The sequence below is a fragment of the Amblyomma maculatum genome, unplaced genomic scaffold (assembly GCF_055883805.1).
Source record: "Amblyomma maculatum isolate TAMU_Amacu unplaced genomic scaffold, ASM5588380v1 scaffold_15, whole genome shotgun sequence".
In the NCBI taxonomy this organism is placed as follows: domain Eukaryota; kingdom Metazoa; phylum Arthropoda; class Arachnida; order Ixodida; family Ixodidae; genus Amblyomma; species Amblyomma maculatum.
The window spans coordinates 639,160-1,672,215 of NW_028146740.1; the positions used below are offsets into that span (position 1 = coordinate 639,160).

The 1,033,056-nt window shown below is 45.9% G+C and overlaps 12 protein-coding genes, 15 long non-coding RNA genes and 1 pseudogene across 51 annotated transcripts in view; 16 read left to right on the forward strand and 12 right to left on the reverse strand.

Moving 5' to 3' along the window:
• Positions 1-229,290: 229,290 nt before the first annotated feature.
• On the reverse strand, positions 229,291-236,983 carry LOC146171897 (uncharacterized; annotated as a pseudogene).
• A 1,526-nt stretch (positions 236,984-238,509) lies between these two features.
• On the reverse strand, positions 238,510-240,045 carry LOC146171898 (uncharacterized). The gene is made up of 3 exons (XR_014702648.1): positions 239,948-240,045; positions 238,738-238,827; positions 238,510-238,632 (listed from the first exon to the last, which is right to left on the reverse strand). It is a non-coding gene; the product is annotated as an uncharacterized LOC146171898 (long non-coding RNA).
• Positions 240,046-311,854: 71,809 nt separating this feature from the next.
• LOC146171899 (uncharacterized) lies at positions 311,855-312,767 on the forward strand. Its single transcript, XM_084586208.1, has 3 exons — positions 311,855-311,989; positions 312,073-312,271; positions 312,733-312,767. Exons 1-3 carry the CDS (start codon positions 311,873-311,875, stop codon positions 312,765-312,767), a joined length of 351 nt encoding a protein of 116 aa, XP_084442334.1. The 5' UTR covers positions 311,855-311,872.
• A 4,046-nt stretch (positions 312,768-316,813) lies between these two features.
• LOC146171900 (uncharacterized) lies at positions 316,814-318,455 on the reverse strand. Its single transcript, XM_084586255.1, has one exon. It carries the CDS (start codon positions 318,254-318,256, stop codon positions 317,027-317,029), a length of 1,230 nt encoding a protein of 409 aa, XP_084442381.1. The 5' UTR covers positions 318,257-318,455; the 3' UTR covers positions 316,814-317,026.
• A 9,393-nt stretch (positions 318,456-327,848) lies between these two features.
• LOC146171901 (uncharacterized) lies at positions 327,849-329,190 on the forward strand. The gene has a single exon (XM_084586127.1). The coding sequence runs from the start codon at positions 327,868-327,870 to the stop codon at positions 328,981-328,983; it is 1,116 nt and encodes a 371-aa protein (XP_084442253.1). The 5' UTR covers positions 327,849-327,867; the 3' UTR covers positions 328,984-329,190.
• An 18,914-nt stretch (positions 329,191-348,104) lies between these two features.
• LOC146171902 (isoaspartyl peptidase/L-asparaginase) lies at positions 348,105-639,099 on the reverse strand. 7 transcript variants are annotated; one of them, XM_084586141.1, is made up of 7 exons: positions 638,907-639,099; positions 638,021-638,140; positions 488,622-488,810; positions 438,932-439,074; positions 393,063-393,229; positions 369,655-369,884; positions 348,105-348,377 (listed from the first exon to the last, which is right to left on the reverse strand). In XM_084586141.1, exons 2-7 carry the CDS (start codon positions 638,070-638,072, stop codon positions 348,178-348,180), a joined length of 981 nt encoding a protein of 326 aa, XP_084442267.1. In that variant the 5' UTR covers positions 638,073-638,140; positions 638,907-639,099; the 3' UTR covers positions 348,105-348,177. The 7 variants fall into 7 exon arrangements, with proteins under 7 accessions (XP_084442267.1, XP_084442266.1, XP_084442269.1 ...); XM_084586140.1 differs by having other exon boundaries at positions 638,021-638,186; XM_084586143.1 differs by lacking the exons at positions 638,021-638,140; positions 638,907-639,099 and adding exons at positions 510,731-510,828; positions 551,368-551,959.
• LOC146171903 (uncharacterized) lies at positions 399,634-402,333 on the forward strand. Its single transcript, XM_084586148.1, has 2 exons — positions 399,634-399,875; positions 401,796-402,333. The coding sequence occupies exons 1-2, from the start codon at positions 399,634-399,636 to the stop codon at positions 402,331-402,333; spliced, it is 780 nt and encodes a 259-aa protein (XP_084442274.1).
• On the forward strand, positions 495,823-497,772 carry LOC146171904 (uncharacterized). The gene is made up of 4 exons (XM_084586161.1): positions 495,823-496,225; positions 496,368-496,469; positions 496,535-496,714; positions 497,741-497,772. The coding sequence occupies exons 1-4, from the start codon at positions 495,823-495,825 to the stop codon at positions 497,770-497,772; spliced, it is 717 nt and encodes a 238-aa protein (XP_084442287.1).
• Positions 562,531-826,526, forward strand: LOC146171905 (uncharacterized). Of its 8 annotated transcripts, XR_014702656.1 has the most exons (4): positions 562,535-562,854; positions 563,620-563,739; positions 818,140-818,204; positions 819,102-826,526. It is a non-coding gene; the product is annotated as an uncharacterized LOC146171905 (long non-coding RNA). The 8 variants fall into 8 exon arrangements; XR_014702654.1 differs by lacking the exons at positions 818,140-818,204; positions 819,102-826,526 and adding an exon at positions 565,942-568,350 and having other exon boundaries at positions 562,531-562,854; XR_014702653.1 differs by lacking the exons at positions 818,140-818,204; positions 819,102-826,526 and adding an exon at positions 565,942-568,350 and having other exon boundaries at positions 562,537-562,854; positions 563,574-563,739.
• On the forward strand, positions 621,848-625,645 carry LOC146171906 (uncharacterized). Its single transcript, XR_014702675.1, has 2 exons — positions 621,848-622,264; positions 622,843-625,645. It is a non-coding gene; the product is annotated as an uncharacterized LOC146171906 (long non-coding RNA).
• On the forward strand, positions 668,227-673,834 carry LOC146171907 (uncharacterized). The gene is made up of 2 exons (XR_014702698.1): positions 668,227-668,643; positions 669,218-673,834. It is a non-coding gene; the product is annotated as an uncharacterized LOC146171907 (long non-coding RNA).
• Positions 695,543-700,480, forward strand: LOC146171908 (uncharacterized). Its single transcript, XM_084586150.1, has 2 exons — positions 695,543-696,449; positions 697,012-700,480. The coding sequence occupies exons 1-2, from the start codon at positions 696,329-696,331 to the stop codon at positions 697,218-697,220; spliced, it is 330 nt and encodes a 109-aa protein (XP_084442276.1). The 5' UTR covers positions 695,543-696,328; the 3' UTR covers positions 697,221-700,480.
• LOC146171909 (uncharacterized) lies at positions 703,521-714,746 on the forward strand. Its single transcript, XM_084586198.1, has 4 exons — positions 703,521-703,529; positions 710,166-710,482; positions 712,242-712,297; positions 713,252-714,746. The coding sequence occupies exons 1-4, from the start codon at positions 703,521-703,523 to the stop codon at positions 713,296-713,298; spliced, it is 429 nt and encodes a 142-aa protein (XP_084442324.1). The 3' UTR covers positions 713,299-714,746.
• Positions 730,047-741,874, reverse strand: LOC146171910 (uncharacterized). Its single transcript, XM_084586199.1, has 4 exons — positions 741,866-741,874; positions 734,912-735,228; positions 732,486-732,541; positions 730,047-731,541 (listed from the first exon to the last, which is right to left on the reverse strand). The coding sequence occupies exons 1-4, from the start codon at positions 741,872-741,874 to the stop codon at positions 731,495-731,497; spliced, it is 429 nt and encodes a 142-aa protein (XP_084442325.1). The 3' UTR covers positions 730,047-731,494.
• LOC146171911 (uncharacterized) lies at positions 748,175-749,075 on the reverse strand. Its single transcript, XM_084586149.1, has 2 exons — positions 748,946-749,075; positions 748,175-748,383 (listed from the first exon to the last, which is right to left on the reverse strand). The coding sequence occupies exons 1-2, from the start codon at positions 749,064-749,066 to the stop codon at positions 748,175-748,177; spliced, it is 330 nt and encodes a 109-aa protein (XP_084442275.1). The 5' UTR covers positions 749,067-749,075.
• On the forward strand, positions 762,508-771,376 carry LOC146171912 (uncharacterized). Of its 2 annotated transcripts, XR_014702699.1 has the most exons (3): positions 762,508-763,134; positions 763,265-763,338; positions 770,391-771,376. It is a non-coding gene; the product is annotated as an uncharacterized LOC146171912 (long non-coding RNA). The 2 variants fall into 2 exon arrangements; XR_014702700.1 differs by lacking the exon at positions 763,265-763,338.
• Positions 767,826-771,587, reverse strand: LOC146171913 (uncharacterized). Its single transcript, XR_014702701.1, has 2 exons — positions 771,205-771,587; positions 767,826-770,628 (listed from the first exon to the last, which is right to left on the reverse strand). It is a non-coding gene; the product is annotated as an uncharacterized LOC146171913 (long non-coding RNA).
• On the forward strand, positions 771,820-780,165 carry LOC146171914 (uncharacterized). The gene is made up of 3 exons (XR_014702672.1): positions 771,820-771,947; positions 772,278-772,384; positions 773,450-780,165. It is a non-coding gene; the product is annotated as an uncharacterized LOC146171914 (long non-coding RNA).
• Positions 785,210-790,504, reverse strand: LOC146171915 (uncharacterized). Its single transcript, XR_014702673.1, has 3 exons — positions 790,251-790,504; positions 789,409-789,488; positions 785,210-786,779 (listed from the first exon to the last, which is right to left on the reverse strand). It is a non-coding gene; the product is annotated as an uncharacterized LOC146171915 (long non-coding RNA).
• Positions 826,527-843,428: 16,902 nt separating the features above from the next.
• On the forward strand, positions 843,429-899,164 carry LOC146171916 (uncharacterized). 6 transcript variants are annotated; one of them, XR_014702667.1, is made up of 4 exons: positions 843,691-843,766; positions 844,570-844,651; positions 849,555-849,638; positions 899,027-899,164. It is a non-coding gene; the product is annotated as an uncharacterized LOC146171916 (long non-coding RNA). The 6 variants fall into 6 exon arrangements; XR_014702670.1 differs by lacking the exons at positions 843,691-843,766; positions 899,027-899,164 and adding an exon at positions 843,429-843,644 and having other exon boundaries at positions 849,555-852,136; XR_014702669.1 differs by lacking the exons at positions 843,691-843,766; positions 899,027-899,164 and adding an exon at positions 843,429-843,644 and having other exon boundaries at positions 844,573-844,651; positions 849,555-852,136.
• Positions 886,711-891,981, reverse strand: LOC146171917 (uncharacterized). The gene is made up of 3 exons (XR_014702665.1): positions 891,875-891,981; positions 889,562-889,690; positions 886,711-889,454 (listed from the first exon to the last, which is right to left on the reverse strand). It is a non-coding gene; the product is annotated as an uncharacterized LOC146171917 (long non-coding RNA).
• Positions 899,165-899,915: 751 nt separating the features above from the next.
• On the forward strand, positions 899,916-903,122 carry LOC146171918 (uncharacterized). Of its 3 annotated transcripts, XR_014702661.1 has the most exons (3): positions 899,916-900,155; positions 901,308-901,329; positions 902,907-903,122. It is a non-coding gene; the product is annotated as an uncharacterized LOC146171918 (long non-coding RNA). The 3 variants fall into 3 exon arrangements; XR_014702664.1 differs by lacking the exon at positions 901,308-901,329; XR_014702663.1 differs by lacking the exon at positions 901,308-901,329 and having other exon boundaries at positions 899,920-900,159.
• A 13,255-nt stretch (positions 903,123-916,377) lies between these two features.
• On the reverse strand, positions 916,378-923,329 carry LOC146171919 (uncharacterized). The gene is made up of 3 exons (XR_014702678.1): positions 923,179-923,329; positions 921,665-921,790; positions 916,378-916,722 (listed from the first exon to the last, which is right to left on the reverse strand). It is a non-coding gene; the product is annotated as an uncharacterized LOC146171919 (long non-coding RNA).
• Positions 923,330-924,021: 692 nt separating this feature from the next.
• On the forward strand, positions 924,022-928,279 carry LOC146171920 (uncharacterized). Its single transcript, XR_014702684.1, has 2 exons — positions 924,022-924,927; positions 925,486-928,279. It is a non-coding gene; the product is annotated as an uncharacterized LOC146171920 (long non-coding RNA).
• On the reverse strand, positions 925,251-974,888 carry LOC146171921 (uncharacterized). Of its 4 annotated transcripts, none has more exons than XR_014702682.1 (3): positions 974,265-974,538; positions 973,380-973,545; positions 925,251-925,724 (listed from the first exon to the last, which is right to left on the reverse strand). It is a non-coding gene; the product is annotated as an uncharacterized LOC146171921 (long non-coding RNA). The 4 variants fall into 4 exon arrangements; XR_014702679.1 differs by lacking the exon at positions 925,251-925,724 and adding an exon at positions 967,679-971,164 and having other exon boundaries at positions 974,265-974,536; XR_014702683.1 differs by lacking the exon at positions 925,251-925,724 and adding an exon at positions 967,686-967,831.
• A 36,061-nt stretch (positions 974,889-1,010,949) lies between these two features.
• LOC146171922 (uncharacterized) lies at positions 1,010,950-1,012,615 on the forward strand. The gene is made up of 2 exons (XM_084586159.1): positions 1,010,950-1,011,855; positions 1,012,407-1,012,615. The coding sequence occupies exons 1-2, from the start codon at positions 1,011,735-1,011,737 to the stop codon at positions 1,012,613-1,012,615; spliced, it is 330 nt and encodes a 109-aa protein (XP_084442285.1). The 5' UTR covers positions 1,010,950-1,011,734.
• Positions 1,012,519-1,033,056, reverse strand: part of LOC146171923 (uncharacterized) — a 244,196-nt gene continuing 223,658 nt past the window's right edge. The window contains exon 3 of the transcript XR_014702690.1: positions 1,012,519-1,012,645. The gene's annotated coding sequence lies outside the window, so the exon portion shown is untranslated. The remainder of the gene's footprint in view (positions 1,012,646-1,033,056) is intronic.
• On the forward strand, positions 1,030,290-1,031,375 carry LOC146171924 (uncharacterized). The gene is made up of 2 exons (XR_014702676.1): positions 1,030,290-1,030,526; positions 1,031,246-1,031,375. It is a non-coding gene; the product is annotated as an uncharacterized LOC146171924 (long non-coding RNA).

Consider the following 1,033,056-nt stretch of genomic DNA (forward strand, 5'->3'; position numbering starts at 1 on the left):
TGGATGACCGCGTTATGCACACCATGCCTAGAAGTGCCTGTAAGGCTTTGTGTATATTAACTTGTTGCGATTCGATTTAGCCACTATGTGCGAACTTGAATCGCAGTTCTCAGCCTAACCCGCACAAGCTGGATGACCGCGTTATGCACATCATGCCTAGAAGTGCCTGTAAGGCTTTGTGTGTATTAACTTGTTGCGATTCGCTTTAGCCGCTATGTGCGAACTTGAATCGCAGTTCTCAGCCTAACCCGCGCAAGCTGGATGAACACGTTTTGCACATAATGCCTAAAAGTGCCTGTAAGGCGTTGTGTGTAATTACCTGTTGCGATTCGTTTGAGCCGCTACGTGCAAACTTGAATCGCAGTTCTGAGCCTAACCCGCGCAAGCTGGGTGACAGCGTTATGCAAATCATGCCTAGAAGTGCCTGTAAGGCTTTGTGTGTATTAACTTGTTGCGATTCGCTTTAGCCGCTATGTGCGAACTTGAATCGCAGTTCTGTACCTAACCCGCGCAGCTTGAGTGACGCCTATTTGCACATCATGCCTAAAAGTGCCTGTAAGGCGTTGTGTGTATTAACTTGTTGCGGTTCGTTTGAGCCGCTACGTGCAAACTTGAATCGCAGTTCTGAGCCTAACCCGCGCAAGCTGGATGACCACGTTTTGCACACAATGCCTTTAAGGCGTTGTGTGTATTAACTTGTTGCGATTCGTTTGAGCCGCTACGTGCAAACTTGAATCGCAGTTCTGAGGCTAACCCGCGCAAGCTGGATGACCACGTTTTGCACATCATGCCTAAAAGTGCCTTTAAGGCGTTGTGTGTATTAACTTGTTGCGATTCGTTTGAGCCGCTACGTGCAAACTTGAATCGCAGTTCTGAGCCTAACCCGCGCAAGCTGGATGACCGCGTTTTGCACATAATGCCTAAAAGTGCCTGTAAAGCGTTGTGTGTATTAACTTGTTGCGGTTCGTTTGAGCCGCTACGTGCAAACTTGAATCGCAGTTCTGAGCCTAACCCGCGCAAGCTGGATGACCGCGTTATGCACATCATGCCTAGAAGTGCCTGTAAGGCTTTGTGTGTATTAACTTGTTGCGATTCGTTTGAGCCGCTACGTGCAAACTTGAATCGCAGTTCTGAGCCTAACCCGCGCAAGCTGGATGACTGCGTCATGCACATCATGCCTAGAAGTGCCTGTAAGGCTTTGTGTGTATTAACTTGTTGCGATTCGCTTTAGCCGCTATGTGCGAACTTGAATCGCAGTTCTCAGCCTAACCAGCGCAAGCTGGATGACCTCGTTTTTCACATCATGCCTAGAAGTGCCTGTAAGGCTTTGTGTGTATTAACTTGTTGCGATTCGTTTGAGCCGCTACGTGCAAACTTGAATCGCAGTTCTGAGCCTAACCCGCGCAAGCTGGATGACCGCGTCATGCACATCATGCCTAGAAGTGCCTGTAAGGCTTTGTGTGTATTAACTTGTTGCGATTCGCTTTAGCCGCTATGTGCGAACTTGAATCGCTGTTCTCAGCCTAACCCGCGCAAGCTGGATGACCACGTTTTGCACATCATGCCTAAAAGTGCCTTTAAGGCGTTGTGTGTATTAACTTGTTGCGATTCGTTTGAGCCGCTACGTGCAAACTTGAATCGCAGTTCTGAGCCTAACCCGCGCAAGCTGGATGACCGCGTTATGCACATCATGCCTAGAAGTGCCTGTAAGGCTTTGTGTGTATTAACTTGTTGCGATTCGCTTTAGCCGCTATGTGCGAACTTGAATCGCAGTTCTCAGCCTAACCCGCGCAAGCTGGATGACCTCGTTTTTCACATCATGCCTAAAAGTGCCTGTAAGGCTTTGTGTGTATTAACTTGTTGCGATTCGCTTTAGCCGCTATGCGCGAACTTGAATCGCAGTTCTCAGCCTAACCCGCGCAAGCTGGATGACCACGTTTTGCACATCATGCCTAAAAGTGCCTTTAAGGCGTTGTGTGTATTAACTTGTTGCGATTCGTTTGAGCCGCTACGTGCAAACTTGAATCGCAGTTCTGAGCCTAACCCGCGGAAGCTGGATGACCGCGTTATGCACATCATGCCTAAAAGTGCCTTTAAGGCTTTGTGTGTATTAACTTGTTGCGATTCGCTTTAGCCGCTATGTGCGAACTTGAATCGCAGTTCTGTACCTAACCCGCGCAGCTTGAGTGACACCTATTTGCACATCATGCCTAAAAGTGCCTGTAAGGCGTTGTGTGTATTAACTTGTTGCGATTCGCTTTAGCCACTATGTGCGAACTTGAATCGCAGTTCTGAGCCTAACCCGCGCAAGCTGGATGACCACGTTTTGCACATCATGCCTAAAAGTGCCTTTAAGGCGTTGTGTGTATTAACTCGTTGCGATTCGTTTGAGCCGCTACGTGCAAACTTGAATCGCAGTTCTGAGCCTAACCCGCGGAAGCTGGATGACCGCGTTATGCACATCATGCCTAAAAGTGCCTGTAAGGCTTTGAGTGTATTAACTTGTTGCGGTTCGTTTGAGCCGCTACGTACAAACTTGAATCGCAGAGTGAGCCTAACCCGCGCAAGCTGGATGACCACGTTTTGCACATCATGCCTAAAAGTGCCTTTAAGGCGTTGTGTGTATTAACTTGTTGCGGTTCGTTTGAGCCGCTACGTGCAAACGAATCGCAGTTCTGAGCCTAACCCGCGCAAGCTGGATGACCACGTTTTGCACATCATGCGTTTAAGTGGTTGTGTGTATTAACTTGTTGCGATTCGTTTGAGCCGCTACGTGCAAACTTGAATCGCAGTTCTGAGCCTAACCCGCGCAAGCTGGATGACGGCGTTATGCACATCATGCCTAGAAGTGCCTGTAAGGCTTTGTGTGTATTAACTTGTTGCGATTCGTTTGAGCCGCTACGTGCAAAGTTGATTCGCAGTTCTGAGCCTAACCCGCGCAAGCTGGATGACCACGTTTTCACATCATGCCTAAAAGTGCCTTTAAGGCGTTGTGTGTATTAACTTGTTGCGGTTCGTTTGAGCCGCTACGTGCAAACGAATCGCAGTTCTGAGCCTAACCCGCGCAAGCTGGATGACCACGTTTTGCACATCATGCGTTTAAGTGGTTGTGTGTATTAACTTGTTGCGATTCGTTTGAGCCGCTACGTGCAAACTTGAATCGCAGTTCTGAGCCTAACCCGCGCAAGCTGGATGACCGCGTCATGCACATCATGCCTAGAAGTGCCTGTAAGGCTTTGTGTGTATTAACTTGTTGCGATTCGCTTTAGCCGCTATGTGCGAACTTGAATCGCAGTTCTCAGCCTAACCCGCGCAAGCTGGATGACCGCGTTTTGCACATAATGCCTAAAAGTGCCTGTAAGGCGTTGTGTGTATTAACTTGTTGCGATTCGTTAGAGCCGCTACGTGCAAACTTGAATCGCAGTTCTGAGCCTAACCCGCGCAAGCTGGATGACCGCGTTATGCACATCATGCCTAGAAGTGCCTGTAAGGCTTTGTGTGTATTAACTTGTTGCGATTCGTTTGAGCCGCCACGTGCAAACTTGATTCGCAGTTCTGAGCCTAACCCGCGCAAGCTGGATGACCACGTTTTGCACATCATGCCTAAATGTGCCTTTAAGGCGTTGTGTGTATTAACTTGTTGCGATTCGCTTTAGCCGCTATGTGCGAACTTGAATCGCAGTTCTCAGCCTAACCCGCGCAAGCTGGATGACCGCGTTTTGCACATAATGCCTAAAAGTGCCTGTAAGGCGTTGTGTGTATTAACTTGTTGCGATTCGTTAGAGCCGCTACGTGCAAACTTGAATCGCAGTTCTGAGCGTAACCCGCGCAAGCTGGATGACCGCGTCATGCACATCATGCCTAGAAGTGCCTGTAAGGCTTTGTGTATATTAACTTGTTGCGATTCGCTTTAGCCGCTATGTGCGAACTTGAATCGCAGTTCTCAGCCTAACCCGCGCAAGCTGGATGACCGCGTTATGCACATCATGCCTAGAAGTGCCTGTAAGGCTTTGTGTGTATTAACTTGTTGCGATTCTCTTTAGCCGCTATGTGCGAACTTGTATCGCAGTTCTCAGCCTAACCCGCGCAAGCTGGATGACCTCTTTTTCACATCATGCCTAAAAGTGCCTGTAAGGCGTTGTGTGTATTAACTTGTTGCGATTCGTTAGAGCCGCTACGTGCAAACTTGAATCGCAGTTCTGAGCCTACCGCGCAAGCTGGATGACCACGTTTTGCACATCATGCCTAAAAGTGCCTTTAAGGCGTTGTGTGTATTAACTTGTTGCGATTCGTTTGAGCCGCTACGTGCAAACTTGAATCGCAGTGCTGAGCCTAACCCGCGCAAGCTGGATGACCGCGTTATGCACACCATGCCTAGAAGTGCCTGTAAGGCTTTGTGTATATTAACTTGTTGCGATTCGCTTTAGCCACTATGTGCGAACTTGAATCGCAGTTCTCAGCCTAACCCGCGCAAGCTGGATGACCGCGTTATGCACATCATGCCTAGAAGTGCCTGTAAGGCTTTGTGTGTATTAACTTGTTGCGATTCGCTTTAGCCGCTATGTGCGAACTTGAATCGCAGTTCTCAGCCTAACCCGCGCAAGCTAGATGACCTCTTTATCACATCATGCCTAAAAGTGCCTGTAAGGCTTTGTGTGTATTAACTTGTTGCGATTCGCTTTAGCCGCTATGTGCGAACTTGAATCGCAATTCTCAGCCTAACCCGCGCAAGCTGGATGACCACGTTTTGCACATCATGCCTAGAAGTGCCTGTAAGGCTTTGTGTGTATTAACTTGTTGCGATTCGTTTGAGCCGCTACGTGCAAACTTGAATCGCAGTTCTGAGGCTAACCCGCGCAAGCTGGATGACCACGTTTTGCACATCATGCCTAAAAGTGCCTTTAAGGCGTTGTGTCTATTAACTTGTTGCGATTCGTTTGAGCCGCTACGTGCAAACTTGAATCGCAGTTCTGAGCCTAACCCGCGCAAGCTGGATGACCGCGTTATGCACATCATGCCTAGAAGTGCCTGTAAGGCTTTGTGTGTATTAACTTGTTGCGATTCGCTTTAGCCGCTATGTGCGAACTTGAATCGCAGTTCTCAGCCTAACCCGCGCAAGCTGGATGACCTCGTTTTTCACATCATGCCTAAAAGTGCCTGTAAGGCTTTGTGTGTATTAACTTGTTGCGATTCGCTTTAGCCGCTATGTGCGAACTTGAATCGCAGTTCTCAGCCTAACCCGCGCAAGCTGGATGACCACGTTTTGCACATAATGCCTAAAAGTGCCTGTAAGGCGTTGTGTGTATTAACTTGTTGCGATTCGTTTGAGCCGCTACGTGCAAACTTGAATCGCAGTTCTGAGCCTAACCCGCGCAAGCTGGGTGACAGCGTTATGCAAATCATGCCTAGAAGTGCCTGTAAGGCTTTGTGTGTATTAACTTGTTGCGATTCGCTTTAGCCGCTATGTGCGAACTTGAATCGCAGTTCTGTACCTAACCCGCGCAGCTTGAGTGACGCCTATTTGCACATCATGCCTAAAAGTGCCTGTAAGGCGTTGTGTGCATTAACTTGTTGCGATTCGCTTTAGCCACTATGTGCGAACTTGAATCGCAGTTCTCAGCCTAACCCGCGCAAGCTGGATGACCACGTTTTGCACATCATGCCTAGAAGTGCCTGTAAGGCTTTGTGTGTATTAACTTGATGCGATTCGTTTGAGCCGCTACGTGCAAACTTGTTTCGCAGTTCTGCGGCTAACCCGCGCAAGCTGGATGACCACGTTTTGCACATCATGCCTAGAAGTGCCTGTAAGGCTTTGTGTGCAATAACTTGTTGCGATTCGTTTGAGCCGCTACGTGCAAACTTGAATCGCAGTTCTGAGGCTAACCCGCGCAAGCTGGATGACCACGTTTTGCACATCATGCCTAAAAGTGCCTTTAAGGCGTTGTGTGTATTAACTTGTTGCGATTCGTTTGAGCCGCTACGTGCAAACTTGAATCGCAGTTCTGAGCCTAACCCGCGCAAGCTGGATGACCGCGTTTTGCACATAATGCCTAAAAGTGCCTGTAAGGCGTTGTGTGTATTAACTTGTTGCGATTCGTTTGAGCCGCTACGTGCAAACTTGAATCGCAGTTCTGAGCCTAACCCGCGCAAGCTGGATGACCGCGTTATGCACATCATGCCTAGAAGTGCCTGTAAGGCTTTGTGTGTATTAACTTGTTGCGATTCGTTTGAGCCGCTACGTGCAAACTTGATTCGCAGTTCTGAGCCTAACCCGCGCAAGCTGGATGACCACGTTTTGCACATCATGCCTAAAAGTGCCTTTAAGGCGTTGTGTGTATTAACTTGTTGCGATTCGTTTGAGCCGCTACGTGCAAACTTGAATCGCAGTGCTGAGCCTAACCCGCGCAAGCTGGATGACCGCGTTATGCACACCATGCCTAGAAGTGCCTGTAAGGCTTTGTGTATATTAACTTGTTGCGATTCGATTTAGCCAATATGTGCGAACTTGAATCGCAGTTCTCAGCCTAACCCGCGCAAGCTGGATGACCGCGTTATGCACATCATGCCTAGAAGTGCCTGTAAGGCTTTGTGTGTATTAACTTGTTGCGATTCGCTTTAGCCGCTATGTGCGAACTTGAATCGCAGTTCTCAGCCTAACCCGTGCAAGCTGGATGACCACGTTTTGCACATAATGCCTAAAAGTGCCTGTAAGGCGTTGTGTGTAATTACTTGTTGCGATTCGTTTGAGCCGCTACGTGCAAACTTGAATCGCAGTTCTGAGCCTAACCCGCGCAAGCTGGGTGACAGCGTTATGCAAATCATGCCTAGAAGTGCCTGTAAGGCTTTGTGTGTATTAACTTGTTGCGATTCGCTTTAGCCGCTATGTGCGAACTTGAATCGCAAATCTGTACCTAACCCGCGCAGCTTGAGTGACGCCTATTTGCACATCATGCCTAAAAGTGCCTGTAAGGCGTTGTGTGTATTAACTTGTTGCGGTTCGTTTGAGCCGCTACGTGCAAACTTGAATCGCAGTTCTGAGCCTAACCCACGCAAGCTGGATGACCACGTTTTGCACACAATGCCTTTAAGGCATTGTGTGTATTAACTTGTTGCGATTCGTTTGAGCCGCTACGTGCAAACTTGAATCGCAGTTCTGAGCCTAACCCGCGCAAGCTGGATGACCGCGTTATGCACATCGTGCCTAGAAGTGCCTGTAAGGCTTTGTGTGTATTAACTTGTTGCGATTCGTTTGAGCCGCTACGTGCAAACTTGATTCGCAGTTCTGAGCCTAACCCGCGCAAGCTGGATGACCACGTTTTCACATCATGCCTAAAAGTGCCTTTAAGGCGTTGTGTGTATTAACTTGTTGCGATTCGTTTGAGCCGCTACGTTTAAACTTGAGTCGCAGTTCTGAGCCTAACCCGCGCAAGCTGGGTGACAGCGTTATGCAAATCATGCCTAGAAGTGCCTGTAAGGCTTTGTGTGTATTAACTTGTTGCGATTCGCTTTAGCCGCTATGTGCGAACTTGAATCGCAGTTCTGAGCCTAACCCGCGCAAGCTGGATGACCGCGTTATGCACATCGTGCCTAGAAGTGCCTGTAAGGCTTTGTGTGTATTAACTTGTTGCGATTCGCTTTAGCCGCTATGTGCGAACTTGAATCGCAGTTCTGTACCTAACCCGCGCAAGCTGGATGACCTCGTTTTTCACATCATGCCTAAAAGTGCCTGTAAGGCTTTGTGTGTATTACCTTTTTGCGATTCGCTTTAGCCGCTATGTGCGAACTTGAATCGCAGTTCTCAGCCTAACCCGCGCAAGCTGGGTGACAGCGTTATGCAAATCATGCCTAGAAGTGCCTGTAAGGCTTTGTGTGTATTAACTTGTTGCGATTCGCTTTAGCCGCTATGTGCGAACTTGAATCGCAGTTCTGTACCTAACCCGCGCAGCTTGAGTGACGCCTATTTGCACATCATGCCTAAAAGTGCCTGTAAGGCGTTGTGTGTATTAACTTGTTGCGGTTCGTTTGAGCCGCTACGTGCAAACTTGAATCGCAGTTCTGAGCCTAACCCGCGCAAGCTGGATGACCACGTTTTGCACACAATGCCTTTAAGGCGTTGTGTGTATTAACTTGTTGCGATTCGTTTGAGCCGCTACATGCAAACTTGAATCGCAGTTCTGAGCCTAACCCGCGCAAGCTGGATGACCGCGTTATGCACATCGTGCCTAGAAGTGCCTGTAAGGCTTTGTGTGTATTAACTTGTTGCGATTCGCTTTAGCCGCTATGTGCGAACTTGAATCGCAGTTCTGTACCTAACCCGCGCAAGCTGGATGACCTCGTTTTTCACATCATGCCTAAAAGTGCCTGTAAGGCTTTGTGTGTATTAACTTGTTGCGATTCGCTTTAGCCGCTATGTGCGAACTTGAATCGCAGTTCTCAGCCTAACCCGCGCAAGCTGGATGACCACGTTTTGCACATAATGCCTAACAGTGCCTGTAAGGCGTTGTGTGTATTAACTTGTTGCGATTCGTTTGAGCCGCTACGTGCAAACTTGAATCGCAGTTCTGAGCCTAACCCGCGCAAGCTGGGTGACAGCGTTATGCAAATCATGCCTAGAAGTGCCTGTAAGGCTTTGTGTGTATTAACTTGTTGCGATTCGCTTTAGCCGCTATGTGCGAACTTGAATCGCAGTTCTGAGCCTAACCCGCGCAAGCTGGATGACCACGTTTTGCACATCATGCCTAAAAGTGCCTTTAAGGCGTTGTGTGTATTAACTTGTTGCGATTCGTTTGAGCCGCTACGTGCAAACTTGAATCGCAGTTCTGAGCCTAACCCGCGGAAGCTGGATGACCGCGTTATGCACATCATGCCTAGAAGTGCCTGTAAGGCTTTGAGTGTATTAACTTGTTGCGGTTCGTTTGAGCCGCTACGTGCAAACTTGAATCGCAGTTCTGAGCCTAACCCGCGCAAGCTGGATGACCACGTTTTGCACATTATGCCTAAAAGTGCCTTCAAGGCGTTGTGTGTATTAACTTGTTGCGATTCGTTTGAGCCGCTATGTGCGAACTTGAATCGCAGTTCTCAGCCTAACCCGCGCAAGCTGGATGACCTCTTTTTCACATCATGCCTAAAAGTGCCTGTAAGGCGTTGTGTGTATTAACTTGTTGCGATTCGTTAGAGCCGCTACGTGCAAACTTGAATCGCAGTTCTGAGCCTACCGCACAAGCTGGATGACAACGTTTTGCACATCATGCCTAAAAGTGCCTTTAAGGCGTTGTTTGTATTAACTTGTTGCGATTCGTTTGAGCCGCTACGTGCAAACTTGAATCGCAGTGCTGAGCCTAACCCGCGCAAGCTGGATGACCGCGTTATGCACACCATGCCTAGAAGTGCCTGTAAGGCTTTGTGTATATTAACTTGTTGCGATTCGCTTTAGCCACTATGTGCGAACTTGAATCGCAGTTCTCAGCCTAACCCGCGCAAGCTGGATGACCGCGTTATGCACATCATGCCTAGAAGTGCCTGTAAGGCTTTGTGTGTATTAACTTGTTGCGATTCGCTTTAGCCGCTATGTGCGAACTTGAATCGCAGTTCTCAGCCTAACCCGCGCAAGCTAGATGACCTCTTTTTCACATCATGCCTAAAAGTGCCTGTAAGGCTTTGTGTGTATTAACTTGTTGCGATTCGCTTTAGCCGCTATGTGCGAACTTGAATCGCAGTTCTCAGCCTAACCCGCGCAAGCTGGATGACCACGTTTTGCACATCATGCCTAGAAGTGCCTGTAAGGCTTTGTGTGTATTAACTTGTTGCGATTCGTTTGAGCCGCTACGTGCAAACTTGAATCGCAGTTCTGAGGCTAACCCGCGCAAGCTGGATGACCACGTTTTGCACATCATGCCTAAAAGTGCCTTTAAGGCGTTGTGTCTATTAACTTGTTGCGATTCGTTTGAGCCGCTACGTGCAAACTTGAATCGCAGTTCTGAGCCTAACCCGCGCAAGCTGGATGACCGCGTTATGCACATCATGCCTAGAAGTGCCTGTAAGGCTTTGTGTGTATTAACTTGTTGCGATTCGCTTTAGCCGCTATGTGCGAACTTGAATCGCAGTTCTCAGCCTAACCCGCGCAAGCTGGATGACCTCGTTTTTCACATCATGCCTAAAAGTGCCTGTAAGGCTTTGTGTGTATTAACTTGTTGCGATTCGCTTTAGCCGCTATGTGCGAACTTGAATCGCAGTTCTCAGCCTAACCCGCGCAAGCTGGATGACCACGTTTTGCACATAATGCCTAAAAGTGCCTGTAAGGCGTTGTGTGTATTAACTTGTTGCGATTCGTTTGAGCCGCTACGTGCAAACTTGAATCGCAGTTCTGAGCCTAACCCGCGCAAGCTGGGTGACAGCGTTATGCAAATCATGCCTAGAAGTGCCTGTAAGGCTTTGTGTGTATTAACTTGTTGCGCTTCGCTTTAGCAGCTATGTGCGAACTTGAATCGCAGTTCTGTACCTAACCCGCGCAGCTTGAGTGACGCCTATTTGCACATCATGCCTAAAAGTGCCTGTAAGGCGTTGTGTGCATTAACTTGTTGCGATTCGCTTTAGCCACTATGTGCGAACTTGAATCGCAGTTCTCAGCCTAACCCGCGCAAGCTGGATGACCACGTTTTGCACATCATGCCTAGAAGTGCCTGTAAGGCTTTGTGTGTATTAACTTGATGCGATTCGTTTGAGCCGCTACGTGCAAACTTGTTTCGCAGTTCTGCGGCTAACCCGCGCAAGCTGGATGACCACGTTTTGCACATCATGCCTAGAAGTGCCTGTAAGGCTTTGTGTGTATTAACTTGTTGCGATTCGTTTGAGCCGCTACGTGCAAACTTGAATCGCAGTTCTGAGGCTAACCCGCGCAAGCTGGATGACCACGTTTTGCACATCATGCCTAAAAGTGCCTTTAAGGCGTTGTGTGTATTAACTTGTTGCGATTCGTTTGAGCCGCTACGTGCAAACTTGAATCGCAGTGCTGAGCCTAACCCGCGCAAGCTGGATGACCGCGTTATGCACACCATGCCTAGAAGTGCCTGTAAGGCTTTGTGTATATTAACTTGTTGCGATTCGATTTAGCCACTATGTGCGAACTTGAATCGCAGTTCTCAGCCTAACCCGCGCAAGCTGGATGACCGCGTTATGCACATCATGCCTAGAAGTGCCTGTAAGGCTTTGTGTGTATTAACTTGTTGCGATTCGCTTTAGCCGCTATGTGCGAACTTGAATCGCAGTTCTCAGCCTAACCCGCGCAAGCTGGATGACCACGTTTTGCACATAATGCCTAAAAGTGCCTGTAAGGCGTTGTGTGTAATTACTTGTTGCGATTCGTTTGAGCCGCTACGTGCAAACTTGAATCGCAGTTCTGAGCCTAACCCGCGCAAGCTGGGTGACAGCGTTATGCAAATCATGCCTAGAAGTGCCTGTAAGGCTTTGTGTGTATTAACTTGTTGCGATTCGCTTTAGCCGCTATGTGCGAACTTGAATCGCAGTTCTGTACCTAACCCGCGCAGCTTGAGTGACGCCTATTTGCACATCATGCCTAAAAGTGCCTGTAAGGCGTTGTGTGTATTAACTTGTTGCGGTTCGTTTGAGCCGCTACGTGCAAACTTGAATCGCAGTTCTGAGCCTAACCCGCGCAAGCTGGATGACCACGTTTTGCACACAATGCCTTTAAGGCGTTGTGTGTATTAACTTGTTGCGATTCGTTTGAGCCGCTACGTGCAAACTTGAATCGCAGTTCTGAGCCTAACCCGCGCAAGCTGGATGACCGCGTTATGCACATCGTGCCTAGAAGTGCCTGTAAGGCTTTGTGTGTATTAACTTGTTGCGATTCGTTTGAGCCGCTACGTGCAAACTTGATTCGCAGTTCTGAGCCTAACCCGCGCAAGCTGGATGACCACGTTTTCACATCATGCCTAAAAGTGCCTTTAAGGCGTTGTGTGTATTAACTTGTTGCGATTCGTTTGAGCCGCTACGTTTAAACTTGAGTCGCAGTTCTGAGCCTAACCCGCGCAAGCTGGGTGACAGCGTTATGCAAATCATGCCTAGAAGTGCCTGTAAGGCTTTGTGTGTATTAACTTGTTGCGATTCGCTTTAGCCGCTATGTGCGAACTTGAATCGCAGTTCTGAGCCTAACCCGCGCAAGCTGGATGACCGCGTTATGCACATCGTGCCTAGAAGTGCCTGTAAGGCTTTGTGTGTATTAACTTGTTGCGATTCGCTTTAGCCGCTATGTGCGAACTTGAATCGCAGTTCTGTACCTAACCCGCGCAAGCTGGATGACCTCGTTTTTCACATCATGCCTAAAAGTGCCTGTAAGGCTTTGTGTGTATTACCTTTTTGCGATTCGCTTTAGCCGCTATGTGCGAACTTGAATCGCAGTTCTCAGCCTAACCCGCGCAAGCTGGGTGACAGCGTTATGCAAATCATGCCTAGAAGTGCCTGTAAGGCTTTGTGTGTATTAACTTGTTGCGATTCGCTTTAGCCGCTATGTGCGAACTTGAATCGCAGTTCTGTACCTAACCCGCGCAGCTTGAGTGACGCCTATTTGCACATCATGCCTAAAAGTGCCTGTAAGGCGTTGTGTGTATTAACTTGTTGCGGTTCGTTTGAGCCGCTACGTGCAAACTTGAATCGCAGTTCTGAGCCTAACCCGCGCAAGCTGGATGACCACGTTTTGCACACAATGCCTTTAAGGCGTTGTGTGTATTAACTTGTTGCGATTCGTTTGAGCCGCTACGTGCAAACTTGAATCGCAGTTCTGAGCCTAACCCGCGCAAGCTGGATGACCGCGTTATGCACATCGTGCCTAGAAGTGCCTGTAAGGCTTTGTGTGTATTAACTTGTTGCGATTCGCTTTAGCCGCTATGTGCGAACTTGAATCGCAGTTCTGTACCTAACCCGCGCAAGCTGGATGACCTCGTTTTTCACATCATGCCTAAAAGTGCCTGTAAGGCTTTGTGTGTATTAACTTGTTGCGATTCGCTTTAGCCGCTATGTGCGAACTTGAATCGCAGTTCTCAGCCTAACCCGCGCAAGCTGGATGACCACGTTTTGCACATAATGCCTAACAGTGCCTGTAAGGCGTTGTGTGTATTAACTTGTTGCGATTCGTTTGAGCCGCTACGTGCAAACTTGAATCGCAGTTCTGAGCCTAACCCGCGCAAGCTGAGTGACAGCGTTATGCAAATCATGCCTAGAAGTGCCTGTAAGGCTTTGTGTGTATTAACTTGTTGCGATTCGCTTTAGCCGCTATGTGCGAACTTGAATCGCAGTTCTGAGCCTAACCCGCGCAAGCTGGATGACCACGTTTTGCACATCATGCCTAAAAGTGCCTTTAAGGCGTTGTGTGTATTAACTTGTTGCGATTCGTTTGAGCCGCTACGTGCAAACTTGAATCGCAGTTCTGAGCCTAACCCGCGGAAGCTGGATGACCGCGTTATGCACATCATGCCTAGAAGTGCCTGTAAGGCTTTGAGTGTATTAACTTGTTGCGGTTCGTTTGAGCCGCTACGTGCAAACTTGAATCGCAGTTCTGAGCCTAACCCGCGCAAGCTGGATGACCACGTTTTGCACATTATGCCTAAAAGTGCCTTCAAGGCGTTGTGTGTATTAACTTGTTGCGATTCGTTTGAGCCGCTATGTGCGAACTTGAATCGCAGTTCTCAGCCTAACCCGCGCAAGCTGGATGACCTCTTTTTCACATCATGCCTAAAAGTGCCTGTAAGGCGTTGTGTGTATTAACTTGTTGCGATTCGTTAGAGCCGCTACGTGCAAACTTGAATCGCAGTTCTGAGCCTACCGCACAAGCTGGATGACAACGTTTTGCACATCATGCCTAAAAGTGCCTTTAAGGCGTTGTGTGTATTAACTTGTTGCGATTCGTTTGAGCCGCTACGTGCAAACTTGAATCGCAGTGCTGAGCCTAACCCGCGCAAGCTGGATGACCGCCTTATGCACACCATGCCTAGAAGTGCCTGTAAGGCTTTGTGTATATTAACTTGTTGCGATTCGCTTTAGCCACTATGTGCGAACTTGAATCGCAGTTCTCAGCCTAACCCGCGCAAGCTGGATGACCGCGTTATGCACATCATGCCTAGAAGTGCCTGTAAGGCTTTGTGTGTATTAACTTGTTGCGATTCGCTTTAGCCGCTATGTGCGAACTTGAATCGCAGTTCTCAGCCTAACCCGCGCAAGCTAGATGACCTCTTTTTCACATCATGCCTAAAAGTGCCTGTAAGGCTTTGTGTGTATTAACTTGTTGCGATTCGCTTTAGCCGCTATGTGCGAACTTGAATCGCAGTTCTCAGCCTAACCCGCGCAAGCTGGATGACCACGTTTTGCACATCATGCCTAGAAGTGCCTGTAAGGCTTTGTGTGTATTAACTTGTTGCGATTCGTTTGAGCCGCTACGTGCAAACTTGAATCGCAGTTCTGAGGCTAACCCGCGCAAGCTGGATGACCACGTTTTGCACATCATGCCTAAAAGTGCCTTTAAGGCGTTGTGTCTATTAACTTGTTGCGATTCGTTTGAGCCGCTACGTGCAAACTTGAATCGCAGTTCTGAGCCTAACCCGCGCAAGCTGGATGACCGCGTTATGCACATCATGCCTAGAAGTGCCTGTAAGGCTTTGTGTGTATTAACTTGTTGCGATTCGCTTTAGCCGCTATGTGCGAACTTGAATCGCAGTTCTCAGCCTAACCCGCGCAAGCAGGATGACCTCGTTTTTCACATCATGCCTAAAAGTGCCTGTAAGGCTTTGTGTGTATTAACTTGTTGCGATTCGCTTTAGCCGCTATGTGCGAACTTGAATCGCAGTTCTCAGCCTAACCCGCGCAAGCTGGATGACCACGTTTTGCACATAATGCCTAAAAGTGCCTGTAAGGCGTTGTGTGTATTAACTTGTTGCGATTCGTTTGAGCCGCTACGTGCAAACTTGAATCGCAGTTCTGAGCCTAACCCGCGCAAGCTGGGTGACAGCGTTATGCAAATCATGCCTAGAAGTGCCTGTAAGGCTTTGTGTGTATTAACTTGTTGCGATTCGCTTTAGCCGCTATGTGCGAACTTGAATCGCCGTTCTGTACCTAACCCGCGCAGCTTGAGTGACGCCTATTTGCACATCATGCCTAAAAGTGCCTGTAAGGCGTTGTGTGCATTAACTTGTTGCGATTCGCTTTAGCCACTATGTGCGAACTTGAATCGCAGTTCTCAGCCTAACCCGCGCAAGCTGGATGACCACGTTTTGCACATCATGCCTAGAAGTGCCTGTAAGGCTTTGTGTGTATTAACTTGATGCGATTCGTTTGAGCCGCTACGTGCAAACTTGTTTCGCAGTTCTGCGGCTAACCCGCGCAAGCTGGATGACCGCGTTTTGCACATAATGCCTAAAAGTGCCTGTAAGGCGTTGTGTGTATTAACTTGTTGCGATTCGTTTGAGCCGCTACGTGCAAACTTGAATCGCAGTTCTGAGCCTAACCCGCGCAAGCTGGATGACCGCGTTATGCACATCATGCCTAGAAGTGCCTGTAAGGCTTTGTGTGTATTAACTTGTTGCGATTCGTTTGAGCCGCTACGTGCAAACTTGATTCGCAGTTCTGAGCCTAACCCGCGCAAGCTGGATGACCACGTTTTGCACATCATGCCTAAAAGTGCCTTTAAGGCGTTGTGTGTATTAACTTGTTGCGATTCGTTTGAGCCGCTACGTGCAAACTTGAATCGCAGTGCTGAGCCTAACCCGCGCAAGCTGGATGACCGCGTTATGCACACCATGCCTAGAAGTGCCTGTAAGGCTTTGTGTATATTAACTTGTTGCGATTCGATTTAGCCACTATGTGCGAACTTGAATCGCAGTTCTCAGCCTAACCCGCGCAAGCTGGATGACCGCGTTATGCACATCATGCCTAGAAGTGCCTGTAAGGCTTTGTGTGTATTAACTTGTTGCGATTCGCTTTAGCCGCTATGTGCGAACTTGAATCGCAGTTCTCAGCCTAACCCGCGCAAGCTGGATGACCACGTTTTGCACATAATGCCTAGAAGTGCCTGTAAGGCGTTGTGTGTAATTACTTGTTGCGATTCGTTTGAGCCGCTACGTGCAAACTTGAATCGCAGTTCTGAGCCTAACCCGCGCAAGCTGGGTGACAGCGTTATCCAAATCATGCCTAGAAGTGCCTGTAAGGCTTTGTGTGTATTAACTTGTTGCGATTCGCTTTAGCCGCTATGTGCGAACTTGAATCGCAGTTCTGTACCTAACCCGCGCAGCTTGAGTGACGCCTATTTGCACATCATGCCTAAAAGTGCCTGTAAGGCCTTGTGTGTATTAACTTGTTGCGGTTCGTTTGAGCCGCTACGTGCAAACTTGAATCGCAGTTCTGAGCCTAACCCGCGCAAGCTGGATGACCACGTTTTGCACACAATGCGTTTAAGGCGTTGTGTGTATTAACTTGTTGCGATTCGTTTGAGCCGCTACGTGCAAACTTGAATCGCAGTTCTGAGCCTAACCCGCGCAAGCTGGATGACCGCGTTATGCACATCGTGCCTAGAAGTGCCTGTAAGGCTTTGTGTGTATTAACTTGTTGCGATTCGTTTGAGCCGCTACGTGCAAACTGGATTCGCAGTTCTGAGCCTAACCCGCGCAAGCTGGATGACCACGTTTTCACATCATGCCTAAAAGTGCCTTTAAGGCGTTGTGTGTATTAACTTGTTGCGATTCGTTTGAGCCGCTACGTGCAAACTTGAGTCGCAGTTCTGAGCCTAACCCGCGCAAGCTGGGTGACAGCGTTATGCAAATCATGCCTAGAAGTGCCTGTAAGGCTTTGTGTGTATTAACTTGTTGCGATTCGCTTTAGCCGCTATGTGCGAACTTGAATCGCAGTTCTGAGCCTAACCCGCGCAAGCTGGATGACCGCGTTATGCACATCGTGCCTAGAAGTGCCTGTAAGGCTTTGTGTGTATTAACTTGTTGCGATTCGCTTTAGCCGCTATGTGCGAACTTGAATCGCAGTTCTGTACCTAACCCGCGCAAGCTGGATGACCTCGTTTTTCACATCATGCCTAAAAGTGCCTGTAAGGCTTTGTGTGTATTAACTTGTTGCGATTCGCTTTAGCCGCTATGTGCGAACTTGAATCGCAGTTCTCAGCCTAACCCGCGCAAGCTGGGTGACAGCGTTATGCAAATCATGCCTAGAAGTGCCTGTAAGGCTTTGTGTGTATTAACTTGTTGCGATTCGCTTTAGCCGCTATGTGCGAACTTGAATCGCAGTTCTGTACCTAACCCGCGCAGCTTGAGTGACGCCTATTTGCACATCATGCCTAAAAGTGCCTGTAAGGCGTTGTATGTATTAACTTGTTGCGGTTCGTTTGAGCCGCTACGTGCAAACTTGAATCGCAGTTCTGAGCCTAACCCGCGCAAGCTGGATGACCGCGTTATGCACATCGTGCCTAGAAGTGCCTGTAAGGCTTTGTGTGTATTAACTTGTTGCGATTCGCTTTAGCCGCTATGTGCGAACTTGAATCGCAGTTCTGTACCTAACCCGCGCAAGCTGGATGACCTCGTTTTTCACATCATGCCTAAAAGTGCCTGTAAGGCTTTGTGTGTATTAACTTGTTGCGATTCGCTTTAGCCGCTATGTGCGAACTTGAATCGCAGTTCTCAGCCTAACCCGCGCAAGCTGGATGACCACGTTTTGCACATAATGCCTAACAGTGCCTGTAAGGCGTTGTGTGTATTAACTTGTTGCGATTCGTTTGAGCCGCTACGTGCAAACTTGAATCGCAGTTCTGAGCCTAACCCGCGGAAGCTGGATGACCGCGTTATGCACATCATGCCTAGAAGTGCCTGTAAGGCTTTGAGTGTATTAACTTGTTGCGGTTCGTTTGAGCCGCTACGTGCAAACTTGAATCGCAGTTCTGAGCCTAACCCGCGCAAGCTGGATGACCACGTTTTGCACATTATGCCTAAAAGTGCCTTCAAGGCGTTGTGTGTATTAACTTGTTGCGATTCGTTTGAGCCGCTACGTGCAAACTTGATTCGCAGTTCTGAGCCTAACCCGCGCAAGCTGGATGACCACGTTTTCACATCATGCCTAAAAGTGCCTTTAAGGCGTTGTGTGTATTAACTTGTTGCGATTCGTTTGAGCCGCTACGTGCAAACTTGAATCGCAGTTCTGAGCCTAACCCGCGCAAGCTGGATGACCGCGTCATGCACATCACGCCTAGAAGTGCCTGTAAGGCTTTGTGTGTATTAACTTGTTGCGATTCGCTTTAGCCGCTATGTGCGAACTTGAATCGCAGTTCTCAGCCTAACCAGCGCAAGCTGGATGACCTCGTTTTTCACATCATGCCTAGAAGTGCCTGTAAGGCTTTGTGTGTATTAACTTGTTGCGATTCGTTTGAGCCGCTACGTGCAAACTTGAATCGCAGTTCTGAGCCTAACCCGCGCAAGCTGGATGACCGCGTCATGCACATCATGCCTAGAAGTGCCTGTAAGGCTTTTTGTGTATTAACTTGTTGCGATTCGCTTTAGCCGCTATGTGCGAACTTGAATCGCTGTTCTCAGCCTAACCCGCGCAAGCTGGATGACCACGTTTTGCACATCATGCCTAAAAGTGCCTTTAAGGCGTTGTGTCTATTAACTTGTTGCGATTCGTTTGAGCCGCTACGTGCAAACTTGAATCGCAGTTCTGAGCCTAACCCGCGCAAGCTGGATGACCGCGTTATGCACATCATGCCTAGAAGTGCCTGTAAGGCTTTGTGTGTATTAACTTGTTGCGATTCGTTTGAGCCGCTACGTGCAAACTTGAATCGCAGTTCTGAGGCTAACCCGCGCAAGCTGGATGACCACGTTTTGCACATCATGCCTAAAAGTGGCTTTAAGCGTTGTGTGTATTAACTTGTTGCGATTCGTTTGAGCCGCTACGTGCAAACTTGAATCGCAGTTCTGAGCCTAACCCGCGCAAGCTGGATGACCGCGTTATGCACATCATGCCTAGAAGTGCCTGTAAGGCTTTGTGTGTATTAACTTGTTGCGATTCGCTTTAGCCGCTATGTGCGAACTTGAATCGCAGTTCTCAGCCTAACCCGCGCAAGCTGGATGACCTCGTTTTTCACATCATGCCTAAAAGTGCCTGTAAGGCTTTGTGTGTATTAACTTGTTGCGATTCGCTTTAGCCGCTATGTGCGAACTTGAATCGCAGTTCTCAGCCTAACCCGCGCAAGCTGGATGACCACGTTTTGCAGATAATGCCTAAAAGTGCCTGTAAGGCGTTGTGTGTATTAACTTGTTGCGATTCGTTTGAGCCGCTACGTGCAAACTTGAATCGCAGTTCTGAGCCTAACCCGCGGAAGCTGGATGACCGCGTTATGCACATCATGCCTAAAAGTGCCTTTAAGGCTTTGTGTGTATTAACTTGTTGCGATTCGCTTTAGCCGCTATGTGCGAACTTGAATCGCAGTTCTGTACCTAACCCGCGCAGCTTGAGTGACACCTATTTGCACATCATGCCTAAAAGTGCCTGTAAGGCGTTGTGTGTATTAACTTGTTGCGATTCGCTTTAGCCACTATGTGCGAACTTGAATCGCAGTTCTGAGCCTAACCCGCGCAAGCTGGATGACCACGTTTTGCACATCATGCCTAAAAGTGCCTTTAAGGCGTTGTGTGTATTAACTCGTTGCGATTCGTTTGAGCCGCTACGTGCAAACTTGAATCGCAGTTCTGAGCCTAACCCGCGGAAGCTGGATGACCGCGTTATGCACATCATGCCTAGAAGTGCCTGTAAGGCTTTGAGTGTATTAACTTGTTGCGGTTCATTTGAGCCGCTACGTACAAACTTGAATCGCAGAGTGAGCCTAACCCGCGCAAGCTGGATGACCACGTTTTGCACATCATGCCTAAAAGTGCCTTTAAGGCGTTGTGTGTATTAACTTGTTGCGGTTCGTTTGAGCCGCTACGTGCAAACGAATCGCAGTTCTGAGCCTAACCCGCGCAAGCTGGATGACCACGTTTTGCACATCATGCGTTTAAGTGGTTGTGTGTATTAACTTGTTGCGATTCGTTTGAGCCGCTACGTGCAAACTTGAATCGCAGTTCTGAGCCTAACCCGCGCAAGCTGGATGACGGCGTTATGCACATCATGCCTAGAAGTGCCTGTAAGTCTTTGTGTGTATTAACTTGTTGCGATTCGTTTGAGCCGCTACGTGCAAAGTTGATTCGCAGTTCTGAGCCTAACCCGCGCAAGCTGGATGACCACGTTTTCACATCATGCCTAAAAGTGCCTTTAAGGCGTTGTGTGTATTAACTTGTTGCGGTTCGTTTGAGCCGCTACGTGCAAACGAATCGCAGTTCTGAGCCTAACCCGCGCAAGCTGGATGACCACGTTTTGCACATCATGCGTTTAAGTGGTTGTGTGTATTAACTTGTTGCGATTCGTTTGAGCCGCTACGTGCAAACTTGAATCGCAGTTCTGAGCCTAACCCGCGCAAGCTGGATGACCGCGTCATGCACATCATGCCTAGAAGTGCCTGTAAGGCTTTGTGTGTATTAACTTGTTGCGATTCGCTTTAGCCGCTATGTGCGAACTTGAATCGCAGTTCTCAGCCTAACCCGCGCAAGCTGGATGACCGCGTTTTGCACATAATGCCTAAAAGTGCCTGTAAGGCGTTGTGTGTATTAACTTGTTGCGATTCGTTAGAGCCGCTACGTGCAAACTTGAATCGCAGTTCTGAGCCTAACCCGCGCAAGCTGGATGACCGCGTTATGCACATCACGCCTAGAAGTGCCTGTAAGGCTTTGTGTGTATTAACTTGTTGCGATTCGTTTGAGCCGCTACGTGCAAACTTGATTCGCAGTTCTGAGCCTAACCCGCGCAAGCTGGATGACCACGTTTTGCACATTATGCCTAAAAGTGCCTTTAAGGCGTTGTGTGTATTAACTTGTTGCGATTCGTTTGAGCCGCTACGTGCAAACTTGAATCGCAGTTCTGAGCCTAACCCGCGCAAGCTGGATGACCGCGTTATGCACATCATGCCTAGAAGTGCCTGTAAGGCTTTGTGTATATTAACTTGTTGCGATTCGCTTTAGCCGCTATGTGCGAACTTGAATCGCAGTTCTCAGCCTAACCCGCGCAAGCTGGATGACCGCGTTATGCACATCATGCCTAAAAGTGCCTGTAAGGCGTTGTGTGTATTAACTTGTTGCGATTCGTTAGAGCCGCTACGTGCAAACTTGATTCGCAGTTCTGAGCCTAACCCGCGCAAGCTGGATGACCACGTTTTGCACATTATGCCTAAAAGTGCCTTTAAGGCGTTGTGTGTATTAACTTGTTGCGATTCGTTTGAGCCGCTACGTGCAAACTTGAATCGCAGTTCTGAGCCTAACCCGCGCAAGCTGGATGACCGCGTTATGCACATCATGCCTAGAAGTGCCTGTAAGGCTTTGTGTGTATTAACTTGTTGCGATTCTCTTTAGCCGCTATGTGCGAACTTGAATCGCAGTTCTCAGCCTAACCCGCGCAAGCTGGATGACCTCTTTTTCACATCATGCCTAAAAGTGCCTGTAAGGCGTTGTGTGTATTAACTTGTTGCGATTCGTTAGAGCCGCTACGTGCAAACTTGAATCGCAGTTCTGAGCCTAACCCGCGGAAGCTGGATGACCGCGTTATGCACATCATGCCTAGAAGTGCCTGTAAGGCTTTGAGTGTATTAACTTGTTGCGGTTCATTTGAGCCGCTACGTGCAAACTTGAATCGCAGTTCTGAGCCTAACCCGCGCAAGCTGGATGACCACGTTTTGCACATTATGCCTAAAAGTGCCTTCAAGGCGTTGTGTGTATTAACTTGTTGCGATTCGTTTGAGCCGCTACGTGCAAACTTGATTCGCAGTTCTGAGCCTAACCCGCGCAAGCTGGATGACCACGTTTTCACATCATGCCTAAAAGTGCCTTTAAGGCGTTGTGTGTATTAACTTGTTGCGATTCGTTTGAGCCGCTACGAGCAAACTTGAATCGCAGTTCTGAGCCTAACCCGCGCAAGCTGGATGACCGCGTCATGCACATCATGCCTAGAAGTGCCTGTAAGGCTTTGTGTGTATTAACTTGTTGCGATTCGCTTTAGCCGCTATGTGCGAACTTGAATCGCAGTTCTCAGCCTAACCAGCGCAAGCTGGATGACCTCGTTTTTCACATCATGCCTAGAAGTGCCTGTAAGGCTTTGTGTGTATTAACTTGTTGCGATTCGTTTGAGCCGCTACGTGCAAACTTGAATCGCAGTTCTGAGCCTAACCCGCGCAAGCTGGATGACCGCGTCATGCACATCATGCCTAGAAGTGCCTGTAAGGCTTTGTGTGTATTAACTTGTTGCGATTCGTTTGAGCCGCTACGTGCAAACTTGAATCGCAGTTCTGAGCCTAACCCGCGCAAGCTGGATGACCGCGTCATGCACATCATGCCTAGAAGTGCCTGTAAGGCTTTGTGTGTATTAACTTGTTGCGATTCGCTTTAGCCGCTATGTGCGAACTTGAATCGCTGTTCTCAGCCTAACCCGCGCAAGCTGGATGACCACGTTTTGCACATCATGCCTAAAAGTGCCTTTAAGGCGTTGTGTCTATTAACTTGTTGCGATTCGTTTGAGCCGCTACGTGCAAACTTGAATCGCAGTTCTGAGCCTAACCCGCGCAAGCTGGATGACCGCGTTATGCACATCATGCCTAGAAGTGCCTGTAAGGCTTTGTGTGTATTAACTTGTTGCGATTCGTTTGAGCCGCTACGTGCAAACTTGAATCGCAGTTCTTAGGCTAACCCGCGCAAGCTGGATGACCACGTTTTGCACATCATGCCTAAAAGTGCCTTTAAGGCGTTGTGTGTATTAACTTGTTGCGATTCGTTTGAGCCGCTACGTGCAAACTTGAATCGCAGTTCTGAGCCTAACCCGCGCAAGCTGGATGACCGCGTTATGCACATCATGCCTAGAAGTGCCTGTAAGGCTTTGTGTGTATTAACTTGTTGCGATTCGCTTTAGCCGCTATGTGCGAACTTGAATCGCAGTTCTCAGCCTAACCCGCGCAAGCTGGATGACCTCGTTTTTCACATCATGCCTAAAAGTGCCTGTAAGGCTTTGTGTGTATTAACTTGTTGCGATTCGCTTTAGCCGCTATGTGCGAACTTGAATCGCAGTTCTCAGCCTAACCCGCGCAAGCTGGATGACCACGTTTTGCACATAATGCCTAAAAGTGCCTGTAAGGCGTTGTGTGTATTAACTTGTTGCGATTCGTTTGAGCCGCTACGTGCAAACTTGAATCGCAGTTCTGAGCCTAACCCGCGCAAGCTGGGTGACAGCGTTATGCAAATCATGCCTAGAAGTGCCTGTAAGGCTTTGTGTGTATTAACTTGTTGCGATTCGCTTTAGCCGCTATGTGCGAACTTGAATCGCAGTTCTGTACCTAACCCGCGCAGCTTGAGTGACGCCTATTTGCACATCATGCCTAAAAGTGCCTGTAAGGCGTTGTGTGTATTAACTTGTTGCGATTCGCTTTAGCCACTATGTGCGAACTTGAATCGCAGTTCTGAGCCTAACCCGCGCAAGCTGGATGACCACGTTTTGCACATCATGCCTAAAAGTGCCTTTAAGGCGTTGTGTGTATTAACTCGTTGCGATTCGTTTGAGCCGCTACGTGCAAACTTGAATCGCAGTTCTGAGCCTAACCCGCGGAAGCTGGATGACCGCGTTATGAACATCATGCCTAGAAGTGCCTGTAAGGCTTTGAGTGTATTAACTTGTTGCGGTTCGTTTGAGCCGCTACGTACAAACTTGAATCGCAGAGTGAGCCTAACCCGCGCAAGCTGGATGACCACGTTTTGCACATCATGCCTAAAAGTGCCTTTAAGGCGTTGTGTGTATTAACTTGTTGCGGTTCGTTTGAGCCGATACGTGCAAACTTGAATCGCAGTTCTGAGCCTAACCCGCGCAAGCTGGATGACGGCGTTATGCACATCATGCCTAGAAGTGCCTGTAAGGCTTTGTGTGTATTAACTTGTTGCGATTCGCTTTAGCCGCTATGTGCGAACTTGAATCGCAGTTCTCAGCCTAACCCGCGCAAGCTGGATGACCGCGTTTTGCACATAATGCCTAAAAGTGCCTGTAAGGCGTTGTGTGTATTAACTTGTTACGATTCGTTAGAGCCGCTACGTGCAAACTTGAATCGCAGTTCTGAGCCTAACCCGCGCAAGCTGGATGACCGCGTTATGCACATCATGCCTAGAAGTGCCTGTAAGGCTTTGTGTGTATTAACTTGTTGCGATTCGTTTGAGCCGCTACGTGCAAACTTGATTCGCAGTTCTGAGCCTAACCCGCGCAAGCTGGATGACCACGTTTTGCACATCATGCCTAAAAGTGCCTTTAAGGCGTTGTGTGTATTAACTTGTTGCGATTCGTTTGAGCCGCTACGTGCAAACTTGAATCGCAGTTCTGAGCCTAACCCGCGCAAGCTGGATGACCGCGTTATGCACATCATGCCTAGAAGTGCCTGTAAGGCTTTGTGTATATTAACTTGTTGCGATTCGCTTTAGAAGCTATGTGCGAACTTGAATCGCAGTTCTCAGCCTAACCCGCGCAAGCTGGATGACCGCGTTATGCACATCATGCCTAGAAGTGCCTGTAAGGCTTTGTGTGTATTAACTTGTTGCGATTGTCTTTAGCCGCTATGTGCGAACTTGAATCGCAGTTCTCAGCCTAACCCGCGCAAGCTGGATGACCTCTTTTTCACATCATGCCTAAAAGTGCCTGTAAGGCTTTGTGTGTATTAACTTGTTGCGATTCGCTTTAGCCGCTATGTGCGAACTTGAATCGCAGTTCTCAGCCTAACCCGCGCAAGCTGGATGACCACGTTTTGCACATCATGCCTAGAAGTGCCTGTAAGGCTTTGTGTGTATTAACTTGTTGCGATTCGTTTGAGCCGCTACGTGCAAACTTGAATCGCAGTTCTGAGGCTAACCCGCGCAAGCTGGATGACCACGTTTTGCACATCATGCCTAAAAGTGCCTTTAAGGCGTTGTGTCTATTAACTTGTTGCGATTCGTTTGAGCCGCTACGTGCAAACTTGAATCGCAGTTCTGAGCCTAACCCGCGCAAGCTGGATGACCGCGTTATGCACATCATGCCTAGAAGTGCCTGTAAGGCTTTGTGTGTATTAACTTGTTGCGATTCGTTTGAGCCGCTACGTGCAAACTTGAATCGCAGTTCTGAGGCTAACCCGCGCAAGCTGGATGACCACGTTTTGCACATCATGCCTAAAAGTGCCTTTAAGGCGTTGTGTGTATTAACTTGTTGCGATTCGTTTGAGCCGCTACGTGCAAACTTGAATCGCAGTTCTGAGCCTAACCCGCGCAAGCTGGATGACCGCTTTATGCACATCATGCCTAGAAGTGCCTGTAAGGCTTTGTGTGTATTAACTTGTTGCGATTCGCTTTAGCCGCTATGTGCGAACTTGAATCGCAGTTCTCAGCCTAACCCGCGCAAGCTGGATGACCTCGTTTTTCACATCATGCCTAAAAGTGCCTGTAAGGCATTGTGTGTATTAACTTGTTGCGATTCGCTTTAGCCGCTATGTGCGAACTTGAATCGCAGTTCTCAGCCTAACCCGCGCAAGCTGGATGACCACGTTTTGCACATAATGCCTAAAAGTGCCTGTAAGGCGTTGTGTGTATTAACTTGTTGCGATTCGTTTGAGCCGCTACGTGCAAACTTGAATCGCAGTTCTGAGCCTAACCCGCGCAAGCTGGGTGACAGCGTTATGCAAATCATGCCTAGAAGTGCCTGTAAGGCTTTGTGTGTATTAACTTGTTGCGATTCGCTTTAGCCGCTATGTGCGAACTTGAATCGCAGTTCTGTACCTAACCCGCGCAGCTTGAGTGACGCCTATTTGCACATCATGCCTAAAAGTGCCTGTAAGGCGTTGTGTGTATTAACTTGTTGCGATTCGCTTTAGCCACTATGTGCGAACTTGAATCGCAGTTCTGAGCCTAACCCGCGCAAGCTGGATGACCACGTTTTGCACATCATGCCTAAAAGTGCCTTTAAGGCGTTGTGTGTATTAACTCGTTGCGATTCGTTTGAGCCGCTACGTGCAAACTTGAATCGCAGTTCTGAGCCTAACCCGCGGAAGCTGGATGACCGCGTTATGAACATCATGCCTAGAAGTGCCTGTAAGGCTTTGAGTGTATTAACTTGTTGCGGTTCGTTTGAGCCGCTACGTACAAACTTGAATCGCAGAGTGAGCCTAACCCGCGCAAGCTGGATGACCACGTTTTGCACATCATGCCTAAAAGTGCCTTTAAGGCGTTGTGTGTATTAACTTGTTGCGGTTCGTTTGAGCCGATACGTGCAAACTTGAATCGCAGTTCTGAGCCTAACCCGCGCAAGCTGGATGACGGCGTTATGCACATCATGCCTAGAAGTGCCTGTAAGGCTTTGTGTGTATTAACTTGTTGCGATTCGTTTGAGCCGCTACGTGCAAACTTGATTCGCAGTTCTGAGCCTAACCCGCGCAAGCTGGATGACCACGTTTTCACATCATGCCTAAAAGTGCCTTTAAGGCGTTGTGTGTATTAACTTGTTGCGATTCGTTTGAGCCGCTACGTGCAAACTTGAATCGCAGTTCTGAGCCTAACCCGCGCAAGCTGGATGACCGCGTCATGCACATCATGCCTAGAAGTGCCTGTAAGGCTTTGTGTGTATTAACTTGTTGCGATTCGCTTTAGCCGCTATGTGCGAACTTGAATCGCAGTTCTCAGCCTAACCCGCGCAAGCTGGATGACCGCGTTTTGCACATAATGCCTAAAAGTGCCTGTAAGGCGTTGTGTGTATTAACTTGTTACGATTCGTTAGAGCCGCTACGTGCAAACTTGAATCGCAGTTCTGAGCCTAACCCGCGCAAGCTGGATGACCGCGTTATGCACATCATGCCTAGAAGTGCCTGTAAGGCTTTGTGTGTATTAACTTGTTGCGATTCGTTTGAGCCGCTACGTGCAAACTTGATTCGCAGTTCTGAGCCTAACCCGCGCAAGCTGGATGACCACGTTTTGCACATCATGCCTAAAAGTGCCTTTAAGGCGTTGTGTGTATTAACTTGTTGCGATTCGTTTGAGCCGCTACGTGCAAACTTGAATCGCAGTTCTGAGCCTAACCCGCGCAAGCTGGATGACCGCGTTATGCACATCATGCCTAGAAGTGCCTGTAAGGCTTTGTGTATATTAACTTGTTGCGATTCGCTTTAGAAGCTATGTGCGAACTTGAATCGCAGTTCTCAGCCTAACCCGCGCAAGCTGGATGACCGCGTTATGCACATCATGCCTAGAAGTGCCTGTAAGGCTTTGTGTGTATTAACTTGTTGCGATTCTCTTTAGCCGCTATGTGCGAACTTGAATCGCAGTTCTCAGCCTAACCCGCGCAAGCTGGATGACCTCTTTTTCACATCATGCCTAAAAGTGCCTGTAAGGCTTTGTGTGTATTAACTTGTTGCGATTCGCTTTAGCCGCTATGTGCGAACTTGAATCGCAGTTCTCAGCCTAACCCGCGCAAGCTGGATGACCACGTTTTGCACATCATGCCTAGAAGTGCCTGTAAGGCTTTGTGTGTATTAACTTGTTGCGATTCGTTTGAGCCGCTACGTGCAAACTTGAACCGCAGTTCTGAGGCTAACCCGCGCAAGCTGGATGACCACGTTTTGCACATCATGCCTAAAAGTGCCTTTAAGGCGTTGTGTCTATTAACTTGTTGCGATTCGTTTGAGCCGCTACGTGCAAACTTGAATCGCAGTTCTGAGCCTAACCCGCGCAAGCTGGATGACCGCGTTATGCACATCATGCCTAGAAGTGCCTGTAAGGCTTTGTGTGTATTAACTTGTTGCGATTCGCTTTAGCCGCTATGTGCGAACTTGAATCGCAGTTCTCAGCCTAACCCGCGCAAGCTGGATGACCTCGTTTTTCACATCATGCCTAAAAGTGGCTGTAAGGCTTTGTGTGTATTAACTTGTTGCGATTCGCTTTAGCCGCTATGTGCGAACTTGAATCGCAGTTCTCAGCCTAACCCGCGCAAGCTCGATGACCACGTTTTGCACATAATGCCTAAAAGTGCCTGTAAGGCGTTGTGTGTATTAACTTGTTGCGATTCATTTGAGCCGCTACGTGCAAACTTGAATCGCAGTTCTGAGCCTAACCCGCGCAAGCTGGGTGACAGCGTTATGCAAATCATGCCTAGAAGTGCCTGTAAGGCTTTGTGTGTATTAACTTGTTGCGATTCGCTTTAGCCGCTATGTGCGAACTTGAATCGCAGTTCTGTACCTAACCCGCGCAGCTTGAGTGACGCCTATTTGCACATCATGCCTAAAAGTGCCTGTAAGGCGTTGTGTGTATTAACTTGTTGCGATTCGCTTTAGCCACTATGTGCGAACTTGAATCGCAGTTCTGAGCCTAACCCGCGCAAGCTGGATGACCACGTTTTGCACATCATGCCTAAAAGTGCCTTTAAGGCGTTGTGTGTATTAACTTGTTGCGATTCGTTTGAGCCGCTACGTGCAAACTTGAATCGCAGTTCTGAGCCTAACCCGTGGAAGCTGGATGACCGCGTTATGCACATCATGCCTAGAAGTGCCTGTAAGGCTTTGAGTGTATTAACTTGTTGCGGTTCGTTTGAGCCGCTACGTGCAAACTTGAATCGCAGTTCTGAGCCTAACCCGCGGAAGCTGGATGACCGCGTTATGCACATCATGCCTAGAAGTGCCTGTAAGGCTTTGAGTGTATTAACTTGTTGCGGTTCGTTTGAGCCGCTACGTACAAACTTGAATCGCAGAGTGAGCCTAACCCGCGCAAGCTGGATGACCACGTTTTGCACATTATGCCTAAAAGTGCCTTTAAGGCGTTGTGTGTATTAACTTGTTGCGATTCGCTTTAGCCGCTATGTGCGAACTTGAATCGCAGTTCTGTACCTAACCCGCGCAAGCTGGATGACCTCGTTTTTCACATCATGCCTAAAAGTGCCTGTAAGGCTTTGTGTGTATTAACTTGTTGCGATTCGCTTTAGCCGCTATGTGCGAACTTGAATCGCAGTTCTCAGCCTAACCCGCGCAAGCTGGATGACCACGTTTTGCACATAATGCCTAACAGTGCCTGTAAGGCGTTGTGTGTATTAACTTGTTGCGATTCGTTTGAGCCGCTACGTGCAAACTTGAATCGCAGTTCTGAGCCTAACCCGCGGAAGCTGGATGACCGCGTTATGCACATCATGCCTAGAAGTGCCTGTAAGGCTTTGAGTGTATTAACTTGTTGCGGTTCGTTTGAGCCGCTACGTGCAAACTTGAATCGCAGTTCTGAGCCTAACCCGCGCAAGCTGGATGACCACGTTTTGCACATTATGCCTAAAAGTGCCTTCAAGGCGTTGTGTGTATTAACTTGTTGCGATTCGTTTGAGCCGCTACGTGCAAACTTGATTCGCAGTTCTGAGCCTAACCCGCGCAAGCTGGATGACCACGTTTTCACATCATGCCTAAAAGTGCCTTTAAGGCGTTGTGTGTATTAACTTGTTGCGATTCGTTTGAGCCGCTACGTGCAAACTTGAATCGCAGTTCTGAGCCTAACCCGCGCAAGCTGGATGACCGCGTCATGCACATCACGCCTAGAAGTGCCTGTAAGGCTTTGTGTGTATTAACTTGTTGCGATTCGCTTTAGCCGCTATGTGCGAACTTGAATCGCAGTTCTCAGCCTAACCAGCGCAAGCTGGATGACCTCGTTTTTCACATCATGCCTAGAAGTGCCTGTAAGGCTTTGTGTGTATTAACTTGTTGCGATTCGTTTGAGCCGCTACGTGCAAACTTGAATCGCAGTTCTGAGCCTAACCCGCGCAAGCTGGATGACCGCGTCATGCACATCATGCCTAGAAGTGCCTGTAAGGCTTTGTGTGTATTAACTTGTTGCGATTCGCTTTAGCCGCTATGTGCGAACTTGAATCGCTGTTCTCAGCCTAACCCGCGCAAGCTGGATGACCACGTTTTGCACATCATGCCTAAAAGTGCCTTTAAGGCGTTGTGTCTATTAACTTGTTGCGATTCGTTTGAGCCGCTACGTGCAAACTTGAATCGCAGTTCTGAGCCTAACCCGCGCAAGCTGGATGACCGCGTTATGCACATCATGCCTAGAAGTGCCTGTAAGGCTTTGTGTGTATTAACTTGTTGCGATTCGTTTGAGCCGCTACGTGCAAACTTGAATCGCAGTTCTGAGGCTAACCCGCGCAAGCTGGATGACCACGTTTTGCACATCATGCCTAAAAGTGCCTTTAAGCGTTGTGTGTATTAACTTGTTGCGATTCGTTTGAGCCGCTACGTGCAAACTTGAATCGCAGTTCTGAGCCTAACCCGCGCAAGCTGGATGACCGCGTTATGCACATCATGCCTAGAAGTGCCTGTAAGGCTTTGTGTGTATTAACTTGTTGCGATTCGCTTTAGCCGCTATGTGCGAACTTGAATCGCAGTTCTCAGCCTAACCCGCGCAAGCTGGATGACCTCGTTTTTCACATCATGCCTAAAAGTGCTGTAAGGCTTTGTGTGTATTAACTTGTTGCGATTCGCTTTAGCCGCTATGTGCGAACTTGAATCGCAGTTCTCAGCCTAACCCGCGCAAGCTGGATGACCACGTTTTGCACATAATGCCTAAAAGTGCCTGTAAGGCGTTGTGTGTATTAACTTGTTGCGATTCGTTTGAGCCGCTACGTGCAAACTTGAATCGCAGTTCTGAGCCTAACCCGCGGAAGCTGGATGACCGCGTTATGCACATCATGCCTAAAAGTGCCTTTAAGGCTTTGTGTGTATTAACTTGTTGCGATTCGCTTTAGCCGCTATGTGCGAACTTGAATCGCAGTTCTGTACCTAACCCGCGCAGCTTGAGTGACACCTATTTGCACATCATGCCTAAAAGGGCCTGTAAGGCGTTGTGTGTATTAACTTGTTGCGATTCGCTTTAGCCACTATGTGCGAACTTGAATCGCAGTTCTGAGCCTAACCCGCGCAAGCTGGATGACCACGTTTTGCACATCATGCCTAAAAGTGCCTTTAAGGCGTTGTGTGTATTAACTCGTTGCGATTCGTTTGAGCCGCTACGTGCAAACTTGAATCGCAGTTCTGAGCCTAACCCGCGGAAGCTGGATGACCGCGTTATGCACATCATGCCTAGAAGTGCCTGTAAGGCTTTGAGTGTATTAACTTGTTGCGGTTCGTTTGAGCCGCTACGTACAAACTTGAATCGCAGAGTGAGCCTAACCCGCGCAAGCTGGATGACCACGTTTTGCACATCATGCCTAAAAGTGCCTTTAAGGCGTTGTGTGTATTAACTTGTTGCGGTTCGTTTGAGCCGCTACGTGCAAACGAATCGCAGTTCTGAGCCTAACCCGCGCAAGCTGGATGACCACGTTTTGCACATCATGCGTTTAAGTGGTTGTGTGTATTAACTTGTTGCGATTCGTTTGAGCCGCTACGTGCAAACTTGAATCGCAGTTCTGAGCCTAACCCGCGCAAGCTGGATGACGGCGTTATGCACATCATGCCTAGAAGTGCCTGTAAGTCTTTGTGTGTATTAACTTGTTGCGATTCGTTTGAGCCGCTACGTGCAAAGTTGATTCGCAGTTCTGAGCCTAACCCGCGCAAGCTGGATGACCACGTTTTCACATCATGCCTAAAAGTGCCTTTAGGGCGTTGTGTGTATTAACTTGTTGCGGTTCGTTTGAGCCGCTACGTGCAAACGAATCGCAGTTCTGAGCCTAACCCGCGCAAGCTGGATGACCACGTCTTGCACATCATGCGTTTAAGTGGTTGTGTGTATTAACTTGTTGCGATTCGTTTGAGCCGCTACGTGCAAACTTGAATCGCAGTTCTGAGCCTAACCCGCGCAAGCTGGATGACCGCGTCATGCACATCATGCCTAGAAGTGCCTGTAAGGCTTTGTGTGTATTAACTTGTTGCGATTCGCTTTAGCCGCTATGTGCGAACTTGAATCGCAGTTCTGAGCCTAACCCGCGCAAGCTGGATGACCGCGTTATGCACATCACGCCTAGAAGTGCCTGTAAGGCTTTGTGTGTATTAACTTGTTGCGATTCGTTTGAGCCGCTACGTGCAAACTTGATTCGCAGTTCTGAGCCTAACCCGCGCAAGCTGGATGACCACGTTTTGCACATTATGCCTAAAAGTGCCTTTAAGGCGTTGTGTGTATTAACTTGTTGCGATTCGTTTGAGCCGCTACGTGCAAACTTGAATCGCAGTTCTGAGCCTAACCCGCGCAAGCTGGATGACCGCGTTATGCACATCATGCCTAGAAGTGCCTGTAAGGCTTTGTGTATATTAACTTGTTGCGATTCGCTTTAGCCGCTATGTGCGAACTTGAATCGCAGTTCTCAGCCTAACCCGCGCAAGCTGGATGACCGCGTTATGCACATCATGCCTAAAAGTGCCTTCAAGGCGTTGTGTGTATTAACTTGTTGCGATTCGTTTGAGCCGCTACGTGCAAACTTGATTCGCAGTTCTGAGCCTAACCCGCGCAAGCTGGATGACCACGTTTTCACATCATGCCTAAAAGTGCCTTTAAGGCGTTGTGTGTATTAACTTGTTGCGATTCGTTTGAGCCGCTACGAGCAAACTTGAATCGCAGTTCTGAGCCTAACCCGCGCAAGCTGGATGACCGCGTCATGCACATCATGCCTAGAAGTGCCTGTAAGGCTTTGTGTGTATTAACTTGTTGCGATTCGCTTTAGCCGCTATGTGCGAACTTGAATCGCAGTTCTCAGCCTAACCAGCGCAAGCTGGATGACCTCGTTTTTCACATCATGCCTAGAAGTGCCTGTAAGGCTTTGTGTGTATTAACTTGTTGCGATTCGTTTGAGCCGCTACGTGCAAACTTGAATCGCAGTTCTGAGCCTAACCCGCGCAAGCTGGATGACCGCGTCATGCACATCATGTCTAGAAGTGCCTGTAAGGCTTTGTGTGTATTAACTTGTTGCGATTCGCTTTAGCCGCTATGTGCGAACTTGAATCGCTGTTCTCAGCCTAACCCGCGCAAGCTGGATGACCACGTTTTGCACATCATGCCTAAAAGTGCCTTTAAGGCGTTGTGTCTATTAACTTGTTGCGATTCGTTTGAGCCGCTACGTGCAAACTTGAATCGCAGTTCTGAGCCTAACCCGCGCAAGCTGGATGACCGCGTTATGCACATCATGCCTAGAAGTGCCTGTAAGGCTTTGTGTGTATTAACTTGTTGCGATTCGTTTGAGCCGCTACGTGCAAACTTGAATCGCAGTTCTGAGGCTAACCCGCGCAAGCTGGATGACCACGTTTTGCACATCATGCCTAAAAGTGCCTTTAAGGCGTTGTGTGTATTAACTTGTTGCGATTCGTTTGAGCCGCTACGTGCAAACTTGAATCGCAGTTCTGAGCCTAACCCGCGCAAGCTGGATGACCGCGTTATGCACATCATGCCTAGAAGTGTCTGTAAGGCTTTGTGTGTATTAACTTGTTGCGATTCGCTTTAGCCGCTATGTGCGAACTTGAATCGCAGTTCTCAGCCTAACCCGTTTTTCACATCATGCCTAAAAGTGCCTGTAAGGCTTTGTGTGTATTAACTTGTTGCGATTCGCTTTAGCCGCTATGTGCGAACTTGAATCGCAGTTCTCAGCCTAACCCGCGCAAGCTGGATGACCACGTTTTGCACATAATGCCTAAAAGTGCCTGTAAGGCGTTGTGTGTATTAACTTGTTGCGATTCGTTTGAGCCGCTACGTGCAAACTTGAATCGCAGTTCTGAGCCTAACCCGCGCAAGCTGGGTGACAGCGTTATGCAAATCATGCCTAGAAGTGCCTGTAAGGCTTTGTGTGTATTAACTTGTTGCGATTCGCTTTAGCCGCTATGTGCGAACTTGAATCGCAGTTCTGTACCTAACCCGCGCAGCTTGAGTGACGCCTATTTGCACATCATGCCTAAAAGTGCCTGTAAGGCGTTGTGTGTATTAACTTGTTGCGATTCGCTTTAGCCACTATGTGCGAACTTGAATCGCAGTTCTGAGCCTAACCCGCGCAAGCTGGATGACCACGTTTTGCACATCATGCCTAAAAGTGCCTTTAAGGCGTTGTGTGTATTAACTCGTTGCGATTCGTTTGAGCCGCTACGTGCAAACTTGAATCGCAGTTCTGAGCCTAACCCGCGGAAGCTGGATGACCGCGTTATGCACATCATGCCTAGAAGTGCCTGTAAGGCTTTGAGTGTATTAACTTGTTGCGGTTCGTTTGAGCCGCTACGTACAAACTTGAATCGCAGAGTGAGCCTAACCCGCGCAAGCTGGATGACCACGTTTTGCACATCATGCCTAAAAGTGCCTTTAAGGCGTTGTGTGTATTAACTTGTTGCGGTTCGTTTGAGCCGATACGTGCAAACTTGAATCGCAGTTCTGAGCCTAACCCGCGCAAGCTGGATGACGGCGTTATGCACATCATGCCTAGAAGTGCCTGTAAGGCTTTGTGTGTATTAACTTGTTGCGATTCGTTTGAGCCGCTACGTGCAAACTTGATTCGCAGTTCTGAGCCTAACCCGCGCAAGCTGGATGACCACGTTTTCACATCATGCCTAAAAGTGCCTTTAAGGCGTTGTGTGTATTAACTTGTTGCGATTCGTTTGAGCCGCTACGTGCAAACTTGAATCGCAGTTCTGAGCCTAACCCGCGCAAGCTGGATGACCGCGTCATGCACATCATGCCTAGAAGTGCCTGTAAGGCTTTGTGTGTATTAACTTGTTGCGATTCGCTTTAGCCGCTATGTGCGAACTTGAATCGCAGTTCTCAGCCTAACCCGCGCAAGCTGGATGACCGCGTTTTGCACATAATGCCTAAAAGTGCCTGTAAGGCGTTGTGTGTATTAACTTGTTACGATTCGTTAGAGCCGCTACGTGCAAACTTGAATCGCAGTTCTGAGCCTAACCCGCGCAAGCTGGATGACCGCGTTATGCACATCATGCCTAGAAGTGCCTGTAAGGCTTTGTGTGTATTAACTTGTTGCGATTCGTTTGAGCCGCTACGTGCAAACTTGATTCGCAGTTCTGAGCCTAACCCGCGCAAGCTGGATGACCACGTTTTGCACATCATGCCTAAAAGTGCCTTTAAGGCGTTGTGTGTATTAACTTGTTGCGATTCGTTTGAGCCGCTACGTGCAAACTTGAATCGCAGTTCTGAGCCTAACCCGCGCAAGCTGGATGACCGCGTTATGCACATCATGCCTAGAAGTGCCTGTAAGGCTTTGTGTATATTAACTTGTTGCGATTCGCTTTAGAAGCTATGTGCGAACTTGAATCGCAGTTCTCAGCCTAACCCGCGCAAGCTGGATGACCGCGTTATGCACATCATGCCTAGAAGTGCCTGTAAGGCTTTGTGTGTATTAACTTGTTGCGATTCTCTTTAGCCGCTATGTGCGAACTTGAATCGCAGTTCTCAGCCTAACCCGCGCAAGCTGGATGACCTCTTTTTCACATCATGCCTAAAAGTGCCTGTAAGGCTTTGTGTGTATTAACTTGTTGCGATTCGCTTTAGCCGCTATGTGCGAACTTGAATCGCAGTTCTCAGCCTAACCCGCGCAAGCTGGATGACCACGTTTTGCACATCATGCCTAGAAGTGCCTGTAAGGCTTTGTGTGTATTAACTTGTTGCGATTCGTTTGAGCCGCTACGTGCAAACTTGAATCGCAGTTCTGAGGCTAACCCGCGCAAGCTGGATGACCACGTTTTGCACATCATGCCTAAAAGTGCCTTTAAGGCGTTGTGTCTATTAACTTGTTGCGATTCGTTTGAGCCGCTACGTGCAAACTTGAATCGCAGTTCTGAGCCTAACCCGCGCAAGCTGGATGACCGCGTTATGCACATCATGCCTAGAAGTGCCTGTAAGGCTTTGTGTGTATTAACTTGTTGCGATTCGCTTTAGCCGCTATGTGCGAACTTGAATCGCAGTTCTCAGCCTAACCCGCGCAAGCTGGATGACCTCGTTTTTCACATCATGCCTAAAAGTGGCTGTAAGGCTTTGTGTGTATTAACTTGTTGCGATTCGCTTTAGCCGCTATGTGCGAACTTGAATCGCAGTTCTCAGCCTAACCCGCGCAAGCTGGATGACCACGTTTTGCACATAATGCCTAAAAGTGCCTGTAAGGCGTTGTGTGTATTAACTTGTTGCGATTCATTTGAGCCGCTACGTGCAAACTTGAATCGCAGTTCTGAGCCTAACCCGCGCAAGCTGGGTGACAGCGTTATGCAAATCATGCCTAGAAGTGCCTGTAAGGCTTTGTGTGTATTAACTTGTTGCGATTCGCTTTAGCCGCTATGTGCGAACTTGAATCGCATTTCTGTACCTAACCCGCGCAGCTTGAGTGACGCCTATTTGCACATCATGCCTAAAAGTGCCTGTAAGGCGTTGTGTGTATTAACTTGTTGCGATTCGTTTGAGCCGCTACGTGCAAACTTGAATCGCAGTTCTGAGCCTAACCCGTGGAAGCTGGATGACCGCGTTATGCACATCATGCCTAGAAGTGCCTGTAAGGCTTTGAGTGTATTAACTTGTTGCGGTTCGTTTGAGCCGCTACGTGCAAACTTGAATCGCAGTTCTGAGCCTAACCCGCGGAAGCTGGATGACCGCGTTATGCACATCATGCCTAGAAGTGCCTGTAAGGCTTTGAGTGTATTAACTTGTTGCGGTTCGTTTGAGCCGCTACGTACAAACTTGAATCGCAGAGTGAGCCTAACCCGCGCAAGCTGGATGACCACGTTTTGCACATTATGCCTAAAAGTGCCTTTAAGGCGTTGTGTGTATTAACTTGTTGCGGTTCGTTTGAGCCGGTACGTGCAAACTTGAATCGCAGTTCTGAGCCTAACCCGCGCAAGCTGGATGACCACGTTTTGCACATCATGCCTTTAAGGCGTTGTGTGTATTAACTTGTTGCGATTCGTTTGAGCCGCTACGTGCAAACTTGAATCGCAGTTCTGAGCCTAACCCGCGCAAGCTGGATGACCGCGTTATGCACATCGTGCCTAGAAGTGCCTGTAAGGCTTTGTGTGTATTAACTTGTTGCGATTCGTTTGAGCCGCTACGTGCAAACTTGATTCGCAGTTCTGAGCCTAACCCGCGCAAGCTGGATGACCACGTTTTCACATCATGCCTAAAAGTGCCTTTAAGGCGTTGTGTGTATTAACTTGTTGCGATTCGTTTGAGCCGCTACGTGCAAACTTGAATCGCAGTTCTGAGCCTAACCCGCGCAAGCTGGATGACCGCGTCATGCACATCATGCCTAGAAGTGCCTGTAAGGCTTTGTGTGTATTAACTTGTTGCGATTCGCTTTAGCCGCTATGTGCGAACTTGAATCGCAGTTCTCAGCCTAACCCGCGCAAGCTGGATGACCTCGTTTTTCACATCATGCCTAAAAGTGCCTGTAAGGCTTTGTGTGTATTAACTTGTTGCGATTCGCTTTAGCCGCTATGTGCGAACTTGAATCGCAGTTCTCAGCCTAACCCGCGCAAGCTGGATGACGGCGTTATGCACATCATGCCTAGAAGTGCCTGTAAGGCTTTGTGTGTATTAACTTGTTGCGATTCGCTTTAGCCGCTATGTGCGAACTTGAATCGCAGTTCTCAGCCTAACCCGCGCAAGCTGGATGACCTCGTTTTTCACATCATGCCTAAAAGTGGCTGTAAGGCTTTGTGTGTATTAACTTGTTGCGATTCGCTTTAGCCGCTATGTGCGAACTTGAATCGCAGTTCTCAGCCTAACCCGCGCAAGCTGGATGACCACGTTTTGCACATAATGCCTAAAAGTGCCTGTAAGGCGTTGTGTGTATTAACTTGTTGCGATTCATTTGAGCCGCTACGTGCAAACTTGAATCGCAGTTCTGAGCCTAACCCGCGCAAGCTGGGTGACAGCGTTATGCAAATCATGCCTAGAAGTGCCTGTAAGGCTTTGTGTGTATTAACTTGTTGCGATTCGCTTTAGCCGCTATGTGCGAACTTGAATCGCATTTCTGTACCTAACCCGCGCAGCTTGAGTGACGCCTATTTGCACATCATGCCTAAAAGTGCCTGTAAGGCGTTGTGTGTATTAACTTGTTGCGATTCGTTTGAGCCGCTACGTGCAAACTTGAATCGCAGTTCTGAGCCTAACCCGTGGAAGCTGGATGACCGCGTTATGCACATCATGCCTAGAAGTGCCTGTAAGGCTTTGAGTGTATTAACTTGTTGCGGTTCGTTTGAGCCGCTACGTGCAAACTTGAATCGCAGTTCTGAGCCTAACCCGCGGAAGCTGGATGACCGCGTTATGCACATCATGCCTAGAAGTGCCTGTAAGGCTTTGAGTGTATTAACTTGTTGCGGTTCGTTTGAGCCGCTACGTACAAACTTGAATCGCAGAGTGAGCCTAACCCGCGCAAGCTGGATGACCACGTTTTGCACATTATGCCTAAAAGTGCCTTTAAGGCGTTGTGTGTATTAACTTGTTGCGGTTCGTTTGAGCCGGTACGTGCAAACTTGAATCGCAGTTCTGAGCCTAACCCGCGCAAGCTGGATGACCACGTTTTGCACATCATGCCTTTAAGGCGTTGTGTGTATTAACTTGTTGCGATTCGTTTGAGCCGCTACGTGCAAACTTGAATCGCAGTTCTGAGCCTAACCCGCGCAAGCTGGATGACCGCGTTATGCACATCGTGCCTAGAAGTGCCTGTAAGGCTTTGTGTGTATTAACTTGTTGCGATTCGTTTGAGCCGCTACGTGCAAACTTGATTCGCAGTTCTGAGCCTAACCCGCGCAAGCTGGATGACCACGTTTTCACATCATGCCTAAAAGTGCCTTTAAGGCGTTGTGTGTATTAACTTGTTGCGATTCGTTTGAGCCGCTACGTGCAAACTTGAATCGCAGTTCTGAGCCTAACCCGCGCAAGCTGGATGACCGCGTCATGCACATCATGCCTAGAAGTGCCTGTAAGGCTTTGTGTGTATTAACTTGTTGCGATTCGCTTTAGCCGCTATGTGCGAACTTGAATCGCAGTTCTCAGCCTAACCCGCGCAAGCTGGATGACCTCGTTTTTCACATCATGCCTAAAAGTGCCTGTAAGGCTTTGTGTGTATTAACTTGTTGCGATTCGCTTTAGCCGCTATGTGCGAACTTGAATCGCAGTTCTCAGCCTAACCCGCGCAAGCTGGATGACGGCGTTATGCACATCATGCCTAGAAGTGCCTGTAAGGATTTGTGTGTATTAACTTGTTGCGATTCGTTTGAGCCGCTACGTGCAAACTTGATTCGCAGTTCTGAGCCTAACCCGCGCAAGCTGGATGACCACGTTTTCACATCATGCCTAAAAGTGCCTTTAAGGCGTTGTGTGTATTAACTTGTTGCGATTCGTTTGAGCCGCACGTGCAAACTTGAATCGCAGTTCTGAGCCTAACCCGCGCAAGCTGGATGACCGCGTCATGCACATCATGCCTACAAGTGCCTGTAAGGCTTTGTGTGTATTAACTTGTTGCGATTCGCTTTAGCCGCTATGTGTGAACTTGAATCGCAGTTCTCAGCCTAACCCGCGCAAGCTGGATGACCTCGTTTTTCACATCATGCCTAAAAGTGCCTGTAAGGCTTTGTGTGTATTAACTTGTTGCGATTCGCTTTAGCCGCTATGTGCGAACTTGAATCGCAGTTCTCAGCCTAACCCGCGCAAGCTGGATGACCACGTTTTGCACATCATGCCTAGAAGTGCCTGTAAGGCTTTGTGTGTATTAAATTGTTGCGATTCGTTTGAGCCGCTACGTGCAAACTTGAATCGCAGTTCTGAGGCTAACCCGCGCAAGCTGGATGACCACGTTTTGCACATCATGCCTAAAAGTGCCTTTAAGGCGTTGTGTGTATTAACTTGTTGCGATTCGTTTGAGCCGCTACGTGCAAACTTGAATCGCAGTTCTGAGCCTAACCCGCGCAAGCTGGATGACCGCGTTATGCACATCATGCCTAGAAGTGCCTGTAAGGCTTTGTGTGTATTAACTTGTTGCGATTCGCTTTAGCCGCTATGTGCGAACTTGAATCGCAGTTCTCAGCCTAACCCGCGCAAGCTGGATGACCTCGTTTTTCACATCATGCCTAAAAGTGGCTGTAAGGCTTTGTGTGTATTAACTTGTTGCGATTCGCTTTAGCCGCTATGTGCGAACTTGAATCGCAGTTCTCAGCCTAACCCGCGCAAGCTGGATGACCACGTTTTGCACATAATGCCTAAAAGTGCCTGTAAGGCGTTGTGTGTATTAACTTGTTGCGATTCATTTGAGCCGCTACGTGCAAACTTGAATCGCAGTTCTGAGCCTAACCCGCGCAAGCTGGGTGACAGCGTTATGCAAATCATGCCTAGAAGTGCCTGTAAGGCTTTGTGTGTATTAACTTGTTGCGATTCGCTTTAGCCGCTATGTGCGAACTTGAATCGCATTTCTGTACCTAACCCGCGCAGCTTGAGTGACGCCTATTTGCACATCATGCCTAAAAGTGCCTGTAAGGCGTTGTGTGTATTAACTTGTTGCGATTCGTTTGAGCCGCTACGTGCAAACTTGAATCGCAGTTCTGAGCCTAACCCGTGGAAGCTGGATGACCGCGTTATGCACATCATGCCTAGAAGTGCCTGTAAGGCTTTGAGTGTATTAACTTGTTGCGGTTCGTTTGAGCCGCTACGTGCAAACTTGAATCGCAGTTCTGAGCCTAACCCGCGGAAGCTGGATGACCGCGTTATGCACATCATGCCTAGAAGTGCCTGTAAGGCTTTGAGTGTATTAACTTGTTGCGGTTCGTTTGAGCCGCTACGTACAAACTTGAATCGCAGAGTGAGCCTAACCCGCGCAAGCTGGATGACCACGTTTTGCACATTATGCCTAAAAGTGCCTTTAAGGCGTTGTGTGTATTAACTTGTTGCGGTTCGTTTGAGCCGGTACGTGCAAACTTGAATCGCAGTTCTGAGCCTAACCCGCGCAAGCTGGATGACCACGTTTTGCACATCATGCCTTTAAGGCGTTGTGTGTATTAACTTGTTGCGATTCGTTTGAGCCGCTACGTGCAAACTTGAATCGCAGTTCTGAGCCTAACCCGCGCAAGCTGGATGACCGCGTTATGCACATCGTGCCTAGAAGTGCCTGTAAGGCTTTGTGTGTATTAACTTGTTGCGATTCGTTTGAGCCGCTACGTGCAAACTTGATTCGCAGTTCTGAGCCTAACCCGCGCAAGCTGGATGACCACGTTTTCACATCATGCCTAAAAGTGCCTTTAAGGCGTTGTGTGTATTAACTTGTTGCGATTCGTTTGAGCCGCTACGTGCAAACTTGAATCGCAGTTCTGAGCCTAACCCGCGCAAGCTGGATGACCGCGTCATGCACATCATGCCTAGAAGTGCCTGTAAGGCTTTGTGTGTATTAACTTGTTGCGATTCGCTTTAGCCGCTATGTGCGAACTTGAATCGCAGTTAGCCTAACCCGCGCAAGCTGGATGACCTCGTTTTTCACATCATGCCTAAAAGTGCCTGTAAGGCTTTGTGTGTATTAACTTGTTGCGATTCGCTTTAGCCGCTATGTGCGAACTTGAATCGCAGTTCTCAGCCTAACCCGCGCAAGCTGGATGACGGCGTTATGCACATCATGCCTAGAAGTGCCTGTAAGGCTTTGTGTGTATTAACTTGTTGCGATTCGCTTTAGCCGCTATGTGCGAACTTGAATCGCAGTTCTCAGCCTAACCCGCGCAAGCTGGATGACCTCGTTTTTCACATCATGCCTAAAAGTGGCTGTAAGGCTTTGTGTGTATTAACTTGTTGCGATTCGCTTTAGCCGCTATGTGCGAACTTGAATCGCAGTTCTCAGCCTAACCCGCGCAAGCTGGATGACCACGTTTTGCACATAATGCCTAAAAGTGCCTGTAAGGCGTTGTGTGTATTAACTTGTTGCGATTCATTTGAGCCGCTACGTGCAAACTTGAATCGCAGTTCTGAGCCTAACCCGCGCAAGCTGGGTGACAGCGTTATGCAAATCATGCCTAGAAGTGCCTGTAAGGCTTTGTGTGTATTAACTTGTTGCGATTCGCTTTAGCCGCTATGTGCGAACTTGAATCGCATTTCTGTACCTAACCCGCGCAGCTTGAGTGACGCCTATTTGCACATCATGCCTAAAAGTGCCTGTAAGGCGTTGTGTGTATTAACTTGTTGCGATTCGTTTGAGCCGCTACGTGCAAACTTGAATCGCAGTTCTGAGCCTAACCCGTGGAAGCTGGATGACCGCGTTATGCACATCATGCCTAGAAGTGCCTGTAAGGCTTTGAGTGTATTAACTTGTTGCGGTTCGTTTGAGCCGCTACGTGCAAACTTGAATCGCAGTTCTGAGCCTAACCCGCGGAAGCTGGATGACCGCGTTATGCACATCATGCCTAGAAGTGCCTGTAAGGCTTTGAGTGTATTAACTTGTTGCGGTTCGTTTGAGCCGCTACGTACAAACTTGAATCGCAGAGTGAGCCTAACCCGCGCAAGCTGGATGACCACGTTTTGCACATTATGCCTAAAAGTGCCTTTAAGGCGTTGTGTGTATTAACTTGTTGCGGTTCGTTTGAGCCGGTACGTGCAAACTTGAATCGCAGTTCTGAGCCTAACCCGCGCAAGCTGGATGACCACGTTTTGCACATCATGCCTTTAAGGCGTTGTGTGTATTAACTTGTTGCGATTCGTTTGAGCCGCTACGTGCAAACTTGAATCGCAGTTCTGAGCCTAACCCGCGCAAGCTGGATGACCGCGTTATGCACATCGTGCCTAGAAGTGCCTGTAAGGCTTTGTGTGTATTAACTTGTTGCGATTCGTTTGAGCCGCTACGTGCAAACTTGATTCGCAGTTCTGAGCCTAACCCGCGCAAGCTGGATGACCACGTTTTCACATCATGCCTAAAAGTGCCTTTAAGGCGTTGTGTGTATTAACTTGTTGCGATTCGTTTGAGCCGCTACGTGCAAACTTGAATCGCAGTTCTGAGCCTAACCCGCGCAAGCTGGATGACCGCGTCATGCACATCATGCCTAGAAGTGCCTGTAAGGCTTTGTGTGTATTAACTTGTTGCGATTCGCTTTAGCCGCTATGTGCGAACTTGAATCGCAGTTCTCAGCCTAACCCGCGCAAGCTGGATGACCTCGTTTTTCACATCATGCCTAAAAGTGCCTGTAAGGCTTTGTGTGTATTAACTTGTTGCGATTCGCTTTAGCCGCTATGTGCGAACTTGAATCGCAGTTCTCAGCCTAACCCGCGCAAGCTGGATGACGGCGTTATGCACATCATGCCTAGAAGTGCCTGTAAGGATTTGTGTGTATTAACTTGTTGCGATTCGTTTGAGCCGCTACGTGCAAACTTGATTCGCAGTTCTGAGCCTAACCCGCGCAAGCTGGATGACCACGTTTTCACATCATGCCTAAAAGTGCCTTTAAGGCGTTGTGTGTATTAACTTGTTGCGATTCGTTTGAGCCGCACGTGCAAACTTGAATCGCAGTTCTGAGCCTAACCCGCGCAAGCTGGATGACCGCGTCATGCACATCATGCCTACAAGTGCCTGTAAGGCTTTGTGTGTATTAACTTGTTGCGATTCGCTTTAGCCGCTATGTGTGAACTTGAATCGCAGTTCTCAGCCTAACCCGCGCAAGCTGGATGACCTCGTTTTTCACATCATGCCTAAAAGTGCCTGTAAGGCTTTGTGTGTATTAACTTGTTGCGATTCGCTTTAGCCGCTATGTGCGAACTTGAATCGCAGTTCTCAGCCTAACCCGCGCAAGCTGGATGACCACGTTTTGCACATCATGCCTAGAAGTGCCTGTAAGGCTTTGTGTGTATTAAATTGTTGCGATTCGTTTGAGCCGCTACGTGCAAACTTGAATCGCAGTTCTGAGGCTAACCCGCGCAAGCTGGATGACCACGTTTTGCACATCATGCCTAAAAGTGCCTTTAAGGCGTTGTGTGTATTAACTTGTTGCGATTCGTTTGAGCCGCTACGTGCAAACTTGAATCGCAGTTCTGAGCCTAACCCGCGCAAGCTGGATGACCGCGTTTTGCACATAATGCCTAAAAGTGCCTGTAAGGCGTTGTGTGTATTAACTTGTTGCGATTCGTTTGAGCCGCTACGTGCAAACTTGAATCGCAGTGCTGAGCCTAACCCGCGCAAGCTGGATGACCGCGTTATGCACATCATGCCTAGAAGTGCCTGTAAGGCTTTGTGTATATTAACTTGTTGCGATTCGCTTTAGCCACTATGTGCGAACTTGAATCGCAGTTCTCAGCCTAACCCGCGCAAGCTGGATGACCGCGTTATGCACATCATGCCTAGAAGTGCCTGTAAGGCTTTGTGTGTATTAACTTGTTGCGATTCGCTTTAGCCGCTATGTGCGAACTTGAATCGCAGTTCTCAGCCTAACCCGCGCAAGCTGGATGACCTCGTTTTTCACATCATGCCTAAAAGTGCCTGTAAGGCTTTGTGTGTATTAACTTGTTGCGATTCGCTTTAGCCGCTATGTGCGAACTTGAATCGCAGTTCTCAGCCTAACCCGCGCAAGCTGGATGACCACGTTTTGCACATAATGCCTAAAAGTGCCTGTAAGGCGTTGTGTGTATTAACTTGTTGCGATTCGCTTTAGCCGCTATGTGCAAACTTGAATCGCAGTTCTGTACCTAACCCGCGCAAGCTGGATGACCTCGTTTTTCACATCATGCCTAAAAGTGCCTGTAAGGCTTTGTGTGTATTAACTTGTTGCGATTCGCTTTAGCCGCTATGTGCGAACTTGAATCGCAGTTCTGTACCTAACCCGCGCAAGCTGGATGACCTCGTTTTTCACATCATGCCTAAAAGTGCCTGTAAGGCTTTGTGTGTATTAACTTGTTGCGATTCGCTTTAGCCGCTATGTGCGAACTTGAATCGCAGTTCTCAGCCTAACCCGCGCAAGCTGGATGACCACGTTTTGCACATAATGCCTAAAAGTGCCTGTAAGGCGTTGTGTGTATTAACTTGTTGCGATTCGTTTGAGCAGCTACGTGCAAACTTGAATCGCAGTTCTGAGCCTAACCCGCGCAAGCTGGGTGACAGCGTTATGCAAATCATGCCTAGAAGTGCCTGTAAAGCTTTGTGTGTATTAACTTGTTGCGATTCGCTTTAGCCGCTATGTGCGAACTTGAATCGCAGTTCTCAGCCTAACCCGCGCAAGCTGGATGACCGCGTTATGCACATCATGCCTAGAAGTGCCTGTAAGGCTTTGAGTGTATTAACTTGTTGCGGTTCGTTTGAGCCGCTACGTGCAAACTTGAATCGCAGTTCTGAGCCTAACCCGCGCAAGCTGGATGACCACGTTTTGCACATTATGCCTAAAAGTGCCTTCAAGGCGTTGTGTGTATTAACTTGTTGCGATTCGTTTGAGCCGCTACGTGCAAACTTGATTCGCAGTTCTGAGCCTAACCCGCGCAAGCTGGATGACCACGTTTTCACATCATGCCTAAAAGTGCCTTTAAGGCGTTGTGTGTATTAACTTGTTGCGATTCGTTTGAGCCGCTACGTGCAAACTTGAATCGCAGTTCTGAGCCTAACCCGGGCAAGCTGGATGACCGCGTCATGCACATCATGCCTAGAAGTGCCTGTAAGGCTTTGTGTGTATTAACTTGTTGCGATTCGCTTTAGCCGCTATATGCGAACTTGAATCGCAGTTCTCAGCCTAACCAGCGCAAGCTGGATGACCTCGTTTTTCACATCATGTCTAGAAGTGCCTGTAAGGCTTTGTGTGTATTAACTTGTTGCGATTCGTTTGAGCCGCTACGTGCAAACTTGAATCGCAGTTCTGAGGCTAACCCGCGCAAGCTGGATGACCGCGTTTTGCACAGAATGCCTAAAAGTGCCTGTAAGGCGTTGTGTGTATTAACTTGTTGCGATTCGCTTTAGCCGCTATGTGCGAACTTGAATCGCAGTTCTCAGCCTAACCCGCGCAAGCTGGATGACCACGTTTTGCACATCATGCCTAGAAGTGCCTGTAAGGCTTTGTGTATATTAACTTGTTGCGATTCGCTTTAGCCACTATGTGCGAACTTGAATCGCAGTTCTCAGCCTAACCCGCGCAAGCTGGATGACCGCGTTATGCACATCATGCCTAGAAGTGCCTGTAAGGCTTTGTGTGTATTAACTTGTTGCGATTCGCTTTAGCCGCTATGTGCGAACTTGAATCGCAGTTCTCAGCTTAACCCGCGCAAGCTGGATGACCTCTTTTTCACATCATGCCTAAAAGTGCCTGTAAGGCTTTGTGTGTATTAACTTGTTGCGATTCGCTTTAGCCGCTATGTGCGAACTTGAATCGCAGTTCTCAGCCTAACCCGCGCAAGCTGGATGACCTCGTTTTTCACATCATGCCTAAAAGTGCCTGTAAGGCTTTGTGTGTATTAACTTGTTGCGATTCGCTTTAGCCGCTATGTGCGAACTTGAATCGCAGTTCTCAGCCTAACCCGCGCAAGCTGGATGACCACGTTTTGCACATAATGCCTAAAAGTGCCTGTAAGGCGTTGTGTGTATTAATTTGTTGCGATTCGTTTGAGCCGCTACGTGCAAACTTGAATCGCAGTTCTGAGCCTAACCCGCGCAAGCTGGGTGACAGCGTTATGCAAATCATGCCTAGAAGTGCCTGTAAGGCTTTGTGTGTATTAACTTGTTGCGATTCGCTTTAGCCGCTATGTGCAAACTTGAATCGCAGTTCTGTACCTAACCCGCGCAAGCTGGATGACCTCGTTTTTCACATCATGCCTAAAAGTGCCTGTAAGGCTTTGTGTGTATTAACTTGTTGCGATTCGCTTTAGCCGCTATGTGCGAACTTGAATCGCAGTTCTGTACCTAACCCGCGCAAGCTGGATGACCTCGTTTTTCACATCATGCCTAAAAGTGCCTGTAAGGCTTTGTGTGTATTAACTTGTTGCGATTCGCTTTAGCCGCTATGTGCGAACTTGAATCGCAGTTCTCAGCCTAACCCGCGCAAGCTGGATGACCACGTTTTGCACATAATGCCTAAAAGTGCCTGTAAGGCGTTGTGTGTATTAACTTGTTGCGATTCGTTTGAGCAGCTACGTGCAAACTTGAATCGCAGTTCTGAGCCTAACCCGCGCAAGCTGGGTGACAGCGTTATGCAAATCATGCCTAGAAGTGCCTGTAAAGCTTTGTGTGTATTAACTTGTTGCGATTCGCTTTAGCCGCTATGTGCGAACTTGAATCGCAGTTCTCAGCCTAACCCGCGCAAGCTGGATGACCGCGTTATGCACACAATGCCTAGAAGTGCCTGTAAGGCTTTGAGTGTATTAACTTGTTGCGGTTCGTTTGAGCCGCTACGTGCAAACTTGAATCGCAGTTCTGAGCCTAACCCGCGCAAGCTGGATGACCACGTTTTGCACATTATGCCTAAAAGTGCCTTCAAGGCGTTGTGTGTATTAACTTGTTGCGATTCGTTTGAGCCGCTACGTGCAAACTTGATTCGCAGTTCTGAGCCTAACCCGCGCAAGCTGGATGACCACGTTTTCACATCATGCCTAAAAGTGCCTTTAAGGCGTTGTGTGTATTAACTTGTTGCGATTCGTTTGAGCCGCTACGTGCAAACTTGAATCGCAGTTCTGAGCCTAACCCGGGCAAGCTGGATGACCGCGTCATGCACATCATGCCTAGAAGTGCCTGTAAGGCTTTGTGTGTATTAACTTGTTGCGATTCGCTTTAGCCGCTATATGCGAACTTGAATCGCAGTTCTCAGCCTAACCAGCGCAAGCTGGATGACCTCGTTTTTCACATCATGTCTAGAAGTGCCTGTAAGGCTTTGTGTGTATTAACTTGTTGCGATTCGTTTGAGCCGCTACGTGCAAACTTGAATCGCAGTTCTGAGGCTAACCCGCGCAAGCTGGATGACCGCGTTTTGCACAGAATGCCTAAAAGTGCCTGTAAGGCGTTGTGTGTATTAACTTGTTGCGATTCGCTTTAGCCGCTATGTGCGAACTTGAATCGCAGTTCTCAGCCTAACCCGCGCAAGCTGGATGACCACGTTTTGCACATCATGCCTAGAAGTGCCTGTAAGGCTTTGTGTATATTAACTTGTTGCGATTCGCTTTAGCCACTATGTGCGAACTTGAATCGCAGTTCTCAGCCTAACCCGCGCAAGCTGGATGACCGCGTTATGCACATCATGCCTAGAAGTGCCTGTAAGGCTTTGTGTGTATTAACTTGTTGCGATTCGCTTTAGCCGCTATGTGCGAACTTGAATCGCAGTTCTCAGCCTAACCCGCGCAAGCTGGATGACCTCTTTTTCACATCATGCCTAAAAGTGCCTGTAAGGCTTTGTGTGTATTAACTTGTTGCGATTCGCTTTAGCCGCTATGTGCGAACTTGAATCGCAGTTCTCAGCCTAACCCGCGCAAGCTGGATGACCTCGTTTTTCACATCATGCCTAAAAGTGCCTGTAAGGCTTTGTGTGTATTAACTTGTTGCGATTCGCTTTAGCCGCTATGTGCGAACTTGAATCGCAGTTCTCAGCCTAACCCGCGCAAGCTGGATGACCACGTTTTGCACATAATGCCTAAAAGTGCCTGTAAGGCGTTGTGTGTATTAACTTGTTGCGATTCGTTTGAGCCGCTACGTGCAAACTTGAATCGCAGTTCTGAGCCTAACCCGCGCAAGCTGGGTGACAGCGTTATGCAAATCATGCCTAGAAGTGCCTGTAAGGCTTTGTGTGTATTAACTTGTTGCGATTCGCTTTAGCCGCTATGTGCAAACTTGAATCGCAGTTCTGTACCTAACCCGCGCAAGCTGGATGACCTCGTTTTTCACATCATGCCTAAAAGTGCCTGTAAGGCTTTGTGTGTATTAACTTGTTGCGATTCGCTTTAGCCGCTATGTGCGAACTTGAATCGCAGTTCTGTACCTAACCCGCGCAAGCTGGATGACCTCGTTTTTCACATCATGCCTAAAAGTGCCTTTAAGGCTTTGTGTGTATTAACTTGTTGCGATTCGCTTTAGCCGCTATGTGCGAACTTGAATCGCAGTTCTCAGCCTAACCCGCGCAAGCTGGATGACCACGTTTTGCACATAATGCCTAAAAGTGCCTGTAAGGCGTTGTGTGTATTAACTTGTTGCGATTCGTTTGAGCCGCTACGTGCAAACTTGAATCGCAGTTCTGAGCCTAACCCGCGCAAGCTGGGTGACAGCGTTATGCAAATCATGCCTAGAAGTGCCTGTAAGGCTTTGTGTGTATTAACTTGTTGCGATTCGCTTTAGCCGCTATGTGCGAACTTGAATCGCAGTTCTCAGCCTAACCCGCGCAAGCTGGATGACCGCGTTATGCACATCATGCCTAGAAGTGCCTGTAAGGCTTTGAGTGTATTAACTTGTTGCGGTTCGTTTGAGCCGCTACGTGCAAACTTGAATCGCAGTTCTGAGCCTAACCCGCGCAAGCTGGATGACCACGTTTTGCACATTATGCCTAAAAGTGCCTTCAAGGCGTTGTGTGTATTAACTTGTTGCGATTCGTTTGAGCCGCTACGTGCAAACTTGATTCGCAGTTCTGAGCCTAACCCGCGCAAGCTGGATGACCACGTTTTCACATCATGCCTAAAAGTGCCTTTAAGGCGTTGTGTGTATTAACTTGTTGCGATTCGTTTGAGCCGCTACGTGCAAACTTGAATCGCAGTTCTGAGCCTAACCCGCGCAAGCTGGATGACCGCGTCACGCACATCATGCCTAGAAGTGCCTGTAAGGCTTTGTGTGTATTAACTTGTTGCGATTCGCTTTAGCCGCTATATGCGAACTTGAATCGCAGTTCTCAGCCTAACCAGCGCAAGCTGGATGACCTCGTTTTTCACATCATGTCTAGAAGTGCCTGTAAGGCTTTGTGTGTATTAACTTGTTGCGATTCGTTTGAGCCGCTACGTGCAAACTTGAATCGCAGTTCTGAGGCTAACCCGCGCAAGCTGGATGACCGCGTTTTGCACAGAATGCCTAAAAGTGCCTGTAAGGCGCTGTGTGTATTAACTTGTTGCGATTCGCTTTAGCCGCTATGTGCGAACTTGAATCGCAGTTCTCAGCCTAACCCGCGCAAGCTGGATGACCACGTTTTGCACATCATGCCTAGAAGTGCCTGTAAGGCTTTGTGTATATTAACTTGTTGCGATTCGCTTTAGCCACTATGTGCGAACTTGAATCGCAGTTCTCAGCCTAACCCGCGCAAGCTGGATGACCGCGTTATGCACATCATGCCTAGAAGTGCCTGTAAGGCTTTGTGTGTATTAACTTGTTGCGATTCGTTTGAGCAGCTACGTGCAAACTTGATTCGCAGTTCTGAGCCTAACCCGCGCAAGCTGGATGACCACGTTTTGCACATCATGCCTAAAAGTGCCTTTAAGGCGTTGTGTGTATTAACTTGTTGCGATTCGTTTGAGCCGCTACGTGCAAACTTGAATCGCAGTTCTGAGCCTAACACGCGCAAGCTGGATGACCGCGTTATGCACATCATGCCTAGAAGTGCCTGTAAGGCTTTGTGTATATTAACTTGTTGCGATTCGCTTTAGCCGCTACGTGCGAACTTGAATCGCAGTTCTCAGCCTAACCCGCGCAAGCTGGATGACCGCGTTATGCACATCATGCCTAGAAGTGCCTGTAAGGCTTTGTGTGTATTAACTTGTTGCGATTCGCTTTAGCCGCTATGTGCGAACTTGAATCGCAGTTCTCAGCCTAACCCGCGCAAGCTGGATGACCTCTTTTTCACATCATGCCTAAAAGTGCCTGTAAGGCTTTGTGTGTATTAACTTGTTGCGATTCGCTTTAGCCGCTATGTGCGAACTTGAATCGCAGTTCTCAGCCTAACCCGCGCAAGCTGGATGACCACGTTTTGCACATCATGCCTAGAAGTGCCTGTAAGGCTTTGTGTGTATTAACTTGTTGCGATTCGTTTGAGCCGCTACGTGCAAACTTGAATCGCAGTTCTGAGGCTAACCCGCGCAAGCTGGATGACCACGTTTTGCACATCATGCCTAAAAGTGCCTTTAAGGCGTTGTGTCTATTAACTTGTTGCGATTCGTTTGAGCCGCTACGTGCAAACTTGAATCGCAGTTCTGAGCCTAACCCGCGCAAGCTGGATGACCGCGTTATGCACATCATGCCTAGAAGTGCCTGTAAGGCTTTGTGTGTATTAACTTGTTGCGATTCGTTTGAGCCGCTACGTGCAAACTTGAATCGCAGTTCTGAGGCTAACCCGCGCAAGCTGGATGACCACGTTTTGCACATCATGCCTAAAAGTGCCTTTAAGGCGTTGTGTGTATTAACTTGTTGCGATTCGTTTGAGCCGCTACGTGCAAACTTGAATCGCAGTTCTGAGCCTAACCCGCGCAAGCTGGATGACCGCATTATGCACATCATGCCTAGAAGTGCCTGTAAGGCTTTGTGTGTGTTAACTTGTTGCGATTCGCTTTAGCCGCTATGTGCGAACTTGAATCGCAGTTCTCAGCCTAACCCGCGCAAGCTGGATGACCTCGTTTTTCACATCATGCCTAAAAGTGCCTGTAAGGCTTTGTGTGTATTAACTTGTTGCGATTCGCTTCAGCCGCTATGTGCGAACTTGAATCGCAGTTCTCAGCCTAACCCGCGCAAGCTGGATGACCACGTTTTGCACATAATGCCTAAAAGTGCCTGTAAGGCGTTGTGTGTATTAACTTGTTGCGATTCGTTTGAGCCGCTACGTGCAAACTTGAATCGCAGTTCTGAGCCTAACCCGCGCAAGCTGGGTGACAGCGTTATGCAAATCATGCCTAGAAGTGCCTGTAAGGCTTTGTGTGTATTAACTTGTTGCGATTCGCTTTAGCCGCTATGTGCGAACTTGAATCGCAGTTCTCTACCTAACCCGCGCAGCTTGAGTGACGCCTATTTGCACATCATGCCTAAAAGTGCCTGTAAGGCGTTGTGTGTATTAACTTGTTGCGATTCGCTTTAGCCACTATGTGCGAACTTGAATCGCAGTTCTGAGCCTAACCCGCGCAAGCTGGATGACCACGTTTTGCACATCATGCCTAAAAGTGCCTTTAAGGCGTTGTGTGTATTAACTTGTTGCGATTCGTTTGAGCCGCTACGTGCAAACTTGAATCGCAGTTCTGAGCCTAACCCGCGGAAGCTGGATGACCGCGTTATGCACATCATGCCTAGAAGTGCCTGTAAGGCTTTGCTTGTTGCGGTTCGTTTGAGCCGCTACGTGCAAACTTGAATCGCAGTTCTGAGCCTAACCCGCGCAAGCTGGATGACCACGTTTTGCACATTATGCCTAAAAGTGCCTTTAAGGCGTTGTGTGTATTAACTTGTTGCGGTTCGTTTGAGCCGCTACGTGCAAAGTTGAATCGCAGTTCTGAGCCTAACCCGCGCAAGCTGGATGACCACGTTTTGCACATCATGCCTTTAAGGCGTTGTGTGTATTAACTTGTTGCGATTCGTTTGAGCCGCTACGTGCAAACTTGAATCGCAGTTCTGAGGCTAACCCGCGCAAGCTGGATGACCACGTTTTGCACATAATGCCTAAAAGTGCCTGTAAGGCGTTGTGTGTATTAACTTGTTGCGATTCGTTTGAGCCGCTACGTGCAAACTTGAATAGCAGTTCTGAGCCTAACCCGCGCAAGCTGGATGACGGCGTTATGCACATCATGCCTAGAAGTGCCTGTAAGGATTTGTGTGTATTAACTTGTTGCGATTCGTTTGAGCCGCTACGTGCAGACTTGATTCGCAGTTCTGAGCCTAACCCGCGCAAGCTGGATGACCACGTTTTCACATCATGCCTAAAAGTGCCTTTAAGGCGTTGTGTGTATTAACTTGTTGCGATTCGTTTGAGCCGCTACGTGCAAACTTGATTCGCAGTTCTGAGCCTAACCCGCGCAAGCTGGATGACCACGTTTTCACATCATGCCTAAAAGTGCCTTTAAGGCGTTGTGTGTATTAACTTGTTGCGATTCGTTTGAGCCGCTACGTGCAAACTTGAATCGCAGTTCTGAGCCTAACCCGCGCAAGCTGGATGACCGCGTCATGCACATCATGCCTAGAAGTGCCTGTAAGGCTTTGTGTGTATTAACTTGTTGCGATTCGCTTTAGCCGCTATGTGCGAACTTGAATCGCAGTTCTCAGCCTAACCCGCGCAAGCTGGATGACCTCGTTTTTCACATCATGCCTAAAAGTGCCTGTAAGGCTTTGTGTGTATTAACTTGTTGCGATTCGCTTTAGCCGCTATGTGCGAACTTGAATCGCAGTTCTCAGCCTAACCCGCGCAAGCTGGATGACCACGTTTTGCACATCATGCCTAGAAGTGCCTGTAAGGCTTTGTGTGTATTAAATTGTTGCGATTCGTTTGAGCCGCTACGTGCAAACTTGAATCGCAGTTCTGAGGCTAACCCGCGCAAGCTGGATGACCACGTTTTGCACATCATGCCTAAAAGTGCCTTTAAGGCGTTGTGTGTATTAACTTGTTGCGATTCGTTTGAGCCGCTACGTGCAAACTTGAATCGCAGTTCTGAGCCTAACCCGCGCAAGCTGGATGACCGCGTTTTTCACATAATGCCTAAAAGTGCCTGTAAGGCGTTGTGTGTATTAACTTGTTGCGATTCGTTTGAGCCGCTACGTGCAAACTTGAATCGCATTGCTGAGCCTAACCCGCGCAAGCTGGATGACCGCGTTATACACATCATGCCTAGAAGTGCCTGTAAGGCTTTGTGTATATTAACTTTTTGTGATTCGCTTTAGCCACTATGTGCGAACTTGAATCGCAGTTCTCAGCCTAACCCGCGCAAGCTGGATGACCGCGTTATGCACATCATGCCTAGAAGTGCCTGTAAGGCTTTGTGTGTATTAACTTGTTGCGATTCGCTTTAGCCGCTATGTGCGAACTTGAATCGCAGTTCTCAGCCTAACCCGCGCAAGCTGGATGACCTCTTTTTCACATCATGCCTAAAAGTGCCTGTAAGGCTTTGTGTGTATTAACTTGTTGCGATTCGCTTTAGCCGCTATGTGCGAACTTGAATCGCAGTTCTCAGCCTAACCCGCGCAAGCTGGATGACCTCGTTTTTCACATCATGGCTAAAAGTGCCTGTAAGGCTTTGTGTGTATTAACTTGTTGCGATTCGCTTTAGCCGCTATGTGCGAACTTGAATCGCAGTTCTCAGCCTAACCCGCGCAAGCTGGATGACCTCGTTTTTCACATCATGGCTAAAAGTGCCTGTAAGGCTTTGTGTGTATTAACTTGTTGCGATTCGCTTTAGCCGCTATGTGCGAACTTGAATCGCAGTTCTCAGCCTAACCCGCGCAAGCTGGATGACCTCGTTTTTCACATCATGCCTAAAAGTGCCTGTAAGGCTTTGTGTGTATTAACTTGTTGCGATTCGCTTTAGCCACTATGTGCGAACTTGAATCGCAGTTCTGTACCTAACCCGCGCAAGCTGGATGACCTCGTTTTTCACATCATGCCTAAAAGTGCCTGTAAGGCTTTGTGTGTATTAACTTGTTGCGATTCGCTTTAGCCGCTATGTGCGAACTTGAATCGCAGTTCTCAGCCTAACCCGCGCAAGCTGGATGACCACGTTTTGCACATAATGCCTAAAAGTGCCTGTAAGGCGTTGTGTGTATTAACTTGTTGCGATTCGTTTGAGCCGCTACGTGCAAACTTGAATCGCAGTTCTGAGCCTAACCCGCGCAAGCTGGGTGACAGCGTTATGCAAATCATGCCTAGAAGTGCCTGTAAGGCTTTGTGTGTATTAACTTGTTGCGATTCGCTTTAGCCGCTATGTGCGAACTTGAATCGCAGTTGTGTACCTAACCCGCGCAGCTTGAGTGACGCCTATTTGCACATCATGCCTAAAAGTGCCTGTAAGGCGTTGTGTGTATTAACTTGTTGCGATTCGCTTTAGCCACTATGTGCGAACTTGAATCGCAGTTCTGAGCCTAACCCGCGCAAGCTGGATGACCACGTTTTGCACATCATGCCTAAAAGTGCCTTTAAGGCGTTGTGTGTATTAACTTGTTGCGATTCGTTTGAGCCGCTACGTGCAAACTTGAATCGCAGTTCTGAGCCTAACCCGCGGAAGCTGGATGACCGCGTTATGCACATCATGCCTAGAAGTGCCTGTAAGGCTTTGAGTGTATTAACTTGTTGCGGTTCGTTTGAGCCGCTACGTGCAAACTTGAATCGCAGTTCTGAGCCTAACCCGCGCAAGCTGGATGACCACGTTTTCACATCATGCCTAAAAGTGCCTTTAAGGCGTTGTGTGTATTAACTTGTTGCGATTCGTTTGAGCCGCTACGTGCAAACTTGAATCGCAGTTCATAGCCTAACCCGCGCAAGCTGGATGACCGCGTCATGCATATCATGCCTAGAAGTGCCTGTAAGGCTTTGTGTGTATTAACTTGTTGCGATTCGCTTTAGCCGCTATGTGCGAACTTGAATCGCAGTTCTCAGCCTAACCAGCGCAAGCTGGATGACCTCGTTTTTCACATCATGCCTAGAAGTGCCTGTAAGGCTTTGTGTGTATTAACTTGTTGCGATTCGTTTGAGCCGCTACGTGCAAACTTGAATCGCAGTTCTGAGGCTAACCCGCGCAAGCTGGATGACCGCGTTTTGCACATAATGCCTAAAAGTGCCTGTAAGGCGTTGTGTGTATTAACTTGTTGCGATTCGTTTGAGCCGCTACGTGCAAACTTGAATCGCAGTTCTGAGCCTAACCCGCGCAAGCTGGATGACCGCGTTATGCACATCATGCCTAGAAGTGCCTGTAAGGCTTTGTGTGTATTAACTTGTTGCGATTCGTTTGAGCCGCTACGTGCAAACTTGAATCGCAGTTCTCAGCCTAACCCGCGCAAGCTGGATGACCGCGTTATGCACATCATGCCTAGAAGTGCCTGTAAGGCTTTGTGTGTATTAACTTGTTGCGATTCTCTTTAGCCGCTATGTGCGAACTTGAATCGCAGTTCTCAGCCTAACCCGCGCAAGCTGGATGACCTCTTTTTCACATCATGCCTAAAAGTGCCTGTAAGGCTTTGTGTGTATTAACTTGTTGCGATTCGCTTTAGCCGCTATGTGCGAACTTGAATCGCAGTTCTCAGCCTAACCCGCGCAAGCTGGATGACCGCGTTATGCACATCATGCCTAGAAGTGCCTGTAAGGCTTTGAGTGTATTAACTTGTTGCGGTTCGTTTGAGCCGCTACGTGCAAACTTGAATCGCAGTTCTGAGCTTAACCCGCGCAAGCTGGATGACCACGTTTTGCACATTATGCCTAAAAGTGCCTTCAAGGCGTTGTGTGTATTAACTTGTTGCGATTCGTTTGAGCCGCTACGTGCAAACTTGATTCGCAGTTCTGAGCCTAACCCGCGCAAGCTGGATGACCACGTTTTCACATCATGCCTAAAAGTGCCTTTAAGGCGTTGTGTGTATTAACTTGTTGCGATTCGTTTGAGCCGCTACGTGCAAACTTGAATCGCAGTTCTGAGCCTAACCCGCGCAAGCTGGATGACCGCGTCATGCACATCATGTCTAGAAGTGCCTGTAAGGCTTTGTGTGTATTAACTTGTTGCGATTCGCTTTAGCCGCTATGTGCGAACTTGAATCGCAGTTCTCAGCCTAACCAGCGCAAGCTGGATGACCTCGTTTTTCACATCATGCCTAGAAGTGCCTGTAAGGCTTTGTGTGTATTAACTTGTTGCGATTCGTTTGAGCCGCTACGTGCAAACTTGAATCGCAGTTCTGAGGCTAACCCGCGCAAGCTGGATGACCGCGTTTTGCACATAATGCCTAAAGTGCCTGTAAGGCGTTGTGTGTATTAACTTGTTGCGATTCGTTTGAGCCGCTACGTGCAAACTTGAATCGCAGTTCTGAGCCTAACCCGCGCAAGCTGGATGACCGCGTTATGCACATCATGCCTAGAAGTGCCTGTAAGGCTTTGTGTGTATTAACTTGTTGCGATTCGTTTGAGCCGCTACGTGCAAACTTGATTCGCAGTTCTGAGCCTAACCCGCGCAAGCTGGATGACCACGTTTTGCACATCATGCCTAAAAGTGCCTTTAAGGCGTTGTGTGTATTAACTTGTTGCGATTCGTTTGAGCCGCTACGTGCAAACTTGAATCGCAGTTCTGAGCCTAACACGCGCAAGCTGGATGACCGCGTTATGCACATCATGCCTAGAAGTGCCTGTAAGGCTTTGTGTATATTAACTTGTTGCGATTCGCTTTAGCCGCTACGTGCGAACTTGAATCGCAGTTCTCAGCCTAACCCGCGCAAGCTGGATGACCGCGTTATGCACATCATGCCTAGAAGTGCCTGTAAGGCTTTGTGTGTATTAACTTGTTGCGATTCGCTTTAGCCGCTATGTGCGAACTTGAATCGCAGTTCTCAGCCTAACCCGCGCAAGCTGGATGACCACGTTTTGCACATCATGCCTAGAAGTGCCTGTAAGGCTTTGTGTGTATTAACTTGTTGCGATTCGTTTGAGCCGCTACGTGCAAACTTGAATCGCAGTTCTGAGCCTAACCCGCGCAAGCTGGATGACCGCGTTATATGCACATCATGCCTAGAAGTGCCTGTAAGGCTTTGTGTGTATTAACTTGTTGCGATTCGTTTGAGCCGCTACGTGCAAACTTGAATCGCAGTTCTGAGGCTAACCCGCGCAAGCTGGATGACCACGTTTTGCACATTATGCCTAAAAGTGCCGTTAAGGCGTTGTGTGTATTAACTTGTTGCGATTCGTTTGAGCCGCTACGTGCAAACTTGAATCGCAGTTCTAAGCCTAACCCGCGCAAGCTGGATGACCGCGTTATGCACATCATGCCTAGAAGTGCCTGTAAGGCTTTGTGTGTATTAACTTGTTGTGATTCGCTTTAGCCGCTATGTGCGAACTTGAATCGCAGTTCTCAGCCTAACCCGCGCAAGCTGGATGACCTCGTTTTTCACATCATGCCTAAAAGTGCCTGTAAGGCTTTGTGTGTATTAACTTGTTGCGATTCGCTTTAGCCGCTATGTGCGAACTTGAATCGCAGTTCTCAGCCTAACCCGCGCAAGCTGGATGACCACGTTTTGCACATAATGCCTAAAAGTGCCTGTAAGGCGTTGTGTGTATTAACTTGTTGCGATTCGTTTGAGCCGCTACGTGCAAACTTGAATCGCAGTTCTGAGCCTAACCCGCGCAAGCTGGGTGACAGCGTTATGCAAATCATGCCTAGAAGTGCCTGTAAGGCTTTGTGTGTATTAACTTGTTGCGATTCGCTTTAGCCGCTATGTGCGAACTTGATTCGCAGTTCTGTACCTAACCCGCGCAGCTTGAGTGACGCCTATTTGCACATCATGCCTAAAAGTGCCTGTAAGGCGTTGTGTGTATTAACTTGTTGCGATTCGCTTTAGCCACTATGTGCGAACTTGAATCGCAGTTCTGAGCCTAACCCGCGCAAGCTGGATGACCACGTTTTGCACATCATGCCTAAAAGTGCCTTTAAGGCGTTGTGTGTATTAACTTGTTGCGATTCGTTTGAGCCGCTACGTGCAAACTTGAATCGCAGTTCTGAGCCTAACCCGCGGAAGCTGGATGACCGCGTTATGCACATCATGCCTAGAAGTGCCTGTAAGGCTTTGCTTGTTGCGGTTCGTTTGAGCCGCTACGTGCAAACTTGAATCGCAGTTCTGAGCCTAACCCGCGCAAGCTGGATGACCACGTTTTGCACATTATGCCTAAAAGTGCCTTTAAGGCGTTGTGTGTATTAACTTGTTGCGGTTCGTTTGAGCCGCTACGTGCAAACTTGAATCGCAGTTCTGAGCCTAACCCGCGCAAGCTGGATGACCACGTTTTGCACATCATGCCTTTAAGGCGTTGTGTGTATTAAGTTGTTGCGATTCGTTTGAGCCGCTACGTGCAAACTTGAATCGCAGTTCTGAGCCTAACCCGCGCAAGCTGGATGACCGCGTTATGCACATCGTGCCTAGAAGTGCCTGTAAGGCTTTGTGTGTATTAACTTGTTGCGATTCGTTTGAGCCGCTACGTGCAAACTTGAATTGCAGTTCTGAGCCTAACCCGCGCAAGCTGGATGACCGCGTCATGCACATCATGCCTAGAAGTGCCTGTAAGGCTTTGTGTGTATTAACTTGTTGCGATTCGCTTTAGCCGCTATGTGCGAACTTGAATCGCAGTTCTCAGCCTAACCCGCGCAAGCTGGATGACCTCGTTTTTCACATCATGCCTAAAAGTGCCTGTAAGGCTTTGTGTGTATTAACTTGTTGCGATTCGCTTTAGCCGCTATGTGCGAACTTGAATCGCAGTTCTCAGCCTAACCCGCGCAAGCTGGATGACCGCGTTATATGCACATCATGCCTAGAAGTGCCTGTAAGGCTTTGTGTGTATTAACTTGTTGCGATTCGTTTGAGCCGCTACGTGCAAACTTGAATCGCAGTTCTGAGGCTAACCCGCGCAAGCTGGATGACCACGTTTTGCACATCATGCCTAAAAGTGCCGTTAAGGCGTTGTGTGTATTAACTTGTTGCGATTCGTTTGAGCCGCTACGTGCGAACTTGAATCGCAGTTCTAAGCCTAACCCGCGCAAGCTGGATGACCGCGTTATGCACATCATGCCTAGAAGTGCCTGTAAGGCTTTGTGTGTATTAACTTGTTGCGATTCGCTTTAGCCGCTATGTGCGAACTTGAATCGCAGTTCTCAGCCTAACCCGCGCAAGCTGGATGACCTCGTTTTTCACATCATGCCTAAAAGTTCCTGTAAGGCTTTGTGTGTATTAACTTGTTGCGATTCGCTTTAGCCGCTATGTGCGAACATGAATCGCAGTTCTCAGCCTAACCCGCGCAAGCTGGATGACCACGTTTTGCACATAATGCCTAAAAGTGCCTGTAAGGCGTTGTGTGTATTAACTTGTTGCGATTCGTTTGAGCCGCTACGTGCAAACTTGAATCGCAGTTCTGAGCCTAACCCGCGCAAGCTGGATGACCGCGTCATGCACATCATGCCTAGAAGTGCCTGTAAGGCTTTGTGTGTATTAACTTGTTGCGATTCGCTTTAGCCGCTATGTGCGAACTTGAATCGCAGTTCTCAGCCTAACCCGCGCAAGCTGGATGACCACGTTTTGCACATCATGCCTAAAAGTGCCTTTAAGGCGTTGTGTGTATTAACTTGTTGCGATTCGTTTGAGCCGCTACGTGCAAACTTGAATCGCAGTTCTGAGCCTAACCCGCGGAAGCTGGATGACCGCGTTATGCACATCATGCCTAGAAGTGCCTGTAAGGCTTTGAGTGTATTAACTTGTTGCGGTTCGTTTGAGCCGCTACGTGCAAACTTGAATCGCAGTTCTGAGCCTAACCCGCGCAAGCTGGATGACCACGTTTTCACATCATGCCTAAAAGTGCCTTTAAGGCGTTGTGTGTATTAACTTGTTGCGATTCGTTTGAGCCGCTACGTGCAAACTTGAATCGCAGTTCTGAGCCTAACCCGCGCAAGCTGGATGACCGCGTCATGCATATCATGCCTAGAAGTGCCTGTAAGGCTTTGTGTGCATTAACTTGTTGCGATTCGCTTTAGCCGCTATGTGCGAACTTGAATCGCAGTTCTCAGCCTAACCAGCGCAAGCTGGATGACCTCGTTTTTCACATCATGCCTAGAAGTGCCTGTAAGGCTTTGTGTGTATTAACTTGTTGCGATTCGTTTGAGCCGCTACGTGCAAACTTGAATCGCAGTTCTGAGGCTAACCCGCGCAAGCTGGATGACCGCGTTTTGCACATAATGCCTAAAAGTGCCTGTAAGGCGTTGTGTGTATTAACTTGTTGCGATTCGTTTGAGCCGCTACGTGCAAACTTGAATCGCAGTTCTGAGCCTAACCCGCGCAAGCTGGATGACCGCGTTATGCACATCATGCCTAGAAGTGCCTGTAAGGCTTTGTGTGTATTAACTTGTTGCGATTCGTTTGAGCCGCTACGTGCAAACTTGAATCGCAGTTCTCAGCCTAACCCGCGCAAGCTGGATGACCGCGTTATGCACATCATGCCTAGAAGTGCCTGTAAGGCTTTGTGTGTATTAACTTGTTGCGATTCTCTTTAGCCGCTATGTGCGAACTTGAATCGCAGTTCTCAGCCTAACCCGCGCAAGCTGGATGACCTCTTTTTCACATCATGCCTAAAAGTGCCTTCAAGGCGTTGTGTGTATTAACTTGTTGCGATTCGTTTGAGCCGCTACGTGCAAACTTGATTCGCAGTTCTGAGCCTAACCCGCGCAAGCTGGATGACCACGTTTTCACATCATGCCTAAAAGTGCCTTTAAGGCGTTGTGTGTATTAACTTGTTGCGATTCGTTTGAGCCGCTACGTGCAAACTTGAATCGCAGTTCTGAGCCTAACCCGCGCAAGCTGGATGACCGCGTCATGCACATCATGCCTAGAAGTGCCTGTAAGGCTTTGTGTGTATTAACTTGTTGCGATTTGCTTTAGCCGCTATGTGCGAACTTGAATCGCAGTTCTCAGCCTAACCAGCGCAAGCTGGATGACCTCGTTTTTCACATCATGCCTAGAAGTGCCTGTAAGGCTTTGTGTGTATTAACTTGTTGCGATTCGTTTGAGCCGCTACGTGCAAACTTGAATCGCAGTTCTGAGGCTAACCCGCGCAAGCTGGATGACCGCGTTTTGCACATAATGCCTAAAGTGCCTGTAAGGCGTTGTGTGTATTAACTTGTTGCGATTCGTTTGAGCCGCTACGTGCAAACTTGAATCGCAGTTCTGAGCCTAACCCGCGCAAGCTGGATGACCGCGTTATGCACATCATGCCTAGAAGTGCCTGTAAGGCTTTGTGTGTATTAACTTGTTGCGATTCGTTTGAGCCGCTACGTGCAAACTTGATTCGCAGTTCTGAGCCTAACCCGCGCAAGCTGGATGACCACGTTTTGCACATCATGCCTAAAAGTGCCTTTAAGGCGTTGTGTGTATTAACTTGTTGCGATTCGTTTGAGCCGCTACGTGCAAACTTGAATCGCAGTTCTGAGCCTAACACGCGCAAGCTGGATGACCGCGTTATGCACATCATGCCTAGAAGTGCCTGTAAGGCTTTGTGTATATTAACTTGTTGCGATTCGCTTTAGCCGCTACGTGCGAACTTGAATCGCAGTTCTCAGCCTAACCCGCGCAAGCTGGATGACCGCGTTATGCACATCATGCCTAGAAGTGCCTGTAAGGCTTTGTGTGTATTAACTTGTTGCGATTCGCTTTAGCCGCTATGTGCGAACTTGAATCGCAGTTCTCAGCCTAACCCGCGCAAGCTGGATGACCACGTTTTGCACATCATGCCTAGAAGTGCCTGTAAGGCTTTGTGTGTATTAACTTGTTGCGATTCGTTTGAGCCGCTACGTGCAAACTTGAATCGCAGTTCTGAGCCTAACCCGCGCAAGCTGGATGACCGCGTTATATGCACATCATGCCTAGAAGTGCCTGTAAGGCTTTGTGTGTATTAACTTGTTGCGATTCGTTTGAGCCGCTACGTGCAAACTTGAATCGCAGTTCTGAGGCTAACCCGCGCAAGCTGGATGACCACGTTTTGCACATTATGCCTAAAAGTGCCGTTAAGGCGTTGTGTGTATTAACTTGTTGCGATTCGTTTGAGCCGCTACGTGCAAACTTGAATCGCAGTTCTAAGCCTAACCCGCGCAAGCTGGATGACCGCGTTATGCACATCATGCCTAGAAGTGCCTGTAAGGCTTTGTGTGTATTAACTTGTTGCGATTCGCTTTAGCCGCTATGTGCGAACTTGAATCGCAGTTCTCAGCCTAACCCGCGCAAGCTGGATGACCTCGTTTTTCACATCATGCCTAAAAGTGCCTGTAAGGCTTTGTGTGTATTAACTTGTTGCGATTCGCTTTAGCCGCTATGTGCGAACTTGAATCGCAGTTCTCAGCCTAACCCGCGCAAGCTGGATGACCACGTTTTGCACATAATGCCTAAAAGTGCCTGTAAGGCGTTGTGTGTATTAACTTGTTGCGATTCGTTTGAGCCGCTACGTGCAAACTTGAATCGCAGTTCTGAGCCTAACCCGCGCAAGCTGGGTGACAGCGTTATGCAAATCATGCCTAGAAGTGCCTGTAAGGCTTTGTGTGTATTAACTTGTTGCGATTCGCTTTAGCCGCTATGTGCGAACTTGAATCGCAGTTCTGTACCTAACCCGCGCAGCTTGAGTGACGCCTATTTGCACATCATGCCTAAAAGTGCCTGTAAGGCGTTGTGTGTATTAACTTGTTGCGATTCGCTTTAGCCACTATGTGCGAACTTGAATCGCAGTTCTGAGCCTAACCCGCGCAAGCTGGATGACCACGTTTTGCACATCATGCCTAAAAGTGCCTTTAAGGCGTTGTGTGTATTAACTTGTTGCGATTCGTTTGAGCCGCTACGTGCAAACTTGAATCGCAGTTCTGAGCCTAACCCGCGGAAGCTGGATGACCGCGTTATGCACATCATGCCTAGAAGTGCCTGTAAGGCTTTGCTTGTTGCGGTTCGTTTGAGCCGCTACGTGCAAACTTGAATCGCAGTTCTGAGCCTAACCCGCGCAAGCTGGATGACCACGTTTTGCACATTATGCCTAAAAGTGCCTTTAAGGCGTTGTGTGTATTAACTTGTTGCGGTTCGTTTGAGCCGCTACGTGCAAACTTGAATCGCAGTTCTGAGCCTAACCCGCGCAAGCTGGATGACCACGTTTTGCACATCATGCCTTTAAGGCGTTGTGTGTATTAACTTGTTGCGATTCGTTTGAGCCGCTACGTGCAAACTTGAATCGCAGTTCTGAGCCTAACCCGCGCAAGCTGGATGACCGCGTTATGCACATCGTGCCTAGAAGTGCCTGTAAGGCTTTGTGTGTATTAACTTGTTGCGATTCGTTTGAGCCGCTACGTGCAAACTTGAATTGCAGTTCTGAGCCTAACCCGCGCAAGCTGGATGACCGCGTCATGCACATCATGCCTAGAAGTGCCTGTAAGGCTTTGTGTGTATTAACTTGTTGCGATTCGCTTTAGCCGCTATGTGCGAACTTGAATCGCAGTTCTCAGCCTAACCCGCGCAAGCTGGATGACCTCGTTTTTCACATCATGCCTAAAAGTGCCTGTAAGGCTTTGTGTGTATTAACTTGTTGCGATTCGCTTTAGCCGCTATGTGCGAACTTGAATCGCAGTTCTCAGCCTAACCCGCGCAAGCTGGATGACCGCGTTATATGCACATCATGCCTAGAAGTGCCTGTAAGGCTTTGTGTGTATTAACTTGTTGCGATTCGTTTGAGCCGCTACGTGCAAACTTGAATCGCAGTTCTGAGGCTAACCCGCGCAAGCTGGATGACCACGTTTTGCACATCATGCCTAAAAGTGCCGTTAAGGCGTTGTGTGTATTAACTTGTTGCGATTCGTTTGAGCCGCTACGTGCAAACTTGAATCGCAGTTCTAAGCCTAACCCGCGCAAGCTGGATGACCGCGTTATGCACATCATGCCTAGAAGTGCCTGTAAGGCTTTGTGTGTATTAACTTGTTGCGATTCGCTTTAGCCGCTATGTGCGAACTTGAATCGCAGTTCTCAGCCTAACCCGCGCAAGCTGGATGACCTCGTTTTTCACATCATGCCTAAAAGTTCCTGTAAGGCTTTGTGTGTATTAACTTGTTGCGATTCGCTTTAGCCGCTATGTGCGAACATGAATCGCAGTTCTCAGCCTAACCCGCGCAAGCTGGATGACCACGTTTTGCACATAATGCCTAAAAGTGCCTGTAAGGCGTTGTGTGTATTAACTTGTTGCGATTCGTTTGAGCCGCTACGTGCAAACTTGAATCGCAGTTCTGAGCCTAACCCGCGCAAGCTGGATGACCGCGTCATGCACATCATGCCTAGAAGTGCCTGTAAGGCTTTGTGTGTATTAACTTGTTGCGATTCGCTTTAGCCGCTATGTGCGAACTTGAATCGCAGTTCTCAGCCTAACCCGCGCAAGCTGGATGACCACGTTTTGCACATCATGCCTAAAAGTGCCTTTAAGGCGTTGTGTGTATTAACTTGTTGCGATTCGTTTGAGCCGCTACGTGCAAACTTGAATCGCAGTTCTGAGCCTAACCCGCGGAAGCTGGATGACCGCGTTATGCACATCATGCCTAGAAGTGCCTGTAAGGCTTTGAGTGTATTAACTTGTTGCGGTTCGTTTGAGCCGCTACGTGCAAACTTGAATCGCAGTTCTGAGCCTAACCCGCGCAAGCTGGATGACCACGTTTTCACATCATGCCTAAAAGTGCCTTTAAGGCGTTGTGTGTATTAACTTGTTGCGATTCGTTTGAGCCGCTACGTGCAAACTTGAATCGCAGTTCTGAGCCTAACCCGCGCAAGCTGGATGACCGCGTCATGCATATCATGCCTAGAAGTGCCTGTAAGGCTTTGTGTGTATTAACTTGTTGCGATTCGCTTTAGCCGCTATGTGCGAACTTGAATCGCAGTTCTCAGCCTAACCAGCGCAAGCTGGATGACCTCGTTTTTCACATCATGCCTAGAAGTGCCTGTAAGGCTTTGTGTGTATTAACTTGTTGCGATTCGTTTGAGCCGCTACGTGCAAACTTGAATCGCAGTTCTGAGGCTAACCCGCGCAAGCTGGATGACCGCGTTTTGCACATAATGCCTAAAAGTGCCTGTAAGGCGTTGTGTGTATTAACTTGTTGCGATTCGTTTGAGCCGCTACGTGCAAACTTGAATCGCAGTTCTGAGCCTAACCCGCGCAAGCTGGATGACCGCGTTATGCACATCATGCCTAGAAGTGCCTGTAAGGCTTTGTGTGTATTAACTTGTTGCGATTCGTTTGAGCCGCTACGTGCAAACTTGAATCGCAGTTCTCAGCCTAACCCGCGCAAGCTGGATGACCGCGTTATGCACATCATGCCTAGAAGTGCCTGTAAGGCTTTGTGTGTATTAACTTGTTGCGATTCTCTTTAGCCGCTATGTGCGAACTTGAATCGCAGTTCTCAGCCTAACCCGCGCAAGCTGGATGACCTCTTTTTCACATCATGCCTAAAAGTGCCTGTAAGGCTTTGTGTGTATTAACTTGTTGCGATTCGCTTTAGCCGCTATGTGCGAACTTGAATCGCAGTTCTCAGCCTAACCCGCGCAAGCTGGATGACCGCGTTATGCACATCATGCCTAGAAGTGCCTGTAAGGCTTTGAGTGTATTAACTTGTTGCGGTTCGTTTGAGCCGCTACGTGCAAACTTGAATCGCAGTTCTGAGCCTAACCCGCGCAAGCTGGATGACCACGTTTTGCACATTATGCCTAAAAGTGCCTTCAAGGCGTTGTGTGTATTAACTTGTTGCGATTCGTTTGAGCCGCTACGTGCAAACTTGATTCGCAGTTCTGAGCCTAACCCGCGCAAGCTGGATGACCACATTTTCACATCATGCCTAAAAGTGCCTTTAAGGCGTTGTGTGTATTAACTTGTTGCGATTCGTTTGAGCCGCTACGTGCAAACTTGAATCGCAGTTCTGAGCCTAACCCGCGCAAGCTGGATGACCGCGTCATGCACATCATGCCTAGAAGTGCCTGTAAGGCTTTGTGTGTATTAACTTGTTGCGATTCGTTTGAGCCGCTACGTGCAAACTTGAATCGCAGTTCTCAGCCTAACCCGCGCAAGCTGGATGACCGCGTTATGCACATCATGCCTAGAAGTGCCTGTAAGGCTTTGTGTGTATTAACTTGTTGCGATTCTCTTTAGCCGCTATGTGCGAACTTGAATCGCAGTTCTCAGCCTAACCCGCGCAAGCTGGATGACCTCTTTTTCACATCATGCCTAAAAGTGCCTGTAAGGCTTTGTGTGTATTAACTTGTTGCGATTCGCTTTAGCCGCTATGTGCGAACTTGAATCGCAGTTCTCAGCCTAACCCGCGCAAGCTGGATGACCGCGTTATGCACATCATGCCTAGAAGTGCCTGTAAGGCTTTGAGTGTATTAACTTGTTGCGGTTCGTTTGAGCCGCTACGTGCAAACTTGAATCGCAGTTCTGAGCCTAACCCGCGCAAGCTGGATGACCACGTTTTGCACATTATGCCTAAAAGTGCCTTCAAGGCGTTGTGTGTATTAACTTGTTGCGATTCGTTTGAGCCGCTACGTGCAAACTTGATTCGCAGTTCTGAGCCTAACCCGCGCAAGCTGGATGACCACGTTTTCACATCATGCCTAAAAGTGCCTTTAAGGCGTTGTGTGTATTAACTTGTTGCGATTCGTTTGAGCCGCTACGTGCAAACTTGAATCGCAGTTCTGAGCCTAACCCGCGCAAGCTGGATGACCGCGTCATGCACATCATGCCTAGAAGTGCCTGTAAGGCTTTGTGTGTATTAACTTGTTGCGATTCGCTTTAGCCGCTATGTGCGAACTTGAATCGCAGTTCTCAGCCTAACCAGCGCAAGCTGGATGACCTCGTTTTTCACATCATGCCTAGAAGTGCCTGTAAGGCTTTGTGTGTATTAACTTGTTGCGATTCGTTTGAGCCGCTACGTGCAAACTTGAATCGCAGTTCTGAGGCTAACCCGCGCAAGCTGGATGACCGCGTTTTGCACATAATGCCTAAAGTGCCTGTAAGGCGTTGTGTGTATTAACTTGTTGCGATTCGTTTGAGCCGCTACGTGCAAACTTGAATCGCAGTTCTGAGCCTAACCCGCGCAAGCTGGATGACCGCGTTATGCACATCATGCCTAGAAGTGCCTGTAAGGCTTTGTGTGTATTAACTTGTTGCGATTCGTTTGAGCCGCTACGTGCAAACTTGATTCGCAGTTCTGAGCCTAACCCGCGCAAGCTGGATGACCACGTTTTGCACATCATGCCTAAAAGTGCCTTTAAGGCGTTGTGTGTATTAACTTGTTGCGATTCGTTTGAGCCGCTACGTGCAAACTTGAATCGCAGTTCTGAGCCTAACACACGCAAGCTGGATGACCGCGTTATGCACATCATGCCTAGAAGTGCCTGTAAGGCTTTGTGTATATTAACTTGTTGCGATTCGCTTTAGCCGCTACGTGCGAACTTGAATCGCAGTTCTCAGCCTAACCCGCGCAAGCTGGATGACCGCGTTATGCACATCATGCCTAGAAGTGCCTGTAAGGCTTTGTGTGTATTAACTTGTTGCGATTCGCTTTAGCCGCTATGTGCGAACTTGAATCGCAGTTCTCAGCCTAACCCGCGCAAGCTGGATGACCACGTTTTGCACATCATGCCTAGAAGTGCCTGTAAGGCTTTGTGTGTATTAACTTGTTGCGATTCGTTTGAGCCGCTACGTGCAAACTTGAATCGCAGTTCTGAGCCTAACCCGCGCAAGCTGGATGACCGCGTTATATGCACATCATGCCTAGAAGTGCCTGTAAGGCTTTGTGTGTATTAACTTGTTGCGATTCGTTTGAGCCGCTACGTGCAAACTTGAATCGCAGTTCTGAGGCTAACCCGCGCAAGCTGGATGACCACGTTTTGCACATTATGCCTAAAAGTGCCGTTAAGGCGTTGTGTGTATTAACTTGTTGCGATTCGTTTGAGCCGCTACGTGCAAACTTGAATCGCAGTTCTAAGCCTAACCCGCGCAAGCTGGATGACCGCGTTATGCACATCATGCCTAGAAGTGCCTGTAAGGCTTTGTGTGTATTAACTTGTTGCGATTCGCTTTAGCCGCTATGTGCGAACTTGAATCGCAGTTCTCAGCCTAACCCGCGCAAGCTGGATGACCTCGTTTTTCACATCATGCCTAAAAGTGCCTGTAAGGCTTTGTGTGTATTAACTTGTTGCGATTCGCTTTAGCCGCTATGTGCGAACTTGAATCGCAGTTCTCAGCCTAACCCGCGCAAGCTGGATGACCACGTTTTGCACATAATGCCTAAAAGTGCCTGTAAGGCGTTGTGTGTATTAACTTGTTGCGATTCGTTTGAGCCGCTACGTGCAAACTTGAATCGCAGTTCTGAGCCTAACCCGCGCAAGCTGGGTGACAGCGTTATGCAAATCATGCCTAGAAGTGCCTGTAAGGCTTTGTGTGTATTAACTTGTTGCGATTCGCTTTAGCCGCTATGTGCGAACTTGAATCGCAGTTCTGTACCTAACCCGCGCAGCTTGAGTGACGCCTATTTGCACATCATGCCTAAAAGTGCCTGTAAGGCGTTGTGTGTATTAACTTGTTGCGATTCGCTTTAGCCACTATGTGCGAACTTGAATCGCAGTTCTGAGCCTAACCCGCGCAAGCTGGATGACCACGTTTTGCACATCATGCCTAAAAGTGCCTTTAAGGCGTTGTGTGTATTAACTTGTTGCGATTCGTTTGAGCCGCTACGTGCAAACTTGAATCGCAGTTCTGAGCCTAACCCGCGGAAGCTGGATGACCGCGTTATGCACATCATGCCTAGAAGTGCCTGTAAGGCTTTGCTTGTTGCGGTTCGTTTGAGCCGCTACGTGCAAACTTGAATCGCAGTTCTGAGCCTAACCCGCGCAAGCTGGATGACCACGTTTTGCACATTATGCCTAAAAGTGCCTTTAAGGCGTTGTGTGTATTAACTTGTTGCGGTTCGTTTGAGCCGCTACGTGCAAACTTGAATCGCAGTTCTGAGCCTAACCCGCGCAAGCTGGATGACCACGTTTTGCACATCATGCCTTTAAGGCGTTGTGTGTATTAACTTGTTGCGATTCGTTTGAGCCGCTACGTGCAAACTTGAATCGCAGTTCTGAGCCTAACCCGCGCAAGCTGGATGACCGCGTTATGCACATCGTGCCTAGAAGTGCCTGTAAGGCTTTGTGTGTATTAACTTGTTGCGATTCGTTTGAGCCGCTACGTGCAAACTTGAATTGCAGTTCTGAGCCTAACCCGCGCAAGCTGGATGACCGCGTCATGCACATCATGCCTAGAAGTGCCTGTAAGGCTTTGTGTGTATTAACTTGTTGCGATTCGCTTTAGCCGCTATGTGCGAACTTGAATCGCAGTTCTCAGCCTAACCCGCGCAAGCTGGATGACCTCGTTTTTCACATCATGCCTAAAAGTGCCTGTAAGGCTTTGTGTGTATTAACTTGTTGCGATTCGCTTTAGCCGCTATGTGCGAACTTGAATCGCAGTTCTCAGCCTAACCCGCGCAAGCTGGATGACCGCGTTATATGCACATCATGCCTAGAAGTGCCTGTAAGGCTTTGTGTGTATTAACTTGTTGCGATTCGTTTGAGCCGCTACATGCAAACTTGAATCGCAGTTCTGAGGCTAACCCGCGCAAGCTGGATGACCACGTTTTGCACATCATGCCTAAAAGTGCCGTTAAGGCGTTGTGTGTATTAACTTGTTGCGATTCGTTTGAGCCGCTACGTGCAAACTTGAATCGCAGTTCTAAGCCTAACCCGCGCAAGCTGGATGACCGCGTTATGCACATCATGCCTAGAAGTGCCTGTAAGGCTTTGTGTGTATTAACTTGTTGCGATTCGCTTTAGCCGCTATGTGCGAACTTGAATCGCAGTTCTCAGCCTAACCCGCGCAAGCTGGATGACCTCGTTTTTCACATCATGCCTAAAAGTTCCTGTAAGGCTTTGTGTGTATTAACTTGTTGCGATTCGCTTTAGCCGCTATGTGCGAACATGAATCGCAGTTCTCAGCCTAACCCGCGCAAGCTGGATGACCACGTTTTGCACATAATGCCTAAAAGTGCCTGTAAGGCGTTGTGTGTATTAACTTGTTGCGATTCGTTTGAGCCGCTACGTGCAAACTTGAATCGCAGTTCTGAGCCTAACCCGCGCAAGCTGGGTGACAGCGTTATGCAAATCATGCCTAGAAGTGCCTGTAAGGCTTTGTGTGTATTAACTTGTTGCGATTCGCTTTAGCCGCTATGTGCGAACTTGAATCGCAGTTCTGTACCTAACCCGCGCAGCTTGAGTGACGCCTATTTGCACATCATGCCTAAAAGTGCCTGTAAGGCGTTGTGTGTATTAACTTGTTGCGATTCGCTTTAGCCACTATGTGCGAACTTGAATCGCAGTTCTGAGCCTAACCCGCGCAAGCTGGATGACCACGTTTTGCACATCATGCCTAAAAGTGCCTTTAAGGCGTTGTGTGTATTAACTTGTTGCGATTCGTTTGAGCCGCTACGTGCAAACTTGAATCGCAGTTCTGAGCCTAACCCGCGGAAGCTGGATGACCGCGTTATGCACATCATGCCTAGAAGTGCCTGTAAGGCTTTGCTTGTTGCGGTTCGTTTGAGCCGCTACGTGCAAACTTGAATCGCAGTTCTGAGCCTAACCCGCGCAAGCTGGATGACCACGTTTTGCACATTATGCCTAAAAGTGCCTTTAAGGCGTTGTGTGTATTAACTTGTTGCGGTTCGTTTGAGCCGCTACGTGCAAACTTGAATCGCAGTTCTGAGCCTAACCCGCGCAAGCTGGATGACCACGTTTTGCACATCATGCCTTTAAGGCGTTGTGTGTATTAACTTGTTGCGATTCGTTTGAGCCGCTACGTGCAAACTTGAATCGCAGTTCTGAGCCTAACCCGCGCAAGCTGGATGACCGCGTTATGCACATCGTGCCTAGAAGTGCCTGTAAGGCTTTGTGTGTATTAACTTGTTGCGATTCGTTTGAGCCGCTACGTGCAAACTTGAATCGCAGTTCTGAGCCTAACCCGCGCAAGCTGGATGACCGCGTTATATGCACATCATGCCTAGAAGTGCCTGTAAGGCTTTGTGTGTATTAACTTGTTGCGATTCGTTTGAGCCGCTACGTGCAAACTTGAATCGCAGTTCTGAGGCTAACCCGCGCAAGCTGGATGACCACGTTTTGCACATTATGCCTAAAAGTGCCGTTAAGGCGTTGTGTGTATTAACTTGTTGCGATTCGTTTGAGCCGCTACGTGCAAACTTGAATCGCAGTTCTAAGCCTAACCCGCGCAAGCTGGATGACCGCGTTATGCACATCATGCCTAGAAGTGCCTGTAAGGCTTTGTGTGTATTAACTTGTTGCGATTCGCTTTAGCCGCTATGTGCGAACTTGAATCGCAGTTCTCAGCCTAACCCGCGCAAGCTGGATGACCTCGTTTTTCACATCATGCCTAAAAGTGCCTGTAAGGCTTTGTGTGTATTAACTTGTTGCGATTCGCTTTAGCCGCTATGTGCGAACTTGAATCGCAGTTCTCAGCCTAACCCGCGCAAGCTGGATGACCTCGTTTTTCACATCATGCCTAAAAGTGCCTGTAAGGCTTTGTGTGTATTAACTTGTTGCGATTCGTTTGAGCCGCTACGTGCAAACTTGATTCGCAGTTCTGAGCCTAACCCGCGCAAGCTGGATGACCACGTTTTGCACATCATGCCTAAAAGTGCCTTTAAGGCGTTGTGTGTATTAACTTGTTGCGATTCGTTTGAGCCGCTACGTGCAAACTTGAATCGCAGTTCTGAGCCTAACCCGCGCAAGCTGGATGACCACGTTTTGCACATTATGCCTAAAAGTGCCTTCAAGGCGTTGTGTGTATTAACTTGTTGCGATTCGTTTGAGCCGCTACGTGCAAACTTGATTCGCAGTTCTGAGCCTAACCCGCGCAAGCTGGATGACCACGTTTTCACATCATGCCTAAAAGTGCCTTTAAGGCGTTGTGTGTATTAACTTGTTGCGATTCGTTTGAGCCGCTACGTGCAAACTTGAATCGCAGTTCTGAGCCTAACCCGCGCAAGCTGGATGACCGCGTCATGCACATCATGCCTAGAAGTGCCTGTAAGGCTTTGTGTGTATTAACTTGTTGCGATTCGCTTTAGCCGCTATGTGCGAACTTGAATCGCAGTTCTCAGCCTAACCAGCGCAAGCTGGATGACCTCGTTTTTCACATCATGCCTAGAAGTGCCTGTAAGGCTTTGTGTGTATTAACTTGTTGCGATTCGTTTGAGCCGCTACGTGCAAACTTGAATCGCAGTTCTGAGGCTAACCCGCGCAAGCTGGATGACCGCGTTTTGCACATAATGCCTAAAGTGCCTGTAAGGCGTTGTGTGTATTAACTTGTTGCGATTCGTTTGAGCCGCTACGTGCAAACTTGAATCGCAGTTCTGAGCCTAACCCGCGCAAGCTGGATGACCGCGTTATGCACATCATGCCTAGAAGTGCCTGTAAGGCTTTGTGTGTATTAACTTGTTGCGATTCGTTTGAGCCGCTACGTGCAAACTTGATTCGCAGTTCTGAGCCTAACCCGCGCAAGCTGGATGACCACGTTTTGCACATCATGCCTAAAAGTGCCTTTAAGGCGTTGTGTGTATTAACTTGTTGCGATTCGTTTGAGCCGCTACGTGCAAACTTGAATCGCAGTTCTGAGCCTAACACACGCAAGCTGGATGACCGCGTTATGCACATCATGCCTAGAAGTGCCTGTAAGGCTTTGTGTATATTAACTTGTTGCGATTCGCTTTAGCCGCTACGTGCGAACTTGAATCGCAGTTCTCAGCCTAACCCGCGCAAGCTGGATGACCGCGTTATGCACATCATGCCTAGAAGTGCCTGTAAGGCTTTGTGTGTATTAACTTGTTGCGATTCGCTTTAGCCGCTATGTGCGAACTTGAATCGCAGTTCTCAGCCTAACCCGCGCAAGCTGGATGACCACGTTTTGCACATCATGCCTAGAAGTGCCTGTAAGGCTTTGTGTGTATTAACTTGTTGCGATTCGTTTGAGCCGCTACGTGCAAACTTGAATCGCAGTTCTGAGCCTAACCCGCGCAAGCTGGATGACCGCGTTATATGCACATCATGCCTAGAAGTGCCTGTAAGGCTTTGTGTGTATTAACTTGTTGCGATTCGTTTGAGCCGCTACGTGCAAACTTGAATCGCAGTTCTGAGGCTAACCCGCGCAAGCTGGATGACCACGTTTTGCACATTATGCCTAAAAGTGCCGTTAAGGCGTTGTGTGTATTAACTTGTTGCGATTCGTTTGAGCCGCTACGTGCAAACTTGAATCGCAGTTCTAAGCCTAACCCGCGCAAGCTGGATGACCGCGTTATGCACATCATGCCTAGAAGTGCCTGTAAGGCTTTGTGTGTATTAACTTGTTGCGATTCGCTTTAGCCGCTATGTGCGAACTTGAATCGCAGTTCTCAGCCTAACCCGCGCAAGCTGGATGACCTCGTTTTTCACATCATGCCTAAAAGTGCCTGTAAGGCTTTGTGTGTATTAACTTGTTGCGATTCGCTTTAGCCGCTATGTGCGAACTTGAATCGCAGTTCTCAGCCTAACCCGCGCAAGCTGGATGACCACGTTTTGCACATAATGCCTAAAAGTGCCTGTAAGGCGTTGTTTGTATTAACTTGTTGCGATTCGTTTGAGCCGCTACGTGCAAACTTGAATCGCAGTTCTGAGCCTAACCCGCGCAAGCTGGGTGACAGCGTTATGCAAATCATGCCTAGAAGTGCCTGTAAGGCTTTGTGTGTATTAACTTGTTGCGATTCGCTTTAGCCGCTATGTGCGAACTTGAATCGCAGTTCTGTACCTAACCCGCGCAGCTTGAGTGACGCCTATTTGCACATCATGCCTAAAAGTGCCTGTAAGGCGTTGTGTGTATTAACTTGTTGCGATTCGCTTTAGCCACTATGTGCGAACTTGAATCGCAGTTCTGAGCCTAACCCGCGCAAGCTGGATGACCACGTTTTGCACATCATGCCTAAAAGTGCCTTTAAGGCGTTGTGTGTATTAACTTGTTGCGATTCGTTTGAGCCGCTACGTGCAAACTTGAATCGCAGTTCTGAGCCTAACCCGCGGAAGCTGGATGACCGCGTTATGCACATCATGCCTAGAAGTGCCTGTAAGGCTTTGCTTGTTGCGGTTCGTTTGAGCCGCTACGTGCAAACTTGAATCGCAGTTCTGAGCCTAACCCGCGCAAGCTGGATGACCACGTTTTGCACATTATGCCTAAAAGTGCCTTTAAGGCGTTGTGTGTATTAACTTGTTGCGGTTCGTTTGAGCCGCTACGTGCAAACTTGAATCGCAGTTCTGAGCCTAACCCGCGCAAGCTGGATGACCACGTTTTGCACATCATGCCTTTAAGGCGTTGTGTGTATTAACTTGTTGCGATTCGTTTGAGCCGCTACGTGCAAACTTGAATCGCAGTTCTGAGCCTAACCCGCGCAAGCTGGATGACCGCTTTATGCACATCGTGCCTAGAAGTGCCTGTAAGGCTTTGTGTGTATTAACTTGTTGCGATTCGTTTGAGCCGCTACGTGCAAACTTGAATTGCAGTTCTGAGCCTAACCCGCGCAAGCTGGATGACCGCGTCATGCACATCATGCCTAGAAGTGCCTGTAAGGCTTTGTGTGTATTAACTTGTTGCGATTCGCTTTAGCCGCTATGTGCGAACTTGAATCGCAGTTCTCAGCCTAACCCGCGCAAGCTGGATGACCTCGTTTTTCACATCATGCCTAAAAGTGCCTGTAAGGCTTTGTGTGTATTAACTTGTTGCGATTCGCTTTAGCCGCTATGTGCGAACTTGAATCGCAGTTCTCAGCCTAACCCGCGCAAGCTGGATGACCGCGTTATATGCACATCATGCCTAGAAGTGCCTGTAAGGCTTTGTGTGTATTAACTTGTTGCGATTCGTTTGAGCCGCTACATGCAAACTTGAATCGCAGTTCTGAGGCTAACCCGCGCAAGCTGGATGACCACGTTTTGCACATCATGCCTAAAAGTGCCGTTAAGGCGTTGTGTGTATTAACTTGTTGCGATTCGTTTGAGCCGCTACGTGCAAACTTGAATCGCAGTTCTAAGCCTAACCCGCGCAAGCTGGATGACCGCGTTATGCACATCATGCCTAGAAGTGCCTGTAAGGCTTTGTGTGTATTAACTTGTTGCGATTCGCTTTAGCCGCTATGTGCGAACTTGAATCGCAGTTCTCAGCCTAACCCGCGCAAGCTGGATGACCTCGTTTTTCACATCATGCCTAAAAGTTCCTGTAAGGCTTTGTGTGTATTAACTTGTTGCGATTCGCTTTAGCCGCTATGTGCGAACATGAATCGCAGTTCTCAGCCTAACCCGCGCAAGCTGGATGACCACGTTTTGCACATAATGCCTAAAAGTGCCTGTAAGGCGTTGTGTGTATTAACTTGTTGCGATTCGTTTGAGCCGCTACGTGCAAACTTGAATCGCAGTTCTGAGCCTAACCCGCGCAAGCTGGGTGACAGCGTTATGCAAATCATGCCTAGAAGTGCCTGTAAGGCTTTGTGTGTATTAACTTGTTGCGATTCGCTTTAGCCGCTATGTGCGAACTTGAATCGCAGTTCTGTACCTAACCCGCGCAGCTTGAGTGACGCCTATTTGCACATCATGCCTAAAAGTGCCTGTAAGGCGTTGTGTGTATTAACTTGTTGCGATTCGCTTTAGCCACTATGTGCGAACTTGAATCGCAGTTCTGAGCCTAACCCGCGCAAGCTGGATGACCACGTTTTGCACATCATGCCTAAAAGTGCCTTTAAGGCGTTGTGTGTATTAACTTGTTGCGATTCGTTTGAGCCGCTACGTGCAAACTTGAATCGCAGTTCTGAGCCTAACCCGCGGAAGCTGGATGACCGCGTTATGCACATCATGCCTAGAAGTGCCTGTAAGGCTTTGCTTGTTGCGGTTCGTTTGAGCCGCTACGTGCAAACTTGAATCGCAGTTCTGAGCCTAACCCGCGCAAGCTGGATGACCACGTTTTGCACATTATGCCTAAAAGTGCCTTTAAGGCGTTGTGTGTATTAACTTGTTGCGGTTCGTTTGAGCCGCTACGTGCAAACTTGAATCGCAGTTCTGAGCCTAACCCGCGCAAGCTGGATGACCACGTTTTGCACATCATGCCTTTAAGGCGTTGTGTGTATTAACTTGTTGCGATTCGTTTGAGCCGCTACGTGCAAACTTGAATCGCAGTTCTGAGCCTAACCCGCGCAAGCTGGATGACCGCGTTATGCACATCGTGCCTAGAAGTGCCTGTAAGGCTTTGTGTGTATTAACTTGTTGCGATTCGTTTGAGCCGCTACGTGCAAACTTGAATCGCAGTTCTGAGCCTAACCCGCGCAAGCTGGATGACCGCGTTATATGCACATCATGCCTAGAAGTGCCTGTAAGGCTTTGTGTGTATTAACTTGTTGCGATTCGTTTGAGCCGCTACGTGCAAACTTGAATCGCAGTTCTGAGGCTAACCCGCGCAAGCTGGATGACCACGTTTTGCACATTATGCCTAAAAGTGCCGTTAAGGCGTTGTGTGTATTAACTTGTTGCGATTCGTTTGAGCCGCTACGTGCAAACTTGAATCGCAGTTCTAAGCCTAACCCGCGCAAGCTGGATGACCGCGTTATGCACATCATGCCTTGAAGTGCCTGTAAGGCTTTGTGTGTATTAACTTGTTGCGATTCGCTTTAGCCGCTATGTGCGAACTTGAATCGCAGTTCTCAGCCTAACCCGCGCAAGCTGGATGACCTCGTTTTTCACATCATGCCTAAAAGTGCCTGTAAGGCTTTGTGTGTATTAACTTGTTGCGATTCGCTTTAGCCGCTATGTGCGAACTTGAATCGCAGTTCTCAGCCTAACCCGCGCAAGCTGGATGACCACGTTTTGCACATAATGCCTAAAAGTGCCTGTAAGGCGTTGTGTGTATTAACTTGTTGCGATTCGTTTGAGCCGCTACGTGCAAACTTGAATCGCAGTTCTGAGCATAACCCGCGCAAGCTGGGTGACAGCGTTATGCAAATCATGCCTAGAAGTGCCTGTAAGGCTTTGTGTGTATTAACTTGTTGCGATTCGCTTTAGCCGCTATGTGCGAACTTGAATCGCAGTTCTGTACCTAACCCGCGCAGCTTGAGTGACGCCTATTTGCACATCATGCCTAAAAGTGCCTGTAAGGCGTTGTGTGTATTAACTTGTTGCGATTCGCTTTAGCCACTATGTGCGAACTTGAATCGCAGTTCTGAGCCTAACCCGCGCAAGCTGGATGACCACTTTTTGCACATCATGCCTAAAAGTGCCTTTAAGGCGTTGTGTGTATTAACTTGTTGCGATTCGTTTGAGCCGCTACGTGCAAACTTGAATCGCAGTTCTGAGCCTAACCCGCGGAAGCTGGATGACCGCGTTATGCACATCATGCCTAGAAGTGCCTGTAAGGCTTTGCTTGTTGCGGTTCGTTTGAGCCGCTACGTGCAAACTTGAATCGCAGTTCTGAGCCTAACGCGCGCAAGCTGGATGACCACGTTTTGCACATTATGCCTAAAAGTGCCTTTAAGGCGTTGTGTGTATTAACTTGTTGCGGTTCGTTTGAGCCGCTACGTGCAAACTTGAATCGCAGTTCTGAGCCTAACCCGCGCAAGCTGGATGACCACGTTTTGCACATCATGCCTTTAAGGCGTTGTGTGTATTAACTTGTTGCGATTCGTTTGAGCCGCTACGTGCAAACTTGAATCGCAGTTCTGAGCCTAACCCGCGCAAGCTGGATGACCGCGTTATGCACATCGTGCCTAGAAGTGCCTGTAAGGCTTTGTGTGTATTAACTTGTTGCGATTCGTTTGAGCCGCTACGTGCAAACTTGAATTGCAGTTCTGAGCCTAACCCGCGCAAGCTGGATGACCGCGTCATGCACATCATGCCTAGAAGTGCCTGTAAGGCTTTGTGTGTATTAACTTGTTGCGATTCGCTTTAGCCGCTATGTGCGAACTTGAATCGCAGTTCTCAGCCTAACCCGCGCAAGCTGGATGACCTCGTTTTTCACATCATGCCTAAAAGTGCCTGTAAGGCTTTGTGTGTATTAACTTGTTGCGATTCGCTTTAGCCGCTATGTGCGAACTTGAATCGCAGTTCTCAGCCTAACCCGCGCAAGCTGGATGACCGCGTTATATGCACATCATGCCTAGAAGTGCCTGTAAGGCTTTGTGTGTATTAACTTGTTGCGATTCGTTTGAGCCGCTACGTGCAAACTTGAATCGCAGTTCTGAGGCTAACCCGCGCAAGCTGGATGACCACGTTTTGCACATCATGCCTAAAAGTGCCGTTAAGGCGTTGTGTGTATTAACTTGTTGCGATTCGTTTGAGCCGCTACGTGCAAACTTGAATCGCAGTTCTAAGCCTAACCCGCGCAAGCTGGATGACCGCGTTATGCACATCATGCCTAGAAGTGCCTGTAAGGCTTTGTGTGTATTAACTTGTTGCGATTCGCTTTAGCCGCTATGTGCGAACTTGAATCGCAGTTCTCAGCCTAACCCGCGCAAGCTGGATGACCTCGTTTTTCACATCATGCCTAAAAGTTCCTGTAAGGCTTTGTGTGTATTAACTTGTTGCGATTCGCTTTAGCCGCTATGTGCGAACATGAATCGCAGTTCTCAGCCTAACCCGCGCAAGCTGGATGACCACGTTTTGCACATAATGCCTAAAAGTGCCTGTAAGGCGTTGTGTGTATTAACTTGTTGCGATTCGTTTGAGCCGCTACGTGCAAACTTGAATCGCAGTTCTGAGCCTAACCCGCGCAAGCTGGATGACCGCGTCATGCACATCATGCCTAGAAGTGCCTGTAAGGCTTTGTGTGTATTAACTTGTTGCGATTCGCTTTAGCCGCTATGTGCGAACTTGAATCGCAGTTCTCAGCCTAACCCGCGCAAGCTGGATGACCACGTTTTGCACATCATGCCTAAAAGTGCCTTTAAGGCGTTGTGTGTATTAACTTGTTGCGATTCGTTTGAGCCGCTACGTGCAAACTTGAATCGCAGTTCTGAGCCTAACCCGCGGAAGCTGGATGACCGCGTTATGCACATCATGCCTAGAAGTGCCTGTAAGGCTTTGAGTGTATTAACTTGTTGCGGTTCGTTTGAGCCGCTACGTGCAAACTTGAATCGCAGTTCTGAGCCTAACCCGCGCAAGCTGGATGACCACGTTTTCACATCATGCCTAAAAGTGCCTTTAAGGCGTTGTGTGTATTAACTTGTTGCGATTCGTTTGAGCCGCTACGTGCAAACTTGAATCGCAGTTCTGAGCCTAACCCGCGCAAGCTGGATGACCGCGTCATGCATATCATGCCTAGAAGTGCCTGTAAGGCTTTGTGTGTATTAACTTGTTGCGATTCGCTTTAGCCGCTATGTGCGAACTTGAATCGCAGTTCTCAGCCTAACCAGCGCAAGCTGGATGACCTCGTTTTTCACATCATGCCTAGAAGTGCCTGTAAGGCTTTGTGTGTATTAACTTGTTGCGATTCGTTTGAGCCGCTACGTGCAAACTTGAATCGCAGTTCTGAGGCTAACCCGCGCAAGCTGGATGACCGCGTTTTGCACATAATGCCTAAAAGTGCCTGTAAGGCGTTGTGTGTATTAACTTGTTGCGATTCGTTTGAGCCGCTACGTGCAAACTTGAATCGCAGTTCTGAGCCTAACCCGCGCAAGCTGGATGACCGCGTTATGCACATCATGCCTAGAAGTGCCTGTAAGGCTTTGTGTGTATTAACTTGTTGCGATTCGTTTGAGCCGCTACGTGCAAACTTGAATCGCAGTTCTCAGCCTAACCCGCGCAAGCTGGATGACCGCGTTATGCACATCATGCCTAGAAGTGCCTGTAAGGCTTTGTGTGTATTAACTTGTTGCGATTCTCTTTAGCCGCTATGTGCGAACTTGAATCGCAGTTCTCAGCCTAACCCGCGCAAGCTGGATGACCTCTTTTTCACATCATGCCTAAAAGTGCCTGTAAGGCTTTGTGTGTATTAACTTGTTGCGATTCGCTTTAGCCGCTATGTGCGAACTTGAATCGCAGTTCTCAGCCTAACCCGCGCAAGCTGGATGACCGCGTTATGCACATCATGCCTAGAAGTGCCTGTAAGGCTTTGAGTGTATTAACTTGTTGCGGTTCGTTTGAGCCGCTACGTGCAAACTTGAATCGCAGTTCTGAGCCTAACCCGCGCAAGCTGGATGACCACGTTTTGCACATTATGCCTAAAAGTGCCTTCAAGGCGTTGTGTGTATTAACTTGTTGCGATTCGTTTGAGCCGCTACGTGCAAACTTGATTCGCAGTTCTGAGCCTAACCCGCGCAAGCTGGATGACCACGTTTTCACATCATGCCTAAAAGTGCCTTTAAGGCGTTGTGTGTATTAACTTGTTGCGATTCGTTTGAGCCGCTACGTGCAAACTTGAATCGCAGTTCTGAGCCTAACCCGCGCAAGCTGGATGACCGCGTCATGCACATCATGCCTAGAAGTGCCTGTAAGGCTTTGTGTGTATTAACTTGTTGCGATTCGCTTTAGCCGCTATGTGCGAACTTGAATCGCAGTTCTCAGCCTAACCAGCGCAAGCTGGATGACCTCGTTTTTCACATCATGCCTAGAAGTGCCTGTAAGGCTTTGTGTGTATTAACTTGTTGCGATTCGTTTGAGCCGCTACGTGCAAACTTGAATCGCAGTTCTGAGGCTAACCCGCGCAAGCTGGATGACCGCGTTTTGCACATAATGCCTAAAGTGCCTGTAAGGCGTTGTGTGTATTAACTTGTTGCGATTCGTTTGAGCCGCTACGTGCAAACTTGAATCGCAGTTCTGAGCCTAACCCGCGCAAGCTGGATGACCGCGTTATGCACATCATGCCTAGAAGTGCCTGTAAGGCTTTGTGTGTATTAACTTGTTGCGATTCGTTTGAGCCGCTACGTGCAAACTTGATTCGCAGTTCTGAGCCTAACCCGCGCAAGCTGGATGACCACGTTTTGCACATCATGCCTAAAAGTGCCTTTAAGGCGTTGTGTGTATTAACTTGTTGCGATTCGTTTGAGCCGCTACGTGCAAACTTGAATCGCAGTTCTGAGCCTAACACGCGCAAGCTGGATGACCGCGTTATGCACATCATGCCTAGAAGTGCCTGTAAGGCTTTGTGTATATTAACTTGTTGCGATTCGCTTTAGCCGCTACGTGCGAACTTGAATCGCAGTTCTCAGCCTAACCCGCGCAAGCTGGATGACCGCGTTATGCACATCATGCCTAGAAGTGCCTGTAAGGCTTTGTGTGTATTAACTTGTTGCGATTCGCTTTAGCCGCTATGTGCGAACTTGAATCGCAGTTCTCAGCCTAACCCGCGCAAGCTGGATGACCACGTTTTGCACATCATGCCTAGAAGTGCCTGTAAGGCTTTGTGTGTATTAACTTGTTGCGATTCGTTTGAGCCGCTACGTGCAAACTTGAATCGCAGTTCTGAGCCTAACCCGCGCAAGCTGGATGACCGCGTTATATGCACATCATGCCTAGAAGTGCCTGTAAGGCTTTGTGTGTATTAACTTGTTGCGATTCGTTTGAGCCGCTACGTGCAAACTTGAATCGCAGTTCTGAGGCTAACCCGCGCAAGCTGGATGACCACGTTTTGCACATTATGCCTAAAAGTGCCGTTAAGGCGTTGTGTGTATTAACTTGTTGCGATTCGTTTGAGCCGCTACGTGCAAACTTGAATCGCAGTTCTAAGCCTAACCCGCGCAAGCTGGATGACCGCGTTATGCACATCATGCCTAGAAGTGCCTGTAAGGCTTTGTGTGTATTAACTTGTTGCGATTCGCTTTAGCCGCTATGTGCGAACTTGAATCGCAGTTCTCAGCCTAACCCGCGCAAGCTGGATGACCTCGTTTTTCACATCATGCCTAAAAGTGCCTGTAAGGCTTTGTGTGTATTAACTTGTTGCGATTCGCTTTAGCCGCTATGTGCGAACTTGAATCGCAGTTCTCAGCCTAACCCGCGCAAGCTGGATGACCACGTTTTGCACATAATGCCTAAAAGTGCCTGTAAGGCGTTGTGTGTATTAACTTGTTGCGATTCGTTTGAGCCGCTACGTGCAAACTTGAATCGCAGTCCTGAGCCTAACCCGCGCAAGCTGGGTGACAGCGTTATGCAAATCATGCCTAGAAGTGCCTGTAAGGCTTTGTGTGTATTAACTTGTTGCGATTCGCTTTAGCCGCTATGTGCGAACTTGAATCGCAGTTCTGTACCTAACCCGCGCAGCTTGAGTGACGCCTATTTGCACATCATGCCTAAAAGTGCCTGTAAGGCGTTGTGTGTATTAACTTGTTGCGATTCGCTTTAGCCACTATGTGCGAACTTGAATCGCAGTTCTGAGCCTAACCCGCGCAAGCTGGATGACCACGTTTTGCACATCATGCCTAAAAGTGCCTTTAAGGCGTTGTGTGTATTAACTTGTTGCGATTCGTTTGAGCCGCTACGTGCAAACTTGAATCGCAGTTCTGAGCCTAACCCGCGGAAGCTGGATGACCGCGTTATGCACATCGTGCCTAGAAGTGCCTGTAAGGCTTTGCTTGTTGCGGTTCGTTTGAGCCGCTACGTGCAAACTTGAATCGCAGTTCTGAGCCTAACCCGCGCAAGCTGGATGACCACGTTTTGCACATTATGCCTAAAAGTGCCTTTAAGGCGTTGTATATATTAACTTGTTGCGGTTCGTTTGAGCCGCTACGTGCAAACTTGAATCGCAGTTCTGAGCCTAACCCGCGCAAGCTGGATGACCACGTTTTGCACATCATGCCTTTAAGGCGTTGTGTGTATTAACTTGTTGCGATTCGTTTGAGCCGCTACGTGCAAACTTGAATCGCAGTTCTGAGCCTAACCCGCGCAAGCTGGATGGCCGCGTTATGCACATCGTGCCTAGAAGTGCCTGTAAGGCTTTGTGTGTATTAACTTGTTGCGATTCGTTTGAGCCGCTACGTGCAAACTTGAATTGCAGTTCTGAGCCTAACCCGCGCAAGCTGGATGACCGCGTCATGCACATCATGCCTAGAAGTGCCTGTAAGGCTTTGTGTGTATTAACTTGTTGCGATTCGCTTTAGCCGCTATGTGCGAACTTGAATCGCAGTTCTCAGCCTAACCCGCGCAAGCTGGATGACCTCGTTTTTCACATCATGCCTAAAAGTGCCTGTAAGGCTTTGTGTGTATTAACTTGTTGCGATTCGCTTTAGCCGCTATGTGCGAACTTGAACCGCAGTTCTCAGCCTAACCCGCGCAAGCTGGATGACCGCGTTATATGCACATCATGCCTAGAAGTGCCTGTAAGGCTTTGTGTGTATTAACTTGTTGCGATTCGTTTGAGCCGCTACGTGCAAACTTGAATCGCAGTTCTGAGGCTAACCCGCGCAAGCTGGATGACCACGTTTTGCACATCATGCCTAAAAGTGCCGTTAAGGCGTTGTGTGTATTAACTTGTTGCGATTCGTTTGAGCCGCTACGTGCAAACTTGAATCGCAGTTCTAAGCCTAACCCGCGCAAGCTGGATGACCGCGTTATGCACATCATGCCTAGAAGTGCCTGTAAGGCTTTGTGTGTATTAACTTGTTGCGATTCGCTTTAGCCGCTATGTGCGAACTTGAATCGCAGTTCTCAGCCTAACCCGCGCAAGCTGGATGACCTCGTTTTTCACATCATGCCTAAAAGTTCCTGTAAGGCTTTGTGTGTATTAACTTGTTGCGATTCGCTTTAGCCGCTATGTGCGAACATGAATCGCAGTTCTCAGCCTAACCCGCGCAAGCTGGATGACCACGTTTTGCACATAATGCCTAAAAGTGCCTGTAAGGCGTTGTGTGTATTAACTTGTTGCGATTCGTTTGAGCCGCTACGTGCAAACTTGAATCGCAGTTCTGAGCCTAACCCGCGCAAGCTGGGTGACAGCGTTATGCAAATCATGCCTAGAAGTGCCTGTAAGGCTTTGTGTGTATTAACTTGTTGCGATTCGCTTTAGCCGCTATGTGCGAACTTGAATCGCAGTTCTGTACCTAACCCGCGCAGCTTGAGTGACGCCTATTTGCACATCATGCCTAAAAGTGCCTGTAAGGCGTTGTGTGTATTAACTTGTTGCGATTCGCTTTAGCCACTATGTGCGAACTTGAATCGCAGTTCTGAGCCTAACCCGCGCAAGCTGGATGACCACGTTTTGCACATCATGCCTAAAAGTGCCTTTAAGGCGTTGTGTGTATTAACTTGTTGCGATTCGTTTGAGCCGCTACGTGCAAACTTGAATCGCAGTTCTGAGCCTAACCCGCGGAAGCTGGATGACCGCGTTATGCACATCATGCCTAGAAGTGCCTGTAAGGCTTTGCTTGTTGCGGTTCGTTTGAGCCGCTACGTGCAAACTTGAATCGCAGTTCTGAGCCTAACCCGCGCAAGCTGGATGACCACGTTTTGCACATTATGCCTAAAAGTGCCTTTAAGGCGTTGTGTGTATTAACTTGTTGCGGTTCGTTTGAGCCGCTACGTGCAAACTTGAATCGCAGTTCTGAGCCTAACCCGCGCAAGCTGGATGACCACGTTTTGCACATCATGCCTTTAAGGCGTTGTGTGTATTAACTTGTTGCGATTCGTTTGAGCCGCTACGTGCAAACTTGAATCGCAGTTCTGAGCCTAACCCGCGCAAGCTGGATGACCGCGTTATGCACATCGTGCCTAGAAGTGCCTGTAAGGCTTTGTGTGTATTAACTTGTTGCGATTCGTTTGAGCCGCTACGTGCAAACTTGAATCGCAGTTCTGAGCCTAACCCGCGCAAGCTGGATGACCGCGTCATGCACATCATGCCTAGAAGTGCCTGTAAGGCTTTGTGTGTATTAACTTGTTGCGATTCGCTTTAGCCGCTATGTGCGAACTTGAATCGCAGTTCTCAGCCTAACCCGCGCAAGCTGGATGACCTCGTTTTTCACATCATGCCTAAAAGTGCCTGTAAGGCTTTGTGTGTATTAACTTGTTGCGATTCGCTTTAGCCGCTATGTGCGAACTTGAATCGCAGTTCTCAGCCTAACCCGCGCAAGCTGGATGACCACGTTTTGCACATCATGCCTGGAAGTGCCTGTAAGGCTTTGTGTGTATTAACTTGTTGCGATTCGTTTGAGCCGCTACGTGCAAACTTGAAACGCAGTTCTGAGGCTAACCCGCGCAAGCTGGATGACCACGTTTTGCACATCATGCCTAAAAGTGCCTTTAAGGCGTTGTGTGTATTAACTTGTTGCGATTCGTTTGAGCCGCTACGTGCAAACTTGAATCGCAGTTCTGAGCCTAACCCGCGCAAGCCGGATGACGGCGTTATGCACATCATGCCTAGAAGTGCCTGTAAGGATTTGTGTGTATTAACTTGTTGCGATTCGTTTGAGCCGCTACGTGCAAACTTGATTCGCAGTTCTGAGCCTAACCCGCGCAAGCTGGATGACCACGTTTTCACATCATGCCTAAAAGTGCCTTTAAGGCGTTGTGTGTATTAACTTGTTGCGATTCGTTTGAGCCGCTACGTGCAAACTTGAATCGCAGTTCTGAGCCTAACCCGCGCAAGCTGGATGACCGCGTCATGCACATCATGCCTAGAAGTGCCTGTAAGGCTTTGTGTGTATTAACTTGTTGATATTCGCTTTAGCCGCTATGTGCGAACTTGAATCGCAGTTCTCAGCCTAACCCGCGCAAGCTGGATGACCTCGTTTTTCACATCATGCCTAAAAGTGCCTGTAAGGCTTTGTGCGTATTAACTTGTTGCGATTCGCTTTAGCCGCTATGTGCGAACTTGAATCGCAGTTCTCAGCCTAACCCGCGCAAGCTGGATGACCACGTTTTGCACATCATGCCTAGAAGTGCCTGTAAGGCGTTGTGTGTATTAACTTGTTGCGATTCGTTTGAGCCGCTACGTGCAAACTTGATTCGCAGTTCTGAGCCTAACCCGCGCAAGCTGGATGACCACGTTTTGCACATCATGCCTAAAAGTGCCTTTAAGGCGTTGTGTGTATTAACTTGTTGCGATTCGTTTGAGCCGCTACGTGCAAACTTGAATCGCAGTGCTGAGCCTAACCCGCGCAAGCTGGATGACCGCGTTATGCACACCATGCCTAGAAGTGCCTGTAAGGCTTTGTGTATATTAACTTGTTGCGATTCGCTTTAGCCACTATGTGCGAACTTGAATCGCAGTTCTCAGCCTAACCCGCGCAAGCTGGATGACCGCGTTATGCACATCATGCCTAGAAGTGCCTGTAAGGCTTTGTGTGTATTAACTTGTTGCGATTCGCTTTAGCCGCTATGTGCGAACTTGAATCGCAGTTCTCAGCCTAACCCGCGCAAGCTAGATGACCTCTTTTTCACATCATGCCTAAAAGTGCCTGTAAGGCTTTGTGTGTATTAACTTGTTGCGATTCGTTTGAGCCGCTACGTGCAAACTTGAATCGCAGTTCTGAGGCTAACCCGCGCAAGCTGGATGACCACGTTTTGCACATCATGCCTAAAAGTGCCTTTAAGGCGTTGTGTCTATTAACTTGTTGCGATTCGTTTGAGCCGCTACGTGCAAACTTGAATCGCAGTTCTGAGCCTAACCCGCGCAAGCTGGATGACCGCGTTATGCACATCATGCCTTGAAGTGCCTGTAAGGCTTTGTGTGTATTAACTTGTTGCGATTCGCTTTAGCCGCTATGTGCGAACTTGAATCGCAGTTCTCAGCCTAACCCGCGCAAGCTGGATGACCTCGTTTTTCACATCATGCCTAAAAGTGCCTGTAAGGCTTTGTGTGTATTAACTTGTTGCGATTCGCTTTAGCCGCTATGTGCGAACTTGAATCGCAGTTAGCCTAACCCGCGCAAGCTGGATGACCACGTTTTGCACATAATGCCTAAAAGTGCCTGTAAGGCGTTGTGTGTATTAACTTGTTGCGATTCGTTTGAGCCGCTACGTGCAAACTTGAATCGCAGTTCTGAGCCTAACCCGCGCAAGCTGGGTGACAGCGTTATGCAAATCATGCCTAGAAGTGCCTGTAAGGCTTTGTGTGTATTAACTTGTTGCGATTCGCTTTAGCCGCTATGTGCGAACTTGAATCGCAGTTCTGTACCTAACCCGCGCAGCTTGAGTGACGCCTATTCGCACATCATGCCTAAAAGTGCCTGTAAGGCGTTGTGTGTATTAACTTGTTGCGATTCGCTTTAGCCACTATGTGCGAACTTGAATCGCAGTTCTCAGCCTAACCCGCGCAAGCTGGATGACCACGTTTTGCACATCATGCCTAGAAGTGCCTGTAAGGCTTTGTGTGTATTAACTTGTTGCGATTCGTTTGAGCCGCTACGTGCAAACTTGAATCGCAGTTCTGAGGCTAACCCGCGCAAGCTGGATGACCACGTTTTGCACATCATGCCTAAAAGTGCCTTTAAGGCGTTGTGTGTATTAACTTGTTGCGATTCGTTTGAGTCGCTACGTGCAAACTTGAATCGCAGTTCTGAGCCTAACCCGCGCAAGCTGGATGACCGCGTTTAGCACATAATGCCTAAAAGTGCCTGTAAGGCGTTGTGTGTATTAACTTGTTGCGATTCGTTTGAGCCGCTACGTGCAAACTTGAATCGCAGTTCTGAGCCTAACCGGCGCAAGCTGGATGACCGCGTTATGCACATCATGCCTAAAAGTGCCTGTAAGGCTTTGTGTGTATTAACTTGTTGCGATTCGTTTGAGCCGCTACGTGCAAACTTGATTCGCAGTTCTGAGCCTAACCCGCGCAAGCTGGATGACCACGTTTTGCACATCATGCCTAAAAGTGCCTTTAAGGCGTTGTGTGTATTAACTTGTTGCGATTCGTTTGAGCCGCTACGTGCAAACTTGAATCGCAGTGCTGAGCCTAACCCTCGCAAGCTGGATGACCGCGTTATGCACACCATGCCTAGAAGTGCCTGTAAGGCTTTGTGTATATTAACTTGTTGCGATTCGCTTTAGCCACTATGTGCGAACTTGAATCGCAGTTCTCAGCCTAACCCGCGCAAGCTGGATGACCGCGTTATGCACATCATGCCTAGAAGTGCCTGTAAGGCTTTGTGTGTATTAACTTGTTGCGATTCGCTTTAGCCGCTATGTGCGAACTTGAATCGCAGTTCTCAGCCTAACCCGCGCAAGCTGGATGACCTCGTTTTTCACATCATGCCTAAAAGTGCCTGTAAGGCTTTGTGTGTATTAACTTGTTGCGATTCGCTTTAGCCGCTATGTGCGAACTTGAATCGCAGTTCTCAGCCTAACCCGCGCAAGCTGGATGACCACGTTTTGCACATAATGCCTAAAAGTGCCTGTAAGGCGTTGTGTGTATTAACTTGTTGCGATTCGTTTGAGCCGCTACGTGCAAACTTGAATCGCAGTTCTGAGCCTAACCCGCGCAAGCTGGGTGACAGCGTTATGCAAATCATGCCTAGAAGTGCCTGTAAGGCTTTGTGTGTATTAACTTGTTGCGATTCGCTTTAGCCGCTATGTGCGAACTTGAATCGCAGTTCTGTACCTAACCCGCGCAGCTTGAGTGACGCCTATTTGCACATCATGCCTAAAAGTGCCTGTAAGGCGTTGTGTGTATTAACTTGTTGCGATTCGCTTTAGCCACTATGTGCGAACTTGAATCGCAGTTCTGAGCCTAACCCGCGCAAGCTGGATGACCACGTTTTGCACATCATGCCTAAAAGTGCCTTTAAGGCGTTGTGTGTATTAACTTGTTGCGATTCGTTTGAGCCGCTACGTGCAAACTTGAATCGCAGTTCTGAGCCTAACCCGCGGAAGCTGGATGACCGCGTTATGCACATCATGCCTAGAAGTGCCTGTAAGGCTTTGAGTGTATTAACTTGTTGCGGTTCGTTTGAGCCGCTACGTGCAAACTTGAATCGCAGTTCTGAGCCTAACCCGCGCAAGCTGGATGACCACGTTTTGCACATTATGCCTAAAAGTGCCTTCAAGGCGTTGTGTGTATTAACTTGTTGCGGTTCGTTTGAGCCGCTACGTGCAAACTTGAATCGCAGTTCTGAGCCTAACCCGCGCAAGCTGGATGACCACGTTTTGCACATCATGCCTTTAAGGCGTTGTGTGTATTAACTTGTTGCGATTCGTTTGAGCCGCTACGTGCAAACTTGATTCGCAGTTCTGAGCCTAACCCGCGCAAGCTGGATGACCACGTTTTGCACATCATGCCTAAAAGTGCCTTTAAGGCGTTGTGTGTATTAACTTGTTGCGATTCGTTTGAGCCGCTACGTGCAAACTTGAATCGCAGTGCTGAGCCTAACCCGCGCAAGCTGGATGACCGCGTTATGCACACCATGCCTAGAAGTGCCTGTAAGGCTTTGTGTATATTAACTTGTTGCGATTCGCTTTAGCCACTATGTGCGAACTTGAATCGCAGTTCTCAGCCTAACCCGCGCAAGCTGGATGACCGCGTTATGCAAATCATGCCTAGAAGTGCCTGTAAGGCTTTGTGTGTATTAACTTGTTGCGATTCGCTTTAGCCGCTATGTGCGAACTTGAATCGCAGTTCTCAGCCTAACCCGCGCAAGCTAGATGACCTCTTTTTCACATCATGCCTAAAAGTGCCTGTAAGGCTTTGTGTGTATTAACTTGTTGCGATTCGCTTTAGCCGCTATGTGCGAACTTGAATCGCAGTTCTCAGCCTAACCCGCGCAAGCTGGATGACCACGTTTTGCACATCATGCCTAGAAGTGCCTGTAAGGCTTTGTGTGTATTAACTTGTTGCGATTCGTTTGAGCCGCTACGTGCAAACTTGAATCGCAGTTCTGAGGCTAACCCGCGCAAGCTGGATGACCACGTTTTGCACATCATGCCTAAAAGTGCCTTTAAGGCGTTGTGTCTATTAACTTGTTGCGATTCGTTTGAGCCGCTACGTGCAAACTTGAATCGCAGTTCTGAGCCTAACCCGCGCAAGCTGGATGACCGCGTTATGCACATCATGCCTTGAAGTGCCTGTAAGGCTTTGTGTGTATTAACTTGTTGCGATTCGCTTTAGCCGCTATGTGCGAACTTGAATCGCAGTTCTCAGCCTAACCCGCGCAAGCTGGATGACCTCGTTTTTCACATCATGCCTAAAAGTGCCTGTAAGGCTTTGTGTGTATTAACTTGTTGCGATTCGCTTTAGCCGCTATGTGCGAACTTGAATCGCAGTTAGCCTAACCCGCGCAAGCTGGATGACCACGTTTTGCACATAATGCCTAAAAGTGCCTGTAAGGCGTTGTGTGTATTAACTTGTTGCGATTCGTTTGAGCCGCTACGTGCAAACTTGAATCGCAGTTCTGAGCCTAACCCGCGCAAGCTGGGTGACAGCGTTATGCAAATCATGCCTAGAAGTGCCTGTAAGGCTTTGTGTGTATTAACTTGTTGCGATTCGCTTTAGCCGCTATGTGCGAACTTGAATCGCAGTTCTGTACCTAACCCGCGCAGCTTGAGTGACGCCTATTCGCACATCATGCCTAAAAGTGCCTGTAAGGCGTTGTGTGTATTAACTTGTTGCGATTCGCTTTAGCCACTATGTGCGAACTTGAATCGCAGTTCTCAGCCTAACCCGCGCAAGCTGGATGACCACGTTTTGCACATCATGCCTAGAAGTGCCTGTAAGGCTTTGTGTGTATTAACTTGTTGCGATTCGTTTGAGCCGCTACGTGCAAACTTGAATCGCAGTTCTGAGGCTAACCCGCGCAAGCTGGATGACCACGTTTTGCACATCATGCCTAAAAGTGCCTTTAAGGCGTTGTGTGTATTAACTTGTTGCGATTCGTTTGAGTCGCTACGTGCAAACTTGAATCGCAGTTCTGAGCCTAACCCGCGCAAGCTGGATGACCGCGTTTTGCACATAATGCCTAAAAGTGCCTGTAAGGCGTTGTGTGTATTAACTTGTTGCGATTCGTTTGAGCCGCTACGTGCAAACTTGAATCGCAGTTCTGAGCCTAACCGGCGCAAGCTGGATGACCGCGTTATGCACATCATGCCTAAAAGTGCCTGTAAGGCTTTGTGTGTATTAACTTGTTGCGATTCGTTTGAGCCGCTACGTGCAAACTTGATTCGCAGTTCTGAGCCTAACCCGCGCAAGCTGGATGACCACGTTTTGCACATCATGCCTAAAAGTGCCTTTAAGGCGTTGTGTGTATTAACTTGTTGCGATTCGTTTGAGCCGCTACGTGCAAACTTGAATCGCAGTGCTGAGCCTAACCCTCGCAAGCTGGATGACCGCGTTATGCACACCATGCCTAGAAGTGCCTGTAAGGCTTTGTGTATATTAACTTGTTGCGATTCGCTTTAGCCACTATGTGCGAACTTGAATCGCAGTTCTCAGCCTAACCCGCGCAAGCTGGATGACCGCGTTATGCACATCATGCCTAGAAGTGCCTGTAAGGCTTTGTGTGTATTAACTTGTTGCGATTCGCTTTAGCCGCTATGTGCGAACTTGAATCGCAGTTCTGTACCTAACCCGCGCAGCTTGAGTGACGCCTATTCGCACATCATGCCTAAAAGTGCCTGTAAGGCGTTGTGTGTATTAACTTGTTGCGATTCGCTTTAGCCACTATGTGCGAACTTGAATCGCAGTTCTCAGCCTAACCCGCGCAAGCTGGATGACCACGTTTTGCACATCATGCCTAGAAGTGCCTGTAAGGCTTTGTGTGTATTAACTTGTTGCGATTCGTTTGAGCCGCTACGTGCAAACTTGAATCGCAGTTCTGAGGCTAACCCGCGCAAGCTGGATGACCACGTTTTGCACATCATGCCTAAAAGTGCCTTTAAGGCGTTGTGTGTATTAACTTGTTGCGATTCGTTTGAGTCGCTACGTGCAAACTTGAATCGCAGTTCTGAGCCTAACCCGCGCAAGCTGGATGACCGCGTTTTGCACATAATGCCTAAAAGTGCCTGTAAGGCGTTGTGTGTATTAACTTGTTGCGATTCGTTTGAGCCGCTACGTGCAAACTTGAATCGCAGTTCTGAGCCTAACCGGCGCAAGCTGGATGACCGCGTTATGCACATCATGCCTAAAAGTGCCTGTAAGGCTTTGTGTGTATTAACTTGTTGCGATTCGTTTGAGCCGCTACGTGCAAACTTGATTCGCAGTTCTGAGCCTAACCCGCGCAAGCTGGATGACCACGTTTTGCACATCATGCCTAAAAGTGCCTTTAAGGCGTTGTGTGTATTAACTTGTTGCGATTCGTTTGAGCCGCTACGTGCAAACTTGAATCGCAGTGCTGAGCCTAACCCTCGCAAGCTGGATGACCGCGTTATGCACACCATGCCTAGAAGTGCCTGTAAGGCTTTGTGTATATTAACTTGTTGCGATTCGCTTTAGCCACTATGTGCGAACTTGAATCGCAGTTCTCAGCCTAACCCGCGCAAGCTGGATGACCGCGTTATGCACATCATGCCTAGAAGTGCCTGTAAGGCTTTGTGTGTATTAACTTGTTGCGATTCGCTTTAGCCGCTATGTGCGAACTTGAATCGCAGTTCTCAGCCTAACCCGCGCAAGCTGGATGACCTCGTTTTTCACATCATGCCTAAAAGTGCCTGTAAGGCTTTGTGTGTATTAACTTGTTGCGATTCGCTTTAGCCGCTATGTGCGAACTTGAATCGCAGTTCTCAGCCTAACCCGCGCAAGCTGGATGACCACGTTTTGCACATAATGCCTAAAAGTGCCTGTAAGGCGTTGTGTGTATTAACTTGTTGCGATTAGTTTGAGCCGCTACGTGCAAACTTGAATCGCAGTTCTGAGCCTAACCCGCGCAAGCTGGGTGACAGCGTTATGCAAATCATGCCTAGAAGTGCCTGTAAGGCTTTGTGTGTATTAACTTGTTGCGATTCGCTTTAGCCGCTATGTGCGAACTTGAATCGCAGTTCTGTACCTAACCCGCGCAGCTTGAGTGACGCCTATTTGCACATCATGCCTAAAAGTGCCTGTAAGGCGTTGTGTGTATTAACTTGTTGCGATTCGCTTTAGCCACTATGTGCGAACTTGAATCGCAGTTCTGAGCCTAACCCGCGCAAGCTGGATGACCACGTTTTGCACATCATGCCTAAAAGTGCCTTTAAGGCGTTGTGTGTATTAACTTGTTGCGATTCGTTTGAGCCGCTACGTGCAAACTTGAATCGCAGTTCTGAGCCTAACCCGCGGAAGCTGGATGACCGCGTTATGCACATCATGCCTAGAAGTGCCTGTAAGGCTTTGAGTGTATTAACTTGTTGCGGTTCGTTTGAGCCGCTACGTGCAAACTTGAATCGCAGTTCTGAGCCTAACCCGCGCAAGCTGGATGACCACGTTTTGCACATTATGCCTAAAAGTGCCTTCAAGGCGTTGTGTGTATTAACTTGTTGCGGTTCGTTTGAGCCGCTACGTGCAAACTTGAATCGCAGTTCTGAGCCTAACCCGCGCAAGCTGGATGACCACGTTTTGCACATCATGCCTTTAAGGCGTTGTGTGTATTAACTTGTTGCGATTCGTTTGAGCCGCTACGTGCAAACTTGATTCGCAGTTCTGAGCCTAACCCGCGCAAGCTGGATGACCACGTTTTGCACATCATGCCTAAAAGTGCCTTTAAGGCGTTGTGTGTATTAACTTGTTGCGATTCGTTTGAGCCGCTACGTGCAAACTTGAATCGCAGTGCTGAGCCTAACCCGCGCAAGCTGGATGACCGCGTTATGCACACCATGCCTAGAAGTGCCTGTAAGGCTTTGTGTATATTAACTTGTTGCGATTCGCTTTAGCCACTATGTGCGAACTTGAATCGCAGTTCTCAGCCTAACCCGCGCAAGCTGGATGACCGCGTTATGCACATCATGCCTAGAAGTGCCTGTAAGGCTTTGTGTGTATTAACTTGTTGCGATTCGCTTTAGCCGCTATGTGCGAACTTGAATCGCAGTTCTCAGCCTAACCCGCGCAAGCTAGATGACCTCTTTTTCACATCATGCCTAAAAGTGCCTGTAAGGCTTTGTGTGTATTAACTTGTTGCGATTCGCTTTAGCCGCTATGTGTGAACTTGAATCGCAGTTCTCAGCCTAACCCGCGCAAGCTGGATGACCACGTTTTGCACATCATGCCTAGAAGTGCCTGTAAGGCTTTGTGTGTATTAACTTGTTGCGATTCGTTTGAGCCGCTACGTGCAAACTTGAATCGCAGTTCTGAGGCTAACCCGCGCAAGCTGGATGACCACGTTTTGCACATCATGCCTAAAAGTGCCTTTAAGGCGTTATGTCTATTAACTTGTTGCGATTCGTTTGAGCCGCTACGTGCAAACTTGAATCGCAGTTCTGAGCCTAACCCGCGCAAGCTGGATGACCGCGTTATGCACATCATGCCTTGAAGTGCCTGTAAGGCTTTGTGTGTATTAACTTGTTGCGATTCGCTTTAGCCGCTATGTGCGAACTTGAATCGCAGTTCTCAGCCTAACCCGCGCAAGCTGGATGACCTCGTTTTTCACATCATGCCTAAAAGTGCCTGTAAGGCTTTGTGTGTATTAACTTGTTGCGATTCGCTTTAGCCGCTATGTGCGAACTTGAATCGCAGTTAGCCTAACCCGCGCAAGCTGGATGACCACGTTTTGCACATAATGCCTAAAAGTGCCTGTAAGGCGTTGTGTGTATTAACTTGTTGCGATTCGTTTGAGCCGCTACGTGCAAACTTGAATCGCAGTTCTGAGCCTAACCCGCGCAAGCTGGGTGACAGCGTTATGCAAATCATGCCTAGAAGTGCCTGTAAGGCTTTGTGTGTATTAACTTGTTGCGATTCGCTTTAGCCGCTATGTGCGAACTTGAATCGCAGTTCTGTACCTAACCCGCGCAGCTTGAGTGACGCCTATTCGCACATCATGCCTAAAAGTGCCTGTAAGGCGTTGTGTGTATTAACTTGTTGCGATTCGCTTTAGCCACTATGTGCGAACTTGAATCGCAGTTCTCAGCCTAACCCGCGCAAGCTGGATGACCACGTTTTGCACATCATGCCTAGAAGTGCCTGTAAGGCTTTGTGTGTATTAACTTGTTGCGATTCGTTTGAGCCGCTACGTGCAAACTTGAATCGCAGTTCTGAGGCTAACCCGCGCAAGCTGGATGACCACGTTTTGCACATCATGCCTAAAAGTGCCTTTAAGGCGTTGTGTGTATTAACTTGTTGCGATTCGTTTGAGTCGCTACGTGCAAACTTGAATCGCAGTTCTGAGCCTAACCCGCGCAAGCTGGATGACCGCGTTTTGCACATAATGCCTAAAAGTGCCTGTAAGGCGTTGTGTGTATTAACTTGTTGCGATTCGTTTGAGCCGCTACGTGCAAACTTGAATCGCAGTTCTGAGCCTAACCGGCGCAAGCTGGATGACCGCGTTATGCACATCATGCCTAAAAGTGCCTGTAAGGCTTTGTGTGTATTAACTTGTTGCGATTCGTTTGAGCCGCTACGTGCAAACTTGATTCGCAGTTCTGAGCCTAACCCGCGCAAGCTGGATGACCACGTTTTGCACATCATGCCTAAAAGTGCCTTTAAGGCGTTGTGTGTATTAACTTGTTGCGATTCGTTTGAGCCGCTACGTGCAAACTTGAATCGCAGTGCTGAGCCTAACCCTCGCAAGCTGGATGACCGCGTTATGCACACCATGCCTAGAAGTGCCTGTAAGGCTTTGTGTATATTAACTTGTTGCGATTCGCTTTAGCCACTATGTGCGAACTTGAATCGCAGTTCTCAGCCTAACCCGCGCAAGCTGGATGACCGCGTTATGCACATCATGCCTAGAAGTGCCTGTAAGGCTTTGTGTGTATTAACTTGTTGCGATTCGCTTTAGCCGCTATGTGCGAACTTGAATCGCAGTTCTCAGCCTAACCCGCGCAAGCTGGATGACCTCGTTTTTCACATCATGCCTAAAAGTGCCTGTAAGGCTTTGTGTGTATTAACTTGTTGCGATTCGCTTTAGCCGCTATGTGCGAACTTGAATCGCAGTTCTCAGCCTAACCCGCGCAAGCTGGATGACCACGTTTTGCACATAATGCCTAAAAGTGCCTGTAAGGCGTTGTGTGTATTAACTTGTTGCGATTCGTTTGAGCCGCTACGTGCAAACTTGAATCGCAGTTCTGAGCCTAACCCGCGCAAGCTGGGTGACAGCGTTATGCAAATCATGCCTAGAAGTGCCTGTAAGGCTTTGTGTGTATTAACTTGTTGCGATTCGCTTTAGCCGCTATGTGCGAACTTGAATCGCAGTTCTGTACCTAACCCGCGCAGCTTGAGTGACGCCTATTTGCACATCATGCCTAAAAGTGCCTGTAAGGCGTTGTGTGTATTAACTTGTTGCGATTCGCTTTAGCCACTATGTGCGAACTTGAATCGCAGTTCTGAGCCTAACCCGCGCAAGCTGGATGACCACGTTTTGCACATCATGCCTAAAAGTGCCTTTAAGGCGTTGTGTGTATTAACTTGTTGCGATTCGTTTGAGCCGCTACGTGCAAACTTGAATCGCAGTTCTGAGCCTAACCCGCGGAAGCTGGATGACCGCGTTATGCACATCATGCCTAGAAGTGCCTGTAAGGCTTTGAGTGTATTAACTTGTTGCGGTTCGTTTGAGCCGCTACGTGCAAACTTGAATCGCAGTTCTGAGCCTAACCCGCGCAAGCTGGATGACCACGTTTTGCACATTATGCCTAAAAGTGCCTTCAAGGCGTTGTGTGTATTAACTTGTTGCGGTTCGTTTGAGCCGCTACGTGCAAACTTGAATCGCAGTTCTGAGCCTAACCCGCGCAAGCTGGATGACCACGTTTTGCACATCATGCCTTTAAGGCGTTGTGTGTATTAACTTGTTGCGATTCGTTTGAGGCGCTACGTGCAAACTTGAATCGCAGTTCTGAGCCTAACCCGCGCAAGCTGGATGACCGCGTTATGCACATCGTGCCTAGAAGTGCCTGTAAGGCTTTGTGTGTATTAACTTGTTGCGATTCGTTTGAGCCGCTACGTGCAAACTTGATTCGCAGTTCTGAGCCTAACCCGCGCAAGATGGATGACCACGTTTTCACATCATGCCTAAAAGTGCCTTTAAGGCGTTGTGTGTATTAACTTGTTGCGATTCATTTGAGCCGCTAAGTGCAAACTTGAATCGCAGTTCTGAGCCTAACCCGCGCAAGCTGGATGACCGCGTCATGCACATCATGCCTAGAAGTGCCTGTAAGGCTTTGTGTGTATTTTGTTGCGATTCGCTTTAGCCGCTATGTGCGAACTTGAATCGCAGTTCTCAGCCTAACCCGCGCAAGCTGGATGACCACGTTTTGCACATCATGCCTGGAAGTGCCTGTAAGGCTTTGTGTGTATTAACTTGTTGCGATTCGCTTTAGCCGCTATGTGCGAACTTGAATCGCAGTTAGCCTAACCCGCGCAAGCTGGATGACCACGTTTTGCACATAATGCCTAAAAGTGCCTGTAAGGCGTTGTGTGTATTAACTTGTTGCGATTCGTTTGAGCCGCACGTGCAAACTTGAATCGCAGTTCTGAGCCTAACCCGCGCAAGCTGGATGACGGCGTTATGCACATCATGCCTAGAAGTGCCTGTAAGGCTGTGTGTGTATTAACTTGTTGCGATTCGTTTGAGCCGCTACGTGCAAACTTGATTCGCAGTTCTGAGCCTAACCCGCGCAAGCTGGATGACCACGTTTTCACATCATGCCTAAAAGTGCCTTTAAGGCGTTGTGTGTACTAACTTGTTGCGATTCGTTTGAGCCGCTACGTGCAAACTTGAATCGCAGTTCTGAGCCTAACCCGCGCAAGCTGGATGACCGCGTCATGCACATCATGCCTAGAAGTGCCTGTAAGGCTTTGTGTGTATTAACGTGTTGCGATTCGCTTTAGCCGCTATGTGCGAACTTGAATCGCAGTTCTCAGCCTAACCCGCGCAAGCTGGATGACCTCGTTTTTCACATCATGCCTAAAAGTGCCTGTAAGGCTTTGTGTGTATTAACTTGTTGCGATTCGCTTTAGCCGCTATGTGCGAACTTGAATCGCAGTTCTCAGCCTAACCCGCGCAAGCTGGATGACCACGTTTTGCACATCATGCCTAGAAGTGCCTGTAAGGCTTTGTGTGTATTAACTTGTTGCGATTCGTTTGAGCCGCTACGTGCAAACTTGAATCGCAGTTCTGAGGCTAACCCGCGCAAGCTGGATGACCACGTTTTGCACATCATGCCTAAAAGTGCCTTTAAGGCGTTGTGTGTATTAACTTGTTGCAATTCGTTTGAGCCGCTACGTGCAAACTTGAATCGCAGTTCTGAGCCTAACCCGCGCAAGCTGGATGACCACGTTTTGCACATCATGCCTAGAAGTGCCTGTAAGGCTTTGTGTGTATTAACTTGTTGCGATTCGTTTGAGCCGCTACGTGCAAACTTGAATCGCAGTTCTGAGGCTAACCCGCGCAAGCTGGATGACCACGTTTTGCACATCATGCCTAAAAGTGCCTTTAAGGCGTTGTGTGTATTAACTTGTTGCGATTCGTTTGAGTCGCTACGTGCAAACTTGAATCGCAGTTCTGAGCCTAACCCGCGCAAGCTGGATGACCGCGTTTTGCACATAATGCCTAAAAGTGCCTGTAAGGCGTTGTGTGTATTAACTTGTTGCGATTCGTTTGAGCCGCTACGTGCAAACTTGAATCGCAGTTCTGAGCCTAACCGGCGCAAGCTGGATGACCGCGTTATGCACATCATGCCTAAAAGTGCCTGTAAGGCTTTGTGTGTATTAACTTGTTGCGATTCGTTTGAGCCGCTACGTGCAAACTTGATTCGCAGTTCTGAGCCTAACCCGCGCAAGCTGGATGACCACGTTTTGCACATCATGCCTAAAAGTGCCTTTAAGGCGTTGTGTGTATTAACTTGTTGCGATTCGTTTGAGCCGCTACGTGCAAACTTGAATCGCAGTGCTGAGCCTAACCCTCGCAAGCTGGATGACCGCGTTATGCACACCATGCCTAGAAGTGCCTGTAAGGCTTTGTGTATATTAACTTGTTGCGATTCGCTTTAGCCACTATGTGCGAACTTGAATCGCAGTTCTCAGCCTAACCCGCGCAAGCTGGATGACCGCGTTATGCACATCATGCCTAGAAGTGCCTGTAAGGCTTTGTGTGTATTAACTTGTTGCGATTCGCTTTAGCCGCTATGTGCGAACTTGAATCGCAGTTCTCAGCCTAACCCGCGCAAGCTGGATGACCTCGTTTTTCACATCATGCCTAAAAGTGCCTGTAAGGCTTTGTGTGTATTAACTTGTTGCGATTCGCTTTAGCCGCTATGTGCGAACTTGAATCGCAGTTCTCAGCCTAACCCGCGCAAGCTGGATGACCACGTTTTGCACATAATGCCTAAAAGTGCCTGTAAGGCGTTGTGTGTATTAACTTGTTGCGATTAGTTTGAGCCGCTACGTGCAAACTTGAATCGCAGTTCTGAGCCTAACCCGCGCAAGCTGGGTGACAGCGTTATGCAAATCATGCCTAGAAGTGCCTGTAAGGCTTTGTGTGTATTAACTTGTTGCGATTCGCTTTAGCCGCTATGTGCGAACTTGAATCGCAGTTCTGTACCTAACCCGCGCAGCTTGAGTGACGCCTATTTGCACATCATGCCTAAAAGTGCCTGTAAGGCGTTGTGTGTATTAACTTGTTGCGATTCGCTTTAGCCACTATGTGCGAACTTGAATCGCAGTTCTGAGCCTAACCCGCGCAAGCTGGATGACCACGTTTTGCACATCATGCCTAAAAGTGCCTTTAAGGCGTTGTGTGTATTAACTTGTTGCGATTCGTTTGAGCCGCTACGTGCAAACTTGAATCGCAGTTCTGAGCCTAACCCGCGGAAGCTGGATGACCGCGTTATGCACATCATGCCTAGAAGTGCCTGTAAGGCTTTGAGTGTATTAACTTGTTGCGGTTCGTTTGAGCCGCTACGTGCAAACTTGAATCGCAGTTCTGAGCCTAACCCGCGCAAGCTGGATGACCACGTTTTGCACATTATGCCTAAAAGTGCCTTCAAGGCGTTGTGTGTATTAACTTGTTGCGGTTCGTTTGAGCCGCTACGTGCAAACTTGAATCGCAGTTCTGAGCCTAACCCGCGCAAGCTGGATGACCACGTTTTGCACATCATGCCTTTAAGGCGTTGTGTGTATTAACTTGTTGCGATTCGTTTGAGCCGCTACGTGCAAACTTGATTCGCAGTTCTGAGCCTAACCCGCGCAAGCTGGATGACCACGTTTTGCACATCATGCCTAAAAGTGCCTTTAAGGCGTTGTGTGTATTAACTTGTTGCGATTCGTTTGAGCCGCTACGTGCAAACTTGAATCGCAGTGCTGAGCCTAACCCGCGCAAGCTGGATGACCGCGTTATGCACACCATGCCTAGAAGTGCCTGTAAGGCTTTGTGTATATTAACTTGTTGCGATTCGCTTTAGCCACTATGTGCGAACTTGAATCGCAGTTCTCAGCCTAACCCGCGCAAGCTGGATGACCGCGTTATGCACATCATGCCTAGAAGTGCCTGTAAGGCTTTGTGTGTATTAACTTGTTGCGATTCGCTTTAGCCGCTATGTGCGAACTTGAATCGCAGTTCTCAGCCTAACCCGCGCAAGCTAGATGACCTCTTTTTCACATCATGCCTAAAAGTGCCTGTAAGGCTTTGTGTGTATTAACTTGTTGCGATTCGCTTTAGCCGCTATGTGTGAACTTGAATCGCAGTTCTCAGCCTAACCCGCGCAAGCTAGATGACCACGTTTTGCACATCATGCCTAGAAGTGCCTGTAAGGCTTTGTGTGTATTAACTTGTTGCGATTCGTTTGAGCCGCTACGTGCAAACTTGAATCGCAGTTCTGAGGCTAACCCGCGCAAGCTGGATGACCACGTTTTGCACATCATGCCTAAAAGTGCCTTTAAGGCGTTATGTCTATTAACTTGTTGCGATTCGTTTGAGCCGCTACGTGCAAACTTGAATCGCAGTTCTGAGCCTAACCCGCGCAAGCTGGATGACCGCGTTATGCACATCATGCCTTGAAGTGCCTGTAAGGCTTTGTGTGTATTAACTTGTTGCGATTCGCTTTAGCCGCTATGTGCGAACTTGAATCGCAGTTCTCAGCCTAACCCGCGCAAGCTGGATGACCTCGTTTTTCACATCATGCCTAAAAGTGCCTGTAAGGCTTTGTGTGTATTAACTTGTTGCGATTCGCTTTAGCCGCTATGTGCGAACTTGAATCGCAGTTAGCCTAACCCGCGCAAGCTGGATGACCACGTTTTGCACATAATGCCTAAAAGTGCCTGTAAGGCGTTGTGTGTATTAACTTGTTGCGATTCGTTTGAGCCGCTACGTGCAAACTTGAATCGCAGTTCTGAGCCTAACCCGCGCAAGCTGGGTGACAGCGTTATGCAAATCATGCCTAGAAGTGCCTGTAAGGCTTTGTGTGTATTAACTTGTTGCGATTCGCTTTAGCCGCTATGTGCGAACTTGAATCGCAGTTCTGTACCTAACCCGCGCAGCTTGAGTGACGCCTATTCGCACATCATGCCTAAAAGTGCCTGTAAGGCGTTGTGTGTATTAACTTGTTGCGATTCGCTTTAGCCACTATGTGCGAACTTGAATCGCAGTTCTCAGCCTAACCCGCGCAAGCTGGATGACCACGTTTTGCACATCATGCCTAGAAGTGCCTGTAAGGCTTTGTGTGTATTAACTTGTTGCGATTCGTTTGAGCCGCTACGTGCAAACTTGAATCGCAGTTCTGAGGCTAACCCGCGCAAGCTGGATGACCACGTTTTGCACATCATGCCTAAAAGTGCCTTTAAGGCGTTGTGTGTATTAACTTGTTGCGATTCGTTTGAGTCGCTACGTGCAAACTTGAATCGCAGTTCTGAGCCTAACCCGCGCAAGCTGGATGACCGCGTTTTGCACATAATGCCTAAAAGTGCCTGTAAGGCGTTGTGTGTATTAACTTGTTGCGATTCGTTTGAGCCGCTACGTGCAAACTTGAATCGCAGTTCTGAGCCTAACCGGCGCAAGCTGGATGACCGCGTTATGCACATCATGCCTAAAAGTGCCTGTAAGGCTTTGTGTGTATTAACTTGTTGCGATTCGTTTGAGCCGCTACGTGCAAACTTGATTCGCAGTTCTGAGCCTAACCCGCGCAAGCTGGATGACCACGTTTTGCACATCATGCCTAAAAGTGCCTTTAAGGCGTTGTGTGTATTAACTTGTTGCGATTCGTTTGAGCCGCTACGTGCAAACTTGAATCGCAGTGCTGAGCCTAACCCTCGCAAGCTGGATGACCGCGTTATGCACACCATGCCTAGAAGTGCCTGTAAGGCTTTGTGTATATTAACTTGTTGCGATTCGCTTTAGCCACTATGTGCGAACTTGAATCGCAGTTCTCAGCCTAACCCGCGCAAGCTGGATGACCGCGTTATGCACATCATGCCTAGAAGTGCCTGTAAGGCTTTGTGTGTATTAACTTGTTGCGATTCGCTTTAGCCGCTATGTGCGAACTTGAATCGCAGTTCTCAGCCTAACCCGCGCAAGCTGGATGACCTTGTTTTTCACATCATGCCTAAAAGTGCCTGTAAGGCTTTGTGTGTATTAACTTGTTGCGATTCGCTTTAGCCGCTATGTGCGAACTTGAATCGCAGTTCTCAGCCTAACCCGCGCAAGCTGGATGACCACGTTTTGCACATAATGCCTAAAAGTGCCTGTAAGGCGTTGTGTGTATTAACTTGTTGCGATTCGTTTGAGCCGCTACGTGCAAACTTGAATCGCAGTTCTGAGCCTAACCCGCGCAAGCTGGGTGACAGCGTTATGCAAATCATGCCTAGAAGTGCCTGTAAGGCTTTGTGTGTATTAACTTGTTGCGATTCGCTTTAGCCGCTATGTGCGAACTTGAATCGCAGTTCTGTACCTAACCCGCGCAGCTTGAGTGACGCCTATTTGCACATCATGCCTAAAAGTGCCTGTAAGGCGTTGTGTGTATTAACTTGTTGCGATTCGCTTTAGCCACTATGTGCGAACTTGAATCGCAGTTCTGAGCCTAACCCGCGCAAGCTGGATGACCACGTTTTGCACATCATGCCTAAAAGTGCCTTTAAGGCGTTGTGTGTATTAACTTGTTGCGATTCGTTTGAGCCGCTACGTGCAAACTTGAATCGCAGTTCTGAGCCTAACCCGCGGAAGCTGGATGACCGCGTTATGCACATCATGCCTAGAAGTGCCTGTAAGGCTTTGAGTGTATTAACTTGTTGCGGTTCGTTTGAGCCGCTACGTGCAAACTTGAATCGCAGTTCTGAGCCTAACCCGCGCAAGCTGGATGACCACGTTTTGCACATTATGCCTAAAAGTGCCTTCAAGGCGTTGTGTGTATTAACTTGTTGCGGTTCGTTTGAGCCGCTACGTGCAAACTTGAATCGCAGTTCTGAGCCTAACCCGCGCAAGCTGGATGACCACGTTTTGCACATCATGCCTTTAAGGCGTTGTGTGTATTAACTTGTTGCGATTCGTTTGAGGCGCTACGTGCAAACTTGAATCGCAGTTCTGAGCCTAACCCGCGCAAGCTGGATGACCGCGTTATGCACATCGTGCCTAGAAGTGCCTGTAAGGCTTTGTGTGTATTAACTTGTTGCGATTCGTTTGAGCCGCTACGTGCAAACTTGATTCGCAGTTCTGAGCCTAACCCGCGCAAGATGGATGACCACGTTTTCACATCATGCCTAAAAGTGCCTTTAAGGCGTTGTGTGTATTAACTTGTTGCGATTCATTTGAGCCGCTAAGTGCAAACTTGAATCGCAGTTCTGAGCCTAACCCGCGCAAGCTGGATGACCGCGTCATGCACATCATGCCTAGAAGTGCCTGTAAGGCTTTGTGTGTATTTTGTTGCGATTCGCTTTAGCCGCTATGTGCGAACTTGAATCGCAGTTCTCAGCCTAACCCGCGCAAGCTGGATGACCACGTTTTGCACATCATGCCTGGAAGTGCCTGTAAGGCTTTGTGTGTATTAACTTGTTGCGATTCGCTTTAGCCGCTATGTGCGAACTTGAATCGCAGTTAGCCTAACCCGCGCAAGCTGGATGACCACGTTTTGCACATAATGCCTAAAAGTGCCTGTAAGGCGTTGTGTGTATTAACTTGTTGCGATTCGTTTGAGCCGCACGTGCAAACTTGAATCGCAGTTCTGAGCCTAACCCGCGCAAGCTGGATGACGGCGTTATGCACATCATGCCTAGAAGTGCCTGTAAGGCTGTGTGTGTATTAACTTGTTGCGATTCGTTTGAGCCGCTACGTGCAAACTTGATTCGCAGTTCTGAGCCTAACCCGCGCAAGCTGGATGACCACGTTTTCACATCATGCCTAAAAGTGCCTTTAAGGCGTTGTGTGTACTAACTTGTTGCGATTCGTTTGAGCCGCTACGTGCAAACTTGAATCGCAGTTCTGAGCCTAACCCGCGCAAGCTGGATGACCGCGTCATGCACATCATGCCTAGAAGTGCCTGTAAGGCTTTGTGTGTATTAACGTGTTGCGATTCGCTTTAGCCGCTATGTGCGAACTTGAATCGCAGTTCTCAGCCTAACCCGCGCAAGCTGGATGACCTCGTTTTTCACATCATGCCTAAAAGTGCCTGTAAGGCTTTGTGTGTATTAACTTGTTGCGATTCGCTTTAGCCGCTATGTGCGAACTTGAATCGCAGTTCTCAGCCTAACCCGCGCAAGCTGGATGACCACGTTTTGCACATCATGCCTAGAAGTGCCTGTAAGGCTTTGTGTGTATTAACTTGTTGCGATTCGTTTGAGCCGCTACGTGCAAACTTGAATCGCAGTTCTGAGGCTAACCCGCGCAAGCTGGATGACCACGTTTTGCACATCATGCCTAAAAGTGCCTTTAAGGCGTTGTGTGTATTAACTTGTTGCAATTCGTTTGAGCCGCTACGTGCAAACTTGAATCGCAGTTCTGAGCCTAACCCGCGCAAGCTGGATGACCACGTTTTGCACATCATGCCTAGAAGTGCCTGTAAGGCTTTGTGTGTATTAACTTGTTGCGATTCGTTTGAGCCGCTACGTGCAAACTTGAATCGCAGTTCTGAGGCTAACCCGCGCAAGCTGGATGACCACGTTTTGCACATCATGCCTAAAAGTGCCTTTAAGGCGTTGTGTGTATTAACTTGTTGCGATTCGTTTGAGTCGCTACGTGCAAACTTGAATCGCAGTTCTGAGCCTAACCCGCGCAAGCTGGATGACCGCGTTTTGCACATAATGCCTAAAAGTGCCTGTAAGGCGTTGTGTGTATTAACTTGTTGCGATTCGTTTGAGCCGCTACGTGCAAACTTGAATCGCAGTTCTGAGCCTAACCGGCGCAAGCTGGATGACCGCGTTATGCACATCATGCCTAAAAGTGCCTGTAAGGCTTTGTGTGTATTAACTTGTTGCGATTCGTTTGAGCCGCTACGTGCAAACTTGATTCGCAGTTCTGAGCCTAACCCGCGCAAGCTGGATGACCACGTTTTGCACATCATGCCTAAAAGTGCCTTTAAGGCGTTGTGTGTATTAACTTGTTGCGATTCGTTTGAGCCGCTACGTGCAAACTTGAATCGCAGTGCTGAGCCTAACCCTCGCAAGCTGGATGACCGCGTTATGCACACCATGCCTAGAAGTGCCTGTAAGGCTTTGTGTATATTAACTTGTTGCGATTCGCTTTAGCCACTATGTGCGAACTTGAATCGCAGTTCTCAGCCTAACCCGCGCAAGCTGGATGACCGCGTTATGCACATCATGCCTAGAAGTGCCTGTAAGGCTTTGTGTGTATTAACTTGTTGCGATTCGCTTTAGCCGCTATGTGCGAACTTGAATCGCAGTTCTCAGCCTAACCCGCGCAAGCTGGATGACCTCGTTTTTCACATCATGCCTAAAAGTGCCTGTAAGGCTTTGTGTGTATTAACTTGTTGCGATTCGCTTTAGCCGCTATGTGCGAACTTGAATCGCAGTTCTCAGCCTAACCCGCGCAAGCTGGATGACCACGTTTTGCACATAATGCCTAAAAGTGCCTGTAAGGCGTTGTGTGTATTAACTTGTTGCGATTCGTTTGAGCCGCTACGTGCAAACTTGAATCGCAGTTCTGAGCCTAACCCGCGCAAGCTGGGTGACAGCGTTATGCAAATCATGCCAAGAAGTGCCTGTAAGGCTTTGTGTGTATTAACTTGTTGCGATTCGCTTTAGCCGCTATGTGCGAACTTGAATCGCAGTTCTGTACCTAACCCGCGCAGCTTGAGTGACGCCTATTTGCACATCATGCCTAAAAGTGCCTGTAAGGCGTTGTGTGTATTAACTTGTTGCGATTCGCTTTAGCCACTATGTGCGAACTTGAATCGCAGTTCTGAGCCTAACCCGCGCAAGCTGGATGACCACGTTTTGCACATCATGCCTAAAAGTGCCTTTAAGGCGTTGTGTGTATTTTGTTGCGATTCGCTTTAGCCGCTATGTGCGAACTTGAATCGCAGTTCTCAGCCTAACCCGCGCAAGCTGGATGACCACGTTTTGCACATCATGCCTGGAAGTGCCTGTAAGGCTTTGTGTGTATTAACTTGTTGCGATTCGCTTTAGCCGCTATGTGCGAACTTGAATCGCAGTTAGCCTAACCCGCGCAAGCTGGATGACCACGTTTTGCACATAATGCCTAAAAGTGCCTGTAAGGCGTTGTGTGTATTAACTTGTTGCGATTCGTTTGAGCCGCTACGTGCAAACTTGAATCGCAGTTCTGAGCCTAACCCGCGCAAGCTGGATGACGGCGTTATGCACATCATGCCTAGAAGTGCCTGTAAGGCTGTGTGTGTATTAACTTGTTGCGATTCGTTTGAGCCGCTACGTGCAAACTTGATTCGCAGTTCTGAGCCTAACCCGCGCAAGCTGGATGACCACGTTTTCACATCATGCCTAAAAGTGCCTTTAAGGCGTTGTGTGTACTAACTTGTTGCGATTCGTTTGAGCCGCTACGTGCAAACTTGAATCGCAGTTCTGAGCCTAACCCGCGCAAGCTGGATGACCGCGTCATGCACATCATGCCTAGAAGTGCCTGTAAGGCTTTGTGTGTATTAACGTGTTGCGATTCGCTTTAGCCGCTATGTGCGAACTTGAATCGCAGTTCTCAGCCTAACCCGCGCAAGCTGGATGACCTCGTTTTTCACATCATGCCTAAAAGTGCCTGTAAGGCTTTGTGTGTATTAACTTGTTGCGATTCGCTTTAGCCGCTATGTGCGAACTTGAATCGCAGTTCTCAGCCTAACCCGCGCAAGCTGGATGACCACTTTTTGCACATCATGCCTAGAAGTGCCTGTAAGGCTTTGTGTGTATTAACTTGTTGCGATTCGTTTGAGCCGCTACGTGCAAACTTGAATCGCAGTTCTGAGGCTAACCCGCGCAAGCTGGATGACCACGTTTTGCACATCATGCCTAAAAGTGCCTTTAAGGCGTTGTGTGTATTAACTTGTTGCAATTCGTTTGAGCCGCTACGTGCAAACTTGAATCGCAGTTCTGAGCCTAACCCGCGCAAGCTGGATGACCACGTTTTGCACATAATGCCTAAAAGTGCCTGTAAGGCGTTGTGTGTATTAACTTGTTGCGATTCGTTTGAGCCGCTACGTGCAAACTTGAATCGCAGTTCTGAGCCTAACCCGCGCAAGCTGGATGACCGCGTTATGCACATCATGCCTAGAAGTGCCTGTAAGGCTTTGTGTGTATTAACTTGTTGCGATTCGTTTGAGCCGCTACGTGCAAACTTGATTCGCAGTTCTGAGCCTAACCCGCGCAAGCTGGATGACCACGTTTTGCACATCATGCCTAAAAGTGCCTTTAAGGCGTTGTGTGTATTAACTTGTTGCGATTCGTTTGAGCCGCTACGTGCAAACTTGAATCGCAGTGCTGAGCCTAACCCGCGCAAGCTGGATGACCGCGTTATGCACATCATGCCTAGAAGTGCCTGTAAGGCTTTGTGTATATTAACTTGTTGCGATTCGCTTTAGCCGCTATGTGCGAACTTGAATCGCAGTTCTCAGCCTAACCCGCGCAAGCTGGATGACCGCGTTATGCACATCATGCCTAGAAGTGCCTGTAAGGCTTTGTGTGTATTAACTTGTTGCGATTCGCTTTAGCCGCTATGTGCGAACTTGAATCGCAGTTCTCAGCCTAACCCGCGCAAGCTGGATGACCACGTTTTGCACATCATGCCTAGAAGTGCCTGTAAGGCTTTGTGTGTATTAACTTGTTGCGATTCGCTTTAGCCGCTATGTGCGAACTTGAATCGCAGTTCTGTACCTAACCCGCGCAGCTTGAGTGACGCCTATTTGCACATCATGCCTAAAAGTGCCTGTAAGGCGTTGTGTGTATTAACTTGTTGCGATTCGCTTTAGCCACTATGTGCGAACTTGAATCGCAGTTCTGAGCCTAACCCGCGCAAGCTGGATGACCACGTTTTGCACATCATGCCTAAAAGTGCCTTTAAGGCGTTGTGTGTATTAACTTGTTGCGATTCGTTTGAGCCGCTACGTGCAAACTTGAATCGCAGTTCTGAGCCTAACCCGCGGAAGCTGGATGACCGCGTTGTGCACATCATGCCTAGAAGTGCCTGTAAGGCTTTGAGTGTATTAACTTGTTGCTAGTCGTTTGAGCCGCTACGTGCAAACTTGAATCGCAGTTCTTAGCCTAACCCGCGCAAGCTGGATGACCACGTTTTGAACATCATGCCTAAAAGTGCCTTTAAGGCGTTGTGTGTATTAACTTGTTGCGGTTCGTTTGAGCCGCTACGTGCAAACTTGAATCGCAGTTCTGAGCCTAACCCGCGCAAGCTGGATTACCACGTTTTGCACATCATGCCTTTAAGGCGTTGTGTGTATTAACTTGTTGCGATTCGTTTGAGCCGCTACGTGCAAACTTGAATCGCAGTTCTGAGCCTAACCCGCGCAAGCTGGATGACCGCGTTATGCATATCATGCCTAGAAGTGCCTGTAAGGCTTTGTGTGTATTAACTTGTTGCGATTCGTTTGAGCCGCTACGTGCAAACTTGAATCGCAGTTCTGAGGCTAACCCGCGCAAGCCGGATGACCACGTTTTGCACATCATGCCTAAAAGTGCCTTTAAGGCGTTGTGTGTATTAACTTGTTGCGATTCGTTTGAGCCGCTACGTGCAAACTTGAATCGCAGTTCCGAGCCTAACCCGCGCAAGCTGGATGACGGCGTTTTGCACATAATGCCTAAAAGTGCCTGTAAGGCGTTGTGTGTATTAACTTGTTGCGATTCGTTTGAGCCGCTACGTGCAAACTTGAATCGCAGTTCTGAGCCTAACCCGCGCAAGCTGGATGACAGCGTTATGCACATCATGCCTAGAAGTGCCTGTAAGGCTTTGTGTGTATTAACTTGTTGCGATTCGTTTGAGCCGCTACGTGCAAACTTGATTCGCAGTTCTGAGCCTAACCCGCGCAGCTTGAGTGACGCCTATTTGCACATCATGCCTAAAAGTGCCTGTAAGGCGTTGTGTGTATTAACTTGTTGCGTTTCGCTTTAGCCACTATGTGCGAACTTGAATCGCAGTTCTGAGCCTAACCCGCGCAAGCTGGATGACCACGTTTTGCACATCATGCCTAAAAGTGCCTTTAAGGCGTTGTGTGTATCAACTTGTTGCGATTCGTTTGAGCCGCTACGTGCAAACTTGAATCGCAGTTCTGAGCCTAACCCGCGCAAGCTGGATGACCGCGTCATGCACATCATGCCTAGAAGTGCCTGTAAGGCTTTATGTGTATTAACTTGTTGCGATTCGCTTTAGCCGCTATGTGCGAACTTGAATCGCAGTTCTCAGCCTAACCCGCGCAAGCTGGATGACCTCGTTTTTCACATCATGCCTAAAAGTGCCTGTAAGGCTTTGTGTGTATTAACTTGTTGCGATTCGCTTTAGCCGCTATGTGCGAACTTGAATCGCAGTTCTCAGCCTAACCCGCGCAAGCTGGATGACCACGTTTTGCACATCATGCCTAGAAGTGCCTGTAAGGCTTTGTGTGTATTAACTTGTTGCGATTCGTTTGAGCCGCTACGTGCAAACTTGAATCGCAGTTCTGAGTCTAATCCGCGCAAGCTGGATGACCACGTTTTGCACATCATGCCTAGAAGTGCCTGTAAGGCTTTGTGTGTATTAACTTGTTGCGATTCGCTTTAGCCGCTATTTGCGAACTTGAATCGCAGTTCTCAGCCTAACCCGCGCAAGCTGGATGACCACGTTTTGCACATAATGCCTAAAAGTGCCTGTAAGGCGTTGTGTGTATTAACTTGTTGCGATTCGTTTGAGCCGCTACGTGCAAACTTGAATCGCAGTTCTGAGCCTAACCCGCGCAAGCTGGGTGACAGCGTTATGCAAATCATGCCTAGAAGTGCCTGTAAGGCTTTGTGTGTATTAACTTGTTGCGATTCGCTTTAGCCGCTATGTGCGAACTTGAATCGCAGTTCTGTACCTAACCCGCGCAGCTTGAGTGACGCCTATTTGCACATCATGCCTAAAAGTGCCTGTAAGGCGTTGTGTGTATTAACTTGTTGCGATTCGCTTTAGCCACTATGTGCGAACTTGAATCGCAGTTCTGAGCCTAACCCGCGCAAGCTGGATGACCACGTTTTGCACATCATGCCTAAAAGTGCCTTTAAGGCGTTGTGTGTATTAACTTGTTGCGATTCGTTTGAGCCGCTACGTGCAAACTTGAATCGCAGTTCTGAGCCTAACCCGCGGAAGCTGGATGACCGCGTTATGCACATCATGCCTAGAAGTGCCTGTAAGGCTTTGAGTGTATTAACTTGTTGCGGTTCGTTTGAGCCGCTACGTGCAAACTTGAATCGCAGTTCTGAGCCTAACCCGCGCAAGCTGGATGACCACGTTTTGCACATTATGCCTAAAAGTGCCTTCAAGGCGTTGTGTGTATTAACTTGTTGCGGTTCGTTTGAGCCGCTACGTGCAAACTTGAATCGCAGTTCTGAGCCTAACCCGCGCAAGCTGGATGACCACGTTTTGCACATCATGCCTTTAAGGCGTTGTGTGTATTAACTTGTTGCGATTCGTTTGAGCCGCTACGTGCAAACTTGAATCGCAGTTCTGAGCCTAACCCGCGCAAGCTGGATGACCGCGTTATGCACATCGTGCCTAGAAGTGCCTGTAAGGCTTTGTGTGTATTAACTTGTTGCGATTCGTTTGAGCCGCTACGTGCAAACTTGATTCGCAGTTCTGAGCCTAACCCGCGCAAGCTGGATGACCACGTTTTCACATCATGCCTAAAAGTGCCTTTAAGGCGTAGTGTGTATTAACTTGTTGCGATTCATTTGAGCCGCTACGTGCAAACTTGAATCGCAGTTCTGAGCCTAACCCGCGCAAGCTGGATGACCGCGTCATGCACATCATGCCTAGAAGTGCCTGTAAGGCTTTGTGTGTATTTTGTTGCGATTCGCTTTAGCCGCTATGTGCGAACTTGAATCGCAGTTCTCAGCCTAACCCGCGCAAGCTGGATGACCACGTTTTGCACATCATGCCTGGAAGTGCCTGTAAGGCTTTGTGTGTATTAACTTGTTGCGATTCGCTTTAGCCGCTATGTGCGAACTTGAATCGCAGTTAGCCTAACCCGCACAAGCTGGATGACCACGTTTTGCACATAATGCCTAAAAGTGCCTGTAAGGCGTTGTGTGTATTAACTTGTTGCGATTCGTTTGAGCCGCTACGTGCAAACTTGAATCGCAGTTCTGAGCCTAACCCGCGCAAGCTGGATGACGGCGTTATGCACATCATGCCTAGAAGTGCCTGTAAGGCTGTGTGTGTATTAACTTGTTGCGATTCGTTTGAGCCGCTACGTGCAAACTTGATTCGCAGTTCTGAGCCTAACCCGCGCAAGCTGGATGACCACGTTTTCACATCATGCCTAAAAGTGCCTTTAAGGCGTTGTGTGTATTAACTTGTTGCGATTCGTTTGAGCCGCTACGTGCAAACTTGAATCGCAGTTCTGAGCCTAACCCGCGCAAGCTGCATGACCGCGTCATGCACATCATGCCTAGAAGTGCCTGTAAGGCTTTGTGTGTATTAACTTGTTGCGATTCGCTTTAGCCGCTATGTGCGAACTTGAATCGCAGTTCTCAGCCTAACCCGCGCAAGCTGGATGACCTCGTTTTTCACATCATGCCTAAAAGTGCCTGTAAGGCTTTGTGTGTATTAACTTGTTGCGATTCGCTTTAGCCGCTATGTGCGAACTTGAATCGCAGTTCTCAGCCTAACCCGCGCAAGCTGGATGACCACGTTTTGCACATCATGCCTAGAAGTGCCTGTAAGGCTTTGTGTGTATTAACTTGTTGCGATTCGTTTGAGCCGCTACGTGCAAACTTGAATCGCAGTTCTGAGGCTAACCCGCGCAAGCTGGATGACCACGTTTTGCACATCATGCCTAAAAGTGCCTTTAAGGCGTTGTGTGTATTAACTTGTTGCAATTCGTTTGAGCCGCTACGTGCAAACTTGAATCGCAGTTCTGAGCCTAACCCGCGCAAGCTGGATGACCGCGTTTTGCACATAATGCCTAAAAGTGCCTGTAAGGCGTTGTGTGTATTAACTTGTTGCGATTCGTTTGAGCCGCTACGTGCAAACTTGAATCGCAGTTCTGAGCCTAACCGAGCCTAACCCGCGCAAGCTGGATGACCGCGTTATGCACATCATGCCTAGAAGTGCCTGTAAGGCTTTGTGTGTATTAACTTGTTGCGATTCGTTTGAGCCGCTACGTGCAAACTTGATTCGCAGTTCTGAGCCTAACCCGCGCAAGCTGGATGACCACGTTTTGCACATCATGCCTAAAAGTGCCTTTAAGGCGTTGTGTGTATTAACTTGTTGCGATTCGTTTGAGCCGCTACGTGCAAACTTGAATCGCAGTGCTGAGCCTAACCCGCGCAAGCTGGATGACCGCGTTATGCACATCATGCCTAGAAGTGCCTGTAAGGCTTTGTGTATATTAACTTGTTGCGATTCGCTTTAGCCGCTATGTGCGAACTTGAATCGCAGTTCTCAGCCTAACCCGCGCAAGCTGGATGACCGCGTTATGCACATCATGCCTAGAAGTGCCTGTAAGGCTTTGTGTGTATTAACTTGTTGCGATTCGCTTTAGCCGCTATGTGCGAACTTGAATCGCAGTTCTCAGCCTAACCCGCGCAAGCTGGATGACCACGTTTTGCACATCATGCCTAGAAATGCCTGTAAGGCTTTGTGTGTATTAACTTGTTGCGATTCGCTTTAGCCGCTATGTGCGAACTTGAATCGCAGTTCTGTACCTAACCCGCGCAGCTTGAGTGACGCCTATTTGCACATCATGCCTAAAAGTGCCTGTAAGGCGTTGTGTGTATTAACTTGTTGCGATTCGCTTTAGCCACTATGTGCGAACTTGAATCGCAGTTCTGAGCCTAACCCGCGCAAGCTGGATGACCACGTTTTGCACATCATGCCTAAAAGTGCCTTTAAGGCGTTGTGTGTATTAACTTGTTGCGATTCGTTTGAGCCGCTACGTGCAAACTTGAATCGCAGTTCTGAGCCTAACCCGCGGAAGCTGGATGACCGCGTTGGGCACATCATGCCTAGAAGTGCCTGTAAGGCTTTGAGTGTATTAACTTGTTGCGGTTCGTTTGAGCCGCTACGTGCAAACTTGAATCGCAGTTCTTAGCCTAACCCGCGCAAGCTGGATGACCACGTTTTGAACATCATGCCTAAAAGTGCCTTTAAGGCGTTGTGTGTATTAACTTGTTGCGGTTCGTTTGAGCCGCTACGTGCAAACTTGAATCGCAGTTCTGAGCCTAACCCGCGCACGCTGGATTACCACGTTTTGCACATCATGCCTTTAAGGCGTTGTGTGTATTAACTTGTTGCGATTCGTTTGAGCCGCTACGTGCAAACTTGAATCGCAGTTCTGAGCCTAACCCGCGCAAGCTGGATGACCGCGTTATGCATATCATGCCTAGAAGTGCCTGTAAGGCTTTGTGTGTATTAACTTGTTGCGATTCGTTTGAGCCGCTACGTGCAAACTTGAATCGCAGTTCTGAGGCTAACCCGCGCAAGCTGGATGACCACGTTTTGCACATCATGCCTAAAAGTGCCTTTAAGGCGTTGTGTGTATTAACTTGTTGCGATTCGTTTGAGCCGCTACGTGCAAACTTGAATCGCAGTTCCGAGCCTAACCCGCGCAAGCTGGATGACGGCGTTTTGCACATAATGCCTAAAAGTGCCTGTAAGGCGTTGTGTGTATTAACTTGTTGCGATTCGTTTGAGCCGCTACGTGCAAACTTGAATCGCAGTTCTGAGCCTAACCCGCGCAAGCTGGATGACCGCGTTATGCACATCATGCCTAGAAGTGCCTGTAAGGCTTTGTGTGTATTAACTTGTTGCGATTCGTTTGAGCCGCTACGTGCAAACTTGATTCGCAGTTCTGAGCCTAACCCGCGCAAGCTGGGTGACAGCGTTATGCAAATCATGCCTAGAAGTGCCTGTAAGGCTTTGTGTGTATTAACTTGTTGCGATTCGCTTTAGCCGCTATGTGCGAACTTGAATCGCAGTTCTGTACCTAACCCGCGCAGCTTGAGTGACGCCTATTTGCACATCATGCCTAAAAGTGCCTGTAAGGCGTTGTGTGTATTAACTTGTTGCGTTTCGCTTTAGCCACTATGTGCGAACTTGAATCGCAGTTCTGAGCCTAACCCGCGCAAGCTGGATGACCACGTTTTGCACATCATGCCTAAAAGTGCCTTTAAGGCGTTGTGTGTATTAACTTGTTGCGATTCGTTTGAGCCGCTACGTGCAAACTTGAATCGCAGTTCTGAGCCTAACCCGCGCAAGCTGGATGACCGCGTCATGCACATCATGCCTAGAAGTGCCTGTAAGGCTTTGTGTGTATTAACTTGTTGCGATTCGCTTTAGCCGCTATGTGCGAACTTGAATCGCAGTTCTCAGCCTAACCCGCGCAAGCTGGATGACCACGTTTTGCACATCATGCCTAGAAGTGCCTGTAAGGCTTTGTGTGTATTAACTTGTTGCGATTCGCTTTAGCCGCTATGTGCGAACTTGAATCGCAGTTCTCAGCCTAACCCGCGCAAGCTGGATGACCTCGTTTTTCACATCATGCCTAAAAGTGCCTGTAAGGCTTTGTGTGTATTAACTTGTTGCGATTCGCTTTAGCCGCTATGTGCGAACTTGAATCGCAGTTCTCAGCCTAACCCGCGCAAGCTGGATGACCACGTTTTGCACATAATGCCTAAAAGTGCCTGTAAGGCGTTGTGTGTATTAACTTGTTGCGATTCGTTTGAGCCGCTACGTGCAAACTTGAATCGCAGTTCTGAGCCTAACCCGCGCAAGCTGGGTGACAGCGTTATGCAAATCATGCCTAGAAGTGCCTGTAAGGCTTTGTGTGTATTAACTTGTTGCGATTCGCTTTAGCCGCTATGTGCGAACTTGAATCGCAGTTCTGTACCTAACCCGCGCAGCTTGAGTGACGCCTATTTGCACATCATGCCTAAAAGTGCCTGTAAGGCGTTGTGTGTATTAACTTGTTGCGATTCGCTTTAGCCACTATGTGCGAACTTGAATCGCAGTTCTGAGCCTAACCCGCGCAAGCTGGATGACCACGTTTTGCACATCATGCCTAAAAGTGCCTTTAAGGCGTTGTGTGTATTAACTTGTTGCGATTCGTTTGAGCCGCTACGTGCAAACTTGAATCGCAGTTCTGAGCCTAACCCGCGGAAGCTGGATGACCGCGTTATGCACATCATGCCTAGAAGTGCCTGTAAGGCTTTGAGTGTATTAACTTGTTGCGGTTCGTTTGAGCCGCTACGTGCAAACTTGAATCGCAGTTCTGAGCCTAACCCGCGCAAGCTGGATGACCACGTTTTGCACATTATGCCTAAAAGTGCCTTCAAGGCGTTGTGTGTATTAACTTGTTGCGGTTCGTTTGAGCCGCTACGTGCAAACTTGAATCGCAGTTCTGAGCCTAACCCGCGCAAGCTGGATGACCACGTTTTGCACATCATGCCTTTAAGGCGTTGTGTGTATTAACTTGTTGCGATTCGTTTGAGGCGCTACGTGCAAACTTGAATCGCAGTTCTGAGCCTAACCCGCGCAAGCTGGATGACCGCGTTATGCACATCGTGCCTAGAAGTGCCTGTAAGGCTTTGTGTGTATTAACTTGTTGCGATTCGTTTGAGCCGCTACGGGCAAACTTGATTCGCAGTTCTGAGCCTAACCCGCGCAAGATGGATGACCACGTTTTCACATCATGCCTAAAAGTGCCTTTAAGGCGTTGTGTGTATTAACTTGTTGCGATTCATTTGAGCCGCTAAGTGCAAACTTGAATCGCAGTTCTGAGCCTAACCCGCGCAAGCTGGATGACCGCGTCATGCACATCATGCCTAGAAGTGCCTGTAAGGCTTTGTGTGTATTTTGTTGCGATTCGCTTTAGCCGCTATGTGCGAACTTGAATCGCAGTTCTCAGCCTAACCCGCGCAAGCTGGATGACCACGTTTTGCACATCATGCCTGGAAGTGCCTGTAAGGCTTTGTGTGTATTAACTTGTTGCGATTCGCTTTAGCCGCTATGTGCGAACTTGAATCGCAGTTAGCCTAACCCGCGCAAGCTGGATGACCACGTTTTGCACATAATGCCTAAAAGTGCCTGTAAGGCGTTGTGTGTATTAACTTGTTGCGATTCGTTTGAGCCGCTACGTGCAAACTTGAATCGCAGTTCTGAGCCTAACCCGCGCAAGCTGGATGACGGCGTTATGCACATCATGCCTAGAAGTGCCTGTAAGGCTGTGTGTGTATTAACTTGTTGCGATTCGTTTGAGCCGCTACGTGCAAACTTGATTCGCAGTTCTGAGCCTAACCCGCGCAAGCTGGATGACCACGTTTTCACATCATGCCTAAAAGTGCCTTTAAGGCGTTGTGTGTACTAACTTGTTGCGATTCGTTTGAGCCGCTACGTGCAAACTTGAATCGCAGTTCTGAGCCTAACCCGCGCAAGCTGGATGACCGCGTCATGCACATCATGCCTAGAAGTGCCTGTAAGGCTTTGTGTGTATTAACTTGTTGCGATTCGCTTTAGCCGCTATGTGCGAACTTGAATCGCAGTTCTCAGCCTAACCCGCGCAAGCTGGATGACCTCGTTTTTCACATCATGCCTAAAAGTGCCTGTAAGGCTTTGTGTGTATTAACTTGTTGCGATTCGCTTTAGCCGCTATGTGCGAACTTGAATCGCAGTTCTCAGCCTAACCCGCGCAAGCTGGATGACCACGTTTTGCACGTCATGCCTAGAAGTGCCTGTAAGGCTTTGTGTGTATTAACTTGTTGCGATTCGTTTGAGCCGCTACGTGCAAACTTGAATCGCAGTTCTGAGGCTAACCCGCGCAAGCTGGATGACCACGTTTTGCACATCATGCCTAAAAGTGCCTTTAAGGCGTTGTGTGTATTAACTTGTTGCAATTCGTTTGAGCCGCTACGTGCAAACTTGAATCGCAGTTCTGAGCCTAACCCGCGCAAGCTGGATGACCACGTTTTGCACATAATGCCTAAAAGTGCCTGTAAGGCGTTGTGTGTATTAACTTGTTGCGATTCGTTTGAGCCGCTACGTGCAAACTTGAATCGCAGTTCTGAGCCTAACCCGCGCAAGCTGGATGACCGCGTTATGCATATCATGCCTAGAAGTGCCTGTAAGGCTTTGTGTGTATTAACTTGTTGCGATTCGTTTGAGCCGCTACGTGCAAACTTGAATCGCAGTTCTGAGGCTAACCCGCGCAAGCTGGATGACCACGTTTTGCACATCATGCCTAAAAGTGCCTTTAAGGCGTTGTGTGTATTAACTTGTTGCGATTCGTTTGAGCCGCTACGTGCAAACTTGAATCGCAGTTCCGAGCCTAACCCGCGCAAGCTGGATGACGGCGTTTTGCACATAATGCCTAAAAGTGCCTGTAAGGCGTTGTGTGTATTAACTTGTTGCGATTCGTTTGAGCCGCTACGTGCAAACTTGAATCGCAGTTCTGAGCCTAACCCGCGCAAGCTGGATGACCGCGTTATGCACATCATGCCTAGAAGTGCCTGTAAGGCTTTGTGTGTATTAACTTGTTGCGATTCGTTTGAGCCGCTACGTGCAAACTTGATTCGCAGTTCTGAGCCTAACCCGCGCAAGCTGGGTGACAGCGTTATGCAAATCATGCCTAGAAGTGCCTGTAAGGCTTTGTGTGTATTAACTTGTTGCGATTCGCTTTAGCCGCTATGTGCGAACTTGAATCGCAGTTCTGTACCTAACCCGCGCAGCTTGAGTGACGCCTATTTGCACATCATGCCTAAAAGTGCCTGTAAGGCGTTGTGTGTATTAACTTGTTGCGTTTCGCTTTAGCCACTATGTGCGAACTTGAATCGCAGTTCTGAGCCTAACCCGCGCAAGCTGGATGACCACGTTTTGCACATCATGCCTAAAAGTGCCTTTAAGGCGTTGTGTGTATTAACTTGTTGCGATTCGTTTGAGCCGCTACGTGCAAACTTGAATCGCAGTTCTGAGCCTAACCCGCGCAAGCTGGATGACCGCGTCATGCACATCATGCCTAGAAGTGCCTGTAAGGCTTTGTGTGTATTAACTTGTTGCGATTCGCTTTAGCCGCTATGTGCGAACTTGAATCGCAGTTCTCAGCCTAACCCGCGCAAGCTGGATGACCACGTTTTGCACATCATGCCTAGAAGTGCCTGTAAGGCTTTGTGTGTATTAACTTGTTGCGATTCGCTTTAGCCGCTATGTGCGAACTTGAATCGCAGTTCTCAGCCTAACCCGCGCAAGCTGGATGACCTCGTTTTTCACATCATGCCTAAAAGTGCCTGTAAGGCTTTGTGTGTATTAACTTGTTGCGATTCGCTTTAGCCGCTATGTGCGAACTTGAATCGCAGTTCTCAGCCTAACCCGCGCAAGCTGGATGACCACGTTTTGCACATAATGCCTAAAAGTGCCTGTAAGGCGTTGTGTGTATTAACTTGTTGCGATTCGTTTGAGCCGCTACGTGCAAACTTGAATCGCAGTTCTGAGCCTAACCCGCGCAAGCTGGGTGACAGCGTTATGCAAATCATGCCTAGAAGTGCCTGTAAGGCTTTGTGTGTATTAACTTGTTGCGATTCGCTTTAGCCGCTATGTGCGAACTTGAATCGCAGTTCTGTACCTAACCCGCGCAGCTTGAGTGACGCCTATTTGCACATCATGCCTAAAAGTGCCTGTAAGGCGTTGTGTGTATTAACTTGTTGCGATTCGCTTTAGCCACTATGTGCGAACTTGAATCGCAGTTCTGAGCCTAACCCGCGCAAGCTGGATGACCACGTTTTGCACATCATGCCTAAAAGTGCCTTTAAGGCGTTGTGTGTATTAACTTGTTGCGATTCGTTTGAGCCGCTACGTGCAAACTTGAATCGCAGTTCTGAGCCTAACCCGCGGAAGCTGGATGACCGCGTTATGCACATAATGCCTAGAAGTGCCTGTAAGGCTTTGAGTGTATTAACTTGTTGCGGTTCGTTTGAGCCGCTACGTGCAAACTTGAATCGCAGTTCTGAGCCTAACCCGCGCAAGCTGGATGACCACGTTTTGCACATTATGCCTAAAAGTGCCTTCAAGGCGTTGTGTGTATTAACTTGTTGCGGTTCGTTTGAGCCGCTACGTGCAAACTTGAATCGCAGTTCTGAGCCTAACCCGCGCAAGCTGGATGACCACGTTTTGCACATCATGCCTTTAAGGCGTTGTGTGTATTAACTTGTTGCGATTCGTTTGAGGCGCTACGTGCAAACTTGAATCGCAGTTCTGAGCCTAACCCGCGCAAGCTGGATGACCGCGTTATGCACATCGTGCCTAGAAGTGCCTGTAAGGCTTTGTGTGTATTAACTTGTTGCGATTCGTTTGAGCCGCTACGTGCAAACTTGATTCGCAGTTCTGAGCCTAACCCGCGCAAGATGGATGACCACGTTTTCACATCATGCCTAAAAGTGCCTTTAAGGCGTTGTGTGTATTAACTTGTTGCGATTCATTTGAGCCGCTAAGTGCAAACTTGAATCGCAGTTCTGAGCCTAACCCGCGCAAGCTGGATGACCGCGTCATGCACATCATGCCTAGAAGTGCCTGTAAGGCTTTGTGTGTATTTTGTTGCGATTCGCTTTAGCCGCTATGTGCGAACTTGAATCGCAGTTCTCAGCCTAACCCGCGCAAGCTGGATGACCACGTTTTGCACATCATGCCTGGAAGTGCCTGTAAGGCTTTGTGTGTATTAACTTGTTGCGATTCGCTTTAGCCGCTATGTGCGAACTTGAATCGCAGTTAGCCTAACCCGCGCAAGCTGGATGACCACGTTTTGCACATAATGCCTAAAAGTGCCTGTAAGGCGTTGTGTGTATTAACTTGTTGCGATTCGTTTGAGCCGCTACGTGCAAACTTGAATCGCAGTTCTGAGCCTAACCCGCGCAAGCTGGATGACGGCGTTATGCACATCATGCCTAGAAGTGCCTGTAAGGCTGTGTGTGTATTAACTTGTTGCGATTCGTTTGAGCCGCTACGTGCAAACTTGATTCGCAGTTCTGAGCCTAACCCGCGCAAGCTGGATGACCACGTTTTCACATCATGCCTAAAAGTGCCTTTAAGGCGTTGTGTGTACTAACTTGTTGCGATTCGTTTGAGCCGCTACGTGCAAACTTGAATCGCAGTTCTGAGCCTAACCCGCGCAAGCTGGATGACCGCGTCATGCACATCATGCCTAGAAGTGCCTGTAAGGCTTTGTGTGTATTAACTTGTTGCGATTCGCTTTAGCCGCTATGTGCGAACTTGAATCGCAGTTCTCAGCCTAACCCGCGCAAGCTGGATGACCTCGTTTTTCACATCATGCCTAAAAGTGCCTGTAAGGCTTTGTGTGTATTAACTTGTTGCGATTCGCTTTAGCCGCTATGTGCGAACTTGAATCGCAGTTCTCAGCCTAACCCGCGCAAGCTGGATGACCACGTTTTGCACATCATGCCTAGAAGTGCCTGTAAGGCTTTGTGTGTATTAACTTGTTGCGATTCGTTTGAGCCGCTACGTGCAAACTTGAATCGCAGTTCTGAGGCTAACCCGCGCAAGCTGGATGACCACGTTTTGCACATCATGCCTAAAAGTGCCTTTAAGGCGTTGTGTGTATTAACTTGTTGCAATTCGTTTGAGCCGCTACGTGCAAACTTGAATCGCAGTTCTGAGCCTAACCAGCGCAAGCTGGATGACCACGTTTTGCACATAATGCCTAAAAGTGCCTGTAAGGCGTTGTGTGTATTAACTTGTTGCGATTCGTTTGAGCCGCTACGTGCAAACTTGAATCGCAGTTCTGAGCCTAACCCGCGCAAGCTGGATGACCGCGTTATGCACATCATGCCTAGAAGTGCCTGTAAGGCTTTGTGTGTATTAACTTGTTGCGATTCGTTTGAGCCGCTACGTGCAAACTTGATTCGCAGTTCTGAGCCTAACCCGCGCAAGCTGGATGACCACGTTTTGCACATCATGCCTAAAAGTGCCTTTAAGGCGTTGTGTGTATTAACTTGTTGCGATTCGTTTGAGCCGCTACGTGCAAACTTGAATCGCAGTGCTGAGCCTAACCCGCGCAAGCTGGATGACCGCGTTATGCACATCATGCCTAGAAGTGCCTGTAAGGCTTTGTGTATATTAACTTGTTGCGATTCGCTTTAGCCGCTATGTGCGAACTTGAATCGCAGTTCTCAGCCTAACCCGCGCAAGCTGGATGACCGCGTTATGCACATCATGCCTAGAAGTGCCTGTAAGGCTTTGTGTGTATTAACTTGTTGCGATTCGCTTTAGCCGCTATGTGCGAACTTGAATCGCAGTTCTCAGCCTAACCCGCGCAAGCTGGATGACCACGTTTTGCACATCATGCCTAGAAGTGCCTGTAAGGCTTTGTGTGTATTAACTTGTTGCGATTCGCTTTAGCCGCTATGTGCGAACTTGAATCGCAGTTCTGTACCTAACCCGCGCAGCTTGAGTGACGCCTATTTGCACATCATGCCTAAAAGTGCCTGTAAGGCGTTGTGTGTATTAACTTGTTGCGATTCGCTTTAGCCACTATGTGCGAACTTGAATCGCAGTTCTGAGCCTAACCCGCGCAAGCTGGATGACCACGTTTTGCACATCATGCCTAAAAGTGCCTTTAAGGCGTTGTGTGTATTAACTTGTTGCGATTCGTTTGAGCCGCTACGTGCAAACTTGAATCGCAGTTCTGAGCCTAACCCGCGGAAGCTGGATGACCGCGTTGTGCACATCATGCCTAGAAGTGCCTGTAAGGCTTTGAGTGTATTAACTTGTTGCTAGTCGTTTGAGCCGCTACGTGCAAACTTGAATCGCAGTTCTTAGCCTAACCCGCGCAAGCTGGATGACCACGTTTTGAACATCATGCCTAAAAGTGCCTTTAAGGCGTTGTGTGTATTAACTTGTTGCGGTTCGTTTGAGCCGCTACGTGCAAACTTGAATCGCAGTTCTGAGCCTAACCCGCGCAAGCTGGATTACCACGTTTTGCACATCATGCCTTTAAGGCGTTGTGTGTATTAACTTGTTGCGATTCGTTTGAGCCGCTACGTGCAAACTTGAATCGCAGTTCTGAGCCTAACCCGCGCAAGCTGGATGACCGCGTTATGCATATCATGCCTAGAAGTGCCTGTAAGGCTTTGTGTGTATTAACTTGTTGCGATTCGTTTGAGCCGCTACGTGCAAACTTGAATCGCAGTTCTGAGGCTAACCCGCGCAAGCCGGATGACCACGTTTTGCACATCATGCCTAAAAGTGCCTTTAAGGCGTTGTGTGTATTAACTTGTTGCGATTCGTTTGAGCCGCTACGTGCAAACTTGAATCGCAGTTCCGAGCCTAACCCGCGCAAGCTGGATGACGGCGTTTTGCACATAATGCCTAAAAGTGCCTGTAAGGCGTTGTGTGTATTAACTTGTTGCGATTCGTTTGAGCCGCTACGTGCAAACTTGAATCGCAGTTCTGAGCCTAACCCGCGCAAGCTGGATGACAGCGTTATGCACATCATGCCTAGAAGTGCCTGTAAGGCTTTGTGTGTATTAACTTGTTGCGATTCGTTTGAGCCGCTACGTGCAAACTTGATTCGCAGTTCTGAGCCTAACCCGCGCAGCTTGAGTGACGCCTATTTGCACATCATGCCTAAAAGTGCCTGTAAGGCGTTGTGTGTATTAACTTGTTGCGTTTCGCTTTAGCCACTATGTGCGAACTTGAATCGCAGTTCTGAGCCTAACCCGCGCAAGCTGGATGACCACGTTTTGCACATCATGCCTAAAAGTGCCTTTAAGGCGTTGTGTGTATCAACTTGTTGCGATTCGTTTGAGCCGCTACGTGCAAACTTGAATCGCAGTTCTGAGCCTAACCCGCGCAAGCTGGATGACCGCGTCATGCACATCATGCCTAGAAGTGCCTGTAAGGCTTTATGTGTATTAACTTGTTGCGATTCGCTTTAGCCGCTATGTGCGAACTTGAATCGCAGTTCTCAGCCTAACCCGCGCAAGCTGGATGACCTCGTTTTTCACATCATGCCTAAAAGTGCCTGTAAGGCTTTGTGTGTATTAACTTGTTGCGATTCGCTTTAGCCGCTATGTGCGAACTTGAATCGCAGTTCTCAGCCTAACCCGCGCAAGCTGGATGACCACGTTTTGCACATCATGCCTAGAAGTGCCTGTAAGGCTTTGTGTGTATTAACTTGTTGCGATTCGTTTGAGCCGCTACGTGCAAACTTGATTCGCAGTTCTGAGCCTAACCCGCGCAAGCTGGATGACCACGTTTTGCACATCATGCCTAAAAGTGCCTTTCAGGCGTTGTGTGTATTAACTTGTTGCGATTCGTTTGAGCCGCTACGTGCAAACTTGAATCGCAGTGCTGAGCCTAACCCGCGCAAGCTGGATGACCGCGTTATGCACATCATGCCTAGAAGTGCCTGTAAGGCTTTGTGTATATTAACTTGTTGCGATTCGCTTTAGCCGCTATGTGCGAACTTGAATCGCAGTTCTCAGCCTAACCCGCGCAAGCTGGATGACCGCGTTATGCACATCATGCCTAGAAGTGCCTGTAAGGCTTTGTGTGTATTAACTTGTTGCGATTCGCTTTAGCCGCTATGTGCGAACTTGAATCGCAGTTCTCAGCCTAACCCGCGCAAGCTGGATGACCACGTTTTGCACATCATGCCTAGAAGTGCCTGTAAGGCTTTGTGTGTATTAACTTGTTGCGATTCGCTTTAGCCGCTATGTGCGAACTTGAATCGCAGTTCTGTACCTAACCCGCGCAGCTTGAGTGACGCCTATTTGCACATCATGCCTAAAAGTGCCTGTAAGGCGTTGTGTGTATTAACTTGTTGCGATTCGCTTTAGCCACTATGTGCGAACTTGAATCGCAGTTCTGAGCCTAACCCGCGCAAGCTGGATGACCACGTTTTGCACATCATGCCTAAAAGTGCCTTTAAGGCGTTGTGTGTATTAACTTGTTGCGATTCGTTTGAGCCGCTACGTGCAAACTTGAATCGCAGTTCTGAGCCTAACCCGCGGAAGCTGGATGACCGCGTTGTGCACATCATGCCTAGAAGTGCCTGTAAGGCTTTGAGTGTATTAACTTGTTGCTAGTCGTTTGAGCCGCTACGTGCAAACTTGAATCGCAGTTCTTAGCCTAACCCGCGCAAGCTGGATGACCACGTTTTGAACATCATGCCTAAAAGTGCCTTTAAGGCGTTGTGTGTATTAACTTGTTGCGGTTCGTTTGAGCCGCTACGTGCAAACTTGAATCGCAGTTCTGAGCCTAACCCGCGCAAGCTGGATTACCACGTTTTGCACATCATGCCTTTAAGGCGTTGTGTGTATTAACTTGTTGCGATTCGTTTGAGCCGCTACGTGCAAACTTGAATCGCAGTTCTGAGCCTAACCCGCGCAAGCTGGATGACCGCGTTATGCATATCATGCCTAGAAGTGCCTGTAAGGCTTTGTGTGTATTAACTTGTTGCGATTCGTTTGAGCCGCTACGTGCAAACTTGAATCGCAGTTCTGAGGCTAACCCGCGCAAGCCGGATGACCACGTTTTGCACATCATGCCTAAAAGTGCCTTTAAGGCGTTGTGTGTATTAACTTGTTGCGATTCGTTTGAGCCGCTACGTGCAAACTTGAATCGCAGTTCCGAGCCTAACCCGCGCAAGCTGGATGACGGCGTTTTGCACATAATGCCTAAAAGTGCCTGTAAGGCGTTGTGTGTATTAACTTGTTGCGATTCGTTTGAGCCGCTACGTGCAAACTTGAATCGCAGTTCTGAGCCTAACCCGCGCAAGCTGGATGACAGCGTTATGCACATCATGCCTAGAAGTGCCTGTAAGGCTTTGTGTGTATTAACTTGTTGCGATTCGTTTGAGCCGCTACGTGCAAACTTGATTCGCAGTTCTGAGCCTAACCCGCGCAGCTTGAGTGACGCCTATTTGCACATCATGCCTAAAAGTGCCTGTAAGGCGTTGTGTGTATTAACTTGTTGCGTTTCGCTTTAGCCACTATGTGCGAACTTGAATCGCAGTTCTGAGCCTAACCCGCGCAAGCTGGATGACCACGTTTTGCACATCATGCCTAAAAGTGCCTTTAAGGCGTTGTGTGTATCAACTTGTTGCGATTCGTTTGAGCCGCTACGTGCAAACTTGAATCGCAGTTCTGAGCCTAACCCGCGCAAGCTGGATGACCGCGTCATGCACATCATGCCTAGAAGTGCCTGTAAGGCTTTATGTGTATTAACTTGTTGCGATTCGCTTTAGCCGCTATGTGCGAACTTGAATCGCAGTTCTCAGCCTAACCCGCGCAAGCTGGATGACCTCGTTTTTCACATCATGCCTAAAAGTGCCTGTAAGGCTTTGTGTGTATTAACTTGTTGCGATTCGCTTTAGCCGCTATGTGCGAACTTGAATCGCAGTTCTCAGCCTAACCCGCGCAAGCTGGATGACCACGTTTTGCACATCATGCCTAGAAGTGCCTGTAAGGCTTTGTGTGTATTAACTTGTTGCGATTCGTTTGAGCCGCTACGTGCAAACTTGAATCGCAGTTCTGAGTCTAATCCGCGCAAGCTGGATGACCACGTTTTGCACATCATGCCTAGAAGTGCCTGTAAGGCTTTGTGTGTATTAACTTGTTGCGATTCGCTTTAGCCGCTATTTGCGAACTTGAATCGCAGTTCTCAGCCTAACCCGCGCAAGCTGGATGACCACGTTTTGCACATAATGCCTAAAAGTGCCTGTAAGGCGTTGTGTGTATTAACTTGTTGCGATTCGTTTGAGCCGCTACGTGCAAACTTGAATCGCAGTTCTGAGCCTAACCCGCGCAAGCTGGGTGACAGCGTTATGCAAATCATGCCTAGAAGTGCCTGTAAGGCTTTGTGTGTATTAACTTGTTGCGATTCGCTTTAGCCGCTATGTGCGAACTTGAATCGCAGTTCTGTACCTAACCCGCGCAGCTTGAGTGACGCCTATTTGCACATCATGCCTAAAAGTGCCTGTAAGGCGTTGTGTGTATTAACTTGTTGCGATTCGCTTTAGCCACTATGTGCGAACTTGAATCGCAGTTCTGAGCCTAACCCGCGCAAGCTGGATGACCACGTTTTGCACATCATGCCTAAAAGTGCCTTTAAGGCGTTGTGTGTATTAACTTGTTGCGATTCGTTTGAGCCGCTACGTGCAAACTTGAATCGCAGTTCTGAGCCTAACCCGCGGAAGCTGGATGACCGCGTTATGCACATCATGCCTAGAAGTGCCTGTAAGGCTTTGAGTGTATTAACTTGTTGCGGTTCGTTTGAGCCGCTACGTGCAAACTTGAATCGCAGTTCTGAGCCTAACCCGCGCAAGCTGGATGACCACGTTTTGCACATTATGCCTAAAAGTGCCTTCAAGGCGTTGTGTGTATTAACTTGTTGCGGTTCGTTTGAGCCGCTACGTGCAAACTTGAATCGCAGTTCTGAGCCTAACCCGCGCAAGCTGGATGACCACGTTTTGCACATCATGCCTTTAAGGCGTTGTGTGTATTAACTTGTTGCGATTCGTTTGAGCCGCTACGTGCAAACTTGAATCGCAGTTCTGAGCCTAACCCGCGCAAGCTGGATGACCGCGTTATGCACATCGTGCCTAGAAGTGCCTGTAAGGCTTTGTGTGTATTAACTTGTTGCGATTCGTTTGAGCCGCTACGTGCAAACTTGATTCGCAGTTCTGAGCCTAACCCGCGCAAGCTGGATGACCACGTTTTCACATCATGCCTAAAAGTGCCTTTAAGGCGTTGTGTGTATTAACTTGTTGCGATTCATTTGAGCCGCTAAGTGCAAACTTGAATCGCAGTTCTGAGCCTAACCCGCGCAAGCTGGATGACCGCGTCATGCACATCATGCCTAGAAGTGCCTGTAAGGCTTTGTGTGTATTTTGTTGCGATTCGCTTTAGCCGCTATGTGCGAACTTGAATCGCAGTTCTCAGCCTAACCCGCGCAAGCTGGATGACCACGTTTTGCACATCATGCCTGGAAGTGCCTGTAAGGCTTTGTGTGTATTAACTTGTTGCGATTCGCTTTAGCCGCTATGTGCGAACTTGAATCGCAGTTAGCCTAACCCGCGCAAGCTGGATGACCACGTTTTGCACATAATGCCTAAAAGTGCCTGTAAGGCGTTGTGTGTATTAACTTGTTGCGATTCGTTTGAGCCGCTACGTGCAAACTTGAATCGCAGTTCTGAGCCTAACCCGCGCAAGCTGGATGACGGCGTTATGCACATCATGCCTAGAAGTGCCTGTAAGGCTGTGTGTGTATTAACTTGTTGCGATTCGTTTGAGCCGCTACGTGCAAACTTGATTCGCAGTTCTGAGCCTAACCCGCGCAAGCTGGATGACCACGTTTTCACATCATGCCTAAAAGTGCCTTTAAGGCGTTGTGTGTACTAACTTGTTGCGATTCGTTTGAGCCGCTACGTGCAAACTTGAATCGCAGTTCTGAGCCTAACCCGCGCAAGCTGGATGACCGCGTCATGCACATCATGCCTAGAAGTGCCTGTAAGGCTTTGTGTGTATTAACTTGTTGCGATTCGCTTTAGCCGCTATGTGCGAACTTGAATCGCAGTTCTCAGCCTAACCCGCGCAAGCTGGATGACCTCGTTTTTCACATCATGCCTAAAAGTGCCTGTAAGGCTTTGTGTGTATTAACTTGTTGCGATTCGCTTTAGCCGCTATGTGCGAACTTGAATCGCAGTTCTCAGCCTAACCCGCGCAAGCTGGATGACCACGTTTTGCACATCATGCCTAGAAGTGCCTGTAAGGCTTTGTGTGTATTAACTTGTTGCGATTCGTTTGAGCCGCTACGTGCAAACTTGAATCGCAGTTCTGAGGCTAACCCGCGCAAGCTGGATGACCACGTTTTGCACATCATGCCTAAAAGTGCCTTTAAGGCGTTGTGTGTATTAACTTGTTGCAATTCGTTTGAGCCGCTACGTGCAAACTTGAATCGCAGTTCTGAGCCTAACCCGCGCAAGCTGGATGACCACGTTTTGCACATAATGCCTAAAAGTGCCTGTAAGGCGTTGTGTGTATTAACTTGTTGCGATTCGTTTGAGCCGCTACGTGCAAACTTGAATCGCAGTTCTGAGCCTAACCCGCGCAAGCTGGATGACCGCGTTATGCACATCATGCCTAGAAGTGCCTGTAAGGCTTTGTGTGTATTAACTTGTTGCGATTCGTTTGAGCCGCTACGTGCAAACTTGATTCGCAGTTCTGAGCCTAACCCGCGCAAGCTGGATGACCACGTTTTGCACATCATGCCTAAAAGTGCCTTTAAGGCGTTGTGTGTATTAACTTGTTGCGATTCGTTTGAGCCGCTACGTGCAAACTTGAATCGCAGTGCTGAGCCTAACCCGCGCAAGCTGGATGACCGCGTTATGCACATCATGCCTAGAAGTGCCTGTAAGGCTTTGTGTATATTAACTTGTTGCGATTCGCTTTAGCCGCTATGTGCGAACTTGAATCGCAGTTCTCAGCCTAACCCGCGCAAGCTGGATGACCGCGTTATGCACATCATGCCTAGAAGTGCCTGTAAGGCTTTGTGTGTATTAACTTGTTGCGATTCGCTTTAGCCGCTATGTGCGAACTTGAATCGCAGTTCTCAGCCTAACCCGCGCAAGCTGGATGACCACGTTTTGCACATCATGCCTAGAAGTGCCTGTAAGGCTTTGTGTGTATTAACTTGTTGCGATTCGCTTTAGCCGCTATGTGCGAACTTGAATCGCAGTTCTGTACCTAACCCGCGCAGCTTGAGTGACGCCTATTTGCACATCATGCCTAAAAGTGCCTGTAAGGCGTTGTGTGTATTAACTTGTTGCGATTCGCTTTAGCCACTATGTGCGAACTTGAATCGCAGTTCTGAGCCTAACCCGCGCAAGCTGGATGACCACGTTTTGCACATCATGCCTAAAAGTGCCTTTAAGGCGTTGTGTGTATTAACTTGTTGCGATTCGTTTGAGCCGCTACGTGCAAACTTGAATCGCAGTTCTGAGCCTAACCCGCGGAAGCTGGATGACCGCGTTGTGCACATCATGCCTAGAAGTGCCTGTAAGGCTTTGAGTGTATTAACTTGTTGCTAGTCGTTTGAGCCGCTACGTGCAAACTTGAATCGCAGTTCTTAGCCTAACCCGCGCAAGCTGGATGACCACGTTTTGAACATCATGCCTAAAAGTGCCTTTAAGGCGTTGTGTGTATTAACTTGTTGCGGTTCGTTTGAGCCGCTACGTGCAAACTTGAATCGCAGTTCTGAGCCTAACCCGCGCAAGCTGGATTACCACGTTTTGCACATCATGCCTTTAAGGCGTTGTGTGTATTAACTTGTTGCGATTCGTTTGAGCCGCTACGTGCAAACTTGAATCGCAGTTCTGAGCCTAACCCGCGCAAGCTGGATGACCGCGTTATGCATATCATGCCTAGAAGTGCCTGTAAGGCTTTGTGTGTATTAACTTGTTGCGATTCGTTTGAGCCGCTACGTGCAAACTTGAATCGCAGTTCTGAGGCTAACCCGCGCAAGCCGGATGACCACGTTTTGCACATCATGCCTAAAAGTGCCTTTAAGGCGTTGTGTGTATTAACTTGTTGCGATTCGTTTGAGCCGCTACGTGCAAACTTGAATCGCAGTTCCGAGCCTAACCCGCGCAAGCTGGATGACGGCGTTTTGCACATAATGCCTAAAAGTGCCTGTAAGGCGTTGTGTGTATTAACTTGTTGCGATTCGTTTGAGCCGCTACGTGCAAACTTGAATCGCAGTTCTGAGCCTAACCCGCGCAAGCTGGATGACAGCGTTATGCACATCATGCCTAGAAGTGCCTGTAAGGCTTTGTGTGTATTAACTTGTTGCGATTCGTTTGAGCCGCTACGTGCAAACTTGATTCGCAGTTCTGAGCCTAACCCGCGCAGCTTGAGTGACGCCTATTTGCACATCATGCCTAAAAGTGCCTGTAAGGCGTTGTGTGTATTAACTTGTTGCGTTTCGCTTTAGCCACTATGTGCGAACTTGAATCGCAGTTCTGAGCCTAACCCGCGCAAGCTGGATGACCACGTTTTGCACATCATGCCTAAAAGTGCCTTTAAGGCGTTGTGTGTATCAACTTGTTGCGATTCGTTTGAGCCGCTACGTGCAAACTTGAATCGCAGTTCTGAGCCTAACCCGCGCAAGCTGGATGACCGCGTCATGCACATCATGCCTAGAAGTGCCTGTAAGGCTTTATGTGTATTAACTTGTTGCGATTCGCTTTAGCCGCTATGTGCGAACTTGAATCGCAGTTCTCAGCCTAACCCGCGCAAGCTGGATGACCTCGTTTTTCACATCATGCCTAAAAGTGCCTGTAAGGCTTTGTGTGTATTAACTTGTTGCGATTCGCTTTAGCCGCTATGTGCGAACTTGAATCGCAGTTCTCAGCCTAACCCGCGCAAGCTGGATGACCACGTTTTGCACATCATGCCTAGAAGTGCCTGTAAGGCTTTGTGTGTATTAACTTGTTGCGATTCGTTTGAGCCGCTACGTGCAAACTTGAATCGCAGTTCTGAGTCTAATCCGCGCAAGCTGGATGACCACGTTTTGCACATCATGCCTAGAAGTGCCTGTAAGGCTTTGTGTGTATTAACTTGTTGCGATTCGCTTTAGCCGCTATTTGCGAACTTGAATCGCAGTTCTCAGCCTAACCCGCGCAAGCTGGATGACCACGTTTTGCACATAATGCCTAAAAGTGCCTGTAAGGCGTTGTGTGTATTAACTTGTTGCGATTCGTTTGAGCCGCTACGTGCAAACTTGAATCGCAGTTCTGAGCCTAACCCGCGCAAGCTGGGTGACAGCGTTATGCAAATCATGCCTAGAAGTGCCTGTAAGGCTTTGTGTGTATTAACTTGTTGCGATTCGCTTTAGCCGCTATGTGCGAACTTGAATCGCAGTTCTGTACCTAACCCGCGCAGCTTGAGTGACGCCTATTTGCACATCATGCCTAAAAGTGCCTGTAAGGCGTTGTGTGTATTAACTTGTTGCGATTCGCTTTAGCCACTATGTGCGAACTTGAATCGCAGTTCTGAGCCTAACCCGCGCAAGCTGGATGACCACGTTTTGCACATCATGCCTAAAAGTGCCTTTAAGGCGTTGTGTGTATTAACTTGTTGCGATTCGTTTGAGCCGCTACGTGCAAACTTGAATCGCAGTTCTGAGCCTAACCCGCGGAAGCTGGATGACCGCGTTATGCACATCATGCCTAGAAGTGCCTGTAAGGCTTTGAGTGTATTAACTTGTTGCGGTTCGTTTGAGCCGCTACGTGCAAACTTGAATCGCAGTTCTGAGCCTAACCCGCGCAAGCTGGATGACCACGTTTTGCACATTATGCCTAAAAGTGCCTTCAAGGCGTTGTGTGTATTAACTTGTTGCGGTTCGTTTGAGCCGCTACGTGCAAACTTGAATCGCAGTTCTGAGCCTAACCCGCGCAAGCTGGATGACCACGTTTTGCACATCATGCCTTTAAGGCGTTGTGTGTATTAACTTGTTGCGATTCGTTTGAGCCGCTACGTGCAAACTTGAATCGCAGTTCTGAGCCTAACCCGCGCAAGCTGGATGACCGCGTTATGCACATCGTGCCTAGAAGTGCCTGTAAGGCTTTGTGTGTATTAACTTGTTGCGATTCGTTTGAGCCGCTACGTGCAAACTTGATTCGCAGTTCTGAGCCTAACCCGCGCAAGCTGGATGACCACGTTTTCACATCATGCCTAAAAGTGCCTTTAAGGCGTTGTGTGTATTAACTTGTTGCGATTCATTTGAGCCGCTACGTGCAAACTTGAATCGCAGTTCTGAGCCTAACCCGCGCAAGCTGGATGACCGCGTCATGCACATCATGCCTAGAAGTGCCTGTAAGGCTTTGTGTGTATTTTGTTGCGATTCGCTTTAGCCGCTATGTGCGAACTTGAATCGCAGTTCTCAGCCTAACCCGCGCAAGCTGGATGACCACGTTTTGCACATCATGCCTGGAAGTGCCTGTAAGGCTTTGTGTGTATTAACTTGTTGCGATTCGCTTTAGCCGCTATGTGCGAACTTGAATCGCAGTTAGCCTAACCCGCACAAGCTGGATGACCACGTTTTGCACATAATGCCTAAAAGTGCCTGTAAGGCGTTGTGTGTATTAACTTGTTGCGATTCGTTTGAGCCGCTACGTGCAAACTTGAATCGCAGTTCTGAGCCTAACCCGCGCAAGCTGGATGACGGCGTTATGCACATCATGCCTAGAAGTGCCTGTAAGGCTGTGTGTGTATTAACTTGTTGCGATTCGTTTGAGCCGCTACGTGCAAACTTGATTCGCAGTTCTGAGCCTAACCCGCGCAAGCTGGATGACCACGTTTTCACATCATGCCTAAAAGTGCCTTTAAGGCGTTGTGTGTATTAACTTGTTGCGATTCGTTTGAGCCGCTACGTGCAAACTTGAATCGCAGTTCTGAGCCTAACCCGCGCAAGCTGCATGACTGCGTCATGCACATCATGCCTAGAAGTGCCTGTAAGGCTTTGTGTGTATTAACTTGTTGCGATTCGCTTTAGCCGCTATGTGCGAACTTGAATCGCAGTTCTCAGCCTAACCCGCGCAAGCTGGATGACCTCGTTTTTCACATCATGCCTAAAAGTGCCTGTAAGGCTTTGTGTGTATTAACTTGTTGCGATTCGCTTTAGCCGCTATGTGCGAACTTGAATCGCAGTTCTCAGCCTAACCCGCGCAAGCTGGATGACCACGTTTTGCACATCATGCCTAGAAGTGCCTGTAAGGCTTTGTGTGTATTAACTTGTTGCGATTCGTTTGAGCCGCTACGTGCAAACTTGAATCGCAGTTCTGAGGCTAACCCGCGCAAGCTGGATGACCACGTTTTGCACATCATGCCTAAAAGTGCCTTTAAGGCGTTGTGTGTATTAACTTGTTGCAATTCGTTTGAGCCGCTACGTGCAAACTTGAATCGCAGTTCTGAGCCTAACCCGCGCAAGCTGGATGACCGCGTTTTGCACATAATGCCTAAAAGTGCCTGTAAGGCGTTGTGTGTATTAACTTGTTGCGATTCGTTTGAGCCGCTACGTGCAAACTTGAATCGCAGTTCTGAGCCTAACCGAGCCTAACCCGCGCAAGCTGGATGACCGCGTTATGCACATCATGCCTAGAAGTGCCTGTAAGGCTTTGTGTGTATTAACTTGTTGCGATTCGTTTGAGCCGCTACGTGCAAACTTGATTCGCAGTTCTGAGCCTAACCCGCGCAAGCTGGATGACCACGTTTTGCACATCATGCCTAAAAGTGCCTTTAAGGCGTTGTGTGTATTAACTTGTTGCGATTCGTTTGAGCCGCTACGTGCAAACTTGAATCGCAGTGCTGAGCCTAACCCGCGCAAGCTGGATGACCGCGTTATGCACATCATGCCTAGAAGTGCCTGTAAGGCTTTGTGTATATTAACTTGTTGCGATTCGCTTTAGCCGCTATGTGCGAACTTGAATCGCAGTTCTCAGCCTAACCCGCGCAAGCTGGATGACCGCGTTATGCACATCATGCCTAGAAGTGCCTGTAAGGCTTTGTGTGTATTAACTTGTTGCGATTCGCTTTAGCCGCTATGTGCGAACTTGAATCGCAGTTCTCAGCCTAACCCGCGCAAGCTGGATGACCACGTTTTGCACATCATGCCTAGAAATGCCTGTAAGGCTTTGTGTGTATTAACTTGTTGCGATTCGCTTTAGCCGCTATGTGCGAACTTGAATCGCAGTTCTGTACCTAACCCGCGCAGCTTGAGTGACGCCTATTTGCACATCATGCCTAAAAGTGCCTGTAAGGCGTTGTGTGTATTAACTTGTTGCGATTCGCTTTAGCCACTATGTGCGAACTTGAATCGCAGTTCTGAGCCTAACCCGCGCAAGATGGATGACCACGTTTTGCACATCATGCCTAAAAGTGCCTTTAAGGCGTTGTGTGTATTAACTTGTTGCGATTCGTTTGAGCCGCTACGTGCAAACTTGAATCGCAGTTCTGAGCCTAACCCGCGGAAGCTGGATGACCGCGTTGTGCACATCATGCCTAGAAGTGCCTGTAAGGCTTTGAGTGTATTAACTTGTTGCGGTTCGTTTGAGCCGCTACGTGCAAACTTGAATCGCAGTTCTTAGCCTAACCCGCGCAAGCTGGATGACCACGTTTTGAACATCATGCCTAAAAGTGCCTTTAAGGCGTTGTGTGTATTAACTTGTTGCGGTTCGTTTGAGCCGCTACGTGCAAACTTGAATCGCAGTTCTGAGCCTAACCCGCGCACGCTGGATTACCACGTTTTGCACATCATGCCTTTAAGGCGTTGTGTGTATTAACTTGTTGCGTTTCGTTTGAGCCGCTACGTGCAAACTTGAATCGCAGTTCTGAGCCTAACCCGCGCAAGCTGGATGACCGCGTTATGCATATCATGCCTAGAAGTGCCTGTAAGGCTTTGTGTGTATTAACTTGTTGCGATTCGTTTGAGCCGCTACGTGCAAACTTGAATCGCAGTTCTGAGGCTAACCCGCGCAAGCTGGATGACCACGTTTTGCACATCATGCCTAAAAGTGCCTTTAAGGCGTTGTGTGTATTAACTTGTTGCGATTCGTTTGAGCCGCTACGTGCAAACTTGAATCGCAGTTCCGAGCCTAACCCGCGCAAGCTGGATGACGGCGTTTTGCACATAATGCCTAAAAGTGCCTGTAAGGCGTTGTGTGTATTAACTTGTTGCGATTCGTTTGAGCCGCTACGTGCAAACTTGAATCGCAGTTCTGAGCCTAACCCGCGCAAGCTGGATGACCGCGTTATGCACATCATGCCTAGAAGTGCCTGTAAGGCTTTGTGTGTATTAACTTGTTGCGATTCGTTTGAGCCGCTACGTGCAAACTTGATTCGCAGTTCTGAGCCTAACCCGCGCAAGCTGGGTGACAGCGTTATGCAAATCATGCCTAGAAGTGCCTGTAAGGCTTTGTGTGTATTAACTTGTTGCGATTCGCTTTAGCCGCTATGTGCGAACTTGAATCGCAGTTCTGTACCTAACCCGCGCAGCTTGAGTGACGCCTATTTGCACATCATGCCTAAAAGTGCCTGTAAGGCGTTGTGTGTATTAACTTGTTGCGTTTCGCTTTAGCCACTATGTGCGAACTTGAATCGCAGTTCTGAGCCTAACCCGCGCAAGCTGGATGACCACGTTTTGCACATCATGCCTAAAAGTGCCTTTAAGGCGTTGTGTGTATTAACTTGTTGCGATTCGTTTGAGCCGCTACGTGCAAACTTGAATCGCAGTTCTGAGCCTAACCCGCGCAAGCTGGATGACCGCGTCATGCACATCATGCCTAGAAGTGCCTGTAAGGCTTTGTGTGTATTAACTTGTTGCGATTCGCTTTAGCCGCTATGTGCGAACTTGAATCGCAGTTCTCAGCCTAACCCGCGCAAGCTGGATGACCACGTTTTGCACATCATGCCTAGAAGTGCCTGTAAGGCTTTGTGTGTATTAACTTGTTGCGATTCGTTTGAGCCGCTACGTGCAAACTTGAATCGCAGTTCTGAGTCTAACCCGCGCAAGCTGGATGACCACGTTTTGCACATCATGCCTAGAAGTGCCTGTAAGGCTTTGTGTGTATTAACTTGTTGCGATTCGCTTTAGCCGCTATTTGCGAACTTGAATCGCAGTTCTCAGCCTAACCCGCGCAAGCTGGATGACCTCGTTTTTCACATCATGCCTAAAAGTGCCTGTAAGGCTTTGTGTGTATTAACTTGTTGCGATTCGCTTTAGCCGCTATGTGCGAACTTGAATCGCAGTTCTCAGCCTAACCCGCGCAAGCTGGATGACCACGTTTTGCACATCATGCGTAGAAGTGCCTGTAAGGCTTTGTGTGTATTAACTTGTTGCGATTCGTTTGAGCCGCTACGTGCAAACTTGAATCGCAGTTCTGAGGCTAACCCGCGCAAGCTGGATGACCACGTTTTGCACATCATGCCTAAAAGTGCCTTTAAGGCGTTGTGTGTATTAACTTGTTGCGATTCGTTTGAGCCGCTACGTGCAAACTTGAATCGCAGTTCTGAGCCTAACCCGCGCAAGCTGGATGACCGCGTTATGCACATCATGCCTAGAAGTGCCTGTAAGGCTTTGTGTGTATTAACTTGTTGCGATTCGCTTTAGCCGCTATATGCGAACTTGAATCGCAGTTCTCAGCCTAACCCGCGCAAGCTGGATGACCTCGTTTTGCACATCATGCCTAAAAGGGCCTTTAAGGCGTTGTGTGTATTAACTTGTTGCGATTCGTTTGAGCCGCTACGTGCAAACTTGAATCGCAGTTCTGAGGCTAACCCGCGCAAGCTGGATGACCATGTTTTGCACATCATGCCTAAAAGTGCCTTTAAGGCGTTGTGTGTATTAACTTGTTGCGATTCGTTTGAGCCGCTACGTGCAAACTTGAATCGCAGTTCTGAGCCTAACCCGCGCAAGCTGGATGACCACGTTTTGCACATAATGCCTAAAAGTGCCTGTAAGGCGTTGTGTGTATTAACTTGTTGCGATTCGTTTGAGCCGCTACGTGCAAACTTGAATCGCAGTTCTGAGCCTAACCCGCGCAAGCTGGATGACCGCGTTATGCACATCATGCCTAGAAGTGCCTGTAAGGCTTTGTGTGTATTAACTTGTTGCGATTCGCTTTAGCCGCTATGAGCGAACTTGAATCGCAGTTCTGAGCCTAACCCGCGCAAGCTGGATGACCGCGTTTTGCACATAATGCCTAAAAGTGCCTGTAAGGCGTTGTGTGTATTAACTTGTTGCGATTCGTTTGAGCCGCTACGTGCAAACTTGAATCGCAGTTCTGAGCCTAACCCGCGCAAGCTGGATGACCGCGTTATGCACATCATGCCTAGAAGTGCCTGTAAGGCTTTGTGTGTATTAACTTGTTGCGATTCGCTTTAGCCGCTATGTGCGAACTTGAATCGCAGTTCTCAGCCTAACCCGCGCAAGCTGGATGACCTCTTTTTCACATCATGCCTAAAAGTGCCTGTAAGGATTTGTGTGTATTAACTTGTTGCGATTCGCTTTAGCCGCTATGTGCGAACTTGAATCGCAGTTCTCAGCCTAACCCGCGCAAGCTGGATGACCACGTTTTGCACATCATGCCTAGAAGTGCCTGTAAGGCTTTGTGTGTATTAACTTGTTGCGATTCGTTTGAGCCGCTACGTGCAAACTTGATTCGCAGTTCTGAGCCTAACCCGCGCAAGCTGGATTACCACGTTTTGCACATCATGCCTTTAAGGCGTTGTGTGTATTAACTTGTTGCGATTCGTTTGAGCCGCTACGTGCAAACTTGAATCGCAGTTCTGAGCCTAACCCGCGCAAGCTGGATGACCGCGTTATGCATATCATGCCTAGAAGTGCCTGTAAGGCTTTGTGTGTATTAACTTGTTGCGATTCGTTTGAGCCGCTACGTGCAAACTTGAATCGCAGTTCTGAGGCTAACCCGCGCAAGCTGGATGACCACGTTTTGCACATCATGCCTAAAAGTGCCTTTAAGGCGTTGTGTGTATTAACTTGTTGCGATTCGTTTGAGCCGCTACGTGCAAACTTGAATCGCAGTTCCGAGCCTAACCCGCGCAAGCTGGATGACGGCGTTTTGCACATAATGCCTAAAAGTGCCTGTAAGGCGTTGTGTGTATTAACTTGTTGCGATTCGTTTGAGCCGCTACGTGCAAACTTGAATCGCAGTTCTGAGCCTAACCCGCGCAAGCTGGATGACCGCGTTATGCACATCATGCCTAGAAGTGCCTGTAAGGCTTTGTGTGTATTAACTTGTTGCGATTCGTTTGAGCCGCTACGTGCAAACTTGATTCGCAGTTCTGAGCCTAACCCGCGCAAGCTGGGTGACAGCGTTATGCAAATCATGCCTAGAAGTGTTTGTAAGGCTTTGTGTGTATTAACTTGTTGCGATTCGCTTTAGCCGCTATGTGCGAACTTGAATCGCAGTTCTGTACCTAACCCGCGCAGCTTGAGTGACGCCTATTTGCACATCATGCCTAAAAGTGCCTGTAAGGCGTTGTGTGTATTAACTTGTTGCGTTTCGCTTTAGCCACTATGTGCGAACTTGAATCGCAGTTCTGAGCCTAACCCGCGCAAGCTGGATGACCACGTTTTGCACATCATGCCTAAAAGTGCCTTTAAGGCGTTGTGTGTATTAACTTGTTGCGATTCGTTTGAGCCGCTACGTGCAAACTTGAATCGCAGTTCTGAGCCTAACCCGCGCAAGCTGGATGACCGCGTCATGCACATCATGCCTAGAAGTGCCTGTAAGGCTTTGTGTGTATTAACTTGTTGCGATTCGCTTTAGGCGCTATGTGCGAACTTGAATCGCAGTTCTCAGCCTAACCCGCGCAAGCTGGATGACCACGTTTTGCACATCATGCCTAGAAGTGCCTGTAAGGCTTTGTGTGTATTAACTTGTTGCGATTCGTTTGAGCCGCTACGTGCAAACTTGAATCGCAGTTCTGAGTCTAACCCGCGCAAGCTGGATGACCACGTTTTGCACATCATGCCTAGAAGTGCCTGTAAGGCTTTGTGTGTATTAACTTGTTGCGATTCGCTTTAGCCGCTATTTGCGAACTTGAATCGCAGTTCTCAGCCTAACCCGCGCAAGCTGGATGACCTCGTTTTTCACATCATGCCTAAAAGTGCCTGTAAGGCTTTGTGTGTATTAACTTGTTGCGATTCGCTTTAGCCGCTATGTGCGAACTTGAATCGCAGTTCTCAGCCTAACCCGCGCAAGCTGGATGACCACGTTTTGCACATCATGCGTAGAAGTGCCTGTAAGGCTTTGTGTGTATTAACTTGTTGCGATTCGTTTGAGCCGCTACGTGCAAACTTGAATCGCAGTTCTGAGGCTAACCCGCGCAAGCTGGATGACCACGTTTTGCACACCATGCCTAAAAGTGCCTTTAAGGCGTTGTGTGTATTAACTTGTTGCGATTCGTTTGAGCCGCTACGTGCAAACTTGAATCGCAGTTCTGAGCCTAACCCGCGCAAGCTGGATGACCGCGTTATGCACATCATGCCTAGAAGTGCCTGTAAGGCTTTGTGTGTATTAACTTGTTGCGATTCGCTTTAGCCGCTACGTGCAAACTTGAATCGCAGTTCTGAGCCTAACCCGCGCAAGCTGGATGACCGCGTTATGCACATCATGCCTAGAAGTGCCTGTAAGGCTTTGTGTGTATTAACTTGTTGCGATTCGCTTTAGCCGCTATGTGCGAACTTGAATCGCAGTTCTGAGCCTAACCCGCGCAAGCTGGATGACCGCGTTTTGCACATAATGCCTAAAAGTGCCTGTAAGGCGTTGTGTGTATTAACTTGTTGCGATTCGTTTGAGCCGCTACGTGCAAACTTGAATCGCAGTTCTGAGCCTAACCCGCGCAAGCTGGATGACCGCGTTATGCACATCATGCCTAGAAGTGCCTGTAAGGCTTTGTGTGTATTAACTTGTTGCGATTCGCTTTAGCCGCTATGTGCGAACTTGAATCGCAGTTCTCAGCCTAACCCGCGCAAGCTGGATGACCTCTTTTTCACATCATGCCTAAAAGTGCCTGTAAGGATTTGTGTGTATTAACTTGTTGCGATTCGCTTTAGCCGCTATGTGCGAACTTGAATCGCAGTTCTCAGCCTAACCCGCGCAAGCTGGATGACCACGTTTTGCACATCATGCCTAGAAGTGCCTGTAAGGCTTTGTGTGTATTAACTTGTTGCGATTCGTTTGAGCCGCTACGTGCAAACTTGATTCGCAGTTCTGAGCCTAACCCGCGCAAGCTGGATGACCACGTTTTGCACATCATGCCTTAAAGTGCCTTTAAGGCGTTGTGTGTATTAACTTGTTGCGATTCGTTTGAGCCGCTACGTGCAAACTTGAATCGCAGTTCTGAGCCTAACCCGCGCAAGCTGGATGACCGCGTTATGCACATCATGCCTAGAAGTGCCTGTAAGGCTTTGTGTGTATAACTTGTTGCGATTCGCTTTAGCCGCTATGTGCGAACTTGAATCGCAGTTCTCAGCCTAACCCGCGCAAGAGTGATGACCTCTTTTTCACATCATGCCTAAAAGTGCCTGTAAGGCTTTCTGTGTATTAACTTGTTGCGATTCGCTTTAGCCGCTATGTGCGAACTTGAATCGCAGTTCTCAGCCTAACCCGCGCAAGCTGGATGACCACGTTTTGCACATCATGCCTAGAAGTGCCTGTAAGGCTTTGCGTGTATTAACTTGTTGCGATTCGTTTGAGCCGCTACGTGCAAACTTGAATCGCAGTTCTGAGGCTAACCCGCGCAAGCTGGATGACCACGTTTTGCACATCATGCCTAAAAGTGCCTTTAAGGCGTTGTGTGTATTAACTTGTTGCGATTCGTTTGAGCCGCTACGTGCAAACTTGAATCGCAGTTCTGAGCCTAACCCGCGCAAGCTGGATGACCGCGTTATGCACATCATGCCTAGAAGTGCCTGTAAGGCTTTGTGTGTATTAACTTGTTGCGATTCGTTTGAGCCGCTACGTGCAAACTTGAATCGCAGTTCTGAGGCTAACCCGCGCAAGCTGGATGACCACGTTTTGCACATCATGCCTAAAAGTGCCTTTAAGGCGTTCTGTGTATTACCTTTTTCCGATTCGTTTGAGCCGCTACGTGCAAACTTGAATCGCAGTTCTGAGCCTAACCCGCGCAAGCTGGATGACCGCGTTATGCACATCATGCCTAGAAGTGCCTGTAAGGCTTTGTGTGTATTAACTTGTTGCGATTCGCTTTAGCCGCTATGTGCGAACTTGAATCGCAGTTCTCAGCCTAACCCGCGCAAGCTGGATGACCTCGTTTTGCACATCAAGCCTGAAAGGGCCTTTAAGGCGTTGTGTGTATTAACTTGTTGCGATTCGTTTGAGCCGCTACGTGCAAACTTGAATCGCAGTTCTGAGGCTAACCCGCGCAAGCTGGATGACCATGTTTTGCACATCATGCCTAAAAGTGCCTTTAAGGCGTTGTGTGTATTAACTTGTTGCGATTCGTTTGAGCCGCTACGTGCAAACTTGAATCGCAGTTCTGAGCCTAACCCGCGCAAGCTGGATGACCACGTTTTGCACATAATGCCTAAAAGTGCCTGTAAGGCGTTGTGTGTATTAACTTGTTGCGATTCGTTTGAGCCGCTACGTGCAAACTTGAATCGCAGTTCTGAGCCTAACCCGCGCAAGCTGGATGACCGCGTTATGCACATCATGCCTAGAAGTGCCTGTAAGGCTTTGTGTGTATTAACTTGTTGCGATTCGCTTTAGCCGCTATGTGCGAACTTGAATCGCAGTTCTGAGCCTAACCCGCGCAAGCTGGATGACCGCGTTTTGCACATAATGCCTAAAAGTGCCTGTAAGGCGTTGTGTGTATTAACTTGTTGCGATTCGTTTGAGCCGCTACGTGCAAACTTGAATCGCAGTTCTGAGCCTAACCCGCGCAAGCTGGATGACCGCGTTATGCACATCATGCCTAGAAGTGCCTGTAAGGCTTTGTGTGTATTAACTTGTTGCGATTCGTTTGAGCCGCTACGTGCAAACTTGATTCGCAGTTCTGAGCCTAACCCGCGCAAGCTGGGTGACAGCGTTATGCAAATCATGCCTAGAAGTGCCTGTAAGGCTTTGTGTGTATTAACTTGTTGCGATTCGCTTTAGCCGCTATGTGCGAACTTGAATCGCAGTTCTGTACCTAACCCGCGCAGCTTGAGTGACGCCTATTTGCACATCATGCCTAAAAGTGCCTGTAAGGCGTTGTGTGTATTAACTTGTTGCGTTTCGCTTTAGCCACTATGTGCGAACTTGAATCGCAGTTCTGAGCCTAACCCGCGCAAGCTGGATGACCACGTTTTGCACATCATGCCTAAAAGTGTCTTTAAGGCGTTGTGTGTATTAACTTGTTGCGATTCGTTTGAGCCGCTACGTGCAAACTTGAATCGCAGTTCTGAGTCTAACCCGCGCAAGCTGGATGACCGCGTCATGCACATCATGCCTAGAAGTGCCTGTAAGGCTTTGTGTGTATTAACTTGTTGCGATTCGCTTTAGCCGCCATGTGCGAACTTGAATCGCAGTTCTCAGCCTAACCCGCGCAAGCTGGATGACCACGTTTTGCACATCATGCCTAGAAGTGCCTGTAAGGCTTTGTGTGTATTAACTTGTTGCGATTCGTTTGAGCCGCTACGTGCAAACTTGAATCGCAGTTCTGAGTCTAACCCGCGCAAGCTGGATGACCACGTTTTGCACATCATGCCTAGAAGTGCCTGTAAGGCTTTGTGTGTATTAACTTGTTGCGATTCGCTTTAGCCGCTATTTGCGAACTTGAATCGCAGTTCTCAGCCTAACCCGCGCAAGCTGGATGACCTCTTTTTCACATCATGCCTAAAAGTGCCTGTAAGGCTTTGTGTGTATTAACTTGTTGCGATTCGCTTTAGCCGCTATGTGCGAACTTGAATCGCAGTTCTCAGCCTAACCCGCGCAAGCTGGATGACCACGTTTTGCACATCATGCCTAGAAGTGCCTGTAAGGCTTTGTGTGTATTAACTTGTTGCGATTCGTTTGAGCCGCTACGTGCAAACTTGAATCGCAGTTCTGAGGCTAACCCGCGCAAGCTGGATGACCACGTTTTGCACATCATGCCTAAAAGTGCCTTTAAGGCGTTGTGTGTATTAACTTGTTGCGATTCGTTTGAGCCGCTACGTGCAAACTTGAATCGCAGTTCTGAGCCTAACCCGCGCAAGCTGGATGACCGCGTTATGCACATCATGCCTAGAAGTGCCTGTAAGGCTTTGTGTGTATTAACTTGTTGCGATTCGCTTTAGCCGCTATATGCGAACTTGAATCGCAGTTCTCAGCCTAACCCGCGCAAGCTGGATGACCTCGTTTTGCACATCATGCCTAAAAGGGCCTTTAAGGCGTTGTGTGTATTAACTTGTTGCGATTCGTTTGAGCCGCTACGTGCAAACTTGAATCGCAGTTCTGAGGCTAACCCGCGCAAGCGGGATGACCATGTTTTGCACATCATGCCTAAAAGTGCCTTTAAGGCGTTGTGTGTATTAACTTGTTGCGATTCGTTTGAGCCGCTACGTGCAAACTTGAATCGCAGTTCTGAGCCTAACCCGCGCAAGCTGGATGACCACGTTTTGCACATAATGCCTAAAAGTGCCTGTAAGGCGTTGTGTGTATTAACTTGTTGCGATTCGTTTGAGCCGCTACGTGCAAACTTGAATCGCAGTTCTGAGCCTAACCCGCGCAAGCTGGATGACCGCGTTATGCACATCATGCCTAGAAGTGCCTGTAAGGCTTTGTGTGTATTAACTTGTTGCGATTCACTTTAGCCGCTATGTGCGAACTTGAATCGCAGTTCTGAGCCTAACCCGCGCAAGCTGGATGACCGCGTTTTGCACATAATGCCTAAAAGTGCCTGTAAGGCGTTGTGTGTATTAACTTGTTGCGATTCGTTTGAGCCGCTACGTGCAAACTTGAATCGCAGTTCTGAGCCTAACCCGCGCAAGCTGGATGACCGCGTTATGCACATCATGCCTAGAAGTGCCTGTAAGGCTTTGTGTGTATTAACTTGTTGCGATTCGCTTTAGCCGCTATGTGCGAACTTGAATCGCAGTTCTCAGCCTAACCCGCGCAAGCTGGATGACCTCTTTTTCACATCATGCCTAAAAGTGCCTGTAAGGCTTTGTGTGTATTAACTTGTTGCGATTCGCTTTAGCCGCTATGTGCGAACTTGAATCGCAGTTCTCAGCCTAACCCGCGCAAGCTGGATGACCACGTTTTGCACATCATGCCTAGAAGTGCCTGTAAGGCTTTGTGTGTATTAACTTGTTGCGATTCGTTTGAGCCGCTACGTGCAAACTTGATTCGCAGTTCTGAGCCTAACCCGCGCAAGCTGGATGACCACGTTTTGCACATCATGCCTTAAAGTGCCTTTAAGGCGTTGTGTGTATTAACTTGTTGCGATTCGTTTGAGCCGCTACGTGCAAACTTGAATCGCAGTTCTGAGCCTAACCCGCGCAAGCTGGATGACCGCGTTATGCACATCATGCCTAGAAGTGCCTGTAAGGCTTTGTGTGTATTAACTTGTTGCGATTCGCTTTAGCCGCTATGTGCGAACTTGAATCGCAGTTCTCAGCCTAACCCGCGCAAGCTGGATGACCTCTTTTTCATATCATGCCTAAAAGTGCCTGTAAGGCTTTGTGTGTATTAACTTGTTGCGATTCGCTTTAGCCGCTATGTGCGAACTTGAATCGCAGTTCTCAGCCTAACCCGCGCAAGCTGGATGACCACGTTTTGCACATCATGCCTAGAAGTGCCTGTAAGGCTTTGTGTGTATTAACTTGTTGCGATTCGTTTGAGCCGCTACGTGCAAACTTGAATCGCAGTTCTGAGGCTAACCCGCGCAAGCTGGATGACCACGTTTTGCACATCATGCCTAAAAGTGCCTTTAAGGCGTTGTGTGTATTAACTTGTTGCAATTCGTTTGAGCCGCTACGTGCAAACTTGAATCGCAGTTCTGAGCCTAACCCGCGCAAGCTGGATGACCGCGTTTTGCACATAATGCCTAAAAGTGCCTGTAAGGCGTTGTGTGTATTAACTTGTTGCGATTCGTTTGAGCCGCTACGTGCAAACTTGAATCGCAGTTCTGAGCCTAACCGAGCCTAACCCGCGCAAGCTGGATGACCGCGTTATGCACATCATGCCTAGAAGTGCCTGTAAGGCTTTGTGTGTATTAACTTGTTGCGATTCGTTTGAGCCGCTACGTGCAAACTTGATTCGCAGTTCTGAGCCTAACCCGCGCAAGCTGGATGACCACGTTTTGCACATCATGCCTAAAAGTGCCTTTAAGGCGTTGTGTGTATTAACTTGTTGCGATTCGTTTGAGCCGCTACGTGCAAACTTGAATCGCAGTGCTGAGCCTAACCCGCGCAAGCTGGATGACCGCGTTATGCACATCATGCCTAGAAGTGCCTGTAAGGCTTTGTGTATATTAACTTGTTGCGATTCGCTTTAGCCGCTATGTGCGAACTTGAATCGCAGTTCTCAGCCTAACCCGCGCAAGCTGGATGACCGCGTTATGCACATCATGCCTAGAAGTGCCTGTAAGGCTTTGTGTGTATTAACTTGTTGCGATTCGCTTTAGCCGCTATGTGCGAACTTGAATCGCAGTTCTCAGCCTAACCCGCGCAAGCTGGATGACCACGTTTTGCACATCATGCCTAGAAATGCCTGTAAGGCTTTGTGTGTATTAACTTGTTGCGATTCGCTTTAGCCGCTATGTGCGAACTTGAATCGCAGTTCTGTACCTAACCCGCGCAGCTTGAGTGACGCCTATTTGCACATCATGCCTAAAAGTGCCTGTAAGGCGTTGTGTGTATTAACTTGTTGCGATTCGCTTTAGCCACTATGTGCGAACTTGAATCGCAGTTCTGAGCCTAACCCGCGCAAGCTGGATGACCACGTTTTGCACATCATGCCTAAAAGTGCCTTTAAGGCGTTGTGTGTATTAACTTGTTGCGATTCGTTTGAGCCGCTACGTGCAAACTTGAATCGCAGTTCTGAGCCTAACCCGCGGAAGCTGGATGACCGCGTTGTGCACATCATGCCTAGAAGTGCCTGTAAGGCTTTGAGTGTATTAACTTGTTGCGGTTCGTTTGAGCCGCTACGTGCAAACTTGAATCGCAGTTCTTAGCCTAACCCGCGCAAGCTGGATGACCACGTTTTGAACATCATGCCTAAAAGTGCCTTTAAGGCGTTGTGTGTATTAACTTGTTGCGGTTCGTTTGAGCCGCTACGTGCAAACTTGAATCGCAGTTCTGAGCCTAACCCGCGCAAGCTGGATTACCACGTTTTGCACATCATGCCTTTAAGGCGTTGTGTGTATTAACTTGTTGCGATTCGTTTGAGCCGCTACGTGCAAACTTGAATCGCAGTTCTGAGCCTAACCCGCGCAAGCTGGATGACCGCGTTATGCATATCATGCCTAGAAGTGCCTGTAAGGCTTTGTGTGTATTAACTTGTTGCGATTCGTTTGAGCCGCTACGTGCAAACTTGAATCGCAGTTCTGAGGCTAACCCGCGCAAGCTGGATGACCACGTTTTGCACATCATGCCTAAAAGTGCCTTTAAGGCGTTGTGTGTATTAACTTGTTGCGATTCGTTTGAGCCGCTACGTGCAAACTTGAATCGCAGTTCCGAGCCTAACCCGCGCAAGCTGGATGACGGCGTTTTGCACATAATGCCTAAAAGTGCCTGTAAGGCGTTGTGTGTATTAACTTGTTGCGATTCGTTTGAGCCGCTACGTGCAAACTTGAATCGCAGTTCTGAGCCTAACCCGCGCAAGCTGGATGACCGCGTTATGCACATCATGCCTAGAAGTGCCTGTAAGGCTTTGTGTGTATTAACTTGTTGCGATTCGTTTGAGCCGCTACGTGCAAACTTGATTCGCAGTTCTGAGCCTAACCCGCGCAAGCTGGGTGACAGCGTTATGCAAATCATGCCTAGAAGTGCCTGTAAGGCTTTGTGTGTATTAACTTGTTGCGATTCGCTTTAGCCGCTATGTGCGAACTTGAATCGCAGTTCTGTACCTAACCCGCGCAGCTTGAGTGACGCCTATTTGCACATCATGCCTAAAAGTGCCTGTAAGGCGTTGTGTGTATTAACTTGTTGCGTTTCGCTTTAGCCACTATGTGCGAACTTGAATCGCAGTTCTGAGCCTAACCCGCGCAAGCTGGATGACCACGTTTTGCACATCATGCCTAAAAGTGCCTTTAAGGCGTTGTGTGTATTAACTTGTTGCGATTCGTTTGAGCCGCTACGTGCAAACTTGAATCGCAGTTCTGAGCCTAACCCGCGCAAGCTGGATGACCGCGTCATGCACATCATGCCTAGAAGTGCCTGTAAGGCTTTGTGTGTATTAACTTGTTGCGATTCGCTTTAGCCGCTATGTGCGAACTTGAATCGCAGTTCTCAGCCTAACCCGCGCAAGCTGGATGACCACGTTTTGCACATCATGCCTAGAAGTGCCTGTAAGGCTTTGTGTGTATTAACTTGTTGCGATTCGTTTGAGCCGCTACGTGCAAACTTGAATCGCAGTTCTGAGTCTAACCCGCGCAAGCTGGATGACCACGTTTTACACATCATGCCTAGAAGTGCCTGTAAGGCTTTGTGTGTATTAACTTGTTGCGATTCGCTTTAGCCGCTATTTGCGAACTTGAATCGCAGTTCTCAGCCTAACCGCGCAAGCTGGATGACCTCGTTTTTCACATCATGCCTAAAAGTGCCTGTAAGGCTTTGTGTGTATTAACTTGTTGCGATTCGCTTTAGCCGCTATGTGCGAACTTGAATCGCAGTTCTCAGCCTAACCCGCGCAAGCTGGATGACCACGTTTTGCACATCATGCGTAGAAGTGCCTGTAAGGCTTTGTGTGTATTAACTTGTTGCGATTCGTTTGAGCCGCTACGTGCAAACTTGAATCGCAGTTCTGAGGCTAACCCGCGCAAGCTGGATGACCACGTTTTGCACATCATGCCTAAAAGTGCCTTTAAGGCGTTGTGTGTATTAACTTGTTGCGATTCGTTTGAGCCGCTACGTGCAAACTTGAATCGCAGTTCTGAGCCTAACCCGCGCAAGCTGGATGACCGCGTTATGCACATCATGCCTAGAAGTGCCTGTAAGGCTTTGTGTGTATTAACTTGTTGCGATTCGCTTTAGCCGCTATATGCGAACTTGAATCGCAGTTCTCAGCCTAACCCGCGCAAGCTGGATGACCTCGTTTTGCACATCATGCCTAAAAGGGCCTTTAAGGCGTTGTGTGTATTAACTTGTTGCGATTCGTTTGAGCCGCTACGTGCAAACTTGAATCGCAGTTCTGAGGCTAACCCGCGCAAGCTGGATGACCATGTTTTGCACATCATGCCTAAAAGTGCCTTTAAGGCGTTGTGTGTATTAACTTGTTGCGATTCGTTTGAGCCGCTACGTGCAAACTTGAATCGCAGTTCTGAGCCTAACCCGCGCAAGCTGGATGACCACGTTTTGCACATAATGCCTAAAAGTGCCTGTAAGGCGTTGTGTGTATTAACTTGTTGCGATTCGTTTGAGCCGCTACGTGCAAACTTGAATCGCAGTTCTGAGCCTAACCCGCGCAAGCTGGATGACCGCGTTATGCACATCATGCCTAGAAGTGCCTGTAAGGCTTTGTGTGTATTAACTTGTTGCGATTCGCTTTAGCCGCTATGTGCGAACTTGAATCGCAGTTCTGAGCCTAACCCGCGCAAGCTGGATGACCGCGTTTTGCACATAATGCCTAAAAGTGCCTGTAAGGCGTTGTGTGTATTAACTTGTTGCGATTCGTTTGAGCCGCTACGTGCAAACTTGAATCGCAGTTCTGAGCCTAACCCGCGCAAGCTGGATGACCGCGTTATGCACATCATGCCTAGAAGTGCCTGTAAGGCTTTGTGTGTATTAACTTGTTGCGATTCGCTTTAGCCGCTATGTGCGAACTTGAATCGCAGTTCTCAGCCTAACCCGCGCAAGCTGGATGACCTCTTTTTCACATCATGCCTAAAAGTGCCTGTAAGGATTTGTGTGTATTAACTTGTTGCGATTCGCTTTAGCCGCTATGTGCGAACTTGAATCGCAGTTCTCAGCCTAACCCGCGCAAGCTGGATGACCACGTTTTGCACATCATGCCTAGAAGTGCCTGTAAGGCTTTGTGTGTATTAACTTGTTGCGATTCGTTTGAGCCGCTACGTGCAAACTTGATTCGCAGTTCTGAGCCTAACCCGCGCAAGCTGGGTGACAGCGTTATGCAAATCATGCCTAGAAGTGCCTGTAAGGCTTTGTGTGTATTAACTTGTTGCGATTCGCTTTAGCCGCTATTTGCGAACTTGAATCGCAGTTCTGTACCTAACCCGCGCAGCTTGAGTGACGCCTATTTGCACATCATGCCTAAAAGTGCCTGTAAGGCGTTGTGTGTATTAACTTGTTGCGTTTCGCTTTAGCCACTATGTGCGAACTTGAATCGCAGTTCTGAGCCTAACCCGCGCAAGCTGGATGACCACGTTTTGCACATCATGCCTAAAAGTGCCTTTAAGGCGTTGTGTGTATTAACTTGTTGCGATTCGTTTGAGCCGCTACGTGCAAACTTGAATCGCAGTTCTGAGCCTAACCCGCGCAAGCTGGATGACCGCGTCATGCACATCATGCCTAGAAGTGCCTGTAAGGCTTTGTGTGTATTAACTTGTTGCGATTCGCTTTAGCCGCTATGTGCGAACTTGAATCGCAGTTCTCAGCCTAACCCGCGCAAGCTGGATGACCACGTTTTGCACATCATGCCTAGAAGTGCCTGTAAGGCTTTGTGTGTATTAACTTGTTGCGATTCGTTTGAGCCGCTACGTGCAAACTTGAATCGCAGTTCTGAGTCTAACCCGCGCAAGCTGGATGACCACGTTTTGCACATCATGCCTAGAAGTGCCTGTAAGGCTTTGTGTGTATTAACTTGTTGCGATTCGCTTTAGCCGCTATTTGCGAACTTGAATCGCAGTTCTCAGCCTAACCGCGCAAGCTGGATGACCTCGTTTTTCACATCATGCCTAAAAGTGCCTGTAAGGCTTTGTGTGTATTAACTTGTTGCGATTCGCTTTAGCCGCTATGTGCGAACTTGAATCGCAGTTCTCAGCCTAACCCGCGCAAGCTGGATGACCACGTTTTGCACATCATGCGTAGAAGTGCCTGTAAGGCTTTGTGTGTATTAACTTGTTGCGATTCGTTTGAGCCGCTACGTGCAAACTTGAATCGCAGTTCTGAGGCTAACCCGCGCAAGCTGGATGACCACGTTTTGCACATCATGCCTAAAAGTGCCTTTAAGGCGTTGTGTGTATTAACTTGTTGCGATTCGTTTGAGCCGCTACGTGCAAACTTGAATCGCAGTTCTGAGCCTAACCCGCGCAAGCTGGATGACCGCGTTATGCACATCATGCCTAGAAGTGCCTGTAAGGCTTTGTGTGTATTAACTTGTTGCGATTCGCTTTAGCCGCTATATGCGAACTTGAATCGCAGTTCTCAGCCTAACCCGCGCAAGCTGGATGACCTCGTTTTGCACATCATGCCTAAAAGGGCCTTTAAGGCGTTGTGTGTATTAACTTGTTGCGATTCGTTTGAGCCGCTACGTGCAAACTTGAATCGCAGTTCTGAGGCTAACCCGCGCAAGCTGGATGACCATGTTTTGCACATCATGCCTAAAAGTGCCTTTAAGGCGTTGTGTGTATTAACTTGTTGCGATTCGTTTGAGCCGCTACGTGCAAACTTGAATCGCAGTTCTGAGCCTAACCCGCGCAAGCTGGATGACCACGTTTTGCACATAATGCCTAAAAGTGCCTGTAAGGCGTTGTGTGTATTAACTTGTTGCGATTCGTTTGAGCCGCTACGTGCAAACTTGAATCGCAGTTCTGAGCCTAACCCGCGCAAGCTGGATGACCGCGTTATGCACATCATGCCTAGAAGTGCCTGTAAGGCTTTGTGTGTATTAACTTGTTGCGATTCGCTTTAGCCGCTATGTGCGAACTTGAATCGCAGTTCTGAGCCTAACCCGCGCAAGCTGGATGACCGCGTTTTGCACATAATGCCTAAAAGTGCCTGTAAGGCGTTGTGTGTATTAACTTGTTGCGATTCGTTTGAGCCGCTACGTGCAAACTTGAATCGCAGTTCTGAGCCTAACCCGCGCAAGCTGGATGACCGCGTTATGCACATCATGCCTAGAAGTGCCTGTAAGGCTTTGTGTGTATTAACTTGTTGCGATTCGCTTTAGCCGCTATGTGCGAACTTGAATCGCAGTTCTCAGCCTAACCCGCGCAAGCTGGATGACCTCTTTTTCACATCATGCCTAAAAGTGCCTGTAAGGATTTGTGTGTATTAACTTGTTGCGATTCGCTTTAGCCGCTATGTGCGAACTTGAATCGCAGTTCTCAGCCTAACCCGCGCAAGCTGGATGACCACGTTTTGCACATCATGCCTAGAAGTGCCTGTAAGGCTTTGTGTGTATTAACTTGTTGCGATTCGTTTGAGCCGCTACGTGCAAACTTGATTCGCAGTTCTGAGCCTAACCCGCGCAAGCTGGATTACCACGTTTTGCACATCATGCCTTTAAGGCGTTGTGTGTATTAACTTGTTGCGATTCGTTTGAGCCGCTACGTGCAAACTTGAATCGCAGTTCTGAGCCTAACCCGCGCAAGCTGGATGACCGCGTTATGCATATCATGCCTAGAAGTGCCTGTAAGGCTTTGTGTGTATTAACTTGTTGCGATTCGTTTGAGCCGCTACGTGCAAACTTGAATCGCAGTTCTGAGGCTAACCCGCGCAAGCTGGATGACCACGTTTTGCACATCATGCCTAAAAGTGCCTTTAAGGCGTTGTGTGTATTAACTTGTTGCGATTCGTTTGAGCCGCTACGTGCAAACTTGAATCGCAGTTCCGAGCCTAACCCGCGCAAGCTGGATGACGGCGTTTTGCACATAATGCCTAAAAGTGCCTGTAAGGCGTTGTGTGTATTAACTTGTTGCGATTCGTTTGAGCCGCTACGTGCAAACTTGAATCGCAGTTCTGAGCCTAACCCGCGCAAGCTGGATGACCGCGTTATGCACATCATGCCTAGAAGTGCCTGTAAGGCTTTGTGTGTATTAACTTGTTGCGATTCGTTTGAGCCGCTACGTGCAAACTTGATTCGCAGTTCTGAGCCTAACCCGCGCAAGCTGGGTGACAGCGTTATGCAAATCATGCCTAGAAGTGCCTGTAAGGCTTTGTGTGTATTAACTTGTTGCGATTCGCTTTAGCCGCTATGTGCGAACTTGAATCGCAGTTCTGTACCTAACCCGCGCAGCTTGAGTGACGCCTATTTGCACATCATGCCTAAAAGTGCCTGTAAGGCGTTGTGTGTATTAACTTGTTGCGTTTCGCTTTAGCCACTATGTGCGAACTTGAATCGCAGTTCTGAGCCTAACCCGCGCAAGCTGGATGACCACGTTTTGCACATCATGCCTAAAAGTGCCTTTAAGGCGTTGTGTGTATTAACTTGTTGCGATTCGTTTGAGCCGCTACGTGCAAACTTGAATCGCAGTTCTGAGCCTAACCCGCGCAAGCTGGATGACCGCGTCATGCACATCATGCCTAGAAGTGCCTGTAAGGCTTTGTGTGTATTAACTTGTTGCGATTCGCTTTAGCCGCTATGTGCGAACTTGAATCGCAGTTCTCAGCCTAACCCGCGCAAGCTGGATGACCACGTTTTGCACATCATGCCTAGAAGTGCCTGTAAGGCTTTGTGTGTATTAACTTGTTGCGATTCGTTTGAGCCGCTACGTGCAAACTTGAATCGCAGTTCTGAGTCTAACCCGCGCAAGCTGGATGACCACGTTTTGCACATCATGCCTAGAAGTGCCTGTAAGGCTTTGTGTGTATTAACTTGTTGCGATTCGCTTTAGCCGCTATTTGCGAACTTGAATCGCAGTTCTCAGCCTAACCCGCGCAAGCTGGATGACCTCGTTTTTCACATCATGCCTAAAAGTGCCTGTAAGGCTTTGTGTGTATTAACTTGTTGCGATTCGCTTTAGCCGCTATGTGCGAACTTGAATCGCAGTTCTCAGCCTAACCCGCGCAAGCTGGATGACCACGTTTTGCACATCATGCGTAGAAGTGCCTGTAAGGCTTTGTGTGTATTAACTTGTTGCGATTCGTTTGAGCCGCTACGTGCAAACTTGAATCGCAGTTCTGAGCCTAACCCGCGCAAGCTGGATGACCGCGTTATGCACATCATGCCTAGAAGTGCCTGTAAGGCTTTGTGTGTATTAACTTGTTGCGATTCGCTTTAGCCGCTATATGCGAACTTGAATCGCAGTTCTCAGCCTAACCCGCGCAAGCTGGATGACCTCGTTTTGCACATCATGCCTAAAAGGGCCTTTAAGGCGTTGTGTGTATTAACTTGTTGCGATTCGTTTGAGCCGCTACGTGCAAACTTGAATCGCAGTTCTGAGGCTAACCCGCGCAAGCTGGATGACCATGTTTTGCACATCATGCCTAAAAGTGCCTTTAAGGCGTTGTGTGTATTAACTTGTTGCGATTCGTTTGAGCCGCTACGTGCGAACTTGAATCGCAGTTCTGAGCCTAACCCGCGCAAGCTGGATGACCACGTTTTGCACATAATGCCTAAAAGTGCCTGTAAGGCGTTGTGTGTATTAACTTGTTGCGATTCGTTTGAGCCGCTACGTGCAAACTTGAATCGCAGTTGTGAGCCTAACCCGCGCAAGCTGGATGACCGCGTTATGCACATCATGCCTAGAAGTGCCTGTAAGGCTTTGTGTGTATTAACTTGTTGCGATTCGCTTTAGCCGCTATGTGCGAACTTGAATCGCAGTTCTGAGCCTAACCCGCGCAAGCTGGATGACCGCGTTTTGCACATAATGCCTAAAAGTGCCTGTAAGGCGTTGTGTGTATTAACTTGTTGCGATTCGTTTGAGCCGCTACGTGCAAACTTGAATCGCAGTTCTGAGCCTAACCCGCGCAAGCTGGATGACCGCGTTATGCACATCATGCCTAGAAGTGCCTGTAAGGCTTTGTGTGTATTAACTTGTTGCGATTCGCTTTAGCCGCTATGTTAGAACTTGAATCGCAGTTCTCAGCCTAACCCGCGCAAGCTGGATGACCTCTTTTTCACATCATGCCTAAAAGTGCCTGTAAGGATTTGTGTGTATTAACTTGTTGCGATTCGCTTTAGCCGCTATGTGCGAACTTGAATCGCAGTTCTCAGCCTAACCCGCGCAAGCTGGATGACCACGTTTTGCACATCATGCCTAGAAGTGCCTGTAAGGCTTTGTGTGTATTAACTTGTTGCGATTCGTTTGAGCCGCTACGTGCAAACTTGATTCGCAGTTCTGAGCCTAACCCGCGCAAGCTGGATGACCACGTTTTGCACATCATGACTTAAAGTGCCTTTAAGGCGTTGTGTGTATTAACTTGTTGCGATTCGTTTGAGCCGCTACGTGCAAACTTGAATCGCAGTTCTGAGCCTAACCCGCGCAAGCTGGATGACCGCGTTATGCACATCATGCCTAGAAGTGCCTGTAAGGCTTTGTGTGTATAACTTGTTGCGATTCGCTTTAGCCGCTATGTGCGAACTTGAATCGCAGTTCTCAGCCTAACCCGCGCAAGCTGGATGACCTCTTTTTCACATCATGCCTAAAAGTGCCTGTAAGGCTTTGTGTGTATTAACTTGTTGCGATTCGCTTTAGCCGCTATGTGCGAACTTGAATCGCAGTTCTCAGCCTAACCCGCGCAAGCTGGATGACCACGTTTTGCACATCATGCCTAGAAGTGCCTGTAAGGCTTTGTGTGTATTAACTTGTTGCGATTCGTTTGAGCCGCTACGTGCAAACTTGAATCGCAGTTCTGAGGCTAACCCGCGCAAGCTGGATGACCACGTTTTGCACATCATGCCTAAAAGTGCCTTTAAGGCGTTGTGTGTATTAACTTGTTGCGATTCGTTTGAGCCGCTACGTGCAAACTTGAATCGCAGTTCTGAGCCTAACCCGCGCAAGCTGGATGACCGCGTTATGCACATCATGCCTAGAAGTGCCTGTAAGGCTTTGTGTGTATTAACTTGTTGCGATTCGTTTGAGCCGCTACGTGCAAACTTGAATCGCAGTTCTGAGGCTAACCCGCGCAAGCTGGATGACCACGTTTTGCACATCATGCCTAAAAGTGCCTTTAAGGCGTTCTGTGTATTACCTTTTTCCGATTCGTTTGAGCCGCTACGTGCAAACTTGAATCGCAGTTCTGAGCCTAACCCGCGCAAGCTGGATGACCGCGTTATGCACATCATGCCTAGAAGTGCCTGTAAGGCTTTGTGTGTATTAACTTGTTGCGATTCGCTTTAGCCGCTATGTGCGAACTTATAATCGCAGTTCTCAGCCTAACCCGCGCAAGCTGGATGACCTCGTTTTGCACATCAAGCCTAAAAGGGCCTTTAAGGCGTTGTGTGTATTAACTTGTTGCGATTCGTTTGAGCCGCTACGTGCAAACTTGAATCGCAGTTCTGAGGCTAACCCGCGCAAGCTGGATGACAATGTTTTGCACATCATGCCTAAAAGTGCCTTTAAGGCGTTGTGTGTATTAACTTGTTGCGATTCGTTTGAGCCGCTACGTGCAAACTTGAATCGCAGTTCTGAGCCTAACCCGCGCAAGCTGGATGACCACGTTTTGCACATAATGCCTAAAAGTGCCTGTAAGGCGTTGTATGTATTAACTTGTTGCGATTCGTTTGAGCCGCTACGTGCAAACTTGAATCGCAGTTCTGAGCCTAACCCGCGCAAGCTGGATGACCGCGTTATGCACATCATGCCTAGAAGTGCCTGTAAGGCTTTGTGTGTATTAACTTGTTGCGATTCGCTTTAGCCGCTATGTGCGAACTTGAATCGCAGTTCTGAGCCTAACCCGCGCAAGCTGGATGACCGCGTTTTGCACATAATGCCTAAAAGTGCCTGTAAGGCGTTGTGTGTATTAACTTGTTGCGATTCGTTTGAGCCGCTACGTGCAAACTTGAATCGCAGTTCTGAGCCTAACCCGCGCAAGCTGGATGACCGCGTTATGCACATCATGCCTAGAAGTGCCTGTAAGGCTTTGTGTGTATTAACTTGTTGCGATTCGTTTGAGCCGCTACGTGCAAACTTGATTCGCAGTTCTGAGCCTAACCCGCGCAAGCTGGGTGACAGCGTTATGCAAATCATGCCTAGAAGTGCCTGTAAGGCTTTGTGTGTATTAACTTGTTGCGATTCGCTTTAGCCGCTATGTGCGAACTTGAATCGCAGTTCTGTACCTAACCCGCGCAGCTTGAGTGACGCCTATTTGCACATCATGCCTAAAAGTGCCTGTAAGGCGTTGTGTGTATTAACTTGTTGCGTTTCGCTTTAGCCACTATGTGCGAACTTGAATCGCAGTTCTGAGCCTAACCCGCGCAAGCTGGATGACCACGTTTTGCACATCATGCCTAAAAGTGCCTTTAAGGCGTTGTGTGTATTAACTTGTTGCGATTCGTTTGAGCCGCTACGTGCAAACTTGAATCGCAGTTCTGAGCCTAACCCGCGCAAGCTGGATGACCGCGTCATGCACATCATGCCTAGAAGTGCCTGTAAGGCTTTGTGTGTATTAACTTGTTGCGATTCGCTTTAGCCGCTATGTGCGAACTTGAATCGCAGTTCTCAGCCTAACCCGCGCAAGCTGGATGACCACGTTTTGCACATCATGCCTAGAAGTGCCTGTAAGGCTTTGTGTGTATTAACTTGTTGCGATTCGTTTGAGCCGCTACGTGCAAACTTGAATCGCAGTTCTGAGTCTAACCCGCGCAAGCTGGATGACCACGTTTTGCACATCATGCCTAGAAGTGCCTGTAAGGCTTTGTGTGTATTAACTTGTTGCGATTCGCTTTAGCCGCTATTTGCGAACTTGAATCGCAGTTCTCAGCCTAACCCGCGCAAGCTGGATGACCTCGTTTTTCACATCATGCCTAAAAGTGCCTGTAAGGCTTTGTGTGTATTAACTTGTTGCGATTCGCTTTAGCCGCTATGTGCGAACTTGAATCGCAGTTCTCAGCCTAACCCGCGCAAGCTGGATGACCACGTTTTGCACATCATGCGTAGAAGTGCCTGTAAGGCTTTGTGTGTATTAACTTGTTGCGATTCGTTTGAGCCGCTACGTGCAAACTTGAATCGCAGTTCTGAGGCTAACCCGCGCAAGCTGGATGACCACGTTTTGCACATCATGCCTAAAAGTGCCTTTAAGGCATTGTGTGTATTAACTTGTTGCGATTCGTTTGAGCCGCTACGTGCAAACTTGAATCGCAGTTCTGAGCCTAACCCGCGCAAGCTGGATGACCGCGTTATGCACATCATGCCTAGAAGTGCCTGTAAGGCTTTGTGTGTATTAACTTGTTGCGATTCGCTTTAGCCGCTATATGCGAACTTGAATCGCAGTTCTCAGCCTAACCCGCGCAAGCTGGATGACCACGTTTTGCACATCATGCGTAGAAGTGCCTGTAAGGCTTTGTGTGTATTAACTTGTTGCGATTCGTTTGAGCCGCTACGTGCAAACTTGAATCGCAGTTCTGAGGCTAACCCGCGCAAGCTGGATGACCACGTTTTGCACATCATGCCTAAAAGTGCCTTTAAGGCGTTGTGTGTATTAACTTGTTGCGATTCGTTTGAGCCGCTACGTGCAAACTTGAATCGCAGTTCTGAGCCTAACCCGCGCAAGCTGGATGACCGCGTTATGCACATCATGCCTAGAAGTGCCTGTAAGGCTTTGTGTGTATTAACTTGTTGCGATTCGCTTTAGCCGCTATATGCGAACTTGAATCGCAGTTCTCAGCCTAACCCGCGCAAGCTGGATGACCTCGTTTTGCACATCATGCCTAAAAGGGCCTTTAAGGCGTTGTGTGTATTAACCTGTTGCGATTCGTTTGAGCCGCTACGTGCAAACTTGAATCGCAGTTCTGAGGCTAACCCGCGCAAGCTGGATGACCATGTTTTGCACATCATGCCTAAAAGTGCCTTTAAGGCGTTGTGTGTATTAACTTGTTGCGATTCGTTTGAGCCGCTACGTGCAAACTTGAATCGCAGTTCTGAGCCTAACCCGCGCAAGCTGGATGACCACGTTTTGCACATAATGCCTAAAAGTGCCTGTAAGGCGTTGTGTGTATTAACTTGTTGCGATTCGTTTGAGCCGCTACGTGCAAACTTGAATCGCAGTTCTGAGCCTAACCCGCGCAAGCTGGATGACCGCGTTATGCACATCATGCCTAGAAGTGCCTGTAAGGCTTTGTGTGTATTAACTTGTTGCGATTCGCTTTAGCCGCTATGTGCGAACTTGAATCGCAGTTCTGAGCCTAACCCGCGCAAGCTGGATGACCGCGTTTTGCACATAATGCCTAAAAGTGCCTGTAAGGCGTTGTGTGTATTAACTTGTTGCGATTCGTTTGAGCCGCTACGTGCAAACTTGAATCGCAGTTCTGAGCCTAACCCGCGCAAGCTGGATGACCGCGTTATGCACATCATGCCTAGAAGTGCCTGTAAGGCTTTGTGTGTATTAACTTGTTGCGATTCGCTTTAGCCGCTATGTGCGAACTTGAATCGCAGTTCTCAGCCTAACCCGCGCAAGCTGGATGACCTCTTTTTCACATCATGCCTAAAAGTGCCTGTAAGGATTTGTGTGTATTAACTTGTTGCGATTCGCTTTAGCCGCTATGTGCGAACTTGAATCGCAGTTCTCAGCCTAACCCGCGCAAGCTGGATGACCACGTTTTGCACATCATGCCTAGAAGTGCCTGTAAGGCTTTGTGTGTATTAACTTGTTGCGATTCGTTTGAGCCGCTACGTGCAAACTTGATTCGCAGTTCTGAGCCTAACCCGCGCAAGCTGGATTACCACGTTTTGCACATCATGCCTTTAAGGCGTTGTGTGTATTAACTTGTTGCGATTCGTTTGAGCCGCTACGTGCAAACTTGAATCGCAGTTCTGAGCCTAACCCGCGCAAGCTGGATGACCGCGTTATGCATATCATGCCTAGAAGTGCCTGTAAGGCTTTGTGTGTATTAACTTGTTGCGATTCGTTTGAGCCGCTACGTGCAAACTTGAATCGCAGTTCTGAGGCTAACCCGCGCAAGCTGGATGACCACGTTTTGCACATCATGCCTAAAAGTGCCTTTAAGGCGTTGTGTGTATTAACTTGTTGCGATTCGTTTGAGCCGCTACGTGCAAACTTGAATCGCAGTTCCGAGCCTAACCCGCGCAAGCTGGATGACGGCGTTTTGCACATAATGCCTAAAAGTGCCTGTAAGGCGTTGTGTGTATTAACTTGTTGCGATTCGTTTGAGCCGCTACGTGCAAACTTGAATCGCAGTTCTGAGCCTAACCCGCGCAAGCTGGATGACCGCGTTATGCACATCATGCCTAGAAGTGCCTGTAAGGCTTTGTGTGTATTAACTTGTTGCGATTCGTTTGAGCCGCTACGTGCAAACTTGATTCGCAGTTCTGAGCCTAACCCGCGCAAGCTGGGTGACAGCGTTATGCAAATCATGCCTAGAAGTGCCTGTAAGGCTTTGTGTGTATTAACTTGTTGCGATTCGCTTTAGCCGCTATGTGCGAACTTGAATCGCAGTTCTGTACCTAACCCGCGCAGCTTGAGTGACGCCTATTTGCACATCATGCCTAAAAGTGCCTGTAAGGCGTTGTGTGTATTAACTTGTTGCGTTTCGCTTTAGCCACTATGTGCGAACTTGAATCGCAGTTCTGAGCCTAACCCGCGCAAGCTGGATGACCACGTTTTGCACATCATGCCTAAAAGTGCCTTTAAGGCGTTGTGTGTATTAACTTGTTGCGATTCGTTTGAGCCGCTACGTGCAAACTTGAATCGCAGTTCTGAGCCTAACCCGCGCAAGCTGGATGACCGCGTCATGCACATCATGCCTAGAAGTGCCTGTAAGGCTTTGTGTGTATTAACTTGTTGCGATTCGCTTTAGCCGCTATGTGCGAACTTGAATCGCAGTTCTCAGCCTAACCCGCGCAAGCTGGATGACCACGTTTTGCACATCATGCCTAGAAGTGCCTGTAAGGCTTTGTGTGTATTAACTTGTTGCGATTCGTTTGAGCCGCTACGTGCAAACTTGAATCGCAGTTCTGAGTCTAACCCGCGCAAGCTGGATGACCACGTTTTGCACATCATGCCTAGAAGTGCCTGTAAGGCTTTGTGTGTATTAACTTGTTGCGATTCGCTTTAGCCGCTATTTGCGAACTTGAATCGCAGTTCTCAGCCTAACCCGCGCAAGCTGGATGACCTCGTTTTTCACATCATGCCTAAAAGTGCCTGTAAGGCTTTGTGTGTATTCGCTTTAGCCGCTATGTGCGAACTTGAATCGCAGTTCTCAGCCTAACCCGCGCAAGCTGGATGACCACGTTTTGCACATCATGCGTAGAAGTGCCTGTAAGGCTTTGTGTGTATTAACTTGTTGCGATTCGTTTGAGCCGCTACGTGCAAACTTGAATCGCAGTTCTGAGCCTAACCCGCGCAAGCTGGATGACCGCGTTATGCACATCATGCCTAGAAGTGCCTGTAAGGCTTTGTGTGTATTAACTTGTTGCGATTCGCTTTAGCCGCTATATGCGAACTTGAATCGCAGTTCTCAGCCTAACCCGCGCAAGCTGGATGACCTCGTTTTGCACATCATGCCTAAAAGGGCCTTTAAGGCGTTGTGTGTATTAACTTGTTGCGATTCGTTTGAGCCGCTACGTGCAAACTTGAATCGCAGTTCTGAGGCTAACCCGCGCAAGCTGGATGACCATGTTTTGCACATCATGCCTAAAAGTGCCTTTAAGGCGTTGTGTGTATTAACTTGTTGCGATTCGTTTGAGCCGCTACGTGCGAACTTGAATCGCAGTTCTGAGCCTAACCCGCGCAAGCTGGATGACCACGTTTTGCACATAATGCCTAAAAGTGCCTGTAAGGCGTTGTGTGTATTAACTTGTTGCGATTCGTTTGAGCCGCTACGTGCAAACTTGAATCGCAGTTGTGAGCCTAACCCGCGCAAGCTGGATGACCGCGTTATGCACATCATGCCTAGAAGTGCCTGTAAGGCTTTGTGTGTATTAACTTGTTGCGATTCGCTTTAGCCGCTATGTGCGAACTTGAATCGCAGTTCTGAGCCTAACCCGCGCAAGCTGGATGACCGCGTTTTGCACATAATGCCTAAAAGTGCCTGTAAGGCGTTGTGTGTATTAACTTGTTGCGATTCGTTTGAGCCGCTACGTGCAAACTTGAATCGCAGTTCTGAGCCTAACCCGCGCAAGCTGGATGACCGCGTTATGCACATCATGCCTAGAAGTGCCTGTAAGGCTTTGTGTGTATTAACTTGTTGCGATTCGCTTTAGCCGCTATGTTAGAACTTGAATCGCAGTTCTCAGCCTAACCCGCGCAAGCTGGATGACCTCTTTTTCACATCATGCCTAAAAGTGCCTGTAAGGATTTGTGTGTATTAACTTGTTGCGATTCGCTTTAGCCGCTATGTGCGAACTTGAATCGCAGTTCTCAGCCTAACCCGCGCAAGCTGGATGACCACGTTTTGCACATCATGCCTAGAAGTGCCTGTAAGGCTTTGTGTGTATTAACTTGTTGCGATTCGTTTGAGCCGCTACGTGCAAACTTGATTCGCAGTTCTGAGCCTAACCCGCGCAAGCTGGATGACCACGTTTTGCACATCATGACTTAAAGTGCCTTTAAGGCGTTGTGTGTATTAACTTGTTGCGATTCGTTTGAGCCGCTACGTGCAAACTTGAATCGCAGTTCTGAGCCTAACCCGCGCAAGCTGGATGACCGCGTTATGCACATCATGCCTAGAAGTGCCTGTAAGGCTTTGTGTGTATAACTTGTTGCGATTCGCTTTAGCCGCTATGTGCGAACTTGAATCGCAGTTCTCAGCCTAACCCGCGCAAGCTGGATGACCTCTTTTTCACATCATGCCTAAAAGTGCCTGTAAGGCTTTGTGTGTATTAACTTGTTGCGATTCGCTTTAGCCGCTATGTGCGAACTTGAATCGCAGTTCTCAGCCTAACCCGCGCAAGCTGGATGACCACGTTTTGCACATCATGCCTAGAAGTGCCTGTAAGGCTTTGTGTGTATTAACTTGTTGCGATTCGTTTGAGCCGCTACGTGCAAACTTGAATCGCAGTTCTGAGGCTAACCCGCGCAAGCTGGATGACCACGTTTTGCACATCATGCCTAAAAGTGCCTTTAAGGCGTTGTGTGTATTAACTTGTTGCGATTCGTTTGAGCCGCTACGTGCAAACTTGAATCGCAGTTCTGAGCCTAACCCGCGCAAGCTGGATGACCGCGTTATGCACATCATGCCTAGAAGTGCCTGTAAGGCTTTGTGTGTATTAACTTGTTGCGATTCGTTTGAGCCGCTACGTGCAAACTTGAATCGCAGTTCTGAGGCTAACCCGCGCAAGCTGGATGACCACGTTTTGCACATCATGCCTAAAAGTGCCTTTAAGGCGTTCTGTGTATTACCTTTTTCCGATTCGTTTGAGCCGCTACGTGCAAACTTGAATCGCAGTTCTGAGCCTAACCCGCGCAAGCTGGATGACCGCGTTATGCACATCATGCCTAGAAGTGCCTGTAAGGCTTTGTGTGTATTAACTTGTTGCGATTCGCTTTAGCCGCTATGTGCGAACTTATAATCGCAGTTCTCAGCCTAACCCGCGCAAGCTGGATGACCTCGTTTTGCACATCAAGCCTAAAAGGGCCTTTAAGGCGTTGTGTGTATTAACTTGTTGCGATTCGTTTGAGCCGCTACGTGCAAACTTGAATCGCAGTTCTGAGGCTAACCCGCGCAAGCTGGATGACAATGTTTTGCACATCATGCCTAAAAGTGCCTTTAAGGCGTTGTGTGTATTAACTTGTTGCGATTCGTTTGAGCCGCTACGTGCAAACTTGAATCGCAGTTCTGAGCCTAACCCGCGCAAGCTGGATGACCACGTTTTGCACATAATGCCTAAAAGTGCCTGTAAGGCGTTGTATGTATTAACTTGTTGCGATTCGTTTGAGCCGCTACGTGCAAACTTGAATCGCAGTTCTGAGCCTAACCCGCGCAAGCTGGATGACCGCGTTATGCACATCATGCCTAGAAGTGCCTGTAAGGCTTTGTGTGTATTAACTTGTTGCGATTCGCTTTAGCCGCTATGTGCGAACTTGAATCGCAGTTCTGAGCCTAACCCGCGCAAGCTGGATGACCGCGTTTTGCACATAATGCCTAAAAGTGCCTGTAAGGCGTTGTGTGTATTAACTTGTTGCGATTCGTTTGAGCCGCTACGTGCAAACTTGAATCGCAGTTCTGAGCCTAACCCGCGCAAGCTGGATGACCGCGTTATGCACATCATGCCTAGAAGTGCCTGTAAGGCTTTGTGTGTATTAACTTGTTGCGATTCGTTTGAGCCGCTACGTGCAAACTTGATTCGCAGTTCTGAGCCTAACCCGCGCAAGCTGGGTGACAGCGTTATGCAAATCATGCCTAGAAGTGCCTGTAAGGCTTTGTGTGTATTAACTTGTTGCGATTCGCTTTAGCCGCTATGTGCGAACTTGAATCGCAGTTCTGTACCTAACCCGCGCAGCTTGAGTGACGCCTATTTGCACATCATGCCTAAAAGTGCCTGTAAGGCGTTGTGTGTATTAACTTGTTGCGTTTCGCTTTAGCCACTATGTGCGAACTTGAATCGCAGTTCTGAGCCTAACCCGCGCAAGCTGGATGACCACGTTTTGCACATCATGCCTAAAAGTGCCTTTAAGGCGTTGTGTGTATTAACTTGTTGCGATTCGTTTGAGCCGCTACGTGCAAACTTGAATCGCAGTTCTGAGCCTAACCCGCGCAAGCTGGATGACCGCGTCATGCACATCATGCCTAGAAGTGCCTGTAAGGCTTTGTGTGTATTAACTTGTTGCGATTCGCTTTAGCCGCTATGTGCGAACTTGAATCGCAGTTCTCAGCCTAACCCGCGCAAGCTGGATGACCACGTTTTGCACATCATGCCTAGAAGTGCCTGTAAGGCTTTGTGTGTATTAACTTGTTGCGATTCGTTTGAGCCGCTACGTGCAAACTTGAATCGCAGTTCTGAGTCTAACCCGCGCAAGCTGGATGACCACGTTTTGCACATCATGCCTAGAAGTGCCTGTAAGGCTTTGTGTGTATTAACTTGTTGCGATTCGCTTTAGCCGCTATTTGCGAACTTGAATCGCAGTTCTCAGCCTAACCCGCGCAAGCTGGATGACCTCGTTTTTCACATCATGCCTAAAAGTGCCTGTAAGGCTTTGTGTGTATTAACTTGTTGCGATTCGCTTTAGCCGCTATGTGCGAACTTGAATCGCAGTTCTCAGCCTAACCCGCGCAAGCTGGATGACCACGTTTTGCACATCATGCGTAGAAGTGCCTGTAAGGCTTTGTGTGTATTAACTTGTTGCGATTCGTTTGAGCCGCTACGTGCAAACTTGAATCGCAGTTCTGAGGCTAACCCGCGCAAGCTGGATGACCACGTTTTGCACATCATGCCTAAAAGTGCCTTTAAGGCATTGTGTGTATTAACTTGTTGCGATTCGTTTGAGCCGCTACGTGCAAACTTGAATCGCAGTTCTGAGCCTAACCCGCGCAAGCTGGATGACCGCGTTATGCACATCATGCCTAGAAGTGCCTGTAAGGCTTTGTGTGTATTAACTTGTTGCGATTCGCTTTAGCCGCTATATGCGAACTTGAATCGCAGTTCTCAGCCTAACCCGCGCAAGCTGGATGACCTCGTTTTGCACATCATGCCTAAAAGGGCCTTTAAGGCGTTGTGTGTATTAACTTGTTGCGATTCGTTTGAGCCGCTACGTGCAAACTTGAATCGCAGTTCTGAGCCTAACCCGCGCAAGCTGGATGACCGCGTTTTGCACATAATGCCTAAAAGTGCCTGTAAGGCGTTGTGTGTATTAACTTGTTGCGATTCGTTTGAGCCGCTACGTGCAAACTTGAATCGCAGTTCTGAGCCTAACCCGCGCAAGCTGGATGACCGCGTTATGCACATCATGCCTAGAAGTGCCTTTAAGGCTTTGTGTGTATTAACTTGTTGCGATTCGCTTTAGCCGCTATGTGCGAACTTGAATCGCAGTTCTCAGCCTAACCCGCGCAAGCTGGATGACCACGTTTTGCACATCATGCCTAGAAGTGCCTGTAAGGCTTTGTGTGTATTAACTTGTTGCGATTCGTTTGAGCCGCTACGTGCAAACTTGATTCGCAGTTCTGAGCCTAACCCGCGCAAGCTGGATGACCACGTTTTGCACATCATGCCTTAAAGTGCCTTTAAGGCGTTGTGTGTATTAACTTGTTGCGATTCGTTTGAGCCGCTACGTGCAAACTTGAATCGCAGTTCTGAGCCTAACCCGCGCAAGCTGGATGACCGCGTTATGCACATCATGCCTAGAAGTGCCTGTAAGGCTTTGTGTGTATTAACTTGTTGCGATTCGCTTTAGCCGCTATGTGCGAACTTGAATCGCAGTTCTCAGCCTAACCCGCGCAAGCTGGATGACCTCTTTTTCATATCATGCCTAAAAGTGCCTGTAAGGCTTTGTGTGTATTAACTTGTTGCGATTCGCTTTAGCCGCTATGTGCGAACTTGAATCGCAGTTCTCAGCCTAACCCGCGCAAGCTGGATGACCACGTTTTGCACATCATGCCTAGAAGTGCCTGTAAGGCTTTGTGTGTATTAACTTGTTGCGATTCGTTTGAGCCGCTACGTGCAAACTTGAATCGCAGTTCTGAGGCTAACCCGCGCAAGCTGGATGACCACGTTTTGCACATCATGCCTAAAAGTGCCTTTAAGGCGTTGTGTGTATTAACTTGTTGCGATTCGTTTGAGCCGCTACGTGCAAACTTGAATCGCAGTTCTGAGCCTAACCCGCGCAAGCTGGATGACCGCGTTATGCACATCATGCCTAGAAGTGCCTGTAAGGCTTTGTGTGTATTAACTTGTTGCGATTCGTTTGAGCCGCTACGTGCAAACTTGAATCGCAGTTCTGAGGCTAACCCGCGCAAGCTGGATGACCACGTTTTGCACATCATGCCTAAAAGTGCCTTTAAGGCGTTCTGTGTATTAACTTGTTGCGATTCGTTTGAGCCGCTACGTGCAAACTTGAATCGCAGTTCTGAGCCTAACCCGCGCAAGCTGGATGACCGCGTTATGCACATCATGCCTAGAAGTGCCTGTAAGGCTTTGTGTGTATTAACTTGTTGCGATTCGCTTTAGCCGCTATGTGCGAACTTGAATCGCAGTTCTCAGCCTAACCCGCGCAAGCTGGATGACCTCGTTTTGCACATCATGCCTAAAAGGGCCTTTAAGGCGTTGTGTGTATTAACTTGTTGCGATTCGTTTGAGCCGCTACGTGCAAACTTGAATCGCAGTTCTGAGGCTAACCCGCGCAAGCTGGATGACCGCGTTATGCACATCATGCCTAGAAGTGCCTGTAAGGCTTTGTGTGTATTAACTTGTTGCGATTCGCTTTAGCCGCTATGTGCGAACTTGAATCGCAGTTCTCAGCCTAACCCGCGCAAGCTGGATGACCTCTTTTTCACATCATGCCTAAAAGTGCCTGTAAGGCTTTGTGTGTATTAACTTGTTGCGATTCGCTTTAGCCGCTATGTGCGAACTTGAATCGCAGTTCTCAGCCTAACCCGCGCAAGATGGATGACCACGTTTTGCACATCATGCCTAGAAGTGCCTGTAAGGCTCTGTGTGTATTAACTTGTTGCGATTCGTTTGAGCCGCTACGTGCAAACTTGATTCGCAGTTCTGAGCCTAACCCGCGCAAGCTGGATGACCACGTTTTGCACATCATGCCTTAAAGTGCCTTTAAGGCGTTGTGTGTATTAACTTGTTGCGATTCGTTTGAGCCGCTACGTGCAAACTTGAATCGCAGTTCTGAGCCTAACCCGCGCAAGCTGGATGACCACGTTTTGCACATAATGCCTAAAAGTGCCTGTAAGGCGTTGTGTGTATTAACTTGTTGCGATTCGTTTGAGCCGCTACGTGCAAACTTGAATCGCAGTTCTGAGCCTAACCCGCGCAAGCTGGATGACCGCGTTATGCACATCATGCCTAGAAGTGCCTGTAAGGCTTTGTGTGTATTAACTTGTTGCGATTCGCTTTAGCCGCTATGTGCGAACTTGAATCGCAGTTCTGAGCCTAACCCGCGCAAGCTGGATGACCGCGTTTTGCACATAATGCCTAAAAGTGCCTGTAAGACGTTGTGTGTATTAACTTGTTGCGATTCGTTTGAGCCGCTACGTGCAAACTTGAATCGCAGTTCTGAGCCTAACCCGCGCAAGCTGGATGACCGCGTTATGCACATCATGCCTAGAAGTGCCTGTAAGGCTTTGTGTGTATTAACTTGTTGCGATTCGCTTTAGCCGCTATGTGCGAACTTGAATCGCAGTTCTCAGCCTAACCCGCGCAAGCTGGATGACCTCTTTTTCACATAATGCCTAAAAGTGCCTGTAAGGCTTTGTGTGTATTAACTTGTTGCGATTCGCTTTAGCCGCTATGTGCGAACTTGAATCGCAGTTCTCAGCCTAACCCGCGCAAGCTGGATGACCACGTTTTGCACATCATGCCTAGAAGTGCCTGTAAGGCTCTGTGTGTATTAACTTGTTGCGATTCGTTTGAGCCGCTACGTGCAAACTTGATTCGCAGTTCTGAGCCTAACCCGCGCAAGCTGGATGACCACGTTTTGCACATCATGCCTTAAAGTGCCTTTAAGGCGTTGTGTGTATTAACTTGTTGCGATTCGTTTGAGCCGCTACGTGCAAACTTGAATCGCAGTTCTGAGCCTAACCCGCGCAAGCTGGATGACCGCGTTATGCACATCATGCCTAGAAGTGCCTGTAAGGCTTTGTGTGTATTAACTTGTTGCGATTCGCTTTAGCCGCTATGTGCGAACTTGAATCGCAGTTCTCAGCCTAACCCGCGCAAGCTGGATGACCTCTTTTTCACATCATGCCTAAAAGTGCCTGTAAGGCTTTGTGTGTATTAACTTGTTGCGATTCGCTTTAGCCGCTATGTGCGAACTTGAATCGCAGTTCTCAGCCTAACCCGCGCAAGCTGGATGACCACGTTTTGCACATCATGCCTAGAAGTGCCTGTAAGGCTTTGTGTGTATTAACTTGTTGCGATTCGTTTGAGCCGCTACGTGCAAACTTGAATCGCAGTTCTGAGGCTAACCCGCGCAAGCTGGATGACCACGTTTTGCACATCATGCCTAAAAGTGCCTTTAAGGCGTTGTGTGTATTAACTTGTTGCGATTCGTTTGAGCCGCTACGTGCAAACTTGAATCGCAGTTCTGAGCCTAACCCGCGCAAGCTGGATGACCGCGTTATGCACATCATGCCTAGAAGTGCCTGTAAGGCTTTGTGTGTATTAACTTGTTGCGATCCGTTTGAGCCGCTACGTGCAAACTTGAATCGCAGTTCTGAGGCTAACCCGCGCAAGCTGGATGACCACGTTTTGCACATCATGCCTAAAAGTGCCTTTAAGGCGTTCTGTGTATTAACTTGTTGCGATTCGTTTGAGCCGCTACGTGCAAACTTGAATCGCAGTTCTGAGCCTAACCCGCGCAAGCTGGATGACCGCGTTATGCACATCATGCCTAGAAGTGCCTGTAAGGCTTTGTGTGTATTAACTTGTTGCGATTCGCTTTAGCCGCTATGTGCGAACTTGAATCGCAGTTCTCAGCCTAACCCGTGCAAGCTGGATGACCTCGTTTTTCACATCATGCCTAAAAGTGCCTGTAAGGCTTTGTGTGTATTAACTTGTTGCGATTCGCTTTAGCCGCTATGTGCGAACTTGAATCGCAGTTCTCAGCCTAACCCGCGCAAGCTGGATGACCACGTTTTGCACATAATGCCTAAAAGTGCCTGTAAGGCGTTGTGTGTATTAACTTGTTGCGATTCGTTTGAGCCGCTACGTGCAAACTTGAATCGCAGTTCTGAGCCTAACCCGCGCAAGCTGGGTGACAGCGTTATGCAAATCATGCCTAGAAGTGCCTGAAAGGCTTTGTGTGTATTAACTTGTTGCGATTCGCTTTAGTCGCTATGTGCGAACTTGAATCGCAGTTCTGTACCTAACCCGCGCAGCTTGAGTGACGCCTATTTGCACATCATGCCTAAAAGTGCCTGTAAGGCGTTGTGTGTATTAACTTGTTGCGATTCGCTTTAGCCACTATGTGCGAACTTGAATCGCAGTTCTGAGCCTAACCCGCGCAAGCTGGATGACCACGTTTTGCACATCATGCCTAAAAGTGCCTTTAAGGCGTTGTGTGTATTAACTTGTTGCGATTCGTTTGAGCCGCTACGTGCAAACTTGAATCGCAGTTCTGAGCCTAACCCGCGGAAGCTGGATGACCGCGTTATGCACATCATGCCTAGAAGTGCATGTAAGGCTTTGAGTGTATTAACCCTTTGCGGTTCGTTTGAGCCGCTACGTGCAAACTTGAATCGCAGAGTGAGCCTAACCCGCGCAAGCTGGATGACCACGTTTTGCACATCATGCCTAAAAGTGCCTTTAAGGCGTTGTGTGTATTAACTTGTTGCGGTTCGTTTGAGCCGCTACGTGCAAACGAATCGCAGTTCTGAGCCTAACCCGCGCAAGCTGGATGACGACGTTTTGCACATCATGCCTTTAAGGCGTTGTGTGTATTAACTTGTTGCGATTCGTTTGAGCCGCTACGTGCAAACTTGAATCGCAGTTCTGAGCCTAACCCGCGCAAGCTGGATGACGGCGTTATGCACATCATGCCTAGAAGTGCCTGTAAGGCTTTGTGTGTATTAACTTGTTGCGATTCGTTTGAGCCGCTACGTGCAAACTTGATTCGCAGTTCTGAGCCTAACCCGCGCAAGCTGGATGACCACGTTTTCACATCATGCCTAAAAGTGCCTTTAAGGCGTTGTGTGTATTAACTTGTTGCGATTCGTTTGAGCCGCTACGTGCAAACTTGAATCGCAGTTCTGAGCCTAACCCGCGCAAGCTGGATGACCGCGTCATGCACATCATGCCTAGAAGTGCCTGTAAGGCTTTGTGTGTATTAACTTGTTGCGATTCGCTTTAGCCGCTATGTGCGAACTTGAATCGCAGTTCTCAGCCTAACCCGCGCAAGCTGGATGACCGCGTCATGCACATCATGCCTAGAAGTGCCTGTAAGGCTTTGTGTGTATTAACTTGTTGCGATTCGCTTTAGCCGCTACGTGCGAACTTGAATCGCAGTTCTCAGCCTAACCCGCGCAAGCTGGATGACCACGTTTTGCACATCATGCCTAGAAGTGCCTGTAAGGCTTTGTGTGTATTAACTTGTTGCGATTCGTTTTAGCCGCTACGTGCAAACTTGAATCGCAGTTCTGAGTCTAACCCGCGCAAGCTGGATGACCACGTTTTGCACATCATGCCTAGAAGTGCCTGTAAGGGTTTGTGTGTATTAACTTGTTGCGATTCGCTTTAGCCGCTATTTGCGAACTTGAATCGCAGTTCTCAGCCTAACCCGCGCAAGCTGGATGACCTCGTTTTTCACATCATGCCTAAAAGTGCCTGTAAGGCTTTGTGTGTATTAACTTGTTGCGATTCGCTTTAGCCGCTACGTGCGAACTTGAATCGCAGTTCTCAGCCTAACCCGCGCAAGCTGGATGACCACGTTTTGCACATCATGCGTAGAAGTGCCTGTAAGGCTTTGTGTGTATTAACTTGTTGCGATTCGTTTGAGCCGCTACGTGCAAACTTGAATCGCAGTTCTGAGGCTAACCCGCGCAAGCTGGATGACCACGTTTTGCACATCATGCCTAAAAGTGCCTTTAAGGCGTTGTGTGTATTAACTTGTTGCGATTCGTTTGAGCCGCTACGTGCAAACTTGAATCGCAGTTCTCAGCCTAACCCGCGCAAGCTGGATGACCGCGTTATGCACATCATGCCTAGAAGTGCCTGTAAGGCTTTGTGTGTATTAACTTGTTGCGATTCGCTTTAGCCGCTATATGCGAACTTGAATCGCAGTTCTCAGCCTAACCCGCGCAAGCTGGATGACCTCGTTTTGCACATCATGCCTAAAAGGGCCTTTAAGGCGTTGTGTGTATTAACTTGTTGCGATTCGTTTGAGCCGCTACGTGCAAACTTGAATCGCAGTTCTGAGCCTAACCCGCGCAAGCTGGATGACCGCGTTATGCACATCATGCCTAGAAGTGCCTGTAAGGCTTTGTGTGTATTAACTTGTTGCGATTCGCTTTAGCCGCTACGTGCGAACTTGAATCGCAGTTCTCAGCCTAACCCGCGCAAGCTGGATGACCGCGTTATGCACATCATGCCTAGAAGTGCCTGTAAGGCTTTGTGTGTATTAACTTGTTGCGATTCGTTTGAGCCGCTACGTGCAAACTTGAATCGCAGTTCTGAGGCTAACCCGCGCAAGCTGGATGACCACGTTTTGCACATCATGCCTAAAAGTGCCTTTAAGGCGTTCTGTGTATTAACTTGTTGCGATTCGTTTGAGCCGCTACGTGCAAACTTGAATCGCAGTTCTGAGCCTAACCCGCGCAAGCTGGATGACCGCGTTATGCACATCATGCCTAGAAGTGCCTGTAAGGCTTTGTGTGTATTAACTTGTTGCGATTCGCTTTAGCCGCTATGTGCGAACTTGAATCGCAGTTCTCAGCCTAACCCGCGCAAGCTGGATGACCTCGTTTTGCACATCATGCCTAAAAGGGCCTTTAAGGCGTTGTGTGTATTAACTTGTTGCGATTCGTTTGAGCCGCTACGTGCAAACTTGAATCGCAGTTCTGAGGCTAACCCGCGCAAGCTGGATGACCATGTTTTGCACATCATGCCTAAAAGTGCCTTTAAGGCGTTGTGTGTATTAACTTGTTGCGATTCGTTTGAGCCGCTACGTGCAAACTTGAATCGCAGTTCTGAGCCTAACCCGCGCAAGCTGGATGACCACGTTTTGCACATAATGCCTAAAAGTGCCTGTAAGGCGTTGTGTGTATTAACTTGTTGCGATTCGTTTGAGCCGCTACGTGCAAACTTGAATCGCAGTTCTGAGCCTAACCCGCGCAAGCTGGATGACCGCGTTATGCACATCATGCCTAGAAGTGCCTGTAAGGCTTTGTGTGTATTAACTTGTTGCGATTCGCTTTAGCCGCTATGTGCGAACTTGAATCGCAGTTCTGAGCCTAACCCGCGCAAGCTGGATGACCGCGTTATGCACATCATGCCTAGAAGTGCCTGTAAGGCTTTGTGTGTATTAACTTGTTGCGATTCGCTTTAGCCGCTATGTGCGAACTTGAATCGCAGTTCTCAGCCTAACCCGCGCAAGCTGGATGACCTCTTTTTCACATCATGCCTAAAAGTGCCTGTAAGGCTTTGTGTGTATTAACTTGTTGCGATTCGCTTTAGCCGCTATGTGCGAACTTGAATCGCAGTTCTCAGCCTAACCCGCGCAAGCTGGATGACCACGTTTTGCACATCATGCCTAGAAGTGCCTGTAAGGCTTTGTGTGTATTAACTTGTTGCGATTCGTTTGAGCCGCTACGTGCAAACTTGATTCGCAGTTCTGAGCCTAACCCGCGCAAGCTGGATGACCACGTTTTGCACATCATGCCTTAAAGTGCCTTTAAGGCGTTGTGTGTATTAACTTGTTGCGATTCGTTTGAGCCGCTACGTGCAAACTTGAATCGCAGTTCTGAGCCTAACCCGCGCAAGCTGGATGACCGCGTTATGCACATCATGCCTAGAAGTGCCTGTAAGGCTTTGTGTGTATTAACTTGTTGCGATTCGCTTTAGCCGCTATGTGCGAACTTGAATCGCAGTTCTCAGCCTAACCCGCGCAAGCTGGATGACCTCTTTTTCACATCATGCCTAAAAGTGCCTGTAAGGCTTTGTGTGTATTAACTTGTTGCGATTCGCTTTAGCCGCTATGTGCGAACTTGAATCGCAGTTCTCGGCCTAACCCGCGCAAGCTGGATGACCACGTTTTGCACATCATGCCTAGAAGTGCCTGTAAGGCTTTGTGTGTATTAACTTGTTGCGATTCGTTTGAGCCGCTACGTGCAAACTTGAATCGCAGTTCTGAGGCTAACCCGCGCAAGCTGGATGACCACGTTTTGCACATCATGCCTAAAAGTGCCTTTAAGGCGTTGTGTGTATTAACTTGTTGCGATTCGTTTGAGCCGCTACGTGCAAACTTGAATCGCAGTTCTGAGCCTAACCCGCGCAAGCTGGATGACCGCGTTATGCACATCATGCCTAGAAGTGCCTTTAAGGCGTTCTGTGTATTAACTTGTTGCGATTCGTTTGAGCCGCTACGTGCAAACTTGAATCGCAGTTCTGAGCCTAACCCGCGCAAGCTGGATGACCGCGTTATGCACATCATGCCTAGAAGTGCCTGTAAGGCTTTGTGTGTATTAACTTGTTGCGATTCGCTTTAGCCGCTATGTGCGAACTTGAATCGCAGTTCTCAGCCTAACCCGTGCAAGCTGGATGACCTCGTTTTTCACATCATGCCTAAAAGTGCCTGTAAGGCTTTATGTGTATTAACTTGTTGCGATTCGCTTTAGCCGCTATGTGCGAACTTGAATCGCACTTCTCAGCCTAACCCGCGCAAGCTGGATGACCACGTTTTGCACATAATGCCTAAAAGTGCCTGTAAGGCGTTGTGTGTATTAACTTGTTGCGATTCGTTTGAGCCGCTACGTGCAAACTTGAATCGCAGTTCTGAGCCTAACCCGCGCAAGCTGGGTGACAGCGTTATGCAAATCATGCCTAGAAGTGCCTGAAAGGCTTTGTGTGTATTAACTTGTTGCGATTCGCTTTAGTCGCTATGTGCGAACTTCAATCGCAGTTCTGTACCTAACCCGCGCAGCTTGAGTGACGCCTATTTGCACATCATGCCTAAAAGTGCCTGTAAGGCGTTGTGTGTATTAACTTGTTGCGATTCGCTTTAGCCACTATGTGCGAACTTGAATCGCAGTTCTGAGCCTAACCCGCGCAAGCTGGATGACCACGTTTTGCACATCATGCCTAAAAGTGCCTTTAAGGCGTTGTGTGTATTAACTTGTTGCGATTCGTTTGAGCCGCTACGTGCAAACTTGAATCGCAGTTCTGAGCCTAACCCGCGGAAGCTGGATGACCGCGTTATGCACATCATGCCTAGAAGTGCATGTAAGGCTTTGAGTGTATTAACTTGTTGCGGTTCGTTTGAGCCGCTACGTGCAAACTTGAATCGCAGAGTGAGCCTAACCCGCGCAAGCTGGATGACCACGTTTTGCACATCATGCCTAAAAGTGCCTTTAAGGCGTTGTGTGTATTAACTTGTTGCGGTTCGTTTGAGCCGCTACGTGCAAACGAATCGCAGTTCTGAGCCTAACCCGCGCAAGCTGGATGACCACGTATTGCACATCATGCCTTTAAGGCGTTGTGTGTATTAACTTGTTGCGATTCGTTTGAGCCGCTACGTGCAAACTTGAATCGCAGTTCTGAGCCTAACCCGCGCAAGCTGGATGACGGCGTTATGCACATCATGCCTAGAAGTGCCTGTAAGGCTTTGTGTGTATTAACTTGTTGCGATTCGTTTGAGCCGCTACGTGCAAACTTGATTCGCAGTTCTGAGCCTAACCCGCGCAAGCTGGATGACCACGTTTTCACATCATGCCTAAAAGTGCCTTTAAGGCGTTGTGTGTATTAACTTGTTGCGATTCGTTTGAGCCGCTACGTGCAAACTTGAATCGCAGTTCTGAGCCTAACCCGCGCAAGCTGGATGACCGCGTCATGCACATCATGCCTAGAAGTGCCTGTAAGGCTTTGTGTGTATTAACTTGTTGCGATTCGCTTTAGCCGCTATGTGCGAACTTGAATCGCAGTTCTCAGCCTAACCCGCGCAAGCTGGATGACCTCGTTTTTCACATCATGCCTAAAAGTGCCTGTAAGGCTTTGTGTGTATTAACTTGTTGCGATTCGCTTTAGCCGCTATGTGCGAACTTGAATCGCAGTTCTCAGCCTAACCCGCGCAAGCTGGATGACCACGTTTTGCACATCATGCCTAGAAGTGCCTGTAAGGCTTTGTGTGTATTAACTTGTTGCGATTCGTTTGAGCCGCTACGTGCAAACTTGAATCGCAGTTCTGAGGCTAACCCGCGCAAGCTGGATGACCACGTTTTGCACATCATGCCTAAAAGTGCCTTTAAGGCGTTGTGTGTATTAACTTGTTGCGATTCGTTTGAGCCGCTACGTGCAAACTTGAATCGCAGTTCTGAGCCTAACCCGCGCAAGCTGGATGACCGCGTTTTGCACATAATGCCTAAAAGTGCCTGTAAGGCGTTGTGTGTATTAACTTGTTGCGATTCGTTTGAGCCGCTACGTGCAAACTTGAATCGCAGTTCTGAGCCTAACCCGCGCAAGCTGGATGACCGCGTTATGCACATCATGCCTAGAAGTGCCTGTAAGGCTTTGTGTGTATTAACTTGTTGCGATTCGTTTGAGCCGCTACGTGCAAACTTGATTCGCAGTTCTCAGCCTAACCCGCGCAAGCTGGATGACCACGTTTTGCACATCATGCCTAAAAGTGCCTTTAAGGCGTTGTGTGTATTAACTTGTTGCGATTCGTTTGAGCCGCTACGTGCAAACTTGAATCGCAGTTCTGAGCCTAACCCGCGCAAGCTGGATGACCGCGTTATGCACATCATGCCTAAAAGTGCCTTTAAGGCGTTGTGTCTATTAACTTGTTGCGATTCGTTTGAGCCGCTACGTGCAAACTTGAATCGCAGTTCTGAGCCTAACCCGCGCAAGCTGGATGACCGCGTTATGCACATCATGCCTAGAAGTGCCTGTAAGGCTTTGTGTGTATTAACTTGTTGCGATTCGCTTTAGCCGCTCTGTGCGAACTTGAATCGCAGTTCTCAGCCTAACCCGCGCAAGCTGGATGACCTCGTTTTTCACATCATGCCTAAAAGTGCCTGTAAGGCTTTGTGTGTATTAACTTGTTGCGATTCGCTTTAGCCGCTATGTGCGAACTTGAATCGCAGTTCTCAGCCTAACCCGCGCAAGCTGGATGACCACGTTTTGCACATAATGCCTAAAAGTGCCTGTAAGGCGTTGTGTGTATTAACTTGTTGCGATTCGTTTGAGCCGCTACGTGCAAACTTGAATCGCAGTTCTGAGGCTAACCCGCGCAAGCTGGATGACCACGTTTTGCACATCATGCCTAGAAGTGCCTGTAAGGCTTTGTGTGTATTAACTTGTCGCGATTCGCTTTAGCCGCTATTTGCGAACTTGAATCGCAGTTCTCAGCCTAACCCGCGCAAGCTGGATGACCTCGTTTTTCACATCATGACTAAAAGTGCCTGTAAGGCTTTGTGTGTATTAACTTGTTGCGATTCGCTTTAGCCGCTATGTGCGAACTTGAATCGCAGTTCTCAGCCTAACCCGCGCAAGCTGGATGACCACGTTTTGCACATCATGCCTAGAAGTGCCTGTAAGGCTTTGTGTGTATTAACTTGTTGCGATTCGTTTGAGCCGCTACGTGCAAACTTGAATCGCAGTTCTGAGGCTAACCCGCGCAAGCTGGATGACCACGTTTTGCACATCATGCCTAAAAGTGCCTTTAAGGCATTGTGTGTATTAACTTGTTGCGATTCGTTTGAGCCGCTACGTGCAAACTTGAATCGCAGTTCTGAGCCTAACCCGCGCAAACTGGATGACCGCGTTATGCACATCATGCCTAGAAGTGCCTGTAAGGCGTTGTGTGTATTAACTTGTGCGATTCGTTTGAGCCGCTACGTGCAAACTTGAATCGCAGTTCTGAGCCTAACCCGCGCAAGCTGGATGACCGCGTTTTGCACATAATGCCTAAAAGTGCCTGTAAGGCGTTGTGTGTATTAACTTGTTGCGATTCGTTTGAGCCGCTACGTGCAAACTTGATTCGCAGTTCTGAGCCTAACCCGCGCAAGCTGGATGACCACGTTTTGCACATCATGCCTAAAAGTGCCTTTAAGGCGTTGTGTGTATTAACTTGTTGCGATTCGTTTGAGCCGCTACGTGCAAACTTGAATCGCAGTTCTGAGCCTAACCCGCGCAAGCTGGATGACCGCGTTATGCACATCATGCCTAGAAGTGCCTGTAAGGCTTTGTGTATATTAACTTGTTGCGATTCGCTTTAGCCGCTATGTGCGAACTTGAATCGCAGTTCTCAGCCTAACCCGCGCAAGCTGGATGACCGCGTTATGCACATCATGCCTAGAAGTGCCTGTAAGGCTTTGTGTGTATTAACTTGTTGCGATTCGCTTTAGCCGCTATGTGCGAACTTGAATCGCAGTTCTCAGCCTAACCCGCGCAAGCTGGATGACCTCTTTTTCACATCATGCCTAAAAGTGCCTGTAAGGCTTTAAGTGTATTAACTTGTTGCGATTCGCTTTAGCCGCTATGTGCGAACTTGAATCGCAGTTCTCAGCCTAACCCGCGCAAGCTGGATGACCACGTTTTGCACATCATGCCTAGAAGTGCCTGTAAGGCTTTGTGTGTATTAACTTGTTGCGATTCGTTTGAGCCGCTACGTGCAAACTTGAATCGCAGTTCTGAGGCTAACCCGCGCAAGCTGGATGACCACGTTTTGCACAGCATGCCTAAAAGTGCCTTTAAGGCGTTGTGTCTATTAACTTGTTGCGATTCGTTTGAGCCGCTACGTGCAAACTTGAATCGCAGTTCTGAGCCTAACCCGCGCAAGCTGGATGACCGCGTTATGCACATCATGCCTAGAAGTGCCTGTAAGGCTTTGTGTGTATTAACTTGTTGCGATTCGCTTTAGCCGCTATGTGCGAACTTGAATCGCAGTTCTCAGCCTAACCCGCGCAAGCTGGATGACCTCGTTTTTCACATCATGCCTAAAAGTGCCTGTAAGGCTTTGTGTGTATTAACTTGTTGCGATTCGCTTTAGCCGCTATGTGCGAACTTGAATCGCAGTTCTCAGCCTAACCCGCGCAAGCTGGATGACCACGTTTTGCACATAATGCCTAAAAGTGCCTGTAAGGCGTTGTGTGTATTAACTTGTTGCGATTCGTTTGAGCCGCTACGTGCAAACTTGAATCGCAGTTCTGAGCCTAACCCGCGCAAGCTGGATGACCGCGTTATGCACATCATGCCTAGAAGTGCCTGTAAGGCGTTGTGTGTATTAACTTGTTGCGATTCGTTTGAGCCGCTACGTGCAAACTTGAATCGCAGTTCTGAGCCTAACCCGCGCAAGCTGGATGACCGCGTTTTGCACATAATGCCTAAAAGTGCCTGTAAGGCGTTGTGTGTATTAACTTGTTGCGATTCGTTTGAGCCGCTATGTGCGAACTTGAATCGCAGTTCTCAGCCTAACCCGCGCAAGCTGGATGACCTCGTTTTGCACATCATGCCTAAAAGTGCCTTTAAGGCGTTGTGTGTATTAACTTATTGCGATTCGTTTGAGCCGCTACGTGCAAACTTGAATCGCACTTCTGAGGCTAACCCGCGCAAGCTGGATGACCATGTTTTGTACATCATGCCTAAAAGTGCCTTTAAGGCGTTGTGTGTATTAACTTGTTGCGATTCGTTTGAGCCGCTACGTGCAAACTTGAATCGCAGTTCGGAGCCTAACCCGCGCAAGCTGGATGACCACGTTTTGCACATAATGCCTAAAAGTGCCTGTAAGGCGTTGTGTGTATTAACTTGTTGCGATTCGCTTTAGCCGCTATGTGCGAACTTGAATCGCAGTTCTCAGCCTAACCCGCGCAAGCTGGATGACCACGTTTTGCACATAATGCCTAAAAGTGCCTGTAAGGCGTTGTGTGTATTAACTTGTTGCGATTCGTTTGAGCCGCTACGTGCAAACTTGAATCGCAGTTCTGAGGCTAACCCGCGCAAGCTGGATGACCACGTTTTGCACATCATGCCTAGAAGTGCCTGTAAGGCTTTGTGTGTATTAACTTGTCGCGATTCGCTTTAGCCGCTATTTGCGAACTTGAATCGCAGTTCTCAGCCTAACCCGCGCAAGCTGGATGACCTCGTTTTTCACATCATGACTAAAAGTGCCTGTAAGGCTTTGTGTGTATTAACTTGTTGCGATTCGCTTTAGCCGCTATGTGCGAACTTGAATCGCAGTTCTCAGCCTAACCCGCGCAAGCTGGATGACCACGTTTTGCACATCATGCCTAGAAGTGCCTGTAAGGCTTTGTGTGTATTAACTTGTTGCGATTCGTTTGAGCCGCTACGTGCAAACTTGAATCGCAGTTCTGAGGCTAACCCGCGCAAGCTGGATGACCACGTTTTGCACATCATGCCTAAAAGTGCCTTTAAGGCGTTGTGTGTATTAACTTGTTGCGATTCGTTTGAGCCGCTACGTGCAAACTTGAATCGCAGTTCTGAGCCTAACCCGCGCAAGCTGGATGACCGCGTTTTGCACATAATGCCTAAAAGTGCCTGTAAGGCGTTGTGTGTATTAACTTGTTGCGATTCGTTTGAGACGCTACGTGCAAACTTGAATCGCAGTTCTGAGCCTAACCCGCGCAAGCTGGATGACCGCGTTATGCACATCATGCCTAGAAGTGCCTGTAAGGCTTTGTGTGTATTAACTTGTTGCGATTCGTTTGAGCCGCTACGTGCAAACTTGATTCGCAGTTCTGAGCCTAACCCGCGCAAGCTGGATGACCACGTTTTGCACATCATGCCTAAAAGTGCCTTTAAGGCGTTGTGTGTATTAACTTGTTGCGATTCGTTTGAGCCGCTACGTGCAAACTTGAATCGCAGTTCTGAGCCTAACCCGCGCAAGCTGGATGACCGCGTTATGCACATCATGCCTAGAAGTGCCTGTAAGGCTTTGTGTATATTAACTTGTTGCGATTCGCTTTAGCCGCTATGTGCGAACTTGAATCGCAGTTCTCAGCCTAACCCGCGCAAGCTGGATGACCGCGTTATGCACATCATGCCTAGAAGTGCCTGTAAGGCTTTGTGTGTATTAACTTGTTGCGATTCGCTTTAGCCGCTATGTGCGAACTTGAATCGCAGTTCTCAGCCTAACCCGCGCAAGCTGGATGACCTCTTTTTCACATCATGCCTAAAAGTGCCTGTAAGGCTTTGTGTGTATTAACTTGTTGCGATTCGCTTTAGCCGCTATGTGCGAACTTGAATCGCAGTTCTCAGCCTAACCCGCGCAAGCTGGATGACCACGTTTTGCACATCATGCCTAGAAGTGCCTGTAAGGCTTTGTGTGTATTAACTTGTTGCGATTCGTTTGAGCCGCTACGTGCAAACTTGAATCGCAGTTCTGAGGCTAACCCGCGCAAGCTGGATGACCACGTTTTGCACAGCATGCCTAAAAGTGCCTTTAAGGCGTTGTGTCTATTAACTTGTTGCGATTCGTTTGAGCCGCTACGTGCAAACTTGAATCGCAGTTCTGAGCCTAACCCGCGCAAGCTGGATGACCGCGTTATGCACATCATGCCTAGAAGTGCCTGTAAGGCTTTGTGTGTATTAACTTGTTGCGACTCGCTTTAGCCGCTATGTGCGAACTTGAATCGCAGTTCTCAGCCTAACCCGCGCAAGCTGGATGACCTCGTTTTTCACATCATGCCTAAAAGTGCCTGTAAGGCTTTGTGTGTATTAACTTGTTGCGATTCGCTTTAGCCGCTATGTGCGAACTTGAATCGCAGTTCTCAGCCTAACCCGCGCAAGCTGGATGACCACGTTTTGCACATAATGCCTAAAAGTGCCTGTAAGGCGTTGTGTGTATTAACTTGTTGCGATTCGTTTGAGCCGCTACGTGCAAACTTGAATCGCAGTTCTGAGGCTAACCCGCGCAAGCTGGATGACCACGTTTTGCACATCATGCCTAGAAGTGCCTGTAAGGCTTTGTGTGTATTAACTTGTCGCGATTCGCTTTAGCCGCTATTTGCGAACTTGAATCGCAGTTCTCAGCCTAACCCGCGCAAGCTGGATGACCTCGTTTTTCACATCATGACTAAAAGTGCCTGTAAGGCTTTGTGTGTATTAACTTGTTGCGATTCGCTTTAGCCGCTATGTGCGAACTTGAATCGCAGTTCTCAGCCTAACCCGCGCAAGCTGGATGACCACGTTTTGCACATCATGCCTAGAAGTGCCTGTAAGGCCTTGTGTGTATTAACTTGTTGCGATTCGTTTGAGCCGCTACGTGCAAACTTGAATCGCAGTTCTGAGGCTAACCCGCGCAAGCTGGATGACCACGTTTTGCACATCATGCCTAAAAGTGCCTTTAAGGCATTGTGTGTATTAACTTGTTGCGATTCGTTTGAGCCGCTACGTGCAAACTTGAATCGCAGTTCTGAGCCTAACCCGCGCAAGCTGGATGACCGCGTTATGCACATCATGCCTAGAAGTGCCTGTAAGGCGTTGTGTGTATTAACTTGTTGCGATTCGTTTGAGCCGCTACGTGCAAACTTGAATCGCAGTTCTGAGCCTAACCCGCGCAAGCTGGATGACCGCGTTTTGCACATAATGCCTAAAAGTGCCTGTAAGGTGTTGTGTGTATTAACTTGTTGCGATTCGTTTGAGCCGCTATGTGCGAACTTGAATCGCAGTTCTCAGCCTAACCCGCGCAAGCTGGATGACCTCGTTTTGCACATCATGCCTAAAAGTGCCTTTAAGGCGTTGTGTGTATTAACTTGTTGCGATTCGTTTGAGCCGCTACGTGCAAACTTGAATCGCAGTTCTGAGGCTAACCCGCGCAAGCTGGATGACCATGTTTTGCACATCATGCCTAAAAGTGCCTTTAAGGCGTTGTGTGTATTAACTTGTTGCGATTCGTTTGAGCCGCTACGTGCAAACTTGAATCGCAGTTCTGAGCCTAACCCGCGCAAGCTGGATGACCACGTTTTGCACATAATGCCTAAAAGTGCCTGTAAGGCGTTGTGTGTATTAACTTGTTGCGATTCGTTTGAGCCGCTACGTGCAAACTTGAATCACAGTTCTGAGCCTAACCCGCGCAAGCTGGATGACCGCGTTATGCACATCATGCCTAGAAGTGCCTGTAAGGCTTTGTGTGTATTAACTTGTTGCGATTCGCTTTAGCCGCTATGTGCGAACTTGAATCGCAGTTCTGAGCCTAACCCGCGCAAGCTGGATGACCGCGTTTTGCACATAATGCCTAAAAGTGCCTGTAAGGCGTTGTGTGTATTAACTTGTTGCGATTCGTTTGAGCCGCTACGTGCAAACTTGAATCGCAGTTCTGAGCCTAACCCGCGCAAGCTGGATGACCGCGTTATGCACATCATGCCTAGAAGTGCCTGTAAGACTTTGTGTGTATTAACTTGTTGCGATTCGTTTGAGCCGCTACGTGCAAACTTGATTCGTAGTTCTGAGCCTAACCCGCGCAAGCTGGATGACCACGTTTTGCACATCATGCCTTAAAGTGCCTTTAAGGCGTTGTGTGTATTAACTTGTTGCGATTCGTTTGAGCCGCTACGTGCAAACTTGAATCGCAGTTCTGAGCCTAACCCGCGCAAGCTGGATCACCGCGTTATGCACATCATGCCTAGAAGTGCCTGTAAGGCTTTGTGTGTATTAACTTGTTGCGATTCGCTTTAGCCGCTATGTGCGAACTTGAATCGCAGTTCTCAGCCTAACCCGCGCAAGCTGGATGACCTCTTTTTCACATCATGCCTAAAAGTGCCTGTAAGGCTTTGTGTGTATTAACTTGTTGCGATTCGCTTTAGCCGCTATGTGCGAACTTGAATCGCAGTTCTCAGCCTAACCCGCGCAAGCTGGATGACAACGTTTTGCACATCATGCCTAGAAGTGCCTGTAAGGCTTTGTGTGTATTAACTTGTTGCGATTCGTTTGAGCCGCTACGTGCAAACTTGAATCGCAGTTCTGAGGCTAACCCGCGCAAGCTGGATGACCACGTTTTGCACATCATGCCTAAAAGTGCCTTTAAGGCGTTGTGTGTATTAACTTGTTGCGATTCGTTTGAGCCGCTACGTGCAAACTTGAATCGCAGTTCTGAGGCTAACCCGCGCAAGCTGGATGACCGCGTTTTGCACATAATGCCTAAAAGTGCCTGTAAGGCGTTGTGTGTATTAACTTGTTGCGATTCGTTTGAGCCGCTACGTGCAAACTTGAATCGCAGTTCTGAGCCTAACCCGCGCAAGCTGGATGACCGCGTTATGCACATCATGCCTAGAAGTGCCTGTAAGGCTTTGTGTGTATTAACTTGTTGCGATTCGTTTGAGCCGCTACGTGCAAACTTGATTCGCAGTTCTGAGCCTAACCCGCGCAAGCTGGATGACCACGTTTTGCACATCATGCCTAAAAGTGCCTTTAAGGCGTTGTGTGTATTAACTTGTTGCGATTCGTTTGAGCCGCTACGTGCAAACTTGAATCGCAGTTCTGAGCCTAACCCGCGCAAGCTGGATGACCGCGTTATGCACATCATGCCTAGAAGTGCCTGTAAGGCTTTGTGTATATTAACTTGTTGCGATTCGCTTTAGCCGCTATGTGCGAACTTGAATCGCAGTTCTCAGCCTAACCCGCGCAAGCTGGATGACCGCGTTATGCACATCATGCCTAGAAGTGCCTGTAAGGCTTTGTGTGTATTAACTTGTTGCGATTCGCTTTAGCCGCTATGTGCGAACTTGAATCGCAGTTCTCAGCCTAACCCGCGCAAGCTGGATGACCTCTTTTTCACATCATGCCTAAAAGTGCCTGTAAGGCTTTGTGTGTATTAACTTGTTGCGATTCGCTTTAGCCGCTATGTGCGAACTTGAATCGCAGTTCTCAGCCTAACCCGCGCAAGCTGGATGACAACGTTTTGCACATCATGCCTAGAAGTGCCTGTAAGGCTTTGTGTGTATTAACTTGTTGCGATTCGTTTGAGCCGCTACGTGCAAACTTGAATCGCAGTTCTGAGGCTAACCCGCGCAAGCTGGATGACCACGTTTTGCACATCATGCCTAAAAGTGCCTTTAAGGCGTTGTGTGTATTAACTTGTTGCGATTCGTTTGAGCCGCTACGTGCAAACTTGAATCGCAGTTCTGAGGCTAACCCGCGCAAGCTGGATGACCGCGTTTTGCACATAATGCCTAAAAGTGCCTGTAAGGCGTTGTGTGTATTAACTTGTTGCGATTCGTTTGAGCCGCTACGTGCAAACTTGAATCGCAGTTCTGAGCCTAACCCGCGCAAGCTGGATGACCGCGTTATGCACATCATGCCTAGAAGTGCCTGTAAGGCTTTGTGTGTATTAACTTGTTGCGATTCGTTTGAGCCGCTACGTGCAAACTTGATTCGCAGTTCTGAGCCTAACCCGCGCAAGCTGGATGACCACGTTTTGCACATCATGCCTAAAAGTGCCTTTAAGGCGTTGTGTGTATTAACTTGTTGCGATTCGTTTGAGCCGCTACGTGCAAACTTGAATCGCAGTTCTGAGCCTAACCCGCGCAAGCTGGATGACCGCGTTATGCACATCATGCCTAGAAGTGCCTGTAAGGCTTTGTGTATATTAACTTGTTGCGATTCGCTTTAGCCGCTATGTGCGAACTTGAATCGCAGTTCTCAGCCTAACCCGCGCAAGCTGGATGACCGCGTTATGCACATCATGCCTAGAAGTGCCTGTAAGGCTTTGTGTGTATTAACTTGTTGCGATTCGCTTTAGCCGCTATGTGCGAACTTGAATCGCAGTTCTCAGCCTAACCCGCGCAAGCTGGATGACCTCTTTTTCACATCATGCCTAAAAGTGCCTGTAAGGCTTTGTGTGTATTAACTTGTTGCGATTCGCTTTAGCCGCTATGTGCGAACTTGAATCGCAGTCCTCAGCCTAACCCGCGCAAGCTGGATGACCACGTTTTGCACATCATGCCTAGAAGTGCCTGTAAGGCTTTGTGTGTATTAACTTGTTGCGATTCGTTTGAGCCGCTACGTGCAAACTTGAATCGCAGTTCTGAGGCTAACCCGCGCAAGCTGGATGACCACGTTTTGCACATCATGCCTAAAAGTGCCTTTAAGGCGTTGTGTGTATTAACTTGTTGCGATTCGTTTGAGCCGCTACGTGCAAACTTGAATCGCAGTTCTGAGCCTAACCCGCGCAAGCTGGATGACCGCGTTATGCACATCATGCCTAGTAGTGCCTGCAAGGCTTTGTGTGTATTAACTTGTTGCGATTCGCTTTAGCCGCTATGTGCGAACTTGAATCGCAGTTCTCAGCCTAACCCGCGCAAGCTGGATGACCTCGTTTTTCACATCATGCCTAAAAGTGCCTGTAAGGCTTTGTGTGTATTAACTTGTTGCGATTCGCTTTAGCCGCTATGTGCGAACTTGAATCGCAGTTCTCAGCCTAACCCGCGCAAGCTGGATGACCACGTTTTGCACATAATGCCTAAAAGTGCCTGTAAGGCGTTGTGTGTATTAACTTGTTGCGATTCGTTTGAGCCGCTACGTGCAAACTTGAATCGCAGTTCTGAGCCTAACCCGCGCAAGCTGGGTGACAGCGTTATGCAAATCATGCCTAGAAGTGCCTGTAAGGCTTTGTGTGTATTAACTTGTTGCGATTCGCTTTAGCCGCTATGTGCGAACTTGAATCGCAGTTCTGTACCTAACCCGCGCAGCTTGAGTGACGCCTATTTGCACATCATGCCTAGAAGTGCCTGTAAGGCGTTGTGTGTATTAACTTGTTGCGATTCGCTTTAGCCACTACGTGCGAACTTGAATCGCAGTTCTGAGCCTAACCCGCGCACGCTGGATGACCACGTTTTGCACATGCCTAAAAGTGCCTCTAAGGCGTTGTGTGTATTAACTTGTTGCGATTCGTTTGAGCCGCTACGTGTAAACTTGAATCGCAGTTCTGAGCCTAACCCGCGGAAGCTGGATGACCGCGTTATGCACATCATGCCTAGAAGTGCCTGTAAGGCTTTGAGTGTATTAACTTGTTGCGGTTCGTTTGAGCCGCTACGTACAAACTTGAATCGCAGAGTGAGCCTAACCCGCGCAAGCTGGATGACCACGTTTTGCACATCATGCCTAAAAGTGCCTTTAAGGCGTTGTGTGTATTAACTTGTTGCGGTTCGTTTGAGCCGCTACGTGCAAACGAATCGCAGTTCTGAGCCTAACCCGCGCAAGCTGGATGACCGCGTCATGCACATCATGCCTAGAAGTGCCTGTAAGGCTTTGTGTGTATTAACTTGTTGCGATTCGCTTTAGCCGCTATGTGCGAACTTGAATCGCCGTTCTCAGCCTAACCCGCGCAAGCTGGATGACCTCGTTTTTCACATCATGCCTAAAAGTGCCTGTAAGGCTTTGTGTGTATTAACTTGTTGCGATTCGCTTTAGCCGCTATGTGCGAACTTGAATCGCAGTTCTCAGCCTAACCCGCGCAAGCTGGATGACCACGTTTTGCACATCATGCCTAGAAGTGCCTGTAAGGCTTTGTGTGTATTAACTTGTTGCGATTCCTTTGAGCCGCTACGTGCAAACTTGAATCGCAGTTCTGAGGCTAACCCGCGCAAGCTGGATGACCGCGTTATGCACATCATGCCTAGAAGTGCCTGTAAGGCTTTGTGTGTATTAACTTGTTGCGATTCGCTTTAGCCGCTATGTGCGAACTTGAATCGCAGTTCTCAGCCTAACCCGCGCAAGCTGGATGACCTCGTTTTTCACATCATGCCTAAAAGTGCCTGTAAGGCTTTGTGTGTATTAACTTGTTGCGATTCGCTTTAGCCGCTATGTGCGAACTTGAATCGCAGTTCTCAGCCTAACCCGCGCAAGCTGGATGACCACGTTTTGCACATAATGCCTAAAAGTGCCTGTAAGGCGTTGTGTGTATTAACTTGTTGCGATTCGTTTGAGCCGCTACGTGCAAACTTGAATCGCAGTTCTGAGCCTAACCCGCGCAAGCTGGGTGACAGCGTTATGCAAATCATGCCTAGAAGTGCCTGTAAGGCTTTGTGTGTATTAACTTGTTGCGATTCGCTTTAGCCGCTATGTGCGAACTTGAATCGCAGTTCTGTACCTAACCCGCGCAGCTTGAGTGACGCCTATTTGCACATCATGCCTAGAAGTGCCTGTAAGGCTTTGTGTATATTAACTTGTTGCGATTCGCTTTAGCCGCTATGTGCGAACTTGAATCGCAGTTCTCAGCCTAACCCGCGCAAGCTGGATGACCGCGTTATGCACATCATGCCTAGAAGTGCCTGTAAGGCTTTGCGTGTATTAACTTGTTGCGATTCTCTTTAGCCGCTATGTGCGAACTTGAATCGCAGTTCTCAGCCTAACCCGCGCAAGCTGGATGACCTCTTTTTCACATCATGCCTAAAAGTGCCTGTAAGGCTTTGTGTGTATTAACTTGTTGCGATTCGCTTTAGCCGCTATGTGCGAACTTGAATCGCAGTTCTCAGCCTAACCCGCGCAAGCTGGATGACCACGTTTTGCACATCATGCCTAGAAGTGCCTGTAAGGCTTTGTGTGTATTAACTTGTTGCGATTCGTTTGAGCCGCTACGTGCAAACTTGAATCGCAGTTCTGAGGCTAACCCGCGCAAGCTGGATGACCACGTTTTGCACATCATGCCTAAAAGTGCCTTTAAGGCGTTGTGTCTATTAACTTGTTGCGATTCGTTTGAGCCGCTACGTGCAAACTTGAATCGCAGTTCTGAGCCTAACCCGCGCAAGCTGGATGACCGCGTTATGCACATCATGCCTAGAAGTGCCTGTAAGGCTTTGTGTGTATTAACTTGTTGCGATTCGCTTTAGCCGCTATGTGCGAACTTGAATCGCAGTTCTGTACCTAACCCGCGCAGCTTGAGTGACGCCTATTTGCACATCATGCCTAAAAGTGCCTTTAAGGCGTTGTGTGTATTAACTTGTTGCGATTCGCTTTAGCCACTATGTGCGAACTTGAATCGCAGTTCTGAGCCTAACCCGCGCAAGCTGGATGACCACGTTTTGCACATCATGCCTAAAAGTGCCTTTAAGGCGTTGTGTGTATTAACTTGTTGCGGTTCGTTTGAGCCGCTACGTGCAAACTTGAATCGCAGTTCTGAGCCTAACCCGCGCAAGCTGGATGAACACCTTTTTGCACATTATGCCTAAAAGTCCCTTTAAGGCGTTGTGTGTATTAACTTGTTGCGGTTCGTTTGAGCCGCTACGTGCAAACTTGAATCGCAGTTCTGAGCCTAACCCGCGCAAGCTGGATGACCACGTTTTGCACATCATGCCTTTAAGGCGTTGTGTGTATTAACTTGTTGCGATTCGTTTGAGCCGCTACGTGCAAACTTGAATCGCAGTTCTGAGCCTAACCCGCGCAAGCTGGATGAACACCTTTTTGCACATTATGCCTAAAAGTGCCTTTAAGGCGTTGTGTGTATTAACTTGTTGCGGTTCGTTTGAGCCGCTACGTGCAAACTTGAATCGCAGTTCTGAGCCTAACCCGCGCAAGCTGGATGACCACGTTTTGCACATCATGCCTTTAAGGCGTTGTGTGTATTAACTTGTTGCGATTCGTTTGAGCCGCTACGTGCAAACTTGATTCGCAGTTCTGAGCCTAACCCGCGCAAGCTGGATGACCACGTTTTCACATCATGCCTAAAAGTGCCGTTAAGGCGTTGTGTGTATTAACTTGTTGCGATTCGTTTGAGCCGCTACGTGCAAACTTGAATCGCAGTTCTGAGCCTAACCCGCGCAAGCTGGATGACCGCGTCATGCACATCATGCCTAGAAGTGCCTGTAAGGCTTTGTGTGTATTAACTTGTTGCGATTCGCTTTAGCCGCTATGTACGAACTTGAATCGCAGTTCTCAGCCTAACCCGCGCAAGCTGGATGACCTCGTTTTTCACATCATGCCTAAAAGTGCCTGTAAGGCTTTGTGTGTATTAACTTGTTGCGATTCGCTTTAGCCGCTATGTGCGAACTTGAATCGCAGTTCTCAGCCTAACCCGCGCAAGCTGGATGACCACGTTTTGCACATCATGCCTGGAAGTGCCTGTAAGGCTTTGTGTGTATTAACTTGTTGCGATTCGTTTGAGCCGCTACGTGCAAACTTGAATCGCAGTTCTGAGGCTAACCCGCGCAAGCTGGATGACGGCGTTATGCACATCATGCCTAGAAGTGCCTGTAAGGCTTTGTGTGTATTAACTTGTTGCGATTCGTTTGAGCCGCTACGTGCAAACTTGATTCGCAGTTCTGAGCCTAACCCGCGCAAGCTGGATGACCTCGTTTTTCACATCATGCCTAAAAGTGCCTGTAAGGCTTTGTGTGTATTAACTTGTTGCGATTCGCTTTAGCCGCTATGTGCGAACTTGAATCGCAGTTCTCAGCCTAACCCGCGCAAGCTGGATGACCTCGTTTTTCACATCATGCCTAAAAGTGCCTGTAAGGCTTTGTGTGTATTAACTTGTTGCGATTCGCTTTAGCCGCTATGTGCGAACTTGAATCGCAGTTCTCAGCCTAACCCGCGCAAGCTGGATGACCACGTTTTGCACATCATGCCTAGAAGTGCCTGTAAGGCTTTGTGTGTATTAACTTGTTGCGATTCGTTTGAGCCGCTACGTGCAAACTTGAATCGCAGTTCTGAGGCTAACCCGCGCAAGCTGGATGACCACGTTTTGCACATCATGCCTAAAAGTGCCTTTAAGGCGTTGTGTGTATTAACTTGTTGCGATTCGTTTGAGCCGCTACGTGCAAACTTGAATCGCAGTTCTGAGCCTAACCCGCGCAAGCTGGATGACCGCGTTATGCACATCATGCCTAGAAGTGCCTGTAAGGCTTTGTGTGTATTAACTTGTTGCGATTCGTTTGAGCCGCTACGTGCAAACTTGAATCGCAGTTCTGAGGCTAACCCGCGCAAGCTGGATGACCACGTTTTGCACATCATGCCTAAAAGTGCCTTTAAGGCGTTCTGTGTATTAACTTGTTGCGATTCGTTTGAGCCGCTACGTGCAAACTTGAATCGCAGTTCTGAGCCTAACCCGCGCAAGCTGGATGACCGCGTTATGCACATCATGCCTAGAAGTGCCTGTAAGGCTTTGTGTGTATTAACTTGTTGCGATTCGCTTTAGCCGCTATGTGCGAACTTGAATCGCAGTTCTCAGCCTAACCCGCGCAAGCTGGATGACCTCGTTTTTCACATCATGCCTAAAAGTGCCTGTAAGGCGTTGTGTGTATTAACTTGTTGCGATTCGCTTTAGCCACTACGTGCGAACTTGAATCGCAGTTCTGAGCCTAACCCGCGCACGCTGGATGACCACGTTTTGCACATGCCTAAAAGTGCCTCTAAGGCGTTGTGTGTATTAACTTGTTGCGATTCGTTTGAGCCGCTACGTGTAAACTTGAATCGCAGTTCTGAGCCTAACCCGCGGAAGCTGGATGACCGCGTTATGCACATCATGCCTAGAAGTGCCTGTAAGGCTTTGAGTGTATTAACTTGTTGCGGTTCGTTTGAGCCGCTACGTACAAACTTGAATCGCAGAGTGAGCCTAACCCGCGCAAGCTGGATGACCACGTTTTGCACATCATGCCTAAAAGTGCCTTTAAGGCGTTGTGTGTATTAACTTGTTGCGGTTCGTTTGAGCCGCTACGTGCAAACGAATCGCAGTTCTGAGCCTAACCCGCGCAAGCTGGATGACCGCGTCATGCACATCATGCCTAGAAGTGCCTGTAAGGCTTTGTGTGTATTAACTTGTTGCGATTCGCTTTAGCCGCTATGTGCGAACTTGAATCGCCGTTCTCAGCCTAACCCGCGCAAGCTGGATGACCTCGTTTTTCACATCATGCCTAAAAGTGCCTGTAAGGCTTTGTGTGTATTAACTTGTTGCGATTCGCTTTAGCCGCTATGTGCGAACTTGAATCGCAGTTCTCAGCCTAACCCGCGCAAGCTGGATGACCACGTTTTGCACATCATGCCTAGAAGTGCCTGTAAGGCTTTGTGTGTATTAACTTGTTGCGATTCCTTTGAGCCGCTACGTGCAAACTTGAATCGCAGTTCTGAGGCTAACCCGCGCAAGCTGGATGACCGCGTTATGCACATCATGCCTAGAAGTGCCTGTAAGGCTTTGTGTGTATTAACTTGTTGCGATTCGCTTTAGCCGCTATGTGCGAACTTGAATCGCAGTTCTCAGCCTAACCCGCGCAAGCTGGATGACCTCATTTTTCACATCATGCCTAAAAGTGCCTGTAAGGCTTTGTGTGTATTAACTTGTTGCGATTCGCTTTAGCCGCTATGTGCGAACTTGAATCGCAGTTCTCAGCCTAACCCGCGCAAGCTGGATGACCACGTTTTGCACATAATGCCTAAAAGTGCCTGTAAGGCGTTGTGTGTATTAACTTGTTGCGATTCGTTTGAGCCGCTACGTGCAAACTTGAATCGCAGTTCTGAGCCTAACCCGCGCAAGCTGGGTGACAGCGTTATGCAAATCATGCCTAGAAGTGCCTGTAAGGCTTTGTGTGTATTAACTTGTTGCGATTCGCTTTAGCCGCTATGTGCGAACTTGAATCGCAGTTCTGTACCTAACCCGCGCAGCTTGAGTGACGCCTATTTGCACATCATGCCTAGAAGTGCCTGTAAGGCTTTGTGTATATTAACTTGTTGCGATTCGCTTTAGCCGCTATGTGCGAACTTGAATCGCAGTTCTCAGCCTAACCCGCGCAAGCTGGATGACCGCGTTATGCACATCATGCCTAGAAGTGCCTGTAAGGCTTTGTGTGTATTAACTTGTTGCGATTCTCTTTAGCCGCTATGTGCGAACTTGAATCGCAGTTCTCAGCCTAACCCGCGCAAGCTGGATGACCTCTTTTTCACATCATGCCTAAAAGTGCCTGTAAGGCTTTGTGTGTATTAACTTGTTGCGATTCGCTTTAGCCGCTATGTGCGAACTTGAATCGCAGTTCTCAGCCTAACCCGCGCAAGCTGGATGACCACGTTTTGCACATCATGCCTAGAAGTGCCTGTAAGGCTTTGTGTGTATTAACTTGTTGCGATTCGTTTGAGCCGCTACGTGCAAACTTGAATCGCAGTTCTGAGGCTAACCCGCGCAAGCTGGATGACCACGTTTTGCACATCATGCCTAAAAGTGCCTTTAAGGCGTTGTGTCTATTAACTTGTTGCGATTCGTTTGAGCCGCTACGTGCAAACTTGAATCGCAGTTCTGAGCCTAACCCGCGCAAGCTGGATGACCGCGTTATGCACATCATGCCTAGAAGTGCCTGTAAGGCTTTGTGTGTATTAACTTGTTGCGATTCGCTTTAGCCGCTATGTGCGAACTTGAATCGCAGTTCTGTACCTAACCCGCGCAGCTTGAGTGACGCCTATTTGCACATCATGCCTAAAAGTGCCTTTAAGGCGTTGTGTGTATTAACTTGTTGCGATTCGCTTTAGCCACTATGTGCGAACTTGAATCGCAGTTCTGAGCCTAACCCGCGCAAGCTGGATGACCACGTTTTGCACATCATGCCTAAAAGTGCCTTTAAGGCGTTGTGTGTATTAACTTGTTGCGGTTCGTTTGAGCCGCTACGTGCAAACTTGAATCGCAGTTCTGAGCCTAACCCGCGCAAGCTGGATGAACACCTTTTTGCACATTATGCCTAAAAGTCCCTTTAAGGCGTTGTGTGTATTAACTTGTTGCGGTTCGTTTGAGCCGCTACGTGCAAACTTGAATCGCAGTTCTGAGCCTAACCCGCGCAAGCTGGATGACCACGTTTTGCACATCATGCCTTTAAGGCGTTGTGTGTATTAACTTGTTGCGATTCGTTTGAGCCGCTACGTGCAAACTTGAATCGCAGTTCTGAGCCTAACCCGCGCAAGCTGGATGAACACCTTTTTGCACATTATGCCTAAAAGTGCCTTTAAGGCGTTGTGTGTATTAACTTGTTGCGGTTCGTTTGAGCCGCTACGTGCAAACTTGAATCGCAGTTCTGAGCCTAACCCGCGCAAGCTGGATGACCACGTTTTGCACATCATGCCTTTAAGGCGTTGTGTGTATTAACTTGTTGCGATTCGTTTGAGCCGCTACGTGCAAACTTGATTCGCAGTTCTGAGCCTAACCCGCGCAAGCTGGATGACCACGTTTTCACATCATGCCTAAAAGTGCCGTTAAGGCGTTGTGTGTATTAACTTGTTGCGATTCGTTTGAGCCGCTACGTGCAAACTTGAATCGCAGTTCTGAGCCTAACCCGCGCAAGCTGGATGACCGCGTCATGCACATCATGCCTAGAAGTGCCTGTAAGGCTTTGTGTGTATTAACTTGTTGCGATTCGCTTTAGCCGCTATGTACGAACTTGAATCGCAGTTCTCAGCCTAACCCGCGCAAGCTGGATGACCTCGTTTTTCACATCATGCCTAAAAGTGCCTGTAAGGCTTTGTGTGTATTAACTTGTTGCGATTCGCTTTAGCCGCTATGTGCGAACTTGAATCGCAGTTCTCAGCCTAACCCGCGCAAGCTGGATGACCACGTTTTGCACATCATGCCTGGAAGTGCCTGTAAGGCTTTGTGTGTATTAACTTGTTGCGATTCGTTTGAGCCGCTACGTGCAAACTTGAATCGCAGTTCTGAGGCTAACCCGCGCAAGCTGGATGACGGCGTTATGCACATCATGCCTAGAAGTGCCTGTAAGGCTTTGTGTGTATTAACTTGTTGCGATTCGTTTGAGCCGCTACGTGCAAACTTGATTCGCAGTTCTGAGCCTAACCCGCGCAAGCTGGATGACCTCGTTTTTCACATCATGCCTAAAAGTGCCTGTAAGGCTTTGTGTGTATTAACTTGTTGCGATTCGCTTTAGCCGCTATGTGCGAACTTGAATCGCAGTTCTCAGCCTAACCCGCGCAAGCTGGATGACCTCGTTTTTCACATCATGCCTAAAAGTGCCTGTAAGGCTTTGTGTGTATTAACTTGTTGCGATTCGCTTTAGCCGCTATGTGCGAACTTGAATCGCAGTTCTCAGCCTAACCCGCGCAAGCTGGATGACCACGTTTTGCACATCATGCCTAGAAGTGCCTGTAAGGCTTTGTGTGTATTAACTTGTTGCGATTCGTTTGAGCCGCTACGTGCAAACTTGAATCGCAGTTCTGAGGCTAACCCGCGCAAGCTGGATGACCACGTTTTGCACATCATGCCTAAAAGTGCCTTTAAGGCGTTGTGTGTATTAACTTGTTGCGATTCGTTTGAGCCGCTACGTGCAAACTTGAATCGCAGTTCTGAGCCTAACCCGCGCAAGCTGGATGACCGCGTTATGCACATCATGCCTAGAAGTGCCTGTAAGGCTTTGTGTGTATTAACTTGTTGCGATTCGTTTGAGCCGCTACGTGCAAACTTGAATCGCAGTTCTGAGGCTAACCCGCGCAAGCTGGATGACCACGTTTTGCACATCATGCCTAAAAGTGCCTTTAAGGCGTTCTGTGTATTAACTTGTTGCGATTCGTTTGAGCCGCTACGTGCAAACTTGAATCGCAGTTCTGAGCCTAACCCGCGCAAGCTGGATGACCGCGTTATGCACATCATGCCTAGAAGTGCCTGTAAGGCTTTGTGTGTATTAACTTGTTGCGATTCGCTTTAGCCGCTATGTGCGAACTTGAATCGCAGTTCTCAGCCTAACCCGCGCAAGCTGGATGACCTCGTTTTTCACATCATGCCTAAAAGTGCCTGTAAGGCTTTGTGTGTATTAACTTGTTGCGATTCGCTTTAGCCGCTATGTGCGAACTTGAATCGCAGTTCTCAGCCTAACCCGCGCAAGCTGGATGACCACGTTTTGCACATAATGCCTAAAAGTGCCTGTAAGGCGTTGTGTGTATTAACTTGTTGCGATTCGTTTGAGCCGCTACGTGCAAACTTGAATCGCAGTTCTGAGCCTAACCTGCGCAAGCTGGGTGACAGCGTTATGCAAATCATGCCTAGAAGTGCCTGAAAGGCTTTGTGTGTATTAACTTGTTGCGATTCGCTTTAGTCGCTATGTGCGAACTTGAATCGCAGTTCTGTACCTAACCCGCGCAGCTTGAGTGACGCCTATTTGCACATCATGCCTAAAAGTGCCTGTAAGGCGTTGTGTGTATTAACTTGTTGCGATTCGCTTTAGCCACTATGTGCGAACTTGAATCGCAGTTCTGAGCCTAACCCGCGCAAGCTGGATGACCACGTTTTGCACATCATGCCTAAAAGTGCCTTTAAGGCGTTGTGTGTATTAACTTGTTGCGATTCGTTTGAGCCGCTACGTGCAAACTTGAATCGCAGTTCTGAGCCTAACCCGCGGAAGCTGGATGACCGCGTTATGCACATCATGCCTAGAAGTGCCTGTAAGGCTTTGAGTGTATTAACTTGTTGCGGTTCGTTTGAGCCGCTACGTGCAAACTTGAATCGCAGAGCGAGCCTAACCCGCGCAAGCTGGATGACCACGTTTTGCACATCATGCCTAAAAGTGCCTTTAAGGCGTTGTGTGTATTAACTTGTTGCGGTTCGTTTGAGCCGCTACGTGCAAACGAATCGCAGTTCTGAGCCTAACCCGCGCAAGCTGGATGACCACGTTTTGCACATCATGCCTTTAAGGCGTTGTGTGTATTAACTTGTTGCGATTCGTTTGAGCCGCTACGTGCAAACTTGAATCGCAGTTCTGAGCCTAACCCGCGCAAGCAGGATGACAGCGTTATGCACATCATGCCTAGAAGTGCCTGTAAGGCTTTGTGTGTCTTAACTTGTTGCGATTCGTTTGAGCCGCTACGTGCAAACTTGATTCGCAGTTCTGAGCCTAACCCGCGCAAGCTGGATGACCACGTTTTCACATCATGCCTAAAAGTGCCTTTAAGGCGTTGTGTGTATTAACTTGTTGCGATTCATTTGAGCCGCTACGTGCAAACTTGAATCGCAGTTCTGAGCCTAACCCGCGCAAGCTGGATGACCGCGTCATGCACATCATGCCTAGAAGTGCCTGTAAGGCTTTGTGTGTATTACCTTGTTGCGATTCGCTTTAGCCGCTATGTGCGAACTTGAATCGCAGTTCTCAGCCTAACCCGCGCAAGCTGGATGACCTCGTTTTTCACATCATGCCTAAAAGTGCCTGTAAGGCTTTGTGTGTATTAACTTGTTGCGATTCGCTTTAGCCGCTATGTGCGAACTTGAATCGCAGTTCTCAGCCTAACCCGCGCAAGCTGGATGACCACGTTTTGCACATCATGCCTAGAAGTGCCTGTAAGGCTTTGTGTGTATTAACTTGTTGCGATTCGTTTGAGCCGCTACGTGCAAACTTGAATCGCAGTTCTGAGGCTAACCCGCGCAAGCTGGATGACCACGTTTTGCACATCATGCCTAAAAGTGCCTTTAAGGCGTTGTGTGTATTAACTTGTTGCGATTCGTTTGAGCCGCTACGTGCAAACTTGAATCGCAGTTCTGAGCCTAACCCGCGCAAGCTGGATGACCGCGTTTTGCACATAATGCCTAAAAGTGCCTGTAAGGCGTTGTGTGTATTAACTTGTTGCGATTCGTTTGAGCCGCTACGTGCAAACTTGAATCGCAGTTCTGAGCCTAACCCGCGCAAGCTGGATGACCGCGTTATGCACATCATGCCTAGAAGTGCCTGTAAGGCTTTGTGTGTATTAACTTGTTGCGATTCGTTTGAGCCGCTACGTGCAAACTTGATTCGCAGTTCTGAGCCTAACCCGCGCAAGCTGGATGACCACGTTTTGCACATCATGCCTAAAAGTGCCTTTAAGGCGTTGTGTGTATTAACTTGTTGCGATTCGTTTGAGCCGCTACGTGCAAACTTGAATCGCTGTTCTGAGCCTAACCCGCGCAAGCTGGATGACCGCGTTATGCACATCATGCCTAGAAGTGCCTGTAAGGCTTTGTGTATATTAACTTGTTGCGATTCGCTTTAGCCGCTATGTGCGAACTTGAATCGCAGTTCTCAGCCTAACCCGCGCAAGCTGGATGACCGCGTTATGCACATCATGCCTAGAAGTGCCTGTAAGGCTTTGTGCGTATTAACTTGTTGCGATTCGCTTTAGCCGCTATGTGCGAACTTGAATCGCAGTTCTCAGCCTAACCCGCGCAAGCTGGATGACCTCTTTTTCACATCATGCCTAAAAGTGCCTGTAAGGCTTTGTGTGTATTAACTTGTTGCGATTCGCTTTAGCCGCTATGTGCGAACTTGAATCGCAGTTCTCAGCCTAACCCGCGCAAGCTGGATGACCACGTTTTGCACATCATGCCTAGAAGTGCCTGTAAGGCTTTGTGTGTATTAACTTGTTGCGATTCGTTTGAGCCGCTACGTGCAAACTTGAATCGCAGTTCTGAGGCTAACCCGCGCAAGCTGGATGACCACGTTTTGCACAGCATGCCTAAAAGTGCCTTTAAGGCGTTGTGTCTATTAACTTGTTGCGATTCGTTTGAGCCGCTACGTGCAAACTTGAATCGCAGTTCTGAGCCTAACCCGCGCAAGCTGGATGACCGCGTTATGCACATCATGCCTAGAAGTGCCTGTAAGGCTTTGTGTGTATTAACTTGTTGCGATTCGCTTTAGCCGCTATGTGCGAACTTGAATCGCAGTTCTCAGCCTAACCCGCGCAAGCTGGATGACCTCGTTTTTCACATCATGCCTAAAAGTGCCTGTAAGGCTTTGTGTGTATTAACTTGTTGCGATTCGCTTTAGCCGCTATGTGCGAACTTGAATCGCAGTTCTCAGCCTAACCCGCGCAAGCTGGATGACCACGTTTTGCACATAATGCCTAAAAGTGCCTGTAAGGCGTTGTGTGTATTAACTTGTTGCGATTCGTTTGAGCCGCTACGTGCAAACTTGAATCGCAGTTCTGAGGCTAACCCGCGCAAGCTGGATGACCACGTTTTGCACATCATGCCTAGAAGTGCCTGTAAGGCTTTGTGTGTATTAACTTGTCGCGATTCGCTTTAGCCGCTATTTGCGAACTTGAATCGCAGTTCTCAGCCTAACCCGCGCAAGCTGGATGACCTCGTTTTTCACATCATGACTAAAAGTGCCTGTAAGGCTTTGTGTGTATTAACTTGTTGCGATTCGCTTTAGCCGCTATGTGCGAACTTGAATCGCAGTTCTCAGCCTAACCCGCGCAAGCTGGATGACCACGTTTTGCACATCATGCCTAGAAGTGCCTGTAAGGCTTTGTGTGTATTAACTTGTTGCGATTCGTTTGAGCCGCTACGTGCAAACTTGAATCGCAGTTCTGAGGCTAACCCGCGCGAGCTGGATGACCACGTTTTGCACATCATGCCTAAAAGTGCCTTTAAGGCATTGTGTGTATTAACTTGTTGCGATTCGTTTGAGCCGCTACGTGCAAACTTGAATCGCAGTTCTGAGCCTAACCCGCGCAAGCTGGATGACCGCGTTATGCACATCATGCCTAGAAGTGCCTGTAAGGCGTTGTGTGTATTAACTTGTTGCGATTCGTTTGAGCCGCTACGTGCAAACTTGAATCGCAGTTCTGAGCCTAACCCGCGCAAGCTGGATGACCGCGTTATGCACATCATGCCTAGAAGTGCCTGTAAGGCGTTGTGTGTATTAACTTGTTGCGATTCGTTTGAGCCGCTATGTGCGAACTTGAATCGCAGTTCTCAGCCTAACCCGCGCAAGCTGGATGACCTCGTTTTGCACATCATCCCTAAAAGTGCCTTTAAGGCGTTGTGTGTATTAACTTGTTGCGATTCGTTTGAGCCGCTACGTGCAAACTTGAATCGCAGTTCTGAGGCTAACCCGCGCAAGCTGGATGACCATGTTTTGCACATCATGCCTAAAAGTGCCTTTAAGGCGTTGTGTGTATTAACTTGTTGCGATTCGTTTGAGCCGCTATGTGCAAACTTGAATCGCAGTTCTGAGCCTAACCCGCGCAAGCTGGATGACCACGTTTTGCACATAATGCCTAAAAGTGCCTGTAAGGCGTTGTGTGTATTAACTTGTTGCGATTCGTTTGAGCCGCTACGTGCAAACTTGAATCACAGTTCTGAGCCTAACCCGCGCAAGCTGGATGACCGCGTTATGCACATCATGCCTAGAAGTGCCTGTAAGGCTTTGTGTGTATTAACTTGTTGCGATTCGCTTTAGCCGCTATGTGCGAACTTGAATCGCAGTTCTGAGCCTAACCCGCGCAAGCTGGATGACCGCGTTTTGCACATAATGCCTAAAAGTGCCTGTAAGGCGTTGTGTGTATTAACTTGTTGCGATTCGTTTGAGCCGCTACGTGCAAACTTGAATCGCAGTTCTGAGCCTAACCCGCGCAAGCTGGAAGACCGCGTTATGCACATCATGCCTAGAAGTGCCTGTAAGCCTTTGGGTGTATTAACTTGTTACGATTCGTTTTAGCCGCTATGTGCAAACTTGAATCGCAGTTCTGAGACTAACCCGCGCAAGCTTGAGTGACGCCTATTTGCACATCATGCCTAAAAGTGCCTGTAAGGCCTTGTGTGTATTAACTTGTTCCGATTCGTTTTAGCCGCTACGTGCAAACTTGAATCGCATTTCTGAGCCTAACCCGAGCAAGTTGGATGACCGCGTTTTGCACGTCATGCCTAGAAGAGCCTGTAAGGCGTTGTGTGTATTAACTTGTTGCGATTCGTTTGAGCCGCTACGTGCAAACTTAAATCGAAGTTCTGCGCCTAACCCGCGCAAGCTGGATGAAGCCGTTTTGCCCATCATGCCTAAAAGTGCCTGTAAGGCGTTGTGTGTATCAACTTGTTCCGATTCGTTTGAGCTGCTATGTGCAAACTTGAATCGCAGTTCTGAGCCTAACCAGAACAAGCTTGAGTGACGCCTATTTGCATATCATGCCTAAACCTGCCTGTAAGGCGTTGTGTATTCCGATTCGTTTTAGCAGCTATATGCGAAAAGGAATCGCAGTTCTGCGCCTAACCCGCGCAAGCTGGATGAAGCCGTTTTGCCCATCATGCCTAAAAGTGCCTGTAAGGCGTTGTGTGTATCAGCTTGTTCCGATTCGTTTGAGCCGCTATGTGCAAACTTAAATCGAAGTTCTGCGCCTAACCCGCGCAAGCTCGATGAAGCCGTTTTGCCCGTCATGCATAAAAGTGCCTGTAAGGCGTTGTGTGTATTAACTTGTTGCGATTCGTTTTAGCCGCTATGTGCAAACTTGAATCGCAGTTCTGAGCCTAACCAGAACAAGCTTGAGTGACGCCTATTTGCATATCATGCCTAAACCTACCTGTAAGGCGTTGTGTATTCCGATTCGTTTTAGCAGCTATATGCGAACAGGAATCGCAGTTCTGCGCCTAACCCGCGCAAGTTGGAAGACCCCGTTTTGCACATCATGCCTTAAAGTGCCTGTAAGCCTTTGGGTGTATTAACTTGTTACGATTCGTTTTAGCCTCTATGTGCAAACTTGAATCGCAGTTCTGAGCCTAACCCGCGCAAGCTTGAGTGACGCCTATTTGCACATCATGCCTAAAATTGCCTGCAAGGCCTTGTGTGTATTAACTTGTTCCGATTCGTTTTAGCCGCTACGTGCAAACTTGAATCGCATTTCTGAGCCTAACCCGAGCAAGTTGGATGACCGCGTTTTGCACATCATGCCTAGAAGAGTCTGTAAGGCGTTGTGTGTATTAACTTGTTGCGATTCGTTTGAGCCGCTACGTGCAAACTTGAGTCGCATTTCTGAGCCTAACCCGCGCAAGCTGGATGACCGCGTTTTGCACATCATGCCTAGAAGAGCCTGTAAGGCGTTGTGTGTATTAACTTGTTGCGATTCGTTTGAGCTGCTACGTGCAAACTTGAGTCGCATTTCTGAGCCTAACCCGCGCAAGCTGGATGACCGCGTTTTGCACATCATGCCTAAAAGTGCCTGTAAGGCGTTGTGTGTATTAACTTGTTGCGATTAGTTTGAGCCGCTACGTGCAAACTTGAATCGCATTTCTGAGCCTAACCAGCGCAAGCTGGAAGACCGCGTTTTGCACATCATTCCTAAAAGTGCCTGTAAGGCGTTGTGTGTATCAACTTGTTCCGATTCGTTTGAGCCGTTATGTGCAAACTTAAATCGAAGTTCTGCGAATAACCCGCGCAAGCTGGATGAAGCCGTTTTGCCCATCATGCCTAAAAGTGCCTGTAAGGCGTTGTGTGTAGTAACTTGTTGCGATTCGTTTGAGCCGCTACGTGCAAACTTGAATCGCATTTCTGAGCCTAACCCGCGCAAGCTGGATGACCGCGTTTTGCACATCATGCCTAAAAGTGCCTGTAAGGCTTTGTGTGTATTAACTTGTTGCGATTCGTTTTAGCCGCTATGTGCAAACTTGAATCGCAGTTCTGAGCCTAACCAGAACAAGCTTGAGTGACGCCTATTTGCATATCATGCCTAAACCTGCCTGTAAGGCGTTGTGTATTCCGATTCGTTTTAGCAGCTATATGCGAACAGGAATCGCAGTTCTGCGCCTAACCCGCGCAAGCTGGAAGACCCCGTTTTGCACATCATGCCTTAAAGTGCCTGTAAGCCTTTGGGTGTATTAACTTGTTACGATTCGTTTTAGCCTCTATGTGCAAACTTGAATCGCAGTTCTGAGCCTAACCCGAGCAAGCTGGATGAAGCCGTTTTGCCCATCATGCCTAAAAGTGCCTGTAAGGCGTTGTGTGTATCAACTTGTTCCGATTCGTTTGAGTCGCTATGTGCAAACTTAAATCGAAGTTCTGCGCCTAACCCGCGCAAGCTGAATGAAGCCGTTTTGCCCATCATGCATAAAAGTGCCTGTAAGGCGTTGTGTGTATTAACTTGTTGCGATTCGTTTTAGCCGCTACGTGCAAACTTGAATCACAGTTCTGAGCCTAACCCGCGCAAGCTGGATGACCGCGTTATGCACATCATGCCTAGAAGTGCCTGTAAGGCTTTGTGTGTATTAACTTGTTGCGATTCGCTTTAGCCGCTATGTGCGAACTTGAATCGCAGTTCTGAGCCTAACCCGCGCAAGCTGGATGACCGCGTTTTGCACATAATGCCTAAAAGTGCCTGTAAGGCGTTGTGTGTATTAACTTGTTGCGATTCGTTTGAGCCGCTACGTGCAAACTTGAATCGCAGTTCTGAGCCTAACCCGCGCAAGCTGGAAGACCGCGTTATGCACATCATGCCTAGAAGTGCCTGTAAGCCTTTGGGTGTATTAACTTGTTACGATTCGTTTTAGCCGCTATGTGCAAACTTGAATCGCAGTTCTGAGACTAACCCGCGCAAGCTTGAGTGACGCCTATTTGCACATCATGCCTAAAAGTGCCTGTAAGGCCTTGTGTGTATTAACTTGTTCCGATTCGTTTTAGCCGCTACGTGCAAACTTGAATCGCATTTCTGAGCCTAACCCGAGCAAGTTGGATGACCGCGTTTTGCACATCATGCCTAGAAGAGCCTGTAAGGCGTTGTGTGTATTAACTTGTTGCGATTCGTTTGAGCCGCTACGTGCAAACTTAAATCGAAGTTCTGCGCCTAACCCGCGCAAGCTGGATGAAGCCGTTTTGCCCATCATGCCTAAAAGTGCCTGTAAGGCGTTGTGTGTATCAACTTGTTCCGATTCGTTTGAGCTGCTATGTGCAAACTTGAATCGCAGTTCTGAGCCTAACCAGAACAAGCTTGAGTGACGCCTATTTGCATATCATGCCTAAACCTGCCTGTAAGGCGTTGTGTATTCCGATTCGTTTTAGCAGCTATATGCGAAAAGGAATCGCAGTTCTGCGCCTAACCCGCGCAAGCTGGATGAAGCCGTTTTGCCCATCATGCCTAAAAGTGCCTGTAAGGCGTTGTGTGTATCAGCTTGTTCCGATTCGTTTGAGCCGCTATGTGCAAACTTAAATCGAAGTTCTGCGCCTAACCCGCGCAAGCTCGATGAAGCCGTTTTGCCCGTCATGCATAAAAGTGCCTGTAAGGCGTTGTGTGTATTAACTTGTTGCGATTCGTTTTAGCCGCTATGTGCAAACTTGAATCGCAGTTCTGAGCCTAACCAGAACAAGCTTGAGTGACGCCTATTTGCATATCATGCCTAAACCTACCTGTAAGGCGTTGTGTATTCCGATTCGTTTTAGCAGCTATATGCGAACAGGAATCGCAGTTCTGCGCCTAACCCGCGCAAGTTGGAAGACCCCGTTTTGCACATCATGCCTTAAAGTGCCTGTAAGCCTTTGGGTGTATTAACTTGTTACGATTCGTTTTAGCCTCTATGTGCAAACTTGAATCGCAGTTCTGAGCCTAACCCGCGCAAGCTTGAGTGACGCCTATTTGCACATCATGCCTAAAATTGCCTGCAAGGCCTTGTGTGTATTAACTTGTTCCGATTCGTTTTAGCCGCTACGTGCAAACTTGAATCGCATTTCTGAGCCTAACCCGAGCAAGTTGGATGACCGCGTTTTGCACATCATGCCTAGAAGAGTCTGTAAGGCGTTGTGTGTATTAACTTGTTGCGATTCGTTTGAGCCGCTACGTGCAAACTTGAGTCGCATTTCTGAGCCTAACCCGCGCAAGCTGGATGACCGCGTTTTGCACATCATGCCTAGAAGAGCCTGTAAGGCGTTGTGTGTATTAACTTGTTGCGATTCGTTTGAGCTGCTACGTGCAAACTTGAGTCGCATTTCTGAGCCTAACCCGCGCAAGCTGGATGACCGCGTTTTGCACATCATGCCTAAAAGTGCCTGTAAGGCGTTGTGTGTATTAACTTGTTGCGATTAGTTTGAGCCGCTACGTGCAAACTTGAATCGCATTTCTGAGCCTAACCAGCGCAAGCTGGAAGACCGCGTTTTGCACATCATTCCTAAAAGTGCCTGTAAGGCGTTGTGTGTATCAACTTGTTCCGATTCGTTTGAGCCGCTATGTGCAAACTTAAATCGAAGTTCTGCGAATAACCCGCGCAAGCTGGATGAAGCCGTTTTGCCCATCATGCCTAAAAGTGCCTGTAAGGCGTTGTGTGTAGTAACTTGTTGCGATTCGTTTGAGCCGCTACGTGCAAACTTGAATCGCATTTCTGAGCCTAACCCGCGCAAGCTGGATGACCGCGTTTTGCACATCATGCCTAAAAGTGCCTGTAAGGCTTTGTGTGTATTAACTTGTTGCGATTCGTTTTAGCCGCTATGTGCAAACTTGAATCGCAGTTCTGAGCCTAACCAGAACAAGCTTGAGTGACGCCTATTTGCATATCATGCCTAAACCTGCCTGTAAGGCGTTGTGTATTCCGATTCGTTTTAGCAGCTATATGCGAACAGGAATCGCAGTTCTGCGCCTAACCCGCGCAAGCTGGAAGACCCCGTTTTGCACATCATGCCTTAAAGTGCCTGTAAGCCTTTGGGTGTATTAACTTGTTACGATTCGTTTTAGCCTCTATGTGCAAACTTGAGTCGCAGTTCTGAGCCTAACCCGAGCAAGCTGGATGAAGCCGTTTTGCCCATCATGCCTAAAAGTGCCTGTAAGGCGTTGTGTGTATCAACTTGTTCCGATTCGTTTGAGCCGCTATGTGCAAACTTAAATCGAAGTTCTGCGCCTAACCCGCGCAAGCTGAATGAAGCCGTTTTGCCCATCATGCATAAAAGTGCCTGTAAGGCGTTGTGTGTATTAACTTGTTGCGATTCGTTTTAGCCGCTATGTGCAAACTTGAATCGCAGTTCTGAGCCTAACCAGAACAAGCTTGAGTGACGCCTATTTGCATATCATGCCTAAACCTGCCTGTAAGGCGTTGTGTATTCCGATTCGTTTAAGCAGCTATATGCGAACAGGAATCGCAGTTCTGCGCCTAACCCGCGCAAGCTGGAAGACCCCGTTTTGAACATCATGCCTGATAGTGCCTGTAAGGCGTTGTGTTTATTAACTTGTTGCGATTCGTTTGAGCCGCTACGTGCAAACTTGAGTCGCATTTCTGAGCCTAACCCGCGCAAGCTGGATGACCGCGTTTAGCACATCATGCGTTAAAGTGCCTGTAAGCCTTTGGGTGTATTAACTTGTTACGATTCGTTTGAGCCGCTACGTGCAAACTTGAATCGCTTTTCTGAGCCTAACCCGCGCAAGCTTGAAGACCCAGTTTTGCACATCATGCCTAAAGTGCCTGTAAGGCGTTGTGTGTATTAAGTTGTTGCTATTCGTTTGAGCCGCTACGCGCAAACTTTAATCGCATTTCTGAGCCTAACCCGCGCAAGTTGGATGACGGCGTTTTGCACATCATGCCTAAAAGTGCCTGTAAGGCGTTGTGTTTATTAACTTGTTGCGATTTGTTTGAGCCACTACGTGCAAACTTGAGTCGCATTTCTGAGCCTAACCCGCGCAAGCTGGATGACCCCGTTTTGCACATCATGCCTTAAAGTGCCTGTAAGGCGTTGTGTGTATTAACTTCTTGCGATTCGTTTTACCCGCTATGTGCAAACTTGAATCGCCGTTCTGAGCCAAACCCGCGCAAGCTTGAGTGAGGCCTATTTGCACATCATGCCTAAAAGTGCCTGTAAAGCGTTGTGTGTATTAACTTGTTGCGATTCGTTTTAGCCGCTACATGCAAACTTGAATCGCATTTCTGAGCCTAACCCGCGCAAGCTGGATGACCGCGTTTTGCACATCATGCCTAAAAGTGCCTGTAAGGCGTTGTGTGCATCAACTTGTTCCGATTCGTTTGAGCCGCTATGTGCAAACTTAAATCGAAGTTCTGCGCCTAACCCGCGCAAGCTGGATGAAGCCGTTTTGCCCATCATGCCTAAAAGTGCCTGTAAGGCGTTGTGTGTATCAACTTGTTCCGATTCGTTTGAGCCGCTATGTGCAAACTTGAATCGCAGTTCTGAGCCTAACCAGAACAAGCTTGAGTGAGGCCTATTTGCATATCATGCCTAAACCTGCCTGTAAGGCGTTGTGTATTCCGATTCGTTTAAGCAGCTATATGCGAACAGGAATCGCAGTTCTGAGCCTAACCCGCGCAAGCTTGAGTGACGCCTATTTGCACATCATGCCTAAAAGTGCCTGTAAGGCCTTGTGTGTATTAACTTGTTGCGATTCGTTTGAGCCGCTACGTGCAAAATTGAGTCGCATTTCTGAGCCTAACACGCGCAAGCTGGATGACCGCGTTTTGCACATCATGCCTAAAAGTGCCTGTAAGGCGTTGTGTGTATCAACTTGTTCCGATTCGTTTGAGCCGCTATGTGTAAACTTAAATCGAAGTTCTGCGCCTAACCCGCGCAAGCTGGATGAAGCCGTTTTGCCCATCATGCCTAAAAGTGCCTGTAAGGCGTTGTGTGTATCAACTTGTTCCGATTCGTTTGAGCCGCTATGTGCAAACTTGAATCGCAGTTCTGAGCCTAACCAGAACAAGCTTGAGTGAGGCCTATTTGCATATCATGCCTAAACCTGCCTGTAAGGCGTTGTGTATTCCGATTCGTTTTAGCAGCTATATGCGAACAGGAATCGCAGTTCTGCGCCTAACCCGCGCAAGCTGGAAGACCCCGTTTTGCACATCATGCCTTAAAGTGCGTGTAAGCCTTTGGGTGTATTAACTTGTTACGATTCGTTTTAGCCGCTATGTGCAAACTTGAATCGCAGTTCTGAGCCTAACCCGCGCAAGCCTGAGTGACGCCTATTTGCACATCATGCCTAAAAGTGCCTGTAAGGCCTTGTGTGTATTAACTTGTTCCGATTCGTTTTAGCCGCTAAGTGCAAACTTGATTCGCATTTCTGAGCCTAACCCGAGCAAGTTGGATGACCGCGTTTTGCACATCATGCCTAGAAGAGCCTGTAAGGCGTTGTGTGTATTAACTTGTTGCGATTCGTTTGAGCCGCTACGTGCAAACTTGAGTCGCATTTCTGAGCCTAACCCGCGCAAGCCGGATGACCGCGTTTTGCACATCATGCCTAAAAGTGCCTGTAAGGCGTTGTGTGTATCAACTTGTTCCGATTCGTTTGAGCCGCTATGTGCAAACTTAAATCGAAGTTCTGCGCCTAACCCGCGCAAGCTGGATGAAGCCGTTTTGCCCATCATGCCTAAAAGTGCCTGTAAGGCTTTGTGTGTATCAACTTGTTCCGATTCGTTTGAGCCGCTATGTGCAAACTTAAATCGAAGTTCTGCGCCTAACCCGCGCAAGCTGGATGAAGCCGTTTTGCCCGTCATGCATAAAAGTGCCTGTAAGGCGTTGTGTGTATTAACTTGTTGCGATTCCTTTTAGCCGCTATGTGCAAACTTGAATCGCAGTTCTGAGCCTAACCAGAACAAGCTTGAGTGACGCCTATTTGCATATCATGCCTAAACCTACCTGTAAGGCGTTGTGTATTCCGATTCGTTTTAGCAGCTATATGCGAACAGGAATCGCAGTTCTGCGCCTAACCCGCGCAAGCTGGAAGACCCCGTGCCTGTAAGCCTGTAAGCCTGTAAGCCTGTAAGTGCCTGTAAGCCTTTGGGTGTATTAACTTGTTACGATTCGTTTTAGCCTCTATGTGCAAACTTGAATCGCAGTTCTGAGCCTAACCCGCGCAAGCTTGAGTGACGCCTATTTGCACATCATGCCTAAAATTGCCTGTAAGGCCTTGTGTGTATTAACTTGTTCCGATTCGTTTTAGCCGCTACGTGCAAACTTGAATCGCATTTCTGAGCCTAACCCGAGCAAGTTGGATGACCGCGTTTTGCACATCATGCCTAGAAGAGTTTGTAAGGCGTTGTGTGTATTAACTTGTTGCGATTCGTTTGAGCCGCTACGTGCAAACTTGAATCGCAGTTCTGAGCCTAACCAGAACAAGCTTGAGTGACGCCTATTTGCATATCATGCCTAAACCTGCCTGTAAGGCGTTGTGTATTCCGATTCGTTTTAGCAGCTATATGCGAACAGGAATCGCAGTTCTGCGCCTAACCCGCGCAAGCTGGAAGACCCCGTTTTGCACATCATGCCTTAAAGTGCCTGTAAGCCTTTGGGTGTATTAACTTGTTACGATTCGTTTTAGCCTCTATGTGCAAACTTGAATCGCAGTTCTGAGCCTAACCCGAGCAAGCTGGATGAAGCCGTTTTGCCCATCATGCCTAAAAGTGCCTGTAAGGCGTTGTGTGTATCAACTTGTTCCGATTCGTTTGAGTCGCTATGTGCAAACTTAAATCGAAGTTCTGCGCCTAACCCGCGCAAGCTGAATGAAGCCGTTTTGCCCATCATGCATAAAAGTGCCTGTAAGGCGTTGTGTGTATTAACTTGTTGCGATTCGTTTTAGCCGCTACGTGCAAACTTGAATCACAGTTCTGAGCCTAACCCGCGCAAGCTGGATGACCGCGTTATGCACATCATGCCTAGAAGTGCCTGTAAGGCTTTGTGTGTATTAACTTGTTGCGATTCGCTTTAGCCGCTATGTGCGAACTTGAATCGCAGTTCTGAGCCTAACCCGCGCAAGCTGGATGACCGCGTTTTGCACATAATGCCTAAAAGTGCCTGTAAGGCGTTGTGTGTATTAACTTGTTGCGATTCGTTTGAGCCGCTACGTGCAAACTTGAATCGCAGTTCTGAGCCTAACCCGCGCAAGCTGGAAGACCGCGTTATGCACATCATGCCTAGAAGTGCCTGTAAGCCTTTGGGTGTATTAACTTGTTACGATTCGTTTTAGCCGCTATGTGCAAACTTGAATCGCAGTTCTGAGACTAACCCGCGCAAGCTTGAGTGACGCCTATTTGCACATCATGCCTAAAAGTGCCTGTAAGGCCTTGTGTGTATTAACTTGTTCCGATTCGTTTTAGCCGCTACGTGCAAACTTGAATCGCATTTCTGAGCCTAACCCGAGCAAGTTGGATGACCGCGTTTTGCACATCATGCCTAGAAGAGCCTGTAAGGCGTTGTGTGTATTAACTTGTTGCGATTCGTTTGAGCCGCTACGTGCAAACTTAAATCGAAGTTCTGCGCCTAACCCGCGCAAGCTGGATGAAGCCGTTTTGCCCATCATGCCTAAAAGTGCCTGTAAGGCGTTGTGTGTATCAACTTGTTCCGATTCGTTTGAGCTGCTATGTGCAAACTTGAATCGCAGTTCTGAGCCTAACCAGAACAAGCTTGAGTGACGCCTATTTGCATATCATGCCTAAACCTGCCTGTAAGGCGTTGTGTATTCCGATTCGTTTTAGCAGCTATATGCGAAAAGGAATCGCAGTTCTGCGCCTAACCCGCGCAAGCTGGATGAAGCCGTTTTGCCCATCATGCCTAAAAGTGCCTGTAAGGCGTTGTGTGTATCAGCTTGTTCCGATTCGTTTGAGCCGCTATGTGCAAACTTAAATCGAAGTTCTGCGCCTAACCCGCGCAAGCTCGATGAAGCCGTTTTGCCCGTCATGCATAAAAGTGCCTGTAAGGCGTTGTGTGTATTAACTTGTTGCGATTCGTTTTAGCCGCTATGTGCAAACTTGAATCGCAGTTCTGAGCCTAACCAGAACAAGCTTGAGTGACGCCTATTTGCATATCATGCCTAAACCTACCTGTAAGGCGTTGTGTATTCCGATTCGTTTTAGCAGCTATATGCGAACAGGAATCGCAGTTCTGCGCCTAACCCGCGCAAGTTGGAAGACCCCGTTTTGCACATCATGCCTTAAAGTGCCTGTAAGCCTTTGGGTGTATTAACTTGTTACGATTCGTTTTAGCCTCTATGTGCAAACTTGAATCGCAGTTCTGAGCCTAACCCGCGCAAGCTTGAGTGACGCCTATTTGCACATCATGCCTAAAATTGCCTGCAAGGCCTTGTGTGTATTAACTTGTTCCGATTCGTTTTAGCCGCTACGTGCAAACTTGAATCGCATTTCTGAGCCTAACCCGAGCAAGTTGGATGACCGCGTTTTGCACATCATGCCTAGAAGAGTCTGTAAGGCGTTGTGTGTATTAACTTGTTGCGATTCGTTTGAGCCGCTACGTGCAAACTTGAGTCGCATTTCTGAGCCTAACCCGCGCAAGCTGGATGACCGCGTTTTGCACATCATGCCTAGAAGAGCCTGTAAGGCGTTGTGTGTATTAACTTGTTGCGATTCGTTTGAGCTGCTACGTGCAAACTTGAGTCGCATTTCTGAGCCTAACCCGCGCAAGCTGGATGACCGCGTTTTGCACATCATGCCTAAAAGTGCCTGTAAGGCGTTGTGTGTATTAACTTGTTGCGATTAGTTTGAGCCGCTACGTGCAAACTTGAATCGCATTTCTGAGCCTAACCAGCGCAAGCTGGAAGACCGCGTTTTGCACATCATTCCTAAAAGTGCCTGTAAGGCGTTGTGTGTATCAACTTGTTCCGATTCGTTTGAGCCGCTATGTGCAAACTTAAATCGAAGTTCTGCGAATAACCCGCGCAAGCTGGATGAAGCCGTTTTGCCCATCATGCCTAAAAGTGCCTGTAAGGCGTTGTGTGTAGTAACTTGTTGCGATTCGTTTGAGCCGCTACGTGCAAACTTGAATCGCATTTCTGAGCCTAACCCGCGCAAGCTGGATGACCGCGTTTTGCACATCATGCCTAAAAGTGCCTGTAAGGCTTTGTGTGTATTAACTTGTTGCGATTCGTTTTAGCCGCTATGTGCAAACTTGAATCGCAGTTCTGAGCCTAACCAGAACAAGCTTGAGTGACGCCTATTTGCATATCATGCCTAAACCTGCCTGTAAGGCGTTGTGTATTCCGATTCGTTTTAGCAGCTATATGCGAACAGGAATCGCAGTTCTGCGCCTAACCCGCGCAAGCTGGAAGACCCCGTTTTGCACATCATGCCTTAAAGTGCCTGTAAGCCTTTGGGTGTATTAACTTGTTACGATTCGTTTTAGCCTCTATGTGCAAACTTGAGTCGCAGTTCTGAGCCTAACCCGAGCAAGCTGGATGAAGCCGTTTTGCCCATCATGCCTAAAAGTGCCTGTAAGGCGTTGTGTGTATCAACTTGTTCCGATTCGTTTGAGCCGCTATGTGCAAACTTAAATCGAAGTTCTGCGCCTAACCCGCGCAAGCTGAATGAAGCCGTTTTGCCCATCATGCATAAAAGTGCCTGTAAGGCGTTGTGTGTATTAACTTGTTGCGATTCGTTTTAGCCGCTATGTGCAAACTTGAATCGCAGTTCTGAGCCTAACCAGAACAAGCTTGAGTGACGCCTATTTGCATATCATGCCTAAACCTGCCTGTAAGGCGTTGTGTATTCCGATTCGTTTAAGCAGCTATATGCGAACAGGAATCGCAGTTCTGCGCCTAACCCGCGCAAGCTGGAAGACCCCGTTTTGAACATCATGCCTGATAGTGCCTGTAAGGCGTTGTGTTTATTAACTTGTTGCGATTCGTTTGAGCCGCTACGTGCAAACTTGAGTCGCATTTCTGAGCCTAACCCGCGCAAGCTGGATGACCGCGTTTAGCACATCATGCGTTAAAGTGCCTGTAAGCCTTTGGGTGTATTAACTTGTTACGATTCGTTTGAGCCGCTACGTGCAAACTTGAATCGCTTTTCTGAGCCTAACCCGCGCAAGCTTGAAGACCCAGTTTTGCACATCATGCCTAAAGTGCCTGTAAGGCGTTGTGTGTATTAAGTTGTTGCTATTCGTTTGAGCCGCTACGCGCAAACTTTAATCGCATTTCTGAGCCTAACCCGCGCAAGTTGGATGACGGCGTTTTGCACATCATGCCTAAAAGTGCCTGTAAGGCGTTGTGTTTATTAACTTGTTGCGATTTGTTTGAGCCACTACGTGCAAACTTGAGTCGCATTTCTGAGCCTAACCCGCGCAAGCTGGATGACCCCGTTTTGCACATCATGCCTTAAAGTGCCTGTAAGGCGTTGTGTGTATTAACTTCTTGCGATTCGTTTTACCCGCTATGTGCAAACTTGAATCGCCGTTCTGAGCCAAACCCGCGCAAGCTTGAGTGAGGCCTATTTGCACATCATGCCTAAAAGTGCCTGTAAAGCGTTGTGTGTATTAACTTGTTGCGATTCGTTTTAGCCGCTACATGCAAACTTGAATCGCATTTCTGAGCCTAACCCGCGCAAGCTGGATGACCGCGTTTTGCACATCATGCCTAAAAGTGCCTGTAAGGCGTTGTGTGCATCAACTTGTTCCGATTCGTTTGAGCCGCTATGTGCAAACTTAAATCGAAGTTCTGCGCCTAACCCGCGCAAGCTGGATGAAGCCGTTTTGCCCATCATGCCTAAAAGTGCCTGTAAGGCGTTGTGTGTATCAACTTGTTCCGATTCGTTTGAGCCGCTATGTGCAAACTTGAATCGCAGTTCTGAGCCTAACCAGAACAAGCTTGAGTGAGGCCTATTTGCATATCATGCCTAAACCTGCCTGTAAGGCGTTGTGTATTCCGATTCGTTTAAGCAGCTATATGCGAACAGGAATCGCAGTTCTGAGCCTAACCCGCGCAAGCTTGAGTGACGCCTATTTGCACATCATGCCTAAAAGTGCCTGTAAGGCCTTGTGTGTATTAACTTGTTGCGATTCGTTTGAGCCGCTACGTGCAAAATTGAGTCGCATTTCTGAGCCTAACACGCGCAAGCTGGATGACCGCGTTTTGCACATCATGCCTAAAAGTGCCTGTAAGGCGTTGTGTGTATCAACTTGTTCCGATTCGTTTGAGCCGCTATGTGTAAACTTAAATCGAAGTTCTGCGCCTAACCCGCGCAAGCTGGATGAAGCCGTTTTGCCCATCATGCCTAAAAGTGCCTGTAAGGCGTTGTGTGTATCAACTTGTTCCGATTCGTTTGAGCCGCTATGTGCAAACTTGAATCGCAGTTCTGAGCCTAACCAGAACAAGCTTGAGTGAGGCCTATTTGCATATCATGCCTAAACCTGCCTGTAAGGCGTTGTGTATTCCGATTCGTTTTAGCAGCTATATGCGAACAGGAATCGCAGTTCTGCGCCTAACCCGCGCAAGCTGGAAGACCCCGTTTTGCACATCATGCCTTAAAGTGCGTGTAAGCCTTTGGGTGTATTAACTTGTTACGATTCGTTTTAGCCGCTATGTGCAAACTTGAATCGCAGTTCTGAGCCTAACCCGCGCAAGCCTGAGTGACGCCTATTTGCACATCATGCCTAAAAGTGCCTGTAAGGCCTTGTGTGTATTAACTTGTTCCGATTCGTTTTAGCCGCTAAGTGCAAACTTGATTCGCATTTCTGAGCCTAACCCGAGCAAGTTGGATGACCGCGTTTTGCACATCATGCCTAGAAGAGCCTGTAAGGCGTTGTGTGTATTAACTTGTTGCGATTCGTTTGAGCCGCTACGTGCAAACTTGAGTCGCATTTCTGAGCCTAACCCGCGCAAGCCGGATGACCGCGTTTTGCACATCATGCCTAAAAGTGCCTGTAAGGCGTTGTGTGTATCAACTTGTTCCGATTCGTTTGAGCCGCTATGTGCAAACTTAAATCGAAGTTCTGCGCCTAACCCGCGCAAGCTGGATGAAGCCGTTTTGCCCATCATGCCTAAAAGTGCCTGTAAGGCTTTGTGTGTATCAACTTGTTCCGATTCGTTTGAGCCGCTATGTGCAAACTTAAATCGAAGTTCTGCGCCTAACCCGCGCAAGCTGGATGAAGCCGTTTTGCCCGTCATGCATAAAAGTGCCTGTAAGGCGTTGTGTGTATTAACTTGTTGCGATTCCTTTTAGCCGCTATGTGCAAACTTGAATCGCAGTTCTGAGCCTAACCAGAACAAGCTTGAGTGACGCCTATTTGCATATCATGCCTAAACCTACCTGTAAGGCGTTGTGTATTCCGATTCGTTTTAGCAGCTATATGCGAACAGGAATCGCAGTTCTGCGCCTAACCCGCGCAAGCTGGAAGACCCCGTGCCTGTAAGCCTGTAAGCCTGTAAGCCTGTAAGTGCCTGTAAGCCTTTGGGTGTATTAACTTGTTACGATTCGTTTTAGCCTCTATGTGCAAACTTGAATCGCAGTTCTGAGCCTAACCCGCGCAAGCTTGAGTGACGCCTATTTGCACATCATGCCTAAAATTGCCTGTAAGGCCTTGTGTGTATTAACTTGTTCCGATTCGTTTTAGCCGCTACGTGCAAACTTGAATCGCATTTCTGAGCCTAACCCGAGCAAGTTGGATGACCGCGTTTTGCACATCATGCCTAGAAGAGTTTGTAAGGCGTTGTGTGTATTAACTTGTTGCGATTCGTTTGAGCCGCTACGTGCAAACTTGAGTCGCATTTCTGAGCCTAACCCGCGCAAGCTGGATGACCGCGTTTTGCACATCATGCCTAGAAGAGCCTGTAAGGCGTTGTGTGTATTAACTTGTTGCGATTCGCTTGAGCCGCTACGTGCAAACTTGAGTCGCATTTCTGAGCCTAACCCGCGCAAACTGGATGACCGCGTTTTGCACATCATGAATAGAAGTGCCTGTAGGGCGTTGTGTGTATTAACTTGTTGCGATTCGTTTGAGCCGCTACGTGCAAACTTGAATCGCATTTCTGAGCCTAACCAGCGCAAGCTGGATGACCGCGTTTTGCACATCATGCCTAAAAGTGCCTGTAAGGCGTTGTGTGTATCAACTTGTTCCGATTCGTTTGAGCCGCTATGTGCAAACTTAAATCGAAGTTCTGCGCCTAACCCGCGCAAGCTGAATGAAGCCGTTTTGCCTATCATGCATAAAAGTGCCTGCAAGGCGTTGTGTGTATTAACTTGTTGCGATTCGTTTTAGCCGCTATGTGCAAACTTGAATCGCAGTTCTGAGCCTAACCAGAACAAGCTTGAGTGACGCCTATTTGTATATCATGCCTAAACCTGCCTGTAAGGCGTTGTGTATTCCGATTCGTTTTAGCAGCTATATGCGAACAGGAATCGCAGTTCTGCGCCTAACCCGCGCAAGCTGGAAGACCCCGTTTTGCACATCATGCCTTAAAGTGCCTGTAAGCCTTTGGGTGTATTAACTTGTTACGATTCGTTTTAGCCTCTATGTGCAAACTTGAATCGCAGTTCTGAGCCTAACCCGCGCAAGCTTGAGTGACGCCTATTTGCACATCATGCCTAAAAGTGCCTGTAAGGCCTTGTGTGTATTAACTTGTTCCGATTCGTTTTAGCCGCTACGTGCAAACTTGAGTCGCATTTCTGAGCCTAACCCGCGCAAGCTGGATGACCGCGTTTTGCACATCATGCCTAAAAGTGCCTGTAAGGCGTTGTGTGTATCAACTTGTTCCGATTCGTTTGAGCCGCTATGTGCAAACTTAAATCGAAGTTCTGCGCCTAACCCGCGCAAGCTGGATGAAGCCGTTTTGCCCATCATGCCTAAAAGTGCCTGTAAGGCGTTGTGTGTATCAACTTGTTCCGATTCGTTTGAGCCGCTATGTGCAAACTTAAGAGGGCTCACCAGTGCCAACGTCCATAGAAAATACATGGTAACTTTCAGAAGCTCTAGCGTGTCCAAATGCGGTTAAATTTTCATGGGGTTTGTGGCAGCGTTTTCGTCTTTAGAGAATAGAGGAAATGTTGCGGGCAGATTTTATTTTTAAGGCTTCATTTTATTTCAAATCAGAGACAAATATTCCTAAAAATTGCGTTTTTAGATATGTCGGTCTTCCTTGTCATCTCATAAAAAAACTAGGCTAAACATCAAAATTTCCTCCGCAACATTTCCTCCCTTTTTCTTTCCTAATTGTTAATCTGCAATTTTTATCCATATCGAACCTATTGTTAGCGTTTTACAGGTTGTGAAAGTTGTGAATGTATTTTCTGCGGGAATTGAAGTTCGCGCCAAATTTAACTATTTGCGTCGTGGCTCCATCTGGTGTCAAACTGCTTAGACAATACTACACTCTACCACCAACCTCTTGCTTGTCAGTGTTAGTGCGCGCATGTTTTTCTCGAAATTTTGACCAACTTGACTTCTTTCTGTCCTTTTTTCTTGCTTGGGCTGTGAAGTGAGATGCCAGGCGCAGTCAAGAAGAACCCCTCCCCCGCTGCCCGAGGATATAACATTTTTCGCACCAAAGCATAAGTGACTCACAGGGCCATTTATGTGGGAGAACAGCATTGTTCCCACCCCAACAAAGGTGTGCAGTGGTTCAGGCGACCTACAGTAGGATACAAGTGAAGGCAGGAGCAAACATCCTTTGCACCTATCCATTGTGTATGTAGAAGAGGCGCGACAGGAAAGCAAAGGAGATGAGCCTTTGTTGGCTTTTGTGCCCATGATGTGGGAAGTGGGCTCTTGAGCTCTAATCACCTCGCACCCTTTCTCCAACCTCCCCCTTCACACCTCCGCATAAAAAGCGAACATCCACTCTCCACAGCAAGGGGACAGAATCCTGTCTCCTTCCTTTTCCTGCCTAGCCTCTGCTGCATTGCCCACGGATCGGTTGGTAGCGCCAGCTGAAAAATCAATCCAGCGAGCCCTATGGTACCTATGGCTTCAATCAGGTTGGAAAGGTCTATACACGCTGACATCTCCCAAGGCAAGGGGTGAAATAACCATTTCGTTCCCTTTCTTGTCTAACCTCTGCTGTACTGTAGCTCCGACCTCATGAGAACTGGTCGAACCGGTCCGTCGTGTAAATAACATGACCTCAAAGGCGAGTAGCCTGGCAGGCAAAATCATTTAGCTCCACTTCTAAACCGGTTTCGCTAAGTCAAGCGTTCGACCACTGCCTTTATTCTCCCATTTAGAGCCGGCTCGGTATGCGCCGCAGCTAGCAGGACCTCCTGCACCACGCTGCAAAATACACAGCGACAAAAAAAAAATGCAACTCGAAGTAGGGCGCCTACTAAGCCTTCCTTGGAAATCATATGAGGTAAGGAATTTCAGCTTGCAAACCAGTCGGAATTGGTTGGAAGATTTCCTTTTAGGGTTGCTGCCCCGTTTTTGCGTACAAAAGATCATACGCGGGTGGCGTGGCCACCACCCCTCTTTCCTTCTGTTTAGATTGCATTTTTTTATTTGAACAAAATAAACCAGTAGCAAGAAACCTGTTCCAATACATGATCGTGACAGTGACAAAAGGAAAGGGGAAAGATGCTCTGTAGTCAGGAAGGGTGTCCTAGACGATTTCTCGGCTGTCTTCATTTTTAGTTTTTGCATTCAAAGGCCGCTTGAGTGAGCGAGTCATCTGTGCTTCGACAATGTAATGAGGTTCGCGAATTGGAAGGCCACGGCTTCTTCTTGGGTCCACGAGTTCTGGCAGCAAACAGTGCATATAAAATTTTTTGAGACGTGGCAACATCTCGTCCTCCCAAAACGATTCGTGCCTGGAAATCACCTCAATACTCATGCCATTTTTGGTCCAGATTACAAACAAGCACTTTTGACGGCGAGCAATATTGAGCTGGCCTTGTACTTGGTACCAATAATTGCTGTTAGTCTTCATCTGCAATCTTCAGTCCTTGTTTTCGACACAGCAGGTAATTTTTTTGGCGCGAACTCCTTACGGACACTTGACTTCGACGAGGATATCCTCCCCAATGAGTCCGTCAGGGGAAGCGCCAAGAAAGGGGTTTTCCTGGTCAGGAAACAGGCCGCACTCTTTTACCACAACGTTGCATTCCTTCTCGATTTGCTTTAGTGCTAAGCACTCGTGGTCCTTTCCGTACCTTATGGCTTCAGATGTGATTTCTTTGTACAGGATATCGCCAACTGTCCGCCCACATCCCGTCGTTGCTTTCATTTTACACACAATCAAGGATTGAACGAAACACACATGTCTTGTTGGTACGAAGGAGCGGAAGATATATGTGTTCGGCGACGTGAACGCTGGCAGGCAACTAGGCAAAGTAAACGGTCATACACTCGCGGACACCTCTCTGTGGCTATGTAACCGAGGCAATGCTGGAAAGGGAAGCAGACAAGATTTTGTGCACTAGGAGTTCCTTTCTTTCCTTTTATCTGGGGGCTGAATACTAGGGTCCCCAACACAATGGATTGTTTTCCAGTAACCAAAGTCTAATATGGGGGAAGGTTCCCTTCACGTTTTCAACTCTGTCAAAAGATGATTCACACCTTTCTCTCTCCCTGGTCGAAACCAGCCCTGCTTAGTACTGCCTGCAAAGAATCCTCACCCTACCACTGTAAAGAGTAGTAAACCGGTTTCTTTTACCAGTTAACCTCCCTGCCTTTCCTCCTCATCTTCCTTCTCTTCCTTCGCACAAAAGATGGGAGGGGGCATAGGCGACCCAAACTGGAAAACACTACAATGGTGCGCTACTGGAGAAAAGGACCATTCTCTGGCCCCCACTCCGGTCCCCCAGGTTTGGCCGCATATCAACTGAAAGTTCTCGGCTCTACTTTTTGTACGCGGAAGAAGTAACACTTTCGTGTCACGGTGTAATTTACACACCTGGACGGGGAATAGAACTTTCCTCCCTTTTGTGGTGCTTAAGTGCTGCCATCTATCGACAAAAAAAGTTCAAATCTGAGTTGCCTTGCAGCTGGTGAGCCCTCTTAAATCGAAGTTCTGCGCCTAACCCGCGCAAGCTGGATGAAGCCGTTTTGCCCGTCATGCATAAAAGTGCCTGTAAGGCGTTGTGTGTATTAACTTGTTGCGATTCGTTTTAGCCGCTATGTGCAAACTTGAATCGCAGTTCTGAGCCTAACCAGAACAAGCTTGAGTGACGCCTATTTGCATATCATGCCTAAACCTACCTGTAAGGCGTTGTGAATTCCGATTCGTTTTAGCAGCTATATGCGAACAGGAATCGCAGTTCTGCGCCTAACCCGCGCAAGCTGGAAGACCCCGTTTTGCACATCATGCCTTAAAGTGCCTGTAAGCCTTTGGGTGTATTAACTTGTTACGATTCGTTTTAGCCTCTATGTGCAAACTTGAATCGCAGTTCTGAGCCTAACCCGCGCAAGCTTGAGTGACGCCTATTTGCACATCATGCCTAAAATTGCCTGTAAGGCCTTGTGTGTATTAACTTGTTCCGATTCGTTTTAGCCGCTACGTGCAAACTTGAATCGCATTTCTGAGCCTAACCCGAGCAAGTTGGATGACCGCGTTTTGCACATCATGCCTAGAAGAGTCTGTAAGGCGTTGTGTGTATTAACTTGTTGCGATTCGTTTGAGCCGCTACGTGCAAACTTGAGTCGCATTTCTGAGCCTAACCCGCGCAAGCTGGATGACCGCGTTTTGCACATCATGCCTAGAAGAGCCTGTAAGGCGTTGTGTGTATTAACTTGTTGCGATTCGTTTGAGCCGCTACGTGCAAACTTGAGTCGCATTTCTGAGCCTAACCCGCGCAAGCTGGATGACCGCGTTTTGCACATCATGCCTAAAAGTGCCTGTAAGGCGTTGTGTGTATCAACTTGTTCCGATTCGTTTGAGCCGCTATGTGCAAACTTAAATCGAAGTTCTGCGCCTAACCCGCGCAAGCTGGATGAAGCCGTTTTGCCCATCATGCCTAAAAGTGCCTGTAAGGCGTTGTGTGTATTAACTTGTTGCGATTCGTTTGAGCCGCTACGTGCAAACTTGAATCGCATTTCTGAGCCTAACCCGCGCAAGCTGGATGACCGCGTTTTGCACATCATGCCTAAAAGTGCCTGTAAGGCTTTGTGTGTATTAACTTGTTGCGATTCGTTTTAGCCGCTATGTGCAAACTTGAATCGCAGTTCTGAGCCTAACCCGCGCAAGCTTGAGTGACGCCTATTTGCACATCATGCTTAAAAGTTCCTGTAAGGCGTTGTGTGTTCCGATTCGTTTTAGCAGCTATATGCGAACTTGAATCGCAGTTCTGAGCCTAACCCGCGCAAGCTGGATGACAGCGTTTTGCACGTCATGCCTAAAAGTGCCTGTAAGCCTTTGGGTGTATTAACTTGTACAGATTCGTTTTAGCCTCTATGTGCAAACTTGAATCGCAGTTCTGAGCCTAACCCGCGCAAGCTTGAGTGACGCCTATTTGCACATCATGCCTAAAAGTGCCTGTAAGGGCTTGTGTGTATTAACTTGTTCCGATTCGTTTTAGCCGCTACGTGCAAACTTGAATCGCATTTCTGAGCCTAACCCGAGCAAGTTGGATGACCGCGTTTTGCACAACATGCCTAAAAGTGCCTGTAAGGCGTTGTGTGTATTAACTTGTTGCGATTCGTTTGAGCCGCTACGTGCAAACTTGAATCGCATTTCTGAGCCTAACCCGCGCAAGCTGGATGACCGCGTTTTGCACATCATGCCTAAAAGTGCCTGTAAGGCGTTGTGTTTATTAACTTGTTGCGACTTGTTTGAGCCACTACATGCAAACTTGAGTCGCATTTCTGAGCCTAACCCGCGCAAGCTGGAAGACCCCGTTTTGCACATCATGCCTCAAGTTCGTGCATCAAGTTCGCACATAGCGGCTAAAGCGAATCGCAACAAGTTAATACACACAAAGCCTTACAGGCACTTTTAGGCATGATGTGCAAAACGCGGTCATACAGCTTGCGCGGGTTAGGCTCAGAACTTCGATTCAAGTTTGCACATAGCGGCTAAAGCGAATCGCAACAAGTTAATAAACACAAAGCCTTACAGGCACTTTTAGGCATGACGTGCAAAACGGCGTCATCCAGCTAGCGCTTAGGCTCAGAACTGCGAGTCAAGTTCGCACATAGCGGCTAAAATGAATCGCAACATGCTAATACAAACAAAGCCTTACAGGCACTTCTAGGCATGATGTGCAAATAGGCATCACTCAAGCTTGCGATTCAAGTTTGCACATAGCGGCTAAATCGAATCGCAACACGTTAATACACACAAAGCCTTGCAGGCACTTTTAGGCATGATGTGCAAAACGCGGTCATCCAGCTTGCGCGGGTTAGGCTCAGAACTGCGATTCAAGTTTCACATAGCTGCTAGAGCGAATCGCAACAAGTTAATACACACAAAACCTTACAGGCACTTTTAGGCATGATGGGCAAAACGCGGTCATCCAGCTTGCGCGGGTTAGTCTCAGAACTGCGATTCAAGTTTGCACATAGCGGCTAAAACGAATCGCAACAAGTTAATACACACAAAGCCTTACAGGCACTTTTAGGCATGGTGTGTAAAACGCTGTCATGACGCTGACAACACCTGATGTTTTAATACAAGGTACTATTTAAACGTGTTAATTTTAGTAAGACGCTTTCATTTATCACTATGCTTCTTTGTCTGGCATGAAATAAAACTGCCTTTGGTTTTTGTACACTTATTTTTAAAATGTTTTTTTCTGTCCATTTTTCTAGTTAGCAAGAATTTCATTAGCATGGCGAATTACTTGATCGGTTTCTTGTATCATCTGCGTAAATGACAAATTTCACTGCTGGACAATTCTTTATTCTTTATTCAATGATTACCCCGCTTAGCCCGAGGGCGCTACAGCAGGGGGGTTACAGAGTGGAAAAAAACACATCTTCATTTATGGAGCACACTTGATGACTTGAAAGCCGATTCCATTCACTGATGGATCGAACAAAAAAGGAACTGGCATACATGTTAGTTCTGGCACTGTATTCCAAAATTTTAAAACAATGATCTGTGCGAGCAGAAACATAATGTGGCCTATGTAAGTATATTTCCTTTCGAATGCCTGTTTTGTTGTGGTACATTTGGTACAACAGTTTAAGTCTTAATTTCCTTCTTCGAGAGGAGAGGGTTTCCCATCCTAGTTCATTTTTCATGACAGTGCAGCTATCAGTTCTCGAGTACCGACACAGGACAAACCTTGCTGCTCTATTTTGAATGTTTTCAACTTTATTGCTGAGTGTTATTTGCCAAGGGTCCCATACGGCACGAGCGCATTCGAGCAGTGGTCGAACGTAGGTTAAGTAGGCTATTGATTTCAAACAAGGCGGCACGTGTTTCAGATTTCGCTGTATAAAGTTTAAGGTCCTGGCGGCTTTTGCAACTACGGTATCCACATGTGTATTCCATGAACAGTCGGCGGTAAGTGTCACACCTAAGTATTTATGCGCCACTTTTTATGTCACTACAATACCGCTGATGCTATACTGTGAGGCTAACTTATGTTTTTTACGTGAAAACGTAACATGAACACATTTTTTAGTATTTACCTTCATTTTCCATTTAGAACACCATTCAAGAACACATGATAAGTCACTTTGTAACTGGGCAACGTCGTCTTGATTTCTAATTTGTCTATATAAAACACAATCATCGGCAAACAACCGTATACTGGAATTGATTCCGGAACAAATGTCATTTATATATATTAAGAGCAAAAGTGGTCCTAAAACTGAGCCCTGTGGGACACCTGATGTTATATCTACAAAACTAGATTTCATTCCATTTAATACCACGCACTGTCGGCGGGAAGATAAATAACTTTCGATCCATGCAAGTATTGTAGGATTAATATTTAATGCAGCAAGTTTTCTTAAAAGCAATGGGTGCGAAACAGTATCAAATGCCTTATGAAAATCCAGGAAAACGCAATCGATTTGGCCACCCTTGTCAAGATTGAATACAAGGTCATGATAAAATTAAATAAGTTGTGTCGTGCAAGATAAGCCCTTACGGAACCCATGTTGTTCTGAAGCCAGTAAGTTGTTTGCCGATAAGTGTGTTATTATCTCTTTATATAAAATGTGTTCTATTACATTGCACGGTATGGATGTAAGTGAGATAGGCCTATAGTTGGCGATTTTTTTTTGACCCCCCCTTATGAATGGGAACAATGTGTGCAATTTTCCAATCATCTGGAAGGGCACCGCAAGATAGCGACTTGTTGTAGATTACATAGAGATAAAGAGAAATAGGTTCAGCACAATGTTTTAGAATTCGAGGAGAAATGCCATCTGGTCCGCTTGCCTTATTATCGTTAATTTTATTTATTAGTGCTCTGATTCCATTCACAGATAGCTCTACTGGTTTCATAGCCTGAACAGCACTTATTTGATGTAAAGGACTGCAGCTGTGCTTTGGTAAGTATACCGACCGGAAGTAGTTATTCAAGCAAGTAGCCTTTTCAGTATCATCTAATAACGCCTCATTATTGAAAACTATTTCGCTGATTCCCGTTGGATCTGCTCCGTATCCTTTCATGTACTTCCAGAAAGCCTTGGCATTCAGTTTTAGTTCTCTGCCAAGTTTTTCAAAATAGCGTCCCTTTGCATCCTTTATATTCCGTTTGCACTCAGAAGTTGCAGCACGCAAATTTTCAAAGTGACGAATGCTTTTAGTTCTCTGATAATTTTTAAATATCCACCTTCGTTTCCTAACTATTTTTAAGATACGCGTAGTCATCCATGGTTTCATATGCTGTTTAAGTCCGGTATGTTCGACACTGGGAATGTAGGCGTCGCTAAGTTCCTTTAGTTTTTCTTTAAAATTAATCCATAATTCATGAACGTCACAATCATCAGAGAGGCATTCAAAGACCGGTAAATAATCGAAAATCTTCCTTGACAGGCTGGCATAATCCCCTTTATCATATAGGTACACTTTCCTGGTCACGTGTTTTGTTTGTTTGCTACTTTTAGTTTTAATACTTGCGACTACAGCATGGTGGTCACTTATTCCCGGAATGACATTCACTAGCTTTACCATATTTGGCGAGTTACATAAAAATAAGTCCAATATATTAGTTCCTCGAGCAGGTTCAGTCACATACTGCGTTAAACCGAATGAATCTACAATACTTTTCATTTCCAAGTTTAAGCTTCCACCAGCTGCATACTCACAAGCTCCGTCATGCCATTTCAAGTCAGGCAAATTAAAATCACCTGCTAGCAGCAAGGTATGACAAGAGGCTTCGGAAATCATTTCTTGTAAAATCTGCAGCGTGGTGATAGACGAGTTTGGGGGCCGGTAGAACACTCCGGCGGCAAATGATGAATGGTCTGGCATTGTTACTTTACACCACACGGATTCTATATCGTCGTGGCCTATATCTAGTTCAGATGAGTTTAAAGAGCGGCTAACTAGGAGAAAGACGCCACCACCCATACGGGACCTATCTTTCCGATAAGCAACGAAGTCATGCGGAAACACTTCACAGTCTTTGATAGAAGAATCCAGCCACGATTCGGTTCCAAAGATTAAATCGGCTTGTACAGAACTGATAAGAGCAGCAAGGTCGTCAACTTTGTTTACGACACTTCTACAATTGACTGTTATCGCAGTCAAATCAAATTTGTCACGCCCTCTTTTCCTGTGTCTTGGTCATTTATTTTTGATGAATGGAACAACTTCTTTCTTCTCTTTGTCCCACCTAAACATCTTGCCATCTACAACTAATTTATCGGCGCTTAATTTGACGCGACTGTTTTCTCCCGCTTTATTGGCCTTGGCATATTCCCAAAGCAGTTTCCGAATAGCTCTTGTTTCGGATGAGTAGTCTTGGTCAACGCTGTATGAAGTTCCTTTGAACTTATTAGCACTGGAAAGAACATTGGATTTTTCTTTGTAGGAGGCGAAATTGACAATAATCGGCCTTTTCTTCTGCTCGTGATAGCGACCTATACGGTGCGCTCTTTCTACTGAGTGCAGTTCTAAACCTAAATTTTCTTTACAAACACTTTTGAGCAAATCCTCGGACTGTTCCCACGTCTCAGATTCGTCATCGTCGATGCCATAAAAGACTAGGTTATTTCGACGGCTTCTGTTTTCTGAGTCGACGTGTTTTTCATGCAGTTTTCTAACTTCTTTTGTTATGTTTGTGATGGTGCTCTCTTGTTTGCTTACTGTATCGTGCAGCGTTGCAATCTGGCCTTCTGTCACTCGCAGTTTGTTGTTAATTTCTGCCATCATTGCTTCATGCTTTGCTAGCCTAGTGTCAATACTCTCTAGTTTACTCAATATTGCAGTTTGACCTTCTTGCAAACCTTTAAGTAGTTCTAGCTCCCTGGCATCCAGTGGGCCGGGATTTAACTCAACATCGCCTGAAAGCAGTAATAGCAGTGCTAGGTACAGAGCCCTATGCGCAAAAAGACGAAACCGTTTGCTACAAAGCCTTATCGATGTTCGTTTACGACAAACAGACAGCACAAGTGGGACGTGGAGCCGGCAGAGCAATCAATAATCTACAAAGCAGAGTTGGATAATTACGACTAACCTGCAGCAACAGAAGCGATGTAAGCTGCATGTCGGCAAGCGTGCCGGCTCCAAATCCCACGTAGCCAGTGTGTCGCTCGTTTAAGTACGGTTGGTCTGTGTCACGTGGCTTCCGTTGGTTGAAGTTGATTTGATGACGGTCCCTGTAGATAGTCGCGTTCCGTAGCAGTACGTTGCTGATAATGGTCGAAGGAATCGTTCCACCGGCTGTCATTTCCACCCACGGCAACGCCGCAAACGAAGGAAAAATATTGTCACGACTCAAACCCCAGGGAGCCGTAAAGGTATACCTAGGTGAGAACCCCGGCTTCCAATAGCAGAGTCCAGCACCAGCGCGCCTCTCGAGCCAGCAACTGTAGAATAAGTCAAGATCTCACTTGCAGGAAGCATCAAGGTTACGAAACGCGACTTTGACACAGCGCTCAGTCACGTGAAAAGTACAATTTTAAGCGCACCACGTGCACAATTTCAAGCCGCAACTTGATTAAAGATAAAGCGCACAGGAAACACACACAAGAGAAGCAGACGCAGAACACGCGTTAACTTTCATCTGATTTATTTCAGCAACAGCAGCAAATGTATGCTGAAAAAGAGGCCTGCGCAGTACATACCAATAGCATAAAGACAGAATTCAAAACAAGGATCAAGAAAAGTGATCTCTTCCTTCCAGAGCCGCACCGACATATCGCTAAAACACCTATCTCCCGTTTTTCCGATATGACATGCCTCCAAAAGTTCACGCGCTATCTTATCCCGGCCTCAGCCCAGAATCTTAATGTCACTCAGTCGCGGCTAGCCAAATTTGTCCCTCCACCCCTTAAAGCTCGCAAATGATCCCCTGCCCGATCGTTAATACAGCGCCCGGTCTGGCCTATGTAGGCCTTCCCACAGGTCAACGGGATCTCATATCCCAAGCAGACAAAAAAGCTCGTTCCGACGTTCTGCCAACCTACTTTGGCCGACCATATTTTGGTCGGGCCGACGTTCGCTGCCAAGGTTGGCCCGAGTGTGGGGATTGACACTGGCCTTAGACTGGCCGACGTGTCGGCCGCTGACATAAGGCCGACTAAGGTGGCCGACCTTACCGGTCGGTTCTTAGTTGGCATGCCGAGGTTGGCAAGATGTCGGGGATTGACACTGACCGGGAAATGGCCGACCTTAATGGTTGGCAGGCCAAGGTTTTTCCTACATCGGGAATTGACACTGGCCGGAGACTGGCCGACATGCCGGCCACGGACGTATGGCCAACTTTTCCATTCGGATTATGGGTGCATGCCCAGGTTAGCCTAGCATTGGGGATTGGTACTGGCCAACCTGGTCGACTGCAACCCGCTTGCAATAGTTTGAGGCCATACAACTGAGGGTTCCATACCAATGTTTATTATTCACAAGCCCAGAAATATACATCTCACCCTGTAAGATTGTCAGGAGAGTTTCCTCGTACAGAGAATAGCAGCAAAACGTCAAAAAAAGAAAGTTGTGCATGCATTCCCTTTTGGAAGAACTGCCCTTGCATATCGTGGCTGTGTAGTAAAACACCCGCAAGTAAAATGTAAATGAGAAGCTACATAAGAGATGTAGGCTTTGTTCGTCTTAGAATATTTTTCTTACTGCTAGATGAAAGTAGTAAAATAACAGGCTAAAAAAACTGCCTAATTCTTCAGGTATACTGTTGCCAAATTTTGCACTTTGAGACTATAGACATCAGATTTTTTTCTGTGTTAATTTGCTTGTTTTTTTTTTTGAAACGATGCTTTAGACATTAGCATGCGTGGATCAGTTCATGGCATTCCCTTAACGGCACTGAAAAATGTACATTCGAATTTCTTCTCTTACTTTTCCAGTTTCCGCAGCCAAACTATATGGCTGTGACGTCTAAGAAGTGTTTCTAATGTTGCAAGCGCAAAGATGGCACACACAGAAAGAGGGACATAGAACAAGCACTACTTGCAACAATTTATTGAAGCAGACAAACAGCTGCTTATATCGTCATTAGAGGGTGGGGGAAAGAAAAAGGGAACAAAAGGTGATGATCATGTGTGTGATCACAAAGAAGGCACAGGAAGGGACATGGGTGATAAACAGTACCTAAAACATATCTAAAAACTTGCACTCTTTTTTACGCATCATGAACCAAGGAGTGCCTCAATAAATTGTTGCAAGTAGCACTTGTCCTGTGTCTCTCTTCCTGTGTGCCATTGTTGTTGCACTTAAAATATTAGAATCAATGCACAACGCCCTGCTAAGTGTTTTACTGATGTTTAAGGAGTGTCTACGTCATATATGTGACACACGAAAAAACTGCAATATAACCAGTGATACATCGTCTTGTTTCACTAGAACGTGTAAGCTATAGCCTGTTTCAAGAGATGAAATAACAGAAAAAATATGATTACAGTTATGTGAGTTTTTCATCTCTCACAGGACAGGAATGTATTCTGTATCATTGAAAAAAATGCAACTAAAATGATGTCTATAGCTATAAAACAAAGCATAAAATAGTAATGCATTACATATGAAAGACTATGACATTATCATAACAATAACCTTAAACAAAGGTCGACAGAACTTTGTTCAATTTATTGGATCTTAACCGGCCGTTTTCTCGGTGGGAAATAAGCACAGATAAAATTGTTCAGATACAGTATTAATAAACATATATTAGCAGATATAAAATTTTGTGAGATGTTATCACAGAAGTGGAGAAATAAGAAAGCACATTAGTTTCCAGTTAAAATAATGTGCATTATACAAATGTCTAAACAAATGAATAAACTGGATATTGCACCTTTCCCACCACTTTTTCAACTCTACAAAATAACACAGTAAAACACAAGTATAATATGAACTAAATCAAAGAATGAGCACCGTCGTAAACTTGACATTCAATACTTTAAAAAGATTACTGCATGTGACATGCAAGTTGCATGAAAACATCAGCAAATAAAAACTTATGTATGATAAAAAAAAATAAAGGTGTGCATTTGGCCTTTGTGACATGATAAAAAAGCTGCACCTTTCGCCTTTGCAACATGACCAAAAAAGAGAGGAAGCTATGCCTTTAGCCTTGTAACATGACCAAGAAAAAGAAAGCTACACTTTTGGCCTTTGTATTATGACCAAAAAAAAAAGAAAGCTGTGCATTTGGCCATTGTGACATCATCAAAAAATAAAGCTGCACTTTGTAACATGACAAAAATAAAAGCTGCGCATTTGGCCTTCGTGACATGATCCAAAAGAAAGCTGCACCTTTGGCATTTGTAACAAGACCAAAAAAAAGAGAGAGCTGCACTTTTGGCCTTTGTGACAAGACCAAAAAAAATTCTGCGCTTTTGGCCTTTGACATGATAAAAAAAAAGAGTTGCGTCTTTTGCCTTTGCAATTCAGTGTTCATGGTCCCATGTTCACGTTAGGGCACTAGATTCCTTTCGCATCGAGGTGTTGCCCCTCCTTTCAGTGCGGCCTCCTTCTCTGTCGTTAGCCCCTATCAGCCATCGCTTAGCTACGGCACTGACTTCTTGCTGAGACGCTTCTTTGGAATGGTTAGCACTTGCATAGCCTGCACAACAAACAGAAATACTTAATATAATAACATAAAATTCAAGAGTACACATTTCTTTTAGCAAGAATGAAAAACAAGCAGAGAGCCACAAAAATACTTCAGCAAGAAACTTTAACAACAATAAAACTTTGTTCTATCTTATTCTCTTGTACAAGCAGCCCAAGGAATAAGTCATTATTAGAATTACTTTTTCTATAGCCTTTTAATGAACCAATTAAGAAAAACCACATGGCTTCCTTCTATCCGTTTCATATTACACAAACATGCATCAGTATCATTTAATTTTCACTGCTTCCACTGAGGTAGTATGGCAGCAGGCCTTGCATATTAAGACCTTTAAGGCACATCAAGACAATATGAATGACTTGCTCAGGGTAAAGAACACAGCACCTACCCAGTATCATGTCGTTCAAATTCTTGAGGTTGGCAAATGCATTCTTGCTTCCTCCTGTTCCTCTCCAGCTGAACTAGATTGCTGCACCTTTGGAGAGCAGCTGGCGGAGCAGCCTGCGAAAGGTGTCAGCTAAGTCCGTGCCACCATATTTCGAGAAGTAGCTGACCTGGAATATACGAAAACATGTTTAGTCTTGAATGGCGGATGCATTGCTCAAAAATATCGAATTACGTGATTATGACCCTGGCAAAGAATCCCTTTGGTACTGTCAGGGTTATCACCAGAAAATGAGGGGTGGACATTTGAGGACTGCGGGGGGGGGGGGGGAGGGGGGAGAAGCTTCAGTATTCAGGGAATAATAACACAGCAGACGTCTCAAAAGAAGAAACTGCAGCACAAAAAGCTATGCGGGTTTTCTTTTTGGACTGATCTCCATCATATAGCACAACTGTAAATTGTTGGCGTTGTGTACAAGGCCTCACTAGGGCCTTTAAACAAGGTTTACATAGGCCTTGCCCCAATGCGAGATGTTCAATGGCAACTCACCATGGTGAAAAACGAAACATTTTGAAAGCATAAATGTGCCAGGCAAGTAAGCACTGTATTAGGAAAAAGGAGAATGTAGCATCTCAGAAACAATCATGAAATCAAATTAACAAAAGAAGGGGGAGCCACACTCTGAATGCAGTAAAATATTGTTACGGACTTGTTCTAAAACAGAGCACGGAGGAAGAAAGAAGGAAGAGGAAGAAGAAGTGTGCGCGCCCGTTCGACCTTTGTCTGGTGGCACTTGTGCCGTTCCCGCTAGCCGTGTGTACCTAGCGTACTGAACCGACTAGAACGTCTCCGTCGCGACGCTAAGGGCGTAACATTGTGGTGGAGAAGCCGGGTCGTTACCCGGCTTCTCCCTGGCGCTACAGACAGCACCGACACAACTGGAGCCTCGCCGGAGTCGTCGCCTTGCGGGCCTCGAACCGCAAACCAGTGCCATGCAATCGGCCAATGACCCGCAAGCAGCCCGTGGTGACGCGGTGATCCAGGCTGAAGATCGGCCTGCGGGTGCAGCGAACAGTTCTTCGCATCACTATCGGGAGCCCCGGACTTTCGCGGGAGCGGCAGGCGAGGACGTTGACGAGTGGTTGACCCACTACCAACGGGTGAGCCGCTACAATCGATGGGACGCCGCCGCTAAGCTCGCAAACGTGGTTTTCTTCCTAACCCATACCGCTCTTGTTTGGTTCGAAAACCACGAAGACTCTCTTACCACCTGGGACCGTTTTGTTACTGAATTGCGGCAGTGCTTCGGTGACTGTCTTGCACGAAGGAAGCGAGCTGAACACACACTTACGCACAGAGCTCAGCTACCTGGGGAAACATGCACAACTTACATAGAGGAGGTCCTGAAGCTATGTAAAACTGCAAGCGCTAATATGACCGAGGAAGATAAAGTAGGACATCTTCTGAAGGGCATCGCAGATGATGTTTATAATTTTCTAATTGCCAAAGGTGACCTGAACGCCGTCTGTGATGTCATACGGCATGTTCGCACATTCGAGACATTGAAGACTCGTCGCATAACGCCAAAATTTGGGCGGCTCGCCAACGTTCCATCTGTGGCGAGCATTGAAGACAACTTCGTGGACTTGTCGTCGACGATCCGGCAAATAGTTCATGAGGAACTGCAGCGGTTTGAGCCCCCTGTACGGTCTCCATCATCTTTGCCCTCTGACGTTGTCGGCTCTCGAGGGCCTCCCTCCTTGCTCCCGTCGATGCCCGTTGTGAATTCTATCAATACGGCACAGGCGGACGCTTACTCCAACAGCCCGACGCCAAGGTTCGATAGCCCTGGTCACCCGCCTCGCTACGACTCGCGCCCTACTAACTTCTTGTCGCCCTATGATCAGCACTATGAGTACCATCCTCAACCACCACCTGCTCGCTATTTCCGGCGTCCAACCCGAAAACCTGAAGATGAGTTTCGCTACCCAATGCACCCTGTCTCCTCGGAGCCCTCCAGGGAACAAGTTTTTCGTCGCACAGCCCCCGTGTGCCGACGCTGCGGCATTGAGGGGCACATAGCTCGATACTGCCGCAGCCGCCCACTCACCCGTTACGATCGGCCCGTCCAAAATGCTCCGCCACGTAACCGTTTCTACGACTCTAATTGGCAATGGCCCCCATCTTCGTATGAATATCCCCAGACCAATGGACCGCGCAACAACTCTCCTGCTTCCGAACGAAGTGTCTCACCACCACCTGCCTCTTCTGCGCGCCGCTTTCCGTCACCACGACCACGAAGGCGGTCGGCATCGCCTTTGCCGGAAAACTAGTCAGCGCGGCTGCTGGAGGTCAGGCCGCTGGAGACTGTGCGCTGCCTGAAGAAATTCCTCCATCTGTTGTTATGTTAAAGAACACGGTCTATGTGCTTGTGGATGGTGTGGCGACAATGGCTTTAGTGGATACCGGGGCAACCATTTCAATAATGAGTTTATCGTTTAAGAAGCGGTTAGGACGCAAAGTTATGTTTGTTTGGGACAGAAATGTGAATTTTCATGGCGCGGGTGGTGAGGTGTTGTGTCCCCTGGGAATGTGTAGTGCTTCGGTGTCCCTGGGTGGAACGGTATTCGCAGCGGAGTTTGCAGTGCTTTCGCGATGCACACATGACATAATTCTAGGTATTGACTTTTTGAGAATGTGTGGCGCTACGGTCGACTGCCGCTCTGGGGAACTCTGCGTTGATGGTTCCCTTCCTTCTGGACTCTTAGAGAAGCCGCATGTCCGTGAAGATGTGTTCTGTGTAACAGAGGATACCAATGTGCCAGCCTTGTCTATGGTGTGCGTCCCAGTTTTGTGCCCCAGCCGTGCTTCCGACACCTTCGACGCTACAGTGGCACCGCTTCATTCTAACTGTGCAAAGAAATACATTCTGGTTCCTCATTGCCTACTGTCGGTGGTCAAGGGCTGCTCACGGCTGTGGGCCATTAATTGTTCTTCGCAACCAGTAGTGTTGCCTGTGAATATGAAGATTGCGACCTGTAGCCAAGACGACGCCCCGTCGGTGGCTTTGGTTACTGATGCACCCGGCGAAAGTGCTGCCGCTCCAGCCCCTGACTCGCAACTACATCGGATGATCAGCCGCTCTCTAACCAGGGACCAGCGTGACGCTTTGGAGGCCTTACTGGTCAAGTATTCTTCCATATTTGATTTTTCCGAGCCTAGCGGCTCACGGTGCATTCCCGTGACACGTACCCGGCATCGCATTGACACAGGCTACTCACACCCAATTCGACAGAAGCCGTACAGAGTGTCACCAACAGAACGCCAGGTCATCAGTGAGCAGGTTCGGGATATGCTGGAAAAGGGTGTTATTCAAGAGTCATGCAGTCCCTGGGCCGGCCCTGTAATTCTGGTGAAGAAGAAAGATGGCACATTTCGCTTTTGCGTCGACTATCGCCGTTTGAATGCTGCAACAAAGAAGGATGTGTATCCCCTTCCGCGGATCGATGACGCCATAGATTGTCTGTTCTCGGCATCATATTTTTCATCCGTCGATCTGCGATCGGGATATTGGCAGATCCCTATGCACCCTGACGACAAGGAAAAACGGCATTTATCACACCCGACGGCCTGTTTGAATTTAATGTAATGCCTTTCGGGCTCTGCAATGCTCCTGCAACTTTTGAGAGATTTATGGATTCTATCCTACGGGGACTAAAATGGCAAATATGTATGTGCTACCTCGATGATGTCGTCATTTTTGGCCGGACATTCGAAGAGCACAACGAACGCCTCGCTCTCGTGCTTGACTGCTTCAACAACGCCGGTCTAGTACTTAATTCGAAGAAGTGTCGCTTCGGTGAGCGCCAGATTTTGGTACTAGGACACCTCGTCGATCGTGAAGGCGTCAGACCTGACCCTCAAAAGACTGCGGCCGTTGCATCGTTTCCAACGCCTCAGAACGTGAAGGAACTCCGAAGTTTCCTAGGACTGTGCTCATATTTCCGCCGCTTCATTCCCCGTTTTGCTGACATTGCTAACCCGCTTACGTGCCTTCTTCACAAAGACGCTCCCTTCGAGTGGACATCAGAGTGTGACTCTTCTTTTTGCCAGCTCAAGTTTTTACTAACGTCACATCCGATTCTCCGGCATTTCAACCCTTCTGCTCCAACGGAACTGCACACGGACGCCAGTGGTGTTGGCATTGGTGCTGTGCTGATTCAGCGTTACGGCGACAAGGAACACGTTATTGCTTACGCCAGTCGTTCCTTAAGCAAACCTGAACGAAATTACACAATCACTGAGCAAGAATGCCTCGCGGTAGTTTTCGCCGTTCAGCGATTTCGCTGTTATCTATACGGGCGGCCCTTCACAGTGGTCACTGATCATCATTCCCTGTGCTGGCTGATAAACCTCCGTGACCCATCTGGCCGTCTTGCACGGTGGGCAATTCGTTTACAAGAGTTTGATTATACAGTTTCGTACAAGAGTGGACGCCGCCACGCTGACGCGGACTGTCTCTCACGTTTACCGCTTCCCACAACGGAATGTGACGCCGACAATTTTGATCATTACATCGCTGCGGTTTTACCTCCATTCCCCGATACCCGTACATTCCGCACTGAGCAGAGGAAAGATGAGAATCTCCAACCATTCTTTACCGCTGCAAGGGACCCTACAGCTTCCACTCCCTATTGTATACGGAGTGGTCTTTTGTACAAAAAGGACTATTCTCCCACTGGTCTCCGCTACCTTCTGGTGGTGCCCGTCAGCCTACGCTCCTCTGTTTTGCGCGTTATGCACGACGACCCCACTTCGGGACACCTGGGATCTGCGCGGACGCTCTATCGCATCCAAGAACGTTTCTACTGGCCCCGGATGCGTGAAACCACTGAGAAGTATGTAGCTAGCTGTGCTCAATGTGCGAGTCACAAACGCCCCGCCGGCACTCTTCCTGGTCTTCTTCATCCGGTGATGCCTCCAAGATCCCCTTTTGAGAAAGTCGGGGTAGACCTCTTGGGACCTTTTCCCAAGTCTCATTCTTGCAACCGCTGGATCGTCATCTGCACTGATTACCACACTCGTTACTGTGAGACGGCAGCCCTTCCATCGGCTACTGCACACCAAGTCTCCCTCTTCCTGCTGCACTTTGTTATACTGCGCCATGGGCCTCCCCGAGTGTTGATCAGCGACCGAGGGCGTCAGTTCACCGCTGATGTTGTCGAAGAACTCCTTCGTTTGTGCCAAACGCATTTCCGACATTCTACCTCGTATCATCCGCAAACAAATGGGTTGACCGAGCGAACCAACCGGACACTCACCAACATGCTTTCAATGTACGTTGCCGCCGACCACAAGGACTGGGACACTGTGCTACCATTTATAACATACGCATACAACACCGCCCAACAGGAAACAACAAGTTACAGTCCATTCTTTCTCCTCTATGCCCGGTCTCCTCGACACATCCTCGACACCATCCTCCCGTTCTCCACAGATGACGAACCTGAGATTGCTGAGATCCTGTGCCGGGCTGAAGAAGCCCGCCGGATAGCCCGCCTGAGAACTCTCGCCTCACAAAAGCGCTCGAAATCCCGCTACGACGACCACCATCGCCACGTCACCTACCTCCCTGGAGATATGGTCTGGCTTTGGCGTCCACTAAGGAAGCGTGGCTTAAGTCAGAAACTGCTCGCGCATTATATCGGTCCCTATGTTATCCTCGAGGCAATTAGTGAACTCACCTGTCGGATTGCGCGCCTTACAAAAAGTGGCCGACGTTCTTCACGGACTGAGCTTGCCCACGTCGCGCGTCTGAAACCCTGTCATCCTCGTGCTGACGATTGACTCGCCCGGAGGGCTTCGCCTGCGACGGGGGAAGTGTTACGGACTTGTTCTAAAACAGAGCACGGAGGAAGAAAGAAGGAAGAGGAAGAAGAAGTGTGCGCGCCCGTTCGACCTTTGTCTGGTGGCACTTGTGCCGTTCCCGCTAGCCGTGTGTACCTAGCGTACTGAACCGACTAGAACGTCTCCGTCGCGACGCTAGGGCGTAACAATATTTATTTAGGCATTCAGAAATTTGTTCGAATTTTCCAAAAGTTCAAATTGTGTAAAACTCTGAAAACCATTTGCCTAAGCAATTTTATTTATTGAACATCTGAACATTGATTTGAGATGAAGGGTAAGCTAAAACGACCGTATTTCATGGACTCGCCAAGTGCTTTGTTGTACAGTGCACAGACTGTAGGGAGCACCCAAGAATTGCTCCAAAATTGAAAATGCTACCTCGAGCCTTTTTGCAGTGCAGAGTAGTAGCAGTGGTGCTTTGTTACAAATGGCCTCATTATGGTTACAAGATACTACACCATACAGACTGTGACCTGTCCAGTGATGCGTCCTCATAACTCAATGTTTCAGCCAAATTGAAAAGTGGAGGCAGCATGCGGACGCAAGAGAAAAATATGAGTAGCAAGTAGAATAGCGTGATGCCATTCCGAAATAAAACTAAAAGGCCAGTGATGCATGCTGCAGTTTCGAAATGGTATGTTTAGCCACATCACCACAGTGTATGGCAAGCGGCATTTAGGCTTTATGGCTTGAAAAATAAATCTTACCAGTCTGTCCGAGTTTTCTGACGATGAAAGGTATTCATCTAGTGCGAGCACGTCCTCAGCACAGGATGCTGGAAGCACTGGACAGTCCTCTGGCAGCCTGATCATCGCTGCCCCTCCTGATCCAGATGACCGCATTGCTGCCCGCATACTCTTGAGCTCAGACAAGATGATTATCTGGTTTTGGAAAACCTTCTCAAAGGCTGAAATAAAAACAGCAATGTACATTAATTCTACAGGGTGCACCAGCCACGAGCAAAATTTCAAAAAATGCCTGGTGTGTGCTATTATATTTACATATGACTGAGAACAAGAAAAAAAATTTACCCTAGTGCTTCTTTCTGCTCCAGTATAATGAGACCCTGATTCAGTCATTCTTCTGTGCTCAAACCTTCAGTAATTATTCTTTTGGTAAAAGATCCTGATGCCCTAAGTGACTATGCCACCCCAATCTCTCACAATAGTAATAGCTGTGGCATATCTTTTGATATAACAAGCAAGCAAAGCATAATCATTTCACCAACTCGCTCCATGTGTACTCACGTTATGGTGGAACCATAATTAACCAGTTCAGACAATGCGCTACATTTGCATTAACTGCAGCTACATGTGTATATCCAACTTGGAACACCATGAAATCAAAGTATACATAGTATGTCTTAGCAACTAACCTGAAATTGGTGTATTGATGTTTTCTGCAATTTTTACTTGTCCGTAAAAAAAAATATCCAACACAATTGTAGCATTATCCCTTTTTTATATAAATAATTCATGCATGCAAGCATCAACCGTTGAATGGTAAGCAGCAATTCGGGAGAAACATGCAAGATTATAGGATTTTTAGTGGCTGATGCCTCACACAAATGCAAACAATGTCCAGAAGTAAGAGAACTTGATTCAAGGAGTGATGTTAAAAAGTTGACGAGCTTTCATGCACACTCACAGCTGCTAACTGATCTGTTATGACTCCCATCAGCTGTATTGAATTGCAAATCTCTAAAAACACTAAAGGGAAAAAAGGCCATATAAAATACAGTGCTCATGATTCCTGTGCGAGCAAAAGCCCTGCAAATTCAAAGTTTAGTAATGAACCATGAATCCAGAATGCACTCTTACCGACAAGACGTTCAGATAACTCTTTAATAGATTTGTGCACATCCGCTGGAGGAGGCTCTACTGAATCTGTAAACAATAAAAATAAAAGCACGTAAGCAGCACTTCCTACAATTATTAGATGAGGTAGTGTCTTTCTCAGCATTCAGCACATTATAAACATTTGTAATAGGCTCTAATTGAGGAAGCCTAAGAATATACATATCAGAACTCCACAGTGCTGCTAAAAGAAAGAAAAAGATTTTTTACAAGTCAAGCAACCCAATATGTTTCTTGGCATTAGCAGACCATCCAAAAACGACTGGAGCATAGCACAGTCAGGTTTATATACATATCACGTACCAGTCACTTGAGATTGCTCTGCTGAAGCTAGACCTAGTTCTTAAACTTGAAATATCATTTATTGTATTCACCACAAAGAAAAGGTACTGCACATATGAAGGCAGAAGAAATATGTGACAACAGAAAAACTAGTTCTTCTATAAAATATAAAGCTTTTATAAGTTCTCATCGGTTCTTGCAGTGTTTTAGCTCGAAAAATAACAAATAATTTTATACCTGCCACATTAAGGAGGGCTGCATGTTTTCAGCCTTTAAACACATGTAGAAATGTTTTAGCAAATTATTATATCTGAAAAAAAAAACAATCAGGCCATTTTGCAATATACGAAAATGAGTAAGCGCACGTGTACATTAGAGCACACCTCGTGTCACAGCTTCATATTATGACAAATACGCTCAACACGAACCAATCTACTGCTTTGGGCTACTCTTACTACTGTTGTAAGGTACTCCACATTTAAAACCCTGCATCAGTATCAATGCAAATGAAACTATTTTCGAATTAAACAGCAGTAACAGTGCATTTTAATATGAACACAGACTTAAGGGCGAAATGGGCACTACCGGAGGAGTGCCCATTTCGTGGAGGTTTTGCTGAATTGGTGTGAATAAAATCTAGCGCACGAGTCATGCTTTCGAGTGTGGGAGGTATTTAGCCTTTTCTGTGCATCCCTTGGGGCTGAGCCAGATGGTTGTGAGGCTTGCTGCACAGTTTGCTTTTGTGCACCTGTAACACACAAAAATGTCTCCTTAAGTAAGGCAACTTTTCAAATACTGATTAACACCGCTTGCTCTGGGTGAAGCTGCACATTGAAGCAAGCCATTTATTTACCAGGTTTGTGGTGCTGCCGCATCTGCTCTTTCCCATTATTGTACCGAGGTTCATCTCTATCGCTTTCAACTAGTATGAATGGGCTTTCACCTGCAAAATCCATAAAATGTACACAGCTGAGCTACATGTGTGTTACAATGAAATAATTGCATGAACATAATCCATACTGAACATTCAGAGTCAATGATAGGAGAGTAATTACCCACTGCCATTCACGCCAAGCGCAGCTATATGCAATATAAGTTTGTAACTGAAGAAAAATGCATCCTGGCCTGGCATTTCAACCTGGGACCACCACCTCATCGATAAATTATCTAAATTTAGACAGCTATCATTTGGTGGGGCAAGAATGAATTGATCAACAATTCAAAGTGAGCTAGAATGGTCTTTGGTGCACTGTAAGGTGGAGTAGATTTTTCATGGGGCAGCAATTACTCAATAGCATCGTCCCAAGCATATCCATAGCTACAAGCTTTCTTTCGTAGCTATATGCAATTATATGAATGCCAATGATTACTTCCCTATTACAAACCTACTGCGACTTAATTGGGAGCTTTCCTTAAACAATGGACTATTCACAACCAATGGCATTACAAAAGAGAGTGGGTCTAATTTAATATAAAGATACAAAACTCAGTGAATGCTGTTTCCATCCAAAAATCTCCAGAATGAATTCTCGGCAAAATATTTCTAGAGCATTTCTGACAAAACCACTGTGGAGTCGACCACTTGCACCACTTGAATTGATATGCGTTAGAACAATTACACAATCACGTGCAAAACAAAATGTCAGATGATACAGTAAGAGGAAGTTCATTATATGCCAATTTCATATGCATTCGTTGTCAATCGTGTAACATTTTTGCCTCCTTTGAAGTTAGCACGGCAGTTAACTTTGTGCATCAAACAATGTAATCACAATGTGATAATCCCATACATTAGACCTAAGTGCCAGCATTCACTTTCTAGCAGAACAGCAAGAATACAAGTTTTTTTAACCTGTTTCAAGCCATTAATAACACCAAAAAAAGTTCACTACTAAGACTGCTATTTTCCTTGCTTTCCTTGCATCCCCGCCAGTAAGCGACAGGAACTATTTCAAACTTCTGCAGCTTGTGATGTATAAGACGTAGGGCTGAAATAGGTGTCTATGTTAAGGTTAAATGCAAAACATATTGAAGTATACAAGAAGCAAACTGTCAAACCTCACTCTGCATGAAGGAACTATGTAGACTTGAGCTTGACATATCATCCTCACTATCAGTGAAAATCCTTTTTTTTTTCGCCTCCTCCTTGACTCTTTTGCAGCATCAGAGTCTTCGGACTCCAGATGAGATGTAACCAATGCGTTCACTAAACACTCCTTGGCTCGCATGTAGGTGCCTGGTTTCAAAAACGAAGGTCATTTGAAAGTTGAAGACAACACAACAAAAACCTTTAAGGCGACACGTAAGCTCAAGGAACTTTGAAAAATTAAGTCCTACAACCTGACATTTCAAAACTCTGCCTATCTCACCACTAGTTCCAACTTACTTCTATGAGCAGGAACTGCAACAGTAACTGAGCAGGGGCAGAGTACTCTTGCCACATAAACTCCAAAGGATTGCATGCCGCTTTGTTTTCAACTGCAATGATTTCACTTTTAGGCGAGAATACAAACAGGTACAATCAAGCATATAATTGGCTGCTTAATATTAAAATTTTCCAACAGTGACTAGCTGAAACATCAGTTCACAGCAAATATTACTTTAGTTCTGAAAAAAAATTAATTTAATGGACAAAACATCAAGGCAGTTAAACGTCAGACAACAAGCAGCACTGAAAAATAAATGCAGGAGATGACATTTAATCCTTCCACACAGTTCCCCTCTTGTCATGAAATATCTGAAGTTATATGACAAGCTGCTTAGTTTTGGTAGACTGCTGGGTACTGCTTCCAGCCATCCTCCACATCTGCTCCAATCTGTACCATGCGGTCAACTTCATTTTTCTTCGTTGTTGGCGGCCAGAAACAAACTGTTCCAGCCCCAGCTTCCTCGACCCAGTTTGTAGGAACGACATACGAGCTTCCCTCCTCTACAAATTCCACAATGTGAAACCTGCAAAATTTCAAAACCAACAACTGCAGAACTCCTTGAACAAATAGCAACTCAATGTCAAAGTACATACTTGGCAAACTTCAGATTAAAAAATGAAACACTAATTAAAAAAAATGCAGCGGGACATACAGCCTATTGACAGCTCCCAGCTTAAAAGTGATGGAACAAACGGCAGAAAACTTATTTCCTCTTGTATGGCAAAAGCTGCCCTTTGCAAACAATGTCTGCAAATGAAAATGTCTCAAAGCAACCAGCAGAAGATGATAGAACAAATATTGACAGCAACGATGACCTGCAGGGGCGAGTGTAGAGCTGTCCTTCAATTTTGCACAATTTGCTAATGATGACAGTGCTGGATCCAGATGCAAGGAAGTTCGAAACTAGAACCACTCTGTTTTTGGTGAGCAATATGCAATTGTCAGTAGCCTTTGTGCCGATGCAACTATTTTTCCATGCAGCTTTACGGTACTGATTCCAGTCACAATAGGAGAGAACAGGACCAGAAGAATGGATAGAGGATGAAATAACCCCAAACTCTACAGCATCAGCATTTGAAGGAGTGCTAACTCTAGAGTTCTGCTGTTCAACAATTCTGGTGTACAACTGCTGCAAAGGCTTATTACCTGATCTGACAAGACATTTCAAATCCTTTAGATGATTCTCAAATGGAAAGCAGCTAAATGAATCAAGGCAGCCAAATCGAGAGCATCATGGCACAAGTGTACAAGACAGTGAACATTATAGACAAGAGATTCTGGTCCATAGATGATTCTGCACTGCTGAACAAACTTGTGAAGCATTTCATCAGCAAAGTCAAGAAAGCCTTTCATTGAAGGACAGCACATGACCGCTATTCCAACATGCAGTAGCAGAAAGTGATGATACAAAACTGGTGGCAACACCTGTTTCAAAACAACGGGGCCAGAGTACAAGACAAAGTGTCTGAATTCTGTGGCTTTCCACCTCTCAAACATCTGAAGAGGCCTTGGGCACATGGCTGCCAAGCAGTTTCAGGATTTGTGATGTATGCATAACTGAGCTGTATGCAATGCGCACTTTCAGGGGACCTTTCACCCAATAAGCAACCAGTTTTTTCATCACACCAAGGCAAACGAGGTGCATATAGTCTAACGGAAATGCTGTGACCATTGGAATGCCAATTGCAGTGAGGGGTTATGATGCCTGTACGATGTTCATTTTGCTCTTGGTTTACAAATGACTCATCAGACCGCAGTGCACTATATTAGCTTTGATAGGTCATACGACCAATGTAGACTCCTTTTTGGCAACATCTATCACATCCCAAATAGCCTGAGTACAACTTAGTAGCTTTTACAAAGGCCTTTGCCGGTGCGTCACATAGTATTGCTTTCAGGAGAGCAACATACCCTTGTGACAAAATCCATCTGAAAGTAGAAGCTGTAACTCTTCGAGAAATTTGTTGAGGACGTCATTGAGAGAGCGTGGTTTTGACGAACCACAGAATACACCCACTACAAACACAGAATCAAGGTGCTGACTAGTAGGATGGTGCAGTTGGACAAGAATGGGCCAAACCTGCTGGTGACTGCTTTTGAACAAGGGTAAACCATCAATGTTCACAGAAAAGAAAAGGCCTGTAACATCTTTCAAAGGAGGCCAGGTATCCATCGTTTGTGAACGACCCTCAAAAATTCCGAAGTGCACATGCTCCCCATCGCCCATTTTGACAACCGGTACATTGCGGGGAGTGGAAAGCAGGCTTTTATAGCTGCGCGGAAGATTATGAAAATGAGGCCTCAAAATTTTTAGCAAAGAGTCAATAGCTGCTCCTGTGATGTTGTATTTGACTGCCCAGGCTGCCAACTGGCTTTGAAAACTCTCATGCTGTGTAGAATGTTGCAAGAGGCCTTGAATAGGCTCAGTGAGTTCTGCAAAATCTAGTAATGAACCCTCAGAATGATGCTCAGATTGAAGGTCAGGTAGTGAATCCTCAAAATGATCTCGAAAAGTTGATGCCGCATCAGAGTCTTCGCCTTCAATCATTTGTTCTGGGGTACGCTCTGAAAGAGACTCTTGAATTGATGGAATAACAGTTTCTGGAGAATCTGTCAAAGCAGCCGCTTCTGAAACCTCATTCAAGCACTGCAGAACCGCTTTTGATGCTAATCTAAGTTTTCGGCGACGCTTTGCTTTTAAAATCTTCTCCATGATGCCACAAACTTCCCCTGGTCATGCTTGTCCTTCCACAATGAGCGAAATCTGTGACAGCCTGAAACAGACCGGAACACTCCGTCAGAAGCTGAACAAGTCTCACATACAGCACCGTGCATACAGCAAACTCTCCACTCTCTCCATAGACCTATATATGCCCACCGTTACTGCGTGAAATCTGTATTGCTATATGCAGCAGGCACGTAGACAAAGTATTTTTTTAACAATAGAATTGCCTGCAGTGGAGGAGGGGGATATCAGGTGCGGGGTAAGCAAGATGAACAAGAATACGGGGAAGAGAATGGAAGGGTGGGAATGACTTGTGCCTCCATTGGTTAGGCACTCGATATGTAATATCGAGGGAACACTGCATGCACTGAATGAGAGTAAAACTTTTGTCTTGTCAGTGAAAACTCTCTACAATACAGCAGAATCTACCCACGTAAAAGCAGGCCTGCACTAGATTTTGCACTGCTCACTTGCTGCATTTACCATAATTCCATGCATGTTAGCATTGTGCTTTGGTCACTCCATAAAAAAATGAAATCAATAGGAAAATATCTAAACTGAGCTGTTACAACAGCCTGCAATCCTTGCTTGGCAGCATTGGGCAACCCTATAAATGCAGATGAGGAATATGGCCACTAAAAACAGCAAACACTGAAAGTTTCAGGCCTTAATTAAATCAAGAACTAAGGCAGTCCAGCTGCAATGTCTCAAATACTACACAGAAATTGCTTCTAGTGCTCTGTTTCACTAGCACTGCCGGTGCCCACGAAGTTTAAGCGATACCTTATACATCTCGCTCGGCCAAAAGGCTGTCTGCGTCATATTAGTAGTTGTTGGCACCTCGTGTCAGATATAATCAAGGGCTGCATACAAAATTGTATCACGGAAATTTGTGGTTCTAGTGATCGATGATTATTTGGAGTATGTGAGGCTATGACAAGTTAATAAAATCATCGTAAATAATTGATCAATCAAACAAATGAAAAGTTAGAAATCAAATTAGGAATCAAACAAATGCAAATTAGGGGGGGGGGGTTAAAGGTTTTAAAATGCTCAGAACGAAAAGGCAATGCATGATACGAATTAAGACAGATTAGAGTGTAATAGACCAAAGAAGTGCAACAGTTGAAAAAAAAATGAGAAACTAGATATGAGGGGTTCAAATGAGTCAAAATGCTCTGAATAAAAAGCCAATGCTTGCTGATGCTAATTAGGAAATCTACAGTGTATAATTGTTCAATTAACTAATTGCAATAATTTAAAATACAAAATGCGTTCAAAGGTGTCAAATTCATCAGTATGAAAAACTGATATGTCTGCTGATGCGAAGTATTGGTGCACAAAAAAAAAAGAAAGTAAGGGAGTAAAGAATACAAAATTAGAAAAGGGAAAAACGTAATCTTTTTGTGTGAAACGCTATCGCGTCATACCCTTAATGGCGGTGCTTATAAGTGTCCGCTAATTTTGTAATCTCCAATTCACAGCGCAAGGAGCATTTGTGATATGCGCGGCTGCGCGGTACGATAAATAACGCAAATATATAACGCTGACTTGCACAGAGAAGAAAAGTGGGGTCTCACACACAGCTAGTGTACTGTATGCAGCACCACGCAACACGCTTGTGCACACACAGCAGAAAAAAAAAATGCGTTTTCAACGCACTCCCTAACTCTCAGCGCGACATGTATAGAGCACGCTACATCGCGAGTGATATACGACCACGCCGCGGAGAGATCAAGCTCGATGCCTTGGCCACGAGTAAAGATAAACGCTTTTTACAGCAAGTGAGACAACGAGAAGCCTTCGACCGCTCAATACATATAATAGCAGCACGAAACTATACATGTACAAAAATGGTGCTCCATCTGTTTTCAATTCTCATGCGTTTCACCTTTTGCGCCAACAGGCTTCTCAAGCCCCGTCTCGATAACAGATCAGACAAAAAGAAATATACTTGCCTTGACAGAAGTATTCCGCTGAGCAAGACCGGCACGCCGCGAGCCTAGGCGCTTGACGCCTGAAGAAAAGGCGGGAAAGTGGTCACGCGTGGGGAAACCGGCTGCCGGCAGTTGCCCGCAGTTTAGCACTTGCTTTGGCGTCGTAGAGAAGTAATCATTATGCTCGGAAAATATGCATCTTTATTAGTGTCTGCTGCTACAGTAGTTAAGTTTCAGTTTTTGTGCACATGATACTAAGAAAATTAATTTATTCTTTTACGAAACCTCGGCTACATTTTATACACTGATTGCGCTGGTTCAGCTTGGCCAACAACGCCGTAAAGAGGTTGGCTAAACATCGCATTTCGACGTGCATAAAAAGAGGATAGGCTATTGGTATTCGCAAAACGTTGGGCCAACTTACCTTGCCAATTGCAAACCGACATAGTCGGCAGCCAACCACACTTCAAGCTTTTCCCTACCTTCGCTGGCCAACAAAATAGGCCAGCGATCAGTCCCCAACCTGGTGTCAACCATTGGCAAGCAGTTGGCAGTTGGCCATGTCTGCTTGGGATATGACCCCCATGTAGCATTCGACATACCGCTTAGCATGTTTCTTCGTACAACCGCTCGGTTTTCCAACACTCGAAATGCGTGAGCACTGCTCCGCCATCTTCTTCGGAGCTGAGAGCACCACCGGCACGCCATGTCTGTTCGCCACTTTCTTCACGTGGTGGGCAACCTTATGCATGTACGGTACCACAACAGGTTTAGCCGTATTTCTCTCCAGAGCAATCTTCTTCCCATACATGGCTCGCTTAGTTTTCCGAAGCAGAGCTTCCGTCACTGACATATAATGACCGCGCAGGGGTAACCAGCAGACAGCAACCGGTGTATTTGCCTATTAAAATTAGACTACACAGCATGCGGGCAGGGCTTGGTGAGAGCAGGCCCCAAGCATTGGCTTTTCTGTGCCCGCGGAGTGTACAACCAACAAACATGACCATTCCCTAAAGCAATGGTAATATCTAAAAACAGCAATGAGCCCAGCGAAGGATGTTTTGAGTGAACACCAGACCTCGCCCATTCTGCCGAAAGTTGTCCAAAATACCACCCACCGCGTCAGTGTATGTCGAGTTTGGTAGTTTGTTAAGAATAATCAGAAAATCATCCACGTACCGAAATACCTTTAGCACACCTTTCCCATTAAAAATCTGCTCAAGGGCGCGGTCAATAAGAGCTAAAAACACATTACAAAGAACCGGAGCAACACACGAACCAATGCATATCCCTTGTTTCTGGCGATAAAATCTGTTCTCAAAAAAGATAAACGTAACACCAAGATAAAACTCAAGCACACGTATAAAATTATCCACTGTTAGACCACTAGAGTTCTGAAATTCTACAACCCCACTTTATTCAATAGTATCTCTCACAGCAACAAACAGAGTGTCATGAGGCACTGAATAAAATAAATCTTCCACGTCTACAGAAAATACATAGCCAATCAACGCATTACCCTCGAGAAAGCTCACCACCTCATTCGAATGCCTCGTTATAAAGGGGTCTTGAATCTGCAGAGAATTTAAATGCTTCTGAAGGTACTTGCTAAGTACATGCTGCCAAATACCATTTTCACTAACAACTGACCTAAAAGGCACATTCAGTTTATGTGTCTTAGCCGTAAAAAACACTGAAAGGTCATTGCACCTAGTACTAACAATAGCATTTGCTAACATGTCGAGGCCCAAGTCTTTGCACAAAGGAACCGCTTTGCACTTCACTCTAGTGGCGCTGGACTTCCTTGAAATTCTTGGCGATCGCATCTTGCGCTCTCCTGTGGTATTCCTCTTCAGTCAACACCACGAAGCCTCCTTTGTCCGACTGAAGCAGTCGTAACTTATTGTGCTGGAAGAAGGACACAACCTTCCCCCACCCATCCTTGGATCGACCCGTGGTCGTCCCGGCGGTTTTCAGCGGCGCGTCCACACCATCAAGTAGGCATCTTGCTTGGTTTTCTCCTGAAACCCTCGTGGCTATTTGCCGATTTACCCGTTTACCTGTGGGGAGGCCTACATAGGCCAGGCCATACTACCGCCAAACGTTCATTATCAGTGGTGGTATAGTTGGACTCAGCACGGGAAAATGCATGGCTGGCGTAGGCAATTACTTCGTCGACTCCGTCTTGGTGCTTAACTAGAACAGCACAATGGCCGACATTGTTTTCATCTGTGTGTCCGTGTCGGCCTCGTCGTCTAAATGTGCCAGGATCGGGGGTGACTGGAGCTGGCATCATAACTCGTCGAAAGCCATTTGCTGCTCAGCGCCCCAGGAGGAGTGTCAGAGGGCTGGCCATCTGTGCAAAGTTTTTAATGAAGCGGCGATAATAGGAGCACAGCCCCAAAAACCGTCGGACTGCTTTTTGTGGATGGGGACGAGAAAGGCAGCAATGGCAGCAAATTTCTTAGGGTCAGCTCGAATGCCATCAGCACTCACGATGTGTCCAAGAAACTTCAATTCGGTGAACTCGAAGTGGCACTTTTTAGGCTTGAGAGAAAGAGGCTGGCAGACCGAACAGCTTCGAGAACAGTTCTCAGGCGGCGTAGGTGTTCCGTGAATGTTGGCGAAAAGCTTATCACGTCGTCGGGATAAACAAGGCGTGTCTGCCACTTCAGACCTGTGAGCAGTGTTGATCATCCGCTGGAAGGTGGCAGGAGGGCAGCAGAGCTCGAATGCGAGGACGCGGAATTCATAGAGCCCATCTGGCGTCACGAAGGCAGTTTTCTCATGGTCCCTCTCATCAACTTCGATTTGCCAATAACCACTCCTGAGGTCAATCGAGGAGAAGTACTTAGCTCGGCGAAGTCGGTCGAGAGAGTCGTCGATCCTTAGCAGCGGATAGACATCCTTCTTTGTCATACCGTTAAGCTTCCGGTAGTCAGCGCAGAAACGCAGAGTTCAGTCTTTCTGACGACGATGACAGCTATGAGATGACCATGGGCTGCCTGAAGGCTGAATGACGCCATTGGCAAGCATCTCCTTTACTTGCTGTTGGATAGCATCTCTCTCACCCGAGGAGACACACGATAGGGCTGCTGATGGTTGGGCGAGTGTATTTATGCGTGATAATCCGCTGTTTAATGATCCGGACGTTTGCTGCACTTTAGACGATGCGAAGCACGCATGAAACTTCAGCAATAGATCCTGCAGTTGCCTCTTTTCAGCGGAGGAAAGGCTAGAATTGATGTCGACAACGTGTACGGCATCCAGTTCAGAGCTAGGCGTAGCTTCCTCGGAAGCAAAACATTCTGCAACTTCCTGGAGATGGTCGACGTAAGCAATGATAGTGCCATGGAACAGATGTCGATGTTCATTGGAGAAATTGGTGACAATCACATCCGTCTCACCGCCACGAAGGAAACAAAGACCTCTTTTCGCAGAAACCCCCAAGGCAAGTGAGAGGGAGACATTGGGCTCAATAACTCGAAGGCCATGATGTGGCTTGTCGCAGGTAACTCTGAAGAGGATGTTGTGGCTGTAGGAAGAAGGAAAAGAAAATGCACGGGCCTGCTACTGCCTCTGTAGCTAAGCCACCTCAGCTGCCTAGTGCGGACAGAAGAGAGAAAGTAGAGAAGAGAAAGAAGGAGAGAAAGACACGCGCCGGAAACAGCTGTCGTCCACCACCGAAGCGGTGGCGGGTGCAATGACGGCTTACAACTGATAAAAATTTGGTGGCAGGATAGCCCCCGCCATAAACGGTGTTGACTTACCAGTCCCGCAGGGCCAGGAACGGCCACCCTTCGGCTGACTCTGGAGAGGATGCTGGTGCATGGTGGTACTGTGAGGTTATCATCGGCGACCCGCAGCGCGGAGCGGAACCCATCACGAAACACATAACGTCTAATAAACTTCTTTAAACAGCTCTGGAAGGCTACAACCATCTTGATCTAGAACAAAACGTCTCACAGATGTCAATGAAAAAAGTTTCCTGAAAAACTTCTTTACCACGTCTATACTAAGACGCCTTCTCAAACACGTCTCAGATATGTTCCTTCGGAGACGTCAATTAGATATTTTCCAAAGACCTCTCAGCGATGTTTATTCAGAAACGTTTACAAAATACTATTGCAGAAAGGGTTTACTGACTTCTAAAAGTCCACAAAAAATACTCCATGTGACTCGCTCTAAAGTTACAGAGCGTGACGTCAAAATGACGCCGTGACGTCTCGGCGAGACGTCATCGCGTGACGAAAATCGGAATCAACCAATGATCGCCAGGATGCCGCCCCGGGCCGCTTATTTTCACAGCAACAGGTTTCTTCGCACGTCAAGGAACCGTTTGCTAACATTTTTATAGATATAGCGTGTAAATAAATTAACTAAAGCTTTATATTTTCATGAAGCCGCATTTAAAGTTTAATGTCATCAAAAAACAATCAAGAAGCAGCTACAGTTTTGCAAATAAACGCTCTCGTGGGTAGCTTCTTTGCCGCGAGGGCGCGCTGACAGAGGTAAACAAACCGTAAAAATGGCGACTTTCAGTAAAACAGCTGATTCCACGGTTAGTGCCGGCTTTTGCGCATCGTCTGATGTCAAGGTACTGTGTGATGATCCTAAATGCGCGGAGACATCATATCGAAAGCAGTGTAATCGGGGCATTGTTTATTTTTCTTTAGGAAACAGAAACAAAAGCAAGATCGATCGCGGAGCACAGGCAAAATAAACTTTTATGTCCACACGAACGTCTCACACACAAATGCTTCAGTTAGAAAGAGCACGAGGAAAAGCAACGCGGTTGAGCGTACACTACCAACCTCGTTCGTTTTCATTCGTTTTGCACTGTATGTCGCCTTCGCCTCTGCCTTTTGCTTTGGGCTCACTGCGGAGCCCAACCACCCTTCAGCGCCAACTTTGCAGTAGTTGAGTTCAGCCATTTGACGCACGCACTTGCTCACCGTCAGTTATGAGAGGCCGACTACCTGCGAAGACGAAATCCTCCGGAGGCAAAAAAAGAAAAAAAAAGATCGGAGCACGCATGACAGCCGCACCGTCAAGAGCGGTCGCTGCGAGCTTCATCACAGTTCATCGGCGCATTCGTCGCACCGCCATTCCACTTTCGCATTTTCAAGCCGAAATAGGCGTCGGAACAACTCTCCGAACAAGTAGAACGCATTCTCACACACCGCCCTTCGTCGTTGCTCGTGCCGGCGTTGCCGCTTCAGCGTCGCAGCCACCACTCACACCGCCGCCATTTTCGCTCTAAAACGTTTTAGACCATCTTATCGCGCTCTACAAAAATAGTCTAAAACCACGGGCATAATTAGGTACGCGACGTTATCTGTTGTTTCGCCTCCGCGACGCAATCGCAGCATCCCGTGACGCAACTTTTCAAGATAGCGACGGCGACCAATAGGAGCGGGCGTTTTAGAGCGCTCTCAAATATACAGCGCGTTGCAGAATTAGAGGCGCGATGTAGAATGCTTCTCCCAGCTAAACCGCGGAATCCTTGCAGTTCAAGTTTCGCACAGAAATCACATTTTGTCGCTAGTATTTTTTAATACTAAATTTGTTTGGGGTACTTGCCTGATTCGATCAGAAGAAGTAAAATATTCCCATCGCCTGCCTCAAACCTTCTGCCAGAAACGTTCGCCCCCTCTTTTCCTGCTACAAAGTTGTTGTAAGCAGCATGAGGTGGCGCCACCAGTCCCATCGCCGGGGCAGCGGTTTGTCTGGCGTCGCCGCCGCCGCAGGCGATGGGAATATTTTACTTCTTCTGATCGAATCAGGCAAGTACGCCAAACAAATTTAGTATTAAAAAATACTAGCGACAAAATGTGATTTTTGTGCGAAATTTGAACTGCAAGGATTCCGTCGTTTAGCTGGGAGGAGCATTCTACATCGCGCCTCTAATTGTGCAACACCCTATAGAGCGGCCCGTTAGAATCCGCAAAGAATGTTCACGAATTACAGCGAATATTTTCTACGCATGATTTATTGCAACCATGGAATTAAACAATAATTACGGCACATAAATTGCCAGACAGCTTTGCATTATTCAAATGTCTCAACTTGATTATTTGAAAATCAGGAACAGAAGGTAAGAGACCGCTTTAAAATAATCTTGAACTTTGAAACTGCGGTTCGTTCTAGCGGGAACCAAAGCCCCGTCATTTAAGGTCCAGCTAACCTACCGCTCGTAAGGCTGCACTGGGTTCCACACCGGTCCTGAAAGACGAGGGGAGGCACGCGAATGACAGCACTTTTTACATGCTACGAATGCTTGTTCATTCCAGCTTGCCTGGCCAACACCAGAAAACCACCGTATTGCCGCTCGTAAGGCCGCACTGGGGTAGCATACGGGTCCAGAAAGACGGCGGGAGGCCCGCGAATGGCATGCTTTTACTCCGACTTGCCTGGGAGCACGAGAAAATCACCGCACTGCCGGAAAATGCACAGCAAATAATGTATACCAGTTGTTTGTTGCTTGGGCAAGAGAACAGTCAGCAGGAGAGCCGATCGTAAGCTCAAACATCGTTCCGCACGCTGAAGCCTGCTGCGTGGAGAAGCGTTTAGGGGTAGCTCGGCTGGAAACGCTGATTGGTGGACACTCCGCGGCCTGGCGTGACGTTTTTTGCGTCGGGCTCGATGCTTAACCAGACGTGACGTAGTAGTCAAAAACTGGGTTTGCTTGTTTTTTTTTCGTTCCTAGACGCTCTAGGGAATGGCAACGCGCGCGATTCCGGCATTCGGTTCGTGGATCTCGCTGCACCGAGGTGCTCGACGATGGCGGGCCTGCGCGTTTACGTGAATGCGCTTTCAGCACGCCGATCCGTGCTGTACGTTGGGCGGAATGACGTTGATAATGGCGACGTCCTGCGGGAGATCGCAAGCACCGTCAAGGTAAGTATAAGGAGGGGGAGGTAAACTTTATTTAAAGAAGAGGTCGTAGGCGCGGGGTGGGTTGACGTTCCCGTCCCCGCGGTGGGCTCCTCTTCTAGGCCGGACGCCAGGTGGCCAACCGACGATGTCGTTCGGCGACCTCTTCAGCCCGCTCCGTGACTCGAGTTGAACCTCCGGGTCGGAGCTGAGCAGCGCGGCCTCCCACTGAGATTGGGTAGAGAGCTGCAGACTCTGTGATGGCTTGTCTTGATTACATGAGTATAGGATGTGTGGTGTGTCTGCCTTTTGATGTCCACAGAGAGAACAGACAGGGCTGAACTGCTCTGGGAACCATATGGAGTACATGTACGGATTAAAGAAAGTGTCTGTTTGAAGCTGCCGCCAGGTGACTTGTGTTTTACTTAGAGATCGATGTGGTTCTGGGAAGATTTGTCTTTCTTTCTTGAAGTGGGTAGTAATTTCTTTGTAGGTTGTCATCCGCTCCCTGACCGACCTGAGCTCGGGGCAGCGCACCTCCCGGTTAACTACGAATCCTCGGGCAAATTGGTGCGCTGCCTGGTTCCCAGGATGGTCCGAATGGGCAGGGACCCGGATCAATGTGATAAGGCGGGTATGGGAGATATTTTGTAAGATTTTGATGGCTGCGGAGTGGGCCCTTCCTTTTGCAAAATTTCGAATTGCGGTTTTAGAGTCGCTAAGAATGTATTTGGCAGTGGTGGAGGCAATGGTTAAAGCTATGGCAGCCTCTTCGGCCTCCTCCGGAAATTTTGTTTTATTGATTGTCGCCGATGCGAGGGGAGAACCTCGATGATCGACAATTGCCAGGGAAAAGGCATCTCTGTCCGTATGTTCTGCCACGTCCACATGCGCCGTGTCTTTCTGTACTGAAAATCTTTCGTGTAATTTTTGTGCCCTAGCCCTTCTGTCCGTATCGTATTCTGGATGCATGTTTTTAGGCAGAGGACGGACTATTAATTGCTCGCGCACATGTCTTGGAATCGGCAAAGTGTTGGCCCGGGTCCCTTCATATTGTATTCCTGCTTTTTTTAGGATGAAACGTCCCGTTTCAGTGCTTGATAATATTGTGCGGTGAGGTGTGCTTCCATCATTTCTGCTAAGGTATTATGAATTCCTAACTTTAGTAGTGTTTCATTTGGGGTATGACGAGGGAGGTTAAGCGCAATTTTATAGGACTGCCTAATTAGTGAATCCAGGTCGTCTCTTTCTCTAACTGTGAGGGTGACGTATGGTGTAGAGTAGATAATTCTGCTAAGAACGAAGGCTTCTACTAGTTTCCTGGTCTCAGCTTCTTTAACTCCTCCACGCCTATTCGCGATTCGTCTGAGGAGGAGGGAAATTTGGTTGACGGTGTTTTTCAGTTTCTTAATTAGTGTGTCGTTTTTTTGGTTTGACTGTATGAGCATTCCCAAGATTCTTGTTTCCACTTCTTGGATGGCTGCACCTTTCGCGTAGATTTTGATCGCAGGCGCTTTATTCTTTCTTTGACGCTTTCGGTGTAGAATGAGTAATTCAGATTTCTGGAGGGAACACGCGAGTCCCGCGGCTTGCGCCTCCTCTACTACTACGTCTACCGCTTGTTGTAGCGTATCTTGTATCGTGCCAATACTCGCCTTGGTGGTCCAAGGGGTGATATCGTCCGCGTACAAAGAGTGTTCTAGGTCTGGGATTGTTGCGAGTTCGTGTGCCAAATTTTGATTAGGGTTATATTGAATAAAAATGGGGAGAGGACCGATCCTTGCGGAGTTCCTCTATCTCCTAAAGTGAAGGTGTCGGATTTGATAGTGCCAATTTGAATTTTAGCCGTCCTATCGGAGAGGAAGTCCTTGATGTAGTTAAACGTTCTTGCGCCTACATTCAGCAGTGAAAGAGATACTAGGATTGCTTTGTGTTTAACACTATCAAAGGCTTTGGTTAAATCTAGGGCTAGGATTGCCCTGGTACTCCTTTCTTGCTCATGAGATAGGACTTCGTTTGCTAGTCTTAGCATCGTATCTTGTGTTGATAAATGTGGTCTAAAGCCGACCATAGTGTTTGGATATAGATTCTCTTTTTGCATGTGGGACTGGAGTCTGTTGTTACGACCAAGCATCCGCATTTGCGCGCTCTATTGTTCGCCTGTGGGCATGGAAAAGTATTGTGAATATGTGGTGATGGTCCAATGGCTCTAAGTGAGCCTGTTTCCAGGAATCCTGTTTTGTAAGCCTGTTTTGCTTTGTGGACAACCTGCAAATGCCAAATTGACCCTGTCAAGAGAACGTCTGGAAAAACACAAAGAAACGTCCCCCTGCGGGAAATAGCAGGAAGTGCTTTCTTTTGTTCACCCTTCCAGTCGAGAAGGGCTATCGTCCAGTGAGGAATGTCTACTTTTCAAAGGAGACGACAGAGTGACATGTCCGCTGACGTGCAGGACAAGAAAGGAGCATGACGCATACAGCCATTAAGTCAGGAATGCAGGAAAGATTTGCAATTGTCGAAAACGGACAATGCTGGGAGCGGATGCGGCGCCACGTGCACTCGGGTTTCTGAGAAGTAAAACCCCTTGTCAGAACCAGCCTGTGGTTTCTTTGCTGAAGAATAGAAATGTACCTCCTCTCCTCGCCGTTCCCAAGCTTTTCCCGCCAACAAGTGATCACGCCCAACGAATTAATGCCGGACCAGTCAGTGCCTCAGACCATCAGTGCAGTGATGTGTTCGATTGGATGCCGATATCTGAGGGGCGTGCCCTGAATTTGGTTGGTCAGCATCTTCAGAGAGGGGCTGGACATAGGGGTTTTTAAGGACGCTGCAGAGCACGAAATGTCGCTCTGGGCCCTGGGTAAACGGCTCATCCAGTCGCTTCTCGCTATGAACTCTTAACGCTTGCCATTTTGCTGATGTACCCTTCTTTTTCGTGTAAATAATCTTGTAAATAAGTTTCTCAAAGTGCCATTAAACCTTGTACATATTGCACCAACTTCGAAGATTCAATCCTACTTCAACCCCGAGTCTCTGCACGCTACCAAGTGAAGGCCGGGTCGACATAGCCCCAGCGTCACGACACTGTCTAGTATGACGTGCTCTATCAGTTTTCCTATGTAAGAAGTGAGCGAAATATGTCTGAGGTTTTCGAGCGCGAGCTTTTTGCCAGGTTTTGGGATGAATTTAACGATGGCATGTTTCCAAGACGCTGGGAGTTTTCCCTCCCTCCAACACTCGTTCGCAAAATCCGTGAGGGCTGTGATAGAAGCGTCGTCTAGATTTCTGAGTGTCTTATTGTTAATGCCGTCCTCTCCTGGGGCGGATGTTGTACGTACCTTAAAGAGGGCTGCTCTTATTTCCGCCATTGTTATGTCAGCATCCAGGATGGAGTTAGGCTCTCCTTTATAATCGGGCAGGTACTTCGTCTCACGGGTTGTGCAGAAGTATTTCTGCTGTAGCGTGTCTATAATATCTTGATCCGTGCCTGGGTCTGTGTTTAAAATTTTAGTGATTTCCTTTTGAGTGGTAGCTTTGTTGGATTCCGGATCAAGGAGATGCCGCAGAAAATTCCACGTCTCCCTCGTGCCTAGATTGCCATTCACATTTTCACAGATATGGTTCCACTGCTGTCTCGCTAGTGCTGCGGTGTGGTGTTGAATTTCTTTCCTGAGTGTGACGATTCTGTTTCTAAGCTTTCTGTTATATTTTTGCTTAAGCCATCTTTTTTCTAGGCTCTGCCTTGCCTCCCACATCTGCGTAAGTCGGCTGTCAACCGTATTTACGCCAAAGTCATGTGCTAGTTCCTTAGTGACCTTTCCCACATCCGATAGGAGGGTCTGTGTCCAGTGTTCTAAGTCTATGATTGGTTCGTTATTTTGGTCGCGGATAGTCCTAAGTTTGTCCCAGTCGGTGATTTTGCTTTTCTGGGTTGGGGTTTGATACAATGGTGATTTTAGACATTATGATATAATGGTCACTTCCCAGATTTTGTCTGGTGTTGCTCCAGCTTAAGTCTGGGAGATTTTTTCCCATCGTTAGGTCCGGGCACGTGTCCCTGGTCACGCTGTTGCCTATCCTAGTAGGTTGCATCGGGTCTGTGTAATGGGTGAGCCCTCTTTGCTGGATAAAATCCATTAGGGCCGTTCCTTTCCTGGATATGGTTGCGTGTCCCCATTGCACGTGTTGAGCGTTGAAGTCGCCCACAATTAGGGTTGGGTTTTGGCCTGCGATTTGGAGGGTTTTGAGTATAGCGGCTTTCGCTGGTCCAGCCGGTGCCCTGGGGTGGCTGTATGCGTTTAGTACGAACAGAAAAGAGGAGTTTCTTCTGCTAGGCAGAATTTCAATTAATATACAATCGAGCTCTACGTTTTCAATCTCGTGGTTAACCACGCTAAGATTTCTATGCACCAACGTAGTGGTTAAAGGCTGTTATTTGATGTGACATGGGAGAACCGCCCGGTACATTCTGGGTTCTTGAATCGCTATAACGTTGTCTCGCATTTTACTTATTTATAAGTGCTGTCTCCCCACGTGCTTCCAGGACCTCGTTTAGCAGCAGCTCGTGGCATGGACGCTCCTCGTGTTCAAAAAAAAATCGGCCACGGCTATGGAGACCTCCACGAAAACATCCGCCGTCGGCAACTAACCGCTGCCTGACTGCTATGCTGAGGCGCACGTCTGCCGTGCGCATTCTCAACCCTGATTGAGGTACAAGAACGCAGATTTCTTTGTCGAAGGTTTTGTAATATGTTGCGCATTCATCAAATCATAATGCAACTTTTTTCTACTCTTTTACAGCACCGTTTCCTGCATGCTGCGAAGAGGCCAATGATTTTCTTTGTACGCAGCAGCCCATGTCCGAGATCGCGGCATCGATCAGCTCTCCAAGATCATCGCCGCAACCCTCGTAAATGTCTACAGTAGAAGCATCAGCATCGCTACAGCATCCAGGGCAGCATATAACCAGGCACTGTGTACGACGTAGTGCACCACTGTTGACGGTGCACGGCAAAGGGCCACGGACGAGTGCAGGGCGTTGTGTTCGCCACGCCGTCACGTCACTGCGCATCCAAACGGCCCTTTTCAGGGCCGCCCCAATGTTTCCTGGCAGACCGCAGACCTGCACCTCCCGTACTCCTCTTCCCTCTCTACGTTGCACGTGGCTTCGTATCAATCGCCGCGGCCACCAAAATAACTTGCGCGCTAGGCCTCTTTACCAGGCTATACGTAAATACACGCATGCATAATCGTATCAAATTTGATTTAATAAAGTGCTACAGTGCTTATTACCTGCTTCCCTCACGCATTCTTCCGAGTCTTCGTGCAGCAGCTGCAGAACACGTGGCAAGCGCCATTCTGCTGCCGTGACGACCGCTAACTAAGCCCATACAACAGGGTTAACAGCTAGAGTATTCTCAGTGTGGTGCGGCATTGTTCAGCGATGTTAATGGAAGTATCGACATTTTATATAACAACTTCATAATCGTCTTGAATATTGCTTCATAAAGTACTGTACTGCTTAATTCTCACTTACCTCGTGCATTCCACAGCTGCTGCAGCTAGCACGTGGCCAGCGTCGTTCTCTCCAGTGCTGCAGTGACGACAAACTATAGGCCTCGCGATAGGCTACTATATACACCGCGGCTTTGTGCCGCTGTGTATTTTCTTTTATAAATGCATGACATTTCGAAGGTTATAGTCGCCATCCAAGGATCACTTAACTCGAGAGCACGGGAAAAGGCAGAAGTGTACGCACCTGGATTCAATACCATGTACAACACCGTGTTCTTTTTTTTTTTTTTACGAAAGCATCCTACGCGCTAGGCGTCCTAGACAAGGTTCAAGTGCAGTGTGCCTTTGTATAGTAACCATGTGTGGGGTGAGCGGTTGCCATGTTTTCAGTTCACTTTTGGTGGCTGTTTCTTAAATAAAAATTGTCATTGGTCTCTGTGTCTGTCACTGTGTCTAAAGAGCTGCTCTAGCCGAACCACGTACGTAGCGATGGATTGCACCGCGGCAGTATGGCTTTGTCCCAAGTTTAACAAAACAGTTGAGGCCAAATCAAAATCGGAAATGACCATTTCCAACTGGATATTGGCCCCCAGTCAACAATTTGGAGTCCAATTCAATGGCAACAGTTCAGCTCTGTGCCAACATTTCGTAGAATTAAGGGAGTCGAAATTATGGAAATGGCATGCATTTGTGAACATCAAACATGCTTCACATCCAATTAACATGTCATGCAATGCTAATATAAAAGCTCAATATTCTATCGGGGAACTCTATGAAATCTGCTAGAGCATAGAGCACACGTTCGTAGAGATATTTTTTTAATTACCAGCACTCGCAAAGGTATTGGAAATAATTGAATCAAGTCCCATTCAATAAGTTAGATGAACAGTAACAAAGACAAATCATCCTTTATATATTTTGTTTAGTACCTCAATGAAGAGTATTAGGCACACTTTTGCTGAATTTGTACATAAATGACATAATTCATATTGACAACAGTGTTCAGCTCATCATGTATGCTGATAATAGTGTGTTTATTACTGGCTTTGATCTCTGTGAGACTGTTTTACATTGAAATTATTTACTTGAAAAATCGTTTGCCTGGTCCAATTTCATGAAGAAATAAACACAGAAAAACTATTTTGAGTCTGAAATAAGAAAATGATGTAAGAAATGGCTACCAATGTATAATAAAAATATTGACCTTGTAGAAACTCGCATAAGTCTTAGTATGAATTTTTTTCATGTGAGATAGGAAGTTCATATAAACAACACTGCAAATAAAAAAAAACAGATTTCTTCAATGAGTGAGCTTTACCTTGATGTGGTACTGTCCTTGCCTTTAATTATGAAAGTCCCCACAGATGAGGTATTGCAGTTTTATGTGGGCAAGCACCACAAGAGCAAATATCAATAAAATGATAATTCTCAGTAAATTAAATGTGTGTTTCTTACATAACCGATATTGACTGCCGGTTTACGACATGACACCTTCGTGCAGAATTTAGCAATCCTGAAAAGCAATCTCACAATGTCTGGACAGCCCGAAATTCAGCAAATACTCGTTTTACTCATCTTTGCACCTTAGTAATGTATAAGAAAGGTTTTTTTTTGTTGTTGTTGTTGTTAACATATTAGTTGCATAAAAGGTGGCATATGCCCAGAAACTGAAATGGTGGACCACATTACCTTTTTATTCATTGCATTATGCCATCATTGTGCAATTAAAAAAGTGTCCACTTAGATGTATTCACAAGTGCTGTTTGATAAATAATTGTCTTTAAACTCTGAGGTTGTGTGAAAGAGATACTAAATGGAAGGAAAAAGAGTGTAGCACATATATAACTTTATATGTATTTGTAAGTGTAAGGTATAGCCAAATAAGAATGTAAAGAATTTCTGGACTGCAAGCAATCAATGTAACGAATGACAAACATTTACTCAAGGCAATGAAAGTTATTAAGGCATTTCAATGTTTTTATGAGGAAAAATAAATCCAGTGTTTGAATATATAACAAACAAATTTGTGATGGCAGTCAGCAGTCTGTTTCAGGCTACAGGTCCAATTAAAAATCACAATTGACACATATGACGGATGCAAAACTTGTTGCCGTGAAAGAAATGCAGAAGACGTAAGACGCTGTTTATGCGAAGGCATGACAAGCTGAAATGGTCCATGCATTGCATTAGAACAAGCACTAAGTCATTAAAAGATGCATGCATCACATGGATCACAATTTGACAGCAAACATATGCTGACACTTACAAAACAGCAATGCCATTACTCTTCATGTGATATACGCTGCAATATTTTCATGTTTTCTGAAGGCTACGCACAGTTCTGTACTAATTAAAAAGTACACATTTTATAATGCTCCTATATAACATGACCTCCTTAGTAACAATGTACAACATTTCTTCTCATTAGCCTGAAATCCTGAGGCTGAATGTTCTGAAATCCGGTTGTATTAATTGCGACTTTATGATATGCTCCATGAACTTTATTTGAGGTATGAAGGCATTATGCTCCAAGTGCAAGATGAGGATTTGCTTTATTAAACTTATTCTAAAACAAGCCCTGATCAATGTGAAATGACTTACATAGTTTTATAATAATCATAGCCCAAATGAGAATAGGATATTCATTAGGCACCTAATTGTTTTTAACAACAGGGTAACCAAAACAGTGAGAGGTCATCCTTTAATACTACAGCTTATTTAGTTGTTTTTTTTCCTAATCAACATATCACTCCCAGCATCACAATTCTGACCTAAAAAATTTGTAGAGTCGAATGACCTAGTACGTATCTCTATTCCCTTTGTCCTCAAAGCTTATTATTTTTTTTTGCCCCCTACAGTCATCGACTAGCTAGCTATTGCAGCTAGGATGTGCTTATAATAGCGCCGGCGCCGCGGTATTGCCGGCCGGCATCATATGCATTCGCCTGCGCATTAGTTTGGAGTGAGGAAACTAGGCCCTTTTTGCCAATAAGAGCGGTCACCGAGCGCATTTCTGGTTAAAACAATTCATAATGTACTACTTCGCTTAGAAAAAGACCGAATTATATCGGGACGCGTGGCAACGGGACGGACGACCGTTGCCGACAGCCTGCGCGCCTGAAAGACGTCGCACCGAGAAAGCTATTTTGCAAGGAAACGTTTTGCAAATATATGCAATGTGCAGAAGAGTGGAATCACCGCAAACATGGTGTGCAGTTGTTAGTGGAAAATTCGCCCGGCCGGCCTACGAACAGGTCACACTGCGTTGGCGAACCTCGATTGTTTTTGTCGCCGAAAGGTCTCACACAGATCTAGATAAAGGAAAAGCAATTAAACTGTGATTTCCCCCGGCAATTCGTGTGGTGTGACAAGCTGGTTCGGAAACCTCTTCGCGGCGCGAAGCGTGCATATGTTATTTGACGTCGCTGCCGTTTCCACAGTGTCCGCACTGCATGCAAGCTAGGCCTCGTGCCTCTCCGCCGACGGCCATCGGCTGGGCAGCTGCCGTTTGCTTGCGGCGCCATGCCGCCGGGTCGAGCCCGGACCCGTATTAGCAAACCATATCCCGTAGGAGCACTCGAGCAGACGACGCTTTCAGCGATTTAAACGGCGATTGTTGCTGAAAGATCTTCCTGAACGCACCTAAAGGTAACATACACTCACTGTAAACAGGGATTGTTACTGAAAGATGTCTCTGAATGGAACCTAAAGGTAACATACACTCGCCGAGGCAGGAAATGATTAGGTATGGGGAAGTTTTGCTTAGTGTAACTGTTGTCATACCGATTGTTACTTAAAGGTGTCAGTAAACGCAACCTAAAGGTTATAATCTCATTGTAGGCAGGATATAGTTACAGTGAAGGCAATTGCAGAAAAATAAATATATTCAGGAAAAATAATTCAACACAGGAGTCGAACGCATGTTTAAGTGGCATCAGTACATAGATGCTTGGCGTTAATCCATTGCGCCACCAAAACTTTTTTTTCTTTATTGCCTGACTTCAGCACAATACACAAAACCACTTACAGGGCACAATGAGCATTCATTAATACAACAATCAGCCAGGTGGGATGTGGCGTCGTCGTGCTAAAATTATCTTACGGTCACTAATGGCTTCAATCTTCCGAGCCACTCGGGAGCTTCAGGAGCAAGTTTCTGAATTTCGATGTATCTATTCATGCCTTCCCGAAAATATACCCGTGCTGGCCGTGCGTCAGGATCGCAGTGGTATCCTGCCATTCTCGAGCGCCAAATACAGTGGAGGGCCATTAGCATAATAAGGTCAAATGGCACCACATCCTCATTCTCTACTGGCAAGTACCTAATACCATGCGAGTCTAATGGAAATTCCTTTTTTAAAGTCCTTTGTAAAATATCCCAAAAGTATACCCCTTCCCAACAATGTAGGAAAACGTGGTCTATAGTTTCTGGCTGTTTACAAATTAAGCAATGCGAACCCCAAGGTAAAAATAAATTCTTCCTTTCCAAGAACTTCTTTACTGGCAGTGTTTACGTGTGTAACTTAAAGAAAAAAGTTTTTGCATTTGGCGGGACCTGCATTGCCTTCACCCGCTTAAGTACATCGCGTCCTGGTCCTCCACTGTATAAGGCCCTGTACATTGGTATGGGTAGAACTACGTCGCACAAATCCTTGTACAGCTTCTTCCTGCTAACACAAGATAAATATTCATAAGAAAATCGAACAGACAGGAATCGCACACTAGCGACAACTTCTCTAAAATAACCAAAACTGCGTCCCGATACACTTTCGGTCGAGACTACAAAGTCTGGCAGTACATTTCCGAGCCTTAATTGGCACACAGTACGCAAAAATGCATCTTTTACATCGCGAACAAAAAGAAATCTGCTGACAATCTCTCGTAAAAACAAGTGCCCCAAACCCAGCTCACCGTCCTTCACCCGCCTAAACAAACTTGTCCGGCAACATCGTTCCCATTCTGCTGCCCACACAAAAATGGCAAATATCCGGTGCAGTCTATGTACGTTCATCCTTGCACAATGCAACACTTCCATCACGTACCACAGCTTCGACATAAAAAACATATTGCACACTGTGGCCCTGGCGAAAACTGACAATTGTTGCCCTCTCCACCCCTCCACTTTTTCCCGCATGGCTTGAGTCTGTGCCCTCCAGTACGATTCGCTATCGCGATAACTATCTAGTGGGACTCCCAAGTACTTTACTGGTGTTGTCACCCAGGACATGTTTGCGAACTTCTCGGGCGCCGTTGGCCATTCTCCGTGCCAAAGCCCCAGGTACTTTGACCAATTAACTTTACTGCCCGAAACCTTTTTGAATTCTTTTACAGACGACAGGGCCTCGATTACCCCTTCGCGATTCACTGCGAATACAGCCACAACGTCCGCATATGCCAGCAGCTTAACCTCTGCAGCTTGTAATTGGAAGCCACGAATTTTGTCGTTTTCTATGATATTTAAACACAGTGTTTCGATGTACATGCAGAATAGCAGAGGGCTGAGGGGACAACCCTGGCGCACCAATCGCTGCACGTTTATGGGGGCCCCCAAACTCTTATTTACAATCAATCTTGTTGTGCAGCTTCGGTACGCCATGGCCACTCCCTCGCGAATGACGGACCCTACATTCACATGGTCGAGTATGCAGAACAGGATTTCATGTGAGACACAATCAAATGCTTTCTCCAGATCCAACTGAAGAATGGCTACACAACTGTTTGTGTGATCACAGCATTCAAGCACACTCCTCACTTTATGCACATTGGAAACAATGGATCGACCTTTGATCCCACACGTCTGGTGTGGTCCAACTAACTGTTGAATTACTGACTGTAGTCTACGGGCTAGAATTTTCATAAACACTTTGTAGTCTACATTCGTGAGTGCGATAGGGCGATATGCTGTAACCTGTTGTAACTTATCTGCTTCATTGTATTTAGGAATCAACACTGTGTGGGATTTGCCATAAGACGGGGGCAATACATTTACGTTCTAGGACTCGTTGTACACGGCTGTCAGTACCGGCACTATTTCAAGGTTTGTATGTTTTGTAGAACGCCGCGCTTAACCAGTCGGGGCCGGGAGATTTTCCCGGGTTCAATTTTTCTATGGCAATCTCGACCTTCGACGCGGTTATTGACAGCTCCAGCCTGTCTTTCTGCTCACCATCTAATCGCGGTAAAGCGCCCAGAAACTTTCCTTTGAATGCGTTTACTTCCACATCTTGCTTTGTCCTTGTTTGTTCCGCGCTAAGCCTCCCACTTATCATGTATTACCAACTAGCCCAGAACTCTACTTTGCTTTGTAGACAGCGTTCGATAATATTCAAGAAACGCCTGCTGGATATGACCACTTTCTCCAGACAACGTTCCGCCCAATTCGATCAGTTCAATGTGATTTCTCTGAGCACGCGTCTTCTCGATTCCTAGTGCTCGTTTCGACGGTGTCTCCCCAGCAGCTATATCTTGCGCCTTCGCCCGCACAAGCGCACCACGATAGCGCTCTTCTTCGAACAGTTCAATCCTGTCTTTTATTTTCCTAATATCGTCCATCCATTTACAAGGCTCTTCGCTTTCTTTTTCAAGTAGTCTAGCCAGCAAGGATCTTAAATTGTCCTCCTCAATGCGCCAATACTTTTTGTTGTACAGAAAATCAACCCAAACACATCTGCCTGACGGACATGCCATATGTGCCTGAACCTCGAGTCCGGGTAATTTCTTAACAAAAATGACACAGCCCGCAGACGTGCCAATTGCGTGGCTCACTACTGCAAAATACCTAGACGTGAAACGTCGCACCATGTTACCGGTCTCTTCTTCCCCATCTACTTTCGTTTCCTGCACGGCCAGGACGTTGATATCATGCTCGGCTAAAAGGCGGTAGACCTGGCCCTGCTTCTTCTTGCTTGCCAGTCCCCTGATATTAAGTGTACCTACTTTTATCGGAGCCGCAGAAGCCATTTTCATACAGAGGAATGAGGCCTAGACGCGAGAGGTAAGCACCATATGTTACCGGCCTCATTCCTCTGTGCGCCACCAAAACAACGCGAACAGTGACCTTTAAATCTGTTCTTATTATTTCAGACAATATATCCACTATATGTCACCTGGTGGCGCTGCTCAGAGGAATCACGTAAAACCACTTGATACTTTGAAAGTTACGCCAACGATTGAACTTTGCCGCCGCCGCGCTACCTCCTCGCCCCCTTCTCGCCGCCTCCTCGCCGCCTCCTCGCCCCTAGCGCGCCCCTTCGCTGAAGGCCGGCTCTCTGCCCGATTTCCTGAGCGACGATTGGTCTCCCTGCTGTTGCCCTTGGAACCAACGCGCGTCCGGCGTTTTCCTTGTGTTTTCTTTTTCCTTCGCGCCATTTTTCTCCTAGTCTCAGCGAGCGAATATTGTGCGCTGTGTGCAAGCTCTATGCCGTGCTGTTGCGCGTACAACTGCAGCAAGCGGCCTGAAGATGGTTATGCGGTACTCATGATACCTCAAAGCAAGCGTGACAACTTGCGCACGAGTCAATGGATTCACAAGATTAGTCGAAAGAAGTTTATTCCTAGAAAGGACAGAGTTGTTTGCGACGTAAGGTGCCTTTCTCACTCCCCGTAACAACGCGTCACCTGACGCTGCGTTTTTTATTCCTCCTTGCTCCTCAATATTTTTGCGGCGGCAACATGATCATTGCCTAAAAATAAGGTAGTCCTCTGCAGCATGCTGAATATTCTGCGAGGCTGCAAGGCTCCACCCTTTAACACGCTGTCGACTTCTGTACAGTCAGAAATAGGGCACTATAATCTGCTTTTTGCTGTCAAAGATAACTGGAAAATTACAGTCTCTCGATTGCATTTGTCGCGATTATGCTAGGATCCCTAGCAGAGGAGCTAGTCTTTCCAGCTTGTACCTGTAGTGTGCGTCGGTTACTCGTTAGCAATGAATGCTGGCCTTGAAAAACTCTGGCAAGTAAATCCGAGGTATTGCGGGTAATCTGCATTAGTTAGGTCGTACGGCATGTTTTTTTTTTTTTTTCAACTCTTGAATGTGTCTTGCCATGCTTCGACGCACGCGTGGGTTAAAAAGTATGCGTTCGTTTTATCAGGGATACGGCCAATGTGCAGGAGGTGTTCACATGATCACACACGCTTCACTTTAACCATGACTACTAGGCGTTGGCAGGTTGCCTTCGCTTTGAAAGCTGGAGCTCTAAAACCGCAATTCCGCGTATTCATTTACAGCGAGAAACGTTTTCCCATCGATGTCAAATCAGCCGGAATCATTACATCAATTTTCTGTATTTACGAAATTTAAACAATCAATAATGATTATAGTTATGATGTAAAAAATAGGGGAACATTTTGCGAGCTACAATTAGCACTGTAACATATTACTCATTTCAATTGCATGCAAGATTTTTTTTTCACCTTGCCTGAGTGATTAGCTCATCGCTCTCTATGTTCTAGCAACATTTCACTGAAGACCAGTTTGAGCCAACAATATTACACGAACTCGAAAAAAAAAACTGCGGCCCAACGCAGTTCCATCAATTTTTTCTCACCGACCTGTCCTGAAGTAAAGGAAGCCTCGTCGACAGTTATTTCTGTGGCTTGCTCTTTTCCTACCTCCATTTATGAGAAAACAAGAAAGTATAAGAATTAAAAGTCAATGCATAGTTGTCTCGTCAGATAGTATGAGATAATAGAGATATGACTGACAACGTAAGTCAATGAAAGTTGAAGTATATCAATGGGTCATGGGACGGCATCAGATTAAAAGTGATGGTTATGAATAGTGATAGGTAATGAAGGTGGCTGTTACGGATAATAATAGTAAATGGTAGTAATAGGCCCGGAGAGTGAGGTGATAGTGTTCGTTGCGGATAGTAACAGTCACGATAGGTCTCTGGCATTAGTAGATATAGTGATAGATAGGATAGCGATAGCTAATGAATTGGCAGTTATATGCTTTCTCATTTCCGCACGTTGAAGACCTATGTGCACCCTGTAATTCTTTTATTTGATTGTTGCGTTCAATGAAATCAAGCTCTTTTACATAGCGCGTGAGGCCGCAGCATGCTTGCCCCAGAACATCAGTGTGTCGGCAATAGGGCCCACCACTTCTCCCAGTGTACCCTGCTGTCTTTTAACCACACGCGAAGTCAGTGAGTAGCCGCGTACTCATAAAATTATTTAATTCCTCCATCAGTATCATATCAAGACTGCCGTGGTAAACCTGTTCCTTACCTCGAAGCGGCAAGGAACAGCTCAAAATTTGGTTTTATACAGAAGTAACTAATTAACGCAGATTATCGCGGATCGCTAACTAGCACAGTGCCATTACACTTGGCCTAAGCTTGCCAACGGTATACGGTTCGATGTTGCAGCTAAAATTTAGATTTTAATTGCAATTTACTAAATATCAATTATTTTGGCCCAGTAATAGATCAAAATACATGTACAATTAGCAAATAATGAAATCTCATGGTTGATCACGTGACGTATACTATGCTTAGACAGATAGCTTGACAGTAGCGAAATAGACAAAGTCCTGCTTTGACCTCTGATCTTGAAGTTCAAAGCACCAGCCTGGATTGTTTTCCGAAGTTTTACCGCGGTGAAAGATTTCACGCTCTAAAAAAAACAAAGTCAGAGGCAGTACTAGATTAGGTGCACAAAGTAAAACCTTATCATGTGACTTAAAATGTGTCTGCAGCACAGACCTCACCCGAAAGCTTTGTTTATCAGTATTCCCCATTCAAACAGTTCAAAGAAGAAACCAATCAATTCATGAACTTTACTTTCGGCATTCTCAATGCTTTTCTAGCAATTTTTCAAAAATTTTGTGCACTCCTGGAGCGCAGACCTGGCCCAAAAGCTCGCGCTTCACTCACTGCTGCGGCCGGCCGGCGGGCAACAAGGAGAAAAAGCGTGTCGTGCGCAGCGCTCGCTGCCGCCGTGCGAGGAGAATCGAGGAGGAAAGCGCGGCGCGGAGGAGAGTGTCGCTACTTTCAAATTATCAAGGGGTTTTAGAATCACGTGCCAGAGCGTCGTCTGCTAGAGTGCTCCTACGGGTTATGGTTTGCTAATACGCAGCCCGGACGCTCTGAAAAGCATGGGAAACCAGGGACAGTCTAGGGAAAACTCGTGCTCCCTACATCCGGACATGACATCATAAAATATCACGTGACCCATGACGTTGTTTGTGATGTCATATACGACGTCACAAATATTGGGCCAATCAGAGTTTCCAGCCGAGCTACCCCTAAACGCTTGTCTGCGTGGTAGCGCTTTGCTCGATGTCGATGCAATTTACAATTTGTCCACATTGCTTTATTGATTCAGGCTTTTTTTTTTGTTTCTTTACAAATCATAAAGTTTAATTGAGAAAAAAATATAAAATTAAACCCATAATTGTTTTTGTAATAGTTGGGTTTTGTAGGCAGTTATTGCTTTATTAGCATTTTGGCGTTGCAGTCACTAGCGACTGCTTGCTACCCGCGCGCACCGATCGTTCAGCTCATCTTTTATCGTCTTTCGACATGCTCAACGTCAACGGTTGCTCAACGTGCTCTCGATACCTGACGGTCGCCACCGCGCGATCTTAATAAGCTGCGCATGCGCGAGAGGAAAGAAGGTAGGCGAGGGGAATTTGTTTGCATGGAGAAGTTTTTTCTTCTTCCTTGTCTGTCTGCATTCTGGCGGACGTGACGTAATAAATTACCTATTTTTGTTTTTTGCTTGCGTGTACTCTCGGACCCAGACGCTATTTTTGATCGCCGCCTCCGCAGCCGCAGGTGCTTTTTTTTTTCTTTTAAATTTTGGCGCGCCGTGGGCCCCAGTGTTGCCAATTTAGCTACTTTGTAGCTAATTAGCTACGTTTGGACTCAATTAGCTACCAAGAAAGTTAGTTTAGCTACGAGTAGCTGTTTTAGCTCCTTTCTTCAAAATCTAGCTACAAATCTAGCTATTTTGGTGAAATCTAGCTTTAATCTGGCTACATTTCGGAAAATTACTATTCTGGCGTGAAAAATCTTGCCACAGACGCTACACATGATGAAACTGACGTCAGGCACATAGCGCCATCTGGTAGTTTTTAAACAAGACGCCAACCAGACAATCTTGAAAAAGAGGAGGATACAATACAAGCGCCACTTAGGGGGTTTTGGCATGGAGGAATGCCTCGCCGCCTCTGCTATACCTCTGCCTCCACGGAGCTTCATCCATGTCTGTCTCAGCGGGAAAAAGAAAAAAATTGCTCACAAAGTAAAGAGAGGCGAGGCGATGCGGTTGATGCGGTGGCGCAGCATTTGACGAGTGTCGCCTATCGCGCAACGCGGGGGCTCCGATGAGCATCAAAGTCGTGCTCGCGGTACGCTATTGTGGATGAGTGTACGCATTCCTATTACTTAACGTTCCCTGCGCGGCGACCATAAGGCGCCTAGAACCGACTGTCTGATTCGGCTCTCTTTGCGGATCATGCGCGGTCAGAGCCGAGCGGACGAAAGAGGCCAAGAGGCCCACCGGTCCGAGTTACGCCGAGTCGCGGACTGAAGAACAGTGGCAAAGCAAGCGGGAGGCTCGTTCGCGCCGCGTTGTTTCAGAATGACCGGACTGGAGGCACCCACCTTTGGAGGTTTCTCCCGACTTTCGTAAGTACTGCGAAAATGCAGCGCAAAACACTTACAGCGGCATCCCGTACTTTCCTCGGCAACTTAAGAGAGCTCATGGCGCCGCTCTCCTCACGTTACAGCTAGCCTGTCTGGAATGTTTTTCTGCATCGATGCGCTATTGCTAAGTGATCTCAATTCTTTTTGCGGCATCTTGCTGTGAGTCGGAGGCTTCATGTGAAGCGTAGATGATCTACGCAGCTCTTTTCCGTGTGCCAGGAAGCAGTCCCTTCAATACCCGTGCTTCGATCGGTCGCCGGCGGCTCATTTTCAAGTGCGCCTCCGTTTCGCTCCCGAATAGCCCTGTCTTAGCAAAAGCAACTATTTCTATTTTTTGTTTCAGTGTGTGCCGCAATAATCTTGCTGCACAGCGATTTTGGGACCTTGGCTACGTCGCAGCTTCTGCTCATGGGCTCTGCTGCACCATGAATGCCTTGTGCTTCATGAAAGGTGAGTGCAAAATGTGTGCTGGCAAAAACAGGTAGCTCCACAAGAGCGCTACTATATGAAATCGAAGTTACCTTTGTAGTAATCCCGATCTCCATCAGCTCGCGCGCCAACCCGAAGAGGTAGACGAAGTGGAGCCAGAGCCTGTCTAGGCATGCCACCTAGTGTATATACCTATATGTATTATAATAAATGTTTTCACCACCACCACCTTGTTGGCACTGCACTGTTGATTCGAACGCTACCCCGTCGCTTTTGTTTGCGGACGTTGTCTACGGTCTTGGTGCTCCAATAAACACCTTACACTTGGTGGAGGTGTCTCGGTCGTCGCCCCAGTCCTCGCAAATTTCACCCTGGAACTTCGTAACCGCACGCTACCGCCTTCAGTCACAACCATGCAGGACGCTCCCAGCCAACCATCGGCGCCCATCCCTGCCACTTCTGCCACCATCTTCTTAGGGGGTCCCGGGGCACAACGCCCCCGTGACCCAACTTTCTTCAGTGGTACCGTCGACCATGACGTTGACGACTGGTTGGCCTCTTTCGAGCGCGTCAGCGCTTACAACCGCTGGGACGATTCCATAAAACTGAGCAACGTCCTCTTCTACCTCACGGACGTGGCAAATCTGTGGTTTCGAAACCATGAAGACGATCTTTCGACGCTGTCTGCCTTCAAGAAGAACTTCGCGGATGTCTTCGGCCGTCCTGCGGTACGCAAACTCCGCGCCGAACAACGCCTCCATGCACGGCTTCAACTTCGCAGCTACATTGAGGACGTGGTTGACCTCTGCAAGCGGGTCAATCCGTCCATGTCCGAGCCCGAAACAGTCACACATGTTCTAAAAGGCCTCACTGATGATGCGTACTATATGATGTCGGCCAGGAATCCTACTTCCGTATCCGACATTATAACCCTGTGCCAGAGTTTGACGAGCTACAAAAGCGAGCGATGCCGGCAGGTGCGGGCTGCCGCACCTGCCGGCATCGCTGGCTTGGCACTGGCTACGTCGTCTGCGGAACGGTCTCAATTTATGCAGAATATCCAAGACTTCATCCGCGAAGAAATTGCACGCCAGCTGTCCCTCCTCCATCCAGTTCAGCCGACCGTCTGTACTTCGCAATTAGCGCCGGCCAACGCGCCATCCATCTCGCCGGCTATCCGCCAAGTTATCGAGGAGAAAGTTGCCGAAGCGCTGCCTTTTAGTATTCCCATCGCTACTGTGCAAGCCCCACTCACTTACGCTCAAGTAACCGCTGGAACACGCGGTCCGCTTCCTACATCGTCTTACCAGAACGGCCCTACATTTTATGCTCCATCCCGTTTCATGGCCCCTCATTCTCCGATCCCTCGACCGCGACGCCGCATTACGAACCCATGGCGAACCGCCGACAATCGCCCAATTTGCTATGCTTGCGGGCTCCCAGGTCACGTCGCTCGCCTTTGCCGTCAACGCCCGCTTCATCCTGAGAACACAGTCCGTCAGCACCACTACGATCCCGAGCCGCCCTTGAGCAACGTCTCTTCTGGATCGTCTCCACCTCAGGCTCAGTACTCGACACGCCGTTCGTCTTCGCCTCGCCGACGTTCTATTTCGCCGATGCTTCGGCGATAGGGCCCTACGCTAGGGGAAAACTAAATGCCGCAGTTCCGGAAGCAAGAACTGCGCGTTTGACGAACTCGTTAAGTCCTCTGCCTTCTCCCGCCAACGCCATTGAAGTGTTCGTAGAAGGTTTTCCCGTTCTTGCGCTGGTGGATACAGGTGCTGTCGTTTCCGTAATTAGTGATGCCCTTTGCCGCAAAATTCGCAAGGTCACGACGCCGCTTTCTGCCTTTTCGCTTCGTACGGCCAGTTCAGAGAGCATCACCCCTGTGGCAGCATGCACGGTACGAGTTCGCATCAAAGACATTACGTATCTCGTCGAGATGACGGTGCTTTACGCCTGCTCCCACGACATCATCCTCGGCTACGACTTTCTGTCGACTCACAGTGCTGTAATTGATTGTGCCCGTGCTGAAATTGAGCTTTCCCCTGTGTGTAATGTTTCCCTGTGTGACCCGCTTGTGCGCCCTGCTAAACTCCTTGTAGCTGCAGAGACCGACATTCCTCACTTTTCTTCTGTTCTCGTTCCTCTTATTTCGACATCTGCCCTCCCTAGTCCTGTTTTCTTTACGCCCAAACTCGTCTCCGCCCACCATAACCGCCTCCTTCTTCCTTTCGCCGTTCTAACGATTTCTGATGGCAGCTGTGTCACCTATGCTTCCAACCCTTTTCCCTGCCCGACGGTTGTTCTTCGCGGGGAGTGCCTCGGCTACATTGAAGAGCTGGACCCTGATCGCACTTACATGTTCTCCGAACCTGAAGTTCTTCCTCACGTCGCTGCCCTGACGTCTTGTGCTGCTACGAGTGATGAACTTCCTGTCGACGCCCTTCATCGAGCTATCGCCACCGACCTTCCGTCCGCCCAACGGGACCAAGTAGTCGCCCTCCTTCAGCGCTTCAGTGCATCTTTTGACGTGTCCCAGCCTTTCTTGGGCCGCGCCTTGACCGTTTCTCATGAAATCGACACTGGTCCTCATGCTCCCCTACGGCAGCGACCATATCGCGTGTCGCCGTCTGAGCGCCGCGTCATTCGTGACAATATCGCCGATATGCTTCAACGGGGCATCATACGACCATCATAGACCTACGCCGCTTGCATCGGTGTGTATTTCGGTCGAGCAGGCAGGGTCAAAATGGCGGAGTATAGGGGGAGAGACCAGTAGACGGCGTAGTGTACTGAACGCAGCATCACAGGCTGGTGACCAAGAGGAGAGGTTCGGGCCTCCGGCGAGAAGTTGCGTTAAAGGGGCGATGATACTGGCGAAGTGCGGATAAAACGGCGGAAATACGAACATAGACCGACAGAACTGCGAAGTTCTTTCAAGGTTGTGGGCTTGGGGAAGTCTGCGACGGCACGAAGTTTGGTAGGATCCGGTAGAACGCCATCCTTGGATATGACATGACCAAGTATTGTGAGCTTGGTAGCGGCAAAGTAACATTTCTTCAAGTTGAGCCGTAGGCCGGCTTCAGTAAGGCACGTAAGAACACGCTGAAGGCGCAGAAGGTAGGAAGGGAAATCTTTCGAGAACACGACAATATCATCTAGATAACAAAGACACGTTTCCCATTTGAGCCCACTGAGAATGTTATCCATCATTCTCTCGAAGGTGGAGGGGGCGTTGCACAGTTCGAACGGCATCACATTGAATTCATACAAGCCATCGGGAGTGATGGAGGCTGTTTTCGGGCGGTCAACGGAAGCCATCGGTACTTGCCAATGGCCAGAGCGCAAATCTAGCGACGAAAAGAACTCCGCTCCTTGCAAACAATCTAGCGCGTCGTCAATTCGTGGTAGTGGGTAAACATCTTTGCGGGTTATCTTATTCAGACGCCGGTAGTCCACACAGAAGCGGATCGTGCCATCTTTATTCGTCACCAGCACTACGGGGGAGGCCCAAGGGCTATGAGATGGTCGTATGATGCCCCGTTTAAGCATATCGGCGATATTATCACGAATGACGTGGCGCTCAGACGGCGACACGCGATATGGTCGCTGCCGTAGGGGAGCATGAGGACCAGTGTCGATTTCATGAGAAACGGTCAAGGCGCGGCCCAAGGAAGGCTGGGACACGTCAAAAGATGCACTGAAGCGCTGAAGGAGGGCGACTATTTGGTCCCGTTGGGTGGACGGAAGGTCGGTGGCGATAGCTCGATGAAGGGCGTCGACAGGAAGTTCATCACTCGTAGCAGCACAAGACGTCAGGGCAGCGACGTGAGGAAGAACTTCAGGTTCGGAGAACATGTAAGTGCGATCAGGGTCCAGCTCTTCAATGTAGCCGAGGCACTCCCCGCGAAGAACAACCGTCGGGCAGGGAAAAGGGTTGGAAGCATAGGTGACACAGCTGCCATCAGAAATCGTTAGAACGGCGAAAGGAAGAAGGAGGCGGTTATGGTGGGCGGAGACGAGTTTGGGCGTAAAGAAAACAGGACTAGGGAGGGCAGATGTCGAAATAAGAGGAACGAGAACAGAAGAAAAGTGAGGAATATCGGTCTCTGCAGCTACAAGGAGTTTAGCAGGGCGCACAAGCGGGTCACACAGGGAAACATTACACACAGGGGAAAACTCAACTTCAGCACGGCACAATCAATTACAGCACTGTGAGTCGACAAAAAGTCGTAGCCGAGGATGATGTCGTGGGAGCAGGCGTAAAGCACCGTCATCTCGACGAGATACGTAATGTCTTTGATGCGAACTCGTACCGTGCATGCTGCCACAGGGGTGATGCTCTCTGAACTGGCCGTACGAAGCGAAAAGGCAGAAAGCGGCGTCGTGACCTTGCGAATTTTGCGGCAAAGGGCATCACTAATTACGGAAACGACAGCACCTGTATCCACCAGCGCAAGAACGGGAAAACCTTCTACGAACACTTCAATGACGTTGGCGGGAGAAGGCAGAGGACTTAACGAGTTCGTCAAACGCGCAGTTCTTGCTTCCGGAACTGCGGCATTTAGTTTTCCCCTAGCGTAGAGCCCTGTCGCCGAAGCATCGGCGAAATGGAACGTCGGCGAGGCGAAGACGAACGGCGTGTCAAGTACTGAGCCCGAGGTGGAGACGATCCAGAAGAGACGTTGCTCAAGTGCGGCTCGGGATCGTAGTGGTGCTGACGGACTGTGTTCTCAGGATGAAGCGGGCGCTGACGGCAAAGGCGAGCGACGTGACCTGGGAGCCCGCAAGCATAGCAAATTGGGCGATTGTCGGCGGTTTGCCATGGGTTCGTAATGCGGCGTCGCGGTCGAGGGATCGGAGAATGAGGGGCCATGAAACGAGATGGAGCATAAAATGTAGGGCCGTTCTGGAAAGACGATGTAGGAAGCGGACCGCGTGTTCCAGCGGTTACTTGAGCGTAAGTGAGTGGGGCTTGCACAGTAGCGATGGGAATACTAAAAGGCAGCGCTTCGGCGACTTTCTCCTCGATAACTTGGCGGATAGCCGGCGAGATGGATGGCGCGTTGGCCGGCGCTAATTCCGAAGTGCAGACGGTCGGCTGAACTGGATGGAGGAGGGACAGCTGGCGTGCAATTTCTTCGCGGATGAAGTCTCGGATATTCTGCAATAAATTGAGACCGTTCCGCAGACGACGTAGCCAGTGCCAAGCCAGGAATGCCGGCAGGTGCGGCAGCCCGCCGCGTAGAAGCGCGTTGCTTTTGTAGCTCGTCAAACCTCTGGCACAGGGTTATAATGTCGGATACGGAAGTAGGATTCCTGGCCGACATCATATAGTACGCATCATCAGTGAGGCCTTTTAGAACATGTGTGACTGTTTCGGGCTCGGGCATGGACGGATTGACCCGCTTGCAGAGGTCAACCACGTCCTCAATGTAGCTGGTAAACGTTTCCTCGGGAAGTTGAAGCCGTGCATGGAGGCGTTGTTCGGCGCGGAGTTTGCGTACCGCAGGACGGCCGAAGACATCCGCGAAGTTCTTCTTGAAGACAGAGAACGTCGAAAGATCGTCTTCATGGTTTCGAAACCACAGATTTGCCACGTCCGTGAGGTAGAAGAGGACGTTGCTCAGTTTTATCGAATCGTCCCAGCGGTTGTAAGTGCTGACGCGCTCGAAAGAGGCCAACCAGTCGTCAACGTCATGGTCGACGGTACCACTGAAGAAAGTTGGGTCACGGGGGCGTTGTGCCCCGGGACCCCCTAAGAAGATGGTGGCAGGAGTGGCAGGGATGGGCGCCGATGGTTGGCTGGGAGCGTCCTGCATGGTTGTGACTGAAGGCGGTAGCGTGCGGTTACGAAGTTCCAGGGTGAAATTTGCGAGGACTGGGGTGACGACCGAGACACCTCCACCAAATGTAAGGTGTTTATTGGAGCACCAAGACCGTAGACAACGTCCGCAAACAAAAGCGACGGGGTAGCGTTCGAATCAACAGTGCAGTGCCAACAAGGTGGTGGTGGTGAAAACATTTATCATAATACATATAGGTATATACACTAGGTGGGATGCCTAGACAGGCTCCGGCTCCACTTCGTCTACCTCTTCGGGTTGGCGCGCGAGCTGATGGAGATCGGGATTACTACAAAGGTAACTTCGATTTCATATAGTAGCGCTCTTGTGGAGCTACCTGTTTTTGACAGCACACATTTTGCACTCACCTTTCATGAAGCACAAGGCATTCATGGTGCAGCAGAGCCCATGAGCAGAAGCTGCGACGTAGCCAAGGTCCCAAAATCGCTGTGCAGCAAGATTATTGCGGCACACACTGAAACAAAAAATAGAAATAGTTGCTTTTGCTAAGAATGGGCTATTCGGGAGCGAAACGGAGGCGCACTTGAAAATGAGCCGCCGGCGACCGATCGAAGCACGGGTATTGAAGGGACTGCTTCCTGGCACACGGAAAAGAGCTGCGTAGATCATCTACGCTTCACATGAAGCCTCCGACTCACAGCAAGATGCCGCAAAAAGAATTGAGATCACTTAGCAATAGCGCATCGATGCAGAAAAACATTCCAGACAGGCTAGCTGTAACGTGAGGAGAGCGGCGCCATGAGCTCTCTTAAGTTGTCGAGGAAAGTACGTGATGCCGCTGTAAGTGTTTTGCGCTGCATTTTCGCAGTACTTACGAAAGTCGGGAGAAACCTCCAAAGATGGGTGCCGCCCAGTCTATTTTGTAGAACACATTCCAGTCCGGTCAATCTGAAACAACGCGGCGCGAACGAGCCTTTCGCTTGCTTTGCCACCGTTCTTTAGTCCGCGACTCGGCGTAACTCGGACCGGTGGGCCTCTTGGCCTCTTTCGTCCGCTCGGCTCTGACCGCGCATGATCCGCAAAGAGAGCCGAATCAGACAGTCGGTTCTAGGCGCCTTATGGTGGCCGCGCAGGGAACGTTAAGTAATAGGAATGCGTACACTCATCCACAATAATGTACCGCGAGCACGACTTTGATGCTCATCGGAGCCCCCGCGTTGCGCGATAGGCGACACTCGTCAAATGCTGCGCCACCGCATCAACCGCATCGCCTCGTCTCTTTACTTTGTGAGCAATTTTTTTCTTTTTCCCGCTGAGACAGACATGGATGAAGCTCCATGGAGGCAGAGGTATAGCAGAGGCGGCGAGGCATTCCTCCATGCCAAAACCCCCTAAGTGGCGCTTGTATTGTATCCTCCTCTTTTTCAAGATTGTCTGGTTGGCGTCTTGTTTAAAAACAACCAGATGGCGCTATGTGCCTGACGTCAGTTTCATCATGTGTAGCGTCTGTGGCAAGATTTTTCACGCCAGAATAGTAATTTTCCGAAATGTAGCCAGATTAAAGCTCAGTTCAGTTCAGTCGTTCAGTCGTGTCCGACTCTTCGTGACCCTATTGACCATGTCCCGCCACGCTTTCCGGTCTCTCACTATCTTCCTAACATCACATAACTTAGTCTGCAGTGCCTCGAGGATGCCATCTAACCATCGTGTTCGCTGCCTACCCCTTCTCCGGCGACCCTCAACCTTTCCCAACATCAAATCTTTCTCCAGTGACTCCTCTCTTCTCATCAGATGACCAAAGTAGCTGAGCTTTAACTTTAGAATTTGACCCTCCAATGAGCAGTCAGGGTTTATGGTCGACAGTAAAGCTAGATTTCACCAAAATAGCTTGATTTGTAGCTAGATTTTGAAGAAAGGAGCTAAAACAGCTACTCGTAGCTAAACTAACTTTCTTGGTAGCTAATTGAGTCCAAACGTAGCCAATTAGCTACAAAGTAGCTAAATTGGCAACACTGGAGCCCACTGCGCGCCAAAATTTAAAAGAAAAAAGGAAGCACCTGCGGCTGCGGATTCGGCAATCAAAAATAGCCTCTGGGTCCGAGAGTACACGCAAGCAAAAAACAAAAATAGGCAATTTATTACGTCACGTCCGCCAGAATACAGACAGACGAGGAAGAAGAAAAAACTTCTCCATGCAAACAAATTCTCCTCGCCTACCTTCTTTCCTCTCGCGCAAGCGCAGCTTATTAAGATCGCGCGGTGGCGACCGTCAGGTATCGAGAGCACGTTGAGCAACCGTTGACGTTGAGCATGTCGAAAGACGATAAAAGATGAGTTGAACGATCGGTGCGCGCGGGTAGCAAGCAGTCGCTAGTGACTGCAACGCCAAAATGCTAATAAAGCAATAACTGCCTACAAAACCCAACTATTACAAAAACAATTATGGGTTTAATTTTATATTTTTTTTCTCAATTAAACTTTATGATTTGTAAAGAAACAAGAAAAAAAGCCTGAGTCAATAAAGCAATGTTGACAAATTGTAAATTGCATCGACATCGAGCAAAGCGCTACCACGCAGACAAGCGTTTAGGGGTAGCTCGGCTGGAAACGCTGATTGGCCCAATATTTGTGACGTCGTATATGACATCACAAACAACGTCATGGGTCACGTGATATTTTATGATGTCATGTCCGGATGTAGGGAGCACGAGTTTTCCCTAGACTGTCCCCGGATTCCCCATGCTTTTCAGAGCGTCCGGGGTGCGTATTAGCAAACCATAACCCGTAGGAGCACTCTAGCAGACGACGCTCTGGCACGTGATTCTAAAACCCCTTGATAATCTGAAAGTAGCGACACTCTCCTCCGCGCCGCGCATTCCTCCTCGATTTTCCTCGCACGGCGGCGGCGAGCGCTGCGCACGACATGCTTTTTCTCCTTGTCGCCCGCCGCCCGGCCGCAGCAGTGAGTGAAGCGCGAGCTTTTGGGCCAGGTCTGCGCTCCAGGAGTGCACAAAATTTTTGAAAAATTGCTAGAAGAGCATTGAGAATGCTGGAAGTAAAGTTCATGAATTGATTGGTTTCTTCTTTGAACTGTTTGAATGGGGAATACTGATAAACAAAGCTTTCGGGCGAGGTCTGTGCTGCAGACACTTTTTAAGTCACATGATAAGGTTTTACTTTGTGCACCTAATCTAGTACTGCCTCTGACTTTGCTTTTTTTAGAGCGTGAAATCTTTCACCGCGGTAAAACTTCGGAAAACAATCCAGGCTGGTGCTTTGAACTTCAAGATCAGAGGTCAAAGCAGGACTTTGTCTATCTAAGCATAGTATACGTCACGTGATCAACCATGAGATTATTATTTGCTGTATTATTTGCTGCTGTACATGTATTTTGATCAATTACTGGGCCAAAACAATTGATATTTAGTAAATTGCAATTAAAATCTAAATTTTAGCTGCAACATCGAACCGGCAAGCTTAGGCCAAGTGTAATGGCACTGTGCTAGTTAGCGATCCGCGATAATCTGCGTTAATTAGTTACTTCTGTATAAAACCAAATTTTGAGCTGTTCCTTGCCGCTTCGAGGTAAGGAACAGGTTTGCCACGGCAGTCTTGATATGATACTGATGGAGGAATTAAATAATTTTATGAGTACGCGGCTACTCACTGACTTCGCGTGTGGTTAAAAGACAGCAGGGTACACTGAGAGAAGTGGTGGGCCCTATTGCCGACACACTGAAGTTCTGGGGCAAGCATGCTGCGGCCTCACGCGCTATTTAAAAGTGCTTGATTTCATTGAACGCAACAATCAAATAAAAGAATTACAGGGTGCACATAGGTCTTCAACGTGCGGAAATGAGAAAGCATATAACTGCCAATTCATTAGCTATCGCTATCCTATCTATCACTATATCTACTAATGCCAGAGGCCTATCGTAACTGTTACTATCCGCTACGAACACTATCACCTCACTCTCCGGGCCTATTACTATCATTTACTATTATTATCCTTAACAGCCACCTTCATTACCTATCAGTATTCATAACCATCACTTTTAATCTGATGCCGTTCCATGACCCATTGATATACTTCAACTTTCATTGACTTAAGTTGTCAGTCATATCTCTATCATCTCATACTATCTGACGAGACAACTATGCATTGACTTTTAATTCTTATACTTTCTTGTTTTCTCATAAATGGAGGTGGGAAAAGAGCAAGCCACAGAAATAACTGTCGAGGAGGCTTCCTTTACTTCAGGACAGGTCGGTGAGAGAAAATTGATGGAACTGCGTTGGGCCGCAGTTTTTTTTTTTTTTCGAGTTCGTGTAATATTGTTGGCTCAAACCGGTCTTCAGTGAAATGTAGCTAGAACATAGAGAGCGATGAGCTAATCACTCAGGCAAGGTGAAAAAAAAAATCTTGCATGCAATTGAAATGAGTAATATGTTACAGTGCTAATTGTTGCTCGCAAAATGTTCCCCTATTTTTTACATCATAACTATAATCATTATTGATTGTTTAAATTTCGTAAATACAGAAAATTGATGCAATGATTCCGGCTGATTTGACATCGATGGGAAAACGTTTCTCGCTGTAAATGAATACGCGGAATTGCGGTTTTAGAGCTCCAGCTTTCAAAGCGAAGGTAACCTGCCAACGCCTAGTAGTCATGGTTAAAGTGAAGCGTGTGTGATCATGTGAACACCTCCTGCACATTGGCCGTATCCCTGATAAAACGAACGCATACTTTTTAACCCACGCATGCGTCGAAGCATGGCAAGACACATTCAAGAGTTGAAAAAAAAATGCCGTACGACCTAACTAATGCAGATTATCCGCAATACCTCGGGTTTACTTGCCAGAGTTTTTCAGGGCCAGCATTCATTGCTAACGAGTAACCGACGCACACTACAGGTACAAGCTGGAAAGACTAGCTCCTCTGCTAGGGATCCTAGCATAATCGCGACAAATGCAATCGAGAGACTGTAATTTTCCAGCTATCTTTGACAGCAAAAAGCAGATTATAGTGCCCTATTTCTGACTGTACAGAAGTCGACAGCGTGTAAAGGGTGGAGCCTTGCAGCCTCGCAGAATATTCAGCATGCTGCAGAGGACGACCTTATTTTTATGCAATGATCATGTTGCCGCCGCAAAAATATTGAGGAGCAAGCAGGAATAAAAAACGCAGCGTCAGGTGACGCGTTGTTACGGGGAGTGAGAAAGGCACCTTACGTCGCAAACAACTCTGTCCTTTCTAGGAATAAACTTCTTTCGACTAATCTTGTGAATCAATTGACTCGTGCGCAAGTTGTCACGCTTGCCTTGAGGTATCATGAGTACCGCATAACCATCTTCAGGCCGCTTGCTGCAGTTGTACGCGCAACAGCACGGCATAGAGCTTGCACAGAGCGCGGAATATTCGCTCGCTGAGACTAGGAGAAAAATGGTGCGAAGGAAAAAGAAAACACAAGGAAAACGCCGGACGCGCGTTGGTTTCCAAGGGCAACAGCAGGGAGACCAATCGTCGCTCATGAAATCGGGCGGAGAGCCGGCCTTAGCGAAGGGGCGCGCTAGGGGCGAGGAGGCGGCGAGGAGGTAGCGCGGCGGCGGCAAAGTTCAATCGTTGGCGTAACTTTCAAAGTATCAAGGGGTTTTACGTGATTCCTCTGAGCAGCGCCACCAGGTGACATATAGTGGATATATTGTCTGAAAGAATAAGAACAGATTTAAAGGTCACTGTTCGCGTTGTTTTGGTGGCGCACAGAGGAATGAGGCCGGTAACATGGTGCTTACCTCTCGCGTCTAGGCCTCATTCCTCTGTATGAAAATGGCTTCTGCGGCTCCGATAAAAGTAGGTACACTTAATGTCAGGGGACTGGCAAGCAAGAAGAAGCAGGGCCAGGTCTACCGCCTTTTAACCGAGCATGATATCGACGTCCTGGCCGTGCAGGAAACGAAAGTAGATGGGGAAGAAGAGACCGGTAACATGGTGCGACGTTTCACGTCTAGGTATTTTGCAGTAGTGAGCCACGCAATTGGCACGTCTGCGGGCTGTGTCATTTTTGTTAAGAAATTGCCCAGACTCGAGGTTCAGGCACATATGGCATGTCCGTCGGGCAGATGTGTTTGGGTTGATTTTCTGTACAACAAAAAGTATCGGCGCATTATTAGTGTGTACGCTCCAAATGTTGTGGATGAGAGGGTAGCATTTTTTCAAAACGTACAAAAGTACATCAGTTGTGAGAAATCGGCTATTGTCATGGGCGACTTTAATTGCGTCTTGAGAGGCTGTGATAAATCCAGTACAAGAGCGTTTGGACAGAAGTACTGAGGCTCTCTCAGAAATTATAGACACTAACAACCTTGACGACGTGGCGGAATGTTTAGAAGGATCGCGTTGTGTGAAGTTTACACATTTCCAGCGGTCAAGCCACGCGCGGCTGGGTGGCATTTATGTGTCTACAGACATATCAAAATGCAGTAGTTACAATGTAGTACCGATTTCATTTTCTGATCATTGTTTAGTGGAGTGCGGGATAGGGACAAAAAAGCGAGGCAATCAGTTTTTATGGGAGACTTGGAAATTAAATAATAAGCTCATTACAGATGTAGACTACAAAGTGTTTATGAAAATTCTAGCCCGTAGACTACAGTCAGTAATTCAACAGTTAGTTGGACCACACCAGACGTGTGGGATCAAAGGTCGATCCATTGTTTCCAATGTGCATAAAGTGAGGAGTGTGCTTGAATGCTGTGTGCTTTCCTACTAAAGATATCTCTTTAGTAGGAAAGTAAGCGAAGAAATTGACAAAATAGAGTCTAGGGGGGAGATGAAAATATGGCAGCAGTGGGAACTTTGCAAAGAGCAAATAAATATAGCAGCAATCGAACGGTCAAGCTGTATACGACAAGAAGAGAAGCGTGAGGAGGACAATTTAAGATCCTTGCTGGCTAGACTACTTGAAAAAGAAAGCGAAGAGCCTTGTAAATGGATGGACGATATTAGGAAAATAAAAGACAGGATTGAACTGTTCGAAGAAGAGCGCTATCGTGGTACGCTTGTGCGGGCGAAGGCGCAAGATATAGCTGCTGGGGAGACACCGTCGAAACGAGCACTAGGAATCGAGAAGACGCGTGCTCAGAGAAATCACATTGAACTGATAGAATGGGGCGGAACGTTATCTGGAGAAAGTGGTCATATCCAGCAGGCGTTTCTTGAATATTATCGAACGCTGTTTACAAAGCAAAGTAGAGTTCTGGGCTAGTTGGTAATACATGATAAGTGGGAGGCTTAGCGCGGAACAAACAAGGACAAAGCAAGATGTGGAAGTAAACGCATTCAAAGGAAAGTTTCTCGGCGCTTTACCGCGATTAGATGATGAGCAGAAAGATAGGCTGGAGCTGTCAATAACCGCGTCGGAGGTCGAGATTGCCATAGAAAAATTGAACCCGGGAAAATCTCCCGGCCCCGACGGGTTAAGCGCGGCGTTCTACAAAGCATACAAACGCGAAATAGTGCCGGTACTGACAGCCGTGTACAACGAGTCCTACAACGTAAATGTATTGCCCCCGTCTTATGGCAAATCCCACACAGTGTTGATTCCTAAATACAATGAAGCAGATAAGTTACAAAAGGTGACAGCATATCGCCCTATCGCACTCACGAATGTAGACTACAAAGTGTTTATGAAAATACTAGCCCGTAGACTACAGTCAGTAATTCAACAGTTAGTTGGACCACACCAGACGTGTGGGATCAAAGGTCGATCCATTGTTTCCAATGTGCATAAAGTGAGGAGTGTGCTTGAATGCTGTGATCACACAAACAGTTGTGTAGCCATTCTTCAGTTGGATCTGGGGAAAGCATTTGATCGTGTCTCACATGAAATCCTGTTCTGCATACTCGACCATGTGAATGTAGGGTCCGTCATTCGCGAGGGAATGGCCATGGCGTACCGAAGCTGCACAACAAGATTGATTGTAAATAAGAGTTTGGGGGCCCCCATAAACGTGCAGCGATCGGTGCGCCAGGGTTGTCCCCTCAGCCCTCTGCTATTCTGCATGTACATCGAAACACTGTGTTTAAATATCATAGAAAACGACAAAATTCGTGGCTTCCAATTACAAGCTGCAGAGGTTAAGCTGCTGGCATATGCGGACAATGTGGCTGTATTCGCAGTGAATCGCGAAGGGGTAATCAAGGCAGTGTCGTCTGTAAAAGAATTGAAAAAGGCTTCCGGCAGTAAAGTTAATTGGTCAAAGTCCCTGGGGCTTTGGCACGGAGATTGGCCAACGGCGCCCGAGAAGTTCGCAAACATGTCCTGGGTGACAACACCAGTAAAGTACTTGGGAGTCCCACTAGATAGTTATCGCGATAGCGAATCGTACTGGAGGGCACAGACTCAAGCCATGCGGGAAAAAGTGGAGGGGTGGAGAGGGCAACAATTGTCAGTTTTCGCCAGGGCCACAGTGTGCAATATGTTTTTTATGTCGAAGCTGTGGTACGTGATGCAAGTGTTGCATTGTGCAAGGATGAACGTACAGAGACTGCACCGGATATTTGCCATTTTTGTGTGGGCAGCAGAATGGGAACGATGTAGCCGGACAAGTTTGTTTAGGCGGGTGAAGGACGGTGAGCTGGGTTTGGGGCATTTGTTTCTACGACAGATTGTCAGCAGATTTCTTTTTGTTCGCGATGTAAAAATCCATTTTTGCGTACTGTGTGCCAATTAAGGCTCGGAAATGCACTGCCGGACTTTGTAGTCTCGACCGAAAGTGTATCGGGACGCAGTTTTGGTTATTTTAGAGAAGTTGTCGCTAGTGTGCGATTCCTGTCTGTTCGATTTTCTTATGAATATTTATCTTGTGTTAGCAGGAAGAAGCTGTACAAGGATTTGTGCGACGTAGTTCTACCCATACCAATGTACAGGGCCTTATACAGTGGAGGACCAGGACGCGATGTACTTAAGCGGGTGAAGGCGATGCAGGTACCGCCAAATGCAAAAACTTTTTTCTTTAAGTTACACACGGAAACACTGTCAGTAAAGAAGTTCTTGGAACGGAAGAATTTATTTTTACCTTGGGGTTCGCATTGCTTAATTTGTAAACAGCCAGAAACTATAGACCACGTTTTCCTACATTGTTGGGGAGGGGTATACTTTTGGGATATTTTACAAAGGACTTTAAAAAAGGAATTTCCATTAGACTCGCATGGTATTAGGTACTTGCCAGTAGAGAATGAGGATGGGGTGCCATTTGACCTTATTATGCTAATGGCCCTCCACTGTATTTGGCGCTCGAGAATGGCAGGATACCATTGCGATCCTGACGCACGGCCAGCACGGATATATTTTCGGGAAGACATGAATAGATACATTGAAATTCAGAAACTTGCTCCTGAAGCTCCCGAGTGGCTCGGAAGATTGGAGCCATTAGTGACCCTAAGATAATTTTAGCAGGACGACGCCACATCCCACCTGGCTGATTGTTGTATTAATGAATGCTCATTGTGCCCTGTAAGTGGTTTTGTGTATTGTGCTGAAGTCAGGCAATAAAGAAAAAAAATAGTTTTGGTGGCGCAATGGATTAACACCAAGCATCTATGCACTGATGCCACTTAAACATGCGTTCGACTCCTGTGTTGTATTCTTTTTTCTGAATATTTATTTTTTTGCAATTGCCTTCACTGTAACTATATCCTGCCTACAATGAGATTATAACCTTTAGGTTGCGTTTACAGACACCTTTAAGTAACAATCGGTATGACAACAGTTACACTAAGCAAAACTTCCCCATACCTAATCATTTCCTGCCTCGGCGAGTGTATGTTACCTTTAGGTTCCATTCAGAGACATCTTTCAGTAACAATCCCTGTTTACAGTGAGTGTATGTTACCTTTAGGTGCGTTCAGAAAGATCTTTCAGCAACAATCGCCGTTTAAATCGCTGAAAGCGTCGTCTGCTCGAGTGCTCCTACGGGATATGGTTTGCTAATACGCGTCCGGGCTCGACCCGGCGGCATGGCGCCGCAAGCAAACGGCAGCTGCCCAGCCGATGGCCGTCGGCGGAGAGGCACGAGGCCTCGCTTGCATGCAGTGCGGACACTGTGGAAACGGCAGCGGCGTCGAATAACATATGCACGCTTCGCGCCGCGAAGAGGTTTCCGAACCAGCTTGTCACACCACACGAATTGCCGGGGGAAATCACAGTTTAATTGCTTTTCCTTTATCTAGATCTGTGTGAGACCTTTCGGCGACAAAAACAATCGAGGTTCGCCAACGCAGTGTGACCTGTTCGTAGGCCTGCCGGGCGAATTTTTCAGTGACAACTGCACACCATGTTTGCGGTGATTCCACTCTTCTGCACATTGCATATATTTGCAAAACGTTTCCTTGCAAAATAGCTTTCTCGGTGCGACGTCTTTCAGGCGCGCAGGCTGTCGGCAACGGTCGTCCGTCCCGTTGCCACGCGTCCCGATATAATTCGGTCTTTTTCTAAGTTAAGTAGTTCATTATGAATTGTTTTAACCAGAAATGCGCTCGGTGACCGCTCTTATTGGCAAAAAGGGCCTAGTTTCCTCACTCCAAACTAATGCGCCGGCGAATGCATATGATGCCGGCCGGCAATACCGCGGCGCCGGCGCTATTATAAGCACATCCTAGCTGCAATAGCCAGCTAGTCGATGACTGCAGGGGGCAAAAAAAAATAATAATAAGCTTTGAGGACAAAGGGAATAGAGATACGTACTAGGTCATTCGACTCTACAAATTTTTTAGGTCAGAATTGTGATGCTGGGAGTGATATGTTGATTAGAAAAAAAACTAAAAAAAAAACAAAAACTAAATAAGCTGTAGTATTAAAGGATGACCTCTCACTGTTTTGGTTACCCTGTTGTTAAAAACAATTAGGTGCCTAATGAATATCCTATTCTCATTTGGGCTATGATTATTATAAAACTATGTAAGTCATTTCACATTGATCAGGGCTTGTTTTAGATTAAGTTTAATAAAGCAAATCCTCATCTTGCACTTGGAGCATAATGCCTTCATACCTCAAATAAAGTTCACGGAGCATATCATAAAGTCGCAATTAATACAACCGGATTTCAGAACATTCAGCCTCAGGATTTCAGGCTACCAAAAAGAAATGTTGTACATTGTTACTAAGGAGGTCATGTTATATATGGGTAAATATAGGAGCATTATAAAATGTGTACAGTTTAAGTTACCGACATTCTAGTGGAAATTAAGAAGAAGAAATGGACATGGGCAGGACATGTAGTGCGAAGAGAGGATAACCGATGGTCGCTGAGGGTAACAAACTGGATTCCAAGGGAAGGAAAGCGTAGCAGGGGGCGGCAGAAAGTTAGGTGGGCGAATGAGATTAAGAAGTTCGCTGGGGTCAAGTGGATGCAGCTAGCACAGAACCGGGTTAAGTGGAGAAATATGGGAGAGGCCTTCGCCCTGCAGTGGGTATAATCAGGCTGATGATGATAATGATGATGATGATGATGACTTTTTAAGTAGTACCGAACTGTGCGTAGCCTTCAGAAAACATGAAAATATTGCAGCGTATATCACATGAAGAGTAATGGCATTGATGTTTTGTAAGTGTCAGCATATGTTTGCTGTCAAATTGTGATCCATGTGATGCATGCATCTTTTAATCACTTAGTGCTTGTTCTAATGCAATGCATGGACCATTTCAGCTTGTCATGCCTTCGCATGTCTAATATGTAATAAACAGCGTCTTACGTCTTCTGCATTTCTTTCACGGCAACAAGTTTTGCATCCGTCATATGTGTGAATTGTGATTTTTAACTGGACCTGTAGCCTGAAACAAACTGCTGACTGCCATCACAAATTTGTTTGTTATATATTCAAACACTGCATTTATTTTTCCTCATAAAAACATTGAAATGCCTTAATAACTTTCATTGCCTTGAGTAAATGTTCGTCATTCGTTACATTGATTGCTTGCAGTCCAGAAATTCTTTACATTCTTATTTGGCTATACCTTACACTTACAAACACATAAAGTTATATATGTGCTACACTCTTTTTCCTTCCATTTAGTATCTCTTTCACACAACCTCAGAGTTTAAAGACAATTATTTTCAAACAGCACTTGTGAATACATATAAGTGGACACTTTTTTAATTGCACAATGATGGCATAATGCAATGAATAAAAAGGTAATGTGGTCCACCATTTCAGTTTCTGGGCATATGCCACCTTTTATGCAACTAATATGTTAACAACAACAACAACAAAAAAAAACCTTTCTTTTACATTACTAAGGTGCAAAGATGAGTAAAACGAGTATTTGCTGAATTTCGGGCTGTCCAGACATTGTGGGATTGCTTTTCAGGATTGCTAAATTCTGCACGAAGGTGTCATGTCGTAAACCGGCAGTCAATATCGGTTATGTAAGAAACACACATTTAATTTACTGAGAATTATCATTTTATTGATATTTGCTCTTGTGGTGCTTGCCCACATAAAACTGCAATACCTCATCTGTGGGGACTTTCATAATTAAAGGCAAGGACAGTACCACATCAAGGTAAAGCTCACTCATTGAAGAAATCTGTTTTTTTTTATTTGCAGTGTTGTTTATATGAACTTCCTATCTCAAATGAAAAAAATTCATACTAAGACTTATGCGAGTTTCTACAAGGTCAATATTTTTATTATACATCGGTAGCCATTTGTTACATCATTTTCTTATTTCAGACTCAAAATAGTTTTTCTGTGTTTATTTCTTCATGAAATTGGACCAGGCAAACGATTTTTCAAGTAAATAATTTCAATGTAAAACAGTCTCACAGAGATCAAAGCCAGTAATAAACACACTATTATCAGCATACATGATGAGCTGAACACTGTTGTCAATATGAATTATGTCATTTATGTACAAATTCAGCAAAAGTGTGCCTAATACTCTTCATTGAGGTACTAAACAAATATATAAAGGATGATTTGTTTTTGTTACTGTTCATCTAACTTCTTGAATGGGACTTGATTCAATTATTTCCAATACCTTTGCGAGTGCTGGTAATTAAAAAAATATCTCTACGAACGTGTGCTCTATGCTCTAGCAGATTTCATAGAGTTCCCCGATAGAATATTGAGCTTTTATATTAGCATTGCATGACATGTTAATTGGATGTGAAGCATGTTTGATGTTCACAAATGCATGCCATTTCCATAATTTCGACTCCCTTAATTGTACGAAATGTTGGCACAGAGCTGAACTGTTGCCATTGAATTCGACTCCGAACTGTTGACTGGGGGCCAATATCCAGTTCGAAATGGTCATTTCCGATTTTGATTTGGCCTCAACTGTTTTGTTAAACTTGGGACAAAGCCATACTGCCGCGGTGCAATCCATCGCTACGTACGTGGTTCGGCTAGAGCAGCTCTTTAGACACAGTGACAGACACAGAGACCAATGACAATTTTTATTTAAGAAACAGCCAACAAAAGTGAACTAAAAACATGGCAACCGCTCACCCCACACATGGTTACTATACAAAGGCACACTGCACTTGAACCTTGTCTAGGACGCCTAGCGCGTAGGATGCTTTCGTAAAAAAAAAAAAAAAAAAGAAAAAAGAAAAAAAAAAAACACGGTCTTGTACATGGTATTGAATCCAGGTGCGTACACTTCTGCCTTTTCCCGTGCTCTCGAGTTAAGTGATCCTTGGATGGCGACTATAACCTTCGAAATGTCATGCATTTATAAAAGAAAATACACAGCGGCACAAAGCCGCGGTGTCTATAGTAGCCTATCGCGAGGCCTATTGTTTGTCGTCACTGCAGCACTGGAGAGAATGACGCTGGCCACGTGCTAGCTGCAGCAGCTGTGGAATGCACGAGGTAAGTGAGAATTAAGCAGTACAGTACTTTATGAAGCAATATTCAAGACGATTATGAAGTTGTTATACAAAATGTCGATACTTCCATTAACATCGCTGAACAAAGCCGCACCACACTGAGAATACTCTCGCTGTTAACCCTGTCTTATGGGCTTAGTTAGCGGTCGTCACGGCAGCAGAATGGCGCTTGCCACGTGTTCTGCAGCTGCTGCACGAAGACTCGGAAGAATGCGTGAGGGAAGCAGGTAATAAGCACTGTAGCACTTTATTAAATCAAATTTGATACGATTATGCATGCGTGTATTTACGTATAGCCTGGTAAAGAGGCCTAGCGCGCAAGTTATTTTGGTGGCCGCGGCGATTGATACGAAGCCACGTGCAACGTAGAGAGGGAAGAGGAGTACGGGAGGTGCAGGTCTGCGGTCTGCCAGGAAACATTGGGGCGGCCCTGAAAAGGGCCGTTTGGATGCGCAGCGACGTGACGGCGTGGCGAACACAACGCCCTGCACTCGTCCGTGGCCCTTTGCCGTGCACCGTCAACAGTGGTGCACTACGTCGTACACAGTGCCTGGTTATATGCTGCCCAGCTGGATGCTGTAGCGATGCTGATGCTTCTACTGTAGACATTTACGAGGGTTGCGGCGATGATCTTGGAGAGCTGATCGATGCCGCGATCTCTGACATGGGCTGCTGCGTACAAAGAAAATCATTGGCCTCTTCGCAGCATACAGGAAACGGTGCTGTAAAAGAGTAGAAAAAAGTTGCATTATGATTTGATGAATGCGCAACATATTACAAAACCTTCGACAAAGAAATCTGCGTTCTTGTACCTCAATCAGGGTTGAGAATGCGCACGGCAGACGTGCGCCTCAGCATAGCAGTCAGGCAGCGGTTAGTTGCCGACGGCGGATGTTTTCGTGGAGGTCTCCATAGCCGTGGCCGATTTTTTTTTTTTTTTTTGAACACGAGGAGCGTCCATGCCACGAGCTGCTGCTAAACGAGGTCCTGGAAGCACGTGGGGAGAGACAAGCGACACAGCACTTATAAATAAGCAAAATGCGAGACAACGTTATAGCGATTCAAGAACCCAGAATGTACCGGGCGGTTCTCCCATGTCACATCAAATAACAGCCTTTAACCACTACGTTGGTGCATAGAAATCTTACCGTGGTTAACCACGAGATTGAAAACGTAGAGCTCGATTGTATATTAATTGAAATTCTGCCTAGCAGAAAAAACTCCTCTTTTCTGTTCGTACTAAACGCATACAGCCACCCCAGGGCACCGGCTGGACCAGCGAAAGCCGCTATACTCAAAACCCTCCAAATCGCAGGCCAAAACCCAACCCTAATTGTGGGCGACTTCAACGCTCAACACGTGCAATGGGGACACGCAACCATATCCAGGAAAGGAACGGCCCTAATGGATTTTATCCAGCAAAGAGGGCTCACCCAATACACAGACCCCATGCAACCTACTAGGATAGGCAACAGCGTGACCAGGGACACGTGCCCGGACCTAACGATGGGAACAAATCTCCCAGACTTAAGCTGGAGCAACACCAGACAAAATCCGGGAAGTGACCATTATATCATAATGTCTAAAATCACCATTGTATCAAACCCCAACCCAGAAAAGCAAAATCACCGACTGGGACAAACTTAGGACTATCCGCGACCAAAATAACGAACCACTCATAGACTTAGAACACTGGACACAGACCCTCCTATCGGATGTGGAAAAGGCCACTAAGGAACTAGAACATGACTTAGGCGTAAATACGGTTACAAGTTGTTGTAAGCACCATGAGGTGGCGCCACCAGTCCCAACGCTGGGGCAGCGGTTTGTCTGGCGTCGCCGCCGCCGCAGGCGATGGGAATATTTTACTTCTTCTGATCGAATCAGGCAAGTACCCCAAACAAATTTAGTATTAAAAAATACTAGCGACAAAATGTGATTTCTGTGCGAAACTTGAACTGCAAGGATTCCGCGGTTTAGCTGGGAGAAGCATTCTACATCGCGCCTCTAATTCTGCAACGCGCTGTATAATTGACCAAAATAGAAGCCTGGGCGAGTTAGTATGTATACATGCTAAAACAGCGCAAAAGAACAGGGACGAGAGAACAAAACGTACAACACGAGCGCTGACTGATTTATTGAACATAAGTGAGCAATATATAAGAAAAGAAAAACTGGGTGATATCAAAGGACATATCGCAGACCATATCAAAAACTGCAGCGAATGTCTACCAGATTTTCAACAATGCAGAGTCATAGGACATCACGCTGATCAACTGACTAGGGAAGTGATTGAGGCTTTTAACATAAAAACCAATAAATACACCTGTGTCAGTGCTCCGTCTGTGCTTCTGTCCGACAAAGAAATAAGGTTTCTATCTGCAGAACTTTGATCGCCATCGTTTAACTCGCCGTTAAAGTTTAAGCAGTTTTTAGCAGTAACCTGTCAATTTTATGCATTCCACTCCTTTTGTACATTTTATCAATTTTATCATGTTTCGATGCTTCGCTTTTATCGTTTTTATGGCTCTTTACACCTTGTCACATTAACTGCTTCCCATCTTTCGAATGTATCTGTTCACTTCAATCATCTCTTTTTAGATTATATCGTCTTTTACCCTCATCAACCTCATCATCATCATCATCATCAGCCTGATTATACCCACTGCAGGGCGAAGGCCTCTCCCATATTTCTCCACTTAACCCGGTTCTGTGCTAGCTGCATCCACTTGACCCCTGCGAACTTCTTAATCTCATCCGCCCACCTAACTTTCTGCCGCCCCCTGCTACGCTTTCCTTCCCTTGGAATCCAGTTTGTTACCCTCAGCGACCATCGGTTATCCTCTCTACGCACTACATGTCCTGCCCATGTCCATTTCTTCTTCTTAATTTCCACTAGAATGTCGGTAACTTGAGTTATTTCTCTGGCCCACTCTGCACGCTTTCTATCTCTTAATGTTACCCCTACCATTTTTCGTTCCATAGCCCTCTGGGTTGTCCTCAACTTAAGTAGAACTCTCTTGGTTAGCCTCCACGTTTCAGCCCCATAGGTGAGTACAGGCAAGATGCAACTGTTGTATACTTTCCTCTTGAGCGATACCGGTAAGCTGCTAGTCATAATCTGCGAGTGCCTGCCAAATGCGCTCCATCCCAATCTTATTATTCTTGTTATTTCCTTTTCATGGTCCGGATCTGCCGTTACTACCTGTCCTAAGTAGACATATTCGCCTACTACTTCCAGTATTTCGCTACCTAATGTAAACTGCTGTTCCTTCTCGAGGCTGTTGAACATTACCTTAGTCTTCTGCATATTGATTTTCAAGCCTACCTTTCTACTTTTTCTGTCTAGGTCATCAATCATTATTTGCAGTTCATCCCCCGAGTTGCTTAGCAAGGCAATGTCATCAGCAAATCGCAGATTACTGAGGTAATCTCCATCTACCCTTATCCCTAACTGCTCCCATTCCAAGTCTCTGAATACTTCCTCTAAACAAGCTGTGAATAGTACTGGGGAGATTGTGTCTCCTTGCCTAACACCTTTCTTTATGGGAATTTTGTTACTTTCTTTATGCAGAACTATGGTTGCTGTGCAGCCACTATATATATCTTCCAGCACTTTCACGTACGGCTCATCTACCCCCTGATTTCGTAATGCCTGCATCACCGCCGAGGTTTCAACCGAGTCAAATGCTTTTTTGTAATCAATGAATGCTATGTATAAGGGCTGGTTATATTCCGAGCATTTTTCTATCACCTGATTGATGGTATGGATATGATCGATAGTAGAGTACCGTTTCCGAAACCCTGCTTGATCCTTTGCTTGATTGCAGTCTAAGGTTGTCCTGATTCTATTAGTGATTACCTTAGTAAATACCTTATACGTAACAGACAGTAAGCTGATTGGTCTGTAATTTTTAAGGTCCTTAGAGTCCCCTTTCTTGTGAATGAGGATAATGTTTGCATTCTTCCATGGTTCCGGTACCGTCGATGACACCAGGCACTGCGTATACAGGGTGGCCAGTTTTTCTAGCACGATATCCCCCCCGTCCTTCAGCAAATCTGTAGTTATCTGATCCTCTCCAGCTGATTTCCCCCTTTTCATAGTTTCTAGTGCTTTCTTGACCTCGTCCTTCGTCACTGGTGGAACGTCTGACTGTTTTTCCCTACCGGCAATCTCATTACGGTCGTGACTACTTTGGCTACTGTAGAGATCTGTATAGAACTCCTCGGCTACTTTGACTATCTTGTCCATATTAGTGATGACGTTGCCCGCCTTGTCCCTTATCGCATACATCTGGTTTTTGCCTATGCCCAATTTCTTCTTTACCGCTTTAAGGCTTCCCCCGTTTTTTACAGCATGCTCAATTTTGTCCATGTTATACTTCCTTATATCGGCCACCTTGCGCTTATTGATTAGCTTTGATATCTCGGCCAATTCGATCTGGTCTGTTGGATTGGAAGCTTTTATACTCTGGCGTTTCTTAATCAAATCTTTCGTCTCCTTAGACAGCTTACCGGTATCCTCTCTAACTATCCTACCGCCTACTTCTACCGCGCACTCAGTAATGATATTTCTGAAATTATTGTTCCTTGCCTCTAGGGTAATGTCGCCATCCTCAGTTAGAGCTGAATACCTATTCTGTAGCGAGATCCTGAACTCTTCTGCCCTCCCCCTCACCGCTAATTCGTTGATGGGTTTCTTTCTTACTAATCTATTGCGTTCCTTCTTCAGATTTAGGCTAATTCGGGACCTCACCATCCTGTGGTCACTGCATCGCACTTTCCCGATTACCTCTACATCCTGCACAATGGCGGGGGTTGAACACATTATGAAGTCGATTTCATTTTTAGTCTCTCCGTTAGGACTTTTCCATGTCCATTTCCGGTTCTTCCGTTTGCTGAAGAAGGTATTCATGATTCGTAAGTTATTGCGCTCTGCAAACTCAACTAGTAACTCCCCCCTGCTATTCCTAGAACCAATGCCATAGTCACCTACTGCCTTGTCTCCTGCCTGTTTTTTTAAGTACCTACCTACCTGCCTGTTTTTTTAAGTACCTCATCAACCTACCACGCTCTTATCGCTTTTACGGCCCCCTACACCGTGTTTGACGTCGACTACTTCTGGTTTTATCACCCAGTTTTTCTTTTCTTATATATTGCTCACTTATGTTCAATAAATCAGTTGTAAGTCAGCGCTCGTGTTGTACGTTTTGTTCTCTCGTCCCTGTTCTTTTGCGCTGTTTTAGAATGTATACATACCAACTCGCCCAGGCTTCTATTTTGGCAGATTTCATTTCTCGTACAAAGGGCCCTTTTCCATGTTCCTCATTACGTCCATGCAACCTGGTACCTCTCATCGCCACGGCTACCTGCAATTCCAGAGCCCTTGGATTCTACATCCGCCACAAGATTTTACCACCTGAACTCCGCAGCTTGTTTGGTGGCTACTTACCGTCGCAAGGACATGGCATCAGGATCTGCAAAATCATGAGATCTGAATGGCAAGAGCTAGGCCGTCTTCACAGGGAGGCTTTGCTACTTCAACTGCAAGCGACGTGCGGCCCTTTCAGAAGCAAGCAGGCCTACAGAGAACATCTCACCATCGCTGACAGATGCACTGACTTCGTCTGGCATCAGGTTTTACCGTCCCTACGAGCACTACTACCCAAGAAGACTAGTATAGGGTGCCTCGATGTAGCGCGCCGCCGTACAGGGTGGAGACACCGCCTTCGACGGCGCCATGTTGGGGCAAGCTCAGATACGGCGGGCTATGGAGCGTCGGCCCGATTTCTTGTTCAGCACGCGCTTGCGCTAGCAGGCTCAACTGTGTACCGTTTTTACACACATACTCGCAATCCTGGGCGCTTTTTTGCTCGAAAAAAAAAGTGAAAGCAACTACTGCTTGCTAGCATGCGTAGTTCTAAGAGGAAATTATCAAATTGCAGATGGTAAGCATTTACTCTTTCGCCGTCACGGATGTTCAAATGCGGTTATTTTGACGACTGGCTGTTTTATAAAGCAATGCATTTTGCACTGCCGGACATGAATGAGTTTATGAGGTGCATAACATTCAATTGCGTCTATTGCTATAGATCAACAACCATGTGTACGTTTCAGGGAGCCGTATATCGAAAATAATTTGTATCGCAATGGCCCGTCGTAAACCTTAGAAAAGACACAGCAAAAAACGATGCGTAAATCAACCTTTGACACGTGTCGCATGCTGATGCACACGGCATTTTATTCCAAAACAATCCTCATTAAGACTTTGAAGCTGATTTTAGATGCACGCCTAGGAGACATCTTTTAATAAAAGTTGGCGCCAGCTACAGTTTTGCTGCCATACCCATGATTCGATTTTTCTGGCTGACTTAGCCAACTGAAGTAAATGCGCAAGCGCATCGTCCCAAACCGCTCTAACATAAGCTTTGGGTATTCCGCGCAAAAATTTTTACACGCAATCAAACAATGTCAGGACAGCTGTTGACTTGAGGAGCCACCGTTCATACACTGTGTTTGCCCTCGAACTGGCGCTGAAATGAGATAGGCGACGAAACAGTCATTTTGCGTATTTTGTAGTGTGCACGCAAATGAATGAATTAATAAAAACTTAATGGAAGCAATGCGATATTTACATGTACGATCGCAAAATTTTTCCATGGATGCCAAACCAGCAGCACTAATTCGGGTGTCAGGCGGTCAAATTTAGCTTCACCTAAATTTGGCTTAACCTCAAACGAGTACTTGCGGTGACAACATGGTGTGAATATCGCCTCGCGATGAGTAATTATAATACAGGGAAGGAAAAACTGCATTCGGGATGAACTGTTGTACTGCGCAAGAACCTTGCTTCCTCACGACCGCTTTCACAAGATGATGCCGCTACACCTTCCAGCTCACGAGAGCAGTTTCTTTGAGACTTGTCGAGCTGCCAATCATATGCTTACAACGACCTAATTTTCGTGAGAACCCAACTTTTTATATTATTGCGAATCTCAAAAACCTCGCGTAAAACTGCTCGTGTGTATAATTAAAGAAGAGCGGCTTCAGCGGACCTGTTATCTCGGTTTCGCGAAATGTTGTACTAACGATAAGCCCACTTGCCAAATTCCAGCGCGGCCAACTCACGGGGTGTTTTTTTTTTGCGACCAAAATAATTGTTACAAACTGCGTCTCACTTCCTACTCTGTCGCGAGATGACATGCCATCCATCGCTCTCCAATGTATTATTTCCCGAGAAGGACAGAGGAAATGTAATCTGTGTGAATCTGAAGCCTCGGCGGTTGCCACCAGCTTTCAAGATCGAGTGTAAAGGGGAGCGATCGAAAGGACACAATGGTGCATTCCTTTGACAAATACCAGGCTCGACCTTCTCCACATGTTATTGGTGCGGCTATGAACACAGAAAGGCAGATCCTCAACAACAGATATTATTGTGTGACACTACGCGTATGATACTAAGGTCGAGTGTCACTCACTGAAAGTTACACTAAATTTCCCCTAGTGACTACAACATAAGCAGACGCAATTGTCCATATATTTAGTTTATAAGCCCTCACGTAGGCTGAAAATTTAAAATTTACACTTAAAAAAAAACACTGTGCGCTACTCCCGATGCCAGGCAATGCGATGCTTCGACCTGCTTCAACGTTGAAGAAGGCAGACCAAAATCTGTTGAGCACAATGCTAGATGGGGAAGCCAAAAACCGCACAAAGCTCGTGATTACAAGCAGATGGGTGAAGCGGCGTGAGATAATGTCATTCCAAACAGAAGTGCGTAACTGCGTTGGACGAGTACAAAAATATCTTTTAAAACGCTTTCGTATAAACAGATACAGACCGCAAGAAAGACGACACGCGCACATACGCAAGCGCTAGTGTGTCTTTGTGATCTTTGTAGTGGCCTGTGTCTGCGCTAGACCTTTTTACACGATTGAAATGCACCTATTCGCTCAAAAAAAATATTATGAATGCATAAAAGAAGCACAGGTATTGTGGCTTACTTCGCAGTCTTCACGCTTCACTTTCGCGTCCCATACATTTCTCCGTCTCTTATCCCATGAAGAACGAAAACATCTGGCTCCCTTTTTTTTTCTTTTTTTTTTTTTGCTGAGCCAGCACACAATGGAACACAACAGCCTGACATGCTAGTTTTCGCGACTGAACACAGTTCAATCGCCCAGCACCCAGCGCACAGCGCAACCGCTTCGGACACTCCGCAGCAACGGCCCGAAGCGACTTGCCCCAAGATGGCGAGCGCGGCGGCACGAGGCATGCCAAAGGGTGTCACCACCCTGTACGGCGGCGCTGGTATCGAGGCACCCTAGACTAGTACGACAGCGAGCGCCATCTACTGTTCAGGTGGGGTTTCCCTTCCTCACGACGTGCGCCGTGTGCTGGAACTGGGACCTAAGTTTGCCGTTCCTCCTAAGAAAACGCCTCCGGAGCTAGTGGCAATGGTGCACCGTGCGTTCCGACTTGCTGGTGAATCTGATAAGCAAAGATGTATTTCAGAAGGTATAGACACTGTAATTAGTTATAAGCCGTCAAACAGCAACATACCGGCTCGTCGAACTGTCTCGTATCTAAAAGAAAATTCTCTTAGTGTGGTGTTAGCGGACAAGGAAGGGGATTTCGCTGTATTCCCACAGTTCACCTTCGCATCTAAAGCACTCGAAGCCATTAATTCGGTTTTTCTACAGCAAAAGGAGAAGTCTGTGACCGCAGCAAAGAAAAAAATTAAACAGATATGCGTTAGGCAAGACTTAAACTGTCTCCTTAAAAGTATTGATGACAGTGAGAACAATACTTTGAAAATGTTTTTTACTGCAAAAACACACAAGATTGGATGCCCTCTTCGTGTCATAATTTCTGAGAACGGCACCTGGCAAAAGTCAGTTTCTATGTTCATCAATTCACGTTTAAAAGTCCTGCAAATCGATGATCCCTTTATGATCAAAAGTTCCTACGAAGTTATAGAGTTTTTAAAAGGTCACAAAGGGGAGGATACTATTGCCTTCTCCATCGACATCAAAGATCTTTATTATTCAATACCAACAGATAAATTGCTTAAAGCAGTTGAAGAGTGCATTGATCACCATGGTGCCATAGCTTTCCAGAACGTTTCGGGTATGTCCGTTGGAGGCTTTCTCGAATTAATGTCTGTATATCTATTCTCAACTTTTTGTACATGGAATAATCGCGTTTACCTTCAAAAATCAGGAATACCCATTGGGTCATGTATAGCCCCCATATTGAGTGACATATTTCTAGCTTCCATAGACAGGATTTTGGCCTCAGTCCTTCCCAGCCAGTCAGTAGTACGTATATTCAGATACGTTGGCGATTACCTAGTGATCATAAATAGTCACAGCCAGCCTTTCCAGTCAACCGTACAGAATCTTATGAATGTTTTCACTTCAGCTATGTTTCCTCTTGTCTTGACACAGGAGTTGCCTGAAGAACATACTATCAGATTTCTTGACATTAAGCTGGATTTCCAAGACCACCACATATGTTGGACCTATGAGCCACGCAATAAGAAACCAGTTGTCCCTTACCATTCAGCTCATTCAAAATTGGTGAAGCGAGCCATTGCTGGCCTGTGCTTGTCTAATGCGTTAAAAAAATCATGCCCACACAGCATGCTTTCAAGTTATGAAAAACAATGCAGTAGATTATCTCAGGCAGGCTATCCCACGCACCTGATTATATCTGTCTCCCAGAAGCTTCTAAAGCAGATAAATATACAAGGCAGGCAATGTGAAGGAGTTCGTAATAATAAGGATAATCAGAAACAGAAGGTCGCAGTAATTCCGTACTGCCACGCCTTGTCCCATAAGCTCAAAAAGATTATGAATCGGGCTAAAGTAAAAGTAGTGTTTTCCGCACCAGAAAAGATGGCTAACATTTGCCATCGGGTCAACCATCCTACCAAGACCGTAAGAACCTGCAGGACCAACCATAAAAAGCAATTCATCCCATGTGAAAACGAAGTCATCTATTCAATCCCCTTAACATGTGGTGACAAATACATCGGACAGACAGGAAGATGCATCAATGATCGTTTGCGAGAACACAACAAAGATGTGCAAAAAGGTGACAAAGGACATATCGCAGACCATATCAAAAACTGCAGCGAATGTCTACCAGATTTTCAACAATGCAGAGTCATAGGACATCACACTGATCAACTGACTAGGGAAGTGATTGAGGCTTTTAACATAAAAACCAATAAATACACCTGTGTCAGTGCTCCGTCTGTGCTTCTGTCCGACAAAGAAATAAGGTTTCTATCTGCAGAACTTTGATCGCCATCGTTTAACTCGCCGTTAAAGTTTAAGCAGTTTTTAGCAGTAACCTGTCAATTTTATGCATTCCACTCCTTTTGTATATTTTATCAATTTCATCATGTTTCGATGCTTCGCTTTTATCGTTTTTATGGCTCTTTACACCTTGTCACATTAACTGCTTCCTATCTTTCGAATGTATCTGTTCACTTCAATCATCTCTTTTTAGATTATATCGTCTTTTACCCTCATCAACCTACCACGCTCTTATCGCTTTTACGGCCCCCTACACCGTGTTTGACGTCGACTACTTCTGGTTTTATCACCCAGTTTTTCTTTTCTTATGTTCACTTATGTTCAATAAATCAGTTATAAGTCAGCGCTCGTGTTGTACGTTTTGTTCTCTCGTCCCTGTTCTTTTGCGCTGTTTTAGAATGTATAATTGAGAGCGCTCTAAAACGCCCGCTCCTATTGGTCGCCGTCGCCATCTTGAAAAGTTGCGTCACAGGATGCTGCGATTGCGTCGCGGAGGCGAAACAACATAACGTCGCGTACCTAATTATTCCCGTGGTTTTAGACTATTTTTGTAGAGCGCGATAAGATGGTCTAAAACGTTTTAGAGCGAAAATGACGGCGGTGTGAGTGGTGGCTGCGGCGCTGAAGCGGCAACGCCGGCGCGAGCAACGACGAAGGGCGGTGTGTGAGAATGCGTTCTACTTGTTCGGAGAGTTGTTCCGACACCTATTTCGACTTCAAAATGCGAAAGCGGAATAGCGGTGCGACGAATGCGCCGATGAATTGTGATGAAGCTCGCAGCGACCGCTCTTGACGGTGCGGCTGTCATGCGTGCTCCGATCTTTTTTTTTTCTTTTTTGCCTCCGGAGGATTTCGTCTCCGCAGGTAGTCGGCCTCTCATAACTGACGGTGAGCAAGTGCGTGCGTCAAATGGCTGAACTCAATTACTGCAAAGTTGGCGCTGAAGGGTGGTTGGGCTCCGCAGTGAGCCCAAAGCAAAAGGCAGAGGCGAAGGCTACATACAATGCAAAACGAATGAAAACGAACGAGGTTGGTAGTGTACGCTCAACCGCGTTGCTTTTCCTCGTGCTCGTTCTAACTGAAGCATTTGTGTGTGAGACGTTCGTGTGGACATAAAAGTTTATTTTGCCTGTGCTCCGCGATCGATCTTGCTTTTGTTTCTGTTTCCTAAAGAAAAATAAACAATGCCCCGATTACACTGCTTTCGATATGATGTCTCCGCGCATTTAGGATCATCACACAGTACCTTGACATCAGACGATGCGCAAAGGCCGGCACTAACCGTGGAATCAGCTGTTTTATTGAAAGTCGCCATTTTTACGGTTTGTTTCCCTCTGCCAGCGCGCCCTCGCGGCAAAAGAAGCTACCCACGAGAGCGTTTAATTGCAAAACTGTAGCTGCTTCTTGATTTTTTTTTATGACATTAAACTTTAAATGTGGCTTCATGAAAACATAAAGCTTTAGTTAATTTATTCACACGCTATATCTATAAAAATGTTAGCAAACGGTTCCTTGACGTGCGAATAAACCTGTTGCCGTGAAAATAAGCGGCCCGGGGCGGCACCCTGGCGATCATTAGTTGATTCCGATTTTCGTCACGCGATGACGTCTCGCCGAGACGTCACGGCGTCATTTTGACGTCATGCTCTGTAACTTTAGAGCGAGTCACATGGAGTATTTTTTGTGGACTTTTAGAAGTGAGTAAACCCTTTCTGCAATAGTATTTGTGAAACGTTTCTGAATAAACATCGCTGAGAGGTCTTTGGAAAATATCTAATTGACGTCTCCAAAGAAACATATCTGAGACGTCTTTGAGAAGGGCTTAGTATAGACGTGGTAAAGAAGTTTTTCAGGAAACTTCTTTCCTTTGAGAAGGCGTCTTAGTATAGACGTGGTAAAGAAGTTTTTCAGAAAACTTCTTTTCATTGACGTCTGTGAGACGTTTTGTTCTAGAGCAAGATGTTTGTAGCCTGTAGAAGTTTATTAGACGTTATGTGTTTCGTGATGGGTTCCGCTCCGCGCTGCGGGTCGCCGATGATAACCTCACAGTACCACCATGCACCAGCATCCTCTCCAGAGTCAGCCGAAGGGTGGCCGTTCCTGGCCCTACGGGACTGGTATGTCAACGCTGCTTATGGCGGGGGCTATCCTGCCACCAAATTTTTATCAGTTGTAAGCCGTCATTGCACCCGCCACCGCTTCGGTGGTGGACGACAGCTGTTTCCGGCGCGTGTCTTTCTCTCCTTCTTTCTCTTTCTTCTCTACTTTCTCTCTTCTGTCCGCACTAGGCAGCGGAGGTGGCTCAGCTACAGAGGCAGTAGCAGGCCCGTGCATTTTCTTTTCCTTCTTCCTACAGCCACAACATCCTCTTCAGAGTTACCTGCGACAAGCCACATCATGGCCTTCGAGTTATTGAGCCCAATGTCTCCCTCTCACTTGCATTGGGGTTTCTGCGAAAAGAGGTTTTTGTTTCCTTCGTGGCGGTGAGACGGAGGTGATTGTCACCAATTTCTCCAATGAACATAGAAATCTGTTCCATGGCACTATCATTGCTTACGTCGACCATCTCCAGGAAGTTGCAGAATGTTTTGCTTCCGAGGAAGCTACGCCTAGCTCCGAACTGGATGCCGTACACGTTGTCGACATCAATTCTAGCCTTTCCTCTGCTGAAAAGAGGCAACTGCAGGATCTATTGCTGAAGTTTCATGCGTGCTTCGCATCGTCTAAAGTGCAGCAAACGTCCGGATCATTAAACAACGGATTATCACGCATAAATGCACTCGCCCAACCATCAGCAGCCCTATCGTGTGTCTCCTCGGGTGAGAGAGATGCTATCCAACAGCAAGTAAAGGAGATGCTTGCCGATGGCGTCATTCAGCCTTCAAGCAGCCCATGGTCATCTCATAGCTGTCATCCTCGTCAGAAAGACTGAACTCTGCGTTTCTGCGCTGACTACCGGAAGCTTAACGGTATGACAAAGAAGGATGTCTATCCGCTGCTACGGATCGACGACTCTCTCGACCGACTTCGCCGAGCTAAGTACTTCTCCACGATTGACCTCAGGAGTGGTTATTGGCAAATCGAAGTTGATGAGAGGGACCATGGAGAAAACTGCCTTCGTGACGCCAGATGGGCTCTATGAATTCCGCGTCCTCCCATTCGAGCTCTGCTGCCCTCCTGCCACCTTCCAGCGGATGATCAACACTGCTCACAGGTCTGAAGTGGCAGACACGCCTTGTTTATCCCGACGACGTGATAAGCTTTTCGCCAACATTCACGGAACACCTACGCCGCCTGAGAACTGTTCTCGAAGCTGTTCGGTCTGCCAGCCTTTCTCTCAAGCCTAAAAAGTGCCACTTCGAGTTCACCGAATTGAAGTTTCTTGGACACATCGTGAGTGCTGACGGCATTCGAGCTGACCCTAAGAAATTTGCTGCCATTGCTGCCTTTCCCGTCCCCATCCACAAAAACCAGTCCGACGGTTTTGGGGGCTGTGCTCCTATTATCGCCGCTTCGTTAAAAACTTTGCACAGATGGCCAGCCCTCTGACACTCCTCCTGGGGCGCTGAGCAGCAAATGGCTTTCGACGAGTTATGATGCCAGCTCCAGTCACCCCCGATCCTGGCACATTTCGACGACGAGGCCGACACGGACACACAAATGAAAACAATGTCGGCCTTGGTGCTGTTCTTGTTAAGCACCAAGACGGGGTCGACGAAGTAATTGCCTACGCCAGCCATGCATTCTCCCGTGCTGAGTCCAACTATACCACCACTGACAATGAAAGTTTGGCGGTAGTATGGTCTGGCCTATGTAGGCCTCCCCACAGGTAAACGGGTAAATCGGCAAATAGCCACGATGGCTTCAGGAGAAAACCAAGAAAGATGCCTACTTGATGGTGTGGACGCGCCGCTGAAAACCGCCGGGACGACCACGGGTCGATCCAAGGATGGGTGGGGGAAGGTTGTGTCCTTCTTCCAGCACAATAAGTTACGACTGCTTCAGTCGGACAAAGGAAGCTTCGTGGTGTTGACTGAAGAGGAATACCACAGGAGAGCGCAAGATGCGATCGCCAAGAATTTCAAGGAAGGCCAGCGCCACTAGAGTGAAGTGCAAAGCGGTTGCCTTGCGCAAAGACTTGGGTCTCGACATGTTAGCAAATGCTATTGTTAGTACTAGGTGCAATGACCTTTCAGTGTTTTTTACGGCTAAGACACATAAACTGAATGTGCCTTTTAGGTCAGTTGTTAGTGAAAATGGTATTTGGCAGCATGTACTTAGCAAGTACCTTCAGAAGCATTTAAATTCTCTGCAGATTCAAGACCCCTTTATAACGAGGCATTCGAATGAGGTGGTGAGCTTTCTCGAGGGTAATGCGTTGATTGGCTATGTATTTTATGTAGACGTGGAAGATTTATTTTATTCAGTGCCTCATGACGCTCTGTTTGTTGCTGTGAGAGATACTATTGAATAAAGTGGGGTTGTAGAATTTCAGAACTCTAGTGGTCTAACAGTGGATAATTTTATACGTGTGCTTGAGTTTTATCTTGGTGTTACGTTTATCTTTTTTGAGAACAGATTTTATCGCCAGAAACAAGGGATATGCATTGGTTCGTGTGTTGCTCCGGTTCTTTGTAATGTGTTTTTAGCTTTTATTGACCGCGCCCTTGCGCAGATTTTTAATGGGAAAGGTGTGCTAAAGGTGTTTCGGTACGTGGATGATTTTCTGATTATTCTTAACAAACTACCAAACTCGACATACACTGACGCGGTGGGTGGTATTTTGGACAACTTTCGGCAGAATGGGCGAGGTCTAGTGTTCACTCAAAACATCCTTCGCTGGGCTCATTGCAGTTTTTAGATATTACCATTGCTTTAGGGAATGGTCATGTTTGTTGGTTGTACACTCCGCGGGCACAGAAGAGACTTTTGCCCTACTTATCAGCGCATTCTAAAACTGTTAAGAGAGCCATCGCTAGCCAATGCTTGGGGCCTGCTCTCACCAAGTCCTGCCCGCATGCTGTGTAGTCTAATTTTAATAGGCAAATACACCGGTTGCTGTCTGCTGGTTACCCCTGCGCGGTCATTATGTCAGTGACGGAAGCTCTGCTTCGGAAAACTAAGCGAGCCATGTATGGGAAGAAGATTGCTCTGGAGAGAAATACGGCTAAACCTGTTGTGGTACCGTACATGCATAAGGTTGCCCACCACGTGAAGAAAGTGGCGAACAGACATGGCGTGCCGGTGGTGCTCTCCGCTCCGAAGAAGATGGCGGAGCAGTGCTCACGCATTTCGAGTGTTGGAAAACCGAGCGTTTGTACGAAGAAACATGCTAAGCGGTATGTCGAATGCTACATGGGGGTCATATATGAGATCCCGTTGACCTGTGGGAAGGCCTACATAGGCCAGACCGGGCGCTGTATTAATGATCGGGCAGGGGATCATTTGCGAGCTTTAAGGGTGGAGGGACAAATTTGGCTAGCCGCGACTGGGTGACATTAAGATTCTGGGCTGAGGCCGGGATAAGAGAGCGCGTGAACTTTTGGAGGCATGTCATATCGGGAAAACGGGAGATAGGTGTTTTAGCGATACGTCGGTGCGGCTCTGGAAGGAAGCGATCACTTTTCTTGATCCTTGTTTTGAATTCTGTCTTTATGCTATTGGTATGTACTGCGCAGGCCTCTTTTTCAGCATACATTTGCTGCTGTTGCTGAAATAAATCAGATGAAAGTTAACGCGTGTTCTGCGCCTGCTTCTCTTGTGTGTGTTTCCTGTGCGCTTTATCTTTAATCAAGTTGCGGCTTGAAATTGTGCACGTGGTGCGCTTAAAATTGTACTTTTCACGTGACTGAGCGCTGTGTCAACGTCGCGTTTCGTAACCTTGATGCTTCCTGCAAGTGAGATCTTGACTTATTCTACAGTTGCTGGCTCGAGAGGCGCGCTGGGGCTGGACTCTGCTATTGGAAGCCGGGGTTCTCACCTAGGTGTACCTTTACGGCTCCCTGGGGTTTGAGTCGTGACAATATTGTCCAGCAGTGAAATTTGTCATTTACGCAGATGATACAAGAAACCGATCAAGTAATTCGCCATGCTAATGAAATTCTTGCTAACTAGAAAAATGGACAGAAAAAAACATTTTAAAAATAAGTGTACAAAAACCAAAGGCAGTTTTATTTCATGCCAGACAAAGAAGCATAGTGATAAATGAAAGCGTCTTACTAAAATTAACACGTTTAAATAGTACCTTGTATTAAAACATCAGATGTTGTCTTTCATGAGACCGTGTCTTGGGACTAACACAAATTATTTAACAAAAAGGCTCTCGCAAGTAGTTGGGCTGATATACCAAAACAAGGGTATACTGCCCCGCAATGTAATGATGATAATGGCTTATTTTGTTCGACTTAATTTCTGCTATTTAGTTGGGGCCTCTACAATACAAAGCAATAAAATTCATGTTCTGCAGAAAAGGTTTCTACGCGCTGTTGTAAACGTTTCTAAGTGCTATCCCTCTGGACCCTTGTTTGCAGCATATAATGTATTAGCTGTTACAAAGACATATGGTTATCGCCTCAGCAAACAATATAAAAAAATTTCTGTGTTTAGTTATACATTTTTCTGATGACTGCGCGATGTTGCCAGTGTGGGGGCCTGTGGCCTTGTCAAGCTGCCATAATGACAGCTTTTTCTGCAGGTCTCCGGCATCATGTACGCGTATTTCAAATAGTTATTATATTATTATTATATGGTGGCTGCAGATGTTAAGAAGCAGCAACTTTTTTTTCTTTTGCAAGAGTTATTCTTATTTGTGCTGAACGTGCGGCGTTGCGTAAGCTATGGCGGCTGCAGACGTTAAGAAACGGTAAGGGTTTTTTTTCTTTTTTTTCTTGCGAGAGTCGTCCATTCTTATATCTATAAATCAACGAAACCACGCGGTCAGCTACGATCATGACACTGACTTTTAGCATTGTTCGCTTCAAATGGCATTTGCAGCTCCGATGATTTTGTGGCAGTGGACTACACCCGCTCCAAGCGCGGCGTGATAAATCGAACCAGGCTTATGCAAATAAACCATCATGGGCACTCTGCCAAGTTCGCTTCCTCCACCGCAGGATCCATCAAAAGTATACTCAAAAGATAAACACGCCGTGACGTTATCGCTGCATAACATCTTGACGCGTTGCCAATAAATGAGCTATAGATGCGACAGTCGAATTGGAGGGACGCGGCACCAACGCTTTTTTTTTCTCGGGGACAAAAGTGGGGGCTGGGTTCATTATGCGAGTGGGTTGATTACACGGCAAATACAGTATCATTTTTCACGATCGCAGGCGGCGCCTCAAGCCGATTTCTGTATATCGAATTATCAATCTATCGAACTATTTCGCGATCCCCTTCGCGTTCGATATATCCGGGTTTATGGGGTTACCTAGATATAGCCAGCTGTCAGCTCTTGGGGCTTTCTCCGGAGGTGGTCGACCCGCACATCCACCTCAGGTAGGTCACTTCGTAGAAGTGCCATCGCAGTGATTTGAGCTAGGTTCTTGTCATTAAAGACTTGAGCGTGAAGCTCACACGTATATGTGTGAGCCCGAAAGAGTAATCGAATGTCTGGGAACATGTTAGGTGGTCAGAGCGCCAGTGGGAGTCTATTGCAGCTGCATTATTGATATACAATGTGTGACAAGCAACGAAGAAGATAGTAGAAGACTGGAAAATTGTAAGAAAGAAGACAGGAAAGCGAAAAATGGAGGGGAGGATAGAAAAAGACTGCTGATTTATCCCAATCGGGTCAGGCCGGAGGTGCCGTCTAAGGGAGGAGGAGGAGGAAAAAACATTTATTTAAACCCAATAACTAGGCACTGGTGATTAGGTGGTCGTGTCCACTTCAGGCGGCCTCCTCAGTCCAGGATGCCGGCAGCTGCTGCTATCCCGCGCGCCCGCTCGATCAGCCGTTGCTGATCTTCCAGGTGTGAGCTAGACAGAGCAGCTTCCCAAGAGGAGACGGTGGGGTGGGGAATAGGCGGGAAGCCTTGCGGCTTTGGACACGCCCATATGGAGTGGTATAGTGTTGGTTTGGTTATGGCGCATGATTGGCAGATTGAAGGGTACCGCGAGGGGAAGAAAAGGTGTTTGTGGTAGAGGTTCGGGAATGTGTGCGTTTGAAGTTGTCGCCAAGCAGTGGCATCTGCTCTGTAGAGAGATTTGTGCGGTGCGGGGAGTGTTCTTCGTTGTCTGTAATATTCGAGGGTAAGTGTGTAGGTGAGTGGTTCTGTGGTGGTTGATAGCTGAGAGCTTGATGATGGCCTCGGAGCATCTTCCTCTCCGGTTTCCGTATTAGCTGGTAATCGGCCGTCTTCAGTCTTCCCTCCTGGTGCCCGGCAAGTTAGTTCGCAAGCGAGCGCGTTAGCGCGCTCGTTTCCAGAAAGAAATGCGTGACTTGGTGCCCAAAGTATTCGACTAAGCGGCGTTTGCGTCTTTTCTTTGCACTGACGAAGGATTTGGTGGGTTTTGGGAGACAGCATACCGTTTGAGAAGGCTCGGCATGCTGCCTGTGAGTCTGTGACAATAATGCAGGTTTTCAAGTGTTTGTTCAGGGGGTTGGATGAGATGTATCGGATGGCGAGGGCTATGGCTGTCTCTTCCGCTGTTCTGATCGAGGTCGTGAGGATGGAGCCTGTTACTTGTACCTGACCGTCATCGTTCGTGACGGCCAGGCTCGCGGCAGGTTTGCCGGGGTAGCTTGTTGCGTCGGTGTATAATACGAATTCATTATTTCTTAATGTACAGCCGCCCTGATTTTTAACAATATAGCGCGAGCATCGACCAAACTGCTGGTCAGCGCCTTATAACGGCGATAAGCGTGCAACACGGCGAAAGTTCGTGCATGCGCAAGAATGTGGAACGTCGCAAACAGATATTGGGGCAGGGCATGTGTTTTTGTGATGCGAACAGCGTAGCAGAAGACGCTCTCTCTTCGTGCGCGTGCGCGAACTCTCGCCGTGTTGCACGCTTATCGCCGTTATAAGGCGCTAAGCAGCAGTTCGGTCGACGCTCGCGCTATATTGTTAAAAATCAGGACGGCTGTACGTTGAAGTGCCTGTACTCGGGCCTGCCGTCGGCCCGCGTTAAGGTCTCGATGCATGTTTTTCGGGATTGGGGCCACCTGGATCTTTGCTCTCATTAAGGGGTCCATGGGCTCCGGATCTGGTGGTAAGGGGGCGCTGGGTGCTGGATAGCCGAGTCTGGGGGTATGGGTAAACGAAGGATTGGCATACAATGGAAAGCATGAGCAATCAATTAAGGCCAAAGGGCGAAGGAATGCCGGGATAATGAAGCATAAGGCATTGTGGGGATACAGTAGGTATGAGGTTTTGAGGGATATTTGGAAAGGAATTATGGTTCCCGGACTTACTTTCGGAAATGCGGTTTTGTGCCTAAAATCAGAGGTACAGTCGACATTAGAAACAAATCAGAGATCCGTTGGACGATTAGCACTAGGCGCCCACGGCAAAACTACAAATGAGGCGGTACAGGGAAATATGGGCTGGGCATCTTTCGAAGTACGGGAAGCTCAAAGTAAAATATTATATGAGGAACGCCTGAGGAAATTGGACAGTAACAGATGGGCAGCTAAAGTATTTAAATACCTGTACCTAAAAAGCGTTGACTCACAATGGAGGAAAAGAACTAGGAAACTAACTAGTAAGTATGCTAGTAACAAGGACGGAGAAATAAAGAGCATTAAGCAACAGGTGAAAAACACAGAAGGTAAAAATTGGATAAATTCGATGGAAAAGAAACAGAGTGTGGAATTATACCGAAAGTGGAAGGTATAAAAGTGGAAGGAAAAAAGGAAGGAAGATTTCTTTGATAACTCAAGAGGCAGTGCCCTACTTTTTGAAGCTAGATCAGGGAGCCTTAGAACACGCAGCTACAAAAAGAAATTTAACAATGGAGATGACGCATGTGCTGTATGTGGAAACTCCAGTGAAACAATTGACCATATTATACTCGAATGCAATGGTATCCATCCGGAAGTTGGTGCAGGTGCAATCACTGTTCCTGAAGCTCTGGGCTTTAAAGATAACAGTGGCCGGGTGAATAAACCGGCGGTGGAAACTAGCAAAAAACGACTGGAAGATTGGTGGCTTAAAAGCAGAGAAGTGACATAATGTTAGTAATGTAGGAACAAAATTTAATAAATAGAATGGTGGTTTACCCTACTGAAAAACCAAAAGTTCTACGGGGCAATAACCTCATAAAATCTCATTTATACGAATAGAGTCTCATACGGTGCACATCATTATCATAAAATATCGTACATAATTTATGATAATATACAAGAAACTATGAGAACTTATGCAATTATATGCGACTTGTACGTGATTTCTTATGTGAATTGAGTGAGATCGTGTGAGAAAATGTGAGGTTATTGCCCCTTACAGTTTTTTCAGTAGGGTAGTTAACCATTCTAAATCAATAATTAAGATATAGGGAAAAAAATGAGCATGATTGCTACTGCTACCACCCCGTTTCAAAGGGGAAGCTCCTATATTCCATCCATCAATCCATCCGAGTCTCGCGAGTAGGGCACGTCCGGTGCGTGTGCTTCGTAGACTAGTTACTTGTCCTACCCGCTGTGCTTCAATTAATTCTTCCACCGTATTGTGGATGCCCAAGTGAAGAAGGCGTTGAGTGGCCGCGTGGGGAGGGACACCCAGTGCCATCTTTACCGCCGACCGGAGTGCCGCGTTAAGTTTTTTCTAGTTCGGCCCGATTGAGGTGATGGTACAGGAGGTGGTACGTGAGGCGACTGATGATGAGCGCCTGAACTATGCGAAGCGTTTCCCTCTCCTTAAGACCGATTCGTCGGTTGGAGACCCGTCGTATCATGTGGGTGATTTGAGACATTTGTTTGCGGAGAAGATGTACTGTGTGTGTGGCTCTACCATTAGATTGGAGGTGTAGCCCCAGCACCCGAAGCCTCTCCACTTGTGGTATTGGCGCACCTTTAAGGAAAAGGTCGATCTCTGGAGGCTGTTTTCTCCTTCCATGGCTGTTCTTGCTTATAACTAAGAGTTCGGACTTCTCCGCTGCGCAGGTTAGCCCGCCAGCGGCGGCGTACGTCTGGACCACGTCGATGGCTTCCTGAAGCGCGTCTTGCACATCGCCGTCAGAGCCCCCCGTGACCCAGATTGTGACGTCATCCGCGTAGAGAGCATGACGAACCCGGGAGATGTTGTCTAGCAGAGGTGGCAGAGTCGGAGAGAGGACCGAGCCCTGTGGCGTCCCTCGGCCTGTAAGAGCGATATTGTCGGAGCGTAGTTCGCATAGTCCTATGGTGGCCGTGCGGTCCGTCAGAAATGCTCTGATGTAGTTGTACATCCTATTCCCACAGTGGGACGATGCCAGGTTGTCAAGGATGAGGTCATGTGCGACATTATCAAAAGCGCCTTTTAAGTCGAGCGCAAGTATCGCCCTCGTTTGCAGCTTGCTAGGATGGTCCATTACTTCCTCCTTCAGTTGCAGCATGAGATCCTGTGTGGATAAATTTGGTCGGAAACCAAACAGCGTGTCCGGGAAGAATCTTCGTTCTTCGAGGTGGGGGTGGAGCCGGGATAATACGATGTGTTCGAATAGTTTTCCGATACACGAGGTGAGCGAGATTGGCCGAAGAGTTGCGAGTGAGAGTTGTTTGCCAGGTTTGGGAATGAGCGTAATTTCGGCGTGCTTCCACTCCTGAGGGAGGGCTCCCGTCGTCCAGGCTTTGTTGAGAACGACGTCAGCTGGGAGATTGATTGGTCGTCCAGGTTTCTAAGTACAGTGAAAGCTCGTTAATTCACAACTCGTTAATTCGAAATTTTGGATAATTCGAAATAGTCATCGTGGTCCGGTCCGCAGTGCATAGAAGTCTATGCGCGTAACAGCTCGTTAATTCACTCAAAAATTGGCGCCGCCACCCATAATTCGAACTGCGCGCCGCCAAGCGGCGCTGTTAAAAACCATCGTTAGAAGCTTTCACGGCAGAACGATAGATGGCACTACCATCGGGGCACCGCTAGTTCACTATACCGCTAGTGTGCTGGAACAAGTACTAAACAACGGTCTTTCCTGCCGCGACAGAAGCGTTTAGGGGTAGCTCGGCTGGAAACGCTGATTGGTGGACACGCCGCGGCTTGGCGTGACGTTTTTTGCGTCGGGCTCGATGCTTAACCGGACGTGACGTAGTCAAAAACTGGGTTTGCTTGTTTTTTTTCGTCCCTAGACTCTCTAGGGAATCGCTAGGTGCCCCCCGCTCTGGCAACGCGCGCGATTCCGGCATTCGGTTCGTGGATCTCGCTGCAGCATGGCACCGGCGCGTTCGGTCACCGAGGTGCTCGACGATGGCGGGCCTGCGCGTTTACGTCAATGCGCTTTCAGCACGCCGATCCGTGCTGTACGTTGGGCGGAATGACGTTGATAATGGCGACGACCTGCGGGAGATCGCAAGCACCGTCAAGGTAAGTATAAATTGCGCACAATTGTCTCGCATTTTGCTTATTTATAAGTGCTGTGTCGCTTGTCTCTCCCCACGTGCTTCCAGGACCTCATGCAGCAGCAGCTCGTGGCATGGACGCTCCTCGTGTTCAAAAAAAAAAGAAAAAATCGAACATCCGCCGTCGGCACCGCGACGCCAGCGCTCGGTTTCCAGCGGAGAGGAGAGGAACTACAAAACCTACGCGCATTCGCGCCCGCGCTGCGCGCGGCTGTCTACGGAGTCTGCGCAGCCTGCTCGCTCGGGAGCGCGTGCTACGTTCAGCCGCGCGTGCACGCGGAGCGGGAGAAGGAGAGTGAGGACGAGGGGGGTGGTGGCGCGTCTTCGCGCGCAAAGCCGGCGCTCTTTGCCAGTGGGATTTCTTAATTTTGATTTTTTCTGTGCCCCGGCTGACATAGAGGCTGGCTGGAGGCAGCTTTTTATCAGTGCTTTCGAAAGTGAGAAATTATGATTAATTGATCGCCGGACATTGTTTTCAAAGAGCGCTTGTTGGCAGGCTCAGACATAAAAAAAAAATGAACACGAAATCGCTACTTGAAGGCGGGAGGCAAACGACAGGTATTTTGAAGGACTTGAGGCGGCACCTCTTGATGCCTCTATCCATGTTCACAGAATGAAGGGTCCAGCCTTCTGGTTGAGAATAACCGATAGGCTTGTACACAGCGACGAGTGCTCCTTCCTTTCCCTTTGTGACTGGTCACTTGAAAGGGGCCTATTCAGCTCTGTGGGGACAAACGTTGTAGGCAGTGCAGCCGGCGCCGTGGGGCCTGTTTTCGGCGCGTTTAGGATGCGTTCCCTACAAAGGCACAAAGCATGCCGCCTTACCCTTTGGTTCCTGCCGACACCGGCCAGGGGAAGTTCGCTGCTGCGGCGCTGCCGTTCGAAATCAATGACCTATCTACCTTTAACGATGAGGTGTTCCTAACGACTTGGGTCATTCCCCAGAAGCCGAGGCATGCCATTTCTGCGGCAGTTTCCTCTCCTCGAGACGAACAGCGAGGAAATGTCTGACGACTTTCCATGCACACGGGGACATCTCTCCACGGAAACCTTTGTCTTCTTAATTCCACTGTTACGCTGCGCAATTCCTAGTTCAGTTATCTCCTATAGCGAACGCGCAGTTTTGAGCTCCCGAAGCAGGATCGCGTATGAGGATAGGATGATTGACGTAAAGTGATCGCGTTAATGACGAATATCTGTTTCTTGAGGCCGACTCGGTTCCACGATGGCTGCTTCGGCACCGCCAGTTAGAGACGACACACGAACGGTACGAGATATCCCCCCCCCCCCCCCCAAAAAAAAAAGGGCCCACAACCATCCCGTTACCGTTTCCACACAAGCTTCGCGAAAAAAGTGCGCCGTCATTTTTTTTTCATTCTAGTTCTTTTCTTTCTTTCTTCTTCCCCCCTCATTGTTAGAGCGCGACAGTGGCCACAATGCGGTCGGAGGAGGAGAGAAACAACCGAGCGCACGCGCGCAAACACGTGCTAGAAAGCAGCGCGGAGCAGACGACAACATGCTTTTCTATGCGGCGGCTAGCAGACGACGCGGCCGGGCTGCGCGTAGATTTTGACGGGGTTATAACGGGGTCTCCATGGAGGGCGCTGACGATGGATGGATGGATAAGGCTGAACCCTTTGAATCGGGCGGCGGCGCCACAGGCCGCCTAGCCGTGAATAGTAATATATAGTGTGGACCTATTCTTGCCTTCCTTTCAGCCACCAATCAGCTAACCTTCGTTTGGTTATTTCTACCCTTTTAAAGTCTATTTTCCCTTCATTATCCTTAAACCCCAATGCTTTGGCTAAATCTGGCCCATTGCCTTGAACTATAGGGCGGAGCCCTTTACAGGAAATTATTAAGTGTTCAGGCGTTTCCTCATCCTCCCCACACACCCTGCACAGCGTGTCTATCTCTTGGTACTTGACTCGGTACGTCTTAGTCCGCAATACTCCTGTCCTAGCCTCGAACAACAATGGGCTGCCCCTAGAATTATCGTAAATGTTTTCTTTCGCTATTTCCTGCTTGAACGTTCGGTACATTTCTAATGCTGGTTTAGTCTCCATCCATGTTTTCCACAGACCCCTCTCTGTTTCCTTAACCTTTTTCTTAATTGATAATTCCTGGCTGGTCCCCCTACTGCTGTCCAAATATTTGCTTGCCAATTTTCTTGTCCGCCTTCTCCATCTTGTGTCAACATTCCTCATGTAGAGGTAGCTGAAGACTTTCCTAGCCCACCGCTTTTCTCCCATTTTTCTCAATCGTTGCTCAAACGCTATCTTGCTGCCAGCTTCCCTGCTCTCAAAAGAAGACCATCCCAGGTCACCCTGCACACCTTGGTTTGGCGTATTCCCATGAGCTCCCAAACCAAGCCTACCCACCCCGCGCTGTTTAATTTCCAACCGTGCTCGGACCTCTGATCTCATACACAGGACTGCGTTGGCAAAAGTCAGACTAGGAACCATCACCCCTTTCCAAATCCCTCGCACCACCTCATACCTATTGTAATTCCAAAGCGCCCTGTTTTTCATGACGGCTGCGTTTCTACTTCCCTTAGCTGCCACATATTTTTCATGCTCCGTTAGGTATTCAGCTCCAGTATTTATCCACACCCCAAGATACTTGTACTTATCCACTACTTCCAGCATGTCCTCCTGTATCCTGTGTTCGCCGGTCTCATTATCATTAAAAATCATGACTGCCGATTTTTCCTTGCTAAACTGCAGACCTAACTTATCTCCCTCTGTACCGCAGATATCCATCAACTCCTGCAAATCTACCCTGTTGTCAGCCATCAGTACTATATCATCTGCATACATTAGTCCTGGTAATGACTGTGGGATAAATTCTCCTTGCTTGAATAAAGAAAGGTTGAAGCCGAGTCCACTCCCCTCTAGTTTAGCCTCTAATCCTTGCAGGTACAGCATGAACAACAGAGGTGACAGGGGACATCCTTGTCTAAGCCCCTTCTTTACCTCTACAGGCTTCGACACCTTTTTTTCCCATTTTATTAGCACTTGGTTATCCTTATAAATATCTTTTAAAAGATTAGTTACTCCGCTTTCCACACCTAACACATCCAGAATACTCCATAAGGCTTCTTGAAGTACACTGTCATAGGCTCCTTTGATATCTAGAAAAGCTAGCCATAGGGGTCTGTGTTCCTTTTCTGCTACCTCGATACACTGTGTCAATGAGAACAGATTGTCCTCTAACCTCCTTTGTTTCCGGAAGCCATTCTGCAGCTCTCCCAGCACCCCCTTGCTCTCTACCCATGCCTGCAGTCTGTCCTTTATAATCTGCATCACCACCCTGTAGACCACTGATGTTACTGTTATGGGACGGTAGTTGCCTACGTCAGCTTTGTCCCCCTTTCCCTTATATATCATGCTCATTCTACTTAGTCTCCATTCATCAGGAACTTTGCCATCCATTAACATTTTGCTCACCACCTCTCTTAACGTTTCCTTAGACTTTGGGCCCAACATCTTTAATAACCTAACAGGAATACCATCTGGGCCTGCTGATGTGCTACTTGGTACTCTCTTCTCAGCCCTTTCCCACTCTCTTTGTCCAATTGGAACAATTGCACTAACCGGTCTATCGTCCTCTACTAAGGCACCTACTACATTTCTTTGTTCTTTAAACTTTTCTGACATCGTTAGTCGTATATGCTCTATTGCCTTTTCCCCTTCTAGCCGAATACCTTGATCTGTAACAATAGACCTCTGCTCTAGGCTAGTCTTATTATTCAGGGAATTCAAGTGTTGCCAGAATTTCTTAGCTGCATTTTTATCCCTTTTGTTTACTTCTGACAGCCACTGGGAACCTTATCTTCTAATTTTCTCATTGATTAAGTAGGATGCCTCCCTTCTACATTTTATGTATTTATTCCATTTTCTCTCAACGTCTGCTTCTGGGTCTCCCCTATGCTTAGAATATCTGTGTTCCCTGGAGGCTTCCTGGCGTTTATCTATGGCCTTCTTCACCTCCCCATCCCACCAGCTCTTTGGTTTTCGTCTTGTCCTTTTTTTCCTGACTCGCACCTTAGCCAACTCTAGCCCAAACAGTCCCATTAACTTTGTGTATGTCCACTCTGCTTTCTTATCCTTAGAGATTACTGCTTCAATTTGGGTGCTTGCTGTTTCTATTTGCTGCTCCGAGTAAAAGATCCCATCTGGCTGGTCATCATGTTTCATTCCTGAATTAGTTTTTATTCCAAAACTCATCTTGATACGTTTATGATCACTGCCTAGACTCCTGGCACCATGTTCATCTATGTTCATGACCCTTAGCCTATCGTACATCCTGTGTGACATTATCGCATAATCTATTGTCGAATGCCGACTCCCTACCTCCCACGTTATGACCCCGTCACACTTCTCAGTACTGTTACAGACAACTAAGTCGTGTCTTTCACACATATCCAGCAGCATGGTACCTGTCGAGTCTGTGTATCCATCTATATCTTCTATATGAGCATTCATGTCCCCTACTATAATTATTTCGCATCCTTTTCCTAGCTCATTAATGTCACCTGCTATACATTCTACCATTTTTTTGTTTTCCTCTTTGGCAGTTGCTCCTGTCCACAGGTATACAAAGCCAAGGAGTGTTTGCTCCCCTGCCACTTTTCCTTTTAGCCATAAATGTTCCTTACATTCCTGTTTGACTCTTTGCCAATTTGTACTTTTATGGATGAATGCCCCAATTCCCCCTCCCTTTCTGCTGCCCTCTGTTCTGTTGCAGTATTCCCATGCATAATCAGGGTTACAGGGTGATTGCTCCATGTCCCGAAGATGCGTCTCCACAAATCCATAAACCATTAACTTCTCCTGCCTAAGCTGCTCTTCTATTTCCTCCCATTTTAGCCTATTCCTGCCTCCTTGCATGTTAATATACCCTATGTCTGAATTAATTTGGCTCTTGCGCTTATGCCTGTTGCTTCTCCTATGGCTTCTATGTTTCCCTAGTCTATGTTCGTCCTCTTGGTCGCCTTTGTTTAAACTGGTGGCTTCAGGGCCCTGGGCCCTCCTAAAAAAGCTGTTGCCTGGCGGCCTATCCTGCCTCCTACCCTCCTACTGGTGGCCCGGCTGTAGTGGATGCCTTCTCGTGCAAACGGGTGGAGGCCGGCCGCGTACACATCCCTGTTAACCTCCATTGTGGTGTACCCAAGTCGTCGGCTTAGGCTCCTAATGACCCGGTTGGCTTCGACTACTCTCCCCTCTGTTCTGCTGGACTGCCCTTCTACTTCCGGGATTGTGCATACAGTCACGTGTACTTTCTCAGAGGCCTCCTTTATGTTATTTATACCTACCTCTAACTGCCTCCCGAGATTCCGGCTCGTCCCCTTCAAGACATCATTGAGTCCAGCATGGATGATGACCAGGGTTTCTACATCCCTGTTGTTCCCTACCACCTCCTGGGCTTTGGTCATCGCTTCAACCATACCTTTCCCCGATTGGGCCTCCACCTTCAAACGCCTGTCACCCTTCACTGTTGCTAGGACAGCTTCCTCAAACCTTGCTACATTTGAGTCCCCCACCACCAGAACTCTCCTACGATCCAGCCTTTCATCTCCAGCTTGCGCTAACTGCCGCCCGGTTCGCTCTCGTTGGTTCTCCTGTCGTAGCGGCGTTTCACCTTTCTCGCGCGATTCCGGGCTTGTCGCTAGCCCTCCCGCCAACTGTTTTGCTACTTCGCTGTAGCATCGTGTAGCCGCCTCTTGCGACTCCGCCGCCACCGGGTGATCTTCTCTGCCCGCCTCCTTTCCATCTCCGTCATCATGAGGGGTCTTAACACTGGTCTCATCCACCCCCTGACTTTGCTCCGACCCGGGGTCTTTCGCTGTCCGCGCCATAAGCGCCTTCACCTGACCTTCCAGCTCGGCTCGCTTTTGTTGTTCTTCCCTGAGCTGAGACCCTATCTCCTCTAGCTGGTCGGTCTTTGCCCCTTCCATCCTAACCAGCTCTACTGCCTGTGCCTCCAGCGCCATCCTTTTCTCACTCTCAACCTTCAGGTCCCTCCCGAGCTCCTGAATCTTTACGGCCCATTCACCCTCCAGCCTCAGAATGGTCTCCTTAAACCTAACGCACAACTTGCACGAGAAACTAGTCTCCCCCGCGTCATCTAAGCTTTCAAAACCAGTTTCGTCCATGTAGCACCAGCGCCTGCACTCGTCACATTGCACCAGCTCCTCGCCCCCCATGTCTTCCTTAACTTTACGACCCATAGGCAGCCCGCCCACCTACCTAGGGAAAATCGGTTACCTCCGCTTTCCCTGGTCCTATGATTGAAATTAGTGCTTTAACGCATGCAGGAGAATACGCTTTCAAAGCTAAACAATAAATATAAAAGCGCACTTAGCTTCGGACGACGTCGCTGGCAAATTCCCTCGGAGTCCCCAGAAGTCTGCACGTGGTCCGCACGTGGTCCCTGCCTCACCGTGAAAGAACAGAAGAACAGAAAGAACAGAAAGAACAGAACGATGGATGGATAAGGCTGAACCCTTTGAATCGGGCGGCGGCGCCACAGGCCGCCTAGCCGTCAATAGTAATATATAGTGTGGACCTATTCTTGCCTTCCTTTCAGCCACCAATCAGCTAACCTTCGTTTGGTTATTTCTACCCTTTTAAAGTCTATTTTCCCTTCATTATCCTTAAACCCCAATGCTTTGGCTAAATCTGGCCCATTGCCTTGAACTATAGGGCGGAGCCCTTTACAGGAAATTATTAAGTGTTCAGGCGTTTCCTCATCCTCCCCACACACCCTGCACAGCGTGTCTATCTCTTGGTACTTGACTCGGTACGTCTTAGTCCGCAATACTCCTGTCCTAGCCTCGAACAACAATGGGCTGCCCCTAGAATTATCGTAAATGTTTTCTTTGGCTATTTCCTGCTTGAACGTTCGGTACATTTCTAATGCTGATTTAGTCTCCATCCCTGTTTTCCACAGACCCCTCTCTGTTTCCTTAACCTTTTTCTTAATTGATAATTCCTGGCTGGTCCCCCTACTGCTGTCCAAATATTTGCTTGCCAATTTTCTTGTCCGCCTTCTCCATCTTGTGTCAACATTCCTCATGTAGAGGTAGCTGAAGACTTTCCTAGCCCACCGCTTTTCTCCCATTTTTCTCAATCGTTGCTCAAACGCTATCTTGCTGCCAGCTTCCCTGCTCTCAAAAGAAGACCATCCCAGGTCACCCTGCACACCTTGGTTTGGCGTATTCCCATGAGCTCCCAAAGCAAGCCTACCCACCCCGCGCTGTTTAATTTCCAACCGTGCTCGGACCTCTGATCTCATACACAGGACTGCGTTGGCAAAAGTCAGACTAGGAACCATCACCCCTTTCCAAATCCCTCGCACCACTTCATACCTATTGTAATTCCAAAGCGCCCTGTTTTTCATGACGGCTGCGTTTCTACTTCCCTTAGCTGCCACATATTTTTCATGCTCCGTTAGGTATTCAGCTCCAGTATTTATCCACACCCCAAGATACTTGTACTTATCCACTACTTCCAGCATGTCCTCCTGTATCCTATGTTCGCCGGTCTCATTATCATTAAAAATCATGACTGCCGATTTTTCCTTGCTAAACTGCAGACCTAACTTATCTCCCTCTGTACCGCAGATATCCATCAACTCCTGCAAATCTACCCTGTTGTCAGCCATCAGTACTATATCATCTGCATACATTAGTCCTGGTAATGACTGTGGGATAAATTCTCCTTGCTTGAATAAAGAAAGGTTGAAGCCGAGTCCACTCCCCTCTAGTTTAGCCTCTAATCCTTGCAGGTACAGCATGAACAACAAAGGTGACAGGGGACATCCTTGTCTAAGCCCCTTCTTTACCTCTACAGGCTTCGACACCTTTTTTTCCCATTTTATTAGCACTTGGTTATCCTTATAAATATCTTTTAAAAGATTAGTTACTCCGCTTTCCACACCTAACACATCCAGAATACTCCATAAGGCTTCTTGAAGTACACTGTCATAGGCTCCTTTGATATCTAGAAAAGCTAGCCATAGGGGTCTGTGTTCCTTTTCTGCTACCTCGATACACTGTGTCAATGAGAACAGATTGTCCTCTAACCTCCTTTGTTTCCGGAAGCCATTCTGCAGCTCTCCCAGCACCCCCTTGCTCTCTACCCATGCCTGCAGTCTGTCCTTTATAATCTGCATCACCACCCTGTAGACCACTGATGTTACTGTTATGGGACGGTAGTTGCCTATGTCAGCTTTGTCCCCCTTTCCCTTATATATCATGCTCATTCTACTTAGTCTCCATTCATCAGGAACTTTGCTATCCATTAACATTTTGCTCACCACCTCTCTTAACGTTTCCTTAGACTTTGGGCCCAACATCTTTAATAACCTAACAGGAATACCATCTGGGCCTGCTGATGTGCTACTTGGTACTCTCTTCTCAGCCCTCTCCCACTCTCTTTGTCCAATTGGAACAATTGCACTAACCGGTCTATCGTCCTCTACTAAGGCACCTACTACATTTCTTTGTTCTTTAAACTTTTCTGACATCGTTAGTCGTGAAAATGCGCTCCGTACATTCCAATCTTCTGTAGGCCATCAAGCTCGTAAGCTCACAGATTTAGAAGATAGAAGCAGGCGATGTAACCTTATCGTTTACGGCATACCCGAAGAAATAAATGAATCCGAATCTGATCTTAAGCGCAAAGTAATCACGGAAACCTTTGAAGGAAAACTTGGCGTGAAATGCGTATCAATTGGTCGCATTCACAGGCTGGGTAAGAAGGCATCAAAACGACCGGTTATAGTCTTTTTTACGGATTTCAATGAAAAAGCATCACTCTTTAAAAACTGCAGCAAACTAAAAGGGTCAGATATTTCTATCCAGAACGATTACTCACCGGCTACTTTAAAAAGACGAAAGATGCTGTGGCAGAGTACTAAAACTGAGAATTTGCAAGGCAGAAAAGTATTTCTTGTTCATGACAAATTGCACATCGACCGTGACGTGTATGACTGGGACGAGGCGAAACAAGAACGCCAGTTAATTTCTAAAGCCCCCCAAGAACCATGCACATGACGCGTCCAGGATAAGCGTGTTAGGCTCCTAAACATAAATGCCCGGAGTATTGTAAATAAGACTAGCCTACTTGAAGGAGTTCTTTTATCATACGACCCACACATCGCCGTCATTACAGAAACCTGGTTGCACAGTGCGGTCAGCAATGATGATCTAGTTCCGCCAGCATTCAAAATTTATCGCAAAGACAGACCAACTAGGGGCGGAGGTGTAGCTGTAATAACCAAATCTGATATAGAAACCGTTCTGCTTCCAGATGTTAAAGATGTTGAATGTTTATGCTTAAAAGTGAACCTATTTGGGCATGTTTTCTTATTGTATGCAGTATATAGACCACCAGAGTCGATTCCCGACCTTCTAATAAAGCTCAGAGATCATATGAGGGATTACAGTAAACACAAGATGATATTGGTTGGTGATTTCAACCTTCCGTGCATTCATTGGAACCGCTTGTTTTCCAGGCCCGACTCTGAAAATGAAGCCAGTGCTATGATCGATATCATGTTTGAAAATAATCTCGTTCAAATTGTCAATGAGCCCACGCGTGTAGACGGTTCGTCTAGTTCTGTCCTTGATTTGGTTTTTCTTGATCGTTGTTTTGATGATTATGTTGTGTCGGTCGATTCAGGCTTATCCGATCATAAAATAGTATCTGTTTGCTTGGAATTTGTTTCCAAACGTGTAAAAAATAATACAGTGGTTAGAACGGTGAAGGATTTTGAACGTGCCGATGATGATGCCATTTTAGATTACTTAGAATCGCAGATTACTGACTTCTCTGAAGATGATGCTGCTGTTCTTTGGAACAAATTTAAGAAGATATGCCACTTTTGCTTGAGCAATTTTGTGCCTGATAGAACAAAGAAAACAGGCAAATACACACCATGGATGAATAGACATATAATACATTTAAAACGTAAGGCCAAACGCCTACGAAAGAAAAGAACAGCATCTCATGCTTTCAGCGAAGCTCGCGCAGCTCTGTCTGCTGCCATTGTACGTGCAGTCTTTTTATTTTAATACTACTCTCCCGAACTTTATTTCTGAGGATCCTCAAAGGTTCTGGAACTTTATGAAGGAAAACAAAAGGAGTGTACAACAAATATCTCATAACGGTGCAGTTTTAACTAATCCTAAGATTATTGCACAAAACTTTAACCAATACTTCCACAGTGTCTTCTCTACTTCAACTGGACCTTCACTTTCTACTTTCCCCTCGCATTTCCTTAATGTTACCGACTTGATTTCAAACGAAGGGGTATTGAACATGCTGCTTAGACTAAAAGTTAAATCTTCTCCAGGACCTGATGGTATACCAGGCGCATTCCTTCGCCGTTTTGCTGAAACACTGTGCAAGTTTCTCGTTTTGATATTTCGAGCTTCTATTAGAACTGCATCCATACCTGAAGACTGGAAGACTGCACGTGTGGTGCCCGTCCTGAAGAAGGGGGACCCACTTTTATTATCTAACTACCGACCCATATCTATATTATGCTCTTCTTGTAAATTCATGGAGCATATCGTAGCCGACCTCATTTCTAAATTTCTCCAAGATAATAACATTTTGTCGGAACACCAGCATGGCTTCAGGAAAGGGTTTTCTACGGTCACACAGTTAGTCACTTTATTTCACTTTCTTGCTTCCGTCGTGGATAGGACCGGCCAGGTAGACTTAATTTTTTTGGATTACAGCAAGGCGTTCGACCTAGTACCGCATAACAAACTAATAGAGAAACTTCAAATGATAGGATTGCCCGATTTCCTAGTTGCCTGGGTTTCTATGTATTTATTGCAACGCAAACAGTATGTTACAATTAACGGAGAAAGTTCTTGTGCTCTTCCGGTTACATCTGGTATCCCTCAGGGCAGTGTTCTTGGGCCGCTGCTGTTTTTGATATATTGCAATGATATTGTCAATATAGTTAATGAGCCTGTGCAGATCCGCATGTATGCTGATGACTGCATTATTTTTAATGAGATCCGGTCAGTTGACGACCAGGTAGCACTAAACATGACCCTTAACAACATATTCACATGGTGTTGTAAATGGGGAATGAAACTAAACTCGGAAAAGACGGTGTTACTACGTGTTACAAGAAAACATAATCCGTTAAAATACTCTTTTTCTTTGGATTCAGGTCTAATAGCTGAAGTTAACGAATTTAAATATCTTGGTGTGACATTAACAAGCAACTTAAACTGGAACACTCATATCTCTAACACTTGCTCGTCTGCATTTCGAAAACTTTGCTTGTTGCGCCATAAGCTAAAGGATGCCCCTCTCAAAGTTAAAAGATTAGCATACGAAACTTTTATAAGGACTAAATTAGAGTATGCCTGTATTGTATGGGACCCGTATACTGTCACCAACATAAACGCTCTAGAGCGGATCCAAAGGAAAGCCGTCCGTTTCATGTTTTCGCAGTACTGTCGAACAATCTCTGTCTCTACACTGATGCAATCGAATTCAATACCTACCCTTCAATCCCGGCGAAAATTCCTTCGACTGAAATTTTTATACTTATTGTTTAACCATAAACTTGGAATAGATTCTTCACCGTACCTGCTAGTATCGAACACCAGACAAACCCGACACTCTCACCCCCTTTCTCTTACCCCGTACTTTGCTAAGACTAGGTTATTTCAACACTCTTTCTTTCCGCAGACCATCAGTGATTGGAATAACTTGCCAGCTACCTGCCTACAGTCTCTTGACCTGATTTATGACCATGTTTAGCTTTGGTTATGCTGTGCCATTATCTTTTTCATTTACCGCTGTTTGTGCTTTGTTCTTTTCGCATCGTGGTATTATTGCTCACTCGTAATAACTTGTTTGTAATCCACTCCTGCTTGGGCCTCACGGCCTGCAGTATGTACTAAATAAATATGCTCTATTGCCTTTTCCCCTTCTAGCCGAATACCTTGATCTGTAACAATAGACCTCTGCTCTAGGCTAGTCTTATTATTCAGGGAATTCAAGTGTTGCCAGAATTTCTTAGCTGCATATTTTTATCCCTTTTGTTTACTTCTAACAGCCACTGAGAACCTTGTCTTCTAATTTTCTCATTGATTAAGTAGGATTAACGGATTAACGCACAGAGTAGCGCAGCGCCCCCTGGCCCAGGTTTTCTCCCCTATGCTGAGGCGCACGTCTGCCGTGCGCATTCTCAACCCTGATTGAGGTACAATAACGCAGATTTCTTTGTCGAAGTTTTTGTAATATGTTGCGCATTCATCAAATCGCTATGTTCATAATGCAACTTTTTTCTACTCTTTTGCAGCACCGTTTCCTGTATGCTGCGAAGAGGCCGAGGATTTTCTTTGTACGCAGCAGCCCATGTCAGGGATCGCGGCATCGATCAGCTCTCCAAGATCATCGCCGCAACCCTCGTAAATGTCTACAGTAGAAGCATCGCTACAGCATCCAGGGCAGCATATAACCAGGCACTGTGTACGACGTAGTGCACCACTATTGACGGTGCACGGCAAGGGCCACGGACGAGTGCAGGGCATTGTGTTCGCCACGCCGTCACGTCGCTGCGCATCCAAACGGCCCTTTTCAGGGCCGCCCCAATGTTTCCTGGCAGACCGCAGACCTGCACATCCCGTACTCCTCTTCCCACTCTACGTTGCACGTGGCTTCGTATCAATCGCCGCGGCCACCAAAATAACTTGCGCGCTAGGCCTCTTTACCAGGCTATACGTAAATACACGCATGCATAATCGTGTCAAATTTGATTTAATAAAGTGCTACAGTGCTTATTACCTGCTTCCCTCACGCATTCTTCCGAGTCTTCGTGCAGCAGCTGCAGAACACGTGGCAAGCGTCTGCTGCCGCGACGAACGCTAAGCCCATACAACAGGCTTAACAGCTAGAGTATTCTCAGTGTGGTGCGGCTTTGTTCAGCAATGTTAATGGAAGTATCGACATTTTATATAACTGCATAATCGTCTTGAATATTGCTTCATAAAGTACTGTACTGCTTAATTCTCACTTACCTCGTGCATTCCACAGCTGCTGCAGCTAGCACTTGGCCAGCGTCGTTCTCTCCAGTGCTGCAGTGACGACAAACTAGGCCTCGCGATAGGCTACAATATACACCGCGGCTTTGTGCCGCTGTGTATTTTTTTTTTTTATAAATGCATCACATTTCGAAGGTTATAGTCGCCATCCAAGGATCACTTAACTCGAGAGCACGCGGGAAAAGGCAGAAATGTACGCACCTGGATTCGATGCCATGTACAACGCCGTGTTTTTTTTTTTTTTTTTTCACGAAAGCATCCTATGCGCTAGGCGTCCTAGACAAGGTTCAAGTGCAGTGTGCCTTTGTATAGTAACCATGTATGGGGTGAGCAGTTGCCATGTTTTCAGTTCCCCTTTGTTGGCTGTTTCTTAAATAAAAATTGTCATTGGTCTCTGTGTCTGTCACTGTGTCTAAAGAGCTGCTCTAGCCGAACCACGTACGTAGCGATGGATTGCAACGCGGCAGTATGGCTTTGTTCCAAGTTTAACAAAGCAGTTGAGGCCAAATCAAAATCGGAAATGACCATTTCCAACTGGATATTGGCCCCCAGTCAACAATTTGGAGTCCAATTCAATGGCAACAGTTCAGCTCTGTGCCAACATTTCGTACAATTAAAGGAGTCGAAATTATGGAAATGGCATGCATTTGTGAACATCAAACATGCTTCACATCCAATTAACATGTCATGCAATGCTAATATAAAAGCTCAATATTCTATCGGGGAACTCTATGAAATCTGCTAGAGCATGGAGCACACGTTCGTAGAGATATTTTTTTTAATTACCAGCACTCGCAAAGGTATTGGCAATATTTGAATCAAGTCCCATTCAAGGAATCAGATGAACAGTAACAAAAACAAATCATCCTTTATATATTTTGTTTAGTACCTCAATGAAGAGTATTAGGCACACTTTTGCTGAATTTGTACATAAATGAGATAATTCATATTGACAACAGTGCTCAGCTCATCATGTATGCTGATAATAGTGTGTTTATTACTGGCTATGATCTCAATGAGACTGTTTTACATTGAAATTATTTACTTGAAAAATCGTTTGCCTGGTCCAACTTGATGAAGAAATAAACACAGAAAAACTATTTTGTTTTGAGTCTGAAATAAGAAAATGATGTAAGAGATGGCTACCGATCTATAATAAAAATATTGACCTTGTAGAAACTCGCATAAGTCTTAGTGTGAATTTTTTTCATTTGAGATAGGAAATTCATATAAACAGCACTGCAAATTAAAAAAAAAGATTTCTTCAATGAGTGAGCTTTACCTTGATGTGGTACTGTCCTTGCCTTTAATTATGCAAGTCCCCACAGATAAGGTATTGCAGTTTTATGTGGGCAAGCACCACAAGAGCAAATATCAATAAAATGATAATTCTCAGTAAATTAAATGTGTGTTTCTTACATAACAGATATTGACTGCCGGTTTACGACATGACACCTCCGTGCAGAATACAGTATAATTATCTTTAACTATGAATGCCACTTGTTGCATGTTTCCTATTTTTCTTGGCAGGACAATAAAAGCTTTCTTTGATCGATGGCACTGCTGCAATTTAGAGCCACTCCGTTTTTAACTCAAAACTCCAACCTCTGGTTTCTCCCGCACTTTCACACTTGGTGCAACCTGCAACCTGCAATCAATAAAACACAATCTAATGGTCTCACTGAATGAACTTAAACAGGTATTCCTGAAATTGTGAAAACAGCTATGAATACACTTTTTAGGGTTGTAAAATCAGAAATGTTGCAAAGTTAAAGAGCACTGCAGAATCTGCATTGAAGCAATGCAAAAGAACGGATGCTGCTGCAACATTAAATCACCCTCCATCGATTGACACCACTCATTAACCTCCACCACTTCTCAATTACTCACAACTGCTGCGGACATGATTTTGCAGACACGTTCTGCGGATGCGGTGTGCGGACGCGGTCTGCGGACAGAAATCTGTGAAATCTGTGCGTTTGCCAGCGCTGTGTTAATGTATTTTATGTTATCACTTATACTACTTGAGAATTCATTTAGTGTTCTATCAGTGTGTTGTGTTACCTTGCTGATAAGTTTCTTATATCTTCTTTGCATGTGTTATTGTGTGTAGTTGTGTCCCCCTACAATAATGCCTCATGGGCGCTGTAGGTACTTACAATAAATAAATAAATAAACATAGCGAAGTAATACTTTCGCATTAATAGATCTTCTAGACATAGGGTCTCTAATTCTTGCACTTTTTTTTAAATAATGTGTAAATTTTTTTATCCTACTCTGCAGCTAACGTCTGCTGCTCCTTTGTAAATGGGTCCAGGTCCTAAGTGCATGAGTTGCTCTCTGAAACATTTAATTTAGCTCTCGAGACTATCTAATATGCTCGAATTGAAATCATTGACTGCAGATTGGACTTTGCAATTAGTTGCAAAATTTTTAACTGCAAAGCCTATTGAAATCTAATATGTTTGGGTGTATTTTTACTAGGGAGCGAAATGCACCAGCTTCCTTTAACATGTTATCGCGGGACCATGACGAACGCACCGGTGAACCCCTTCCTGTTCTTTACACAGGTCACGCTGTGGACTACCATCCAAACTGCGCCTGCGCCCATCATCCTCACCAATCAAGATAACAGCATATTTCATGGCAATCGTGGCATCGTGACAAGCCCGGATTCCACCCATGCAATTTCAGCGCCACCGCTGACGGCATATATTCAGCATCTCAACGAGCAGAGCTTCAGAGGGCACGGCGGGACCATGACGAACGCACCGGTGAACCCCTTCCTGTTCTTTACACAGGTCACGCTGTGGACTACCATCCAAACTGCGCCTGCGCCCATCATCCTCACCAATCAAGATAACAGCATATTTCATGGCAATCGTGGCATTGTGACAAGCCCGGATTCCACCCATGCAACTTTAGCGCCACCGCTGACGGCATATATTCAGCATCTCAACGAGCAGAGCTTCAGAGGGCACGGCGGGACCATGACGAACGCACCGGTGAACCCCTTCCTGTTCTTTACACAGGTTCGTGTCGATTTCATCGTTTGTTACCGTAGCGATGACAGGTTTGCTATTGTCCTGCCGTGCCCGGCTGTTTGCTTTTCGCTGCTTGACGAAGCCTGGTTTGTTGTTCTCATTTTGCTGTCCGGGGATGTTGAGGCAAATCCTGGACCGGATAAAATTGAGCTTGTCTTGAAGAACATGCAGACTTTGCAGGCTTCCATCGATACTGTCTCCGCGTCTCAAACATCTCTAGAAACAACGGTCACTGCTAAACTTGCTGACCTAAATGAAACGCTCAGGGTTATTTCGCAGCACACGGAAGAAATAGCAGAGCTGCGGTCTGAGGTTTCTTCCCTCAGGAAGGTAATCATCGACCAGCAGAAAAAGATCAATGACTTGGAAGATAGAAGTCGACGTAGAAACCTCGTTATTTTTGGCATTCCCGAAACTGAAAATGAGGACACAACGAGTTTGAGAGAGAAGGTTTTGGATGACATATTCCAAGAAAAACTTGGAGTCTCGGCAAAAACTGTCGAACGAGTACACAGGATAGGAGCAAAAAGGAGTGACAAATCCAGACCAGTAATACTTAACTTTTTTGATTATAATGAGAAAATGGAAGTACTACGTAACTGTCATAAGCTGAAGAATACAGTCTTTTCCGTTAATCAAGACTACTGTAAAGCGACACTAAATAGACGCTCTAACTTGTGGAAATTTGGAAAGCAATTCAAAGATAAGGCCAAAAAGATCACACTGGACTACGATCGTCTACGCGTGGATGATACCATATATACGTGGGACGAGGCTAGCTCGCAACCAGTTCAGCTATCGCGCGCCAAGCCAAGTGGTGAATATTGCTGACGCAGAATGAGAGAGTTGCGCATTATTTCGCTTAATGCACGAAGTCTAGTCAATAAGTCGGGTAACTTAGAAGAGATTATTCTTATTTATGATCCGCACATTATAGCTGTCATGGAAACGTGGCTTTCATCTAATATTACAGATTTTGAAATTATTCCACCATCCCACAAAATGATCAGACGTGACCGCGAAGGACGAGGAGGTGGGGTGGCTGTGATAGTAAAAAAAGATATACCTTTAGTTCAGCTGGAAGGATTCGCGGGTCATGAAAGCTTATGGTGCACAATCAACTTTCCAAATCTTTCCGTTTTGCTCGGCGTGGTTTACCGCCCTCCTAAAAGTGCTGTATCGTTTATGGAATCACTGGCAGGATATTTAGAGCGCACGCTCAAACCTAATCATAGGCTAGTGCTTACTGGAGACTTTAATCTACCTGGCATAGATTGGAAAAGTTTTGCAGTCTCGGGTTCCGAAGATGCAGATAGCGCTCGCCTTCTTCTTGACACCATATTTTTTCATGATCTTAAGCAAATTGTAAATGACCTAACACGCATTACTGAATCGACGCAATCGGTTCTTGACCTTGTATTTCTCAAAAACATGCCCGATGACTACGCAGTTAGTACCACAGATGGAATTTCGGACCACAAGCTCATTCTTGAAATGTGAAATTAGACAGTAAAAAACCCATGCATTGTCGCGAAACTTTTCGTAACTTTTTAGCTGCCGACGATGAGTCCATTCTTGATAATTTACACTTCTCCTTTTCTGAAGTCGACCAGAGAGCCGATGTCTCGCATCTTTGGAATAAGTTTAAAGCTTTAATTCTATCCTGCATTAGAAGTTTTGTTCCACTACGTCATAAGACGGCAAAACGTCGCAATCCGTGGATTAACCGCGATATAATTCATTTAAAACGCCGTATTGCACGAAGACGGAAAACGAAGGGAAACGCTTCCACTGAACTGGTTGCCCTTAAGGACGAACTGCTTAATAAATTAAGGAACGCACGCAGCAAGTTTTATGGCCAAACGCTAACAAATTTCTTAAAAGAGTCGCCCCAAAAGTTTTGGCGCTTCCTCTCTGAAACGAAAAGAAGTGTGGAACAGCTGAAAATAAATGGTAGCATAACTGACAACCTCACTTATACTGCTAATGAATTCAGCAGTAGCTTCCAGCTCGCTCTTGCTGGACCAGGCTCCTCTCATGTGCGAGCCCCGAATGTTGTCCAATTCCCGTCTACTGCTGTAATGCCCGACATAGAGCTTAGTCGTGAGGGGATATTTTCACTCTTGCTAAATATGAAAGTAAAGTCGTCACACGGTACCGACGGCATACCTAACGCATTTCTTAAAAGATATTCTGAAATAATGTCTCATTATCTTTTTGTTATAGTTAGTGCATCTCTTCAGCAATGTTCTTTACCAACCGACTGGCTAACAGTTAGAGTAATTCCGGTATTCAAATCGGGCAATAAATTTAATGCTGCTAATTATAGACCAATCTCTTTACTATGTTCTTGCTGTAAGATACTAGAACACGTAATAGCCCATCACATATCTTACCACCTCGAATCTAAAAGCTTTTTCGTCACCTATCAACATGGCTTTCGAAAAAGGGTGTCAACCATCACGCAACTTTTATTGGTCATTCATGACTTTGCTTCGGCCGTTGACGGTGGCAAGCAGGTTGATGCCATATTTCTTGACCGCGTGTTGCACCCTTTGCTTATTGATAGAGCGAAACAAGCAGGGGTTCCAGACAATTTGACTAGATGGTTGCAGGCATATTTAAGCAATAGGACCCAATTTGTGGAATGTTCAGGATATAGATCTGCTTATACTGATGTATTGACCGGAGTGCCTCAGGGATCTGTGCTAGGTCCTTTGTTATTTTTAATTTATATCAATAGCATTGCCGAAAACGTCGATGAAAGTGTAAGCGTGAAATTGTTTGCCGACGATTGTGTATTGTACAGTGTCATAGACAGTGCTTCACAACAAACTGTGTTGAATGAAAGCCTTTGTAAACTTGCGGACTGGTGTGAGGAGAGCGGTATGAAGATTAATTTTGCAAAAACTGTATCTATGTCAATAACAAGAAAGAAGAAGCCCCTTGGTTACAACTATCACATACAGGATCAGTTTCTTAATTCTGTTTCAGCTGTTAAATATCTAGGGTTAACGATTACAGACAGCCTCAAATGGGACACCCACATTGACAATATTACCACGAAGGCATTCAATAAGCTTTGTTTTCTTCGCCGAAAATTAAGAGGCGCTACTCGTGGCGTCAAACTTGAAGCATACCGCTCTCTAGTCAGACCAGTTCTCGAGTATGCGTCGGTAGTTTGGGACCCGTGCTATAATAAAGACATTATCAAACTAGAGCGCATCCAGCGTCTTTCAGCTAGATTTATTTTTTCTGATTACCGTTCAACATCTTCGGTCTCTAACATGCTGAGTCAGCTTAAGCTTGAACCCCTTAAAGTATGCCGTCAGGTTTCTAGGCTGAAATTCTTTCACATGCTGTATAACAACAAGTCTGGTTTGTCACGTGATGTCTATATTTTTGCTGCACCCCAGAGATCTAGTAGACTGAACCACTCCAAAGTAGTAAGCCCATATTTCGCCAGGACCAAACTTTACCAGAATTCATACTTTCCCCTCACAACACATCAGTGGAACTGTTTGCCTCAATTTATCGTTGAATGCACCAATGAAAATATGTTTGCTGAACTGTTATTGCAGAACGTGTAACCCCTCTCCTGCTTGGGCAGCGCTGCTGTCTGCAGTATTTGGAAATAAATAAATAAATAAAAATAAAAACATCTTAGCCAGCGCGCATACAATGCATCATTGAAATGTAGTTTGAATTCCAGTTTCACCATGCATAACAATTGTCTGTTCAGTTTGGATGTTCATTACGAATATCAATTCTAATCCGTAAGATGACCATAACTTAGCAGCCCATAATAAAAATAAATTGCTTCTTTACAGAGAGTTAAAACTATGCAGTTGGGACTAAGTACTTATTCCAGCTGGGAGGTCATCTGGAAACTGGAAGACATTTGATTATAGAAATTCAATTAGGACTGAAAATTCTAATTAGAAAGAATGAAAAGATGCCTAAATGGAATGAGGGCTTCTAGAGAAAGTGTAAATTCTGGAAACTCAATTGGATAATACAAGACTCTTTAGCAGGATCTAGAACACATCTTTTACAAATGAACACTTGAAGCTTAGAGCAGTGGCTGATGCTCACCGCCGCAGCTCTCAGAATAACTGACAGCATGGGCAAAACTACAGTAGGTGTTAGTACAGTATACACCAGTGTTGTCACTACGAAGTGAAGAGCCACAAAGCAGAGGACTGCCATCCTTACTACTGCCAATATAAAAGTCCTTCTCAGAGCCACCCCATTGTTTCCTGGCAGATCATGGGCCTTCAACTTCATCGTCATGTTTCCTCGTTTTTAGTCTTTTGTAGGATGTATTGGGCCTTCGGTGGTCTGTCATGCAACACTGCATGACTAATCCACTGAGTGCAAAGCCGTTAACCAACAGAGATATCTTTTCACTTCATGAGCGGCACACAAACATCATGCATAAAAGAGGCCACATGTCACTATTCCATCTTTCTTTACACTTTCTTTCTTTAGCACACTCTAAAACCATTCCTGTAAAAAGCTAGAGCTTCTTTTACGCAAAGTGACATGGCAAGTATTGTAGCTTGAAACATTTTCAAAACGAAAAAATAAATGCATGAGGCGGCTCACAACCATTGTCTTTTTGTAAAATTGTGTTGCTTCATAGGCAGTAACTTGAACAACACTGACAACATTTCTACATTACTTTGAAACAACCCAGGCAAAAATCCTAACTGATGTAAATGGTTTAAGGAACAAACTTCCAGTTCATACCAGTTGGATAACAATGGATCCCTAACTGGAATTCAACTGGGATCAACGCATGCGTATGAGGTACCCGTTGCATGCGAGCCTTGCTACCTGTTGATGGTTTACAACTCAGAAAGAACACAAAAACGAGGGCACAAGTGCAGATAAGGCGCATGTTTGCAGTCTCCATGACCGGTTGTATTCGTTCCTCTGTATCCCATGAAAGCACTCCATTTCTAACCCCCAATGGCGTAGGTCTGCGACATCCGGTGCAATAACGCGGGGCAAACCCCCCCCCCCCCCCCCCTTCTTCATGAACACACCTGAGCGCAATACCATCAACTACTTTGTCGTCAAGGCTTTCTTCGATTGGGGAAGTTCGTTTTTCGTATCGCACAACATGGTGCAAGCCGAGGCATTTTTTTTCCTTCATTTCTTAAGACTTCAACGTAACAAGCATACCCAACAACTGATAATAGCTATATTACGAGGGGCATATGTCATATTTTTTCTTTTCTTAAGAAAGGTGCATTTGTGAAGAATTAAGTAGAGGTTTTTGACAGATGAATTTCTAGATTGGGACCACTCAAATAAAAGGGCATATAAAAACCACAAGAATTGCAAACTTTGAGCATGTAGAAATACTTGGTAACACGCACAGTAACTAAAAAGTGGCAAACTGGCAGATGCGACCAGGATTATAACACGGTGCCATTGTGAACAATTTCGTTTACATCAGGCATAGCGCAGTGCCAGCAAAAGCCTTGAGAACTGGCCAATGTGCTGTATTGTAGTTCATATTTTTTATGCTTCCACAAACTCTTCATAAGGACTGTTTGAACATGCACAAGACAACTGCAATTACATCGGCCACAGTGACAAAGAATAAAGTAAATAAGAACCAGCTAGAATGTTAGACTGAGCGTTCACATGCAAATATGGGCATAGAAATGTCATTTGAGAAGTAAGCATGCTAATAGTGAAAGGACAACTCGAACACACAGAAGAGAACTGAAGTTACAAAAACAAACAAGCAGTCATAATTGAGGCCTTCAACAACTACGCTGTAAAAGACAAATTTTGCAGAGGGACAAGTGCATAATTAATACTGCCGCACAAATGAAATAAGCATACCTTTTGATCAATTATAGAAATCGCTTGTGTACAAAAAGTGGGAAACACTGAAGTCATCTTGCTCTGAGCAACTAATTTCAGATATTATAAATCTTGTTTTGAAAGATGGTATTGATCTAAAGAGCATAAAGCAAAAAAAAAAAAAACCGACATGCCAACATTTTCATTTTCCGGTCTTTAAGGCTTCAAAGCTGCTACTCAATTTGTCAAAATCAATGTTTTTTGCCAGCTCACCTACGAGAGATGATAATGCAAGATCTGAAAGCGTCCACTGACCCATCATAGGTCTTCTTTCTCACAGGACACAACCTCCTCCTCTCACAGGATACAACAGACACTCATATATTAGGAATAGTTGCAGGCTGGGGAGAGGCTCTAGAAAATCTCAATCTGGGGAACTCCAATGCTGCCCAACTGTTGCCCCTCTTCGAGTCCAATGCTTGCCACTTTAATATGAGGTGTCTCCTCAACCAAGGCATTTCGATGAAATGTGTTCTATCAGACAGCTTGTTGTAGAAGGATGTAAGCTTCGGAATACATACTTTAAGGCTTGAGAGGTCCCTCAGTAGAATAAAGAAATCTCTTCACTTCAAGAGGACCAGATATGTTCTGCGGCTTCTAAAATCGCTTTTGATTTAATGCAGAGCTCGGCATAAAATCTACCAGTGCAGTCAAGCATCACCCCTTTTATTTTCTTCCTGCAATGAAAACCCTGAACCTCAGACACATTCTCCTACCATACTCTTTTTGAACTTCTGGTGCCTGTCTACTGATATTCTGAGCTCATTTGATTTTATGAATTTCTGCTCAATAGCCTTGCACACTGTGGCCACACATCATCTTTGAGAAAAAGCTTTAAATCATCCATCTTTGCCACCACTTTGTCAAGGTATAGGTGCTTTGTCTGCAAATGAAATTGTGCAGCATTTACTACTTCAGGTACTGCATGCTATAGGTGCAAGCAACATAGAAAAGCAATGGCACAGACTACTGTAGCCTCCTTGCAAATAAAAAAGGTACCAATGAGCAGTGATGCCTTGCTAACAGAATACATTTAGTCTCAAAGTGGTCTTCAGCAGCGGAGTGATAGTGGGGGTCGTCAGGTTTGATTTCATGATGGACTGACTTGTATCTCTCATTTTAACAATAACCTTCTCTTACAGCAACAAAGAGAGAAAGCATTCTCTTGAGGAAAAGAACTTAAGGCCCACAGTATTGCAGCATGTGAATTGCCTTGCATATATTTCTCTAACTGCACTCTTTGCATTACCAACCTCTCCCCCCCCCCCCTCCCATTCCCAGCCACACTTTCCTGAGCACTGCACCCAGTGCAGTCCTCACACCCCTATAGGGACAGCAAGGTTTCTAACCCCTCCTTTATGCTAAAAAAATGCCTTTTTATATCCTGAAAAGCAATCCCACAATGTCTGGACAGCCCGAAATTCAGCAAATACTCGTTTTACTCATCTTTGCACCTTAGTAATGTATAAGAAAGTTTTTTTTTCTTTTTGCTGTTGACATATTAGTTGCATAAAAGGTGGCATATGCCCAGAAAATTTTGTTAAAAATTGGCTATAGTGCATGCTACCTTTCTCTTTCATAAGTTTTTTGCAAACATAAGTGGTGGACAACATTAGCTTATTCTTCATTGCATTATGCCATCATTGTGCAATTAAAAAAGTGTCCATTTAGATATATTCACAAGTGCTCTTTTAAATAATTGTCTTTAAACTCTGTGGTTGTGTGAAAGAGATACTAAATGGAAGGAAAAATAGTGTAGTACATATATAACTTTATATGTATTTGTAAGTGTAAGGTATAGCCAAATAAGAATGTAAAGAATTTCTGGACTGCAAGCAATCAATGTAACGAATGACAAACATTTACTCAAGGCAATGAAAGTTATTAAAGCATTTCAATGTTTTTATGAACAAAAATAAATGCAGTGTTTGAATATATAAAAAACAAATTTGTGATGGCAGTCAGCAGTCTGTTTCAGGCTACAGGTCCAGTTAAAAATCACAATTGACACATGACGGATGCAAAACTTATTGCCGTGAAAGAAATGCAGAAGACGTAAGACGCTGCTTATTACATATTAGACATGCGAAGGCATGACAAGCTGAAATGGTCCATGCGTTGCATTAGAACAAGCACTAAGTCATTAAAAGATGCATGCATCACATGGATCTCAATTTGACAGCAAACATATGCTGACACTTACAAAACATACAATGCCATTACTCTTCATGTGATATACGCTGCAATATTTTCATGTTTACTAAAGGCTACGCACAGTTCTGTACTACTTAAAAAAACACATCTTATAATGCTCCTATAGTTACCCATATATAACATGACCTCCTTAGTAACAATGTACAACATTTCTTTTTGTTAGCCTGAAATCCTGAGGCTGAATGTTCTGAAATCCGGTTGTATTAATTGCGACTTTATAATATGCTCCATCAACTTTATTTGAGGTATGAAGGCATTATGCTCCAAGTGCAAGATGGGGATTTGCTTTATTAAACTTAATCTAAAACAAGCCCTGATCAATGTGAAATGACTTACATAGTTTTATAATAATCATAGACCAAATGAGAATAGGATATTCATTAGGCGCCTAATTGTTTTTAACAACAGTATAACCAAAACAGTGAGAGGTCATCCTTTAATACTACAGCTTATTTAGTTTTTTTTTTTTCCTAATCAACATATCACTCCCAGCATCACAATTCTGACCTAAAAAATTTATAGAGTCGAATGACGTAGTACGTATCTCTATTCCCTTTGTCCTCAAAGCTTTTTTTTTTTTTGCCCCCTACAGTCATCGACTAGCTAGTTATTGCAGCTAGGATGTGCTTATAATAGCGCCGGCGCCGCGGTGTTGCCGGCCGGCATCATATGCATTCGCCGGCGCATTAGTTTGGAGTGAGGAAATTAGGCCCTTTTTAGCCAATAAGAGCGGTCACCGAGCGCATTTCTGGTTAAAACAATTCATAATGAAATATTTCGCTTAGAAAAAGACCGAATTATATCGGGACGCGTGGCAACGGGACGGACGACCGTTGCCGACAGCCTGCGCGCCTGAAAGACGTCGCACCGAGAAAGCTATTTTGCAAGGAAACGGGTAGCAAATATACGAAATGTGCAGAAGAGCGGAATCACCGCAAACATGGTGTGCAGTTGTCACTGAAAAATTCGCCCGGCCGGCCTACGAAAAGGTCACACTGCGTTGGCGAACCTCGATTGTTTTTGTCGCCGAAAGGTCTCACACAGATCTAGATAAAGGAAAAGCAATTAAACTGTGATTTCCCCGGCAATTCGTGTGGTGCGACAAGCTATTTCGGAAACCTCTTCGCGGCTCGAAGCGTGCATATGTTATTTGACGTCGCTGCCGTTTCCACGGTATCCGCACTGCATGCAAGCTAGGGGCCAGATCCCGCGACGGTTCCGTTCGGGAACTGGTTCCTTTCGCCGCTCCTAATTGGTTGCTGCGTCACGTCCGGCGTGACCCCCAAAACTTCCGGAGGCGGCTCCACGTTTTTCGCCTACGTCACGGAGCGGCACGGGGCGGGGCCACCGCTCCGAAAGGAACCGTTTTGCCGGCCCGCGCAGGAACCGCGACGAGTTGGTCTGCTTCGAGATGGAACCGCTCTGCGCTCGCTGTGGCTCCTCATGGCCGTAGTCGAGCGACGGCGCGCGCCGCGCAGCTGCTTGAGTACGGCCGTGGTATCCTTTTTTTTTTTTTTGTGTGTGTGTGTGTGTGTGTGTGTGTGTGTGTGTGTGTGTGTGTGTGTGTGTGTGTGTGTGTGTGTGTGTTTTTGGGCAGCGCTTTGCGGGTTTAGTAAACTGACGCAGTAAAAAAAAAGAAAAACGAGACAACGCCTTCTACATGTCTCAGGAGGTTTTGCGGCAACACTGGCTAAGGCTGCGTGCCGATCGCGAAGCGAAGTGGGGACGAAAGGGTATGCCGGGCTGCCGTCAGAAGCAAAGGTGCTCTACGCGCTTCGATCTCTACTTTGCGATCGGGAGCTCTCGGCCAACAGCAGTGCGACCATTTGAATCCGGCAGTCGTAGAGACAAATAATTCGCGTCCGTAAGTGCGGGCTGAGGTTTCCCTCCTTCTACATCAGCGGAAGGGGAGCAGACGGTGGCTGACTGGGTCGAGTGCAGTCGGATTCCATGTGTCATCGGCTGCGTCCTACATTGACAGCTATTCACGGAAAGGTCGCGCATACTCACGACGCTTGAGCGGCCGATAAGGCTACGGACGCTGCCCCGCTACATAGGCAGGCGCGGACGCGCCGGCGCGGTGCCGGTATCAAGCAGCTCGTTCGTACTCGCAACGGCGGCAGCAACTCCTCCGTCAAAGAGCTAGCGTGATTCGGGCTGCATACTACGGGCGTTGTAGACATCGTTATTAGGATATTTGCCACTCTGTGCGAAAGGCAGAACTTACAAAAACTTCACAGCGAGAGAGAAAGCAGACGACGCCGCCGCGCGCGCAACACCATCTAACGGCGAAGAAAGGTACTCATGAGCCAAGATAATTGCTTGGCAGTTGTTAACAGGATGCTTCTAAGAATATTTCAGTCTATTATTCACTAGTTTGCATTACTATGTAATTATTAGATTTATTCCGTGCTTAACACCACTTTGGTACAAGTATTTGGTACCAGAAAAAGCCACATGCTCGTGATGGACGTTGGATGGACACGCCTACGATGTCGGGCCATCGCTGATTGGTCGCTGTCTTTCCCGTCTTCGCCATGAGGTGGCGCCCGCTGCCTTGCTGACGTCAAATTGACGTCATCTTGAAAGAGAACGGTTCCCGAAAGGAACCTCCGCTGGATACGGCCCTAGGCCTCGTGCCTCTCCGCCGACGGCCATCAGCTGGGCAGCTGCCGTTTGCTTGCGGCGCTCCGCCGACACCGCCGGCCATGCCGCCGGGTCGCGCCCGGCCGCTCTGAAAAGCATGGGGAATCCAGGGACAGTCTAGGGAAAACACGTGCGCCCTACATCCGGACATGACATCATAAAATATCACGTGACCCATGACGTTGTTTGTGACGTCATATATGACGTCACACATTTTGGGCCAATCAGCGTTTCCAGCCGAGCTACCCCTAAACGCTTGTGCCGCGACTCCTTCGAGGAACGACGTTTTAGTGTTATCGACCACGGTTTCGTGTTGCATTTCGTGAGCCCTCGTTTTGCACGCCGCTTGTTGTGAGCTTGTGTCCGCGAGATGTGTTCGCGTGGGAAATACTGTGCCAAGACGGTGAAGGAGAAAGTGGCTATTTTACGCGAGGTGGATGAACGGAAGGCCAGCGAAGTGGAAATCGCGAAAAAGCACGGGATTCCACCAAGCACGTAATACGTCCGAAATAGGAAGGCCATCGAGGATGCCTATGAAGCCGAAGATTTCGCCAGCAACAGAAAAAGGCTTCGGTTAGCCAAGTATCCGGAAATTGAGACCGCTGTGATCACGTGGGTGAAAGAAATGAGAAGCGCTGACATTCCACTGAGCGGCCCAATTATCATGGCGAAGGCGGCCGATTTCGCCCTGCGCTTGAATGTGGAAGATTTTGTCGCCTCCGAAGGATGGTTTCACCGCTTTAGAGACAGACATAATCTTGTCTTCCGGGTGTTGTCTGGAGAAGCCAAAGAAGTGGATGCAGAAACTTGTGCCACGTGGCAAAGCGGTGCTCTGCAGCAGTACTTAGAAAGCTACTCGGCACATGATATATTCAATGCTGATGAGACGGCTTTGTTTTATAAGCTCCAGCCCGACAGAATAGTAACATTTAAAGGGGACAGCTGCGCTGGCGGCAAGTGCAGCAAAAAGCGGATTACTGTTCTGGTCGCCGCTAATATGACCGAGATGGAGAAGGTCCCTCTTTTTATTGTCGGCAAGGCACATAAGCCTAGATGTTTCAAGAACATTAGGACGCTGCCGACGGAATACTCCGCCAACAGCAAGGCATGGATGACGGGCGAATTGTTTAAAAAATGGCTCTTGAAATTCGATCGGAGGATGGAGCTAGGGAAGCGTCAAGTTCTCCTCATTGTGGTTAACTGCTCGGCACACAAAGTCGACGCCGAGCTGAAAGCCACAAGGCTCGTCTTTTTGCCCGCCAACACGACTGCGGCCTTGCAGCCGATGGATCAGGGGGTGATCAGAAACATCAAATGTTTCTATAGGCGCCACATGATCGAGCGCATGACTTTGTGCACTGGAAACCAGAAGACCAGCACCATCACATTGCTCACAGCAATGCACATGTTGGTGCGTGCATGGGAGCAGGTCACGCCGTCCACAATTGCAAACTGCTTCCACCACTGTGGCTTTGCTGCCGGAAGTATGAAAGAAAGTGGCGACGATGGGAGTCCGGAGCCTCTGCCTGCGGCTGTGCGTGCTGTGCTGCAGGACGTCGGTTTTGATGATTACGTTGGAGTAGACAGCGATGCAGCAGTGTGCGGTGCCCTAAGTGATGAGGACATTGTCACTGAAATTGTTGGGGAGCAGTCTGTCCCAGAAGAGTCAGAAGACGAGGACGACGACGAGGAGCAAGAGCCCGTGCGTCCATCCGTGGCAGAAGTTATCGGAGCGCTGAATGTCGCGCGCCTTTTCTTCAGCTTTGAAGAGGGGGAAGAAGACTCCCTGCGTCGCATTCGCATGCTAGAAGACCGAGTGAGTACGGTAGCCCTCAGAGAGAAGAAGCAGAAGATGATAACAGACTTTTTTGCTAAATAAATGTTTTTCGTGCCCTCCGGGCATCAAACGCCTTCATTTTTGCTCACTTTCATTAGTTCGAATTTTGGTTATTTCGAACTGGCCTGGCAGCCCTGTGGAATTTGAATTAACGAGCTTTTACTGTACCTTGTATTGAATGCCATCCATACCCGGCGCCGTATTCTTCGTGACATTTTGTAGAGCTGCTCGGACTTCGGCCTCTGTTCTCGTCGTCGTAGGGGTAGTCCTTGTACTGGGGGCGCGGGCCAGAGCTGATGTAGCGCTGTTCTAGTTTGGCGAGGACAGCGTCGTCGTCACACTGTTCCTTGCGCAGGAGCGTACGTATCACCTTGCTCGTCTCGGATTTGGATTGTTTGGGGTCTAGTAAAGCGCGGAGCAGCGACCACGTGCGAGCCATGCCGAGAGTGCCTTGGAGATGGTTGCAGAAGCGGTGCCAGTTGTTATATGTCAGCTTGGCAGCATAGTTCTCTGCTTCGGCAGTGATTTGGGCTATTCTTAGCTTCAGCTTCCTGTTGTGTTTTTGTCGTTTCCATCTCTTGACGAGCCCCCTGCGAGCCTCCCACAGGTGGAGCAGGTGGTTGTCTACGTCAGGTGAAGTTGTAGTGGCTGAGACCGTAGTAGTGGCTCGTCGTAGGTCTTTTTGTATTTCTTGCACCCATTCCGGAAGGAGCAGAGGTGAGGGCGGATTGGGTGTTCCTTTTACCCCGTTACACCCTCTCTCCGTCGCGGTCCCTCCTGTCTGTCGATCCCGGCGGAAGGAGTCCCAGTTGGTTAATCTTATCTTGCGACCAACCTTGCGGGTGCTGGCTGTTTCAATATCAGCGGTTATTATGTAATGATCGCTACCCAACGTCTCTCCTAAGTTCGACCACGTGCTCGGGGTATTTGCTCTGGCCAGTGTGAGGTAGGGGCACGTGTCCCTGTTTACACTGTTTGGGTTTGTCCGGTTCCATTAGTAGGGTGAGTTGATTTCTGGCGATAGTCAGGGCAAGTTTGCGGCCTTTCGGGGTCTCCGATTCGTAGCCCCACATTGGATGGGCCGCGTTGAAGTCTTCCACAATTATAACTTGATTTCTCTTGCTGGCTAATTTTAGGGTCGCTTCTATTATTTCGTCGAATGCATCCCGTTTCCCTCCTTTAGGTGGACTGTACAAGTTAAGGATAAACAGGGATGCCTGGTTGCGTTTGGCGGGGACCACCTCGAGCAGAACGTGCACGATGTGCGTGTCCTCGATAGTGTGTTCTATAGCAGTGAGGATACCAAGGTAGCTCGTGTCTGCTTCATCGTGCATTCTTGGCTTATTGGCGTGTGCTGTGAAGCCTGTGTTCGCAGTTTACTTCTTGCATTGCTATTATATCTGGATGGGGAGGAAGGGTTAGATAGACTGGCTAGGTACTGTGTGAGGAGTCCATTCTTGCGTCGGTATCCTCGACAGTTCCACTGCCTTAGCCGAATGGGCGGATGGCCTACTTGTATTTTTGTTTTAGTTTTTCGTTCAGGGCTGCTATCCATGCTGTTGTTGTTGGTGATTATGAGGCGGAGGCGTCAGATATGGCTTGACTGATGCCTGTGGTGAAGTTATCGCGGTATCGCCGATGCCAGTGTCGGCTTCTGTCGGTAGGGCTGGTGCAGTGGCAGCGACGATCAGGCGGTCGCGCATATGGGTGCAGGCGTCGTGCTTCACGGTTGTCGCGCTCGCCGTGCGTGTCTACCGGGAGATTTACCTCAGGCGGACACTGTGCCGGAGGGGAGAGTGTAGGGGGTTGTTGATCTGTCATGAGAAACTGGCGCAACAGCACCGTCTGTTGATGCATCTGTTGTTGCATTCGCTGGTCAATATGTTGGAGAAGTCGTTCGAATGTATCTTCCCTTTCCCTCCTGACTTCCTCATGGAGGCTCTCTACCATCGTTTTTGTTTCGGCTCGAAGAGTAACGGTCATGGCCTCCATCGACCGGTCTATCATAGCTTGAATCTTTTCAATAGAGAGATCTGGGGAGGGAGGAGCAAGTGGCGCTGCTTTTTCAACCGTTGGTGGAGTGAGGGGTTTGGTGTTAGGTTGTGATGAGGAGGTGTAAGAATTTTTAGTGGAGTTTGTGGCTTGCGTGATTTGTCTGTGGCGGTTGAATTGGGAGGGGTGGCTTTGGGGAGAGGGAGAGGAGGGAATTGCTCTGTCGAGCTCACCTTCAGATGGCTTCGATTTTCATAGCCCTTGTTTTTGGACGGGGGCTGCCGTGTCGGGCTTTTCCAGCGGGACCCTCGACCGGTGCTAGGTTGTTGGGGTGGTGGCGCAGTAGAGTCCGTCCACGGGCCTTTCTTTTCCTGAAGTGTTTCACGGTTGCCTTCTGGGTGCAAGCCTCCCGTCGTCGCTGTCACTGCAGCTGCCACGTCATGGGCGTTGCTGCGCGACTGGTGCTGATTTTCCCGGTTTGAGTGTTGTGCTGGGGGACCGTTCGAGGCACTCCCTTGTAGTTGGGATTCTTTTTGCTGATTGTGTGCGATTGCCAACTTCTTGTTGAAGGGCTTCCGCTGCCGGCTTGGGCAGCGGGGGTCCGTGGCCGGGTGTTCGCCGCCGCAATTGATGCAGCAGGTTTGGCACTGGTGGCTTTCTCCGGGATCGTTTGCGCCGCATTTGGCACATCTTGTTTTTTCCGGGTTGGGACACACGTCTGCCCTATGGCCCATGCCGAGGCATACACTGCACACTTGGTACCTGGGTTTGTGTGGCCGGCATTGATACTCGGTGCCGCCGTATTTGACGTAATAAGGGACGTGGAATCCCTCGAAGGTGATCAGGGCGGCGGTGGATTTTCCCAACTTTCTGGCGTGTAGAATCTTCGTGTTTTTTACTCGCAGTTCTGCCATGAGGTTGTCAATGCTGGTTCCCTCCTCCACGCCCGTAATCACCCCTTTGCATGAGGCTTCCGGGGTTGCCACGTACGCGACGACTTCATATTGCTTGATGCCGAAGTCTAGCGAGCTGATACCGCGTAGCCGGTGAGTGAGCTCTTCACTCGGGGTGCTGATGACCGCCAGGTTTTGTTCTGGTCTTACTCGGATTATTAGTTCGCGCCGGATTTCTGCCGGAAGCTGTGCTGCAGCCCCGATGGCTAGGGCGATTTGATGCGTTGTCCAATTTCGTAAGTTAAGTCCGTCTCGGGGTCTTATCACAGTTTTGAGGTCGTCAATTGGGAGGGGTGGTGGCATTTGCTACTTTTGTCGGCGTTGCTGTGGCTGTTCTTTCATTTCATTGGCGGCTTGGGACTCTTGCTGTTGCTGCAGCAGTCGTATCTCTGCGCGTCGTTGGCGCACAGTTTTGACAGTAAACCAGTCATCCCCGACGCGTCCGGTGTCTTCGTCATCTGCGTCAGATACCTCGTTGTTGCCCCCGGTGTACATGGCAGCAGAGTGCTGATCCGGGTCACCCATATGTTGAAGCCGCGCGGCTGACGTTTTGGGCGGTGTAGGTGTTGCTGCCTCAATTCCTGGCCACGCCTGGGCTGAAAGGTTTGTCCCTGCCTCGGCCACCGGGACGCAAATCCAGGGTTTCGGTGCGACATCATTGCTGCGCCACGCAGAGGAGTCCACGGGACGCGGGGTCGCGGCCGGCGCTGCCCGCCGGGCGGAGGAAACAGCCGCGGAGGCGCGAGGTTAGCCAGACGTTTTTAGGGGAAAAACTGGGGCCCCGTGCGGGGCGGCGGGGTTCGCACGAGAAACACCGGAGCTGTCGACAAACACGTCTGCTCTCGGTGCCTGCTCAGAGAGAACTCTCCCCGTCTAAGGGAAGTGTGTGCCAAAGTGGTGCATTGCCTCTGTCGAGGGGCGTTAAAAGTCCAAACACTCGGCGTTGGCTCAGCACCGGGATCCCGTTTTTCCCAGACATGACGATGCCACGCATAGCTAAGCGTGGGTGCTCGGTGTCTGTATAGTGCCACCCAGTGCCCACCAACATCTGCTTTAACAGATCCCTCCTGTGGGGGACATAAAGGCCGACTCACCAACATAAAATAGTATGTTTCACATGGTGCAATACAGTCGAACCCGGATATATCGAACTCGAAGGGGATCGCGAAATAGTTCGATATATCGATAATTCGATATACAAAAATCGACTTGTGACGGCACTTACGGCCAAAAAACGATACCGCATGTGTCGCGTAATCAACCCATTCGCATAATGAACCCACCCTCCACTTTTTCACCCGAGAATTTGAAAAAAAAAAAATGCTTTAAGACCAGCTCGCTCACATGCAAGCGATTGAGCGATCTCAGCGACGAGCGGCAGCAACAGAGCGAAAAATTTCAAACTTGTTGGAACTGCGTCCCCCTTGCCGCTCGAGCCACCGCGACAACTCAATACAAGGTTCCTGTGTCGCTGCGGCAGAAATCGCGAGCGTTTTCGCTTGCATGTGGATGGCGCGCATCACTCCGTTTTGGTCGTCGCATCCACAGCTAATTTCTTGGAAGCGTGCCAAGATGCTGCGCAGTGATAACGTCAGGTCACGCCGCGCTTTGGGCGGGCGTCATGATCGCAGCAGCAGACCGCACGCTTCCGTTGATTCATACATGCAAAGATAAACGGCTCCCACAAAAAAAAAAAAAGGTTTGCCGCTTCGTAACGTCCGCAGCCGCCATATCTTACGCTACGTCGCGCGTACAGCACAACGATAAGAAAGGATGACTCTCGCAAAAAAGAGAAAAAAAAAGAAAAACAGAGAGCTGCCGCTTCTTAACGTCCGCAGGCGCCATAGCCATGTCAGCCGCCGCGCGCAGAGGGCTCGCAACACACGCTGGAGAAAGCGTCCGACGTCTGTCTGAAAACGGGCTGAGCTGGCTTGGCGCATGCGTAGTGCGTTCTGAAGGAGAGAGATAGCTCCGCAAAAGAATGGGCACACCCACGCACATGGCTTGCAAACGTCATGTGTTGGCGCGCGGGAAACAATAACTGCAGATGCGCGCGCCTTTGGGGAATGGGCGCGGCGCTGTCCAGAACTGTCCCCTCTCATTCCTTCCGCGCGTGGCTTGAAAACGTCACGCGGCAAACGGCCAAGCGTGATGCGATCGTCTTTGGTGAAGGCACACTTTGCAGTGCGTGGTGCGGAGTTCGATATATCGAACGACCGGTGAAATTGAGTTCGATATATGACGCGGCTTTCCTATACTTTTACATGGGATTTTCAAGGGGATATTCTGTGAGTTCGATATAACCAAAATTCAATATATCCGGGTTCGATATAACCGGGTTCGACTGTATGTGATAGCGACTGACGTTCGCTAACCTCGATAAAACAGCAGCGGGTAGTTTCATCATCATGTGACGTCACGCAAAGCGGTGCGCTCCGGGCCCCGGGCTGGAGTTTTAATTTTGATTGAAGTTTTGCTTATAATAAATTTATTGCTCGTGTCACATAATGGGCTTTTGCCGAACAAGGCGGACTTATTGTTATTCGAGGGCGGAGCTGATCACTGCCACATCGGAGCAACTACAGTAAACCCTCGTTAACACGATCCAGCATATCTCGAAAAATCGGTTAAGTTGAAAATTTTCCACGCCGTGCTTTCACCTCCCATAGGTGCTATTAGCTGCCGTTTATCTCTAAGCATTTTTCGGGCGTAATGCGGATATCTCGAAATTTTGACCCCAAAGATCGAGGGCAAAGGTTGCTAAAGTGGTCAGGGAGGCCCAGATAAGTGCCGAACGCAGTCACGTTCAAAGAGCGAATACGAAATTACCGCGGACACAGCCGTTTTTCACCTTAGGAGCAGTCACGTGAGCACCGATCGCACGCGGGGGCCGATGGGTCTTATTGGGCGTTATTCGGTCAGCTGCCTTAGTTTCTCTATGAGCTGCCCTCCGCCCGTGCATACCGACAAGAGCAGTTTAGTGATTGTCTAATTCTGTTTCGTGTTCACGAAGCGTTGACTGATTTTTGTTGTGTATGTGGTGTCCGCAACAAAGTCCAATGCAGCGGCGGCGACCAACGGCTTATGCGATGCGTTTAGCAGCTCGAGGACGCTTTTGTCGGGCCGAATGCCAACGCAAAGCAGGCAAGCATTACATAGTTCTTCCTTCAAAAATAATAAAAGTTGAGTTTTTCCTGAGAATTCTTTTCCGTTTATTACAAAAGCTCCCTTTGTGCAGTGGAGCGTTGACGGACGTGACGGGGTGAGGGCCACCAAAGCATTTTCGCTCGTCGCTGTCGTGCTCAGGTTCTGGGTTTGTAAAAAATTTCGCGTATCACCCAGAAGCAGCTCGCTAGGCAGCCAATTGCAGAAGGCTTTGGGCTACTCAATTTTCGCCCTGGTTCTTTTCTTTTTTTTTTGGTGAGCGAGAGCGAAGTTGGTTTTCCTAGTGCAGTTTGAGCGAAGAACCTGCAGACGCTCACTTCGTCTGATCCATGCATATATGAGCGCATCGAGACAATTCAGTAAAAGCTTGATAGGGTAGTAAAGGAAAATAAAAAGGCTAGTGTGGCTAGATATTATTTTCTAAAGGAGCAAGAGGAAGTCACTGCTTGCATCGCAGTGTAGTAGCGCACCGCTGAGCTGTGACTTCTTTTTTTTTTTTTACGCGCGATGCGTTACAAAAACATCACTTTTTTACCGTACATTATGCTGTTTAGTGTTAGAAATGGGATATAGCGTAATTGTACTCCCCCTGACCGAACGACGAGGCGACGGTAACAAAGCAATGCTGAAAACGCGCCTCTGTCGCAGAGTTTCGTCGCTCTGTGTGGTGTGCACCAGCGGCAATGACACGCATTGGCGGCGGCGGCACGCGGCTGGTCAGGGATTGTCACCAGAAATTTTTGGCATTTTGCTTAACTCAAAACTCCGCTTATCTCGAAATTTTCCCCGGCTTTTACAACTTTGAGTTAACGAGGGTTCACTTATTTGAGACCCAAGAAGCCGAGCACCAGGCCGGGGGAAAGCTTGTACCCATTGAAAAGCCGGTGGGTACCCGGCGGCACCAGGGATCGAACCTGGTACCTCCCAAACACGAGGCGGATGCTCTGTACTGTGATAAAAATAAAATGAATGGAATTGTGTGCTGTGATGCCCAAGCCTTCAGCAATATTAACTCAGTACAGTTGAAAAATCGCCGGAGTTGCCCTTTAACCCAGTCCTGGCATCCATTTCATACCTGCAAGCTTCCAATCGCATCTGCCCATCTAACTTCTGCCACTCCCTGGCACCAACAGTCTGACAAAAAATTCAACCACTAGCACTTGAACATACCAGAATGAAGCCTAAAAGCATTTCATCCCTCATTTCATTTCAGCAAGAATCCCAGCTGTTTTAACAAAGACAATGCAAACAAAGAACACATCTTAAGGAAGGAAATGTTTTATGCAACCAGGAAACAGAGGCCTTCCCTGCCACAATGCTGCCTCTTGCTACCACTCAATAGCTGGGGTGCTCGTCGGGACGGCTCCCACACTGGTATCCCTGGGGGTTTCGGCAAGCCCAGGGCATCATCTCGGTGCTGGTTCCTGATGCCACAGCACCCGAGTATGTCACCAAGACGACACCAGCGCAGCCACCCTGAGTCTTGAGCCGCATCCGCTGCAGTGAATCTTCTAAAGCCTTGGTGGGCGAAACGCCTGCAACGAGACAGTTCAATTAGTATGTCTGTACAAGGTAGGGCAGGATAACACTGAGAGCACGACTGCAAGAGGAACACCATGCCTTGTTCTATATTGAGCGAATTACAGTAGGTTTCCTATTATTTTTGATTACCTGGACTTGACTGGGGGCAACAGAGTATGCGTGGGAACTACGAATTACCTAACCTTCACAAGGCAAAATTCAATTGACCTCCCATTCGCATGAGTGAGAAAGGCACAAGGAGGAGGATGAATGGGCATGGCAAGGTGACGGGGTACATGTCGCTAATGCAGATTCCTGCTTACTGTCCAGGTTACCCAGTTCCTATTATTTTTGATTACCTCGACTTGACTGGGGACAACAGAGAATGTGTGGGAACTACGAATTACCTAACCTTAACGAGGCAAAGTTCAATCAACCTCCCATTCGAATGAGTGAGAAAAGCACAAGGAGGAGGATGAATGGGCATGGCGAGGTGACGGGGATCATGTCGCTAACGCAGATTCCTGCTTACTGTCCAGGTTGCCCTGTTCCTATTATTTTTGATTACCTGGACTTGACTGGGGGCAACAGAGTATGCGTGGGAACTACGAATTACTTAACCTTCACAAGGCAAAATTCAATTGACCTCCCATTCGCATGAGTGAGAAAGGCACAAGGAGGAGGATGAATGGGCATGGCAAGGTGACAGGGATCATGTCGCTAACGCAGATTCCTGCTTACTGTCCAGGTTACCCAGTTCCTATTATTTTTGATTACCTCGACTTGACTGGGGACAACAGAGAATGTGTGGGAACTACGAATTACCTAACCTTAACGAGGCAAAGTTCAATCAACCTCCCATTCGAATGAGTGAGAAAAGCACAAGGAGGAGGATGAGTGGGCATGGCGAGGTGACGGGGATCATGTCGCTAACGCAGATTCCTGCTTACTGTCCAGGTTGCCCTGTTCCTATTATTTTTGATTACCTGGACTTGACTGGGGGCAACAGAGTATGCGTGTGAACTACCTTCACAAGGCAAAGTTCAATCAACCTCCCATTCGAATGAGTGAGAAAAGCACAAGGAGGAGGATGAATGCGCATGGCGAGGTGACGGGGATCATGTCTCTAACGCAGATTCCTGCTTACTGTCCAGGTTACCCAGTTCCTATTATTTTTGACTACCTCGACTTGACTGAGGACAACAGAGAATGTGTGGGAACTACGAATTACCTAACCTTAACGAGGCAAAGTTCAATCAACCTCCCATTCGAATGAGTGAGAAAAGCACAAGGAGGAGGATGAATGGGCATGGCGAGGTGACGGGGATCATGTCTCTAACGCAGATTCCTGCTTACTGTCCAGGTTACCCAGTTCCTATTATTTTTGACTACCTCGACTTGACTGGGGACAACAGAGAATGTGTGGGAACTACGAATTACCTAACCTTAACGAGGCAAAGTTCAATCAACCTCCCATTCGAATGAGTGAGAAAAGCACAAGGAGGAGGATGAATGGGCATGGCGAGGTGACGGGGATCATGTCTCTAACGCAGATTCCTGCTTACTGTCCAGGTTACCCAGTTCCTATTATTTTTGACTACCTCGACTTGACTGGGGGCAACAGAGTATGCGTGGGAACTACGAATTACGTAACCTTCACAAGGCAAAGTTCAATCAACCTCCCATTCGAATGAGTGAGAAAAGCACAAGGAGGAGGATGAATGGGCATGACGAGGTGACGGGGATCATGTCTCTAACGCAGATTCCTGCTTACTGTCCAGGTTGCCCTGTTCCTATTATTTTTTACTACCTCGACTTGACTGGGGGCAACAGAGTATGCGTGGGAACTACGAATTACCTAACCTTCACAAGGCAAAGTTCAATCAACCTCCCATTCGAATGAGTGAGAAAAGCACAAGGAGGAGGATGAATGGGCATGGCGAGGTGACGGGGATCATGTCTCTAACGCAGATTCCTGCTTACTGTCCAGGTTACCCAGTTCCTATTATTTTTGACTACCTCGACTTGACTGGGGCAACAGAGTATGCGTGGGAACTACGAATTACCTAACCTTCACAAGGCAAAGTTCAATCAACCTCCCATTCGAATGAGTGAGAAAAGCACAAGGAGGAGGATGAATGGGCATGGCGAGGTGACGGGGATCATGTCTCTAACGCAGATTCCTGCTTACTGTCCAGGTTGCCCTGTTCCTATTATTTTTGACTACCTCGACTTGACTGGGGGCAACAGAGTATGCGTGGGAACTACGAATTACCTAACCTTCACAAGGCAAAGTTCAATCAACCTCCCATTCGAATGAGTGAGAAAAGCACAAGGAGGAGGATGAATGGGCATGGCGAGGTGACGGGGATCATGTCTCTAACGCAGATTCCTGCTTACTGTCCAGGTTACCCAGTTCCTATTATTTTTGACTACCTCGACTTGACTGGGGGCAACAGAGTATGCGTGGGAACTACGAATTACCTAACCTCCACAAGGCAAAGTTCAATCAACCTCCCATTCGAATGAGTGAGAAAAGCACAAGGAGGAGGATGAGTGGGCATGGCGAGGTGACGGGGATCATGTCGCTAACGCGGATTCCTGCTTACTGTCCAGGTTCCTATTATTTTTGATTACCTGGACTTGACTGGGGGCAACAGAGTATGCGTGGGAACTACGAATTACCTAACCTTCACAAGGCAAAGTTCAATCAACCTCCCATTCGAATGAGTGAGAAAAGCACAAGGAGGAGGATGAATGGGCATGGCGAGGTGACGGGGATCATGTCGCTAACGCAGATTCCTGCTTACTGTCCAGGTTACCCAGTTCCTATTATTTTTGATTACCTCGACTTGACTGGTGACAACAGAGAATGTGTGGGAACTACGAATTACCTAACCTTAATGAGGCAAAGTTCAATTAACCTCCCATTCGAATGAGTGAGAAAAGCACAAGGAGGAGGATGAGTGGGCATGGCGAGGCGACGGGGATCATGTCGCTAACGCAGATTCCTGCTTACTGTCCAGGTTGCCCTGTTCCTATTATTTTTGACTACCTGGACTTGACTGGGGACAACAGAGAATGTGTGGGAACTACGAATTACCTAACCTTCACGAGGCAAAGTTCAACAGAGGGTTTACAAAAGTACGTCTGGCAACCGTGAGCGGCACGCTGATCCCGCGCTGGCCGCCATATTTTGTTCCCTCCATCCGTTCGCTTCGTGTCCGTCCGTCAGCGCTCGCCGTTCTGTTCGCGCTTTTCACGTTTTAACCTAGTGTGCTGTGCTTAGACCTCTCTTCGGTCCCTGGCGGTTTCTGTTAGCGACGCCTAGAAGCGTATTTTGACAGCCGAGACGTGGCGGGGCCCATCAGCCACGCTGCCGAGAGCAGTTACAAATTGCTCTACGAGTTGTGCATGGGCCCCTCGGCAATCCGCAGCGTCATTCCTATCCAGGTACAGTATCCAGAGTTCTGTAATATGGATTTTTTTTTTGCCTGTGCGCCTTTGCTGTTTACTTAAACGCCTATGAGATATCATCGCGAGTTTGTTTGCTTGATTTGCGCAATCACCGTCGCTCATCCCACTGGAAGATACTTGGTTGGCAAAATGAGCGAGGATGCATTTTATTTTATGATAAAAGGATCGCGTAATTTGACGTAAGTTGGACTGGCGCTTAGCACTTTCCTTCCCATGCCGTCGACGCAGTAGTTGGCATAAGTCTCGGAAATAATCGGGGGCTGCGTAAAAAAAAAGTGCCATGGTAATTTGTGCTTCCAGTGATTGAATATTGATTGGTGTGCGATAGGCGATGACGAGCTAAATATTTGTAATTAATTGATCAATTGATAAAATAAAGAAACGAAAGAAAGAAAAAACTGGAAAGTAAGGGTCTAAAGGTTTCAGAATGAAAAACCAGTGCTTGGGATGCTAAGGAAGAAAATTTAGAATGTGTAATTGATTAATTGAAATAATTGAAGAATGTGTTCAAAAGCCAATTGTTGCTGACGCATGCGTATTGGTATATAAAAATATAAAACGTCAAGAAAGAAATGATAGAGATATAACATAACATACGTAACAGAAATATAACATACATAACAATTAACATATAACATACTACACTTGTGTGTAGTATGTTACTTTTGATGAATTCATATTTCACTGTATTGTATTATTTTCGCCCCTCCTGCTAGGGCCCAGTTAGGGCTTGCAGTAATTGGTTAAATAAAATAAATAAATAAATAAAAGAGCTAAAATATAACACGTGAAGAAAATAAACATCGTGCGTGTATATGAGAGAGAGACACTATAGCGTTATACCTTTAACGGTGGAGCTTAAGTGACCCCTAATTTTTCTATAACGATATGATATAATATAAATCTGATTTTATGAACACAGCCAGTTGCACAAAGCACAAACACTTTGCAGTGATGTGAGTTGACTTTTCAAATTTCTTTTCGTTTCAGCCGAGTTCCTCCTCCTTCGAGTTCCTCGAAGCTTCCAATGTCAGCGCTTTCATATGAGATTACACTTCAAATGTTTACTTTCTGACAAAGGGAATAAACAAGAAATCGACATATTTAAAAATTCCAGTAAATTTCAGGTAGCTGTGAATTAGTGAACCATCGTGTGACTCGAAAAAACACACAAAAGTGAAGCGCACGCTTCGTTATTTTATCGGCCGCGCTGGCAGGTATAAAACCTGAGCTGCGCGCTCTGGACGTGGACCGGTCGAAACGGGCTGCACGTGAGCATGTTACAACACACTAGTGGGATGTCATCTTTTCCTGCTTTTCTAGACGCAGCTGGTTTGGCAGCCGCTTGCTTTTGCAGCGTGAAACACGTACCTCGGGCGCACTAGACAACCGTATTCCTCTCTGCACCAAGCACTACTATTTCGTACGACTGTGAAAAGTAGTTTCGGTAATCATGTCCGTGTCTTAAATCCAATACACAATGGTAAATGCAACCTACGTACAAAATGTTTCAAAGAACGTATTTGCACAATAGCGTTCGTTATACATGCATTGCTCCTTCTCCCGTGTCCTCCATCGCAGCATAAGCTTATCCTTCAAGTTCACAAGGCTCCATAGCGCGCAAAACAACCTTGCTGTTTTAGGTGATAGCACTTTCTGTAAGCTAGCTCCAAGTCAGAGGGACGTGCAGTAATGCTTTACATGATGCAAGTGACCCTTGTAAAGCCGATTAGGACTGCAAACGAACGGTCGCATACACGCGTATACCTTGATTCCATGTGCGTCTACGACGGTGCGCTGGCTGCAGAAGGGCACGCAACAACATGCTGGCATCATTCCGAATAGAGCTTGAAGCTAACAGCGACTGCTGTGATGTTAAAAAATGAAACAATCGCTTGTGAGCATTCCAATGCACCTTTTGGTGCATGCACGGGTTCTACGAAGGCGCACGTTGACAGCGTACTCGATGGGAGGCGCGGGCGGACTGAGCAAAACATGGCCGCCGCGCACAGTTTCTGTTTCTTTAACTAGATGGCGCTAACTTTTGTAAAGCCTCTATTGACCTCCCATTCGCATGAGTGAGAAAAGCACAAGGAGGAGGATCAGTGGGCATGGTGAGGTGACGGGGATCATGTCGCTAACACAAAGATTCCTGCTTACTGTCCAGGTTACCTTGTTCGCCTCAGCCAGTGCATCAATGGTTTCAAGCATGTATTGCCACTTAGGATCGGATGACAGCAAAGATGGCACCGTCGGTGAAAGCTACCCTTTACTGGATTTGGACTTTCTGCCAGACATGCGCAGTGCTCCACTTTATGAATTTCCCGCGTCAGTGACGTTTCTAGCATGGGCTATAAAAGACTGTCCTCAGCGATACTTCACCAATGGGCTCGGCGAGGGGACGGGGATCATGTCGCTAACGCAGATTCCTGCTTACAGTCCAGGTTACCCTGTTTACCACAGCCGGTGCATCAACGGTTTCAAGCACGTATCGCCACTTAGGATCGGATGACAGCAAAGATGGCTCTGTCGGTGAAAGCTACCCTTTACGGGATTTGGATTTTCTGCCAGACATGCGCAGTGTTCTATTTCATGAATTTCCCGCATCAGTGACGTCTCTAGCATGGGCTATAAAAGACTGTCCTCAGCGATACTTCACCAATGGGCTCGGCAAGGCCACAGGGATCACGTCGCTAACGCAGATTCCTGCTTACTGTCCAGGTTAGTAGTGTTTGTTTGTACAGGAGTGACGAAAGGTGTTTTCTCGTTATGCCGAGCCCACATATGGTTTTGACCATTGCCCATGACTGTTTTTGTACACCAATGCTACTGCTCTGCGGAGATGTTGAGAAAAACTCTGGTGCCGATCCCACTGTCACGGAATTGCTTCCCCAACTTGTTGAAGGCCAGCAAGCTATGCGCAGTGAGTTGGCCAATGTTATCAGTAGGCTAGAACAGACAGAAAAAACTCTTGCAAACTTTGACTTGCGCGTGAACGAACTTGAGGAAAACCTGAAAATTATAGCCGCAAAAAAGAAGGAAATTGATGGCCTACATGAAAGCTTAGGAGAAGTGCAAGAATTGCTGAAATCACAGAGTGAAAGGTTAGTTTACCAAGAGAATAAAAGTCGCAGAAACAATTTGATTGTGTTTGACATTAAAAAGTAAGTAAACAAGAGTGAAGAAATATTGCTCGTAAGGTAATCGACGAAGTTGCCGACGATAAACTTGGACTTACATGTAATTCTATTGCCCGCATTCACAGGTTAGGTCACCGAGGTGCGAATTCACCAGTTATATTTCCAGGATTACTTTGAAAAACAACAAGTTTGGAGTAGTGTTGGAAAGCTAAAAGGGTATTCAAAACGACTATTCAGCGGAGACAGTTAAAAGGTGTAAACTACAAAGGCAAAAAATGAAGGTGATAAGAAGGTTTTCCTCTTGCATGACAAAGTGATAACACCTACTACGTGTGGGAGGAGGCGAGATTTCTGAAAGATAGCCAAGCGCATGTTGCCAGAAGTATTAGGAATAAAACTGACGCCCTTGAACTACGCTCATATGACCCACATGTTCTTATTCTTTCAGGAGCATGGTGGCAAGATAAAATAGGAAATGATGCGTTTGTTCCCCCTGGCTATCACATCTTTAGAAGAGATCGTAGTCCAAGGGGCGGGGGTGTTGTAGTGATTGTAAAGTAATTTTTGCAGGTCACTGTCCTCGACAAAATTTCTGATCATGAAAGTCTGTTTTTAAATGTGTCGTGTTGGGGTTTGACCTTTTTATTATGTGCAGCTTACCGCGCTCCTGACACTGAAATCGCATTTCCTGAGAGCTTATATGATCACTTGCTAGCCAAGCGTGAAAATGTGATTATGACAGGAGAATTTAATTTACCAGGATTGGACTGGGAGAGTTTAGCTTACGGGACCTGTGATTCTGGTGATGTAATTGTGGACAATCGCTCTAATAATCAATCTATTATTGATTATTTGGATGATGTGTTCCTGAGTACCAATATAGGTGGCACATACAGCTTATGGGAACGTCTCAAGAAGGGCGTTTTATATTGTACCGCAAATTTTGTACCTCGGCGAAAAGTTAGAAGCAAGCGTCATAACCCCTGGGCGAGTCGCAATATTATTCACATGAAACGGAGGCTTAAATGTCTTAGGCGACATCATTCCTTATCTTCTCAGTATTTGAAGAAATTAAAACATGAAATAGCACAGGCACTTTCTAGATCAAAATCTCGTTATTTAAGGTTACCCTTCCTTCATTCATAAAATCAGACCCCAGCAAATTTTGGCGATATCTTGGTCTATAAAAGGAAGCCCTAAAAGAAATTAGAACTGACGATGGGAGCCTTGTCACTGATGTGAAGGAAATAGCTTAGTTCTTTAACAGGTACTTTTAAAGTGTTTTCGGGAGCCTTTCATGTATGTTTTTGATGCACCCAAGCAATCCATCAATCCTAACAAAGTTCCTGTTATTTCCACAGAAGGGGTTCTTTCTTTGCTGCGTAAAATAAGTATTTGGAAGGGTCAAGGTCCGGACGGCATTCCAAATGCATTTTTAAAGCGTTACGCACTCCAGATTTTGGAACATTATCATCATCATCAGCCTGACTATACCCACTGCAGGGCGAAGGCCTCTCCCATATTTCTCCACTTAACTCGGTTCTGTGCTAGCTGCATCCACTTGACACCTGCGAACTTCTTAACCTCATCCACCCACCTAACTTTCTGCCGCCCCCTGCTAGGGTTTCCTTCCCTTGGAATCCAGTTTGTAACCTTAAGCGACCATCGGTTATCCTCTGTTCGCACTACATGTCCTGCCCACGCCCATTTCTTCTTAATTTCCACTACAATGTCGGTGACCTGAGTTATTTCTCTGACCCACTCTGCACGCTTCCTATCTCTTAATGTTACCCCTACCATTTTTCATTCCATAGCCCTTTGCGTTGTCCTCAACTTAAGTAGAACTCTCTTGGTTAGTCTCCACGTTTCAGCCCCATAGGTGAGTAAAGGTAAGATGCAACTGTTATATACTTTCCTCTTTAGCGATACCGGTAAGCTGCTAGTCATAATCTGCGAGTGCCTGCCAAATGCGCTCCATCCCAATCTTATTCTCCTTGTTATTTCCCTTTCATGATCCGGATCTGCGGTTACCACCTGTCCTAAGTAGACATATTCGCCTACTACTTCCAGTACTTCGCTACCCAATGCTAACTGCTGTTCCTTTCCGAGGCTGTTGAACATTACCTTAGTCTTCTGCATATTGATTTTCAAGCCTACCTTTCTACTTTTCCTGTCTAGGTCACCAATCATTATTTGCAGTTCATCCCCCGAGTTGCTTAGCAAGGCAATGTCATCAGCAAATCGCAGATTACTGAGGTATTCTCCATCTACCCTTATCCCTAACTGCTCCCATTCCAAGTCTCTGAATACTTCCTCTAAGCAAGCTGTGAATAGTACTGAGGAGATTGTGTCTCCTTGCCTAACACCTTTCTTTATGCAGAACTATGGTTGCTGTGCAGCCACTATATATATCTTCCAGCACTTTCAAGTACGGCTCGTCTACCCCCTGATTTCGCAATGCCTGCATCACCGCCGAGGTTTTAACTGAGTCAAATGCTTTTTCGTAATCAATGAATGCTATGTATAAGGGCTGGTTATATTCTGAGCATTTTTCTATCACCTGATTGATGGTGTGGATATGATCGATAGTAGAACACCGTTTCCGAAACCCTGTTTGATCCTTTGCTTGATTGCAGTCTAAGGTTGTCCTGATTCTATTAGCGATTACCTCAGTAAATACCTTATACGTAACAGACAGTAAGCTGATCGGTCCGTAATTTTTGAGGTCCTTAGAGTCCCCTTTCTTATGAATGAGGATAATGTTTGCATTCTTCCATGGTTCCGGTACCGTCGATGACACCAGGCACTGCGTATACAGGGTGGCCAGCTTTTCTAACACGATATCCCCCCCGTCCTTCAGCAAATCTGTAGTTATCTGATCCCCTCCAGCTGATTTCCCCCTTTTCATAGTTTCTAATGCTTTCTTGACCTCGTCCTTCGTAACTGGTGTTCCCTACCTGTTCTTCCTACCGCCACTGTTCTTCCCTACCGCCAATCTCCTTACGATCCTGATTACTTTGGCTACTGTAGAGATCTGTATAGAACTCCTCGGCTACTTTGACTATCTTGTCCCTATTCCTTATGACGTTGCCCTCCTTGTGCCTTATCGCATACATCTGGTTTTTGCCTATGCCCAATTTCTTCTTAACCGCTTTAAGGCTTCCCCCGTTCTTTACAGCACGCTCAATTTTCTCCATGTTATACTTCCTTATATCGGCCACCTTGCGCTTATTGATTAGCTTTGATATCTCGACCAATTCAATCTGGTCTGTTGGATTGGAAGCTTTCATACTCTGGCGTTTCTTAATCAAATCTTTCGTCTCCTTAGACAGCTTACCGGTATCCTCTCTAACTATCCTACCACCTTATTCTACCGCACATTCATTGCTTCTAGGGTAATGTCGCCATCCTCGTTTAGAGCCGAATATCTATTCTGTAGCGAGATCTTGAACTCTTCTGCCCTCCCCCTAAGCGCTAATTCGTTGATGGGTTTCTTTCTTACTAATCTGTTGCGTTCCTTCTTCAGATTTAGGCTAATTCGGGACCTCACCATCCTGTGGTCACTGCATCGCACTTTCCCGATTACCTCTACACCTTGCATAATGGCGGGGGTTGAACACATTGTGAAGTCAATTTCATTTTTAGTCTCCCCATTAGGACTTTTCCATGTCCATTTCCGGTTCTTCCGTTTGCTGAAGAATTTATTCATGATTCTTAAGTTATTGCACTCTGCAAACTCAACTAGTAACCCCCCCTGCTATTCCTAGAACCAATGCCATAGTCACCTACTGCCTGGTTTCCTGCCTGCTTTTTCCCTACCTTGGCATTGAAGTCGCCCATTAGTACAGTATACTGCGTCTTTATTTTTCGCATTGCCGATTCTGCATCTTCGTAGAAGCTTTCAACTGTCTGGTCATCATAAATGGTGGTAAGACTGGTTGGGATGGTTCCCTGTATCCTGTATTTCTCCGGTATCGGCATGAGGTCGGTTCCTTAGACAGCGCACTGTTCGGCGTATCTTATAATTAGTAGAATTAAGCGGTAACCACATGAGGCGACAGCCCGTGGCAATCCGTCGCACGACACCGCCGTCAAAGCCTGTCGTTGCCGTTGGTGCACACCGCACGGACCGAAGGGACTTGATGACAGAGAGGCGCGTCTTCAGCGCTGCTTTGTAACCGCCGCCTCGCTCGGTCAGGGGGAGTGCAGTTACGCCATATCCGGTTCATTTCTAACACTAAAAGCATGAAGTACGGTAAAACACTGATGTAACTTTTTGTAACGCGTAGCGTTAAAAAAAATAAGGTCACAGCGCAGCAGTGCGATAGTACATTGCAATACCGACTGGCATTGCAAGCAGTGATCGTCTCCTGCTCCTTTACAAAATTAACAATATTTTTTTTTTCTTCACTATCTTACTAAGCTTTTACTGAATTGTATCAATGCGCTCATATATGCAAGGACCAGACGAAGTGGGCGTCTGCAGATTCTTCACTCAAATCGGACTAGGAAAACAAACTTCACTTAAAAAAAAAGCCAGGATGGAAGTTCAGTACCCCCAAAGCCTTCTGCGATTGGCTGCCACGCTAGTTGCTTCCGGGCGCACGCAAAATTTTCTAAAAACCCAGAACCTGGGCGACGGCGACGAGCTTCAATGTTTGACGTGCGCCGCCATCGCGCAGCATGCTGCCGCCAATTCTCGCCTCATGTGGATGGCGCTTTAGTGCGAAGCGTGCAATGCGACACAAAATGCGGTGCTTTATTAAAACGCGTGCTGCCAACTCCGTGTGAGCTTTGCCTTCTTAAGCGGCAGTTATGTTGGTTTTGACGCTCTGCTTTAACCGAACTAAAATTATTTTTGTATATAAAGCATTATTTACATCCCAAAGCTAAATACCAGAGGAGAAAGGTTTAAGGCGCATACTGACACAGTGGGGCCAAATGCATGCCAACAGCACCCATAGCGCCGACGTGGACCGGCCGCTCGCAGAGCGGGTCACAGTTGCTCACGCCATCTGTCAGCAGCCCTCAGAAGTAGAATTCTTCGGCAGAGGGCTGGACGCGGCCGTTCTCTCACCTAATCTACTCTTACACTATAATGCCTAGAATATACTACACCGTGGCCACGGTATGTCAACTACGACGGCGCGTCAAAAAACTGCCGCTTCTACAGTCCAGCGCGGCTGGCGTGCACGCCGCCGCGGCGCGCATGCGCACAAGCATTTTCGAGCAGACGACAGGGCACCTGCAGGGAGGAAATGGCTGCCTATCGAGGCACTAATCACTGTTGTGGTCAAGGCAATGATGCGATGTGTTTACTGCGAATGTTCAAATGGCACAAAGCATTTACAGCCAGCCGTGGAGACGTCCAGCCCAGCAATGGCGTGCCCGCGTCGACGACAGTTAGGGACGGAACGATGATTGTGTACGTGCGTGTTTTACTGAAAACTAATCATAAATTAAGTACATGTACGATTACACAAGAGTTAGAGATTAAACAGTAATGAGGATCCCTTTCTCAGTCGGCCGCTGTTCCTGTAGAATTTCATCAATTTCGCGAATTCCCTGGTTGTTGAGCCGCTGACGTTCCGTGTGGCCAAATCGAGTACGGCCTTCGATTCCGGCGTGTACCGGTCACAACTCTACCCGAAGCCACTTCCGCAGTTTCTGGTATTCTTCCACTGAATGTACTGCAGATAAAGGAAACACCACCATCGTTACACCTTCTAGAGCACTGCATTAAAACGGGTATAGCACACGCACTGCGGCAAAGAACTCACAGCTGTGCCCGGCTATATTGCTGACAGATTGCATCCCAGGCATTTTTTTCCCCTCTGAACGTCTCTGCAGTCACTCCGCTTGGTATCATAGACGCAGGGCTGCCCTCGAATGCCTTCTAGCAGCTTTTTCGCAACAGTGTCTGAAACGCGCGCACGGTCGCTGCCTACATAGCAAGACGCCATCTTCACTGCGCGCGAGAAATGCTGGGATGTGTGGCCGGCGCGGCTGACGCGGTCGGCGAGAAATAGGCGAGATTCTATTTACGCGTCGGCGACGTTGGACTGCGTCAGCTCGCGTTCGCTACGTCCATCACGCCGTGACGTCGGACTATAGGCCTTGGTTTTTCGCCGACGTAACGTCGCGGAGGCCGGCATGCGGGCGCGCGTGCATTACGTCGGACTATATTGGGGCCTTAATAATAATTCGATATACAGAAATCGTCTTCAGGTACCGCTTGCGATCATGAAAAATATCGTATTTGTTGTATAATCAACCCACTCGCATAATGAACCCGCCCTCTACTTTTGCTGCCGAGAATTTGAAAAAACAAAAAAGGCGTTAGGTGGTGTCACGTTGCTCCGTTTCAGCCGCTGCATCCACGGCTCATTTATTGGCAGCATGCCAAGATGCTGCGCAGCAATGACGTCACAGCATGCATCCTTTGACTATACTTTTGATATTAACTCCTGCTGTGATGGGGAGCGAACTTGGCAGAGTGATAAAATGCACTGCGCTAAAAAAGACGACGACGAAACACTTTAAGAACTGTCTAATTACTAACCTGCCCAACTTTCTACCTTGGCAGAGTGCCCGTGATGGCTTGACTGCGCAAGCCTGGTTCGATTTATTAAAACCATGATTGGGACGGGCAGAGTCCACTGCCACAAAATCACTGGAAAGCGTGATAGCTGCAAATGCTGTTTGAAGTGAACAATGCTAAAAGTTGGTTTCATGATCGTAGCTGACTGCTTGCTTTCGTTTATTCATAGGGACCGGGCGCCCGTTGTATGGCGCCACTGTTGCCTCGGCGGAACAGTGCCACCCGCGGCGGAGTTCCGAAGCAGTGGAGTGCCGTGGCAGCTGAGCGGCGCAGTCGTTTCCGTTCTGCGAGGCGTTTTTGAACATGTTCCTACCCGTCATTTTGCAGTGTGGTTCTGAGAGCTTTGAGCTGTTTTGAGTAATCACAAGGAGTATTTTTTGACCGGAAAGTCTTGAAAAAGGAAAGGGCCGTCCTCAACAGAGCGTGCGTGTTTTTTGTTTTTTTTTAAACCACCCAGTGCATGATATTTCTGTTATATACTCGAAAATGCTGCGCGCGTGATTTCACCATGCGCTAGGAACACATTTGTTAGGCGCTTGTAAAGACGACTTCGAAGACGGAAATTGCGCGTTCATCTTATATCAGGTCTAGTCGAAACCCGCCTGAAGATCAAATACCGCCGAGCCATGTATCCTTGGCGCCGTAGTAGTGGTAGTTGTAATGGTCAATGTTCATGTAAAATGAGAAAGATGCTGCACCTGTCTTTTTTGGTAATAGCTAGGCTCAAACGATTCAGAGTAGAATAATAGCAAATGACATTCTGGTTTCAACCTTGCAACGAGAGCTGGAAAAGGAGAAAAATAAACAAGCAAGGCAAAAGTAGGATCCTATTTATGGTTGGAAAAGCAAACACATATATACTTCCAGGACTTCCTGCACAATTACGCTACAATAGCTCACTGAACCAGGCCTTGAGACTATCAAGCTTAATCATAATATAAGCCAAATGAGTAATACCACCTCAGCATCATTTTTACATTTACGACAATGCGCTTGTTGAACACGTCGGAGCTGCTACATTAATTGACTTAGAAAATATTATACTATAAATACCTTTCTCTCGACATGCTGCGGAGGTTGTGAAAAGAAAAAAAATAAATTTCCTGCTATCAGCGGCCCTATTTTTTCGGACACAAGCTATGATAAAAATCTTGGTGGTATTTGGCTTTTGCTTATTTAGGCATTCTCTCAGCGCCGGAAGTTCAATGCGATTGACCGCAGCTGCCTTGAACATTTGAAGGCAGTAGTCCAATACAGTAAACTGTTAAATACAATCGAAAAAAAAAACACACACACACAGTGTGATGTGTTGTAAGATAAGCCACCGACAACTAAGAGAGCGTTCTATTGTTAAATGAATCCCTCTGATGGCTGGTTCGCTAAGGCTTTCTCAGCGTACCACGAACTTGCGGGGCCGATACCTGACCTCGATACCTGATGAGTGTGAGAGGACACGACCATGTAGGTAGTTTTCTATTTTCACGTAAAGGAATCCGTTTGACAAATTTGTCACTGCAGCTTGCCGGACTGCCGATAAATCTGTTTACACTGACCATAGAAGCAATTTCTGAGAGAGGTAAAACGGTCTTGTCTTACTACGCCACAGTCGGAAAATCTCACGTTCACTAAAGCACCAATGAGAAACATAGGCAGGCCAGGAAATGGGCGCTGCTGAGAAAATACGTAAACCCGTGTCAGGTGCAACGTGAGTGCGAAAAAAAAAATTGCTACACGGCCTTCGAAATAAAAAAAATGCTACGTTTATGCTTGTTTCCACAAATTGTATTTTTTTGTTGTTCGACTTTTATATGAAGCTGATGGCAGATTTTGTGACCATGAAGTATTGAATGAGCTCTGAAATAAGTTATTTTATAAGGCTAGATGGACATGCCACAAACAAATGTTAGCAAATTGTTAAAGGGCCACTGTCCAGGGAAGGCCCTTTTAAGCAAAGGAGCCCAGTGTTTCGATCAGGTACCGGAGATAGTCTGTGCAAAATGCTACAGTGACACGCGCGCCGCAAAGCATCGAAAATACAATTCAAAGCTCTCTCATGCTCTCCTCCGGGAAGCCAGCTTCCCCGCTTCCTGCGCTGGCCCGACGAGCCACAGTAATGACGTACGTACCGCGAACGACGTCCATTGGTCCGTCTCGCTGACTGACGGGAGAAGGATGGGTGTCTACCGCTCGCTGCGCGCTTTTCCCTCGCCACGGCCAGTCTAAATCCAGCGGCGCGCGCTCCCTCAGCCGTTTTTTTTTTTCGCGCTCGCGGAGAGCCACGCCCCACCTCCCGCCAAACTCGGAGGAGGAAGGGCAATTTGTATTGCGGAGGCTAGACGACCTCGGGCAGGAGAGTGAAAAGCATTTGCGAGGGAACGGAAGGAGAGAGGCATGACAGAATCGGGTGATTGCGGTGGCTGTAACTGCGTTATTAGTTACTCTTTTCAAAAACATTTTGAGGCCTTGCGTTCTAGGGGCGAAGTCTCACAGTCAGCGGGGAAGAAAATATTTTCGACCGGAGGGTGGACAGTGGGCCTTTAACAAATTCTAAGAGTATCAACGCAGAGCTTCAGCCCATTTTCATTGGTTGACAAACGAAGATAGGAAAAATTACAAGATCATGGTAATAAGAATTGTTTTTGTCTCTTATCTTCTCTTTCTGTTAAGAGAAAAAAGTAAATTATCTATGACTATGTCAGAGAAAGTAGCTGCACAAACATGTCTCTGCCTATCACTGAAGATCGTTACACAGCCCGAACGACGATGGTAGAGCTGCCTTTTCTTTTCCGTGCTGGGGTTTTCTTGTACACAGGCGGGGAAATGCTAGCGTTGTAACTTACGCTGTTGGGTTCCTTTGATTTCCAATTGTCAATAAAATGACTACAGATGAAGGAGTGCGGCTTCGACTCCGAGACTCTCGTGCCGTCACTCCTGGGGAACAGAAGGCACAAAACATCCGGCAGCAAGCGGAATTTTAAAAGTTCGGCACTTTCCATGACCACAGAGTGACCAACTACGTAGATTTGTGCCTCTGCCTTTCAAAGAACCATGCTTAAATCATCCGCCACTCATGCTTCTGTGGAAACCCGTTGAAATGAATCGACTTAAAAGCGCCCGACGAGTTTGCGTAGCTGCCAGTGCAGCCAACAACGCACCACGTTTCGTCAGCCTTGTTTGGCCAGACTTCGTTTCACTGGACATATTCACACAACTAGCCCAACTTTCTGCTCTCTTCAGGATATATTCACACACAACCTCATCTAAACCTTAGGATTCCCAATTTGCACACAAACCAACGACAAACAGCATGCTTCAATGCGCTGGCAATGCGCCGGCAGCGATTGAGCGATGCGCCGAGAGGCGGCACCACCCGTTCAGCTGTCCGGTCCCTATAGATGCAAGCATGGACGACTCTCTTACACACAAAAAAAATCTGCCACTTCCTGAGCGGTGCAGCGGTGGCGTAGCGGTAGAACATCCGCCTCGCATGCAAGAGGACCGGGGTTCAAATCCCGGTGCCGCGCAATTCTCCACCGGATGAATAAAAAAAAAAAAAAAAAAAAAAAAAAAAAAAAAAAAAAAAAAAAAAATCCGAGTGTCGATGGAATTGCATAAACAGGTTTGAAGTGCGACCTGATGCCGGTGAACACCTCCGGCAACGCACTCCCTCACCAGAACAGGAGTTGGCCACCCTGGTGCAGTAATTGGCCACAACCTCCTATGATAAGCTCCATAAAACCCCGGCCCTCAGTCACCAGCGGCTGCGGAACAACTGACCACGGCGGCGGTCAGACCTGTGACGCAGCAGGGGGTGCTAAGAAAGCCTGGCTCCGCTGGACAGGCCGCCATTGGAAACTGACCCTGGCAACGTTTAATGCTAGAACCCTAGCTAGTGAAGCTAGTTTAGCAGTGCTGTTAGAGGAACTAGAGGGCATGAAATGGGATGTCATAGGGCTTAGTGAGGTTAGGAGGCCGAATGAGGCATATACTGTACTGAAGGATGGGCATGTACTGTGTTATCGAGGTTTACCAGAGAGGCGACAACTAGGAGTAGGTTTCCTTGTCAATAAGTATATAGCGGGTAATATAGATGAATTCTATAGTATTAATGAGAGGGTTGCAGGCATCGTAATTAGGCTTAATAAGCGGTATAAACTGAAGGTTGTACAGGCCTATGCACCTACAAGTAGTTATGATGACCAGGCAGTTGAAAGCTTCTATGAAGATGTAGAATCGGCAATGCGAAAAGTAAAGACGCAGTATACTGTACTAATGGGCGACTTCAATGCCAAGGTAGGGAAAAAACAGGCAGGAGACAAGGCAGTAGGTGACTATGGCGTTGGTTCTAGGAATAGCAGGGGGGAGTTACTAGTTGAGTTTGCAGAGCGCAGTAACTTACGAATCATGAATACCTTCTTCAGCAAACGGAAGAACCGGAAATGGACATGGAAAAGTCCTAACGGAGAGACTAAAAATGAAATTGACTTCATAATGTGTTCAACCCCCGCCATTGTGCAGGACGTAGAGGTAATCGGGAAAGTGCGATGCAGTGACCACAGGATGGTGAGGTCCCGAATTAGCCTAAATCTGAAGAAGGAACGCAACAGATTAGTAAGAAAGAAACCCATCAACGAATTAGCGGTGAGGGGGAGGGCAGAAGAGTTCAGGATCTCGCTACAGAATAGGTATTCAGCTCTAACTGAGGATGGCGACATTACCCTAGAGGCAAGGAACAATAATTTCAGAGATATCATTACTGAGTGCGCGGTAGAAGTAGGCGGTAGGATAGTTAGAGAGGATACCGGTAAGCTGTCTAAGGAGACGAAAGATTTGATTAAGAAACGCCAGAGTATGAAAGCTTCCAATCCAACAGACCAGATCGAATTGGCCGAGATATCAAAGCTAATCAATAAGCGCAAGGTGGCCGATATAAGGAAGTATAACATGGAGAAAATTGAGCATGCTGTAAAGAACGGGGGAAGCCTTAAAGCGGTAAAGAAGAAATTGGGCATAGGCAAAAACCAGATGTATGCGATAAGGGACAAGGCGGGCAACGTCATCACTAATATGGACAAGATAGTCAAAGTAGCCGAGGAGTTCTATACAGATCTCTACAGCAGCCAAAGTAGTCAGGACCGTAATGAGATTGGCGGTAGGGAAAAACAGTCAGACGTTCCACCAGTGACGAAAGACGAGGTCAAGAAAGCATTAGAAGCTATGAAAAGGGGGAAATCAGCTGGAGAGGATCAGATAACTACAGATTTGCTGAAGGACGGGGGGGATATCGTGCTAGAAAAACTGGCCACCCTGTATACGCAGTGCCTGGTGTCATCGACGGTACCGGAACCATGGAAGAATGCAAACATTATCCTCATTCACAAGAAAGGGGACTCTAAGGACCTTAAAAATTACAGACCAATCAGCTTACTGTCTGTTACGTATAAGGTATTTACTAAGGTAATCGCTAATAGAATCAGGACAACCTTAGACTGCAATCAATCAAAGGATCAAGCAGGGTTTCGGAAACGGTACTCTACTATCGATCATATCCATACCATCAACCAGGTGATAGAAAAATGCTCGGAATATAACCAGCCCTTATACATAGCATTCATTGATTACGAAAAAGCATTTGACTCAGTTGAAACCTCGGCGGTGATGCAGGCATTGCGAAATCAGGGGGTAGACGAGCCGTACGTGAAAGTGCTGGAAGATATATATAGTGGATGCACAGCAACCATAGTTCTGCATAAAGAAGGTAACAAAATTCCCATAAAGAAAGGTGTTAGGCAAGGAGACACAATCTCCCCAGTACTATTCACAGCTTGTTTAGAGGAAGTATTCAGAGACTTGGAATGGGAGCAGTTAGGGATAAGGGTAGATGGAGAATACCTCAGTAATCTGCGATTTGCTGATGACATTGCCTTGCTAAGCAACTCGGGGGATGAACTGCAAATAATGATTGATGACCTAGACAGAAAAAGTAGAAAGGTAGGCTTGAAAATCAATATGCAGAAGACTAAGGTAATGTTCAACAGCCTCGGGAAGGAACAGCAGTTTAGATTAGGTAGCGAAATACTGGAAGTAGTAGGCGAATATGTCTACTTAGGACAGGTAGTAACCGCAGATCCGGACCATGAAAAGGAAATAACAAGAAGAATAAGATTGGGATGGTGCGCATTTGGCAAGCACTCGCAGATTATGACTAGCAGCTTACCGGTATCACTCAAGAGGAAAGTATACAACAGTTGTATCTTGCCTGTACTCACCTATGGGGCTGAAACGTGGAGGCTAACCAAGAGAGTTCTACTTAAGTTGAGGACAACCCAGAGGGCTATGGAACGAAAAATGGTAGGGGTAACATTAAGAGATAGAAAGCGTGCAGAGTGGGTCAGAGAAATAACTCAAGTTACCGACATTCTAGTGGAAATTAAGAAGAAGAAATGGACATGGGCAGGACATGTAGGGCGAAGAGAGGATAACCGATGGTCGCTGAGGGTAACAAACTGGATTCCAAGAGAAGGAAAGCGTAGCAGGGGGCGGCAGAAAGTTAGGTGGGCGGATGAGATTAAGAAGTTCGCAGGGGTCAAGTGGATGCAGCTAGCACAGAACCGGGTTAAGTGGAGAAATATGGGAGAGGCCTTCGCCCTGCAGTGGGTATAATCAGGCTGATGATGATGATGACTTCCTGAGTCCGCAGTGCTACGCCACACGTTCAGCACAACAAGGATAACGACTCTCACAAAAAAAAAAAAAAAAGAAAAACAAATTTACCACGCCTTAACGTCCGCAGCTGTCATAGCTATGCCACACGTTCAGCACGACAAGAATAAATGACTCTAAAAAAAAAACTGCCGCTTAACGTCTGCAGCCACCATAGCTTACGCTACGCCGCTAGTTCAGCATGACACAAGACGCTTGTAGCACGTCACCTGCCGTGCACAAAGGGTTCGCAACACACACTGGAGAAAGCGTCCGACGTTCTGTCTGCCATGGGCTGAGCTGGCTTGTCGGTGCATGCGTAACGTGTGCTGCTGTGAATGAAGACCGGGAAAGAGAGAGGAAGGGAGAGAGAGAAAGCTCGGCAGAAGAGAGGGCGCACCCTTGCACTTTGCTTTATCACAATGTTTCCCTCTCGCAAACACTACAGCTGTATTGGCTGCGTCTTCTCCGTACCGGCCATTGCCGAACCGGTACCCTCTGGTTTCCTTCACGCACATGGCTTGGAAACATCATGTGCTGGTGCATGGGAAACGAACACCGCAGATCCATGCGCCTTTGGGGAAAGGGTGCAGCACTGCTCTAGACCAGCCGTCGCCGCGCCATTCTTTCTCATTTCTTTCACGCGTGGCTTGAAAACATCACGCGGCAAACGGACGAAGGCGATGCGATTGTCTTTGGGGAATGCGCACCTTCCAGTGTGTGGCGCAGAGTTCGATATATCGAATGACCGGTGAAACTGAAGTTGGATACACGACGCAGCGTTCCTATATCTTTACATGAGATATTCAAAGAGATATTCCGTGAGTTCGATAAAACCAAAATTCGAAACATCCGGGTTCGATATATCCAGGTTCGACTGTACTTTGAGTAAAAATTAAGCCAAGCCTGACCTAACATCCCCTTCAGGTACACTGTCCACAATTGCACATTCTCTTCAACCACCAACATAACTGACCAAAATGCTCAGAATACTACTCTTGAACACATGTCCTTGCATGTAAGAGTTTAGCGGCATTCATACTTGCTCAGAATACTCTTGAACACGTGTCCTTGCGTGTGAGGGTTTAGCGGCATTCATACTGTGCTATTAATTTCTCCTATCATCAATGATGCCCAATTTTTTCTTCTAGTAAAGATCAATTCAGAGGATGCCAACAAAATGAAAACTCTGCTGCCAACTGATTCATACTTGTAACACAACAGTAACATCTGCAAACAAATAGCAATGTAAACTGGCCTCCGCAGTTATTGATACCTGTGAAAGCAATAGCTGCATTTCGTTTTTAGGCTCAGTACAATGTGGCAAAACACCCTTCAAAGATGAGATTGTGGTTGTCCAAGTAGGCGCACCTGCCTGCAGCCGCACAGCAATGTCGTATGCGAGGCAGGCTCTGGTGATGGACTCCCCGTGCCCCGTGGTGGAGATGGCACCCACCGCATCGTCAGCCAGTCCACCAGCACCCACAAGGGGGCTGTCACCCACCCGCCCGCACCGCTGGCCTGTCAAGCCACCCGTCGAAGTGGCGCATGCCACGCGGCCAGCCGCGTCCACAGCCACGGCGCCAACAGTGTCATGCTCCCTGCGGGGACCAAATGACTTACTTTACCTTTGGAACTTTCACATTACTCAGACAGTTGGTATCGGCTCATACTTAAATGTTAGCATGTAAAGTATGTTACTAAGTTTACAATTACTAAGATACTTTTCTGCCATCATGACCATTTAACCCAAGAAGTAAAGGAGGCCTAGTTTATCAAAAAAGACATGATAACTATATTGGCCAGCCTTGTGTCGAAAGAGTCTGCAAGGGATTGCAGATTGTGAATTTTCATACCTGGACAACATCTGAAATTTACACTGACTTGCTTACAGTTCACAAGGCACTCCTGTTCGTGTCGTTTGATGGATTTTTCTGCACATATCCATTCTGTTTGTCCCCAAAGATTAATTGTGAGCCTGCGCATGCCCTGTTAGTTACATGGTTGGTTTTAGTGCAGTAACATTCTTTCAATTATGAGCATTACTGGGAGCTGGGGCTCGTGAATTGAACAGCCTACACAACTGTACAATACAAAAGTATGAAGAGAAGCACAATTCATAGAAAGATTTCTAACCAAGTTTTAACACAGCTAGACAGCAAATATAACTGTAAAGCAACCCTAGCAATGGCAATGTTTTAGCGCGCTGGTAATACAAGCCATGCAACATCATTAAGCACCCTAATTATGGTAATCATATGGCAAAACAAAATAAAAATAAATAAAAGAAAATGTGGAAAAAGTGCATGATGCAAACAAGAGCAGGGAGTTGAGTGGGTTTAATTCAGAGAAAGAATGCTAGCAGACGACGGAACCAGGAAGAGGAGGACACACACATATGCGCATATGTGCGTGTCTTCCTCTGCCTGGTCCGTCGTCTGCTAGCGATCTTTCTCTGACAATGAATAACCAACTCGCCCAGCAACATACCCTGTTGGGTTTAAGTGAAGAGTTTGATAGCAACCCATCTGGTTGGGATGGAACACGATGAAAAATGCACAGTACCAACCAAAAAAAATTCCTTTCAGCTCCCACACGAGCCTTATTCACAATGACAAGGCTCGTGTATGAGCCAAAACGTCATCCATCTATTTTTCGGTCGATGTCGTTTGTTTTTTGTCATGATTGGTTTGGTTATACTGCATGGTTGAACAAGCATGCAGGAAAACAAATGGACAAGGAGCTGACAGCGCTGGTTTTTGTCCCTTTGTCCATGTAGTAGCCGTAAACTACAACTGCTAAATGGAGTAGAAAGGAGTTTCTTGGCAATATGATTTATGCTTTAATGCAGCTTGTTAATGAATTTACAAGGGTGTGTGCAACAATGCCTTTGCTACAAGAACTTTGACTGTCTTGTTGAGACTATCTCATCACAATATGGTTATTTTGACTTTGAACATATCACAATACTCTTTGTACCTCAGCTGTACATTATATACCTACACATGGAAGCTGCAGATTTTTTTAATGTTTTTCGATCACTTTGAAATTTCGTTGGTAGCATCGTGTCTATATTTTATTGCATGCTGGCACTGACAATCTGTGGGACTTCTTTCTTATGATGTAATTGATTGCATCATGACATTTATTCTTACGGGTCAAGAAAAACTCTCGGATTACCACGAAAATGATTCATATCCAATGGAGAATTAAAAGAAATGGAAACTGTGATCTCATGCTTCAAGTGCTTAGAACATAACTGTGCTTCATTATGGTAAAACTAGAAACATTACTTTATCAAGGGACAATAATTCGGTATAACGGTAAACTTTGGAGATATAGTTCACCCTCTGTACAATAAAACTGATGAGGCACGTGAAAAAATATTTTTCAGCGAAATTTCACTGACGCAAAATCAGCCCCAAAACAATGTATTGTTATGGCGTAGGCCTGAAGAAGAGAAAGTGCAGTTCGAGAGTGCAGCTAGAGATAAAAGAAGGACGGTTGAGTCGATGCCGTACCTGTGTGGCATCCTACACCATTACAGTATATATTTCTGTCCTGCGGCAAACTCAAAACTACCTTTACTTACTTGGCCGAAAGAAGTGGAAAGGAGTTTCGCTTCAAAGGAGTCGCTATGTCACATGGCCTGCCGCAAGCTTCTCAGAGAAGCCACTGTTATTTTCTAGAAACATAATGTTCAAAACAAGTTTATATATTTTGAACTTCTTTTTTCTTCACGAAATGCAATTATCTTGACATGTCACTGTAAAATAAAACACAGTTGCTAAAGGCAATGAGCATGTTGTAAACAAAGCAATTTTGTCCATTCTGCTCGACAATATGTGCGATGTTTGCAACTCGACGTCCCTGCTGCCACACGTTTTCATCGTTCCATGGCCAGTGGTTATCAGCGTGCTCAAGTTTTGATGCATTTTGGTCATATAACAAGTGATAACCATACCTTGCTACTGCTCCCCCTGACATCTACATGTGTGAGCTGCAAGCATGTGTCAGCATATGCAAGCATGTGCAAGCATGCCTTGCACTCACCGCGCAACGCACAACCTAAAGAGAATAGCGGGATAGTTTGATGTAGACGTTGTTTTCATAGCACCTTGAAAACTGTCTAGTCTTTGCGCTCTGATGAGCCAAAGCCACAAGAAACTAACGCATGCAACTAAGTTCGTTGCCTGTAAAGTAGGAGTTGTGTATGAAGCCCCTCTAAGCTGTGGCCGCGTCTATATAGACCAACACTGTGTTTACAAACAAAGGGGGCACTCGCAGCGCCGCAGCCGACTGGTGGTGAAAAATGGATGGATGAACGGACAGACGGACGGACGGAGTCTGAACCCTTTGAACCGGGCGGCGGCGCCACAGACCGCCTAGCCGTAATGTGGATGGATGGATGGAATATAGAAGCGTCCCCTTTAAAACGGGGCGGTAGCAGTTGCTATCATGCTCATTTTTGTCCCTATAGACCAACACCGTGTTTACAAACAAAGGGGGCGCTCGCCTCACATTTTTAAAACACCGCGAAACATGTTGGGGTGCGAGTTGAGAGGGCGACCCGTAGAAATACATGTAAACACAACTTACCGGAACATTTTTCTCATTTCGCAGAGTATCAGAAGTGGTGGCCAGTCGGTAAACATTGACCATGCGCTTTGAAGAAGTGTGTGATAAAGTATGGTGCGTCATTACGGAGGCAGTCTACTTTTAAAACTTCCCGAATGACCTGTGTTATGAGCGGAACACGTGCGGAACACCTTGGCTGCACACTTGAGCCAACACAAATTGAAAGGGCTCATCGGCTTGGTCGATACCAACCAGAGAAAAGTAGACCGATAATCGTCAAGTTCGCGCACTACAAGGACAAACAGCATATCATAGACAAAGGCTACAAGTTTAAAGACACGCAGTATGTTGTTCGCGAAGATTTTTCTTTCCCAACGCGCCTGGCTAGGAAAAAACTGTTAGATTTCGCAAAATCGGAGGGCGGGTCGTTTAAACTTAGAGTTGATAAACTGCGCATCAGCAATCATGTGTATATGTACGACGTTGCTTCCGACACTGTCAAACAATGCACCCAATAGCAAAAACGAAGAGCGGTTGCACACAAGGCAGACTATCATCCAGAGCCTTCATACGGCGTCATCCCTTCGCTTTCCATATCATTTACTAACATACGTAGCATCCTCCCAAAGCGCACCGAACTCTACTCGTATCTAGAAGATAATAAGCCTGACATCATAACTTTAACAGAAACGTGGCTGCACTCGGATATAACTGACGACGAAGTCTTACCCGATTCACCCGATTTTGTTATTTACCGGAATGACAGAACTAATAAAAGGGGTGGTGGCGTGATGATCGCCATAAAAAATCACATTCCTTCTTTTCGTGTAAACATTTCGTCCCCTCTAGAAATTTTATGGGTTTGCATCACATCCTCATCTCTTAAGTCCCTTCTTGGTATATGCTACCGACCACCAGATAGCTCAGAAACTTTCGTAGCAAATCTGTATGCTAACCTCTCAGATATTAGAAGCAACTTCCCAAAGGCCGACATTTATTTATTCGGTGATTTCAATTACCCGAATATCAACTGGAATACGTTAACTGCATCGGCACAGGACCCGGTTAATTTCATTGAACTAACATTAGACTTTTCTTTAACTCAACTTGTTTCTAAACCCACGCGCGGCCTTAACATTTTAGACCTTGTTTTCACATCGGCTCCAGACAATGTTAGCCCAATCTCCCTCACGGAAGGTTTCAGTGATCACAAACTGCTCCATTTCACTATAAAAATGCCATCCCGCCCACGCAACCAACCTCAGAAATACATCTTCGACTATAACAGAGCGAACTACGATGCCATTAACCTCGGCTTGCAAACCTTCTGCGATTCCTTTCTGCAATTCCTTCCTAATCAATCTGTTAACGAAAACTGGCGTCAGTTCAAAGATAAACTCACGCAGTTAATGAACACCTATATACCCCGCATATGTTTCCGTGCTAACTCATCTAAGCCGTGGTACCACAAGAATCTTCGTACGCTGATGAACAAAAAAAAACGACTTTTCAAAACAGCTCAACGGCTGAGAACACCCGAATCACGGGAAAAACATAAAAATGCCGATAAAGAATACTGCTTGGCCATACGGAAAGCTAAGCATAAGTTCATGGCTCACGATTTGCCATCCCTCCTTAAGAACAACCCCAAAAAATTTTGGAAAACATTATCACCTTCCGAAACTTCTTCAGATTTTACATTGATAAATGAGGCTGGAGATCCCATTGCTCCAGATGAATGCCCTCAGACCTTCAATAACTTTTTTGCCAATATGTTCACGAAAGAAGACTATTCCAATATTCCATCGGCACCTGAATATGACTATGATTACATGAGCCCAATAGACATTACTGTTGATGGTGTTGCGACATTGATTAACAATCTAAAAGTAAGTACTTCATGTGGTGTTGATGGGATTAATTCAAAAATTTTGAAACATACCGTGGCTCATTCCAGCATCATACTCACTCATATATTTCGCCAATCCCTTTCAACAGGAGAGATACCATTTGAGTGGAAAATTGGAAAAGTTATTCCAATTTTCAAATCTGGTGACCGAACTAATGTTGCTAACTATCGCCCAATATCGCTGACATGTATACCTTGCAAACTTCTCGAGCACATCATTGCATCTAACACGGCACTACATTTAGAAGGCAACGGTTTCTTTTATTCACAACAACACGGGTTCAGAAAAGGGTTATCATGTGAGACACAACTACTCGAGTTTACTAATGAGCTGCTTCACGGTATGGACGAAAATCTTCAAATTGACTGCATATTCCTCGACTATGCTAAAGCCTTCGACCGCGTTCCACACTGTCGTTTAATCGCGAAACTCTCATCCTTGCACCTTGATTCATTAACAATTTCTTGGATAAGAAACTTTTTATCATTTCGTAAACAATTCACTTCTGTTGATAACAATTCGTCCCCTTTAATTGATGTAACATCAGGCGTACCGCAAGGTAGTGTAATAGGCCCTTTACTGTTTCTGATTTTCATCAATGACTTACCGTTAAGAATCACCTCAACACTCAGAATGTTTGCTGACGATTGCGTCATTTATCGCAAAATCCGCTCTGCTAATGACCACATCGTCCTTCAAGAAGATCTACACCGCATTAATAACTGGTGCGCATCATGGCAAATGTCCCTTAACACTGATAAATGCCAATTAATGACATTTAGCCGTAAACAGACTATTCACCGTTTCACTTACTTGCTTAATCACAGTCCAGTCACCCTTGCGTCCTCATACAAGTACCTTGGCGTGCACTTTTTACCAAATCTCTCATGGAAGACCCACATAGAAAAAATTACTGCCAAAGCTAACCGTACATTAGGTTATTTAAAACGTAACCTCAGAGGTGCACCTTCTTCCACGCGGCAGTTGGCATATCAAACATTTGTTCGCCCACAACTTGAATACGCATCTTCAATTTGGTCACCCCACCAACATTACTTAATTCATTCCCTAGAGAGCGTACAAAATCGTGCCGCTCGTTTCATTTCTCGCAACTATTGCCGACATTCCAGTATTACTAACATTAAGGCATCGTTATCCCTTCCATCCTTAGAATCTCGCAGAACAATAGCACTTATCTGTCTCTTCCATAAAATTGTTTATAGTCATCATTCCTTCACACTACCTCTCACAAAACCGGCCCGCACATCTCACCGATTGCATAATCACCTCAGTTTTAAACGCCTTTCGGGAAGAACCACTGCATTCAACTCATCAGCCCTGCCCCGTGCCATCATTTATTGGAATAGTCTTCCTGATAACATTGTTCACATTTCAGATTATGTTATTTTCAAAGAAAAAATAAGCAACATTTTGTTCTGAAGTGTGCTGTTACTGAAGTGTGTTCTATAGTGTGCTTTTCAAATTTTGTTCTCTTTTCTTGTGTTTGCCATTGTATAATGTTAACGTTTTGAACATAACGATGTTAAAATAACCATCTCCTACATGCTTCTGTTTCGCACCCCATGTTATGTAACCCCCCCCCCCCCTCACATAATACTCCAATCGGAGCCCGTGAGGTATTTGAATAAATAAATAAATAAATCCAGACACCGCCAAAAGGCAAGTTGGTTGTAGCGAATCGCTTACAGTCTGCAAAGTTTTGCTTACAGTCTGATAGGGTAAATAAGCTTAATAGTACTGTCGCTCCAGTGATACGTCCTAGACAGAATTACATTTAAAAATCAGTTCTCAAACGCCATACGACATTATGGACCGAACGATATTCGCGCATTGCAGCAGACGACAGCGTAGCTGGCGATACCCACCGCGGCCGCCTCCAGCTCCGGAGCTTCTGCTAGCGACAACGGGTGGTGCATGGTCGTCTGCAACTGCGCGCGGTCAGTTTATCGTGCTGTGAGTGGTCCCGCAAGTCGTCAGACTTGCATTACTTGCAAGAGAATGTAGTGTGTCATGCAACATGACGTCGGGGCGTCGTACAAGACGTTCCCCCAAAAAATGAGAAGGGTTCAACGCTGCTGAACCGAGCAAAATGTTGCGGTAAGTTGTGTTTACATGTATTTCTATGGGTCGCCCTCTCAACTCGCACCCCGATACGTTTCGCGGTGTTTTAAAAATACTTCGCCTCGGTAATGAGATTTCACACTTCCACGATCTATTCCAGGGCGTTCATGGTTGCTCTGTACCGAACAACGACATCACAGATCACCCGTGAAATTAGGAAACTGCTTTGGAATATTTCGCTTCCATGTATTCCTATGGATGCTAAGCCTATTTTTCACCCCCAGTCAAACCACACTGGCGTTAGAAGCACCGCCACATCGTGCTTACGTTACAGATCGGTGTTGGTCTATAGGCAAGCGCCATCGACTGGGATGGCGCTTGCCTCGCTGCTCAACAGATGGCGCACCATATCAAAGAAATTTTCAGACTCTCTTATGCGAAAATTGTGCACGCCGCCGAGAGCAGTTTTTCGTCGATTCTGAAAAATCTAGGCAAGTACTGATGTTGAATCACATATTAAATAACGTGGACCATATTTTGCTACTTTGTGAACATTATTTCAGCTCGAATAGTGCAGTAGACTTCGCATAGGATTTTTTTTAAAGCCCAGGCCTCAAACATTCAAGACCCTGTACATGATTTATTTTGATGGATGCTAGCAAAGCAGAACAATCATCAGTAATGCTAGCACGTCTCAAGTGCCAGAAACGGTAGTGACAAGGCTTATGAGGTTTAACGTCCCAAAGCGACTCAGGCTATGAGATATGCCAAGTAGTGACATGTTGTAGTGACAGAAAATTATAACAAAATATTTACTGCAAGACCAGAAAGAAGATACATTAAGAAAACTTCTATACAACCTGCAAATGAGGAAAAAATGCGAACCTTCTGCCAACGTTGGCATGCAGGGCAACCACAACGAAGTGAAGAACAAGTAAGCAAAACAACATGTCACGCATGGCAGAAATCAACATTTTTATGCACGGAACATGTTGCAATGAGCCTAAGATATTTTCCCAGCAAAGCTCAGTTTCAAGTGCTTCAGGGTAGTCAGTCGGTAGCAGCAAGAGGTTCTCGTGTGGTCAAGTGTGCCGCCAAGCTTTTAAGCGGTCTTCACCTTTCAGAGCAGCCAACCTATACCGTCACTTTTTCGTTGTGCAATGATCGGTGACAATAATTCGTTTCTCGTGTAATGAGGACAACAATGATGCCGATTGTCAACCAGAGCATGAGACGCTGGTGGCTTGTGGACCCACGAACTCCAGGAATTGTTTGTACCACGAGTGCACCAGCCGACCCTCCGCACCAAGGGGTGCCAGCTTCGTCCAAGGTGTGGTGCGTGGATACTTTGACATGTTTATGACGGTCGCAAAGAGCAGCTGTCGCCTTCCCCTCTAGCCGCATTGAAACTATGGGGTGGCCTCAGTTCAGACACCCAGGGCACCATGGAACCCGCAGCTGGGTCAATTGAGTGTGGTATTCAAAACGCGGCCAGCAACGGTCAACAGGAGTTGTCATACGGTAGCCAAAGACAATGGAATATGTGCACAATGTGGATACTGTTTAAAAAAGTTGGCAGAAAAGTGTGGCGTAGAACCTGTACCGAACAATCAATCAGAATTTAGATCTACCTGTTCATTGCAAATCGTGCAATTTCAAGACGAAATGTGCACCGAAGTTGAAAGAAATTAAATTTTAGGCAGGAGCAGGGATAATCTTGCCCGTGAGCTGCTAGAAGCCTCGTATATTAAAAAGACTTAATTCAAAATGTATTAGTGAATCATCTCTCTCACTGTATAGTAGTGAAGGTCGACTGTTAAATGTTGTTAGGTAGGATAGGCTTAAAATGCTGTGATGACTTTGTCCGACTTTGTGGGAGCATTTGGATGTTGAAGAAGAAGTTTGCATGTGGTGTTCCGAGAAAGAATTTGGAGTCAGCGCCTGTCCTCTGTGTCTATTTGTGCCTATTTGTGAGTGTCTATTTGTTGCGCTATTCACCTTTCCTTTATGTAACTTGTACTGACTTTCTCAAAGAAACTTGCGTGCCTGTGCCCTCTCGTGAATGGTGCGACAAGACAGCAAATTTGTGCTACAAACCACCAACACAGTTCGTTCTTTGCAATGTCGCCGTCATTTACGAAATACCGCTCACTTGTGGCAAGGTATATATTTTGGACAATAAGGTCGATGCTTAAATGACAGGACGAGAGAGCATTGCTAGGCAGCAGGATCCATATCAGCTGGGGGAATCTCGCTGATCACTGCAAGGGGTTCTTTATCAACCCTGGCGACCCAAATGCTTAACCCTGCCCACCGATTTTCCAGAACGCACGCATACTAGCAACAAAGATTAGACAAAGAAGGACCAAACCGTGTCAGCACTCTATGTGTGTATCTATCTAAAAAAGATACTTCCGCAAGCCATTCAAATCTATATTTCCTTTTTCCAATAGCTACCAGCATGCAACCTTAACACTCTGATTCTGGAATGCAGATCAAGTCTATATTGTTTACTAGCATGCTCGTTGCCATGAGATGCAGCTGTATCAGTTTCTTTCTCACGCAAGATGTGCAGAGATGTGTCTCAAAGATTCCGACCACTCGCGTATGTTTTTCAATGTTCAAGGTTGTGCTAGTCACCCGTTTGTGGCTTTATCTACATCTTTCTTTCTTCGCCTTCTTTAAATTGAGCATTGCCGGATGCAACGGGCATTTGTAGACCGACAAGCACCGAGCACGCTTCCTGCTATCGTCGCCGCCGATTGCTTAGTTCTTTTGCGGGCACAAGGACATTAAAACCTCATTTGCCATACAGCACTGTCACCATCACATGACATCTGGTGGAGGTGCTGTATCCTGACATCGTGACATTCCCCTGAAGATGGCATTCATCGAGCAAAAAGCACCCTTGGTTTTTGTCCAACCCCATGAGCCCCCCTGATTCCAAGGACAACAGGATGAGGGTGCGGAAAACTGCCTCTACCTGCTTGAACGGGTGGCAACTTTCAACGCCTGGAATGACGAAGTGAAGCTAAGGCAAGTTTACTTTGCTCTTGAAGGATATGCCTGAATATGGTTCGAAAATCATGCGCAATTTTGAAGGATTGGGAGATTTTCAAGAAAGATTTTTCAACTGTCTTTGCAAGTGTCGTCCGGAAGGAAAGAACCCAGACCGTCCTTCAACCAAGATTTCAACTCTCTAATGATCCGGTCCTGGACTACGCTGAGATGAAGCCTCATTTGCCGCTCTAGCCTTAGCATGACCGAAGGGGAGAAAGTGAAATTCTTTATGCGAACCATTAGAGTCACTTTTCGCAGGACTTGTCAGAAATCTGTCAAAAACCGTGACTAAATTTGAAAGCGAAGCATCCACCATCGAGAAGACTGACACTCGGATGCACCACTACGATCGACCGACCACTCTAACCCGACTACTCAAGAAACTACGGCAGCGCATCTATGAGAGGAGACAGCCTTCGAGACCTCATCCGAGAGGAACTATGAAGACTGCTGCCATCATCCAAACAACCCCAGGTGGCGACGCTGGCAGATGTCGTCCATGAAGAAGTCCAGCAGGCACTGGGCGTTCATCAAGCGACAGCTATGATGGCACCAGTGCAAGAGCAGCACCCCTATGCTGCTGCATTACGTTGCCCTGCACCCCTACATGACTTTCCAAGCCACCAAGGAAATGTGACGCCTGGAGGATATCTAACAACCAACTGCTATGCTTCCACTGCGGTGAAGCCGGCCACATTCTATGCCACTGCTCTTAGAAACGCATTGCATGCAAGGTTTCGTCATCGGCGCCCTGCGATCCCGTCCTGGTGAAGGATCACAGGAAACTGACGCCTTTCTGGACAGGGAGGAGCATGCATCGTAAACCCATCTGTCCCGCTCATCATCGCCACTTGGGGCACGCTTTTCGTCGCTGGACCGAAGCTATGCACAAGGAAGATCCAATAGAGCCAGTAGGAGAAACTGAATACAGCAACCTTTGGAGATGATGTTGCTCAACGGTGAAAACACGAAGATCCTCCGGCGTCACCGACTAACGATGATGTAGCCATTTAACTGCCGCTCCTCATGACAACATCGACAACCAACCAACTGGAGTTTAATCCAACATCGCCGCCCAACGAACTGACAATGGTGGGCCCTGGCACAACGGTACACAACGGAGCCGAGATTGAAAAGCGAGGCAAACATGTAATGCAAGGATATGAACAAGAGACCTTGAAGTGGCTATCGACGGTCGCATGGTTACTGCCCTAGTGGACTGTAGAGCTGACTATTCTGTCATCAGTGAAACGTTCGCCGCCCAGCTCAAGTGAAGACCACTTGGGATGGCCCGCTAATCAAACCAATGGTGATTACTTGATTACTCCATCTGGGCAACACTTATCCTGCCTCTTCATGGTTTTACAGAACTGCTCATGAGATGCGATTTTAAGCATGAATTTTCTTAGCGAACCTAAAGCAATCATTGACCTCCGATCAAACGATCAAAGCTCATGAAGCTTTCGAAGGACAATGCCATGCCGACTACAACGACTTCGACACAACATGTTGCTGCAACGTCCTTTACGGAGTTTGTTACCCTAAGCGAACATAGGTTATCCTCTCTCCGCCCTACATGTCCTGCCCATGTCTATTTCTTCTTCTTAATTTCTGCTAGAATGTCGGTAACTTGAGTTATTTCTGTGACCCACTTCGCACGCTTCCTATCTTTTAATGTTACCCCTACCATTTTCCCTTCCACAGCCCTCTGGGTTGTCCTCAACTTAAGTAGAACCCTCTTGGTTAGCCTCCACGTTTTTCAGCCCCATAGGTGAGTACAGGTAAGATGCAACTGTTGTATACTTTCCTCTTTAGCGATACCGGTAAGCTGCTAGTCATAATCTGCGAGTGCCTGCCAAATGCGCTCCATCCCAGTCTTATTCTTCTTGTTATTTTCTTTCCATGGTTCGGATCTGCGGTTACTACCTGCGGTAGTTCGGATCTGCGGTTACTACTACCTGTCCTAAGTAGACATATTCGCCTACTACTTCCAGTGCTTCACTACCTAACGTAAACTGCTGTTCCTACCAGAGGCTGTTGAACATTACCTTAGTTTTCTGCATATTGATTTTCAAGCCTACCTTTCTACTTTTCCTGTCTAGGTCATCAATAATTATTTGTAGTTCATCCCTCGAGTTACTTAGCAAGGCAATGCCATCAGCAAATCGCAGATTACTGAGGTATAGGGGACCGCAGCTTCGCAGGGGGGCGCTGCAAGCGCCAGTGAAAAGCGCCCTCTTTGGCGGCGTCCCGATAATTGACCGGGCAGGCCGGTTCCCCCTCCCATTGAACAGCTGCGCGAGTGGCTCTTGAAAGGGGTCAGTTCTGCACGTGCTGGGCTGTTGCAGATCTGTTTATGCAGTCGCGTGCTTGCTCATGGGTGCGTGCGCGCTTACGCATGCGAATTCTTCAGAGAATTAGGAAAATCTTTCAGCGCAAACGCGAAAAAAAAAAAAAAACTTGTGGATAATGTCCTTTCCGTGAGGCAAATTGACGAAAACGCCATTATGTTAACGGCGCTTTTAGTGCCGCAAGTAATTAAGTGGCAAAACAGTTTACAACGTAGAAAGTAAATCTATTTTTTACATAGTCATCTTCACAATGCAAAATTTTATTCGATGGCTCAGTGTGGTGCACGGAACTTCGCTGACTTAATAGATTGGATTTTGATATTTTTTGTGCTAATAGTAATGAAAATTACCGTTATTTTAACGAAAATTAAGAGTCCTGAAGGCGATATGCGAGGCTGAAGAGAAAGACGAGACCATTCACCGAATATGTCTACCAACTGCTCGCTTATGGTTAAAAGGAAAATGTCGTAAGCTTGATTAATAAGTGCCACAAAGAAAAGCGGTTGCTTATTTATTTCAAGCTATCACAGCGCACGCGTACCCTCAAGACAACCTATCTGCCGAGCCATCGATCATAAGCGAATGCTCACTGATATGGATGACAAATGTTTTGACTTCAAAATTTTTTTTTTGAAACTGCATTCGGCCGCATGAACATTCGTAAGTAAATAACAATAATGGAGAAATGCTTAACTAAATGCTACCATTCCGTGCAAAAGTGTGGTAAATGTTTCTGCAATAAATAATGCCATACTTTTTCAATTGGATAGAAGTCTGGTCTAGTTGGAGGCCGTTCATGGCAAAAAATTATGGGCGCGTCTCCTCTTTTTCTGTACTCGTAAACTGTGCGACAAGGAAGTTTCATCGCGAACATTTTTTTAGCATTCATGGCTATGCTCTCCAAAGCAGCAGTTTACAAGCAGTGGCAAATGCTCTTGCACGGCCTGCATTCCGTGGCACTGCAAGTATGGTGCTGTTGTGTGATTTTAATAAAAAGAACCAAGAGGGGCCATTCCGCACCCCTGGACACAATAACCTTTTTTTTCCCTCTCTGAACGCCTTGGAATGCCGGCCAGACTCGCAGCGACCAGCAACATCTCTTTTGTGCACCTGCTAGTGAGACGGCGCGTGCATGCAATGAAGGAGAGGGTGCCAACGGCGCGAGCAGCGCGCGTACCAGTCGGGACGTGGGTGGTTCAATGCGCTCCCCCGGCGACGTCCCCGACCAGTCGTTCAGAAATGACCGCCAGAGGAGGAGGCGGCGCTGGTGTAGTGGGAGCAAACTTCAGGTGCGCTCCCCTATTCTTCATCTACCCTTATCCCTAACTGCTTCCATTCCAAGTCTCTGAATACTTCCTCTAAGCAAGCTGTGAATAGTGCTGGGGAGATCGTGTCTCCTTGCCTAACACCTTTCTTTATGGGAATTTTGTTTCTTTATGAAGAACTACGGTTGCTAAGCAGCCACTATATATATATTCCACCCCTTTCACGTACGGCTCGTCTACCCCTGATTTCGCAATGCCTGCATCACCACCGAGGTTTCTACTGAGCCAAATGCTTTTTCGTAATCAATGAATGCTATGTATAAGGGCTGGTTATTTTCTGAGCATTTTTCTATCACCTGGTTGATGGTATAGATATGATCAATAGTAGAGTACCATTTCCGAAAACATGCTTGATCCTTTGCTTGATTGCAGTCTAAGGTTGTCCTGATTCTATTAGCGATTACCTTAGTAGATACCTTATAAACAGTCGAACCCGGATATATCGAACCTGGATATATCGAATTTTGGTTATATCGAACTCACGGAATATCCCCTTGAAAATCCCATGTAAAAGTACAGGTGGGCCGCGTCATATATCGAACTCAATTTCACCGGTCGTTTGATATATCGAACTCCGCACCACGCACTGGAAAGTGTGCCTTCCCCAAAGACGATCGCATCACCCTCGGCCGTTTGCCGCGTGACGTTTTAAGCCAGGCTTGGAAGGAATGAGAGGGGACAGTTCGACTAGGGCAGTGCCGCGCCCATTCCCCAAAGGCGCGTGCATCTGCGGTTATCGTTTTCCGCGCGCCAGCACGTGACGTTTGCAAGCCATCTGCGTGAATGAACCAGAGAGAGCCGGTGGGAACGAGAGGGGTAAAAAGCGATTGAGCGAAGCGCAAGGGTGTGCCTATTCTTTTGCCGAGCTATCTCTCTCCTTCCTCTTTCCCGGCCTTCGTTCGCAGTAGCACGCGCTACGCATGCGCCAAGCCAGCTCAGCCCGTTTTCAGACAGAACATCGGACGCTTTCTCCATAAAATCCCTCGATAATTTGAAAGTAGCGACATTCTGTGAACTATGCTGCCGCGCCGCGCACCTGCGCCGATCCTCCTCTCTCACCTCTCCCACGGAGGGTGATTGGCTCCGCGGGCGGTCTTCGGGAAAAGCGCGCGTTAAGTTTGCTCTTTTTGTGTTTTCATTTTTCTTCGGCGACATTTTTTGGGCAGCCGCCGCTGCTACGACCGAGCTCACTGACATTGCGCGCTTGCACTTCGCGTTATTTGTGCTCCTTCAGTGCAGCACTATGCCCAGTTGCTGCGCATTTCAGAGCACAAGCCGGCAAGAAAAAGGCTTTGTTCTTTTCGCGATTCCGAGCGGCAAGAAAGACACCGTTAGAAGAAAAAAGTGGCTGCACAACATCGGCCGCAAGAACTTTAACACCGACGAAGACTGCCCATCTCTGCGAGGTACAAGCGACTGTGTATACTGAAACTGCATGCAAGCGCAGCACTAATCTGGCAATCTCACTTAATTCACTGATCATTTTGCGCCGTTATGCGTGTTATTGTTTTCACCTCATGGTTCCACTCAACGTGCTATAATAGCGACGGCTGATGCATACAATGCGCATACATTCGCATACAATACCTGCTTTAATTTCTGAACCTAGGTCTCGCTTTTCAACGATAGCGCGTGCAATGAGGGAGATTATTAAGCATTAATAGGCTTATGTCGCAGGAAAGCATGTAGAGAACTCGTCCACAGAACGTGTCCGCAAAACTATATATCCAAACATCAAAAATTTGTTTTTAAACCCTTAAAATTTGACCTTGTTCGAATCTGGTGAAAATTGGTGTCTAACCTAACTTGAATATGGCGAATTCAGTAGTTACGTCCAAATTTCGGGACCTCCCGCAAAATACAGCCTCAGGAACCCTCTGAATTTGACCTCATCCGAATGTGGGCAAAATCAATGTCTAACCTATAATTTGGGTATGGCGAATTCAGTGAAGTCGAATCCAAATTTCGGTGGTCGAGAGGGCCAAATTTTGGGATGCAGACACTTTCCTTGGATGACAGGAAATCGGTGCGCGGACCTTTGGCTCTCGATTTCAGCTCGACATCACCTCAAGGTCGCCGACAGCGGGACCTAAAGGCGTTTCACGCTTAATAGAAACAAGTTCATATTCGTTTCCAAGCCACCGTGAAAATTCTAAACTACAAAAACGATTGACCCGCTGCATGTGCACTGCGCTGTGCCAAACTCCGACTGAACCTTAATGAAAAATTTTAGGACGGCCATCAAAGCAAACGTCACAGCTTGTTCCCAGCAAACATCCCACTACTAAAACTCCTCTCGTGAGCAACTTCATAAACAGTACTTCCGCGAAAATTAGTTCGAGGTGACTCTAAATTTAACTGACAATTGGAATGCTGAAAATATTCTGGAATGTTCAAATATATTGTAAATATTAAGCTTCATATACTATGCCATGTTGAGACAGACGGTATGAAAAAGTCAAAAGGAATGTGAGATGTATGCAGCAAGTGGTTTTCTTCGTGCCGCAAGCGCTCTTAATTGGCACTTTCATTCAGCGTACGAGACGCTAATTTATGTGGCTCGTGGTAGTCAAGCGTGTCGCATGTCTTACTCGTGATTTTATTCAATAACAAAGTGTGGAAAAAGCGCGCACTTAAGAATGCCCGGACGGCGAGCGAGCGATGCCCAAAAAAGCGTGCCGTGTGCAGCGCGCGCAGCCGGCGGGCGAGGATATTCGAGGAGGAAAACGCCGGAGTGGAGGAGAGTGTCGCTACTTTCAAATTATTGAGGGGCTTTATTTCTCCACCGTGTGTTGCGAACCCTCTGCGCGCGGCAGCTGACGTGGTTATGAAGCCTGCAGAAGTTAAAAAGCGACAGATCTTTTTTCTTTTCTTTTTTTTCTTTTTGCTTTTTTTTCGTTTGTTCTTATCGTTGTGCTGTACACGCGGCGTAGCGTAAGATATGACGTTACGAAGCGGCTTCTTTTTTTTTTTTTACGGGAGTCGTTTATTCTTGCATGTATGAATCAATGAAAGCACGCGGTCAGCTGCGATCATGAAACCGGCTTTTAGCATTTTTCGCTTCAAACAGCATTTGCAGCTACTTTATCACGCTTTCCAATGATTTTGTGGCAGTAGACTACGCCAGCCCCAAACGCGGCGTGATAAATCGAACTAGGCTTGTGCAATCAAGCCATCACGGGCAGTCTGCCAAATTCGCTCCCCGCCGCAGCAGGAGCTATCAAAAGATAAACGCGCCCGGACGTTATCGCTGCGCAGCATCTTGGCCCGCTGCCAAGAAATGAGCTGCGGATGAGACGACCGAAACGGAGAGCGACATGCAAGCGATAACGTTGGCAATTTCCGCCATGGCGCCACAGAAACCTTGTTTAGAGCTGCCGGCGTGGCGGCTGGTACCGCAAAGGGACACAGTTCCAACAAGTTGGACATTTTTTGCTCTGTCGCTGCGGCTCGTCGCTGAGATCGCTTAATCGCTTGCATGTGCGCGAGCTGGCCTTAAAGCTTTTTTTTCTTTTTTGCCAAATTCTCGAGTGCAAAAGTGGAGGGTGGGTTCATTATGGGTGTGAGTTGATTACACAACAAATACAGTATCGTTTTTTCGCATCGTAAGTGCCGTCCCAAGCCGATTTCTGTATATTGAATTATCGATATATCAAACTATTTCGCGATCCCCTACGAGTTCGATATATCCGGGTTCGACTGCACGTAACAGAAAGTAAGCTGATTGGTCTGTAACTTTTCAGGTCCTTAGCGTCCCTTTCTTATGAATGAGGATAAGTTTTGCAATCTTCCATGGTTCCGGTACCGTCGATGACACCAGGCACTGCGTACACAGGGTGGCCAGTTTTTCTAGCACGATATCCCCCTGTCTTTAAACAAATCTGTAGTTATCTGATCCTCTCCAGCTGATTTCCCCCTTTTCATAGTTTCTAATGTTTTCTTGACCTCGTACTTCGTCACTCGTGAAACGTCTGACTGCTTTTCCCTACCACCAATCTCATTACAGTTCTGACTACTTTGGCTGCTGTAGAGATCTGTATAGAACTCCTCAGCTACTTTGACTATCTTGTCCATATCCGTGATGACGTTGGCCGCCTTGTCCCTTAGCGCATACATTTGGTTTCTGCCTATGCCCAATTTCTTCTTTACCGCTTTAAGGCTTCCCCCGTTCTTTACAGCATGCTGATTTTCTCCATGATATTCTTCTTTATATCGGCCACCTTGCGCTTATTCATTAGCTTTGATATCTCGGCCAATTCTATCTGGTCTGTTGGATTGGGAGCTTTCATGCTCTGGCGTTTCTTAATCAAATCTTTCGTTTCCTTAGGACAGCTTACCGGTATCCTCTCTAACTATCCTACCGCCTACTTCTACAGCGCACTCAGTAATGATATCTCTGAAAGTATTGTTCATTGCTTCTAGGGTAATGTCGCCATCCTCGGTTAGAACTGAATATCTGTTCTGTAGCGAGATCCTGAACTTTTCTGCCCTCCACCTCACCGCTAATTCAGTGATGGGTTTCTTTCTTACTAATCTGTCGCATTCCTTCTTCAGATTTAGGCTAACTCGGGATCTCACCATCCTGTGGTCACGGCATTGCACACTTTCCCGATTACCTCTACATCTTGCATAATGGCAGGGGAGACTAAAGTCAATTTCATCTTTAGTCTCCCCGTTATTGCTTTTCCATGTCCATTTCCGGTTCTTCCGTTTGCTGAAGAAGGTATCCATGATTCTTAACTTATTACGCTCTGCAAACTCAACTAGTAATTCTCCCCTGCTATTCCTAGAACCAATGCCATAGTCACCTACTGTCTGGTCTCCTGCCTGCTTTTTCCTTACCTTGGCATTGAAGTCGCCCATTAGTACAGTATACTGGGTCTTTACTTTTCACATTGCCGATTCTACATCTTCGTAGAAGCTTTCAACTGCCTAGTCATCATAACTACATGTAGGTGCATAGGCCTGTACAGCCTTCAGTTTATACTGCTTATTAAGCCTAATTACAATGCCTGCCACCCTCTCATTAGTAATATAGAATTCATCTATATTACCTGCTATATACTTATTGACAAGGAAACCTACTCCTAGTTCTCGCCTCTCCGGTAAACCTCGATAACACTGCACATGCCCATCCTTCAGTACACTATAACCCTCAATCGGCCTCCTAACCTCACTAAGCCCTATGACATCCCATTTCATACCCTCTAGTTACTCTAACAGCACTGCTAAACTAGCTTCACTAGCTAGAGTTCTAGCATTAAACGTTGCCAGGGTCAGTTTCCAATGGCAGCCTGTCCAGCGGAGCCAGGAATTCTTAGCACCCCCTGCTGCGTCACAGGTCTGACCGCCACAGTGGTCAGTTGTTCCGCAGCCGCTGGTGACTGAGGGCTGGGGTTTTATGGAACTAATCATGACAGGTTGCGGCCAATTACTGCACCAGGGTGGCCAACTCCTGTTCTGGTGAGGGAGTGCGTTGCCGGAGGTATTCACCGGCATCAGGCTGCACCACAAACCTGTTTATGCAATTCCATCAACACACGAATTTTTTTTTTTTTTTATCCGGTGGAGAATTGTGCTGCACCGGGATTTGAGCCCCAGTCCTTTAGCATGCGAGGCGGATGTTCTACTGCTACGCCACCGCTGCATCCTTTCTCCAAAACTTCATAGTTATAAAAAATTCGTCATGGTCCAGGGATCGAACCCGGGACCAACGTCTTTCCAGGACAGTCGCTCTACCAACTGAGCTAACCAGGACGGTCAGCAAAACAGATGGTAGGGCGAAAGTGAATTGATCAATAACTTGCAGTGGGAATCATGTTGACTGGATATCCGGTCCACCGTTGCACCGATTTCGATGGCTTCCAAATTAAACCAGTTAAATTTGTTGCGGATCTCTTAGCACCATGCTTAAGCTACATCTTTAACTTGTCGCTCACATCAGGAATATTTCCTGCACGAATGAAATATGCAAACGTAACTGTTATTTTCAAAGGAGGCGATAGAAACAAGATGACAAACTATAGGCCGATTTCTATTCTCCCTGTTTTTTCAAAGGCCCTTGGAAAAGTAATGCTCAAGAGATTTGATGGGTTCGTTTCTAAACATGCCTTAATAAATGCCAGTCAGTTTGGATTTCGAAAGGACAAGTCCACGGAATCTGCTTTACTCTTGCAAAAGGAAATTATTTTAAATAATATCGAAGCTAAAAGTTTGACCCTTGGTATTTTCGACTTTACCAAAGCGTTTGACCTTCTTAATCATGAAATACTACTCTGTAAACTTGAAAGCTATGGTGTCCATGGTCTTTCCCTCCAACTCTTTCGTTCTTATTTAAACATGCGCCAGCAGGTCATTTCGGTCGATAATCACAAGTCTAGCTCCCTTTTCATTGAATGTGGTGTCCCACAAGGTAGCCTTCTTGGACCGTTCCTCTTTAATGTCTATGCTAACGACCTTCCAAGCATAGCCTATCATACAAGTTGCATTCAGTACGCTGACGAAAAAAGTTTTTTTCTTAGGGGATCTTCTGCCGATGAACTAATCAATAGTGCAAATCTGGTTCTTCGTGCTCTCCACAAATGGTTTGGCAGTTAACTCTAACAAGACCAAAGCAGTCTTTTTTTGTCCCTTTAGCCTGGATATTACAGTAAACAATACTCTGCATCTAGAAAATAACATTATTGAAATTGTAGACAAATTCAAATCACTCGGTGTTGCATTCGACTCTCGCATGAGATTGTCTGACCATATAATGTATATTGAAAGCAAGCTCACTAGATCTGTTGGTTTCCTCTCGAGACTGCATAACGAATTTTCCCCAAAGCGTAAGCTACTTATTTATCATCCTATAATTCAATCACACATAAACTACTGCCCCTCGTTTGGGGTACAACATCCAAAACAAATCTAAACATCATACTCGGTCTCCAAAAGAAGGCAATTAGAGTGATCGCTGGTGCATGCTACACTGCCCATACAGAAACATTATTTCCGAAATATAGGATTCATAGTGTGCATGCCATGTTTGAGTATCGTCTACTTCACTGCCTTAAATTGTCACCTCAATGCTTAACTGACTTCTTGAAGAATATATCTGGACTTAAGCCTTACGAAAAACCCTTTCACACCAGAAGTAAACAAATATGGGACGTTTCTCGAACGAGGATGTTATACGGTAACCAGAGCCTTCGTTTTACTTTACCATGCATATTAAATCATTATAGCATACACAACCCAAACATCTTTACCGCGTCAATTAAGGACTTTAAGCTATATTTTATCAATTCCGCACTGTCTCTCTGTACTTTCCGTTCCTTGCCTTAAATATTATTACAAGAATAGTCACTTCATTTTTCATTACGTTTTGCCATATTTCGTGCATACTGTTACATTATTGTGGGCTGTTAATTTACTGTGCTGGTTTTTAACTTGCTGTTTCATTAGTATATATGTGCTCTTTCTGAGCTTCATAATTTTCATGTTATATATGTATATCTTCGCCTTAATGTCACACGTCCTGTTGCTCTGCCATTACTGGGCCTCGGGCATCTCTCAAGCTATCGTTGTAGCTTTTCGCCCGAGGCCCATTTCCTATATATTACTGGAAATAAATTTTTTCGAAATCTTTTTTTTTCAAAATATTTGTCCTTAGGCCTGTTTCCTGTGCCTCACTGCTGTGCACACTCAGCAGCCCTGGTCAGCCTACACATAAGAACGATAATTGCCTTGTCACTCTTTTGTTTTTCGAAGGGGTCATGCACCATTGTGGTGCAAATGCATGCTTGCCTTGCTTTTGTCCGCACAGCATTTGTTCTCCGAGTGAGGCAAAAATCCTTGCCGCTGGCTGTTTGTGAGATGATGAAACCTCTCCGTGTGAGATGCCAAAGGATGAGTTCCAGCACTACCACACAGTTCAAGAGGCTTGAAGAGACCTTTGCTAGTATGGAGTAGTCCCGTTTCCTTCGATAAAGTGCACCAATCAAAGCATTTGACAGTAGAGTACAAAATGACAATGTCAACGACCCTGTACTAGTAGCTGTGTAGCCTAACATGTTGTAAGCACGACTAGTGTGCCAATTGTAGAATAAAGAGATTATGGATGTGGATTTGGCTACACCCTTTAATGGCTCCTCGCTGGCTTGACACGCGTTGATGGTGATGGCAAACTCTACGTGGGAGGCTGCGCACCGCCATGTAGCCAACCCCCCCCCCCCCCCCCCCTAGAGAAACTTTCGTAGAAAACTTTTAGTTTTTATTTAAATCTTTGGTGTGGGTTATACGCAAGAAAATATGATGTAGGAAATAATGGTCTGGATTGCAGTTTGTTCAGTACAAAGGGACCAACCATCCATCCTGCAGATAGTAACGTGCATTTTCTCAGAAGACCACTAATGCCTGGTTTACAATGTGGTGACAGACCACTGTTGAAAGTGGTCACAAATAAGGTTGAGCAATTATGAAAGATTTTGATTGGGCTGTGGCTTTTTGTGCGGCAAATGCACCACCATAACTACAACCATGAGTGTTGTGAGCATGTGGGAAAACCCTCAACAAAACTGTGTGCAGAGATCTGGCAGCGGACAGCCGAGTCATACCAGCTTGATAGTATAGCTCAAGAATTGTGCCGGATTAAAGCATTCACTGTGACAACAGCGCGGGTGAGTATCTGCAGTGCAGCATCGCTTACTTTTTATTAACAGCCATCCCTAAGCTTCAAATCTATGCCAAACAAAATCGGAGGAGCCTCAAGAAGAGTGTTGGCACTGGCAGCAAATAGTGAACAAAGTGGAAGGCACCAGTGGAGAATTTCTTCATGCAAGGAGATAAAAATGAATCATCCCTTCACCTTTGCTTTTCAAGTATGTTTGGCCACTGCATTTCTCAGCTCTGGCATTTTCTTCCCCTGCTTCCTGTGAAGAGCTTAATAGCAATGTTTCACTACACTACCATTTTTTCTATTAAAAAAAAAAACTGAATTCTTCTCACATAGTTCTCTCATTAGTAAGGTGCCTAGATTTCAAGACCAGGCTTAGAGATAAAAGACAATCCTCCCTTTCTCCTCCTTTACCTTCATTGTCCTTCTCCTGTTCTACTCTTTCCAGCCCTTCCTCCCCTCTACAAATGGCCATCTCTAAGAATCTCAAAGGACAACCTCGTTGAACGATCGGAAGGATTTTGTGATGCTGAGACCAGGGTCCGTATTCCAAGTTTGCATTGTTATCGAAATTTTCGCTATTTCCCCCAACGTCTCCCCTACCTCGAGTCATCTGATTGATGGAAACGCCGGAACATGATGTTGCAACCGCTTCCAGTTTCGTAGTAGGTTCCGGCATTTCGACCAATCAGATTACTCGAGCTCACGTGGGATAACGACACATCGATAACGACGCAAACTCGGAATACGGGCCCAGGACATATGCGGTGGTTTGCTCGGCAGCTGCTCCTGGTTATGTGGAAGCAGAAGCACTTACTTCTTGGCAACGTTGATGGACCGGTGCACAGTGTCGTGGAAGGACTTGTATTCCTCCAGCCTCTGTGTGGCCTTGGCCGAGACGAGCGAGCCATTGTCAATGGCCGGGATGCCCACCTCGCGTGCAAAGTCGTCTGCCCAAGGCCCAACCAGCAGCACATGCTCTGTCTGCACACAATTTCACTCCTATTTCAGGGATGAATGCTATAAGAACCCCTATCAGGAAAAATTAGCAGGGGTATTTCCACTTCAGCCAATCTAAATCTGTGAAAGTAATATCTAAAATTGTCTGACATGGCGGTTTACCATTGAGAGAGTTGGCGATAAACTGTTTTTCCTAATTTTTGTGCAAGTTTGATAAAACCTAGCATTCTGGTTCAGTTCCTTGCACTGGTTTCAAATATAAAACTATTTTTTCAATTGGCTAATTAGTTCAAAATAAAAATGAAATTAATTGTTCATAATTTGCAGAAACAATGAAACAATAACCGCATTATAAAAAATTCACATGTACACTTTGCTAGGTACTAGAAAGCATAATGAATACAATGTTAGGAGCACTTTTTTGATATAACAATTATTAGCGAAGTTATAGCAATTCAAAGTTCACTGTTCGAAAACTTTTCCAGTGAATTTACACTACGTTGAACCTGCTTATAACGAACCTCCATTTTACGAATTCCTCGATTTTACGAAGTTTTTCTATTCCCCGTCGCCAGTCCCATAGAAACCCATGTATTTTTGACCTCAATGTAACAAAGTGGCTAGGGGAGAGAACCTTGAAATAACGAATTCGGGCCGTCAACCGCCTAGTCTTTTTGCCGCATATTTTAAGAACATAGAGCAAAGTTCTAGTATAATGGTGTCCCCCAGGGATCTGTATTGAGTCCACTTTTATTTAATTATTAATTAATGACATTTTTATAGGGCTTTCAGTCGGCGTGAAGCTGTAGGCAGATGATTGTATTTTGTACAAAAAGGTGTCTTCAGTTGATGAACAAGTGTATCTAAATAATTATTTCGCAAAAGTGATTGCGTGCTGTAATGAATAGAAGATGTGCGTTAATTTTGAAAAAACGTTCTATGAAAATTATACATGAGAAAAGGCCTCTTTACTTTGTGTATAGCACTAGAAACATGTCATTAATGAAGGTAACAAAGTATAAATATTTGGGCCTACGGATAACTAACAACCTTTCCTGGACAAAACACATAGATACTGTTGTAGTAAATTCACTGCGCAAACTCTTTTTTTGTTTTTTGAGGTATTCACTGAAGTCTGCCCTCTCTAGTATTCATCTGTTAGCATACAATTCCCTCATTCAGCCACTTTCAGAATATGCCGTAATTATCTGGGACTCTTTCACAATAACCGACATTTATAAACAAGAGCGAATACAACACAAGGTAGTTAGGTTTTTGTTTACGTTGTACGGCCATGCATCTGTCAGTGAGCTCGTAAACTGCAGTGAATTACCCCGACTCAGAAAGCACAATTGTGTCTGCTGATTAAAGTTTCCATTTCAGCTCATAAATGGTCATTATAAAATTAATACTTCTAATTATTTTGTTTACTCCTCAGGTTATAACACGAGACAAAGGCACGCACTGACAAAACCTCAATTGAACGCACGAATTAACTGCTTTAAATATTCTTTTTTTCCGAGGACAATTACTGAGTGGAACAAACTTAACAGCGAGACTGTTACCCAGAATAGTGTAATAATGTTTGAAAAGTGCCTGCAAATGTTATGAATTTTATGAATTGGAGTTGTGTTTATATGCTTTAATTTGTTTTTTTTCCCCACCCAGCTATGATCTGTACTTGATTGCAGTATCTATAAATAAATAATCAGGTTGACCTTGACCTTCTCTTATTTTCCATATTTTATTACACATGGATTTCCTTCCGGTGCATCAAAAGCCCTTGATTACGAAAGCCATGGTCCAATCTGAACAACCATCCTGCCACACTGTGGTGCCACAGTGTACAAAATTCATACCAGGCTAGCCAAATTTAGTGCAATACTTCATGAAGTCAAGCCCCACCAAGAATGTTGTGGCCTGCATGTACCATCATCATCATCATCACCATCAGCCTGGCTATACCCACTGCAGGGCGGTGGCCTCTCCCATATTTCTCCACTTAACCCGGTTCTGAGCTAGCTGCATCCACTTGACCCCTGCGAACTTCTTAACCTCATCCGTCCAACTAACTTTCTGCCGCCCCCCGCTACACTTTCCTTTCCTTGGAATCCAGTTTGTTACTCTAAGCGACCATCGGTTATCCTCTCTTCGCACTACATGTCCTGCCCATGCCCATTTCTTCTTAATTTCCACTAGAATATCAATAACTTGAGTTATTTCTCTGACCCAATCTGCATGCTTCCTATCTCTTAATGCTACCCCTACCATTTTTCGATCCATAGCCCTCTGGGTTGCCCTCAACTTAAGTAGAACTCTCTTAGTTAGCCTCCAGGTTTCAGCCCCATAGGTGAGTACAGGCAAGTTGCAACTGTTGTATACTTTCCTCTTTCTAAACTTGCGTCCCACATGTTACTGGAGATGAACAAAGGGCGATTCCTAGAAGCTCCAGGACGAATGAAGCGGCTGGGCTAAAGCCAAAAAGACACTCAGTTGTGGATGTGTCGGGAAGCGACCGGCAAGTCCGATGTTGCAAGGAGATATATCACATAGCAACATGGAATGTAAGATATATGACGCAATGTAAACTGGATGTCGTCAAGCGAGAAATGGACAGATTGAACATCGATATCTGGAGTATCAGAGAGCTCAAGTGGACCGGAATGAGAGAATTGCATTCCGGCGACCATTATGTCTTTTATTGCGGGCACGAATCAGGAGAAGGAATGGGGCTGCTCTCATAGCAAACAGAATGGGCAAAGCAGTGTTAGGGTACAACCCCAAAAACGACCGAATGATTTCACTTCGGATCCAAGGTCACCCTTTCAACATAGCAGTTATCCAAGTCTATGCGCCAACCACTACTGCTGAAGAAGCTGACATTGAGAGATTTTTACGCTGACCAGCAATGCATTTTAGACCGCACTCCATCATCAGACGTCCTTTTTCTCATAGGAGACTGGAATGCTAAGCTGGGAAGTGAAGAAATATCCGGAATTACAGGCAAGTTCGGTCTTGGTGAGCCAAATGAAGCTGGGCAGGGGCTAGCAGAGTTTTGTCAGAAAACAACCTGACCATAGCGAATACTCATTTCCAACAGCACAAGAGGCGCCTGTACACATGGACTTCACCAGACTGCCTGTACAGGAATTAGATTGATTATAATCTTTGCCGGCAGAGATGCAGAATCGCTATACAAGCAGTAAAAACAAGGCCTGGGGCAGATTGTGGCACCGATCATCAGCGTCTTGTTGCCAAATTTAAGCTTCGATTGAGGAAAATGCAGAAAACTAGAAGGCCTTTCAGGTATGATCCGGATCAAATTCTATGAGAATATGCTGTGGAAGTGGGGAATCAATTTCAAGAATTAGATCTAGAAGACAGAGAGCATGAAGAGATGTGGACTGATGTTCGTGATATAATACAAGAAGTTGCTACTAAGGTAGTTCCAAAGCAAAAGAAATGCAAGAAAGCAAACTGGTTATCTGAAGAGGCTTCGCAAATAGCTGAGGAAAGAAGGATGGCAAAAGTTACGGCGGATAGAGAAAGATACAAGGTTCTCAATGCGGATTTTCAGAAAATCACAAGGAGAGATAAGAATGCCTTCCTGAACATACAGTGCCAAGCAGTTGAGGACAACAGCCAATTGAAGAACACAAGAGCTCTGTATAAAACAATCAAAGATATCAAAGGAAGCTTCTGTGCTAAGCTGTGCGTGATATAGGACAAACGAGGCAGGGACCTCACTGAAGCCTCAGAGATAAAAAAGAGGTGAGAGGAATACACAGAAGAACTGTACAAGAAGGACTCAGATGTGCAAACCGAACATAGGACGGTTGTGATTACTGATTTTGAGCCGGGCATCCTGAAGAGTGAAGTTGAATGGGCCTTAGCCAGCCTTGCTAAGAACAAGGCTAGCGGAATTGATGGCATTCCAGCTATGTTGATTCAAAACCTCAACCATGACGCTGTTAACGTTCTGTATACATTATGTCAGCAAATTTGGACAACCCTGCAGTGGCCACAGGATTGGAGGAGGTCAGTTTACATTACCATTCCAAAGAAAGGCAGTGCCAAAGATTGTTCCAACTACCGCATGATCCCGCTTATTTCGCATGCTAGCAAGGTGATGTTGAAAATCCTTCACGGTAGGCTGCAGCAGTATGTGGATCGGGAGCTTCCGGACGGGCAAGCTGGATTTCGCAAGGGCAGAGGAACTAGAGACCAGATTGCCAACCTTCGTTGGATCTTGGAAAAAACAAGAGAGTTCCAGAAGCCCATCTACTTCTGCTTGATTGATTATGCGAAAGCATTTGACTGCATAAATCACAGCAGATTGTGGCAAGCTCTCCAAGAGATGGGAGTTCCAAGTCACCTCATCTGTCTCCTCAGGAACCTGTATGAAGGGCAAGAGGCCACAGTCAGAACTGGGCATGGTCTTACTGATTGGTTTCCAATTGAGAAAGGAGTGAGACAAGGCTGCATACCATCGCCCTGCCTATTTAACCTATATGCAGATTGCATCATGAGGAAGGCCGGTCTGGACAAGTCTTCAGATGGAGTGAAGATTGCTGGAAAACGTATCAACAACCTTAGATATGTACATGATACCACTTTAATGGCAGAAAGTGAAGTGGAACTCAAGAGACTTCTGATGCACGTACAAGAAAAGAGTGAGAAGTTTAACGCTTAAACTGAACATTAAAAAGACAAAGATCATGGCGTCTTGCCCTATCAAGTCCTGGAGCATCAAGGGACAAGAAGTGGAAGCTGTGACAGATTTTCTCTTCTTGGGCTCCAAGATTACCCCGAAAGGAGACTGCAGCCATGAAATTAGGAGACGCCTGCTTCTGGGAAAGAGAGCCATGGCTAGCCTTGACCGCCTAGTAAAGAGCAGAGACATTAGTCTGCCAACCAAGAACCGTATAACTCGTGCTATGGTCTTTCCAGTTGTGATGTATGGATGCGAGAGTTGGACTGTGAAGAAGGCTGACCGCCGAAGAATCGACGCGTTTGAATTGTGGTGCTGGCGGAGACTCTTGAGCGTTCCTTGGACTGCCAGAAGATCAAATCAGTCGATATTGTCGAACATAAACCCTGACTGCTCTTGGAGGGTCAAATTCTAAAGTTAAAGCTCAGCTACTTTGCTCATCTGATGAGAAGAGAGGAGTCGCTGGGGAAAGATTTGATGTTGGGAAAGGTTGAGGGTCACTGAAGAAGGGGTAGGCAGCGAACGCGGTGGTTAGATGGCATCCTCGAGGTGCTACAGACAGAAAGCAAACATCAACTTAAATGGCAAGAGCTAAAAAACCATAGAAGAAATGTTAGATTATTTCATAACATTTATTGCTCTAAAACAGGCATCAACCACGAAAAGTATACCCAGGCACCAAATTATATAGTGAAGCCACTGGACCATGACTTGAATGGCAGGGAATTTTCTTGTAGGGGTGACGTCCTGCGTTACACTTTTTTCATTAGAACTGTCCGAGAATGGAACAGTTTGCCATCAAGCACTGTGTATATACCGATGAACGATGCTTTTTACCATGCACTAAGTCATATGTCAAGTCGTAGTTAACGTTTGTAGCCCCCTGCTCTAATGACCTACGGGCGATGCAGGTATCCAATAAATACAAAAAAAACTCCAATGGGCTCCTGAAGAGAATGTCATATTCAGAGTGACCGACTTGGCAAGTGGTAGTCAGAATAGGCCCACTCCAATCTAAATTTCACGTTGCACAGCTGCCTGCATGGCTCTGAAGTGTGCACAACAGCGAGTGTGAAAAAAAAAAAAATCGAAGAACAACAGCTCTATTTTACTTGGTGTTGAGCTGCTTGCTTATCCATAGCCTCCTCTATTTTTTTGTGCCTGCCGGATGCGCCCTTCGCGGCCGTCGACGCGACTCTGCTGCTACACCACTTAGCACCGAGTGGTGGCGCTAGTCACGTTGGGGTTCATCTGCATTCGCCGCGGCTGCACCACGCAGTCGCTCCGTCATGCGCGCGCATATTTTGATCCTTATACACTCGTGATTCACTCTCTTTGGCTCACACGTGCAAAAACTTGACCTTGCTGGCGTTCGTTATTGTGACAGCACTGCTTAGATGCTAAATTCATACGTCAGGGACCCAAAAATCGGTGACGATCAACGCATGCGGTACCATCTGCTCCCTTCCAACGGTGAGCCAAGAATTGTTTTGTCTGGATAGCAATAATGTTATTTGTAGCCTGCCTAAATCTGCCTGTGACGTACTCTTCTATAATTCGATAATATTAGTGGTCGCATTTTCTCAGACTGCCAGCCCTTAGTTTTGTTGTTGTGCTTGTGCTCGATGAACTTGTGCTTGCACGGAACTTTTTAAGTATACGATTGTAATATCAAAGCGCATCATTAAGCCGCTGATAGTTGCCTTGCAGGTACTTAATGGCATACTGCTGTGTTCTACGTTGCCGCTCACGTGGGAAAAGCAAGATTCCAGGAATCTCGTTCCACGAAATTCCGGCGGACACGGTGCTACGGGAGCAGTGGTTGAAAGCCATACGGAGGGACAACTGGGTGCCGAACACAACCTCGAATTATTCAAGAATGTGTAGCCGGCACTTCAAGGAAACCGACTTTGCGGAGGGCAAACGGTGCCGCCTCAAGAAAGGTGTAGTGCCCTCCTTGTTTCCAGAATACCCTTCGTACATGAAGCCAAGGCAGTTACATCAAAAGAGTACAGAAAGCATGAGGAAAAGGGCGTTTCCGAAAACCAACGAAAAGGAACTTGAGCCGGCTACAAAGCGGCAGAAGTTCCAGGACGGCACAGAAGCAGAAATGTCAGAGGACAATTCTCAAGAGGCCAGCTCGTCTTATCCAGAAAGAGATGAACAGGCCAAACCTGAAAATGAAAAGGAACCGCAGGAGGATCCAAATAGTACACATGCGAATTTTTCACACGAAGGAATTCAAGTGAATGTTGGAGTGTCCAGCTTACTTGCAAATGAAAGAGCAAGATCAAAACGCAGAGAAAGGGATCTCAAAAAACAGGTTGAAAAGCTTCGATGCACTGTAGACCACTACAAAACAGAGCTTGAAAAATTGAAAAATGATTGCAATTTCGGTAATCTGCAGTACATTCATCAGCAGGCAGAAGAGAAGAATATTTCAGCTCTTTTTTATGGGATCAAATTGTTAACTTTCGCCGCAAAAAACCAACTTGGACTGAAGACGTAGTGCGCCATTGCATCGTGCTGCGCCACCTCTTCACAAAAGCTTACGAGCACGCAAGGAGGGAGATGCTACTCAAGCTACCTAGCAGAACTACCCTTTTGAATTACCTTGGGAGCAGCTCGGGTGAGACAGGTGTCCACCACTTAGTGCAAGCCAGGCTGAAGGCTGAATTAGAGAAGCTTGATGCACCCCAATCTAGAACCTGCTCACTGATAGTAGATGAGATGCGGATAAAGCCCAAGCTTCAATACAACAAGCAGCGAGATTGCTTCGTTGGTCAAGTTGACATGGGCATAGCAAATTCACCTGACAGTGAGCTTGTTTTGGCAAACTCCTTGCTATGCTTTGTCATAAATGGGCTCAGCACTACTTATGAGATTCCTGTTGCATACTTTTTTACGAAAGGGTTAAGCGGCTCTCAGCTATCGAAGTTGCTTCTCTATGTGATGAAAAAAGTGGAAGAATTAGGCTTCCAAATAGTGCGCCTGGTGACAAATAATCACAAAATCAACGTAAGTGCTATGAAAGAGCTCTGTGGTAGGTTTTTGACCTATAGAATCCAACACCCATGCAATCCCGACCGAGAACTTTTCCTAAGCCTCGATTACTGTCACATAATGAAAAATGTGCAGTCCCAGTTTTTGTCACGAGACCTCGGCAAAGCTGGTGAGGTGTCTTCTTCCCACCTGAAAAAACTCTATGAAATGCAAAAAACTAGGCTGGTCATGCCAGTGAGGAACTTAAGCAGGAAACACGTCTACCCCAATAACATTGAAAAACTGAATGTTAAGAGGGCAGTGGAGGTATTGTCTTCAGCACTAGAAGTTCTCATGAAGCAAGCGGGCCATAGCTGCCATCCTGCTTTTGCTGCTGCAGGCCCGACAATAACCTTCATGCGAAATGTGTATTGCATGATACAAGCAACACTGTGCAACATGTCCAGCAACGCTTTCCTGATGTGAGGCAGATGATGATCGCCTTGAGTAGCTAGAAATCACGTTTCCCCTGTACATGGAGGAGTTGAAGAGCAATACATCATCTCCTCATGGATTCCTTACGGCTGAAACATACGAAGCGCTCCTGCTTACAATATACTCTACTGTTCATTGCGTCCGCTACCTTCTCACTAGAGAAAAGTTTGGTTTTGTATTAACAAGGAAGTTTAGCAGTGACCCCATCGAATCATTTTTTGGGACACTAAGGCGGTCGGTGGGTTGCAATGACCAGCTGGATGTCCGTTCTGCAATCTCGGGGCTAGAAAAAGTTTTGAAGACGGGCATCGCAGCTGTGTCGCTGGACAGTAAAGTTCTTTGCGCTGAAGAGCCTGGACCATCCAAGGGTGTTTTACTCGAAACTCTACAGGTGTCGAAAAGCTCAGCTGAGCTTCCAAAGCAAGCTGTAAATGTACTGGAACATCTAAAGCAGCCAGATGTGGCAAGGTTTGCAACACTGCAGGTGTCAGCAACAGTTTATGTTGGTGGATATATTTCCCGTGTTGTTAAGGAGCATATGCAATGTGATAGCTGCAGTGCAATCGTCACCAAACCTTCTACAAAGCAGCCTCTTCAAATGCTCACTTTTCACCAGGACAGAGGTGGATTGTTATACCCCTCAGATAGCCTGCTTCATGTCCTAGAGACCCTGCGGATATTTGTCCAGACAGCACTTCAAAAATGCCGAACGCTTCACAAACCACTGCAAACGCTCTTAGATGCAGCTGTACCAGCTGTTTCAAAGTCTGGCCTCCTCCACTGCACCAACAGCCAGCACCATCATGATGTAGCTAAGTTGGTGTGCTCAAGATTCATAAAGCCGCTGCTCGTGAACTATGCCCTTGCAGCCACTGATAAGAGTGACATTTACAAAACTTTCTTTCAGAAACCATTGTCACGGAAGTATGTGAAGTTGTGAATTGATGCTTCAGTGTGTTTCCTTTCTAAGCTGGGAATAATTTTTTTCCTTGTAACATACTTTCAGAAGCCACTGTGAAGAAAGTATGTGAAGTTGCAAATTGATGCTTCACTGTGTTTCCTTTCCAAGCTGGGAATAAATTTTTTCCTTCTTCTGTATGGATGTAAAAAGAAGTTTGGTTTTTCTGTCTGATGTGCATGCAGTGTTTACGTACCTAAAAATTAGAGGGACGCTCAAGCTTTGCCTTAAGAGAAGATGTCGATATAGCGCCTTTAACACCGCCTTAATTGTTATTCGCGGAATGAAAATTTTTATTCCATGAATTGACATCATTAAGTATTCGCTTCTCATTCTGAGCATTTTGACACGTTTGAGCCCCCTTTTTAATATTTTCATTTTATTATATTTCAATTCATCAGTCACATTACTTGACATTGCCTAGCTATACCACACAACAATCAATCACTAGAAACACAAATTACCATGATAGGATTTTTTTTACGCAGCCCCCGATTATTTCCGACATGCGGTGCCAACAACAGCTGCTACCGAACGAGCTGTAAAAGTTCTCGCTTAGAATGATGCTTTTTAGACGTGGTAAGTACAAGTCCCTTGCTTTAGCATGCATGTGCTATTCGCGTGAATATTCATGCATGTACCCTTCAGCATACGTTTCAGAATCAGCCAGCTTGGAAAAATTATTCGTGGACGCTATTACACTGGGCAGGAAATTCACAGAAAAATGCGGAACCTGCTTCACGAGTGGCACGCGACCATCAATGCGCCCTTGAAACTGCATGCGCAGCACCCGTACGTGAGTGGCGCCCCCCCCACGATGAGTGGTTGCGTCGCGCAACTGCAGCGACGGCGCGCTCCCATTGTTCGCTCCGGGATCCGGCAGGCACAGAAAAATTAGAGGAGGCTATGGCTTATCACATGATCTCCAATGCATTACTGAGAACCAACTGCCTTACAAGGTCAAGAGTTATTGTTCAAGGTTAAGTGGTCATGCACCAGCATAGTGAAACCTCGTTATAATGAACAGTTAAAAAATCGGAAAATAGTTCGCTCTATCCATAATTCGTAATATAAAGTTTCGTAGAAAATACACGCAAGAGCAGCGAAATTCAATCAGAGAAGGCACAGCAACTCGGAGGGTGCCTACTTGGGTCCATTTATTTACACGCAAAGAACTGCGTTATCGCGGCCTGATTTTTTGTGTTGATCGCGTTCCGTATCACGCCCTGTTCCACACTTTGCAAACACTCATCAAGGGCAAGCCCACTGCCCTCAATAGCACCGCAGTGGCGGCACAGTAAATCCAATGCAGCAAGCGCTTCTTGTGAAGTCGGAATGTTCTCATCGTCTGCAGCGTCAGCCTGAGCTTCGTCTGCGGGATGTTCAGAAACTTCCACAGCGATTTCGGCGTCCGTCAGTACAGCCGTGGTCGCCGCGATGTCGTCGCCGCCTATCACAACCGGCTTTATTACTTGGCGACCTGCTCATCGCCGCCGCCTCGATAGCCCCCGATTTGTTGTTGCTTGTTTAGTTCACCCGAACGCCGCTGCCCTCCGTGGCGCCACAACTTACCCCCACCTAGGCTGCCTCGAAGTGCGCGCGGGTGAGGCGCTCATTGAGGCACCCCACCCCACGCTATCGTCGGTCGCGTGTTGTGCTGCTGTTTGTTTATCCCTCGTGTATGCATGTGCGCCTTCGCAATGTGTTTTTGGCTATTAAGGCGAAAGCCTTTCTATAGCTCATTGAATGAAATCCAGTGCGCGAGAGTTGTGCGCTGATGTGTCACTTGTCGATCATCCTGAAGATATTGTCACAAAAATAAAATTCCTGTCTCCATCCTTTCCGAGAACACCGTAGAATCTGCACTGGAGAATTGCGTAAGCCTGTGCTGTCCACGAAATGCGTCAGCGCGATTCCCCATACGACAGATACTGCGCCTTTCCCTTCCTATTAAGGTGGCAGTTTGGGCTTGTTGGTAACAAGTCTTTAAAAAAAAAAAAAATAGCGCAGGGATAGAACGGGGACAAGCAATTATAAGGCAATTATAGAACTTCCCTGTAAAGCAACTCCCTTCCTGTAAAGCAATTATAGAACGCCGACGAAATTTGATGCGTTCCCATTTCTCCTCAGTAGATTCTGCAGTGCTCCGATTTTTTTTTTTTGCGTGGTGCCAGAATACGAGTTGGAAATTTTATTACGGCAAACAGCATTTAATTTTCGTGGGGCACCAATGCACCAAGGACACAACTGAGCCTCACAGAATGGCGCTTCAGGCTGCTTATCCAGAAAATCATGAGGCCATTTTTGGGGGGAATTTCACCTCCGACCTTGCAGAACAGCATTCACAATGGAAAGTCATCAATGCTAAGCCAAAATCATGGAAGGTATTTAAAGTGCAGGAACCTTCCCGCGCTGGCATAAAAAAATCACATGTTTAGCACACAAAGCAAGGTCTCACAAAGTCCGGTCTGGCTATCGCTTATTATAATTTTTTTGTAAATTTCGTTAACGACTAAGAATCCAGTGAACCCTCCTGATTACAAAATAGGAGGTGTATGCATGGTGTGCATTTTGTTTTAAATAGGCGGAAAACGGCGTGGCGTCACCGCAGCTGCGATGTTGCATAGCACGAGCAGAATTCAGTTTTGCGGCTGTGCAGGAAAAAAAATGGCTAAGCAAATACCACTGCAGCCACACCTACCAGTACAGCTGCTTTCTCAACTAGTTCAAGAATAAAATAACTGCAGCTCTGGCAAACATCAATATCATAAATGGTTTATGGGAACAGCTAGCTAGGAGCTCACCAACAACGCTAAGAGCGGGAGCCTGCTCCGGTTCCTCACGGAAAATAATTTACATGAGTTTCTGTAATATGCCTTATGGCAAGCTCACGAAAAAAAAAAAAAAAAACTACGAGCGCGAGATGCCGGCTCTCGCAGACGCATGTTCTCGGGTGCCAGCGAGCCCAGAACAGGCCTCTAAGCTGGCGGCACACGCTTGTAGCATTTATGCATGACCACAGAACGCTGATGTATGCCTATAATGCCAAGTGATTTTGCTCAGCAGCAGCTATCAAGCGAAACACTGCCGGTCTGTAGTTATCTATACTATAGCGGCAGCGACGGCGCGCACCGCAATGGACGGACGGACGGACGGACGGACGGACGGACGGACGGACGGACGGACGGATGGATGGATGGATGGATGGATGGATGGATGGATGGATGGATGGATGGATGGATGGATGGATGGATGGATGGATGGATGGATGGATGGATGGATGGATGGATGGATGGATGCCTGCACCAACTTCCGGATGGGTACCATTACATTCAAGTATAATATGGTCAATTGTTTCACTGGAGTTTCCACATACAGCACATGCGTCATCTCCATTGTAAAATTTCTTTTTGTAGCTGCGTGTTCTAAGGCACCCTGATCTACCTTCAAAAAGTAGGGCACTGCCTCTTGAGTTATTAAAGAAATCTTCCTTCCCAATCTGCATTTTCCACTTTCAGTATAATTCCCCACTCTGTTTCTTTTTCATCGAATTTATCCAATTTTTACCTTCTGTGTTTTTCACCTATTGCTTAATGCTCTTTATTTCTCCGTCCTTGTTACTAGCATACTTACTAGTTAGTTTCCCAGTTCTTTTCCTCCATTGTGAGTCAACGCTTTTTGGGTACAGGTATTTAAATACTTTAGCTGCCCATCTGTTACTGTCCAATTTCCTCAGGCGTTCCTCATATAATATTTTACTCTGAGCTTCCCGTACTTCGAAAGATGCCCAGCCCATATCTCCCTGTACCGCCTCCATTGTAGTTTTGCCGTGGATACCTAGTGCTAATCGTCCAACGGATCTCTGATTTGTTTCTAATGTCGACTGTACCTCTGATTTTAGGCACAAAACCGCATTTCCGAAAGTAAGTCCGGGCACCATAATTCCTTTCCAAATACCCCCCAAAACCTCATACCTATTGTATCCCCACAATGCCTTATGCTTCATTATCCCGGCATTCCTTCGCCCTATGGCCTTAAGTGATTGCTCATGCTTTCCAATGTATGCCAATCCTTCGTTTACCCATACCCCCAGATATTTATATTCTGCTACTCTAGGTATTTCAAGGCCTTGTATCTTAAGACCCTGATCAGTTGAACCGTTGAAAATCATCAGACCCGACTTAACTGCGCTGAAACTGAAGCCTAGAGCGTCCCCTTCGTCTCCGCAATACTTAACCAGAGTTTGCAATTCTTCCAGACTCTCAGCTAGCAGCACAATATCGTCTGCATACATCAAACCGGTGAGGAGCTGCTCTACCGCCTTTCCACCTAATCTATATGACAGGTTAAAACCTAGGTTACCGTCTTGTATCCTCCGTTCCAGGTTTATCATATAAAGCATGAACAGCACCGGTGATAGAGCACAGCCTTGTCTTAATCCTTTGCATACTTTGACATCCTCCGTACTTCTTATCCCTTCCCACGTAATTGCTACTTTGTTATTCCGGTATATTTCCTGTAGGAACTCTATTATCTCATAACCGATACCTTCTTCTTTTAATATGTTCCACAGCAGTTCCCTGCTTACGTTGTCGTATGCCGTTTTGAAGTTCTCCGAGTATCTTGTTACTTTCAACCCATGCTTGCACCTTTAATTTCACTGCCTGCATGGCTAACCTGTACATAACCGATGTTATGGTAATCGGCCTGTAGGATTTTATGTGCATCCTGTCTCCTTTCCCTTTATAAATCAAATTCATTTTACTCTGCCGCCAGCTGTCCGGAATTTGCTTATTCGTTATGACTGTTTCCACAGCTTTTAACGTTTCCTTACTTTTTGGACCGAGTTCATTAATCAGCTTGATCGGAATTCCATCTATTCCTGTAGATGTGTTTTCAGGAATATTTTTTTCTGCCTTTTTCCAGTTTAGATTGGTCAGTTCTAAGCTGCTTTGTATTCCGCTACCTTGTGTTGCTTCCTGATTTGCAAAGATTACCCTATCGTCGTTCTTAAATGACTCGGCTATAACTGATTTAATGTAGTTCACTGTGTTGTCTCCCTTTAAACAATTTCCCTCGTTATCTTGAATCCGATCCTGCTTTCTTTGATTCTTCTTCCCTAGCCAGCTTATATGGTTCCAGAATTTTCTTGCTCCGCCTCTAGAGGCATCGTGTATATCAGCCATCCAGCGATCGGTGGACTGTCTTATTTTTCTTTTGTCGATATGATTCCCATTTTTGGTCGATTTCCTCCTGAGAAACCTGTGCTTTCTTTGCCATTCGGTGTTCCCTTGAAGCAGCCCGTCGTTGTTCAATAGCTTCCCTGATTTCCTTTTTCCACCAGCTCCGTGGCTTCCTCTTTCCATTCCAGCGGTTTGCTACTTTAACCTCCTGAATTTTCCTCCTTATGAGTAGTTCTACCTGTTCATAATCCCAGTCTTCCATAGGGCTTTTCTCTATTGCTTCCTCTATGTCTGCTGCTATCTGCGCTATTTGATCGTCGTTTAATTTTGCGTTTACATTTTGTCTAAGTTCCATTTCTCTTTTCATCAAGGGCCCCATCTGCAGACTAATACGTTTATGATCACTTCCCAGACTACACTCCCCTTCTTCGTCTATTTCTATTTTTGTGACCTTGCTATAAATTTCCTGCGACATTAGACAATAGTCAATGGTCGTCTGCCTGTTGCGGAGTTCCCACGTGATTTGGCCTTCACATTTTGTTTCTCTATTTACTATAACTAGATCGTGTCGCTCACAGAAATCTAGCATTAGCTTGCCGTTACAATCCGTGTATCCATCCAGATCGTCGATGTGGCCGTTCATGTCCCCCAGTAGAATAATATTGGCCCCGTTTCCAAACTGGCTTATATCGTCACTGAGACATTCAACAAGATCCCTGTTTTCTTGCCTGCATTGATGTCCTGTTCCTAAATAAACTACCCCTAGCCATGTCCTTATGCCGGCAATTGTTCCTGAAACCCAGATATGCTCTTTACAAGATGATTTAATTCTTTGCCAATTTGTTCCCTGGTGTATCAACATACCTACCCCTCCACCCTTTTTTTCCGTTCTCGTTCTGTTGCACCCTTCCCAGACGTAGCCTTCTATAAACGGCGGATCTTCTAGATCCCTGAGATGAGCCTCGCAAAACGCGTACACACCTATTTTGTCATCCTTCAACTGCTGATCTATCTCTAGCCATTTCGCTCTTTTTCTACCTCCTTGCATGTTTATGTAGCTGATCCTAGTGTTAAATTTCTTTTTTGTACTTTTCTTTCTCGACCTACTCCTTGCCATTTTCGGGGGCTCAGCCTCCATTATTACACTTTCTTCTGCTTCACTTCTAACTACCTCTGTGCACGAAGTCCTCGCGGACCATCTAAAAAAGCTACAGCCCTGCCTGCCAAGCGCCAGCCGATCTCTGCTCCTACCCTTCTGTTAAAATGAATGCCATCTCGCTGAAAAGCCCTACCAAAACCTGCTTTATGCACCTCCCTATTTAACTCAACCACTTCGAAACGCTTCTCCAGGCTTAACTTTCTTATGTCCTGATTAACTGTCACCACGTCCTTTTCCATCTTTCCGTTCAATCCTAGCACCTCTGGTACTGTGCATACAACTATCTGCGTCTGCTGTGCTATCTCCCTGATCTCGTCAACTCCCTTAGCTAAACTTTCCACCACTCCTGCAGCGTCACCATTTAGGACATCGTTTAGCCCTGCGGCTACTATCACCATTCTGCGCTCTGCGGAATTCTTCAACAGCCTATTTTTACTCTCTTTTAGCACTGCCCTCATTGTTCTCCCTGGGAAGGCTCCAACCAACACTCTCTTATCACCCCTTACATGTTCCAAGATATCTCGCTTGCACCTGTTCATGTTAGAATCTCCGGCGATAAGCACCTGGGCCTTCTCTCTCCCTCTCCCAACTGTTGGCTCCTGCTTTCGGTTATCTGTGTCCTTATCTCTGGGATTTTCATTCTTCCTTACTTCTTCCTTACTTTCTGGCGTCTTAGCTGCTTCTAAATAACTCTGACGGTTCGGATCCGCCTGACCTACTTTGCTTATGCCTTCCATGCCAGTGCTGGCCCCAGCCACGTGGCCCGCATTGAAATGTTCGTCCTTGTTGGTTCCAAGGACAAAGTCGGCCCCTTTTTTTTTCAATTTGAGTAAGCTGTCCAAGCAGTTTCTGATTTTCTGCTCTTAACAAACTTACTTCATTTTCTAAATCATCCACACGAGACACTAAACTGCCCCTTTCTTGATCAAATCTATCTAGACGCGCACTCAGTACGCAACACCGACACAAAAAGTTGCTGCCTTCCGCTTCACCTACAGAGTAAAAATGCGTTTCCTTGAGATTAACCTGCGCCTCACACTTAGTACACTTTACCTTCTTTTGATTGCACATCTTAAGCGCTGATCGACTGAACTATATCTATTACGAATTCTCAGAATATACAAATTGCCAAAAGAAGACTCAAGAAACGACTAGCAAACACGCTAGCAAACAAGATAGCTAAATAATGAACGCCAAGAAAACCTAGCTGCCGGCACGAAAAACCAGGCCGCTAAGACCAACAGCTAAAATCTATTCTTTTGGCTGCACCTAACCTAACTAGCTGAAACGAAATAAAGTTAATAAAAGAAAGAACTCATCTATTTGACGCTTCGGAAGCTCCCGCTGTCGCCAGTCCGTCCGTTTCCGGTAGCCACGTGCAATCGGAGGAGCGATGGAACACGCGTCCGCACCACACGGCTGTCAAGTTGACAGCCTGAGGGGAAGTTGTGGCGCCATCTGGCGCGGTGCGCCGTCCCTACTGAGGAATCACGAGATATTTTCGCGGACACGCATTGCCGTAGGAGGCGGCGGGATGAACAGGTCGTCGTGCCGCCTACAAAGTCCTCTACAGTCATTGTTGCGGGCATGTCACCAACAAAACGCGAAAAATCGTTCCAGGCTCATCGAGCTCGCAGAGCTCTGCTTCTGCTTCGTCGGGATCGTCCCCATCGTCACTTAATGCACGGGCACGGCCGCTCGATGGAAGCGCAGGTGCGGCCTGCTGCGTCGCGCCGCCGTCAATTGGCGAGCGTGTCCTTGGGGAGTTTACAGTTGCGCCCGCTGTTTCTGCTGAGGGCGCCACTGTTCAGGGACACGTCACCGTCGGGATTGCGGGCTCGGGGCACGCGGTTTTGTCCGTCTCTGGACGCGTTCGCCTCAGGTCAGCGTAATCAACTCAAGTTTTATTGTGTGCGCGTGTGTGAGCTCGTTTACGTCTAGACGGGACGCGTTTACGTTGTGTGCTGGGCTCGCTTCGTGCTTTTTGCTGTGCGCACGTGCGGTGGTCCGTCTCACGCGTGCTGCGCAATGCCGCGAAACTGCTGTGTGCCGCTCTGCGACACAAACGCGAGAAAAGACCCTACCGTGAGGTATCATGAGTTCCCATGCGACCTCCAGCGTAGGGAAGCGTGGCTCAAGAATATCTCCCTCCATGGACAAGCGGGAAAAAGTAGCAAGTGGGCGCCTAGCGACAGGTCTCTGGTATATGTTCCTTACATTTCACAAAGAATGACTACAAAAAGAATAACAAGGTGAGGCTCCTGCTTCCCACTGCAGTCCCGACAAAGCAATCAAGCTGTCAGCTTACGTGCGTCTTCATTAACCGGATAATGAAGTCTCAAGAGGTCCGGCGAAGCAGCAAGCTGTGTAAACTGTTCATTTCAGTATTGCTTCCGCACTTTACACAGTACCTGCAGCTAATCTGTGAAAAAAACAACTGTGTCCACACTGAGGAGCTTTGCAAGATATTCCTAAGTAAGTTGCTGCGCCCACTGATAGCTAGCGAACTGGGCCGGGAATCTCAACGCAACAGTGGAGCGACTTTTAAGGCTATGCCATAAACCTCTCTCCAGGAAGGTTCTCCGTTTGTGAACGTCTTCTTCCTCTTTTTGTGTAACTGTGCAATAAATGTATCTAGTCTTGCTGAAGCAGTTTGTGGTTTCCTTGGCTTCAGTTGCGCTTAGAAAAATTCACAACTTCACTATACTAAACGTATTTGTTTTTCTAAATTACAACAGTTTACAACCTTGATGTTCCACGGAAATGTGCTGAATATTAGCGAAGCATTAAGCAATTTTTCTGATCGCGGGTAAGTTAGTTTCAAACTGGAAGACTTGATGCGCAATCTTGAGACTAGAAATTGTTGAACGCTAGCTGTAAGTTGCACAGTAGAGTACAGTCGCCCAGTCACAGTAGGATCACATTTTTTTATTGGATTGCGCTGGCAGCATAGAACAGGTTGACATCAATCTTTTGTATACGCGTTTTTGCAAGAATGAGTAAACGGTGTGAAACTGACACGCGAGGAATTCGCGACATTGTGATGTAAAGGATAATGCATTGTGCTACCTTGGCCGCTGAACAGCTTCCAATTGCTGACAGACGAGTGAAATTTTCATCTGACAACCAATTTGACCCGAATGCACATCACAGTAAAGGGCGAACTATCGAGCGGCTTTGAACTACCGTACCAATAAGTTTTTGGTGTACACGCCAGTATATACATCCTTGCGAAGAAAACGCGGTAGTGCTGACATGTTCACACTAGACATGACAGTATATAGGAATTCATGCTTCAAAATTGTGTGAAACGGAGCTCTTAAATCCTTAAAACAGTAAGCTCCGACCGTACCGGCGCCTCGCTCAAAGCGCAGCCAGGCGCAGCTCTCCGCGCGCGGCTGTCCCCGAACGGTGGCGCCGCGGCGGTGGCGACGGGAAGTAGGCGCCTCCCGCGGGTTTCGGGCGATGTAGCAGGCCGCACCTAGTGCGCGCTTCCATCGAGCGGCCGTGGCACGGGCCTCTGCTGGAACAAAACCTGCGTGCCGCAAGCATTGAAGCGATGCCGCTTCAATGCTCTAAGCAAGTCGATCTTCAAGTCCTGCTTCATAAGAAGCTTCACGAGAAGAGTGTCAATCAGTCTCCTCTTGTAAACTGCCTTGAAGGCCCTGATTTTATCTTGAGCTTGGTCTTTAACGTCAGTGCTGTTTTTTTTTTCACGTTCACTGCCACCACAGCACTGCGCACACGCGCGCCACACTCGACGCCGCGACGCCGCTGCTAATCTGCTAACACTAAACCACGACCTACTGTATAATGGGCGACCTGCACATCGCGCCGCTCTCTAGGGGATCGCGCGGCCGAAAAAATACCACGTGACCGCTGAGTAGGGACCGAAACAGCGGGTAGACGCCGCCAAAGCTCACTCCCAGAGCAGCGTTTCACGCGCTCCGGCTGTGCCTGCAAGCGAGCGGCGCAGAGTTCCGCGGGAGGATTTGTGGAACCCTTATTTCTCATGAGCAAGATAAAGGCAGTGAAATGAGAGTGGCAATATTGGGAGTAAGAGCCCCAGAAACATCTTCGATGCAGCCGTCGTCGTAATTTCGACGGACGCGGTTGCGTTTCTTCAGTTGGTGTGCGTAGTTGGAGCAGACTGCCAGTCTCCCTCCCGTGCACGTTCGTTCCTCCGTATTTGATATCTGCGCAGGCAGGCTGTGTCCAGTGCAATTAAATATTTGCCGAATGTGCGTGCTCGGCGTTTCCCCATTCCGTTTCTCGTCATGCACATAATAAGCTTGTGAACACGAACTGTAGTGAAAATGAACGGCGGCGCAACACACAGACAAACAAGGGACACCACATCCGCACACTACCAACAATTTATTGAACGGAAAAGTGGCATATACGTACAGCTCAAACATGAGACTCATTGCCTGATATAATCGCTGCGAACCCAACTCGTGAAAGCCAGGCGGCAACGTCAGGATACCAAACAAGATATCTCTAACCCCGGCAGTTAAACTAACAGAAACGGCAAAAAATTCGAAACGGAAGGCAGGCCAACTCTTAGCAAAAGCAGTGTGGATCACTCGTAGCAACAGCAGAGTAAGACATGAGAAGCAAAGCAGTCCTGACCCTAAAAAACGAAAGAAAAAAAAAAAACGAGAAAACAATCGTAGCAAAAGCAGTCAAAAAGGTGAAGCAAAAGCAGTCAGAAGCCTAAAAAACCCTAAACCGACAACAAAAGACGAACATAGCAAAAGCAGAGTCAAACAAAAGAGGCAAAAGCAGAGTCAAACGAAAAAGAAGCAAAAGCATGCAGACAAAAACTTAAACCAACAACAACGAAAAAAAAAAAAGACGATCGATCGTAGCAAGTCAAACAAAAAAAGCAAAAGCAGTCAGAAACCTAAACCAAAAAGAACACTCGTAGCTAAAGCAGAGTCAAACAAATGAAGCAAAGCAGTCAGAAAACCCCAAAAAAATAATCGTAGCAAAAGCAATATAGTCAAAAAGGGAAGCAAAAGCAGTCAGAAACCTAAACACAACAACAAAAACGATAGCAGCAAAACCAGAGTCAAACAAAAGAAGCAAAATCAATCAAACCTAAAAAATAACAAGACGCTCGCAGCAAAGGCAGCTAGTCAAACGAACGAAGAAATGAATTAACATCACACCTAACCACATAACACCACATTATATACTGACCGACTTTTAAGCCTTGAATTTTTTAGCGACCTTCTGTTGTTTGGTTAGGTGTCGTTTGACTCTGCCTTTGCTACGAGCGTATTTTGCTATTGTTGTTTTAGGCTTGACCGATTTTGCGTCTTTTGTTTGATTCTGCTTTTGTTAAGATCATCTTTTGTTGTTAGTTTTTCATTGTTCGTTTAGATTTCTGACTGCTTTTTCTTTTTTGTTTGACTTTGTTTTTGCTACATTCATCTTTTGTTGTTGGTTTAGGTTTCTGACTGCTTTTGCTTCACCTTTTTTACTCTGCTTTTGCTACAATTGTTTTCTCGGGATTTTGTTTTTCTTCTTTTTTCGTTTTTTAGGGTCTGGACTGGTTTGCTTCTCATGTCTTGCTTTGCTGTTGCTACGAATGGTCCACACTGCTTTTGCTAAGAGATGGCCTGCCTTCCGTTTCGATTTTTTTTTTTTCCATTTCTATTAGTTTATCTGCTTGGGTTAGAAATATCTTGTCTGATATCCTGATGTTGCCGCCTGGCTTCCTCGTGTTGGGTTCGCAGCGGTTATTTGGCGATAAGTGTCATGCTTGAGTTGCACGTATAAATATGCCACTTTTCCGTACGCTAAATTGTTGGTCCTCCTGCTTAAAATGCAGGCTACACACTGTGCTCCTGTCGCTTGGAATCCAGGGCTGTTTCCCTGACACTGAAAAGCAAGTAGTACCATAACAGAAATGTACTTTCCGGACATCACTGAAGGCAACGGAAACTCATCACCTGATGATCGCAACCCTTTCCTTCTAAAATGATCTCGCTATCACAACGGACGCCGTCGCCCGGAATGCTCGAGTAAGGCGATCTTATAAGCATGTTTAAAAGCTGGTGCCGCGAGATGTTCTTGAGCCACTGATTTCGTACCTCTGTAAGGTGTCGATGTTCGCCCGCTCGACTTGCAGAGCGGCACGCAACAGTAGACCATAGTGCGTAATGATGCCGCAAACGAGTAGGCATCCGCCGCCACCCACAGGCACAGGGCACGTCAAAACTGCCTCCGGTCAAGTTATTTAGTGCCTACTTAAAATAAACTCGCCGGCACCGAGCTTTGCGGCCGCTCTAGCCCGTATATCGACGGCCCACGCGGGTTCAATCTTCGCGCTCCGTAGCCGGTCGACGCGTCTCGTCGTGGGGGTACGTGGGGGCACGGCCGGTCTCGAGGGAGAGCGCGTTTCTCTCTTCTCTTACGGCCTCTCCAATGGGGTCTGTTTCCACCGCCCGCCGCGCCTCGGTGGGGTCGCCACCGCCCCACTGCTGCTCCTCGGCTACAGCCGTTCACGCGCAAGGGAAACGCGCGCTCGCTCTCCGCTCCACCGGCATCGGTTGCAACTGGCAGGTCCTGATATTTCACCCCTTATGGCTTATAGGAAGAAGCCGTAATCAGCGTCTGATTTATCGTGTATGAGCAATAAAATAGTCAATAATGCGCGTGCGCGCGAGAGCGCGCGCGCCTTCGTCAGTGCTGTCGCGCACGATCGAATGAAGCTTCGGGTGCACTTACATCAACACTTTTTGCCCCTAAATTTTTCACAAAACTATATGTACCATTTTATGCAGTGTGCCTTTGAAAGCTGTAAGCAGGTATAGCGCGACCTGACGCTAGGGCATGGCAAACTGTTCAGTGGATATTCTGTCAACCGCTGCCGTCTTCGTTTAGAGCAAAAGAGGCACTGACGAAAATTCATAGCACGTCTCAGATTCAGAGTAAGCAACAAAAATTTACACATAAAGTGAAAATTTCAGTTGTCTATTGAAGTGGGCTGGTCTAGCTTCGTTTAAAACAAATCATTAGGTTGAAAGAAAGCAGATGTATATTCGTAGACTTGCGACTGACGCACACGTAGACAGTCGTAGTCAGATTAATACAGTGATAAAAAACAACATTTAATCAAGGAAATGGGCATAAACAGATATGCATAATTGAAAAGAGCAGCAAGCAGTAACAAAAAAATGCCCTTCAAAGTTAACACATTGCACTCAGTCATCAAAACGGTACATGCGGCTAGAAAATTTTTTTTGGACGGTTTGTACACATAAGGAGCTGGCCTTTCGTCCCTGTCTGTCACCTTCTTAGCATAATTGACAAGAAGGATTCTGAGGAATTTCTCACATATTAAAGTAGCGGACCTTATAGCATGGCTATTGTCAATGCCTTCCAAGCAACTCAGCAAAGGTGAGTTGTCAAGTGCTGGCTGGATTAAGATTTGAAGAACTTCAAGGACATTTGTGTGTGGTAGGTGCACGACAGCTTTTTCAAAAAAAAAAAGACAACCTTGTCCAAGAGGGCTACAAAGTCTGGTTTTGGATAATGCAGTCCGCTAGAATCTTGTCCTCGCAGAATAGTGTACATGGGGCTGCTTCTTTCGCTGGTTTCAAGAAGGATAGCACAAGCGTCACACCTGAAGTCACTGATTAACTTCACAATGTATCCAGCGACGTAAGCTAAACCAGAATACGTGACAGTGCGTAATGGGATGACAGGAGATACCATCACTTCTTTCACTTCCTCGGTTACTAATTGCGGCAGAGCTGAAATGATTTCGTCGGTGTCGACACTATAGGTGCCTAGGCGCGCAATACAGCGCGACATCCCACTCCTATAGTTACCTCTGAATAAATAGCACAGAGAAAAGCTTTTATATCCATTATTGAGGAGTGTCCCTTGAGTAACAGTGGCGAATGTGTAATAAGCAAAGCATTCTACCAAAATAATGGAGCAGCGATTGCTCTCTAAGGCAGGCATTACTGCACAGATAGTTACAAGGAACTATTAGTTCAAAAACATACTAGAAAAAGAAAGAAAATATTGCAAGGAATTAGTGCTTGAGATAGATTTCCTGTTTTTTTCATGAAATAATCATGATATCATGTAAACATTTCATTAAACCAACGTTTATTTGCAAAATTAAAATAATGTTTATAATACAACATAAAACATTTGCTGGTCTATAAGTTATAGCAAAATTGAAAACAAAACTTAAAAGCGTTTACTCTGACGTTATACTAATACTTTATGTCAAGTAAGCATTGTGCAACTTACATTACATTTTTATAAAATTATTTTCATCTTCGGTGTTACCTCGATGGTTTCTCATCTAGCGCTGAAAGACGGTTTTGCCATTGTTGCTGTTATGTTTGCATTGAAGAAGCTTCGATGTGACCACTCCTCATTCACCTTTTTTATTCATCTTCTTGTACAGGCTTGGGAAAAAATTCAGATTAAAATGAACAAAAGTAGATACCATGCCGCAATACATGTCATATGCTTGTCGAGCGTTTGCTGAGCGACAGTGTTTTTTAATATAAAGACTCCATTCACGTGTGTAGCACGCTGACAGGATGCCGCTGCAGCATCTACCTTGTGTAATCGTTCGTTTAGGGGCTGCACTCACCACGAAACCCGCGGGCGACAGCGCGAAACCAGGCAAAAGCCACCCGCCGCCACTGAAGCAGATGCGGAGCGAACAGTGAGCAGGTCGCGCCCCTTGCGGCGGCGGAGAGTGTGACTCAAGGAGAAAAGTTCCCGTTGTTCACGCGGCGATTGAGAAGGCCGTAAGAAAGAGCGCGCGCTCTCTCCCTCGAGACCGGCCGCGGTGGGGGTAAAGTCCCTTGATAATTTGAAAGTAGCGACACTCTCCTCCGCGCCGCGCTTTCCTCCTCGATTCTCCTCGCGCGGCGGCGGCGAGCGCTGCGCACGACACGCTTTTTCCCCCTGACGCCCGCCGGCCGGCCGCAGCAGTGAGTGAAGCGCGAGCTTTTGGGCCAGGTCTGTGCTACAGGAGTGCACAAAATTTTTGAAAAATTGCGAGAAAAGCATTGAGAATGCCGATAGTAAAGTTCATGAATTGATTGGTTTCTTCTTAGAACTGTTTGAATGGGGAATACTGATAAACAAAGCTTTCAGGCGAGTTCTGTGCTACAGACACTTTTTAAGTCTCATGATAAGGTTTTACTTTGTGCACTTAATCTAGTACTGCCTCTGACTTTGTGTTTGTTTTTTTTAGAGCGTGAAATCTGTCACTGCGGTAAAACTTCAGAAAACGATCCAGGCTGGTGCTTCGAACTTCAAGATTAGAGAAGGTTAAAGCAGGACTTAGTCTATTTCGCTACTGTCAAGCTATCTCTCTAAGCATAGTATATGTCACGTGATCAACCATGAGATTGGATTATTGGTTAATTGTACATGTATTTCAATCAATTACTGGGCCAAATTAATTTATATTTAGTAAATTGCAATTAAAATCTAAATTTTAGCTGCAACACGAACCGTATACCGTTGGAAAGCTTAGGCCAAGTGTAATGGCACTGTGCTAGTTAGCGATCCGCGATAATCTGCGTTCATTAGTTAATTTTGTATAAAATCAAATTTTGAGCTGTTCCTTGCTGCTTCGAGGCAAGGAACAGGTTAGCCACGGCAGTCTTGATATGATGCTGAAGGAGGAATTAAATATTTTATTAGTACGCGGCCACTCACTGACTTCGCGTGTGGTTAAAAGACAGCAGGGTACACTGGGAGAAGTGGTGGGCCCTATTGCCGACACAGTGAAGTTCTGGGGCAAGCATGCTGTGGTCTCATGCGCTGTGTAAAAGAGCTTGATTTCATTGAACGCAACAATCAAATAAAAAAATTACAAGGTGCACATAAGTCTTCAACGTGTGGAAATGAGAAAGCGTATAACTGCCAATTCATTAACTATCGCTATCCTATCTATCACTATATCTACTAATGCCAGAGACCTATCGTAACTGTCACTATCCGCAACGAACACTATCACCTCACTATCCGGGCCTATTACTATAATTTACTATTATTATCCGTAACAGTCACCATCATTACCTATCACTATTCATAACCATCACTATTTAATCTGATGCCGTCCCATGACCCATTGATATACTTAAATTTTCATTGACTTACGTTGTCAGTCATATCTCTGTTATCTCATAATATCTGACGAGACAACTATACATTGACTTTTAATTCTTATACTTTCTTGTTTTCTCATAAATGGAGGTGGGAAAAGAGCAAGCCACAGAAATAACTGACTACTATCAGCGCGAGGTTCATGTCTCTGTCGAGGAGGCTTCCTTTACTTCAGGACAGGTCGGTGAGAGAAAATTGATGGAACTGCGTTTGGTCTGTTTTTCTTTTTCGAGTTCGTGTAATATTGGCGGCTCAAACTGGTCTTCAGTGAAATGTAGCTAGAACATAGAGCGATGAGATAATTACTCAGGCTAGGTGAAAAAAAAAATCTTGCATACAATTGAAATGAGTAATATGTTACAGTGTTAAGAATTGTTGCTCGCAAAATGTTCCCCTATTTTTACATAATAACTATAATCATCATTGATTGTTTAAGTTTCGTAAATACAGAAAATTGATGCAATGATTCCGGCTGATTTGACATCGATGGGATAACTTTTCTCGCAATAAATGAATACGCGGAATCGCGCTTTTAGAGCTCCAGCTTTCAAAGCGAAGGTAACCTGCCAACGCCTAGTAGTCATGGTCAAAGTGAAGCGTGTGTGATCTTATGAACACCTCCTGCACATTGGCCGTATCCCTGATAAAACGAACGCATATTTTTTAACCCACGCGTTCGTCGAAGCATGGCAAGACACATTCAAAAATTGAAAAAAAAAAAAAATGCCATACGACCTAACTAGTGCAGATTACCCGCAATACCTCGGGTTTACTTGCCAAAGAGTTTTTCAGGGCCAGCATTCATTGCTCCCGAGTAACCGACGCACACTACAAGTAAAAGCTGGAAAGGCTAGCTCCTCTACAAGCCCAAATTTTGATTTTTAGTGAAGGAGGCCAGGGATCCTAGCATAATCGCGACAAATGCAATCGAGAGACTGTAATTTTCCAGTTATTTCTGACAGCAAAAAGCAGATCATAGCGCCCTGTTTCTGACTGTACAGAAGTCGAAGCGTGTTAAATGATGGAGCCTTGGAGCCTCGCAGAATATTCAGCATGCTGCAGAGAACAACCTTATTTTTATACAATGAACATGCTGCCGCTGCAAAAATATTGAGCAGCAAGCAGGAATAAAAAACGCAGCGTCAGGTGACGCGTTATTACGGGGAGTGAGAAAGGCACTCGACGTCGCAAACAACTCTGTTGTTTCTAGGAATAAACGTCTTTCGACTAATCTTGTGAATCCATTGACTCGTGCGCAAGCCGTCACGCTTGCCTTGAGATATCATGAATACCGCATAACCATCTTCAGGTCGCTTGCTGCAGTTGTACGCGCAACAGCACGGCATAGAGCTTGCACGCTGCAATAAAAGCACAGCGCGCAATATTCGCTCGCAGAGACTAGGGGAAAAATGGCGCGAAGGAAAAAGAAAACACAAGAAAAACGCCGGACGCGCGTCGGTTTCCAATGGCAACGGCAGGGAGACCAATCGTCGCTCAGGAAATCGGGCGGAGAGCCGGCCTTCAGCGAAGGGGCGCGCAAGGGGCGAGGAGGAGGCGAGGAGGTAGCGCGGCGGCGGCAAAGTTCAATCGTTGGCGTAACTTTCAAAGTATCAAGGGGCTTTAGGTGGGGGTGAGTTACAGCGCCACTCTCAACAGTGACGTTTTAGAGAACTAAAAAAAACAGCACAAGCAAAAGCAAACCTCCGGCGCTGGGGAGGCAGCGCACGCGCAGGTCGCCCATTATACAGTAGGTCGTGCACTAAACACGGCCAGTCTCGAGGGAGAGCGCGTTTTGGTGCACTCTCTCCCTTGAGACCTGCCGTGCACAAAAAACGCGAAAGACGCAAAAACCAAAAAAGCAAAAGCAACCTTCGATCGCGCCGCTGCCGCCGCTGCTGCCGCTGCTGAAGCGGCGCTGTCAGCGATTGTGAGATGCGAACGATTTCCTATCGCCTCCGAGATCACCGGGGGTAATCTCGGAGGCCATAGATTTCTTTGGCTGTCAACTCCCAATGCCGTCGTGGCATCTGTGGCGCTGTCAGCGCCTGCGAGGTAGTCCTGAACGTTTGCTGCGCCGCACAACAAACATGTAGTGCAACGAAGCCTGCCTCCTGCTATTAAAGTGAGGTAGTGCTTGGCGTCACGAAGTTCGTAATATCAGTTTTATGCCGAACCGCGTTCGCTATGGGAAGTTGAAAATACATGCGTTTGACAAAATAATTTCGGAAGAGTTCGATATATTCAATAATTCGTAATATGCGTGTTCATTATATAGAGGTTTGACGTACCACAGTGTGGGCAAGATGATTGCTAGGCGGGCCAAGTCCCGACCGTGGCTTCAAGGTCACCAGCGTGGAACTAAGCGGTGTACTTGGCAGCGCTATTGCTCTAAAAGGGATGGTCCCATCTCTGCAATGCTTTCCCATGATAGAAACTGCCATTGCACCACATCTCAAAGACCATTGGCCAATCTTTCACTGAATAAACCTGCCAGGATGCAAGCAGTTTTTCCATTTCATCTGAATATAATTGGAATGTTCTACACTATTATCGGTGCAGCGCATTTACAACGAGAACGAGAGGAGACACAGAGAAAACAAGGTAGACGTTTGGGCATGTTGGTTAGACATTATCGGTGCAACGCATTTACGATGAGGACGAGAGGAGGTGTCTCCTCTCGTCCTCATCGTAAATGCGCTGCACAGATAATGTCTAACTAACATGCCCAAACGTCTACCTTGTTTTTCCCTGTTCCTTGAAATTCAAATTACAGATCTTTCACTGACTCTGTCACCGAGGACACTTGTTTTTGAAAGCGGCAGGGGACTCAAGAGTGTTCACTGAACAGGAACGCAGGCAAATTTGCCAACACCTGCATTTCTCATGTACAGTCCCTGTCAAAAGTTTACAGCAAGGGGGGAAGAGGTGGAGACGAGGGGTGGCTTCTCAGCTACCTTTCACAGTGTTCACATTCACATTCACAGTGTTCAAAACCGACTCAAGGCAAGAAGTTGGCCTTCTCGAATGGGTGCGACTTAAGTAAGTCTAAACACTAATCGCTAAAGGAGCTCCGCTCAAAGGGGGTTGGAATTTCAAGGTACAAAGTTCCAAGGGGCTGGAACTACCAGACGCTTGGAACTTTTGACAGAGTGTACACTATATCTCTGAAACGTATGCTAAGCTGTGGAGCAGTGATTCTTTTGATCTCGTAACATGCCAACGCTCTCCTCCCCAATTCCTTGCTTCGCGGTGAAGCAGTGCCACTATCATACAGCTCAAGTGAAACAAGTGAAAGAACTGTTGCAAGAGCAAGATGCCATATCACCCACACTACATCGTAATGTCGCTATACTTTGTTCAATTTCCCTGAACCATTTCAGGCTGGAACATCTTAAAAAAGAACTTTTTAGGTCAGCAGTATTGTATAAATAGAAAGTGTATGGACAGGTGCAGGGGACTCAAGAGTATTCACTGAACCGGAACGCAGGCAATTTTGCCAACACCTGCATTTCTCATGTACAGTCTCTGTCAAAAGTTTACAGCAAGGGGCGAAGAGGTGGAAAGGAGGGGTGGCTTCTCAGCTACCTTTTCACAGTGTTCAAAACCGACTCAAGGCAAGAAGTTGGCCTTCTCGAATGGGTGCGACTTAAGTAAGTCTAAACACTAAACGCTAAAGGAGCTCCGCTCCAAGGGGGTTGGAATTTCAAGTTACAAAGTTCCAAGGGGCTGGAACTACCAGACGCTTGGAACTTTTGACAGAGTGTACACTATATCTCTGAAACGTATGCCAAGCTGTGGAGCAGTGATTCTTTTGATCTCGTAACATGCCAACGCTCTCCTCCCCAATTCCTTGCTTCGCGGTGAAGCAGTGCCACTATCATACAGCTCAAGTGAAACAAGTGAAAGAACTGTTGCAAGAGCAAGATGCCATATCACCCACACTACATCGTAATGTCGCTATACTTTGTTCAATTTCCCTGAACCATTTCAGGCTGGAACATCTTAAAAAAGAACTTTTTAGGTCAGCAATATTGTATAAATAGAAAGTGTATGGACAGGTGCAAAAATTTTGGCAGAGTGAGTCATTAATTATCAGTTCAGTTCAGTCGTTCAGTCGTGTCCGACTCTTCGTGACCCTGTGGACTATATCACGCCACGCTTTCCGGTCTCTCACTATCTTCCTAACATCACATAACTTCATTTGCAGTACCTTGAGGATGCCATCTAACCATCGTGTTTGCTGCCTACCCCTTCTCCTATCACCCTCAACCTTTGCCAACATCAAATCTTTCTCCAGTGACTCCTTAACTTTAGAATTTGACCCTCCAATGAGCAGTCAGGGTTTATGGTCGACAATATCGACTGAATTGATCTTCTGGCAGTCCAAGGAACTCTCAAGAGTCTCCGCCAGCACCACAATTCAAACGCGTCGATTCTTCGGCGGTCAGCCTTCTTCACAGTCCAACTCTCGCATCCATACATCACAACTGGAAAGACCATAGCACGAGTTATACGGTTCTTGGTTGGCAGACTAATGTCTCTGCTCTTTACTAGGCGGTCAAGGCTAGCCATGGCTCTCTTTCCCAGAAGCAGGCGTCTCCTAATTTCATGGCTGCAGTCTCCTTCCGGGGTAATCTTGGAGCCCAAGAAGAGAAAATCTGTCACAGCTTCCACTTCTTGTCCCTTGATGCTCCAGGACTTGATAGGGCAAGACGCCATGATCTTTGTCTTTTTAATGTTCAGTTTAAGCGTTAAACTTCTCACTCTTTTCTTGTACGTGCATCAGAAGTCTCTTGAGTTCCACTTCACTTTCTGCCATTAAAGTGGTATCATGTACATATCTAAGGTTGTTGATACGTTTTCCAGCAATCTTCACTCCATCTGAAGACTTGTCCAGACCGGCCTTCCTCATGATGCACTCTGCATATAGGTTAAATAGGCAGGGTGACAGTATGCAGCCTTGTCTCACTCCTTTCTCAATCGGAAACCAATCAGTAAGACCATGTCCAGTATAACTGTGGCCTCTTGCCCTTCATACAGGTTCCTGAGGAGAGAGATGCGATGAATTGGAACTCCCATCTCTTGGAGAGCTTGCCACAATCTACTGTGATCTACGCAGTCAAACGCTTTTGCATAATCATTAAAGCAGAAGTAGGTGGGTTTCTGGAACTCTCTTGCTTTTTCCATGATCCAGCGAAGGTTGGCAATCTGCTCTCTAGTTCTTCTGCCCTTGCGAAACCCAGCTTGCACATCCGGAAGCTCCCGATCCACATACTGCTGCAGCCTACCTTGGAAGATTTTCAACATCACCTTGCTAGCATGCGAAAAGAGCGCGATCGTGCGGTAGTTGGAACAATCTTTGGCACTGCGTTTCTTTGTAATGGGGATGTAAACTGACCTCCTCCAATCCTGTGGCCACTTCAGGGTTGTCCAAATCTTCTGATATAATGTATGCAGAATGTTAACAGCGTCATGGTTGAGGTTTTGAAGCAACTCAGCTGGAATGCCATCAATTCCGCTAGCTTTGTTTTTAGCAAGGCTGGCTAAGGCCCATTCAACTTCACTCTTCAGGATGCCCGGCTCGAGATCAGTAATCACAACCGTCTTATGTTGGGTTTGCACATCCGGGTCCTTCTTGTACAGTTCTTCTGTGTATTCCTGCCACCTCTTCTTTATCTCTGAGGCTTCAGTGAGGTCCTTGCCTCGTTTCGCCTTTATCACACTCAGCTTAGCACAGAAACTTTCTTTGATATCTTTGATTGTCTTATACAGAGCTCTTGTGTTCCTTAATTGGCAGTTGTCCTCAACTGCTTAGCATTGTATGTTCAGGAAGGCATTCTTATCTCTCCTTGCTATTTTCTGAAAATCCGCATTGAGAACCTTGTATCTTTCTTTTTCCCCCATACCTTTTGCCATTCTCCTTTCGTCAGCTATTTGCAAAGCCTCTTCAGATCACCAGTTTGCTTTCTTGCATTTCTTCTGCTTTGGAACTACCTTAGTAGCAACTTCTTGTATTATATTATGAACATCAGTCCACATCTCTTCAGGCTCTCTGTCTTCTAGATCTAATTCTTGAAATCGATTAATCACTTTCACAGCATATTCTGATGGAATTTGATCCAGATCATACCTGAAAGGTCTTCTAGTTCTCTGCGTTTTCCTCCATCGGAGCTTAAATTTGGCAACAAGAAGCTGATGATCGGTGCCACAATCGGCCCCAGGCCTTGTTTTTACTGCTTGTATAGCGCTTCTCCATCTCTGCCGGCAAAGAATATAATCAATCTGATTCCTGTACAGACCGTTTGGAGAAGTCCATGTGTACAGGCGCCTCTTGTGCTGTTGAAAATGAGTATTCGCTATGGTCAGGTTGTTTTCTTGACAGAACTCTACTAGCCTCTGCCGAGCTTCATTTGGCTCACCAAGACCAAACTTCCCCGTAATTCCGGATATTTTTTCACTCCCCACCTTAGCATTCCAGTCTCCTATGAGAAAAAGGACATCTGATGATGGAGTGCGGTCTAAAAGGCATTGCAGGTCAGCATAAAATCTCTCAACGTCAGCTTCTTCAGCAGTAGTGGTTGGTGCATAGACCTGGATAACTGTTATGTTGAAAGGGTGACCTCTGGAAAGAGAGGGAATTTCACAAGAATGAAGATTCTTATTTTTATTTATTTATTTACAAATACTGCTGGCTCTTCTCGTGCCGTGCAGGAGTGGATACAAAGGAGACAATACAGGTTAACAAGTCGGGTACATATATAATACAAAATAAAAATTCATCATCACAGTGGCATCGTGGTGGTAATGATGCCAATTCAGGGAAAAGAAAATAGCGGGTTCAGCACGGAAACAAGTATAGTTACAAAAGATACAAAATGAAAGTCAGCATCATAGTTTTATCGCGGTGGCATTACTGATAAACCAATGCTATTGACATGATCAATGAATGATTCAACTGAGTTGCAGTTTACAGCAGCTGAGGGCAGTTCATTCCAGTTAGATATAGCCGTTGGAAACAAAGAATATTTATCAGCATTAATATGGCTTATGGGTTGATGAAGTGCTTTCACATGGTTAGTTCTCGAAGAGTGACAAAATGGTTCCAGGAGGTATGTTTCTCTTGATATATTTCAAGTACTGTGATAAAGTAAGTAACGGAAATTTTAGTCTTGATGTTGTTCTACGCTGTGCCAAGCTGTGAAGATCTGCTTTGCGAAGTAGGTTAGATACGCTGGAATGTCTGGAAAAGTTTGAGTATACAAAGCGTACTGCTAAGTTTTGAATGCGTTCTAGTTTGCCTATCAAATATTGCTGGTGTGGACTCCAAATAATGTCAGCATATTCTAAGGTTGGTCTGACGAGCGTTTTATATGCATTAAGTTTTACATTAGGAGGAGCGTTGTGTAACCTTCTTCTGAGGAAATACAGCTTTCCTTGGGCCTTACGACATATGTTTTTAATGTGCTGTTCCCAGCTTAGATTGGTTGATAGTGTCACTCTTAGGTATTTTATATAATTAGTTTTCTCGATTGGGACATTGGCTATAATGTATGAAAAATCCAGTGGCTTTTTCTTGTTGCTAAAAATTATGCTTTTTGTTTTAGTGGCATTGAGTCTCATTCCCCATCTGGTACACCAAGACTGGATAGCTGATGAAGATTCATTTAGTTTAATTCGATCTTCTATAGAATCTATTACCTTATATACTATGCAGTCATCAGCAAAGAGTCTAATTTGTACCCCAGAGTGAATGCATGAATGAATATCATTGATAAAAATTAAAAACAATAAGGAGGCGAGGACTCCTGAGTGGTACTCCCTGTGGTACTCCTGAGTAGACATCCAAGTTAATCAGACTCAGAATTTTTCAGTTTGACACACTGTATATGGTTTTTCAAAAAGCAGTCAATACATGTAATGATGTTGTTTTCGATACCTATAGCCCGCAGTTTCGTGAGTAAGTCTTGGTGAGGAACTAAGTCAAATGCCTTAGAGAGGTCTGAAAAAATAGCGTCTAACTGGCCCCGTGCATGAAGGGCATTTGCAATATTGTGCGTTATCTCTGCTAGCTGTGTGGTTGTTGGCAATCGTGATCTAAAGCCAAGTTGTCGACTGTAGAGAAGGTTATTAACTTCTAGGTGATTAATAAGTGCTTTATAAATAATATTGTTAAGGAAAATGTACACAGCGGTAACCACTAGTTGACTGTCAGAAGCACTCGCCACCATAACGAACCCAGCTTAGCCTGACTGTCGTCTTCTTCACAACACCACACCAGCGCGTCGTCATCATCTCGATACTGTGCTCCGTAACAGTACTCCCCGCGCGGGAGAAGCACCGTCCCGGTGCTGCCTACACAGGAGAACTTGAATGGTATGTTTTCAGATGGGCGACGTGCACGATTTCTGGATAAGTGGTTGTGGAAGTAATCTTGGGCTGTAGAGGGGCGATCTCATAGGTCACATTGGTGACTTGCCGCAGGACGCGGTAAGGACCCACGTAACGAGGCAGAAGTTTCTCACACATCCCCACATGGCGGGCCGGAAGCCAAAGAAGCAAGAGGTAACCAGGAGGGTAGTGGACGTCTCAGTGATGTAGGTCATAACGACGCTTTTGTGAGCACTGAGACGCGCCATGCCGGTCTCGAGCAATGTGGCGGGCGGCATCAGCACGGGCGATGACATCCGAAGCGTAACTACAGGACGAGTCGTCAAGAGGCAGCAAGGTGTCGAAGGGGAGTAAAGGATCGCGGCCGAAAAGTAGATAAAAGGGAGAGTACACGGTGGTATCATGGCGTGAGGAGTTATAGGCGAACGTGACGAAAGGTAAAGAGATGTCCCAGTCACGATGGTGATCGGACACATACATAGATAGCATGTGCGATTCAGGCGCTCAGTAAGACCATTCGTTTGCGGATGGTAGGCCGTGGTGAGATGGTGACGAGTAGCACATGAGCGGAGGTCATAAACTACTTTAGAAAGGAAACAGCGGCCACAATCTGTGAGCAGTTGACGCCATGAATCAAGATTACGTCATGCAAAAGAAAGTCGGCAACATCGAACGCGCAGCTGGTGGGGATGGCCCTGGTTACAGCATATCAGGTAGTATAATCAGTCGCCACAGCAATCCATTTATTTCCAGAAGTCGACGTCGGAAAAGGCCCAAGAAGATCGAGGCCGACATGAGAAAATGGCTCAGTCGGCACTGAGATTGGTTGCAGGGGCCCGCTAGGTTGAAGCGAGGGTGTCTTGCGGCGCTGACATAGCTCACAAGCGGCGACGTAGCGACGGACAGAGCGGTAGAGACCAAGCCAGAAAAATCGGCGTCGCACACGGTCGTACGTGCGTGATACTCCCAAGTGTCCTGCTGTAGGAACGTCGTGAAGTTGGGCAAGGACACTAGAGCGCAGATGAGCCGGAACAACCAGTAAAAGGTCCGTGCCATCTGGATGCATATTGCGTCTGTATAATGTCTCGTTATGGAGCACAAACATGCTGTTGGAAGAACCAGGGTTGTTGTGCAGCTGGTCTATAATTGGTTGCAGGGCAGGATCACGACGCTGTTAAGAGGCGATATTTATAAAGTCCGAGATGGACAAAATGTAGTCGTCAGCAGTATGGTCGGACAAATCGGGAGGATCTACGGGATGGCAGGACAAGCAGTCAGCGTCTTGGTGTAGGTGGCCCGACTTGTATACCACAGTAAATTCGTACTCTTGTATTTGCAAAGCCCAGCAACCTAAATGGCCAGTGGGGTCCTTAAGTGAGGACAGCCAACACAAAGCATAGTGGTCTGTCACTACACAGAAGGACCGCCCAAACAAATAAGGGCGGAATTTGGTTAGCGCCCAAACAAGTGCAAGGCATCCCCGTTCTGTAATTGAATAATTCCACTCAGAGGACGAAAGCAGGCGGCTGGCATAAGAAACGACGCGGGAGGATCCATGCTGGGACTGGGCAAGGATAGCACCAATACCATGGCCACTAGCGTCGGTGCGCAGTTCGGTAGGTGCAGAAGGATCGAAGTGCGCCAGAACAGGTGGTGTAGTGAGGGCGGAAATAAGCGTCGTGAAGGCATAGGCTTGGTCACAACCCCATGTGAATGGTACGTTTTTTTTTTCAGAAGAGAGGTAAGCGGACGAGCGATGTCTGCGAAGTTCCGAATGAAGCGGCGGAAGTAGGGAACTCGCGCACGGCTCGAACTTTGTCAGGGTCGGGCTGCACACCATTTGCATCAACCAAATGACCCAGGACTTTGATTTGGCACCGACCGAAGCTGCATTTTTTGGCATTCAGTTGAAGACCGGCGCGGCGAAAAAAGGCCAGGACTGTAGAAAGTCGATCAAGGTGGGTTGCGAATGTGGAAGAGAAAACGACGACGTCATCTAAGCAGCATAAACATGTTGTCCACTTGAAGCCATGGAGGAGCGAATCCATCATGCGCTCGAATGTCGCAGGAGCATTACAGAGTCCAAATGGCATTACCTTGAATTGATAGAGTCTATCGGGGGTAACAAATGTGGTTTTCTCGCGATCCCGTTTGTCGACAGCAATTTGCCAGTAGCCTGAACGCATGTCGACGGAAGAAAAATAGCTGGCACCATGCAAGCAGTCAAGCGCGTCGTCAATTCGCGGAAGAGGGTAAACATCTTTCTTTGCTATTTGATTAAGGTGGCGATAGTCGACACAAGGCAAGGCTGCATACTGTCGCCCTGCCTATTTAACCTATATGCAGAGTGCACCATGAGGAAGGCCGATCTGGACCAGTCTTCAGCTGGAGTGAAGATTGCTGGAAAACGTATCAACAACCTTAGATATGCGGATGATACCACTTTAATGGCAGAAAGTGAAGTGGAACTCAAGAGACTTCTGATGCGCGTACAAGAAGAGAGTGAGAAGTTTGGGCTTAAACTGAACATTAAAAAGACAAAGATCACGGCGTCTTGCCCTATCAAGTTCTGAAGCATCAATGGACAAGAAGTGGAAGATGTGACAGATTTTCTCTTCTTGGGCTCCAAGATTGACTCGGAAGGAGACTGCAGCCATGGAATTAGGAGACGCCTGCTTCTGGGAAAGAGAGCAATGGTTAGCCTTGACCGCCTAGTAAAGAGCAGAGACATTAGTCTGCCAACCAAGATCCGTATAACTCGTGCTATGGTCTTTCCAGTTGTGATGTATGGATGTGAGAGTTGGACTGTGAAAAAGGCTGATCGCCGAAGAATTGATGCGTTTGAATTGTGGTGCTAGCGAAGACTCTTGAGAGTTCCTTGGACTGCCAGGAGATCAAATCAGTCGATATTGTCGACCATAAACCCTGACTGCTCATTGGAGGGTCAAATTCTAAAGTTAAAGCTCAGCTACTTTGGTCATCTGATGAGAAGAGAGGAGTCGCTGGAGAAAGATTTGATGTTGGGAAAGGTTGAGGGTCGCCGGAGAAGGGGTAGGCAGCGAACGCGATGGTTAGATGGCATCCTCGAGGCACTGCAGATGAAGTTATGTGATGTTAGGAAGATAGTGAGAGACCGGAAAGCGTGGCGTGACATGGTCCATAGGGTCACGAAGAGTCGGACACGACTGAACGACTGAACTTGAACTTGAACTAGTCGGCACAAAATCTCCAACTTTGGTCTTTCTTTTTTGACCAATACGACAGGGGACGCGCAGGGAGTGCAGGAAGGCTCAATAATGTTTTGCGCCAGCATCTTGTCAACTTCTTTCTGTATAGCATGCCGCTCTGTATCGGAGACACGATAAGGCCGTCTGTGGATGGGGCTGGCATCACCCGTATTGATTCGATGGGTCGCAACAGATGTTTGGCCCAATGGTCAGTCCCCGAAATCAAATATATCTGTGTAAAAGGTCGGAGAGAGCTCTGGCTTGGTCATCTGGCAGATCCGCAGATATCATGCTTGAAAAGAGGTTCGAATGGGAAGAAGCTGATATATGCTGCTCCGACAGATGCTGAGGCGTTAGAGCAGCAACTTCGCAGTCCGCCAAAGGAAACAGATCAGCAAGCGCGATGCCATGGACTAAAACTTGGGTTGAGCAGCTGAAGTTAAGGACGGGAAGATAGGTGCGGTTAGCAGTGACAGTCACTACGGTATGAGGGAGTATGATGTTGCGACGGAGAACAACATCGGCAATTGGGCAAGTGGCGTATGTGCCGTCAGGAACTGAGGGGAACGGGGCCAGTGGAACATAAATAGCAGCTTCGGGCGGTAGACGAACAAATTCGGCGGATCGGAGGCGGGGCTTGACATCGGTATTTTCGGAGCAGTAGGGCAGGTCTAAGCGAAGAAGGCCAGTTGAGCAATCAATCAGGGCAGAATGGGCCGTTAAAAAGTCGATGCCGAGGATCACGTTGTGAGGGCAGCGGTCGATAACAGTGAAGAGGACAGGGGTAGTGCGACCGGAAATACTCACGTGCGCAGTGCACAGTCCCACGACGGCAGCGACGCTTCCATCGGCGACACGAACGGCGGATGAAGCGGCGGGAGTGACAACCTTTTTGAGACGGCGGCAAAAAGATGAGCTGACGACTGAAATTTGGGCACCAGTGTCAATGAGGGCAGTAACAGGGGCACGATCTACACAGATGTCTAGAAGGTTGTGGCGATTAGTGAGGGTCCGCAGAGGATTTTCGGGCCGGGTCGTCAATGCAGCATCACCTCCGGGAGCTGCATTGGTTAGTTTTCCGGAAGAGAGCCAGAGAAGTAGGGAGGTTATGCACGGCGAGGTAGGGGCGAGCGGGACCTCCGGATCTGAGGCGACGGTGAGCGGCTGGACATGCGCAGGGCTGGCGAGTTAAAATCACGAGAGCGCGTATCACGGAAATGGTTTGGGTGTGGACCATATTCGGCGCTGCGATCAGGAAAGTAGCAGGGTCGAGGTGGCGGAATCCAACGGCTGCGGCAATGACGAGAAATGTGGCCGACACGTGAACAGTTGAAGCAGATGGGTCGGTCATCCGAGGTTCGCCATTCGTCCGGGTTGCGGTAGCGGTAGAGGTATCACGTCGGTGTGGGCGCAGTCGGAGCCGCAGCTGCTACCACCGGAATGGTGGGCTGGACAGATGGCTGTGCGTTAGGTTGGAATGAGGGCTGTGTGGAAGACTGGCCAGAGTTGAAGCCCACGTTCGCGTTGAGGCCCACATTTGTGAACTCCTGGCGAACGACAAATTGTATTAAGGCTGTAGTAGCATCTGCCGGCTGAGGAGCGAACGCAACGAGTGCTATAGCTTCTATCTCTCGGCGAACAATCCTGGTCAAGTTAGTTGAATGAGATGGCTGCTGCAGTGTTGGACTATCTTCGCACGAAGACGTAGCAGCTGTGTTTGGCAAGCGGTCGAAGCGGGGAGTAATGCGACGGTGTTTTGCTTGCTCAAACTGCCGGCAAACTTGGATGACTGAGTCGACCGTCGGACAGTCTTTGCAAAGCAGCAGATTATAGACATCGTTTGCAATTCCCTTTAATATATGGCCCACATTGTCTGACTCGGACATGGCGCTGTCCACCTTTCAGCATAAGGCTAGAATATCTTGAATATAAGACAAATATAATTCTGTCGAAGACTGGGCATGGGATGCGAGGTCTTTTTGTGCGCCGAGCTTGCGTCCGATCGGCTTGCCGAATAGATCGCGAAGCTTCTCGCACATATCCCAGGATGTGATATCGTCTTCATGAGTCTCAAACTAGATGCGCGCCGTACTTGCCAGATAGAAGATGATGCTGGCGTGCATGAGGGTCGCTTCCCATTGATTGTGCTTGCTGACGCGCTCATACATACCGATCCAGTCTTTTACGTCGACATGGTCGGTGCTGCAGAAGGTGCCCGGGTCGCGAGGCTGCGTCATGATGACGGTGGAAGCTGGTGGTGCCGCTGAAGATGATGTCGCGTCGGATGGCACAGTGATGGTACCAATCTGGTGGCCACTACGGAGATCCAGGTTTGCTAGAATATAGGTTTGCTACGGGCGCACTTCCAGCATTCCTCCACCAAATGTTAAGGAAAATGTACACAGCGGTAACCGCTAGTTGACTGTCAGAAGCACTCGTCACCAGAACGAACCCAGCTTAGCCTGAGCGTCGTCTTCTTCACAAGACCACACCAGCGCGTCGTCGTCATCTCGATACTGTGCTCCGTAACAATATGTTCAAGTATTTTACAAGAAGAGCTGGTTAGTGAAACCGGTCTGTAATTATTTACTTCATGTTTGGGACCACCCTTATGAACTAGAATTATTTTAGCCCTACGCCAATCATCCGGGATTGTTAGTGTTCGCAACGACAGGCTGAATATTCTTGAGTATTTGAAAACCCAGAAAGCATATCTATTAAGGAAATTATTTGAGATGTCATCAGGCCCTGAAGATTTCTTTACGTCTGGTTTTCACAGCAGGCACAAAATGCCATCTTCACTAACGTTCATTTCAGACATGGGATGAGTGATGGGGTATGAGTCAAGGGAAGCACCTGAAACCGAGCGCAAGAAAACAGACTGAAAGAACGAGTTAAATGTTGTAGCAATAGCGTCAGGGTTAGTTATGATTCCACTCGAAGTTTTTATTTCACAAATTGTCGATTGCTCACTTGCTAAATAGCGCCAAAACTTTCGCGGGTCATGTTTCATAAAGGACGGTAGCGTCTCCGAGAAGAAGCGTGTTCTCGCGGCTCGAATTTTACCTTTGAGCGTACTGACAAGGCGTACAAGAACGCCTGATAGGCAGCGCTTGCAACGACGCTTAATCTTTCTTTTCAGATGGATAATGTCTCGTGTTATCCACGGATATTCTCGGTTGACGCGTTTTCTTCTCACAGGAATGTACTGTTTTTCGCAGAAGTGAACACTTTCTTTAAAATAGGACCACATTGCACATACGTCATTCAGTGCCTCAAATGCTGGGTAACAGGATTCCAGATGAGCTAAACCAGAAGTGTCATCAGCCCGCTCGTAATCTTTAATAAAAGTGATAGATGGTTTGACAGTCTTATTCGAAACATGCAATGGACATTCCAGGATTAACATCTTATGGTCTGAAATTCCTTCAGTTACATTTACTGAGCAGTTGTCAAGTGAATTGCTAACAAGCATAAGGTCGAGTAGAGAAGAGCACGACCCGAAGGTTCGGGTATCAGAAGCAACTAACTGGTTTAAAGAAAAACTAAAAGTGCTTAGTAGCAATATTTCAGCACTTTTCACTTCATTGTTATCGTGTGACATGTCTGACCAATTTTGGATCTGGAATTTGTATGTTGCATGTGGTAGTCGTGCATCACTTTGAAATATTCGGGAGGAGCGTTGGGTGGTCGGTACACGCCTCCAAGGAGTACGCGTTTGCCCTCATATTCAATATTACACCATACACTTTCATGACCATCAATGTCATCCATGCGGGAAAGTTTAATATTATCTTTAATTGCTATCGCCACTCCTGCACCTCTTGTGCCTCGGTCTTTGCGGATAAGCTTGTATGATGACGGGATTATTTTCGAGTTTTGCACTTCTGCATGCAACCAAGTTTCAGTAATGACCAGGATATATGGCTGGTTTATGCCTTCAAGTAGACTGAGTTTGTTAACTATACTTCACGCATTTAGTGATACAACTCTAAAAACTTTATGGTCACCGTGTCATTTTTTTCTGTCGCACTTTCGTTTTATCAAGCGCAGAAGCCCTTGAGCGAGATGCCTCCATTCTGCAATTTTGTTGTGAATGCCACACATATACCTTTCCGTCTACTTTCAGTTTGTCGAACGCAAGAGACAATTTTGCTCCACTTGCCTTTTCTTCTGCTGCAGAACGCCAAAGGTTTCATCGTATGTCTCTTACTCTCTTTGAAAAGTCCTCACTTATAGATACATCTGTTCCATACATCTGTTCCATACATCTGTTCCATACATCTGTTCCATACATCTGTTCCATACATCTGTTCCTTTCAATTTAAAACAATTAGACATTATTTTAGATTTTTCAAAAAAATCGAAAAGTCGCAACATGATCGGACAGGAGCATTCACTGTTGGGGTTTCCGATTTGATGTATTCTTTCCATTGAGGCTACTTCTATTTAAAGAACGTCTTTAAAAATGTCTTGCTTGACTTTATCCTCAAGTGCTTTTGCATCTTCCTCCGGCTCTTCCTTTACTCCGTATATCAGGAGGTTATTGCATCGGCTCCTGTTTTCCAGGTCATCCATCTTGGCTGCCAGGTCTAGCAAATGTTTGTTGGTATTCGTTCAAGCTGCATCGCATTCTGCTAGTTTCACTTCACAATGCTTCAATTGGCTCACTTCCGTCTCTATTACCGTAATCCTGTCTTGAATACCACTGACTGTTGATTCTACTTGCTTCAGGTTCGTTGTTAGCTGTTTCAAAACTTTGTTGGTTTTCATCTGCTCTTTAAGAATTTTTTTAGGCATTTCAGTGTTAGAGCTAGACTCCGAGTCTGAGTCAGAACTCGGTCCAGGGTTTAGTTCAATGACCCCAGATGTTAGTAGCAACAATCTAATTACATCAAAGCAATCAACCAATGCAGAAACAAGAAACCGTGGACTTGGTAGCACCATCAAAGCGCCTGAGTCATCACGAACAGAATATACTGTGTAATTATCACCAACCTGCACAACGAAGAAGAAATGGGTGAGCATCCCTGTTCGTCCGGTACCACCAAGACATACTGAAGTGTCAGCCGGTGGAGCTCTTGCTTATATAGCCGCGCTGCCGCTCTTCTGTTGACGTCACCTCCGGGGTCAACTGGTATGGTCACACCACACGTGGAAGGGAATTGAAGAATGGCGGTAGTGTTTCGTCGCTGATACGGCTATCAGTCGAGCGGTCCAGGTGATTCAAAGTGCCTGCATCTCAGCAAGCATGCGCACTGAGTCCATCGTTAAATCCCACCGAATACAGTGCGATCTGCACAACGAAGAAATGGGTGAGCATCCCTGTTCGTCCGGTACCACCAAGTTCACTGAAGTGTCGGCCGGTGGAGCTCTTGCTTATATAGCTGCGTTGCCGCTCTTCTGTTGACGTCACCTCCTGGGTCAGCTGGTATGGTCACACCACACGTGGAAGGGAACTAAAGAATGACGGTAGTGCTCCGTCGCTAATACGGCTATGATCTCCCAGTCGTTACAAAAAGAACCTCAAACAGCACAGTGAGTATACATTGGAGTCACATGCGAGAATGGCGGCATCCGCATCGACGACGTGCGCTTCGAAACGTCGCAAATTTGACGATTCCGCACTGTCTACAACCGATTTTACCGAAGACTCAAGTAGCAGCGACTCTGAAGATGCTGCCTTATCACCAGAATTCCGTTCCGACCCCAATGACAATGAAAATCAGCTTGGAACATCGGTGGCTACACTTTGTTGGCCTTTTTTTGCATGCGTCTGGGACCACTCTGGATGTTTTGTTTGTGCTGTCATTTATCTTATTCCCAGGGTGTCAACATCATTTGGGCACGACATCTTGCCTCTCACAAAACAGGGAGTGCCGTTCTGCCCAAGAAGGGAACTTGGCATCCGTTTCGGCATAGCGCTCTGCAGCGGCTCATTATGCATCAAAAACACTATTCAATACTGAACTTCTATTTTTTCACAAGGAATGGCCAATATAATGCTCTGCATTTTGTATATCTCGGAAAATTTTTAAAATTTTTGTCGTTTTATTTACAAGTGCATTTCGTCAAGTTTTTTTCAATTTTTTTCTAAAGTCTAGTTTTTGAGAAATTATATTGTGTGTGACAACCCACAACTTCATATTCGAAGTTCTATGCCTAAAAAGCGAATCTATTTAGTTTTTTTTTTTTTTCATGTATAAATTTCATGTATAATTTTTTTGTATAAAATTTTAGACATGATAATTTTTACAGAAAAAAAAATCTACTGACACCTACAGAAAACTGCCATTTTGCCCACGGTAGGGAAAGAATTAAGCACACCACCGCCACGATGTGCCTGGAATCTTCCCTCAAAAAATCATGCAGTCAAAGCGCAGGAAAGCTTCGATAGCCAGATTTGCAAGCTTCAAATGGCTGGTTTATCTTCCTCGGCTTTAAGCTCTGTCACCAAGGCATTGCTGAAAAGGTGAAACAAGAAGGAAAAAAGAAACAAAGACGAAGACAAAGCATCAGTGAAGAAAGTTAAGCCAGTGGTAATTCCCTACTCCCGCAAAGTTGCCCACAATCTGAAGCATGTGGCTGTCAAGTACAGAGTTTCTGTAGTCTTTTCTGCCCCCACAATGATCAATTCTGGAAGTAATATCAAGAAAGTGTGTGAAACTAAGCGTGCTAACCCTTTTCTGGAGCGTGCTGTGTGGGTTGTGCCACTGACTTGTGGAAAGGTTTACATCGGGCAAACGGACCGGTGCATGTTGAATGTTTAAAAGAGCATGAACTATCGCTAAAGAACTCAAATTTGACACTCCACTGTAAGGAATACGAGAAAGACGAAAAGAAGAGTTGTGAAGCCAGGCTTCAAGAAACAAGAATTGTCTGCAAAAGTAAAGACGAAATCACAAGCGAATTGATAGAGGCACACAAAATTGCAAAAGTGCGAGTGCCTGCATTAGCACCCCCTCGATCATGATATGTAGAAAAGAGTACAAGTTTTTAGGTATGTTTTAGAAACTTGAACCCACCATGTCCCTTCCTTTGCTTTATTTGTGATCGCACAAGTGTTCACCACCTTTTGTTCCCTTTTTTTTCTCTCTAATGGCTACATGAGCAGCTGTTTGTCCACTTGTCCTGTGCCTCTATTTCAGTGTGCCGTCGTCGTTGCGCTTGAGGTATTAGAAGTAATGCTGTGTAATGCGAGATTTGGTAGCAGCTGTGGAAGGATTTTGAGTTCATGACCTGAGGCAAAAAATTTGAGCCCGACATCCACTTAAGTGCACAATTACAAGAACTCTAGTCACATTCAAATTTTCCCCTGCTACTCCGGCCACAATGAAGCGGGAGTGGGCATTTAATGGCTGTCAGAGTAAAAAAATGAAATGTTATGCTCTGCAAAAGTAAGCTTTGAATGCACGCAGCTGACCACATTAACGGCTGCTTGGCTATTTTTCAAACTAGTACTATAACCAAGTCTTGTTGGCCCATTGACCCTTTAAAGCACCACCAATTCTGATAGGATCATGTCTTAATTTGTTTATTTATTGCAAGTACCTACAGTGCCCATGAGGCATTATTGTAGGGGGGATACAACTACATACAATAACACATGCAAAGAAGATATCGGGAAACTTGTTAGCAAGGTAACACAACACACTAATAGAACACTAAACGAATTCACAAGTAGTATAAGTGATACATAGCATACATCAACACAGTGCTGGCAAATGCACGAGATCTGGAAGAAATATATCACAACATCATTTCAACAGCACTTTGGAAGTCAGGTGCACAAACTACATCATTCGGAAGCTTATTCCAGTCCAGAATTGTGTTAGGGAAAAACGAATACTTAAATACATTAATGCGGCATTGATAACTCTTAATCTTTTTCGTGTTGTCTAGTCTTTCCGAAATGTAATATGGCTGCTTTAGATAAGTGTTTTTATTATTTATTTTTATTTATATGTCAGACAGACAGGTTTCGCTGCACTATTTCTCTATCACCTCCTTATTACTATCTCATAATGTCCTTATTACTATCTCATAATGTCCTTATCACATCTGCATACCCATCCTATCCCTTTCTCTCACCGACTTATAGGCACAAACTAGGTTCATCCCTCTTCTTCAGTAACATGGCAGAGCTATGGCTTAATTTGGTTTACGGGGTTCAATGTCCCAAAGCGATTAAGGCTACGAGGAATGCCACAGTGAAAAGCTCTGGAAATTTCAACCACCTGAGGTTCTTTAACATGCACTGACATTGCACAGCATATGGGCGCACTGAAAAGCAGCCAAGATTCGTTACCGAGTGTCCTTGTTGGCTTTCCATCCGGAGGTAACAGCAAAAACGGGAGACGAGGAGATGACACGCGCTAACAACCGAGCCACAGCAGCTGGTCCAGAGTAGCTATGAGGTTCCCGCATGACATTCCTGGGTGTTCCTAAAAATGAGTGCTCACCTGCTCCATGACCTTGCGTGCCAGGGTGACTGGGTGGCGGACGGTGCGCACGGCCCCCACGGCACCGGCCTTCATGTGGGTGCCCTCCATGATGAGGGCATCCATTTCCACTGTGCTCTGCTCGGTCAGCGAGGAGCCATAGCCTGCACCAACCACGCTGAGACTGCTCCCACTGTAAGTATATGCTATCAGGCGCACACCTGATTTCTGAAAACACCACGCTGCTGATGTGACACCTGTGCTAGGACAGGCTGCTTTTATCTGGAGGTTGGCTGGTTCACACAAGTCCGCCTTCTTACCCCGACAGAAAAATTAGGAGAATGTTTAAGCTGTACCTTAACTTGGTCTTGGGGCACAGCATGTTTCAATTCTCAGTGGACAGAGAGAAAAGCTTCATTTACACGAGGGGACATGCACTCAAGTTTTTATTTCCCTAAGACTCATTTGATTTGCACATGGCAGCGGTGGCAGGCAGCACGCGGTGACCTGCTCCGGTGATCTGCTCTAACTACTACGCAATATTCTTGCAGAAAATGCCTACCTTGCTCTCGTCTCTGCCGATCTGGATCAACGTGATTTTCCCATCATTCCCCTGATAAGGACTACTCAATTGGCTACACGACTGTCGACTTCCGGAACATCGAAGTGCCCTGGCCGTGCTTAAAAGGCGGGATCCACCGGCTGCGCTGACATTTGCACACAGCAGCGGTGGCAGGCAGCACGTGGTGACCTGCTCCGGTGATCTGCTCTAACTACTACGCAATATTCTTGCAGGTTGGTGGTTTAGTATATCTTTTTAAAATGTCGTTTGGGTAACCACTGTTGCTGCCGCTGCCGTTGTTTTGTTTTTTGTTTTTTTTTTATATATATATATTTCCTGCTGTTTCTTCAGAGAACCCTCATTTTGAGAACATGTCGCAGTGTTTGGTCTGCTGCCATGAGGATGTGGCTGATGATGAAATGATTTTAGTATGCTCTGCTTGTAACTATTCTTATCACCTTGGAAAATGCTCCGGTGTGTCTCCATCGAGCTTTCGTAACAGGGTGACTCATTTAGGTCAACCTGGAAATGCGCAACTTGTGAGTCAGAATAAAGAAAAGGGGGGTGCTCCTTCAACAGCTGAGAATGCAAATGTTGAAAGCCTGCTAAAGGACCTGAATGACAAATTTTCTTTGCTTCTTCCCCTCGTTGCAAAGGTTGACGCACTCAGTGAACTCGTTGCGAAAGTTGATGGTATTGAAAGTTCAATTAAACAAGTTTCCAACCAGTATGACACTGTGCTAGAAAGTCTTGAGAAACAAAAGAATGATATGACTGCGGTTAAGAAAAGAGTAGAAAGCATAAAAACTGGAAAATCCCTTGTGACCACACAGAACTGGAGCAATACAATCGCAGACTGAACATAAAAGTGCATGGTGTTGTTCACGACCGGCTTTATTACTTGGCAACCTGTTCATCCCGCCGCCTCCTACGGCAGCGCGTGTCCGCGCAAATATCACGTGATTCCTCAGTAGGGATGGCGCGCCGCGCCAGGTGGCGCCACAACTTCCCCTCATTTCGGCGCGCGCCGTCGCTGCCGCTATTCGCAACTCTAATGAACGACAGGGGGCACTGAGAAGTCTGGCCACACTTCGATTGCACGTGGCTAACGGAAACGGATGGACTGGTGACAGCAGGAGCTTCCGAAGCGTCAAATAGATGAGTTCTTTCTTTTATTAACTTTATTTCGTTTTCAGCTAGTTAGGTTAGGTGCAGCCTAACGAACAGATTTTAGCTCTTGGTCCTAGCGGCCTGGTTTATCGTGCCGGCAGCTAGGTTTTCTTGGCGTTCATTGTTTAGCTATCTTGTTTAGATAAATATTTTTCTTTCTAGGCTATTGGCATTCGCAGAATTGGTTTTTAACGCGTGTTTGCTAGTCGTTTCTTGTGTCTTCTTTTGGCAATTTGTATATTCTGAGAATTCGTAATAATTATAGCTCACTCGAAGAGCGCTTTAGATGTGCAATCAAAAGAAGGTAAAGTGTACTAAGTGTGAGGCGCAGGTTAATCTCAAGGAAACGCGTTTTGACTCTGTAGGTGAAGCGGAAGGCAACAACCTTTTGTGTCGGTGTTGCGTACTGAATGCGCGTCTAGATAGACTTGATCAAGAAAGGGGCAGTGTAGTGTCTCGTGTGGAGGATTTAGAAAATGAAGTATGTTTGCTAAGGACCGAAAATCAGAAACTGCTTGGACAGCTTACTCAAATTGAAAAAAAAGGGGCCGACTTTGTCCTTGGAACCAACAAGGACGAACATTCCAATGCGGGCCACGTGGCTGGGGCCAGCACTGGCATGGAAGGCATAAGCAAAGTAGGTCAGGCGGATCCGAACCGTCAGAGTTATTTAGAAGCAGCTAAGACGCCGGAAAGTAAGGAAGAAGTAAGGAAGAATGAAAATCCCAGAGATAAGGACACAGATAACCGAAAGCAGGAGCCAACAGTTGGGAGAGAGAGAGAGAAGGCCCAGGTGCTTATCGCCGGAGATTCTAACATGAACAGGTGCAAGCGAGATATCCTGGAACGTGTAAGGGGTGATAAGAGAGTGTTGGTTGGAGCCTTCCCAGGGAGAACAATGAGGGCAGTGCTAAAAGAGAGTAAAAATAGGCTGTTGAAGAATTCCGCAGAGCGCAGTATGGTAATAGTAGCCGCGGGGCTAAACGATGTCCTAAATGGTGACGCTGCAGGAGTGGTGGAAAGTTTAGCTAAGGGAGTTGACGAGATCAGTGAGATAGCACAGCAGACGCAGATAGTTGTATGCACAGTACCAGAGGTGCTAAGATTGAACGGAAAGATAGAAAAGGACGTGGTGACAGTTAATCAGGACATAAGAAAGTTAAGCCTGGAGAAGCGTTTCGAAGTGGTTGAGGTAAACAGGGAGGTACATAAATCAGGTTTTGGTAGGGCCTTTCAGCGAGATGGCATTCACTTTAACAGAAGGGTCGGAGCAGAGATCGGCTGGCGCTTGGCAGGCAGGGCTGTAGCTTTTTTAGGGGGTCCGCGAGGACTCCGTGCACAGAGGTAGTTAGAAGTGAAGCAGAAGAAAGTGTAATAATGGAGGCTGAGCCCCCAAAAATGGCAAAGAGTAGGTCGAGAAATAAAAGTACAAAAAAGAAATTTAACACAAGGATCAGCTACATAAACATGCAAGGAGGTAGAAAAAGAGCGAAATGGCTAGAGATAGATCAGCAGTTGAAGGATGACAAAATAGGTGTGTACGCGTTTTGCGAGGCTCATCTCAGGGATCTAGAAGATCCGCCGTTTATAGAAGGCTACGTCTGGGAAGGGTGCAACAGAACGAGAACGGAAAAAAAGGGTGGAGGGGTAGGTATGTTGATACACCAGGGAACAAATTGGCAAAGAATTAAATCATCTTGTAAAGAGCATATCTGGGTTTCAGGAACAATTGCCGGCATAAGGACATGGCTAGGGGTAGTTTATTTAGGAACAGGACATCAATGCAGGCAAGAAAACAGGTATCTTGTTGAATGTCTCAGTGACGATATAAGCCAGTTTGGAAACGGGGCCAATATTATTCTGCTGGGGGACATGAACGGCCACATCGACGATCTGGATGGATACATGGATTGTAACGGGAAGCTAATGCTAAATTTCTGCGAGCGACACGATCTAGCTATAGTAAATAGAGAAACAAAATGTGAACGCCAAATCACGTGGGAACTCCGCAACAGGCAGACGACCATTGACTATTGTCTAATGTCGCAGGAAATTTATAGCAAGGTCACAAAAATGGAAATAGACGAAGAAGGGGAGTGTAGTCTGGGAAGTGATCATAAACGTATTAGTCTGCAGATGGAGCCCTTGATGAAAAGAGAAATGGAACTCAGACAAAACGTAAATGCAAAATTAAACAACGATCAAATAGCGCAGATAGCAGCAGACATAGAGGAAGCAATAGAGAAAAGCCCCATGGAAGACTGGGGTTATGAACAGGTAGAACTACTCATAAGGAGGAAAATTCAGGAGGTTAAAGTAGCAAACCGCTGGAATGGAAAGAGGAAGCCACGGAGCTGGTGGAATAAGGAAATCAGGGAAGCTATTGAACAACGACGGGCTGCTTCAAGGGAACACCGAATGGCAAAGAAAGCACAGGTTTCTCAGGAGGAAATCGACCAAAAATGGGAATCATATCGACAAAAGAAACTTCAAGTGCAGGCCCTCGTCCAAAGTAAAATAAGACAGTCCACCGATCGCTGGATGGCTGATATACACGATGCCTCTAGAGGCGGAGCAAGAAAATTCTGGAACCATATAAGCTGGCTAGGGAAGAAGAATCAAAGAAAGCAAGATCGGATTCAAGATAACAAGGAAAATTGTTCAAAGAAAGACAACGCAGTGAACTACATTACATCAGTTATAGCCGAGTCATTTAAGAGCGACGATAGGGTAATCTCCGCAAATCAGGAAGCAACACAAGGTAGCAGAATACAAAGCAGCTTAGAACTGACCAATCTAAACTGGAAAAAGGCAGAAAAAAATATTCCTAAAAACACATCTACAGGAATAGATGGAATTCCGATCAAGCTGATTAATGAACTCGGTCCAAAAAGTAAGGAAACGTTGTTAAAAGCTCTGGAAACAGTCATAACGAATAAGCAAATTCCGGACAGCTGGCGGCATAGTAAAATGAATTTGATTTATAAAGGGAAAGGAGAAAGGATGCACATAAAATCCTACAGGCCGATTACCATAACATCGGTTATGTACAGGTTAGCCATGCAGGCAGTGAAGTTAAAGGTGCAAGCATGGGTTGAAAGTAACAAGATACTCGGAGAACTTCAAAACGGCTTTAGAAATGGTAGGCGCTTAGATGATAGCCTGTTCGTGCTTACCCAATGCATCGAAATATCTAGAGTGGAAAATAGACCTTTGTATTTGGCCTTCCTGGACATAAACGGGGCGTACGACAATGTAAGCAGGGAACTCCTGTGGAACATATTAAAATAAGAAGGTATCGGTTATGAGATAATAGAGTTCCTACAGGAAATATACCGGGATAACAAAGTAGAAATTACGTGGGAAGGGATAAGAAGTACGGAGGATGTCAAAGTATGCAAAGGATTAAGACAAGGCTGTCCTCTATCACCAGTGCTGTTCATGCTTTATATGATAAACCTGGAACGGAGGATACAAGACAGTAACCTAGGTTTTAACCTGTCATATAGATTAGGTGGAAAGGCGGTAGAGCAGCGCCTCCCCGGTTTGATGTATGCAGACGATATTGTGCTGCTAGCTGAGAGTCCGGAAGAATTGCAAACTCTAGTTAAGTATTGCGGAGACGAAGGGGACTCTCTAGGCTTCAGTTTCAGCGCAGTTAAGTCGGGTCTGATGATTTTCAACGGCTCAACTGATCAGGGTCTTAAAATACAAGGCCTTGAAATACTCAGAGTAGCAGAATATAAATATTTGGGGGTATGGGTAAACGAAGGATTGGCATACATTGGAAAGCATGAGCAATCACTTAAGGCCAAAGGGCGAAGGAATGCCGGGATAATGAAGCATAAGGCATTGTGGGGATACAATAGGTATGAGGTTTTGAGGGGTATTTGGAAAGGAATTATGGTGCCCGGACGTACTTTAGGAAATGCGGTTTTGTGCCTAAAATCAAAGGTACAGCCGACATTAGAAATAAATCAGAGATGCATTGGACGATTAGCACTAGGTGCCCACGGCAAAACTATAAATGAGGCGGTACAGGGAGATATAGGCTGGGCATCTTTCGAAGTACGGGAAGCTCAGAGTAAAATATTATATGAGGAACGCCTGAGGAAATTGGACAGTAACAGATGGGCAGCTAAAGTATTTAAATACCTGTACCTAAAAAGCGTTGACTCATAATGGAGGAAAAGAACTAGGAAACTAACTAGTAAGTATGCTAGTAACAAGGACGGAGAAATAAAGAGCATTAAGCAATAGGTGAAAAACACAGAAGGTAAAAATTGGATAAATTCGATGAAAAAGAAATAGAGTGGGGAATTATACCGAAAGTGGAAAATGCAGATCGGGAAGGAAGATTTCTTTGATAACTCAAGAGGCAGTGCCCTACTTTTTGAAGCTAGATCAGGGTGCCTTAGAACACGCAGCTACAAAAAGAAATTTAACAATGGAGATGACGCATGTGCTGTATGTGGAAACTCCAGTGAAACAAGTGACCATATTATATTTGAATGTAATGGTATCCATCCGGAAGTTGGTGCAGGCACAATCACTGTTCCTGAAGCTCTGGGGTTTAGAGATAACAGTGGCCGGGTGAATAAACCGGCGGTGGAAACTAGCAAAAAACGACTGGAAGATTGGTGGCTTAAAAGCAGGGAAGTGACATAATGTTAGTAATGTAGGAAAAAAATTTAATAAATAGAATGATGGTTTAGTTAACCATTCTAAATCAATAATTAAGATATAGGGAGAAAAATGAGCATGATAGCTACTGCTACCACCCCGTTTCAAAGGGGACGCTCCTATATTCGCTCCATCCATCCATCCACACTGCGCAAGATAGTGGAAATATGTAGGGTACCGCGTAACTCGTCCCTTGAAAATGTATTGCTGTTCCTTGCTTGTGACGAAATTTGTAGTGTTTTGTGAAAAGTGGTCGCATTTATCACGGTTCACGCTGCATTCTGACATAATCCAAGTGTACCAGGGACTATCAGACCGGAGTTGCGCCGGCGTCGCTGAAGATCCTCAAAAAATCGTGATTAGCTGACGAACGTGTTTATGAAATCTACCGTGGAGAAAAGCGACGTTTGTCGCCGATGCTGCTGAGAGACGGAAGCACGTTGGGACTGCAGTGTGTGTACATATTGCTACAGGTAAGGACTTCAACAATTTCGCCACTATTCAGCGTGAATGAAAAGGCGCCGCGCTCATCGTGCGAGCCTCCGGTCGTCGCGCTTGTTGCCGCTGTTTGATAGCGCTCAGCTGTAAAACCTTTTTTTTTTTTTTTTTTTCTTCGGTCTACAGTTTGTATTTTTTTTCGTTTCCGAGGATAATATGAAGCTATTCGTGGCGAGAAGGGTCATCACGATTATTTAAAAAAAAATGTTTTTTGATTAGATTTGCCTTGTGCGCGATAGTGCATTTAAATTAACAGTGCATTTCACAGAACTAGTAAAACAATTCTTTCATGATTGATGGTGCCGCTTGCATTGCTCGGTGTTTATTTCAGTACGCAGATGTCTTGCGTTTATGTGTTATGTCGCTACGCCGACTGTCTGCGTCGTGCAAGTATGCATTTGCTTTCCTCGAGGGTGCGAGCGTGATCAGTGATGCCTTCGAAAAGCCTGCGCTCTGCGTCGCCTCTTTCGCGTGTGTATCTATGTCTACGCTATCGGATACCATAAACTCGTTCTCTAGCGAGGTCCTCGGGAATTTTCGCTCCCGCAGGCAGTCTGTGACCGAGAAGCTTGTTAGTATAAATAACGTATTGTGTCGTATTCACACGCTGCTCGCCCGTCTGGCTTATGTCTACTTTTCGACGAAGTACTTCCAACCCAGTTACAGGGTTAAAAAAGAAAAAGAAAAAAAAGGCGCTAAGAAAATTGATAAAAAGGCAGACAGGAAAGTAAATGGTATCTCACCCATTACTTTTTAACTGGCCAGGTTTCAAGGAAGCATGCCACCGCTGTTGTAGGATGGGTAGCAAGAGAGTTCTTTATTTTTCATTTTTTGGCACCAGCTTGAGTTTGAAACTTTTCTGGTTACATGATATATATCCTGTTCTCTATAGATCGCAAAGTACCACTAGGAAGATATTTCAGGAGATAAAGAAATTCTGTTTAAGGAAGAATATGCTTCTGCATATTTTCGGGGCTAATAACTGGAGCATGGTACAAGAAGAGCCACTTGCCCTTTCTTTAGGGTCATTGACCTTTTTTACTAGACTGTGGAACAGCATATGATTGTTATTCTTTTGTGTTGTTTTAAACACGTTTCTTAAGACGTTACATATCTTTAGTAAAAGAATTGCATCATTTTGTTTCTAAAATTTCAGTTGCTAACTTCCTTGTGAATTATTCTATTTGTGCTCTGTTTACAGAAGCTTTCTTCACCATAATTTTATCTTTATACAATTTCTACAATTTCTACAATTTTACTGCTAGTATTTTTCATTCTTCTGATTGTGTTTTTTAACAATGCAGCTGAAAAGGCCTGCAGTTCACATGGGGGGTGCACGAATAAGAAAGTGTCGAAACCCAGGTCACTATTCCCATGCAGTATTGTAAATGCGTTATCTCCCCCGCCTTCAAGTCCCCGCGCTTTTAGAATCCCTTTCTTCTTCTCCCACTGCGGACAACCCCTCTTGATGACGCACCCCTCCTCACTCCTTGGAACATTGGAGAAGGTTGGGAGAGGATGGGTGGGGGAGAAGGAGGGAGGGTTTGGAGGGCGTGCTACCCTTTTTTTGCCTTTTGTTAGTGTTGGTTAGTTTGTTTTCGGCCATGCGGCCGTAGAGCGCTCGCGGAAGAGAGCCGGGAGCGCCCATTCGTGCGGCTGTATGATGGCCTGGTGTCCATGTCACTCAAGAAAGTGGCAGCTAATTTTCAAAAAGCGCTTTAATCCAATGTTCAAGGAATGTGAATCGTCAAATATGCGATTCGTATATAATTGTCATTTCCTAAGATACACAGTTTTGTTCCCAAGCAAAAGTGTTCGCAAAGCGAGTTGTCTGTAATTTTGAAGTGCGAAGAAAAGCAAGAAAAAAAATAGAAAGACCCTACTAAGAACGCATTTGTTTTTGCCGAAAAGAGCCAAATCTGGGCACCGAATTAGGTGAAGTTCAGCTGCAATTTTTAGTCTGCTCAAAGATCTTCAAAGCTGTCACTTATAGCCTTCCAATGTGTTGCTGTGGATAAAAAAATAAAACTGCATTTTGCTTTCTTTCCGCCAAGGTGCATTTGGCTCTTTTCGAAACAAAAAAGAAACCTCTTAATTGGTTTCAAGATAGCTTCTATTCATTGCAGCGGACAGTGCCGCTAAGATTAGAGAAAAACCTTGAGCTTGGCTATTTTGCTTTTTATCCAGTTGCACTCTCTCTAAAAAAAAAGAAAAGCATGTTGAACTTTGACACGGCGGGAGGCTTATTAGACACCTGTAGTAGCCGTATGACATGTTCACGTGTCTTCTGTTACAGTGTTCACACGCCATGGACCGCCACTAATTATATGCACTTAGTCGGTTAACAACCACCAGCTGCTGTTTTCGACATAGAAAAAAAACGTCAAAATCAAAGGCTTTGCTGTTTCTTAAGCATAGAAATTATTTGTACAACGCTCGAAGAAAGAATGGGGAAGAAAAGGCCCTCCTTTTCGCATAACCCAGTTGCGCCCTTCACAAGAAGAAGAAGGAAACGCGCACAAGCTTGTCGCCAAGGCGTCCGCTAAAAACCATTAACTTCTGTGGGGGGCAGTAGGGCGCTGACCCCTGCTTTCCGGCTTTTTCGACTGTCGACAAGAAGGGTGGGGTGAGAGGGGATTGTGAGCAGGGGGAGCCGATACACGGGGAAACACACGTGTGGCACTTACTTCACGGGATTTCAGTACTGCGGGGAGATGGCCCATTGCCTCCGACACGCGAAAACCGCCACACGGGGAAGCGTGCTACACCCGTCCACATCAACTTACTTCACTGAAGCCTCCATGGCTAAAGAGCTTCTGCGGAAAGCTGCGAGAGGACCGGCGGATGTGTGTGTGTGGAACATGCGGCACAGAGGGTGACAGGAAAACAGTCGAGTCTGACACTGAACATTCTCTTGAGTGCTCAGATATCAAAAGGATTGCTTCACTGCAATTATTGCACATTCCATCTTTGCCAGGCAACAAGGCTTGCTTGTCAGCTTCCTAGTGTATCCAAATAACACCCCTTATAATTTGAGGAAAAGGGTGCTCTTTACCTTGTAAAAGTTTAGAGCTTGGAGGTAGTATGGTGCTGTATTGCATGACTAAGAAATAAACTTTGATGCTTTATCTATTCATTCATTATTACAGCGCAAAGACGGACGGGACAAGAGGAGGACACAACAGCGCTGACTGTCAACTAAATTTTATTCGAGACAAGTAGGTTTTTATACCGCCTGGCGATCAGAAACGAAAAAAAAGCAGGAAAACATGCTAGAATATCAACAGGAATGTGCAAGGGTACAAGGATGAAGATTGGCCGACACGTATCAGATTTCACATTCTAGATATTTGACCTCTTTCTGGGACAATGCCACTGATGGTGCGCTTATGCAATCATCCTGCAATCTTATAATCATACAAGCTTCTATAATCTCTCTAGTTAATGCGTCTCGGTGTTTCCCTATGACACTGCATTGCCTGTACATAGGTTCACATTGATAGTCACTATCATCTTCTGCGCAGCAGTCCCTGCAATGTTTGGCTACGTGGCCTGAGGTAGCAACACGTGCGACATTATCACTGTGCTCTTTTAGCCTTTTGTTGAGACAGCGGCCAGTCTGCCCGACGTACTTTTTCCCACAGGACATGGGCAGAGAATACACCACACCTTCTTGACACGGGACAAAATGATCCCCATGTTTAACTTTGCACCTGCACGGCTCAATAGTCGTGCAATTAACTTTTTAGCACATCCTGGAAAGTTTTTCCGGCGCTGAAAATACTACATCAACCCCCGCCCTACTTCCAATTTTTCGGAGGTTGTGCGACACCTGATGGAGGTAAGGCAAAACAACAACCTTCCTTCTTTCCCTTTGCCTAACCGGTTCGCTAGAGACGCATTAACTAGAGAGATTATAGAAGCTTGTATGATTATAAGATTGCAGGACGATTGCAAAAGCGCACCATCAGTGGCATTGTCCCAGAAAGAGGTCAAATATCTAGAATGTGAAATCTGATACGTGTCGGCCAATCTTCATCCTTGTACCCTTGTACCCTTGCACATTCCTGTTGATATTCTAGCATGTTTTCCTGCTTTTTTTTCGTTTCTGATCGCCAGGTGGTATAAAAACCTACTGGTCTCGAATAAAATTTAGTTGAATGTCAGCGCTGTTGTGTCCTCCTCTTGTCCCGACCGTCTTTGCGCTGTAATAAATAATGAATGTATGTAACCAACTCGCCCAAAATGTTGTATTATGCTTTATCTATTTTACAAACTATGCATCTACAGTCTGTGCAATCACAATTAATGCAAAATTCTCATCAGACATCCATTGCTTACTCGAATCTTAAAAGTAAACCTATCTGTAATCTAGCCAGGATTACTTGCACACCGAAAGTAAATTTTGTGTTATTTTCATGCAAAAATGACTACAGATAAGAACACTGAGTTGAGATACACAAGATAGGAAACTAAATTAAATTCAATTATGGAGCACTTGAATGGTAGGTGGGTGACACAACTCGCATGAACGCCATCTTTGTCTTTTGCAGTGATGATCTTGTGTGAATATATTCTATGTATTCTAGGCACCTAAAGAGGCGTTTGTAGAAGTGTACTAAGCACAAATCATCACAGTTCCTTTACAAAAACTGTCGGGCATTCTTAGTCAGGAGGTAAAAATATTTATTCGGGCATCGGATCTTCAGTAAAGTAGTTCACTAACTGTTAGACTGCCAAACTAGCCTCTCTAAAGCTCAGTATTGTGCTTATCTGTGATTGTAAATACTTAATAATTTTGTACATTAAAGCCCCACTTCACATAAGGTTTAAATCTGTAGGACATACTGTGACAATTTTTCAGTTAAACACTTTCTAGTACCTCATGTACCCCACACATTGTACCTGATAGTTATAAGCTTGGTTTCTTAACTTAAAAATGATTTATGGTGACGAGCAGGTTTCATGCGTCTTTATATAAGCCCATTAGTTTATTGCCAACCTCTTCCACATTTCATATATCGTTCAGATAATTAGCTCAATTCCTTCAATCTTTTTGCTGTTGGTTTTGTAAAGCCCAGCGAAGGTTCGCTTGATCGAAATTTTACACTGTATTTCATTCTCTTGAGATTTCTTTGTGCTTGGATTTTCACGAGTGTTGCATGGCTACTGTTGATGGAGATTGGTGTTCATTTGTAAAATAATACTTCGGTAAGTGCAGTAATATTTTGTCAGTTAATATGTATGTTATTGCTGTGCAGTAGGGATTCTGCAGGCCTGCCACTCACAAACAGCTGCATGCCTCCAGCATCTGCCTAAGCAACTTCCTCTATGACTTCTTCCATTCTTTCCTCTTCCTGTATTCTTCTATAAATGAGGACATGGCCACTGTATGTGTTTGTTATAGCTGTTAAAAGATAAGGACACAAAAGTACAGTGCAAAGCTGTTAGGGAGAAAACTAGTGTATCATTCACTGGTTTGTAATAAAAATAATTCATGTATAATGCCTGACTGTGCATTCTCATGAGAAAACAACACAGTTCCTGCTCACGGCAAGCTGATCCCAGCAATGCTGAAGTAGTAGCAGGAAAACACTGCTCTAAAAATTAAACATTGATAAATGATACTCATGGCTCATTGACTGTAGAAACACTATGTTCCAGGCAAAGGCTGTGCTGATTACCTTGTCTATATGTGGTAAGTAGTTTTGCCTTTCATGTAAGCTGCACTTCAGAGCAGCTAATAATGCATACTTATGCTTTATGTTACATGGCTGCCAGTGCCATATCTTACGTTCTTTCTTTACCTGATACTCATATATAGTTCCACTTAACTTGAACAATGCCACACTTGTTGCTGTTGTCTACTTGGCTTCAGAATGTGTAAACAGGAAAAGTGAGAAAGGTGCAGAAAGCAATACTTTTCAAGAGAACTCTATATGTCGAGCGCAAGCATGTATTCAGGTACAGTATGTCGCTACTATTTAGGCATTGATGCATTAGTGCTTGTTAACACAAGCGTGCAGTTTACTGAAAAAAGTTTGTGACACCTTCCTGAGTAAACTTGTTGCCTAGACTGAGTGGCTTATTTGACATTTAGGAGGATGCAAGAGCATGTGCGGCTGGGTGTAAACGCTCTGCTGCAAAGAAAAATCTAATATCAAGTGCTGCCAGATGATGTGCCTTGTATGCAGCAGTGTGAAAATAGAGCACTGGAAAAGTGGCAAATGGAAGTCTTGGTCATCTAGTATCAAAGAAAAACAAGGGTTGAGGGGCAGCCTAGTTCGGAAGCAAATATTTCAACAAGACTTCTCTTCAGCCAAGGTGAAGACATATCTTCTTGTTCAAGTATTTGCTTGCGAACTGAGGCCGAGTCAACTGCAAACTGAGTCAAGCTTGCCGCAGAGCATCTTTTTGTCCCCGCTCCCTGCATTTTTCTGTAAAAATGCTGAATAAAGATTGAATTGAATGCTCATTGCAACCCTTACCTGGTTTTCTTTGATTCTGTGTGTACATGTTCCCCTTATTCTAACCCGGTTATGTAGTGAGTGCTTATGCACATTGTGCACTGCATATGTAGAAAAACATTCTCAAGAAGCTGTGGAGTTAAATAAATATTAGCTGCTAAGCAGAAAGCCATTACCTTTAATAGTGTGTCACCAAACACGAAAAACTGATTATTATGTTGGCTTTCTCGTACAGTTGATGGGCCTCATCCTATCAAGCTCCACTTGACAGCTGTCTTATAAGTCTCGGCCTTTAGAGCAGCCGCAAATCATTTCTTGCAATTAATCGCCAGATGTCCAAGAAAGCACACTTTACGTATGTGCAAGGAAGGTTGTGTGCATCAGTTCTGTACGGCCAATCTCCATACACTCACTTATTCACGGGGGTCATTTATGCTGCAGTTGACAAGTTGACCCACTCCAGTATTTTCTGCCAAGAAAACCCTATGGCCAGTCACAATGTATGGATGCGAGAGTTGGACTGTGAAGAAGGCTGACCGCCGAAGAATTGACGCGTTTGAATTATGGTTCTGGCGGAGACTCTTGAGAGTTCCTTGGACTGCCAGAAGATCAAATCAGTCGATATTGTTGACCATAAACCCTGAATGCTCATTGGAGGGTCAAATTCTGAAGTTAACGCTCAGCTACTTTGGTCATCTGATGAGAAGAGAGGAATCGCTGGAGAAAGCTTTGATGTTGGGAAAGGTTGAGGGTTACCGGAGAAGGGGTAGGCCACGAACGCGATGGTTAGATGGCATCCTCGAGGCACTGCAGATGAAGTTAAGTGATGTTAGGAAGATAGTGACAGACCGGAAAGCGTGGCGTGGTATGGTCCATAGGGTCACGAAGAGTCTGACACGACTGAATGACTGAACTGACAAGGTGATGTTTAGATATATCTGTAAAATCATTCATTTGTTTTACTGATGTCCTTTTCTTACTGTGAAATATTTACCCCACTTTTACTTCAGCATATATCACATGTTTGAAATATTCTAGAACTAAACTTGACTGGGACAAGATGAATGAAAGGCACGTGTGTATATGTAGGGCCATCAAGAACTTGAGTTCAAAAGACCGTACGAGCTCATCTAAGTTTCATTTTGAGCACTGGCATAGATAAGCTTTGATTTCAGTATATTCTTGAGTTAATATAATGACCCCTAATTCGTTGATTAATATATTAGTAATTAAGCTAATTTTGGATTTGACGTGTTATGTACATGGTCAGAAGTCCTGAAGCCAAATGATTTTTGTCTCAGCCGCAAAATGAAGCCGTACGGTGTTATTAAAGAACGAATTGCCATGAAATGCTATCAGACCGTTTCTGGCTGTGGTAACAAATCATCTCGAGGAATTTTAAATGCCTTTAGTCCTTCATGGCGTGACGGGTTCATTTTGTGGCTGATACTATAATCCTTAGGCTTCAGGACTTTTGATCACTGCATGCTGCTCTGATAATTGGCGAGGTGTGATACGCATTCAAGCCCTTCACCAAATGAGCACCCTGCAAGTGAGCTTGGTCGCCAGGGGATCACAGCTTTATTTGAGAATATATTAAAAAAAAATAAAGGTGCTGGCTTGATCAGTTCACCGCGCAGTTGTCAGAGACCTGTCGCCGACAAAACTATGCCGATTCTGAGATATTATTCAAGGGTGACAACACTAAAAGTGAGCGGCCGCATAGGCGAGCGCAATCACACAACGGACCCAATTTCCGTAACACGTGCGGTACAAGATCGAGGGCAGTCACGCGCTGCGTGGCCTGCAGATCTCGAGACGCCTGCCTGACGTGGCGAAGAATTAAGCCGATCGTCGTAGAGTGCTCCCTTACGCGCACTTGATGATGACGTTCTTAGCAGAACTAGCTTAAAAAGCACCATGATCAAGCTGTCACAAACTAGGAGTTGCTTATACGTGCGCCAATCGAATTTTGTACGTGACGCGAGAAGTCGAGCTGCGTAGTACGTATTGTTGTTCTCTCGTACTTATCCGTAGGTGTTCCGTCCCTTGGGAAGGTTAATAGAAGGCAGTTGATACCAGTAAAGCAATCGTACGACAAAAACTGACGAGACTCTATGTAGACGGCACTTTCAATGCGTTCCGCGGAGATTGAAAATGCATCGATTCTCTGGCGCTGATCGCTGGATCACGAAGTATATACATGAAACAATGTTCCACTGTGCTGCGGAACGGCTGCAGAATCGGTTTGCTGTTGGGTTTATCCTTTTTTGCCGTGCTACGAGCGCTCTGCTAGCGGGTTTCCGTAGCGCGAGCAAGAAGCGTCTGCTACTGAACCTCTTTGGAGCGTTTGCATGGTTTTGCCGCATGGAATGCTGGAATCGCGAATAGTATAGATAACTACAGTCTAGCTGTGTTGCGCTTGATAGCTGCTGCTGAGCAAAATCACTTGGCATTATAGGCATATATTAGCATTCTGTGGTCATGCATAAATGCTACGAACGTGTGCCGCCAGCTTAGAGGCCTGTTCTGGGCTCGCTGGCACCCGAGAACATGCGTTTGCGAGAGCCGGCATCTCGCGCTCGTAAGTGTTTTTCTTTTTCTTTTTTTTTCTTTTTTTTTCGTGAGCTTGCCATAAGGCATATTACAGAAACTCATGTAAATTATTTTCCGTGAGGAACCGGAGCAGGCTCCCGCTCTTAGCGTTGTTGGTGAGCTCATAGCTAGCTGTTCCCATAAACCATTCCAGAGCTGCAGTTATTTTATTCTTGAACTAGCTGAGAAAGCAGCTGTACTGGTAGGTGTGGCTGCAGTGCTATTTGCTTAGCCATTTTTTTCCTGCACAGCCGCAAAACTGAATTCTGCTCGTTCTATGCAACATCGCAGCTGCAGTGACGCCACACCGTTTTCTGCCTATTTAAAACAAAATGCGCACCATGCATACACCTCCTATTTTGTAATCAGGAGGGTTCACTGGATTGTTAGTTGTTAACGAAATTTACAAAAAAATTATAAGCGATAGCCAGACTGGACTTTGTGCGCTAAACATGTGATTTTTTTATGCCAGCGCGGGAAGGTTCCTGCACCTTAAATACCTCCCATGATTTTGGCTTAGCATTGATGACTTTCCGTTGTGAATGCTGTTCTGCAAGGTCGGAGGTGAAATTTCCCTAAAACATGGCCTCATGATTTTCTGGATAAGCAGCCTGAAGCGCCATTCTGTGAGGCTCAGTTGTGTCCTTGGTGCATTGGTGCCCCACGAAAATGAAATGCTGTTTGCTCTAATAAAATTTCCGACTCGTAATCTGGCACCACGCAAAAAAAAAAAAATCGGAGCACTGCAGAATCTACTGAGGAGAAATGCGAACGCATCAAATTTCGCTGGCGTTCTACAAATGCTTTAAAGGAAGGGAGTTGCTTTACAGGGAAGTTCTATAATTGCCTTATAATTGCTTGTCCCCGTTCTATCCCTGCGCTATTTTTTTTTTTTAAAGACTTGTTACCAACAAGCCCAAACTGCCACCTTAATAGAAAGGGAAAGGCGCAGTATCTGTCGAATGGGGAATCGCGCTGACGCATTTCGTGGACAGCACAGGCTTACGCAATTCTCCAGTGCAGATTCTACGGTGTTCTCGGAAAGGATGGAGACAGGAATTTTATTTTTGTGATAATATCTTCAGGATGATCGACAAGTGACACATCAGCGCACAACTCTCGCGCACTGGATTTCATTCAATGAGCTATAGAAAGGCTTGCTTAGCCATGTGGCAGCGGTGGCGTAGCGGTAGAACATCCGCCTCGCATGCAAGCGGACCGGGGCTCAAATCCCGGTGCCACGCAATTCTCCACCGGATAAATAAAAAAAAAAAATCTGTGTGTCGATGGAATTGCATAAACAGGCTTGGGGTGTGACCTGATGCCGATGAACACCTCAGACAACGCACTCCCTCACTAGAACAGGAGTTGGCCACCCTGGCGCACTAATTGGCCACAACCTCTCATGATAAGCTCCATAAAACCCCGGCCCTCAGTCACCAGCGGATACGGAACAACTGACCACGGCGCCGGTCAGACCTGTGACGCAGCAGGGGGTGCTAAGAACTTTTGCTCCGCTGGACAGCCCGCCATTGAAAACTGACCCTGGCAACGTTTAACGTTAGAACCCAAGCTAGTGAAGCTAATTAGCAGTGCTGTTAGAGGAACTAGAAGGTATGCAATGGGATGTCATAGGGCTTAGTGAGGGTAGGAGGCCGAATGAGGCATATACTGTATGGGCATGTACTGTGTTATCGAGGCTTACCAGAAAGGCGACAACTAGGAGTAGGCTTCCTTGTCAATAAGTATATAGCGGGTAATATCGATGAATTCTATAGTATTAATGAGAGGGTGGCAGGCATCATAATTAGGCTTAATAAGCGGTATAAACTGAAAGTTGTACAGGCCTATGCACCTACATGTAGTTATGATGACCAGGCAATTGAAAGCTTCTACGGAGATGTAGAATCGGCAATGCGAAAAGTAAAGACGCAGTATACTGTACTAATGGGCGACTTCAATGCCAAGGTAGGGAAAAAGCAGGCAGGAGACCAGGGAGTAGGTGACTATGGCATTGGCTCTAGGAATAGCAGGAGGGAGTTCCTAGTTGAGTTTGCAGAGCGCAATAACTTACGAATCATGAATACCTTCTTCAGCAAACGCAAGAGCCGGAAATGGACATGGAAAAGTCCTAACGGGGAGACTAAAAATGAAATTGACTTCATAATGTGTTCAACCCCCGCCATTGTGCAAGATGTAGAGGTAACTGGGAAAGTGCGATGCAGTGACCACAGGATGGTGAGGTCCCGAATTAGCCTAGATCAGAAAAAAGAACACAACAGATTAGTAAGAAAGAAACCCATCAACGAATTAGCGGTGAGGGGGAGGGCAGAAGAATTCAGGGTCTTGCTACAGAATAGATATTCGGCTCTAACCGAGGATGGCGGCATTACCCTAGAAGCAATGAACAATAATTTCAGAGATATCATTACGGAGTGTGCAGTAGAAGTAGGCGGTAGGATAATTAGAGAGGATACCGGTAAGCTGTCTAAGGAGACGAAAGATTTGATTAAGAAACGCCAGAATATGAAAGCTTCCAATCCAACAGACCAGATCGAATTGACCGAGATATCAAAGCTAATCAATAAGCGCAAGGTGGCTGATATAAGGAAGTATAACATGGAGAAAATCGAGCATGCTGTAAAGAACGGAGGAAGCCTTAAAGCGGTAAAGAAGAAATTGGACATAGGCAAAAACCAGATGTATGCGATAAGGGACAAGGCGGGCAACATCATCACCAATATGGACAAGATAGTCACAGTAGCCGAGGAGTTCTATACTGATCTCTACAGCAGCCAAAGTAGTCAGGACCGTAACGAGATTGGCGGCAGGGAAAAACAGTCAGATGTTCCACCAGTGACGAAGGACGAGGCCAAGAAAGCATTAGAATCTATGAAAAGGGGGAAATCAGCTGGAGAGGATCAGATGACTACAGATTTGCTAAAGGACGGGGCGGATATCGTGCTAGAAAAACTGGCCACCCTGTATACGCAGTGCCTGGTGTCATCGACGGTACCGGAACTATGGAAGAATGCAAACATTATCCTCATTCATAAAAAAGGGGACTCTAAGGACCTTAAAAATTACAGACCAATCAGCTTACTGTCTGTTACGTATAAGGTATTTACTAAGGTAATCGCTAATAAAATCAGGAAAACCTTAGACTGCCACCAAGCAAAGGATCAAGCAGGTTTTCGGAAACGGTACTCTACTATCGATCATATCCATACCATCAATCAGGTGATAGAAAAATGCTCGGAATATAACCAGCCCTTATACATAGCATTCATTGATTACGAAAAAGCATTTGACTCAGTTAAAACATTGGCGGTGATGCAGGCATTGCGAAATCAGGGGGTAGACGACCCGTACGTGAAAGTGCTGGAAGATATATATAGTGGCTGCACAGCAACCATAGTTCTGCATAAAGAAAGTAACAAAATTTCCATAAAGAAAGGTGTTAGGCAAGGAGACACAATCTCCCCAGTACTATTCACAGCTTGTTTAGAGGAAGTATTCAGAGACTTGGAATGGGAGCAGTTAGGGATAAGGGTAGATGGAGAATACCTCAGTAATCTGCGATTTGCTGATGACATTGCCTTGCTAAGCAACTCGGGGGATGAACTGCAAATAATGATTGATGACCTAGACAGGAAAAGTAGAAAGGTAGGCTTGAAAATCAATATGCAGAAGACTAAGGTAATGTTCAACAGCCTCGGGAAGGAACAGCAGTTTACATTAGGTAGCGAAGTACTGGAAGTAGTAGGCGAATATGTCCACTTAGGACAGGTAGTAACCGCAGATCCGGACCACGAAAAGGAAATAACAAGAATACGATTGGGATGGAGCGCATTTGGCAAGGACTCGCAGATTATGACTAGCAGCTTACCGGTATCGCTCAAGAGGAAAGTATACAACAGTTGCATCTTGCCTGTACTCACCTATGGGGCTGAAACATGGAGGCTAACCAAGAGAGTTCTACTTAAGTTGAGGACAACCCAGGGGGCTATGGAACGAAAAATGGTAGGGGTAACATTAAGAGATAGAAAGCGTGCAGAGTGGGTCAGAGAAATAACTCAAGTTACCGACATTCTAGTAAAAATTAGGAAGAAGAAATGGACATGGGCAGGACATGTAGTGCGAAGAGCGGATAACCGATGGTCGCTTATGGCAACAAACTGGATTCCAAGAGAAGGAAAGCGTAGCAGGGGGCGGCAGAAAGTTAGGTGGGCGGATGAGGTTAAGAAGTTTGCGGGGGTCAAGAGATGCAGCTAGCACAGAACCGGGTGAAGTGGAGAAATATGGGAGAGGCCTTCGCCCTGCAGTGGGTATAGTCAGGATGATGATGATGATGAAGAAGAAGAAGAAGAAGAAGAAGAAGAAGAAGAAGAAGAAGAAGAAGAAGAAGAAGAAGAAGAAGAAGAAGAAGAAGAAGGCTTTCGCCTTAATAGCCAAAAAAACATTGCGAAGGTGCACATGCATACACGAGGGATAAACACAACAGCAGCACAACACGCGACCGACGATAGCGTGGGGTGGGGTGCCTCAATGAGTGCGCTCACCCGCGCGCGCATCGAGGCAGCCTAGGTGGGGGTAAGTTGTGGCGCCACGGAGGGCAGCGGCGCTAGGGTGAACTAAACAAGCAAGCAACAAAAAATCGGGGGCTATGGAGGCGGCGGCGATGAGCAGGTCGCCAAGTAATAAAGCCGGTTGTGGTGTTGTTCAAGAACAGCATGAAAACCTTCTTGAGCAAATGAATAGCTTAGCGGCTTCACTACAACTTCCAACGCTAAAAGACTCAAATCTTGAAGCTCTAAATTGCTTGCCACCAAAGTCTTACTGGTAAGAAACCAGTCATCATTGCTATATTTCGTCAGGTATCCCTAAAACAGAAATGGATGGAATGCCGTACTCTTCTCAGGGAAAATGACTGACGTGAAGCTTCTTGACAGCTTAACTCCAGAATACAAACGGTTACTCTGGCTAGCCCGCTCGAAGGGAACCGAACTTAACTATATACTTTTGTGTGGCAGAAAGAAGAGTGCATCTTTGCTCGAAAGGCAGAAGACGATAATGTTCTTAGGATCTACGACGAGCATGATCTGGAAAAACTGTAATGATAAGGGGGCAAGCATTTTCTGCTGCGGCCCGTTCTTCACAAGAATAGCAGGTCTCGAATCTGGTTGTGTTTATCATAACATATAATCTTTTCGTAGCATTCCTTTATTAAACAATAAGCAGGCGAAGTACTTTTCCTTTTATCACCTGAATGCGCAGAGTTTGCGGAACAAGGATGAAGAAGTTAGCAGATTTTTGTCTTACTTAGAGCACGAGTTTGATTTTTTGAGCTTTTCAGAAACCTGGTTCAGGAATTCTGATGATATAGCACATTTTGAAGGTTATGAATGTGGAGCTTTATGCAGAAAAGATAAAATAGGTGGTGGTGTTGTAGTATACATTAAGCAAAGCCTTTCCTATGAAGTCGTATCTGACTATACTGTTTTGAACCAGAACATTGAATCGCTTTTTGTCAAAACCAGGGCATTCATGTATGGCGTTATTTACAGATCACTGTCAGGCTCTAGCGAAGAATTTTTGAATTTATGTTAGACAAACTCTCTGTATTAGGACTTCCTAATATCATTATGGGTAATTTTAATATCAATCTGCTTCGACGCTCCCATGTATCTAACACCTTCATAGACATTTTGTTTTCTTATGGCTTCTGCAATGTTATCAATACCCCTACCCGCGTCACTGATAATACTGAATCCTTAACAGACCTTTGTTTATTAGGCTGCGTTCCCGATAACACGATGTCTGGTGTCCTTGCTAGCGACGTCAGTGAACATTAGTCCCTTTTCTGCATTATACCAAGAGGGCGGTCTAAAAGTTTTCATTGCACAGACAGAACACGCACTACACGAAGGATAACAAATGTCAACATTGAACAATTCCGATCTCTTGTAGCCGCTGTTGACTGGCACGAACTTCTATCAGTTCTAAACCCCAATGACTTATACGAACGATTCCCCGAAAAATATTTGAATTGAATAATATTGCATTCCCTATCGTCACAATAAAAAATAGCAAAAGGGCTAGCAAACCTTGGGGTACACATGACTTAGTGATAAGAATAAAAGCGCGAAATGCTCTCTTCCATAAGTTCCTATCATGCAGAGAGAAATTATTATTTCAGGAATACAAAAAGATTCGTACCAAATTAGGTAATGATATAAAGAAAGCACGTGTCCACTACTATGCCAACAAATTTGCTGGCATTTATTATGATCCTCATGGCACAATGTAAAAAGCTTACTTGGTAAACACCATACAGTTTTACCTGTTGATTGATAACCAAATGTACAGTGGTGTGGTAATGTGTTCAATAGACATTTTTTAGCTTTTGGATCTTTTACTACTTTTGTTGTTTATGATTTCGATAAGTATATTCAGTGTAACCTAAGTCCATGTTTCTTTATCTAGTCACAGAACCCGAAATTGTTCACCTAGTTAATGACCTTAAAAATAACAGTTCATGTGGTTTTGATGGTATTACGGCGGCACCAATCAAAGCGGATATTTCCAGATAAAATGAAAACTGCTAAAGTCATAGTTCTACACAAAGGGGATGCCGTCGATTGTATCGGTAACTATCGCCCAATATCAGTCCTCCGACTGTTTTCCAAGATAGTAGAAAAAGTAATTATTCTAAGGCTAATTAAGCACTTGACTGAAAATGCCTTGCTCTCTGCAGCCCAGTATGTTTTCCAGAGAGGTAAGTCAACGGAATCTGCTCTATTATTCATTAAAGATAAGATAGCATATAATATAGACATGCAGTTGTGTACTATAGGAATTTTTCTGGATTTCAACAAAGCTTTCGACTCAAGTAATACACTCTGAAGGGCTAGTTGGTTAATATTAATTGAACGAGTAAAACTGCGCTGGCCGCAATTAGTCTGCAGGATTGCGCCGAATAAAAGGCTTCATGCGTGAAACGTGGACAACTTCAGTGCCACGGTAATGACCGTCCGGAGGAGGGTAAACAAAGGAGACGCGATAGTTGACCGGGGAGGTTTTTGCAAGAACTGTGTAAGGACCAATGTAATGGCACTGGAACTTGTCACAAAGGCCAGGAGTGCGTAATGGTGTCCAAAGTAACACCTCGCCGCCGGGACGGAACGAAACTGGACGGTGGGTTGCATCATAGCGGCACTTGTGGTCTTCCTGGCTAGCTTCCGTGCTGACGCGAGCAAGCCGGCAAGATTTGGCCACTCGAGGAAAGGAACTGGTCAGGAAGAGAGGATGAGGAACTAGCATGTGTAAAGAAGAAAGAGGCATCAAGAAGGGTAGCGGGAAAACGGCCATAAATGAAAAAAATCGGGGTGTAACCTGTGGTCCGCTGTACAGCCGTATTGTGGGCGAACGTAACAAAAGGAAGTATTACGTCCCAGTTTCGGTGGTCCTGGTCGACATACATAGACAACATGTCAGAAAGCATGCGGTGGAACTGCTCAGTTAACCCATTGGTCTGCGGGTGATAGCTGGAGGTCAATTTGTGATGTGTGGTTGAGGCCTGAAGAACTTCGGCTACAATCATCGACAGAAATGTCCAACCACAGTCACTAAGAAGCACTTGAGGGGCCCCATGGCGCAGTACGAGCGATTCCAAAAAGAGGGTCGCGACCTCAGGTGCTGAGCCATTAGGCAGGGCAGCGGTCTCAACTTAGCGTGTTAGGTGGTCGACGGCGGTGACGATCCAGCGATTACCTCGTCCGGACAATGAAAGTGGCCCGTATAGGTCTATGCCAACAACGGCAAAAGGAGTCACAGGGCAAGGTAGCGGCTGTAGTAGGCCAGCAGGAGGAGAAGTCAGCCGCTTGCAGTGCTGGTATGGCAGACAAGAGACGACATATTTTACCACGCTTGAGGTGAGGCCTGGCCAGAAGAAATGGGTTTTCACGCGGTGGTAAGTTTTATGAAAGCCTAAGTGACTGGCTGTAGCATCATCGTGGAGAGCCGCCAGGATATGAGTGCGAAGCACTATTGGGATAACGAGGACCCAACGGATGCCTTCAGAGCAATAAATATAACGGGAGAGCACGCCGTTGTCAAGTTTGAACTTTTGGAGCTTCCTGCGCATCCTAGCGGTAGGAGGGTGAGAGGCCCCGGTGAGAAGGTCGATTAGGGAACGGCAGTAGGGATCTGCTCGCTGGCTTGAAATAACGGCGTAGCGATCTGGAGCAGCGGCAGGAGTAGCACAGGTGATGTTTGGAGCTCTGGACAACATTGGGACGTCGAGGGTGCACGCAGGAAGGCGCGAAGAAGCACTAGGTGGCGATTCTGGGAGCGGGCAACGGGAAAGAGCATCGGCATCTCGATGTTTGCGACCTGACTTGTATGCGACATCGAAGGTGTATTCCTGCAAACACAGAATCCAATGGCCTAGGTGTCCAAATTTTTGATGGTTGATAACCAACATAGAACGTGGTGATCGGTAACGATCATGAAATGGCGGCCATAGAGATAGGGGCGGAATTTCTGAACTGCCCAAACGATGGCGAGGCATTCTTGCTCAGTGATGGTGTAGTTGCGCTCCGCTGGTGCTAGAGTTCGACTCGCAAACGCAATTACCTTTTCCCGAGAAGCGGTATCACGTTGCAGAAGTATGGCGCCGATACTGAGGCTGCTGGCATCAGTGTGGAGAATGGAGGCAGCTGTGTCGTCGAAGTGTGCGAGAACAGGGTCCGAAGTGAGGGCATTCTTCAGGGTTTGAAAAGCTTTTTCGCATTCTTCGGACCAACTGTAAGTAGTACGGTCGGTAAGAAGGTGGTAGAGCAGTGCAGCAATGGTAGCGAAATTGCAAACGAAACAGTGAAAGTATGAAGATAGGCCAAGGAAACTGCGTAGATCCTTAGTCTGCTGAGGGCGTGCAAAGTTCAAAACTGCAGCAAGCTTGTCAGGGTCGGGTCGAATGCCATCGCGGCTGACGAGGTGGCCCAGGATCTTGATTTCTTTCTTGGCGAAATTACACTTTTTTGTGTTCAGCTGGAGACCGGCGGATGACAGGCACGTTAATACTTGACCAAGGTGGCACAAATGATCAGAAAAAGTTGCAGAGAAAATGACTATGTCGTCCTAGTAGCACAAGCATGTTTTCTCCTAAGTCCTCTAAGAACATTGTCAATCATGCGCTCAAACATAGCATTACAAAGTCCAAAAGGCATGACATTGAATTCGTAAAGCCCATCGGGAGTAGCGAATGCAGTTTTTTCTTTGTCAGTTTCGTGCATCGGAATCTGCCAGTAACCGGAACGGAAATCCAAAGTGGATAAATATTCAGCGCCCTGAAGACAGTCCAGGGAGTTGTCAATTCGTGGCATAAGATAAGCATCTTTGCGAGTGACTTTGTTAAGTGCGCGGTAATCAACGCAAAAACGCACGGACCCATCCTTTTTTTTGACCAAGACGACAGGAGATGACCAGGGGCTAGCTGAGGGCTGAATCGTCAGAGTATATAATTCACATTATCTTCTGTGATTTTACGTTCTGATAAGGAAACACGGTAAGGGCGGTGGCTAACAACAGAAGTACCTTCTGTAATAATGCGGTGCTGTGCAGAAGAAGTTCGGCCCAAGGTCGGAGAAGTGACATCAAAGGAAGCTTGGTGTTTTCGAAGTAATTCCTGAATAAATGATTTTGCCTCGGATCCTGAATTCATAAAATATGGTGTTCCTCAAGGTTCTATCCCAGGCCCTTTATTATTTCTTATATATATAAATGATATCATTGCTATCCCTGGAACTTCCAATATCTTGCTCTATGCCGATGACATGAGCGCCTTTTTTTCCTCGCCAAGCTGACCCTCTCTAGTGTCTGCAGCTAACAAATGGCTTCAAGGTCTGTCGAGATGGCTTTGTGCAAACCAGCTGATGTTAAATGTTAATAAAATAAATAAATAATTTTTTCAGCTGTTAATAAACCAATAAATAAAAATATCACACTTCCATTCCAATCTATCTCCTTAGAACGTGTTTCAGTGCATAAGTATTTAGGTGTTCTATTTCACGAAAACCTCCACTGGTTTTATCATGTAGACTTTGTATCCAGCAAAACAGCCCGATACATAGGTATACTGAATAAATTTTGCCCGCTTCTGCCAATGCACTTGAGGAAGCAACTATATTTTTCCACTGTCCAGTCTCGTGTTCAGTACTGCCTGTTATGAGGAGTGGGTACAAAGACCAACATGGAAAAGATTTATATTTTGCAAAAGAAAGGCCTTCGGTTTATTTACGATCTGTCCAGATATGATTCTGCGTCTGTATACGTTAAACTAAGTAATATATTAAGTATTACAGCCCTCTATGAACAACGACTATCCGAATTTATATAACGATACAAAACTGACAGTAATGCGTTTTTAAGTACGTTTATTAACATAGATCTACATTACGTCTTTAGAAATGTGAACTTTATAAATCCTCGCATAAGGACCGGGTATGAAATGCAGTTAATTCACTGGCAAATTCCTAACCTCTTGAACTGTTCTCCTGGCATATTTTACTTGAACAATCATCCTCCTTGTTAACATTAAAGAAAAAAATTAAGATGTACTTTTTGGAAAATACGTGGCTATTTGTTTCCTATTTCCGTTGTGTAACACCAATTACTGTCGACACTGTTGCCTCGATGTATGTAAAAAATTGCATTTTATGTGTTTTGCTCCTGGTTTGTGTTTGTATTACAGTCTGACATATGACTGACTATTCTGTGCTGCTCTGTGCCTGCTGCGTTGTGCTGCATATGTCAATTGTGGTGCTAAAGGCTCAGTCAGGTGACGAACATCACCTTTAGCCTTGGTCCCAACGGCAAAAAAACTGTATTTTGCTACAAACTGCAATAGATCAATATATCAAATTGGGTCCAGGCCCCGTGGGGGAAGGACTGAGGGCATGTGTGTAGTCTGTGCCACAGTATTTGTTATCTACGAGCGGTCTGATGGCTTGCGCCAGCTTGCCAAACGAGTTACCATCGTCGTCGTCATCAGCCTGACTATATCCACTGCAGGGTGAATGCCTCTCCCATATTCCTCCAATTTACCGGACCCTGTGCCACTATGCCCCTTCATGGATCCCTGCCTTGTTGTGGCGGAGGGGCTTGACGCGAGAAATGGACAGATTAAACATTGATATCTTGGGTATCAGCGAGCTCAAGTGGACCGGAATGGGAGAATTTAACTCCGGCGACCATTATGTCTTTTATTGTGGGCACGAATCCAAGAGAAGGAATGGGGTCACTCTAATAGTAAACAGAAGAATGGGCAAAGCAGTGCTAGGGTACAACCCCAAAAACGACCGAATGATTTCACTTCGGATCCAAGGTCACCCTTTCAACATAAAAGTTATCCAAGTCTATGCACCGACCACTACTGCTGAAGAAGCTGACGTTGAGAGATTTTACGCGGACCTACAATGCCTTTTAGACCGCACCCCATCATCAGACGTCGTTTTTCTCATAGGAGACTGGAATGCTAAGGTCGGGAGTGAAGAAATATCCGGAATTATAGGCAAGTTCGGTCTTGGCGAGCCAAATGAAGCTGGGCAGAGGCTAGTAGAGTTTTGTCAAGAAAACAACCTGACCATAGTGAATACTCATTTTCAACCGCACAAGAGGCGCCTGTACACATGGACTTCACCGGACGGTCTGTAGAGAAATCAGATCGATTATATTCTTTGCCGGCAGAGATGGAGAAGCGCTATACAAGCAGTAAAAACAAGGCCTGGGGCTGATTGTGGCACCGATCATCAGCTTCTTGTTGCCAAAATTAAGCTTCGATTGAGGAAAACACAGAAAACTAGAAGGCCTTTCAGGTATGATCTGGATCAAATTCCATTAGAATATGCTGTGGAAGTAAGGAATCGATTTCAAGAATTAGATCTAGAAGACAGAGAGCCCGAAGAGATGTGGACTGATGTTCGTAATATAATACTAGAAGTTGCTACTAAGGTAGTTCCAAAGCAAAAGAAATGCAAGAAAGCAAACTGGTTATCTGAAGAGGCTTTGCAAATAGCTGAGGAAAGGAGGATGGCAAAAGTTATGGGGGAAAGAGAAAGATACAAGGTTCTCAATGCGGATTTTCAGAAAATAGCAAGGAGAGATAAGAATGCCTTCCTGAACATGCAGTGCCAAGCAGTTGAGGACAACAGCCAATTAAGGAATACAAGAGCTCTGTATAAGACAATCAAAGATATTAAAGGAAGCTTCTTAGCTAAGCTGGGCGTGATAAAGGACAAACGAGGCAAGGACCTCACTGAAGCCTCGGAGATAAAGAAGAGGTGGCAGGAATACACAGAAGAACTGTACAAGAAGGACTCGAATGTGCAAACCCAACATAAGACGATTGTGATTACTGATCTCGAGCCGGGCATCCTGAAGAGTGAAGTTGAATGGGCCTTAGCCAGCCTTGCTAAGAACAAAGCTAGCGGAATTGATGGCATTCCAGCTGAGTTGCTTCAAAACCTCAACCATGACGCTGTTAACACTCTGCATACATTATGTCAGAAGATTTGGACTACCCTGCAGTGGCCACAGGATTGGAGGAGGTCAGTTTACATCCCCATTACAAAGAAAGGCAGTGCCAAAAATTGTTCCAACTACCGCACGATCGCGCTTATTTCGCATGCTAGCAAGGTGATGTTGAAAATCCTCCAAGGAAGGCTGCAGCAGTATGTGGATCGGGAGCTTCCGGACGTGCAAGCTGGGTTTTGCAAGGGCAGAGGAACTAGAGACCAAATTACCAACCTTCGCTGGATCATGGAAAAAGCAAGAGAGTTCCAGAAACCCACCTACTTCTGCTTTAATGATTATGCAAAAGCGTTTGACTGCGTAGATCACAGTAGATTGTGGCAAGCTCTCCAAGAGATGGGAGTTCCAATTCACCTCATCTGTCTCCTCAGGAACCTGTATGAAGGGCAAGAGGCCACAGTCAGAACTGGGCATGGTCTTACTGATTGGTTTCCGACTGAGAAAGGAGTGAGGCAAGGCTGCATACTGTCACCCTGCCTATTTAACCTATATGCAGAGTGCATCATGAGGAAGGCCGTTCTGGATGAGTCTTCAGCTGGAGTAAAGATTGCTGGAAAACGTATCAACAACCTTAGATATGCGGATGATACCACTTTAATGGCAGAAAATGAAGTGGAACTCAAGAGACTTCTGATGCGCGTACAAGAAGAGAGTGAGAAGTTTGGGCTTAAACTGAACATTAAAAAGACAAAGATCATGACGTCTTGCCCTATCAAGTCCTGGAGCATCAATGGACAAGAAGTGGAAGCTGTGACAGATTTTCTCTTCTTGGGTTCCAAGATTACCTCGGAAAGTGACTGCAGCCATGAAATTAGGAGACGCCTGCTTCTGGGAAAGAGAGCAATGGTTAGCCTTGACCGCCTAGTAAAGAGCAGAGACATTAGTCTGCCAACCAAGATTCGTATAACTCGTGCTATGGTCTTTCCAGTTGTGATGTATGGATGCGAGAGTTGGACTGTGAAAAAGGCTGACCGCCGAAGAATTGACGCGTTTGAATTGTGGTGCTGGCGAAGACTCTTGAGAGTTCCTTGAACTGCCAGAAGATCAAATCAGTCGATATTGTCGACCATAAACCCTGACTGCTCATTGGAGGGTCAAATTCTAAAGTTAAAGTTTTCCAAAGGCTCAGCTACTTTGGTCATCTGATGAGAAGAGAGGAGTCGCTGGAGAAAGACTTGATGTTGGGAAAGGTTGAGGGTCGCCGGCGAAGGGGTAGGCAGCGAACGCGATGGTTAGATAGCATCTTCGAGGCACTGCAGATGAAGTTATGTGATGTTAGGAAGATAGTGAGAGACTGGAAAGCGTGGCGTGACATGGTCCATAGGGTCACGAAGAGTCGGACACGACTGAACGACTGAACTGAACTGAACCGAACTGTGCCACTATAGATATCTTTTAGTACTTTTCCGTATGGCTTGTCTACACCCCGATTTCGCAATGCCTGAATGACCTCACTGGTTTCTACTGAGTCAAATGCTTTTTCGTAATCAATGAATGCTATATATAAGGGCTGGTTATATTCAGAACATTTTTCTATCGCCTGGTTGATATTATGGATATGATCGATAGTAGAGTACCCTTTCCGAAATCTTGCTTGACCTTTTACTCGATTGCAGTCTAAGGTTGTGCTGATTCTATTAGCGATTAGCTTAGTCAATACTTTATACATAACAGACAATAAGCTGATTGGTCTGTAATTTTTCAAGTCTTTAGCGCCCCCCTTTCTCATGAATTAAGATAATGTTTGCGTTCTTCCATGGTTCCGGTACCATCGATGACACCTAGCATTGCGTATATAGAGTGGCCACTTTTCCTACCACGATATCCCCCCCATCCTTCAACAAATCTAGTTACCTGATCCTCTCCAGCTGCTTTCTCCCCTTTTCATAGTTTCTAACGCTTTCTTAACCTCATCCTTCGTTACTGGCAGAACATCTGACTACTTTTCCCTACTGCCAATCTTATTATTGTCCTGAATACTTTGGCTACTTTGACTATCTTTTCATATTCATGATGACGTTCCCCACCTTGCCCCTCAGCGCATCATCATCATCGTCATCAGCCAGGCTATACCCACTGCAGGGCGAAGGTCTCTCCCATATTTCTCCAATTAACCCGGTTCTATGCTAGCTGCATCCACTTGATCAACTTCATCCGCCCACCTAACTTTCTGCCGCCCCCTGCTACACTTTCCTTCCCATGGAATCCAGTTTGTCGCCCTGATTTTTACCTATGCCCAATTTCTTCTTCACCACTTTCAGGTTACAACCGTTCTTTAGAGCATTCTTAATTTTCCCCATGTTATTATACTTCCTTATATATCAGCCACTTTGTGCTTATTGATTAGCTTTGATATTGTTAAGGGAAACGTACATAGCTGTATACGCTAGATAACTGTCACAAACACACACCACTAGAACGAACTCAGCTAGCCCGAGCGTTGTCTTCTTCACAACACCACACCAGCGCGTCGCCGTCGTCATCTCGATATTGCGCACCGTAACAATATCTCTGCCAATTCTACCTGGTCTGCTGGATTGAAACGAGTGTCCTACGTGAATTTCTTGGAATAAATGGTTGGTGGCCTCATTTCATGGACTCCCCAAGTGTGCAAGCACCCATATCAGCTCCAAGTGCCGCGGTGGGGCTGAATCGGGTGGGCCCAGTAAGCCAAAAGCAGGAGAATAGACTCGCGCAAAATTTAAAACTTTCCAATCTGTTAAGATGTACTAGACTTCAGTGCGGGTTATGGCTATTGTAATGACGACTTCATCTGCAGACTCAGGGGAAGTGCGATGAGAGGGGTGAGGTGGAACCCACCACAGCTGCGATTTCTTGATCACCTGTGCATGCAGCATCCACCCATACGGGCCATTTTAGGATGGGAGCACATTTTTTGGGAGCTCTCGGTGGATGTGTTGAGGGATGAAGGGTTGTTTCCTTAGCTGGTATTCCGAGGGGGTCTAGGACATACCGACCAGTAGAGGTTTGTGTGGGTTTGATGTATGGTACCTGTCAGTATATCACATAGCAACATGAAATGTAAGATCTATGACGCAAGGTAAACTGGATGTCGTCAAGCGAGAAATGGACAGATTGAACATTGATATCTTGTGTATCAGCGAGCTCAAGTGGACCGGAATAGGAGAATTTAATTCCGGCGACCATTATGTCTTTTATTGTGGGCACGAATGCAGGAGAAACAATGGGGTCGCTCTCATAGTAAGCAGATGAATGGGCAAAGCAGTGCTAGGGTGCAATCCCAAAAACGACCGAATGATTTCACTTCGGATCCAAGGTCAGCCTTTCAACATAACAGTTATCCAAGTCTATGCACCGACCACTACTGCTGAAGAAGCTGACATTGAGAGATTTTATGCTGATCTGCAATGCCTTTTACACCGCACTCCGTCATCAGACGTCCTTCTTCTCATAGGAGACTGGAAAGCTAAGGTAGGGAATGAAGAAATATCCGGAATTACAGGCAAGTTCGATCTTGGTGAGCCAAATGAAGCTGGGCAGAGGCTAGCAGAGTTTTGTCAAGAAAACAACCTGACCATAGCGAATACTCATTTTCAATAGCACAAGAGGCGCCTGTACACATGGACTTCACCAGACGGCCTGTACAGGAATTAGATTGATTATATGCTTTGCCGGCAGAGATGGAGAAACGCTATACAAGCAGTAAAAACAAGGCCTGGGGCCGATTGTGGCACCGATCATCAGCTTCTTGTTGCCAAATTTAAGCCTCGATTGAGGAAAACGCAGAAAACTAGAAGGCCTTTCAAGTATGATCTGGATCAAATTCTATCAGAATATGCTGTGGAAGTGGGGAATCAATTTCAAGAAATAGATCTAGAAGACAGAGAGCATGAAGAGATGTGGACTGATGTTCGTGATATAATACAAGAAGTTGCTACTAAGGTAGTTCCAAAGCAAAAGAAATGTAAGAAAGCAAACTGGTTATCTGAAGAGGCTTTGCAAATAGCTGAGGAAAGGAGGATGGCAAAAGTTATGGGGGAAAGAGAAAGATACAAGGTTCTCAATGCGGATTTTCAGAAAATAGCAAGGAGAGATAAGAATGCCTTCCTGAACATACAGTGCCAAGCAGTTGAGGACAACAGCCAATTGAGGAACACAAGAGCTCTGTATAAGACAATCAAAAATATCAAAGGAAGCTTCTGTGCTAATGAAATAAAACAGCGCAAGGAACGGGACGAAACACGAAGGAAAGGAAACAAAGGCACAGGTGCTGACTAACAACTGAAATTTTATTCAGAAGCAGGACACATATATAAGGTACAAAGAGGGGGGGTGTGGCCAAATGCGATCCTGCACAATCACCGAAACAGTGTAGTCACGTCCAAGAGTAAAAACGATGATAAGGTGAAAGGCTGAAAAGACTAAAAGCAATAAAAACCACGGTGTAAGATGCCGGGACGGAAAGTAAAACTGGTAAAAACAGATATGTACATAGCCAAAAAGGCAAGTAAAAGCATGCTTTTTTTTTCTCGCGCAGGCGGTGTGCCACGCCCCACCTCCCGCCAAACGCGGAGGAGGGAGGGGAATTTGTCTTGCGGAGGCTAGACGACCTTGGGCAGGAGAGTGAAAAACCTTTGCGAGGGAACGGAAGGAGAGAAGCCTGACAGAATCTGGTGATTGCGGTGGCTGTAACTGCGTTATTAGTTACTCTTTTCAAAAACATTTTGCGGCCTTGCGTTCTAGGCGCGAAGTCTGACAGTCACCAGGGAAGAAAATATTTTCGACCGGAGGGTGGACAGTGGGCCTTTACACTCAACATTAAAAAGAGAAAGATCATGGCATCTTGCCCTATCAAGTCCTATCAAATTAGAGGAGAACAACAACAACAATAGTTATAGCAGCGCGTAGCCCGACAAGGACGAAGACGGAGGAACACGTAAGACGCGCTGCTATAACTATGGAAAACCAACTAGCCCGACAGCTTGTCCTCAACAACAACAAGTCCTGGAGCATCAAGGGACAAGAAGTGGAAGCTGTGACAGATTTTCTCTTCTTGGGCTCCAAGATTACCCCGGAAGGAGACTGCAGCCATGAAATTAGAAGACGCCTGCTTCTAGGAAAGAGAGCCATGGCTAGCGTTGAGCGCCTAGTAAAGAACAGAGACATTAGACTGCCAACAAAGATCCGTATAAATCGTGCTATGGTCTTTCCAGTTGTGATGTATGGATGCGGTGTTGTACTGTGAAGAAGGCTGACCGCCGAAGAATTGACACATTTGAATTGTGGTGCTGGCGGAGACTCTTGAGAGTTCCTTGGACTGCCAGAAAATCAAATCAGTCGATATTGTTGACCATAATCCCTGACTGCTCATTGGAGGGTCAAATTCTAAAGTTCAAGCTCAGCTACTTTGGTCATCTGATGACAAGAGTGGAGTCGCTAGAGAAAGATTGGACTTGGGAAAGGTTGAGGGTCACCGGAGAAGGGGTAGGCAGCCAACGCGATGGTTAGATGGCATCTTCGAGGCGCTGCAGATGAAGTTATGTGATGTTAGGAAGATAGTGAGAGACCAGAAAGCGTGGCGTGATATGGTCCATAGGGTCACGAAGAGTCGGACACAACGGAACGACTGAACTGGACTGAACCTGTCAGTTCCTTTGAACAGTGCCTCGTGACCCTCAATTTGACCCATTACTTAGCCGAGAAAGGGTCGTTACGCTTCCTTGATTAAGGCTATAGAGGGCAGAAAACCACCTATGTTGGTGGCATGAACCAATGTTCTTAAATAAGATACAATTGGAAAGCTGCACATTTCGAGGCATGCCCAAAGAATCACCGGCCTGGCAGCCGCGAATCCCAAAATGGCCACAGCGCTACGGTGGATGGTTAAAGGGAGCCATGGCTCTTGGAATTAGTTTTCCAACGTTTTTACCAAATTTGATAAAACACAGTATTCTGATTCAGTTTCTTGCACTGATTTCAGATATGTAACTATTTTTCCAATTGGCCAATTAGTTCAAGAGATGACATTAGTTGTTCATAATTTGCGGAAACTATGAAAAAATAACCACACTACCAAAAATTCACTTGGACACTTTGCTAGATACTAGAAAGTGTAATGAATACAATGTTAGGAGCACTTTTTTCATATAACAAATATTAGTGATGTTATAATAGTTCGAAATTTTCGATTTTGCTCTAAGTCAGACAGCAGGGCACCTACATTTGGAACAGTGAACTTTAAACAACTATCATCATCATCCTCATCAGCCCGACTCACGGCCGGTCTCGAGGGAGAGCGCGCGCTCTTTCTTACGGCCTTCTCAATCGCCGCGGGAACAATGGGAACGTTTCTCCTTGAGTTGCGCTCTCCGCCGCCGCAAGGGGCGCGACCTGCTCACTGTTCACTGAGCATCTGCTTCAGCGGCGGCAGGTGGCTTTTGCATGGTTTCGCGCTGTCGCTCGCGAGTTTCGTGGTGAGTACAGCCCCGAAATTAAAGAACACAGAAGGTAGATGCTGCAGCGGCGTGTCGTCAACGTACTACACACGTGAACGGATATAAAAAATACCGTCGTTCAGCAAACGTTCCACAAGCATGGCATATATTGCGGCATGGTAGCTACTTTTGTCCATTATAATCCGAATTTTTCCCAAGCCTGTACAAGAATAGGAACAAAAAAAAAACTGAATGAGCAGTGATCACATCGAAACTTGTTCAAGTCTAACATGACAGCAACTCATTTGCAACAACAAAACAGCCTTTCAGCGCTAGATGCGAAACCATTCATGTAGCACTGAAGATGAAAATAATTTCATAAAAATGTAATGTAAATTGCAAAATGCTTGCATGATATAAAGTATTAGTATAACAGTCAAAATAGACGTTGTAGGCAGAGTTTTAATTGTTATTACAATTCATATATTAGCCAATGTGTGGTATTATAAACATTATTTTAATTTTGCAAATAAACATTGTTTTAATGAAATATTTACATATTAGGCATATTATGAAAATAATAAAAAATGGTTTGGTATTCATGGCGCCACTTGTGCTCGAAGTGATAAAAAGAGGCCAATAAATGATGAAGGTGATACTCGATGCAGTGACTTACAAATGAGTTCACCTGCTATATCGAAAGTATGCAAGAAACTTCTAAAGCGTTAAAGAAGGACACTCTCACTGAAGACTCATTAAGACTCATTTCAAGCCTTATATAGCGACCCATTGAGGCTCTCTTCGGGAAAGTAAGTGCGGAAGGGAATGACATATGCTAGATGCGAGGGCCGTAACAGCTAGCGGCACATGACTACATTGGCAAGACGGACGTTTCATCTGAGAGCAAAATCAAGGCACTGAAGGAAGTGATGGCATCTCCTACCATCCCATTTCCCACTGTCACATATTCCGGTTTACCTTACGTCGCTGGATATATCGTTTAGTTAATCAACTTCGGGTGTGACGCTTGCGCTATACTTCTTGAAACTAGCGAAAGAAGCAGCCCCATGTAGTACGCTCTTCTACGAGGACAATATTCTAGTGGACTGCATTATCCGAAACCAGAGTTTGTTGCCCTATTGGACAAGCCTTTTTTTTTTTTTTTTTGAAAAAGCTGCTATGCACCTACTACACACAAATGTTCTCAAAGTACTTATGATCCTGATTCAGTCAGCATTTTAGAATTTAACACCGAGTTGCCAGAAAGAAATTGACAACAGCTATGTTATTAGGTCCGCTTCTTCGATATTCAAAACATTTCTACATTTCTCAGAATTCTTCTTCTCAATTAATTATACCAGGAAAGTGACAGAGAAGACCGAGAGGCCAACTCCTTATGTGCACAAGCCGTGCAGGAAGATTTTGAGACTGAATTTTCTAGACGCAGGTCGCATTTTGATGAATAAATAGTGCAATGTGTAACTTTGAAGGACAATTTTTTTATTGTTTGCCGCTGTTTTCGATTCTGCTTAACTGTTTATGCCCATTTGCTTGATTAAAAGTAGTCGCGAGACTACATATACATCTTCGGTCTTTCAACCGACTGATATGTTTTGAACGAAGCTAGAACAGCCCACTCCACTAGACAAGTGAAATTTTTACTATATGAGTAAATTTTTGTTCTTTACTTTGAATCTGAGACACGCCATGAATTTTTGCCGGTGCCTCTTCTGATCTAAACGAAAACGGCAGCGGTCGACAGAATCTCCACCCAACAGTTCACCACGCGTTCACGTCAGGTCGCGCTACACCTGCTTAAAACATTCAAAGGCACATTGCATAGCCTGATAAATTTGTTTTTCTACAAAACTTAGGGGTAAAAAATGTTGGAGTGTACCCGAAGCTTCATTCGACCGTGCACGGCCGCACTGACGAAGGAGCGCGCGCGTGAGCGGATTATTGACTGTATTTTATTCCTCGTACACAATAAATGTTCGATGTTGATGACGGACTTTGTATAAACCATAAGGGGCGAAATGTCAGGACCTGCCGGTTGCAACTGACGCGGGCGAAGCTAAAAGCGAGCGCGCGTTTCCCTCACAGATTACTGAGGCATTCTCCATCAACCCTTATTCCTAACTGCTCCCATTCCAAGTCTCTCAATACTTCCTCTAAACAAGCTGTGAATAGTACTGGAGAGATTGTGTCTCCTTGCCTAACACCTTTCTTTGTGGGAATTTTGTTACTTTCTTTATGCAGAACTATGGTTGCTATGCAGCCACTATATATATCTTCCAGCACTTTCACGTACGGCTCGTCTAACCCCTGATTTCGCAATGCCTGCATCACCGCCGAGGTTTCAACTGAGCCAAATGCTTTTTCGTAATCAATGAATGCTATGTATAAGGACTAGTTATATTCCGAGCATTTTTGTATGGACCCTATGGACCCTATGGACCCTATGGACCCTATGGACCCTATGGACCCTATGGACCATGTCACGCCACGCTTTCCGGTCTCTCACTATCTTCCTAACATCACATAACTTCATCTGCAGTGCCTCGAGGATGCCATCTAACCATCGCGTTCGCTGCCTACCCCTTCTCCGGCGACCCTCAACTTTTCCCAACATCAAATCTTTCTCCAGCGACTCCTCTCTTCTCATCAGATGACCAAAGCAGCTGAGCTTTAACTTTAGAATTTGACCCTCCAATGAGCAGTCAGGGTTTATGGTTGACAATATCGACTGATTTGATCTTCTGGCAGTCCAAGGAACTCTCAAGAGTCTTCGCCAGCACCACAATTCAAACGCGTCAATTCTTCGGCGGTCAGCCTTTTTCACAGTCCAACTCTCGCATCCATACATCACAACTGGAAAGACCATAGCACGAGTTATACGGATCTTGGTTGGCAGACTAATGTCTCTGCTCTTTACTAGGCGGTCAAGGCTAACCATTTCTCTCTTTCCCAGAAGCAGGCGTCTCCTAATTTCATGGCTGCAGTACCCAAATGAATGGCGTACCCAGGACAATCGCCCCATCTGTTTTACTTGTTCTCGCTGGTACACGCCATCTCGTCAGTACACCTACGTCGACCGCCGCGGAGACTATGCCCCTCGCTATTCCCCACCTTGCCCCGACCAGACCCTTCCTGACCCCGGTTCCACTGTCCGTGCTGTCAACCGTTCACCATCCCCGCAAGCACGACGTTCGCGTTCTCCTCTTCCTCGCCGCAGTTCGCCACCGTCATATTCTGGCCACGTACCGGAAAACTAGCCAAGGCAGCTCCCGGAGGTGACGCTGCATTTATGCCCCGGACCGAAAAATCTCTGCTGACCTCTGCCCTACAAAATAACCGCGTCGATGTCCTTGTGGATGGAGTTCCCGTTTCTGCTCTCATTGATACAGGAGCCAGTTGGGCTCCTGTACGGACAGTTGGTCCGTTCTCAGCTCCTCATTTCGCCGTCGTCTCAACAAACTCCTTACCCTAGTCGTCTCGGCCACAGTTCCCGTCGCAAATGGTAGCCTTGCTGCCGTGGTTGGCATGTGTACGGTGCGAGTTACCGTTGCTGGCCGTCATGCCCCAGTGTTGTTCATTGTCCTACACGAATGCGCCCATGACGTTATCCTTGGCATTGACTTCTTAACAGCCCACTCTGCCCTTATTGACTGCTCTAGTGGCCTACTTCGCTTGGACCTTCCGCTCGGCTCTGAAGACCCCTCCTGCTCACCCCGCCTTCGATCAGCGCAATTTAGCCGCCTTCCTCCTAAACTGCCGTTTACATCCCTATGTCGCCATTTCCACCCGCCCCAGATGGCGATTATCTTGCTTGTCCCATTACTGATGTCATGCTGCAGCGGCACGTCACCCTTCCTCATCTAATTGTGCACATCTCCCAGAACCGCACCACTCTCCCTGTCCTTAACTTCAGCTTTTCAACTCAAGTTCTGCCCGAGGGAATTTCATTAGCTGCGATGTCCCCGATTACCGATTGTGCCATTTCAGCTCTGTCTACAGATCATACAACTGCCGTCCCTGCCAACAACCCCTCGTCGTCCACATAGCGCCCTGATCCGCTTAACAGCATGATTGCAGCTGATCTGCAACCTGAATTCGCCGCTGTGTTACACAAGCTTTTGTTTACCTACAGTGAACTTTTCGACTTCGGTACCCGCTCACTGGCTCAAACGACAGTTGTCACCCACCGCATTGACACCGGTGACGCCAGTCCTATTCACAGGCGGCCCTATCGCGTTTCGCTGGCCGAGCGACGCGTCATTCAAACGGAGGTCGAAAAGATGTTAGCGAACGACATAATCGAGCCTTCCAGTAGCCCCTGGGCATCCCCTGTCGTGTTGGTCAAGAAGAAGGATAACAGTTGGAGATTCTGCGTTGACTACCGTCATTTGAATAAGATAACCAAAAAAGATGTATATCCTTTTCCGCGCATCGACGACGCGCTTGATAGTTTGCACGGAGCCAGCTACTTTTCATCCATCGACCTTCGTTCCGGCTACTGGCAGATTTCTGTCGACAAGAGAGACCGTGAAAAAACAGCGTTCATCACCCCTGACGGCCTTTATCAATTCAAAGTCATGCCTTTTGGCCTATGTAACGCCCCTGCAACTTTCGAACGGATGATGGACTCATTGCTGCGCGGCTTCAAGTGGACGAATTGTCTTTGTTACTTAGACGACGTCATTGTTTTCTCGTCCACTTTTGACAGCCACCTCTCTCGCCTTTTTACCATTCTTGAGCTATTCCGCCGCGCCGGCCTTCAACTCAAAGAAATGCAGTTTCGGCCATCGGGAAATCAAAGTGCTTGGTCACTTGGTTAATGCTTCCGGTGTTCAGCCTGACCCTGACAAGATACGTGCCGTCAGAGATTTTCCCACTCCGCGTTCATCCAGCGATGTCCAAAGCTTTATTGGCCTATGTTCTTATTTCCGGCGATTCGTCCCGAACTTCGCAGTCCTTGCTCGTCCGCTCACCCAACTCCTCAAGAAAGACGTTTCATTCTATTGGGGGCCTGAACAAGTTGCAGCTTTCTCAGAGTTATTGCTGCTCTAGCTATGCCACCAGTCTTGGCTCACTTCAACCCTTCAGCCAATACTGAACTCCGTACCGACGCAAGTGGCCATGGAATAGGAGCTATACTCGCTCAGCGACAACACGGCCGTACAAGGGTGATTGCGTATGCCAGCCGTCTCCTCTCAACACCCGAACAAAATTATTCTATTACAGAGCGAGAGTGCCTGGCGCCTATTACGAAATTCCGCCCTTATTTGTTTGGTCGCCATTTTATTGTGATAACAGACCATCATGCCTTGTGCTGGCTTTCCTCTCTCAAAGATCCTACTGGCCGTTTGGGGCGCTGGGCGCTATGATTACAAGAGTACACCTTTTCCGTCGTCTACAAGTCTGGCCGGCTTCACCAAGATGCAGACTGTTTGTAACGTCATCCCGTCGACTCCCCTAGTCCTACAGACTCTGATGATGATGCATATGTCTTGTCTGTCTCCGCCTTTGCCAACATTGCCAAGAAACAGTATTTAGATCCTTCTCTGCATTCCATTATTCTCCGTCTTACCTCCAACCGACCTGACCCATCTCTCGCCTTATTTGTGCTCCACGAGAACACCCTATACCGACGTAATATGCGACCAGATGGCGTTCCCCAACACCTGCATTCCACCATCCTTGAACAGTTCCATGATGCTCCCACGGCTGGCCACTTGGGTGTCTCTCGCACATACGACAACCTGCGCCGACGTTTCTACTGGCCGGGGCTCTACCGCTCTGTCCAGCAGTACATTGCCGTATGTGAACTGTGTCAGCGTCGGAAGAAGCCCACAATTTCGCCGTCAGGTCATATGCAGCCGATACCCATACCAACTGACCCGTTTTCCCGTATAGGCGTTGACCTCCTTGGCCCCTTTCCAGTTTCCACCTCGGGGAACAAATGGATCGCCGTCGCCACCGATCACGCTACTCGGTACGCTATTACCCGAGCCATCCCGACCAGCTGCGCCACAGACGTCGCTGACTTCCTTCTAGAAAACGTAATTCTTCATCATGGTGCTCCTCGCGAACTACTAACTGACCGTGGCCGCTGATTCCTGTCGCGAGTGGTTGACGAAATTCTCCGTTCGTGCTCCGTCCGCCACAAATTCACCACCGCATATCACCCCCAGACCAACGGCCTCACGGAACGTCTAAATCGTACCCTCACAGACATGCTGGCCATGTATGTGTCTGACGACCATCGAGATTGGGACGTTCATCTCCCCTTTGTCACATTCGCCTACAATTCATCTGTACATTCTACCGCTGGATACTCCCCATTTTATTTATTATTTGGCCGACACCCGTTACTACCCTTCGACACCTCTCTACCCGCGGCAGACGCCACCAGTACTTACACCAGTGATGCCGTCACCCGAGCTCATGATGCCCGCCGGATAGCTCATGCCAGGCTCTCTGCATCCCAAGACTCTCAAAAGATCCGGTACGACAGCCGCCACCGTGATGTCCACTACACTCCTGGATCTCTCGTCTTGCTGTGGCTCCCGTGCCATCGAGTGGGCTTGTGTGAAAAACTTTTGCCCCGTTACACTGGTCCTTACCGTGTTTTGTGCCCCGTGACCGACGTCACATACGAAGTTGAATCTGTGGTTCCGAAGTCCCCGTCCACAGCTCCAACCTCCGAAATAGTGCATGTGTCCCGTCTAAAGCCCTATCATCAACGTTCTATTTCGCTAACATAGACCGCACCGGGACTGTGCTTTTCCCGCGGGGGGGTAGTGTTACTTAGCTGTATTCGCTGTTCGTGATGAGGATGAAGAAGTGCAACAGACTCTGAGAAGACGACGATGCTGAGTGTTGTGAAATCGGTGCCCTGATCAATGTTAGTTGTGCGGATAGCTTTGGGACTGTAAATCTTCCACGTAACAATATTGTTCCAATGTAGAAAGTCAGAATCATGCCTTGCCAAACATCGGCGCCCTTATCCAATGATCAATCCTTAAATATTTTACCCAGGGATACTTTTCACTGTCATGCAAAGGTGTCATGTATAAATAACTCAGCATGCACTAAGCAGTTTAAAACATGCTTGAAAAGAGAAGCTGATGAAAATACGCACTCACTGAATAATCTCATCAGAGCTGTCGTAAAACACCAAGGGCTTATTATGAAAACAATTTTCTGCACTCATTTTGTACAGCTGGCTTGATGTCATAATGAATAAACAGCACTTAAGACGAGCACGAAGAACAAGAAGCAAAGAATGTGTTAGCGACCCGTCAATCACTTTAGCAGATAATGAGGTTGGATTTCTTGACCGTGACATTTGTGCTGGGTCGTCATAACTTAATATTTGGTTGGTGCGTGGTTTAGTGAGGCTTGGATAGGGTTTTTATAGTGTGTTTCACTCAATAAATTTCAGTTGCGAGCCAGCGCCTGTCCTGTCACCGTACCAACTTGCCCAGATGTCTCTTCTATGGCAATATATGGCTTGATGTGCTCTGCAGGTTTCACTACAATTGACTGCAACACATCCCTTGTATAGAATCAATCTTGGATATTCTGAGAATCCAACGCAAATGTATAGTAGAGGTTAGACATACTGAACTACATGCTTTCTCCTTAAAGTGTCGGCTGCACGCCCCTTGGCTTAATACCTAGTGAAGTAGCGCAACAGCACAAGGCCAAGGGACAAACACAGCGCTGAACTGACAACAAATGCTATGCTATCAGCATATAATACGTTAGCACCTCAAAAAAAAACCCAGTCACTATGTGCATGCACCTGTATCACGTGTACATCGATTATATGATATCAGATAGCTGTGCTTGTTCAACGAGATGGCTACAGGAGGAGTGCTGATACATTTCGCACCCAGCAAAACTAGCCGGGTCACTGTGCGCAAGTGAATAACCTTCGGAAGTGAATGACCTGTGCATGATATTTTGTGAAGTGCTTTCGCCGCTGGAATTACACATGAAGTGGCTGTGAACAATCGCATTAAGTTCCTTGATCTGACCTTATATTTTACTGATTGCCATGTATGCTGGGCATTTGAACCTAGAAGTAAAAGCCCTTCCGTATAGCTCAGCCCATTCGAAGCTCGTAAAAAGAGGCATTGTGGCGTCATGCTTCCAAAATGGCATGAAAAAATTCTGTCCACACGAGATTAATTATTGGTTCTCCAATCAGGTTGATAGACTAACAGGTGCTAACAGGTGCAAAATAAAGTAAAAGCTCGTTAATTCGGACTTCTATGGACCGTAAGATATGTCCGAATTAACCGAATGTCCGAATTATCGAGAGAACAAAAAAAAAAACATGCACGATTTTATCCTAACATACCTTTATTACTTAAAGTAACCACGGATGCTTGTCTGCTTTCCCGCAGAAACCCGCGCGGATACTATTTTCCTCAGTCCTTCCAGGTGCTCAGCAGCGCGCATGCCATCTGCAGTGCCCCAACAAAATTCCTCTAACACAATGAGGGCCTCTGCTGCTTCCTTCACAGTGCGAGGGGGCCGAGGCTGCTCCTCTCGTAGCCCCTCATCCTCCTCCGAATCTTCGCCATGCAGTACGTCCCGGACAATTGCTTCCTCAGTTAGAGAGCCGGCTGTAGCAACGCCGTCATCAATGCTGATGTAATCGGCGAGTGTCATCGCATCTGGCAGCACACCTCCGAAATCCGGGCAGTCATCTGCATTGTCGTCTGGCGAAACTTCTGCCACTGTGTCATTGCAGGGCTCAGGCAAAACGAAGCCACTGTGTCGAAAACAGTTAGCGATGACGTGCGCAGGCGTGTTCATCCAAATGTAGGCAAGAATGTTGACCGCTCAGAAGATCCACGTCGTACTGTTTACCGACTTCATTGGACAGTAGCATGAATTCCAGCACGCGCCTGCGGTATTTAGTCTTTACATACTGAATTATACCTTGGTTCATCGGTTGGAGGGCCAATGTAGTGTTGGGCGATGTAGTGTTGGGTTCATACTCAGATTGGTAAAACCAATCTGAGTATGAACCAACTAGCCCCACAATGTATATTACTGGTGCACTACTCCTCTGAGCAGTAAACGAAATCAGTTGTTTGATATTTGACTATACCAAACATGCCAGAAGCATCCAAAATCCTGAGCTTATAATTTGGTATTCAACTATAGAAATATAATGCAGACAGAGCATTTGATAGTATGTTTCTCCAGCTAAAATGCACTGTAGCTGAAGTGCACGGCTCCTGAGGCGCACATGTTTTCGCGTCGATGCACAGGAAGTAGCGTATGTCAAAGGAAGCATTTGCAGAACGGCCCTATACGAGTCAGACCAACGTGAGAAGCACTCATGTACATTGTGGCGGTTCAGCTTTGTAGGGCACCACCCAAACACAAATAATTTGGTACTGCGATTGATATCACATTTAACATTTCTTTCGAATGTGCCCATTAACATGCTTCGTCTCCTTTTTTTTTTCTTGATCTTCGTCGCAGTTTGCTTTCACTCATTACGGGTGAAATACCGCTGCACTGAGAAGTGCATCTGTCAGCATTCGCTACACGGAGGGATTTTACCATGCTCCACCGTGAGGCAGCCACGGTGGCACTTGTGTCGAACACGTCCCAGCCGAATGTACGGCACTGCAAGAGTGGTGGCCAGCCGTACGCGTGGCAGCGCATGAGTGGGCAGAAACTGCACGAGTGCCACTGAGCCAGCTGAGCGCATGGAGCATTCATGATACATATCTAAACCCCACACGTGCATTCTACGAGGACGTTGTTGCTCATTAGTTGGCAAGACACTGGGCTTAGAACCCACATTGCGAGACCTCACTGAAAATCGCCAAAAATTCGCCATGTTGCCAAATAATATTCAGTCACCATGGACCTTCGAAATTCGCCCGTTTGGCGAAAAGTAGACACCAGTGGCAACCCTGATATAAACAAGAAGCATCGATCACCTGACTCCGGAGACCATCTGGACGAGCATGGCCCCCACGGCAAAAAAAATAAAACCAAAAGCAAAACTGAAAGAAGGGTTTTTCTATTTCCCACTGAATGGCGCCACTCATCAAGAAGCGCTTTGAAAGCGGGAAAATTCAACCATCGATAGCGGGGAACTTATTGGAGCATGGCTGTCGACGTTCTGGGTCAGTTTGATGCAGTTTCGCAGTAAGTGCTAAAGTCTGAAGAGCTGAATTCGTCTTGCGAGTCATCACTGCTGCTGTTGGCATCCAAAAATGAGCTTTTCAATGCATCAACTTCCGCAGAAACGCCCATTTCTGCATAGAGAGAGCGCGCGACGTCGATGCCATGATGTAAATAACGAGCGTCAATCACCTGACTCCAGAGATCATCTGGACGGGCGCAGCATGGCGAAAAAATTAAATCAAAAGCAAAACTGAAAGAAAGGTTCTTCTATTTCCCATTGGATGACGTCACTTGTCAAGGAGTGCTGGAAAATTTGAATCGTGAAACCATCGCTATCGATGGGAATAGGCACGGACAGGAAAGTGTTAAATAAAACCCTTTTCATTACGCTCCACGTTTCAGCCCCATAGGTGAGTGCAGGCAAGATGCAACTGATGTATACTTTCCTCTTAAGCGATACCGGTAAGCTGCTAGTCATAGTCTGGGAGTGCTTGCCAAATGCGCTCCACCCCAGTCTTATTCTCCTGGTGGTAACCAGATGACTGCAATTGCAATGTGTGTAAGGACTGCACATATGTATGGGTTGCACCCTCTATTTCCCAATGCAAATATTTAAAGAAAATCTGTGTAAGGGCTGCACCCAAACTTTCCATGACCCATGAAGGAATAGCCTTCAGAACGTCGCGCACAAGAGCTTCCAGGCGTCGCCCACGGATGGCGCCCAAAGTAGCGGGTCATCCTCATTATCACATTTTCCCTCTGCTGCGAGCTTCCACAATCCATATCGGCATCGGTATCGCCAGCCCTGATCACCCCGGTTTGGTTTTGTGGCCTCTGCTGTCGCTTGACGGATAGGGTTAAAGGACACCTGCGCAGTATCTGCACAGACATGACCGTTATTCTGGGCAGCCCCACCGGCATGCTGCAACCTCTGGGCGTCAGCCTCAATTTGCCTCTTAAGGTTGAAATCCGAAGGCAGTACTCAGAATGGATGGCAAACGGCAATCACAAGACACTAACCGGGCGGCTCGAGAGGGCACCACTCGCAGCTGTGCTTGACCAGATTTTCTCCACGTGGAACTCCATGTCTACGTACATTCTATCGCGTAGTTTCAAGGTGACCAGGATTTCAAACAGTTCAGATGGGACTGAAGACAACGGCTGGTGGTGTGAACGTGCCCCAAAGCACAGGACTAGCTCGGAGTCGGATTGGCGAGTGATGATTGAATGGTAAATAAATGCCACAGATTCACTGATTAGTCCGTGTTTACTTGAAAAGAAAATTATTTGTTATATGTCACGTGTATGGGCATTGACACGGTATTTCCCCTTCATGGTCCAGATTTGTGGTTACTACCTGTCCTAAGTATACATACAGTAAAACCTTGTTAATAAGTTTTTGAAAGCATCATAATTTTTGGAAGCGCTGAGGCAGACATACACGAGAGAAGTGTATGTCTGCCTCAGCGCTTCCAAAAGTTATGATGCTATACCAACTAGTCCAGCATAAACCTTTATAGAAATTTTATTCTCTTATGCAGAATTATGGTTGCTGTACAGCCATTATAGATAACCTCCAGTACTTTCACATATGGCTAGTCTACACCCTGACTTCGCAGCATACGTGTATGCGCTAATAAATGTCTCACTGCATGACTATGGCACTTGTAACATTCCATCTGTTGAACATTCCCCCTGCCTTCGTGGTGGTGCAGATACCATTGAAAAAAGTAACAAATATACAGCATTTGTGTTGCATCTACAAATGTAGGGGCATTGCAGGTACAGTTAAACCTTGATATAATAAAGTCATAAAAATCGGCAGTTTACTTTGTTATAGTGAAATTTCATTGTATCGACACTCCGTGCCTAGCATGCGGAAACATTACCAAAGCACTTGCCAGTTGTAGCGACTTTGTTTTTATTTTCTCTGAAAGTAATCCGTGACCTTCTTTTGCGTCTGCTTAGCTATGAAAGATGGCCTAGCAGTTCAAGCACGCAGTTCAAGCACGCAGTCCTCTCCGAAATCTTGCCACCTGACATCCTCTGCCAGCTTGTCTGCCCTGCCTCGAGTTGCCGGCCATACGATGAGCTGCATCCTGCCATCCTGGCGTACTTCAGCGAAAGCTACTGCCCGCTGCCGCTCTACGACTCTCTACGATGCTGGCGGCGGCTTTCGCCGCCGCCAGCATCCGTAACCTCACCAGCATCACTCTCGTCTACAGCTTGAAAAACATCCACCTTGGTGGGTTATGATCATGGAAGACAGTTGGGCTAGTTGGTGTGTATTCGTTAATGACTGCGACATTGCAATTAGCGTGGAAAAAGACAAACGACAGTGACAAAAGGTACCGACGGGACACTAGCGTGCTGTCCCGTCAGTGCCTTTTATCGCTGTCCTTTGTGTTTTTCCATGCTAGTTGCAATGTCGCAGTCATTAACCTTGGTGGGGCATTTCAAGCGGAGATTGAGCAGTAGCTTGTCGTGTAACCGACAATGGTATGTGCACTTCACTGTTTATTATTCCCTGGTCGAGCAGCTGAATCAGCAAAGTACAGTTCGGCAGGAAAAACCACAGCTCAAACTTTTTCAGCTTTTGTCCACCAAGTGGCAAACACTGCGGCCGTCACCCTCCATCTCGTTGTCAAACGCACAGAGCCAGTCACAGAAGATGTCGCAGGACATCCAGGCCTTCTTGTTCGAAGTGTACTCAACTTCCAGCTTCCGAGCGTTCTTAAGACATTGCGGCTTCTTACTTTTGCCAATCACAAGCAACACCCGTTTGTCGGTGGCATCCATGTTTATGCAAAGAGCTGTGATACGCAGCTTGCTCTGCTTCCCGCCGTGACAGCGATCCCCTTTTAGTCCTAGAGTCCGATTTGGTAGCATTTGATAAAAAAATCGTTTCATCTGCACTGTACACCTCTGATGGCTGGTACTTCGTCAGTATTCTTGGCATTTCCTTCTCCAGCCAAGTAGCGGTTTCAGGTGCGTCGGCCGATGTCGACTCCTCGCAGAGCACCCATTCGACAATCTCGTAACGGGACTAAATTGGTGGAGCCAACCACTGCTAGCGTCCTTGTCAAGCAGGCAACCGAAGTCCTTTGGTTTCTGCTGCAAAACTGCCCCACTCACTGGCACATTCTATGCTCTGGCATGCATAAACCAGGAGAACACAGCCTTGTCCCCATCTCCGTAGGTAGCCGTCCTCAATCGCTTACGCCCAGTGCTTGCCACACTTTGCAGAGCTGAGGATGGAGTCCTTGGCCTTCCAGATTGTTGACAGCATACTCTGAGATACGGCAAATCGAGCCGCTACGTCTTTCTTTTTCTCGCCTTTCAAAACGGCTTCCAGAATTGCTGTTTTTTGCTCGAGTGAAAGCGCTTTTCGTTTACAACCATTCATGGCGGCAACGCACGTGGGAAACCAAAGCGAAGGAGAGTCTTAGAGGAGAATCGACGAAACGAGCAGAAAGCAGTGTACAAACAGCGACTGTAGCAATGCATGCTAGAAACCAAAGCGAAGGAGAGTCGGAATCGGCAAACCGAGTGACAAGCAGCGCACAAACTACTGCAGTAGCGGTGGCTGCATGAGAGCCATGCGAGAAAGGGCCAATGACAGACAGACGGGTGTGCACGCTGAAGCATCAGCCTCCGCAGGCACGGGGAAGAGGTTCTTTGGATCACAGCAAAGGGGTGAGCAGAGCAGAAAGGGGGAAGGGGGGGGGGGAGGAGGAACGGAGCTGCCGGTCTCCTCCATTTGTGACGAAGCAAAAAGACAGGAAGAAAAAAAAGGAGCAGGAGGCAGGGGCACGGATACTCTAGCGGCTTATAGCTTATCTCTTGCTTGTAGAGAGCGAATGTCGCACACCCCAGGAGGCCCGTCTACGTGGGTTACCCAAGTCACGCGCGCTGGCAACTCTTTCCCCTTGGCCATTGTCGCCTCTGCAAAATTTTTGTCCTTCCGGGTAAAATTTATTTGTCTGAAGATTTTGCTGTAATGAAATTACAGAAACATTTACTTTGTTATATCGAGATAAAATATACATGGTTTCATTTGGCACTATGTTATGTATTCCTTGTAACTTCATTATATCGAGGATTTCGATATACTGAAGTTCGTTATACCGAGGTTTAACTGTATGCTTAGGCAGTCAGCATACCCAAATGGGATCCAATGACAAACCTAGACAGGAATCCCATGCCACAAAAAAAGTTGTCCATGCACTCTGTTAGGCAAGCTGTTTGCAGCACTCCAAAAAGGTGGCTGTAGAGGACGACGCACACAATTCTTGCACCATGGTCGACAGGAACGCAATCATGAAGTGCGTGTCATCCTGATTGGCCCTTATAAAAAAAGAGTATAGATTTCAAGGCAGCATCTCTACATAAAAGGCAGCTGGTCTGCATTGGTTTAAAGCTTATATCTGGTGACATTGTACAGTACACGGGCATCCTGCTCATCGCCTCATCGAACGATGGCCAGATGAGATTTGACCCTGTGTCCTTGGGTTCACAGTGGTGGGGCCATGCAAGGAAGCCAAGAAGCACGAACAGCTCACCGGCGTTAAAAGCTGGGTGGTCCTCCATCACAAGGACAGCTGCTTCCACACCATCGACAGATGTGCCACCGCACTCCAGCAGGGCATAGCCAGCGTCCACCGCTGCGCGAAGGACCACCATTTTCTCTGCGAGCAGCTGTGGAGAAACTTTTCCTGCTCCACCGTGTACGGCCAACACTGGCAACATGCCTGCAAGTACAAGACTCAACTCTTATGTTGCCGAGGTAAAATGGCCATTTTTTATAGTCTCGGAAAATAATTTTTTGCCAGTACAAATTATATTGCAGCACGCGTTACAGCACACAAAATTGCACATAATGTAAAGCTCTTTGCAAAAACATGTTACAATGCAAAAGCTTATTAGGGAACATGCAAAAAATTGAAAAATTGCCAATATTGTGGGGAGTTGACAAAAATAAGATAGAAAAGGCATGATATCTAGACGCATTCAATGCGTCTAGATATCATGCCTTTTCTATCTTATTTTTGTCAACTATTAACAAAGAAAATTTAGAATGTACATATTGAAGACCAATGGCCCAGGAACACTGTGTAAAAGATTAACTAGCTTTACAGCGCTGTTCTTCAGCTGCATAAAAAAACTACAGGTGGAAACAGCTTCATTTCTTGTGACATGCGGTGAGGCAGTTTTTTGTTTTCGAAGGTACCAAACTAAAACTGCAGCAAATTGGCTGTAATGAGTGGGTATACATGTTGTACAGAGTCTTGAATATTTGAGGCCCGGGTTTTAAAAAAATCCTATGCGAAATCTACTGCACTATTCGAGCTGAAATAGCATTCACAAAGTAGCAAAATATGGCCTACGTTATTTGATAAATGATTCAACATCGGTACTTGCGCAGATTTTCCGGAATCGCCAAAAAACTGCTCTAGGCAGCGTACGCAATTTTCGCAAAACAGAGTGGAAAAGCTGCTTTGACATGGTGCGCCATCTGTCGAGCAGCGCCAGATGGAGCATATTCATTCATTCATAAACCTTTATTCATGAGGATGACCTGAGGCCTAGAGGGGAAGGGGGTGGGTTAGGTGAGGTTGAGGGCGCCAGACTCCGACATGAAGTCTAGCAGGGCACTAAGCTTGCGCTTGGCGTTGGTATTGGGGGCTGTCCAGTCTTCGTAACTCTGAATGTGGTGAGCAGATGTGTAGCGTGCACGGAGGCCAGCCGTGCCAGGACAGGTCCAGACCAAGTGCTGCAGGTCAACAGAGTCAGCAGGGCAGTTGGGGCAGCTGATCTTGGTTCGGCGCCATTGACTCAGGATGTCCAGTGTGTACGCTGCACCGGCTCGCGCCTTGTGAGTTAGAACTTGGGCTGGACGAGAGAGGCCGGAAGGGATCGGAGGAGTAATACCGGGGACAAGGTCCCGCAACAAACCCCTCCGCTCATGTTTAAGCCACGTGATGACAGAGTCCGGTATGATGAAGGAGACGGGAGAACAGTAAGGGTGGTCAGAGTTGGACGGGCCCACATCAAGGCTATGCTGGCGGTCTTCCTCTAGCTGCGCGCCAGCGGCCTCGTGGGCCATTCTGTTCCCAGTTCCTTGTGCGTGATGTACAGGTATCCAATGAATTCGTACCGAGACTTGTGAGGTCTCTCGCAGGTATCGGCAGCGCTCTTTGATGCTGTGTTGTACTGAGGTCTTGTAAGAACGGGCTTGCAGGGTTTTTATAGCCTCTTGACTGTCGGTGTAGATGTGAATGAAACGATCTGTTCCTTTGGTGCAGTGTTGAAGGGCCTCGTCGATGGCTGTTAATTCGAGTTCAGTTGCGGACCAGTACCTGCGACCACTGTGGCTAGTAGCGTACAGCTGTGAACCCTCTTGGTAGTAAGCGGTGGTTGCAAACGTGATGCCGGTGTCATCGTCATGATATAGGGCGGCGTCGGTATAAATGCGGAGACCGATGTGCTGGTCTTGTGTATCAATTATGTGGCGTTGTCGGTGATCTCTTCCTGGCCCTTTGGTGTTGGTTGGAAGGGGTTTTGGATCTGTTACCAATGTTTCTGTCCATGGTGCCGTAAGGTGGTCCAATATGGGCAAGTGTAGGTTAGCTTCGTCAAAGATTCGAGTGAGGAGGCGATGCCCATTGGGTGTGTGATGCAGGCGAGTTTCATGATTGGCTCGGTGCGTAGCAATAAGTGCATCCACTGGTGGGAGCTGAGCGAATCTGTGAAGCTCCGTGATGCGCATGTGTACGGGTAGACCAGTTATAACCCTCAAGGCAGAATTATAAAGTAAGCCAAGTGTCTTGTAATTGGCTGCGGTCAAGTCAAAGTAAGGGGCCCCGTAGCGGAGCTTAGCAAGCAGAATAGCGACGGTGAGGCGACGCGCTACCTCCATCCCTGCGCCCCCACTCTTGCTGCTGAGCCGTTTGATTAAGTGGAGCGTTGGCCTCCATTGAGATTTTAGCTGTTGGATCCAATCCTTAGCAGTACCATGCTGATTGATGGGAACGCCAAGTATCCGGAGATAACCTTCCGGGGGTTGTGCGATGTTTTGACCGCCGAAGTGAAGGTTGACGTCCACGCCGCCAGGCGGTGGATGTATGACCAGAAATTTAGTTTTTTCTGGGGATGGACACATGACTGTAGAATGAAGTTCAATCTCGATTGTATCTAGTGCTAGTTGCAGCGTCTCCGTTTGTTCTCGAGCCGTATTACGGTACGTGGTCCAGAGCGTGATGTCGTCCGCATATATTGTGAACCATAGGCCATCGATTTTGTTTAGTTGCCATGCGATTTTCGCCATGACGATGTTAAATAAGGTGGGGGAAATGACTGAGCCCTGAGGCACACCCATGCGGTTTGTAAAATGTTGTGCCGTGTGGTTGGTATCGATTTGAATTTCATAGGTTCTATTACTCGGGAAGGATTTCACAAAGTTGATGAAGCGGGCTCCAACTCCAGTGTGAATGAGCGTGTCGACAATGGCTTCATGGCTGATGGTATCGAACGCCTTGTGTAAATCGACAGCTACGAGTATGTCAGGACGGCCTTTGCACCATCGGCGTGCTCTGTTCAGGTTGGTGTGTAAAAGATAAAGGCTGTCCTGTGTTCCTAGCTGAGGGCGGAAGCCAGTCTGGAAAGGGTGAAAGTAATTTGAGGTCTCAAGGTAATGTGTAAGTCGATTGGTGACCATGCGTTCCATTAGCTTACAGACGGTTGAGGTTAGAGAGATCGGTCGCAAGTTGGCAAGTTGCGTGGCGCATATCCTGGCCGTTGGCGTGCTTGCCTCACTGCTGAATAGATGGCGCGCCATGTCAAAGCAGCCTTTCCACTCTCTTCTGTGAAAATTGTGTACGCTGCCTAGAGCAGTTTTTTGGCGATTCCGGAAAATCTAGGCATCTGTGGACCCCATTTTGCTACTTTGTGAACATTATTTCAGCTCAAATAGTGCAGTAGATTTCACATAGGATTTTTTTAAAACCCGGGCCTCAAATATTCACGACCTTGTATATGCGACGGACCTTCAGGACTGCATTTTCGCAGAATAAAACCACCCAGAGTCAAAGCTTACTAGTGAACTGCTGGCGTCATTTTTGGGTAATTATTGCCACTCAACACCGTCAGATAAAAAGCCGACAATATGATTCGATATTTGACTTAATGAAAGCCATTTGATCACAAAACTTTGATGTTAATGCTGCATTACCACGAGTTGCAGGTTGTTTTTTTTGTTTAACCGCAGCCACCATGCCCTCTTTCGCAACAACACACCCACATTAGTTCTCAAAGAGACCCATCAAAAATCAGAACGTCACCAGAGCGTGAAAATTTAAACTGGTACTACAAGTGCAGTGCCTAGACTAACCATTGGGTAGAGTTAGGTATACAAGAAACGATTCCAACATGTCTAAATCTGCGATTTAGAGCATCGATCACCAGTGGTCGATTTGAATAGACGTGGTAACGAAAAAGTTAAGTAGAGTACAATCAGCACTTACTATTGAGCATTCAACTTTTATATAATTGAGTATTTTAGTGACACTATGTTTTGCCCCAGGAGGAAAACCTTGGTAGCTCTTAAGGCGCCGGAACAGCAGCACATTTCATTTCAGCTCGTCAAGAGTAATTTGCAGCCCGCCCTACTAGCGTCGTAGAGAGATGGTGCAAACTTTGAAGGAAAATAAACATGCTCTCCTGCTTCTATATCAATGCCTTCTGACAATTAGCCGCTTAATCCTCTCGAGATCCTCAGCAATGCCAGAACTAGTGAGTTGTTGAATCGGCCTTAAACTTCAAGCAGACACTGAAATACGCCTATGGAGCAGAAACGCGGAGGCTAGCGAAAAGGGAAGATTGAGGACGCAGAAAGCTATGCAATGAAAAATGGTGGGTGTAACATTAAGAAACAGGAAAGGGGACAAACTCAAGTTGATGACATTCCAGTCGAAATGAAGGAATAGTGGATAAGCAAAGGGCGGAAAAAGAGATTAGAAAGCCTGCAGGCATTGTGAAATCAGGGGGTAGACGAGCCGTACGTGAAAGTGCTGGAAGATATCTATAGTGGCTGCACAGCAATCATAGCTCTACATAAAGAAAGTAACAAAATTCCCATGAGGAAAGGTCTTAGGCAAGAAGACACGATATCCCCAGTACTGTTCACAGGTTGCATAGAGGAAGTATCCAGAGAGACTTGGAATAGGAGCAGTTAGGGATAAGTGTTGATGGAGGATACCTCTGTAATCTACAATTTGCTGATGACATTGCCTTGCTAAGTAACTCAGGGGATGAACTGCAAAGAATGATAGGTGACTTAGGGAAGGAAAGGAAAATGTAGCAGCGGGAAGCAGAAAGTAGGTGGTTGGATGGGGTTAAGAAATTCACAGGGGTGAAGTGGATGCAACTAGCACAGGACCGGGTTAAATGGACTAATATGAGAGAGGCCTTCGCCCTGCAATGGGTATCGTCAGGCTGATCATGATGATGATTTTATAAAGGGGGTACCAATGGGCCATTTCATTTTTCTTTTTTTCCTTTTGACCCATAGGTAGCGCTTGTGTATCCTTCTTATGAAAGGAATCCTGCTCCAGTGCTGTGTTCTGTTTTGCTGTTCTTCAAAAAGAAACCGAATAGCATCTGAAAGCTGACTGCAAGGCCAGGCAGCAGCAATCTTCATCATAGTTCAACATAGCTTCTGCGAGAAAGTCCAATGGGGAAAAACACTATCTTATGCTGCAAACCACCGCATCATGTGATGCCTAAGGAAAGTGGCACGAGTAAATGTTGTTTTCCCCTTCAACACTGAAGAGGAAACATGGATTCAGTCTCACCTCTGCCGAGATTTGTCTAGGACTGTACAAACACGCCAGCTACACAAAAGAAAGGATGTTTCAAGATTCGATGCAATAAAGGCTGTGCTATCAAGACAAAGGAAAGGCAAGAACGAACAACTTTACTTTAACAGAATAACAAAAATCTTTTTAGCCAAGTTTGAAAACTCACTTCAAGGCTTCCTTGTAGGTAAGCGAGCGTGCAGGGTTTTTCGGTACGTTACCAATTTTTTTTTATATTTTTAGAGCTTTTACCTAATGACTCCATGCCTGCGGCTGCTGATGCTTTCAAAGCTTCCTCACACACTCTTAACTTCACTCATGAACTGCCTGGCAACCATTCCATTAGGTATTCAGACCTTCAACTGAACTTTTTTAGTGATGGCCATTTATGCTGGATGTTTTCACCTAGAAGCAAGAAGTCACTGTAGCCTTTCGAGTCCTCACATTCCAAGATTGTGAATAGGGGAATCGCTACTAACAGTTTCCGTTGTGCACAGGTAAAAATCTGCGTTCATGCTATGAAGACTAGTTTTGAGAACCACTACCAACGTTTGAAAGCCGCAGGATTTACTAGAGAAAAGCGTTTGCTGAATCCCTGCTTCAGAGAATGAAGAAAGAAAACGCAAGGTTGAGTGACGTGGTCGCAGCTGAACAAGGAACTAAATTATACTGGCTAGTGTGCGGAGGTGGCCGCGCCTTCCAACTTTGGCCGCCAGGGGCGCTGCTCATCGTAAAGGTGCCGGCGGCCGCGCTTGATTTGCCGCAGTTGCGCTGGCCGTGCCTTCAGTGGTTCGGTGCACTTTGGTCGCGTCTACGCTGTTCTTTTGTTTTAGTCGTGCGGTCCTTGAGTTCATGTAAGGGAATTATATTTGAAACGACTAATGATGCCAAAAATAAAGCATCAGGGCAGGGAAAAAACATGTTTCGTGTCGCTCTGTCGGAGTGGCTACCGCTCGAATCAGGACTAGGTTTCTATGTTCGGTGTGCCATCGGACCCTGCGCAGCTTGCGTAGTGGAAGCGACTGATTAAAAGACAGGACCGCAAGTTGACTTCAACATGTGTTGTCTGCGAAAAATATTTTGAGGAGAGCTACATCGAGAGAACGTTCAATGTGATGGTGAACGGCATCATCGAGCTCGCTAGAGATAGACCACGCCTAAGCCCGAAACCGTGCCAACGCTATTCAACCATTATCCGAACCATCTTCTGCCTAAGATGAAATCGAAAAGGAAGTTGAGGGACCTCTGCGACCAACCGGCCGCTAAACGACAAAAACGCAGTGCCGGTAATGCCAGTGGTGCAGACGACAGCCACGGACCGTCAAGGATGTTTGACAATGCTTCCGAGGAGCCGGCAGCAGAAGAGCCGAGCGAGAACCCATGCCCGCAGCAGCAGACGTGCAGCTTTGAACCTCGGGATCCGTTTGACTCAATTTCCATTCCTGTGACTTGGACCAAATTAACCGAAGCACCTGCTGGCTCTGTAGCCTACGCGCGTTATCGAGCCGAAAAAAAATAACTTTGCCACTTTGTACATAGAAAAAATGGTAACTTTTGGAAGCTTGTTGCCGGAAAGCCGCTCTGTGGACGCTACAGTGTATTTTCTCGGAAAAGAAAAAAACAAGCACGTACTTACAACAACAGCTGAAGAGCTAATTAGGCTTTGTTCCGGATGTGGCCTGATTCAGGAAAACATATATCATTCATGGGGACGTATTTTGCGGAAAAGTGTCGACCGTCGACACTGAAGGGGATAGCTGCGCCCAATGCAAATACCAACGGAGGCTTACACAAGATGCGCAGGAAGAAGAAGCAATCATGCAAGCAGCCAAAAAAATGCAGCAACATTTCTCGCGCGCTGAGAAGAGCAAAGAGAAAACTGGCTGGTGCGCAGAAGCAAGTGGCTCTAATGAAGGCGCAAAATGAGGCGCTAAGTGAGTCTGCGGTTGAAGCTAAAATTAAGCGCCTCCCCCAAAAACAGCAGCTTGCTGTTAGGACTTGCTTTCAGGCTGCTCGACGGAGCTCCGTCAAAGGCATGGCATATGACGACAACTGGATTGTCGAATGCATCCTAATGAGAATGCGCAGTCCAAAGTTATACGAGCATCTGCGGAAAGACAAAATATTTATTTTGCCGGGACGTACTTGCTTGCAGAAATACCTGCAGCAGTTTAAAGGTGGATTTGGACTAAATCCTAATATCTTCACAGCTTTGAAGGAGAAAACGAAGCATATGGATGCTTTCAGCTGCCGCGGTGGCCTGCTGATTGATGAGATAAAGCTTTCGGAGCACCTGACCGTGAAGTCAGCGGGTAAGTCTTTTTATTATCTTGGACATTAGATTCGTATGTGCTTGCACTTTAGTTGAAAGTTTACACAACCAAATTCTGCTTTGATGCTTATTCTGTATTTGCAGTTAAAGTCAATGCACCTTTTTGATTGTTTTCTCTTTAGGGAACATAGAAGGCTTTGTAGACCTTGGTGAGCACACGACCGATGATCAGAAAGGTGTTCTGGCCGACTATGGCATGGTAGTGCTATTCCAACCTTTCACAGGTAAGATTAATCTTTACCTATAATGTATTCTAAAAGTAGCTCATTTTGAAACACTTTATCCTCAGGAAACTGGACACAAGTTTTGGGTGTATTTGCCTCACGAGGCAATGTCAAGGCGCCCACACTGGCGAAGATTATCATCGAGAGCACTGTTCTTGCAGAACAGGCAGGCCTCTATGTGGACACCATCACCTGCGACGGGGCCACATGGAACAGGAGCATGTGGCGTATTTTCGGAATACAGGGTAAGCAAATCACTCACCACAATAAGCAAAAAGCAGGTCTTCATTTATGCCTACTTATAATTTGAATCTACTTGATTGAATAATGCATAATGCGACTCAGCAGTACAATATGAAGTATTGGGTGTATGTAGAGATTCTTGTAGATATACCGCAAAATTCCGAGCAAACGCATCCCCAGCCCTCCTCCCGCTCCGAAATTACCGGAAAAGTGGCGGGCGCGTGATTCCGAAACTATACCGAAATGGCCTCAATCAAGATTGCGAAGACAAAATTTTCCCGCCAAAAAGAAATTGAGCGCAGTGCACATGTACTTAAATTTTTATTATTCTCTCATCGGGCCAGCCAGCCTTAGAAGTTGGCGGCAGGACGTCGGCGCGCCGCTGCCGAGTGTTCTTGCTGCGCCGCCGCCGCCGCCGATGCAATGTGATCGGCGCCCACAGACACTTTCTGTCGGCACGCTGTTTAAACCTTTCAGCCTTTTCTTTTATATATACTTTTGATTTTATGTCGGCGCCAGCTCCCGTCTAGACGTACAGTGGCCATCTGACCTTTCGGTCGCGCGTATCGGATGTATAATATCGGATGTCTCTTTCGCGGTGGTCATCCGACGTCTGCTGTCGGCCTTTGTGCATGTGCCGTTTGGGTGCAGTTTTTGTTTGTGATATAGTTTTAGAGTGGAGATTGGATAGGCATCTTGGGTTCTTGGGGCTGGAAGTGTTGCCTAGGTGAGGTGCGTTATAGGAGTTTGTTAAGTTAGGGAGCGCGCGTGGAGGTGCAGGGCGGGAGAGGGGAGGACGCTTTCCCGGAACGGCGTGTAAATACGAAATTAGCAGAGGAGTTAGGGGGTGCGTTTTCTCGGTTGTGGATACCTGCTTGAAAGTTTACGGTATTGCCTCATAGAAGTGTATCCTCCACATCGGCTGCTAATCAATAAATGTAAATTTGTGCTTGACTCTTAAAAAGATGGTTCCCCTTGACCTCTCCGTGCATGTGTTTCAAAATCACTGCTCCTTGGTGGCATTGAAGCTGAGTCGAGGTCAGACTGGGAGCCAGTCTAGGTATGTCTCGCCCAGTGTGTTACGCTATGGTAAAGTGGTGCACGACCACATGACAAGCCACTTGACAGTGACAGACAGAGAGAGAACCGTTATGGGGATCAGTCACCTTGACAGGTGATTGATCCTCAGTAACGTTAGAGATCGAGTGATGCATGCGTGATGATGTCTGGACGCGTGATTTTAGCAAAACCAAGCAAAACAGAGCTACCGCTCGCCAATCTTAGTCAAACCGATTTTAACCACTTCCAACTGTTTCATTCAATGATGACAGCAGGCTGTAATGTTTTCGCAACAGAATCTTCTCGTCGGCTGAGGAGCAGCGCGAAGCATCCAGTCGACCATCAAAGGCAACTTTATTTTGTATCCGATTTTCCTCACTTAATCAAGAATGTCCGGAATGGTTTTGTCACCAAGGGTTACATCACACCATCTGGACATGTCCACTGTGGCATAATTGAGGCTGCATGGAAAGCAGATTGCGAGCATGTAACGCTCAAGGCCATGCCAAGCATTACGCTTGCACATGTAAAACCGAATTCGTTTGAAAAGATGAAAGTAGACCTTGCCTTCCAACTTTTCGGGGATGAGGTGATCAAAGGAATTGTCCTCCACAAAGACAAAATGGCGTCCGTGTACCACTCAGTGCACCCTACAGAAGAGTAGGCTAAACAGGCTTATTCGCGTAATGACGTCAAGGACAAACGACAATGCACTGAGGCCAAAGAGTGGCAATGAAAAGTTTCTGGAAGAATTCTTGGAATATTTGGACAAATGGGAAGACTGCGCCAAGCCTGCTGGCGGCGGATTTCTTCCTGAGAGCACAGCTGCCGGATTAAGAGTGACAATTAAAAGTACGCTAGACTTGCTAGCATACCTAAGCTCAACTGAAGGCTTCAAGTACCTTCTAACAAGTCGTTTAAGCCAGGACAAGCTTGAAAACTTCTTTAGAATAATCAGGCAGTCATCGGGCTGTAACGATCACCCGATAGTATCGCAGTTTTTGGTGACCGTAAATTTGATGGCTTTCTACAACCTCGCCAAATCACCAAGGGGAGGAAACTGTGCACCAGACGTTGTGAACTCGTTGCTGAGCCGAAAGTCACTGACAGACACTCCCCCCAAAACTATATGGGCATCTATAGATGAACTGCTAGAAAAAGGAAAGGTTGACGAGGCCGAAGAAATGATTGATTCAGTTGTGTCTCAAAGTGACCACTGCAGCTATACAGAAAAGAAAAGCCACAGCGCTTTGACGTATTACGTAGCTGGCTATGTTGCTAGAAAGACTGTGGCCAAGAATTGTTGCCCTAGTTGTGCTGCTTGTCTCTGTACGACACAAAATGAGGCAACCATGGATGCCAACCACTGGTACACGGCTCATTTCGATAACGGTGGTCTCGTGTACCCTAGCCGCGCCCTCTCAAAAGCAATAATATGCATGGAGGACGCATTTACATCATTTTTCAGTAAGCACGCCCTGCACGAAAAGAGCTTGGCTGACTTTGGCAATGAGCTCCGTTCAATAGCCTTGCCGAAGCTTGGTTGCCCAGAACACGAGAAAGCAACCAGGCTTTCAGTTGTAAAGTTTTATGTATTGTTGAGGATTAGGTTTTATGTTAAAGGGCTCAACAAAGACAGAGAGGCACAAAGGCAAAGGAAAAAACTGCTTAAGTTACGACACTGCAACTAGGTTGCTACTAAAAAAGGCAGTATGTTTTCTCTTTCTGAATATTAAATGTGTCGTGTGTCTTGACTAAAGCGTGACTAGGGCGCAGGTTTAGCAATCTAGCAGCTTGTATGAACCACCCTTTTTACTGTCATAGCGCGTATGAGCATATCCGCAAATTTCTTTTTGCATAAAAGCAGTGTCATATGTTTCCAAATATGTTGTTAATTGGTTTATTGACACGCTTATGTATGAACAGTTTTCAACGTGTACACTCCCTGAATTTTCATTGATGAACAACTTGCATTTTAAGCTTTTTGTCGGAAGGGCTGTAGGGTGCTTTTTGTGTCAAGTTATTTATTTTGTGTGTACATATGCGTTGTTCTATCCTCATTTTGTTTTGTTCGTTAAAAATGTTGCGGAGCAGTCGGATGTCTAGCAACCAAATACATATTTTTTTTAATTAAAGCAGTACAGACACCTAATTTTTAGGTTCGTGTTTTATATAAATTATTTTATATATGATGTTACACGTGTTATATATATGATGCGTAAGACACAAACCACCTCATGATATACGCCTACGACCGCTGTATAATTCATAAACGTTTTCTTTCTCGCCTGTCTCGGTTTCAGTTTTAACAGCCGAGCGATGGCTGTGACGGTCAGTCAAGTCGAGGTGAAGTGAGGAATGAGAAAAATATGAATATATTCGTTCCTCTGTCATCTGAAATCGCTGCAACGGTAAAGCCAGCCTGCCTCAAGAATAGGGATCAGAACAAGTGAAGCGTAAAAGATTATAGAGCTGTTTTTGTTTGTTTTTGTTTTTTTTTTAAATCCTGCGCGTGATCTAGACTTGATTGTGACCGCGCAACAATCGCTCAGCTGCTGAAACCGATACCGGAATTAAGAAAGTAAAATCAATTATGAATTACTTAACGGTCGTAGGCGAAAAATCACGTGGAAATTGTTATACAGGAATGCCTTGCCTATCATTAGCAGGAAAAAAAATGCCACCACAATTTGGTCGCTACACTACTTTAAAACTATTGCGGTGTCATTTGTGGCCTATGTTTAAAACCTTTAGCAGTGCATTTCTACATTTTTACTTGTTTATTGTTGCTGTGCCTTTTTGCTCAAATTTTGCTGTAATGTAGACTTTGTAAAAAAAAAAAAAAACCAATGATACAATCACCACTTTTGTTTCTTGCCTTTCATTATGTTACAAGAGGAAGCATACCCGCATAATAATTATTTATGTATGAAGCAACAAGTGTCTTCCTAATAAAACACATGAATAAAGAGTACGAACAAAAACCGAACAGCCTGATTCAGACTGCTTGTGTTTATTGTCGCATGCGATGTTTGAAAACATATGCACGTGCCATGGTAGAAAAAGCAAGATTGCCCTGCTTTCCTGTAGTATATATGCGACACTATAGTGAAACGTCAGCAACCTGTATATATCACCTTTGCAATAAGCATGGCTGAAGTGTAACTTAACGGCAGAAACGTCGACGTAACCTATCCGAAAGCATAAGGCCCGTATTGACGTCCTTGACTGCGGCATCGATATCAGTCCGTTCAGTCATGTCCGACTCTTCGTGACCCTATGGACCATGTCACGCCACGCTTTCCGGTCTCTCACTATCTTCCTAACATCACATAACTTCATCTGCAGTGCCTCGTGGATGCCATCTAACCATCGCGTTCGCCGCCTACCCCTTCTCCGGCGACCCTCAACCTTTCCCAACATCAAATCTTTCTCCAGCGACTCCTCTCTTCTCATCAGATGACCAAAGTAGCTGAGCTTGAACTTTAGAATTTGACCCTCCAATGAGCAGTCAGGGTTTATGGTCGACAATATCGACTGATTTGATCTCCTGGCAGTCCAAGGAACTCTCAAGAGTCTTCGCCAGCACCACAATTCAAACGCATCAATTCTTCGGCGATCAGCCTTTTTCACAGTCCAACTCTCGCATCCATACATCACAAATGGAAAGACCATAGCACGAGTTATACGGATCTTGGTTGGCAGACTAATGTCTCTGCTCTTTACTAGGCGGTCAAGGCTAACCATGGCTCTCTTTCCCAGAAGCAGGCGTCTCCTAATTTCATGGCTGCAGTCTCCTTCCGAGGTAATCTTGGAGCCCAAGAAGAGAAAATCTGTCACAGCTTCCACTTCTTGTCCATTGATGCTCCAGGACTTGATAGGGCAAGACGTCATGATCTTTGTCTTTTTAATGTTCAGTTTAAGCCCAAATTTCTCACTCTCTTCTTGTACGCGCATCAGAAGTCTCTTGAGTTCCACTTCACTTTCTGCCATTAAAGTGGTATCATCCGCATATCTAAGGTTGTTGATACGGCATCAATATACCATAAACCATAAGAAAAGACCGAAGAGTAAATAAAATTCAAAGCTGAATTAATGAACAGTGCAAAGATATGAAGGGTATTTTCTGATACTTATGTCACACGGGCAATAACAATCATCGTCGGTCCGTTTCGGGCATAGATCGCGATTGAGAATGGAGCGCTCCCTCAGGAGGAAGATGCATATGATAGCCTACATCCGCGATCTCGATGCGTGGATCGCAATCGACTGGATCCAGATCAAATAATATCGCCATCGGAATTTTTTATAGGAGCAATAATAAACCCGGCCCTGACTCGATCGTTTTCAACTTTAGGTGTTTATTGCAAATTTATTGTCTCGCTGGATATCAGGCAGTAAATATGTGTTCTGCTTAACACCTTCTCCCGTTCAGCAGAATGAATAAAACAGTGAAATTAGCAGACTGAACACAACAGAATCTGTTAAACGCTTCCTCGAGCGCTATTTCAGCGTAAGATTTTCTCCTCACAGTGCTAGGACGGTACGATTGTTTTCCAATAAAAATGTTTTTAGACAAAAAGTGTGCTCAAACCGTCAAGACACAGGTTTCGCAGTGAAAAGCGCAGCGCGCTATCCGGACCTATATGCCGCCAATGCTGCCAAGGCCGCGAACGCGGAGCGATAGCACCTTAGCTATTGGTAGCGCCGTCCCGCGGTGGCGGCGGGAAGGCATCACCGCGGCGGCCACGTGAGCGCGCGCCCTCGGCACACTAGCCAGTATATTCTAGGCACTATAAAGGAAGCTTTGCAGTTATTCCATATCAGCACAGGGTAGCTCACAACTTCAAGAAGGTTGCGGTCAAACAGGGTGGCGTGTTGGTGCATAGCTACTACTAATATTTCCAGCGCAACAACGACGGCACACAGATAAAGAAACGACAGGACATATGTCCTGTCGTTTGTTGTGCCGTTGTTGTTGCGCTGGAAATATTAGTAGTAGTTGTCAAAGTTGGTGTTTGCTGCTCCTTGCAAGCTCTCGGGTTTATGCTCAAGTATTTCGCGAGGCAGGTCAAAAAATCCTGTTTGTACGATTCATCACTTTTTCACTGCCTGTTCCACGGGCATCATCTATGAGTTTCCTCTTACTTGCAGAAAGGTTTCATTGGCAATGTATCAATGACCAGCTTAGCGAACAGCACACTTTCCTGGGTTGCCTTGTCATTGCCGTGAGTGTGGGTGCTACCCACTTTTGGGCAATGTTAGCATCCCTGGTACAGGCAGAACCAAAGAAGAACACGAGAAGAATGCCAAATACCACATCAGGTTGTTTGGTGATACAGTTAAACCTTGTTACAAGAGATACTCAAGGGACCCGAAAAAGATGTTTTTTGTAACCAAGGTCTCTAGTAACCAAAAATTCTTACCAACTCGTATGCGCGGCAGTTTATATTCCCTTAACTAAATTCTGTTCCATATCAGTGTCCTTTGTTGCAATATGTCCGGAATTAAGAAGGAATGCCTCCTCTTGACTGGAAATTCAAAATGTTCTTATTGTTTCAGCCACTCATCACATTCCTGTGTGCAACTGAAACAACAGGGACATTTTGACTTTTCAGTCAAGAGGAGGCACTCCTTCTCTGTTCCTGACATATTGCAACAAAAAAGGACACTGATATGAAACAGAATTTAGATAAGAAAATTAAAACTGCCGCACATACGAGTTGGTACGAGTCAGCTGCATTGCATGAGCATACCTGGGTTGTGTCTGTTATAAATGGTGAAGAAATTACTTAAGGGACCTGCAAACTTTGTCCTTAGTAACCGAGTGGATCTTGTAACCATAGTTGAGGATTCGACGGAAACCCTTCCGGCAAGAAAAATTCAGCATGTTGACGAAAACAGCACTCGCCGAAGTCACAGACGAAACAGAAAAAGAAAAAGAAAAAACTAAACATAAACACATTGATGTTTCAGCACCGCTATGGGTGCCTTGTTCACAATGGAAATGAAACGAGATGGGCCGTTGCTTATGAAGTTAAAGTGTTGCGTACAAAGTGCATGTACATCTCGGGTAGATTTCCCCGCGTCCTGTTTATCGCTTGTCATTTGGATGTGTAATGATTCCTTGAGTAGGCGGGTAGATAACAGTTTTTCCCTTTCAAGTATCTGCGCGGAATCCCAGTCAATCAGGTGGCCCGTGTTGTAACCATGTCTCTTGTATGCAATGTTGTTAACATGGCAAACATAGGGAAACCCACCAGACCATTTTCAAGTGTCTCTTATAACCGAGTGTCTCTTGTAACGAGATTTTACATGCGTAAGCACAATTTTCAAGCGCTTGCTTGACAAAGAATTTGCTTTCTTGGCCCGAGGGCGATAGACCTGCTGCCTATCTTTTGCATTAGTCAGTTGTTGTCCGCATGTCAAGTCAGCCTTGCTGGGAAGGTGTTTCCTTAAGGGGGGAGGCGGCTCTTTAGGACGAAAAAATTGCGAAAAAATCGATTTCTCAGAAATAAAATTTTCGAAATCTGCAACTGTTTTACTACCAGTCTGTGAATTTTCTAACCTCTAGAGTCAATATTTACACTGTAAAATGAGTAGAAAAACATATATCCGCGCTCGCTTTGAGGAAATTTTCGCGCAAGGACAGTTCTTTTTCCGCGGCACGCTATCGTCGTCTACTGAAGCGATCGGCGCCATCTTGGTCTCATTTGAAAGAGCTGCTTTTCGTTTTCAATTTCGCGCCATTGCTGTTCTTTTGCGCGTATTGGATGAGGGAGAAAATGCCGGCAAAGACCAGCCGAAACACGCGACACTATTCGCTAGGCAGTGCACGTGACTGAAGCCCGCTATCCTATTGGTTGACGCGCCCCGCGTCGTCTGCTGGGAGCGTCAGCGACGCACAAGCGGTAGCCATCTTGCCAAAGTGCGTTCGTCGGAGTGGAGCGGCCTGCAACGATAACGACGTCGGCTCCGAAATTCCGTGTTTCTCACAAGTACGGAAAGAAGCGAAAAAAATCGCTGATTAGCAACATGAAGAGAGCCGTGGACACCCCGAGAGCTGTGGAAACCTCGACCGCCCTGGATATGCCTCCGCCAGCGGATCGGGAAGTGCCGACCCGGATAGGCCTAACGGCGGCGCCGACTGCGGAAACCTCTTCGGACAGCGGTCGCGTTCGTCGCGATACTCCGATGCTAGAAACTTGTGACATACAAGAAAGGGACAGGAAGGCCCAAGAGAAGATTCAACAGATGGCAGCGGCTGCAGCAACGGAGCGCAAGACTGAGATCATCGACAGAATTGACGCCACGATCGCCCCTCTTAGCGACACAACCTTCACGATTGTAAGCTTGAAGTTAGTGAACGAAATGCTGGCGTCTGTGAAGTGCAAAGTGTGCGACGGCGACGTAAACATCGACAAATCCGAAAGGGAATACGGCCTTGCCGCCAAACTGAATCTGGTGTGCACGAACTGTGGAGACATTTCATCGCGATGGAGCTCGCCGCGCGTGAAGACCGACCGGACAGTGAGTCCGTTCGTGGTTAACATTCTCGCCGCGCGTGCGATGCAGTCGACCGGAAATCAACGTGCGGCGCTGAATGATATATTTTCGACAATGAATATATCGCACCGCGGTCTGCACGCAAGAACTTGGCAAAAGTACGTCAAGACGAAGTTGACGCCAGCAGTGGATCGCGCAGCCCATAAGTTGACTTCCGACTGTGCGCGAGCAGTTCAGGAAGTTTACGCAGAGCTAAATATTGGGCATCCACGCAACATCGCGGTCTCATTCGACGGTTCCTGGATGACACGTGGACACTCCTCGCACGTTGGCATCGGAACTGTCATTGAACTGTTCACGGGACTTGTTCTCGACTTCGTTGTGCTGAGCAACTTCTGCGCCGCGTGTGAACGGGGCCCGAAAGAAGACGACCCCACATACCCAGCCTGGAAGCAGAGCCATATCTGCCAAAAAAATACGAGCAAAAAGGCTGGTGAAATGGAGGTTGAGGCTGCCCTGATCCTATTCCAGCGGTCACTACAGCAGCATAACCTCCGTTATACCACAATGCTCTCGGACGGGGACAGCCGCACGTTCCCTGCTTTGAAAGAAGCGGAAGTGTACGGTTACATTGATATTCAGAAAGAAGATTGCGTAAATCACGTGCAAAAACGCATGGGCACTGCGCTGCGCAATCTGGTCACCAGGCAGAAGGGTCCTGCTGGAGAACCATTTGGTGGAAGAGGCAAACTCACCCAAGATTTGATCACCAGAATGAGCTCCTATTATTCATGGGCGCTCAAATCACACATAGGTGATGTGGAGGCCACTCACAAAGCTGTGATGGCTACCTACCATCATGTGACATCGAACGACTCTACTTACAACCACAGCCTATGTCCAACAGGGCCTGATTCTTGGTGCCGGCAAAATGCGGCAGAGGCTAGAGGTGAAGCTATGCCACATCACCGATACAATTTGCCATCCTATGTCTGCAGTGCCTTACTGCCTATATACGAAAGGCTTTCAGACAGGAGGCTGCTGGAACGCTGCCAACGAGGCAAGACTCAAAACAACAATGAGAGTTTGCATGCAATGATATGGGCACTTGCCCGAAAGGAACGGCATGCTTCTCTCTTCACCGTTCAGGCTACTGTGGCTGAAGCTGTGATGAAATTCAATGCCGGTAGTGAAAGGACTGCTGCTCGTATACTGCAAGAGCTCAGCCTAATGCCTAGCCCCCAGACACGCAAGCGGATGCACGAGAAAGATGATCAACGGAAAACTGCATCTATACAGAAGCGCAAGTCGGCGGAAACTCTGCAGCGCACGCTGAGAAAGCGCCATTTCAATGACTGTAGTCAGACTGACTATATCCCAGGGGGGTATTAAGCACCCGGCAATACCAATATGTGAATAAATTTGATGCATTTTTCCATAAACAGCACTTTCTTTGTTTTTGTTGTTTTTCTCAAAATGAAAATTTTGGACACTCAGCAGATCCCAAACTAGCATATCTCGACATCTATGGCAGATAGAACCATAATTCTTTTTTTAGCACGTAGCTAGTTGTGTAGGCTATGCAATGTTGGAAGCATAATTTTTAATTATGTTTCAGAATTTTTTTTAAATGCTCTAGTTCTTGATTGCATGTTAGGCACGATTTGTACCTTGAGTTTCAGTGTCTTTTAAAATCTCTTATAATGATAAAAGGAAAAAACTGCTTCCAACATTGCATCCCTCTTTCTTTCTAGAATCTAACCATGTGCCATTTGTAACCCTTTATAAGGTCCTTTTTCCCCCATTGTTCATGGTAATTATAAGGAGCTAATTAAGTGTATCCTGAGAACTAGTTAACGTATCTTAAAAGCAATCACATTTTTGAAATCGGCTCGAAAAAATAGTAAAGGGTGTGCATTTTGATTAAGTTTGGTGCAGAAACAAAAAAAATTTCTCTAAGAGTAGCCTCCCCCCTTAAATAAAGCGCAGTTGATAGTGCATTTCTCTCTTCTCATTCCTAGTTTCTTTGACTGGTTTTTCTCGTAACCATGCACAAACTGGCCCAGATTTGCACTCTGCTCCAGAAACTGCGCCTCTTCAAAGTAAGGTATGCAGTCCTGTTTGTTCTCTTCCTGCAAACAAGATGCTCAATAAACTTGCCTGTCCCCGCTAAATAGACGACATGCAAAACTGCTTGGTGGTCTGGCAACACCACGGCCGCAATTTCTGGTTTCCATCTTGGCTCAGTCAAGTGGTCGTGTCGTCAGCATGTTGTCAGTTGTGCGTGCTTTCTTGATACCCAAGAAACTGTCACGAATATTTCAATAAGAATCTTAACAGCCATATTTGAGCCGCAGAACTGTCTGTACTGCTCATCTTTCGCCGACTGCAGGTCCTTTATTGAGTGCCAGCACGCTTATTTTCAATCATGTCTTCGGTTTTGCTAGACGTTTTGCATTGACAATGGCAGGAATGGACACAATTATAGCATAATAAAGTCTACCACTGTCTTTTTAATGAGTGCATTTAGACACTGCTCAAGTGGACCAACATTCTAGTAAAGCAGTGAGCGGTTATTTTATGCTGTGGTCACACATGTTGGATGGAGAAACTTTCATGTGTGGGGCCGTATGTACTGCAGTAAGATTGGCCTTGGTCAGCTGTATGGTGCTAATATCCCTTTAAGTACTATGTGCAATGCACGCAGGCTTTCCAGCGTCACAGTTACAAAGACCAGGGAGTTTTCTGCGTTGGTTTTTGCTGTTTAGCTGAATTCTAGAGTCAGGTGGGCATTATTTACAATATTGCAAGCAATGTCGCAGTTGCTTCTTTAACTCCTAGTTGTGGTATAGTAGCAACCTCTCCTAATACCAAGAAAAGCACGCTGAACAAATAAGCATATTGCAGTTGCTGTTTGGGCTAAGCCAAGTGTGCAGCTAGATGTGAATCTTGCATGATTTGATGGCTGCCTAGATTTAATTTGTTGGCTACCAGGGTTGCACAAAGTGGGTACAGTTTTGTTGCAGAGCAAGTCGTTGCCGCTTGCCGCAACAATTATAAGACTGGACGGCTGGAAGTGTTCTCAGCATACTGTCATACTTTGAAACGAGTTTCTCGAGTCCAACACAATAAAACAACCCATAAACCATTTTGTGAACGAACTTGAACTGAGTGAATAGCGATTTCATAAACCCCTGAAAAAATTAAATGCCGAACATCAGTTTCTTTGCACCAGTCATGTAGCGAACTAAGAAGCAGGCGTGCTGCGTTTATTAGCTAACAACTTGACCAATGAAGATTTGTGGCTGGAGTGCTGAAGTGCATTGAAAGTGTATGGCTGATTTGACAGTAAATTAATGGAAAATTTTCTTTGCGGCCAAACTGCAATCTTGAGCAGCTCTGGCGTAAGCAGGCTGAAAGACGAAAAAAAGATAATGTTTCAGTGTGTTACGCAAAATTCTCTGCCAGAGAATTAACATGCAAGTTGGCTTCTCTTTTGCTTACAAAAAAATGGCATATTTTGTATCATATCTTTAACGCAAAAAGCCTGCAAAGGTTTGTGGAAAATCAGAGCTGGAAGTAAACGCTGTTCATTGGATGGCGTGTTTACACAGGATAGTCCACAATGGGTTTGGTGAACAAGTGCTCAGTAAAAAAAGAAAGTTGGTTGGTCCCCGCACACATTGTAGCATTCTCAGAGTGCTCAGCATAGTGCAACATTGCATCCAGGGCCCGTATTTTGAGTTTGCGTCGTTATCGAAGTGTCGCTATCTCACGTGACCTCGAATCATCTGATTGGTGAAAACGCCGGAACATAATGTTGCCTCGGAGTTTTCACCAATCAGATGACTCGAGGTCATGTGAGATAGCGACACTTCGATAAGGACGCAAACTCTGAATACGGGCCAAGATTTCATTTTTCACACACAGTGTTCACCCAGCGTAGGGTTTCGTTTTGCTGACTGAGCTAAGACATCGTGCTTCGCATCTCGCATGTCATCTATTGTCTCACCACAAGTACAAGCAGCACAGAATGCTGGTCCGATCAGCATCAGAAATTAATTTACATAAATACAACACTGCAAAGCAAATTCACACCAGAGCAAGCAAAGCAGGCAATGTAGACACGGATGAGTGTGGCCAAGGGTACATCTGCTGCTGCCTACCTAATTGTGTTCATTGCAAGTGTACATCAATTATGCCTATGTCAACCGTCAAATACTTTGCTTTGATTCCAACATGTCTTGGAATACTCATTTGTCTTTTGTATGTTTTCAGCTCCGGAAAGTTGCGTGTTTGCTGCACTCTGTCAAGTCCCTTTGCCCTATGAATGTATGCATGCAAATAGTATACGCCTTAGCCTACAGTGTCCAGGTAGAACGAAAGGAAGAAGATGGTTTGCACGGTATGAAAAAGAATTGAACAAGGGTAAATGGGGTACGCCTCAGTTCGCAGATGAGCCAACGTTGCGACAAGTGAACTTCTTTTTCATAGCCTACAGTGTGTTACGCCATGGTATTTGCTGCTTTTATTTCTGCTCTGCCTTTTGGCGAAAGAAAGTGAACAGTTTACTGAAATCCGCCCTTAAATCAGTATTACATGGTAGGTCACGTGACGAACATAGTAACGTTTTTGAACTTTTACATATGCCCGACTTTTTTCATCTATTTTCTGAAGCAATAGTTTTTAGACACACCTGGTCAAATGTTTTTTGCACACCTTATGTTCCTGCGAAAGATCTGCGAAGTCACGATCGTTTTCTCATGCCTAGAGTGCGTACACACTATGGCGAGCGTCTTCGAAAACATTATGTTCCCTCTGTTCTTAACCGGTTACCTAAAGAAATGTTTTCTGCTAATTCCAAAAAGATAGTGAAGGATTGTCTTGTGAAATTAAGATGTTAGTTCCAGTACACAGTTTTGTTACTTATGTTTTTACATGATTTCTCACCTGGCATGTGTATATATATTTTTGCGTTCACTCTTTTGAATCCATTTTCTTCTCTTATTGTTTTTTTTTTGTTGCTTTTTTTTCTTTTACATGTCTGCTCGGTGCATGGCTTATATGCTGTCTACTGCCAGGCACTGCCATTCAAGCCTTCGGAGGCTTTGGCAGGCCTGCATTTGTGCTGGAAAAAAGAAATATTAAATTTTTATTATTTATTATTATACTGTAGCCAATGGTGCAGCACATTTATAATAGAACTGACTCAATGCCACCCTAAAAAGTGGCAAATAATGACAGCTGCATATCAGACTAGCAGTGCTTATCGTAGGAAGCAGCATATAGGTGGAACTCCTTTAACAGGAAACGGGCATTGCCAGTGAAAACACATGCAGGCTGTGCAATGTCAAGATGACAATGGAATTGCACCCAGGTTTGGCTTGGTGCTCAGAGGGGAACACGCAGCCATTAATGCTCCCTTTTTCTGCACTTAGGATGCAGCCACTCACCTCCTGCTGCCATGGTCGTGAATGCCAGGCTGGACTGCAGCGGAAGCCTTATCAGGCAAAGGTGATAGAGGCAGAAAGCAGCAGCTAGCTTCTTGTCACTGCAATCAGGAACAATCAAGCCAGGAGATATCTCCATCAAGTCACGCCAGGGAGACAATGCTATCGGCACTATCTTCAGTCAGCTGAGGCTGCTACTGGCAAGGGTGGAAATTTGAAAAGGAAAAGAAGCAATAAGCACTTTTTTCTGGGCGAGTTGGTTCATATTAGCAAAAGGAATAAACTTACGCAATAGGTAGAAGAGCCTTCTTCTTCTGTCTATTGCGCAAGTTTATTCTTTTTGCAAAAAGAAGCAGGCCTGATTTAATCCAAGACATGCATCTCAATCCTGAAAGCACTTCTATATTCAGGCAGTTAGGTCCACAGTCTAACTCCAAGACAAAGAAACCGCCAGCCTGCCCGACTAACTGAAGCTTTAAAAAACGGTACTGAAAGCAGTTTTTTATATCCTTTATATTTACCCTCTGTTATGTTGTTCCTTTTCCTTTCAAAATACCTTCCTAAGCACTCAAGATACTAGAACTATACTGAAGCTGGTCACCATCTTAAAATATACTAACCTGCACCTATATTGACCAGCATGTGCACTTAATTTACATTTACATAGACCTTTGCTCTTTCAGGGAGCCTAGCAAACTATTTTCAAAATCCCTGCCTTTACCAGCTTTTGCCTGATTATTTTAGTTAAAATTCTCTGACGAGCGAAGAGGCTCAAAAATTTAGCTGCTGATGATAATGAGCATAGACGAATAATTCCCAAGAAAAAGTTAATTATTAATCATATTCTGCAATTTACAATAAAAGGTTGTCATCAGTGTTAACGGCCATTAATAACGTCAAAAGTTTACTGAAAATTGAATGTGCACTGATGCCAGCCTCAGAGCATGCGAGCCGCCCACCCAGCTAATCCAATCGAATTCAGTATGGCTGCATGCGTGCATGCGCGAATCGGAGCCGCGCGTGTCCTGTTTGCTTCTTTCATTCCACTGGAGGGAGTGAGACAGTGGTGGCTGCAAGATGTCTTGAAGTGCAATGCCCGCAAAGGATGAAAAGAGGTGCTTGGCCGTCGGAGTGCGGCTTCGAGCTGGAGGAGGGGAAGGATCTAGCCGTCCTGCGAGCGAAGGACACAGCAGCACGCAAGCTTCTTTTTTTGAAGCGAAAAGCTTCACTAGGCTAGTCAAGTCAAGCCACAGCTGTGCATGCGCAAACCACATGATGTCACAGGAGAAGATTAAGAAGAAGAATGATGCACTGCACTAGGTTTTCAAGCCATCGGCGTAGCACCGTGACACCGTATGCCAAGAAAGAGTAGACGAAGAATGACAGGAGACGAGGCGTCGGGTGCTGCTGCTCAGGCCGAAGCCACTGCTGCACAGCGGAATGAAAACAAGAGGAGGAGGCGGGACGAGGAAAGTGAAGAACAGCGTGCCGAGCGGTTGGAAAAGAGACATATGAGGGACGCAGCAAGACGGGCATGTTTTACTGCTGACAAGAACAGTGGATGTGACGATGAGATTAACCGTTTGCGAAAAGTGGACCTTGACACTCGAGTGAGTGGCTATGCTACTCGTGAGTTCCCAGACAATCCATTTGAAAGTGTATGGCCAACTATGCCAAGGAACCACAAGCTAAGCCATGGCTTCATACTTAACCAGCCAAAAGACGAGACACAGCAAAGAGGAGGACAGGCTGGTTAAGTATGAACCCATACCAACGTGCCCAGTCGTCAACCTTGCTAAGCCATGGCATCACCGAACCTTTTCGCTTCTGATATCCAGGCTTAACCAAGCTAAGCCACCACCAATTTTGTTTTTGTTTTTTTAACAGTGCGGAAAGAATTTGTGGAGATGAACCACAGACACATTCGTTGTCGGGTCTCCACAAATATATTTGGCAGGACCCGCTGAGCCAGGCGGGAACGGGACAGTTAACCGCCGGCATTCAGTCCTGCTGCCAGGAAGAACTGTGCATGCTTGGCAGGCGTGCTGAGGCTGTCGTCTTATTTTGCACCGAGACCACAATGGCATGCCAAAGATGAAAGGAGGGGCGAGCAGACTAGCTGACATAGAAGAACGGCTGATTGGGCGAGTTGGTGAACCATGATGGACAGTAATATACGTGCGCAAAAAGGCGAGACAAAGAGGAAAAGTGGACAAGTGGACAAAAATATATATTTTTATAAATTTTGACTATGCGCATGTGGGTACAACAAGTGTGTGTACATATATATGCTCTTCCGTTCGATTAAATCAGTTGTCAGTTCTGCGCCATCGCTGTCCACTTCTCCTCTTTGTCTCGTCTTTTTGCGCACGTATATTACTGTCCATCATAGCTAACGTAGACAACACGGTTTCAAACTAGTGATAGCTTGGAGCTGCCCTCAGCAAAGCACAGAGCAATATGCATGCTTGCTTCCCTTTTTTTTTCCTAGCAGTGAAGTATGGCCTACTTTGGCCTGAGCGGCAGCGAAGGGAGTGCTGAATATTTCATTTCATTTCATTTTCATTTTTATTTCCTTAAAGACCCCCTTTTTGGGGTTATTACATAAGGGGTGGGGTTAACATAAGTGCTTAAGGCATTTTCATGATGACAAGTGCGATGTGACTTTGCCTAGGAAGGTGGAAGGGCAGGTGATGGCTGCAATTTCGTGGGGAAGGTCGTTCCATTGACTTGCTGTTAAGGAGGAAGAATGACTTTGAAAAAGTAGTTGTACGAGCACATTGGCGTGACTTTTAAACGGATGAACGATGCGATGAGATGTGCGTGATGGAGGCGCGCAGATGTACGACTCTTTTTTCAGATCGGAAAAGTAAAATTTGTGATATAAGCACAGGCTAGAAATGTGACGACGGACGGAGAGGCTTGGTAATTGTGATTGCTGTTTGAAAGATGAGACGCAGATATCGTACGAATAGGAGCGATGAATAAAACGGGCAGCTCTGTTTTGTACAGCTCCTAAAGATTTATTGAGGTATGCTTGCGGGGGATTCCAAATTGCGGATGCGTACTCAAGTTTCGACCGGATTAATGATTTGTAGGAAAGTAACTTTACATCTTGAGGAGCGTGACGTTTAACTCTTTCGGGACCGCGCCATAGGCCATCGTGTAAAAATGCACGATCAAATCGCGCGCGCTCTCAAGCTCAAATATCCGCTCATTGGAACACGTGTCGCCATCTAGTGAGTAGTCTAGTATCTAAACTTTCGGTTTTGGTGTAGTTTGCCTTTTTCACGGCAGGCGGCGACGCGGGAGAGATTTTAATCTTTGGCGCGGCGGCGGCGCAGATTGAGAACCATGGCGTCAACCTCGCGTCAGGCCGCGCAAGTGGTGCAAGAAAGCACACACAAAAAAAATGTTGTACATAAGCCTCCCACTTTTTTTTGTCTTGAAGTTAGAAAAGAGGCATTGTATCACATTTTGTATATTCTGAAATATTTTTATTACTCTTTTTTATTTCCGTACTCAAGAATTTCCTTCTTTTTTATGTTTTTTTAAGAAGAAAAGTTATATTTTGAGATTTTTTTGTGATATCATGTATATTTTTAAGGCATCTCAATTTTTTTCTCGTGAAAGTGCGTTCATTTAGCTGCATAACAATATATGTTACAACAAGCTAGCAGAAAATGTCATTGAATAAAAAAATATTTTCCAAGTTGTATCACAATTGCCTTCTTCGGGCGGTCCCAAAAGAGTTAAGAAAGCCTAGTTTTTTATTCGCAGTTGAGATTAGATTTGTTACATGCTCGTGCCATGACAGATGACTGCTGGTAGTAATGCCTAGATGTGTATACGATGGAACAAGTTGGACAGAAAGACCAGAAATTGTATATGTCGATAAATACGGGCTTCGACGGCGATGAAAAGACATAAGCTTGCATTTAGTCGGGTTAAGGGTCGTCAACCAGCTATTACACCAAGCTTGAGTTCGGTTACTTAAACTTAAAGCTCAGCTACTTTGGTCATCTGATGAGAAAAGAGGAGTCGCTGGAGGAAAGATTTGATGTTGGGAAAGGTTGAGGGTCGCCGGAGAAGGGGTAGGCAGCGAACGCGGTGGTTAAATGGCATCCTCGAGGCACTGCAGATGAAGTTATGTGATGTTAGGAAGATAGTGAGAGACCGGAAAGCGTGGCGTGACATGGTCCATAGGGTCACGAAGAGTCGGACACGACTGAACGACTGAACTAAACTGAATTCGGTTAAGGTTCTCCCGAAGGAATTCTTGGTCATTAGCATTAGTAACTGTGGCATAAATAACGCAATCGTCGGCGAATAGACGGACTCTACAGGATAGATTGTGTGGTAAATCATTAATGTAAACTAGGAATAAGAGGGGGCCAAGAACAGTTCCTTATGCAATGCCTGAAGTGACTGGTATACGGTTAGAGGAGCAGTTATTAACGATAACAGACTGAGCAATGTGTGAGGAATTCACGTACCCATAAAATAACGTCTGGGTGTAAGTGAAGTCAGGAAAGCTTTAATAGTAGGCGTTTATGAGGAACTTTATCGAATGCTTTGGGGAAGTCTAAGAAGATGGCATCAGTCTGTATGTTAGCGTCGAGATTAGAATGAAGATCGTGAATGAATGTAGCAAGTTGCGTCTCGCATGAATGACCCTTTCGAAATCCATGTTGGGATGGAAAGAAAAAATGCATGGAATCAAGGTGCTGCATTATTTGAGAGTATATTAAGTGCTCCATGAGTTTACAAGGGATGCTAGTTAGCGAAATGGGGCGGTAGTTGAGGGGTGAATTCTTGTTACCTGATTTGAATACAAGAACGACGTTCCCTACCTTCCATTCATCCAGGATGATACCTGTGGTAAGAGACTGCGAAAACAACAAGCATAAAAATTTAGAAGAAACATCTTTGGTGTTCTTGAGAAACTTTGAAGTAATTTCGTCGGTTCCAGCTGATGATGAATTTTTTAGTTTATCATATTCGAAATGCCGTTTGGATGAAAAATGATGGCATCTCCAATTCGGTAGTAGAAGGTAGAGAGGGCAATGGTTCATCACGCTCAACCGTAAAGACAGATGAAAATGCTGCGTTGAACAAAAAGGCACACTCTGTATCATTGACAACTTCGCCGTTGTCGTTAGTAAGGGTGATATCGCGTGATTGTTGCGAGTTTACCAGTTGCCAAAATTTCCTTGAATTACTGGTAAGATTACTGGTAAGAGATTTTCGGTAAGATGGTATGGAAGTAGGAACGTTTTGCGCTTTTTATCACTGTCAAATATTTAACTTCAGTTGCGTAATATTTTTCCCAAGCAGCGGCGCTCGGCCTAAGCTTCACTGCACGGAAGAACCGTTGCTTTTTATTTTTTAGTCGTTTCAATGTCTTGTTAAACCAAGGCTTTTGGTTATCAGCTTTGATATTGCACGTGGGGATATATTTGTTGGTTAGATGATTAACTTTATCCTTTAAGATAGACCAATTTTTGTGGACCGTGTGTTGATGGAAGTGTTGTTCGAAATCGGAAAAACGGGTGAGTAGTTCATTATTTATTGCTATGTAGTCAGCTTTGTCGTAAAACCTTGTTGTTTTTTTGGCTACCTTTCTTTTTTCGGGGGAAATATTAAATGTTGCGTGAACTGCTTTGTGATCTTTGTGATCGCTGATTTCTCTCAGATAAGTAATAGAAGTTAAAGATTCGGGGTTATTGGACAAAATCAGATCAAGAATGTTTTCCGATGTGTCAGTGAAGCGTGTTTGTTGAGTTAATAATTGTGAAAGATTAAAGTTAAGACACACGTCGACAAATTCACAAGGTTCCCGAGCTATGGTAGCATGAGCTTCATGACACCAGTTAATAGAAGGTAGTTAAAGTCACCAAAAAGAATAATCGTTGGAATATCTGGTTGTGAGCTCTAACAGAACGTTGTTAAGTTTACGTGGAAAGTCAGGGCTATTATGGAGTGGTCAGTAACAGGCACCAATTAGTATTCTTATCGGTGCATTGCGGTATATTAGCCATAACATTTCTAGATCGGATGTAACATAGACAAGAGTAAATGGTAGTTCTTGATTAATGGCAATCATAACACCTCCCCTTCGAGAACCTTCACGGTCTGTGCGAAAAAGGCGATAGTTCGGCAGGTCTTGTAAAACTTCAGAATCGCTGATGTTAATATTGAGCCATGTCTCAGTTAGAACAAGTATGTTGCTGTCTGACGATGAAATGAAGTTAGACACAAGCCGGCGTTTTGGAATGAAGCTGCGTATATTTGTAAAGATTACCAAGATTACTCTGCAAGTTGGTTCGGGGGTGCGAAGCTGAATGATGGGAACGTGAATACTGGCTATGAAGAGATACCTGCTATTCGATTTCATTCTGATGTCGGACGATATCTTAAACAGATTGCGATATCTCGTCAAAGAAATACCGTTTGGAACCGATGTGAAGCGTCGAGTGGAGAGAAAATTTTGCAGACTTTTCTTTTGCGAATGCAACCAATTGCTTGCGAATATTTTGAACGCGGCGGGAACAATCTTCACCAACGCTAAAGTCCGTTCCCTTAAATCTAAGCCCGTTGTAAAGAATGTTGTCTTTGGTCTTGGATGATATGAATCTCACAATGATAGGGCGTTGATGATTTGAGTCATGACGGCCGAGACGGTGGGCGCGTTCGATGTCTTTGCTATCTAAAGCTATATACAGGTGTTCCAGGCAGTGATCAATGACAAGCTTTTCGGATTCAGCGAATGATTCACGGGGAGATGGATCGGGTAGACCATAATAAATGAGATTATTCCGGCGCAAGCGGTTTCCACAATCATCGAGGCGAAGTTCTAAGTCGTGAGCCAAGCGAGCAGTCTGGTCAGATATTGTTTGCACTGTTTCTAGATCTGAATGAATTGTAGGCAGAGCCTGACAATGTTGTTCAAGTTCAGTGAGGCGATTATTGAAGTCATATATCAAGCTGAGCTGGCTGCTACGCGAGACCCTACTTCGGGGCAGGCACGTACACGACTGAATTATATTACCGCGAAGGCTCGGAGATATGAATGCGATCTCTCGCGACGCCAGTGGCATGCATGGTGTGAACAATTTTCTGATAAATCATCGAATGCCTCACTCTGGCGAACGTTTCGTGCAATGGAACAAGGTCGTCGTTCTACTGACGCAGCAGCAACAGCATGCTTTGCGGCTAATCTGTCACCGGGCGATTTCGCCAAAGAAACTGCTCGAAAATTTTTCCCAAAATACAATATACTGCCTCCTTCAGCTGTAAACCTTAATTTGGCAGGTATCCCTGCAGACGCATGGAAACTACCATCTGCTGCCGACGCTGATGGAATTGCGAGCCCCTTTTCGATGTGCGAGCTGCTGGCTGCAATTGACGATGCGAAACGGAAAACAGCGCCCGGCCTGCACAAAATTCAGTATGAGGTTTATAAGAACCTCAGTACTGCTGCACTTCCTCAACTACTAGACACCATAAACAAAGTGTGGCTTGATGGGGTCGTACCCGAGAGCTGGAAAACCGCTGTCGTGATCCCTATTCCCAAACCTGGGAAGCCTCCAACGGACCTCGCCAACTTACGACCAATCTCCTTAACATCAACGCTTTGCAAGCTCGCAGAGAAAATGCTAGCCACACGACTTTCTTGGTGGCTTGAACAGCACGGTTTTTATCACCCTGCTCAAATTGGATTTCGTCCATACATAGGTACAGAGGACGGGTTGGCTGTCTTGGCATCAGCAGTTCTATCATCTACCCGCAGCCGCAATGTACGTACCATATTAGCAATGGATGTTGAAAAGGCATATGACAACATCAGTCATGCTGCAATCCTGAATGCCATTGACATGCTTCATCTCCCTCCGAGAGTACGCACTTTTGTCGCATCATTTTTGGACGGAAGAAAATTTGCAATACGCCTCAGCGGTGGCACTGTTGGTTCATTCGTTTCACTACGTGGCGTGCCCCAGGGATCAGTATTGTCTCCGACGTTGTTCAATATTACTTTCATCCCATTGGCGTGGCGCTTACATGATATCCCTGAAATCAAGTTTTTGCAGTACGCAGATGATATCACGGTATGGAGCACTCACCATGATCTTCTCACTCAAGAGGCCGCCCTTCAGTCAGCATTAGACGTAACCTCTGATTACGCATCCTCCATTGGCCTTCAACTTTCTGTGTGTAAAACTTCATACACGTCAGTCGCAAACCGCCCCGCCGGGGTGGTGCAGTGGTAAGACGCCCGACTACTGTGCCGGAGTTCCCGGGTTCGAACCCGACCACGGCGGCTGCGTTTCGATGGAGGCGAAACGAAGAGGCGTCGTGTGCTGTGCGATGTCAGCGCACGTTAAAGATCCCCAGGTGGTCGAAATTACTCCGTAGCCCTCCACTACGGCTCCTCTTTCTCTCTTTCCACTTTCATTCCCACCTTCCTCCCTTCCCTTACGGCGCGGTTCGGGTGTCCACAGAGCAAGTGTGACAGTTACTGCGCCTTTCCCTTCCTGTGAACCAATTTAACTTTAACTTTAACTTAAACCGCTGGGGACGCCGTAAACTTGCCTCAAATCCAATTCGTCTCTCTCTATCAGGCACCCCAATACAAGAAAGTTCGAGCCTGAAAATTCTGGGCTTAACAATTCACCAATCAGGATCAGCGACTGCTTGGCTCTCTCAGGCAAAAAAGCAAGCACTTCAAACTATAAGTTTAATAAGAAGAATTGCACCTAAAACGGGTGGCGCTGGCTCGTCTGTTGCACGCCAGTTAGTGAGGGCGGTTCTGCAGCCCCGTATTGTTTATCAGGCCCAGTTCCAGCATCTTACAAGGGCACAATGGGATCGCCTTGAAACCGTAAATCGAGAAGCTATGAGGACCATAACATGCCTCCCACGAATCACACCGGTCGTAGCGTTACAGGAAAATGCGCAGCTCAACACCATCGATGAACTGGTGCAGCAGCGTCGTGATGCTCGCAGACTCAAGGCCACTTTGTCACATTCCATGCAAGCACTGAGGGTGTATGCAACGTCACACATTATTCTTCAGCCACCTGCGCCAGTTCTCCCTCCCTGGAAATTTATACAGTTAGGAGACAACAAGCCAACTGACATCCGCAGACCGACGTCTGCCAACTCTGCATCGTTGCTACGCCAGAGATTTGAAGAGCAAGATACTAACCTGCCTCAAGATTCCATAGTAGTGTACGTAGATGGAAGCCTGCAAGGCTGCGAAGCCAAAACGGCAATCTACTGTCCACGGAGACCTAGCCTGAATCAGACAACTACGTTTCAGCTTTCGGAACCACTTACATCTTTCTGCGCTGAGCTTGTGGCAGTTCAGGAGGCACTCTGCTCCGTGACTTCTATAACCATGCTCCCTACAGCCCACGTTGTCATCCGCACTGACGCACTTCAAGCAGTACGTCTGCTCCGGCATGTCAGCCGCTGCCCTAAAATTTGCCAGGACATCCACCAGCTTGCGGCGCGCATCCCACAATCAATACGCATTGAGTGGGTCCCACGGGATCTGCTGCCTTCCCAAAGTCAAGCTGATTTTGCAACCCGCCTCGTGAACCAAGACGCATCAATCCCACGGCTTCTCGAAGTCGATGACGCTACCCTCCTTTTGTCAAGAAAGGAGCACCTCCGGCGCTGCACACGTGCTCTTATCCCTCCGTGTGCGATATCCCTTCCCCGCGGTCTCACCCGTGCAGAGCAGGTTGCGCTTAGGAGGATCCGGGTCGGTGTTGCCCTTACACCAGCTGTAACTAGGACGTGGTCATACTTCCAACACTTATATCCTCGCCCAAGATGCCCGATCTGTAACAACGAAGATGTCGAGGCCGACATCCACCACTTGCTGTGGGACTGCCCAGCACTCAAGCCAACACGAATCCGGCACCTGAGCATAGCTGGCCTTTCAGCAACCAATCCTGCCTTATACGTCACTTGGACGCAGGGACCTCATTATCGCTCACTTCTGGACTTCATAAAATCAGCCAACCTTTTTCCATTCATTTAATCATTTATTCATCCTTCATCTCATAACCTACTGATGCCCTGAGGCAATAAATATCGACTAAAAAAAAAAAAAAAGTCATATATCGCACTGTCGAGTGAAACCATTTGTGTCCTTATATCTTGGACATCCGTTAGCAGCTTTGACTGGCCGTCAGACAACTTCTTCAATTCGGCCAGAGCGATATCCAAGTTGTCGGGACCGGGGTTCGTTTCAACATCACCAGCAAGTAGTAACAGAGACCGTGAAACATGAAAGCACTCAGCAGCGACAACAATCAAATACTGCGGGCTCGGCAGCTGTATAAGGAAATAATTACTAGATGTCTTTGCAAAAATACTTTCTGATTCACTAACCTGCATGATGAACAGGAAAGGATTCGATAACTGTGCCGTAGCACAGCCGCCGAGCCCACAGATTGTCGAAGGTGATTGCAGTTCTTTTAAAGGTGAGTTGGCAAGTGACGTCATTGTCGATGGCGCTTTCCAATCAGTGTCGAAGGGCACAGGCATTCCGATGTGGCGAACTAGATGAGACGTTGGTGGAAATGTTGACAGGGGGCCAAGAAAGCCCGGTTGAAGGCAGGCAGGTGACCGGAATCCACGGGACCTCAAGAAAGGCAGGCAAGAGAAGGCAGACAAAGGCACGGAATGGCACCTGCATGATGAACAGGAAAGTATTCGATAACTGTGCCGTGGCACAGCCGCCGAGCCCACAGATTGTCGAAGATGATTGCAGTTCTTTTAAAGGTGAGTTGGCGAGTGACGTCATTGTCGATAGTGCTTTCCAATCAGTGTCAAGGGCACAGGCATTCTGATGTGGCGCTGGTGGAAATGTTGACAGGGGGCCAAGAAAGCCCGGTTGAAGACAGGCAGGTGTCCAGAATCCACGGGACTTCAAGAAAGGCAGGCAAAAGAAGGCAGACAAAGGCACGGAATGGCACCTGCATGATGAACAGGAAAGGATTCGATAACTGTGCCGTGGCACAGCCGCCGAGCCCACAGATTGTCGAATGTGATTGCAGTTCTTTTAAAGGTGAGTTGGCGAGTGACGTCGTTGTCGATGACGCTTTTCAATCAGTCTCGAGGGCACAGGCATTACGATGTGGCGAACTGGATGAGGCGTTGGTGGAAATGTTGACAGGGGGCCAAGAAAGCTTGGTTGAAGGCAGGCAGGTGTCCGGAATCCACGGGAACTCAAGAAAGGCAGGCAAGAGAAGGCAGACAAAGGCACGGAATGGCACCTGCATGATGAACAGGAAAGGATTCGATAACTGTGACGTGGCACAGCCGCCGAGCCCACCTGCATTTGTGCACAGCATTTGTGCACCTGATTGCATTTGTGCACAGCATGTTTGTAGGCAGCTTTTGTACCTTAAGTTACGCCCGTTTCTGTCCATAAGATAAGCACCATCTTGTATAATTTCACATAACTTGAACTTGGGCAAGATGGTGCATAGCTGTTGATAAGGGAACAAGCGCTCGAAAGACACACACGGAATGAAGGCGGGACAGGCGCTAACTCTCATCTGCGCTAACTAACATCGGTAAAGCTTTTGCGGGCAGATGTCAAGTAGCAGGTGGGATTGATGTCGCTTCTGTTACTGTTACGCCCTTCATGGATCCCTGCCTTGTCATGGCGGAGGGGCTTGCAAACCTCGATGAAGTCGTGAGCTCTGCTGTGTAGGGCCACCCAAGATAGACAGGTCACGGCAGAGTCTGACAAAATGTGCTTCACTGGCGAATGTAATGGCAACCCACTCCAGTATTTCCTGCCAAGAAAACCCTATGGCCAGTCACAATAGCATTAATGATATCGCGCCGGAAGATGAGCCCCCCAGGTTGGAAGGCGTCCCACGTGTTACTGGGGATGAACAAAGAGCGATTCCTAGTAGCTCCAGGATGAATGAAGCGGCTGGGCTAAAGCCAAAAGGACGCTCAGTTGTGGATGTGTCGGGAAGCGACCGGAAAGTCCGATGTTGCAAGGAGATATATCACATAGCAACATGGAATGTAAGATCTATGACATAAGGTAAACTGGATGTCGTCAAACAAGAAATGGACAAATTGAACAATTAGGCCACAGTCAGAACTGGGCATGGTCTTACTGATTGATTTCCGATTGAGAAAGGAGTGAGACAAGGCTGCATACTGTCACCCTGCCTATTTAACCTATATGCAGAGTGCATCATGAGGAAGGCCGGTCTGGACAAGTCTTCAGCTGGAGTGAAGATAGCTGGAAAACTTATCAACAACCTTAGATATGCAGACGATACCACTTTAATGACAGAAAGGGAAATGGAACTCAAGAGACTTCTGGTGCGCATACAAGAAAAGAGTGATAAGTTTGGGCTTAAACTGAACATTAAAAAGACAAAGATCATGGCGTCTTGCCCTGTCAAGTCCTGGAACGTCAAGGGACAAGAAGTGGAAGCTGTGACAGATTTTCTCTTCTTGGGCTCAAAGATTACCCCGGAAGGAGACTGCAGCCATGAAATTAGGAGACGCCTGCTTCTGGGAAAGAGAGCCATGGTTAGCCTTGACCACCTAGTAAAGAGCAGAGACATTAGTCTGCCAACCAAGATCTGTATAACTCGTGCTATGGTCTTTCCAGTTGTGATGTATGGATGCGAGAGTTGGACTGTGAAGAAGGCTGACCGCCGAAGAACTGACGCGTTTGAATTGTGGTGCTGGCGGAGACTCTTGAGAGTTCCTTGGACTGCCAAAGATCAGATCAGTCAATATTGTCGACCATAAACCCTGACTGCTCATTGGAGGGTCAAATTCTAAAGTTAAAGCTCAGCTACTTTGGTCATCTGATGAGAAAAGCGGGGTCGCTGGAGAAAGATTTGATGTTGGGAAAGGTTGAGGGTCGCTGGAGAAGGGGTAGGCAGCGAACGCGATGGTTAGATGGCATCCTCGAGGCGCTGCAGATGAAGTTATGTGATGTTAGGAAGATAGTGAGAGACCGGAAAGCGTGGCGTGACATGGTTCATAAGGTCACGAAGAGTCGGACACGACTGAATGACTGAACTGTTACTGTACATGTCTTCACCTTCGTATATATTTGCTGGCGTGGCTGCAAATAAAACAGATGATAGTTAGTGCCTGTCCAGTCTTTTTCTTCCTTCAGTGTGTGTCTTTTAAGTGCTTGTGTGTTGTTTGAGCTTATAAACAATTGTATAATTTCACAGCGTAATTCCAAACGTCAGCGTAATAGATGCTCTCATAGTTTTTGCAGCGCGTAGCCGGACAAGGAAAAAGATGGAGGGACAGGTAAGACGCACAGGCATTGAACTGCAACTTTATTTTGGTAATCAGCCAACCATGTCATATATACCACAGAGAAACGCCCACAAGAGACAAAATCTAAACACGTGGTAAAAAACCGGTGCAACAAAATCAAGGCGTCAAAATTGAACAAACCACGAGCTTAAAAATATCGATAAATCTAAATGCGTAACACACGATTACATGAGAAAGCGACATAACATGGTAAAAGTGGCCGTGGCGAGTGCGTGAAAAATCAACAAAAATTCCCAGTAACAATGGCTAAAAAAGTGGATGCGCAGAGAACGCTTTTTATAGGGACCGGACAGCTGTACGGGTGGCGCCGCCTCTCGGCACATCGCTCAAACGCCGGCCGGCGCATTGCCAGCGCGTTGGAGCGTACTGTTTGTCATTGGTTTGTGTGGAAATTGGAAATCCTAAGGTTTAGATGACGCTGTGCGTGAATATACTATCCTCAAGAGAACAGAAAGTTGGGCTAGTTGTGTGAATATGTCCAGTGAAATGAAGTCTGGCCAAACAAGGCTGGCGAAACGTGGTGCGTTGTTGGCTCCACTGGCAGCTACGCAAACTCGTCGGACGTTTTTAAGTCGATTCATTTCTACTGGTTTCCACAGAAGCATGAGTGGCGGGTGACCTAAGCATGGTTCTTTGAAAGGCAAAGGCACAAATCTACGTATTTGGTTACTGTGTGGTCATGGAAAGTGCCGAATTTTTAAAATTCCGCTTGCTACCGGATGCTCTGTGCTTTCTGTTCCCCAGGAGTGACGGCACGAGAGTCTCGGAGTCGAAGCCGCACTCCTTCATCTGTAGTCACTTTATTGACTATTGGAAATCGAAATAACCCTACAACGTAAGTTACAACGCTAGCATTTCCCCGCCTGTGTACAAGACTACCCCAGCACGGAAAGAGAAAAGGCAGCTCCACCATCATCGTTCGGGCTGCGTCACGATCTTCAGTGATGGGCAGAGACAATGTTTGTGCAGATACTTTCGCTGACATAGTCAAAGATAATTTACTTTTTTTTCTTAAAAGAAAGAGCAGATAGGAGACATGAACAATTCATATTACTATGATCTTATCATTTTTCCTCTTTTCGTTTGTCAACCAATGAAAATGCGCTGAGAGCTCTGCGTTGATACTCTTCGAATTTGTTAACATTTGTTTGTGGCATGTCCATTTCGCCTAATAAAATCACTCATTTCACAGCTCAATCAATACAGCATGGTCACAAAATCTGCTATCGGCTTCATATAAAAGTCAAACAAGAAAAAAAATACAATTTAATTTGTGGAAACGAGCATAAACGTAGCATTTTTTTTTTAATTTCGAAGGCCGTATAGCAGTTTTTTTTTTTTTTCGCATTCACGTTGCACCTGACACGGCTTTACGTATTTTCTCAGCAGCGTCCATTTCCTGGCCCGCCTAAATACATGTTTCTCATCGGAAAACGTGCATGAGATTTCCTGATTGTGGCGTAGTATGACAAGACCATTTTACTCTCTCAAAAATTGCTTCTATGGCCAATGTAAACAGATTTAGCAGCAGTCCGGCAAGCTGCAGTGACAAAGTTGTGAAAGGAATGGCTTTCAGTTATCCGGATTCCTTTACGTGCAAATAGAAAACTACATACATGGTCGTGTCCCCTCACACTCATCAGGTATCGAGGTCAGCTAGGTATCGGCCCCGCAAGTTCGTGGTACGCTGAGAAAGTAGACCACCCTAGCGAACGAGCCATCAGAGGGATTCATTTAACAATAGAACGCTCTCTTAGTGCTCGGTGGCTTATCTTACAACACATCACACTGTGTTTTTTTTTTTAGATTGTATTTAACAGTTTGACAGTATTGGACTATTGCCTTCAGATGTTCAAGGCCTGTGCGGTCAATCGCATTGAACTTCCTGCGCTGAGAGAACGCTAGCAGGAAATTTAATTTTTTTTCTTTTCACAACCTCCAAAGCATGTCGGGAGAAAGACATGTATAGTATAATATTTTCTAAGTCAATTATATGTAGCAGCTCCGACGTGTTCAACAAGAGCATTGTCGTATATGTAAAAATGATGCTGAGGTGGTATTACTCATTTGGCTTACATTATGATTAAGTTTGATAGTCTTAAGACCGGGTTCAGTGAGATATTGTAGCGTAATTGAGCAGGAAGTCCTGGAAGTATATGTGTGTTTGCTATTCCAACCATAAATAAGATCCTACTTTTGTCTTGCGTGTTTATTTTTCTCCTTTTACAGCTCTCGTAGCAAGGTTGAAACTGGAATGTCATTTGCTATTATTTTACTCTGAATCGTTTGAGCCTAGCTATTACCAAAAAAGACAGGTGAAGCATCTTTTTCATTTTACATGAACGCTGACCATTACAACTACCCCTACTACGGCGCCACGGCTCGGCGGTATTTGATCTTCAGGCAGGTTTCGACTAGACCTAATATAAGATGGACGCGCAGTGCAGGCGCAATTCCCGTCTTCAAAGTCGCCTTAACAAGTGCCTAACGAAGGTGTTCCTAGCGCATGGTGAAATCAGGCGCCCGGCATTTTCAAGTATATAACAGAAATACCATGCACCGGGCGGTTTCAAAAAAAAAAACAAAAAAAAACATGCACGCCCTGCCGAGAACGGCCCTTTTATTTTTCAAGATTTCCCGGTCAAACAATACTTCTTGCGATTACTCAACGCAGCTCAAAGCTCTCAAAGCCACACCGCAAAACGACGGGTAGGAACAGGCTCAAAAATGCCTCGCAGAACTGAAACGACTGCGCCGCTCAGCTGCCTCATTCCGTTGTTTCGGCACTCCGCCGCGGGCGGCTCTGTTCCACCGAGGCGACGGTGGCGCCATACAACGGGCGCCCGGTCCCGATAAGAACTTGTTTAAAAACCGCAGATAAATATATGAGATAGACAAAAAATGAGTGAAACATGAAAAAATGGAGAGATAAAAATGTTCAAACACAGCAAAACAAAAACAAAACCAAGAATGAATTAAACAATGTGACTGACATGGGTATGTAGAATGAAAGAAAATGAATTAACAAGCAATGAAAGTGAAAGGTTAAAATCTAAAAGAGTGAAAAAACCAGACTGCAATTCAAAATGTATAAAACGTAAGGAGTGCAAATAAAATCAAAGATAAAATCAAGCACAATCTGAGAGAAAAGCAATTTCTTTGCTCGAAAGAAAAACTGAGGATGTGCCGACGCATTCATCCTTGTGCTTCGCAATCAAAGTGGCTTCCACTATTTCACATGTAAGCTTATTATGGGATCTGTTTAGAATGGTTGTTTTCTCAAAGACAGGGAAGCATTTTCTATTGCAGTCACATGTGCGACAATGCACTCATAGGCTTTTGGACGACGACCTTGAAAAATCATTGCTATGCTCCATTAAACGTTTACTGATACATCGGCCGGTTTGGCCGATGTAAGCCTTGGCACAAGATAGGAGGATAGAGTATACCACCTGAAGCCCATCAATTACCACCCCTTCTGCGCATGCTACGGAGGGATTCTTGTCCCTTGTGGTGCAGCCATTGTCTCTCTTTGTCGTTTTGTTCACCATGCGACAAAGTCTTGCAAGGTGGTGTGGGGTCGAAAAGACCACGTGAGCGCTGCAAAAACTATGGAGAACCAACTAACCCGACAGCATGTCCTCCTCAAGATGGTCTCAAACTAGGCTGTTTATTTTCCGTCACTGCATGTGCGTGCAGATAACTCAATTATGCACAGGTACTTAATATATTTGCTGCCCTGCATGCAGTCAGTACACCTGCGAGCTTTGATTACAATGTAGAAAGCAAATGCACAATCCCTGCAGCGCGCTGCGAAGAAGCATGACTTCCCTGCATCATAGCCAAACCACCGCAAGAACAAAAAGCAAAAAATTGCGAAAGAGCAGAATCGGCACTCACTCTACATTCCGCTGCACCGTGCCTTTTGACTAAGCAGTGCGCTTCTTTCAAGGAAAAAAAAAAAAGAACTCGAGATATGTGACGTAGAGGCAACGTCACCCACGTGGCTGCGCACCAAGGATCTGCAAAGGATATGCCACAGCAGACAGCCCACGCCAGGGCTGACACGTGCACTAAAACATTAGGGACAGAAAGGATGGAGGGAACGATGTCCTCAGCACTTGGCTTACGAAGATTGGCCGCGTGAAATCACGCTCTCAGCACAGCTCACTGATCCCTTTCGTGCTGGCCGCTGCCGGCGCGGTTATTTCTGCTTTTTGTAGCGTGCTGCTCTCACGCAGTGCTTCCGTATGTTTTATCCACACACCTCACGTGCGTACTGGCTCTTCTGTTGCTCAGCCATGCGTTGGCGTATATATTGCACGTTGCGTTGCATGGCGGCCGTGCGCTGGCGAAACAGCACAAAAAAGAAACAATCTGTATGAACAACATTCTTGGTGCACGCGAGCTTAAAATGAAAATGTAGTGCAGAATATATCGTGCCGTTTTCCCTGACTTAGCAAAACTTTTGATGGCTTCCCTGTCATTTCCCTGATTTTTCCCAGTGCATAAGTTTTCCCTCACAATTCCTGGACACCCTGTCTTTGCTAGCCCACAAGTTTCAACCACACAGTAGACCTGCTGGAATGGGCAAAATGTTAGTTTGCACAATTTCCATACTGCAGAAAATTTGGTGCCTATATAAGCCTCCCTGAATACTGAGTCACCCTTTCTATCCAGATACTAGGCACAGAGCTAGTCTGAGGTGAGGCAACACATCAACAATCATCGTCATCATCATCAGCCTGACTATACCCCCTGCAGGGCGAAGGTCTCTCCCATATTTCTCCAAATAACCCGGTTCTGTGCTAGCTGCATCCACTTGGCCCCTGCGAACTTCTTAACCTCATCCGCCCACCTAACTTTCTGCCGCCCCCCGCTACGCTTTCCTTCCCTTGGAATCCAGTTTGTTACCCTAACGCATCAGTTATTCTCTCTTCGCACTATATGTCCTGCCCATGGCCATTTCTTCTTCTTGATTTCCACTGGAATGTCAGTGCCTTGAGTTATTTCTCTGACCCACTCAGCACGCTTCCTATCGCTTAATCAACAATCATGCTTGTCCAAGTTGCATGCCTGTCTCCCCAAGTTGTACCAGGTACAAAGAATCTAAATTTTCTCTGTGGGAGGAGGTTTCACGACACACACTGCATGCCTGTTTATATTAATTGCATCATCACAACAGTGCATTTAGAGAAACCTGCTCCAAATCTGTAAACGTCGTCTGAGCAAGCCATATTTTAAGCACCCAATAAAAACTCTCACCAATAAAACGAAATGAAATGCCAACTACATGCCAATCAGAGCAGAAAAATCATGCACAACTCACTAAAAAAGCTATGCAATACATTAATGAAAGAACCAAAATAGGAAGTGAAAACTAAAATGAAATTTCACCACTTAGCAAAATCTGACTTCTTTTCAGGAAGCAACTCCTTTTGTCATCTATGCATACAGTGGTACTGCCTCCCAATAAAATCCTCTCTGGTTGTTTCTGTAAGACAGAAAGACCTAGCACTTTAGAGGTATTTATTTATTTATTACACACTGCTGACCCTTGGGTCCAAGCAGGGAGGCATAGATACATACTAACAAGAGCAAACAACAACAAAAAAAGTGATACAAATTTATATAATTTTAGTCGCACTAACATTGTAAAATATTGTTCCAGTCTGATATTGTCCGAGGGAAAAAGGAAAACTTAAACGTGTCAGTTCGAGCATAATATGTCAGTGAGTCAGGATGATGAATTTTCGTGGCATGTTATTGCAGGAGATAAGGGGACTCGTTTATTGCAAGCTTGTTACTTATCAGGAGAGAAAGGAATTCAAGCCTCAGCTGTTTTCTGCGGGATTCAAGAGAGGGAATAGAATTGTCTACCATTGTTTGAGAGGGCGAGTCACACCTAGCAAATTTATTAAATATAAACCGAACTAGAAAAGGGGAACAAAGGCGCAGGCATGCATGCGGAAAAAAGAGGAGCTCTTGTGCCTGTGGCGGTGGGTGCTGCAGCTGCCCATGGGTGGCTTGTCATTAGTTCCCACCTACGAATCATTTCCGGCATCGACGCTGAGATCTGTCACCGCCAGATACCTGCATCTTTCAGCGCCGCCTCGCTTCAAGGGCAAGAATTGCGCCTCCGGCGACGCCAATAGCCGAGATGCGCCGAAAAAATGCTGCCATGTGGGTTGGCCTTAACAAAACTGGTATCATTCATTCATAATTTTTCATTATTCCTTGACAGTAATGGACAAATAGATGTAATATTTTTAGATTTTAACAAAGCGTTTGATAAAGTTCTGCATGACAAACTAATATTGAAACTAAGAATGATTGGCATACCTGACACTTTTGTAAACTGGATTGTTGCGTACCTTACTAAACGAACACAGTACATTAAAATTGGCGAACACAGCTCGGTCATTCTTTCAGTCCCGTCACGGGTGCCCCAAGGTAGTGTTCTGGGTCCCCTGCTATTCCTTATGTATTGGGCGCGAGTACATACTGTGGCGCCACCTCTCGGAAGCACCCGCATGATGAAGTAAGTGGGATAACGCACAGAATGTCTTTCTAGAAAGTTCAATTGCGCGTTAGCATTACATTCATTTATTTATTTAATGTACACCTTGGTCTGGACCTGTATAAGCTTATTTTCAGGAATGAAACCCACTCATATGGAAAAAAAGCACTTCACCGAATCAGAGTTATCGAAGTTGGCGAGCTTACTTCTACGACAACGCGCACCGGCTGCTGTTATAAAAAAAACAAAAACTGAAGCTAGCACACAAGCAGTCAGATGTAAGCAGTCAGTGCATCGATAATGGGATTCCTGTTCAAGAGCAGAGAACTGTCAGGAGCCTGACAAATGTTGAGCGCCTTCGCATAGCGCCGGCAGAAGCGGCACCGTTCGCCTGCTCCCCTGAACGTAGTAGAGCAAGCAAGTTTGACTGCGGTGATGACATGGATTAATTTTTTAGCAAGTGTTGCACACTGACTACCATCATTAGTACTCTTGGTTAGAGCGGATATTTGTTTTTCCCGTGCACAGTAGTTTTTTTTTTTTTTTTACGCATATCTTATCAGCACATCACAACATGCATGCAAAGCTCTATATTTCGTTTATTCACGGACTTTGTAATTTGAAATTACTACAGTACTGGAGACGTCGCCTGGGACAACTCACCATGCTCACCGCTGCTAGTTCACTCTCCTAGTTCACTACAGTGAAAAATCTGTGTCGACATGTTCATTTAGAATAATTTGAGACCTTCTGGCCTTCGCGCGATCCCTCCTTTCTCTGGGAGGGTACTGCTCCATGCAGAAGTCAGCATCTTTTCCATCCTTCCAGCAACAATATCGTTAGAATTCACAAATGATGAGCGCAAATTAAAACGCGCATGCCGTTTCTTCTGCCGCTCACTGAACTTTTAGCGCCAACTCTATGGACAAAATTGCACTCGCTCAAATGTCTGCAGCGCACACCATGAGAATAATCACTTGCTGATTTGGCCATCCAAATTTTTATTATGAAAGGAGAATTCTGTGAGCTTATGTTTCGGGTAGCAATGGAAGCTTGCGCCGGGTTCCCTCGCTTACGTCCGGTAACAAAGTAGTAACAGCTTAAATAAACTTCAGCAGCCTCAGTGACGATGCAAGACCAAAAGTGCACTCTATATCAACCCAAACTACAGAAATAAACGCGACTATTAGCTTTTAAAACGCGCAAATTCAAACGAGCGTCTGCTTCAGCAGCAATAAGAGGAGTCACGTGATCTCATCTGCTCCCCCAGACCGACACTAGCGCCACTCGCTCCAGTGATGGCGCTCGCACCCAATATCAATGATATCGTAAATGTTGTGAGTCCGGGTGTGCAAATCAGACTGTTTGCTGACGATAGTATTTTGTATAGAGATGTGACAACTCCACATGATCATATTGTCCTTTGAACAGATTTAAACTACATATTGAATTGGTGCAGTGAATTGCGGATGTTGATATATGTTGACAAATCAGTATTCCTCTGTATAAAAAAAGCCCCACTTATTTGTTCTTGCTCCTTAGGTACTTCACCGCTGCACGGTACTAACAGCTACAAATACTTGGGTGTTGCATTAACTTCCACTCTGTCCTGGAACTTCATCGATACAATCTGCTTTCCGCAAATTCTGCTTTCTGAGACACAAACTCAAAAAAGCCCCCTCTTTCGTAAAATGACTCTCTTCTCATTTATTAGACCTAAGCTAGAGTATGCATGCAGAGCATAGTATTCTCACGCTAAGTCAAATATCATCATCATCATCATCCTGACTATACCCACTGCAGGGTGAAGGCCTCTCCCATATTTCTCCAATTACCCCTTTCTGTAATATGCGTTGTGGGGCTAGTTGGTTCAGTTGGCCAGCTGCATCCACTTGACCCCTGCAAACTTCTTAAACTCATCCGCCCACTTAATTTTCTGCCGCCCCTGCTACGCTTCCCTTCCCTTGGAATCCAGTTTGTTACCCTAAGCGACCATCGGTTGGCCTCTCTTTGCACTACATGTCCTGCCCATGCCCATTTCTTCTTCTTGATTTCCACTAGAATGTCAGTAGCTTGAGTTATTTCTCTGATCCACTCTGCCCGCTTCCTATCTTTTAATGTTACCCCTACCAAATATCAGCCACCTTGAAAAATACAAAGACAGGTACAGTCACAATAGCAGGTGATCGGCAGAGTGATGGTGTAACCACACTGCTAATGCTGCACAATTGCCATGCCAACCTGCATTGCCACAGCACCTAAAAGAGCATTAAAGCTTTCATCTGTACACTCTGGAATCACACTGATCCCATCCCTATACCAACATACAACCTTGAATACTGAAAGCCTACTCTTGAATGTGTCCACCTGGACATCTCATGTGAAGACTGGAGCAGAGGAAGCACTCAGACCAAGGCAAACAACGCTTAAAAAGATTCGCAGTACATACCACAATCACTTATGATCACGACCAGATACCAAAGAAGAACCATGGATAACTACATATGAGTACTCTGCATCCCAAGCCATGTAAAACTTTTCTTACTTCTCTGTTTCGGTTTTTGACCTGCTGATTTCACCTCATTTACGATATCCATGCACCTAATTTTAGCTACTCATTGAGTTCTTGCTGTTAATTGTAACCTCATTTTGTTAATTCTCACCTCACTGACGTCATCTTTTCACCTGTTTTTAGCGCTCTCATTGAATTTTTGGCTGTTATTTGTTGCCTCTTTGATGAACTTTGATCTGTTTTTATCTTTCACCTCATTGAAGTTTTTGACATGTTTTTTGTTGGCTTTTTTTCATGCATCTTCACCTTTTCATGATTTTGCCTCGTTTATGGTTGGCTCTTCCATGCCATTTATCACGCTGCATTTTGTTTTTACTTGCCTTGTTTTTATAGCCTCTTCAGTGTTTGTTGCGCCGCGTTCGTTTTTGTGGGGTGGCCTTCTCGTACCGAGATTGTGATTCGGCTACTGAGATTGCGAGAGATTGCTATGCTGCTACTGAGATTGCTATATCTGTCTTGTGAGTGCACTTGCGTGTCCAGTTCCTCCTATCAATTATAAATGAGCAGATCAAAATTGTTAAAATAAAGTTGAAAGTTCAGCGTAGTTGTATGCGTCCCTCATTATTCTGTCCTTGTCTGCCAGTGCTGCGACTCAATAATGCTTGACAACCCCCACCAACTAGCCCAGCAGCATACCCTACATAATAAACTACATCAAAGTTAGAAATAACTTGTATAAATCTTTCACTGCCAAAAGAAGCATTGCCATTTCTAAACAGCTAAAGAATGCAGAAACAAATTAAAATGACATATGGTGTGCAAAGCAGGGCAGCGGTGGCGTAGCGGTAGAACATCCGCCTCGCATGCAAGAGGACCGGGGCTCAAATCCCGGTGCCGTGCAATTCTCCACAGGATGAAAAAAAAATAAAAAATCCGCGTGTCGATGGAATTGCACAAACAGGTTTGGGGTGCGACCTGATGCCGGTGAACACCTCCGGCAACGCACTCCCTCACCAGAACAGGAGTTGGCCACCCTGGTGCAGTAATTGGCCACAACCTCCTATGATAAGCTCCATAAAACCCCGGCCCTCAGTCACCAGCGGCTGCAGAACAATTGATTACGGCGGCGGTCAGACCTATGACGCAGCAGGGGGTGCTAAGAATTCCTGGCTCCGCTGGATAGGCTGCCATTGGAAACTGACCCTGACAATGTTTAATGCTAGAACCCTAGCTAGTGAAGCTAGTTTAGCAGTGCTGTTAAAGGAACTAGAGGGCATGAAATGGGATGTCATAGGGCTTAGTGAGGTTAGGAGGCCGAATGAGGCATATGCTGTACTGAAGGATGGGCATGTACTGTGTTATCGAGGTTTACCAGAGAGGCGACAACTAGGAGTAGGTTTCCTTGTCAATAAGTATATAGCGGGTAATATAGATGAATTCTATAGTATTAATGAGAGGGTTGCAGGCTTCGTAATTAGGTCTAATAAGCGGTATAAACTGAAGGTTGTACAGGCCTATGCACCTACATGTAGTTATGATGACCAGGCAGTTGAAAGCTTCTACGAAGATGTAGAATCGGCAATGCGAAAAGTAAAGACGCAGTATACTGTACTAATGGGCGACTTCAATGCCAAGGTAGGGAAAAAACAGACAGGAGACAAGGCAGTAGGTGACTATGGCATTGGTTCTAGGAATAGCAGGGGGCAGTTACTAGTTGAGTTTGCAGAGCGCAATAACTTACGAATCATGAATACCTTCTTCAGCAAATGGAAGAACCGGAAATGGACATGGAAAAGTCCTAACGGAGAGACTAAAAATGAAATCGACTTCATAATGTGTTCAACTCCCGCCATTGTGCAGGATGTAAAGGTAATCGGGAAAGTGCGATGCAGTGACCACAGGATGGTAAGGTCCCAAATTAGCCTAAATCTGAAGAAAGATCGCAACAGATTAGTAAGAAAGAAACCCATCAACGAATTAGCGGTGAGGGGGAGGGCAGAAGAGTTCAGGATCTCGCTACAGAATAGGTATTCAGCTCTAACTGAGGATGGCGACATTACCCTAGAGACAAGGAACAATAATTTCAGAGATATCATTACTGAGTGCGCGATAGAAGTAGGCGGTAGGATAGTTGGAGAGGATACCGGTAAGCTGTCTAAGGAGACGAAAGATTTGATTCAGAAACGCCAGAGTATGAAAGCTTCCAATCCAACAGACCAGATCGAATTGGCCGAGATATCAAAGCTAATCAATAAGCGCAAGGTGGCCGATATAAGGAAGTATAATAACATGGAGAAAATTGAGCATGCTGTAAAGAACGGGGGAAGCCTTAAAGCAGTAAAGAAGAAATTGGGCATAGGCAAAAACCAGATGTATGCGATAAGGGACAAGGCAGGCAACATCATCACTAATATGGACAAGATAGTCAAAGTAGCCGAGGAGTTCTATACAGATCTCTACAGTAGCCAAAGTATACAGGACCGTAATGAGATTGGCGGTAGGGAAAAACAGTCAGACGTTCCACCAGTGACGAAGGACGAGGTCAAGAAAGCACTAGAAACTATGAACAGGGGGAAATCAGCTGGAGAGGATCAGATAACTACAGATTTGCTGAAGGACGGGGGGGATATGTTTGCTAGAAAAACTGGCCACCCTGTATACGCAGTGCCTGGTGTTATCGACGGTACCGGAAGCACGGAAGAATGCAAACATTATCTTCATTCACAAGAAAGGGGACTCTAAGGACCTTAAAAATTACAGACCAATCAGCTTACTGTCTGTTACGTATAAGGTATTTACTAAGGTAATCGCTAATAGAATCAGGACAACCTTAGACTGCAATCAAGCAAAGGATCAAGCAGGGTTTCGGAAACGGTACTCTACTATCGATCATATCCATACCATCAATCAGGTGAAAGAAAAATGCTCAGAATATAACCAGCCCTACATAGCATTCATTGATTACGAAAAAGCATTTGACTCAGTTGAAACCTCGGCGGTGATGCAGGCATTGCGAAATCAGGGGGTAGACGAGCCGTACGTTAATGTTCTGGAAGATATATATAGTGGCTGCACAGCAACCATAGTTCTGCATAAAGAAAGTAACAAAATTTCCATAAAGAAAGGTGTTAGGCAAGGAGACAATCTCCCCAGTACTATTCACAGCTTGTTTAGAGGAAGTATTCAGAGACTTGGAATGGGAGCAGTTAGGGATAAGGGTAGATGGAGAATACCTCAGTAATCTGCGATTTGCTGATGACATTGCCTTGCTAAGCAACTCGGGGGATGAACTGCAAATAATGATTGATGACCTAGACAGAAAAAGTAGAATGGTAGGCTTGAAAATCAATATGCAGAAGACTAAGGTAATGATCAACAGCCTCGGGAAGGAACAGCAGTTTACATTAGGTAGCGAAATACTGGAAGTAGTAGGCAAATATGTCTACTTAGGACAGATAGTAACTGCAGATCCAGACCATTAAAAGGAAATAACAAGAAGAATAAGATTGGGATGGAGTGCATTTGGCAAGCACTCGCAGATTATGACTAGCAGCTTACCGGTATCGCTAAAGAGGAAAGTTTATAACAGTTGCATCTTACCTGTACTCACCTATGGGTCTGAAACGTGGAGGCTAACCAAGAGAGTTCTACTTAAGTTGAGGACAACGCAGACAGCAATGGAACGAAAAATGGTAGGGGTAACATTAAGAGATAGAAAGCGTGCAGAGTGGGTCAGAGAAATAACTCAAGTTACCGACATTCTAGTGGAAATTAAGAAGAAGAAATGGACATGGGCAGGACATGTAGTGCGAAGAGAGGATAACCGATGGTCGCTGAGGGTAACAAACTGGATTCCAAGGGAAGGAAAGCGTAGCAGGGGGCGGCAGAAAGTTAGGTGAGCGGATGAGATTAAGAAGTTCGCTGGGGTCAAGTGGATGCAGCTAGCACAGAACCGGGTCAAGTGGAGAAATATGGGAGAGGCCTTCGCCCTGCAGTGGGTATAATCAGGCTGATGATGATGATGATGATGATGATGATGATGATGATGATGATGATGATGATGATGATGATGATGATGATGATGATGGCGATGGTGTGCAAGAAAATCCTGTTATGAAATCTACTTTGAATCATGCCACCCTAATTATAGTTGCTGCATGCACATGTAAAACCTTCCCAATGCTCTTATCGACAGACGTCCATCCAAATTGTTTCTTCTGCCTACATGCCCTTGCATTCTCCGAGTCAAGCAAAGGCTCCTTTTGCAATGGTAACAAAATTTAGATTCATCCAGTTAAACATGTAATCAACCCTGTATACATCCAATATATATATATATATATATATATATATATATATATATATATATATATACTGCCTATGTATTCAAAATTATGCAGATATGCAAGCTGCAAGGGCCACTATCTTTTGAAAGAAAGGCAAGACCTACTAGCATCTTGCCAGTAACTTGAAAAGGTTTTGAAAAAACTTTTTAAAGGTATGACGTGTCAACGGATCTCCCCTGGACATTCGCATACTTTGCAATTTGCTTAATTCATAACCACTCAATTTGTCCTTCTCATATATTATCGTTAGGACATTCTGTGAAAGATCACAAAACATAAAGTTCAACATGTGTTTCTGGCTCAACTATAGTCAGTGCCTGGCCATGTCCCCTTACAGCTATGCACATAAACACGTATAACAACTCTGGCACAAATTTTGGCAATGGGACGCTTTGTGTGCAGGAGCCTAAACTAGTTCCCTTGTCACACTAGAAAATTAGATATCATTCGAATCGAATAGCATTAATCAGCTGCTACAGCACATTTTATAACATTTGTTTTGAATGATTCACCTTCTAATGAGTTTGAGAAACTAAGTCGATCTAGAGCTGAATGCATACGCTGACAGAAACAAGTAACAAATCAGAAACAAGTAGCATAAAAAAGCAAAGCATACACTAGCTAAAATTTTTTTTATTTTGGTACAAAAATTCTAGCATGATGCTTTGCATCGCAGGCTGTCATGGAATTATTAATAGCAGCAGCCCTGCTGTCATTCTGGCCTCTTCTTCACTTGCATTTATCTCGGAATGCTTAACCATTTGGGCCCTCCACTACATTGTTACATAGGCTGAGTCGCTTTGGGATGGTAAACCATAAAAACCAAAAAATTAGAGGGTCTCCTTAGATGTGTCCTAAGAGGAGAATGATGGAAAGAATAAGGAGAGGAAAAATGATAATCACGGGGAAAATTACCTTAATAGCACGCTATCTATGTGCGCCGTAAAGAGCTTAAGAACTGAAATTCTTTGTCGTACAAGGTAGCAAGCTCTTTACAGCGCACATAGATAGCATGCTATTATGAATCACTGCCTTGTTGTGGCGGAGGGGCTTGCGAAACTCGATGAAGTCGTCAGCTCTGCTGTGTAGGGCTACCCAAGATAGGTCACGGCAGAGAGTTCAGACAAAATGTGATTCACTGGAGAAGGTAATGGCAACCCACTCCCGTATTTCCTGCCAAGAAAACCCTATGGCAGTCACAATAGCATTAATGATATGGCGCGAGCCCCCCAGGTTGGAAGGTGTCCCACATGTTACTGGGGATGAACAAAGGGCGATTCCTAGTAGCTCCAGGACGAATGAAGCGGCTGGGCTAAAGCCAAAAGGATGCTCAGTTCTGGATGTATCGGGAAGCGACCGGAATGTCCGATGTTGCAAGGAGATATAGCAACATGAAATGTAAGATCTATGACGCAAGGTAAACTGGATGTCATCAAGCGAGAAATGGACAGATTGAACATTGATATCTTGGGTATCAGCGAGCTCAAGTGGACCGGAATGGGAGAATTCAATTCTGGCGACCATTATGTCTTTTATTGTGGGCACGAATCCAAGAGAAGGAATGGGGTCGCTCTCATAGTAAACAGAAGAATGGGCAAAGCAGTGCTAAAGTACAACCCCAAAAACGACCGAATGATTTCATTTCAAATCCAAGGTCACCCTTTCAACGTAACAGTTCTCAAAGTCTATGCACCAACCACTACTGCTGAAGAAGCCGACGTTCAGGGATTTTATGCTGACCTGCAATGCCTATTAGACCGCACTCCATAATCAGACGTGCTTTTCCTCATAGGAGACTGGAATGCTAAGGTAGGCAGTGAAGAAATATCCGGAATTACAGGCAAGTTCGGTCTTGGTGAGCCAAATGAAGCTAGGCAGAGGCTAGTAGAGTTTTGTCAAGAAAACAACCTGACCATAGCGAATACTAATCTTCAAAAGCACCAGAGGCACCTGTACACATGGACTTCGCCGGGCAGTCAGTACAGGAATCATCCTCATCATTATCAGCCTGATTATACCCACTGCAGGGCGAAGGCCTCCCCCATATTTCTCCACTTAACCCGGTTCTGTGCTAGCTGCATCCACTTGACCCCTGCGAACTTCTTAATCTCATCCTCCCACCTAACTTTCTGCCGTCCCCTGCTACGCTTTCCTTCCCTTGGAATCCAGTTTGTTACCCTCAGCGACCATCGGTTATCCTCTCTTCGCACTACATGTCCTGCCCATGTCCATTTCTTCTTCCTAATTTCTACTAGAATGTCGGTAACTTGAGTTATTTCTCTGACCACTCTGCACGCTTTCTATCTCTTAATGTTACCCCTACCATTTTTCGTTCCATAGCCCCCTGGGTTGTCCTCAACTTAAGTAGAACTCTCCTGGTTAGCCTCCACGTTTCAGCCCCATAGGTGAGTACAGGCAAGATGCAATTGTTGTATACTTTCCTCTTGAGCGATACCGGTAAGCTGCTAGTCATAATCTGCGAGTGCTTGCCAAATGCGCTCCATCCCAATCGTATTCTTGTTATTTCCTTTTCGTGGTCCGGATCTGCGGTTACTACCTGTCCTAAGTAGACATATTCGCCTACTACTTCCAGTACTTCGCTACCTAATGTAAACTGCTGGTCCTTCCCGAGGCTGTTGAACATTACCTTAGTCTTCTGCATATTGATTTTCAAACCTACCTTTCTACTTTTCCTGTCTAGGTCATCAATCATTATTTGCAGTTCATCCCCCGAGTTGCTTAGCAAGGCAATGTCATCAGCAAATCGCAGATTACTGAGGTATTCTCCATCTACCCTTATCCCTAACTGCTCCCATTCCAAGTCTCTGAATACTTCCTCTAAACAAGCTGTGAATAGTACTGGGGAGATTGTGTCTCCTTGCCTAACACCTTTCTTTATGGAAATTTTGTTACATGAATCAGATCGATTATATTCTTTGCCGGCAGAGATGGAGAAGCGCTATACAAGCAGTGAAAACAAGGCCTGGGACCAATTGTAGCACCTATCATCAGCTTCTCGTTGGCAAATTTAAGCTTCGATTGAGGAAAACGCAGAAAACTAGAAGGCCTTTCAGGTATGATCTGGATCAAATTCCATCAGAATATGCTGTGGAAGTTAGGAATCGATTTCAAGAATTAGATCTAGAAGACAGAGCCTGAAGAGATGTGGACTGATGTTCGTGATATAATACAAGAAGTTGCTACTAAAATAGTTCCAAAGCAAAAGAAATGCAAAAAAGCAAACTGGTTATCTGAAAAGGCTTTGCAAATAGCTGAGGAAAGGAGGATGGCAAAAGTTACGGCGGATAGAGAAAGATACAAGGTTCTCAATGCGGATTTTCAGAAAATCACAAGGAGAGATAAGAATGCCTTCCTGAACATACAGTGCCAAGCAGTTGAGGACAACAGCCAATTGAGGAACACAAGAGCTCTGTATAAAACAATCAAAGATATCAAAGGAAGCTTCTGTGCTAAGCTGGGCGTGATAAAAGACAAACGAGGCAGGGACCCCACGGAAGCCTCAGAGATGAAGAAGAGGTGGCAGGAATACACAGAAGAACTGTAAAAGAAGGACCCGGATGTGCAAACCCAACATAAGAGGGCTGTGATTACTGATCTCGAGCCGGGCATCCTGATGAGAGAAGTTGAATGGGCCTTAGCCAGCCTTGCTAAGAACAAAGCTAGCGGAATTGATGGCATTCCAGCTGAGTTGCTTCAAAACCTCAACCATGACGACGCTGTCAACGTTCTGTATAGATTATGTCAGCAAATTTGGACAACCCTGCAGTGGCCACAGGATTGGAGGAGGTCAGTTTGCATCCCCATTCCAAAGAAAGGCAGTGCCAAAGATTGTTCCAACTACCGCACGATCGCGCTTATTTCGCATGCTAGCAAGGTGATGTTGAAAATCCTCCTAGGTAGGCTGCAGCAGTATGTGGATCGGGAGCTTCTGGACGTGAAAGCTGGGTTTCGCAAGGGCAGAGGAACTAGAGACCAGATTGCCAACCTTGCTGGATCATGGAAAAAGCAAGAGATTTCCAGAAACCCATCTACTTCTGCTTTATTGATTATGCGAAAGCATTTGACTGCGTAGATTACAGCAGATTGTGGCAAGCTCTCCAAGAGATGGGAGTTCCAATTCACCTCATCTGTCTCCTCAGGAACCTGTATGAAGGGCAAGAGGCCACAGTCAGAACTGGGCATGGTCTTACTGATTGGTTTCCGATTGAGAAAGGAGTGAGACAAGGCTGCATACTGTCGCCCTGCCTATTTAACCTATATGCAGAGTGCATCATGAGGAAGGCTGGTCTAGACGAGTCTTCAGCTGGAGTGAAGATTGCTGGAAAACGTATCAACAACCTTAGATATGCGGATGATACCACTTTAATGGCAGAAAGTGAAGGGGAACTCGAGAGACTTCTGATGCGCGTACAAGAAGAGAGTGAGAAGTTTGGGCTTAAACTGAACATTAAAAAGACAAAGATCATGGCGTCTTGCCCTATCAAGTCCTGGAGCATCAACGGACAAGAAGTGGAAGCTATGACAGATTTTCTCTTCTGGGCTCCAAGATTACCCCGGAAGGAGACTGCAGTCATGAAATTAAAAGACGCCTGCTTGCTTCTGGAAAAGAGAGCCATGGTTAGCTTTGACCGCCTAGTAAAGAGCAGCGACAGTTGCTTGGACTGACAGAAGATTAAATCAGTCGATATTGTCGACCATAAACCCTGACTGCTCATTGGAGGGTCAAATTCTAAAGCTCAGCTACTTTGGTCATCTGATGAGAAGAGAGGAGTCGCTGGAGAAAGATTTGATGTTGGGAAAGGTTGAGGGTCGCCTGAGAAGGGGTAGGCAGCGAACGCGATGGTTAGATGGCATCCTCGAGGCGCTGCAGATGAAGTTATGTGATGTTAGGAAGATAGTGAGAGACCGGAAAGCGTGGCGTGACATGGTCCATAGGGTGACGAAGAGTAGGACACGACTGAACGACTGAACTGAACTGAAGGTAATTTTCCCCGTGATTATGATTTTTATTATTTCTCTTGCCCCGTGCGCATGTCTTGCTTCTGCGCCGAAGGTATATAAGAATGTCAGTTTCTTAGCAATAAACTCAGTTGTCAGTCCAGTGTTGTGTTGTGTGCCCCTCTCTCTGTCTGCGTCTGCCCGCTGGTTTTAATCCTTACCAACTGGCCCAACTCTCCACTCTACTGCTAACATACAGCGCCCTCATTCGTTCTCGTAGGTGGTTCTTTTCAAGTCAAAGCGATTACCTTTTTGTGTGTGGCCTTAGGTAGGCAATTGCGCTCCGTGGCGGCCTTGTTACCTTCTTGAGCGGCCACATAATCGTGGCGTTGTCGATAAATGGGCAGTTTTCTGCCGTGGCGTACAACTTGCAAAGCGATAGCTTTCCGCAAAACGTTTCCTACCTCTTCTTTCATCGGCCTCCATTGCTCGGCTTAAACAACTCTGACGACGGTGGCAGTAAAATGAAGACATTGTGCAGGTGTGTACGCTGCCACAATATGAGACGCTGGCCTGACTAGAATGTAGAAGCAGCAGCCTGTTCCAGGGTGTCTAGCAACTGGGAAAACCAGGAATTGTCAGGGACATTTCGTGCATCGGGAAAAATTGGGGAAATGTCAGTGAAACCATCAAAAATTTCGCCAAGTCAGGGAAAATGGCACAATATATTCTGCGGTGCATTTTCATTCGAAGTTGGCGCACAGCAAGTATGTTACTCATGCAGGCCTTTTTTGTGTGTGTGTGTGTGTGTGTGTGCTGAGTGCGCGGCTTCCACCGCGGCCGCGCTGCAAGGCGAGGCATGGTATAATACTCGCAATTCTATGCAATTCTCTTAAAAAGCCTCGAGAGTAGTCGACCAAAATTGCTGTTTGGGACAGTAAGCTCTTAATTGGCACATAAGAAGTGAGAAAACGTGGACAAAGGAACACAAAACGACAAGGCACGCGCTGACTGCCAACTGTTAATTCTCAGGAAAAAACAAGCATAACATAAGACAAGAACACAAACCATGTGACCATTTGGGGAAGGAGGGCCGGGAAAAAAGTTAGCTGTGGTTTAACTTGAGGTTAAATTTGGAGCTACGCGAGAGCTACCTTCGTCGTTAGGCTTAAGTTCGGCTTGGAAGTAAATACACTAATGTGCGGTGAGGTGAAAGCCTCTATCATGCGGTGGTTGGTCTGAAGCCCTCCACTACAGCACCTCTTTCTCTGTTTTCATTCCTGTAAAGCAGCAGCCGCAGCCGCCGCGCCGCGCCGCTGCTGCTGCTGCTTCTTTTTTTCAATGGCTCAAGGTCAGTGTAATCACAGCCAAGGTGCGACCACGACGAAAGTGTGATCCCGGCCAAGAGGTGAAGTGGCTACCGCGGTGCAGCTTCCACTACAATAAAACATCATATTGTCATGGCATTGATGACAAATAACAGATGAACCGCGGGCACAGCAGGCAGTCAGCGACAGCATCAGTTGACAGCACGTCCTGCCGGGAGCGAACTCCCTTGAACGTCCTCTTTTTTTGTCGCAGCGCCTCCTGGCATTCCCCCTTCTTAAGAGGAAGATGCACACAAACAAAAATGTAAGTAGTGTTCAGTTACCAAAGGGAAAAAAGGAAATAAAGACGTCATGAGTAACACATGGGTTAGCGCGGAAAGAACAGCTTCATGCGTAGCATGCGGATAGTCTCTGGGAGGGGTAGTCGGCGGCATCTCTGCTCGGGGCTGTCTGGAAGCACCTCGTAGGCGGCGCCGCTGAGACGCCACAGTATTTTATACGGACCGAAATAGCGGCAAATGAGCTTTTCGGACAATCCTCGGCGTCAAACAGGAGTCCACATCCAAACCTGATTGCCGGTGTTGTAGGAGGCGCACCTGTGGCGCAGGTTGTACCGCCGTGAATTTTTGTCTTGTTGCTGGGCGATGTGGAAGCGTGATAGCTGACATGCTTGCTTGGCATCTTGGGCCATGGCCGGTCTCGAGGGAGAGCGCGCTTCTCTTACGGCCTCACCAATGAGGTCTGTTTCCACCTCCTGCCGCACCTCGGTGGGGTCGCCACCGCTCCACTGCTGCTCCTCTGCTACCGCCAGTCACACACAAAGGGAACGCGCGCTTGCTCTTCGCTCAGCCCGCCTCAGTTGCAACGGGTAGGTCCTGACATATCACCCCTTATAGTTTATACAAAGACGCCGTAATCAGTGTCTAAGATCTGTCATGTATGAGGAATAAAATATAGTCAACAATCCATTCACGCGCGCGCCTTCGTCAGTGCGGTCGAGCACGGTCGAATGAAGCTGATACACTTCAACATTTTTTGCCCCTAAATTTTGTACAGAAATAAATTTACCAGGCTAGCAGTGTGCCTTTGAAAGCTGTAAGCAAATGTAGCGCGACCTGACGCAAGTTAGAACAAAACGGCGCGAACCCACGAGACGGCAGGATAGAGTTGCTGTCATTTTACCTTCGCTCTACCTTTGTCGAGTTTGAGGGTGAGCTGTATGTCCAGCAAAAAGGAGTGCGTATAGAATCCTGCATTGCGCCTTTGCTAAGTGACCTTATGTTAGCAAAAGTTGACGGAAGGTTGAAGGTAGCACTTCAAGACAGTCAAGTCGTCCAAGTTTATTGCTACATTGACAACTATCTGATAATTTTCAAGGCTTCAAGCGCTGGGTGTTTGCGGGACGTCGAAACCCTGTACTATCTTTTTTCGAACACTTTATGAGAGTTTGCGGTCACCGGGGATGTGCCTGACGGAAAAGAACTTTAGTTCCCTGACACAAGGCTCTTCTTTGAAGAGTCGCACCTGTGCTAGAAATATGCGCCACGTTCACGGAAAGGGTTCTGGCCCTATTCATCAGCGCGCTCCAAAATGGTAAACATGGAGTAGCTGTGAGTGCTTTCAGGAATGCTCTCGACAGGTCGTGCCAGCACCGCATTTTCGAACGTGTCGAGGCGCAAGCTCTAAGGCTACAGTGCTACTGGCTACCCTATGGATGTCATTAACAACTTATGCTTCCAGCTTTTGAATAAAAACATCGGCCAGTTCCCTCAAAACCTCTTGAACGAAGTTCGGTGAAGACAGCTTCGATCCCCTACGTTCATATTGGTCAAAGAAGATTGTGGGTCGGGGCGGTGTACGCCTCCTGTTTTCAGCCCCCAACAAACTATGCGCATTGTGCCAAAAAGTGAATTGTGATGAGCAAAAACAAGTTGAATGCACTACTAAGCACGTGACGCAGTTTGTGGAATGTAAAAGCAAGGTGATTTATGAAATCCCTCTGCCTTGTGGTGCCACATATGTCGGCCAGACCGGGCGATGCGTAAACAACAGATTAAGAGAGCACGCGAATGACGTGACGACTAACACCTGAGGACTATAACTCTTGCAAAACAAGTGGGTGCATTCCTCAGTTTCGGAAGTGCAAAGTGCTGCGCACGTATAATAGACAGTTAAAACAGGAGCTTTACAAAGCCTTTGTTATCCATGACAGGGGGGAAAATTGTTTGAGCGAACCATCTCTTCACTTATCGCAGAAAGAAATAGCCTTTTTAGGTAATGACAAATGATATCAGCAGTAATTTTGTGATATTTTGTAATTCTGTGATTTTTGTGATTTCTTCTGCTTTCCTTCCGTATCTGTATTCTTGCACGAAATACACTCAGTTGTAAGTCAGCACTCGTGTCTGTGCTTCTTTCCGTGGTTTCGCGCTGTTTTGTTCTAAGTCATGAATCAACTAGCCCAATAATATTCCCTTTTGGTGACGTGAGTGCATGGCAACTGTTGTGTGGAGATTCTGTCAACCGCTGCCGTTATCGTTTAGAGCAAAAGAGGCGAAAATTCATGGCGCGTCTCAGATTCACAATAAGGAACAAAATTTACGCGTATAGTTAGAACTTCAATTGTCTAGTGGAGTGGGCTGTTCTAAGTTTCGTTCAAAACAAATCAGTCGGTTTAAAGACAGAAGATGTATATGTAGTCTCGCGCCTAATGCACATGTATAACAGGCGTAGTCTGCTTAATGCATAGATAACTTTTACTCAAGGAAATGGGCATGAAAAGTTATACACAATTGAAAAGAGCAGCAAACAATGAAAAAATTGTTGTTCAAAGTTATACATGGTACTACATATTTACCAATTTATCAAAATGTGACCGGCGGTTAGAAAATTCAGTCTCAATATCTTCCTGGACGGTTTGTGCATATAGGGAGCTGGCATATAATTCCTGTCTGTCACTTTCTTGGCATAATAGACAAGAAGGGTTCTGATAAATTTTTCAGATATCAAAGAAGCGCACCTTATAGTATAGCTATTATCAATTCCTTCTGGACAACTAACTCAGCAATGGTGAAGTGCTGCTTGAATCAGGATTTAAAGTACTTAAGAACATTGATGAGTGATAGGTGCACGAGAGCTTTTTTTTTTTTTTCTTTTTTAAAGAAAACCTTGTCCAATAGGCAACAAGCTCTGGTTTCAGATAATGCAGTCCACTAGAATTCCTGTCCTCGTAAAACAGTGTACATGGGGCTGCTTCTTTCATTAGTTTCAAGAAGGTTAGCGCAAGCGTCAAACCCGAAGTCACTAATCAACTTACCAATGTATCCAGCAACGTAAGCTAAACCGGAATATGTTACAGTGGGTAATGGGATGACAGGAGATGCCACTACGATTCCCACATTTCCTTGGTTACTGATTGCAATAGAGCTGAAATGATATCTTTGGCATCGACGCAAGCTGCCTTGACTTTGCTCTGCGATAATATGTCTGTCTTGAAAACGTGGTCAAGTGCTGCTGTTACGGCCCTCACATCCAGCATGTCGTTCTCCATTAGACTTACTTTCCCGAAGAGAGCCTCAATGGGGTCACTATTGAGTTTCCTGGTGAGCCGACACCTTTCCCCAGGAGGTATTTACCACTCGTGATGAACAGCATGTTTCTTCAGTGAAAGTTTCCTTCTTTAGAAGTTTCTTGGATGCTTGCGATATAGCAAGTGTCAGCCGCTGCAATCGAGTATCACCAGCTGCATCATTTATTAGCCTCTTTTTACCGCTTCCAGCACAAGTGGTGTCGTGAATATCAAACCATTTCTTTATTGTTTTCATAAAAAGTATAATATCATGTAAAATGTCATTAAAACAATGTTTATTTGCAAAATTAAAATAATATTTATGATACAACACATTTGCTAACATATAAATTATAATAACATAGAAAAATGAACCTTGCAGCATTTACTTTGTTATACTAATACTTTATATCATGCAAGCATTATGCAACTTACATTAAATTTTTATGAAATTATTTTCATCTTCGGTTCTACATATGAATGGTTTTGCATCTAGCGCTGAAAGACGATTTTGCTGTTGTAGACGAGTTGCTGTAATGTTCGAGAAAGATAATTATGGTTTAATAACGCACTGCCTTGAGGTTTTCTACGAAGAGTTTCTAGACTATGCTAATACCTCTGGTATTAATGACCTATGGGTGCCGTTTAGAAACAAACTACTTTCCCTAATCGCAAACACATTCCATCCAAATTCTTAATGTGTAGACAAAGGCATAACAAAACGGAGTTCACTCCTGAATCAAAGAGGCCGCCTTTTCAGAAGTACATTAGCACAAAGGATGACCAAACTTTTAGCCAATTAGACTAGTTAGGAAAAACGATCAAATCAAAGATAAAACACGCCAAGGATGCCTTCAATGCCTCTCTAAGTATAAAGCTGAAACGTAATCCAAAAGAAATATGGAAATATGGAAAATCAACTGGCAAAGAAGAAAGCTCCATTCCACCGATATCGACTCATGAAGGTCAAACCTCTGAAGATGCAGAAAAAGCTAATCACTTGAATAAATACTTTAGATCCATGTTTTCTGCACCTACTGATTATATCACAGCCGGGTCAATTCCCTATTGCCCGGATAGAATGCCAGGCGTAATTATTTCTTATGAAGGTGTCCTGAAACTACTGCAGGAATTAAAAGCTAACTCAGCCACTGGTCCCGACAACATTCCATGTCATGTGCTCAAAATGTGTGCCCCCGTTATAGCCAAATTTCTTGTTGTCCTGTTTAGTGTGTCATTATCTTCAAGTGCTCTACCTGATGAATGGAAAATAGCGAGCATTGTGCCAGTACACAAGAATGGTCCTCGATGCCAAGTTGAAAACTACAGGCCAATATCTTTCTTTAGAGCACATTCTTTAATCTTCTATATTTCAGCATTTGCAGGATCACCAATTTTTTGCCAATTTTCAACATGGCTTCAGAACTGGATTGTCATGTGCGACCCAACTTGTGGAGCCTCTGTGACAAGCCTCTATGACCAATGGTGTGTGGAATGCAGCATGAAACTTAGTATCAAGAAAACCGTACTCCTTCGTGTAAAGAAGAAAAAAACATTTTAGACCATTCACTTATTCCCTACAAGGCTCTGATATTAAAGAAGTAGCAAGCCATTAGTATATAGGGTTGACACTCACCAATCAATTGGATTGGTCACCGCATATTGCACAAATTTGTTCTTGAGCATACTCAACACTCTGCTTCCTAAAACGAAAACTTAATCGCACCCCCTACAACATGTTCATCCGGACTAAGTTCGAGTTCACCTCTATCATTTAGGATCCTCACACGAAAAAGAACATTACTGCTCTTAAAATGATACAAAGGAAAGCAGTCAGGTTTATTTTCCACAGCAGATCCGATTCTCCCACACAGCTAATAGATGAAAACAACATCCTTTCAGTCCGCCGCAAAACAAACCGAAATTTGTTCCTTCGTCTTTTACAGGAAGCAAATAATCCTACTTGTCCAACCTTCTACTGCCAGACGAACACGATACACTAGGGAACGCACGCTGCAAACTTGTCTTTGCCCTAACAAATTCATTTAAGTAGTTTTCTCCCTGGACCATCCCTGACTGGAATTTGCTTCCAGAATTTCTATTCCAAAGCAGTAATTTTAACAAGGCACTGGAAGATCATTTGCTTGGTTAGGCTGTTCAACTTTTACTATTATCATTATTTTACATTTGTTTCCTTTGTTCATGCCGAATTGTGCTGTGTGTTGTATTAATTGTCTATTATTTGGTTTTTTAGGCTGTCCAATTTTGTACAGTGGAACCATCTTGGAAAATTTTTGCGCCTCGACCGGTGGGAAAATTTTCCAAGACAGTTCTGATAAAGTTGCAGAACACTGTATAATTACTATTATTATTATGATTCCTGTCTTCTCGCCAAATTGTGGTGTGTATTGTACTTTTGTTTTCTGTGTGTCATTGTCACCTGGTATGCCCCTCCTGCGGGCCGTAAGGCCTGCAGTATTTTGAAATAAAGAAATAAATTATGGAAGCTTACTATATGGAGACGTATGCTGACACTTGCATCAGTAGTTCATCATCATCATTGCATCAATGATGGTGTCAAAGTAGGAACTGGATTTTTTAAGGACAGCCTATGTCAGCTGATGTTTTTGATGTCAACCTACTGCATGTTCTTTGTGCAAGCGTTGGGTGTGAACACGAGTGTAGTTGCTTTGCGACAGCACTTTGGTGCTAGTTTGCAGCACCACTTGTGTTGTGCTTCTTTGGCTCGTTTCCCCGCGCTGTTTTCACTATGAATCAGTACCAACTCGCCAAAATCGCAGCCTTAATTAACCTAATTTCTAGTACCGTGGGCTCTCCTCAAAACAGCACTTGTGTTGTGTGTTTCATCATTTGTCTCGTTATCCCACGCTGTTTTTACTACATAACACCAGAGTTTCTTAGTTTACAATGTTGCATTCTAATTAGTGGAATAGGCAACCCGTTTACTTATGGGTTCGTCAGCAAGACTACGCATCTGAACTAACATTATTTGCATGCCTGGAAAACTGGTTGTGATGCATTTTCAATTCTGGATCTCCTACATCAAGCTAAAACGATTTTAGTTTGAAACATGTGCATGCGCATGCCGCAGTCGGCAAAGGTTTGCTCTCTCGAGGGGTGCGCATAGCAGGTTACTCCATAGAACGCAAGCCCTGGGCGGTATTATTCTTCCGTGCAGTTCTTGCAATCCTGGCACGCAGCATTTTATGGCGCAGTTGAGATACCATTTTTTTTTTGTTCTTTAACAAATGCTATCTTAGTACTTGCATATATTTCATTGTATATTTTGCAGAACTCCTGCTTTTCTTATGTACTTTCTGTTGCGACAGTGACTCTTGCGCAATGCACTCAAATGAAAGACAGCATCATTTAGACTTCTCCATGGCCGCACAAATGTAAACAAGGTTTTTGAATTTTCTAATGAAAGATTTTTAAAATATTTTTTCTCAACTTGTTCATTTCATGCCTTTAATGTTTTCACATCAGCAGCATGCACTGCTCTGACAGGCAAATTTCGCGTGACATTTTATATACTTGGCAAATAACAAAAACATGGTAGCATCGATTTCTGCCTCAACTTTTGGAACATAAGGAAAAAATACTATATTTTACTGGGTGCTCAGTTTTCAATACATTGATCAGCTTTTAAGAATTCCTTTGCAGCATCCAGGGCACAATGGCAATGATTGTTCATGTATTTAATCCCTCCACAAATTCTATTACAGAGAATTCTAGCTACACTGGCGTGCACTCAAAAAAATATGACAAGCGCAGTGTGATGCTACACACGCACTCCTTATTCTAGGTCAACGTCTGCAGTGTACCCAAGTAATGATCAAATGGGCCAAAGTGCGATGGCTCCTTCCATCAATTATAGTGAAGTATAGTATTAATGACATGCAGGAATTTCCAGTTCAACCCAGACGTTGTAAGTACCAAGCGCACGTCGATCTCGTATTTTCTCGCCCTTGCAGGGGTGACGATCACCATCGCGACAGAAACCCGAGCAGGCATCTGCCGCTACACTACGCACCGTGGTCAGTTACTTGCCACCGAGGATCCAAAAAGTCCCGCCAACTGTTCCACTTCGAGCTTCTGCTGCGCCGTGGCCAACCGAGAGGCGAGCCAATCTCGGCGCCGCTTCAGGTACTGGATCCGCAGGCTTTTCAATCTGTAACCCGCGCCGACGCCCAATAGGAAGGAGACGAATAGCATCAACGACAGCTGCCTGCCGCTCAGTGTAACCGACATGCCGACACACGAGGCGAATCTTCGTCCTCGGAACAGCAAAACAAAGCATGCATGCAGGCACGACTCGCGAACTTTTTTCAAACCTTCTGCTCCGTCGCTTCTGCGCATGCGCCAGTTGAAAGAAGAGAGGAGGAATAACTTGCCGGATGTGACGTAAAACTTCACGTTTCGTTTGTAAAATCGTAAAATGTCTGCCGCTTCTCGTCGCCGTTTTTAGCTATAGGCCGATAACTGGTCGCCAGCAGCTCCCTTCTCCCGAGCAGTGGGAAGCCGTGCTGGTCAGCTCGGACCATAGAGTTCCTTACACTAACTAGAGGGAAAGGTGAGGGCGCTGCACTTCAGCCACCATGGGCGCATGATGGACGCGCTAAGGGTACCGTTGTCAGATGGGAGGAGGTTTGGCACCAGAAGGCACCGCACCTCAAGGTCTCACATAACCTATCTGCCCGTCATCATTCATACATCATCCCCGGTACCTCTCCCTCCTCCCGGATGTCCGGGGGGAGGAGGATTTTGATTCGGGATGACGGATGCCCTCGGATGCCCTGAAGGACAACTGTAACTTTAAAGGGCTTCATATCGATACTGTTATGGTACGCCCAGAAACCTCGCAAATAATCGGTGGCCTGCTCCACATGTCTATGAAGTCTTGCTCGCTGAGGTGACGCTGCTCACGGCTTAGGTGAAACCAGACCTCCCTGCGGACTCGTGCGAGTACCTCATGAAGGCCTGGGACACTGCGCGAAAAAGCAGCGGCGCACCTGGCAGACCAGACTTGGTACATGCACTCAACGAGCAAGAGCACAAACTGTTTCACAGCATGCCTGGGTAACGGGTTGAGGTACCGGACAGTTTGATATGGCACTCCTGGAATGCTAAACAAGGTAGCCACTCGTCGAAGGAGGGCTGCTGGGAGAAGACATTGTGTAAAAATATGCACAAGGTCTTCACGACCACCACAGAACGGGCAAACAGCTCGCTCGTGTGAATGCCTTGCTGCGGATGGGAAGCCGTCCATGTGCAAAGCGATACATGAACGTTGCTCTGCTTGCATCCAAAAAGTCTGCCAGTATCAGATTCCAGCTTGGACGCATATTGGACAGATCTGTTTGAATATACCTAGGGGGGAGCTTCGGTGTCAAAAGATTGGCTAGATCTTTTAACGGTACTGCCAGAATATCTATGTCGGCCTGGAGGCCTCTGAGTCGCTCCAAGCAGTTAGCTGCTTGGGCGTAAAAGGGCGAAGGAGAGCCAGAACGGGGAACACAGTGGGAAAACGTGCTTTGCGAAAAAAGACGAAGGCGGGTGCTCAGGAAGAACGAGGTCAAGCTTCGAGTCAGGGACATGTCTGAATTCAGGGCTGTCTGGGTCCATCTGACGTGTAGCACTGCGGTTACTATGCCCAGGTCGGGGCATAGTAACGCGCTAAGGGTGCGTTCCAATTCTTAGGGTGCGTTCCAATACCCCCTTGTAGACGTCTACTTAGACGGCTACGCGAGCAGCCGCCATCTTGGGACGCGTTCCAATTCTCGCGAAGCAGTCTCGCGAAGACGGCTTCGCCGAAGTCAACATCGATGCAGACTACTTTGCTGTCTAAACATGGCGGACAGAGCGCGGTTCGCGCTGAGCGAGTCGTGCGTGCGGTGATTGCAGTAGCTGTACGGTGGTCGTGCTCTTTGCGAACGCCAGACTATGCATATGAACGATCTTTCAAACGTGAGTTGTTACGTCAATGTATGCGCTAGCTAGAGGCTAATTTAGCTGTCTTTATGGTCGTGAGATTCATAGCACTGCAGATTCTTGTACCGCGCTCTGAGAGGAAAGCGTGCGTTGGATGCTGTTTGTCTTCTTTTTTAACTTGACGACGAGTTTCTTCCGTCTTGATGTTATCGACGAACTCGTCGCTTTCTGGGCACCTCGCCGGGAGTCAGGACGGCTGCTGTACGGCGCACGTGTGTGTTTCTATCTTGCTGTAGTAACCGTGTCAAACTCTTCCGCGGATTTTCAGTTAATCTGGGAAGAACGAACTCGCCGATGCCGACTTGTTGCGCATTGTTTTTTTTTTTTTTTTTGTGCCTGTACGTTATTAAAACGAGTTGTCTTTGGTTTCCTCGTCTAGTGACTACGGACAACAGGTGTAACGGCATGAATTTTTTCGTTTGCTGTAGCCGGTTATTACCTTTCGTCTGTAATCCCCTCAAGTTTACAGTATTTAGCATGTTTTCATTATTACAGCTGTGTGAATGAGACATCTGAGAAGCATGTAGACTTCAGCATCAGTAATAAAAAAGGAAAAACGGACTAACGTTCTCTTCCGTCAATTCGTGAGCGGGCTCATTGCGTGAGAAGTCGGTCTGCTACAAGTTAACCTAGTAATAGTCTGTCTATGTTGTGGCGATTACACATGTAATATTGTTGCTGCAAAAAATTGGCAAACCGTTAAAAACGTGATTTTCACCTGTATTGCCGTAAATCTTTAAAGAAAACAGCATTATAATAATTATTCAAACGTTTTAGTTCAACCTTTATGCCGCGAGGTGACGCCAGGCGTAGGCAGGTAGACGCGTTCCAATACGCGACCCTGAAGACGTCTACGTAGACGTCTACAGGTTCGCGTATTGGAACGCGTCTATATAGTGCCTAGAATATACTGGTATATTCTAGGCACTATAGCCAAGGTCAATGTACAACTGGTCGCGCAACTTGGAAGAAAACGCGTGCAGCTGCCTACTGCCAGCGGCATCAACTCGATGATGAGGGCTCCTGCGAACTGTGAGGCAAATTACTAGCGCACAGAAAATAAGATCTGCCAGAACTCCAAAGAACTAGAAAGTAAACATAATATTCTCACTCAGGAATGAATGCAGTTTTTGTTTCTTGCGTAAGAAAAAACGTGTTACATTTTTAATAATATTTTAACTTGTTTCTAACGGCCTCTCTCGGCCACTTATTATCCGCTGCGTAGTTGCCCAAAGCTCAGACATGGCGGCTTTTTTCATCCGTGGGATGGGTGCGTCATCGGCCCCGGTTCAACGTTCATCGTTGCGCGCTGCGTACAGAGTGGGTTATCTGTAACAAACAGTCAGTATTTTATTATGCTGGTTGTGGTAGAGCTTTACAGCAAGGCGAAGACTGTGTGTGCTCGATGAGAAACTGATTGCCGCTGCATGTGCGCATTTCCGGACGATGGGACAATGCTGCGTCACAGCTCGGCGGTTCGGCTCGGCCTCCCAGGCATGTCGCAAAAGTGGTGGCTTAATTGTTTTACGGATACACGTCTGCATGAGCGGCGTATCGCTGCATGTTTTAATTGAACGGTGAAGGTGAGATTTTATTGCCCCCAAGATGCGTGTCGCATTGCTCAAAGCCTTCCGTTCCGCTCCCTTTGCTGCGTGTTTTGCTTACTGCGTCGTATTACCGCACCAACGTTCGCTGAACGTGCTTTAGCTGTTATTACAGTGATGTTCCTATTGTCAATGGAATCTTTCTCATGAACATGTTAAATGCTTAAAGGGCAACTCCGGAGGCTTTTTGACATTCGAATATTCTAATCAAAATTTTACAGTATATTCTCCTCTCCGTCCTGACGCATTCTACAAAATTTGGGCGCCGTACGATAATCCGTTCGCGCGCAACACGACTTTAAAATATGCTGTTTTCATGGCTTAAGTTGAGACTATTTCTGCCGGCAACACTGAGTTTCTGACGTCACAAACAGTATACCGGCGTTACTGTCCACTTCGCGCATGATTATGAAATTGTGAGGCTTATATTGAACTACCTCAGACATTTTATGCAATGCTTCATGATTTCCATACGTTATTTTCACCATCCAATGCACGTACGAGTGTTTTTCTAACACTGAGTGTGACGTCACCATTTCGTCACCTGGGACGTCGTTTCTGGCCGTGAAAGCAGTTTCGGTTTCGATTTGCTGTTTTTCTTTTTTAAAGATACTTCTAATTGGAATTTCGAAAAACGGTTTTTTGTGTTGGAGTCAGGACGTGCCGAGGAATGTAATTCAATGAAAAACAGAAAATGATGAAAAAACCACCGGAGTTGACCTTTAAGTGGTAAATTTGTAACCTCACATTGACTCCTCTCAGTGGCAAATGAAGCGCGAGTAAAATAATGGAATCATGAACAGGGCGAGATTTATTGGAGAAAAGCTATATCGTAGATATTTTGACTTCTCAGCCGCATTAACTTCTAAATACTAGCAATCCCAATTTGAATTGCTTACCTAAGCTCTTACAGGTTGGCGTTCTAGCGCTAGCGTTAGTTATTCCGTTCGTTTGTTTTTGTTGTTCTTTGACACTGATATGTACTTTGTTTGTTAGCAAGATTTTTTACCCTTTTATAATCTCACCGCGTCTCGTTAGGAGACCTACGCTGAGGTCATTTTGTTATCGCGAGGATTTCATGAAGACCGTGACGAATGAGCGGTGGTCGCTTTCCTACACTTAAAGATTTCATTGTCGTGAATCGTCCATGTAAGTAATCGTGAATTAATAAAGCCTGGCTTTCTATGCAGCACAGCTTCACTCATTTATGCCCTTAGTGAAATGCCTCAAGCCATGTGATTCTATCCATGTGCTTGCCGAAGCCCCAGAATGCGTTTACATGACGCGCGACGAAAGACTAGGCTAACGACGACGGAGGCAGAACGATGCTATGATAAGGTGGTTAAAGATGCCGTAACATTTCAGTTAACGATTAACCTTGCTCTTGGCGCATGATAGCCTCAGTTGCTTATGCGCCATAAAACCCCAATACAATACAATACAATACAATCAGTTAACGTAAAACTTGACTGTAGAAATCCATGTCAAGTTGGCTGAACAGTTACGGTGTCCATTTTTCTGCCTTATCTGAGCATCGTTCTGCCTCCGTCGTCGTTGGCCTTGTTTTTCGTTTACAAGTAAAAAGACGATCAAATTCCCCGCCAAAAGTACGTCCCTGTGACGTCACAAGCAACGTCACGTGTTTGTTGTGCCTCACAGTTCGCAGGGGGCGCTGGGAAACTAAAGCCTCGCTCAGAGCCGACACGCAGGCTTCTATGGGAGTTACGCTACCATTTGTTCTTCTACCATGCTATAGCGTCTACCTCTTTACGCCTAGCGTCACCTCGCGGCATAAAGGTTGAACTAAACCGTTTTAACAACTATTATAACGCTGTTTTCTTTAAAGATTTACGACAATACAGGTGAAAATCACGTTTTTAACGGTTCGCCGATTTTTTGCAGCAACAATATTGCATGTGTAATCGCCACAACGTAGATAGACTGTTAATAGGTTAACTTGTAGCAGACAGACTTCTCACGCAGTGAGCCCTATCACGAATTGACGGAAGAGAACATTAGTCCGTTTTTCCTTTTTTATTACTGACGCTGAAGTGTACATGCTTCTCAGATGTCTCATTCACACGGCTGTAAGAATGAAAACATGCAAAATACTGTAAACTTGAGGGGATTACGGACGAAAGGTGATAACCGGCTACAGCAAACGAAAAACTGTGCCGTTACACCTGTTATCTGTAGTCACTAGACGAGGAAACCAAAGACAACTCGTTTTAATAATCTACAGGCACAAAAAAAATCAATGCGCAACAAGTCGGCATCGTCAGGCGAGTTCGTTCTTCCGAGATTAACTGAAAATCCGCGGAAGAGTTTGCCACGGCTACTACAGCAAGATAGAAACACACACGTGCGCCGTACAGCAGCCGTTCTGACTCCCGGCGAGGTGCCCAGAAAGCGACGAGTTCGTCGATAACATCACGACTGAAGAAACTCGTCGTTAAAAAAGAACACCAACAGCATCCAACGCACGCTTTCCTCCTAAGCGCGGTAAAAGAATCTGCAGTGCTATGAATCTCACGATCATAAAGACAGCTAAATTAGCCTCTAGCTAGCGCATACATTGACGTAACAACTCACGTTTGAAAGATCGTTCATATGCATATATTCCGGCGTTCGCAGAGAGCACGACCCTTGGCACGACCACCGTACTACTGCAACAACCGCACGCACGACTCGCTCAGCGCGAAACGCGCTCTGTCCGCCATGTTTAGACAGCAAAGTAGTCTGCATCGATGTTGACTTCGGCGAAGCCGTCTTCGCGAGACGGCTTCGCGAGAATTGGAACGCGTCCCAAGATGGCGGCTGCTCGCGTAGCCGTCTAAGGGTGCGTTCCAATACCCCCTCGTAGACGTCTACTTAGACGGCTACGCGAACAGCCGCCATCTTGGGACGCGTTCCAATTCTCGCGAAGCAGTCTCGCGAAGACGGCTTCGCCGAAGTCAACATCGATGCAGACTACTTTGCTGTCTAAACATGGCGGACAGAGCGCGTTTCGCGCTGAGCGAATCGTGCGTGAGGTTGTTTCAGTAGTTGTACGGTGGTCGTGCTCTTTGCGAACGCCGGAGTATATGCATATGAACGATCTTTCAAACGTGAGTTGTTACGTCAATGTATGCGCTAGCTAGAGGCTAATTTAGCTGTCTTTATGGTCGTGAGATTCATAGCACTGCAGATTCTTTTACCGCGCTTAAGAGGAAAGCGTGCGTTGGATGCTGTTTTCTTCAATCGTGATGTTATCGATGAACTCGTCGCTTTCTGGGCACCTCGCCGGGAGTCAGGACGGCTGCTGTACGGCGCACGTGTGTGTTTCTATCTTGCTGTAGTAGCCGCGGCAAACTCTACCGCGGATTTTCAGTTAATCTCGGAAGAACGAACTCGCCTGACGATGCCGACTTGTTGCGCACTGATTTTTTTTTGTGCCTGCTTATTATTAAAACAAGTTGTTGTATTTGGTTTCCTCGTCTAGTGACTACAGACAAGGTGTAACGGCACAGTTTTTCGTTTGCTGTAGCCGGTTATCACCTTTCGTCCGTAATCCCCTCAAGTTTACAGTATTTTGCATGTTTTCATTCTTACAGCTGTGTGAATGAGACATCTGAGAAGCATGTACACTTCAGCATCAGTAATAAAAAAGGAAAAACGGACTAACGTTCTCTTCCGTCAATTCGTGATAGGGCTCATTGCGTGAGAAGTCAGTCTGCTACAAGTTAACCTATTAATAGTCTATCTACGTTGTGGCGATTAAACATGTAATATTGTTGCTGCAAAAAATCGGCGAACCGTTAAAAACGTGATTTTCACCTATATTGTCTTAAATCTTTAAAGAAAACAGCGTTATAATAGTTCTTAAAACGGTTTAGTTCAACCTTTATGCCGCGAGGTGACGCTAGGCGTAAACAGATGGACGCGTTCCAATACACGAACCTGTAGACGTCTACGTAGACGTCTACGAAGCAGTCTTGCTAGACGTCTAAGAATTGGAACGCACCCTTATAAGTAGCCACCCTAGTCTAAGTAGACGTCTACGAGGGGGTATAGTGCCTAGAATATACTGGCTAGTGTGCCGAGGGCGCGCGCTGGCGTGTCCGCCGCGGTGATGCCTTCCCGCTACCACCGCGGGGCGGCGCTACCAATAGCTAAGGTGCTATCGCTCCGCGTTCGCGGCCTCGGCAGCATAGGCGGCATATAGGTCCGGATAGCGCGCTGCGCTTTTCACTATGAAACCTGTCTCTCGACCGTTTAAGCGCACATTGTGTCTAAAAACAGTCTTGGTGGAAGACATTCATACCGTCCTAGTACTGTGCGGAGAAAATTATACGCTCAAATAGCGCTCGAGGAAGCGTTTAACAAATACTGTCTGGTCCATGTCTGCTATATTTCTGTTTTATTTATTCAGCTGAACCGGATAAGGTCTTAAGCAGAACACATATTGACTTCCTGATATCCAGCGAGAGAAGAAATTTGAGAAAACCACCTAAAGTTGACACGTTGGTTGCAATAGTTTGTTAGTCTTTGATTAAACGATCGAGTCCGGGCCGGATTCAATATATTGCTATGAAATATTCCGATGACGATTTTATTTGATCTAGAGCCACTCGATTGCGATCCACGCATCGCGATCGCGGATGTTGCGTATCGTATCTATCTTCCTTCTGAGTGAGCGCTCAGTCAGCTCATATCCAGGTGGTTGTCCCGAATTATGGCAACTATATTCTCAATCGCGATCTAACCCGGAACGGATCGACGACGACTGTTATTGTCCATGTGACACAGGTATCAGAAAATGCCCTTAATATTTTACACTGTTCATTAATCCAACTTTGAATTTTATTTACTCTTCGGTCTTTTCTTATGGTCCATGGTATATCGCGATGCCGCAGTCAAGTGCTACGAACGTCAATACGGGCCTCATGCTTTCGGATAGTTTACGTCGACGTTTCTGCAATTCAGTCATGCTTATTGCTAAGGTGATATAGGTGATAGGTTAGTGACGTTTTATAGCGTCACATATATGCTACAGAAAAGAAGGGCGCTTTTTATGTTTTCAAAGATCGCATTCGACAATAAACACAAGCAGTCTGAATCTGTTCTTACTCTTTATTCATTTGTTTTATTAGGAAGTCACTTAATTGTTGCTTCATACATAAATGATTATTATGTGGTGCGCTTTTTTTTGTAACAGAAGGAAAGACAAGAAACAAAAGTGGTGATTGTATCACTGATTCTTTTTTTTTTTTTTACAAAGTCTACAATATAGTAAAATTTGAGCAAAAAGTCGCAGCAACAATAAACAAGTAAAAATATAGAAATGAACCGCTAAAGGTTTTGGAGAAAGGCCGCACATATGACACCGCAATAATTTTAAAGTAGTCTGATACCAATTTTTGGTGGTATTTTTTTTTTTTTCACTTGCTAATGATGCGCTAGATATTCCTGTAATTCTCCACGTGGTTTCTCGCTTACCACCGCTAAGTAATTTATAATTAATTTTACTTTCTTCACCAGTTTCGGCTTCGCGGTTTCAGCAGCCGAGCGGTTGTTGTACGGTCACAATTGTCTAGGTCACGCGCGGGATTTAAAAAAAAAAAAAAAGCTTTAACCACAGACTCACTTATTAGCTCCTCATTTTGCGCTTTCAATACAGCCACTTGTTCTGCGCTCCATGCCAGTTTTCTCTTAGCTCTTCTCAGAGCGCGAGAAATGTTGCAGCATTTATTTGGCTAGTTGCATGCTTTTTCCTTCTTTCTGCGCATCTTGTGTAAGCCTCCGCTGGTATCTGCATTAAGCGCAGCTAACCCCTTCAGAGTTGACGGTCAAGCGACACTTTTTCTGCAAAATATATTCCCATGAATGATATGTGCTTCCTGAATCAGCTGGTTGCAGGCCACATTCGGAACAAAGACCCTCCAGTGCACTCTGCCTATATAGCTCTATCTTCAGCTTTAGATATTGTTGTATTGTACGCGCTTGTTTTTTTCTTTTCCGAGAGTATACACTGTAGTGTCCACAGAACTGCGTTCAGGCTTCCAAAAGTTATCACTTTTTCTATGTACAAAGTGACAAAGTTCTTTTTTTTTTTTTTTTTTTTAAGGCTCGATAACGCGCGTAGGCTACAGATCCAGCAGGTGCTTCGGCTAATTTGGTCCAAGTTGCAGGTATGTAAACTGAGTCAAACGGATCCCGATGCTCAAAGCTGCACGTCTGCTGCTGCGGGCATGAGTTCTCGCTCGGCTCTTCTAGCTGCTGCCAGCTCCTTGGAAGCATTGTCAAACATCCTTGACGGTGCGTGCATGGCTGTCGTCTGCACCACTGGCATTACGGCACTGCGTTTTTTGTCGTTTAGCGGCCGGTTGGTCACAGAGGTTCCTCAACTTTCTTTTAGATGTCTTCTTAGGCAGAAGATAGTTCGGATAATGGTCGAATAGCATTGGCACGGTTTCAGGATTAATTCGTGGTCTATCTCTATAGCGAGCTCGTTGACGATGCCGTTTACTGTCACTTTGAACGTTCTCTTGATGTAGCTCTCCTCAAAATATTTTTCGCAGACAACACACGTTGAAGTCAACTTGCGGTCCTGTCTTTTAATCAGCCGCTTCCACTACGCAAGCTGCGCAGGGTCCGATGGCACACCGAACATAGAAACCTAGTCCTGATTCGAGCGGTAGCCACTCCGACAAAGCGACACGAAACATGTCTTTTCCCTGCCCTGATGCTTTATTTTTAGCATCATTAGTCGTTGCAAATTTAATTATCTCATATGAATGCAAGAAACAGAACGACTAAAACAAAAGAACAGCGTAGCCGCGTCCAAAGCGCTCGAACCCACTGATGGCTCGGCCAGCGCAGCTGCGGCAAATCAAGGGCGCGCCGGCGGCCGACGGCGTCGACGGCACCTTTACGATGAGCAGCGCCCCTGGCGGCCAAAGTTGGAAGGCATCGCCGGCGCGGACACCTCCTCCCATTGAGAGAGCCCTCCGCACGGCACACTAGCCAGTATATTCTAGGCACTATAGAGGGGGTATTGGAACGCACCCTAAGAATCATGGGCCGGTGTGCTACTTGTTGCGACCTGGGGCCCGATCCTCGATATTCGGGAGCGGCTAAAACTGACGGTGATGGTGATGATGCCTGTCCCCTTTTTAACGGGTCGCCTCCGCCTGTCGGCGTGGCGGAGCCAAAAAAACAAAAACAAAAAAACAACATAATAATGCAAAACACACACACACACACACACACACACACACACACACACACACACACACACACACACACACACACACACACACACACACACACACAATATCTGTTCCACGTGACCACTTAGTTCACTCTGGCACGTTCACAGCCGGAATGCTCTTCTGTTGCACCGCCCCATTCCGCCACCAGTATTCCAGGCGTCGTTTAGTGGTCTCCACTACACTTCGCTCCGTCTGGCCGAAACCCAGGGCAGCAGGGAGGGCTGAGGCCTCCGAGATCGGTGTTATACCGGGGCACTCTAGGACCACATGCCCTATCGTTTCCTCCGCCCCTCCACAGGTGCCGCAAGCGGTGCCCAGACCGCTTACGAATTTTGCGCGCCATACGCGCGTGCGGAGCACTCCGTCGCCAGGGGAGCGGCTAAAACCCGCCATGAATAATGCCAGTGTTGCCTGGATTTTTGCTGGACAGCCGCCCTGAATCCCTAGCAATCCCTAGGTCGGATTGTCCCTAGTTGGGGGCACGGCGTGCCGGCGGGCCACCGCTCATCGCCCGCCAACCGCCCTGCCTGAGGTTGCCGCCGGTGCCGCGGCGGCGGTTTGGTGCCGTGGCTTTTGTTGTAGTAAACGAGGCACGGACGGGTGCGATCGAACTGACTGGTGTGCGCGCCATGAACAACCCTGGCACATCTGCTGCGGCTTCGGTACAGAAAGGTTAGTGCCCGGTCTGTGAAAAGATTTGTTTAGTTGTAGACAAAGCATGCCAATGAAGGTGCCGCCATGTTCAAATTTTAGCTGCCCCATTTGCGTACAATGTTCGTGATTATATGCTGTCCGCTTACCGCTCTTATTTGTCACATACTGCAGGGATTTGTGCCAAGGTATGCACTTACAGCACGCGCCAATTTAGCACGGTTGAAGGCGAGCACTGCACTGTCTTATGATGCTGCTAACTGGCGCTTGATGCTTTGTCTTCTATCAACCAGATACTCACGGCACTTGTCAGTGATTAGCTGCTTAGGGCGACGAAGCTAATTTTATGCTTTTTTCGTTCTTGGCCCAGCTTCTCCATACGCTGTTCGTTTTGATCACATCCGGGTGAAATACTTGCCTATGATATCGCTCGAGCATCACTAGCTTGAAACTAGTGATACATATTGAGCACCAAAAGCTCGAAACTAGCACTGAACCTTTTACAGCCAAAAGCGGCAGCTATATGTATGATATTCTGCGTACCCTTGATGAAATTTTACCTAGTTTGCGTCGGGTACGACAAAAGGATAAGCTCTGTTGAGACAACAGAAATGATAACGTAAATACCGTTTAGACAACTCCATTGTAGCACGGAGACCACGTAGCGGTGCTGCAAAGTAATGAACTCGCTACTGAACTCCCCTTATGTGTGTGTGATTTTTTTTTTCCTGTACCTTTAGTTTCTTACACTCCTTACTAGAGCCCTGCACGGGTTGGATTTTCCAGCCCCTTCCCTGGCCCACGTTTGAAGACCATCCCGGGCCCATGGTTCCAAGCCCATCGGCAATGATTACATGTCCCGGACCCGGCCTGCGCTTCCACGACGGCCCGTGCCAAAACTGCAAAGTAAGTCTGAGCAGATGCCTTAAAAATTGCTTAACTAGCACATAACAATAAATCAAGATGAGAGACAAACCTTGCAAAATATTCTTGGTAGAGAAGGGCACAGTTAAAGCACCGACAGAAGCAAAGGCTTGGTGAAGAATATTTTGATAAGACATTTGATGTAAAGCTATCTAGCACAATGTACATTTAAAAGGTATGGATTACGGGCATTTTAACTATGACTCCTTATAAGCAATTGGCTCTTGGTGCAAGTTCTTTGCTTAATCACCTACAAAAAGACTGCCCCTGGCAACTTTGCCCCAGGAACATGTGTGGGCAAGGGCAGAAAAAAAACGAAATTTACATATTCATTGAAGAAATCACTGCCACATTACCACATCTCTGTGGAGACGAAAAGCGGTATTGTCTGTTCATTGTGCATGTATATGTTATTGGATACGTAAAGATTCCTAACGCAATAAGCTCTTATCCTACAGCATTTACTGTAGCATAGAGACATTCTTTTGGGGGGGGGGAGCAAAGCAGACAGTCAGAATTTTTATGAACAGATGGCTGCCTGCCAAGCAGTCAATTGAAGGTCCTTGTCCAGGGGCTGTTATGAGGCTTCAAATGTCCAGCCGTTAGCGGTAACACAAAGGTTAGAAGCTACCCTCTTGCTCACTGATTGCTGAGAAATCCTAAGTTGATGGTGTTGAGTACTTCAGTAGGCACGTGCTCAGGGGTGTGAAACTCCCTATACCTCCCAGCGGCCACGAATTACAGACGCTAGCGCCAAACTCCCCATTATAGGATTATAGCGGGAGGGGGCGCGTAAAAAATGGACTTGACGGGGGAGGCCGTATAGCGGACTGGTCCAAAAAAACGGTGCGCTGAAGGGGGTGTGGGTAGGTTGCTTCAAGCAGCGCGGGTCACGTGCGCCCGGGAAAACGCTCTGCCCGTGGATTTTCTACCGCATCATCGTTCTGCCACGGCGCGACCGGCTCGCGGCAGGAACAGTGTGATGGAAAGAAAAACCACAAGCATAGCGCTCTCGAGGGCGCAGGCGCTCGCGAGCAAGCGTACCCGACCGCAGCAAGAAATAGCGCAGAGAACAGCAGGTATCGTTTCTCTTTTTTATTAACTGCACGTGAAACAGAAAATTAAAAGATGCGACAAGGTATCCCTCAGACACACGCACTTTACATAGCTAACAGTTTACAGTAGTGTTCTGTGTTCTACGCTAACATTGTAATCTTGCACGCTTGCTTTATCACTACAAAAGAACCCAGTTTGCCGGCACTGCTTCTGTCAGCATGTGTACAGTTGATATGAAATTAAATAAATGATGCACATATTCATTCTACGCATTCCATACCATCAAAGCAATGTATAAACATGAGCAAATACCTGCGTTCTAGTTACCTAGTTTGGTATTTGATGCAAGTAATCACATGTCACTGTGCTATACATAACCAAAATGCATGATTAAAAATTTACACTACCCTTCCTGGAAGAACAGTCTTCTTCGAAACGCACGTCTCTCCACAGTACATGAAGGTAACAAGTTCAACACGAAACACAGCGGATATCGCCGACTGTAATGGCCAGCACAATCAGCAGACGAGATGGGTCCACGGAACTGGAGGTGCACGCAGACAAGTCTCTCGTCTCACGAAGGGGCGAAGAGCCAGCAGGAATGAGATGCACAGAGTAAAAGAACCGCGACGAAAAATCGCAACTCGCTCGCATTCAAAACGAGCGGAGTCGTAACGGCTGCAGCAGTTCACGCGAGGACGAAGCAAGCCACGCAGCGCAGTCGGCGGCTGCAGTGCGAGGGGAAAATTTAGGCGCGAGGGAGAAGTCCTCCTCCCAGCTTTTTCTTTCCTCCTTTCGCCCCCGCTTGCGAGAATTAGACGGGACGGAAGTGCCGCTGACTTTCCGCGGCCTGACGTGCTTATGCAAACGGGCTGTGTCATGCATGACAGGTCACAGCACTTCATAACACCTCCATTGTAGTACAGTTCGCTATCGAGTTTTGAGCCTTTTCTTTTTAACTTTTTTCACTTGTGTCATTGAATGCAGCTCGGCATGTTCATACTAAATTACTTGGACAAAACACAGATGGGCACTGATTAAACTCTGTTTACAAATTAGCTTTCTCTCATTCTCTGTCAACATATGTACTAGTAGTGGTTTATTCATAAACCACTGGAATGATTTTAGTGCTGGAATTCCATCATCTCCAAAAGAAGCCATACACAGCTTTACCCAGCCTGGCCTGGTTCCGCCACTGCAAGCTGCAAGCCCAGGCCTGCATGTCAAGCCCGAGCCAGGTCCAGGCCCATAAAAACGGCAATTTTCCAGCCCGGCCCAGGTTTTTGGGCTGCCTGAATTCATGCTGTGCTCCATATACTGTTGAAATTATTTGCCGAGAATAAGTTCTCAGCAGGCAGTACTTTGGTAATCTTTGTTAGGAAGAAATTACATGCCATAATTTTTTTGCCCTGGAAACTTGCTTACACGACTACCTCAAAAATATCACCCAGACGTGTCCCTTGCCTGCAGTCGCTTGCTGTACAAACAGCATTGCAATTTATTTGCTGACACTATGGCGCATGTAGTGCGAAACAAAAGGAGGTCATTATTTGCTAAAAGATGATTGTGAAAGTATGAAAAATTTCAGTCACTGCTATTTTCATGGGAAAATGTCGCATGGCCTTGTATAGCCAATTAGGGCCAATTGATGAGAAATTTTTGCTCAAGATTTCTGCCAGCAGAGTAGGCACTGCTGTCATTTCTAATAGCTATTTCGTTGTTCATTCATTTGCAGCGGCACCAACATGTTCTGTTGTCTGTGTTTTGTGCACCCATATTCTGTTCGTTGCTTTAAAACATTTCTGGGTAAGTGCAGTCGAGACCGCGAGCATAGTGTTGGGCAAATTCACCAGGCGGTATGACAAAAGGAGGCAGTGTGGTGTAGAGGAATCCACTTGTGCTTGTGACAGAGACTGCAACCATGCCAGACAGGTTGCCAAGACATCGAACGAGAAGCCAGACTAGCCTATTGCTGAGCTTACCAAATGCGGAATCAAGCCAAGACTGAAGCGGCAGCTACAAATGCGGCACCGGCCGATGGCTAATGCTCTTGACTTGGTTCAAAGAGAGCTGAACCTCCACAATTTTTAATATTTCATAACAAAGGCTTTCAAGGATTTGCCTCAAGTGATTCCAGGTAGCCCTGCATGCACAAACCTTTGTCACGGATACACCTGCAAGAGACAAATAGTGGCGCGTAATTGCTCCAAGCGATGTTCTCTTTGTTTTCCTTTTTAACTTGATACCATGAAAAGCACCCTGTGTAGCAGCACCTGCTGACTTGGTCATATCATGTGGCCTTGTGTTGTCACACAACCTGACGGACAGTCATTGCAGTGCTGCGTCACCTTCCTGCCACTTGCCAGATACATGCCCATAATTTTTCATGGATGCCAGATTTTCTGCAGTATGGGACCCATCAGAATATTTTTTTGTTGCCAGAATCCAATAGTGCAGTGTTTCATGACTTTTTTGTCGCTTGTCCGGCAGCAAGAAACATTTATTGCCCAGATATTTCGATTTGAAGTTGAAGAGGTCTTTTTTCCTTCCAAGGGATTTAGACTTGGGAAAAATACCTTATGTGGTGTACTCTAGTGTCGCTGCCCTGCAGATGGCAAACTGATGTGCCAGTAAGGTCTGTGCATGCACGCTGGGACAGCAGAAAATAGAGAAATAGAAATATTACGAGATAGTTTGGCAGACTCCTATGCTTATCATAGATATGAGACATCGGTGACACTATCAACAGCCAGCAAAAGCATTCAGCACACTTGGGATGCAATTGTTTAGCGGTGAGTGAAAAATATGTGTAAAAAATGCAAGTGCACTACACAAGTAATGTAGTGCGAGAGGTCTCAGCTGTTCGTGTGGTGCAATGGCTAAGACATTCAGTTAAAACTCCAAAGGACTTAGGATTAAATCCCGTACGAGGCTGTTTTTTTTTATTTATTTATTTTTTGTCGCTTTTTTTTTTTTTTTTTTCCTTAGCACCCATGCCATTTTAAATCTTACTTTTTCCAGCCTTTCTTTTCTTTCCCAGCTCCACTCGGGTCTGTGCAGGTTTATTCTGCCCAGTAAGTTGTAACTTAATCCTGTGTGCATTTCATCCCAGATTTTTCAATAGAGAAGCGCTTACTGAGGCATGAACTTCATCAGAGGAAAACTCTGCTGCTCCACACTGCTGTGACTTCAAAGAACCAAAACATACCAAAACGAAACTGACTGCCTGTGGCACTGCCAAGCGCAAATTTTTTTTTTGCTTCCAATATTTAGCCTGTCTTTTTGCCATTTTTGAAACAAAAGTTAACAATTCAAACATGCAACAATAATACATGTTAGGCAGCCTCCGGGATCCCTTGCATGTCATTGTGCATGCATTTGCGATTTCTGTATTTCTGCAATGCCTGCATTTCTGTTCTCTTTTTTCTACCTTATAAGAGTCTTGTTTTCAGCGAAAGTGGTGTTTTTGTGATTAGGAGCCAGTATACCATCGCTGCAGGCTTACTTTTTCTTGCACCTGAAAACTTCAAACACAAATTGAGAACCTGTAATTTCTCTCTTTTTTTTTTTTTTTTTTTTTGCTCACTGCGTGTTCTTTGCGAATGATGAATTTGACCACTTGCTTCACGAGGGAAGGCTCGAGGACGTTGAAGCTACTTTGATTGCCCGTCACTAGGCACAGTTATAGCAGTCTCGTAGCTCACTGGGTGCATGAGGTATTTGAGGTTACTACTCCTTATCGCCATAGACACCAGCAGGCTCAGCATATGTATCTAGGCATGCGGCTTCTTGTTGGTTGACCCCTTATCATTTATACTGCGCAGTTTGTTGAATAATGGAAGCGTACAAGTTGACGCAGGAAATGAAACACCATGCAGTCCTCATCGCGCTGGCCGCGCGCCACAGCGACTTGGAAATTGCCAACTTTCTGAATGTAGCAAAGTCTTTCGTTAACAAGGTGCGAACAGAACTGATGTGCTGTGACGGTGACGTGGCATCTGTGGCGAAAAGGAAAAAGCACACTCAGCGGTCAGACGTCGTCAGAACACCTGATTTTCTTCAGAGGCTGCAAGTCATCGTGAGTGACAACCCAGAGAAGTCAATGCGGGCCATTGCAAAGGAGCTCGATGTCGCAGAGTCAGCTGTCAGGCTTGCTGTGCACAAGGACGTGAGGTACCATTTCTGTTTCATGAGGAGGGCGCAATTCTTTTCTGGTAAAGCTCGGAAGAATAGTCTGCTCTGGTCCAAGCGCTTGCTAGGCAAGCTGAAGAGCCTGGAATGCTTTTTTTTCTTTCAGATAAAAAGAACTTCGATCAAGACCAAAAAGCTAATTGCCATAATGAAAGATGGCTTTACTGAAGCGCTAATGAGGTGCTGACAGCATTGCACACAAAAATTCTGTCTGTGATGGTGTCAGCAGCCGTCAGCAACAAGGGTGATGTCATGCTGCCGCACTGTTTTGCAGAAGGACTCCGCGTTAATGCTGCCGAGTACGCAGAGGTGCTTGCCACCGTTGTGAAGGCCTGGACTGATACTGTTTCGAAAGGAAAATGTGTCTTTCAGCAACATTCGGCTCTCGCCCACACCGCCTGCGTCACCCACGAGTGGCTGGCCAACAACTTCCAATAACCACATCACTTCCAACTTGTGGCCTCCTAGTTGTCCAGATTTGAATCCACTCGGCATCGTTGAGAGAGAAGCGGACAGAAGGCCACATAATACAAAAATCTCTGAAGGTCGCCACTGCGAACTCAATGGGCAGTACCTCTAAGAACCACCTGATCCGTGCATGCAGCCATTTCCGAAGCTGAATTGAATTGGTTATTGCTGCAAGTGGCACATTCATTGAGTAATGTGAAAATAAACAGTTTGGTGAAAATATATATATATCTGCTGGAGATATTCTCTGCCTGAAGCCAACATTGCATCCTCAAATGCCTCGCGCACCCGGTATATTGCAAGATATGTGGCTCGAAAGTTCTGGCACAAATCAAAATGCAGTACTTATTCTGTATCTAATTTTGAGCAAATTATGTGTGTGAAAAAAAAAGAAAACGAATTCATCTCAAATTTTGACCACCGAGGTCTTCTTTATACGTCTGCAGAGCTTGCAAAGCTCGTAAACACGCTGGAAAATTCGATTTTTTAAAATTATTTAATTTCAATAATTGAGATTAAGACAAGCAGCATTCATAATTTTGCTATGTTTTTGAAAAGCCCAGAGGTTCCCGAGCCTGGACATTCTGCCCATGACAAAAAAATTACTCTTCGCATAGAGAAGTTCTACGTCCAGATGAGGCTCTGTTTTTATGTGACGTCACTAAACTAAGAGCAGAGCTCTAAACCAGAGCAGATAATGCACCTGAAGGTGAGGAGATGGAAAAAATTATGTTCTAAAGACAGCCAAAGATGGTATGAAAATCTAATAAACTACATTTGATGACACTCGCCGTATATCCGGCAGCAAAAAATCAAATAATTGCTGAGATATTGCAATAAGAAGTTGAGGTTTTTTCTTGTTCCCGCCGGTGGAATTCAAACTGTGGCCTCCAACTACGTAGTTGGAGTTGAGTGACGCACGCTATGACGTAAGCGGAGACTCCGTGATAGCTAGCGAGCCGGCGCGGCCCGCGGCGTCGCATCCCTCAAGGGCCAACTTGGCAACAGCGTACTCGCAATGACGGCCTCAGCCGAAATAAATAAAACGATAAAGAGAGTAATTTACCGAGCGATGGGCTCATAAAGGAAGAAAAAAAAACAGAGCGCTTGTAATGCACAATACTTTACATGTTTCTCAAGCTTTTGCGCTCCTTCTTGCACTGTGTATAAACAAACCGAGCCCTCGGTCATCGCAACGCTTCCTGACATGTTTACATACAAATAAGATTTAGTTACCAGCAAAATAGTGTCCTCGCTGCTGCGCTTGTCAGTTTTGAAGCTTCGTCGCACTTTTTTCCTTCAAGGTTTGTGCTACAGCTCCGTGTTCAGCGAAAATTACGTCCACGGTAGCAGAACATGACCGAAGTGCCGGCGCCACTACATTTGCCAGCGCTGTGAAATTCCACATGTTAAAATGGATCCAGTGCACAATATAGTGCGCATAGGCATCCAGAACATTAGTTGCAAGACGTGAGAGCAGGCAGCATGCGCCGATGATCAAGAAGTTGTAATTTTTAGACCGGCAGCAGAAACACTTTATTGTAAATGGGGCCATGACATAAAAACTAGAAATATTTCGAAGGTTCTTGTGGCGCGGCGTAGCCGAGCGGTTAGCGCCGAATGTTACGGAGCAAGCAGTGCCGAGTTCGAGTCTTACCGCTTCTGCCGTTTTTTTTTTTTTTTTTAACCTTTTGTAATGTATTTCTGGTGCTTCGTTATTTTTAGTTTTTACATTTTACCCGAGGCCCTTTTTTTCGCCGGGCGATGAGCGCAATATATCGACGCTCTCCTTGGTATGAGCAGCAAGTATGCCCCTTTTGTTTATGACGCCTGCAAATAGCACGTTGAAGGTCTTGTTGACGCAGTATATGTTGGTCAGATGTGCCATGATTTAGTGAACAATTGAATGATAATGCGTTTTTCCTTCGGTACTTAGCATATGTATGCTTTTCGTGGCGTACGTAGCTGCAGTCAAGCGGTCAGGTCGCAGTCGAAGCGGCAACGGCGGCGATTTGTTGGCGCAGAAGTGTGAACGAAGGAGTGTGTCGGCGGTAGCGGATTTCGCTCGCTCGTGCCTCCGAATGCTCAAATGGGAACCATCAAGGCGCATCTGCTGCTCCAAGCTCGTAATTGAGGCGCTGCAGGTTCAAACAAACTATCCGAGTGCGCACGAAATGCCTGAGCCGAAACATAACCAAAACTGAAGTGGGCGCCTGTGGCGCCTCCAAGTATATTTTTGTATTTGCCTTGCAACGTTTACGTTGTCTTTTCGCCGTCGCTTACGTATGATAAAAGCGTGTTATCATGTTTGAGAAAAAACGTACTACCGCATTCAAACATGCAACGTAATTCGCATTTGTCAGCCTCCGGGATCCCTAGCGCGTCACGTGATTTGTTGTTGCGAGCCTCGGCCGTTTGGCTGTGGTGGCGATACCTGTATTTCTGTTATTCTTCTTTACTACCTTATAACAGCTCTGTTTTCAGTAAGAGTGGTCTTTTTGTAATCAGGAACTGGCATTCTATCGATGCAAACCCACTTCCTTTCTCTCTTTAGTGTCCCTTCAATGACTCTGCCCGCATCTTGTGTATTTTCAAATTTGGCAGCTTAATTCATTCACGTGCTCGTAGTTAATTGTATTTCAGTGACATTTTCATATAATTCTGTAGTGTTTCTTATGTTGGTACCATATGCTTGAACTATATTCACTTAAAGGGCATGACAGCTAAAATTTGAGCATAAACTGATTATTGCATTTCACTCCGTTCACGTTAATTATAAATCCTCGAAATTTGAGATTTCAGTGCAGTAGATAGTTTAAAATGAATTTTTATTATTAATAGCGAAAGCAGCTTTATGGTTTGGCAACCTTGGGCGCTGACGTCACACGATATCATCCCCATGTTTTCTGCTATTCATAGTGACTGCGGCACTCTTGCATGCATGCCGTGGATTGTGGTCACTGAGAGCCTTTTTCTTTCTTCAGCAAAAATATTTCATTCGCATATTATTTTTACTTTGGCAAGCCTTCACTATAGTGTGCAACCTTAGCGATCCTTGGACTTGTTTTGGGCTTCGTCTAGAGCATCCGCCTCGCATTCGGGAGGTACGGGGTTCGATCCCCAGTACCGCCGGGTACCCACCGGTTTCCAATGGGTACAAGATTTCCCCCGGCCTGGTGCTCGGCTCTTCTGGGGTGAAATGCTTGGGAAAAGGGGCCATGAACCAAACATGTTGGTTCAAGAAAAAAAAAAAAAAGGGCCACATAATGGGCTGTTGCCGCGCAAGGCGGACTTATTGTTGTCCGATGGCGGAACGAATCACTGCCACATCGGCGCAACTATTTTTGTTTTTTTAATTTGCTGTATTGTTAATCAGGACATTTCCCTTTGTATGCGTCGTAACGTGTTGCCTGTTGCGAGCTGCACATGGGAGACGAGGCCTTGTCAGGTTACACACCTTTTGCCTCGTCTTCCACTTTCACTTGAAAGGAAATAAAGTGAACTGAACTGAACTGAAGATTGTCGAGAAAGCCAAAATAGATGTGCTCATGCTGTATTATTTAAGCATACAATCTGAAGCACATTATTTTTACGTTTTGAGAGTTAGTTTGTTAGCAACAAGCGCTCCCATATATAAAAAGGCACATGTTCAACGTTTCCTTCCTGGTCTTAAATCGGCAACCAATCAGCAACACAGTTGATATGAATCGAAGTTCGGTTTACATCCGGCTTCTGTTTTGGTGAGCAGTCAATGTTACGTCGGGTTCACAACATTTTATTTAACTTCGTCCGGCCCCAGCCGTGACAACACTCAAGAAAAACACACACCGCATTCCACTGCACTGCTGATATGTGTGACGCCAGTCTCCCACGCCTGGTTACTAGTCTGGAGCACACTCGCACCACACCGCGGCAGGAACGCGCAACTGCCCCACCGCTAAACTCCGAACACAACACTCCTCCACCCTTAGTTCGGACTCAACAGTCGGCCAGAGCCAGCACAAAGTCCCGCAGATGGGACGGAGCCTTCCGAGCTCGAAGTGAGCGACGTAGGGTTGGTGGCTCAGCAGGGTCACTTTTCTCCCCTGAAGACAGTGGTAGAGGCATAGCCATTGGTACTGTTTGTGGTGTGACAGTATCGTCAGAGGAAGGTTCAGCTGTTGGCTGCTCCTCCACTGGTTGGTCTTCAGGTGGCTCGCTGCTCACTACTTCGGGTGGTGTTCCCTGCATAGGACAAGCTTCTTCCGGTGGCCCTCCTTGTGAGGGGCAGACTTCTGGCTGCTGTTCTGTGGGTACTGGTCCTTCACCTATGCAAGGGGTAGCGGCCCGTCGACGGAGCTGGTCCACATGCCGGCGCAACACTCGGCCATCTGGCAGCGTAACTTCGTAGGAGATTGGGCCTGTGGCTCGGGCTACCACAGCAGAGACCCATGGAGGCCCCTGGCCATAGTTGCGTGCAAACACCGGGTCTTCAGGTTGGAATGAACGTGGCATCGGCAGCGTTCCTGTATGCTGGGAAGACCTGTCTGGGGCCCTGTCCGGATGCAACCGGTCCAGCATGGTTAACAGCCGGCGGCCCATCAAAAGTTCGGCTGGTGATCGCCCTGTGCCTGTGTGCGGGGTTACATGTTGCTGTAACATGAAATCTGCTAGCCGCCGTGACCAATTCCCCTGAATAATGCGGGACAGTGCTTCTTTAGTGGTTCGCACCATCCTTTCAGCTTGACCATTTGTGGACGGGTGAAAGGGTGCAGAAGTCACCTGACGTATTAGGTTGGCATCGAGAAACCCCCGAAACTCGGCAGACGTAAACTGAGGCCCGTTGTCAGACACGATAGTGGCTGGAAGGCCATGTGTTGCAAACAGCTTCCGCAGAGCGTTGATCACAGTGAGTGATGTCATCGATGAAACTGGAATGACCTCCAGCCACTTTGAATACGAGTCCACCACGATCAAGAACGTCTGTCCTTGGAACGGCCCTGCAAAGTCAATGTGTAGGCGGGACCATGGTGTCCGCGTCGTCTCCCATGGATGGACTGGTGCTCTGGGCATCTCTGGCCGTGTCTCCTGACATGGAGAGCATCGTCGCACCCATTCCTCAATAGCTGCATCGATTCCCGGCCACCATACATAACTGCGGGCAAGTGCCTTCATCCGAACAATTCCTGGGTGCCCGGCATGCAAGGCTTCAAGAATCCTGGAATGTAACTTCTGCGGAATAACTACACGGTCACCCCACAGTAAACAGCCCTTGTGGGCCGATAGTTCATTTTGCCTGACCACGAATGGTGTGAACTCAGAACTAATGCTATGCTTTGGTGGCCACCCCTTCCATGCCCAGTTGAGTACACGGGATATTATACGGTCCTTGGCAGAATACGTGGCAATGTGAGCCGCATGGAGTGGGGGTTCTGGAAGAGTGTCCAAGAGCATAATGATCTCAGCTGGGGACGGATCCTCGGGTTGCTGGTTTGTCAGGGGAATTCTGCTGAGGCCGTCCGCGTGGCCCAGCTGTTTTCCAGGCTGGTGAAGGAGAGAGTATTGGTACCCATTCAGAAAAATGGACCAGCGCAGCATCCGAGGGGACAACATCTGCGGCGTCTGGCGGTCTGGTGCAAACAATCCCAGAAGTGGCTTGTGGTCCGTGTGGATCTGAAACGGCCGGCCATATACATAGTCGTGGAACTTTTTTACGCCTGCAACTACTGCAAGTGCCTCTTTATCAATCTGAGCATAATTCCGCTCAGTAGTAGACAGCGTCCTTGAGTAGAATGCAATTGGTGCTTCTCTGCCATCTGGCATTTTGTGACTTAGCACAGCCCCTATTCCATATGGTGAGGCATCACAAGCCAGAATGAGTGGTTTGTTCTCATCAAAATGCACCAAGACCTGGTTGGATGACAGGAGGTGCTTCACATTATCAAACGCTCTCTGCTGTGTGTGACCCCAGACCCAGGGCGCATTTTTGTTCAAGAGCCGATGCAGTGGTTCTGCGACAGTTGCCTTATGGGGCAGAAATGCATGATAAAAGTTGAGGAGCCCCAGGAATGCCTGTAGCTCTGTCTTGCCTGCAGGACGTGGTGCCTTCACAATCGCTTGAGTCTTCTCCGGCATTGGATGAATTCCCTCGGCGTCGACTCTAAACCCCAAAAAATCTACTTCAGCCACCCCAAGCTGGCATTTCTCTTTCTTGACCTTAAGCCCCACATCTTGGAACCTTCTGAGAACTTCACGAAGACGACTGAGCAGCTCTTCTTCCGAGGTTCCAGCAACAATGACATCATCAAAGTAAGCAACAACCCCAGGCACTCCCCGTAGAAGGTTTTCCATGAGACTCTGGAAAATGCCGGGTGCGGTGCTGACCCCAAATTGAAGTCTGTGGACACTGAAAGCTCCCCGGTGAGTTACGATAGTCTGCACTTCCGCCGCTTCCTTGGTCACTGGCAGTTGCTGGTAAGCCTGAGCCAAATCGAGTTTAGCAAACACAGTTGCACCGGAGAGGGACGACAGCACATGGCTCACCACTGGTACTGGATATGCATGTTGCTGCAATGCTTTGTTTATTGTGCACTTGTAGTCTGCACAGATACGGATGTCCCCATTAGCCTTCAAAGGAGTGACGATAGGTGTTTCCCATCTTGCATGATCAACTGGCTCCAGGACCCCTTGCTGAATGAGCTTGTCCAGCTCTGCATCGATTTTTGGACGAAGTGCAAAAGGTACTCTGCGTGCCCTCAGTCGGATTGGCTCAACCTTGGCATTGAGTGCAAACTGCACAGGTGGCCCTTTGTAACACCCCAGTGCTCCATCAAACACTGAACTGAACTCCTGGAATATGTCAGCACTCAAGTGGAATGGCTGGTTGATATGCTGCACTCCTGTAATGTTGATACCCAATGCTGGGAACCAGTCCAGTCCAAGCAGACTTGGACGCTCACCCTTGACAATGATAAGGCGTAACAGGCCATCGAAATCCTTAAACTTCACTCTGAACGTGCCATACCCATGCACGGCTATGCGATTGGCCTGGTAATCCTTCATCATGATATCCAGTGGTTTCAGCAATGGCAAACGGCCGCTCGGGAAAATCCGCCTGGCTGTGGCTTCAGATACGAGTGAAAAAGTTGACCCCGAATCCACCTCCATTCGGCATGGATTACCTTCAATTTCGACCACCACATGTACCTTCTTCAGGGCGGGTGCAGGCACATCGTGTATAGCGGTCGCAGTTTGGTCGTCGCAGTAGGAAATATTCGCGCGAGGCGTCCTGCTGTCAGTCTCGGAGTTCTGGCGGTAGTTCCTTGGCTTCCGCGAACGGCAGACCCTCAATATGTGACCAATTTTTCCGCAGCCCCTACACTGGGCGTTCCTGAAACAGCACAGACGACGTTCGTGGGGGCCGCCGCAACCAGCACAGGTGACGCCCCCTGTTCCTTCTGGGTCCGTCCGCTGGGCAGGAATGTTCCGTAGACGCAAGACATCTTCGGTGGCGTCTTGCTCATTATCGACGTCCGAGCTCGTTCCCTGATGTACTGGCTCGATGCGCGGCGTGGTTAGACCTGGACGGACGCCGCGGTTAGCTTCCCGGTCGATGGCCTCGGCAGCGGTTGCCTCCTCCACAGCACTCGCGAGGGTCACTTCTTTCTTGGCCAAAAGTTGTCGCTTTACCTTGTCGTTCCGCAACCCGAAAACAAAACGGTCTCGAAGCGCGATGTCCAGGGTGGTGAAATTACAATGCTGCGCCGTGGTTCGAAGGGCAGCAAGGTAGGCGGCCACCGGCTCTCCCTGTGCCTGGTCGCGTCGGTGGAACTCGTATCGCCTTGCGAGCTCCGGCGGCCTCGGGGCCAGGTGCTCCCTGAGCACGGCGAGTATTGTTTCGAACGGGGTATCTCCGAGCTGGGCCGGCGCGACGAGCGCTTTCACCAACTGAAAAGTGGCGGAGCCGCAACGACTAAGGAACGTGGACCGCTTTTTCCCGCCGTCTGTTATACCTTGCGCATCCAGGAAGAACTCGAAACGCTGTGCATAATCTTCCCAGTCCTCGGGGCGGGACAAGTCGAAAACTTCAATGTAGCCCTCGCTGGCGGTGGCGGCCATGCTGCACAGGTGGGCGTCCGCGATGTCAACTTCCCTTAGCCGCAGCAGAAACGACGTCGACCCAGCATCCCATCCTCGTCGCCAATGTTACGTCGGGTTCACAACATTTTATTTAACTTCGTCCGGCCCCAGCCGTGACAACACTCAAGAAAAACACACACCGCATTCCACTGCACTGCTGATATGTGTGACGCCAGTCTCCCACGCCTGGTTACTAGTCTGGAGCACACTCGCACCACATCGCGGCAGGAACGCGCAACTGCCCCACCGCTAAACTCCGAACACAACAGTCAAGGTCGACAAGTCTCGTTCTGAACGAGGCCAATTTGGGAAAGCGACCCACGGGTTGCCTTTGCAAGTGTGAACATCGGTCAATCTGAGCGGTTCCTTAATCGCACACCCTTTGCAATCCTTAATCGTGAATGGGCCTTTAAACTGCACGCTGGTGACATGTTGTTTACAGTCAGTCCGCAGTAAAACATCTTCAGAACGCAGCGGGCCTGTTTGTAAGCAGCACAATTTCTGCTGCCAAGAAGGGTAGAAAGGCCTTTATGACTTATTGGAGATTTAATTCACCACATGCTCTGAAGTTTCTTCAAAAAGTCGATATTTCTGCTATAAAACATTAACATTTCTGCTCCATAGCTGTTTCAGAACGTCTGTCCTGCTTTGTGCTCCATTTAGCTGCTCCAAAAAGCATATTTGCTTGCTCCAAGAGCTGCTCTAAACATCTATTTTGGCCACGCACACGTGGTACTGCTTTTCACGAGCCCCTGTCCAAAAGTGCTGGAAGAAGACAATAATGATGCTATTTTGGGGCCTACTTCATGCAACTTCAGCACTCAGACTTCGACTACCTTGAAGGAAAGTCATCCTTGCCGCTTAGAGTGTTCAAACGTGGACTAGCCTCCCTTGCGCTTTATAATGGCGTTCGCACCCTGACCGCCTACTTACTTGTCCCTGTGGGCCTTCTCGATGAAATCCTACAGGCCCCTCATGATGAGCCCACAGCTGGGCGTCTAAACTTTATTTTACTCTGAGTCGCATTCAGGTTAAATAACATGGGCCCATATTGGTCTCGTCTATCTGCTAATGTCACGCACTATGTCAGGAGTTGCTGCGACTGCTAACGACACCGAACACTGCTAACAAGACTAGGATATACAACCAAACCAATCACTTGCGAGGCCATTCCAACAGATCGGCATGGACTTACTAGGTCATTTCCCGACATTGAAATCTAGCAACAAGTGGATAATAGTAGCAACTGACTACCTGACTCGCACCGCTGAAGCAAAGGGCCAAAGGCTTCTCCAGACTAATTATCGTTGTAGAAAGCGAGAAGCACATCATAATATCCGTCGTGTAAAAAACCCACTTCTCGTTGTCCGTGGCATTGTCCTCCTTGCATGCATTAGCAGTCAGTCGGCCTGAAAGTTAAGCCGATGTAACTAGTTTCTCGCTTTAATGTCAGCACAGTAGCCCGCCGCGCTGTTGCTGCCGCCTAGAAGCGGAGAAGCAGGTCAACTCCATTCCACCTTGTGTATGGCAGGGAGCCCGAAAATTCCGAGAGCACTGTGGAATCTACACTGCAGAAGTGCGAAAGGCTGAGCGTTGCTGGTGCACACGGTGCATCACGTTTGCTCTCATTATCATTATCAACTAAATGCACCGTTATCATTGCCAATGCCGTCATTGTCATTATCACTACTTGCAGCGTCATTCTCAGCGCTACTATCGTCGCATGTGAGACAACCTCTGTAGTGATGTCGGCACCTTGGCAATGGGAGATTCTCCTCCACCGGGCGGGCCCCTATGCGCCCACTTGAAGCCCATATACAACAGCAGTGTTTCTCCGGAGACAGAGCACCGGGACGGTAGGAATGCATCGCTCGCCGGTTTCGCATGTGTCTGCAATGAGCGGAACTTCTCGGAAGAAACCGCCAGACTAAACATTGTTAACGGCGGGCAATGCCCCCGCGGGGAGAGGCGATGATCTCGGCTGTCTGCCGCGTGAAAGTAAAGCGTACGCGAGTGACACTGCTCGTAAAACAGAGAGAGGGAGCGCTGCACGTCGGGGGGCTACGCTCTGGCGGGGAGGCAACTCGAGTTAGAACGGAGCCGCGTCTGTGAGCAGTCGCGTGGTTTGAAGCTCCCGCGGTCGCCCGAGGGCTCCGCATATTTTACGGACAGTCGTGCGCGCCTGGCCCGATTTTTAACGGCTTGCGAGCCGTGAGTGTACCGTGCGCGGTACTACTCGTACGTTGCGGCGTACTGCGTAACAGTTAGTCTTTTGTGTGTGTGTTGTATCATGTCCAAGGCAACCAAATACATGCCTGTTGTGCTATCTTGAACGGCACCGTCTGCTGAGTACCTTCTTGGAAGCCGCTCTCATCCACGAGCGGACACCCAAGCACAGAAGAGAACATTACTACCGCCAAGCTTGCCTTGCAGTGCCGGCTGAGCACTTTGCCATAGATGGTCCAGCGAGGCATACAAGTACATCGTACTCAAGTGCTCCAACACCAGATGGATGCTTTGAACGCGAAGGTTGGCAGAGAAATACGGAATTCCACAAGCCGGCCTGTTGGAGATATTCCAGCTTGCGTGGAGAGAGCAGATCCATAACCAGGTTTGAGAAGCAGGAATGAAGAGATGGCACAGCGAAGCACGGGCAATGTCATCCCTGTCGGTGGACTCCAGCACAAAACACACGATCGATAATGAGAACATCTATGACAACACACGAGACAGCGGACGGCAGCGGGTTACTCTGCGAGGCACGGAGTGGTTTTCTGCGCACAAGTGCTCCAAGTGCGACGCAGCCGATAAAACCATACAGCATGTTGTGATCGAGTGCCCGAAACTGTGGCCCTCCCCCCCTACAACTGCGACATAGCACTGATGGAGACTCCTTCGACAGCACTTGGTCTGCAGTCGATGTCACCACCCAAAGCACACCCTGGGTAGGGCAGTAGAGGTGACAAAGCACCGCCTTGACTGGTGGCGTAAACAAGAAGATTGTTGAAGGACTCCCCCCTTTTCCTTCCTCATTTCTTTTTTCTGGACTTTTGACCAATGCACAGCAGTTGGTATAGTTTTTGTTCTTTCTCTACTCCTTTATTTATTGGCCTAATGAAGAACTCTGTGATCCCTCACTACAAAGGGGAGTGGCCGCATCAGCATCATGCAGACAAGGAGAATTATGATGTGTGTTTTAACTCATCCTCACGATAGACAAGGGCCCGCCGGGGTGGCGCAGTGGTTACGGCGCTCGACTACTGTTCCCAAGAATGCGGGATCGTAACCGGGCTTCGGCGGCCGCTTTTCGATGGAGACGAAAGCAAGGCGCCTGTGTTCTATGCGATGTCAGTGCACGTTAAAGACCCCCGGTGGTCGAAATTTCCAGAGTCCTCCACTATGGCACCTATCATAGCCTGAGTCGGTTTGGGATGTTAAACCCCGCAAACCAAACCAAACCAAATCACTGTAGACAAGATTTATGTGCAGTTCACGATCCCGGGCGTGGCACAGTTGGTTAAAGCTTAGGCTGGCGATGCGAGGGATGCAGGTTCGATTCCCGGTGGATGCAGGATTTTTATCTTTCCGATGACATTAGTTTCGGTTTCAAGTGATGTCATTTGATTGAAAGCTATATTGTGACCGAACGAACGCAGACAGTATGAGCCATTAAAGTGCAGCTGCATCACTTTTTGAGAATTCTGCGACATTAAAGAATTTGACTCTCCATAAGCTGTCGGTAATGCTTGCAAAGTGTTTGTGTGCTATCTTTAAAACTGATGAAGTAATCAACAATTACAATTCGAGCTTCTCCTCACAGCACTGAAGGACTGCGTAGAAGCTTGATGATATCACGGACGGTAATATTTTTTCTTTTCGTTACCTTCGCCCACATCGTGCGGTGCCTTTTTTAATGCCATCAAACAATGTTTCTGGGCCTTCAATTTTGGTAGCCTTGTTTTTACTTCTTCCAACCAAGCCATTCTATGCGGGAAACATACCGGTGCCGTCAATGATGTCATCATGTGCACCCCACGCGTCGCTGTGTGGTGAGGAGAAGCTTGATAGCTGAAGCGGTTTAAATTGCTATTTGCGCAATTGTTTGAAATGCTAGCACGAAGATATCTTGCATGCTTAACCTGGAACCTGTAATCATTTGATTGCTTGAAACTCATCAAAATCTACAACTACAAAATCTAGCAGCTTCCCTTTAAAGGCTTTCGCCTTAATACAGCGCTCGATGTCATGCTGATGCCACATGTAACGGAAAAGGACAGCCTCAGTGTCACTGCCTACCTTCAGCGTGCAGAAGCAGCCTGACGACTTGCCCAGCTGCGCATAAAAAGCCAGCAAGGCACCAATGCCTAATGTAACCTACAATGACAATGAAAATTACAAGCCAGCAGACCGACTCTAGGTTTGGATGCTGAATCACCATCGTGGATTTAATGAAAACCATAAATTTTATGCTGCTGTTTCCGCAAATCAAGTTCACTCATCTAGATGAAATGGGCTATGGAATTGTCCCCAGATGCTGCTGACAGCACCCCAGGGGTGATACATGTCCAGAAATTGTATGTTGTGTGCCTAAAGCCCTATTATAACTGATGGGCACTGTGTTTATATTTTGCTTATTTTTGCCTACCTTTCTATTCAATGTAGAGCATTGGGCCGATGCTTCTTTGAGGGGGAAGTCATACCGCAAAGCTTTGTTTTTTGTTTTTTGTTTTTCACGCTTTATGCCACCTGGACGCAGCTTTTACTCTTTTTTGTTGTACAATGATGATGCACAGAGATTTACCTCGAATAATTGCCACAACACAACACTGCTTCTACATTGTTCTTGATCATTGTACTTGGCAGGTTTACCTCTGTTTCCTTGTTGCCTTTAAACTCAGCACTGGGCATTCTGTTGTTCGATGACCGGCGCCTTTGTCGTGATTGGCACATTGTTGCAACAAAATAAACTCTGAAAGTGAATCCAGTGTGCAGATAATGCTGTCAAGTACTGAGTTCTTTTTGGCTGATAGTAAATGATGGAATAAGAACACATGGTTGCAAAGAGCATATGTAGGCTCTTGAAGAAGTTACCTGTGCTCCTTCTGCCATTAGCTTGTTAATCGGTGTGATGAACCACTAGTTTAAGAAACACTATCACCAACCAAATTATTTATTAAAACCCAACGTTTCGCGACCAACTCGGTCCCTTCCTCAGGGGCGACTAAAGTTTGAGGCCTGCAGTAGTAGGCAGCGGCCTATGCATAGCCGATCTGAAGAAGAATGGCTATACACGCGCCTTTATTCCAATGTGCTTCCCGCCGTCGAGCTAGCAGGACAAGAGGGTCGGTCAGCACGGAAACGACGAAGCGCCCTCGCATTGTGCTCCCATACGTGGCGGGCACCAGTGAGGCGCTTACACGCATCCTGCGCAAACACGTCTGTGTGTCGCACAAACCTACCTCAACAGTCTGCCGTTTTCTGCCGCAACCAAAAGACCATATTCCCAGAGAAAAATAACCAGGCGTTACTTATAAAATCTCGTGCTCTGCCTCGTATATCGGCGAAACAAAAAATCTCTGTCAGCGCATATTGCAGCACAAAAACGACGCCCAGCAATTGAACTCGAAAAGCAACCCCCCTCGCCGAGCACTGCGAATGCGCCAACCACAAAATCGCCTTTGACGAGGTGAACATACTTGATGTGGAGACCAACCCTTTCAAAAGACGTCACGTCTTTTTTCGGTTCATCCGGCTGACAGCTGCAGCAGTGAACAAGAATCCGGGGACGCTACCCTGGCTCTGCTACACAATTGGACATTGCCACGTGTGCCTGCTACTGCGGGCCTCGAACTTTAGTCGCCCCTGAGGAAGGGACTGAGTTGGACCCGAAACGTCGGGTTCTAATAAAAAATTTGGTTGGTGATGGTGTTTCTTAAACTTTTGTTTCAAGTACCCAACCAGGCGGAGTTACACCAAAGATGTTCTCGTTCAAGTCAATGAACCAATAGGAAAAGCTTTAGGCCTTTCCAGTGACAGGCATTGTAAAGAACCAATGAGTGCGTAGGACAAGTCTATTTGCCATGTTTGAGCCCTGTCAGAGCCTCTATGAAGGCACACAAAGGACCACTTGATAAGAAGTTATCTAGCTCATTTTGGATATGTTGACATTCATCCAGCAGTAGTTATGGCTGATGGCTGACAGGGCCATGTTTGAGCCCTGTCAGAGCCTCTATGAAGGCACACAAAGGACCACTTGATAAGAAGTTATCTAGCTCATTTTGGATATGTTGACATTCATCCAGCAGTAGTTATGGCTGATGGCTGAAATCTGCTTCCAAAAATTGATGTCAACATGCGCAGTTTACTTGTGCAATCCGCTGGTGTTGGCAATACCTGTATTTCTTTTTGTATTTTGTATTTTCCAGTCTACAAGAGTTCTGTTTCTTGCTGTCTTTTTTGAGACTCACTTTTGACAACTTGGAAAATCTTTCTTTTTGCAGAGTTCAAAGCCTGGAAGGACCATATGGAAATCTATGAAGTGGCTCATTTTGTTAGTGGCAGGAATGGCTCATCTGCATACCATGCAGGGTTTTGCAAATGCACATCTGTTTGTTAGCAGACTTTGAAAAATATGAGGGCTAAGGAACCTGTTCCACATCATGTTCAAAATAGGCTGTGCTTATATGCCTAAGCTGCTTCTGACATTGCCATGGTGCTTTTGATTTTGTATACAAATGCTATCTGAATAAAAGGTGCCTACGTATTTTGTATGTTTAATGACATTGTTAATGATGGTCCCCAAGATACACAGCATTTAATTGATGCTAATTATATGAAGTTAGCTGCACGTTAACCCTGTAACCACCAAATTAACTCTCGAAAAACATACTAACATCGCCAGGTTTAGTTGTAATGTTTTTCATACCATTCTAATTCTAAAAAGTTTCCTTCATTAGTAAAGCATGCTGTCACTTCGCCATCTTTTCTTTTTTTTTTCTTTTTTTTACCACTTTATGCACATCGCAAACGGGGTCAGAGTAACTGTCAGGTACAAATTCTAGATTGTCAGCGAAGCTGCTGCCTGAACTACTTTACGAAAGAGCTCTTTTTTGTTGAGGCATCACCGCCACCGGCACTCTTTGTGTGTGGCACTATCATGAAATGACTTTTGTCATGCCAAAAATGTGTGCTAAAGACTGAAATGCGCATTTTTTTTCCATGGATAACTATGGCTCTGTAGAGTTGAAAATGCAATCAATGTATTTACCAAATCTATTCCTTTTTCACTGGCAGTGCAAGCAATGTAAGAGCAGGTTGGACAAGTGCCACTTGTCACTGGCAATACTGCCACAATTGCCTATGACAAATGAAGCTCTGAGATAAAGGACTAAGCCAGCATATGGTTTTGTGGATGCGGAAAGTTATGTGTAGTTAGTCAAGTTTGTACACAGTCGTCTGAAAGATTCTCAACATTTTTACAATGATTATTGCAGACCTGCAATGAGACACTAGAATGTTCACTTTTACATAGAAAAGTGATGCTGCTTCAATAGAGGCAATATGCGAAAATGCCCGTATGATATGCAGCAGTATTAGTAGTGCACAATAAAGGTTCTCAAGAGGCTAAAATTGTGGCCCTCCTACAGCCTGGAAATAAAACCCCATATACTTTGCTGATATGCACAGAAATACTGCCTGTTGATAACTAGACATACGCTGCACCTGCAATCCATCTGTGCTTGCCTTGGATTGCAATGCCTTATGTAACGTGCACAAAGGGATTGTACTTTATTTTGCAATTAATTTCGCATATACATTTTGGTGAACTGTCTGCAGCCACAGGGCCTGCTTTTGAGCTGCATAGATTGTTTTCTCCTCATGGAAGTTTACAGTTGACAAGTGTTCTGTTCGGTTTATGGGGTTTAATGTCTATTGGCTATGAGGGATGCTGTAGTGGACAGCTCCAGAAAATTCTGACCACCTGGGGCTTTTATGTGCACTGACATCGCAAAGTACAAAGCCGCCTTGCATTTCGCCTCCATCAGCTGCCACCGCAGCTGAGAGTAAACCTGTATCTTTGGGATCAGCAATCAAGCTCTCTTATCACTGAGCCACCGCAGCAGGGTACAAGTGAACATGGCTGAAAACAGATCCACGGCATGAAAAGTTTTCCCAGCTGGTGTACCTGTAGGCTTAAGTTCAGGTGTAGAAACATTTTCTACAAGATTTTGCCTTGCAAACAAGCAACATTTGTGCACAACCTGCGCTGTGTGCAAGGAGGCTGCAGTGACAAAGCCGGCACCCGTTTCCAAAGCTAAGGTTAAGCTTGCCAACAAAGCTGCACATGCAAAAAATGAAATGATGCATTTTGAAAACCCCAATGCTCAGCTTCATTCAAAGATGTGTACAAAGCCAAAATTCCTTTCGCCAAACATGAAATCCATGTTTCCTGCATAGCTGTTGTGCATAAGATGCCCATCTGAAAACCGATAATCAAAAGTTTCGCACCTTGCTTAACTGTGAAGAATCCATTTTTATTGCATGCTTCAAGCTTACTCAAGCTGTTGGGCTGTTCCTAATTCGTTAGCATTGTGCAAATTATTGCAGTGCAAGTTTGCCAGCTGCCTAATGTGCATCATTTAAAATGATGCACTCTAGCCCACAACCAAGCTTGAACAAAACTAGCCAGGGTTCTTCAATAAATTTGCATTTCGGAAACACCCTGGAGCCTGAAAGTTGCAAGGAATGGCGATTGTTAAATGGCTTTTTTCAGCTGCACAGTGCCTTCAATAAGCTCAAGCTTATGACACTATTTGGCAGTAAAGTCTTCTACTGGCCTGATTGGTGCACTATCCACAAAAAAGCATTGGCACTCGTGCTGAGCAGGTCTAGAATACGAGATGTTAAATGGTTCACAGGGCAAAGCACAAGCTGCTTTATTCTAGGTGTAGGAAATTACCAACATTACAAAATAGTGAGAGGGTACGTACACAGGACAGGAAAGGAAATGGCCGACTAAATATTCTCAGCCTGTGGAGTCATCTGCCTGACTGTTGGGTCAAACGCTATGCAACCACTAGATAATTCCATTCTTAAAAGCTTGGGCTCGCCTCATGACAAAGGCATTAATATTTCTCTATTTTGCTGCATTAAATAGCCGTATTGCTGACACAAACTGCAAGTCTGCGAAGTGTTCACTAGATAAAACTGCTTTCAAGCAATGTAAACCGTGAACGCCACACTACTTCTACCGTTCCATTAGCACAAGCAGCAAGCATCGGTGCCGGAGAGCTTCTAGCAAAGAACACTCAGAAGCAAACATTCAGAAGCCGCACAAAAAAAGTGCCTCGGTAGTAGTTAAACCGCTTGCGTTTTTCATTCCATACGGTAAATAAAAATGCGGTGCCGTTTCGAATGTTATCAACAAAGCGAGGGGTGAAGACAAGAGCAGTAGCCAAAGGAGAAATCTTCCCTACCGTGGTGGCATTCTATGCCATCAAGAGCAGTTCCCTCGAATACCGTGCGATGGGCCCTACGTAGCCGCCGTGCTCATCAATGTGCTGGGCGAGGAAAAAAGGTTAATAAAGTATATTAAAAGCGACGGAATTCAGGCAAAAACAGCGGCAAGCAGATCAGAATAGAGTTTGGACAGCCAGAGAAAAGCCTACATTTTTTGTCCTGATTCAACCTCCTTAATCCCGGCGTCACCCATTCCTTGGCACTTAGGTGCACACTTCTGAACCTAAGCACAAAGATATAATTTTCATAAAGCACAAACAACCGGCGCAACAAAACGCAACATAACAATCGCGCCGTCGCGAGGACGTGCGGCGGCCCTTTGACGTCTTATGTCCTTACCTGCAAGAAAAAGCAGCACCTTGGATGCGGGACGTGTTATTTATTAGCGAGGACCGTGAAACTTTGTTATGGGTAAACATTCAGGACAAGAAATCTTCAAAAAAGACTGTCACTTATGCGTCTCAGCGCAAAACATGGAGGCAGCCATCTTGAATGTTTTTTTTTTTCTTTTTTTTTTTTTGGTGTACATACACAACAGATGGCGCGAGACGCTACAAAAACGATAATGATGATAATGGCCGCGAATTTTGAAAATTTAATTTGGGCAGAAGGGTGGCGTTTTTCGCTTAAATTAGGCGCAAATCGACGAGTTTATAGGCAGACGCCAGGCATGAAAGGGAGATTCAATTTGTCTACGAAAAAAAATTTACGCCATACATAGCATAAAAACAAATCCCACTAATAGTCCTTTTCGACTTCAATTACACTCGGAGACAACTTATGGCAGTGTGGCCAAGGCTAGGCAGAAAAGGTAAGATAGGCTACTGTTCCCTAGCCTTGGAAAAGGAGCCAACTCACCCCTAGTGACCTTACACTTTCTCTTCAATTTATCCCTTTCACCCGTCCCCTCGCCTTCCACAAGGCAAGAGGACCATGGCTGTCCTCTTTCCTTTCCTGTCTGGCCTTGGCCACAGTGAGAAAAAAAAAGGGTATCCCTTAGTATATACATAAAATATACTGACAATGAAACATGAACTGATCGCACAGCGCCTAGCTTGTCCGTGCGACCCTCCATAGCAGTTGCAGATCCTGTATGGCCCGAGAACTTCTAAACTGGTTTATTTTATTTCATACATACTGCTAGCCTCCTTTTGGAGGCTGTTGCAGGTTTGGGGCATAATATAGAAACAGCAAATGACAGGAATACTGACAATCCACAGTTGTCTAATTTTTATATAATTCTATATGGCAGTGTGGAACAAGAAATGGAAAAGAAGGATATGATACAATATAATCACACTGAAGACACATGTTTCACTATATTTGTACAGAGGTCAGGCTACACATATATAGGGTACTCAAGGAACAATTGCCAGCCGTGAACTGAACCCATCTAGTGATGAGCAATTAACCACTTCATCGGCTAAACCATTCCATTCGCGGACCGCCAGGGGAAAGAAGGAGAACGTATCACAGTGTGCTCGATACTCGACTAAATGCTTGGAATGACGCATTCTTTCGTTTCTATGTGGTGACAGTTTAATAAATTTGGAAGCTGTATGCAATCAAGAACATCCACACCGTGCGTGCTGCATAGCAAACAGCCTTCGGATACTTGCCGTTGAATCAAGCTATAATTGGAGTCTCTATAAAAGTCTTGACCATGAACTGCAGTACTTTATGTTGCTTTTCACCTCATCTTGGTTTGCAACTTCAGGTTTAGGTTCATTGCACAGGCAAGTTCTGAGTGCACCTGAGTGTAACTATAGGCAGGGGTGTTGGAAGAGGAGGAAAGGCAGGGAGGTTAACCGAAGAAGAAACCGGTTTGCTACTCTGCACTGGGGGAAGGGGGTAAGTGGATATAAAAGTGATGGGTAAAAGAAAGTTACAGAAATATGAAGTCAGTACTGTCACATCACAGCCATATCACGTCGCATCGCAGCAAAATCACAGTCTACCGATCAGGCCCGTGGTTTTCATGAAGCAGAGCAGTGCCTGGGAGGTCTTCACCGCAGCCAATGGCATATAATCTTGGCATATAATCGCCGCAGCCAATGGCATATAATCTTGATTTCTGTCAGAGGGTGTCCATATAGACACTCTAGTGCAGGGCAAGAGACATTGTATGTGGTCCACTCGCAAAGAATGTGGCCTATAGTCTCGTCAGACCCACAGGTTGCACATGCAGGGCTATTAGCCATACCTATCACAAACGAATTAGAATTTGTGAACGCTACACCAACCCACAGGCAGCACAGCAAAGTTGCTTCACGGGGTAGGCCGTGTAGAATCCGAAGCTTCAGGTCAGGAGCAGGGGTGCCGAGAAGCCTGTTCTGCTTATGATATAATGACAGCACCACATTTAAGCTGCAGTGAATATGTTTTGTTACGAATGTTGCAATAAGTGGGTACCGCACGGTTGCTGATTTATCTATACATAGGAGAGTGTCCCCCTTATATGATACAGGGAAAGAAATAACCACATAGCGATCAAAAGGATGGAGGAAGGAGAGACTGATGACAGCATGCTTTCTTGCCACTGAAAAACTGTGGAATAAAAGAAATCAGGCTAGTGCCAAGAGACGGTTGGTTGGTAACTGGTTTATGGGGTTTAATGCCCCAAGCATCTCGAGTCGCATGACATCAAGAGAAGTGGTTATGGAAAAACCAAGCCCATATAACAGTGCTCTGCACATATAACAGTAGGACAAAAAAAAAAAGACATAACAGAACTTGCCCAGACATAACAGATAAACAAATAAACAGACAAGTGTAGCAGTATAACACCAAAGCATTGTGCCTTACAACATATTTACAAATTGCCTTTTCAAGGTCATGGAATCAAGCATGTTGCATGCAAGGGCAAAAGTGGCTGTAAGCGTGGGAAGAAGGTGACACAAGCCGCTGACAAGGAGAAAGCTTTGAAACAGTTCACAGGAATAGGGAACGTAAGGCACAATGAGCAGGTCAGGCCTGCCATAGTATCAAGGAAGTGACAGTGGCTGCGCACGATTGCGTCGCATGAATGTGAAATGTGTAGCCTCTCAAATGACGTCAATGTATCCATATGCATTTGCATTTTAGCGTGCAGTTGCTGTTTGTTTGCTTTTCTTTTTTTAGCGAAGTGGGGGCTTGACTATGGCAGGCCTGAACTGTTTGAGATCAAGTTAAATATTTATCTAAAGCTTTCCTGAGGCCTAAAACTCCATTCGTGTTGTATCTGCGGAAATACGATTTCCCATCATCATTCTGTTGTTCTGTATACTGATGTCCATTTAAAGCAAGAATAACATCAGGAGAATGTGGCTGCTAATATTTAATTTCGCAACAGATGCTTAAGCTAGGGCAGCGCAAAATGCTGAAGCCAGTCTAGTGCTCAATAATACTGGGTGAGGTTAGAGCATTGAAGGATACTGGTTCATATCTACGGCACTCACACGCCATGCACGACTATCCTATGAGGGTGTGGAGGAGCAAGCAGTCGGAGGTTGCAAGCCCAAGCCACGGATGACAACAAGGACAAGTGAGCGGATGTCTATACCATGAGGTATTGCTAATTTAGGCATCTAGATCATCATCATCATCCTCAGCCTGACTATACCCACTGCAGGGCGAAGGCCTCTCCCATATTCCTCCAATTAACGCGGTCCTGTGCGAGCTGCATCCACTTGACCCCTGCAATCTCGTCCGCCCCCTGCTACGCTTTCCTCCCCTTGGAATCCAGTTTGTTGCCCTAAGCGACCATCACTTATCCTTTCCTCGCGCTACATGTCCTGCCCATGCCCACTTCTTCTTGATTTCCATTAGAATGTCAGTGACTTGAGTTATTTCTCTGACCCACTCTGCACGCTTCCTATCTCTTAACATTACCCCTACCATTTTTCTTTCCATAGCCCTCTGCGTTGTCCTCAACTTTAGTAGAACCCTCTTTGTTAGCTTCCACGTTTCAGTCCCATAGGTAAGTACAGGTAAGATGCAACTGTTGTATGCTTTCCTCTTGAGCGATACCGATAAACTACTAGTCATAATCTGGGAGTACTTGCCAAATGTGCTCAATCCCAGTCTTATTCTCCTTGTTATTTCCCTTTCATGGTCCGGATCTGCTGTTACTACCTGTCCTAAATAGATATATTCGCCTACTACTTCAGTGCTTCGCTACCTAACGTAAACTGTTTTTCCTTCCCAAGGCTATTAAACATTACCTTAGTCTTCTGCATATTGATTTTCAAGCCTACTTTTTTACTTTTCCTGTCTAGGTCATCATTTTTTGCAATTCATCCCCTGAGTTACTTAGCAAGGCAATGTCATCAGCAAATCGCAGATTACTGAGGTATTCTCCATCTACTCTTATCCCTAACTGCTCGCATTCTAGATGTCTTCTTTCTTAGATTCTAGCATCTAGATGTCACTGCATAAATTGTTCATGGTTTTTTGTGCACCTATTTCTGCTTACAGCTTTTTCTTTGCTTGTATTGTAAGTTATTTGTGTTTATTTGATGAATCCCCCTCCCTATGTAATGCCCGCAAAGGCCCTTAGGGTATTTGAAATAAATAAATAAATAAAAAAAGTATATGGGTGTGTAGTGCTAACAGTAAGTGCTGGAGTAGCTCGGTGCAGTAAGCAGCCAACAAGTGTGGCAGTTACGAGACGTAGTGTTGGGTTGAGCGCTGGGGTATTATAGCGTATAAGTGTGTATTGCAACCCAGATTCAATTTCAGTTTGGTGGAATGACTATGCAGGTAATTCATTGGGTATAGGGTGTGGCATGTCCAGACGATACCAACGACAATGGCAACAATGTGGCCTCACAGATTGACACTCATATGTTTTAATTGTTGCTATAAATGTTTTTCAGTCACTTAACAAATTGCTATCCATAGCAGAAACGATACTCATGCACTGAAAAATAAAATGAAAATACTGAATATAATGCACATATATATACCTTGGTACATGTACTGTACATGTAGGGAGCCAAGGATGCGAAAGTTGTCCAGAATAAACGAGCGGCTGCGTCTCCAAGACTGCTGAAAGTAAAAACAAAAAATGGCATAGACACATGTAAACACTGAAATGAAGTGAGTGCTCTACAAAGCAGCGTTGCATATGAGATATCAGCCCAAGTTTAAAGTCTACTAACACGTATACAGTAACAAGGCAGCTGCAAGTGACCTGAAGGAAGTTAAGCAAGCTACCTTCCTGGCCGCATTTTGGCAGCTCGCTGCATTCGTTACTCTGGGCCTCAAGCGAACTACTGTATATTGTGTCATAGTGTATATATATACTTTTTATTTTTACCTACCCTGTCCTTTCTCCCTATCATTCACCTCTCTGATTTCCTCTACCCCTTCCTCGCTATCCCTTTAATTCCACCGCCCCTGTTCAGGTGCTTCAGATATCAGATACCGGGGCTGGCAAACATCTTTTCTTTCCTTTTGTATATGTAATAAAATAACCACTAAAACAACAAATGCTGCTAATGCTAATCATCTTAAATTAGAATCAGATAAGCAGCAAGCTGACACAGTATAGTGCCTACGTTGTCGTGTAGCATTGTCGCAAGTTCCTGACAGAAAAATAAAATGTATTTGCGCAAAGCTTTGTTGGAAACAATTTCATTCCTTCCAAAGTCATTTTTGCTATACTGCTTATATATCGATACATGTTCTGATAAAACACGCGAGTTTTGCACCGTCTCCAGATTGCTTTCCAAAGCTAGAAGGTGGCATCCATGCCACAGAGATATAAGTAATTGACAAATTGCACGCTAATTTCGATCTGTCATATCTACAATTGCTCAAAAACAATTAAGTACCGGGTTGCTGTTTACCTTAATTCACTGCTGAATGACACCTCTCGCATTGATTTCGCGGACAAAAATGGACACGACACCCACCTACCGCTGCACTCAGCGCACTATGTCAAAAAACAACAGCAATGACAATGGCTTACGTGAGAAGCGACGGCCGATGTCAGATCGTTGACGCAGACATCGCAAATTTGCTCGGTACCCATGAATCGAACGTCCGACTTTTGCAGTTGAATGGTTTAATGCACTGCCTGCAATGGTTTAATGAGGGTGCGTTGCACTACCTCCGCTGCAGCAAAACCACGCCAATAAACTGAGAGACTTTACAAACACTATAGTGTTCAATTCTAGAACACTATACAAACACTGCCCGAATGCGCCGACGACGGGCGAAAAAAAAAGAAAAGCCCGCCAGCCCGCCTCAAATCTGGGGACAAATTCAGACTCAACTAGGCACATAATAGTCAACATTTAGGTACTTTGTAAAAACATGGCGTTCAACGCGTTTGGGGAAATCTAGGGACAAACTTTTAGCCGAAAAAACCCTATTCATGGCGGGTTTGCTACACCAGACCTTCTTTATTGGAATGCTCCGTCGCTTCTGCGCATGCGCCAGCTGAAAGAAGTGAGGAGGAATAATTTGCCGAATGTGACGTAGCCTTGTTTTGTTTTCTTTGTAAAATGTCTGCCGCTTCTCGTCGCCGTTTCAAGCGATAGGCCGATAGAACCATGGTAGAAGAACAAATGGTAGCGTAACTCCCATAGAAGCCTGCGTGTAGACCTGAACTTGCAGAGAGCCGGCTCCGTGAACTGCGCATGCGCGCACAGAACCAAAGTGGAAAGGAGGACGCGTTAATTCTCTCGACGGATGTGACGTCAAACAACTTTTAGTATTTGCTTTTTTCTGGAAATAAGCCTCAAACCCAGATGTCAATTACCCCGTTTCGAACCACCGCACCCGAGCAAAAGCTGGCGCGCTTTTCGGGCAACGGGTGTTCGCGCCTTGCGAGCCCTAGGTCGCTTTTCATGCGTCGGCTTGTTGTAGTTTGCGGGGCACCATCCCGATAGATGCAAATTCGGTGAAAATCTGATTCAGTTTGTGGATTGTTGCCCTAAATTCAACAGCGTAGCCTTCGGTCCTGTCCCTGGCCTGTCTGCAGCCTCCGACTACGGTGAGTCGTACGCGAATGATGGTGTTTCGTACATGCCCGCGAGCTCTAGGTAAAGCATTTGTCGGCGTTCTGCTACCGTCTTGCAGCTTTTTTAACGAGTTTTTACACGGCAGTGCAGCTATGCGGTAGTCACAATTACTGACGCGGCGTAATCACGCGACAGTCTCCGGGCGAAGGCATGTGGAGACTGCATAATGGCGTCGATCCCGTTTCTTCGCGCTTGAAACAACCGTTGCTTGCATTACCTGCTGCTGTGCACCGATCAGTCGCCGGTTGCTGTTGTCTTCGGGGTGCACTGGGGTATTGGGACGTACGCGGCGACTTACAGATGATGTGAAACTATTTGCGAGTCAAGAGTCACGGAAGTTTGTAATTTGCTTTTCTTTTTTTTCTTTTTTCTTTTTTTTTTTAAGATTCTTCGTTTGTGGTCTAGTTTGTTTGGGCAGTAGCAGGCATTTTGTTGTGGTGCGCCAGCGTGAACGCGCTGGTTTATGATCAGGAGGTTTTATTGCCTTCCTCGCAGCTTCAGCAGATAGAGTGGCTGGGCCCATAGAAACGGTCGTGCTTCCGTCAAAAAACTGTCGTAAGGTATTTATCTATGCGGCCCATACGTGGTGCTGCAGTGCAAGAGGTCAGCTTCTTTACAGTGTCGACGAAGTGCTAAAGAAGGGGAGTTGCTGGCTAGCTGAGAGATAGTATAAATGTAAACTGGCCCAGTGCGAAATGAGCCCCGGAGTGAAACGAGCCTACTGCTCAGCATAAAATTGCTACAAGATACGGGCGTATACCCGCACGAATTTATTGTGCTTATATGCTCACACGTTCCACTGTCGAGTACTCACATCGGTGCATGCAGCAATGAGGGTGACTCTTCGGCTATCATAGGTTCTTTCCCATGAGAGTATCTGCCCTTTTACTACGAAAATAACTGCATTGGTAGAACTCGCTGAGCTTATTTATATAGATTTAACACTTCAGATGCATGTCGCTACCGCAGAGTTCCCTAATATATATCTTTTGCTTGCTCCAACAGCGTCATCACTTTGAGAAAACTGGGAATGATAGCAGAAACAATGCCTCCATAAATAGTGGGCAGTGCTTGGCTTCAAGCTGCTGTCAAGGCCATTGACAGCTTATTTGAAAACAAAGCAATAATTAACCTGAGGTGGTACGTTTTGTTGAGGGGAGTGAGGCACCGTTGCATGTACAGCCTTTGTCAAAAGTGTAGAGCCCGGGGGGGTCCGCTTCTGAGCCGAATAGTGGCACTGATGTAGAATTAGTTGAGGCCTTTCCCACTGAAGGGGGTAGGACAAAAAATCTTCTTGCCATCAACAAAGTTGGAATACCAGAAATTCATTACAAGCTGCAGGAACTGGCCCAGAAGCAGAACCCCTGGGCTCTACACATTTGACAAAGACTGTACCTCGTAATCCTGTCAAAGAGCTTGGCAGTTGCTGCTATAAGCACTCTTGATTACAATTCCATGCAAGCCGCAGCATATTCCGCACTTACTGCACACATGATTTACCTTAGTCTCTTTGTTTGCTATTTCAGTGTTTTGCAAGTGTGCTAAATAGTATTTGTATTTGTGCTAGCATTGACTGCTAGTCTCGTTACTGCCTTTTTCCTTCTGCGGCAGGCACTCTCACTTGCTTTACTCAAATCAAATTCTACTGTGAGTGAGTTTGCTGAATTTATGCAAACTAAATGTAATTGCTGTATTACTCTCATTTATTTACATTTACAGAGGCAAGGAATACTCTGGGCCGACGTACGAGTTTCCTCCACCAGTTGGATTCCGCCGCTACCTCAGTAGTGCAGTGAGCTGTGACTGGTGTGACCAAATGGACACTCTCACTTCTACTGGTTTAGAGTGTGCTCCTAGTTAAGTTTAAAATATCTTGCTTGCAATGTATTAAATCTTGTTGTGGAATATTGTCACCCTTGCATTTGCTGATATGTTATTATTAGGAAAGCATTCAGAGTGATTTTGGACGCATGATTTGCAGTGGCGGGAGGTCGAGAAGCACAAATGTGTGACTGCAATTTTTTGCCCCTCTAGTTTTCAGCCTTTAGAATTAAAGCAACAGATTGATATGTGAACAGGCCTGGCATGGATTAAAGAGTTTGTCATATACAACAACACTTGACCCTTAAGGGGGTAACACAGCTGTGGTTATCTGAGCAAAAGTTCTCTGTATGTGATGGTGTCCGAAACACGGCATTGTCTTAAGTAACTTGGCATGGAATCGGCCACTTCTTGCATTCTCTTGACAGCATCTATTGTAATGTGTGCTAGGCGACATGCCTTCGGATCTGTCTGCAGCAGTTGCCTTGATGTATCAAGATGGGGTGGTTGTTGCGAGTTGGAAATTCCTATTCTCCAGACTACACCAATAAAATGCAGTGAAGCCAAATACCAGGAACCAATGTGTTATGTGGTTCATTGTGAAGGCTTGCCATTCTCGTAACTTTGCCAAATTGCTAGAAACATTATTTTTAAGCCCGGTCTTCTTTTGCTCATAGCATAACTCATTTCGTGCATTTGTCAACTTTTTGTGGTTTATGGTTGGCACATTTTGCAGAGGGTGACAAAATTTGAGCTGGTGTGCCACGAAGGTTAAATATCTGTTTATTGAACTCTTCTCGGGAAGCTACATGCAAATACTGCCTAATGTGGCTGTGAGGGCTTTGCACTTGATTGATGTACCGGTGCATTACTTGTGGCAGCTGGTCTACATTGTACAGGACTGCCACTTTGAGGAGCACCAGCACTGCTATGAAGCAGATTCACAGCATTGTTCCTGGTGGAGGCAAACCACTGTAGATGTCCTCATTCCAGTGCAGCTTCAGCCAGTGAATTTCACAATGCCCGTGTTGGACAAACAAGAGGCCTATGAACTTGAGCATTTCACTTAGTCATTTCTTCCAAAAATCCGTCAAAACAAGCAACCTGTTGGTTTCCCCAAAATCCCTGTACAATCATATTTATTTTTATTTCTACAAATAGTTTGTATAAGCTGGAGAGCCTTCACTCAAGTATACACTAGGTTCCTATCTACGTAAAAACTACACGCTTGTGTGCCAGTGTCAGCAGATCGTTGCTAACGATTGTGGAAACCCTCCTAAACAGAGATAAAACTGAGGACATGCAGCGATCATGTGTACATACTCAAAAGCAAGTGGGTACGGAAACTATGTGCACCTTTGACCACTAGTTGACATTACAGGTGGTTGTAGTACCTGAATCGCTAAAAGCTGAAATCAGAGCTTCTTCTGACAGACTCTTCTGGCTTCTTTGCTGCTAGTGCGATAAAAAAAATCTGTAGCTGAAGTTGCTGAATCACACAATTTCAGTGTTTTTTGTTGTGCGGCCTGACATGAACATTTCTTCATCTAAGCTGCCACCATTCTTCAGATACAGATCGCTTGTGTGTCACCACTTGGTGCGATGTTACTCTGTGTCACCAGGGGTAGAGACAGACAATTGGAGGAGGAGGATACGCTACAACAGGACATGTACTTGCAGACTAACAGGAAAAATAAGGAGGCCTTAGGAAAGCTAAAGAATACGGTAAACGCCGCCATGAGGCTCACTGAAAGAATCGCCAATCTAAAGAGAGGATTGCAGGAAAAGGAGTCAAGTCATTTGGTACAGGCATTCGTGATCAGTAGAACAGTTTATGCGACGCCTTGTATGAATATGGACGTGACGGAGGAAAACAAGGTGGACGCTATGATTAGGCTGGCGTATAAGGCGGCCCTTGGGTTACCTAACATTGCTTCTACCGAAAGTCTGTGGGATTCATCATCATCAGCCTGACTATACCCATTGCACTGTCCCATATTTCCCCACTTAACCCGGTTCTGTGCTAGTTGCATCCGCTTCACCCCTGCGAACTTCTTAATCCGCCCATCTAACTTTCTGCCGCCCCCTGCTACGCTTTCCTTCCCTTGGAATCCAGTTTGTTACCCTCAGCGACCATCGGTTATCCTCTCTTCGCACTACATGTCCGGCCCATGTCCATTTCTTCTTAATTTCCACTAGAATGTCGGTAACTTGAGTTATTTCTCTGACCCACTGTGCACGCTTCCTCTCTCTTAATGTTACCTCTACCATTTTTCGTTCCATAGCCCTCTGGGTTGTCCTCAACTTAAGTAGAACTCTCTTGGTTAGCCTCCACGTTTCAGCCCCATAGGTGAGTACAGGTAAGATACAACTGTTGTATACTTTCCTCTTGAGCGATAACGATAAGCTGCTAGTCATAATCTGCGAGTGCTTGCGAAGTGCGCTCCATCCCAATCCTGTTCTTCTTGTTATTTCCTTTTCATGGTCCGGATCTGCGGGTACTGCCTGTCCAAAGTAGACATATTCGCCTACTACTTCCAGTACTTCGCTACCTAATGTAGACTGCTGTTCCTTTCTGAGGCTGTTGAACATTACCTTAGTCTTCTGCATATTGATTTTCAAGCCTACCTTTCTACTTTTCCTGTCTGGGTCATCAATCATTATTTGCCGTTCATCCCCCGAGTTGCTTAGCAAGGCAATGTCATCAGCAAATCGCAGATTACTGAGGTATTCTCCATCTACCCTTATCCCTCACTGCTCCCATTCCAAGTCTCTGAATACTTCCTCTAAGCAAGCTGTGAATAGTACTGGGGAGATTGTGTCTCCTTGCCTAACACCTTTCTTTATCGAAATTTTGTTACTTTCTTTATGCAGAACTATGGTTGCTGTGCAGCCACTATATATATCTTCCAGCACTTCAACGTACGGCTCGTCTACCCCCTGATTTCGCAATGCCTGCATCACCGCCGAGGTTTCAACTGAGTCAAATGCTTTTTCGTAATCAATGAATGCTATGTATAAGGGCTGGTTATATTCCGAGCATTTTTCGATCACCTGATTGATGGTATGGATATGATCGATAGTAGAGTACCGTTTCTGAAGCCCTGCTTGATCCTTTGCTTGATTGCAGTCTAAGGTTGCCCTGATTCTATTAGCGATTACCTTAGTAAACACCTTATACGTAACAGACAGTAAGCTGATTGGTCTAATTTTTAAGGTTCTTAGCATCCCCTTTCTTATGAATGAGGATAATGTTTGCGTTCTTCCATAGTTCCGGTACTATTGATGACACCAGGCACTGCGTATACAGGGTAGCCAGTTTTTCTAGCACGATATCTGCCCAGCACAGCCGCCCCGGGAAATACATACTTGCCACTCACATTGCCACTGCTTTCCTCCGTCCCCATTCCAACATGCGAGAGCTGTCATTGGAATCTTGCGAGCAGTTGCATGGTTGTGCTGTTTACCTTTAAATCTGTCAGTGAAGAACTTAGTGATAGATACTGATTGATAATGATAGTGACAGTGATGATAATGACAGAGATTACTATGATGTCATGACGTTACCAGGCGACTCGAGCGCATGTGAAAGTTAACCTTATCCAGTCGTCAGTGCAGCGCCTTTGATTTGGCGTTTGCTCTAACGCCACATGACACAGCATACAAAAGCAGACGCAGTACAGCAAGCATCAGCAGCATTTCAAACTGGTTTACAGGAAAGAAAAGGCGTATCTCACACTTCTCCGCGAACACCTGAATCGAGCCATAAGGAAAACGAGGAAGGAGGTGCCATAGTGGAGGGCATCAGACCACAGTCCAATAAAGGCTTTCACCTCATTGCTCTTTAGTGGTCCAAAGTGCCCCTAGAGTTTTTACTTTTTGCTCGTATGAGCATTCAGTTCAGTGCTGCATAGTGTGATGTTAAAAAAGCACGAGTACCAGGGACCGATGCATTTGTCACCTGCAGTCGCTCATTGCGACCTTGGCTGTTCCTTTTATGTTATTTTGTGTTTGTCATAACACATTCATGTGTTACCCCGCCGGGATGGCGCAGTGGTTAGGGCGCTTCCTAAGGATGCGGGATCAAATCCTGGCCTCGGCGACCGCTTTCCGAATGGAGGCGAAAGGCAAGGCGACCGTGTGCTGTGGAATGTCAGTGTACGTTAGAACCCCAGGTGGTCGAAATTTCCGGAGTCCTCCACTACAGCGTCTCTCATAGCCCGAGTCGCTTTGGGACATTAAACCCCACAAACCATTCCATGTGGTTCTGCCAGATATACAGTAACTTGGCACTAGCTAACAGAAAGTCGCTGTAGAGAGTAGTGATGTGGTACTAGCTGGTATTATATTGCGCACGGCCACTCTAGCATTTTTTTTTTTTCCCGGAAGCTTAAATGGAATTCTTTTTGACTGGGGCAGAATCGCAATTTGAACGCCCGTGCTCTTCTCTAGCGTTGCTCTGTGCCTGCACTTCACTGCAGTGCAGGCTTGAGCCAGCAGCAAACGTATACATAACCAGCGCTGCCAGCTTTGGCGAATTAGTCTGCTCGAGGTTGCGGTTACAAAAAATAAAAAGCATCAAGATACCCCGCATGCTCACTTGAGATGCAGACTAAAGGTCGTTCCTGCAGGAAGCATAATCAAATTCAGATGTGGGTTTCAGTTTGAGCACAAGCAGAGTGGTGAGTGCTTTTCCACATTAACAGTGTTGAGCTGCCCTTCTGCCAGGAAGTGCTCTTTGCGAACTGATAAGTACAGTAGAACCCCATTACAGTAAAGTCACCGGGACCGGCCAAAATCTTACTATATCAGTTAGTGATGACACGGTCCTGAAGATACTATCTCGTAATTAAAGTCTGCTTACTAAGCACATCTTGTTGCTTTATGAAAAGAACGCTCTAAAATGCCTTCCATCTCTCTCTTATCATCTCTGTGCCATTTCCTTTTTCATTTTTTTTTTCTTTTACAGCTTGTAGAAGTACCTGTTTAGCATGAATGCAACATGGATACGAATACAGCCGAGCTTGATTCCAGCTGAGAACCAAAGCATTGCGTGAGCGCAGCATCATCTTCCGCTGTTTCCATCTTTTAAGAGGCAATAGATGAAAAATGCGCGACAGTCCAGCACTGCAAAACCTCACAAGCCACGCCTCCAATTCTTGCCACTACTCCTTCGTGCTGAACAGTGTTGTGTGAATGTTCGGCCGTTTCTTCGCTTCCCTTTTTCTTGCTGCACTTTTACTCTATTTTTAAGTGACCGGCCGTCTTCTTTTTGTGTTTGGTCAGCTTTACATTTTTCCCGCTACGCGCTGCATGCTTTCCCTCACGGCTCCAAGGCCTTAAAGTTGGCTTCTTCTCAGTGCTGATGAGCCTAGCGGTAAAACCATAAAAAAAAAAAGCACTACTTATTTTTTTTTTTAAGAAAAAATTTCCTCGCGATTCCATGTAATGCGTGTGTAGCAATGCCATTTCGTGAGAAGTCGACGCCACGGCCAGACGTTGTTTAGTATAACCTAGTTTTACCAAAAGCACTACTATGATGGGACTTCAGTTTCACTTTACTATAGCAGGGTTCTACTGTACAATGATAACCGGTCATAGAGGCTCCTCCATATTTCACGAGTGGAATGGAGTCCAGTTTTGTGCCCATTGCAGAAACAAGCTGAACAAGCTGGTCATTCTATGTTTCCATTTTCTGGAGAAGGTGCTTTGCAGCAATACCTAGCCTTCAGGGGCCGTGCAAAAATCTTAACAGTGACCTCCTGCGAGATATTCAGAAGAACTTGTCCAAGAAAAAGTATAGACAATGAATACGATCTGTGCAGGGGAGTAAGAGCTAGGAGTTAGCATTGCTGTTCTCAATGCAGCTGATGGGTTACGACCATGCAAGCGGGTTGTGCCACCTAATCTACAAATCACAGTGCGACACATTGTACCCGTTCTCCACCCTCTGCCTCCTACCTTCTCTTCATCATCCTCTTGTCTCTACTTTGCCACCTGCCAATCAAGGTCTCAAAGGGACGAACAACACAAGCTGTCTAAAGCCACCACTTGAAGGAAACCAAATTTTGGTTACATGTTGATATGACAGCGTTAAAGGCTGCCATTCACCATAAAATTTGGTATCAGGGTTGTGAAAGAAAAATTGTGGGTGATAGCCGGGAATTGATTGGTGGCAGGGTTGTGCAAAGTCACTTGATCATATGATATGGCAGATTTGGCAGGAGCTGCCAACTCAAGCTTCTCGAATCAGATGGGTAGGTGAAATGAATCGAACCCTCCAGGACTCTTGCATTTCAAGTCAGACATGCTACCCGTAGACCACAAAGGCACTTCATACGGCTAGGTTAAGGGAGGCTTTATATTTGTGTCAGGCAGTCTTTCACATAATGTGGTAGTTCATGACTCTATGCTAAAGAGTATGTATAAGATAATGGAAGTACCACCATTGCCAAAAATAACCAGGCTGCGTGCTCCGCTTTTCAGCCAAGTAGCAGATAATTCGTACCACTTCTGAAACTGTAAATCTGTGCAAAGTAGTAAAGGCAAGCTGCAGTCCTCACTTCTCAACAAGTTGTGATTCTCTAGGAATTCATGTTGACCTTAGGATACAAGCTAAAATAAGGCCTTGCCTTATTTTTACCTCTCTGCAAGTTCGATCCCTGCCAAGGCACAGGGGTACAGAAAAAAATTAAGGCAGATTGCAGTCATGTACAAGACTGATGACACAATGATGCTGTTTCTGTTCGCCTCAAGTTATCCGTGATTATACTTCGAGACTCATCGTGGCTATCTGTTGTCAGCGGACAAGTGCAACAGATATTATGCCTTTTCTTTCCTGTAAACCAATTTAAAACACCGCCGATTCCTGTGTGGTACGGCGTTTGAGGAAGCGACAAATGAAAGGCGCAGCACGGATGCCTGGATTGGATGCCTGGCAAGGTTAGCTTCATATATGCGTGAATCGCACGGTGAAGTCATCGGTCATGACCGGACATGATGTCATGTGGTGACCTCAGTTCTGGTTATTAGACATGACTGGATGTGACGTCATGATGATGTCACATCCGGTCATGGTGACATTACTGCGAACACATTAAGCTGCGCACAATAGATGAAACAACCTCCAGTTTAAACAGCATCACTGTTGAAAGTGGCCGTTGTGCAGTCTAGTTGAAGGTTTGGGCGGCTGTATGCGAGCAAGGAATTGAGTGCTGTGATTTAACTTCCCAAAATAAATGCCACCGAGTGGTACCTTTTTCTTAATACAGGTCATACGTTTACTAGAACCACCTTACTCTGTATTTTACAGCTGTAAACGCTGCGAAAAGCAAATTTTCTAAATTTAAGAATTTTATTCTGGCATGGCTTATATTCTCTAATCTCCAAAACAATTTTCTTGGGTTCCTTTACTTCTGGAAAACTTGGGATATTGTTGGAACAACTACGATGAGAACAGCAAATTTTACAAATTTGAAATTTAAGTGTATGAGAACATGCAAGATGGCGACCATGGCACAAACTTTTTTTTTTCCGCCTAAAACAAGCTGGAGTAATGTTTGTCGTAGTAGCCCAATACAGTCCTTTTCTGAACTGATGGCGGTCAAGCGTAAAAATTGCATCAAATGGCATGATATGGGCCTGTGTGCAGGCTTCACACAACTCGTACTCTCAGGCAAGTCCAGTAAAAGAATCTGACTGCTGAGCTGCTACCCGGCACAACAGAACCCAGAATGCAACCTAATCCTACGTTAGCCTGAATACTTAATATTTTTGAGACAAAGCATTCATAGAAGGTTGAAAAAACTCGTACATGCAGAATGCAATAAAAAAAACCTGGAACAAGTTTCATGACAAGCATGCCATTTTTCACAGCATATCACACAACTTGGAAGAAAGTCGACAACTTCACTTTGAAAGCAAATTTTTTTGAAAATGTACAACACCACTGGGAAGGAAAACAATTGAAGCAGTTGAAACAAAAAAATTTGGTAGCTTATGTGTCAGTGAACCCTCAGTGTCTATTAAAAAAAGTGAAATCAATGATCTTCAACACTAGTAGAACCTGAATAGCGCTGTGTGATAAGGCTGTCCACAAGTGGCAATAAGCAAAGTTAAAATCAAAACAAAACAAAACTTGACAGAACTTGCACCAATATCACTGCTATGCTAAAATAAAATACACAGACACCATATAACCACTGTTCACAATACAAGTTCTACAAACCTGATGCGAATTTTTATATCATAGCTGTAACGATACTAGCACAGCCTGATACTCTACCTGCCTCTATGCATATATTGTATGCATATAGGCACTATGCACATATTGTACTTGACTACAAAGTTCAGCATGGTAGTTAACAACCATGCACATGAAACAGCTCGGGTATTGAAAAGCCTCTTCCAATCTTGTTCAAAACTAATATATTCTGATCAAATCAACATGCAAAATGTAAATCTTTCGTAAAAAATTTCATTTTGCACACAAAGACAAAGGTAGCTTTACTGCACATACTGTAGCACGAGTTGAATGCTCCGGGCAAATTTTCATAGTGCTGCAGGGTTTTTATGTGTTTATTATATGAACGATGCAAAAAAAAAAAAAATCGGTGAACTCCATAAAAGGTGCCACATTAGAACAAAAATTAGCAGTGCTATGCCTAGATAATTCCACTGCAAGAATGCATCTGTGCTGACTCATGTTCTATTGCCATAAACAAAGTACAGTATGTGAGGAATACAAGGGATGGAGGTTTGATTCCCAGTGGAGACAGTATTTATTTATTTTATTTACCTCACTAATCACACATGTGCTCTGTGCTGTCGTACAGTACAGCAAGTAATGGCATATGGTACTTGTAGTAAGACATAGTTCATGCTGGATACATCGGCTGTAATGCAAAGATGTAATCAATGCAATTAACACTTTTTGTAGTGGCTTGAAATTGTTGACTGCGACCCCGAGCAGTTCGCACGTGAACACTGGCAACCACTGTGATTTCGTAGTATCGATGACAGTCGCCGCAGATGATGAGGGGAATGTCTGGTGCCCTCACAATGCATCAGCCATCTCGCAGATAAGTGCTGCCCTTCAGCGCCACCATTGCAATTCTTGTTTAAATGGCTATGGGTTGTACAAACTGGAAACTCTAGCAGACTAACAATCTTGTGCATTCACAATGCCGTAATAACAACATTGCGTGGGTAGTAATTTAGAAAAAATAAATACATTCACAGTTAAAACTGGTTCACTGGACAATATTTTGTAAGTAATAATTCAACAATACTGCACAAGAATTTTCAAAACTCCTCTGAGCCTCACTAGGGCACCTATGAATGTTGTGCAGCCTTGGTGGATGGAACCGTGACAGATTATTGTAGACGAAAATGTAGTCATTAAATGCTGTCCTTTTTAAAATGCGTGATAGAGCGTTACACTGCAGTGCACAGGTGTAGAACATAAAAACATGGCTGCAGCTGCGAGCTATCAGGTGGCTGTCGCACATACTCCATGATAGTAAATCAGGTATAGGTATCTTCCATGGGGCAGGTAGCTAGTAGCAGGCTAGGCAGGCAAACCGGGTTCGTTCATGGCTCTGGTCCACCAAGAATGTAACAGTGCTGCAAGTCATCTATACTTGGGAAGATTACCTAACATGCAGACAACTACTGTAAAGTCAAACACTGAAATTACAAAAAAAATTAAGTTGATAAATGAAATGTACTGCCTTTGGATCTGAGCAAGAATGAGAACAGAGGCAAGCCATTTGGTAAGCCTGTTTCGATGCATTCCCTAAAGCCACATCTCTATGCTGTTCTGACCAGTTTATTTGTTTTACAAGAATACACTAGGAAAGAACCAAGCGATCGCACATTACATCTACGTTGTGCACTACAGTTATAAAAATAAAAATCATAGCTAACGAGTACGTGACCCCGTTCGGTAATGCAGTACATTTACTTTGCTGTACAGCGTACCACTCGTCTCGGGGCTGACGGACAGCGTGTTAGGCCCTTATCATTTGCCAAAAAAAAAAAAAAAAAAAAAACAAAGCGAAGCTTAATTTCTAGTAAATCAACATTACACACTATTAAGAAGCGGTCAACACACTTGAGACACAGTTCTATATTCAGCTAGTCTGCAAACTATTACCACAGTCATCATACATAAAAGCAACAACAGGCGCATACATGCAGCATGTGCTGAAAAGGCGCGTCCGATGCAAGTGCAAAACTGACGTTGGCCTCGGTGATCTTACGACTGCTAGGGAAAGCTACATGCCTCACAATAACACTAAAAATTAATTCAAAGCACTTCTGACACAAACGTAAGCCTTCGATGTCTCTGTAGTCACAATGCCTAAACACTTTCAGCGGAGCGCTTTATTTAGTTCTGCGCAGGCAAGCTCAGAACTTCTCTCAGACAACCTCAAGTGCAGCAAGAAAGTAACCTTGCTGCAATGTTCACAGTTAAACGTCCCGAAACAAATCGTTCCCAGCTAATTTCACACAGCGATTCGCGGAAGAATCGCGGTTCTAGCGCAGGCACCATGCTTACCAACATGGCACTCGAGTACATTAATGTTCCACAAATCAATATATTAACTCATTTCCTTCCAAAGAGCAATCAGCTGGCTTTCTATTCGACTTACCAAAGTGATGCTCACCGTGCGAAGTGCGTCGCCTGTGCTGTATAAACACAGAACACAGCCATTTTATGGTTCGTTAGCATTAACAACAAATAGATAAAGCGCAACACAGGGTCCGCAAAGCACTGGAAGGAGAATAACTAGAGTCAATAACGCGTCAAACATTTTTTTAAAACGTTTCATGTAACGCGCCGCAACTCAAAATAATTTAGCGGAGGGGGCGATGATGATGATAATGGCGCACGCACCATCGTATCTAAAATTGTTGCAAATGAAACTACAGTTTGTTAAACAAAGGAGATGGTGACGCATAAACTACAAGTGCCAATTTGAATTATCTAAAGGTTTCCTTTTACTGAATTAATTTTTGTTGGTATTGGACGTTTTCGCCACCTGCAGCGCTGTCACTCAACCGTTGCAACGGCGCGTCATTTGAACCGGCTGGTTGTACGGTGCTCGCACAAGTCTCTGCTGTTCTCTCGAGTTCTCTCTTCTCAGTTCAGCTCTCTCTGCAAGCCTCCCAGAGGCTGTATGACTCATTTATCTCGCCACAAGTAACTTTTAAACCACAGTTCAGCAATGCGACACTAGAGCCATTCAATGAAGGACTACACTTATTCCTAGTCCGGCATTTATTTCCTTTGCGCATTTTCACTCTGTCCATTCATAACAAAAACTTGGAAGAAAAATCAAGAGGCTAAGTGGACTTCCCACAGTGCAGTTACATATCTATAGTTATTTCATAAATTGGCAACACAGTTTTGATTCATCATCACTGCCTGCATTAGGTATGTTGAAGGGAATTAATGGTCTGCAATCATCGCTGCTTCATGCGTTAGCTGCAGCCGCTAACCTTGGCTCATTTGCCGACATTATCGCTTCATCCCAGTGTCTGGTATCCCTTACTTGTTTCACTCCCTCGAAACCTAATCGATTAGCTGAAAAGCCCTATTTCCTGGATCACATGTCCCTCTCTAATGCTTCTTTTCAGTTTTCTGCATCTTCATACTCAAAGATGTGCACCATGTGCTGCAATCTCAACTGCAGGTACTCTACTGCAAGATGCCCAGCACTCTGTGTCATATGGTATGGTGTTGCGGCAGCATAGAAGTACCACCCACACAAACCATCAGATGAGGACCTGCTTATGCCCTCACCTTTTTGAACCAAGGACGCCACCTGCCCAGGGCAAATAGGGCCTGCTCATTTGAATAATAGCTGATTACTACTTCCTTGTTAGGATTACCTTGAAACTGTACTTTAATCCACATCTGTGTTTGTGAAGGTTTTCCAAATTATTTTACTTTCTATAACCTGCTGCACTGTCCTTTGCTTAGGTATATTTTAAACTAATGCTTTAATATCCACTTTTCAGCCTTTCAAATGACCACATGATAGCAAGCTGCCTTTTATTACATTATATATACAGCACCTTCCAAATTTACATTCACCTCTTTTTGCTCTTGGGGAAATGTTTCTCATGGTTCAGATTCAACCTGGCTTAAAAACATTACTCCCTTCCTACGTCCGAAACCTTCCTACCTATCTGCAGCAGTGACTTTGTGGCTATGCATTCGACTGCTAATCCTAAGGTTTTAATATTAAATACATGGCTACATTTTGGCAGAGGCAATGTAAAGACACCTGTGGGCTACACAATGTCAGTGCATATAAAAAGGACACCAAGCAGTCAAAATTAATTAGCTCTTTCCCATGCTTGCCGTCTTTCATAGACCGCATTAGGTTTTGGCATTCCCGATCCCTGTGTGCCATGTCAATACCTCTACCTGTTGTAAAGTTGCTCTCATCACAAAGGGTTGAAAAATAAACTTTCATCTTGTAGTTTCTTTAGGTCCTTGAGCATGTGCTGTTATTGAGGCAGTGGGCAATATTTGGCTGGGGCCTTAGACATGCAATAGCCCAAACCAGATTCGAAATCGAGGAAACAGTTTAGCTGAAACAAATGTCGATTTCAGTCTCATCGACATCAACTGCAATGCCCGTTCTCTTTTTCTACAGGAATATAATGTAGACATGATGCAATGCTGTTCACCGAAATGTTTTCCGATTGTCATGGCTACTACAGTTCAAAATAATGAGACCAAAGAGCACGACACACAAGGAATGCTTATTTGCAATGAAAGCATTTTATTGCAAGCTATGAAGTAAATACATTTGTCGTGAAGAACAAGCAAAAGATTGCAAGAAACCATCAAAACAAAATTTAAAACCCCATGTAGAAAAGCAAAAATCTAATGCCATGTTTTCATGGAAAGCAGCCATTTTTTAAAAAAGGCTGCTCTTTGAAGCTACTCACAAAATTATTTCAGCATAATGCTCATTTGCTACGATCCTCTTTTTTTCCAACTAGACACAAAGTCTACAAGACCTTGTGTATAAAATGTCACCAACCAGCACATAGCTGCCATGCCATCAGCAAAACCATGCGCCCAACTGCTCATTGCACACCGGCCAAAACTCTGCACTGCCTTTGGGCAAGTGGAAAACAGCTGCAAAGCATCTTAAAACCCATCCACCTTTTGTTTCTATTTTAATGTGCTATCATTTCTCCTGCTTCAATCATTCCTTTCGTTTTCAGGTGCGATTCCATAAACTGAACTTGTTTATGAACCACCCTAGATTCGAAAATGTGTTCAAACCTGCTGTCTATGAGGCAGCGCCTTCAGAATGCGCGGTGGCCAAAAATACTTTTGCAGCAGACTCGTTAATAACAGAGCTACAACCATCAAAACCGGTATGTTTCTCTCCTTCCCTTCCATCACCAAAGAGTCTCTCCCTCCTCCCTGGTTGACTAGCCTCCACAAGAGACAATACGCGTAGGGCTGGTACATGTAGGCTCCCTAAATACGCGAAATGTGGAGCGCCATCTCTTAGTGCTTCGAGAAACTATGCCCGCCATGTTGGTTCGGTCAACAAAATGAAAACGCTGCCCTGTGCTGGGTAAAAACAGCTACAAGAATGCATCAAATGCAGTCATTATGGCCCCGACTTTTACAGGCATTCTTTTTTTTCTTGCTGATTGGTTTGTGAGGTTTAACGTCCAAAAGAGACTCAGGTATGAGAGACGCCATAGTGAAGGGCCCCGATAATTCCGACCACCTGGAGTTCTTTCTTTAAGGTGCACTGACATTGCACAAACACGGGTGCCTTGCTTTTTGCCTTCCATCAAAATGCTACCGCCGCAGCTTTATTTTTTTTTTCTTGCTTTCTGCTACCCAAGCACCACCAGTGACCTTTGTTTGAAGGTTGAGAAGTGAGCTTTGGCTCATCCAGCTACAATGCCAATAAGGAGGAGGAGGGGGAGAGGCTGAGCTCAATGGGTGGCCGAAGCATAGGTGCGAGGCCTCTGGCCTTTCTTAGGAAACCAAGCCCGTGCATGTATGGATGTTCTGTGTTTTCTGTATTCATGGTTATGCACGGTGTACCATGGCTGGATTTATGACCTATGCATGGAGGGTGCTTCCTGTCTGCTACAGCTGCGAAATCGTGGCACTGTGTGGCATCGACGCGTCTACTCAGTGATGCCGTAATTTGGTGTGCAACAAGCTGGAAAAAAAAAAAAAAAAAAAAGCGGAGGCTGGCCAAGCCTGCACTTTCACCCGGTTGTGATTCTTGCCAACGAGATGTCATGAACTTGAGCGTTCAGAGCGACCTGCAGTGATTTTTGCCGTTGTACTGAGAGTTATAGATGATAGGTGTGCCGGCCATGAGCCATCCTTACAGGCTCTGGCTGTGTATCAGCATCTTGCCGAAGAGCCAAAACCAGGGAAAAACTCGCATAAAATATAGCTAAATTATTGGAACAGGAAACCAAGCCCGTGCATGTATGGATGTTCTGTGTTTTCTGTATTATGGTTCTGCACGGTGTACCATGGCTGGATTCGAGTGGCGACGGTGCGCTCTTTACGACCTATGCATGGAGGGTGCTTCCTGTCTGCTACAGCTGCGAAATCGTGGCACTGTGTGGCATTGACGCGTCTACTCAGTGATGCCGTCATTTGGTGTGCAACAAGCTGGAAAAAAAAAAAAAAAAAAAAAAAAAAAGCGGAGGCTGGCCAAGCCTGCACTTTCACCCGGTTGTGATTCTTGCCAACGAGATGTCATGAACTTGAGCGTTCAGAGTGACCTGCAGCGATTTTTGCTGCTGTACTGAGAGTTATATATGATAGGTGTGCCGGCCGTGAGCCATCCTTACAGGCTCTGGCTGTGTATCAGCATCTTGCCGAAGAGCCAAAACCAGGGAAAAACTCGCATAAAATATAGCTAAATTATTGGAACAGAGTTCTCCATCACTCGGAAATTGATGAAAGGAAACACTGCAAGTTTTTCAAACTTGCAGGCGTGGGCACGTCGTTCAGAGGAAATAAAGTTCAAATGCGTGGCAGAAAGCATACGTATGGGTCCGGACCGAAGGAAATACCAGAAGCACACTGCGGCCGAGAAGCTCAACTATTGTCATGAAGTTAGCTTCGTTACAAACTAGCCGCAGAGTTTAGCAACATAGGTGGCAGGCAAAGACAAGGGTCGGAAGGCTTTCCTACTATCCTATCCTTATATGAGGATGGTGATGAATGTCTCCTGTTATTTCGAGGTGATGCTGCGCACGCCTCGGAACAGGAAAAGCAGTTACAGTGAATGTGCTGTTCAAAGTGCACAAAAAGTGCAATAAGAGCAGGTTACCTTTTTTTTTAATTTGCACTAACAACTTAAAACAGGTCAACGACCAGCCTGACTTGCAGACACGTGAAGGTGCCCGAAATTTTGGTACATGTGCAGAAGCAGACAGAAATGTGCCCAGAAGCGAAAAGATGCCGTCACACTGGCATATCATTTGAAATAATGCATGTAGGCAAAACAGGTACTCCTCCTTGCTCGGCCACTAATTGTAACAGGCCTGGCAGAACAGGCCCGAGAGGCCGAAAATGTTCATGTGATAAATTCTGTGCTTCTGTAGCCATGTCAATGCATTTTTGACAGTTCCCCTCATATCATGAAGGAAACAAAGTTACAGCAGGAAGAAAAAAATCAGCTTTTGTGCAGCATAATGGGACTGACCTTACAATAGTATGCTGCTACTTGCCTTACTGCAGACTGATAACCCAAATCACTGTTGTATTCAGACGGTAATTAGCACATGTTGCGCACTGTAAGAAATAAGACAAAGTAAGTATTACTACGATCAAAATAATACTGTTGCCTGAGCCTACACTGCACCGCTTTTGCGCACACAAAATTGAGACTACATAATTTCTCTAAGTATTTCGCTCACTCCGTAAACTGAACACTTGAACGCTTGAAGGCGCGAACGCAGGTGCGCACCGGGGGCCGCCACAGAAGCGAGTGGCCAGGGTTGGGTAAATCCTGCACTAACTTCACGGGGAAGAGAGCACTGCTTGCTTAGAAGAGCTGCCATTATATCTGCGGCGAATGCGCAGGCTGTATGAAAGTGCGCGCTGCTGCTACTTGAGTCCAGCCGTTGGTGTATGAATAGCACAGTGCACAGAACACGGTGAAGCATGCATAGACAAGGGCAAGAAACTAAAAGCCTTCTTTCTTGTGTGAGTGTATGCATGAGTGAAAACGAAATGCAAGACAAAAAAGTGCGTGACATCAGCAGACCAAGTGACACCCCTCGCCCATCAGTCAGAGAGAAACCAATGGATGCAGTATCTGTGGGTACCTCATCGACAAAGTTCGATGGCCAGCGCAAAGGATGAGAAGGTTTGGCTGTTTTAAAAGGACCATGAGAGCTTTGGTTTGCATTTTGTTGCTTTCCAGTGTGTGCATCGCTGCAGTATTTCGCAGAGACCATGTCCAACGCCTTATCGGGCTTGGTTAAAATGTCAGCCTGGTCAGTAGCCCTTGAATATGTTAGCTCTCTTAAATGAACAATCAGAAATAAGCAAGGACATAAGTTGTGCTGGCCATATTGTGGACTGCTTTCAAGACAATGTGTGTAATGCCAAATAATCTGAGAAGTTGAATAAACCATTTGGGGTGCCCTGTTTTGTTTTCTAAATATGCATTATAAGACCATTTAACACAGCTTGGCCACCCAACTTGTGCACACCAGCTAACACAAAGCTTTAGCAGCGCTACACTAATCCCTCTGTCACACAAACACTTCCGATCCTCATTGAACTCAATCTGCATTCAGGCTTTCAAGAAGGATTGAAGCATCCAGTGCTACACGAGCGTTTTCAGTCAGCATTGAGAAATTTCCTACGTGGTCCGTCGTCTGCTGTCAGTCGCAATGAGTCTCAAAAGGAAATTTAAGATTGGGGTAATGATTGCACGATTTCAGTGTACACAGCAGCATTCCGCTTTTGGCGCCTCAGGTCATCTAACCTATCTTCCCAGCGGTCAAGTGCTACAGTGCAGTTTCTCTTCCACTCCACAGTTTCCACACTGACGCAGTCGAAGAGAACGCCACCTTAGCTTCCACTGGCAGTAGACTACGGTGTCAATATTATAAAATTAGCCGTTCTACGAATGTTCTATCATGCCTTTTAATACATTTATGTGTTATTATGTGCAGTTCTATTGCATTTATTCGTTTTTCAAGTTTTAGAGCTCGTTGATGACGAGGGTGTCAATGACCGCTTTTGAGTGTGCTTGAAATCTCGAGAGCGATTGAGGAAGCAACCTTGAGTCAAGCAGGCTCGAGCTCAACTGCACTTGACAGTTGCCGTGTGACAACCTCGATCTACAATGAGTTGAATGTAGATCCAGTTCAATGAGGATTGAAACTGTTCGTATGAGAGCAGTTTAACTCGCATCTTGCAGGAACAAGCAATCTATATACACCTTTCCAATAAGTTACTCGGTGCCACCATATTGTTCGCTCCTCCTCTCTGGACTGCTGCAAACCGGCTCTGCTTCCACTGTGCTAGCACCAAATGCACAAAGCAGTCCAGCAGGTAATATGGTGACACCCCGTGACCACTTATTGGAAAGGTGCACACTACTATGACTATGCTACAGTATGCTAAGGAAGTGAACACACAAAAAAGCCAGGCAATCATGTTACTCTGGTAACGAATGTTTAATTGTGGCTGGCCTTGCATATGGCGGGCAGTAATGCATGTACCCCTGTCTTCGGACAGGACAGCAGGGTTGTAAGCATCTCCAGCAAACACTGTGCGGATGTTCGTTTTGTTATAAAAATTTAGGAGACAGTTGAGATCTGTCTTTAAGAGTATAGCATGGTAGCGTCAACAGCTCCCATCTGCAGCTTCCCTCAAAGATCCTTGATCGCATACATGCACCTTGCTATTTTATAAATGAAGTCTTTAAAGAACTTTGCTGCAACCTACAAAAAAAAAAAAAAAATGTAGGAAGTGCTTAAGAGCTCTAAGATCGCTAAGGCGAACACAACCCGGCACCAGAATTAGAATATGTGACTAATAAGTACGGTGCAGGGAATGCAGCCTTATAGTTACGCACGTCAAATGACAGATCGAATACCACACGCCCATCCTCCGAGGTCCTGTGAATAAGCGCATAAGTGGCCCGCGTACGCATGGGGTTGCCATTACCCTCTTTGTCACCTCTCTGCAGCGGTTTGCACAGCCAGGATGCCTCATTTCCTCCTCTCTGCAACGCGGCAACAGAGCACGCACCTGCCAGAGCTCTTCACACGCAAGTTCCAGTATGAAGGACGTTTCTTGATGACAATTTCTGATCACACTTTCTGTACATGACGCACATGAGCCAATTAAAATACAGCTATTTAAATGCCCTCTAGACACGTGAATATTATGAATATAAGCATAATACATAAGATAAATTCTCAGCACTGGGTAAAATATTCACAAAGTATTGTCAAACATGAATATAAAATCAAGAAATTGTAATAAAATCTTGAGGATATACAAAAGGCAGAAAAATGGTCATTTCTTAAACTACAGCTTGCAAATGAAGCTTTTTTTTTTGCCTCAACTCCTTCAGCACCATGTAATTTGTTTATTAAATGAAATATTTACACAATCTTGCTATTAGATAATACTAAAATGCAGGTATTTAGATGCTCAATTAAATAAATGCCCATGCTTTTATTTTGGCTTTATACATAGCATAAAAAACCTTTTCTCCGAAATTTGCAGAAAAAATCCAAAAATTGAAAGAAAAGGGGGCATGAATATCAAAATAAGACAGCAAGAAAAATAATTCAGAATACTAAAAATATGCTACACTGCCTCTTTTATTACTAGTTTAGGTTCTGAAGTTCATTTTGAAGGTGTGCTGTTCTCTCAGAAATATAGCTAAGTTGCTGAAAACACCCATTTTTATGCTCGGCCTTGTTCTACTCATTTTACAATTTATAGTATTGGCATTTCCAAACCTTTCAGGATTTATGAATGAATTATTTGGTGACATGTTTTCCAGAAGGTGGGAGATTTTGCCATTAAATTTGAAAATCTGCAATAGAAGCTTGGTGTTCAAACTCCACTGAATTTGCTTGAAGAAGTTCCACACTTGAAGTTCTGGAGAAGCCATATCAAGTAGTACCAAGCTTTCATTACTGCTGAAACCCAGCGAATGGAAACAGAACAGTTGGAACACAAAATGAGCATGTGTAACTGACCAAGTGTGATCAGAGATTGAAACTAAGCTTTTCTTGGCCACTAGCTGAAGTCCGAGGCTGACATTTGACTGATTCATCATCTGAGCTGAACTGAGAGCTAGTAAAATTGTCTTCAAGAGACTTCGCTACTACTCTCATAAACAGAAAACTATAGTAGAAGCAGCAGAATCGTGTGAATGGCGCCAAAGACCTCTTTATTTCAAATAATTTTTTAAATGTCACACTGTGCCAGAAAGAACAAAAAAAAATAAATAAATAAATAAATAAATAAATAAATAAACAAGCTGCACACAAACAGAAACTATGGTTGTCACAATAGCCCCACTGCGGTAGTGCAGTGGTTAAGATGCTAGATTACTGTGCCGGAGTACCCATGTCCAAACCCGATCGCTGGCGGCTGCTTTCGATGCAAACGAAGTGGCACCAGTGTGCTTTGTGATGTCAGCGCGCGTTAAAGATCCCTAGGTGGTCAAAATTACTCCGTAGACCTCCACTACGGCACCCATTTCTGTCTTTCCACTTTGACTCCCTCCTCCCTTCCCTTACGGCACAGTTCAGGTGCCCACAGAAACAAGTGACAGATTCTGTGCCTTTTCCATTCCTGTGAACTAATTACTATAATTACTTTTGTCATACTATCTGCCTAAATGGGGCTACGTGTTCCAAATACATAAATTTACGTCTGCCAGTGTGTGAGAACGATCATTCATATATGAACGATTGGCTTAAAGCAGTCCTGAAAGGTATAAGCCCCAATCCCTTAATTTGTGCCGGTATTATCTCACACACAATCATCAGCATACAACCATAATCTACCACATTGTGCCTAAGACCACCCAACATGGGTATAAAGCTCTGTTTTAACAAAGCTGTATGAACATGGAGTAGCATGGCTAATACTAGATCCAATGGTCTTGGATGGTTCTATTCCACCTCAACCTCTCACCTCAAAGGAGCTGCCTGAGTTAGCAGCTCCAGATAGCGTCGTCCTCTCTTTTCTCGATCCTTTGTCTCTTTTTCGCTTTTCCACAATACGAGCTCCAGCCAGTTCGGCCATATCATGTGGCCTCATGACATCGCAGAACCAGACAACCAATCAGTGCATGGCCATGTCACCTGCCAAAGGCATGGTTGTGATTTTTCTCAAGGGTGACGCCTTTTACGCTACCGCAATAAAGCAACTATTCTAAAATAAGTCACTTCTTGTAGAGCACTTTTCACTACTGCTGCTGCATTGTATGATATGGGCAGTTCAAATTATGTCCCTTCTGTAAAGAGCAGTTTGTTTGCACAGCCTCCTATCCGATGTGGATGTAGGCTACAATCCAGCACACAACAGCGGCAGGGCAGACACATTAAAAAACATGGCAGCCCTTACGAAAGCCAGCTGCTCCTTCAGCTGATAGAAAGTCCAAGATTTTCCCAATTCTATTATCTTGTAGGCAATGGACAATAACCCGATCAGTTTAAGTTTGCAAGTGCTTGACAGCTCCTTTCTTATAGATTATGGTACTGTTAGGATCCTTCCAAGATTTCAATACACTTGAGGTCGTGAGGCACTACACACACAAAGCAAGCAGTTTTTCTAGCACAATCTCCCTACCACTCTTCAAAGATCTGCAGTTGCCTATCCATAAAAGCCGATTTACCCCCTTGCATTGCTTCTAAGGCTTTTTTACTTCCTCCATGACCAGCATGACGTACAACCTGCTCACATTACTGCCCGTCATCCTGACTGCTTCAGCTGCTGCTGTGACTGCTTCAGGGCAATGTCATCAGCAAATTGCAGATTACTGAGGTATTCTCCATCTACCCTCATCCCTCAAGGCATGTCACCTAGCACATAGTACAATAGATGCTGTCAAGAGAGTACAAGTGGCTGATTCCATGCCAAGTTACCTAAGACAATGCCATGTTTTAGACACCACTACACACGGATAACTTTTTCTCGGAGAACCACAGCTGTGTTACCTCCACAAGGGATCAAGTTTTCTTCTATATGACATCTCTCCAATAAATGTCAGGCCTGTTCAGGTATTAATCTGTTACTTTAATTCGCAAGGCTAGAAGCTAGACTGGCAAAAAATTGCAGTCACACATTTGTGCTTCCCACCTCCCCCCACTGCAAATCATGTGTTCCAAACCACCCAGAATGATTTTCAAATAATAGCATATCAGCAAATTCAAGGGTGACAATATTACACAAGATTAAATACATTGCAAGCAAGGTGTTTTAAACTTAACTGGGAGCACGCTCTAAACCTGTGGAAGCAGTGAGAGTATCCATTTGGTCACGCCAGTCGCAGCTCACTGCACTACTGAGGTGGCGGTGTAATCGAACTGGCGGAGGGAACTCGTTCGTCGGCACCAAGAATTCGTTGCCTCTGCAAATGTAAATAAATGAGAGTAATACTGCAATTACATTTAGTTTGCATAAATTCAGTAAACACACTCACAATAGAATTTGGTTCGAGTAAAGCAAGTGAGAGTGCCTGCTGCAGAAGGAAAAAGGTAGTAATGAGACTGGCTGTCAATGCTAGCACAAATACAAATATTTAGAACACTTACAAAACACTGAAATAGCAACAAAGAGAATCTAAGTTAAATCACTTGTGCAGTAAGTGCCCAATATGCTGCGGCTTGCATGGAACTGCAATGGAGAGTGCTTATAGCAGCAACTGCCAAGCTCTTTGACAGGATTACGAGGTACTCACAATGGTGCCTCACTCTCCCACAAAACATGCTAGCTCAGATTAATTATTGCTCTGTTTTCAAATAAGCTGTCAATGGCCTTGGCAGCAGCTTGAAGCCAAGCACTGCCAACTGTTTATGTTGGAGCAGGCAAAAGATATATATATTAGGGAACTCTGCGGTAGCAACATGCATCCAAAGTGTTAAATCTATATAAACAAGCTCAGTGAGTTCCACCAATGCAGTTATTTCGGCAGTAAAAAGAGAGATATTGTCACAGGCATGAACCTATGCTAGCTGAGGAGTATTGAGGTCACCCTCATTGCTGCATACACCGAAATAAGTGAGTACTTGACAGTGGAAGGTCTGAACAAATAAGCACAGGAATTCGGTCATGTATATAACCATACTTTTGTAGCCATTTCATGCTGTGCAGTAGGCTTGTTGCACTTCGAGGCTCATTCCGCACAGGGCCAACTCACGTTTAAACCATCTCTCAGCTGGCCAGCAACCCCCCTTTATCAGTCCGCAGATATACTCATGTACTGCAGCACTACCACGTATGGTCTGTACAGATGAGTGCCACTTACCTTCCAACAGTTTTCCGAAAGAAGCCCGACATTTTCTATGGGCTGAGCCGCTCCATCGGTTGAAGCTGCGAGGAAGGCAATAAAACCTCCTGATTATAAACCAGCGCGTTCACGCGCTGGCGCACGCAAAAATGCCTTATACTGCCCAAACAAATATAAGCGAACTCAGAAACAGTTTTACGTTATCTTTTAGTCGCCTCATATGTCCCAATACTCCAGTGCATCCGGAAGACAACAGCAACCGGCGACTGATCGGTGCACAGCAGCAGGTATGGAAGCTGTTCCAAGCGCAATGAAACGAGATCGTGGACGCCATTACGCAGTCTCCTCACGCCTTCGCCCGGAGACCGTCGCGCGATTACGCCGCGTCAATAATTGAGGCTAACGCATGCTTGCGCTGCCGTGCAAAAACTCGTTAAAGAAGCTGCAAGGAAGGCGATGGCAGAAAGACTACAAATGCTTTACTTAGAGTTCGCGGGCATGTATGTACGACTCACCGCAGTCAGAAGGCTGCAAATAGGACTGCACCGAAGGCTGCGCCCTTGAATTTAAGGCTATAATTCACGAACTGAATTCGCATATCACCGAGTTTGCATTTACCGGGATGATGGCCCGCCAACTGCAGCAGACCGACGCATGAAAGACAACCTAGGGTGCCTAGGGCTCGCAAAGCGCAAATACTCGTTGTCTGAAAAGCGCGCCAGTCTTCCTTCTTTGGGCCATACTTTGGGCGACTCAGTGAGCATCTGGGTTTGAGGCTTACTTCTAGAAAAAAAACAAGCACTAAAAGCTATTTGACGTCACATCCGTCCAGAAGAGCAACATATCCTCCTTTCCACTTTGGTCCTGGGCGCGCATGCGCAGTTCACGGAACCGGCTCTCTGCAAGTTCAGGTCTTCCTTTGGCGGCGCCATATTGTCTTTCTGATTGGCTCTGAAAAGAGTCACGTGCTTCAAACTTGTGGCGCGAAACCATCAGTTGAGGCAAGCACTTTTAGCGGTTACGTCAAAATGACGTAGACGTGAAAATTTATTTCAACCGGAGCTATCCTTGTTGCCTGGATGACAAATACGAATGATTTTGGAGTGGAAGCAAAGTTACTGATGGTGGTTTGGAGAACACTTACGCTCGATTAACCAATGTGATGAAAATAATGGCATACTGGGAAGGAGCCGATGCTCAAATTTGATTGGCTGGAGCTATGTCACGTTAAACACGTGATACGCAAGCATATTCAACGCTAATAGAACTAAGATCAGTTGCCAAACTCTCCGGGTTCTCCATGCTGCTGAAGCGGCGCGTCAATTTTAACGCGAGGTGGCGCTGCCGTCGAAACAGGCTCTATCTAGCCGCTGCTTGGCCGCTGTCGAAGCACAATCAAACGCTGCGGGCCCGGCCGTTCGGCGTACCATGTAGCATTCGGGAATGTTAAATTACTTGGTGTCCTAAATGCCGTACTCACTGTCACCAATCAAGTCTGAACCGTGTGTGGCGAGCATGCTGCAAAACTTTACTGCAGCAACTCGAGCGATACAGGTGAGCGCTGCTCAGGCAACGCTACCGTTGTTTTTTTTGTTTTTTTTTTTGTTTTTTTTTTTTAGGAAAGTTCTTTTGCTAGTTTCTTCCCCGAAGTGGCATATGAGAAACGTGCAATAATGTTAGAGATATGATCATTGCAAGGTTCATCGTCAGTTCAAAGTATGTTTCTGAAGTTTCTGCTCAACCGCATGCATGTGCATATGTTTAACAACAACAACAAAAAAACAAAAATTACCAGCGCTTTTGCAGCAAAGAGCCACATTGTCTGTGGTGCAGTTTAACGGAATAAGCGAATTTTGCGCATTGCATTCATTTCGTCAATAAGCATGCATGTGACTTTTAGCCGAGCGCCGCGCGCAATCTGTGCCGCGAAAAGAGCGAACTTCTGCTTCCTGAGCTGTCGGTTTCTATTTTCCAGCAAGAGAAGAGAGCTTACACAGGAGGTTAGACGCCAACAACTCGAGAAAATAAAATTTAGTCTTTTTGGGATTCCCAACTGTGGGTTTATCGTTACTGGCCTGCGCCCGCGTCGCAAGTACTTTTTTTTTTTTTTCGAGCTTTCACGCAGTGGGCTACAGATAGACACACAAGTAAATGTAATTTTACATTTTATTCACAGCAATTTTTCACATCTTACTGAATGCACAAATTACAGCAGGCGAGACTTCTTCCTTGCATTTTTAACCCGACTACTACTCACATTGCTCCTCTCGAATAGGAATCATAAAACTTCACCACTTGCACAGTGAACTGTGCAGGCTACAACCTATTCGGGGTAGCTTCCTGCTCAAAAGCAGGTACAGAACAGATTTCCAAAAACTTTTTCTGTCTTTGTTTGTCGCTCGGCCACTGACTTGATGCCAGTCACCAGTTCAGTCAGGGAGCTTGAAGGGTGCTTGAGCACTCCAGGGACAAATGAGCGCTTGTCAGTTAGGGAAAACCTTCGGTACACATCCTTCAGCGAGGTTCCATTTGCCCCTGTCGATTTTTACTTCCTTGCCATCAATGATATGACTGTACGTCTTCAGTATGTCTTCATCGTAGAAATGAAGATCGCACACACGTGATTTGTCAGAAAGTTTCCTGTCAACACGCGGAATCGCGCGGTCCCATGCCGCACGGAGAACCGCGTCACGCGGAGCCGAGAAAAAACGCCTCGCTGTGTTGTCAGTGTTGTCGCTCTTGTAACCGCTCGCACAGCCCGGCACGCAGCACGTCGGCATGGTTACTGTAGCCCCTTCAACTTTGCATGCTAGCACAGGTAGCACAAAAAACGTTCACTGCAGCAGCAGAGTCGGGAACGCACTGCCCGCACTGCACGTGTTCAACCCACGTTCGGGCCGACGAGAGCCTGGTAGAACTGCAGCGCCACTCAAAGCAGCCAGCGGTGGCGACGCCGCGAAACAGCTCTCAGTTTGGCAACTGATCTGAGTTCTATTATTGACGCGTCATGACGTAACTGATGTGCCGCCATTACCGAAAATGCTGACGTTTGGCCGATATAATTTCGCCGAGTGGCGAGGTGCCCAAATTATGCTAATGAGACTATGGCGACAGGCAAGCTGATTTATGCAGCCGTTAGCCTACCGTAGTTTCTTAGCTTGTTGTTAAAAGTAAAAGGATAACTTTATATACACCTTGCATGGCTTTTTAAACGCAATAGAAAGGCAAATTATGAGCGCGTATGAAATAAAGGACGTTTGAGACAATCTCTAATGGGGGCAGAAGCGTGCGGCCGCGTGACGGCGCTAACTGCTTTCTTATTTCAAACCCTTTCTTGCCATGGTAAGAAATTATTGGTCTGCGCGGTTATAATAGCCCAGCAATGGCGGCGGCCATGGAGGGAGGTACGCAGGAAGGAAATAACTTGTACGCTTACGAGTGGTCTTCGTGCCGTTCGTCGTCTGCAAGTAGTGATCGAGGATTTGCTGCAGCACAGCAATGCTGTCAAATTGTCTTGAAAGATAGCTCGTCAGTACAGTCAGATCTGAGGAGTGTAGTGTGGCGGCTTTGCAAGCTCCGAGGCGAGAATTGCCCTGCGCTCGGAATGTTGAACTGTAGAGCTACTGGTGTTTCGGGTGTGATCGCCAGTGGCGAACGCCTCTGATGTTGGATGGCACGAAATGTATTCGTTCGGCCGAGCGACAAGCTCCCGGAATGTGTCGGGCTTCTCGATGGGTGTCGACCAGCATGGCAACGCAGTCAATCTGCTGGAAATGGTGCAGCACGTCGAGCATCACAGAGGTAAGTGCAATAGGAAAACCTGTAAAGGTGACTGTTCATATAGCGTCATTCGCATTCAAGTTGTACGCAGGCGGGAAATGACTGAAGATTATAGGAATACTCACAGGACGCATGCGGCAAATCCGATATTTTTAATCAGCATTTTGCGTTGCTTTTAGCTGCATATTTCTACGACGCATTATAATTTTCTTCAACTTCTCTACACTGCAAGAACTTAAAAAAAAAAAAAAAAAAAAAAACTGAGTGTGCTTGTAGTTGTCAAGATTTCTTGGTTAATGGTTTCGACGACCGAGAAAGGAAAAACAAGTGAAATCGCCTGATATAAGTCGTTCCAATTGCAAAAAAAAAAAAAAAAGAAAGAAAAAGTTAGCCGTCACAATACAATTTCCGCCACCAAGCCGTCTTTACCTGTTACGGAAATGGTTCACTTAGGTTTAAGTTTTGCACTGACCATTTCTTGCATTCATAGATTACACTTTACCGCAGCATAGCTTGCAGCTTTGATGATTTTGAATGTTCCTGTGCCATGCGTGTTTGATATTTCATTTGCATATAATTTAGGCACTAAACATTTGCAGGTGATCGTGTGGACCTTGTGCAGCCGTTGCAGCACTTCCAATCTGAGTCATCATGTGGTGAGAAGTCCTGGGGCCATATTCAACATCATTAACCTCTCTGCTAGGCTTGTATAATCTGGGAGGCCACGCCTTGTCCCTGGACGGCCACATCAGATGTGAAGTGCTATGCAGATGGACAGCTCTTTTTGAAGATCGTTACAGCTTGTAGTGTGTGCAGATCACATGACATTGATGCCACCTGCAAATGGTAATCGCAGCAGGAACATCAACAAGTACAAGGAAGAGGACGTGCAACATTTATATTAACTCGGACAGGAACAACTTGATCACCTGCACTTGAGATTTTCACTCGCTGTCATGATTTTGATATATGCCACAAGGGATCAATGTGCACATTCTTACTGCTTCATGTTCGATAGCATACTGCTGAAAAGCCGTCCAAGTCTTAATTTTTTCTGTGGTTTTGAGATATAACCATCTCTTTGGTGTACGTTTTGTTGATAGCATGTGCAAGAACCAAGTTCAGCTTTGGGGTGGCGCAGTGGTTACGGCGCTCGACTATTGTTCCCAAAGACGCGGGATCGAATCCCGGCCTCGGCGGCCGCTTTTCGATAGAGGCGAAAAGCAAGGCGCCCGTGTGCTGTGTGATGTTAGTGCACATTAGTGCGATGTTAGAACCCCAGGTGGTCGAAATTTCCGGAGCCCTCCACTACGGCGTCTCTCATAGCCTGAGTCGCTTTGGGACGTTAAACCCCACAAACCAAACCTTTCCTTGGTGCTATGATTTTTTGTCTACCATCTGTAGACATACTGAGTGTATTCTTCTACAAGTGCTGTGGCCCTTGCTGAGAGCTGTCATTCTTTGTTGTATAGTTTGCTTTTTTGTGTTCTGCTTAAACTCAGTGTGCATTTTATTAAGTGCTTCATGTCAATGAAACACAGGAAGGTACAAAAACGTTCTCCTTCTACCTCCAGAAGTGCCATTCTGAGTAGGACGTGCGGGCACCAATAGTTCACAATTCACTTTGGTGTTTGTGGCAAGCAGGCAGTCTGCGATGTACTACTTCAGTGAGAATATTTGACATACGTGCACCCTGGTGGATGTGTCTGCAGTCGTTTACCATAGCAGAGTCCATTTCGTTACACCTATCTTGTGTGCTACTAGGGTGAAACGTGAGGTGCCCACTGTGTTTTTCCACAAACTGCAGAGTGAAGCGAGCTGTGCTTCTTTGTATTTGGTTGCCTTTATGCTTGTTTTCTATTGCTTCCTTCATATGCTGAATGTAGATGAACAGCAATCAACTAGTTTTCCCGAGGATAATTTGTGCATCTATTTGGTGGTCATTGTCTTTCATTGTTGTATGCACGGAAAATGAGGCCCCCGCCAACTTGTCAACCCATTTTGGCAATTTTAGATTCCACTTTTGCAAAATTTGCCAGTTTCATTTTGCACTGCTATTACTGATGCTTTGTAGTGATGTTAATCAAGATCCCAGATAACCTGTTTAACCTTTGCATCATTTGTGTGGCTCGGCTATCAATGAATATTTTTGTATTCTTCAGTTTTTTCACAAAGGCAACTATTGACTTCTCTGTTTTGTAACTAGGTGATATTGGTGATATTGATGTGCATGTGCACCCACTGGCAAAAGTTCTTGAAGGTGGCTTCACAGGGGCAAGAATGCATTCATTTGTGTACGAGATAAATTGCTTGACATTTCATGTTTCACTATATAACCCATAGTCACAATAATGATGCACAAGCGCAGGAATGAAATGAAAACTTTTTGATAAGATTGTCCTTCATAAATTTTTGACTGCAGCTCTACAAAATGCTTTGCTCCTTTTGTGCATTGCTACATATCTTGTTCCATAAAATATCTCCCTCCATGATAGCGTTGTGTGTAGACCTTCCATACCCCTATTATGAGGCTGCTATCTGGGCCAGTTGCTTCTTGACACATTCTTGCTGCTGCCACATGCCCTCCAGCACTCACATATGTTAAAAGAGGGTTGGTAAAGCTCACATATTTATGCTCTAGGCCACTGGAGCATGGCTTCATCACTCGAGATGTTTATCGAATGATTGCATCTGTGTATAACTGCTTCATTATTTTTTTTTCTGTTAGTTGCTTTTGCAGCCTTATCTTCATTGTTCTTTGTGAGTTTTAAATTGAGAATTTTAAGGAAGGGGCATAAATTTTATGCCAATCACTTTCATTTCATTTATGTAGAAGCACTTTCAAGGAAACTTGTGTTTCATCATCACTTTTCAACATTTTGTACCATTGTGCTAGTACTGAGTTGTACAACTTTTTGCTCTCATAAGTGACAGCTGCACTAGTTTCACTTACACCTATCCTATTGTCACATGTGTTTTCTACGTTATCTAGTATCCCTATGCTTTCCTATTATATCAGCTTCAGCAATCCTCTCTGCATTTAACCCTCAGAATGTGTTCCATATTTTGCACGTCTGCTATGTGTACAGCCTAAATTGAACACCACAATATATTCTTAAGATTGCATTCAAAAGGTAACTTCCTGAAGGTACAATCCTATTGAACACAGTAGACGTCATACTATCCATAAGTGAGCCATTCTTTTTCATGATGTATTGAAGAATTTGTGAACAAAGCGATTTCATTTTATCTTGACCACATTCATCTGTTGTTTCTGTGGTACAGCCTCTGCCACAGCTGCATCTATAACTTGGCTGTTGGCACTGTGGTCAAATGTCTTGCGAGCCAGCAGAGCCTAATGTAGCGTAGATGTTCAGCTATTGGCTTCTTGCTTTTTTTTTTGATGCAGCAACGTTAAAGCCTCTTTTCTGCACAAAACGCGACATTGTGAGTGGAAAATCTTGGGCACATTTCAGACAGGTGACATGGCCGAGTACTCAATGTGATGACTCTGGCTTCACCTTTGAGATGAATGTGTGAGGTGATAAACCTTGTAGGATCTTTGGGTAATAAGACAGGCAACCCTTAGGCCATGGAACCGCATCCGTACAGCTTGGTTAGAGTGGGCTTTATAGGTATCTAGACAAGTGGTCTTTCACATAATTGGATAACTTACAGGTATATGCTACTGATATGTATCATAGAATAAATACTAGGTGTTAGCAGTAGCAAAGTCGATTCACACGAATGAGAGTCTGCAGACAGGAGCCATAAAAGCTGTTGTGTTCGAGGCCCGCAGTAGCAGGCAGCGGCCTATGCTTAGCCGATCTGAAGAAGAATGGCTATACACGCGCCTTTATTCCAATGTGCTTTCCGCCGTCGAGCTTGCAGGACAAGAGGGTCGGTCAACACGGAAACGACGAAGCGCCCTCGCATTGTGCTCCCATACGTGGCGGGCACCAGTGAGGCGCTTGCACGCATCCTGCGCAAACACGTCTGTGTGTCGCACAAACCTACTTCAACAGTCTGCCGTTTTCTGCCGCTACCAAAAGACCGTATTCCTAGAGAAAAATAACCAGGCGTTATTTATAAAATCTCGTGCTCAGAGTGCTCTGCCTCTTATATCGGCGAAACAAAAAATCTGTCTGCGCATATTGCAGCACAAGAATGACGCCCGGCAATTGAACTCGAAAAGCAACCCCCCTCGCCGAGCACTGCGAATGCGCCGACCACAAAATCGCCTTTGGCGAGGTGAACATACTTGATGTGGTGGAGACCAACCCTTTCAAAAGACGTCACGTCTTTTTTCGGTTCATCCGGCTGACAGCTGCAGCAGTGAACAGGAATCTGGGGACGCTACCCTGGCTCTGCTACACAATTGGACTTCGCCACGTGTGCCTGCTACTGCGGGCCTCAAACTTTAGTCACCCCTGAGGAAGGGATCGAGTTGGACCCGAAACGTCGCGTTCTAATAAAAAATTTGGTTGGTGATGGTGTTTCTTAAACTTTTGTTTCAAGTACCCAACCAGGCGGAGTTACACCGAAGATGTTCTCGTTCAAGTCAATGAACCAATAGGAAAAGCTTTAGGCCTTTCCAGTGACAGGCATCGTAAAGAACCAATGAGTGCGGAGGACAAGTCTATTTGCCATGTTTGAGCCTAGTCAGAGCCTCTATGAAGGCACACAAAGGACAACTTGATAACTCATTTTGGATATGTTGACATTCATCCAGCAGTAGTTATGGCTGACTGCATGGCAGTGTAGCCTAGCCTCTGAAATCTGCTTCCAAAAATTGATGTCAACATACGCAGTTTACTTGTGCAATCCGTTGGTGTTGGCAATACCTGTACTTTTTTTTTTTATTTTGTATTTTCCAGTCTACAAGAGTTCTGTTTCTTGCTGTCTTTTTTTGAGACTCATTTTTGACAACTTGGAAAATCTTTCTTTTTGCAGAGTTCAAAGACTGGAAGGACCATATGGAAATCTGTGAAGTGGCTCATTTTGTTAGTGGCAGGAATGGCACATCTGCATACCATGCAGGTTTTTGCAAATGCACATCTGTTTGTTAGCCGACTTTGAAAAATAAGAGGGCTAAGGAACCTGTTCCACATCATGTTCAAAATAGGCTGTGCTTATATGCCTAAGCTGCTTCTGACATTGCCATGGTGCTTTTGATTTTGTATACAAATGCTGTCTGAATAAAAGGTGCCTACGTATCTTGTATGTTTAATGAACTCAAGCATGTGATGGCTCACATGCATCACATTGTTAATGATGGTCCCCAAGATACACAGCATTTAATTGATGCTAATTATATGGAGTTAGCTGCACGTTAACCCGGTAACCGCCAAATTAACTCCCGAAAAACATACTAACATCGGCAGGTTTAGTTGTAATGTTTTTCATACCATTCTAATTCTAAAAAGTTTCCTTCATTAGTAAAGCATGCTGTAACTTCGCCATCTTTTCTTTTTTTTTTCTTTTTTTTACCACTTTATGCACATCGCAAACGGGGTCAGAGTAACTGTCAGGTACAAATTCTAGATTGTCAGCGAAGCTGCTGTCTGAACTACTTTACGAAAGAGCTCTTTTTTGTTGAGGCATCACCACCACCGGCACTCTTTGTGTGTGGCACTATCATAAAATGACTTTTGTCATGCCAAAAATGTGTACTAAAGACTGAAATGCGCATTTTTTTTCCATGGATAACTATTGCTCTGTAGAGTTGAAAATGCAATCAATGTATTTACCAAATCTATTCCTTTTTCATTGGCAGTGCAAGCAATGCAAGAGCAGGTTGGACAAGTGCCACTTGTCACTGGCAATACTGGCACAATTGCCAATGACAAATGAAGCTCTGAGATAAAGGACTAAGCCAGCATATGGTTTTGTGGATGCGGAAAGTTATGTGTAGTTAGTCAAGTTTGTACACAGTCGTCTGAAAGATTCTCAACATTTTTACAATGATTATTGCAGACCTGCAATGAGACACTAGAATGTTCACTTTTACATAGAAAAGTGATGCTGCTTCAATAGAGGCAATATGCGAAAATGCCCGTATGATATGCAGCAGTATTAGTAGTGCACAATAAAGGTTCCCAAGAGGCTAAAATTGTGGCCCTCCTACAGCCTGGAAATAAAACCCCATATACTTTGCTGATATGCACAGAAATACTGCCTTTTGATAACTAGACATACGCTGCACCTACCTCCACCATCTGTGCTTGCCTTGGATTGCAATGCCTTATGTAACGTGCACAAAGGGATTGTACTTTATTTTGCAATTAATTTCGCATATACATTTTGGTGAACTGTCTGCAGCCACAGGGCCTGCTTTTGAGCTGCATAGATTTTCTCCTTATGGAAGTTTACAGTTGACAAGTGTTCTGTTCGGTTTATGGGGTTTAATGTCTATAGGCAATGAGGGATGCTGTAGCGGACAGCTCCAGAAAATTCTGACCACCTGGGGCTTTTATGTGCACTGACATCGCAAAGTACAAAGCCGCCTTGCATTTCGCCTCCATCAGCTGCCACCGCAGCTGAGAGTAAACCTGTATCCTTGGGATCGGCAATCAAGCTCTCTTATCACTGAGCCACCGCAGCAGGGTACAAGTGAACATGGCTGAAAACAGATCTACGGCATGAAAAGTTTTCCCAGCTGGTGTACCTGTAGGCAGGTGCAGAAACATTTTTCAGGTGCAGAAACATTTTCTAGAAGATTTTGCCTGGCAAACAAGCAACATTTGTGCACAACCTGCGCTGTGTGCAAAGCCTCAAGCTTACTCAAGCTGTTGCTTCAAGCTTACTCAAGCTGTTGGGCTGTTCCTAATTCGTTAGCATTGTGCAAATTATTGCAGTGCAAGCTTGCCAGCAGGCTAATGTGCATCATTTTAACCCGCAACCAAGCTTGAACAAAACTAGCCAGGGTTCTTCAATAAATTTGCATTTCGGTGTTTTTTTGCATTTCGGAAACACCCTGGAGCCTGAAAGTTGCAAGGAATGGCGATTGTTAAATGGCTTTTTTCAGCTGCACAGTGCCTTCAATAAGCTCAAGCTTATGACACTATTTGGCAGTAAAGTGACCACAGTGGCAGTGACCACAATCCACGGCATGCATGCAAGAGTGCCGCAGTCACTATGAATAGCAGAAAACATGGGGATGATATCGTGTGACGTCAGCGCCCAAGGTTGCCAAACCATAAAGCTGCTTTCGCTATTAATAATAAAAATTCATTTTAAACTATCTACTGCACTGAAATCTCAAATTTCGAGGATTTATAATTAACGTGAACGGAGTGAAATGCAATAATCAGTTTATGCTCAAATTTTAGCTGTCATGCCCTTTAAGTGAATATAGTTCAAGCATATGGTACCAACATAAGAAACACTACAGAATTATATGAAAATGTCACTGAAATACAATTAACTACGAGCACGTGAATGAATTAAGCTGCCAAATTTGAAAATACACAAGATGCGGGCAGAGTCATTGAAGGGACACTAAAGAGAGAAAGGAAGTGGGTTTGCATCGATAGAATGCCAGTTCCTGATTACAAAAAGACCACTCTTACTGAAAACAGAGCTGTTATAAGGTAGTAAAGAAGAATAACAGAAATACAGGTATCGCCACCACAGCCAAACGGCCGAGGCTCGCAACAACAAATCACGTGACGCGCTAGGGATCCCGGAGGCTGACAAATGCGAATTACGTTGCATGTTTGAATGCGGTAGTACGTTTTTTCTCAAACATGATAACACGCTTTTATCATACGTAAGCGACGGCGAAAAGACAACGTAAACGTTGCAAGGCAAATACAAAAATATACTTGGAGGCGCCACAGGCGCCCACTTCAGTTTTGGTTATGTTTCGGCTCAGGCATTTCGTGCGCACTCGGATAGTTTGTTTGAACCTGCAGCGCCTCAATTACGAGCTTGGAGCAGCAGATGCGCCTTGATGGTTCCCATTTGAGCATTCGGAGGCACGAGCGAGCGAAATCCGCTACCGCCGACACACTCCTTCGTTCACACTTCTGCGCCAACAAATCGCCGCCGTTGCCGCTTCGACTGCGACCTGACCGCTTGACTGCAGCTACGTACGCCACGAAAAGCATACATATGCTAAGTACCGAAGGAAAAACGCATTACCATTCAATTGTTCACTAAATCATGGCACATCTGACCAACATATACTGCGTCAACAAGACCTTCAACGTGCTATTTGCAGGCGTCATAAACAAAAGGGGCATACTTGCTGCTCATACCAAGGAGAGCGTCGATATATTGCGCTCATCGCCCGGCGAAAAAAAGGGCCTCGGGTAAAATGTAAAAACTAAAAATAACGAAGCACCAGAAATACATTACAAAAGGTTAAAAAAAAAAAAAAAAAACCGGCAGAAGCGGTAAGACTCGAACTCGGCACTGCTTGCTCCGTAACATTCGGCGCTAACCGCTCGGCTACGCCGCGCCACAAGAACCTTCGAAATATTTCTAGTTTTTATGTCATGGCCCCATTTACAATAAAGTGTTTCTGCTGCCGGTCTAAAAATTACAACTTCTTGATCATCGGCGCATGCTGCCTGCTCTCACGTCTTGCAACTAATGTTCTGGATGCCTATGCGCACCATATTGTGCACTGGATCCATTTTAACATGTGGAATTTCACAGCGCTGGCAAATGTAGTGGCGCCGGCACTTCGGTCATGTTCTGCTACCGTGGACGTAATTTTCGCTGAACACGGAGCTGTAGCACAAACCTTGAAGGAAAAAAGTGCGACGAAGCTTCAAAACTGACAAGCGCAGCAGCGAGGACACTATTTTGCTGGTAACTAAATCTTATTTGTATGTAAACATGTCAGGAAGCGTTGCGATGACCGAGGGCTCGGTTTGTTTATACACAGTGCAAGAAGGAGCGCAAAAGCTTGAGAAACATGTAAAGTATTGTGCATTACAAGCGCTCTGTTTTTTTTTTTCTTCCTTTATGAGCCCATCGCTCGGTAAATTACTCTCTTTATCGTTTTATTTATTTCGGCTGAGGCCGTCATTGCGAGTACGCTGTTGCCAAGTTGGCCCTTGAGGGATGCGACGCCGCGGGCCGCGCCGGCTCGCTAGCTATCACGGAGTCTCCGCTTACGTCATAGCGTGCGTCACTCAACTCCAACTACGTAGTTGGAGGCCACAGTTTGAATTCCACCGGCGGGAACAAGAAAAAACCTCAACTTCTTATTGCAATATCTCAGCAATTATTTGATTTTTTGCTGCCGGATATACGGCGAGTGTCATCAAATGTAGTTTATTAGATTTTCATACCATCTTTGGCTGTCTTTAGAACATAATTTTTTCCATCTCCTCACCTTCAGGTGCATTATCTGCTCTGGTTTAGAGCTCTGCTCTTAGTTTAGTGACGTCACATAAAAACAGAGCCTCATCTGGACGTAGAACTTCTCTATGCGAAGAGTAATTTTTTTGTCATGGGCAGAATGTCCAGGCTCGGGAACCTCTGGGCTTTTCAAAAACATAGCAAAATTATGAATGCTGCTTGTCTTAATCTCAATTATTGAAATGAAATAATTTAAAAAAATCGAATTTTCCAGCGTGTTTACGAGCTTTGCAAGCTCTGCAGACGTATAAAGAAGACCTCGGTGGTCAAAATTTGAGATGAATTCGTTTTCTTTTTTTTTCACACACATAATTTGCTCAAAATTAGATACAGAATAAGTACTGCATTTTGATTTGTGCCAGAACTTTCGAGCCACATATCTTGCAATATACCGGGTGCGCGAGGCATTTGAGGATGCAATGTTGGCTTCAGGCAGAGAATATCTCCAGCAGATATATATATATTTTCACCAAACTGTTTATTTTCACATTACTCAATGAATGTGCCACTTGCAGCAATAACCAATTCAATTCAGCTTCGGAAATGGCTGCATGCACGGATCAGGTGGTTCTTAGAGGTACTGCCCATTGAGTTCGCAGTGGCGACCTTCAGAGATTTTTGTATTATGTGGCCTTCTGTCCGCTTCTCTCTCAACGATGCCGAGTGGATTCAAATCTGGACAACTAGGAGGCCACAAGTTGGAAGTGATGTGGTTATTGGAAGTTGTTGGCCAGCCACTCGTGGGTGACGCAGGCGGTGTGGGCGAGAGCCGAATGTTGCTGAAAGACACATTTTCCTTTCGAAACAGTATCAGTCCAGGCCTTCACAACGGTGGCAAGCACCTCTGCGTACTCGGCAGCATTAACGCGGAGTCCTTCTGCAAAACAGTGCGGCAGCATGACATCACCCTTGTTGCTGACGGCTGCTGACACCATCACAGACAGAATTTTTGTGTGCAATGCTGTCAGCACCTCATTAGCGCTTCAGTAAAGCCATCTTTCATTATGGCAATTAGCTTTTTGGTCTTGATCGAAGTTCTTTTTATCTGAAAGAAAAAAAAGCATTCCAGGCTCTTCAGCTTGCCTAGCAAGCGCTTGGACCAGAGCAGACTATTCTTCCGAGCTTTACCAGAAAAGAATTGCGCCCTCCTCATGAAACAGAAATGGTACCTCACGTCCTTGTGCACAGCAAGCCTGACAGCTGACTCTGCGACATCGAGCTCCTTTGCAATGGCCCGCATTGACTTCTCTGGGTTGTCACTCACGATGACTTGCAGCCTCTGAAGAAAATCAGGTGTTCTGACGACGTCTGACCGCTGAGTGTGCTTTTTCCTTTTCGCCACAGATGCCACGTCACCGTCACAGCACATCAGTTCTGTTCGCACCTTGTTAACGAAAGACTTTGCTACATTCAGAAAGTTGGCAATTTCCAAGTCGCTGTGGCGCGCGGCCAGCGCGATGAGGACTGCATGGTGTTTCATTTCCTGCGTCAACTTGTACGCTTCCATTATTCAACAAACTGCGCAGTATAAATGATAAGGGGTCAACCAACAAGAAGCCGCATGCCTAGATACATATGCTGAGCCTGCTGGTGTCTATGGCGATAAGGAGTAGTAACCTCAAATACCTCATGCACCCAGTGAGCTACGAGACTGCTATAACTGTGCCTAGTGACGGGCAATCAAAGTAGCTTCAACGTCCTCGAGCCTTCCCTCGTGAAGCAAGTGGTCAAATTCATCATTCGCAAAGAACACGCAGTGAGCAAAAAAAAAAAAAAAAAGAGAGAAATTACAGGTTCTCAATTTGTGTTTGAAGTTTTCAGGTGCAAGAAAAAGTAAGCCTGCAGCGATGGTATACTGGCTCCTAATCACAAAAACACCACTTTCGCTGAAAACAAGACTCTTATAAGGTAGAAAAAAGAGAACAGAAATGCAGGCATTGCAGAAATACAGAAATCGCAAATGCATGCACAATGACATGCAAGGGATCCCGGAGGCTGCCTAACATGTATTATTGTTGCATGTTTGAATTGTTAACTTTTGTTTCAAAAATGGCAAAAAGACAGGCTAAATATTGGAAGCAAAAAAAAAATTTGCGCTTGGCAGTGCCACAGGCAGTCAGTTTCGTTTTGGTATGTTTTGGTTCTTTGAAGTCACAGCAGTGTGGAGCAGCAGAGTTTTCCTCTGATGAAGTTCATGCCTCAGTAAGCGCTTCTCTATTGAAAAATCTGGGATGAAATGCACACAGGATTAAGTTACAACTTACTGGGCAGAATAAACCTGCACAGACCCGAGTGGAGCTGGGAAAGAAAAGAAAGGCTGGAAAAAGTAAGATTTAAAATGGCATGGGTGCTTAAGGAAAAAAAAAAAAAGCGACAAAAAATAAATAAATAAAAAAAAACAGCCTCGTACGGGATTTAATCCTAAGTCCTTTGGAGTTTTAACTGAATGTCTTAGCCATTGCACCACACGAACAGCTGAGACCTCTCGCACTACATTACTTGTGTAGTGCACTTGCATTTTTTACACATATTTTTCACTCACCGCTAAACAATTGCATCCCAAGTGTGCTGAATGCTTTTGCTGGCTGTTGATAGTGTCACCGATGTCTCATATCTATGATAAGCATAGGAGTCTGCCAAACTATCTCGTAATATTTCTATTTCTCTATTTTCTGCTGTCCCAGCGTGCATGCACAGACCTTACTGGCACATCAGTTTGCCATCTGCAGGGCAGCGACACTAGAGTACACCACATAAGGTATTTTTCCCAAGTCTAAATCCCTTGGAAGGAAAAAAGACCTCTTCAACTTCAAATCGAAATATCTGGGCAATAAATGTTTCTTGCTGCCGGACAAGCGACAAAAAAGTCATGAAACACTGCACTATTGGATTCTGGCAACAAAAAAATATTCTGATGGGTCCCATACTGCAGAAAATCTGGCATCCATGAAAAATTATGGGCATGTATCTGGCAAGTGGCAGGAAGGTGACGCAGCACTGCAATGACTGTCCGTCAGGTTGTGTGACAACACAAGGCCACATGATATGACCAAGTCAGCAGGTGCTGCTACACAGGGTGCTTTTCATGGTATCAAGTTAAAAAGGAAAACAAAGAGAACATCGCTTGGAGCAATTACGCGCCACTATTTGTCTCTTGCAGGTGTATCCGTGACAAAGGTTTGTGCATGCAGGGCTACCTGGAATCACTTGAGGCAAATCCTTGAAAGCCTTTGTTATGAAATATTAAAAATTGTGGAGGTTCAGCTCTCTTTGAACCAAGTCAAGAGCATTAGCCATCGGCCGGTGCCGCATTTGTAGCTGCCGCTTCAGTCTTGGCTTGATTCCGCATTTGGTAAGCTCAGCAATAGGCTAGTCTGGCTTCTCGTTCGATGTCTTGGCAACCTGTCTGGCATGGTTGCAGTCTCTGTCACAAGCACAAGTGGATTCCTCTACACCACACTGCCTCCTTTTGTCATACCGCCTGGTGAATTTGCCCAACACGAGACCTGCACTTACCCAGAAATGTTTTAAAGCAACGAACAGAATATGGGTGCACAAAACACAGACAACAGAACATGTTGGTGCCGCTGCAAATGAATGAACAACGAAATAGCTATTAGAAATGACAGCAGTGCCTACTCTGCTGGCAGAAATCTTGAGCAAAAATTTCTCATCAATTGGCCCTAATTGGCTATACAAGGCCATGCGACATTTTCCCATGAAAATAGCAGTGACTGAAATTTTTCATACTTTCACAATCATCTTTTAGCAAATAATGACCTCCTTTTGTTTCGCACTACATGCGCCATAGTGTCAGCAAATAAATTGCAATGCTGTTTGTACAGCAAGCGACTGCAGGCAAGGGACACGTCTGGGTGATATTTTTGAGGTAGTCGTGTAAGCAAGTTTCCAGGGCAAAAAAATTATGGCATGTAATTTCTTCCTAACAAAGATTACCAAAGTACTGCCTGCTGAGAACTTATTCTCGGCAAATAATTTCAACAGTATATGGAGCACAGCATGAATTCAGGCAGCCCGAAAACCTGGGCCGGGCTGGAAAATTGCCGTTTTTATGGGCCTGGACCTGGCTCGGGCTTGACATGCAGGCCTGGGCTTGCAGCTTGCAGTGGCGGAACCAGGCCAGGCTGGGTAAAGCTGTGTATGGCTTCTTTTGGAGATGATGGAATTCCAGCACTAAAATCATTCCAGTGGTTTATGAATAAACCACTACTAGTACATATGTTGACAGAGAATGAGAGAAAGCTAATTTGTAAACAGAGTTTAATCAGTGCCCATCTGTGTTTTGTCCAAGTAATTTAGTACGAACATGCCGAGCTGCATTCAATGACACAAGTGAAAAAAGTTAAAAAGAAAAGGCTCAAAACTCGATAGCGAACTGTACTACAATGGAGGTGTTATGAAGTGCTGTGACCTGTCATGCATGACACAGCCCGTTTGCATAAGCACGTCAGGCCGCGGAAAGTCAGCGGCACTTCCGTCCCGTCTAATTCTCGCAAGCGGGGGCGAAAGGAGGAAAGAAAAAGCTGGGAGGAGGACTTCTCCCTCGCGCCTAAATTTTCCCCTCGCACTGCAGCCGCCGACTGCGCTGCGTGGCTTGCTTCGTCCTCGCGTGAACCGCTGCAGCCGTTACGACTCCGCTCGTTTTGAATGCGAGCGAGTTGCGATTTTTCGTCGCGGTTCTTTTACTCTGTGCATCTCATTCCTGCTGGCTCTTCGCCCCTTCGTGAGACGAGAGACTTGTCTGCGTGCACCTCCAGTTCCGTGGACCCATCTCGTCTGCTGATTGTGCTGGCCATTACAGTCGGCGATATCCGCTGTGTTTCGTGTTGAACTTGTTACCTTCATGTACTGTGGAGAGACGTGCGTTTCGAAGAAGACTGTTCTTCCAGGAAGGGTAGTGTAAATTTTTAATCATGCATTTTGGTTATGTATAGCACAGTGACATGTGATTACTTGCATCAAATACCAAACTAGGTAACTAGAACGCAGGTATTTGCTCATGTTTCTACATTGCTTTGATGGTATGGAATGCGTAGAATGAATATGTGCATCATTTATTTAATTTCATATCAACTGTACACATGCTGACAGAAGCAGTGCCGGCAAACTGGGTTCTTTTGTAGTGATAAAGCAAGCGTGCAAGATTACAATGTTAGCGTAGAACACAGAACACTACTGTAAACTGTTAGCTATGTAAAGTGCGTGTGTCTGAGGGATACCTTGTCGCATCTTTTAATTTTCTGTTTCACGTGCAGTTAATAAAAAAGAGAAACGATACCTGCTGTTCTCTGTGCTATTTCTTGCTGCGGTCGGGTACGCTTGCTCGCGAGCGCCTGCGCCCTCGAGAGCGCTATGCTTGTGGTTTTTCTTTCCATCACACTGTTCCTGCCGCGAGCCGGTCGCGCCGTGGCAGAACGATGATGCGGTAGAAAATCCACGGGCAGAGCGTTTTCCCGGGCGCACGTGACCCGCGCTGCTTGAAGCAACCTACCCACACCCCCTTCAGCGCACCGTTTTTTTGGACCAGTCCGCTATACGGCCTCCCCCGTCAAGTCCATTTTTTACGCGCCCCCTCCCGCTATAATCCTATAATGGGGAGTTTGGCGCTAGCGTCTGTAATTCGTGGCCGCTGGGAGGTATAGGGAGTTTCACACCCCTGAGCACGTGCCTACTGAAGTACTCAACACCATCAACTTAGGATTTCTCAGCAATCAGTGAGCAAGAGGGTAGCTTCTAACCTTTGTGTTACCGCTAACGGCTGGACATTTGAAGCCTCATAACAGCCCCTGGACAAGGACCTTCAATTGACTGCTTGGCAGGCAGCCATCTGTTCATAAAAATTCTGACTGTCTGCTTTGCTCCCCCCCCCCCCCCCCAAAAGAATGTCTCTATGCTACAGTAAATGCTGTAGGATAAGAGCTTATTGCGTTAGGAATCTTTACGTATCCAATAACATATACATGCACAATGAACAGACAATACCGCTTTTCGTCTCCACAGAGATGTGGTAATGTGGCAGTGATTTCTTCAATGAATATGTAAATTTCGTTTTTTTTCTGCCCTTGCCCACACATGTTCCTGGGGCAAAGTTGCCAGGGGCAGTCTTTTTGTAGGTGATTAAGCAAAGAACTTGCACCAAGAGCCAATTGCTTATAAGGAGTCATAGTTAAAATGCCCGTAGTCCATACCTTTTAAATGTACATTGTGCTAGATAGCTTTACATCAAATGTCTTATCAAAATATTCTTCACCAAGCCTTTGCTTCTGTCGGTGCTTTAACTGTGCCCTTCTCTACCAAGAATATTTTGCAAGGTTTGTCTCTCATCTTGATTTATTGTTATGTGCTAGTTAAGCAATTTTTAAGGCATCTGCTCAGACTTACTTTGCAGTTTTGGCACGGGCCGTCGTGGAAGCGCAGGCCGGGTCCGGGACATGTAATCATTGCCGATGGGCTTGGAACCATGGGCCCGGGATGGTCTTCAAACGTGGGCCAGGGAAGGGGCTGGAAAATCCAACCCGTGCAGGGCTCTAGTAAGGAGTGTAAGAAACTAAAGGTACAGGAAAAAAAAAAATCACACACACATAAGGGGAGTTCAGTAGCGAGTTCATTACTTTGCAGCACCGCTACGTGGTCTCCGTGCTACAATGGAGTTGTCTAAACGGTATTTACGTTATCATTTCTGTTGTCTCAACAGAGCTTATCCTTTTGTCGTACCCGACGCAAACTAGGTAAAATTTCATCAAGGGTACGCAGAATATCATACATATAGCTGCCGCTTTTGGCTGTAAAAGGTTCAGTGCTAGTTTCGAGCTTTTGGTGCTCAATATGTATCACTAGTTTCAAGCTAGTGATGCTCGAGCGATATCATAGGCAAGTATTTCACCCGGATGTGATCAAAACGAACAGCGTATGGAGAAGCTGGGCCAAGAACGAAAAAAGCATAAAATTAGCTTCGTCGCCCTAAGCAGCTAATCACTGACAAGTGCCGTGAGTATCTGGTTGATAGAAGACAAAGCATCAAGCGCCAGTTAGCAGCATCATAAGACAGTGCAGTGCTCGCCTTCAACCGTGCTAAATTGGCGCGTGCTGTAAGTGCATACCTTGGCACAAATCCCTGCAGTATGTGACAAATAAGAGCGGTAAGCGGACAGCATATAATCACGAACATTGTACGCAAATGGGGCAGCTAAAATTTGAACATGGCGGCACCTTCATTGGCATGCTTTGTCTACAACTAAACAAATCTTTTCACAGACCGGGCACTAACCTTTCTGTACCGAAGCCGCAGCAGATGTGCCAGGGTTGTTCATGGCGCGCACACCAGTCAGTTCGATCGCACCCGTCCGTGCCTCGTTTACTACAACAAAAGCCACGGCACCAAACCGCCGCCGCGGCACCGGCGGCAACCTCAGGCAGGGCGGTTGGCGGGCGATGAGCGGTGGCCCGCCGGCACGCCGTGCCCCCAACTAGGGACAATCCGACCTAGGGATTGCTAAGGATTCAGGGCGGCTGTCCAGCAAAAATCCAGGCAACACTGGCATTATTCATGGCGGGTTTTAGCCGCTCCCCTGGCGACGGAGTGCTCCGCACGCGCGTATGGCGCGCAAAATTCGTAAGCGGTCTGGGCACCGCTTGCGGCACCTGTGGAGGGGCGGAGGAAACGATAGGGCATGTGGTCCTAGAGTGCCCCGGTATAACACCGATCTCGGAGGCCTCAGCCCTCCCTGCTGCCCTGGGTTTCGGCCAGACGGAGCGAAGTGTAGTGGAGACCACTAAACGACGCCTGGAATACTGGTGGCGGAATGGGGCGGTGCAACAGAAGAGCATTCCGGCTGTGAACGTGCCAGAGTGAACTAAGTGGTCACGTGGAACAGATATTGTGTGTGTGTGTGTGTGTGTGTGTGTGTGTGTGTGTGTGTGTGTGTGTGTGTGTGTGTGTGTGTGTGTGTGTGTGTGTGTGTGTGTGTGTGTGTGTGTGTGTGTGTGTGTGTGTGTGTGTGTGTGTGTGTGTGTGTGTGTGTGTGTTTTGCATTATTATGTTGTTTTTTTGTTTTTGTTTTTTTGGCTCCGCCACGCCGACAGGCGGAGGCGACCCGTTAAAAAGGGGACAGGCATCATCACCATCACCGTCAGTTTTAGCCGCTCCCGAATATCGAGGATCGGGCCCCAGGTCGCAACAAGTAGCACACCGGCCCATGATTCTTAGGGTGCGTTCCAAGGCACTATAACCAGACCTTCTTTATTGGAATGCTCCGTCGCTTCTGCGCATGCGCCAGCTGAAAGAAGTGAGGAGGAATAATTTGCCGAATGTGACGTAGCCTTGTTTTGTTTTCTTTGTAAAATGTCTGCCGCTTCTCGTCGCCGTTTCAAGCGATAACCATGGTAGAAGAACAAATGGTAGCGTAACTCCCATAGAAGCCTGCGTGTAGACCTGAACTTGCAGAGAGCCGGCTCCGTGAACTGCGCATGCGCGCACAGAACCAAAGTGGAAAGGAGGACGCGTTAATTCTCTCGACGGATGTGACGTCAAACAACTTTTAGTATTTGCTTTTTTCTGGAAATAAGCCTCAAACCCAGATGTCAATTACCCCGTTTCGAACCACCGCACCCGAGCAAAAGCTGGCGCGCTTTTCGGGCAACGGGTGTTCGCGCCTTGCGAGCCCTAGGTCGCTTTTCATGCGTCGGCTTGTTGTAGTTTGCGGGGCACCATCCCGATAGATGCAAATTCGGTGAAAATCTGATTCAGTTTGTGGATTGTTGCCCTAAATTCAACAGCGTAGCCTTCGGTCCTGTCCCTGGCCTGTCTGCAGCCTCCGACTACGGTGAGTCGTACGCGAATGATGGTGTTTCGTACATGCCCGCGAGCTCTAGGTAAAGCATTTGTCGGCGTTCTGCTACCGTCTTGCAGCTTTTTTAACGAGTTTTTACACGGCAGTGCAGCTATGCGGTAGTCACAATTACTGACGCGGCGTAATCACGCGACAGTCTCCGGGCGAAGGCATGTGGAGACTGCATAATGGCGTCGATCCCGTTTCTTCGCGCTTGAAACAACCGTTGCTTGCATTACCTGCTGCTGTGCACCGATCAGTCGCCGGTTGCTGTTGTCTTCGGGGTGCACTGGGGTATTGGGACGTACGCGGCGACTTACAGATGATGTGAAACTATTTGCGAGTCAAGAGTCACGGAAGTTTGTAATTTGCTTTTCTTTTTTTTCTTTTTTCTTTTTTTTTTAAGATTCTTCGTTTGTGGTCTAGTTTGTTTGGGCAGTAGCAGGCATTTTGTTGTGGTGCGCCAGCGTGAACGCGCTGGTTTATGATCAGGAGGTTTTATTGCCTTCCTCGCAGCTTCAGCAGATAGAGTGGCTGGGCCCATAGAAACGGTCGTGCTTCCGTCAAAAAACTGTCGTAAGGTATTTATCTATGCGGCCCATACGTGGTGCTGCAGTGCAAGAGGTCAGCTTCTTTACAGTGTCGACGAAGTGCTAAAGAAGGGGAGTTGCTGGCTAGCTGAGAGATAGTATAAATGTAAACTGGCCCAGTGCGAAATGAGCCCCGGAGTGAAACGAGCCTACTGCTCAGCATAAAATTGCTACAAGATACGGGCGTATACCCGCACGAATTTATTGTGCTTATATGCTCACACGTTCCACTGTCGAGTACTCACATCGGTGCATGCAGCAATGAGGGTGACTCTTCGGCTATCATAGGTTCTTTCCCATGAGAGTATCTGCCCTTTTACTACGAAAATAACTGCATTGGTAGAACTCGCTGAGCTTATTTATATAGATTTAACACTTCAGATGCATGTCGCTACCGCAGAGTTCCCTAATATATATCTTTTGCTTGCTCCAACAGCGTCATCACTTTGAGAAAACTGGGAATGATAGCAGAAACAATGCCTCCATAAATAGTGGGCAGTGCTTGGCTTCAAGCTGCTGTCAAGGCCATTGACAGCTTATTTGAAAACAAAGCAATAATTAACCTGAGGTGGTACGTTTTGTTGAGGGGAGTGAGGCACCGTTGCATGTACAGCCTTTGTCAAAAGTGTAGAGCCCGGGGGGGTCCGCTTCTGAGCCGAATAGTGGCACTGATGTAGAATTAGTTGAGGCCTTTCCCACTGAAGGGGGTAGGACAAAAAATCTTCTTGCCATCAACAAAGTTGGAATACCAGAAATTCATTACAAGCCGCAGGAACTGGCCCAGAAGCAGAACCCCTGGGCTCTACACATTTGACAAAGACTGTACCTCGTAATCCTGTCAAAGAGCTTGGCAGTTGCTGCTATAAGCACTCTTGATTACAATTCCATGCAAGCCGCAGCATATTCCGCACTTACTGCACACATGATTTACCTTAGTCTCTTTGTTTGCTATTTCAGTGTTTTGCAAGTGTGCTAAATAGTATTTGTATTTGTGCTAGCATTGACTGCTAGTCTCGTTACTGCCTTTTTCCTTCTGCGGCAGGCACTCTCACTTGCTTTACTCAAATCAAATTCTACTGTGAGTGAGTTTGCTGAATTTATGCAAACTAAATGTAATTGCTGTATTACTCTCATTTATTTACATTTACAGAGGCAAGGAATACTCTGGGCCGACGTACGAGTTTCCTCCACCAGTTGGATTCCGCCGCTACCTCAGTAGTGCAGTGAGCTGTGACTGGTGTGACCAAATGGACACTCTCACTTCTACTGGTTTAGAGTGTGCTCCTAGTTAAGTTTAAAATATCTTGCTTGCAATGTATTAAATCTTGTTGTGGAATATTGTCACCCTTGCATTTGCTGATATGTTATTATTAGGAAAGCATTCAGAGTGATTTTGGACGCATGATTTGCAGTGGCGGGAGGTCGAGAAGCACAAATGTGTGACTGCAATTTTTTGCCCCTCTAGTTTTCAGCCTTTAGAATTAAAGCAACAGATTGATATGTGAACAGGCCTGGCATGGATTAAAGAGTTTGTCATATACAACAACACTTGACCCTTAAGGGGGTAACACAGCTGTGGTTATCTGAGCAAAAGTTCTCTGTATGTGATGGTGTCCGAAACACGGCATTGTCTTAAGTAACTTGGCATGGAATCGGCCACTTCTTGCATTCTCTTGACAGCATCTATTGTAATGTGTGCTAGGCGACATGCCTTCGGATCTGTCTGCAGCAGTTGCCTTGATGTATCAAGATGGGGTGGTTGTTGCGAGTTGGAAATTCCTATTCTCCAGACTACACCAATAAAATGCAGTGAAGCCAAATACCAGGAACCAATGTGTTATGTGGTTCATTGTGAAGGCTTGCCATTCTCGTAACTTTGCCAAATTGCTAGAAACATTATTTTTAAGCCCGGTCTTCTTTTGCTCATAGCATAACTCATTTCGTGCATTTGTCAACTTTTTGTGGTTTATGGTTGGCACATTTTGCAGAGGGTGACAAAATTTGAGCTGGTGTGCCACGAAGGTTAAATATCTGTTTATTGAACTCTTCTCGGGAAGCTACATGCAAATACTGCCTAATGTGGCTGTGAGGGCTTTGCACTTGATTGATGTACCGGTGCATTACTTGTGGCAGCTGGTCTACATTGTACAGGACTGCCACTTTGAGGAGCACCAGCACTGCTATGAAGCAGATTCACAGCATTGTTCCTGGTGGAGGCAAACCACTGTAGATGTCCTCATTCCAGTGCAGCTTCAGCCAGTGAATTTCACAATGCCCGTGTTGGACAAACAAGAGGCCTATGAACTTGAGCATTTCACTTAGTCATTTCTTCCAAAAATCCGTCAAAACAAGCAACCTGTTGGTTTCCCCAAAATCCCTGTACAATCATATTTATTTTTATTTCTACAAATAGTTTGTATAAGCTGGAGAGCCTTCACTCAAGTATACACTAGGTTCCTATCTACGTAAAAACTACACGCTTGTGTGCCAGTGTCAGCAGATCGTTGCTAACGATTGTGGAAACCCTCCTAAACAGAGATAAAACTGAGGACATGCAGCGATCATGTGTACATACTCAAAAGCAAGTGGGTACGGAAACTATGTGCACCTTTGACCACTAGTTGACATTACAGGTGGTTGTAGTACCTGAATCGCTAAAAGCTGAAATCAGAGCTTCTTCTGACAGACTCTTCTGGCTTCTTTGCTGCTAGTGCGATAAAAAAAATCTGTAGCTGAAGTTGCTGAATCACACAATTTCAGTGTTTTTTGTTGTGCGGCCTGACATGAACATTTCTCCATCTAAGCTGCCACCATTCTTCAGATACAGATCGCTTGTGTGTCACCACTTGGTGCGATGTTACTCTGTGTCACCAGGGGTAGAGACAGACAATTGGAGGAGGAGGATACGCTACAACAGGACATGTACTTGCAGACTAACAGGAAAAATAAGGAGGCCTTAGGAAAGCTAAAGAATACGGTAAACGCCGCCATGAGGCTCACTGAAAGAATCGCCAATCTAAAGAGAGGATTGCAGGAAAAGGAGTCAAGTCATTTGGTACAGGCATTCGTGATCAGTAGAACAGTTTATGCGACGCCTTGTATGAATATGGACGTGACGGAGGAAAACAAGGTGGACGCTATGATTAGGCTGGCGTATAAGGCGGCCCTTGGGTTACCTAACATTGCTTCTACCGAAAGTCTGTGGGATTCATCATCATCAGCCTGACTATACCCATTGCACTGTCCCATATTTCCCCACTTAACCCGGTTCTGTGCTAGTTGCATCCGCTTCACCCCTGCGAACTTCTTAATCCGCCCATCTAACTTTCTGCCGCCCCCTGCTACGCTTTCCTTCCCTTGGAATCCAGTTTGTTACCCTCAGCGACCATCGGTTATCCTCTCTTCGCACTACATGTCCGGCCCATGTCCATTTCTTCTTAATTTCCACTAGAATGTCGGTAACTTGAGTTATTTCTCTGACCCACTGTGCACGCTTCCTCTCTCTTAATGTTACCTCTACCATTTTTCGTTCCATAGCCCTCTGGGTTGTCCTCAACTTAAGTAGAACTCTCTTGGTTAGCCTCCACGTTTCAGCCCCATAGGTGAGTACAGGTAAGATACAACTGTTGTATACTTTCCTCTTGAGCGATAACGATAAGCTGCTAGTCATAATCTGCGAGTGCTTGCGAAATGCGCTCCATCCCAATCCTGTTCTTCTTGTTATTTCCTTTTCATGGTCCGGATCTGCGGGTACTGCCTGTCCAAAGTAGACATATTCGCCTACTACTTCCAGTACTTCGCTACCTAATGTAGACTGCTGTTCCTTTCTGAGGCTGTTGAACATTACCTTAGTCTTCTGCATATTGATTTTCAAGCCTACCTTTCTACTTTTCCTGTCTGGGTCATCAATCATTATTTGCCGTTCATCCCCCGAGTTGCTTAGCAAGGCAATGTCATCAGCAAATCGCAGATTACTGAGGTATTCTCCATCTACCCTTATCCCTCACTGCTCCCATTCCAAGTCTCTGAATACTTCCTCTAAGCAAGCTGTGAATAGTACTGGGGAGATTGTGTCTCCTTGCCTAACACCTTTCTTTATCGGAATTTTGTTACTTTCTTTATGCAGAACTATGGTTGCTGTGCAGCCACTATATATATCTTCCAGCACTTCAACGTACGGCTCGTCTACCCCCTGATTTCGCAATGCCTGCATCACCGCCGAGGTTTCAACTGAGTCAAATGCTTTTTCGTAATCAATGAATGCTATGTATAAGGGCTGGTTATATTCCGAGCATTTTTCGATCACCTGATTGATGGTATGGATATGATCGATAGTAGAGTACCGTTTCTGAAGCCCTGCTTGATCCTTTGCTTGATTGCAGTCTAAGGTTGCCCTGATTCTATTAGCGATTACCTTAGTAAACACCTTATACGTAACAGACAGTAAGCTGATTGGTCTAATTTTTAAGGTTCTTAGCATCCCCTTTCTTATGAATGAGGATAATGTTTGCGTTCTTCCATAGTTCCGGTACTATTGATGACACCAGGCACTGCGTATACAGGGTAGCCAGTTTTTCTAGCACGATATCTGCCCAGCACAGCCGCCCCGGGAAATACATACTTGCCACTCACATTGCCACTGCTTTCCTCCGTCCCCATTCCAACATGCGAGAGCTGTCATTGGAATCTTGCGAGCAGTTGCATGGTTGTGCTGTTTACCTTTAAATCTGTCAGTGAAGAACTTAGTGATAGATACTGATTGATAATGATAGTGACAGTGATGATAATGACAGAGATTACTATGATGTCATGACGTTACCAGGCGACTCGAGCGCATGTGAAAGTTAACCTTATCCAGTCGTCAGTGCAGCGCCTTTGATTTGGCGTTTGCTCTAACGCCACATGACACAGCATACAAAAGCAGACGCAGTACAGCAAGCATCAGCAGCATTTCAAATTGGTTTACAGGAAAGAAAAGGCGTATCTCACACTTCTCCGCGAACACCTGAATCGAGCCATAAGGAAAACGAGGAAGGAGGTGCCATAGTGGAGGGCATCAGACCACCGTCCAATAAAGGCTTTCACCTCATTGCTCTTTAGTGGTCCAAAGTGCCCCTAGAGTTTTTACTTTTTGCTCGTATGAGCATTCAGTTCAGTGCTGCATAGTGTGATGTTAAAAAAGCACGAGTACCAGGGACCGATGCATTTGTCACCTGCAGTCGCTCATTGCGACCTTGGCTGTTCCTTTTATGTTATTTTGTGTTTGTCATAACACATTCATGTGTTACCCCGCCGGGATGGCGCAGTGGTTAGGGCGCTTCCTAAGGATGCGGGATCAAATCCTGGCCTCGGCGACCGCTTTCCGAATGGAGGCGAAAGGCAAGGCGACCGTGTGCTGTGGAATGTCAGTGTACGTTAGAACCCCAGGTGGTCGAAATTTCCGGAGTCCTCCACTACAGCGTCTCTCATAGCCCGAGTCGCTTTGGGACATTAAACCCCACAAACCATTCCATGTGGTTCTGCCAGATATACAGTAACTTGGCACTAGCTAACAGAAAGTCGCTGTAGAGAGTAGTGATGTGGTACTAGCTGGTATTATATTGCGCAGGGCCACTCTAGCATTTTTTTTTTTTCCCGGAAGCTTAAATGGAATTCTTTTTGACTGGGGCAGAATCGCAATTTGAACGCCCGTGCTCTTCTCTAGCGTTGCTCTGTGCCTGCACTTCACTGCAGTGCAGGCTTGAGCCAGCAGCAAACGTATACATAACCAGCGCTGCCAGCTTTGGCGAATTAGTCTGCTCGAGGTTGCGGTTACAAAAAATAAAAAGCATCAAGATACCCCGCATGCTCACTTGAGATGCAGACTAAAGGTCGTTCCTGCAGGAAGCATAATCAAATTCAGATGTGGGTTTCAGTTTGAGCACAAGCAGAGTGGTGAATGCTTTTCCACATTAACAGTGTTGAGCTGCCCTTCTGCCAGGAAGTGCTCTTTGCGAACTGATAAGTACAGTAGAACCCCATTACAGTAAAGTCACCGGGACCGGCCAAAATCTTACTATATCAGTTAGTGATGACACGGTCCTGAAGATACTATCTCGTAATTAAAGTCTGCTTACTAAGCACATCTTGTTGCTTTATGAAAAGAACGCTCTAAAATGCCTTCCATCTCTCTCTTATCATCTCTGTGCCACTTCCTTTTTCATTTTTTTTTTCTTTTACAGCTTGTAGAAGTACCTGTTTAGCATGAATGCAACATGGATACGAATACAGCCGAGCTTGATTCCAGCTGAGAACCAAAGCATTGCGTGAGCGCAGCATCATCTTCCGCTGTTTCCATCTTTTAAGAGGCAATAGATGAAAAATGCGCGACAGTCCAGCACTGCAAAACCTCACAAGCCACGCCTCCAATTCTTGCCACTACTCCTTCGTGCTGAACAGTGTTGTGTGAATGTTCGGCCGTTTCTTCGCTTCCCTTTTTCTTGCTGCACTTTTACTCTATTTTTAAGTGACCGGCCGTCTTCTTTTTGTGTTTGGTCAGCTTTACATTTTTCCCGCTACGCGCTGCATGCTTTCCCTCACGGCTCCAAGGCCTTAAAGTTGGCTTCTTCTCAGTGCTGATGAGCCTAGCGGTAAAACCATAAAAAAAAAAAGCACTACTTATTTTTTTTTTAAGAAAAAATTTCCTCGCGATTCCATGTAATGCGTGTGTAGCAATGCCATTTCGTGAGAAGTCGACGCCACGGCCAGACGTTGTTTAGTATAACCTAGTTTTACCAAAAGCACTACTATGATGGGACTTCAGTTTCACTTTACTATAGCAGGGTTCTACTGTACAATGATAACCGGTCATAGAGGCTCCTCCATATTTCACGAGTGGAATGGAGTCCAGTTTTGTGCCCATTGCAGAAACAAGCTGAACAAGCTGGTCATTCTATGTTTCCGTTTTCTGGAGAAGGTGCTTTGCAGCAATACCTAGCCTTCAGGGGCCGTGCAAAAATCTTAACAGTGACCTCCTGCGAGATATTCAGAAGAACTTGTCCAAGAAAAAGTATAGACAATGAATACGATCTGTGCAGGGGAGTAAGAGCTAGGAGTTAGCATTGCTGTTCTCAATGCAGCTGATGGGTTACGACCATGCAAGCGGGTTGTGCCACCTAATCTACAAATCACAGTGCGACACATTGTACCCGTTCTCCACCCTCTGCCTCCTACCTTCTCTTCATCATCCCTCTTGTCTCTACTTTGCCACCTGCCAATCAAGGTCTCAAAGGGACGAACAACACAAGCTGTCTAAAGCCACCACTTGAAGGAAACCAAATTTTGGTTACATGTTGATATGACAGCGTTAAAGGCTGCCATTCACCATAAAATTTGGTATCAGGGTTGTGAAAGAAAAATTGTGGGTGATAGCCGGGAATTGATTGGTGGCAGGGTTGTGCAAAGTCACTTGATCATATGATATGGCAGATTTGGCAGGAGCTGCCAACTCAAGCTTCTCGAATCAGATGGGTAGGTGAAATGAATCGAACCCTCCAGGACTCTTGCATTTCAAGTCAGACATGCTACCCGTAGACCACAAAGGCACTTCATACGGCTAGGTTAAGGGAGGCTTTATATTTGTGTCAGGCAGTCTTTCACATAATGTGGTAGTTCATGACTCTATGCTAAAGAGTATGTATAAGATAATGGAAGTACCACCATTGCCAAAAATAACCAGGCTGCGTGCTCCGCTTTTCAGCCAAGTAGCAGATAATTCGTACCACTTCTGAAACTGTAAATCTGTGCAAAGTAGTAAAGGCAAGCTGCAGTCCTCACTTCTCAACAAGTTGTGATCCTCTAGGAATTCATGTTGACCTTAGGATACAAGCTAAAATAAGGCCTTGCCTTATTTTTACCTCTCTGCAAGTTCGATCCCTGCCAAGGCACAGGGGTACAGAAAAAAATTAAGGCAGATTGCAGTCATGTACAAGACTGATGACACAATGATGCTGTTTCTGTTCGCCTCAAGTTATCCGTGATTATACTTCGAGACTCATCGTGGCTATCTGTTGTCAGCGGACAAGTGCAACAGATATTATGCCTTTTCTTTCCTGTAAACCAATTTAAAACACCGCCGATTCCTGTGTGGTACGGCGTTTGAGGAAGCGACAAATGAAAGGCGCAGCACGGATGCCTGGATTGGATGCCTGGCAAGGTTAGCTTCATATATGCGTGAATCGCACGGTGAAGTCATCGGTCATGACCGGACATGATGTCATGTGGTGACCTCAGTTCTGGTTATTAGACATGACTGGATGTGACGTCATGATGATGTCACATCCGGTCATGGTGACATTACTGCGAACACATTAAGCTGCGCACAATAGATGAAACAACCTCCAGTTTAAACAGCATCACTGTTGAAAGTGGCCGTTGTGCAGTCTAGTTGAAGGTTTGGGCGGCTGTATGCGAGCAAGGAATTGAGTGCTGTGATTTAACTTCCCAAAATAAATGCCACCGAGTGGTACCTTTTTCTTAATACAGGTCATACGTTTACTAGAACCACCTTACTCTGTATTTTACAGCTGTAAACGCTGCGAAAAGCAAATTTTCTAAATTTAAGAATTTTATTCTGGCATGGCTTATATTCTCTAATCTCCAAAACAATTTTCTTGGGTTCCTTTACTTCTGGAAAACTTGGGATATTGTTGGAACAACTACGATGAGAACAGCAAATTTTACAAATTTGAAATTTAAGTGTATGAGAACATGCAAGATGGCGACCATGGCACAAACTTTTTTTTTTCCGCCTAAAACAAGCTGGAGTAATGTTTGTCGTAGTAGCCCAATACAGTCCTTTTCTGAACTGATGGCGGTCAAGCGTAAAAATTGCATCAAATGGCATGATATGGGCCTGTGTGCAGGCTTCACACAACTCGTACTCTCAGGCAAGTCCAGTAAAAGAATCTGACTGCTGAGCTGCTACCCGGCACAACAGAACCCAGAATGCAACCTAATCCTACGTTAGCCTGAATACTTAATATTTTTGAGACAAAGCATTCATAGAAGGTTGAAAAAACTCGTACATGCAGAATGCAATAAAAAAAACCTGGAACAAGTTTCATGACAAGCATGCCATTTTTCACAGCATATCACACAACTTGGAAGAAAGTCGACAACTTCACTTTGAAAGCAAATTTTTTTGAAAATGTACAACACCACTGGGAAGGAAAACAATTGAAGCAGTTGAAACAAAAAAATTTGGTAGCGTATGTGTCAGTGAACCCTCAGTGTCTATTAAAAAAAGTGAAATCAATGATCTTCAACACTAGTAGAACCTGAATAGCGCTGTGTGATAAGGCTGTCCACAAGTGGCAATAAGCAAAGTTAAAATCAAAACAAAACAAAACTTGACAGAACTTGCACCAATATCACTGCTATGCTAAAATAAAATACACAGACACCATATAACCACTGTTCACAATACAAGTTCTACAAACCTGATGCGAATTTTTATATCATAGCTGTAACGATACTAGCACAGCCTGATACTCTACCTGCCTCTATGCATATATTGTATGCATATAGGCACTATGCACATATTGTACTTGACTACAAAGTTCAGCATGGTAGTTAACAACCATGCACATGAAACAGCTCGGGTATTGAAAAGCCTCTTCCAATCTTGTTCAAAACTAATATATTCTGATCAAATCAACATGCAAAATGTAAATCTTTCGTAAAAAATTTCATTTTGCACACAAAGACAAAGGTAGCTTTACTGCACATACTGTAGCACGAGTTGAATGCTCCGGGCAAATTTTCATAGTGCTGCAGGGTTTTTATGTGTTTATTATATGAACGATGCAAAAAAAAAAAAAAATCGGTGAACTCCATAAAAGGTGCCACATTAGAACAAAAATTAGCAGTGCTATGCCTAGATAATTCCACTGCAAGAATGCATCTGTGCTGACTCATGTTCTATTGCCATAAACAAAGTACAGTATGTGAGGAATACAAGGGATGGAGGTTTGATTCCCAGTGGAGACAGTATTTATTTATTTTATTTACCTCACTAATCACACATGTGCTCTGTGCTGTCGTACAGTACAGCAAGTAATGGCATATGGTACTTGTAGTAAGACATAGTTCATGCTGGATACATCGGCTGTAATGCAAAGATGTAATCAATGCAATTAACACTTTTTGTAGTGGCTTGAAATTGTTGACTGCGACCCCGAGCAGTTCGCACGTGAACACTGGCAACCACTGTGATTTCGTAGTATCGATGACAGTCGCCGCAGATGATGAGGGGAATGTCTGGTGCCCTCACAATGCATCAGCCATCTCACAGATAAGTGCTGCCCTTCAGCGCCACCATTGCAATTCTTGTTTAAATGGCTATGGGTTGTACAAACTGGAAACTCTAGCAGACTAACAATCTTGTGCATTCACAATGCCGTAATAACAACATTGCGTGGGTAGTAATTTAGAAAAAATAAATACATTCACAGTTAAAACTGGTTCACTGGACAATATTTTGTAAGTAATAATTCAACAATACTGCACAAGAATTTTCAAAACTCCTCTGAGCCTCACTAGGGCACCTATGAATGTTGTGCAGCCTTGGTGGATGGAACCGTGACAGATTATTGTAGACGAAAATGTAGTCATTAAATACTGTCCTTTTTAAAATGCGTGATAGAGCGTTACACTGCAGTGCACAGGTGTAGAACATAAAAACATGGCTGCAGCTGCGAGCTATCAGGTGGCTGTCGCACATACTCCATGATAGTAAATCAGGTATAGGTATCTTCCATGGGGCAGGTAGCTAGTAGCAGGCTAGGCAGGCAAACCGGGTTCGTTCATGGCTCTGGTCCACCAAGAATGTAACAGTGCTGCAAGTCATCTATACTTGGGAAGATTACCTAACATGCAGACAACTACTGTAAAGTCAAACACTGAAATTACAAAAAAAATTAAGTTGATAAATGAAATGTACTGCCTTTGGATCTGAGCAAGAATGAGAACAGAGGCAAGCCATTTGGTAAGCCTGTTTCGATGCATTCCCTAAAGCCACATCTCTATGCTGTTCTGACCAGTTTATTTGTTTTACAAGAATACACTAGGAAAGAACCAAGCGATCGCACATTACATCTACGTTGTGCACTACAGTTATAAAAATAAAAATCATAGCTAACGAGTACGTGACCCCGTTCGGTAATGCAGTACATTTACTTTGCTGTACAGCGTACCACTCGTCTCGGGGCTGACGGACAGCGTGTTAGGCCCTTATCATTTGCCAAAAAAAAAAAAAAAAAAAAAAAACAAAGCGAAGCTTAATTTCTAGTAAATCAACATTACACACTATTAAGAAGCGGTCAACACACTTGAGACACAGTTCTATATTCAGCTAGTCTGCAAACTATTACCACAGTCATCATACATAAAAGCAACAACAGGCGCATACATGCAGCATGTGCTGAAAAGGCGCGTCCGATGCAAGTGCAAAACTGACGTTGGCCTCGGTGATCTTACGACTGCTAGGGAAAGCTACATGCCTCACAATAACACTAAAAATTAATTCAAAGCACTTCTGACACAAACGTAAGCCTTCGATGTCTCTGTAGTCACAATGCCTAAACACTTTCAGCGGAGCGCTTTATTTAGTTCTGCGCAGGCAAGCTCAGAACTTCTCTCAGACAACCTCAAGTGCAGCAAGAAAGTAACCTTGCTGCAATGTTCACAGTTAAACGTCCCGAAACAAATCGTTCCCAGCTAATTTCACACAGCGATTCGCGGAAGAATCGCGGTTCTAGCGCAGGCACCATGCTTACCAACATGGCACTCGAGTACGTTAATGTTCCACAAATCAATATATTAACTCATTTCCTTCCAAAGAGCAATCAGCTGGCTTTCTATTCGACTTACCAAAGTGATGCTCACCGTGCGAAGTGCGTCGCCTGTGCTGTATAAACACAGAACACAGCCATTTTATGGTTCGTTAGCATTAACAACAAATAGATAAAGCGCAACACAGGGTCCGCAAAGCACTGGAAGGAGAATAACTAGAGTCAATAACGCGTCAAACATTTTTTTAAAACGTTTCATGTAACGCGCCGCAACTCAAAATAATTTAGCGGAGGGGGCGATGATGATGATAATGGCGCACGCACCATCGTATCTAAAATTGTTGCAAATGAAACTACAGTTTGTTAAACAAAGGAGATGGTGACGCATAAACTACAAGTGCCAATTTGAATTATCTAAAGGTTTCCTTTTACTGAATTAATTTTTGTTGGTATTGGACGTTTTCGCCACCTGCAGCGCTGTCACTCAACCGTTGCAACGGCGCGTCATTTGAAGCGGCTGGTTGTACGGTGCTCGCACAAGTCTCTGCTGTTCTCTCGAGTTCTCTCTTCTCAGTTCAGCTCTCTCTGCAAGCCTCCCAGAGGCTGTATGACTCATTTATCTCGCCACAAGTAACTTTTAAACCACAGTTCAGCAATGCGACACTAGAGCCATTCAATGAAGGACTACACTTATTCCTAGTCCGGCATTTATTTCCTTTGCGCATTTTCACTCTGTCCATTCATAACAAAAACTTGGAAGAAAAATCAAGAGGCTAAGTGGACTTCCCACAGTGCAGTTACATATCTATAGTTATTTCATAAATTGGCAACACAGTTTTGATTCATCATCACTGCCTGCATTAGGTATGTTGAAGGGAATTAATGGTCTGCAATCATCGCTGCTTCATGCGTTAGCTGCAGCCGCTAACCTTGGCTCATTTGCCGACATTATCGCTTCATCCCAGTGTCTGGTATCCCTTACTTGTTTCACTCCCTCGAAACCTAATCGATTAGCTGAAAAGCCCTATTTCCTGGATCACATGTCCCTCTCTAATGCTTCTTTTCAGTTTTCTGCATCTTCATACTCAAAGATGTGCACCATGTGCTGCAATCTCAACTGCAGGTACTCTACTGCAAGATGCCCAGCACTCTGTGTCATATGGTATGGTGTTGCGGCAGCATAGAAGTACCACCCACACAAACCATCAGATGAGGACCTGCTTATGCCCTCACCTTTTTGAACCAAGGACGCCACCTGCCCAGGGCAAATAGGGCCTGCTCATTTGAATAATAGCTGATTACTACTTCCTTGTTATGATTACCTTGAAACTGTACTTTAATCCACATCTGTGTTTGTGAAGGTTTTCCAAATTATTTTACTTTCTATAACCTGGTGCACTGTCCTTTGCTTAGGTATATTTTAAACTAATGCTTTAATATCCACTTTTCAGCCTTTCAAATGACCACATGATAGCAAGCTGCCTTTTATTACATTATATATACAGCACCTTCCAAATTTACATTCACCTCTTTTTGCTCTTGGGGAAATGTTTCTCATGGTTCAGATTCAACCTGGCTTAAAAACATTACTCTCTTCCTACGTCCGAAACCTTCCTACCTATCTGCAGCAGTGACTTTGTGGCTATGCATTCGACTGCTAATCCTAAGGTTTTAATATTAAATACATGGCTACATTTTGGCAGAGGCAATGTAAAGACACCTGTGGGCTACACAATGTCAGTGCATATAAAAAGGACACCAAGCAGTCAAAATTAATTAGCTCTTTCCCATGCTTGCCGTCTTTCATAGACCGCATTAGGTTTTGGCATTCCCGATCCCTGTGTGCCATGTCAATACCTCTACCTGTTGTAAAGTTGCTCTCATCACAAAGGGTTGAAAAATAAACTTTCATCTTGTAGTTTCTTTAGGTCCTTGAGCATGTGCTGTTATTGAGGCAGTGGGCAATATTTGGCTGGGGCCTTAGACATGCAATAGCCCAAACCAGATTCGAAATCGAGGAAACAGTTTAGCTGAAACAAATGTCGATTTCAGTCTCATCGACATCAACTGCAATGCCCGTTCTCTTTTTCTACAGGAATATAATGTAGACATGATGCAATGCTGTTCACCGAAATGTTTTCCGATTGTCATGGCTACTACAGTTCAAAATAATGAGACCAAAGAGCACGACACACAAGGAATGCTTATTTGCAATGAAAGCATTTTATTGCAAGCTATGAAGTAAATACATTTGTCGTGAAGAACAAGCAAAAGATTGCAAGAAACCATCAAAACAAAATTTAAAACCCCATGTAGAAAAGCAAAAATCTAATGCCATGTTTTCATGGAAAGCAGCCATTTTTTAAAAAAGGCTGCTCTTTGAAGCTACTCACAAAATTATTTCAGCATAATGCTCATTTGCTACGATCCTCTTTTTTTCCAACTAGACACAAAGTCTACAAGACCTTGTGTATAAAATGTCACCAACCAGCACATAGCTGCCATGCCATCAGCAAAACCATGCGCCCAACTGCTCATTGCACACCGGCCAAAACTCTGCACTGCCTTTGGGCAAGTGGAAAACAGCTGCAAAGCATCTTAAAACCCATCCACCTTTTGTTTCTATTTTAAGGTGCTATCATTTCTCCTGCTTCAATCATTCCTTTCGTTTTCAGGTGCGATTCCATAAACTGAACTTGTTTATGAACCACCCTAGATTCGAAAATGTGTTCAAACCTGCTGTCTATGAGGCAGCGCCTTCAGAATGCGCGGTGGCCAAAAATACTTTTGCAGCAGACTCGTTAATAACAGAGCTACAACCATCAAAACCGGTATGTTTCTCTCCTTCCCTTCCATCACCAAAGAGTCTCTCCCTCCTCCCTGGTTGACTAGCCTCCACAAGAGACAATACGCGTAGGGCTGGTACATGTAGGCTCCCTAAATACGCGAAATGTGGAGCGCCATCTCTTAGTGCTTCGAGAAACTATGCCCGCCATGTTGGTTCGGTCAACAAAATGAAAACGCTGCCCTGTGCTGGGTAAAAACAGCTACAAGAATGCATCAAATGCAGTCATTATGGCCCCGACTTTTACAGGCATTCTTTTTTTTCTTGCTGATTGGTTTGTGAGGTTTAACGTCCAAAAGAGACTCAGGTATGAGAGACGCCATAGTGAAGGGCCCCGATAATTCCGACCACCTGGAGTTCTTTCTTTAAGGTGCACTGACATTGCACAAACACGGGTGCCTTGCTTTTTGCCTTCCATCAAAATGCTACCGCCGCAGCTTTATTTTTTTTTTCTTGCTTTCTGCTACCCAAGCACCACCAGTGACCTTTGTTTGAAGGTTGAGAAGTGAGCTTTGGCTCATCCAGCTACAATGCCAATAAGGAGGAGGAGGGGGAGAGGCTGAGCTCAATGGGTGGCCGAAGCATAGGTGCGAGGCCTCTGGCCTTTCTTAGGAAACCAAGCCCGTGCATGTATGGATGTTCTGTGTTTTCTGTATTCATGGTTATGCACGGTGTACCATGGCTGGATTTATGACCTATGCATGGAGGGTGCTTCCTGTCTGCTACAGCTGCGAAATCGTGGCACTGTGTGGCATCGACGCGTCTACTCAGTGATGCCGTAATTTGGTGTGCAACAAGCTGGAAAAAAAAAAAAAAAAAAAAGCGGAGGCTGGCCAAGCCTGCACTTTCACCCGGTTGTGATTCTTGCCAACGAGATGTCATGAACTTGAGCGTTCAGAGCGACCTGCAGTGATTTTTGCCGTTGTACTGAGAGTTATAGATGATAGGTGTGCCGGCCATGAGCCATCCTTACAGGCTCTGGCTGTGTATCAGCATCTTGCCGAAGAGCCAAAACCAGGGAAAAACTCGCATAAAATATAGCTAAATTATTGGAACAGGAAACCAAGCCCGTGCATGTATGGATGTTCTGTGTTTTCTGTATTATGGTTCTGCACGGTGTACCATGGCTGGATTCGAGTGGCGACGGTGCGCTCTTTACGACCTATGCATGGAGGGTGCTTCCTGTCTGCTACAGCTGCGAAATCGTGGCACTGTGTGGCATTGACGCGTCTACTCAGTGATGCCGTCATTTGGTGTGCAACAAGCTGGAAAAAAAAAAAAAAAAAAAAAAAAAAAAAAGCGGAGGCTGGCCAAGCCTGCACTTTCACCCGGTTGTGATTCTTGCCAACGAGATGTCATGAACTTGAGCGTTCAGAGTGACCTGCAGCGATTTTTGCTGCTGTACTGAGAGTTATATATGATAGGTGTGCCGGCCGTGAGCCATCCTTACAGGCTCTGGCTGTGTATCAGCATCTTGCCGAAGAGCCAAAACCAGGGAAAAACTCGCATAAAATATAGCTAAATTATTGGAACAGAGTTCTCCATCACTCGGAAATTGATGAAAGGAAACACTGCAAGTTTTTCAAACTTGCAGGCGTGGGCACGTCGTTCAGAGGAAATAAAGTTCAAATGCGTGGCAGAAAGCATACGTATGGGTCCGGACCGAAGGAAATACCAGAAGCACACTGCGGCCGAGAAGCTCAACTATTGTCATGAAGTTAGCTTCGTTACAAACTAGCCGCAGAGTTTAGCAACATAGGTGGCAGGCAAAGACAAGGGTCGGAAGGCTTTCCTACTATCCTATCCTTATATGAGGATGGTGATGAATGTCTCCTGTTATTTCGAGGTGATGCTGCGCACGCCTCGGAACAGGAAAAGCAGTTACAGTGAATGTGCTGTTCAAAGTGCACAAAAAGTGCAATAAGAGCAGGTTACCTTTTTTTTTAATTTGCACTAACAACTTAAAACAGGTCAACGACCAGCCTGACTTGCAGACACGTGAAGGTGCCCGAAATTTTGGTACATGTGCAGAAGCAGACAGAAATGTGCCCAGAAGCGAAAAGATGCCGTCACACTGGCATATCATTTGAAATAATGCATGTAGGCAAAACAGGTACTCCTCCTTGCTCGGCCACTAATTGTAACAGGCCTGGCAGAACAGGCCCGAGAGGCCGAAAATGTTCATGTGATAAATTCTGTGCTTCTGTAGCCATGTCAATGCATTTTTGACAGTTCCCCTCATATCATGAAGGAAACAAAGTTACAGCAGGAAGAAAAAAATCAGCTTTTGTGCAGCATAATGGGACTGACCTTACAATAGTATGCTGCTACTTGCCTTACTGCAGACTGATAACCCAAATCACTGTTGTATTCAGACGGTAATTAGCACATGTTGCGCACTGTAAGAAATAAGACAAAGTAAGTATTACTACGATCAAAATAATACTGTTGCCTGAGCCTACACTGCACCGCTTTTGCGCACACAAAATTGAGACTACATAATTTCTCTAAGTATTTCGCTCACTCCGTAAACTGAACACTTGAACGCTTGAAGGCGCGAACGCAGGTGCGCACCGGGGGCCGCCACAGAAGCGAGTGGCCAGGGTTGGGTAAATCCTGCACTAACTTCACGGGGAAGAGAGCACTGCTTGCTTAGAAGAGCTGCCATTATATCTGCGGCGAATGCGCAGGCTGTATGAAAGTGCGCGCTGCTGCTACTTGAGTCCAGCCGTTGGTGTATGAATAGCACAGTGCACAGAACACGGTGAAGCATGCATAGACAAGGGCAAGAAACTAAAAGCCTTCTTTCTTGTGTGAGTGTATGCATGAGTGAAAACGAAATGCAAGACAAAAAAGTGCGTGACATCAGCAGACCAAGTGACACCCCTCGCCCATCAGTCAGAGAGAAACCAATGGATGCAGTATCTGTGGGTACCTCATCGACAAAGTTCGATGGCCAGCGCAAAGGATGAGAAGGTTTGGCTGTTTTAAAAGGACCATGAGAGCTTTGGTTTGCATTTTGTTGCTTTCCAGTGTGTGCATCGCTGCAGTATTTCGCAGAGACCATGTCCAACGCCTTATCGGGCTTGGTTAAAATGTCAGCCTGGTCAGTAGCCCTTGAATATGTTAGCTCTCTTAAATGAACAATCAGAAATAAGCAAGGACATAAGTTGTGCTGGCCATATTGTGGACTGCTTTCAAGACAATGTGTGTAATGCCAAATAATCTGAGAAGTTGAATAAACCATTTGGGGTGCCCTGTTTTGTTTTCTAAATATGCATTATAAGACCATTTAACACAGCTTGGCCACCCAACTTGTGCACACCAGCTAACACAAAGCTTTAGCAGCGCTACACTAATCCCTCTGTCACACAAACACTTCCGATCCTCATTGAACTCAATCTGCATTCAGGCTTTCAAGAAGGATTGAAGCATCCGGTGCTACACGAGCGTTTTCAGTCAGCATTGAGAAATTTCCTACGTGGTCCGTCGTCTGCTGTCAGTCGCAATGAGTCTCAAAAGGAAATTTAAGATTGGGGTAATGATTGCACGATTTCAGTGTACACAGCAGCATTCCGCTTTTGGCGCCTCAGGTCATCTAACCTATCTTCCCAGCGGTCAAGTGCTACAGTGCAGTTTCTCTTCCACTCCACAGTTTCCACACTGACGCAGTCGAAGAGAACGCCACCTTAGCTTCCACTGGCAGTAGACTACGGTGTCAATATTATAAAATTAGCCGTTCTACGAATGTTCTATCATGCCTTTTAATACATTTATGTGTTATTATGTGCAGTTCTATTGCATTTATTCGTTTTTCAAGTTTTAGAGCTCGTTGATGACGAGGGTGTCAATGACCGCTTTTGAGTGTGCTTGAAATCTCGAGAGCGATTGAGGAAGCAACCTTGAGTCAAGCAGGCTCGAGCTCAACTGCACTTGACAGTTGCCGTGTGACAACCTCGATCTACAATGAGTTGAATGTAGATCCAGTTCAATGAGGATTGAAACTGTTCGTATGAGAGCAGTTTAACTCGCATCTTGCAGGAACAAGCAATCTATATACACCTTTCCAATAAGTTACTCGGTGCCACCATATTGTTCGCTCCTCCTCTCTGGACTGCTGCAAACCGGCTCTGCTTCCACTGTGCTAGCACCAAATGCACAAAGCAGTCCAGCAGGTAATATGGTGACACCCCGTGACCACTTATTGGAAAGGTGCACACTACTATGACTATGCTACAGTATGCTAAGGAAGTGAACACACAAAAAAGCCAGGCAATCATGTTACTCTGGTAACGAATGTTTAATTGTGGCTGGCCTTGCATATGGCGGGCAGTAATGCATGTACCCCTGTCTTCGGACAGGACAGCAGGGTTGTAAGCATCTCCAGCAAACACTGTGCGGATGTTCGTTTTGTTATAAAAATTTAGGAGACAGTTGAGATCTGTCTTTAAGAGTATAGCATGGTAGCGTCAACAGCTCCCATCTGCAGCTTCCCTCAAAGATCCTTGATCGCATACATGCACCTTGCTATTTTATAAATGAAGTCTTTAAAGAACTTTGCTGCAACCTACAAAAAAAAAAAAAAAAAAAAATGTAGGAAGTGCTTAAGAGCTCTAAGATCGCTAAGGCGAACACAACCCGGCACCAGAATTAGAATATGTGACTAATAAGTACGGTGCAGGGAATGCAGCCTTATAGTTACGCACGTCAAATGACAGATCGAATACCACACGCCCATCCTCCGAGGTCCTGTGAATAAGCGCATAAGTGGCCCGCGTACGCATGGGGTTGCCATTACCCTCTTTGTCACCTCTCTGCAGCGGTTTGCACAGCCAGGATGCCTCATTTCCTCCTCTCTGCAACGCGGCAACAGAGCACGCACCTGCCAGAGCTCTTCACACGCAAGTTCCAGTATGAAGGACGTTTCTTGATGACAATTTCTGATCACACTTTCTGTACATGACGCACATGAGCCAATTAAAATACAGCTATTTAAATGCCCTCTAGACACGTGAATATTATGAATATAAGCATAATACATAAGATAAATTCTCAGCACTGGGTAAAATATTCACAAAGTATTGTCAAACATGAATATAAAATCAAGAAATTGTAATAAAATCTTGAGGATATACAAAAGGCAGAAAAATGGTCATTTCTTAAACTACAGCTTGCAAATGAAGCTTTTTTTTTTGCCTCAACTCCTTCAGCACCATGTAATTTGTTTATTAAATGAAATATTTACACAATCTTGCTATTAGATAATACTAAAATGCAGGTATTTAGATGCTCAATTAAATAAATGCCCATGCTTTTATTTTGGCTTTATACATAGCATAAAAAACCTTTTCTCCGAAATTTGCAGAAAAAATCCAAAAATTGAAAGAAAAGGGGGCATGAATATCAAAATAAGACAGCAAGAAAAATAATTCAGAATACTAAAAATATGCTACACTGCCTCTTTTATTACTAGTTTAGGTTCTGAAGTTCATTTTGAAGGTGTGCTGTTCTCTCAGAAATATAGCTAAGTTGCTGAAAACACCCATTTTTATGCTCGGCCTTGTTCTACTCATTTTACAATTTATAGTATTGGCATTTCCAAACCTTTCAGGATTTATGAATGAATTATTTGGTGACATGTTTTCCAGAAGGTGGGAGATTTTGCCATTAAATTTGAAAATCTGCAATAGAAGCTTGGTGTTCAAACTCCACTGAATTTGCTTGAAGAAGTTCCACACTTGAAGTTCTGGAGAAGCCATATCAAGTAGTACCAAGCTTTCATTACTGCTGAAACCCAGCGAATGGAAACAGAACAGTTGGAACACAAAATGAGCATGTGTAACTGACCAAGTGTGATCAGAGATTGAAACTAAGCTTTTCTTGGCCACTAGCTGAAGTCCGAGGCTGACATTTGACTGATTCATCATCTGAGCTGAACTGAGAGCTAGTAAAATTGTCTTCAAGAGACTTCGCTACTACTCTCATAAACAGAAAACTATAGTAGAAGCAGCAGAATCGTGTGAATGGCGCCAAAGACCTCTTTATTTCAAATAATTTTTTAAATGTCACACTGTGCCAGAAAGAACAAAAAAAAATAAATAAATAAATAAATAAATAAACAAGCTGCACACAAACAGAAACTATGGTTGTCACAATAGCCCCACTGCGGTAGTGCAGTGGTTAAGATGCTAGATTACTGTGCCGGAGTACCCATGTCCAAACCCGATCGCTGGCGGCTGCTTTCGATGCAAACGAAGTGGCACCAGTGTGCTTTGTGATGTCAGCGCGCGTTAAAGATCCCTAGGTGGTCAAAATTACTCCGTAGACCTCCACTACGGCACCCATTTCTGTCTTTCCACTTTGACTCCCTCCTCCCTTCCCTTACGGCACAGTTCAGGTGCCCACAGAAACAAGTGACAGATTCTGTGCCTTTTCCATTCCTGTGAACTAATTACTATAATTACTTTTGTCATACTATCTGCCTAAATGGGGCTACGTGTTCCAAATACATAAATTTACGTCTGCCAGTGTGTGAGAACGATCATTCATATATGAACGATTGGCTTAAAGCAGTCCTGAAAGGTATAAGCCCCAATCCCTTAATTTGTGCCGGTATTATCTCACACACAATCATCAGCATACAACCATAATCTACCACATTGTGCCTAAGACCACCCAACATGGGTATAAAGCTCTGTTTTAACAAAGCTGTATGAACATGGAGTAGCATGGCTAATACTAGATCCAATGGTCTTGGATGGTTCTATTCCACCTCAACCTCTCACCTCAAAGGAGCTGCCTGAGTTAGCAGCTCCAGATAGCGTCGTCCTCTCTTTTCTCGATCCTTTGTCTCTTTTTCGCTTTTCCACAATACGAGCTCCAGCCAGTTCGGCCATATCATGTGGCCTCATGACATCGCAGAACCAGACAACCAATCAGTGCATGGCCATGTCACCTGCCAAAGGCATGGTTGTGATTTTTCTCAAGGGTGACGCCTTTTACGCTACCGCAATAAAGCAACTATTCTAAAATAAGTCACTTCTTGTAGAGCACTTTTCACTACTGCTGCTGCATTGTATGATATGGGCAGTTCAAATTATGTCCCTTCTGTAAAGAGCAGTTTGTTTGCACAGCCTCCTATCCGATGTGGATGTAGGCTACAATCCAGCACACAACAGCGGCAGGGCAGACACATTAAAAAACATGGCAGCCCTTACGAAAGCCAGCTGCTCCTTCAGCTGATAGAAAGTCCAAGATTTTCCCAATTCTATTATCTTGTAGGCAATGGACAATAACCCGATCAGTTTAAGTTTGCAAGTGCTTGACAGCTCCTTTCTTATAGATTATGGTACTGTTAGGATCCTTCCAAGATTTCAATACACTTGAGGTCGTGAGGCACTACACACACAAAGCAAGCAGTTTTTCTAGCACAATCTCCCTACCACTCTTCAAAGATCTGCAGTTGCCTATCCATAAAAGCCGATTTACCCCCTTGCATTGCTTCTAAGGCTTTTTTACTTCCTCCATGACCAGCATGACGTACAACCTGCTCACATTACTGCCCGTCATCCTGACTGCTTCAGCTGCTGCTGTGACTGCTTCAGGGCAATGTCATCAGCAAATTGCAGATTACTGAGGTATTCTCCATCTACCCTCATCCCTCAAGGCATGTCACCTAGCACATAGTACAATAGATGCTGTCAAGAGAGTACAAGTGGCTGATTCCATGCCAAGTTACCTAAGACAATGCCATGTTTTAGACACCACTACACACGGATAACTTTTTCTCGGAGAACCACAGCTGTGTTACCTCCACAAGGGATCAAGTTTTCTTCTATATGACATCTCTCCAATAAATGTCAGGCCTGTTCAGGTATTAATCTGTTACTTTAATTCGCAAGGCTAGAAGCTAGACTGGCAAAAAATTGCAGTCACACATTTGTGCTTCCCACCTCCCCCCACTGCAAATCATGTGTTCCAAACCACCCAGAATGATTTTCAAATAATAGCATATCAGCAAATTCAAGGGTGACAATATTACACAAGATTAAATACATTGCAAGCAAGGTGTTTTAAACTTAACTGGGAGCACGCTCTAAACCTGTGGAAGCAGTGAGAGTATCCATTTGGTCACGCCAGTCGCAGCTCACTGCACTACTGAGGTGGCGGTGTAATCGAACTGGCGGAGGGAACTCGTTCGTCGGCACCAAGAATTCGTTGCCTCTGCAAATGTAAATAAATGAGAGTAATACTGCAATTACATTTAGTTTGCATAAATTCAGTAAACACACTCACAATAGAATTTGGTTCGAGTAAAGCAAGTGAGAGTGCCTGCTGCAGAAGGAAAAAGGTAGTAATGAGACTGGCTGTCAATGCTAGCACAAATACAAATATTTAGAACACTTACAAAACACTGAAATAGCAACAAAGAGAATCTAAGTTAAATCACTTGTGCAGTAAGTGCCCAATATGCTGCGGCTTGCATGGAACTGCAATGGAGAGTGCTTATAGCAGCAACTGCCAAGCTCTTTGACAGGATTACGAGGTACTCACAATGGTGCCTCACTCTCCCACAAAACATGCTAGCTCAGATTAATTATTGCTCTGTTTTCAAATAAGCTGTCAATGGCCTTGGCAGCAGCTTGAAGCCAAGCACTGCCAACTGTTTATGTTGGAGCAGGCAAAAGATATATATATTAGGGAACTCTGCGGTAGCAACATGCATCCAAAGTGTTAAATCTATATAAACAAGCTCAGTGAGTTCCACCAATGCAGTTATTTCGGCAGTAAAAAGAGAGATATTGTCACAGGCATGAACCTATGCTAGCTGAGGAGTATTGAGGTCACCCTCATTGCTGCATACACCGAAATAAGTGAGTACTTGACAGTGGAAGGTCTGAACAAATAAGCACAGGAATTCGGTCATGTATATAACCATACTTTTGTAGCCATTTCATGCTGTGCAGTAGGCTTGTTGCACTTCGAGGCTCATTCCGCACAGGGCCAACTCACGTTTAAACCATCTCTCAGCTGGCCAGCAACCCCCCTTTATCAGTCCGCAGATATACTCATGTACTGCAGCACTACCACGTATGGTCTGTACAGATGAGTGCCACTTACCTTCCAACAGTTTTCCGAAAGAAGCCCGACATTTTCTATGGGCTGAGCCGCTCCATCGGTTGAAGCTGCGAGGAAGGCAATAAAACCTCCTGATTATAAACCAGCGCGTTCACGCGCTGGCGCACGCAAAAATGCCTTATACTGCCCAAACAAATATAAGCGAACTCAGAAACAGTTTTACGTTATCTTTTAGTCGCCTCATATGTCCCAATACTCCAGTGCATCCGGAAGACAACAGCAACCGGCGACTGATCGGTGCACAGCAGCAGGTATGGAAGCTGTTCCAAGCGCAATGAAACGAGATCGTGGACGCCATTACGCAGTCTCCTCACGCCTTCGCCCGGAGACCGTCGCGCGATTACGCCGCGTCAATAATTGAGGCTAACGCATGCTTGCGCTGCCGTGCAAAAACTCGTTAAAGAAGCTGCAAGGAAGGCGATGGCAGAAAGACTACAAATGCTTTACTTAGAGTTCGCGGGCATGTATGTACGACTCACCGCAGTCAGAAGGCTGCAAATAGGACTGCACCGAAGGCTGCGCCCTTGAATTTAAGGCTATAATTCACGAACTGAATTCGCATATCACCGAGTTTGCATTTACCGGGATGGTGGCCCGCCAACTGCAGCAGACCGACGCATGAAAGACAACCTAGGGTGCCTAGGGCTCGCAAAGCGCAAATACTCGTTGTCTGAAAAGCGCGCCAGTCTTCCTTCTTTGGGCCATACTTTGGGCGACTCAGTGAGCATCTGGGTTTGAGGCTTACTTCTAGAAAAAAAACAAGCACTAAAAGCTATTTGACGTCACATCCGTCCAGAAGAGCAACATATCCTCCTTTCCACTTTGGTCCTGGGCGCGCATGCGCAGTTCACGGAACCGGCTCTCTGCAAGTTCAGGTCTTCCTTTGGCGGCGCCATATTGTCTTTCTGATTGGCTCTGAAAAGAGTCACGTGCTTCAAACTTGTGGCGCGAAACCATCAGTTGAGGCAAGCACTTTTAGCGGTTACGTCAAAATGACGTAGACGTGAAAATTTATTTCAACCGGAGCTATCCTTGTTGCCTGGATGACAAATACGAATGATTTTGGAGTGGAAGCAAAGTTACTGATGGTGGTTTGGAGAACACTTACGCTCGATTAACCAATGTGATGAAAATAATGGCATACTGGGAAGGAGCCGATGCTCAAATTTGATTGGCTGGAGCTATGTCACGTTAAACACGTGATACGCAAGCATATTCAACGCTAATAGAACTAAGATCAGTTGCCAAACTCTCCGGGTTCTCCATGCTGCTGAAGCGGCGCGTCAATTTTAACGCGAGGTGGCGCTGCCGTCGAAACAGGCTCTATCTAGCCGCTGCTTGGCCGCTGTCGAAGCACAATCAAACGCTGCGGGCCCGGCCGTTCGGCGTACCATGTAGCATTCGGGAATGTTAAATTACTTGGTGTCCTAAATGCCGTACTCACTGTCACCAATCAAGTCTGAACCGTGTGTGGCGAGCATGCTGCAAAACTTTACTGCAGCAACTCGAGCGATACAGGTGAGCGCTGCTCAGGCAACGCTACCGTTGTTTTTTTTTGTTTTTTTTTTTTTGTTTTTTTTTTTTTAGGAAAGTTCTTTTGCTAGTTTCTTCCCCGAAGTGGCATATGAGAAACGTGCAATAATGTTAGAGATATGATCATTGCAAGGTTCATCGTCAGTTCAAAGTATGTTTCTGAAGTTTCTGCTCAACCGCATGCATGTGCATATGTTTAACAACAACAACAAAAAAAAAAAAATTACCAGCGCTTTTGCAGCAAAGAGCCACATTGTCTGTGGTGCAGTTTAACGGAATAAGCGAATTTTGCGCATTGCATTCATTTCGTCAATAAGCATGCATGTGACTTTTAGCCGAGCGCCGCGCGCAATCTGTGCCGCGAAAAGAGCGAACTTCTGCTTCCTGAGCTGTCGGTTTCTATTTTCCAGCAAGAGAAGAGAGCTTACACAGGAGGTTAGACGCCAACAACTCGAGACAATAAAATTTAGTCTTTTTGGGATTCCCAACTGTGGGTTTATCGTTACTGGCCTGCGCCCGCGTCGCAAGTACTTTTTTTTTTTTTTTTGCGAGCTTTCACGCAGTGGGCTACAGATAGACACACAAGTAAATGTAATTTTACATTTTATTCACAGCAATTTTTCACATCTTACTGAATGCACAAATTACAGCAGGCGAGACTTCTTCCTTGCATTTTTAACCCGACTACTACTCACATTGCTCCTCTCGAATAGGAATCATAAAACTTCACCACTTGCACAGTGAACTGTGCAGGCTACAACCTATTCGGGGTAGCTTCCTGCTCAAAAGCAGGTACAGAACAGATTTCCAAAAACTTTTTCTGTCTTTGTTTGTCGCTCGGCCACTGACTTGATGCCAGTCACCAGTTCAGTCAGGGAGCTTGAAGGGTGCTTGAGCACTCCAGGGACAAATGAGCGCTTGTCAGTTAGGGAAAACCTTCGGTACACATCCTTCAGCGAGGTTCCATTTGCCCCTGTCGATTTTTACTTCCTTGCCATCAATGATATGACTGTACGTCTTCAGTATGTCTTCATCGTAGAAATGAAGATCGCACACACGTGATTTGTCAGAAAGTTTCCTGTCAACACGCGGAATCGCGCGGTCCCATGCCGCACGGAGAACCGCGTCACGCGGAGCCGAGAAAAAACGCCTCGCTGTGTTGTCAGTGTTGTCGCTCTTGTAACCGCTCGCACAGCCCGGCACGCAGCACGTCGGCATGGTTACTGTAGCCCCTTCAACTTTGCATGCTAGCACAGGTAGCACAAAAAACGTTCACTGCAGCAGCAGAGTCGGGAACGCACTGCCCGCACTGCACGTGTTCAACCCACGTTCGGGCCGACGAGAGCCTGGTAGAACTGCAGCGCCACTCAAAGCAGCCAGCGGTGGCGACGCCGCGAAACAGCTCTCAGTTTGGCAACTGATCTGAGTTCTATTATTGACGCGTCATGACGTAACTGATGTGCCGCCATTACCGAAAATGCTGACGTTTGGCCGATATAATTTCGCCGAGTGGCGAGGTGCCCAAATTATGCTAATGAGACTATGGCGACAGGCAAGCTGATTTATGCAGCCGTTAGCCTACCGTAGTTTCTTAGCTTGTTGTTAAAAGTAAAAGGATAACTTTATATACACCTTGCATGGCTTTTTAAACGCAATAGAAAGGCAAATTATGAGCGCGTATGAAATAAAGGACGTTTGAGACAATCTCTAATGGGGGCAGAAGCGTGCGGCCGCGTGACGGCGCTAACTGCTTTCTTATTTCAAACCCTTTCTTGCCATGGTAAGAAATTATTGGTCTGCGCGGTTATAATAGCCCAGCAATGGCGGCGGCCATGGAGGGAGGTACGCAGGAAGGAAATAACTTGTACGCTTACGAGTGGTCTTCGTGCCGTTCGTCGTCTGCAAGTAGTGATCGAGGATTTGCTGCAGCACAGCAATGCTGTCAAATTGTCTTGAAAGATAGCTCGTCAGTACAGTCAGATCTGAGGAGTGTAGTGTGGCGGCTTTGCAAGCTCCGAGGCGAGAATTGCCCTGCGCTCGGAATGTTGAACTGTTGAGCTACTGGTGTTTCGGGTGTGATCGCCAGTGGCGAACGCCTCTGATGTTGGATGGCACGAAATGTATTCGTTCGGCCGAGCGACAAGCTCCCGGAATGTGTCGGGCTTCTCGATGGGTGTCGACCAGCATGGCAACGCAGTCAATCTGCTGGAAATGGTGCAGCACGTCGAGCATCACAGAGGTAAGTGCAATAGGAAAACCTGTAAAGGTGACTGTTCATATAGCGTCATTCGCATTCAAGTTGTACGCAGGCGGGAAATGACTGAAGATTATAGGAATACTCACAGGACGCATGCGGCAAATCCGATATTTTTAATCAGCATTTTGCGTTGCTTTTAGCTGCATATTTCTACGACGCATTATAATTTTCTTCAACTTCTCTACACTGCAAGAACTTAAAAAAAAAAAAAAAAAAAAAAAAACTGAGTGTGCTTGTAGTTGTCAAGATTTCTTGGTTAATGGTTTCGACGACCGAGAAAGGAAAAACAAGTGAAATCGCCTGATATAAGTCGTTCCAATTGCAAAAAAATAAAAAAGAAAGAAAAAGCCGTCACAATACAATTTCCGCCACCAAGCCGTCTTTACCTGTTACGGAAATGGTTCACTTAGGTTTAAGTTTTGCACTGACCATTTCTTGCATTCATAGATTACACTTTACCGCAGCATAGCTTGCAGCTTTGATGATTTTGAATGTTCCTGTGCCATGCGTGTTTGATATTTCATTTGCATATAATTTAGGCACTAAACATTTGCAGGTGATCGTGTGGACCTTGTGCAGCCGTTGCAGCACTTCCAATCTGAGTCATCATGTGGTGAGAAGTCCTGGGGCCATATTCAACATCATTAACCTCTCTGCTAGGCTTGTATAATCTGGGAGGCCACGCCTTGTCCCTGGACGGCCACATCAGATGTGAAGTGCTATGCAGATGGACAGCTCTTTTTGAAGATCGTTACAGCTTGTAGTGTGTGCAGATCACATGACATTGATGCCACCTGCAAATGGTAATCGCAGCAGGAACATCAACAAGTACAAGGAAGAGGACGTGCAACATTTATATTAACTCGGACAGGAACAACTTGATCACCTGCACTTGAGATTTTCACTCGCTGTCATGATTTTGATATATGCCACAAGGGATCAATGTGCACATTCTTACTGCTTCATGTTCGATAGCATACTGCTGAAAAGCCGTCCAAGTCTTAATTTTTTCTGTGGTTTTGAGATATAACCATCTCTTTGGTGTACGTTTTGTTGATAGCATGTGCAAGAACCAAGTTCAGCTTTGGGGTGGCGCAGTGGTTACGGCGCTCGACTATTGTTCCCAAAGACGCGGGATCGAATCCCGGCCTCGGCGGCCGCTTTTCGATAGAGGCGAAAAGCAAGGCGCCCGTGTGCTGTGTGATGTTAGTGCACATTAGTGCGATGTTAGAACCCCAGGTGGTCGAAATTTCCGGAGCCCTCCACTACGGCGTCTCTCATAGCCTGAGTCGCTTTGGGACGTTAAACCCCACAAACCAAACCTTTCCTTGGTGCTATGATTTTTTGTCTACCATCTGTAGACATACTGAGTGTATTCTTCTACAAGTGCTGTGGCCCTTGCTGAGAGCTGTCATTCTTTGTTGTATAGTTTGCTTTTTTGTGTTCTGCTTAAACTCAGTGTGCATTTTATTAAGTGCTTCATGTCAATGAAACACAGGAAGGTACAAAAACGTTCTCCTTCTACCTCCAGAAGTGCCATTCTGAGTAGGACGTGCGGGCACCAATAGTTCACAATTCACTTTGGTGTTTGTGGCAAGCAGGCAGTCTGCGATGTACTACTTCAGTGAGAATATTTGACATACGTGCACCCTGGTGGATGTGTCTGCAGTCGTTTACCATAGCAGAGTCCATTTCGTTACACCTATCTTGTGTGCTACTAGGGTGAAACGTGAGGTGCCCACTGTGTTTTTCCACAAACTGCAGAGTGAAGCGAGCTGTGCTTCTTTGTATTTGGTTGCCTTTATGCTTGTTTTCTATTGCTTCCTTCATATGCTGAATGTAGATGAACAGCAATCAACTAGTTTTCCCGAGGATAATTTGTGCATCTATTTGGTGGTCATTGTCTTTCATTGTTGTATGCACGGAAAATGAGGCCCCCGCCAACTTGTCAACCCATTTTGGCAATTTTAGATTCCACTTTTGCAAAATTTGCCAGTTTCATTTTGCACTGCTATTACTGATGCTTTGTAGTGATGTTAATCAAGATCCCAGATAACCTGTTTAACCTTTGCATCATTTGTGTGGCTCGGCTATCAATGAATATTTTTGTATTCTTCAGTTTTTTCACAAAGGCAACTATTGACTTCTCTGTTTTGTAACTAGGTGATATTGGTGATATTGATGTGCATGTGCACCCACTGGCAAAAGTTCTTGAAGGTGGCTTCACAGGGGCAAGAATGCATTCATTTGTGTACGAGATAAATTGCTTGACATTTCATGTTTCACTATATAACCCATAGTCACAATAATGATGCACAAGCGCAGGAATGAAATGAAAACTTTTTGATAAGATTGTCCTTCATAAATTTTTGACTGCAGCTCTACAAAATGCTTTGCTCCTTTTGTGCATTGCTACATATCTTGTTCCATAAAATATCTCCCTCCATGATAGCGTTGTGTGTAGACCTTCCATACCCCTATTATGAGGCTGCTATCTGGGCCAGTTGCTTCTTGACACATTCTTGCTGCTGCCACATGCCCTCCAGCACTCACATATGTTAAAAGAGGGTTGGTAAAGCTCACATATTTATGCTCTAAGCCACTGGAGCATGGCTTCATCACTCGAGATGTTTATCGAATGATTGCATCTGTGTATAACTGCTTCATTATTTTTTTTTCTGTTAGTTGCTTTTGCAGCCTTATCTTCATTGTTCTTTGTGAGTTTTAAATTGAGAATTTTAAGGAAGGGGCATAAATTTTATGCCAATCACTTTCATTTCATTTATGTAGAAGCACTTTCAAGGAAACTTGTGTTTCATCATCACTTTTCAACATTTTGTACCATTGTGCTAGTACTGAGTTGTACAACTTTTTGCTCTCATAAGTGACAGCTGCACTAGTTTCACTTACACCTATCCTATTGTCACATGTGTTTTCTACGTTATCTAGTATCCCTATGCTTTCCTATTATATCAGCTTCAGCAATCCTCTCTGCATTTAACCCTCAGAATGTGTTCCATATTTTGCACGTCTGCTATGTGTACAGCCTAAATTGAACACCACAATATATTCTTAAGATTGCATTCAAAAGGTAACTTCCTGAAGGTACAATCCTATTGAACACAGTAGACGTCATACTATCCATAAGTGAGCCATTCTTTTTCATGATGTATTGAAGAATTTGTGAACAAAGCGATTTCATTTTATCTTGACCACATTCATCTGTTGTTTCTGTGGTACAGCCTCTGCCACAGCTGCATCTATAACTTGGCTGTTGGCACTGTGGTCAAATGTCTTGCGAGCCAGCAGAGCCTAATGTAGCGTAGATGTTCAGCTATTGGCTTCTTGCTTTTTTTTTTGATGCAGCAACGTTAAAGCCTCTTTTCTGCACAAAACGCGACGTTGTGAGTGGAAAATCTTGGGCACATTTCAGACAGGTGACATGGCCGAGTACTCAGTGTGATGTCTCTGGCTTCACCTTTGAGATGAATGTGTGAGGTGATAAACCTTGTAGGATCTTTGGGTAATAAGACAGGCAACCCTTAGGCCATGGAAATGCATCCGTACAGCTTGGTTAGAGAGGGCTTTATAGGTATCTAGACAAGTGGTCTTCCACATAATTGGATAACTTACAGGCATATGCTACTGATATGTATCATAGAATAAATACTAGGTGTTAGCAGTAGCAAAGTCGATTCACACGAATGAGAGTCTGCAGACAGGAGCCATAAAAGCTGTTGTGTTCGAGGCCCGCAGTAGCAGGCAGCGGCCTATGCTTAGCCGATCTGAAGAAGAATGGCTATACACGCGCCTTTATTCCAATGTGCTTTCCGCCGTCGAGCTTGCAGGACAAGAGGGTCGGTCAACACGGAAACGACGAAGCGCCCTCGCATTGTGCTCCCATACGTGGCGGGCACCAGTGAGGCGCTTGCACGCATCCTGCGCAAACACGTCTGTGTGTCGCACAAACCTACTTCAACAGTCTGCCGTTTTCTGCCGCTACCAAAAGACCGTATTCCTAGAGAAAAATAACCAGGCGTTATTTATAAAATCTCGTGCTCAGAGTGCTCTGCCTCTTATATCGGCGAAACAAAAAATCTGTCTGCGCATATTGCAGCACAAGAATGACGCCCGGCAATTGAACTCGAAAAGCAACCCCCCTCGCCGAGCACTGCGAATGCGCCGACCACAAAATCGCCTTTGGCGAGGTGAACATACTTGATGTGGTGGAGACCAACCCTTTCAAAAGACGTCACGTCTTTTTTCGGTTCATCCGGCTGACAGCTGCAGCAGTGAACAGGAATCTGGGGACGCTACCCTGGCTCTGCTACACAATTGGACTTCGCCACGTGTGCCTGCTACTGCGGGCCTCAAACTTTAGTCACCCCTGAGGAAGGGATCGAGTTGGACCCGAAACGTCGCGTTCTAATAAAAAATTTGGTTGGTGATGGTGTTTCTTAAACTTTTGTTTCAAGTACCCAACCAGGCGGAGTTACACCGAAGATGTTCTCGTTCAAGTCAATGAACCAATAGGAAAAGCTTTAGGCCTTTCCAGTGACAGGCATCGTAAAGAACCAATGAGTGCGGAGGACAAGTCTATTTGCCATGTTTGAGCCTAGTCAGAGCCTCTATGAAGGCACACAAAGGACAACTTGATAACTCATTTTGGATATGTTGACATTCATCCAGCAGTAGTTATGGCTGACTGCATGGCAGTGTAGCCTAGCCTCTGAAATCTGCTTCCAAAAATTGATGTCAACATACGCAGTTTACTTGTGCAATCCGTTGGTGTTGGCAATACCTGTACTTTTTTTATTTATTTTGTATTTTCCAGTCTACAAGAGTTCTGTTTCTTGCTGTCTTTTTTTGAGACTCACTTTTGACAACTTGGAAAATCTTTCTTTTTGCAGAGTTCAAAGACTGGAAGGACCATATGGAAATCTGTGAAGTGGCTCATTTTGTTAGTGGCAGGAATGGCACATCTGCATACCATGCAGGTTTTTGCAAATGCACATCTGTTTGTTAGCCGACTTTGAAAAATAAGAGGGCTAAGGAACCTGTTCCACATCATGTTCAAAATAGGCTGTGCTTATATGCCTAAGCTGCTTCTGACATTGCCATGGTGCTTTTGATTTTGTATACAAATGCTGTCTGAATAAAAGGTGCCTACGTATCTTGTATGTTTAATGAACTCAAGCATGTGATGGCTCACATGCATCACATTGTTAATGATGGTCCCCAAGATACACAGCATTTAATTGATGCTAATTATATGGAGTTAGCTGCACGTTAACCCGGTAACCGCCAAATTAACTCCCGAAAAACATACTAACATCGGCAGGTTTAGTTGTAATGTTTTTCATACCATTCTAATTCTAAAAAGTTTCCTTCATTAGTAAAGCATGCTGTAACTTCGCCATCTTTTCTTTTTTTTTTCTTTTTTTTACCACTTTATGCACATCGCAAACGGGGTCAGAGTAACTGTCAGGTACAAATTCTAGATTGTCAGCGAAGCTGCTGTCTGAACTACTTTACGAAAGAGCTCTTTTTTGTTGAGGCATCACCACCACCGGCACTCTTTGTGTGTGGCACTATCATAAAATGACTTTTGTCATGCCAAAAATGTGTACTAAAGACTGAAATGCGCATTTTTTTTCCATGGATAACTATTGCTCTGTAGAGTTGAAAATGCAATCAATGTATTTACCAAATCTATTCCTTTTTCATTGGCAGTGCAAGCAATGCAAGAGCAGGTTGGACAAGTGCCACTTGTCACTGGCAATACTGGCACAATTGCCAATGACAAATGAAGCTCTGAGATAAAGGACTAAGCCAGCATATGGTTTTGTGGATGCGGAAAGTTATGTGTAGTTAGTCAAGTTTGTACACAGTCGTCTGAAAGATTCTCAACATTTTTACAATGATTATTGCAGACCTGCAATGAGACACTAGAATGTTCACTTTTACATAGAAAAGTGATGCTGCTTCAATAGAGGCAATATGCGAAAATGCCCGTATGATATGCAGCAGTATTAGTAGTGCACAATAAAGGTTCCCAAGAGGCTAAAATTGTGGCCCTCCTACAGCCTGGAAATAAAACCCCATATACTTTGCTGATATGCACAGAAATACTGCCTTTTGATAACTAGACATACGCTGCACCTACCTCCACCATCTGTGCTTGCCTTGGATTGCAATGCCTTATGTAACGTGCACAAAGGGATTGTACTTTATTTTGCAATTAATTTCGCATATACATTTTGGTGAACTGTCTGCAGCCACAGGGCCTGCTTTTGAGCTGCATAGATTTTCTCCTTATGGAAGTTTACAGTTGACAAGTGTTCTGTTCGGTTTATGGGGTTTAATGTCTATAGGCAATGAGGGATGCTGTAGCGGACAGCTCCAGAAAATTCTGACCACCTGGGGCTTTTATGTGCACTGACATCGCAAAGTACAAAGCCGCCTTGCATTTCGCCTCCATCAGCTGCCACCGCAGCTGAGAGTAAACCTGTATCCTTGGGATCGGCAATCAAGCTCTCTTATCACTGAGCCACCGCAGCAGGGTACAAGTGAACATGGCTGAAAACAGATCTACGGCATGAAAAGTTTTCCCAGCTGGTGTACCTGTAGGCAGGTGCAGAAACATTTTTCAGGTGCAGAAACATTTTCTAGAAGATTTTGCCTGGCAAACAAGCAACATTTGTGCACAACCTGCGCTGTGTGCAAAGCCTCAAGCTTACTCAAGCTGTTGCTTCAAGCTTACTCAAGCTGTTGGGCTGTTCCTAATTCGTTAGCATTGTGCAAATTATTGCAGTGCAAGCTTGCCAGCAGGCTAATGTGCATCATTTTAACCCGCAACCAAGCTTGAACAAAACTAGCCAGGGTTCTTCAATAAATTTGCATTTCGGTGTTTTTTTGCATTTCGGAAACACCCTGGAGCCTGAAAGTTGCAAGGAATGGCGATTGTTAAATGGCTTTTTTCAGCTGCACAGTGCCTTCAATAAGCTCAAGCTTATGACACTATTTGGCAGTAAAGTCTTCTACTGGCCTGATTGGTGCACTACCCACAAAAAAGCATTGGCACTCGTGCTGAGCAGGTCTAGAACAGCAGATGTTAAATGGTTCACAGGGCAGAGCACAAGCTGCTTTATTCTAGGTGTAGGAAATTACCAACATTACAAAATAGAGAGAGGGTACGTACACAGGACAGGAAAGGAAATGGCTGACTAAATATTCTCAGCCTGTGGAGTCATCTGTCTGTTGGGTCAAACGCTATGCAACCACTAGATAATTCCATTCTTAAAAGCTTGGGCTCGCCTCATGACAATGGCATTAATATTTTTCTATTTTGCTGCATTAAATAGCCGTATTGCTGACACAAGCTGCAAGTCTGCGAAGTGTTCACTAGACAAACTGCTTTCAAGCAATGTAAACCGTGAACGCCACTACTTCTACCGTTCCACTAGCACAAGCAGCAAGCATCGGCGCCGGAGAGCTTCTAGCAAAGAACACTCAGAAGCATAAAAGTCGCACAAAAAAGTGCCTCGGTAGTAGTTAAACCGCTTGCGTTTTTCATTCCATAAGGTAAATGAAAATGCGGTGCCGTTTCGAATGTCATCAACAGAGCGAGGGGTGCAGACAAGAGTAGTACAGCCAAAGGAGAAATCTTCCCTACCGTGGTGGCATTCTATGCCATCAAGAGCAGTTCCCTCGAATACCGCGCGATGGGCCCTACGTAGCCGCAGTGCTCATCAATGTGCTGGCCGAGGAAAAAAGGTTAATAAATTATATTAAAAGCGATGGACTTCGGGCAAAAACAGCGGTAAGCAATAGAGTTCGGACAGCCAGAGAAAAGCCTACATTTTTTGTCCTGATTCAACCTCCTTAGTCCCGGCGTCACCCATTCCTTGGCACTTAGGTGCACACTTCTGAACCTAAGCACAAAGATATAACTTTCATAAAGCACAAAACAACCGGCGCAACAAAACGCAACACATCGTATAGCGGGAACAATCGCGCCGTCGCGAGGACGTGCGGCGGCCCTTTGACGTCTTATGTCCTTACCTGCAAGAAAAAGCAGCACCTTGGATGTGGGACGTGTTATTTATTAGCGAGGACCGTGAAACTTTGTTATGGGTATACATTCAGGACGAGAAATCTTCAAAAAAGACGGTCACTTATGCGTCTCAGCGCAAAACATGGAGGCAGCCATCTTGAATGTTTTGGTTTTTTTCTCTTTTTGGTGTACATACACAACAGATGGCGCAAAACGCTACAAAAACGATAATGATGATAATGGCCGCGAATTTTGAAAATTTAATTTGCGCAGAAGGGTGGCGTGTTTCGCTTAAATTAGGCGCAAATTCGACGAGTTTATAGGCAGACGCCAGGCATGAAAGGGAGATTCAGTTTGTCTACGAAAAAAAATTTACGCCGTACATAGCATAAAAACAAATCCCACTAATAGTAATTTTCGACTTCAATTACACTCGGAGACAACTTATGGCAGTGTGGCCAAGGCTAGGCAGAAAAGGCAAGATAGGCCAATGTTCCCTAGCCTTGGAAAAAGAGCCAACTCACCCCTAGTGACCTTACACTTTCTCTTCAATTTATCCCTTTCACCCGTCCCCTCGCCTTCCACAAGGCAAGAGGACCATGGCCTGTCCTCTTTCCTTTCCTGTCTGGCCTTGGCCACAGTGAGAAAAAAAAAAGGGGGGGGGGGGGGTATCCCTTAGTATATACATAAAATATACTGACAATGAAACATGAACTGATCGGGCAGCGCCTAGCTTGTCTGTGCGACCCTCCATAGCAGTTGCAGATCCTATATGGCCCGAGAACTTGTGTTCCGTCCAAAAAGCAAGGAAAGGCACAAGCTTTCTAAACTGGTTTATTTTATTTCATACATACTGCTAGCCTTCTTTTGGAGGCTGTTGCAGGTTTGGGGCATAATATAGAAACAGCAAATGACAGGAATACTGGCAATCCACACTTGTCTAATTTATATATAATTCTATATGGCAGTGTGGAACAAGAAATGGAAAAGAAGGATATGATACAATACAATGCTGAAGACATGTTTCACTATATTTGTACAGAGGTCAGGCTACACATATATAGGGTACTCAAGGAACAATTGCCAGCCGTGAACTGAACCCATCTAGTGATGAGCAATTAACCACTTCATCGGCTAAGCCATTCCATTCACGGACCGCCAGGGGAAAGAAGGAGAACATGAACATATCACCAGTGTGCTCGATACTCGACTAAATGCTTGAAATGACGCATTCTTTCGTTTCTATGTGCTGACAGTTTAATAAATTTGGGAGCTGTATGCAATCAAGAACATCCACACTGTGCGTGCTGCATAGCAAAAAGCCTTCGGATACTTGCCGTTGAATCAAACTATAATTGGAGTCTCTATAAAAGTCTTGAACATGAACTGCAGTACTTTATGTTGCTTTTCACCTCATCTTGGTTTGCAACTTCAGGTTTAGGTTCATTGCACAGGCAAGTTCTGAGTGTAACTATAGGCAGGGGTGTTGGAAGAGGAGGAAAGGCAGGGAGGTTAACCGAAGAAGAAACCGGTTTGCTACTCTGCACTGGGGGAAGGGGGTAAGTGGATATAAAAGTGATGTGTAAAAGAAAGTTACAGAAATATGAGGTCAGCACTGTCACATCACAGCCATATCACGTCACATCACAGCAAAATCACAGTCTACCGATCAGGCCCGTGGTTTTCATGAAGCAGAGCAGTGCCTGGGAGGTCTTCACCGCAGACGATAGCCGTAGCCAATGGCATATATTCTTGATTTCTGTCAGCGGGTGTCCATATAGACACTCTAGTGCAGGGCAGAGAAACTGTCTTTCCGCATTGTATGTGGTCCACTCGCAAAGAATGTGGCCTATAGTCTCGTCAGACCCACAGGTTGCACATGCAGGGCTATTAGCCATACCTATCACAAACGAGAGCAAAGTAGAGTTCTGGGCTAGTTGGTAATACATGATAAGTGGGAGGCTTAGCGCGGAACAGATAAGGACAGGAGAGGCACACAGGACGAGCGCTAACTTACAACTGAAAATTGGAAGGGAAAAAGTACGAACTCGAGGAAACAATATGTGCGCATGCTCTATAAAGCCCTGAATTTGCATGACTGGGAAGATAATTCAAGATAATCTAGGGCCACCCAAAGGCAGATAAAACAGAATAGAGACGAAATACCGGAAGCATACAAAAACTTACACAGCATTTAAAAACGATGCTTCCTTTTTCAACAGAACAACCGACGTTTCACTTACGCACTTATCGGTTCCTAGTCTATGGATGAATGAATTGTTTCCTCGAGTTCGTACTTTTTCCCTTCCAATTTTCAGTTGTAAGTTAGCGATCGTCCTGTGTGCCTCTCCTGTCCTTGTCTGTTCCACGCTAAGCCTCCCACTTATCATTATCACTATCACAAACGAATGAGAATTTGTGAATGCTACACAAACCCACAGGCAGCACAGCAAAGTTGCTTCACGTCGGGGTAGGCCGTGTAGAATCCGGAGCTTCAGGTCAGGAGCAGGGGTGCCGAGAGGCCTGTTCTGCTTATGATATAATGACAGCACCACATTTAAGCTGCAGTGAATATGGTTTGTTAAGAATGTTGCAATAAGCGGGTACCGCACGGTTGCTGATTTATCTATACATGGGAGAGCGTCCCCCTTATATGATACAGGGAAAGAAATAACCACATAGCGATCAAAAGGATGGAGGAAGGAAAGATTGATGACAGCATGCTTTCTTGCCACTGAAAAACTGGAATAAAAGAAATCAGGCTAGTGCCAAGAGACGGTTGGTTGGTAACTGGTTTATGGGGTTTAATGCCCCAAGCATCTCGAGTCGTATGACATCAAGAGAAGTGGTTATGGAAAAACCAAGCACATATAACAGTAGGACAAAAAAAAAAAAAAAGACATAACAGAACTTGCCTAGGCATAACAGATAAACAAATAAACAGACAAGTGTAGCAGTATAACACCAAAGCATTGTGCCTTACAACATATTTACAAATTTGCTTCCATGTGCATGCAGAACTTGTTATAGCCTTTTCAAGATCATGGAATAAAGCATGTTGCATGCAAGGGCAAAAGTGGCTGTAAGCGTGGGAAGAAGGTGACACAAGCCGCTGACAAGGAGAAAGCTTTGAAACAGTTCACAGGAATAGGGAACGTAAGGCACGATGTCAGCGCACGTTAAAGATCCCCAGGTGGTCGAAATTACTCCGTAGCCCTCCACTACGGCTCCTCTTTCTCTCTTTCCACTTTCATTCCCACCTTCCTCCCTTCCCTTACGGCGCGGTTCGGGTGTCCACAGAGCAAGTGTGACAGTTACTGCGCCTTTCCCTTCCTGTGAACCAATTTAACTTAACTTTAACAATGAGCAGGTACAGGTCTGGACAGTATCAAGGAAGTGACAGTGGCTGCGCACGATTGCGTCGCATGAATGTGAAATGTGTAGCCTCTCAAATGACGTCAATGTATCCATATGCATTTGCATTTTAGCGTGCAGTTGCTGTTTGTTTGCTTTTCTTTTTTTAGCGAAGTGGGGGCTTGACTATGGCAGGCCTGAATTGTTTGAGATCAAGTTAAATATTTATTTAAAGCTTTCCCGAGGCCTAAAACTCCATTTGTGTTGTATCTGTGGAAATACGATTTCCCATCATCATTCTGTTGTTCTGTATACTGATGTCCATTTAAAGCAAGAATAACATCAGGAGAATGTGGCTGCTAATATTTAATTTCGCAACAGATGCTTAAGCTAGGGCAGCGCAAAATGCTGAAGCCAGTCTAGTGCTCAATAATACTGGGTGAGGTTAGAGCACTGAAGGATACTGGTTTATATGTACGGCACTCACACGCCATGCACGACTATCCTACGAGGGTGTGAAGGAGCAAGCAGTCGGAGGTTGCAAGCCCAAGCCATGGATGACAACAAGGACCAGTGAGCAGATGTCTATACCATGAGGTAATGCTAATTTAAGCATCTAGATCATCATCATCATCCTCAGCCTGACTATACCCACTGCAGGGCGAAGGCCTCTCCCATATTCCTCCAATTAACCCGGTCCTGTGCGAGCTGCATCCACTTGACCCCTGCAAACTTCTTAGTCTCATCCACCCACCTAATTTTCTGCCGCCCCCTGCTACGCTTTCCTCCCCTTGGAATCCAGTTTGTTGCCCTAAGCGACCATCACTTATCCTTTCCTCGCGCTACATGTCTTGCCCATGCCCATTTCTTCTTCTTGATTTCCATTAGAATGTCAGTGACTTGAGTTACTTCTCTGACCCACTCTGCACGCTTCCTATCTCTTAACGTTATCTCTACCATTTTTCTTTCCATAGCCCTCTGCGTTGTCCTCAACTTTAGTAGAACCCTCTTTGTTAGCTTCCACGTTTCAGTCCCATAGGTAAGTACAGGTAAGATGCAACTGTTGTATGCTTTCCTCTTGAGCAATACCGATAAACTGCTAGTCATAATCTGGGAGTACTTGCCAAATGTGCTCCATCCCAGTCTTATTCTCCTTGTTATTTCCCTTTCATGGTCCGGATCTGCTGTTACTACCTGTCCTAAATAGATATATATTCGCTTACTACTTCCAGTGCTTCGCTACTTAACGTAAACTGTTTTTCCTTCCCTAGGCTATTAAACATTACCTTAGTCTTTTGCATATTGATTTTCAAGCCTACTTTTTTACTTTTCCTGTCTAGGTCATCATTATTTGCAATTCATCCCCTGAGTTACTTAGCAAGGCAATGTCATCAGCAAATCGCAGATTACTGAGGTATTCTCCATCTACTCCCAAGCAACCACCGACATCCATCGGACGGCCAATGGCCATCCGTTTCGGATGTTCCGGATGGCCGATGGACGTCCGCGAACAGCCAGTGGACGTCCGTCGGCCGTCCGATGGGCGTCCAAATGGACATGTTTGTCTGGCCAATGAACGTCCATTTCGGACGTCCGTTCCCGGATCTTTCTCGCATATTCGCATATATGCTGCATGCATGCTTTTTTCGCTCCCACGAGGCAATAAAATAGAAAAGCAGCTTAAAGTACAACAGGCATATTTTATTGTAAAATATCTAATTCATCAATATGACGTAAAACTTGAAGCGCACATCCATCTTCCGTGATGAAGTGCAAGCAACCAGCTTTCTGCAAAAAGAGAGAGAAAAAAAAACAGGTTAGTAAATCGCCTGTAGCTCATGCACAGCATAGTCCTTGACTCGAGGTTTTCTGGAGGCCAATAACAAGAAAATTGGGTATTTCTCATATTGTACCTGCCCTACAACACTTGTTACAAGCAGTCTCAAATAGCGAAGTTCTGCCCTCCTTTCCCTTAGTTCACGCCAGTTATATCGCACCCGCTATCTTTCGAATATCACATAGATTCATCTGCAATGCTTCAAGGATAAAGCTAAATAAGCTAAACAGTTCAGAAGGCAGTATCATACAGGCCATACCTAAATTAAAATAAGCTGATAACGCGCTTCAATAATTTCAAGCACAGAAAAGGCCACTCGCTATCTGAAATGATTTTTTTTTTGTAGTGGTGCACAACTTTCAAGCTCGCGAGCTTCGGCGATTATCGCTTATCGCATTGTACAGGAGCAGTTATGCATTTTATCACTGTAATGCACTGCAGCGCAGACTGTGCCCTCGCAACCTGCAACTTGCATTGAAAAATGCAGAGCATGCCACTTGCGAAGGCAAGCATATTAAAAAAAAAAATCTTTGAAGACCGACTGTACCCAGCGCCTTGGTTGACGAAAACAAGGAGGTTGGTTATAAGCTTCGCAAGATTGTAAGAGTGGAACGCGATAGCACCTCCAGCAATTTCCTAGTTTGCTTAGAGGAGAGGGAGAGCCAACTCAATAGACATACACGGACGCCACCGCGCCGATTACTCCTGGTTTTCGGTGTAACTAGTTCCTTAATGCTATCGCGTTGAAATGTGTCAGTAGGTTCACTGCGCTGTTACATATTCATACAACTTTCGCTGCGCAGATTTTCACAAAGCTCGATCGCAGTACTCACTTTCAAACGCGGTCGCTTTCGCCGGAGTCGTCCGTCCTGATGTGTTGTCGTCGTGAACCACTGTTGCTCCAAGGGGGTAATCCTTTCACACTAGGAACTGGCACAACTGCGCAATCGTTGTCCTTGCAGCGCACACAGATGGGTGAAGGCATTAGAGCATAGTTGCGTGCACCTGCACAGAACTAAAAAACTGCTGCCGCGAGACAGCCGGCAATGGCGGCACAGAAACACGTGGTACGAAACTACGGCAGAAACATTCATGCGCAGAAATAAATTGGCCGTAATAAGTTAACACTATATTTTTACTGAATATTGTTAGTTTATTTAAATAGGTACCTTTCTTGTGAGGATATTCAAGCGAAACCTACCATCCCCCCTCCCCTCCCACACACACGCACACACTGCAATGGAATACGCAACTTTCAATCAAACAGTACGGCCGCCGGCCGGCGGGACTGGCGGGGATTTCAAACAGCAAAAAAACTATTTTTGTAAAGACCCACAGTGCAAGGTAATCCGGCGCTTTTGTTCGCCAAGACGTGGTCGTGGACCATCGTGGATGGCGAAGCCGCGCAGGTGGTACATGTAGTACATACGTTAAGGCTCAACTAGAGTAACAATTGAAGATCACGACCGCCGCTACCAACGGATACAACGAATTGCGGCATGAAAGCTGAGAAATTAATGACATCGCCCCATACTGTATGTGCCAGAGTTTTTTAGGCCAACCAGCTAATCATTTGGTATATAATACAATTCGCTATCTCAGGGGCCGAATGGAAGTTGCAAACCTAATTGGATTTTCTATTGGAATTTTGAGTACCATTTGGAAAATCCGAATGGAATTTTACACGCAATTGCAACTATTTGGAATGCCCAATTGGTATTTGCAGAACCATTTGGTTAATCCAACTGGACTAATCCATTGGAGAGGTGGTGTCCAATATTGGGTCCAGATGTAACCATTTGCAGGTCCCAATTGGCCCCAATGTTTTTCTTTTTTTTTGACCAGGCAGGACACACCTCGAGCATTGAAGACAAGTGTGAATGTTGAAACATAATTTTGTCAGCGAGGAAATATATGTCCTGGAAACATACTCGTCCGTACGTACATCGGACGTACACCTCGTCTCTCATGCGGATATACAAAAACGGACGTAGTCTGTACCTCCCACGGACGTACGAATACGGATGTCCGAAACCGGAGGTTGTACGTATGTCCGACGGACGTACAATTTCGGAAAAGGACGTTCGGCTCTAGCTCGGACGTACAACGGACGTCGGTGGTTGCTTGGGCTCTTATCCCTAACTGCTCTCATTCTAGATGTCTTCTTTCTTAGATTCTAGCATCTAGATGTCGCTACATAAATTGTTCATGTTTTTTTTGTGCACCTATTTCTGCTTACAGCTTTTTCTTTGCTTGTAATGTAAATTATTTGTGTTTATTTGATGAATCCCCCCCCCCCCTATGTAATGCCCGCAAAGGCCCTTAGGGTATTTGAAATAAATAAATAAATAAAAAACAATATATGGGTGTGTAGTGCTAACAGTAAGTGCTGGAGTAGCTCGGTGCAGTAAGCAGCCAACAAGTGTGGCAGTTACGAGACGAGACGTAGTGTTGGGTTGAGTGCTGGGGTATTGTAGCGTATAAGTGTGTATTGCAACCCAGATTCAATTTCAGTTTGGTGGAATGACTATACAGGTAATTCATTGGGTATAGGGTGTGGCATGTCCAGACAATACCAACGACAATGGCAACAATGTGGCCTCACAGATTGACACTCATATGTTTTAATTGTAGCTATAAATGTTTTTCAGTCACTTAACAAATTGCTATCCATAGCAGAAACAATACTCATGCACTGAAAAATAAAATGAAAATACTGAATATAATGCACATATATATACCTTGGTACATGTACTGTACATGTAGGGAGCCAAGGATGCGAAAGTTGTCCAGAATAAACGAGCGGCTGCGTCTCCAAGACTGCTGACAGTGAAAACAAAAAATGGCATATACACATGTAAACACTGAAATGAAGTGAGTGCTTTACCAAGCAGCATTGCATATGAGATATCAGCCAAAGTTTATAGTTTACTAACACGTATACAGTAACAAGGCAGCTGCAAGTGACCTGAAGGAAGTTAAGCAAGCTACCTTCCTGGCCGTATTTTGGCAGCTCGCTGCATTCGTTATTCTGGGCCTCAAGCGAACTACTGTATATTGTGTCATAGTGTATACATATATATTTTTTATTTTTACCTACCCTGCCCTTTCTCCCTCTCGTTCACCTCTTTGATTTCCTCTACCCCTTCCTCACTATCCCTTCAATTCCACCGCCCCTGTTCAGGTGCTTTAGATATCAGATACCGGGGCTGGCAAACATCTTTTCTTTCCTTTTGTATATGTAATAAAATAACCACTAAAACAACAAATGCTGGTAATGCTAATCATCTTAAATTAGAATCAGATAAGCAGATAAGCAGCAAGCTGACACAGTATAGTGCCTACGTTGTCGTGTTGCGCTGTCGCAAGCTCCTGATAGAAAAAAAAATGTATTTGCGCAAAGCTTTGTTGGAAACAATTTAATTCCTTCCAAAGTCATTTTTGCTATACTGTTTATATATCCATACATGTTCTGATAAAACACACGAGTTTTGCACCGTCTTCAGATTGCTTTCCAAAGCTAGAAGGTGGCATCCATGCCACAGAGATATAAGTAATTGACAAATTGCACGCTAATTTCAAAAACAATTAAGTACCAGGTTGCTGTTTAGCTTAATGCACTGCTAAATGACACCTCTCGCATTGATTTCGCGGACAAAAATGGACACGACACCCACCTACCGCTGCACTCAGCGCACTATGTCAAAAAACAACAGCAATGACAATGGCTTACGTGAGAAGCGACGGCCGATGTCAGATCGTTGACGCAGACATCGCAAATTTGCTCGGCACCCATGAATCGAACGTCCGACTTTTGCAGTTGAATGGTTTAATGTTAAGGGTGCGTTGCACTACCTCCCCTGCAGCAAAACCACGGCAATAAACTGAGAGACTTTACAAACACTGCCCGAATGCGCCGACGACGGCGTCGTCCAGAGCTCGTTAATCCAAAAGCTCTGGACGCCGTCGGCGACAACGAGGAAAGAGCCGAAAAGCCCGCCAGCCCGCCACGAATCTGGGGACAAATTCAGACTCAACTAGGCACATAATAGTCAGCATTTAGGTACTTTGTAAAAACATGGCGTTCAATGCGCTTGGAGAAATCTAGGGACAAAATTTTAGTCGAAAAAACCCTATTCATGGCGGGTTTTAGTCTCGCTAGTCTCGCCCCCCGATTCTAGAGCACTATACCCCGATCCTCGATATTCGCCTTCCCCTGGCGGCGCCATATTGTCTTTCTGATTGGCTCTGAAAAGAGTCACGGGCTTCAAACTTGTGGCGCGAAACCATCAGTTGAGGCAAGCACTTTTAGCGGTTACGTCAAAATGACGTAGCCGTGAAAATTGATTTCAACCGGAGCTATGCTTGTTGCCTGGATGACAAATACGAATGATTTTGGAGTGGAAACAAAGTTACTGATGGTGGTTTGGAGAACACTTACGCTCGATTAACCAATGTGATGAAAATAATGGCATACTGGGAAGGAGCGGATGCTCAAATTTGATTGGCTGGAGCTATGTCACGTGAAACACGTGATACGCAAGCATATTTAGATTACGTCAAATTGACGCGTCATGACGTAACTGATGTGCCGCCATTACCGAAAATGCTGACGTTTGGCCGCCATAATTTCGCCGAGTGGCGAAGTATTCTAGTACTATAGTGCCTAGAATATACTGGCTAGTGTGCCGAGGGCGCGCGCTGGCGTGTCCGCCGCGGTGATGCCTTCCCGCCGCCACCGCGGGGCGGCGCTACCAATAGCTAAGGTGCTATCGCTCCGCGTTCGCGGCCTCGGCAGCATAGGCGGCATATAGGTCCGGATAGCGCGCTGCGCTTTTCACTGCGAAACCTGTCTCTTGACGGTTTAAGCGCACTTTGTGTCTAAAAACAGTCTTGGTGGAAGGCATTCATACCGTCCTAGTACTGTGCGGAGAAAATCATACGCTCAAATAGCGCTCGAGGAAGCGTTTAACAAATACTGTCTGGTCCATGTCTGCTATATATCTGTTTTATTTATTCAGCTGAACCGGATAAGGTCTTAAGCAGAACACATATTCCTGATATCCAGCGAGAGAAGAAATTTGAGAAAACCACCTAAAGTTGACACGTTGGTTGCAATAGTTTGTTAATCTTTGATTAAACGATCGAGTCCGGGCCGGATTCAATATATTGCAATGAAATATTCCGATGACGATTTTATTTGATCTAGAGCCACTCGATTGCGATCCACGCATCGCGATTGCGGATGTAAGGTATCGTATGCATCTTCCTTCTGAGTGAGCGCTCAGTCAGCCCAGGTGGTTGTCCCGAATTATGGGAACTATATTCTCAATCGCGATCTAACCTGGAACGGATCGACGACGACTGTTATTGTCCGTGTGACACAGGTATCAGAAAATACCCTTAATATTTTACACTGTTCATTAATCCAACTTTGAATTTTATTTACTCTTCGGTCTTTTCTTATGGTCCATGGTATATCGCGATGCCGCAGTCAAGTGCTACGAACGTCAATACGTATACGGGCCTCATGCTTTCGGATAGGCTACGTCGACGTTTCTGCAATTCAGTCATGCTTATTGCTAAGGTGATATATAATCAGGTTAGTGACGTTTTATAGCGTCACATTTATGCTACAGAAAAGAAGGGCGATCTTGCTTTTTCGTAACATATATTGCACGCGCGCATGTTTTCAAAGATCGCATATGCGACAATAAACACAAGCAGTCTGAATCTGACTTCAGTTTTTGTTCTTACTCTTTATTCATTTGTTTTATTAGGAAGTCACTTAATTGTTGCTTGATACATAAATGATTATTATGCGGTGTGCTTTCTTTTGTAACAGAAGGAAAGGCAAGAAACAAAAGTGGTGATTGTATCACTGATTCTTTTTTTATTAAGTCTACAATATAGTAAAATTTGAGCTAAAAGGCGCAGCAACAATAAACAAGTAAAAATATAGAAATGCACCGCTAAAGGCTTTGGAGAAAGGCCGCACATATGACACCGCAATAATTTTAAAGTAGTCTGATACCAATTTTTGGTGGTATTTTTTTTTTTTTTTCACTTGCTAATGATGCGCTAGATATTCCTGATTAATTCTCCACGTGGTTTCTCGCTTACCACCGCTAAGTAATTTATAATTAATTTTACTTTCTTCACCAGTTTCGGCTTCGCTGTTTCAGCAGCCGAGCGGTTGTTGTACGGTCACAATTGTATAGGTCACGCGCGGGATTAAAAAAAAAAAAAAAAAACTTCAACCGCAGACTCACAATTATTAGCTCCTCATTTTGCGCTTTCAATAGAGCCACTTGTTCTGCGCTCCACACCAGTTTTCTCTTAGCTCTTCTCAGAGCGCGAGAAATGTTGCAGCATTTATTTGGCTAGTTGCATGCTTTTTCCTTCTTTATGCGCACCTTGTGTAAGCCTCCGCTGGTATTTGCATTAAGCGCAGCTAACCCCTTCAGAAGTGACGGTCAAACGACACTTTTTCTGCAAAATATATTCCCATGAATTATATGTGCTTCCTGAATCAGCTGGTTGCAGGCCACATTCGGAACAAAGACCCTCCAGTGCACTCTACCTATATAGCTCTATCTTCAGCTTTATATATTGTTGTATTATACGCGCTTGTTTTTTTCTTTTCCGAGAATATACACTATTGTGTCCACAGAACTGCGTTCAGGCTTCCAAAAGTTATCACTTTTATATGTACAAAGTGACAAAGTTCTTTTTCTTTTTTTTTTTTTTTTAGGCTCGAAAGCGCGTAGGCTACAGATCCAGCAGGTGCTTCGGTTAATTTGGTCCAAGTTGCAGGTATGTAAATTGAGTCAAACGGATCCCGAGGCTCAAAGCTGCACGTCTGCTGCTGCGGGCATGAGTTCTCGCTCGGCTCTTTTGCTGCCAGCTCCTTGGAAGCATTGTCAAACATCCTTGGCGGTGCGTGCGTGGCTGTCGTCTGCACCACTGGCATTACGGCACTGCGTTTTTGTCGTTTAGCGGCCGGTTGGTCACAGAGGTTCCTCAATTTTCTTTTCGATGTCTTCTTAGGCAGAAGATGGTTCGGATAATGGTCGAATAGCGTTGGCACGGTTTCGGGCTTAATTTGTGGTCTATCTCTAGCGAGCTCGTTGACGATGCCGTTTACTGTCACTTTGAACGTTCTCTCGATGTAGCTCTCCTCAAAATATTTTTCGCAGACAACACACGTCGAAGTCAACCTGCGGTCCTGTCTTTTAATCAACCGCTTCCACTACGCAAGCTGCGCAGGGTCCGATGGCACACCGAACAAAGAAACCTAGTCCTGAGCGGTAGCCACTCCGACAGAGCGACACGAAACATGTCTTTTCCCTGCCCTGATGCTTTATATTTAGCATCATTAGTCGTTGCAAATTTAATTATCTCATATGAATGCAAGAAACAGAACGACTAAAACAAAAGAACAGCGTAGACGCGTCCAAAGCGCTCGAACCCACTGATGGCTCGGCCAGCGCAGCTGCGGCAAATCAAGGGCGCGCCGGCGGCCGACGGCGTCAACGGCACCTTTACGATGAGCAGCGCCCCTGGCGGCCAAACTTGGAAGGCATCGCCGGCGCGGACACCACCTCCCATTGAGAGAGCCCTCCGCACGGCACACTAGCCAGTATATTCTAGGCACTATACTAGTACACTGTAGCGAGGTGCCCGAATTATGCTAATGAGACGACAGGCAAGCTGATTTATGCAGCCGTTAGCCTACCGTAGTTTCTTAGCTTGTTATTAAAAGTAAAAGGATAACTTTATATACACCTTGCATGGCTTTTTAAACGCAATACAAAGGCAAATTATGAGCGCGTATGAAATAAAGGACGTTTGAGACAATCTCTAATGGGGGCAGAAGCGTCCGGCCGCGTGACGGCGCTAACTGCTTTCTTATTTCAAACCCTTTCTTCCCATGGTAAGAAATCATTGGTCTGCGCGGTTATGATAAGCCAGCAATGGCGGCGGCCGTGGAGGCACAGAGTTAATACAAAGACTCTAGAGGTATAGTGTTCTAGAATTGAAAAGTGTGCCGTCTGCCGCCGGCGAGCTGGTCGTTTCAGCGATGACAAGATAGAGGGCGCTGTGTGCAGGAGGAGCACAGTGAGCGCGGAGCAGACAGCTGGGTGAACCGCCTTCGTCACCGCTAGTTCAATCGGACTCCGAAGGCGCGTAGCAAGAAATTGTGTCGCTTTAGCTCCCACACGCTTGTCTAAATGTATTAAAACGGTTATGTTCACGAACAAAACAACTAGTTCCCTATAAAATAAGCGGCCGTCGACAAATTGCCGACGAATTGACAAGCAACGGCGAGATATATTTCCTGAACGTATTGGGTGCTTTATTTCTCGAACACTAGCGGGAGGTTCAATGACGAATGTCTAACGTATTTCTATGATCATGTAAATTTTTAATATTGGATGCACCGGTTTATGCGGGCTAGACTGAAGTCTTCCATCGACGCTCGCACGTACTGTAAACGCAGTGAATGGTGTTTTAGGCTAGGCTAGCGTACTTTTTGCGCCACATGCAAATAGAGGTATGCGAAGATTGCTTGAAGACAGAAATTATGCGAGCGCTTACTGATGACTTTATTTAAATGTGGGCAAATACATATGAACTGGCAGTCCTATTCAAAACGAAATGAATGAATGAGAGCAGATAGCAATGAACGAAACCACATAATGGACAACGTGAAAAAAAAATCGCGACTTAGTGCAAGAATATAGTACAAACGTATAAAACTGTACAGAACTATATGAGAATAATCATGAACTGTACTAGGCCGTGAAAAAATTAGGCTGCTAAATTTGAAAACACACAAGTGAAAGGCAGAATGATCAAAGTCCTCAAACACGATGTCTGCTCTTGTTTTAGCGACTTGGCATAAAAACGCAATCGCATGAGGACGTAGAACTTCACTATGTTAAGTGTCATTTCTTTGTCATGAGTAGGGCAAGCAAACTGGGAAACCTCTGCGCTTTGCAAAAACAAAGCAAATTCACGCATGCTATTTGCGTTATTCTTTCTTGAACTAAAAAAAAAAAAAAACCGTGAAAGACTCTTCCAGCGTGTGCACGAGCTTTGCAAGCTCCGAGGACGGCTAAAGAAGACCACCGTGGTCGAAGTTTGAGATAAATTGATTTTCTTCTTTTGTGCCACGCACGACTTACTTGAAATAAGATAAGCGGAGCAAGTACTGCATTTTGACTTCTTCATGAACTTTTTAGCGACATATCCTGCAATATACGCTATGAGACGGCTAGAACTGTGCCTATGTGACGTATCTGTGGTTATCTAAAGGAAGGGAATTCAAAGTAGCTTCGACGTCCTCGAGCCTTCTCTCGTCAACCAAACGGTCAAGCTCACCAATAGCATTTGAAAGAAGCTGAGTAGGTCTCTCGCTTGTACGGCTAATTCCAAGTAAGGCATTTACAATTTCAGCATTACAATTTCCTGTCTTTGGGGGCTTCGCTAAGTTGTAAAATGCCAGGGCATTAACTGTCACTAAAAATTGAGCCGGCGTGGGATGATCGTTGCAGCCATTAAATTGCCTCACGATGCCGAAGAGGTTTTCTTGTTTGTCTTGGCTTAGTCTCGATGTCATAATGTATGTAAAACCGGATTTTGCAGATAAGTAGTCAACGAGGTCGACTGTGGACTGCAAAGTTACCCGAAGGCCTTCCGCAGTGCTGTTGCTTATAGGGAACCATGCTTTGAGTCAACCATGCTTTGAGTGCATTGCGAGAAGGGAAGGGTTCGAATAGGGAAGGCAGCAGAAAGAGCGCGCAATGAGCAAGAAGAAAGAACGAAAGCAAGGAAAAGAGCACTCAGTAAAAGAAGGGGCGGGGGGGGGGGGGGGGGGGCGAAAGTCATACAAGACGGACGGAACTATTACTGTGCTCTCTGCAAACGTGTTTTCCTGCTTGACCAATCATCGCTCTTTGCTCAACAACGCGCCATAGTACAACAGCCAGAGCAGCAACGCGATGCAACAAAATTCACGCAGGAAACGAGCCGCAGGAGCAGACGCCCCAAGCGTTTCCTCAGCGGCGCGCGCGCTTGTGATGCGCTCCTACGGCTGACAGCGCCACCTACGCTTTTCATCGCTCCGGCGACCACGTCGCTCCCATTGCCGCGCGCCGAAGACGGCACACTTCCCAATTCTAGAACACTATACTAGAGGTATAGCAACGCTAATAGAACTAAGATCAGTTGCCAAACTCTCCGGGTTCTCCATGCTGCTGAAGCGGCGCGTCAATTTTAACGCGAGGTGGCGCTGCCGTCGAAACAGGCTCTATCTAGCCGCTGCTTGGCCGCTGTCGAAGTACAATCAAACGTTGCGGGCCCGACCGCTCGGCGTAGCATGAAGCATTCGGGAATGTTAAATTACTTGGTGTCCTAAATGCCGTACTTATCGTTAATTACTCACAGTCACCAATCAAGTCTGAACCGTGTGTGGCGAGCATGCTGCAAAACTTTACTGCAGGTGAGCGCTGCTCAGGCAACGCTACCGTTGTTTTTTTTTTTTTGTTTTTGTTTTTTTAGGAAAGTTGTTTTGCTAGTTTCTTCACCGAAGTGGCATATGAGAAACGTGCAATAATGTTAGAGATATGATCATTGCAAGGTGCATCGTCAGTTCGAAGTATGTTTCTGCAGTTCTGCTCAACCGCATGCATGTGCATATGTTTAACAAAAAAAAAAAAAATACCAGCGTTTTTGCAGCAAAGAGCCGCATTGTCTGTGGTGCAGTTTAACGGAATAAACGAATTTTGCGCATTGCATTCATTTCGTCAATAAGCATGCATGTGACTTTTAGCCGAGCGCCGCGCGCAATCTGTGCCGCGAAAAGAGCGAACTTCTGCTTCTTGAGTTGTCGGTTTCTTTCTTCCAGCAAGAGAAGAGAGCTTACACAGGAGGTTAGACGCCAACAACTCGAGACAATAAAATTTAGTCTTTTTGGGATTCCCAACTGTGGGTTTATCGTTACTGGCCTGCGCCCGCGTCGCAAGTACTTTTTTTTTTTTTTTGCGACCTTTCACGCAGTGGGCTACAGATAGATACACAAGTAAATGTAATTTTACATTTTATTCACAGCACGTTTTCACACTTTACTGAATGCACAAATTACAGCAGGCGAGACTTCTTCCTTGCATTTTTAACCTGACTACTCACATTGCTCCTCTCGGATAGGAATCGTGTGTAAAAATGCATCCGCATTACCAAATAAAACTTCACCACTTGCACAGTGAACTGTGCAGGCTACAACCTATTCGGGGTAGCTTCCTGCTCAAAAGCAGGTCAACAATTAACCAGAACAGATTTCCAAAAACTTTTTCTGTCTTTGTTTGTCGCTCGACCACTGACTTGATGCCAGTCACCAGTTCAGTCAGGGAGCTTGAAGGGTGCTTGAGCACTCCAGGGACAAGTGAGCGCTTTTCAGTTAGGGAAAACCTTCGGTACACATCCTTCAGCGAGGTTCCATTTGCCCCTATCGATTTTTACTTCCTTGCCATTAATGATATGACTGTACGTCTTCAGTATGTCTTCATCGTAGAAATGAAGATCGCACACACGTGATTTGTCAGAAAGTTTCCTGTCAACACGCGGAATCGCGCGGTCCCATGTCGCACAAAGATCCGCGTCACGCGGAGCCGAGAAAAAAACGCCTCGCTGTGTTGTCAGTGTTGTCGCTCTTGTAACCGCTCGCACAGCCCGGCACGCAGCACGTCGGCATGGTTACTGTAGCCCCTTCAACTTTGCATGCTAGCACAGGTAGCACAAAAAACGATCACTGCAGCAGCCGAGTCGGGAACGCACTGTACTCATGCTGCCCGCACTGCACGTGTTCAACCCACGTTCGGGTCGACGAGAGCCTGGTAGAACAGCAGCGCCACTAAAAGCAGCCAGTGGTGGCGGCGCCGCGAAACAGCTCTCAGTTTGGCAACTGATCTTAGTTTTATTAACGTTGAGGGTATATTCTAGGCACTATACTAGAGGGAAAGCTGGGCAGGGAAACGAGCTTCTCACTGGTTCGCCGCCATCATCAAATTTATCATTGTGGCCAGCACAGTTTCTACTCACTGCGTCAAAAAGGAACAAAGGTTTGAACAAAAGTTTTAAAAACCGCTGCCGATAACACAACTGTAGGAAATTTCTATACATTGTTTTCAAGTTTCAAGCATATTATATAATCTTTCAGGCACCTTCTTGGCCATAAAGGAATGATATAGAACAATTGGAAACCATGTTTGCGAGCAGACTTAGCAGATCAACAGTAAACACACACGAGCACCCTTTGACATTTACTGTATGCAGCACTAGCCATCCCGGATAGACCAAGGGCCGTTGCTGTGAAATTCGTCACCTTTTTTTTTTTTTTTTAATATACTGTGGTCGTCGTCTTGCGCCAAAGCAAATTTCTGACATATTTTCAGGTGATCGGGCACAGAGGAGATGCATGTGCGCTCGACGGACGAAATGCGTGCGAAGCGCGAAACAATCGCAGGGATAGCCGGCCTTGCGATAACAACTCAGAAGAATCAGGACAGCTATGTGATGTTACAGTAGGTACGCGACGCAACATATCACAAGAAATGCTCCACACGCGACGATTCTGCCGTTGTTTACAGCACCAGTAGCCGCCCGCCGTCGGTTAGCTGCACGCCGCCATCTTCCCACGATCCAAGTTGCCAGCTTCAAACCATCTTCATGTGCCAGATTTAGCAAGTAAAATTCATCTGGCAGCCAATGAACAGTGTGATAATGGCGGCAATCACGCGGTCACTCCTCGAATGCATTGGGTGAACGGGCAGCTTTCCCTCTAGAGTCTTTGTATTAACTCTATGCGTGGAGGTAGGCATGTTCTTCTACCATGCATGGGGTGCTTTCTGAGACGTCTAGCAAGACTGCTTCGTAGACGTCTACAGGTTCGCGTATTGGAACGCGTCTACCTGTTTACGCCTAGCGTCACCTCGCGGCATAAAGGTTGAACTAAACCGTTTTAACAACTATTATAACGCTGTTTTCTTTAAAGATTTATGATAATACAGGTAAAAATCACGTTTTTAACGGTTCGCCGATTTTTTCCAGCAACAATATTACATGTGTAATCGCCACAACGTAGATAGACTATTAATAGGTTAACTTGTAGCAGACCTACTTCTCACGCAATGAGCCCTATCACGAATTGACGGAAGAGAACGTTAGTCCGTTTTTCCTTTTTTATTACTGATGCTGAAGTGTACATGCTTCTCAGATGTCTCATTCACACAGCTGTAAGAATGAAAACATGCAAAATACTGTAAACTTGAGGGGATTACGGACGAAAGGTGATAACCGGCTACAGCAAACGAAAAACTGTGCCGTTACACCTGTTGTCTGTAGTCACTAGACGAGGAAACCAAAGAAAACAACTCGTTTTAATAATGTACAGGCACAAAAAAATCAATGCGCAACAAGTCGGCATCGTCAGGCGAGTTCGTTCTTCCGAGATTAACTGAAAATCCGCGGAAGTTTGCTGCGGCTACTACAGCAAGATAGAAACACACACGTGCGCCGTACAGCAGCCGTCCTGACTCTCGGCGAGGTGCCCAGAAAGTGACGAGTTCGTCGATAACATCACAACTGAAGAAACTCGTCAAGTTAAAAAAACCAACAGCATCCAACGCAGCTTTCCTCTTAAGCGCGGTAAAAGTATCTGCAGTGCTATGAATCTCACGACCATAAAGACAGCTAAATTAGCCTCTAGCTAGCGCATACATTGACTTAACAACTCACGTTTGAAAGATCGTTCATATGCATATACTCCGGCGTTCGCAAAAAGCACGACCACCGTACAACTACTGCAACAACCGCACGCACGACTCGCTCAGCGCGAAACGCGCTCTGTCCGCCATGTTTAGACAGCAAAGTAGTCTGCATCGATGTTGACTTCGGCGAAGCCGTCTTCGCGAGACTGCTTCGCGAGAATTGGAACGCGTCCCAAGATGGCGGCTGCTCGCGTAGCCGTCTAAGTAGACGTCTACGAGGGGGTATTGGAACGCACCCGCTTACATTATAGTATAGTGCCAATTATAGTGAACTAGAATATATATTATAGTTGTCTATAGCTTACATGGAGGAAAAAAAAAGAACTTGTACGCTTATGAGTGGTCTTCGTGCCGTTCGTCGTCTACAAGTAGTGATCGAGGATTTGCTGCAGCACAGCAATGCTGTCAAATTGTCTTGAAAGATAGCTCGTCAGTATAGTCAGATCTGTCATCTGACGAGGAGTGTAGTGTGGCGGCTTTCCAAGCTCCGAGGCGAGAATTGCCCTGCGCTTGGAGTGTTGAACTGTTGAGCTACAGGTGTTTCGAGTGTGATCGCCAGTGGTGAACGCCTCTGATGTTGAATGGCACGAAATGTATTCGTTCGGCCGAGCGACGAGCTCCCGGAATGTGTCGGGCTTCTCGATGGGTGTCGACCAGCAAGGCAACGCAGTCAATCTGCTGGAAATGGTGCAGCACGTCGAGCATCACAGAGGTAAGCGCAATAGGAAAACCTGTAAAGGTGACTGTTCATACAGTGTCATTCGCATTCAAGTTGTACGCAGGCGGGAAATATACTCACAGGACGCATGCGGCGAATCCGATATTTTTAATCAGCATTTTGCGTTGCTTTTAGCTGCATATTTCTACGACGCATTATAATTTTCTTCAACTACTCTACACTGCACGAACTTAAAAAAAAAAGAATTGAGTGTGCTTGTAGTTGTCAAGATTTCTTGGTTAATGGTTTCGACGACCGAGAAAGGAAAAACAAGTGAAATCGCCTGATACAAGTCGTTCCTTTAATTGCAAAAAAAAAAAAAAAAAAAAAGAAAAAAGAAAAAGTTAGCCGTCACAATACAATTTCCGCCACCAAGCCGTCTTTACCTGTTACGGAAATGGTTCACTTAGGTTTAGGTTTTGCACTGACCATTTCTTGCATTCATAGATTACACTTTACCGCAGCATAGCTTGCAGCTTTGATGATTTTGAATGTTCCTGTGCCATGCGTGTTTGATATTTTATTTGCATATAATTTAGGCACTAAACATTTGCAGGTGATCGTGTGGACCTTGTGCAGCCGTTGCAGCACTTCCGATCCGAGTCATCATGTGGGCGAGAAGTCCTGGGGCCATATTCAACATCATTAACCTCTCTGCTAGGCTTGTATAATCTGGGAGGCCACGCCTTGTCCCTGGACGGCCACATCAGATGTGAAGTGCTATGCAGATGGACAGCTCTTTTTGAAGATCGTTACAGCTTGTAGTGTGTGCAGATCACATGACATTGACGCCACCTGCAAATGGTAATCGCAGCAGGAACATCAACAAGTACAAGGAAGAGGACGTGCAACATTTATATTAACTCGGACAGGAACAACTTGATCACCTGCACTTGAGATTTTCACTCGCTGTCATGATTTTGATATATGCCACAAGGGATCAATGTGCACATTCTTACTGCTTCATGTTCGATAGCATACTGCTGAAAAGCCGTCCAAGTCTTAATTTTTTCTGTGGTTTTGAGATATAACCATCTCTTTGGTGTACATTTTGTTGATAGCATGTGCAAGAACCAAGTTCAGCTTTGGGGTGGCGCAGTGGTTACGGCGCTCGACTATTGCTCCCAAAGACGCGGGATCGAATCCCGGCCTCGGCGGCCGCTTTTGAATGGAGGCGAAAAGCAAGGCGCCCATGTGCTGTGCGACGTTAGTGCGATGTTAGAACCCCAGGTGGTCGAAATTTCCGGAGCCCTCCACTACAGCGTCTCTCATAGCCTGAGTCGCTTTGGGACGTTAAACCCCACAAACCAAACCTTTCCTTGGTGCTATAATTTTTTGTCTACCATCTGTAGACATACTGAGTGTATTCTTCTACAAGTGCTGTGGCCCTTGCTGAGAGCTGTCATTCTTTGTTGTATAGTTTGCTTTTTTGTGTTCTGCTTAAACTCAGTGTGCATTTTATTAAGTGCTTCATGTCAATGAAACACAGGAAGGTACAAAAACGTTCTCCTTCTACCTCCAGAAGTGCCATTCTGAGTAGGACGTGCGGGCACCAATAGTTCACAATTCACTTTGGTGTTTGTGGCAAGCAGGCAGTCTGCGATGTACTACTTCAGTGAGAATATTTGACATACGTGCACCCTGGTGGATGTGTCTGCAGTCGTTTACCATAGCAGAGTCCATTTCGTTACACCTATCTTGTGTGCTACTAGGGTGAAACGTGAGGTGCCCACTGTGTTTTTCCACAAACTGCAGAGTGAAGCGAGCTGTGCTTCTTTGTATTTGGTTGCCTTTATGCTTGTTTTCTATTGCTTCCTTCATATGCTGAATGTAGATGAACAGCAATCAACTAGTTTTCCCGAGGATAATTTGTGCATCTATTTGGTGGTCATTGTCTTTCATTGTTGTATGCACGGAAAATGAGGCCCCCGCCAACTTGTCAACCCATTTTGGCAATTTTAGATTCCACTTTTGCAAAATTTGCCAGTTTCATTTTGCACTGCTATTACTGATGCTTTGTAGTGATGTTAATCAAGATCCCAGATAACCTGTTTAACCTCTGCATCATTTGTGTGGCTCGGCTATCAATGAACATTTTTGTATTCTTCAGTTTTTTCACAAAGGCAACTATTGACTTCTCTGTTTTGTAACTAGGTGATATCGACGTGCATGTGCACCCACTGGCAAAAGTTCTTGAAGGTGGCTTCGCAGGGGAAAGAATGCATTCATTTGTGTACGAGATAAATTGCTTGACATTTCACGTTTCACTATATAACCCATAGTCACAATAATGATGCACAAGCGCAGGAATGAAATAAAAACTTTTTGATAAGATTGTCCTTCATAAATTTTTGACTGCAGCTCTACAAAATGCTTTGCTCCTTTTGTGCATTGCTACATATCTTGTTCCATAAAATATCTCCCTCCATGATAGCGTTGTGTGTAGGCCTTCCGTACCCCTATTATGAGGCTGCTATCTGGGCCAGTTGCTTCTTGACACATTCTTGCTGCTGCCACATGCCCTCCGGCACTCACATATGTTAAAAGAGGGTTGGTAAAGCTCACATATTTATGCTCTAAGCCACTGGAGCATGGCTTCATCACTCGAGATGTTTATCGAATGATTGCAGCTGTGTATAACTGCTTCATTACTTTTTTTCTGTTAGTTGCTTTTGTAGCCTTATCTTCATTGTTCTTTGTGAGCTTTAAATTGAGAATTTTAAGGAAGGGGCATAAATTTTATGCCAATCACTTTCATTTCATTTATGTAGAAGCACTTTCAAGGAAACTTGTGTTTCATCATCACTTTTCAACATTTTGTACCATTGTGCTAGTACTGAGTTGTATAACTTTTTGCTCTCATAAGTGACAGCTGCACTAGTTTCACTTACACCTATCCTATTGTCACATGTGTTTTCTACGTTATCTAGTATCCCTATGCTTTCCTATTATATCAGCTTCAGCAATCCTCTCTGCATTTAACCCTCAGAATGTGTTCCATATTTTGCACGTCTGCTATGTGTACAGCCTAAATTGAACACCACAATATATTCTTAAGATTGCATTCAAAAGATAACTTCCTGAAGGTACAATCCTATTGAACACAGTAGACGTCATACTATCCATAAGTGAGCCATTCTTTTTCATGATGTATTGAACAATTTGTGAACAAAGCGATTTCATTTTATCTTGACCACATTCATCTGTTGTTTCTGTGGTACAGCCTCTGCCACAGCTGCATCTATAACTCGGCTGTTGGCACTGTGGTCAAATGTCTTGCGAGCCAGCAGAGCCTAATGTAGCGTAGATGTTCAGCTATTGGCTTCTTGCTTTTTTTTTTTTGATGCAGCAACATTAATGCCTCTTTTCTGCACAAAACGCGACGTTGTGAGTGGAAAATCTTGGGCACATTTCAGACAGGTGACATGGCCGAGTACTCAGTGTGATGTCTCTGGCTTCACCTTTGAGATGAATGTGTGAGGTGATAAACCTTGTAGGATCTTTGGGTAATAAGACAGGCAACCCTTAGGCCATGGAAATGCATCCGTACAGCTTGGTTAGAGAGGGCTTTATAGGTATCTAGACAAGTGGTCTTCCACATAATTGGATAACTTACAGGCATATGCTACTGATATGTATCATAGAATAAATACTAGGTGTTAGCAGTAGCAAAGTCGATTCACACGAATGAGAGTCTGCAGACAGGAGCCATAAAAGCTGTTGTGTCATAGCGGTAAATGCTGAGCTTGCATGTCCCCACAATTGTTTTTAGAGCATGAAGTTTTCAAGTGCTGTGCTGGTTTGCCTGATAGCCGTCACATTGAGTGACTTGCTGAAATAATGCTTAAGGCTTGTCTTCCTGAGACAAACATTTCTGCTGTTTGGTAGACTGCATAAAGGGAACATTCTAGGTGTGGCAGGCATTTATGCACAGATAAAATCATTCTTACACACACTATAACTACCTTTGCCCTGTCCATAACAGAATCAGGGAATACTTGCTCTGTCCCAGGTGCCGACTACCATTTAAAATACTGGTAATACTGCGGAACGCATAGCATCCCTTGACTGTAGTTGCAGCCTAGTGGTTTGAGCATTTGGGGACCAATCCTCAGTGGTGTTGGGTACTCATTGGTAAAACAGTGGGTGCTTGCTTTGCTGGTGCTGGGGTTTTCTTGGGCCAAACACTTGGAGAATGGGTTTTTGACCCTATCTTGTGTTCCCTTGCTTTGTATAACTAATTTCTCTTCTTTGGTCTCCTAGGCCGTGCCACCTTTCAGATATGGCGATGAGCTGTACAAGTACAACAATACTGTAATTACTTGAATGTGCCCCCGCAGGGGACATCTGTTAAAGCAGATGTTTGCGTGTACTGTGCGACACCACGGACCCCGAGCACCCACGCTTAGCCGTGCGTGGCATCGCCGTGTCTGGGGAAAAGGGGATCCTGGTGGTTGAGCCGATGCCGAGTGTTTGGACCCTTAAGGCCCCTCGGCGGAGGCAACACACCACTTTGGCCCACGCTTCCCACAGACGGCACCTCCGGGCTGACCCACCCGGGGGAAATCGGCAGTCGCCTTTTCCTGTCCTCCCCTCCATCTTTCACTTTCCTATCCCCTCTCTTACAACTGTCCTGTCTTCTCTTACCTTCTTCGTTTCTTCCTACTTCCAGGCGGCGAGGGTTAACCTTGTGTGGCTAACCACCCTGCGTTATGCCATATTTGGTTATAGTCGGGGTGTACGGCTGGCGTGGGCAGGACTGCTTTGCGAGTTCCCGTCCCGTCCCCTCGTTGGGCTCCGTGGTGGGTGGCCGCCACCCCGGCTGAACAAAAACTTACTTTATGGCTTCTTCTTTGCTCTCCAATGATCGTTCCCGAAAAAGGGGACGGACCGATGAAACTGCAAACTTCTTTTTAAAGAATGCAAACAGATTCCCACGCTTCCACGTGGTGCACAGTGAAGACCCTCAAAAAACAGCTAGGCAAATATCTCCTTTTGTCGTGACCAAGACATTGACTGAAGCAATAGGCCAAGGATACAATGTCAAAAAACTCCCAAATGGCGACCTTCTCTTGGAAATTATGTACCATCATCAGAATGAAAAACTCCCAACAGTAACCAGCTTTGGGGATTGCCCAGTTAATGTCACCAAACACCGCTCTCTAAACATGGTGAGGGGAGTCATTTCAGATGACGACCTAAAGTACCTAAGTGAAGAAGAACTCCTTGAAGGACTAAGAGATCAAAATGTCATCAATGTGTTCAGAATTAAAATCAGACGGGATAACAAAGAGATACCGACCAGGCACTTAGTCCTTACCTTCGAATCGAGCACACTGCCCGAGGCTGTGGAGGTAGGGTACACGAAGATACAACTGAAACCGTACATACCTAACCCGCGTCGCTGTTTCAAATGCCAAAGGTATGGCCACGGCTCACAGACTTGCCGAGGCCAACTTACATGTGCGAAGTGTGCCTCCCACGAGCATCCCGCTGAGAACTGTGAATCCGAAACGCATCTTTGCATCAACTGTGAGGGCAGCCACGCTGCTTACTCACGAACCTGTCCAACATGGAAACAAGAGAAAGATATCATCACACTAAAAGTCAAAGAAAACCTCACTTACAGGGAAGCACGCAAGAAACTCACGTCTACTCACACCCCAACTTATTCTGTTGTGACGCAAATGGGGGCAGCGTCACAGCAGTCCTTGGAACCTGCCCAGGTGACACACGGTGCACCTAAGGCAGGGACCGCTACGCCCCCGGTGGAAGTAGCTGGGGCTGCTCCACCACCCCCAAAGCAGGCTGCGCGGGCCTCTAGGTCAGCTGGCCCCAAGGTCTCTCCAGTAACGGCGAGATCTACCACAAATGTGTCTGTGCAGTCTGCACAATCGTCCAGCACGTCCGAGGACGCAATGGACACAACAAACGACGACCGTCCGGGGCCGTCAACATCTGACAGGCGACGGAGCTCCTTAGAGCGAACTAGAAAAGAAAAGGCCCGAATCACTGGGCCAGAAAAAACTTAGTCTTTCTACCTTCCTCATATAAAATGGCGTTCTTAGTCCATTGGAACTGTAGAGGACTTTTAAGAAACTACAGCGATATAAAAGACATTCTTGTTTCATTCTTACCCGCAGCACTGTGCGTTCAGGAAACCAATCTCGGTGCGCAGCATAAAAACATACTAAAAAAATATAAAGTTTTTCGCCGCGACCGAGAGCACGTTAGCAGGCTCTCGGGTGGTGTTGCTATCATTGTAAGGAATGATATTGCAGCTAGTGAATACAAACTTGACACTCAATTTGAAGCAGTGGCAGCCACCTTACTTACATTTAAAAGAATCACAGTGTGCTGCGTGTATGTTGAGCCACATCGAAAAATAGCTCTCAATAACTTAGAAAACCTTATAAATCAACTACCGGAACCTTATGTGGTAGTTGGTGATTTTAATGCACATTCGCCTTTCTGGGGAAGCGAAAAAATTGATGCGCGAGGCCTAATTATTGAAGATTTTATTCTATCTAACAACATTTGCTTACTAAACACGGGTAAACCGACCTACTGCTCTCCGAGCACGGGAAAGATGAGTGTTTTAGACCTGTCATTTTGTTCACCTTCTCTCTTTAATGATTTTAAATGGGAAGTTTTAGAGAATCCATATGGGAGTGATCACCTACCAGTACTAATCCGCATGTCATCATCACCAAAAGTCACCCCAAGCAAACCGCGACGATGGAAGCTCCACTTAGCCGACTGGCCACTTTTCCAGTCCAAAGCCAATCTGGAAGAAGTTTTTTCAGAGGAGCTCACTGTAGATGAATTGAATGAAAGGTTTACTAATTGCATAATACGTGCAGCAAAGCTAGCTATTCCACAGTCTTCGGGAGTTGTGCATCGCAGTAACAAAGCCTGGTACACGCAAGAATGCCGGGATGCAAAAAAGAAACAAAATAAGGCCTGGGGAACATTCCGCAGGTACCCAACCCAAGGAAACCTTATAGCATTTAAAAAGGCAAGAGCAGAAGCACGATTTATTCGTCGAAAGGCTGAAAAAGAATCATGGCAGAGGTATGTGACGTCAATAAATAGTTCGATGAAGTCCAAAAAAATGTGGGAGCAAGTTCACAAACTAGACGGAAGCTACTCCTCATTTACTATTCCCATATTGACAACCCCCGATACTCAATCGACTCTAGAAGAACAGGCAGACATATTAGGAAGACATTTTTCTGCAGTATCTAGCTCCTCACACTACACTGACACTTTCTTAAGGTACAAAAATGTGGCTGAAAGACAAAGGCTACCAACAAGTGGCAAGAGAAATGAAAAATATAATAGTTTAATTACGCTCCAAGAAATACACACAGTACTCTCTGCCGGAAAGCAGACTGCCCCAGGGGCTGATGAGGTGCATTACGAAATGTTAGCACACCTCTCTGAAAATGCTATTAAAGCACTCCTTGATTTTTTTAATAAGATATGGGTGTTAGGGAAGATGCCAGAAGCCTGGAAAAAAGCCATTATTGTCCCATTGCTTAAACCAGGTAAACCGCCAACCTCTGCATGCAGCTATCGGCCCATAGCTTTGACAAGTTGCCTTGCAAAGACCTTTGAAAGTATTTTAAATATTAGATTAAATTTTGTTCTACAATCACGACAACTACTTGACATACATCAGTGTGGCTTTAGAAAAGCACATTCAACAACTGATCATCTGGTCCGCTTCGAGAATACAGTCAGAGAAGCGTTTATACATAAACAGAGCTGTCTCGCGGTATTCTTTGATCTGGAGAAGGCCTACGACACAACTTGGAGGTTCGGAATATTGCGTGACCTTGCAGACTTGGGCATCCGTGGGAGAATGCTAAACATCTTGCGTGATTTCCTCTCTAACCGTTCATTTAATGTTCGTCTAGGCACAACTATGTCAAAAACATTTATCCAAGAGAATGGCGTACCACAGGGATGTATTTTAAGTACTACATTGTTTGTTGTAAAAATGAATAGTATAAGTAAAGCAATCCCAGAGTCTGTTATGTATTCACTTTACGTTGATGACTTGCAAATTGCCTGTACATCATCCAACATATCATCCTGTGAGAGGCAAATACAGATAACATTGAATAAGTTAGCTACATGGGCAGACAGGAATGGGTTTAAATTCTCCCCTCAAAAAACAGTAGCTGTTCTTTTTTCACTGAAGAGAGGCCTACAGACAGATCCAACTTTATACCTAAATGAAGCTGAACTGCCAGTAAAAAATAAACATAAATTTTTAGGTATAACTTTTGATAAAAAATTAACATTCCTGCCTCACATAACTAACCTTAAAAAGAAAGCTTCTAAGTCCCTCAACATACTCAAAGTTCTCTCAAAGAAGAACTGGGGATCCGATCGAACATGCCTTTTACACATTTATCGCTCTGTTGTACGCTCCAGTTTAGATTACGGTTGTATTGTGTATGGCTCCGCGAGGTCATCATATCTAAAGCGATTAGACCCAATACATAATCTCGGCTTACGTCTTTCTAGTGGTGCATACAGAACATCCCCCATTAAAAGCATCTATGTAGAAACAAATGAACCACCCCTTGCCGACAGGAGGAGCATGCTTACATGTGAATACATACTCAGGATAAGATCTTTACCAAAACATCTCTGTTTCCCCTTAGTTACAAAGTGCCCTTCCAGAACACTGTTCATAAACAAACCCCATGCTATCAGGTCTTTACTACTCCGCTTTGAAGAAATATGCCAAGATTTAGGAATACTGGATGCACTTCCAACTGTAGCCCAGAGACAGTATTCATTTCCGCCCTGGTACAGCCTTCCCTCTACATGTGACCTCACACTGACAGCCTTCCGAAAAAATCAAACAGCACACGAATACATATTACAGGAATACCTAGCACTACGAGAGAAGTATATGAACTTCACAGAATTTTTCACAGATGGATCAAAAACAGCAAATTATGTTGGATGTGCTGTCGTGCAAGGCGACAGAGAAAAAGTTGTAAGGCTACCTAACAGTGCCTCAATATTTACTGCAGAATGTTATGCTGTCTATGTAGCTGTAAATAAAATTATGCAACAGAACTGTGAAAAGAGCATAATCTATACCGATTCTTTAAGTGTGCTTACGGCATTACATTCCAAAAATGCAGTTGAGCCTATAGTAGGGAAAATCATTCACGGCATAGAAAAAATCACAACACAAGGCCAAACCATAATCTTTTGCTGGGTTCCTAGCCATGTTGGGATAGATGGTAACGAAGTAGCCGACTCATGTGCTGCACAAGCTCGAACTAAGAAAATAAAGAAAATACCAATTCCCTACAAGGATTGTATTAAGATAGTAAAAAGAAGCCTGATAGATAAATGGCAGAAAAAATGGAATAACGAAGAACAAAATAAACTACACACAGTAAAACCCATAGTAGGAGAATGGAAATCATGTACACAGAACAAACGCTTCAGTGAGGTGATTTTGTGCCGTCTTCGAATCGGACATACACACTTGACACACAATTTCTTACTGAGAAAAGAGCAAAAACCATTATGCAAAGAATGTGGAGGTGAGCTCACCGTGAACCACATTTTGATCTCATGCACAGAACTTGAACAGTTAAAGAAAAAATATTTTACCCCATTCTATAATGAACGCATCCTATTCCACCCCTGTTTACTATTAGGAGACAACCCGCTTGTTGAAATTTCATCTGTTTTTAGTTTTCTTAAAGAGTTAGGGATTCTAAATCAGCTGTAATTTTCTAAACTTTTCATTTTCACTCATAAAGAAGCTCAGCAACCTAGTGTTTGGCGCATGATGGCCATAGTAGCCTATGTGCCAAAAAACCCAACCCAACCCAACCCAACTTGAATGTGTGACAGCCTTTCATTTTAGGCTGTGTATTGTAGAGTGTGCAGTGCTGTAAATAAATTTTGTATTGTTTTGTATATTGTAATTTTCAGTTTTCTTATAAGCAAGGCTTCATTTCAGATGCATGTAAAAAAAAAATGCCAAAAAGTACCGAAAGCAAATGATACACCAATTGTTAATCAACGACGAGCTGTTTAAAGCTACAGGGAATGTGTTACGTGAGTAGCAGGTCTCTTAAAGTGTGCATGTTTTACCAAAATAAAGGACAGAAGCTATACTGCAACTTGTTGGAAAAACCATGCATACAAGACACACTAGCTGCAAATCATACGCTCATTTAAATCACGTTTAGTTTTCCAATGATAAGCAATCAGAATGTCGAAAAAGTAAATTTCATGCTTTATTCCCATATTTATGCCCGTATTCAGGTGAGGTTCATTTGAGCATGTTTTTGAGTCAGAGTGTAGAGAATGGATGTTAGACAGTTGCACGTTGGACATTATGCATTGCTGGAAGAGCACACAGGGGATGGCAAAGCCAATACAAATCATACAGTATTATCACCTGGCATTAATGAACCTTTGCCAAAAAATCCAGAACACCACCCTGATGTGCTGCAGGCCACATCAGCCTTGCAATTCATGCCTCTTTTTGTCTAATATTGTCTCCGTGCATGCTTCTGTTTTTCTTTTTTGTTGCTTATTTGGGAACACAGCGCGGAACAAGACACAACACAAGAAAACGAAGGTAGACAGGACGGAGCGCTGATTTGTTGCTGTTACTTTTTACTTACGGTGTCCTTAAAGTCACGCTTGTTTTCCCCTTTGGCTCCCTTGCTTCACTCAGAGACAGGTTCAGGCTTTGTGTATATAGCATGTGCACTGGTTAATGTGTGCATGAATGCTACATTCAATTGAGAATTGCTTTAAGAAAATGGTTTCCATACTGCATCTAGCTCATTGTAATTAGGCATCATATATCATATTCACTATGTCTGTTCCTTCACTTCCTGATCGTCAAATAGTATATGTGAAGGCATTCCTCTAGCCGACCTCATCACCCTTCTCTCCTCTGAGGAATCTTGCTGCACTGAAAGAAAGTGCCGGATGCTATTGCAAGTGCAAAACTGGTAAACAGTAGCAAAGGAACTAGGCTGTACCTGACAAATTTTGTTTCTCTTGTGACATTGTGGTGTGATGTGCACCTGCATCAGACGAGCAGTGTTGCTACTTTTATAAAATGTTTTTATGCAACATGCTCAGAAACCAAGCAGAATAATACCGACAGTTTTCTTTTTTTTTTCTTTTCTTTTTTTTTTTTTTTTTTTTTAACGAGGCATCTGCCACAACACAGTGACACTCTGCATGTGGTGAAATGTGCATACAGCGTGCTATGTCTAATTCAGGGCACATTAAATGCCATCAGCGTGAAAGCTAACCTGTTGCTGCCAGTGGGCATCTGGATACACTTTTTATTGCATTTTCATTGCTGCCAGAAAATCTTATCTGCTTATTTTTGCGGCTGCGTGAAAACGTCCCCGCCGCGATGGCTCAGTAATGATTATAGACGCTCGGCTCTCTGACCCGCAATATGTGCGTAGCCCAGCTACGACGATCGCATTTCGATGGAATTAACACGCTAAAGGTGGTCCGATGTCAGCGCATGCTAAGATCGCCAGATATATGGCCTAATCGAGCTCTCCACTATGCGTGTTTTCACTACGCCGCTCCAGTCGGGCCGATTTCCGCACGCTACGCCACTGAAGCCGACACGTATACCCGGCCGTAGCAGACTTGCTAACATGATGGAAACGGTGGGCTGCCGCAGGCACTTTCCAACGACAGTGATACCCTGAGAAGGCCAGCGTTGTCGTCGGACAGGTGCGTCTCTTCTCTAGAGGCAACTGCAGCCCGAAAATCTGTTGGGCGCTTCCAATTCTCAGTATTCGTAAACAAATTCTTTAATCCTGATACTCGCCGATTTCTCTGCGCGACTAAGTCCTTAAATGAAACACGCACAGCTAGCAACATGCAGGCATCTCAAGTGAGGCATCGCTCACACTTGACGACCGGCTGTTTGTGGGGTTTGTGTCGAGTACCGCCGTTCGTTCAGCCTAGCTGCTGCTGGACGTCCGACAGCGTATGTACTATGATGCACTGTGGTCGCAACTACCGTTACTATAATAGTACAGTACAGCCGCAACGTATACGTAAGTATCTCACTATCTCCTCAGCCTTGCCCTGCCGCGCGACGCGTATATGCAGCGTAAACACTGTTCGCACCGACCCTTCAGCTTCTTGGCATCGCAGCGTTGGCATTTTTGTAATCGGCGCCAAGTAGCAGACGACGGCGTTATTTTTTGTAACTTTTTTCTTTGTTTTTTAAATTTCGTCATCAATTTCTGTTTATACGCGTTTTAGCGCCGTCTCAATTTTCACGTCACGGGTACGTCACAACATGGCCGAAAAGGCGAATATCGAGGATCACCAGACCATCTTTATTGGAATGCTCCGTCGCTTCTGCGCATGCGCCAGCTGAAAGAAGTGAGGAGGAATAACTTGCCGGACGTGACGTAAAACTTGTTTTATGTTTTGTTTGTAAAATGTCTGCCGCTTCTCGTCGCCGTTTCTAGCGATAGGCCGATCCGGCTCCGTGATCGCTCGCAAGCCGGACTTGACTGTGGCGATGGTGGCGCACGGGTTTCTTGGCATCGTAGTTAGAATATCGTAGCCGAGTGGCCGTGTGTGGCCGTGTTCCCAGGTGTTCCTTTCCACTTGTTATAATACTCCTTGAGCTTCGGCCTCGCGTACTGCTGTTCGTCAAGCGGCATGCTGTGATAGCACCGTCTCCGACCTGTGGACTCTGCGACGCTAGTTCTGCAATGCGTGTCAGCCCGCCCTTGTCGATGATACATGCCTGCAGTATGTTGCAAGTAACTGTTGTATTCAGCATTCCATATACTTACTTGCATTTCCCGAAATTTATACGAGTCACTGCCTTTGGATCATCCGAAAGTACGTATACAATCGGACTGAGGTGTACAGCGCAAGTTACGCAACACATGGGATGCGAAAAAACATGGAATCTCGCTGTCATTTTCATCGTTGTCCTCGACTTCGACACCACTATTTAGTAGCAGTGGTAAACTTTAATCACCTGGAAATACCAGTATAAAAAGGCCGGTTGGAGACAAAATTGCCTCTCTATCCTGGATTTCAAGAGGTCGGTTAGTGTATCCGCAGGGCAATTGTTTTGCCATTTTCGTTGCCTTTATCGGATGTACAAACACGGAATTCGGTGTCCAATTGATGCAGGTAGCTTGGCACAGCTAATCTATTATGAAGCTCCGGTGCGGTAGCCAGCCCGGGACTAACCGGGAAATAGAACCTCAACCGGGAAGGCCAGCGATAACCATGAATATTCAGAGGATGTCCACAAATAGCCCTAATGTCCAATGTCACTTGTCGATATTGTGTGGATATTGAGAGGATTATTCGATGAAAATAATCATTTAGTGGATATTCTAAAGATATTATTTCGTGGATGTTCTTTCAGTGTATAGAAATCTAGGAAAAGTGCTTAAAAGCTTTGAGTGGATGTATATTTAACTTGAAGTTATAGCACAAACATATTGCGCATGTGTCGTCTCATACAGGGGAGAGACAAGGTCGGAGAGATGTTTACTCAATGTTTGGTCCTTTTTTTTTCTGAAGGAATTATTTAGGCTATCGACTGGCGCATTTCTTTTTTTTTTTTTTTTTTCATGGCTGCCAACACGTGCGGAAGGCCAAACTTTGTAGAGACTCCTCACGTTGTGTTCACAGTCCCAAACGCTAGTGTTCCGAAACGAGCGCAGTCACAAACGCCAGAGTTCCGAAACGAGAACCAACAACAGAGCTGGCAGCTTAGTAGCCACGGTCATCGCCACCGGCCGCGCCGCTAGCGCCACCGCCAGCATTGCTGTGGCAGCCGCCTCAGTTTGCTGCGTTGTTGTGGTGGTTCGTTCGCTTGTTTCTTTTTTTTTTCTTTCGCGTGTTTGTGTTGTTCTCGCAACGGCGGCCTTTTTGTTGTGTGCTTCACGTAGTCCCGCGCCCAAATTCGGCCAAGCACCAGACGACTGTGCGGGAGAACAGCTAAAATGGTGAGTGTTGATGTTACTGTTTGGCAAACAAAGTGTTAGGGTTCGTTTCTGGTATTGTGCAATTTTAGTGGCGGTGACTTTACCAGTCGATTATCGTTTCGGTTGAGGGCATACATTGCTAAAAATACACGACGTTTAGTTCGAGCTGGGATGATTGAACCGTCAATGTGGGCAAAATACACAGTGCCGCTTCTTTGCCTCTAGAAAGAAGCATGCGTGTGGGACTTGTTGTTCATTATAGGGATGGCAGCCAAGCTAGAGGCAATCAGATGCGATTTTGGGTGTCTAGAAAAGCCTGAACTTGAATAAAACACTTTGCAGGGCAGTCCTGCCGCCTACCATATACATTACCTCTTATTAGTAAAGTGGACAGCTTCCTAGCGCAGCTCTAGAAGGCAGTTCCGGCCTTGTCTTGTGATGGTGAAAGACTACCAAGAGCCCATCATTCATTGCTACTCTCGAATATATAGCAGGCATTCAAGGGCTTGGGTTTTGATAGCTATTAAAGTTCTTATCTTTAAATTTGCTATGTTTTTGCTCTTGTTTGGGAGTCAGCTGCAGTTTTCTGAATTTAATCATTTTTTAACATTATCTAAAATTTTCCTGTGTTCATTCCTTGAAATTTCCTTTCATTTAAGTTGTCATACTTAGTGACACCCTGGTGGTCTTGTATGTTTTTTCTTACACATGTTGCTTTTTAATTTAAGCTGAATGTTGCCCCGTGAACACTGGAAGATTGCAACAAAATCCTTTCCACTGTTTGCAAGGCCCAGCATATGTTTACGTTGTATGTATGTGTATATTGTTGGTGTAATTACACTAATGAACAGTTTCCTTCCAGCATACCCACCATTTCACTTTTTTTTTTCCTGTTTATATTAAAAGGGCTGTCTTTACCACTTCTTGCAGTGTGCTTACAATATGAGTTTTTGCCATGGATTTTCAAAATATTTTGTGAAGAATAGAGTGCTGTCTCCACAAGTGTGCTTGTTTAGGATATACTGCCAGTGCATTGCGACTGCTGCTGAGTTCATTTTACCAAGCTCAGATTGCATCAATGAACATGCTTCATTTGCATCATACCCACCATTCTACTTTTTTCATGTTTGTGATAAATGTGCTGCCGTTACTATTGTCATGTATTTATATATGTGCATTTGTATATTTGCAGGTCATCAATGTGCACCCCGGACTTGATATCACAGAGGCAAAATAAAACATAAATGACCAAATAAACATGACTGTACAACAACAATTTTTCTTGGTGATTTTCAGCTGTTGCTGCAAAGTATGGAATCAATTACTTAGTGCACTCTAAATGTATTTAGGGCATTTCCCCCGAAGAGAAGTATATTTGCAGGATGGTAGTAGCTGCACAGTAACGCCCACTCACCCTACTTTATAATAAGCCAGTAATTGCTCAATAATATCCACCCAGGTGGAGCCATATGGTGCTTGGGTGGACATTATTGAGCAATTACTCGCTTATTATAAAGTAGGGTACTCCTAATGCACAACTCGCAGCACCAAAAAATATATTGGTTAATATCCACACAATATCATTTAATGTCTAATCAATATTGTGTGTGGACATGCTGTGGGCATTATATGGGCGTCCACAAGTGTCAAAATGGACATTCCATGGATGTTATGTCAACATAATATCAACTTCTGTAAACATCATATGGACATCGGATATCTATTTATGGATGTTCATTGAATATCCATTGAATATAATATGGTTTTCTGGTCATCACAGCTCTCAAGCGACTTGCTGCCGGCCTACTGGACTAGTCATGCAACCGTGGAATCCAGGTATATTTTCAAGTAAACTTCTGTACTTAGGAGTGCCAGGAGGTAGACCGCCCGCGTAATGAAAAAATGCTCTCGACATCTCCCGACGCAGTCCTGCCTCTAGTTTTGCTCCTAAAGTTAAAGGCTCGAAGCGCAAGCTGTGAAAGGCCTGGTATTTTTGCACAGTATTTATCTTCCAGCTGCTCTAGCTCTAGACAGTTCTTGTATCTAATTCCTGTACTTTTTTTTTTTTTGTCTCAGAAAACATCCCACGACGTCCTATTCGATCGATGTTATTTCTACCTGCCCTGTTGTGCTTATCATTGTAGACAAGCATGTAGACTAGTGTTAAAACAATAAATAAACAGTGCTGCGTTCGTGATTCCATCTTTGTCCAGTCATTGCCCTTGCGACTAGTTGCAGCATGCACCAAAAACAAAGTTTGCCAAGTAATTATTTCCTCTGCCTTAGGGAAAAAAGGCCAGCTGTGAAAGCTGCAAAGATATGGACTGATATCCCTTCATATTTTTTCACACAATCATGCTAATGATGTGTTGCATCTTCAAAGATCTAAGCAGTCTGCTTGCCAGCGCAAGACGGAACATTTATTGCGGACTGCATATTAGTTGTGTAGTGTCAAAATGCACACATGCATCTCGATTTCAGGTCATACAATACCCTCGGGTGGTCACAAAATACTCCATATGTCATGATAGCCAACTGCAGCTATGGAATAAAAAAGGTATATGGACATAAATCATTGCAAGAGTAACAAAACTGCGTAAATTTGCACTGTTAAAAATATTAAACACTACACAGCGAAAGTAGTTTTGCTAGAACCATTGCTGTGACTGACATGGCAAACAGTGCTTGTTGCCTTTAGTGATGTGTTGAGCACAAGGCCTGCATGGAGATTTTAATCCTGTCCGTTAGGCAGAGTTATGTCCTGTTTTTGTTGTGTTGTCATGCATGCAGGCCAAGATAATGCCATATGGTCCTTGGTTCCAACGCTGCAATTCTGAAAAAGTGACTGCCAAGACAGGTCCGATGTACACCGTCCTACTGCTGACCGTGTATATTCCTAAGTGATGTCCAAGTCTTGGGCAGACACTAATCGACGCAGCTCACAAAGCAACATTCCTGCCAAGGTGGTTGCTTACCATAAAAACCACATGCCATAGCTGCCATTCATGGCAGCTCGGAAGTAATGAAGTGCTGACGAAACATATTTCGGATGTTCAGTGAGTTTACACAAGAGGGAGTTGTTAATATGGTTAATTAGTCACCAGTGAAATTTACACTGTATTTATTTTGTTAAACAAAGCTCCTCTTGTGGAGTAAAATAAGCTAAAATTAGCCACAGGCACAAAGTAGGCAAATGGCAATACATATTGAAATACTTATTGTGAATTGTGTTTTATTGTCGGATTCCTTTGAAGGGACACTAAGGAGGATGGAAAGCAGTTTTCCTGTATCGCTAAGATACAGTGTTCTAATCTTAAAGAGACCACACGAGTCGCTTTGGGATGTTAAACCCCACAAACCATTAAAGAGACCACTTAAAATGAAAGCAGAGGTTTTAAAAGGATGGAAAGACCAAGAAACAGAACAAAGATGCTGCCATTACCGGCCAATTTTGCAAGTAAAATGCATGCTTCCACACAGAAGTTTTGGTGCAGATTACTGCAAGATATATTGTGTCGTGAGCCACTCTAATGTGGCAGTGACACGTCCTTTTCAGCAAGGTCATCATGAATCGACTCATGGGAAGGCTTCCAATTTAATTTTCTCACCAATAAATACTATATGCCACAATTGCTGCCGGACAACACAGCCATAATGAGAGAAATAATCAAATATTTACTGAGACCAATGACTCAATGGAGTTGTCCTCAGTGTCACTTTAAAAGGGTGAACTGAAGCATTCAAGCAAAGTATGCACTGATGCATGTGAGAAAATATTCTGAGGTAACACAATCTTTGCTCCAACAGAAGACTCGCAACTTCACCACAAAGAGGGAAAACAGCTGCCCAGGTACACTGGTACAGCACATACAGCAATTGCAATAATTAGCAGACATGCATTGCAATTCACAGAATGTCACGAAATGTGGTCGCTAGGTTAAATGTAATAGCATTAAATGTGCAAGCATATTTTGCAGATTGCCGAGATTTATTTGTTGCTTCAATTATTTATTTCATATATACGGCAACACCTTTGGTCAACAAAAAAAAAAGGGCGTGTAGGTGCCAGGAAAGGGGTCAGATTAGATGTGCTAGGTTTTCCTCCTGGAGGAGCAAGGAGAGAATCATTCTCCTGTAACCAGTTGACGGTGGATTCATCCAAATGTGAAGGTCCGATGTTCGACGACCCAAAAGTTACCTAAACGGGCATCTCTGCCAGCCGTCGACCAGAGCATATGCAACAGAGGTGGTCATGTGTAGCCTAAGCACGGACATCTGCACGAAAGAAGGGAAAAAAAAAAAAAAGAGCTCACATTTTGGGTATCACATCAAAAATATGTGTAAGCCCACTCAGCAACCAAAAATGACATACACTGTACATGCATACAACACATGAATATGTCAGCGCAACTTAACAGTGTTGGCCGTTCATGTCATATCGTAATTATGGTGCAGTGAGGCTTACTGATGAATTAAACAGGCTCTGCTCATCACAAACCTCTCAGCAGCACCTTCCCACAATCAGTGTCCTGACCTTTCAATAAGACAGCTTTCTCCTCGTCGCATTGCTAGAATGCATCAGAACGTTCTTGCTCACAGCATATAAATACGATCAATATGATAAAGCTCACCATGAATGTCATTACGGTTTCTTCCCCTCCCCCCTTATCATCTGCCTGTACTGTATGCACAGCTCTCTTGACCTATCCACATCCAAATGAGAACAACTTAAGGGAATAGTGAGGGCAAAATGAACTTGGTCTATACCAATAAATTACTGTGTTCTAATAATGAAACACAGGCTTTTTCTATGGTAGAAGTTTTATAGATTACAAAAGCATGGAAACTAAAATACAGCTAAGCCACCAATGGCCACTTTTGTAAGTAAACCGCGGTGACGTTACTTAATGTTTACTCCGGCAGATCTCCAATGCACGACTACACAGCCGTTCACTACTGATTGATAAGTGTGTTTTGCAGCATGAGCTGCATCTCTTAAGGATTAAGGGGACTCTCCTGGAGAAATTTGTGATGGCTACATGACATTTTCTGAATTGTGACCATGTGGTGTGTGCATGTACAACAGTATGGTGCATGCGCAGAAATAAAAATTGCCTGCAAGCAAATTTCTGGTCTGAAGCCCTGAGGCACTAAAGCCACTCTCTTGTCGTCGGAGTGTGACGCCACGCACCATGTGATGGGTGCATAATAAAAAGCATATAAATGGCACACGGCTACGAATGTGATTTGAACCCATGGCAAGCTATACAGGTCAGATTCTCTGGGCGCTGCATTAAACAACTTCACCTAGCTTCACCTATAGCTTCACAACTTCACCTATAGCTTCACCTTGACATTGCACGCATTATACAGCCACTTTCTCATGCTGCGCATCACTGTCTTCATCAACTTCCACTTGTGCACAGTTTAGTCACAAAGCAAGACCATGCAGACAGAAAACATTTCAACATGTGGTTACTGAAAAAAAAAAAAAAAATCGTCTAATGCTCATTTCATATGCCTTAGGAAAACCCTCCAAGGTTAAGCAGACTTGCAATAAAAAGTGATTACTCACTGCCATCCAACCGATGGCAGCCCTATTGCTACAAGAAAAGATATGCAGCTTTTTCAACCAAAGAGGTTTTGATAAAGCTGCATAGCTTTCGTTTGCAGCCTTATCGCTGTGCTTTGGTGGATGCTTATGAGTAATTACTCCCTTATTCCACTAGTCTTGTAGGTCAGAGGGGAAGGGGGTAGTTTGGTAACGCTGGGGGCTTCCATCGGCCGAGTCCGTAACTCTGTCTTCTTGGGCAGCCATGCTGTGCTACAGGCCACAACAATTTTTCAGACTGTTCTACGCCATTTCTGTGAGAGCAAAGCTTACTGCCTTCTTGTCGTTGTTTTATTCGTGCTGCAAATGGGTTTTACTCTACAAGTAGTTCTTTTGGTCATGACACCACAGGTGCAAATCAAATGTTGCATTTTGATTGTTTTCGGAGTAATAAATGCACCTCTTGCTGCCAAAAAAATATCAACCTACCTGGAAGAATCCACATAACGATTTTTTTTAGATGAGTAGGATGAAGCTGTCTGCAGCGTCCCTTTAGGGGAGCAGCAGTGCAAAACTTAAATGAAGGATGTAAAAGCTGAGAAGCTATGCTATATCTAATCGATAACTTAGACAAAAAAATTGAGTTGCTGCACATTAGTCCCATAGGCATCTGTACTTCGGTGAACCTCCGAAGTTTACTACTTTCTTTCTTTCTTTTTTTTTTTTTTTTTTTTACATACTGCCCATCGAAATTTCTCAGCTGTGTACAGCCCAGCCAAGGAACTGAGTGAATGCATTCCTTTCATTACAATTTCTCAAGAAATGCAACTGTGGGTGTGTTTTCTGTAATTCTGTCTGCTTTCTTACTAAACATATGAAATTTCTAATAGTACTTAGCCATACAACAAGGGGAAGTTTGCTGCTGGAGAAGAGTAAAAATACTGGCATATTTCTGTAGATCTTTCCCTGTGATGACAATAGTAACAGAATATCTGTTTTGCAGGAATTTATATTTTCTCTAAGCTGGGGATGGTGGCGGCATTGCTATGGGCAAAATATTTTTCTTAGCTGTGGTAGATATGACCAGCCTTATTTAACTAATAGCTATTTTTAAATTAGCAATTGAGTGCTTTAAACTATAGCTGTAATGAAACATTATTCGTCTTATTTAAATCACCTTCAGGGGCTCCCCCACGCACTAACATTAGAGGAGAGGAGAGGTGTCAAAACCTGGGAATTCACGAAGTGCTTGCAAGAGTATGGACGGAGGTCTGGTTCCACCTGGAGCGGGCATGTCGCCTCTTTAGCGAGCAGTTCTCAGAGCTGTGGTGTCGGCCGCCTGTTTTTTTTTTATTATTATTATTTTTTTTAATATCTAGGTTTGGGGGTGTGACATGGATGGTATAAGTAGGATAGAACTTAAAGAAAACAGCAGTTGCTAACAATGAACAATGAATGTTTCCCGGCATGTGTTTTACTCCACTGAACGGTAAACAATCAGTTTTTGATGTGTAAGTACACCAAACAAGCAAGAAGCATTGATGGTATTCTTCAGCTGGTAATTTTGTCTGACGGTTAGCTTCTTATTTAGGTAACCAGAAAGACCTTAAACAGACTATTTTCTGTGACGAAGAAATTGTGCATGGCAGTTACTGCAGACTTAAGTTGTATCCGAGACTATAGAGGGGAAGCAGTTGTTATATATTTTTTTGTTGATGTGTTGCATAGGACAAGCAATATTTATGACTCCGACATTGATGAGAAATTGCAAGTGAACACTTTACACAAGGGCAGAGGTCGTACTTATGAAAAAAAAAAAAAAAAGAAACTAAAGAACAAGGACTACATAAAATGTGTTGAGAAACTATATGGCATTTCAGGTTACTAGCAAACCTAAGAATGCTGCAAAACATGTGCACCTTTGCACCATGATATAACAGATCAACATAAAGCTATACACGTGCAGCCTTTTATGAAATGCACACAGAATTTCCCAGTGCTCCTGCTGCTATTGGAATAAACGGTAGAATTTCACCCCTGGTGGGCACTTCACGCAGGTGCATTGAGCATCCAATGATGCAATATTGTATGCGTGACATTGCGAAATCCTTACAACTGCAAACATACTGCCTTATGCCGCCGTGAAACAGCAAGGCATAGGCTTCCACTGGGGATCACATAGCGTCGCTTCCATCTTGTGGCATGATTGTTATACTTGCACCGTGGCTCTGTCGCTTTGAAGTTTTTTTATTTATTTATTTATAGGTACTGCGATCTGGTACAGATCATAGCAGGGTGGGAAAAACAAAAAGAAATACAAGCATATAAACGCACTCAAATTCATAAAATTTGCAGGCACTTTTCAAACATTAGTAAAGAACTTTGAGTTACAGTCTCGCTATTAAGGTTATTCCATTCCGTAATTGTCCTCGGAAAGAAAGAATATTTAAAACAGTTATTTCACGCGTTCACAGGGGTTATTGTTAGTGCATGCCTTTGTCTCGTATTATAACCTGAAGAGTAAGTAATATAATTGGAAGTGTTAATATTATAATGACCTTTTACGAGCTGGAAAAGAAACTTTAATCGGCAGATACGATTGCGCTCAGTCACAGAAGGTAATCCACTACGCTTCACATGCTCGCTGACAGACGCACGGCCATATGAATTAAATACAAACCTAACGACCTCATGCTGTATGCGCTCAAGTTTATGAATGTTAGTTAAGGTGAAAGGGTCCCATATAATTACGGCATATTCTAACAGTGGACGGATGAGGGAGTTGTAAGCTAATAGGCGGACACTGGGCGGAGATGACTTCAGTGAGCGCCTCAAGAAAAAAAGTTTGCGCAGTGAATTAGCTACAACCGCATCTATGTGTTAGGATTGTTATTGTATTCGCCGTACTCTCTTTCATGAGGAAGTCATAGTTTCTTCCACCATAAGCCAGCTAAAGACAATGTGTCCCTTTGCATACATGCTCGTCTCCCAGCGCTATTAATAAAATTCTCAGTAGTGTGCAAAAAAAAAAAAAAATATCTTAGAAACACAAGGGGGCTGTACATACCTCTTAGGTTGTGTGTTGGGCATCACTGCATCACTGACCTTCATTTTAATGGTGGGCTCGTTACTGCCCGCTATCTAGGCAGCGAGCAGTTACATCATCTTTTACTGTCAAGTTTCAAAGATATTCAGAGCAACATTCCTATTTCGAAAATTTACATTTTAAAATGTCCTGCCGTGTTTCTTACCCCTAAAGCTAGGTATACTTTTTTTATCTGGACGCGGAGTGTTCGACTGCCACAAAGAAAATATAGTTGAAAAAAGTCAGCAGACTGTCCTCCAGATGTGAAGCATTTGCTACATTGTACAGAAAATGCTTTGGACTTCTGCACACTATGCCATTTCATACACAACATGCAATGCTGCCAAACGCAGCATGCCTGAGTACCGACTGCATTCGTGCCTGAGAAACAGTTTGTCCTACATCCAAGTCCAAAGTGCAGACATGGCTCGTCCAACTGAGCTATGGAGACATCTATCTTAACACTGAGCGTATTCATCAGTGCCACCCTTGACTACAGCAACGGATGCAGAATTACCAGCATTACCGTATCTGTCATGTGGAATGTGATGAAACAGCGAAGCAGTGTGAGAACCTCCTTATAGCGCCAATGGCATCAAGACTACCAGAACAGAAGCTGTCATTAAGTTACTGGCCAGACAACAGAAAGGAAATCGGCAGCTCTTTATGTAGCCAACAGCCACTGTGACTAAACAATGTTGAGGAGAATGTTTTCTCTTCTTATTTCGTAGTTCTGGTTAGTGGAGAATGAGGTGTGCATTTTTTTTTTACCAGACAGACTATTTGAGAGAATATAAAACAATCCTACTCACTGAAAATGAGGTTCAGTCATTTATTCGTCTTAATAAGCTTTGGCGGGTCGCGATGGTTCGGTACATACATCGCCACTAACGTAGATGCTTTAAACTGAAGGAGGAGTCAAGAAAATGTGCAATAAGGAACTGTGACATTAAAGTTACACAGGCCTACGCGAATGGTATATAACAACACAAGCCCTTTCAAAGCAGTTATTTTCATAGCTGCAGATAAATCAGGTCATAAATGTACGGCGCTGCAGTGTTCTAAAAGGTGAGAGAATTGTTATTTTGAATCTATGGAGCAATGACCTGTAGTAGATGATTTTGGTGCACGAGATGCTGTTTTAAATACAATAAAGGTTATACACATATATTTCATGCAGAACTTTACAACGAACAAAACATTTTAGAAATGTTGCAAACAAGGTCCAGCCATATGTATACATTGAGCATTATCGGCAGGTGGCCAGCTTCCACGATACACATGTCTTAGGATCCGGGATTTAGAACTGACATGAACAGTCGTTCCTTCAGGAAGAACGTTAGTCAAGTAGTGACTAACGTTCTTCCTGAAGGAACGCCAACCGGAACGACGCCCTTTTTTATACTGGCATTTCGAGGTGATTAAAGTTTACCACTGCTACTAAATAGTGGTGTCGAAGTCGAGGACAACGATAAAAATGACAGCGAGATCCCATTCGACTACGCACTCGATCGGAGACGAGTTTGTCGCATCCCATGTGTTGCGCTACTTGCGCTGTACACCTTACTTCCGGATGATCCAAAGGCAGTGACTCGTGTAAATTTCGGGAAATGCAAGTAAGTACTTGCGACATACTGCAGGCATGTTCCATCGACAAGAGCGGGCTGACACGCATTGCAGAACTAGCGTCGCAGAGTCCACAGGTCGGAGATGGTGCTATCTGTAACTAAGAGAACGCATGGGAATATCACAGCTTGCTGCTTGACGAACAGCAGTACGCGAGGCCGAAGCTCAAGGAGTATTATAACATGTGGAAAGGAACACGTACGGCCACACGGCTACGATATTCAAACTACAATGCCAAGAAACCCGTCCGCCACCATCGCCACAGCCATATCCGGCTTGCGAGCTATCACGGAGCCGGCGACACTGGGCCGTATTAGCCCCAGCAATGCATTTGTTATGCATAGCCCCAGCAATGCATTTGTTATGATTGCAGTTATTTTATTGTCACTAAGATTTTTGTCATTCAGCAGTCATTCTGGGCACTGAAGCCAAGTAAAATGCACTATTCTCCTAGCAGCTGCTACAGCAGAGCAGCAGCTACAGCTTTGTTATATCTGATATATAAGCATTTTGTATACTCCACCATGCATACAGTACCTATTTGTATAGGTAGCTTCAATATGCAATGGAATGGCTTCTTTGGGCCTAGTAATTTATTCTCGAATGTACATGTCAATGTTGTATGATCAATGCATATCAAGGTACATGTGCTTCTCTATATGCTGCCAAGAAATAAGTGTTTCTACTGAATATAAGTGGCAGTAAAAAAAAAAAAGATCTTTGTTGGTAGTATTTTCTGATTACAATCAGCATCATGAACATTTACTGCCTTGCTGTAATACTGCACTTTTCAGTTTAAGCATGTTTACACCACAGTGACCACAGCCAACTGTACCAGGCTGCAAGACGGTAGCAGAGAAGAGACAGCGAGCTGGGACTGGGATGGCTTGGCGCTGGTGTAATCAGCCATGACTTCAGTGGGTAGTTGCCGTCTCATGGGTAACCAAAATATGACATCCACTTAGGCCCATCTTTTGCTAATCTCAACAGCTTTTGAGCATGCTTTAGCACTCAATTGAAGATCCATACTAAGTAGCCCACAGCCAGAATCGTAAACATTCGCAGGAATGCTTACAACGTGTGCCAATGCTGTTTAGGCAGGCATCATTGTAAGGACAGCCTTGTAACTTGGTAGTGATGATTACCTGCATAACAGAAGCACCCCGATCTCTTAGGCAGCAAATAAATTTAAACACTATAAATATTTGTCTCCTATTGCTTTTGCCATGCACAAAATTTCACTGCAACATGCATTCTTTGGCATATAGCCCATCTCAGCATATTCAGGAAATGTATCTCTTGCCGAAGCCGAAATCTAAGTCAGTCTCTCCCTGCAAGGCTTGTTTTCGAAAAAAAAAAAAAAAAAGTATTGTCCTCAGAAAAGACTCCCGGTCTTTGCGGAAATGAAAAGAAGCAGGCGTTTTTACGGCGCATTCACTTTCAAGCCGCGAATGTGTCGCAGGCAGGGAGCGTGACAAATGGCCCGAAACCAGTCATCGATGAGCAAGGCGCGCTGGACAATCAATAGTCCCTTCATCCTGTGCTTTACATATAAAGGGCAGGTATACAGAACCCTTTCGACAGCTCTCGCTAGGTCATTTTGAAGACAACTGTTAGAAAACAATGCAACAGTGGGAACGAGACCTTTTGGTTGGAAAAAAAGCCTTGCAGAGAAGCCGACTTACAACAAGTGGTATTGCACACATCAATGCATATAATCAAGATCGTTCGATGACCAACACGGGTTTTTAGATCTTAATCAGGAAAAAGACGCAGGTGTTCAGCAGACCTTCGATCACCTTTCGGTGCACAGGAGTACCGCTATCAAACATTATGGTGTCGCAGCGCTGGCAGACAAGGACAAGGCTAGGGACACACACAACTGCACTGAACTTACAACTTTATTTTGGACGCTTTTGATTCGCGCACATGTAATTGACAGAAGGATGAAATGAAAAGGAGCAGGCGTTTTTACGGCGCATTCACAAACGCTAGACGAACGCGCCGTGGAGGAGGCGTTGGTCCGGCGGGGCAGCCAGGGTCACGAAATGCGCGTGTTCGCTTCGCAGATCTGAGATAAAGCAGGCACAATACAAGTTTACTATGATCTTCAGAACTCTTCGGCAAACACACGCAGTCAATAACAAAATCTACTCACTATTGTGATGTTCACAACGTGCGTAGAACCCCTTGCCTAGCGACTTGTTTCCGTATCCTTGACGGCAATCATCGTTCCGCCCGATGGCTTCCGCTACCGACGCACTGCGTGATGCAAACGACCTTACATTCCCTACGTACAGTACTCACGGATTGAAATAGGACACTCGGAGCGCGTGGCCGTCGCTGCATCCAGCGCCGCCCGTGGGTGCTTATGGAATCAAGGTGCTGCATTGTGGTATAGCGAGAGGGGGAGAACATCTAAAAAGCAGAACTGCTCTTTCCGGTCGCCAATAAGCCGCCCTGTTGTTTACCACACTGCCTTGCATGCAGCGACGGCCACGCGCTCCGAGTGTCCTATTTCAATCCGTGAGTACTGGTTGGAAGCACGGTATAATCGTGGTTGGAAGCCTCCGGTAGCAAAAAAATGCGGTGCGCTTGCCGCCGCGGTGACGACGCACTCGCCCGCAAGCCGCCGTTCATCGATGTTCGTCGGCAATCGTCGCGCAGTCACTACACTTTCTGCTTGTTCCCGAGTTGAACAGAGCCGGAGCAACTTGTCCGGCAAGTCAAACGCGTCCTCGTGCTTCATTCTTCGCTGTGGATCGCCGATACAATGCCTCAAAGCGGCGCATCGCAATTTACGCGGCCGCCATTTTCACTCTCAAACGTTTGAGACTGCTTCTGTCGCTCTCAAAAAAACGCTCTCAATTGGCGGCCATATTTAAGTGCCCAACGTCATCATTTCTTTCGTGTTCATGACGTCTGATGACGTCCACCGGTGACGCAGAACTGACCGGTCAGAACTGACCAATAGGACATAGGCCTTTGAGAGCGATTTTGAGAGCGATCCGTTTGAGAGCGGTGCGTAATACGGCCCCTCGCCAGTGTCGCCGGCTCCGTGATAGCTCGCAAGCCGGATATGGCTGTGGCGATGGTGGCGGACGGGTTTCTTGGCATTGTAGTTTGAATATCGTAGCCGTGTGGCCGTACGTGTTCCTTTCCACATGTTATAATACTCCTTGAGCTTCGGCCTCGCGTACTGCTGTTCGTCAAGCAGCAAGCTGTGATATTCCCATGCGTTCTCTTAGTTACAGATAGCACCATCTCCGACCTGTGGACTCTGCGACGCTAGTTCTGCAATGCGTGTCAGCCCGCTCTTGTCGATGGAACATGCCTGCAGTATGTCGCAAGTACTTACTTGCATTTCCCGAAATTTACACGAGTCACTGCCTTTGGATCATCCGGAAGTAAGGTGTACAGCGCAAGTAGCGCAACACATGGGATGCGACAAACTCGTCTCCGATCGAGTGCGTAGTCGAATGGGATCTCGCTGTCATTTTTATCGTTGTCCTCGACTTCGACACCACTATTTAGTAGCAGTGGTAAACTTTAATCACCTCGAAATGCCAGTATAAAAAAGGGCGTCGTTCCGGTTGGCGTTCCTTCAGGAAGAACGTTAGTCACTACTTGACTAACGTTCTTCCTGAAGGAACGACTGTTCATGTCAGTTCTAAATCCCGGATCCTAAGACATGTGTATCGTGGAAGCTGGCCACCTGCCGATAATGCTCAATGTATACATATGGCTGGACCTTGTTTGCAACATTTCTAAAATGTTTTGTTCGTTGTAAAGTTCTGCATGAAATATATGTGTATAACCTTTATTGTATTTAAAACAGCATCTCGTGCACCAAAATCATCTACTACAGGTCATTGCTCCATAGATTCAAAATAACAATTCTCTCACCTTTTAGAACACTGCAGCGCCGTACATTTATGACCTGATTTATCTGCAGCTATGAAAATAACTGCTTTGAAAGGGCTTGTGTTGTTATATACCATTCGCGTAGGCCTGTGTAACTTTAATGTCACAGTTCCTTATTGCACATTTTCTTGACTCCTCCTTCAGTTTAAAGCATCTACGTTAGTGGCGATGTATGTACCGAACCATCGCGACCCGCCAAAGCTTATTAAGACGAATAAATGACTGAACCTCATTTTCAGTGAGTAGGATTGTTTTATATTCTCTCAAATAGTCTGTCTGGTAAAAAAAAAATGCACACCTCATTCTCCACTAACCAGAACTACGAAATAAGAAGAGAAAACATTCTCCTCAACATTGTTTAGTCACAGTGGCTGTTGGCTACATAAAGAGCTGCTGATTTCCTTTCTGTTGTCTGGCCAGTAACTTAATGACAGCTTCTGTTCTGGTAGTCTTGATGCCATTGGCGCTATAAGGAGGTTCTCACACTGCTTCGCTGTTTCATCACATTCCACATGACAGATACGGTAATGCTGGTAATTCTGCATCCGTTGCTGTAGTCAAGGGTGGCACTGATGAATACGCTCAGTGTTAAGATAGATGTCTCCATAGCTCAGTTGGACGAGCCATGTCTGCACTTTGGACTTGGATGTAGGACAAACTGTTTCTCAGGCACGAATGCAGTCGGTACTCAGGCATGCTGCGTTTGGCAGCATTGCATGTTGTGTATGAAATGGCATAGTGTGCAGAAGTCCAAAGCATTTTCTGTACAATGTAGCAAATGCTTCACATCTGGAGGACAGTCTGCTGACTTTTTTCAACTATATTTTCTTTGTGGCAGTCGAACACTCCGCGTCCAGATAAAAAAAGTATACCTAGCTTTAGGGGTAAGAAACACGGCAGGACATTTTAAAATGTAAATTTTCGAAATAGGAATGTTGCTCTGAATATCTTTGAAACTTGACAGTAAAAGATGATGTAACTGCTCGCTGCCTAGATAGCGGGCAGTAACGAGCCCACCATTAAAATGAAGGTCAGTGATGCAGTGATGCCCAACACACAACCTAAGAGGTATGTACAGCCCCCTTGTGTTTCTAAGATATTTTTTTTTTTTTTTGCACACTACTGAGAATTTTATTAATAGCGCTGGGAGACGAGCATGTATGCAAAGGGACACATTGTCTTTAGCTGGCTTATGGTGGAAGAAACTATGACTTCCTCATGAAAGAGAGTACGGCGAATACAATAACAATCCTAACACATAGATGCGGTTGTAGCTAATTCACTGCGCAAACTTTTTTTCTTGAGGCGCTCACTGAAGTCATCTCCGCCCAGTGTCCGCCTATTAGCTTACAACTCCCTCATCCGTCCACTGTTAGAATATGCCGTAATTATATGGGACCCTTTCACCTTAACTAACATTCATAAACTTGAGCGCATACAGCATGAGGTCGTTAGGTTTGTATTTAATTCATATGGCCGTGCGTCTGTCAGCGAGCATGTGAAGCGTAGTGGATTACCTTCTGTGACTGAGCGCAATCGTATCTGCCGATTAAAGTTTCTTTTCCAGCTCGTAAAAGGTCATTATAATATTAACACTTCCAATTATATTACTTACTCTTCAGGTTATAATACGAGACAAAGGCATGCACTAACAATAACCCCTGTGAACGCGTGAAATAACTGTTTTAAATATTCTTTCTTTCCGAGGACAATTACGGAATGGAATAACCTTAATAGCGAGACTATAACTCAAAGTTCTTTACTAATGTTTGAAAAGTGCCTGCAAATTTTATGAATTTGAGTGCGTTTATATGCTTGTATTTCTTTTTGTTTTTCCCACCCTGCTATGATCTGTACCAGATCGCAGTACCTATAAATAAATAAATAAAAAAACTTCAAAGCGACAGAGCCACGGTGCAAGTATAACAATCATGCCACAAGATGGAAGCGACGCTATGTGATCCCCAGTGGAAGCCTATGCCTTGCTGTTTCACGGCGGCATAAGGCAGTATGTTTGCAGTTGTAAGGATTTCGCAATGTCACGCATACAATATTGCATCATTGGATGCTCAATGCACCTGCGTGAAGTGCCCACCAGGGGTGAAATTCTACCGTTTATTCCAATAGCAGCAGGAGCACTGGGAAATTCTGTGTGCATTTCATAAAAGGCTGCACGTGTATAGCTTTATGTTGATCTGTTATATCATGGTGCAAAGGTGCACATGTTTTGCAGCATTCTTAGGTTTGCTAGTAACCTGAAATGCCATATAGTTTCTCAACACATTTTATGTAGTCCTTGTTCTTTAGTTTCTTTTTTTTTTCATAAGTACGACCTCTGCCCTTGTGTAAAGTGTTCATTTGCAATTTCTCATCAATGTCGGAGTCATAAATATTGCTTGTCCTATGCAACACATCAACAAAAAAATATATAACAACTGCTTCCCCTCTATAGTCTCGGATACAACTTAAGTCTGCAGTAACTGCCATGCACAATTTCTTCGTCACAGAAAATAGTCTGTTTAAGGTCTTTCTGGTTACCTAAATAAGAAGCTAACCGTCAGACAAAATTACCAGCTGAAGAATACCATCAATGCTTCTTGCTTGTTTGGTGTACTTACACATCAAAAACTGATTGTTTGCCGTTCAGTGGAGTCACACACATGCCGGGAAACATTCATTGTTCATTGTTAGCAACTGCTGTTTTCTTTAAGTTCTATCCTACTTATACCATCCATGTCACACCCCCAAACCTAGATATTAAAAAAAATAATAATAATAAAAAAAAAAAAACAGGCGGCCGACACCACAGCTCTGAGAACTGCTCGCTAAAGAGGCGACATGCCCGCTCCAGGTGGAACCAGACCTCCGTCCATACTCTTGCAAGCACTTCGTGAATTCCCAGGTTTTGACACCTCTCCTCTACTCTAATGTTAGTGCGTGGGGGAGCCCCTGAAGGTGATTTAAATAAGACGAATAATGTTTCATTACAGCTATAGTTTAAAGCACTCAATTGCTAATTTAAAAATAGCTATTAGTTAAATAAGGCTGGTCATATCTACCACAGCTAAGAAAAATATTTTGCCCATAGCAATGCCGCCACCGTCCCCAGCTTAGAGAAAATATAAATTCCTGCAAAACAGATATTCTGTTCCTATTGTCATCACAGGGAAAGATCTACAGAAATATGCCAGTATTTTTACTCTTCTCCAGCAGCAAACTTCCCCTTGTTGTATGGCTAAGTACTATTAGAAATTTCATATGTTTAGTAAGAAAGCAGACAGAATTACAGAAAACACACCCACAGTTGCATTTCTTGAGAAATTGTAATGAAAGGAATGCATTCACTCAGTTCCTTGGCTGGGCTGTACACAGCTGAGAAATTTCGATGGGCAGTATGTAAAAAAAAAAAAAAAAAAAAGAAAGAAAGAAAGTAGTAAACTTCGGAGGTTCACCGAAGTACAGATGCCTATGGGACTAATGTGCAGCAACTCAATTTTTTTGTCTAAGTTATCGATTAGATATAGCATAGCTTCTCAGCTTTTACATCCTTCATTTAAGTTTTGCACTGCTGCTTCCCTAAAGGGACGCTGCAGACAGCTTCATCCTACTCATCTAAAAAAAATCGTTATGTGGATTCTTCCAGGTAGGTTGATATTTTTTTGGCAGCAAGAGGTGCATTTATTACTCCGAAAACAATCAAAATGCAACATTTGATTTGCACCTGTGGTGTCATGACCAAAAGAACTACTTGTAGAGTAAAACCCATTTGCAGCACGAATAAAACAACGACAAGAAGGCAGTAAGCTTTGCTCTCACAGAAATGGCGTAGAACAGTCTGAAAAATTGTTGTGGCCTGTAGCACAGCATGGCTGCCCAAGAAGACAGAGTTACGGACTCGGCCGATGGAAGCCCCCAGCGTTACCAAACTACCCCCTTCCCCTCTGACCTACAAGACTAGTGGAATAAGGGAGTAATTACTCATAAGCATCCACCAAAGCACAGCGATAAGGCTGCAAACAAAAGCTATGCAGCTTTATCAAAACCTCTTTGGTTGAAAAAGCTGCATATCTTTTCTTGTAGCAATAGGGCTGCCATCGGTTGGATGGCAGTGAGTAATCACTTTTTATTGCAAGTCTGCTTAACCTTGGAGGGTTTTCCTAAGGCATATGAAATGAGCATTAGACGATTTTTTTTTTTTTTTCAGTAACCACATGTTGAAATGTTTTCTGTCTGCATGGTCTTGCTTTGTGACTAAACTGTGCACAAGTGGAAGTTGATGAAGACAGTGATGCGCAGCATGAGAAAGTGGCTGTATAATGCGTGCAATGTCAAGGTGAAGCTATAGGTGAAGTTGTGAAGCTATAGGTGAAGCTAGGTGAAGTTGTTTAATGCAGCGCCCAGAGAATCTGACCTGTATAGCTTGCCATGGGTTCAAATCACATTCGTAGCCGTGTGCCATTTATATGCTTTTTATTATGCACCCATCACATGGTGCGTGGCGTCACACTCCGACGACAAGAGAGTGGCTTTAGTGCCTCAGGGCTTCAGACCAGAAATTTGCTTGCAGGCAATTTTTATTTCTGCGCATGCACCATACTGTTGTACATGCACACACCACATGGTCACAATTCAGAAAATGTCATGTAGCCATCACAAATTTCTCCAGGAGAGTCCCCTTAATCCTTAAGAGATGCAGCTCATGCTGCAAAACACACTTATCAATCAGTAGTGAACGGCTGTGTAGTCGTGCATTGGAGATCTGCCGGAGTAAACATTAAGTAACGTCACCGCGGTTTACTTACAAAAGTGGCCATTGGTGGCTTAGCTGTATTTTAGTTTCCATGCTTTTGTAATCTATAAAACTTCTACCATAGAAAAAGCCTGTGTTTCATTATTAGAACACAGTAATTTATTGGTATAGACCAAGTTCATTTTGCCCTCACTATTCCCTTAAGTTGTTCTCATTTGGATGTGGATAGGTCAAGAGAGCTGTGCATACAGTACAGGCAGATGATAAGGGGGGAGGGGAAGAAACCGTAATGACATTCATGGTGAGCTTTATCATATTGATCGTATTTATATGCTGTGAGCAAGAACGTTCTGATGCATTCTAGCAATGCGACGAGGAGAAAGCTGTCTTATTGAAAGGTCAGGACACTGATTGTGGGAAGGTGCTGCTGAGAGGTTTGTGATGAGCAGAGCCTGTTTAATTCATCAGTAAGCCTCACTGCACCATAATTACGATATGACATGAACGGCCAACACTGTTAAGTTGCGCTGACATATTCATGTGTTGTATGCATGTACAGTGTATGTCATTTTTGGTTGCTGGGTGGGCTTACACATATTTTTGATGTGATACCCAAAATGTGAGCTCTTTTTTTTTTTTTTTTCCCTTCTTTCGTGCAGATGTCCGTGCTTAGGCTACACATGACCACCTCTGTTGCATATGCTCTGGTCGACGGCTGGCAGAGATGCCCGTTTAGGTAACTTTTGGGTCGTCGAACATCGGACCTTCACATTTGGATGAATCCACCGTCAACTGGTTACAGGAGAATGATTCTCTCCTTGCTCCTCCAGGAGGAAAACCTAGCACATCTAATCTGACCCCTTTCCTGGCACCTACACGCCCTTTTTTTTTTGTTGACCAAAGGTGTTGCCGTATATATGAAATAAATAATTGAAGCAACAAATAAATCTCGGCAATCTGCAAAATATGCTTGCACATTTAATGCTATTACATTTAACCTAGCGACCACATTTCGTGACATTCTGTGAATTGCAATGCATGTCTGCTAATTATTGCAATTGCTGTATGTGCTGTACCAGTGTACCTGGGCAGCTGTTTTCCCTCTTTGTGGTGAAGTTGCGAGTCTTCTGTTGGAGCAAAGATTGTGTTACCTCAGAATATTTTCTCACATGCATCAGTGCATACTTTGCTTGAATGCTTCAGTTCACCCTTTTAAAGTGACACTGAGGACAACTCCATTGAGTCATTGGTCTCAGTAAATATTTGATTATTTCTCTCATTATGGCTGTGTTGTCCGGCAGCAATTGTGGCATATAGTATTTATTGGTGAGAAAATTAAATTGGAAGCCTTCCCATGAGTCGATTCATGATGACCTTGCTGAAAAGGACGTGTCACTGCCACATTAGAGTGGCTCACGACACAATATATCTTGCAGTAATCTGCACCAAAACTTCTGTGTGGAAGCATGCATTTTACTTGCAAAATTGGCCGGTAATGGCAGCATCTTTGTTCTGTTTCTTGGTCTTTCCATCCTTTTAAAACCTCTGCTTTCATTTTAAGTGGTCTCTTTAATGGTTTGTGGGGTTTAACATCCCAAAGCGACTCGTGTGGTCTCTTTAAGATTAGAACACTGTATCTTAGCGATACAGGAAAACTGCTTTCCATCCTCCTTAGTGTCCCTTCAAAGGAATCCGACAATAAAACACAATTCACAATAAGTATTTCAATATGTATTGCCATTTGCCTACTTTGTGCCTGTGGCTAATTTTAGCTTATTTTACTCCACAAGAGGAGCTTTGTTTAACAAAATAAATACAGTGTAAATTTCACTGGTGACTAATTAACCATATTAACAACTCCCTCTTGTGTAAACTCACTGAACATCCGAAATATGTTTCGTCAGCACTTCATTACTTCCGAGCTGCCATGAATGGCAGCTATGGCATGTGGTTTTTATGGTAAGCAACCACCTTGGCAGGAATGTTGCTTTGTGAGCTGCGTCGATTAGTGTCTGCCCAAGACTTGGACATCACTTAGGAATATACACGGTCAGCAGTAGGACGGTGTACATCGGACCTGTCTTGGCAGTCACTTTTTCAGAATTGCAGCGTTGGAACCAAGGACCATATGGCATTATCTTGGCCTGCATGCATGACAACACAACAAAAACAGGACATAACTCTGCCTAACGGACAGGATTAAAATCTCCATGCAGGCCTTGTGCTCAACACATCACTAAAGGCAACAAGCACTGTTTGCCATGTCAGTCACAGCAATGGTTCTAGCAAAACTACTTTCGATGTGTAGTGTTTACAGTGCAAATTTACGCAGTTTTGTTACTCTTGCAATGATTTATGTCCATATACCTTTTTTATTCCATAGCTGCAGTTGGCTATCATGACATATGGAGTATTTTGTGACCACCCGAGGGTATTGTATGACCTGAAATCGAGATGCATGTGTGCATTTTGACACTACACAACTAATATGCAGTCCGCAATAAATGTTCCGTCTTGCGCTGGCAAGCAGACTGCTTAGATCTTTGAAGATGCAACACATCATTAGCATGATTGTGTGAAAAAATATGAAGGGATATCAGTCCATATCTTTGCAGCTTTCACAGCTGGCCTTTTTTCCCTAAGGCAGAGGAAATAATTACTTGGCAAACTTTGTTTTTGGTGCATGCTGCAACTAGTCGCAAGGGCAATGACTGGACAAAGATGGAATCACGAACGCAGCACTGTTTATTTATTGTTTTAACACTAGTCTACATGCTTGTCTACAATGATAAGCACAACAGGGCAGGTAGAAATAACATCGATCGAATAGGACGTCGTGGGATGTTTTCTGAGACAAAAAAAAAAAAAGTACAGGAATTAGATACAAGAACTGTCTAGAGCTAGAGCAGCTGGAAGATAAATACTGTGCAAAAATACCAGGCCTTTCACAGCTTGCGCTTCGAGCCTTTAACTTTAGGAGCAAAACTAGAGGCAGGACTGCGTCGGGAGATGTCGAGAGCATTTTTTCTTTACGCGGGCGGTCTACCTCCTGGCACTCCTAAGTACAGAAGTTTACTTGAAAATATACCTGGATTCCACGGTTGCATGACTAGTCCAGTAGGCCGGCAGCAAGTCGCTTGAGAGCTGTGATGACCAGAAAACCATATTATATTCAATGGATATTCAATGAACATCCATAAATAGATATCCGATGTCCATATGATGTTTACAGAAGTTGATATTATGTTGACATAACATCCATGGAATGTCCATTTTGACACTTGTGGACGCCCATATAATGCCCACAGCATGTCCACACACAATATTGATGAGACATTAAATGATATTGTGTGGATATTAACCAATATATTTTTTGGTGCTGCGAGTTGTGCATTAGGAGTACCCTACTTTATAATAAGCGAGTAATTGCTCAATAATGTCCACCCAAGCACCATATGGCTCCACCTGGGTGGATATTATTGAGCAATTACTGGCTTATTATAAAGTAGGGTGAGTGGGCGTTACTGTGCAGCTACTACCATCCTGCAAATATACTTCTCTTCGGGGGAAATGCCCTAAATACATTTAGAGTGCACTAAGTAATTGATTCCATACTTTGCAGCAACAGCTGAAAATCACCAAGAAAAATTGTTGTTGTACAGTCATGTTTATTTGGTCATTTATGTTTTATTTTGCCTCTGTGATATCAAGTCCGGGGTGCACATTGATGACCTGCAAATATACAAATGCACATATATAAATACATGACAATAGTAACGGCAGCACATTTATCACAAACATGAAAAAAGTAGAATGGTGGGTATGATGCAAATGAAGCATGTTCATTGATGCAATCTGAGCTTGGTAAAATGAACTCAGCAGCAGTCGCAATGCACTGGCAGTATATCCTAAACAAGCACACTTGTGGAGACAGCACTCTATTCTTCACAAAATATTTTGAAAATCCATGGCAAAAACTCATATTGTAAGCACACTGCAAGAAGTGGTAAAGACAGCCCTTTTAATATAAACAGGAAAAAAAAAAGTGAAATGTAGTTTAACAAAACTTGAAGATGGGCTAGATGGTGCATTGTAATTTGATTGAAGATAAAGCGCACGGGAAGACGCACACAAAAGAAGAAGAACACAGGACACGCGCTAACTCACATCTGGTTTATTGCAGCAATAACAGCAAATATATGCTGAAAAAGGGGTCATGCGCATTTGCGGGCTTTAAGGAGTGGAGGGTCAAATTTGGCAGCGCATTGCGCGAACTGCACTGCGTGCGAGCCGCGACTGGCTGACATTAAGATTCTGGGCAGAGGCCGTGACAAGACAGCGCGTGAGCTTTTGGAGGCATTCCATATCGGGAAAAGGGGAGATAGGTGTGTCAGCGATACGTCGGTGCGGCTCTGGAAGGCAGAGATCAGTTTTCTTGATCGGGTTTTGTGACATTCCTTGATAATGTTTTGTAATATTCCTTATATTTTTTTTCCTTTGTCTTTATGGTATTTTTATGTACTGCGCATGACCCCTTTTTCAGCATATATTTGCTGTTATTGCTGCAATAAACCAGATGTGAGTTAGCGCGTGTCCTGTGTTCTTCTTCTTTTGTGTGCGTCTTCCCGTGCGCTTTATCTTCAATCAAATTAAAAAGTGAAATGGTGGGTATGCTGGAAGGAAACTGTTCATTAGTGTAATTACACCAACAATATACACATACATACAACGTAAACATATGCTGGGCCTTGCAAACAGTGGAAAGGATTTTGTTGCAATCTTCCAGTGTTCACGGGGCAACATTCAGCTTAAATTAAAAAGCAACATGTGTAAGAAAAAACATACAAGACCACCAGGGTGTCACTAAGTATGACAACTTAAATGAAAGGAAATTTCAAGGAATGAACACAGGAAAATTTTAGATAATGTTAAAAAATGATTAAATTCAGAAAACTGCAGCTGACTCCCAAACAAGAGCAAAAACATAGCAAATTTAAAGATAAGAACTTTAATAGCTATCAAAACCCAAGCCCTTGAATGCCTGCTATATATTCGAGAGTAGCAATGAATGATGGGCTCTTGGTAGTCTTTCACCATCACAAGACAAGGCCGGAACTGCCTTCTAGAGCTGCGCTAGGAAGCTGTCCACTTTACTAATAAGAGGTAATGTATATGGTAGGCGGCAGGACTGCCCTGCAAAGTGTTTTATTCAAGTTCAGGCTTTTCTAGACACCCAAAATCGCATCTGATTGCCTCTAGCTTGGCTGCCATCCCTATAATGAACAACAAGTCCCACACGCATGCTTCTTTCTAGAGGCAAAGAAGCGGCACTGTGTATTTTGCCCACATTGACGGTTCAATCATCCCAGCTCGAACTAAACGTCGTGTATTTTTAGCAATGTATGCCCTCAACCGAAACGATAATCGACTGGTAAAGTCACCGCCACTAAAATTGCACAATACCAGAAACGAACCCTAACACTTTGTTTGCCAAACAGTAACATCAACACTCACCATTTTAGCTGTTCTCCCGCACAGTCGTCTGGTGCTTGGCCGAATTTGGGCGCGGGACTACGTGAAGCACACAACAAAAAGGCCGCCGTTGCGAGAACAACACAAACACGCGAAAGAAAAAAAAAAGAAACAAGCGAACGAACCACCACAACAACGCAGCAAACTGAGGCGGCTGCCACAGCAATGCTGGCGGTGGCGCTAGCGGCGCGGCCGGTGGCGATGACCGTGGCTACTAAGCTGCCAGCTCTGTTGTTGGTTCTCGTTTCGGAACTCTGGCGTTTGTGACTGCGCTCGTTTCGGAACACTAGCGTTTGGGACTGTGAACACAACGTGAGGAGTCTCTACAAAGTTTGGCCTTCCGCACGTGTTGGCAGCCATGAAAAAAAAAAAAAAAAAAGAAATGCGCCAGTCGATAGCCTAAATAATTCCTTCAGAAAAAAAAAGGACCAAACATTGAGTAAACATCTCTCCGACCTTGTCTCTCCCCTGTATGAGACGACACATGCGCAATATGTTTGTGCTATAACTTCAAGTTAAATATACATCCACTCAAAGCTTTTAAGCACTTTTCCTAGATTTCTATACACTGAAAGAACATCCACGAAATAATATCTTTAGAATATCCACTAAATGATTATTTTCATCGAATAATCCTCTCAATATCCACACAATATCGACAAGTGACATTGGACATTAGGGCTATTTGTGGACATCCTCTGAATATTCATGGTTATCGCTGGCCTTCCCGGTTGAGGTTCTATTTCCCGGTTAGTCCCGGGCTGGCTACCGCACCGGAGCTTCATAATAGATTAGCTGTGCCAAGCTACCTGCATCAATTGGACACCGAATTCCGTGTTTGTACATCCGATAAAGGCAACGAAAATGGCAAAACAATTGCCCTGCGGATACACTAACCGACCTCTTGAAATCCAGGATAGAGAGGCAATTTTGTCTCCAACCGGCCTTTTTATACTGGTATTTCCAGGTGATTAAAGTTTACCACTGCTACTAAATAGTGGTGTCGAAGTCGAGGACAACGATGAAAATGACAGCGAGATTCCATGTTTTTTCGCATCCCATGTGTTGCGTAACTTGCGCTGTACACCTCAGTCCGATTGTATACGTACTTTCGGATGATCCAAAGGCAGTGACTCGTATAAATTTCGGGAAATGCAAGTAAGTATATGGAATGCTGAATACAACAGTTACTTGCAACATACTGCAGGCATGTATCATCGACAAGGGCGGGCTGACACGCATTGCAGAACTAGCGTCGCAGAGTCCACAGGTCGGAGACGGTGCTATCACAGCATGCCGCTTGACGAACAGCAGTACGCGAGGCCGAAGCTCAAGGAGTATTATAACAAGTGGAAAGGAACACCTGGGAACACGGCCACACACGGCCACTCGGCTACGATATTCTAACTACGATGCCAAGAAACCCGTGCGCCACCATCGCCACAGTCAAGTCCGGCTTGCGAGCGATCACGGAGCCGGATCGGCCTATCGCTAGAAACGGCGACGAGAAGCGGCAGACATTTTACAAACAAAACATAAAACAAGTTTTACGTCACGTCCGGCAAGTTATTCCTCCTCACTTCTTTCAGCTGGCGCATGCGCAGAAGCGACGGAGCATTCCAATAAAGATGGTCTGGTGATCCTCGATATTCGCCTTTTCGGCCATGTTGTGACGTACCCGTGACGTGAAAATTGAGACGGCGCTAAAACGCGTATAAACAGAAATTGATGACGAAATTTAAAAAACAAAGAAAAAAGTTACAAAAAATAACGCCGTCGTCTGCTACTTGGCGCCGATTACAAAAATGCCAACGCTGCGATGCCAAGAAGCTGAAGGGTCGGTGCGAACAGTGTTTACGCTGCATATACGCGTCGCGCGGCAGGGCAAGGCTGAGGAGATAGTGAGATACTTACGTATACGTTGCGGCTGTACTGTACTATTATAGTAACGGTAGTTGCGACCACAGTGCATCATAGTACATACGCTGTCGGACGTCCAGCAGCAGCTAGGCTGAACGAACGGCGGTACTCGACACAAACCCCACAAACAGCCGGTCGTCAAGTGTGAGCGATGCCTCACTTGAGATGCCTGCATGTTGCTAGCTGTGCGTGTTTCATTTAAGGACTTAGTCGCGCAGAGAAATCGGCGAGTATCAGGATTAAAGAATTTGTTTACGAATACTGAGAATTGGAAGTGCCCAACAGATTTTCGGGCTGCAGTTGCCTCTAGAGAAGAGACGCACCTGTCCGACGACAACGCTGGCCTTCTCAGGGTATCACTGTCGTTGGAAAGTGCCTGCGGCAGCCCACCGTTTCCATCATGTTAGCAAGTCTGCTACGGCCGGGTATACGTGTCGGCTTCAGTGGCGTAGCGTGCGGAAATCGGCCCGACTGGAGCGGCGTAGTGAAAACACGCATAGTGGAGAGCTCGATTAGGCCATATATCTGGCGATCTTAGCATGCGCTGACATCGGACCACCTTTAGCGTGTTAATTCCATCGAAATGCGATCGTCGTAGCTGGGCTACGCACATATTGCGGGTCAGAGAGCCGAGCGTCTATAATCATTACTGAGCCATCGCGGCGGGGACGTTTTCACGCAGCCGCAAAAATAAGCAGATAAGATTTTCTGGCAGCAATGAAAATGCAATAAAAAGTGTATCCAGATGCCCACTGGCAGCAACAGGTTAGCTTTCACGCTGATGGCATTTAATGTGCCCTGAATTAGACATAGCACGCTGTATGCACATTTCACCACATGCAGAGTGTCACTGTGTTGTGGCAGATGCCTCGTTAAAAAAAAAAAAAAAAAAGAAAGAAAAGAAAAAAAAAAGAAAACTGTCGGTATTATTCTGCTTGGTTTCTGAGCATGTTGCATAAAAACATTTTATAAAAGTAGCAACACTGCTCGTCTGATGCAGGTGCACATCACACCACAATGTCACAAGAGAAACAAAATTTGTCAGGTACAGCCTAGTTCCTTTGCTACTGTTTACCAGTTTTGCACTTGCAATAGCATCCGGCACTTTCTTTCAGTGCAGCAAGATTCCTCAGAGGAGAGAAGGGTGATGAGGTCGGCTAGAGGAATGCCTTCACATATACTATTTGACGATCAGGAAGTGAAGGAACAGACATAGTGAATATGATATATGATGCCTAATTACAATGAGCTAGATGCAGTATGGAAACCATTTTCTTAAAGCAATTCTCAATTGAATGTAGCATTCATGCACACATTAACCAGTGCACATGCTATATACACAAAGCCTGAACCTGTCTCTGAGTGAAGCAAGGGAGCCAAAGGGGAAAACAAGCGTGACTTTAAGGACACCGTAAGTAAAAAGTAACAGCAACAAATCAGCGCTCCGTCCTGTCTACCTTCGTTTTCTTGTGTTGTGTCTTGTTCCGCGCTGTGTTCCCAAATAAGCAACAAAAAAGAAAAACAGAAGCATGCACGGAGACAATATTAGACAAAAAGAGGCATGAATTGCAAGGCTGATGTGGCCTGCAGCACATCAGGGTGGTGTTCTGGATTTTTTGGCAAAGGTTCATTAATGCCAGGTGATAATACTGTATGATTTGTATTGGCTTTGCCATCCCCTGTGTGCTCTTCCAGCAATGCATAATGTCCAACGTGCAACTGTCTAACATCCATTCTCTACACTCTGACTCAAAAACATGCTCAAATGAACCTCACCTGAATACGGGCATAAATATGGGAATAAAGCATGAAATTTACTTTTTCGACATTCTGATTGCTTATCATTGGAAAACTAAATGTGATTTAAATGAGCGTATGATTTGCAGCTAGTGTGTCTTGTATGCATGGTTTTTCCAACAGGTTGCAGTATAGCTTCTGTCCTTTATTTTGGTAAAACATGCACACTTTAAGAGACCTGCTACTCACGTAACACATTCCCTGTAGCTTTAAACAGCTCGTCGTTGATTAACAATTGGTGTATCATTTGCTTTCGGTACTTTTTGTCATTTTTTTTTTACATGCATCTGAAATGAAGCCTTGCTTATAAGAAAACTGAAAATTACAATATACAAAACAATACAAAATTTATTTACAGCACTGCACACTCTACAATACACAGCCTAAAATGAAAGGCTGTCACACATTCAAGTTGGGTTGGGTTGGGTTGGGTTTTTTGGCACATAGGCTACTATGGCCATCATGCGCCAAACACTAGGTTGCTGAGCTTCTTTATGAGTGAAAATGAAAAGTTTAGAAAATTACAGCTGATTTAGAATCCCTAACTCTTTAAGAAAACTAAAAACAGATGAAATTTCAACAAGCGGGTTGTCTCCTAATAGTAAACAGGGGTGGAATGGGATGCGTTCATTATAGAATGGGGTAAAATATTTTTTCTTTAACTGTTCAAGTTCTGTGCATGAGATCAAAATGTGGTTCACGGTGAGCTCACCTCCACATTCTTTGCATAATGGTTTTTGCTCTTTTCTCAGTAAGAAATTGTGTGTCAAGTGTGTATGTCCGATTCGAAGACGGCACAAAATCACCTCACTGAAGCGTTTGTTCTGTGTACATGATTTCCATTCTCCTACTATGGGTTTTACTGTGTGTAGTTTATTTTGTTCTTCGTTATTCCATTTTTTCTGCCATTTATCTATCAGGCTTCTTTTTACTATCTTAATACAATCCTTGTAGGGAATTGGTATTTTCTTTATTTTCTTAGTTCGAGCTTGTGCAGCACATGAGTCGGCTACTTCGTTACCATCTATCCCAACATGGCTAGGAACCCAGCAAAAGATTATGGTTTGGCCTTGTGTTGTGATTTTTTCTATGCCGTGAATGATTTTCCCTACTATAGGCTCAACTGCATTTTTGGAATGTAATGCCGTAAGCACACTTAAAGAATCGGTATAGATTATGCTCTTTTCACAGTTCTGTTGCATAATTTTATTTACAGCTACATAGACAGCATAACATTCTGCAGTAAATATTGAGGCACTGTTAGGTAGCCTTACAACTTTTTCTCTGTCGCCTTGCACGACAGCACATCCAACATAATTTGCTGTTTTTGATCCATCTGTGAAAAATTCTGTGAAGTTCATATACTTCTCTCGTAGTGCTAGGTATTCCTGTAATATGTATTCGTGTGCTGTTTGATTTTTTCGGAAGGCTGTCAGTGTGAGGTCACATGTAGAGGGAAGGCTGTACCAGGGCGGAAATGAATACTGTCTCTGGGCTACAGTTGGAAGTGCATCCAGTATTCCTAAATCTTGGCATATTTCTTCAAAGCGGAGTAGTAAAGACCTGATAGCATGGGGTTTGTTTATGAACAGTATTCTGGAAGGGCACTTTGTAACTAAGGGGAAACAGAGATGTTTTGGTAAAGATCTTATCCTGAGTATGTATTCACATGTAAGCATGCTCCTCCTGTCGGCAAGGGGTGGTTCATTTGTTTCTACATAGATGCTTTTAATGGGGGATGTTCTGTATGCACCACTAGAAAGACGTAAGCCGAGATTATGTATTGGGTCTAATCGCTTTAGATATGATGACCTCGCGGAGCCATACACAATACAACCGTAATCTAAACTGGAGCGTACAACAGAGCGATAAATGTGTAAAAGGCATGTTCGATCGGATCCCCAGTTCTTCTTTGAGAGAACTTTGAGTATGTTGAGGGACTTAGAAGCTTTCTTTTTAAGGTTAGTTATGTGAGGCAGGAATGTTAATTTTTTATCAAAAGTTATACCTAAAAATTTATGTTTATTTTTTACTGGCAGTTCAGCTTCATTTAGGTATAAAGTTGGATCTGTCTGTAGGCCTCTCTTCAGTGAAAAAAGAACAGCTACTGTTTTTTGAGGGGAGAATTTAAACCCATTCCTGTCTGCCCATGTAGCTAACTTATTCAATGTTATCTGTATTTGCCTCTCACAGGATGATATGTTGGATGATGTACAGGCAATTTGCAAGTCATCAACGTAAAGTGAATACATAACAGACTCTGGGATTGCTTTACTTATACTATTCATTTTTACAACAAACAATGTAGTACTTAAAATACATCCCTGTGGTACGCCATTCTCTTGGATAAATGTTTTTGACATAGTTGTGCCTAGACGAACATTAAATGAACGGTTAGAGAGGAAATCACGCAAGATGTTTAGCATTCTCCCACGGATGCCCAAGTCTGCAAGGTCACGCAATATTCCGAACCTCCAAGTTGTGTCGTAGGCCTTCTCCAGATCAAAGAATACCGCGAGACAGCTCTGTTTATGTATAAACGCTTCTCTGACTGTATTCTCGAAGCGGACCAGATGATCAGTTGTTGAATGTGCTTTTCTAAAGCCACACTGATGTATGTCAAGTAGTTGTCGTGATTGTAGAACAAAATTTAATCTAATATTTAAAATACTTTCAAAGGTCTTTGCAAGGCAACTTGTCAAAGCTATGGGCCGATAGCTGCATGCAGAGGTTGGCGGTTTACCTGGTTTAAGCAATGGGACAATAATGGCTTTTTTCCAGGCTTCTGGCATCTTCCCTAACACCCATATCTTATTAAAAAAATCAAGGAGTGCTTTAATAGCATTTTCAGAGAGGTGTGCTAACATTTCGTAATGCACCTCATCAGCCCCTGGGGCAGTCTGCTTTCCGGCAGAGAGTACTGTGTGTATTTCTTGGAGCGTAATTAAACTATTATATTTTTCATTTCTCTTGCCACTTGTTGGTAGCCTTTGTCTTTCAGCCACATTTTTGTACCTTAAGAAAGTGTCAGTGTAGTGTGAGGAGCTAGATACTGCAGAAAAATGTCTTCCTAATATGTCTGCCTGTTCTTCTAGAGTCGATTGAGTATCGGGGGTTGTCAATATGGGAATAGTAAATGAGGAGTAGCTTCCGTCTAGTTTGTGAACTTGCTCCCACATTTTTTTGGACTTCATCGAACTATTTATTGACGTCACATACCTCTGCCATGATTCTTTTTCAGCCTTTCGACGAATAAATCGTGCTTCTGCTCTTGCCTTTTTAAATGCTATAAGGTTTCCTTGGGTTGGGTACCTGCGGAATGTTCCCCAGGCCTTATTTTGTTTCTTTTTTGCATCCCGGCATTCTTGCGTGTACCAGGCTTTGTTACTGCGATGCACAACTCCCGAAGACTGTGGAATAGCTAGCTTTGCTGCACGTATTATGCAATTAGTAAACCTTTCATTCAATTCATCTACAGTGAGCTCCTCTGAAAAAACTTCTTCCAGATTGGCTTTGGACTGGAAAAGTGGCCAGTCGGCTAAGTGGAGCTTCCATCGTCGCGGTTTGCTTGGGGTGACTTTTGGTGATGATGACATGCGGATTAGTACTGGTAGGTGATCACTCCCATATGGATTCTCTAAAACTTCCCATTTAAAATCATTAAAGAGAGAAGGTGAACAAAATGACAGGTCTAAAACACTCATCTTTCCCGTGCTCGGAGAGCAGTAGGTCAGTTTACCCGTGTTTAGTAAGCAAATGTTGTTAGATAGAATAAAATCTTCAATAATTAGGCCTCGCGCATCAATTTTTTCGCTTCCCCAGAAAGGCGAATGTGCATTAAAATCACCAACTACCACATAAGGTTCCGGTAGTTGATTTATAAGGTTTTCTAAGTTATTGAGAGCTATTTTTCGATGTGGCTCAACATACACGCAGCACACTGTGATTCTTTTAAATGTAAGTAAGGTGGCTGCCACTGCTTCAAATTGAGTGTCAAGTTTGTATTCACTAGCTGCAATATCATTCCTTACAATGATAGCAACACCACCCGAGAGCCTGCTAACGTGCTCTCGGTCGCGGCGAAAAACTTTATATTTTTTTAGTATGTTTTTATGCTGCGCACCGAGATTGGTTTCCTGAACGCACAGTGCTGCGGGTAAGAATGAAACAAGAATGTCTTTTATATCGCTGTAGTTTCTTAAAAGTCCTCTACAGTTCCAATGGACTAAGAACGCCATTTTATATGAGGAAGGTAGAAAGACTAAGTTTTTTCTGGCCCAGTGATTCGGGCCTTTTCTTTTCTAGTTCGCTCTAAGGAGCTCCGTCGCCTGTCAGATGTTGACGGCCCCGGACGGTCGTCGTTTGTTGTGTCCATTGCGTCCTCGGACGTGCTGGACGATTGTGCAGACTGCACAGACACATTTGTGGTAGATCTCGCCGTTACTGGAGAGACCTTGGGGCCAGCTGACCTAGAGGCCCGCGCAGCCTGCTTTGGGGGTGGTGGAGCAGCCCCAGCTACTTCCACCGGGGGCGTAGCGGTCCCTGCCTTAGGTGCACCGTGTGTCACCTGGGCAGGTTCCAAGGACTGCTGTGACGCTGCCCCCATTTGCGTCACAACAGAATAAGTTGGGGTGTGAGTAGACGTGAGTTTCTTGCGTGCTTCCCTGTAAGTGAGGTTTTCTTTGACTTTTAGTGTGATGATATCTTTCTCTTGTTTCCATGTTGGACAGGTTCGTGAGTAAGCAGCGTGGCTGCCCTCACAGTTGATGCAAAGATGCGTTTCGGATTCACAGTTCTCAGCGGGATGCTCGTGGGAGGCACACTTCGCACATGTAAGTTGGCCTCGGCAAGTCTGTGAGCCGTGGCCATACCTTTGGCATTTGAAACAGCGACGCGGGTTAGGTATGTACGGTTTCAGTTGTATCTTCGTGTACCCTACCTCCACAGCCTCGGGCAGTGTGCTCGATTCGAAGGTAAGGACTAAGTGCCTGGTCGGTATCTCTTTGTTATCCCGTCTGATTTTAATTCTGAACACATTGATGACATTTTGATCTCTTAGTCCTTCAAGGAGTTCTTCTTCACTTAGGTACTTTAGGTCGTCATCTGAAATGACTCCCCTCACCATGTTTAGAGAGCGGTGTTTGGTGACATTAACTGGGCAATCCCCAAAGCTGGTTACTGTTGGGAGTTTTTCATTCTGATGATGGTACATAATTTCCAAGAGAAGGTCGCCATTTGGGAGTTTTTTGACATTGTATCCTTGGCCTATTGCTTCAGTCAATGTCTTGGTCACGACAAAAGGAGATATTTGCCTAGCTGTTTTTTGAGGGTCTTCACTGTGCACCACGTGGAAGCGTGGGAATCTGTTTGCATTCTTTAAAAAGAAGTTTGCAGTTTCATCGGTCCGTCCCCTTTTTCGGGAACGATCATTGGAGAGCAAAGAAGAAGCCATAAAGTAAGTTTTTGTTCAGCCGGGGTGGCGGCCACCCACCACGGAGCCCAACGAGGGGACGGGACGGGAACTCGCAAAGCAGTCCTGCCCACGCCAGCCGTACACCCCGACTATAACCAAATATGGCATAACGCAGGGTGGTTAGCCACACAAGGTTAACCCTCGCCGCCTGGAAGTAGGAAGAAACGAAGAAGGTAAGAGAAGACAGGACAGTTGTAAGAGAGGGGATAGGAAAGTGAAAGATGGAGGGGAGGACAGGAAAAGGCGACTGCCGATTTCCCCCGGGTGGGTCAGCCCGGAGGTGCCGTCTGTGGGAAGCGTGGGCCAAAGTGGTGTGTTGCCTCCGCCGAGGGGCCTTAAGGGTCCAAACACTCGGCATCGGCTCAACCACCAGGATCCCCTTTTCCCCAGACACGGCGATGCCACGCACGGCTAAGCGTGGGTGCTCGGGGTCCGTGGTGTCGCACAGTACACGCAAACATCTGCTTTAACAGATGTCCCCTGCGGGGGCACATTCAAGTAATTACAGTATTGTTGTACTTGTACAGCTCATCGCCATATCTGAAAGGTGGCACGGCCTAGGAGACCAAAGAAGAGAAATTAGTTATACAAAGCAAGGGAACACAAGATAGGGTCAAAAACCCATTCTCCAAGTGTTTGGCCCAAGAAAACCCCAGCACCAGCAAAGCAAGCACCCACTGTTTTACCAATGAGTACCCAACACCACTGAGGATTGGTCCCCAAATGCTCAAACCACTAGGCTGCAACTACAGTCAAGGGATGCTATGCGTTCCGCAGTATTACCAGTATTTTAAATGGTAGTCGGCACCTGGGACAGAGCAAGTATTCCCTGATTCTGTTATGGACAGGGCAAAGGTAGTTATAGTGTGTGTAAGAATGATTTTATCTGTGCATAAATGCCTGCCACACCTAGAATGTTCCCTTTATGCAGTCTACCAAACAGCAGAAATGTTTGTCTCAGGAAGACAAGCCTTAAGCATTATTTCAGCAAGTCACTCAATGTGACGGCTATCAGGCAAACCAGCACAGCACTTGAAAACTTCATGCTCTAAAAACAATTGTGGGGACATGCAAGCTCAGCATTTACCGCTATGACACAACAGCTTTTATGGCTCCTGTCTGCAGACTCTCATTCGTGTGAATCGACTTTGCTACTGCTAACACCTAGTATTTATTCTATGATACATATCAGTAGCATATGCCTGTAAGTTATCCAATTATGTGGAAGACCACTTGTCTAGATACCTATAAAGCCCTCTCTAACCAAGCTGTACGGATGCATTTCCATGGCCTAAGGGTTGCCTGTCTTATTACCCAAAGATCCTACAAGGTTTATCACCTCACACATTCATCTCAAAGGTGAAGCCAGAGACATCACACTGAGTACTCGGCCATGTCACCTGTCTGAAATGTGCCCAAGATTTTCCACTCACAACGTCGCGTTTTGTGCAGAAAAGAGGCATTAATGTTGCTGCATCAAAAAAAAAAAAGCAAGAAGCCAATAGCTGAACATCTACGCTACATTAGGCTCTGCTGGCTCGCAAGACATTTGACCACAGTGCCAACAGCCGAGTTATAGATGCAGCTGTGGCAGAGGCTGTACCACAGAAACAACAGATGAATGTGGTCAAGATAAAATGAAATCGCTTTGTTCACAAATTGTTCAATACATCATGAAAAAGAATGGCTCACTTATGGATAGTATGACGTCTACTGTGTTCAATAGGATTGTACCTTCAGGAAGTTATCTTTTGAATGCAATCTTAAGAATATATTGTGGTGTTCAATTTAGGCTGTACACATAGCAGACGTGCAAAATATGGAACACATTCTGAGGGTTAAATGCAGAGAGGATTGCTGAAGCTGATATAATAGGAAAGCATAGGGATACTAGATAACGTAGAAAACACATGTGACAATAGGATAGGTGTAAGTGAAACTAGTGCAGCTGTCACTTATGAGAGCAAAAAGTTATACAACTCAGTACTAGCACAATGGTACAAAATGTTGAAAAGTGATGATGAAACACAAGTTTCCTTGAAAGTGCTTCTACATAAATGAAATGAAAGTGATTGGCATAAAATTTATGCCCCTTCCTTAAAATTCTCAATTTAAAGCTCACAAAGAACAATGAAGATAAGGCTACAAAAGCAACTAACAGAAAAAAAGTAATGAAGCAGTTATACACAGCTGCAATCATTCGATAAACATCTCGAGTGATGAAGCCATGCTCCAGTGGCTTAGAGCATAAATATGTGAGCTTTACCAACCCTCTTTTAACATATGTGAGTGCCGGAGGGCATGTGGCAGCAGCAAGAATGTGTCAAGAAGCAACTGGCCCAGATAGCAGCCTCATAATAGGGGTACGGAAGGCCTACACACAACGCTATCATGGAGGGAGATATTTTATGGAACAAGATATGTAGCAATGCACAAAAGGAGCAAAGCATTTTGTAGAGCTGCAGTCAAAAATTTATGAAGGACAATCTTATCAAAAAGTTTTTATTTCATTCCTGCGCTTGTGCATCATTATTGTGACTATGGGTTATATAGTGAAACGTGAAATGTCAAGCAATTTATCTCGTACACAAATGAATGCATTCTTTCCCCTGCGAAGCCACCTTCAAGAACTTTTGCCAGTGGGTGCACATGCACGTCGATATCACCTAGTTACAAAACAGAGAAGTCAATAGTTGCCTTTGTGAAAAAACTGAAGAATACAAAAATGTTCATTGATAGCCGAGCCACACAAATGATGCAGAGGTTAAACAGGTTATCTGGGATCTTGATTAACATCACTACAAAGCATCAGTAATAGCAGTGCAAAATGAAACTGGCAAATTTTGCAAAAGTGGAATCTAAAATTGCCAAAATGGGTTGACAAGTTGGCGGGGGCCTCATTTTCCGTGCATACAACAATGAAAGACAATGACCACCAAATAGATGCACAAATTATCCTCGGGAAAACTAGTTGATTGCTGTTCATCTACATTCAGCATATGAAGGAAGCAATAGAAAACAAGCATAAAGGCAACCAAATACAAAGAAGCACAGCTCGCTTCACTCTGCAGTTTGTGGAAAAACACAGTGGGCACCTCACGTTTCACCCTAGTAGCACACAAGATAGGTGTAACGAAATGGACTCTGCTATGGTAAACGACTGCAGACACATCCACCAGGGTGCACGTATGTCAAATATTCTCACTGAAGTAGTACATCGCAGACTGCCTGCTTGCCACAAACACCAAAGTGAATTGTGAACTATTGGTGCCCGCACGTCCTACTCAGAATGGCACTTCTGGAGGTAGAAGGAGAACGTTTTTGTACCTTCCTGTGTTTCATTGACATGAAGCACTTAATAAAATGCACACTGAGTTTAAGCAGAACACAAAAAAGCAAACTATACAACAAAGAATGACAGCTCTCAGCAAGGGCCACAGCACTTGTAGAAGAATACACTCAGTATGTCTACAGATGGTAGACAAAAAATTATAGCACCAAGGAAAGGTTTGGTTTGTGGGGTTTAACGTCCCAAAGCGACTCAGGCTATGAGAGACGCTGTAGTGGAGGGCTCCGGAAATTTCGACCACCTGGGGTTCTAACATCGCACTAACGTCGCACAGCACATGGGCGCCTTGCTTTTCGCCTCCATTCAAAAGCGGCCGCCGAGGCCGGGATTCGATCCCGCGTCTTTGGGAGCAATAGTCGAGCGCCGTAACCACTGCGCCACCCCAAAGCTGAACTTGGTTCTTGCACATGCTATCAACAAAATGTACACCAAAGAGATGGTTATATCTCAAAACCACAGAAAAAATTAAGACTTGGACGGCTTTTCAGCAGTATGCTATCGAACATGAAGCAGTAAGAATGTGCACATTGATCCCTTGTGGCATATATCAAAATCATGACAGCGAGTGAAAATCTCAAGTGCAGGTGATCAAGTTGTTCCTGTCCGAGTTAATATAAATGTTGCACGTCCTCTTCCTTGTACTTGTTGATGTTCCTGCTGCGATTACCATTTGCAGGTGGCGTCAATGTCATGTGATCTGCACACACTACAAGCTGTAACGATCTTCAAAAAGAGCTGTCCATCTGCATAGCACTTCACATCTGATGTGGCCGTCCAGGGACAAGGCGTGGCCTCCCAGATTATACAAGCCTAGCAGAGAGGTTAATGATGTTGAATATGGCCCCAGGACTTCTCGCCCACATGATGACTCGGATCGGAAGTGCTGCAACGGCTGCACAAGGTCCACACGATCACCTGCAAATGTTTAGTGCCTAAATTATATGCAAATAAAATATCAAACACGCATGGCACAGGAACATTCAAAATCATCAAAGCTGCAAGCTATGCTGCGGTAAAGTGTAATCTATGAATGCAAGAAATGGTCAGTGCAAAACCTAAACCTAAGTGAACCATTTCCGTAACAGGTAAAGACGGCTTGGTGGCGGAAATTGTATTGTGACGGCTAACTTTTTCTTTTTTCTTTTTTTTTTTTTTTTTTTTTGCAATTAAAGGAACGACTTGTATCAGGCGATTTCACTTGTTTTTCCTTTCTCGGTCGTCGAAACCATTAACCAAGAAATCTTGACAACTACAAGCACACTCAATTCTTTTTTTTTTAAGTTCGTGCAGTGTAGAGTAGTTGAAGAAAATTATAATGCGTCGTAGAAATATGCAGCTAAAAGCAACGCAAAATGCTGATTAAAAATATCGGATTCGCCGCATGCGTCCTGTGAGTATATTTCCCGCCTGCGTACAACTTGAATGCGAATGACACTGTATGAACAGTCACCTTTACAGGTTTTCCTATTGCGCTTACCTCTGTGATGCTCGACGTGCTGCACCATTTCCAGCAGATTGACTGCGTTGCCTTGCTGGTCGACACCCATCGAGAAGCCCGACACATTCCGGGAGCTCGTCGCTCGGCCGAACGAATACATTTCGTGCCATTCAACATCAGAAGCGTTCACCACTGGCGATCACACTCGAAACACCTGTAGCTCAACAGTTCAACACTCCAAGCGCAGGGCAATTCTCGCCTCGGAGCTTGGAAAGCCGCCACACTACACTCCTCGTCAGATGACAGATCTGACTATACTGACGAGCTATCTTTCAAGACAATTTGACAGCATTGCTGTGCTGCAGCAAATCCTCGATCACTACTTGTAGACGACGAACGGCACGAAGACCACTCATAAGCGTACAAGTTCTTTTTTTTTCCTCCATGTAAGCTATAGACAACTATAATATATATTCTAGTTCACTATAATTGGCACTATACTATAATGTAAGCGGGTGCGTTCCAATACCCCCTCGTAGACGTCTACTTAGACGGCTACGCGAGCAGCCGCCATCTTGGGACGCGTTCCAATTCTCGCGAAGCAGTCTCGCGAAGACGGCTTCGCCGAAGTCAACATCGATGCAGACTACTTTGCTGTCTAAACATGGCGGACAGAGCGCGTTTCGCGCTGAGCGAGTCGTGCGTGCGGTTGTTGCAGTAGTTGTACGGTGGTCGTGCTTTTTGCGAACGCCGGAGTATATGCATATGAACGATCTTTCAAACGTGAGTTGTTAAGTCAATGTATGCGCTAGCTAGAGGCTAATTTAGCTGTCTTTATGGTCGTGAGATTCATAGCACTGCAGATACTTTTACCGCGCTTAAGAGGAAAGCTGCGTTGGATGCTGTTGGTTTTTTTAACTTGACGAGTTTCTTCAGTTGTGATGTTATCGACGAACTCGTCACTTTCTGGGCACCTCGCCGAGAGTCAGGACGGCTGCTGTACGGCGCACGTGTGTGTTTCTATCTTGCTGTAGTAGCCGCAGCAAACTTCCGCGGATTTTCAGTTAATCTCGGAAGAACGAACTCGCCTGACGATGCCGACTTGTTGCGCATTGATTTTTTTGTGCCTGTACATTATTAAAACGAGTTGTTTTCTTTGGTTTCCTCGTCTAGTGACTACAGACAACAGGTGTAACGGCACAGTTTTTCGTTTGCTGTAGCCGGTTATCACCTTTCGTCCGTAATCCCCTCAAGTTTACAGTATTTTGCATGTTTTCATTCTTACAGCTGTGTGAATGAGACATCTGAGAAGCATGTACACTTCAGCATCAGTAATAAAAAAGGAAAAACGGACTAACGTTCTCTTCCGTCAATTCGTGATAGGGCTCATTGCGTGAGAAGTAGGTCTGCTACAAGTTAACCTATTAATAGTCTATCTACGTTGTGGCGATTACACATGTAATATTGTTGCTGGAAAAAATCGGCGAACCGTTAAAAACGTGATTTTTACCTGTATTATCATAAATCTTTAAAGAAAACAGCGTTATAATAGTTGTTAAAACGGTTTAGTTCAACCTTTATGCCGCGAGGTGACGCTAGGCGTAAACAGGTAGACGCGTTCCAATACGCGAACCTGTAGACGTCTACGAAGCAGTCTTGCTAGACGTCTCAGAATTGGAAAGCACCCCATGCATGGTAGAAGAACATGCCTACCTCCACGCATAGAGTTAATACAAAGACTCTAGAGGGAAAGCTGCCCGTTCACCCAATGCATTCGAGGAGTGACCGCGTGATTGCCGCCATTATCACACTGTTCATTGGCTGCCAGATGAATTTTACTTGCTAAATCTGGCACATGAAGATGGTTTGAAGCTGGCAACTTGGATCGTGGGAAGATGGCGGCGTGCAGCTAACCGACGGCGGGCGGCTACTGGTGCTGTAAACAACGGCAGAATCGTCGCGTGTGGAGCATTTCTTGTGATATGTTGCGTCGCGTACCTACTGTAACATCACATAGCTGTCCTGATTCTTCTGAGTTGTTATCGCAAGGCCGGCTATCCCTGCGATTGTTTCGCGCTTCGCACGCATTTCGTCCGTCGAGCGCACATGCATCTCCTCTGTGCCCGATCACCTGAAAATATGTCAGAAATTTGCTTTGGCGCAAGACGACGACCACAGTATATTAAAAAAAAAAAAAAACGGTGACGAATTTCACAGCAACGGCCCTTGGTCTATCCGGGATGGCTAGTGCTGCATACAGTAAATGTCAAAGGGTGCTCGTGTGTGTTTACTGTTGATCTGCTACGTCTGCTCGCAAACATGGTTTCCAATTGTTCTATATCATTCCTTTATGGCCAAGAAGGTGCCTGAAAGATTATATAATATGCTTGAAACTTGAAAACAATGTATAGAAATTTCCTACAGTTGTGTTATCGGCAGCGGTTTTTAAAACTTTTGTTCAAACCTTTGTTCCTTTTTGACGCAGTGAGTAGAAACTGTGCTGGCCACAATGATAAATTTGATGATGGCGGCGAACCAGTGAGAAGCTCGTTTCCCTGCCCAGCTTTCCCTCTAGTATAGTGCCTAGAATATACCCTCAACGTTAATAAAACTAAGATCAGTTGCCAAACTGAGAGCTGTTTCGCGGCGCCGCCACCGCTGGCTGCTTTTAGTGGCGCTGCTGTTCTACCAGGCTCTCGTCGACCCGAACGTGGGTTGAACACGTGCAGTGCGGGCAGCATGAGTACAGTGCGTTCCCGACTCGGCTGCTGCAGTGATCGTTTTTTGTGCTACCTGTGCTAGCATGCAAAGTTGAAGGGGCTACAGTAACCATGCCGACGTGCTGCGTGCCGGGCTGTGCGAGCGGTTACAAGAGCGACAACACTGACAACACAGCGAGGCGTTTTTTTCTCGGCTCCGCGTGACGCGGATCTTTGTGCGACATGGGACCGCGCGATTCCGCGTGTTGACAGGAAACTTTCTGACAAATCACGTGTGTGCGATCTTCATTTCTACGATGAAGACATACTGAAGACGTACAGTCATATCATTAATGGCAAGGAAGTAAAAATCGATAGGGGCAAATGGAACCTCGCTGAAGGATGTGTACCGAAGGTTTTCCCTAACTGAAAAGCGCTCACTTGTCCCTGGAGTGCTCAAGCACCCTTCAAGCTCCCTGACTGAACTGGTGACTGGCATCAAGTCAGTGGTCGAGCGACAAACAAAGACAGAAAAAGTTTTTGGAAATCTGTTCTGGTTAATTGTTGACCTGCTTTTGAGCAGGAAGCTACCCCGAATAGGTTGTAGCCTGCACAGTTCACTGTGCAAGTGGTGAAGTTTTATTTGGTAATGCGGATGCATTTTTACACACGATTCCTATCCGAGAGGAGCAATGTGAGTAGTCAGGTTAAAAATGCAAGGAAGAAGTCTCGCCTGCTGTAATTTGTGCATTCAGTAAAGTGTGAAAACGTGCTGTGAATAAAATGTAAAATTACATTTACTTGTGTATCTATCTGTAGCCCACTGCGTGAAAGGTCGCAAAAAAAAAAAAAAAAGTACTTGCGACGCGGGCGCAGGCCAGTAACGATAAACCCACAGTTGGGAATCCCAAAAAGACTAAATTTTATTGTCTCGAGTTGTTGGCGTCTAACCTCCTGTGTAAGCTCTCTTCTCTTGCTGGAAGAAAGAAACCGACAACTCAAGAAGCAGAAGTTCGCTCTTTTCGCGGCACAGATTGCGCGCGGCGCTCGGCTAAAAGTCACATGCATGCTTATTGACGAAATGAATGCAATGCGCAAAATTCGTTTATTCCGTTAAACTGCACCACAGACAATGCGGCTCTTTGCTGCAAAAACGCTGGTATTTTTTTTTTTTTGTTAAACATATGCACATGCATGCGGTTGAGCAGAACTGCAGAAACATACTTCGAACTGACGATGCACCTTGCAATGATCATATCTCTAACATTATTGCACGTTTCTCATATGCCACTTCGGTGAAGAAACTAGCAAAACAACTTTCCTAAAAAAACAAAAACAAAAAAAAAAAACAACGGTAGCGTTGCCTGAGCAGCGCTCACCTGCAGTAAAGTTTTGCAGCATGCTCGCCACACACGGTTCAGACTTGATTGGTGACTGTGAGTAATTAACGATAAGTACGGCATTTAGGACACCAAGTAATTTAACATTCCCGAATGCTACATGCTACGCCGAGCGGTCGGGCCCGCAACGTTTGATTGTACTTCGACAGCGGCCAAGCAGCGGCTAGATAGAGCCTGTTTCGACGGCAGCGCCACCTCGCGTTAAAATTGACGCGCCGCTTCAGCAGCATGGAGAACCCGGAGAGTTTGGCAACTGATCTTAGTTCTATTAGCGTTGCTATACCTCTAGTATAGTGTTCTAGAATTGGGAAGTGTGCCGTCTTCGGCGCGCGGCAATGGGAGCGACGTGGTCGCCGGAGCGATGAAAAGCGTAGGTGGCGCTGTCAGCCGTAGGAGCGCATCACAAGCGCGCGCGCCGCTGAGGAAACGCTTGGGGCGTCTGCTCCTGCGGCTCGTTTCCTGCGTGAATTTTGTTGCATCGCGTTGCTGCTCTGGCTGTTGTACTATGGCGCGTTGTTGAGCAAAGAGCGATGATTGGTCAAGCAGGAAAACACGTTTGCAGAGAGCACAGTAATAGTTCCGTCCGTCTTGTATGACTTTCGCCCCCCCCCCCCCCCCCCCGCCCCTTCTTTTACTGAGTGCTCTTTTCCTTGCTTTCGTTCTTTCTTCTTGCTCATTGCGCGCTCTTTCTGCTGCCTTCCCTATTCGAACCCTTCCCTTCTCGCAATGCACTCAAAGCATGGTTGACTCAAAGCATGGTTCCCTATAAGCAACAGCACTGCGGAAGGCCTTCGGGTAACTTTGCAGTCCACAGTCGACCTCGTTGACTACTTATCTGCAAAATCCGGTTTTACATACATTATGACATCGAGACTAAGCCAAGACAAACAAGAAAACCTCTTCGGCATCGTGAGGCAATTTAATGGCTGCAACGATCATCCCACGCCGGCTCAATTTTTAGTGACAGTTAATGCCCTGGCATTTTACAACTTAGCGAAGCCCCCAAAGACAGGAAATTGTAATGCTGAAATTGTAAATGCCTTACTTGGAATTAGCCGTACAAGCGAGAGACCTACTCAGCTTCTTTCAAATGCTATTGGTGAGCTTGACCGTTTGGTTGACGAGAGAAGGCTCGAGGACGTCGAAGCTACTTTGAATTCCCTTCCTTTAGATAACCACAGATACGTCACATAGGCACAGTTCTAGCCGTCTCATAGCGTATATTGCAGGATATGTCGCTAAAAAGTTCATAAAGAAGTCAAAATGCAGTACTTGCTCCGCTTATCTTATTTCAAGTAAGTCGTGCGTGGCACAAAAGAAGAAAATCAATTTATCTCAAACTTCGACCACGGTGGTCTTCTTTAGCCGTCCTCGGAGCTTGCAAAGCTCGTGCACACGCTGGAAGAGTCTTTCACGGTTTTTTTTTTTTTTTAGTTCAAGAAAGAATAACGCAAATAGCATGCGTGAATTTGCTTTGTTTTTGCAAAGCGCAGAGGTTTCCCAGTTTGCTTGCCCTACTCATGACAAAGAAATGACACTTAACATAGTGAAGTTCTACGTCCTCATGCGATTGCGTTTTTATGCCAAGTCGCTAAAACAAGAGCAGACATCGTGTTTGAGGACTTTGATCATTCTGCCTTTCACTTGTGTGTTTTCAAATTTAGCAGCCTAATTTTTTCACGGCCTAGTACAGTTCATGATTATTCTCATATAGTTCTGTACAGTTTTATACGTTTGTACTATATTCTTGCACTAAGTCGCGATTTTTTTTTCACGTTGTCCATTATGTGGTTTCGTTCATTGCTATCTGCTCTCATTCATTCATTTCGTTTTGAATAGGACTGCCAGTTCATATGTATTTGCCCACATTTAAATAAAGTCATCAGTAAGCGCTCGCATAATTTCTGTCTTCAAGCAATCTTCGCATACCTCTATTTGCATGTGGCGCAAAAAGTACGCTAGCCTAGCCTAAAACACCATTCACTGCGTTTACAGTACGTGCGAGCGTCGATGGAAGACTTCAGTCTAGCCCGCATAAACCGGTGCATCCAATATTAAAAATTTACATGATCATAGAAATACGTTAGACATTCGTCATTGAACCTCCCGCTAGTGTTCGAGAAATAAAGCACCCAATACGTTCAAGAAATATATCTCGCCGTTGCTTGTCAATTCGTCGGCAATTTGTCGACGGCCGCTTATTTTATAGGGAACTAGTTGTTTTGTTCGTGAACATAACCGTTTTAATACATTTAGACAAGCGTGTGGGAGCTAAAGCGACACAATTTCTTGCTACGCGCCTTCGGAGTCCGATTGAACTAGCGGTGACGAAGGCGGTTCACCCAGCTGTCTGCTCCGCGCTCACTGTGCTCCTCCTGCACACAGCGCCCTCTATCTTGTCATCGCTGAAACGACCAGCTCGCCGGCGGCAGACGGCACACTTTTCAATTCTAGAACACTATACCTCTAGAGTCTTTGTATTAACTCTGTGCCTCCACGGCCGCCGCCATTGCTGGCTTATCATAACCGCGCAGACCAATGATTTCTTACCATGGGAAGAAAGGGTTTGAAATAAGAAAGCAGTTAGCGCCGTCACGCGGCCGGACGCTTCTGCCCCCATTAGAGATTGCCTCAAACGTCCTTTATTTCATACGCGCTCATAATTTGCCTTTGTATTGCGTTTAAAAAGCCATGCAAGGTGTATATAAAGTTATCCTTTTACTTTTAATAACAAGCTAAGAAACTACGGTAGGCTAACGGCTGCATAAATCAGCTTGCCTGTCGCCATAGTCTCATTAGCATAATTCGGGCACCTCGCTACAGTGTACTAGAATACTTCGCCACTCGGCGAAATTATGGCGGCCAAACGTCAGCATTTTCGGTAATGGCGGCACATCAGTTACGTCATGACGCGTCAATTTGACGTAATCTAAATATGCTTGCGTATCACGTGTTTCACGTGACATAGCTCCAGCCAATCAAATTTGAGCATCCGCTCCTTCCCAGTATGCCATTATTTTCATCACATTGGTTAATCGAGCGTAAGTGTTCTCCAAACCACCATCAGTAACTTTGTTTCCACTCCAAAATCATTCGTATTTGTCATCCAGGCAACAAGCATAGCTCCGGTTGAAATCAATTTTCACGGCTACGTCATTTTGACGTAACCGCTAAAAGTGCTTGCCTCAACTGATGGTTTCGCGCCACAAGTTTGAAGCCCGTGACTCTTTTCAGAGCCAATCAGAAAGACAATATGGCGCCGCCAGGGGAAGGCGAATATCGAGGATCGGGGTATAGTGCTCTAGAATCGGGGGGCGAGACTAGCGAGACTAAAACCCGCCATGAATAGGGTTTTTTCGACTAAAATTTTGTCCCTAGATTTCTCCAAGCGCATTGAACGCCATGTTTTTACAAAGTACCTAAATGCTGACTATTATGTGCCTAGTTGAGTCTGAATTTGTCCCCAGATTCGTGGCGGGCTGGCGGGCTTTTCGGCTCTTTCCTCGTTGTCGCCGACGGCGTCCAGAGCTTTTGGATTAACGAGCTCTGGACGACGCCGTCGTCGGCGCATTCGGGCAGTGTTTGTAAAGTCTCTCAGTTTATTGCCGTGGTTTTGCTGCAGGGGAGGTAGTGCAACGCACCCTTAACATTAAACCATTCAACTGCAAAAGTCGGACGTTCGATTCATGGGTGCCGAGCAAATTTGCGATGTCTGCGTCAACGATCTGACATCGGCCGTCGCTTCTCACGTAAGCCATTGTCATTGCTGTTGTTTTTTGACATAGTGCGCTGAGTGCAGCGGTAGGTGGGTGTCGTGTCCATTTTTGTCCGCGAAATCAATGCGAGAGGTGTCATTTAGCAGTGCATTAAGCTAAACAGCAACCTGGTACTTAATTGTTTTTGAAATTAGCGTGCAATTTGTCAATTACTTATATCTCTGTGGCATGGATGCCACCTTCTAGCTTTGGAAAGCAATCTGAAGACGGTGCAAAACTCGTGTGTTTTATCAGAACATGTATGGATATATAAACAGTATAGCAAAAATGACTTTGGAAGGAATTAAATTGTTTCCAACAAAGCTTTGCGCAAATACATTTTTTTTTTCTATCAGGAGCTTGCGACAGCGCAACACGACAACGTAGGCACTATACTGTGTCAGCTTGCTGCTTATCTGCTTATCTGATTCTAATTTAAGATGATTAGCATTACCAGCATTTGTTGTTTTAGTGGTTATTTTATTACATATACAAAAGGAAAGAAAAGATGTTTGCCAGCCCCGGTATCTGATATCTAAAGCACCTGAACAGGGGCGGTGGAATTGAAGGGATAGTGAGGAAGGGGTAGAGGAAATCAAAGAGGTGAACGAGAGGGAGAAAGGGCAGGGTAGGTAAAAATAAAAAATATATATGTATACACTATGACACAATATACAGTAGTTCGCTTGAGGCCCAGAATAACGAATGCAGCAAGCTGCCAAAATACGGCCAGGAAGGTAGCTTGCTTAACTTCCTTCAGGTCACTTGCAGCTGCCTTGTTACTGTATACGTGTTAGTAAACTATAAACTTTGGCTGATATCTCATATGCAATGCTGCTTGGTAAAGCACTCACTTCATTTCAGTGTTTACATGTGTATATGCCATTTTTTGTTTTTACTGTCAGCAGTCTTGGAGACGCAGCCGCTCGTTTATTCTGGACAACTTTCGCATCCTTGGCTCCCTACATGTACAGTACATGTACCAAGGTATATATATGTGCATTATATTCAGTATTTTCATTTTATTTTTCAGTGCATGAGTATTGTTTCTGCTATGGATAGCAATTTGTTAAGTGACTGAAAAACATTTATAGCTACAATTAAAACATATGAGTGTCAATCTGTGAGGCCACATTGTTGCCATTGTCGTTGGTATTGTCTGGACATGCCACACCCTATACCCAATGAATTACCTGTATAGTCATTCCACCAAACTGAAATTGAATCTGGGTTGCAATACACACTTATACGCTACAATACCCCAGCACTCAACCCAACACTACGTCTCGTCTCGTAACTGCCACACTTGTTGGCTGCTTACTGCACCGAGCTACTCCAGCACTTACTGTTAGCACTACACACCCATATATTGTTTTTTATTTATTTATTTATTTCAAATACCCTAAGGGCCTTTGCGGGCATTACATAGGGGGGGGGGGGGATTCATCAAATAAACACAAATAATTTACATTACAAGCAAAGAAAAAGCTGTAAGCAGAAATAGGTGCACAAAAAAAACATGAACAATTTATGTAGCGACATCTAGATGCTAGAATCTAAGAAAGAAGACATCTAGAATGAGAGCAGTTAGGGATAAGAGTAGATGGAGAATACCTCAGTAATCTGCGATTTGCTGATGACATTGCCTTGCTAAGTAACTCAGGGGATGAATTGCAAATAATGATGACCTAGACAGGAAAAGTAAAAAAGTAGGCTTGAAAATCAATATGCAAAAGACTAAGGTAATGTTTAATAGCCTAGGGAAGGAAAAACAGTTTACGTTAAGTAGCGAAGCACTGGAAGTAGTAAGCGAATATATATCTATTTAGGACAGGTAGTAACAGCAGATCCGGACCATGAAAGGGAAATAACAAGGAGAATAAGACTGGGATGGAGCACATTTGGCAAGTACTCCCAGATTATGACTAGCAGTTTATCGGTATTGCTCAAGAGGAAAGCATACAACAGTTGCATCTTACCTGTACTTACCTATGGGACTGAAACGTGGAAGCTAACAAAGAGGGTTCTACTACAGTTGAGGACAACGCAGAGGGCTATGGAAAGAAAAATGGTAGAGATAACGTTAAGAGATAGGAAGCGTGCAGAGTGGGTCAGAGAAGTAACTCAAGTCACTGACATTCTAATGGAAATCAAGAAGAAGAAATGGGCATGGGCAAGACATGTAGCGCGAGGAAAGGATAAGTGATGGTCGCTTAGGGCAACAAACTGGATTCCAAGGGGAGGAAAGCGTAGCAGGGGGCGGCAGAAAATTAGGTGGGTGGATGAGACTAAGAAGTTTGCAGGGGTCAAGTGGATGCAGCTCGCACAGGACCGGGTTAATTGGAGGAATATGGGAGAGGCCTTCGCCCTGCAGTGGGTATAGTCAGGCTGAGGATGATGATGATGATCTAGATGCTTAAATTAGCATTACCTCATGGTATAGACATCCGCTCACTGGTCCTTGTTGTCATCCATGGCTTGGGCTTGCAACCTCCGACTGCTTGCTCCTTCACACCCTCGTAGGATAGTCGTGCATGGCGTGTGAGTGCCGTACATATAAACCAGTATCCTTCAGTGCTCTAACCTCACCCAGTATTATTGAGCACTAGACTGGCTTCAGCATTTTGCGCTGCCCTAGCTTAAGCATCTGTTGCGAAATTAAATATTAGCAGCCACATTCTCCTGATGTTATTCTTGCTTTAAATGGACTTCAGTATACAGAACAACAGAATGATGATGGGAAATCGTATTTCCACAGATACAACACAAATGGAGTTTTAGGCCTCAGGAAAGCTTTAAATAAATATTTAACTTGATCTCAAACAATTCAGGCCTGCCATAGTCAAGCCCCCACTTCGCTAAAAAAAGAAAAGCAAACAAACAGCAACTGCACGCTAAAATGCAAATGCATATGGATACATTGACGTCATTTGAGAGGCTACACATTTCACATTCATGCGACGCAATCGTGCGCAGCCACTGTCACTTCCTTGATACTGTCCAGACCTGTACCTGCTCATTGTTAAAGTTAAGTTAAATTGGTTCACAGGAAGGGAAAGGCGCAGTAACTGTCACACTTGCTCTGTGGACACCCGAACCGCGCCGTAAGGGAAGGGAGGAAGGTGGGAATGAAAGTGGAAAGAGAGAAAGAGGAGCCGTAGTGGAGGGCTACGGAGTAATTTCGACCACCTGGGGATCTTTAACGTGCGCTGACATCGTGCCTTACGTTCCCTATTCCTGTGAACTGTTTCAAAGCTTTCTCCTTGTCAGCGGCTTGTGTCACCTTCTTCCCACGCTTACAGCCACTTTTGCCCTTGCATGCAACATGCTTTATTCCATGATCTTGAAAAGGCTATAACAAGTTCTGCATGCACATGGAAGCAAATTTGTAAATATGTTGTAAGGCACAATGCTTTGGTGTTATACTGCTACACTTGTCTGTTTATTTGTTTATCTGTTATGTCTAGGCAAGTTCTGTTATGTCTTTTTTTTTTTTTTTGTCCTACTGTTATATGTGCTTGGTTTTTCCATAACCACTTCTCTTGATGTCATACGACTCGAGATGCTTGGGGCATTAAACCCCATAAACCAGTTACCAACCAACCGTCTCTTGGCACTAGCCTGATTTCTTTTATTCCAGTTTTTCAGTGGCAAGAAAGCATGCTGTCATCAATCTTTCCTTCCTCCATCCTTTTGATCGCTATGTGGTTATTTCTTTCCCTGTATCATATAAGGGGGACGCTCTCCCATGTATAGATAAATCAGCAACCGTGCGGTACCCGCTTATTGCAACATTCTTAACAAACCATATTCACTGCAGCTTAAATGTGGTGCTGTCATTATATCATAAGCAGAACAGGCCTCTCGGCACCCCTGCTCCTGACCTGAAGCTCCGGATTCTACACGGCCTACCCCGACGTGAAGCAACTTTGCTGTGCTGCCTGTGGGTTTGTGTAGCATTCACAAATTCTCATTCGTTTGTGATAGTGATAATGATAAGTGGGAGGCTTAGCGTGGAACAGACAAGGACAGGAGAGGCACACAGGACGATCGCTAACTTACAACTGAAAATTGGAAGGGAAAAAGTACGAACTCGAGGAAACAATTCATTCATCCATAGACTAGGAACCGATAAGTGCGTAAGTGAAACGTCGGTTGTTCTGTTGAAAAAGGAAGCATCGTTTTTAAATGCTGTGTAAGTTTTTGTATGCTTCCGGTATTTCGTCTCTATTCTGTTTTATCTGCCTTTGGGTGGCCCTAGATTATCTTGAATTATCTTCCCAGTCATGCAAATTCAGGGCTTTATAGAGCATGCGCACATATTGTTTCCTCGAGTTCGTACTTTTTCCCTTCCAATTTTCAGTTGTAAGTTAGCGCTCGTCCTGTGTGCCTCTCCTGTCCTTGTCTGTTCCGCGCTAAGCCTCCCACTTATCATGAATTACCAACTAGCCCAGAACTCTACTTTGCTCTCGTTTGTGATAGGTATGGCTAATAGCCCTGCATGTGCAACCTGTGGGTCTGACGAGACTATAGGCCACATTCTTTGCGAGTGGACCACATACAATGCGGAAAGACAGTTTCTCTGCCCTGCACTAGAGTGTCTATATGGACACCCGCTGACAGAAATCAAGAATATATGCCATTGGCTACGGCTATCGTCTGCGGTGAAGACCTCCCAGGCACTGCTCTGCTTCATGAAAACCACGGGCCTGATCGGTAGACTGTGATTTTGCTGTGATGTGACGTGATATGGCTGTGATGTGACAGTGCTGACCTCATATTTCTGTAACTTTCTTTTACACATCACTTTTATATCCACTTACCCCCTTCCCCCAGTGCAGAGTAGCAAACCGGTTTCTTCTTCGGTTAACCTCCCTGCCTTTCCTCCTCTTCCAACACCCCTGCCTATAGTTACACTCAGAACTTGCCTGTGCAATGAACCTAAACCTGAAGTTGCAAACCAAGATGAGGTGAAAAGCAACATAAAGTACTGCAGTTCATGTTCAAGACTTTTATAGAGACTCCAATTATAGTTTGATTCAACGGCAAGTATCCGAAGGCTTTTTGCTATGCAGCACGCACAGTGTGGATGTTCTTGATTGCATACAGCTCCCAAATTTATTAAACTGTCAGCACATAGAAACGAAAGAATGCGTCATTTCAAGCATTTAGTCGAGTATCGAGCACACTGGTGATATGTTCATGTTCTCCTTCTTTCCCCTGGCGGTCCGTGAATGGAATGGCTTAGCCGATGAAGTGGTTAATTGCTCATCACTAGATGGGTTCAGTTCACGGCTGGCAATTGTTCCTTGAGTACCCTATATATGTGTAGCCTGACCTCTGTACAAATATAGTGAAACATGTCTTCAGCATTGTATTGTATCATATCCTTCTTTTCCATTTCTTGTTCCACACTGCCATATAGAATTATATATAAATTAGACAAGTGTGGATTGCCAGTATTCCTGTCATTTGCTGTTTCTATATTATGCCCCAAACCTGCAACAGCCTCCAAAAGAAGGCTAGCAGTATGTATGAAATAAAATAAACCAGTTTAGAAAGCTTGTGCCTTTCCTTGCTTTTTGGACGGAACACAAGTTCTCGGGCCATATAGGATCTGCAACTGCTATGGAGGGTCGCACAGACAAGCTAGGCGCTGCCCGATCAGTTCATGTTTCATTGTCAGTATATTTTATGTATATACTAAGGGATACCCCCCCCCCCCCCTTTTTTTTTTCTCACTGTGGCCAAGGCCAGACAGGAAAGGAAAGAGGACAGGCCATGGTCCTCTTGCCTTGTGGAAGGCGAGGGGACGGGTGAAAGGGATAAATTGAAGAGAAAGTGTAAGGTCACTAGGGGTGAGTTGGCTCTTTTTCCAAGGCTAGGGAACATTGGCCTATCTTGCCTTTTCTGCCTAGCCTTGGCCACACTGCCATAAGTTGTCTCCGAGTGTAATTGAAGTCGAAAATGACTATTAGTGGGATTTGTTTTTATGCTATGTACGGCGTAAATTTTTTTTCGTAGACAAACTGAATCTCCCTTTCATGCCTGGCGTCTGCCTATAAACTCGTCGAATTTGCGCCTAATTTAAGCGAAACACGCCACCCTTCTGCGCAAATTAAATTTTCAAAATTCGCGGCCATTATCATCATTATCGTTTTTGTAGCGTCTTGCGCCATCTGTTGTGTATGTACACCAAAAAGAGAAAAAAACCAAAACATTCAAGATGGCTGCCTCCATGTTTTGCGCTGAGACGCATAAGTGACCGTCTTTTTTGAAGATTTCTCGTCCTGAATGTATACCCATAACAAAGTTTCACGGTCCTCGCTAATAAATAACACGTCCCACATCCAAGGTGCTGCTTTTTCTTGCAGGTAAGGACATAAGACGTCAAAGGGCCGCCGCACGTCCTCGCGACGGCGCGATTGTTCCCGCTATACGATGTGTTGCGTTTTGTTGCGCCGGTTGTTTTGTGCTTTATGAAAGTTATATCTTTGTGCTTAGGTTCAGAAGTGTGCACCTAAGTGCCAAGGAATGGGTGACGCCGGGACTAAGGAGGTTGAATCAGGACAAAAAATGTAGGCTTTTCTCTGGCTGTCCGAACTCTATTGCTTACCGCTGTTTTTGCCCGAAGTCCATCGCTTTTAATATAATTTATTAACCTTTTTTCCTCGGCCAGCACATTGATGAGCACTGCGGCTACGTAGGGCCCATCGCGCGGTATTCGAGGGAACTGCTATTGATGGCATAGAATGCCACCACGGTAGGGAAGATTTCTTTGGCTGTACTACTCTTGTCTGCACCCCTCGCTCTGTTGATGACATTCGAAACGGCACCGCATTTTCATTTACCTTATGGAATGAAAAACGCAAGCGGTTTAACTACTACCGAGGCACTTTTTTGTGCGACTTTTATGCTTCTGAGTGTTCTTTGCTAGAAGCTCTCCGGCGCCGATGCTTGCTGCTTGTGCTAGTGGAACGGTAGAAGTAGTGGCGTTCACGGTTTACATTGCTTGAAAGCAGTTTGTCTAGTGAACACTTCGCAGACTTGCAGCTTGTGTCAGCAATACGGCTATTTAATGCAGCAAAATAGAAAAATATTAATGCCATTGTCATGAGGCGAGCCCAAGCTTTTAAGAATGGAATTATCTAGTGGTTGCATAGCGTTTGACCCAACAGACAGATGACTCCACAGGCTGAGAATATTTAGTCAGCCATTTCCTTTCCTGTCCTGTGTACGTACCCTCTCTCTATTTTGTAATGTTGGTAATTTCCTACACCTAGAATAAAGCAGCTTGTGCTCTGCCCTGTGAACCATTTAACATCTGCTGTTCTAGACCTGCTCAGCACGAGTGCCAATGCTTTTTTGTGGGTAGTGCACCAATCAGGCCAGTAGAAGACTTTACTGCCAAATAGTGTCATAAGCTTGAGCTTATTGAAGGCACTGTGCAGCTGAAAAAAGCCATTTAGCAATCGCCATTCCTTGCAACTTTCAGGCTCCAGGGTGTTTCCGAAATGCAAAAAAACACCGAAATGCAAATTTATTGAAGAACCCTGGCTAGTTTTGTTCAAGCTTGGTTGCGGGTTAAAATGATGCACATTAGCCTGCTGGCAAGCTTGCACTGCAATAATTTGCACAATGCTAACGAATTAGGAACAGCCCAACAGCTTGAGTAAGCTTGAAGCAACAGCTTGAGTAAGCTTGAGGCTTTGCACACAGCGCAGGTTGTGCACAAATGTTGCTTGTTTGCCAGGCAAAATCTTCTAGAAAATGTTTCTGCACCTGAAAAATGTTTCTGCACCTGCCTACAGGTACACCAGCTGGGAAAACTTTTCATGCCGTAGATCTGTTTTCAGCCATGTTCACTTGTACCCTGCTGCGGTGGCTCAGTGATAAGAGAACTTGATTGCCGATCCCAAGGATACAGGTTTACTCTCAGCTGCGGTGGCAGCTGATGGAGGCGAAATGCAAGGCGGCTTTGTACTTTGCGATTTCAGTGCACATAAAAGCCCCAGGTGGTCAGAATTTTCTGGAGCTGTCCGCTACAGCATCCCTCATTGCCTATAGACATTAAACCCCATAAACCGAACAGAACACTTGTCAACTGTAAACTTCCATAAGGAGAAAATCTATGCAGCTCAAAAGCAGGCCCTGTGGCTGCAGACAGTTCACCAAAATGTATATGCGAAATTAATTGCAAAATAAAGTACAATCCCTTTGTGCACGTTACATAAGGCATTGCAATCCAAGGCAAGCACAGATGGTGGAGGTAGGTGCAGCGTATGTCTAGTTATCAAAAGGCAGTATTTCTGTGCATATCAGCAAAGTATATGGGGTTTTATTTCCAGGCTGTAGGAGGGCCACAATTTTAGCCTCTTGGGAACCTTTATTGTGCACTACTAATACTGCTGCATATCATACGGGCATTTTCGCATATTGCCTCTATTGAAGCAGCATCACTTTTCTATGTAAAAGTGAACATTCTAGTGTCTCATTGCAGGTCTGCAATAATCATTGTAAAAATGTTGAGAATCTTTCAGACGACTGTGTACAAACTTGACTAACTACACATAACTTTCCGCATCCACAAAACCATATGCTGGCTTAGTCCTTTATCTCAGAGCTTCACTTGTCATTGGCAATTGTGCCAGTATTGCCAGTGACAAGTGGCACTTGTCCAACCTGCTCTTGCATTGCTTGCACTGCCAATGAAAAAGGAATAGATTTGGTAAATACATTGATTGCATTTTCAACTCTACAGAGCAATAGTTATCCATGGAAAAAAAATGCGCATTTCAGTCTTTAGTACACATTTTTGGCATGACAAAAGTCATTTTATGATAGTGCCACACACAAAGAGTGCCGGTGGTGGTGATGCCTCAACAAAAAAGAGCTCTTTCGTAAAGTAGTTCAGACAGCAGCTTCGCTGACAATCTAGAATTTGTACCTGACAGTTACTCTGACCCCGTTTGCGATGTGCGTACACTGGTAAAAAAAACAAAACAAAGATGGCGAAGTTACAGCATGCTTTACTAATGAAGGAAACTTTTTAGAATTAGAATGGTATGAAAAACATTACAACTAAACCTGCCGATGTTAGTATGTTTTTCGGGAGTTAATTTGGCGGTTACCGGGTTAACGTGCAGCTAACTCCATATAATTAGCATCAATTAAATGCTGTGTATCTTGGGGACCATCATTAACAATGTGATGCATGTGAGCCATCACATGCTTGAGTTCATTAAACATACAAGATACGTAGGCACCTTTTATTCAGACAGCATTTGTATACAAAATCAAAAGCACCATGGCAATGTCAGAAGCAGCTTAGGCATATAAGCACAGCCTATTTTGAACATGATGTGGAACAGGTTCCTTAGCCCTCTTATTTTTCAAAGTCGGCTAACAAACAGATGTGCATTTGCAAAAACCTGCATGGTATGCAGATGAGCCATTCCTGCCACTAACAAAATGAGCCACTTCACAGATTTCCATATGGTCCTTCCAGTCTTTGAACTCTGCAAAAAGAAAGATTTTCCAAGTTGTCAAAAGTGAGTCTCAAAAAAAGACAGCAAGAAACAGAACTCTTGTAGACTGGAAAATACAAAAAAAAAAAAGTACAGGTATTGCCAACACCAACGGATTGCACAAGTAAACTGCGTATGTTGACATCAATTTTTGGAAGCAGATTTCAGAGGCTAGGCTACATTGCCATGCAGTCAGCCATAACTACTGCTGGATGAATGTCAACATATCCAAAATGAGTTATCAAGTTGTCCTTTGTGTGCCTTCATAGAGGCTCTGACTAGGCTCAAACATGGCAAATAGACTTGTCCTCCGCACTCATTGGTTCTTTACGATGCCTGTCACTGGAAAGGCCTAAAGCTTTTCCTATTGGTTCATTGACTTGAACGAGAACATCTTCGGTGTAACTCCGCCTGGTTGGGTACTTGAAACAAAAGTTTAAGAAACACCATCACCAACCAAATTTTTTATTAGAACGCGACGTTTCGGGTCCAACTCGATCCCTTCCTCAGGGGTGACTAAAGTTTGAAGCCCGCAGTAGCAGGCACACGTGGCGAAGTCCAATTGTGTAGCAGAGCCAGGGTAGCGTCCCCAGATTCCTGTTCACTGCTGCAGCTGTCAGCCGGATGAACCGAAAAAAGACGTGACGTCTTTTGAAAGGGTTGGTCTCCACCACATCAAGTATGTTCACCACGCCAAAGGCGATTTTGTGGTCGGCGCATTCGCAGTGCTCGGCGAGGGGGGTTGCTTTTCGAGTTCAATTGCCGGGCGTCATTCTTGTGCTGCAATATGCGCAGACAGATTTTTTGTTTCGCCGATATAAGAGGCAGAGCACTCTGAGCACGAGATTTTATAAATAACGCCTGGTTATTTTTCTCTAGGAATACGGTCTTTTGGTAGCGGCAGAAAACGGCAGACTGTTGAAGTAGGTTTGTGCGACACACAGACGTGTTTGCGCAGGATGCGTGCAAGCGCCTCACTGGTGCCCGCCACGTATGGGAGCACAATGCGAGGGCGCTTCGTCGTTTCCGTGTTGACCGACCCTCTTGTCCTGCAAGCTCGACGGCGGAAAGCACATTGGAATAAAGGCGCGTGTATAGCCATTCTTCTTCAGATCGGCTAAGCATAGGCCGCTGCCTGCTACTGCGGGCCTCGAACACAACAGCTTTTATGGCTCCTGTCTGCAGACTCTCATTCGTGTGAATCGACTTTGCTACTGCTAACACCTAGTATTTATTCTATGATACATATCAGTAGCATATACCTGTAAGTTATCCAATTATGTGAAAGACCACTTGTCTAGATACCTATAAAGCCCACTCTAACCAAGCTGTACGGATGCGGTTCCATGGCCTAAGGGTTGCCTGTCTTATTACCCAAAGATCCTACAAGGTTTATCACCTCACACATTCATCTCAAAGGTGAAGCCAGAGTCATCACATTGAGTACTCGGCCATGTCACCTGTCTGAAATGTGCCCAAGATTTTCCACTCACAATGTCGCGTTTTGTGCAGAAAAGAGGCTTTAACGTTGCTGCATCAAAAAAAAAAGCAAGAAGCCAATAGCTGAACATCTACGCTACATTAGGCTCTGCTGGCTCGCAAGACATTTGACCACAGTGCCAACAGCCAAGTTATAGATGCAGCTGTGGCAGAGGCTGTACCACAGAAACAACAGATGAATGTGGTCAAGATAAAATGAAATCGCTTTGTTCACAAATTCTTCAATACATCATGAAAAAGAATGGCTCACTTATGGATAGTATGACGTCTACTGTGTTCAATAGGATTGTACCTTCAGGAAGTTACCTTTTGAATGCAATCTTAAGAATATATTGTGGTGTTCAATTTAGGCTGTACACATAGCAGACGTGCAAAATATGGAACACATTCTGAGGGTTAAATGCAGAGAGGATTGCTGAAGCTGATATAATAGGAAAGCATAGGGATACTAGATAACGTAGAAAACACATGTGACAATAGGATAGGTGTAAGTGAAACTAGTGCAGCTGTCACTTATGAGAGCAAAAAGTTGTACAACTCAGTACTAGCACAATGGTACAAAATGTTGAAAAGTGATGATGAAACACAAGTTTCCTTGAAAGTGCTTCTACATAAATGAAATGAAAGTGATTGGCATAAAATTTATGCCCCTTCCTTAAAATTCTCAATTTAAAACTCACAAAGAACAATGAAGATAAGGCTGCAAAAGCAACTAACAGAAAAAAAAATAATGAAGCAGTTATACACAGATGCAATCATTCGATAAACATCTCGAGTGATGAAGCCATGCTCCAGTGGCTTAGAGCATAAATATGTGAGCTTTACCAACCCTCTTTTAACATATGTGAGTGCTGGAGGGCATGTGGCAGCAGCAAGAATGTGTCAAGAAGCAACTGGCCCAGATAGCAGCCTCATAATAGGGGTATGGAAGGTCTACACACAACGCTATCATGGAGGGAGATATTTTATGGAACAAGATATGTAGCAATGCACAAAAGGAGCAAAGCATTTTGTAGAGCTGCAGTCAAAAATTTATGAAGGACAATCTTATCAAAAAGTTTTCATTTCATTCCTGCGCTTGTGCATCATTATTGTGACTATGGGTTATATAGTGAAACATGAAATGTCAAGCAATTTATCTCGTACACAAATGAATGCATTCTTGCCCCTGTGAAGCCACCTTCAAGAACTTTTGCCAGTGGGTGCACATGCACATCAATATCACCAATATCACCTAGTTACAAAACAGAGAAGTCAATAGTTGCCTTTGTGAAAAAACTGAAGAATACAAAAATATTCATTGATAGCCGAGCCACACAAATGATGCAAAGGTTAAACAGGTTATCTGGGATCTTGATTAACATCACTACAAAGCATCAGTAATAGCAGTGCAAAATGAAACTGGCAAATTTTGCAAAAGTGGAATCTAAAATTGCCAAAATGGGTTGACAAGTTGGCGGGGGCCTCATTTTCCGTGCATACAACAATGAAAGACAATGACCACCAAATAGATGCACAAATTATCCTCGGGAAAACTAGTTGATTGCTGTTCATCTACATTCAGCATATGAAGGAAGCAATAGAAAACAAGCATAAAGGCAACCAAATACAAAGAAGCACAGCTCGCTTCACTCTGCAGTTTGTGGAAAAACACAGTGGGCACCTCACGTTTCACCCTAGTAGCACACAAGATAGGTGTAACGAAATGGACTCTGCTATGGTAAACGACTGCAGACACATCCACCAGGGTGCACGTATGTCAAATATTCTCACTGAAGTAGTACATCGCAGACTGCCTGCTTGCCACAAACACCAAAGTGAATTGTGAACTATTGGTGCCCGCACGTCCTACTCAGAATGGCACTTCTGGAGGTAGAAGGAGAACGTTTTTGTACCTTCCTGTGTTTCATTGACATGAAGCACTTAATAAAATGCACACTGAGTTTAAGCAGAACACAAAAAAGCAAACTATACAACAAAGAATGTCAGCTCTCAGCAAGGGCCACAGCACTTGTAGAAGAATACACTCAGTATGTCTACAGATGGTAGACAAAAAATCATAGCACCAAGGAAAGGTTTGGTTTGTGGGGTTTAACGTCCCAAAGCGACTCAGGCTATGAGAGACGCCGTAGTGGAGGGCTCCGGAAATTTCGACCACCTGGGGTTCTAACATCGCACTAATGTGCACTAACATCACACAGCACACGGGCGCCTTGCTTTTCGCCTCTATCGAAAAGCGGCCGCCGAGGCCGGGATTCGATCCCGCGTCTTTGGGAACAATAGTCGAGCGCCGTAACCACTGCGCCACCCCAAAGCTGAACTTGGTTCTTGCACATGCTATCAACAAAACGTACACCAAAGAGATGGTTATATCTCAAAACCACAGAAAAAATTAAGACTTGGACGGCTTTTCAGCAGTATGCTATCGAACATGAAGCAGTAAGAATGTGCACATTGATCCCTTGTGGCATATATCAAAATCATGACAGCGAGTGAAAATCTCAAGTGCAGGTGATCAAGTTGTTCCTGTCCGAGTTAATATAAATGTTGCACGTCCTCTTCCTTGTACTTGTTGATGTTCCTGCTGCGATTACCATTTGCAGGTGGCATCAATGTCATGTGATCTGCACACACTACAAGCTGTAACGATCTTCAAAAAGAGCTGTCCATCTGCATAGCACTTCACATCTGATGTGGCCGTCCAGGGACAAGGCGTGGCCTCCCAGATTATACAAGCCTAGCAGAGAGGTTAATGATGTTGAATATGGCCCCAGGACTTCTCACCACATGATGACTCAGATTGGAAGTGCTGCAACGGCTGCACAAGGTCCACACGATCACCTGCAAATGTTTAGTGCCTAAATTATATGCAAATGAAATATCAAACACGCATGGCACAGGAACATTCAAAATCATCAAAGCTGCAAGCTATGCTGCGGTAAAGTGTAATCTATGAATGCAAGAAATGGTCAGTGCAAAACTTAAACCTAAGTGAACCATTTCCGTAACAGGTAAAGACGGCTTGGTGGCGGAAATTGTATTGTGACGGCTAACTTTTTCTTTCTTTTTTTTTTATTTTTTTGCAATTGGAACGACTTATATCAGGCGATTTCACTTGTTTTTCCTTTCTCGGTCGTCGAAACCATTAACCAAAAAATCTTGACAACTACAAGCACACTCAGTTTTTTTTTTTTTTTTTTTAAGTTCTTGCAGTGTAGAGAAGTTGAAGAAAATTATAATGCGTCGTAGAAATATGCAGCTAAAAGCAACGCAAAATGCTGATTAAAAATATCGGATTTGCCGCATGCGTCCTGTGAGTATTCCTATAATCTTCAGTCATTTCCCGCCTGCGTACAACTTGAATGCGAATGACGCTATATGAACAGTCACCTTTACAGGTTTTCCTATTGCACTTACCTCTGTGATGCTCGACGTGCTGCACCATTTCCAGCAGATTGACTGCGTTGCCATGCTGGTCGACACCCATCGAGAAGCCCGACACATTCCGGGAGCTTGTCGCTCGGCCGAACGAATACATTTCGTGCCATCCAACATCAGAGGCGTTCGCCACTGGCGATCACACCCGAAACACCAGTAGCTCAACAGTTCAACATTCCGAGCGCAGGGCAATTCTCGCCTCGGAGCTTGCAAAGCCGCCACACTACACTCCTCAGATCTGACTGTACTGACGAGCTATCTTTCAAGACAATTTGACAGCATTGCTGTGCTGCAGCAAATCCTCGATCACTACTTGCAGACGACGAACGGCACGAAGACCACTCGTAAGCGTACAAGTTATTTCCTTCACCTGCCGGTCGCCACCGCGCGATCTTGGTAAGCTGCGCATGCGCGAGAAGAAAGAAGGTAGGCGAGGAGGATTTGTTTATAATCTGGCGGATGTGACGTAATAAATTGCTTATTTTTGTTTTTTGCTTGCGTGTACTCTCGTACCCAGACGTTTTTTTTTCATCGCCGCCTCCGCAGCCGCAGTTGCTCTTTTTTTTTTTTTTTTTTTTTTCCCCGTTTTCAATTTTGGCGCGCAGTGGTACAAGCAAGCGGGAGGCTTGTTCGCGCCGCGTTGTTTCAGATTGACCAGACTGGAATGTATTCTGCAAAATAGACTGGGCGGCACCCATCCTTGCAAGTTTCTTCAGACTTTCGTAAGTACAGCGAAAATGCAGCGCAAACCACTTACGGCGGCATCCCGTACTTTCCTCATGGCGCCGCTCTTCTTACGTTACAGCTTGTCTGGAAAGTTTTGCTGCATCGATGCGTTATTGCTAAGTGATCTCAATTCTTTTTTCGGCATCTTGCTGTGAGTCGGTGGCTTCGTAGAGGATCTACGAAGCTCTTTTGCGTGCGCCAGGAAGCAGTCCCTTCAATATCCGTGCTTCGATCGGTCGCCGGCGGCTCATTTTCGAGTGCGCCTCCGTTTTGCTCCCGAATAGCCCTGTCTTAGCAAGAGCAACCATTTCTATTTTTTGTTTCAGTGTGTGCCGAAATACTCTTGCTGCACAGCGTTTTTGGGATCTTGGCTACGTCGCAGCTTCTGCTCATGGGCTCTCCTGCACCATGAATGCCTTGTGGCTCATGAAAGGTGGGTACAAAGTGTGTGCTGGCAAAAACAGGTTGCTCCACAAGAGCGCTACTATATGACATCGAAGTGACCTTATTTCTGAAGCTGGCACTGGGCATGCATTTCGGTCAGCACCGTCACAGCCAAAGCAGTAGAAAAGGGGGAAGGGGGTGGGGGTGCCAGTACATATCTGCCGGATTGTTCTAACCACTAGATAGGACTAACCCGGTCATACGACTACAATTGTTGTATAACATTTTAGCTAAGCGTGATAATATTAATGCTGACATTTTTGCATCAACTCCAGGTGAATTCAAATTCTGTTTCTAGTTATGACTGTATATTGTCTTGTGTACCATACAAGGTAATTGCTGTTCATGGGCACGGTAAAAAAATACGTTTTTCAATGCTCACCAGCAAATCTACTCAGTGACAGTGCTATTTCTGTGGCTATTATATAGATCCTTTTTGTATTCCTGACTAGAGCTGGTGAAATCGCTTCTTTCAGCTGTAGCGCGTTAACAAAATGAATGCTGGTGCATATTTTCCAGTAGCTGTCAAATACAGTGAGAGGGCATTCAGGTGCACAAGGTGGGACTAGGCTGAACCAGTCTGTCCCATATGGAGATACTAGTGCCCACGTAGGCCTGTCATGGTAGGAAATAGAATTGTATAATTGCTCGAAGAGCTTTCCAGTAGCATGTCTTGATGGGCTAGCTGGCACACCACTGCAGTGTGGTTTGGCTGTGCGAACAGGCCAAGGACGAAAGGAACGCACATGGAAATGCCAAGTTTGTTTTATAATTTCTTCATCTGCGTGTTTCTTTGGTTTACACTGCCAAATCATATTCACGCTTTCCTATATGTTATCTTGCAAACAGCAAATGCACTGCTGACACTAGGGGCAAATGTTATTTGCTCTTTTTAGTTGAGGCCAATTTATTTTACTGATAGAACATTAAATGTTTCCATGTGAGTGCCATGCGACAGCTACTAGCATTATACTTTCCTTCTGTGTTGCAGCGGGATCATTCATGTCTTACCTTTACCAGGAGCCGGCATTTATTGCAATCTTCTGATTTCCAGGCCCTTCCCTGTCTGGCGCGTGTGCTGAAACAGGAATCCCTTGGAGGCGATTTGCAGCTTTTGTTCATCATCTTGATTCCGTCCCCACATAGGTAATAGCCACTGCGGTGGCACAGGATTAGAGTGCTCAATTGTTAAACCCAAGGACACGGGATGAAATCCTGGTTGCGGCAGTCCCTTTACAATGGAGGCGAAAAGCAATGCCGTGAACTGTGCGATGTTGACACACATTTAAAGACAAGGTTGTTGAAATTTCTGGAGGCCTTCACTAAAACATGTATCTATGTCCCAATATGGAAACAGTCTGTCCGGGCAATGGACAGGGAGAAAATCCAATGAGGTCATTGAGAGCATATTTACCACAGTAGCAGGGGTGAATCCAGGTGCCTACCCTGTTGGGGGGCACAGCTAGTATTATTGCGACATATCTGTAGTGCTTCCTGATATCTATTTTTTTACATAGTGTAGACCAGTTGGTGCAAACCTAACTTGCTGGACATGGACATGGGAAGCCAAGGACATGGGAACTCAATACAAAGAAGTACATGGGACAACACTGTTTGGTCTGAGACCCATTTCCAAAGCATTTCACCCCAAAAGAGCCAAGCATCAGGTCGGAGGAAATCCTGTACCAATTGGAAAACTGTTGAGTACCTGGCGGCACCTGAAATCAAACCTGGTACCTTCTGAATGCGCAGCATTTCTTTTTCTTGTGTTCCTGTGTCTTTGGCTGGTCCAATATGTTAGATTTAAGTTTAGTACAATACCCCAAGAAAACAAAAATGACAAAATATTTTTGGTCAGTACGTAATCTAATTGCCCACTGCTCTTTTAGTTTTCATGGCATTGTTTGTCTATAAAATATATATCCATGAAATTCGTTGCCGCCTAACTAAATTTGTGCAGAGCAAAACACAAAATTTCACCAATCCAGTTTTTGTGTGTGTGTGTGAGTGTGTTTAGGTAAAGACTATCAGTGTTAAAGAAACATTGTTCTACATGCTAGTTTAACATATTTGACAATGGCTAAGTTTAAGAAATAAAAAGCACAGTTATGAGGTTCCTGAAAATTTTCAGACAGCTCGTCTCAGTGTATATTATTATTTTTTTTTTAAGAACATTGGTAAGTATGCTGAGCACTGATGTCTTCTTACAATGAAATTTTTTCTAGCTTGGTCAGTTCTTTCAAGAACAAACTTAGTATTATCCTTTAACCATAATCATCACGGAATGACACCTGTAAAAAAAAAAAAAAAGACGAAAATGTACTGCATACACCAGCGCACCTTTGACCAAGGCCTTTCTGAATTCATGAACGATCATTAAGCTTTTTTAAGATCTTCCAAAGCCACGTTGAACACCATTAGAACAAGAACCCGAGCAAGGGCTACTACCCCACCAAGACATGATGGCCTTGTGACAGAATCTGCCTCACATTCAGGAGGTACCGGTTTCAATCCTGGTGCTGGTGGGTACAAGATTTCTCCCTGCCTGATTCTGGGCTCTTCTGGGATAAGATGCTTGGGAAAGGTATTCTAGTTCACTTCAGGAAAAGGGTCATGAACCAAAATTCTCGCTTCGTTTTACCATTAGACAACCCTAAGTCCGCTTCGTGCAGCAGAAGCCCACATGCAGTTCCTTTTTCCTCCTTTCCTAAGCCATGAGCCCTGGTAAGCCAAGCACCAGGCTGGGCCATAGCTGGTACACATTTGAGAAAATTGGAAGTGGAAGTCGAACCCACCACATTGCTGTAATGTGGAATGATGCTGAGATAAGGAAATAGTGAGCCAGCCCAATTACTAACCATTCAAGAAAGACTACTGATTACTCACACTGTGGTTAATTAACAGGATGTACTCAGGGGTGCAAGAGCTCAAATAAGATTTGTAGCGAATTTTGGAGCAGCAAAATCTTCGTTTTAGAGCAATAAAATTCATATTTGGAGCAGCTCACGAGAAAAAAAAATTAATTCAAATTTTGGAGCTGTTAAACAGGGAAGAAACTTTACTTTCGGCACAAAAGAATGAAGAGGTATGAATATCGGACTGTATGAATGTGATCCAAAGGAAGTCTAGCAAAGGCCACCTATCACCGATGCTGCTTGTACTATTTATTTTTGTAAATAAGCTTTTTGTACTGCTAGGCATGCTATCACACACACAAAAATGCGAGTCATAAAATTGAAGAGGCTAAATAAAAAAAGCTAGAGAATATGCTTTTTTTTTTTTTTTTTTTTTTTTTTTTTCATTTAGCACGGTTTGACAACCTTAATCATGGGACTTTATGTTGCTTGCAAGGCTCAAAAAACATTGTTTTACTCTCTGCAAAATCCACAGCTCGTGTCGTGCGAGGGCAGCTACGAAAGAGCTTAATTTGAAGCAGTGACTGCGATCAGCCTGTGTCCAGAAGCGAGCGCAGTGCAAAGACAAAATGTTGATTAAAAAGCAAATACAGAAACAAAGACAAAAAGAAACGCCGACCAAAAGGCGAAATGGCAAATGCCGAAAGCAAGTTTTAAGCAAAGAAAACCGATGAGCGAGCACATCTTCGGCTTGTGAATTATACTTCTTGTGGACTGGCGGTGGCTTTGACACAATATTTTGATTAAGGAGAGGTGGACGATTATTAGGTTATGTATTTCATGCACAATGCATACTTTATAGTACTTCAATGTTGCAGCATGCATAAATGTTAATTTTGGCAGTTTTGGGCTCCACTGCGGCATTATGGAATTCAATAGCTAGGCTGCTGTGCGTTTCTCGACCTTCTGATGTTCGAAATAAATTTCACATGTTCCACCTCCAGTTGTATTAGCACAAACTTCGGCGGTGATGCAGGCATTGCGAAATCAGGGGTTAGACGAGTCGTATGTGAAAGTGCTGCAAGATATATTTAGTGGGTGCACAGCAATCATAGTTCTGCATAAAAAAGTAACAAAATTCCCATACAGAAAGGTGTTAGGCAAGGAGACACGATCTTTCCAGTACTATTCACAGCTTGCTTAGAGGAAGTATTCAGAGACTTGGAATGGGAACAGTTAGAGATAAGGGTAGATGGAGAATACCTCAGTAATCTGCGATTTGCTGATGACATTGCTTTGCTAAGTAGCTCGGAGGATGAACTGCAAATAATGATTGATGACCTAGATAGCAAAAGTAGAAAGGTAGGCTTAAAAATCAATATGCAGAAGACTAAGGTAATGTTCAACTGCCTCGGGAAGGAACAGCAGTTTACGTTAGGTAGCGAAGCACTGGAAGTAGTAGGCGAATATGTATACTTAGGACAGGTAGTAACCGCAGATCCGGACCATGAAAAGGAAATAACAAGAAGAATAAGATTGGGATGGAGCGCGTTTGGGAAGCACTCGCAGATTATGACTAGCAGCTTACCGGTATCGCTCAAGAGGAAAGTATACAACAGTTGCATCTTACCTGTACTCACCTATGGGGCTGAAACGTGGAGGCTAACCAAGAGGGTTCTACTTAAGTTGAGGATAACTCAGAGGGCTATGGAACGAAAAAGGGAGAGGGCAACATTAAGAGATATAGGAAGCGTGCAGAGTGGGTCAGAGAAATAACTCAAGTTACTGACATTCTAGTGGAAATTAGGAAGAAATGGGCATGGGCAGGACATGTAGTTCGAAGAGAGGATAACCGATGGTCGCTTAGGGTAACAAACTGGATTCCAAGGGAAGGAAAGCGTAGCAGGGGGCAGCGGATGAGGTTGAGAAGTTCACAAAGGTCAAGTGGATGGGAGAGGCCTTTGCCCTGCAGTGGGTATAGTCAGGCTGATGATGAAACACAGAAGCCACCTCCTGCACTATCTGATGATGGGAAAGTGAGTCTATCGACAAGACAGTATAAAAATAACCTTGCTGTACATGAATGAACCAACAGGATATCGAAAACTTCCATGAGCTGCATAAAAAACTAAGATACATCATATAAAAACATGCAGCACTTAAAATACAGTGTTGAAGTATTGCTCCAAAATCACAAGTACCACCACGGCCCACCACGGAAGCAATAGCAGTGGTGCCTCGTCACAAACAGCCCATTTGCGTTATAGGGTTCCTTCAGCGCAGAGGCAGTGACTGAACTGGAAAGCGGTGAAAGCACATGGATGCAAAGAAAATATGAGTAGGCATTAGGCATGCCGCCATCTCAAAATAAAACTAAAATGCCAGTGACGCATGCTACAGTGTCTGAAGCATCGTGATTGGTTATATCACCTCCGCAGAAAGTTGTCACTGAGTATGGCAAACTTTTGCGGATAGTCGGGGCATTTTGGCACAGCATGACGCAAATTTCACGCTTAATGCACAGCTTGGTGCAGAAATATGTAGCCGTATCAAAATATGCAATTGGTGCAGCTGTTGCACCCCTGTGTGCTGTCCGCTCATCATTCTTGGATATTCAGGCACCAAGCCGCTTCTGCTCTTTGAGGCCTGGGAGAGGTCTGTTGTCTTTGCCTTTTTAACTGCTTGGGGCACGACAGATTTTATTAACCCTATTCAGTATACCAACTCTTTTCAGCCTTCCGTTAATAGCTTGGTACGCAGATTTAGGGTGTCTTTGGCAGGCGCACCTCCTGCATATCCTTCAAAACCTCTAGCAGTCTCTCCACTGCTTTGAAGCTCTGTTCGATCGATAGCCTTTGTCCTGCGAAGCTCCCTAGAAACCAAATACTGAGATTGTTGCACTGGAAGTCTCGTCACTGACACGAAAGAATAAGTAAGGGGAACAAAGGACTCCTTTGCGGCGCGACGGAGTCCTGTATTTTTTCTTCATTGTGCATGATCATCCTTTATAGATGTGGTATCGCTGTCATACCTGCTTAAGTGCTTCCGCACTAACTGGGAACCAACATGGCGGCCCACCAAGCCTGACTGCCGTTTTTAGCCAAAATAGGGAACCCTAGCATGAGATGTCACCACCCTAAGCCGGGCGCCGCGGCGCAACATGTAGGCTCCCTATCCTCTGAATTCGGCGCCATCTACTATTAGTGTTAGAAAGCGTCTGCTGTCCCATATTGTTTCCAAGATCATCCCCACGCTTGCAGGGGTGATCTCTGAGGCCATGCTTCCCGCCCTTCCTCGCAAACATCTCCTCGCCTTCGACTGTCTTTTGACCGAGCCACTTTTTTAAAAGAGCGAGAATAAGTGGCGACTCACTGAGCGGCCACTCTTTTGGAGAGCCGTCGCTTAGTGAGCAGTGGTTCTTTTGGAGAGCCGCTGGTTCAGTGAGCCATCGGGAACCGTGAGCAGCGTTTCTTTTGGAGTGCTGTTAGGAACCGTTCTGCCAGAGTTAGGTCTTCTGTTTGCTGCTACTTTAGCGCCATCTATTAGCAGTACGAGAAAGAAACTCCAGTGGGCAGGCACAGGTGGATTGGGCCGGCATATAAAGAAAAGAAAAAGGTGTGCTGTCTGCACAATCCTTCGCACATAGTTGGTCGGCTGTTTCGGCGCCGTGTCGAGGCTCCGCGCCGGCGACCTGACAGCCGCAATGTGTGCATGCTTCGGGTGGTCGCCGCTGTTTTTGTGCGTCTTTTGTTTTGCTTTCAATAATTGCTATGCATAGTTTTCTCAAGCTGCATTACAACAGGGCGAATGTGGAATGCATAGCCCCTTCCGCAGCCAGCCCAGCAGAAAAAAAATATCTGGTTCAGTTATGAACAGCACCGACTGCAGTGCGTCGTGTGCTCAAAACGGGAACAGATGCTTTGAGAAAATTAAAACCACACTTCAGAGCATGAATGGCGAGCGATTCGGCTTGAAGTAGATACAAAATGAATGAATGAATTAAATACGGTCGGTGTATGTATGTGGCGGCAGAAACAGGAAGGTTGAACAAGTTTGGGTTAGGGTACTGGGCCAAAAACCTGTTGCCAGGAATAAAGGAAGCAATGGGAGAAGCCGGGGCGCTGAGAGCTGTGGGCATTGAGAAAAACTGTCGCAAAGTTGAACGGGGTTATAAGAATATACGAAAAACGAATCAGCTAGAGAAAGCATGTAGGAGGAGGGGGGGATTTAGAAAGTGAAAAAGGACTAACGCGGACTCGAGCTACAAAGCGCACACTGCATTAAAAAAAATGATGCATTTACATTATACTTCAGGCTCCTGAGTTCACTGTCTCCGGGAATATAAGAGGGACCTCGAATCGGGTAATCTGCTTTCTCTATATTTATAATTCACTATCTATATCTGTCTACATTGTCACTATCAGTATTTATTAACAGTCAGTCCACACGAGATTTTGGGCTAGAGATTGATGGCCCGAAGTATTTATTAAGGATAATTCTCAGTGTGTTTAATGATGGCCAATGTTATTCAGATAATTTTGAAACGATAGGGTACCAAAAGAACGAAGTCCTCTCTTGGGGAATGGGTGCACCTCCAGTAAATATAGTGGACTTAAATAGAAAGAATCACGTCTAATGAAATATGGATTTTGCTGTTTACTGGGATTTTGTAGTCATCATGAGGGGAGTTAGGATGGACACACAAATATTTCCACGCTTTTGTTTAGTTTTGGGAGGTCGAACGGGTGCGGATCAGTGAACGAGAGAGAGGCAGAGTTGTCTTTCTCTCCAATAGACCACTGTTCGCTCCTGAGCGCCCCAGGCTTAAGTGAGCCAATGAACCGTTCAAATGAGCCGGCTCACTTCAGTGAGCTGAGCCGTTCTGAGCTACTCACTAAAGTGTGCCACTTTGCCTATCTCTAGGTCGTCGTCTCTTCAGCTCACTGTTCCCGAGTCTGCGTCGCTTAGATGGTAGCCATTAAAAGGTACTCTTGAGAAGATAAAGGTGGCAAACCTGCCACACGGCGGCTGCGACGAGGTACTGGCGAATCCAGGATGTTTTACCCAGCACCTCCACCAAATGTAGCGGATGAAATAGGTTTAATAGAGGTGAACGTTTGAATAATGAAGGCTGCTTGCAAACGGCCCAAAGCCCAGATCAGTCTGCACGCATCTCTCTCTGCGTCAAACTCCTCATTTGAAAGTAAAAAAGGGGTATTTCACATATAAACCTCTCTGGCACCCATTCCATTGACTTATGCTTCACTTCAGCAGACCGTAATGGTTGCGGAGCACTGCAAGTTTCATTTTCAACCCTGTCAAAATGTAGAGCACATGCAGTCGAACCCCGCAATAAAGAAACTTTCTGCAAAGGAATTTTTGTTTTGTTTTGTCCCCGCGAGAATTTCACTCTTGCAAAAGTTGACAAATAAGTAAATATTAGCAATTGGCAAATAAGCTGTAAGTTGTGATGGCCCAAAAAGTGAGCATGGAAATGGCGAATACGCACTTGTCAGAATTCACAACCAGGCCGTGCCGTTGGAGGCGCTGTAAACTGCACGCAGGTAGTTCTCGTTATCTATAGACATATTGCTGACTGTGTTTGCATACATCAATGATCGATGTATGCGAACACAGCTGGGAGGCCTTTTGTGACCTTAGCAATGAACTGCTGAAAGGTTTGAGCTGGGTTCTGAAGTCCAAAGGGCAGTTGTGATGGCTGTTTTAGGTATGCTGGCAAACACAGTGGGTATCTGGTGATGTGCCTAACCAGGTCCACTTTGTTAAAAATGGTGCAGCCATTCAGATGTGATGTGAAGCAGTGGGTAGCTGTCATGGATAGTCTTGGCATTCAACACTTTATAGTCACCGCACGGACGCCAGTCACTTGGATCTTTTTTAGATATGAGATGGAATGACAGAGCCCATGCGCTGGATGATGGGTGTATAATGTAGAGCTGCATCATGATTGAACTCCCGTTTAGCAGGTGACCACCAAACAAGAGGTGTGATCGTGCTGCTGGTGGTGGTCACACCATATGCTTTGGCGGCTGGTGAGATTGCAACGCTTCGCCAGTTACTGAAATTACACCAGGATGTTCTCAAAGGAGGTGACGGTATCAGCATGCCAATGCCAGTGGGGGACAAGGTTAGACTCGACACCAGATATAGATAGCCGAGTGAAGCTGTCTGTCGGGCTACATGCTGAATGAAGCCCAAGTCAAAGTATGATAGGAAATCTGCGCTGATGATTGGGTCAACGTCAGCGATGACGAACACTCATCAAAAAGTGTGGCAGAGTACCAAGCTAAGGGTAAGGGAGCGAAGTCTGTATGTCAATATGGTCGAAGAGATGGCAGCCCATTGCGATTGCCCCGCCAGCTAGGCACGATGGCTTTTTTTGAAGGATCACGCTGACCTCTGCACCATTGTTGACAAGGAACGGATTATGACAGGTCTTGTCAATTACCACAAAAGATGGCCGCATTGGGGAGCCACGAGTTGCCATTAATGGTCTTGAGGGGTTTTTCCCAATCACGAGACGTGCACTCCATAGCAGGATGTAGGAATTGCCAGTCATACCAGCAGTGTTAAGTTATGGCTCTTTGTGCGCGATGGAAAATGGTGACTGGAATATGGTGAATGGTCTCTTGGGACAGGCTTCTGAGTGTCAACTAAGGTAGTAAGCTCATCAGTACATGCCTCGAGGCAGGAAATTGCAGAGTCTGCCAGTGGTGAGACAGCTGTGCCTAGCTGGAAGGCCACCTCATGAACCTGGTTGGTCAGCTCCATGGTTGTGTCACTGGCCACTGGGAAGGCAAGATGCAGATGCTTGGGCATCAGCAAGAGCTGAAGAAGAGCTCTCGAAGCAGTGGAACATGGGTGGTGAGTCCTCACCGAATAGCTGCCAAATCCGGTGAAGCAGTTGTGAAAGGAGACAGTCGCCAAGGTCCACCAGTAAGGAGCTGCTGTAGGTGAGAGCGTTCTTACGCCATAGTTCTCTCGGGTACTTTGGTCTTGAGAGCTCTCTTGGGTATTTCGGTCTTGAGGTGCTGATGAGGGCATCTCCCATGAGTTCATAAGAATATCCTACAGGTCACTGATCATGTCAGGAGAGAGCGCAGATACGACATGATTGTACTAAATCATCTTGTGAGGTGATGTGGTCAGTAGAGATGTGCACGGGCGGAAATTCTGAGCCCGAACTAGCTTGGAATCTGTGTTACAGACCCGAGTCTGGCATGGCAACGTGTTCGGACTTAAAGGGCCCACGAAGAGCTATTTACGAAAACTAGAAAACGCACTCTAGATAAAGGTATCCTATCAGTCCTCTTTGCAACACGCAAATTTTTATGCTAGTGTCAGTAATACCGAAAATATTGGCGACTGAAAATGACGCTCGTCCTCTGCACGCTTAACCTGACGCACGGCGGCACGGAAGAAAAAAAAAATGAAAACAAGCTGAGACGGCACCCCACCACGTTCCATTCTGCCCGGGTCACCTGGGAGCATCCAGTGAGCAGGCACAACCAGCAAGCACCGATGGAGGTTTGCGCAGGGGAACATGTCGCCCTAATCAGTCGAGAGCTTTAACCAGGAGCACTTTTTAAAAATTAGTTGTCAATTGTCTCCACGCAAAGTGTTTAAATTTGACTCAAATACTCACAAAGACCCTCTCTATTGGATTTCTTTCACTAGAATATTAGAGCAAATATCATTTTAATGGCCCTTTAAGGCCCTGGTCTGCCCCAGAATCTGAAAGAAATAATTTCCAAATAATGAGTTGACCTTGAAAGACCTTGAAATGCTCGGTTGTCACATTTAAGATTGAAATTTGTGGAATATATAGAGGCACAGGACAACATAGAATTATTATTTTTTTATGTTGTTATGCAAGAACAATTCATGCATTGATGAATGCTTAAGACATTTGTGGCACTCCTGGATTGTGAATCCAGCAACGCTGAAGTTCTTTTCATTGCTGTAACTTGTGGCTGCAATGAATAATGTGTTCTTAGCAAGAAAGGAAAGATTTAGGTACATGGTTTCCTCACTTCACCAAAAACACGCGGCCTCTGAGCAAGGGGTTGATTCTGTGGCCAAGTACTGTACTCGGTAAGCTTATCTTGTTCACTGTGCGTCTTTCATGGCACCGACAAGGTCGTGGACCGCAGATGCTTTGACTAGGTGTTACGGCCCATTTCTACTGAGGCTTGTTGAGGCCTGGCACAACAGACGTGGAAGAGCTGACAGCATACCGCGAATCTGGAAACTGATACCTAAACATCTGCCGAAGAGGAAGAGACAAAAGTCAAAATTCGATAGCCCACAAGCAGCCCTTTTGCTTGGTCGTTGACAGCTAGCAAAGATCTGTTCATGCCAGGGGTGTGTGGTGTAAAGGTGCATAAACATCTGTATAGAGAATTCACACACTCTTGTGTGGGAAGGATGCTGCAAAACACTGCTGTATTGTGACACCTAGCACACCACAACCATATTCGTGCCTTTAAAAAAGTTGTGAATACTCTGGATTGGTGTGTCTGGCCTGGCCCCGCCCAAGCTTGAGGCACAGGGCTTCTGAGCGGCCAGAGTACGAGCTTTTGGGCTAAACCGAGCCTTCGCACACCTCTAACGGTAAGGGCCGAATTGTGCCTCAATCTGGAGAAACCACATTTGCGGGTTCTGGGGTCAGAAGGGTGAAAGGCAAAGTTGCAGCAATGAAACGTTCTGCGAGAGTAAGGGCGGCTCTGTAGAGCAGGTGCCGGCTTCAGTCATCCTCTAGTCCTAGATAATCAGTTGTAGATGTGGTGCTCTAGGTCGGAGGGAAATATAAGCTTCCCACACATTTTAAGGCATAACCAAACTACTGAGCTGTGGCAGCACGTGCCTCCGGCCCAGTGCATTCTTTGTTGTCCTCCTCTTGTGCAGCCGCGCTTAAGGCACAGCCAAAGAAGGATGCTGCAAGGGTAGTTTTTCTAACCAATTATTCCAGTTTATTCTCATATTTTATGTTGAGCTTCTGTACTCTGTGAAATTTCTGGAACTCAGCGGAGAGTACTATAACTGTCGCAGCATTCAACAAATTCTTTTATTACAGTTCTTTCTCTGCATGAACAAGACAAATTTATATAAAAAAAGGAAATGAATACATAACTCCTCAGGGCTGTTTCTTGGACAAGTTAGTGGGGTTTACTCATTTTGGTGAGGCCTGAAGTGCAAAACAGAGTGACGTGAAAGAAACACAGGGCAAAGCGCTAACTTGCAAATGAATACTGAGCTCACAAAAATATTGGGGGAAGGGGGGGGACTTAAACTCTTCCTTTAAGGTCATGGCATGCCAGCGTTAATGGCACCAGTTGCCGGTTTTCCTTGTGGACCTTGTAGACACATTTTGCCACTCACTTGTTCAGAAGCTTTTAACTTGCGGCTGCATTGTCCCATACATAGTCGCAAGATACTACATTATAAAACCACCGCGACAAAGATCTAAAGCACCATTTTAACCAAGCCACACAAAGGTATCTTCGTGGCCTAGGGGTCCTGAAGGGCTGGATTCCGATTTCACCCTTCCATGTCACACCTGTGTTGGCAGCGCCTACCAATTCGGCCATGCCATGTCTCATGCCATCACACAACTCAATGACTAGTCATGCATGACCATGTCGTCTGCCAGCTACCACTTGCCAGAGCCATGCCCATGATTTTTTGCTCATAATGCGGACAATGGCTTTTCTGGGGGACGAAGCCTTTAATGGTGCTGAATGGGAGAACTAGGGTTGGAACACTTTCATCCAGCGATAGAACTAGAGCAGTTTCTTAGCACCAAGAACAGTCAAGAGCAGTCCAGGCTGCACTTCAAACACAAGTTTGAAGGACGTTGCCTGACATCAAAAACACTGCATAATTGCTGTTTCACTCCTTTTAGCAGAACATTTTCGAGAACATTGCAGGATCTGCACTGGAGAAATGCGTAAGCATGCTCATTGCTGTGTTGTCCGCAAGATGTGTCAGCGGGATTCCGAGAGTAACAGATACTGCGCCTTTCCTTTCCTGTAAACCAATTATAGAAGGGTGGTGAACTGTGATGCGTTCAATGGAACACTGGTTGTGTTCAACAAGGGGCATGCGATATACTGTGTGCAGCAGCAATGCTCAGGCTTTCGCATTTCTCCACTGCAGATCCTGCAGAGCTCTCGGAATTTTTCAGATTGCAGTTGGCTGATTACCTCTCTTTACACACTTTCTAACCATTCATACCATTTGTGCACGCAAATCACGTCCTTTCCCGCTTGTTCACGTTTCAAACATTTCAAATTTCCCGCCACTGGAAGTTAGTACCACGTGACCCGTTTAGATGTCGCCATTACCCCTCTAATTAATTACCTAGTTAACCCACATGCATCAAATTATTTACCCAGCAAGATTTTTTGGCCCTCTATCTAATGCAACCATTCTTTTTCTTATAACTTGTTTCGTTCAAATGTAATTGTGATGACAATTCTGGTGACATGAAACTGCCGATATACCTACATAATGCTGACGCATTAAAATGGCAGTGACAAAGCATTACTGCCCTGTGCAGTCATACCTATTTGACACATGGTGCCTCTGTTGCCACAGAGGACATGGGCTCAACTTCAATGTCTTAGCCGTGAGAAGCTGAGGAAATGGAGGTTAGCATTTCATTTACAATCATGCCAGTCACAATACTGCGGTCTGGCTAGCGGTGGTGATCGTTCAAGGGGCAGAACATGCACACCCTCTCTTGGCATGCTACTGCACTACTCCTCACTACTTGGCATCTCTGCTCCAATCCGCCTAATGCAATGAGCTATACGAGTACTGATGCGACAGCATTTGCTGACCGTGAAGAATGTCAGGCATTCGGCGTCAGTGTCCATGCGAAGCCTTCGCCTACTAACTGTGGCAGGTGGTGTTAAGAGGTATTTCCCGCCCTCCATTTATGGGAGAGGAGGGAGATATTTGGACACGAAAGATACAGCAAAGTTGAACCAAAAGCCACGACGAATAGAAATAGAATATAATCGTGATTGGAATAATTGGAGAGTGAAAAAACGATGGAATTAAAATTGGATTGGTTGAAACATTCCAAATTGACTCTGGCTATGAGGGACGCTGTAGTGGAGGGATGCAGATAATTATGACTAAGTGAGGTTCTTGAATGTATGTACTCTGAAATCGCACAGCACGTGGGCACCTTGCATTTTGTCTCCATTGTGTAGTCAAACACCCAATGACCAAGCCACCACAGTGCACAATGAGAGTAGTAATACATTGGTGAGTGAATTTCGTCTGCAGTCAGTCGAACTAACCGTCCTTAAATTTGTTTTTCCTACAACAAAACTTCCTATGAAAATGCTCTTCATGAACCGTTCCCAGCACTCGGAGGTGTCAGGCATTGCCCCTAGTATGTGGGCCATTCACTTCTGATCTCTTCAGTAGGCACTCCAATCCTGAGTGACCCTAGTTCATTGCTGCAGAAGTGGTGGCTGCACAGGATATTGGTGGCTGCAGGAGACAGGATAAAATGGAAAAAAGTCCAATTGACTTATTTTCAGTAATGCTACTGCACATGTGCGAAGCCTTCTTCTCTATTTCTACATAGTAGGGCAGCAGTTCACTGCGTGTGTGAAAACCATGCTGTTGCGCAATAATTACATGCATTGCTAGCATGTACTCTGCTCTCAGGACCGCATGCATTGTCACTGCCTGTTATTGCAATAAACGAAAAGACTCTGCCAGGCATGCCATCTAAGAGATCAAGTGCCGCTTGGAAAATAAACCCACCCTGCTATTGTGAAAGAATTTCTGCAGAAAATACGTGAGGGAGACCCGGTCACCCGCCCTGTCAAACATACTTTGCCTGACATCTGCAAGAGGAGGCGCGACTGGAAAAAGGTCTATAGCAGAGCTACATTGTATGTGCTTAACAAAGTTGTTTGCTGGGTTAACTAGTATAGCATCCTAAAATTTGAAAGTGCTTGGAAAGACAAGGACAAGAGAAGTGGACGAGACAAAAGCATTTGTCCTTGTCTTTCTGAGCACTTTCACATTTTAAGACTGCAAGTGCTGTTGTGTATAGCAATAAATTTGGTTATTCATAATTTGTCTGTTTTTTATTCTTTTTTTGGCTATTCATGACAAGCTTACAGAGGGGTATTTACATGACCTCACACGTGCCGCTTTATTGCCCAGAAGATAGCTTTTGCTAAGAAATCCGGAGTAAATTGTGGTGAGCCGATGAGACATGCATAGCAGTTTTTTGCAACACTCCATGAACAGCAAATTGGTGGCCACTGTGCTGTTGGTGAATAGACCAAACGCGCACGCACAGTTTTATGTAATGTAAACCAAGGATTAAAAAAAAAAAGGCGGAGCACTGCAGCTGACTGAAACCGACGACATATTATTAGTCTTCGTGTAGTTCTGTTTGGAGTATTCCTTATACTTTATCTAGTTAGTTAATTAGTTGAGATTAATTCTATTTTTTTTTATATTCAGTTTAGGCCCAAGTACCCTTAAGTTTTAGAGGGGGTTCAAGTACAAATGACCCAGTTTTTTCTACTAACATACTTCCTGCATGATTGTTTTTTTCCAGCATTTAAACAAAGTGTGCAAATATGAAAGGAAAAGAAAATACCACATGACTACGGTCTTGCTTTGCTAAAGTTTGAATTATCCGAATTCAGGTTTTATCTTGCATGAAAGATGACAGAATCCTCTTCATGAGTATGTGGCTTCCGCCCACACTGAAAATCCGGAAAGCCCGTCTTTTTTTTTTTTTTTCTTTTTTTTTCCCCGAATCAATGAAGCATACACGCCCACTGTTTCAAAGTGAGCAGCCACCGCCACTGTCAGCCAACTCTGACAAAGCTTTTATCGAGCTGTCCCACTGACAAAATTTGGCAATGGCAAACACAATGATGATCCCCAAATTTGGTCCAAACCACCCTCAAAATTTGACTTCGTCTGATTTGGACCAAAACCGACGTTCAGGCTAATTCAGCTATGTCAAGCATGATGGTGACTTTCAAATTTAGTCCAGGCCACTCTCTGCTGAAGCTGGATTCAGTTTATTGACAGGCACACTGGACAGCACTCAAAATATTGTTATGTCGCTAGTGAGATCATGTGTGTAACAATGCAATAAAACAAGGTGAGCGCTTGTTAAAGAACAGAGAGCACGTGCAATTAAAAAAATCATAGACTTTTTCCCGAGACGTGGTTACGTGGTTACAGGGATGATGACAGTGTTTCACCGCAAGAGATTCCTTCAGTCGTTTTTATGCAATTTCAGTGCCAAATTAAAATAAATCCTCAATTCTTGGATATTGTAGTGCTCGATCTATACTAAATCAGACATTTTTTTTACACCATAATCTAATTTAATACATATTGTTACATTCTGGTCCATGTTTTGTCCCTTTACAGGTCCAATGGGCACATTCAAGTGCAAGGCCCTTAGTAACAATTGTGCAGCAATAGTACCGTGTAGCTGTGCACTATCAGACATAAAGGGCCAGTTCTGGAAGGCCTTTTTGGTGTCCATGGGATCAAAACATAAGTTATAGTCCTGTGCATTGTTGATAAATTCAGTCTAGCCCCACCATCCACTGGTTGTCCTGGTTAGATGACTTGGTAGACAAACTGCCCCACATGAGTAACAGTCCAGGGTTCACTCCTTGGACCACGTCAAATTTTTCACTACTGAAGCTTCTGGAAAACTTATATAGCTTTTCTTTTTACCTGTATGGCTGCACTTATATGGGTGCTAATGAGTAAGTAGCCTCTATTTGAAGTCTACTTTATCTTGTTTCCACTAAGTATACATTTGACTGATCTAGCAGCCAATGCGTGGTACTGCTTTCTTTGATACACATCGCATAATTCAGCACTCTGCCTGAGATGAGCAGTGCACCTGCTGCTAATCATATTGCTGTAACGCATGTAGCTCAGCCAGAATGTTCTCCTCAGTTGAGCAAACCAACCGTTTTCTGGTCGGAGCATTTCATCAATTAAAATAATTAGTGGACAACACACTTTGAAACAAAATTATCTTTATTATTTCAATCAGTAAGCTACTATCATTTGCTTACCATGCATGAAACATTTTGTAGATTTTGAACTGTATACTCACCACAAGATGAGTTGAAACGGTTCCGACTGATAACAGCTACAAGTGAATGGCATCCATCCTTCCACCAGTGTTCTTGTGATCTGCAAAGAGCAAGGCTCCTGAAGTGGAAGCTGCATGGGCCACAATCTCCACATGAAGTCTTGTATCAAGGCATTTCTAGAACAAAAGAGTTTATTCTAGTAATGTCGATAGGCAGTTCATTGAAAGGTTTTACAGACACAGCTGCTTCTAGCCAAGGAGGAGCTTCAGTTTCTTGGGGTGTATTACCATTTTGTTTTTGTTCATGAACTTGCCGCAGAATACATATCTTTATCTGCCAACAGAACTTTTTTTTTATGTACTTTGTTCTTTTCAAGGCTGAAGCAGTACAAGAAAGATAAGGCTGCAAAATAGATTGATTCTTGTGGTAAAGTCTGTGAAGTAAATGAAATAGGCTTCTGCCACAGCAAGAACCCTCCACCTAGTAAACAATCTATTTCACTCCGGCAATGTAGTGCAAAGAGCGACGTGTCAAAGAACGCGAACTAAAGAAAACTAAGCGCTGTTAAAGCTGATCACACCATCGATCACTTCAAATCTTGCGTGCACGTTTCTGTACGGTCCTGTCGTTTTTCAGAGAATAACTGGCACTTTTTACATCGGAAACAATAAATTACTTTCTTCCTGCCGATACATTCCGAACATGTTTTTAGTGCGCTCGCCCAAGTTCTGTACTTGCCCCCACGCATTGACATTATAAATGGCACTGAACCATTTTAACCTCGCAGAAGCCGCTGAAATCATTGTACTCTCCTAAGCTCGTTTCCGATGCACGGACATTTTTTAAACAGGAGCGAACTTACCAAGATTAGGTGAATTGCGCGTATCGGTCGGTGGTCTCGGTTCGCCGACGTTGCAAGTGTACGACAACAATGTTTTAGCACAGCGTTTAAGGGTCTGGTTGCAGACTTATAAAAACTGGGAAAGCATATGACAACCAAAGAGGAAATGTAACAGCATAATAACAGCGCATATTTCTGCCTCTAACGCCGTACGTTAAATGCTTCAAGCACGGCGCCATGAAGAAAAATGCAAAAGCGAATGCAGCGCCACTACTGGAAATTACAATTGCAACTTCATGCAAAATATTAGTAGCAGAAAAAAGTTCCCTTCTGAATGACATCTAACGACATGACTTCAACATTTAGAACTGTATTCTTGATGAGAAAGCCGAGTATGTTGCATCCTAAAGAGAAGAAAAAAAAAATGATTGGTAAGTGCCGCCATCTGCACCGCTCGCAAATGCAGGTTCGGCGCCCTATTTGAAATAATTATTTTAAACGAGCGCATGTTTGCGCAGATAGACCTCGCAAGGGCCGCTTTGCTCCATCGAAGCATTTGACGCACGACATGTAGCAGTGATCGCAAGGCACATCCGTGCAGACCTGTGAGGAACCAGTGCAAATGTGAAGATGTTCCCTTGCTCCTTTTTCTTCTCGCAAGCAATATTCCAGGCACAAATAGAAGTGACTATGAAAATACTACTTTGCAGAGCCCAAAAGGAAGAATACACTGACGCTGAGCAGTCCCATTACGAATCCAACTGGATTGACATGTTGGAAAACAAGTGGCTGATTTGAGCCTGGCAGTTTTGTTGATGTGCTCAACTGACAGCAACTAGAGCACAACTCACCCTTGACGATTTTTTTTTTTTTTTTACTTTTTACAGTGACTCATGCTATACAGATATTTTATAAATGCACTAAACAAAGCGGCCCAAGCATACAAACAAGCGATAGTTTGTTTTGTCTCGCACTCTTATTTTTTCCTTCATGCATGAGCGCCCACACACTAGGAGGATGAAAATCCTGCAGGTTATGCACCTGTATGGATATGAACGAGGAATGACCAATGATGCAGCATTTGTCCAAACAAAGGCACATAATGCTCTTGAAGAGCCTATAGAAACTCTCAAATTGAAATAATCTTATACTACAATCCTTCTTTTTTTTCTGGATGAACACAACGCTTATAAAATATGTTCTGTAATGCAAGCACCTTTCCTGTCATCAGCAGGACATCCGCAGCTATGCATCTAAAACTTGCCGCCACTGTGGGGAAGCAATATGAAATGCAACAGTAAGATGCACTGCTTTGATCTAGCAATCTTTTTCCGCCTCAAATGAGAATTCAGTGTACTCACCACGTTTACAACTATTACAAGGTCCTTACTACCCATCCGGTTAGCCCCTGAATTTAAATCTCCAAAATGAGAGGGCATGTGCTGCACTTAACATATTTGCTAAATATGCACTCAGGCACAACAAAACACAGTGCCTTTCAGGTCTTGCAGACATGCGTTATGTTCATCTGTCAAGAAATGTCTAAATACTTGCGTGTCTAGTTAGAAACAAGCCCCTATTTCACAAAAACTGGAGGGACTAAAAAATGTTAGGAACTCACACAAGCCGCACAGTTTCATGCTTGCAGAATAGCAGCTATGTTCTTCTACCAAGCACATATATGACCAACTGCTTATTTCTGTTATCTGAAACTGCTTCCCCAACAAAATCTTGGCTCTTCAGTAAAACTTCCCATCATGTCAGAAAAGAAAGAAATGAAGCACCATACAACACTTCCTAGCTGCGCCATAGAACTGAGCAGTGTCCACTTTTATTTTTTTGGTAAAGTTGTTTTTCTTTTTTAGATACGAAATGGCTGTGCTATTCCAAGTTTGACATTGTGTCCACTCCTATCTTCGTCCAAGTTGGATCGATAGTATGTATAAATCGATAAATAAAAAATGAAGCTAGTGTGACTCGATGAAAATAATGCTCGGCACTTTCTGCACATAGGAAAGTACAAAACACTAGCCATGCAACAATGACTAGCATCTCACAAGTAGGTTTCCATGGATATTGTGTACGTTTTTATGTAGGGGTGTCTTGCACTTTTTTTTTTTAGGTGAAGAGGATGCGATAGTGTGCAACAGCAAAGAAAAAAAAATGGCAAGAGCATAGCCGAACAGGTTCCTCATCGTCATCCTAACCAGCCTGACTACACCCACTGCAGGATAAAAGTCTCCTTTAATTCTCTTGTAAGGAGGAAGATGAGCATGCAGGAAGCTCAATGTCGGCAGCCACAGCCAGTTTGCTCAAAGTGGAAGACAAATCATCAAACTGCATGGGAGAAGTTCTAATTAGGCATTAACGCAGATGATGATGATGATGGTGCCATGGTCAGAGAGAAAGTCAAAACCTGAAATGGTGTCACAGCAGCACGACGAGAGAACAAATTCTATGGTACATAATGAGCTGTGAATGGTGGCCCTGGCCGTGCAGGCAGTCAAAGGCGAAAGACACTGCGCATTACGATGTGAGAAGCGAAAGATCAGATAATGTTGTCCACACTTTTATTAGCAAGTGCAGTTTCCTACACATCACAGATACAGTAGCACCAGTATCAACAAGGAACGGCCCTACATTTGTTGACGTATTCGCAGTTCTTGCCTCAGGCAGTAACTAGTTTTCCTGGGGCAGAGATGCAGCAAAGAAACCGAGTGGCATTATGAGGATGGAGGCGAGTAGGCAGGTGGTGAGTGGAGGTGTCAAAGTTGTCTGCAGGACAGACGTGGCCGGGGCTCAGGAGGCGCATAAAGTCAGGCACATCTGCAGGTGGCGACAATGACGCACAATGTGACCAGAAACTCTGCACGCATAACAAATAAGAAGGTTGTCATATATGCGCCAGGAGTCCACACAAAGAGGGGACAGTTACGTAGGAATGAAGGTGGCAGGCTACAGTGGAAGGCGGAACGGGATAAACATGTCTGACCAGATCTGACGTTGCCATACATGAGCGTTATTGCAGCAGGAACCTGCAGATGAATGAATGGCAGCACTTCAGTCACTTGCTCTCAAATCAGCCTGAAGGGTCATGGCCAGGCTAGATGGAGATCCCCAAATGTCCTCAATTAGGAGTAGCTGTTATATTACCTCCCCAATCGCAGTCTTTAAACTGGTCCAGCAGCAAGCTGCTGACGGAACTAAGCTGGAAAGTGATTCAAAGTGCACAGAAGGTGGCTGAACCAGAATGTGCTGCTTTGCTCCTGGCAAAGCATGAATATATTGGCAACAGTGATAGGGTTTAGGACAACTGCGTCAGCCTCAATGTTTTTGAGAATGTGCTTTATCTGATCCATCTCTGGCTGGAGACTTCTAGATGTGTACACAGGTTCACAATGTCTTCAGTATAACTGGTGAAGGATCCTTGCAGCTGGGTTTAGGCTCACAAGTACTGTTTGGAACACAGCTTTTGTATGCAAGGGCAGCCAAAGATCTAAGAAAAGGCGCGTTTAAAAGCAGACTAGGTGGTGAAGTTTGCTTTGCGGTTTCTGCTCTACAAACTGGCAATGCCTTTCACGTAAAACACCATGTCGTTCAGCTTCACAGCGTCGTCTCCCTGGTTGTGGACGCTTAACCGCTTGTAAGAGGTAAGCCAATCCTATGTATCTTGGTCATTGAACCCATTGAAAATGGCCGGGTCCCACTATCGACATCAAGGTCCCTACATACCTATCTTAATGTTTAGCCAGCTGTGGCGACCTAATCCTTGAAAACTTCATCTCATTCGCACACTTAATTTTCTGCTGCCCCTTGCTACACGAAGTCAAGAATGTAGCACAAAAATAAAGAACAATGGACGAAGAAGAACACATAAGGCGATTGACTAGTGCTGGTCAATCATTTTATATGTCCTTCTTCGTCCGCTCTTTATTTTTGCGCTAAATTCTTGACTTCATGAATCATCAACTAGCCCGGCAGCAAGCTACACTTGGGAGGGAACGAATAAGGTTTGCCACATGAGGGACGGCGCACCAATTCAGGATCTCTGAACAGAACAGATACTCAGCTTAAAGGGCCACTGTCCGGGAAGGCCCTTTTAAGAAAAGGAGCCCAGTGTTTCGATCAGGTACCGGAGATAGTCTGTGCAAATATCTACAGCGACACGCGCGCCGCAAAGCATCGAAAATACAATTCAAAGCTCCCTCATGCTCTCCTTTGAGAAGCCAGCTTCACCGCTCCCTGCGCTGGCCCGACGGGCGCCGATAATGACGTACGTATCGGGAACGACGTCCATTGGTCCGTCTAGCTGACTGACGGGAGAAGGATGGGTGTCTACCGCTCGCAGCGCGCTTTTCCCTCGCCACGGCCAGACTGAATCCAGCAGCGCGCGCTCCCTCGACCGTTTTTTTTTTTTTCGCGCTCGCGGAGAGCCACGCCCCACCTCCCGCCAAATGCGGAGGAGGAAGGGGAATTTGTATTGCGGAGGCTAGACGACCTCGGGCAGGAGAGTGAAAAACCTTTGCGAGGGAACGGAAGGAGAGAGGCAGGATAGAATCGGGTGATTGCGGTGGCTGTAACTGCGTTATTAGTTACTCTTTTCAAAAACATTTTGCGGCCTTGCGGTCCAGGGGCGAAGTCTCACAGTCACCGGGGAAGAAAAATATCAACGAGGTGATAGAAGGATGTTCGGGATATAACCAGCCTTTATAAATAGCATTCGTTGATTAGAATAAGCATTTGACTCAGTCGAAACGTCAGCAGTCATTGCCTAAGGGTGTATATGAGCCGTATGTGAAAGTATTGGAAGATATCAATAGTGGCCGCATAGCAACTATAGTCCTCCATAAAGAAAGTAATAAAATTCCCATAAGGAAAGGCACTAGGCAAGCAGACACGATCTCCCCAGTACTATTTGCCACTTGCTTAGAGGAAGTATTCAGAAACCTGGAGCGGGAACAATTATGAATAAGGGCTGATTTAATACATTGCCTTGTTAATTAACTCAGTGGACAAATTACAAAGAATGCTTAATGACCTAGGCAAGCAAAGCAAAAACATAGGCCTAAAAATTAATATGTGGAAGCCTACGGTAATGGTCAATAGCCTCGGATAAGAGCAGCAGTTTACAAAAATTCCGAGAGCACTGTGGAATCTACACTGCAGAAATGCGACAGCCTGAGTGTTGTTGGTGCACAAGGTGCATCACATTTGCTCTCATTATCATTACCAACTAATTGCATCGTCATTGTTAATTCCATCACTGTCATTATCACTAATTGCAGCATTATTGTTATCGCTACTATCATCCTCACTGTAGACAAGAAGAATTATGATGTGTTTCACGATTCCGGGCATGGCGCAGTAGGTTAAAGCGCTCGGCAGGGGATCCGAGGGATGGAGGTTCGATTCCCGGTGGAGATCGGACTTTCATTTTTCTAGATTTAAGGACGAAGTTTTCAGCGCAAAGGCATGCGGCCAAAGGAAAGAAGAAGAAGGAAGACTATAGGGCTGAACACAGCGCAGTGTTTGTCCCTATAGTCTTCCTTTTTTTTTTTTTTTTTTCTTTGGCCACGTGCCTTTGCGCTGAAAACTATGTCCTTAAATATAGAATACCAACTAGCCCAACAACTTACTCTACTGAAGTTCATTTTCCTGATGACGTTACTTTCGGTTTTGGGTGATGACGTCATAGGATTGATAGCTTTGTCTGACCGGACGAACAAACGGCAACAGTATGAGCCGTTGAAGGCTTTCACCTTAATAGGTACACGGGTGGAAGCAGGCACGAGCATTTTGGAACAGCTCAGGGAGCAGTGGTAATGCCACTTTGGAGCAGTAAAACGAGTGTTTTGAAGCACTCGAATTATGCTTTGGAACATGTTTCTAGGGTCAAGCACTTTTAATAACTACAATTTTTTTTCTGATATACAAAAAAATCCAATTTGATTACTTTTTATTCAAGATTCAATGCTGTACTACCTATGCACGCATATCTCAACATGTAAAGATGGTTAAAGTAACACAGCTGACTAAAAGCTTTTGCCCATTCTGACTTGACAGCTTTAGACATGTCCACGCTCAAGCACCACCACTACCTTGGAATTAAAATAAACAAGCTGCACATCGCCACTTTTTGATTCCGCAGCTGTGCTGATAAATTCCTGGGCACTGCTCAGTAGTACCTTCAGGAAGGATAGATGGCACTGAAGGGTAGCCTTTTCTTCCTTAAGTTTCTTTACTTCATGGTTGTCTCCCAGTGACTCATGTTTTCTTTTAAATAACACTGGGGCTACACGTCAGCAACAGGCTTTCTATGCCTTTCCAACACTCTTGAAAGCATTTCTTGCAATTAACACCGTCCTGGCATCACCCCCATAATGCTTCAAGTATGCTTTTGTCTGATGTAGACTGGACAGGTTTGTTGTTAACGATTCTATAGTGAAGTACACACTCATTTTCACAGCAGAACTGTTGGAACAACTCGTGTAGTTCTTTGTAACTAGAAAAGTTTCCTCAACAGCTCGTGGTAGTCTGTGGCAATTGCTTTGCTCCTTGCCCTCACTTCTCTCACCACCGGCGATTCAAAAGGCTGGGAGAAGTTGCTGTCATGTGCACAAAACATTTTTCTCGCAATTAATTCCTCCCAGTCGTTTGTGACTCGTTTTAGAATAACTTGAGATCAAAATATTTCTTATGCTCGCTTTTCTAGTTTATTAAAATTTTATATGTGTTAGCTAGGCCCAGCCAAGGTGCATTGTACCTCCACCACTAGTGTGCTGCCATCGTTTAAACTATGACGACCCTTATAGACCAGAATACGGAGGGTAAATTGATCGCTGCCATATTGAGGGCGCTATAAGGCTACCTAGAGGTGCTGCAGCGAAATGACTGCTCTGCACTACCAAACAAGGTGGCCATGGCTATTCATAGCGCTTACGCCTTTACGTTTCTTTGAAGTTTTCACAACTTGCTGCTCACAAAATCGTCAAAATTGCATTTCTGCCTCATGGAAAGGCTGTTCTACACATCTCGCAATGGCAGAGGCAAGCACAGCGTCCACAAGTGGAGCGAGTGGTTCGGTTAAGTGCATGGTACCTTTCTATGCGAAAAATACTACGGTTGTGACTTTTCTTACCCTCGCGTGGTGTCTGCAAAAATTTGTTGCAGTCCGCACCGCACAAACAGGTGGCATGCCACAAGTGCGAGTAAACCTGATGTCTCCGTTTGCATTTCAGCAAGGAAGTGCCTTTTTTTTTTTTTAACAGCCATGATAAGCAACGCCAACCAGTCACAAAAATAAGACCTTGATATCTCCTGTTTGGTTGATGTGCTGCTGATTCATTCTTCAACCCTGCTGGAAAGGAAAAAAAAACAAAAGAGACACCGGGGAATCATCGCCAATGAGAAGCATTCGCTCGCAGTAGCGGCATGTGGTCTGTTTTGTGAGGTGTGGGCTGCGGCAGATTTTTTGCAGTCACCACGCAAAGGTAAAACATATAGCAGACTGCAAAGGTTTTGCTGGTACATGGGACATTACTTGGGGGTGCAAATCAAATCAGAAAAGTCACAGCCATAGCAAGCCTGCATGCAATGGTACCATGCGCTTATAGGAACCACTCACTTCACTTGTGGACACTGTACTTGCCTCTGCCCTCGCAAGATGTAAAGAATAGTCTTGCTGTGAGGCAGAAATTAACTTTTGACCATTTTATCAGCAACCAGTTGTGAAAACTTCAAAAAGAAACATAAAAGCGCAAGAGCTAGACACCCACGGCTGCCTCGTTTGACAACCCAGAGGCATAGTTTCGCTGCGGCAACTATAGATGGTGCTAGAACGCTTTCAAAATGGCAGTGTTCAATTTACCCTCCTTGTTCTGGTCTATAGACCTTTTCGAAAAGTGGTCGTGGGCGCTGCCATATTGAATACTGGGCTGTGCTGCTAGCATAAGAAAAGTTGAGAATTATCTCTCCCAAAGCCGCCCCACAGCCCAGTCAAACCGGTTTCGCCGAGGCTCGTGAAAAGGTCTATAGCACAACATGCCACTGCCCTGCTGCACTTCTCACAGTCACCTAACCAAATTGCATCGAACCGCATTTCTTGTACCTGGCGCAATTAATGGCCCAATACAATTAATGTTAAGCAAAAATCATGTTTCGCTAAATTTTATGGCAAAATACCAAGGCATCAAAACATCATGGCAAAACATCAAGTTTTGGAGTTTTGGAACAATATTGTGTTTTGGGGCAGGATGGCGCAGGCAAAGCAGTTTGGAGCAGAATAAAGCAAACGGAGTGAATGGAGCAGTACTTCCACCCTGCAGGTAACAAAGCTCTGGATGTTGTTGGCAAATGTGTCTGCTTAGGACAGGTAGCAACCGCAGATCCGGACCATGAAAGAGCGATAACTACAGGTTTTTCCCCCCGTATTTAATCCTAGTGCTAGTGCAAATAATCTGAGCGCTGACTGATATAATCTGCGTGCCATGTAATTTAATTCGAGTGCCAAGCATTTAATTAAAGCGCCAGCATATCTATTTCAAGCGCGAGCTCAAATAATGCCAGCGCCAACTAATTTAATTTGAGTGCCAAAGCAATTAATACAAGTGCCGGCAAATTTAATCCGTGTGCCAACCAATTTAATCCATATGTGGAAAATGAATGCAATAGAGGGCTCCAAAGCACGAAACATGAATTCCAGAAATAAATCAAAATTGAGATCATCTTTCAGACAATGCGCCGAATCAGCAAAGTGTCAACGTATAGGATAGCCTTCATCAGTATTATGACAAACATTGCCTTGATGCAAGTGTTTTAAACCTAATGTCTCCCAGAAAATAAAACTGCATTTTAAAGACGGCCGCTTCTGTGCTTTTACAAGCCTGTAGTTTCCTACGCTGCTACAATTACAGCCCAGGCAAATTAAGCACTGCTGTTTGGGTTAAAAGCTCTGCTGTACATAGTTTCAGCCACTTTGCCATGTCAGAGCCAGACTGAATGCAACGGCACGCGCTCTCTCTTTCCGTGGTAGTGGCCGTGTAAAATTGAGAAAGCGGCAAAATGAGATATGTTTCTCTGGCTCCATGTCTTCTCGCCTGAACCAACTCTGCTTTACACTAATCCTTCTTTTCTGCTAGTGGTGTTGAATCATTATTAGAAACACAAATACATTTCTGCACCGGTTGCCATTTCACAAAAACAGCAGGCTGTTGTGTGAAGGCCGAAATGCCATCAGCATGCAGATTCAGTGCATATGACAACCCATAATAAGCAGTGCTTAACCAGCCAATTAGAAGATGACAGTCATATTTATTCACTTGTCATGCGTCTAAACTAAAAGCTGCAAGAGGCGTGTCATAAACTGCAGTTTTTCAGCTGTGCGTGGTTCTTGGTTTTTGCAAGATACAAGAACAAAGCAAAATAGTGCATGCAGATGTGACGCTTAAGCGTCGCATGGTCTGCGAAGTGATCTCAATTTCGATTTATTTCTGGAATTCATGCTTCGTGCTTTAGAGCCCTCTACCGCATTTATTTTCCACATATGAATTAAATCCACTGGCGCTTGTATTATCTGCGTTGGCAGTCTGATTCAATTGTTTGGCGCTGTCATCATTCGAGTTGGTGTTCGGATTAAATAAACTGCTGCTTTTATTAAATGCTTGGCACTAAAATTAAATTACACGGTGCGCAGATTGTATCAGTTGGCGCTCACATTATTTCCGCTGGCACTAGGATTAAATTCAGAAGGAAAACCTGTAGAACAAGTCTAGGATGGAGCGCATTTGGCAAGTTCTTGCAGGCCATGACTAGCAGCTTACCGGTATACCTCAGGAAAACGGTAAACAACAGTTGCATCTTACGAGTACTTATCTATGGGGCTCAAATGTGAAGGCTAATTAAAGGGGTTATACTTAAGTTGAAGTAGATGCATAGAGCTGAGGAATGGAAAATGGTAAGTGTAGTCTAGAGATAGGAAGTATGCAGAGTGGGTCCAAGAAATCAACTCTAAATAATGGCATTCTAGTCGAAATCAAGAAGAAATGGTCACAAGCAGGACATGTATTGCAAAGAGAGGATAACCGATGGTCGCTAAGAGCAACAAATTGAATTCCAAGTGAAGGCAAGCGTGGCAGGGGGCGGCAGAAAGTCAGGTGGGTGGACGAGGTTAGTAAGTTTTCAGGGGTCAAGTGGGTGCAGCTAGCACAAGACCGGGTTAACTGAAGGATTATGAGAGAAGCCTTCGTTCTGCAGTGGGTATAGTCCAGCTAACGATGATAATGATGATGAGCTATGGACAAAGAAAAACCGTATGGCAACAAAGGGCTCCTTTAGCACATAAAAAAGTGAATTAAAAAAAAATCTTCCCACCAGTTGAACCAGACTTGCAATGACCTCATTAAAATGGCCAGTTTGCCGCCACTTTGAAATTAATGGCCGAGCAGTATAACTTTTGGGATCTGCACTCGCAAAATCAATACTGACATATACATTTCACTTGAGAAATCTGTCACCAACGGTGACACCAGCATTTCATCTCTCCTCTTGAGTATACTCGTAACTCCCTGCCACTAAAAAGAAATATTGCTGACAAGTCGTATTGTCTACGAAGAGGCTTCACAAATTCATAAAACATTTAGCGTAAATATATGTGCGGCTCCAACGCCTCAATTCGTCTTTTAATTAAACTGCATGTGCTCTTTTCTCTCTGTCTGAGCACGTGGAGGGGCAGCTGAACTGTGCATGTGCAAAGGTTATCGCGGCGCGAGACTTGTGCTTGACGCGGCAGAAAGTGTAGATAAAGGGACAGAATGGAAGAATCGGGGGAGTCTGGCGGGAGCCCTGCTTGGGGAGCGATCACGTTGTTAGCTGTTGGCGAGCAGCCCGAAGCATCCTGATGTAATGGACTGTGGAGCAGAGCAATACCAGGATGAAGACGGAAGCGATGCCTCCTGAGCTGGGTTTTTTTCTTGAGTTGCAGCCAGACGAGGAGCAATGTATTTTGTACTGCTCGGAGCCCCTTTTGCCATGTCACATAGGCCATCTTCACACCCCACTATGTTTTGTCTTGCCATGTAAAAGCACTGGCCTCTTACTTTTGTAGCAAAGCATAGTCCTGTCACGAGCCTCGACCACATGCTTCGCATTGCAGTGGCGTGCAGTGTTGTATCTTTGCAAAGTGCTTCTCTGCTGACCCGGAAATAAACTGGCATTTTTATCATCATCATCAGCCAGACTATACCCACTGCAGGGTGAAGGCCTCTCTGATATTTCACCAATTGGTATTTTGGAGCAGAATGGAATTCATGTGAATTTGTGACTAGTAGTCGGGCGAGGCCCTGACTCGCGGACCCATTCTTTAGAAGGCGGGGCCTTCATATTAAACTACAAATAGATTAGGTATTTTTAGACCTGCATCATTATCATCACCACGTCGCTTTGTTGCTTCAGCAGCGAGTCATGGCGAGTCAGTGTGCCAGGTTCATCCATGCTATGATAGATGAAAGAATTCAGAAAATGTTGATGAATTCTGAATCAACAGTTCCTGAATTCCTGACCAAACCAAACCGAATTCTGAATCAGGTGAAAGTAACACAGATGAAAAAAGAACCTGGAAGGAAGTGAGGAGCAGTCACAAAAAAAAAAAACTTGGCAGTGAAAGGGTTAATAATAGTGCGCTCTTTGTGATTAGGGTCATCGGCTCTACCTCGTCCATCCATCCCAGAGGTCTTTCATCCTGCCATTTTCCATTCACTTCACGACATCTGCCATCTCAGCATCAGAGCCACATAGTGCCTCATTACCCAGCGGTACGTCTGGCCAAACATTAGACGTTCGCCAGTGGGCCCGCTTGTGTTTTGCTTGCCAGTCCGTCAAAATGACTCACTATACAAAGACTCCTCCCCAGTCTTTCCTGCCATCTGGTTGTTGCTTTGACCACGTTCACCTTGACTTGGTTGGACCACCACCTCCATCTAATGGCTGCCGGCACATTCTGATGATGACTGACCGCTTCACTCGTTAGCTCGAAGCAGTGCCCACTCTGGACATTACTGCGCAAACAGTTGCCAAAGCCTTCGTTTCAGCATGGATTTCCCACTTTGGCTGTTACCACGGATCGTGGCCGCCAGTTTGAATGCATCCTCTTCACTTCCCTTAGCAGTCTGCTCGGCACTAAACACTGCCGCACCACAGCATACCATCCTTGTGCTAACGGCATGGTTGAGAAGCTCCATCGTCAGCTCAAGACTGCCCTCATTGCTCGCCTAGATCGCAAGCACTGGGCTGGTCACCTTCCTATGGTGTTTCTTGGCCTACGCACCGTTTTTCGTCGCGACCTTGGCTGTTTGGTGGCCGAAGTCATCTCGGAGACTTGTTCGTTCCTTCGGCTTCCTCGTCCCAGCCCCTGCAGTACCTTTAACGCCTTTGGGACTGCATTCAACACCTAAACCCAGTCCCACCTCTATCATCTGACCGTCAGATCTTTGTGCACCTAGATCTTGCGTCCTCGAGGCATGTTTTTCTAAGGCGAGACACTGTAAAGGCGCCTCTTAGCCCCCCCTATGATGGCCCGTACCATGTCCTCAACAAGACTACAAAGTCGGCGACTATCCTGCTGGATGGTCGTGAAAGGTAGTCTCCCTGGATCGCCTTAAACCCAAATATATGGAGACACCTCCCCAGGAGCTCCCCTCGGATGTTGCTGGCTTATCTGTCGACATGCCTGCCGCTGAGGCACCCTCATCCCTGCCCCGTTGGCTAGTACATTTCGCCGCTCCGTTTGGTCGGGGGGCCCTGTAGTGCACAGCGCCGCTGTAAAGCGGAGGCGCTAAGATCGGCGTTCACAGCCAGCAAGCACGGCACAGGCTGCTCGGTTCGAGAAGCCTGCCACGCTGGTCCTCTTGTTCTGGTGCTCCGCTGCAACGCCGTAAATTCCTTACATGCTCTTCACTGCAGGACACTTCCTGCCGGCTGCAAATATACACAGAACCAGCACTCCACTGCTTCAATACAATGCTGCTTTAGGCTTGGGCACTACCAGCTTCGACAATAAAGGAATCTGCTGAAGGCCACGGACACAAAGAAAAATTTAAATGAAGCTGTAGTACAGCAGAAGGATCAGAATTCCCCGCAAAGTAATTTGAGATGCGGATCAAAAAGCTGCAAAGAAGACTGTTCTTTGCCCGCAGCTGCGAGGAGCGCTATCAAATGCTGGTGCCATATTCGGTTTGAAGTCGAGCACAGAGACTGGCATTCAACAAAAACAGTATGGAGCTCCTATCGGGATGGAGTCTGATGCCGATTTACGACCTACGGGAAGTCGGCGCAGCCGTGGGCGAGCAGCGCACCACGGGCGTACTGGCGGCCCGTGACCGGTAAGCGAGCCATGATAATTCGCCCCCTTATGTTTCCTCGTGACTGCGGCGACGGGGATTTCAACAGAACGAGTCGGATGTACGGCCTGCATGCGGGGCCCTTTCGGCATAGAGGGTGGCCTGCCTCACTTTGGCAGCGGCACCAGGAGCAGTCCCGACCCAAGTCCTGACCCCTGCCCTGATTCCTGTATTACATGGGCCTGCTGAAGGACCAGCCGTGCGACTCCCAAGGGGAAAACGGCACCCAGGTGGAGGTCATGATTAAGGGAGGAGGGTGTGGGAATTTAAGATTACCCACGCTTGCACGACACGGCTCTGTCTGCCTCACGGGGATACCTCATCTCTTTCCTTCCCCTGAAGCAGTGGTGGAGAGGGCAGGGGCGAGAGACCTGGCGTAGCGTGCCGGGCGGCCCCTCCTTCCCCCTACCCTCTAATATCGATGCACAGCATCTCATCGGGGGGGGAGACGACGCCGCGACGCCAGAGCCCGCGGATGCTGCTATGACCAAGGATAAAAATTGGGCACACCCAATAAACAGCCCAGCCCGGTGGCTCTGCCTCAGTGTTCCGTTCTTCCCTGCCACGGATGTGGTCAGAGCTAGCGGCGGGGCGTTCCGTTCTGAGCACAGAGCCCGAGTCCCGTGAGAACCCCCACAAGGTGTTGTTACATGTCTCCTTGACGTCAGCTCCAGCATCCATTGCAGTGAAGAGCAAGCACAGAGCAACGCCAGGGTTCAAAGCGATCGCTGAATGGAAATGTTTTTTTTTTTCATCTAAAGCACAAATTAGATTAAGCTCTAAAAAATAAATGCCATTGAATGGTACTGTGTCATGCAATATATATATATATATATATATATTACCCCACACCTCCACCAAGTGTTAAGTGGGGATCCAGGCACTGGTAGCGGGCACTGGTAGCGAGAAGAACCGGAGCGGTGGTGGCTTAACTTTTGAGTCAGCTGGTCCGCAAAAGCACTTCCTCTTCCTCCTTCTCGGCTATCTGTCCGCTTAATCAGAACTTCTTCTTTACAATACACATATATAACTGCAAAAAATTTGCACATTTAAAGCTGACAGTGCCCAGGCCTAAAGCACCATTGCACTCAAGCAGTGGACTGCTAGTTCGCAGCCAGCAGAAAGTGGGCTGCTGCGATGAGCAGGCACAGAGCAACACCGTGGTTGCCTGCAAAGGCTCAACTTGAGAAATTATTTTCTCATTTAAAAGCACCCTGAATTAACTTTCAGTATTAAATGGCAATGAATGGCTCTGTGCAAACTAGTATTTTTCATATCTTTAATAGGGCCACTTCATTACATAACTGACGGAGGAATAAACCTCAAACCTCAATAAGGTAATTTTCTCTGATTTAGAATACTTTTGCAGGTGCACCTTACATTGTTTGATCTCTTTTATAATGTTTCCGCAGGTGCAGCTTAAGTTGTTTGATCTCTTTTATAGGTTTTTTGTCTTCTAAAAAAGTTGGAGAAATAGATTGAGTACTATAATAGTAATAATTGGTTTACAGGAAAGGAAAAGTTTTCCCGTGGACACCTGAATCACGCTACAAGGGACGGAAGATGGGAGCGAAAGCGGAAAGAGAGAGGCCCCATAGTGGAGGGCTACGGAGTAATTTTGACCACCTGGGGATCTTTAACATGCATTGACATCGCACAGCACACAGATGCCTCTCCGCTTTGCATCCATCGAAACGCAGCTGCCGGCAGTCAGATTCGAACCCAGGCACTCTAGTCTAGTGCCTAGACCATAAGAATATAAAATTTGACAAACATTTCAAAATTTCAGCTTTTTGTACCATATTTTATGATTTATATTTGAACAAATATAAGGCAGAGTTTGTTTATTTCCTGCACATCAAAAGAACAATGCATTTTATTAATATGAAAATTTTTGTTTATAGTGATGCATCAAAAAGTTAATTTTTTTTACAAATTTATCTGTGTGACTAGGTTTTGCTATTACTTGCAAGCTTAAAGGAGTATAGACCACCTTCACTCTGGCTACGTCATGAAGATGCGGTGGCGCTGTCGTAATTACAGACTTTCGCGTGGTAGGAAAAACAATGCTTCAGTTGCTTTCGCCTATTGTGATTGTGCGATGGTTTGCTGCAGCCGAAAAAATAAAAAACAAAGCACCATGCTGACTAGTTGCATCACCGTGGCATGTGCTGGAAGGCAAAGAACGCAAAGTTTAGTAAGCTTGCACAGGTTTCTTATGGGCGAAGGTCGCCGTAAACAGTGGGCCATCGCAGTGTGGCGCAAAGGCTGGATACCGACACCTTTACGCCAGAGCGGTTATGGGCTCAAAGGCCATGAATAACTCGAGTTTGGCCTTCTTTATGACGCGTAATGGTATTTTGTGAGTGCACGTAAAATGTTGACGAGGCAGCCAGTATATTAATGCGTAGACCTGTTTATAATGTAAGCAATTCCTGAAGCAAATTTTTTTTTCACTTTCTAGTTGTATGTATTATGTGCATAGTGAGCTGCTGCGCATGCGATCAGTATTGCACTCCTCCGTGGTTATATTGTATGGCTAACATTAGCTTTGTTAACCTCAAATTATTTTAAATTTTGTGATGAAATGTGCGTGTGCTGACAGCCACTGATTTGCTCAATTGGAGATGAATTTTATTATACCGAGAGGTTTGAGTGGTATTCACTGCAGCTAATTTTGAATGCGAGTTGTGGGGTTGAGCGTCCCGAGTGACATATGGGCCCCTGTTTCAGATTTTGAGGATCTTTACATCAACTACGTACTGCATGGCACACTGTCGCATTCAGAGTTTATCCTACATAGAAACGTGGTCACGGCGGCCTGGACTGAACTGGGTAGCCCTAACTACGGAACCTGCATGTGGACGCTGCAGCTTGTAATGCAAGCTAAAAGCTTGAATACCCATGAAGAAATTATAAACGCTGACACCAATAACCTCTCACGAACTCAACGGATAGGCATGCAGCGTGGTGATTTAAAGAAATAATGCAAGGATAAGCAAACCTGTACGGTGCCAAGGCACAATGCCCTTGCTACTGTTGCCATGCTTACCAACAACGCTCATTTGGTGCTCGGTATGAAGAATCATCCGAGAATGCAATGATGTTTTGAGCGGAATACTTTCTACCTGGTTTGTGTGTGCTGTTTACGAGCGAGAAAAATCATCATCATCAGCCTGATTATACCCACTGCAGGGCGAAGGCCTCTCCCATATCTCTCCACTTAACCCGGTTCTGTGCTAGCTGCATCCACTTGACCCCTGCGAACTTCTTAATCTCATCCGCCCACCTAACTTTCTGCCGCCCCCTGCTACGCTTTCCTTCCCTTGGAATCCAGTTTGTTACCCTCAGCGACCATCGGTTATCCTCTCTTCGCACTACATGTCCTGCCCATGTCCATTTCTTCTTCTTAATTTCCACTAGAATGTCGTTAACTTGAGTTATTTCTCTGACCCACTCTGCACGCTTTCTATCTCTTAATGTTACCCCTACCATTTTTCGTTCCATAGCCCTCTGGGTTGTCCTCAACTTAAGTAGAACTCTCTTGGTTAGCCTCCACGTTTCAGCCCCATAGGTGAGTACAGGCAAGATGCAACTGTTGTATACTTTCCTTTTGAGCGATACCGGTAAGCTGCTAGTCATAATCTGCGAGTGCTTGCCAAACGCGCTCCATCCCAATCTTATTCTTCTTGTTATTTCCTTTTCATGATCCGGATCTGCGGTTACTACCTGTCCTAAGTAGATATATTCGCCTACTACTTCCAGTATTTCGCTACCTAATGTAAACTCCTGTTCCTTCCCGAGGCTGTTGAACATTACCTTAGTCTTCTGCATATTGATTTTCAAGCCTACCCTTCTACTTTTCCTGTCTAGGTCATCAATCATTATTTGCAGTTCATCCCCCGAGTTGCTTAGCAAGGCAATGTCATCAGCAATCGCAGAGAAAAATCACATTCCACTTACCCGACTGAAAGTTGTTGTATGCACCCAAAGCTTTACAATTCTCGACGCATTCTGCGGCTAATGTGCTGGGCAAATAGCAAATAGATATCAATCAACGCTACTCATTTTCAAGGCAGCAACAACTTCGCTCGTGCGCTTTGAACCCGCTCTTGGTCTGGTACGGTGTGCAGGACAAGGCGATGCATGCTGTGTACGTGAAGTTTTTCCAAGTATTGCTTTTGTACTCACACAGCGCGTGGGTATTTTATCTGCCAAAAAGGTACCTGCATATCACAATAACACGCTCTTGGCAAGTATGGCCACAGCAGTGGGGTGGCACCACAGTGCCGCTCCCGTGCTTTCCGCCTGCTCTGGGGCCATAGACGACTGCCACGCCACTTTGATTGCTTTGCTTGTTTTAAACATGGCGGAGACCTATAGACACCTAATGTTTGGGTTCGTGTTTAATTAGCTGTAATGATGTGCAAGGTATTACTGTACAGAAAGCACCAGGTGATATCCACCTATGACCGCTACACAATTTATCATTGAATTTCTTTCCTCATCCGTTTCGGTTTCAAAAGCTGTGTGATGGCTGTGACGCCAAAGTTAAGTCTAGGTGACGTGACGGGTGAAAAAAAATTGTGATATCCTGTGATGTTTAAATTCACTGCAACGCTGAAGCCAGCCTGCCTCAAGAACAGGAATCGCAACAATTGAAGAGCTGGAGATTATACTGCGGCTTTTTCATGCTGTGCATGGCTTGGACTTGATTGTGATGTCACAGCCATTTCTCAGCTGTTGAAACCGAAATTGGGGAGAAAAGAAAATTGAACTGAAAATTATTTAGCAGTCGTAGGCAAAAACCACTTGGCGATCCGTATACAGGAATGTCTTACAAAAATGCCACCAAAATTTGGCGTCTATACTCCTTTAAGATGGTGGTCACGGGCAGAAAATATTTTTTCGCCAAAAACAAGCTGGGATAATATTCCTCATAGCAATACAATTTGCTATGATTTTTTAAAAAGAAATTGAGGATGGTCAAGCCCACAACCTGTATCAGTTGGTGCGGAATGAAACCAGCACTTTTACCTTAGCAGATCATGCTAGCCATAACAGCCTAGCATTATCCTTGATGCATTAGCATGACAGGAAAAAAAAAAAAAAAAACAGTGGTAGCATACCATATATACACCATTACAAAATCGAAGAACTTGAAGGTAAGCTGTCTAAAAATTGTAAAAACATTTTTTTTTTGTGTGGAACTGCAGCAGCATCACACTTTGTACCAAAAAAAATTGCCTTGACAAGCACTAGACCATATATATGCTGGTCTGCAAATATGAAACGCCTTTGCCCACACGTACCAGCCACAGCTATCCGATGGAAACTAAGGCACAATCAAAAGCACAGAAGAAAGCCCCAGGTTGCCTCCAAAGGATCCTGTTTCAGCACACGCACCAAAGACAGGGAAGGACCTGGAAATCAGAACAATGCAATAAATGCCCACTCCTGGGAAAGGTAAGATGTGAAGGATTTTGTTACAACACAGAAAGTATAATGAATGAAAGTATGAATTCCGCAATTCATGGCAGTTGGTTGTGTCTACTATCTTTGCAAACATTTGTCGTCACTTCGAGCAAAGGATCCATTTCTCGTTCCTAATTCTGAGGCAGTTGCTGATTTGCACCAAAATGAGAGCTTGGTATACAGTGCTGGTTTTAGCGTAGATGTGGTTGATTTGTGTAATCTCTTCCACACTCATCCAGTATGTTCAGCAATGTATTACGGAGGACAATGATGAATGCTGGTTCCAAAATGAGTGTGGAACCTTAACCGGATCCTTTTTGGAAATGTTATCTTACTACCTGAGTAACACGTTTGTTGAGTGAGATGGTCGACTTTATACGCAAAAATCTGGTGTGTGCATAGGTGCCAAGGTAGCTCCCATCCTCAGCGACATTTATCTAAGCAGGGTTGATATGAAAGTTGAGAATGATTTAGCCAGTTGTTGCATGCACATTTTCCGTTTCGTGGAGGATTTTCTGGTGCTAGCTAGCTCTGTGAATCCTGAATTTGTGTCAAATGTTCTTGATGTTTTTGCACGTAATGGGTCGGGACTAAGGCTCAAGCATGAAGTCCCCCAAGAAACAGCCTTACAATTTCTCGATTTAATGTTGTCTTTCCAACCCCACCATGTCTGTTGGCAGTATTCACCTAGGAGTGAAAAGCCCCTTCTGAATTACAGGTCCTTTCATTCAAAGCTCATAAAAAGTAGTATTGTTACGGGATGCTTAGGCATGGCAGTGAAGAAATCTTGTCATCATAAAATGATGTCCAGTCTCTTAACTCAGGCGGACAAATGCAGGGAAGCTGGTTTCCTGAACTCAGTTCTCGTCTCGAATGCGGACAAAGTCCTCTGCACGCTAAAATTGTTTTAAGCATGTGAGGGCGGGAAAGGTGTTCGGAGGAAGGAAGAAGAAAGGTATGTAGTAGTCATGCCATATGTACACACGCTGTTGCACCGAATTAAAAGAGTAGGAAGCAAGCATAATGTAAACGTTCTGTTTCCTTCTCCTAACAAAGTAGAAAGAGTGGGAGCCGCGGTTCAAAGAATGCACGAGGGGGCAGAAGAAATGTGTGCAACATAAATCATGAAAATAGATATGTTCCTTGTAAGACTGGCATAGTATATCAAATGCCTCTGTCCTGTGGCCTTGCCTACATAGGCCAGACTGTGCAATGCAGTAAAGTGCGGCTCATGGAGCACGCTAATTCGCTGAAAAAGAAAGAAGCTAACCTAGCGAAGCACTGATCCATGTGCGAATGCACGTCATTTTTTGATGACAGTGATGTTTTGTTCGTTCATTCTTACCAGTGCACTAGAGAAGCTTTTCACATCAGAAAAAGTAAAGGGAGCGTGAGTACGCCTTTTGTCACATTATCTCCTCGGGAAATGAATATGCTGCACAGTGGGCCGATGCACTCGTGCTTTTAAATGCTTTTTTTTTTCTTTTTACCAAAACTTGAGGTCGTTGACGTTGCGCATGTGCGCTGTTTCTCTGTGTGCGTATATATGATGTGATTCTTCCCAATAAAAAAAAAATCAGCTGTAAGTTCAGCGCTATTCGTGTGTCTCGTTTCGTTTATTTCTTGGTCTCTGTATTTTTTTCGCTGTTAAGCCACAATTAATTTCGATACTCCCCCGCTTTTTATTGCTTTGGCTGTGGCGGTGCTGATCGAAATTCATGCCCTGGCCACATCAAAGTCATGCTGTGGACTATCTTCATAAATAAGGTGAGTTTGATTACATATATCAGCACCCTTGTGAAGCAACCGGTTTTTGCTAGCACATATTTTTACAAGCGGGTGCACTCAAGTGCTACTCACCTTTTCATGAGGCACAAGGCATACCATCGGGAGAGGCCATGAGCAGAAGCTGCGACGAAGCCAAGATCTCACAATCGCCGTGCATCAAGATTATTTCGGTACATACTGAAAGGAAACAGAAATGGTTGCTCTTGCTGGGACAGGGCTAGCCGGGGCCAAACGGAGGCGTATTCGAAAATGAACTACAAAAGGAAAGCCCTTTCGTGCGAGCCGCCGGGACTACTTTTAAGCGCACGAAAAAGGGCTCCTTAGTTCCTCTACACTTCACTTGAAGTCACTGATAAATAGACTCATAGCAAGATTACAAAAAAATAATTGAGATCGCTAAACAATAGAGCGTCGATGCAGAAAAAAAATTCCAAACAATTTGTAACGAGAGGGCAGCGGTGCAATGGGTTGGCGAGGCAAGTACGGAATGCAACACGTGCTTTGCGCTGTATTTCGCAGTACTCACGAAAGTTTGGAGAAAGCAGCAGGGATGCGTGCCACCCAATCTAATTTGCAGAATCCATTCCAGTCCGGTCATTTTGAAACAACGCGGCGCGAACAAGCCTCCCGCTTGCTTGTACCACTGCGCGCCAAAATTGAAAAAGGAAAAAAAAAAAAAAAAGGGGCACCTGCGGCTGCGGAGGCGGCGATAAAAAAAAAGCGTCTGGGTTCGAGAGTACACGCAAGCAAAAAACAACAATAGGCAATTTGTACGTCACATCCGCCAGATTACAAACAAATCCTCCTCGCCTACCTTCTTTCTTTTCGCGCATGCGCAGCTTATCAAGATCGCGCGGTGGCGACCGGCAGGTATTTCCTTCCTGCGTACCTCCCTCCATGGCCGCCGCCATTGCTGGGCTATTATAACCGCGCAGACCAATAATTTCTTACCATGGCAAGAAAGGGTTTGAAATAAGAAAGCAGTTAGCGCCGTCACGCGGCCGCACGCTTCTGCCCCCATTAGAGATTGTCTCAAACGTCCTTTATTTCATACGCGCTCATAATTTGCCTTTCTATTGCGTTTAAAAAGCCATGCAAGGTGTATATAAAGTTATCCTTTTACTTTTAACAACAAGCTAAGAAACTACGGTAGGCTAACGGCTGCATAAATCAGCTTGCCTGTCGCCATAGTCTCATTAGCATAATTTGGGCACCTCGCCACTCGGCGAAATTATATCGGTATAGTGCCTAGAATATACTGGCTAGTGTGCCGTGCGGAGGGCTCTCTCAATGGGAGGAGGTGTCCGCGCCGGCGATGCCTTCCAATTTTGGCCGCCAGGGGCGCTGCTCATCGTAAAGGTGCCGTCGACGCCGTCGGCCGCCGGCGCGCCCTTGATTTGCCGCAGCTGCGCTGGCCGAGCCATCAGTGGGTTCGAGCGCTTTGGACGCGTCTACGCTGTTCTTTTGTTTTAGTCGTTCTGTTTCTTGCATTCATATGAGATAATTAAATTTGCAACGACTAATGATGCTAAAAATAAAGCATCAGGGCAGGGAAAAGACATGTTTCGTGTCGCTCTGTCGGAGTGGCTACCGCTCGAATCAGGACTAGGTTTCTATGTTCGGTGTGCCATCGGACCCTGCGCAGCTTGCGTAGTGGAAGTGGCTGATTAAAAGACAGGACCGCAAGTTGACTTCAGCGTGTGTTGTCTGCGAAAAATATTTTGAGGAGAGCTGCATCGAGAGAACGTTCAAAGTGACAGTAAGCGGCATCGTCAACGAGCTCGCTAGAGATAGACCACGAATTAAGCCTGAAACCGTGCCAACGCTATTCGACCATTATACGAACCATCTTCTGCCTAAGAAGACATCGAAAAGAAAGTTGAGGAACCTCTGTGACCAACCGGCCGCTAAACGGCAAAAACGCAGTGCCGTAATGCCAGTGGTGCAGACGACAGCCATGCACGCACCGTCAAGGATGTTTGACAATGCTTCCAAGGAGCTGGCAGCAGAAGAGCCGAGCGAGAACTCATGCCCGCAGCAGCAGACGTGCAGCTTTGAGCCTCGGGATCCGTTTGACTCAATTTACATACCTGCAACTTGGACCAAATTAACCGAAGCACCTGCTGGATCTGTAGCCTAAGCGCGTTATCTAGCCTAAAAAAAAAAAAAAAAGGAAAAGAACTTTGTCACTTTGTACATAGAAAAAGTGATAACTTTTGGAAGCCTGAACGCAGTTCTGTAGACACTACAATGTATATTCTCGGAAAGGAAAAAAAACAAGCGCGTACAATACAACAATATCTAAAGCTAAAGATAGAGCTATATAGGTAGAGTGCACTAGCTGGAGGGTCTTTGTTCCGAATGTGGCCTGCAACCAGCTGATTCAGGAAGCACATATCATTCATGGGAATATATTTTGCAGAAAAAGTGCCGCTTGACCGTCAACACTGAAGGGGTTAGCTGCGCCTAATGCAAATACCAGCGGAGGCTTGCACAAGATGCGCAGAAAGAAGGAAAAAGCATGCAACTAGCCAAATAAATGCTGCAACATTTCTCGCGCTCTGAGAAGAGCTAAGAGAAAACTGGCATGGAGCGCAGAACAAGTGGCTCTATTGAAAGCGCAAAACGAGGAGCTAATAAGTGAGTCTGTGGTTAACGGTTTTTTTTTCTTCTTTTTTTTTTTTTTTTTTAAATCCCGCGCGTGACCTAGACAATTGTGACCGTACAACAACCGCTCCGCTGCTGAAACCGCGAAGCCGAAACTGGTGAAGAAAGTAAAATTAATTATAAATTACTTAGCGGTGGTAAGCGAGAAACCACGTGGAGAATTATACAGGAATATCTAGCGCATCATTAGCAAGTGAAAAAAAAAAAATACCACCAAAAATTGGTATCAGACTACTTTAAAATCATTGTGGTGTCATATGTGCGGCCTTTCTTCAAAACCTTTAGCGGTGCATTTCTATATTTTTACTTGTTTATTGCTGCTGCGCCTTTTTTTCTCAAATTTTACTATATTGTAGACTTTGTAAAAAAAAAAAAAAAAAAAAAGAATCAGTGATACAATCACCACTTTTGTTTCTTGCCTTTCCTTCTGTTACAAAAGAAAGCACACCGCATAATAATCATTTATGTATGAAGCAACAATTAAGTGACTTCCTAATAAAACAAATGAATAAAGAGTAAGAACAAAAACTGAAGTCAGATTCAGAGTGCTTGTGTTTATTGTCGCATGCGATCTTTGAAAACATGCGCGCGTGCAATATATATGTTACGAAAAAGCAAGATCGCCCTTCTTTTCTGTAGCATATATGTGACGCTATAAAACGTCACTAACCTGATATATGTCACCTTAGCAATAAGCATGACTGAATTGCAGAAACGTCGACGTAACCTATCCGAAAGCAGGCGCCGTATACGTATTGACGTTCGTAGCACTTGACTGCGGCATCGCGATATACCATGGACCATAAGAAAAGACCGAAGAGTAAATAAAATTCAAAGTTGGATTAATGAACAGTGTAAAATATTAAGGGTATTTTCTGATACCTGTGTCACACGGAAAATAACAGTCGTCGTCGATCCGTTCCGGGTTAGATCGTGATTGAGAATATAGTTCCCATAATTCGGGACAACCACCTGGGCTGACTGAGAGCTCACTAAGAAGAAATATGCATACGATACCTTACATCCGCAATCGCGATGCGTGGATCGCAATCGAGTGGCTCTAGATCAAATAAAATCGTCATCGGAATATTTCATAGCAATATATGAATCCGGCCCGGACTCGATCGTTTAATCAAAGATTAACAAACTATTGCAACCAACGTGTCAACTTTAGGTGGTTTTCTCAAATTTCTTCTCTCGCTGGATATCAGGAAGACAATATGTGTTCTGCTTAAGACCTTATCCGGTTCAGCTGAATAAATAAAACAGATATATAGCAGACATGGACCAGACAGTATTTGTTAAACGCTTCCTCGAGCACTATTTGAGCGTATGATTTTCTCCGCACACTACTAGGACGGTATGAATGTCTTCCACCAAGACTGTTTTTAGACACAAAGTGCGCTTAAACCGTCAAGAGACAGGTTTCGCAGTGAAAAGCGCAGCTATCCGGACCTATATGCCGCCTATGCTGCCGAGGCCGCGATAGCGGAGCGATAGCACCTTAGCTATTGGTAGCGCCGCCCCGCGGTGGCGGCGGGAAGGCATCACCGCGGCGGACACGCCAGCGCGCGCCCTCGGCACACTAGCCAGTATATTCTAGGCACTATAATATCGGCCAAACGTCAGCATTTTCGGTAATGGCGGCACATCAGTTACGTCATGACGCTCAACGTTAATAGAACTCAGATCAGTTGCCAAACTGAGAGCTGTTTCGCGGCGTCGCCACCGCTGGCTGCTTTGAGTGGCGCTGCAGTTCTACCAGGCTCTCGTCGGCCCGAACGTGGGTTGAACACGTGCAGTGCGGGCAGTGCGTTCCCGACTCTGCTGCTGCAGTGAACGTTTTTTGTGCTACCTGTGCTAGCATGCAAAGTTGAAGGGGCTACAGTAACCATGCCGACGTGCTGCGTGCCGGGCTGTGCGAGCGGTTACAAGAGCGACAACACTGACAACACAGCGAGGCGTTTTTTCTCGGCTCCGCGTGACGCGGTTCTCCGTGCGGCATGGGACCGCGCGATTCCGCGTGTTGACAGGAAACTTTCTGACAAATCACGTGTGTGCGATCTTCATTTCTACGATGAAGACATACTGAAGACGTACAGTCATATCATTGATGGCAAGGAAGTAAAAATCGACAGGGGCAAATGGAACCTCGCTGAAGGATGTGTACCGAAGGTTTTCCCTAACTGACAAGCGCTCATTTGTCCCTGGAGTGCTCAAGCACCCTTCAAGCTCCCTGACTGAACTGGTGACTGGCATCAAGTCAGTGGCCGAGCGACAAACAAAGACAGAAAAAGTTTTTGGAAATCTGTTCTGTACCTGCTTTTGAGCAGGAAGCTACCCCGAATAGGTTGTAGCCTGCACAGTTCACTGTGCAAGTGGTGAAGTTTTATGATTCCTATCCGAGAGGAGCAATGTGAGTAGTAGTCGGGTTAAAAATGCAAGGAAGAAGTCTCGCCTGCTGTAATTTGTGCATTCAGTAAGATGTGAAAAATTGCTGTGAATAAAATGTAAAATTACATTTACTTGTGTGTCTATCTGTAGCCCACTGCGTGAAAGCTCGCAAAAAAAAAAAAAGTACTTGCGACGCGGGCGCAGGCCAGTAACGATAAACCCACAGTTGGGAATCCCAAAAAGACTAAATTTTATTGTCTCGAGTTGTTGGCGTCTAACCTCCTGTGTAAGCTCTCTTCTCTTGCTGGAAAATAGAAACCGACAGCTCAGGAAGCAGAAGTTCGCTCTTTTCGCGGCACAGATTGCGCGCGGCGCTCGGCTAAAAGTCACATGCATGCTTATTGACGAAATGAATGCAATGCGCAAAATTCGCTTATTCCGTTAAACTGCACCACAGACAATGTGGCTCTTTGCTGCAAAAGCGCTGGTAATTTTTTTTTTTTTTTGTTGTTGTTGTTAAACATATGCACATGCATGCGGTTGAGCAGAAACTTCAGAAACATACTTTGAACTGACGATGAACCTTGCAATGATCATATCTCTAACATTATTGCACGTTTCTCATATGCCACTTCGGGGAAGAAACTAGCAAAAGAACTTTCCTAAAAAAAAAACAAAAAAAAAAAACAAAAAAAACAACGGTAGCGTTGCCTGAGCAGCGCTCACCTGTATCGCTCGAGTTGCTGCAGTAAAGTTTTGCAGCATGCTCGCCACACACGGTTCAGACTTGATTGGTGACAGTGAGTACGGCATTTAGGACACCAAGTAATTTAACATTCCCGAATGCTACATGGTACGCCGAACGGCCGGGCCCGCAGCGTTTGATTGTGCTTCGACAGCGGCCAAGCAGCGGCTAGATAGAGCCTGTTTCGACGGCAGCGCCACCTCGCGTTAAAATTGACGCGCCGCTTCAGCAGCATGGAGAACCCGGAGAGTTTGGCAACTGATCTTAGTTCTATTAGCGTTGAATATGCTTGCGTATCACGTGTTTAACGTGACATAGCTCCAGCCAATCAAATTTGAGCATCGGCTCCTTCCCAGTATGCCATTATTTTCATCACATTGGTTAATCGAGCGTAAGTGTTCTCCAAACCACCATCAGTAACTTTGCTTCCACTCCAAAATCATTCGTATTTGTCATCCAGGCAACAAGGATAGCTCCGGTTGAAATAAATTTTCACGTCTACGTCATTTTGACGTAACCGCTAAAAGTGCTTGCCTCAACTGATGGTTTCGCGCCACAAGTTTGAAGCACGTGACTCTTTTCAGAGCCAATCAGAAAGACAATATGGCGCCGCCAAAGGAAGACCTGAACTTGCAGAGAGCCGGCTCCGTGAACTGCGCATGCGCGCCCAGGACCAAAGTGGAAAGGAGGATATGTTGCTCTTCTGGACGGATGTGACGTCAAATAACTTTTAGTGCTTGTTTTTTTTCTAGAAGTAAGCCTCAAACCCAGATGCTCACTGAGTCGCCCAAAGTATGGCCCAAAGAAGGAAGACTGGCGCGCTTTTCAGACAACGAGTATTTGCGCTTTGCGAGCCCTAGGCACCCTAGGTTGTCTTTCATGCGTCGGTCTGCTGCAGTTGGCGGGCCATCATCCCGGTAAATGCAAACTCGGTGATATGCGAATTCAGTTCGTGAATTATAGCCTTAAATTCAAGGGCGCAGCCTTCGGTGCAGTCCTATTTGCAGCCTTCTGACTGCGGTGAGTCGTACATACATGCCCGCGAACTCTAAGTAAAGCATTTGTAGTCTTTCTGCCATCGCCTTCCTTGCAGCTTCTTTAACGAGTTTTTGCACGGCAGCGCAAGCATGCGTTAGCCTCAATTATTGACGCGGCGTAATCGCGCGACGGTCTCCGGGCGAAGGCGTGAGGAGACTGCGTAATGGCGTCCACGATCTCGTTTCATTGCGCTTGGAACAGCTTCCATACCTGCTGCTGTGCACCGATCAGTCGCCGGTTGCTGTTGTCTTCCGGATGCACTGGAGTATTGGGACATATGAGGCGACTAAAAGATAACGTAAAACTGTTTCTGAGTTCGCTTATATTTGTTTGGGCAGTATAAGGCATTTTTGCGTGCGCCAGCGTGAACGCGCTGGTTTATAATCAGGAGGTTTTATTGCCTTCCTCGCAGCTTCAACCGATGGAGCGGCTCAGCCCATAGAAAATGTCGGGCTTCTTTCGGAAAACTGTTGGAAGGTAAGTGGCACTCATCTGTACAGACCATACGTGGTAGTGCTGCAGTACATGAGTATATCTGCGGACTGATAAAGGGGGGTTGCTGGCCAGCTGAGAGATGGTTTAAACGTGAGTTGGCCCTGTGCGGAATGAGCCTCGAAGTGCAACAAGCCTACTGCACAGCATGAAATGGCTACAAAAGTATGGTTATATACATGACCGAATTCCTGTGCTTATTTGCTCAGACCTTCCACTGTCAAGTACTCACTTATTTCGGTGTATGCAGCAATGAGGGTGACCTCAATACTCCTCAGCTAGCATAGGTTCATGCCTGTGACAATATCTCTCTTTTTACTGCCGAAATAACTGCATTGGTGGAACTCACTGAGCTTGTTTATATAGATTTAACACTTTGGATGCATGTTGCTACCGCAGAGTTCCCTAATATATATATCTTTTGCCTGCTCCAACATAAACAGTTGGCAGTGCTTGGCTTCAAGCTGCTGCCAAGGCCATTGACAGCTTATTTGAAAACAGAGCAATAATTAATCTGAGCTAGCATGTTTTGTGGGAGAGTGAGGCACCATTGTGAGTACCTCGTAATCCTGTCAAAGAGCTTGGCAGTTGCTGCTATAAGCACTCTCCATTGCAGTTCCATGCAAGCCGCAGCATATTGGGCACTTACTGCACAAGTGATTTAACTTAGATTCTCTTTGTTGCTATTTCAGTGTTTTGTAAGTGTTCTAAATATTTGTATTTGTGCTAGCATTGACAGCCAGTCTCATTACTACCTTTTTCCTTCTGCAGCAGGCACTCTCACTTGCTTTACTCGAACCAAATTCTATTGTGAGTGTGTTTACTGAATTTATGCAAACTAAATGTAATTGCAGTATTACTCTCATTTATTTACATTTGCAGAGGCAACGAATTCTTGGTGCCGACGAACGAGTTCCCTCCGCCAGTTCGATTACACCGCCACCTCAGTAGTGCAGTGAGCTGCGACTGGCGTGACCAAATGGATACTCTCACTGCTTCCACAGGTTTAGAGCGTGCTCCCAGTTAAGTTTAAAACACCTTGCTTGCAATGTATTTAATCTTGTGTAATATTGTCACCCTTGAATTTGCTGATATGCTATTATTTGAAAATCATTCTGGGTGGTTTGGAACACATGATTTGCAGTGGGGGGAGGTGGGAAGCACAAATGTGTGACTGCAATTTTTTGCCAGTCTAGCTTCTAGCCTTGCGAATTAAAGTAACAGATTAATACCTGAACAGGCCTGACATTTATTGGAGAGATGTCATATAGAAGAAAACTTGATCCCTTGTGGAGGTAACACAGCTGTGGTTCTCCGAGAAAAAGTTATCCGTGTGTAGTGGTGTCTAAAACATGGCATTGTCTTAGGTAACTTGGCATGGAATCAGCCACTTGTACTCTCTTGACAGCATCTATTGTACTATGTGCTAGGTGACATGCCTTGAGGGATGAGGGTAGATGGAGAATACCTCAGTAATCTGCAATTTGCTGATGACATTGCCCTGAAGCAGTCACAGCAGCAGCTGAAGCAGTCAGGATGACGGGCAGTAATGTGAGCAGGTTGTACGTCATGCTGGTCATGGAGGAAGTAAAAAAGCCTTAGAAGCAATGCAAGGGGGTAAATCGGCTTTTATGGATAGGCAACTGCAGATCTTTGAAGCGTGGTAGGGAGATTGTGCTAGAAAAACTGCTTGCTTTGTGTGTGTAGTGCCTCACGACCTCAAGTGTATTGAAATCTTGGAAGGATCCTAACAGTACCATAATCTATAAGAAAGGAGCTGTCAAGCACTTGCAAACTTAAACTGATCGGGTTATTGTCCATTGCCTACAAGATAATAGAATTGGGAAAATCTTGGACTTTCTATCAGCTGAAGGAGCAGCTGGCTTTCGTAAGGGCTGCCATGTTTTTTAATGTGTCTGCCCTGCCGCTGTTGTGTGCTGGATTGTAGCCTACATCCACATCGGATAGGAGGCTGTGCAAACAAACTGCTCTTTACAGAAGGGACATAATTTGAACTGCCCATATCATACAATGCAGCAGCAGTAGTGAAAAGTGCTCTACAAGAAGTGACTTATTTTAGAATAGTTGCTTTATTGCGGTAGCGTAAAAGGCGTCACCCTTGAGAAAAATCACAACCATGCCTTTGGCAGGTGACATGGCCATGCACTGATTGGTCGTCTGGTTCTGCGATGTCATGAGGCCACATGATATGGCCGAACTGGCTGGAGCTCGTATTGTGGAAAAGCGAAAAAGAGACAAAGGATCGAGAAAAGAGAGGACGACGCTATCTGGAGCTGCTAACTCAGGCAGCTCCTTTGATGTGAGAGGTTGAGGTGGAATAGAACCATCCAAGACCATTGGATCTAGTATCAGACATGCTACTCCATGTTCATACAGCTTTGTTAAAACAGAGCTTTATACCCATGTTGGGTGGTCTTAGGCACAATGTGGTAGATTATGGTTGTATGCTGATGATTGTGTGTGAGATAATACCGGCACAAATTAAGGGATTGGGGCTTATACCTTTCAGGACTGCTTTAAGCCAATCGTTCATATATGAATGATCGTTCTCACACACTGGCAGACGTAAATTTATGTATTTGGAACACGTAGCCCCATTTAGGCAGATAGTATGACAAAAGTAATTATAGTAATTAGTTCACAGGAATGGAAAAGGCACAGAATCTGTCACTTGTTTCTGTGGGCACCTGAACTGTGCCGTAAGGGAAGGGAGGAGGGAGTCAAAGTGGAAAGACAGAAATGGGTGCCGTAGTGGAGGTCTACGGAGTAATTTTGACCACCTAGGGATCTTTAACGCGCGCTGACATCACAAAGCACACTGGTGCCACTTCGTTTGCATCGAAAGCAGCCGCCAGCGATCGGGTTTGGACATGGGTACTCCGGCACAGTAATCTAGCATCTTAACCACTGCACTACCGCAGTGGGGCTATTGTGACAACCATAGTTTCTGTTTGTGTGCAGCTTGTTTATTTTTTATTTATTTATTTATTTATTTTTTTTTTTGTTCTTTCTGGCACAGTGTGACATTTAAAAAATTATTTGAAATAAAGAGCTCTTTGGCGCCATTCACACGATTCTGCTGCTTCTACTATAGTTTTCTGTTTATGAGAGTAGTAGCGAAGTCTCTTGAAGACAATTTTACTAGCTCTCAGTTCAGCTCAGATGATGAATCAGTCAAATGTCAGCCTCGGACTTCAGCTAGTGGCCAAGAAAAGCTTAGTTTCAATCTCTGATCACACTTGGTCAGTTACACATGCTCATTTTGTGTTCCAACTGTTCTGTTTCCATTCGCTGGGTTTCAGCAGTAATGAAAGCTTGGTACTACTTGATATGGCTTCTCCAGAACTTCAAGTGTGGAACTTCTTCAAGCAAATTCAGTGGAGTTTGAACACCAAGCTTCTATTGCAGATTTTCAAATTTAATGGCAAAATCTCCCACCTTCTGGAAAACATGTCACCAAATAATTCATTCATAAATCCTGAAAGGTTTGGAAATGCCAATACTATAAATTGTAAAATGAGTAGAACAAGGCCGAGCATAAAAATGGGTGTTTTCAGCAACTTAGCTATATTTCTGAGAGAACAGCACACCTTCAAAATGAACTTCAGAACCTAAACTAGTAATAAAAGAGGCAGTGTAGCATATTTTTAGTATTCTGAATTATTTTTCTTGCTGTCTTATTTTGATATTCATGCCCCCTTTTCTTTCAATTTTTGGATTTTTTCTGCAAATTTCGGAGAAAAGGTTTTTTATGCTATGTATAAAGCCAAAATAAAAGCATGGGCATTTATTTAATTGAGCATCTAAATACCTGCATTTTAGTATTATCTAATAGCAAGATTGTGTAAATATTTCATTTAATAAACAAATTACATGGTGCTGAAGGAGTTGAGGCAAAAAAAAAAGCTTCATTTGCAAGCTGTAGTTTAAGAAATGACCATTTTTCTGCCTTTTGTATATCCTCAAGATTTTATTACAATTTCTTGATTTTATATTCATGTTTGACAATACTTTGTGAATATTTTACCCAGTGCTGAGAATTTATCTTATGTATTATGCTTATATTCATAATATTCACGTGTCTAGAGGGCATTTAAATAGCTGTATTTTAATTGGCTCATGTGCGTCATGTACAGAAAGTGTGATCAGAAATTGTCATCAAGAAACGTCCTTCATACTGGAACTTGCGTGTGAAGAGCTCTGGCAGGTGCGTGCTCTGTTGCCGCGTTGCAGAGAGGAGGAAATGAGGCATCCTGGCTGTGCAAACCGCTGCAGAGAGGTGACAAAGAGGGTAATGGCAACCCCATGCGTACGCGGGCCACTTATGCGCTTATTCACAGGACCTCGGAGGATGGGCGTGTGGTATTCGATCTGTCATTTGACGTGCGTAACTATAAGGCTGCATTCCCTGCACCGTACTTATTAGTCACATATTCTAATTCTGGTGCCGGGTTGTGTTCGCCTTAGCGATCTTAGAGCTCTTAAGCACTTCCTACATTTTTTTTTTTTTTTTTTTTGTAGGTTGCAGCAAAGTTCTTTAAAGACTTCATTTATAAAATAGCAAGGTGCATGTATGCGATCAAGGATCTTTGAGGGAAGCTGCAGATGGGAGCTGTTGACGCTACCATGCTATACTCTTAAAGACAGATCTCAACTGTCTCCTAAATTTTTATAACAAAACGAACATCCGCACAGTGTTTGCTGGAGATGCTTACAACCCTGCTGTCCTGTCCGAAGACAGGGGTACATGCATTACTGCCCGCCATATGCAAGGCCAGCCACAATTAAACATTCGTTACCAGAGTAACATGATTGCCTGGCTTTTTTGTGTGTTCACTTCCTTAGCATACTGTAGCATAGTCATAGTAGTGTGCACCTTTCCAATAAGTGGTCACGGGGTGTCACCATATTACCTGCTGGACTGCTTTGTGCATTTGGTGCTAGCACAGTGGAAGCAGAGCCGGTTTGCAGCAGTCCAGAGAGGAGGAGCGAACAATATGGTGGCACCGAGTAACTTATTGGAAAGGTGTATATAGATTGCTTGTTCCTGCAAGATGCGAGTTAAACTGCTCTCATACGAACAGTTTCAATCCTCATTGAACTGGATCTACATTCAACTCATTGTAGATCGAGGTTGTCACACGGCAACTGTCAAGTGCAGTTGAGCTCGAGCCTGCTTGACTCAAGGTTGCTTCCTCAATCGCTCTCGAGATTTCAAGCACACTCAAAAGCGGTCATTGACACCCTCGTCATCAACGAGCTCTAAAACTTGAAAAACGAATAAATGCAATAGAACTGCACATAATAACACATAAATGTATTAAAAGGCATGATAGAACATTCGTAGAACGGCTAATTTTATAATATTGACACCGTAGTCTACTGCCAGTGGAAGCTAAGGTGGCGTTCTCTTCGACTGCGTCAGTGTGGAAACTGTGGAGTGGAAGAGAAACTGCACTGTAGCACTTGACCGCTGGGAAGATAGGTTAGATGACCTGAGGCGCCAAAAGCGGAATGCTGCTGTGTACACTGAAATCGTGCAATCATTACCCCAATCTTAAATTTCCTTTTGAGACTCATTGCGACTGACAGCAGACGACGGACCACGTAGGAAATTTCTCAATGCTGACTGAAAACGCTCGTGTAGCACCGGATGCTTCAATCCTTCTTGAAAGCCTGAATGCAGATTGAGTTCAATGAGGATCGGAAGTGTTTGTGTGACAGAGGGATTAGTGTAGCGCTGCTAAAGCTTTGTGTTAGCTGGTGTGCACAAGTTGGGTGGCCAAGCTGTGTTAAATGGTCTTATAATGCATATTTAGAAAACAAAACAGGGCACCCCAAATGGTTTATTCAACTTCTCAGATTATTTGGCATTACACACATTGTCTTGAAAGCAGTCCACAATATGGCCAGCACAACTTATGTCCTTGCTTATTTCTGATTGTTCATTTAAGAGAGCTAACATATTCAAGGGCTACTGACCAGGCTGACATTTTAACCAAGCCCGATAAGGCGTTGGACATGGTCTCTGCGAAATACTGCAGCGATGCACACACTGGAAAGCAACAAAATGCAAACCAAAGCTCTCATGGTCCTTTTAAAACAGCCAAACCTTCTCATCCTTTGCGCTGGCCATCGAACTTTGTCGATGAGGTACCCACAGATACTGCATCCATTGGTTTCTCTCTGACTGATGGGCGAGGGGTGTCACTTGGTCTGCTGATGTCACGCACTTTTTTGTCTTGCATTTCGTTTTCACTCATGCATACACTCACACAAGAAAGAAGGCTTTTAGTTTCTTGCCCTTGTCTATGCATGCTTCACCGTGTTCTGTGCACTGTGCTATTCATACACCAACGGCTGGACTCAAGTAGCAGCAGCGCGCACTTTCATACAGCCTGCGCATTCGCCGCAGATATAATGGCAGCTCTTCTAAGCAAGCAGTGCTCTCTTCCCCGTGAAGTTAGTGCAGGATTTACCCAACCCTGGCCACTCGCTTCTGTGGCGGCCCCCGGTGCGCACCTGCGTTCGCGCCTTCAAGCGTTCAAGTGTTCAGTTTACGGAGTGAGCGAAATACTTAGAGAAATTATGTAGTCTCAATTTTGTGTGCGCAAAAGCGGTGCAGTGTAGGCTCAGGCAACAGTATTATTTTGATCGTAGTAATACTTACTTTGTCTTATTTCTTACAGTGCGCAACATGTGCTAATTACCGTCTGAATACAACAGTGATTTGGGTTATCAGTCTGCAGTAAGGCAAGTAGCAGCATACTATTGTAAGGTCAGTCCCATTATGCTGCACAAAAGCTGATTTTTTTCTTCCTGCTGTAACTTTGTTTCCTTCATGATATGAGGGGAACTGTCAAAAATGCATTGACATGGCTACAGAAGCACAGAATTTATCACATGAACATTTTCGGCCTCTCGGGCCTGTTCTGCCAGGCCTGTTACAATTAGTGGCCGAGCAAGGAGGAGTACCTGTTTTGCCTACATGCATTATTTCAAATGATATGCCAGTGTGACGGCATCTTTTCGCTTCTGGGCACATTTCTGTCTGCTTCTGCACATGTACCAAAATTTCGGGCACCTTCACGTGTCTGCAAGTCAGGCTGGTCGTTGACCTGTTTTAAGTTGTTAGTGCAAATTAAAAAAAAAGGTAACCTGCTCTTATTGCACTTTTTGTGCACTTTGAACAGCACATTCACTGTAACTGCTTTTCCTGTTCCGAGGCGTGCGCAGCATCACCTCGAAATAACAGGAGACATTCATCACCATCCTCATATAAGGATAGGATAGTAGGAAAGCCTTCCGACCCTTGTCTTTGCCTGCCACCTATGTTGCTAAACTCTGCGGCTAGTTTGTAACGAAGCTAACTTCATGACAATAGTTGAGCTTCTCGGCCGCAGTGTGCTTCTGGTATTTCCTTCGGTCCGGACCCATACGTATGCTTTCTGCCACGCATTTGAACTTTATTTCCTCTGAACGACGTGCCCACGCCTGCAAGTTTGAAAAACTTGCAGTGTTTCCTTTCATCAATTTCCGAGTGATGGAGAACTCTGTTCCAATAATTTAGCTATATTTTATGCGAGTTTTTCCCTGGTTTTGGCTCTTCGGCAAGATGCTGATACACAGCCAGAGCCTGTAAGGATGGCTCACGGCCGGCACACCTATCATATATAACTCTCAGTACAGCAGCAAAAATCGCTGCAGGTCACTCTGAACGCTCAAGTTCATGACATCTCGTTGGCAAGAATCACAACCGGGTGAAAGTGCAGGCTTGGCCAGCCTCCGCTTTTTTTTTTTTTTTTTTTTTTTTTTTTTTCCAGCTTGTTGCACACCAAATGACGGCATCACTGAGTAGACGCGTCAATGCCACACAGTGCCACGATTTCGCAGCTGTAGCAGACAGGAAGCACCCTCCATGCATAGGTCGTAAAGAGCGCACCGTCGCCACTCGAATCCAGCCATGGTACACCGTGCAGAACCATAATACAGAAAACACAGAACATCCATACATGCACGGGCTTGGTTTCCTGTTCCAATAATTTAGCTATATTTTATGCGAGTTTTTCCCTGGTTTTGGCTCTTCGGCAAGATGCTGATACACAGCCAGAGCCTGTAAGGATGGCTCATGGCCGGCACACCTATCATCTATAACTCTCAGTACAACGGCAAAAATCACTGCAGGTCGCTCTGAACGCTCAAGTTCATGACATCTCGTTGGCAAGAATCACAACCGGGTGAAAGTGCAGGCTTGGCCAGCCTCCGCTTTTTTTTTTTTTTTTTTTTTTTTTCCAGCTTGTTGCACACCAAATTACGGCATCACTGAGTAGACGCGTCGATGCCACACAGTGCCACGATTTCGCAGCTGTAGCAGACAGGAAGCACCCTCCATGCATAGGTCATAAATCCAGCCATGGTACACCGTGCATAACCATGAATACAGAAAACACAGAACATCCATACATGCACGGGCTTGGTTTCCTAAGAAAGGCCAGAGGCCTCGCACCTATGCTTCGGCCACCCATTGAGCTCAGCCTCTCCCCCTCCTCCTCCTTATTGGCATTGTAGCTGGATGAGCCAAAGCTCACTTCTCAACCTTCAAACAAAGGTCACTGGTGGTGCTTGGGTAGCAGAAAGCAAGAAAAAAAAAATAAAGCTGCGGCGGTAGCATTTTGATGGAAGGCAAAAAGCAAGGCACCCGTGTTTGTGCAATGTCAGTGCACCTTAAAGAAAGAACTCCAGGTGGTCGGAATTATCGGGGCCCTTCACTATGGCGTCTCTCATACCTGAGTCTCTTTTGGACGTTAAACCTCACAAACCAATCAGCAAGAAAAAAAAGAATGCCTGTAAAAGTCGGGGCCATAATGACTGCATTTGATGCATTCTTGTAGCTGTTTTTACCCAGCACAGGGCAGCGTTTTCATTTTGTTGACCGAACCAACATGGCGGGCATAGTTTCTCGAAGCACTAAGAGATGGCGCTCCACATTTCGCGTATTTAGGGAGCCTACATGTACCAGCCCTACGCGTATTGTCTCTTGTGGAGGCTAGTCAACCAGGGAGGAGGGAGAGACTCTTTGGTGATGGAAGGGAAGGAGAGAAACATACCGGTTTTGATGGTTGTAGCTCTGTTATTAACGAGTCTGCTGCAAAAGTATTTTTGGCCACCGCGCATTCTGAAGGCGCTGCCTCATAGACAGCAGGTTTGAACACATTTTCGAATCTAGGGTGGTTCATAAACAAGTTCAGTTTATGGAATCGCACCTGAAAACGAAAGGAATGATTGAAGCAGGAGAAATGATAGCACCTTAAAATAGAAACAAAAGGTGGATGGGTTTTAAGATGCTTTGCAGCTGTTTTCCACTTGCCCAAAGGCAGTGCAGAGTTTTGGCCGGTGTGCAATGAGCAGTTGGGCGCATGGTTTTGCTGATGGCATGGCAGCTATGTGCTGGTTGGTGACATTTTATACACAAGGTCTTGTAGACTTTGTGTCTAGTTGGAAAAAAAGAGGATCGTAGCAAATGAGCATTATGCTGAAATAATTTTGTGAGTAGCTTCAAAGAGCAGCCTTTTTTAAAAAATGGCTGCTTTCCATGAAAACATGGCATTAGATTTTTGCTTTTCTACATGGGGTTTTAAATTTTGTTTTGATGGTTTCTTGCAATCTTTTGCTTGTTCTTCACGACAAATGTATTTACTTCATAGCTTGCAATAAAATGCTTTCATTGCAAATAAGCATTCCTTGTGTGTCGTGCTCTTTGGTCTCATTATTTTGAACTGTAGTAGCCATGACAATCGGAAAACATTTCGGTGAACAGCATTGCATCATGTCTACATTATATTCCTGTAGAAAAAGAGAACGGGCATTGCAGTTGATGTCGATGAGACTGAAATCGACATTTGTTTCAGCTAAACTGTTTCCTCGATTTCGAATCTGGTTTGGGCTATTGCATGTCTAAGGCCCCAGCCAAATATTGCCCACTGCCTCAATAACAGCACATGCTCAAGGACCTAAAGAAACTACAAGATGAAAGTTTATTTTTCAACCCTTTGTGATGAGAGCAACTTTACAACAGGTAGAGGTATTGACATGGCACACAGGGATCGGGAATGCCAAAACCTAATGCGGTCTATGAAAGACGGCAAGCATGGGAAAGAGCTAATTAATTTTGACTGCTTGGTGTCCTTTTTATATGCACTGACATTGTGTAGCCCACAGGTGTCTTTACATTGCCTCTGCCAAAATGTAGCCATGTATTTAATATTAAAACCTTAGGATTAGCAGTCGAATGCATAGCCACAAAGTCACTGCTGCAGATAGGTAGGAAGGTTTCGGACGTAGGAAGGGAGTAATGTTTTTAAGCCAGGTTGAATCTGAACCATGAGAAACATTTCCCCAAGAGCAAAAAGAGGTGAATGTAAATTTGGAAGGTGCTGTATATATAATGTAATAAAAGGCAGCTTGCTATCATGTGGTCATTTGAAAGGCTGAAAAGTGGATATTAAAGCATTAGTTTAAAATATACCTAAGCAAAGGACAGTGCAGCAGGTTATAGAAAGTAAAATAATTTGGAAAACCTTCACAAACACAGATGTGGATTAAAGTACAGTTTCAAGGTAATCATAACAAGGAAGTAGTAATCAGCTATTATTCAAATGAGCAGGCCCTATTTGCCCTGGGCAGGTGGCGTCCTTGGTTCAAAAAGGTGAGGGCATAAGCAGGTCCTCATCTGATGGTTTGTGTGGGTGGTACTTCTATGCTGCCGCAACACCATACCATATGACACAGAGTGCTGGGCATCTTGCAGTAGAGTACCTGCAGTTGAGATTGCAGCACATGGTGCACATCTTTGAGTATGAAGATGCAGAAAACTGAAAAGAAGCATTAGAGAGGGACATGTGATCCAGGAAATAGGGCTTTTCAGCTAATCGATTAGGTTTCGAGGGAGTGAAACAAGTAAGGGATACCAGACACTGGGATGAAGCGATAATGTCGGCAAATGAGCCAAGGTTAGCGGCTGCAGCTAACGCATGAAGCAGCGATGATTGCAGACCATTAATTCCCTTCAACATACCTAATGCAGGCAGTGATGATGAATCAAAACTGTGTTGCCAATTTATGAAATAACTATAGATATGTAACTGCACTGTGGGAAGTCCACTTAGCCTCTTGATTTTTCTTCCAAGTTTTTGTTATGAATGGACAGAGTGAAAATGCGCAAAGGAAATAAATGCCGGACTAGGAATAAGTGTAGTCCTTCATTGAATGGCTCTAGTGTCGCATTGCTGAACTGTGGTTTAAAAGTTACTTGTGGCGAGATAAATGAGTCATACAGCCTCTGGGAGGCTTGCAGAGAGAGCTGAACTGAGAAGAGAGAACTCGAGAGAACAGCAGAGACTTGTGCGAGCACCGTACAACCAGCCGGTTCAAATGACGCGCCGTTGCAACGGTTGAGTGACAGCGCTGCAGGTGGCGAAAACGTCCAATACCAACAAAAATTAATTCAGTAAAAGGAAACCTTTAGATAATTCAAATTGGCACTTGTAGTTTATGCGTCACCATCTCCTTTGTTTAACAAACTGTAGTTTCATTTGCAACAATTTTAGATACGATGGTGCGTGCGCCATTATCATCATCATCGCCCCCTCCGCTAAATTATTTTGAGTTGCGGCGCGTTACATGAAACGTTTTAAAAAAATGTTTGACGCGTTATTGACTCTAGTTATTCTCCTTTCAGTGCTTTGCGGACCCTGTGTTGCGCTTTATCTATTTGTTGTTAATGCTAACGAACCATAAAATGGCTGTGTTCTGTGTTTATACAGCACAGGCGACGCACTTCGCACGGTGAGCATCACTTTGGTAAGTCGAATAGAAAGCCAGCTGATTGCTCTTTGGAAGGAAATGAGTTAATATATTGATTTGTGGAACATTAACGTACTCGAGTGCCATGTTGGTAAGCATGGTGCCTGCGCTAGAACCGCGATTCTTCCGCGAATCGCTGTGTGAAATTAGCTGGGAACGATTTGTTTCGGGACGTTTAACTGTGAACATTGCAGCAAGGTTACTTTCTTGCTGCACTTGAGGTTGTCTGAGAGAAGTTCTGAGCTTGCCTGCGCAGAACTAAATAAAGCGCTCCGCTGAAAGTGTTTAGGCATTGTGACTACAGAGACATCGAAGGCTTACGTTTGTGTCAGAAGTGCTTTGAATTAATTTTTAGTGTTATTGTGAGGCATGTAGCTTTCCCTAGCAGTCGTAAGATCACCGAGGCCAACGTCAGTTTTGCACTTGCATCGGACGCGCCTTTTCAGCACATGCTGCATGTATGCGCCTGTTGTTGCTTTTATGTATGATGACTGTGGTAATAGTTTGCAGACTAGCTGAATATAGAACTGTGTCTCAAGTGTGTTGACCGCTTCTTAATAGTGTGTAATGTTGATTTACTAGAAATTAAGCTTCGCTTTGTTTTTTTTTTTTTTTTTTTTGGCAAATGATAAGGGCCTAACACGCTGTCCGTCAGCCCCGAGACGAGTGGTACGCTGTACAGCAAAGTAAATGTACTGCATTACCGAACGGGGTCACGTACTCGTTAGCTATGATTTTTATTTTTATAACTGTAGTGCACAACGTAGATGTAATGTGCGATCGCTTGGTTCTTTCCTAGTGTATTCTTGTAAAACAAATAAACTGGTCAGAACAGCATAGAGATGTGGCTTTAGGGAATGCATCGAAACAGGCTTACCAAATGGCTTGCCTCTGTTCTCATTCTTGCTCAGATCCAAAGGCAGTACATTTCATTTATCAACTTAATTTTTTTTGTAATTTCAGTGTTTGACTTTACAGTAGTTGTCTGCATGTTAGGTAATCTTCCCAAGTATAGATGACTTGCAGCACTGTTACATTCTTGGTGGACCAGAGCCATGAACGAACCCGGTTTGCCTGCCTAGCCTGCTACTAGCTACCTGCCCCATGGAAGATACCTATACCTGATTTACTATCATGGAGTATGTGCGACAGCCACCTGATAGCTCGCAGCTGCAGCCATGTTTTTATGTTCTACACCTGTGCACTGCAGTGTAACGCTCTATCACGCATTTTAAAAAGGACAGTATTTAATGACTACATTTTCGTCTACAATAATCTGTCACGGTTCCATCCACCAAGGCTGCACAACATTCATAGGTGCCCTAGTGAGGCTCAGAGGAGTTTTGAAAATTCTTGTGCAGTATTGTTGAATTATTACTTACAAAATATTGTCCAGTGAACCAGTTTTAACTGTGAATGTATTTATTTTTTCTAAATTACTACCCACGCAATGTTGTTATTACGGCATTGTGAATGCACAAGATTGTTAGTCTGCTAGAGTTTCCAGTTTGTACAACCCATAGCCATTTAAACAAGAATTGCAATGGTGGCGCTGAAGGGCAGCACTTATCTGCGAGATGGCTGATGCATTGTGAGGGCACCAGACATTCCCCTCATCATCTGCGGCGACTGTCATCGATACTACGAAATCACAGTGGTTGCCAGTGTTCACGTGCGAACTGCTCGGGGTCGCAGTCAACAATTTCAAGCCACTACAAAAAGTGTTAATTGCATTGATTACATCTTTGCATTACAGCCGATGTATCCAGCATGAACTATGTCTTACTACAAGTACCATATGCCATTACTTGCTGTACTGTACGACAGCACAGAGCACATGTGTGATTAGTGAGGTAAATAAAATAAATAAATACTGTCTCCACTGGGAATCAAACCTCCATCCCTTGTATTCCTCACATACTGTACTTTGTTTATGGCAATAGAACATGAGTCAGCACAGATGCATTCTTGCAGTGGAATTATCTAGGCATAGCACTGCTAATTTTTGTTCTAATGTGGCACCTTTTATGGAGTTCACCGATTTTTTTTTTTTTTTGCATCGTTCATATAATAAACACATAAAAACCCTGCAGCACTATGAAAATTTGCCCGGAGCATTCAACTCGTGCTACAGTATGTGCAGTAAAGCTACCTTTGTCTTTGTGTGCAAAATGAAATTTTTTACGAAAGATTTACATTTTGCATGTTGATTTGATCAGAATATATTAGTTTTGAACAAGATTGGAAGAGGCTTTTCAATACCCGAGCTGTTTCATGTGCATGGTTGTTAACTACCATGCTGAACTTTGTAGTCAAGTACAATATGTGCATAGTGCCTATATGCATACAATATATGCATAGAGGCAGGTAGAGTATCAGGCTGTGCTAGTATCGTTACAGCTATGATATAAAAATTCGCATCAGGTTTGTAGAACTTGTATTGTGAACAGTGGTTATATGGTGTCTGTGTATTTTATTTTAGCATAGCAGTGATATTGGTGCAAGTTCTGTCAAGTTTTGTTTTGTTTTGATTTTAACTTTGCTTATTGCCACTTGTGGACAGCCTTATCACACAGCGCTATTCAGGTTCTACTAGTGTTGAAGATCATTGATTTCACTTTTTTTAATAGACACTGAGGGTTCACTGACACATACGCTACCAAATTTTTTTGTTTCAACTGCTTCAATTGTTTTCCTTCCCAGTGGTGTTGTACATTTTCAAAAAAATTTGCTTTCAAAGTGAAGTTGTCGACTTTCTTCCAAGTTGTGTGATATGCTGTGAAAAATGGCATGCTTGTCATGAAACTTGTTCCAGGTTTTTTTTATTGCATTCTGCATGTACGAGTTTTTTCAACCTTCTATGAATGCTTTGTCTCAAAAATATTAAGTATTCAGGCTAACGTAGGATTAGGTTGCATTCTGGGTTCTGTTGTGCCGGGTAGCAGCTCAGCAGTCAGATTCTTTTACTGGACTTGCCTGAGAGTACGAGTTGTGTGAAGCCTGCACACAGGCCCATATCATGCCATTTGATGCAATTTTTACGCTTGACCGCCATCAGTTCAGAAAAGGACTGTATTGGGCTACTACGACAAACATTACTCCAGCTTGTTTTAGGCGGAAAAAAAAAAGTTTGTGCCATGGTCGCCATCTTGCATGTTCTCATACACTTAAATTTCAAATTTGTAAAATTTGCTGTTCTCATCGTAGTTGTTCCAACAATATCCCAAGTTTTCCAGAAGTAAAGGAACCCAAGAAAATTGTTTTGGAGATTAGAGAATATAAGCCATGCCAGAATAAAATTCTTAAATTTAGAAAATTTGCTTTTCGCAGCGTTTACAGCTGTAAAATACAGAGTAAGGTGGTTCTAGTAAACGTATGACCTGTATTAAGAAAAAGGTACCACTCGGTGGCATTTATTTTGGGAAGTTAAATCACAGCACTCAATTCCTTGCTCGCATACAGCCGCCCAAACCTTCAACTAGACTGCACAACGGCCACTTTCAACAGTGATGCTGTTTAAACTGGAGGTTGTTTCATCTATTGTGCGCAGCTTAATGTGTTCGCAGTAATGTCACCATGACCGGATGTGACATCATCATGACGTCACATCCAGTCATGTCTAATAACCAGAACTGAGGTCACCACATGACATCATGTCCGGTCATGACCGATGACTTCACCGTGCGATTCACGCATATATGAAGCTAACCTTGCCAGGCATCCAATCCAGGCATCCGTGCTGCGCCTTTCATTTGTCGCTTCCTCAAACGCCGTACCACACAGGAATCGGCGGTGTTTTAAATTGGTTTACAGGAAAGAAAAGGCATAATATCTGTTGCACTTGTCCGCTGACAACAGATAGCCACGATGAGTCTCGAAGTATAATCACGGATAACTTGAGGCGAACAGAAACAGCATCATTGTGTCATCAGTCTTGTACATGACTGCAATCTGCCTTAATTTTTTTCTGTACCCCTGTGCCTTGGCAGGGATCGAACTTGCAGAGAGGTAAAAATAAGGCAAGGCCTTATTTTAGCTTGTATCCTAAGGTCAACATGAATTCCTAGAGGATCACAACTTGTTGAGAAGTGAGGACTGCAGCTTGCCTTTACTACTTTGCACAGATTTACAGTTTCAGAAGTGGTACGAATTATCTGCTACTTGGCTGAAAAGCGGAGCACGCAGCCTGGTTATTTTTGGCAATGGTGGTACTTCCATTATCTTATACATACTCTTTAGCATAGAGTCATGAACTACCACATTATGTGAAAGACTGCCTGACACAAATATAAAGCCTCCCTTAACCTAGCCGTATGAAGTGCCTTTGTGGTCTACGGGTAGCATGTCTGACTTGAAATGCAAGAGTCCTGGAGGGTTCGATTCATTTCACCTACCCATCTGATTCGAGAAGCTTGAGTTGGCAGCTCCTGCCAAATCTGCCATATCATATGATCAAGTGACTTTGCACAACCCTGCCACCAATCAATTCCCGGCTATCACCCACAATTTTTCTTTCACAACCCTGATACCAAATTTTATGGTGAATGGCAGCCTTTAACGCTGTCATATCAACATGTAACCAAAATTTGGTTTCCTTCAAGTGGTGGCTTTAGACAGCTTGTGTTGTTCGTCCCTTTGAGACCTTGATTGGCAGGTGGCAAAGTAGAGACAAGAGGGATGATGAAGAGAAGGTAGGAGGCAGAGGGTGGAGAACGGGTACAATGTGTCGCACTGTGATTTGTAGATTAGGTGGCACAACCCGCTTGCATGGTCGTAACCCATCAGCTGCATTGAGAACAGCAATGCTAACTCCTAGCTCTTACTCCCCTGCACAGATCGTATTCATTGTCTATACTTTTTCTTGGACAAGTTCTTCTGAATATCTCGCAGGAGGTCACTGTTAAGATTTTTGCACGGCCCCTGAAGGCTAGGTATTGCTGCAAAGCACCTTCTCCAGAAAACGGAAACATAGAATGACCAGCTTGTTCAGCTTGTTTCTGCAATGGGCACAAAACTGGACTCCATTCCACTCGTGAAATATAGAGGAGCCTCTATGACCGGTTATCATTGTACAGTAGAACCCTGCTATAGTAAAGTGAAACTGAAGTCCCATCATAGTAGTGCTTTTGGTAAAACTAGGTTATACTAAACAACGTCTGGCCGTGGCGTCGACTTCTCACGAAATGGCATTGCTACACACGCATTACATGGAATCGCGAGGAAATTTTTTCTTAAAAAAAAAAATAAGTAGTGCTTTTTTTTTTTATGGTTTTACCGCTAGGCTCATCAGCACTGAGAAGAAGCCAACTTTAAGGCCTTGGAGCCGTGAGGGAAAGCATGCAGCGCGTAGCGGGAAAAATGTAAAGCTGACCAAACACAAAAAGAAGACGGCCGGTCACTTAAAAATAGAGTAAAAGTGCAGCAAGAAAAAGGGAAGCGAAGAAACGGCCGAACATTCACACAACACTGTTCAGCACGAAGGAGTAGTGGCAAGAATTGGAGGCGTGGCTTGTGAGGTTTTGCAGTGCTGGACTGTCGCGCATTTTTCATCTATTGCCTCTTAAAAGATGGAAACAGCGGAAGATGATGCTGCGCTCACGCAATGCTTTGGTTCTCAGCTGGAATCAAGCTCGGCTGTATTCGTATCCATGTTGCATTCATGCTAAACAGGTACTTCTACAAGCTGTAAAAGAAAAAAAAAATGAAAAAGGAAATGGCACAGAGATGATAAGAGAGAGATGGAAGGCATTTTAGAGCGTTCTTTTCATAAAGCTACAAGATGTGCTTAGTAAGCAGACTTTAATTACGAGATAGTATCTTCAGGACCGTGTCATCACTAACTGATATAGTAAGATTTTGGCCGGTCCCGGTGACTTTACTGTAATGGGGTTCTACTGTACTTATCAGTTCGCAAAGAGCACTTCCTGGCAGAAGGGCAGCTCAACACTGTTAATGTGGAAAAGCACTCACCACTCTGCTTGTGCTCAAACTGAAACCCACATCTGAATTTGATTATGCTTCCTGCAGGAACGACCTTTAGTCTGCATCTCAAGTGAGCATGCGGGGTATCTTGATGCTTTTTATTTTTTGTAACCGCAACCTCGAGCAGACTAATTCGCCAAAGCTGGCAGCGCTGGTTATGTATACGTTTGCTGCTGGCTCAAGCCTGCACTGCAGTGAAGTGCAGGCACAGAGCAACGCTAGAGAAGAGCACGGGCGTTCAAATTGCGATTCTGCCCCAGTCAAAAAGAATTCCATTTAAGCTTCCGGGAAAAAAAAAAAATGCTAGAGTGGCCCTGCGCAATATAATACCAGCTAGTACCACATCACTACTCTCTACAGCGACTTTCTGTTAGCTAGTGCCAAGTTACTGTATATCTGGCAGAACCACATGGAATGGTTTGTGGGGTTTAATGTCCCAAAGTGACTCGGGCTATGAGAGACGCTGTAGTGGAGGACTCCGGAAATTTCGACCACCTGGGGTTCTAACGTACACTGACATTCCACAGCACACGGTCGCCTTGCCTTTCGCCTCCATTCGGAAAGCGGTCGCCGAGGCCAGGATTTGATCCCGCATCCTTAGGAAGCGCCCTAACCACTGCGCCATCCCGGCGGGGTAACACATGAATGTGTTATGACAAACACAAAATAACATAAAAGGAACAGCCAAGGTCGCAATGAGCGACTGCAGGTGACAAATGCATCGGTCCCTGGTACTCGTGCTTTTTTAACATCACACTATGCAGCACTGAACTGAATGCTCATACGAGCAAAAAGTAAAAACTCTAGGGGCACTTTGGACCACTAAAGAGCAATGAGGTGAAAGCCTTTATTGGACTGTGGTCTGATGCCCTCCACTATGGCACCTCCTTCCTCGTTTTCCTTATGGCTCGATTCAGGTGTTCGCGGAGAAGTGTGAGATACGCCTTTTCTTTCCTGTAAACCAATTTGAAATGCTGCTGATGCTTGCTGTACTGCGTCTGCTTTTGTATGCTGTGTCATGTGGCGTTAGAGCAAACGCCAAATCAAAGGCGCTGCACTGACGACTGGATAAGGTTAACTTTCACATGCGCTCGAGTCGCCTGGTAACGTCATGACATCATAGTAATCTCTGTCATTATCATCACTGTCACTATCATTATCAATCAGTATCTATCACTAAGTTCTTCACTGACAGATTTAAAGGTAAACAGCACAACCATGCAACTGCTCGCAAGATTCCAATGACAGCTCTCGCATGTTGGAATGGGGACGGAGGAAAGCAGTGGCAATGTGAGTGGCAAGTATGTATTTCCCGGGGCGGCTGTGCTGGGCAGATATCGTGCTAGAAAAACTGGCTACCCTGTATACGCAGTGCCTGGTGTCATCAATAGTACCGGAACTATGGAAGAACGCAAACATTATCCTCATTCATAAGAAAGGGGATGCTAAGAACCTTAAAAATTAGACCAATCAGCTTACTGTCTGTTACGTATAAGGTGTTTACTAAGGTAATCGCTAATAGAATCAGGGCAACCTTAGACTGCAATCAAGCAAAGGATCAAGCAGGGCTTCAGAAACGGTACTCTACTATCGATCATATCCATACCATCAATCAGGTGATCGAAAAATGCTCGGAATATAACCAGCCCTTATACATAGCATTCATTGATTACGAAAAAGCATTTGACTCAGTTGAAACCTCGGCGGTGATGCAGGCATTGCGAAATCAGGGGGTAGACGAGCCGTACGTTGAAGTGCTGGAAGATATATATAGTGGCTGCACAGCAACCATAGTTCTGCATAAAGAAAGTAACAAAATTTCGATAAAGAAAGGTGTTAGGCAAGGAGACACAATCTCCCCAGTACTATTCACAGCTTGCTTAGAGGAAGTATTCAGAGACTTGGAATGGGAGCAGTGAGGGATAAGGGTAGATGGAGAATACCTCAGTAATCTGCGATTTGCTGATGACATTGCCTTGCTAAGCAACTCGGGGGATGAACGGCAAATAATGATTGATGACCCAGACAGGAAAAGTAGAAAGGTAGGCTTGAAAATCAATATGCAGAAGACTAAGGTAATGTTCAACAGCCTCAGAAAGGAACAGCAGTCTACATTAGGTAGCGAAGTACTGGAAGTAGTAGGCGAATATGTCTACTTTGGACAGGCAGTACCCGCAGATCCGGACCATGAAAAGGAAATAACAAGAAGAACAGGATTGGGATGGAGCGCACTTCGCAAGCACTCGCAGATTATGACTAGCAGCTTATCGTTATCGCTCAAGAGGAAAGTATACAACAGTTGTATCTTACCTGTACTCACCTATGGGGCTGAAACGTGGAGGCTAACCAAGAGAGTTCTACTTAAGTTGAGGACAACCCAGAGGGCTATGGAACGAAAAATGGTAGAGGTAACATTAAGAGAGAGGAAGCGTGCACAGTGGGTCAGAGAAATAACTCAAGTTACCGACATTCTAGTGGAAATTAAGAAGAAATGGACATGGGCCGGACATGTAGTGCGAAGAGAGGATAACCGATGGTCGCTGAGGGTAACAAACTGGATTCCAAGGGAAGGAAAGCGTAGCAGGGGGCGGCAGAAAGTTAGATGGGCGGATTAAGAAGTTCGCAGGGGTGAAGCGGATGCAACTAGCACAGAACCGGGTTAAGTGGGGAAATATGGGACAGTGCAATGGGTATAGTCAGGCTGATGATGATGAATCCCACAGACTTTCGGTAGAAGCAATGTTAGGTAACCCAAGGGCCGCCTTATACGCCAGCCTAATCATAGCGTCCACCTTGTTTTCCTCCGTCACGTCCATATTCATACAAGGCGTCGCATAAACTGTTCTACTGATCACGAATGCCTGTACCAAATGACTTGACTCCTTTTCCTGCAATCCTCTCTTTAGATTGGCGATTCTTTCAGTGAGCCTCATGGCGGCGTTTACCGTATTCTTTAGCTTTCCTAAGGCCTCCTTATTTTTCCTGTTAGTCTGCAAGTACATGTCCTGTTGTAGCGTATCCTCCTCCTCCAATTGTCTGTCTCTACCCCTGGTGACACAGAGTAACATCGCACCAAGTGGTGACACACAAGTGATCTGTATCTGAAGAATGGTGGCAGCTTAGATGAAGAAATGTTCATGTCAGGCCGCACAACAAAAAACACTGAAATTGTGTGATTCAGCAACTTCAGCTACAGATTTTTTTTATCGCACTAGCAGCAAAGAAGCCAGAAGAGTCTGTCAGAAGAAGCTCTGATTTCAGCTTTTAGCGATTCAGGTACTACAACCACCTGTAATGTCAACTAGTGGTCAAAGGTGCACATAGTTTCCGTACCCACTTGCTTTTGAGTATGTACACATGATCGCTGCATGTCCTCAGTTTTATCTCTGTTTAGGAGGGTTTCCACAATCGTTAGCAACGATCTGCTGACACTGGCACACAAGCGTGTAGTTTTTACGTAGATAGGAACCTAGTGTATACTTGAGTGAAGGCTCTCCAGCTTATACAAACTATTTGTAGAAATAAAAATAAATATGATTGTACAGGGATTTTGGGGAAACCAACAGGTTGCTTGTTTTGACGGATTTTTGGAAGAAATGACTAAGTGAAATGCTCAAGTTCATAGGCCTCTTGTTTGTCCAACACGGGCATTGTGAAATTCACTGGCTGAAGCTGCACTGGAATGAGGACATCTACAGTGGTTTGCCTCCACCAGGAACAATGCTGTGAATCTGCTTCATAGCAGTGCTGGTGCTCCTCAAAGTGGCAGTCCTGTACAATGTAGACCAGCTGCCACAAGTAATGCACCGGTACATCAATCAAGTGCAAAGCCCCCACAGCCACATTAGGCAGTATTTGCATGTAGCTTCCCGAGAAGAGTTCAATAAACAGATATTTAACCTTCGTGGCACACCAGCTCAAATTTTGTCACCCTCTGCAAAATGTGCCAACCATAAACCACAAAAAGTTGACAAATGCACGAAATGAGTTATGCTATGAGCAAAAGAAGACCGGGCTTAAAAATAATGTTTCTAGCAATTTGGCAAAGTTACGAGAATGGCAAGCCTTCACAATGAACCACATAACACATTGGTTCCTGGTATTTGGCTTCACTGCATTTTATTGGTGTAGTCTGGAGAATAGGAATTTCCAACTCGCAACAACCACCCCATCTTGATACATCAAGGCAACTGCTGCAGACAGATCCGAAGGCATGTCGCCTAGCACACATTACAATAGATGCTGTCAAGAGAATGCAAGAAGTGGCCGATTCCATGCCAAGTTACTTAAGACAATGCCGTGTTTCGGACACCATCACATACAGAGAACTTTTGCTCAGATAACCACAGCTGTGTGGTTATCTGAGCTTGACCCCTTAAGGGTCAAGTGTTGTTGTATATGACAAACTCTTTAATCCATGCCAGGCCTGTTCACATATCAATCTGTTGCTTTAATTCTAAAGGCTGAAAACTAGAGGGGCAAAAAATTGCAGTCACACATTTGTGCTTCTCGACCTCCCGCCACTGCAAATCATGCGTCCAAAATCACTCTGAATGCTTTCCTAATAATAACATATCAGCAAATGCAAGGGTGACAATATTCCACAACAAGATTTAATACATTGCAAGCAAGATATTTTAAACTTAACTAGGAGCACACTCTAAACCAGTAGAAGTGAGAGTGTCCATTTGGTCACACCAGTCACAGCTCACTGCACTACTGAGGTAGCGGCGGAATCCAACTGGTGGAGGAAACTCGTACGTCGGCCCAGAGTATTCCTTGCCTCTGTAAATGTAAATAAATGAGAGTAATACAGCAATTACATTTAGTTTGCATAAATTCAGCAAACTCACTCACAGTAGAATTTGATTTGAGTAAAGCAAGTGAGAGTGCCTGCCGCAGAAGGAAAAAGGCAGTAACGAGACTAGCAGTCAATGCTAGCACAAATACAAATACTATTTAGCACACTTGCAAAACACTGAAATAGCAAACAAAGAGACTAAGGTAAATCATGTGTGCAGTAAGTGCGGAATATGCTGCGGCTTGCATGGAATTGTAATCAAGAGTGCTTATAGCAGCAACTGCCAAGCTCTTTGACAGGATTACGAGGTACAGTCTTTGTCAAATGTGTAGAGCCCAGGGGTTCTGCTTCTGGGCCAGTTCCTGCGGCTTGTAATGAATTTCTGGTATTCCAACTTTGTTGATGGCAAGAAGATTTTTTGTCCTACCCCCTTCAGTGGGAAAGGCCTCAACTAATTCTACATCAGTGCCACTATTCGGCTCAGAAGCGGACCCCCCCGGGCTCTACACTTTTGACAAAGGCTGTACATGCAACGGTGCCTCACTCCCCTCAACAAAACGTACCACCTCAGGTTAATTATTGCTTTGTTTTCAAATAAGCTGTCAATGGCCTTGACAGCAGCTTGAAGCCAAGCACTGCCCACTATTTATGGAGGCATTGTTTCTGCTATCATTCCCAGTTTTCTCAAAGTGATGACGCTGTTGGAGCAAGCAAAAGATATATATTAGGGAACTCTGCGGTAGCGACATGCATCTGAAGTGTTAAATCTATATAAATAAGCTCAGCGAGTTCTACCAATGCAGTTATTTTCGTAGTAAAAGGGCAGATACTCTCATGGGAAAGAACCTATGATAGCCGAAGAGTCACCCTCATTGCTGCATGCACCGATGTGAGTACTCGACAGTGGAACGTGTGAGCATATAAGCACAATAAATTCGTGCGGGTATACGCCCGTATCTTGTAGCAATTTTATGCTGAGCAGTAGGCTCGTTTCACTCCGGGGCTCATTTCGCACTGGGCCAGTTTACATTTATACTATCTCTCAGCTAGCCAGCAACTCCCCTTCTTTAGCACTTCGTCGACACTGTAAAGAAGCTGACCTCTTGCACTGCAGCACCACGTATGGGCCGCATAGATAAATACCTTACGACAGTTTTTTGACGGAAGCACGACCGTTTCTATGGGCCCAGCCACTCTATCTGCTGAAGCTGCGAGGAAGGCAATAAAACCTCCTGATCATAAACCAGCGCGTTCACGCTGGCGCACCACAACAAAATGCCTGCTACTGCCCAAACAAACTAGACCACAAACGAAGAATCTTAAAAAAAAAAAAAGAAAAAAGAAAAAAAAGAAAAGCAAATTACAAACTTCCGTGACTCTTGACTCGCAAATAGTTTCACATCATCTGTAAGTCGCCGCGTACGTCCCAATACCCCAGTGCACCCCGAAGACAACAGCAACCGGCGACTGATCGGTGCACAGCAGCAGGTAATGCAAGCAACGGTTGTTTCAAGCGCGAAGAAACGGGATCGACGCCATTATGCAGTCTCCACATGCCTTCGCCCGGAGACTGTCGCGTGATTACGCCGCGTCAGTAATTGTGACTACCGCATAGCTGCACTGCCGTGTAAAAACTCGTTAAAAAAGCTGCAAGACGGTAGCAGAACGCCGACAAATGCTTTACCTAGAGCTCGCGGGCATGTACGAAACACCATCATTCGCGTACGACTCACCGTAGTCGGAGGCTGCAGACAGGCCAGGGACAGGACCGAAGGCTACGCTGTTGAATTTAGGGCAACAATCCACAAACTGAATCAGATTTTCACCGAATTTGCATCTATCGGGATGGTGCCCCGCAAACTACAACAAGCCGACGCATGAAAAGCGACCTAGGGCTCGCAAGGCGCGAACACCCGTTGCCCGAAAAGCGCGCCAGCTTTTGCTCGGGTGCGGTGGTTCGAAACGGGGTAATTGACATCTGGGTTTGAGGCTTATTTCCAGAAAAAAGCAAATACTAAAAGTTGTTTGACGTCACATCCGTCGAGAGAATTAACGCGTCCTCCTTTCCACTTTGGTTCTGTGCGCGCATGCGCAGTTCACGGAGCCGGCTCTCTGCAAGTTCAGGTCTACACGCAGGCTTCTATGGGAGTTACGCTACCATTTGTTCTACCATGGTTCTATCGGCCTATCGCTTGAAACGGCGACGAGAAGCGGCAGACATTTTACAAAGAAAACAAAACAAGGCTACGTCACATTCGGCAAATTATTCCTCCTCACTTCTTTCAGCTGGCGCATGCGCAGAAGCGACGGAGCATTCCAATAAAGAAGGTCTGGTGTAGCAAACCCGCCATGAATAGGGTTTTTTCGGCTAAAAGTTTGTCCCTAGATTTCCCCAAACGCGTTGAACGCCATGTTTTTACAAAGTACCTAAATGTTGACTATTATGTGCCTAGTTGAGTCTGAATTTGTCCCCAGATTTGAGGCGGGCTGGCGGGCTTTTCTTTTTTTTTCGCCCGTCGTCGGCGCATTCGGGCAGTGTTTGTATAGTGTTCTAGAATTGAACACTATAGTGTTTGTAAAGTCTCTCAGTTTATTGGCGTGGTTTTGCTGCAGCGGAGGTAGTGCAACGCACCCTCATTAAACCATTGCAGGCAGTGCATTAAACCATTCAACTGCAAAAGTCGGACGTTCGATTCATGGGTACCGAGCAAATTTGCGATGTCTGCGTCAACGATCTGACATCGGCCGTCGCTTCTCACGTAAGCCATTGTCATTGCTGTTGTTTTTTGACATAGTGCGCTGAGTGCAGCGGTAGGTGGGTGTCGTGTCCATTTTTGTCCGCGAAATCAATGCGAGAGGTGTCATTCAGCAGTGAATTAAGGTAAACAGCAACCCGGTACTTAATTGTTTTTGAGCAATTGCAGATATGACAGATCGAAATTAGCGTGCAATTTGTCAATTACTTATATCTCTGTGGCATGGATGCCACCTTCTAGCTTTGGAAAGCAATCTGGAGACGGTGCAAAACTCGCGTGTTTTATCAGAACATGTATCGATATATAAGCAGTATAGCAAAAATGACTTTGGAAGGAATGAAATTGTTTCCAACAAAGCTTTGCGCAAATACATTTTATTTTTCTGTCAGGAACTTGCGACAATGCTACACGACAACGTAGGCACTATACTGTGTCAGCTTGCTGCTTATCTGATTCTAATTTAAGATGATTAGCATTAGCAGCATTTGTTGTTTTAGTGGTTATTTTATTACATATACAAAAGGAAAGAAAAGATGTTTGCCAGCCCCGGTATCTGATATCTGAAGCACCTGAACAGGGGCGGTGGAATTAAAGGGATAGCGAGGAAGGGGTAGAGGAAATCAGAGAGGTGAATGATAGGGAGAAAGGACAGGGTAGGTAAAAATAAAAAGTATATATATACACTATGACACAATATACAGTAGTTCGCTTGAGGCCCAGAGTAACGAATGCAGCGAGCTGCCAAAATGCGGCCAGGAAGGTAGCTTGCTTAACTTCCTTCAGGTCACTTGCAGCTGCCTTGTTACTGTATACGTGTTAGTAGACTTTAAACTTGGGCTGATATCTCATATGCAACGCTGCTTTGTAGAGCACTCACTTCATTTCAGTGTTTACATGTGTCTATGCCATTTTTTGTTTTTACTTTCAGCAGTCTTGGAGACGCAGCCGCTCGTTTATTCTGGACAACTTTCGCATCCTTGGCTCCCTACATGTACAGTACATGTACCAAGGTATATATATGTGCATTATATTCAGTATTTTCATTTTATTTTTCAGTGCATGAGTATCGTTTCTGCTATGGATAGCAATTTGTTAAGTGACTGAAAAACATTTATAGCAACAATTAAAACATATGAGTGTCAATCTGTGAGGCCACATTGTTGCCATTGTCGTTGGTATCGTCTGGACATGCCACACCCTATACCCAATGAATTACCTGCATAGTCATTCCACCAAACTGAAATTGAATCTGGGTTGCAATACACACTTATACGCTATAATACCCCAGCGCTCAACCCAACACTACGTCTCGTAACTGCCACACTTGTTGGCTGCTTACTGCACCGAGCTACTCCAGCACTTACTGTTAGCACTACACACCCATATATTTTTTTTATTTATTTATTTATTTCAAATACCCTAAGGGCCTTTGCGGGCATTACATAGGGAGGGGGATTCATCAAATAAACACAAATAACTTACAATACAAGCAAAGAAAAAGCTGTAAGCAGAAATAGGTGCACAAAAAACCATGAACAATTTATGCAGTGACATCTAGATGCTAGAATCTAAGAAAGAAGACATCTAGAATGCGAGCAGTTAGGGATAAGAGTAGATGGAGAATACCTCAGTAATCTGCGATTTGCTGATGACATTGCCTTGCTAAGTAACTCAGGGGATGAATTGCAAAAAATGATGACCTAGACAGGAAAAGTAAAAAAGTAGGCTTGAAAATCAATATGCAGAAGACTAAGGTAATGTTTAATAGCCTTGGGAAGGAAAAACAGTTTACGTTAGGTAGCGAAGCACTGAAGTAGTAGGCGAATATATCTATTTAGGACAGGTAGTAACAGCAGATCCGGACCATGAAAGGGAAATAACAAGGAGAATAAGACTGGGATTGAGCACATTTGGCAAGTACTCCCAGATTATGACTAGTAGTTTATCGGTATCGCTCAAGAGGAAAGCATACAACAGTTGCATCTTACCTGTACTTACCTATGGGACTGAAACGTGGAAGCTAACAAAGAGGGTTCTACTAAAGTTGAGGACAACGCAGAGGGCTATGGAAAGAAAAATGGTAGGGGTAATGTTAAGAGATAGGAAGCGTGCAGAGTGGGTCAGAGAAATAACTCAAGTCACTGACATTCTAATGGAAATCAAGAAGAAGTGGGCATGGGCAGGACATGTAGCGCGAGGAAAGGATAAGTGATGGTCGCTTAGGGCAACAAACTGGATTCCAAGGGGAGGAAAGCGTAGCAGGGGGCGGACGAGATTGCAGGGGTCAAGTGGATGCAGCTCGCACAGGACCGCGTTAATTGGAGGAATATGGGAGAGGCCTTCGCCCTGCAGTGGGTATAGTCAGGCTGAGGATGATGATGATGATCTAGATGCCTAAATTAGCAATACCTCATGGTATAGACATCCGCTCACTTGTCCTTGTTGTCATCCGTGGCTTGGGCTTGCAACCTCCGACTGCTTGCTCCTCCACACCCTCATAGGATAGTCGTGCATGGCGTGTGAGTGCCGTAGATATGAACCAGTATCCTTCAATGCTCTAACCTCACCCAGTATTATTGAGCACTAGACTGGCTTCAGCATTTTGCGCTGCCCTAGCTTAAGCATCTGTTGCGAAATTAAATATTAGCAGCCACATTCTCCTGATGTTATTCTTGCTTTAAATGGACATCAGTATACAGAACAACAGAATGATGATGGGAAATCGTATTTCCGCAGATACAACACGAATGGAGTTTTAGGCCTCAGGAAAGCTTTAGATAAATATTTAACTTGATCTCAAACAGTTCAGGCCTGCCATAGTCAAGCCCCCACTTCGCTAAAAAAAGAAAAGCAAACAAACAGCAACTGCACGCTAAAATGCAAATGCATATGGATACATTGACGTCATTTGAGAGGCTACACATTTCACATTCATGCGACGCAATCGTGCGCAGCCACTGTCACTTCCTTGATACTATGGCAGGCCTGACCTGCTCATTGTGCCTTACGTTCCCTATTCCTGTGAACTGTTTCAAAGCTTTCTCCTTGTCAGCGGCTTGTGTCACCTTCTTCCCACGCTTACAGCCACTTTTGCCCTTGCATGCAACATGCTTGATTCCATGACCTTGAAAAGGCAATTTGTAAATATGTTGTAAGGCACAATGCTTTGGTGTTATACTGCTACACTTGTCTGTTTATTTGTTTATCTGTTATGTCTGGGCAAGTTCTGTTATGTCTTTTTTTTTTTGTCCTACTGTTATATGTGCAGAGCACTGTTATATGGGCTTGGTTTTTCCATAACCACTTCTCTTGATGTCATGCGACTCGAGATGCTTGGGGCATTAAACCCCATAAACCAGTTACCAACCAACCGTCTCTTGGCACTAGCCTGATTTCTTTTATTCCACAGTTTTTCAGTGGCAAGAAAGCATGCTGTCATCAGTCTCTCCTTCCTCCATCCTTTTGATCGCTATGTGGTTATTTCTTTCCCTGTATCATATAAGGGGGACACTCTCCTATGTATAGATAAATCAGCAACCGTGCGGTACCCACTTATTGCAACATTCGTAACAAAACATATTCACTGCAGCTTAAATGTGGTGCTGTCATTATATCATAAGCAGAACAGGCTTCTCGGCACCCCTGCTCCTGACCTGAAGCTTCGGATTCTACACGGCCTACCCCGTGAAGCAACTTTGCTGTGCTGCCTGTGGGTTGGTGTAGCGTTCACAAATTCTAATTCGTTTGTGATAGGTATGGCTAATAGCCCTGCATGTGCAACCTGTGGGTCTGACGAGACTATAGGCCACATTCTTTGCGAGTGGACCACATACAATGTCTCTTGCCCTGCACTAGAGTGTCTATATGGACACCCTCTGACAGAAATCAAGATTATATGCCATTGGCTGCGGCGATTATATGCCAAGATTATATGCCATTGGCTGCGGTGAAGACCTCCCAGGCACTGCTCTGCTTCATGAAAACCACGGGCCTGATCGGTAGACTGTGATTTTGCTGCGATGCGACGTGATATGGCTGTGATGTGACAGTACTGACTTCATATTTCTGTAACTTTCTTTTACCCATCACTTTTATATCCACTTACCCCCTTCCCCCAGTGCAGAGTAGCAAACCGGTTTCTTCTTCGGTTAACCTCCCTGCCTTTCCTCCTCTTCCAACACCCCTGCCTATAGTTACACTCAGGTGCACTCAGAACTTGCCTGTGCAATGAACCTAAACCTGAAGTTGCAAACCAAGATGAGGTGAAAAGCAACATAAAGTACTGCAGTTCATGGTCAAGACTTTTATAGAGACTCCAATTATAGCTTGATTCAACGGCAAGTATCCGAAGGCTGTTTGCTATGCAGCACGCACGGTGTGGATGTTCTTGATTGCATACAGCTTCCAAATTTATTAAACTGTCACCACATAGAAACGAAAGAATGCGTCATTCCAAGCATTTAGTCGAGTATCGAGCACACTGTGATACGTTCTCCTTCTTTCCCCTGGCGGTCCGCGAATGGAATGGTTTAGCCGATGAAGTGGTTAATTGCTCATCACTAGATGGGTTCAGTTCACGGCTGGCAATTGTTCCTTGAGTACCCTATACATGTGTAGCCTGACCTCTGTACAAATATAGTGAAACATGTGTCTTCAGTGTGATTATATTGTATCATATCCTTCTTTTCCATTTCTTGTTCCACACTGCCATATAGAATTATATAAAAATTAGACAACTGTGGATTGTCAGTATTCCTGTCATTTGCTGTTTCTATATTATGCCCCAAACCTGCAACAGCCTCCAAAAGGAGGCTAGCAGTATGTATGAAATAAAATAAACCAGTTTAGAAGTTCTCGGGCCATACAGGATCTGCAACTGCTATGGAGGGTCGCACGGACAAGCTAGGCGCTGTGCGATCAGTTCATGTTTCATTGTCAGTATATTTTATGTATATACTAAGGGATACCCTTTTTTTTTTCTCACTGTGGCCAAGGCCAGACAGGAAAGGAAAGAGGACAGCCATGGTCCTCTTGCCTTGTGGAAGGCGAGGGGACGGGTGAAAGGGATAAATTGAAGAGAAAGTGTAAGGTCACTAGGGGTGAGTTGGCTCCTTTTCCAAGGCTAGGGAACAGTAGCCTATCTTACCTTTTCTGCCTAGCCTTGGCCACACTGCCATAAGTTGTCTCCGAGTGTAATTGAAGTCGAAAAGGACTATTAGTGGGATTTGTTTTTATGCTATGTATGGCGTAAATTTTTTTTCGTAGACAAATTGAATCTCCCTTTCATGCCTGGCGTCTGCCTATAAACTCGTCGATTTGCGCCTAATTTAAGCGAAAAACGCCACCCTTCTGCCCAAATTAAATTTTCAAAATTCGCGGCCATTATCATCATTATCGTTTTTGTAGCGTCTCGCGCCATCTGTTGTGTATGTACACCAAAAAAAAAAAAGAAAAAAAAACATTCAAGATGGCTGCCTCCATGTTTTGCGCTGAGACGCATAAGTGACAGTCTTTTTTGAAGATTTCTTGTCCTGAATGTTTACCCATAACAAAGTTTCACGGTCCTCGCTAATAAATAACACGTCCCGCATCCAAGGTGCTGCTTTTTCTTGCAGGTAAGGACATAAGACGTCAAAGGGCCGCCGCACGTCCTCGCGACGGCGCGATTGTTATGTTGCGTTTTGTTGCGCCGGTTGTTTGTGCTTTATGAAAATTATATCTTTGTGCTTAGGTTCAGAAGTGTGCACCTAAGTGCCAAGGAATGGGTGACGCCGGGATTAAGGAGGTTGAATCAGGACAAAAAATGTAGGCTTTTCTCTGGCTGTCCAAACTCTATTCTGATCTGCTTGCCGCTGTTTTTGCCCGAATTCCGTCGCTTTTAATATACTTTATTAACCTTTTTTCCTCGCCCAGCACATTGATGAGCACGGCGGCTACGTAGGGCCCATCGCACGGTATTCGAGGGAACTGCTCTTGATGGCATAGAATGCCACCACGGTAGGGAAGATTTCTCCTTTGGCTACTGCTCTTGTCTTCACCCCTCGCTTTGTTGATAACATTCGAAACGGCACCGCATTTTTATTTACCGTATGGAATGAAAAACGCAAGCGGTTTAACTACTACCGAGGCACTTTTTTTGTGCGGCTTCTGAATGTTTGCTTCTGAGTGTTCTTTGCTAGAAGCTCTCCGGCACCGATGCTTGCTGCTTGTGCTAATGGAACGGTAGAAGTAGTGTGGCGTTCACGGTTTACATTGCTTGAAAGCAGTTTTATCTAGTGAACACTTCGCAGACTTGCAGTTTGTGTCAGCAATACGGCTATTTAATGCAGCAAAATAGAGAAATATTAATGCCTTTGTCATGAGGCGAGCCCAAGCTTTTAAGAATGGAATTATCTAGTGGTTGCATAGCGTTTGACCCAACAGTCAGGCAGATGACTCCACAGGCTGAGAATATTTAGTCGGCCATTTCCTTTCCTGTCCTGTGTACGTACCCTCTCACTATTTTGTAATGTTGGTAATTTCCTACACCTAGAATAAAGCAGCTTGTGCTTTGCCCTGTGAACCATTTAACATCTCGTATTCTAGACCTGCTCAGCACGAGTGCCAATGCTTTTTTGTGGATAGTGCACCAATCAGGCCAGTAGAAGACTTTACTGCCAAATAGTGTCATAAGCTTGAGCTTATTGAAGGCACTGTGCAGCTGAAAAAAGCCATTTAACAATCGCCATTCCTTGCAACTTTCAGGCTCCAGGGTGTTTCCGAAATGCAAATTTATTGAAGAACCCTGGCTAGTTTTGTTCAAGCTTGGTTGTGGGCTAGAGTGCATCATTTTAAATGATGCACATTAGGCAGCTGGCAAACTTGCACTGCAATAATTTGCACAATGCTAACGAATTAGGAACAGCCCAACAGCTTGAGTAAGCTTGAAGCATGCAATAAAAATGGATTCTTCACAGTTAAGCAAGGTGCGAAACTTTTGATTATCGGTTTTCAGATGGGCATCTTATGCACAACAGCTATGCAGGAAACATGGATTTCATGTTTGGCGAAAGGAATTTTGGCTTTGTACACATCTTTGAATGAAGCTGAGCATTGGGGTTTTCAAAATGCATCATTTCATTTTTTGCATGTGCAGCTTTGTTGGCAAGCTTAACCTTAGCTTTGGAAACGGGTGCCGGCTTTGTCACTGCAGCCTCCTTGCACACAGCGCAGGTTGTGCACAAATGTTGCTTGTTTGCAAGGCAAAATCTTGTAGAAAATGTTTCTACACCTGAACTTAAGCCTACAGGTACACCAGCTGGGAAAACTTTTCATGCCGTGGATCTGTTTTCAGCCATGTTCACTTGTACCCTGCTGCGGTGGCTCAGTGATAAGAGAGCTTGATTGCTGATCCCAAAGATACAGGTTTACTCTCAGCTGCGGTGGCAGCTGATGGAGGCGAAATGCAAGGCGGCTTTGTACTTTGCGATGTCAGTGCACATAAAAGCCCCAGGTGGTCAGAATTTTCTGGAGCTGTCCACTACAGCATCCCTCATAGCCAATAGACATTAAACCCCATAAACCGAACAGAACACTTGTCAACTGTAAACTTCCATGAGGAGAAAACAATCTATGCAGCTCAAAAGCAGGCCCTGTGGCTGCAGACAGTTCACCAAAATGTATATGCGAAATTAATTGCAAAATAAAGTACAATCCCTTTGTGCACGTTACATAAGGCATTGCAATCCAAGGCAAGCACAGATGGTGGAGGTAGGTGCAGCGTATGTCTAGTTATCAACAGGCAGTATTTCTGTGCATATCAGCAAAGTATATGGGGTTTTATTTCCAGGCTGTAGGAGGGCCACAATTTTAGCCTCTTGAGAACCTTTATTGTGCACTACTAATACTGCTGCATATCATACGGGCATTTTCGCATATTGCCTCTATTGAAGCAGCATCACTTTTCTATGTAAAAGTGAACATTCTAGTGTCTCATTGCAGGTCTGCAATAATCATTGTAAAAATGTTGAGAATCTTTCAGACGACTGTGTACAAACTTGACTAACTACACATAACTTTCCGCATCCACAAAACCATATGCTGGCTTAGTCCTTTATCTCAGAGCTTCATTTGTCATAGGCAATTGTGGCAGTATTGCCAGTGACAAGTGGCACTTGTCCAACCTGCTCTTACATTGCTTGCACTGCCAGTGAAAAAGGAATAGATTTGGTAAATACATTGATTGCATTTTCAACTCTACAGAGCCATAGTTATCCATGGAAAAAAAATGCGCATTTCAGTCTTTAGCACACATTTTTGGCATGACAAAAGTCATTTCATGATAGTGCCACACACAAAGAGTGCCGGTGGCGGTGATGCCTCAACAAAAAAGAGCTCTTTCGTAAAGTAGTTCAGGCAGCAGCTTCGCTGACAATCTAGAATTTGTACCTGACAGTTACTCTGACCCCGTTTGCGATGTGCATAAAGTGGTAAAAAAAAGAAAAAAAAAAAGAAAAGATGGCGAAGTGACAGCATGCTTTACTAATGAAGGAAACTTTTTAGAATTAGAATGGTATGAAAAACATTACAACTAAACCTGGCGATGTTAGTATGTTTTTCGAGAGTTAATTTGGTGGTTACAGGGTTAACATGCAGCTAACTTCATATAATTAGCATCAATTAAATGCTGTGTATCTTGGGGACCATCATTAACAATGTCATTAAACATACAAAATACGTAGGCACCTTTTATTCAGATAGCATTTGTATACAAAATCAAAAGCACCATGGCAATGTCAGAAGCAGCTTAGGCATATAAGCACAGCCTATTTTGAACATGATGTGGAACAGGTTCCTTAGCCCTCATATTTTTCAAAGTCTGCTAACAAACAGATGTGCATTTGCAAAACCCTGCATGGTATGCAGATGAGCCATTCCTGCCACTAACAAAATGAGCCACTTCATAGATTTCCATATGGTCCTTCCAGGCTTTGAACTCTGCAAAAAGAAAGATTTTCCAAGTTGTCAAAAGTGAGTCTCAAAAAAAGACAGCAAGAAACAGAACTCTTGTAGACTGGAAAATACAAAATACAAAAAGAAATACAGGTATTGCCAACACCAGCGGATTGCACAAGTAAACTGCGCATGTTGACATCAATTTTTGGAAGCAGATTTCAGCCATCAGCCATAACTACTGCTGGATGAATGTCAACATATCCAAAATGAGCTAGATAACTTCTTATCAAGTGGTCCTTTGTGTGCCTTCATAGAGGCTCTGACAGGGCTCAAACATGGCCCTGTCAGCCATCAGCCATAACTACTGCTGGATGAATGTCAACATATCCAAAATGAGCTAGATAACTTCTTATCAAGTGGTCCTTTGTGTGCCTTCATAGAGGCTCTGACAGGGCTCAAACATGGCAAATAGACTTGTCCTACGCACTCATTGGTTCTTTACAATGCCTGTCACTGGAAAGGCCTAAAGCTTTTCCTATTGGTTCATTGACTTGAACGAGAACATCTTTGGTGTAACTCCGCCTGGTTGGGTACTTGAAACAAAAGTTTAAGAAACACCATCACCAACCAAATTTTTTATTAGAACCCGACGTTTCGGGTCCAACTCAGTCCCTTCCTCAGGGGCGACTAAAGTTCGAGGCCCGCAGTAGCAGGCACACGTGGCGATGTCCAATTGTGTAGCAGAGCCAGGGTAGCGTCCCCGGATTCTTGTTCACTGCTGCAGCTGTCAGCCGGATGAACCGAAAAAAGACGTGACGTCTTTTGAAAGGGTTGGTCTCCACATCAAGTATGTTCACCTCGTCAAAGGCGATTTTGTGGTTGGCGCATTCGCAGTGCTCGGCGAGGGGGGTTGCTTTTCGAGTTCAATTGCTGGGCGTCGTTTTTGTGCTGCAATATGCGCTGACAGAGATTTTTTGTTTCGCCGATATACGAGGCAGAGCACGAGATTTTATAAGTAACGCCTGGTTATTTTTCTCTGGGAATATGGTCTTTTGGTTGCGGCAGAAAACGGCAGACTGTTGAGGTAGGTTTGTGCGACACACAGACGTGTTTGCGCAGGATGCGTGTAAGCGCCTCACTGGTGCCCGCCACGTATGGGAGCACAATGCGAGGGCGCTTCGTCGTTTCCGTGCTGACCGACCCTCTTGTCCTGCTAGCTCGACGGCGGGAAGCACATTGGAATAAAGGCGCGTGTATAGCCATTCTTCTTCAGATCGGCTATGCATAGGCCGCTGCCTACTACTGCAGGCCTCAATCTTTAGTCGCCCCTGAGGAAGGGACCGAGTTGGTCGCGAAACGTTGGGTTTTAATAAATAATTTGGTTGGTGATAGTGTTTCTTAAACTAGTGGTTCATCACACCGATTAACAAGCTAATGGCAGAAGGAGCACAGGTAACTTCTTCAAGAGCCTACATATGCTCTTTGCAACCATGTGTTCTTATTCCATCATTTACTATCAGCCAAAAAGAACTCAGTACTTGACAGCATTATCTGCACACTGGATTCACTTTCAGAGTTTATTTTGTTGCAACAATGTGCCAATCACGACAAAGGCGCCGGTCATCGAACAACAGAATGCCCAGTGCTGAGTTTAAAGGCAACAAGGAAACAGAGGTAAACCTGCCAAGTACAATGATCAAGAACAATGTAGAAGCAGTGTTGTGTTGTGGCAATTATTCGAGGTAAATCTCTGTGCATCATCATTGTACAACAAAAAAGAGTAAAAGCTGCGTCCAGGTGGCATAAAGCGTGAAAAACAAAAAACAAAAAACAAAGCTTTGCGGTATGACTTCCCCCTCAAAGAAGCATCGGCCCAATGCTCTACATTGAATAGAAAGGTAGGCAAAAATAAGCAAAATATAAACACAGTGCCCATCAGTTATAATAGGGCTTTAGGCACACAACATACAATTTCTGGACATGTATCACCCCTGGGGTGCTGTCAGCAGCATCTGGGGACAATTCCATAGCCCATTTCATCTAGATGAGTGAACTTGATTTGCGGAAACAGCAGCATAAAATTTATGGTTTTCATTAAATCCACGATGATGATTCAGCATCCAAACCTAGAGTCGGTCTGCTGGCTTGTAATTTTCATTGTCATTGTAGGTTACGTTAGGCATTGGTGCCTTGCTGGCTTTTTATGCGCAGCTGGGCAAGTCGTCAGGCTGCTTCTGCACGCTGAAGGTAGGCAGTGACACTGAGGCTGTCCTTTTCCGTTACATGTGGCATCAGCATGACATCGAGCGCTGTATTAAGGCGAAAGCCTTTAAAGGGAAGCTGCTAGATTTTGTAGTTGTAGATTTTGATGAGTTTCAAGCAATCAAATGATTACAGGTTCCAGGTTAAGCATGCAAGATATCTTCGTGCTAGCATTTCAAACAATTGCGCAAATAGCAATTTAAACCGCTTCAGCTATCAAGCTTCTCCTCACCACACAGCGACGCGTGGGGTGCACATGATGACATCATTGACGGCACCGGTATGTTTCCCGCATAGAATGGCTTGGTTGGAAGAAGTAAAAACAAGGCTACCAAAATTGAAGGCCCAGAAACATTGTTTGATGGCATTAAAAAAGGCACCGCACGATGTGGGCGAAGGTAACGAAAAGAAAAAATATTACCGTCCGTGATATCATCAAGCTTCTACGCAGTCCTTCAGTGCTGTGAGGAGAAGCTCGAATTGTAATTGTTGATTACTTCATCAGTTTTAAAGATAGCACACAAACACTTTGCAAGCATTACCGACAGCTTATGGAGAGTCAAATTCTTTAATGTCGCAGAATTCTCAAAAAGTGATGCAGCTGCACTTTAATGGCTCATACTGTCTGCGTTCGTTCGGTCACAATATAGCTTTCAATCAAATGACATCACCTGAAACCGAAACTAATGTCATCGGAAAGATAAAAATCCTGCATCCACCGGGAATCGAACCTGCATCCCTCGCATCGCCAGCCTAAGCTTTAACCAACTGTGCCACGCCCGGGATCGTGAACTGCACATAAATCTTGTCTACAGTGATTTGGTTTGGTTTGGTTTGCGGGGTTTAACATCCCAAACCGACTCAGGCTATGATAGGTGCCATAGTGGAGGACTCTGGAAATTTCGACCACCGGGGGTCTTTAACGTGCACTGACATCGCATAGAACACAGGCGCCTTGCTTTCGTCTCCATCGAAAAGCGGCCGCCGAAGCCCGGTTACGATCCCGCATTCTTGGGAACAGTAGTCGAGCGCCGTAACCACTGCGCCACCCCGGCGGGCCCTTGTCTATCGTGAGGATGAGTTAAAACACACATCATAATTCTCCTTGTCTGCATGATGCTGATGCGGCCACTCCCCTTTGTAGTGAGGGATCACAGAGTTCTTCATTAGGCCAATAAATAAAGGAGTAGAGAAAGAACAAAAACTATACCAACTGCTGTGCATTGGTCAAAAGTCCAGAAAAAAGAAATGAGGAAGGAAAAGGGGGGAGTCCTTCAACAATCTTCTTGTTTACGCCACCAGTCAAGGCGGTGCTTTGTCACCTCTACTGCCCTACCCAGGGTGTGCTTTGGGTGGTGACATCGACTGCAGACCAAGTGCTGTCGAAGGAGTCTCCATCAGTGCTATGTCGCAGTTGTAGGGGGGGAGGGCCACAGTTTCGGGCACTCGATCACAACATGCTGTATGGTTTTATCGGCTGCGTCGCACTTGGAGCACTTGTGCGCAGAAAACCACTCCGTGCCTCGCAGAGTAACCCGCTGCCGTCCGCTGTCTCGTGTGTTGTCATAGATGTTCTCATTATCGATCGTGTGTTTTGTGCTGGAGTCCACCGACAGGGATGACATTGCCCGTGCTTCGCTGTGCCATCTCTTCATTCCTGCTTCTCAAACCTGGTTATGGATCTGCTCTCTCCACGCAAGCTGGAATATCTCCAACAGGCCGGCTTGTGGAATTCCGTATTTCTCTGCCAACCTTCGCGTTCAAAGCATCCATCTGGTGTTGGAGCACTTGAGTACGATGTACTTGTATGCCTCGCTGGACCATCTATGGCAAAGTGCTCAGCCGGCACTGCAAGGCAAGCTTGGCGGTAGTAATGTTCTCTTCTGTGCTTGGGTGTCCGCTCGTGGATGAGAGCGGCTTCCAAGAAGGTACTCAGCAGACGGTGCCGTTCAAGATAGCACAACAGGCATGTATTTGGTTGCCTTGGACATGATACAACACACACACAAAAGACTAACTGTTACGCAGTACGCCGCAACGTACGAGTAGTACCGCGCACGGTACACTCACGGCTCGCAAGCCGTTAAAAATCGGGCCAGGCGCGCACGACTGTCCGTAAAATATGCGGAGCCCTCGGGCGACCGCGGGAGCTTCAAACCACGCGACTGCTCACAGACGCGGCTCCGTTCTAACTCGAGTTGCCTCCCCGCCAGAGCGTAGCCCCCCGACGTGCAGCGCTCCCTCTCTCTGTTTTACGAGCAGTGTCACTCGCGTACGCTTTACTTTCACGCGGCAGACAGCCGAGATCATCGCCTCTCCCCGCGGGGGCATTGCCCGCCGTTAACAATGTTTAGTCTGGCGGTTTCTTCCGAGAAGTTCCGCTCATTGCAGACACATGCGAAACCGGCGAGCGATGCATTCCTACCGTCCCGGTGCTCTGTCTCCGGAGAAACACTGCTGTTGTATATGGGCTTCAAGTGGGCGCATAGGGGCCCGCCCGGTGGAGGAGAATCTCCCATTGCCAAGGTGCCGACATCACTACAGAGGTTGTCTCACATGCGACGATAGTAGCGCTGAGAATGACGCTGCAAGTAGTGATAATGACAATGACGGCATTGGCAATGATAACGGTGCATTTAGTTGATAATGATAATGAGAGCAAACGTGATGCACCGTGTGCACCAGCAACGCTCAGCCTTTCGCACTTCTGCAGTGTAGATTCCACAGTGCTCTCGGAATTTTCGGGCTCCCTGCCATACACAAGGTGGAATGGAGTTGACCTGCTTCTCCGCTTCTAGGCGGCAGCAACAGCGCGGCGGGCTACTGTGCTGACATTAAAGCGAGAAACTAGTTACATCGGCTTAACTTTCAGGCCGACTGACTGCTAATGCATGCAAGGAGGACAATGCCACGGACAACGAGAAGTGGGTTTTTTACACGACGGATATTATGATGTGCTTCTCGCTTTCTACAACGATAATTAGTCTGGAGAAGCCTTTGGCCCTTTGCTTCAGCGGTGCGAGTCAGGTAGTCAGTTGCTACTATTATCCACTTGTTGCTAGATTTCAATGTCGGGAAATGACCTAGTAAGTCCATGCCGATCTGTTGGAATGGCCTCGCAAGTGATTGGTTTGGTTGTATATCCTAGTCTTGTTAGCAGTGTTCGGTGTCGTTAGCAGTCGCAGCAACTCCTGACATAGTGCGTGACATTAGCAGATAGACGAGACCAATATGGGCCCATGTTATTTAACCTGAATGCGACTCAGAGTAAAATAAAGTTTAGACGCCCAGCTGTGGGCTCATCATGAGGGGCCTGTAGGATTTCATCGAGAAGGCCCACAGGGACAAGTAAGTAGGCGGTCAGGGTGCGAACGCCATTATAAAGCGCAAGGGAGGCTAGTCCACGTTTGAACACTCTAAGCGGCAAGGATGACTTTCCTTCAAGGTAGTCGAAGTCTGAGTGCTGAAGTTGCATGAAGTAGGCCCCAAAATAGCATCATTATTGTCTTCTTCCAGCACTTTTGGACAGGGGCTCGTGAAAAGCAGTACCATGTGTGCGTGGCCAAAATAGATGTTTAGAGCAGCTCTTGGAGCAAGCAAATATGCTTTTTGGAGCAGCTAAATGGAGCACAAAGCAGGACAGACGTTCTGAAACAGCTATGGAGCAGAAATGTTAATGTTTTATAGCAGAAATATCGACTTTTTGAAGAAACTTCAGAGCATGTGGTGAATTAAATCTCCAATAAGTCATAAAGGCCTTTCTACCCTTCTTGGCAGCAGAAATTGTGCTGCTTACAAACAGGCCCGCTGCGTTCTGAAGATGTTTTACTGCGGACTGACTGTAAACAACATGTCACCAGCGTGCAGTTTAAAGGCCCATTCACGATTAAGGATTGCAAAGGGTGTGCGATTAAGGAACCGCTCAGATTGACCGATGTTCACACTTGCAAAGGCAACCCGTGGGTCGCTTTCCCAAATTGGCCTCGTTCAGAACGAGACTTGTCGACCTTGACTGTTGTGTTCGGAGTTTAGCGGTGGGGCAGTTGCGCGTTCCTGCCGCGATGTGGTGCGAGTGTGCTCCAGACTAGTAACCAGGCGTGGGAGACTGGCGTCACACATATCAGCAGTGCAGTGGAATGCGGTGTGTGTTTTTCTTGAGTGTTGTCACGGCTGGGGCCGGACGAAGTTAAATAAAATGTTGTGAACCCGACGTAACATTGGCGACGAGGATGGGATGCTGGGTCGACGTCGTTTCTGCTGCGGCTAAGGGAAGTTGACATCGCGGACGCCCACCTGTGCAGCATGGCCGCCACCGCCAGCGAGGGCTACATTGAAGTTTTCGACTTGTCCCGCCCCGAGGACTGGGAAGATTATGCACAGCGTTTCGAGTTCTTCCTGGATGCGCAAGGTATAACAGACGGCGGGAAAAAGCGGTCCACGTTCCTTAGTCGTTGCGGCTCCGCCACTTTTCAGTTGGTGAAAGCGCTCGTCGCGCCGGCCCAGCTCGGAGATACCCCGTTCGAAACAATACTCGCCGTGCTCAGGGAGCACCTGGCCCCGAGGCCGCCGGAGCTCGCAAGGCGATACGAGTTCCACCGACGCGACCAGGCACAGGGAGAGCCGGTGGCCGCCTACCTTGCTGCCCTTCGAACCACGGCGCAGCATTGTAATTTCACCACCCTGGACATCGCGCTTCGAGACCGTTTTGTTTTCGGGTTGCGGAACGACAAGGTAAAGCGACAACTTTTGGCCAAGAAAGAAGTGACCCTCGCGAGTGCTGTGGAGGAGGCAACCGCTGCCGAGGCCATCGACCGGGAAGCTAACCGCGGCGTCCGTCCAGGTCTAACCACGCCGCGCATCGAGCCAGTACATCAGGGAACGAGCTCGGACGTCGATAATGAGCAAGACGCCACCGAAGATGTCTTGCGTCTACGGAACATTCCTGCCCAGCGGACGGACCCAGAAGGAACAGGGGGCGTCACCTGTGCTGGTTGCGGCGGCCCCCACGAACGTCGTTTGTGCTGTTTCAGGAACGCCCAGTGTAGGGGCTGCGGAAAAATTGGTCACATATTGAGGGTCTGCCGTTCGCGGAAGCCAAGGAACTACCGCCAGAACTCCGAGACTGACAGCAGGACGCCTCGCGCGAATATTTCCTACTGCGACGACCAAACTGCGACCGCTATACACGATGTGCCTGCACCCGCCCTGAAGAAGGTACATGTGGTGGTCGAAATTGAAGGTAATCCATGCCGAATGGAGGTGGATTCGGGGTCAACTTTTTCACTCGTATCTGAAGCCACAGCCAGGCGGATTTTCCCGAGCGGCCGTTTGCCATTGCTGAAACCACTGGATATCATGATGAAGGATTACCAGGTCAATCGCATAGCCGTGCATGGGTATGGCACGTTCAGAGTGAAGTTTAAGGATTTCGATGGCCTGTTACGCCTTATCATTGTCAAGGGTGAGCGTCCAAGTCTGCTTGGACTGGACTGGTTCCCAGCATTGGGTATCAACATTACAGGAGTGCAGCATATCAACCAGCCATTCCACTTGAGTGCTGACATATTCCAGGAGTTCAGTTCAGTGTTTGATGGAGCACTGGGGTGTTACAAAGGGCCACCTGTGCAGTTTGCACTCAATGCCAAGGTTGAGCCAATCCGACTGAGGGCACGCAGAGTACCTTTTGCACTTCGTCCAAAAATCGATGCAGAGCTGGACAAGCTCATTCAGCAAGGGGTCCTGGAGCCAGTTGATCATGCAAGATGGGAAACACCTATCGTCACTCCTTTGAAGGCTAATGGGGACATCCGTATCTGTGCAGACTACAAGTGCACAATAAACAAAGCATTGCAGCAACATGCATATCCAGTACCAGTGGTGAGCCATGTGCTGTCGTCCCTCTCCGGTGCAACTGTGTTTGCTAAACTCGATTTGGCTCAGGCTTACCAGCAACTGCCAGTGACCAAGGAAGCGGCGGAAGTGCAGACTATCGTAACTCACCGGGGAGCTTTCCGTGTCCACAGACTTCAATTTGGGGTCAGCACCGCACCCGGCATTTTCCAGAGTCTCATGGAAAACCTTCTACGGGGAGTGCCTGGGGTTGTTGCTTACTTTGATGATGTCATTGTTGCTGGAACCTCGGAAGAAGAGCTACTCAGTCGTCTTCGTGAAGTTCTCAGAAGGTTCCAAGATGTGGGGCTTAAGGTCAAGAAAGAGAAATGCCAGCTTGGGGTGGCTGAAGTAGATTTTTTGGGGTTTAGAGTCGACGCCGAGGGAATTCATCCAATGCCGGAGAAGACTCAAGCGATTGTGAAGGCACCACGTCCTGCAGGCAAGACAGAGCTACAGGCATTCCTGGGGCTCCTCAACTTTTATCATGCATTTCTGCCCCATAAGGCAACTGTCGCAGAACCACTGCATCGGCTCTTGAACAAAAATGCGCCCTGGGTCTGGGGTCACACACAGCAGAGAGCGTTTGATAATGTGAAGCACCTCCTGTCATCCAACCAGGTCTTGGTGCATTTTGATGAGAACAAACCACTCATTCTGGCTTGTGATGCCTCACCATATGGAATAGGGGCTGTGCTAAGTCACAAAATGCCAGATGGCAGAGAAGCACCAATTGCATTCTACTCAAGGACGCTGTCTACTACTGAGCGGAATTATGCTCAGATTGATAAAGAGGCACTTGCAGTAGTTGCAGGCGTAAAAAAGTTCCACGACTATGTATATGGCCGGCCGTTTCAGATCCACACGGACCACAAGCCACTTCTGGGATTGTTTGCACCAGACCGCCAGACGCCGCAGATGTTGTCCCCTCGGATGCTGCGCTGGTCCATTTTTCTGAATGGGTACCAATACTCTCTCCTTCACCAGCCTGGAAAACAGCTGGGCCACGCGGACGGCCTCAGCAGAATTCCCCTGACAAACCAGCAACCCGAGGATCCGTCCCCAGCTGAGATCATTATGCTCTTGGACACTCTTCCAGAACCCCCACTCCATGCGGCTCACATTGCCACGTATTCTGCCAAGGACCGTATAATATCCCGTGTACTCAACTGGGCATGGAAGGGGTGGCCACCAAAGCATAGCATTAGTTCTGAGTTCACACCATTCGTGGTCAGGCAAAATGAACTATCGGCCCACAAGGGCTGTTTACTGTGGGGTGACCGTGTAGTTATTCCGCAGAAGTTACATTCCAGGATTCTTGAAGCCTTGCATGCCGGGCACCCAGGAATTGTTCGGATGAAGGCACTTGCCCGCAGTTATGTATGGTGGCCGGGAATCGATGCAGCTATTGAGGAATGGGTGCGACGATGCTCTCCATGTCAGGAGACACGGCCAGAGATGCCCAGAGCACCAGTCCATCCATGGGAGACGACGCGGACACCATGGTCCCGCCTACACATTGACTTTGCAGGGCCGTTCCAAGGACAGACGTTCTTGATCGTGGTGGACTCGTATTCAAAGTGGCTGGAGGTCATTCCAGTTTCATCGATGACATCACTCACTGTGATCAACGCTCTGCGGAAGCTGTTTGCAACACATGGCCTTCCAGCCACTATCGTGTCTGACAACGGGCCTCAGTTTACGTCTGCCGAGTTTCGGGGGTTTCTCGATGCCAACCTAATACGTCAGGTGACTTCTGCACCCTTTCACCCGTCCACAAATGGTCAAGCTGAAAGGATGGTGCGAACCACTAAAGAAGCACTGTCCCGCATTATTCAGGGGAATTGGTCACGGCGGCTAGCAGATTTCATGTTACAGCAACATGTAACCCCGCACACAGGCACAGGGCGATCACCAGCCGAACTTTTGATGGGCCGCCGGCTGTTAACCATGCTGGACCGGTTGCATCCGGACAGGGCCCCAGACAGGTCTTCCCAGCATACAGGAACGCTGCCGATGCCACGTTCATTCCAACCTGAAGACCCGGTGTTTGCACGCAACTATGGCCAGGGGCCTCCATGGGTCTCTGCTGTGGTAGCCCGAGCCACAGGCCCAATCTCCTACGAAGTTACGCTGCCAGATGGCCGAGTGTTGCGCCGGCATGTGGACCAGCTCCGTCGACGGGCCGCTACCCCTTGCATAGGTGAAGGACCAGTACCCACAGAACAGCAGCCAGAAGTCTGCCCCTCACAAGGAGGGCCACCGGAAGAAGCTTGTCCTATGCAGGGAACACCACCCGAAGTAGTGAGCAGAGAGCCACCTGAAGACCAACCAGTGGAGGAGCAGCCAACAGCTGAACCTTCCTCTGACGATACTGTCACACCACAAACAGTACCAATGGCTATGCCTCTACCACTGTCTTCAGGGGAGAAAAGTGACCCTGCTGAGCCACCAACCCTACGTCGCTCACTTCGAGCTCGGAAGGCTCCGTCCCATCTGCGGGACTTTGTGCTGGCTCTGGCCGACTGTTGAGTCCGAACTAAGGGTGGAGGAGTGTTGTGTTCGGAGTTTAGCGGTGGGGCAGTTGCGCGTTCCTGCCGCGGTGTGGTGCGAGTGTGCTCCAGACTAGTAACCAGGCGTGGGAGACTGGCGTCACACATATCAGCAGTGCAGTGGAATGCGGTGTGTGTTTTTCTTGAGTGTTGTCACGGCTGGGGCCGGACGAAGTTAAATAAAATGTTGTGAACCCGACGTAACATTGACTGCTCACCAAAACAGAAGCCGGATGTAAACCGAACTTCGATTCATATCAACTGTGTTGCTGATTGGTTGCCGATTTAAGACCAGGAAGGAAACGTTGGACATGTGCCTTTTTATATATGGGAGCGCTTGTTGCTAACAAACTAACTCTCAAAACGTAAAAATAATGTGCTTCAGATTGTATGCTTAAATAATACAGCATGAGCACATCTATTTTGGCTTTCTCGACAATCTTCAGTTCAGTTCAGTTCACTTTATTTCCTTTCAAGTGAAAGTGGAAGACGAGGCAAAAGGTGTGTAACCTGACAAGGCCTCGTCTCCCATGTGCAGCTCGCAACAGGCAACACGTTACGACGCATACAAAGGGAAATGTCCTGATTAACAATACAGCAAATTAAAAAAACAAAAATAGTTGCGCCGATGTGGCAGTGATTCGTTCCGCCATCGGACAACAATAAGTCCGCCTTGCGCGGCAACAGCCCATTATGTGGCCCTTTTTTTTTTTTTCTTGAACCAACATGTTTGGTTCATGGCCCCTTTTCCCAAGCATTTCACCCCAGAAGAGCCGAGCACCAGGCCGGGGGAAATCTTGTACCCATTGGAAACCGGTGGGTACCCGGCGGTACTGGGGATCGAACCCCGTACCTCCCGAATGCGAGGCGGATGCTCTAGACGAAGCCCAAAACAAGTCCAAGGATCGCTAAGGTTGCACACTATAGTGAAGGCTTGCCAAAGTAAAAATAATATGCGAATGAAATATTTTTGCTGAAGAAAGAAAAAGGCTCTCAGTGACCACAATCCACGGCATGCATGCAAGAGTGCCGCAGTCACTATGAATAGCAGAAAACATGGGGATGATATCGTGTGACGTCAGCGCCCAAGGTTGCCAAACCATAAAGCTGCTTTCGCTATTAATAATAAAAATTCATTTTAAACTATCTACTGCACTGAAATCTCAAATTTCGAGGATTTATAATTAACGTGAACGGAGTGAAATGCAATAATCAGTTTATGCTCAAATTTTAGCTGTCATGCCCTTTAAGTGAATATAGTTCAAGCATATGGTACCAACATAAGAAACACTACAGAATTATATGAAAATGTCACTGAAATACAATTAACTACGAGCACGTGAATGAATTAAGCTGCCAAATTTGAAAATACACAAGATGCGGGCAGAGTCATTGAAGGGACACTAAAGAGAGAAAGGAAGTGGGTTTGCATCGATAGAATGCCAGTTCCTGATTACAAAAAGACCACTCTTACTGAAAACAGAGCTGTTATAAGGTAGTAAAGAAGAATAACAGAAATACAGGTATCGCCACCACAGCCAAACGGCCGAGGCTCGCAACAACAAATCACGTGACGCGCTAGGGATCCCGGAGGCTGACAAATGCGAATTACGTTGCATGTTTGAATGCGGTAGTACGTTTTTTCTCAAACATGATAACACGCTTTTATCATACGTAAGCGACGGCGAAAAGACAACGTAAACGTTGCAAGGCAAATACAAAAATATACTTGGAGGCGCCACAGGCGCCCACTTCAGTTTTGGTTATGTTTCGGCTCAGGCATTTCGTGCGCACTCGGATAGTTTGTTTGAACCTGCAGCGCCTCAATTACGAGCTTGGAGCAGCAGATGCGCCTTGATGGTTCCCATTTGAGCATTCGGAGGCACGAGCGAGCGAAATCCGCTACCGCCGACACACTCCTTCGTTCACACTTCTGCGCCAACAAATCGCCGCCGTTGCCGCTTCGACTGCGACCTGACCGCTTGACTGCAGCTACGTACGCCACGAAAAGCATACATATGCTAAGTACCGAAGGAAAAACGCATTACCATTCAATTGTTCACTAAATCATGGCACATCTGACCAACATATACTGCGTCAACAAGACCTTCAACGTGCTATTTGCAGGCGTCATAAACAAAAGGGGCATACTTGCTGCTCATACCAAGGAGAGCGTCGATATATTGCGCTCATCGCCCGGCGAAAAAAAGGGCCTCGGGTAAAATGTAAAAACTAAAAATAACGAAGCACCAGAAATACATTACAAAAGGTTAAAAAAAAAAAAAAAACCGGCAGAAGCGGTAAGACTCGAACTCGGCACTGCTTGCTCCGTAACATTCGGCGCTAACCGCTCGGCTACGCCGCGCCACAAGAACCTTCGAAATATTTCTAGTTTTTATGTCATGGCCCCATTTACAATAAAGTGTTTCTGCTGCCGGTCTAAAAATTACAACTTCTTGATCATCGGCGCATGCTGCCTGCTCTCACGTCTTGCAACTAATGTTCTGGATGCCTATGCGCACTATATTGTGCACTGGATCCATTTTAACATGTGGAATTTCACAGCGCTGGCAAATGTAGTGGCGCCGGCACTTCGGTCATGTTCTGCTACCGTGGACGTAATTTTCGCTGAACACGGAGCTGTAGCACAAACCTTGAAGGAAAAAAGTGCGACGAAGCTTCAAAACTGACAAGCGCAGCAGCGAGGACACTATTTTGCTGGTAACTAAATCTTATTTGTATGTAAACATGTCAGGAAGCGTTGCGATGACCGAGGGCTCGGTTTGTTTATACACAGTGCAAGAAGGAGCGCAAAAGCTTGAGAAACATGTAAAGTATTGTGCATTACAAGCGCTCTGTTTTTTTTTTCTTCCTTTATGAGCCCATCGCTCGGTAAATTACTCTCTTTATCGTTTTATTTATTTCGGCTGAGGCCGTCATTGCGAGTACGCTGTTGCCAAGTTGGCCCTTGAGGGATGCGACGCCGCGGGCCGCGCCGGCTCGCTAGCTATCACGGAGTCTCCGCTTACGTCATAGCGTGCGTCACTCAACTCCAACTACGTAGTTGGAGGCCACAGTTTGAATTCCACCGGCGGGAACAAGAAAAAACCTCAACTTCTTATTGCAATATCTCAGCAATTATTTGATTTTTTGCTGCCGGATATACGGCGAGTGTCATCAAATGTAGTTTATTAGATTTTCATACCATCTTTGGCTGTCTTTAGAACATAATTTTTTCCATCTCCTCACCTTCAGGTGCATTATCTGCTCTGGTTTAGAGCTCTGCTCTTAGTTTAGTGACGTCACATAAAAACAGAGCCTCATCTGGATGTAGAACTTCTCTATGCGAAGAGTAATTTTTTTGTCATGGGCAGAATGTCCAGGCTCGGGAACCTCTGGGCTTTTCAAAAACATAGCAAAATTATGAATGCTGCTTGTCTTAATCTCAATTATTGAAATGAAATAATTTAAAAAAAGCGAATTTTCCAGCGTGTTTACGAGCTTTGCAAGCTCTGCAGACGTATAAAGAAGACCTCGGTGGTCAAAATTTGAGATGAATTCGTTTTCTTTTTTTTTCACACACATAATTTGCTCAAAATTAGATACAGAATAAGTACTGCATTTTGATTTGTGCCAGAACTTTCGAGCCACATATCTTGCAATATACCGGGTGCGCGAGGCATTTGAGGATGCAATGTTGGCTTCAGGCAGAGAATATCTCCAGCAGATATATATATATTTTCACCAAACTGTTTATTTTCACATTACTCAATGAATGTGCCACTTGCAGCAATAACCAATTCAATTCAGCTTCGGAAATGGCTGCATGCACGGATCAGGTGGTTCTTAGAGGTACTGCCCATTGAGTTCGCAGTGGCGACCTTCAGAGTTTTTTGCATTATGTGGTCTTTTGTCGGCTTCTCTCAACGACGCCGAGTGGATTCAAATCTGGACAACTAGGAGGCCACAAGTTGGGAGTGATGTGGTTATTGGAAGCTGTTGGCCAGCCACTCGTGGGTGACGCAGGCGGTGTGGGCGAGAGCCGAATGTTGCTGAAAGACACATTTTCCTTTCGAAACAGTATCAGTCCAGGCCTTCACAACGGTGGCAAGCACCTCTGCGTACTCGGCAGCATTAACGCGGAGTCCTTCTGCAAAACAGTGCGGCAGCATGACATCACCCTTGTTGCTGACGGCTGCTGACACCATCACAGACAGAATTTTTGTGTGCAATGCTGTCAGCACCTCATTAGCGCTTCAGTAAAGCCATCTTTCATTATGGCAATTAGCTTTTTGGTCTTGATCGAAGTTCTTTTTATCTGAAAGAAAAAAAAGCATTCCAGGCTCTTCAGCTTGCCTAGCAAGCGCTTGGACCAGAGCAGACTATTCTTCCGAGCTTTACCAGAAAAGAATTGCGCCCTCCTCATGAAACAGAAATGGTACCTCACGTCCTTGTGCACAGCAAGCCTGACAGCTGACTCTGCGACATCGAGCTCCTTTGCAATGGCCCGCATTGACTTCTCTGGGTTGTCACTCACGATGACTTGCAGCCTCTGAAGAAAATCAGGTGTTCTGACGACGTCTGACCGCTGAGTGTGCTTTTTCCTTTTCGCCACAGATGCCACGTCACCGTCACAGCACATCAGTTCTGTTCGCACCTTGTTAACGAAAGACTTTGCTACATTCAGAAAGTTGGCAATTTCCAAGTCGCTGTGGCGCGCGGCCAGCGCGATGAGGACTGCATGGTGTTTCATTTCCTGCGTCAACTTGTACGCTTCCATTATTCAACAAACTGCGCAGTATAAATGATAAGGGGTCAACCAACAAGAAGCCGCATGCCTAGATACATATGCTGAGCCTGCTGGTGTCTATGGCGATAAGGAGTAGTAACCTCAAATACCTCATGCACCCAGTGAGCTACGAGACTGCTATAACTGTGCCTAGTGACGGGCAATCAAAGTAGCTTCAACGTCCTCGAGCCTTCCCTCGTGAAGCAAGTGGTCAAATTCATCATTCGCAAAGAACACGCAGTGAGCAAAAAAAAAAAAAAAAAAAGAGAGAAATTACAGGTTCTCAATTTGTGTTTGAAGTTTTCAGGTGCAAGAAAAAGTAAGCCTGCAGCGATGGTATACTGGCTCCTAATCACAAAAACACCACTTTCGCTGAAAACAAGACTCTTATAAGGTAGAAAAAAGAGAACAGAAATGCAGGCATTGCAGAAATACAGAAATCGCAAATGCATGCACAATGACATGCAAGGGATCCCGGAGGCTGCCTAACATGTATTATTGTTGCATGTTTGAATTGTTAACTTTTGTTTCAAAAATGGCAAAAAGACAGGCTAAATATTGGAAGCAAAAAAAAAATTTGCGCTTGGCAGTGCCACAGGCAGTCAGTTTCGTTTTGGTATGTTTTGGTTCTTTGAAGTCACAGCAGTGTGGAGCAGCAGAGTTTTCCTCTGATGAAGTTCATGCCTCAGTAAGCGCTTCTCTATTGAAAAATCTGGGATGAAATGCACACAGGATTAAGTTACAACTTACTGGGCAGAATAAACCTGCACAGACCCGAGTGGAGCTGGGAAAGAAAAGAAAGGCTGGAAAAAGTAAGATTTAAAATGGCATGGGTGCTTAAGGAAAAAAAAAAAAAAGCGACAAAAAATAAATAAATAAAAAAAAACAGCCTCGTACGGGATTTAATCCTAAGTCCTTTGGAGTTTTAACTGAATGTCTTAGCCATTGCACCACACGAACAGCTGAGACCTCTCGCACTACATTACTTGTGTAGTGCACTTGCATTTTTTACAGATATTTTTCACTCACCGCTAAACAATTGCATCCCAAGTGTGCTGAATGCTTTTGCTGGCTGTTGATAGTGTCACCGATGTCTCATATCTATGATAAGCATAGGAGTCTGCCAAACTATCTCGTAATATTTCTATTTCTCTATTTTCTGCTGTCCCAGCGTGCATGCACAGACCTTACTGGCACATCAGTTTGCCATCTGCAGGGCAGCGACACTAGAGTACACCACATAAGGTATTTTTCCCAAGTCTAAATCCCTTGGAAGGAAAAAAGACCTCTTCAACTTCAAATCGAAATATCTGGGCAATAAATGTTTCTTGCTGCCGGACAAGCGACAAAAAAGTCATGAAACACTGCACTATTGGATTCTGGCAACAAAAAAATATTCTGATGGGTCCCATACTGCAGAAAATCTGGCATCCATGAAAAATTATGGGCATGTATCTGGCAAGTGGCAGGAAGGTGACGCAGCACTGCAATGACTGTCCGTCAGGTTGTGTGACAACACAAGGCCACATGATATGACCAAGTCAGCAGGTGCTGCTACACAGGGTGCTTTTCATGGTATCAAGTTAAAAAGGAAAACAAAGAGAACATCGCTTGGAGCAATTACGCGCCACTATTTGTCTCTTGCAGGTGTATCCGTGACAAAGGTTTGTGCATGCAGGGCTACCTGGAATCACTTGAGGCAAATCCTTGAAAGCCTTTGTTATGAAATATTAAAAATTGTGGAGGTTCAGCTCTCTTTGAACCAAGTCAAGAGCATTAGCCATCGGCCGGTGCCGCATTTGTAGCTGCCGCTTCAGTCTTGGCTTGATTCCGCATTTGGTAAGCTCAGCAATAGGCTAGTCTGGCTTCTCGTTCGATGTCTTGGCAACCTGTCTGGCATGGTTGCAGTCTCTGTCACAAGCACAAGTGGATTCCTCTACACCACACTGCCTCCTTTTGTCATACCGCCTGGTGAATTTGCCCAACACTATGCTCGCGGTCTCGACTGCACTTACCCAGAAATGTTTTAAAGCAACGAACAGAATATGGGTGCACAAAACACAGACAACAGAACATGTTGGTGCCGCTGCAAATGAATGAACAACGAAATAGCTATTAGAAATGACAGCAGTGCCTACTCTGCTGGCAGAAATCTTGAGCAAAAATTTCTCATCAATTGGCCCTAATTGGCTATACAAGGCCATGCGACATTTTCCCATGAAAATAGCAGTGACTGAAATTTTTCATACTTTCACAATCATCTTTTAGCAAATAATGACCTCCTTTTGTTTCGCACTACATGCGCCATAGTGTCAGCAAATAAATTGCAATGCTGTTTGTACAGCAAGCGACTGCAGGCAAGGGACACGTCTGGGTGATATTTTTGAGGTAGTCGTGTAAGCAAGTTTCCAGGGCAAAAAAATTATGGCATGTAATTTCTTCCTAACAAAGATTACCAAAGTACTGCCTGCTGAGAACTTATTCTCGGCAAATAATTTCAACAGTATATGGAGCACAGCATGAATTCAGGCAGCCCGAAAACCTGGGCCGGGCTGGAAAATTGCCGTTTTTATGGGCCTGGACCTGGCTCGGGCTTGACATGCAGGCCTGGGCTTGCAGCTTGCAGTGGCGGAACCAGGCCAGGCTGGGTAAAGCTGTGTATGGCTTCTTTTGGAGATGATGGAATTCCAGCACTAAAATCATTCCAGTGGTTTATGAATAAACCACTACTAGTACATATGTTGACAGAGAATGAGAGAAAGCTAATTTGTAAACAGAGTTTAATCAGTGCCCATCTGTGTTTTGTCCAAGTAATTTAGTACGAACATGCCGAGCTGCATTCAATGACACAAGTGAAAAAAGTTAAAAAGAAAAGGCTCAAAACTCGATAGCGAACTGTACTACAATGGAGGTGTTATGAAGTGCTGTGACCTGTCATGCATGACACAGCCCGTTTGCATAAGCACGTCAGGCCGCGGAAAGTCAGCGGCACTTCCGTCCCGTCTAATTCTCGCAAGCGGGGGCGAAAGGAGGAAAGAAAAAGCTGGGAGGAGGACTTCTCCCTCGCGCCTAAATTTTCCCCTCGCACTGCAGCCGCCGACTGCGCTGCGTGGCTTGCTTCGTCCTCGCGTGAACCGCTGCAGCCGTTACGACTCCGCTCGTTTTGAATGCGAGCGAGTTGCGATTTTTCGTCGCGGTTCTTTTACTCTGTGCATCTCATTCCTGCTGGCTCTTCGCCCCTTCGTGAGACGAGAGACTTGTCTGCGTGCACCTCCAGTTCCGTGGACCCATCTCGTCTGCTGATTGTGCTGGCCATTACAGTCGGCGATATCCGCTGTGTTTCGTGTTGAACTTGTTACCTTCATGTACTGTGGAGAGACGTGCGTTTCGAAGAAGACTGTTCTTCCAGGAAGGGTAGTGTAAATTTTTAATCATGCATTTTGGTTATGTATAGCACAGTGACATGTGATTACTTGCATCAAATACCAAACTAGGTAACTAGAACGCAGGTATTTGCTCATGTTTCTACATTGCTTTGATGGTATGGAATGCGTAGAATGAATATGTGCATCATTTATTTAATTTCATATCAACTGTACACATGCTGACAGAAGCAGTGCCGGCAAACTGGGTTCTTTTGTAGTGATAAAGCAAGCGTGCAAGATTACAATGTTAGCGTAGAACACAGAACACTACTGTAAACTGTTAGCTATGTAAAGTGCGTGTGTCTGAGGGATACCTTGTCGCATCTTTTAATTTTCTGTTTCACGTGCAGTTAATAAAAAAGAGAAACGATACCTGCTGTTCTCTGTGCTATTTCTTGCTGCGGTCGGGTACGCTTGCTCGCGAGCGCCTGCGCCCTCGAGAGCGCTATGCTTGTGGTTTTTCTTTCCATCACACTGTTCCTGCCGCGAGCCGGTCGCGCCGTGGCAGAACGATGATGCGGTAGAAAATCCACGGGCAGAGCGTTTTCCCGGGCGCACGTGACCCGCGCTGCTTGAAGCAACCTACCCACACCCCCTTCAGCGCACCGTTTTTTTGGACCAGTCCGCTATACGGCCTCCCCCGTCAAGTCCATTTTTTACGCGCCCCCTCCCGCTATAATCCTATAATGGGGAGTTTGGCGCTAGCGTCTGTAATTCGTGGCCGCTGGGAGGTATAGGGAGTTTCACACCCCTGAGCACGTGCCTACTGAAGTACTCAACACCATCAACTTAGGATTTCTCAGCAATCAATCAGTGAGCAAGAGGGTAGCTTCTAACCTTTGTGTTACCGCTAACGGCTGGACATTTGAAGCCTCATAACAGCCCCTGGACAAGGACCTTCAATTGACTGCTTGGCAGGCAGCCATCTGTTCATAAAAATTCTGACTGTCTGCTTTGCTCCCCCCCCCCCCCCAAAAGAATGTCTCTATGCTACAGTAAATGCTGTAGGATAAGAGCTTATTGCGTTAGGAATCTTTACGTATCCAATAACATATACATGCACAATGAACAGACAATACCGCTTTTCGTCTCCACAGAGATGTGGTAATGTGGCAGTGATTTCTTCAATGAATATGTAAATTTCGTTTTTTTTCTGCCCTTGCCCACACATGTTCCTGGGGCAAAGTTGCCAGGGGCAGTCTTTTTGTAGGTGATTAAGCAAAGAACTTGCACCAAGAGCCAATTGCTTATAAGGAGTCATAGTTAAAATGCCCGTAATCCATACCTTTTAAATGTACATTGTGCTAGATAGCTTTACATCAAATGTCTTATCAAAATATTCTTCACCAAGCCTTTGCTTCTGTCGGTGCTTTAACTGTGCCCTTCTCTACCAAGAATATTTTGCAAGGTTTGTCTCTCATCTTGATTTATTGTTATGTGCTAGTTAAGCAATTTTTAAGGCATCTGCTCAGACTTACTTTGCAGTTTTGGCACGGGCCGTCGTGGAAGCGCAGGCCGGGTCCGGGACATGTAATCATTGCCGATGGGCTTGGAACCATGGGCCCGGGATGGTCTTCAAACGTGGGCCAGGGAAGGGGCTGGAAAATCCAACCCGTGCAGGGCTCTAGTAAGGAGTGTAAGAAACTAAAGGTACAGGAAAAAAAAAATCACACACACATAAGGGGAGTTCAGTAGCGAGTTCATTACTTTGCAGCACCGCTACGTGGTCTCCGTGCTACAATGGAGTTGTCTAAACGGTATTTACGTTATCATTTCTGTTGTCTCAACAGAGCTTATCCTTTTGTCGTACCCGACGCAAACTAGGTAAAATTTCATCAAGGGTACGCAGAATATCATACATATAGCTGCCGCTTTTGGCTGTAAAAGGTTCAGTGCTAGTTTCGAGCTTTTGGTGCTCAATATGTATCACTAGTTTCAAGCTAGTGATGCTCGAGCGATATCATAGGCAAGTATTTCACCCGGATGTGATCAAAACGAACAGCGTATGGAGAAGCTGGGCCAAGAACGAAAAAAGCATAAAATTAGCTTCGTCGCCCTAAGCAGCTAATCACTGACAAGTGCCGTGAGTATCTGGTTGATAGAAGACAAAGCATCAAGCGCCAGTTAGCAGCATCATAAGACAGTGCAGTGCTCGCCTTCAACCGTGCTAAATTGGCGCGTGCTGTAAGTGCATACCTTGGCACAAATCCCTGCAGTATGTGACAAATAAGAGCGGTAAGCGGACAGCATATAATCACGAACATTGTACGCAAATGGGGCAGCTAAAATTTGAACATGGCGGCACCTTCATTGGCATGCTTTGTCTACAACTAAACAAATCTTTTCACAGACCGGGCACTAACCTTTCTGTACTGAAGCCGCAGCAGATGTGCCAGGGTTGTTCATGGCGCGCACACCAGTCAGTTCGATCGCACCCGTCCGTGCCTCGTTTACTACAACAAAAGCCACGGCACCAAACCGCCGCCGCGGCACCGGCGGCAACCTCAGGCAGGGCGGTTGGCGGGCGATGAGCGGTGGCCCGCCGGCACGCCGTGCCCCCAACTAGGGACAATCCGACCTAGGGATTGCTAGGGATTCAGGGCGGCTGTCCAGCAAAAATCCAGGCAACACTGGCATTATTCATGGCGGGTTTTAGCCGCTCCCCTGGCGACGGAGTGCTCCGCACGCGCGTATGGCGCGCAAAATTCGTAAGCGGTCTGGGCACCGCTTGCGGCACCTGTGGAGGGGCGGAGGAAACGATAGGGCATGTGGTCCTAGAGTGCCCCGGTATAACACCGATCTCGGAGGCCTCAGCCCTCCCTGCTGCCCTGGGTTTCGGCCAGACGGAGCGAAGTGTAGTGGAGACCACTAAACGACGCCTGGAATACTGGTGGCGGAATGGGGCGGTGCAACAGAAGAGCATTCCGGCTGTGAACGTGCCAGAGTGAACTAAGTGGTCACGTGGAACAGATATTGTGTGTGTGTGTGTGTGTGTGTGTGTGTGTGTGTGTGTGTGTGTGTGTGTGTGTGTGTGTGTGTGTGTGTGTGTGTGTGTGTGTGTGTGTGTGTGTGTGTGTTTTGCATTATTATGTTGTTTTTTTGTTTTTGTTTTTTTGGCTCCGCCACGCCGACAGGCGGAGGCGACCCGTTAAAAAGGGGACAGGCATCATCACCATCACCGTCAGTTTTAGCCGCTCCCGAATATCGAGGATCGGGCCCCAGGTCGCAACAAGTAGCACACCGGCCCATGATTCTTAGGGTGCGTTCCAATACCCCCTCTATAGTGCCTAGAATATACTGGCTAGTGTGCCGTGCGGAGGGCTCTCTCAATGGGAGGAGGTGTCCGCGCCGGCGATGCCTTCCAACTTTGGCCGCCAGGGGCGCTGCTCATCGTAAAGGTGCCGTCGACGCCGTCGGCCGCCGGCGCGCCCTTGATTTGCCGCAACTGCGCTGGCCGAGCCATCAGTGGGTTCGAGCGCTTTGGACGCGGCTACGCTGTTCTTTTGTTTTAGTCGTTCTGTTTCTTGCATTCATATGAGATAATTAAATTTGCAACGACTAATGATGCTAAAAATAAAGCATCAGGGCAGGGAAAAGACATGTTTCGTGTCGCTTTGTCGGAGTGGCTACCGCTCGAATCAGGACTAGGTTTCTATGTTCGGTGTGCCATCGGACCCTGCGCAGCTTGCGTAGTGGAAGCGGCTGATTAAAAGACAGAACCGCAAGTTGACTTCAACGTGTGTTGTCTGCGAAAAATATTTTGAGGAGAGCTACATCAAGAGAACGTTCAAAGTGACAGTAAACGGCATCGTCAACGAGCTCGCTATAGAGATAGACCACGAATTAATCCTGAAACCGTGCCAATGCTATTCGACCATTATCCGAACTATCTTCTGCCTAAGAAGACATCTAAAAGAAAGTTGAGGAACCTCTGTGACCAACCGGCCGCTAAACGACAAAAAACGCAGTGCCGTAATGCCAGTGGTGCAGACGACAGCCATGCACGCACCGTCAAGGATGTTTGACAATGCTTCCAAGGAGCTGGCAGCAGCTAGAAGAGCCGAGCGAGAACTCATGCCCGCAGCAGCAGACGTGCAGCTTTGAGCATCGGGATCCGTTTGACTCAGTTTACATACCTGCAACTTGGACCAAATTAGCCGAAGCACCTGCTGGATCTGTAGCCTACGCGCGTTATCGAGCCTTAAAAAAAAAAAAAAAAAAAAAAAAAAAAAAGAACTTTGTCACTTTGTACATAGAAAAAGTGATAACTTTTGGAAGCCTGAACGCAGTTCTGTGGACACTACAGTGTATACTCTCGGAAAAGAAAAAAACAAGCGCGTACAATACAACAATATCTAAAGCTGAAGATAGAGCTATATAGGCAGAGTGCACTGGAGGGTCTTTGTTCCGAATGTGGCCTGCAACCAGCTGATTCAGGAAGCACATATCATTCATGGGAATATATTTTGCAGAAAAAGTGTCGCTTGACCGTCAACTCTGAAGGGGTTAGCTGCGCTTAATGCAGATACCAGCGGAGGCTTACACAAGATGCGCAGAAAGAAGGAAAAAGCATGCAACTAGCCAAATAAATGCTGCAACATTTCTCGCGCTCTGAGAAGAGCTAAGAGAAAACTGGCATGGAGCGCAGAACAAGTGGCTGTATTGAAAGCGCAAAATGAGGAGCTAATAAGTGAGTCTGTGGTTAAAGCTTTTTTTTTTTTAAATCCCGCGCGTGACCTAGACAATTGTGACCGTACAACAACCGCTCGGCTGCTGAAACCGCGAAGCGGAAACTGGTGAAGAAAGTAAAATTAATTATAAATTACTTAGCGGTGGTAAGCGAGAAACCACGTGGAGAATTACAGGAATATCTAGCGCATCATTAGCAAGTGAAAAAAAAAAAATACCACCAAAAATTGGTATCAGACTACTTTAAAATTATTGCGGTGTCATATGTGCGGCCTTTCTCCAAAACCTTTAGCGGTTCATTTCTATATTTTTACTTGTTTATTGTTGCTGCGACTTTTTGCTCAAATTTTACTATATTGTAGACTTTGTAAAAAAAAAAAAAAAGAATCAGTGATACAATCACCACTTTTGTTTCTTGTCTTTCCTTCTGTTACAAAAAAAAGCGCACCACATAATAATCATTTATGTATGAAGCAACAATTAAGTGACTTCCTAATAAAACAAATGAATAAAGAGTAAGAACAGATTCAGACTGCTTGTGTTTATTGTCGAATGCGATCTTTGAAAACATAAAAAGCGCCCTTCTTTTCTGTAGCATATATGTGACGCTATAAAACGTCACTAACCTATCACCTATATCACCTTAGCAATAAGCATGACTGAATTGCAGAAACGTCGACGTAAACTATCCGAAAGCATGAGGCCCGTATTGACGTTCGTAGCACTTGACTGCGGCATCGCGATATACCATGGACCATAAGAAAAGACCGAAGAGTAAATAAAATTCAAAGTTGGATTAATGAACAGTGTAAAATATTAAGGGCATTTTCTGATACCCGTGTCACATGGACAATAACAGTCGTCGTCGATCCGTTCCGGGTTAGATCGCGATTGAGAATATAGTTGCCATAATTCGGGACAACCACCTGGATATGAGCTGACTGAGCGCTCACTCAGAAGGAAGATAGATACGATACGCAACATCCGCGATCGCGATGCGTGGATCGCAATCGAGTGGCTCTAGATCAAATAAAATCGTCATCGGAATATTTCATAGCAATATATTGAATCCGGCCCGGACTCGATCGTTTAATCAAAGACTAACAAACTATTGCAACCAACGTGTCAACTTTAGGTGGTTTTCTCAAATTTCTTCTCTCGCTGGATATCAGGAAGTCAATATGTGTTCTGCTTAAGACCTTATCCGGTTCAGCTGAATAAATAAAACAGATATATAGCAGACATGGACCAGACAGTATTTGTTAAACGCTTCCTCGAGCGCTATTTGAGCGTATAATTTTCTCCGCACAGTACTAGGACGGTATGAATGTCTTCCACCAAGACTGTTTTTAGACACAATGTGCGCTTAAACGGTCGAGAGACAGGTTTCATAGTGAAAAGCGCAGCGCGCTATCCGGACCTATATGCCGCCTATGCTGCCGAGGCCGCGAACGCGGAGCGATAGCACCTTAGCTATTGGTAGCGCCGCCCCGCGGTGGTAGCGGGAAGGCATCACCGCGGCGGACACGCCAGCGCGCGCCCTCGGCACACTAGCCAGTATATTCTAGGCACTATACCCCCTCGTAGACGTCTACTTAGACGGCTACGCGAGCAGCCGCCATCTTGGGACGCGTTCCAATTCTCGCGAAGCCGTCTCGCGAAGACGGCTTCGCCGAAGTCAACATCGATGCAGACTACTTTGCTGTCTAAACATGGCGGACAGAGCGCGTTTCGCGCTGAGCGAGTCGTGCGTGCGGTTGTTGCAGTAGTACGGTGGTCGTGCCAAGGGTCGTGCTCTCTGCGAACGCCGGAATATATGCATATGAACGATCTTTCAAACGTGAGTTGTTACGTCAATGTATGCGCTAGCTAGAGGCTAATTTAGCTGTCTTTATGATCGTGAGATTCATAGCACTGCAGATTCTTTTACCGCGCTTAGGAGGAAAGCGTGCGTTGGATGCTGTTGGTGTTCTTTTTTAACGACGAGTTTCTTCAGTCGTGATGTTATCGACGAACTCGTCGCTTTCTGGGCACCTCGCCGGGAGTCAGAACGGCTGCTGTACGGCGCACGTGTGTGTTTCTATCTTGCTGTAGTAGCCGTGGCAAACTCTTCCGCGGATTTTCAGTTAATCTCGGAAGAACGAACTCGCCTGACGATGCCGACTTGTTGCGCATTGATTTTTTTTGTGCCTGTAGATTATTAAAACGAGTTGTCTTTGGTTTCCTCGTCTAGTGACTACAGATAACAGGTGTAACGGCACAGTTTTTCGTTTGCTGTAGCCGGTTATCACCTTTCGTCCGTAATCCCCTCAAGTTTACAGTATTTTGCATGTTTTCATTCTTACAGCCGTGTGAATGAGACATCTGAGAAGCATGTACACTTCAGCGTCAGTAATAAAAAAGGAAAAACGGACTAATGTTCTCTTCCGTCAATTCGTGATAGGGCTCACTGCGTGAGAAGTCTGTCTGCTACAAGTTAACCTATTAACAGTCTATCTACGTTGTGGCGATTACACATGCAATATTGTTGCTGCAAAAAATCGGCGAATCGTTAAAAACGTGATTTTCACCTGTATTGTCGTAAATCTTTAAAGAAAACAGCGTTATAATAGTTGTTAAAACGGTTTAGTTCAACCTTTATGCCGCGAGGTGACGCTAGGCGTAAAGAGGTAGACGCTATAGTGCCTAGAATATACCAGTATATTCTAGGCACTATATAGACGCGTTCCAATACGCGAACCTGTAGACGTCTACGTAGACGTCTTCAGGGTCGCGTATTGGAACGCGTCTACCTGCCTACGCCTGGCGTCACCTCGCGGCATAAAGGTTGAACTAAAACGTTTGAATAATTATTATAATGCTGTTTTCTTTAAAGATTTACGGCAATACAGGTGAAAATCACGTTTTTAACGGTTTGCCAATTTTTTGCAGCAACAATATTACATGTGTAATCGCCACAACATAGACAGACTATTACTAGGTTAACTTGTAGCAGACCGACTTCTCACGCAATGAGCCCGCTCACGAATTGACGGAAGAGAACGTTAGTCCGTTTTTCCTTTTTTATTACTGATGCTGAAGTCTACATGCTTCTCAGATGTCTCATTCACACAGCTGTAATAATGAAAACATGCTAAATACTGTAAACTTGAGGGGATTACAGACGAAAGGTAATAACCGGCTACAGCAAACGAAAAAATTCATGCCGTTACACCTGTTGTCCGTAGTCACTAGACGAGGAAACCAAAGACAACTCGTTTTAATAACGTACAGGCACAAAAAAAAAAAAAAAAACAATGCGCAACAAGTCGGCATCGTCAGGCGAGTTCGTTCTTCCCAGATTAACTGAAAATCCGCGGAAGAGTTTGACACGGTTACTACAGCAAGATAGAAACACACACGTGCGCCGTACAGCAGCCGTCCTGACTCCCGGCGAGGTGCCCAGAAAGCGACGAGTTCGTCGATAACATCAAGACGGAAGAAACTCGTCGTCAAGTTAAAAAAGAAGACAAACAGCATCCAACGCACGCTTTCCTCTCAGAGCGCGGTACAAGAATCTGCAGTGCTATGAATCTCACGACCATAAAGACAGCTAAATTAGCCTCTAGCTAGCGCATACATTGACGTAACAACTCACGTTTGAAAGATCGTTCATATGCATAGTCTGGCGTTCGCAAAGAGCACGACCACCGTACAGCTACTGCAATCACCGCACGCACGACTCGCTCAGCGCGAACCGCGCTCTGTCCGCCATGTTTAGACAGCAAAGTAGTCTGCATCGATGTTGACTTCGGCGAAGCCGTCTTCGCGAGAATTGGAACGCGTCCCAAGATGGCGGCTGCTCGCGTAGCCGTCTAAGTAGACGTCTACAAGGGGGTATTGGAACGCACCCTAAGAATTGGAACGCACCCTTAGCGCGTTACTATGCCCCGACCTGGGCATAGTAACCGCAGTGCTACACGTCAGATGGACCCAGACAGCCCTGAATTCAGACATGTCCCTGACTCGAAGCTTGACCTCGTTCTTCCTGAGCACCCGCCTTCGTCTTTTTTCGCAAAGCACGTTTTCCCACTGTGTTCCCCGTTCTGGCTCTCCTTCGCCCTTTTACGCCCAAGCAGCTAACTGCTTGGAGCGACTCAGAGGCCTCCAGGCCGACATAGATATTCTGGCAGTACCGTTAAAAGATCTAGCCAATCTTTTGACACCGAAGCTCCCCCCTAGGTATATTCAAACAGATCTGTCCAATATGCGTCCAAGCTGGAATCTGATACTGGCAGACTTTTTGGATGCAAGCAGAGCAACGTTCATGTATCGCTTTGCACATGGACGGCTTCCCATCCGCAGCAAGGCATTCACACGAGCGAGCTGTTTGCCCGTTCTGTGGTGGTCGTGAAGACCTTGTGCATATTTTTACACAATGTCTTCTCCCAGCAGCCCTCCTTCGACGAGTGGCTACCTTGTTTAGCATTCCAGGAGTGCCATATCAAACTGTCCGGTACCTCAACCCGTTACCCAGGCATGCTGTGAAACAGTTTGTGCTCTTGCTCGTTGAGTGCATGTACCAAGTCTGGTCTGCCAGGTGCGCCGCTGCTTTTTCGCGCAGTGTCCCAGGCCTTCATGAGGTACTCGCACGAGTCCGCAGGGAGGTCTGGTTTCACCTAAGCCGTGAGCAGCGTCACCTCAGCGAGCAAGACTTCATAGACATGTGGAGCAGGCCACCGATTATTTGCGAGGTTTCTGGGCGTACCATAACAGTATCGATATGAAGCCCTTTAAAGTTACAGTTGTCCTTCAGGGCATCCGAGGGCATCCGTCATCCCGAATCAAAATCCTCCTCCCCCCGGACATCCGGGAGGAGGGGGAGGTACCGGGGATGATGTATGAATGATGACGGGCAGATAGGTTATGTGAGACCTTGAGGTGCGGTGCCTTCTGGTGCCAAACCTCCTCCCATCTGACAACGGTACCCTTAGCGCGTCCATCATGCGCCCATGGTGGCTGAAGTGCAGCGCCCTCACCTTTCCCTCTAGTTAGTGTAAGGAACTCTATGGTCCGAGCTGACCAGCACGGCTTCCCACTGCTCGGGAGAAGGGAGCTGCTGGCGACCAGTTATCGGCCTATAGCTAAAAACGGCGACGAGAAGCGGCAGACATTTTACGATTTTACAAACGAAACGTGAAGTTTTACGTCACATCCGGCAAGTTATTCCTCCTCTCTTCTTTCAACTGGCGCATGCGCAGAAGCGACGGAGCAGAAGGTTTGAAAAAAGTTCGCGAGTCGTGCCTGCATGCATGCTTTGTTTTGCTGTTCCGAGGACGAAGATTCGCCTCGTGTGTCGGCATGTCGGTTACACTGAGCGGCAGGCAGCTGTCGTTGATGCTATTCGTCTCCTTCCTATTGGGCGTCGGCGCGGGTTACAGATTGAAAAGCCTGCGGATCCAGGGGCCGTATTACGCACCGCTCTCAAAATCGCTCTCAAGTTTGAGAGCGTGACGTCAAAATGACGAGGCTCAGACATGTGAAGTGTGACGACATCACGGCTTTGGCCAATTACAAGCAGGCTAGGGTGCTTAATAGCAAAGCCCCACCCCGGAAACTTTTATTTGCACGATAAAGGGGCCGTGTGCAAACATTTTTCGTGAAAACGCAGCGAATAAAAGTATAAATGTTCTATTTACCTAAGAAACATTGTTCGAAGCTACAATACGGCAACTAAAAATAGAAGCATTTTCAGTATTACAATTAAATGTGCGCCTAGGTAACGATTTCCGCCGCGAGGGTCAGCTGACGACAGCGAGGCGTGAACATGGCGGCCTGCAAAGAAACAGCTGATTTTCCAGTCTATTTGCTGCTTTTTACGCGTAGTTTAAAATCGAGGTCCTCTGCGGATGTTGTTAGTTGCCGGAAAAATCTGACTGAAAGCAGTAAAGGCTACGAACCTGCAGTGAACAGCTTGGTGAAAGTGTTTGTCACGAAAATAGCTTGCTGAAGAGTGTTTTTCATCAGTGCTTACCAGCGATGACAAGAGCGACGAGCGGTAGCCATGTGATCTAGTGTTGTTTCTTTGGAAAATACAAGAGGAAAATGAAGGCTACACTATTACTTCTGCCGATAGATGGAAGCTGACAGTATCAGTAAAGTAGGTGTCAGCCGCTATGCAAGAGCTCGCGACTGCAGTGCGGGAAACGAGATCCCACGCACGACCCTTCACCACTGACTTGTCGTGCAAGCCCAGACTCGCTGCTGTGCTTCGCAACCAGTTGACTTCAGGCACATTGGGCTCGGTTCTTTATATTGCGATTGATGCTACTGCTGCTCCATTCCGTTCATGTTCAGTAGCTGATGTTCTGTGTGAGGTACAGAAACCGACGTTTACGCTCCGTTTTGGTTTGTTTAAGAGAAAGAAAGCACTCTTTTTTTTTTTTTTTAATTGTCACCGAGGCGAGAACGAGTTAATTCTACCAGACCTCAGTTTAGAGGCGATAAAGGTAGGCCTGAGCAGGGATGTCTAGTATGTTGCATTTCGCGCAGCGGTAAGAATGATGGTGTTGGTCGCACATTGTTGCAAGGCCTCTCTGACGGTGTCATAGCTTCTGTTCGTGCTAGACGGTGTCCACTCTGTCGGCAGGAAAAGCAAGCGTATCATGCATGTGATGCCGCGAGCGAGCTCGAAATTGGCTCAATTTCTGCGATCGCACTATGACAACTAGCTATCAAGTGCCTTTATATCCATCAAAGAGTCTTTAGTGTTTCAAAATATGTTCATTTTACACACATTACGCATTCTCTTTCAATATTGTGTGAATTATGTACAAGCCTTTTCTATTAAAATATTAGTTTGAACAGAAGATGAATTTTTTTGGTCATTTTTTGAAAAGACTTAGAAAATAAATGCCAATGACAAAAGTAGCTGTGCAAAATGTGTATATCACACATTTATGGCGTAGTCATTTATTGGATGCTTCTAGTTTAGCTTCCTCTACTGTCTTCAAGCTGTTTAGCATTCTTCTTGACAGTGTTGCACGTTTTATTAGTGTAAAATAACCTTTATTTACACATAGCCCCAGCAATGCATTTGTTATGATTGCAGTTATTTTATTGTCACTAAGATTTTTGTCATTCAGCAGTCATTCTGGGCACTGAAGCCAAGTAAAGTGCACTATTCTCCTAGCAGCTGCTACAGCAGAGCAGCAGCTACAGCTTTGTTATATCTGATATATAAGCATTTTGTATACTGCACCATGCATACAGTACCTATTTGTATAGGTAGCTTCAATATGCAATGGAATGGCTTCTTTGGGCCTAGTAATTTATTCTCGAATGTACATGTCAATGTTGTATGGTCAATGTATATCAAGGTACATGTGCTTCTCTATATGCTCCCTCTTTTGCAGTAAAAACACTCAAGTGAAATGCTGCTGCCAAGAAATAAGTGTTTCTACTGAATATAAGTGGCAGTAAAAAAAAAAGATCTTTGTTGGTAGTATTTTCTGATTACAGTCAGCATCATGAACATTTACTGCCTTGCTGTAATACTGCACTTTTCAGTTTAAGCATGTTTACACCACAGTGACCACAGCCAACTGTACCAGGCTGCAAGACGGTAGCAGAGAAGAGACAGCGAGCTGGGACTGGGATGGCTTGGCGCTGGTGTAATCAGCCATGACTTCAGTGGGTAGTTGCCGTCTCATGGGTAACCAAAATATGACATCCACTTAGGCCCATCTTTTGCTAATCTCAACAGCTTTTGAGCATGCTTTAGCACTCAATTGAAGATCCATACTAAGTAGCCCACAGCCAGAATTGTAAACATTCGCAGGAATGCTTACAACGTGTGCCAATGCTGTTTAGGCAGGCATCATTGTAAGGACAGCCTTGTAACTTGGTAGTGATGATTACCTGCATAACAGAAGCACCCCGATCTCTTAGGCAGCAAATAAATTTAAACACTATAAATATTTGTCTCCTATTGCTTTTGCCATGAACAAAATTTCACTGCAACATGCATTCTTTGGCATATAGCCCGTCTCAGCATATTCAGGAAATGTATCTCTTGCCGAAGCCGAAATCTAAGTCAGTTTCTCCCTGCAAGGCTTGTTTTCGAAAAAAAAAAAAAAAAGTATTGTCCTCAGAAAAGACTCCCGGTCTTTGCGGAAATGAAAAGAAGCAGGCGTTTTTACGGCGCATTCACTTTCAAGCCGCGAATGTGTCGCAGGCAGGGAGCGTGACAAATGGCCCGAAACCAGTCATCGAGGAGCAAGGCGCGCTGGACAATCAATAGTCCCTTCATCCTGTGCTTTACATATAAAGGGCAGGTATACAGAACCCTTTCGACAGCTATCGCTAGGTCATTTTGAAGACAACTGTTAAAAAACAATGCACGAGTGGGAACGAGACCTTTTGGTTGGGAAAAAAAGCCTTGCAGAGAAGCCGACTTACAACAAGTGGTATTGCACACATCAATGCATATAATCAAGATCATTCGATCACCAACACGGGTTTTTAGATCTTAATCAGGAAAAAGACGCAGGTGTTCAGCAGACCTTCGATCACCTTTCGGTGCACAGGAGTACCGCTATCAAACATTATGGTGTCACAGTGCTGGCAGACAAGGTACAAGACTAGGGACACACACAACTGCACTGAACTTACAACTTTATTTTGGACGCTTTTGATTCGCGCATATATAATTGACAGCAGGATGAAATGAAAAGAAGCAGGCGTTTTTACGGCGCATTCACAAACGCTAGACGAACGCGCCGTGGAGGAGGCGTTGGTCCGGCGGGGCAGCCAGGGTCACGAAATGCGCATGTTCGCGTCGCAGATCTGAGATAAAGCAGGCACAATACAAGTTAACTCTTTGGAAAACACACGCAGTCAATAACAAAATCTACTCACTATTGTGATGTTCACAACGTGCGTAGAACCCCTTGCCTAGCGACTTGTTTCCGTATCCTTGACGGCAATCATCGTTCCGCCCGATGGCTTCCGCTACCGACGCACTGCGTGATGCAAACGATCTTACATTCCCTACGTACGTTGGAAGCACGGTATAATCGTGGTTGGAAGCCTCCGGTAGCAAAAAAATGCGGTGCGCTTGCCGCCGCGGTGACGACGTACTTGCCCGCAAGCCGCCGTTCATCGATGTTCGTCGGCAATCGTCGCGCAGTCACTACACTTTCTGCTTGTTCCCGAGTTGAACAGAGCCGGAGCAACTTGTCCGGCAAGTCAAACGCGTGCTCGTGCTTCATTCTTCGCTGTGGATCGCCGATACAATGCCTCAAAGCGGCGCATCGCAATTTACGCGGCAGCCATTTTCACTCTCAAACGTTTGAGACTGCTTCTGTCGCTCTCAAAAAAACGCTCTCAATTGGCGGCCATATTTAGGGGCTCAACGTCATCATTTCTTTCGTGTTCATGACGTCTGATGACGTCCACCGGTGACGCAGAACTGACCGGTCAGAACTGACCAATAGGACGTAGGCCTTTGAGAGCGATTTTGAGAGCGATCCGTTTGCAGCTATCGGTCTATCTCTTGAAACGGCGACGAGAAGCGGCAGACATTTTACAAACAAAACAAAACAAGGCTACGTCACATCCTGCAAGTTATTTCTCCTCACTTCTTTCAGCTGCCCAGTAAACACCAACCCATCTATGAGACGGCTATAAACTGTCTTGCCAAGACAAGTAAGATGCCCGATAGATGTCTGAGTAGACCTCTGAGATGGCTACTAAACGTATATAATATGTCTTGACAAGATATGCAAGACATTGCCAGATGTCTTGATATTTCTTGTAGTGATCTTGTAGCTCAGCTAATGCACCCACTTTTTTAGGCTACAAGACGTCTTGCAAGATATCTCCTAGAAATCTGGAAGACAAATAACTTATTAAACGTAAGTCAGTCTAGCAGAAAGCTATAAGGCATCTTGCCCAAGACAAACAAGTCACCTTATAGACATCTGAAGTGGCACCGAAGACAGCTGATAGACATTTAAAAGATGCTTTGACAAGATATGAAAGATGTTTTTATATGTCTTGGTACTTCTTGTAGCTGCCTTCTAGCTCAGCTAATGCACCCACTTTTTTAAACTGCAAGACGTCTTGCAAGTCATCATCTAGAGATCATTAAAATAGATTCTGAATGTCTAAAATGAGCTCTAGAATCTCCTGCAATGCTCTAAATTATTTATTCCCAGCTATTTCTCGCAAAACAGTCTGAAATGCTTATGTATTTGCAGAGGTTTTCAACACCACTGCCAGACAAAAAATATAGTCTCATAAGATGCTACAACTAAAGCTGCATTGCCGTCACACACCCACGGTGCTCTTTCACACATTCAGTTATGATGCAAGCTAAACTGATGTGCAATTGTAAATCATTAATTCTCACGCACTACAACTGTTGTCTAGTAATGAGAACTGCATGTTTTTATTACAAAGCGTGCCACATTTCACTGTTAATGGCCATCAGGTGCTCTTTAGAAAGTTTGGTAGTAACTGCACCTAATGCTAGAAAATGAGATGAGTAAACTACAGAACTCTTTAATTTCCTCAACATTATACATTGCAAATAGGCAACTTAAACAATCTCATGCATGTTAAAAGCAAGGAAAGCCACAAGCAACAGTATGCAAATGAAAAAATGTGGTTCTCTGAAGCCTAATATTGTACCAAGGAAGAAAACACCAGAAAGAGCCAACTCATGAACACATGACATGTAAAGAATGATGCACATTGTCATTCATTCTCACAGACATTAAAACTGCAAACAGTAAGTGAGAACTGTACACATTCTTTGTTACAAAACATGCCACACTGTACGGTGACAGCCATGGTTGGGTGCTCTTTGGGAGATTCGGCAATAACTACAAAAGGTGCTAGGAAACAAAATGTGTAAATCATATATTTGATTTTTTTTTCAACAATGCGCTACAAAGTTACAAGCACAGAAACTAGACACTACAAGTGGTATGAAAATGACAAAATAATAATGCAGTTCTCTCCAAGCTTAAAATGATCTGTTTACAAAAGAATGACAACATCCATACTCCAAACAAGAACAGGAAATGACTAGAAATAAACAGGGATAGGTATGCAAAAGTGTACAAAACTGGTTGAGTGGTTGAACGAACTATCTGCATAATGTTTGCACAAAATAAAACAAACCAACAAATTCGAATGAAAAAGCTTCAGTATACAGAAAAAGGCGCTTTCACAAAGGACCATCATCACGTGTTGCATTTCATACTATATGTACATGCATGTCACCAACTGAATGCTGGTCATACATACATCTTGTAGAAACTGCGCAAACACTTGAGCAATAGGCACGACATCAAATCCATTAAAAAATCTATACTGCAAAAAAAAAAGAAGCCAAGACTGCTTCACTGCTGCTGTTCCTGTTAGCATGACTAGAATGCACTGAAAAAAAAATGCAATGGCTGCATGCCTGTCATAGTTACATTCTACTATCATAACTAAAAAGTACTAAGAAAAAAGGTAGCAGGTAAGGGTCATACATCACTCTACAAGAAACACTAGAAGGCACCATAAGGAAAAAAAAAGGAAGGAGCAAAAGGTTTGCATCCCTGTCATTGTACATACCAACCACTATATTCCATATCAAAAGCTGTTTGCAGCACTACAAAAGATAAGGGAAGCATGAACCAGCCATGATGGCACCAACTGCCCTTACCTTTTGTAGTGCAGCAAACAGCTTGCGAGGAGTACAGAAGGCACAGCAAAAAAAAAAAAAGAGAATAAAATTCAGTGTTGCACACGGTGCTGCTCTTCACATTCTGCTGGTATAAAAAGAAGGAAGCTAACTGCTGAGATAGTTGGTTTTCAGAAATAAAAAAGGTATTTAGCATAACACAGACACACACAAGAAGGAAGACACCACGTGTACTTACTACAACTGTTTATTTAGGGGAAAGCAGTCGATGCATAGCTTTCACTGCTGATGTGCACATGTACAAGGAAACAGGAAAACAGCACCAATCTTATCAAAGCAGGTATGAGAAATATCTGTTCAGCCTCAAAGAAAACCTGGAGTGTCACTGGCACAGCTCAAACCTGTTTAATGTATAGATGATATCCTCTGCTCCCTGAAAGCTTGCTCAGCTATGCCATCACATAAGCTACGAAAGCAAACAGGTCGGCTGTCAGAAGAGACATGGCCAGCATTTCGTAAAGTGCACCACCATCTATAAAATTCTACTGTCATGTAGAAAAATCTTATTTTGCACAAGCAGGATTCTGCATCAATGGCCAACTTAGGGAACATGCAAAAGACATTAACAATGAAGGTGAGCGACTTCTCTTGCACCGTAGGATTTGCACCAATTGTGAAAACTGTAGGTAACGGCTCATGAAACACTAGAAGCCCTTCATATTAAAAAGCAGGTTACAGCTGTGTCAGCAGCAAATTGGTTTTTCTTATGAGACTGAAGAAACATTTCTCACGCATAGTTTGACAAAATGGTGCTGTTTCCATGTTGCCTTGTACCCGTGCGCATCACCTGAGTAGGCTATGTATATCGGCTGCTTTCCGCTGAACAGTTGTAAGTGCTGATGGTGTCCTCTGTCTTGTGTGCGACTGTGTTACGCTAAATAGCCTGTTATTATGCATGGAGAAAAGGCATTGAAAAAAAAACAAGGTCTTAATACCACTGCCAACATTCTGGCATGAAAGCATCGTAAAATGAGGGAGCTGGCATGGGTTGTGCATCTGTTATTGTGTACAACCCTAGAGGGCAGAGAAAATTGAAAAAAAAAGAAAACTTCTGGGGCTATCAGATCCACTGCAGTCAGTTACAAATTAAGAATGAAGGGGCGAATATCCCTAAAAGGAGGCTTTTCTGCCAATCAGATCGTTCTCAACACTGGTACCACTTCAGCCCTTGTCCACAGCTAACTAGGCTGGGCAGCTTTTTCTTTATCGGTACTGAACACCAGCTGCACTGCCTCTTTTTGTCACCTACTGCCATGAAAGGGGGAATTCCTTTGTGGCTGAATTGATTGGGAGGCTCCTCTCTGTCAATTGTTGGAGGCCTACCTTTGCAAAATTACAGCTTCAAACTTGAGTTGTAAATGAGCACAGAAGGTGCCTTGATCCCAGCTGCTTGCTATTGTGGCACTGTTCATGGTGGCTGTGCAGCGCCTTTAGATGTGGACTTGGTCTTTGTCACAAGGCAAACACCAACCACTCTTTTGTGACGTCGGCAAAACTAAGTTTCATTGGTGTTGAAGGCTTTCCATGTCACACCTGCCAGGATTAAAATCAAAAGCACGATTTAGATATATGAGCTCCCAAACAGAAGGAAAAAGTCCTACTGTTGGCAACTCTAAGTTTTTGGCACAGTCAAACCATACCTGTGTATTCAGTCAGTAGCCCGCGACTGCCCAGTGAGATGTCAGTCCTGTGGCCCTCATTGCTAAGTTGTGTTTGCAGCACAGACAGGAAAAGGATAGTTGCTAGGCAGCCGTGGAGGTGGTGGCAACCTGCGAGGTGTTCCAATGCTTTAAAGATTTCTTGTGAAGTTTAATAAAGCAAATCACTGACTACAAAACATAGGATAAGAATTTAACCTCAAAATATGTCACATAAGGTTGAGAGTACTGAGTACACAATAGAAATATGTTTAACAAAGACACGCACTAGCAGCACAAAATAGTGCTGAGTATAATATATGTATATTAATAACTCCTTGATGACCTCGAAGGGTAAAACATTTTTTTGTCTTCACCAACAGACACACCTGAAGAGAACCACCATTTTCCTGATTTATACATTTCTTTTTTTTATTGAGAGTCACTTTCTATGCTGGGTAAGGTTCCTGCCTCTGAGTTTACTAAGTGTTTCATTCGACATATGTAGAGAAGAAATAAATCTATGTATCATGTATCTATGTATGGATGCATTACCTATGTATGTATCTATGCATGTATATATGTAGGTACCTATGTATGTATGCATCACCAGGTTTTCCTAGAACAAATGAAAGCAATATTTTAAACAGCGAGCATGCACCCAGAGCAAAAAAAAAAAAGAATGCATAGCTCACTTGCTTGAGCTGTTGGGTAAGTGTTTTGTTTACATGAAAATTCGCGCAGACACAAAATAACAAGAGCACCAAACACAGACACAACAGCACAATGTGAAAAAGAGCATTAAATTCTAAATTCTGAAGTTATTTCTAAGTTAAATAATTCTAAAGTTAAAGCTCAGCTACTTTGGTCATCTGATGAGAAGAGAGGAGTCGCTGGAGAAAGATTTGATGCTGGAAAAGGTTGAGGGTCGCCGGAGAAGGGGTAGGCAGCGAACGCTATGGTTAGATGGCATCCTCGAGGCACTGCAGAGGAAGTGATGTGATGTTAGGAAGATAATGAGAGACCGGAAAGCGTGGCGTGACATGGTCCATAGGGTCACGAAGAGTCGGACACGACTGAACGACTGAATTGAACTGAACTGAAATTAAATGAAGGTATTTCACCTTTGATGCCAAACACCTTCACTTCGGGAGGAGTCCATATGCTATCAAAAGGTTTGCGTGGAGTCACAGCTTTGTTGTTGAGGACAGCCAGAAGGCATACACTGAACCCATTTATAACATGGCTACATTCTATACGCCTTACAAGTAAGTTATAATTCAGTACTCTCTTTTCTTTTCCCAGTTCTGGATAGGAAGAGTCTGTTGGCCCTGAAGCAAGAAAACAAATGAAATTGATATGTTTTTGTGTATTATAATAGGCTTTTCGTCATATGAGGTCCGTCCGAAAGATTTGCTTTCGATTTCTTTCTGTACCAATTCAACTGAAGCTTAATTTCTTAAAACATTTCCGCCAATAAAAAAAAAAAAACCTGAAGACCAATGCAAATAGAGCACCAGCACATCACACAGCATGCAGTTCAGGAACTTAAAAAGAACTAAATTGTGCTTTCTGACTATATGAAAATGTGAAGTCACTTAATCACGGCAATGTAATGGCTGACTGTAAACATTTTATGAACTATTAAAATTAAATCACTGCAGAATGTTTGTACGCCGTTCCTATCTCGCTATGTGTTTCAACTTGTGCCTGTGAACAGGCCGAGAGTATTTTGCTAGCAGTTGGGAGAGTCGCTGTGGCCAGAATGCACCTTACCCTCCCCTCTAAGGCGGCTTATTGAGATCGTTCTCTTTCTTTTTCGCAACCGCGGCATAACTTAGCGCGTATACAGACCTCTGCAGGCTGAGAAACAATGCACGGCTTCCACTGGACGGTGCGTATTTTCTGTATCTTGCTGCAGAGTGAAGGCCACACTAAGCATGCAGACTTTCGTGCTCAGTTGTGTTTCCTGGGAAAGTGTTAGAACCAGCGGCAATCAACGAAAGACGTCGGATCGCCAAGCTAATTTGAAGAATTACATCGCGAGGTTCCGCCGCCAATGGCAGTTCACGAAACGCGGCGAGTGGAATTACAAGCGAAAAACCTTCCTGCATGCACAAAACTGTAGATGCCCCATAAAACACCGCCTTTCGTACTGACTAAACGGTCCGCGCGCGCTATCTTGCTCGCCCATACAGCCTGCGCCGGCGGATGCAAACAACGGTCTTTGCAGCATTTTTATCGGAAAAAGAAAACACTCAGTCACTTTACTGCTCCATAAAGTGATTCATTTAGAAGAAACAATTTCTTACTCACCGAGCGAAGCTTGCCTTGCAGCCAGAAGTAGCAGCCGCTGTGCGGGATACATTTTCAACACAGTCACAAACCAACGGTCTAACGTGCAGACACGGCTAGACACGACGAAATTTTAATTTAATTTAATTTTGCGCCCGTCCATGTCCTCTCCTCGTCCGTGTCTCTTTTTTTAGCGCAATTCCCTTTTTTAAGTAGACACGACGAAAATTTGAAATGGCCAGCCGCCGAGCAGCGCATTGATACAATAACTTTAAAAACAATAGAAATCTGAAATATATTTCATAAAACAAGCTATACAAGTAAAATGTAACTGTTGCTTATGACGTATTTGTTTCAAAACGGTAAATACAACCTGCGTCTTGCGTAATTATTTTGGCGCACTATTTTCTATCTCGCTGTAAAGAGGAGGGGTGCGAAAAGGCCACGGCGCGCGAAGTTTGGGAATGGCGGATCGTGCATAGCTGGCGTTCCGTATTAACATCGGCGCAGCAAATCTTTCCTCTGTGCGAACTACTGGCTTTTATCACACACGGATACATCGCTAGCTTACTTTGTCGTTGTGAACACTCGGAGTTTGGAGTCTTCCGGCGGACTGGACTGCACCCACAGGTCGAACACAATACGCGTGTGGCTATCGGCTGCAGAAATGAAGGTGTCGGCGGCTTTTGTACATTATGTTCAGATACCCATCGCCTAAACAGCATTTCTTGGTGCCATATTGGTCCTGCATGCTGGAAACAGCCCAAATTGCATGCTTAATTCAAAAGCGCAGGCACTTTGGATACAGTATTTTGCAAGCTGAAAAATTGCTAGAACAAACCTTCGACAATTTATAATTAGAGTATGTAGAACAGTGTCGTCCAGTTAAATTGTGTACATATTGCACTATAGCGCATATGTGACCCTGAAACGTCTTGTTAGGAAGTATGGTAGACTTCTGAAGCAGAACTCTAGAAGACATCTGGCGTTAGCCGGCTAATAACTGTCTTGCGTAGCTGAAGACATAAAAATTCTTCACTAGACAGATTCCAGACATCTTGCCGATGATGTCTTCTAGACTAGCACCAAGCAACGTCTTGTAGATGTCTTTGATAGCTCAAGATATATGTGACCAATGTAGACATATCAAGACAGCTACAAGATATTCTGTGCTCAGTGGGTGGCGCATGCGCAGAAGCGACGGAGCATTTCAATAAAGAAGGTCTGGTTCGAGGATCGGGCCCCAGGGGCCCGATCCTCGATATTCGCCTTTTCGGCCATGTTGTGACGTACCCGTGACGTGAAAATTAAGGCGGCGCTAAAACGCGTAAATACAGAAATTGATGACGAAATTTAAAAACAAGAAAAAAAGTTACAAAAAATAACGCCGTCGTCTGCTACTTGGCGCCGATTACAAAAATGCCAACGCTGCGATGCCAAGAAGCTGAAGGGTCGGTGCGAACAGTGTTTACGCTGCATATACGCGTCGCGCGGCAGGGCAAGGCTGAGGAGAGTGTACTGTACTAGTTACGGTCGTTGCGACCACAGTGCATCATAGTACACACGCTGTCGGATGTCCAGCAGCAGCTAGGCTGAACGAACGGCGGTACTCGACGCAAACCCCACAAACAGCCGGTCGTCAAGTGTGAGCGATGCCTCACTTGAGATGCCTGCATGTGGCTAGCTGTGCGTGTTTCATTTATGGACTTAGTCGCGCAGAGAAATCGGCGAGTATCAGGATTAAAGAATTTGTTTACGAATACTGAGAATTGGAAGCGCCCAACAGATTTTCGGGCTGCAGTTTCCTCTAGAGAAGAGACGCACCTGACCGACGACAACGCTGGCCTTCTCAGGGTATCACTGTCGTTGGAAACTGCCTGCGGCAGCCCACCGTTTCCATCATGTTAGCAAGTCTGCTACGGCCGCGGGTATGTCGGCTTCAGTGGTGTAGCGTGCGGATATCGGCCCGGTGGAGCGGCGTAGTGAAAACACGCATAGTGGAGAGCTCGATTAGGCCATATATCTGGCGATCTTAGCATGCGCTGACATCGGACCACCTTTAGCGTGTTAATTCCATCGAAATGCGATCGTCGTAACTGGGCTACGCACATATATATTGCGGGTCAGAGAGCCAAGCGTCTATAATCATTACTGAGCCATCGCGGCGGGGACGTTTTCACGCAGCCGCAAAAATAAGCAGATAAGATTTTCTGGCAGCAATGAAAATGCAATAAAAAGTGTATCCAGATGCCCACTGGCAGCAACAGGTTAGCTTTCACGCTGATGGCATTTAATGTGCCCTGAATTAGACATAGCACGCTGTATGCACATTTCACCGCATGCAGAGTGTCACTGTGTTGTGGCAGATGTATTAATTACCTCGTTAAAATAAAAAAAAAAATCTGTCGGTATTATTCTGCTTGGTTTCTGAGCATGTTGCATAAAAACATTTTATAAAAGTAGCAACACTGCTCGTCTGATGCAGGTGCACATCACACCACAATGTCACAAGAGAAACAAAATTTGTCAGGTACAGCCTAGTTCCTTGCTACTGTTTACCAGTTTTGCACTTACAATAGCATCCGGCACTTTCTTTCAGTGCAGCAAGATTCCTCAGAGGAGAGAAGGGTGATGAGGTCGGCTAGAGAAATGCCTTCACATATACTATTTAACGATCAGGAAGTGAAGGAACAGACATGAAGAGTGAATATGATATATGATGCCTAATTACAATGAGCTAGATGCAGTATGGAAACCATTTTCTTGAAGCAATTGTCATTGAATGTAGCATTCATGCACGCATTAACCAGTGCACATGCTACACAAAGCCCGAACCTGTCTCTGAGTGAAGCAAGGGAGCCAAAGGGGAAAACAAGCGTGACTTTAAGGACACCGTAAGTAAAAAAGTAACAGCAACAAAAAAGAAAAACAGAAGCATGCACGGGGACAATATTAGACAAAAAGAGGCATGAATTGCAAGGCTGATGTGGCCTGCAGCACATTAGGGTGGTGTTCTGGATTTTTTGGCAAAGGTTCTTTAATGCCAGGTGATAATACTGTATGATTTGTATTGGCTTTGCCATCCCCTGTGTGCTCTTCCAGCAATGCATAATGTCCAATGTGCAACTGTCTAACATCCACTCTCTACACTCTGACTCAAAAACATGCTCAAATGAACCTCACCTGAATACAGGCATAAATATGGGAATAAAGCATGAAATTTACTTTTTCGACATTCTGATTGCATATCATTGGAAAACTAAACGTGATTTAAATGAGCGTATGATTTGCAGCTAGTGTGTCTTGTATGCATGGTTTTTCCAACAGGTTGCAGTATAGCTTCTGTCCTTTATTTTGGCAAAACATGCACACTTTAAGAGACCTGCTACTCACGTAACACATTCCCTGTAGCTTTAAACAGCTCGTCGTTGACTAACAATTGGTGTATCATTTGCTTCCGGTACTTTTTGGCATTTTTTTTTTACATGCACCTGACATGAAGCCTTGCTTATAAGAAAACTGAAAATTACAATATACAAAACAATACAAAATTTATTTACAGCACTGCACACTCTATAATACACAGCCTAAAATTAAAGGCTGTCACACATTCAAGTAATTAGAGTATTGTTGTACTTGTACAGCTCATCGCCATATATGAAAGGTGGCACGGCCTTGGAGACCAAAGAAGAGAAATTAGTTATACAAAGCAAGGGAACACAAGATAGGGTCAAAAACCCATTCTCCAAGTGTTTGGCCCAAGAAAACCCCAGCACCAGCAAAGCAAGCACCCACTGTTTTACCAATGAGTACCCAACACCACTGAGGATTGGTCCCCAAATGCTCAAACCAACTGCAACTACAGTCAAGGGATGCTATGCGTTCCGCAGTATTACCAGTATCAAAGGTTATGGAACTCAACGTCATTTAAATGGTAGTCGGCACCTGGGACAGAGCAAGTATTCCCTGATTCTGTTATGAACAGGGCAAAGGTAGTTATAGTGTGTGTAACAATGATTTTATCTGTGCATAAATGCCTGCCACACCTAGAATGTTCCCTTTATGCAGTCTACCAAAAAGCAGAAATGTTTGTCTCAGGAAGACAAGCCTTAAGCATTATTTCAGCAAGTCACTCAATGTGACGGCTATCAGGCAAACCAGCACAGCACTTGAAAACTTCATGCTCTAAAAACAATTGTGGGGACACGCAAGCTCAGCATTTACCGCTATGACACAACAGCTTTTATGGCTCCTGTCTGCAGACTCTCATTCGTGTGAATCGACTTTGCTACTGCTAACACCTAGTATTTATTCTATGATACATATCAGTAGCATATACCTGTAAGTTATCCAATTATGTGAAAGACCACTTGTCTAGATACCTATAAAGCCCACTCTAACCAAGCTGTACGGATGCGGTTCCATGGCCTAAGGGTTGCCTGTCTTATTACCCAAAGATCCTACAAGGTTTATCACCTCACACATTCATCTCAAAGGTGAAGCCAGAGTCATCACATTGAGTACTCGGCCATGTCACCTGTCTGAAATGTGCCCAAGATTTTCCACTCACAATGTCGCGTTTTGTGCAGAAAAGAGGCTTTAACGTTGCTGCATCAAAAAAAAAAAAAGCAAGAAGCCAATAGCTGAACATCTACGCTACATTAGGCTCTGCTGGCTCGCAAGTCATTTGACCACAGTGCCAACAGCCAAGTTATAGATGCAGCTGTGGCAGAGGCTGTACCACAGAAACAACAGATGAATGTGGTCAAGATAAAATGAAATCGCTTTGTTCACAAATTCTTCAATACATCATGAAAAAGAATGGCTCACTTATGGATAGTATGACGTCTACTGTGTTCAATAGGATTGTACCTTCAGGTAGTTACCTTTTGAATGCAATCTTAAGAATATATTGTGGTGTTCAATTTAGGCTGTACACATAGCAGACGTGCAAAATATGGAACACATTCTGAGGGTTAAATGCAGAGAGGATTGCTGAAGCTGATATAATAGGAAAGCATAAGGATACTAGATAACGTAGAAAACACATGTGACAATAGGATAGGTGTAAGTGAAACTAGTGCAGCTGTCACTTATGAGAGCAAAAAGTTGTACAACTCAGTACTAGCACAATGGTACAAAATGTTGAAAAGTGATGATGAAACACAAGTTTCCTTGAAAGTGCTTCTACATAAATGAAATGAAAGTGATTGGCATAAAATTTATGCCCCTTCCTTAAAATTCTCAATTTAAAACTCACAAAGAACAATGAAGATAAGGCTGCAAAAGCAACTAACAGAAAAAAAAATAATGAAGCAGTTATACACAGATGCAATCATTCGATAAACATCTCGAGTGATGAAGCCATGCTCCAGTGGCTTAGAGCATAAATATGTGAGCTTTACCAACCCTCTTTTAACATATGTGAGTGCTGGAGGGCATGTGGCAGCAGCAAGAATGTGTCAAGAAGCAACTGGCCCAGATAGCAGCCTCATAATAGGGGTATGGAAGGTCTACACACAACGCTATCATGGAGGGAGATATTTTATGGAACAAGATATGTAGCAATGCACAAAAGGAGCAAAGCATTTTGTAGAGCTGCAGTCAAAAATTTATGAAGGACAATCTTATCAAAAAGTTTTCATTTCATTCCTGCGCTTGTGCATCATTATTGTGACTATGGGTTATATAGTGAAACATGAAATGTCAAGCAATTTATCTCGTACACAAATGAATGCATTCTTGCCCCTGTGAAGCCACCTTCAAGAACTTTTGCCAGTGGGTGCACATGCACATCAATATCACCAATATCACCTAGTTACAAAACAGAGAAGTCAATAGTTGCCTTTGTGAAAAAACTGAAGAATACAAAAATATTCATTGATAGCCGAGCCACACAAATGATGCAAAGGTTAAACAGGTTATCTGGGATCTTGATTAACATCACTACAAAGCATCAGTAATAGCAGTGCAAAATGAAACTGGCAAATTTTGCAAAAGTGGAATCTAAAATTGCCAAAATGGGTTGACAAGTTGGCGGGGGCCTCATTTTCCGTGCATACAACAATGAAAGACAATGACCACCAAATAGATGCACAAATTATCCTCGGGAAAACTAGTTGATTGCTGTTCATCTACATTCAGCATATGAAGGAAGCAATAGAAAACAAGCATAAAGGCAACCAAATACAAAGAAGCACAGCTCGCTTCACTCTGCAGTTTGTGGAAAAACACAGTGGGCACCTCACGTTTCACCCTAGTAGCACACAAGATAGGTGTAACGAAATGGACTCTGCTATGGTAAACGACTGCAGACACATCCACCAGGGTGCACGTATGTCAAATATTCTCACTGAAGTAGTACATCGCAGACTGCCTGCTTGCCACAAACACCAAAGTGAATTGTGAACTATTGGTGCCCGCACGTCCTACTCAGAATGGCACTTCTGGAGGTAGAAGGAGAACGTTTTTGTACCTTCCTGTGTTTCATTGACATGAAGCACTTAATAAAATGCACACTGAGTTTAAGCAGAACACAAAAAAGCAAACTATACAACAAAGAATGACAGCTCTCAGCAAGGGCCACAGCACTTGTAGAAGAATACACTCAGTATGTCTACAGATGGTAGATAAAAAATTATAGCACCAAGGAAAGGTTTGGTTTGTGGGGTTTAACGTCCCAAAGCGACTCAGGCTATGAGAGACGCTGTAGTGGAGGGCTCCGGAAATTTCGACCACCTGGGGTTCTAACATCGCACTAACGTCGCACAGCACATGGGCGCCTTGCTTTTCGCCTCCATTCAAAAGCGGCCGCCGAGGCCGGGATTCGATCCCGCGTCTTTGGGAGCAATAGTCGAGCGCCGTAACCACTGCGCCACCCCAAAGCTGAACTTGGTTCTTGCACATGCTATCAACAAAATGTACACCAAAGAGATGGTTATATCTCAAAACCACAGAAAAAATTAAGACTTGGACGGCTTTTCAGCAGTATGCTATCGAACATGAAGCAGTAAGAATGTGCACATTGATCCCTTGTGGCATATATCAAAATCATGACAGCGAGTGAAAATCTCAAGTGCAGGTGATCAAGTTGTTCCTGTCCGAGTTAATATAAATGTTGCACGTCCTCTTCCTTGTACTTGTTGATGTTCCTGCTGCGATTACCATTTGCAGGTGGCGTCAATGTCATGTGATCTGCACACACTACAAGCTGTAACGATCTTCAAAAAGAGCTGTCCATCTGCATAGCACTTCACATCTGATGTGGCCGTCCAGGGACAAGGCGTGGCCTCCCAGATTATACAAGCCTAGCAGAGAGGTTAATGATGTTGAATATGGCCCCAGGACTTCTCGCCCACATGATGACTCGGATCGGAAGTGCTGCAACGGCTGCACAAGGTCCACACGATCACCTGCAAATGTTTAGTGCCTAAATTATATGCAAATAAAATATCAAACACGCATGGCACAGGAACATTCAAAATCATCAAAGCTGCAAGCTATGCTGCGGTAAAGTGTAATCTATGAATGCAAGAAATGGTCAGTGCAAAACCTAAACCTAAGTGAACCATTTCCGTAACAGGTAAAGACGGCTTGGTGGCGGAAATTGTATTGTGACGGCTAACTTTTTCTTTCTTTTTTTTTTTTTTGCAATTAAAGGAACGACTTGTATCAGGCGATTTCACTTGTTTTTCCTTTCTCGGTCGTCGAAACCATTAACCAAGAAATCTTGACAACTACAAGCACACTCAATTCTTTTTTTTTTTAAGTTCGTGCAGTGTAGAGTAGTTGAAGAAAATTATAATGCGTCGTAGAAATATGCAGCTAAAAGCAACGCAAAATGCTGATTAAAAATATCGGATTCGCCGCATGCGTCCTGTGAGTATATTTCCCGCCTGCGTACAACTTGAATGCGAATGACACTGTATGAACAGTCACCTTTACAGGTTTTCCTATTGCGCTTACCTCTGTGATGCTCGACGTGCTGCACCATTTCCAGCAGATTGACTGCGTTGCCTTGCTGGTCGACACCCATCGAGAAGCCCGACACATTCCGGGAGGAGGAGGAGGAAAAACTTTATTTGCAGAAGAATTCGAGGCACGCAGGCCTCCTGGGTCTCCGCACGACCCCACTCACGATCTAAACGTTCATATTATGTTTATCCATGACGTATGCGGCCCGGCTGACGACGATCTTCTGCCTGGCCGGGTCCGCTGATCGCAGTGAGGTCTCCCAGTCCTCCCAGGTTCGGAGAGGCACCGGCCCGGCGGGGGGAGGAGACGCCGGGCAGGATAAAAGAATGTGGGTAAGAGTGGCCTTGGGGTGGGAGCACAAAGTGCATAGGGGGGATACCGGCTGAAATTTCGAAAGTAGAGCTGGTGTCGGTAGAGTTCGTGTCTGTAGACGACGCCAGATTGACTGTTCTCTGATAGTGAGGGATGGGTGGGGTGACGGATAGATGAGGCGCTCAGCGCGGGAGTTTGCGGTGAACTCAGCAAACGAGTGCATACGATCCTTCGAGAAATCCCCCATGAGGTCCGCCTGTGCCCGGTTTCTAGACCCTCGGGCTAAGGAGTCGGCAGCCTCGTTGCCGGGATTTCCCGAGTGCGCAGGCACCCAGATGAGCTCAATCCGTCGGGGGAGGTGGGAGGTGGGCATGTGCAGCAAGCGGTGCGCCGGAGGATGAACCCGGCCCCTGGCATAATTTAGAATGGCAGTTTTTGAATCACTGAGTATGTAACTGGCATCGGTGTATGCCAGAGCAATAGCTATAGCGGTCTCCTCGGCTTCTTCAGGGGTCGTGCCTGAAGGAAGCTCAATAGTTAAGGGGGAAATGTGGGGGTTGTGGACAACTGCAGTGGCTCCGCTCTCATCGCAGGCGGCATCTACCCAAACGGCATCGGGCTCATTCCCGTACCATTTGTGGAGCGCTGCCGCGCGCGCCTTCCTGCGACCTTGGTCATAGTGGGGGTGCATGTTCCGCGGTAATGGTTTGACATAGATTGAAGTGTAAATTTGGCTAGGGAGTGTTAATAGGGATGAATTGTTTGCAGGAATAGTGATGCCTAGCTTAGTGAGTATATGTCGCCCGGTAGTTGTAGCAGCTAATCTGAGGTATTGTGCTTGTAAATGGGCCTCTCGAAGTTCATGTATGGTATTATGGACTCCAAGTTCGAGTAGTCTCTCGTTACTAGTGCTTTTCGGTAATTTAAGTGCTGCCTTTGTTGCTTGCCGAATTAATGAGTCTATTTGGTGGACCTCACTGCATGATAGTTTGAGGTATGGTGTAGCATAAAGAATTCTGCTGAGGGTATAGGCGTGCACTACTCGAAGTGTGTCCGCCTCTCGAAGCCCATGTGCGCGTCCTGTCACCCTTTTTATGATTTGTGTGGTGTTTGCAACGGCCTTTTTGAGCCGCTTAATTGTGTCGATGTTCTTTCCATCCTGTTGCAGGTATAGTCCCAGAATGCGGATGGTATGAACCTGTGGTACTTGTCTTCCCTGAATTCGAATTTCTATGGGACTTTGGTAGGTCCGTCCTTTAGGGGGTATGATTAGTAATTCTGATTTTTCTGGGGAGCACTCTAATCCGATTGTTGCGGTAAGCTTGACTATCTTGTCTGCTGCTGTTTGTAGCGTGTCTTCGATTTCACCGTCTGATCCGTGTGTTGTCCAGAGTGTGATGTCATCGGCGTATATGGTGTGACCGAGGTGAGGGATTTTCTGTAGTTCTGCGGTTAAGGGGATAAGGGTAATGTTGAACAGAAACGGGGAAAGAACGGAGCCTTGCGGCGTCCCCACGTTGGCAAGCGTGTACGGTGAGGTGTGGAGATTGTCGATGTGAAGTGTGGCTGTCCTGTGCTGAAGGAAGGCTCTTATGTAGTTGTAAACCCTAGGACCAGTTTGAATGTTCGTGAGTGCCTGTAGGATTGCTGTGTGTTGTACATTATCAAACGCTTTTTTGAGATCTATTGCTAGTATCGCCTTAGTATGCGTTGGTATATGTGGGTCAAGCACTGCTGACGTTAGCTGCAGCATAGCGTCCTGCGTAGATAGACGGGGCCTGAAACCGAGCATTGAGTGCGGGTATTGGTCCGTGTCATCCATGTATGCAGTTAGCCGAGCTAGTATAACCTGTTCAAAGAGTTTTCCTAAGTTTGAGGTGAGCGATATTGGGCGCATATTCGCTGGGGAAATTGGCTTATTGGGTTTTGGTATGAGAATTACTTTCCCGTGTGTCCATTCTGCTGGGAGTGTCCCTTCTTCCCAGTGTTTGTTATAGAGGTCCGTTAGTTGCTCCAATGATTTATCATCTAGATTTCTTAGCGCCGCATTTGAAACCTGATCTTCGCCTGGCGTTGTGTTCTTGAGCTTGTGAAGTGCTGCCCGTATTTCTGACGTCGTTATTGCAGCATCTAATATATCATTTGGTCCTCCTGCATAGGAGGGAAGGGATTGTGGTTGACCCGGGGTGGTGTGCATATGCTTTAGAGTAGCTAGTAGGGCATCTGTGTCATCTCTGTGTTGATGGGTTAGTCTAGCTATTATGTTTCGTGTATATGTCTTGCTCTGGGTTGGGTCCAGAAGGTGCCGAAGTAGGTGCCATGCACGCTTTGTGGTGAGATTTCCTTTTAGCCCTTCACATATTTGTGTCCAATTCTGCTGAAACAATTGCGCTCCATAGTCTTCAATTTGGGTGGCCAGATCATTAATCTTCTGCTTAAGTTTGCGGTTGTGCTTCTGTGTGGCATACCGTTTATTTAAACTACGGTGGGCCTCAAGTAAATGCGCCATTCTGGCATCTAACGTTGGCACATCTTCGTTTGTATCAATGATCTGCGTATTATTTTCCTGGTCCTGAAGTAGTTGTCGCACCCATTGCCTTAATTCTATGTTGTCTTCAGCAGGGGTGTTTTGTCGTTGTTTTCGAAAATTTTCCCAGTTCACCAAACGATGCTTATATGTATTTGGCGTGCACTGTGGTCCCTCAAGGGTTAGGGCGATGATATAATGATCGCTGCCTAATGTGTGTCCGGTTCGTTCCCATTTCAGGTGCGGGATGTGTCTGCCGAGCGTGAGATCTGGGCTGGTATCCATAATACCAACTGTACCCTGTCTGGTGGGCATTTCAAAATCATTATGTACGGATAGCTGTGACTGCTGTATCTGATTGTACAGAACCTCTCCTCTGCTGTTTGTACGGCTGTATCCCCAATCAGCGTGTGCGCAGTTTAGGTCCCCCGCTATTAATAAAGGTGTTTTCTTGGCTTCCTTTGCTATTGTCCTAATTAGATTCGCGCAACGAGATGCGGGGCTACTAGGAGGGTTGTATATATTGGAGACTATTAATGATTCTTTAGTAACATCATTCGGTATAATTTCTACGGTAATGTGTGCTACCTCGTGTGTATAGTCGTGTATTGTGTGTCTGAGTGTGCGTCTGATGTAGGTTGTAACCACGGGCTTGTCCACGCTAGGTGCATGGTATGCTGTATATCCTGGTATGTTGAGTGCTATACGAGTTTCTTGTAGAAGTATAAGGTCTGGGGGTGACGAGTTGCTAGTAATGAGTTGAACTAGAGGATCCCGCTTTCGCTTAATGCTCCGGCAGTTCCAATGCCAGATTATTAGTGGGTTGTTGTTGCCCTTAAGAATTGGAGGATTAGCTGCCATCATGCTGCACTTGGGGTGCTACGGAGGGGGGTATGGGTGGTTGGATAGAGGGATAGCTTGGTGGGTGGATAGAGGGATGGCTTGGGAAGAGAGAAGTGGGGGATGGTTGGAGAGGGAGTGAGGATGAGCTGCCATCATGCTGCACTTGGGGTGCTACGGAGGGGGGTATTGGTGGTTGGATAGAGGGATGGCTTGGGAAGGAAGAAGTGGGGGATGGTTGGATGGGGAGTGTAGCCAATCTGGCGTCAACTACGTTCATTATGCGGGCAATTGCCCCCTCTACCATCGTTTCTACTTTAACAGTTAGATGGTCACAGAATGTGTTTAGCCGCGCCTCTAGCTGGGCCGTTAGGGTTTGGAATCGTTCTTTCATTTTTTGCTGGAAGAGTTCGAATTTTGCTTGAAATTTCGCCTCTAAGCGGGCTTCTAGTCCAGCTAGAGGATCGGTGTCGCTGTTTGACTCTATGCGTTTCTTTTTAGGCGGGGGAGTAGCAGGAGGGGATGGAGTTTGGGTGGTTAGGGGGGTGGTGGGAGGAGGAACATTTGAGTTGGTATCTGGGTGCAATGAAGGAGATAAGGTCGAGGATGAGTGGGAGAGGTGTTGCTGTAGGCGTCTTACCTCCTCCCTGAGCCGGGCCATCTCCTCCGCCTGACTGTCTGGAGTGCGGGCGACCCTTTCTGCCCACGTGATTCCCATGCGCTTCTCGTCAGCTGTGTCGTCTTGACGCGTCCGTCGTGAAGAGCGTTCTCTGGAAGCGCTTCCACTGAGGCGAGGCTGTCCAACGGAATCTCTGTGCCGGGGCCGTGTCACGCGTTGCTTTGCCTTGCACCATCCTGTTCCCGTTAAGTGTTCACCACCACACAGTATACACTGGGGGATGCAGAGTCCCTCATGGTCCGCTCCATGGTCGACGCCACATCTTGGGCATTTTGATTGCTTCGGATGCGGGCAAACATCGTAGCGATGACCCGGTTGCCGGCAGTTGGTGCAGCCCTCTGGCCTTGAACGGTATGGTGTACACAGGTGTACACCGCCAAAGTAAATTAGTTTCCGGGGAAGTGGGCCTTGTGCGAAAGTCACTAGAATAGACTTAGTGCGTCCCATACGACGAGCGGCTACGATGTCCGCATCTGGGTTTCGTCTTTGGAGATCTTGAACGATTTCTTGGTCTGCTTCGTTCCAAAAGGCATTCGTAATGACGCCTCGGACAGCGTCCGATGCTGGCGCTATGTACGCAGTGACTGCGTACTCCTTGCAGGCGTGCGTTATAATCTTCACCTGCGCCAGTTGAAGTGCGGCCTCTTTGCTTGTTGTGGCCATCGTGCAAGTGTTGTTACTTGGATGGATGCGTAGCTGGACATGATCTCCCAGTGGTGTGTTGGCTGCTGCACAAATACTTCGGAGCAGTTGCTGTGGCTGCACTGTGGGGAGATATAACCCTCCTTGTGAGCGGAAGATGACCTTGTATGCTTGATGAGGTAGTGGCGCTACTTGTCTGTTGCGGCGTTCAACAATCCTTGTGGCGCGCAACTGCGTTCCGTTGGGTTTGTACGTCGGTCTCCACGCGGACGCTGACGACGACGCGGGTCCCGCGTTGTCTGCTTGGTTGCGTGATGTTTCTTTTTTCTGGTAGGTACTGAGCACGTTAGTCCATTCTGAAGGATTAAAGTCTCCCTCTTTGAGGGTCTGACCCTCAACTTGCACTTGCATTGTGCACGGCGGTACGGTGGCAATCCAAAGCGCTAGGCTTAGCGCGGCGGCAGTGCCGCTTGAGTCGCTTTCGGACGGTTCTCGATATTCCGGGAGCTCGTCGCTCGGCCGAACGAATACATTTCGTGCCATTCAACATCAGAGGCGTTCACCACTGGCGATCACACTCGAAACACCTGTAGCTCAACAGTTCAACACTCCAAGCGCAGGGCAATTCTCGCCTCGGAGCTTGGAAAGCCGCCACACTACACTCCTCGTCAGATGACAGATCTGACTATACTGACGAGCTATCTTTCAAGACAATTTGACAGCATTGCTGTGCTGCAGCAAATCCTCGATCACTACTTGTAGACGACGAACGGCACGAAGACCACTCATAAGCGTACAAGTTCTTTTTTTTCCTCCATGTAAGCTATAGACAACTATAATATATATTCTAGTTCACTATAATTGGCACTATACTATAATGTAAGCGGGTGCGTTCCAATACCCCCTCGTAGACGTCTACTTAGACGGCTACGCGAGCAGCCGCCATCTTGGGACGCGTTCCAATTCTCGCGAAGCAGTCTCGCGAAGACGGCTTCGCCGAAGTCAACATCGATGCAGACTACTTTGCTGTCTAAACATGGCGGACAGAGCGCGTTTCGCGCTGAGCGAGTCGTGCGTGCGGTTGTTGCAGTAGTTGTACGGTGGTCGTGCTTTTTGCGAACGCCGGAGTATATGCATATGAACGATCTTTCAAACGTGAGTTGTTAAGTCAATGTATGCGCTAGCTAGAGGCTAATTTAGCTGTCTTTATGGTCGTGAGATTCATAGCACTGCAGATACTTTTACCGCGCTTAAGAGGAAAGCTGCGTTGGATGCTGTTGGTTTTTTTAACTTGACGAGTTTCTTCAGTTGTGATGTTATCGACGAACTCGTCACTTTCTGGGCACCTCGCCGAGAGTCAGGACGGCTGCTGTACGGCGCACGTGTGTGTTTCTATCTTGCTGTAGTAGCCGCAGCAAACTTCCGCGGATTTTCAGTTAATCTCGGAAGAACGAACTCGCCTGACGATGCCGACTTGTTGCGCATTGATTTTTTTATGCCTGTACATTATTAAAACGAGTTGTTTTCTTTGGTTTCCTCGTCTAGTGACTACAGACAACAGGTGTAACGGCACAGTTTTTCGTTTGCTGTAGCCGGTTATCACCTTTCGTCCGTAATCCCCTCAAGTTTACAGTATTTTGCATGTTTTCATTCTTACAGCTGTGTGAATGAGACATCTGAGAAGCATGTACACTTCAGCATCAGTAATAAAAAAGGAAAAACGGACTAACGTTCTCTTCCGTCAATTCGTGATAGGGCTCATTGCGTGAGAAGTAGGTCTGCTACAAGTTAACCTATTAATAGTCTATCTACGTTGTGGCGATTACACATGTAATATTGTTGCTGGAAAAAATCGGCGAACCGTTAAAAACGTGATTTTTACCTGTATTATCATAAATCTTTAAAGAAAACAGCGTTATAATAGTTGTTAAAACGGTTTAGTTCAACCTTTATGCCGCGAGGTGACGCTAGGCGTAAACAGGTAGACGCGTTCCAATACGCGAACCTGTAGACGTCTACGAAGCAGTCTTGCTAGACGTCTCAGAATTGGAAAGCACCCCATGCATGGTAGAAGAACATGCCTACCTCCACGCATAGAGTTAATACAAAGACTCTAGAGGGAAACCTGCCCGTTCACCCAATGCATTCGAGGAGTGACCGCGTGATTGCCGCCATTATCACACTGTTCATTGGTTGCCAGATGAATTTTACTTGCTAAATCTGGCACATGAAGATGGTTTGAAGCTGGCAACTTGGATCGTGGGAAGATGGCGGCGTGCAGCTAACCGACGGCGGGCGGCTACTGGTGCTGTAAACAACGGCAGAATCGTCGCGTGTGGAGCATTTCTTGTGATATGTTGCGTCGCGTACCTACTGTAACATCACATAGCTGTCCTGATTCTTCTGAGTTGTTATCGCAAGGCCGGCTATCCCTGCGATTGTTTCGCGCTTCGCACGCATTTCGTCCGTCGAGCGCACATGCATCTCCTCTGTGCCCGATCACCTGAAAATATGTCAGAAATTTGCTTTGGCGCAAGACGACGACCACAGTATATTAAAAAAAAAAAACGGTGACGAATTTCACAGCAACGGCCCTTGGTCTATCCGGGATGGCTAGTGCTGCATACAGTAAATGTCAAAGGGTGCTCGTGTGTGTTTACTGTTGATCTGCTACGTCTGCTCGCAAACATGGTTTCCAATTGTTCTATATCATTCCTTTATGGCCAAGAAGGTGCCTGAAAGATTATATAATATGCTTGAAACTTGAAAACAATGTATAGAAATTTCCTACAGTTGTGTTATCGGCAGCGGTTTTTAAAACTTTTGTTCAAACCTTTGTTCCTTTTTGACGCAGTGAGTAGAAACTGTGCTGGCCACAATGATAAATTTGATGATGGCGGCGAACCAGTGAGAACCTCGTTTCCCTGCCCAGCTTTCCCTCTAGTATAGTGCCTAGAATATACTGGCTAGTGTGCCGTGCGGAGGGCTCTCTCAATGGGAGGAGGTGTCCGCGCCGGCGATGCCTTCCAACTTTGGCCGCCAGGGGCGCTGCTCATCGTAAAGGTGCCGTAAGATCAAAAAACAGCGCGGCTACTTGGGACAAACAGAGAAGGGAGAATAACGGACAAGCGCTGACTAACAACTGAAGTTTATTCGAAAAAAGCACAGGTAATATACACTTTTTTTCTTCATGCCGTCGACGCCGTCGGCCGCCGGCGCGCCCTTGATTTGCCGCAGCTGCGCTGGCCGAGCCATCAGTGGGTTCGAGCGCTTTGGACGCGTCTACGCTGTTTCATTGTTTTAGTCGTTCTGTTTCTTGCATTCATATGAGATAATTAAATTTGCAACGACTAATGATGCTAAAAATAAAGCATCAGGGCAGGGAAAAGACATGTTTCGTGTCGCTTTGTCGGAGTGGCTACCGCTCGAATCAGGACTAGGTTTCTATGTTCGGTGTGCCATCGGACCCTGCGCAGCTTGCGTAGTGGAAGCGGCTGATTAAAAGACAGGACCGCAAGTTGACTTCAACGTGTGTTGTCTGCGAAAAATATTTTGAGGAGAGCTACATCAAGAGAACGTTCAAAGTGACAGTAAACGGCATCGTCAACGAGCTCGCTATAGAGATAGACCACGAATTAATCCTGAAACCGTGCCAATGCTATTCGACCATTATCCGAACTATCTTCTGCCTAAGAAGACATCTAAAAGAAAGTTGAGGAACCTTTGTGACCAACCGGCCGCTAAACGACAAAAAACGCAGTGCCGTAATGCCAGTGGTGCAGACGACAGCCATGCACGCACCGTCAAGGATGTTTGACAATGCTTCCAAGGAGCTGGCAGCAGCTAGAAGAGCCGAGCGAGAACTCATGCCCGCAGCAGCAGACGTGCAGCTTTGAGCATCGGGATCCGTTTGACTCAGTTTACATACCTGCAACTTAGACCAAATTAACCGAAGCACATGCTGGATCTGTAGCCTACGCGCGTTATCGAGCCTTAAAAAAAAAAAAAAATCTTTGTCACTTTGTACATAGAAAAAGTGATAACTTTTGGAAGCCTGAACGCAGTTCTGTGGACACTACAGTGTATACTCTCGGAAAAGAAAAAAACAAGCGCGTGCAATACAACAATATCTAAAGCTGAAGATAGAGCTATATAGGCAGAGTGCACTGGAGGGTCTTTGTTCCGAATGTGGCCTGCAACCAGCTGATTCAGGAAGCACATATCATTCATGGGAATATATTTTGCAGAAAAAGTGTCGCTTGACCGTCAACTCTGAAGGGGTTAGCTGCGCTTAATGCAAATACCAGCGGAGGCTTACACAAGATGCGCAGAAAGAAGGAAAAAGCATGCAACTAGCCAAATAAATGCTGCAACATTTCTCGCGCTCTGAGAAGAGCTAAGAGAAAACTGGCATGGAGCGCAGAACAAGTGGCTGTATTGAAAGCGCAAAATGAGGAGCTAATAAGTGAGTCTGTGGTTAAAGCTTTTTTTTCTTTTTTTTAAATCCCGCGCGTGACCTAGACAATTGTGACCGTACAACAACCGCTCGGCTGCTGAAACCGCGAAGCCGAAACTGGTGAAGAAAGTAAAATTCATTATAAATTACTTAGCGGTGGTAAGCGAGAAACCACGTGGAGAATTACAGGAATATCTAGCGCATCATTAGCAAGTGAAAAAAAAAATACCACCAAAAATTGGTATCAGACTACTTTAAAATTATTGCGGTGTCATATGTGCGGCCTTTCTCCAAAACCTTTAGCGGTTCATTTCTATATTTTTACTTGTTTATTGTTGCTGCGACTTTTTGCTCAAATTTTACTATATTGTAGACTTTGTAAAAAAAAAAAAAGAATCAGTGATACAATCACCACTTTTGTTTCTTGTCTTTCCTTCTGTTACAAAAAAAAAGCGCACCGCATAATAATCATTTATGTATGAAGCAACAATTAAGTGACTTCCTAATAAAACAAATGAATAAAGAGTAAGAACAGATTCAGACTGCTTGTGTTTATTGTCGAATGCGATCTTTGAAAACATAAAAAGCGCCCTTCTTTTCTGTAGCATATATGTGACGCTATAAAACGTCACTAACCTATCACCTATATCACCTTAGCAATAAGCATGACTGAATTGCAGAAACGTCGACGTAAACTATCCGAAAGCATGAGGCCCGTATTGACGTTCGTAGCACTTGACTGCGGCATCGCGATATACCATGGACCATAAGAAAAGACCGAAGAGTAAATAAAATTCAAAGTTGGATTAATGAACAGTGTAAAATATTAAGGGCATTTTCTGATACCTGTGTCACACGGACAATAACAGTCGTCGTCGATCCGTTCCGGGTTAGATCGCGATTGAGAATATAGTTGCCATAATTCGGGACAACCACCTGGATATGAGCTGACTGAGCGCTCACTCAGAAGGAAGATAGATACGATACGCAACATCCGCGATCGCGATGCGTGGATCGCAATCGAGTGGCTCTAGATCAAATAAAATCGTCATCGGAATATTTCATAGCAATATATATTGAATCCGGCCCGGACTCGATCGTTTAATCAAAGACTAACAAACTATTGCAACCAACGTGTCAACTTTAGGTGGTTTTCTCAAATTTCTTCTCTCGCTGGATATCAGGAAGTCAATATGTGTTCTGCTTAAGACCTTATCCGGTTCAGCTGAATAAATAAAACAGATATATAGCAGACATGGACCAGACAGTATTTGTTAAACGCTTCCTCGAGCGCTATTTGAGCGTATAATTTTCTCCGCACAGTACTAGGACGGTATGAATGTCTTCCACCAAGACTGTTTTTAGACACAAAGTGCGCTTAAACGGTCGAGAGACAGGTTTCATAGTGAAAAGCGCAGCGCGCTATCCGGACCTATATGCCGCCTATGCTGCCGAGGCCGCAAACGCGGAGCGATAGCACCTTAGCTATTGGTAGCGCCGCCCCACGGTGGTAGCGGGAAGGCATCACCGCGGCGGACACGCCAGCGCGCGCCCTTGGCACACTAGCCAGTATATTCTAGGCACTATACCTCAACGTTAATAGAACTAAGATCAGTTGCCAAACTGAGAGCTGTTTCGCGGCGCCGCCACCGCTGGCTGCTTTTAGTGGCGCTGCTGTTCTACCAGGCTCTCGTCGACCCGAACGTGGGTTGAACACGTGCAGTGCGGGCAGCATGAGTACAGTGCGTTCCCGACTCGGCTGCTGCAGTGATCGTTTTTTGTGCTACCTGTGCTAGCATGCAAAGTTGAAGGGGCTACAGTAACCATGCCGACGTGCTGCGTGCCGGGCTGTGCGAGCGGTTACAAGAGCGACAACACTGACAACACAGCGAGGCGTTTTTTTCTCGGCTCCGCGTGACGCGGATCTTTGTGCGACATGGGACCGCGCGATTCCGCGTGTTGACAGGAAACTTTCTGACAAATCACGTGTGTGCGATCTTCATTTCTACGATGAAGACATACTGAAGACGTACAGTCATATCATTAATGGCAAGGAAGTAAAAATCGATAGGGGCAAATGGAACCTCGCTGAAGGATGTGTACCGAAGGTTTTCCCTAACTGAAAAGCGCTCACTTGTCCCTGGAGTGCTCAAGCACCCTTCAAGCTCCCTGACTGAACTGGTGACTGGCATCAAGTCAGTGGTCGAGCGACAAACAAAGACAGAAAAAGTTTTTGGAAATCTGTTCTGGTTAATTGTTGACCTGCTTTTGAGCAGGAAGCTACCCCGAATAGGTTGTAGCCTGCACAGTTCACTGTGCAAGTGGTGAAGTTTTATTTGGTAATGCGGATGCATTTTTACACACGATTCCTATCCGAGAGGAGCAATGTGAGTAGTCAGGTTAAAAATGCAAGGAAGAAGTCTCGCCTGCTGTAATTTGTGCATTCAGTAAAGTGTGAAAACGTGCTGTGAATAAAATGTAAAATTACATTTACTTTGATTAGTCTTTGATTAAACGATCGAGTCCGGGCCGGATTCAATATATATTGCTATGAAATATTCCGATGACGATTTTATTTGATCTAGAGCCACTCGATTGCGATCCACGCATCGCGATCGCGGATGTTGCGTATCGTATCTATCTTCCTTCTGAGTGAGCGCTCAGTCAGCTCATATCCAGGTGGTTGTCCCGAATTATGGCAACTATATTCTCAATCGCGATCTAACCCGGAACGGATCGACGACGACTGTTATTGTCCGTGTGACACAGGTATCAGAAAATGCCCTTAATATTTTACACTGTTCATTAATCCAACTTTGAATTTTATTTACTCTTCGGTCTTTTCTTATGGTCCATGGTATATCGCGATGCCGCAGTCAAGTGCTACGAACGTCAATACGGGCCTCATGCTTTCGGATAGTTTACGTCGACGTTTCTGCAATTCAGTCATGCTTATTGCTAAGGTGATATAGGTGATAGGTTAGTGACGTTTTATAGCGTCACATATATGCTACAGAAAAGAAGGGCGCTTTTTATGTTTTCAAAGATCGCATTCGACAATAAACACAAGCAGTCTGAATCTGTTCTTACTCTTTATTCATTTGTTTTATTAGGAAGTCACTTAATTGTTGCTTCATACATAAATGATTATTATGCGGTGCGCTTTTTTTTGTAACAGAAGGAAAGACAAGAAACAAAAGTGGTGATTGTATCACTGATTCTTTTTTTTTTTTACAAAGTCTACAATATAGTAAAATTTGAGCAAAAAGTCGCAGCAACAATAAACAAGTAAAAATATAGAAATGAACCGCTAAAGGTTTTGGAGAAAGGCCGCACATACGACACCGCAATAATTTTAAAGTAGTCTGATACCAATTTTTGGTGGTATTTTTTTTTTTTTTTCACTTGCTAATGATGCGCTAGATATTCCTGTAATTCTCCACGTGGTTTCTCGCTTACCACCGCTAAGTAATTTATAATGAATTTTACTTTTTTCACCAGTTTCGGCTTCGCGGTTTCAGCAGCCGAGCGGTTGTTGTACGGTCACAATTGTCTAGGTCACGCGCGGGATTTAAAAAAAAAAAAAAAAAGCTTTAACCACAGACTCACTTATTAGCTCCTCATTTTGCGCTTTCAATACAGCCACTTGTTCTGCGCTCCATGCCAGTTTTCTCTTAGCTCTTCTCAGAGCGCGAGAAATGTTGCAGCATTTATTTGGCTAGTTGCATGCTTTTTCCTTCTTTCTGCGCATCTTGTGTAAGCCTCCGCTGGTATTTGCATTAAGCGCAGCTAACCCCTTCAGAGTTGACGGTCAAGCGACACTTTTTCTGCAAAATATATTCCCATGAATGATATGTGCTTCCTGAATCAGCTGGTTGCAGGCCACATTCGGAACAAAGACCCTCCAGTGCACTCTGCCTATATAGCTCTATCTTCAGCTTTAGATATTGTTGTATTGCACGCGCTTGTTTTTTTCTTTTCCGAGAGTATACACTGTAGTGTCCACAGAACTGCGTTCAGGCTTCCAAAAGTTATCACTTTTTCTATGTACAAAGTGACAAAGTTTTTTTTTTTTTTTTTTTTTTTTAAGGCTCGATAACGCGCGTAGGCTACAGATCCAGCATGTGCTTCGGTTAATTTGGTCTAAGTTGCAGGTATGTAAACTGAGTCAAACGGATCCCGATGCTCAAAGCTGCACGTCTGCTGCTGCGGGCATGAGTTCTCGCTCGGCTCTTCTAGCTGCTGCCAGCTCCTTGGAAGCATTGTCAAACATCCTTGACGGTGCGTGCATGGCTGTCGTCTGCACCACTGGCATTACGGCACTGCGTTTTTTGTCGTTTAGCGGCCGGTTGGTCACAAAGGTTCCTCAACTTTCTTTTAGATGTCTTCTTAGGCAGAAGATAGTTCGGATAATGGTCGAATAGCATTGGCACGGTTTCAGGATTAATTCGTGGTCTATCTCTATAGCGAGCTCGTTGACGATGCCGTTTACTGTCACTTTGAACGTTCTCTTGATGTAGCTCTCCTCAAAATATTTTTCGCAGACAACACACGTTGAAGTCAACTTGCGGTCCTGTCTTTTAATCAGCCGCTTCCACTACGCAAGCTGCGCAGGGTCCGATGGCACACCGAACATAGAAACCTAGTCCTGATTCGAGCGGTAGCCACTCCGACAAAGCGACACGAAACATGTCTTTTCCCTGCCCTGATGCTTTATTTTTAGCATCATTAGTCGTTGCAAATTTAATTATCTCATATGAATGCAAGAAACAGAACGACTAAAACAATAAAACAGCGTAGACGCGTCCAAAGCGCTCGAACCCACTGATGGCTCGGCCAGCGCAGCTGCGGCAAATCAAGGGCGCGCCGGCGGCCGACGGCGTCGACGGCATGAAGAAAAAAAGTGTATATTACGTGTGCTTTTTTCGAATAAACTTCAGTTGTTAGTCAGCGCTTGTCCGTTATTCTCCCTTCTCTGTTTGTCCCAAGTAGCCGCGCTGTTTTTTGATCTTACGGCACCTTTACGATGAGCAGCGCCCCTGGCGGCCAAAGTTGGAAGGCATCGCCGGCGCGGACACCTCCTCCCATTGAGAGAGCCCTCCGCACGGCACACTAGCCAGTATATTCTAGGCACTATACTAGAGGGAAAGCTGGGCAGGGAAACGAGGTTCTCACTGGTTCGCCGCCATCATCAAATTTATCATTGTGGCCAGCACAGTTTCTACTCACTGCGTCAAAAAGGAACAAAGGTTTGAACAAAAGTTTTAAAAACCGCTGCCGATAACACAACTGTAGGAAATTTCTATACATTGTTTTCAAGTTTCAAGCATATTATATAATCTTTCAGGCACCTTCTTGGCCATAAAGGAATGATATAGAACAATTGGAAACCATGTTTGCGAGCAGACGTAGCAGATCAACAGTAAACACACACGAGCACCCTTTGACATTTACTGTATGCAGCACTAGCCATCCCGGATAGACCAAGGGCCGTTGCTGTGAAATTCGTCACCGTTTTTTTTTTAATATACTGTGGTCGTCGTCTTGCGCCAAAGCAAATTTCTGACATATTTTCAGGTGATCGGGCACAGAGGAGATGCACGTGCGCTCGACGGACGAAATGCGTGCGAAGCGCGAAACAATCGCAGGGATAGCCGGCCTTGCGATAACAACTCAGAAGAATCAGGACAGCTATGTGATGTTACAGTAGGTACGCGACGCAACATATCACAAGAAATGCTCCACACGCGACGATTCTGCCGTTGTTTACAGCACCAGTAGCCGCCCGCCGTCGGTTAGCTGCACGCCGCCATCTTCCCACGATCCAAGTTGCCAGCTTCAAACCATCTTCATGTGCCAGATTTAGCAAGTAAAATTCATCTGGCAACCAATGAACAGTGTGATAATGGCGGCAATCACGCGGTCACTCCTCGAATGCATTGGGTGAACGGGCAGCTTTCCCTCTAGAGTCTTTGTATTAACTCTATGCGTGGAGGTAGGCATGTTCTTCTACCATGCATGGGGTGCTTTCCAATTCTGAGACGTCTAGCAAGACTGCTTCGTAGACGTCTACAGGTTCGCGTATTGGAACGCGTCTACCTGTTTACGCCTAGCGTCACCTCGCGGCATAAAGGTTGAACTAAACCGTTTTAACAACTATTATAACGCTGTTTTCTTTAAAGATTTATGATAATACAGGTAAAAATCACGTTTTTAACGGTTCGCCGATTTTTTCCAGCAACAATATTACATGTGTAATCGCCACAACGTAGATAGACTATTAATAGGTTAACTTGTAGCAGACCTACTTCTCACGCAATGAGCCCTATCACGAATTGACGGAAGAGAACGTTAGTCCGTTTTTCCTTTTTTATTACTGATGCTGAAGTGTACATGCTTCTCAGATGTCTCATTCACACAGCTGTAAGAATGAAAACATGCAAAATACTGTAAACTTGAGGGGATTACGGACGAAAGGTGATAACCGGCTACAGCAAACGAAAAACTGTGCCGTTACACCTGTTGTCTGTAGTCACTAGACGAGGAAACCAAAGAAAACAACTCGTTTTAATAACCCAGACGGCCATAGACGTCCGACGGTCGACCGACGGACGTCCTTTTTCGGACCTTCGGACATCCGACGGAAGTCCGGTTATGTTCGATATACGTACAGCGGACGTCCGTCGGACTATCGTTCGTGGATCCGGATCGCGTCCCACGGACGTCCGTCGGGCAGCCGGAGGCGGACATTCGAACGTTTCCCGGAACATGCTTGCAGGGCCCGCTATTGGTGTAAAAACTTGCCAATAACATTCGTGTAAAGCTCAGCAAGCATGTGCCATGGAAATTTCAGTCACATACTAGTGCTCAATGCCTTTGTCGTGAGAGTAAAGCAGACAATAGAATATGCAACAGGTTCAAGTTTCCTGTTGTCTGCTTTACTTTCACACACAAAGCACTGAACAGTAGTGTGCAGTTAAAACTTCCATCAAAGAGGCACATATGCTAGCTGAGCTTTACACAAATGCACCATTCCTGAAAACATGCTAAGTGCATAGGCATACCAGCATGCGTGGTTGTAAAAACAGCATTTTTTTTTGCTTTATTGCAAAAACTGCATGCATAAATAGTCTACACTAAAAAATATCGATGTTAAGGAATGGCATGGTAAAATGCAGGCCAACTGGAGTATTAAGAATCTGCTTGAATAATTTTTTTTAATTATCCTTGGCCGTGACAGCTCTTCCCTTGGGGAGGTGGTGGAGGAAAAGGTATTTATTGAAACCTAATATTTCGGAATTAGCGAGGAGATGATCGAGTTCTCTGTGGGCGGCCTCCGCAGGCCGGGATTCCAGGAGCAGTTACTATCCTGTGCATTTGCTCGATCAGCTGTTGCTGGTCTTTCAGGCCTAAGATGGAAAGAGCAGGCTGGGCTCCTCCTGCAATAGAAGGGAAAATGAAATTCAAGTTATCTGTGCTGAACTTTGATTACACATCTCCAAGGGCAACTGCCAGTTTCTCTCAATTGCTTTTTCCAGGTGGCACTGTACGCATGCATCTCCATTCAGAACTGTCACATACTATATAGAAAGGTCATATAACTGCAGCAAAACCCATGCAGAATAACAAAAGATACAAACGTAGTTTGACCAGAACCTGGCATTCAGTATTTTAATGTTTTTATGTCGTCTTTTTGAACATGCCACTCTGACCAAACATGGCATGTTATGCTTGCTGCTATGCGCCCTCAGCAATGCCCAAGACATGGAGTGCACATGCAGAGAAACTAAGCATAAAGGACGCTGTATATGAACATAAAGCACAGCCAGAGCTTTGCAGTATTACACAGGTACGCATTGGCGGCAGAAACCTGCATTTTGAGCGGTTTAACAGGCAGATTTCTAAAGTCATTGTTCCTGCTCTGAAAAGAAGTGATCAATAATAACATCATTTAAAATTGTTACCTTTTTGTTCTGTAAACTGCACATTTCGCTGGTTTCCATGTGCCCTCTACCGAAGACATTCCCTGGGCGTGTCGGGGGTATATCGACATCAACATCTAGGCTGCAAGCGTCTAGAAAGCATCTCCTTAGAGCAGCTGCGACGAAGTAATTTATCTGATAACATGCAAGCTGCTGCAGCAGAATAAAGATAGACATTTGACATGAGGCTAAAGCCCAATGTGGATGCATAGCCCGCGGCAGTGATTGCGCAGTGTTCATGCTTCTACAAGAGTTCAAAGTAAAGTTAAAAGTAAAGGTATTTGTTTACCCACAGCGCTATATGTGACATTAAAATAGCAAGGCTTATAGTCACACAAAACACAAAAAGCTGACAACCACAAGCTCCTGATGTATTACCGGCAGCATGCAGCATGGATGTTAGTTACTGAAATATGGCTGCACAATTCTGGCAACCAGCTGTGCATGTATGTCATGGATTTCTCAACTACGCACAACAAATTACAAAAAAAAAATAATGGTATTTATAAATGGAGCCAGCTGTTCACAAGAAACACTGTAGCTTATTTATGGGGAAGGTAGTGGGCGCCAAAGAAACTGCCCCTGTAAAGGCGCCTAATTTGCCCCTATGTAATATCGGGGACAAGTGTGTGGACTACACAAACTGCAATCAAAGCACATAACTTTCACATCGACCAGGAAACTCGGATCATACTTGTCGATGTGAAAGTTGAACGTTAGTTCTTTCATGTGTGCAAGAGAAATAAGGTCACAATTCGTTTACATCGCGATTCTAGTCCAAAATCTACACATACTGTCCAGAGACTTTCACCCCCGCAGTATAAGCCACCACTTGGGTAAGAGATTAGTAAAAGAAGTGTATAAAAGACATTAGTGCTGTTGGACAGCCATAGCTATAAAAATGGTATTGACATTGGAGTACTGCCTTAAGGCGGGGCCTAGGGCATTACAAAAGCAAGAGTTAGTGTCCGCTGGTCCTCATTTGAACGAACAAAAAGAGGGGGGGGGGGAAGAAATCTACCTCAACTACATGTTGTGAGTGACACCAAGCCGCAGTTAGTATTAAAGATATCACACAGTTTTGTGGAAGATTTGGGAGCGCTTTGCTGCTTTCTTACAGGATTGGACAAAAGAGCTCACTATCTTCAGAAAGGCACGTTATATAGAAATGAAAATAGTGAATTTACTGCATCTGGCCACAACAACTTGCACACGGAGAGGAAGATGAACTGAAAATTTTATACATGAATGTACGTATTTACAACAGGTGAAACAATGACCATGATCTATGCCGAAGAGGAAGGAGATCAAAATTTAGCTCAGAACGAGTTCTCCAGGCCGCGGGGCTGTTTCATTAACTTCGGGACTCCGCCCACATTTCTCATCCCCAATGACAACGAACTCACACATGACTGGCTAACAAACATTTTGGCATGTCTTTCCACTTTCATAAGTTCTTCACCCTCTCCCTAATACAAGCAATGCAAAAGGGACAACAAATTCGTTTCACAACAAACAGAATTTAGAGAATGGACCTCGAAATGATTGGCTCACTAGGTCACATGCCAAACTCTCTCCCCTAGGAAAAAAAAAAATTAGAACCCATCAAAACGGCGTCCCACGTGCGCAACCATTGCCCAAAGCTTGCATCCTTGGCGGCTCCTTTTACAGGGCAATTATTGCAATTATTGGCGTCCGAGTCAGCACCATTGCGGACCAAATCAGAAGAGCCAACCCACATCCTCCCGCTCCGCATCATACCGTCACTGTTACACACTTGCCCTTTTTCAACGCCGCCATCTCCCACCATTATTGACATCCAGGGTTGGAATCCTCAACGAGACCCCACTCAGCGCGCCTGCACTGAATAATTGTCACTTTTATGGGCTCCCCAATAAGGAAGCGGGCCGTACACCCTTCAACCTGACAGTGTTTTTTCTTTGAACGATAAGCAGTTCTTCCAAAACAGGTGCTCGTTTCAAAGCTGTGCTGCCTCCGGGTGATGGGTCCAGTCAGCGTACTAAGGACCCCTTAGCACGCTTAGTACTAAGGACCCCTTAGTTGTATACTGTTCGTCAGTTCAGTTCAGGCGTTCAGTCGTGTCCGACTCTTCGTGACCCTGTGGACCATGTCACGCCACGCTTTCCGGTCTCTCACTATTTTCTTAACATCACATAGCTTCATCTGCAATGCCTCGAGAATGCCATCTAACCATCGCGTTCGCTGCCTACCCCTTCTCCGGCGACCCTCAACCTTTCCCAACATCAAATCTTTCTCCAGCGACTCCTCTCGTCTCATCAGATGACCAAAGTAGCTGAGCTTTAACTTTAGAATTTGACCCTCCAATGAGCAGTCAGGGTTTATGGTCGACAATATCGACTGATTTGATCTTCTGGCAGTCCAAGGAACTCTTAAGAGTCTTCGCCAGCACCACAATTCAAACGCGTCAATTCTTCGGCGGTCAGCCTTTTTCACAGTCCAACTAAAGCTCCTTAAATAAAAATGAGCCCCCTACATGACACAGCAACGAGAACAAACTGCCTGTCCCCGCGTCTTCGAGTGCGACAGCAAAGTCCTCGGAAGAGGGGACTTCTTTCCCTCTCTGCCTACGTTTCCGTTAAGCACTATAGCTGCTGTAGCTGCCTCTCTGTGCGCGTCTCTCCGCCTCCTGTCCGAGGGCAAGTGGGAGACGGCCGCAGCTGGGCATTGAACAGGTGACTCAAAAAGAGCAGACTAATAATGGTGCCTAGCATACCCACCGATACCTTACAGAAATCATTAAAGAAATGAAAGCAACACATCAGATAACGCTACAATGTTTCTAAGTGCAAAGTCGACAACTCCAAGTCATATAAATATATGTACATCTCCGCACATTAACTAGACAGAAACAGTGCAGAGTAAACTAATAATTCAGTGTCTAGCAACACTATTAAAACGGGATAAAGGCCACGGGGGGCTGCGATTATTAGTACCGTTTTGCCTTTAAACTACAATAACATACTTGTTGCAAGCTTAAAATCAAAGATTCACACCTGTCCCACCCACAGCAATGGAACACACATCTGACTCAAGTCTGCAGAGAAAGAGCAAGCTAGACTATTGCAGATGCACCCTTGGTTATTTTTCTGGTATTTCTGAGGGTGAAGAATCTGACTTGTCAGTAGCATGTATATGAATAAGAATCCTATGACAGTAAATGCATCAGATTTTCTGGAGTGGCTTTTTTTTGCTGACCACATATGAGGTGAGCTATAATTTATCCAACTTGGCCTAGGTTTATTCTATGAATAACAAAGCTATAGCAGGTACACAGTCGTCCACTCAGGCTGAACATGCGAGTGCGTGGCATGCACTTTTTGAGATGCCACTGCATCCATCGCAGCTGCACACCGTAGCGAAGAGGCAGACAGCGTGAAGTACCAGCCTCTAGTCCCTCTACCACCACTGGGGTCCCAAACTAGGGACCCCTTGTTTTTGTCAGGACAGGCCCCCTCAGGGTCAGCTAGTGAGTAACCTCCTGTATTTGTATCTGATGGCAATGTTTTCCACCACCACCCATAATACGCAGCTGCGCATCATAGCAGATGTGAAGCAACAGTTCCTGGTCCTTTTACGCATAAGCTACTTTGCCTTGATGCATGCCTGCGCACGATAGTAAAGAGGCAGACGACATGACGCAGCAGCTCATGGTACCTTTACACATGAGCCCCCCCCACTGTACTTCAATATGCACCATAGCAAATATACAGACTACGCCACACAGCAGCTCCTGGTCCCTCTATGCATAAGCCACTTAGCATCAATGCACGGCTGTGCACTGTAGTAAAGAGGCGAAGAACGTTAAGCAGCAGCTCCTGGTCCCTCTACACATCAGCCATTGTGCCTCGATGTGCATCTGCACACCGTAACAAACAGCCAGATGTGACAAAGAAGCTCCTGGTTTCTCTACACATAAACCACTTTGCCTCAATGCACGTCTGCACACCGGAGCAAAGAGGCAGATGATGTGAAGCTGGAGCGGCTAGTCCCTCTACGCACAAGCCACTTAGCCTTGATGCATGGCTGCGACGGATGCATTGCTATTTTGCAAACTGCATGCCACACATTCCCATTCAAGCTAAGAGTGGACGACTGTGTAAACGTAAAATACTGGTTATTTACTTCTCCCTCCTCCAGTCACCGAACGGACAATGACAAAAAGTAACATGGTGGACAATGTAAAAAGAATTTGCTGCATAAAGTTTGTTGAAACCAGTTCTACATCCTACATGTAAACAAGCTAAAACCTTAATGTCGAAGGGATGTCCTGTGTGTTTAAAATCATCACGCTCAAACAACTTCAACACTGACAATCATGATTCAATATTAATAATATAGATAATGATACTATACTCACTTTTAGCCATACCAAAGAAATGAGAATGCAAAGGGATGTTGCTGTTTTTCCCCCGTGGATGACAGTTTTCCATGTTCAAAGTGCTGCTTCCTGTTGGCTTACGAAATCGGCTACAGCAAATGGCATCTGAAAAATTTTTGGAAGCCTCATGCTAGTCTTCAACGAGAAAAACATTGCCATACAGAAGCAGAACACAAATACTTTTACAACACACTAAAAGCACCAACTGCGGTGCTGTTTTTAGGATGACTAGGTAGAGGTTTTGCTGTAGCAAGCCAAATGTTAGCCTTCAATAAGGAAAGCATTCCCATACAGAAACAGAACACAAAAACTTTTACAACACATAAAAAGCATCAATTGCACAAATGCTTGTAAGATGACCAGGTACAGGTTTCTGCTATAGCCCACATCATGTGACCAGCGGTTATCAGAAGCCTTGTATGTGAGCATGATGCCCTAGATTCAATTTATGGCTATCACTGTATTAACAAGCATGGGTTTAAAGCTACTTTAATATGATAATCTAAGAACATGGTAAGAGCTTTCAGTGCGAGACATAAGCTCAGTATCATGCACTATAAGGTGCTGCATGGCTCTAGTGTAGCTTTGGCATTATCTTGCTGTCAATAATGCAATGAAGTTCTGAGGAGCCTTTGAATATCTGTAAGGACAAAGCAACAACAATTTTGTTTTCATCTCACTTTTGCTCAACTCGTTTGTTTTTTTTGTTTGTTTTTTCTTTTGAGCCCGCGGCTTGCATGGCCTCCCAGTATGCCTGTTTTGCATAAAAGAAGGCGTTGCAGGCACCAGAGCTCACAGCCCAACTGTGTCGCGGCGGCGGTATGTCAAATTCCTGCCAGAACCGCGCAGAACAACGGGTCAAGAAAAAGACAAGTGCTGACTTTTTTTTTTCTCTCATCTTCTTGTCCGGTTGTTCTGCGCGGTTCGGTCCCACATGCATAACCAACATGCGCAAGGTGCTGTCCTGGTTTGTCAAAGCTGAAGAAGAGTACTAAACCTTTAGTTATTTAGTAGCTACAGCCGTTCCTTCTAGAAACTGTAGTTGCCGTAAAGCTCGAGAGAAAGATGAGCGGCTGTCCATAAAAAAAAAAAAAAAAAAAAAAAAAAAAAAAAAACGCGCGACGTTTTCACAAGTGTAGGCATGTCGCACGATAGGCTCGCGGAGTGCAAAAGTTTTCTCGTATAGTTTTTACAACTCAGCACGTTGCGCATGGTTAACAAATTAACTCCTTTAAAGCTCGGGCAGGCACTCCTTTATCAGAGACAGAGAAGTTGCGCGGCTTACTGGCGCAGCGTCCAGTAATGCCGAGAAAGATGGCCCTCAGACTTGAGGCTGCAATTTAGTTAGTCGGCGCGGAGCCATCCTGTCAGTCTCGCCTAAAACACTCGACCGTTCGGCTGCTGTACAGAGCCGTTTCCTTATCCAAAAGCTCAGCACCATCGGTGCATCGAAAAGTTCCACTAAAGAAACAAAAGTTCGGTGAAATACTTACTTTGGAATCGGCGGGTGAACAAAGTGTGCCAGCCGCACCAAGCCACAGCAAAAACAATGCTAGCAGTGCATTACAGTCGTAGGTATTTGTAACTGCGCAGAAAATGCAGAACACGGAAACGTGAAGCCATCTTCCATGACTAAACTTCAACTTGTCAGGTGGATTGGATTGGCTCATTTCAGATTTTTTTGAGGATAGGTTCGGTTTCGTTCTTTTTGAGCTTGCTGCTTGCTGCGTCTATTCAGCCACTGATTAAAATTTCACTGAAGCATCATGATAGAAAAATGTTTAATGGTCATTTAACTTTTCATCAAAAATTTTTGATGGAAGAATTCAACGATGAAACATGCGGAAAATAAAAAAAAAGCTGTTTAATGGAAACGCTTTCTATCGCATCGATTCGCTCTGGCATCATATAATGGACTTGACGGCATTACTGATTTATACGCAGTTCAGATGAGCACGACGACTACAAACTATATCATAGCTGTGTAAAAGCAAATCCAGTGGCGGACGTACGGCGGCTGTCCGCTGGGCGAACGGATTCGACCATCCGCTTTCGTACGTACGCCGGAATTCCGGCGGACGTCCGAAATCGGCCGCCGAGTTGAGGCCGAGTTCGGTTGTCCGTCGGACGTCAGTGGCCGTCTGGGAATGTACAGGCACAAAAAAATCAATGCGCAACAAGTCGGCATCGTCAGGCGAGTTCGTTCTTCCGAGATTAACTGAAAATCCGCGGAAGTTTGCTGCGGCTACTACAGCAAGATAGAAACACACACGTGCGCCGTACAGCAGCCGTCCTGACTCTCGGCGAGGTGCCCAGAAAGTGACGAGTTCGTCGATAACATCACAACTGAAGAAACTCGTCAAGTTAAAAAAACCAACAGCATCCAACGCAGCTTTCCTCTTAAGCGCGGTAAAAGTATCTGCAGTGCTATGAATCTCACGACCATAAAGACAGCTAAATTAGCCTCTAGCTAGCGCATACATTGACTTAACAACTCACGTTTGAAAGATCGTTCATATGCATATACTCCGGCGTTCGCAAAAAGCACGACCACCGTACAACTACTGCAACAACCGCACGCACGACTCGCTCAGCGCGAAACGCGCTCTGTCCGCCATGTTTAGACAGCAAAGTAGTCTGCATCGATGTTGACTTCGGCGAAGCCGTCTTCGCGAGACTGCTTCGCGAGAATTGGAACGCGTCCCAAGATGGCGGCTGCTCGCGTAGCCGTCTAAGTAGACGTCTACGAGGGGGTATTGGAACGCACCCGCTTACATTATAGTATAGTGCCAATTATAGTGAACTAGAATATATATTATAGTTGTCTATAGCTTACATGGAGGAAAAAAAAGAACTTGTACGCTTATGAGTGGTCTTCGTGCCGTTCGTCGTCTACAAGTAGTGATCGAGGATTTGCTGCAGCACAGCAATGCTGTCAAATTGTCTTGAAAGATAGCTCGTCAGTATAGTCAGATCTGTCATCTGACGAGGAGTGTAGTGTGGCGGCTTTCCAAGCTCCGAGGCGAGAATTGCCCTGCGCTTGGAGTGTTGAACTGTTGAGCTACAGGTGTTTCGAGTGTGATCGCCAGTGGTGAACGCCTCTGATGTTGAATGGCACGAAATGTATTCGTTCGGCCGAGCGACGAGCTCCCGGAATGTGTCGGGCTTCTCGATGGGTGTCGACCAGCAAGGCAACGCAGTCAATCTGCTGGAAATGGTGCAGCACGTCGAGCATCACAGAGGTAAGCGCAATAGGAAAACCTGTAAAGGTGACTGTTCATACAGTGTCATTCGCATTCAAGTTGTACGCAGGCGGGAAATATACTCACAGGACGCATGCGGCGAATCCGATATTTTTAATCAGCATTTTGCGTTGCTTTTAGCTGCATATTTCTACAACGCATTATAATTTTCTTCAACTACTCTACACTGCACGAACTTAAAAAAAAAAGAATTGAGTGTGCTTGTAGTTGTCAAGATTTCTTGGTTAATGGTTTCGACGACCGAGAAAGGAAAAACAATTGTGAAATCGCCTGATACAAGTCGTTCCTTTAATTGCAAAAAAAAAAAAAAGAAAGAAAGAAAAAGTTAGCCGTCACAATACAATTTCCGCCACCAAGCCGTCTTTACCTGTTACGGAAATGGTTCACTTAGGTTTAGGTTTTGCACTGACCATTTCTTGCATTCATAGATTACACTTTACCGCAGCATAGCTTGCAGCTTTGATGATTTTGAATGTTCCTGTGCCATGCGTGTTTGATATTTTATTTGCATATAATTTAGGCACTAAACATTTGCAGGTGATCGTGTGGACCTTGTGCAGCCGTTGCAGCACTTCCGATCCGAGTCATCATGTGGGCGAGAAGTCCTGGGGCCATATTCAACATCATTAACCTCTCTGCTAGGCTTGTATAATCTGGGAGGCCACGCCTTGTCCCTGGACGGCCACATCAGATGTGAAGTGCTATGCAGATGGACAGCTCTTTTTGAAGATCGTTACAGCTTGTAGTGTGTGCAGATCACATGACATTGACGCCACCTGCAAATGGTAATCGCAGCAGGAACATCAACAAGTACAAGGAAGAGGACGTGCAACATTTATATTAACTCGGACAGGAACAACTTGATCACCTGCACTTGAGATTTTCACTCGCTGTCATGATTTTGATATATGCCACAAGGGATCAATGTGCACATTCTTACTGCTTCATGTTCGATAGCATACTGCTGAAAAGCCGTCCAAGTCTTAATTTTTTCTGTGGTTTTGAGATATAACCATCTCTTTGGTGTACATTTTGTTGATAGCATGTGCAAGAACCAAGTTCAGCTTTGGGGTGGCGCAGTGGTTACGGCGCTCGACTATTGCTCCCAAAGACGCGGGATCGAATCCCGGCCTCGGCGGCCGCTTTTGAATGGAGGCGAAAAGCAAGGCGCCCATGTGCTGTGCGACGTTAGTGCGATGTTAGAACCCCAGGTGGTCGAAATTTCCGGAGCCCTCCACTACAGCGTCTCTCATAGCCTGAGTCGCTTTGGGACGTTAAACCCCACAAACCAAACCTTTCCTTGGTGCTATAATTTTTTATCTACCATCTGTAGACATACTGAGTGTATTCTTCTACAAGTGCTGTGGCCCTTGCTGAGAGCTGTCATTCTTTGTTGTATAGTTTGCTTTTTTGTGTTCTGCTTAAACTCAGTGTGCATTTTATTAAGTGCTTCATGTCAATGAAACACAGGAAGGTACAAAAACGTTCTCCTTCTACCTCCAGAAGTGCCATTCTGAGTAGGACGTGCGGGCACCAATAGTTCACAATTCACTTTGGTGTTTGTGGCAAGCAGGCAGTCTGCGATGTACTACTTCAGTGAGAATATTTGACATACGTGCACCCTGGTGGATGTGTCTGCAGTCGTTTACCATAGCAGAGTCCATTTCGTTACACCTATCTTGTGTGCTACTAGGGTGAAACGTGAGGTGCCCACTGTGTTTTTCCACAAACTGCAGAGTGAAGCGAGCTGTGCTTCTTTGTATTTGGTTGCCTTTATGCTTGTTTTCTATTGCTTCCTTCATATGCTGAATGTAGATGAACAGCAATCAACTAGTTTTCCCGAGGATAATTTGTGCATCTATTTGGTGGTCATTGTCTTTCATTGTTGTATGCACGGAAAATGAGGCCCCCGCCAACTTGTCAACCCATTTTGGCAATTTTAGATTCCACTTTTGCAAAATTTGCCAGTTTCATTTTGCACTGCTATTACTGATGCTTTGTAGTGATGTTAATCAAGATCCCAGATAACCTGTTTAACCTTTGCATCATTTGTGTGGCTCGGCTATCAATGAATATTTTTGTATTCTTCAGTTTTTTCACAAAGGCAACTATTGACTTCTCTGTTTTGTAACTAGGTGATATTGGTGATATTGATGTGCATGTGCACCCACTGGCAAAAGTTCTTGAAGGTGGCTTCACAGGGGCAAGAATGCATTCATTTGTGTACGAGATAAATTGCTTGACATTTCATGTTTCACTATATAACCCATAGTCACAATAATGATGCACAAGCGCAGGAATGAAATGAAAACTTTTTGATAAGATTGTCCTTCATAAATTTTTGACTGCAGCTCTACAAAATGCTTTGCTCCTTTTGTGCATTGCTACATATCTTGTTCCATAAAATATCTCCCTCCATGATAGCGTTGTGTGTAGACCTTCCATACCCCTATTATGAGGCTGCTATCTGGGCCAGTTGCTTCTTGACACATTCTTGCTGCTGCCACATGCCCTCCAGCACTCACATATGTTAAAAGAGGGTTGGTAAAGCTCACATATTTATGCTCTAAGCCACTGGAGCATGGCTTCATCACTCGAGATGTTTATCGAATGATTGCATCTGTGTATAACTGCTTCATTATTTTTTTTTCTGTTAGTTGCTTTTGCAGCCTTATCTTCATTGTTCTTTGTGAGTTTTAAATTGAGAATTTTAAGGAAGGGGCATAAATTTTATGCCAATCACTTTCATTTCATTTATGTAGAAGCACTTTCAAGGAAACTTGTGTTTCATCATCACTTTTCAACATTTTGTACCATTGTGCTAGTACTGAGTTGTACAACTTTTTGCTCTCATAAGTGACAGCTGCACTAGTTTCACTTACACCTATCCTATTGTCACATGTGTTTTCTACGTTATCTAGTATCCCTATGCTTTCCTATTATATCAGCTTCAGCAATCCTCTCTGCATTTAACCCTCAGAATGTGTTCCATATTTTGCACGTCTGCTATGTGTACAGCCTAAATTGAACACCACAATATATTCTTAAGATTGCATTCAAAAGGTAACTTCCTGAAGGTACAATCCTATTGAACACAGTAGACGTCATACTATCCATAAGTGAGCCATTCTTTTTCATGATGTATTGAAGAATTTGTGAACAAAGCGATTTCATTTTATCTTGACCACATTCATCTGTTGTTTCTGTGGTACAGCCTCTGCCACAGCTGCATCTATAACTTGGCTGTTGGCACTGTGGTCAAATGTCTTGCGAGCCAGCAGAGCCTAATGTAGCGTAGATGTTCAGCTATTGGCTTCTTGCTTTTTTTTTTGATGCAGCAACGTTAAAGCCTCTTTTCTGCACAAAACGCGACATTGTGAGTGGAAAATCTTGGGCACATTTCAGACAGGTGACATGGCCGAGTACTCAATGTGATGACTCTGGCTTCACCTTTGAGATGAATGTGTGAGGTGATAAACCTTGTAGGATCTTTGGGTAATAAGACAGGCAACCCTTAGGCCATGGAATCGCATCCGTACAGCTTGGTTAGAGTGGGCTTTATAGGTATCTAGACAAGTGGTCTTTCACATAATTGGATAACTTACAGGTATATGCTACTGATATGTATCATAGAATAAATACTAGGTGTTAGCAGTAGCAAAGTCGATTCACACGAATGAGAGTCTGCAGACAGGAGCCATAAAAGCTGTTGTGTCATAGCGGTAAATGCTGAGCTTGCGTGTCCCCACAATTGTTTTTAGAGCATGAAGTTTTCAAGTGCTGTGCTGGTTTGCCTGATAGCCGTCACATTGAGTGACTTGCTGAAATAATGCTTAAGGCTTGTCTTCCTGAGACAAACATTTCTGCTTTTTGGTAGACTGCATAAAGGGAACATTCTAGGTGTGGCAGGCATTTATGCACAGATAAAATCATTGTTACACACACTATAACTACCTTTGCCCTGTTCATAACAGAATCAGGGAATACTTGCTCTGTCCCAGGTGCCGACTACCATTTAAATGACGTTGAGTTCCATAACCTTTGATACTGGTAATACTGCGGAACGCATAGCATCCCTTGACTGTAGTTGCAGCCTAGTGGTTTGAGCATTTGGGGACCAATCCTCAGTGGTGTTGGGTACTCATTGGTAAAACAGTGGGTGCTTGCTTTGCTGGTGCTGGGGTTTTCTTGGGCCAAACACTTGGAGAATGGGTTTTTGACCCTATCTTGTGTTCCCTTGCTTTGTATAACTAATTTCTCTTCTTTGGTCTCCAAGGCCGTGCCACCTTTCATATATGGCGATGAGCTGTACAAGTACAACAATACTCTAATTACTTGAATGTGTGACAGCCTTTAATTTTAGGCTGTGTATTATAGAGTGTGCAGTGCTGTAAATAAATTTTGTATTGTTTTGTATATTGTAATTTTCAGTTTTCTTATAAGCAAGGCTTCATGTCAGGTGCATGTAAAAAAAAAAATGCCAAAAAGTACCGGAAGCAAATGATACACCAATTGTTAGTCAACGACGAGCTGTTTAAAGCTACAGGGAATGTGTTACGTGAGTAGCAGGTCTCTTAAAGTGTGCATGTTTTGCCAAAATAAAGGACAGAAGCTATACTGCAACCTGTTGGAAAAACCATGCATACAAGACACACTAGCTGCAAATCATACGCTCATTTAAATCACGTTTAGTTTTCCAATGATATGCAATCAGAATGTCGAAAAAGTAAATTTCATGCTTTATTCCCATATTTATGCCTGTATTCAGGTGAGGTTCATTTGAGCATGTTTTTGAGTCAGAGTGTAGAGAGTGGATGTTAGACAGTTGCACATTGGACATTATGCATTGCTGGAAGAGCACACAGGGGATGGCAAAGCCAATACAAATCATACAGTATTATCACCTGGCATTAAAGAACCTTTGCCAAAAAATCCAGAACACCACCCTAATGTGCTGCAGGCCACATCAGCCTTGCAATTCATGCCTCTTTTTGTCTAATATTGTCCCCGTGCATGCTTCTGTTTTTCTTTTTTGTTGCTGTTACTTTTTTACTTACGGTGTCCTTAAAGTCACGCTTGTTTTCCCCTTTGGCTCCCTTGCTTCACTCAGAGACAGGTTCGGGCTTTGTGTAGCATGTGCACTGGTTAATGCGTGCATGAATGCTACATTCAATGACAATTGCTTCAAGAAAATGGTTTCCATACTGCATCTAGCTCATTGTAATTAGGCATCATATATCATATTGCCGCATAGAAGACGACGCAAAAGATGACGACAAGCGCGAGCCTGGAAGTGAAAGAAGCTTGAACACAAGACTTGTTCTGGTCGACCATTCAAACCATCTATCGCTAGGTTCTCCTTGGTCTTCTACCGAGACGTGACACTGGTGGAGCGCGCTGGGGTATGCATAGGACTCCTTCCGGCAGTCCACAGCGGATCCCAAACATCGACACGCCTGTCCATCGTGCTAGCCGCCGCCTTCTAGGCCTAGCGCCGGAGTACACTCATCTGCCGAACGACTCCTCAAACGCCCAAGTTCCTAAGACCTCTCAAGCCATGGCACATACCAATCCTACACCGGTGACTCTACAGAACACCAAGGTGCCAGAGTGCTTTCGCGGAGAAGCGTTTGAAGATGTGGAAGACTGGCTCGACCAGTTTGAGCGAGTGTCAAAGATCAACCAGTGGAGCGCAGACCAGAAGCTTTGTAATGTTTATTTTGCCCTTCAGGATAATGCTAGAACGTGGTTTGAAAACCATGAGGCCAGCTTATCCACATGGGATGACTTCCGCTGCCAGCTGGTCGACACTTTCGCGAGAACTGACCGACGGGACAATGCGCTGCGCCTGCTTGAAGTGCGCATCCAGAAGCCAAATGAGAGCGTGGCTATGTTTGCGGAAGACATGGCTCGCCTTTTTCGCCGTGCCGACCCTGATATGAGTGAACCAAAGAAGCTACGGCATCTCATGCATGGCGTCAAAGAACAGGTGTTTGCCGGCTTGGTCCGCAACCCCCCTAAAACCGTGAGTGAGTTCGTTAAGGACGCTACGGCTATCGAACGAGCCCTCCAAGACCGGTGCCGCCAGTACAACCGACCGGTCAACTGTGCCCCGACGACTGCGGCGGCGCTGACTGCAACAGATACGACCACTCTTCGAGACATCATTAGAGGCATTGTCCTTGAGGAGCTGCAGCGAATTACGACTACGAAGGCTCAGTCGTCAGGGGCCCTCATGGAAACAGTAAGGAATGAAATTCGATACGCCCTATCACCGTCTACACCATGCAACGAGTCTCATCCAGTCCACAACGCGGCACCCCTTTCCGAACCATACCACGCTCCAAAACCGATCAGCTGCACGGCCAACATTCCTGCAGCTTACCTCGAGCCGCAGCCCGAGAGCTATGCTGCGGTCCTTCGTCGCCCACCTCCAGACCACGCCCCACCGAGCTCACCGAACCGTCAGGAGATTCGGTTCCTCCAGGGGCCTCAGTGGGCGCCTCCCAGGCGCTCTCAACTGCGCCGAACTGACAGGTGGCGCAGTTATGACAGCCGACCACTTTGTTTCTACTGCGGACAACCTGGTCATGTGTATCGGTACTGCCGCCACCGCGAAGAGGGGCAGTCCTTTCCGCTTGCTTCTGCTCGCCGCCGCTTCGACACTGATTCTGCCCAAATCGACGACGACCCTCCGGTCAGCAGGGAAACCGAATCCCCGGGCTTCCGCCGCCGCTCCTCCCCATCGCCACAGCGTTATTCGCCGACGCGTCGCAACACTACTGGCGTTAGCGGACGGCGGTCTCCTAGCCCTCACCGGGGAAACTAAGAGCTGCAACCTCGCGAGGGGAGGTTGCAACCAGTCTAAAAGTGTCGAAACCCTCACCACCGCCGCAACTGCCGACAACCCGGGCTTCTGACGCCGCCGCTAACATTGACATTTCCGCACTACCGCCGAAAATGCCGTACCAGATGATCAGCCATGACGACGAAGCTAACAGCGCCGACCTTGCCGCGCTTCCGCCGCAAATGCCGAAAGGGACGATCAACCCAGATAATTTTGTTAGCGCTGACCTCGCCGTTTCCATTGATGGGCTGGCGGTACATGCTCTGGTGGATACCGGGGCAGATTTTTCAATTATTAGCCAGAAACTGGCCGACACCCTGCGCAAAGTAAAAACTGAATGGACTGGGCCAGTAATAAGAAGTGCTGGGGGTCAGCTACTGGCACCGACAGGGAAATGCACTGCCCGGATAGGAATAGGAAACGCGGTGTTTGTTGGCAGCTTCGTTATTCTCCCTGACTGCTGCAAAGACCTCATCTTGGGCATGGACTTTCTGCGTCTTCATGGGGCTGTAATCAGCATCCGTGACAGCATCGTTGCCTTCACCAATAACCATGAAGACCTTGGTTATGCGCAAGTACCACTATTGCCCTTACGCGTCGCCAATGAGACGGTGACATTACCTCCGAGATCATGTTCTCTTGTTGAAGTGAAATGCGACGTGGCGCATACAGGCGATGGCGTCGCCGAACGGGCAGTTACCCTGGTACTCAGCCGAGGTGTTTCTATAGCTCGAGGGCTGGTCAACTTGACCAATGGGCATACCGAACTGCTGCTGACAAACTTCAGCGACGAGCGTCAGCAAATTCCGAAAGGCACAACTGTGGCCTTTTTCGACAGCCTCCCAAATGCGCAGCACTGTTGCTTACTGCAACAGAGAGGATCAGTGTGCAAGACACCCGTAACCATCGTTGATGTGAGCCCAAATCTGTCTTCTTCAGAGCGGGACCGCCTTTTGGATCTCATAGATCAATTTCGAGACTGTTTTGCTTCAGAATCGCGGATCGGCCAAACGCCTTTGACAAAACATCGAATTATCACGGATGACTCGATTCGCCCGATTCGACAAAATCCCTACCGTGTGGCTCCGAAAGAACGTGAAGCCATTCAGCGCCAGGTGGCTGAAATGCTTAGAGACGACGTTATCCAGCCGTCACAGAGTCCCTGGGCTTCCCCCGTGGTACTTGTTAAAAAGAAAGACGGCAGCTTACGATTTTGCATAGACTATCGCAAGCTCAACCAAGTGACCAAAAAAGACGTGTACCCTCTCCCTCGCATCGACGACTCCTTGGATCGCCTACGAAATGCACGTTACTTCTCGTCGATGGACTTGAAAAGTGGATATTGGCAAATCGAAGTGGATGAGAGGGATCGGGAGAAGACAGCATTCATCACTCCCGACGGATTGTATGAGTTTAAAGTCCTCCCGTTCGGTTTATGCTCGGCGCCAGCAACATTTCAGAGACTGATGGACACTGTGCTTTCGGGACTTAAGTGGCAAACATGCTTGGTGTATCTTGACGACGTGATAGTGTTTTCGGCTACATTTGAAGAGCATCTACTCCGTTTGCTAGCTGTGTTTCAGGCCATACAATCTGCGGGCCTCACATTAAAACCCGAGAAGTGCCACTTCGGTTACGAGGAGCTGCAGTTCTTAGGCCACGTCGTCAGCCAAGAAGGTGTTCGGCCGGATCCTGAAAAGCTCTCCGCAGTCGCCAAGTTCCCAACACCTACGGACAAAAAGACATTGCGGCGCTTCTTGGGTCTTTGCGCCTATTACCGTCGGTTTATTGCTGGCTTCTCACGAATAGCCTGGCCATTAACTTCACTGACTCGTGACAACGCTGTCTTTCGCTGGGGTGAAGAACAGCAACAAGCTTTCAATGAGCTGAGGAGGCGTCTACAGACACCACCTGTCCTGGCGCACTTTGATGACGACGCCCCTACACTGCTTCATACGGATGCCAGCAACGTGGGCTTAGGTGCTGTGTTAGTGCAGCGCCAGGATGGTGTGGAAAAGGTAATTGCTTACGCCAGCAGGACCCTATCTAAAGCAGAAGCGAACTACTCGGCAACCGAAAAAGAATGTCTTGCAGTGGTATGGGCGGTTATGAAATTCCGCCCTTATTTGTACGCTCGCCCCTTTCAAGTCGTCAGCGACCATCACTCTCTCTGTTGGCTGACGAACTTAAAGGACCCTTCAGGGAGACTCGCGCGTTGGAGCCTTCGATTGCAAGAATTTGACATGGCAGTTATTTACAAATCTGGAAAGAAGCACACAGATGCAGATTGCCTTTCGCGAGCGCCGGTCGAACCTTCCACTATGACCGATGAAGACACTGCGTTTTTAGGTGTCATAGATGACGCAACGCTTTCCCAACAGCAGCGAGAGGATCAGGAATTGCTCCCTCTTATTGATTTCTTGGAGAAGCGAACTACGGTTGTGCCGAAGATTTTCGCCCGAGTAATCTCTTCATTTTTTATTCGCAACAACGTCCTTTACAAGAAGAACTTCCGTCCTGGGGGAAACAGTCTTCTGCTCGTCGTCCCATCGGTTCTCCGCACTGAAGTTTTGCAAGCGTGCCACGACGAGCCAACCGCCGGTCACCTAGGCTACACCCGCACGTTGGCTAGAGTACAGCACGGATACTACTGGCCAAAACTGCCGGCGACAGTGAAACGCTATGTACGTACGTGCATTGACTGCCAGCGCCGTAAATCACCCCCTGTAAAACCAGCTGGCCTACTCCACCCTCTTCAAGTGCCAGCGACACCTTTTAAGCAAATTGGCATGGACCTCCTGGGACCATTTCCGACGTCTACAGCCGGGAATAAATGGATAATTGTCGCCACTGATTATCTGACCCGCTACGCGGAGACCAAGGCTCTGCCAAGGGGTACCGCCGCCGAAGCAGCTAGGTTCTTCGTTGAGAACATTGTCCTGAGGCATGGCGCTCCGGCACTTATTATAACTGACCGAGGAACTACATTTACGGCCGAACTTTTGGAAATCGTTCTTCGCCTCAGTGGTACCAGTCACCGTAAAACTACTGCCTATCACCCTCAAACCAATGGGTTGACGGAACGCCTCAATAAGACCCTCGCAGACATGCTTTGCATGTACGTCGACGTAAACCACAAGAATTGGGACGAAATACTTCCCTACGTTACGTTCGCCTACAATACGGCCCGCCAAGACACCACTCGCATGACACCATTCAGCCTCCTTCACGGGCGACCAGTAACAACTATGCTGGATGCAATGTTGCTCCCGAATGCCGACACCGATGATCTCGACCAGGACGCCGAGGAATTCGCTCAGCGTGCAGAGGAAGCTCGCCAACTAGCTCGTGTGCGGATTCAAAATCAGCAGGAGCACGATGCACAACGCTACAATCAGAGACACCGGCATGTAATGTACGAACCTGGCGACAAAGTGTGGGTCTGGACACCTATTCGCCGCCGTGGACTCTCCGAAAAACTATTGCGACGATACTTTGGACCCTACGTTGTTCAGCGACGTTTAACCGACGTCACTTATGAGGTGATGCCAGACGGGGTGTTGACATCAAAGCGACGCCAGCACCAAGCTGACGTCGTCCACGTCGTGCGTATGAAGCCATACCACTCAGTCTGACCTTAACCTCCTACTTCCTTTTGTTCTCATCGGGACGATGCTTCCTAACGAGGGGGGCAAATGCCGCATAGAAGACGACGCAAAAGATGACGACAAGCGCGAGCCTGGAAGTGAAAGAAGCTTGAACACAAGACTTGTTCTGGTCGACCATTCAAACCATCTATCGCTAGGTTCTCCTTGGTCTTCTACCGAGACGTGACAATATTCACTCTTCATGTCTGTTCCTTCACTTCCTGATCGTTAAATAGTATATGTGAAGGCATTTCTCTAGCCGACCTCATCACCCTTCTCTCCTCTGAGGAATCTTGCTGCACTGAAAGAAAGTGCCGGATGCTATTGTAAGTGCAAAACTGGTAAACAGTAGCAAGGAACTAGGCTGTACCTGACAAATTTTGTTTCTCTTGTGACATTGTGGTGTGATGTGCACCTGCATCAGACGAGCAGTGTTGCTACTTTTATAAAATGTTTTTATGCAACATGCTCAGAAACCAAGCAGAATAATACCGACAGATTTTTTTTTTATTTTAACGAGGTAATTAATACATCTGCCACAACACAGTGACACTCTGCATGCGGTGAAATGTGCATACAGCGTGCTATGTCTAATTCAGGGCACATTAAATGCCATCAGCGTGAAAGCTAACCTGTTGCTGCCAGTGGGCATCTGGATACACTTTTTATTGCATTTTCATTGCTGCCAGAAAATCTTATCTGCTTATTTTTGCGGCTGCGTGAAAACGTCCCCGCCGCGATGGCTCAGTAATGATTATAGACGCTTGGCTCTCTGACCCGCAATATATATGTGCGTAGCCCAGTTACGACGATCGCATTTCGATGGAATTAACACGCTAAAGGTGGTCCGATGTCAGCGCATGCTAAGATCGCCAGATATATGGCCTAATCGAGCTCTCCACTATGCGTGTTTTCACTACGCCGCTCCACCGGGCCGATATCCGCACGCTACACCACTGAAGCCGACATACCCGCGGCCGTAGCAGACTTGCTAACATGATGGAAACGGTGGGCTGCCGCAGGCAGTTTCCAACGACAGTGATACCCTGAGAAGGCCAGCGTTGTCGTCGGTCAGGTGCGTCTCTTCTCTAGAGGAAACTGCAGCCCGAAAATCTGTTGGGCGCTTCCAATTCTCAGTATTCGTAAACAAATTCTTTAATCCTGATACTCGCCGATTTCTCTGCGCGACTAAGTCCTTAAATGAAACACGCACAGCTAGCCACATGCAGGCATCTCAAGTGAGGCATCGCTCACACTTGACGACCGGCTGTTTGTGGGGTTTGCGTCGAGTACCGCCGTTCGTTCAGCCTAGCTGCTGCTGGACATCCGACAGCGTGTGTACTATGATGCACTGTGGTCGCAACGACCGTAACTAGTACAGTACACTCTCCTCAGCCTTGCCCTGCCGCGCGACGCGTATATGCAGCGTAAACACTGTTCGCACCGACCCTTCAGCTTCTTGGCATCGCAGCGTTGGCATTTTTGTAATCGGCGCCAAGTAGCAGACGACGGCGTTATTTTTTGTAACTTTTTTTCTTGTTTTTAAATTTCGTCATCAATTTCTGTATTTACGCGTTTTAGCGCCGCCTTAATTTTCACGTCACGGGTACGTCACAACATGGCCGAAAAGGCGAATATCGAGGATCGGGCCCCTGGGGCCCGATCCTCGAACCAGACCTTCTTTATTGAAATGCTCCGTCGCTTCTGCGCATGCGCTGAAAGAAGTGAGGAGAAATAACTTGCAGGATGTGACGTAGCCTTGTTTTGTTTTGTTTGTAAAATGTCTGCCGCTTCTCGTCGCCGTTTCAAGAGATAGACCGATAGCTGCAAACGGATCGCTCTCAAAATCGCTCTCAAAGGCCTACGTCCTATTGGTCAGTTCTGACCGGTCAGTTCTGCGTCACCGGTGGACGTCATCAGACGTCATGAACACGAAAGAAATGATGACGTTGAGCCCCTAAATATGGCCGCCAATTGAGAGCGTTTTTTTGAGAGCGACAGAAGCAGTCTCAAACGTTTGAGAGTGAAAATGGCTGCCGCGTAAATTGCGATGCGCCGCTTTGAGGCATTGTATCGGCGATCCACAGCGAAGAATGAAGCACGAGCACGCGTTTGACTTGCCGGACAAGTTGCTCCGGCTCTGTTCAACTCGGGAACAAGCAGAAAGTGTAGTGACTGCGCGACGATTGCCGACGAACATCGATGAACGGCGGCTTGCGGGCAAGTACGTCGTCACCGCGGCGGCAAGCGCACCGCATTTTTTTGCTACCGGAGGCTTCCAACCACGATTATACCGTGCTTCCAACGTACGTAGGGAATGTAAGATCGTTTGCATCACGCAGTGCGTCGGTAGCGGAAGCCATCGGGCGGAACGATGATTGCCGTCAAGGATACGGAAACAAGTCGCTAGGCAAGGGGTTCTACGCACGTTGTGAACATCACAATAGTGAGTAGATTTTGTTATTGACTGCGTGTGTTTGCCAAAGAGTTAACTTGTATTGTGCCTGCTTTATCTCAGATCTGCGACGCGAACATGCGCATTTCGTGACCCTGGCTGCCCCGCCGGACCAACGCCTCCTCCACGGCGCGTTCGTCTAGCGTTTGTGAATGCGCCGTAAAAACGCCTGCTTCTTTTCATTTCATCCTGCTGTCAATTATATATGCGCGAATCAAAAGCGTCCAAAATAAAGTTGTAAGTTCAGTGCAGTTGTGTGTGTCCCTAGTCTTGTCCTTGTCTGCCAGCACTGTGACACCATAATGTTTGATAGCGGTACTCCTGTGCACCGAAAGGTGATCGAAGGTCTGCTGAACACCTGCGTCTTTTTCCTGATTAAGATCTAAAAACCCGTGTTGGTGATCGAATGATCTTGATTATATGCATTGATGTGTGCAATACCACTTGTTGTAAGTCGGCTTCTCTGCAAGGCTTTTTTTCCCAACCAAAAGGTCTCGTTCCCACTCGTGCATTGTTTTTTAACAGTTGTCTTCAAAATGACCTAGCGAGAGCTGTCGAAAGGGTTCTGTATACCTGCCCTTTATATGTAAAGCACAGGATGAAGGGACTATTGATTGTCCAGCGCGCCTTGCTCCTCGATGACTGGTTTCGGGCCATTTGTCACGCTCCCTGCCTGCGACACATTCGCGGCTTGAAAGTGAATGCGCCGTAAAAACGCCTGCTTCTTTTCATTTCCGCAAAGACCGGGAGTCTTTTCTGAGGACAATACTTTTTTTTTTTTTTCGAAAACAAGCCTTGCAGGGAGAAACTGACTTAGATTTCGGCTTCGGCAAGAGATACATTTCCTGAATATGCTGAGACGGGCTATATGCCAAAGAATGCATGTTGCAGTGAAATTTTGTTCATGGCAAAAGCAATAGGAGACAAATATTTATAGTGTTTAAATTTATTTGCTGCCTAAGAGATCGGGGTGCTTCTGTTATGCAGGTAATCATCACTACCAAGTTACAAGGCTGTCCTTACAATGATGCCTGCCTAAACAGCATTGGCACACGTTGTAAGCATTCCTGCGAATGTTTACGATTCTGGCTGTGGGCTACTTAGTATGGATCTTCAATTGAGTGCTAAAGCATGCTCAAAAGCTGTTGAGATTAGCAAAAGATGGGCCTAAGTGGATGTCATATTTTGGTTACCCATGAGACGGCAACTACCCACTGAAGTCATGGCTGATTACACCAGCGCCAAGCCATCCCAGTCCCAGCTCGCTGTCTCTTCTCTGCTACCGTCTTGCAGCCTGGTACAGTTGGCTGTGGTCACTGTGGTGTAAACATGCTTAAACTGAAAAGTGCAGTATTACAGCAAGGCAGTAAATGTTCATGATGCTGACTGTAATCAGAAAATACTACCAACAAAGATCTTTTTTTTTTACTGCCACTTATATTCAGTAGAAACACTTATTTCTTGGCAGCAGCATTTCACTTGAGTGTTTTTACTGCAAAAGAGGGAGCATATAGAGAAGCACATGTACCTTGATATACATTGACCATACAACATTGACATGTACATTCGAGAATAAATTACTAGGCCCAAAGAAGCCATTCCATTGCATATTGAAGCTACCTATACAAATAGGTACTGTATGCATGGTGCAGTATACAAAATGCTTATATATCAGATATAACAAAGCTGTAGCTGCTGCTCTGCTGTAGCAGCTGCTAGGAGAATAGTGCACTTTACTTGGCTTCAGTGCCCAGAATGACTGCTGAATGACAAAAATCTTAGTGACAATAAAATAACTGCAATCATAACAAATGCATTGCTGGGGCTATGTGTAAATAAAGGTTATTTTACACTAATAAAACGTGCAACACTGTCAAGAAGAATGCTAAACAGCTTGAAGACAGTAGAGGAAGCTAAACTAGAAGCATCCAATAAATGACTACGCCATAAATGTGTGATATACACATTTTGCACAGCTACTTTTGTCATTGGCATTTATTTTCTAAGTCTTTTCAAAAAATGACCAAAAAAATTCATCTTCTGTTCAAACTAATATTTTAATAGAAAAGGCTTGTACATAATTCACACAATATTGAAAGAGAATGCGTAATGTGTGTAAAATGAACATATTTTGAAACACTAAAGACTCTTTGATGGATATAAAGGCACTTGATAGCTAGTTGTCATAGTGCGATCGCAGAAATTGAGCCGATTTCGAGCTCGCTCGCGGCATCACATGCATGATACGCTTGCTTTTCCTGCCGACAGAGTGGACACCGTCTAGCACGAACAGAAGCTATGACACCGTCAGAGAGGCCTTGCAACAATGTGCGACCAACACCATCATTCTTACCGCTGCGCGAAATGCAACATACTAGACATCCCTGCTCAGGCCTACCTTTATCGCCTCTAAACTGAGGTCTGGTAGAATTAACTCGTTCTCGCCTCGGTGACAATTAAAAAAAAAAAAAAAAAAAGAGTGCTTTCTTTCTCTTAAACAAACCAAAACGGAGCGTAAACGTCGGTTTCTGTACCTCACACAGAACATCAGCTACTGAACATGAACGGAATGGAGCAGCAGTAGCATCAATCGCAATATAAAGAACCGAGCCCAATGTGCCTGAAGTCAACTGGTTGCGAAGCACAGCAGCGAGTCTGGGCTTGCACGACAAGTCAGTGGTGAAGGGTCGTGCGTGGGATCTCGTTTCCCGCACTGCAGTCGCGAGCTCTTGCATAGCGGCTGACACCTACTTTACTGATACTGTCAGCTTCCATCTATCGGCAGAAGTAATAGTGTAGCCTTCATTTTCCTCTTGTATTTTCCAAAGAAACAACACTAGATCACATGGCTACCGCTCGTCGCTCTTGTCATCGCTGGTAAGCACTGATGAAAAACACTCTTCAGCAAGCTATTTTCGTGACAAACACTTTCACCAAGCTGTTCACTGCAGGTTCGTAGCCTTTACTGCTTTCAGTCAGATTTTTCCGGCAACTAACAACATCCGCAGAGGACCTCGATTTTAAACTACGCGTAAAAAGCAGCAAATAGACTGGAAAATCAGCTGTTTCTTTGCAGGCCGCCATGTTCACGCCTCGCTGTCGTCAGCTGACCCTCGCGGCGGAAATCGTTACCTAGGCGCACATTTAATTGTAATACTGAAAATGCTTCTATTTTTAGTTGCCGTATTGTAGCTTCGAACAATGTTTCTTAGGTAAATAGAACATTTATACTTTTATTCGCTGCGTTTTCACGAAAAATGTTTGCACACGGCCCCTTTATCGTGCAAATAAAAGTTTCCGGGGTGGGGCTTTGCTATTAAGCACCCTAGCCTGCTTGTAATTGGCCAAAGCCGTGATGTCGTCACACTTCACATGTCTGAGCCTCGTCATTTTGACGTCACGCTCTCAAACTTGAGAGCGATTTTGAGAGCGGTGCGTAATACGGCCCCTGGATCCGCAGGCTTTTCAATCTGTAACCCGCGCCGACGCCCAATAGGAAGGAGACGAATAGCATCAACGACAGCTGCCTGCCGCTCAGTGTAACCGACATGCCGACACACGAGGCGAATCTTCGTCCTCGGAACAGCAAAACAAAGCATGCATGCAGGCACGACTCGCGAACTTTTTTCAAACCTTCTGCTCCGTCGCTTCTGCGCATGCGCCAGTTGAAAGAAGAGAGGAGGAATAACTTGCCGGATGTGACGTAAAACTTCACGTTTCGTTTGTAAAATCGTAAAATGTCTGCCGCTTCTCGTCGCCGTTTTTAGCTATAGGCCGATAACTGGTCGCCAGCAGCTCCCTTCTCCCGAGCAGTGGGAAGCCGTGCTGGTCAGCTCGGACCATAGAGTTCCTTACACTAACTAGAGGGAAAGGTGAGGGCGCTGCACTTCAGCCACCATGGGCGCATGATGGACGCGCTAAGGGTACCGTTGTCAGATGGGAGGAGGTTTGGCACCAGAAGGCACCGCACCTCAAGGTCTCACATAACCTATCTGCCCGTCATCATTCATACATCATCCCCGGTACCTCCCCCTCCTCCCGGATGTCCGGGGGGAGGAGGATTTTGATTCGGGATGACGGATGCCCTCGGATGCCCTGAAGGACAACTGTAACTTTAAAGGGCTTCATATCGATACTGTTATGGTACGCCCAGAAACCTCGCAAATAATCGGTGGCCTGCTCCACATGTCTATGAAGTCTTGCTCGCTGAGGTGACGCTGCTCACGGCTTAGGTGAAACCAGACCTCCCTGCGGACTCGTGCGAGTACCTCATGAAGGCCTGGGACACTGCGCGAAAAAGCAGCGGCGCACCTGGCAGACCAGACTTGGTACATGCACTCAACGAGCAAGAGCACAAACTGTTTCACAGCATGCCTGGGTAACGGGTTGAGGTACCGGACAGTTTGATATGGCACTCCTGGAATGCTAAACAAGGTAGCCACTCGTCGAAGGAGGGCTGCTGGGAGAAGACATTGTGTAAAAATATGCACAAGGTCTTCACGACCACCACAGAACGGGCAAACAGCTCGCTCGTGTGAATGCCTTGCTGCGGATGGGAAGCCGTCCATGTGCAAAGCGATACATGAACGTTGCTCTGCTTGCATCCAAAAAGTCTGCCAGTATCAGATTCCAGCTTGGACGCATATTGGACAGATCTGTTTGAATATACCTAGGGGGGAGCTTCGGTGTCAAAAGATTGGCTAGATCTTTTAACGGTACTGCCAGAATATCTATGTCGGCCTGGAGGCCTCTGAGTCGCTCCAAGCAGTTAGCTGCTTGGGCGTAAAAGGGCGAAGGAGAGCCAGAACGGGGAACACAGTGGGAAAACGTGCTTTGCGAAAAAAGACGAAGGCGGGTGCTCAGGAAGAACGAGGTCAAGCTTCGAGTCAGGGACATGTCTGAATTCAGGGCTGTCTGGGTCCATCTGACGTGTAGCACTGCGGTTACTATGCCCAGGTCGGGGCCTAGTAACGCGCTAAGGGTGCGTTCCAATTCTTAGGGTGCGTTCCAATACCCCCTTGTAGACGTCTACTTAGACGGCTACGCGAGCAGCCGCCATCTTGGGACGCGTTCCAATTCTCGCGAAGCAGTCTCGCGAAGACGGCTTCGCCGAAGTCAACATCGATGCAGACTACTTTGCTGTCTAAACATGGCGGACAGAGCGCGGTTCGCGCTGAGCGAGTCGTGCGTGCGGTGATTGCAGTAGCTGTACGGTGGTCGTGCTCTTTGCGAACGCCAGACTATGCATATGAACGATCTTTCAAACGTGAGTTGTTACGTCAATGTATGCGCTAGCTAGAGGCTAATTTAGCTGTCTTTATGGTCGTGAGATTCATAGCACTGCAGATTCTTGTACCGCGCTCTGAGAGGAAAGCGTGCGTTGGATGCTGTTTGTCTTCTTTTTTAACTTGACGACGAGTTTCTTCCGTCTTGATGTTATCGACGAACTCGTCGCTTTCTGGGCACCTCGCCGGGAGTCAGGACGGCTGCTGTACGGCGCACGTGTGTGTTTCTATCTTGCTGTAGTAACCGTGTCAAACTCTTCCGCGGATTTTCAGTTAATCTGGGAAGAACGAACTCGCCGATGCCGACTTGTTGCGCATTGTTTTTTTTTTTTTGTGCCTGTACGTTATTAAAACGACTTGTCTTTGGTTTCCTCGTCTAGTGACTACGGACAACAGGTGTAACGGCATGAATTTTTTCGTTTGCTGTAGCCGGTTATTACCTTTCGTCTGTAATCCCCTCAAGTTTACAGTATTTAGCATGTTTTCATTATTACAGCTGTGTGAATGAGACATCTGAGAAGCATGTAGACTTCAGCATCAGTAATAAAAAAGGAAAAACGGACTAACGTTCTCTTCCGTCAATTCGTGAGCGGGCTCATTGCGTGAGAAGTCGGTCTGCTACAAGTTAACCTAGTAATAGTCTGTCTATGTTGTGGCGATTACACATGTAATATTGTTGCTGCAAAAAATTGGCAAACCGTTAAAAACGTGATTTTCACCTGTATTGCCGTAAATCTTTAAAGAAAACAGCATTATAATAATTATTCAAACGTTTTAGTTCAACCTTTATGCCGCGAGGTGACGCCAGGCGTAGGCAGGTAGACGCGTTCCAATACGCGACCCTGAAGACGTCTACGTAGACGTCTACAGGTTCGCGTATTGGAACGCGTCTATATAGTGCCTAGAATATACTGGTATATTCTAGGCACTATAGCGTCTACCTCTTTACGCCTAGCGTCACCTCGCGGCATAAAGGTTGAACTAAACCGTTTTAACAACTATTATAACGCTGTTTTCTTTAAAGATTTACGACAATACAGGTGAAAATCACGTTTTTAACGGTTCGCCGATTTTTTGCAGCAACAATATTGCATGTGTAATCGCCACAACGTAGATAGACTGTTAATAGGTTAACTTGTAGCAGACAGACTTCTCACGCAGTGAGCCCTATCACGAATTGACGGAAGAGAACATTAGTCCGTTTTTCCTTTTTTATTACTGACGCTGAAGTGTACATGCTTCTCAGATGTCTCATTCACACGGCTGTAAGAATGAAAACATGCAAAATACTGTAAACTTGAGGGGATTACGGACGAAAGGTGATAACCGGCTACAGCAAACGAAAAACTATGCCGTTACACCTGTTATCTGTAGTCACTAGACGAGGAAACCAAAGACAACTCGTTTTAATAATCTACAGGCACAAAAAAAAATCAGTGCGCAACAAGTCGGCATCGTCAGGCGAGTTCGTTCTTCCGAGATTAACTGAAAATCCGCGGAAGAGTTTGCCACGGCTACTACAGCAAGATAGAAACACACACGTGCGCCGTACAGCAGCCGTTCTGACTCCCGGCGAGGTGCCCAGAAAGCGACGAGTTCCTCGATAACATCACGACTGAAGAAACTCGTCGTTAAAAAAGAACACCAACAGCATCCAACGCACGCTTTCCTCCTAAGCGCGGTAAAAGAATCTGCAGTGCTATGAATCTCACGATCATAAAGACAGCTAAATTAGCCTCTAGCTAGCGCATACATTGACGTAACAACTCACGTTTGAAAGATCGTTCATATGCATATATTCCGGCGTTCGCAGAGAGCACGACCCTTGGCACGACCACCGTACTACTGCAACAACCGCACGCACGACTCGCTCAGCGCGAAACGCGCTCTGTCCGCCATGTTTAGACAGCAAAGTAGTCTGCATCGATGTTGACTTCGGCGAAGCCGTCTTCGCGAGACGGCTTCGCGAGAATTGGAACGCGTCCCAAGATGGCGGCTGCTCGCGTAGCCGTCTAAGTAGACGTCTACGAGGGGGTATAGTGCCTAGAATATACTGGCTAGTGTGCCGAGGGCGCGCGCTGGCGTGTCCGCCGCGGTGATGCCTTCCCGCTACCACCGCGGGGTGGCGCTACCAATAGCTAAGGTGCTATCGCTCCGCGTTCGCGGCCTCGGCAGCATAGGCGGCATATAGGTCCGGATAGCGCGCTGCGCTTTTCACTATGAAACCTGTCTCTCGACCGTTTAAGCGCACATTGTGTCTAAAAACAGTCTTGGTGGAAGACATTCATACCGTCCTAGTACTGTGCGGAGAAAATTATACGCTCAAATAGCGCTCGAGGAAGCGTTTAACAAATACTGTCTGGTCCATGTCTGCTATATATCTGTTTTATTTATTCAGCTGAACCGGATAAGGTCTTAAGCAGAACACATATTGACTTCCTGATATCCAGCGAGAGAAGAAATTTGAGAAAACCACCTAAAGTTGACACGTTGGTTGCAATAGTTTGTTAGTCTTTGATTAAACGATCGAGTCCGGGCCGGATTCAATATATTGCTATGAAATATTCCGATGACGATTTTATTTGATCTAGAGCCACTCGATTGCGATCCACGCATCGCGATCGCGGATGTTGCGTATCGTATCTATCTTCCTTCTGAGTGAGCGCTCAGTCAGCTCATATCCAGGTGGTTGTCCCGAATTATGGCAACTATATTCTCAATCGCGATCTAACCCGGAACGGATCGACGACGACTGTTATTGTCCGTGTGACACAGGTATCAGAAAATGCCCTTAATATTTTACACTGTTCATTAATCCAACTTTGAATTTTATTTACTCTTCGGTCTTTTCTTATGGTCCATGGTATATCGCGATGCCGCAGTCAAGTGCTACGAACGTCAATACGGGCCTCATGCTTTCGGATAGTTTACGTCGACGTTTCTGCAATTCAGTCACGCTTATTGCTAAGGTGATATAGGTGATAGGTTAGTGACGTTTTATAGCGTCACATATATGCTACAGAAAAGAAGGGCGCTTTTTATGTTTTCAAAGATCGCATTCGACAATAAACACAAGCAGTCTGAATCTGTTCTTACTCTTTATTCATTTGTTTTATTAGGAAGTCACTTAATTGTTGCTTCATACATAAATGATTATTATGTGGTGCGCTTTTTTTTGTAACAGAAGGAAAGACAAGAAACAAAAGTGGTGATTGTATCACTGATTCTTTTTTTTTTTTTTTTACAAAGTCTACAATATAGTAAAATTTGAGCAAAAAGTCGCAGCAACAATAAACAAGTAAAAATATAGAAATGAACCGCTAAAGGTTTTGGAGAAAGGCCGCACATATGACACCGCAATAATTTTAAAGTAGTCTGATACCAATTTTTGGTGGTATTTTTTTTTTTCACTTGCTAATGATGCGCTAGATATTCCTGTAATTCTCCACGTGGTTTCTCGCTTACCACCGCTAAGTAATTTATAATTAATTTTACTTTCTTCACCAGTTTCGGCTTCGCGGTTTCAGCAGCCGAGCGGTTGTTGTACGGTCACAATTGTCTAGGTCACGCGCGGGATTTAAAAAAAAAAAAAAGCTTTAACCACAGACTCACTTATTAGCTCCTCATTTTGCGCTTTCAATACAGCCACTTGTTCTGCGCTCCATGCCAGTTTTCTCTTAGCTCTTCTCAGAGCGCGAGAAATGTTGCAGCATTTATTTGGCTAGTTGCATGCTTTTTCCTTCTTTCTGCGCATCTTGTGTAAGCCTCCGCTGGTATCTGCATTAAGCGCAGCTAACCCCTTCAGAGTTGACGGTCAAGCGACACTTTTTCTGCAAAATATATTCCCATGAATGATATGTGCTTCCTGAATCAGCTGGTTGCAGGCCACATTCGGAACAAAGACCCTCCAGTGCACTCTGCCTATATAGCTCTATCTTCAGCTTTAGATATTGTTGTATTGTACGCGCTTGTTTTTTTCTTTTCCGAGAGTATACACTGTAGTGTCCACAGAACTGCGTTCAGGCTTCCAAAAGTTATCACTTTTTCTATGTACAAAGTGACAAAGTTCTTTTTTTTTTTTTTTTTTTTTTTTAAGGCTCGATAACGCGCGTAGGCTACAGATCCAGCAGGTGCTTCGGCTAATTTGGTCCAAGTTGCAGGTATGTAAACTGAGTCAAACGGATCCCGATGCTCAAAGCTGCACGTCTGCTGCTGCGGGCATGAGTTCTCGCTCGGCTCTTCTAGCTGCTGCCAGCTCCTTGGAAGCATTGTCAAACATCCTTGACGGTGCGTGCATGGCTGTCGTCTGCACCACTGGCATTACGGCACTGCGTTTTTTGTCGTTTAGCGGCCGGTTGGTCACAGAGGTTCCTCAACTTTCTTTTAGATGTCTTCTTAGGCAGAAGATAGTTCGGATAATGGTCGAATAGCATTGGCACGGTTTCAGGATTAATTCGTGGTCTATCTCTATAGCGAGCTCGTTGACGATGCCGTTTACTGTCACTTTGAACGTTCTCTTGATGTAGCTCTCCTCAAAATATTTTTCGCAGACAACACACGTTGAAGTCAACTTGCGGTCCTGTCTTTTAATCAGCCGCTTCCACTACGCAAGCTGCGCAGGGTCCGATGGCACACCGAACATAGAAACCTAGTCCTGATTCGAGCGGTAGCCACTCCGACAAAGCGACACGAAACATGTCTTTTCCCTGCCCTGATGCTTTATTTTTAGCATCATTAGTCGTTGCAAATTTAATTATCTCATATGAATGCAAGAAACAGAACGACTAAAACAAAAGAACAGCGTAGCCGCGTCCAAAGCGCTCGAACCCACTGATGGCTCGGCCAGCGCAGCTGCGGCAAATCAAGGGCGCGCCGGCGGCCGACGGCGTCGACGGCACCTTTACGATGAGCAGCGCCCCTGGCGGCCAAAGTTGGAAGGCATCGCCGGCGCGGACACCTCCTCCCATTGAGAGAGCCCTCCGCACGGCACACTAGCCAGTATATTCTAGGCACTATAGAGGGGGTATTGGAACGCACCCTAAGAATCATGGGCCGGTGTGCTACTTGTTGCGACCTGGGGCCCGATCCTCGATATTCGGGAGCGGCTAAAACTGACGGTGATGGTGATGATGCCTGTCCCCTTTTTAACGGGTCGCCTCCGCCTGTCGGCGTGGCGGAGCCAAAAAAACAAAAACAAAAAAACAACATAATAATGCAAAACACACACACACACACACACACACACACACACACACACACACACACACACACACACACACACACAATATCTGTTCCACGTGACCACTTAGTTCACTCTGGCACGTTCACAGCCGGAATGCTCTTCTGTTGCACCGCCCCATTCCGCCACCAGTATTCCAGGCGTCGTTTAGTGGTCTCCACTACACTTCGCTCCGTCTGGCCGAAACCTAGGGCAGCAGGGAGGGCTGAGGCCTCCGAGATCGGTGTTATACCGGGGCACTCTAGGACCACATGCCCTATCGTTTCCTCCGCCCCTCCACAGGTGCCGCAAGCGGTGCCCAGACCGCTTACGAATTTTGCGCGCCATACGCGCGTGCGGAGCACTCCGTCGCCAGGGGAGCGGCTAAAACCCGCCATGAATAATGCCAGTGTTGCCTGGATTTTTGCTGGACAGCCGCCCTGAATCCCTAGCAATCCCTAGGTCGGATTGTCCCTAGTTGGGGGCACGGCGTGCCGGCGGGCCACCGCTCATCGCCCGCCAACCGCCCTGCCTGAGGTTGCCGCCGGTGCCGCGGCGGCGGTTTGGTGCCGTGGCTTTTGTTGTAGTAAACGAGGCACGGACGGGTGCGATCGAACTGACTGGTGTGCGCGCCATGAACAACCCTGGCACATCTGCTGCGGCTTCGGTACAGAAAGGTTAGTGCCCGGTCTGTGAAAAGATTTGTTTAGTTGTAGACAAAGCATGCCAATGAAGGTGCCGCCATGTTCAAATTTTAGCTGCCCCATTTGCGTACAATGTTCGTGATTATATGCTGTCCGCTTACCGCTCTTATTTGTCACATACTGCAGGGATTTGTGCCAAGGTATGCACTTACAGCATGCGCCAATTTAGCACGGTTGAAGGCGAGCACTGCACTGTCTTATGATGCTGCTAACTGGCGCTTGATGCTTTGTCTTCTATCAACCAGATACTCACGGCACTTGTCAGTGATTAGCTGCTTAGGGCGACGAAGCTAATTTTATGCTTTTTTCGTTCTTGGCCCAGCTTCTCCATACGCTGTTCGTTTTGATCACATCCGGGTGAAATACTTGCCTATGATATCGCTCGAGCATCACTAGCTTGAAACTAGTGATACATATTGAGCACCAAAAGCTCGAAACTAGCACTGAACCTTTTACAGCCAAAAGCGGCAGCTATATGTATGATATTCTGCGTACCCTTGATGAAATTTTACCTAGTTTGCGTCGGGTACGACAAAAGGATAAGCTCTGTTGAGACAACAGAAATGATAACGTAAATACCGTTTAGACAACTCCATTGTAGCACGGAGACCACGTAGCGGTGCTGCAAAGTAATGAACTCGCTACTGAACTCCCCTTATGTGTGTGTGATTTTTTTTTTCCTGTACCTTTAGTTTCTTACACTCCTTACTAGAGCCCTGCACGGGTTGGATTTTCCAGCCCCTTCCCTGGCCCACGTTTGAAGACCATCCCGGGCCCATGGTTCCAAGCCCATCGGCAATGATTACATGTCCCGGACCCGGCCTGCGCTTCCACGACGGCCCGTGCCAAAACTGCAAAGTAAGTCTGAGCAGATGCCTTAAAAATTGCTTAACTAGCACATAACAATAAATCAAGATGAGAGACAAACCTTGCAAAATATTCTTGGTAGAGAAGGGCACAGTTAAAGCACCGACAGAAGCAAAGGCTTGGTGAAGAATATTTTGATAAGACATTTGATGTAAAGCTATCTAGCACAATGTACATTTAAAAGGTATGGATTACGGGCATTTTAACTATGACTCCTTATAAGCAATTGGCTCTTGGTGCAAGTTCTTTGCTTAATCACCTACAAAAAGACTGCCCCTGGCAACTTTGCCCCAGGAACATGTGTGGGCAAGGGCAGAAAAAAAACGAAATTTACATATTCATTGAAGAAATCACTGCCACATTACCACATCTCTGTGGAGACGAAAAGCGGTATTGTCTGTTCATTGTGCATGTATATGTTATTGGATACGTAAAGATTCCTAACGCAATAAGCTCTTATCCTACAGCATTTACTGTAGCATAGAGACATTCTTTTGGGGGGGGGGGGGGGGGAGCAAAGCAGACAGTCAGAATTTTTATGAACAGATGGCTGCCTGCCAAGCAGTCAATTGAAGGTCCTTGTCCAGGGGCTGTTATGAGGCTTCAAATGTCCAGCCGTTAGCGGTAACACAAAGGTTAGAAGCTACCCTCTTGCTCACTGATTGCTGAGAAATCCTAAGTTGATGGTGTTGAGTACTTCAGTAGGCACGTGCTCAGGGGTGTGAAACTCCCTATACCTCCCAGCGGCCACGAATTACAGACGCTAGCGCCAAACTCCCCATTATAGGATTATAGCGGGAGGGGGCGCGTAAAAAATGGACTTGACGGGGGAGGCCGTATAGCGGACTGGTCCAAAAAAACGGTGCGCTGAAGGGGGTGTGGGTAGGTTGCTTCAAGCAGCGCGGGTCACGTGCGCCCGGGAAAACGCTCTGCCCGTGGATTTTCTACCGCATCATCGTTCTGCCACGGCGCGACCGGCTCGCGGCAGGAACAGTGTGATGGAAAGAAAAACCACAAGCATAGCGCTCTCGAGGGCGCAGGCGCTCGCGAGCAAGCGTACCCGACCGCAGCAAGAAATAGCACAGAGAACAGCAGGTATCGTTTCTCTTTTTTATTAACTGCACGTGAAACAGAAAATTAAAAGATGCGACAAGGTATCCCTCAGACACACGCACTTTACATAGCTAACAGTTTACAGTAGTGTTCTGTGTTCTACGCTAACATTGTAATCTTGCACGCTTGCTTTATCACTACAAAAGAACCCAGTTTGCCGGCACTGCTTCTGTCAGCATGTGTACAGTTGATATGAAATTAAATAAATGATGCACATATTCATTCTACGCATTCCATACCATCAAAGCAATGTAGAAACATGAGCAAATACCTGCGTTCTAGTTACCTAGTTTGGTATTTGATGCAAGTAATCACATGTCACTGTGCTATACATAACCAAAATGCATGATTAAAAATTTACACTACCCTTCCTGGAAGAACAGTCTTCTTCGAAACGCACGTCTCTCCACAGTACATGAAGGTAACAAGTTGAACACGAAACACAGCGGATATCGCCGACTGTAATGGCCAGCACAATCAGCAGACGAGATGGGTCCACGGAACTGGAGGTGCACGCAGACAAGTCTCTCGTCTCACGAAGGGGCGAAGAGCCAGCAGGAATGAGATGCACAGAGTAAAAGAACCGCGACGAAAAATCGCAACTCGCTCGCATTCAAAACGAGCGGAGTCGTAACGGCTGCAGCGGTTCACGCGAGGACGAAGCAAGCCACGCAGCGCAGTCGGCGGCTGCAGTGCGAGGGGAAAATTTAGGCGCGAGGGAGAAGTCCTCCTCCCAGCTTTTTCTTTCCTCCTTTCGCCCCCGCTTGCGAGAATTAGACGGGACGGAAGTGCCGCTGACTTTCCGCGGCCTGACGTGCTTATGCAAACGGGCTGTGTCATGCATGACAGGTCACAGCACTTCATAACACCTCCATTGTAGTACAGTTCGCTATCGAGTTTTGAGCCTTTTCTTTTTAACTTTTTTCACTTGTGTCATTGAATGCAGCTCGGCATGTTCGTACTAAATTACTTGGACAAAACACAGATGGGCACTGATTAAACTCTGTTTACAAATTAGCTTTCTCTCATTCTCTGTCAACATATGTACTAGTAGTGGTTTATTCATAAACCACTGGAATGATTTTAGTGCTGGAATTCCATCATCTCCAAAAGAAGCCATACACAGCTTTACCCAGCCTGGCCTGGTTCCGCCACTGCAAGCTGCAAGCCCAGGCCTGCATGTCAAGCCCGAGCCAGGTCCAGGCCCATAAAAACGGCAATTTTCCAGCCCGGCCCAGGTTTTCGGGCTGCCTGAATTCATGCTGTGCTCCATATACTGTTGAAATTATTTGCCGAGAATAAGTTCTCAGCAGGCAGTACTTTGGTAATCTTTGTTAGGAAGAAATTACATGCCATAATTTTTTTGCCCTGGAAACTTGCTTACACGACTACCTCAAAAATATCACCCAGACGTGTCCCTTGCCTGCAGTCGCTTGCTGTACAAACAGCATTGCAATTTATTTGCTGACACTATGGCGCATGTAGTGCGAAACAAAAGGAGGTCATTATTTGCTAAAAGATGATTGTGAAAGTATGAAAAATTTCAGTCACTGCTATTTTCATGGGAAAATGTCGCATGGCCTTGTATAGCCAATTAGGGCCAATTGATGAGAAATTTTTGCTCAAGATTTCTGCCAGCAGAGTAGGCACTGCTGTCATTTCTAATAGCTATTTCGTTGTTCATTCATTTGCAGCGGCACCAACATGTTCTGTTGTCTGTGTTTTGTGCACCCATATTCTGTTCGTTGCTTTAAAACATTTCTGGGTAAGTGCAGTCGAGACCGCGAGCATAGTGTTGGGCAAATTCACCAGGCGGTATGACAAAAGGAGGCAGTGTGGTGTAGAGGAATCCACTTGTGCTTGTGACAGAGACTGCAACCATGCCAGACAGGTTGCCAAGACATCGAACGAGAAGCCAGACTAGCCTATTGCTGAGCTTACCAAATGCGGAATCAAGCCAAGACTGAAGCGGCAGCTACAAATGCGGCACCGGCCGATGGCTAATGCTCTTGACTTGGTTCAAAGAGAGCTGAACCTCCACAATTTTTAATATTTCATAACAAAGGCTTTCAAGGATTTGCCTCAAGTGATTCCAGGTAGCCCTGCATGCACAAACCTTTGTCACGGATACACCTGCAAGAGACAAATAGTGGCGCGTAATTGCTCCAAGCGATGTTCTCTTTGTTTTCCTTTTTAACTTGATACCATGAAAAGCACCCTGTGTAGCAGCACCTGCTGACTTGGTCATATCATGTGGCCTTGTGTTGTCACACAACCTGACGGACAGTCATTGCAGTGCTGCGTCACCTTCCTGCCACTTGCCAGATACATGCCCATAATTTTTCATGGATGCCAGATTTTCTGCAGTATGGGACCCATCAGAATATTTTTTTGTTGCCAGAATCCAATAGTGCAGTGTTTCATGACTTTTTTGTCGCTTGTCCGGCAGCAAGAAACATTTATTGCCCAGATATTTCGATTTGAAGTTGAAGAGGTCTTTTTTCCTTCCAAGGGATTTAGACTTGGGAAAAATACCTTATGTGGTGTACTCTAGTGTCGCTGCCCTGCAGATGGCAAACTGATGTGCCAGTAAGGTCTGTGCATGCACGCTGGGACAGCAGAAAATAGAGAAATAGAAATATTACGAGATAGTTTGGCAGACTCCTATGCTTATCATAGATATGAGACATCGGTGACACTATCAACAGCCAGCAAAAGCATTCAGCACACTTGGGATGCAATTGTTTAGCGGTGAGTGAAAAATATGTGTAAAAAATGCAAGTGCACTACACAAGTAATGTAATGCGAGAGGTCTCAGCTGTTCGTGTGGTGCAATGGCTAAGACATTCAGTTAAAACTCCAAAGGACTTAGGATTAAATCCCGTACGAGGCTGTTTTTTTTTATTTATTTATTTTTTGTCGCTTTTTTTTTTTTTTCCTTAAGCACCCATGCCATTTTAAATCTTACTTTTTCCAGCCTTTCTTTTCTTTCCCAGCTCCACTCGGGTCTGTGCAGGTTTATTCTGCCCAGTAAGTTGTAACTTAATCCTGTGTGCATTTCATCCCAGATTTTTCAATAGAGAAGCGCTTACTGAGGCATGAACTTCATCAGAGGAAAACTCTGCTGCTCCACACTGCTGTGACTTCAAAGAACCAAAACATACCAAAACGAAACTGACTGCCTGTGGCACTGCCAAGCGCAAATTTTTTTTTTGCTTCCAATATTTAGCCTGTCTTTTTGCCATTTTTGAAACAAAAGTTAACAATTCAAACATGCAACAATAATACATGTTAGGCAGCCTCCGGGATCCCTTGCATGTCATTGTGCATGCATTTGCGATTTCTGTATTTCTGCAATGCCTGCATTTCTGTTCTCTTTTTTCTACCTTATAAGAGTCTTGTTTTCAGCGAAAGTGGTGTTTTTGTGATTAGGAGCCAGTATACCATCGCTGCAGGCTTACTTTTTCTTGCACCTGAAAACTTCAAACACAAATTGAGAACCTGTAATTTCTCTCTTTTTTTTTTTTTTTTTTTTGCTCACTGCGTGTTCTTTGCGAATGATGAATTTGACCACTTGCTTCACGAGGGAAGGCTCGAGGACGTTGAAGCTACTTTGATTGCCCGTCACTAGGCACAGTTATAGCAGTCTCGTAGCTCACTGGGTGCATGAGGTATTTGAGGTTACTACTCCTTATCGCCATAGACACCAGCAGGCTCAGCATATGTATCTAGGCATGCGGCTTCTTGTTGGTTGACCCCTTATCATTTATACTGCGCAGTTTGTTGAATAATGGAAGCGTACAAGTTGACGCAGGAAATGAAACACCATGCAGTCCTCATCGCGCTGGCCGCGCGCCACAGCGACTTGGAAATTGCCAACTTTCTGAATGTAGCAAAGTCTTTCGTTAACAAGGTGCGAACAGAACTGATGTGCTGTGACGGTGACGTGGCATCTGTGGCGAAAAGGAAAAAGCACACTCAGCGGTCAGACGTCGTCAGAACACCTGATTTTCTTCAGAGGCTGCAAGTCATCGTGAGTGACAACCCAGAGAAGTCAATGCGGGCCATTGCAAAGGAGCTCGATGTCGCAGAGTCAGCTGTCAGGCTTGCTGTGCACAAGGACGTGAGGTACCATTTCTGTTTCATGAGGAGGGCGCAATTCTTTTCTGGTAAAGCTCGGAAGAATAGTCTGCTCTGGTCCAAGCGCTTGCTAGGCAAGCTGAAGAGCCTGGAATGCTTTTTTTTCTTTCAGATAAAAAGAACTTCGATCAAGACCAAAAAGCTAATTGCCATAATGAAAGATGGCTTTACTGAAGCGCTAATGAGGTGCTGACAGCATTGCACACAAAAATTCTGTCTGTGATGGTGTCAGCAGCCGTCAGCAACAAGGGTGATGTCATGCTGCCGCACTGTTTTGCAGAAGGACTCCGCGTTAATGCTGCCGAGTACGCAGAGGTGCTTGCCACCGTTGTGAAGGCCTGGACTGATACTGTTTCGAAAGGAAAATGTGTCTTTCAGCAACATTCGGCTCTCGCCCACACCGCCTGCGTCACCCACGAGTGGCTGGCCAACAACTTCCAATAACCACATCACTTCCAACTTGTGGCCTCCTAGTTGTCCAGATTTGAATCCACTCGGCATCGTTGAGAGAGAAGCGGACAGAAGGCCACATAATACAAAAATCTCTGAAGGTCGCCACTGCGAACTCAATGGGCAGTACCTCTAAGAACCACCTGATCCGTGCATGCAGCCATTTCCGAAGCTGAATTGAATTGGTTATTGCTGCAAGTGGCACATTCATTGAGTAATGTGAAAATAAACAGTTTGGTGAAAATATATATATATCTGCTGGAGATATTCTCTGCCTGAAGCCAACATTGCATCCTCAAATGCCTCGCGCACCCGGTATATTGCAAGATATGTGGCTCGAAAGTTCTGGCACAAATCAAAATGCAGTACTTATTCTGTATCTAATTTTGAGCAAATTATGTGTGTGAAAAAAAAAGAAAACGAATTCATCTCAAATTTTGACCACCGAGGTCTTCTTTATACGTCTGCAGAGCTTGCAAAGCTCGTAAACACGCTGGAAAATTCGATTTTTTTAAATTATTTCATTTCAATAATTGAGATTAAGACAAGCAGCATTCATAATTTTGCTATGTTTTTGAAAAGCCCAGAGGTTCCCGAGCCTGGACATTCTGCCCATGACAAAAAAATTACTCTTCGCATAGAGAAGTTCTACGTCCAGATGAGGCTCTGTTTTTATGTGACGTCACTAAACTAAGAGCAGAGCTCTAAACCAGAGCAGATAATGCACCTGAAGGTGAGGAGATGGAAAAAATTATGTTCTAAAGACAGCCAAAGATGGTATGAAAATCTAATAAACTACATTTGATGACACTCGCCGTATATCCGGCAGCAAAAAATCAAATAATTGCTGAGATATTGCAATAAGAAGTTGAGGTTTTTTCTTGTTCCCGCCGGTGGAATTCAAACTGTGGCCTCCAACTACGTAGTTGGAGTTGAGTGACGCACGCTATGACGTAAGCGGAGACTCCGTGATAGCTAGCGAGCCGGCGCGGCCCGCGGCGTCGCATCCCTCAAGGGCCAACTTGGCAACAGCGTACTCGCAATGACGGCCTCAGCCGAAATAAATAAAACGATAAAGAGAGTAATTTACCGAGCGATGGGCTCATAAAGGAAGAAAAAAAAAAACAGAGCGCTTGTAATGCACAATACTTTACATGTTTCTCAAGCTTTTGCGCTCCTTCTTGCACTGTGTATAAACAAACCGAGCCCTCGGTCATCGCAACGCTTCCTGACATGTTTACATACAAATAAGATTTAGTTACCAGCAAAATAGTGTCCTCGCTGCTGCGCTTGTCAGTTTTGAAGCTTCGTCGCACTTTTTTCCTTCAAGGTTTGTGCTACAGCTCCGTGTTCAGCGAAAATTACGTCCACGGTAGCAGAACATGACCGAAGTGCCGGCGCCACTACATTTGCCAGCGCTGTGAAATTCCACATGTTAAAATGGATCCAGTGCACAATATAGTGCGCATAGGCATCCAGAACATTAGTTGCAAGACGTGAGAGCAGGCAGCATGCGCCGATGATCAAGAAGTTGTAATTTTTAGACCGGCAGCAGAAACACTTTATTGTAAATGGGGCCATGACATAAAAACTAGAAATATTTCGAAGGTTCTTGTGGCGCGGCGTAGCCGAGCGGTTAGCGCCGAATGTTACGGAGCAAGCAGTGCCGAGTTCGAGTCTAACCGCTTCTGCCGGTTTTTTTTTTTTTTTTTTAACCTTTTGTAATGTATTTCTGGTGCTTCGTTATTTTTAGTTTTTACATTTTACCCGAGGCCCTTTTTTTCGCCGGGCGATGAGCGCAATATATCGACGCTCTCCTTGGTATGAGCAGCAAGTATGCCCCTTTTGTTTATGACGCCTGCAAATAGCACGTTGAAGGTCTTGTTGACGCAGTATATGTTGGTCAGATGTGCCATGATTTAGTGAACAATTGAATGATAATGCGTTTTTCCTTCGGTACTTAGCATATGTATGCTTTTCGTGGCGTACGTAGCTGCAGTCAAGCGGTCAGGTCGCAGTCGAAGCGGCAACGGCGGCGATTTGTTGGCGCAGAAGTGTGAACGAAGGAGTGTGTCGGCGGTAGCGGATTTCGCTCGCTCGTGCCTCCGAATGCTCAAATGGGAACCATCAAGGCGCATCTGCTGCTCCAAGCTCGTAATTGAGGCGCTGCAGGTTCAAACAAACTATCCGAGTGCGCACGAAATGCCTGAGCCGAAACATAACCAAAACTGAAGTGGGCGCCTGTGGCGCCTCCAAGTATATTTTTGTATTTGCCTTGCAACGTTTACGTTGTCTTTTCGCCGTCGCTTACGTATGATAAAAGCGTGTTATCATGTTTGAGAAAAAACGTACTACCGCATTCAAACATGCAACGTAATTCGCATTTGTCAGCCTCCGGGATCCCTAGCGCGTCACGTGATTTGTTGTTGCGAGCCTCGGCCGTTTGGCTGTGGTGGCGATACCTGTATTTCTGTTATTCTTCTTTACTACCTTATAACAGCTCTGTTTTCAGTAAGAGTGGTCTTTTTGTAATCAGGAACTGGCATTCTATCGATGCAAACCCACTTCCTTTCTCTCTTTAGTGTCCCTTCAATGACTCTGCCCGCATCTTGTGTATTTTCAAATTTGGCAGCTTAATTCATTCACGTGCTCGTAGTTAATTGTATTTCAGTGACATTTTCATATAATTCTGTAGTGTTTCTTATGTTGGTACCATATGCTTGAACTATATTCACTTAAAGGGCATGACAGCTAAAATTTGAGCATAAACTGATTATTGCATTTCACTCCGTTCACGTTAATTATAAATCCTCGAAATTTGAGATTTCAGTGCAGTAGATAGTTTAAAATGAATTTTTATTATTAATAGCGAAAGCAGCTTTATGGTTTGGCAACCTTGGGCGCTGACGTCACACGATATCATCCCCATGTTTTCTGCTATTCATAGTGACTGCGGCACTCTTGCATGCATGCCGTGGATTGTGGTCACTGAGAGCCTTTTTCTTTCTTCAGCAAAAATATTTCATTCGCATATTATTTTTACTTTGGCAAGCCTTCACTATAGTGTGCAACCTTAGCGATCCTTGGACTTGTTTTGGGCTTCGTCTAGAGCATCCGCCTCGCATTCGGGAGGTACGGGGTTCGATCCCCAGTACCGCCGGGTACCCACCGGTTTCCAATGGGTACAAGATTTCCCCCGGCCTGGTGCTCGGCTCTTCTGGGGTGAAATGCTTGGGAAAAGGGGCCATGAACCAAACATGTTGGTTCAAGAAAAAAAAAAAAAAGGGCCACATAATGGGCTGTTGCCGCGCAAGGCGGACTTATTGTTGTCCGATGGCGGAACGAATCACTGCCACATCGGCGCAACTATTTTTGTTTTTTTAATTTGCTGTATTGTTAATCAGGACATTTCCCTTTGTATGCGTCGTAACGTGTTGCCTGTTGCGAGCTGCACATGGGAGACGAGGCCTTGTCAGGTTACACACCTTTTGCCTCGTCTTCCACTTTCACTTGAAAGGAAATAAAGTGAACTGAACTGAAGATTGTCGAGAAAGCCAAAATAGATGTGCTCATGCTGTATTATTTAAGCATACAATCTGAAGCACATTATTTTTACGTTTTGAGAGTTAGTTTGTTAGCAACAAGCGCTCCCATATATAAAAAGGCACATGTCCAACGTTTCCTTCCTGGTCTTAAATCGGCAACCAATCAGCAACACAGTTGATATGAATCGAAGTTCGGTTTACATCCGGCTTCTGTTTTGGTGAGCAGTCAATGTTACGTCGGGTTCACAACATTTTATTTAACTTCGTCCGGCCCCAGCCGTGACAACACTCAAGAAAAACACACACCGCATTCCACTGCACTGCTGATATGTGTGACGCCAGTCTCCCACGCCTGGTTACTAGTCTGGAGCACACTCGCACCACACCGCGGCAGGAACGCGCAACTGCCCCACCGCTAAACTCCGAACACAACACTCCTCCACCCTTAGTTCGGACTCAACAGTCGGCCAGAGCCAGCACAAAGTCCCGCAGATGGGACGGAGCCTTCCGAGCTCGAAGTGAGCGACGTAGGGTTGGTGGCTCAGCAGGGTCACTTTTCTCCCCTGAAGACAGTGGTAGAGGCATAGCCATTGGTACTGTTTGTGGTGTGACAGTATCGTCAGAGGAAGGTTCAGCTGTTGGCTGCTCCTCCACTGGTTGGTCTTCAGGTGGCTCGCTGCTCACTACTTCGGGTGGTGTTCCCTGCATAGGACAAGCTTCTTCCGGTGGCCCTCCTTGTGAGGGGCAGACTTCTGGCTGCTGTTCTGTGGGTACTGGTCCTTCACCTATGCAAGGGGTAGCGGCCCGTCGACGGAGCTGGTCCACATGCCGGCGCAACACTCGGCCATCTGGCAGCGTAACTTCGTAGGAGATTGGGCCTGTGGCTCGGGCTACCACAGCAGAGACCCATGGAGGCCCCTGGCCATAGTTGCGTGCAAACACCGGGTCTTCAGGTTGGAATGAACGTGGCATCGGCAGCGTTCCTGTATGCTGGGAAGACCTGTCTGGGGCCCTGTCCGGATGCAACCGGTCCAGCATGGTTAACAGCCGGCGGCCCATCAAAAGTTCGGCTGGTGATCGCCCTGTGCCTGTGTGCGGGGTTACATGTTGCTGTAACATGAAATCTGCTAGCCGCCGTGACCAATTCCCCTGAATAATGCGGGACAGTGCTTCTTTAGTGGTTCGCACCATCCTTTCAGCTTGACCATTTGTGGACGGGTGAAAGGGTGCAGAAGTCACCTGACGTATTAGGTTGGCATCGAGAAACCCCCGAAACTCGGCAGACGTAAACTGAGGCCCGTTGTCAGACACGATAGTGGCTGGAAGGCCATGTGTTGCAAACAGCTTCCGCAGAGCGTTGATCACAGTGAGTGATGTCATCGATGAAACTGGAATGACCTCCAGCCACTTTGAATACGAGTCCACCACGATCAAGAACGTCTGTCCTTGGAACGGCCCTGCAAAGTCAATGTGTAGGCGGGACCATGGTGTCCGCGTCGTCTCCCATGGATGGACTGGTGCTCTGGGCATCTCTGGCCGTGTCTCCTGACATGGAGAGCATCGTCGCACCCATTCCTCAATAGCTGCATCGATTCCCGGCCACCATACATAACTGCGGGCAAGTGCCTTCATCCGAACAATTCCTGGGTGCCCGGCATGCAAGGCTTCAAGAATCCTGGAATGTAACTTCTGCGGAATAACTACACGGTCACCCCACAGTAAACAGCCCTTGTGGGCCGATAGTTCATTTTGCCTGACCACGAATGGTGTGAACTCAGAACTAATGCTATGCTTTGGTGGCCACCCCTTCCATGCCCAGTTGAGTACACGGGATATTATACGGTCCTTGGCAGAATACGTGGCAATGTGAGCCGCATGGAGTGGGGGTTCTGGAAGAGTGTCCAAGAGCATAATGATCTCAGCTGGGGACGGATCCTCGGGTTGCTGGTTTGTCAGGGGAATTCTGCTGAGGCCGTCCGCGTGGCCCAGCTGTTTTCCAGGCTGGTGAAGGAGAGAGTATTGGTACCCATTCAGAAAAATGGACCAGCGCAGCATCCGAGGGGACAACATCTGCGGCGTCTGGCGGTCTGGTGCAAACAATCCCAGAAGTGGCTTGTGGTCCGTGTGGATCTGAAACGGCCGGCCATATACATAGTCGTGGAACTTTTTTACGCCTGCAACTACTGCAAGTGCCTCTTTATCAATCTGAGCATAATTCCGCTCAGTAGTAGACAGCGTCCTTGAGTAGAATGCAATTGGTGCTTCTCTGCCATCTGGCATTTTGTGACTTAGCACAGCCCCTATTCCATATGGTGAGGCATCACAAGCCAGAATGAGTGGTTTGTTCTCATCAAAATGCACCAAGACCTGGTTGGATGACAGGAGGTGCTTCACATTATCAAACGCTCTCTGCTGTGTGTGACCCCAGACCCAGGGCGCATTTTTGTTCAAGAGCCGATGCAGTGGTTCTGCGACAGTTGCCTTATGGGGCAGAAATGCATGATAAAAGTTGAGGAGCCCCAGGAATGCCTGTAGCTCTGTCTTGCCTGCAGGACGTGGTGCCTTCACAATCGCTTGAGTCTTCTCCGGCATTGGATGAATTCCCTCGGCGTCGACTCTAAACCCCAAAAAATCTACTTCAGCCACCCCAAGCTGGCATTTCTCTTTCTTGACCTTAAGCCCCACATCTTGGAACCTTCTGAGAACTTCACGAAGACGACTGAGCAGCTCTTCTTCCGAGGTTCCAGCAACAAGTTCCACGACTATGTATATGGCCGGCCGTTTCAGATCCACACGGACCACAAGCCACTTCTGGGATTGTTTGCACCAGACCGCCAGACGCCGCAGATGTTGTCCCCTCGGATGCTGCGCTGGTCCATTTTTCTGAATGGGTACCAATACTCTCTCCTTCACCAGCCTGGAAAACAGCTGGGCCACGCGGACGGCCTCAGCAGAATTCCCCTGACAAACCAGCAACCCGAGGATCCGTCCCCAGCTGAGATCATTATGCTCTTGGACACTCTTCCAGAACCCCCACTCCATGCGGCTCACATTGCCACGTATTCTGCCAAGGACCGTATAATATCCCGTGTACTCAACTGGGCATGGAAGGGGTGGCCACCAAAGCATAGCATTAGTTCTGAGTTCACACCATTCGTGGTCAGGCAAAATGAACTATCGGCCCACAAGGGCTGTTTACTGTGGGGTGACCGTGTAGTTATTCCGCAGAAGTTACATTCCAGGATTCTTGAAGCCTTGCATGCCGGGCACCCAGGAATTGTTCGGATGAAGGCACTTGCCCGCAGTTATGTATGGTGGCCGGGAATCGATGCAGCTATTGAGGAATGGGTGCGACGATGCTCTCCATGTCAGGAGACACGGCCAGAGATGCCCAGAGCACCAGTCCATCCATGGGAGACGACGCGGACACCATGGTCCCGCCTACACATTGACTTTGCAGGGCCGTTCCAAGGACAGACGTTCTTGATCGTGGTGGACTCGTATTCAAAGTGGCTGGAGGTCATTCCAGTTTCATCGATGACATCACTCACTGTGGTCAACGCTCTGCGGAAGCTGTTTGCAACACATGGCCTTCCAGCCACTATCGTGTCTGACAACGGGCCTCAGTTTACGTCTGCCGAGTTTCGGGGGTTTCTCGATGCCAACCTAATACGTCAGGTGACTTCTGCACCCTTTCACCCGTCCACAAATGGTCAAGCTGAAAGGATGGTGCGAACCACTAAAGAAGCACTGTCCCGCATTATTCAGGGGAATTGGTCACGGCGGCTAGCAGATTTCATGTTACAGCAACATGTAACCCCGCACACAGGCACAGGGCGATCACCAGCCGAACTTTTGATGGGCCGCCGGCTGTTAACCATGCTGGACCGGTTGCATCCGGACAGGGCCCCAGACAGGTCTTCCCAGCATACAGGAACACTGCCGATGCCACGTTCATTCCAACCTGAAGACCCGGTGTTTGCACGCAACTATGGCCAGGGGCCTCCATGGGTCTCTGCTGTGGTAGCCCGAGCCACAGGCCCAATCTCCTACGAAGTTACGCTGCCAGATGGCCGAGTGTTGCGCCGGCATGTGGACCAGCTCCGTCGACGGGCCGCTACCCCTTGCATAGGTGAAGGACCAGTACCCACAGAACAGCAGCCAGAAGTCTGCCCCTCACAAGGAGGGCCACCGGAAGAAGCTTGTCCTATGCAGGGAACACCACCCGAAGTAGTGAGCAGCGAGCCACCTGAAGACCAACCAGTGGAGGAGCAGCCAACAGCTGAACCTTCCTCTGACGATACTGTCACACCACAAACAGTACCAATGGCTATGCCTCTACCACTGTCTTCAGGGGAGAAAAGTGACCCTGCTGAGCCACCAACCCTACGTCGCTCACTTCGAGCTCGGAAGGCTCCGTCCCATCTGCGGGACTTTGTGCTGGCTCTGGCCGACTGTTGAGTCCGAACTAAGGGTGGAGGAGTGTTGTGTTCGGAGTTTAGCGGTGGGGCAGTTGCGCGTTCCTGCCGCGGTGTGGTGCGAGTGTGCTCCAGACTAGTAACCAGGCGTGGGAGACTGGCGTCACACATATCAGCAGTGCAGTGGAATGCGGTGTGTGTTTTTCTTGAGTGTTGTCACGGCTGGGGCCGGACGAAGTTAAATAAAATGTTGTGAACCCGACGTAACATTGACTGCTCACCAAAACAGAAGCCGGATGTAAACCGAACTTCGATTCATATCAACTGTGTTGCTGATTGGTTGCCGATTTAAGACCAGGAAGGAAACGTTGGACATGTGCCTTTTTATATATGGGAGCGCTTGTTGCTAACAAACTAACTCTCAAAACGTAAAAATAATGTGCTTCAGATTGTATGCTTAAATAATACAGCATGAGCACATCTATTTTGGCTTTCTCGACAATCTTCAGTTCAGTTCACTTTATTTCCTTTCAAGTGAAAGTGGAAGACGAGGCAAAAGGTGTGTAACCTGACAAGGCCTCGTCTCCCATGTGCAGCTCGCAACAGGCAACACGTTACGACGCATACAAAGGGAAATGTCCTGATTAACAATACAGCAAATTAAAAAAAACAAAAATAGTTGCGCCGATGTGGCAGTGATTCGTTCCGCCATCGGACAACAATAAGTCCGCCTTGCGCGGCAACAGCCCATTATGTGGCCCTTTTTTTTTTTTTTCTTGAACCAACATGTTTGGTTCATGGCCCCTTTTCCCAAGCATTTCACCCCAGAAGAGCCGAGCACCAGGCCGGGGGAAATCTTGTACCCATTGGAAACCGGTGGGTACCCGGCGGTACTGGGGATCGAACCCCGTACCTCCCGAATGCGAGGCGGATGCTCTAGACGAAGCCCAAAACAAGTCCAAGGATCGCTAAGGTTGCACACTATAGTGAAGGCTTGCCAAAGTAAAAATAATATGCGAATGAAATATTTTTGCTGAAGAAAGAAAAAGGCTCTCAGTGACCACAATCCACGGCATGCATGCAAGAGTGCCGCAGTCACTATGAATAGCAGAAAACATGGGGATGATATCGTGTGACGTCAGCGCCCAAGGTTGCCAAACCATAAAGCTGCTTTCGCTATTAATAATAAAAATTCATTTTAAACTATCTACTGCACTGAAATCTCAAATTTCGAGGATTTATAATTAACGTGAACGGAGTGAAATGCAATAATCAGTTTATGCTCAAATTTTAGCTGTCATGCCCTTTAAGTGAATATAGTTCAAGCATATGGTACCAACATAAGAAACACTACAGAATTATATGAAAATGTCACTGAAATACAATTAACTACGAGCACGTGAATGAATTAAGCTGCCAAATTTGAAAATACACAAGATGCGGGCAGAGTCATTGAAGGGACACTAAAGAGAGAAAGGAAGTGGGTTTGCATCGATAGAATGCCAGTTCCTGATTACAAAAAGACCACTCTTACTGAAAACAGAGCTGTTATAAGGTAGTAAAGAAGAATAACAGAAATACAGGTATCGCCACCACAGCCAAACGGCCGAGGCTCGCAACAACAAATCACGTGACGCGCTAGGGATCCCGGAGGCTGACAAATGCGAATTACGTTGCATGTTTGAATGCGGTAGTACGTTTTTTCTCAAACATGATAACACGCTTTTATCATACGTAAGCGACGGCGAAAAGACAACGTAAACGTTGCAAGGCAAATACAAAAATATACTTGGAGGCGCCACAGGCGCCCACTTCAGTTTTGGTTATGTTTCGGCTCAGGCATTTCGTGCGCACTCGGATAGTTTGTTTGAACCTGCAGCGCCTCAATTACGAGCTTGGAGCAGCAGATGCGCCTTGATGGTTCCCATTTGAGCATTCGGAGGCACGAGCGAGCGAAATCCGCTACCGCCGACACACTCCTTCGTTCACACTTCTGCGCCAACAAATCGCCGCCGTTGCCGCTTCGACTGCGACCTGACCGCTTGACTGCAGCTACGTACGCCACGAAAAGCATACATATGCTAAGTACCGAAGGAAAAACGCATTATCATTCAATTGTTCACTAAATCATGGCACATCTGACCAACATATACTGCGTCAACAAGACCTTCAACGTGCTATTTGCAGGCGTCATAAACAAAAGGGGCATACTTGCTGCTCATACCAAGGAGAGCGTCGATATATTGCGCTCATCGCCCGGCGAAAAAAAGGGCCTCGGGTAAAATGTAAAAACTAAAAATAACGAAGCACCAGAAATACATTACAAAAGGTTAAAAAAAAAAAAAAAACCGGCAGAAGCGGTAAGACTCGAACTCGGCACTGCTTGCTCCGTAACATTCGGCGCTAACCGCTCGGCTACGCCGCGCCACAAGAACCTTCGAAATATTTCTAGTTTTTATGTCATGGCCCCATTTACAATAAAGTGTTTCTGCTGCCGGTCTAAAAATTACAACTTCTTGATCATCGGCGCATGCTGCCTGCTCTCACGTCTTGCAACTAATGTTCTGGATGCCTATGCGCACTATATTGTGCACTGGATCCATTTTAACATGTGGAATTTCACAGCGCTGGCAAATGTAGTGGCGCCGGCACTTCGGTCATGTTCTGCTACCGTGGACGTAATTTTCGCTGAACACGGAGCTGTAGCACAAACCTTGAAGGAAAAAAGTGCGACGAAGCTTCAAAACTGACAAGCGCAGCAGCGAGGACACTATTTTGCTGGTAACTAAATCTTATTTGTATGTAAACATGTCAGGAAGCGTTGCGATGACCGAGGGCTCGGTTTGTTTATACACAGTGCAAGAAGGAGCGCAAAAGCTTGAGAAACATGTAAAGTATTGTGCATTACAAGCGCTCTGTTTTTTTTTTCTTCCTTTATGAGCCCATCGCTCGGTAAATTACTCTCTTTATCGTTTTATTTATTTCGGCTGAGGCCGTCATTGCGAGTACGCTGTTGCCAAGTTGGCCCTTGAGGGATGCGACGCCGCGGGCCGCGCCGGCTCGCTAGCTATCACGGAGTCTCCGCTTACGTCATAGCGTGCGTCACTCAACTCCAACTACGTAGTTGGAGGCCACAGTTTGAATTCCACCGGCGGGAACAAGAAAAAACCTCAACTTCTTATTGCAATATCTCAGCAATTATTTGATTTTTTGCTGCCGGATATACGGCGAGTGTCATCAAATGTAGTTTATTAGATTTTCATACCATCTTTGGCTGTCTTTAGAACATAATTTTTTCCATCTCCTCACCTTCAGGTGCATTATCTGCTCTGGTTTAGAGCTCTGCTCTTAGTTTAGTGACGTCACATAAAAACAGAGCCTCATCTGGACGTAGAACTTCTCTATGCGAAGAGTAATTTTTTTGTCATGGGCAGAATGTCCAGGCTCGGGAACCTCTGGGCTTTTCAAAAACATAGCAAAATTATGAATGCTGCTTGTCTTAATCTCAATTATTGAAATGAAATAATTTAAAAAAATCGAATTTTCCAGCGTGTTTACGAGCTTTGCAAGCTCTGCAGACGTATAAAGAAGACCTCGGTGGTCAAAATTTGAGATGAATTCGTTTTCTTTTTTTTTCACACACATAATTTGCTCAAAATTAGATACAGAATAAGTACTGCATTTTGATTTGTGCCAGAACTTTCGAGCCACATATCTTGCAATATACCGGGTGCGCGAGGCATTTGAGGATGCAATGTTGGCTTCAGGCAGAGAATATCTCCAGCAGATATATATATATTTTCACCAAACTGTTTATTTTCACATTACTCAATGAATGTGCCACTTGCAGCAATAACCAATTCAATTCAGCTTTGGAAATGGCTGCATGCACGGATCAGGTGGTTCTTAGAGGTACTGCCCATTGAGTTCGCAGTGGCGACCTTCAGAGTTTTTTGCATTATGTGGTCTTTTGTCGGCTTCTCGATTCAAATCTGGACAACTAGGAGGCCACAAGTTGGGAGTGATGTGGTTATTGGAAGCTGTTGGCCAGCCACTCGTGGGTGACGCAGGCGGTGTGGGCGAGAGCCGAATGTTGCTGAAAGACACATTTTCCTTTCGAAACAGTATCAGTCCAGGCCTTCACAACGGTGGCAAGCACCTCTGCGTACTCGGCAGCATTAACGCGGAGTCCTTCTGCAAAACAGTGCGGCAGCATGACATCACCCTTGTTGCTGACGGCTGCTGACACCATCACAGACAGAATTTTTGTGTGCAATGCTGTCAGCACCTCATTAGCGCTTCAGTAAAGCCATCTTTCATTATGGCAATTAGCTTTTTGGTCTTGATCGAAGTTCTTTTTATCTGAAAGAAAAAAAAGCATTCCAGGCTCTTCAGCTTGCCTAGCAAGCGCTTGGACCAGAGCAGACTATTCTTCCGAGCTTTACCAGAAAAGAATTGCGCCCTCCTCATGAAACAGAAATGGTACCTCACGTCCTTGTGCACAGCAAGCCTGACAGCTGACTCTGCGACATCGAGCTCCTTTGCAATGGCCCGCATTGACTTCTCTGGGTTGTCACTCACGATGACTTGCAGCCTCTGAAGAAAATCAGGTGTTCTGACGACGTCTGACCGCTGAGTGTGCTTTTTCCTTTTCGCCACAGATGCCACGTCACCGTCACAGCACATCAGTTCTGTTCGCACCTTGTTAACGAAAGACTTTGCTACATTCAGAAAGTTGGCAATTTCCAAGTCGCTGTGGCGCGCGGCCAGCGCGATGAGGACTGCATGGTGTTTCATTTCCTGCGTCAACTTGTACGCTTCCATTATTCAACAAACTGCGCAGTATAAATGATAAGGGGTCAACCAACAAGAAGCCGCATGCCTAGATACATATGCTGAGCCTGCTGGTGTCTATGGCGATAAGGAGTAGTAACCTCAAATACCTCATGCACCCAGTGAGCTACGAGACTGCTATAACTGTGCCTAGTGACGGGCAATCAAAGTAGCTTCAACGTCCTCGAGCCTTCCCTCGTGAAGCAAGTGGTCAAATTCATCATTCGCAAAGAACACGCAGTGAGCAAAAAAAAAAAAAAAAAAAAGAGAGAAATTACAGGTTCTCAATTTGTGTTTGAAGTTTTCAGGTGCAAGAAAAAGTAAGCCTGCAGCGATGGTATACTGGCTCCTAATCACAAAAACACCACTTTCGCTGAAAACAAGACTCTTATAAGGTAGAAAAAAGAGAACAGAAATGCAGGCATTGCAGAAATACAGAAATCGCAAATGCATGCACAATGACATGCAAGGGATCCCGGAGGCTGCCTAACATGTATTATTGTTGCATGTTTGAATTGTTAACTTTTGTTTCAAAAATGGCAAAAAGACAGGCTAAATATTGGAAGCAAAAAAAAAATTTGCGCTTGGCAGTGCCACAGGCAGTCAGTTTCGTTTTGGTATGTTTTGGTTCTTTGAAGTCACAGCAGTGTGGAGCAGCAGAGTTTTCCTCTGATGAAGTTCATGCCTCAGTAAGCGCTTCTCTATTGAAAAATCTGGGATGAAATGCACACAGGATTAAGTTACAACTTACTGGGCAGAATAAACCTGCACAGACCCGAGTGGAGCTGGGAAAGAAAAGAAAGGCTGGAAAAAGTAAGATTTAAAATGGCATGGGTGCTTAAGGAAAAAAAAAAAAAAGCGACAAAAAATAAATAAATAAAAAAAAACAGCCTCGTACGGGATTTAATCCTAAGTCCTTTGGAGTTTTAACTGAATGTCTTAGCCATTGCACCACACGAACAGCTGAGACCTCTCGCATTACATTACTTGTGTAGTGCACTTGCATTTTTTACACATATTTTTCACTCACCGCTAAACAATTGCATCCCAAGTGTGCTGAATGCTTTTGCTGGCTGTTGATAGTGTCACCGATGTCTCATATCTATGATAAGCATAGGAGTCTGCCAAACTATCTCGTAATATTTCTATTTCTCTATTTTCTGCTGTCCCAGCGTGCATGCACAGACCTTACTGGCACATCAGTTTGCCATCTGCAGGGCAGCGACACTAGAGTACACCACATAAGGTATTTTTCCCAAGTCTAAATCCCTTGGAAGGAAAAAAGACCTCTTCAACTTCAAATCGAAATATCTGGGCAATAAATGTTTCTTGCTGCCGGACAAGCGACAAAAAAGTCATGAAACACTGCACTATTGGATTCTGGCAACAAAAAAATATTCTGATGGGTCCCATACTGCAGAAAATCTGGCATCCATGAAAAATTATGGGCATGTATCTGGCAAGTGGCAGGAAGGTGACGCAGCACTGCAATGACTGTCCGTCAGGTTGTGTGACAACACAAGGCCACATGATATGACCAAGTCAGCAGGTGCTGCTACACAGGGTGCTTTTCATGGTATCAAGTTAAAAAGGAAAACAAAGAGAACATCGCTTGGAGCAATTACGCGCCACTATTTGTCTCTTGCAGGTGTATCCGTGACAAAGGTTTGTGCATGCAGGGCTACCTGGAATCACTTGAGGCAAATCCTTGAAAGCCTTTGTTATGAAATATTAAAAATTGTGGAGGTTCAGCTCTCTTTGAACCAAGTCAAGAGCATTAGCCATCGGCCGGTGCCGCATTTGTAGCTGCCGCTTCAGTCTTGGCTTGATTCCGCATTTGGTAAGCTCAGCAATAGGCTAGTCTGGCTTCTCGTTCGATGTCTTGGCAACCTGTCTGGCATGGTTGCAGTCTCTGTCACAAGCACAAGTGGATTCCTCTACACCACACTGCCTCCTTTTGTCATACCGCCTGGTGAATTTGCCCAACACTATGCTCGCGGTCTCGACTGCACTTACCCAGAAATGTTTTAAAGCAACGAACAGAATATGGGTGCACAAAACACAGACAACAGAACATGTTGGTGCCGCTGCAAATGAATGAACAACGAAATAGCTATTAGAAATGACAGCAGTGCCTACTCTGCTGGCAGAAATCTTGAGCAAAAATTTCTCATCAATTGGCCCTAATTGGCTATACAAGGCCATGCGACATTTTCCCATGAAAATAGCAGTGACTGAAATTTTTCATACTTTCACAATCATCTTTTAGCAAATAATGACCTCCTTTTGTTTCGCACTACATGCGCCATAGTGTCAGCAAATAAATTGCAATGCTGTTTGTACAGCAAGCGACTGCAGGCAAGGGACACGTCTGGGTGATATTTTTGAGGTAGTCGTGTAAGCAAGTTTCCAGGGCAAAAAAATTATGGCATGTAATTTCTTCCTAACAAAGATTACCAAAGTACTGCCTGCTGAGAACTTATTCTCGGCAAATAATTTCAACAGTATATGGAGCACAGCATGAATTCAGGCAGCCCGAAAACCTGGGCCGGGCTGGAAAATTGCCGTTTTTATGGGCCTGGACCTGGCTCGGGCTTGACATGCAGGCCTGGGCTTGCAGCTTGCAGTGGCGGAACCAGGCCAGGCTGGGTAAAGCTGTGTATGGCTTCTTTTGGAGATGATGGAATTCCAGCACTAAAATCATTCCAGTGGTTTATGAATAAACCACTACTAGTACATATGTTGACAGAGAATGAGAGAAAGCTAATTTGTAAACAGAGTTTAATCAGTGCCCATCTGTGTTTTGTCCAAGTAATTTAGTACGAACATGCCGAGCTGCATTCAATGACACAAGTGAAAAAAGTTAAAAAGAAAAGGCTCAAAACTCGATAGCGAACTGTACTACAATGGAGGTGTTATGAAGTGCTGTGACCTGTCATGCATGACACAGCCCGTTTGCATAAGCACGTCAGGCCGCGGAAAGTCAGCGGCACTTCCGTCCCGTCTAATTCTCGCAAGCGGGGGCGAAAGGAGGAAAGAAAAAGCTGGGAGGAGGACTTCTCCCTCGCGCCTAAATTTTCCCCTCGCACTGCAGCCGCCGACTGCGCTGCGTGGCTTGCTTCGTCCTCGCGTGAACCGCTGCAGCCGTTACGACTCCGCTCGTTTTGAATGCGAGCGAGTTGCGATTTTTCGTCGCGGTTCTTTTACTCTGTGCATCTCATTCCTGCTGGCTCTTCGCCCCTTCGTGAGACGAGAGACTTGTCTGCGTGCACCTCCAGTTCCGTGGACCCATCTCGTCTGCTGATTGTGCTGGCCATTACAGTCGGCGATATCCGCTGTGTTTCGTGTTCAACTTGTTACCTTCATGTACTGTGGAGAGACGTGCGTTTCGAAGAAGACTGTTCTTCCAGGAAGGGTAGTGTAAATTTTTAATCATGCATTTTGGTTATGTATAGCACAGTGACATGTGATTACTTGCATCAAATACCAAACTAGGTAACTAGAACGCAGGTATTTGCTCATGTTTCTACATTGCTTTGATGGTATGGAATGCGTAGAATGAATATGTGCATCATTTATTTAATTTCATATCAACTGTACACATGCTGACAGAAGCAGTGCCGGCAAACTGGGTTCTTTTGTAGTGATAAAGCAAGCGTGCAAGATTACAATGTTAGCGTAGAACACAGAACACTACTGTAAACTGTTAGCTATGTAAAGTGCGTGTGTCTGAGGGATACCTTGTCGCATCTTTTAATTTTCTGTTTCACGTGCAGTTAATAAAAAAGAGAAACGATACCTGCTGTTCTCTGTGCTATTTCTTGCTGCGGTCGGGTACGCTTGCTCGCGAGCGCCTGCGCCCTCGAGAGCGCTATGCTTGTGGTTTTTCTTTCCATCACACTGTTCCTGCCGCGAGCCGGTCGCGCCGTGGCAGAACGATGATGCGGTAGAAAATCCACGGGCAGAGCGTTTTCCCGGGCGCACGTGACCCGCGCTGCTTGAAGCAACCTACCCACACCCCCTTCAGCGCACCGTTTTTTTGGACCAGTCCGCTATACGGCCTCCCCCGTCAAGTCCATTTTTTACGCGCCCCCTCCCGCTATAATCCTATAATGGGGAGTTTGGCGCTAGCGTCTGTAATTCGTGGCCGCTGGGAGGTATAGGGAGTTTCACACCCCTGAGCACGTGCCTACTGAAGTACTCAACACCATCAACTTAGGATTTCTCAGCAATCAGTGAGCAAGAGGGTAGCTTCTAACCTTTGTGTTACCGCTAACGGCTGGACATTTGAAGCCTCATAACAGCCCCTGGACAAGGACCTTCAATTGACTGCTTGGCAGGCAGCCATCTGTTCATAAAAATTCTGACTGTCTGCTTTGCTCCCCCCCCCCCCCCCCCCCCCCCAAAAGAATGTCTCTATGCTACAGTAAATGCTGTAGGATAAAAGCTTATTGCGTTAGGAATCTTTACGTATCCAATAACATATACATGCACAATGAACAGACAATACCGCTTTTCGTCTCCACAGAGATGTGGTAATGTGGCAGTGATTTCTTCAATGAATATGTAAATTTCGTTTTTTTTCTGCCCTTGCCCACACATGTTCCTGGGGCAAAGTTGCCAGGGGCAGTCTTTTTGTAGGTGATTAAGCAAAGAACTTGCACCAAGAGCCAATTGCTTATAAGGAGTCATAGTTAAAATGCCCGTAATCCATACCTTTTAAACGTACATTGTGCTAGATAGCTTTACATCAAATGTCTTATCAAAATATTCTTCACCAAGCCTTTGCTTCTGTCGGTGCTTTAACTGTGCCCTTCTCTACCAAGAATATTTTGCAAGGTTTGTCTCTCATCTTGATTTATTGTTATGTGCTAGTTAAGCAATTTTTAAGGCATCTGCTCAGACTTACTTTGCAGTTTTGGCACGGGCCGTCGTGGAAGCGCAGGCCGGGTCCGGGACATGTAATCATTGCCGATGGGCTTGGAACCATGGGCCCGGGATGGTCTTCAAACGTGGGCCAGGGAAGGGGCTGGAAAATCCAACCCGTGCAGGGCTCTAGTAAGGAGTGTAAGAAACTAAAGGTACAGGAAAAAAAAAATCACACACACATAAGGGGAGTTCAGTAGCGAGTTCATTACTTTGCAGCACCGCTACGTGGTCTCCGTGCTACAATGGAGTTGTCTAAACGGTATTTACGTTATCATTTCTGTTGTCTCAACAGAGCTTATCCTTTTGTCGTACCCGACGCAAACTAGGTAAAATTTCATCAAGGGTACGCAGAATATCATACATATAGCTGCCGCTTTTGGCTGTAAAAGGTTCAGTGCTAGTTTCGAGCTTTTGGTGCTCAATATGTATCACTAGTTTCAAGCTAGTGATGCTCGAGCGATATCATAGGCAAGTATTTCACCCGGATGTGATCAAAACGAACAGCGTATGGAGAAGCTGGGCCAAGAACGAAAAAAGCATAAAATTAGCTTCGTCGCCCTAAGCAGCTAATCACTGACAAGTGCCGTGAGTATCTGGTTGATAGAAGACAAAGCATCAAGCGCCAGTTAGCAGCATCATAAGACAGTGCAGTGCTCGCCTTCAACCGTGCTAAATTGGCGCGTGCTGTAAGTGCATACCTTGGCACAAATCCCTGCAGTATGTGACAAATAAGAGCGGTAAGCGGACAGCATATAATCACGAACATTGTACGCAAATGGGGCAGCTAAAATTTGAACATGGCGGCACCTTCATTGGCATGCTTTGTCTACAACTAAACAAATCTTTTCACAGACCGGGCACTAACCTTTCTGTACCGAAGCCGCAGCAGATGTGCCAGGGTTGTTCATGGCGCGCACACCAGTCAGTTCGATCGCACCCGTCCGTGCCTCGTTTACTACAACAAAAGCCACGGCACCAAACCGCCGCCGCGGCACCGGCGGCAACCTCAGGCAGGGCGGTTGGCGGGCGATGAGCGGTGGCCCGCCGGCACGCCGTGCCCCCAACTAGGGACAATCCGACCTAGGGATTGCTAGGGATTCAGGGCGGCTGTCCAGCAAAAATCCAGGCAACACTGGCATTATTCATGGCGGGTTTTAGCCCCTCCCCTGGCGACGGAGTGCTCCGCACGCGCGTATGGCGCGCAAAATTCGTAAGCGGTCTGGGCACCGCTTGCGGCACCTGTGGAGGGGCGGAGGAAACGATAGGGCATGTGGTCCTAGAGTGCCCCGGTATAACACCGATCTCGGAGGCCTCAGCCCTCCCTGCTGCCCTGGGTTTCGGCCAGACGGAGCGAAGTGTAGTGGAGACCACTAAACGACGCCTGGAATACTGGTGGCGGAATGGGGCGGTGCAACAGAAGAGCATTCCGGCTGTGAACGTGCCAGAGTGAACTAAGTGGTCACGTGGAACAGATATTGTGTGTGTGTGTGTGTGTGTGTGTGTGTGTGTGTGTGTGTGTGTGTGTGTGTGTGTGTGTGTGTGTGTGTGTGTGTGTGTGTTTTGCATTATTATGTTGTTTTTTTTGTTTTTGTTTTTTTTGGCTCCGCCACGCCGACAGGCGGAGGCGACCCGTTAAAAAGGGGACAGGCATCATCACCATCACCGTCAGTTTTAGCCGCTCCCGAATATCGAGGATCGGGCCCCAGGTCGCAACAAGTAGCACACCGGCCCATGATTCTTAGGGTGCGTTCCAATACCCCCTCTATAGTGCCTAGAATATACTGGCTAGTGTGCCGTGCGGAGGGCTCTCTCAATGGGAGGAGGTGTCCGCGCCGGCGATGCCTTCCAACTTTGGCCGCCAGGGGCGCTGCTCATCGTAAAGGTGCCGTCGACGCCGTCGGCCGCCGGCGCGCCCTTGATTTGCCGCAGCTGCGCTGGCCGAGCCATCAGTGGGTTCGAGCGCTTTGGACGCGGCTACGCTGTTCTTTTGTTTTAGTCGTTCTGTTTCTTGCATTCATATGAGATAATTAAATTTGCAACGACTAATGATGCTAAAAATAAAGCATCAGGGCAGGGAAAAGACATGTTTCGTGTCGCTTTGTCGGAGTGGCTACCGCTCGAATCAGGACTAGGTTTCTATGTTCGGTGTGCCATCGGACCCTGCGCAGCTTGCGTAGTGGAAGCGGCTGATTAAAAGACAGGACCGCAAGTTGACTTCAACGTGTGTTGTCTGCGAAAAATATTTTGAGGAGAGCTACATCAAGAGAACGTTCAAAGTGACAGTAAACGGCATCGTCAACGAGCTCGCTATAGAGATAGACCACGAATTAATCCTGAAACCGTGCCAATGCTATTCGACCATTATCCGAACTATCTTCTGCCTAAGAAGACATCTAAAAGAAAGTTGAGGAACCTCTGTGACCAACCGGCCGCTAAACGACAAAAAACGCAGTGCCGTAATGCCAGTGGTGCAGACGACAGCCATGCACGCACCGTCAAGGATGTTTGACAATGCTTCCAAGGAGCTGGCAGCAGCTAGAAGAGCCGAGCGAGAACTCATGCCCGCAGCAGCAGACGTGCAGCTTTGAGCATCGGGATCCGTTTGACTCAGTTTACATACCTGCAACTTGGACCAAATTAGCCGAAGCACCTGCTGGATCTGTAGCCTACGCGCGTTATCGAGCCTTAAAAAAAAAAAAAAAAAAAAAAAAAAGAACTTTGTCACTTTGTACATAGAAAAAGTGATAACTTTTGGAAGCCTGAACGCAGTTCTGTGGACACTACAGTGTATACTCTCGGAAAAGAAAAAAACAAGCGCGTACAATACAACAATATCTAAAGCTGAAGATAGAGCTATATAGGCAGAGTGCACTGGAGGGTCTTTGTTCCGAATGTGGCCTGCAACCAGCTGATTCAGGAAGCACATATCATTCATGGGAATATATTTTGCAGAAAAAGTGTCGCTTGACCGTCAACTCTGAAGGGGTTAGCTGCGCTTAATGCAGATACCAGCGGAGGCTTACACAAGATGCGCAGAAAGAAGGAAAAAGCATGCAACTAGCCAAATAAATGCTGCAACATTTCTCGCGCTCTGAGAAGAGCTAAGAGAAAACTGGCATGGAGCGCAGAACAAGTGGCTGTATTGAAAGCGCAAAATGAGGAGCTAATAAGTGAGTCTGTGGTTAAAGCTTTTTTTTTTTTTTAAATCCCGCGCGTGACCTAGACAATTGTGACCGTACAACAACCGCTCGGCTGCTGAAACCGCGAAGCCGAAACTGGTGAAGAAAGTAAAATTAATTATAAATTACTTAGCGGTGGTAAGCGAGAAACCACGTGGAGAATTACAGGAATATCTAGCGCATCATTAGCAAGTGAAAAAAAAAAAATACCACCAAAAATTGGTATCAGACTACTTTAAAATTATTGCGGTGTCATATGTGCGGCCTTTCTCCAAAACCTTTAGCGGTTCATTTCTATATTTTTACTTGTTTATTGTTGCTGCGACTTTTTGCTCAAATTTTACTATATTGTAGACTTTGTAAAAAAAAAAAAAGAATCAGTGATACAATCACCACTTTTGTTTCTTGTCTTTCCTTCTGTTACAAAAAAAAGCGCACCACATAATAATCATTTATGTATGAAGCAACAATTAAGTGACTTCCTAATAAAACAAATGAATAAAGAGTAAGAACAGATTCAGACTGCTTGTGTTTATTGTCGAATGCGATCTTTGAAAACATAAAAAGCGCCCTTCTTTTCTGTAGCATATATGTGACGCTATAAAACGTCACTAACCTATCACCTATATCACCTTAGCAATAAGCATGACTGAATTGCAGAAACGTCGACGTAAACTATCCGAAAGCATGAGGCCCGTATTGACGTTCGTAGCACTTGACTGCGGCATCGCGATATACCATGGACCATAAGAAAAGACCGAAGAGTAAATAAAATTCAAAGTTGGATTAATGAACAGTGTAAAATATTAAGGGCATTTTCTGATACCTGTGTCACATGGACAATAACAGTCGTCGTCGATCCGTTCCGGGTTAGATCGCGATTGAGAATATAGTTGCCATAATTCGGGACAACCACCTGGATATGAGCTGACTGAGCGCTCACTCAGAAGGAAGATAGATACGATACGCAACATCCGCGATCGCGATGCGTGGATCGCAATCGAGTGGCTCTAGATCAAATAAAATCGTCATCGGAATATTTCATAGCAATATATTGAATCCGGCCCGGACTCGATCGTTTAATCAAAGACTAACAAACTATTGCAACCAACGTGTCAACTTTAGGTGGTTTTCTCAAATTTCTTCTCTCGCTGGATATCAGGAAGTCAATATGTGTTCTGCTTAAGACCTTATCCGGTTCAGCTGAATAAATAAAACAGATATATAGCAGACATGGACCAGACAGTATTTGTTAAACGCTTCCTCGAGCGCTATTTGAGCGTATAATTTTCTCCGCACAGTACTAGGACGGTATGAATGTCTTCCACCAAGACTGTTTTTAGACACAATGTGCGCTTAAACGGTCGAGAGACAGGTTTCATAGTGAAAAGCGCAGCGCGCTATCCGGACCTATATGCCGCCTATGCTGCCGAGGCCGCGAACGCGGAGCGATAGCACCTTAGCTATTGGTAGCGCCGCCCCGCGGTGGTAGCGGGAAGGCATCACCGCGGCGGACACGCCAGCGCGCGCCCTCGGCACACTAGCCAGTATATTCTAGGCACTATACCCCCTCGTAGACGTCTACTTAGACGGCTACGCGAGCAGCCGCCATCTTGGGACGCGTTCCAATTCTCGCGAAGCCGTCTCGCGAAGACGGCTTCGCCGAAGTCAACATCGATGCAGACTACTTTGCTGTCTAAACATGGCGGACAGAGCGCGTTTCGCGCTGAGCGAGTCGTGCGTGCGGTTGTTGCAGTAGTACGGTGGTCGTGCCAAGGGTCGTGCTCTCTGCGAACGCCGGAATATATGCATATGAACGATCTTTCAAACGTGAGTTGTTACGTCAATGTATGCGCTAGCTAGAGGCTAATTTAGCTGTCTTTATGATCGTGAGATTCATAGCACTGCAGATTCTTTTACCGCGCTTAGGAGGAAAGCGTGCGTTGGATGCTGTTGGTGTTCTTTTTTAACGACGAGTTTCTTCAGTCGTGATGTTATCGACGAACTCGTCGCTTTCTGGGCACCTCGCCGGGAGTCAGAACGGCTGCTGTACGGCGCACGTGTGTGTTTCTATCTTGCTGTAGTAGCCGTGGCAAACTCTTCCGCGGATTTTCAGTTAATCTCGGAAGAACGAACTCGCCTGACGATGCCGACTTGTTGCGCATTGATTTTTTTTGTGCCTGTAGATTATTAAAACGAGTTGTCTTTGGTTTCCTCGTCTAGTGACTACAGATAACAGGTGTAACGGCACAGTTTTTCGTTTGCTGTAGCCGGTTATCACCTTTCGTCCGTAATCCCCTCAAGTTTACAGTATTTTGCATGTTTTCATTCTTACAGCCGTGAGAATGAGACATCTGAGAAGCATGTACACTTCAGCGTCAGTAATAAAAAAGGAAAAACGGACTAATGTTCTCTTCCGTCAATTCGTGATAGGGCTCACTGCGTGAGAAGTCTGTCTGCTACAAGTTAACCTATTAACAGTCTATCTACGTTGTGGCGATTACACATGCAATATTGTTGCTGCAAAAAATCGGCGAACCGTTAAAAACGTGATTTTCACCTGTATTGTCGTAAATCTTTAAAGAAAACAGCGTTATAATAGTTGTTAAAACGGTTTAGTTCAACCTTTATGCCGCGAGGTGACGCTAGGCGTAAAGAGGTAGACGCTATAGTGCCTAGAATATACCAGTATATTCTAGGCACTATATAGACGCGTTCCAATACGCGAACCTGTAGACGTCTACGTAGACGTCTTCAGGGTCGCGTATTGGAACGCGTCTACCTGCCTACGCCTGGCGTCACCTCGCGGCATAAAGGTTGAACTAAAACGTTTGAATAATTATTATAATGCTGTTTTCTTTAAAGATTTACGGCAATACAGGTGAAAATCACGTTTTTAACGGTTTGCCAATTTTTTGCAGCAACAATATTACATGTGTAATCGCCACAACATAGACAGACTATTACTAGGTTAACTTGTAGCAGACCGACTTCTCACGCAATGAGCCCGCTCACGAATTGACGGAAGAGAACGTTAGTCCGTGTTTCCTTTTTTATTACTGATGCTGAAGTCTACATGCTTCTCAGATGTCTCATTCACACAGCTGTAATAATGAAAACATGCTAAATACTGTAAACTTGAGGGGATTACAGACGAAAGGTAATAACCGGCTACAGCAAACGAAAAAATTCATGTCGTTACACCTGTTGTCCGTAGTCACTAGACGAGGAAACCAAAGACAACTCGTTTTAATAACGTACAGGCACAAAAAAAAAAAAAAACAATGCGCAACAAGTCGGCATCGTCAGGCGAGTTCGTTCTTCCCAGATTAACTGAAAATCCGCGGAAGAGTTTGACACGGTTACTACAGCAAGATAGAAACACACACGTGCGCCGTACAGCAGCCGTCCTGACTCCCGGCGAGGTGCCCAGAAAGCGACGAGTTCGTCGATAACATCAAGACGGAAGAAACTCGTCGTCAAGTTAAAAAAGAAGACAAACAGCATCCAACGCACGCTTTCCTCTCAGAGCGCGGTACAAGAATCTGCAGTGCTATGAATCTCACGACCATAAAGACAGCTAAATTAGCCTCTAGCTAGCGCATACATTGACGTAACAACTCACGTTTGAAAGATCGTTCATATGCATAGTCTGGCGTTCGCAAAGAGCACGACCACCGTACAGCTACTGCAATCACCGCACGCACGACTCGCTCAGCGCGAACCGCGCTCTGTCCGCCATGTTTAGACAGCAAAGTAGTCTGCATCGATGTTGACTTCGGCGAAGCCGTCTTCGCGAGAATTGGAACGCGTCCCAAGATGGCGGCTGCTCGCGTAGCCGTCTAAGTAGACGTCTACAAGGGGGTATTGGAACGCACCCTAAGAATTGGAACGCACCCTTAGCGCGTTACTATGCCCCGACCTGGGCATAGTAACCGCAGTGCTACACGTCAGATGGACCCAGACAGCCCTGAATTCAGACATGTCCCTGACTCGAAGCTTGACCTCGTTCTTCCTGAGCACCCGCCTTCGTCTTTTTTCGCAAAGCACGTTTTCCCACTGTGTTCCCCGTTCTGGCTCTCCTTCGCCCTTTTACGCCCTCAGAGGCCTCCAGGCCGACATAGATATTCTGGCAGTACCGTTAAAAGATCTAGCCAATCTTTTGACACCGAAGCTCCCCCCTAGGTATATTCAAACAGATCTGTCCAATATGCGTCCAAGCTGGAATCTGATACTGGCAGACTTTTTGGATGCAAGCAGAGCAACGTTCATGTATCGCTTTGCACATGGACGGCTTCCCATCCGCAGCAAGGCATTCACACGAGCGAGCTGTTTGCCCGTTCTGTGGTGGTCGTGAAGACCTTGTGCATATTTTTACACAATGTCTTCTCCCAGCAGCCCTCCTTCGACGAGTGGCTACCTTGTTTAGCATTCCAGGAGTGCCATATCAAACTGTCCGGTACCTCAACCCGTTACCCAGGCATGCTGTGAAACAGTTTGTGCTCTTGCTCGTTGAGTGCATGTACCAAGTCTGGTCTGCCAGGTGCGCCGCTGCTTTTTCGCGCAGTGTCCCAGGCCTTCATGAGGTACTCGCACGAGTCCGCAGGGAGGTCTGGTTTCACCTAAGCCGTGAGCAGCGTCACCTCAGCGAGCAAGACTTCATAGACATGTGGAGCAGGCCACCGATTATTTGCGAGGTTTCTGGGCGTACCATAACAGTATCGATATGAAGCCCTTTAAAGTTACAGTTGTCCTTCAGGGCATCCGAGGGCATCCGTCATCCCGAATCAAAATCCTCCTCCCCCCGGACATCCGGGAGGAGGGGGAGGTACCGGGGATGATGTATGAATGATGACGGGCAGATAGGTTATGTGAGACCTTGAGGTGCGGTGCCTTCTGGTGCCAAACCTCCTCCCATCTGACAACGGTACCCTTAGCGCGTCCATCATGCGCCCATGGTGGCTGAAGTGCAGCGCCCTCACCTTTCCCTCTAGTTAGTGTAAGGAACTCTATGGTCCGAGCTGACCAGCACGGCTTCCCACTGCTCGGGAGAAGGGAGCTGCTGGCGACCAGTTATCGGCCTATAGCTAAAAACGGCGACGAGAAGCGGCAGACATTTTACGATTTTACAAACGAAACGTGAAGTTTTACGTCACATCCGGCAAGTTATTCCTCCTCTCTTCTTTCAACTGGCGCATGCGCAGAAGCGACGGAGCAGAAGGTTTGAAAAAAGTTCGCGAGTCGTGCCTGCATGCATGCTTTGTTTTGCTGTTCCGAGGACGAAGATTCGCCTCGTGTGTCGGCATGTCGGTTACACTGAGCGGCAGGCAGCTGTCGTTGATGCTATTCGTCTCCTTCCTATTGGGCGTCGGCGCGGGTTACAGATTGAAAAGCCTGCGGATCCAGGGGCCGTATTACGCACCGCTCTCAAAATCGCTCTCAAGTTTGAGAGCGTGACGTCAAAATGACGAGGCTCAGACATGTGAAGTGTGACGACATCACGGCTTTGGCCAATTACAAGCAGGCTAGGGTGCTTAATAGCAAAGCCCCACCCCGGAAACTTTTATTTGCACGATAAAGGGGCCGTGTGCAAACATTTTTCGTGAAAACGCAGCGAATAAAAGTATAAATGTTCTATTTACCTAAGAAACATTGTTCGAAGCTACAATACGGCAACTAAAAATAGAAGCATTTTCAGTATTACAATTAAATGTGCGCCTAGGTAACGATTTCCGCCGCGAGGGTCAGCTGACGACAGCGAGGCGTGAACATGGCGGCCTGCAAAGAAACAGCTGATTTTCCAGTCTATTTGCTGCTTTTTACGCGTAGTTTAAAATCGAGGTCCTCTGCGGATGTTGTTAGTTGCCGGAAAAATCTGACTGAAAGCAGTAAAGGCTACGAACCTGCAGTGAACAGCTTGGTGAAAGTGTTTGTCACGAAAATAGCTTGCTGAAGAGTGTTTTTCATCAGTGCTTACCAGCGATGACAAGAGCGACGAGCGGTAGCCATGTGATCTAGTGTTGTTTCTTTGGAAAATACAAGAGGAAAATGAAGGCTACACTATTACTTCTGCCGATAGATGGAAGCTGACAGTATCAGTAAAGTAGGTGTCAGCCGCTATGCAAGAGCTCGCGACTGCAGTGCGGGAAACGAGATCCCACGCACGACCCTTCACCACTGACTTGTCGTGCAAGCCCAGACTCGCTGCTGTGCTTCGCAACCAGTTGACTTCAGGCACATTGGGCTCGGTTCTTTATATTGCGATTGATGCTACTGCTGCTCCATTCCGTTCATGTTCAGTAGCTGATGTTCTGTGTGAGGTACAGAAACCGACGTTTACGCTCCGTTTTGGTTTGTTTAAGAGAAAGAAAGCACTCTTTTTTTTTTTTTTTTTTAATTGTCACCGAGGCGAGAACGAGTTAATTCTACCAGACCTCAGTTTAGAGGCGATAAAGGTAGGCCTGAGCAGGGATGTCTAGTATGTTGCATTTCGCGCAGCGGTAAGAATGATGGTGTTGGTCGCACATTGTTGCAAGGCCTCTCTGACGGTGTCCACTCTGTCGGCAGGAAAAGCAAGCGTATCATGCATGTGATGCCGCGAGCGAGCTCGAAATCGGCTCAATTTCTGCGATCGCACTATGACAACTAGCTATCAAGTGCCTTTATATCCATCAAAGAGTCTTTAGTGTTTCAAAATATGTTCATTTTACACACATTACGCATTCTCTTTCAATATTGTGTGAATTATGTACAAGCCTTTTCTATTAAAATATTAGTTTGAACAGAAGATGAATTTTTTTGGTCATTTTTTGAAAAGACTTAGAAAATAAATGCCAATGACAAAAGTAGCTGTGCAAAATGTGTATATCACACATTTATGGCGTAGTCATTTATTGGATGCTTCTAGTTTAGCTTCCTCTACTGTCTTCAAGCTGTTTAGCATTCTTCTTGACAGTGTTGCACGTTTTATTAGTGTAAAATAACCTTTATTTACACATAGCCCCAGCAATGCATTTGTTATGATTGCAGTTATTTTATTGTCACTAAGATTTTTGTCATTCAGCAGTCATTCTGGGCACTGAAGCCAAGTAAAGTGCACTATTCTCCTAGCAGCTGCTACAGCAGAGCAGCAGCTACAGCTTTGTTATATCTGATATATAAGCATTTTGTATACTGCACCATGCATACAGTACCTATTTGTATAGGTAGCTTCAATATGCAATGGAATGGCTTCTTTGGGCCTAGTAATTTATTCTCGAATGTACATGTCAATGTTGTATGGTCAATGTATATCAAGGTACATGTGCTTCTCTATATGCTCCCTCTTTTGCAGTAAAAACACTCAAGTGAAATGCTGCTGCCAAGAAATAAGTGTTTCTACTGAATATAAGTGGCAGTAAAAAAAAAAGATCTTTGTTGGTAGTATTTTCTGATTACAGTCAGCATCATGAACATTTACTGCCTTGCTGTAATACTGCACTTTTCAGTTTAAGCATGTTTACACCACAGTGACCACAGCCAACTGTACCAGGCTGCAAGACGGTAGCAGAGAAGAGACAGCGAGCTGGGACTGGGATGGCTTGGCGCTGGTGTAATCAGCCATGACTTCAGTGGGTAGTTGCCGTCTCATGGGTAACCAAAATATGACATCCACTTAGGCCCATCTTTTGCTAATCTCAACAGCTTTTGAGCATGCTTTAGCACTCAATTGAAGATCCATACTAAGTAGCCCACAGCCAGAATTGTAAACATTCGCAGGAATGCTTACAACGTGTGCCAATGCTGTTTAGGCAGGCATCATTGTAAGGACAGCCTTGTAACTTGGTAGTGATGATTACCTGCATAACAGAAGCACCCCGATCTCTTAGGCAGCAAATAAATTTAAACACTATAAATATTTGTCTCCTATTGCTTTTGCCATGAACAAAATTTCACTGCAACATGCATTCTTTGGCATATAGCCCGTCTCAGCATATTCAGGAAATGTATCTCTTGCCGAAGCCGAAATCTAAGTCAGTTTCTCCCTGCAAGGCTTGTTTTCGAAAAAAAAAAAAAAAAGTATTGTCCTCAGAAAAGACTCCCGGTCTTTGCGGAAATGAAAAGAAGCAGGCGTTTTTACGGCGCATTCACTTTCAAGCCGCGAATGTGTCGCAGGCAGGGAGCGTGACAAATGGCCCGAAACCAGTCATCGAGGAGCAAGGCGCGCTGGACAATCAATAGTCCCTTCATCCTGTGCTTTACATATAAAGGGCAGGTATACAGAACCCTTTCGACAGCTATCGCTAGGTCATTTTGAAGACAACTGTTAAAAAACAATGCACGAGTGGGAACGAGACCTTTTGGTTGGGAAAAAAAGCCTTGCAGAGAAGCCGACTTACAACAAGTGGTATTGCACACATCAATGCATATAATCAAGATCATTCGATCACCAACACGGGTTTTTAGATCTTAATCAGGAAAAAGACGCAGGTGTTCAGCAGACCTTCGATCACCTTTCGGTGCACAGGAGTACCGCTATCAAACATTATGGTGTCACAGTGCTGGCAGACAAGGACAAGACTAGGGACACACACAACTGCACTGAACTTACAACTTTATTTTGGACGCTTTTGATTCGCGCATATATAATTGACAGCAGGATGAAATGAAAAGAAGCAGGCGTTTTTACGGCGCATTCACAAACGCTAGACGAACGCGCCGTGGAGGAAGCGTTGGTCCGGCGGGGCAGCCAGGGTCACGAAATGCGCATGTTCGCGTCGCAGATCTGAGATAAAGCAGGCACAATACAAGTTAACTCTTTGGAAAACACACGCAGTCAATAACAAAATCTACTCACTATTGTGATGTTCACAACGTGCGTAGAACCCCTTGCCTAGCGACTTGTTTCCGTATCCTTGACGGCAATCATCGTTCCGCCCGATGGCTTCCGCTACCGACGCACTGCGTGATGCAAACGATCTTACATTCCCTACGTACGTTGGAAGCACGGTATAATCGTGGTTGGAAGCCTCCGGTAGCAAAAAAATGCGGTGCGCTTGCCGCCGCGGTGACGACGTACTTGCCCGCAAGCCGCCGTTCATCGATGTTCGTCGGCAATCGTCGCGCAGTCACTACACTTTCTGCTTGTTCCCGAGTTGAACAGAGCCGGAGCAACTTGTCCGGCAAGTCAAACGCGTGCTCGTGCTTCATTCTTCGCTGTGGATCGCCGATACAATGCCTCAAAGCGGCGCATCGCAATTTACGCGGCAGCCATTTTCACTCTCAAACGTTTGAGACTGCTTCTGTCGCTCTCAAAAAAACGCTCTCAATTGGCGGCCATATTTAGGGGCTCAACGTCATCATTTCTTTCGTGTTCATGACGTCTGATGACGTCCACCGGTGACGCAGAACTGACCGGTCAGAACTGACCAATAGGACGTAGGCCTTTGAGAGCGATTTTGAGAGCGATCCGTTTGCAGCTATCGGTCTATCTCTTGAAACGGCGACGAGAAGCGGCAGACATTTTACAAACAAAACAAAACAAGGCTACGTCACATCCTGCAAGTTATTTCTCCTCACTTCTTTCAGCTGCCCAGTAAACACCAACCCATCTATGAGACGGCTATAAACTGTCTTGCCAAGACAAGTAAGATGCCCGATAGATGTCTGAGTAGACCTCTGAGATGGCTACTAAACGTATATAATATGTCTTGACAAGATATGCAAGACATTGCCAGATGTCTTGATATTTCTTGTAGTGATCTTGTAGCTCAGCTAATGCACCCACTTTTTTAGGCTACAAGACGTCTTGCAAGATATCTCCTAGAAATCTGGAAGACAAATAACTTATTAAACGTAAGTCAGTCTAGCAGAAAGCTATAAGGCATCTTGCCCAAGACAAACAAGTCACCTTATAGACATCTGAAGTGGCACCGAAGACAGCTGATAGACATTTAAAAGATGCTTTGACAAGATATGAAAGATGTTTTTATATGTCTTGGTACTTCTTGTAGCTGCCTTCTAGCTCAGCTAATGCACCCACTTTTTTAAACTGCAAGACGTCTTGCAAGTAATCATCTAGAGATCATTAAAATAGATTCTGAATGTCTAAAATGAGCTCTAGAATCTCCTGCAATGCTCTAAATTATTTATTCCCAGCTATTTCTCGCAAAACAGTCTGAAATGCTTATGTATTTGCAGAGGTTTTCAACACCACTGCCAGACAAAAAATATAGTCTCATAAGATGCTACAACTAAAGCTGCATTGCCGTCACACACCCACGGTGCTCTTTCACACATTCAGTTATGATGCAAGCTAAACTGATGTGCAATTGTAAATCATTAATTCTCACGCACTACAACTGTTGTCTAGTAATGAGAACTGCATGTTTTTATTACAAAGCGTGCCACATTTCACTGTTAATGGCCATCAGGTGCTCTTTAGAAAGTTTGGTAGTAACTGCACCTAATGCTAGAAAATGAGATGAGTAAACTACAGAACTCTTTAATTTCCTCAACATTATACATTGCAAATAGGCAACTTAAACAATCTCATGCATGTTAAAAGCAAGGAAAGCCACAAGCAACAGTATGCAAATGAAAAAATGTGGTTCTCTGAAGCCTAATATTGTACCAAGGAAGAAAACACCAGAAAGAGCCAACTCATGAACACATGACATGTAAAGAATGATGCACATTGTCATTCATTCTCACAGACATTAAAACTGCAAACAGTAAGTGAGAACTGTACACATTCTTTGTTACAAAACATGCCACACTGTACGGTGACAGCCATGGTTGGGTGCTCTTTGGGAGATTCGGCAATAACTACAAAAGGTGCTAGGAAACAAAATGTGTAAATCATATATTTGATTTTTTTTTCAACAATGCGCTACAAAGTTACAAGCACAGAAACTAGACACTACAAGTGGTATGAAAATGACAAAATAATAATGCAGTTCTCTCCAAGCTTAAAATGATCTGTTTACAAAAGAATGACAACATCCATACTCCAAACAAGAACAGGAAATGACTAGAAATAAACAGGGATAGGTATGCAAAAGTGTACAAAACTGGTTGAGTGGTTGAACGAACTATCTGCATAATGTTTGCACAAAATAAAACAAACCAACAAATTCGAATGAAAAAGCTTCAGTATACAGAAAAAGGCGCTTTCACAAAGGACCATCATCACGTGTTGCATTTCATACTATATGTACATGCATGTCACCAACTGAATGCTGGTCATACATACATCTTGTAGAAACTGCGCAAACACTTGAGCAATAGGCACGACATCAAATCCATTAAAAAATCTATACTGCAAAAAAAAAAGAAGCCAAGACTGCTTCACTGCTGCTGTTCCTGTTAGCATGACTAGAATGCACTGAAAAAAAAATGCAATGGCTGCATGCCTGTCATAGTTACATTCTACTATCATAACTAAAAAGTACTAAGAAAAAAGGTAGCAGGTAAGGGTCATACATCACTCTACAAGAAACACTAGAAGGCACCATAAGGAAAAAAAAAGGAAGGAGCAAAAGGTTTGCATCCCTGTCATTGTACATACCAACCACTATATTCCATATCAAAAGCTGTTTGCAGCACTACAAAAGATAAGGGAAGCATGAACCAGCCATGATGGCACCAACTGCCCTTACCTTTTGTAGTGCAGCAAACAGCTTGCGAGGAGTACAGAAGGCACAGCAAAAAAAAAAAAAGAGAATAAAATTCAGTGTTGCACACGGTGCTGCTCTTCACATTCTGCTGGTATAAAAAGAAGGAAGCTAACTGCTGAGATAGTTGGTTTTCAGAAATAAAAAAGGTATTTAGCATAACACAGACACACACAAGAAGGAAGACACCACGTGTACTTACTACAACTGTTTATTTAGGGGAAAGCAGTCGATGCATAGCTTTCACTGCTGATGTGCACATGTACAAGGAAACAGGAAAACAGCACCAATCTTATCAAAGCAGGTATGAGAAATATCTGTTCAGCCTCAAAGAAAACCTGGAGTGTCACTGGCACAGCTCAAACCTGTTTAATGTATAGATGATATCCTCTGCTCCCTGAAAGCTTGCTCAGCTATGCCATCACATAAGCTACGAAAGCAAACAGGTCGGCTGTCAGAAGAGACATGGCCAGCATTTCGTAAAGTGCACCACCATCTATAAAATTCTACTGTCATGTAGAAAAATCTTATTTTGCACAAGCAGGATTCTGCATCAATGGCCAACTTAGGGAACATGCAAAAGACATTAACAATGAAGGTGAGCGACTTCTCTTGCACCGTAGGATTTGCACCAATTGTGAAAACTGTAGGTAACGGCTCATGAAACACTAGAAGCCCTTCATATTAAAAAGCAGGTTACAGCTGTGTCAGCAGCAAATTGGTTTTTCTTATGAGACTGAAGAAACATTTCTCACGCATAGTTTGACAAAATGGTGCTGTTTCCATGTTGCCTTGTACCCGTGCGCATCACCTGAGTAGGCTATGTATATCGGCTGCTTTCCGCTGAACAGTTGTAAGTGCTGATGGTGTCCTCTGTCTTGTGTGCGACTGTGTTACGCTAAATAGCCTGTTATTATGCATGGAGAAAAGGCATTGAAAAAAAAACAAGGTCTTAATACCACTGCCAACATTCTGGCATGAAAGCATCGTAAAATGAGGGAGCTGGCATGGGTTGTGCATCTGTTATTGTGTACAACCCTAGAGGGCAGAGAAAATTGAAAAAAAAAGAAAACTTCTGGGGCTATCAGATCCACTGCAGTCAGTTACAAATTAAGAATGAAGGGGCGAATATCCCTAAAAGGAGGCTTTTCTGCCAATCAGATCGTTCTCAACACTGGTACCACTTCAGCCCTTGTCCACAGCTAACTAGGCTGGGCAGCTTTTTCTTTATCGGTACTGAACACCAGCTGCACTGCCTCTTTTTGTCACCTACTGCCATGAAAGGGGGAATTCCTTTGTGGCTGAATTGATTGGGAGGCTCCTCTCTGTCAATTGTTGGAGGCCTACCTTTGCAAAATTACAGCTTCAAACTTGAGTTGTAAATGAGCACAGAAGGTGCCTTGATCCCAGCTGCTTGCTATTGTGGCACTGTTCATGGTGGCTGTGCAGCGCCTTTAGATGTGGACTTGGTCTTTGTCACAAGGCAAACACCAACCACTCTTTTGTGACGTCGGCAAAACTAAGTTTCATTGGTGTTGAAGGCTTTCCATGTCACACCTGCCAGGATTAAAATCAAAAGCACGATTTAGATATATGAGCTCCCAAACAGAAGGAAAAAGTCCTACTGTTGGCAACTCTAAGTTTTTGGCACAGTCAAACCATACCTGTGTATTCAGTCAGTAGCCCGCGACTGCCCAGTGAGATGTCAGTCCTGTGGCCCTCATTGCTAAGTTGTGTTTGCAGCACAGACAGGAAAAGGATAGTTGCTAGGCAGCCGTGGAGGTGGTGGCAACCTGCGAGGTGTTCCAATGCTTTAAAGATTTCTTGTGAAGTTTAATAAAGCAAATCACTGACTACAAAACATAGGATAAGAATTTAACCTCAAAATATGTCACATAAGGTTGAGAGTACTGAGTACACAATAGAAATATGTTTAACAAAGACACGCACTAGCAGCACAAAATAGTGCTGAGTATAATATATGTATATTAATAACTCCTTGATGACCTCGAAGGGTAAAACATTTTTTTGTCTTCACCAACAGACACACCTGAAGAGAACCACCATTTTCCTGATTTATACATTTCTTTTTTTTATTGAGAGTCACTTTCTATGCTGGGTAAGGTTCCTGCCTCTGAGTTTACTAAGTGTTTCATTCGACATATGTAGAGAAGAAATAAATCTATGTATCATGTATCTATGTATGGATGCATTACCTATGTATGTATCTATGCATGTATATATGTAGGTACCTATGTATGTATGCATCACCAGGTTTTCCTAGAACAAATGAAAGCAATATTTTAAACAGCGAGCATGCACCCAGAGCAAAAAAAAAAAGAATGCATAGCTCACTTGCTTGAGCTGTTGGGTAAGTGTTTTGTTTACATGAAAATTCGCGCAGACACAAAATAACAAGAGCACCAAACACAGACACAACAGCACAATGTGAAAAAGAGCATTAAATTCTAAATTCTGAAGTTATTTCTAAGTTAAATAATTCTAAAGTTAAAGCTCAGCTACTTTGGTCATCTGATGAGAAGAGAGGAGTCGCTGGAGAAAGATTTGATGCTGGAAAAGGTTGAGGGTCGCCGGAGAAGGGGTAGGCAGCGAACGCTATGGTTAGATGGCATCCTCGAGGCACTGCAGAGGAAGTGATGTGATGTTAGGAAGATAATGAGAGACCGGAAAGCGTGGCGTGACATGGTCCATAGGGTCACGAAGAGTCGGACACGACTGAACGACTGAATTGAACTGAACTGAAATTAAATGAAGGTATTTCACCTTTGATGCCAAACACCTTCACTTCGGGAGGAGTCCATATGCTATCAAAAGGTTTGCGTGGAGTCACAGCTTTGTTGTTGAGGACAGCCAGAAGGCATACACTGAACCCATTTATAACATGGCTACATTCTATACGCCTTACAAGTAAGTTATAATTCAGTACTCTTTTCTTTTCCCAGTTCTGGATAGGAAGAGTCTGTTGGCCCTGAAGCAAGAAAACAAATGAAATTGATATGTTTTTGTGTATTATAATAGGCTTTTCGTCATATGAGGTCCGTCCGAAAGATTTGCTTTCGATTTCTTTCTGTACCAATTCAACTGAAGCTTAATTTCTTAAAACATTTCCGCCAATAAAAAAAAAAAAACCTGAAGACCAATGCAAATAGAGCACCAGCACATCACACAGCATGCAGTTCAGGAACTTAAAAAGAACTAAATTGTGCTTTCTGACTATATGAAAATGTAAAGTCACTTAATCACGGCAATGTAATGGCTGACTGTAAACATTTTATGAACTATTAAAATTAAATCACTGCAGAATGTTTGTACGCCGTTCCTATCTCGCTATGTGTTTCAACTTGTGCCTGTGAACAGGCCGAGAGTATTTTGCTAGCAGTTGGGAGAGTCGCTGTGGCCAGAATGCACCTTACCCTCCCCTCTAAGGCGGCTTATTGAGATCGTTCTCTTTCTTTTTCGCAACCGCGGCATAACTTAGCGCGTATAGACCTCTGCAGGCTGAGAAACAATGCACGGCTTCCACTGGACGGTGCGTATTTTCTGTATCTTGCTGCAGAGTGAAGGCCACACTAAGCATGCAGACTTTCGTGCTCAGTTGTGTTTCCTGGGAAAGTGTTAGAACCAGCGGCAATCAACGAAAGACGTCGGATCGCCAAGCTAATTTGAAGAATTACATCGCGAGGTTCCGCCGCCAATGGCAGTTCACGAAACGCGGCGAGTGGAATTACAAGCGAAAAACCTTCCTGCATGCACAAAACTGTAGATGCCCCATAAAACACCGCCTTTCGTACTGACTAAACGGTCCGCGCGCGCTATCTTGCTCGCCCATACAGCCTGCGCCGGCGGATGCAAACAACGGTCTTTGCAGCATTTTTATCGGAAAAAGAAAACACTCAGTCACTTTACTGCTCCATAAAGTGATTCATTTAGAAGAAACAATTTCTTACTCACCGAGCGAAGCTTGCCTTGCAGCCAGAAGTAGCAGCCGCTGTGCGGGATACATTTTCAACACAGTCACAAACCAACGGTCTAACGTGCAGACACGGCTAGACACGACGAAATTTTAATTTAATTTAATTTTGCGCCCGTCCATGTCCTCTCCTCGTCCGTGTCTCTTTTTTTAGCGCAATTCCCTTTTTTAAGTAGACACGACGAAAATTTGAAATGGCCAGCCGCCGAGCAGCGCATTGATACAATAACTTTAAAAACAATATAAATCTGAAATATATTTCATAAAACAAGCTATACAAGTAAAATGTAACTGTTGCTTATGACGTATTTGTTTCAAAACGGTAAATACAACCTGCGTCTTGCGTAATTATTTTGGCGCACTATTTTCTATCTCGCTGTAAAGAGGAGGGGTGCGAAAAGGCCACGGCGCGCGAAGTTTGGGAATGGCGGATCGTGCATAGCTGGCGTTCCGTATTAACATCGGCGCAGCAAATCTTTCCTCTGTGCGAACTACTGGCTTTTATCACACACGGATACATCGCTAGCTTACTTTGTCGTTGTGAACACTCGGAGTTTGGAGTCTTCCGGCGGACTGGACTGCACCCACAGGTCGAACACAATACGCGTGTGGCTATCGGCTGCAGAAATGAAGGTGTCGGCGGCTTTTGTACATTAATTATGTTCAGATACCCATCGCCTAAACAGCATTTCTTGGTGCCATATTGGTCCTGCATGCTGGAAACAGCCCAAATTGCATGCTTAATTCAAAAGCGCAGGCACTTTGGATACGGTATTTTGCAAGCTGAAAAATTGCTAGAACAAACCTTCGACAATTTATAATTAGAGTATGTAGAACAGTGTCGTCCAGTTAAATTGTGTACATATTGCACTATAGCGCATATGTGACCCTGAAGCGTCTTGTTAGGAAGTATGGTAGACTTCTGAAGCAGAACTCTAGAAGACATCTGGCGTTAGCTGGCTAATAACTGTCTTGCGTAGCTGAAGACATAAAAATTCTTCACTAGACAGATTCCAGACATCTTGCCGATGATGTCTTCTAGACTAGCACCAAGCAACGTCTTGTAGATGTCTTTGATAGCTCAAGATATATGTGACCAATGTAGACATATCAAGACAGCTACAAGATATTCTGTGCTCAGTGGGTGGCGCATGCGCAGAAGCGACGGAGCATTTCAATAAAGAAGGTCTGGTTCGAGGATCGGGCCCCAGGGGCCCGATCCTCGATATTCGCCTTTTCGGCCATGTTGTGACGTACCCGTGACGTGAAAATTAAGGCGGCGCTAAAACGCGTAAATACAGAAATTGATGACGAAATTTAAAAACAAGAAAAAAAGTTACAAAAAATAACGCCGTCGTCTGCTACTTGGCGCCGATTACAAAAATGCCAACGCTGCGATGCCAAGAAGCTGAAGGGTCGGTGCGAACAGTGTTTACGCTGCATATACGCGTCGCGCGGCAGGGCAAGGCTGAGGAGAGTGTACTGTACTAGTTACGGTCGTTGCGACCACAGTGCATCATAGTACACACGCTGTCGGATGTCCAGCAGCAGCTAGGCTGAACGAACGGCGGTACTCGACGCAAACCCCACAAACAGCCGGTCGTCAAGTGTGAGCGATGCCTCACTTGAGATGCCTGCATGTGGCTAGCTGTGCGTGTTTCATTTATGGACTTAGTCGCGCAGAGAAATCGGCGAGTATCAGGATTAAAGAATTTGTTTACGAATACTGAGAATTGGAAGCGCCCAACAGATTTTCGGGCTGCAGTTTCCTCTAGAGAAGAGACGCACCTGACCGACGACAACGCTGGCCTTCTCAGGGTATCACTGTCGTTGGAAACTGCCTGCGGCAGCCCACCGTTTCCATCATGTTAGCAAGTCTGCTACGGCCGCGGGTATGTCGGCTTCAGTGGTGTAGCGTGCGGATATCGGCCCGGTGGAGCGGCGTAGTGAAAACACGCATAGTGGAGAGCTCGATTAGGCCATATATCTGGCGATCTTAGCATGCGCTGACATCGGACCACCTTTAGCGTGTTAATTCCATCGAAATGCGATCGTCGTAACTGGGCTACGCACATATATATTGCGGGTCAGAGAGCCAAGCGTCTATAATCATTACTGAGCCATCGCGGCGGGGACGTTTTCACGCAGCCGCAAAAATAAGCAGATAAGATTTTCTGGCAGCAATGAAAATGCAATAAAAAGTGTATCCAGATGCCCACTGGCAGCAACAGGTTAGCTTTCACGCTGATGGCATTTAATGTGCCCTGAATTAGACATAGCACGCTGTATGCACATTTCACCGCATGCAGAGTGTCACTGTGTTGTGGCAGATGTATTAATTACCTCGTTAAAATAAAAAAAAAATCTGTCGGTATTATTCTGCTTGGTTTCTGAGCATGTTGCATAAAAACATTTTATAAAAGTAGCAACACTGCTCGTCTGATGCAGGTGCACATCACACCACAATGTCACAAGAGAAACAAAATTTGTCAGGTACAGCCTAGTTCCTTGCTACTGTTTACCAGTTTTGCACTTACAATAGCATCCGGCACTTTCTTTCAGTGCAGCAAGATTCCTCAGAGGAGAGAAGGGTGATGAGGTCGGCTAGAGAAATGCCTTCACATATACTATTTAACGATCAGGAAGTGAAGGAACAGACATGAAGAGTGAATATGATATATGATGCCTAATTACAATGAGCTAGATGCAGTATGGAAACCATTTTCTTGAAGCAATTGTCATTGAATGTAGCATTCATGCACGCATTAACCAGTGCACATGCTACACAAAGCCCGAACCTGTCTCTGAGTGAAGCAAGGGAGCCAAAGGGGAAAACAAGCGTGACTTTAAGGACACCGTAAGTAAAAAAGTAACAGCAACAAAAAAGAAAAACAGAAGCATGCACGGGGACAATATTAGACAAAAAGAGGCATGAATTGCAAGGCTGATGTGGCCTGCAGCACATTAGGGTGGTGTTCTGGATTTTTTGGCAAAGGTTCTTTAATGCCAGGTGATAATACTGTATGATTTGTATTGGCTTTGCCATCCCCTGTGTGCTCTTCCAGCAATGCATAATGTCCAATGTGCAACTGTCTAACATCCACTCTCTACACTCTGACTCAAAAACATGCTCAAATGAACCTCACCTGAATACAGGCATAAATATGGGAATAAAGCATGAAATTTACTTTTTCGACATTCTGATTGCATATCATTGGAAAACTAAACGTGATTTAAATGAGCGTATGATTTGCAGCTAGTGTGTCTTGTATGCATGGTTTTTCCAACAGGTTGCAGTATAGCTTCTGTCCTTTATTTTGGCAAAACATGCACACTTTAAGAGACCTGCTACTCACGTAACACATTCCCTGTAGCTTTAAACAGCTCGTCGTTGACTAACAATTGGTGTATCATTTGCTTCCGGTACTTTTTGGCATTTTTTTTTTTACATGCACCTGACATGAAGCCTTGCTTATAAGAAAACTGAAAATTACAATATACAAAACAATACAAAATTTATTTACAGCACTGCACACTCTATAATACACAGCCTAAAATTAAAGGCTGTCACACATTCAAGTAATTAGAGTATTGTTGTACTTGTACAGCTCATCGCCATATATGAAAGGTGGCACGGCCTTGGAGACCAAAGAAGAGAAATTAGTTATACAAAGCAAGGGAACACAAGATAGGGTCAAAAACCCATTCTCCAAGTGTTTGGCCCAAGAAAACCCCAGCACCAGCAAAGCAAGCACCCACTGTTTTACCAACGAGTACCCAACACCACTGAGGATTGGTCCCCAAATGCTCAAACCACTAGGCTGCAACTACAGTCAAGGGATGCTATGCGTTCCGCAGTATTACCAGTATCAAAGGTTATGGAACTCAACGTCATTTAAATGGTAGTCGGCACCTGGGACAGAGCAAGTATTCCCTGATTCTGTTATGAACAGGGCAAAGGTAGTTATAGTGTGTGTAACAATGATTTTATCTGTGCATAAATGCCTGCCACACCTAGAATGTTCCCTTTATGCAGTCTACCAAAAAGCAGAAATGTTTGTCTCAGGAAGACAAGCCTTAAGCATTATTTCAGCAAGTCACTCAATGTGACGGCTATCAGGCAAACCAGCACAGCACTTGAAAACTTCATGCTCTAAAAACAATTGTGGGGACACGCAAGCTCAGCATTTACCGCTATGACACAACAGCTTTTATGGCTCCTGTCTGCAGACTCTCATTCGTGTGAATCGACTTTGCTACTGCTAACACCTAGTATTTATTCTATGATACATATCAGTAGCATATACCTGTAAGTTATCCAATTATGTGAAAGACCACTTGTCTAGATACCTATAAAGCCCACTCTAACCAAGCTGTACGGATGCGGTTCCATGGCCTAAGGGTTGCCTGTCTTATTACCCAAAGATCCTACAAGGTTTATCACCTCACACATTCATCTCAAAGGTGAAGCCAGAGTCATCACATTGAGTACTCGGCCATGTCACCTGTCTGAAATGTGCCCAAGATTTTCCACTCACAATGTCGCGTTTTGTGCAGAAAAGAGGCTTTAACGTTGCTGCATCAAAAAAAAAAAGCAAGAAGCCAATAGCTGAACATCTACGCTACATTAGGCTCTGCTGGCTCGCAAGTCATTTGACCACAGTGCCAACAGCCAAGTTATAGATGCAGCTGTGGCAGAGGCTGTACCACAGAAACAACAGATGAATGTGGTCAAGATAAAATGAAATCGCTTTGTTCACAAATTCTTCAATACATCATGAAAAAGAATGGCTCACTTATGGATAGTATGACGTCTACTGTGTTCAATAGGATTGTACCTTCAGGAAGTTACCTTTTGAATGCAATCTTAAGAATATATTGTGGTGTTCAATTTAGGCTGTACACATAGCAGACGTGCAAAATATGGAACACATTCTGAGGGTTAAATGCAGAGAGGATTGCTGAAGCTGATATAATAGGAAAGCATAGGGATACTAGATAACGTAGAAAACACATGTGACAATAGGATAGGTGTAAGTGAAACTAGTGCAGCTGTCACTTATGAGAGCAAAAAGTTGTACAACTCAGTACTAGCACAATGGTACAAAATGTTGAAAAGTGATGATGAAACACAAGTTTCCTTGAAAGTGCTTCTACATAAATGAAATGAAAGTGATTGGCATAAAATTTATGCCCCTTCCTTAAAATTCTCAATTTAAAACTCACAAAGAACAATGAAGATAAGGCTGCAAAAGCAACTAACAGAAAAAAAAATAATGAAGCAGTTATACACAGATGCAATCATTCGATAAACATCTCGAGTGATGAAGCCATGCTCCAGTGGCTTAGAGCATAAATATGTGAGCTTTACCAACCCTCTTTTAACATATGTGAGTGCTGGAGGGCATGTGGCAGCAGCAAGAATGTGTCAAGAAGCAACTGGCCCAGATAGCAGCCTCATAATAGGGGTATGGAAGGTCTACACACAACGCTATCATGGAGGGAGATATTTTATGGAACAAGATATGTAGCAATGCACAAAAGGAGCAAAGCATTTTGTAGAGCTGCAGTCAAAAATTTATGAAGGACAATCTTATCAAAAAGTTTTCATTTCATTCCTGCGCTTGTGCATCATTATTGTGACTATGGGTTATATAGTGAAACATGAAATGTCAAGCAATTTATCTCGTACACAAATGAATGCATTCTTGCCCCTGTGAAGCCACCTTCAAGAACTTTTGCCAGTGGGTGCACATGCACATCAATATCACCAATATCACCTAGTTACAAAACAGAGAAGTCAATAGTTGCCTTTGTGAAAAAACTGAAGAATACAAAAATATTCATTGATAGCCGAGCCACACAAATGATGCAAAGGTTAAACAGGTTATCTGGGATCTTGATTAACATCACTACAAAGCATCAGTAATAGCAGTGCAAAATGAAACTGGCAAATTTTGCAAAAGTGGAATCTAAAATTGCCAAAATGGGTTGACAAGTTGGCGGGGGCCTCATTTTCCGTGCATACAACAATGAAAGACAATGACCACCAAATAGATGCACAAATTATCCTCGGGAAAACTAGTTGATTGCTGTTCATCTACATTCAGCATATGAAGGAAGCAATAGAAAACAAGCATAAAGGCAACCAAATACAAAGAAGCACAGCTCGCTTCACTCTGCAGTTTGTGGAAAAACACAGTGGGCACCTCACGTTTCACCCTAGTAGCACACAAGATAGGTGTAACGAAATGGACTCTGCTATGGTAAACGACTGCAGACACATCCACCAGGGTGCACGTATGTCAAATATTCTCACTGAAGTAGTACATCGCAGACTGCCTGCTTGCCACAAACACCAAAGTGAATTGTGAACTATTGGTGCCCGCACGTCCTACTCAGAATGGCACTTCTGGAGGTAGAAGGAGAACGTTTTTGTACCTTCCTGTGTTTCATTGACATGAAGCACTTAATAAAATGCACACTGAGTTTAAGCAGAACACAAAAAAGCAAACTATACAACAAAGAATGACAGCTCTCAGCAAGGGCCACAGCACTTGTAGAAGAATACACTCAGTATGTCTACAGATGGTAGATAAAAAATTATAGCACCAAGGAAAGGTTTGGTTTGTGGGGTTTAACGTCCCAAAGCGACTCAGGCTATGAGAGACGCTGTAGTGGAGGGCTCCGGAAATTTCGACCACCTGGGGTTCTAACATCGCACTAACGTCGCACAGCACATGGGCGCCTTGCTTTTCGCCTCCATTCAAAAGCGGCCGCCGAGGCCGGGATTCGATCCCGCGTCTTTGGGAGCAATAGTCGAGCGCCGTAACCACTGCGCCACCCCAAAGCTGAACTTGGTTCTTGCACATGCTATCAACAAAATGTACACCAAAGAGATGGTTATATCTCAAAACCACAGAAAAAATTAAGACTTGGACGGCTTTTCAGCAGTATGCTATCGAACATGAAGCAGTAAGAATGTGCACATTGATCCCTTGTGGCATATATCAAAATCATGACAGCGAGTGAAAATCTCAAGTGCAGGTGATCAAGTTGTTCCTGTCCGAGTTAATATAAATGTTGCACGTCCTCTTCCTTGTACTTGTTGATGTTCCTGCTGCGATTACCATTTGCAGGTGGCGTCAATGTCATGTGATCTGCACACACTACAAGCTGTAACGATCTTCAAAAAGAGCTGTCCATCTGCATAGCACTTCACATCTGATGTGGCCGTCCAGGGACAAGGCGTGGCCTCCCAGATTATACAAGCCTAGCAGAGAGGTTAATGATGTTGAATATGGCCCCAGGACTTCTCGCCCACATGATGACTCGGATCGGAAGTGCTGCAACGGCTGCACAAGGTCCACACGATCACCTGCAAATGTTTAGTGCCTAAATTATATGCAAATAAAATATCAAACACGCATGGCACAGGAACATTCAAAATCATCAAAGCTGCAAGCTATGCTGCGGTAAAGTGTAATCTATGAATGCAAGAAATGGTCAGTGCAAAACCTAAACCTAAGTGAACCATTTCCGTAACAGGTAAAGACGGCTTGGTGGCGGAAATTGTATTGTGACGGCTAACTTTTTCTTTCTTTTTTTTTTTTTGCAATTAAAGGAACGACTTGTATCAGGCGATTTCACTTGTTTTTCCTTTCTCGGTCGTCGAAACCATTAACCAAGAAATCTTGACAACTACAAGCACACTCAATTCTTTTTTTTTTAAGTTCGTGCAGTGTAGAGTAGTTGAAGAAAATTATAATGCGTCGTAGAAATATGCAGCTAAAAGCAACGCAAAATGCTGATTAAAAATATCGGATTCGCCGCATGCGTCCTGTGAGTATATTTCCCGCCTGCGTACAACTTGAATGCGAATGACACTGTATGAACAGTCACCTTTACAGGTTTTCCTATTGCGCTTACCTCTGTGATGCTCGACGTGCTGCACCATTTCCAGCAGATTGACTGCGTTGCCTTGCTGGTCGACACCCATCGAGAAGCCCGACACATTCCGGGAGCTCGTCGCTCGGCCGAACGAATACATTTCGTGCCATTCAACATCAGAGGCGTTCACCACTGGCGATCACACTCGAAACACCTGTAGCTCAACAGTTCAACACTCCAAGCGCAGGGCAATTCTCGCCTCGGAGCTTGGAAAGCCGCCACACTACACTCCTCGTCAGATGACAGATCTGACTATACTGACGAGCTATCTTTCAAGACAATTTGACAGCATTGCTGTGCTGCAGCAAATCCTCGATCACTACTTGTAGACGACGAACGGCACGAAGACCACTCATAAGCGTACAAGTTCTTTTTTTTCCTCCATGTAAGCTATAGACAACTATAATATATATTCTAGTTCACTATAATTGGCACTATACTATAATGTAAGCGGGTGCGTTCCAATACCCCCTCGTAGACGTCTACTTAGACGGCTACGCGAGCAGCCGCCATCTTGGGACGCGTTCCAATTCTCGCGAAGCAGTCTCGCGAAGACGGCTTCGCCGAAGTCAACATCGATGCAGACTACTTTGCTGTCTAAACATGGCGGACAGAGCGCGTTTCGCGCTGAGCGAGTCGTGCGTGCGGTTGTTGCAGTAGTTGTACGGTGGTCGTGCTTTTTGCGAACGCCGGAGTATATGCATATGAACGATCTTTCAAACGTGAGTTGTTAAGTCAATGTATGCGCTAGCTAGAGGCTAATTTAGCTGTCTTTATGGTCGTGAGATTCATAGCACTGCAGATACTTTTACCGCGCTTAAGAGGAAAGCTGCGTTGGATGCTGTTGGTTTTTTTAACTTGACGAGTTTCTTCAGTTGTGATGTTATCGACGAACTCGTCACTTTCTGGGCACCTCGCCGAGAGTCAGGACGGCTGCTGTACGGCGCACGTGTGTGTTTCTATCTTGCTGTAGTAGCCGCAGCAAACTTCCGCGGATTTTCAGTTAATCTCGGAAGAACGAACTCGCCTGACGATGCCGACTTGTTGCGCATTGATTTTTTTGTGCCTGTACATTATTAAAACGAGTTGTTTTCTTTGGTTTCCTCGTCTAGTGACTACAGACAACAGGTGTAACGGCACAGTTTTTCGTTTGCTGTAGCCGGTTATCACCTTTCGTCCGTAATCCCCTTAAGTTTACAGTATTTTGCATGTTTTCATTCTTACAGCTGTGTGAATGAGACATCTGAGAAGCATGTACACTTCAGCATCAGTAATAAAAAAGGAAAAACGGACTAACGTTCTCTTCCGTCAATTCGTGATAGGGCTCATTGCGTGAGAAGTAGGTCTGCTACAAGTTAACCTATTAATAGTCTATCTACGTTGTGGCGATTACACATGTAATATTGTTGCTGGAAAAAATCGGCGAACCGTTAAAAACGTGATTTTTACCTGTATTATCATAAATCTTTAAAGAAAACAGCGTTATAATAGTTGTTAAAACGGTTTAGTTCAACCTTTATGCCGCGAGGTGACGCTAGGCGTAAACAGGTAGACGCGTTCCAATACGCGAACCTGTAGACGTCTACGAAGCAGTCTTGCTAGACGTCTCAGAATTGGAAAGCACCCCATGCATGGTAGAAGAACATGCCTACCTCCACGCATAGAGTTAATACAAAGACTCTAGAGGGAAAGCTGCCCGTTCACCCAATGCATTCGAGGAGTGACCGCGTGATTGCCGCCATTATCACACTGTTCATTGGTTGCCAGATGAATTTTACTTGCTAAATCTGGCACATGAAGATGGTTTGAAGCTGGCAACTTGGATCGTGGGAAGATGGCGGCGTGCAGCTAACCGACGGCGGGCGGCTACTGGTGCTGTAAACAACGGCAGAATCGTCGCGTGTGGAGCATTTCTTGTGATATGTTGCGTCGCGTACCTACTGTAACATCACATAGCTGTCCTGATTCTTCTGAGTTGTTATCGCAAGGCCGGCTATCCCTGCGATTGTTTCGCGCTTCGCACGCATTTCGTCCGTCGAGCGCACATGCATCTCCTCTGTGCCCGATCACCTGAAAATATGTCAGAAATTTGCTTTGGCGCAAGACGACGACCACAGTATATTAAAAAAAAAAAACGGTGACGAATTTCACAGCAACGGCCCTTGGTCTATCCGGGATGGCTAGTGCTGCATACAGTAAATGTCAAAGGGTGCTCGTGTGTGTTTACTGTTGATCTGCTACGTCTGCTCGCAAACATGGTTTCCAATTGTTCTATATCATTCCTTTATGGCCAAGAAGGTGCCTGAAAGATTATATAATATGCTTGAAACTTGAAAACAATGTATAGAAATTTCCTACAGTTGTGTTATCGGCAGCGGTTTTTAAAACTTTTGTTCAAACCTTTGTTCCTTTTTGACGCAGTGAGTAGAAACTGTGCTGGCCACAATGATAAATTTGATGATGGCGGCGAACCAGTGAGAACCTCGTTTCCCTGCCCAGCTTTCCCTCTAGTATAGTGCCTAGAATATACTGGCTAGTGTGCCGTGCGGAGGGCTCTCTCAATGGGAGGAGGTGTCCGCGCCGGCGATGCCTTCCAACTTTGGCCGCCAGGGGCGCTGCTCATCGTAAAGGTGCCGTAAGATCAAAAAACAGCGCGGCTACTTGGGACAAACAGAGAAGGGAGAATAACGGACAAGCGCTGACTAACAACTGAAGTTTATTCGAAAAAAGCACAGGTAATATACACTTTTTTTCTTCATGCCGTCGACGCCGTCGGCCGCCGGCGCGCCCTTGATTTGCCGCAGCTGCGCTGGCCGAGCCATCAGTGGGTTCGAGCGCTTTGGACGCGTCTACGCTGTTTCATTGTTTTAGTCGTTCTGTTTCTTGCATTCATATGAGATAATTAAATTTGCAACGACTAATGATGCTAAAAATAAAGCATCAGGGCAGGGAAAAGACATGTTTCGTGTCGCTTTGTCGGAGTGGCTACCGCTCGAATCAGGACTAGGTTTCTATGTTCGGTGTGCCATCGGACCCTGCGCAGCTTGCGTAGTGGAAGCGGCTGATTAAAAGACAGGACCGCAAGTTGACTTCAACGTGTGTTGTCTGCGAAAAATATTTTGAGGAGAGCTACATCAAGAGAACGTTCAAAGTGACAGTAAACGGCATCGTCAACGAGCTCGCTATAGAGATAGACCACGAATTAATCCTGAAACCGTGCCAATGCTATTCGACCATTATCCGAACTATCTTCTGCCTAAGAAGACATCTAAAAGAAAGTTGAGGAACCTTTGTGACCAACCGGCCGCTAAACGACAAAAAACGCAGTGCCGTAATGCCAGTGGTGCAGACGACAGCCATGCACGCACCGTCAAGGATGTTTGACAATGCTTCCAAGGAGCTGGCAGCAGCTAGAAGAGCCGAGCGAGAACTCATGCCCGCAGCAGCAGACGTGCAGCTTTGAGCATCGGGATCCGTTTGACTCAGTTTACATACCTGCAACTTAGACCAAATTAACCGAAGCACATGCTGGATCTGTAGCCTACGCGCGTTATCGAGCCTTAAAAAAAAAAAAAAAATCTTTGTCACTTTGTACATAGAAAAAGTGATAACTTTTGGAAGCCTGAACGCAGTTCTGTGGACACTACAGTGTATACTCTCGGAAAAGAAAAAAACAAGCGCGTGCAATACAACAATATCTAAAGCTGAAGATAGAGCTATATAGGCAGAGTGCACTGGAGGGTCTTTGTTCCGAATGTGGCCTGCAACCAGCTGATTCAGGAAGCACATATCATTCATGGGAATATATTTTGCAGAAAAAGTGTCGCTTGACCGTCAACTCTGAAGGGGTTAGCTGCGCTTAATGCAAATACCAGCGGAGGCTTACACAAGATGCGCAGAAAGAAGGAAAAAGCATGCAACTAGCCAAATAAATGCTGCAACATTTCTCGCGCTCTGAGAAGAGCTAAGAGAAAACTGGCATGGAGCGCAGAACAAGTGGCTGTATTGAAAGCGCAAAATGAGGAGCTAATAAGTGAGTCTGTGGTTAAAGCTTTTTTTTCTTTTTTTTAAATCCCGCGCGTGACCTAGACAATTGTGACCGTACAACAACCGCTCGGCTGCTGAAACCGCGAAGCCGAAACTGGTGAAGAAAATTCATTATAAATTACTTAGCGGTGGTAAGCGAGAAACCACGTGGAGAATTACAGGAATATCTAGCGCATCATTAGCAAGTGAAAAAAAAAAAATACCACCAAAAATTGGTATCAGACTACTTTAAAATTATTGCGGTGTCATATGTGCGGCCTTTCTCCAAAACCTTTAGCGGTTCATTTCTATATTTTTACTTGTTTATTGTTGCTGCGACTTTTTGCTCAAATTTTACTATATTGTAGACTTTGTAAAAAAAAAAAAAGAATCAGTGATACAATCACCACTTTTGTTTCTTGTCTTTCCTTCTGTTACAAAAAAAAAGCGCACCGCATAATAATCATTTATGTATGAAGCAACAATTAAGTGACTTCCTAATAAAACAAATGAATAAAGAGTAAGAACAGATTCAGACTGCTTGTGTTTATTGTCGAATGCGATCTTTGAAAACATAAAAAGCGCCCTTCTTTTCTGTAGCATATATGTGACGCTATAAAACGTCACTAACCTATCACCTGTATCACCTTAGCAATAAGCATGACTGAATTGCAGAAACGTCGACGTAAACTATCCGAAAGCATGAGGCCCGTATTGACGTTCGTAGCACTTGACTGCGGCATCGCGATATACCATGGACCATAAGAAAAGACCGAAGAGTAAATAAAATTCAAAGTTGGATTAATGAACAGTGTAAAATATTAAGGGCATTTTCTGATACCTGTGTCACACGGACAATAACAGTCGTCGTCGATCCGTTCCGGGTTAGATCGCGATTGAGAATATAGTTGCCATAATTCGGGACAACCACCTGGATATGAGCTGACTGAGCGCTCACTCAGAAGGAAGATAGATACGATACGCAACATCCGCGATCGCGATGCGTGGATCGCAATCGAGTGGCTCTAGATCAAATAAAATCGTCATCGGAATATTTCATAGCAATATATATTGAATCCGGCCCGGACTCGATCGTTTAATCAAAGACTAACAAACTATTGCAACCAACGTGTCAACTTTAGGTGGTTTTCTCAAATTTCTTCTCTCGCTGGATATCAGGAAGTCAATATGTGTTCTGCTTAAGACCTTATCCGGTTCAGCTGAATAAATAAAACAGATATATAGCAGACATGGACCAGACAGTATTTGTTAAACGCTTCCTCGAGCGCTATTTGAGCGTATAATTTTCTCCGCACAGTACTAGGACGGTATGAATGTCTTCCACCAAGACTGTTTTTAGACACAAAGTGCGCTTAAACGGTCGAGAGACAGGTTTCATAGTGAAAAGCGCAGCGCGCTATCCGGACCTATATGCCGCCTATGCTGCCGAGGCCGCAAACGCGGAGCGATAGCACCTTAGCTATTGGTAGCGCCGCCCCACGGTGGTAGCGGGAAGGCATCACCGCGGCGGACACGCCAGCGCGCGCCCTTGGCACACTAGCCAGTATATTCTAGGCACTATACCTCAACGTTAATAGAACTAAGATCAGTTGCCAAACTGAGAGCTGTTTCGCGGCGCCGCCACCGCTGGCTGCTTTTAGTGGCGCTGCTGTTCTACCAGGCTCTCGTCGACCCGAACGTGGGTTGAACACGTGCAGTGCGGGCAGCATGAGTACGGTGCGTTCCCGACTCGGCTGCTGCAGTGATCGTTTTTTTGTGCTACCTGTGCTAGCATGCAAAGTTGAAGGGGCTACAGTAACCATGCCGACGTGCTGCGTGCCGGGCTGTGCGAGCGGTTACAAGAGCGACAACACTGACAACACAGCGAGGCGTTTTTTTCTCGGCTCCGCGTGACGCGGATCTTTGTGCGACATGGGACCGCGCGATTCCGCGTGTTGACAGGAAACTTTCTGACAAATCACGTGTGTGCGATCTTCATTTCTACGATGAAGACATACTGAAGACGTACAGTCATATCATTAATGGCAAGGAAGTAAAAATCGATAGGGGCAAATGGAACCTCGCTGAAGGATGTGTACCGAAGGTTTTCCCTAACTGAAAAGCGCTCACTTGTCCCTGGAGTGCTCAAGCACCCTTCAAGCTCCCTGACTGAACTGGTGACTGGCATCAAGTCAGTGGTCGAGCGACAAACAAAGACAGAAAAAGTTTTTGGAAATCTGTTCTGGTTAATTGTTGACCTGCTTTTGAGCAGGAAGCTACCCCGAATAGGTTGTAGCCTGCACAGTTCACTGTGCAAGTGGTGAAGTTTTATTTGGTAATGCGGATGCATTTTTACACACGATTCCTATCCGAGAAGAGCAATGTGAGTAGTCAGGTTAAAAATGCAAGGAAGAAGTCTCGCCTGCTGTAATTTGTGCATTCAGTAAAGTGTGAAAACGTGCTGTGAATAAAATGTAAAATTACATTTACTTTGATTAGTCTTTGATTAAACGATCGAGTCCGGGCCGGATTCAATATATATTGCTATGAAATATTCCGATGACGATTTTATTTGATCTAGAGCCACTCGATTGCGATCCACGCATCGCGATCGCGGATGTTGCGTATCGTATCTATCTTCCTTCTGAGTGAGCGCTCAGTCAGCTCATATCCAGGTGGTTGTCCCGAATTATGGCAACTATATTCTCAATCGCGATCTAACCCGGAACGGATCGACGACGACTGTTATTGTCCGTGTGACACAGGTATCAGAAAATGCCCTTAATATTTTACACTGTTCATTAATCCAACTTTGAATTTTATTTACTCTTCGGTCTTTTCTTATGGTCCATGGTATATCGCGATGCCGCAGTCAAGTGCTACGAACGTCAATACGGGCCTCATGCTTTCGGATAGTTTACGTCGACGTTTCTGCAATTCAGTCATGCTTATTGCTAAGGTGATATAGGTGATAGGTTAGTGACGTTTTATAGCGTCACATATATGCTACAGAAAAGAAGGGCGCTTTTTATGTTTTCAAAGATCGCATTCGACAATAAACACAAGCAGTCTGAATCTGTTCTTACTCTTTATTCATTTGTTTTATTAGGAAGTCACTTAATTGTTGCTTCATACATAAATGATTATTATGCGGTGCGCTTTTTTTTTGTAACAGAAGGAAAGACAAGAAACAAAAGTGGTGATTGTATCACTGATTCTTTTTTTTTTTTACAAAGTCTACAATATAGTAAAATTTGAGCAAAAAGTCGCAGCAACAATAAACAAGTAAAAATATAGAAATGAACCGCTAAAGGTTTTGGAGAAAGGCCGCACATATGACACCGCAATAATTTTAAAGTAGTCTGATACCAATTTTTGGTGGTATTTTTTTTTTTTTTCACTTGCTAATGATGCGCTAGATATTCCTGTAATTCTCCACGTGGTTTCTCGCTTACCACCGCTAAGTAATTTATAATGAATTTTACTTTCTTCACCAGTTTCGGCTTCGCGGTTTCAGCAGCCGAGCGGTTGTTGTACGGTCACAATTGTCTAGGTCACGCGCGGGATTTAAAAAAAAAAAAAAGCTTTAACCACAGACTCACTTATTAGCTCCTCATTTTGCGCTTTCAATACAGCCACTTGTTCTGCGCTCCATGCCAGTTTTCTCTTAGCTCTTCTCAGAGCGCGAGAAATGTTGCAGCATTTATTTGGCTAGTTGCATGCTTTTTCCTTCTTTCTGCGCATCTTGTGTAAGCCTCCGCTGGTATTTGCATTAAGCGCAGCTAACCCCTTCAGAGTTGACGGTCAAGCGACACTTTTTCTGCAAAATATATTCCCATGAATGATATGTGCTTCCTGAATCAGCTGGTTGCAGGCCACATTCGGAACAAAGACCCTCCAGTGCACTCTGCCTATATAGCTCTATCTTCAGCTTTAGATATTGTTGTATTGCACGCGCTTGTTTTTTTCTTTTCCGAGAGTATACACTGTAGTGTCCACAGAACTGCGTTCAGGCTTCCAAAAGTTATCACTTTTTCTATGTACAAAGTGACAAAGATTTTTTTTTTTTTTTTAAGGCTCGATAACGCGCGTAGGCTACAGATCCAGCATGTGCTTCGGTTAATTTGGTCTAAGTTGCAGGTATGTAAACTGAGTCAAACGGATCCCGATGCTCAAAGCTGCACGTCTGCTGCTGCGGGCATGAGTTCTCGCTCGGCTCTTCTAGCTGCTGCCAGCTCCTTGGAAGCATTGTCAAACATCCTTGACGGTGCGTGCATGGCTGTCGTCTGCACCACTGGCATTACGGCACTGCGTTTTTTGTCGTTTAGCGGCCGGTTGGTCACAAAGGTTCCTCAACTTTCTTTTAGATGTCTTCTTAGGCAGAAGATAGTTCGGATAATGGTCGAATAGCATTGGCACGGTTTCAGGATTAATTCGTGGTCTATCTCTATAGCGAGCTCGTTGACGATGCCGTTTACTGTCACTTTGAACGTTCTCTTGATGTAGCTCTCCTCAAAATATTTTTCGCAGACAACACACGTTGAAGTCAACTTGCGGTCCTGTCTTTTAATCAGCCGCTTCCACTACGCAAGCTGCGCAGGGTCCGATGGCACACCGAACATAGAAACCTAGTCCTGATTCGAGCGGTAGCCACTCCGACAAAGCGACACGAAACATGTCTTTTCCCTGCCCTGATGCTTTATTTTTAGCATCATTAGTCGTTGCAAATTTAATTATCTCATATGAATGCAAGAAACAGAACGACTAAAACAATGAAACAGCGTAGACGCGTCCAAAGCGCTCGAACCCACTGATGGCTCGGCCAGCGCAGCTGCGGCAAATCAAGGGCGCGCCGGCGGCCGACGGCGTCGACGGCATGAAGAAAAAAAGTGTATATTACCTGTGCTTTTTTCGAATAAACTTCAGTTGTTAGTCAGCGCTTGTCCGTTATTCTCCCTTCTCTGTTTGTCCCAAGTAGCCGCGCTGTTTTTTGATCTTACGGCACCTTTACGATGAGCAGCGCCCCTGGCGGCCAAAGTTGGAAGGCATCGCCGGCGCGGACACCTCCTCCCATTGAGAGAGCCCTCCGCACGGCACACTAGCCAGTATATTCTAGGCACTATACTAGAGGGAAAGCTGGGCAGGGAAACGAGGTTCTCACTGGTTCGCCGCCATCATCAAATTTATCATTGTGGCCAGCACAGTTTCTACTCACTGCGTCAAAAAGGAACAAAGGTTTGAACAAAAGTTTTAAAAACCGCTGCCGATAACACAACTGTAGGAAATTTCTATACATTGTTTTCAAGTTTCAAGCATATTATATAATCTTTCAGGCACCTTCTTGGCCATAAAGGAATGATATAGAACAATTGGAAACCATGTTTGCGAGCAGACGTAGCAGATCAACAGTAAACACACACGAGCACCCTTTGACATTTACTGTATGCAGCACTAGCCATCCCGGATAGACCAAGGGCCGTTGCTGTGAAATTCGTCACCGTTTTTTTTTTTTAATATACTGTGGTCGTCGTCTTGCGCCAAAGCAAATTTCTGACATATTTTCAGGTGATCGGGCACAGAGGAGATGCATGTGCGCTCGACGGACGAAATGCGTGCGAAGCGCGAAACAATCGCAGGGATAGCCGGCCTTGCGATAACAACTCAGAAGAATCAGGACAGCTATGTGATGTTACAGTAGGTACGCGACGCAACATATCACAAGAAATGCTCCACACGCGACGATTCTGCCGTTGTTTACAGCACCAGTAGCCGCCCGCCGTCGGTTAGCTGCACGCCGCCATCTTCCCACGATCCAAGTTGCCAGCTTCAAACCATCTTCATGTGCCAGATTTAGCAAGTAAAATTCATCTGGCAACCAATGAACAGTGTGATAATGGCGGCAATCACGCGGTCACTCCTCGAATGCATTGGGTGAACGGGCAGCTTTCCCTCTAGAGTCTTTGTATTAACTCTATGCGTGGAGGTAGGCATGTTCTTCTACCATGCATGGGGTGCTTTCCAATTCTGAGACGTCTAGCAAGACTGCTTCGTAGACGTCTACAGGTTCGCGTATTGGAACGCGTCTACCTGTTTACGCCTAGCGTCACCTCGCGGCATAAAGGTTGAACTAAACCGTTTTAACAACTATTATAACGCTGTTTTCTTTAAAGATTTATGATAATACAGGTAAAAATCACGTTTTTAACGGTTCGCCGATTTTTTCCAGCAACAATATTACATGTGTAATCGCCACAACGTAGATAGACTATTAATAGGTTAACTTGTAGCAGACCTACTTCTCACGCAATGAGCCCTATCACGAATTGACGGAAGAGAACGTTAGTCCGTTTTTCCTTTTTTATTACTGATGCTGAAGTGTACATGCTTCTCAGATGTCTCATTCACACAGCTGTAAGAATGAAAACATGCAAAATACTGTAAACTTAAGGGGATTACGGACGAAAGGTGATAACCGGCTACAGCAAACGAAAAACTGTGCCGTTACACCTGTTGTCTGTAGTCACTAGACGAGGAAACCAAAGAAAACAACTCGTTTTAATAATGTACAGGCACAAAAAAATCAATGCGCAACAAGTCGGCATCGTCAGGCGAGTTCGTTCTTCCGAGATTAACTGAAAATCCGCGGAAGTTTGCTGCGGCTACTACAGCAAGATAGAAACACACACGTGCGCCGTACAGCAGCCGTCCTGACTCTCGGCGAGGTGCCCAGAAAGTGACGAGTTCGTCGATAACATCACAACTGAAGAAACTCGTCAAGTTAAAAAAACCAACAGCATCCAACGCAGCTTTCCTCTTAAGCGCGGTAAAAGTATCTGCAGTGCTATGAATCTCACGACCATAAAGACAGCTAAATTAGCCTCTAGCTAGCGCATACATTGACTTAACAACTCACGTTTGAAAGATCGTTCATATGCATATACTCCGGCGTTCGCAAAAAGCACGACCACCGTACAACTACTGCAACAACCGCACGCACGACTCGCTCAGCGCGAAACGCGCTCTGTCCGCCATGTTTAGACAGCAAAGTAGTCTGCATCGATGTTGACTTCGGCGAAGCCGTCTTCGCGAGACTGCTTCGCGAGAATTGGAACGCGTCCCAAGATGGCGGCTGCTCGCGTAGCCGTCTAAGTAGACGTCTACGAGGGGGTATTGGAACGCACCCGCTTACATTATAGTATAGTGCCAATTATAGTGAACTAGAATATATATTATAGTTGTCTATAGCTTACATGGAGGAAAAAAAAGAACTTGTACGCTTATGAGTGGTCTTCGTGCCGTTCGTCGTCTACAAGTAGTGATCGAGGATTTGCTGCAGCACAGCAATGCTGTCAAATTGTCTTGAAAGATAGCTCGTCAGTATAGTCAGATCTGTCATCTGACGAGGAGTGTAGTGTGGCGGCTTTCCAAGCTCCGAGGCGAGAATTGCCCTGCGCTTGGAGTGTTGAACTGTTGAGCTACAGGTGTTTCGAGTGTGATCGCCAGTGGTGAACGCCTCTGATGTTGAATGGCACGAAATGTATTCGTTCGGCCGAGCGACGAGCTCCCGGAATGTGTCGGGCTTCTCGATGGGTGTCGACCAGCAAGGCAACGCAGTCAATCTGCTGGAAATGGTGCAGCACGTCGAGCATCACAGAGGTAAGCGCAATAGGAAAACCTGTAAAGGTGACTGTTCATACAGTGTCATTCGCATTCAAGTTGTACGCAGGCGGGAAATATACTCACAGGACGCATGCGGCGAATCCGATATTTTTAATCAGCATTTTGCGTTGCTTTTAGCTGCATATTTCTACGACGCATTATAATTTTCTTCAACTACTCTACACTGCACGAACTTAAAAAAAAAAGAATTGAGTGTGCTTGTAGTTGTCAAGATTTCTTGGTTAATGGTTTCGACGACCGAGAAAGGAAAAACAAGTGAAATCGCCTGATACAAGTCGTTCCTTTAATTGCAAAAAAAAAAAAAGAAAGAAAAAGTTAGCCGTCACAATACAATTTCCGCCACCAAGCCGTCTTTACCTGTTACGGAAATGGTTCACTTAGGTTTAGGTTTTGCACTGACCATTTCTTGCATTCATAGATTACACTTTACCGCAGCATAGCTTGCAGCTTTGATGATTTTGAATGTTCCTGTGCCATGCGTGTTTGATATTTTATTTGCATATAATTTAGGCACTAAACATTTGCAGGTGATCGTGTGGACCTTGTGCAGCCGTTGCAGCACTTCCGATCCGAGTCATCATGTGGGCGAGAAGTCCTGGGGCCATATTCAACATCATTAACCTCTCTGCTAGGCTTGTATAATCTGGGAGGCCACGCCTTGTCCCTGGACGGCCACATCAGATGTGAAGTGCTATGCAGATGGACAGCTCTTTTTGAAGATCGTTACAGCTTGTAGTGTGTGCAGATCACATGACATTGACGCCACCTGCAAATGGTAATCGCAGCAGGAACATCAACAAGTACAAGGAAGAGGACGTGCAACATTTATATTAACTCGGACAGGAACAACTTGATCACCTGCACTTGAGATTTTCACTCGCTGTCATGATTTTGATATATGCCACAAGGGATCAATGTGCACATTCTTACTGCTTCATGTTCGATAGCATACTGCTGAAAAGCCGTCCAAGTCTTAATTTTTTCTGTGGTTTTGAGATATAACCATCTCTTTGGTGTACATTTTGTTGATAGCATGTGCAAGAACCAAGTTCAGCTTTGGGGTGGCGCAGTGGTTACGGCGCTCGACTATTGCTCCCAAAGACGCGGGATCGAATCCCGGCCTCGGCGGCCGCTTTTGAATGGAGGCGAAAAGCAAGGCGCCCATGTGCTGTGCGACGTTAGTGCGATGTTAGAACCCCAGGTGGTCGAAATTTCCGGAGCCCTCCACTACAGCGTCTCTCATAGCCTGAGTCGCTTTGGGACGTTAAACCCCACAAACCAAACCTTTCCTTGGTGCTATAATTTTTTATCTACCATCTGTAGACATACTGAGTGTATTCTTCTACAAGTGCTGTGGCCCTTGCTGAGAGCTGTCATTCTTTGTTGTATAGTTTGCTTTTTTGTGTTCTGCTTAAACTCAGTGTGCATTTTATTAAGTGCTTCATGTCAATGAAACACAGGAAGGTACAAAAACGTTCTCCTTCTACCTCCAGAAGTGCCATTCTGAGTAGGACGTGCGGGCACCAATAGTTCACAATTCACTTTGGTGTTTGTGGCAAGCAGGCAGTCTGCGATGTACTACTTCAGTGAGAATATTTGACATACGTGCACCCTGGTGGATGTGTCTGCAGTCGTTTACCATAGCAGAGTCCATTTCGTTACACCTATCTTGTGTGCTACTAGGGTGAAACGTGAGGTGCCCACTGTGTTTTTCCACAAACTGCAGAGTGAAGCGAGCTGTGCTTCTTTGTATTTGGTTGCCTTTATGCTTGTTTTCTATTGCTTCCTTCATATGCTGAATGTAGATGAACAGCAATCAACTAGTTTTCCCGAGGATAATTTGTGCATCTATTTGGTGGTCATTGTCTTTCATTGTTGTATGCACGGAAAATGAGGCCCCCGCCAACTTGTCAACCCATTTTGGCAATTTTAGATTCCACTTTTGCAAAATTTGCCAGTTTCATTTTGCACTGCTATTACTGATGCTTTGTAGTGATGTTAATCAAGATCCCAGATAACCTGTTTAACCTTTGCATCATTTGTGTGGCTCGGCTATCAATGAATATTTTTGTATTCTTCAGTTTTTTCACAAAGGCAACTATTGACTTCTCTGTTTTGTAACTAGGTGATATTGGTGATATTGATGTGCATGTGCACCCACTGGCAAAAGTTCTTGAAGGTGGCTTCACAGGGGCAAGAATGCATTCATTTGTGTACGAGATAAATTGCTTGACATTTCATGTTTCACTATATAACCCATAGTCACAATAATGATGCACAAGCGCAGGAATGAAATGAAAACTTTTTGATAAGATTGTCCTTCATAAATTTTTGACTGCAGCTCTACAAAATGCTTTGCTCCTTTTGTGCATTGCTACATATCTTGTTCCATAAAATATCTCCCTCCATGATAGCGTTGTGTGTAGACCTTCCATACCCCTATTATGAGGCTGCTATCTGGGCCAGTTGCTTCTTGACACATTCTTGCTGCTGCCACATGCCCTCCAGCACTCACATATGTTAAAAGAGGGTTGGTAAAGCTCACATATTTATGCTCTAAGCCACTGGAGCATGGCTTCATCACTCGAGATGTTTATCGAATGATTGCATCTGTGTATAACTGCTTCATTATTTTTTTTTCTGTTAGTTGCTTTTGCAGCCTTATCTTCATTGTTCTTTGTGAGTTTTAAATTGAGAATTTTAAGGAAGGGGCATAAATTTTATGCCAATCACTTTCATTTCATTTATGTAGAAGCACTTTCAAGGAAACTTGTGTTTCATCATCACTTTTCAACATTTTGTACCATTGTGCTAGTACTGAGTTGTACAACTTTTTGCTCTCATAAGTGACAGCTGCACTAGTTTCACTTACACCTATCCTATTGTCACATGTGTTTTCTACGTTATCTAGTATCCCTATGCTTTCCTATTATATCAGCTTCAGCAATCCTCTCTGCATTTAACCCTCAGAATGTGTTCCATATTTTGCACGTCTGCTATGTGTACAGCCTAAATTGAACACCACAATATATTCTTAAGATTGCATTCAAAAGGTAACTTCCTGAAGGTACAATCCTATTGAACACAGTAGACGTCATACTATCCATAAGTGAGCCATTCTTTTTCATGATGTATTGAAGAATTTGTGAACAAAGCGATTTCATTTTATCTTGACCACATTCATCTGTTGTTTCTGTGGTACAGCCTCTGCCACAGCTGCATCTATAACTTGGCTGTTGGCACTGTGGTCAAATGTCTTGCGAGCCAGCAGAGCCTAATGTAGCGTAGATGTTCAGCTATTGGCTTCTTGCTTTTTTTTTTTGATGCAGCAACGTTAAAGCCTCTTTTCTGCACAAAACGCGACATTGTGAGTGGAAAATCTTGGGCACATTTCAGACAGGTGACATGGCCGAGTACTCAATGTGATGACTCTGGCTTCACCTTTGAGATGAATGTGTGAGGTGATAAACCTTGTAGGATCTTTGGGTAATAAGACAGGCAACCCTTAGGCCATGGAACCGCATCCGTACAGCTTGGTTAGAGTGGGCTTTATAGGTATCTAGACAAGTGGTCTTTCACATAATTGGATAACTTACAGGTATATGCTACTGATATGTATCATAGAATAAATACTAGGTGTTAGCAGTAGCAAAGTCGATTCACACGAATGAGAGTCTGCAGACAGGAGCCATAAAAGCTGTTGTGTCATAGCGGTAAATGCTGAGCTTGCGTGTCCCCACAATTGTTTTTAGAGCATGAAGTTTTCAAGTGCTGTGCTGGTTTGCCTGATAGCCGTCACATTGAGTGACTTGCTGAAATAATGCTTAAGGCTTGTCTTCCTGAGACAAACATTTCTGCTTTTTGGTAGACTGCATAAAGGGAACATTCTAGGTGTGGCAGGCATTTATGCACAGATAAAATCATTGTTACACACACTATAACTACCTTTGCCCTGTTCATAACAGAATCAGGGAATACTTGCTCTGTCCCAGGTGCCGACTACCATTTAAATGACGTTGAGTTCCATAACCTTTGATACTGGTAATACTGCGGAACGCATAGCATCCCTTGACTGTAGTTGCAGCCTAGTGGTTTGAGCATTTGGGGACCAATCCTCAGTGGTGTTGGGTACTCATTGGTAAAACAGTGGGTGCTTGCTTTGCTGGTGCTGGGGTTTTCTTGGGCCAAACACTTGGAGAATGGGTTTTTGACCCTATCTTGTGTTCCCTTGCTTTGTATAACTAATTTCTCTTCTTTGGTCTCCAAGGCCGTGCCACCTTTCATATATGGCGATGAGCTGTACAAGTACAACAATACTCTAATTACTTGAATGTGTGACAGCCTTTAATTTTAGGCTGTGTATTATAGAGTGTGCAGTGCTGTAAATAAATTTTGTATTGTTTTGTATATTGTAATTTTCAGTTTTCTTATAAGCAAGGCTTCATGTCAGGTGCATGTAAAAAAAAAAATGCCAAAAAGTACCGGAAGCAAATGATACACCAATTGTTAGTCAACGACGAGCTGTTTAAAGCTACAGGGAATGTGTTACGTGAGTAGCAGGTCTCTTAAAGTGTGCATGTTTTGCCAAAATAAAGGACAGAAGCTATACTGCAACCTGTTGGAAAAACCATGCATACAAGACACACTAGCTGCAAATCATACGCTCATTTAAATCACGTTTAGTTTTCCAATGATATGCAATCAGAATGTCGAAAAAGTAAATTTCATGCTTTATTCCCATATTTATGCCTGTATTCAGGTGAGGTTCATTTGAGCATGTTTTTGAGTCAGAGTGTAGAGAGTGGATGTTAGACAGTTGCACATTGGACATTATGCATTGCTGGAAGAGCACACAGGGGATGGCAAAGCCAATACAAATCATACAGTATTATCACCTGGCATTAAAGAACCTTTGCCAAAAAATCCAGAACACCACCCTAATGTGCTGCAGGCCACATCAGCCTTGCAATTCATGCCTCTTTTTGTCTAATATTGTCCCCGTGCATGCTTCTGTTTTTCTTTTTTGTTGCTGTTACTTTTTTACTTACGGTGTCCTTAAAGTCACGCTTGTTTTCCCCTTTGGCTCCCTTGCTTCACTCAGAGACAGGTTCGGGCTTTGTGTAGCATGTGCACTGGTTAATGCGTGCATGAATGCTACATTCAATGACAATTGCTTCAAGAAAATGGTTTCCATACTGCATCTAGCTCATTGTAATTAGGCATCATATATCATATTCACTCTTCATGTCTGTTCCTTCACTTCCTGATCGTTAAATAGTATATGTGAAGGCATTTCTCTAGCCGACCTCATCACCCTTCTCTCCTCTGAGGAATCTTGCTGCACTGAAAGAAAGTGCCGGATGCTATTGTAAGTGCAAAACTGGTAAACAGTAGCAAGGAACTAGGCTGTACCTGACAAATTTTGTTTCTCTTGTGACATTGTGGTGTGATGTGCACCTGCATCAGACGAGCAGTGTTGCTACTTTTATAAAATGTTTTTATGCAACATGCTCAGAAACCAAGCAGAATAATACCGACAGATTTTTTTTTTATTTTAACGAGGTAATTAATACATCTGCCACAACACAGTGACACTCTGCATGCGGTGAAATGTGCATACAGCGTGCTATGTCTAATTCAGGGCACATTAAATGCCATCAGCGTGAAAGCTAACCTGTTGCTGCCAGTGGGCATCTGGATACACTTTTTATTGCATTTTCATTGCTGCCAGAAAATCTTATCTGCTTATTTTTGCGGCTGCGTGAAAACGTCCCCGCCGCGATGGCTCAGTAATGATTATAGACGCTTGGCTCTCTGACCCGCAATATATATGTGCGTAGCCCAGTTACGACGATCGCATTTCGATGGAATTAACACGCTAAAGGTGGTCCGATGTCAGCGCATGCTAAGATCGCCAGATATATGGCCTAATCGAGCTCTCCACTATGCGTGTTTTCACTACGCCGCTCCACCGGGCCGATATCCGCACGCTACACCACTGAAGCCGACATACCCGCGGCCGTAGCAGACTTGCTAACATGATGGAAACGGTGGGCTGCCGCAGGCAGTTTCCAACGACAGTGATACCCTGAGAAGGCCAGCGTTGTCGTCGGTCAGGTGCGTCTCTTCTCTAGAGGAAACTGCAGCCCGAAAATCTGTTGGGCGCTTCCAATTCTCAGTATTCGTAAACAAATTCTTTAATCCTGATACTCGCCGATTTCTCTGCGCGACTAAGTCCTTAAATGAAACACGCACAGCTAGCCACATGCAGGCATCTCAAGTGAGGCATCGCTCACACTTGACGACCGGCTGTTTGTGGGGTTTGCGTCGAGTACCGCCGTTCGTTCAGCCTAGCTGCTGCTGGACATCCGACAGCGTGTGTACTATGATGCACTGTGGTCGCAACGACCGTAACTAGTACAGTACACTCTCCTCAGCCTTGCCCTGCCGCGCGACGCGTATATGCAGCGTAAACACTGTTCGCACCGACCCTTCAGCTTCTTGGCATCGCAGCGTTGGCATTTTTGTAATCGGCGCCAAGTAGCAGACGACGGCGTTATTTTTTGTAACTTTTTTTCTTGTTTTTAAATTTCGTCATCAATTTCTGTATTTACGCGTTTTAGCGCCGCCTTAATTTTCACGTCACGGGTACGTCACAACATGGCCGAAAAGGCGAATATCGAGGATCGGGCCCCTGGGGCCCGATCCTCGAACCAGACCTTCTTTATTGAAATGCTCCGTCGCTTCTGCGCATGCGCTGAAAGAAGTGAGGAGAAATAACTTGCAGGATGTGACGTAGCCTTGTTTTGTTTTGTTTGTAAAATGTCTGCCGCTTCTCGTCGCCGTTTCAAGAGATAGACCGATAGCTGCAAACGGATCGCTCTCAAAATCGCTCTCAAAGGCCTACGTCCTATTGGTCAGTTCTGACCGGTCAGTTCTGCGTCACCGGTGGACGTCATCAGACGTCATGAACACGAAAGAAATGATGACGTTGAGCCCCTAAATATGGCCGCCAATTGAGAGCGTTTTTTTGAGAGCGACAGAAGCAGTCTCAAACGTTTGAGAGTGAAAATGGCTGCCGCGTAAATTGCGATGCGCCGCTTTGAGGCATTGTATCGGCGATCCACAGCGAAGAATGAAGCACGAGCACGCGTTTGACTTGCCGGACAAGTTGCTCCGGCTCTGTTCAACTCGGGAACAAGCAGAAAGTGTAGTGACTGCGCGACGATTGCCGACGAACATCGATGAACGGCGGCTTGCGGGCAAGTACGTCGTCACCGCGGCGGCAAGCGCACCGCATTTTTTTGCTACCGGAGGCTTCCAACCACGATTATACCGTGCTTCCAACGTACGTAGGGAATGTAAGATCGTTTGCATCACGCAGTGCGTCGGTAGCGGAAGCCATCGGGCGGAACGATGATTGCCGTCAAGGATACGGAAACAAGTCGCTAGGCAAGGGGTTCTACGCACGTTGTGAACATCACAATAGTGAGTAGATTTTGTTATTGACTGCGTGTGTTTGCCAAAGAGTTAACTTGTATTGTGCCTGCTTTATCTCAGATCTGCGACGCGAACATGCGCATTTCGTGACCCTGGCTGCCCCGCCGGACCAACGCCTCCTCCACGGCGCGTTCGTCTAGCGTTTGTGAATGCGCCGTAAAAACGCCTGCTTCTTTTCATTTCATCCTGCTGTCAATTATATATGCGCGAATCAAAAGCGTCCAAAATAAAGTTGTAAGTTCAGTGCAGTTGTGTGTGTCCCTAGTCTTGTCCTTGTCTGCCAGCACTGTGACACCATAATGTTTGATAGCGGTACTCCTGTGCACCGAAAGGTGATCGAAGGTCTGCTGAACACCTGCGTCTTTTTCCTGATTAAGATCTAAAAACCCGTGTTGGTGATCGAATGATCTTGATTATATGCATTGATGTGTGCAATACCACTTGTTGTAAGTCGGCTTCTCTGCAAGGCTTTTTTTCCCAACCAAAAGGTCTCGTTCCCACTCGTGCATTGTTTTTTAACAGTTGTCTTCAAAATGACCTAGCGAGAGCTGTCGAAAGGGTTCTGTATACCTGCCCTTTATATGTAAAGCACAGGATGAAGGGACTATTGATTGTCCAGCGCGCCTTGCTCCTCGATGACTGGTTTCGGGCCATTTGTCACGCTCCCTGCCTGCGACACATTCGCGGCTTGAAAGTGAATGCGCCGTAAAAACGCCTGCTTCTTTTCATTTCCGCAAAGACCGGGAGTCTTTTCTGAAGACAATACTTTTTTTTTTTTTTCGAAAACAAGCCTTGCAGGGAGAAACTGACTTAGATTTCGGCTTCGGCAAGAGATACATTTCCTGAATATGCTGAGACGGGCTATATGCCAAAGAATGCATGTTGCAGTGAAATTTTGTTCATGGCAAAAGCAATAGGAGACAAATATTTATAGTGTTTAAATTTATTTGCTGCCTAAGAGATCGGGGTGCTTCTGTTATGCAGGTAATCATCACTACCAAGTTACAAGGCTGTCCTTACAATGATGCCTGCCTAAACAGCATTGGCACACGTTGTAAGCATTCCTGCGAATGTTTACGATTCTGGCTGTGGGCTACTTAGTATGGATCTTCAATTGAGTGCTAAAGCATGCTCAAAAGCTGTTGAGATTAGCAAAAGATGGGCCTAAGTGGATGTCATATTTTGGTTACCCATGAGACGGCAACTACCCACTGAAGTCATGGCTGATTACACCAGCGCCAAGCCATCCCAGTCCCAGCTCGCTGTCTCTTCTCTGCTACCGTCTTGCAGCCTGGTACAGTTGGCTGTGGTCACTGTGGTGTAAACATGCTTAAACTGAAAAGTGCAGTATTACAGCAAGGCAGTAAATGTTCATGATGCTGACTGTAATCAGAAAATACTACCAACAAAGATCTTTTTTTTTTACTGCCACTTATATTCAGTAGAAACACTTATTTCTTGGCAGCAGCATTTCACTTGAGTGTTTTTACTGCAAAAGAGGGAGCATATAGAGAAGCACATGTACCTTGATATACATTGACCATACAACATTGACATGTACATTCGAGAATAAATTACTAGGCCCAAAGAAGCCATTCCATTGCATATTGAAGCTACCTATACAAATAGGTACTGTATGCATGGTGCAGTATACAAAATGCTTATATATCAGATATAACAAAGCTGTAGCTGCTGCTCTGCTGTAGCAGCTGCTAGGAGAATAGTGCACTTTACTTGGCTTCAGTGCCCAGAATGACTGCTGAATGACAAAAATCTTAGTGACAATAAAATAACTGCAATCATAACAAATGCATTGCTGGGGCTATGTGTAAATAAAGGTTATTTTACACTAATAAAACGTGCAACACTGTCAAGAAGAATGCTAAACAGCTTGAAGACAGTAGAGGAAGCTAAACTAGAAGCATCCAATAAATGACTACGCCATAAATGTGTGATATACACATTTTGCACAGCTACTTTTGTCATTGGCATTTATTTTCTAAGTCTTTTCAAAAAATGACCAAAAAAATTCATCTTCTGTTCAAACTAATATTTTAATAGAAAAGGCTTGTACATAATTCACACAATATTGAAAGAGAATGCGTAATGTGTGTAAAATGAACATATTTTGAAACACTAAAGACTCTTTGATGGATATAAAGGCACTTGATAGCTAGTTGTCATAGTGCGATCGCAGAAATTGAGCCGATTTCGAGCTCGCTCGCGGCATCACATGCATGATACGCTTGCTTTTCCTGCCGACAGAGTGGACACCGTCAGAGAGGCCTTGCAACAATGTGCGACCAACACCATCATTCTTACCGCTGCGCGAAATGCAACATACTAGACATCCCTGCTCAGGCCTACCTTTATCGCCTCTAAACTGAGGTCTGGTAGAATTAACTCGTTCTCGCCTCGGTGACAATTAAAAAAAAAAAAAAAAAAAGAGTGCTTTCTTTCTCTTAAACAAACCAAAACGGAGCGTAAACGTCGGTTTCTGTACCTCACACAGAACATCAGCTACTGAACATGAACGGAATGGAGCAGCAGTAGCATCAATCGCAATATAAAGAACCGAGCCCAATGTGCCTGAAGTCAACTGGTTGCGAAGCACAGCAGCGAGTCTGGGCTTGCACGACAAGTCAGTGGTGAAGGGTCGTGCGTGGGATCTCGTTTCCCGCACTGCAGTCGCGAGCTCTTGCATAGCGGCTGACACCTACTTTACTGATACTGTCAGCTTCCATCTATCGGCAGAAGTAATAGTGTAGCCTTCATTTTCCTCTTGTATTTTCCAAAGAAACAACACTAGATCACATGGCTACCGCTCGTCGCTCTTGTCATCGCTGGTAAGCACTGATGAAAAACACTCTTCAGCAAGCTATTTTCGTGACAAACACTTTCACCAAGCTGTTCACTGCAGGTTCGTAGCCTTTACTGCTTTCAGTCAGATTTTTCCGGCAACTAACAACATCCGCAGAGGACCTCGATTTTAAACTACGCGTAAAAAGCAGCAAATAGACTGGAAAATCAGCTGTTTCTTTGCAGGCCGCCATGTTCACGCCTCGCTGTCGTCAGCTGACCCTCGCGGCGGAAATCGTTACCTAGGCGCACATTTAATTGTAATACTGAAAATGCTTCTATTTTTAGTTGCCGTATTGTAGCTTCGAACAATGTTTCTTAGGTAAATAGAACATTTATACTTTTATTCGCTGCGTTTTCACGAAAAATGTTTGCACACGGCCCCTTTATCGTGCAAATAAAAGTTTCCGGGGTGGGGCTTTGCTATTAAGCACCCTAGCCTGCTTGTAATTGGCCAAAGCCGTGATGTCGTCACACTTCACATGTCTGAGCCTCGTCATTTTGACGTCACGCTCTCAAACTTGAGAGCGATTTTGAGAGCGGTGCGTAATACGGCCCCTGGATCCGCAGGCTTTTCAATCTGTAACCCGCGCCGACGCCCAATAGGAAGGAGACGAATAGCATCAACGACAGCTGCCTGCCGCTCAGTGTAACCGACATGCCGACACACGAGGCGAATCTTCGTCCTCGGAACAGCAAAACAAAGCATGCATGCAGGCACGACTCGCGAACTTTTTTCAAACCTTCTGCTCCGTCGCTTCTGCGCATGCGCCAGTTGAAAGAAGAGAGGAGGAATAACTTGCCGGATGTGACGTAAAACTTCACGTTTCGTTTGTAAAATCGTAAAATGTCTGCCGCTTCTCGTCGCCGTTTTTAGCTATAGGCCGATAACTGGTCGCCAGCAGCTCCCTTCTCCCGAGCAGTGGGAAGCCGTGCTGGTCAGCTCGGACCATAGAGTTCCTTACACTAACTAGAGGGAAAGGTGAGGGCGCTGCACTTCAGCCACCATGGGCGCATGATGGACGCGCTAAGGGTACCGTTGTCAGATGGGAGGAGGTTTGGCACCAGAAGGCACCGCACCTCAAGGTCTCACATAACCTATCTGCCCGTCATCATTCATACATCATCCCCGGTACCTCCCCCTCCTCCCGGATGTCCGGGGGGAGGAGGATTTTGATTCGGGATGACGGATGCCCTCGGATGCCCTGAAGGACAACTGTAACTTTAAAGGGCTTCATATCGATACTGTTATGGTACGCCCAGAAACCTCGCAAATAATCGGTGGCCTGCTCCACATGTCTATGAAGTCTTGCTCGCTGAGGTGACGCTGCTCACGGCTTAGGTGAAACCAGACCTCCCTGCGGACTCGTGCGAGTACCTCATGAAGGCCTGGGACACTGCGCGAAAAAGCAGCGGCGCACCTGGCAGACCAGACTTGGTACATGCACTCAACGAGCAAGAGCACAAACTGTTTCACAGCATGCCTGGGTAACGGGTTGAGGTACCGGACAGTTTGATATGGCACTCCTGGAATGCTAAACAAGGTAGCCACTCGTCGAAGGAGGGCTGCTGGGAGAAGACATTGTGTAAAAATATGCACAAGGTCTTCACGACCACCACAGAACGGGCAAACAGCTCGCTCGTGTGAATGCCTTGCTGCGGATGGGAAGCCGTCCATGTGCAAAGCGATACATGAACGTTGCTCTGCTTGCATCCAAAAAGTCTGCCAGTATCAGATTCCAGCTTGGACGCATATTGGACAGATCTGTTTGAATATACCTAGGGGGGAGCTTCGGTGTCAAAAGATTGGCTAGATCTTTTAACGGTACTGCCAGAATATCTATGTCGGCCTGGAGGCCTCTGAGTCGCTCCAAGCAGTTAGCTGCTTGGGCGTAAAAGGGCGAAGGAGAGCCAGAACGGGGAACACAGTGGGAAAACGTGCTTTGCGAAAAAAGACGAAGGCGGGTGCTCAGGAAGAACGAGGTCAAGCTTCGAGTCAGGGACATGTCTGAATTCAGGGCTGTCTGGGTCCATCTGACGTGTAGCACTGCGGTTACTATGCCCAGGTCGGGGCCTAGTAACGCGCTAAGGGTGCGTTCCAATTCTTAGGGTGCGTTCCAATACCCCCTTGTAGACGTCTACTTAGACGGCTACGCGAGCAGCCGCCATCTTGGGACGCGTTCCAATTCTCGCGAAGCAGTCTCGCGAAGACGGCTTCGCCGAAGTCAACATCGATGCAGACTACTTTGCTGTCTAAACATGGCGGACAGAGCGCGGTTCGCGCTGAGCGAGTCGTGCGTGCGGTGATTGCAGTAGCTGTACGGTGGTCGTGCTCTTTGCGAACGCCAGACTATGCATATGAACGATCTTTCAAACGTGAGTTGTTACGTCAATGTATGCGCTAGCTAGAGGCTAATTTAGCTGTCTTTATGGTCGTGAGATTCATAGCACTGCAGATTCTTGTACCGCGCTCTGAGAGGAAAGCGTGCGTTGGATGCTGTTTGTCTTCTTTTTTAACTTGACGACGAGTTTCTTCCGTCTTGATGTTATCGACGAACTCGTCGCTTTCTGGGCACCTCGCCGGGAGTCAGGACGGCTGCTGTACGGCGCACGTGTGTGTTTCTATCTTGCTGTAGTAACCGTGTCAAACTCTTCCGCGGATTTTCAGTTAATCTGGGAAGAACGAACTCGCCGATGCCGACTTGTTGCGCATTGTTTTTTTTTTTTTGTGCCTGTACGTTATTAAAACGACTTGTCTTTGGTTTCCTCGTCTAGTGACTACGGACAACAGGTGTAACGGCATGAATTTTTTCGTTTGCTGTAGCCGGTTATTACCTTTCGTCTGTAATCCCCTCAAGTTTACAGTATTTAGCATGTTTTCATTATTACAGCTGTGTGAATGAGACATCTGAGAAGCATGTAGACTTCAGCATCAGTAATAAAAAAGGAAAAACGGACTAACGTTCTCTTCCGTCAATTCGTGAGCGGGCTCATTGCGTGAGAAGTCGGTCTGCTACAAGTTAACCTAGTAATAGTCTGTCTATGTTGTGGCGATTACACATGTAATATTGTTGCTGCAAAAAATTGGCAAACCGTTAAAAACGTGATTTTCACCTGTATTGCCGTAAATCTTTAAAGAAAACAGCATTATAATAATTATTCAAACGTTTTAGTTCAACCTTTATGCCGCGAGGTGACGCCAGGCGTAGGCAGGTAGACGCGTTCCAATACGCGACCCTGAAGACGTCTACGTAGACGTCTACAGGTTCGCGTATTGGAACGCGTCTATATAGTGCCTAGAATATACTGGTATATTCTAGGCACTATAGCGTCTACCTCTTTACGCCTAGCGTCACCTCGCGGCATAAAGGTTGAACTAAACCGTTTTAACAACTATTATAACGCTGTTTTCTTTAAAGATTTACGACAATACAGGTGAAAATCACGTTTTTAACGGTTCGCCGATTTTTTGCAGCAACAATATTGCATGTGTAATCGCCACAACGTAGATAGACTGTTAATAGGTTAACTTGTAGCAGACAGACTTCTCACGCAGTGAGCCCTATCACGAATTGACGGAAGAGAACATTAGTCCGTTTTTCCTTTTTTATTACTGACGCTGAAGTGTACATGCTTCTCAGATGTCTCATTCACACGGCTGTAAGAATGAAAACATGCAAAATACTGTAAACTTGAGGGGATTACGGACGAAAGGTGATAACCGGCTACAGCAAACGAAAAACTATGCCGTTACACCTGTTATCTGTAGTCACTAGACGAGGAAACCAAAGACAACTCGTTTTAATAATCTACAGGCACAAAAAAAAATCAGTGCGCAACAAGTCGGCATCGTCAGGCGAGTTCGTTCTTCCGAGATTAACTGAAAATCCGCGGAAGAGTTTGCCACGGCTACTACAGCAAGATAGAAACACACACGTGCGCCGTACAGCAGCCGTTCTGACTCCCGGCGAGGTGCCCAGAAAGCGACGAGTTCCTCGATAACATCACGACTGAAGAAACTCGTCGTTAAAAAAGAACACCAACAGCATCCAACGCACGCTTTCCTCCTAAGCGCGGTAAAAGAATCTGCAGTGCTATGAATCTCACGATCATAAAGACAGCTAAATTAGCCTCTAGCTAGCGCATACATTGACGTAACAACTCACGTTTGAAAGATCGTTCATATGCATATATTCCGGCGTTCGCAGAGAGCACGACCCTTGGCACGACCACCGTACTACTGCAACAACCGCACGCACGACTCGCTCAGCGCGAAACGCGCTCTGTCCGCCATGTTTAGACAGCAAAGTAGTCTGCATCGATGTTGACTTCGGCGAAGCCGTCTTCGCGAGACGGCTTCGCGAGAATTGGAACGCGTCCCAAGATGGCGGCTGCTCGCGTAGCCGTCTAAGTAGACGTCTACGAGGGGGTATAGTGCCTAGAATATACTGGCTAGTGTGCCGAGGGCGCGCGCTGGCGTGTCCGCCGCGGTGATGCCTTCCCGCTACCACCGCGGGGCGGCGCTACCAATAGCTAAGGTGCTATCGCTCCGCGTTCGCGGCCTCGGCAGCATAGGCGGCATATAGGTCCGGATAGCGCGCTGCGCTTTTCACTATGAAACCTGTCTCTCGACCGTTTAAGCGCACATTGTGTCTAAAAACAGTCTTGGTGGAAGACATTCATACCGTCCTAGTACTGTGCGGAGAAAATTATACGCTCAAATAGCGCTCGAGGAAGCGTTTAACAAATACTGTCTGGTCCATGTCTGCTATATATCTGTTTTATTTATTCAGCTGAACCGGATAAGGTCTTAAGCAGAACACATATTGACTTCCTGATATCCAGCGAGAGAAGAAATTTGAGAAAACCACCTAAAGTTGACACGTTGGTTGCAATAGTTTGTTAGTCTTTGATTAAACGATCGAGTCCGGGCCGGATTCAATATATTGCTATGAAATATTCCGATGACGATTTTATTTGATCTAGAGCCACTCGATTGCGATCCACGCATCGCGATCGCGGATGTTGCGTATCGTATCTATCTTCCTTCTGAGTGAGCGCTCAGTCAGCTCATATCCAGGTGGTTGTCCCGAATTATGGCAACTATATTCTCAATCGCGATCTAACCCGGAACGGATCGACGACGACTGTTATTGTCCGTGTGACACAGGTATCAGAAAATGCCCTTAATATTTTACACTGTTCATTAATCCAACTTTGAATTTTATTTACTCTTCGGTCTTTTCTTATGGTCCATGGTATATCGCGATGCCGCAGTCAAGTGCTACGAACGTCAATACGGGCCTCATGCTTTCGGATAGTTTACGTCGACGTTTCTGCAATTCAGTCACGCTTATTGCTAAGGTGATATAGGTGATAGGTTAGTGACGTTTTATAGCGTCACATATATGCTACAGAAAAGAAGGGCGCTTTTTATGTTTTCAAAGATCGCATTCGACAATAAACACAAGCAGTCTGAATCTGTTCTTACTCTTTATTCATTTGTTTTATTAGGAAGTCACTTAATTGTTGCTTCATACATAAATGATTATTATGTGGTGCGCTTTTTTTTGTAACAGAAGGAAAGACAAGAAACAAAAGTGGTGATTGTATCACTGATTCTTTTTTTTTTTTTTTACAAAGTCTACAATATAGTAAAATTTGAGCAAAAAGTCGCAGCAACAATAAACAAGTAAAAATATAGAAATGAACCGCTAAAGGTTTTGGAGAAAGGCCGCACATATGACACCGCAATAATTTTAAAGTAGTCTGATACCAATTTTTGGTGGTATTTTTTTTTTTTTTTCACTTGCTAATGATGCGCTAGATATTCCTGTAATTCTCCACGTGGTTTCTCGCTTACCACCGCTAAGTAATTTATAATTAATTTTACTTTCTTCACCAGTTTCGGCTTCGCGGTTTCAGCAGCCGAGCGGTTGTTGTACGGTCACAATTGTCTAGGTCACGCGCGGGATTTAAAAAAAAAAAAAAGCTTTAACCACAGACTCACTTATTAGCTCCTCATTTTGCGCTTTCAATACAGCCACTTGTTCTGCGCTCCATGCCAGTTTTCTCTTAGCTCTTCTCAGAGCGCGAGAAATGTTGCAGCATTTATTTGGCTAGTTGCATGCTTTTTCCTTCTTTCTGCGCATCTTGTGTAAGCCTCCGCTGGTATCTGCATTAAGCGCAGCTAACCCCTTCAGAGTTGACGGTCAAGCGACACTTTTTCTGCAAAATATATTCCCATGAATGATATGTGCTTCCTGAATCAGCTGGTTGCAGGCCACATTCGGAACAAAGACCCTCCAGTGCACTCTGCCTATATAGCTCTATCTTCAGCTTTAGATATTGTTGTATTGTACGCGCTTGTTTTTTTCTTTTCCGAGAGTATACACTGTAGTGTCCACAGAACTGCGTTCAGGCTTCCAAAAGTTATCACTTTTTCTATGTACAAAGTGACAAAGTTCTTTTTTTTTTTTTTTTTTTTTTAAGGCTCGATAACGCGCGTAGGCTACAGATCCAGCAGGTGCTTCGGCTAATTTGGTCCAAGTTGCAGGTATGTAAACTGAGTCAAACGGATCCCGATGCTCAAAGCTGCACGTCTGCTGCTGCGGGCATGAGTTCTCGCTCGGCTCTTCTAGCTGCTGCCAGCTCCTTGGAAGCATTGTCAAACATCCTTGACGGTGCGTGCATGGCTGTCGTCTGCACCACTGGCATTACGGCACTGCGTTTTTTGTCGTTTAGCGGCCGGTTGGTCACAGAGGTTCCTCAACTTTCTTTTAGATGTCTTCTTAGGCAGAAGATAGTTCGGATAATGGTCGAATAGCATTGGCACGGTTTCAGGATTAATTCGTGGTCTATCTCTATAGCGAGCTCGTTGACGATGCCGTTTACTGTCACTTTGAACGTTCTCTTGATGTAGCTCTCCTCAAAATATTTTTCGCAGACAACACACGTTGAAGTCAACTTGCGGTCCTGTCTTTTAATCAGCCGCTTCCACTACGCAAGCTGCGCAGGGTCCGATGGCACACCGAACATAGAAACCTAGTCCTGATTCGAGCGGTAGCCACTCCGACAAAGCGACACGAAACATGTCTTTTCCCTGCCCTGATGCTTTATTTTTAGCATCATTAGTCGTTGCAAATTTAATTATCTCATATGAATGCAAGAAACAGAACGACTAAAACAAAAGAACAGCGTAGCCGCGTCCAAAGCGCTCGAACCCACTGATGGCTCGGCCAGCGCAGCTGCGGCAAATCAAGGGCGCGCCGGCGGCCGACGGCGTCGACGGCACCTTTACGATGAGCAGCGCCCCTGGCGGCCAAAGTTGGAAGGCATCGCCGGCGCGGACACCTCCTCCCATTGAGAGAGCCCTCCGCACGGCACACTAGCCAGTATATTCTAGGCACTATAGAGGGGGTATTGGAACGCACCCTAAGAATCATGGGCCGGTGTGCTACTTGTTGCGACCTGGGGCCCGATCCTCGATATTCGGGAGCGGCTAAAACTGACGGTGATGGTGATGATGCCTGTCCCCTTTTTAACGGGTCGCCTCCGCCTGTCGGCGTGGCGGAGCCAAAAAAACAAAAACAAAAAAAACAACATAATAATGCAAAACACACACACACACACACACACACACACACACACACACACACACACACACACACACACACAATATCTGTTCCACGTGACCACTTAGTTCACTCTGGCACGTTCACAGCCGGAATGCTCTTCTGTTGCACCGCCCCATTCCGCCACCAGTATTCCAGGCGTCGTTTAGTGGTCTCCACTACACTTCGCTCCGTCTGGCCGAAACCCAGGGCAGCAGGGAGGGCTGAGGCCTCCGAGATCGGTGTTATACCGGGGCACTCTAGGACCACATGCCCTATCGTTTCCTCCGCCCCTCCACAGGTGCCGCAAGCGGTGCCCAGACCGCTTACGAATTTTGCGCGCCATACGCGCGTGCGGAGCACTCCGTCGCCAGGGGAGCGGCTAAAACCCGCCATGAATAATGCCAGTGTTGCCTGGATCTTTGCTGGACAGCCGCCCTGAATCCCTAGCAATCCCTAGGTCGGATTGTCCCTAGTTGGGGGCACGGCGTGCCGGCGGGCCACCGCTCATCGCCCGCCAACCGCCCTGCCTGAGGTTGCCGCCGGTGCCGCGGCGGCGGTTTGGTGCCGTGGCTTTTGTTGTAGTAAACGAGGCACGGACGGGTGCGATCGAACTGACTGGTGTGCGCGCCATGAACAACCCTGGCACATCTGCTGCGGCTTCGGTACAGAAAGGTTAGTGCCCGGTCTGTGAAAAGATTTGTTTAGTTGTAGACAAAGCATGCCAATGAAGGTGCCGCCATGTTCAAATTTTAGCTGCCCCATTTGCGTACAATGTTCGTGATTATATGCTGTCCGCTTACCGCTCTTATTTGTCACATACTGCAGGGATTTGTGCCAAGGTATGCACTTACAGCACGCGCCAATTTAGCACGGTTGAAGGCGAGCACTGCACTGTCTTATGATGCTGCTAACTGGCGCTTGATGCTTTGTCTTCTATCAACCAGATACTCACGGCACTTGTCAGTGATTAGCTGCTTAGGGCGACGAAGCTAATTTTATGCTTTTTTCGTTCTTGGCCCAGCTTCTCCATACGCTGTTCGTTTTGATCACATCCGGGTGAAATACTTGCCTATGATATCGCTCGAGCATCACTAGCTTGAAACTAGTGATACATATTGAGCACCAAAAGCTCGAAACTAGCACTGAACCTTTTACAGCCAAAAGCGGCAGCTATATGTATGATATTCTGCGTACCCTTGATGAAATTTTACCTAGTTTGCGTCGGGTACGACAAAAGGATAAGCTCTGTTGAGACAACAGAAATGATAACGTAAATACCGTTTAGACAACTCCATTGTAGCACGGAGACCACGTAGCGGTGCTGCAAAGTAATGAACTCGCTACTGAACTCCCCTTATGTGTGTGTGATTTTTTTTTTCCTGTACCTTTAGTTTCTTACACTCCTTACTAGAGCCCTGCACGGGTTGGATTTTCCAGCCCCTTCCCTGGCCCACGTTTGAAGACCATCCCGGGCCCATGGTTCCAAGCCCATCGGCAATGATTACATGTCCCGGACCCGGCCTGCGCTTCCACGACGGCCCGTGCCAAAACTGCAAAGTAAGTCTGAGCAGATGCCTTAAAAATTGCTTAACTAGCACATAACAATAAATCAAGATGAGAGACAAACCTTGCAAAATATTCTTGGTAGAGAAGGGCACAGTTAAAGCACCGACAGAAGCAAAGGCTTGGTGAAGAATATTTTGATAAGACATTTGATGTAAAGCTATCTAGCACAATGTACATTTAAAAGGTATGGATTACGGGCATTTTAACTATGACTCCTTATAAGCAATTGGCTCTTGGTGCAAGTTCTTTGCTTAATCACCTACAAAAAGACTGCCCCTGGCAACTTTGCCCCAGGAACATGTGTGGGCAAGGGCAGAAAAAAAACGAAATTTACATATTCATTGAAGAAATCACTGCCACATTACCACATCTCTGTGGAGACGAAAAGCGGTATTGTCTGTTCATTGTGCATGTATATGTTATTGGATACGTAAAGATTCCTAACGCAATAAGCTCTTATCCTACAGCATTTACTGTAGCATAGAGACATTCTTTTGGGGGGGGGGGGGGAGCAAAGCAGACAGTCAGAATTTTTATGAACAGATGGCTGCCTGCCAAGCAGTCAATTGAAGGTCCTTGTCCAGGGGCTGTTATGAGGCTTCAAATGTCCAGCCGTTAGCGGTAACACAAAGGTTAGAAGCTACCCTCTTGCTCACTGATTGCTGAGAAATCCTAAGTTGATGGTGTTGAGTACTTCAGTAGGCACGTGCTCAGGGGTGTGAAACTCCCTATACCTCCCAGCGGCCACGAATTACAGACGCTAGCGCCAAACTCCCCATTATAGGATTATAGCGGGAGGGGGCGCGTAAAAAATGGACTTGACTGGGGAGGCCGTATAGCGGACTGGTCCAAAAAAACGGTGCGCTGAAGGGGGTGTGGGTAGGTTGCTTCAAGCAGCGCGGGTCACGTGCGCCCGGGAAAACGCTCTGCCCGTGGATTTTCTACCGCATCATCGTTCTGCCACGGCGCGACCGGCTCGCGGCAGGAACAGTGTGATGGAAAGAAAAACCACAAGCATAGCGCTCTCGAGGGCGCAGGCGCTCGCGAGCAAGCGTACCCGACCGCAGCAAGAAATAGCACAGAGAACAGCAGGTATCGTTTCTCTTTTTTATTAACTGCACGTGAAACAGAAAATTAAAAGATGCGACAAGGTATCCCTCAGACACACGCACTTTACATAGCTAACAGTTTACAGTAGTGTTCTGTGTTCTACGCTAACATTGTAATCTTGCACGCTTGCTTTATCACTACAAAAGAACCCAGTTTGCCGGCACTGCTTCTGTCAGCATGTGTACAGTTGATATGAAATTAAATAAATGATGCACATATTCATTCTACGCATTCCATACCATCAAAGCAATGTAGAAACATGAGCAAATACCTGCGTTCTAGTTACCTAGTTTGGTATTTGATGCAAGTAATCACATGTCACTGTGCTATACATAACCAAAATGCATGATTAAAAATTTACACTACCCTTCCTGGAAGAACAGTCTTCTTCGAAACGCACGTCTCTCCACAGTACATGAAGGTAACAAGTTCAACACGAAACACAGCGGATATCGCCGACTGTAATGGCCAGCACAATCAGCAGACGAGATGGGTCCACGGAACTGGAGGTGCACGCAGACAAGTC

Excerpts from the sequence above, each read along its gene's own strand:
- LOC146171910 (XM_084586199.1), bottom strand. Across the intron at positions 732,542-734,911 it reads GCGGGAGAACAGCTAAAATG|CTCTCAAGCGACTTGCTGCC; the intron begins GTGAGTGTTGAT and ends TGGTCATCACAG. Across the intron at positions 731,542-732,485 it reads CATGCAACCGTGGAATCCAG|GCCAAGATAATGCCATATGG; the intron begins GTATATTTTCAA and ends TCATGCATGCAG.
- LOC146171899 (XM_084586208.1), top strand. The coding sequence starts at position 311,873 with ATGGCGGGCCTGCGCGTTTACGTCAATGCGCTTTCAGCACGCCGATCC. Across the intron at positions 311,990-312,072 it reads AGATCGCAAGCACCGTCAAG|GACCTCATGCAGCAGCAGCT; the intron begins GTAAGTATAAAT and ends ACGTGCTTCCAG. Across the intron at positions 312,272-312,732 it reads CGCAGCCTGCTCGCTCGGGA|GGGCCTATTCAGCTCTGTGG; the intron begins GCGCGTGCTACG and ends GTCACTTGAAAG.
- LOC146171911 (XM_084586149.1), bottom strand. The coding sequence starts at position 749,066 with ATGTATTCGTTCGGCCGAGCGACGAGCTCCCGGAATGTGTCGGGCTTC. Across the intron at positions 748,384-748,945 it reads GCACGTCGAGCATCACAGAG|GTGATCGTGTGGACCTTGTG; the intron begins GTAAGCGCAATA and ends AAACATTTGCAG.
- LOC146171909 (XM_084586198.1), top strand. Across the intron at positions 710,483-712,241 it reads GCGGGAGAACAGCTAAAATG|CTCTCAAGCGACTTGCTGCC; the intron begins GTGAGTGTTGAT and ends TGGTCATCACAG. Across the intron at positions 712,298-713,251 it reads CATGCAACCGTGGAATCCAG|GCCAAGATAATGCCATATGG; the intron begins GTATATTTTCAA and ends TCATGCATGCAG.
- LOC146171922 (XM_084586159.1), top strand. The coding sequence starts at position 1,011,735 with ATGTATTCGTTCGGCCGAGCGACGAGCTCCCGGAATGTGTCGGGCTTC. Across the intron at positions 1,011,856-1,012,406 it reads GCACGTCGAGCATCACAGAG|GTGATCGTGTGGACCTTGTG; the intron begins GTAAGCGCAATA and ends AAACATTTGCAG.
- LOC146171908 (XM_084586150.1), top strand. The coding sequence starts at position 696,329 with ATGTATTCGTTCGGCCGAGCGACGAGCTCCCGGAATGTGTCGGGCTTC. Across the intron at positions 696,450-697,011 it reads GCACGTCGAGCATCACAGAG|GTGATCGTGTGGACCTTGTG; the intron begins GTAAGCGCAATA and ends AAACATTTGCAG.
- LOC146171904 (XM_084586161.1), top strand. The coding sequence starts at position 495,823 with ATGAAGGCGCAAAATGAGGCGCTAAGTGAGTCTGCGGTTGAAGCTAAA. Across the intron at positions 496,226-496,367 it reads CCTGACCGTGAAGTCAGCGG|GGAACATAGAAGGCTTTGTA; the intron begins GTAAGTCTTTTT and ends TTTTCTCTTTAG. Across the intron at positions 496,715-497,740 it reads GCGTATTTTCGGAATACAGG|CTGAGTCGAGGTCAGACTGG; the intron begins GTAAGCAAATCA and ends GTGGCATTGAAG.
- LOC146171903 (XM_084586148.1), top strand. The coding sequence starts at position 399,634 with ATGGCATACTGCTGTGTTCTACGTTGCCGCTCACGTGGGAAAAGCAAG. Across the intron at positions 399,876-401,795 it reads AAAGGTGTAGTGCCCTCCTT|CTCAGCTGAGCTTCCAAAGC; the intron begins GTTTCCAGAATA and ends GGTGTCGAAAAG.
- LOC146171901 (XM_084586127.1), top strand. The coding sequence starts at position 327,868 with ATGACGAACGCACCGGTGAACCCCTTCCTGTTCTTTACACAGGTCACG.
- LOC146171902 (XM_084586141.1), bottom strand. The coding sequence starts at position 638,072 with ATGTCCCGGACCCGGCCTGCGCTTCCACGACGGCCCGTGCCAAAACTG. Across the intron at positions 439,075-488,621 it reads CCACCCAGCTTTTAACGCCG|GCTATGGCTCCTCGCTGACC; the intron begins GTGAGCTGTTCG and ends TGGTTGGTGCAG. Across the intron at positions 369,885-393,062 it reads TCCATCAACGTTGCCAAGAA|GGAGCATGACACTGTTGGCG; the intron begins GTAAGTGCTTCT and ends TGGTCCCCGCAG.
- LOC146171900 (XM_084586255.1), bottom strand. The coding sequence starts at position 318,256 with ATGGGTCGTAAAGTTAAGGAAGACATGGGGGGCGAGGAGCTGGTGCAA.